This window comes from Mycena indigotica, assembly GCF_014461135.1.
Source record: "Mycena indigotica strain 171206Taipei chromosome Unknown Mind.scaff0001, whole genome shotgun sequence".
NCBI classification, from domain to species: Eukaryota; Fungi; Basidiomycota; class Agaricomycetes; order Agaricales; family Mycenaceae; genus Mycena; species Mycena indigotica.
In genome coordinates, this window is record NW_023503000.1 from 1729246 (window position 1) to 2552740 (window position 823495).

Genomic DNA, 823495 nt, shown 5'->3' on the forward strand with positions numbered 1-823495 from the left:
CTCATTAAAATCCACACCTGGGCGCTGTCTACGACCATCAGCAACAAGCCGGGCCTTGTAGCGCTCAATTGTGCCATCAGACTTGTACTTCTTGATAAAGACCCATTGGGCACGAATAGGGCTAACACCAGGAGGTGCATCTACCACTTCCCATGTACAGTTCTCAAGCAAAGCATGAATCTCTGCGATAGCTGCCTCATCCCATAAATGCCCATCTACCATTCGCAATGCTTCAGGTAGGTTCCTAGGAAGACGATCTGAAGCCAACATAACTCTCATAAGAGCAGCAACGGCACTGTTAGCACGTTGCAAGTCAGGAGACATTGGATCGCCTTCATGGGCAACAATCATAACACTGCCAGGTTTGAGAAGCAACTCATCATCAGATGATTCTTCACCTGATGATACAGCTGGTGTAGGTTCTCTGTAAGCCTTCCACCACTCCCCCGGAGCTCTATGCTCAGTGATCTGACCATGGAAGCGACGTCTAGCTGCCACTCCAACTGGAGAAGGCGGGGGAGTTTGCTCTGGCAGGTTAGGAAGATTAGGAGGGGGGGATGGAGATGGAGATGGAGAAGCGGGTGCTGGAGCAGGGGCTGGTATAGGATGAGCGGGAGTGTCATTATCATCATCATCACCATCTGGAATATAAATGCCATCAGGTGGAGGAGGAGGGAGATGATTGAGACGAGAGAAGACAGAAGGCTCAATGCGCGGACACTTTGCCATTTGGGTAGGGCTATTGCCAGGGAAGTAGCGCTCATCAAACACAGCATGCTCAGCAATAACAATCCTCCTGGTGGCTGGGTTATAGAATGCCCAGCCCCTATAGCCACGAGGGTAGCCAACAAAGATGCACTTCTGAATATGAATACCAGAAGTGGGCCTTTTGTCCTTTTGCACATGCACATAGGCAAGGCAACCAAAAACCCGAAGGTGTGCCACACTTGGCTTCGACTTGTACCACAATTCATGAGGAGTAGTATCCTCAGGAATGTGAGAAGTAGGATGCATGTTGGACACATGAATGTAAGCATTCACAGCCAAAGCCTTGAAAGAAGGGGGCAAGTTTGCCTCATGCAACATAGCCGTAGCATGCTCATCAATGGTACGATTAGCACGCTCTGCTGTTCCATTCTGCTGTGGCCTGTTCCTCACCGAATGGCGACGCACAATGCCCTCTGAGTTGAGATATCTATCCCACTCATTAGACATGTACTCTCCACCTTTATCTTCCTGAAAAGCCTTGATTTTGCGCCCCAAAGCGGTTCTCAGCATAAGCTTTGAACTCTTTGAAAGCAGCAAAGGCATCACTCTTACGCTTCAGGTGTTGAACCACCTTAAAGCTAGTATGATCATCAACAAAGACTATTCGGTATCTGTAACCCTCTCGAGTGTAGACACGGTATTCTTTGAGATCAGAGTGAACCAGATCAAGAGGCGCTCCAGAACGATGACCAGTAGAGGGAAAAGGTGCAGCACTCAGCTTGCCAGCTAGGCATGGTTCACAAATGGGATCTGGTTTCTTTTGTGAAGTAAGCTTCACTCCAGTCACCAGATTCTTGCTCAAGACTCTCTGAGTGTCAGAGTGATGTCCAAGCCAACGATGCAGCAAGTCCAAGTCAAGAGGCAAAGTCCCAGATGCAGAAAAAGCTGATTGAGAAATGGAATCGACAACTTCATTCACATGTGCTTGGTTCCTCTCATCAATATCTGCCTCAAACAGAACTTCTCCAGAATGTTCAAAGGAGATGGTACATCCCTTCATAACAACAGAGAGCCCATGAACTCGAGACAGATGAGTGGTAGAGATGAGATTATGGGATAAACCCGGAACATACAAGACAGAAGTGAGTAGAATGTGTCGACCTAATTGTCCTTTTCTAAGTACAGGCTTCAACAAGACATCTCCAATCAACTCTGAGTAGACTATTACTCCGTTTGCAACCTGTATGGGTATCCTGAAGGGCCTAGCATTGAGTAGACACTCCTTTTGGTGGGTCATATGCGACGTGGCTCCTGAGTCTGGATTCCATCTTGGGTCAGCAAGCATAAGAGTTGAGAGGGTAAGAAGACTTGCATTAGCAGCACTTTGGACTGTTGCTGAACCTTCACCATTTCCGCCCTTTTTGGCATGGTGTTTGCCCTTTAACAAGGCCAGAAAGTCTGGACACTTGAGAGGGAGGTGTAGCTTTTGCAGAAGATACAAGGATCAACTGCAGGAGCAGCAACTGCGGCAGCAGGTGTGGTTGGTGGAACAACAGTTGGAGGGGTTGCAGCCATAGCAAGACCAGACAGAGGATTTTGCTCTGCTGAACTTGTGTCACCTTCCTGATGCTGGAATCGAAATGCCTGGTGATTGGTAAAGGCAGTTTCGATCTCTGACACCTTGAGCTCAGTAGACTGCTCAAAAGGTGCTTTGAGAACTCCTAAGAGTCCCTCATCAGGAAGAGCCATAAGAAGAACCACAGCTTGTAGCTCTTCATCTGCCTTGGAGAGGTCAAAACCGGTTGGTCTTGACTCTTTCAAGAGAGACATAGCAGTAGAAACACGACCAGAGAGCCCTAGGAGTGATTCCCCATCTCTAAGACGAATTGAGGTGAGGGTTCTATAGGCAGTGAAGCGAGCACCAGCCTTCCTGGGGGCAAAGATGTCCTCCAGGGCTTTCCAAAAGGGCACAAGGATCGTCCTCATGCTGCTTAACAAGAGGTTTGACCTCTGCAGAGAGCATGCCCCACAGAATGCCAACACACTTGTCAATGGCAACTGCACCAAGTGCTTTCCTGTCTGCCTCTGTAGAAGCAAGACAAGCAGAAAACACCTCCTTTCTGCGCAAATAGGCCTTGGCATCACTCTTCCAACTTGGGAAAGAAGTGTCCTTAGCAAGAATAGGCATAACATCCGAGTTTGCCATTGTGTGAGAAGTGAATGGATGGAAATGAATCCAAAGCTAAAACCACTGCAAATAGGCAAGTGGCGCCCTCAGTAGTGTGTCTGGTGATGAGAGAAAGAGAGAGAGAGATAGTAGGTAAATGAGCAAGCAGTTGTAATCTCTCTTGAGATCGCAATCCCTAGACTCAGTGGGGTTACCACAATGTTGTCTAGTGACCCAAAGGATGCCTTATACAAGGATTACCCCAACAGTTCAAGCTCCTATATACTAGAGACCACCACACACACAAAGGACAGAGATGTTGAGCAGAGGGGAGTCTCACACACAAGGAAAAACACTCAGAAATAGCCTCAGAGAGCGGGGCCCATAACCTGTTGAACAGGCAAGCACAGAGGTCTGAGGTCAACAGTGAGAAACTCTAGATTGGATGTACAAGGAAGACTTGCCTGAGGTCAACAGTGAGAAACTGGGGACCTCAGAGCGAAACTAGACTACTTATATATGTATGAGTATGTATCTAGTATGCATCTAGTATGTATCTAGTATCAATCTAGGAAGGATGTGTAACAGTAAAGGAACAATGTGTATCAGATATGTATCAGATAGCTAACAGAGACCATGTAACACAGAGATAAGACGAGATTGAGAGAGATAAGATAGAATGAGACTGAATGAAGCCAATAGCACAGATTTCAACACTCCCCCGGGATGAAAGCAGTCTCATCCATGGAGTCAAGGCGCCTCTCTGAGAGAGAGAACTGCAGGACGAGGTAAAGCCTTTGTGAGAATGTCTGCCAACTGGTCTTGAGTGGGAACATACTGGACACCAATTGTGCCCTTGCCAACTTCGTCTCTAAGCCAGAAGAAGGCAAGGTCTAGGTGTTTCATACGCCCATGATGCTCAGGATTCTTTGCAACAGATATGGCAGACTGGTTGTCCATGAGTAATGGGGATGATCCAGATACAGGGAAACCCAATTCAGAGAGCAGATTGCGCATCCACTTGATTTCCTTACCAGCCTCTACAGCTGCAATATACTCTGCCTCTGTTGTAGAAAGAGAGACAGTCGATTGCAGCTTGCTCTTCCAGCTCACTGGAGCACCATTCATCATAATCATGTAGCCACCAGTACTCTTTCCAGAGTCTTTGCAGCCACCATGATCAGCATCTGCATAAGCAGTGAAGATGTGTGATGAAGGAGATGCCTCTTTGGTGTAAGTCAGCTTGAAGTCAAGTGTCCCTTTGATGTAGCGGAACAGATGCTTCACAGCTGACCAGTGAACTGGGCCAGGGTTGCTGTTGTATCTGGCAAGAACTCCGACTGTATAGGAGATATCTGGACGAGTTTGGGTAGCCAAGTACATCAGAGAGCCAACTGCAGAGAGATAAATACTCTTGTAGCGCTTTGATTCATCTTCTGTCTTGACTCCCATCTCCTTGGTCAAGGAAAGACCAGGCAACATCGGAGTTTGCACAGGATTACAATCAGACATCCCATACTGCTCAAGCATGTCCACAGCATATTGGTGCTGGGAGAGGGAAATGGCTCCAGTCTGGGAATCACGCTCTACCTTGATCCCCAAGAAGAACTCAGTAGGACCAAGGTTCTTGACTTTGAAGGAGGTGCCAAGTTGAGCAATGACCCGGTCAATGGCAGCATCATCTTTGGCACAGATGACACCATCATCAACATGAATAGGGAGTATGATGTGCACATTGCCATCTGAGTAGATATAGCAAGAGTGATCAGACTGGAGGCATTTGAATCCCATGGAAACAAGTTTCCCTAGAAGCTTCTTGTACCATTGCCGACTTGCTTGCTTCAGGCCATAAAGAGAGCGCAGAAGTTTAAGCACCTGGTCCGGTCTGCCTTGAGGAAAGCCAGGAGGTTGAGTCATATAGACATCTTCCTCAAGGTCCCCATTGAGGTAGGCAGAGGAGAAGTCAATGGAACGAAGCTTCATATCATGCTGAGCAGCAAGAGCAAAAATAGTGCGGAGGGTGGCAGGTTTAATTTAAAGGTGGGAGAGAATGTCTCATTAAAATCCACACCTGGGCGCTGTCTACGACCATCAGCAACAAGCCGGGCCTTGTAGCGCTCAATTGTGCCATCAGACTTGTACTTCTTGATAAAGACCCATTGGGCACGAATAGGGCTAACACCAGGAGGTGCATCTACCACTTCCCATGTACAGTTCTCAAGCAAAGCATGAATCTCTGCGATAGCTGCCTCATCCCATAAATGCCCATCTACCATTCGCAATGCTTCAGGTAGGTTCCTAGGAAGACGATCTGAAGCCAACATAACTCTCATAAGAGCAGCAACGGCACTGTTAGCACGTTGCAAGTCAGGAGACATTGGATCGCCTTCATGGGCAACAATCATAACACTGCCAGGTTTGAGAAGCAACTCATCATCAGATGATTCTTCACCTGATGATACAGCTGGTGTAGGTTCTCTGTAAGCCTTCCACCACTCCCCGGAGCTCTATGCTCAGTGATCTGACCATGGAAGCGACGTCTAGCTGCCACTCCAACTGGAGAAGGCGGGGGAGTTTGCTCTGGCAGGTTAGGAAGATTAGGAGGGGGGATGGAGATGGAGATGGAGAGAGCGGGTGCTGGAGCAGGGGCTGGTATAGGATGAGCGGGAGTGTCATTATCATCATCATCACCATCTGGAATATAAATGCCATCAGGTGGAGGAGGAGGGAGATGATTGAGACGAGAGAAGACAGAAGGCTCAATGCGCGGACACTTTGCCATTTGGGTAGGGCTATTGCCAGGGAAGTAGCGCTCATCAAACACAGCATGCTCAGCAATAACAATCCTCCTGGTGGCTGGGTTATAGAATGCCCAGCCCCTATAGCCACGAGGGTAGCCAACAAAGATGCACTTCTGAATATGAATACCAGAAGTGGGCCTTTTGTCCTTTTGCACATGCACATAGGCAAGGCAACCAAAAACCCGAAGGTGTGCCACACTTGGCTTCGACTTGTACCACAATTCATGAGGAGTAGTATCCTCAGGAATGTGAGAAGTAGGATGCATGTTGGACACATGAATGTAAGCATTCACAGCCAAAGCCTTGAAAGAAGGGGGCAAGTTTGCCTCATGCAACATAGCCGTAGCATGCTCATCAATGGTACGATTAGCACGCTCTGCTGTTCCATTCTGCTGTGGCCTGTTCCTCACCGAATGGCGACGCACAATGCCCTCTGAGTTGAGATATCTATCCCACTCATTAGACATGTACTCTCCACCTTTATCTTCCTGAAAAGCCTTGATTTTTTGCCCAAAGCGGTTCTCAGCATAAGCTTTGAACTCTTTGAAAGCAGCAAAGGCATCACTCTTACGCTTCAGGTGTTGAACCACCTTAAAGCTAGTATGATCATCAACAAAGACTATTCGGTATCTGTAACCCTCTCGAGTGTAGACACGGTATTCTTTGAGATCAGAGTGAACCAGATCAAGAGGCGCTCCAGAACGATGACCAGTAGAGGGAAAAGGTGCAGCACTCAGCTTGCCAGCTAGGCATGGTTCACAAATGGGATCTGGTTTCTTTTGTGAAGTAAGCTTCACTCCAGTCACCAGATTCTTGCTCAAGACTCTCTGAGTGTCAGAGTGATGTCCAAGCCAACGATGCAGCAAGTCCAAGTCAAGAGGCAAAGTCCCAGATGCAGAAAAAGCTGATTGAGAAATGGAATCGACAACTTCATTCACATGTGCTTGGTTCCTCTCATCAATATCTGCCTCAAACAGAACTTCTCCAGAATGTTCAAAGGAGATGGTACATCCCTTCATAACAACAGAGAGCCCATGAACTCGAGACAGATGAGTGGTAGAGATGAGATTATGGGATAAACCCGGAACATACAAGACAGAAGTGAGTAGAATGTGTCGACCTAATTGTCCTTTTCTAAGTACAGGCTTCAACAAGACATCTCCAATCAACTCTGAGTAGACTATTACTCCGTTTGCAACCTGTATGGGTATCCTGAAGGGCCTAGCATTGAGTAGACACTCCTTTTGGTGGGTCATATGCGACGTGGCTCCTGAGTCTGGATTCCATCTTGGGTCAGCAAGCATAAGAGTTGAGAGGGTAAGAAGACTTGCATTAGCAGCACTTTGGACTGTTGCTGAACCTTCACCATTTCCGCCCTTTTTGGCATGGTGTTTGCCCTTTAACAAGGCCAGAAAGTCTGGACACTTGAGAGGGAGGTGTAGCTTTTTGCAGAAGATACAAGGATCAACTGCAGGAGCAGCAACTGCGGCAGCAGGTGTGGTTGGTGGAACAACAGTTGGAGGGGTTGCAGCCATAGCAAGACCAGACAGAGGATTTTGCTCTGCTGAACTTGTGTCACCTTCCTGATGCTGGAATCGAAATGCCTGGTGATTGGTAAAGGCAGTTTCGATCTCTGACACCTTGAGCTCAGTAGACTGCTCAAAAGGTGCTTTGAGAACTCCTAAGAGTCCCTCATCAGGAAGAGCCATAAGAAGAACCACAGCTTGTAGCTCTTCATCTGCCTTGGAGAGGTCAAAACCGGTTGGTCTTGACTCTTTCAAGAGAGACATAGCAGTAGAAACACGACCAGAGAGCCCTAGGAGTGATTCCCCATCTCTAAGACGAATTGAGGTGAGGGTTCTATAGGCAGTGAAGCGAGCACCAGCCTTCCTGGGGGCAAAGATGTCCTCCAGGGCTTTCCAAAGGGCACAAGGATCGTCCTCATGCTGCTTAACAAGAGGTTTGACCTCTGCAGAGAGCATGCCCCACAGAATGCCAGCACACTTGTCAATGGCAACTGCACCAAGTGCTTTCCTGTCTGCCTCTGTAGAAGCAAGACAAGCAGAAAACACCTCCTTTCTGCGCAAATAGGCCTTGGCATCACTCTTCCAACTTGGGAAAGAAGTGTCCTTAGCAAGAATAGGCATAACATCCGAGTTTGCCATTGTGTGAGAAGTGAATGGATGGAAATGAATCCAAAGCTAAAACCACTGCAAATAGGCAAGTGGCGCCCTCAGTAGTGTGTCTGGTGATGAGAGAAAGAGAGAGAGAGATAGTAGGTAAATGAGCAAGCAGTTGTAATCTCTCTTGAGATCGCAATCCCTAGACTCAGTGGGGTTACCACAATGTTGTCTAGTGACCCAAAGGATGCCTTATACAAGGATTACCCCAACAGTTCAAGCTCCTATATACTAGAGACCACCACACACACAAAGGACAGAGATGTTGAGCAGAGGGGAGTCTCACACACAAGGAAAAACACTCAGAAATAGCTCAGAGAGCGGGGCCCATAACCTGTTGAACAGGCAAGCACAGAGGTCTGAGGTCAACAGTGAGAAACTCTAGATTGGATGTACAAGGAAGACTTGCCTGAGGTCAACAGTGAGAAACTGGGGACCTCAGAGCGAAACTAGACTACTTATATATGTATGAGTATGTATCTAGTATGCATCTAGTATGTATCTAGTATCAATCTAGGAAGGATGTGTAACAGTAAAGGAACAATGTGTATCAGATATGTATCAGATAGCTAACAGAGACCATGTAACACAGAGATAAGACGAGATTGAGAGAGATAAGATAGAATGAGACTGAATGAAGCCAATAGCACAGATTTCAACACTCCCCCGGGATGAAAGCAGTCTCATCCATGGAGTCCAAGGCGCTCTCTGAGAGAGAGAACTGCAGGACGAGGTAAAGCCTTTGTGAGAATGTCTGCCAACTGGTCTTGAGTGGGAACATACTGGACACCAATTGTGCCCTTGCCAACTTCGTCTCTAAGCCAGAAGAAGGCAAGGTCTAGGTGTTTCATACGCCCATGATGCTCAGGATTCTTTGCAACAGATATGGCAGACTGGTTGTCCATGAGTAATGGGGATGATCCAGATACAGGAAACCCAATTCAGAGAGCAGATTGCGCATCCACTTGATTTCCTTACCAGCCTCTACAGCTGCAATATACTCTGCCTCTGTTGTAGAAAGAGAGACAGTCGATTGCAGCTTGCTCTTCCAGCTCACTGGAGCACCATTCATCATAATCATGTAGCCACCAGTACTCTTTCCAGAGTCTTTGCAGCCACCATGATCAGCATCTGCATAAGCAGTGAAGATGTGTGATGAAGGAGATGCCTCTTTGGTGTAAGTCAGCTTGAAGTCAAGTGTCCCTTTGATGTAGCGGAACAGATGCTTCACAGCTGACCAGTGAACTGGGCCAGGGTTGCTGTTGTATCTGGCAAGAACTCCGACTGTATAGGAGATATCTGGACGAGTTTGGGTAGCCAAGTACATCAGAGAGCCAACTGCAGAGAGATAAATACTCTTGTAGCGCTTTGATTCATCTTCTGTCTTGACTCCCATCTCCTTGGTCAAGGAAAGACCAGGCAACATCGGAGTTTGCACAGGATTACAATCAGACATCCCATACTGCTCAAGCATGTCCACAGCATATTGGTGCTGGGAGAGGGAAATGGCTCCAGTCTGGGAATCACGCTCTACCTTGATCCCCAAGAAGAACTCAGTAGGACCAAGGTTCTTGACTTTGAAGGAGGTGCCAAGTTGAGCAATGACCCGGTCAATGGCAGCATCATCTTTGGCACAGATGACACCATCATCAACATGAATAGGGAGTATGATCGCACATTGCCATCTGAGTAGATATAGCAAGAGTGATCAGACTGGAGGCATTTGAATCCCATGGAAACAAGTTTCCCTAGAAGCTTCTTGTACCATTGCCGACTTGCTTGCTTCAGGCCATAAAGAGAGCGCAGAAGTTTAAGCACCTGGTCCGGTCTGCCTTGAGGAAAGCCAGGAGGTTGAGTCATATAGACATCTTCCTCAAGGTCCCCATTGAGGTAGGCAGAGGAGAAGTCAATGGAACGAAGCTTCATATCATGCTGAGCAGCAAGAGCAAAAATAGTGCGGAGGGTGGCAGGTTTAATTTAAAGGTGGGAGAGAATGTCTCATTAAAATCCACACCTGGGCGCTGTCTACGACCATCAGCAACAAGCCGGGCCTTGTAGCGCTCAATTGTGCCATCAGACTTGTACTTCTTGATAAAGACCCATTGGGCACGAATAGGGCTAACACCAGGAGGTGCATCTACCACTTCCCATGTACAGTTCTCAAGCAAAGCATGAATCTCTGCGATAGCTGCCTCATCCCATAAATGCCCATCTACCATTCGCAATGCTTCAGGTAGGTTCCTAGGAAGACGATCTGAAGCCAACATAACTCTCATAAGAGCAGCAACGGCACTGTTAGCACGTTGCAAGTCAGGAGACATTGGATCGCCTTCATGGGCAACAATCATAACACTGCCAGGTTTTGAGAAGCAACTCATCATCAGATGATTCTTCACCTGATGATACAGCTGGTGTAGGTTCTCTGTAAGCCTTCCACCACTCCCCGGAGCTCTATGCTCAGTGATCTGACCATGGAAGCGACGTCTAGCTGCCACTCCAACTGGAGAAGGGGGGAGTTTGCTCTGGCAGGTTAGGAAGATTAGGAGGGGGGATGGAGATGGAGATGGAGAAGCGGGTGCTGGAGCAGGGGCTGGTATAGGATGAGCGGGAGTGTCATTATCATCATCATCACCATCTGGAATATAAATGCCATCAGGTGGAGGAGGAGGGAGATGATTGAGACGAGAGAAGACAGAAGGCTCAATCGCGGACACTTTGCCATTTGGGTAGGGCTATTGCCAGGGAAGTAGCGCTCATCAAACACAGCATGCTCAGCAATAACAATCCTCCTGGTGGCTGGGTTATAGAATGCCCAGCCCCTATAGCCACGAGGGTAGCCAACAAAGATGCACTTCTGAATATGAATACCAGAAGTGGGCCTTTTGTCCTTTTGCACATGCACATAGGCAAGGCAACCAAAAACCCGAAGGTGTGCCACACTTGGCTTCGACTTGTACCACAATTCATGAGGAGTAGTATCCTCAGGAATGTGAGAAGTAGGATGCATGTTGGACACATGAATGTAAGCATTCACAGCCAAAGCCTTGAAAGAAGGGGGCAAGTTTGCCTCATGCAACATAGCCGTAGCATGCTCATCAATGGTACGATTAGCACGCTCTGCTGTTCCATTCTGCTGTGGCCTGTTCCTCACCGAATGGCGACGCCACAATGCCCTCTGAGTTGAGATATCTATCCCACTCATTAGACATGTACTCTCCACCTTTATCTTCCTGAAAAGCCTTGATTTTGCGCCCAAAGCGGTTCTCAGCATAAGCTTTGAACTCTTTGAAAGCAGCAAAGGCATCACTCTTACGCTTCAGGTGTTGAACCACCTTAAAGCTAGTATGATCATCAACAAAGACTATTCGGTATCTGTAACCCTCTCGAGTGTAGACACGGTATTCTTTGAGATCAGAGTGAACCAGATCAAGAGGCGCTCCAGAACGATGACCAGTAGAGGGAAAAGGTGCAGCACTCAGCTTGCCAGCTAGGCATGGTTCACAAATGGGATCTGGTTTCTTTTGTGAAGTAAGCTTCACTCCAGTCACCAGATTCTTGCTCAAGACTCTCTGAGTGTCAGAGTGATGTCCAAGCCAACGATGCAGCAAGTCCAAGTCAAGAGGCAAAGTCCCAGATGCAGAAAAAGCTGATTGAGAAATGGAATCGACAACTTCATTCACATGTGCTTGGTTCCTCTCATCAATATCTGCCTCAAACAGAACTTCTCCAGAATGTTCAAAGGAGATGGTACATCCCTTCATAACAACAGAGAGCCCATGAACTCGAGACAGATGAGTGGTAGAGATGAGATTATGGGATAAACCCGGAACATACAAGACAGAAGTGAGTAGAATGTGTCGACCTAATTGTCCTTTTCTAAGTACAGGCTTCAACAAGACATCTCCAATCAACTCTGAGTAGACTATTACTCCGTTTGCAACCTGTATGGGTATCCTGAAGGGCCTAGCATTGAGTAGACACTCCTTTTGGTGGGTCATATGCGACGTGGCTCCTGAGTCTGGATTCCATCTTGGGTCAGCAAGCATAAGAGTTGAGAGGGTAAGAAGACTTGCATTAGCAGCACTTTGGACTGTTGCTGAACCTTCACCATTTCCGCCCTTTTTGGCATGGTGTTTGCCCTTTAACAAGGCCAGAAAGTCTGGACACTTGAGAGGGAGGTGTAGCTTTTTGCAGAAGATACAAGGATCAACTGCAGGAGCAGCAACTGCGGCAGCAGGTGTGGTTGGTGGAACAACAGTTGGAGGGGTTGCAGCCATAGCAAGACCAGACAGAGGATTTTGCTCTGCTGAACTTGTGTCACCTTCCTGATGCTGGAATCGAAATGCCTGGTGATTGGTAAAGGCAGTTTCGATCTCTGACACCTTGAGCTCAGTAGACTGCTCAAAAGGTGCTTTGAGAACTCCTAAGAGTCCCTCATCAGGAAGAGCCATAAGAAGAACCACAGCTTGTAGCTCTTCATCTGCCTTGGAGAGGTCAAAACCGGTTGGTCTTGACTCTTTCAAGAGAGACATAGCAGTAGAAACACGACCAGAGAGCCCTAGGAGTGATTCCCCATCTCTAAGACGAATTGAGGTGAGGGTTCTATAGGCAGTGAAGCGAGCACCAGCCTTCCTGGGGGCAAAGATGTCCTCCAGGGCTTTCCAAAGGGCACAAGGATCGTCCTCATGCTGCTTAACAAGAGGTTTGACCTCTGCAGAGAGCATGCCCCACAGAATGCCAGCACACTTGTCAATGGCAACTGCACCAAGTGCTTTCCTGTCTGCCTCTGTAGAAGCAAGACAAGCAGAAAACACCTCCTTTCTGCGCAAATAGGCCTTGGCATCACTCTTCCAACTTGGGAAAGAAGTGTCCTTAGCAAGAATAGGCATAACATCCGAGTTTGCCATTGTGTGAGAAGTGAATGGATGGAAATGAATCCAAAGCTAAAACCACTGCAAATAGGCAAGTGGCGCCCTCAGTAGTGTGTCTGGTGATGAGAGAAGAGAGAGAGAGATAGTAGGTAAATGAGCAAGCAGTTGTAATCTCTCTTGAGATCGCAATCCCTAGACTCAGTGGGGTTACCACAATGTTGTCTAGTGACCCAAAGGATGCCTTATACAAGGATTACCCCAACAGTTCAAGCTCCTATATACTAGAGACCACCACACACACAAAGGACAGAGATGTTGAGCAGAGGGGAGTCTCACACACAAGGAAAAACACTCAGAAATAGCTCAGAGAGCGGGGCCCATAACCTGTTGAACAGGCAAGCACAGAGGTCTGAGGTCAACAGTGAGAAACTCTAGATTGGATGTACAAGGAAGACTTGCCTGAGGTCAACAGTGAGAAACTGGGGACCTCAGAGCGAAACTAGACTACTTATATATGTATGAGTATGTATCTAGTATGCATCTAGTATGTATCTAGTATCAATCTAGGAAGGATGTGTAACAGTAAAGGAACAATGTGTATCAGATATGTATCAGATAGCTAACAGAGACCATGTAACACAGAGATAAGACGAGATTGAGAGAGATAAGATAGAATGAGACTGAATGAAGCCAATAGCACAGATTTCAACACTAGCTTCGATGGAAAGACTCCTGCCAAGTTGGAGAAGTTCCTAGAGGAGTGCGAGCGAATTATTGTGCAGGGAGGCATCGACAACGACGCGGAAAAGAAGGAGACGGTGCTGAGGTATCTCGATACTAAGCATGTGAAGGAAGCGTGGCGGAATCTGACAGCGTTTGCTGGAGGAGACTTCGATGGATGGAAGGCGGAGATACTGAAGATGTATCCGGAGTTGGAGGAGGTCAACGAAGGATCGAGGAGACGCTTGAAGGAAATTTGCGCCGAGGCACGGGGTGCTAGTCGTGAAGATCTTGTTGAAATCTGTGCTATTGGCTTCATTCAGTCTCATTCTATCTCGTCTTATCTCTCTCAATCTCGTCTTATCTCTGTGTTACATGGTCTCTGTTAGCTATCTGATACATATCTGATACACATTGTTCCTTTACTGTTACACATCCTTCCTAGATTGATACTAGATACATACTAGATGCATACTAGATACATACTCATACATATATAAGTAGTCTAGTTTCGCTCTGAGGTCCCCAGTTTCTCACTGTTGACCTCAGGCAAGTCTTCCTTGTACATCCAATCTAGAGTTTCTCACTGTTGACCTCAGACCTCTGTGCTTGCCTGTTCAACAGGTTATGGGCCCCGCTCTCTGAGCTATTTCTGAGTGTTTTTCCTTGTGTGTGAGACTCCCCTCTGCTCAACATCTCTGTCCTTTGTGTGTGTGGTGGTCTCTAGTATATAGGAGCTTGAACTGTTGGGGTAATCCTTGTATAAGGCATCCTTTGGGTCACTAGACAACATTGTGGTAACCCCACTGAGTCTAGGGATTGCGATCTCAAGAGAGATTACAACTGCTTGCTCATTTACCTACTATCTCTCTCTCTCTTTCTCTCATCACCAGACACACTACTGAGGGCGCCACTTGCCTATTTGCAGTGGTTTTAGCTTTGGATTCATTTCCATCCATTCACTTCTCACACAATGGCAAACTCGGATGTTATGCCTATTCTTGCTAAGGACACTTCTTTCCCAAGTTGGAAGAGTGATGCCAAGGCCTATTTGCGCAGAAAGGAGGTGTTTTCTGCTTGTCTTGCTTCTACAGAGGCAGACAGGAAAGCACTTGGTGCAGTTGCCATTGACAAGTGTGCTGGCATTCTGTGGGGCATGCTCTCTGCAGAGGTCAAACCTCTTGTTAAGCAGCATGAGGACGATCCTTGTGCCCTTTGGAAAGCCCTGGAGGACATCTTTGCCCCCAGGAAGGCTGGTGCTCGCTTCACTGCCTATAGAACCCTCACCTCAATTCGTCTTAGAGATGGGGAGGCCACTCCTAGGGCTCTCTGGTCGTGTTTCTACTGCTATGTCTCTCTTAGATGAAGAGCTACAAGCTGTGGTTCTTCTTATGGCTCTTCCTGATGAGGGACTCTTAGGAGTTCTCAGAGCACCTTTTGAGCAGTCTACTGAGCTCAAGGTGTCAGAGATCGAAACTGCCTTTACCAATCACCAGGCATTTCGATTCCAGCATCAGGAAGGTGACACAAGTTCAGCAGAGCAAAATCCTCTGTCTGGTCTTGCTATGGCTGCAACCCCTCCAACTGTTGTTCCACCAACCACACCTGCTGCCGCAGTTGCTGCTCCTGCAGTTGATCCTTGTATCTTCTGCAAAAAGCTACACCTCCCTCTCAAGTGTCCAGACTTTCTGGCCTTGTTAAAGGGCAAACACCATGCCAAAAAGGGCGGAAATGGTGAAGGTTCAGCAACAGTCCAAAGTGCTGCTAATGCAAGTCTTCTTACCCTCTCAACTCTTATGCTTGCTGACCCAAGATGGAATCCAGACTCAGGAGCCACGTCGCATATGACCCACCAAAAGGAGCGTCTACTCAATGCTAGGCCCTTCAGGATACCCATACAGGTTGCAAACGGAGTAATAGTCTACTCAGAGTTGATTGGAGATGTCTTGTTGAAGCCTGTACTTAGAAAAGGACAATTAGGTCGACACATTCTACTCACTTCTGTCTTGTATGTTCCGGGTTTATCCCATAATCTCATCTCTACCACTCATCTGTCTCGAGTTCATGGGCTCTCTGTTGTTATGAAGGGATGTACCATCTCCTTTGAACATTCTGGAGAAGTTCTGTTTGAGGCAGATATTGATGAGAGGAACCAAGCACATGTGAATGAAGTTGTCGATTCCATTTCTCAATCAGCTTTTTCTGCATCTGGGACTTTGCCTCTTGACTTGGACTTGCTGCATCGTTGGCTTGGACATCACTCTGACACTCAGAGAGTCTTGAGCAAGAATCTGGTGACTGGAGTGAAGCTTACTTCACAAAAGAAACCAGATCCCATTTGTGAACCATGCCTAGCTGGCAAGCTGAGTGCTGCACCTTTTCCCTCTACTGGTCATCGTTCTGGAGCGCCTCTTGATCTGGTTCACTCTGATCTCAAAGAATACCGTGTCTACACTCGAGAGGGTTACAGATACCGAATAGTCTTTGTTGATGATCATACTAGCTTTAAGGTGGTTCAACACCTGAAGCGTAAGAGTGATGCCTTTGCTGCTTTCAAAGAGTTCAAAGCTTATGCTGAGAACCGCTTTGGGCGCAAAATCAAGGCTTTTCAGGAAGATAAAGGTGGAGAGTACATGTCTAATGAGTGGGATAGATATCTCAACTCAGAGGGCATTGTGCGTCGCCATTCGGTGAGGAACAGGCCACAGCAGAATGGAACAGCAGAGCGTGCTAATCGTACCATTGATGAGCATGCTACGGCTATGTTGCATGAGGCAAACTTGCCCCCTTCTTTCAAGGCTTTGGCTGTGAATGCTTACATTCATGTGTCCAACATGCATCCTACTTCTCACATTCCTGAGGATACTACTCCTCATGAATTGTGGTACAAGTCGAAGCCAAGTGTGGCACACCTTCGGGTTTTTGGTTGCCTTGCCTATGTGCATGTGCAAAAGGACAAAAGGCCCACTTCTGGTATTCATATTCAGAAGTGCATCTTTGTTGGCTACCCTCGTGGCTATAGGGGCTGGGCATTCTATAACCCAGCCACCAGGAGGATTGTTATTGCTGAGCATGCTGTGTTTGATGAGCGCTACTTCCCTGGCAATAGCCCTACCCAAATGGCAAAGTGTCCGCGCATTGAGCCTTCTGTCTTCTCTCGTCTCAATCATCTCCCTCCTCCTCCACCTGATGGCATTTATATTCCAGATGGTGATGATGATGATAATGACACTCCCGCTCATCCTATACCAGCCCCTGCTCCAGCACCCGCTTCTCCATCTCCATCTCCATCCCCCTCCTAATCTTCCTAACCTGCCAGAGCAAACTCCCCCGCCTTCTCCAGTTGGAGTGGCAGCTAGACGTCGCTTCCATGGTCAGATCACTGAGCATAGAGCTCCGGGGGAGTGGTGGAAGGCTTACAGAGAACCTACACCAGCTGTATCATCAGGTGAAGAATCATCTGATGATGAGTTGCTTCTCAAACCTGGCAGTGTTATGATTGTTGCCCATGAAGGCGATCCAATGTCTCCTGACTTGCAACGTGCTAACAGTGCCGTTGCTGCTCTTATGAGAGTTATGTTGGCTTCAGATCGTCTTCCTAGGAACCTACCTGAAGCATTGCGAATGGTAGATGGGCATTTATGGGATGAGGCAGCTATCGCAGAGATTCATGCTTTGCTTGAGAACTGTACATGGGAAGTGGTAGATGCACCTCCTGGTGTTAGCCCTATTCGTGCCCAATGGGTCTTTATCAAGAAGTACAAGTCTGATGGCACAATTGAGCGCTACAAGGCCCGGCTTGTTGCTGATGGTCGTAGACAGCGCCCAGGTGTGGATTTTAATGAGACATTCTCTCCCACCTTTAAATTAAACCTGCCACCCTCCGCACTATTTTTGCTCTTGCTGCTCAGCATGATATGAAGCTTCGTTCCATTGACTTCTCCTCTGCCTACCTCAATGGGGACCTTGAGGAAGATGTCTATATGACTCAACCTCCTGGCTTTCCTCAAGGCAGACCGGACCAGGTGCTTAAACTTCTGCGCTCTCTTTATGGCCTGAAGCAAGCAAGTCGGCAATGGTACAAGAAGCTTCTAGGGAAACTTGTTTCCATGGGATTCAAATGCCTCCAGTCTGATCACTCTTGCTATATCTACTCAGATGGCAATGTGCGCATCATACTCCCTATTCATGTTGATGATGGTGTCATCTGTGCCAAAGATGATGCTGCCATTGACCGGGTCATTGCTCAACTTGGCACCTCCTTCAAAGTCAAGAACCTTGGTCCTACTGAGTTCTTCTTGGGGATCAAGGTAGAGCGTGATTCCCAGACTGGAGCCATTTCCCTCTCCCAGCACCAATATGCTGTGGACATGCTTGAGCAGTATGGGATGTCTGATTGTAATCCTGTGCAAACTCCGATGTTGCCTGGTCTTTCCTTGACCAAGGAGATGGGAGTCAAGACAGAAGATGAATCAAAGCGCTACAAGAGTATTTATCTCTCTGCAGTTGGCTCTCTGATGTACTTGGCTACCCAAACTCGTCCAGATATCTCCTATACAGTCGGAGTTCTTGCCAGATACAACAGCAACCCTGGCCCAGTTCACTGGTCAGCTGTGAAGCATCTGTTCCGCTACATCAAAGGGACACTTGACTTCAAGCTGACTTACACCAAAGAGGCATCTCCTTCATCACACATCTTCACTGCTTATGCAGATGCTGATCATGGTGGCTGCAAAGACTCTGGAAAGAGTACTGGTGGCTACATGATTATGATGAATGGTGCTCCAGTGAGCTGGAAGAGCAAGCTGCAATCGACTGTCTCTCTTTCTACAACAGAGGCAGAGTATATTGCAGCTGTAGAGGCTGGTAAGGAAATCAAGTGGATGCGCAATCTGCTCTCTGAATTGGGTTTCCCTGTATCTGGATCATCCCCATTACTCATGGACAACCAGTCTGCCATATCTGTTGCAAAGAATCCTGAGCATCATGGGCGTATGAAACACCTAGACCTTGCCTTCTTCTGGCTTAGAGACGAAGTTGGCAAGGGCACAATTGGTGTCCAGTATGTTCCCACTCAAGACCAGTTGGCAGACATTCTCACAAAGGCTTTACCTCGTCCTGCAGTTCTCTCTCTCAGAGAGCGCCTTGGACTCCATGGATGAGACTGCTTTCATCCCGGGGGGAGTGTTGAAATCTGTGCTATTGGCTTCATTCAGTCTCATTCTATCTTATCTCTCTCAATCTCGTCTTATCTCTGTGTTACATGGTCTCTGTTAGCTATCTGATACATATCTGATACACATTGTTCCTTTACTGTTACACATCCTTCCTAGATTGATACTAGATACATACTAGATGCATACTAGATACATACTCATACATATATAAGTAGTCTAGTTTTTCGCTCTGAGGTCCCCAGTTTCTCACTGTTGACCTCAGGCAAGTCTTCCTTGTACATCCAATCTAGAGTTTCTCACTGTTGACCTCAGACCTCTGTGCTTGCCTGTTCAACAGGTTATGGGCCCCGCTCTCTGAGCTATTTCTGAGTGTTTTTCCTTGTGTGTGAGACTCCCCTCTGCTCAACATCTCTGTCCTTTGTGTGTGTGGTGGTCTCTAGTATATAGGAGCTTGAACTGTTGGGGTAATCCTTGTATAAGGCATCCTTTGGGTCACTAGACAACATTGTGGTAACCCCACTGAGTCTAGGGATTGCGATCTCAAGAGAGATTACAACTGCTTGCTCATTTACCTACTATCTCTCTCTCTCTTTCTCTCATCACCAGACACACTACTGAGGGCGCCACTTGCCTATTTGCAGTGGTTTTAGCTTTGGATTCATTTCCATCCATTCACTTCTCACACAATGGCAAACTCGGATGTTATGCCTATTCTTGCTAAGGACACTTCTTTCCCAAGTTGGAAGAGTGATGCCAAGGCCTATTTTGCGCAGAAAGGAGGTGTTTTCTGCTTGTCTTGCTTCTACAGAGGCAGACAGGAAAGCACTTGGTGCAGTTGCCATTGACAAGTGTGCTGGCATTCTGTGGGGCATGCTCTCTGCAGAGGTCAAACCTCTTGTTAAGCAGCATGAGGACGATCCTTGTGCCCTTTGGAAAGCCCTGGAGGACATCTTTGCCCCCAGGAAGGCTGGTGCTCGCTTCACTGCCTATAGAACCCTCACCTCAATTCGTCTTAGAGATGGGGAATCACTCCTAGGGCTCTCTGGTCGTGTTTCTACTGCTATGTCTCTCTTGAAAGAGTCAAGACCAACCGGTTTTGACCTCTCCAAGGCAGATGAAGAGCTACAAGCTGTGGTTCTTCTTATGGCTCTTCCTGATGAGGGACTCTTAGGAGTTCTCAAAGCACCTTTTGAGCAGTCTACTGAGCTCAAGGTGTCAGAGATCGAAACTGCCTTTGCCAATCACCAGGCATTTCGATTCCAGCATCAGGAAGGTGACACAAGTTCAGCAGAGCAAAATCCTCTGTCTGGTCTTGCTATGGCTGCAACCCCTCCAACTGTTGTCCCACCAACTACACCTGCTGCCGCAGTTGCTGCTCCTGCAGTTGATCCTTGCATCTTCTGCAAAAAGCTACACCTCCCTCTCAAGTGTCCAGACTTCCTGGCCTTGTTAAAGGGCAAACACCATGCCAAAAAGGGCGGAAATGGTGAAGGTTCAGCAACAGTCCAAAGTGCTGCTAATGCAAGTCTTCTTACCCTCTCAACTCTTATGCTTGCTGACCCAAGATGGAATCCAGACTCAGGAGCCACGTCGCATATGACCCACCAAAAGGAGTGTCTACTCAATGCTAGGCCCTTCAGGATACCCATACAGGTTGCAAACGGAGTAATAGTCTACTCAGAGTTGATTGGAGATGTCTTGTTGAAGCCTGTACTTAGAAAAGGACAATTAGGTCGACACATTCTACTCACTTCTGTCTTGTATGTTCCGGGTTTATCCCATAATCTCATCTCTACCACTCATCTGTCTCGAGTTCATGGGCTCTCTGTTGTTATGAAGGGATGTACCATCTCCTTTGAACATTCTGGAGAAGTTCTGTTTGAGGCAGATATTGATGAGAGGAACCAAGCACATGTGAATGAAGTTGTCGATTCCATTTCTCAATCAGCTTTTTCTGCATCTGGGACTTTGCCTCTTGACTTGGACTTGCTGCATCGTCGGCTTGGACATCACTCTGACACTCAGAGAGTCTTGAGCAAGAATCTGGTGACTGGAGTGAAGCTTACTTCACAAAAGAAACCAGATCCCATTTGTGAACCATGCCTAGCTGGCAAGCTGAGTGCTGCACCTTTTCCCTCTACTGGTCATCGTTCTGGAGCGCCTCTTGATCTGGTTCACTCTGATCTCAAAGAATACCGTGTCTACACTCGAGAGGGTTACAGATACCGAATAGTCTTTGTTGATGATCATACTAGCTTTAAGGTGGTTCAACACCTGAAGCGTAAGAGTGATGCCTTTGCTGCTTTCAAAGAGTTCAAAGCTTATGCTGAGAACCGCTTTGGGCGCAAAATCAAGGCTTTTCAGGAAGATAAAGGTGGAGAGTACATGTCTAATGAGTGGGATAGATATCTCAACTCAGAGGGCATTGTGCGTCGCCATTCGGTGAGGAACAGGCCACAGCAGAATGGAACAGCAGAGCGTGCTAATCGTACCATTGATGAGCATGCTACGGCTATGTTGCATGAGGCAAACTTGCCCCCTTCTTTCAAGGCTTTGGCTGTGAATGCTTACATTCATGTGTCCAACATGCATCCTACTTCTCACATTCCTGAGGATACTACTCCTCATGAATTGTGGTACAAGTCGAAGCCAAGTGTGGCACACCTTCGGGGTTTTTGGTTGCCTTGCCTATGTGCATGTGCAAAAGGACAAAAGGCCCACTTCTGGTATTCATATTCAGAAGTGCATCTTTGTTGGCTACCCTCGTGGCTATAGGGGCTGGGCATTCTATAACCCAGCCACCAGGAGGATTGTTATTGCTGAGCATGCTGTGTTTGATGAGCGCTACTTCCCTGGCAATAGCCCTACCCAAATGGCAAAGTGTCCGCGCATTGAGCCTTCTGTCTTCTCTCGTCTCAATCATCTCCCTCCTCCTCCACCTGATGGCATTTATATTCCAGATGGTGATGATGATGATAATGACACTCCCGCTCATCCTATACCAGCCCCTGCTCCAGCACCCGCTTCTCCATCTCCATCTCCATCCCCCTCCTAATCTTCCTAACCTGCCAGAGCAAACTCCCCCGCCTTCTCCAGTTGGAGTGGCAGCTAGACGTCGCTTCCATGGTCAGATCACTGAGCATAGAGCTCCGGGGGAGTGGTGGAAGGCTTACAGAGAACCTACACCAGCTGTATCATCAGGTGAAGAATCATCTGATGATGAGTTGCTTCTCAAACCTGGCAGTGTTATGATTGTTGCCCATGAAGGCGATCCAATGTCTCCTGACTTGCAACGTGCTAACAGTGCCGTTGCTGCTCTTATGAGAGTTATGTTGGCTTCAGATCGTCTTCCTAGGAACCTACCTGAAGCATTGCGAATGGTAGATGGGCATTTATGGGATGAGGCAGCTATCGCAGAGATTCATGCTTTGCTTGAGAACTGTACATGGGAAGTGGTAGATGCACCTCCTGGTGTTAGCCCTATTCGTGCCCAATGGGTCTTTATCAAGAAGTACAAGTCTGATGGCACAATTGAGCGCTACAAGGCCCGGCTTGTTGCTGATGGTCGTAGACAGCGCCCAGGTGTGGATTTTAATGAGACATTCTCTCCCACCTTTAAATTAAACCTGCCACCCTCCGCACTATTTTTGCTCTTGCTGCTCAGCATGATATGAAGCTTCGTTCCATTGACTTCTCCTCTGCCTACCTCAATGGGGACCTTGAGGAAGATGTCTATATGACTCAACCTCCTGGCTTTCCTCAAGGCAGACCGGACCAGGTGCTTAAACTTCTGCGCTCTCTTTATGGCCTGAAGCAAGCAAGTCGGCAATGGTACAAGAAGCTTCTAGGGAAACTTGTTTCCATGGGATTCAAATGCCTCCAGTCTGATCACTCTTGCTATATCTACTCAGATGGCAATGTGCGCATCATACTCCCTATTCATGTTGATGATGGTGTCATCTGTGCCAAAGATGATGCTGCCATTGACCGGGTCATTGCTCAACTTGGCACCTCCTTCAAAGTCAAGAACCTTGGTCCTACTGAGTTCTTCTTGGGGATCAAGGTAGAGCGTGATTCCCAGACTGGAGCCATTTCCCTCTCCCAGCACCAATATGCTGTGGACATGCTTGAGCAGTATGGGATGTCTGATTGTAATCCTGTGCAAACTCCGATGTTGCCTGGTCTTTCCTTGACCAAGGAGATGGGAGTCAAGACAGAAGATGAATCAAAGCGCTACAAGAGTATTTATCTCTCTGCAGTTGGCTCTCTGATGTACTTGGCTACCCAAACTCGTCCAGATATCTCCTATACAGTCGGAGTTCTTGCCAGATACAACAGCAACCCTGGCCCAGTTCACTGGTCAGCTGTGAAGCATCTGTTCCGCTACATCAAAGGGACACTTGACTTCAAGCTGACTTACACCAAAGAGGCATCTCCTTCATCACACATCTTCACTGCTTATGCAGATGCTGATCATGGTGGCTGCAAAGACTCTGGAAAGAGTACTGGTGGCTACATGATTATGATGAATGGTGCTCCAGTGAGCTGGAAGAGCAAGCTGCAATCGACTGTCTCTCTTTCTACAACAGAGGCAGAGTATATTGCAGCTGTAGAGGCTGGTAAGGAAATCAAGTGGATGCGCAATCTGCTCTCTGAATTGGGTTTCCCTGTATCTGGATCATCCCCATTACTCATGGACAACCAGTCTGCCATATCTGTTGCAAAGAATCCTGAGCATCATGGGCGTATGAAACACCTAGACCTTGCCTTCTTCTGGCTTAGAGACGAAGTTGGCAAGGGCACAATTGGTGTCCAGTATGTTCCCACTCAAGACCAGTTGGCAGACATTCTCACAAAGGCTTTTACCTCGTCCTGCAGTTCTCTCTCTCAGAGAGCGCCTTGGACTCCATGGATGAGACTGCTTTCATCCCGGGGGAGTGTTGAAATCTGTGCTATTGGCTTCATTCAGTCTCATTCTATCTTATCTCTCTCAATCTCGTCTTATCTCTGTGTTACATGGTCTCTGTTAGCTATCTGATACATATCTGATACACATTGTTCCTTTACTGTTACACATCCTTCCTAGATTGATACTAGATACATACTAGATGCATACTAGATACATACTCATACATATATAAGTAGTCTAGTTTCGCTCTGAGGTCCCCAGTTTCTCACTGTTGACCTCAGGCAAGTCTTCCTTGTACATCCAATCTAGAGTTTCTCACTGTTGACCTCAGACCTCTGTGCTTGCCTGTTCAACAGGTTATGGGCCCCGCCTCTCTGAGCTATTTCTGAGTGTTTTTCCTTGTGTGTGAGACCCCCTCTGCTCAACATCTCTGTCCTTTGTGTGTGTGGTGGTCTCTAGTATATAGGAGCTTGAACTGTTGGGGTAATCCTTGTATAAGGCATCCTTTGGGTCACTAGACAACATTGTGGTAACCCCACTGAGTCTAGGGATTGCGATCTCAAGAGAGATTACAACTGCTTGCTCATTTACCTACTATTCTCTCTCTCTTTCTCTCATCACCAGACACACTACTGAGGGCGCCACTTGCCTATTTGCAGTGGTTTTAGCTTTGGATTCATTTCCATCCATTCACTTCTCACACAATGGCAAACTCGGATGTTATGCCTATTCTTGCTAAGGACACTTCTTTCCCAAGTTGGAAGAGTGATGCCAAGGCCTATTTGCGCAGAAAGGAGGTGTTTTCTGCTTGTCTTGCTTCTACAGAGGCAGACAGGAAAGCACTTGGTGCAGTTGCCATTGACAAGTGTGCTGGCATTCTGTGGGGCATGCTCTCTGCAGAGGTCAAACCTCTTGTTAAGCAGCATGAGGACGATCCTTGTGCCCTTTGGAAAGCCCTGGAGGACATCTTTGCCCCCAGGAAGGCTGGTGCTCGCTTCACTGCCTATAGAACCCTCACCTCAATTCGTCTTAGAGATGGGGAATCACTCCTAGGGCTCTCTGGTCGTGTTTCTACTGCTATGTCTCTCTTGAAAGAGTCAAGACCAACCGGTTTTGACCTCTCCAAGGCAGATGAAGAGCTACAAGCTGTGGTTCTTCTTATGGCTCTTCCTGATGAGGGACTCTTAGGAGTTCTCAAAGCACCTTTTGAGCAGTCTACTGAGCTCAAGGTGTCAGAGATCGAAACTGCCTTTGCCAATCACCAGGCATTTCGATTCCAGCATCAGGAAGGTGACACAAGTTCAGCAGAGCAAAATCCTCTGTCTGGTCTTGCTATGGCTGCAACCCCTCCAACTGTTGTCCCACCAACTACACCTGCTGCCGCAGTTGCTGCTCCTGCAGTTGATCCTTGCATCTTCTGCAAAAAGCTACACCTCCCTCTCAAGTGTCCAGACTTCCTGGCCTTGTTAAAGGGCAAACATCATGCCAAAAAGGGCGGAAATGGTGAAGGTTCAGCAACAGTCCAAAGTGCTGCTAATGCAAGTCTTCTTACCCTCTCAACTCTTATGCTTGCTGACCCAAGATGGAATCCAGACTCAGGAGCCACGTCGCATATGACCCACCAAAAGGAGTGTCTACTCAATGCTAGGCCCTTCAGGATACCCATACAGGTTGCAAACGGAGTAATAGTCTACTCAGAGTTGATTGGAGATGTCTTGTTGAAGCCTGTACTTAGAAAAGGACAATTAGGTCGACACATTCTACTCACTTCTGTCTTGTATGTTCCGGGTTTATCCCATAATCTCATCTCTACCACTCATCTGTCTCGAGTTCATGGGCTCTCTGTTGTTATGAAGGGATGTACCATCTCCTTTGAACATTCTGGAGAAGTTCTGTTTGAGGCAGATATTGATGAGAGGAACCAAGCACATGTGAATGAAGTTGTCGATTCCATTTCTCAATCAGCTTTTTCTGCATCTGGGACTTTGCCTCTTGACTTGGACTTGCTGCATCGTTGGCTTGGACATCACTCTGACACTCAGAGAGTCTTGAGCAAGAATCTGGTGACTGGAGTGAAGCTTACTTCACAAAAGAAACCAGATCCCATTTGTGAACCATGCCTAGCTGGCAAGCTGAGTGCTGCACCTTTTCCCTCTACTGGTCATCGTTCTGGAGCGCCTCTTGATCTGGTTCACTCTGATCTCAAAGAATACCGTGTCTACACTCGAGAGGGTTACAGATACCGAATAGTCTTTGTTGATGATCATACTAGCTTTAAGGTGGTTCAACACCTGAAGCGTAAGAGTGATGCCTTTGCTGCTTTCAAAGAGTTCAAAGCTTATGCTGAGAACCGCTTTGGGCGCAAAATCAAGGCTTTTCAGGAAGATAAAGGTGGAGAGTACATGTCTAATGAGTGGGATAGATATCTCAACTCAGAGGGCATTGTGCGTCGCCATTCGGTGAGGAACAGGCCACAGCAGAATGGAACAGCAGAGCGTGCTAATCGTACCATTGATGAGCATGCTACGGCTATGTTGCATGAGGCAAACTTGCCCCCTTCTTTCAAGGCTTTGGCTGTGAATGCTTACATTCATGTGTCCAACATGCATCCTACTTCTCACATTCCTGAGGATACTACTCCTCATGAATTGTGGTACAAGTCGAAGCCAAGTGTGGCACACCTTCGGGTTTTTGGTTGCCTTGCCTATGTGCATGTGCAAAAGGACAAAAGGCCCACTTCTGGTATTCATATTCAGAAGTGCATCTTTGTTGGCTACCCTCGTGGCTATAGGGGCTGGGCATTCTATAACCCAGCCACCAGGAGGATTGTTATTGCTGAGCATGCTGTGTTTGATGAGCGCTACTTCCCTGGCAATAGCCCTACCCAAATGGCAAAGTGTCCGCGCATTGAGCCTTCTGTCTTCTCTCGTCTCAATCATCTCCCTCCTCCTCCACCTGATGGCATTTATATTCCAGATGGTGATGATGATGATAATGACACTCCCGCTCATCCTATACCAGCCCCTGCTCCAGCACCCGCTTCTCCATCTCCATCTCCATCCCCCCCTCCTAATCTTCCTAACCTGCCAGAGCAAACTCCCCCGCCTTCTCCAGTTGGAGTGGCAGCTAGACGTCGCTTCCATGGTCAGATCACTGAGCATAGAGCTCCGGGGAGTGGTGGAAGGCTTACAGAGAACCTACACCAGCTGTATCATCAGGTGAAGAATCATCTGATGATGAGTTGCTTCTCAAACCTGGCAGTGTTATGATTGTTGCCCATGAAGGCGATCCAATGTCTCCTGACTTGCAACGTGCTAACAGTGCCGTTGCTGCTCTTATGAGAGTTATGTTGGCTTCAGATCGTCTTCCTAGGAACCTACCTGAAGCATTGCGAATGGTAGATGGGCATTTATGGGATGAGGCAGCTATCGCAGAGATTCATGCTTTGCTTGAGAACTGTACATGGGAAGTGGTAGATGCACCTCCTGGTGTTAGCCCTATTCGTGCCCAATGGGTCTTTATCAAGAAGTACAAGTCTGATGGCACAATTGAGCGCTACAAGGCCCGGCTTGTTGCTGATGGTCGTAGACAGCGCCCAGGTGTGGATTTTAATGAGACATTCTCTCCCACCTTTAAATTAAACCTGCCACCCTCCGCACTATTTTTGCTCTTGCTGCTCAGCATGATATGAAGCTTCGTTCCATTGACTTCTCCTCTGCCTACCTCAATGGGGACCTTGAGGAAGATGTCTATATGACTCAACCTCCTGGCTTTCCTCAAGGCAGACCGGACCAGGTGCTTAAACTTCTGCGCTCTCTTTATGGCCTGAAGCAAGCAAGTCAGCAATGGTACAAGAAGCTTCTAGGGAAACTTGTTTCCATGGGATTCAAATGCCTCCAGTCTGATCACTCTTGCTATATCTACTCAGATGGCAATGTGCGCATCATACTCCCTATTCATGTTGATGATGGTGTCATCTGTGCCAAAGATGATGCTGCCATTGACCGGGTCATTGCTCAACTTGGCACCTCCTTCAAAGTCAAGAACCTTGGTCCTACTGAGTTCTTCTTGGGGATCAAGGTAGAGCGTGATTCCCAGACTGGAGCCATTTCCCTCTCCCAGCACCAATATGCTGTGGACATGCTTGAGCAGTATGGGATGTCTGATTGTAATCCTGTGCAAACTCCGATGTTGCCTGGTCTTTCCTTGACCAAGGAGATGGGAGTCAAGACAGAAGATGAATCAAAGCGCTACAAGAGTATTTATCTCTCTGCAGTTGGCTCTCTGATGTACTTGGCTACCCAAACTCGTCCAGATATCTCCTATACAGTCGGAGTTCTTGCCAGATACAACAGCAACCCTGGCCCAGTTCACTGGTCAGCTGTGAAGCATCTGTTCCGCTACATCAAAGGGACACTTGACTTCAAGCTGACTTACACCAAAGAGGCATCTCCTTCATCACACATCTTCACTGCTTATGCAGATGCTGATCATGGTGGCTGCAAGGACTCTGGAAAGAGTACTGGTGGCTACATGATTATGATGAATGGTGCTCCAGTGAGCTGGAAGAGCAAGCTGCAATCGACTGTCTCTCTTTCTACAACAGAGGCAGAGTATATTGCAGCTGTAGAGGCTGGTAAGGAAATCAAGTGGATGCGCAATCTGCTCTCTGAATTGGGTTTCCCTGTATCTGGATCATCCCCATTGCTCATGGACAACCAGTCTGCCATATCTGTTGCAAAGAATCCTGAGCATCATGGGCGTATGAAACACCTAGACCTTGCCTTCTTCTGGCTCAGAGACGAAGTTGGCAAGGGCACAATTGGTGTCCAGTATGTTCCCACTCAAGACCAGCTGGCAGATATCCTCACAAAGGCTTTACCTCGTCCTGCAGTTCTCTCTCTCAGAGAGCGCCTTGGACTCCATGGATGAGACTGCTTTCATCCCAGGGAGTGTTGAAATCTGTGCTATTGGCTTCATTCAGTCTCATTCTATCTCGTCTTATCTCTCTCAATCTTGTCTTATCTCTGTGTCACATGGACTCTGTTAGCTATCTGATACATATCTGATACACATTGTTCCTTTACTGTTACACATCCTTCCTAGATTGATACTAGATACATACTAGATGCATACTAGATACATACTCATACATATATAAGTAGTCTAGTTTCGCTCTGAGGTCTCCAGTTTCTCACTGTTGACCTCAGGCAAGTCTTCCTTGTACATCCAATCTAGAGTTTCTCACTGTTGACCTCAGACCTCTGTGCTTGCCTGTTCAACAGATCTGGGTCTAGTGATTCGATTTTGTACATTCTTTTTGGCAGAATCCGAAAAACTGCTCAGACCACCATCGCAAATCACCAACAAAGAGTTGGTATCGTCGATTCTTGGTATGCTCAGCGACGATTTTGCTTCGGCAGTCGAAGTTGTGTTGAATCAACCGAATGTGGCAAATATCTTGGGTGGAAACGCGAATGCGGGAAACCAAAACGCGGGAAACACTCGAAGAGGCGATAAGTGGAACTACAAGGACGTCTTGAAGGTGGTGGAATGGTTGGCGAACAATTGGTCTGGGCAAGAGGCAGATGCGATGATGAGGAACGACTCGAAATCCTCGATTTCGTTCGTGAACTCGAAAAGCGGAAACTCTGCAAGCGATGTTAGAGTGAAAAACGAGTTTCGTGATCAAATGGAGAGTTTCGCCTTAGAGATAAACGCGTTGAAGGACGTTATGGCTGTTAGGGACAAGCAACTTATCGAAACGATGAAGCAGTTCCATCAGGCTACCGAAAATAAGTCCAAAGAGCATGCGCACCCTCAATCGGGACCGCCGCAACGCGAATATCAACAAGGAGGAAGTCGTGGATATGGAGGACAACAGAGTGGAGGAGACCAATGTCATTTCTGTGAAGAAACTGGACATATGGTGCGAGATTGCCCGAAGAAAAGGACGTTGTTGGACCAGGGGAAGATCGTTATGGAGAATGGAGGCTTGCGTCTACCAGGAGGTCAATATATTCCAAAGTATCCTGAGAATGTCTCAAGATATCAACGAATTCTCGACTGGTATGGCAAAGGCGGAGGGAATATTGTGTCAGGAAATGCGCAGACGAACCTTCAATCGACGTTTTACAATGAATATACTCCCAATGAGCAGTATAATTTGCTGTATGACACGAATGAGGATGAAATCCGTTCATTGAGAGCGCAAATGGCTGCGTTGACTAGACAGTTTTAAGTAAACAATGTCGCGGTTAATGAACCAGCACGATTCTCGAACCAGCCAGGGGCGATTCAATCGTTTCCACAAATCCTACAACGAGATTCAGCGTCGCGCAGCAAGGGATAGGAGGAAGACAGTCTCAGAGAATGGGGGAGACGGGGCAAAAGAGCGAAAAGCGTACCCTGTGTACCTTCAAGGGCCTGCTCAACCAGGCTTGCCCCCAGTCGATCCGAACTTTCAACAGTTCATGACGATGTACAATATGGTTCAGGCCATGCAGAACCAATCTGGATCCAGTTCGCAGTCCGCGAATCAGTCGATGGAGTCCCAATTTGCGAATATGCGGTCGGGAAAAGACTCTAACGCTGGGGAAGGACGAAATTTTTAGATAGTTTGAGGAAGGAGACAGGGAGCTGGCGAAAGAAAGCTCCTGAGGCAACGAAATCTCCTGAGAACCGATCGAAAGTTGCGAATAAGGAAAAGGAATCGTCGAAGAAGAAGGAAGATCGAAGGAAAAGGGATGATCCTGTCGAGTCTTCGAGTGAGGAGGAAGAATCTGAGCCGGAGGTGTTAGAAAAAGAGGATGTGCCGAAGAAGAAACGCAAAGCTCGATTCAGAGGAGAAGATTCTGAGGACGAAAAGATGGAATATGCTGCCAGGATGGTACCCAACTCGGAATCGCCCAAGCGCGAGACGAATAAGAAGCGAGATGTAGAAGAGAGGGCGTATAAGTTGGCGACGAAGTTCGACGACCCGCATATAATTAAGCGAATTGTGGAAAAGACAGAGAATACAGTCGTGCACGATGTTACTGTGGGCGATTTGATCTCTCTTTCTCCAGAATACGCGAAAGCGATGAGGAAATCGACGAATCAGACTCGGCAACCTATAAAGCCAGTCTTGTTACATGGGAAATTGGATGAATGATCGGAATACCCGTTCATGGAAGATGAGAACATTGAAGTTCGACTCCAGAATGACGCGGTAGACATCGATGAATTGCCAATGGTGGACTCGTTCTACATTTCTACTGAAGAGGATAAGCAATACGGAATACAGGAAGGCTCATACGTGAGTACCGACCCATATCTCCAGTATGTGGCATCCCTCCCACCGGGAGAACCGCCCAAGCAAGTCTTCTCAGGGAAAGATTCGGCGTCGTTGAGGGTTGTGTGGCCGTTAATCGCTGCGCGAGAGCGTGTGGAGTGTGTTATTGACAGTGAGTGGATCGCAAATTGTGTCGATGGCATTGTCGGTAGCGGAAAGATTGGAGATTCCTTGGGATCCTGACTTGCAAATCTACATGCAAAGTGCGAATGGGCAACTGAAAAAGTCTGCTGGGTTAGCGCGAAACGTATGCTTTTTGTTTGGAGACATACCTGTCTATCTGCAAGTGCATATTATCGACCAAGTAGCTTATGAAGTTCTGCTCGGACGACCATTCGATCTCGTAACGGAATCCAAGTTAGAAAACTTCGGAAATGGGAACCAAATGCTCACTATTCGCGATCCTAATCGAGAGCGAAGGTGTGTGATACCGACTCAGGCAAGGGGAACTTATTCTGTGGTGTCGAACTCGAAACGGGTCGAAGAACCTGGGAAAGATCCGCCTGGCGCAGAAGGAGAATCGAGAGCATAGGGCCAAAGTCGAAGTGGAATCGGATTTTCAGAACTCGTCGAGGAACTAGTTGGAGACTGGGGAGGCGAAGAGCTGTGTGTGTGGATGGGAATTGATGAAAAGGGCGAGTTGCGAGTGGAGGGGTACATTGAACCTGAGGATGGGTGTCGATTTGAGGATGAAGAACTGCAATTGGCGTACCTAACAGCCAGTAAAGAGTCGAGATCCATGTCCAAGGACCGAAAGGCAAAGGAGTTGCTCGAGGAGTTTGTCCAACAGCGAGTCGACAACTCTTCGCAGAGTAGGAAAAGTGGGCGAGTGGTAAAATTCGAGTCTGAATTGGGTGTCCGTCAAGGACCAGACGAGGAAGTTAGAGCGGCGGTAGAAGCATCTTATCTGGGGAACGTACATCAGCATGAATCGTCGATTCCGTGTCTGAAATGCGCCGACCTTGGATTCGATCGAGAGAGAAATGGTTCATCTGTGGAAGCTGGAGTCGAGATTATGGATACGTTCGCTGGAAAGAAGTATAAACCGGTTGCGTTGAAAACAAGGCCAGTTTATGGTGAGCTTCCAGAGAAATATCGCATAAAGAGGGAAATCATCGGGGATCCTTTGGCTGAAATGTCTAAGTTATCACCAAATCCGAGTGAATTCGTACCTACCGAGAGGTATACGCAAGAGAGGATGGAAATTATCGATAAAGTTCACAACACTGGGTTCTTGAGGAGCGAGGAAATGAAGGTTATTCATAATTTCATGATGCTTCATTGGCCTGCGTTCGCTTGGAATGACGAGGAGCGAGGAACTTTGCGTCATGATTTCTTTCCACCTGTTGAAATACCGACAGTTGAGCACAAAGTGTGGATAGAGAAGAGTATTCCGATCCCGAGAGGTCAACTAGAGGAATTTTGTAAAGTGATTAAGAAGAAAATCGACGCGGGCGTGTACGAACCGTCGAATGCTTCATATCGCTCGAAGTTCTTTGGTGTTCTCAAGAAGGATGGCAAGAGTATTCGACTCGTTCATGCTTTGGAGCCGTTAAACGCGGTTACCATTGCGCATTCAGGAATCCCACCTGCGACGGAAGAGTTGGCAGACCACTTTTCGGGTCGAGCGTGTGGAGGAGTTTTGGATTTGTACTCGGGATATGATCATGGAGACCTTGCGGAGACCTCGAGGGACTACACAACGTTTCAGTCGCCCTTCCGGAGCGTTGAGATTAGTGAAACTTCCTCAAGAATGGACGAATTCCGTACCGATTTTCCATGACGATGTAAATTTCGTCTTGAGAGAAGAGGTTCCCCATGTCTCGATGCCATATATCGATGATGTACCTATTCGAGGACCAGCAACGCGATACGAGGATGAGAACGGAGAAGAGGAGACGATACCCGAGAATAAGGGGATTCGTAGATTCTTCTGGGAACATATGCAGAACGTGAATCGAGTAGTTCAGAGACTGAAATACTCAGGTTTGATGGTTTCTGGCATGAAGGCGGTGTTGTGTGCGGATGAATTCGTGGTTGTAGGCCATACGTGCTCGTACGAAGGAAGAAGACCATCGACGGATCGAGTAGGAGTCATTACACGATGGCCTCCTTTGAAGAATTTCTCTGAGATAAGACAATTCTTAGGGGTCTTGACGTATATCAAGCACTTCATTCAAGATTTCCATATTATGAGCAAGCCGATGACGGATATGCTGAAGAAAGGGGTGGAATTCGAGTGGGGAGAGCTTCAAGAGGCTTCTATGGCATTGATCAAGAAGGCAGTGGCGGAGTGTCCAGCGATTCGACCGTTGAATTACTCAGAAGGATAGACAACAGTGATTCAGATCGATAGTTCGTACAAGGGAATCGGAATCGTGATCTACCAGTATCATGAGAACAGTCCCAAGAAACGATACTACTCAAGATTTTCATCAATACCACTCGATGAGAGGCAGGCGAACTTTTCTCAGGCAAAACGAGAGCTGTTTGGTATAAAGCGAGGCTTGGAACACATGCAATATTGGATTTTGGGGTGTAGGAACCTAGTACTTGAGACGGATGGCGTCGTACATTAAGGGAATGCTGGATAATCCTGGCATGGGCCCGAATGCAACGATAAATCGGTGGATAGAGCAGATTCTGATGTTCCATTTCGAGTTGAAACATGTCATCGGCAAGACCTTTACACCAGATGGACTCTCCAGACGAGACAAAGTACCGGGAGATGAAGAGTATGAGAATACCAATGATGGACCCGAGTTGGTGAAGCCAGGAGTGCATAAAGATTGGGATTATTCGATTCCTCAACCGAAGGAGTATGATGATTTCAAGTCGGAAATTGACACGAGAGGTGGATTCTACTTCGGAGCGTTGGATCTCGATGAGAATGACACAATGGAGAACGAAGCCTGGAGGGAACATGGTCAACTTTGCTTGGATACCTATGTGGAATCAATGGATGAGGCGGAAATTATCAGGGACACTTATCGCAGAGAAGGAATTGAGATGCCACAGTACATTTCATCGTTCGTGCGTGAGCCTGAGAAACTCCTACCGAATTCAGCGTTCAAATGGGATGCTAAGAAGAGGGAACCATATCCTGAAGAGCATCGGACGACAGAAGGAGTACGCGCGGATGAAAAACTCGAGTTGGTTGAGAAGTGGCTTCGAAATACCAAGAAAAGACCGACTGGATTCACGGACAGGGCCTTCGAAGCGTTGATAAAATACGCTCAGAAGTTCTTTCTGAGTGAGAAAGGAAGGCTTTTCCGTCGAGATAAGGAAGGCTTTTCCGTTGAGATAAGGATGGAATGCACAAGATCATCGTTAAGAAGGAGCATAGGATGTACGCGATGCGTTCTGCACACGATAGTTTGGGTCGTCGAGGAGCGTATGCAACGAAATCCTTGATTGAAGTCAGATTATGGTGGCCTCAGATGGATCGAGACGTATCTTGGTATGTGAAAACGTGCCATATGTGTCAAGTTCGTCAGAGTACGATGATTCGGATACCGCCTATACCTACGAAAACTCCGAGCTTGTTCCAGAAAATCCATACCGATGTGATGGTCATGGGAGCAACTTCAAACGGACACAAGTTGGTCATTGCAGCAAGGGATTCATTGAGTAGATGGCTGGAAGCTAAGGGCTTGAGATCAGACACGGCGTCGGCGATTGGGATGTTCTTACTCGAGAATATCATCTGTCGTTGGGGTTGTCCTGCTGAATTGGTGACGGATAATGCGCCCCAGTTTCTCGCGGCTCTCGAATGGCTTGGAAACAAGTATGGCATTACCGGGATCAAGATTTCACCCTATAATTCGAAGGCGAATGGACCTGTGGAGAGTGGACATCGAGATGTTTGACAGTCGATTGTGAAAGCGCGTGCACTGGTAACCCTAACAAATAGTTTTATTTCTTGCCTCAAGTTACTTGGGCGGACAGAATCACCATTCGGAGAGGATTAGGCTGCTCACCCTATTACGCCGCGACTGGTTGTCATCCGATTTTGCCATTCGACATTGTGGAATTGACATGGCTGGTTGAATATCCAGGGAAAATCATCAGTACTGCTGAGTTGGTCGGATATTGAGCGAGAGCGTTGGTGAAACATAGAAGTCATGTTCAGGAGATGAGAGATCGAGTCTCAAAGGAGAAGTTAGAAGCTGTTCGACGATATGAGCGCATCCATGCAGCTACTATCAAAGATTATGACTTCAAACCTGGGGACATCGTCTTGATTCGCAACACTGGTATCGAGAAAAGTCTGGACAAGAAGGCAAAACTTCGTTATCTTGGACCAATGGTGGTTGTTAGACGGACAATGGGTGGATCTTATCTAGTATGCGAGCTAAATGGAGCTATGGTACCAGGAAAGATTGGCGCATTCCGAGTAATACCCTATGAAGCCAGGGAGAAGATTTCTTTCTCAAAAGATATCGAAAAGATGATTGACATGTCAAAAGAGGAACTGGATGAGCTCGCAGAAGGCCGAGAGGATGTGGAAGGAACGGATTTGCAGTTTGGAGACATGGATCTTGACGACGAAGAGTCAGATTCTGAGAGCAAAAAGTCAGATGACGACGCTTAAGGATGAGGATTGCTTCGGAATCGAAGAAGGAAAAGTGTCACAACACAGGAATACATTCGTTCGAGGTGTGAATACATAGTACAGTTCAAGTAATTGTTGAAATCTGTGCTATTGGCTTCATTCAGTCTCATTCTATCTCGTCTTATCTCTCTCAATCTCGTCTTATCTCTGTGTCACATGGACTCTGTTAGCTATCTGATACATATCTGATACACATTGTTCCTTTACTGTTACACATCCTTCCTAGATTGATACTAGATACATACTAGATGCATACTAGATACATACTCATACATATATAAGTAGTCTAGTTTCGCTCTGAGGTCTCCAGTTTCTCACTGTTGACCTCAGGCAAGTCTTCCTTGTACATCCAATCTAGAGTTTCTCACTGTTGACCTCAGACCTCTGTGCTTGCCTGTTCAACAGTAATGACCGGAACGGCTGATCTGGAAAGCCTTGGAAACGAGTGTGGGGGTATATAGTACTATGGGAGAAGGAATTTCGATGGAGCAGTAAGGGATTTACTTGCGGCCATGGGAAGGACCGTTGGGGGTGGCGAGACGAGCATTTCCGCGGATGATGGCCAAGTACTGGGACGGATCACTGACAAGGAAAAGTCAGAAATCGAGCACTATGACGAGACTGAGAGGGACGGACGGAAGTTTGCTATCAACTTTCATGTTGCGGTCCTTCGCGAGGTCGAAGAGTGTTTGGTAGCGACGAGCGACTACTTCGTACGAGTCACGGGCATATGCCATACGCTGGACAGCGATGAGCACTTGCTGCTGAGCGAGTTCGAGGCAGGCGGTCAGCTGCTTATTGGTGATTCGGACTTCGGTTCCTTGTGCGAATTGATCGAGAAGCTCTTGGATGGTCTTGTACTCGAGATCAGCAGGAGCGGAATCGTCAATCGGATACGGATTGGTCAAAATCTGGGAAATTCAAGTCACAAAACTCGAAATTCTTGTCAAGGAAAAGTTACAATTCCGGCTACGGCAGCCGCGGGGATCTGCGAAGATGCGAATCAGCGATAGAAAGAACATCGGATAGAGTTTACGGACAGTTGGAAGGTCCTTGGGGTCTTTCTTCTTGAAAGAGAAAGAAGAGATCAGCGCAGGGGTCTTGGTGGACTCGTCTATAAGCTCGGGAGAAGTGGCCTTGTTGCGCTTCTTCTTAGAGGGACTCTTGTCGGTATCGCCAGAGCCTTCCTAGTAAGAACGCACCGAGTCAGGGAGATTGACGATGAAAACGTTCGACTCAGAGTCGAAGAAGAGAGAACGAACCTCTTCTTCTTCATCTTCGAAGTTCAGGGGAACGCTGTCGCTGGAGTAAATCAACGTTCGAAGGGATATTCGACAAGGATAATACCTTGTGAGACTGGTTAACGGTCGAAGAACGAGTGTTCTGGAGTGATGATGAGTTGCGGAGGAAATCTTCGACGGAGAAAAGTGAAACCGGAGTGTTCTTGGACGAAGATGTCTGTCACTGATAAGATAGTGTCGCTTCCGCATTCGGAAATCATATTACCTTTTTGATATCAGGGACCTTTTTCTTGGGATCCTCCGCCTTGTTGCGATGAGCCGCGAATGTGCGTGCGGAAGCGTCGATATGCTGCATATAGGCGATACAAGTGTTGGTGTCGCGAAGATGTTGATCGACTTTGGCCGTCCACTTGCCATCGTTGCGAATATTGTTCTGAATCGCGTGGAGTTTTTGAAGCGCATGGGGAAGGTCTTGATAGATAAGCTGGCTTGCAGCCAAACGATCGCGGACCTCTTCCTCCTTGAGCTGGGGAAGCTACATTCGAGGATGAGTACCATTATTCCGACTAGGAAAAGTGATGACGCACCAAATACCGATACAACAGATGAATTTTGCGAACATTCTCGTCGTTTGGTACGAATGCGCAAGTCAGAGACGGTGGTTATGAACTCGTGAATGTCGGCTTCGAGTTCTTCTGGAACTCCTTCCTCAGGTTCGCGAGGGGCATACATCGAGTCTGCCATTTTGTAATTAACTGGAGAAGTCTGGGGATTCAGCGCGTCAGGAATATGACCATTCTGTGGAGGAACAGATCGTACTGGTCGAGATTGGAAAGGAGCGAATGTCTTTAGATAGAGATGCGAGAGAAACTGGAATGGGTTGTCGAACCACGACATCTTTTATAGGCGATGGCTTATTGCTGGGACAGCAAGATCTTAAAAATGGGGGAGATGGGCTCAACGTGGTGCACGTTAAGGCACAACATAGAGAACATAGAGCGCAGCATGGTTGTGGACCGCAAAGCATGGTTCTCTCGAATGAGCGAAACACTTTGGCAATCTGGATCATGTTTCCACCCTCAAAGATATGCTGTTACCGACGATAATGCCACTTTCTTATGAAATACAAGCATGGAGAAGGATATACCCGGACCACGGCCTCATGCAGGACTGCCAAGGTAGCCTGATCGCAGTTTCTGGAAACGAGATCTTCGGTATCCACCAAATCTTCGAGTAGGAAAAGTGCCGAAACAGAGGAAATCAAGGAACAACACGCCCTTTGTGATTCAAAACGCTACTGTAACGACAGGAATGATTGTAAACGACGGTAACGACAGACGAGAAGTTGGATTAAGGGTTTGCAATGCTGAGATTGTCAGGCGACATGATCAGTAGGGCAAGGGCAGAAGGTATGAGCCTGCGTGGAAGGGCAGGTGGAGCAAGCTGGAGCGTCAGGAATACCCATTGGGATGGAATGGATCACCGGGGAATGATCTCCATGCTCAGGCATCGTTTCCAGTGCGGGCATATCAGTGAGAGAGGATGCAGAGGACACGGGAGAGTCGATTGGGACGTTCATGATCGTAGTGTGGCCATATTCGTTCATGAAATTGTTATCTTGGGTAAAACCAAAGAGCGATGCCTGAGGGAATCGGTCAGATGGATGAGAATGGACGATTCGCAGAGGAAAATGACCTGGGAGTGAGCAGATTCGAGTCGAGCGAGTAGCTCTGACGCGGATTTGTACTCGTTCTTGAGGGATTCGACCTTTTTACGAACTTGCTCACGACGAATCTCGGCCTTGTCTTCGAGTTGGATGCGGGAGTAATGAGCAAGCTTCGAGAGACGCATGGTACTGGGGTTCTCGTCGAAAATGGCTTCAGCCTGATGGAGTTCATCATGGTTGAGTGTGGAAAACAAGCTTTAGATGCCACATTCGAGGAGTTTTTGGGTTTTCACGCGCATAGCGTCGAGGAACGTTTTGAGATGACCGTTGGTGCGGAGTTCCTCCCACTTGCGAAGTAGGACGAGGGTCTTGGCCAACCTCTCGTTGGTCGTCTTCTTATGATCTTTGTTGACAAGGGAAAGTCAGAAATGACTTTTCTCTGTCAAGGAAAAGTCAAACGCACCAAGAAATGCCAAATGAGAGTCACGATTGAGGCTATAAATGACATGGAAACCTTCGAGAGTGGAGAAATCGCAGGTGTCGTCGCGATTTAGACCACAGGGGATGCAAGGGAGACCAGCCATGAGATGGACACAATCGCGATTGAGGACTTTACAACTGTTGCATGGGCTGATGAGCTTTTCCTAGTCAGAAAACTGCAAGATTTCGAGTAGGAAAAGGGACATACTTCCAGACTCGCACACATTTTGAAGATGGATCGATAGACTTCGTCCACAAAGATGCCGCTATAGAGGATAGGGATCATGGGCTCGTTGACGTACTTTGGGATACCGTTGTCGGTCATGGTGGAGGGTCAAGGCGGACTTTTCTTAGAGAAGGAAAAGCTTTTATTCGACAAAACCATTACAAATTCGACCACACAACATCAAGGACGTTATCTAGGCGACAGATCGGAGTTGTTACTGGTGGATTGCTGAGAAGAAGACATGTGGGGAGTTTTGGATTGATGGAAAATCGGCAGATCTCAAACAAAGATTGTCAAGTTGATAGGATGAAAGGAAGCTCAAGTTCAGGATCGAGTCGGAATACTCAAAATTCTTACATTGGGGGCTTTTCTCAAATGGATTTTACTTAAATTCAGACGAGAAGGGAAGGCAATGTAAACATTTTGATTATTTTACCGGTCGTAAAAGTACAAGCAAAGTACTCTACGCCGGCCGCGCACTGTGAATTATACAAAAAAATTTATAGTCCGTAGACTTTCGACCCGCCCGACGAGCTTCCAACCATCGAGATGCAACCGGACAACCAGACCGAAGAGGGATCTCACCCAGAAGTGGATGGACCCGCCTCGTTGGTGTCGGGTGGAGCGTTGGGCATCTCCGTATCGCCCAGCAACTCGTCGGTCTCCTCCGTCTCTTCGGCCTTCTCGTCCTTCTCGCCCTTGGGACCGTTGGGATAGTTAGGTCCTACAGAGAAAAAGAGTGTTAGCGACGAGAGATCTGAGGAAAGGAGAGAAAAGTACCTTTTTGAGCGTTAGCCAGGAGCAGCTGGTTGAGAATCGCGGTTGAGAATCGCGGTTGCCGACTCGTCGCCAGTCTCGAGAAGGAAACGTCGCTCGAGGCCTTCGGAAGAGTGGATCTCGACAACAGATTCCAGGTGTCGCTGGAAGTTTTCGAGGGACCGTTTGACCGAGGACATTGCCAAGCGATGAGCTTCACGAGTCTGCACCGCCAATTCGAAGACCTCCTTCAAGTGGATCAAGGCGAGATGGGTCTCGCGAGTGGAAGACTCGACGAGAGGCGTAAGGTGCTCGATGACCTTGAGCATCTCGTCCGACGAGCGTTGGTGGTCGCAAAGATGACCCTTCTTGCTGTCATGGGTGCAGTTCTCGCAGGGGACGCCGTATCCCAAGGGGGAGCAGTCGCGGCGGAACATCATGCACATCAGGCATGGTCAGGCCGGAAGCGGAGGTTGGTCGGGAAGGGCCTTCTTGAGAAAAGCGATGGGGACCGGAGGAGACTCGACGTAGTAGGACTCGAATGCCTTCGACTGGATCGTCGATTTGCCTGGGTTGGTAGAAACAGGCGAGGAGTAGGCCTTCACGAGTGCCGACCAAGAGAGTGTCAACGCCTGGGTGATGCGAGACATGACCAGCCGGACGCGGTTGTTGGGGGTGAACGAGAGGATGTCGCGCATAGCGCCGCCGCGGTTGGTAGAGACGGACCAGGAGTTGGTTAAGCTTATGGGTGTGCGCGGGGTCAGACGCATCGAAGGGAGCGTTCTCGTCCACGGGGCGATAACGGAAATACCCATCGGAGCCTGGCACCAGCTCATCCTTGAGCTCCTCGACCTCGTTGAACTCCAGCACCGTGTCCTTCTCCTTGGCGTACTTCGATTTCTTAGCGGGTGGCTTGCCTAGATATTGAAGAGTTAGTTGGGCTGGAAGGGAAAGAAAGTCCTAGTACGTACGGGGGTGGTCTTGGAGACTTTCTCTGGAGAGACAGTTTCTTCTCCAGAGGAGGCTTCGCGGACACGCTTGCGAGCAGGGGCTTTGCCTTTCTCTTTCTTGACAACAACGGATTCTGGAGGAAAAGAGATAGTCAGTCATAACTGAAGGGGACGAAGAAGGATGGGACGTACCATCGTCATTGTCATCGTTTTCTTCCTCGGATTCGACAGGAATAACGATGGGCGAAGGTTGCTTGGCCTTGGGTTTGGGCCAAGGTTTCGGCTTCTTGTCGTCGGTCTGGTGTTTAGCCAGCGAGGCATGAATGCTGGGGAGGTTGAAGTCGTCGAGCTTCATAACCGTCGGCATATTGCCCGGGAAGTCAGAATCGGAGAGGTCCAAGTAATACGAGCCGAGGTCCTGCGAGGATCGAGTCAGACAGGCGAAGAAGACTGCAGAAAAAGGAGATATACGCACGGTGAAGAGGGCAAATTTGCAAGTCAGGAACGCCCAGTCCTTGTCCAAATTTTCAGCGGGGAGGAGGTCTCGCAATTGGATGGTCAGGTTGACGAGAAGCACGATGTCGAGCGAGGCATGGGTGGTAGCGGCCTTCGAGAGACACTCGGTGTATTGGAAAATGTAGCGCTGGAGGGAGTGTAGTCAGCAACGAGAATGTGGAAGAAGAAAAACGGAAGGGACTCACGAAATACGGGAGCACTCCATTGAGGTGCGACACAAGAAAGGGGCACTTTCCAAGTGGGCTTCAGTGCAGGAGTAGACGGGTCGTTGGCGGTGATACGGCGAAGGGTGTTGAAGAATGACTGGCCGGCTTTGGTGATGAAACAGGACCAGCAGGGGTTAGAAACGAGAGGGGGCGATAGGGGTAGGAGAGTCGTCCGACAGAGAGGGAGAAGCTGCGCGGGGTTGTTTCGACGAGGAGGACTTCTTGGGGGACATTGGCAGAAGGAAAGAAAGAATGAGGCGAAAAGGAGAGGCGCCAGGCTTAAATATCGAGAGGAAGAAGCCGTGAAGAAGCGTGAAGAACAAAACGTGACAGTGAAGACGCTTCTGAAGCTTAAACTGTATACACCGGCTCAGGGAAATTAAACGTCTTTGTGCGCAGTCGCGGAACCGCTCGAAATGGTTAGCAGCTCAAGGGTCTGGGTGATTTGGAAACCCGCGGTGGAATTAAGAAAGCTTGCGAGACGGAAAGGGCCGACCGGGCGCCTGAACGGAAGCATTTCTTTGTCCGAGGGTAAATCGGTGATCATGGCAACACCTTTGCTTGGCAGAACCGAAGATCCGACAGAGAATGTCAAAAATTTGAGTCGATCCATGATCTTCGCTGACGGCGAAAAGTGAAAAGATGGAGAGAATTCATTGATGTTGTTGGATTCGGGTATTGCCAAAGACGACTGGGGAGAGTCGAGATTTAAAAATGGGGGAGATGATAAGCCGCAGTCTGGGACAGACCAGGAAACGACTATTTTTGTCGATTTCGTTGCTCAGCGCACGTCTCAGAGTTGACATGAGTCCCGAATGGTCAACTAGGGAGTTACCTGCACAAGAACTAGTCAAACTCCAGTCAAAATCTATCAAATCGCTCTCAGTGATTCTAAAATCTTGACTAGGAAAAGTTCGCAGACACTGGGGGCAAATTGTCTTTTTCTACCTGGGAAAAAGTTGAGAAAAAGCTGAGAAAAATCGATATTTTCTGGCTATTTTTTCATCATTTTCTAGGCTGGAAAATAATTTTTTTTCTCAACTTTTTCCTATTATTTTCTCAACTTTTTCCGGGTGGGAAAAGAAGTTATTTTCCAGTGCGGAAAAAGTTGAGAAAAAGTTGAAGAAGCTGATGCTCCTGGCTTGGCCGAGTCTTTGATGGGATCTGATCATCAATCATATTGTGATGATAGATTTCCCAAATAAGGAAATTTTCAGCACCATTTTGATTGGAAATCACCTCAATCAATCAGATTTGATTGATCCGATGATCGGATCACTTCTGAACATCGGCCAGTACAGAATAGAAGCTCCCTTATATAGGCAGGCTTCTTCAACTTTTTCTCAACTTTTTCCGCACCAGAAAAAGACTTTTTTTCCCACCTGGAAAAAGTTGAGAAAATAATGGGAAAAAGATAAGAAAAAAAATTATTTTCTGGCCTGGAAAATAGCAGAAAAATAGCTAGAAAATAATGATTTTTCTCAACTTTTTCTTAGCTTTTTCCAGGCTAGAAAAAGACAATTTGCCCCCAGTGAGAGCCCGTTCCTCGCTAGAATCTATCCAATTCCATGCAAAATACCCAAAGGGAGTGTATTCCAAAAGGCATATTCGGTTTGGCGCTCAGTGGAGACTCGAGATCGACTTCTCCTAGATAAGGGACACCCCTATCTCTGTTGGTATCGACGACTGACATCATTGGAACGTGGTTTCGGATCATGCTGGAGGATCGAGAGTGCCAAGGGACGGTTAAACGGCGAAAACCTACTCAATTGATTGGGGCCTGGACCTGTGATCAACGGCGACTCTAAAACACTGTCGAGGAACTGATCATCTGAACATTGGAAATGCGCCAGGAGAGTTGGGACAACCACCGCTGAGGCCATACGCACAGGATATAAGTTATGGGTGTCAATCGAAAGCTGGGAAGCAGAGCTATCCACTTATCCTACTCAAGATCGAGGGATTCTTCACAAGACAAACTAGATGGTCGTGAACACGGAGGATTTACACAGGTCATTGACTCCAATACACGCGATACCAGTCATCTGGACCTGGATTTTCGACTCTGGGCCGTATGGCGAAACGATACCTATACAATTATTTTTTTTTTTTTTTTTTTTTTTTTTTTTTTTTGGCTGTACCATATGCGAACTCTTGTGCAGTTGATAATTGATCATCCCACAAGGCTCTGGTAAAGATTGGACACGTGAATGTCCAAAGCAGTAGAACTTTATCCTACTACTCCACCGGGGGGAATGCATTTACGCACGAATGACACAGTGTGTGAACAAACAGTGTGGGACTCCAAGGCTCTTTGTCCTTAATACCCACTAGAACCCCTCGTTAGGCAGCTTTTGCTGGGATTGAACCCAGGACCTTTTTGGTTTACCCAAAGGCCAGGACAGGTGGAATGCCACTACACCACGAGTCCCCTTACCTATACAATTATGCACATGGACGACTTTTCTTACTCGAGATTTTCCCTGATTCTATCAATTTCTGTTTAGTATTTATATCTCTGTTTTGTATTTGGCAGGTTCACGGATTGCCCCGCTCTACTAGGTGCATCTGGGGATCTAGCTCGTCAATCTATCTTGCTAGCTCTTTCGAAATAGTATCATCGCGTCGGAAGGATTATTGGTTGAGGGTTTCGGTTGCTGAATACAAGAGTTCCGGTTGCTGTTTATTGGGTTTCGGTTGCTGGTCGAGAGTTTAAGGCAGTTAGTTCCTGACTCGAGACAACTCAGAGGGTTTAAGACAGTTAGTCCTGATCCAACGAGTATAAACTCTCCGGGCATCGTATTGGCGCTTCTCTATTGCTGAGTTTCGTCGATAGTACGCTTTGGGGCACGACAAATCAACATTTTTCGCAAGAAACTCGTATCTACCCTACAACCTTACACATCTGTGCCAAGGCTCTGTTCACAGGGGCCTGTACTCGCACAAGGAGTTGACGATTTTTGGGTTTTTGTGACTTTTCCTACTCGACATTATACATCTTTCTCTCTACGAAAAGTGGAGTTTTGGTTGTTTTTGTTGGTTTGGTTAGTTAGAGAGCTCATTTGCTGTCCCCACTCCGCACTCATCACCGGGATTGCCCCTCCCCGCGGATGTTCGCTCAATGGACATCCTCGACGAGGTGATCCAACAACTCGGTGACGAGATGTTAGCGGAGTTGATCGCCCGCTACACGGACACAGCTGCCCTGCCGGAGACAGCCGCGGAGTTAATGCCCGGAGAGGATTTTGTCCCCCGCGACGAGTGACTGGTGTGCCCTCGTTCGCGTCCATAAATCGTTTCGCTTGTTTGTATGACGAATCAATTCCTTTGCCCTACAACGAGCCTGCAACGAAAGACATACCCTCTCCTGCCCCCGCTTCGATTCCGTCTCCGACTCCGCCCGCGACTCCGGTCATTGTCCTTCGCCGCCTCACTGCCTGGGAAAAGAAATTGCCCAAGCAGTATACTGTCGCCGCTGCCCCTGGGGCGAACTCCCTCCATCTCCCGTTGGAGCTAGAGTCCACCACTAGCGCACTAAGGCTCTCGCTCTCTGGTCTGGTCGATTGTGGTGCCACCTCCGACTTCATCAACACGAACTATGTCGCTCGGAATGGCATTCCGGTCCGCACCCTCGATCAGCCGATTCCGGTTTTCAATGTCGATGGCACTCCCAATGACGCAGGCTCCATCAAACAGATCGCGGACTTGGTCCTGCGCTACAAGGGGCATGCCGAACGAGTCCAACTGGCCGTTACCCATCTTGGCAAGCAAGACCTCATCCTGGGGTATTCCTGGTTGCGGAAACACAACCCAGAGATCAATTGGAAAACTAAGGAGGTCAAGATGACACGCTGCCCCCGCAACTGCTCGACGTGCCGGGAGGAGGAGCGCGTTGAACGGACTGCGGCAACTCCGGTCGCTCCAGAAGCGTCTCCGCTCCGGCCCGTTCCCCTCGGTTTGCGCCATGGACCTCTCCGGGCCTGACGACGGAGACGATTCCGTTTCCGATGGCGTCTCCGGTCTGCCTGATCTGACGTCGGACTCTGACGAGGACGAAGACGATGGCCAGCTTGAAGATGGCGACCGCATCTTCTATACCTCGTTCCGCCCCTCGGAGGAGATACGTGCTGGCAGTACCGTCTCGCAGCGTCTAGCTGAAGCCTTCACCAGGAACTCTGCCCCTCCGCCCTCCGACATCCCGGACTGGGCTAAGGAGTTCCAGGACGTCTTCAACAAGGAGTCCTTCGACACGCTACCAGAACGGAGAACCTGGGACCACGCCATCGAACTTGTTCCCGACGCTAAGCCCACCAACTGCAAGGTGTACCCCATCTCGCCTCTCGAACAACGCGAGCTCGACGCGTTCATTGAAGAAGGGCTGTCGACGGGCCGGATTCGCCCCTCTAAGTCTCCGATGGCGTCTCCGGTATTCTTTGTCAAAAAGAAGGATGGTGGACTCCGCTTCGTCCAGGACTATCGGGCCCTCAATGCGATGACCGTCAAAAACCGGTACCCCCTCTCGCTGATCAACGACCTCATCAACTGGCTCAAAGGCGCTCGTTACTTCACTAAACTCGACGTTTATTGGGGCTTCAACAACGTCCGGATCAAAGAAGGTGACGAGTGGAAAGCGGCTTTCCGGACCAACCGAGGCCTGTTCGAGCCCTTGGTGATGTATTTCGGCCTGACAAACTCTCCCACGACGTTCCAAACGATGATGAATGACATTTTTCAGGACCTCATCCTTTCCGGAGGTCTTACGCCGACTCCGAGAGCATAAGTTGTACCTCCGAGCAGAGAAGTGCGACTTCGAAAAATCGTCCATCGAATACCTCGGAGTCATCATCTCCCACAACCACGTCGAAATGGACCCCGTCAAGGTTGCAGGCGTCTTCGCTTGGCCGACTCCAGAGAACAAGAAGGACATTCAGCAGTTCCTTGGGTTCGCTAATTTCTACCGCAGGTTCATTCGGGACTTCTCGGCTCTCGTGCGACCACTCTTCGTGCTCACCAAGAAGGACCAGCAGTGGACTTGGGGCGACGCGGAGGCCTCTGCGTTCCAAGCGATCAAGGACGCGGTCACCTCGGAACCGGTTTTGGCGATTCCGGATGACACACGGCCTTTCCGACTTGAGGCGGACAGCTCTGATTATGTGACGGGGGCGGTTCTTTCACAATCCGCCCCGGACGGGAAGTGGCACCCTGTAGCATTCTATTCCAAAAGCTTAAATGATGTCCAGCGCAACTACGAAATCCACGACAAGGAGATGCTAGCAATCATCCGCGCACTCGAGGAGTATAGACACTTCCTCGAGGGCGCCGCACACACCCTGTCGAGATTTGGACTGACCTGCGGATCTTCACCAACTATCAGCAGGACGACTGGGGACGAGCTGATTCCGGCCGCGGAGTTGGCTTACAACAACCACGTTCACTCCTCCGCCCAACAAGTTCCTTCTATGACGGACACGGGACGACTCCCGCGCATGGGCTTTGAACCCAGAGTCCGTTCCGCTATAGAGTCAGTGAACGAGTTCCGCGACCGAATCGCCACTGGGGTTGCCGAAGCTAAGACCGCGCTCACTAAGGCCAAGGAGGAGTACAAACGCTACTACGACCGGAGACGCACTCCGTCTCCGGAGTTTAAGGTTGGTGACCGTGTTTGGCTGGATGTTTCTGACATCAGGACGACTCGCCCCTCGGAGAAGTTCTCCCACCACCGTCTGGGACCATTCAAGATAGTCGCGGAGATCAGCAAAGGTGCCTCACCTGTGAATCCCACATAACCCTTCTAGTTAGGAAGGGAGGTACAGTGCACCTTCCATCCTAATTAGAAAGAAACTGCTCAAACTTCCTATGCTGTGATAAATACTGCAATAAAGCTGCTATAAAGTTCAGATCTAAGACCTTGGAGCGACAAGTCCACTCATGGCTGATGTTTAAGATCATTAGGACCTTCCAAAAAAGGCAATTCTGCTCTCCAGACCAATAAAGCATTAATATAACGCTTTATATATTATCAACGATGAATAATTACACACTCTGGAGACTTGTGCTTATTTCAGCGCCTGAGTCACGCTGTTACACCGGTCAGATAGTGTGACAAATTTCCAAAAAAGGAAATTTTCGTTATTGGATAGTACAACCATCAGAGAATGTCACAGATCGTCACAAACCAAAATTGTATATTTTTTGTATACAAGCAACTTTCATTAAGTAACCTATTGTGCCAGTTAAATGGTTATGCCAGCACTAGCCAATCACTAACTGATCTACAACTGATGAGCCTCTATCTCCATAATTACTTGAGGTAAATACATGATTCAAGTACCACCAGGAAGCCTTTGAACAGGACCATTAATTGACCATGTTATTTGATCAATATCATACCATATGGTGACTATATTTAATTCTCAGTCATAATCAAAGGAATATCTGGTACTTAACCCAATGTGTGGTAGGTAACTTATATGTTCGGATACTCCAAACCAGGGCTCTGACATTTTAGTTTCAGATCCTGAGTGAATATGATACTAGCAATGCAATGTATTCACACATTAGTAGTATTTGATCTCCATCAACCCTGAAAGATAACCATGGATCTCAAGCTAGTCAGGGTAGATAAAGCTGGGAGAGTGCTCATTTAAAAGGTATATCATCCTACCATTATCCCATCCATCTATCCATCTCATCTGGTACCATCACATTGACCTATGGACTGCCAAGCAAGCATTTTGCTGATATTTTGAGACTACATCCATGGAATCCTATGATCCAAGTTGATATGATGACATATAATAGTCTACTATAATCTCATCCATTTGTGGTCATACCATAACTGTTAGGACTAGTCAATCCTTTCAGGCCTGAGGTGTTATGTAACACAGGATGGAGATAGGCTAGAGGGTCAGGGGCACCACTTTCTGGGAGGTATACCATATCCCTACTAGTAGATATACTCAGATTCCTGAGACTCACAAAGGTCATGCCATGGTGAGCTCATCATCTTTGGGATAGATAACACTGATAATGGTACTGTGAGAGATCCAGATTAGCTATGAGGTTGATTCAAGTGCTAGACAGGCTCATTTGAAAGTCTATACCATCCTATATTCAAGTTTTGGATCATACTTGAAATTATTTTCTGACCAGTTGTAATAGCGAAGGCACTCTCTCTTTTGCTCTATACCTACCCTCTCTTCAGGTACCTTCAGTGGCATCTGCCAGAACCACAACTGATTATGGTACAGGGTCCTAGTGGACATCCAAATATCCTTATACACCCACCTGAATGTCCAGTAGCTCAGTCTAGAGAACCTACTATTCATGTAAACTAGTTCTGACCCCAACCTGTCTCTGAATGTCGATCCCAATTCATCCTCCATAGGCATTCAGAGAACAATCAATATATGTGGGAAGGTCTACACTCCTCAGTGACTGAATTCTAGATATTCAGATCTATGATCAAGTACCAGATGATAGCTATATTGCTAATATGATGTGGAATGCCATTCAGAGGGATATTGGAGAATAACAACATATTACATATATATAAGATGGTGTTAGGGATAGTATGTCATCAGAGGACCCCTCTGTATACTTCCTACCTTTTCTCTATGAGGGGTACTTCACCTCTAAGTAAGTTATTGGGAGATTGACACCATAGAATACATGGCATATATACAGACATATAGGATGTCTAAAAATAAATGGGTTTCTTAGAGCCATAATGGACATTCATTAGTCTATAACACAACTTACATCATGATTATCCATGCATTCCTCACCTAGATATCAAGTCATCATTGTGCTTAATCGAATTTGAAACAGAAAACTATAGAAATATGCTATAACAGTATATTGTAAGAGGTATAGCACTATCTTCATATCAGATCATATCAAGACAATATGATTACCTACCTACCAGTGAAACAATCATCTGAATCTAGAAAGAATGGGGAGAGATATTGCTCAATCAATAAGTCTGATGCACAATCATTGCATGGTATATATATACTGATGATGTTATATCATTAAGGATATCAATCTTACCATTCAGGTATACTTCATAGTACTTCAATCAGCTATGTAACCTGTCTAGTTATTGAGGTGTTATTTTATTAGTTGTCAATTGGCTAGTGTGGGCATAACCATTCAGCTGTTACTATAGGTTACTTAATGAAAATTGTTTGTATAGACAAAATATACAACTTTGGTTTTGTGACGATCTGTGACATTCTCTGACAATTGTACTATCAAATGGCGAAAATTTCCTTTTTTGGAAATTTGTTACACTATGTGACCTGTGTAACAGCGTGACTCAGGCGCTGAAATAAGCACAAGTCTCCAGAGTATGTAATTATTCATCGTTGATACCATATAAAGTGTTATATCAATGCTTCATTGGACTTGTGTTGGTCTCGAGAGCAGAATTGCCTTTTTTTGGAAAGCCCTGATGATCTTACACACCAGCTATGAGTGGACTTGTCGCTCCAAGGTCTTAGATCTGAACTTTATAGCAACTTTATTGCAGTATTTATCACAGCATAGGAAGTTTGAGCAGTTTCTTTCTAATTAGGATGGGAGGTGCACTGTACCTCCCTTCCTAACTAGAAGGGTTATGTGGGATTCACAGGTGAGGTGCCTACAAGCTCGACCTCCCTCCGCGCTACTCGAAGCTCCACCCGGTCTTCCCCGTCGTGAAGCTCGAGCTCGCTCAAGACGACCCCTTCGATGGACGCCCCGGCTACGACCAGCCCCCTCCGGACCTTGAGGACGGAGTCCCGGAGTGGGAAGTAGAGGAAATCTTGGACGCTAGGATCAGGTATAGGCGGCTCAACTACTTCGTCAGGTGGAAAGACTACGACGCGTCGCACGACCAGTGGGTCCGCTTCGACCGCGTCTTCGCCCCAGACAAAATCGCGGAGTTCTATCGTAGGTACCCCGGCAAACCACGGCACATCGCCTCCGCGACCTTCGACACAATCCCTTTCCGATCTATGCGTCGGGGCGCCACATTCAAAGGAGGGGGGGGTGATGTCAGGGGAACCTCCCTTTCGGCCCGGAATCACCCCGATTCCGACTCCGGTGATCACATCACCGCCATCAATCGCATCACTGCCTCCGCCTGGTGATCCCCCTGGGACCTGGCCTGCGACATGGCGCAGGCATACTGCACGGAGCAACAATCAACCTTGGCGCGTCAAGAGCGCAGTATATAGTTCAGCTACCTAGCAGGCGGACCCTTAGAGTTTCTTCTCTTTGGATCCTCCCCTGCTAGGTCAGCTTCCTTTGTATTTGCTTACTGTTATTCACTCTTTGGATCCTCCCCTGCTAGGACCTTGACCTCAGGCCTCCAGGGTTGCCCTTACAAATACTTTAAACTCCTTTTCTTCAGGCCGATGATCCGGTATATAGTTGGGGAGGCCTGTGTCAATAACAATTCTAATTTGGACAAAAATGATGTATTGTGATATAGCCATCAAAAGTACTGATGGCAATCAAAAATGGTTCCACATTAAAAACATTATATAAATAGGTGTACTAGCTTAGGTAACAGAATACCAGATAAAGAGTAATAAATATATATTCCTATTAAAATAATGCTTTGGCCTAGGGAGAATTGCTGGGCTAAAGTTCTAGGTGCACATAGCCTCTGGCTGTACCTAGTATCCTAGGCAATGCATTTCCACTACGGACATTAATGTATTTTCTGCCCCAGAAAATGCACAGAAAATTTGAAATTTTCTGAAAATCTTCTGAAGATTTTCCGAGGATTTTCTGTCACGGAAAATTTAGAATTTTCCATCAATCTTCTGAGAATCTTCTGGAAATTTTCTGAGTCAGAAGATTTCTAATTTTCTGCCGCAGAAAATTTTCAGAAAATGTGGTACTCGGATCTGTGATCCGGCCGATGAGATTTTTTTCCGGTATACAAGTAGCTATCAAGGCAATCAGTTGGTATACTTAATCAACTCCACATTGACCCACAACTAGCATAATACATGGCATACAAGGCTCATACTAGTGCTTGTATACATAGCCTTTGGACTCTCCACCACCTAGTGCCAGCCATCTCTTCCACCACCACAACAACCATGAGAAGAAGCGAGGACACCATTACTTACGCGGCTGTTCAATGGTGTTCGCGAACATGGAGAACGCCGTTCGCGCGTGAAGGCATCGTCTGACACCTCAAATTTGCTACAATGTTGAGGGTTATAAGGTCAGTTTTCGCTTTATCACCAACACTTGCGCTCACTTAGGACATTTCAGAATTTAAAGGCTGAATTTGGCGTCCTCGCAGCAACGACAAAGGCTTGAGGGACATTCGACTTGGAACACGTCGTTGGTGGGGTTTTAGAGAGCGAGAGAAGGGGCGTCAGACACTGACAAGCTGACAAGTAGTCTCTCTCTGCCGTTTATTCTCAATTCACTCGCTCCATCTTGCCGTATTTCACCAGGGCTTCCGCGGTAAAAAAAAGTTGGTTCAGCATCGTACTTTTCTGTTTGTCAAGTACTGCATAAATTAGTTTCTGGATGAATGAGATGAGTTAGACGACCTACGTTTCCTCTGTTTCGTCTGCCATCCCCATCTCCTATACGACGGGGTCCGCGAGCCACTGTGCAAACTTGTGTGCCCGTTTCGGATCCTGACCACAGCATAGCTCTACAACCTTCTCCGCCCACACCCTGAACCGCTCTTCATCACCAAGGACCGCGTAGCTCAATGCGAGGTCCTCCATAAACGGAACCTGCATTCCCCATAAGCCCTCTTGTCTGACGAGCTCCAGCGCCCGCAGACTCGACTCGATAACGACGTCATCCGAACGACACATATCCCTCTGCCCAAGGCTCGAATCTTGTGTGTGTGTGTTGCGCCAGTCGCGCAGCTCAGCCCTGGCGGCATCGCTTTTCGCGACGGCTTCATCATCGGGCAAATCGCAGTGTTGGCAAAGACAAACAAAGTCGTATTGGGCGAGCTGGGCCCGTCGTTTGGCGCGAGGGCGAGAACATCAATATACTGGTTGTGGATTTCCTCTCCGGCTTGGACATCACGGAGAGAGTACATCGACACTGAGAATGTTGCAGGGTCCCATTTTATAGCAGTATTCAGTCCGCAACTGGGTTTAATCTTCAGTCAACCATCGGACCAGAGAGAAACTTACCAATGATTTGCACAGCTAACATGGGGGAAGATTCCACCATACTCCTGCTCCGTGACCCCTAGTTCCACACCAAATGCATTTGTCAGCGCAATGCCCTCGACGACAGGCCAGAGCTCAACACTATGGCAGTTTGCCAACTCAAGTAAACACTCTCTTTCGCTGGGTATGATCCTCGGAATGAGCCCATCGAAAGCTTCACGTTCCACGAAAGCGAGGGGTCAATATTGGAGGGCACTATCGCGACCGGCCTGTCAACCAGGATCAGTGCTTTTGCAACAGTTTGCTTGCTGGAAAGCAACAAGGTTGCCGACTGACCACCCGCGGGTACAGTATATCTGTCGCCAGCCGTGCATTCGTTGCCGGGCGCTGTCTTGTTGCTGTTGCCATCCCTGTAGCTTGCTGTCCCGCCCGTGAATAGACACATTCCAGGATGGCAGGTGTTGGTGCCAAGATGCTCGAGCGAATTTATGTGGCTGCAGGCCCCGCACAACTGGTTAGCAAGACAACGAGAGGATCAAGATGCTGACTCACCTTTGTCCTCCACCGCGACAACACATCTCCAGAGGCCGCAAGCCAAAGCGTGAGAGCAGCGGCGACTCACCAGGCTCTGCTCGATGAGGCCCCACCGGCGCGTAGGCGTGCAGCATGGCAGCAGCGTTAATGACGACGGGTGAGAGAAGGCTGTGGAGCGAGGGAAAAAGAAGCAAACGACCGGCCCGCGGGCACGTGTTGCTTACCAACTGCTCTTCCGCCCTCCATCTCCCGCCCAAATGCGCGCCCGCAGCACATTTACCCATCCCTCTCAACAATTCTGCTAAGCGCAGAACACAATCCCCGCAGAAACCCAATGTCTGAACTATCTATGGCTATACTACAGCTGTTTCCAGCACCGGAATTTGTATTGATTATATAATCAGTGTTTCAAAACAGTGTAACACTGTCACATACAGTGCGTGTGACCACCTCTCGAATGCCGGATCAGTGTAGATGTCAACCAAAAAAAGATGACCACCGTTCATTTTTTGTAATGACCATAGTATTCTAAGATTGCAGGAAATGAAAGCTACAGGGTAGAGGTACCTTGAGTTAAAATATCTAAGGAATTGGTGAAGGTTTTCAAAATAGTGACCCCAGAAAAGTGATACCTGTGGGAAAATCATGTCGGCATCACTCGGCATTGATGTAGATCACTCGAATATGGCAGATAGACGTTGATGGGTGTGATAGCATCACTATATATCATGATTTTGTCATAATATGTAACCTGCCACTCCCAAAATCATAGCTGTCCAAATCTGTCTAAGCCGTCTCAAAGCCTTCAGTAGGTATATTCTAACTAGCTGAAGTGTGCAAATCTGCTAAGGTCCTGGTTCTCAGTGCTTCTCTGTCCTCAGCTACCAAAAATACAGTTTCTAGGTCTGGCAGTAGGCCGGGGAGCCACCGGACCAGTGTCCGGAAATGGTGAAATCTGGCCAAAAAGTGATACACCGTGGGAAAATTGGGTCTGAAGTGATAAATCGACGTTTTTTGGGGAGCTGATCTTGAAAAAAAATGTCTAAAATCTTGAAAAAATTTCCCTGGCGTTACCGGGACCTGTCAGACAAGTGGTCACGCGCGCACTGTACATTGATGATTTATTCCAAGTAAAAGACATGATTAACTTTATATCAACATGGATATGTATGCTGCCCCTAACAATCAAGAATCATGCACAGGAGCGTTCTCTATACCAGTAATACTAGGGTTTGGCAATAAATGGATGACATAATTATGTATAATTATCAACACTACCTCTAAAAGTATTTCAGATCTTTTTTAAACAACCAGCAATATAAAATTCATCTCTACAATATCATCATTTATAGACTGATATTGATACTGCATTTCTTGATGGATTTTGCTGCAATGAACCAGAACAATACATTATTATCCCTGCTACCAGTATAGAATGTTTCTAGCTTAAAAAAATTTATATTCTTAGATTTTTGTGGCATTTATTGGTGATTGCCTTTTTTTGGAAGAGTATAGTTGCAGAGAAGAAGAAGAAGAAATAGTTGCTTCTAGGTTCAATATGGAGGTGAAATCTACTAATCATACACTAGCTCTGGCACTTCAATCATAACCTTCCACAAATCTGGGTTAGGCAAGATTTTGTGGAACTTTTCTGGGAAGCCTGGTCAAATGTGAGAGAGAGTAGAGTTAGATTAAAATATATGTAGACAAGATAATTGTGCAAATTTTTAGGTAAAGTGTCACGGATAAGACCCGGCCCGTCCGCTCCGGTGCTGGTGTCGGGCCATCGCGGGCCCGTAGCATGCAGCATGTGACAACGGGGAACATGCGCCCCAGTAGGAGGAACGCACACGTGGGAAGCACATGACCGAGAACGACGTGTCGAGCCGTCGCCGAGCCCAACTCGACACCAGGGGACTGGGGAGGAGTGCTAGGAGGCTAGGAGTAGCACCTGGCCCGCAAGGAATGTACGATCATCCCCTCTGCGGCCAGGAACAGGGGCAAGAAGGAGCAGGAGAGGCCAGGGTGTCCGATCACTCCCTTTGCGGGCCCGCGTATATAAGGCGCAATAGTATACCATGTACTCTATCACTTAGATCGTCTAGAGAACTACCAACACGACCCGATTCGAACCTTCGACCACCGACAGCGACAAGGGACCGAGTTCATGGGCCCTTTCGGTTTTGATCTACCCCGCTCACCATACTTGCGGGCCCAACTATCTGTCTGTTCTGTTTTGGGCGCGCGTTCTTAGGAGAGGCCCTTGCACGGCCCAACCCATAGTCTGTCAGGGGAAGCCCCCTTTCGGCCCCTCGGAGACACGTCCGACTCCGGTCCAACTCCGGTTCCAACTCCGGTTCGGCCCTCCATCTCGCCCGCACAATCACCGATCCGTCAATGCCCTCCCGACGGTCGCCCTGGGACCTTGCCTGCGACACCGCCCAAGCCTTCTGTGCCCGACAGCGGCAGCTACAGACAAGCAGTATATAGTCAGCTACCTAGCAGGCGGACCCTTAGAGTTTCTTCTCTTTGGATCCTCCGTCACCTGCCGCCTCAGGTGGCGGAGCTTCCGAATTGCTTCGGGATAATCCAGCTTTGGCCAGCATCTACTCGGAATCGCCCTTCTCGGAGGTGTCATTTATCACTCCAGCCGCGACCCGAGTAAAGAATCCCCTACGGCCTATGGCTGAAGAGCTGTCTTCGGCTCCCGAATCGCGAGTACCACCCCCGGATTTCTCTGGACCAGGCGCTTCACCCGAACCCCCGAGTCCGCGGGAGGAGGGGCGTCGCAGAGCAGCTAGCGGCGCTTCTGCTTCCACGATTCGACCCGAAAACAACGGCTACATCTCATCAGAATCATTCGACGACTTGTCCTTCAAAACTTCAGACCCGTCCTCCCTGTCTTCCAACTCGAGACCTGGTTCTGAACCCTCGAATCTGGAATCCAGATTTGAGAATCGCCCTCCGCCTCCACATTGGGAGGGCGAATCGGTAACGGCTTCTTTGTCTCGACCCTCTTCGACAATCTCGAATCCAACGGCCGAGCAAGTCGTTATCGACTACCTGGGCGAAGTCTTGGGCCTCTACGAGGAAAACCTTGGTGAAGCTGTTCGACACCACCACGGTGCCTTCAATGAGACCCGCGATTACGACCCGCTCATCACTCATGGCTACGACTATTCACAAAGTCCGTCTAATCCGACTTATTTCTGCGTCGCTACTACTCGCCGAACCAAAGTATCTTCTGGGAAAACGTTAACTCGGCCGTGAACCAAGTCGGCAGTATAGCTGGATCTCCAGCTATTGTCGCCCCAGTTATCACTGGCTCGAGCTCCCGTCACTTGCGCCTGGAGGCCAAGCTATTTGCACTCGTCGCACACGTTACCGTGGCACTGAGGCAAATCCTTCAAGGTTTGGAAGATCTGGTCGACTCCGAACGAAGTACCCCCTTTCAAGCGGACTACGGCTACCAGATCCTGTCAGTTCTATTGAGAACGGAGGATGCCGATCGCGTCCTTATGGCTCTAGGCACCATGCAACTGCGCATAGCGGCCGCCAACAACCGTATTGTGCACACTCTTCTTTGACTGAAGAACCCCAGGGACGCCAATGAAGTCAGCTCAGTCGCTTCGATGCGATCCGAAGTCCGTCGGCTTCATGAGGCAGCAGACGTCGATCTATCAATGCAAATGTACTGGGCACGTCTGGATTACCAGCCGTATCTCGAACAGTACAACGCAGCCGCTTGGGGGAAAGCCAAGTCGTCTTTCGAAACTAGTGACGACGGATATGGCAACCCTTACCGCAGAATGCGAGTACCGTCGCATCCTCTACTGCCGATCATGGCTCCTCCGCCTCCATTCTTCCAACCGACTTCTCAGCGTGCTCCTTCGGTGCGATTTGCTCAAGGCCCAATTCCGCATCTGTCACATCGACCAATCCCGGGACCCTCGTCAACAGCCCGATCTGGCTTGAGCAACTTAATGGGTGGACCAGCGTCCTTTGGGGAGCCATCGGTGATGCAGCCAAATTCGGTTCCCACCGTAGGAACATCGGGACGACCTCCCTACGTTCCTCACACCCCCGCAAGAGGGCAGACAGCGAATAGCCAGGGCTGGGTCAATAGTCAGATCGGCCAAGCCCCTGCAAACGCATATCAGAGACAAGCAACGGCGACTCCTGGATTCCCAGGAGACGTACCGTCTGACAATTCCTCTAATGAAGGCGATAGGCGGCCGCCGCCGGGTCCCCCAAGAGGCCCCCCAGGAGGATTTCCTTACGGCGGGCCCCCTGGACCGCCACGAGGCCCGCCCGGTCCACCTTATGGAGGACTGCCAGGCCCCCCCGGTTGGTTCCCCGGGGGGGGGCCGCCCGGGCCGCCTGGACCACCTGGGCCGCCCGGTCCGGGCCAACCTTGGGGACCGGCTCGTCAACCCGCCGGGCCGCCGCCACCGCCTCCTCCACCAAATGTGGGCAATGCGGGGGCCCCCGGGCCCAAGCGGACAGCCGCAACCCTTTCAACTAAATGCGAAAATCAACGCGTCTGACTTGCCTAAATGGGATGGAAGCCACGACTCGCTCATACGCTATCTGGTTGAAATGAAGGAAATGGCCCATCTCGGCCCCCTGATGCAAGTCCAGATGGCCCAGCTCGCTCACCGGAACTGGGGGGGTTCAGCCAAAAGCTGGTGGGAATGTAAGGGCAACCCCGGAGGCCTGAGATCAAGATCCTAGCAGGGGAGGATCCAAAGCGTGAACATTGGTAAGCAAATACAAATGAAGCTGACCTAGCAGGGGAGGATCCAAAGAGAAGAAACTCTAAGGGTCCGTCTGCTAGGGAGCTGACTATATACTGCTTGTCCGTAGCTGCCGCTGTTTTAGTGGGAGGTCCGGAGCACATTCCTGTTTAGGTAGCTAGCACGTGATTATCGAGTCTTGTTCCGAGCCGTCACCTCCGGTCCCACTCCCCCACTCCATTGTGGTGACGAGAGTGTGTTTCGTGCATCGCTCTACATGCTCGTTCCGTGGGCTGGCCATCCCCACGTCTTCCATCCGCCAACCCTGTGATTTGGTGTCGACCAACTGCCACATTATTACCACGTGTTGTGTCCAGGACCAGTGTCAAGCCAGCGCATAGTACACCAAGCATGATCACCCCTTCTACCCATCTTTCGCATTCCATCCGGACCCCACCGTCGTCATCCAGGCCGTCGCAGTCCTCGTGAGGCTGTTTTCCTCCTTGCCGCCGGCCGTCCACATCGGAAGCGTGTCCAAGGGTGCAGAGTCAGCGCGGCTGGCCGTCTGCATCGGAACGTTGTCCAAGGGTGTGGAGTCGTTGCCTTGGACAAACCAGCCCATGTCCCCCTGCGCCTACATCCGTTTTTCGACACCTACCCGTTCCTTCCCGGCTGTCGTGGCTGCCGCATGGCCATGGTTACCAAGTACCCAGCAGTGCAGAGTTTGCAGAGTTTGAGGGTTTTATTGGTTTCCACTGCGGGCAATGGAGCATATTCTGCCCTGGAATATGTTGAGAATATTATGAATATTACAGGCTGTATTCATTCCATCTTCTAGGCTGGAATATGACAGGAATATCCGTGGAATATTCTCAATTTTCTCACCATCTGCCATGTATATGACAGCCTGGAAAATGTTGGGCAGATCCGTGGAATATTCTCAATCTGCCACATGTTTTCATTCAATATTCCGGCCTGGAATATATCACATGTTCCAGGCTGGAATATTGTGATCAGATTCTGAAACTATCATTGATTGGGATTCTGATTAGGATACTATAATTAAGTACCATTTAAGCAAGAACTCCGTGGACCTGTCTATTCCACAAAAGAAAAATAACCTGAACAATTATCATATCTACTCCCAATCTATCTAACAGCTCATGCATTCTTCCGGTCCTCAACTTACATTCTGGCACCAGCAGGGGCATAAATATGCTTTGTTGGTCAAGTCAAGCAACTCCAAATTACAAAATCATTTAAAATACTCTCCAGCACACCCGACAAAGACCGATACCATGGCAGTGTTGCACATGTTGCGAGCTCCTGCCGGAAATAACATAGTTTTGGCGTGGGGATGTGACTCCGAGGGGCAAGGCAATGGCTATGAGGAAGAGTCGGCAGTGAGATGTCGGTGAAAAATGGGGGTTTGGTGAATGATGTCGCGCTTGATGGGCTGAGCGAGGCAGCAGCAGTGCAAACTCAAAGCAAGGTGCGTTGAGCTAGATGCCAGTCAGCGCCACAGGCGAGCGAAATTGGAGAACGGTGGTTCCGTTCAACTGCAACTGGCGCCGCAGGCCGGAAAAATTCCCGCTACCCAGGCCAAAACCCATTTTTTTTTGACGCCGACGCCTGCCCGCTCGAAAGAATGGCCCGTGACCCGCCCCCAGAGGCTCCCCTCCTCAGGGGAAAAGATGTATGTAGTGATCGTCGATAGCGCCGCAGGCGAGCTCCAGCGGAAAATAGCGCAGTTTTGGCCACGGAGGGCACGGAGAAGAGTCGAGGGGAAGGGGTGCCAATACGATCGTTACAGCAGGCGAGCGAAACTGGTGTGCTCGGGGAAGTGTTGACGTTGAAGAATGTCCATGTTTGACACGGTTGGCCGTAGTCCCACGTTGATGCATATCATTGGCGCCACAGGCGAACTCCCGCCCGAAATCACGCAGTTTTGGCGCCGGGGAGGTAAGTGGAAGATATTGGTTGACAATGGGGTTCGGGGTTGGCAAGTTAGTGCCGCAGGCACATGAAATGGTGAATTTGCGTCCACTGCGACGTTCAGGCTCGAGCTCTTGCGGGGAGAAGTTGGTGTTATCCTCCTCGACCCTATTGGTGCCGTTGTTTCGGCTGGATCGTTGGCCTCGTTCTGGACATCGACAATGTGGCACTTAAGCCCAGTGACAACCTCGTCGTGGTCATTGAGGGCAAGAACTTTCTAGCGAATCTAGAAAGTGTCAGGCTAATGAAGATGCTGGACGACGACGACGCACCACGCTGATTTGCTTGGGAGGTCATGGCGGAGAGGGAGAGAGCGCGTGGCAGCATGGTGGTCTTTGACAACGCGCAAGGTCACACACGATTCGCCACAAGCACCTGATCAGTTCGAGCCTGAGATGGGTTGTCGATGAATGGCGTAGCTGAAACCATATGAGGGTGCGAACCACCATGGAACATGGTTTGGGACGCACCTGACCTATCCCAATCCTCTGCTTGGTGTCTAACACGCTTGTCCGCCCTCGTTTCCTCCTCCGTTTCGCCTTCGAGAGATAGACACGGTTCAGAGGTGCTTGCAGGTCGTTTCACGGAGGAGCGCGGTGAAAAGGCGCTGTGAGCGTGCTGATGGGTCTGCTTGAGCATTTCCTTAATGCTAGCCATGCCGGACAGTCGCCAGAGGGCAGACGCGACGCGACGAGGCAGGCAAGACGCGGTGTCACACGCTGTGACACCGGCTTTTCATCTTGTCTTCTCCCCCATCTCCGTTTGCCAACGCCACACACCGGCCTCATCCGCGCTCAACACTTGCGCGAGGGACTCCCCCCATCCTGCCGCCGCCCCGGGTGGAGTTTCGACCCGGAAAACCAGGGTCGTTGGCGAGCAACGTGGCAGTTTGGGTGGGGCTGGCGCTGGTTTTTCGCGGGGCAGGTGTGCGTCCACGGGTAATGTGTGCGTGTTCGTTTGCTTTCGTACACTATCTCATTTCAGGTCATCATAACCAATGCTGCCCGCCCATGGTGCGAGTTCTCCCTCTCCCCCTGGGCCCGACAGTCTCGAGAAGCCAGATGGCCACTGGGCACGTCCATCCGTTCCTCTTCACGCCAAAGCTGCTCGCGGCCGGCTCCCCCGAGTTCACCCCGCGCGTGGTATGGGGTCACTGTGTTGACAACTTGAGCCTGGCCCATGCGCTTGACGACGTCGCTAGCGACGTCGACTTTGCGGGGCTCGCCAGGCCCGGGCCCGATGCCGCGGCGGCGATGCGGCCACGTACGACCTGTGCAATGCATACCACCAGGTCAAGTGCGCAAACATGCTCAGCGCGGGCGAGCTGTTGGGCCGTGCCAGCGGGAAAATCAAGAGTTATAGCTGAATCCTGGATGTAAGCGGTCGGATTCGTCAATGTTGGCAACGATACTGACCGCTTCTCGCAGTAGTCTACACAGACATGCTCGTTGCTGACCTCGCTGTGTTGTTTTCCAAGGCCCTCGGTGCGCTTGGCGCAGACGGCAAGCCCTCGCGCAAGAAGTTTGACTGGAAGACACTCGCGCAGGGTGCTGGCACGTGCGATTTTGCTGATTGAACTGCCCTCCGAGCACTGACGGTCATGTAGGACCGTTATGCCCTGCCGCAACCATGATGAGATCGCGCGCGGGTGGGTCGGGCGCTGTAAGGAAGCTTAGGATACGGTCGTGGGGCACGGGGAGGTGTCGGTGTATGAATCGTCGCCAGCACCAGATAAGCACTGATTCCTTGTGTGAGGAGGCGGGAGCGGGAGCGGGTTTGGTGTGGTCGTGGGGTATGATGCCGCGGCGCTGCCGTCAAATGCTGCCAGGCCCAGGCCTTGAATCTTGAGCGCGCGCTGGGTTTCATAGTCGCGAAGAGTACCTTTTTTGCCTGAACAAATATAAGCTAGTTGAACAGTCTCGATTCAGTCGGTTGTAAAAACCACTGGCCATGCTTAGTCAGAGTCTTCCCAGTCAGACTCTGACAAATCACTCTTCAGGTCACAGCGCTGGTCACACTTTCCCCACCCACGACCTCGACATGAGCCGGACGACAAGCTAGGGAGAGAGGATGGCGGATGTGGCGATGCTCAATCAGATCATGTGTTTGTGCTGCTGCTATGCTGCTGCTGTCTGCAACCACCTCAGACAATGAGGTGTGTAATTGTGGGTTTGGAGTGTGGGTGGGGCTGATGAGAGGGCAGATTATCATTGCATTGAGCATCAAGCTCTGCACTGCCTGCAAAGTCTGCCTCATTGCTCCTGAAAGTTCGCACCTGCTTGACACTATACTATGATCCATCAAACTTGTCTGCTACGATACCAAGAGCTCCAGACCAGCCTGCTTGCATCCGGTGCTATCAGTGGCGAGGTATGCTCTCTTGGCTAGCTTTTGTTGTTCTGACCCTCACTTGAAGTGTACATTTGGGACTTCCACTCACTCGCAAGTAAAGAAATGAGCACTCTCAGCTGCCACTCGTCACGCTCTGCTGCTTGTCACGTGCACTGCCGCTAGTCATGTGCACTGCCGCTAGTCATGTGCACTGCCGCACATCTCTGGCACTATCCTTATCTTCATCACCAAGCCCGCCAGAGCACGGCCTCAAATAACCAGTGCTGATTGCTGCCCTCACTGCAGTAGTTGCACTTTGCTGCTGTTGTGGCTATCACCAAACCTGCTCCTCCACATGATATTGTGTTCAGAGGCTCCCTAGCGCTGGGCCGGCCAGACCACGGCCTCTCTCTCTCTCTTGTCCTCCATGCTTAGTTAACTACCTGATAGTAAGTTTCATAATCAGCTCTTGATAAGCTAATGCTCATTTGACATTCCCTAGTGTCTGTATGGCTTTCTTGCTGGTTGTAGAGGGCTTTCCCTAGCATGACCGACAGTCTGGTTGTATATGGACTAGCCTCAGCACGACCGCTCTTGCTGGTTGTAGAGGGCTTGTCCACAGCACGACCGACAGTCTGGTTATATCGGGCAATGTCTCAGCACGACCGCTCCCTTGCTGGTTGTAGAGGGTGTTTCCCTAGCATGACCGACAGTCTGGTTTTATATAGACTGGCCTCAGCACGACCGCTCTTGCTGGTTGTAGAGGGTTCTTCCACAGCACGACCGACAGTCTGGTTATATCGGGCAATGTCTCAGCACGACCGCTCCCTTGCTGGTTGTAGAGGGCTTTCCCTAGCATGACCGACAGTCTGGTTGTATATGGACTAGCCCTCAGCACGACCGCTCTTGCTGGTTGTAGAGGGCTTGTCCACAGCACGACCGACAGTCTGGTTATATCGGGCAATGTCTCAGCACGACCGCTCCCTTGCTGGTTGTAGAGGGTGTTTCCCTAGCATGACCGACAGTCTGGTTGTATATGGACTGGCCTCAGCACGACCGCTCTTGCTGGTTGTAGAGGGTTCTTCCACAGCACGACCGACAGTCTGGTTATATCGGGCAATGTCTCAGCACGACCGCTCCCTTGCTGGTTGTAGAGGGCTTTCCCTAGCATGACCGACAGTCTGGTTGTATATGGACTAGCCTCAGCACGACCGCTCTTGCTGGTTGTAGAGGGCTTGTCCACAGCACGACCGACAGTCTGGTTATATCGGGCAATGTCTCAGCACGACCGCTCCCTCGCTGGTTGTAGAGGGCTTTCCCCAGCATGACCGACAGTCTGGTTTTATATGGACGGGCCTCAGCACGACCGCTCTTGCAAGGCTGGTTGTAGAGGGCTTTTCCACAGCATGACCGACAGTCTGGTTATATCGGGCAATGCCTCAGCATGACCGCAATTGCCTCAGTACTTGATTATGCATTGCAGATGGCCTGGTCTGTTTAAACTTCTCTAGCAAGTTTCTCAGCTTCATACACTTCCTTGTCTGATTCACTTTTTAGCCCTTCACAACTCCACAGACAATCAAGAGCTTGTTCCTTCAATGGTTAATTGGTCGTCATAGATAAAAACTACACTGACATTTTTGGCTGACTCGCAAGATAGATTCACTACTCAAAATTGGCTAGGCGAGCCATCTTGGGGCTGCAATGAGCGGCACAATCACAACTGGTCTAGGTAAGATTATTGTAGCAGGTTGGTCACGGTATTGCTCACGCTAAACATTAGCACCACCTTGTCAAGCAGCACTGCCCGATGCATCCTGAGTTTGCACCTGATTCGTCTTGCCTCGACTGGTGCTGACCGAGTTTTGCAGGTAATCAGAGTTGCTTGCTTGCACACACCTTTTCTTGCATATTAGCCCCAGCGTCAACCGCCCCCTCGGGAAATGCGTCAGGGCACTAAAACAGTCATGAACGCAAAGAGGGCTTCAAACGGGGTAAGAGAGTGCGCCAACAATGAAGAAATGGAGGGTGCTTACTTCTCTAGGGCCGGGACACTGGCCAGGTCATCAAGCAAAGTGGCTGGGCAAGGCAGCAGCCTCAACAGCAGCTGCAAACCGTACGGCGGGAGCAAGTCGCGGTGGTCAGACCACAAGTTCAGCCCCAGCCCCGTTCTTGACTCTTGCACACGACAAGCCAGGGCCAGCCGCCAGCCTCTCGGGAAAACACGTCAAGGCGCGCGGTGCTGCAGGCGGCCACGATCTCGCGCGTGGTTGAAGGGCATGTACAGCCAATGTACAGTGTCACTCAGAGTACCCGTTGACAGCGGGCTTTTGCTGCCCACTGCCATCTCCCACCTGCCCGCCTCAAAAGGCCGCCTTGGGTGCCCTCAAAACTCACTGCTGGATCGGCGGCTGCCGCGAATGGTGAGCACAAGCGCCGCACTCAGCATCTGGCTAGACTACTCGACGGCACTCGTCGGCCTGTCACACAACTCTACTGCCTGCCAACCTTGCCGCCAGCTGCAACCGGGAACCCAAGGCAGTTAATGGCTGTGTCTCCTGCATCAATGTTCATCTCACTGTTTGCGCCGAAACAGCTTAATATCATGGTAAGTTTCTGCAAATAGTCTCCAGCTGCGCAAAAAAAATGCTTACCTTGACAAGCGGAATTCCCTCGCTGATGGCTTCGCCCACCTCGCAAGCCCCCAAATCCACTGCAAAGGCAACAATGCGCTGGTCTGCGACTACTGGGACCCACGCGCTCAAACCGCCACTTTCTACAACTCCCTCGACACCACTACTGTCGCCTACGTCTGTGCAGTGTGATCGGTCGCCTTCAATTCGCGCCTCTTCGCGGCCAGCGCAGCACGAGTTTACATGGTGAGTTTTGGACTACTGACTTGTGCTTCAGTTTATAATATTTTTCTCAGTTTGACGCTGTCTGAATCCGAGACAGTTAGCCAAAGCGCTGCCTGCTCGACAGCTTTTGTGACTGCACTCCCCAGCAACGGCGGGTCAAGTGGATCTATTTTTCTCAGTTTTGTGCTGTCACAATCTGAGATGGCGCCTACACTCGACTCGCCGCTGTCTTCAACTTTCTCAACCTGGCCGCCAGAGACAACAAAAACTTCTGCTGGTGTGTCCTTGTCAAATCATCACAATCGAATGGGCCGACACTGCCGAATCCGACTCTTTGCCCTCTTTCACTCCCTCGCTCATCTCAACATCACGGTCAGCACATTGCTGGCATCAGTCTCGGCGCCAAGTTACAGCCCAGTACCAAGTCTAAGCTGGCGAACCCAACTCGCGCGACCACAAAACTGATGCGTAAGACCCAAGTTTGGATCTTGTTTGTGTGGTTGCTGATTCTTAGACAGAACAGCCATCTGTTGGGCTGAAACTCACCTCGACATTCACCCAAGGTCTTCCGAAACGTTCCGAAATGCTTCCCACGTCGCCGCTGCACTCGAAACCCATCAAATGACTGAAAATTGCAAGGTCGTCAGCGACGGTCTAGACAGCACCGCGAACGGACTCAGTCGCGAGGACGACCCCAGGGTGGCCGGGGACAGTGGAAAGGCCGTTGATGAGGTGCGAGGCGCGACTTTGGGCGGGGCTGTACCAGTCGCCCTCGGGACTGCTCTCGAGGACATCGCTGTTCCGCCCAACCCCAAGTTTCTCATCCCCTCCGTCATCTCCTCACCCTCTTCTCGCTTGACCCCCAGAAGAACATGACTTTGACTCCAGTGCACACTTTCTCCGGCCACAGACTGAGACAAGCTGGGAAAGCGGTGAGTGACAGCCGAGCGAGCAGAACGCAGAGCCACTTACAACTTGGGTTGGCCCCAAAGTGTGCGCGCCTGATGCGAGCGTACACCGTCATTGAGCCCGCCATACACGCTGCCCAGCTCGGTAGCGTCGACATCTGGCGCGTCAACCTTACGTGCCAGCCTGAGTGCTGCCCCGTCACCTTGCCTCATTGCGGAACTACCGCTTTCATCTCGAACCATGCTGACTCCCCACCAACCACCTCCGCCAACCACCAGCCCTATTTCGTGCACCTGTTGGGTTGTGGCAAAGGCGTCTGCCAGTTGTGGCAAGTCTCTGGTTCGGACCGGCCGGCCGGAGCCCGTGGGAAATCCACGCCGGCGTTTTCTCTGCGCCGTTCATGCGGGCCAGTGGGCGGCCGAATCTGGCCAAATTCTGGCTTTCCCGGCCAGAGTGCCTGACAGTGTGCGCGAGGCACTTACCCAGGCGATGTCCGGCGGTAACGGAGCCCGCGCGCCAGGTGTCGGCTGGCTGTATCTCACTCATCACCCAGCATTGCTGTCCAGACGTGTCATCAAGCTCAGTACAAATCCTCGTCTTCGCGAGTTCCGCGAGTCCCACTCTTGGTTCTGGGCTTCCTTCATCGGGCAAGTGGCGGGACTATCTCGCAGTAGAAGCACTCACAGACTTTGCTGTCATTTCCACCCGAAAAACTGTTTGGAGATGCCGAGAATGACTTGGATGTCAGCTAGTCAGAAATGTTGTATAGTATGTCTTGTGTTGCTCAGTCTATTATTATCTATCCTATACATTGCATATCGTTATGGTTGTTTTGGGCCTTGGCTCCCCCCAAATGTTAAGAAAGATTTATGGGGGGCGAGATATTATTGTCTCTGTACTCCAAGGCAGATTCACCTCAATTTTGATGGCCTGGCAAACGACATACATGTTAGAGAGCGATATTGAAATGACATTGTTAGATGATGCTCATTGACAATCCTGAATATGAGAATCTTTCCACAAGTGAGGTTATTTTTCAGGTTAGTCTCTGCAGTCTGTATATAAGTGATTATATAGTGGTATATTACACTTTTATAGAATCCTAATCAGAATCCCAATCAATGATGGTCTCAAAATTTTATCACAATATTCCAGCCCTAGAACATGTGATATATTCCAGGCCGGAATATTGAATGAAAACATGTGGGAGATTGAGAATATTCCACGGATCTGCCCAACATTTTCCAGGCTGTCATATACATGGCAGATGGTGAGAAAATTGAGAATATTCCACGGATATTCCTGTCATATTCCAGCCTAGAAAATGGAATGAATACAGCCTGTAATATTCATAATATTCTCAACATATTCCAGGGCGGAATATGCTCCATTGCCCGCAGTGTTCATGGGTGCTGCAGGCGACGGGGACGTCGCCATTTTTTTAGTGGGGCACCTGTAGTGGGAGGTCCGGAGCACATTCCTGTTTAGGTAGCTAGCACGTGATTATCGAGTCTTGTTCCGAGCCGTCACCTCCGGTCCCACTCCCCCACTCCACTGTCGGGCACAGAAGGCTTGGGCGGCGTCGCAGGCAAGGTCCCAGGGCGACCGTTGGGAGGGCGTTGATGGATCAGTGATTGTGCGGGCGAGATGGAGGGCCGGACCGGAGACGGAACCGGAATCGGACCAGAATCGGAGGCGTCTCTGAGGGGCCGAAAGGGAGGTTCCCCTGACATCACCCCCCCCTTTGAATGCGGCGTCCCGACGCATAGACCGGAACGGAATCGAGTCGAAGGTCGCAGAGGCGATGTGCCGTGGTTTGCCAGGGTACTTACGGTAGAACTCCGCGATTTTCTCCAGGGCGAAGACGCGGTCAAAGCGGACCCACTGGTCATGCGACGCGTCGTAGCCTTTCCATCTGACGAAGTAATTCAGCCGTTTATACCTCACCCTTGCGTCCAAGATTTCCTCTACTTCCCACTCCGGGACTCCGTCCTCGAGGTCTGGAGGGGGCTGGTCGTAGCCGGGGCGTCCGTCGAAAGGGTCGTCTTGGGCGAGCTCAAGCTTGACGACAGGGAAGACCGGGTGGAGCTTCGAGTAACGCGGAGGGAGGTCGAGCTTGTAGGCACCTCTGCTGATCTCCGCGACTATCTTGAACAGTCCGAGGCGGTGGTGGGAGAACTTCTCCGAGGGGCGAGTCGTCCTGATGTCAGAGGCATCCAGCCAAACACGGTCGCCAACCTTAAACTCCGGAGACGGAGTCCGTCTCCGGTCGTAGTAGCGCTTATACTCCTCTTTGGCCTTGGTGAGCGCGGCCTTGGCTTCAGCAACCCCAGTGGCGATCCGGTCGTGGAACTCATTCACAGACTCCATGGCGGAACGGACTCCGGGTTCGAAGCCCATGCGCGGAAGCCGTCCTGTGTCTGTCATGAAGGGGACTTGCTGTGTGGAGGAGTGAACATCGTTGTTGTAAGCGAACTCCGCGGCCGGAATCAACTCATCCCAGTCGTCCTGCTGATAGTTGGTGAAGATCCACAGGTATTGCTCCAACTCCTGGTTGACGTGCTCTGTCTGACCGTCCGTCTGCGGATGATACGCGGTGGGACGTGGCTGGCTTGATGCCGATTAGACGCCAGAGTTCTTGCGTGAAGTCTGCGATGAACTGTGAGCCACGGTCGGAGACGTACTTCTCCGGAGTCCCGTGATGGCGCCAGACATTCCGGTAGTAGAGGCGGGCTGCTCCTACTGCGTCAACCGTGGTGTGACACTCGGAGAAGTGGGCTCGCTTCCCGAGGGTGTCGACGACGACCATGATGGGCCTCGGGGAGCTCGACGATGAAGTCGACGGAGACGGTATGCCAGCGCTCCGGGGGTGTTTCCGTCGGGTGTAGCTCTCCGTGGAGCAGTCTCCGGAGCGCCTTGGTGCGACAGCACAAGTCGCAGGTCGCGACGTACCGGCCGATATGGCGAGACATCTGAGGCCACCAGTAGTTCCGGGAGACCAACTCCAAGGTCTTGAAGCGACCAGCGTGTCCAGCGACTCGAGTGTCATGGCAGAGCTCGATGATGCGCCTCCGGAGGTCCTTGTCCTTGGGTACGACAATCTTCCCACGAAAGTGAAGAAGACCACCGGAGACGGCCCACTCGTCGGAGCGTGAGGAGCGGGGGCCTCGAGCTTGACCTTGGACCTTTAGGAGTTGCCGGGCCGCTAGTGCGACGGGCTCCTCCAAGTCAGGCTCACCGGAGAGGGCATCACGGATGTCGCGAAGAAGTTCAGAACCAGGGCTGGAAACGGAAACGCCTTCGAGTGCGCGAATGTGGAAGAGTTCGGGCCGCAGAAGGACGACGTCGGAGTTGTCGGAATCGATTCCGTGGTCGGGTCTCCGGAGAGAGGGCGTCAGGTCGGCCCATGTCGCGGCCGGGCTTGTGGTGCAGCGTGAAGTCGAACCGGGAGAGGTAGAGGGACCAGCGGCCCTGTCTCCGGTTGAGGTGCTGCGTTGATGAGGGTGGATGACGGGTGGGGAGACCGGAGATGAGACCGACACTACACAACTAAAACTCAACAACAAAACAACAAATAGTCGTTCTGTCTGAGCGATAACCGTATAACACCGTTCCAAACGTCCAACAACCACCAATAACCGTCTCCTAATACGAGTGCAGAACCCTGGGAACAGAGCCTGTACACGGGTGTGCAAGGTTGTAGGGTAGATCGAATGAAATCTTGTTAAAGATTTGTTTTGTGGTTGTCCTTAAGCGTACTATCGACGAAATCCAGCAATAGGAAAGCGCCAATACGATGCCCAGAACCGTTTATACTCGTTTGGATCAGGAACTAACTGCCTTAAACCCAAGGAGTCGTCTCAAGTCAGGAACTAACTGCCTTAAACTCTCGACCGCCAACCGAAACCAAGTGTACGCCAACCGAAACTCTCTTATACGGCAACCGGAACCCTCAACTCTTTGATCACAACGCCTTTTTACTTGAATGAAAGAGCTAGCAGGATGATATTGACAAGCTAGATCCCCAGATGCACCTAGTAACCTGGGCAATCCGTGAATCGCTCAAATACAGGACAGAGATATAAATACTAAAACAGAAAATGATAAGATCAGGTAAATCGCCACAACAGAATGATGGTCCATGTGCATAATTTGTAAGGTATCGTTTCGCCATAAGGCCCAGAGTCGAAAATCCAGGTCTAGATGACCGGTAGCGTGTTTGGTGTCAATGACCTTTGTAAATCCTCCTTTATTGCGACCGTCTATGCGTTTTTTGTGAACGGTCCGCTAACCGTTGTTGTTATCGTCGTGTTGCTCCACTTCCTAGCTTTCCATCGATATCCATGACTTGAGGTTAACCGCCAGACACCGTTAGGCAAATCTCTTAACAAGATAATCGCAATCTGTTGTCGAGTTGTTCAGTTGGACGGTTGCGGGTTAAGGTCGCCGCGATCTGCAGCCAAGCCCTCGTTTCCACTGAGTCATGCTTCCCGTTTAACCGCACCTCCACATGTCCTTATCCTTGCGTAAGTTCCGAAACCGCGTTCCAATGCTGTCAGGGACTGATCCGTTCGAAGCCTGGTTGAACCTTCGTCGGAGCGTTCTGAGTTCGAGTCCCAGCGCGTACCAGACCGAATATGCCTTTTAGTTTACACTCCCTTTTGGTATATATATAAAGGATTGGATGGATCCTCTATGTTGGTTGGGCTCTGCTGTTGTTTTGGTTGTTGTAAGAGTCGTTCTGAACGGCCAGTTGCTATCAACAACGGTCGAGTCGAAACGCCTCCTCGCAGATATCTCCCTAACTGGCCATTCGGGACTCATGCCAGTTCCTAGACGTGCGCTGTACCCATGAAACGAATGAAAACGGTGGTTTTCTATGTGTGTTCCAAAATGCGGCTTATCAGCGTCTTCCTGAAGTACTCCAAATTCTTATGGTCAGTCCAGATCTCGACGGGATGCGCGGCACCCTCGAGGAAGTGTCTATACTCCTCGAGTGCGTGGATGATCGCGAGCATCTCCTTGTCGTGGATTTCGTAGTTGCGCTGGACATCATTTAAGCTTTTAGAATAGAATGCTACAGGGTGCCACTTCCCGTCCGGGGCGGATTGTGAAAGAACCGCCCCCGTCGCATAATCAGAGCTGTCCGCCTCGAGTCGGAAAGGCCGTGCGTCATCCGGAATCGCCAGGACCGGTTCCGAAGTGACCGCGTCCTTGATCGCTTAGAACGCGGAGGCCTTCGCCCCAAAGCCATTGCTGGTCCTTCTTGGTGAGCGCAAAGAGAGGACGCGCAAGGGCTGAGAAGTCCCGAATGAACCTGCGGTAGAAATTAGCGAACCCAAGGAACTGCTGAACATCCTTCTTGTTGTCTGGAGTCGGCCAAGCGGAGACGCCTGTGACCTTGACGGGGTCCATTTCGACGTGGTTGTGGGAGATGATAACTCCGAGGTATTCGATTGACGATTTTTCGGAAGTCGCACTTCTCTGCTCGGAGGTACAACTTATGCTCCTGGAGTCGGCGCAAGACCTCCTGGACGATCTGTCGGTGTTTCCGGAGGTCGGAATGGGCGATCAGGATGTCGTCCAGGTAGATCATGACGTCTCCGGAAAGGATGAGGTCCTGGAAAATGTCATTCATGATCGTTTGGAACGTCGCGGGAGAGTTTGTCAGGCCGAAATACATCACCAAGGGCTCGAACAGGCCTCGGTTAGTCCGGAAAGCTGCCTTCCACTCGTCACCTTCTTTGATCCGGACGTTGTTGAAGCCCCAACGAACATCGAGTTTGGTGAAGTAGTGAGCGCCTTTGAGCCGGTTGATGAGGTTGTTGATCAGCGGAAGGGGGTACCGGTTTTTGACGGTCATCGCGTTGAGGGCCCGATAGTCCTGGACAAAGCGGAGTCCGCCATCCTTCTTTTTGACAAAGAAGACCGGAGACGCCATCGGAGACTTGGAGGGGCGAATCCGGCCCGTTGCTAGCCCTTCCTCGATGAACGCGTCGAGCTCGCGTTGCTCGAGGGGCGAGATGGGGTATGCCTTGCAGTTGGCCGGCTTAGCGTCGGGAACGAGTTCGATGGTGTGGTCCCAGGTTCTCCGTTCCGGGAGCGTGTCGAAAGACTCCTTGTTGAAGACGTCCTGGCACCCGTAGAGGGGGCAATTTGGCAAATGTCTAACTAAAGCTAGCAGAAAACTTGTCAAAAAAGCCAGCTATAAGCAGGCTAGCAATAGTTAGTGACATTTGACAAATGCTAGCACTTAATCTTGAAATAATGACTTAATTGAATATTAATATTAATAATCTGACTAATAGGCACTATATATGGTACTTTTAACTCCTTTTCTTCAGGCCGATGACCCGGTATATAGTGAATAAGGCTAAAACCCAATTAGGACTAAAATGATGTAACTTGATGTAGTGATTGAAATCATTGATGCTAATCAGAAATCGTTCCACATGGATGACTTTGCCTCACTACCATCAATTACATCATGATAAGCTACCTAATAAGTTCCATAGTAATTAAATAAAGTATTGAAAATATAGTCACAAAAGTGATACTTTCAGCCTATGAGCAAAGCTACCAGATTTGACAAGTTGTTCACTAGCAATAGCTAGCTACACTTGTCAAAAAACTCCACCTACGGCTCGTCCTGGAACTCCTTAACCCAGTCCGGGATCTCGGAGGGCGGAGGGGCGGAGTTCCTGGCGAAGGCTTCGGCCAGGCGCTGCGAGACAGTACTGCCAGCGCGTATCTCCTCCGAGGGGCGGAACGAGGTGTAGAAGATGCGGTCACCATCTTCAAGCTGACCATCGTCATCGTCGTCGTTGGAGTCCGGCATTAGATCAGGCAGGCCGGAGTCATCACCGGAGACGGAATTGTCTCCGTCATCAGGCCCAGAAAGGTCCATGGCGCAGACCGAGGGGAACGGGCCGGAGCGGAGTCGCTTCTGGAGCAGCCGGAGTCGCCATAGCTCCGTCCGTTCAATGTGTTCTTCCTCGCGGCAAGTGGAGCAGCCGTGAGGGCACCGTGTCATCTTGACCTCCTTAGTTTCCCAATTGATCTCTCAGGACATGCACCCAATTTTGTGAGCAAAACCTGGGCCACTGCCCACCATGCGTTGCGCGCAAAAACTGGGGGAGACTATAGCAAGATTGTGACATCCTCTGTGACAATTGATATATCTTGTATATCTTTTTGAAGTTGAAAGATATGACTAATCTAACTACATAAATAAATCAACAAATCACTATTTTTTCAGGCCAAAGACCCGGATAAACATCAGGGTGGCTATGTGACCCATAAAAGGGATATTGATTAAAATAAAGGTCAAATTGATAGTTCATCATATAATAGATATAATTATTGATCTCCATCAAAAATCGTTCCACATTGATCAATTTATCTTGATGCCATCAGCAGACATTAGATAACCTACCAAAACAATGAAATGCTAATAAAATAATCTTTTTGTTTAATGTGACACAAGTGACAAAATGACCTCCATGCTTTGTCATGGGGGACTGCCCAATTTTGTGCGCAATGCCCGTAAGCAACTGCCCAGGTTTTGCGAGCAAATCTGAGTGAACGGGCTGCGGATCTCTGGGTTATGCTTCCACAGCCAGGAGTACCCCAGGATGAGGTCTTGTTTACCAAGATGGGTGACAGCGAGTTGAACATGCTCGGAATGGCCTTTGTAGCGTAAGACCAAGTCCGCGATCTGGTTGATGGAGCCAGCATCATTCGGAGTGCCATCGACGTTGAAGATTGGAATCGGTTGCGCCAGGGTGCGGACCGGAATGCCATTCCGGGCGACGTAGTTCGTGTCGATGAAGTCGGAGATGGCACCATAGTCAACAAGCCCAGAAAGGGAGAGCTTCAACGCACTGGTGGTGGACTCTAGCTCCAATGGGAGGTGGAGGGAGTTTACGCCAGGGGAGGCAGCGACGGTATACTGCTTGGGCAATTTCTTTTCCCAGGCAGTGAGGCGGCGGAGGACGGTGACCGGAGTCGCGGGCAGAGTCGGAGACGGAGTCGAAACGGGGGCGGGGGAGGGTATGTCTTTCGTTTCAGGCTCGTTGTAGGGCAAAGGAATTGATTCGTCATAGAAACAAGCGAAACGATTTATGGACGCGAACGAGGGCACACCAGTCACTCGTCGCGGGGGACAAAATCCTCTCCGGCCATCGACTCCGCAGCCGTTTCCGGCAGCGCAGCTGTGTCCGAGTAGCGGGCGATCAACTCCGCTAACATCTCGTCACCGAGTTGTTGGATCACCTCGTCGAGGATGTCCATTGAGCGGACGTCCGCCGGGGAGGGGGCAATCCCGGGCGAGATGGTTTGGGTCGCCGCACCTGAAGCAGGAGCCGTAGTGGTAGTATATAGCCTAAGACTGGTAGGTGCAGTTGGGGAATGCGTTGCCTAGCCCGCTAGGTAGAGCCGGCCGCCATGTACACCTATGGCTTTAGGCTATGGATCTGGCCCCTGCCAAATCACCGGCCGGGGCTTATTTTGATATATTATCAATGATCCTAGGCCATGGGTGATGCGGGTGATGCAGTGATGGTCGTGATTGAATGATGACCCCAGCAGACCGGTCGGGCTGTTCCTTATGATTGACGGCTACTGATCGGCCTTTGCTCTGATGTCATTGCTATCAATAGCATCAATAGCATCGTGACCATGGATATCCTGGGCGCACCCTGCCCGCCAGGCTAATTCTTACAGCTACGGGTGCAAAGCCTATTATTTTGGCCTAATATATAATTTCAACACTACTGAAGCTAGTTTTTTTAAGTCAGTTTTCCCTATATCATCATCCTTTGGTCCCTTCCGACCTGTTTCCGACTTCACCCGGCCCTCCGGCCTGCCAAGTCCGAAGTCCAGAATCGTGTTTTTTTTTTCTAAGTCAAAGCTCACGTGACATCCCGCTTCAGAAAACTATAAGAAGAATAGCGATAGTATTTTTTTTTCTGCAGACAGCAAAGTGTTAATCAATGTACATATCGGCCTCTCGCTCCTTCACGATCTCCCCCAGTACCCACTCGACATCGGCCATCGCGCTCAACAAGTCGTTAGACAGCAATTGATTGTCTTCCTTCTCTTTGACCCCCCACCAATACAGGGTTGCGACGACGTTGAGGAGCCCGGACTACGTTGCTGAAGAAGACGTTAGCACATGCATCGCCTTTGCAGCCCTAATGCAGAAAGAGACGCGGTTGACGACGGGCTTGCGGATATCAGGAGTGGGCGGCTGTGTGTGTGTGCGCGTCACGGAGTTGTGAGAGCTCAAGGAATTGGAGACTTGCAAAAGGGGGAGAGGTATGGATTTGAAACGACGTTTGTGTATCGCTGACATCTTCATATAGGTATGCGAATATGGACTACGTCTTACTTCGTGCCCTTGGCGATACTCGGGTCAAGCGACTGGTTTTGTCATACGATATAGCCTGTCAATGGAAGCAGCGGCTGCGAGAGCGGGCTTTAAAGATTCTGAGCAATACACAAGTTATTTCTCCTGCCAACGGGCCGACTATCGACCGCGTCGCCAATCTGGTCGACTATGAGATCGAGTTTGGGCTGCCGGTGTGGCACGCAGCAGCTCATGAGACAAGCTGCCAGGCAACTTATTCTTTGAGCTATGCATGGGGTGTCGGGCGGACTGATGGTGAAGGGATTGAGCGGACTTGGGCGCTCCTTAATCCAATTGGATTTTCCACCAAGGAGATGGGTGAAGGGAACCGGCATGATACCATTGAAGATCGAATCGACCATCTTAACTTTGAAAAGAAACGTGCGTCAAGGTGAGTAGCCTGATTCTTTGTGATATGTTCTGACATGGCGCTTTTCTTCAGGCGATGTTCTCGCTCGAAAGTTGATCATTGCGGTCGCTGAACGAGACAGACAAATTGCACAGTTCAAGTCCATTGACAAGACCGTTGAAGGAGAGGTTCGGAAGGACTGGGAAGCAATGGTCAAGGACTGGCTGGTCGACAAGACAAGACCAAACCCGTACCTGATGGGCGGCGGCAGCGATGGTGCGAGCGGCTACCATCCAAGATTTCCCCAAGCTAACATCTAAGATAGCAGGGCCAACGGAGGCGAAGGTCGCCGCTCAGTTGAAAGAGGCGGAGGTGGCAGAGGCACGAGAACAGCGAGGCGAATTTGTGGATGGCAAAATGACGGCCGCGGCATTCGTGAAAGGATTGTTGCATCTGGAGGACCTCAAGTAAGTTCATGGTGTAGGAATTGTGCAGATGCTGAGCAAAAGCCAGGCGGAAGATCAAGAATGAAATACGCACCGCTGGAATATCTGCCGAGCGAGCTAGTCAAATTGAGGAGCAACGGGTATCGTTCTTCAAGAAACTACACGCCATTCAGCAACAGCAGGAGGTGTATATGCCTGGCGTTGGAGGGCTTCGAGCGCTGGAGGAGGAGCGGAGGGATTCAGAGCAGCCGCCACAGAAGGCCGAGGATATAAAGCTCTGGTTGCCTTCCGACTTGAGCGATCGTCAGGGATGGGCTTGTCGCAAAGGTTTATTCGAATTGGAGGCAAAGTTACGACAGGCCCAATGCGGAGACGCTCTCACAAAGATCCGGAGCCTGTTATACTCCAAAACCCATCTAATCTTCCATCGAAACGCCTCCTCTGTTGGACAAAACGCCACTACCCGATCTGCGACATTAATTGGTCGAGTGGGAGATAAGATCTCACGGGAGGCCACCAAATACCGTCAGGCGTGGGATGCTCTTCGCCGGCTGAAGGGCACCGACTTCGCGCCGCAATATCGGAAACTGGAGGAAAGTGACCTCAATGTTCGTGCTGAAACAGAGAGTGATGCTGAGTCGAGGGCGCGTTTGGGTCGGTTGGGGTCGGCTCGGCCAGGCCGGAATGAGCCCACGGCCGCACAGGCTGGTCCTGTATCCTGGATCTGGTTCATGGTAGGCGAGGGCAATGAACAAGTACGAATTCATGATGCTGTCCGTGTCCAATGGGCCAAATCGCGGGCACGACGGGATCGATGGGTCGAGGAGGTCAGGCTGATCCGGGAGGAGATGCGTCGAGTTTTGAGGAGCTTGTGGTCAATCCAGGAGCAGTGGGATGAGCGGGCAACGGCGAGGATATGTGTGGGACCCGCATTAGCGGCGGGAATCAAGGCTTATGCGAGGAAACAGCGATTCGTCCACGAGACCATTGCAAGCCGGTTCGCGAAGGACTGGGTTCATTGGAAGCAGCCGGTGGCTAGGGCAGTAGTGGGGAAGGATGGTGACATTTATCTTGGGTTATTATCAGGGGAGAAGGAATAATTTTGAATTTTTTAAAATTTATGCCGAGTTTCTGGTACTGGTGATCCCATCGTTTTCATCAATGTTCTATCAAATGCGATTATAAGACAAGGAAAAATTTGCTGCGGCAACGAACAGGCTATGGCTACCATCACCCTTGCCATCACTGCCATCACTGCCATCAAGAGGATATCAATTAGGGAGGGACGAAAATGAGAGCACAATATGATTTCTCATCGATGGTATTGATGCCATCAGCGCCATCAATTGGCTGAACAGCTTGGCCGCGTAACGTCGATGACTGGAGATCACTCAAGAACCTGTCACAGGGGATGACATCATAAGATAGATAGCGAGGGAGGACCATCACTGACATCAGCAAAAGATCATGTCCATCAACGTGATCAACTGCTCCATCAACCACTAGATGAAGCCATCAACCACTAGCCATGCCGAATGGCGCCGAGGATTGGCAGAGAATACAACTGGGCTGATTTAGGCTAGCTCTGCTAAGTGCAGCCAGGCTGCGTGCAGCTAGCGGGCTAGACAATGGATATCCTGGGTGCACCCTGCCCGCCAGGCTAATTCTTACAGCTACGGGTGGAAGCAGGCGCGACGAGGGGCACCCCGAGCCCTAGTGCGATCCAACTCCATGGGGACGGGAGCTGGAGGCACCGGAGCGGGGGCGTGGGCCGCGGGTGGCACGACCGGAGCCACCGGGCGGAAAGCGGCCGGAGCCGGGATGCGGTTGACCGGAAACGGAGTCCGAATCAAACCGCCAGGCGTCTTGGGGGCGGCTGACTTGATCAGCTTGGCCCGGACCAGGGCCTCGTATTGACGGAAGGCCCGGGTGCGCCAGCTAAGGTAGTCCCGGAGGTCCGGGGGGTCGTTCGAGGACGTGATTCTGTTGTTGATCAGGGGGTCAAGTCCGTGGCGGAACTTGGTCACCTTGACCAATGCGTCTTCGAATCCGGCGAGGTCCATCAGGTCCTCGAAGTCGTCAGTGTACTGGTAGACATCCTTTGTGCCCATGTGATAGGCGGAAGTCTCCAGTTTGGAGAGAGCAGGATCTTGCTCATTCTCCTCGACGAACCGGAGCCGAAACTCGGAAACGAACGAGCCCCAGGACGGAAACGGGGCTTTGCTTCCGTGGCGCTCCGCCCATTGCTGAGCGGGTCCTTCTGCCATAAACGACATGGCATAGCGGACGGCCTTTTCCTCGCTCGCCTCTCCGTTGACCACGAAGGCCTCAGGGGCAAGGCGAGCGTTAGGTGCGGACCGCATAGAGGAACGCGCGGCCGCGTTTCCGATCGCCGTTGAAGGTGAACGGAGGGTTTGGTCGTAAGACCAATCTTGAGGCGATGTTGATGTCGCCAAAGAGGGCCTCGGAATCGCCCTGAACCGGAGTCGGAGTCGGAATCGACGTCTCCGGGGGTGGTGTTGTTTGGGGTCCGCCAGCATTATTAGCGGCAGCAGCGGCAGCGGAAGCCTGGGTGGTGAGAAGAGTAAGGGCCTCAGTTAGGCGGTCGATTTTCGCCTCGAGTGCATCCAGCCGAGTGTCAGCGTCAGGAGTAGCTCCGGAAGGCATGACAGGTGCGGGGACGACAGGAGTGACAGAGGAGGAGGGGACAAGTGGTAGGGGCGGTGACGAGGGCGGAACGGACTCGTATTCTGAGCCTGAGTCAGCGCCGAACCTAGCAATCTTGTCCGGTTGATCCCGTAGAGAGTTTCTTCTGCTGTAAGGGCAACCCCGGAGGCCTGAGATCAAGGTCCTAGCAGGGGAGGATCCAAAGTGTGAACATTGGTAAGCGAATAGAAATGAAGCTGACCTAGCAGGGGAGGATCCAAAGAGAAGAAACTCTAAGGGTCCGCCTGCTAGGTAGCTGACTATATACTGCTTGTCCGTAGCTGCCGCTGTCGGGCACAGAAGGCTTGGGCGGTGTCGCAGGCAAGGTCCCAGGGCGACCGTCGGGAGGGCGTTGACGGATCGGTGATTGTGCGGGCGAGATGGAGGGCCGAACCGGAGTTGGAACCGGAGTCGGACCGGAGTCGGACGTGTCTCCGAGGGGCCGAAAGGGGGCTTCCCCTGACAGACTATGGGTTGGGCCGTGCAAGGGGCCTCTCCTAAGAACGCGCGCCCAAAACAGAACAGACAGATAGTTGGGCCCGCAAGTATGGTGAGCGGGGTAGATCAAAACCGAAAGGGCCCATGAACTCGGTCCCTTGTCGCTGTCGGTGGTCGAAGGTTCGAATCGGGTCGTGTTGGTAGTTCTCTAGACAATCTAAGTGATAGAGTACATGGTATACTATTGCGCCTTATATACGCGGGCCCGCAAAGGGAGTGATCGGACACCCTGGCCTCTCCTGCTCCTTCTTGCCCCTGTTCCTGGCCGCAGAGGGGATGATCGTACATTCCTTGCGGGCCAGGTGCTACTCCTAGCCTCCTAGCACTCCTCCCCAGTCCCCTGGTGTCGAGTTGGGCTCGGCGACAGCTCGACACGTCGTTCTCGGTCATGTGCTTCCCACGTGTGCGTTCCTCCTACTGGGGCGCATGTTCCCCGTTGTCACATGCTGCATGCTACGGGCCCGCGATGGCCCGACACCAGCGCCCGGAGCGGACGGGCCGGGTCTTATCCGTGACACTTTACCTAAAAATTTGCACAATTATCTTGTCTACATATATTTTAATCTAACTCTACTCTCTCTCACATTTGACCAGGCTTCCCAGAAAAGTTCCACAAAATCTTGCCTAACCCAGATTTGTGGAAGGTTATGATTGAAGTGCCAGAGCTAGTGTATGATTAGTAGATTTCACCTCCATATTGAACCTAGAAGCAACTATTTCTTCTTCTTCTTCTCTGCAACTATACTCTTCCAAAAAAAGGCAATCACCAATAAATGCCACAAAAATCTAAGAATATAAATTTTTTTAAGCTAGAAACATTCTATACTGGTAGCAGGGATAATAATGTATTGTTCTGGTTCATTGCAGCAAAATCCATCAAGAAATGCAGTATCAATATCAGTCTATAAATGATGATATTGTAGAGATGAATTTTATATTGCTGGTTGTTTAAAAAAGATCTGAAATACTTTTAGAGGTAGTGTTGATAATTATACATAATTATGTCATCCATTTATTGCCAAACCCTAGTATTACTGGTATAGAGAACGCTCCTGTGCATGATTCTTGATTGTTAGGGGCAGCATACATATCCATGTTGATATAAAGTTAATCATGTCTTTTACTTGGAATAAATCATCAATGTATGTGACAGTGTTACACTGTTTTGAAACACTGATTATATAATCAATACAAATTCCGGTGCTGGAAACAGCTGTAGTATAGCCATAGATAGTTCAGACATTGGGTTTCTGCGGGGATTGTGTTCTGCGCTTAGCAGAATTGTTGAGAGGGATGGGTAAATGTGCTGCGGGCGCGCATTTGGGCGGGAGATGGAGGGCGGAAGAGCAGTTGGTAAGCAACACGTGCCCGCGGGCCGGTCGTTTGCTTCTTTTTCCCTCGCTCCACAGCCTTCTCTCACCCGTCGTCATTAACGCTGCTGCCATGCTGCACGCCTACGCGCCGGTGGGGCCTCATCGAGCAGAGCCTGGTGAGTCGCCGCTGCTCACGCTTTGGCTTGCGGCCTCTGGAGATGTGTTGTCGCGGTGGAGGACAAAGGTGAGTCAGCATCTTGATCCTCTCGTTGTCTTGCTAACCAGTTGTGCGGGGCCTGCAGCCACATAAATTCGCTCGAGCATCTTGGCACCAACACCTGCCATCCTGGAATGTGTCTATTCACGGGCGGGACAGCAAGCTACAGGGATGGCAACAGCAACAAGACAGCGCCCCGGCAACGAATGCACGGCTGGCGACAGATATACTGTACCCGCGGGTGGTCAGTCGCAACCTTGTTGCTTTCCAGCAAGCAAACTGTTGCAAAAGCACTGATCCTGGTTGACAGGCCGGTCGCGATAGTGCCCTCCAATATTGACCCCTCGCTTTCGTGGAAACGTGAAGCTTTCGATGGGCTCATTCCGAGGATCATACCCAGCGAAAGAGAGTGTTTACTTGAGTTGGCAAACTGCCATAGTGTTGAGCTCTGGCCTGTCGTCGAGGGCATTGCGCTGACAAATGCATTTGGTGTGGAACTAGGGGTCACGGAGCAGGAGTATGGTGGAATCTTCCCCCATGTTAGCTGTGCAAATCATTGGTAAGTTTCTCTCTGGTCCGATGGTTGACTGAAGATTAAACCCAGTTGCGGACTGAATACTGCTATAAAATGGGACCCTGCAACATTCTCAGTGTCGATGTACTCTCTCCGTGATGTCCAAGCCGGAGAGGAAATCCACAACCAGTATATTGATGTTCTCGCCCTCGCGCCAAACGACGGGCCCAGCTCGCCCAATACGACTTTGTTTGTCTTTGCCAACACTGCGATTTGCCCGATGATGAAGCCGTCGCGAAAAGCGATGCCGCCAGGGCTGAGCTGCGCGACTGGCGCAACACACACACACAAGATTCGAGCCTTGGGCAGAGGGATATGTGTCGTTCGGATGACGTCGTTATCGAGTCGAGTCTGCGGGCGCTGGAGCTCGTCAGACAAGAGGGCTTATGGGGAATGCAGGTTCCGTTTATGGAGGACCTCGCATTGAGCTACGCGGTCCTTGGTGATGAAGAGCGGTTCCGAGTGTGGGCGGAGAAGGTTGTAGAGCTATGCTGTGGTCAGGATCCGAAACGGGCACACAAGTTTGCACAGTGGCTCGCGGACCCCCGCGTCGTATAGGAGATGGGGATGGCAGACGAAACAGAGGAAACGTAGGTCGTCTAACTCATCTCATTCATCCAGAAACTAATTTATGCAGTACTTGACAAACAGAAAAGTACGATGCTGAACCAACTTTTTTTTACCGCGGAAGCCCTGGTGAAATACGGCAAGATGGAGCGAGTGAATTGAGAATAAACGGCAGAGAGAGACTACTTGTCAGCTTGTCAGTGTCTGACGCCCCTTCTCTCGCGCTCTCTAAAACCCCACCAACGACGTGTTCCAAGTCGAATGTCCCTCAAGCCTTTGTCGTTGCTGCGAGGACGCCAAATTCAGCCTTTAAATTCTGAAATGTCCTAAGTGAGCGCAAGTGTTGGTGATAAAGCGAAAACTGACCTTATAACCCTCAACATTGTAGCAAATTTGAGGTGTCAGACGATGCTTCACGCGCGGAACGGCGCGTTCTCCATGTTCGCGAACACCATTGAACAGCCGCGTAAGTAATGGTGTCCTCGCTTCTTCTCATGGTTGTTGTGGTGGTGGAAGAGATGGCTGGCACTAGGTGGTGGAGAGTCCAAAGGCTATGTATACAAGCACTAGTATGAGCCTTGTATGCCATGTATTATGCTAGTTGTGGGTCAATGTGGAGTTGATTAAGTATACCAACTGATTGCCTTGATAGCTACTTGTATACCAGAAAAAATCTCATCGGCCGGATCACAGATCCGAGTACCACATTTTCTGAAAATTTTCTGCGGCAGAAAATTAGAAATCTTCTGACTCAGAAAATTTCCAGAAGATTCTCAGAAGATTGATGGAAAATTCTAAATTTTCCGTGACAGAAAATCCTCGGAAAATCTTCAGAAGATTTTCAGAAAATTTCAAATTTTCTGTGCATTTTCTGGGGCAGAAAATACATTAATGTCCGTAGTGTTCCTAGGTACACCTACTGGATTTAGGCTAAATACTACCACTACGGCTCGCCAAGAGCGCTGGGGGCCCAGTGGTCAGCAAACACCCTCTATGGCTAGATCTATGCATAAAATGCTGGTGAGGTCCACAGAAAGCTATCCATAAGATATGGGTGTTCCACCAGAGACCTATAACTGAGACTTGTGACAGGAATTGTGACAGGATATCAAACCTGATATTACACAACAGGATTGACAGATATCACTTATGTAATATCATATATAATATCCTTAAGTCCTATTTCTTCAGGCCGATGACCCGGTATGTAGTTAGGGGGACTGTGTGATAGGGAAAAGAGATTATCATCCTAATTGGGATGAAATTGATGGATCTCTATATAGCCATCAGAATCACTGATGCCAATCAAAAATGGTTCCACATCAAGGTATATATCTAGATGCCATCACTCCATCACTGATAACCCTCTCAGGTAGTCTAATAATAATAAATTCAAGGGCTGTTATATATTACAAATAGCTGGACCCATATCTTATGCATAATATTCCCTGGACACCACCCATATCTTATGCATAGATCTGACTATTGTAAGGGCAACCCTGGAGACTCCGACGAAAGCCTAGCAGGGGAGGATCCAAAGCGTGAATAAAAGCTACGGGAAATACACGGAGGGACCGACCTAGCAGGGGAGGATCCAAAGAGAAGAAACTCTAAGGGTCCGCCTGCTAGGGCGCCAACTATATACTGGTCGTCCGTAACTGCCGACGTAGAGCGCAGAAGGCCTGAGCGGCGTCGCAGGCTCTGTCCCAAGGTGATCGTTGGGAGGGTCTTGACGGATCGGTGATTGTGCGGGCGAAGGAGGCCGTGGGACGATGGTCGGGGTGGGTCGGAGCGTCCGAGGGGCGCCGGTCGGATGCGCCTCGGATGCGTTCGGAGGGTCGAAGGAGGCCAAGCGGGGGTTCCCCTGACATCACCCCCCTTTGAATGCGGCGTCCCGACGCATAATACGGAAGGGCAGCGAGTCGAAGGTTGCTGAGGCGATGTGCCGTGGTTTACCCGGTATCTCCGATAGAAGTCCGCAATCTTGTCTGGCGCAAAGACACGGTCGAACCGAACCCACGAGTCGTGTGAAGCATCGTAGCCTTTCCACCTGACGAAATAGTTAAGACGCTTATACCTTATCCTGGCATCCAAGATTTCCTCGACTTCCCATTCGGGAACTCCGTCCTCTAGTTCGGGGGCGGTTCGTCGTAGCCGGGTCGTCCGTCGAAGGGGGTCGTCCTGAGCGGGCTCGAGCTTAACAGGGGAAGACGGGGTGGAGCTTGGAGTAACGCGGGGGGAGGTCTAGCTTGTAGGCACCTTTGCTAACCTCTGCGAGCACCTTGAACGGTCCAAGGCGCTTGTGGGAGAACTTCTCGGAGGGCCGAGTCGTTCTAATGTCAGAGGCGTCCAACCAAACCTTATCACCAACTTGAATCTTCGGAGCGTCCGAACGTTTCCGATCGTAGTACCGTTTATACTCGTCTTTGGCTTTAACGAGTGCGGCCTTTGCCTCGGAGACGCCGTTAGCTATCCGATCGCGAAACTTCGTTTACCGACTCCAACTCTGAGCGGGCGCCTGGCTCGAAACCCATTCGGGAAGCCGGCCAGTGTCCGTCATAAAGGGTACCTGTTGAGTGGAGGAGTGAACGTGGTTGTTATAGGCGAACTCAGCGGCAGGGATAAGCTCGTCCCAGTCGTCTTGTTGGTAGTTGGTGAAGATCCGGATGTACTGCTCGAGCTCTTGGTTAACGCGCTCGGTTTGTCCGTCGGTTTTGCGGGTGGTAAGCCGTGGAGGTAGCCGGTTTGACGCCAATTAAGCGCCAGAGTTCGCGTGAAGTCAGCGATGAACTGCGAGCCACGGTCCGAAATGTACTTCTCGGGGTTCCGTGGTGCCTCCAGACGTTCCGATAGTACAAGCGGGCAGCTCCGACCGCGTCTATTGTTGTATGGCACTCAGTGAAGTGGGGGCGCTTTCCGAGGGCGTCGACCACTACCATAACCGCGTCATACCCATGGGCCTCGGGCAGCTCGACAATGAAGTCTACAGTGACAGTGTGCCAACGTTCGGGCGGGACTTCGGTCGGATGGAGCTCTCCATGGGAAGCCCTGGAGGGCCTTCGTGCGGCAGCATAAGTCGCAGGTCGCGACGTAGCGTCCGATATGGCGAGACATCTGCGGCCACCAGTAGTTGCCGCGAAACCAACTCTAAGGTCTTGAACCGCCCGGCGTGTCCGGCGACTCGCGTATCGTGGCAGAGCTCGATGATGCGCCTCCTTAGGTCCTTGTCTTTAGGGACTACAACCTTGCCGCGGAAGTACAGGAGGTCGCCGGAGACAGCCCACTCGTCCGAACGTGATGAGCGGGGCCCCGAACTTGACCTCGGACCTTCAAGAGTTGCCGGGCCGCAAGCGCGACGGGCTCCTCTAGGTCAGGCTCACCGGATAGCGCTTCCTTGATGTCGCGGACAAGTTCGGAGCCAGGCCCAGAGACGGTGACGGCCTCAAGCGCGAACGTGGAACAGTTCGGGGCGTAAGAGGGTGACATCCGAGTTGTCGTCGGAGATACCGTGGTCGGGCCGGCGAGAGAGAGCATCGGGACGGCCCATCTGGCGACCTGGGACGTGGTGCAGCGTAAAGTCAAACCTGGAAAGGTACAACGACCATCGGGCTTGCCGACGGTTAAGGTGCTGTGCCTTTCGGAAATACTCCAAATTCTTATGGTCAGTCCAGATCTCGACCGGATGCGCGGCGCCCTCGAGGAAATGCCGATACTCCTCGAGTGCGCGGATGATCGCGAGCATCTCCTTGTCGTGAATCTCGTAGTTGCGCTGGACATCATTTAAGCTTTTGGAATAGAACGCTACAGGGTGCCACTTCCCGTCCGGGCGGATTGTTGTGAAAGAACCGCCCCCGTCGCATAATCTGAGCTGTCTGCTTCAAGTCGGAAAGGCCGGGAGTCGTCCGGGATCGCTAAGACGGGCTCTGAGACGACCGCGTCTTTGATAGCTTGAAAGGCGGCGGCTCGGCGTCTCCCCAGGCCCATTTCTGGTCTTTCTTGGTGAGCGCGAAGAGGGGTTGCGCTAGGGCCGAGAAATCCCGAATGAACCTGCGGTAGAAATTAGCAAACCCCAGGAACTGCTGGACGTCCTTCTTGTTCTCGGGCGGAGGCCATGCGGAGACTCCGGCAACCTTAACGGGATCCATTTCGACGTGGTTGTGAGAGATGATAACCCCCAGGTACTCGATTGACGATTTCTCAAGTCGCACTTCTCCTTGCGAAGGTACAGCTTGTGCATTCGGAGTCGCCAAGGACTTCACGGACGATCTCGCGGTGCTTACGGAGGTCCGAATGCGCGATAAGGATATCGTCGAGGTAGATCATGACGTCTCCTGAGAGAATGAGATCCTGGAAAATGTCATTCATCATCGTTTGGAAAGTCGGGGGAGTTCGTCAGGCCAAAATACATCACCAAAGGTTCGAACAACCCTCGGTTGGTCCGAAAGGCCGCCTTCCACTCGTCTCCTTCTTTAATCCGGACGTTATTAAAGCCCCAGCGAACGTCGAGTTTGGTGAAGTGAAGGGCGCCCTTAAGCCTGTTGATAAGGTCATTAATCAACGGGAGGGGGTACCGGTTCTTAATCGTCATCGCGTTGAGGGCGCGGTAGTCCTGGACAAACCGAAGTCCTCCGTCCTTTTTCTTAACGAAGAAGACGGGGAAGCCATCGGAGATTTCGAAGGGCGGATACGGCCTGTGGCAAGTCCCTCCTCGATGAACTCGTCAAGTTCGCGCTGTTCAAGGGGGAGATCGGATACACCTTGCAATTAGCGGGCTTCGCGTCGGGAACGAGTTCGATAGCGTGGTCCCAAGCCCTCCGCTCTGGTAACGTGTCGAAGGACTCCTTGTCAAAGACGTCTTGGAACTCCTTGGCCCAGTCCGGAATCTCCCAAGGCGGGGGGGCCGAGTTACGGGCGAAGGCCTCTGCAAGGCGTTGGGACACGGTGCTCCCAGCACGAATCTCCTCGATTGGGCGAAAGGAGGTGTAGAAGATGCGGTCGCCGTCTTCAAGATGCTCGTCGTCGTCAAGGTCTGGTGAGCGCTCCGGAGGGTCCGAAGGAGCTCCGAGTTCGTCGTCGGCATCGTCTGGGCCAGCGATATCGATAGCGCAAACGGTGGGGAAGGCGCCCGCAAGTAAGCGCGATTTAAGGAGTCGGAGGCGGCGAACCTCAGCGCTCGGTCCGTTCCTCGTCGCGGCAGGTGGAGCAGCCGGGGGCAGCGGCTCATTTTCACCTCCTTTGTTTCCCAGTTGATCTCGGGGTTATGCTTTTTGAGCCAGGAGTACCCGAGTATCAAGTCCTGTTTCCCAAGGTGGGTTACAGCCAGCTGAACGCGTTCGGAGTGTCCGTTGTATCGTAGGACCAGGTCCGCGATTTGGCGAATAGACCCAGCATCATTGGGGGTGCCGTCGACATTGTAGACCGGTATGGGTACTGAGAGATTTCGGACTGGCACGTTGTTTCGGTTGACGTATTCTGTGTCGATAAAGTCCGAAGTGGCTCCGCAGTCGACCAGACCCGAGAGGGAGAGCTTGGCGCGTTCGCAGTGGACTCAAGTTCAAGGGGGAGTGCAGCGAGTTAACGCCAGGAGCGGCAGAGATGGTATAACTGCCAGGTAGCTTTTTCTCCCAGGCAAGTCGGCGAATCCGAAGGGGGCTTCGGAGGGGGCAGGGGGTGCGTCTTTCGTTTCAGGCTCGTTGTAAGGCAAGGGAGTTGATTCATCATACAAACAAGTGAAACGATTTATGGGCCTGACGAGGGCACACCAGTCACTCGTCAGGGGACAAAATCCTCTGCCGGAGCCTCCGAATGCGCTTCTGCTAAGGCCGCGGTGTCGGACAACCGCGCAAGTAGCTCTCCCAGCATCTCATCGCCAAGTTGCTGGATCACCTCGTCGAGGATGTCCATATGGCGAACACATGGCGGGGAGCGGACAGTCCCGAGCCAAGTGATTGGGGTCGCCGCATCTGAAGCAGGCTCGACAAGGGGCGCCCCGAGCCCTAGTACGATCCAACTCCATAGGGACGGGAGCCGGAGGTACCGGGACGGGGCGCGGGCCGCGGGTGGCGCAGGTGCGGCCACCGGGCGGATGGGGAACGGAGTTGCCGAACGAGTGATGGGGAAGGCGCGCGGAGCTCCCAGCGGTCGGCGGGGTAGCCGTTCCCTTAATGAGCTTCGCTCGCACCAGGGCTTCATATTGTCGGAAAGCCCGAGTGCGCCAGCCCAGATAGTCACGGAGGTCTGGGGGTCGTTCGAAGAGGTGATGCCGTTGTTGATCAAGGGGTCAAGTCCGTGGCGGTACTTGGTTACCTTAACCAACGCGTCTTGAAGCCAGCGAGGTCCATCAAGTCCTCGAAGTCGTCGGTATATCCGTAGACATCCCGCGTTCCCATGTGATAACCCGCTTTCCAACTTAGCGAGCGCGAGGTCCTGTTCGTTCTCCTCGACAAACCGAAGGCGAAACTCGGAGAGGAACTGGCTCCACCAGGGGAAGGGGAAGGGGTTTTTGCTCCCATGACGCTCTGCCCATTGCTGAGCAGGTCCCTCCGCCATATAGGACATGGCGTAGCGGGACGGCCTTTTCTTCGCTCGGCTCTCCGTTAACTACGAAGGCCTCCGGGGCAAGCCGAGCGTAGGTTTTGACCGCGTATAGGAAGGCGCGGCCGCGTTTGCGATCTCCGTTAAACGCAAAAGGGGGGTTTGGTCGTAAGACCAGTTTTGAGGCAACAGTAATGTCACCAAATAACGCATCCGCGTCGGGGCATTCGGAGATGCCAAGGCGGTTCGGGAGCTGCCGGAGGTGGTGCGGCAGCGGAAGCCTGGGAAGCAAGGTGGGTGAGGATATTGGTGAGGTTGTCTAGTTTCGCCTCAAGTGCGTCCATGCGCGTCAGCGTCCGGAGCAGCTCCGGTAGACATAGCGGGCGTAAAGACGACAAGAGCAGAGGAGGAGGGGTCAAGTGGCAGGGGCGGTGACGGGGGGGTACGGACTCGTACTCCGAGCCTGAGTCAGCACCAAACCTGGCAATCTTGACCGGTTAATCCCGTAGAGAGTTTCTTCTGCTGTAAGGGCAACCCTGGAGACTCCGACGAAAGCCTAGCAGGGGAGGATCCAAAGCGTGAATAAAAGCTACGGGAAATACACGGAGGGACCGACCTAGCAGGGGAGGATCCAAAGAGAAGAAACTCTAAGGGTCCGCCTGCTAGGGCGCCAACTATATACTGGTCGTCCGTAACTGCCGACGGAGCGCAGAAGGCCTGAGCGGCGTCGCAGGCTCTGTCCCAAGGTGATCGTTGGGAGGGTCTTGACGGATCGGTGATTGTGCGGGCGAAGGAGGCCGTGGACGATGGTCGGGGTGGGTCGGAGCGTCCGAGGGGGCGCCGGTCGGATGCGCCTCGGATGCGTTCGGAGGGTCCGAAGGAGGCCGAAGCGGGGGTTCCCCTGACAACTATAGGAGCTGTGCTCAGACAGGTGCTGAAAAACCCGATGAGTCCAGCATGAACCACAGCGCCGAGGAGTTCGACCGCGAGTCCATCACAGAGCCTGGAGGCGACGACGATGACCGCGGATGGGCGCAGTCATGGGGAGAAGCTCATGAGGCATTGTTTAACAACGATGAATGGCTTGCAGAGCACACACCTGCCGATTTGGCTTCTGAAAGCCGCCCCGCAACGCCATCCAGCATGCCGTCGCTCGAGTCCATCTTCACCAGCCCCTACCCATCCTACCCCGGCTCCCCGACCTTGTCATCCACCAGCCACGTTGACACGCTTCCCGCACAAAAGCTGCCGTCCCAGCCCGTCTCGAACGGGCCATTTGTGTTCCATATCGGAGTCCCAGCCCCAGCAGGCATAAAACGTTCGTTTGCCGGTCGCGCTGAGATGCTTTCACAAGAGGAGACGGAGGAGAGTGAGAGAGAGACGCGAGACGTAAGTCACATGTGTCAGCACGGCCACGCACCGCTGATCCGATCTGTCAAGCAGTGGCACGGCCACGTCTCTTGCCTCCCACCTACCACGAGTGTACCTTGCCCGCGCACAACCCCAACGGCTGTGTCATCTGCGTGCGAGCCCAAGCCATTAAACGCAAGCTGTTGCGGTACATCGCCGAGCAGCATGCGGCTGTCATTGCTGACGCGTCCCGTAGCAATGCACATTCGGCTGCAGCGAGAAACGCGTACGAGCAGTCGCCGCTGGCCGCCAACGAGGCTACACTTGAGGCTACAACTGCCCGCCCTCTTGATGCTCACGTAGAACCGCCGCCGTCCTCGCAAATGGCTCGGGAGCGACTGCATATGGCTGCAGACACACTGCCCATGGCTAGCTCGCCGTTGTTGTGGTGCGTCGACCAAAAACGCATCGCTACCGCTGCTTACACGTTCCTCAGCGATGTGACATCCTCTGGAACATCTGCCATGTCCGGAAACGCGTCCGAGCAGCCGCCGCTTGCTGCCAGCATGACTACTGCCCATTATGCGGCTACACTTTCCCCAGACACACACCGTCGACCCACCACCCTGGCCGACAAACGTGGAGCATTTGCGCGCCCGTCGTGGAAGCGTTTACTGCCGCTAGTCCGCTTCGACGTGACCAGAATCGTGTTCCTCTAACAATCGTTGTTCCTTCGCGCGCCCTTTCTTCTATCAACCTCGACACTAGCGACGAGGAGATGGGGACGGCTTCCTGATATTGCCGCCTGGTCTTGAGGCTCCGCGCCCACGCCCCCAGCTTCTGCCTGACATTCCGCGCGGCGTCTCGCAGTCCGAATCGCCGCACCCTGCGTATACTACTCAGCTGGTGGAGACACCACAATCTATGTCGCCAGCGGAGTCCCAGGCGGAAGAGTGCCTCCAGTCGCTCCAATACGACTACCACTTCACAGCACCACCACTCACGGACGCTCAGTGGCGGCAATATCGATGGAGTATGGTCGACTTGGAGACACTTTTGGCTGCAAACCCGTCTCCATCTGACTCACACGCGCCCGGCCGCGTGTCTATTCGCCTGCGGACAGAGAACCAGCACCTTGCGCGCGACGTTCGAAACGTGATGCATGGTCTTGGCACAAAGTTGCGGAGTGAATTTGCGGTCTCTGTCATGCCGCTTTTCGCACTTTTCGAAGCGCACTGCTGCACGACCTAGCCAACTTAGTCGACACCCACGCAACCGGACCCGTTGTTCTCTATCGACCCCGCCCGGAGCACCCCGCCTACAGGGTAGATCTCAACACGGCCCGTCATGAACCTACCCCGAGTACGCCTACTTTTCCCGTGCCAGGCCAGAATCAATCTAATCATTTTTTTCGGGCAGCGCCGCCACAAGTCGAGCTTCACGGCCCCGCAAGCATGGCGCGACGTGCCAGCGAGGAGCTTATTAAGCAGTTACTGCCAATTGTTTGCCCCGATGCCGAATTGGCTCCCCGCCTTGCGGAGCGATGGGCGGAGAAGCGCGGCGCGGAAACTCTACGGTTCCATTTTATCGACCAACCCGTTCTGGACGCGAAGGTGGTGGCCATGTTGGAGGTTTTGTTGGACTTGGGACGCGTGTCACGAGGCCGGCCGCCGCTTTGAGGTGGGCATGTTGGAAGAATGTATTGGGGTGCGCTACATCCCGGCTGCCGAGCGAGTCTTGCGACACCTGCAGGACAACGACTTCTTCGACATCGCCCTCCCTTCTGATGCAGATGGCATCTTCCTTCGTGATCTCATTGCGAGTGCGGAGAATGGTGATGGAACCTCCAGCTCAGATAGCTTCAGCGTACAGACCCCCTCTAATAGCAGCGGGGAGTTCGCGGGGCTTCGGTACCCATACAGCTCGTCCTCCAGCAGTGCTTCCGACCCCCTTGAGGGTATCAGCGACGCTGCCGAATACCTCCGAAGAATCCGCCCCGTCCGCGTTCCCGACAGCTCCCACGCCGCCTTCATTGATCCCGCGATTGCCCGGGTCATTGACGATGCTCACGCTCAAATGCAACAGGCTTCGTAGAGGTGGGTACCACTCTTTTCTGTTCGCCGCGGATGTCCTAACATCTGCTGCTGACAGAATGGATAAGGGTACATACTTCTTGAAAGTTCTTGTGTTTTTCTTGTTCCCTTGTACCACCACTGCCACTTTCTTGCCAACATTCCCCACAGTCACCATCAATTATCCTACGACATTTGTCATCAACTTACTAATTTTCTTGGGCCTGCTACTTATGGCCACCCTTGCTGCTCCTCCTTCTTGGCTTCCCTCACTACCACATAACTCCCCTCTTCTTGCCTTCTCTCCTTTGCACTCTATCTCTGATGCTACACCCTGGCTGTTGGGCTGCTGCTACAAACTAGTTTGTAGTATTTTGCACTCCTTTATACAGCTATGTTTGCAATTCAAACATGTGCAGCTATCTGTGGTAGAGTGGATCCTAAGGAAGAGTGTTCTGCTGCCTTCAGCCAGAAGCACACCAGCTCCAGTTTGTAAAGATGGACTTAGCTGTTTTGCTCTTAGAACTGATGGCTGAACTTCTGCCACAACACAAAAACACTGTTTAGGCTTCACACCAGAGGGTGATGCAGATATTTGGGAAGATGATGATGAATACATATTCTACCCAGTGGAAATGACTGATGAGCATGGCAAAGGCTTCCAAGCCTTCACTATGTACAAGAGGGTGGACAAGAAGATCAGACCAGTCTCTACAACATTTTCACCAGAATATGAGGTGAAGTGCACCATTCCCGAAGATCCTTTGAAATCCCTGCCATATTTAACCCGAACTCCCCCTGACTTTACGCCCACTACACGAATCTCACATGAACGAATAGCACAACTAGAAGTTAACGCAGATGGGTTCTTAACATCTGAAGAAGAGAAGCTGATCAAACACATTCTTGTGCTGAATGAAACAGCATTGGCCTTTGAAGATAAGGAAAGAGGCACCTTCAAAGATGAATATTTCACCCCCTACAAGATGGCAACTATTCCTCATACCCCTTGGGAGTACAAGAACATTCCCATTCCCCCTGGGATTTTGGATAAAGTTATTGAAGTACTCAAGCTAAAGATGGAAGCAGGAGTATATGAAGGGTGTCAGTCATCCTACAGGTCAAGATGGTTCTGTGTATTGAAGAAAACAGGAAAACTACGCATTGTGCATGATTTGCAACCATTGAACAAAGTCACAATTCGTGATGCAGGAATGTTGCCTATTGTGGACGATTTTGTAGAAGGCTTTGCTGGCAGGCAATGCTACACTGTTTTTGATCTCTACTGGGGTTTTGATGCCCGCAAAATGGAACCCGAGAGCCGTGATATGACCGCATTTATGACCCCTTTAGGACTTCTCCGAATCACTTCAATGCCTACAGGATACACTAATTCACCTGCAGAATTCCAGAAATGCATGGTATTCATACTTCAAGACGAAATTCCACATATAGCAAATGTCTTCATTGATGATCTACCCATCAAAGGACCTCGATCGGCCTACTTAGATGATCATGGACACTCTCGCACACTTCCGGAAAACCCCGGAATTAGACAATTCATTTGGGAACATGCCGCTGATGTCCATCATATTATGCACAAGGTCAAATGTGCAGGTGGCACATTTTCTGGTACCAAAGTTCAAGTCTGTCGATGGGAAGCGCTTATTGTAGGGCAATGTTGCACTCCCGAAGGGTTCCCGACACCAAGAAAGTATCATCAATTATGGACTGGCCTATTCTCACCTCCCCTAAGGAGGTACGGCGATTCCTTGGCCTTTGCGGAACTGTGCGAATTTGGATTCCGAATTATTCCACTATCATTCGCCCATTAACGGAACTATACCGACAAAATGTTGATTTTGAATGGACCGAACGCCAAAATAGTGCTTTCCGCCACATTAAAGAGTTGATTATGTCAGCACCTGCGCTTACGCCTATTGATTACCAAAGCGATCATCTTGTGATCCTATCAGTAGACTCCAGCAAAGAGGGAACAGGCATGATCTTATCTCAACTTGATGAAAAAGGACGTAGGCGACCTGCACGTTATGGATCATTGCCCTATGAGTGAGCGTGAATCCCGGTACTCACAGCCAAAGTTAGAGTTATTTGGAGTATGTCGCGCGCTTCGGCATTGGCGCTTACACATCATTGGTCTACGGAATTTCCGGTTGGAAGTGGACGCCAAGTACATTCAAGGTCTACTTAACAGCCTAGACTTGCAGCCCGATGCCGCAGTTAACAGATGGATTCAAGGCATTCTGATGTTTGACTTCACTCTAGTGCACGTTCCAGCAACCAAGTTCCAAGGACCTGATGCCCTGTCAAGACGTGGACTAGCTCCAGGAGAAGAGGCAGCAGATGATGATGACTCCTGGTTGGATGAGATTGCATTATTAGTCCAAGTGGTGAACCCTCCATCATTTCCTGATCCAGCATTATCCCTGCCATCGTCTCATCTCGCAAGATCAGCACAAGAGGCAGACTTGCGTCACATTGAACACTTCCTGAAGACTCTAGAATCCCCTCAGTTTCCCACTCCCCAGAAGCATCAGTGTTTCCTAAGGCAAGCCTCTCAATATTTTATGCAGGATGGGAAGCTCTTCAAACGAAATCCATATGAACCGCCTCTCAGGGTCATTACGGACCCTAATGCTCGACTTCAAATACTAACACAAGCTCATGAAGAGTTGGGACATAAAGGAGTTCGTGCATTATGGGAAATGCTGCGAAATCGTTTCTTTTGGCCAAAAATGAGCAATGATATTTCGCATCACGTCGCATCATGTCACACCTGTCAAGTCCGCAGCACTCGAAAGCTAGAAAAGCCAATCACCGTATCCACTCCAGTGGCCATTTTTCAAAAGCTACACATCGACATCATGCTAATGCCTCAGGCCAGAAAATTCACCAAGATCGTTGCCGCTCGCAATGACCTCACCGGTATGGTGGAAGCAATGGCGATTGAGGACGCCACAGCTGCTACACTGGCCAAGTTCTTTTGGACCCATATCTACTGTCGCTATGGCTGCCCCTGGAGAGTGATTACGGACAACGGATCAGAAGTCAAGGCTGGATTTGCCGAACTGATGCAGCGGCTCCGAGTTCCTCACGTGCGCATATCTGGATACAACAAGCATGCCAATGGTGTAGTGGAACGGGGACACTTCACGCTTCGCGAGGCACTTGTAAAGGCATGTGGAAGCAGAATTGACACGTGGCCAGAGAAGTTACCTTTGGCACTCCTTGCAGACCGCATTACCGTGAAGCATAGCACAGGTTTTTCCCCTTATCAGCTGCTTCACGGAAGTGATCCTATCCTCCCATTTGATTTGACAGAGGCTACGTTCCTGGTCACTGGCTTCCGCACCAACATGGACACTACTGAGCTTCTTGCGCTTCGAATACGTCAACTCAGCAAGCTTAACAGTGATGTGCAACGTGCTGCCTCAGCTCTCAAAGCCGCTCGTTTCCATTCTAAAGCACAATTCGAGTGAAAGTTCAAGCATCGTCTTCAGAAGGACAACTATGCTCCTGGTGAACTAGTCTTAATCCGCAACATCGGAATTGAGAATCAAGTTGGCCTGAAGCGAAAAACTGAGGACCGGTACTTGGGACCATATGAGGTTATCAGGCAGAATGCTGGGGGAGCTTATATCCTCAGCGAACTTGATGGAGCCGTATTTGCCATGAACCCCGTGGCAGCCTTCCGACTACTCCCTTACATAACCCGGCGCCACAGCTTTATGAAATACGGTGCTGACACTGACAGCAGTAGTTCCCTCGAGGAAGACTTGACAGGCGGATCAAGTTCTGACGAGTCTGCGTAATTGGAAGCTATTGGTTCTTCTAGTTTCGTAATTGTTCCTTTTGAAGCCTTGCGGCACCACATCCGAAGCACTCAAGTACCAAGTACCATGCGTTCAGAACGACCTTCACACCGCTCTCACTCCCTACACCACCACCACCACCCCCATTCAATGTCCAGCCCTGCTCCAAAGTCTGGTCGTCTTTCAGAACACAAGATGTACCCTCTGTTGGAGCCCTTTGTGAATGAGTGGGAGGAGGAGCAGGAGAGGTGGACACAGTGGATGGCCAAAGCAGTGCGTCACGAAACCCGCTCAAGATAGTGGGGCACTAATTTGCCAGCTAGTGTCGCAGGTGGCTGTCGCGCGTTAACCCATTACATCGCTTCCGGCAACGAAATACCATTCCCCTTCCCACATTCGACTTCATCATTCCTCCCTTACCCCCACCCATTGCCATTCACGTCTCTACAACTACTACCCACCGTTCCGCCTTGCCTGAACCCTCGTTGAGCACATTCAGTGCACATTGCTATGCAGGGTCACTAGAAGAGGAGATGTGTCGGCTACCGTAATGAGCACGGCAAGCAGGGCAATGGGTTTCTTGATGTAAATAACCATCCCCTCCCTCTGAACATTATTTCTTGGCCGATTTGGATGTGAATTGCTCCTGGAACGAGAAGTCTCAGGTGGTTTCTGTATTCCCAACTGGGGACAGTTGGATATTCTGTTCGCCGCGGATGTCATGCCTGAAAATTGTTAGGCATGAATACAGAAACACACATGAGATTCACTTTCCAGGGAAAATTCACACCAGCTGAGAATATGCACCATGGACATGAAGATGTGCCTGATTTCAGTTGCAGAGCTTAGTCATCACACTTGGAATACAGCAATATGACACTCTGTCAGCTGTCTGCCAACTCTGACATATGACCTGACATATGAAACATGCACAGCTCTCCTGACTTGCGTCTTCTCATTATGCACTGCCCTCACAAGTCCAAACTAAAAATTAGTTTGAAACCATGTGCTGTCTCTGCACTGCAATTTTGACATGATTGACACTAGGCTACAGCTTTTAGCTATAATAGCCTGAAACACTACTTACTCCTTACTATTTTAGACTCAAGAAGCATTCTAATCTGTGCTATGTACATACACAGGATTGCACAGCCACATTCAAATGTGTATATAAAGTAGCCAGTAGCACTTCATTCTGTATCTACAAACTTGCTATCTGACTTTACCCCCAAACCCCCCCCTGGTGTAATTGAGTGTTCTCACTTAGTTGCCCTCTCTAGGTTCAATTGGCTTGAACCTAATACTGTTACGTTAACAGTCTACACTTGGAAAACGTTCCTTGTTTAGACACCCCTTTACGATTGAAGTGTTTCTTGTCTACTGTAACGACAGTAGACCCTGAGCACTTTCTCCCCCCCCACGACACATTCCCGAGTTACGCTCCGCCACCCGCGTGAGGTTGTTGCTCAACCCCCTTCCCCCACACCCCCTTCCTACTTCCTTTTCAGGAGAAACCTTGTCACCAGGATCCCACGAACATACGTGGATATTCCCGAACAAAGTCGCTTCCGGATATCTACGTAGGAAAACAATTTTTCCACTTGACACCGGAATCGGCTGATTGAGGGTGTGGACCGGAATGCCATTCCGGGCAACATAGTTTGTGTCAATGAAGTCGGAGGTGGCACCGCAGTCGACAAGCCCAGAGAGCGAGAGCTTCAGTGCGCTGGTGGTGGACTCTAGCTCCAACGGGAGGTGGAGGGAGTTCGCCCCAGGGGCAGCGGCAACAGTGTACTGCTTGGGCAGTTTCTTTTCCCAGGCAGTGAGGCGGCGAAGGACGATGACCGGAGTCGCGGGCGGAGTCGGAGACGGAGTCGAGGCGGGGCAGGAGAGGGTGTGTCTTTTGTTTCGGGCTCATTGAAGGGCAAGGAACTGCATTCATCATACAAAGAGGCAAAACAATTTATAGACGCAAATGAGGGCACACCAGTCACTCGTCGCAGGGGACAAAATCCTCTTCGGCCATCGACTCCGCTGCCGTCTCTGGCAGGGCAGCTGTGTCCGTGTAGCGGGCGATCAACTCCGCTAGCATCTCGTCACCGAGTTGTTGGATCACCTCGTCGAGGATGTCCATCGAGCGGACATCGGCGGGGAGGGGGCAATCCCGGGCGAGATGGTTTGGGTCGCCGCACCTGAAGCAGGCGCGACGAGGGGCACCCCGAGCCCTGGTGCGATCCAACTCCATAGGGACGGGAGCTGGAGGCGCCGGAGTGGGGGCGCGGGCCGCGGGTGGCACGACCGGAGCCACCGGGCGGAAGGGGCCGGAGCCGGGATGCGGTTGACCGGGAACGGAGTCCGAATCAAACCGCCAGGCGTCTTGGGGGCGGCTGACTTGATCAGCTTGGCCCGGACCAGGGCCTCGTATTGACGGAAGGCCGGGTGCGCCAACTAAGGTAATCCCGGAGGTCCGGGGTCGTTCGAGGACGTGATTCCGTTGTTGATCAAGGGATCAAGTCCATGGCGGAACTTGGTCACTTTGACCAACCAGCGTCTTCAAATCGGCGAGGTCCATCAGGTCCTCGAAGTCGTCAGTGTACTGGTAGACATCCTTTGTGCCCATGTGATAGGCGGAAGTCTCCAGCTTGGAGAGAGCGTGATCTTGCTTGTTCTCCTCGACGAACCGGAGTCGAAACTCGGAAACGAACGAGCCCCAGAACGGAAACGGAAACGGGGCTTTGCTTCCGTGGCGCTCCGCCCATTGCTGAGCGGGTCCTTCTGCCATGAACAACCATGGCATAGCAGACGGCCTTTTCCTCGCTCGCCTCTCCGTTGACCACGAAGGCCTCAGGGGCAAGGCGGGCGTAGTGCGGACCGCGAGAGGAAACGCGGCCGCATTTCCGGTCGCCGTTGAAGGTGAATGGGGGGTTTGGTCGCAAGACCAATTTTGAGGCAAGGTTGATGTCGCCAAAAAGGGCTTCGGAGTCGCCCTGGACCGGAGTCGGAGTCGGAATCGACATCTCCGGCGATGGTGTTTGGGGTCCGCCAGCATTATTAGCGGCGGCAGCGGCAGCGGAAGCCTGGTTGGTGAGTAAAGCAAGGGCCTCGGTTAGGCTATCGATTTTCGCCTCGAGTGAGTCCAGCCGGGCATCTGCGGTAGGAGTGACTCCGGACGGCATGACGGGTGCGGGGACCACAGGAGTAGAGGAGGAGGGGACAAGTGGCAGGGGCGGTGACGAGGGCAGAACAGACTCGTACTCCGAGCCTGAGTCAGCGCCGAACCTGGCAATCTTGTCCGGTTGATCCCATAGAGAGTTTCTTCTTCTGCTGTAAGGGCAACCCCGGAGGCCTGAGATCAAGGTCCTAGCAGGGGAGGATCCAAAGCGTGAACATTGGTAAGCGAATACAAATGAAGCTGACCTAGCAGGGGAGGATCCAAAGAGAAGAAACTCTGAGGGTCCGCCTGCTAGGTAGCTGACTATATACTGCTTGTCCGTAGCTGCCGCTGTCGGGCACAGAAGGCTTGGGCGGCGTCGCAGGCGAGGTCCCAGGGCGACCGTCGGGAGGGCGTTGACGGATCGGTGATTGTGCGGGCAAGATGGAGGGCCGGACCGGAGTCGGAACCGGAATCGGACCAGAGTCGGGCGCGTCTCCGGGCCAAAAGGGAGGTTCCCCTGACAGCATATCACAGTCTCTTCAACAAAATTGCTGCAGTACAGTGTGGCACTGGCTGGCCATTTGATGCTGCTGAGTTGGTAGGCCAATTTCAAAGAACAATTAATTGCCCAAAGTATGGACTGGGATGCATAGTATACTAATAACTAACTCTAACAATGCAAGTTGGAATACATACATCGAAACATGTGACTTTGACTTAGAGAATCAATATTTCATTACATTACCTAAATTGAAAACAGATCACCAGAGCAACTCAGATAAGTTTGAAAACATAAGGTCTCAGACTCAGGCAAAAGGCCCTTGTATAAAAGATATTCATTATTATCTAGATTAGTTTACTTGAGGCAGCAGGAGCAATCCTTCGCCTTATAAGCTTGATAATATACAATGGTAATGCACTCAATCCAACAATGACTGTGACCTTCCAGGCAAACCCTACTGTTACTACAAAGGACAAATCTATCAAAAATCAGCTTTTGAAGGCAAACCACAGTAGAATAAACCTACCAAAATACTCAGGAAGGAATGCAATACTGATCACATAGAAGGAAAGAGTAACCACTTCTGATATTATCATATATGCATGCCTGCATAAGAAATTAATACAATAATCTCCGTCCAAAGCTTTGGAAATATACCAAGTTGTGATCTCCAGAGCAACCATTATGAGCTCATTGAGAATCAATGCAGTAAAAGATATTGACACAATGTGCAAGAACTCTGTCTCAAACAGCACAAGCGACATGATCATGATTGCAGCACCTTGATAGACACTGATCATAAGCCACTGAAAAAAGGTCTTGTAGGATAGCGCCCGCCCCTGCAGGGTATGAAGGAACAGTAATATACCGAATGCCAGACGGACCTTGGTAGTTTCCTTGTAGAGCTCCGGATATATGATTGCTATGTCTTCATTGACATCCTGGTCAAGGACAAGGGAAAACACGGGTGCCATGGTGTATATCGTGGCATAGCCAACCATGAGCCAGCCTTGATAAAGCGCAATAGGAGCGAAAAAAAATATGGCCGAGAAGACGGCTTGCATGACCGAGATGATCAGTCCACGGTGGATGACAAACTGAGCAAGTTTGGCAGAGCGTCGGTACGAATTGCGGCCATGCCATAGAAGTAGTTTGGCGAGAAAGCTGAATTGGTTGACAGAGAAGTCGGCAGCCAATGATGCTTGCTTGCCCTCTTTGCCAACAATACCGACTCCGACGTCTGCTGCTTGTATCATGCTAACGTCGTTGCCTCCATCACCGATGCAACACACCCTCTTTCTGGTATGGCGACGGATCAACCTTGCCACATCAGCTTTTTGTGTCGGGGAGCAGCGGCAGGCAACGACCGCTGAGAGCTTTGTGGCAATTTCCACGAATTCATTCTTGAAAAGATCCAAACAAAGCTATGGGATTAAGATTAGTGGCGGGAGGCTAGTCGCTGGACGACACGCACCTGGAGGGACTCCCCATCGATGACCAGACAGCAATCTAGTTTGGATTGGAGAAATTCAAGTTGAGTGCGCACTTCATCCGCGGTTTTGACTGACGGACTAGTTAGATGCGATGGGAAAAAAAGAAGATTACCAACGTTTGGCTACCTCATGAATATATTGATTCCTTGCTACCAGCTTCGTGGAAATTGCGATGCACCGTGCTGTCTCGATCTTGTCGCCAGTCAACATCCAAATCTTGACCCCAGCATTCCTTAACAATTCCAAGGTCGATTTTACCTCGTCTTGGAGTTTATCCTCTACGCCCGTCAGCCCGAGCAGTTCCAAATCGTGTTCCAAACATTCCGCTACCACACTGGCCATCGCCTCGTTCCGCCCCTCCAGCCGTATGCTGGCGGCGCGGTATTTAGTTTGGAACTCTGAGTAAAGCTGCGCAGAAAGCCGTTTCTTCGCCATGACGAGCGTTCGGAGACCCTCACGAGCCATATTGGCAGTCTCTTCGTCTAACCAGTCATTGCGTTGAACGATGCGGCTCATGACCACGTCGGCGCCTTTTTGAAGGAAAGTGATCTCCCCAGTAGCGGAGTCCCGTACTATAATTCCCATTCTTTTCGATTCCGAGGTGAAAGGGAATAGCTCAAGTACATCGAAAGATATCTGGGCTCCTGAAGGCGTCTGAAGCTCGATGCGCGTACGATCTCGGAAGGTGAGTGTAAGTCCAATGGACTGCGTCCACGTAACAATAGCAACTTCGTCGGGCGAAGAAGCTTGGTAAGTCACAGAACCGTCATCGTTGGTGACCGGAGTTACCTGCAAGTAAACGTCATGGATCCATCATGAAAGGAGGGCAAACACAAACATTGTGGCAAAGGGCAAGACTGAGAACAACATCTCGAACACGTGATGACATGTCTCGTCGACCGCGACTTGCAAGTTGAGCACCCGTCGCAAGAGAGCTGGTTTTTCGATGTGCTGATCCCAACAAACTTTAGATGATGGTACCGTGACAAGCCGAAAAACGCACACTGGTCTGCCCCGAATGAAATTGCCAATTGATGAGCAACCTCGTCCATGGAATCGAAACCGTAGGACATGGTGCCCATGTGCAATTTTTTCATTTCCATCTCTACATTGGTTTAGCCTCAAAATGACGACCCAAGACTGACTGATGGAGTACTCACCGTTCTGGGTCAATGTGCCAGTCTTGTCACTCAGAAGATATTCGATCCGTCCAAGCTCTTCAGGCAAAGTGCTGGTACGGACGATGGTTCCAGCTATTTCATCGTCCGTCATGATCTGTTGCGCATATACTGTCTTGCCCATGTCCAGATTGACTCGCAAGCTAATGGGAATGATGGACGAAAAGAGAATCAAAAAGCGAACGATATAGATGTAGGCGGGGCCACGAAAACCATTGAGAGCAACAAGAACCACAGACAACACAAGCGTCACGGTGCATAGTATCTGGAGAGTGTGTGGTAAGCAGACAAGTTTGCGACGACTAGATTCAGATGACCTTGGCCAGATTGTTGATTTCCAGATCCAGCAGACCAGTTTTGGTTTCAGGGTGACTGGTGTTCATCACAGCGCGCGTGTCTGAGCCAGTATATAGTACAAGGCCAATGGCTGAGCCGGCCGCGAGAACGGTATTGGCCCATAGCATGTTTTCCGCCGTGAGCGGTGTTACCGAGGGAATATGGTTTAATGGGACCGAATCCATGCTGCCTTGACCGGCTTGGGACGAGATAGGTGTATTGAGGGTAAAAGTACCGACAAAAGTATGAATGTCCTTGATGGGGGCATCCGCTACGAGGGGATTATTAAATGATACCCACAACAACGCATAGAACGAACCATAGATTTCTGCATCAAGATTCCATAGTTGTCCCTCTTCAAGTTTCTGTGACTCCGCAACAGCAACACGTAGCTTCCAGTCAGTTTCGCCGTCCAGCTGGTCGGTACGAATAAAGCAAGTGCCTGAGGCATCTGAAGTGTGTAGCAAGAGTAGATCGGCAGGTACACGTTGGTTCTTCTCCAAACGAACCAAATCGCCAACACGAAGCGAGGAAGACGGTACAGCACGAGTGTTGGCATGGGCATCGATATAGGCGTTGTCAAGAGAGGACGTGGATGGTGGTTCAAGAACAAGATATTTTTGTGAATTGGCCTCTCTGTCCCGCAGATTCCGTTGGTAATCGTCGTAGGCCTCCTTGCCCATAGTCACAGAAAGGACGAACACCAGAGGCGCAATGGAGGTGATAATAAAGCCGATCCGTAGTGCGGGGATGAACTGGGAGATGGCGACGAGAAGAAAGTAGAGGTTGAAGAAGAATTTGAACTGCTCGTAGAATACCAGCGGGAGAAACGTCAGAACATTATATTTCTGGTTTCTGACGATATTGGGGGGAAACCGGGCTTGGAGTTTATCTGCAGCAAATGTTCGATGGCGATGCGAAGTCGTAAACTGGACACTCACCTGGTGGCCGAAATGGTATGACTCTCGTCGCGTCTCTCGTGGCCTTCCGTCTGAACAGAGCAGAGTCTCTTACTTCCGCCCTGACCTCTTCTACGTCGAATGAACGGTCTTCTTCACCCAGCAACCCAATTCGTTCGTCCGGGTCATCAGTGTAACGTTCCTGCCTTCTCATTGTTGCAGCTGGCACTGAGGCACGCATTGAAGTTGCTGATTCTTCGTGGTCCGTCAATCGAGTGTACTTGAAGGACCTGAGCGCGATGTCGGGCATACAGCCCCAATGAGTCGGTCAAAGGTAAAGGCAACTGTGAGAACTCGTGCATATGTGGCATATTTTACGTCATACTACATACGACAAAGATTTCGTAATCAAAAGGTTGTAGGACGGCGAGCTGCGAAGGTCGAACGCGCTTTAGACACACGATGCGGGAGGGGGAACTTGAGTTTAGGCTCAAGCAATTGTTTGATATACGGACGACGGATGTCGGCCGTCTTCTGGATCTCAACAACGCGCAAAATCTAGAAAAGGTATCACTATGGGGGAAAGCTAGTTATCGAGGTGACACATACGTGAATGGACCGGAAACGGGCACGATGACGAGCAGCCATATCCTGATAGAGACTTTTGACAGCATCGGCTCTCGAGAGTTCACGGAACTCCTTATACATGTTGTGCGTGCCAGAACGCGAATCGTAGCGAAGCCAGATGCCAAAGTTCTTCACCTTGAGAGGCTTCTTCTCGTGAATCTAAAAGAAAATCCATTAATCCCACCGCCTGCCTCTTGAGGGCTGCAAGGGAATCTACACACAACATTGACGCCGATGATTTCACCAGACGCCTTTTTGACCTTGTTCAGCTGGCTATTTGGCATGAGTAGGGTACTAAACGGTGTCGCGTGACGCACCGAAGGAAATACCAGAAGCGCGATTTCGCAACAACTTCATTGGGAGCAAAAATACGCATGCGATAAATTTTTGGTGTCGGCTCCGCCTCTGTGGGAAGGTGACGACCGATGACTTGGAATTCCTGGAGGCCCATCTATGAAGGGGATTAAATTCGTGATTTATCTCTGCTGGGTAGATAAATACCTTGCGGCACAGATGAAGGGAGAGAGGAAAAAACAGAAGAGTGTCACAGAGTTACCAAGGTGTGACAAGTAACGGTAACGCTAGTGACGCGTCTGAGTCACCGATTATGTCTGGAGTCGCGCTCAAGACCTTTTCGCTTGCCAACGATGTCCTAGAGATTAGTCCTGAAGATGAGATATTCAAGTTTGACGTCGAAGCCAACAGACGTGTCAACCGAGAGGCACCATGGTCAAAAGACCCTCACTACTTCAAGACGTGCAAGATCTCGGCAGTGGCCCTTATAAAGATGGTGGGCATTCTGCTTTCATAGCATGCTAACTCTCAATGTCTTCAGGTTATCCATGCTCGGTCTGGGGTACCACACGAGATCATGGGTTTGATGCAGGGCAAAGTAGTCGGAAACTCGCTCGTCATCATGGACTCTTTCGCATTACCGGTTCAAGGCACCGAGACACGTGTGAACGCGGCGAACGAGGCCAACGAATACATGGTTGAGTATATTGACAAATCCGAGAAGGTGACTTGCCTCATTTCATGCTCCTCGGTGAATTACTGATATGACTCGAGGCTGGCCGTCTAGAAAATGCGATCGGCTGGTATCACTCTCATCCAGGCTATGGCTGTTGGTTATCTGGAATCGACGTCAATACCCAGCTCAATAATCAGAAATTCCAAGACCCCTTTGTCGCTGTAGTCGTCGATCCCAACAGGACAGTTTCCGCGGGCAAAGTTGACATCGGGGCTTTCAGAACATATCCCGAGAACTACACGCCGCCAGGCGGAACCGCAGGCAATGACTACCAAAGTATTCCCCTTAGCAAAATAGAGGATTTTGGTGTGCATGCAGGGCAATACTACCAACTGGAGATCGAAATCTTCAAGAGCTCACTAGACAACGAACTGCTGGGCATGCTATGGAACAAGTATTGGGTTAGCACTTTGAGTCAAAGTCCCCTTATTTCCGTACGTCTCGCCTCGCTCACGGATTTGTTGTGGGCTAATAGCATTAGAATCGGGCATATGCTGTCTCTCAGTTGGCAGACTTGCACCAGAAGCTTTCCAAGGCTCAGACCTCCGTCTCTTCCACACGCGCCGCTGTCCCTGTTCTCCCCGAAAATGCAGCAAAGAAAGAAAAGGAGGAAAAGAAGAAAGAAGATAACCAACTGGCCAAGAGCGTTCGCGACAGGTATGCTATAAACTCTCCGTTGATGTCAAATTAACAACCTGGGAAATAGTACCAAAATTGCTGTAGAAGCACAGCATGGGCTGATCGCTCAGACCATAAAGGACGTTGTCTTTTCGTTGCGACTGCGAGACGTGGGTACAAGTATTGATACTGCCATGGTGGATGTGTGAATTTCTGTATCGATTGCTTGTTAGACATCTTCTTGTACAATTATTGTATCGCTTAGTGAGGTATCGTTCCAACTCCAAATAATAATTAAAAGACGTCAAGGGAGTGGGGGCAATCTGATTTGATCGTGTCAAAAAAAAAATCTGGATGATAAGTAAGATATTATTGACCTTGTGCCACGTGACCCTTGCTTTCACAATCAGTGCAAAATAAGTCGGACTCCGGCACCCCTCCATCCTCAGTAACATCCGTCAATACATATCCGAAATTAAAGGTGACAACAATTACCTTTGAGGATCCTATCAGCAGCGTACAACTGAACACATCGTGTCCCGGCTTTAGATGCGTTGAATCAACGTTTATATGTGGTATGAGAGCTTTCGTACCTGATCACAGATCTCGCAAACAGGCTGCTGACTGTCTGAAGTCTCTGATGCGCTAATACTTCCCGCCCTTGCACGGGCAATCGGCACGTCATCAATACCTTTGGAGGACTTTCGTTGTCGCGCTAGTTTTTCCTTGCTCTTTTCGAGTTCGCGCTCCAATTCATCCTCGCGATAGATCTACCACTGCTTTAACTTGTATTCTATTTGGTCAACGATGGCCTACCTTGGATTCGATCAGTGCCTCCAGTTCGCTAATTTCCTTGTTGAGCTAGACCGAATTAGAAGCAAGAAAGAATAATAAGATGGTCTTACATCATGCACAACGCGCGCATTCTTCATATCAGAGTCGGCTAATCGCTTACGCAGCTGCTCAATCTCCATCTAGCAATATCAATGAGTTTTCTTCTTCTTTTGGACGAAGACAAAGATGACCAACATCAGCCTTCAGTTTTTGGTCCCTTAAGGCTCGTTGTAGGTCTGCCGTATCGCCGATAGGCAGATCGGCGTGAGCATCCTCTTCTCGAGTGAGGCTATTATCTAGATTCTCTTCGAGGATCTGGACCTCCCTACGCAGCCTTCAGCGATCTATAACCCAACAAATTCATCCACTCACCTTGCGCAGTTGCTCAGTCTCAGAAAGGAGCAGTTGATTCTCTGATTCCAGTACTTTCATTCGTTGCGTCGTCGCTAGATTCTCTTTCTGAAGTTCTTGGACAATATGCCTTCATAGGTCAGGAACATCTCAGACCAGGAGCTGACAGGCTTACTTCAGGCCTCTGATTTCTTCTTTAGCTGCAGAGGGTATAGAAGGTGATTGAGGGGGTCCATTGGGTGTCGTGTCGCGATTGGATTTCTGCTTGATCAACTCCAATTCGGTTGCTTGACCTGCCATTGTTTCACGCAGTCTTCGGGTTTCCACTGCCGCTTCATCTCGCTGTTGGCACATATCTTCTAGTGTTTCCTTAAGTCTCGTGATCTCGTCAACAAAGCGTTGCTTGTCTGCAGCCGCTCGGTCAGCGATTTGTGCTATGCGCGAATGAAGATCCCCTTCATCGTCGATTCCGGATACCAATCCTTCGAGATTCTGCAGACGTGAGTGGGCAAATAAAATGTGCATCGGGTGGCTTACGTGTAACTCGGTGCGTAGTCCTTCTACCTCAGCCCTAGCATCCTCCAAAGCAGTGGTGCTTTCTTGGAGAGCCGCCTCAACTTCCTCCACACGTCTCCGCGCATCACCTTCAGATTTTATCATCCTCTCCACATCCTTTCTTCCTTCGTTCAGCTCCTTTTTCATGGCGTCCTCTTTGTCTTTAAGACGACGCATCCGTTCTCCGAAGGCAGCTTCCTCCCGTTCGGAAGCTGCCTGTGCATCTTCCAATGCATCCTCCAGTTTGGTGACCTTTTTCTGTAGATGACCAACCTGCTCTCGCAGCGCCTCATTGTCTATTTCCGTCGCTGACGATACCACTCGAGGGGACGTTGTAGGAGAAGGAGATCGTGGTGTCGTACTATAGCGCATTTCAAGAGAAGATAGTCTCGTTTCAAGCTCGTATTTTTCTTTTTCTGCTTCATTGAGACGCTCCTCGTAAAGGGCAATAGTTTCCTTCCAAAGATTAGCAAGATGAATGGCCCATAAAAAAGTCTAGTCACTTGACCGGCTTGCCTTAACTCGTCCACCTGAGCACGGAGGTCTGCTCGCTCCTCCTCCAGCTCCATCTGCGTATGTTTCAACCGGAGTTCGAGCGTCGCAAACTCCGCTTGTTTCGCCATCAGTTTTTCCGCAGTTTCGCGTTCGGATGCCTCTCTTGAGGAGATTGTGTCTTTCAAGGATAGCTCCAGGGAAGTGCTTTCAGCCAAGTGCTGTTCGAGTTGCGCAGCTTGGAGATTTGAGTTGGTCTGCTCTTCTTGGAGCTGGGTCTCAAGAACTGCAATGCGCGTCTGGAGTCCTTCTTCCACCTGAGTAAGACGTTCAACTGCCTGCGTCTTTGTTTCGTCCAGTTCATTTTCCAGAGAGACAATACGGGATTGCAGTTGAAGGCGGTCATCAAATGTGGTTGATCGATTCGAGGATGCTGACTCCGGTCGGGGAGATATGGGCTCTCGGAGGGCAGGAGAAGCAGGCGGTGGCATTGCCACAGCGCTGGGAATACGTGGGCGAGGAGTACCAATGGACGGCCTCCCGCCAATACTTGGTTTTGGTGTAGTGAAGGGAGATGCTGGGGGTCGGGTTGGAGATGATGTGGACCGAGTTGAGAGTGAAGGAGACGGTGCGGTTCTTGCTGGCGGCTCCAAGGCAGAATCGCGCGTGCTGAGTTGCTGAGCGGTCATAGAAGCATATTTAGATGCTCGAGACCCGGCAGTGAGCTTGCCCGTCAGCGGAGTAGCTACAACATTCGGTGTTTTGGTAAGTCCTTTGGGTCTTGCTCGAGCGGCTGGTGTTGCAATGCCTGGAGTGGTACGACCAGAGGGAGTTATTCTACCTCCTGAAGGTATGCGAGAGGTTGTGCTGAATGAGAATGAAGATGGTGTTGTTCGCCCAGAAACCGAAGGAGTTGTTCGACCACCACGAGAGGAAGCAACAGAGGAAGGTCGAATTATCGCCCCGGGACCAGCTGTAGCTGGCGATAGCTTAGCGGTGGCCACAAATACACCGCAGTTAGCAGGGCACGAGAAGTACTGTTTCCTGCACTCAAGGAATAAATGAATGGCATTTCATTCCAGAGCAGAAGGCAACAGACCCATTTACGCTACCATCGTTTTTCCCTTTCCCATAGAATCCGCCAGAGAGCTCAACTCCTACAACACATCCCGGGGTCATACGCATACGCCGAACAAATGAGTGAAAGACATACCTGCCCAAAGACCCGGCTTACCGTCTATACCTCCCAGATAACGAAGTAAGCCCTCAAAGCCCAAAGACTCGATGCGGACATTATCTCCGACCTGAAACGGTCTAGGAGTCGTTGATTTCATAAAAACATCGGACTGGCGGCTGGGAGGACGAGAGGTTCGATGTTGGGAGGGATCGTTGGCTTTGATGGCTTCTGTGAAAGCGCGAGACAGTTCTGCAACATCAGGGACCGGAACTGCCTGAGTTGCGCTTGATGAAGAGCGCGACCGTCCTGGAGTAGGAATAGCACTCTTCCGGGGAGCAGCTTTCATAATAAGAGACGCGAATGAACGCGGGGTCACACTTGCTGTCACGAAATAGCACTCGACGCGTCATGCCTGCAACTACCACAGAGCAACTCGCAACACTTCAGAATACGACAGTAGTCGTCCATCCTCTGGTTCTCCTCAGTGTCGCTGATCATCATGCTCGCTCTGTCTCTCGTACATCCCATAAACGCGTCATTGGTGCTCTTCTTGGCCAAGATAATGGCAAAACGATAAACGTTGCCAACTCGTTTGGAATTCCCTTTGAGGAGGACGACAAAGACAGCAAAAGCTGGTTCTTGGATCACAATTATGTGCAAGAGATGTACGACATGTTTCGAAAGGTCAATGGTGAGTGGGGGCAACATTTGGTACAACTTTATCTTGAACTCCACCAGCCAAGGAACGTCTCATCGGCTGGTATCACACTGGGCCAAAATTGCGTGCCTCAGACCAGGAAATCAACGATCTCTTCAAGCGGTTTGTGGCTCGACCGCTGATGGTCATTGTCGATGTCCGACCACACACTGTTGGAATTCCGACCGACGCGTATTTTGCGGTGGATGAGATTAAAGACGATGGGACGGAAACCTTGAAAACATTTGTTCACGTGCCGTCCGCTATCGAAGGGGAGGAAGCGGAGGAAATCGGTGTCGAGCACTTGCTACGCGATATCAAAGACAGCACTACGACCACCCTTGCCACCCGCGTAGCTGAACAGCTCGCTTCACTCAGAGGACTACAGTCTCGCCTATCCGACATTCAAAAGTATCTCGTCGATGTTTCCCAAGGCACGATGCCAGTCGATCACAAAATTGTCTACCACCTCCAAGACGCGTTCAATCTACTGCCAGACCTGGCCGACCGCACTTTACGCGACAGTTTCTCGTCCAATACTAATGACGCGCTTCTGGTTGTCTATCTTAGCAGTTTACTTCGTGCGGTCATAGCTTTGCATGCACTGGTAGACAACAAGGCAACCGTAGGACGCGCAGAACTAGAGGATGGATCCAATGAAGGGAAGCAGAAGTCTGTCGTGAAGGAGGAAAAAGCTTCAGAACATACATAAAATACTAATGAACGTATTCTTTGGTTGTTGTGACGTTGTGATTAGACTTTTCATGCTCCTTCGCCATTTTCGGTGGTGCCGACTTACTCCCAACTCATGGCGACCGAATGGTCGTCGCACTGCTTCCGCTGCTGCTGCTGCGTTAGCTCATGATCCTGCTGCGCCAGCCCAATATCCATTGACGGAGAAAGACCTTCAACGCCTCACGTCTCAGCGCAACATTGGGGTGTCAGCTCATATAGACTCTGGCAAGACAACCCTCACAGAGCGCATCTTATTTTATACCGGGCGTATTCGCGAAATCCATGAGGTGCGTCCTCTACCTTGTTTTTTTTCAAACTGCTGTTCACAAGTTAAAAGGTCCGCGGTCGTGATTCTGTTGGGGCAAAAATGGATAGTATGGACCTTGAACGAGAAAAGGGTATCACAATCCAGAGCGCGGCTACATTTTGCGACTGGGAGACGACGGATCCAGCTAACGGCTCAAAACAAAAGTATGCCGTCAATATCATAGATACTCCAGGCAAGTTCCCCCCCCATTACGGAGCCAGCTGGATGCCTTAACTCGAGCTAGGTCACGTCGACTTCACAATTGAAGTGGAGCGAGCTCTACGAGTGCTTGATGGTGCTATTCTCGTTCTCTGTGCGGTTGCCGGTGTGCAGGTATGTGCAGCAAACCGTGTTGTTTCTTTGGTTTTTGACTTGTCAGAGTCAAACAACGACAGTGGACAGGCAAATGAGGCGTTATGGTGTCCCTCGCATTTCCTTCGTCAACAAAATGGATCGGTACTCATATACTTGACGAGGCCCGACTGATACTAACAATTTGCCCAGACCTGGCGCTAATCCTTGGCGAATAGTCAGTCAAATACGCTCGAAGCTCCGAATACCTGCAGCAGCAGTTCAAGTTCCCATTGGAGTAGAAGATGGATTCAATGGTGTGGTTGATTTGGTACACTGGAGAGCAATATACAATCAGGGCCCGAAGGGGTGCGTGTCTTCCCTTTCTTCGTGTCATTCTGCTTCATTTTAGTCAGCATCGACGTCGTCGTAAAAGACATTCCGGAGTCAGTCCTTGAGCTTGCTAAGGAAAAACGCGTCGAATTAATCGAGCAACTGGCGGAAGTCGATGAGGAGATAGGCGAACTCTTTCTAAATGACGAACAGCCTACAAATGACCAAATCGCGGCTGCTATCCGGCGGGCCACCATCGGTCTCAAATTCTCTCCTGTTTTCCTCGGTTCAGCCATTAAGAACACCGCCGTTCAACCCCTTCTTGACGGGGTTTGCGCATACCTCCCTAATCCGGCAGAATTGGAAGTCGTTGCCCATGATACTGAACTTCCCATATCGGCTCCACCTGTACCACTGTCGCCCGCCGCAGATGCTCCCTTGGTTGGCCTCGCGTTCAAGCTGGAAGAAGGGCGTTTTGGCCAACTCACCTATATGCGTGTGTACCAGGGTAGCCTGAAGAAATCCAACATGATCTACAACGCTCGGACGGGGAAAAAAGTCAAAGTCCCTCGCCTGGTTCGCATGCACAGTAATGAAATGGAGGTTTGTCAGCTCCTCCAACACTGAATCAGCAATATACTAATCATGACCCAGGATATTGAGTCCATTGGGCCGGGTGAAATATGCGCCATCTTCGGGGTCGAATGCTCATCTGGAGACACTTTTACGGATGGGTCGACTAGCTATTCAATGGTCTCGCCATCTACCTGTTCAAAGGCTAAAAGTTGACTTTTGTAGACCTCTATGTTTGTGCCGGAACCCGTCATCTCCCTTGCGATCAAGTCCACTGGCATCGAAACGCCCAACTTTTCTCGTGCTCTCAATCGTTTCCAGAAGGAGGACCCCACCTTCCGCGTTCACCTCGATCAGGAGAGTAAAGAGGTGAGAAAACCAGGTGCTACCTCCTCAATGATTTCTTGATGCTTGACTAGACAATCATTTCTGGGATGGGCGAACTCCATCTGGAAATCTATGTTGAACGGATGCGACGAGAGTACAATGTCGAATGCGTGACGGGTAAACCTCGCGTCGCCTTCCGCGAGGCAATTTCCAAGCGGTCTGATTTCATCTATGTCCACAAGAAGCAAACCGGGGGTGCTGGACAATATGCCAAAGTTGCAGGTTACATAGAGCCAATGGAGAAAGACCCAGAGACCGGCAAAGACTCTGCCTTTGAAAGCATGATTATGGGTGGTACGATTCCCTCCAACTATATCCCAGCCATCGAAAAGGTGTTTCTGGTTTCTTTGTGTGCCTCTTCCACCAAACTGACAATTGTAGGGATTCTTTGAAGCCCTCGAGAAAGGCACATTGACTGGTAACCCAATCACGGGTGTTCGATTTGTTTTAACCGATGGCGGTTTCCATATCGTCGACTCTTCTGAGCTTGCATTCCGTAATGCAACCATAGGTGCTTTTCGTGAAGCTTTCCGAGCAGCCGCACCCATTGTGCTCGAGCCAATCATGAAGGTCGAGGTCGTGGCCCCTTCGGAATTCCAGAGTAAGCTTTGTCTCTCATGTGTAAAGGGAAGGGGGGCGTTGACAACTTTGTCGCAGACAGCGTTATCGGAGGACTGAACACTCGTCGGGGTACCATCGTCGACAGCGAAGTGCGCGACGACGAGTTTACGGCGATAGCTGATGTAGCGCTCAACGATATGTTTGGCTACTCAAATCAACTGCGCGGTTCAACTCAAGGCAAAGGTGCGTTGTACTAGTTGTGGTCCCTCTTCCCAGAGATAACTCGTGTTCAGGTGAATTCAGCATGGAGTATAAGGTAATGCGTGCTTCACACAGTACTAGCTTTACTGACGTCTTTGGTCTAGATGCACCTCCCAACTTTGTCGCACCTTCAACGAGAACTAGAAGAGGCCTACAAAAAGACACTCCCAGCCGCTAAAAAGTAGACATATAGACATAAACTAACACTGGCATTAATTATCATTACATTGAATTCCTCTCACCATCTAAGCTGGGGTGTCTACATATCGTCACTATCACTGGCATTACTATCGCTTTCGTCCTGTCCCCATACCGCAAAAGCACGTGGCCCAACATCTGCGGAACGAGTGCGTGAATGTCCCCGGCCGCGACCATGGTGGTAAGGCAGATTTAGATTGCCCACGGTGGGTGTTGTGACGCTGTCTAGTTCAGGTTCTTTCTCTTTGGGTATTCTGCCACCTCGTCGAGGCTCAGAGGATTCCAGGTGAAATTCGACATGAGGGGTTGCCGATTTTGTCCGTTGCCTGGAGCGCGAGCGAGATTTGGCTGAGCGACTACGCTCTTTCTTGAGAGCAGAAGCTGCCAGTCGATGGAGTCTATCCTCCTCCATGATTTCTAGGGCCTTCTCTCGACCAAGCGCCTCTTCGTCTGGCGTTTGCTGCGTTTTTAAAGCTGCTGCTGCCGCCGCCGCTTCTGGAGAAGAGTCGTCTATGTCGAATTTTTCCTCTTCATCTGTGACCTCGTCCTCTTCTTCGTCTTCAACAAGTTCTTCCACAGGTTCATGCTGCTTTACCCGCTTTTTCTTGGGTCGGGTGGGAGCATCCTCTTCTACCATCACAAATGACTTTTGTCGTTCACGTTCGTTCCACTTGAGCGTTCGGGAAATGGCTTGGAACCAGTCTGTGGACTGGTTGTCGGCGCAAACCGTCGGGAACGGAAATTTCGACGGCGTGACTTTGATATGATCGCCCTCTGCATAATGCTAATTGAAAGGTAACAAATTTTAAAGCAACCAAGACTTACGCTTCAGTTCAACGCGACCACGACCATCGAATGATGCCCACGCTGTACTGCGGGAGTCGAAGGGCACACAGATGCGCAATTCCATGCTATCCGGTAGCAGCATGGGTCGGAAGGACAGTGTGTGTGGACATATTGGCGTGATCAGGATCGCAGGAATTTCTGGATGGACGAGGGAACCTCCAGCGGAAAGCTACGAACATATCAGACGAGTCTCCAACAGGATTCAAATAACGCACTGAATAAGCAGTCGACCCGGTAGGTGTCGAGACAGTAAGGCCATCAGCTTGTACTGTAGTCATATGGTGTTCGTCGCCTGAGCATGTTCAGTATCATAAACTTTTGATGCGAAGGAGAGAGAGGCGCACCAAACAGCTCCAGCTGGCTGACATAAGGGCTTGGTCCGCGGTCAACGACGAGGTCGTTGAGAACCTCGAAAGTCTCTACAGCGCGCGTAGTGAAGCACATGATCTCTTTATCCTTAGACGTGGCTTTGACAAGCTCGGGTCCACCAGACCAGCCACTTTCTAGTGCCTCCCAGCCACCTTGTTCGACATTCTTCATCATGATCTCCCCGGTATGACCTTTCTTCACAGCCTTACGCCGTTTGCCGTCTTCGTTGACGACAGCGCGGTATACTGTGCAAGTGAATCGCATCCGGAGATTGACTCTGATGCCGGAATCAAGAGCAGCATCCATTACAGTCCGGTGGTCCGCAAAGTCAAAATTGGTCAGGAACCCGAGAGAGCCGAGGGCGAAGGGTAGTACGGGTGGGACTATCCTCTGGAAGAGCCAAGATGTGAAAAGAACAGTTCCGTCGCCGCCCAGCTGTCAGTACTAAAATGAGTAACCACACGCTTATAGGAATAAGGAACGCACGGTAACAACGAAATCGAAGAGATGTGGGCTATGACTGCACATGTCGCTAGTCCAATAGCGCAACTGTCCGGTCTCCTTGAGATTCTGCTCTTCCTTGTAGACAGCCATCGAGGGCAATGAGGTGCTGCTGGAAGATTTCCTGCGTTGAACGGGCACAAATAGCTCTGGATGGTCACGTTGGATACCCTCAGCGTCGAATCGCTTCGAGGCCCGGAGTTGGTGGTCAACATAGCTGACACGAATGAGCGAAGCTCGGCCGCGATAAACACGTCACGTACACGACCAGACCGCGACTCTGGCCCTGGCGTGGTTTGAGCATGAGATACAGCGCAAGCTGGCGGGTGAGTTGGATGAGCCTGTTGTCTCTGGCCTTGGTGATAATGAGAACATTCTGGATGTTGGATCTGACGCGGGCTCTGCCTGATAAGCACAATCATGAGTGGATGCGAGCCAGGAAATAACAGCAACACGAACCCAGTTGTTTGCTCATTTCCCGGACACCGACGGCAGTCTCCGCCAACTGCTTTGTCAGACTACTGGAGAAATCGTCATCATCGGGAGAATCGACCGTGGAACTTGTAGTCGAGCTTGAGGAGGAGAGATCGTAGGACAAGGAACTACGACTTTCGGACGAGTCTGTGCCGTTCTGACGAAGACGCAACCAGTCGGTCAGTGAAACACCCTTGTCGAGATGGGAATGAACGAAGCATGGTGAGTGCATAGGCTGCTCCCGCTGGATGTGGTGGTGGTGGTTGCGCTGAACTGTGGCGGTTGTGGTTGGGGTCATAGTGGAGTTGTCACCTTTCTTTGCAATTGGTGAGGCTTCATCCAGTACAACATCCGGGGTCCATTCTGATGGCGCCGAGCTTCCTAGATGAAGTGAAGTCGGTCGACTCGTTCGTCGAGACAAGGAAGGGGCAATTTTCGGCTCGGGAGAGGTGGGCATTAGGTGGCTAACAGATGTTTGCTTACTGTTTGCTTACTTTGCTCTAAGTACTTATACCATCTCGAGAATCAACAACCGTTACACACACCCGTTGATTGGGTTGCTACGATTGGGTACCCTAGCTAAAATAACACTGTTTGACACTCAAAGCGACCTATGTTACGATATTTCTCCTCGGCGAGACGACATAAGAACTGGTGCAACTTGAATTCTGTCACGTTGTGTGTTCGTGCTTTCTCGGTCTCAGCTATCTTACTGAGAGCAAAAATCGCGGCCGCTCGCAGAAGGAAAGATTGGTCGAGTGTTATTGGTGGGCCGGCGATTGGGCCGCTTGTTGTCAGGCCGGGTGAAGCGACAGGGAGTGAAATCGAAGACAACTGTGACGAGGCCGACAGTTGGATCACTTGTAAATGAACGAGTAGCGAGGGTACAGCGTTACCACTCAATATGGGCAGTGCGGACCCAACAGATGGAAGAGGAAACGGCGGAGGATTTGCTGAAGAAAAGCGGACGGAGATGGTATGGACTAGGAACAAAGCTTTACTGAAACAGTAGATCGCTGCATTGATATGAGCACATCACAACGGCCGAGTGATGACCCAACTAACGTTGTTCGTCAACAACAGCCATATCTTGAAAAGTTGGGAGTGTTCTAACGAGCTAAAATGACCATGAACAATCAAATTTCAAGTGATGCGGCAACACTTGCATGTTCAAGGAAAACATCGACATTGGCCTGAGCCCTCTGTAGGATTTGGGCAATAAAAAACCCCATGTCCGTATAGCCGCTATCCTGCAAAATGGCTCCCGTTTCGTTGAGAGTTGCGGTCACGAGCTTGACGATTTCATACATCGGTCCTCCCAACTCGCCGACGACAACAGGGAGAGTCTCGTGGGGTCGTTCTACGTGGATCTGAACGTTCATAAGTTCAGCGATCTTGAACTCATTGACGCTTTTCCAGCCGTGGGAAGTCATCAGGCTCTCATCCGAGATATATAGGCCTATAGCGAGTGCTTTCATCGTATCAGATGCTCCCCTCCCACCCGTTGCACGATGAAGGGCAACATCAAAGCTCGAACCGAAATTGAGGACCGCAAGGAGACCGAGAAAGCACAGTTCTGCCGCAGTTGAGGAAAAAGTTAATGGGAGGGCGACATTTCCCGATGCAAGGCGTTCAAAGACGGAGTCAAAGGTCCAAGATTCCACAAGACGCTCTATTGCTTCATTGCTCACTTGAATATCGGCTTTTTTGGACAACAGCAGTAGCTGAAGCCCGAATTGACTCGAGATAGTGACCAGAAGCAGGAAAGGGCAGCATCAATGCTTGGTAATACACATCTACTACTCTTCGGGTGCTTCCTCTGCTTCGCCAGCAGCCGGTGGTATTTGCAGAGGCAAAACACTTCTCATGCGCATCAGATCGTCGATACAACGATTTACTGCCCCAGAAACGCCTTCTAAGACTCTCAGTCGCTCGTCAATAGCTTCCCGTGTCAGACTGTCTAGGATAGCTAATTGTTCATTCGTCAGCGCTGGAGGTAGCTGATGATGATGACTTGGAGAATTGTTGTGCATCGGGATGAGTGAAGGAAGTTGGAACCGGTTCTCTTGTCGAGGCTGTGGTTCGGTTGTAGAAGGTCCCCCTCGATTTAGACGACGCAAGGCTGCTAGGGCAGCTGCTTCTCGGGGAGTTGATTCAGGCTGTGGGTTGATATTTGGATTCTCGACTGGACCTTCGACTGGAGGTTCGACAACGGGTTGATCCTGTTCAGGCCATGGATGCCATGCGCCAGCGGGGCCATCAAAACCAGCAAAAGGCGGGATGGGTTGGAGGGGCTGGTTTGGTGGCCGCGGCGCTTGATACTGGATACGATATTGTACAAGCAGGCCGCCAGGCGCAGGTGGATTTTGCGCATTAGGGGGAAATGGTACTGGCCCTTGCTCACCCTGATTATTTTGAGGAGGAGCAAAGAATCTATCCATTAATGCAGCGTTGTTGGCATTGGCATTGGCGTCTGCTGGTCCTGCGCGGTTGACATCAGGCAAAGGGGGTGCTGGTCCCTGCTGCGGTCTTGTTGTAGTTTCGAGCACATTGCGACGACTTGGAAGAAGAGAAATGACTCAATATTGAAGCTGTGGTTGAATGGAATAGTCTTACCAGGTAGGACAGCTCTGCTGACGTTCAAGCCACGAGCGAAGACAATTGAAGTGGAAGATATGGCCACAAGGCAGCTTTTTGGGTGTTGTATTGGGCCCTTCTTGAGAAGGAGGTGGGGGTGCATCCTCTTCTTGCCGAGGAAGTACCATCTCCTCCCTGCAGATTATGCAGGTATGGTCGTTCATCGTTGTCATGTCCTCTTCCGTCGCATTTGGATACCGTTGGTCCATGTTTCTCGTCGCGGTCTGGTAGCGATGAAGAGAGCGTAGCCGAGTGATGAGCGAACGACCCGTTACATAGACGTCGCGGAGAATATTGAGTGGAATGCCGTAGTAAGTCATGATAATAGTGAAGAATATCATGTAGGTCGAAAGTTTGAGGAAGTCTAATGGCAATTATCAGTAAAGCCTATAGGACTAGTGTAATCCTTACCGGTTGCCAGTTCAATATAGAAAACCCACATGCTCTTGTTCTCCCATGGTGGTGCATTTTCTCCACCTCTTTGACCAGCTCGACGGAGCTCGTAAGCAGAAAGGATGTATTTCGCCACAGTATTCGTCACGGTAGCCATGAGTATTCCGTACTAGCAGAAAGTTGAACAAGACAGAAAGAGGTGCTCAGTCCACTTGCCTCGCTCGCGAACAAAACCATGCCTCCGATGCCATTCGTGACAGTACTTTCCACAGCAATCATGAAAAGCACAACATCAATTGACCACAGGACGAAGAAAAGCGTGACCATGCGAGCATGGAAAAGTAATGGAGGGCCCGGATACGGCCTTTGATCCATCTGGTAGAGTAAGCGTCGTGGTAATGGCCCCAATAAAACGCAGACGCACCCATTCGATTCTGTCGCCCGCTATCCAATGGAAGGATTTGACGAAGAGTAGGAATCCAAACATGACAACGAAGGTGATGTCAAATTCGTCGCGAAATATGGTGAACGCCAGCAACGACTCGGTGATAAAAAACCATAGACGGTCATAAAGTCGCTGAGTTGGGTGAGCACATATTCACGAGCATAAAGATTAGTCACCTCAATCTCACTTGGTCGCAGAGCGCCGAAAAAGACTTTCTGGACAAGATGACCAGCCAGTAACGCGACCAAAAAACCAAAGTTGGCTAAGATCTTGGTGCTTTGGTAGGTTGACCAGTTCATCATGCGAGATTCGACTCACAAGTACACTTCGACTGCTCTTGGAAAGGTAGATGGCGACAGAATAGAAGTTGCTGTAGTTTCGAAGAGCATTTGTGATGGCGGTTGAAACGGCGAGAAAGGAGAAGAGAGAGTAAACAAGGATGCGGTGAGTGGTAACAGACCCAACCACCGCTTGCGTCCCTTCCCGCAATCGTTGCGCCAAAGACGCCATGAACGTGTCTGGAGAAGGTAAACGTGTCACCGAAGCACCGATCAACCATCAGGTCAATGTGCTAATCACTATGGGGTCATCGAAGAGCATTCTAAGTATTGTCCCTGGGTACAGCAAACGAACACATCTAGTACATTCAGCTTGACTCAGAAGGCAGTTCTCCCAGACTGCTTCTCTGGAATATGAAGGACACCGAACCTCCAGGTAGCTCCCCGACTGTAACTGTCTGCGCCATAGCTGCGTCGAGGGCTGCCAACAGCTTCGATTGAGGTTGTCTCTCTGGTACTTTCTGCTCAGGAATGAAGACAAGGGTTCGCAATAGCTCGTCTTGGATTTCGTCTTGGGCACTGGGAAGCAAGCAGTTGATATGCTTCCAGTGGCTGAGAGATTGGAGTTGTTGTTGCTTCTTCCGCAAGTACTACAAGCTGGTTCACATATGACATACGGTGATTTCAACTAGCACCGCACCGATTTGTCCATGTCGACGAGATCTGACGGTCGCACTTGAGAGGCTGACATGAAGCCTTGAGTGGTTGGCTTTTCTACATCAGAGTCCTGGTCGCTGTCTGACTCGCTTGCTTCGATCGTATCGAGAGTAACTTCATCAACATCTGAGTCTTCGCGACCATCGCACCTGCAAGAAAGGAGGTCGTGGGTGTTACAGACAGTATCTGGATGAATGCGGAAGATGTCGCGGAGCTATGTTACTTGATCATGAGCGTTCCAACACAGGCGAGTCATCAGGCCTACATCTTTGCGGCTGAAGGAATCACTTGAAGATGTGGTAGATGCCGTTCCAATCAATGCTAGTGAAAGGCTATTAAAAGTTTTTGTCCCTCCACATACGTTTACTCACATTCTCGAAGACCCTGTTTGGTCACTTGGCGCTGGAAAATCTTCTCGTCGATTGCACCTTGCTTAAAGTTAGTGCTAGTGTCAAGAGGAAAGTGGTTCTGCTGACCCGATGTCAAGAAACGATATATATGAACTGGCCGCTTTTGACCATCTCTGTGTAACGCTTATCAGCATGAGCAAGGAAAGAATTTGTGGTGAATGTCTTAACCGATGACAGCGGGCCATGGACTGCTCATCATGACTTGAAACATATTAGAACATCGAGACTGTTATAGCCCCTCGCACCTTGGATTCCAGTCCGAATCGATAAGACACAGTCGAGATCCACCTATTAGGTTAATGCCAACGCCACCTGTGGTAGGTGTTGAACCAATTGACTGTACAAGTACACAGAATAACAGACCAGCTTTAGAGCTCAAAAGAAAGATGACTGTGATCTTGTCAAGCGTGAAGCGAATCAGAGACGACACCCACAAGCGCTTCTTTGGCTGGATTTATTGAACAAATTGACGTATTCTTGTCGCTTCGATGTGGGCGTTTGCCTGTGGCCTGTTTTCAGCTGGAATTCCTGTCAGTAGCAGCGAGTCTCACCCGTCAACGCGGTAGAAAGAATATCGTTTCTTCTGACAAAAAGCCTGCCAAGACAGTCAAGATATCTCTCAAAATGACAAGAAAGAAACCGGCCTCCAGGATGTTCAAAGTTGAAGTATAGTGAGAGACGAGTACACATTTTTCTTCAGTCATCTGAGCAATGAGCAAAGAGAGATCATGATAGAGCAGGCCGCACCTGATATATGGACTTGAGCAGTTTGGAAAGTGCGATGAGTTTTCCTTGAATGTGTGCATAAGCTAGCGCCAAACTACAATTAGTTGCGTACCACTCAAGGACATGTCTTCAATCTCAACATCTTGAGGCAATAATTGAAGTGCATCACGAACACCAGCATGTTTGACGGATTTGTTCTTTTCAGCAACGGCTTTGAGGAGGACCGGGCTGTTGCTGACTTTGGTGAGCAAACCAATGAGAGCAAGGGATTCGGCGGTAGAGCTCTGAACAAGGTCCTCAAGTCTGCTCGGATTCAATATCTTGGAGAAGATCTGCAGTTGGAGCGGCGTTGGTTTGATAAACACCACGTATTCGTGCTTGGGTGGAAGATACTTCATTAACAGAGATGCTTCTCGACGAAGGACGAAACTCGTTGTCACGCTGTTCAGCTATGCACGAGTCAATAATTGTGAGTGTGGGTGTGCTGAGTTGGATACTTTTGCGAGGCGCGCCTCTCCCAACTCCCGCTCCTTGGTCGAGCTGTCTGGAGAACGCCCCTTCAAGATGGGGTTCTCATACACGCGCTTGAACGTTTGATAATCGTCTGTTGGCTAGAGGATGAACGAAATGATAATTGCGAACCCGACGACTTGCGCACCAAGTAGACCTGGATTACAAAAGTCGGCCATGGCATGAAACTCGCCTAGATCGTTTTGGATCGGCGTTCCAGAGAGTAGAATTCTCCGTGTCGTTTTCAATGCCTCGAACATGGTCGTTGTTTTGCTACTGGCAGATTTGAGTCGGTGGCCTAAGCTTTTCAGCAACAAGTTCTCCGACAAAGTCATCCCCAACCTTCATCGCACACAATGAGACCAATGGGAGGCCTGTAAAAATCAGGTGAGTAGAGGTAAATGAGTTGATGGGCCGTATTACATGCAATATGTCAGTTGTTCGCTGTTATTGTGGTGAGGGTTAGGGAACATGAATGCACAGATGACGGACATTACAGTTCGCAGACGTTCATATCCCACAATTAGTACGTGTTGATTTTTGCTAGCTTTATTGAGTGATGGTGGTCCAATTGTCTGAGCATTGCGTACGCATTAAGAAAGGTGCGGACAGAATTTTTGTCCTTTTCAGTAACGGTAACAACGCCTGAAGGAGTGAGCAGCAGTCGACAGAGCAGAGCGATGGCTTTACCTAACCGGTCGCGACCCAGCCATTTAATAAATTCTGCCTTCCAATTCTAGCCAAGGTTCAAATTAATACTGACTGCAGGCTGGCCACCAACGTTGATGAGTGTAACAGGACAAACGATAAGAGCTTTGCCGACCACGGGCCCGGCCCCTGCGTATGGATTTTGTTCTATGATTATGTGAGATGATGCTCAAGATGAAAAATTTGCCCTTTACTCAACAGGGTCCATATCAGGCTAATAGTTTGGAGTGTTTTGCCTAAACCCCTGCATCCAGAAAGTGAGCACAGAATGGTCGAGGTCGCTGGAGTCACACAAACATTTCATCCGCGAGAATGCAACCCAGACCTTCGTGCTTCCTCAGTCCCATCACGCACTCGTACATGAACTTGACACCTGCACACACATGGGACAAGTTGAATATCTCGTTTGGAGAGCAGATCACCTTCAATTTGGTGTGGTCGCATGCGGGAGGCAAGAATTGGATCCAACACCACATCGATGACAGGGAGATTCCTGCGTGCTCATCAGAACAGTATCGCTAGAAAAATACCACCTACTTTTTGTTGAACCGTTTAATATGTTCTTTCGACGGAGTCTTCATGACGACAGCACCTTCAACATTTGGATCGTGCCTGCACAACATTAGCTCAGAGTCCAGTTGCCGGCCGTGACAAACAAACAGAGGTTTGATAGGTTTGGGCTTCGATGCCCCGTAGAAAGAGGCCGGAGCGACAAATGGTTTGGGTTTAGATGTCGGAGATGCCACGGCTAGCTGCACGCTACTAGTATCTGGTGCGGCGACGGTCTTATCGGGACCGGCAACAAGGCTAGGAACGTCTTCGGGTGGTACTTGACAGTCAAGCTGAATCTCCTTTCCCCCAATATACAGTTTGTAACCCGCAGAAAGTGTGTCGCCTTTCCACAGCGTTGTTCCAAGGCTGAACATGATCGATCAATAACAGACAAGAACACGAAAGAGTCCAAGTATCGCACATCTTGCCCTCTTCCGTCAGCATAGACATTTTGCCGTCAATGTTAGAGACAAAGCAGTCCCCTGCCCATGTCTTCTGGTGTGGTGCACGCCTGACAATCACATTATGTTTATACGAAGCAGTAATGTGACACACCAATTAGCGGTCCAGTAAGACGTAGAGCCAGCTACTGCGCTGGTTGCACCTGTTGTTTGCTGTCGATTGGAAGTCGATAATAAGTTGACAGGTTGGAGTGGGACCGCTCTTGATTGCTTAAGCGAAACAAAGGGCTTGTTTGCTGTAGATTTGGCCGCAATGGAAGAAGAGGAAGGTGCAACGTCAAAAGACGCCTTGCCGAAACATTCCCCGGACAGGTATTCAGCAGAGGTCAATGGTCGATCTAGTTCCAAGTCCTTGCCTCCAACATTGAGGTTACGACCAACGTGATAAGGCAGTACATCACGTTTCCCACTGGCTATAACTTTGCCATCCGAGTCGTGCAGTCTACTTGTGAAGCCACTGACAACAAGAACACCCTGGAACACAATGTCAGCAGGAGTTCGTATCGGCTGCCACTGCGCTCCTACATCGCCATCCCATGTTTTGTGTTTTCGGGCTTGGTAGTTCCGCCATTGAACTGCCCAATACTGGTCTGGTTCTGACGAATTTGCTTCCAGACGCTTGTTTGGTGCACTAGTATCCGCATCCGACTTGCGCTTGAGAGGGAGAAAGGAAGGCATGGGTGTCGTGTTCTACGCGTGGAATATAAGGATTGGGGTTCACAACATAAGTCGTTTATAGTCCCGTTTCGTGTCAAGGTGGAAAGAGAAGAGCGTGTGACCTGTGACTCGGACTCTTGGTGCTCAAAGCCGGTTTTGACGAACAACGCTATCGCGCGTCAGTATTCAGCGTGATTCTATCGACGTGAAATAACTCTCGTCGCGCTCGACTACGCTCGTCAACAACCTTGACTACACGAGTCGTCACAAGTCACGTGCTAAATGTCACCTTGATCCTGCTCCCTTGCCAAACGTCCTTTGCCCCGAGCGAGATCAACTTCTTTCCACATTGTGCGCGCCTCGGAAATCTGTTCGTGGCCTTCGTGGTATGCATTGTGAAAATCATCCACAAGACGACCAAAGTTATCACTATGCTCAAGCAGGGTTCGGACGGAAGCTAAAAATGCCTGCATGACGGCAAGGTTGTGTAAAACAAGAAGAGAGTGGGCAGACATTTCATGAGTGAGACACAAGTGGTGGATATATGCGCGTGATGCGGGTTGGGGAGTCCCATCTGTCCTGAACTGGTCCATAGTGCTGTGCGAGATGATTGCTGATTGAGAGGTAGCAACTGGTCGACAAGCAGGACATGGACAAGGGCTGTAGGATGACGACAAGGAGGAGAAATCTTGAGCAAAGTCAGTTCGATACAAGTTGTGACCGAGATTCTGGCGTGTCTGGAAGGCTGGAGCAGGGAAAACAAAATCCAACGCAACTCCAAACGCCGCATTGTCTTGAGCCCACTTTGAATCGAATATGTCTACGCCCACATCACGGATAAGGCGGAGAATTTCATGTGGTGACGAGACAGAGTTAATGACCCGGAGTTTCGAAGAAGGCATGGAGTCGAGAGAGGCTCGTAGGAGTGTGGTTAAATCTGGCGCATCTCCAGTCGATACTGCATCCATTTCCATACGAAGGGGAGCAAGGTCAAAAACGTAACCAACCAGGCCATCGTCGAGCGATTTGTGTGGGCTGATTGCTTCTGCTTCACGGCCGTGAAGCTTTTCTATCAAGTTGGAGGAAAATGCCTTGCGTGCCGCTATACTAACACCGCCAGCCATGTGGACGAGAACATTCCGATTGGGGCCAAGGATTTGTGAGACCCAGCTTGCAGAACGAGAAACCGACCGCTCTACTCTTTTCTGTGAGAACGGGGGGAGGAGTGAATGGTATATCTGGCAGCGCAACGACAATATCTGGCCGACATGCTTGAGCATAAGAAACCCATTGGCTTGGAGCTACCCTTCGTATTCCACGTCCAGTCACCGCGGAAACATAGTTGTTTGTATTGGCAGGTGTCTCTCGAACATCATGTGGGTCGCGGAGAGTCAGGATGAGCAGCTGATTTTCAGGATTAAACCCGAGGAAGGAGTGAAGTGGATGAGAGCCAGGGTGGAGGGTGGGAACTGGCGGCGAATGCTCAAGACTAGATTCGAAAAAGCTTTTGAGCAGGGATAAAGGGGATTTGGGTAGAGAACGGACAAGGTTTCAAACGGCACTTGAAGGCAGGGGAGGGTCGATGCGTGGGCTTGAGTTAGATGTGGGACTACTCCTCGAGAGGTCGTGACGAGTAAGGCGGGCGTCGCAATTTCGATGGCACTAGTTGGACGATTGAGTAACAATGAACCAGAACGCGGTCGAAAGGCGGTGGTTTGGGCTTGGAATCTAAAAGAAAGGGCCATTTGATCACGATCTGTCTAAAAGTCTGACTACTCCCACTTCACGCTCATCCCAACCATATTTTTATACGGAGAAACGTGGTTGAACTGCCTATGATAATATGAGTTTGTGAAGAGAAACAAACACAGTGCAACACACTCTGGATTTCGCGAACGATATAAAGGTGGACGGGTGGCCGAACGTACAAGTTGTCTCTCTTGGAGGAGTGCTGTTTCGCGAGTAGCACGAATGAGGGCAGCCTCGTCTGCAAATTCTTCGGTTCCTGCGGCTGGAAGCCAGGCTACATCATTGTCGCCGGGTGTACCGAGATATTCGTAGAAGAGGACTCCAAGAATGGCAAATCCCGCCGTTTTGCGCCAAATGGGAGCTCCGAAACCTGTTGTCATATTGAGTGATGGTTCACAGGAATTCAGGTTATCCAACCCTCTTTTGGGTACGCAAAGTCGTCCTCCGTTTGATGATGGTCTGCAGTCGACGAAGACGCAGATCGGCTAGCAATGAGAAGGGGTTGACGACGGCCAACCAGCCGCGTCGCGGTGCGAAGTACTAACATGAGTGTCACAATCTGTGACCATGACGATCGCGACTACTGCTTTAAACCAATGTGTATGTTGAAGGGCAACATCTGGAAAAGCGGACACTGATCCATTTAGCTTCCTCTACTCGCCCCTCTCATCCCCGCCAGGCTTCGATCGACCAACAAGCATCGCAGCTTGAGGAGAAGCTGGCGCACAGACCCGACAAAGCCACACTTGTCGACCGTAATATTCTCAAAGGTATATACTCCTATAATGCTTTGCGATCTTCCACTAAACTCCCTTCTAGATGACAAAGGCCTCGCCCCAGCGCTCGTGGCCGCCAAAGAGAAACTACAGCGTTCGCAATTGGAAGACCAATTGGAGAAGGCCATCGCAAGTCGCCCAACTCGCGAGCAGCTCGAGAAGGATGGAATCTTGCGTGAGTCGGACGTTTCTGGTGTGCTCCCGGTTTGGTAATGACGCCTCCATTAGCCACTGAAGAGCCCGAGGCTGCTCCAGCTGCTCCGTCGGCCTGAAAGGGTGGTCAAGTGAATGTAATAATATTTCTGTAAATCAATCGTCTCTCGTTGTCTTCCTCAGCCGTTCTCGTATTTGGGTAGCTGCCCTCTTTGTTCCTGCACTTCCAGCCCAACCACGCTGTCTCAACCAACGGACCAGACTCGGGGTGAGAAATGCAGTGAGTCCAACGCGGAGCGGTAGGAAGAGTGTCTTGTGAACCCCATAGGCAAGCAGCAGCATCGCGTAAATCCCCTCCTGACCACTTCTAGGCGCTGGATCCACTTGTTCAAGACCTGGCTCTGGCGGCTTGTTGTTTCTGATGTAACCAAGCACAAAGTCCTTAGACACTTTCGTAAGATGTTCGACGTAATCGGCACCAATGAGGTGTATGAGCCCGAACGCAAGCCCAAAGTCGAAAACGCTGATGACGAGGTAAACCCCGAGAGCGTAGAACCCGTATGACTTGAACAGGTGTTTGAGACGCTGCATCCTCGTCGCATCGGCTGGCAAAGGTTCTGACGAAGGGGGGGAATTTAGACGAGCAGGAAAGTGTTGAAAGAGACGAGATTGGGAAGAGCGCGGCGCATTGGTGAGAGGAAGATTACGGGTTGGTCTGAATGTAGGAAGTAGAGTTGGTGCACGAAGTGCAGGTAAGCGAGCAAAACCAAACAGTCTTCGCGGTAGCATTTGAAAGAATTTTTGTTCGTCACGCTGTGACGTCAATATGTCTGCTCCGCCTTTCGAAGGTCCCGAAAAATTATTGGAAATCTGGTTCGCTCCTTCCTCACATGGACTAGCTGGGGGAGGGCTAAAATCAGTACCGCGAGCCGTCTGGGAGGACATGCTTGATATCGTCAAGTGCAAGGTCCTTAGTGTTGTACACGGTGAAGAAATTGACGCTTACTTGCTGAGGTAGAGTGTAGGAAATAACTAGACTCATCTTACTTAATTACTGCAGCGAATCGTCCCTCTTTGTTTCCCCCCATCGTCTTATTCTCAAGACTTGTGGCACTACGCTGAATCTGCTTGGTCTCCCTCGAATCCTCGAGATCGCCGCTAATCAAGCCCAACTGCCAGCAGTTCATCGATGTTTCTATTCGCGCAAATCATTCATGTTCCCCGAACGACAACTGGGACCTCACCGCGACTGGAAGCACGAGGTTGAGTTTCTTGACAACATTTTCCCCAACGGCTCCGCATACACAGTCGGAAAAGTCAATGGAGATCATTGGTTGCTTTATATGGCAGGTCCTACTGGCTCTGAAACCATCCCATCTTCACCAAAAATTCGTGAACACCACAACACGATTCCCGACTACACGATAGAAATACTCATGAGCGACCTTGCTCCTTCTGCCCGCGACTCGTTTTTTCCGCATCCTTCTTTTGGCCCTGAAGAACTTTCTGCTTCCCTGGGTATCTCCGATATATTTCCTTCTCACTTGACTACCCTCGACTCGTACTCCTTCTCGCCATGCGGTTACTCTGCCAATGCTCTCGTTAAATGGGGAGAAGATCATGGTGAAGGATACTACACCATCCACGTCACCCCCGAGGCAGGCTGGTCATATGCGAGCTTCGAATGCAATGTCCCCCTTCCGCCTTTTAACGCCGATCCCGCAGTCATTCCTGACCTACTCACTCTCGTACGGCGTGTGGTGGCCATCTTCTGCCCGGGCCGGCTTAGCTTAACGTTGTTCATCTCCAGCGATGATAACGAAGCCGATAACGGAGACAGCGCTGTTGAAGCGGCTCAACGAGCATTCAAGGCCGCGCTGATGCCAGAGGATGCGCCAGTAAGATATAGGCGCACGGATAAAATCAACTATGAATTCGGTGGTTACGACTTGGCGTTTGCTAGCTTCGAATTGAAACGCTGAAGTGTTGAGTTTTGCGATGCCGGTGTGATAAGCACTCGATGTCCGGATTAGGTATGTTTGTTGGACCAATAACATCAAGCTGATGCTGGAATTACGCAGAGCTGGAGGTTCTTTCAGAGCGGCGATGCCACTGAATTCGTAGTTAAAGTTCTATGCTGATTTGAATGTGTTCCATGTGATGCTCAAGTCCTCCGTGAGTTCTCTGTCATTCGTCTTGCCTACGAGTCTGATAAGATCACTTCGCCCCCCAGTTGGCCTTTTTAACAGCTCGTTTGGATGCAACAGTATTTTCTTCTGATGCACCCCAAGACGGTGTCTCTGCCCGCTGCCTCATCTGCGGACCATCTCCTTGCCCTCTCAGAGGTCAGCGACTTTGCGTTGACAGATATATATCCAGACATCGGCCCTTGCACCTATCGTATTCTGAAGGAGCCGATACTCTCAAGAGAAATTGAACGCGTTTCTAATGCAAAGTCAAGTAGGGCTGTTGATTACCTTTCCTTCCAGCCATGTGCGCCGACTATCTACGAAAATCAAGACCGTCTAGTAGTCGAGGAATGGAGTTTGCCTGGTGGAACATGGCAATTTGCGTTTGTTCTTGACGGTGATTGTCTCCTACTCGTCTTTCTAACCTGACGGTAATGACAGGGCATGTCAATAGCTCAACTGCAGACTACGCGGCGGAGACCCTTCCACGACACCTCAGAGAGAGCTTAACACTTGCTCTCCAAGCCTCCAATCGTATCTCGCCTAAACGCGTCAGTGAAATTATGCGCGACTCGGTGGTACAACTGGACGATCGTATAACCTCTGAATTCTTCGACCTATTCCCCCGAGATCCAACTCTCCTCGACCAATTATCGTCCGAAGACATCAAATCAATACCTATAACTCCGGGAACACTCGCCCGTTGTTTGGGTGGCGCGACACTTATTTTTAGGTATTTTATTATACTCTTAACGGAAATTATATAATCAAGCCTGACGCTCGTCATGACCAGTCTCGTCGATCCTCAGCAGAAGAATCTGTGGCTTGCCAATCTTGGAGGTAGGGTGCTGCCAAATTCCATCAATCTTTGTAATAATGGGCCCAGGTGATCAGACTGTAAACCTGGATTCATGTCGCTGAGTCCATCCCCAAGATTGCCGTGCGGGTAAGAAGGTTGGGTCTTGCATCTCGTTCCTGTTAATATTTGTCTAGTCTTGGGGTTGCGCGATAACAACGGTGCGTGGAGTGGGACACTGCTCAACACTCTCCACAACACCAAGGAAGAAACACGAAAAATCAGAGCTGAGCATCCTGCTGAGTCGCAGTGCATCAGAAACGATCGTGTTCTGGGGTTCTTAGAGCCATCCAGGGGTAGGTCCGTTGATGATCTCCACGACCAAATTCAATAAACTTGCAGCTGTTGGGGACTTATGGCTGAAGATTCCCTCGCCATATACCACCCGCATTTTCTCAAGTTTAGATCAAGACTGGATTTCTCAAGAAACCTTCTGTCGGCGTGCTCCTTGGATACTAACGGTTTGGTCCCTTATATGCCCCACAAACTTGATCTGACTTCGACAGCCGCCGTATGTTTCCAACGTCCCCGACGTATCTCATTACCCACTTCCCGATGACCCGTGGTTCTTGTTGTTATGTTCAGACGGGTTGGCAGCTGCAGAAACCTATGAGGGAATGAGTGATGTGGCCATGACAAGACACTGGACTGATGTTGTTGGTGCTGTTGTCGATCAAGGCTCACCTCAGGCGAATGCGGCATTGACCTTACTCAGGGCGGCCCTCGGGGGAGACCTCATCAGTCAAAGCCGGAATCTCACTGTGGAAATGGAGGAACGTTGGCTGGATGATATCACTATTGTCATTCAACACCGCCGCGTAGAATAAGCCATCGTGCTGTGTTACATAAGAATGCTGTTGTTGATTGCCTGGTGGTAGTACAATGAATGCGCGGTGGTATTATAAATCCAAGTCCACTAAAGCACCGTTGAAGAGCTCTGGTTGTGACTCTCGCAGAAGAAGTTCATCATCATCTTCGTCCGCACTGCGAGGTTCGGCACATTTCCGTTGCCAGTTGAAGTCCTCCCGGTCAGTCTCTTCGCGAGTGCGGCGCTTGACTCTGGCTAGCACCATATCGAGCTCCAAGAAGTTGTTGTCGTCGGCAGCAAACTTGCGATGCTTCCGTCCAGTAATATGCTGCGATGGATCAGAAGAGGAAACCATGTTGAGGCAAATTTTACCTTGTTGAAATCGTCGAATTTGGTCCGACAAGACTCGCAATATCCCGGCTTACTGCCCTCCTCTCTTTTTGGAAGCCTCATCGTATTGGTACTGCGACTTTTCTTGAGCATGGGTTGCCTGCTAGGAAACGCGGTGGGTGGCCCCATATCGCCACCGGTTGGTCTTGCGACCGCCGATTTGCGTGAGGTAAGGACCTGTGGGCGGCTACGGAGAGCGAGTGGTAAAGAGTTGATAATCGGAATTCCTGTCGTAGAAGTAGTGCCAGTAGTAGAGGTGATGCCAACACTGTTGCCCGAAGCAGCAACGTTCCCGCCTGGATGTGCGGAATCGCCAAAGTCAGCATCGAGATCAACCAATTGCTGCTCTTCAAGGGCTCGTCGATGCATATTATTCATCGAAGCTGAACGTCGCAAGTCTCCGGCTTGATTGCAGGCTCTCCAATGGGCCTCAGCACTCTGCTTCATCATTCGTTTCATTTTTTCCTTGTGAACGGCCTCGCGTTGGTCCACGTCCTCCTTATCCCGTTGTGATTTCTCCCATCGTCGCTTCTCCTTGTCGTCGAATGGCAAGAACGGCCCTCGTGACTGGGGATGGCAATAGAGAACTGGCCAAGGAACCTTTGCGTTTTGAGAGTCGCGGCCTTTGGGTATCACGTATTCCTGAATCGCAATCGGGGCCAATTCTTCTTTCAGATCTTCCACCAGCATGAAGTAGGTATTCCGATTGAAATACTTGTAATTGTGGCGCCTTTGGTTGGGGTCGCGCTCTGTCGTGCCATGTAGACGTTCAGTTTGTAGCAGACGAGAGAGAGACCGCTGTGGCACAGGAACTAGTGGTGGTGCGTGTTGTCCTACGACATCAAGACATCGGTCCAAGACGCTATTCAGCTTGGCCAGCGTCCATATCTTCGTGTTATCGAAGCTTTTGGCCTTGGATATCAGATCTTCCAGTGGTGCAGGTATATCGTCGGGAGTTCTAAGACAGACATATTAATCCATGGGATTGAGCCAAGCACGTCAAGACATACTGTTGCTGCCCCCTAAGCTTAATAGGACTTCGGAGTCGATTGCGCGGCACGTCGTTTTCCTTGTTGGCGGAGGGCAAGATGTCGGTGGTAGTTGGTTGGTCGGTGATGAAATGGGTTATGGTGTTAGAAAAGAAATTCTCGATGGACTGCGTGCAAGTTGAGCAGGTGTAAACAAGTGAGAAACGCGTACCCCTCCCAGCTGTCGTATCTTGGCCACTGTTTGCTTGATAGACGACGCGTCTGAGAGAATATTGTCTGCATCTATATAGAATCTCCAGTTCGGAAATGCCTTGCTATACTTTTCCTTGAACTCGAGACGCTGTTGCTCTCGCTCAGCATGTCGGCGAGCCTTGTCTTTGTCGGCCTCTTTGTCACGTTGTGTTGTGGTTCCCTTGAGTCGTTTGGAAACGTTTTCGATGGAATGGTCTGGGGAGCGCGGTCGTTTGGCTGATAGCGGTGGATGTGTCCTTCGGAGGGTGGCCATGGAGGGGCCAAGAAAGAGCTAAGTATGTGTTTGTTTGTGTTTGATGCAAGAACGCGTAGCACGTGACCGAAATCGACTTTGCGATGTCGCAGTATGGAACTACTCGCGGGCCCCCACAGGCCGCCAAGGATCGCACAACAGACTACCACACTGCATTATTCCGTCGACTTAGCTGGGAAGGCACTGTTCCCCTCGAAATCAGGGTCGATCCGAATGAGCTTCCTGCAAACTCGGACCGTGGTCTAGCATGTTACTTTGTACAAGCACCAAGAGTCAGCTATCTCCCTCTCCTCATGCCGGAAATACGTCGATTTCTCATGGACGTCGTGTTCGATGAGGCGGCTTCCAAGTCTCTGAAGGAGGAGGACTGGTGGTTTGAGATTGACGACGGCACGCTGCTAAAATGGTCAGTCGACCCATCACAAATGAGTTTTTAACGATTCGTTCTACAGGCATTGGCCAATTGGACTCATATACGACAATCATACCATCCTCACCACAATCCGACCAGGGCCCTCTCTAGCAACAACTTCTACGACACCCTTGCGGCTCATTCTCCATCTGGCTTCCCCGCCAACAGATAAACTTCTCCTCGCGGCAAATGCTGAGGCCTGCAAGCAGGCATTCATGGGTCAGCTCAAGGAAGCAGACTTCATCCGTTGGGGTAACACAAAGCGGATGACTGGGCTTCGCAAAGCAGACCAGGATGGCCTATGGGAAGGAATCAAAGAGCGTATGCGACTTTTTGTCTCTTGCATCTGGCCACTAATGCATTTCAGACAACTTTGAGGAATACTGGCGCGTTGCGTCAAAAGTAACCCCTACGACAACTGCAAATCGACCACAGTCGCCAGGACCGCCGCCTTCATCTGTATCGATGCATGGCCGGCCACCCTCAGCAGACACATCAGCACCGCCTGAAAGGGACGGCGCTTATAACGTTCGGAGTGTACCCGTTCGTCTCTATCTACCCGACGGCCCTGTCATCCAAGATCTTGTGCCGCCACTTCTTGAGGACGGTCAGTTGGAACCACTCCATATGGTTGTTTTCTCTGATAGAGTCGTTTCCAGGTTCACCGCATACCCTTGCACATTTCTTGAATACTCATGCCCCATTGCTTTTTCCGCCGCAGCCACCAGCCCCGCCTCCCTCTCGTACAAACCCCAATCCCCGTCCTCCTTCCCACCAAGAACTCGCATACCCACTTGTTCAAGGTATCTTGGCGCCATTAGACTCTGAGATGGCTTGGTTGGGTGCTTGCTTGGCGGGTGCTGACGGTTGGGTCAATGTTTGTGTCGGTATCAGTCGAAAATAGCTGTTTTACATATGTCACCAAACGCCAGCGGGCTGTGGACTACCTGGTGTCGGACTCGAAACAGGCTGAGAAGTATTTCTGGTTGGTAGTGGCGCATCATCCTCCTTTCTCCACTCTATCTTCTCGACCCTCACTTCGCCATCAATAAGTTGGTAGACGTAAGTGACAACCGCTGGTCCTTGAATATCCATCAAAGCAAACGAAGGAGTTGGGTCGCTGAAATAGGTTGAAAGAGTTATTTGTCAGTAATATCAAGGGAGCGTACCCCGGAATGGCTCCTGTCCATGCACCCGTGGCGGATCCCGGGTTCACAAAGAATCTATTGTCGTGTTCGCGGGCTTGGAAGCTACAGAGGGTGGTCGGCAATAGTTGGTAAAATTAGAGAGTTGCGTATACGTATGAGTATGGCCTGAAACGAGGACGTCTACATCCATTTGCCGGGCTATGGCATCTAAAGAGTCGAGATCGCCGACAGGAACGCTCTGGTGGCCATGGATAACACCAATTTTGATTGGATTGTGAACGACAGTTATTGAGAGCGGGAAATTGGAGGTCTACAGAGGTCAGTTGGGGTCGGAGAGTATAGTTAGAGGAAGAGACCTCGTCGAAGTCTCCTCTGACCACGTTGACGTCGGGTGAGATAGTACGCAGATATTCGTAGGTTTCCTTGTCGCAAACATTGCCTGTGCACAAAATCTGCTGAATCTTGCCGGGGACTAATAGTTTTTTGAACTTGGCGGGGAGATCATGCGTTCGGTGAGGAATGTGGAGGTCCCCAATGATCAAGACGAGAACCATGGAGGAGAGGTACAGGAACTCAGCACGTCACATGATAGCAGCACTCTCTTGTGAACCATGAACACAAACGCAAAGTATTCCGCATTGCCGGACATCGTATGTCGATTTCCATTATTATTACTCTTCTCAAGTCTATTCAGGACACGGCCCAAGATGTCTACGAGACTGAAGACTCCTTGCCAACTGTGAACGCAAGTGCCAATCGGAATTGAGTAGCTGGATTTCACCTCTATCATAGAAAGTAGACCATGGCAGCGACGACGAAGCTCTCCCTACACGATCTACCTTCAAAACCGCTCGTGTAAATGACTCTAGCGCGTCCAAAGAGGAACTTGACTCGTCAAATCTCATTCAACATGATGAAGCAAGCAAGCGATTCAAAAAGGCGGAGAAACGGAGAGGTCTGTTCATCTCTTTCATTCCTTTGAGACTGCTCTTAGTATATATCTAGAACGCGCAAATTATGTATACCCACCCTCACCAACGTCGCCCGACGAGCCTTCACCTTCGCGGCCTGTGCCTTTGTCTCAACGATTACGCGCATTGCAAGCCGAAATCCTGTCGCTGGAAAAGGAATTAGCGGAGCCCGCCAATCCACTTCTTTTCAAAGAACGAGATGACGACGTTGTCAATCCTGGCGAGCTAATTCGAGGCTTAGTCGATGTTCGGGGCAGGCTTGACAAAATTCGGAAGGGGAAAGAAGGCCGAGGGCGACTGGTTGGTGTTATTTTAGGTCAGGATATCGAAAAGGAAGTGGAACGACTGGATGGTGCAGTGCCATCTACAGATAACGAAAAACCCGCTGTTCGAACAATTGTCGAAATGGACCGTCGAGTCGGAGAGCTGGAGAAATTAGTTGGCTCGTCAACCGCCACCATTGATGAGGCGAGTAATATTCACCACAGTAATTTGACTGACTTGTCGCCCAGTCTTCGCCACTACCACCCCCTTTGCTACCTCTCATTACAAGGCTAAACGGTCAACTCACATTGTTAACCCAGCCTCGACATATAGACTCTGTCTCCCGCCGACTGAAGCTATTGCTTTCTGATCTCGATCGAGCTTCTGCATCCCAACATTCCCATCGCCGACATCCTTCACAATCCAACAACAGCGCGCCGTCCCAGATCCAGGAGCAAATATTACCATTATTGTCCCGATTGAATCCCTCTCTGCCCCATATCCCGCATATTCTAGCTCGATTACGGACGTTGTCTGCTTTACACACCTCTGCGAGTGAGTTTGAAAATACGCTCCAAGCTTTGGAGGAAGATCACCGCAAAATGCGAGAGGCGCTTAGTGAGTTGGAAGGAGCAGTGGGTACGATTGAGAAAAGTATGGAGGCTAATCGAGAGGTAGTAAAGGGTAATGTGGGCGGTTTGGAGAATCGGGTAGATGCATTACTTAAACGCGTTGTTGAGATGACATAATGTCACGTGTCAAAATGCCGCTTGACGAACAGCACCTTGAACAACTCGATCAAATACAAGCGCGTTTACAAGCTCTCAGAAATGCACCAGCTACCGTTCTCAAGACCTCGCTAGCCTTTTCCACCTCTTCCACCCGCCAGGAGTTTCTCAAGCTCAAAGAACTGACAGAGCTCGTCTCTTCTGATACAGTTCAAGAGTTGCTCGCGACCGTAGCCAAAAGTGAGCGGGAAGATAGCTCTGATCTCAGCCATGACCCAAGACGAAGCATTCAGAAACGAAGGTAGGCAAGGTTGACCATCCAACGCGTACCTAACGCTTTCAGGCGCCCCCCTTCTGTTGTCGGTTCACCACAACCTTACGTTGGAGTCGTTGACAAGCAAATTCGTCCTCCGTTTCCCCCGGAAAGCAATGGCCTTAGACCCTTACGGGAGGATGAGCTCGCAGAATATATACGGGAATATAACCGCACGCACTCACGGAAGCTGCATATATGGACAAGAACAAAAGGTCTACCTTTCGTTAACTTTGCCCTCGAGAAACGAGTTGATAATGGCACAGATGCTCCTCGACCGAACAATCTGGCTATTATACGCTTCACCATCAGTGACGTTCTCGTTTGCTACATAACCACGAGCTTCGACTCCAGCGATCCTGTCCTTGTGGCTGAATCGATAACAGTATTCGGTCCGAGAGAAAAGGTATGGCTTGTTTATTTTGCAGCCCGCTTAGCCTCAATGTTGCAGAAATCGCCATATTCTCACAGTGATTTCCTTGTTTATCAGAGCCTGTCCCAGCACTTTGCAAGCCTACTCCAAGCCCATCCGTTTACCTCGTTTCAGAACATTGTCGTCAGTATTGTTGTTTGCTTCCTCGGATATTCGGCTTAATCATCGAGCAGGCTTTACTGGAGGCATACGACGGCCTTTTCCTCACGCCATGTGGGAAGTGTGGACGGGTTTTGTCGGTCGAAGGTCATGAGCCCCCGGTGATACGTGCGTTTAGCGCTAGCGGTTGGCAAGCGGTTCACGTTGAATGTGATAGAGTTTAGAGTGTCCGCCATCAGCTGTCAAATGCTTTGTTAGATGCCATAAACAGTACTTTACTTAGGAGAGATCAAGAAATGAAAGGCGCGGGTCTCGTATTAGGTGTGGTTGCCTCAGCATTCCTCCATGGCGACTAGTCGAATGATTCAGGTTCTGAGCTACAATCCACACGAAGGCGAAGAAGGCGCTCCCATAACCGTCCGAATTCACTTTGTTGCCGACAACGATGACCCAATCCATGTTCGCCTCGTCCTCGCCAATAAGGCAGTCAACACCGCCGTTCGTGAGCTAGAAGGCTTCGATTATGGTCGCTGGCAACTCGATGCGGCTGCTCCCCCCATTACCCAGCTTTCCATCGAAGGAAGCAAGGCCCCCATTACCGTCCAAGCCCTGAATGCCCAAGACGACATTCTCGACTCAGTCTTCGTTGGCGATTTCGTATATTGGGACGTGAAGCCTCAAATCCAGCAACTCGGTCGCCCTCGCGCTGCCACACACAATCCTACTGCCAGTCCACACTATTCCCTCCCATCCCCATCACTTTCCGACCGTTTCCCTCGCTCCAAAGTACGCTCTCGCCGAAGCTACGTGCCTAAGTCCGCCCAGGATTTGTCTCTTGTCCGCACTGGTCATTATCCCACTAGCGTTGACTCGGATGACAATCTTTTTGCCCATGCGCCCCTTCTCGAAATCGTCACGCCATTGGACTCGCTCTGTAGTGGCTGGAAGCAATCAGAGGTGGCTGCTGGTCGTCGTCTCGTGCGGTTCCAGAAATCGCAACTTGGGCGTCGAGTCATTCTTTCCGGCGAGGCGATTCGTCAGGAGGATTACCGTGACACCGACACCGTCATTTCGTGCATTTTTCGTGAGGAGGTTGGGGCGTGCTATGTCACTTCGGTCGACATCATATACCTACTCGAACGTCTCACCAACGACCAGTTCCCCGTTGAAGAGAAGAATCGAATCAGACGCAACCTTGAAGGCCTCAGACCGACCACTGTCTCTAAGCATAAGCGTGGTTCAGAGGCGTTCTTCCAGCGGATAATGGATTTTCCAGACCCCAAACCACGCAATATCGAAAAGGATCTCAAGGTTTTCGAATGGTGTCTCCTCGGTCAAGCATTGGAAAAAATCATGTCAAAATATGTGGGTTCCCTTGGCTGATAGCTGTCTTCCTGTCGCTTATCAGATAACTCCAGTCTATCTACACCTCGTCTCCGACCGACTCGACAAGTTCATTACCAGCCGAGTCTGGCCCAAGTTTCTCCCAGGACAGTCCATTGACAATCGATCCCACACTGGATGACAAAACCCCGCTTCGTGGACTGCTCTTGCACTTCGATGGCGACCAATATTCGTATCCAGTAAAGCAAGAGAGCGACTCCAGCTCGGGCAGCAACTTTTCCGACACTTTCCCTACTTTGCACGACCGCGACACCAGTTTCGACGTTCCCGAGTTTGACGAAGCACAGCAATACGAGCCCTACTTGGGCGAAGATGAGATGCACATGATGTTCTAGCTTGTTCGACCTTCTTTTTCTTTTTCCTCGTGGTTTGGGGTCAAAAGTGTACAATCATACAATAGAGCTCAGTAGTTTACAATGTGTCTAAGTTTACAAAATGCGGAGGAAATTCCCAGAATATAAGTTGTCCTCAAGATGAAGAAGTCGCACCACGGCGACCAAAGTTCAAGCTCCCAAACCTGGAAAAGCGACCTTTGAGAGAGCCGAATGAAGTAAAACTTTTTGACGTGGCAACAGACGCTCCAGACATTTTGGCACCGGAAACAGCATGGACACCGTTGCCAACGTTGACAAAGGAATTGTGAGGCGACTCGGCCGACAAGGAATCACTCCCTCCAGTATCGCCTGGCGCTGATGAGACACCATTGATTCCATGGCGTGCAAGATGGGCTAGATGCCTTTGTAGAGGTGTTTGTCTTTGGTGGATAATGTCTGGAGGGCTGATGGGAGACCTTGGTGATGTTGGGACAGGGCTGATCACAGACGTGCCCAATTGTAGCGGTGGGATAAAGAACGGCGCACGAGGCTTCGTAGTAGAGACCGTCGAGGTCAAGCTTCGCTTCACAGATTGCTCGTAGGTGGATGATGGGTATTGAGATGGTTGGCGAGGAACATAGGACGGAGAAGATGGATCGGGAACGTCAAGACCCAGGCGTCTGATTTCATCGCGGAAATTCTTCCTGAAGAATTTCTCTAGTGTCTCGTGGAAAGGAATGAATTCCGGTGGACACAGCTGGCCATGAAGCTTCATGCAATGATCAATGACAACAACCTATAAAAGGGTTAGAAGAGGTATTGATATATAAGCAAGTACATACCTGCTCGTCAATCGCCGATTTCAATTTTTCAACGAGCTCCCCGCGTTCTGGATGTCGCGCCACGTATTCTGGATCAAAGAAAGTTTGCCGATAGGCGGAGAGACCAGTGTTGATTGGAGTGTCTACGGCGCCGTTCAAAGACATGGCCAGAGCGTTAGTTGATACTGGTTGAGCCGTCTTGGCAAGTGCTTGATATTTGAGGTTGAGAGCAGCGAGCTCTTTGGTCTTTAACTCGACTTCACTAAGAGCGTTCTCCACGGGAGAAATCTCGATGATTTCCAGACCAATGACCTCGGACCGACGTAAGACCGTGGGGAATGCCTCCTCCGTTGTGAAGTAGGTTTTTTCCACCCAGATTTCCTCGATGCCTGAGCGCCCAATCTTCTTGAGTTGGCGTGACGAGCTAAACAAATTGATAGCCCTGCGCAACATGAATGCTCTATCGCAAAATAATCACAAGGAACGTACGAATGCTCGTAGTAAGTCTTGACAGGAACTGGCGCATCGGGATTCGTGAACACAGGAAGTGAACGATTAGGTTCTGGCGTGACAGCGGTACATTGGATGTACTGGTCGTGCCCGAATCTGATGTCGACTGATGGCTCTCCTGGTGTCTTCAAGAGTTGCGCTCCGGGGTGTTTGCTCAACATTCGTTCGCAGAATGCACCGTATTTCTCCCACTCATAGCCTCGGTACTAGACCACTGTTAGATAGAGTAATGATGGCATAAAATTCTTACAATGAAGCGCTTGTCTCGCAGCGCAGCGGGGAAGCTACCATAGAATGTGACTCGGTAATAATCCGGGTAATAGCGCTGGTCGGTGACGATATGTTCCAGTAAGGCAGCCTGGTGTCGCAGAATCTCTGCAAGTCGACCGCTAAGCACATATTAGTCTTTGTGAAAACGCAGGACGGCGCGATTGGATTACTAATTGAAAGTGACCTCTGCATGCTGGAATGCGAGTTCTTTACAGATGTCGATGGCACTCTCCCATGCTTTACCTTTCCCTGTGTGGTTTGTTAGATCTCATCAGGTTCTTCGTGAATAACGTGCCTAGATAGTCTAGAATTAACAGACATAGGGTCTCCTTGCGATGGAAGTGAGATTGTTGTGGAAGACCCAGGTCTTCCATAGGGCCAACAAATGAGTTCAGATCCCATTCATGCAAGTCAGAATGCAATTTGAGAGTCAAGGCCGCTTCAACGTAGTTTTGGGACTGCAGATGCATCTAAAAAGCAGTCAGGTGACTATGAAGGGAGCAGTGGTTGACCCACATTGACGAGTTGGTGGACATATTTGATATAGATTTCGTCGCGACCAATTCGACGGATAAAGTTCATTAAACGAAGCTAGGGCGGGTCAAAGAGTGCTCAGAAATGCGATGTCTGGCAACTTACAGTAGCAATGACGCGGTCATCAGCATATTCATCGCCCTCGGGCAAAGCGCGCAGGCTGAGCAGAAGCTCAAGGAAGAGGTCAACAGAGTCGAGGAAAACCGAGACCCGTTCTCTCAGCCCATCGTCTACTTCAGTAGAATAGAACAAATGCCGGAGATGGCCAATGAAGAAGGCTCGCGAAATGTCGTCGCCTTTGCTGTCTGACATAAACAACGAATCCAATCGTGTGACCAGTTCGTTCTCGATGTCGTCGAAATTCTGTGATTGGTGATATTCCGATACGATCATACTGTAGAGCATCTGGACGGCATTGTTGCGCAGTTGGTCGTGGTGGCTCAAGCAGAGATTGACGACTTGACCGACCAGCGGATGAAGGTATACCTGGTAACCCTAAAACCCGGTTATAGACTCAACCACGGAAGTAACTCTGACATACACCGTATCGAGTCACTGGTTCACCAGCAGTAGAGGGGTGCTCTGCCCATCCAAGCCCTTGCCATAATGTGAGCAGAAGAGAGGCACCATCGCCTCTGATATCGCCGGCTAAGCGCCACACAGCTCGACATTTCTAAAGACGTGGTCAGCAATCTAGGTCAACGAGCAGGGGGAAACACAAACCTGAGGACTGAACTCTTCAATAACTAGTTGGTCTGAAGACAGCAACTTGAGAAACATGTAAAAGCAATCTTTCCAGAGCTGGGTCTTGAATTGGGCCTGCTCTTCTTGTGGCGGAATAAACTCCTTCTCCATTATAGCAGCTATTGGTTCCATCATCTTCACAAGAACTTTGTGCGCCAACACATTGATATTGAGCCAGGTCGGAGGGAAAGCATCATTCTCAAGTATCGAGGTCGCCACTCGGAAAAATTGCAACAACAATGCTACAAAGCGGTCTCGGCCTTCGATATCAAGGCTGAGCTCAAAAAAGTTGAGTATATGCTTCGTCGGCGACGAAAGAATCAGAACAAGGAGAACTGTGGCCGTCTCTCCTAGCCCGGGATTGAAAACTTTTTCCGTATCAGAAGCGCCGGGAGTCAAAGGACCGCGCGGGCTTTCGGGAAGTTGAGCCAGCAAAGAAAACGGATATGATTCGGGGAATGTGACGGGAATGTTGCTCTTCATTGGCAAAGAGGTCCGAGTGCGCTCCATAGCTTTGCGGGATGCTGAGTTTTGAAATTCACGATAAGACTCGAGCAATCTAAGGTCATATTCGGTCAGGGGCTCGAGGGATGGACGAACAAAAAACTGACCTTGGGATCAAAGGGAGGAGATTCTCGACGTTATCTTCCTCCTTCCGATGTCGAATTCGATCGCCAGCTATGGAGGGAGACACCAGATATTGTTGTAGCTTGTCTAGCATCACGGCAACGATTGTCACGCAAAGACGAATGCTCTCTAGCCAGTTGATGCGGGCTGCATCTTTGACGCTCTCCGACTCGTTCGTGTTGTAGTCGTCATACTTTCCGAAATGAGGTTTGATCCATATGACAACAGCTTCGACGAGAAGGGGTCGCGATTCCGGGTTGTCGAACAAAAAGCCCTTGACAATGTGAAGGTACATGATTAGCTTCCAAATCACGATTTTCCCCTTGCCCACGGTCACTGCATTGGCAAAGCTGGTGGCAATGGAAACCAATTCTATGGTGGAGAATATTTTCGCCAATTCGGGGAGAATTGAAGTGAAATGTTGGAGGGCAATTGTTTGCGTTCCGATGATCGACGGAGGAGATGTGGCGGCCATCATGCGTGTTACTTCAGCCAGGTGAGAACGGATTTCTCTCTTGAAGTTCGATTCAAAATGATCAGCTGTAGCCCCACCACCCATTCCAAGTTCCTTTGCTTTCTGAAGCTCTCTTGCCCGTGTTATGAATTTGAAGATATAGTGCCAAACTTTGAGAGCTGCCCGAAGAGGTGAAGCACTTTCCGCAGAGGTAGGATTAGAGAGCAGCCGAGTCATAGAATGGACCATATGTGACGACGCGGCAGCACAATTGAAGTGTTGCTCAATGTAGACGTCCAAAACTGGTTGAAAATTGCTGAAACGACGGTCTTGGACGATGCCGAGAACTGTGACCAGTGCATTGAAAACCAATTCATCCATCTCGCCGGAAACATTGTTGGCGGAAACAAGGATGCCAAACAGAGAGTCGAAGATATCGCGCAGAAACTTAACGATCTCCCCTTCCCCAACGAAAGTGAACTTGGTAAGCACGGTGGAAAGCAACTCTCGATCCGCCAATTTGTCCCAGCTCAATAGACTCAGAAGAACAGGATTCTGTGTGAACTTGGTGGAGCACAAGGAAGAGCGGAGGGTAAGCGTATCCCGAAGCGGAGGAGCAAGACGCTGCATTTCTGGAGGTATGATAAGCTGATCATGCCGCTGGTTGGATGCAAGCCAAGGTGGAGCGGTGAGATAAACTTCTGGGGGAACTTGTGACAGTTTATCGGCTCGATATAGTACCAAGGTATGACTTCCGTCTTCTACGAAGGCACGCCGATCCGGGAAGAGTGGCTGGAAGGCAAAAGCGAATGGTCGTTCAGAGTCACGTGCGCCTCGATCTCGTCCTGATCGATTGCGGAAAGTGAAAAACAGATGCCACTGTGGAATGCCTTGTAAAGGTAGTTGCACTTTAATCAACTCGCCAAAGGTTGGCTCGTTGCATCGCTGGAAGACCATAGAGTGGAACTGAGTCATAGTTGGCTCTCCGCTACCCTGCGAGACAACAGATTCAATAGGGCGACCATCCTCGTCGCGAACTTCAACGGTGACCTGAACATTATTTGACGGGGGTCCCATTTGGCCCCGAGCGAATTGAGCAACGCTGAGCCGGCCAGATGCGTTGTTGCTAGATGAGAATTCACCTGACCACAGTTTGATGTAAAACTCATTTCGCACATCGCCAGGGAATACGACGTCAGGAAAGCCAAGTCGAAGAGTATGAGGGGTATCTTGTAGAAGCGATGTGTTTTCTTTGACTATGATAGCGGAGTCGCCACGGAAAATCTTGACTGTAACCGCCATTGATTCAGCTCTATCGCAAGTAATGAGCCATTGGATTTTTCAAGCAGGAATGAGATTTACCTGGGCGACTTCTCGTATTCTTTGGTGTTCTTGCTGATAATGTTTTGATGCATCATAGAGAACGACGCTTCGTTGGTGGGCACATATATTGGCATTTGAAACTCTCGAGCAGGAGTCGCATCTGAGTCGTCTGTACTCATTCGAGCAAGTGGAGTTAGTTCTAGGATTGCACATCCAAAGGGCCTGCGGAAGGGGGACGAGAAGTCGTTGGCACGGGGACTGGTAGGTCCATCCCCGTCTGAACGAAGACCATGGCTATCTTGCCTGCCCAGTTCGGTCGTCTTCATGGCGCCACTTCTAACAATACGACAGACCAAGTAAACCGGGTCTTGTACGTCCGAAGGGGCTAAATCAGTGAACAGAGTACGGATTCGCTTGGAGGGATCACGTGCAAGGACACCGTTGTGATTTAGTATAGCACAGAACTCTTCTGTGATAAACTGTCCAGAACGTTTGTAGAGGGAGAAAAAAAGTTCGACTGTTTCTCCTGGTGCACAAGGAGATGCAACGAAAGCACGCAGGTCCAAGTAGATGTGGAAAAACTTGGCTGTTGGGCGGACGGAGTCGCCAGAATTCCCGAGAGAAAGTGAGCGAGGTTTATGGTGAACGGAATCGGGGAACGCGGAGTGAGCCGGTGTTTGGAGTGAATTAGTAGTGATATGTTCAGTACTAGCAAGCGGCAACGAATCCGCATAAGGCACATTAAGATACGCAAGGTTGACCTGCATTGAGTACATGCGAACAGCGCTGACCCAGCTGTGTTGATCTGCCTGGCCGTCAACATCGACAGTGACGAGTGACCCCCAGGTTGGATGACGAACGATTACGTCGAGTCCCTGCAAAATATTTCCACTAACAAGACGTGCGACACAGTCCCGCCTCATGTTGACAGCTTCCTCCGCATTGAGAGTTTGGGCCAGGAGTTGCCGACGTCCAAGATGAAGAATTTCTATGTGCTCGCGGACTACATGGAATAGTTTATAGTCGCGACGAGCGAGATATTGGAACATGAAGGTGTGCCATTCGCGCAAAGCTGATGCAATTTCGTCCACGATAGGTTGACTCGCGCCTGCCGCGGTATCACCACCCGACTTGAGTGACGGTCGAGGGGGTAGTGGTTTAAGGGACTGGGATTCGGCTGGAGAAGAAGACCGAACAGAAGCTGACCTAAGGCTTGGAGGGTATATTGGATGACCAGAACGAAGAGACCGCGAAAGATCGGGTGGAGGTCCGATACGAAATGATTTTGCCGAAGCTGAGAGATCCAAGTCTTCTTCTTCTTCCTCTTTAACGCTGCCCATGATAGAGCTTGGTTTGTTTCCAGACCACTGCATGAATGAGCTGCCGGGACTAGCAGTTCCATGAGAGGCGTTGCTTGAAGCCCAACTTCCGCCGTTCAATGTGGCGGCCAACTCTGGCAGTTTGCCCTCTGCGTCCGCGAATTCGTCCCGGATATAGACATGAGAAGCGGGGAAAATCCCAATAAAGACTTGGTGAGGTTCTTCCATCTTTTGGGGGGGTTTTAAGGCAGACGAAGAAGGGTCCGAACCAAGCGCCCAAGTTACTGCTGGTCGTCGAGTGGTGCAAACGACATAACTATGCCTTTCAATTGCAGCCCAAGTAAGAAAGCAAACACACACACCCTCGATACCAAATCCCCTCCACTTCCTTTCCACGTGGCGTATATTTCTCAAACGCGTAGATCTCGTCTCCGACCTCCAACGCCACAACGTCACGGTGCAAGAAATGGTCCTCCCCTGCCGAAGATTCAGTGACAGTAGAAAGTCGATTCCTAGTTGAGAAGCGGCTTTGCTCGCGGGCTCCAACCTAGTAAAAGATGCATATGTGAGCAGGAGTAACACTTGACAAAAAAAAATCAACGTACCGTCAATGGATGGGACACGAAGCCATAGACAATAAGAGGGAGGGGAGACCACTGCCCGGCCATAGAGCTTTTGTTCGCCCAGTATCCACCGTCAAGGTCGCAAGAGATAGCAGACGAGTTGTTGGCAGAAAGGAATGAATTATTGAAAGTCACCAGTCGTCACACGCCTGTGACAATGTTAGACCACAACCTAGACCGCCTCACGCAGAATGTACAAGCCATACGAGCGACAAGCGCGTTATCCGCGTCTTCAACGACTTTCACAAACGCAATACTACGCACAGCATTAGGAGATCTGATTCGCGACACAGATGCCTCTGAGGATGGCCTTTTCACGGGTAACCTCAAGCGTGTCGAGTTCCACGGTCCTTCTCTTCCTAGAAAGCAAGACCCAGAGATCTACGCGGAGGCGGCATTAAGCTACATCGAGCGCTATAACCATATCCGTCAGATGCCACGCGCCCGTTCACGCGTTTTAACGATCCTCGACCAAATCGACGCGACCCGAGAGAGTATTCGTGATCTCACTGACTCACTCGAACAAGTTCAATTGTCGGACATTAAGCCACTTGCAGACAAGGAACAAGAGCGCATAGTTTTGCTTCAAGCTAAGCTAGCGGATTTGAAGAAGAAGCAGGTCGGTCTTTGTTGATCTACTTGGTTTTTCCAACATAAGAAAGTCAGGTCGTACCCAAAAGGTTGCCTTCTCCCACAACTCCTGTCAAAACAGTCTCAAAGCCGGATGACACTTTCCACACTCCGGCAGCCGCCGCTCGTACATTCCGATTTACGGACAATCTGCTTATGGACGAACAAGTTGATCTAGCCGACATCTCAGTTTCATCGCCTGCGATGCCTATACGAATATACCGCCCCAACGATACTTCTACACCTATTGAGGACAGTGTTGTGGAAGAAGAGCAACCAACCGCTATCCTGGAGGAGCAAGACACGATCACTCAAGAAACCCCCGCTGTCCCCCCATCGCCAACGCCATCACCAGTCAAGCCTTCTCCCATAGAGACGCCGAAAAAAGGCAAAGTCCGCGTTAATTCGGAAGTAGAACGCGTGGTGGTGCGTGGTTGTGTGTTTAACGCCAAACTTGAAGAAAAAGCTAATACTTGACTTCAGACCAAGATATGGGCCACTGTAGGCGATCTGATAATGCCTGGGCATTCTTACGACACCACTGGGACTGGGGAAGGCCGGAAGCCTCCACATGCAAAAGAGACCATGTCAGAGCCGTTTGACTACATTGAATCACTGTGTTGACTTGCCTTTAGAGCTCATTTGAATTCGCTTGCTTCTCTTGTTCCCACTCCAGCCTCTCCCTCGACAACCATTTCATCCTTGTCGACACACACCTCAACTGCCCCAACCCCTCAGCAAATTCTCACCGCCCACCTCCTCTTGCATCTCCTTGAGAGTGGCCCGCAGTACTCACTACCGCTGACTAAGGTTAGAGAGCTGTTGGCGGACAAGGCCAGTCGAAGTGGAGGAACAGGAATTGTTGTCGGAGGCCAGAGCACTACGAGGGTGCTGTATGCATGCGTAGCTAAACGTTTGGTCAAGATAGATCGCGGTGGTGGGGAAGAACTTGTAAAGTTTGATTTGTAGCATCATTTATGTTCTGGACACGAGGCGCTTTCATGACGAGTTGACCGCGAGAATTGAGCGGCCTGCAACCTCAGAAGCACGAGTTAGCCGTACGATCAATTGCAACATTGAAGTCAATTCAAGGAAGTCTCTTGAACGCAAAGCCCCAGCCCCCCACGCACTGCGCCTTGTCGTCAACTTGCCGATGATGCCAGGACTTGGGTATAGCGCGTGGTCCGATCCAATGGAATCGATCGAGTAGTACGGCGAATGGGGCAGGCAGTCAGTCAGTCAATCATGCCCCATGGCCCAGCTGGTTTAAACAGATACGATTCAGACCTAAACGTCTCGCGTCCGAAAAAGGAAATTAATGACGCGACGTCTATATCTTAGCGAATTCAAGGGATTTTGGGACCACTGAGGAGGGTCAGAATATGAAATAGAAAATACACGTAAGGAATGCGTCGAAATGGGACCACAGCAAAACGATACTGCCCCAGTGAGGCTCGAACTCACGATCTCACGATTGCGACCATATCAAATCACGTGACTTGAGATTAAGTAACAGTCGTGCGCCTTAACCAGCTGGGCCATGGGGCTATATCCACGTTCAAAAATGGGACATTTTGATGAAAAGCGTTATCCAAACCACGAAAGAATTTTTTTGGGATTTTTTCGACTAATTTTCCACCAAGTCGGAGTTTTACACTTGAATAACTTAAAGTAGACGCGTGAAACGAACAAATTACTACTACTAATCAGGTTCAGAATCAATCCACTGTGTAGGAACCTCGCAATATGCAAGACACCATCAGTTGTTTGACCGTTTACAACAAATCATGGAGCAGCCATCATTGTGGAATCCCACGTTTGTCACCAGTGTGACCGCCATGTTCGATAACGACCACAAAGGTTATCTTCTGATTATGCATGGCGGCGCAGGAACCATGTCGAGAGAGGGTTCTACTCCAGAGCAACGCGTCAGATACAAAATGGGTATTCGTGCTGCCCTCGAGGCCGGTTACGCGGTTCTGCGGTCTGGCGGCGAAGCAATGGATGCAACAGTCGCCACAGTCAGCGTATTAGAGGACAACCCGCTTTTCAATGCCGGCAAAGGAGCCGTATTTAATGTCGCTGGTAAGGTAAACTGGCGCCTCTAGCTTGTAATCAAACCCTTCCTAATCAACCCTTCACAGAACGAGTTGGAAACATCACTCATGCTCTCGAAACCCCCCGCCACTGGTGACACTGGCATTCCGGTGTCAAGACGGGGGGTCGGGATTACTCTGCTCTCGCACGTAAAAAACCCAAGTAAACTTGCTCGCGCTCTGTATATGGCACCGACTCTGCTGCCTCATACTTTCATCTCTGGGCCAACTGCAGAGTTGCTTGCTGAATCGTTGGGCGAAGAGCTTGTGCCATCCAGTTACTTTTTCACAAAACAACGCTGGATTGAGCATCGCCGGGGACTGGGCTTACCCGATGACGACGAGAAAATCGGCGAAGAATTGCCCTTACTTGACCTGCAACCCACTGGGACGGTTGGTGCAGTGGCCCTAGACATTCGAGGCTGCATTGCATCCTTGACCTCAACCGGCGGCAGGACTAACAAATTGGTGGGGAGGATCGGCGACACGCCTCACATGGGGTCGGGCTTCTGGGCAGAGCAATGGCCAAGTTCAACGGGATGGGTCAACAGGCTGCTCGATAGAATACGGGGGACTTCGTCCGAGCAAGCCGTTGGAATTTCCGGAACTGGTGATGGCGATGTGGGTCTGTTTGCTCAGCTAAAAGATCATTAATCGCGTTTTTTTTAGTATTTTATCAGATGCTCAACAGCAGTTACAATCGCACACCGAGTCAGATACCTGGGTGAATCGCTCCAGAAAGCAGCAGACTATGCTGTCAACGAACTCCGTGAAAATGGCGGCATTGGAGGTATTATTGCTCTGGACAACCAGAAAAATGCCGTGTTCGCGCTAAACTGTCCTGGTGCGTCCCAAGTCTTCATCTTCATGAGAAAACTGAGGTCCAGGCATGTACCGTGGAATCATCCGAGAGGATGGAGTGCCTTTGACTGCTATATTTGATGACGACATTCTTGAATAGACAATTTTACAGATACGTTACTATATCGTGGCTTTGTGCATCGCGTTCTTAAGCCGTTGGCGAAGGGGACTCTCCTCCCTTATTGGGCTTCCCGGTGGAGACATTGTTAGTGTGGTTGTCGTAGGGCTGGCAGAGACAGTTGGTCGCTGCTCGACTTCACCGTCAGCAACAGGTTCAATTGACTCTGTGACCACTGCCACGCGTGTCCAACGTCTGAACCGCGTATACTGCTGAAAGGTTAGAGCTAAAGATGGTTATCATCCAAAATGTACAAACCTTGCCCATACCACCCTTCGCGCTCAGCTTTTCCCATTTGTTGTCTCCATAGATCCAGCCATCTTCATCAGTGACCCAATCTTCCTCCTCTTCTTGGTCCTCAACAGCGGGCTTTTCACCTTCTGGCTCTTCAGTCAGCGAGGATTGGCTGTTTGATTCACGCATTTTGACGGCTGCTTTCATGAGGAGACCCGGGTTCTCTTCTTTGTCGCTCGGTAGGGCTCTCTCGACGCGAGTCAATGAAGGTGAGCCTTCGCGGCGGACAATTACACGCCATTCGTTTTCTTCCCATGACCAGGTGGCTCGTCGTTTAACACGTCCTTTTCCATCCTTATCCGGCAGGAAGATCGTAGTATCTTCAGGGAGAACAAAGGCGTTTGGAGGTGCAACGGCCTGTTGTGACTTGGAACACCAAGATGGTCGTTCTGCGGGAAGCACTGAACAGAACAAAATCAATCACATGAACACCAATCAACGAGACTTACAGGCTGCAGTAAACTCGAGGCCCAACCACCATCGCTGGTTCTCGTAGACAGTAAAAAGAAAGCGAAGGGACTTTGTAGAGTTCAGGGTCGAAGTAGAAATAGCGGATTGAGCTGCAAGAGGCAAAGGGCGACCAGTTAAGATGGCGGATGTGTGGTATACTGTCCAACGTATCCAGGCGTTACGCCACAACGAATTGCGGAGCATCACAGCCCATGGTGCCCTCCAGGCCAAGACGACCGAGCCAACGATAGCAACAAGAACGCGAAGACGTATTAAGTATAGCGTCAAGATGAGGTAAGGGATATAGAGGATAGCACAGGCTCGTACAAGTGTGGCGGGTTCGGTGATCGTCGGAGGGAATGAGGGAAGGGAAGGAAGAAGCGCCTCGATGGCGGTTAAATCTGCAACAGCGGTCTGGAGGGTTGTTTCGGAGGCTAGAGTAGGTTGGCTGGCATTCTGTGTTGATAATAGCAGCAGGAGGGCGGCACAGAGAATGGGCAACCAATACCGGAAGACCGGCTCGGCAAGAATGACAACGGTCCACCAGACACCCAACAGCAAAAAGACCTGATAGGAGGAATTTGCAACCTCAAGAAAGCGACGAAAGAGATGTATCGATGGCGCGAGTCCAAGGAGGATGCTGTTGATGGGTAAGGAGAGCATGTCACAACTTGCTCTCTTTCCTCGCGTTTGTGCATTAACCCTCTTACTTTTTGCCCATCTATTTCCGACATTCGACGCTGGAACACCAGACTTCCTCCTTCGCTGGGATGTCGTCCACTTCGCTCACGTGGCCCGCAACGGATATGTCTACGAACATGAATGGGCCTTTTTCCCCAGCATCCACGCGCTTATTTCCATGTTCCCCTACGCGCCGACCTTCCTCGCTATCGCTCTTTCTGTTGATGCAACCAAGACTATGCATCAACTCTCTCTTCATCATCTCCAGTCCCCCGCTTTAGCAGACCTAGCCACCTTGCTGTCTTTGCTCCCAAGTAGTCCGGCTACTTTGTTTATTGCCCCATACTCGGAACCATTCTTCACGTACTTCTCGTACAAAGGCATGCTCTTTTGTACCCAGGCGCGCTACTTTCTTGCTACTATATGTTTCACTGTGGCAGCAACCTTTCGCGCGAACGGGTTCATGTTGAGTGGATTCATCATATGGGAATTGGTTGTCCAGCCGGCGCTGAATCGAAAAGTGCGTTATCACTGCCTTCTGCTTACGATTTAGTTCATGGTCCATATCAGATATCCTTCTCCGCAATCAGCACTTGCGCCATTCTTTCCCCCTTACCCTTTCTTCCATTCATCGCCCACAACTACGCGGCTTATGTTGCCTTTTGCAATGATCCAACATCGCCAACCTGGTGCACTCAACGTCTGCCTCTGATTTACTCGCATGTTCAGAGTCAGTATTGGAATGTGGGCCTACTTCGTTATTGGACAATCCAGCAGTTGCCCAACTTCATCATCGCAGCTCCCCCTTTGCTTTTAATTTGCACCTTCAGTTTCAAGTATCTTATGGGAAGGACATCACTCTCGCCTTCCATCCTCCCTCATGCGATCCACGCCGTCGTGATGTGTGCCATTTACCTCTTGGCCTCCCATACCCAAATTGTACTTCGACAAGCAGCTTCACTCCCTATAACTTATTGGGCTGCGTCGTGGTTGCTTGTGCAACAACCCAAATGGGGTCGTGCTTGGGTTACCTGGAGTCTGCTTTGGGGTATTCTTTCCACATTGCTTTGGGGTTCCTTCTTGCCTCCCGCATGATAGTACTGTACAACACGTCGTGTACAACAACAAGTAGCTGTAAATCAAGAAATAATCATTTAAAAAATCACGTCTCCTCCAAGTCAACATCTTGTTCACTCGGTTGTTGTCGTCGTGAAGACCGCTTTGCTTGGTACTCGTCCTCATCACGGCGTCGTTTGGTCGACCTACGCGGCTTTTTAGGATTGGCAACCTCTCTGGCAGCTACAGCTGCAATCGCCACGACTCCGCTGACAGATAGATGCTCCTCATTCGTCGTTCGGCCAGAGCGTCTGGATCCTTCTTCCTCGACAAAACTGTGGCCGAATATGGCTGGATCCAGCGGTTCCACCGAAAGCGCCATTTGGCCCAGTGGATGGTATATGCCATATAACGGAAGCTTCGGTGCGAGGGGAAACGTCTTGCGTGGGTGCGGTTCCGACTTCACAACCACGTTATTCGTAGGTTGACTGGCGATTTTGGCGCTGGGCAGATTATGTACAATTCGTCGGCGAGTGAAGATACCGGGTACTGGAGAGCGGTATGTCCGGCTAGGTTTGCGGCGACTCATGTTCAGAGTGGACAACAGCGACCAGACTCATGAGAGTCAGACAAGTGACAAATTTCTCGTGACACATCGATCAAATTAGATTAGATATGAATTATTCCTATTTTATGCTAACAACTTGGAGATCTCGCCAAAGTACTTCTCGCAGATAGCAGAAAAGTAGAACTCGTGTCTGTTAAGATATAGTCAGTTGCGTTCGTTGCCCGCCAAGAAAAGCTCTACTCAGAGTTATGTGGTTGGACGAGGTTATGGGCGATTTCGTGAGCGAGCGTGAAATACCAAGAGATGTACGCTGCCCGACTTCGTCCAGCCTTCACATCAGCATCGTCTGTCGCCACATCAGCATCAAACACCAGAAAGGAAAGAACATTACGCCAAGACTCGAAGAATCTTAGATTCAAAAACAAACTGCCGCCACGATTAAACGCAATCAGACCACCGTCAACATCGTAAAAAATATGCAAGCTCGTTAGAGGGAGACTGCTCGGATTGTTGTGAGTGCCGGTGGTTCGGTTGTGAATTTACCCACGTATATACTTGAGCCAACCCCCGGATGATTGGTGCAAATCGGTTGAGGGAGTCGTATTTGGACGGTATAAGGGCGTGGAGATTTGGCACCTCTATGCGAAAGGTCAGAATAGCAAACGAATAATATATGACTGCAAATCACCGTGCGATGCAAAGACCTTGATGCCGCTGACTTCACCTAAAACAGGGTTAAACGCGTCATAGTCGAGTTCCTAAAACTTTGACTGACCAACCGCGGTCAGATCGCCTGCTCGCCCTGAAATATCGCAGTAGCCTTCATTCAGAGACTCGTTCACTTGCTGCATTTGTTCGCGGTTTCGAAGTAGGTTTCCTGACTCCGGGCGGCAGGCTTGGATTGCCATGTTAATGTTAGACGCTTGGAAAAAAGTGAATTTTCGTTGCAAGTTTCCAAAGGCGCGGCATACAAATGTGACTCAATGGGGTGGCGGACTTGGAGGAGGACGGACGTGGGCGGGAATTATCAGGTATGGGAGGAGGAGGAAGACCACCAGATTTTTCGTTTGGATGGATTGTAGCATTCAATCGTCGCTTCAACGAGCTCATCACTCCAGTTGACAGAGGAGGAGCCTTCTCTGCTGCCGGTGGGCTATTGCTTGTTTGTTGCGCTGGTGTTGGCTGTAGAGGGGTGGTCGTGGTGGTGGGTATCGATGGAAGCGCGGGAGCAGGTGGTGCGGAGATCAGCTGATTACTATTAGCATTTAGCTTGGCCTGTTGTGCTTGTTGTTGTGCGAGGGCTTCTTGACGAATGGCATGCTGTTGTTTCAGTATTCTGTCAACTGAGGAGGGTCAAGATCGTGACATCGCTCGAGACCCTGCAGAAAATACCATTATATCCACGTCTTTTCAAAGCCTTGAGATCGGTGGAAAGTATTGTCATGAACAAAAGGGCATCATTAGTCTTTGGGGAGTCGAACAAGAGACGATTGAGTGACGTTGCAACTCTAAAAACTCTCAGTCATTGACGCAGGCGGACATGAGGTATATCTTACTCGTACATGTCCACTTGTGAGTTACCGGCGATCCTACGCAGACCTTGAGTGATAGTAATCGGTTGAACATAGCTCATACCAGAGAAGAATAGGACCGCTGCCGACTCGTTTGGCCACTGCAGACGCCTCTTGCGTTTTGGATTTCCGAATATCGCCAAAGTTGATCGTTTTAGTTACCGCAACTTTTCCGTAGCTAGTCACCTACAAGAAGGCTCAATATGGCCCAAACAAGTGTGTTGATAACGCACAACGAAGTGATTGTCGTTGTTTAGCCAGTTGAAGCTGACTCGCGTTCGGGCATGCGTGTGTTCATGCAAAAACAGTGGAAGTCTCTCCAAGATCAATGCTCTAATTTCTGCGGAGACCCGAGAGTCTTTAAGTTCAGCACTAGTCTTGTACTCCTCCTTGACAAGAGAGCTAAGCTTTCGCGATCCCAAGAGAAGGTAGAATTCTAGGACCGTGAATGCACACACAAGAAAGAAGCCAATGACCTCAGATACCTTCTAGTATGTCCTCCTGCGGCGCAGTATAAAGAAACTCGCCAAAATATTGCAGTGAATTATTGTCGTCGACGACAACGATTTGATCAGCTCTTTTGAGATCATACTGCTCGATCGGATTGTCGTTATATTCCACGTCGCCGGAGGAAGCAGGCTTGTGGAGAGCCAACAATACAGGTGTCGTTTTCATCCTGGCAAGTGTAGCAGAAGAAATTGATCGGTGGTTGACTAGATCATTGATTAGATCATTCGATCAAGATGAGATTACACATACTTGCGAGGTTGCGAAGCTCAGAAAGGAAGCTACACTTTATAAGTTTGTGTGAACGCGAGAAGATGGAACAAACTTGGTCGGAGAATCAGCCAGTTTATAGAAGTGGTGAGGGTCTGCCAGTAACATCTGGCTCACTTGTTCGATGCTCGGTGAATCTTTGGTTCCACAAGCGGCGAGGAATCTATTGCCGGTTATTCCGAAGTCGACAAAGACGAATATCTTAGAATGGAAGCCAGCCTGGGAGTTCAGACCAAAGAAACACTGGCTGGGGGGTAACCATTGCAGTGACGATTCTTTGCCATCTTTCGTAACGGGAACCATGGCAGTTTGCGACAGTCGTTTGAGCTCGGACCCTGAGAATTCTAAAAGCACGGCGAATTGTCAAGTTTAAACCTTTGTTTGTAGTCTATGTCTCACCTGATATTCGCCCAGCTAGAATGGTGAACCATTTCCGAGCTTCAAGTTGGGACTGTGGACGAGTCGATTCCAGGAGAGCGACAATGCGAGTTGTAGGCGGTGCTTGTTGTATTTTCAGTTTGAGCGCTGCATCCGACCCAAGAGCAAACACAAGATATACTCCGAAGGCGACATATTCAGCATTAGCGACAACCTGCATTATGGGGTTACTGGTGGTATATCAAGCGACATGGCTTACCTCTTTGGGAGATCCCATGGTGGGCATTTTATCGCGCAAGGCAGGAAGGAAGGGGATGTCGTAGAAATCACCAGGGTCATAGTCAAGATATTTCGTTGGAAGGTTATCAATGAGGTATTTCAGAGCAATAGGCCTGGTCTAGGCAACATAAAAACATGCAAAACAAAGCCAAGAAAGTGAACGGAACCTTCTCATCGGAGTTTGCACAAAGATTGATCAAAACTTTCAGTGGAGGATAGCTGAGTTACGTAAGAAAAGTTTGTTGCGCTGATCTGACCAGACACCTACCGAAGTAAGCCAAGATCGAACAAGAGTTTGGCTAAAATGTGTTGAGCGAATGCATCTGCATGGAGACACTGGCATCCTTACCTTGATCTGAGTTCGCACGCCATTTGTGTTCACCCCAGTCTATCACAGGTAGTCCTAGCTGACGAAATGTGTCTGATGGTTCATACAAGTCTTTAGCACAAGACTGTTTGCGTTTTTCAGAGGCCTCGCCAGGGTTTGCCTCTTGGACGAATGCGGCGGTCATTTTTAACCGATTCCATTCTGTCTGAGTCAAAGACTACTGAGATTAGTTGTGTCATTCAAGGGACAGTGAACCTGTTACGAACTGATTTGACTTCGACAAGATAACGAGTGAGCTCGAAGATGGACCATTCCTTGGTTTTGATCATGCTCCAAAGGCGATCAGTTTCGACGTTAAGGTGCCACAGATCACACCTGCTTACCGATTGAAAACAATTTGGAGATCAACATGCTTGCGAACTCCTAGCGCCTCGAGCACGCGTTCGAGTGTAGGTTTCAAAGTTGTTCCAGATGCAAATGTGACTACGGGAAGGTCGTGGAAAAGATCCGCCTTCAGAAAATAAGATTCTTCAGGCAATTTAAGCCCCGCTGAAGTGGGAATGCATGGTATAGAGCGAAGAATATCTTTGATTTCTGCTTTGACTTCGTTTGACAGGGATGGCCACGCCGAAGCGAGTACTACCAGAACTCGTTCAGCCCATATTGCCGACACAGACAAGTTGAATTCTACAGAGCACGACGCCCTTACGTCGCAGATATGCCGCAACCACTTCTGGATTGGAAGATCAGTCCACGGAAATGCGCTGCTAAGTGAAGCGATGGGTAAATGCTTGCTGATCGCAACAGGCAGTAGATCGTCAGGCAAGGGCCCGTCCAGAGGAATAAACGACCGTGGGTTAAGAATGTGCTTGATGCTGCTGAGTTGAAGAACCCTTTGGTCTTCCATGATAAGTACCGCCGCGCTCAACAGTTCTGAGCGAATCGACAGCATGGATTGGTCTGGAGTTGCGTTGTAGGACTGAATCCACCAATTCAGACAGGCTATCATGTCAACTTCGTTCAATGGCCGAGCGCGTAACTCAGTCAAGACGTCGTGGAATGTGATAGGCTTGACTAAGCCACGGTGTTGCAGAGATTTCACAATGCCAGATGCCTCTGAAATGACGCTGTCTGGCAGCACAGGAAGCTCTTTGAGGAAACGAAATGTGGGGTTGGGATAACGAATTGCAGATGCTTGTCGGACGCCGACAGTAGAAATGAGCGGAAAGTCCTGATTTGAACCGCATGAGAAGAATGCTGCTTCGAGGAGACTAGAAACATCCGCGGAAGGCGTCGAGGGATGGAATGTGAAAAAGCATAGAGCATGAAGTGCACGTCCTTGTAACCATTTTTGCAACTCGTCGTCCTTTTCATTTGATGAAACATGTTTGACAGAGCCACTCCAAAGCTCGCGAATGTCGGATAGCTCACGCTCATAAGCAGCTCGGGCCAGGTATCCCCCGACCCATAGCAGCTCTTTGTTCCAAGCTGCACTACTCGTTGAGTGGTGTAAGGGAGACAACCGTAGAACCTACTTGCGATATGGCGATCCCTATGCGAGATGTCAGATCGAGTCGACGAGAAAGCAAGCAGCGACCTACACAAAATCCAATGATTCACGCTCGACTGTACTGATGAACCGCGAGCTCATGTGACCGGCAAGTCCAGTGGTTTGACCAGTCGCATGTCCGATGAACATACGTGTCGCTAGTCTGGAAAGCATTACTGGAGAGCATTTCTTTTGCTCACAGTACTTACCCTTCCAAGTCGGCGCGCAAGCCTTGAAAGACGCTACCAGTTGTAAATGGTTGCAGCTCGTCCTCTTTCCTGCTCGCGTCGTACTCATCTTTCGCTGTCTAACAAAGTCAAGTACGGCCAACCCTGCACTGATACGACAAACATATATAAGATCGTATTTGAGTGAGTTGGGAGGGTTTTTCTTGGTGGCTCTGTGCAATTCGGCGGCAGCGGCCTTGTCCAGTCGGACATTCACTTGGGCTGAGAAAACGGAAAGAGATACACTTGTCTCGACGATCTTCAGAAGATTTGCGGGTTCCTCCGGAGGTTCGGGGAGTGGGGTGGATTCGCGTTGAGGCGTGGAATTGAAACTAAACCAGCTAAAAAAGTTGGACTGCTTCTCATGTTGCTTTGACTGAGGTTTAGGCTTTTCGGTACCTGAAGTATAAACCCATCTCATGATTTCTGCTTCAATGCGAAGAGCTGTTGACGACGATGGGACCAAACGTCTGAAGTGTAGATATGCTTACATGTCGAGCTGATACCAGCTACATTCATTGTTCCTAAGCGACTCCGGCTTTGGAGACCCTTGGGAAGACCTAGCGCCTTTGGAATGCCTGTTTGTTTCGATATCTTCACCAAACATTTCTCATCAAAGTAGACGCGAACTTGAGAGAGATGGGTCATGAAAGTGATCGATGAGCACAGAAACCGCGCAAAGTCGAATGCCACAGGCATAGGCACGGGTTGTCGCAAGGGCATTTCAAACGAGGTCCAAGCTTGATCGTGTGCAGTATCATCGGGTGGCAACGCACCCCGTCGCGCGAAAAGCTGGGGGTAAAATTAACACAGTGGCAATGACTCTCAGATGTTTACCAACCTGGTCTTTGCCGTCTTTCCAGAAGAAACCCATCCATTCAGCTGTGAAAGATATTGGTTGAAATCGGGAATCATAGCCTCAACTTACCTCCAGACTTGACTAAGGGCTGCTCTGTAACGGAGAATAGACTATAGAAGCCTGCACATATAAGTTTGGGTGTAGGTGCCGTGGGTTGGTGGCGTACCAACACCGAAAGCACCAATCTTATCCTCATCCGGATTGCCTTCTGTAGAGATGTGAGTGGCATGGAGGACATTTAGGAGCAAGTCGCACCGGCGATCTTCTTCAGGCGATTCCAGTCGGCCTGGAGAATGGTCAAGTCCCACTTTAGCAGGTGGATAATGCGCACCGCCGTGAAAGGCACCCCGTTGTTCTTGAATATCCAAGTTTGACACTAGCCAGAGAGCGGTTGGTAACCGAAATTGGCGCCATGAAACAGACATACGAGTGCAGTCTTCAGGTTGGGTAGTGTGATAGCGTCGTCGGAAACGACAGACTGAAAGTGAATTTCTACTTGCTTAGATTGCGCGTCGTCCGAATTCTGGAGCAGCTCTCTGAATACGGTGAATTCACCGCTATATCGAGCGAGAACTTTGTCGATAAGTGCTCGCTGGTTGACCTCGACAGCTTCATCATGACCAGCTGCCCACTTGAACAGGTTAGTTGTAGTGTGCATTCCATGAGCACAGTACCCACAAGGGCATCGCGAGCTTGGGCCATGCCGACTGCGTAATGAGTCCAAGGCACTCGGGTCACAAGTATTGATCGGCTAACTTTTCTTCATGAGCATCGACCCACGACGACTTGTAGGCATAAAAGCTGAACGCGTCACGGACGTATCGAGTCGTGACTTTCCTGGCTACTATCCAGACGAGGACAACTCCTGGAATCTAGACGCATTCAAAGAGGTCTGTCTCTTCTCCACCCCAAACTCAACCAACCCGTGTCGCAAGGGCAGAATCTTACCGTAAAAATTTATCGCGTCTCAAACCGGTCGATCGACTTTGACCTCGTTGGTGTCGATGCTTCCATAGCCAATGCATTCCGGAGGATCATGATAGCAGAGGTGTGTAGTCAGACAATTTGGCTGTAGCCTGTTTTTCAAGTCAACAGGTTCCGACTGTAACTATAGAAAGTGTCTATGTCTACAACAACACCAGTGTGGTTGTAGACGAGGTTTTGTCTCAACGAATTGGCTTGATCCCTTTGAATGTCGATCCAGCCATGATGGAAATGCGAGTGGGTGACGAAGCTACCGACAGAAACACCCTTGTCTTTACCCTCACATTGGGATGCACGCGAAGAAAAGATGCACCAAAAGACTCTACCGATCCCGCACAACTCTACGAAAACCACGAACTTCTTTCCCGTCACCTCCTTTGGGAGCCGGCTGGTGAACAGGAAGCCGTATTCGCGGCCAAACCGCCAGGTCCACTGAATCCTGACATCGTTTTGGCAAAACTGCGACCAGGTCAACAGATCGAGATGACGCTACATGCAATCAAAGGTGTTGGAAAAGACCATGCAAAGTTCAGTCCAGTTGGTGAGTGTCTACTATCTTTGACTGATTACCTGACCAATGCTGCTTCAGCTACGGCTTCTTATCGACTACTGCCTCATATCAACATCAAAAAGACCATTCCACCTCACCTAGCCGAAAAATTTCAAAATTGTTTCTCCCCTGGAGTCATCCGTGTTGACCCTCGAACAAAAGCGGTCAGTGTGGACGAACAAGGTGTAAGAAACGATACTGTCAGTCGCGAGGTTCTGCGACATCCTGAGTTCGAGGGCTCCGTCGAGCTTGGTCGGGTCAGAGACCATTTCCTCTGTAAGTTGGGTTCTCTATCAACACACTCCTCCTAACGTCAACACAGTCAACATAGAGTCAGAGAGCGCCTACCCTCCGCAAAGACTTTTGCTGGAGGCAATCTCCGTTATGCGTGACAAAATAGCCAACATCAAGCGTGCGGCGGAAGCTTTGCTTGACCGGCCTGCAGATGAAGATGTCACAATGGGTTAAGCACTAGAGATACACGTTGGGGACTGAGAAATAATACAGAACAAGGGCATTATAATGCTATTACCATTGCCATAGTTGGACTTGTTGTGGGACCATTTCAAATCTTACAGCCGACAAGTTTCTCTTTCTCCAAAAACCACCCCAAGGCTCCCTCGTCGTCGAGGCGTTCATTTGTAGCCATCGACGAAGCATGTTGACCAATGGCCAGGCATCACATGGTTCCCCCGAACGGGCAACATCCTGGGCCAAAATTTCTGCGACGGTAGGCACCCGTCCTTGACGTCCATTTGTGTCGCAGTGTTTCTCCAGCAGACGTTGCATGATCCATTCGTAAGTTGCTGTAGGGTCACGCTTTATGATTTTGGACGAGTTAAAGCTGCCCAACATAAAATGAGCGACAACTGGATATGTCTTCTTTTTACGGGAGACAAGAACGTCATAATAGACTTTACGTGCGAGGTAACGCAGGATGACAAAGTAGAGCCTCTCGGTGATGGGAATACCGATTTTTGGAAATGTTTCGAGGGTGATAATGGCTGCAGAGTAGTCATCCAGGTACAGGAAAGCACGCAATGCGACGGTTAGGACAGCTTCGTCGTTCTGAATCTGGGTCGCTCGGATTTCAAGACTATGAGAAGCGGGAGCATGCAGCTTGGAATTAAACCAAAGCATCATCATGTCATAGAAGAGTTGCCGCGGCCGAGTGAGCACGGATACTCGTTGAAGGTTACGCGATGTGTTCGGCCGATAGTCTTGCTTGTAATGGTAGCCTAGCATGCGGAAAAGTTGCTTGTAAGTAAAAACATCGGGCTTCAAGGGCGTGGTCGCAGCTAAACGCATTATGATGTTGTAAAAGGCAAAAGCTCGCTGTATTCCACCCAAAGACCGTCGCTGGCGTGATATAAGGGAGTTGAAGACGAGAATATGCACTGGAACGTCTTTCTCGCGCATGACATCCATTATCCAGTCAACTGCTTCATCGTCGCCTGGATTGGTGGAGCGTATAACACGAGCGTAAGGTTCAGCAGGTATGTCGAATGAAGATGACGAGTCGTCGATGAGTTGTGAGGCGTTCTCCAAGTTACCCGCCTTCGTGTCGAGGTCAATCAGTTTCATCAGAAGAGAACGCGAGGGAGTAGAGTTCTCTCCTTTGACGTCTATGAAGAGACGCACGAGCTGTGAGCAACTGTCTGGATCAATTTCTAGCTTTTCAACGTGGTCGAGGAATTCGAGGAGGTGGGACTCTGTGAATGAGGGGTATGCCATTATCTTCTTGAAATCGTTTAATTGTACGTGCCCGGGAGCTTGGGACGTCTTCATTATGACGGCAAGGAAGAGAGCGTCGGTGGAGGGCAGCGGAATGAAGCCTGAAGTGATGATGTTCTGGTAGACCGTGAGCGCCTGTGGGAAAAGGCGTCGCTCAACTAGAAAGTGGATGATATTTTCCGCAATTTTGGGTTGGGAGGGAATATGTAGACCAATCCCTGGCTGCTGCTCATCTTTGACAAGTTGGAGAAACTCCATGAGGGGTGCAGTGATTTGCGTTGATTTGTGCTCCTCAGCCACGGTAGCTGAGAGGCTCACATTGTGCCGCCGAGTGCATGACATCCAGAAAAAACGGCGTGCATTGAGCTGAATTGCACGGCGACCCAGCATGCAATCATGGAGAGAGAAATTTTGAGGCGAACATGTGTCACATTCTGTGACAATCAGACAGAATCAGACCAGATCAGACCTGTCAGATACGTGACGTCACGCGTTGAACGCGTTCAGATTGAATCTGAACGGAGTGGTTCAGTACTGTACATAAGCAATACGCTTTATCTTCAAGTTGTTTGCCGTCTGCTTCCTCCCCCACGACCACCTCTACCACCTCTACCTGAGCTTGTCTTCACACCGGAGGCCTTTTTGGAAGAGCTGCTGCCACGAGTCGAAGTAGAAGCACCTCTCCCTCGCGGTGCTTTCCCTCCTCTTATTGTCTCTCTAGCTTTGACCGTAGAGTCCCGTTGCGACCTACTAATCTGGGTTCGAGCTCTACCGTTGGGCTCAGACAGCGCTCGTGTTGTCGCAACTGGACTAGCTTCTTCACTGGAACAGTCGTGATCAGACAGTGGAGGGGTCAATGGTGCTTGCTGATGGCCGGGAGAGACAGCGTGCGAAGTGGGGCTCGTAACAGGTGAGGTAGTTGAGATCGACATAGACGCCAGTCTCGTTCGTTTCGTTGAGTCGCGAGGTTTTCCACGTTCTATCTGAGGTGTCGCTTCGTCCCTTTCTTTTTCTGCAGCAAGACGTTCCGCGGCGAAAGCTTCTGCCGTTGGGCCTGTCCATACAAAGCCAAGTCGCTCGATGTCCGTGAAACCACCCCAGCCTCGCCTCAAAGCATCTTCAATCTTCTGTTCACGTTTGACGGCATTCCAAACAACCGGGTCAAGTACTGGCAGGAAATATTCGACAGAAACGTTCGCGCTCTTGGTGCTTGCATTTGCGAGACGGCTAACGACCCAATATCCTCGCGCGTTCTTACCGGACCATTCTGCAATTTCAGTCAGACAAAGAAAAAACATCCCCCTTCATATAGCCAACCTAAGACTTCCAATCGAGGGCATTTGCGGACAAAACGTTTGACATCTCGTAGCAGCGGCATTGAGGGGTCTTGGGCTTGCATTTGGTCCAAATCCAGTAATGGTGGAAGCGTAGATTTTGACTTGAAAATGGGCGACTCTGAAGGTGTCGGCAGAGAGGCTTGGGGATCGGTTGAAACAATTGGCATTGGGGCTTTCCCCGGCGCATGGTGAGGTAACAATGACACGGAAAGCTCTCTGATGCTTGACAGATAAGAAGTCAAAGAAACTAGCTTGGTGAAGGGCCCGTCAAAACATAGAAGGAGGCGCTGTGGTAGGGCTCTTTGAATATCAGCAGTTCAAAGTTTCAAAAACATCCAGACCTCAAGTTTAGGTAAGCATTCGAGAATCAGCTTCAAGTCTGCGGGGGTGAAAGACCAAAAGTCACAGCGAAGGGATTCGAGTCCACTCTTCTCCCGGATCTGGTTCATAAAAGCGGCTGGCACAGGTTTGAGGGCGGCTACTTCATCGATCGCACCATCAAATACAGGCAAGTCACAATGCATAGAAGGTAGAGGGTCGCGGCGAACGATGTCGAGTACAGAGACTGATGTTAGGACAGCGTGAATAGATTGAAGGTGATCCAGCGCCCAAGAATGATGAGGCCCTGATTCGGAAATAATCACGCGAACGGTTTTAAGAGCAGACGCAAAGGATACAGGTTTGGTCCATAACCCTTTTGAAAGGCGGCCTTGACTAGAATGAGCGGGTTCGACTTCGGCCCAAGTAACGCATACCTTGGACCTCGTCCATCACGAACTCTTCCAATGTGTGGCATTCCTCTAATATGGTGACTAGCCCACGATCGGTCAATTTGGTGCCATTAGTGGACAGAGTCAGGTGGCGCAGTTTTCTTCCTGCGGCTACAATTTTGTCGCACAGGAGATCATCCAACCAAATGAAATCAATGGAAAGGACCTCGAGCAAGGAAGTAGCACCCAAATGATCCAATAACTGACCAAACGCGCGTGCACCGGATTGAGAAAGACGAGACACACGGAGAGAGGTGAGATTGCTTGTCCCAAGTAACGGAAGCGACGGGGCATCCCACTTGATATTACTTCGGGGAGAAAACGGAGGATGAACGAAAGAGATTCGCGCGAGTCGTGAGTTGAACGATACTAAGCTCTGTCGATGATTGAATATTCGCCGAGAAACATTGGGAATAGTAACCAACCTCACATATGCCGTCTGGAGGAGGCAGCACACTCTCCCAAGCTAGCTCTTCAATAGCATGACACATCTTAAGCAGAGAGACGAGAACTTCGGTATCGATAGGCTTGAATGACCAGAGACCGTCGTTTGGAAAAGTGGGGGTGGTGATGGATAATTTTCTAACGCTCGAAGCATATCGGGACGGGTTTGAGAGAAGGGCATGCAAGTTGGTACGCGGTGGAGTGCCTGAGAGCACATTGGCGTTGTCGGGCAGTGACACGGTGTAAAACAAGACACGACTCGCGGACTGGTGCAGTTGTGAGCCAAGAGAAGAGAGGAATGTCAGACTGAGTGATGGATCGAGTTCAATGGTTCTAGAAATAATCTCTGTGAAAGATTTAGGGGAGGGGAAACGCGGGTCCAAGGCTCTGCCTACCATCCAGCAATGCTGGAGAGAGGGAGCAAGACATATTGATTGAGCTCGTCACATTGTGACCATCGAGTTGGCGTGAAGTAGAGTACATGCGATTATTGTCTATACGTAGTTTCCGTCCGCAGGGGAAAAAAAAGAATGATAGCACGATGCAGCACGTCGACAAAAAAAAAATGCAGGGTATGGTAGATTATCGAGGGAGATCGAATCGGTATAGGGCTACTGTCAACTCAAATGGCAGGATCTAAAGGACCTAATGGACCATATGTCTGTTGTCGTGGCCGTCCTGGTCCAGTTGGGGCATTGGGTGTCGTAGGAGAAAACACTGCTGTCGGCAATGGCGCTTGCCCAGCAGTCAATGGTGCATAGCCGTTGCCACGGATATTCCCATTACCCAGCTGGAGCGATGAAGTTGACGCGTCTTGTAGTTGGTATCGAGAAATTGGCAGAGAATTTGGGGGTGCATCGTCAAATCCCATTTCTAGCATGGCTTCCAGCTCTTTGCTATCAAGCGTCTCGGCTGACTGCAGTGTTTGGTCGTGAGGGATCAACAACGTTGTCGGTGGAGGTGGATATTGGGCATTGTGTTCGTTGTAGCCTCCGATTTGGAGACCCCAGTGGTCGTCGTCAGAAGAATGGACTGAATACGAGTCTGAGCCATCAAACTGGCTGCGGGAATCGTTGACTGATAGCATGTCACCCTCTGCAAAGTAGCCAGAAGGATAGGCGCGGTCAAAGTCCCTCCGCCTTCGTTCTTCACGTCGTAGTTTTCGTAGTCGTGAGCGCTCCCAGTCCTCCCAACGCCGCATTGGAACCTCCCCAGCAACACCACCACTGCTGACATGACCTTTGTCTTTTCCTTCGCCCTCTACTTTTCTGACGGACAGTCAGGTTACGACAAAATATGATAATCAGAAAAGCGAACCTCGTTTCTCCCCAAGAGAAGTCATCGAAATGCCAGAAGGCATAGACCGGAAGGAGGAAGTTCCACACTGGCAACGCGACCAGATATATCATCATCCAAAAGACATAGACAACCTTTCCTGTTGTGATGACGATAAGGATGGCCGGAAGTCCCAATACCGCAACCAAAAGAATGATGGGTATGGCCTCGTCGAAAGATTTGGGTGGATTAAGCGCAGCAGTGACAATGAGAATATATGTCAGCGATATGGCGATGGGGAGAACAATGGTGCCAAGAAGGTCCATGAACACAACGAATTGCATGCTGAAGCAAAAGGTACCACACAAGTTGCGGACCAAGACGAGCTCCATGAGATTGTGAATTGTCGAGTTGATCCATCGTCTACGTTGTGAAAGCAGGACAGAAAATGTGTCGGGAACTACCGTTCTACAGCGAGCCTGAGGTAGGAACATCATCTTGCGATTAGGGAATGTTCGAATAAGGATTGTCGTGAGAAAGCGATCTTCTCCCAGAAGAAGTAGATTCTTTTGATGCAAAGTCGTAACCTCACTCTGACTGTACTCCTTTACGATTTCGGGTTTTATAATGAGCGGAACCCAGTCGTCACCAGTAGATTTCCGCGCCTTGAGACGGAACATAGAGAAGCAGCCTGGTAGACACGATACGCCACCAAAGACCGATTCAAATGCCTTTGCGAGGTGATGGGAAATGAAATACTCAAACACTTGGATTGCCGTGACCCATGAGGTGCGCTTGTTTGCTATTCGCGTCTCGCCGCAAACACCCATGATCATTTGATCATGGTGCATGCAGTTCACCAGATGTCGAAGCGACTCGGGGAATATCATTGTGTCAGCATCCACCTAACGCACATATAAATTCACAGGAGAATTCGATTTTCTCAGGGAACGCACCATTAAACAAACTTCGAAAAAGTCTGGCGTGACTCCCATTAGGACATGGATTTTTCGGAAGAGGTCGAAATCAAGTGGTGTCATGCGATCGTTGTATGTCACTCGGGAGAAAAAGTTCATGAGAATTAGCTGGCCATCCCGTTTGCCCCGATTCCCAGGTTTCTTGTCAGTCCTGGCTTCTTCCTCTGTGCCACACTTCACAATAATTACGGTGGGCGTTCGACGTCCAGCAACAGCTGCAAACCTATGAGTGATTATAGGAACAAAAGTCAGATGAACGCACTGTAATGACCAGCATATACCATCGCTCGATTTTGAGCCTTGGCCCCGGAGCCGACCGAACCATAGCTCATGGGAATTGGCTCTCCGAAACGCGGATCAGCGTCGAGAAGACCAACGCAAATGTCAGGAGTGCTGCGCTTTTCTCCTGCGCCAGTGATCATTCCATCAGCAACAATGAAGAGGAGCTTGCGGGCGTCAGAGTAGTTGGTTTTAGAGATAGAATCCAAGGTTGTTCGTATAGACTCCTCGCCCTCTGAATAACAGGTCACGAGACAGACAGCGAACAGCTCTGCTCCAATTTGTGCCAAGCTCATCACGGGAGCGGACGTTGGGTTGGTAGGAGTACGCGCAGATAGTGGGCCGAGTGGAGATGGTTTAACGCCTTTTGCAAGTTTCTTTGATCCGTTTGCCCAAGGGGCAGTGCCATTTTTGTTGTCGACGGAGAGGTTGGCACCCTCTGGCATAACAGCTGGGCTTATGGCAGAACGGTTCAAGGTTTTACTATCAGGATTGCCAGCGAGGCGCCCCGAGAGATACCACCTGAAAACAATGGCCATGAAGAAGCGAATGAGAACCAAGCTCAAGATGACACCGAGCCCTAGATAAAGAACAAGATTGGTGATGAAGCAACCGGGGGTGATTTTGTCAATGTTGCCCGCGTAATAGCGCTGGTGTAGACAGGCAATACTCGGCTGTAGATCCGCCCTAGAGGAGAAAAGACGAGTGCCGTCTTTGCCACTGGCAGAATTGGAAGCAGAGAGTACCGTTCGAATGGCTTTGTCGACATTGTCGGAGGGGATGGGATTTGGATGGTTGAGAAGATAGGTGGTCATATTGAGCACGGCACCATTCAGGACAATATAATTGGACATATTGCCGACCTGAGCCCAGTCGTAACCAGCGGTGAAGCCAGTGCTGACAAATCCGAGATTGGTGAAGGTAGACACGAGTGACGCATTCGGCATCTGACATGGAGTGGTGCTCGTGCAAGGATCGTCAACGGCAGCACGCGCGGTGAGACCCTTGCATTTGCGAAAGTCGGATGCAGCGCGGGTGAAGAATTGTGTGACATCTTGGCCAGGGAATTTGGATGAAATGGCAGTGAAGGAGACGTTGGTTGGGTTCTTGGCTGCGGTGATATTGTAAACGAGTCCTTGAACAGTGAGAGTTCCCGGTCTAGAGCCAACACGGACGAATTCACTGCTCAATGATTGCGAGTTGGTGCATAGGACCCTCTGGAAACCGACGGTGACAAACGCAACTCCGGCGCAAGCGACTGCAATGATGAGGCATAAAACAATCTTTTCCCGCCATGCCTGACGGGTATTTGGATCGCGCATGCCGCCGACACTTGTGAGGAGAACATCAGGCGCCCAAAAGGTTAGAACTCGGGAAGTGATGCGCCAGGCATCTGAGCCGTCAACGTTGGCACTATTCGTTGAGCCATGTGATGGGTCAGGTGGGTTAATGAGAGGAACGGGTGCAACACCACGTTCAGGTCGTATGAGTGTCTTTGCCCTCCGGACTGTCGGGCCACTATTTGGGATAGGTGGTCGACTAGTTGGAATGGGGATATCGGAAGGGCTGAGGTTGAACTGGTTTTGTCTCGGTCGCAGGCCCGCCATGAAGAATAGGAGAAAAGATTGGACGAGGAAACCGTGAACCTCAATGCGACGGAGGAGAAGAGAGGACGACGACCAGATGGCAGTTTTGACAGTCGGGTGACGTGACAGTCACCCTTCTACAACAGCGATGGCCGCCATGTTGGCATCGCTCGCGTCTCAACATCCCCAGAGTGCTTACAATCGTCTCAAATTCGGACCAGGTGGTTCGCCTCTAATATATGGCCCTCTTCCCGCGGAGCAACTTGTCCTACTTGAACAGCGTAGAGCTGCAGCTGTTGATACATGGTGGCCTTGTGAGGCCATTCAAGAAAACAAAAGGTTACTCGGCCCATGTGGCAGTCTTGCGGACGAGAGCTTACGCGAACAACTGGCTGCTGCGTTAAAAGATGAGCTCAGCGTACCACCTCCCCAACTCAAGACTTCAGCAACTCATCCTCTCAGCGTATCCACCATCATTCCTTGCGACTACATCCCATTCATCTCCCGACAACTAGCCTATTCTTCGCATCCACGTGCTGCCACGGTCTTCGACTTGGAACCTGCTTTCACTCTTGACCATCTACTTATACAGCAGCGACTGGACAGCAACAATTTACCACCACCACCACCACCACCACCTCCGCCTCAAATGCTTGTCACTCGTCTCAGCAGTTCATCGTCGTCTTTATGTGACGCGTTGCATGCGGCACTCACTACCTCTGTCGATTCACCTATTTGCACCAACGCAGCCCTTTCGGTAACACTGACAATGCCATTGGACACAAAAACATCTCCTTCCGTGCCGGATGCCATCGGAAATCTTTTCCTTTCTTCATGTCCTGGCAAAAAAGGTTCTGTGATGGTCTTTCCGTCTTTTGGTTGCTTATCTTCTCTATGTCTAGTTCGTCTACACGGTCCCGTCAAAGGCCGTAGTGGAGTGTGTCGAGATCTCAATGCTGACCTTGGCCGAATAAAACAACTGGGAGTTGCCGCAGTGATCTGCTGTTTAGATCACGCCGAACTGGAATTTCTAGGTGCACCTTGGCATCTATATGAGCCTGCAGCCAAAGCTGTTGGCATCTCGATCCTCCACATCCCAATTCCAGAAGGACTGGCACCCGCTTCGCCAGCTTCATTGGACGCTCATTTAACTCGAATTATTGACACTTTCACACTACAAGGCAAAAATGTCCTGGTCCATTGCCGAGGCGGAGTTGGGAGAGCGGGTGTTGTGGCCTGTTGTTGGATGCTTAAACTTGGTTTGTTAGGTTGGCTCAATGAAAGCCTTCCGGCAACGACGGGGAATGCTGATGGCTTGCGTCCTGGCACTGTTGAGCTGGTTGAACGCGTCATTCGTATCGTGCGTCAACGGCGAAGTATCAAAGCTGTTGAGACGTACGAGCAGGTTAAGTTTCTGGTGGACTATGTAGATTATTTGGATGCCAAGAGGACATAAGGTCCTACAAGGTACTAATTATCATTATTCGGTATTTTTTGTTGGGTTTTGGGATAACGTGACAAGACACTATCTTCCTCATGAACAACAAGGACGCGAAACCATTCCCACTCGATACGTCCTTGCGAGACCTTGCGCTCATTCGCGTCTCTGAGCTTGATGTCGCGTCGCTCATTCCAACCAATCCAGGCACTATGACGTCTGGCGTGATCGATGTGGATTCGACTGTGGCCAAGTCGTATGAATTTGTTGCAGAGGCTCGGGCAGCTATCAAGTTACGTGGTCATAAAATCGGAAGCGTCGGAGAAAGGGTCGATGCCGTTCGTGAAACGGTAGAAGAGTTGAAGGAAGCCTTGTAGTGTTTGTTATCTTTTACCGAGCAACACGTGTATCAAAGGACTTTTGTCCTCAACCACGATATGGTATCCGCTCTGCTCCTCTTGCGAGTACTTGCACCGGTGCCAGTCCTTTTAACCCTCTTCACCCTCCTCCGTACCCCTCCATCCGTCCCACACTCACCCGTTGACATCACTCGAGTGGTCATACCCACCATAATTGCCCGCCGTGGCCTTATTCTGACCCTATTGACGCTTCTATCTTTTTCCGCCTTACTGGATGGTTGCCTCTTCGTCATATTTGCAGTCCTAGATAAGACATGGCCGCGCAACACTGGCATCGAATATAATGCCGTCCTTGCTGTTTTTGCATTTGCCGGTTTGGCGGCCCTTGGGGCATGGAAGGACCTCCAAGGTGTCAATGTTTGGTCCCTAAAACGCCTCAAAGTTGCTGTTCTCGCTTCTTCCCTATTGGACCTTGCACTTGTGATCCTCCTTGTCAAGTCTTTCAGGACTGGCTGTGAGTTGATTTTCCGTTCTGTGACAAACCTCACCATTGAGCAGCACGTTTCCCACTCACACACGAATCCTTGACGATATTATTTCCTTCATTCCGAGTCCTAGCCGGTTTCGTGCTTATTGCTGTCCTTGCTTCTCCCCGCATTGTTTACAAAGCCGTCCCACAAGACTCTGAAAACGACATACCGACCGACTCCTCATCGCTCTTACCTCCGCCTTCCACCGGTCTTTCTCCTCTCTCGGCCGTGGCAAACGAGTCGAATAAATATGGCACATTCAGGCCTACTCGCAGTGGCTTGGCTTCATCCAATACAGCTTCCAGGGTCCCAAGTCCGCTTCCCTCCGAAGTCGCCGATCAGGTAAAAGTTACGCAGGTAATATTCATATCTCTAACTTTGCCTGTAGTCCACTGAGAAGCCCGAAATTTCGCTCGACCCATCCTGGACCGAAATATGGCAGCGTCTTTTGCGCATCACGCCTTATTTGTGGCCTTCTAAGAGTCGCTCCCTTCAATTGCTTATGGTGCGTGACCGTACGTGGGGGGACATCTTTTCATCATCTTTCTCCTCAGGCACTCTGCATAATTCTAATTCTTGTCGGACGCGTCGTCAATGCTAGCGTTCCTTTCACTCTGGGTGAAATCGTCCGCATCTTTGAAGGCACTTCCCAACGCTCCGTCTGGCCCGTTCTTCTACTCTATGTCCTCCTTCGTTTTCTACAAGGCAGCGGTGGTCTAGCCGCCCTTCGCGATGTTCGCATTTTAACAACTTTACCATTTCGACTTCTCTTCTCACTTCCTTCCAGTGTCTGTGGACCCCCGTTATGCAATACTCGGATCGACGTGCGCCATATAGTTCAAGTTTTTCCTGTTACTCTTTCTCACCTCTTCCGTTAGAAATGTCCCAGCTTGCTTTCGATCACTTGCTCCAGCTTTCATTCAACTTTCATATTCATCGCAACACGGGACAAGTCCTCCGCGTTCTTGATCGTGGTGCCGCCATCAACCACACTTTAGAGGTCATTCATTACCCTGTTGCACCTTTCAGTTATCTGACCATAGCTAGCACTTGATATTCACTATAGCGCCCACTTTCATCGACATTGCCATTGCGCTGGTAGTTTTTTCGTTGACTTTTGGCCTCTTACTTGCATCGGTCGTTTTCGCTGTCCTGTTCCTCTATGTGTCTGCTAGCGTTATCTTGACGCGTTGGAGGACCAGAATCCGTCGGCAAATGAACGAATGCGATATTGTAAGCTTCCTCGTTGCTTTGTTGAAAACTCTGATAATGTTTACAAGGTGACGCGTGGTATTGCCTCGGACACTCTGCTCAACTACGAGACTGTCAAGGTTTGTCGTCCAGCTGCTTCTATGTCTGATCTGAAGCTAGGTTTAGTACTTCTCTGGTGAGGAACAAGAGTCCTTGCGATATCAGGAAGCCATCGGCCATTACCAGGCTCTCGAGTCGAAAGTGATCTGTGAGTGCACTGTTGTTGATTTCGTCCCACCTCAATATATGCAGTCTCGCTGAATCTGCTCAACCTGGTTCAAAACCTGATCATAGTGTGTCCTATTGATTACGTTTCTGGTTGTCCTCATACTCTGGATAGAGTACTGGCCTCCTCGCAGGATCCTTGATTGTCGCCCATCGTGTGACATCGGGTCAGGCAGCACCAAGCGATTTCATCATCTTCATAACCTACCTTGCCCAGGTATGATCTGATCCATAGTTGGCTAGTGGAAGTCTAAATACGTGCTACAGCTTTATGGGCCTCTCAACCAGATAGGCTTTATGTACCGTACCATCAACCAGACCTTGGTGGACACAGAGAAACTGCTACAGCTCCTCAACGAACCTACCGAAGTCGAGGATCGAGACAATGCTTCTACCTTGGTTGTTGACGGCGGAGAGATTCAATTCGGTGCGAACCTCTGCCCGAGTCATGGCCTCTACCCTAACTTTACTCAGAAAACGTCTCTTTCTCATATGACAACCGGACAACCGCTCTCAACGGTGTCTCTTTTACAGTACCCAAGGGCTCTTCCGTGGCCTTGGTCGGCGAGTCGGGCTCCGGAAAGTCGACCATCACCCGTTTGCTCTACCGGTTGTATGACCTCCCGTGAGCCCTCTTTTTTGGCCTAACTACAGATTAATTAACGCCCGCGTCAGTGAAGGATCTGGTCGAATCCTAATCGATGGCCAGGACATTAGGTTTCTATAATGGTTTCTAGTTGTTGCACTGCTAAACGTACACCAAGGGATGTGACCCAGAAATCATTACGAGGATCTATTGGCGTCGTTCCTCAGGATTGTGTCCTGTTCAACCGATCCATGGCCTACAATATCGAGTGATTATTTCCCCTCTCTTTAATTTGCCCTCTCACAATCCACAGGTATGGCAAATTCGGGGCAACCAATGAGGAGATAGAAGAGGCAGCCAAGTCCGCTCAGATTCATGAGCGCATAACGACGTTCCCTGATGGCTATCAAACCAAGGTCAGTCTATCACTTGTTTGTGTACCGCGTTAAGATGCTTTCCAGGTCGGCGAACGAGGAGTGCGTCTGAGTGGAGGAGAAAGGCAACGAGTTGCGATTGCTAGAACGCTTCTGAAAAATCCACCTATCTTACTTCTCGACGAGGCCACCAGGTAACTTATTTGGGCTTCTGGTCTAGCTTATTCATCTACGACAGTGCTCTTGACTCGTCCACCGAAAAAGATATTCAGAAGGCGTTGCAAAATCTGATGCGAGGCAGATCATCATTGTCTATCGCTCACCGTCTTTCGGTATGCTTGATTTTCTCGTCACTGCACTTTATTAACTATTCTAGACCATAGCATCGGCTGACCTGTGCGTACCACTTTAACAAACTTCGGATGGAAACCTGACCGAGACAATAGCATTCTGGTTCTCAAAGATGGACAAATCATTGAACGTGGGACTCATGCTGAACTCCTGGCAGCCGATGGCGTCTTTGCTGCTATGTGGGCAGACCAAATCACCACTGGCGATGTCCCAACTCCACCTCCAGTAACTGACAAACCGTTACCTGAAGAGCCTGTAGAGGATTCTGCCGAGCCTATCGTGACCGGATATTCCGCACAAGTGGAAGAGCCAGCAGAGTCGATAGAGGTAACAGAGCCAATATCAGAAGTTGCCACAGAAAGCCCGCAGCCTATTCTTCTCGAGGAAGTCCCCGTTATCGACTCCCAACCCACAGATGCTGATCACGAGGCCTCCGCTATCACGCCCGTCGCATTCCCAACTTCTGAGCCAGAGTTCGACTCCGCGACGCCCAACGCCCCTCTTGATGTCCAGCCGGTGACTTTCCCTGTGTCGGACGACGCATCCTTGGCCGAAAATACGCCGATAGCTTCTCCTGGAGTGACATTTGAGCCCAATCTCAGTCAACCAACCACCACAACCGACCCTGAGGCTGAACCCAAACGAAAACGTATTTCGTCTCAAAACTTCCAACGACTTGCCAGACGTATTTCAATCGGTACACGGCGACAAGGTTCAACTTCGTCTATCGCTTCGATCATTCCTGGTCTGAAGCGCGACAAGAGCGGAGATGAAACAAGTGTGCGGGCAGAGGGCAGCGGACGAAACTCGGTTGATAGTCCTACGGGAAGCCTTTCGGGGGACAAAGATGTTGTCAAAGGCAAGAAAAAAAAGGAGAAGAGAAAAACACTTAGCGGCTAGATACGATTTACTTACGACTGACGACTTTATGCATGACTTGTGATGGCTCGGCATGCGATGTTCCGTTGAATTAAGAAGACCGTGATGCTTAGTAATGACCGGATATATAAGACAACGATTGACACTCCCATCCTCCCAGGCTCTCTTCTTGTAACCACCACTTGCTTTTCAGGTCGTGTTTTGGTCATCATGTCGAAGGTTTACGTGGGGTCAGTCCCACATACTGTCCCTGGCATCTCTTGACTGTTTCCGTTGACTTGGACGTAGTAATCTGAGTTGGAATACGACTGATGAAAGCCTGCGCGCTGTTTGGCTACTTATTTCTGAATCCTGCTTGAATGTCTTATCTTTGCTCGTCAGGCTTTTTCCGAATTCGGGCAGGTGCTGGACTGTATCGTCATGAGAGACCGAGAAAGTGCGATTGCCTTGTTAGGTTTTTTTTGTTATGTTCCCAAACAGTTTTTACCAGCTGGCCGTTCTCGCGGATTTGGTTTCGTCACGTATGGCTCCTCACAGGAGGCTGATACTGCCATTGGATCTTTGAACGAACAAGAGCTTGACGGTCGACGGATCAGAGTCAACTTGGCTAATGCCCGCGGTTCTGGTGGCGGAGCTGGTGGTCAGTTTGCTCAATTATGTTGTGATAACCAGATGATTAAACTCCAAACAGGCTACTCTGGTGGTGGAGGAGGAGGGGGATACCAAAGTCAAGGTGGTGGAGGTTCGTTGTTCATTTTTTCCGACTTGAACGAATCCCAACGCAACAGCAGGCTATGGTGGATATAGTGGGGGTGGAGGTCAGCTTGTCACTGTTTCTTCGTTTTTTAATCGCTCATCAAGCCACAGGCTATGGTCAAAGCTCCGCAGGCTATGGCCAGGGTGGCTCGGCTGGCGGTGGGTACAATCAAGGAGGCTACAATCAAGGTGGAGGCTACGGGCAAGGTGCGTTTAATGCTCAGCCTATCAGTCATTACTTAGTTTGGTAGGTGGCTACACTGGCTCGGGGGGAGGAGCTTATCCAGGTTACTAACTTCGTCACACTATCATCCACACTGTCCTTGCTCGCTGTTGTCTATATCGACGTGTATGCATAAGTAGTTGTATTATCTGTGGTATCAACTGGCTTGGATTTCGTCAACAGCAGCGTGACTGTAACGGTCACGCATCCATCACCCTTTCCTCTCCTCCCTCCGTCTCTCGACCCACGACCCCTGCACTTTTCAGTGCTGTTGGCCCTATGGCTGGTCCCGCGCGCAATGCCAAGACAGTTCAGCCACCCCGACCGCCTAACGCGTGGATTCTGTATCGAGCAGAAAAGGCGAAAGAAATCGGGCGTAAGGCTCAGGCGGACGTGTCGCGGGAAATATCAACAATGTGGAAGAACGAGGCCCCTCATATTCGTGCAGAATATGAGCGTCGAGCCGACATAAAAAAGGCGGAGCATCAGGCAATGTATCCAGAGTACCGCTTCCAACCTGTTAAACGCGAGGAAAAAGAACGTCTCCGCCTGGAGAAACGACAAGAAAAGGAGCGAAAGAAACAAGCTCAACGACAAACACGCGTCAGTATACAGCAACCCCCGCCAATTTCGCAGCAACTCCCACCCCCACCTCCACTATATTTTACTGCCGACAATCGCTTTGCTATGGCCGGCCCGTCCCCTCCCCTCTCAGCGGCTGCTTCACCAGAAGCAAAAGTTGTTGAACTTCCTCGAATCGAATCCTATCCACAAACTCCCAGCAGCACATTGCCGTCACCTGCTTTGCCACCCTCACTATACGTGCCAATGCCCACTCCTGAGCCGGAGCAGAAGAATTGGTCGATGCCATCGGTGCGTTTTTGGCTCTAAGCTAAACTACTCATTGATATTCTTGCAGGACTATGTCGAGTTTGATATACCGACACCATTCGAATCCACCCAGTCGTGGACAGGCACTCTCTCGTCAGAGTTTGATGTCGAAGCGATGTTATCATCGACTGCAAACCCGTCAGTCTTCCAACTGTCTGGGTTTGATCCCCAGACTTTGTTGGAAAATCCAAACGGGAACCTCGAGATTTCTCTGGCGCCTTTTGACATGTCCTACATGAATGAGCCAGTCCCCAGTCTGTCTGATCTCGGGCTATTTGCAACTCCTCAGGACGAAGCCTCTGACGAGCTGTCTTCCTTTCTTGCATCACTCAGTACACCTCAACCTGATTATGGGGCTGCCGACCAATTCCTCAATCTCGATCACGATGACCCTCCTGACACCCAACCACAGCCACAACAACCTACGCACATTCCTTATATTCCGCCCTCTGGCGCGTCACAATCGAATAATCGACGGGTCGGAGGTACTTGGTCTCGTCCATCACCACCGCTCACATCACCCATTGACCCTCGTGGGCCTCTTTGGAGTGTTCACGCCTAATGAACGTTATTTTTTTCCTTTATTTTTTTTATCTCGCATTGTCCTTGCATCGTCGCATCGCTTTTCACGTAGATCCTACTGCTTTCTTCTTGCTCTCCATCGCTATCACTCTGTTATTAACTGTCCTCCCTGCTTTGGAACTCATGTCGCTGTACCAATAAAAAAAACGTGATCAAAACTTACATGCTTGCCCGCAACTTCCGAGTTGGTCAAACGTGTCGAATCGTTTGCCGACAGCTCCAGACTCTTCCAACACCTCCAGACACATCTTCTCTACCTCCTCCCCAACCCAACCGTCGCAGTCAGGTTCAACTCCATCCAACTCCCATAAAGCCACCGCCCAAAACAACCAGCGCAACGCGTTCAGCTGGTCCTGTTGTTCAAACAAAGCAGCCCGCTTCACTCAAAACTCTCAAAGAGACAACAGCGAAGGATATCAGCGACGCTGAAGCCCATGGCATCCTCACTCCACCTGATCCCTCGGCTGGTTGGGCAAAGGCAACGCTCCATAAAGCCATACAACTTGCCAAGTTTTACTATCGTGGGGTCAAGCTCGTCTACACCCGTGGCCAGATAGTGCGCCAAATTCACCAACGAATTGACTCAGGTGGCGCGCCGTTGGAGAGGTGGGAGCATCGTCTCTTCCACACGCAGGCAACAGACATAAGACGAGTGTACTGCAATTCTCCATAAGCGGCCTCCTCATTCTAACAGTCTCACAGAGTACCCTTCGTCCTCACCGCTCTCATTATCGAGGAAGTCATTCCGTTGATAATCATTTGGGCGCCAGGCTTCCTTCCCTCTACCTGCATCCTGCCCTCTCAACGCGAGCGAATACAAGAACAAGCAACCAGTAAAGCCTTAGACCTTGCAATTGCTCATGGCGCGAAGTTGACGACAATGACCCAAAGTGCGACTGGAGGCACAATATCGTTAGCCGCTCTCCCAGAACCCACGGTCATCTGTGGGTGAGTATGGTTATCCAGACGAGCTGATTCGCGGCTAAGGGTTCGTTTTTTCAGACTTCTCGGTCTCTCAACGTTTGGCTTCAACTTCATGCGACGCCGGCGGATCCATCGGCACCTAACCTTTGTGGAAAAAGACGACGTTTTCCTGTCGAAAGACAGTATCCACCACTTATCCTCTCAAGACCTTCAACAAGCATTGCGTGAGCGTGGCATGTAAGTTATGGCGCTCCGACTCTTGTATCCTCCTTGCTAAAAACATCTGAAGAATTCCGCGCGGACTCGACACGCCCCAGCAAATTCAAAAGCTGACATGGTGGCTCAAGTCGGTCCAAGAGAAATCAGATGCAGTCGCCCGTCGCATCTACCTTGTTGCTCTCATGGCGTCACGATAACCATAGACTAATATATTAATTTTTAATTATCGCGCTAACGCTAGCGTCTTCCAATTTTCGGCCTTCCAAGGTGTTAAAAAGATGGCTTTTTGAGCCAGTCTGATGGCTCGACTACTATCGCCATTCATAGACTCTGAAATGGCTTGTAATGCGAGCGAGTTTCGTGCAACCTCGAAGCTTCCGGTTTGTGATCCAGACAGGACAGCGTGAGCCGTTTTATGATCGTTCAGTTGGAGATTCAAGCTTGCCAAATCGTTCCGAGTATCTGGGCGAGCAGGCTCTGCGACAACAACTCCCTGCGCCAACGATATGGCTTTTCCGACGTCATTCTACAGAGCAGTCAAAGGCATGAGAAATTGTGCAGTGGGTTTGCGTACCTGAGCAAGATGGTGCTTAGTGAGCAAATAATTGACATGGCGTTCAGGATCGAGCTCCAGCCGCTTGTGTACTGGCAAAGACAATATGTCTGCGAGAGCTGCGTCCACCAGTCCGTCGTCGTTTGTTAGGATACCCATTGCAGCCAAGGCAGTGATGGCAATCAGGTTTTCAGAGTCCGTCGTGATGCTTCCATAGCAAGTCAGTCAGTAAGTACTTTAAGGCATTCCACTAACCAGTCCAATAGTCTTTCTTTAGCTGTATCTTTGTCGCCAGCAGCCCACATTATCTGAGCCAGTAATACAGCGCTGTGTCCTTGGAGAGTGGTATCATTCGCAGCAAGTTGTAAAGCCAATTCCGCGTGTTGCATGGCCTCGTCAATCCGACCCGACTGAAAAGCAGCTAAACTGATGCCGAACCTTGCCTGGATTTGCATAGTCGCGGCATCACGATCTTTGTCCTCTTCGCCGATGAGCCCCAATACACTCTCAAATGCCTCGATGGCCCCTTCATAGTCTTGGACCGCGAGACAAAGTCGGGCAGCATTTGACGTTGCAACAGTGTAATGCTTTTCGACCACCGCCGACTCCGTTTCCTCGTATTCCGCTTCGAGAATGCCAATCGCCCTCCTGACAAGTTCCACTGCACGCTCAAGTTGACCCAAGGTTTCGCAGATGAGGCCCAGCAGATGGAGGCCACAAGGATCGCCTGGTCTATTCTGACAGTATCTGTCGAGAACGAGGAAGATGGGAAGCAGTGAATCTATGGAAAGACCACTGGAGGTGCCCATCCCTTGTGTGAAAGCCCGAGAAGCGTATTCTAGGTCCACCTCTGGCTGTAGCTTCTGCTCAGTCGCTCGATAGATAACAAATGATAATAAAAACACACGACGGATGACGGGAGCCCAACAGCATGTTCCAGGAGTGTGGTTGAGTCAGAATTGTGTCCATTGTTGGCAGCCACTAATGCTTGACCGGCCCAGGCGATAGTGCATTCGGGATCAAGGGTCTGTGCTCGCAGCAGTGCTTGATTTGCGAGTTCCAAGTCACCTTGATCAAGATACAGTAAACCTAAGTTGGCCCAAGTCAACGCATTCTAGGTGACATCATTGATGTTGTACATGACAGCAAAGAAGAGATGCAAACCTTGGAATCGATCTCCAAAGCTTTGATGTAGGCATGCTGCGATGTTTTAGGCTGAGAGGTAAAGTGTGCACTTGCCAGGGCAGTCCAAAAGGCATCATTGCCTGGATTCTCACGGACTGCCCCAGTTAAATACTCGACGGCTTTATCTTGAGCTCCTTGTGGAGAAATTTCCTGACGGGCGGCGCAGAGAAGAACGATTCCAAGATCGTACATAGCACTCGAGTGAGCAACACCTTCTGAGGGCCCCAGGGCAATCCGATGGCTGTATGCCATAACGCTCGTTTGGAGAATGTATCGGGGGGTAATTGGAGCACTCGGATCGGTAGTTGCCATGATAGAACGCAAATTCGAGTCAAGATCAGTCGGCAACAATGTTTGCACTTGGTCCACTGTTTCTCGGACAATGTCTTCGTGGAACAAGACAGAACGCCGAGATAAGAAAAATAGAGCATCGGCGACGGTTTTCCAAGTGAGACTACGGAAACCCGCACTTTGTTTCATCGTCTGGATTGCTGTGAGGATTGCGTCTACAAAAGAGCGCTCAGCACGGTTTGAAAGGCCGTCGTTCAATTGGGCGAGCCCCAGCTCCAGATAGCTTTGCCCCAAGGACACCACGACACCGATTTCTTCGGGATGTTCGGCCAGTATATCACGGAAAGCGTCGACAGCCTCTTGCAGCTCCCCAGTCTGTCGTTGAACTTGAGCGAGGAAAAAACTACACATCCAATCTTTCGAATCAAGTTCTCGTGCACGAGAAAGTGCCTTGATGGCCGCTGCATGTCGTCCAGCTTTGCTGTAGGCCTCTCCGAGACGTAGCCAAGACACTTGGTCATCAGGCTCTGCTCGTAGTGTAATTTGTAAGGCCTGAATTGCAGCAGTATAGTTAGAGCGCGCCTTTCTCTCCATGTCAGATACGTTATGAGACAGTGAAACCAACATACTAGTTCAACGACACCGACAGCTTTCCATGCCCATGCGTTGTTGGGTAAAAAACGGCGAGAGCTGTCTACTTTCAGGCCTCCATCCAAACCACCTTCTCCTTCAATTGTTCGACGCGCGACAACCTCAACAAGATCCCATTCCCGTTCTTCGGCAAAGCCATCAGCAAGTCTACGAGCAGCAGCGCTCTCCCTTGCGTCCAGCTCGAATGCCTTTTGGAAACATTTTGAAGCACGGGTGGGATCACGTGGATTGGCGGCCTCCAAATAATATATACCAAGCGCAGAAAAGGCTGGTGCATACGACGAGTTGTATTTGAGTGCAGCGATGAAGAGACGGTATGATTCCTCTCGCTTTGATTCTACAAAACGTGTCAGAAAACGGTCTGGCAATAAAATAGAAGTCACTGACCACCCATATCCCAATAAGCCCTCCCAATTCGATACAAGGTTCGGGCACAATCGGCTTCTCCACCCTCCAGCGTTTTTAGAGTAGTCAACACTGTTTCGAGCCCGTGAATTCCAGCCGCCAAGTCTCCGGATAGCGCTATGCACCATGACTCCTCCTCTTTGGCTCGGATACCGAGTTGAAGGTCATCCGGAAGAAGAGTGCTGACACGGTTGAACAAAGTGGCCGCATCTATCCATCTTTCTTCATGTTCAAGAATATACGCGCGGCTCATGAGGCATAACGTGTTGTCTGGAGCTTCCGCAAGCACATCATCTAGTATGGACAACGCCCGCACGTGATGCTTTGGGGGGAAGAGATGGACGAGTGAAGTTGACAAAACCATCTTGAAACCTATCCGGCCTCTATGCCAATACGGTGAGCAATCAGAGCATTTTATATCGTGCACGCACTTTGACAAAGTCTTTCCACAGTTTGTTTCTGTCTGCGTCAATAAGCTTAAGCCATTCTCGGCCGCAAGGATAGCATTTTGCAGTTCCGATTCTTGCAGTGATACGTCAGCAAGTATCCGAGTCGCAAGAGTCGAGTTGGCGAGCGAGGAATATGCATCCTGAACAAAGTGTCAGTCTCAAGTCATAGCAAATGCGTTAGTTCGACCTGCATACGCTCAAAAGACTCGATGGGGTTGTTGCTGTCTTCTTCATCTATATTCTCAGAGTGAGAATAGACAGAATACGCCTTGAGAAATGTAGCAAGGGGTGTCGAGGGAAACAAAAGGATAAACTGTTGTAACAAGTCGCTGGGATAGTCCTCTAAGAGCATCAATCAGTTGAGCGATCGAACTGGACTGTGTCTCATACTCAAATTGACCAGATCTAATGCATCCAAGGAGAGCGACCAAGCCAATTCATCCGGAATTTCGAGTGTAATCGCGCCAGCAACGAGCTCATCAACCTCCCGAGAAATGATTGGTTTGCGTGTGTCATTGGCAGGTAACGCGCACAAGAGTTGGTACTTGTAGCGAAGAAGTTTTGCGTCGGTCATTCTCCGTAACTCATCCGTTGTGTGTGGATGATTGAGGACGTCGGTGTAGAATTTAGGTAGCTGTCGAGACATTAGGAGGAAGCATAGACACAAAACGCATGCTCACAAGTGAGTCGCTCCAAACTTCAACGCCAACCTCTTTACGCAATACCTCGGGACTAGCGGCTCCGAGTCGTGTTCGTCGCTTAGCGACCTCCTTAGCATAGGTTGAAGATTCTTCGCGTTCAAGAATGGTGATGATTTCCTCCACGACAGGTAAGGAATTGTGAACGGCAGCCTGCGTAGTGTACGAGGGCGTCGCCTCTGGGTTTGTATGATCCGGTATAGGAAGATTTGACAGAACTCCATAAGCTGGGGAGTCGGGGAGGAGCAGTGACAAAGCGTCGACGAGCTGGAAACCAAGATGAACAAGGACAAAAAAAGACCCCAATGGTAGAGCAAGAACCTCGCTCGGATTTCCGTTATCCCTCCGGCAAGCTATCAGCTTTTCGGCGGCTTCAGCGCATTTGGCTGCGTCGCCACTGAAACATGTTTAGCGGCATCCAACAAAGGTTGCTTCACAATTACCTCTCTACATAGAGATCCACCAGACGGCGCATCGTTTCTGCGAAAGCAGGCCACTGATTACGACGCTCGTAATACTTTGCCAGCCCTTGCCATGCCAATGATTGCTCTGGACTTGAGTCGATTGCCCTACGATACGCCTGGAGATGGCATTAGAAACTGTTGAATGGTGTAAGACAACGTGTAGTACAGCCTCGCTTTCGGCGAACTCTCCAAGTTCTAGGAGAGCGAGACCCAGAAAGACATTTCTGATATTCTGTTATATAGTTCGAGTTAAGTCGCTCAACCAACAACACACGCGTTGTAGTTGGTCGGATCGAAGGCGAGTGCTTGTTCAGATGCATCTTTAGCGAGTGAGAATTGCTTTTTGGCAATAGCGTCGCGAGCAGCCTTGAGTTTGGTTTTGACCAAAGACATCGTTTACAGATTGATCAAATTTCCCATCGCAAGTCAACCACCATCCCCCACCACTGGGCGGATGCAGCCCCTTCTCCTTCTCCCCTTCCTCGTTCTACCGACACATGCATCGTTACCGCGAGTCGATTTTGACCGTATGGGCAAGGTTGGCCTGGCTGGCGCGTTCGCTGGGTTAGACTTGTTCTCCAACAACACGGTCCCCTTTGACAACTCAGTTTCAACGTTGTTCGCCCGTGCCACCAACGGCTCCCTTGACCGCCTCGCTTCATCCAACTCAGGAGGATCAATTGTCGCTGCTTGTGCCCTTAACAACGTCCTCTATTTCTCCGGATCGTTTTCGTCGATCGGCTCGACTTCTGCCTCTAATATCGCCTCTTATACTCCCTCGACCGATACTTTCGCCGCTCTAGGCTTGAATGGACCAAATGGTGTTGTCGATGCCCTCTTTTGCGACTCGAAAAATGGCAAAGTTTGGGCTGGAGGTAGCTTTTCGTCGCCTGGTTCTTCCGTCGCGGTCTGGGACACGAAGGGGTCATCGTGGTCTGCACCTCCGTTCAAGGGCCTTTCGGGTGGGGGTAATCACGTCTTTTCAATCACAACAAACGCGTCAGAGAGCAGTCTCTTCTTCGCTGGCTCATTTGTGACCTCGTTTGTTGGCAACGGCTCAGCTCCGCTGAACGGCACGAATAATCCAAATGTCCCCTTCTCCGCTGGAGCTTCTCCATTCTCCTCTTCTCTTGTGCCGATTCCGATACCGGCGTCTGCCATCCTCCAACCCTCCACCAACTCCAATAATCCCGATTTTGGCAATATTCAACGCATTCTGTGTCCTGCTGGTCCCGATGGTCCAAAAAATACCTGGTTTGGCGCTGACGGAACGACCTCAGTCATCTCAATCAACACGCATAGTCGCTTGTCTCTGAGTGGCCTCCGTCTTGGCAACACCTTCCAACCCAATCATGGCACGACAGGCTTCTTGTAGGTCCCGTTCTCTACCATCCTTCGCCTTCTTAGTCTTTTCAGTGTAACCACTCTGCCTGATAACAAAGTGCAGTCGCTTCAATACCTTGACCCCAGCACGAACCAGAATAAGACCTGTTCAAATCCCTGTCCTCTTCTCACCGACTCTTCCATTCTTTACCAAGACTTTCTCTTTAATGAACCCTTAACAATCACGGGAGTTGAAATCCAACTTACCGAGTTCACTGGAGATGGCCCAGGGTTACATATTCTCCAACTTCTTTCCTCGGGGGCCTTCGCGTCTGCCATCAGCGATGAGAATGGACCGTCTTGCTTTGCTCCAAGTGCATCTAATATCAGCTTCACTGGCACGTGGCAGCCTAAGCAGGCGGGTACGAATATACCGGGGACAGTACAAACCGTACTTCAGGCCCAAGTAAATCCTGGCACTTCGCCGTCGAGTGGACCGACATTCACCTGGAATCCTTACGTATCGGCCCCTGGTCAATATACGATCAACATGCTTGTTCCCGGCTGCACCCAGTTGCAAGACTGTGCTGCGCGTACTTCGGTGAACGTGACAGTTTTCCCGGGAAATAATTTGGAGCCTTGGGTGACACCGGTTTCGCAACAGAATACGGAGGACCAGTCATTCACTATCTATCAAGGACCTATTCTCCCCACAGGGCCAAACTTCGTGACCACCATCCACATGGGCCTTACTGCAGCCCCTTCTGGCCCAGGGGCAAACGGCAAATTCGTCCTCATTGCCAACAAAATCCAGATGATACTTGATGCGGCTGCCATCAACAGTAGTGTTCCAGCGGGCAGTTCATCGTCTACTGGTCGTACTCGCAACGGTTTTGGTTTCTTCGAGTGGCCTCTTTCCCAAACATCAACCATCGATGGCACAACTACTTTGACCAATGCTTCCGAGACCGCCTTGGACACGATCGGTTTTGCAATGTTCGGTGCGACCGGTGGGAGTTCGTCCCTCATCTCGAGTACTTCGTCTGGCATTGCTACGGTAGTCCATCATCCAACTTCAGGTGTCTTTTTGGGCGGAAACTTCTCGTTGTCCTCTGGTTCCGCTTCTGCCTCTGGGAATATCGTATCGTTCAAGAATGGCGCCTTGGCTACGCTCAGTGGAAACGGACTGAACGGACCTGTAAATGCGTTGGCTCTCTTCGGCGATACATTATATGTCGGCGGGTCGTTCACTGACACAAAGACTGCGTCTACCAGTGGTCATTTGCATGGCGTTGCCTCCTACAATGTGCAGACCAACCAATGGGCAGCTCTTGACGGTGGTGTTGACGGAACTGTTACTAGCCTGAGCATCGCCAACGGACAAGTTCAAGTTGCTGGAAAGTTCAAAAGTGTCCTCACTCCTTCCGGCGCTCCAGGTGCTGATGCTGCAGGTTTGGCTACATGGGACATCGCGTCAGGTCATTGGGTCAACAGCGGGGGTTTCCTTGTGGGTACTATGTCTCTAGTGGCCAACGGGACCTCTGGCTCGCAAATAGTCGCTGGAAATGTTTTAGCATCCCAGAAGTTTGGGGCCTCAGGAATGGTTCTGATCCAGAATAGCAACAACGATCTCGCCGCCATCACACCGCTCGGGGTTGCACTCGAAGCAGGCAGTTCTTCGAAATCGGCTCAAAATCCGCCATCAACATCAAGGAAAAGAAATACGCATATTCGCGCTGGATGGCTGACCAAACTCACATTCCCCACGCTTTTTGCTCGACAGTCGACGGTTCCCGCTCCCCTTCCACCAGCGTTACCTGCTCCCGCTCCCGCTGTTCTTGCAGGCGCTTTTTGGACCAATACCTCTTCGTCGCATGAGATTGCTATTATTGGTGGCAACTTTTCGTTGTCGTCTTCTCAAGGCCTTGTTCTATACGATACCAAGACGCAATTAAGCTCCAGTATCGCGGGAGCCCAACTTAATGGGACAGTGCGCTCTCTCTTGGTTGTCGATGATGTCCTTTACGTTGGCGGTGAATTTACCATTCCGGGACTCAACGCGAATGGATTCGCTGTCTATAACCTGGCCAAGAAGCAATGGGATACATCGAATGTGCAGCCACTTCAGGGAAATTCCGGCTCGAATGTTGTTGTTCGCTCAATCACGACTTCCGAGTCTAAGGACAAGACAGTCATTGTCGCAGGGTCCTTCGCACAAGCAGGGTCACTTCGGTGTCAAGCCATCTGTTTGTTGGACACGTCCAACAACCAATGGAACGCGTTAGGCAATGGTGTTCAGGGAGAAGTTGCTGCTGTTGCTTATGCGGGGGTAAGTTTTTCCAAAGTAAGAAGCAAAAGCGTTTATACTGACCACGTGGTAGTCGAATCAAGAATATTTGATCGCCTCTGGCTCTCTTGCTTTGGATAACTCGGCCGCCAACGTCGCTCAATTTACCTTCTCCAATGGCACTTGGGCCCCTATTGGTTCTGGCTCTCAACTATCAGGACCGGTTACGGCCGTCGAAGTAAATGCTGGCAACGTCAGCAGTATTTTCGCTGCTGGACGGTGTGTATTCTTGTAGAGGCTGCTGTTCGGTGTACTCACAACAGCTGGCAGAACGAGTGATTCGTCTTCGTCTTTCTTATCATTCTGGAATGGTGTTGCATGGACACCTCTCAGTACGTTGATGCGCCGATACCTATTCTTGATGCTGACCAATCATAGGCTCAACTCTAGCAAGTAATACCACCATCGCGCAGCTTGCCATGGTTCCCCTCCAAGATACCCATTCAGCAAATGGCATTATTCAATCTGATAGAATGCTCATGATCTCTGGCTCCCTGGCCGACTCTTCATTTGGCAGCGCTTCTTCTGTCCTATTTGATGGACAATCATTCTTCCCCTACATCGTCTCCTCCTCCGCCTCTGGAGCGGCTGGAACTATTAGCTCCCTCTTCCACTCCTTCTCCACCTTCAGTTTCACTCAACACAGTGCGTACTACCTTTCTTGACCTATCATAAGTCGTACTGAATGGCCTGCAGAATTCCTGGCGACGGGTGTTGTTATCCTCATCTCGATTGCGATTGCAGCAGGAGTGGTATTCCTCTTGGCTTTGATTGGAATTTTGTGGACATTGTTCTCGAGGCGTGACGAAAAAGTCAACAAGTTCGATGCTGCCGCGGAGGACGACGATGACTCAACCCACCACCGCCCATCCTCTCTGTTGGAGCATATCAACGCTGCCACGCGAACGACGATAATCGGGGCGCCATTTGGCTATTCTGTCTCAAAGGAAGATAAACAAGTCGACTCCCGATCGCATACCCCAGAGCCAGATCCATTCGGGCCAGACGCAAGCAACTACATGCGTGCCGAGACACCATCAGATGCTGTCATTGCCGGAATGATGGCCGAGGAAACGAGTCGACCAGCTCAGGTTCGATATTCGTTTGATGGCACAGGAGAAGGAGAGCTACCAATATCGGCGGGAGCCGCAATAGAGATCCTAGACGACAGAGACCCTGCCTGGTGGTACGCCCGTGATGTGAAAACTGGCGCAGAAGGAGTACTGCCAGCAGCGTATGTGTGGTAGTCTCTTGCTTTGCTTGTTTTCTCTCCTTGCATTCACCGCATCGTAACCATACCCTTAATTCTTAGTTTTTGCATGACTTTCTATTGATGATAATGACCAAAGACTCTCTGTACACATTACTATTGAAGCACTGTAGAGCCAAAGTCAGCAAAACAAAAGTTGACAATAAGCTACTCACGAGGATCTCTATAGTGCTTTTGGCTATTGTTGATGTAGGCTATCTTGGTTCTGAAGTCTTCGCGTCGTTTTTGATCTCTGAACTCGCGGACATGACGCCCAGCCTCCCTTGCTTCCCCCCGGTTGCGAGCTTTGACCACATCTGTTCCAGCTCCAAATGCACCAAACCCGCCTTTTCGGGGAACCAGGGCAGAGTTTTTGTCAGCAAGAAGACGACGAACGAGGGCAGCGCCAGAATCGGGGTCCTCTGTTTTACCGCGTCTTGAGCCCAGGAATGTTTGTGGGTGGTAGCGCAGTTTTCTGTGGTTTATTCGAACACCTGAGGGAAGGATAAGCTGCATCTCGCTGTCGCCATAAGAGATCCCATTATCAGGAAGCTCTTCTTCCTCAAGTTCAGATTCATCTTCAACAACTTGGTCAGCGCTTTCTGCATCGCTGTCATTGTCGTCGTCGTCGACATCCTCCCAATCCTCTCCTTCAGACTTGTTTTTGGCTGAAGGGTACGAACTTGTGAAGTCGTAGTAGTCGGAAACTTCTAAACGGTCGTCCTCCGTGTCATAGGCGATTTTGCAGTGACTTTTGTCGAGCATGTGTTTTCGCGTAGCTTCCAACGTCCTGAACTCCTTGCCTTTGCCATTGCAGAAGATGCAAACGTTGCCTACAGCGATCTTCTCGCCCAAGTAGGTTATAAGACCCTTGATGTCCACCAAATACTCGGCATCGGGGACGAAAAATGAGTGAACAGATGACATGTGCTCCAGGTTTACGTCGAGCGAGGGGGCTTCCTCTGAGCAGAAGAGACATGAGTTGGGGGAGAGCTTGGCGCGTGCCGCCGCAATTTTTTCGTCGATTGTCTGGTTGATTTCGGTTTCGGAGGCGTCTTCTGGCACGACAAGAGACACAGATTCGGGCTCTTCGATTGTCTCGAGTTGATCTTTCGCTACCGGGTCAGAATCTGGTTCAGGTGCGCGCGGTTGGACCACTCTCGGCTTCAACTCCATTTCTTTGTGCTTCTTGGATTGGATATGCGAGCGATAGGCATTCTCCGTTGTGTAGGTTTTGCTATAAGCCAGTGAGATCGGACAGTTAGAGCGTTGGATTGGATTACGCACTTGCAAACGTCGCAGTATGAACCTTTCGCAGACGACATAATGGCAGTCTCCAATCGGCGATCTAGAACCTTTTGGTTGAAGACTTCTAGTGAAACGGGCGGCAGCGACGCAACACGACGCTTCATATTATATCTATGGTGGTCGGAGCGGTAATGACCTCCTACACACAAAGGCTTATTAGCGGTTGAGCATGAAGCAGCAGCACCACAAACTCTGGTCCTCCGCAGTGTGGAACGCAATGGAACATGAAAGACAAGTGAAGAGTGTCGTCGCGGACATGGTGGATGAGTAAAGAGGGTTTTGGATCGTGACTTTCGGAAGCGGATTATAATATTGTGACTCAGCAAAGTTTAGTGAGGACGATTGTGGTATCATCTATCCAGCGCTGCTCCGATTCTACTGTAAGCAGTGACGAGACCTTGTCTGGCTCTTGACCCATAACATCACGCAGCAAATGCAGCGCGTCATTTCCTGAACGGTCAGATCGGGCAAGAACCTCAACCCATTTCTTTCCGCACATCTCCGGTACTCGATATTCTACCCCAAAGGTATCACCTGTCAGATCAACCAGGCCGTCTGAGGCGAGCAAAAGATAAGCTTCAGTAGCACCAATCGACGCGATGTTGATGTGTTGAATTTCGCAAATGGCCGAGACGTATGGCGGAGTCAAATTTCGAGGCAGAAACTCGGCGAGATTCGACGAGAAGCGGAAGCCAGGCTTGGACTTGAGGAATACTTGAGTCGTATAAACACTTGGCAGCTTGAAGAGGAAATCGCCCATCGCTAAAACACCCTTAGTACCATACAACTCGCCGAATTCGAGCAACCAGACTGACCACGGGTTACCGCTAATGCACCAAGAACCCGGTCTCGTAGTACGGCTTCAGGTTCACCTGGGTGTTCACTGCGAATTCTTTCAGCCTCGGCTGGGTCCACACCATTATGGTTAGTGCTCAAGACAGTTGTGGTCCACTCTCCCGATCCTTGTTTTGCTCCAAGGACTATGCAAAGATTAGTCACGAAGGGATAGAGCAAGTACAAATGCTCCATACCTGCCTGACAGTCACCCAAACTACCGACCCATACGTCAAGTTCAGGACTGATGAGAGCAATAAGGACGGTGGAGCCTTGTGCGTCGTTTTAGCCCGACAAAAAGCAGATCAGAAACCATACCTCTCATGCATCGCAGTGTCTTCTTGTTGTTGGGCCCACCGTCGTTGATGATCGCGACAATTTCTTCTTCGGACATGGACTCGACAGCCTCAGGTCCGCCTGGAAAGAGAGCGAGGAATTCATCTCCAATCTTGGCGTCTGCAGCTGCGACTGTATTACGCAAAAGGTTGGTAACTTCCGTGGGGTCTAGTGGTCCGTTTGTAAGGGCAGTTGTGAGAGCATCACGAATGGCGGCAGGGATAGTTTCGACGGCATAGTCGACAGTTTCGTGGCCCGCATGTCCATCGAAAGTGGCTCTGAAACGCCAGACACCGTTCGAAAGGGCCCAGTCGGCAACGCAATGTCGATCTTGAGATCTTTCTGCGACAATGGGACAGGGTTGGAAAGAGACCACATCAGTGTCTTGAGAAGGAGACTGAACAATAGCGAGACGAGCAAGTAAGGCGGATAACTCGGCTTCAGGTAGCGATGTGTAGAGTTGGCCATCCGCGTTCCGTTTCCGCTCAGCCATGGCTAAGTAACTCTGAGAGTTTGAAATGCAATCAGAAGGTTATTGTGATTCGCCTTTTATTGAAGAGTGAGCTTGCAGTGTAAACAGTCTGAGTAAACGGAACCCGGGGTACGAGGGTTAGATGGTGGTTCACACCAATAAATCGGAAGTTTACGTAATATGACGAGCAAGTACAAGTGCCTGACGTTTGGCTCGACATTTACAATCTCTTGAAGACAATATTAATACTCCTCACGGGTGACAATCCTCCTATCCTATCCTATCCTCCTACTTGGTTTGGATCGCTCCACGCCTCGATATCTTCACTAAAGAACATCTCCGCGAAAGTTACGCATATTGGTTGGACTCGGACTGTGAATTTTGATTGTGGTTTGGGCAGGCGCCGCGACATTGCGGCTCCGCTCCGAGCATTACCAGATCTGCATCCATGACCAGCGCGAAGGAGGATAATTGGGAGCTAATACTAGTAAGGATGAGTTGAAATGCGTCCAAGAGTTCAAGCTTTTCTAGACACTTGTCAGTTGACTGTAATTTGAAGACCCATTTCGGATATAACGCGTAAAGAACGGGACTTGTTTGCTCTGAACCCATAGAAGGCTTGAAAATGGACTTGAAGGCTACAGCAATGTGTCGCAAGCTCCTTCTGACAAGCCTCGAGATCGGTGATCATGAAGTGCATTGGACGATCGTTGCCGTTCTCCGTAATTATAATAGAGAGTGGGGTGGGTGGGATCTTGAGAAGACGACGTAGCGCACAAAGGACCGCTTGTCATACACGCTGATGGAGGCACTATTACAAACAAACAAACAAAGAAATACTGGCAATATTTTATGGTTTAATCCCAAAACGCTCTGCTCGTTTTTGTCTTCTTTCTTGCTCTTCTGCATCAACTTCCTCGACAGCTGGCGCTGGACGTTTCTTTCCCGTTCCGAATCGAGCAGCACGCGAATTCAGCTTCTCTTCAGTCTGTGTAACAGTTGTTATCCAGTCTAGGACTATGCACATATGAGCACGCACCTCTTTCAAATTCCCATTGGCTGCTTTGGTGGGCGTAGTTTTCTTGGGTTGCTTCTCAACAGGCTTCCGTGGCTCGACAAGTGGGATACCAAAGCGTTCAGCGCGTTGCTTTCGTTTTGCAAGTTCTGGGTCTTCGGCCTTTTCGGTCGTGGAAGGTGGCGAGACAACAGTTTCGGTAGCAATGGGTTCTACAGTGGTTTTGGGCGCGGGCTCCGGAGGTGTGGGTGCAGGTGTCTGGATTTAATCAGCCTATGGCAACTATAAACTGAGAAACGAGTACTTCTGGCTCAGTAACTGCGACCACTTCAGGTTCGGCAGCAACCTGGTCTGCATCCCAGTCGAGACTGAAATATCCCGTGAGCGAGATCAACGATTGGCGGGAATACCTACTCTTCTGGCGGGGCGAGAAGGTCGTCTTTGGGAGCGTATTTTGCGTTGAAAGCCTCTTGAGCCTCCTTGCTCGCCATTATACGCGTAATGAGGTCGTTTTTGGTTATTTTCGTCGGCAAAGTCTGGCCCTTCAACAGCTCCCTTAGGTCCGCCACCTTCAAGCTTTTGAGTTTTGCCTCCATCGCCAATACACGCGGATGTTGGAGTTGATGGAAACAGGAATCGTGGTCCCGTGACCGCACGGTCACATCTTTCTCCAGATCTCCATGAACGGCGAGCAGGAAACCTATCAGCAGCCTTATTTCTTCCCAAACTACGGGTCAGAAGTCACTACCGTGGACGATGAACCACTCTACGTGAATGCCAAACAGTACATGCGCATTATCAAGAGGTATGGTCGGAGTCTCGGCTTGTTCAGTCACTAAGCAACTACACCCAAGGCGCATCGCGCGTGCAAGACTCGAAGAGCTTCATAGACTGTCCAGACAGCGCAAAGTTGGTGTTGATCTTGCCCCAAATACCGCTTTCCCACCTGGTTTCCCATAGCCTTACTTGCACGAATCGCGACACAAACATGCTATGAGAAGGCCAAGAGGTCCTGGCGGCCGCTTTCTAACAGGTTTGTCATGCAGATTTTTCACTTTTGTCGTCTGATTTGTTGTTTCCAGCCGAAGAAATAGCTGCCCAGCGATCTTCTACGACAGACGAAGCTGGACCATCATCCAACACATTGCAGGAGCCTGAAGACGAAATGGAGGAAGACAACACCGAACCTATTCAGACCATTCCTGATAATTTCATGCATTCAGAGTCGATGGCGAGCATGATTTACCCTCATGAACTTTTGCAGCCTCCAGCCCCTCCACAAATGCAGCCAGCCCAACCTTTGCCACAACCACCAGCTCCCTCTGTTCACCACCATCCACTCTTTCCTGCCACGCATTCGCCTCCAATTACTCTCAGCTCTCCCTACCGATTGCATCACGTTCCACATCCCCACGTCCACGCTCGACACCGACATTTGGCGTTTGCCCAGGACATGTATTCCAACAACAATGACGGTCACGATATGCTGCAGTTTCAGACAGGTCCATAAACTGTAAATATGTACAAACACGCTCCAGTCACGGTTCTACGTCCATTGCGTCCTCGTTGTCGGCTCGTGGGGAATCAGTTTTCGGAGGGAGTTGTAGCGGCCGGAAGAGAACCAAGGCCTGAGACTGCGATTGAGATAGGATCGGTGGGTCAAGCGGTCGCGATTTTAAGCGCTCGATTAGCGCGGTATTCACCACTGGAGGCTCCTCAGGTTGGAGCTCCTCTTCGGCATAAGCAGCCAAATCTGTAATGACTATTCCTGTAATCCAGTCAAGTCGTTGTTAAGCAGATCGACGCGAAGAGTAACAGTAACAAAAACTCACGGTCTGCTTCTGGCTCATACCACGAGGAGGACTTCATTGTAATCTCCGGCGACACTGGCTCCTCGATAATGGGCATTTCCGCTTCGAGATCGACCATAACCGCGTCGAGTGAGAGGTTGGCCAGGTTTTGTTCAAGCACGAGCATTCGTCGTTTGGCAGGGCGGTCATCGTCGTTTCCGGCCAATTTTCGCTTCATAGAGGGCTGTAGCCACGGATGACGCAGAGGCATGGCCTGGAGGTGGTTCATCAAGTCAACTTATAAGAGGCGTGACCGTATATTTCGAGATCATTCTCGGTTCTACGCCAAAATTCAGGCTGCTGCATTGCTTGCTCTCGGAATTGCATTGGTCATACTCATATTTCGTAGAGTAGGCATGTACAGGGAAAGACACACAACATATATCTAACCACGCTTCTTCGACACACCAACGGTCTTTCCACGCCGACCTAAGAGAGAAGTTAAGAGAAAGACCAACAACAGTACAACAAGTAACTGGCCAGTTGTTTTGGTGTGTTGTCCACGGACGCGGAGGCCCCAGAAGTGACGCAGACCACGGTGGGCCCGGATTTTCTTGAGACGCTCAAGGTCATCACGGAGCTTCGAGTCGACACCGTTGGAGAGGATTTGCGAGTTTTTGCCGTCGACAATATCCTTTTGTCTGTTCAAGAACCACGTGGGAATCTTGAATTGTGTGGGGTTCTGGATAATCGTAACAATGCGTTCAAGCTCGTCCGAGTTGAGGTCACCAGCCCTGAGTAAGGCTTGTTAAGGGGGCAAAGAGAAACGAGGATTCTGGCCACGCACCGCTTGTTTAAATCAACATCGGCTTTTTTGCAGACCAGGTTGGAGTAACGACGACCAACACCCTTGATCTCGGTGAGAGCGTACATGATTTTGCGCTTTCCGTCGACATTGGTGTTGAGAAGACGGAGAATGTGTTGGAATTGCTGGTGGGCCTCGGGCACGACGAGAGACATTGGCGTCTGGACGAAAACTGTCAGTGCATCATCCAATAACTCAGGTCCCGCATCCAGCGTTTGCCGCCGTTGATTTGGCCAATAAGCCGGCCAGAGGGTCGCTGGGACCCTTTCACGGCGGGGACACAGTGAAGAGGGGGGAACAGCGCACTCACCGGCGGTGACGAGGAATATGGACCTGGAGGAAGTGAGTTTTGCGGGATCAAAAATCTCGTGATGGCACTCTCGACACTCTCACAATAAAAAATAGACCAATTCAATGCAAAACTTTTATTTGGCGCTGGAGCCATCTCGTCCTGCAACGTGCTCTCATACCCCGTACGACGATTGCGGCGATATTCAGTTTTCCTCGTTTTATCGGTGAGCATGAATTTTTTTTTGGTTCTGCCATTGATCAAGCATGTGACACTTTCCTTCCTTGCCTTCAACCCTCGCCGTCGTGCGAGGACCGACTGCCGACTGACCGCCCCTTTCCCTGCCTACCTCTCCGCCCGGCGTAGTCCGTGGCGGTAGACGGTGTCAGGGTTAACAACCGCTGGACTCTCCTTCTGAGCCCTCTGACAAGCGAATGTCGAAACTCGCAGTGCTCGCCCCGCTCGATTACAAGCACTTTATCCAACCTAGGCCCATTATAGACGAATGTCCGCCAGACCTCAACTGGCCAGAAGATCTCTTCCCCGATCTTCCTCCTCTGCTCCACGGTCACCCCGACATCCACCTCCGCAATGGCATACTCGAAGCTGACCAAAATCCACACCCAGACGCGGAACGCGCTTTCTTTGTTGCCGACCTCAGTCAGGTCTACAAGCAGCATCTCCGCTGGCGCAAATGTTTGCCCGAGATACAGCCATTCTATGGTCCGTTCAATTACACTGCCTTGCTCTTTCTTTTTCTCTGACTTGTTTTTTTTCTTCTTTTCCTTTCAGCTGTAAAATGTAATCCAGACCCATATATCCTGCGACTCTTAGCCGCACTCGGTACCGGATTCGACTGCGCCTCCAACGGGGAAATCTCTCAAGTGCTCTCTATTGGGGGCATCGATCCAGCTCGCATCATTTTCGCGAACCCTTGCAAAGCGGTGTCGTTTATCCGCAATGCTGCAAAAATGGATGTTCACATGATGACCTTTGATAATGCTGACGAACTCTATAAAATCGCCCGGGCTCATCCTGGCGCCAAACTCGTCGTCCGTATTCTTACCGACGACTCCAAGGCTCTTTGTCAACTCGGCATCAAGTTCGGAGCTCCCCTCGCTGCGGTCCCTGCTCTGTTGGCCAAGGCCAAAGAGCTCAATCTTGATGTCATTGGCGTCAGCTTCCATGTTGGGAGTGGCAACTATGACCCTTCTGTCTACACTGATGCCATTTCGCGGGCCCGTTCTGCCTTTGACATGGGTGAAGACATTGGCTATCATTTCTCCCTTCTTGATGTCGGTGGTGGCTTCGAGGACGCGTTATTTGAGCAAGCCTCTTCTTACCTCACCGACGCCATCGAAAGCTACTTCCCGGATCGGTCTGGTTTACGGATTATAGCAGAGCCAGGCCGATTCTACGTGTCCACGGCTTTCAGCATCGCGACAAACATCATCGCTAGGCGTGCCCCGCTTGGTGATGAGGCTGCTGTCGCGGCTCCGTCAGAGCAGCCAACGGTCATGTATTACATAAACGACGGGGTTTATGGTGCTTTCAACTGCATTCTTTTCGACCACCAAGTTGTTCACCCCTACGTGCTCTCTATGGGCAAGAGCTTCCACGTCGCTGCCAACGAGCCTGTTCAAACCAGCAGCGTCTGGGGCCCAACCTGCGACTCGATTGACTGTGTTTGCCGCACTGTCTCTCTCCCAGTTGGCCTGCGTGTCGGAGACTGGCTTGGTTTCGCCAATATGGGGGCATATACGGTCTGTGCTGCGAGCCAGTTCAACGGTTTCCAGGTTAGTAAGGTAGTCTATACGGCGGGGGTTTTCCGGTCAGGCGAGGTTAGAGGATTGCTCGCGCAGTTTGCTTCTGAAGTAGAGAAAGACAATGTATAGTAGTGCTCTACACAGAAATTCTAGCTGTTCATGTCGCTCACACACTCCCATACGCCCTTCAAGTTTTCCTTCCAAAGTGTCACCTTTCCGTCACCGCAACTAACTGCCAGCAGATTGCCTGCGAGACTCCACGAAACCCGCCAAACGACATCAGGGAATTTGCCTCCTGCCGCCTCGCCAGCGGAAGCAGGGTCAAGAGTGCTTCGTGTCCATTGACCATTGGGGGCATCCTTGACCCATACGCAGACAGTGCGATCCTGGGAAGCAGTGGCAATATAGCTGCGGGCCAATCCAACACTGGGAGCCCAAGCAACATCGCGCACCCAGTCAGTGTGACCATCAAGAACGTCCTCTTCAACCCAAGCCTGTTGGTCTTCACGATACGCCCAGATTTTTACGAGGTTGTCGCAGCCAGCGCTAGCAAAACGCTTGATGGGGGGCGTTGGCGCGGGGGGCAGGGCAGACGGGATTGACTGCAAATGGTGGGCGGCGGGCGTGATTAAACTGCCTGGGGTCGTGGCCGGGGCCCAAGAAACAGCGTTGCATCCAATAGCGTGGCCAGGGAAGATATCCGCGCCCCACTGGTCGTCATCTGAGCAGTTGTTTTGGTCAACGAGAAGACATATAGTGAAGTAAACACACAGACTTTTGAAAGTGAGAACTGAGATTTTTCCATCTGACGAGGCGCAGGCTAGGATCGCGCCGAGTTCATGGGGGGCCCAGGAGACAGAATTGACGGAAGCAGTGTGGAGAGTATGCTCGCGAATCTTGCTCCAGCCAGTCGACGGTTGTTGCTCTTTCCAGATGAGAACTTTTCCGTCATACGAGCAGGACGCGAGAATGCTTCCAAACTTTGGGTGGGCCCAAGCCACCTGCCAGACAGGCCCAGTGTGTCTTCACCACCCGTCAGCGCTAGCGGAAAAAAAGGTGCGAGTAGACACACCCGGTCAACGTCTTGCCCACTTTCTGCGTGTCTCCTTCAATGACATCGAATACCTTGACAGTGCGGTCAGAGGAGCATGTCGCGAGTCGTTTTCCGTAGTAATCCAGTTGCGCGTCATGCTACAACGAAATCTCGGTTAGTAGCTTTCTGGCTCGAAACGCTTGCTCAAACACGCATACGATCATGTCCTCATGGGCAGTTTCAATGGGCACCGACTCGGAAGCCACCGCGGATGGCTACATTGTTGTGAGTAGACGCGGAACCAGGAGCGTGTTTTCTGACCATCTTGGACAAGTGAGACGTGTAATGCTGTGATAGTCACATGGTACAGAAAAAGTAGTCGTATCTACTACGGTCTTCGAGGAATGTCTCCCAGTTTTACAAGTCGGTCTTTCGTAACCTCGAACACCTCTGAGCTCTTCAATGGTGATACTAAAACCGGTCGCCGGCTGTCTGCATCAGGCGTCTCCCGCACCTTCACAACTTCACCCTTGTGCTTGTTATCCTCCAAAACCAATGCTTCCTGGTTTTCCGCATCCGGCTCAACGGGTAGAAGATACTTGGCCAAGAAGCCAGACCGCATCAGCCCTTCTCCAGGCACAATAATCATCACCGTCTGCTCAAAGTTGCTCGCGCTCTTTGTTGCAGCCAGAATTTGAGCTTCACGGCCCTCATACTGCCCGTCGAGGTAGTGTGGATGAGTTGAGCGAGTGCCGTGTACTCGGACAATGATGCGATTGATTTGGTGTGCGTAGGCTGGATCAAAGACCCAGTTTTCTGGCGGTTCTGTAGAACACAGTAAGTTATCATTGTGCGTCATATGCTAGTGAAGATTACCATATTCGATTGGCATTTGGAACTGGTTGTAGGATGGGTAAGCAGCGGGAGTTGGGGCTGACATTGCTCCAGGTGTCGGTGCAGACATGCCAGAACCACTGCCATGTAAAGAAAATGCTCCGGCAGGAGTACTCGGAACATGGAAAACACCAGGAGTCGGTGCGCTGGCTGGTGTTGGTGCGCCAGTAAAACCTGGCGTTGGAGCTGCAGCAGCTGGCGTAGGCGCATTCTGATCACATCATATCATCAGAATCAATTTGATGGTCATCAATAGAGAAATAAAACGGACCCAAGTATTGTTTGAATCGCCCCAAGGACGAGGAGAGGCCCAACCAGCTTCGGCTCTTGCAGGGCGTCCAGGAGTAGCCCCTCCCCAATTTGTTGGCCTGCCAGGAGTGGCTCCGCCCCATGATGAATCTGTGTTGGCTGTGGCATACGGATTTGGAGTGCTTGACGAGTTGGCGTTCCAAGCTGGAGTCCGTCCACCCATAGCATAAGGATTTGGTGTTTTTGACGCCGCACTCCAGGCTGGTGTTTTTCCGTCGTTTCCTTGGGCATACGGATTGGGAGTTCTCGATGCATTCCAACCAGGGGTCCTTCCAGACTCCCAGCCGGGTGTTCTCCCGCCCCAACCAGGCGTCTTCCCTCCAGAGAACGACGATGAGCTGGCTTGTGACCCACCAAATTGCGACATATTTGAGTTGTCGCGCCCAAATCCACCTCCAGGGTAGTATCCTTCGAGTTCGACAAGTTTTCCGCTGTCCCTGAAACCGACTCAGCCTTGACTGCAAAGAGAATAGAAAGCAACACTTACAAGCGTCGTTTGAGCTTCTCTTTATCAACAGCCACGACTTTGTTGTTGGACTGCAATTCGACGCGGGCAATAGCCCCATTGGTATCCTTGATGATGCCCACGTAGCCTTTGTACGGCCCCTTGACGACCGTGACCGCCACCCCAATCAGTCTATCCCTTGGACCTCTCCCCATATTCCCCGAGCCCACCATACCGCCCGTTTGGGGAACCAATGCAGGATTCATCTTCGAAAGATCCATTCCTGCTTTAGGAATGCTGCCCTTTGGAGCCACAGAAGCCAGAGAACGAGCTCGGGCTACGAAGACACCTCCATTCTCAGTAATGTCGCGATTATGCAGGAAAACATGGAAGGCCTGATGGATATGGAGTACGCGTCCTTTTCGGCCCTACAATGACTCAGTTTTGATCTCATCTGGAGAGTCGAAACCATAAGCTTACCTCTCCTTCCGTTTCCTTCATATTATCATTAATCCGGAGTTCGTGTCCTTCCGAGTCCGTAGCAATCGCCCGATTTGAGTCTCGTCGCATCGAAATTTGGTGAGGCTGCACAAGGCGCACCTGACCGTGTTGGTCTAATACCCGGAACGAATCACGTTCGGTTTTGAAGATGACTCCGTAAGTTTGCGCACTGAAGAAACGCTCAGTTGATTTAGTTGTTTCGAACGCGCACTACGAACTCGAGTTGAACCAAGTCATGCAGTTCATAGTTTCCGACGATGTTGGTGCTGGACCCCACTTCTGCAGCTTCTCGCAAGTCTTTGGAGAAGACAGAAACCTATAGATAGCGGTGAGTTATCAGTGAAAGCTGTGTGTGTGAATCTGACCTCTTGCATTGTCATATCAGACAAGAATGTTACGACATTGTCCAGCACTGAAACGACCAAGCCCGTTTCGTCTGCGTTTTGCCCAGTCATGACCTTGACGTGGTCACCAGCTTTGAACCGCTTCCTAACGCTTCGTGCAGGTAAATCGACTTTCTGACCCTCGAAATCGACCCCTTCGGCCGTGATTGTGACGACGTCCTGGTTGATCTCCTCGACAATACCGTGCACTCCCGTTTGTTCACCTTCGAAGACTTCGACATGATCGCCTGGCTGTAGCACAGATATCGCTGCTTTCCTTGACGCGTCCGCGATGATTGAAAGGTCTACAACGCTTTCACCAGTTTCAATATCTTGTCGTCTTGCGAACTGTGTAATCTCCTCCAAAGTCGGATTTACGTCCTCAAGCACGAGTTGGCTGAGTTTCAGGTCCTTTTCGAGGAAGCCGTCCTTATACGTCTCGTTCTGGAAAACATAGACTTGGTTTCTCTTGACGACATTCTTCCGTCCCCATGCTGCGACGACCTCTTCATAGTTGAATAGGCGTGGAGGCGGGCGAGAAGACGCTTGACTTCCTGTGAAAGTAGACTTTTTCCGTTTTTTGCCGGGGCCCTCAAGTGAAGCATCGTCACGTGGATTGAGGTCGATTCGGGGAATATACTTCACTCCTACATATTCGCCCGTCTCTGTTATGTCAACCACTTGGGCCAGATCGCCTTGGTAAATACCGCGTTTTATGCGGACCCAACTACCAGGGGTAACGGTTTGCTCTTGTGTTTTGATTTGTAGGAGACTCGCCATCTCTTCTATGGGCACCAGGTGAATACCTCGAGACAGGTATACACCGACTAGACCGTTGCAGGCGTGACTAACTTGTTGTGAGCTACGGGCTTCAACATAGATCATGCCCGGTAGAGAGTCACGTTGGAAAGCGGATAGAATTTGGAGTGGACGGGAGCCGTATTTGGTATCAAGGGCTTTGCGCATCAGACTGAACACAAGCTCTCGTTCACGGCCAATCTATGTCTGTTTTAAAAGAGTGTCATGAAGAAGACGACTAACAACACACCTTGACGCGAACTTGCCATAAGCTTGCATCGTGGACAGAGGGCATAAGGAGTCGTTGCGGAATTTCATTCATGTCTCCAGTATATCTGACTGAGGACTGCCCTTGGTATCGACGGTGAATGTCGCTTGCGATTTGCTCAAGACTTTGTTCATCTGTCTCCTCAAAGCGACTTGGAGGCAAGTGACGGTATGGCCGCTTTATAGAGTCTTCTACATCCTCCGGGTCGTCAATAAAGTCTATATAAGCTGTAAGTGGGAGTCATTGAATTATATTTCCATACCTGGCGCCTCTTCGTCCATGTCATCTTCTGGGTCATCGTCATCGTCGCTCACTGCCGCCAAGTCAAGGAAACGGTCAGCTGCGCCTTTTCGATGCCTTCTCTGTTAAATTAAAAAAAAGTGAGTATTCAACAAGAATACTAACATTACGCGCCTTCTTTTTCTTAGGTCGCTCGTCTTCTTCGTCTTCATCCTCTTCATCATCATCATCCTCTTCATCTTCTTCACGTTCATCCTCGTATTCATTTGCATGCGGTCGTTGTCTGCTTTGTTCCATGGCGTACTCGCCTTCCGAATCCGACATGACGGCCTAAAGCAGTCCTGAGTCACACGTGACCAGCACGCTCACCTGTTCTCTTGTGGATCAACCACCTCTAACCGCCCATGTCCATCCGCGACCACATCGACTCCCTGGCCCACAACCTCTCTCTCACAGAAACAGAGGAAACATGGGACACCATTCTACGCGCTATCAACTCCCTTTCCTTGGCATGTGCCAACACCGACTCATACGACCCAACCGACCTTGTATCCGCTATTCGCCCCCTCTACAGGCCTATTATTAACGCAATGAACTCGGAAAGAGGTCGTCTGTCCGGCGCAGCAATAGATCTCGTCGGCATCCTCGCCTCATCTCTTGGGGTGGCATTCGATCCTCTCCTCCACCATCTATTTCCCGTTCTGCTCGCTTTGTCATCTCGTACGAGCAAAGTCACGATGACAAGAGCCAGGACATGCATTCTTACCGTCATTGACGCAACCCAACTACCAACCATTCTGTCGTATCTTCTTCAATCTGCCGCCGATAAATCTATTTCATTGAGGGTCACGGTTGTTGAATCGACATTAGCTTGTCTCAACTGCTTCAACCCACCTGATTTGGAGAAAGAATCCAAGGCCAAAGAGATTGAGGCCATCATACGGGTCGCTGCCAGGGACGCAAGCGGTGATGTCCGCAAAGTTGGACGAAAAATGTTCGATGCCTACAAGATTCTTTTACCAGATAGGGTAGAGAGGTGCGTGCTACTCTTAACTTTTTCCTCGAGAAATTCTCAACAGCTTTTTCACTCTAGATTCATCGCACCACTCTCTCCAACGTCACGGAAATATCTCGACATCCAGCCTAAACCATCGTCATCAAAGACACTGGGAGTGCCAATGAAGCAACCACAACTATCGTCTTCGACTTCGGCGATGAAGCCTTCTACACTCGATAAAGCCAAAACGCATATGCGTTCGGCCTCTTCCCCAGCAGTTGCTCCTCAAATTACTCGGCCTGTTGCTCAACCAGAACGGCCCAAACCTGTTGAGGTTGTCGTTCCACCGAAAGTAACCGGCACAATTCCTCCGTCACGGCATGCTCCATCTAAGTCTACCTTGGAACGCAAACGCGTTATATCCATGTCGGCCGCTCGCACTCGCATTGAAACAGATTCAACAACGCAACCCATTCCAACCACTAGTCAGCCTGTGAGACGGGTGGTCCCAGCTCAACAAGCAGTTCCCGTTGTTGTGACTGGCCCACAGAGGATTCTGATAAGCGATAGTAAGCCCTTGGACAAAGCTGGACCGCATCGTGGTCGTGTCATAAGCTCCGTATCAACTCCCGCCCTTCGCATCGCATCCACGGCACCTCCACCTCCAAAACCGACAGTGACGAAACCAGCTCTTAGATCAACAACGACTACTGCAGGCCCAAGCTCCAAAAGAGTCCCGGTTTCTCAACTGAAATCGTCACCTCAGAAGACTGTCTCCAAGCATAAGGAGCCAGTCAAGAATAGCTTGATGAAACCAACATTAGCACAACTTGCTCGAGCCAAAGCCATCGAAAAGCGCGTTGCAGCAGTTGCTACTGGCGAGCCGTCTCGAGCAGAAAGACGAGCTCCTAGGAAAGCACCGCTTCCATCGAGGAAGGTCAACAAACCAGTAGTGGAAAAAGAAAAAGAACCAAGCCAAGTGATTGCAGAGGAAGAGGCTCCAGCTGATGAACCTGAAAACGCAGAAAAAACAGACGAACAGCCTGCAGCAGAAGACAAGTTGCAGGAAGACGAAGAGATACCAAAAGTTTCAGTCGAGTCCCTCGATTTAGCGACTCCTCCTAGAACTGGTGCAGCTCCGAATATTTCTGTCAACAAGACGCCGATTTCGGAACTGCTGCTCTCGATAGAACGGGGATTTCTATTCACGCCGTCTGCGCCATTATCGCCTCCAGACTCGTATCTAAACCTGCCTCCGGTTGGAGCCGCTATTCCTTTTCCCATCCCAACAACCTGGCCACACGCAACACAACAGCAAACGAGCCTGAAGCCTTTCGAGGTAGTCCGGCAGTTAGATTCAAGGAAAGCTCTCGGTAATGTAGAGACCAACAAAGAGCGTGTGCTTTAGGTAGAGCGTCATTATTTTATCTACGTTGTCGGGTAATTAGCACAAGACATACCAATCAGTGGCTTAGATATTTGCGACCCTTGGCGCGCCGCCGTGCTAAGATATTTCGACCACCCGCCGTCCTCTTCCGTGCAAGAAAACCATGTCTTCTCTTTCTAACTCTCTGCGATGGTTGATATTCGTGTCCCATTTTGGCGAAACGGAGTTGTTGTAAGATGGGTGAAGAGTGCCATATGGCAGGAGTGAATGCGGGTGAGAATTGAGGATGGGCTAGCCGCAGAGGGTTGTTTTGTAGGACATTGCGGGCAAAACACGGAGAGGGCACAATTGCCGAAGGCAAGCGCGGAGGGTGCGTGAGGAGAGCGACAAGTTGGCGAGGAAGACGCATAAAGAGACTTGTGTCACGCCTCGTGACACACCCAAAAAAGTGAGGATCGATGAATGGTATTGGATTGAGGCACCTAAGTCTGACTCGAATTTCGATGTCGCAGTGGACTGCCGCCAAAGTTCGCCAGGAGTTCTTCAACTTTTTCAAAGCAAAAGGCCACACCTATGTCCCCTCCTCTTCAACCATCCCCTACGAAGACCCCACACTACTCTTCGCCAATGCTGGAATGAACCAGGCACGCTAATATACCTCATTACTCTGCAATCGCGTTATGTTTTCTTTCTCTCCAGTACAAGTCTATATTCCTGGGGACTGTCGATCCCCACTCGGACATGGCCAAGCTCAAGAGGGCTTTCAATACCCAGAAGTGCATTCGTGCGGGCGGGAAACACAACGGTGAATCTCACATCGCACGCAACCGATAGCAATTATTCATCGCGATCCAAAGACCTCGACGACGTTGGGAAAGACTCATACCACCACACTTTCTTCGAGATGCTCGGCAACTGGTCATTCGGCGATTACTTCAAGGTCATCTCTCTCTCCATGGGTTATATGGTTCGCTGTAACACAGTCATTCACAGAAAGACGCCATCGCATACTCATGGGAGCTCCTCACCGAAGTCTACAAGCTGCCCAAAGACCGACTCTACGTTACTTACTTCGAGGGCGATACCAAGAACAAGCTGGAACCTGATCTAGAAGCGAAAGAGTATTGGCTGGCCCAAGGTGTCCCAGAAGACCACATTCTCCCTGGAAACGCGAAAGATAACTTCTGGGGTGAGTCCCCCCTATCCTCTGGAACGACTTATCCGGCTCACTTTCTCTGTTAGAGATGGGGGCAACTGGGCCGTGCGGTCCATGCAGTGAAATTCACTACGACCGAATTGGAGGACGTAACGCTGCTCATCTAGTAAACCAAGATGACCCTGACGTCCTTGAGATATGGAACAACGTCTTCATTCAGTTCAACCGGGAAGACGATGGCTCTCTCAAACAACTTCCATCCAAGCATGTCGATACAGGAATGGGCTTTGAAAGACTCGTGTCTGTGGTCCAGGACAAGAGATCCAACTACGACACTGACGTCTTCTCCCCCATCTTCGCCAAAATCCAAGAACTGACTGGTGTTCGTCCATATGAAGGCCGATTTGGGGCTGACGATGCCGATGGTATCGACACGGCTTACCGTGTTGTCGCAGATCACGTGCGGACCCTCACCTTCGCCCTGAGCGATGGTGGAGTTCCCAATAATGTGGGACGTGGGTATGTTCTCCGACGAATTCTTCGCCGCGGTGCTCGTTATGCTCGGAAGAAACTGGGAGTGACGATTGGCTCTTTCTTTTCTTCTCTGATGCCCGTTATCGTTGAAACGATGGTAGCCGGTTGTTTTTTGCTATCTTTGGCTCAACTGATCAATCACTAGGGCGACACTTTCCCAGAAATCACCAAGAAAGTCGACGAAATCAAGGAGATCCTGGACGAGGAGGAGGAGTCGTTCTCAAGAACCCTTGACCGTGGTGAAAAGCTTTTTGATCAATACGCTACTCGCGCACAATCTCAAGGCGCACGTGAACTGAACGGCAAAGACGTCTGGCGTCTGTACGACACATTCGGCTTCCCCGTCGATCTTACGCGGCTGATGGCTGAGGAACTTGGACTCGGTATCAACGACGAGGAATTCGAAGCCGCTCAAGCATGGTCTAAAGAAGCCAGCAAAGCTTCACTCAAGAAGGACGCCACCGAGATCGTCAAACTCGATGTTCACGACATCGCGATTCTCGAAAAGAATAACGAGGTTCCCAAAACCGACGACTCGGCTAAATTCTGTAGGCTTAACTTGACCCGACTGCCGCACACTCTTATCCCTTTTAGCCCTTGGTAACACTTCCGCCACGGTCAAATCGATATACTTCAACAAGTCCTTCCTCGAATCTACTGCCAACATCCCAGAAAATACCTCCTTCGGAATTTTACTCGATAAGACTAGTTTCTACGCAGAATCTGGTGGACAGGAACATGACACTGGCAATATTGTCATCGATGGAGTTGCCGATTTCGAGGTCACTGACGTACAAGTCTTCAACGGCTACGTCTTGCATGTTGGTCACCTGAAGTATGGACAACTGGATGTCGGCTCACAAGTTGTCGCCTCGTATGATGAAGTGGGCTGCCGCTATTCCCTTTGAAGCTTACTGATGATTACTAGCTGCGACGGTGGCCATTGCGCAACAACCACACCGCAACTCACATCCTGAACTTTTCGCTGCGAGAAATACTAGGAGACCACATTGATCAAAAGGGATCCTTAGTTGCACCCACGAAACTGCGTTTTGACTTCTCTCACAAAGCCCAAATCGCCCTTCCTGAACTTGCCAAAATAGAGACAATGAGTGTCGACTGGATCAAACGGAATGTCAAGGTCTACAGCAAAGAACTCGATTTGCAAACTGCCCACAAAATTCCCGGTCTCCGTGCGGTCTTCGGTGAATCATATCCCGACCCAGTTCGGGTCGTGACTCTCGAATACGACGTCGCCGAAATGGCTCAAGACATCACGAACCCTAAATGGCGGAGTACTAGTGTCGAGTTCTGTGGTGGAACGTTCGTCTACGTCGTTCGTGCCTTAAATGTATTACTAAGTCTCCTCAGGCATGTCGCAAAAACTGGCGATATCAAGGACTTTGTGATCACGGAGGAATCCGGCATTGCAAAGGGCATAAGGAGAATAATCGCCGTCACGGGGCATGAAGCGCAAGAGGTCACCCGTGCCGCCCAGTCGTTGAAGGTCAAATTGGATCAAATCGACGACATGTCAGGGTTAGAGAAAGACGCTGCGCTGAAGGCACTGACTCTTGTACACTGCCACTTTTCTTATAAGTTAACCGCTCACTCTTGTTCAGGAACTTGGCCAATCAGATATTTCGGTTCTGAAGAAATCAGAACTGAAAGAGCGGCTGGGTGCGATGCGCAAGGCATTCGACAAGCAAACCAAGGAAAAGGAGGCCGCCACACTCAAAGAGGCTTGTGATCCCTCTCCCGTGTCTTCAGCAATTGTTGATCTTTGTAGGCCGTTGATGGAATCCTGAAGTATTTCCAAGAGGATCAAACTGCCCAAGCTTATATCGCGGCCGTCAATGTAGATGGCAATGCCAAGGTAAGACTTGATGCTTTTCCGCGGGCAATTAAAAATGATTTTTTTCAGATACTGCAAAGCATTGTCACGCAAGGTAGAAAACTAGAAAAGGCAGTCTATGTTTTCAGCAGCGACGGCACCAAGGTCGCTCATGCCAACTATGTCCCACCATCAATCAAGGCCAAAGGCGTCGATGCTCGTACTTGGGCAGGCAAGGTCACAGATGTCCTTGGTGGAAAGGTATGTCTTGTCGTCCCTTTTTCGACCAATTCTGATTCGTGATGGTCAGGCCGGTGGCAAGGACGACAGTGCTCAAGGTGTTGGGACCAACGTCGACCAACTGGATGCAGCTGTCGTCGCCAGTAGAGCTTATTTAACACCATACGTATAGAACCAGTGTAATATAGACAACAAAGGAGTGGCTAACGCTATGATGTCCGAGGAAAAGAAAACACCATTGAGCCATTGAATCCGTCCTTGATGTTCCACCATCTGCCTAACCGATGCTCTTTACCAAGACCGACAACCAGCAACGGTGAGCGTCCCGAGGTTGCCCACTCCGCTTCAAGATCTTTCGTGGGAGTAAGGAATTGGAGGGAATTGACTACGCCCGGTGCAGGGACAGTGCCGACAAGTTCGAAAGACTTGAGCTTAGCGTCAAGCTTCCATATTCGAATATCGCCATCCCATGAGCCTGCAAATTGTCAGATAGCGGAGTGATGCAGGCTTGAGGCTAACCAGAGGCTATCAGGTCTGAATAGCGGAGACTCGCAACTGCAGTGATCCAGCGCGGAGTCTCAACAACGCCTTCAGTGGCTGATTGTGTTTCATGCAGTCCGTGGGCAATGGGTTGCGTGAAAACAGGCTTTTTCTTCTGTGTGGACCAGAGACATAGAGAGCTAGGGATAATCAGCCAAAGCTCTGTGTTGGAAACAAAAAAAACACCCACCCGCTGTCTCCACCACTCACAAAGGTGGTCTCATCAATCATCGCGACACATTCCATGCTCCCTTCGATGAATTTACGCGACTTTTCTTTGGGTTTGGAGGTCCCCTCCATTTTTTCATCTTCCTCGTCATCCTCTCCCTTGAGACCACCATCCAGAACGTCCCGGATTTTACTCCGACCACCACCACGAAATACCAACTGTGTCTCATCCGCGATCTTCCAGTATCGAACCGTCTTGTCCCGTCCACCCACGCTAATACAAGTCTCGCCTCGAAGAGCATCGAGCGACAGAACGTGGTCTTGGTGACCGAATAACGTCTCCACATAGCCCATAACGCCCGGTGTCAAGTCGTAAACCTTCAAAGTGCGGTCGTATGAGCCTGTGTATAGCTGGTGGGTGCCCTTGCGGAATGAGATCGCCTTCACGGTTTCAGTCATTGCAACATTTACCCAACCATCCTCACTCACCGACACAACGTCTTTATGCCCCACCTGCCCAATAAAAGCTGTCATCCAAACGCCCTTCTCTGCGTCCCAAACACCTATTCGTCGATCTTTGCCTGCGCTGGCAAGATACTTGCCGTCGGAGCTGATAGCGAGTGCGAGAACGGAGTCGGTATGTCCTTCGACGGAAGTATGGGTTGTACTTTTTTGTTTACCCTTTCCCTTGGCGGTGGTTGGTGGTTGGACCTTAAAGAAAGTTTCCAGCCGTTTCCCGGAGGCAAGATCCCACTTGATGATTGAGCCCTCCTTGCCAGAAGTAAATAAGTGCTGTCCGGACTCGGAAGCAACAGCAGATGTAACGGAAAAGCGATGTCCCCTAGTGCGGAGCACCGCAGGAGCCTGCGTGAAGTCCAGCTACAGAAGAGTCAGCAAAGACGCTTCACAGCGCGAGGTGGCGGACCGTGTCAGCGACAAAAAGGTGCATTTTGCCAGAGTGCTCCATTACATCCTTTTGCAATCGAGCAGAAATAAGTTCCTTGTCGATTTCCGCGGCATCGAACTCCCCCTCCGCTGCCAGGCGATTCAGAACGACGTTCAGCCGCGACTGGCCGGAGGAAACGCACCTAGGCCCTCCTTTACACTGTCGAGATATAGTTGCGCTAACCGTAGGCGCTTTTCCGCTGGAGTCTCGTTGTCCTCCTCCCCGCTAGCACCGGGGTCGTCATAATGCTCAGCCAGCTCAAGGTCGTCGATGTCAACGTCGTCATTAGTGTGGTCCGAGTCGAGTTCCTCATCGCCAGATCGTTTGGGTCGTGAACGGTTTACGCTCTTTGGATTTTCTTTTCGCGGTAATTTTCGAGAAGATTGCGCGCTATCCGGTCGTTTGCGCTTTCGTTGTTTTGAAGATGCAAAGAAGGCATCTGGCATGGCCGTTTAGGGAGAGGGAGAAATTTTGTGTCACGTGTCAAAAAGTATACCGATCAATTCTCGGATAACTCGGATCACTGGCTCTGAACTTGGGCAAAGATACTGATTAAGAGGAGCTTATATTGACTCTATTTACGCCTTCGAGAAATCCCAGATTTAAAATAGATAGTCTAGATCAAAATCCATTGTCTCCGATAACCTCCAAATTACGCAGCGGCAATGTGGCTCAATCCGGAAAGAGACGGCGAGAAGAAATACTCTCCTCCACGGGAGACCACGTAGTCTTTGAGGGAGGTAAGCAAATGCAAGGTTTTGAAGGAGAAGCAAACCTTGTGGGATGACTACATCGTGCGCAACATCGGTTTGGTTGAGGTAAAAGACAGCAGGATCGAGACCTGAAATATTCTTCGGCCCTCCAGAGAGTGTACCAATAATGGGATCAACTCCCACAGTGCTGTCCAGATGTAAGGGTAAAGTGGAGGTCAACAACACAAGCCACTTACGGGTCAACCTTTCCGAATGGGAAACTACGAAAGTTTAAATTCGAGGCTGCGCATTCATATAATGACTCACCCAACATTGTTGATCCAGATGGATTGGAGGAAGACTGTGAGTAGTGAGTACGCTTACGGAGCCAATTCTAATATACTTGCCGAAACCGTTGAAGATATTTGACTGGTAAGCAACTGCAAGGCATTGGCATCAAAACACCTGTGAAAAACCGTACTCACCGAAAGCAAGACCGCGATCATTGGCTGTCTTCGCTGACGCAGTTTCCGCCGAAGTCACCTCACCTCCGTAGGGGATAGAAGAACGGATAATGAAGTGCGGATTCTCTACACTTGGGTCCAGATCTCCACGGGGATGGACCTAGAGAGTATTAGTGCCAGCTACGACCTATATGAACCTGTGCAACCTTTCTGATGTGGGCACTGAAGGGGCAGTTTGTCTGATTGAAGTGATTTTCGGTGCCAGGTTCAGGGAGATTTGGGAAAGTGAATGTAAAGTTGTTGTTTCGGTTAGGATCGGCAGCCAGAACGGGGGTCGTCTTGCGTTGGGGAAAGGAAAATCGGGGCTCCCTGTGTTGCTTGAGCACGGAAAGCAGCATAAATGATGAAACCTACACTCTTCCAGCGGCCGACCATGCGAGCGCCCAATAAAGCCGACCCTTCGGCTGGAGTCAAGTGGTCTTGATCAAGAGGATGATCGTTGACAAATTTGGTGAACTCTGGGACTAATTGTTGCAGCTGACGGAAGACGAGGAATCTGGAATGGTTTGTTGGGAGGTAATGCAACAAAGAATCACATACGATCCGTCTTTTGTCCAGGTTGGGCGAGCAGTGATGTTCGGATCACTGGCTTCACCTAATAAGAACAAACCTGTCACCGATGATCAGATTAGATGGTGATTGCTTTGTAAGAATACGAACCGGCATCAACTGGTGTTTGCCCAGGGTAAATTGGGTTGGTAAATCCACTGACGGCCGGTTGCGAGATGCCGTCCATGAATCCGAAATGCTCGTGGCCGGATTCACTTCCTGGTCGGGCGGCTCCTTGTAGTTCGTATCTAAAAATAACAGTGGTCAGGAAAACAAAGGCAACCCCTTGAGCACACACAAAACAGTTATAGATGCTCCCAAAGTTGATTGAATACTAGCGAGTTGAGTGTTGATATGTGCCACAGTATCGGATGCCAGAAGGAAGGCACCGTGGATGCTCGTTCCTGCAAATGCGGTATTCCAAGTCGATGGGTTGTCTCCTACAGTCACAGCGTCTGCAAACTGGCCAGTGGAGAAATTTGGATCGCCAAGGTCACTGAGAGGGACGTGATTAAGCATTTGGCCCCTTGAAAAGGAGTAAAAAAAATACTGACTCTGTAACCCCAAGTGCGTGGAGCCCAGTCTGAGAGAAGGCCAGATTTACCGCAGTGACTGGTTGGGTATCGACGGATTGAATTTCCGTCGTCGTTGTGATCAGAGGAATGATATCGGAGGACAACTTCGACTTGAAGGTCGCCGGGTTGTTGATTTTAAAGAATACAAAAAGTTCTGTTGCCTTGCGCATTCCAACGAGGACATCGGACTGTTTCGCCTCAGCATTAGAAATGAGGAAAAGGAAGCAAGTTACCTGGATATTGTCGGTATTTAGAGAGTTGTCGAGAGCAGCGACCGCCTCTGTCGTCGGGAGATCAGGAATCGCGGCGGGACTGATGAACAACGAAGAAGAACGGCGGCCTAGTGGAAACCGACGCCGTTGGGGAGCGTTATGACTGCCCGGATGGGCGAAGCCATACTGGGCAAAGGACAAAGTGGAGAGGAAGAGAAAAGCTCCACGCATGCTTGATGGGGGACTGTGTCTGCTGTGCGATTGAGTGGGTGTTCAATTTATACTCTGAGTCCCAGCAATGACTTACCGTTCTCCCAAGCCATCGCCTAGTGTTTGAGATGGGTTTGAGTCGTCATGGATTAGTACAGTCAACTGTGAACAAGGTACGATCATGACGGCAATACCTGGCGGCAAAGAGGAAAGGAAAGAGTTAGATTCTAAAAACATACATACGGGTGAGAGCCAGTGAGAAAAATTAGCTCTTTGTTCGCAGGCTTACCGGATTCCGGCCGGATGCCGCGTTGCGAGGATTACGGTGACTCGGCGAGTTGGACGGTGAAGATATGAATTGGGTTCTGACAGCTCCATACGCTATCTTGACGCTACTCAGTCATGTAAAAAGACACTTCGCTAATGGTTTCTTCGTCTGAAACTTGAGAAAGCGGGGATGCGAGTATAAAGCAGACGGCGAACTTCGGGCGATTCAAGACATAGTAAGCCCAAGTGACACGCCCGTCAAAATACCAAGAGAGCTTCTAGTAACACCCACATATCCTAATAGGAAATTGGCTTGCCTAATCCCGCTCTGATCGACGTTTGACACGGCACAAAATTGAGAATCCCGCTTTTGTTTGGTTGGAATGATGTTGAAGCGGGGTCTCGAGTGGCGGAGAAAACTCGGAAGGGAGAACGTGGGTGCAGCTAACAAGCTCAGGAACCACCGCCACCTCGGTCCCGGCATGGTTCGGGTACAAGAATGGGTCAGCCAACTGCAGACATGGCAATGGCAAAATGAGGAAGCGATTACGAGGTGGATGATACGATAGCTTGAGACTTTGGCGACAATGAGAACGGGGGTTACTTCTCGAGTGCGTTGATCGGCTCCGAGATAGGCGAGGTTGGGATAGGAATAGAGGACGGAGAAGTCACAGCTGCTAGCGGCACCGGTGCTTCTTCCACGGGCGGTGGTGATGGACCCCCTGGAGTTGGATAGGGAGCGGGATACATTATGCCAGGCGGTGGTGGTGGCCCATTGAAGGGAGCATAGCGGCCATACTGTGCCTGTAACTTGGCTGCCTCTCGTCGAGCAAGGATCCGTAGTGTCCGCTGTTCCGGTATGGGATAAATCGCCGCCCACGCCGCCTGGCTGCCGCCCCAGTGCCGCCGCCCCTCAGGTACAGCCGCCCAAGCGTGACAGGCTGCCGCCCGCGTGTCGTCGACTGCCGCCTCAAGTATTTCATCGACTGCCGCCTCAGGTCTTGAGTGCTCCACCACACTGCCGCCCAAAGCAAGGTACGCCGCCCATCCATACTACTTAAGGTAACAGCTTTATTGACTACTTTTTCGACTTGTTTTGCCCACGATGACGCTTCCCCTTGACTTTGCGTCGCTTCAACACCCTCCTCACCAATTCCTCTGGTGCTTCAAGGTCCTCTGACACGGGCGATGGGGTGCGAACACGCTTCAAGCTGCTTGCATGCAACTCTGAGTCTGGTCGCTCGGCGGCAACTTCAGGGCTCTGCTCGATGTTTTGCTCGGCGGAAACAGGAACTTCGCGGGTGATATTGACGGTTAGTGGGATTGGAGGAGCAGGATAGCTATCGGATTGAAGTCGACGGGTGTAGATCCTTGGCTGATATCCGTTGGGACCCACGAAGTGTGTACGCAAGCTATTATCAATATTATCAGCAAAGCGTTCGGCATCCCAATACCTTTTGTGTGAAAGTTCATGTGGTGTGAGCGAGCGAAGCATGGCCATAGCCGCCTCGGCATAGTCAGGTGGCTCAAACAAAACTGGAGGTAGGCCGTAGGCTGGCTGCTGAATATCGAGGAATGTGTCGCCGTTGAGATTGTAGGGCTCATTGAGCTCATATTGAACAACAAGTGTTCTGAGCAGGGCGTTTCCAATGCTATGAACTCGCACCAACACCTCTCCCACCTCTAAATCAGGTTGGTCTTCGGAAAGCGCTTGTTCGAGGGCATTGAGCGGCTCCTCCAGAAGTGGGTCAAGGTTGTCATATCCATCGGCAACCAAGTTTGCATGTCTGAGCCAGCGAGCGACAGTGCCGTTCCAGTCGCGATACGACAGAATGACAGGGTGCTCAGATGTATCGTATGTTGCCAGAATAGCGGTTATTGGTGTGATAGCAGCGGAGAAAACAACTTGAAGATGAGGCGCGGCTGAGCTCTGAGGGTAGAATTGGGGAATCCGAATCACACAAAGCTGTTAATAAACGTCAGCCTTAGCAATAAATCACGATAATATTACCTGTCGCGGCTCCAACCTGGCTCGAGCGTTCATCATCAGGGTGCACTGCGCCTCCGAATAGTAAGCCGGCAGCGGTGACGAATCCATGTCCAGTGGCCATTGGATACATTGAAGCCAATGAAAGGAGAATTTACGACGCGATGCATTTGCCAGCATCACTCGAGCTGGATACCATGTGGTAGTCTCCGAATTCCACTCAAGCACAGGAATGCGAGGGTCAGGAAGCATAACGACTTCTCTCGGATAAAAACTACAACATTAAGATCAGCTCTCGGATTGCCAGCGTTGTAAGACTTCAATGCACTCACAGTTTCTCGGGACGCGGGGCGCATTTGCGGCACTTGAAGGAGACATCGGGATCTCCCCAGTCTGTGTACGCGTCAAAACCAAGATATTGGGAAAGGCATGCTTCGTGAGTCCAGAAGCCACAGTCCTCGCACTGGACCGCTGGCTCACTATCGCCGTCTGTCATCGTGCCGCAACCATAACAATTCAATGGACACGGTGTTTCGGGCCCTGTTTCCGTCGAAACATTTGGATCCAAGCCTTCTGCAGCGGGCGGTGTGTCGAGGGTGTCAAGCAGTAATTTTGTAACAGACTCGTCGTGACTTGAATTCGATGGAGTGAGGTCGGACAGCTCCCGAGAGTGGCTTGCTCGTTGCTCGAACAGACTTGTCTGGCGCCATATCATCGGAGTCGGAAGGTTCAATGAGATCTTGAGTACTTTCTGGTTGTGCTCTCTTCCGCCAGACCTTCGGCTGACGCCTTGCTGGTAACTTCTTTGGTGAGTCATTTGCAGAACCAACCTGATACTCAGCTGTATCTCGCCGATGGGCAGTGGTGGTCCATTGCTCCCGCAAGTCCTCATCAACAAGGGACCACGTTGGATGGTTGGCAGCCCAGGGGAAACGCGGATGAGGTGATTCAGCAGTGTTGAAGGTAATGCCATGTGGAGCTTGGCGGCGCCGCTCGTTCTCGAAGGTACGCTGTGCTTGCTCGGCCCCGACCAGAACATACACCAGACCAACAAGGTAATAGCCTTCGGGAGTCTCCTTGAGTGATTGAGTGTCGCCGGTTAGCCAACCGCTGATAGTTTTCGCTTTCGGGCGGTGGACAGCATGCCCACTTAGCTTCATCCCATCGTAGTCAAAAATAAGACCATTTGGCGTGCGATACCGGCAAATAAAATGATCGCCATCGGAGAAGGCAAGTCCTATGATATCGTACCGGACGCCTACCATCGGTGCCTTGAATTTTTTCGCCTCAAGTGGGAATAGTTCGGGCGGTATCTTCCAAGACTTGCCTGCTTCGTGGTTGAACTCAATGATCAAAACCATTGGAAGCGAAAGAATGTAGTCGTGAAGGAATGCCGTAGACGAGTCGCAAAAGCGATCCGAGTCACGCTGGCGCCAGCAGGCCACGCTTTCAGTATAGTTTGTGTTGATTTGACACTCAAACCACAGTTGAATGTCACCTTTGAGTGCAGCATGATACCCAGAATTGACAACAAAATTGTGGCGCCAGCGGGGATGGGTTATCTCGAAGTGTTCCTCGGGCCAGAGATCGGAGCCTAAGCAATGCCGAAAGACCGACGCGTAGGCACAATAATATGAGAGTGCTTCGTAGTCAGCGCTCTTGTGCGTTTTGCGTCCCCTCAGAGTCTCTGAGTGCAGTCGCATAAGGGCTTCATTGAGCCATCCCTACGAAACTCATAAGCTATCAGCAGCCTTGAGAGGCGATTTCTTACAAAGAGTGCGTCACGCTTGCCAACACCAACAGCAAGTTTCTGGTTGATGAGCTCTGTTCGGAAGTTGTTTCGCTCCCGAGTGATATTGCGGCAGTCATTGGCATCGAACTCAATGGCTGTCGTGTTTTCGGACACGTAGAATTGGAGCAGTTTGTGTAGTCTTCCCAGAACGCTGTCTTGAGGGAGGTCGGCAAATAAAACGGTCATATGTGTTGCATGATATGACAGTGCAGTGGACAATAGCTGAAGGGAGGTATCGAGCCAGCAGGAGTTGCTGCTCCACATTGCACCACGCTGATACAGCTCGCGAGACGGAATTGATTTGGGGGCTGACGACGGTAGCGGTGGCGGCTTTTCGCAGACTCGAGCGGCGCTGGGTTACGAGATTCCAGACGTTTGTTTGCGCGTTGAAGCTCGTACCATTTGTTTGGAGGATTAGCGTCCGATTTTTTAGGCGCTTTTTGACCCCGTGGCTTCAAAGGACCTTTGCTCCGGCCAAAGCGGAGCTTTTTCGAGACCCAAATTCGCTCCTTACCATAACGCAAACGATAGCCCGCTACGAAAATTTGAGCGAGAGAAGTGTCTTATGATAAGACAAACCTAGACCGGCCTTGTATTGCCGTTCGAACGTTTTTACGATGGCAATTAAGCCTGGAATTCCTTTGTTGAGCGATAAATGACGGCCGACCATTCGATATATCCGGTGATGCATTGCCTCCTCCGCATTTGTGGTCTCCGGCAGTGATTTCCAGAGCTCTGGATGCATACTGCGCGCACACTCGAACAACATCACTGCGTGGGCAGGCCGCATCCACCATTCCACCCAAGCTTTGGCATGCGGAAAGTCGCGTTTGAGCTCTGCGACGGTAATGTTCAGGCTGTCCATGGTGTCAGCCTTGAGTAAGCTATATGTCAGCTTCTTGAATTCCGATTTTCTGTCCGGTGCTACCACCCCTGACACCTTCGATAGGCGCTCGACTTGGGTTGCAAAATGTTGCTTACACCCTTTGAGAAGGCTGGTGGCAGCTTGGAGGAGTTGTGCCGGAGTGCGACCGTCTGCGGCGTGAAGAGTGCGAAGGTCCATAAAGGCCTCTTTGAAGCCTTTCGATTGCGCTTCACAGTGATCAACAACCTAGAATACGAATTGTCAGCGTCAGTGGATAGAATTTTCCAACTGTACATTGGCAACCATTGAATCAGTGAATGGTCGATTGCTCTGGATGGCGCTGCGAAGTATACCACGCATCAACTTGAGAAAATGGATTCGATAATGCTCCGCCGTTGCACCATTGGAGTAAGTCATGAGAATGGGCACCCAGCACTTCATAAACTTGGGCTCATAGGTCGAGCTTATGAATAGAAGGTCCTTGCCATTAGACCAATAATCATGGCAAGCGTCAGAGACGATGCCATTGAGGGCCTCGTGTTTGATCTGGTCCTTGATGCTCATTTTGCGCTGCCATTCGGACTGGAACATGATCATATGGATCCGTTGGTTCCAATGAACTTCGATGGTCCAATCGGGATACTTTGCACGAAGGCCATCAAGAAACTCCTCGAATCGTTGATCTTTCATTCGATTGGCGGCGACAAGGGTTTTGCGACGTTCATATTTCAGACGGTCAAGATTGTTGAGGACAGAGCTGAACTTCGGCAACTGATGGTCCAGGACCATTGATTGACGGTAGACCCGTCAGAAGCATTGCAGGTCCGATTGTAGGGTGTTCTGTGACGACTTTGGCCAGCTTGCGAGAGGCTTTCGGCTCCATATGCTTTTCGGGTGGCTTGATATGGTGATGGAAACCCTTTTGCTCGAAGATTGTGCCGCCAGAATATATGGTGTACTCACAGCTCGCATCACATTGGACTTCTTGCACTGCGCTCCCCACAGGCACGGCAACCTTCATTCTTCTGCCTAGCGCGGTCTTTGCGCTTTGTGAGTGGACGAATAACTATTCCGCACTTTGTGTTGGTGCAGAGGTAGATTCCGATGCAGGAGCGCACTCTCCGATGACCATCGGCAGCATTAGGGGCATCCATGCTTCGGTGACGGTCAGTGTTGTGTGTCCCCTTGGTCTCTGAGGCCCAGTGAATGGCGAACTTATTCTTTTCGAAGAAGCCATGTGATGCGCGACGTCTCCAAAAGCCAGTCGGCCAATGGTCCCAGTCATCGTCAGAGCCAAGTGACGAAAGAGACTCGATGTCGGTATCTCTAGTTGTTTTGACTGGGGCAGCCTGAGAGTCTTGGTGGCGCTTGGTTTTCGTTTTGGAAGTGCTGGCTGTAGTACACTTTTCCGAGTTGGTTTAGGTGGTACATTGATGCTAGTCGGGCCGGTCGCTGCCACTGGTACTTGCACCTGGGCCACCGGTTGTACTAGTTTTTGGGGAAGCCACATGATGTGCTACAGTACTATGTTAGTGGTCTGCCTCAGAGGATGGTCTGAAACATACCAGTAGTGCTTGGAGCATGCAAGGAATAGTAACCTGGTCCATCATGCTGCGGAACAAAGATGGCTTCATCAGGCAAGTCATCAGCATAGACTGGTGATTTATGAACTGAGGCCTTTCAGGTAGAAGCTTGGGTACATACCAACTGGGAGACTACTATAGTTGGACAACATATTGTTGGTGTCCTCTAGCTCAGGAGTTGGGCTCTTGAGATGGTGCTTAAACCAGTGTTTCACTTTGCGCTATTTTTGTTTTTGTAAATCTAGTAAGCAGCCATAGACACATATATAAGGACCACTCACAGCAAGTTCCATAGCAGCTGCAGTGTAAGAAACAAGGAGGGTAAGACAATACCCCTAATAGTGGAAATTTCATCATGCTTAGATGATGATGATGAATAATAGATCATATTATTTCTAGATTCAATTCATAGCAAGTTTTGACTTCCTTGTCACTGTTTCTGTTATGTATTCTATTCTATTTCGTTTAATTTGGCCGGATCTGAGGATTTGATAGGTATGCTATTTTTGCTGCTGGATATATTATTAAGGATACTCAGATGTCTAAATGGAATTATAGATCCATTTAGCCTTCAAATGTGAAAAAATATTGAATCTGACAGCCTTCTACAGAAGGGAAATCAACCAAGCAGCAATATAGTATTCTGTAAATTTCTTCCTCTGCATGAGCTTCTAAGTCTAATGACTGGTCCCAGTGTGTTCTATGGGCATTTATAAGTACTTCATACAGCCAAAATATATACCCCCAAGCAATGCCTGGCCCTCAGCAACTGTTGTCTCTGTGTTGTGACACTGATGTGTTGTGACACTGATGTGTTGTGACACTGATGTCACATTTATCACACATTGACTGGAATTTACTCACTATGCATGAACTTCTAAGTGTGATGGCAGGTCTGAGATAACCCTACATGAACCTCTCAATATGTTGCCCAGCCATCACAAGTGCCCCCAATGAGTGCCTGCCTCACAAACCCACTGTCTCTATTTTGATACTGAAGTCACACAGTGTCACAACTGCCGCCCAACAGTGCACGGCAATTGCCATAAGTGACTGTCTGCAGCAACTGGCAGTTCAGCTGCTCTCTCCTCTAGTACTAGCCTGAGTACACTCATGAGGTCTGATATACTGACATTAGCATAGCCACCAATGTCAGTTCACACGATTTTTGATTGCACCTGTCAAAGCTTTCACAAGGTATAGTGAAGCAACCACTGGATAGATAAGCTTTGTCAGGAACGGGGCCGGCCCGGGCCCACGTGACGGTCTCCTGCCAGTCTGACAAGTGTGGGAAAGATGGTTCAACCCCCATAGCTGGGTGGTCGGCAACCAGGCAGCGTAGATGGTGCCACTGCTGCAATAGAGAGCGGGGTAGGGACAACTCGGGGCGACTCGAGACGCCCCGCTGTCACGTTGTGTGACAGCGGTGTCACAGGATACGAGTAGTCGTCTAGAGTTTCCTACCCCTGCTGAAGGGAACGAGTCCATAGCCAAAGAGTGCTGCCTAGTAGAGTTGGTGCCCAAGACATAGGGCAAGGCATAGGCTGGGCCAGTTGAACAAGCCGTTCGGGCGGGGCGTGACGTAACGCGGTCACGCCCGACGGTTCGGGGGGTCGAGGGGAGTCGCCCCGCAACAGGGGCTGCGGGCCCGAGACCCCTGGAGCGCTTGAGAAGGGTTGCCAGTCCAAGGGGCGACATATCTCCTTTCCTGGAGCAACGAGTCGCTGTGGCTCCTAGACACCGCGTGACGGCGCGGTGTGACGCGTGACATGCGGGCCCGATCGGGCCCGCACCCTCCCATCGCCCCGTACCAGGGGAACCCAGAGCTTGAGGCCAGAGAGCAGGAAGAAGTGGCTAGGACAAGGGTGAACATAAGAGACAAGAGCCTGAGCTGTCCAGCCCAACCAAGGGCTCAGGTCAATGAGGCAAGCTAGCCTGGAGTGTTGGAAGTCGTCTAGACGCCCCTTTCCTGGGGTATGGTCGCAGCAACCCCGCTCTAGGGGACCAGGCCGGAGTAGGGTTCAAAGGAAGAGACTTCAATGCTAAACCTAAGGTACAGGAGTAATACTCTGGTCTTTATATACTGTGGGCGCTAGGGGCCGATCGGGCCCGCTGAGGGTCGATCAGAATGGAGCAGGGGATGTCTCTGGTCGTCCCTGGTCGCTCCGCTAGGAGCCCAGGGACCATTCCTCTGGAAAGGAGCCATGCCAAAGTCGACACTAAGGAGTGTTTGGCAATGCAACAGTGAGGAGCTCCCTCCTGATCCCTGTGGTTGTCTGGGGCCGATTGGGCCCGCTGTCAAGGGCGTCCGGCGGCGCATCATGATCCCTGATGGCGGGTCTTGATGGCTTGATGGCTGACTAAAGCGCGATCCGTTATTATGTCCCTTCTCTGGGATATTAGTGTTGTTGCTCAGTGCTTTGAGCTTGTGAATATATAAGGGCTTGGCTCTAAGGGTGGTGAGGGCCCGTCGGGCCGTATAGGGCCCGTTGGCCCGACCCGAACCCTGACATCACCCCCCCACTAGGCGAAACTCGTCCCGAGTTTTATCGTCCGATTTCCGTATTCAATTCCGATTTGTTGAGAAAAAAATTTCGTCATTCGCATGTAGATGCCTTCTCGTCGAAGGGCTTAGTCGATTCCTCTCTCGCGTCCAGGCCCCAGTCGCGTCCTCCCAAAGGATGATCAGACATCCTGACGCTCTCCTGGGTCTCCCCGTTTCCCGTTCCTGGCCGGGCGGAGGTGTGGTCACACCCCATCCGGTCCAGGCGCTGCGCCTAACCTCCCAGCACTCCTCCCCATCGCCTGTTTCCCCAGGCGCGCCTTTGCGAGGGATGATCGGACATCCAGACGCTTCTGAGTCTCCCCATTTCTCCCGTTCCTAGCCGCAGAGGGACGATCGGACATCCCTTGCGGGCCAGGCGCTACTCCTAACCTCCTAGCACTCCTCCCCTACGCCTTGTGCCGAGTTGGGCTCGGCGACGGCTCGACGGCGTCGTTCTCGGTCACGTGCTTCCCACGTGTGCGTTCCTCCTACTGGGGCGCATGTTCCCTGTCGTCACGTGCTGCGTGCTACGGGCCCGCGATGGCCCGACACCAGCGCCGGAGCGGACGGGCCGGGTCTTATCCGTGACATCGCCCCCTCCCTTGGAACGACTCATCTCGAGTCGGCGTGGCTTGGTCGCCCCGGTTTCTCGGGTGTTTGGTTGTTCACATTTTCCGAACACTGGCTTCCAATTACATGCTGAGCATTGGCTGCGCGTTTTTAGACCTTTCGTAGCTTCTCCTGTTTGCGTAGTTTCAGCCCGGTCCGGTCCAGTGCGTCCGCGCATATGCAATGTTCAATCTCGTTGCCAGTCGAAGCCCAGAGGCGATGGGGTCGCTATGACGACACCTAGCCATCCCTCTGTCCAGCCTCCAATTTTGGGGTGTTATTGTCCCGGTTTTTTGCTGCCAGTGTGCAGCCACCCGGTCCAGGGGTCATCGTTGTTTTTTCGTATATGCAGATTTGGCCCGTCAGTTCGTCGGGGCCCGTCAGGCCGATTCGGGCCGATGTGGGCCGAATCGGGCCGATTCAGGTCATCGATCCCATCATCTTAGTCGTATGAGGGTTTGAACATCAATTCGCACGGTTTTGGGTTTGTCTGGTTGAAGGCCAGCACCTTTGAACGAAATTTCCCACGGTTGGGAAAGGGGTGACGTTTGGGCGCACGGGACGGGTCTCTTGCTAGTGAAAAGAGCCTGGGTCTGCTTCTTCCCCCAGCGCTCCCAGAGTGGTTTTCCACTCTCCTTGGCTGCTATAGAGGTGGGGACGGACTCAACGTTTCCCGTGCCTCAAGCGCCGTTCACCGGAGTGGACGCCCCATGGCAGACAGAAGTTGCGGCCCAGAAGTCGACATCTGGGGGAGCCGATATTCCTTACCTCGGCGCCAGGGTACGAGAATTCAAAGAAGAAGAGGGTATAGGGAAAGAATTTTCCGAGTAGGGCGAAAGAAACAAAGGTTTGTGTTCGGACCAACGGGTTATCGGGCCCGTAGATTGACAGGCCAGACTTCGAGTCGGGCCGCACAAGGTCTCCTAAGAACGCACACCAAGAACAAAACAGACGGATTGTCGGGCCCCGAGTATGGCGAGCGGGGTAGATTTGAACCGAAAGGGCCCGTTAATTCGGTCCCTTGTCGTTGTCGGTGATCGAAGGTTCGAATCGGGTCGTTTCGTCTTGTCGTTAGGCGCAGAAGGTATGGAAGAACTCCTTAACCGGAGTGGACAAGTGGAGCAGGTTTTGACCTGTTCCCAGGGGTTTTAACGAAGGGGCGGACTCCTCAACCCATAGGACGAATGGAGCAAGACTTGTTGGCTCCCAGGAGTTTCAAGACAAAAGGGATGACTCCTCAACCCATTGGACGAAGTGCCGACACATAGAGTGGTCGTTCAGCCACAGAAAGGATGCTCCAAGAACTTGAGCTTTCCAGAGAGCGCCCCACACTTGAAAGAAGGACAGTAAAGGAGGTTTAGCATTCTGTCAGGAACGGGGCCGGCCCGGGCCCACGTGACGGTCTCCTACCAGTCTGACAAGTGTGGGAAAGATGGTTCAACCCCCATAGCTGGGTGGTCGGCAACCAGGCAGCGTAGAGATGGTGCCACTGCTGCAATAGAGAGCGGGGTAGGGACAACTCGGGGCGACTCGAGACGCCCCGCTGTCACGTTGTGTGACAGCGGTGTCACAGGATACGAGTAGTCGTCTAGAGTTTCCTACCCCTGCTGAAGGGAACGAGTCCATAGCCAAAGAGTGCTGCCTAGTAGAGTTGGTGCCCAAGACATAGGGCAAGGCATAGGCTGGGCCAGTTGAACAAGCCGTTCGGGGGGGCGTGACGTAACGCGGTCACGCCCGACGGTTCGGGGGTCGAGGGGGAGTCGCCCGCAACAGGGGCTGCGGGCCCGAGACCCCTGGAGCGCTTGAGAAGGGTTGCCAGTCCAAGGGGCGACATATCTCCTTTCCTGGAGCAACGAGTCGCTGTGGCTCCTAGACACCGCGTGACGGCGCGGTGTGACGCGTGACATGCGGGCCCGATCGGGCCCGCACCCTCCCATCGCCCGTACCAGGGGAACCCAGAGCTTGAGGCCAGAGAGCAGGAAGAAGTGGCTAGGACAAGGGTGAACATAAGAGACAAGAGCCTGAGCTGTCCAGCCCAACCAAGGGCTCAGGTCAATGAGGCAAGCTAGCCTGGAGTGTTGGAAGTCGTCTAGACGCCCCTTTCCTGGGGTATGGTCGCAGCAACCCCGCTCTAGGGGACCAGGCCGGAGTAGGGTTCAAAGGAAGAGACTTCAATGCTAAACCTAAGGTACAGGAGTAATACTCTGGTCTTTATATACTGTGGGCGCTAGGGGCCGATCGGGCCCGCTGAGGGTCGATCAGAATGGAGCAGGGGATGTCTCTGGTCGTCCCTGGTCGCTCCGCTAGGAGCCCAGGGACCATTCCTCTGGAAAGGAGCCATGCCAAAGTCGACACTAAGGAGTGTTTGGCAATGCAACAGTGAGGAGCTCCCTCCTGATCCCTGTGGTTGTCTGGGGCCGATTGGGCCCGCTGTCAAGGGCGTCCGGCGGCGCATCATGATCCCTGATGGCGGGTCATGATGGCTTGATGGCTGACTAAAGCGCGATCCGTTATTATGTCCCTTCTCTGGGATATTAGTGTTGTTGCTCAGTGCTTTGAGCTTGTGAATATATGAGGGCTTGGCTCTAAGGGTGGTGAGGGCCCGTCGGGCCGTATAGGGCCCGTTGGCCCGACCCGAACCCTGACAAGCTTAATATTACAGGAGGATATGGTCCAACAGTATGAGAGTTGTCTCACCAAGATACAAGGGGGGTGGACAAGAAACCATTGAGATATTCACAACATAGTTTCAAAAACATTTCTAGGGCCATTCTAGCTAAGGGTCTAGTCTCTACCTTAGGAAATGGAGGAAGGTAGAAGGGCTTAATAGGTTCTTTCATTTTGTACTTGCCTGATCAAATTGGACCTAGAAACAAGCAATAAAAGACAAAACATTGCTGGGCCAATTAAATCTAAATATATTACTATTAGCATTACACAACGGCTCATAAATTTGTTATTGAGTATGGAACTGGTTACAAATATGTAAGGCCTGTCAGCTTGCCAAATTCACAGTGCACATTTGGCTGTGACTGCAGTCCAAATAATGAAACTCTTGCTGATATGTATATAAATATCCCAAATTGCTAACAATCATCCATCGTTATCTGCCAAAGGGTCATCTTCCATCTCTTGCTCCGACCCACTGTACAAATCTTAGACGTTATTAGTTTTTGTTATCACAACAATAGAAATCCTACCTGTTTCCATCACTTCTGCCTTATGACCTCTACGACGACGGGTATCGCTCTTGGATTTCAAGTCTACATGTTGCTGATCAATGCTACTATGGGTGTATGAAAAGTAAATGACATACCAGTTGGCGACTCAGCAAGATCTCTTGCCTTGTCACGAAATGCATCAGGTGGGTGCGAGGCTGCCCAGGGTGGCTGACTGGTAGTTGATTCATTGTGAGTACCCAGGAGGATTGGTTGTCTCCGAACAAAACGCTGAATGCCATATGTATCATGAGAGCCAACCCAAGTGAATGGGTGAATGTTGGATGAGTGTGAAGACCACCATTTTCCCAGAAAGCTCCCCAGCAAAGAAAGTCACCGTCCATTCAACGTCACAAGCGCGCCGAATAAGCATTGCACCGCAGAGACAGGATTGTTGAAGCTGCTTAGTTGTACCGTCACTTGACGTTCCAGCAGGTGGGATTGTCACTGAACATGAGGAACATATAACGGCACCAGCACAACGAAAGCGGTGACTGGGTCCCCTTTGCAGAGTTGTCGCCTCCTGGGAACCACTTCGGCCAGGAAGTCGTGTACTGGCCCAGTGTACTGAAAGTTGAAATGTGTCTTCGACCTGTTGCCGGGTAAAATGCTGCTGAAACAGACCATCTGGGAAACCGTCCCAACTTGCAAGAGTGCCAGAGGGATACAGGACAGACACTGCTGGGAGAGGAGCACTGAAGGGGATGGGTGCACTGCCGGGATGGTCAACGCCCACGGGGCCTTCATTGCTCAGGCTAACTTGGCGCAAGGCCAGCTTTTGGACATGTCCTTCCAGAGAGAGTCAATATCATGGTCGTGCACTTGATTTTTTTGCATACCATCAGCACCCCTGACTTCATGGAGGCGAAATAGAGTTCCCCTTCGCCGATTATAATGGGGAAGATGCACCATAATCAAGAGGTAGACCAGAATAAGCCCATAGACAGTGTTCAGTTTGTTGTCGACCAGCCAGGAGTACCAGAAGAAAGTCAGTTGTGTTGTCATCCAAGCACGCTGTGTCCAGAGAAGCACAAGAATCAGAGCGACGTTGAGCGTCACTTGGATCGTCGTTGACATGACAGGAGAAGCGAAGTCTCAGAGCTGATGCTTACTCATACTGCCGCCCGCCGCCCACTGCCGCCGCCGACTACCGCCCTGCTGCCGCCCGACTACCGCCCTGCTGCCGCCCAACTACCGCCTCACTGCCGCCGACTACCGCCCACTGCCGCGTCACTTGGATCGTCGTTGACATGACAGGAGAAGCGAAGTCTCAGAGCTGATGCTTACTCATACTGCCGCCCGCCGCCCACTGCCGCCGCCGACTACCGCCCTGCTGCCGCCCGACTACCGCCCTGCTGCCGCCCAACTACCGCCTCACTGCCGCCGACTACCGCCCACTGCCACCGACCGCTAAAGTGTGGCAGCCTGCTCCTCCACCACTGTGAGCTCATTGTCACCCCGCTGCTCATATTGTGCTGCAAGTCATATACTAGTATATCATTCAGAATCAACATACTTACTTCCCATTGACTGCCTCAGTACCGTATGTCCTGCACCTCACCATGACATGATTAATGACTTCAAGTTGTCCACTACGACCTACTTGACCGCCATTGGGCAGCTGCCGCCCAGAAGTTTTGGATTGCCACTCCCTTCTAGAGAAGTGCCGCCCACAGTGTGTGACTTGCCGCCCAAGCTTTGTGACGCCACCACTCTGCCGCCCCGAAGTTTCAAGATACCAACAGATATGTTCCAGCCAAATTTTTGGAGCCTTAGGTGCCGCCCGCGTGACGCCCAGATGCCGCCCATCAATTTTAGTCCTTTTGCTGATCTACTGACAACAAATACACGCGACTCCTTCCGTGGTACACTAGGTGCGTGAATTCACTTCTACATTAAGTCAGCGTATGACTCCTTCGAAGATATGTTGATATTCACAAGACAACGACAAGATAACTCGTTGCAAGCCCGGCGGTCAGACCTGGTGTGCCGCCCGACCGCCGCCCCACTGCCGCCCAACCACTGGGCGGCGATTTATCTCTGCCGCGCTGTTCCCTCTCCCGTTCCTTCTCTGCGCGTTCTACACGCTGACGTGAGACCCATCCTTTCATTTCGGCAGCGGCAGCGATAGGTCGTTCACGATTGGAAAGGAGGTAGCCTTGCAACTCCGCTGGTGAGAATTCTTCGTCGTTCATCGAGTCAGAAAATTGCACAGCAAGGGACGCGAGTTGGGCGTCGCTGATTAAGGTTGAGGCCGACCTAGACAAGGAGGGTGGGCTTGAGTCCGCGTTTGAGGTCTCGGTCGATTGCTCCATCTGTTTGATACCCAACGCTGAACCTTCAGAGTTTTCGACATCGGTAGATGGTGCTTGAGTGCCGATTTCGTCATCGAATGTCATGCCTTGGCTTGTTGTGGTGTCAGTCTCAGCACCTTTGAATAGTCGTTCAAACAATCTCCGAGCTTGAACGCGTGTGGCAAGTGTGTACCGCACGCGGCGATCAATTCTGCCGGGGCGCATCAACGCCGGATCAAGGCGATCCATATAGTTTGTTGTTGCAAAACAAAGTTTTCCCTCTTCACTCCCTATACCATCGAGGATGTTTAACAGGCCGGAAAGAGTCACCCCCGAGCGCGACCGTAACATGGGCTGGGGGTGCAAGTCATTTTCTTCATCATCTTCTCTTGAAGGCAGAATGCTGTCAATATCCTCCAACAGTAGAATGCTTCGCTTGGGTATCTATGGAGTGGTCAAGCCTATGACATCTAATGGCAGTCAAACGAACGGTGGTGATGGCTCGTTGGAGAACGCCGTCATCGATACTGCAAAGAAATCAACCAAGGAAGACGAGGCGGTTGCACTACGTACAAACCAGATGAGAGCGTAAAAGAATGAATCTCGAGGTTAAGAGCGCTGGCCTGTACTGATAAGTAGGACACCTAGCGAGGAACGGAGGACTAACTACGGCGTGAATCGTCGAGCCTAACTCCGGTCAACTATGAAGAGATCGCATCTGAAGCAACGCACTTTTCCCGGTGCCGGGTGGGCCATAAAGCAAGTAGCCTCGTCGGTGAGGTATGCCCGCGCGGTGGTACCAGTCTTCCGAGCTGAAGAATTTCTTTGCGTCTTGGATGAGATCACTAAGCATCCCGTCTTAAAAGTGCATCCGAGTCAGACGCGAGTAATAAATTGTTGCTGAACCCAATTACCAGGTAGAATAATGGACTCGATCGGGCGATGGGGTTTCCTCTTGACGTTCCACAGGAAAGTACCTCCAAAACTCGGCTGCGCTGCATGAGTGTAGAAACGATATAGCGCTGCGGAGAGCTCACAGAATCAGCCAGGAAAATCGTGACGTATGGTTTAATCTGGTCATGAATTTTTTAAAAAAAAACTCCAGGCGCCAAGAATACGCGTACCTTGCGCTGATACATCTGAAAGGCCTCCTCCACAAGTTCAGAAAGCACCGAGATGTCACGCGTAAAAACCCTTTCCGAAAGTCAGCATAGATGCACGGTCATGGTAATGAGCTCGATACGTTAGAAATATAGCAGTACTGTGCTGCGATTGACCATTCGCCCCTTGAATTGTTGCACGAACACGCTGAACTTCCACCCAGTAGCTTCTCCACCGAAACAGCTGGGGGCTTTCGTAGGTTGGGACGTAGTCCGCAGACCCTAGACATGGTCAGATGATAAGTAGACATAAGCCCCGTTTACTACCTTGTATTTCGGGATCAGTACTGACAGAGACCCCGTAAACAAGTTTCGATGTTTTGCTGGTCACTTTGAACTCGCGTGAGGACCGCCAAACATTATTTTCTGTCTGCAGGACTATAAGTCTGGCCATGGAAATGAACGAGATTACTCACAAGCCAGCTAGTAAGCCACTCAAATGCTGGGTCTCCTTGAATGATTTCTGCACTTGTTGAATGGCCTTGAGAGCCGCGATCAGACGCGTTACGACTGTGTAACACGACTCACGAAGCTTGACCCTCTGATAGAACCATACCAAACTCTGCCGAATGGTCTCGACAATGGCGCCTGCCGCTATATATTTGAGGCTGTCGTAAACATAAGCATAGAGCCAAGATCTCTGAATGCTCAGTGGCAGGTCCACGAGCTGTATCGACCCCGGAATGCCTTTGATGCTGTCCCAGAGCCGAGAGGACCGGTTTTTGCCGGAATTCGCCATGGTAAGATCGAACGTGTGCCTGTTAGCAGACATGGTGGGGAAGAAAGAGCAGTCGGTGGCACTGGGTGCAAAAGGAATTGACGTCTCATCGCCACACACACATGAGTCGCGCAAACGTGACTTGCAGGCGTCTGATTGAATCAGTTCAACACATTATTTTAGTCTAGTCTATCGTACGGCTGGAGGAGGAGGAGGATTCCGCAGATCTTCCAGACTCCAGACGGGTAAAGTTCCAATAGAATATTCATCATGGTCGCCCGCCATGAATCGATGCATGGCCGCCCACCCAATCATCACAGCATTATCTAAACAACATGAGCCAAAAAAAGAAAACCAAGCTATGAAGCAAGGCCTGACCTGTGCAGAGAGAAGGGTCAGGAAAGTCTAGTGCTACTGACCAAGGGGCAAGTTGGTCTTTCAGACTAGCACAGAAATGAATGCAGTGAAACATACAGCTGCCCAACTCACCGTTTCCTCAAAAGTAGATTGCTCGCGACCCCACCACTGACAATGACGTTTTGTACGTGGCAGTCGTGATTTTGACACCACTTGAAAGCCAGAATCAGTTTACTTGTCAGTTGTTGGAATGCTGATTCTTGGAAGGCGCGTGCAACAGCCCTTTTAGGAGTGTTTTGGAGTCCCCCCGCCTTGTGTATAGTTCGCTCAACCCATGAGTGGATTCCCGTAAAGGAAAAGGCGAGTTGACCCGGCATAATTATCGGCGGCGGGGTTTCGAGAACCTCCTCATCCGGTACCGGTTCAGCGCAAAATCTTTCCAAGCCAGGACCGGGCCCCAACTCTGTCCACGGAATTTGCAGAAGGGTTACCACACGATCGATTGCAGAACCTATGGCACGGTCGGCACTGGTGGCCAAGATTTTCCAGTCCCAGACCGTGGTGGCCAGGACAATCATTGTGTGACCACCAGAAACCAAAAGGCAAAGGAATGGAAATTCTGGAGGCGAGGACGAAGTGAGCTGAGCTGTAAGAGCATGAGCTTGCTGGGTGTCTGTTACAAAAGCTTGTATAGTGCTCTGAGTTGGGGAGTACGAACCATATGGTGAACTCCAACCAAAGGTTTTGCGGTCGCAGCAGCCAGTGTTTTTGCAGCATTGGCAGCCACAGTCAAACAACCAGTGATGCCTGCCCAAAGATTAGCAACACATCGTATGGTACGAGTACACGAACCAGGTCCTCTTGTGAAGGCAACGCCGTTGATGTCGTTCATGGTCAGGTTAGCATCGTCCAGTGCTTTGCGCACCACCATTGGCTTGACTTGAAGTGAGCGGGTAGCGGACCAAAGAATAATATGACGCGCCATGTTACGCTGGTGAGCATGGAGTGCATGAAGAGGATGGATGCCGTTGTTTATTTCGTGGAGAGAATTCTGTCTTGCTATCACATTCGACCAGATGTTGCGGTGGTTGTCGACAATGGCAGCACATGTGTCGTCAGCGCTAGACTCGAGGGCTATAACCTTGAAGGTTTGGCGGTCAGATGACAAGTTCCGCTTGAGAAGTCTTGATTCTGGGACAACGACGCGAGAAAGGGCGATCGAGTGTCTGGTCAAGCAATTCATCAACATCTTCACCAAACAGTGATCCCAAACCAAATGCAGCATGGCTCTTCCTTCGTCCCTTCTCTTCGTACCTCCAGCGAGTCAGTGAGGCCTCGAGTCGTAGATCCAGAACGGGCCGCAACTCCCGACCATTGGCGTCGAGCCTTTATTACCGACAAACTCACTTCCGCCACTCCAAGTATGGCCACTACTTCCACTAGCAAGGTTCATACTTCTCCTTCCAAGGTACTCAGCCCCTTGCAACTCGTAGCTAACCATTCATTTTCTTATAGGCATCATATGGCCGGACATACGACTCAAAACTTGGTCCGCATCCCTATAAAATCGCGAGTGTTTTCAAGTGCTTAATACCAGCTAGTGTCAAGAGAGATGCATCGACTTGCAGGCTTAGCGCCAAATTTGTCCCAAGCCCCTTCAGTCTCTTCTCTGAATCTCCCTGCCCCGGGAACGATGGGTCAAGTCAGTCTCGCATCGACTTCCAATGACCCGTGCGTGTTTCTGCTTTCCTGTGTTCTTTTCCAAACAAGTATTCAGATGGATTTCTGTCAACATCCATGTTCTCCCGTTGTTCAACGGCGAGCATCTGAAAGTGCCAATGTCCGTTGTTTCCTTGTCCCTCAATGCTCTTGCTTGATTAGTGTGTCTAGAGAAGAATTGAATACCTTGGTTAAGCGACACATATCATCTGTGGTGTCTTCTTCGCCCTCCAAAGCTATCGCCACACTGGAACACGACGCGGCAGAACTTATAGCATCGGGAATGGTGAACCTAAGCTCCAAACTCGACACGGACGATGAATCCTTGATCGCGCATATTGTGGAAATTTGGGAGTTCTTTCTTCAAGTGCTGACCTACGTCGAGGGGGTGCGAATATTCATTTCCTCCCTTCGTCTGTAATTGATTGGTATTGGTCAGGTTCTCCTCCCATTGCGAACTGATCCCCTTCTTTCGACACTACATCGTAGTAAGCCTCACCGTCCGTCTTCGCCACGGCAAACCAGCAAAGGCAATCTGTCCTCTATTCTCAACGGCGTGCAACCATCTTCCATCGACGTCCGTACGATTGCTTTGCGGTCTTTCCGGGACAAAGTCATCATTCCTTACACTCCTCAACTCCGGGCTTCCATCTTGAATCGACAAGAGAAAGAGACAGCCCCCATATCTGTCTTGCAACCGGGACTCCAACAATTGTAACTATATGTCAGTTGCAATCAATCTTTGGTTACTCAGATCATCGCAGACTTCTCATACTCTCCTCCCAATGCCGAAGACCACCACCGGTTTCACTCACATCGGCACCGCCACAGCCTACCTCTGTCGAAGCTGCAATTACTGATTTGCTCCGGTTGGTGCGATCCCCCCGACCACAATTCGACGCCAAAGCCACTTCAACTCCCATCAGTCCCTCACGCGCCCCAAGCTTCCTTTCTGGAGGATTACCACGTGATCGGCGAGGACGAGTAGCCAAGAAACAGCTTAGTGGACTCAAAATTCCTGAGGATGGAGAAGATGACGTGTTTGGGGATGAAACTCCGAGAGTTGGGCAAGGCCTTGCAGACAGAGAGCGAGAGAGGGTATTTTTGGAGGCTCTCAAGTAAGTATTTGTCTGATTTTGCGAGAGCTAATCTAATCTTCGACTGCAGAAGTCCCGATTTAGAACCCAACACAGCTGCTGGCGGCTGGGGTCTAGGGAATGCGGATTCTGCCAAAATCGAGGAAGAGGAGCCACCTTTAGATTGGGACGAGGCGCAAGCCGTCGTAGAACGGATGGTTGGCATCCAGCCTGAAATGCGGAGAAGATAGCGAGAGGTGTATTTTTATTTGTATTCATTGTAAATTTATTCATCAGACCAAACGCCAATACCCACCAGCCCTCCCCAGCCGCCATTTGCGGCCTTGCCAATGAGAGAGAATATCACGTCGCTGCCAGATGAAGGCGTTGAGAAACAGTGGAGCTCTTTCAACTCAGAAAGCTTGTGGGTGAAAGCATCAAGCTCTGGGGTGGAATTCTGAACTCTGACGGTCGTTGGTATATTGCTTGGTGTGGCCAGGGCAACTGGGGAGATCTGATTCTAATTCAGACGTGGTTCAGTCAAGTCCATTAAACACGAACCGAATCACTCTGTAAGCCGAGGGAGTTTAACACGGACTGCTCGTGTCCTTTACCAAACGACCCTGGGCCCAGCCAAACCGCCACATCGGAGAACTCGTCACTCTCACTTCCATGTCCAGCAAGAATGCTCGAACAAAGAAGTGAATCGGCAGCGCGTTGGGCAGCGATAGCCAGGGAGTCGAAATACTGTAGCTGGTCCTTTGGATCCTGTTTCGATGCTAAAAGGACGTGATTCAAAAGTTTTGCGCTAGTTTGCAAACGGCGAATGGTTGCTGGAGCAGACATAGTTGTGATGTCACCGTGACCGCGTCAATGCAATGCTCAAACCTCCGCCACCATCTCTAGTCACCGAGAAGCCGTCGATAGCAGACCTCAGTCGTTCTTCTTCTGTTATTTCAAGCAGCACAGACGAGTCTGAGCCTGAACAACTTATCCCTCCTCGGCCACGGCCAGTTCGAACTTTCTCAGCTCCACGCTCTCGTAGCCCTGGCTCGCCAACTGTTCGCGCCACTTCCAAACCACCACCTTCATATCTATCCCGTGAACTTGGATACTCAGACGGCGCATCACAGCCGTCCCGACCACCAGGAAAACCCTCGCTACATGATTTCCAATTCGGTATCACCCTCGGTGAGGGTTCATATTCGACGGTTAGTCCCCCAATCTCCTCACAAATTATCCTCAATCTACTCAACAGGTGAAACTGGCAAAATCCAAGATCGATGGAAAGCAATACGCCGTCAAGGTCATCACGAAAAGCCATCTTATACGTGCACACAAAGTTGAAACTGCAGCTGCAGAGCGAAGAGCGCTGATTCGACTGAACGGACATCCCGGCTTTGTCTCTCTCTATCATGCTTTCCAGGATGAATGGAGTCTCTGTGCGTCTTAGCAATAGGCGCTCGATCATTCCCTGAGGTCCCCAGACTTTGTCATCGATTTTGCCGCCAATGGGGAAATGCAATCATTAATATCACGGCTCGGCTCTCTCTCGACTAACTGCGTGCGATACTACTCCGCGCAGATAACCGATGCCCTCGAGTTCATGCATTCCAAGGGTGTTCTCCACAGGTGAGTCTCCCGATCATATCTCTACCCTACTCAAGATCCGGCCAGAGACCTCAAGCCCGAGAATATCCTCCTTGATGACGCTTTCCGGATAAAGATAGCTGATTTTGGAACTGGGAAAGTCTTGGAGGAGGGTGGTAAGGGCCCATTTGACCGGTTGTTCTCCTTATTGAATTTTTTTTCTATGCTCAGAGGAGCGAGCGACTACATTCGTGGGTACCGCTCAGTACCAAGCTCCAGAGCTTTTGGAATCGAAGGAGACCACTAAAAGGTAGTTTTCATTCTAATGATAGTGCCCCTGCCTTAGCCCCAATTTAGCTCAGACTACTGGGCTTTTGGCTGCGTTATATACCAGATGATCGCGGGTCGTTTCGCTTTCAATGACCGTTCCGACTATTTGACATGGCAAAAAGTGAAAAGAGTGGAGTACGAGTTTCCCAGTGGCTTTGATGAACAGGCGAAGGACCTCGTACAAAAACTATTGGTAGGTCGTCAAACCCAGATGGTAACGATTATAACTTGTTTACTGTCCAGGTCCATGATCCTACGCAACGTCTGGGTGCTGGCGCTCGTGGAAGCGACAATGATCCCAGCGCACTTCGGAAGCATACTTTTTTCACTACGATTGACTGGGCTTCCCTGTGGACCAGCGTTGCTCCGACCGTTGAAGCCGGTCTCGTTAAGAAGGCACACCCATTAGCTCAAGGCCAAGATCGAAATTGGGAGGATGTTGGTGCTGCCTGGGATGAACTAGTAGGGAATGATAGCGATGGTATCGAATGGTCTTCCGACGCAGAAGGGCCCCATCGCTTCAATGGCCGAAACCCTTATGGCTCAGATATAGGACCAAAGGACGAGGTCAAACTGGCCGCGTTCCCATCAGTGCAGGTCACGGAGCCTTCTCCAAATGACGCTACGCCAGATGACTCCTCAAGCTCCTCACACGAGAGCTTGGGGAGACTGGAAAAATCAATAGACCGTCTTCAGTTACGTTCTGGACGCAATTCACCCGACGGTCCCATCCATTCGACGCAATTAGAGCACGAACGCGGGAGGGATAGAGCTCCTACGCCTCTGCGAAATACTGAATCAGAGCTTAATTTGTTCGTCCCACTTTTTTTTTTCCTATTCTACGTTCAGCTGACAGCGTTTCCAGTGCGGCCATCCTCAAGCTGCCGGAAGACGAAGAAATCCTGTTTGACTCGCCTGTCCTTTCACGCCAGCGCATTCTCCCTATTGCGGGTCCTCCTGTGAAATCGAAGCGACGCCATCTTGTCCTGACCCGTCGTCGACTATTTTGCCTCAAACAAGACCTGTCAATAAAATCCGAATTGGTCATTCAGTCTGCAGTTCGAGGCAAAGACAAGGCCAAAGACAATCGTACGGTTTTAACTGGTGCACAACCAAGAGGGGACCGTGAATTCGCTTTGACAACTGTAGGTACTCTTCCAGTGGTCAACCTGAGCACGCTAACCTTCCCACAGCTGCCTTCAAAGTCCTTTATATATGCTGTGGTATACCCGTTCTCTGCCTCGGCTTGGATAGAGAAAATTAACGCTCTGGCACTCGATACCACTGATTCTCGGACGTAAGTTTCGTGGGTCTATATAAATTGTCGCATTGCTGTTTATTGGGTTTTGAGGATCACTTTTTTTTGTTGGTGCATTACAATTGGATCTCTGTTGTACTTTTTTGCCCACTTGGAGATAAGATACTTGGGAAGCCCGTTAACCGGGCGGAAGCAAATGCGCATCGACAGTAACCGTCTCTGTGACCACCTCAGCATCGTCTGGCGACACTGCGATTGGGGTTCGCGGCATGGCCATCAGTCCTTGATGAAGGTCAGCCAAGTGAAAAGGAGGCTGAACATTAACGCACCTGTCCGTGCCGATTCCAGGATACCGAATGGTTTGATAAGGTTAAGGAAGGCCTCCACTCGCGCAGTCTTGGCGGTCAACTCGACGATAACGCTGTTCTCGCTGACATCGACGATCTTGGCCCCAAACTGGGACGCCAGGACGCTTATGGAGTGAAGATGTTGGTGCTTGATACGGAGTGCCTCGGAGGGAGTCAATGGCTGGGGAGTAGCATCTTCCAGATGGGCACTTCGCTCAATGTTGTGGACAAGAGCGGCTTCCTGTTCGAGTTTAGTGCGACGCGGCTCGTGGGAGGGGCCACCCTGAAGCTGGTCTTCGAGGTATTCTGGACCCAGAATAGAGACTTTGGCGAGCAAAAGTTCTCGCGAAATTGTGCGGGTGTTGGTGTAATCGAGGACGACCCAAACAGGGACCTGGAAGGATAAGCAAATGCAAAAAGTAAAAAGTAGCAGCATAGACTCGCAAGGTCTTCTAATTGTCGGCGTGCCTGTTCAACAACGCCGTCTTGCCCGCTGAGGACAATGCACATCCGACTGAGGTCACGAATTTCAGTCTTGCAGACGACCAGCGAGTCAATGTTGAACCCCCGCCCCGCAAGAATGCCAGAAACACGCGAGAGAACTCCAGGTTCGTTTTGAACAAGGCAGTTGAGGACGTGTCTGACGCAGCAGTTAGCAGCTTACTTATCTCGCCTTGAACACTCGGACGCACTTTTTAAACGGCTGCAAACTGGGAGGAGGCGTATTGTAGAGGATGTTGGTCACGGCCTCTTCTGCCGACCTTGGACGGGGTAAATCCATGACTGGCAATGGCGGGGGGTTATGGCGCTGGGATTGCTTGTAGGCCAACGCTGAAGTTGAATCGTCGATTGGTTTTGGCGGTTGTGGGGCCTTTGGCGCCTCTTCCTCATTACATCGACGCGTAGACGACGAAATAAGACGCGTGAACGTTGGCCGGGCAAGCCCGCGAGCGCGCAAAGCCAACATCATGGTTCAAGTTCAAGACGAGTCACAAATGTTTCGATTCGGCTAATACCGTTCGTGCAAGTGCTACATATTCCTTCCCACTGTCCCTTTCGCTCTCGCTTTCCTGAATCTTTTCCCAGTGAGTCAATCCACTCTCTATGAGCGTCAGGGCCTCCTGCTCTGGCCGGTCCTCCAGCCAGCGCACATATTCTGGCTCCTGCCAGCCATGGAGAGAATGCGGAAGTGTTACCGGTGAACGGACAAGAATGTGGTGCAGTACAATCAACGGAGACAGACCGGCTGTAAGTTTCGACGAAGCCAGTTGAGCATTGTCAAGGAACAGTAATTGTCTGTTGAACCGTGAGTAAAAATGCGAGCCATATAATATGCCCACTTACCGGAGCGCTCGAAGCATCCGATATTCGTCTCCGACGCTTTCTATCGATCCTTCACCAACGAAAGTGTTCAGAGCAAACTCTAGCTCTGTCATGTCACTGGTAAGCTGCAGTTTCCCGCTTTCACCCAGAGGTTTTGCGATGGAAACATGCAGCACAAACGTCGTGATGACAAACTTGATAATGGAGTTCGTCCTGGAAAAAGAAACTATTAGCGCCCAGTGACATAAAGCAAAGCAAAGGGTACCATTCTCGACCAGCATCCGCGAGGTTATATTTGCTCAGAATCTCGGTTTTGATGAACCCCAACTTCTCAACGAGGTCTTTCATGTACAAACTTGCTCCACCCGTGCCTGTCGCTTTTGCAAGATTAAGACGGTGAATTCGGGCGATGATTGCTCCCAGTTCCCGTTGAATCGCTTGGGAAACCGGTTTGACAATGTCATCATAAGCAGCGTTGATTTTCTGGGAGAGTTTGGAAGGAAATAACGGGAAAGGGAGCTAAATTACCTGGATAGAGGGAGTTATGATTGCAACAACATTCTCCGAGTGTTCGTCGCCAAGTTTGGCTAGGCGAGACCAACAGTGGTATAGACAAGAGGCCAATGAAGCGTTGGTTGTGTGTTGTTGCGTTGCTGAGGGCCCAGCAAGAGACGTTGCAGTGCGATCTCGACTTCTCTGGGAAGGAATGAATTTCCTTGATTCGTAGTCAACACAGGGACGCTTACCAAAGCATCTATACGGGAAAGCAGCATGTCCAAGCTTGCCCCAACGTTTTTAGCGACTGCTCGAATCAGCAGTGGGTCAAATCGTGCAGAGTCAAGTTCATTAGCTACAGCTCTTGAGACATTGACCCCCTCGCTCATGCCTGGAGGATTGCGGGTTCCGCCAGAAAGTGCTTGGGCAACTGCTTCGTTGAGCTTATTTGAGGACCGGGAAATGTACAGCGACTCGAAATTTGACAAAGTCCGGAGAACAAGAATGGTTTCTGGACTATAGTGAAGGTTAAAATAACTAATAAAAAACCAAGAAAATGTGGCTAACCTCTGACGAGTTTGGGTGTAAATTGTGTCTGTGTGAACAGCAATTTTGGAAAAGAAACGGTGGAACAGGCGGAGTAGACGGGGGTACCCAGTGCTCAGAGTTTGCTGCAAGAATGTCGAACCTGACGCACATTTGAGAGACCATGAGTTGCAAAGAGAAAATATGGACCTCGCGCGGCATCTCTGGCCGTCTTCTCTAGTGATTTCCCCAAAGCAGTCCAAAATGTTGCACTAGGCTTGTTTTCGAGAAGCTGAGAAAGGTCTGAATAATTGTTGGCATTTCAAGAAGAGACGTACTTTCATTGCCTCATCAAGGAAGACCGCTTGCGAAACGGTATCGCGCTTTAGCTTCAAGACTTTTTCAAGAGTATATACCTATAAATTTCAGTCCACTGAATCCCAATTATATGACGGTGCCTCACTTTGACGCAGCAGTCTGCCATATCGTCAATCATACTCTCCAGTCTTGTCCACAAAGCGGCGGCCCATTGCGGAGCGGTATAGGTTGTGGGCTCTGTCCTGACCCTAGACTTGTACGACGTGGGCGATTGGGGTGCATTTGGTGCTGAGTCTATTCAAACACTGAGAACACACCAAATGATAGTTGAGTCGGGGCCACCTTTACTAGAAGCGTCGCGTGATATCTTGGACAAGTCAAAGGCACTCTGAATGCGCTCTTCAACCGCTTTGGAAAGGTCAAGGATAAGATTCTGAACAAGCTCTGGGAGCACGCGAAGGTTGAATGCCGTTTGGAGTGAAGAGGCAAGCAAAGATTGATTCTAGCTGATTGAGGTAACGCCCTTGGAAAATAGGAATGGATGCGTACAAGATCTTTCAGCCCTGTTAGAACCATGCTTTCCATTTCGGTAGTCACTTTTGCACGCGCGTCGGTAATAAAAGTGATGTGGGCAGCGACTGCGTTCACTGAGCGTAACGAGGCCGAAGCTGCAGAGTCTGCTGGCTCATTTTCCGACTGATTCATGCCTTCTTCAGGAGCGGGATTTTGTTGCCCGTCCAGTAAGGCCACTATGATTTCAGCTCAACGGTCAACGAAAGATAATGCAACTTACTCAGTTCAGCTATACTCAGCGCTGCTTTGGCTATAGCTCGTTCCTTTTCGTCCTCAATATCCTGACCAATGACATTTATTGGCGTCTCTTTAAAGGTCGAATTCGGCTGAACAGGCAATTCCATCTCGGCCATTTGGGCCTGTAATCTCCGAGCCAGGACCACAAAACGCGAAATCCGGCGCAGCATATCTGACGCTTGTTGTAACTTTTCCAGACGCGAAACATTCGTTTGCAGAGACTGATATGGCACGCGAACTTTCAGCCGGAGTCTATCCCTTGAGTGAGCAACAATATAAGCCAAGACACGGGAATGTCTGACTTCTCAATGGAAGAGTCAAGGTCTGACAGACCGGATCTCACAGAGGTGAGGGAGCCAGCCAAGGCGTTCGCATTGGCGGCTTGTTGCAGCAAAACTTGGTGATGCGTGTTGACCTGGATTGTGTTTGTCGAAGGGTGCCGAAGTAGGGAGAGCACGCACCACGCTTTTTATCTGCTTAGAAACATCCTCCACGCCAGCGCTAAGCTTCGAAATGGCCACCGATATGTCTTCTTTGGGAGAAGGTTCGAAAGACGTTTTGACTGCTGGTGTTTTGGGGTCGGAAACAGGATACGACTCGCCTGCGAGTACTGCATTCGCGTATTCGTTTGGGTCAAAGCCTGCACTAGCGAAAACGGAGTACTCTATAGCAGGTAAGCACAAGTCAAAGAGCAGAGAGAATCACAACCGGCCATGAACGCGTCTCAAGAATTACATAATCAATGTGACATCATCGATTGTCCAATTCAAGCTCTTTCCTCTGAGCCACCATGTCCTATAGCCATTACCGCCAACATGCCCCGGGCTGGGGTACTCAGAATGTGCGTTCTGGGCCGTGCTTAGGCCTGTTTCTAACCTAAGATCCGCTCTAGCTTCAGTTCACTCAGCCTCTTGCTCCCACCTTTCAACCACAGCCGCAATGTACGCGCTTAATCGACGCGTCGGAAGCATATAACTAACCGCAGAATCTACCTCTAGGGGGCGGCTCTGACTTCTATAACGCTCACGCCATCAATCCCAACCCGTACTTTGTCTTTCTCTTTGTCGCGGCTCCAAACTCAATCGTCATACTTTGTCTAGCTCGGTCTATGAACATGCATGGGGTAACGTCCGACAGTACACTGGCGCCCCGCTTGATATTGGAGTTGGGGCCCACGAGGCCAAGCATTGGCACAAACGCGCCTATGGCGGTTTGGTGGGTTGATCGTCTCCACTGCTGTCAACTTGAATGACGCTCCACCAGAGTGACCTCAATACCTTGTCTCCGGAGGATATTGGACACGCCGCGGCATATGAGGCCTATCGAACCTGGATTAGCAATAGCTCGATCTATGAGCCACTCAGTGGTGACATGGAGCGTCAAAGAGAAGGCCTCGTTGGCTTGGCTGTTGGAGAGGCTTCTCGTCTACTCCAGTTCACAAATCGCTGGACAGACAATTATGCTCAAACAGCCGCCTCTGATGCGGCAGCGGCAACAGCATCAATCCTGTTTCAACGGGTGAGGGCAACATTTTCTCGTTCAAGATAGTTTTACTGATGTTGCTTTGAAGAAGTATCGCGATGTGGAAGAGGGAGAATACCACAGGTCACGCTCTCGCACCAGACGAGGCTCTGTAGGCTCGTACGACGACCCATACGCGTCAGATTTGTTAGCGGTTTCGTCTGGGGTTGGGCGTCTGCGCTCTCATTCCAGACAACGTTCTCATTCGCGCTCACCAATGATGTATCCATCACCCGGCCCGACAGCTCCTATGGCCATACCAACCTCGAATGGCTCGCACTATGCCATGGGAACACCATACCCCAATACTGCCCAGCAGCTACCGATATATGGCCAACCTTCGCCATACAGTGCTCCATCGGTTGTTGGTCAACAGTACGGCTCGATGCCAACTACTCAGATCTATAGCGGTTCAGTGCCCATGAGCCAGTCTTATTCTGTTCCAACGGTCATCCAAGTGGGCGGTGCGCGCCAACGTAGCACTTCCATGTCCATTCCTGGCTACACCGTTCAACCTCAAGTTCAATACGCAATGCCAACGCAATACCACCATGTTGCTGCGCAGCAACCTCAGGCTATCGTTGTCGGTTCGGGGCACCGCAAACACCATCACCACCACCACCACCATCGGAGCAAGAAGAGCAAGCGGTCTCGAAGCACCGACTACCCCAGCAGATACTAACCCTAAAGTAATGTTTGCTAACCTATTTGTTGTACTAGTTCCTATGTGTACCTTGTCTGTAGTACGTTTTTATTGACTAATTTCTTGTCAACATCATTGGGTATATAAACCAAGAAAAGACGACGGGGTACATGCTACAACATAGATAAGTAGTACAATGGCCAAGAAAGCACTAAGTGATCGATAACAAGAGGATAGCAATGTCTAGCAAGCAATGTTCAGGGAGGTTATTATGTCACCGAGGGGACGGTTTGGGCGACTCGACCATACTTCCCTCCTCTGTCTTTTCAGAGTGAACGTCCGGCTCGTTGGAAGAGGGGTCATTCCCGCGTATTTCGAGCTGCACGCCAGTATCTTCTGGCTCTTTTTTGTGAGTCCCCGTGACTTTCCGCCTGCAACGACGTTAGTGTTGGATGCTAACCAGTTGCTTGTACGTACAGCCATGTGGGGACAAAACCTCCAGGCGGCACAGACCACTCTTCCGAGTATTCAATGCTGGGAGGGACTATGCGCCCGCGGCTCACGAGCGTGATTATACGCGTTGTACCTTCAGGGCACGTCAGTCACCAGAAACGAGAAAAAAAAACCCAACTCACCATTCAAGCAAAGATAGGTCAAAATACCAGCGATAAGGCCATAAGCGATGCTAAACAAAGCTCGGGTCAGCCGTCAAGAACCGAGCAGCCACGAACTTGTATGATAGCGGGATGACCAAGAGAGTGATGAATGCAGGGACTGCATCGCCGACATAGTCCCAGTTGATGTCTCGAACACTGTCACCCACGGTAAGATACCACTTCCCACAAATGGGGAAGCCACGTACTTGCGGATCATCAGGGAGCCAACGATAATGAGCGCTCCGCCCGTTGCCCATCCGGGAATCGAGGCAAAAATGGGGGCGAAGAAACTGGCATATTCTGATCAACATACAGAGGAAAGGCGGGACGACTCGACGTACACAGAAATGAAGAAACAGAACCCAGTGACCATCGCAGTGATCCCCGTTTTGCCCCCCTCTTTTTTCATTCAGAAGGTCAATGACATCGTAACGTCTTCTGAGAACATACCGGATATTCCCGTGGCACTCTCGATGAACGCCGTGACGGGACTAGTACCCACGAGCGCACCCATGCTTATCGAGAACGCATCCACACAATCTAGATGGGCGCTCTATCAAGCAGTCTCACGGCATTCACCCACTCACATGCTATGGTAGAGTTCTCGAAATCTAATGTGACGGGATCCTGTTCGTGGGGTCAAGTTCACCGATCAAGCCAGCCAAGACATTGCAACTCACCCGCAAATTGGCGAACTTGGCCATAGAGTATAAGGTGCCAGTCGTATCTAGGAAACAGTCAGCCGGTTCAAGAACAACGACACAGGCAACAAACCCAAAATATCCTTTAGCTGCATTAGTCTGATCCATCAGAATTCAACAAAACCACGCACGACGTAGATTAGCGTGACGAGGGCATACCATACCCTGGGATTACTGCAAGAAATTGAGCTAGATAGGCTGCGGAGCGGGAGTCTAACCGGTAGTTATACTGTGTGCGTCAATCAGAGAATTGAACTTGAAGGCGATCAAGGATGCTCACTGAAATAACGTTCCCGACCTTTGAGATGCGATGGAAAGTGACCACTTGCTTGAAATAGTCGAATAAAGCGTCTCCGGCAGGCGTGTGAGGGAAGTATGTGACTGGGGTCGAGCGGGGCCACGAAACGATGGATGTTAGAAAGATGCCAATGAGGATAGCACCCCGGACTCGATAGAGCATTAAAAGTACGGTTAAGATCCTAGTTCGCCATCAGAACTTTTTCTCAAGAAAAAAAATTAAACGCACCCTCCAAGGAAGATCCCAAGCCACATTGTGGGACTGCGGAGAACACCGCCGGTACAGAAGCCATTCAAGTTGGACATATGCTCCGGCAGACAACCACCCAATCCAACGTAGTTGACTGGGTCGCCACCTATCACATTGAGACCGCCCGAGGCTTACTCTGAGGTCAGCGCGTTGCGTTCAGGGAAAAGAAACAGGGCAACGTACACAGTCCGATGAAGCTAAGGAGGTGTTAACGGGAGTGAAGTGAAATGAGCGGACTTACGCGATGAAAAGGCCGATCCCAGCGCCAACAGCAAGCACCAGAGACTGAGGCATGATGCGAACCAGCCATTGGCGGAGTCCGAGAAGTGAAAGAATCAGAAAAATCCATCTAGAGCAGAGTAAGCGTTACTTTGTTACGATTGTTGACATGGATGCAAACCCTTCAAGGAAGACGGCACCAAGCGCCTCTTGATAGGTGATCATTCCCGAGCCATGAAACCCAACAATTGAGTACGTGAACTGTGGGGAGTTTGAGGTGAGAGATGGAGGTAAAACATGAGCGATCCCACATATGCATTCAGACCGAGACCGGGAGCCATCCCAACAGGAAGACTTGTGCAACAGGTCAAACTGAGTTCAACAGTTGCGCAGAGCACACTTACTTCGCGAGCAGACCCATGAGCCATGATGATAGAGCACTGATGCTGCTTGTTGAGGTAATGAGGTCGTTGAATACCTCATTTACGCAGGCGTCGTATTCAGCATTTGCGGATTGACAGGACGTTGGGTCATCTGCAGGACAAACGCAAGTTCCCCCAGAGCCAGAGAGTATTGACGCGTTAACCGATATTATATAGGCCATAGCGGCTAAGAATGACTGAGATGTCGCCCAAACGCGTCGCAAACATGCAAACCCTGAAAAAAGTGTCACTGAAGCCACAACCTATTGACATTTGGACGCACCCATGTCGTGATCCCAGCCCGAATCTCAGTAGTAAACCTAAGTTATGGTGAGGAGAAGATGGGGCTACGCAGAAGAGGAATACCGTGAGCCAATTCTCTCTTTTGGATGGCCCGAGCCCTCGAGTCTAAACCATCGTCCAACGAAGGAGTCGGCGACCTGTTTTGAGGTTGGCTTTGCTATAGAATTGGGTCAGAGAAAAGGTCTACATGCGCGTTGAGCAAGTCGAGAGTGTGGGTCATGGTGGTGGCTGAGAACTAACATTCGAAGGGCTTATCTCTTAGTTGATGCGATTTAGCGCTTTCCAAGCTCGCTAACACCGCAGTCACAAACATTTTACGCAATGATTGGTTCAAAAGGATAAAATACATTTTTATGCGTAGCACAACACTTTGTAGCTCTTGACGCATTCTTCTCCGCCGTCGTAAGGAATATACGCTCCGTCCAATTTCTCGCTTGCCTGGATATGAACTCAGCAAAAAAAAAAAGAAACAAAGCTTGAAACAAAAGTGCTGACCTTGCCAGGGTGAACAACACCCTTGTGGGGTGCTTGAGCGACGTAGAGAGGAGTGCCGTCGTTTTCGCGACCACCTTCGACCGGGCGGTAGCCAAGATTCGCGACATTGAGACGACCCTCTGCTTGCACCCAACGCAGTCCGTTCATGTCGCCAATGAGGATTTCATACGTGTCGAGCTGGCGAAAAAGTTTGAGCAACACAACTAAGTTGAGGGAATTGCTAACATGGATTTCTTCGTTCTTAAAGCCGATGACCGCGCCCTTCTTGAACGCCTCCGATGCCTTTCCGACTTCTAGAATCAGTGTAAGAAGCGCTGCAAGTGGCCATGAGTGAAAGACGAACGAATGCCGCCCTAAAAGGTCGTTAATTGGTACACGAGGCAAGATGAATCACGATCTGACCTCGAAGAAAGCCCTGGAAATGTACAAAGTCCAGCTCTTCTCTTTTCCAACAACGATAGCCTCGCGAGGAATATCTTTTCCCTGTTGCGGATAAGCAGATGGTTGGTCAGCTTCTAGCGCAGCACTTGCCTTGTTGAGAATCCAGGTTGCAGCTGAACGTGGGCCATTGTTGCGATATTCGGCGGTACGGGCTTCCGCGTCGTGGATCCAGTTCTGAAGGGCCCACGTCTGAGCCTTCTTTTCATCCTCGTGTTTTTCGTGACCCTTCCAAGCAGCGTAGCCTCCACCGAGCAAAGCAGCACCGGCTAGCAGACCACCACCGATCTCCAACTCGTGTTTGCGTTTGTCGTCCATGTCGTACCAATGCTTCTTGCGTTCTTCGTGATGGATGTCGACGGATTGGCCATCGGGACGAGGGGGAGTATACGGTTGCTGCTGGGGTTGTTGCTGTTGCTGTTGCTGCTGCTGCTGCTGCTGCTGCTGGTGGTGGCCTTCCCCAGCGTGATCTTGGTCACTGAGACGACCCCATAATGCGGGAGTAATCGGAGGAGTCCAATCACCCTAGCAAACGTCAAAGAAAGCTCGGAAGGTGTCTGCTGCTTGCCTGTGAGGTGTGGGGCTGAATAATCTTGTAGCGATGGCCTGAGATGATAAGATGGGATCAAGTTGAGCAAAGAGTCGTAGTCACCTTCGTATTCAACGATAGATCCCGGAGCGTAATAAGTTCCTACCAAAAGCTTATGAACAAGGACGCGAAGACAATGAAACTGCTGACCTGGTTCCCAGTACATGCTGATGGTCTAGTAGAGACAGAAACGCAGCATTCCAGACCTTATATACTGTCAACGGACATTGCGTCATGTGGCTTTAGGAGGGGGACATATGAAATCGATTGTGAAGGAACCCCAGGAGGCAAAATGTTCCTGCCGAGACATCGATGCAATGGAAGAAGAAGATGGCGCCAAGATATTCAAAAGCCCGTCATCAAGCTGGGTTGGCTGTTGCGTTCAACATGGAAAGGCCCAGAGTAAAGTTACTCTGGAGTCTGGAGGGGCGAGGATGGCCGCATGAGTCAGACTCTTTGACATCAGTACCTCTGTTCTGACCCATTATGTCTGCATCTCGCTTTGCGACCCTCCTGAACCATCCCGCGGGTAGATATAGCTCTAACGCAGCATTCATAACCTATTATATCACACAGGCCCCAAAACTGTCTTCTTCTGGGCACCAATGATGAAGTGGTGTTTGGTGGCTGCTGGCATTAAAGACATGACTCGTCCAGCCGATACGCTTAGTGTCTCTCAGAATATTGGTGCGTGCGTCTCTTCTTGAGAAACTGGTGACTTGAACACTCAAAAGCTCTTGCTGCAACTGGCATGATTTGGATTAGATGGTCTTTGATCATAACCCCAGTCAACTACAGTATGGCCCTCGTAAACGGTTTTGTCGGTCTGTCAGGCCTCACCCAGCTGGGAAGAATAGCCAAGTGCGTGAATGCTAGCGTCGAATCAGTACAATTGATCATGCGACCCTCATACCAGCTACCGATACAGCTCCGCGTCTACTACTGCGTGATACGCGCTTTGCTTTCAAGTTGTCGTCTTGCTTTCTGTTGCTTTCGATAGATTTGTTTCCCTAGAGTTTTAGAATTATAGAGTGCACCCCATCCATTCGCATTCGTCCGACAAACTTTTCGGGGAATGATCCGAGCTGATCATTAGCACGCGCTTTCTTTCGCTCCACCATGTCTGGCGCCGCGAGTTCTCGATTTGCAGCGTTTCTCAACCACCCTGCGGGTGCGACCGTTATATAACTCGACTCTCGATTTCTCAACCGTTCTCAGGACCGAAAACTGTCTTTTTCTGGGCGCCTTTGATGAAATGGTGTTTGGTTGGGGCAGGTCTCAAAGATCTTGCTCGACCTGCAGACAAACTGAGCGTGTCGCAAAACGTTGGTGAGTGACCAACCACCTTCGTTTCTTCCACACTCAACTCAACTCAAACCAGCCCTGACGGCCACTGGCTTCATCTGGGTCCGTTACTCTTTCGTTATTATTCCGGTAAACTACAGTTTGGCGGCCGTCAACTTCTTTGTTGGTCTCTCGGGACTCACACAACTCGGACGTATAGCTAAGTCTGTGGCCTTGATTGTCTTCGTCACTCGCTTCTCACTGCAAACAACAGTTACCGCTACAACACACCAAAACTCGTCCAAACTCCGTCGTGATACAATAAGCTATGGTAGAGCTAACAATACATGTAATATTTGGGCGCGTTACCGCGACCGACTAGTCCCTTTCTGTTTGTCTTTGTCTGCATTTGATGGCTCGTCTCCCTTCCCCCAACTGCCACCAACGACAAGTTTCATGATGTTTCCCAGTACATCCTGGTTGTTGTTGGCAAGATCTTCTTTCTCCTGGTACTGCCACTCGCGATGTTGATCCCACGATTCCCAAGCCTTAGGCTTGCGTTTAGTTCGCGAAGGCTTGGTTTTCTGACGATTCCGTCGTCCCCCTGCTGCATTCTGGCCTTGGCCATTGAGGGCATCGAGAAGGAAGCTTCCCAAGCCCGCTACTATCCCCCCTCTTCCTCCATCAACAGCATTCCCGCCTTGCTGCGCCATCACTAAGCTCGCAAGCGCAATGGCACCACCAAAGAGCGTGCCCCATTTCACAAAGAAGAAGCTCATTCGAAACATCCACGCCGTCGTTCGATATACGCTCAAAAGCGCCAGATAGGCGGTGAGGAGGGCGATGAGAGGTGGCAATACGATTTGAGCGTCCCATTGAAGTGGATGTGTTGATAAGAGCCCAACCAGAAGCGTGTATAAGGCAGAGCCCAGCGCAAGGAAATGAGATAGAATGTTCAGTAGAAGTGAGTATACTGGCGCTGGAAGCTGGTCCGAAAGGAACGACAGTAGTGGATCGAGGAACGCGGGTAGGTCGGCGGCGACGAAGTCCATTACGAGGCGTGTCACGTCTGTGACGCGATCCATGTTCAAAATTGAAGTAGGTGCTTCGGATCAGAAACCTCTCGAACGGCTATAAAAGGGGAAACGCCGCTGTCTCACATCCTTCTTCAAATTCCTATCCTTAACCACCACCATGTCTCTGAAGAGAAAATTCACGTTCGTTGATGATACTGAGTCCATGAACATGGATGCACCGCTCGTATGTCATGTCTAGCACTCAAGAAGCTATATAGGGTACTGACTTTTCTCTACAACAGCTCAAACAAATTAGACTCGTTCCTTTCCCAAACTCTACTACCGAGGAGGATGTTTGCATGTCTGACGCTCAGTACGAGGGTCCCTACCACAGCCGGTTTACTTCTACTGTCAGCGACGCGTCTTCTATATCGCCCGCCACGTCACGTACGCGTTACTGTTTGCTTATATAATTTCCCTGACTTCCCTTGCGCAGCTGCTTTCAGCCAAAACACACTTCCACTGAGTACTACTGACGCAAACCACTTTCCTGATCAACACTCACCTTCTGCTTCTCCTGTCGGCTTGCTTCAGCCTTCGAGCTCGTTCGCTCATCACGGGTACGTTGAACATTGACAACTAGATGCTTACCGAATTTTGCCCAGCACTTCATGCAACCAAATCCCAAAACTCAAAGTCGCATGCGCAGCTGGTTCGAATGGCCAGCGTACAATGTGGAGCTTCTGTGAACAATGCGGCGCTATTTCCATGGTCGACGACGGCTCCAGCTCTTAGGTAGTACCGACTCCGCCTCGCTTTCTCTCTGCTGTGCTTTTTATTCGTCATAACGCGTACGTTCCCTCTGTCTGGCAACACCCACCAACTACCACATATATATTCACTTCAATTCCCATCAACAACCCTACTTGCCCGTCATACGTAGCGCCCTCTGTCTGTGACTGTACACTTTATTGTAACTATTTACCGGTCAATTGGCTGTTGACTTCTCCGTGTCCCGAAGTAAGCCCTTGAACCAACTTTACAATGCTCGTAATTTCAGTGTTGGATGAGGGTTTATTATCTCGTTCGTTATCAGGAGCTCTTGATCTCTGTGTGACGTTGGTGACCTACACCTGTTTTCGACGATGACGACCTCTTTCTTGCAATATGAGGCTCCTTGTAAGGGCTTTTGCGTGTTTGTGTTGATATTGTGCTATAACAATTCATTCAAGGGCCTGTTCAAAGTATGGATTGGTGTAAAACTCCCGCACCCGGCCAGCAACTTCGTCCTCGATCAGGCTTCCGGCTAGGCCTTGCATCGTTCATAGAGAACTACCAGAATCGGATAGCTATCGCTGGACTCCAAGATGAGCGGGTACTCGTCGAGGACGACTACAACGACTACCCTGATTTTGTGACCCTTTGCGAAGCCCACCACGGCTACCCTGCCACAAGCCTCCAATGGCAACCTTCAGCGGCAACATCCCATCCATGGTCACAAAAATCGCCATCTACCGAACTATTAGCGACAACGGCCGATGCTTTGCGTGTTTGGGAATATAACAGCGACGGCGCACCCACCCCATCAAGTTATGTGGGTCGTCAGCCCAGCTCTGGGTCTCATGCTCTCACTCTGAAGACGGCGTTGTCTGGAGTGCGTCATATATTCCCAACTAGCTCCCGATCTGACCTTTCTTGCAGCAATCCAAAGTCCAAAACCAGTCGAATGGAGCGCCATTGACCAGCTTCTCGTGGAATGAGAAGGCACCGAGTCTGATCGTAACGTCGTCTATCGACACAACTTGTACTGTCTGGAACATCGACACTTCTTCGGCAATAACTCAGCTAATTGCCCATGACCGAGAAGTCTACGATGTCGCGTGGTTGCCCGGATCTACCGACATTTTCGTGTCAGTTGGGGCAGATGGGAGCCTCCGGGCATTCGACCTTCGAAGTTTGGAGCACTCTACTATATTGTACGAGACACCTGCTCCAAAAAATGTCCCACCCAGTGCATCACCATCGACTTCTGCTCGACCGCCAACCTCGCCACTACTGAGGATAGCTTTCAACCCATCCGACTCCAACTACATGTCAACCTTCCATATGGATGGTTCCGACATTCAGATACTCGACATGAGAAGTCCGGGCTCGCCTGTCATGGAGCTTCGCGGTCACCATGCTGCAATCAACGCTTTGGGATGGGGCTCGACTGAGCACCCACTACTGGCGACAGCGAGTGAGTCGTAATTGGGGTTGACATCCGAAACTGAATATCGTTCAAAAGGTGATGACTGCCAGCTGCTTTTGTGGGACTTGGCCAACTACACACAAAGCGCCGCATCGCCACGGAGTGCTGGATCGCGCCTGAACTCACCGCGACCGGATGTGAAAAAACGGGTTGTGACCGAGCCCGTGATGGCATACACCGCTCCAAGTCAGATTACGAATCTTGCGTGGTCCCCGCCTATCCAAGGTATGACCATGAGTGGAGGCCATTCGACTGTGACTGGAGAGTGGGTTGCGATAGCTTGCGGCAAGTCGATTAGAGCACTGAAAGTGTAGTGTGTAGTTGTACCTGAAACGCGAAGAGTCACTTGGCCTTGCTTCTTATCTTGTCACGACCATCAGTCCCCCACATGCTTCCTTTTAGTTATCTCATGCCCCACCCAAATATAAAAACCTCAAACGATGCGTTTTTTCTCCGCTCTCCCGAACCCCACTGTTGTTCTCGAGTCCAATAATGGCCAGCCCTGCTGTCGAACCAGTCACCACAGGCGCTACTCCAGCCATCACACAAGAGCCTGTTCAGCGAAAGACCTCTCGCTCAACAGATTCTTTGAACGAAAAAGAGGGTCTCCCAACTGACCCAGAGGCCGTCATCCTCGCCAAAGACACGGAAGACGTTGAAGATGCTCGTGACCGTCGCAACAACCTCTACCGCACTGTAAGTCGTGTGCCATCCAAGAATCGTTCAATTTTGACATGTGAATAGCTCCGGCCATTCATTCTTGGTGCAACTGCCCTACTAATTCTCGGCTGGTGGATCTCAAGTCTCCTCGTTCTTCACCACCAACGCTGGATTGTTGAGACTCTGTTTGCATGGTTTTTCATCCTGTCTGTTTTTCCTCTTTCAGTCATTTATGCTGTCTTCTAACTTGGATAGTATCATCGCATTCCGTTTCATTCCGGCGTCGATCATCTCTGGCCCTGTTAGCGCTGTTTGGGTTCCCCTTGTCCAGACGCCTTGGTACAAGCTTCCTTATCGTGCTCGTGTCGCAGTGGGATGGCTGTGTCTGCTTGCCATCGTCTTTGGCTCCGCTTTCGGGTTCAAGCCCGACGGGGTTAGTTGTTTGCCTCCACACCATTCAAATGAATCAATAACACTTTCTAGAACACCACATATGGTGACCGTGCCATCTCCGTTCTCGGCCTTTTCGTCTTCCAGTTGGGTTTCTTCGCTACCTCGAAGAAGCGATCCGCCATTCCCTGGCCTACCGTCATTGTCGGTCTCGTTCTTCAACAAGCCATTGCCTTGTTTGTCTTGAAGTCTGGTGCCGGGTTCTCGATTTTCAAATGGATCGCGACCCTTGCTTCCGACTTTTTGGCCCAAGGCCTTGTTGGAGCCGGCTTCTTCTTCGACCAAGAGACCATCGGAAAACATTGGTTCTTTGTCAACACTCTCGGCTCCATCATCTTCTTCGTCGCGTTTGTTCAGATGTGCTACTACCTCGGCGTCATGCAATGGATTATCAAGCATTTCGCTTGGTTCTTCTTCAAATTGATGAACGTCTCTGGCGCTGAAGCTGTTGTCGCTGCCAGCTCTCCTTGGATCGGCCAGGGTGAGAGTGCTTGCTTGGTTCGGTGCGTATTTACTGCCGATAACCCTGCGGTGCTTACCCAACTTAGTCCTTACGTCGACCTCATGACTGAGTCCGAGATTCACCTTACGATGACCTCTGGTTTCTCTACTATCGCTGGTAGTGTCCTTTCTGCCTATATCAGGTACAATTTTCTACCTATTCCAAAGCCACGGAACTAAATATTCTCCAGTCTCGGTGTCCCTCCCCAGAACCTTGTCACTTCGTCCGTGATGAGTATTCCCGCCTCCATTGCCATCTCCAAAATCCGCCTGCCTGAACTCGATGAGCCTGTCACTCGTGGTCAGGTTGTTGTTGACCGTGGTGAAGACAAGAAGGGTGCACCCGTATGATATGCTCTTCGTCATAAAGTCCATGATAACCGCTATCTAGGCTAATGCGCTGCATGCCTTCAGTCAAGGAGCTGTCTTCGGTCTCATTGTCGCGGGTCAAATTCTCACTAATGTCCTCACCGTCCTGGCCCTCGTCGCTACTATCAACGGTACGTGTTCATGAGCAAGTCTCCATCTTTCCAACTGACCCGCCCACTCAAGGTTTGCTCACGTGGATTGGCCGTGGCTTCGGTCTTCATGATGCTCATGCTCTTACGCTCCAACTCGTCTTGGGCTATATCCTCTACCCAGTCACGTTCTTCCTTGGTGTACCTCGTGGTGAAATCCTGGAAGTTTCTCGTCTCCTGGCCACCAAACTCGTTGCCAACGAGTTCGCCGCCTACCTCGACCTCCAGGCTATCATGAAGGGTGACCATCCCCTTTCCCCTCGCGCGTACACAATCGCAAGCTACGGTAAGCTTGAACATGTCTTTCTAGGTGGCAATATATACTAAAGCTCCTTGTCAAGCACTGTGCGGCTTTGCTAACTTGGTAAGGGGCATTATCTCTTATTTCAAGTTGTCTAAACCTTGGGCAGGGCTCCGTTGGTATCCAAATTGGTGTTCTTGGCGCTTTGGCACCATCACGAGGCAAGATCATCGCCAAGCTTGCTTTCTCTGCTATGATCTGCGGCTTCTTGTCCACGCTGCAGACCGCAGGTATCGCGTATGTGTCCTCTTTCAAATACTCGAATTGTCCCTGACTCTACTTCCAGAGGCATGCTCGTTTAATTCATTGAGGGGTGCTTTTGATTGGGGATGGGGTTATGATAGCTCATGTCGTATTATTTTGGCCTTAATAATTAAAAAGACGGGAAAACCGTGCCCACACACACATTTTAACCACAAAGTGATCCTGAAATGCCTATATTCATGCTGAAAAATGTACATTTGCGGTGCTACTTATACAATTCGATTACTGGAAAGCTAGATAGAATCTAAGACGCTCTAATTATCACTGGTGCGTAAGGTTTGCTGTAGATGATGAGAGTCGTGCAGTGGGTGTAGATGCTGAAGAAGGCGATGAAGGTCGGTCATGAATTGATCTAGGGGGACTCTGGCCCTTCTCCAGCGTCGATGTCTCAGTGAGGGTCGCTTGACGGGCTCTACGTTGCCACGGCCACCTCACCAAAGAAAAGACGATGTTGCAGACTAACACTATGACTGCAATGGAAAGGATGACCGCTATGACCGCGCCAATGGCCACTCGAGGGATGGCAGCGACGGTTAAGGATTCCACAAAGGCAATCATGAGGCCAGTGCAGACGAGGCGAACGATGCTGAAGTAAGCAGAGAAAACGTCCCCGCGGCGGGTCTTGAACGGCTTGAGAAAAATGTGTGCAAGCACAATGGCGAGCTCGATGATCAGACACAAGATGATTTGCGTTAATCCATGCCCCTGACCAGCTGCGACAACAACTGCGCGGAGAAAGATGGCCGCCAGGAAGACGATGTAGAAGAAATAACGCGGGGCACGGAATCGGCCGTATAAAGGTTCGTAGTGGCCGGAGTCGGGGACATCAAAGATGCCCGTTGAATGTTGACGGACGAGTCGCACCATTTGGAATGTAGGCCAAATTATCAGTGCAGACACTGCCAGGAAGGTGATGACCGAAAACAGAGTAGAAAGCCACGAGTCCTTCAGAGTCCACTGGTATATGGCAAAGAGAAGGATTGGAGGCCAGGCGATGAGGGCCTATATGATGTTTAGCTGTGTTCAATATCGGAGAATCAAAACGCACCAAACGCAGTACCCAGGACTTGATGAAACCGGGGAACATGTTCCTATACCGTCGACGTTGGGTGTCACTACCCCAGTCCAGTCGGTCTGCCAACAACAGTAGGCCATATAAAATCAGAGATAGGGTGATTGTGATAGCCAGGATGACGAGGGCAACGATGAAGACAGTGTCAAAGGCGTTGGCACTGCCGATATGAATGGAGTTCACATAGATAGGGATGCCTGCTTGGAGAACGTTGGAAGATGAGGTAGTGACAGTTTGAACTTGAGCTGATGTAGAGTCCAGTCTTTGAACTTGGGTCAAGGCAATACGTGACAAGTTGGTTGGAGTATAGCCCGTCGGAGTATAGTCCGTATCTGCCAACAGCATGGACTGTGCTGCCGATGGAACCGCGAGATTGGTGTTCCAGGGACTTAGTTTCCGGTCAACCAATCCAACAGCTGATGTAGAGCTGGAGTTAGGCATGGTTCCACCCGTGCGACTTCCTGATGTAGGGTGAGCGTTTAAAAAAAATAATCGGAGAGCGTAGCTTACGCATGCTGTCGATAGCAGCTTGGATAGCGGAGCTTGAGACGAGGCCCAGTGTCCATGCAAAATTGAGGGTAAACGCGCGATAGAGAAGAGAGTAGTTGAGACTGAACAAGCCAGTCGTCGCAATGAATTGAAAGAGATGGAATAAATCAACAAGGCGATGTGCAAGGAGCGGATGAAGACTTGAACGCAAGGTTTGCCAGAGACCTGCCAATAATAATAACAGGATCAAGATTCCGATGGCCCATTCGACTGCTGGTTGGCGGGTCGACCATCCATTGGAAAGGGTAGCTTGAACGCAAGCTTTGACGTCGTTGGTCGTGGCCTCAGTTAGGGTCAATTGCGCATAGGCCTCAAAGTCAGGAATGCGGAATGCGATTTCCGGGATGCGTTTAGAGACACCGAGGGAAGCGGGAAGTGAGATAGTTTCGGATCCGTTGAATTGATATGTAGGAAGTGGACAGAGTGCGCCTCGAAGGCAGTGAGACCAGTGGAGAAAAGGTTAGGGAGCACATACCACCCAGTATACTGCAGAGATCAACGGTAATGTTGACGAGCGTCATGCCATACGCGTTGAGCACTATGTTTGCGGAGACATTCAGATTCTTTTGCTTGGGTACCAATAGTCAATAGATAGTATACGAAACAAATGACGTCAAACACTCACCACACTAGCTGCCGCTATGTCGAAGAAGATGCTTTGGTTTTGAGCGAAGTAAGTGAGGTCGAATTGTTGAATGAGTAATGTTTCTGGGGGCTCGCAATACGTGACGGATGAGGTGAAGAGAACACCATTTGAGGCAGCGGCGACGAAAGGTATAACGGCGAATAAGAGGAGCAACAGCATGGCTCCCAATATTGTTTAGATAGGTTAAGAATCGTTGCAGGGCTGTCTGTGGCAGCTTCTATGGTTGAGTGGTCTAGGAGAAATGAAGGGAGAGTGGAAAGGTAACTGCAGCCGCTAGGCTCAAGCTTTTGTCGTGGTGGAGCGGCACAAAGGCCGTTAAGATCACACATTGTGCCGTCACAGAGAACAAAAAGACTGCGGAATGCGATAACCAGCTTGGAATAATAACCAAACACGCCTTGTTGGCTATGAATTATATCCTATAGCAACGAGGGTCGTGTTCGTCGTTCGCCATGCTGAGCGCACGACTTACTTCCCGAGTGTCACACGCGTGACAACCCGCTTTCCTCCGTTTCTGATGCTTGCACGCAAAATCGCTGCTGCAGCTCCTGGTCTGGGCCAGCGTGCGGCGTCTAGTATTGCACTCAAATATTCGAATGCCCTTTACCAGGCCGCACTATCCAAGTCTCCACAGACACTCACGAAAGTTCATTCCGAACTGGCCACCGTGTCATCCACCATCGCTCAAGACCCCGCCCTGACCACCTTCATCTCCAACCCCACCCTATCCGCCAACGAGCGTAAAGCTGGTCTCTCCGTTCTCTACACCCAACTCGACGCGGCTTCTCCCAAGAAAGAGCCAGCATCAGAGATTACCAAAAATCTTCTTGCTGTTCTCTCAGAAAACGGTCGGCTGGCGGAGACACCGGGCGTCATTGAGGGTTTCAATGAGCTAGTTGAAAAGTACCGCGGAGAGCTCACCGTCGTTGTCACTTCCGCTGCACCACTTCCGAAAGATGTTCTCTCTCGCCTTGAAACCGCTCTTAAGCAGTCGCAAGCCGGCCAGAAGGCTAAAGTTCTCAAGGTCTCGAACAAGGTCCGTTCATTTTCCTGTCGCCTACGCTTTTTTTGGATGATATATCTGATCTAGGTCAACCCTTCTGTTCTCGGTGGACTTGTGGTCGACTTTGGTGATAAAACTATTGACCTCAGTGTGCAATCTCGCGTGACGAAGTTCAACTCCGTTCTCCAGCGTATGCACTCTTCTTCTTCCATCTGCATTGCGCGCTAATCTTGTTGAGACAGAATCGGTTTAGATGGTGGCTGTCCAATACGCATAATAAAGACGAGAGCCATTTGTAGCTTTTGAATGCAGTCTATCAAGTCCGAGGATACCGGGCGCGATTTCGTCCATTGCAAAAGGCCTTCGTGTGCTGATCGCCAAGCTTCCTTCCCTTTCCGCCTAATCCGGGTGTTTAAGCAGGCAGTAGATGCGAGGAAGTCTACCCCCCGTGGCCGTGTTTTCCGATGTCACTGCCGACAAAAGGCAGGTTCTCAACCTGAGTGGTGGGTGCCACTTGCGCAGATGAATTGAGAGGGTGTTCGCTGAATATCCGGATGTAAACCTTGTTTGCTCAAGTGATGTCGATGGGGTCCACGAAGAGACCATTTCCTATTGAACAACCAACTTAAACAGCGATGTAGGTCCTCCCGCAGGAACCGTCAAATACGTGTCAGGGACTTGCCGCTGGGCCGCGCGCACTCATATAACACAGAAGAATGCACTTTGTTTTGCTTCGGCTCACCATGTTCAAAATCCCTTTTCTCGTCTCCCTTTGCTTGAGCCTCCAAATTGCGATAACTCCTCCCAATGTGGGTCAGTTTAGCGACGACGAGCAAACTCCAACCGTTCTTTCAGCCCCCGCCACAACCCAATGAACACCTATTGGTCTCAACCCCTTTCGAGTCGCTTCTCAAACAAAGACTGGGGCCCATTATCGTCAAGGTAAATCAATCTCTGCCTCTTATGGCCACTCAAGTCTGATCGCCCACAAGTGCCTCTGTTGGATCGTTGCATTCGTTGAGTCAGCAGTAATAATCGCACAAAACTTGCCCGACTGGCGCTATTCCGCTCATATTGTCTCTGCTTTCTCCTTCAACGGACGCTCCAACCCGACAATCAGGATTTCACCTCTGTGCGTTGCATTTGAATATAGCTCACACGAAAAGGACTTATGCTAGCCAGATTCGTCTTTGGGATATATCTAACGCTTCTTGGAGCGGCGTTGAGAGCGTGGTGTTATAGGGAACTTGGTATTTGATCACTGATTTTGTCAACACCCGTAGATTGATCTGTGGTACAGGACAATTTTTTACCTTCGAGCTAAGCATCAGAACCGACCATAGGCTCATTCAGACTGGCCCTTATGCTCGAGTTCGTCATCCCGGTTATACCGGTGTGTTACTTACAGGTGAGCTTCTGGTGATAGAGTTTTTGGCACTCGAATTGACCGAATAGTGGCCGGGATTGCGTGCTGGAATGCCGCTACGGGCTCGTGGCTTAGAGAGTGCGGCGCCCTCGAAACAAATGCGGGAGTGGGTGTTACTGTCGCTGGTGCTTTGCTCATCATGTCGATCATCTTTGGTTTGCTGCTAAGAATCCCGAGAGAAGACGAGGCGCTGTTACAATATTTCGGGGACAATTGGGTGCAGTTTAAAAAACGAGTCCCATACAGTCTTGTACCAGGGCTCATCTAAAAAATCTTGCTCAAGCCGAAGTAGTTGGTTACGTAAGATAAATGGTCACGCGTGACTATTCGTGTCTCCGCAACAATGGCCGTGAATTGGTGAGGTTGACTTGAGCGCAATTGCGATGAAATTAACTCTTTCTTCAAGTCCAATTTGTGGCCAGAATGTCTCGGTCGACATTAACACGCATATTGACGGTTGTTTGTCCAACTCTGAGTCAAAACCCATCGTTTCCACGAAAAGTACTAGCTCGCAGACAAAGGTTGCCCCCATTTTCAATTTTAAAAGAAAGCACGCTGGTCAAGACTCGAGTCCAAGCTCGAGTCCCAGCTCGCCATATGAGGGCAAACAGGAAATCGGGAAAAATGCAGAGCTTGAACGACCAGTCAAACGTTCCAAGCCGAGCCCCGATCTTCCACTAGCAGAACGTCTGCGCCCGAGCACGCTCTCTCAAGTCATTGGTCAGCCACTTCTTGTGGATTTGTTCACTCGCGGGTTCTCTGGCTCTGCCATATTCTGGGGTCCTAGCGGGTGAAGTCAAGGAAAGTGTTGGTTCTCGAGGAACTAACTCCTTTGTAATAGATGCGGCAAGACAACGATCGCACGACTTGTCGCCGCTCAATCTAATTCAGCTTTCAAGGAGCTTAGTGCGACGTTGGCTGGGATTAACGACGTGAAAGCCGTGGTAGAAACAGCCAAATCCACGTTCGCACTTTCTGGGAGGTCTGAGTATTCTAACTACCCTCTCACAGTCTTGTTGACATATCAAAGGCGAACCCTCTTATTCCTGGATGAAAGCACGTCGCTTACATCTGTTGTCCACGTCGTTGCTGAATTGCTTTTCTCAAGTCCATCGATTCAATAAAGGCCAACAGGTAAAGAGTTCTGCGTTGCATCGATTTAATATGGGCTTCAATGGACCCACAGGACATCTTTCTTCCCTATCTTGAACGCGGCGCGATTCAGGTACAGTGTGGTGCTTACTTTTGCGTCACCAATTCTCAGCTTCATAGTTGATTGGTGCTACCACCGAAAACCCGAGCTTTAAATTGAACGGGGCTCTCTTAAGCCGTTGTCGGTAATGTCTGCCGCTTTGCTGCAGGAGCTAGTTAAAATGAACTTCTTGTTGCAGCGTGTTTGCCCTAAAACGTCTCGAAGAGCCAGACATCAAGACTATCCTCTCTGATGCTGTGGCACGGTTATCTACAGATGATACTACTTCGCCAAATGTAGTCCTACCAGACAAAGTTGTGGCCTCGATTGTTTCGCTCTGTGGGGGAGACGCCCGTGTAGCACTCTCACTCCTCGAGATAGCACTCCAGTCGCCATCTGACTTGGATGAACAAGGGCTTCTGGCATTATTGCGACAGTCAGTGGTTACTTCATTCGATCCCTCGGAAGACCACTATGACATGATTTCCGCCCTTCACAAGTCTATTAGGGGATCACAACCCAATGCAGCCTTGTACTGGCTTGCGCGGATGCTTAAGGGCGGCGAAGATCCGCTTTTCATTGCTCGTCGCCTCATTGTGTGCTCAAGTGAGGATATCGGCCTGGCTGATAACCACGCGCTGCCATTGGTAATATTCCGGAACTGTCTCTCCACTTCTTCGCACTAACTTGAATGGTTAGGCAACGGCCACGCTGCAGGCATGCCAACACATCGGTATGCCCGAGTGCAGAATTAATCTGGCCCACCTAGTTACCTACTTGAGGTTCATGATAATGTCTTCCTCTGGGTCTAGATGCTTATTACACTCGCAGCGAGGCCCCCAAAAGCACACGAACCTATGAAGCCTACAAACGAGCAGAGGAAGCCGTCGCCGTAGACCCCACACTCCCAGTTCCGCTCAGTATGAGAAACGCACCAACAACACTCATGAAGGACCTCGGATATGGGCAATCGTATCGATACAACCCAGAATACGCGTGAGCCACGCACTTTTCGCAGCCATGTCGAGCCATAACAAGATTCTTAGTCACCCAGTCCCGAATACCTACCTCCCTGCCCAGTTTGAGGATTCCGAGTTTTTACGAAAAGTAGGAGATAATCGAGACAAATTGTGGGACGAGGCGGCGCTCGTTGCTTGGGAAAAGCAGAATCTAGACGGGCAACCCTGGGAAGGGCGATTATCTCGTGATCATGTGACCGATTCGCAAGTATGAGATCATCGTAGTAACTCTAATGTCGACCAACATCACATTCCATCCCGGCTCTGTGGAGGCTGGAGAGCGCGTAGCTTTCCTCGGACAAAAGGGCATCACAATCTGGCTGACTGGTTTGAGCGCCAGCGGCAAGGTCCAACCCATTAGCTGGTTTTGCTCAATTAATACTGAATAGTCTACCATCGCGTGTGCCTTGGAACAACACTTGTTGCATCTCCACAAGTTCGTCTACCGACTTGACGGCGACAACATTCGCTTTGGACTCAACAAAGACCTTGGGTTCGATGAGAAATCGCGCAATGAAAACATTCGTAGAATTGGCGAGGTGCTAGCTTAACTATCCGTGCTTGCTCGTTCTGACGACCCATTTCCCTCTAGGTTTCTAAACTGTTCACCGACGCAGCCTGTGTTACTATCACTGCCTTTATTTCCCCATACCGCGCAGACCGACAACTCGCCCGTGACCTCCACGAAAAGGCATCTCTGCCTTTTATAGAGGTGTTTGTCGACGCTCCGTTGTCCGTCGTTGAAGAACGTGACCCAAAGGGGCTCTATAAGAAGGCCAGAGCCGGAGAGATCAAGGGTACCAACTCCGCGCGTCAGTTTAAAGTTGTTTAACACTCTTTTGTGTAGACTTCACAGGTATCTCCGCGCCATACGAGGCACCAGAGAAGCCAGAAATCCACATCAAGACCGACGAAACAGACGTGGAGGGTAGCGTGCGCATCATCACACAGTACTTGGAAGCGAATGGCTATGTTGCGACTACAGGGTGACGGCCAGAAGCATCTTGTCGTTGCTCCAATGGTGTCTCATCTAGATCGGTCGACGATCCTTCTTGCTCTTCAGCAATGGTGCTTGCGTAGATGGAGGTATCTAGCATGTTTCCCAGTCCCTTTTCAAGAATAGAGAGCCATTGAGAAAGATCATCAATTGTCCGAGCCAACTCTGAGTGGGTGCTTTCGCCCGAGATTAACGCAGCGTAATCCAGAGGTCGGATAGCTGGGCCTAGTGATGGGAGTGAAGATATTGAAGCTGAGGACAATGACGGCTGATGTGTGCGCGAATAAACATGGTCGCTGTTGCCATTCCGCATTTCCAGCGGTGGAGGGGAACTGGTCCTAGGAAGACCGAGCGAAAATGACGTGTTGGATGTCGACGCTGCTTCTCGAAACGCAGAGTATTGCGATGTCTCTGGCAGTGTGCTTGTGGCCAGCTGGCTGGCTGATGGAGTAAATGTACGGGGACTGTACCCCGCAGCAGAGGGAGATGGCGGTAGCAAGTCAGATATGCCCAAATGATGTTCAGATGTCAACGATGGAATCTGAACAGGCAATTTTCAGTGTTGAAAATTATCGTGCAAATATGACTAACCTTGAGAACGTCTTTCAGACCCGGAGTTCCTAGACCAGGCGTGTAACCCGTATTACTGGAGTCACTACCGCTACGCTGTCGACGAGCAAACGGTTTGATAGGTGGAACTAGCGGGGGCGGTTCCATATTTATCGCACGAGAAGCTAATGGTTTTGAAGGACCAGTTTCAGGGAGAGCAGTTGCGGAGCGTGTTCTGATCATAGATGGTGCTGGACGCTGAGTAGGTGTAGCGAAGCGTCGGGGCGAGACGGTATTGTCCAACGAATAGGCTGGCTGATGAGCTCCCGGTGACACTGGGATACTCGTTGCACTCGATGTGCTTGAATGGGTGGGTGAGTGGCGGCTGTGGGACTTGTGAAGCTGTAGAGGAAGCACCGGGGCAATAGTAGGCGACTGTTGTGGGGGAGGGAACTGGAACGCCGCTGGAGAAGTTAAATCGATGTCTCTATTGCCTTCTAGATTGCTCTGAGATGGTTTGCGGACTGGAGAGGGCTTGGTTATGGTGAAATTCGACGAAGTGGAAGATGAAGATGAGCCTGGTACATCTGTTTCGATGGCAAGGGCATCAGCGGCAGGTATTGCGATATTATGAGGGCCTCGAGCTCGGTATTCAGTGCGAGTTGAGCTACTATCTGAATTGTTGGCCTCCGTTGAGGAATCGTCTTCTGAACCCGTAAGTGCAGAGCCCAGATTGGACCGAGATCGTCCAATAGGTCGAGGAGGGAAAGCGAAAAAGGCCTGTTTGGCCGTTAGATCATCTCCAATGTTGTCGAGAGTTGCGCCGCGCTTGATACCAAGACGGCTGGCTGGTGGAGGAGACAGGGCAGCAGGCGGACTGGGTGTGTTCCGTTGGGAAGGAATTTGGAACGCAGGGATCCTGAAAGCGTCTTGTGACGATGTCGCTTCATCTTCAAACAAAGCTCGAAGAGACGATGGCAATTGAGCGGGAGGAGGCCTAATGGTCGCTTGCATTTGCGACGAATCGTCTTCTGAGAGACGAGGCGCATCGAGTTCTGATAGAAACAATGCACTTGCTCTGACTGTGTCGAATTCCCATGGATTTTCGTCTTCATGGTCCATGCCTAATTGCCGGAGGCTGTAAGAGTGTAAGTGGGAAACGGATAATATGTTAATCAGTCGACTCACTCTCGCTCCTCGTCCGCTTCCCAAGCTAGTGGTTCCGCCAGACTCGCTCTCTTTTCTGCTTGATCTAAACGACGCACAAGTTCCTGTAGAACGTTGGTAGGCGTTTTGGCGACAGACTTGATCCATTTCGTTTTGGAGAGTTCGTCGGCTGGAAGACGCTGATTTGAATGAGGGTTAATTGCGAGAAGTAACAAAAGAAAGTAGAACGAACCTCGCTAGGAGATTCCTTGAGACAATGAGCCATGCAATCGCGCATGTCTTTCGAACCCTCTGTTTCCAGAAGGCGAGGGGGTTTAACCCGAGGTATGAGGTCCATGACTTTGAATGGCTCGAGATTGGAATGAGGCGGACTACCCTTGATCATTTCGTAGATCATGATACCCAGGCTCCATATGTCAGCCTTGGTATCGTAGGCAGGTACTGTTTGCACTACCTCCGGGGCCATCCAATATGGTGTACCTAAGCGCTTCTTTGTAAGGTGCCTACTAATGAGAAGTGGTTCCACATACCAGTCATCGTATTCCTCTTGCTGCCTGTTGTGGTCAAGAGTGCTGAAACGCCAAAGTCGCAGATCAACACTTTGCCAGTGACGGTGACGAGGACATTGGCGGCTTTTATGTCTCGGTGGATGACGGGGACTTTGTGGAGGTAGCTCAAACCAACGAGCACCTCTCTAATCATGATACTGACATACTTTTCCTCAAGACAACCATTCTTGGATACCTTCATCAGGGAAAGCGCGCTTCCTCCCTGAGCAAACTCCATCACAATCCAAACCCGAGGTCCGTCGAGGTAGCAGCCATAGTACTGGGTGATATTGGGGGCATCGCGGAGTTGAGTAAGCAGGGCTACCTCCCGTTGGATGTCACCAACATCGTCGCTCTCAATGTCCAGATTGATGATTTTGAGAGCAACAATGTTGCCAGCGCGGTCGATTCCCTTGTGAACGCTTCCATAGGCGCCTTTTCCAACAGTCTCGAGCCGTCGATAGAGTTGGTGGACTGAGGGTTGTTGGTTCGTGGTCATAAGTTGCGCGTCACGTCACAAAATGAGAAGGCGGGTTTCATAAAAATACAATCTATTCTACGGGTAAAATAAGTACAGCTAATTAAGCTACGAGGTCGGGGGTGGAGGATCTTGGCCAACTTCCGGTGGAGGCTCTTTGACAATATCGAGTTCAGCTTCCAGTCGTTCGCGGGCGCGCACAACCTTTGACTGGATATAATGCGAGTGTGGTGATTGCTGCTTAGCTTGTGGTGGGGGTGAATTTGCTTTGAACAAGTGTTCATAGTGCTGAAAGGGACATCAAAAAGTCAGTTCTCAACATTGAAAGAGCGGACCTGTAATATTTTATCAGAGGTCTCGCCGTTTTTGACATTGAGAATTAGTTGAGCTTCATCGAGGGTCATTCGGTGTTGTCGGGTAAGTTGGTCAGTGCGGGAGGCGGAAGTAGCGTTTCCTACGCCTCCGACATCGCTGGAAAGTGCTTGTGGAGATTGTTTGGCATCTAAAAAGTGGATTGTGAGGATGTTAAAGGCAGGACACAAGAAAACACACTCTTGATTGCCTGTCTACCCGCCTCCGCAAAAGCTTTCCCCACTATTCGAGTCGTGGCAACGCATATTTGGACCACTCGCATGGGCAAAGACTGTAAACAGGGCCTTAGAAGCTGGTGTAAAAAGCATAGAGAGAGCACGCACCATGATGGAGGAGAGAAAACGATCGTGACTGTTACGCGAAACTTTTTCTAAATTTTGACCATGTCGAAACGGAAGACTGCAGAGGATACCCGACCAAGCAAACGCCAAAAGCTTGATAGCCACCCCCAATTCCAACTCATCACAGCCTCCCTCGTCCTCTCCGTCCCACCATTATTTGCCAGCAATCCCCGAGATGGAGCGCAACAAATGTTGGATTCAATGGTTATGAGGTCCGTTCAGATTTTCTTCTCGTGTGACCTTGTCTCAAAATCAAAACCAAGGTACATCCCGGCGCTCAAAGGAGTCGTCCTGGCACACTCAAATCTGAGCTTTCTCAAGCCAACAGCAGCGATAACTGCTGACTGCCCTTTTCTTATCTGCCATGTCCAGTTCGACGCAACCGTATGGAGTCCTAATCTTCACATGAAACTCAGTGCGTTATCATTGTAACACTCTGGACTTGTGTTCAAGATTTCGTAGCCGGGAAAATCAGTCTCTGCTCTCCTGATCACATCTCTCTTCTCGTTCACCGCACTTTCAACGTCTCAATTCCACGGAAACACATACCTGAAGAGTGGGTATATGAGCCAGCGGATGAAACCGAGCCAGACAATGGGCGATGGGTGCATCAGAAAACCCAAAAGCCTTTAGGTGGCGAAGACGGATACGTTGAATTTACCGTCATTGGACTAACTGTCGCGAATGAAATGTTGTCGTTGGAGGGGGCATTGGATGTACCATAGCATGGAAATCTGAACTTCTGAGTTGGCGGTTGACGCGTGTGACCGCGTTCAATATTAGCAAGCACGTGCCGACTTCCTCCTTTAACCGCGTTCAGCTCCATGAACAACCCTTCTCACATATTAATCGCGCGAGGCCACAACCCCTCTGCCTCTTTGTCGAGCCCCACCGAAACTCATGCCGCCGCATCAGGCATATTCCGGTCAACTAGCTCACCGCCATGGCTGCTCGAAGAAACTGAAACGGAGGACACCGTATCTGAATCAAGCATCGAGGACGATTTAGAGCTTGACCAAACATTCACAAAGGCTTACCCTTTCCCTGGAACTGTCAAAATAGTCGTTCAAAACACAACCTTCTGGACTCATAAAGAAGTGTTATACTTTGCCTCCCCATTCTTCGAAGCGGCGCTGAGCGGCAACTGGGCCGAAACAGGACGACCACAGTCAATGTCCTCCATCATAACAATCTCTCAAACGCCTACTGTCCCCGGAAATAAATCTGCGCCCACAGAAATGACCTTCGCCCCGATGGACCCCGATATAGACTCAGAGGATCCTGAATCACCAGACCAACCTCCAACCGATACCGAGGAGGACGACTCCAAGTCAAAGAACGGCGATGCCAAAGCACAGGCCATAGATCAAAGTCTCGCGAAACTAGAGAGCAAGCCACCCATTAAAATCCCTCCTCCCTCGACATTGAAGCGGCGAACCAGAATGGCTGATGCAGTGATTGTGTTAAAAGAGGAGCGTGTAGGTAATCTCCATCCATTTCTGTTGCTCGTTAACCCACATCTCCGTCAGGCCAGCACATTTCACGACTTTCTCAAATTTGTGTACCCTCAGTATGTTGATCCCGGTGCGCTAGATGGAAGCCTCACTCGCTACCAGCCTCGAGTGCACTATAACATGGAACAATGCGGAGAGTCTCATGAACATCTCAGACAAGCTTTGTGCGCCTGCGCTACAACAGGAATGTCTCAAATTTCTCCTTACCCATGCTGCTGGGCGGCCAATCAAGGCACTCCGTATAGCCGAGATATTTGAAGAAGAGGACCTCTATCAACAAGCAAGTCGTTTTGTCCTTGATAATCCAGGCGGGTGGTCAGAGCAAGAGTTGAATACTCTCAGTCGAGATACGCTTTTGAAACTCGAAAAACGGTGTGTTTAATGCTGTGATTCCGTCCTTCCATCCTCAGCAATCGGACTTGTAGGCGAAACTGGTTCCTCGAACGTGTTTTGAAACTCGGTCTAACCGTGGTTTCGAAAGAATATCAATGTGTTGGTGCATTTTCTATGCACTCCGCATTGCGCTGAACTTACTTAGTGCCCCACATGTCCCGATCCGGCCAACTGCGCTCGACTATTAGAAGATAAGTGGCGGCAAGCATATCATGCAGTATTTCGAATTGGACCGCCACGACCATCTATGGTCTTCCGCTATCTGCGACAGTTGGAGGTGGAAAAGCCGTTGAGTTTAACACACTTGAGCTGCCAAACAAGTGCGAAGGCATTTGTCGCTACATGTGAGTGGGAGCGAAGTCTCGTGGTCCTTATGGCCAACTGACTGATCGCAGTATTTGACCGCATGTTCTCTCTGGGTGTCAGGGGAAGTGGGACCGACACAGCGCCTCGAAGACACTTTTTATACTGCTCTCTCAAGTCGGAGCCACAACCTCAGACGAAACGGTCACGTGAAGTAATTTCCATGTCTGCGTCATGAGAGAGATGTGTAGGAAAACATGCTTGATTCTACGTGAAATGTCCACCGTGGCTACGAGGGTATTACCCGATAAAAGTGTGGGTGTGGAAATACTTAGAGCAGAATAATTATGACATCGATACAGCCCTTGGAAGTTAAGAGTACAGCATGGAGGAGGAGGGAAAACTCATGACGGAGGGAATATTTGAGGGGCATTTTCGATGAACCACTCCACTGAAAGCGCTTTGCCAGCCATGTCGCTGAACTCTGCACCAGGGTCCGGAGACCGCATTAAGGTTGCTAACATTATGTGGTCAGCCTTGTCGTTTCACAGAGGACAACACAACTTACGGCCAAACACGACCCCAAGATTGCGTGCGGTCATCAGGTTCTTCTCGCAGCGCTGGTGAATACTGAAAAGGCTGTCAATTCAAGATCTTACTAATCCGTGAACGACCAACCGGTGCAAGTGAACCATCAGTCGACGGAGAGTAAAGTAATGCTCAACAGGAAGCTTATTGACGAGCTCCAAGAGCGACCGATGCTTCAGAGATGGTTCACGGTTTTGGACAGCCGACATGAATTCGTCATGGAGCTCAAAGGTGAGCAATGGGATGGGGAGGGAGCGGAAGTATGTCTTGAGGACGGAGGTGACACTGCATATATCGTTGAATCGGTCCGAGTCGCATAGATCAAAAGATTCGTAGTCGCCCCTTTCAAATAGCTGGGTGATGGTTTTCGACTGTCCCGAGCCGCCACTCTTGCGATAAATTCCTTCGTATTCCATAGCTACGCTTCCTGTTAGGACTGCGAAGACGCGGGGAAACACGACACAAACCTAGGGTTTCTACGGCTTCGATACACTTTTCAACGATGACAGGTGTCTGTCGATCACCACCTTTGACGGCGTCTGCATGGACCTGCTCAATCAAATCTCGTCCAAACATGGAAGGCGCTGTTGATTTGTCAGTTTGCCGTCATAAACAAGAGATTCGATCTTACGAAGGTCTTCTTCCGGTCCTCCGTCAGCGTGCAAGGAACATGCCACTTGAACATGGTTGACGCAACGGACATGAACAGAGATGTTACAGGCTACGAAAAGGTTAGAAGTGATAGACATGAACTTGACTAGACTGACATGTGCATCGCAATTGAGAGCCCCACATCTTGTCACCGCAATGATCACAACGAGTAAACCGGAGTACACTCAATTGTTGGAAATTGTGAGCAGTCTGAGGCTTTGGTTTGGGAGGCTCAGGCGGAGGTGGAAGTGCAGCGCTTGGCTCTTTTGTCCTTGATCCCGGCCATTTGAAGACTTGTCGACCTTTAGAAGGTGTAGGCGCATCCAAGTCTGGTCGTACTTGGACTTTCAGATTATCTAAGCTCGAGGTTGAAGCAGCTGCCTGCGGTGTCATCATAGTCAGCAAATGGGCTGAATGCTGAGTTGAATGTTGGGGTCGGAATGGTGTGGACTGAGGAGTTTTTGATGGGGTTTCTGGGACAGGAACCATACGACGAGCGTATTGCGCGCTTAGTTGAGCCAGCTCTTCGTTGCGAGCATTCAACACCGTCGTTTCTTCAAGGAAGACATCCCTCACGCCCTTGAGCTCCATTATCTCTCGTGCCAAACTTTCTCTTTCCTCTTTCAAAGGAATCAGATCACGTTGGTATTGCTTCTTGATCGAATCGAGTCGCATCGTCAATGAACGACCCAAATTCTTTGGACGGGCCTCCTGCGATGTTCTGCACGGTTATTAGCTTAACACTACGGACCTCAACAATTGACGCACTGTTTCGTGGCCGAAAGCTCCTCCACCTCAGCAAGAGCCATCTCCCTTTCCACTCGAAGCTTGGAAACATCATGCTCCAAGTCAGAGAGATTGTCGTGAAGCTCTTTCGATAACTGTTGGTGAAGCTCCTGACGCCGAGACTCGCCAGACAGTGCGGTCAGTCTGGCAGCTTGACCAGAAACAAGAACTCTCAACCGCGTGACTTCTGCTTCAGCCTCTCGTCGGGCCTTGAGCTCACTGTCGTACTCTGTCTGGGCAACAGTTAGACCGTCAATATACTGCTTGCTCTGCCTCTGTAGAAAGTGGAAGGTAAGAAGACGTCGCCATGACAAAATTAGAATGCAAACCTTGAAACCGTCCAACTTAGCCTTTAGACTCGCAGACTCGGCATCTCTGGATTCCATTGCACCAAGGATAGCCTCGAGAAAGCCTCTGTCAAGCTTAAGCTGTTGTGCTCCCCGGTCCCGAGCATCAGCTAATGCTTCGCGTAATCGAAGCAAAACCATGTTCTCTGGGTCGGATGGCACGCCTAAAGAAGCAGTGGCTGAATCGGCTCGAGTAATGGTTACGCGCGTTAACGGTTCCCTCGGTTGAGATTCGGATAATGACCGCAAGCGACTGCCATCGACATGTTGCTCCTCTGAGCTTGTCTTGGATTTGCCCAAACTTTGGAGTCTTGGAGCCGGTGACACAAATCGAGGTGCGGTTGCGGCCGATTCTTCTGACGTTGCTTGCGTGGAAAAGGACTCCATAGTGAACGTAGCCTCGCTTGTGGGAGTCAAGGCAGTATCAATCGAATAAGCGGTGGCAGCAGTTGGCGGAGGTGTCATAGGAATAGGACCATCTGAGTCTTCTGAGATATTTGCGAGCTGCTTTGATTTTTGCCCTTCGACGGACTTGAAAAGATCAGAAAAGTCAGAGGAAGTCATTGAAATGCGTATTGGGGGCAACGCTGGCGCAATGTAGGTCGCATGAGACGTATGCTCGACCGGAGAAGACTCGGACATCTCATCTGAACTATCTAGTTGGTAGGCAATCGAAGTATCCTGGTCTTCGAGAGAAGAAGTGGGGAGTTTGGGTGACTGGATAGAGGGGGGCTCTTTTGGTGGGAGTGGAGGTGGTGGACTGTCCATTGATGGCTGGATTTCGCCTTCCTCGGTATCGGTACCACTTTCAACACTGTGGGGGACATCCGCCCGACGAGAGAGAGATGATGGTGTTTCTGACCTGAGCAAATCAGAGCTGGTTCGGCCATTGCTGGACGGCGGTCGATCAACAGACGGTCTGCGACCATCCAGAGTAACTGAAATTCTTGCCTCAATTCGTCCTGCAGTTTTCTTGGGCGGAACTGAATCCAAAATGATCTCAGGTCGCGAATTGGGGCTCATCACCACAGTTTGATCTTGAGAGTGGTCATCTGAGGGTGTTTGAGGTGATGCACTCGATGAACTAGCTGGCCGTGACGACGAGCTTTCTGGTCGGGGTGAAGGTGTTCGGGAAGGTGATGGCGGTTGACTGCTGCTTTTTAGTGTAGCAGAAGGTGGGGAAAGGGCAGGAGATTGTGGTGGAGGTGTGGCTGTCCGCTGAGCGACATGGTTGAGTGTCAGAGCTGGATTTATTGAACGACGCCGTTCTTGACGCGAAGTTGAGACAGTCAGGCCTGAACGGGGTGGCCCAGATTCGTCGGGTGGGAATAACGCATTTAAAGGACGCGCCCTGTCATCAAAGCTTTTCCTTCTGGGTGAGCTTCCCTCTGTTGAAACAACTGGCGGGAGTGGCAATGTCGATTTCTTAAGTGGGTTCTGGCGCTCTTCTGTCGGAGTAAACAAAGTCTTGGCTCCAGTGTCAATTGCGGGTGATGATGGAGCTTCGAATGCATCGCTGATATATGGGCCGTTTCTTTGCCTTCCAGGTGAACGAATGTCGGGTGGCCTGGATCGAGGCGTATGTGGTGTTGAAGGCTGATCGGGTATAAGACCCGGAGATGGCTTGTTGACGTGAGTGAGGTTAAGAAGGAAACTCAGAAAGCATAGACGCACCTGTGGGCGATACTCTCTCGAATTCGCTGACCCACTCGCTGCCTTCTCTCTCTCTGCCTTCTTCTGTGTGTGCTTTCGTATCTTGATCATCCGCTCGTTATGACACTTCATGCAGTATATGCCCTGGCTTGTCTTGGCGAAAACGAGTTCCTCAATGCGGTTGTGGCAGACTTTGCATTTGAAGCAATGGGCGTGGTAGGAGTCGTCTCCAGTCATGATTGCCTCGTCGAGAATGGGGTTGTGGCAGACATTGCAACTGTAAGAACAGTTGGCGCAAATTGGTGACCCATCCGAAAGCAAGAGGAGATTCGTGTCTGCAGTGACCTGGTCTCCACACTTCGCGCATTTGAAGCAGTCGACATGGAAGAAGGATTGGCTATTTATTGAATGTTGAATCAGAACGAAATGAAGCAGGGTTAAACGAACCCAAAAGCAACCACCAGACCGCCCTGCTCCGTTACCGCTGAACGTTTACAGCCAGGACAAATACGATTGTCCACGTCGGGAGTCGGAGTCATCGTTGCCAGCATTCAAAGAGGGTGGAAAGGCAGCTCACTGAGCGCCTGAGAATTAGTGTAAAAGGAGAGAGTTGGGGATAATCCTCGTGACAGCCAGTCAAACCTCGATGTCCTTAGTCACTTTGGTCGGCTACCCAGCCTCAGGAAAATCTTCCCGAGCAGCTCAACTAGTTGCCAGTATCTCCAAGCTTTTGCCACCCCATTTGTCCGCCGTTGTTGTCTCCGATGAAACTCTCAACATCGCACCCTCTGCTTACGATGGTCTGCTTTTACTATCTAACCCCGATTCCGTCAACTCCTTCAACTATTAGACAGCAGGACTGAAAAACCGGCCCGAGCAGCCCTCTTCACGGCAGTTCAACGAATGCTCTCGCCTACTACTGTTCTCATTGTCGACGCACCAAACTACATCAAGGGCTTTCGCTATCAGCTCTACTGCGCAGCCAGGGAAATGAAACTCCGGGTGTGTACGGTGGGTCACACTAGCGGGTTGTTTTGACTAGGAATCGACTCATCAGGACTAGATCTATGTGGTTGCTACCCCAGACCTTTGCCACAAGTGGAATGACGCTCGTACCGATGGTCGGGCTTATTCAACAGCAACGTCCGCCCGCTCTATCTAAACTTGGTTGCCATACCCCTCATACCACCTTATAGACTCGAAAACCTCATTGTCCGGTTTGAAGAGCCATCCTCAATGGTTCGATGGGATTCCCCACTTTTTACAGTGCCTTGGAACGAAGAACTACCGACATCTGATATTGCCCAAGCTATCCTAAGTGGGTCTGTCAAACCACCCAATTCGGGCACTATTGCGGTAAACCACCAATCATAACTCTGGCGCCCAAAAAGACTCAAACTTGATCAGGCTGTAAAAGCCCCCACCGACGCCTTGCATGTTATTGAACAGATCGCGACTGCCACCGTTGACGCCATAATCAGCGCTCAAGCTGAGACACAAGGCAGTGGCGGCCTCGTTACTCTCCCGATATCGAGTGAACTGAAACTACCCATTTCTTTGCCCCCGCGGAACCTAACCCTATCGGAGCTTCAACGTCTCAAGCGTCAGTTCGTTACCGTTCACAAGAAAGCCGTTACTCTGGGAACCACCGAAAAAGGCGCCGTAGACTGGACTGAACAGAGTGTAGCCCATAAATTTGTGACGTATCTCGAAGAATATCTAAGGTCATAGCCTCACCGCACGCCAAAACGACGCATACCTGCAACTATTTTCAGCCCAGTTCCACGAAAAAAAGATTCAAAACATACATATTCACTCGGTCGATGGCTGCTTCCGGCCCTTTCCGGACACCCAAACAAGTTACCGTGAAACCACCTGCTTCAAATCGCGCATTGTACCAAGGAAGTCGAGCAGCCGAACGCCAAAATAAGCAACCTCCTGGCGCCAACACGCGATGAAACTGCGCAACCTCCTCTTCCAGTTCCTTTGATCCTGGAGGAAACCAATCCATGCTGTCCATGACCAAGGACCGCGTTAACGAGGCTTCTGCCAGTCCACGCAAAACACTGGGAGGTTTATCAATGTCAGTCAGGTGCTTGTGGATTGACTTCACTTGACAATGCTATCTGTGTGGAGGCGGAAGGCATCGAGAGCAGCTCCGTCCTTTGATTTGAGAGCTTCGAAACCACGGCGTGTCAGGTATTCGGGACAGGACTCGGCAGTGTAATGTCCGAGCAAGGCCTGCAAAATATTGATCTGAAATGATGGAGTCTAACGGACTGATACCAGCAGATAAAAGTAGTTGTCATTCTTGAAGAGATACGACGAGGCAAGCGGTTCCAACGTGTCGCGCACAAACTCATAAACCGATCCTACAGTTCGTTAGCACGCGGTCAATAGCAAACTTTTAATATACCTTCGTCCAACAACATTCTAGTCTGGTTGACCGGAACGCCCAGTGCGTTCCACAAAAATACCGGATTCCTAACCACAAAGCTGACGACGACAGGATTGAGAAGAACTGGGCGGAGTTTCTGTTGCCATATGTCTTGTTGCTGCTGAAGGTTTTCTGCGTTGCACAACGCTTGAATATCTTTTGTGACGCCAGCCAAGCGAAATATCCAGCTAGCTAGTCGTAGCGCCCACCCACTGTACCCGCGTAGATAGAATGAAGAGGAGAAGGCATTGCTATTGACCCGCCAAAATTGATATGCACTTGAACTGAGATGGGGTGCAAGGACGGTATCGAGTAAACCGCGGAAGTTGGCGTGTTTCCCTGCTCCGAATAGCGCAAAAAAATCATTGTGGTCGAGAGACTTGATTGCCGCCAGTTTGAGCTCGAGGAGATGGCCTTGGCTGGGGGAGACGAATAAGCCACGAGTCGATAAGTAATGCTAACTAACCAAGGATTCATATCGACACAATGAATCTGGATGAGTCTCATCAATCTTTGCAGCGTTGACGGTGGGTCTAGCGTACCCGTTTAATCCCGGCAGTTGCCACGTAATGCAAGGCGTTGTCTCCTGCACTGGTAATAACAAGCATTGAGTCGTCAGAAGACAGCTGAAGGTGCTTCATATCTTCAAACGGATCTTCCTATTACCAATCAGCCGTGTCAGAACAAATGAAAGCGAGAAGGACTCGCCCAAGTGAAAGAATAGATGAAAGTCCTAAATTCCTTGTGCACAGGTTGTTCATAGTAAGGAAGACGCCAATGCTGCACAAAATCCGTCAGAGAAGATAGAGCAGCAGGCATAGAGACAGACACTGTTGACATGATAATGGAAAGAGCTGAATGGTGGGGCAATATCTATAACGGTAGCCTGGAGTGCAAGGGCAGGTTCTCCTATTTGAAGGGAAGGAACGTTTTCTGCCTCTTTGATTGCTTTGAGTGCCACGGGTGAGCAGTTACCGATAGTATTTCCGCCTTCAACTTCAAATGCATGACATGCACTGGCAACATCCACGCAAGAACGCGATCGGCCAAGCCAGATGTAGTATGGACTAATGCAACGATTAGACCAGTAAGATAACAAACAGGAAGACGCTTACATGCGAACGATGAAAGGCACCACGAACTTATTGCGGCCGTTGTAGCTCTTAATCTAAGGCTTGGTGTCAGTGACGGAGCGATATGGGTTGTGATAGCATTACGGTGCCGAATTTGTATTCTAGATACGAGCGACGAGCAGGGCTCAGAGAGACGTGACTGAAGAGATCTGTAAGCAGGTTACTGGGGGAAGAAGAAGTAAAAACTCAACTCGAAGTCAAACCAGACCTGCCAGAACCATCGAGAGAGCCATCCACACTCTTTGCTCACCCCGCCGATGGCTTTCTCGTGCAGTGAAGGATGCTTTCCGGCGGTGTAGAAATCAACAACAGAAAGAAGACCGTTTTGTGGGTCAAGAACGTGGTCAATCCTATCAAGCACAGGATAGAAACTGGGTATCTGTGTGGTTGTGCCAGTGAGACTATGAAAAATATGAAGAAATGGTGAATTACCATGGAAAGGGAATAACTGAGTGAGATAAAGCTGACGCTGCCTTTGGGATCCCGATCGCCAGTCCATTCCGGAAGGCTGAACTCTGCGGCATCCTGGCAGAGAACGGTGACATTCGTCCAACCTCTTGCTGCAAATCTTTTCCTGGCAACTTCGAGCAATGGATTGCAAAGGTCGATGACATAGACGGCATCGAACTGTGAAATGGGGAAAAAGCTGTCCATGAGCTCTATGTTGTAGCCTGTGCCGCCACCGATATCGACCCAAACGAGACGCTTTTCGGGAGATTTGGCCCGCAGGGCTCTGAGGTGAGCGGCAGAAAGGCCCAACATTGTCCGACGACCACGCAAGAGGCCATTTCGTGTGGAATCGTAGACAAGAGCTTGCCCAGCATAAAACTGACGACAAGAAATGTGAGCGAAAATATAAAATAAAAGACCAGGAAAGGGAAACCTCGTCAAGACGACTTTTCTGGTCACGACCTGGGATGGGGCGGATGAAACAGTGCCAGAAGAAGGTCAGATACGGGCGAAGGAGGCCTGAGCGGAGAACATAAAATGCCACAAGGGCTGCAGCGACAAGTAGGGGCACCGAATGAGCCATTGGGGAGTTGGATAGGCCATATTCGTTATTTAATGGTCAACACGCACGAGCCTGGAACGAACGTGCAAAGCAGCAAGAGTAATAATTGACGGCGCGGCAAGAGAAAAAAAGTCTTCTATTTGCAAGGCAAGACAGGGCCGAAGCTCGACATGCTCACAAAGTTATACGCGTTGGTGGTCCCGGTCCGAAATCGAACAGGAGCGTGACCCTGCTGAGTGACAGTTACAAATCCAGCCTCACAAAACCTCGCTTTCTCCATGTTGCACACTGCTCTCGCTCTTTTAGGCACACCGGTTCACCGTAGTATCTTTCCCTATGTCTGGGGAGCAACATTACACGCTGCTAGAATATCCTTGGTCTTTAACAGTCAAATCCGCGCGTCAAAAAGTCAACTTTCTGTTGGCGCCAATTTGATAGGTTATCTCATTATGGTGGGCGTCTCGGGAATTCACGTCCTGAAATTCAATTCTCCTAGTGCTGGGGTGGGTCGCTAGCAGTCCACATGTTGCTCTCCCTTCCACCACCGCATCTGTACACATTCGCACCATGGCTCAACTATGCCGCGGTTCATTTGTTGGTTTCGTCTCTCCTCAGTTATCTCCCTATCGTATGTGCCATCAAACATCTTTGCACCTTCTCAACATCTTCAGCCCGACCCAGCTCACGCAAACGCGCTTCTTTTCCCACTCGATGGACTGTTGCGCACGAATAGCGTTCTCCAAGCAGTTTCGCTGCTCAACCTTTCAAAAAATCTCAACCCTCTACTGTCCGAATCACCCCTTTTTCATTTCATTCTGGGTGCTGCGGCCTCTTCTGGTGGGGGTCTTCTTGGCGGAACGCTGGGAGTATGGACTTCGAATTGGCAGGTTTCGACGCCTCCCCCACTCCGAATTGGAGTCTGGGGGGTTTGGAGCACGCTGGATATTTGGGCTGGAGGAGTTATCGCATGCGTATATGGCCTTTTGACTGCCCACCCCGCGTTTCTCCCTCTTCGAGCCTTGCTCACCTCACAAAAAGCAGCAACAATTCATACTGCCCGAACTTTGTCGGCTGCACTGATGATCGCGTTTTTTGGCCTGCGTGTTCTTGCTACAAGCCCTAAAGCACCCGTCGTGCAGAAGAAACCTGGGCAAAAGGAAAAGACGCAATAATCACCATTCGTAGATCACCAGCGTTGAATTATTCCGTTACGTTGTCTAGTTACAGTAGAAGAGTCCATGCAGTCGTAATCATTCGAAAGGATTTGTGCGTCCAGACTGAGAAGATTTGAGATTAGCACGAGTATGTGGAGTGGAGCAAAATGAACCAGACCTGGTTGTTCCCGCCTCTGTCAGGCCCTTCGCTCAGTCCACATAACCACTCATGCCACCATCGACTCTCTTTCGGCTCGGGTTCTGGATCGGGAGGCGGCGTTAATGAAGGCGGTGGAGCACGTGGGGGAGGGAGGCCCAAAGGTTTGGGGCTTGGAGGACGTCGTATTGACGAGGAAGCACTCAGCAAAGCGGGTCGTTTGGGAGGTGAAGTAGGAGTAGAAGTAGAAGTAGAGGCGGGAGTTAGTGATTCGGCATGAGCATCACTGAACGGATTTGAAGGTTCAGAATGCGTGGGAGATGGTGTCGGGGTCGCCGCAATGTCGTCAAGAGGGACAATATCAATGTTTTCTTGTGAACTCAGGACGGCGTGAGTCCCCCGACCCAAGTCATCGCTGGCTCGTTTTGGCCTGCCACCACCACCGCTGAATAATATGCTTGCTCGCCGAACAGCATTTGAGAGCAACGACCCAGACCCATCTGCCGTGACCGACTCCCGAGCTGCCTTCCGCTTAGCCCGTTCCGCTAGTTCCCAACGTCGTAGATTCTGGATTATTGCTTAAATTCTTGAAGGATAATAGCAGACTGAAGACAAATTACCTCCTCTATTTGACGCGTCTCCGTCTCGTCATCCGTGGTGGGTGGGTACTCTTGTGGTTGATCATTAGAATATGTTTCCCGCGCTTTGCCTTTGCTCGATGGATCCAGGTGTTGTACTTCAGCTTCTTCGTCAGACCAGCGGTGAGCCCCAGAGAGATCTTGTTCGTGGTCAGGTGAACGAGGTGAATGGTGGGCAACGTCCGACATGGAGGAACGCAAGAAGGAGGTGATGTCATGCCATCAAATGGAATATTAAATACAATATTCGTCCGTGGTATAAAGGTTTAGCGTAGCTACTATACTGTCTGTCTCTAGAATCGACCTGGGTCTACCCTCCTCGTCGTCGTTGTAGGCTGCATCATCATCCCTTCGTCATACTCGGAGCTATCGTCGGCCATGTAATTGCGCAGTCCAGACCCCTTTGGTGCGGTATGTTGGAGAATTGGCGCTTCATCCAAAGGAAGCCCATCCCGACTATACATAGTGCTGCGGACACTCTCGCTACCATTTCCAGGCAAGGCTACTTGTCGCATTTGGAGAAGATTTTGGTGGAAAGCATTCTGCCAACCCTTCAGTTATGCTGCGCTTCTAGCCAAGCTTGATTTACCTGCTCGCGCCAATATTGCATTCGTTTCTCTCGCTCGGCATCACGTTGTCGACGATGGAGAGAGAAGAGACCAAACAGAGTTCCAAAAATACCGCCAACGATACCGATGGCAACCACGGCATATACCCAGGTGCCGACGTGGTTCGGCAGTGAGGTATCAATACCACAAGTACCACTGCCTAGGCAATTCCAAGAGCCACATCTATCATTCAAATTAGGTTATGAAATTCGTTGAATAAAAGAAACCTACTCCTTGTCCGCAGAACATGCAGCCCCAAATGCCTTCTCCGCCATGCATTGTTTTGAAGAGGTATCACAGTAAAATCCAATGACACAGTCTCCTCTGAACCTGCAATGAGAACGAGAGGGGAGGGACAAGACAAACTGACCGTGAGACAATATCGATGAATTCACCAGCAGCCCCGTAAGCAATGTACGGCGTGTTTTCAACAGTGCACGTCTGACCAGCTGTTTTGTTTGCCCACCTATACGGCATTAAGAAGCTAGGATAACCTAGAAATCCAAGGACGTACATGCAAATGTTGTTCAAGCAGACCGCCCCATTGAAGTTACGCCCGCGGTTTGTGGTATCGCGAAGGTCTTTAGAATTGGAAGGTGCTTCGCATTGATCTATAGGTTGAGTGAGAGAAGTTCTCCATGGCACCAAGCTTTGGTTCACGCACCGTCGCGATTAAGCTGACATGGGCTATTGACAGCAAGCAGTGGTTGGCACGCATCGGCCTCGTCGGGACAGAATTGGCCAGTTGGACATTTGTCCGGCAAATGGGAGCCGGGGTTGTAGCCAAAGGGGAAGTCATCTTTCCGACAACCTTTGAGGAGGCAAGTCCCATTGGCGGCGCAGTATGTGACCGAGTTGCAATCGCTAAAGAATTGAAAACTGCCTTGTTGGAGTCTGTTGTCGTTTGTGGTACAATTATCGCCTTTATTTGCGCTCCCGGCGTTGACGAGAACGGTATAGGAAAGGAAAATGAGCGTGAGCGGGATCATGGCCGCCTGGAAGAAAGACTGTCACACCCCGTTACGCCATGACGATTAACCTAAGAGAATTACATCACGATGCAGCCCTCGTCCTCCCGCTCAAGCCGCCTCGTAATCTCGTCCGGTCCAACCCCACCACCGCTTCCTCCGATTTGAACAATTAATACCCCAGCGTTGCGGGGGTCCAGCTCAGCAGCCAATCGGTGTCTGTAAGATGTCAGGAACAAACTTGAAGGTATCAGTTCTAACGAACTTTTGCATCCTGGAGCGTAGTGAGGGTTAGAAGAGAAAAATCTTAGGGAAACATCCAACGCACAAGTCTTCAATTGCTGGCTTCAGTTTGGCGGCATGGCCCTGTGAATGTAAGCCTTTACCGACAATGAGCCTCAGCTCTCTTTCTCCTTTCCTCTTTGCGTCTTCCATCGCCCGGTCTGAGCGCTCTATAGCCTCGCGCACGTAAAGTCCATGTAGATCCACTTCTCCGGGTTCACTGTCCTATGCGATGTCGACCAATCACATTCCATTCCAGTGAAAAGCATCATACCTTGTTGTTCTCTAGAAATATCTTCAGAAGATGACCCCATGAAGGCACACTCGCTCCTTACCAATAAATATCCAGTTTGCCGCCTGCTCGTTGAGTTGTTTCATTTTAGCCTGGTGGGCTTTACCCTCGTTTGAGAGCTGTTTAGCACGAGCACCGTCGCCTGATTCGTATGCCTGGCGGCTTTCCGAAAAGCAACGCCCCATTTGGTCCCCCTCTTTGTTTGCGTCAGCCCGGAGGGCCATGTAATGGGGGTCATGTTGGTTAGCTTGGTTGGCGTCGAATTGAGGACGTGTTGGCGGCTTGTGTTTATGGTGGTCAGTAGGTGGAGGTTGTTGCCATGCTCCCTGTGGCGCCGCCTGTGGTTGTTCTGGCTTGTGAGCTTGCTGGTATTGCTGTTGTTGTGGTGGTTTGGTTTGGAGTTGCTGAAAACATGATTCGCTTCAAAACGTGATATAGCAGGAAGAAGCGAACGGTGTCTTCAGGTTGACTACTAGGAGACTGCAATGCTTAGCGCCCGCAGTCCTCAAAGATTGGTCTTACGCCGCAAAGGAATTTGAAAAGACTTGTGAGCAGAGAAACGAGGGACATGTTGGGTGGCACCAACAAGTTACAACAAGATCAAACTCCAAAACGCCCCATAAATTATCGACACAAAAACCATTCAGTACTTTACTTGTAAAGAGCGAACCCTATATCTCGAGTCCCACCAGGACAAACGCGGGGTCGACTTTGAACGGCGGCTTAGTAACAACGCTCCCCCCAATATACATGAGGGAATGGAGAATGTTGCCAAGCGCAGGCGAAGACCGCTCCAAGACGATAACAAGCGCAGAACAACCCAGACTTTCATCGGCAAGATCAAGGAGTGCGACGATGCTAAGCCAAGGATAAGTGGAAAGGCTATGGGGTTATGTAAGGATAAGTACCTTTCTCTGATGCTGATGGAGTGTGCGCTTTTGCCGTCCACATAAAGAGTCTTGGGAGCTCCAGGAAGACTGAGTACGACGCCATCAAAGGCGGCACCCAGATTGGGAGCAGAGATGGAGACACTCTGGCTATGGGGCAGCGCGGTCAATCCATTATGCGGAAAGACTGTCATGAGAAAGTCAAGACCATCGTTTTGGCGCTTATTTGAAATTGAGGGTGGGCTTGCGTTGTCAGGAGTTAGTGGGGGGGTAGAGAGGTCGGAGGAGGGGGTTGATGTGTCTTTTCGAGAGAGAGGAATGGGGCGGGGAGCGGAATGAAAGAACGACGCCGGATTGCCTGTCACACAATCCGACGACCCTCGGTCGGGAGGGCATTTCTGCTTAGGAACGTCAAAAGCGCCACCCGGGACCGCCAGAGAAGGTAGTCGAGTAGTAGTACATATCGCTGGTGCCCTGGAGCTGGCAAACAGCCAGGACACTTGGCTCGTTGTCGAAAGTGAAGGCAGCCCCATCCCCAACGGCTTGACGGCCGTTGCTATCTATTTGTAAGCCAAACAAGTTCAGAAATTACTGGAAACATACGTGGGGCGTATACTAGAGAGATTGGGTTTTTTCGTAAAATTCGCCATGTAGTTGTTCTGCCAGTGGTCTCGGAAAGGTGGTGGTGGAGTACAAGCGCTGTTGTGCTGACTAAAATTGATCGCAAATTTTCATCAGCTTTCCTTGTCGTCTTCCTCGTACTTTCGACACTAACCCGTACGCCGTCTAGCCCTTTCTCGCGCCAAACGCTGACTATAGATGTCCCCTTCCCCTCTGCCACCCTTTTTCTTTCCAAACTCGCTGATTTGGTGTGGATTCGTCGCTATCTTTTGGATGTCACAGCAACAGCAATGGCCGATTCAGGACGTGGTCGCGGTGGATTTGGACGCGGACGTGGTGAACGTGGTCGGGGTCGCCGGGGTCCCCGTAGAGGAGGCCGCAAAGATGAAGAGAAAGAATGGCAGCCTGTCACCAAACTCGGTCGTCTCGTCAAGGATGGCAAAATCAAGTCCATCGAGGAAATCTACCTCTTTTCTCTACCAGTCAAGGAGTACCAGATCATCGATTTCTTCCTCCCCAAGCTCAAGGACGAGGTCATGAAGATTATGCCCGTTCAAAAGCAGACCCAGGCTGGTCAGCGTACTCGTTTCAAGGCTTTCGTCGCCATTGGTGACTTCGAGGGTCACGTCGGTCTTGGTGTAAAATGCGCCAAAGAAGTAGCCACCGCCATTCGTGGGGCCATCATCCTCGCTAAACTTTCCGTCATTCCCGTCCGTCGTGGTTATTGGGGTGCTGCTCTTGGTGAGCCCCATACCGTGCCTTCCAAAGTGTCAGGCAAGGTTGGCTCTGTCATGTGTCGTCTTATTCCCGCCCCTCGGGGAACTGGTATCGTGGCTGCCCCCGCTTCCAAGCGTCTTCTCCAACTTGCTGGTGTTGAAGACTGCTACACACAAGCCAAGGGTTCAACTGCTACGATGGGTAACTTCTTAAAAGCAACTTTCGCTGCAGTACGTCCTGAGCTAGAGTTCCTTTTTTCTATTCGCTTATTGGGAGTATAGATTACCAAGACCTACGCCTTCCTCACCCCCGATCTGTGGCGAGAAATTCCGGTCTCGAAACTGCCCTACGACGAATACAGCGCCCATCTGCAGATTTCAGCGAAGAAAGCAGCCTATTAGTTGTAGTTTGTTGTTGTGTTTTCTCTTCTCTCCACAAAATAAAACATTTCGACGCCGTCACGTGTTTCGATCAGGTTGCTTCCGTTTCCCTCCTTCCACAATGCTTGCGCAACCTCCTCGCCCAGTTCGTAACTCGCCGGCTACTCGCACTCGACGACACGCTGTTTGCATTTTCCCCTCCCGTGTTCAAGTTCGAGAATCAACCAAGTCAACGATGTTACCGTACTATCATAGCCCTCAAGCCTCGCCATTGATCGAGTCTCCTCCTGCTCCTTTTCCTCAATCGCTTGGGCCTCTTCCACTTCCACCCATGTATTCTCAGGATAGTACCAGCAGCGCTGGCTCCACCCCCCAGGCAACATATGCGGAAACCGACTCTGATGTGTCTTCTATCTGCGAGTTTGACTTTCCCAACCCACCTGGAATGCCTGCCGTCCGACGAATGCAAAGTTCTCCCCTTTTCACTGTCGAGGAAACCGACGCTGTTCGTGACTTTCTCCGCCGTCGCTGGGCCAAATCTACGCCACACCAACAACCAGTATTGGGTCATGAACGCCACTCCGACTTTTCTTGGAATGCCGAGTCGCCAAACTGCAATGCAGCATCTCCCGAGTTTGAGCAACTCGCCCAGGCCGGCGAGGCTCTCATGAATGCTGCCGTTGTGACTTCGCGGAGAGAGACTCCAATCACTGGCACTCCAGTCCGTGTTCTCCGCCGCGCGACTAGCATGGCCACACCACTTTCGCCCACGCTTGAAACCGCCCCGCCACTTCCTCAGTCGCGCTCTTTGCGTTTCCAAAATATTCCACCGCCCTCTCTTGCCACTGCTGGTCGCCAGAAGCCCCGTCACCGTCCAAACCTCTCGATGCCCGTCACAGGAATGGGGTTGCCGCCATCCAATAGCAGTCCAGCTGCGCTGGGCCACTCTTTCACACATCGTCCTGCTCTCAGTCAGCCTATCAACACCTTTCCCCCAGTTGCAGACCCGCGTTCATTCATTGATCTCAGTCCCGACCGTCAGGGTGAGCAATCGGCAGGACAAAAGGCATCTCGCAAACGCGTCACCCGTCTACTGGCACGGGCCAAGAGTACTCTTATTGAATGGAGCAAGGGTCTTGCAGGCAAGAAGGAAGGGCACTAGCCTTCTCTCTTCTCTGTCTCAGTATCTCGTTTTGTACTTCGTATTATCAGGGCTTCGCCACACAAATGGGAATGTAAGAATAATGGTCAGGGTCATACCGATCGAACGAATGGAGAAACCAATAAAGGACACTGTGTGCCTGCCCTGAACTTTCCACTCAAATAAGGTCGCGTCAGAACCCTGCAAATAGATTCAGCGCGTGAAAAAAAGGGGGAGGAGTTCAACGCACACGTTGTGTTTCGTGATTTGGTCCGCTTCCGTGAAGACAAAGTTAGTCAACATGATGTAATAAAATATCTTGATCTCAATGAGGGCGAAACGGAGGCCAGGGCATGCCTGACAAGATTGAGCAAACAATGGCGTGAAGCTGACGAAGCGCCCACTCGGGGTCCAGCTGAAAAACTGAGGAGGCTCGAATAATGCCACGGATATCTTTGGACAGCTTGAGGAAGCTTGTCCCATCGATCAGGACTGATAGGTTGAGGATGAGTTGCAGTGAAAGAGGAAGAAAGAAAGCTTACTTGAACTCCCAGGCATCGTCGCCCCAAACACTCTTGTCAAGGTTGAAGGACTCTAATGAGACGTGGACAACTGTGTTCTTGGGTATCGTAAAACTGTGCTTGTCCTGGCCATCGTTCGTTCGAATAGGATGAAGTGTTGGGATCTCGTCCGTCCGCGTTGCCACTCTCAGGGTGGAATGCAGCGGAGGAATTAGTCGCAAGGACTCTCGTGTCACATTATTCAGTAACGGGAGTGCAGAGACGACATTGTAAAGGGATTGAATTTGGTCGGGGGAGAAGTCGGAAAAAGAGGCCGGAAACTGGCTTGCGACCGAAAGTAGTTCATCTCGAAGCCGAGCTTGAACAATGGGGTTCTGAGCGAGCAATAAGAGCGTCCAGGTCATTGATAAGCTGGAAGTATCCGAGCCCGCAAACATGAATGTGTTGATATTATGCAGTATATCTTCGTCAGAGAGTCTCTGCTCGAATGGAACCTCATGAGACGCATTGGATTTCACTGTGCAACCGAAAAGTCAACGCAAGGCAGCGAGAACAGTAGAAAACGAACGCAGCAAGGTTAAAAGGTCTTTCCCATCATATGGATCGCCACTTAGCTCCCCGGCCTCTATCTTCTGCTTCTTTTCCTGGATAAGCCGCCCGGCTACGCGTCTGATCACTCGTTGTGATCGCTGTACTGTTCGAACCGTTTCGTCCGCCTACAAAGAGTCGCATTTGAGATACAGCATGTCACTCGAAAGTAACTCACGAAAAGTTTATTGATTGAGGGCAAGTAAATTGAAAGTAGGGTGCGAAATGGACCACCTTGCGAGATAAAGACCTCGAAGGCGTTTCTGTAAGCGAGGAATAGTTCGTTCGTTTCGTCGTGAATAGCATTAAAGGTGTAATCGAACCCTAAAACACTGAATCAACGCGGGAGAAGCGAAGAAAGCCGGGTGAATCACCTGCGAGGCCAATGATGTCAAACGTCGCGCGACTGAGGAACTGGCAAACATCGATTTTGGCTTCGCCCCCCGAGGTCATATTTTCCCAGACGTCTTTGAGCTGCACTCCCTTTTTGAAGACGATGTCGACGAGAGTTTGCATGTTTTGTCCAGAAAAGGCAGGCATAGCGACGCGACGTTGGCGCCGGTGCATTTGACCCTCGGCAGAGAGCATTCCACAGCCAATGATGCTCGTGATGAGAGTCCGTGACTCCCAGGGTTTCTCATAGGTGGTCGTGTCTTTCATTATGTGGGAGAGGGCAACAGGGTCGAGGATAAGAACACGCTCGTCCCAAGGAAAAAATCCTCGTATTTTGACAGCTCGTCCATATCGCTGAATGAAGAGCTCGTAGACTCTTGGTGTTACGGAGGGACTGCATACCATGAGCTGCGATTCAGGAGGAAAACAGCAACCCACTTCAAAACATGCTCAAGATGATTCCCAAACCATTGCGAGACAGGCGGCCCCCGCAGCTGGTTCAGCACATTAAAAAATCGGGCAATAATCAGGCGGTAAAGCACGAATAGGATGAGAGCCGCAAGTGGGGAGAGGGCAAAGAGGAGCAGGAGCATGAGGGATGTGGTCCGAAACGTTGCGGCATTGGATATATGAGACGAGGACAAGGTCTATTGTTAAAGCGCGATCGGTCACCGTCACATGGCACGTGGCACCGCTGGAAACGCGTCGATCAAATCTTCCACCACACTTGGCGTTGTCTCGAGCGTCGTTGAGCTAGCGCCAGTCACCAACAGGGTCACCGGTGCCCAAGAAACCAGCCGTCCCTTCTCCATTTCCATGCTCTCTGCCCTTGCCCTCTTCACCTCATACACAACAACCTCCTCTTCTTCATACTCATCAACGTCACTCAGGATGGTGCTCATCGTGGTAACGGACGAGTTGTTGGAGCATTGGAAACCATCCAGTGTCAGCGTTGTCTCTTGAGTTGATGTTGACGCATCTGATCCCTGCCGAGCGCGATTCCGAACTACATGACCCCGTTTTCCAACACTCTCCATTCCCGCTTGAAGCGCCAGCATAGTAGTCACATCTTCCTCACAGCCAGCAAAGAACGGAGCGCAGCATCTCTCGTCTCCAAAAGCGATATCGAGTGCGCAAGCGATGTCCATTTCTTCACGCTGAAGTCTTTGCTCGAATTGTTTCATGATGTTGGACAACTCAGTGCTTGCTGGACTGGACTGGTCGAGAGTTAAAGATAGCGAGTACTTGAGATCTGGCGAGGTTGGTTCCTGTTGTTGCGGTGTGGCTTCCAGATGTTTGATTGTACCCCAAGACGAGTCGTCAAAGTCTCTCGCCTCGCCAAACGCAAACCGTGGTCGGTTGCGTCGACGCCGCCAAATCCAACAGCCGGAGCCAATAACCAGTAGAAGCACGACGAGTCCAAACAGCGCAGTAGTAATGATGAATGCAAGCTCCTTTTGAGTGAATGTTGTCGGGCTAGTTGGTTGGGAAAATGACGGTATAGTCTGAGCAATTTGACTGGCTCGCAGAATGGGTCCTTCAGGGACAGATGGATAGATGGGTTCTTCGATAGTGTCGGTAATCGCTGGTGGGGCAGAGAGAGCGAGCATAGTCAAGATCAAGTTGGCTACCTGTCATTACGATGCCAAAAACAAGTTTACACTAAGGCTACAAAAACGTGACGGCGATACAGTTCAAGAGGTTCAATCTGATTTGGAGCTACCTCGCTCAAACATACTGCGAATATTGACCAGCTCTTTCTCCCAACGGTTGAAGTCTGCCTTGAGCCTCATAGTCTCTTCGGCGCTCAACACCTCAATGTCAACCTCCGAGTCCGAATGCCCATCTCTCAAACTCTCCAGTTTGCTCTGTTGTGCATAAAGCTGTTGGTAGCTCGACAGATATTTTCGATAGGTTGCTTTATAACTCGCACGAAGACTGTCTCGATCGGTGCGAGGAGTAGCTGACAGAGCTGGCCGATTGTTTATGGGCTGTGGAGGACGTTGACGGTGTGATGTTGTTGACGGTGGAGTTGGAAGGGGGGTCTCCTTCCGCGAAGGAGGTTCTCCTTCATCTTCAGAAGAGGTATATATGGGCGAACGGCGATCTCGTCGTTTCGGCTGGCTTGTCTGGCTTGAGCGATGCGAGCCTGCCTTACTTGTTGACGTCGACTCAGACTGACTTCGAATTGAAGTAGATGGTGCAGTTATAGGTGGTCGGGAGGTAGGTAAGGAAGGCCGGGTAGGAGGGACAGTCGCACTTTCGTATTTGGATTTATGAGAGGGCCGGGCGAGAGATGAATCAGCTTTGCTTGGTTTGCTTGTAGTGGAAACATCGGGTTTCTTGGGCAAAGAAAGATCTCGTTGCATGGGGGGAGGAGGCTCCGTTTTACGACGCTTGGCTTGTGCCGGAGCACTAGCACCATCGATTGGCTTCTTACGTTTCAACGAATCCTTCACCTCGATTTCATCATCAGGCGCCTTTGTTTTGACTCGTGTAATTGCCTTCTTGTCCTCAACGGCCTTCGTGGATGAGACTTCTCGGCGTGGATCAACTGGTTTTGGTCGCATAGAGGAAGATGGGAGCGAAATGTCGACACCAGCAGTCTTCGACGCTTTGAAACCAGAACCAGGCTCTTTCTGCATGCGTTGTTCGACTTTTGGGGTTGTAGATGGACCCGGCATTGTCTGATCTCGTATCATCATCTCGGCCTTCGGGTTTGCTTTTGGCTTCATCTTCTTCTCCTTGGCCTCTTTAGAAGACAACCCCCGCTTTGGAGGATCAACTTTAGAAACCGCAGTTATTGTAGAGGTTTCGCCGTTGCGGAATCGCACATGCACCCAGACTGGGTCAGTGTCTGGGATGTTGAGATTACCAAAAGCAAATCGGGCAGTTCGAGCAATGTGCTCCGTGACCTCTTTTGGTAAGTCATGCCATTCATACGGCCGTACCTCGGTCCATATTCTGGGCTTGAGACGCCAAAGAGTGATAGAGTTGGCCGGGGTGTGCTGCTCAGCTATCTGGTATTTTGATGAGACATTCAAGTACTACGAGTCCCAAAAGATCAACTCACTTGGTCCAGAAGTGTTTGGAGGGTTTTTCGCGGAATTGCCGGGCTGGCATCACTAGAGAACATATTAAAGAGCTCATCATTGCCCCGTTCTTTGCTTGCAAGAGCTTTGATTAACGCTACCCGTTGTAGCGGTGTTACGGATGGTGGGGGTAGAGGGGATGGGACACGAGTTGGCACAGAAGATCGAGGAACGGGCTTTTTAGGAGGACCATTCTTCTTCTTTCGACTTGCTTGCGTGACATCTGGAGGCGGAGCGTTGAGGATGATTGTTGCTCGCTCTGAACGTGACTTCTCCATGTTCTGGGTTGCGGAGCGAATTTCATTCTGAACAGTGTTCAAATCACGTTCAACGGTGAATTTCCCGGTGATGTTTGCATATAGTTTCAGAGGAGCCAGTGGCTTCGCAGCAGATGGGGCCCGAAGGTAAAGGTCGTGGTGAGAGTTCTCCTTCATAGCACGCATAGGAAAGGTGGTGTCGCCAATGATGATACCCTTGGAACACATTTAGAATCTATGGTATGATTCTAGAGGGACAAACACGTACTGGTTTTGGCCCAAAAGAAAACTGCATTCGAGGATTGGCTTGGAGAGCATTGAGAACTTCCGTGGACATCCGAACTATCATCGCTTGTTTGGCATGGGGCTCGCTCGGACGGTGGATAGTGAGCTTGACATCAGCAGGAAGCGACATCGTTCGAGCAGAGAGTCAGAGACGCTGCTGCTCTGTTGGTGGTTGCGGAATGAGTGGCAATTGTGATCACTGATCGTACATAAGCCCTTATGCCCTTTTGGAGCAAGTACTCTGACTCTGACTCTGGCGCATAGGCACATCCACGAATTTCCCTCACAACGATTTGCGGAGCATCTAAGTAGTGCAGAGAGCTTGCCAATAAAAATACTCGACATGATCAAAAATAAAATAGAGCGCGTTGGCCAGGCTACAATGCAGGCGATAATGCAAAGCATTTCATCTTGCGGACTATAGCTGACTTGTTTAGCTTGAACTCTATAAAGTCTATTAAAATCATATGAGTCTTCATGTGTGTGTGTGTGTGTGGATGCCGAACCCAGGCAAGTCGCCGATCAATGATTATTGATGGCCGAGTGTCACAGCGTGTGTGACTGCATAGTAGACTTGATCTCTTCCCTCAAAACACCAAAATGGTGAGTTCGACGCGCATGGCCTATTGTCGCGAAAATTGAGATATGACAGGCCGACCAAAAGACTACGCCCACGAACCCCATGAAAGACCTCAAGATCGACAAGCTGGTCATCAGTGCGTTATTGTCAAGTGCATCTTGTTTGGTATTGAGATAGTACCAGACATCTCGGTGGGCGAGTCTGGTGACAGACTTACGCGGGCATCCAAGGTGCTGGAGCAGCTTACTGGCCAAACGCCAGTGACGTCCAAAGCTCGTTACACCGTCCGTACCTTCAGCATTCGTCGTAACGAGAAAATCGCTGTCCATGTCACGATCCGGGGTCCGAAAGCAGAGGAAATTCTTGAGCGTGGTCTCAAGGTCAAAGAATACGAGCTGCGTCGACGCAACTTCTCCGATACTGGCAACTTCGGTTTCGGTATCCAAGAACACATTGACTTGGGTGCTCGTTATGACCCTGGCATTGGTATCTTTGGAATGGACTTCTACGTTGTCATGGGTCGTCCTGGGGCTCGTGTGGCCAAGAGAAGACAACAAAAAGCCCGCATTGGCTTCCAGCACCGAGTCAAGAAGGACGACACTATGGCCTGGTTCAAGTCGCGCTTCGAAGGCATCATCCTCGTAAGGTTTTTTTTCTTTGTCTTCTCAATCGGATGCTAACAAGACTCAGAAATAAATGCATTCGTTGTCGTATATATGTTATGCTAGTCCATGAAATGCACATGTTCCTTCTTTGACTTCGTACTGTAAATTATCAGCCATCACCCGAGTCACACCCCTTGAACAAATTTCTTGAACCGACCATGTCCCGCTTTTTCAGACATGCAGGCGACTCTGACTCTGATTCTTCGAGCGATGCAGAGGAGGAGATGTCCTCAACCGACGACGAATCCGGCTCTGACGATTCCCCTGCTGCCGCTAAAGCACCGGCCCCACGAAACAACATGGATCGGTTTTTGGTTGGCGCTGGCGGGTCTTCAGACAGCGACACATCGGATAGCGACTCTTCAGATGACGACGGGAATGATGGAGAAGACAGCGACGATGACCAGCCAGTTCGCATTTTAAGTGCCCATGAAAAACGCATGGCAGAGATGGAGGCTACAGGAAAAGTTATGGACAACGCCCTCAAAATCAACGACTGGGTAGCAATATCTAACGGTGCGCTATTTGAGCTACTTTATCGAGCATTGCCCTCAACAATGAGCGTAGAATTTGACAAGCTTGTTCGCATGATCCAACGCCAAAGCAATGTCGCAGAACCCATTCCCCCCTTCTTCCTTCGCACTCTGGGTAGTCTGGAAGAATCAGTGAATACATCTCTGGCGAAAGAAAAAGAGGCCAAGAAGAAAACCAATGCAACAAACGCCAAAGCGCTCACCGCGATGAAACAAAAAATCAAAAAGGCTCTCAGAGACTACGAGACAGATGTCAACAAGTTCAATGCTGTTGGTCGATATCCTCACCGAAATTGCTTACTGATCTATGTGTAGGACCCAGAAGCCTTCCAGTCGGAATATAATGCCTTGGTAGCACAACATGCTCCCGCTGTACCTGCTCCTGGCGCTACCGTGCGAACTACGACTGTCGACGAAGGTGATGGCCCCGAATTCCAGAATGTGGGCCGAGGCGGTCGAGCGTTGCAGTACTCTGCAGATGTCATCCTCAAAACTCTACAAGCCGTACAAGAGGCGCGAGGTAAAAAGGTATGTTGTTTTCACGGCTCTTGTCCTCTGATTGACTCCCCAGCTTAGAACACCGACCGGGCTGAACAAATACGCATACTGGAGAAACTGTTAGAGGTTGCTGTCACGCCTTATCAACGTCTGCGAGTGCTGCTTGCGCTCGTATCCTCCCGCTTTGACTACAACTCTTCCGTCGCGTCTCATATGTCTATTGATCTCTGGCTTTCTGCTCAGAAGGAGGTGGACCAACTGATAACCATTGTCACTTCGAATCCTGCCTATTCTGTTCAAGAGATCACAGAAGACTACGATGAGTTGAAAGAACGCTTCCCTGAAGATCCTGAGGAGCAAGGGGGAATTGTTCGTATCCGGGGCAGCATCATCAGTTTCGTGGACAGGTTGGACGACGAGTTCACCAAGAGTTTGCAAAACATTGACCCACACGGCACGGAATATATCGACCGACTAAAGGACGAGCAGGTTCTCTATTGCACTATCTCCCGCGCGCAGGCATTTTACGAGCGGACGAAGCAAGACGATCCTTTGAGCAGAGTTGTGATGCGGCGGCTAGAGCACATTTACTCCAAGGTATTTGGTTCCAGTCATTCCACGTCGAAAGGCTAATCAACTCCTCTTGTAGCCAGACGCTGTTGTTCAAGCTCTCGAAACAACGGCGGAAACGTCACAGTTGAAGCCCGCTATGAGTCTCACGAGTCTAGGCACGACCTCCAGCCTAATTCACGCTCTCTGCGTCTACTTGTACAAATTTGGCAATTCCCTTCTCCGCACGAGAGCCATGCTCAGTCACATCTACCACCACGCACTCCACAATGACTTTCACACGGCACGGGACATGCTGTTGATGTCGCATTTGCAGGAGTCGATCCACTCGGCCGATGTTGCTACTCAAATCCTCTATAACAGGACCGTTGTTCAACTCGGCCTTTGTGCCTTCCGATGCGGCTTAATTAAGGAAGCTCAAGCGACATTGCAGGAGATCTTTACGACCCAAAGAGTCAAAGAATTACTGGCCCAAGGCGTGCATGCTACGCGGTATCAAGTGTTGACTCCTGAGCAAGAAAAAGCCGAGAAACAGCGGCAACTCCCCTTCCACATGCATATCAACACCGAGCTGCTTGAAGCCGCATTCTTAGTTTCGAGTATGCTGGTCGAGATACCGTTACTGGCGAGCATTGACTCGGAGGAGCTCAAACGGAAAGCCATCTCCAAGCCCTTCCGTCGGCTACTCGATTTTGCAGACCGTCAAGTCTTTACCGGCCCTCCAGAAAGCACAAGGGATCATATAATGCAAGCGAGTAAGGCACTCCAGGATGGCGATTGGGAACATTGCCGCGATCTCATCCAGAGCATCAAAATATGGAGTCTGATGCCTGAGGCCGCGACAGTCAAGGAAATGCTTGCCAAGTATGAAAAATGCGTGAACCAAAGCTAGATCTCTGCTAAAGTATATTCACAGACGCATCCAAGAGCAAGGGCTGCGGACGTATCTCTTCACCTATGCCCCTCATTACAGCACCCTCTCGCTCTCGCTGCTGTCGAGGACATTCTCGCTACCATTGCGTGCGGTGACTTCGGTTGTCTCCAAGATGATCTGGAACGAGGAGTTGTCTGCCTCGCTTGACCAGTCGACTGGTGTTGTTGTATTCCACCGTATCGACCTTTCTCGCACGCAGCAGTTGGCTCAGACGATAGCGGACAAGGTTGGTGCCATGGCCGAGCAAAACGAAAAAGCACTCGACATCAAAATGGGTGGTGTTGGCGGGTGGAATGACCGTGCGGACGGAAATAAGGGCGAGAAACGGGAACAGACTCAAGAAAGACGTGGTCGTGGAGAACGGACAAGAGGGACAAGGGGTCAGTGCTTACTCTCTTATGAACAATGTTTGCTGACTGATCTCTTCAGGTGGTGCAAGAGGGAGAGGTACTCGCTTCGCACAAGGCCTTGGAAATGAAATGCCGTCAAGGACAGGCTAGAAAATTTGCTATTTGTACTTGTCCATTCTATGGTGTATCTAATCGCTTTCTTCGAACCCGCCGCCTGCAGTCCAATCGGAAACCTCCAGCTTCTCGTTTTTAACCGATTCTGTGCTAAATTGAGCCCAAAACTAGTAGACAAGCACAAATGACATACCACCTGGATCGACTTCGTAGCCGGGCTGGGTGATACAACGGACAAGCTCGGCCTTTGCACCGACCTTGGTGTTTTTGCCCAGAATGCAGCCTTCTAACTTGGCCCTGACGAATGTCAAGCGACTTGAAGCAAAAAAAAAGACCAAGGACAACACATACCCGTCCTCGACAACGCAATGATCGAAAAGAACGCAACCAACGATCTTGGCCATTTTTCCTATTGAGCAATGGCGACCGATGACCGATTTCTTGACATTGGCGCGCTCGTCAATCTTGGTCGAATCACCAACGATGGTGTCGGTCGATATCTGGGCTTTCTGGTCAATCAGTGCACGGTCTGTTGGATCTGTTGGCAACACAAAGGAAGCCTTTTCCAGCAACTGAGCTCATTGAGATGAGGTTTGGTCATGAGAACGAGAAAAGACGACTGACGCGGCGATTCATTTCCATGAAGGTGTGGATGTTGTTCACTCGCGCTGCAACATCAGATACCAAGTGGATCCCGACCCTGAGACTGGGCGTAATCTCATGCGAGGATTCGGAAGTTATTGGAGATTGAGGGGCAGAAGTCGCAGTGCTTTTATTCCTGGGCAAATGGCTTGCTGGGTTCAACTGCGTTGTCGATAACAACGTCGAGTGCTTGAGCGCAACACTCTGTGATGTGTTTGTTGAGGAGTTTAGTGCTATATCATCGCGTCAACGACGTGCGGAAATTCGAGGGAAAGCAGCAAACCAGATTGGTATTTCTGTCTCTTGGTGCGCTGGTACTGCACTTTACACAGCCAAGGCAGGAATTCCTCGCGGAATGAGTCAAAATGACGTTTCTCGTTGAGGAGATCGAGAACAGAGCGCTTGCAGACATAGACATGCGAGTCTTGGAGGTTGGACGACAATGAGGTTTTGGGATACCTGTGGGCTGGCATAAGCCACACCATAAGATAATATGCAAATCAAATTATACCGGGAGAGCATCGACATGGAGAGTTCCAGCTCGTCCGAGTTTTGGTCTTGCTCGTCTGGAGTATCTATATAAAGTAGAGTCCCAGACGGTTTGTCCCAAACGATTGACGCAGTTGGGGCATGGTGGCCCCATTCATCGGGTGTAGTGTTTTTTTCTGACTTTGGGGGTGTAAACCAGCAGGTAGTAGCAATCGACCCATCCGAAGCGGTGTCGGTGCGGAACTTGTTGAGGAGGGTCGACAAAGGAAGCGATGGCGGTGGAATAAAATCGCAAGGCAGCAGTACAAAGTCTCTCGCGATCCGGCTGGAAAAGTGGCGAAGAAGAGTGCATGTTCCGACTCCGGTTTCGGCAGTCTCTTCGTAAGACTGGATGTCGATTCGCACAGAAGAGTGTGGGTGAGAGTGGATATGATGAGAGATCGCGGGTCGATGAATTGCGGGACAGATTACAAGCACATCTGCTTCAGAAGTTAACAACTTGGCGACTAGGCCGAGCATTGCTTGCCTCTGATCCCCGACTCCTCCAGCCACCTTAAGCAGTAGTCTATGATGGGTACATTGGCCAGGGGGAGTAAAGATTTCAAGGATGGCTCGTCGCCATGATCGCTTGTGAGCGGAACAAGTCTACCATCTCATCAAGAAAAATGAAGAGCATGTATAAGGACGCGTACTCGTTGCCGAAGCCGCAAAGGACAATCGCAAGGAACTCTGCAGGCACCAGCTCGAGTTGGATGTCCATAGATGACTCGCTATTTGCCGCGGTCCTGTGACCTGTCACGAAAATCAACCTTCACCCACCACTCGCGTTCCGTCTCCTCCGTTACCCGAATCCGCATTTGGATTACAGGAAATGTTCTCCAAGGGACCGCGATTTCAGCCACAAGCCCCCTCTGATGTGCCGGGGCCAAACTCGTACAATCTGAACCAAGGTTTGCTCTCGTTCAACTACAATGCCACCCCAGGCTTTCTCATTTGGATATAGAATCTCAGCTCACCAACTACAAGCGTGGAGCATTTCTGGAGAAGGCGGAGCGTTTCCGGGATCAACTAGAAGGAGAAGAAGGGGAAGCCAGCTTGCCGCCAGCGCCACAACCAACCGGTGACCGATACGCAACTTTACAACGGAGGGTTGACGACTTAGAGCGGATACACAACGAGGGAAAGAAGGCGGTGAGTGTTCTCACTCAGTTGCTGAATGCAACTGAAGACAAGATAGCATCGAGCCGAAGTTGAGCGACTAAAGCAAGAGCTTGCACGCTCCCAAAAGCAGGCAACACTTCTTGAAACCCGTGTTCAGGACCTCAAAAAGAGCGCAACAACCGACCAGGCCCAGTTAAGAGAACTCCGTGTCAAACTTAAGACAACGGAGACCTCAGTAGATCTCAAGAAAGCACTTAAGGAGGAAACGAGAGGGAAGGACCGGACCATTTCAGAGCTGGAGCAATCGGTGGCTTTGGAGAAGAAGAGGCGCGAAGCGGCGGAGACAGAGTTGAGTCTAATGCGATCTTCAATGGAATCAGACCGCGACTCTTTCCAAAGCCAACTTTGGACACTCCAACTCACGGAATCCACGTTATTGACCCAACTGGAGCAATACCAAGACCTTCTTGCCCGGGTAGCCACAGAATACGCGCATCTCGACTCTACCAGCTTGCCCAAAACTTTGCACGACAGGCTTCGGCACGAGAACGGGTTATTGCAACTGCGAAACTGGCGGCTGGGACGCAGGCTGGCCAATTCGCAAGACCAGATTACAGAGCTCGCAGAGCTCATTCGACAGAAGCAAGACGAAAATGCATTCCTTTCTCGGCAAGTTTCAGATCTCGAGGACGAGTGCCTCTTCCATCGTCAACTTGAGCCGTCACTCACGCTACCAGAACCTTTGTTGGATCCTCTGCGAGACTCGATAACATCTATTGTGGAAGAGCAGTTCCACACTGCCCTTTCCAATAATCGACTATATCAAGCCTCAACATCATTGTTGGCGGACGCATATCGTCTGCTGAGCGAAGAGGCTGTTCTTGGGTATAAACTTGCCGATGCTGAACTCAAGAGGGGAGAGAGTTTATCAAAGACTCTACGAGACGAGGCCAAGCAGGCTCGAGAGGCGCTGCAAATGGAGCAGGAAGCCGCGGCTCAGCAACTTGTGAAGAATGCTGAGATTGAGAATAAAGCGCGTGCTATCGTGGAACGCGCTGAAACGATGTCCCTGGGCGACAGACGAACGATCCAGCAGCTCACAGAGACGGTCAGGAAAGGGAGGATGACCGAAGAGGGACTGCGGAGCGAAATTCAATCGTCGGTCCTTCACATTCAGTAGAGTCGTTTGTTGATATTCCCCCCCCCCCCAGATTAACCTCTGCCGTCGCTGAATCAGAGCAGTTCCAGGCGGCCTATTACAGTCTCTCTGACGAGGTCAAGTCCTTGATCGCTCGAAAGGAACTCGCAGAAGGGGAAGCCGAAAAGCTAAGTAAATTCAACGCCGAAATCCTTAGTGCGTTCCTTTTTCCAGCGTCTGGAGGATATACGCTTAGTTAACTCAATAGGCCATAATAACCCTGCACAGAAGATATTTTACCTGGACCGAGTCCGCAGAGAGCTGGCGGAAACAAAACATGTGAGAAGCCGGAGTTAGTTCTACTGCTCTAAAGCTCAATCCTTGCCAGAAACTCGCACTTGCTGATATTGACCTCCAATCCGCCAAATCGGAAAATGCCGAACTCGTCAGCGAACTGGAAACCTACACAGCCATACCCATGGAAGGCAAGCCTCGAACCGTTGTAACACGTGTGACTCGACCACCACTCTCCATGCTCAATCGAAGCAGCAGACAGCCAGAAATGGAGAATTTCTTGTATACAAAATGATGCCAACAGAACAGATTGATGTACAGTGCAAATAATGATATATCTACGCCGGAATAGTGGAATGGAGGGAGTGGTTGTCGATAGAAATGCTTCGTGTAGCATTGGACGTCTTGTAGATTCCAATTAGTCGGTGGCTCAACTCGAACATGTCGTTTCTGGATTACGTCAGACTCTGAGGAGTGGAAAGGACAAGAATGACAAACCGCAGTGAGATGATAATGAACTGAGCATTCTTTGTCCTGTCTTTGATGTAGTTGGCGACAATAGAGACATTGCGGAAGTCAAGCGCGGCGTCGATCTCGTCCATAAAGTACAGAGGAGTAGGTTTGAACACGTGGAGAGCAAATACGAGAGCCAAAGAACTCAGTGTCTTGAATTTGTGTTGTTAGCAATTCCTTCCAGATCATCATCACACCAACGCACCTTTTCGCCACCAGAGAGATTCGAAATGTTCTTCCAGCTCTTTTTGGGCGGCATGACGCTGAAAATGATCCCCTCTGAGAACGGGTCCATGCTGTCGACGAGTTCCAGCTCTGCGTTGCCTCCAAGCGTGATCATCTAGCCCCCTTGGTCAACAACGAAGCAACCAAGTAACGCCAGTATTACCTGGTACATCTCTTTCAGTTTCAGAGATATAAGGGTGAATCCAGCCATAAATTCGTCCAAACGCCGCTTCCGCAGGCCGTCGTAATTCTGCTTCTCTGCCTCGCGAGCCTTTGTTGTTACCTCGAGCTCGCCAACCCGTTCCAGGAACTGTTTCTGGCGCTCTTTGTATTCCGCGAGCACTTCGAGATCAGGCTTGATCTTCTTGAGTTTTTCTACAAACATTCAAATCACGACAGAAGAAATAGGACCAAGGACATACCATCAAGCAGTTCCACATCGGCCAACATTTCTCTTTGTTTAAACTTGGAGAGCTCATCTGCCTTGTACGAGTGGAGTTCGGTGGACTGTGCAGCTCGTTTCGACGACACTTGTGATTCGTCGCCATCCTCCTCCATCTTGACATCAGTTTCGGTATTGGCTTCTGTAGGAGCCGCCGACTGCGACTTGTTTTCCTCGTCGCCCTCAGGCTCGTCGTCCTCATCATCCTCCCTGGAAAAGTTTGTCACACTAAAGTTCATAGAATACCGGAACGTACTCGATCTCCTCCAATTTGAGAGTCTCCAGTTGTTCCCGCCAATGGTCCACCTTCTCGGTAAACGCATCCCGCTTCTTGATCGCGGCATTCAGATGTTGCTGCAATTCCATCTATTCGGCGAGTCAATGCAAGTAAATCAAGATTTGAAAACGGACTTGTCTCTTTTTGAAGCCTTGTATCAGTTCCTCTTGTTCGTCAAGATCCTGCTTCAGCTGTTCGAGGCGGTCTTTGGCCTCTTCAGCGATCGCTTTTGCTTCATCAACAGCGCCTTGAAGTTTTTCGATGGATTTAACCAAGGCGTCAATTTCCTGCTTCAAAGCATCCGCTTCGCCCTGAGCCTCCTCAAGACTGGTGCTATTCGCGGCCACAGCATTCTCAAGCTTTCCTTGGTCCTTCTCCGCCTTGGTCTTGGCAACCTCGGCCTTGACGATCTCCTGGTTGGCCAGCTCGATATGGAGCTTCAGACCAGACACCTTGGATTTCTGCGCGACGAGTTTCGAGCCACCAATATCGAGAATTTTCTGCTCCAGGCTGGCAATCGCGTCCTTGATTTTCGTGGTCTTCTCCATCAAATCGTCAAGTTCGGACTGCGACTTGTTGATGCTCCCTTCCAGTTGTGCAATGCGTGTGGCAGCATCACCTTTGGACTTGCTTTGAGACCTAGAAGTAATCAGAGAAATTCCAAGAAAAGAAGCGAAAGCATTCACTTGAGGTCAGAAACACGCTTCGTCGCTTCAGAGATGCGGGTTTTGCCAATCTGAATATCCATGCCTAGTTTCTGGAACGTAGTCTCCAATTCAGGGAGTCCTCGTCGTAGTTTTTCTAGGTCGGCTTCAGCAGCCTGAGCGTTGCGCGAAATGGCATCGAGTTGCTTTTCGGCGTCGGCCAGAGTCGCCTCCAAGCCGCGCAAGACTTCGGGACTCACAGCATCAGGAGCGAACTTGGAACTCATAGCGCCACGAGCTTGTTGATTCCCACCTCCCGACATGGCACCCGTGGTTTCAATGAGCTGACCAGAGAGTGTGACAACGCGCCACCTCCGAGCCCCAAAGGCAATTCGATTTGCTTGCTCCATGTTCTCTGCGACAAGCGTATTTCCCAGCGCCTTGAAAAAGGCTTTGGCGAAGCGAGGTTCTTTCACCTTCACAAGGTCAAATAGTCGGGGTACATTCTCCGGAGTTTGGATCTTGTCCATGCCCTCCTCCCTGTACTTTTCCAGCACCATGAACGTCGCGCGACCGAGATTCTGATCGCGAAGGTACTGAATGCAAGCTTGAGCTTGATCAACTTGGTCGACTACCATGTGATGGAGCGTCGGACAGGCTGTAGAAATCGCCACATCGTACTTGTCTGGAATAGTTCCCAAACTTCCTAGTCGTCCCTAAGGAATTGTCAGTATGAGCAACGAGGTTTTTACCAATACCATCACTCACGTGGAAGCCAGAAATACGACCCGTATTCTTGTATCGTGTTAAACCGTCGACAACTTTGTTCTGCGATGTGTTTTCGGCCGCGGAGTGTCTGGCTTCGGCTACCTTTTGGCGGGCAGCTGAGACTTTATTCCGCCATTCTTGTATGCTATGTTGAGCGGTCTTGTGAATTTAGCATTTTGTTCTAACATAAAAAAAGGAACTAACTTGAAATGTTTTCTCTGCATCCGCGATCGCACTTTGTTGTTCTTTCTTGTCCGATTTAAGCTTTTCAAGTTGAGTTGCCTGTTGGATGGTGAGGATCACGTTGGCAGATCAAACATATATGTATACTTTCGCCTCCTGCGCTGTTTCCAGCTCCTCGAGGTTAGCAGCAGCCTGGTCCATAGCCTCCTGAGCAGATTTCGCCTTCTTGACAAGAGCGTCACGTTCACTGGTAGCAACGTCAACCTCAGCTCGCTTCGCATCGATCTTGCCAGTCCATGGTTGCAGCTCCTTCTGCTTGGCTTCGATTTGATCATGGAAACCTTGGGTCTTGTCTGCTCGAAATAAGTGATCGATTTTGGCTGACGAGAATCGTGCCCACCTTTGAGGTTGTCGATGATTCCTTCAAGAATCTTCTCCTCCTTGGCTAGTGACCCTTCGTGCTCATCGAGCTTGGCTCGCTCCTTGTGAGCCTTCTCGATACTATCCTTGATGGTCTGTTGCGCCGCATTGAAAGCACTCTTATCCTAGGGTGTATGGGTCAGTTGTGGTAAGGTGCGTCCAGTAAATAAGATGAGACGAACATCGGCGAGCGTTTTTTTCAGTTTCTTTACCCTGCCGTTGGCATGCTTCATGCGCTCTTCAAGTTGCACTTGTTGTTTCTGCTTCTGAGCCATTTCTTGCGTGACAGTTACGGCTTTCTCTTGGACGACCTGCAAGGCTGTCAAAATCCAGTTCGTCAGGAGCAACCGAGCATGCCTTGAACGCCTTTTTCCGCTCCTCGAAGTCCACTTTGAGGAGTTCGTAATGGCTGATATCGTCCTTGTTCTTTTCTTGTTCTGCAGCCAGGTCCGCCTCAAATTGTTTCTTTCGAAAACCTCAGCGAATTGTAGGGAAGAACAAGAAGAACGACATACAACTTCATGAGTAGTTTCTTCCTCCGCGACAAACGACTGCCACAAGTACCATTGCCACAGACGACTTTGCGCGCGAGTTTTCTCGTTTTGGAGTCTGAGATAATGCTCTGCCTCCAGTTTCTTGTCTCGAAGCGAATTCCTTTCCTTCTCTACAATTCGCAGCCGCTGGAGTTTGGTTGCACGCTCTTCTTGTAACACCTCAAGTTGAGCCATGGATTCAGAAATAGGCGTCACGTATGAAGAAGTCCCAATGATGTCTTCGAGATATTCTAGAAGTCCGTCTTCGTGTTCAGTAGATCCTTTGGGCTTCATTTGTGCGATCGACTCGACTTCTCCCTGTTTTCGGTTCACAAAGATAAGTATAGTTTGCGAGAGGACCGACCTGGAGGATCAAAAAGCGTTTGTGGTCAAGATCGATACCACGACCTTTGAGAAGAGTCTGAACCTCCGTGAAGGTACTGTTGCGTCCATTGATGGTATATCGGCTGGTGTTGTTCCTGAACGCTGTCCGAGTAACAACGAGCTGGGAATCGGGGACAACCTCGAAGTCATCAGGCCCAGGCTAAAACAACATGAGCAAGTGACAATAGAGATGTTGATTCACAAACCAGATCTATGATTTCTCGAAAATGGACTTCGACACTACATTCATCAAAGTCTTGATGGAGAGACGAGTTATGAATCAACTCGCTCAGTTTGCCTTGTCGCATTTTGGAGGCCCGATACCCAAATACAAACAGAAGAGCGTCTATGGTATTAGATTTGCCGGAACCGTTGGGACCAACAATCGCAGAAAAGCTCTGAACAAAGGGTAGGTAAGTAGACGGGCTATTGATCGAGGACGCACCTTGTGAAACGGACCAATCTCCTGACGGCCCGCATAACTCTTGAAATTCACCAAGGCCAGTTTGTGTATCATCAGACGTGATTTGGGGCCGGTAGGTTCATCGACTATCGTCTGCGCAAGTTGTGCCGGAGTTGGCATGGGTGGTTTCTCTATGACGATGTGTTCCTCCTCCCCACTCTCATCTTCGTCTACCGGAGCTGGTGGTTTTATCGGGGTGGGGGGAGGCTTTGGGGCAGACCCTGTTGGTTTTGCTTTGGCGGGCGCCTTGGGCTTGGAAACGCGTTTCGCCTTTGCTTTGCCCTTCTTAGGAGCCGGCTTCACGTCCTCATCCGAGTCAGCATCGGATATTGCTGGTATATCCTGGTCTTCATCATCAGACACCACAGCACGTTTAACGACACGTTTCTTGCTCTTGGGGACCTCTACTTGCTCATCCTCTTCCTCTGAATCGCTGGGTGGAGCGACTGGCTTTCGAGATTTGCGTGTCCTTGGCGGAGGTCTCTCGTCGACATCACTTTCAGGATCGAGAGATGGTCGGGACTTCTTCACAGGTGGAGGAGAATCTTCTTCTGGCTCCTCGTTGACAACCTCCGGTAGTTTGGAACGTGACTTGGTCTGTAAATTCTCCTTCTCGTGAGGATATTCGCGCTTGCGTTTCGTAGGAGCTGGCTCTGGTTGTGGTTCCACCGACGCCCGTGCGCGACTAGAACGACGGGGTGGCATAACGATAGTTGAGCAAGACGCGTGACGGTCACGCACAACGAGGGCACGTGGACTATTTGATACGTCGTCACACCAGACGCGTCGTGAATCGTGATCATACAAAATGTTTACTTTGCCAACTTCGCCTTATAGTACCTTATGAGCATTGCTACCTCTCCTCCCTTCAGAAATCTCGTGCTCATGAGCATCTGTACCATCACTCAATCGTGGTCATCCCAAGTAATGGCTGTTGCGTACCAGTAACCACAAGCGTAAAGCATCGAGTCCAGCTGCAAGTTGAATCATCCTCCAATATTCATCGATGAAGTGCTCGACCTGCAAAAAGTCTAGGTCGAGATTCAAGGTAAGAAATGGACGCGACAAACTCCTTTGTGATAATCAGCAATGAAGAGATTTCTACTCAGAAGGTTAGCGTTGGTTAAAGTCGCTGCAAGTTACCTGTTGAAGAAAATCCAACGCGCCCACAAAGCATGCATGACTTTGTCGGTGTCGGGAATTTCGTCGCTCTCGAAAATCTCTTCTTCACGCTCAATGACTGTCCACGCCAAAGCACCGTAATCGTCCATGGGAAGCATGCCTAAAAGGTCGTACAGCTTGGGTCCATCAGGTCGAGCAGAGTAGGCGATGTTGGGGCCGCCCCATTCGGACCAAGCGGGGAGGTATGGAAATCGGGCTGCCGGCTGATTGGGGTCACGAGCAGTGATGGATTTTGAAAGCCTGAAATCATCGTCAGATCAAAACGGAGTGGGTGCGTTTGGCGTATTACAGGTCCCGTTCTTGTCCCTTCCTGGGTAATATCAGTTCTAATGTAATGACCTGCTGACACATTAGTAGCTCCCAAGTGAGATTGAACTGTTTCTCGAACCATTGCCTCCGTCTCGGCGAAGGAATACTTGATATCGGGGTGTCCATTGTCCAGATGGATCTGAAGCATTTCCTTCGTCTGAAATGGTCGAAAAAGGTGGCATAAGGGGCACTCAAATGAGGAAGTGTCTGCTTGATGAGGTAGATCGTCGGAGCCAGCAATCCGAAATACGACCGAGACGCGAGGTAACCCACGTTGATGAGTAGGAATACATTGGGCTTGACAGTAGTGCTGGAAACCTCGTCGTAGTGTGCGCTTCAAGAACGGTAACCGTTTCAACTTGTCTATATATATCAGGGGAAGTGTCACGTTCTCGAGGGCAGCGAGAATTTGAGGTGGAACAGGATTTGGAAGGGTAGCAGACACAGTGGGAGGAGTGTCAGGATAGCCAGTTAGATCGATGACTGGTGGAAGGGGGATTTCAACTGGCTTTTCTTCGTCTTCCATTGCTCCATGGTCGGACTCAGCATCAGCTATTTCATATTCATTTTCTGGTTGTTCTTCAAGTTGCTCCTGGCCAGAACCCGAATTTGATGACTCTGACTCTGACTCTGACTCCGACTCCGATTCTGATTCCTCTTCGCTTGATTCTTCACTCCCAGATGACAATGGTTCGTCGATTTCAATTTTACGAGCCGCCATACGTCTCGCCGCTGGTCTGTCATTTCCATTGCAAGGTATTGCTGATCAAATAAGGAGATCCTACCGTTCACGCACCCGTTCATTCGAATAGGCGTAGTCTTTGTCAGAAATCGGCCGATAAGAAGAAGTTTGGAGTGTGGCTTGTGGTTTGGACACCGTCATAACACGGCGTGCGGTGGATGCACTCGTGGTCTCTATCTCTTTGGTAGAAAGCAAGACGGCCTTTTTCTTGGGTAGCGCAGCCGTCATTCTTCGAGATGTTGTTGAAAGATTGTCTTGTCGCCTATGAGCGGATTGCGCTTCTATACACCAGCCTAGCTGAGACAGCTTATCGAACGCCTTGCCCAAGCTTACCATTCGCTCGGTAGACTTGTCTAGCATATGGACTTTGCGGTGAAGCAACATTTGCACTAATTCCTGTTGAGATCGTTGCCGCAGTGCGCTTTACGCCAAGTCGAGGTGTTGTATCCATTGAAACAAAAAATTCAGCACGTGACGGCCACGTGTCTTGAACTCCAAAACTAAAAAGCGAAACAAAGTCCCAATATATTACAGCGAGAATGGCGGTACCAGCCACCATTTATCTATGTGCAGGAAGCTCATATTCCTCCCCATGATACTCCGAGTCACGATATCGTTGCTGCCCACGCCACAAACCAACTCGATCTGCATCATCATGGAACTGGTTGACTTCTTTGTACTCCAAGAGCTTATCTTGTCGCCTCTTCCACCATATTCTGCCGCAAAGTTTCAATCGACAACAAGAGGAAAAAGAAACAACTGACAAGCCACCACAAAACACAGCAATGAACACAATCAGTCCTATCAGTCCGCCTAAAAGCTTGAATCTATTGTCCCCAAGGAACCCCGTGAGTTTAGAGAGGCCTTGCGGTGTAGGATCAACGAATTTGAGTTTTCGATTAGGTAATTCGGATTGGCTGGGTGGGTTTTTCGGATCGTAGCAGTATTGCTTGAAGCACTTGGTGCATATATCGGATCGGGGCGGCACAGGCGTGGTCCTCGCTCTCGCTCGATCGACAGAAGCGCACTGCAGACACAACCCAAAATTGGGATCCGGGGTGTTTGCATTCGGGCTATATTGTCATTTCAGAGAAGGCATTGGGGTCAACAGAAACATACGTGAATCCTGATATAGTATTAAAATGAACTTGATCCATTAACAGTTGTGTGTGCTTGAGCGGGTAAGTCAATTGGAAGGTGGCCGTGCTGCAGCTGATCAGCATTCAGATGAAGAAAACACGCATGTTGTTCACTTGGTGACAGGGTCTGCGCCAGTAATCGGCGGTGCATTTGGCAGTGTAATCACCAGAGGGTATTCTGGGGGAGTTTGAACAGGGTCACATCCAAAGAATGTCGCGCGCTGCCGAACACCGGTCGACACCCAGTCATCGGGAGTTTGTGGGATTGGAGGGAATTGCTGATGGGTCGCTCGTAGGACTTTACTGAGACGCAATGATGTGAAAATCTGCCCGGTCCCACTGAGACCGTTGAGTTGAAAGCCCATAGACGTGGTATAACTAACTTACTTTGGCCAATTGTTGGCGTCATCTGCGCTATTTTCTAGCGTTACAATGACGTCGAGGCCGCGGGCCTTGACGAACAAGGGACCGTACGGTACATTTTCCAAGTTAGACGAGCCATCAATAAGTGACAACCAAGTGGTTCCCGTATCCTCATAAGTCGAGGCTTTGATGCCATGGAAGGGATTTGGCCAATTGGCGACATCATCAGCACGAGTCCGGACTGAGCGCAACTGTCGCTGGAGGACGTAGACGAGCGAATTACTGTCAGATGAGTCGAACTTCGCCAGCGTGTTTTGACCAAAATCAAAAATTTGCTACTGAACTATCAACTCTGGGCCGTGGTTGAAGAGCAAGTACTTACATTGAAAAGACTGGCGCTTGTACCCATGACGAATCCGGCTTGATCGAATCCTTTTACACAGGACGACCCGTTTTCCGATTTGCCGCTCGTCAAATGCGTACCAACATAGGTCAGGTTCATTCCAGCAGAAAGATTAGGGTCGTATGACCCAAACTCGAAGGGAGAGATCTCTCGCACGATGAGCCTGGGAGTCCAAGACGACAAGAAAGGAATACCTCATAAACGGTGGGCTCGAGACCCAAACCACCGGTCGAGTTGTCATTCCCTGGTCTGACGTTCGCAACGATTATTGGGAAAGGTACCAGGCCTTGCTTGTAGGCCGGTATGTTGGGAATGTCGGACCAAAGTTGGCCGGCACCGTGCGCAGTGCTATTCGTGAAGAAGTTTCCTCTTGTCGTCTGATTGAGAAAGTGGTAGGACTAGCTCGAGGTTAGGGCAACGCGACTAAAGTACATCAACACCTACAATCATTCGCGACCATGGATCGGTGATGCTAGGAGAGAAGCTTGAGAAACGCAAGTGATTCTGGGCGCTGTTTTTTTTCACCTTGTGTCTCTAGTGCTAATTAGGCCCGGGCCCGCGAAAAAATGACTTATAACTACTTACATTCCAGCTTGAGCTTTGGAGATGACACTCCAAAGGATACTTCCATAGAAGTACTGGTTTTTTGTCGAGAAAACGTCATTTCCATCTGGAGAGACAAACGGAAGATCAAGTTTCCACCCGTCAAGCGTGCCGCCATTCCCATAGACAAGATCGGGTATTGTGGGCCAGTTGTTGAACAACAATGAACCAGTTATCCACGACCCACCAGAGAGTCCTGTCATATACGACGACACTTGCAGAAGACCACCTGTACCAGCAGCTTTCGATGACGCGTTTCTGGAATCGATAGCTTGGGTGGTTGAGAACAAAGCGAGTGTCAATTCTGGCGATAAGACACGCACCACTTAAACAAGCAGCCGCATATTGTGCCGCTCGAAGCCCACCACCGGGTGCAGCAAGACCGACTTTTGGAAAGTGGCCTTGAAAGGATGAAGTGTTATAACCGATGGCACTCCCATCGCCTAACCACGCGTTCCATGCGTCTTGAATTGTGGTATTATATCTCCCATTCACGTACTCAATCTCTTTAGGATGAAGAGTTTGATTTTGTGGTGTGAATTCGCGAATTAAAGAGGTGGTCGAAAGGTCAGGACATTGCACATTGACGCTTGGGGCATAGTCGGTTACGTTGTCTTGCGATGGCAAGGTATCTTGTGAAAGTACTGAGCTCGCAAAAAGGAGCCACAGCAAGGTCGTCGTGGTCATGAAGGAGGAAAAGAGGGAATGAGGCAACAAGGCGGTGAGTGTCGAACTGAGTCCATGTTGGGTTGATCGCCGTCAAGCTGTGTGTTTATTGTGCTTATATGGCGGTCTCGGCAATACAGGTCCATTTACTGGGTAAAAATTACACGCTGGATCAGTCCTCAAAGTTACTACTATCGAAAAGATAATTCGCAGCCAGCTCCTCATTCTTATCACACGCAAAGTAAGCCTCCAGCACAGCCTGTCGGGGAAATCCTAAGTTCTCGAGCTGCATTGTCTCTCAATCAAGTGACCAAAGAAAACAAAGGAAATAAACGTACGCGTTGAATGGCAGCTCTTTCCTCTTCGGTCACACTGACTACATGGGCGCCTGGTGGAACTGGACCGTCTTCACCATCTTCAAACTCAGCACCTTCTACACCAAACAAACGAGCGACGGCGGCGGGATTTTGTTCGATCATTTGCATCAGCGCTGGGTTGGATTGTCCGAGTTGTTGGATAAGAGGTTGGATAAGAGCAGGATTCTGAGCCATTAATTCACGAAGTTGCTGGATTTGTGGGTTGCTTTGGAGTGCAGCAAGGTCAAGCTGGCCTCCGGCGGGTCCACCGGCGGCTCCTCCACCAGCCTGTTGCTGTTGTTGCTGCTGGGCGAGCTAATCAAGGATGAGAGGTAGAAGAAGAAGAAGAAAAGATTATTACCTGGAACAAGTTCTGTTGACCGGCTGGAGCGGCAGCAGGCGTAGCGGCGGCGGCAGGAGCAGCGGCAGCGGTAGGATTTGCTGGTGCGGGTTGGGCTTGAGGCTGGGCTCGGGCAGCGCCAGAAGCCTCACCCTCCAGATGAGCCGGAATCCCAGTCATCAGATACTCAACTGCCCGATCTGGGTTGTTGAAACTTGCACGCATAGCCCGTGTAACTTCTTCGCGGGTATAGCCCATCTCCATGATGTTCGTTATCGTAGTTTGGAGTACATCTCCAGACAGGAAAGCCGATGTGTCGCCAAAGGCAGGCGGTGGGTTAGAAGGTGACGCGTCAACAGTTGGGGCAGTGGCCGGGGCCGGTGCCGGTGCCGCAGCAGGGGTCGGAGCAGTTTCAGTAGCACTCGTTGATGGCGCGGGAGGCATTGGACTGGGAGTGGGTTTGGGCTATATCCATAAGCTTCTTACGGAGGATTGAGAAAGGGACGATGCATACCTTAGAGACCATAAGAACGAGGAAATCCTTTTCTTTTATGCCACAGGACTCGACTGTCTTGTCATCGGGAAGCACCTTGCCTGAGTATATAATCTTTTGGGCGCCTGCTGCATGTCCGTGCTCTGCTTCGATTTTAGCCTTGAGATCGCCAACAGTGTCAGTCGGTTCAGCGTCGATCTAGCCGGAAATGAGCCCGATAGGTGGTATCTTGAAGGTACAAATACCTGGAAAACCTTCTGCTGCGTAGTCTTAACTGTTATTTTAACCATGGTGAGAGTGGAGAAAGAGAACGCGTCGACCTGTCACGCGTACCGACTCAGCTGTGACCTTCATTGACAAGCAATGGCGGCTGAAGAGGACGGCGACACATATCTTCGACGACTGGCTACCTTCATTCGTGGCCACGAACGGAATTTAGCAGCCAGCGTAGCTCCTCGAAGACGGGGAGCTCCGCAACCAACAAGCTCCATTTACAATCCCCTCTCGTGGTTCGATTCCGGCCAACCTACTCCCGAAATCCTCAATATCGATACCCACCGACTCTTCTATACCCTCATGCGTCTCGAGGCTATTGGTCTCAACGTTGGCACGCTAGATGTTCGGATCGACTCTCCTTCGCGTCCCATGAGCTATATCAGCGTGGACAAGGCGGAAACAACGTCTATACTGTCCTTTCGCTCAACATTTTCTGCAGTGTCCGGCCTTTCACTCGGCGCTGGCTGGTGGGGTCGGCCTGAGCCCCCCAGTCTTGATGTGGAACTCAAATATCTCTACAGTAGCTTCACTAAACTGCCCGCTTTGGTCATCACCACACCTTCGCGACCTCCCATTACCGACACTGAGCCAACCAACGAGAATGCCGCCCCGCTCGATGTATTCCGGAACTTACAAAGTCTGGAATGCGTGGACATCGATCCGCGTGCATTGCTTGGCTGGGACCGTTTGGCAGAGAGCTTGCGAAGTCTGAAAATCAAGAGAAGTGGCATTGAAGACGTCTCTGACATCTTTGTTGGTGCTGTCCTGGATGACCAAGCGCGACGAGCGGGAAGCACCAGTCGAAAGCGTCGGAGACGCATACCTCGAGGTTCCCCTGCGTCATACGCGACACGTTTGCCAGGCTCAGTTCCAGAAGAGGAAATTGAGAATGCCTCACCTCCTCCGCCTGAACTGTCGTCGTTTAAATGGGCTTTCCTCAAACACTTGTCATTGGCAGACAATGGCCTCACGTTCTTTCCCTCCGTCCCATGCACCTCACTCACTCATCTCGACCTCTCCTCTAATCTCTTGGTCTCTGTCCCCCCAAACTTAGGCGCTCTCTATAATCTCGTATCCCTTAACTTGTCAGACAACATGATCGACTCGGTGCTCGGCATATACCAACATTTGGGCCAAGTATTGTTTATCAACCTCTCTCACAACCGTCTTGAGTCGTTATGCGGACTTGAGCGGCTGCCGGCATTGGAAAGGGTGGACCTGAGGTCTAATCTCGTGGACGAATCCGCAGAAGTTGGTCGATTGGCAACGTTGCCAAATATTGCCGAGATTTGGATCGAGGGCAACCCATTCGTGGAAATTGAGGAAGACTATCGACTGGCTTGTTTCAACTATTTCTCCAAGGAAGGCAAATCTGTGTCGCTTGATGGCACTCAGCCAGGCTTCTACGAACGCCGCAACCTTGTGGCGCAACCGTCACCTCAAATGTCATCCTCGCGGCCAGTCTCTGCTGCTTATTCGCCCCCAGTTGTTGCCGTCGGTTCAAAACCGAGAGAGGAAGTCCCAACAACCACTGTTCCCCCAGTAGCCAAAGGGCGGAGGAAGAATAAACGAATAGTGGATTTGGAGGAAAGTGATGGCGTCAGCATTCGTAGTGGATCCCATACCAGAACACGGTCTGATGGGTCCGCTCGACCGAAAGGAAAGACTGTCGATATTGGCGACAAACACTGGGGTCAGTTTGGTGCATTGGCGGAAGACACAGAAGAAGAGCCAGCGCCATTAAGAGTGAGCACAAACAATACGGAAGTTGGCTCGCCCCCTCGCCGCTCCCGCCATACCAGATACCAGTCTGAAATGGTTCACATGGCCGATGTTCCATCTTCACCCCCACTCGGATCTCTAAACACACCCACAACAGCCACCTTTCGACGAAGTAGGAATTCCGCTACCTTTTCTGCCAATGCCAACAAACGTCGTTCACGGGTCACTGCTTCAGTTTATGAACCATTGCGCTCAACTTCCGATGGGGAAGAAGAACAGACAGAGGTTGATGATGGAGTTGAGGCGTATCGCCGAAGAATAGAGGACTTGAAGAAGGATATGGGTGATCGTTGGTTAAGCGTATTCAGAAACTCATAGTAATAATATTCGGACCTCACGTTCAGATACCTACTCATAACATTCCGTCTGTTGAGTTTTCGCCGACTCGAATTTCTATTTTCGGCAGTCCACGTGATAGATTTGCCGCTCACCTCCAACCATCCCCCGACCGCTCCCTTTCACTTTTTTCACATTCCTCTTCGTGTCGTTCGTTAAAGATGGGAGCAAATTTATCCAAAGCATTAGGCGAGCCCTGCTCTGTTGACGTTGAGAAAGGTCGGCTTGCTGACTGGCGCCACTTTTGTAGGCAAGATTTTCGGCAACAAGGAGATGCGTCTCCTTATGCTCGGACTCGATGCCGCCGGAAAGACAAGTAAGTCTTTTGTTTCTGTTGCCTTTCTATCCATCTGACTCCGCTCGCAGCAATTCTGTATAAACTAAAGTTAAACCAGTCCGTCACCACCATCCCTACCGGTTCGTGGTCCGAGAAACCGACCTCTTCCTTCTGCTGACACTCGAACACAGTCGGATTCAACGTCGAGACAGTCACTTACAAGAACGTGAAATTCAACGTATGGGACGTTGGTGGGCAGGACAAGATTCGGCCCCTGTGGCGACACTACTACACCGGCACCCAGGGTCTCGTTTTCGTGGTCGACAGTCAAGACAGGGAACGACTAGACGAGGCTAAGCAGGAACTGCATCGGATATTGAGCGACAGGGAGATGAAGGAGTGTCTTTTGCTTGTTTTTGCCAACAAACAGGATTTGCCTGGTGGTGCGTCACCCACTCTGTCGTATGTAAACCTCTGGCTAACTTTCTCTAGCTATGTCCCCCGCGGAAGTAACGGAGAAGCTCGGGCTGCACAAAATGAAGGATCGTTCGTGGTATGTCCATCCAAGGTAAGCGTTCGGTTGTTTGTTGCTGTGGTTCTGACTCTAGTTAGTTGTGCAACTACGGGAGAGGGTCTGTTTGAAGGTCTGCAATGGCTGTCGCAGAACGTAAAACGACAGTGATACTTGGGCCGGAATTGTCGCATTTTGGGCTTGCGTATGAGCACATTAATATACCCTTTCTATTCGACACCGACTTGAGATTAGATGGTGACCCATTCCAAGCTCTAACATCTCCTCAGCTATTTTTGTCGCCTCTTACACATGCCAGGCCATATAGGGAGGGAGGGCGGAATTTTAGATACCTACTTGATCCAGATTACCCCACTACAGTTGTGTAACGCTATGTCTTTCTTCCTTGATAATAAGCACGCCATCCATGTTCACCACGTTTACTCTCTTCTCTGACTTCCATGTTGGCTGCAGCGCGGGGCCTCTCTCAGCGACGCTTTTCAAGCACGACGGTTGATGGTTTCACTGGCGCAGTCGGCAGCACCCCGCTTGTCTGTCAACACCTTGCTTCTCGTGCCTGGCTACTTCTTCTGAATACTTGGTGCAGATATACCTCAAGCATCTCTCTGAGAAAACTGGCGCACGAATATTTGGAAAGGCCGAATTCCAGAACCCCGGTGGGAGTGTGAAAGACCGGGCCGCGTTGGGAGTTGTTCGCGACGCGGAAGAAAGAGGACTGTCAGTTTAACTACCCCAAAACCTTCCCCCCGTTAAAACGCGTGTTGTTGTTGTTCCAGATTGCAGGCTGGAGGCACAGTCGTTGAGGGTACCGCAGGCAATACCGGCATTGGCTTAGCCCACGTTTGCAGAGCTCGAGGCTACAAATGTGTCATTTTCATGCCCAACACCCAGGTCAGCTCTCTTTTTGCCCCCCCCGTTTTCTTACCATCAAGAATCCGTTCAGAGCCAAGAGAAGATCGACCTGCTTCGCATGTTGGGAGCCGAAGTTCATGCTGTCCCTGCTGTTGCCTACGAGAACCCTGCGAATTATAACCATCAGGCCCGCGACTACGCCAAAGATCAGCCCAACACTATATGGACGAACCAGTTTGATAACACTGCCAACGCCAATGCCCATTATCTAACCACTGGCCCTGAAATCTGGGAGCAAACGCAGGGGAAAATAGACGCCTTCATCTGTGCAACGGGAACGGGAGGGACCCTTGCCGGCGTTGGTAAAGCCCTGAAAGAGAAGAGTGAGGGCAAGACCCAAGTCTGGCTAGCAGACCCGCCAGGTAGCGTGTTGACTAGCTACATCAACAGTGGCGGAAAATTGGTGGAACGGTCCGGCAGTTCCATCACCGAGGGTGAGCGTACTCGGAATGGTGATAGAATGGCTAACGCGCAAAGCAGGAATTGGACAGGGTCGCATAACAGACAACCTACAGACATTCGTGAAGGATTTGGATGGTGCCTTTACAGTACCAGATGAAAAGTCCATCGAGATGGTCTACGAGTTGCTCGACACTGAAGGGCTTTATATCGGGGCTAGCTCCGCGCTCAACGTAGTGGCTGCCGCCGAATTGGGACTCAAACTTGGGAAAGGTGAGGAGTTTTTCCGAAGCAAAAGTGTCTGCTCTTATAGAATTTGCGGTAGGATCAACAATCGTGACTATTTTGTGCGACGGAGCGTATCGATACCAGAGTAGGCTCTTCTCGAAGAAATGGCTTCAATCAAAAGGACTGGAAGGTGCTATTCCTGGACACTTGAAGAAGTATGCTGTGTTAGATTGACAAACGTAGAACCACGGGTAACTAGAGTCATTTGACTGATTGTCCTTGTAATGCGGGAGTTGTGATCAGAAACTTGGAATCAGAGTCTATATGGGCGTGCAGAGCCCGATGGACGAACGGACGGAGAGAATGATATGTAGATGACAAAGTCAATCCCGTTGTGAAGATGTCGGGGAAGATCTCGCGTAGACATGAGCAAGACAGGCATCTTGTAGACCTCTCTAGCTTGATTAAATCGCGGGGTTTTGACCGGGGACTTGGTACGGGTGCTGTTATCGAGCGGTAAGTAATTACCACGAGAAGGCCTCTTGGATTCATCTACGAGAAAGGCAAGTTTCCTAATGGACATGAACGAGTTTTGTTTTTCGAAGGTTTACCCTAAAAGGAACTGACCAAGGAGAATGCCAGACGGACAACAGCCAAGATGGAGTCGGAGTTAGCACTCTTTACGGGCGGCTACGATGCCGAATATCGAAGCCGGACTTGGCCGCTCTATCAACACCCGCATGGGAACATGGCCTTCCGCTCTTGCAGCAGGCGGGCTGGCATGAGAAATCGAACAGTTGGTGAGAGTCCAGCGGCGTTGGAAGGGTCGATGGGTCAAATCAAACCTCCGGGACCTGTTACAATGGGTGTGGTCATCGTTTCCATAGTTGTCAACAACGGCAAACCCCCCGGGTTGATGTCTGTGAACGCCCGTTTGACCTCTACCTCCATCTCCCAACCATGGGTCGCAGAAAGATCGAAATCCAGCCCATAATCGTGTGTCATTCAGGCGATTCCCTCTTGCTGCTGCGTATTGACCCTTGGCCTAGCACGAACGTAACCGCAGCGTGACCTTTTTAAAGGCAAGTGTGGTTTTTTATACGTCTAGTGTTTCCCCGCCGTCCAATGGGAACCAGGAACGGACGGAGGGCCGGTTAAGCCTTCTGTGGCCGATGGACATCTCCCCGTTATGCAGTCTTGGCGAGGTCAATGGCGGGTGTTGACGCTGGTTGAGGGTCCTTTTTATTGAGTCGATGTGATGTCGATTAAAAAAATACTTACTTCCTTTTTCTCCCCCAGAGGAAAAACGGTCTCTTCAAGAAGGCCTATGAGCTGTATGTCTTCAAACCTGAGCTTGCGCACTGTCGGACTCAACGACAACAAATATAGCGGTGTTTTGTGTTCAGTCGATGTCGCTGTCATCATTTTCGGTCAGTCTAAATTCAAGAATAGCCACCCATTGACTCCTCGAGGCAGAGCAACGCCCTGGCCACAATGTCAAGCTATACCAGTACTGCTCGGGTGATGCTCAAGATATGGTTCGACGCCATCTCGGTTTTGATGGCGAGAAAGACACACGAGGCCCAGCGGACTTTTCTGGCAATGCAGCGACCAAGAACGACGATAATGCTGATGTTGACGAGGATGACCAAGAAGAAGAAGAAGATGTGGTGGTGACTTCCTTGGGGAAAAGAGGTCGGACGAATACAGAGAGTCAGCTCAAGATTGACGTGACTGCGCCCCTTCCTGGAAAAAAATATTGATCATTTCTGACCACAAATCAGGTTGACTACCGCCACAGGCAACCGTCGGCATCATCCTCCCTCCCATTGTCGAGAGACCGTGACTCGCCTTCAAGTAAGAAAGCACGAATTGCACCAATGATGGGGCCTTCACGAACATCGTCGACAGAAATGACAGGCGGTTATTCTTATGCCCCACCTTCTTCCTCTATGCGCAACACGCAACCAGCATATGGCGGGAACTCGTCCTATTATCCAACACAGACATCATTTGGCAGCACTGGGTATGATAGCTTTGGGGGTTCCCGCTCAGGTGGACGTATGTATGGGGATTTCAGACCACCACCACCGCCACCAAGAAGTAGTGACCCGTTCAGTCTGCTCGAACCGGAAGAAACACGTCAGATTCAGACTCCCAGTGGACCATATGGTGGGCTAGAGTGGCCGGTTCACACCGGTAGTGGCGGTAGACGTGTGTGGTTTTATTTTTTTCTCGTAGAGACACAAGGGCTAACAAAGAAACCCAGCAAGCACAAGTGCGGATAGCTCATCGCCTTCAACGGCAGGAAATTGGATGGATTTGATGGGAGGAGCAAGAGTTGGCAGAACAGGGGAGCGGGAAAGACCTGGAAGCAGAGGTCGTGTTGTGGTTGAGGATGTGGTTAAGAAAGAGCCATGAAATTTTTCTTAGCAAATTGTTATTTGGCACGTGTGACACAGGCTTGTTCAGCTCCGCGACTTTCTCCCGAAAATGGTCGAAAAGACTGCTAATGGCACGTCTTCCAAACCATCTATTCTCTCCAAAATCATACACGCTCTCGTACCTTGTATTCCTTCGTCGTCCTCTGTAGCGGACCCAGAATCCGTGGTGGTTGAACCTGTTGTCCAAGAAAAAGCCGCATTAAAGGCACCAGATGTCGCCCCCCCAGCTCCCCAGCCAGAGGTACCGGCTGTGGAGACAACTCAACTACCGGTTGAAGAACTCATGACGCCTCCAACTCCCGTTTCGTTGATTCCACCCGAAGAAACGGAAGGCGTGACATCTGGTGCAGTTCAAGCCCCAGGCTCAACTGGAGAGGCAACCATCCATCCAAACAAGCGGGAATCGGTGGCAGAAGAGACAGACACCAGCTTCACTGACGATGAAGAGCTTGCCGACAACATTGACGATGAAGAGGACCGCCTTATCCTCAATGGTGGCGCTGGCATTCCCATAGGCCCAGTATGGCTTTCTGCTCACCCATTACCACGTCTCTGACGCGTGTTAACAGGACGGCTCTCCGAACCCGCTACTTCCACCCGTGTCCCCTCATCATGCTGGCCGCAAGTGTCTTGTTCTTGACTTGGACGAGACTCTTGTCCATAGCAGTTTCAAGGCATGTCTTGTTTGCTCTCTCTTTTTCGCTCTTCTCACCCTTCACAACCAGTCTATACAACAAGCGGACTACGTTGTCCCAGTAGAAATCGAATTCAACTGGCATAACGTGTACGTTATCAAACGGCCAGGCGTGGACAATTTTCTCAAGAAGATGGGCGAAATATACGAAGTCGTCGTCTTCACTGCTAGTCTAAGCAAGGTTTGTCCAACTTACTCCTCGGCTTTAGCCGTCTTCTGACCATATTCAAGTATGCGGACCCCGTTTTAGACAAGCTCGATGTGCATCAAGTTGTTGCTCACCGACTATTCCGTGAAAGTTGCTATAATCACAAAGGCAACTACGTCAAGGTATTACAACGCTTTCCATGTTCTTGCTCGGCTTAAACAAGGTGTTAGGATCTCTCTCAACTCGGCCGGCCGATTGGAGACACCATAATCATCGACAACTCGCCAGCATCCTACTTATTCCATCCAGTACATGCCGTCCCAGTTTCCTCATGGTTCACCGACCCTCATGACACCGAATTGACTGACTTGATACCATTCCTTGCCGATTTGGCAGGCGTTGACGATGTTCGTGGGGTGTTGGATGGAGCGCGATAATGCCTCCTGTTTTACCGCCACTGGTCTCGCTTCTTCTTCATCACAGCCTGGTATACCCTGCAATCATCTCTCTCACAAACACACTACGCACTGCTACCTGCCGCTTTCGAGTCAAATGTTTTTTCTTTTGGATCGGACTGATGTCTTATTCTCTTTCCAAGCCCTGTCGTTGCTGTCGGCTTCTTTACGCTCCTTTGCCTACGAATAATGTACGAAAAGACACGACCCAAATGCCACGCAGGAATTTTTTTATAATAATTGTTTTCACCTCGTCAAAAAAAGCAAGTCACATTTCGCTATATCAACTGCAGGTTAGTAGTAGCTACTTCTCCAACTATACAAGACACATTTCTACGTGTAGCGCTTCTCCCCATTGACTACAACGGGCTCTTCATCCTCCCAGGGACTGAAATTCGGCTTGCGGATCCTGGGCAACGAAGCCAACCAAGACGGCAGTGTCCGGTCAGCTGGCTGGGCGTGCACATGAGCGGGTGATGGGGGAATGCTCCCAACATCGCTCAGACTTGGTAGACGCTCCAGACTGGTATTCGTTGATCCGCCCAACGCGCGATAAAGGGCCTCACGCTCTGCAGGCGAAGGCGCAAATGCGCGGAGGAGGGACTGATTTGTGGATGTGGGGGCCATCATATTAGAACCAAGTCCGTTTGGATTCAGCGCGTCAAACATTGTCGTCTTTCGACTCGGCAGACTGAACTCTTTGGCATCGGGATTAAGCCCTTTCTTCGCCTTGTCCTTGGACGAGGTAAACCAGCGACGAGAGGGAGCCTTGTCAGTTGTCGAGTACTGCTCCTCCTTTGCAGAAGTTGGGTCTGAGTGAGTGCGATAGACCGCCATCGAGTTATCATCAGGCATACGGAACTCCCGCTCTCGAATGCCTGGCGATGACTGGAACCGAATTTCGAAGGGGTCATGTTCAACGCTTTGCAACGACGTTGGGGAAGCAGTAAGAGGACCAAAGTGAGGGCTCAATTGACGAGTGTCCTGAGAACGAGCGCGTTGTAAGCTAGCTTCCCTCCAGTCTTTATCGATATAGGCATCGCTGTCAGACTGGAAAGACCTCGACAGTCCGTCTCCACTGTCCAGCGAAGAAATTAGACCAGAGGGAATCAACAGTTGTGTGGTTGGTGACAGGAGGGCCGGTGCCTGGGAGCTATCACCGAAAGGCGAAAAGTTGGTAAAGCTATGTTGATTGAGAAAGCCGTCTTCGAAGAGTGGGTTAGTACGAGTAGCAATGTGAGGTGGATTGTTGAAGTTGGATATGCTGCCCAGTGCCAATTTAGCGGGTCGAGGCGATGTAGGAGGTACACTAGGATCTGAAGATCGCCGAGCGTTGTGGCCAACCAAATCGATGTGCGAGTCGTACAAATTTCTTGAGACCGGATTGAATGGCTGGAACGAACGATCTTGTTTCCTCAACTCCGCTCGCTCTCGCGCCAGCTTCAGTCGATCTTTCTCGCTGGCGAGTCTGTCCTCCAGCTCACGTGCACGAAGGTTCAGAGCGGCAATTACGTCTTCAGTTGTCCTAATCTCCTGCTTTTTGTGTTCCAAAGCGTCCGCGATTTCTTGTTCAGGCTCTGATATTTGTTGAGTTTGAACCAGTGAGGCTTCGTCTTGAGCACGACGTTCCGTTAAAAGATCGATTTCCTTGTCCAAAAACTCCAGCCGTTGCCATGTATCATCCCTTGAGGTCTGAGCAGCTTTCAGTCGTTTATCAGCTTCGCGTTTCACGCTTTCTGCTGCTCGTTTCGAATCATCAAGAGTCTTGGTCCGTGATTTCAGTTCCGACCTCGCGGCATCCTCCTGGCGCTTTCTGTCCCGATAAGAATCAACTTCTCCTTGAAGAGAAGAATGCGAGGCAGACGCGCTGATTTGGAAGTCCGCGAGTTGGTTACGAAGGTCGACAACTGAATTCCGGGATGACGAAATCTGTTGGAGAACTTCGGCAATCCGAGGCGACTGATCGAAGAGCGTTGAAGGCGAACGAGATAGTGCAGGTGAGGCCAATCGATGAGGCTCGTTGACTGACTGAGTTGAGGATTGTAAACGTTCTGTGACCGGTGTGTGTAGAGGGAGAGAAGCTGATTTAGGAAGCGGAGGCGGCGTTGAACTTCGGGCCGGAAGCCGTTGAGAAGACTTGTCGCGGTTCCGAAGTTTGGGAGGGGCTCGAGCAGCAGGCAAGTTCTTAGTTGAGAAGGGAAGCCCTGTGTTGTCGGTTACACCTTCATCGATTGTTTGGTTGGGGACATACCATCGTATTCGTTCAATTTATCAAGCGCCTTGATGCCCATAATGCCTGATGTCCAGCTTTCCTCGTCAGAAGAGCGTGCCACAACGTCCTGATACCAGGCATCTAACACGCCCCCTCTGTACCATTTTCCGAATGCCCCAAGAAACCATGAATCTGTCACGATCGTTGAATCTTTGTCACGACGAGGCAGTCGGTCGGCTCGTGAAGGAATGATGGCAGCGACAGTAAAGACACCAAAGCTATGAAAAACATGCTTTGGAGTGCGCAATGAGACCGTTGCGCGATTGGCAAAATGGAATGGAGAGCCGTGATCGAAAGGAATTGTGGAGGTCGAAGGTCGCCTTTGAGCCTGATCGTCTGAAGTAGCATCGAGACGACTGAGATGGTGCCGAAAAGATTGTTCTGTTAGATATGACCGAAAAGAGTTTTCGGAGGGATTGGTGAGGTAGGCTAGGAAAATGGAGTCAGAGCAAGGTCAACAATGGAACCGGCTTGGCATGGCCAAATCTACGCGCATCAGCGCAGAGATGGTGGACACTCGACCGAGAGGAAAAATCGAGAAAGGAAACACACCAAGAATGAGAACCACTATGCTGCAAACGACGATTCCAAACAAGGAGCGGATGTCGCCTTTCGCATACACGAAGGTTGCCCATTCAGCCAGTGGTTTTCTGAGCGACATAATGCCCAGACTCCCGGCGGAAAGAAGGAGGAGTGACCTCCGGATTGCAGCGAAACCCCAACTCGTGAGCGGTACTGCAAGCTGAGCCTTTTCCGACGGCAGGTTGGCGGACGAAAGCAGAGTCAAAAACCTGTGACAAGAACCCGTCACACTGTTCACACCCACGTTCTATACTTAAACAGAGGCTCTGCTCAGTACATCGGCAACTCTCTGCCAGTCTACTACGCCTGCATTGCCTGGCACCGCATCTAATGATAAAACGAAACCTTCCAGCTTGTTCCGACCGCCCTTGTTACTACCAGAAAGCTTTCTCTCTAACTGTTCATCATCCTCATCCAGTGATTGTGTTTCGTTTAGCTGCGATTCAGATGGTTCGGAGTTTGGAGCTAGAATCACCGTCGGCCCCGAGCTGGTGGGTATTGGTGGCTCTGGCGGTCGCGACACTTTACGATTTATCAGCGGCGGGGAATCTGAAGTCCGTCGTCGCTTTGATATTCTTGGGGTTTGGTCGATGTCCCCACTCTTTCGTGTAAGAATTTTCTGTGGTCTCGGGGCAGACTCGAGTAAAACTTGAGGAGAGGGATTACGTCCTCGAGCCGGTGTCCAGTCTGATTGTGGGGTACGTGGGCTTGAGGAGGATGACGAATGCTGTTTGCTTGGGGTGGGATCCCAACCAGATAGCGGCGACGATGGGGCAGAATTAAATTGCTGCGAAGGGGAAGATGCCGGAAAAACACGCGCGTCTACTGGGAGTGTGTGAGTTAATGACTGCATTGGCATCGGAGATATATAAACCGGGTGAATGAGGTGGAGATTGTGTTTTCGGCGGGGGTGGCAATGTGGATTCCCTCACAAAGTCCAAGGGTGCGGAGATTTGCTCCTGTTTGTGTGGTGAGCAATAAGTTACAGAAGGAATGCTTGTTGTACACTCCAGCGCTTATGGTATTCGGCGAGTAAATCAGGGGCTGCTGAATTCCTGTGGTTCATGAGGATGTTCCTGTAATAAGCATGAGGCGCCTTCCCAGATGATTGGCTTCGGGTCGTACCCTGCTCCTCCATGTTGCCGCAACCCTTGGATCCACTGCTGAATCTTTGCTTCTTGGTATATGTCCTCTGACTCGTCAGCAGTATCGCCATAACTCTCAACAAGCTGGACGGAATCACACTCCAGAGCAAGAAAGCTCTCAGCAGTTAATCCTGCGCCATATTTCTTGGGAATGCGGGTGCATACCACTTTGAAACGTTGGAGAATGACAACAGGAAAGCTGCAAGCGTCCGTTATTCGTCGACCATGTCGCATCTTGTACGCGTTCAAAGCTTCCTTAGTGAGTTTGACGGCGATATAATGTGTCTTGTCGCTGACGAGAGCCCACATAGCAGCATTCTCAGAGCCCAAATCGAAAAACTACACGGTCAAGACGCGACCAACTTTTGAGGAGAGGACACAGACCTTCTTGATTTGACATTTTTCACTCTTGTCTTTGCTCGGTGCAGAAGATAGTTTCGCGCCGTATTCCTCGCCAATTCGAACAAGTAACTCGAATATCCACGCCATGAGGATGAGTTGTTGCTCGCAATTGAGAAAGACGCGTTTGATGGCTCACGTGCCATCCGCTTGGTCCCAGACAAAGGTGTTAAATTCGACTATAGCTGCTACTTAGACTTCTTAGCTCATGAATTATCTGGATAACTAAAGGGAAGCAATTATGATTCTCTTGAGCCCTTCGGCAACCTCCTCTGTGCTAAGCATATTGCCAACGGGAGGACAATGAACGAATAACACCGGGCAGCCCCTGCCCTCTCGTTGGGACTCGGCCAATGAGCAGTAATAAATGAAGTCGCAGAGGTAACGTCCTGCATCATCCGATGTTTGGACACTCTTCCGGTCAGACAGTCAGATGTGCCTTCAGTTCGAAGTTGGGCCACTCACAACTGGCTTTGGTCCTGTTGTAAGCTCTCGCACTAGCTTATCAACATCGATTGAGGTGAAGATTTCATCTGCAAACTCGGCACCATATCGAGGACCGCCAAACCCACGGAGGGTCCCTTTAGTGTTGACAAGTGGGGGTGGTTGTTTGTCATAGTCTGGCAGCGCATAACCCGTTTTGTGAGCGAGTCGTTCAACGTGCAAGTTTCCTGGACCAGCTACTCCAACATGGATGATAAGATCGAAGCCTTCATCGGGCAGTGGGAGAGATATGGGGCTGGTATACTTCTCAGGCAGAACGGGGGGAGCTGAGTGAAGTCCAGGAACAGTGTCGAGCACGGCAGAATAGACAGTGGGGATGTTGAGACTGGTAACGTGAATCGACTTTTGCTTCGGGTTGAGGATGGTATCGTGCAGAGTCTTGACCGCAAGCCATGAAGGGTTTTCTTTAAACGTGCCAAATGGCTGTAGTCGAATGTTAGGAGGCCACACGTAACGGAAGAAGAGAGGCGAACGCCAAAGCCCGTAACAAGAACTCTGCGATGGTAGTCGTACATGGATAAGGTGCCCAGGAATAACAGTAATGATACAAAATAGCCTTTGAAGCGCTACTCTTTCTCAGACTCTGGCTTCTTCTCCACCCCAGGTATCAACTGAGCTTGTTGGGTCAAAGCTGCTCTCAACGCTGCGTTCTCCACTCGCAATTGATCAACAAGTACTCGACACTCCTCCCACCGTCGATTTGCCTCATCCGCTGACGCCAAGGCAGCATCGAGCAATGCCGAACGTGATTCGAGTTGCTTGACATGTCTATTACAAACCAGCATAGTCAGCAATCGTTGGTTCAACAATCCACCGACACACTCACTGATCCCGTCTTTCCCTAAATGCACGCTGGGCCTTGCGATTCTGTTCTGCCCTCTTGGATGTACTCAACACACGACCTGCTGGGGCTGGTGGAGGGTCTGGCTCAATGGGAGTGAAATCTGCGTTATATTGATAGCCAGGAGGAAGTGTGGGTTGAATCGGATGGACTATATGAGGGAGTTCGCCTTCATTCGGTGGAGGAGTCTTGCGCTTTCTGTTGGCGCGTGGCGGGGAAGGTGGGGCTTGCATCTGTCGCCAACATCTTTTAGACAAGACCAGCGCGTTAGGGCATGCAAGGCAAACCTCAACTGGCTGAGTCAGACGATTAGGAAAGCAAGAGGGATGCGTGAGATCGTGTGACATGAAAAGCTTAGATGATCACCGATTAGTCCGTTTCTTCCCGAAATGGACTACTCTGGAACTAATCTACTATCGACCTTTTCTTGCTCGTCTAGCTGCTTCCCTCTCCACCGTCCTCTCTTTCCTAAGGCGTTTTGGTATTCTATAGGCGTATTTTTCGTTACCTTCGTGGACCGCACGCATAGGCGACGGTGATCTTGGCCTCTTTCTTGCCATGACGCTCTGTGCAAAAGCTTGAGCGGCAAATCTAGGTTAAAGTTGAGCGAGCTTATGTTTCATCGGATAGCAACACCTACTCGTCTTCGTCCATCGCATCAACGAATACATCGTTGTCTTCGTCCTCGTCCATTTCGACATTATCGTTGTTGTTGTCCGTCATGTCTACATCGCCTCCAAAGGCACCAGCATCTGCGTGCTCAAATAGACCAGGGAGTGAAAAAGGCGCCGAAAATTCAGTCAAAATTTTCGCCTGGCCGACTTGTTCTGCGCCAGGTGCAATTATTGTTGCCGCACCGGAGCCAACTATCAGGTCATTAGCTCAGTCTGACATTCAAAGAAAAAAGACCAACTAGTTGACGGGATTGAAGATGGGTGGAGAACGGGAGGTTCAGAGAAGTAAGGTATTTTTTGGTGATTCCAGTCGTTGATGATTTGTCTGGCTGTAGCGTTGATGTCTGCAGTGCCGCCCTGTTGTAAAGTTAGTTCGGAGGCTCGTGTACCACTATCAGCGAGATACTTTGAGCAGTCTTCCACTGCTGAGAGCAGTCATGGTCAGAAACTCGATGGTTGATGTAAAATGCGGCAGATTGTAGAGCTTCTCTAGCGTTTCGGCCGGCGTCCGTTGAACAATCTCTTCCACTGCATCTACGTGTCACGATAACGGATAACTAGAGAACAAATGACATACCAACAGCGATGGGGTCCTCGATGTCCTCTACTTTGACCACGTTTCGGAGCAAAATATTCCCAGCTTTCTGCTCCTCGTCGTCGAATACGACGCCAGGAGAATCTATTATACGCATACCCCGTTCTAATTGAACAGATTGCAAGTCTTTGGTATGTCCAGGTTGAGCTGCGACACCACAAACCTGAGAAGCATTGAATGCCATATATAACTCGACGAGTGTGAGTAAATACCTTGCTCCGCTTTAAGCAGTTAATGAGACTACTTTTACCGACATTTGGGTAGCCCACAACTCCTACCGTTATGCTGCCCGCTGAAGGTTTATATGCTTTGAGCAATTTGATCAGAGCGGGAGCGGTTGACGAGGAAATATTGGTGCGCTGATGTTGCGCTGAGGATGGAGCTCTGAAAGGTAGTGTCGGTGTTGAATGGCGGAGATATTTGAGCCATTGTTGCGCGTTAGTAGACGAAATCAGGTCTGAATGTTTAGTGAACCTGATTAAAGCGATATTGAATCCACTCACCGACTTTGTTTAACACAAATACGAGTTTCTTTCCTTCTGCCTCGCGTCGACGAACTTCTTCCTCGACTATTCTGCTGCGACACCCTTCCGGATCGCGAGCATCTAGCACGAGGATCACGATATCACTTTGGTCGATGACTTTGTGCAGAGCTCTAAAATAATGTTTTCGGAGTTGTTCCTTGGTCTTTTCTTGTGGCTCTTCTTCAGGTAGGTTGGCCAAGGTTTCCAGAGTTGGCTCAGATGCCATCACCGAGTCTATATCTACACGGGTTGGAGGAGGCTGAATTGTGTTCAGTAAAAATACCAGGTGGGTGAATTCAGCTACACACTGCTCGAGCCTTTTGTTTTTCTGCATTTCGAACTTTGAGATTGGGTAGTCTAGGAATCCCGGGGTCTTTCTTTAGCTCTGTGGCAGGTCAGAACAGATGATTTGGGTGAGGGAAGCCACCAACTAGTTTTCAGTGGTACTGTGTGTTTCCGGGAAGATTCTGTGATTTCCTTCACGAATGTTGAAGAGAGTTTGGGGAAGCTTACTGGCCGTCATTTGAGTGCAAAGACAAAGAGAGGTTTCTCTGCTGGTGTGACAGTGAGAGCTTTCTGGTTTCGTTAACACCATCTCAATGGGGGCCGACGCCCCAGCTGCCCCGCCAGCAACAAGCAGTGCTGCTCCCTCTCCCATCCGCCAGCGACTTCTTTCTCTTAGGAAGAAGAATAAGGCTTCGGATGCCCAACAGCCAGTCGCACATACCCCAGAAAATTCGGCGAGTACAAGTGGTGAGCTATTGTTGCTCGTTTTTGTGTGGTCTTCAATTGTCTCTTATCCATATTTTTTTTCATAGCGACACTGGCTGTCGAGTCCTCTGGAAGTGGGGAGCCAGGGCAGGTCCCGTCATCGACCCCCCTTCAGGTTCCATCTTCATCAGCACCAGAAGACGGCTCGGTCAATACGAGCAAGGCCACTCTTTTCTACCAACGCAAAGGCAACAAGTCCTCCACTTCACAAGCAGCAGTGTCATCCTCGACTTCCCACACAATTGTTAAACCGCCTTCCCGGCGGTCCCGTTCAAAGCCTTCTCTTCTCGAAAGAGTTTTCAAGCTTGTCCCATGTGTTGGCTTCGATTCAAAAGCCATAGATGATGCCCTTCAACCTCAAATGGTTGAGATGCGCAAGTCGGAAGCGGGCCCTCAAACTGCCACCACTGAGGGTTCCCTTGATGCCGCTGTCTTAGCTCCGCCAACAATTAATATTGAACGGCCTCCTTCAAGAACCGACTCTGAGATAATTGTTCAACCTCCTCCAAGCTCTCACCTCCTCCCAGTAGACGAGACTGACGGTTTGACCTCTGGTGCTGTTCAACCCCCAGGCTCAACCGGCGATGCGATAGCACGAACACATACACGAGACTCCTCTGAAGAGTCAGATGGCACCAGCTTTACTGATGACGATGCCGTCGTTTATGACGAGCAGGCTCATGAGGAAAGATTAATAAGGAATGGTGGAGCGGGGATACCATTGGGTCCGGTATGTGCTCACTACCGTGACCGATATCCGCACTCATTTGTTCGCTTCATTTTAGGACGGCCAACCCAAACCTCTCTTGCCTCCAATTGCCCCCGAGCATATCGGTAGAAAGTGTCTAGTGTTAGACTTGGACGAGACGCTGGTGCACAGTAGTTTCAAGGTAATTAATTGCTTGCTCGCAGCACTATTTGTCTCATTACAAACCTTGGCAGCCGATACCACAACCCGACTTCATAGGTTCGAAAAATACTGATTGTACCGTTAAGCATGTCAAACTAAGTGCTTCTGATAACAGTTCCCGTTGAGATTGAATTCCATTGGCACCACTTCCATGGTCAGTGATTCCCTGTTCCTTTTATAAGCTTATATTCACTCCTTACAGTGCTAAAGCGTCCTGGAGTCGACGACTTTTTGAAAAAAATGGGCGAAATTTACGAAGTAGTCGTATTCACCGCCAGTTTGAGCAAAGTGAACTTCCATGATTGTGTGGTCCCGCTTGTTTACTCAATAAGCCTTTCAGTATGCAGACCCAGTGCTCGATAAACTCGACACACATAAAGCAGTTACCCACAGACTTTTCAGGGAAAGTTGCTTCAGCCACAAGGGTAATTACGTCAAGGTGTGTAGCTTTTTTTCGCAAGTGATGTTTTGGCTTAACGCAAACACCATCCAGGACCTTTCACAACTTGGTCGACCAATTGCGGACACAATAATCCTGGATAACTCACCGGCGTCCTACATTTTCCATGTCAACAATGCGGTTCCAGTTTCCTCGTGGTTCAACGATCCCCACGATGTTGAGCTGACAGACCTGATCCCATTTTTGGCTGATCTCGCCAATGTCCCCGACGTCCGTGGTATCTTGAACCTGGCGTTATAAGCCTCGTCATTTCCTTGACTGCTAGAATACCTAGCCCTCCCCCTTTTTTTCTCACTCGCCTTTGGGTGTCATACCTTGTGCATTACTCATAACCTATACCACACACGCCTCTCGTTGCATCTGGAACTCGATCTCCCTTTGGGAGCATGCGACCTCACTCTCGTTTATTATTCATCATCATTTGTTGGCCATTATTTTCGTCTCGCTCTGCACTCGCAACTTCTTGTCTGTGTAATCTACGTACTTGGCACAATCGGAAATTTGGGATCTCTATCTGCTGACTAAGCAAGAAAACCGTTGTCCACTTCTGTGATGGCAAACAAGAAAACTGCACCAGCGCCGGTTGCAACCACAAATTCCGCTCCGCCAGTCCCTCCAAAAGCTTCCAAGTCGGGTATGCTTTGTTCACATCTCTTATTTCTGCCACCTTATTGACTTTAGGCAACGCCCCATTCGTCAAGTATTACCTCCTTGCCTATAACGTCCTATCGACACTCGGATGGGGCTACGTCCTCGTTCTAACTCTTGTCCATCTCTTTAATCTTGATGGACGAGCTTCTGTGCTTGGAAAGCCGGTTGTCATTGCCGCCCCATCGGCTTTCTCCCGATTCATGTCCTCCATTCCATTCTTCAAGTCTCCTCCCCCTTCCCCTGCGACGATAACCATACAATCCCGTCTGCCCGCTTTCTTGCAGCCCATCTACACCCGCTCGATAACGACTTACACTCGTGTTGGCAACACCGTTGCCGTCGTCCAGACATTCGCGCTTCTGGAGGTTGCCCACGTTTTGCTGGGCTGGGTCCGCAGTCCGTTGCAGACGACGGCAATGCAGGTTGCCAGTCGGCTGTGGATTGTGTGGGGAATTGTGCAGCAGTTTGGCGTGGTGTGTCTTATCGTGTCCTCCTTTTCTTCTTCCTTTCTCAATCAGTCGACAGGCGCGCGCCAATCCGCTCTATACCTCCTGCGTGTTGGCTTGGTCTATAACCGAAGTTGTGCGGTACTCCTTCTATGCCAGCAATTTGCTTGGCCAGGAGCCTCCGGTTCTGCTTTACTTGCGATATACTCTATTCTATGTGCTCTATCCGATCGGCGCTGGCTCTGAGGCTTTCCTCAGCTACGCCACCCTCCCAATACCGTCTGGCGTTCCCAGCGTCCAGTCTTTCCTGGGCTGGTCTGTCGGCGAATATGTCCGTCTCGCTCTCTTTATCACTTGGTGGCCAGGTAAGATCTTTAACCTCTAACCTCTTCTAGCCTCGATACTCATCCAAATGTAGCCCTTTACCAGCTCTACACCTATATGATCAAGCAAAGACGTAAAATATATGGCGCCCAAAAAAAGGTGAAGACGAACTGAGCGTGGAGGGGGTTTGGTCTGTTGTACCGGCGGATTGGTTGTAATTATACCCTGATTCTCACTATTAATCTCACTGCTTACATATTTTCACGAGCTCGAACAAAGATTTCTTTTCATCACAACTTTACACATTTGGGTACAATTCGTGGTCCGTTCAAAATTGGTTTCTGGTGGGTGAGGCTGTCATTTCCATCGTGTCATCGCGAGTATGGCCTCGTTGAAGTCGAGGTTCACGAATAAAAAGCGGGGCGGCCGTGGTAGGGCTGGGTGCCTTGACGTCACGACCGAAAGAGTTCCCCACGTAAACGGGTCCTCCGTCAGGTTTGCCTTCCTGGTCTTGCCAGTGACCATTAGTGCGATTTCGCCAGTGCTGGGTTGACCGACGGCGAAGGCGGACAAAGAGGCAAGTCCCAAGGACTGCAAAGACAACTGCCAGTCCACCAACCACGCCTCCCGCTATCTTGCCCTTGTTGTTTGCCCCATGGTTACCGGTCTCTGTTGGGCGTGGAATTATGGTTGACGACCACGATAGAGTGTATGGTACATCGACAGCAGATTCTGCTGGCCTCGACACCATTGAGACTGGGTGGGCAGAAACATCAGTGTTGCTGGCGATCGGCGCTGAGCTGACTGGATGGGCAGACACTGGGTTCTGAGGGATGGGGACTTGGGTGACAGAGTGGGGGGTCACGGCATTGCTCTGAGCACGGGCAAGAGCAATGAGCGGGAGTAGGAAGTGGATGGGGCGCATGGTCGTTCAGGGAAAGATGCAGCCTAGCCAAGTGAAGTCCTCACGCGATCTATTAGACAAAATGATTGATGAGTGTGACCCAAGATAAGATTCGGACGAGTTGAACTTGCCGCTCTCCCGCTCACCCTCGCGGATTCGTCATGAGCACAATAAACCAGGAGGGTCCTCATAGCATCCGACGGTCTTGACGCGCTGAGTAAAATATATTCACGGTCAGCTTACCTGCTTACGTACGCAAACTTATCACAAGTCCATTCCACTACTTGTCCCTCACCATGTTGCGCATCCTCCTTGTTCTCTCTCTCGCCATTCGTGCCTCTTCATATACCGTTTATTCCGTCAAAGACAGCTATCTTCGCAACGATTTTCTGGACTGGGACTGGTATAGCTCCTCTGATCCTACTCACGGACGCGTAAACTACGTGACCAAGTCGACCGCCATCGCTGAGAATCTGACGGACGGTGAGCTCGCCAGCCACCAGTAATTCCATCTCAAACGACCTTAGCGACCGACACAACTTTTCGAATGCGGGCTGATACCAAGAAAATGCTCAGTCCAAGTGACCCTGGGCGAGACAGCATTCGCATATCTTCCCCAACCGCATACTCGGAGTCTGTATTCATTCTTGACCTCTGGCATATGCCCACCGGATGCGCCACATGGCCAGCGTGGTATGTTTCCAGCAAGGCGACAGAGTACTTGACGACGAATCTTCATAGGTGGTCGGTGTCAAAAGCTGGTCCTTGGCCCCATGGCGAGTTTTCCCTTTGATTTCCTGCGATGGCTGATAGTATGAATGAAGGAGGAGAGCTCGACATTATCGAAGGCGAGTTTTCTGCTTAGGATCCAATATTCATTCTGATCGGCGTTCAGGTGTCAACAACAACACGCAAAATCTGGGCTCGCTGCACACACTTCCCTCTTGTACGATGCCAGAAGACATGTTCAGATACCAGTCAGGGCGAGTTATCTTCGAGCGTGCCTATCGTGGTGTTCTGATCCACTTGTAGAGCGACTGTTTCGACCAACTGCGACGCGTCTGTGAATTACAACCAAGGTTGTGGCGTCGCCTTCCGCAAACCAAACTCGTTCGGTCAGGGCTTCAATTCTAATGGCGGAGGGGTATATGCCGTGCAAAGGGATTCATCTGGAATCAGCATTTGGTTTTGGCCCCGCGACGATGAACATTTGCCCGGAGAGATTTACCACAAGTCGCCAACGGTCAGTCCATACTATTGGGGAGCTCCAGAGGCAGCATTTCCCTTTGGTGAATGCGATTACGACGACCACTTTGATCCACACAACATTGTGTTTGATCTCACGTTCTGCGTAAGTCGCCTTCCAGTTGCATGCTTTGTCTTTGTCGTTGATGACTCAACAGGGCGATTGGGCAGGCAGTGCGTATCCAAAGTCGGGGTGTCCATCTAACTGCGTTGATTGTGAGAGCGCGGCATTTCGTCTGCCTACGAAAGCTTATGAACACAACAGATGTCAACAACAACCCTACCGCATTCACAGAAGCGTATTGGGAAATAGCCTCCTTGACTGTGTATACTCCCGTCCAGTAATGATATCACCTCCTCTTTGCTTTTTTCCGCTTCGAGGGCATCCCAGCCTCGACTTCGTCATCATCTCGATCCCGGTCATCTGCGCCACCTTCTCGTTTGTGTTTCCGGCCGCCTTTCGCGGCCGCCTGGTCTTTCAGCTCGACAGTTGCCAGTCTTGCTGCCTCGTTTACACGCTCCTTTAGGGTGGCAATTTCTTCTGCATCTGTCGCCCAGAGCTCCATTTGCTTGCCTGTCGTTTTCTCTATCCGTTGCACGAGTTCGACGTCGTACTGTGTCACAAGTGTTATTGCTTTGCCCGCGCGGCCAGCTCGGGCCGTTCGTCCGACTCGATGGATGTAGTCCTTGGAGTGTGTCGGAATGTCGAAGTTGATTACAACGTCCACAGAGGGGATGTCCAAGCCTCGGCTTGCGACATCGGTAGCCACAAGCACTTTGCGGCTACCGCTCTTGAATTTTCCCAATGCACCAAGCCGCTGACTTTGGCTGAGTTGGCCATGTAGCGGAACCGCAGAGACCCCGAGTGTCCGTAGCATTATGCATATTCTGAAGCAAGGGTTGAATGGGATTGGATAAGGACAGACAGACAGACATACCGGCCTGCATCGTGGACCGTTCTGGTGAATATTATCATGGAATTTTGGGCGAGAGAGTTGACTAGAGACACCAGATGCGTGTCTTTGTCTTGTAGGGGCATGAAGAGGTAGTATTGGAGAAGTGTTGAGACAGTCTGGTATCTGTTTCCAACAAAAAATTAGATCGTGTCCATAACAAGACCCACTACGCACTTTGAAGACACCTCTACCTTGACAGGATTTGACAGACTGGCGCGTTGGAGCTTTGCAACCTTAGAAGTCATGGTTGCCGAAAATAGATATGTTGTTCGCTCTGTAGGAACGAGCTTTAGAATTTTGTCGATGACGGGTCCGAAGTCCATATCCAGCAGACGATCTGCCTCGTCCATAACCTGTCGAGGGAATCAGCTGGAGAAAAAAAACGAAGAATGCATTGTAGGCGCACCAAAAATTTAATCCCCTTCAGATTAAACCCCTTGGTGTTCTCCAAATGCCACAACAGTCTCCCGGGGGTTGCAACGATGACGTGTGGTCGTTTCGCAAGGGCCACAGACTGTGCAATCGTTTCTACACCACCAACGATGACCGCACATCGGACACCCATAGCAGAGCCCAGTGATTCGAATTGTTGCGATATCTGGAAAGCCAGTTCACGGGTTGGGGCCATTACACAGGCGAAAAGCCCTTTTGGCTCTTCCCATAGTTTTTGCAGTATGGGCAGCGCAAATGCAGCAGTTTTCCCGGACCCAGTTTCAGCGACGCCAATTATGTCTCGGCCTTGGAGCGCATGGGGGAGGGCTTCCACCTGGATCTCAGTCGGCGAAGTGAACTTTATTTGCTCGAGCGCTTCGAGCAAAGGGTCAATTAGACCGAGAGATTTGAAGGAAGAAGACATTTGGCTGCATCACATGTCCGCTAACTACTAGATCTACATGCTACATCGGCCATTTTTTTTTCTTGGTGGTGAGACCAACGCTCAGTTCTTCCTGCGGAAAGAGGAGCCTGGAGACATGTCATTCATTGCGAAGGTGAAGAGCAGCCACAAGAACATACCCTCGGTCAGACGTGCTTTTCCACCGGTTGGTTGGCAGAGAACCGTGGAGCACGAGGAACACAGAACAACAGTATGGGCATGCGAAAACACGGTGGTAATGGCGAAGCAGCCTGGAGAAAATGAGCGCAGGTAGAAAAGGGCCAAGATGCAACAAACCAGGGCACTTCACATCCATAAAGTACGAGTTGGGTGACTGCACGAGTCTTTTGAGCTTGTGTTGACGCTTTTCAAGCTCAGCAGAAGGGTTCAGCAGGTCGACGGCCAAAGTCTAGATCGATTCAGCCTGCTATTTAGACGACATAGAGTGGTAAAGTTCACCATGGTTGTAGTAGCTGATCAAGCGAAGGTGCGGTTCCGCAATCTCTGAATCAAAAAGAATCAAGATCAGTTGCACTAAACTACACACCGTGACGAGTACAAACACGAAGCAAGCAGCTACGGTCCCTCACACTTTGGCTTGAACTTCGATTCAAAAAACGTATTAACCTGGCAGTAAATCAAAGAAAAACGTGACAACAGCCCAACCAGTACTTGAATTCTGAAGAAACACAAAACACGCCCCTCATGCTGTAGCTAGAACGAACCTTCTTGATGAACGCCGCTACTGTTGGCTTCAGGATTTGTAGTCGTGTCAGTTTCAAATCAAAACCAAACAAATGTCTAGTCAGTTGCGCTACACTACGAGTACAAACACAAAGCAAAAACTAGTAGCTACGATATACCCCTCTCATAAATCATTCGTCAAATATTCCTTACAACCCTAAAGCAGATCCCACAGACCGGGCAACCGATGCAGCGCGAGATGGCGCGCCATGGCCTTGTCGCTCCCAAAGCTTGTCTTTGGCTTGAACCTCGATGTTGTCGAATGGCTTAGCCTGGTTGATTTTGATACAGTCGCGAGTGCTTAACACAAGCAGCTCAAAGAAGAAGGATGCGGCAGCACGACGCGAAGCCTAGAGGGAATCAGTCGTCAGTCAGAAACTTGTTTCCCTGCTCACTTTATCAGCCATCTGCCGGAAACTGAGGGTTTTGGCTTCGTCCTCGTCGTCAGCAGGCTTGAGTTCTTTACGGATGATTCCCAGTGCCTTGATGGTATTCTTGCTGTAGCCCTTGCCATCTCCCTCAGCAGTCTCATCCACTGCCTGACTCTGGGTTCTTGTGTCAAACATATAGATGGGGCAGGTCGCGTCTGCATAATTTTCCGCCGTCTCATCGAAAATATCAGGCGCCGGAGTGGACAATCGACTGAGTTCTGACGGAGGGACAGATTTCCCGCGAAGATTGACGTCCAGCTCAGGTATATCAAGTTGGAAGTCGTCCAGAGGAATGCCGTTCTGGTCCCCAAAGTCGAATGTAGCGTCAGGGACCATGCTTCCAGCACGAATTTCACTGCGGCCCGCGATGCTTGGTGCAACACTTCCCGCACGACGAAGTTGTTCAGGTTCATCATCGACTTCATCCAGCCGGGGTCGCTTGCTTGCCGGTTTATCGTTGGCACCCAATTTTCGTTTAGCTGACGGGGTATTGAACGGGTGCATAAATAATTCGGCAAGTTCGGGTGCGAGCCCTGGAGGACCCGCGAAAAAGAAAGACCCGTTGGGGGTCACTTTAGTCGGCAGGAAATGCGCGATAGGATCTTCCCGAATCTCCAACAGTCGCGCTACCAGAGGATCACGAGGTATAAAATGCTGTTCAGCCAGAATGTCGCTGACATCTACCGCGACTGCTGGACCGAGACCGTTATTTCGTCGACCAACTTGAGAACCAGGCCCGCCCGCGAGCTCCGTAACAGAGTCGATAATTTGTTTCTTCTCCTTAGGCTTGCGCTTCCCTTTGGGTGTCTTGTCCGAGGGCAAAGGGATGGGCTCCCCAGGTGGGGGAGTGGGAGGGACGTCAGACAAGGGCGAAGCTAGATAACACAATTTAGCAAAAGATAATGGCCACTGGCAGAACACATACACGCTCGAGAATCCCTTATTTGGTCAGGAGTCTTCTCGCGTTCGTCTCCAAAATTGATGCCGAGGTCCATGTCAGGGAGGTCAATGTTCATCATATCGCCGTCGAAGGGATGCTCTGACGCCGCTCTGCTCTTGGAATGCGTTGAGAATAGGTCAATATCCATGTCGCCGTTACGCATGAATTGGCCATCGAGTGATTCGTCCAAGACAGGAAGGTCACGCCCAACGCCTACACTCCCGTCGACACTCATATTGTCCTCGTTTTCCGGCTTATCGCCCCAGTCAAGTCCCAGGTCGAAGTCTTGAGAGCCGAGCCCATCTGAAGGACCAAGATCGAATGGGTCATCCATACCAAATCCGCTCCCAAACGCATCCGCAGTAGTCCGAAGAGTAATGTCAGCGATGTTCGCTTGGTGCTGGCCATGAGCTGCCAGGGGTCGATCTTCAAAGTTGAACTCGCGGTCCCTAATTCGACTAGTGAGACAAAAACACTTGGTAGGTAGCCCTGTGAAACGCACCAGTTGATGTCTGGAAGCAGCAAGTCAATATCGAGTGCACCCTCTTGCAACGTGATCGCGTTCTTGTTAACTGCAAGTTGGTCTTCAGTCATGTCCACGGCGCCGGGACGGAAAGCCTGGCGAAGAGTGATGAGCAGCAGCAGAGAGTGAAGGGGATTCGAACCATCTTGATTTTGAGAAGCGCCTCATTGCAGTCATCGAGGAGATACCTGGCTTTCCTGCTGTAGATGCGAACAACACCAAGGAGCAGTTGGCCACTGAGACGGAGTGCCATGAGCTCGACCTCTTGGCCAAGTATCTCGCCTTACAACGTAAAGTAAGAGCAGTGTACTTTGGTGCGACCAAACACGTACCAACGGATTGCTCAATGTCGGTTTGGAGAGTTTGCGCTTTGGAGAGCTTTCTTTCCATGTGCGCCGCCAGCCAGACCCTCCCAAGCGGGCCCCTACGCGACAACATCTCTTCTGAGTAGAACTAGCAATGCCATCAGCCAAAAATGTGGAAGAATCGTTATCTGGTCCGTACCATGGTGGTTGGTGTGGTCGAACCGAGAAAGGCGTGACGGCCGTGACCGTGACAGTGGGTGGCATGCAGAAGCTTGCCCGAAATGTTTCCACTCTTCGCGCTCTGCCATGGCAGTTTCCACTCACTGGCGAGGGCCCCGTAATCCAAGGTCAAACGGCAGAGGCGAGATTCAACCTCCGAATGGTCCAGCACGCCGACAGTGCACAATTTCCGCAATGTTTTGCGGTCGCTGCAGAAATGAAAAAAGAGAAAGTTGCTCCTAGCAGGATAACCTACAACACTCTATTGCGTAGTCTTGCCCATGGAGGGCATGCCTCAGCGACTCTTGCTGTTCTCGAAGATATGGTGGCAATGGAAATCAAGCCAGACGTAACTGCGTTTAACTTCATTGTTCATGTGCGCAACTTTTTCTACCTTTTATGGGTTGCTGGTTGCTGAGTCTTCAAACAGGCCCATAGAACACAAGTTTCTCCTTTCTTACATTCCGTACTACGTAGAATGGAGAACATGGAGGTCCCGCCAAACGCGACAACCTACGCACTCCTCATCTCACGCTTTGCCCAAGAACAAAATCTCGAAGTCTGTTTGGCCTATCTCAGGGAAATGCAATCAGCTGGATTAGTCCCTCAACTGGCTACGATCCAGTCAGTCATCATTCTGGCAGCTGAAAAAGGTTGGCCGCGATTGGCCATAGACCTCGCCGAATCATACGAGCGAACGACACGCAAAGTAGAGGACTCCGTCTGGCACGCTTGCCTTCAAGCTTCTGCCTCTCAGCTATATGTGAGTGAAATCAAGTTCCCGACACTGCTTTCTTATATAACTTCCAAGGCTGAAGGTGTCACTAAATGCTGGAATCTCCTTGTCAAAGACCTTGCGGTTTTACCTGATGAGGGTCTTTGCTTATTGGTGTTAAACACGGCTGCCCGTCATGGACTACCCGACCTTGCAACAGATGTCATGCGCATCCTTCAAATTTTGGAGGTGCCATGGGAGGAGGCCCACCTCGCCGCCTTATTCGAAGCTTTGTTTGTAACCAAACGTTATGAAGAATCTTTCGATTCTCTCGCCATCATGCGTCAAAACGACTTGATTCCAACCCTCCAAACCGCCTATCCCATAGTTGCCGCTATTGTTGCTTCACCGCCACTCCTCGACGAGTTGTGGACCGTTATACTCCAGATGAAGGACCAGAACAAATTTGTCGATCCTTCCATTGGTCTTGCCTTACTCCAAGCATCAGTCGCAACCCAACCACTCTCTCGTGCTCTCGGAGACAATGAGAGTCTGATCAAGTTTGGGTTTGAGCCTAGCCTCGAAGCGTTTGCTATTTTGCTCGATGCTTGCATCAGCAGTGGCAATCTGATCTACGGAGAGCTGGTATATCAACAAGCCAAACAGGCAGGAGTAGACAAGGACGCAGCGTCACTGGAACGTATGATTGCTCTTCATCTCTCCAGGAACAAGTTTGACGGAGCGTTTCGCTATCTCGACCTAATGGAGATCAATGACTCGATACCGAGCAAACATATTTGTGAAGTATTGGCTCTGACAGCAGCAGATGCCCACGACCCCCGTTACCTGCTGGCCATCGACGCGATGAAGAGGGCCCAATACCCCATAGAGCAGACATTCTTGGACAAATGTTTGGAACAGTACAGGAGAAGGCAACCGGCTCAGGTATCGAAGGAGGCAGGACTTGACCCCGTGGCAAAAAAGTTCATCGAAACGGGAGGTTTGTAATACTCTGTAAACAATCGAGTCATTCACCATGCTGCCTTCTGAACAAACGTTCACCTCATTCACTCGCGAGCAAGCCGCGGCATACGTTGTCGGCCGTGGCGGTTCATACCCCCCAGAGCTCTATAGCGCGATTCTCGAATACCACCAGGGAGAACGAAACGTGTTGCTCGACGTTGGATGCGGGCCGGGTAAAGTTGTGTTTGATCTCTTGCCCTTTTTCGAGACGGCAGTGGGGACCGATTTGAGCAAAGAAATGATTGAGCAGGCTACACATGACGCTCAAGGGACCAGAGCAAGATTCGAGGTGTGCCAGGCAGAAAAGTGCGGCGATGTGGTAGAAGCGGGGACTGTCGACCTGATCACTGTGGCAATGGCGGCTCACTGGTTTCATATGCCTGCGTTTTACGCCTCTGCTGCCAATGCTCTACGGCCAGGAGGAACTCTAGCCATCTGGACATGCAGTTCCTATTATTGTAACCCCAACGCCCCTCATGCTGAAGAGATACAGCAAATACTGTCTGACCTCGAAGACAACAGTCTTGGCTCATTTATGGAGCCTGGCAACATCATTTCACGCAACGCCTACGACACTCTGGCTAAACCTTGGGACAGCAAAGTAGCAGAGTTCACGCGGGAGACGTTTGTGCGCAAGGACTGGGACAGGAACGGGGTGCCATCAAATGGCCGAGTTTGATAAGCGAGAAGGAGATGACGCTGGCGGAATTGGCGGCGGGTTTCGGGTCCGCAAGTGCAGTCATTCGATGGCGGGCAGCGAATAAAGGCCAGATTGACGTGGTCCATGTAGCTATGGAGAAGCTGAGAGCGGTGTTGGGGAAAGAGACGGTTATCCGAGCGGGACCGAGTGTACATCTACTCTTATTCAGAGCTTGACGTGTTCTAGTAATCCCAACTCTTGACTTGGCCTAGTACTACCACCAGCTATGGACGGCTCCATTCCGCTCTCGTTCCCTGCGATTCTGAGAAACCCTGGCTACTCTTACCTAGCCGAATCAGGAGCGCCCCAAGCTATCGTCGCTCCCAAGAAGATCAAGTCGACCAGACGAGTAGATAATGAAGGGAAACGGTGGATAAGGCGGAAAGAGAATGGTCGACAATCCCCAGCGACATTGTCTGCCCACTGACCTGTTTACTATAGCTCGTTTCACTGGGAACACGCATATCGTACAGCCCAGCAGACTGGACTTGCTAGCTCCGACTGGCCAGCCTCCTCGACCAACTTTCCCCTCACCACTCCCCCGTCACCTGTCCCGCGAAAACAAGATTCCCAGTGCCGTCCTTCCCCACCGCGACGCCTCTGCCGATTGTGGGCGCTACTCACTCAGTCTCAAGGGCATGCGCCGTAGTCTCCGGGGAATGAGCTTCCGGTCTCAGGTGTGTTGGCCGTTACTTAGGTAATTTGCGTTCTATAGCCCACCCACTTCGCAGTCGTTGGTCCGCGATATCGAAACGGAAATTGTAGGCTGGATTGCAGCAGGCGGCAGCATCGTCTTTGCCGACGTCAAGAACACCATCGAAACTCCGATTGGCAGTACGGGGATCATCGAGGTGTCTCGCACCCCACTCCAGCTCGTCTGGAAAGCGTCTGAAGACCCATTTGTTCGCTATGTGGTCCATTGCACCGCGCGGTACCACAAAGTTGTCAGCTACAGTCTGTCATCTTCCCCTCAAAATGATTCCCACATTCATACTCCTCAGGCAAAGAGGTATCAGGCGAGCGGCTGACATATCTCCTCCGCCCCAACGTTGCTATGCCTGAATTCCGGGCCAACACGGGCATCGACACGCCACCAGCGACAGACCTGGACCTTTCTTCCCAACTCGACTCAGAGTCTGATATGGCCAGTGAACGGGACACCCGGTCCGAAATTGACGATGTGGACCAAATGTCGACAATTCAAGAAGACGGTGCAGCTGCCACAGACGATGAATGGTCGGTTGTAGGCGAAGACATGACGCAGAGCATCGAATCACTCGACCCAGACGCCACTTTTGTCGTTGAGCGCCAGTTTGAGGCAATGTCACTTCGTTCTCGGGCCACACTTCCCCATATCCGCTCAGCATCGTCTCCTTCCCGTTCCCCAATCAGACCCCCACCACAACGGCGCCGACTCGCTCTCCCAGCCACGCCTGTGTCGTTCTACGACTTTTTGTTTTCGTGTTAAAATACAGATTAAGTCATACATTATTATGTAATGGACACAATCCTGAACAAAACCATAGGTATTAACATTTTAGCAACGTCACATGCTTTCCCAAACGGGTAATGGGATCACATGGTCCCGCCGCCCGCCCATCACGCAATGAGTGACTACTGAGTCACACTTGAGTTTTCTTCCTTTTACCCTCATCCTGCCACCCTTCCGCATCGCTAGGCCCACGAATCACCCCTGGTCCCCGGACTCAAACAAGAGCCGCCACCCAACCTCTGCAACGCTCGGCGGCGGAGTCGGCGCTCGATCTCCGGACCGCCGGTGACTCTTGGGCGGGGGTGGCATAGCCCATCGCGCGCCCCGTGTGCAACGTAGGAGTCCGCAAGCAGGGGCCGGCCAGGGGAAGGGAGGCCGAGTCAGAGGCCGGCGGCGAGGGGAAGGCGGAACTGGAGCGTGTCAGCGGGCGCTGGGAAGAAGAGCGGGACCGAGAGTGGATGGTTGATGGTGGCGAGCAGAGCCTGCCCGGCGCTCGCGGTGTGGCCGAGCGAGTGGTTGTCGGCCGTTGAGCTGCACTGAGTCTGAAGTCAAGCCCACCTGTAGTTGGAATATGTAAACCAAGCTGATAATAAATATTTACAATCAACTTGCTATTGACTTGCTACAATGATACAACAATGATATGCCACCGTGTTAAGCGCATCAATCCCGACATGAGGCGGCATCACGTGCATTAATTTCCTTTTTGGATGCTGTGCATCCGCGTGACGTTGCTGCCCACCCTTCACTTGTTACAGTCATTGACCCCGTTCAAGTCCCTGTGGCAGCTCTTCATGAAGTCGATACTCGTCCAGCAATCATCGAAATATCATGCAAGTAGAATCCTTCACTTGGTGCTTCTTCTTACTAGATGAGCTTTTAGACGGTGCCGACACGTTCATGGGTGGCCTTCAAAACGCCTTGCTCCTGGCTGTCACACCGGCCATCAATCAGGCAATTGCCGACATCCCGAACGCAGTTGCTGTGGCTTTGAATGCAGCCGACATTCCGGGGCAGGTTGCTGTGGCTTTGAATGCAGCCGACATTCCGGGGCAGGTTGCTGCGGCAATTCAAGCAGCAGACATAGACGGGCAAGTGGCGGCCAGCATTGCGGCGGCAAATATTGGACAGATGGTCAACGATGCTGTCACCAACGCGATGGTCCTTCCCCTGGCTCACCTGGACGCGCATTTTGAGAATCTTCAGGCGAGAGGCATAAACAAACAGCTCACGCTGCTTGATGAACCATGTCGTGTCCCTGCTAAAACTGTCAGTGAAGCAACATGTTTTCTGGTGGTGGTCTGGTCTGATGTTGGTTTTTGAAATCTAGGTCGCAGGATCCGGCTTCGATCTGGTTCGCCAGATCCAGCCGGCCGGCACTGCGGGCCGTACCGGCAACTGTTACTGCAATTGGTGCCAAAAGCGGCTTGCTCACGAATGCTCACAAAGCAACCATTCTCTCCCTTTCGCATCACCAGATCATGACGTTGGTCGAATTCTACAACGAAACGATGGGCATTGAACGTTACCATAATATCGGGGAGCGACAGCTGAAAGTCTATCAATGGCTCCAAAACCCTTAGTTTACTTCATCCTATTTCGTGTAATTGTTGTAGTTGCAGACCCTGTAAAAAGCATCAAGTAGAATAGTGAAACAATGACTGAGGGCAGAGAGAACAAAATGAGTGGGATGAATCATCAGGCATGGTGGGTGTTCCTCAAGCTCAGGCTTTGTGATAAGTAGAGAATAAGTTATCCAGTAATGAAGGTCACAAGCAGGTACAACGTCGACACCGAGAACCGCTGTACAATTGTTCAATCAAGTCTATTTTTTGCCATCAGAGACACGCACAATCAAGTTTTGGAGCGCCGTGAACACGAGAATGAAGATGAGGTAGCCTTTCGTCCGACCGAGATGGCCGCTGAAGGTACTGGACGGATCGGCCCCTCCTCCCAAAACTCCTGCCAGAAGGACGCCCTGGAAGAATAGTCAAACAACGCAAAAGTCGATTCCGATTGCCTACATTGGAAAGAACCCAAGCTAACAGTACCTAGAGCAGCTCAGCATTGACCAGCACCCCTCTCAAGCACTTACATTCGTGCGGACGTTCGCATAGTAGTCCTTCGCGACCTGATCCTTCTCCGTGTTGCTCATCGGCGTGTTCTGAGTATACGCTGGCTTCCGATTGCGGATGTTTGATAAGGCCTCTTCGTAGATGTTGTTCATGTCTGCCTGGTCGGTCGACATCTCGACCTGGACTTCCGCGTGGATGTCTTGCACGACGGCGCCAAGATCGACTTCTTGGATAGAGTCTTGTTTAGTGCCCCATGAAATCTATGGACGCGTGTCAGAAACAATTCAGCCTCACGGAGGAAGAGTCATACGTCGTCAAGGTTGGAGAATGCATAGCTAAGGAAATCAGTAAGTGGAAGCACCAGGACTGGCGCTCACATGTTGAGGATGTTGATATATGTTGGTGAGAGCAGGACATAAGGAATAAAAGACGTGAGCATATGCCATGGGTCGAACGCGAGAATCGCCGATGCTGCATAAGCTGCCATTTCCCGTCAAAATCAAGAACACCAAGGAAAACACTCTCTGCTTACTACCATAGATGATGATGACGGAGAAAAGCATCGCCGAGTTGGAGCTACCGCCCTGGGCAGCGGCGGCCAGGGCACACATCACGGAGGCGAACACCATGTAGGTCATTATAGCAGCAAGTGCCAGTGCTGCTGATTTGTATTTCCATTTTGCCCTATGGCGAGTCGTTGACCGTGTTGAATAAAGAAAAGCAGGAACCTACGCGTGTGGCTTGTTTCCCATGGAGAAGAAAAAACATGCGATGACGACGGCCACCATGAGATACTGAGCGCGGTGAAATGAGGTTGGTAGACAATGTCAACCTTTACCTGAATAATGTTATTAACATATTTGATTGTGGGCATGCGAAAGTAAGGTGCTTCGAGTGAGCTTGTTAGTACAACCTATAGCGAAATTTTCAAACCAATCAGCGGACAGAGGGCAAGACCGACAAATGAAATATATAGATTTCCCTGAAAGTCCACTTTTAGCCACAGAAAAAGGCTCGAAAAGGAACATACAATGCTAAACCACGAGAAGATGAGGTTGATGATGGTATATCCTGTTTCGATCATCAAGAAAAACCTTGCGAGCGGTACTGTGACCGGAGCGCAAGATTTGCCCGACATGGGCGATAGCGTATACGGCCGCGAAGAAAGAGCCGTTCAGCCATCGTCGCCGTTGGCTGATAAACTCCGACAACGCGTCAGGAACATCAGTCTCGGCAACAGCTCCTCGAACGTATTTTAGGATCCTAAAGCCGCAGTCAAAAATCGAACAGGACAACTGGGAAAGGAATACCAGGCACTATCTTGTTTGGCAACCAGTTCAAAACACAGAATGCGCTATTGGCAATTTTCTCAAGTGCCCGAGGAAGTCACTAACAACGACTCACGTCCTCCGCGAGATCTAAGAGCTGTGAGCTCATAGAGAATAGGCAAGAATGGGCATACACATATTAGACGTGAACATGTCCGTGTCGTGACCATGGAGCTCTTCGCCTTTGAAGTAAGAGGCCAAAGGGCCGATACCGTGTCGGTTGTTCTGCAGTGCAATATATCGATATGCCGAGAAAGCGCCAGGCTGGAAGAAATCGGGTCAAAGTCGACGCAGGGATCTGGCCAGCTTACCAGAACGCTGATATAACCAAACATGGATTCCGTCTGTTTGTCCAAAATGCAACTAATTTTGTACTCGAAGTTTTGTGCAGCGACTGTTCATAAAGTATTGAGAATTATAGGAAATTGAGATAAATCAGCATACCGAGTGGATTTAACAGTTTTATCCAATTTTTGCCCTTATATGTGGATATTTCGCCACACGCACCGGCGACTCTGGAATTCACATCGAACGCCTCAAAGGATTGATCAGACTCCGACCACACCAAGAGTTTCTGAATACCTTCCACAGTCGATAGATGGCAGTTGGCCCCGGTCGTGTCCCGACATCAAGGAGAACACACACATTGGGCTGGAGCAGTGGCGCAAAGGCATTGAAGAACCAACGGTGACTATTAATCTTCTTCTGGTTCTTCTCTTTCATGCAAAATATAATTTGGGTCGGGACGATCCCTTTCTGGACTGATTTGAGAGTCAAAGAAAGAGAACGGGACTGGCACGCACATCAGGATACCGAAATTTGAGGTTCTCGTCTATGACAAACGACGTTGTGTACTCAAACCTGTTTGCCATCAAATTCCGAGTTTCTTTGCGTATATATGAACCTACACATGTGCGGTGACCTCCTTCCTGTTGATGGAATTGAGCATCGGACCACCAGGTTGGTAGACACCAAGCAGAGTCAGACAGTCAAGAACGCGGGGGTTGATCTTCCTCCGTCCATCGGCCACAATGCAGACGACGACCTTTTTCCAAGCTTCTGGACCCCACTAGCAGCAATTGAGTCAATAAGCAGGACACAAAGAGAAACGCACTGTTTGCGAGCTCTTTCTGGTGCATAGATGGGATATGTTCTTCATGACCCCATGGAGGGTTCGACACAGTAATATCTCATCCTCCTGCAAACACTGCTGAGTGGTAAATTCCGCGCTTAGAGACGATTGACGTACGTTGAACATGGTAATAACGATGAAGAGCTCGGTTTGTCTGCCCATCAATGTCTGCCGCAACTCAAACCCTTTTGCCTCAAAATCGTCTGGATCACAGGTGACCGCTATTACGGGAAGTCAGCATTGCGTGAGACAGAATACTGCGGGCTGCGCACCAGAATAGCGTGTTTTGAGGAATTCCGGGTCTCGTCGAGGGAGAACAAGTCTGGTAGGAACATCCAGATCCACAACCAAGTTTCCCTTCGTCAATCGAACGCGTCGTTTCTTGTTCCTCCTAATAGCGGGACCGACTGGAGCGGGACCAAAATGACGCGTCTCGTGTGGGGTCTCTTCTCCGTTGGCAAACGTGTCAAACTCATAGGTTGAGTATGGCGCGTATTGGCTGTTCGGGTAGCCCTCGGCATAGAAAGAGCCACCCTTCTCCGCGTCTCCATCATATTCCACACTCCCATCAGCCACGATTCGGTAGTCGTCGTCAAATGCAGGCGTAGGAGAGCGGGAGCGAGCTGGGGGTCTGTAGTTTGCGCGGGAGTAGTTGCCTGAAGCATAGGAATCGTAGTAATGGAGGTTGCCCGCGTAGGCCTCTGGCGCGTCTTCCTCGTCATAAGTGTAAGGGTTCGATGCAATGTCTTCGTCGTAGTCTTCTTGGTCGTATTTCAACGATTCACCCGATTCCTGGATGGGGTCGAGGTACTCGCCGGGCTGGTAGGCCATGGTACTAAAAGACCGCGTTGATGCCGTGTCACGTGCTCGTGGGCAGTGTCAAACTAAGCGACGCTGAGAGCCTCATGTTGCATGTCCCTCGTTCTGTTGTCCCTCGTCCTCGGCTTCGGCCTGCGGGTTTTCCTGCTCTCCCTGGGCATCCCATTTGGATCAGCGGCATTCATTGGGGTGTTTGAAGGAGTGGGCCTCTATCGCACACTTTTAACAGAGCCCTTGGTCGACTCTCTTCTGCTCTGTGGCCTACGACTAGGCTTTGATCTTGTTTTCACGACTCTCCATGCACTTACGCTGCTTTCAACACTTGCCCTCTCATTCGTCCTCTCCGATACTGCCAGTAGGACACAGCCCGAGGATGTACGCCGCATTCGGCGAAGGACATTGCGCTATTTGCGTTCACTGGGCCAGACTGTCGTGGAGTCGGACTACTGGAAGAAAAGGAAATCGGTGACGATTGAAGACGCGGCGGATGATGTGTCAGACGACGATGAAGAACTTGACCAACCACCCGTGGCCAGTCCTCGCAGCCCAAGAAGTCCTCGAGTTTCGCGGAGTTCCCGTTCAACTCGCCCTGCCATACCTGCGCTGCAGGTAGCAGCAGCCCCCTCCAATGTTAGTCACGGGGATGAGCTGTTAACGCCAAGTTCACTGGCAGCTTCTTACACGAATCGATCGCCACCCATCTTCAATCTCCCCGACGATGATATAATCGAAGAGGAGAGCGACGAACTCCAAACACCATTAGAGCTCAACATCGTTGGCCTCCCCCCAGCCAACAACATAACCATCTCCCTTGTTCGGGAGCCCTCTGACGAGCACCTCGAGACCGCTGCTCTCCGGGAACCTCCTCCCATACCACCAGAGCCAGATGTTCTGTCACCGGGGACCGAGTTTAGCGAGCTTTCCAACGTCGAAGCCAAGGCAATATTTGCCAACGCCGAGAATATGCGCAAGGAAGCGCGCGACACAGAAGAGGAAAAGCGGAAGTTGGATCTACAACTGAAGAAGGCCGTGAAGGAAAAGCGTACTAAAGACGCTTTTCTGTTACGGCGCGATATTGAGTTGTTGGAAGAAAAGATCAAGAAACTGCATGCAGGTGCTGCTCGTCGGTATTACCGCTGTCAGTTACCTGTCCTTTTTTTATGTAGGCATTGTTCTGACGCTTCACAGCTGGGAATCTCTCCGGTTCAGACGACGTTCCTGTCGATGTCCATGGACTTTTCATACCAGAAGCTGTTAAAATCGTCGAAACTGCCCTACACGAGGCTCTCAAGGCTGGTCGGAGCGAAATCAAGGTTATCGTAGGCAAAGGAAAGCATTCAAAGGATGGAAAGGCCAAGCTGCGGCCAGCTATCATGGAAGAAATGGAGAAGTGAGTCCCAAAACCTTCGTTTGCAGCGGCCACAACTGATGTGACTACTACAGACAAGGAATCGTTTGCCGTGTTCAAGACAACAACACTGGAATGCTTGTCTTAACAGTTCCTTCATGACATGTTGTGTATATGTGTGTACTACCTCCTTATCCGCGATCCACCAGCTGGAATTTTCCGCTTTTTGAATACGACGGTCTCACTGGGTAGCGGAGGCTCGAGGTCAGGTTCTGGTTTGACAATGTCTGGTGTTGATGGAGGCTTTTCTTCTTCCTCGACTTCCCTTACGACTTCCTCTGATTTGACCAAGTCCGATTCCTTCTCATCTCCCGCCTTTGTCCATGTGGTCTTTGTCCATTTTGGTCGCTCTGGCGCGTCCGGTTCGGCAGCGATAGGTTCAGCCCCTGGGTCTTCTCGTTTCTTGAGTTTTATCGACAGAGCGCCGGGGTCATATATTTGACCCAGACCAGTAGCCATCGTCTTTTTCCTCAGCTTGAATTCTCGGCTTTCCTCCTCACCCAATTCCTCCGCAGACCGTTTGACTCCAACTTCGGTCGAAGATGTTGGTGCTGCCTCGGCTTGTGGTTCAACTACCTGCCATTCGCCTACAATACCGTGCAAACGTTGTCCTTGTGCTGCCGCAATGGCAGCGTCGGCGTCAGGGTCGACATAACCCAATGATTTGGCTGTCGAGTAATTGGCGAACGGATTAGACGGCTTTGGGGGAGGTTTCTTGGAAGAAGAGGCAATCGGGGGAGGTTGCGATGTCGAGCCACCAGATTTTGCGCGTCCGGCGCCAAGGTCTTGTGAATACGCTATTTGCGCGGCCTATATAGCCAGCAATAAGAAGGAATCAATTGGGGAAATTCGATCGCACCTGTTCTACTCTGACCATCTCCCGTCGCTCCTCTTCATCCTCCTTCTTTTTCTTCTCCCCCGCCTTGTAAATCCCTCGAATGTACCTCTCCAGGTTCCCTTTGTGCTTTAGACCATTCTCGTGCAGCTGTCTGGGTACTCCTTGAGTCAGACATCAACCAGCAGGGCATCTACTCACTTGGAAGGTTGGTCGTCCGCGATATATATGTTGCAGTACTTGCACAGGTACTACCAAGACTTGAGGTTTATGTCTAGGAGAGTAAGTGAGCGTACCTTTTTCTTCGAGACCCAATATTCGGACATGCTCTGTGGGGACAACTTTCGACTGATCCGAAGACGTGACCCGTCACCAACCCCGCATGTTCCAGGAATTCGGCCATGAACTCTCGAGATAGCGACAAGAGCTCCCCCCTCGAACTCGAAGAGGTCAAGAAACCCGAGAGCACCGATGATAGCGATGGAAATGATGTCGCAGACGTCGTCAGCGTCCACTCAGCCCCAGAATACAAACTCTATCGCCGTCGGTTTGTTGGTATCGCGAGCTTGGTGCTTCCGACTTGTTTCTTTTTCGCGTTTATTTTTCTCAGGGGCTTTCCAGGTCATCTTGAACATTGCTGCTGGCATGCCTTGGCCGTGGTTTGGCCCAATCTCCAACGACAGTGTGTAGATCAACAACCGTTGCAGTCCAAGGCCAACATTTTCTAGTGGTTATGGACTTTGGCATCACGCTGGACCAGGTCAACTGGCTAGGGAATGTCGTTGCTTGCATTTTCCTACCCATTTCCCTGCTCATTCCAGAGATCATCCGCCACTTTGGGATCCGCCGTTGTGTGCGTGGATTTTCATATGGTCGGCCTTGACCAGCTGATGGCACTAGTGTGATATTGGCGCGGTTACAATGGTCATCGCTGCCTGGATTCGGTATGCAGGGACGGTCCACAGCCTGTCGAGCGGAGGCGCATACGCACTACTCTTCATTGGCCAGTTCTTCTCCGCCATTGCCCAGCCTATTTTCCAGGTCATCGGACCAAAATACTCCGAGACCTGGTTTGACCTGAAAGGCAGGGTCAGCGCTACCATGATCATCGCTATAGGTTAGTCTATGCTGCTATTTTTCTCTCCGTCAGCTTATAGAGATTCCCAGCCAACCCGGTTGGTGGAGCACTCGGCCAACTTCTAAGTCCCATCGTTGGCAGCACCAGGCAGTCTATACTCGTTCTTGCAATCATCTCGACGGTGGCGGCTCCCTTCGTCCTGTTAATCAGTGCAGCACCGCCAACTCCACCAAGTGAGTCCAAACCATCGTGCCTTGCTACTGCCTCTTACATCCTGCCAGCGTATGCTGCGTCCAAGAAGACAGCTGGTTTGCTTTCCCTCCTTCGGGTGATGACCAACAAGGGGCGACCCTCCGACCCACCCATGACCGGGAGGGAACGCGTCGATTTCGTACGCTCTTCCTCTTTACTTGATAATTCTCCTTCTCAATAGTGTCTAGCTCATTATTTTCCTCGTCTTTGGTGTACTAGCCTCCGCGTTTGTGCCTCTCACAAGTATTTCTCATCACCCTCACACGAATCTAGTGTCAATGTATTCGGCATCTTGACTGGTCAATTTTTCGTCAGTTCCACGTTTGTCTGTTTATCTTTTCAAGCACTAATTCCACGTAGCAACCTTACGGCTACTCCTCTGATACTGCTGGTTTTTTTGGGAGCATGCCTTCTGCTGAGCGGCATTGTCGCTGCAATTCTCACCTCGCCCTTGTTCGACCGCGTTTTCACCTCCCACTTGGCGATAACGGCGAAAATACTGGTACCCATCCTTGCCGTGGCCTGGCTATCTCTTATCTGGGCCGGTAAGTCATTGTTTATTGACCCCCGTTCTCAAATTCATCCTTGTTCAGTCCGTCCACACAACCTGGCTGCTCTATACGCTATCTGCGCCATCATCGGGGTGACATCGGTGACCATGCTTCCGGTTGCGCTCGAGCTGGCCGTTGAAATCACACGCAACGCCGAAGGAAGTTCAGCTTTACTGTGGTTTGCATGCAATGGACTGGCCATCATCTTCATTCTCGGTATGCCGCATTGACTGACCCCTTCATTAAACCCTGACACCTCTATTTAGTTGAAGGGGCACTCCGTGCTGGGCCGAACGCATCGCCGCCACTCAACATGCGCAAGGCGTTGATTTTCAATGGTGCAGTGGTGATGGCGTTTGCCTCCGCCGTTTTTTTCCTGCGAGGAGAACAAACAAGGAAACACGTTGACAAGGAAAAGCTGGACAAGTCTCGAGCGCGGACGAATGAAGTTGCTCTCCAGTCGTCATGATATGTACCACCGCTTATTTACTGTATATCTAAGGAGGAAATGTTGTTGTCATTCCTGGGCTGCCTCTGGGTTCTTGAACCCCCGGAAGTACTGGTCCCGAAAGTCTTTGTGCGCGGGCACGTGGTTTGGAGGTGCGTGCTCTGTGAACGTTGGCGCTGCGAAGTCTTGCTCAGTGTCCTTCCGGATTGTCACGAGCTTCAAGAGTCAGGCTAGAGACAACAAGACGAAGTAAGACATCTTACTCTTCTGCCCCATGACCCAAAATCTTGCAAGGAATTCGCCACCAGGGTCATCCCTTCGCAAAGCATCGAGTGGACATCGACCTCTTCGTAGCTCTCGTTTACTGTCGGCAGGAAGAACACGAGTCGTCCCTTGGGCTTGAGCAGATACCTCGCCAGCAGAACCAGGTCGACCACCAATGCCGACAACTCGTATGGTTTTGTTGGGGGTATGTACGGTTCAAGTCGACTGCGACAGACTTTTTTGAGGATACGAACGTCTATTGTGACGAATACGCTTACTTGCGAGCAGATCGTTGGTGCTCAATGTTGGCAGCCTTCTTTTCTTCGGAAAGCTCCTTCTTGCGTCCCAGCCTTTTTGCGCCAGCACGGACACCATCTATTGATGTCAGCAATGGTGTGCTTGAGGTGAGTTGGGGGACCGACATGGAGGATCGGTCACTATTGCATCAAATAGGTTCTATACAGCACATCATCAAGTCTGAACATACACCCAGAACAGAACCATACCCCGCAACGCCATGGATTCACCGTTACATCGAATGTGCAAAGATCAATGATCCGATCAGCAACGCCATACTGCTGCGCAGCTTTGAGCACCCCTGGAGGGCTGTCTTTGGCAATTGTGTCAAGAGAGCTTTTACCTTCGCTCATGAAAATACCTTTGCCGCCTTTGCCTCTGATTTGTCTTCCATCGATATCGGAGCCGTAAACTTGAGCACCGAAGTAGGCCACTGGCTATAAGATGTGTGAACAAGCGTATTCAAGTCGTAGTTGCCGTTACACACGTAGGCCATGCTACCAGTCCCACAGAATGGATCGTAGATCAATTTCGACGATGTTGCCTGTGTACTAACAGGATCAGCTCAAGCTGTGGAATTGAAACCTAATGTGCCGACCAGGGCTTGATTCGCCATGAGTAATGATACCTGCACTCGAACCGTTAGCGCTTGACGAAGAAGGTGGGGGGTGAAGATACCTCTGATTCCATGCTCGTATTTCCATAGTATAGCCGCTTTTTAACGTCAAAAACGCCAATCAATGACCGTGCTTCCCCATCCGCAATCTGAGGTCCTGTTATTCCACCACCGACAAGAAAGATGTTATCACTGACCAGTCTCCCAAAGTAAACCTGACGGAATGAGCTGTCTCTGATAGAGGGTGTCGCCGACACGTGGCTGGATTTTTCGTCTGCAAGTTTATGAGTGTTGAACTGGAAAACTCCGAGGTATACGGACAGTCCTCGAATATTCCGAGTGTGACCTGGGGATTCTTGAGGGTGATCTCGCCACGAAAATCCATGTAGTTGAAGCTCTCCATTATAGTTCGATGACGGGAGGACGGGATGGTATGGTTATGTGCCGAGACGACAAACTTGAACGAGGCGTCCTGGGCGTAATGCGACCAAAGATGGCGACTTTTCTCGTTGGCAGAGTGCAGTTCTTCGTAGGTTGCCCCTTGAGCATAGAACTCGTAGACGTGTCTTTGTTAAGTCGGGTAAATCCACGGCGTAGCAGGTGAGGGACAATCTGACTTGAGCAAAATGCATCGTTTGGCGAGAATCCGCGCATGCTCGTCAGAATCGAGACCATAAACGGCAAACGGAGAAGAGGTGTCCCGTGACATATTGTGGATGGCGAAGCCATGGAGCTCAGCGATGGACTCAAGCTCAGGAAGCCGGAATTCAGCATGCGTTTGAGCAAAGATGAAGAGATATGAAGGCATGATTTGATGACAAAGATTGATGCCTGAATTTATTGGGGAAGAAGTACAGTAACTTTAAAAAAATCGGTAACTAAATTCTTGCAATAAGGTCCAGAAAGTCATCACCTAATAAAGAGGTAGGTAGCACCCTATGTACCGGGCTATGATCTCCTGACGGCGTTCTACTTGCTGTGGTGCTGGTCCAATACCATATCCGTCCATATAGGCTGTGGCTTGAGGGCCAGTCAGCGAGCGAATGTCGTTAATTGTTCTCAATTCAGGCAGCGCAGGACGAGCGGGGCCCGGATTAGCAGGCTGGAAATACGATTCAATAGACTTCCTACCGGACGAAAGACACTCACAACTGCCACCGTTGGCATACTCCCGTCGAGGAAGGGCACTTCTGCATAAGCCAAACCGAGACCAGTTCCCTTTTGAGAATTGCCCAACTAAACCCAACAAAGATCAGTGAGTACTCAGAGAAGACGGCAGCTTACGATGAGGACATCGCGGCGCATGTGTGTGAATTCAGTAACGAGATCCCTTTGCCTGTTCGCGATTGCATTCAGGATGGCCACCACATCTGGTGGTACTGGAAAGGGTGAGTTGAAGAACTCGGGGCTTCGTGAGAAACACCTACGTGCCGCGAGGTCGGTGCCGCTGGGTAAGTACTCGGGTGGAAAATTTGCAGTGCCTTGTGTGAGGGGTGCAGCCATGATGGTTCAAGTCAACAGGAGCTGAGCTCATGGCCGTGACTTGGTCAAATTTCAAATCCAGTTTGTGCTGTAGTGCCTCTGATTTTTCATGCCAGTGTTCAACTTATCCAAGCCGAGTAATGATAAGCAAACCACTCAGAGCTCCAGCATACACCCTATGAATTTCGCGATGATTTGGCGACGTTGTTTCACTTGCTTGGGTACTGGGCTAAGACCATAACCGTTCATATAAGCTGTGGCTTGAGGGCCAGTTAGCGAGCGAATGTCATCGACGGTCCGCAACGCAGGCAGGGCAGGGCGAGCGGGGCCGGGGTTAGCTGGCTGGGAATACGATAAAATGTGTGTTTCTATCGGATGAGAGAGACGCTTACGACTGCCAACGAGGGTTGAGTCCCATCTAGAAAGGGCACTTCGGCATAGGGGAAACCAGTTGGTTTCCCGCCTATGAAGCAAGATGAGCAAGTAAACGATTGAAGGTTCTCAAACCTGACGATGTTTATGTTACGACGTATATTGCCACATCGCCTGGTGATGTCCCTGTCGAAGGCCGCCATTGCCTCCAGGATTTCAACCATATATGGTGGGACTGAAAGAGCTCCAAGTCGAAGGTTTATGTGATTCATATAAGCAACACGTACGTGTTGCGACATCCGCCTCGGTGTAAATTGGTTGGTTCACAGGTAGGACAAGTGGAGCGCCTTGGGGTATGGTTCAGGTCAACAGGGCGTGACCGTTATTCGAATTCGTCAGACGACATTCATGATCCAGCTTATTTTTCGGCGCGGTGCTGGTGCCTACTAGCGCTTGTCGAATATCAGTGGCAGTCTGGTGCGAAGAGAGATGCTGAGCACTTAAGTAATCCTCGATGGCCAGATAACGTAATGAACGTCCTCTCAAGCTACGCACATGCAGCGTCCATTGTCACCCCAGAATCGCGTATGATTGGCCCGTGCACTCTTATCTACGCGTCTAACACTCGGTAGTAACAGAAAACACACTTGCCTCTCTCGAACAAATCTTCACCCGTCCACTCGTGCTTGCAGCATTCGATCTTATCGACCGCTCAAATGGTCTTGCGTGTCTCCTTCCGGTTTGCCACCCTCTTGCTGATGGCCCTGAATAGTTCTCGAGTACTCTAGTCCCGGGGGACATTACTACCAAGTGTTTGGCTCCACCGCAAGCTATCAAGTCTTCCTCGACCTTCCCAGTCCTACTCCCGCCTACTGCACTTGCCCCGCGTTCTCATATCTGCTGTTATCTCCAGAATCTACTTTAATGGTGGGGACCAAGATCCGCCTATACTCACGGCTGACGCGTTCCGACCCAGTGCAAACACATACTGGCTGCTCTATTCGGTCGTAAATTAGGACGAATCATTCAACGACAACTTAATCCCGAGGAATTGGCTACAACATTGCTCCAGGAATAGATACTCATGAGTTAACGAAACAGAAGTCTATGATACAGCCAGACGGATTATACAGTATGTGTCGTTTAAGCCACTTTCGTCTTGCCCTTTCCGCTATTGATATCACCTAAGCCCAATACGCCAGCACCCTCGCTGTCTCGCAATCGGTATTCCAGACCAGACACAAAATCCTCCAAGTTTCCGACCAGTGCAAGCAGCTCTAACCGAGACGACTGTGGAGACATGTCAATGTCCCCCAAATCTGGCCCGGTAACCACACTGTCCGAGTCATCGACAGACTCCTCGTCCTCGTCGAGGCGGTATTTCGTCGAAATCCATGTCATGAGTTTGCGAATTTCTGCGGGCTTGTCGATCGCCCACCACTTGTCCACACTTTCATCGTCATCCGACTCCTCGTCAGTCTCGTCTTTTCGGTTCACCGATTTGAAAGGAAGGACACCGAGGGGTGCTGGTGGTTTGGTGCCATGAACAGCAACGAACCACGACCATGACTTGGGATCTTCCTCGCGCTTCACCTTCCGCTTTCGCTTGGCCTTGTAACTCGGTTTTGTTTCGTCCGTCTCAGCAGCAACAGTAGAAATGAACTCCAATGCCCCCTCGGATTCAGTGACTGGCGGTGAAAGGGCGTAATAGATGCGTCCGTCTCTGTCTGTGCCAAGAGGGGAAAAGCGCGGATTGAAGCGATGGGCAGCTACTTTGGAGGCACCGTCAATATCTTTGAGGAGTTGTTTGTGTGCTTCTCGTCTTGCTTTGAACTGGGATACCAAATATCAGCCGAGCCTCGCAGGACTAGACCAGGATTCACCTCTTGTTCGTTTGTAGCGTCAACCTCCTTCTTGACTTTCTCCCATCTATCGTTGACATTTCGATTGGCTTCTTTCGTGTCGCGGACGAGATCTTTGAACTCTTTAGCAATGTTGTCGAGCTCTGAACGAATGCTAGGCGTTTCCACAACTGCGTCAATGAGGCCGAGAAGAACAGGAATCATCTGAACGGTGTCGACAACCGAAGTCCCAGTGCTACGCGTGCGTCGAGAAGTATATTTAGCGGAATCAGGCAGGGGTGCAGGGTCAGGGAAGGATGGGACAGTCTCTGAGTCGTCTGATTCATTGCCATCAGAGGAACCAGCCTCTGAGGTATCCAATGCGTCGCGAAGTGATGAAAGAATCTGCCAAATTTTGGACAAGCCAAGTCCCATGGCTCGTAGGTCCTTGACGCCATTTTGCAACGCCTTACCGGTTGTTAGATTTCAGAGCGCAGTGGCACGTGGTCTTGCTCACCTTCTTGATTGTGCCGTTAGTTTCTTCCTCGATGAGAATGGCAAGGAAGGCCAATATGACAGATTTCAGACAGGGCTCACTGATCCATGGCACAAAGTCGTCGTCCTCAAACCTGCTTCGTCCGTGGCCACCGATCTGCTCTAATTCCTCGAGATGTGCTTTGGGAATTGAGGCACTAAAGAACCGCAAGACAAACTCGCGAATGTGAAGTCGCGCTTCGGCGTCTTCAACCGAAAGTCCGGTTCGGAGTTTGTTCCATTGCAAGGCGGGTAGATGACGTGCAGCAACGGGCTTTTTGCTGGTCCCTTCCGCTCGAGTCTTGGATTTGCGCTCTGGCCGTCTGCCCATGGTCGGTCAAAACGAAACAATAAACAAAGATGACACACCCGAGTGGCTCAAGGCCCTTTGCTTTGCGACAACGCCAACAGGAACAGACATCGCGGCATTTAGGGCATCTAGGAGTAGGTTATAAACAAAGACGCGATCTAGTTGTCGTTCACGCACTTGAAGTCGTAGGGCTCGCCGATACGACCAGTCTGATTTGGGGCAATGCTGGCTTTGATGTTGTCTAAATCTTCGTTATATTTGCTGCTCAGGCAAGAGCGGCAGTATTTGTTGTGGCAGCGACGCGTTTTGGCCGGGCGATCCTTGGTGACGACATCCATTTCCACGAATGAGCAGTGTGCACTCTCTGAGGTGAAGGTTAGACTCGTGTTCAAGACAGGAAATGGATGAATTCACCGTCTCTCTCCCTCCGCTTCCCACATTGGTGACAGTAGATGTAACTGGGAGGTAACGTCGTTTCCTCCGGAGGAGCCGGGGTTGTGTCTTGAGTAAGTTTCGGCTTCTTCCATGCTATGGGGGCTGGCTGATAGTGGTATGGAATAGGGTAAGCGGGGTAGTAGTATGTTGGGACTGGGGGGTAGTCGATCTTTCGTTTGAGGGTTGAAGACGTTGCAACGGGGTAGGGCGCTGGGTACATTATTGGTCCGTTCGCGTTGGTGAGATATTGAGGTGCTGGAACGAGGACGTAAGCCGCCTGCATCGTCTGTTTGCAGTTGGGCAACGCTCTCGCTGTTCCACGAGGGATGTACGTGACAGTAATAGCCAACAAACAACCCGTCGTTCAACAGGCATCACGACGTCGTGACCCGTGACTTGTTCTCAAATTTTCCGACCATCATGAACAGCGACCATACGAGAGACCCATGGTACGCTGTTCCGCTCCTTCCCATCTTCGACACTCTAATTCTCTCCAAGTCCCTGGGTGATTCTCAATGACTTTGGCGGTGCCTTCTCTATGGGGGCCATTGGTGGCGGAATTTGGTACGGCATTAAAGGATCGAGAAATTCTCCCCGAGTCCGTCTTAAGTTTGTCTCGTCCTGATATTTGCTTACCTAGCCATAGGGTGAACGATTCGTCGGGGCTATTTCCTCCATGAAGGCCCGTGCTCCCGTGGTCGGAGGCAATTTCGGTGTGTGGGGAGGAATGTTTTCAACATTCGACTGCGCCGTCAAGGGCTGGCGACAAAAAGAGGACGCATGGAATGCCATCCTCTCTGGGTTTGCTACTGGTGGATGCCTGGCATTACGGAGTTCGTCGCACTTTTTATTTATTTCCTTGTTTTGACGAACGGCATTCCTCTAGGTGGTCCCAAAGCAGCATTCCAGTCTGCTGTTGCTTGTGGTATCCTTCTCGGAGTCTTCGAAGGAGTAGGGGTACTTCTCAGTCGAGTATTCAGCGAAGGTCAACGACCCCAAGCACCTTGTGAGTTGTCATTTGCTTCTTGCCTTGGCCGCTTATGTCATTCCAGTACCACCTTCCATGACACCACAGGCACCCCCGTCGTCCATTCCCGGATTATCATAGAGCATGTAATTATTTGTATCCTCACTCATCATTATTTTTTTCCTCCGAACCCCAGACTACGTCACGGACTGATCACTTTCTTTGAAAGTATAAAACGGAGCGAGTAGCTCCAGCAGCAACCTAAGATCGACTACCATGGCTGAAACTCTGGACCCGTATACCACCCAGGCCGAAAACACGACACTCTCACCTCAGGCCAAGATTGAAGGCCTCCATACCATCGTCAAATCCGCGAGAATTGGCATGCTCACCACTCATTGCTCCGATGGTCAATTCCACTCTCGAGCAATGATTCCCTCAACTCGTTGGTTTCTCGTCACCATCTTTCCTTCTATTCAACTCCGTCCTAGCCTTCACCGAAATGCAACTGACTCTCGTCTTCGTTGCAAACAACGCGTCATCTAAATTCGACGAAATCAAGAACGACTCCAATGTCAATGTCAGCTTCTGCGACACCAGCACTACAAGCTGGGCCTCGTAAGGGTATATGAGGCACCAAAGTTCTTCGCTCATAATTGTCAAGATATTCGGGTCGTGCGAAGATCTCCCAGGACAAAGAGCTTATCGCCAAACACTTCTCGCCTTCGTACGTCCCTCCATCGCTGTTAATGACCTTATTAAGCTCTGGTTTAGCATGGCAGCCTACTTTGGTGATTTGAAGGACGGAGTTCACACAGGAAAAGTAGACGACCCGCGGATTTCAATTATCGAAGTCATTCCCGACGAGATTCGTTACTGGGTTGCAACTAAAGGGGCCGTCGGGCGTGCTGCAGACACCGCGATCAGCATGGTGACTGGGAAAGCTTCTGCGCCGGGCGAAATCAGGACGATTAGCAAAGCAGAGGTGGGTGTCTCGTATTTCACCAACATTTGCTGATAGTTTCGGTAGATCCAGTTGACCCAAGAACTGCACATGTCCAAGTAGCAAAACAAAGCACCACTGTAAAACACAAGCATGTAAAATAGCGCCAGTACAAACAAAGATCAATCTTCGAACAGAGGATGGAACTAGTGGAAGCTGAGTAGGACTTGGCCAAGTATTGTTTTGTGAACATACCCTGGAGCGGTCATCCGACGATTGCGTCGCAGCAAACTCCATTTCCGGGCGATCTGGTGGTTCGGGGGAGCCTTGAATACTACTAGTATCTAGGTCATCTTCTCCGAGCATCATATCAAGTTCAGCAGCACTCATATTCTCGATACCCAGCCCGGTTTCTTTGAGCACTTCTAGTTCTGCCTGTGACATTTGCGAGGAGGCAGGTAAAAACAAAGGCTCCCTTTCCACGACACTTGGTTCATCCATGTCTATATCACCGTCTCTATTCCCGAAGGAAGGTTGAGGCGGCGGTGGGGGAGGCATAGAGGCTGATAACGCTGTTCGTGTCGTTGATTGAGACCTTGAAGCTCGGTCTGCTTCTGAATGAGCAACCGAGGCGGCGTCTGATCTCTGAACAGCCTTCATAGACTTGCGCATTCGGGTAGATTCGCGTGGAGTTTCCTCTCTGTTGCGTTTTCTGGAATTGATGGATGCCTGGGTGGGTGCTGGCGCTCCAGGGACTTGACTGGTGGAAATGACGAAAAGCGTCTCTGAATTATCGCCTTCTACGTCGATGAATAGTGGTGCGGCAGGATCAGTGAAACGTAGACCCAGAGGAAGTGACATCGACTCTGCGAAAGCAATCGTGGCCTAGCGGGCGTATTTAGACGCGCATATAAGGGTCAGAAGCAGCTCACATTGAATTCACGAAGGTGGAATGCGATGGTGATGGGTGCTACATAAATGTCATACAAGTCGAACTCCTCTGCGCTAATTTTAAGCTCGGTCGAGAGCTCCAATCGCCCTGAGTAGAGTATGTCAGCAGTAGCTATTAAAGTCTGAGTCAACATACCTCGTGTTTCCAACGACGATTCATAACTCTTGACTTCCACTTCTGCCTCCCCAAAGTTCCAAATCAACTGTGGGTCAGAACGAGTCCCTTTTGGGACTGGGAAATGTTCAATCATGTCCTTCAGAGCGCGTGGCCCCACGGCTAGGTGCGACTCGTTGTCCGTGTCCGGTACACCAGGAGCCAAAAAGGAGGTGAGACTGAGGAGCAATAGTCTGTGGGTCTTGATTACACCTGTAGGTACATGAGCTATAAAGGTTTTGACGGCTGTGGCCAACTCGCCGTGTTTACAGTGTAATCGGACGATGAGTCGACTTTCTAGACCGTCTCGATCATCGTCGACACGAGCATCAGAACCCGCGGTTCCCTCAACAATTGAAAGTTCACAACGCTCGACCGATTTTTCGGTGGTCCTCTGTCTGAGAATTGAAAGCAAAGACTGGAAAGCATCAGTAAACAGTATGAACTGGGAAAGAATCAATAACTTTGGTCAACAGCTGGCCAGTGACCGCAAATTCGTCCTCCGCATCGCGAGACCACGCATCTGGCTCTCCAACCGAGTATTTAGAAAAGAATTGACGCGTGTATTTGAATCGTGAATAGGCAGATTTAGATGAGTTGGTGGTAGACAGGGAAAGCGCGTCCCGAGTGGCATATATGGCCAAGTCGTCACCGTAGCGAGATAAGCACGCGAGTGCACGAGTGAAAGCTGCATTTATTGAACAAGCGGCTCGGTCGACGGTGAGTTAACGCGTCTCACGTTTGAGACCAGACGCGTCAAGAGTAGCCTGCATGATGTTGTGACAGTCACAACATCCATCTCTACTATTGCTCCAATGGCGACTCCCCAACGACCTCCCATTCGCTCTAATACCTCCGCAAAAAAACTAATCAACCGCTACGAACAACTCAGCTCGCTAATAAATGCTACACCCCCTAAAGTCCCTCCCAGGAAAGACAAGTCTCCACTCCAATCGTTCAGAAACTTGCTCGCCGTCATCAAAAAGGGCAGTGGATTCCGGACCACCAAGTCCAACCTTCAAGAATGCTCTCCTTCACCCGATATTGTCGAGAAGCTCGTTAAACTACCTCCCATACCTCCCGTAATGACAGCTCCCTCAATGAAACCATCCCCACAATCGTTTTCTGGGCCCAATATTCCAAGCTCTATATTCTACCTCTCGCGTCACTCGAACCCAAAAGCTGGCTGGACTCCTTGCTCTGCGGTCTTGCAAGGGGACTACATTCATCTCACGTGGCCGAATAACTCATCTTCCCATTCAATCGCTCTCAGAGGCTGTATTGACGTACGTTCAACAACTTCAGAAGAGCTCGATGAAGAAGAGAAGACGCTTCTTTCTACGGAAATCCAAGGCCTCAATATGTTCCAAATGCAGTTTGAAGGACGCTGTGTGGAAAAGTTTGCGACATCGTCTGTTCGTGAGCGCGCCTGTTGGATCACTGCAATATGGTAGACCAAACCGGCTTAATTCAAGTGCAGTTATTTTAATGTCATAGCAGGGATGTTATACTGCCGAGTGGCTCTGCGACGGAAGCTTCTTCGCACTCTACTGACACGGATGTGAGTCGAAGGAGCACTGCCAGTTCCTTTCGTGCTCTGCCTCCACTTCCTCAAGCTTCTTTGTCCCCCACACGCCTAGCTCCTATGGCTGTCACCTCGCCAGGTAGTATCTATCCGCCATCCAGTCCAGCGTCTTCGCGAGTGAAAAGTCCCTCGATTGCCAATCTCAGTCAGCTCTCTGTCGTCAAGAACCGACTGGCGCAAATCGAACCCAGCCAACAATCACAATCTCGGTCGCTACCCAACTCTCCATATGACAGTCAACCTGTCCAGACTCGTCCCCTACGCATCGAAATTCCGACACCCAGAGTTGCAAAGAGTGCCGTATCTCCGACTTCCATCCTCGAAGCCTACGTCGAGCGCTCTGCCTTGCCATCTTCCCCTGCAGACTACTTCTCGATTCCTCCAGGAGAGACTAGTGCCAACCAATTTGCACCTCGTGATGAAGTCATTCTCCAAGCTATCCTCCAAAACGTCTCAAACCTGGCCCAGCAATTTGTCGATACTAAAAATGGGCTCTCTCGTATTCAGAACCAAATGGACAAGCCACCCACAGTAGCGCCGGAGCTCAAGACCGTTGACCGCACTTTGAATGGCATTCAGCAGAAATTGCGGACAGACATTCCTTATGTCCTCAAATCGTTGGCGGACATCCAAGCCTTTCAGCATGGTCCACAAACCAAAGAAGATATTCGCCAATTGATTGAGCCGCCGATGCGAAACTTGATTGAGAAGGTCGTTTTTCTCCTATTTGCATACCCGACGCTGAAGCCCAGTAGTTCGATGAACTCCGCACAATCTTGGAACAAGATGCATCTCACCGCAACGAACAAGACCAGCGACAGATAGACAATACGCGTTATCTGAATCAGTTGAATTCGGTCAGTAACCTTTCTGCAGAGGATGCAACGTGGACTAACTCATTTTAGTGGCTAGAATCGTTCGTAACGGGAAGTACCGCGCAAGTAGGGATTGTTGCAGCAAACGTGGACAAGATGTGCAGGGAGCTCGGTTGCACGGAGACCGGTGGTCGTCAAACTGGCCTTATCGGAGAATTGCGCACTCTTGTGAGCAGTATGGGCCAGACACGGGAGGACCTTGTGGCATTGGAACAATCGGTTAATAATCTCGCCACGATGGTGACATCGCAAGCTAGAGATGGACTCGGTGAGCATTCCAATTGAACAGACAAGTTCTCTTAAGCAGCCGATTTGCAGCTCCCAAAACTTTCGCCAATCTCATTGAAAAACAGCGACAAGACTTTGAAGGACTGCTTCGAGCTCATGCTTCTGGTAAGTGCCCACAACCATTGATCGTCTGGGCGACTATAACTCCGCGTAGAATTGACCTGCGGAATGAAGAATGAACAATTGCGATTCGTGGATGCTATGCAAAAGGCAACGAAACTCGACCTTACCAGTGAGTCAGGTTTTGGTGAAAACAACTCCACGAGTAACCTGCGGAAAGTGCAAGTCCAGGATTTGAAGAATCAGCTTAACCATGGTATCAGAGCTGACCTCTCCCATCACTACGCGCAGGCTCCCCAGCACGCCCCCGCTCGTGCTCCCGGTGTGAGTTATTCCATGGCAGTCACTGATTATTCTAAAATTGAGTGTAGTGCGCCCCTGGTCAGATATACCATCACCCACAATTGCAACAACCACAACCGAGGATGATGCCTCAGGCTAACGCTCGACCAATGCCTGGACTGGCTCCGCGATATGGAGACTTCATACATTAGACATAAGTTCTATCTACATCCCAATTGACCCTGAGTCCTCTTTACTGCCCGTGTAGTCCGCAGGAAGAAGGTCTTCTGCTTTCCTCACCCCACGCTCTCTGAAAAGACAAATTAGATGGGAAAATGGGTGAATAGGAAAACCAACATCTCGTCTATGGCAACAATGAGATCGTAGTTGATCTCCGCATTGACTACAGAGTCCTGTTTATATGCAGGATGTGCTCGCACAAAGTTCCGAATCCAAGTCGCTGGCGTCAATAAGGAACCTTTTCGAGGGATCAGGTCACTATCACGTGATGTCAAAGGCGGCACAGACCATTCGCTCGTTTGCGGATGAGATCTAAATAGGCATTTATCTTTGCCAGTTCGTCAATCTCAATGTCGAGGGTTTCAATATATGTTCTAATCAAGCCCAGCAGCCCAGGAAAGTCTGCCTGTGGGACCATCAGACGACTGGTGAAGATCAAAGGCGGCGCTACCTTTCCGTTCATGATCTCATTCATAGTCATCTCCTCGTATTCGTCTTCCACCGAGGCCTGCAGCGATTCGAATTCCGGCAGTGGAGGGTCGGGGAAGCAGTTCCGCATCTTCTTCTCTTTGATGGGTTTGGATTCGACAACGGGAGAGTTGCAGCCTGAACTGCATGACGAGGAAGCGGCACTCTGGACAGGCGAGCCGACGTTCTTGCGGAAGAAGAATTTCCCGGACTGCGCTGCATCTCGCCGCTGGGCCCGCGCCATGTTCTCATCGACCTGGAATTAGTCGGCCCAAGATATAGAGGTCAAGAGACACCACCCACCTTTGAGATCGGGATGTAGAAGTTGGTGTTGTAAGTCAAAATGGCTCGGGACAATAGGACCACGAATACGGCGAAGGCTGCGTTCTCAAAATCCGTCATCTGAACTTCCATACTTCGAAACTCCACCCTCCAGCCGATGGATGACTTGGGAGGGGGCGGTTTGAATCGGAGTGTTTGCCAATTTGTTGATTGGATGTTCTGTCTGCAGTTCAGATATATAGCCCACCTCACAAGGAGGAGTGGACTGGCCTCGAAATGATCACTGCTGTTCTCGTCATCCTGGTCAAGAGTTTCCGTGAAAACCACTAGAGGATCACGAATGAACAGGTGGGACATATGTTTCGCAAGCAAATCGTCGATTCCTGTGGCGTTTAAGCCGGATCATAGAGAGCTAAGCGCTCCAACCAACCGTGTTCACGAAGACGTGCATAGATGCTTTCGTCATATGGAAGTGGGTTGTCGTTATATTCCGGCCGGTTCCGCGAGTCCGTGGAAATGTAGAGATCTACGCTGTCGTACCTGGATTTTGGAATCACGAAGCGCGAGTCTTTGAGTGGCTTGGAGATGTTGAGTAGGGCATAAAAATGAAAATGAGAAGAGACCTTCAGGCCGCGTTCCTCCTCAGTTCTATCGTCCACGCTTCCAGCGATTACATTCCAGCGACAGTCGACATCAGCCAAGTAGCCGCGCCATATGGGACTGGCGGCGGTGAGAGCGAGCTAGAATGCAGCATGAGCTAAAGAAACCCAAAGCGGTATCATGTCGCACTAGAATTGGGCCAATCGGGATGAGGCAGTCATACATACGTCGAGCATCGCCAACATGGCAGGCTTGGAATGTCAGCTGCAGGCAACAGCAACCCATTCCGAAACCCATCGCATCCATATAGATGTGGTCGGTGAGAGCCGCTCCATCTTTGGCCTCTGGTAGAGGTGTTTAGCGTGCTCTACGGGCCGCCAGTGCACCTTACCATGATCCTCTGGGTATACATCGCGCTCCCAAGGAATTGTTGGATCAACGAATGGACGGGGAGTATGGGTGTCGAAGTAGATGGGGAGGTTAATGGCCACCTTTGAGCCACGGCGTTGTCGGATATTCGCTGTTAATGTCCTAAAGTATTGTTTCACAAATGCAATAGATTGGACTGGACGGAAAACTGACGGAAAGCGTACGTGGGGGTTCGTAATCTCCTCTGGGAGGAAGAGGCTGTGGCTTGATTTGGCGCCTATGGGGTCAGAGGGGGGCTCGGTGAACGGACCAGGGACCCCGAGAAGAGGAAACGAAGTGACGGTGAGCGGGATTTCGTTGGGTTTCAAATGTTGACGGGCAAGAACGCGTCTCAGAAAAAGGTCAGACAATGATTAGTAGTTGGTCGTGGTTGCCTGCTAACCGGTATCGCATGTTTGCTTCAACAGAGAGCAGATCGGGGATTGAGCCAGTGTAGGGAGAGCCTGGAGTTGCCTCAAGCATATAGCGGCCATATTCGGGATGGAAAGTGGGCACCGAAACACTTTCACCATAAGCATGGCTTTACTAGTGGTTCGTCGGGACATACGATTCAGGGCATCCGGAAGAGAGGTCGTTCACAATAGAGCTCAACTTGTTGAGGATCTCGGTTTGTCGTAGAGAAAGTCTAGCTTCTTTCTCTTTGTCATCCATAGCCACGACCATATACTCGACCTGCACTTCATGAAGAAAGCCCACATAAAAGTGTCTGACACGCACCTCGTCGCCCCACAGCAATTCATCACCTCTCCGGTTCTTGAGTTTGTCCCAGATATGCAAAAACTGAGTGATTCCATGGTAGCGAACGTGGTCTGCGTGCTTTTTCGCTTCTTCCCAGTTCATAGGCGTACCAAGGTACAAAAGGCCCATGGTGGGCGTCCGGAACCAGATAGAGGTTCTATTCGAGTGATTATTTTCCACCTTTGTAAAGACATCAAATCTGGCATTATCGATTTAGCGCGTAATCTATGTCACTAATCTGCTGAGTAACGCGATAAAAAAAGTGTTCCTAAGTAGCCGTGGGAGCCGGCTTCCTTTAAGTAGGTTAACCATTTCCTCCGTTCGTCGTCCATTTGAGCGCCATTTTTAACGCTAAAAGGACGTGACGCAGCGACCGAGTCCATGCATCGTCCTACCCACTATCAACAGCTAAACGAGAAATCGGAACTAGCCACCCACTTGGTTGAACTTGAGCTTTATAGATACGTCGCCTATCTTGTCGCGAACGATTCTGCCTAACGTGGGTCACATGGCGGACTACGGTAAAGCGCTTACTGGTGGGGAAAATCAATACTTGAATCCTGCGATTTGATGTAGTCCATAACCTGCTTCAGACACTCTAGGAATGCGACCATAGCCAAGTCAAAGCGTCGGTTATGTAGAAGTTGCAGCATATTCAAGTTTCCCGAAGAGTACAGCTCATAGCTCGCCTTGTCTCCTGTCGTCTTCTCAATGCGAGAGAACGAGCCCATGGGAACAAGACGGTAGCTGGGGCCGAGTGTGAGCATGGGTCCGAAGCGTCAAGGAAACCTACTTGTCAAACGTGCAATCGAGTTTCCTCGCAATTGTATAGAGAAGAAGGAGAGATTGACCCCATGCCGCGTTTATTTCGGCCCACTCCACCTAAAGGAGAGCGGAATAAGATGAGTAAGACGAGTCGCGCTTCCAGAAAATACACACGGGGACACCGGGAACTCTTCCTAAGCGGAGCCCGTTTATGGTACCAAACACACCATCATGCCCAATACAGAACGCGTCGTTGTAGACATTAGTCCGTTCTAGTTTCTCTAGTGTCGCTGAGTCGGCAGCATAGGCTGCACGAATCGTCGCTAACTGCGAACTAAGTTGGTCCGAGGCAAGTAGTTGCTCGTTGTGGGTGTGCCAGAATCTGCCTATGGATTAGACACCGAAAATGACCCTCATGGCCGACATACCGAGCTTCTTCTTCTTCAAGAGCCTTCTCTTCTTGTTCTAATACACGTAGCTCGTCCTCTAATTGGACACGCTCTTGCTCGGCAACCCTGAGTTGTTGGATGGTCTGACGCTCATCTAGCTTGAGTTTCTCAATCTTCTTGTCAGCCTCTTCTTTCGAGATACCCTGCGCATCGCGCTCCCGTTCTTTCCGAACCTCTTTCTCGAATGCGATATATCCGTCGCGTTCCCGTTTGGTTTCGTCCAGTTGTTTTTGGAGGGAAGAAAGAAGGATGTGAGTGCATTCGGCACATAATGGATGGTCGATGTCTGTCCGAGAGGAAAGGAGAGTGAACAAATGAGCAGATGAGCGCAAACGAGGCGATATTGGAGAAGGGGGTGGTACATCGTCCGTCTTGGCTGTTGTTTTTCCAGTAGGGGTACGAGTTGTTGTCTTCTTGGAACTGGGGGATGGCAAAGGAGACGGAATACTACGCACAACGCTATCTTGCAGAAGAACAAACGACTCGTGTGGTAACGGACTAGGTTGCTTCTTGGACTTCTTCCATGCATTTCGGGCGGTCTGGGTGGCTTTGAGTTGTGATATCGACTCAGATTCTGGCCGATTGGGAGTGGAAGGAGGTAGGGAGGCGACAATCATGTCATAGGCTGACGGAGCGAGGTCAGCGAGTGAGGCATCGAGCTAGAGAGCGTTGAGAATGGATCGAGAACGATGGCTGCAATCACCTCCAATATTTCTTTACATTGCTGACACGCGATGCTCATGTTCAAGCTTTACGCGGCCCGTCACACGTGACTTGCAACGCGTCTTTCCGCGACTCATCATGTTATGCAGGCATCTCAGCAAACTGCGAGCCTTGTCAAGCGTCTAGCTGGGCCTTCAACAGGGAAAGCGGGGTGTGTGATTGAAATTCACCATAGCACGATCCTTATTTTTCCCCAGTCTTGCCCATGACCAGTCCGAAATCAACAAGATCATTGCGGAGGTCTCAAAGGGCAGCAAATTCTATGAACGGGAGAAGCAGAAGGACAAGGAACTCACCGCGAAGATTGAGAGTATACTTGCTCTCCGAGAGTCACTAGTTGCCGGCGCCGACTTGCCCAAGATCGAAGCAAAGGTAGACCAACTCGTAAGTCCACCCTCCATTGGCACCGTAAACTGATATGCCACCCAGCTGCTCAAGCTGAAAGAAGAACGAGACCTCAGTCAAACTATTGTTCATTTCGACCTCGACAGCTTCTTCGCTTCTGTCGAAGTATTGAACAACCCCTCCCTCGCAGGTAAAGCGTTCGCCGTAGGACATAGTGTCATCTCTACTGCGTGAGTTCCGTCCCTCTCGCTATCTCTGTCGCTGAATCAGCCCAGTTCCTATGAAGCTCGGAAATACGGAGTCCGTTCCGGCATGGCTAGTACGGCTTTTCGCCTTGAATTCAACCCGTCTGATGTGTTTCAGCCTTCATAGCGAAGAAGCTTTGCCCGCAATTGCTTATGGTGGATCACGGAGCGCTATCGTACTCTGAAATGTCTGGCAAGGTCATGGCCATATGCGAGAGGTGGGTCGGCTCCGATTCATAAGTATTCATCATATCATGCTCAACTTCACTCAAGATATGATCCTCAAATGTGCCCTGCGGGATGCGATGAGGGCTATCTGAAGTATGACATTGGCCTTTTCTTTGTTTGCTTATTTTCATTGGACCTAGTATTACAGCCTATTGTTTGGAACACGACATGACTCCTGATGATGCAGTCCAACATTTGCGTTCTGCGGTATTCGAAGAGACCAAGCTGACTGTCAGCGCTGGCATTGCTCCGAACTTGGTGGATATTCTACGCTGGACGAGTTTTATTAGCTCACTCAACTATCAGATGCTCGCCAAAATTTGCTCGGACAAGGTACATTCATTCATATTGCGACAACACCTTTAAACGCGGAATGCAGAATAAGCCCAATGGTCAATATCACTTGCCTTTCAGCGAGGAGGCTGTCATGGACTTTATGCGGAACCTACCCATTCGCAAGATTCCAGGCATTGGCCGAGTGACTGAACGAACGTTGGAGTCTATTGGAATCAAGGTCAGCATGTGCCCTCTTTTGGCCCTTTTATGACCCCAAATCAGACCTGCGGAGATATTTACACACATAGAGCGACTTTGTCTCTCATGGACAAGCAATTCGGACTTGTTTATCTGCTTCAGAAGCATCTAGGCATTGCTTCGAACCATGTTCAACCACCTGAACGAGACGAGCGGAAGAGCATAGGTGCCGAGCGGTAAGATTGCTTTCATAATTTAACTCGATGCCGATAAAACCACGCTGCAGCACCTTTGCGCCGCTCAGTGACAAGGAGAAGATCATTGAGAAACTATACGAAGTGTGTGCAGAGTTGGAAGCTGATATGGAGCAAACTCAGTGGGCGGGCCGCACAATAACTTTGAAGTACAAGCTCGATACGTTTGAGGGTGCGTCTGCCTTGGTTTTGAGGTATTATGGTGACCAACCCAATCAACCAGTTTCGACACGGGCGAAAACACTTGATCGCTTTATCACCAGGAAAGATGACCTCTTTGCTGTAAGCATGGCCTGCGTCCACCCTACTTGAATTGAAGAATATGTAGATTGGTCACGAACTTCTGCTGGCTGAACTGCCCTTGACCATACGCCTCATTGGCATACGCGTTACGAAACTGAAGGATCTTCGTGAACCCAAGTCACCCGTTGGAATCAAGCGGGTAAGAGACACTTTTACCCTTTGACATGCGCATCTGTGTCGAGCAAAATTGCAGTTCTTTGAAGCCGTTGGCCCTGAGTCGCCCAGTAAGAAACGGAAGGTTGAAGACCCGGATGACGATGACCTGGCAATCAGCATTTCGGATAAACCTCTGTCAACATCCTCTAAAGCCGAGACCCACCCATGTCCTGTGTGTGGAAAACGGACCTTGACGGAAAACGACGCATTTAACCGTCATTTGGATGATTGCCTCAGTCGGGATGCCATTCGTGAAGCACATGCAGAGGCCCAGCCGGGCAAGCCCCCATCGAAACCAGGCAACCTGCTTGAACAATGGACGAATCTGGTTCCTAAGAAGAAGAAAATTCGGTGATAGATTGTGCTTTATTTCATTTTTTGCCTCTGTACTTCATGAATGTAGCCTTAATACCCTTGCCAGCCTTGATGTCCTCCATGCAAAGTTGGTCAATGGCTCTCCCCTGTTCTGCTGTGTCTGCGACTATAACCTCCATTTCCTGAGGGACACACACTACTCCATCTTCATCAGCGACGATGTAGTCGCCAGGGCGAACGGTGACTGGCGGGAAGTCGCTGTTATCGGGAGGACTGATAACTAGGGGGACGTTGATGGCGACTGGTCGAGTGAAAGGTGACTGGCCAAGGGTCGAGTGGCCGCGTGCATAAACTGGGAATTTCAGTTCGCGTTGTTCTGCCAAGTCTCTGAAGCGACCCGAGATGACCACCCCCACAGCCGACCTCGCAATTGCCCCAGCAGACATCAGGCCGCCCCACGCTGCATTTTGCGCCTCTGTTTGGTTATTTTGAAATACTTCATTGAGCACGCGAATCAGAAGAAACGAAGGCACGAATTACGTGGAGGTACGTCAATAACGATAGCCGCCCCAGCAGGTACCGTATCGACGAAATGTTCCGAGAGTGGCGGGGAGTCGTGACTGGCAAGCGCCATCTGGACAGTGTAGGCAGAGGCACAGATTTTACCCTCAGACCTGAGCGTTATTCCAGGAATGAAACCGCCAGATTTAGAGCCAAGTTTAATGAGTGCATCAGACAGCTCGCAGGTCGTGAACGATATAAGTCGGGAAGACATTGGAACTCATCACGTGGTTTACCGCCGCCTAGATATACCATTTTCTCGAGCGGGCACACACGGAAAGCCATGCTTATCACGTGCATTACTTCACAAGATCTGCGGAGATAACGGGATCTTCGAACATTGCAAGTCCATATGGATAATTAACTAGCTATTGACCGAATTAACCTCCGCTGCTGCTCGATGACGAAACTCCGAACGGGGAGTGACGAGAACCTGGTTTTCGTCGTGCTTGTGGCGTTGGCGGCAATGGGCGGATTCCATGGGTGATGCCGTGTTGGTGTTGGTAAACGGGTAAAGGTGTCGCTGGAGGGCTGGAGGATAGGCCATAGGCGGCATATGCGTCAAATGAGCTATTCGACACGCTCCCCATTAGAGTTTGAGACATGGATCGCTTCGGAGGGGTGCTCTGCCCGTCAGAGAGCTTGCTCCCAACAAACAAGGACGGTCGGGGACGTTTGCGCATATACTTGCGATGCTTTTGCCAAGCCGAAAAGAAACTCGACACCAAAAGAAATAAAAAGACTAGAAGTCGCTCTCAGCTAGTCTATCAGAGATAGAAAGGGAACGCGACTTGCATCCTCCTATGGCATAGCCAACGTATTTTCCAATGTTGCTTTTGGCCTTGTGTGGACTAGAAGACGACGGAAGAGCGCTGGGTCCAATGCGGGCTGAAGAGGATCGCATGGGAGAGCCGCTCTTGGAATTTCCTGCGCCAATAATGTGGCTGTTTGTCGTGAAGGTCGTACTGGTCGTGTCTAGAGGTGTCTCATGGCTCGCGCTTGCTGAAGCAACAATGGGAATGGTGGTCAAGACCTGGGTGATCGTGGTATAAACAGCTAAAGCCCGATTGTAAGCTACACACATCAGCAAAAAAGGAAAATTCATACCGGTCGAGACTGCGGTGGCCGATGCATGCGTTGAAGGTTGGGCCAACACGCTGGTTATCACGACTGGGAGTGGTCAACAGAAGAATAACGCGCGAAAAATACTTAGCAGCCACCTGTTGACGTTAGAGGAGGTGCAACAACGGTCGCAGGAACGGATTCGGGTATGAAAATGGCTGAAGACGAATGAGTGGACACGCGACAAGGGGGAGCAAAGGCAGACTAGTCGGAGAAATTGAAACGATGGTGGGCAAGTCGTCGACTGCTCTTGACTGACTATGGGGAGTATCGCGTTTGGCGGCCAGAATGTCGATGAGAGGCATTGCTGGCCCTCCTGGGGAGGTGGTGGACGGAATAAAAGCGAGCCGAAAAGCATTGACCGCGGGGCCTGGCTTAGTATGGGAGATGGGTCTGCTGAGTTAAGCTTACAAGGAACACGATGAGGTAAGAGCCAAAAGAAGCAATTATTGATACAGAGAAGACGATACATACGGAAATAAGGCTACAGGTGAGGGTCGAATAGCTACAGTATAACTTCGAGTCGGCTTATTCAGATGCCGGATTGGGTTCCCCGCTGCCCTCGCGGGTAAGTTGGTGGACGATTCGAACATGGCGTCGCATGTTGCTTCGTACACTGAAGGCACGACCACAACTCTCTTCAGGGCAAATATATGCTGCAAAAAATTAGTCAAGAGAATACCGATAATGAATCGTCTCACGTTTGTCGTTGGTATGAACCGTCAGATGGATTTTCAGTCCACTTGGACGATTGAACCGCTTATTGCAGTAAGGGCACTGATGCCTCGCAGCAGCAGAAGAAGAGGGTGGTCGAGTGGCATAGAACGGATTTTGGGGAACGGTCTGGTGGTAAGAGGGTGTTGTGCGGTATGGACCAAGTTGGGGAGCACTGCTCGGCCTATATGGCATCCGGGTAGCATCGTAGTGAGACGAAGTGCTCGAATAACTGCTAGTAGATGACATGGTGTCGCGTCCAGGGTCTGATTCTGGCGAAAGTCGGTCCATAATGTAAGAGTCTGACATATAAGAAGGCATCCGATAGTAGTCGTTCGGTTGTGGTTGTGGTTGAGGGGGGTACGCATATTGGCGCGTTTGCATCTCCCATGAGAGTCCATTGTCGAGAGGAGGAAGGGTCAAAGAGGGTCTGCGGTAAACTGGGGCAGCGACAGCTGCGACAGGAGCACCGTCTGAAACAAGAAGATGAGCTGATGGCCAAGATCAATGTCCAAGCGACCTACCGAAAATACGACCGATCGAGGGAAGAGTTGGGCGGTCTTCAATGGACTTGTACGAGTGGTACATTTTTTCTTATGGAGGAGAGAATGGGTCAGGTAGTTTGCAATGTAATCTTCTTTATACGGATGGGTTTTTGCACTGCCCTCGTAAGCGAGAGCTCTGACAATCACGACCATCATCGTCGCCCACGCGAGAAAGCCCTAACGAGGGTCTCCTAGAGATGCGCATAGAATTACGAGAAGGCGTGTTACCACACAACGTGCCAATGCAGTGCTCTATACCACCCTCTCACACACCGTTTCACCCGATCCGCTCCCGTTAATCGTCAAGTCAAGTCCAGCCGGTCAACTCTACTCCGAACCATATCGCCATCTTTTGCCAGAACTCCTCTCGTGCCTGGTCCACGGCAGTCCCAAACTCGAGTCGACAAAATTCACACGCTCGCATAACTGGTCCTTGGCCGCTATCTCGTGTTTGCATTAACTCGGAATCCAACATCGCAAATAGAGGATCAGAGCTTCGGTGGGTAACCCCATTCACATCACGCAGGATTTCGAAGGTAACGTTTTCAAATGCCGCTTGACAGACCCGTCCGTGACCTACATCTTGGAACTGCCGGTGAAGGCAATTGCTCGACGGTTCCCGCCCCTCTAGCTCGTTGACGATGAATGTTGACAAAAACCGCGAAGCGTGTTCTCTTCCCTTCAAAAGATGCATCAAGTCCCCCTGCGCTAGTTGGTGCAAGACGCCTTGGGAATCAATGTGACCGGCCGTGGTTTCACTAACTGGAGAACGCGACAGATCATAGAATGCAGAAGGCAGAAGTTCTGGCGCGTTTATCGCGCGAGCAAGATTAATCACGAGACTGTTTTTTATTTTCAGACACGGTCAAGCACAAGCCAAAACATACGTACATTGGGTGTGGGTAACGCGAACGCGCATTATATTGCCCGTTATGGGTAGCTTCAGCTTCGCGAATGTCCCATTGCGCGAGTCGTACTGGCCACTGGACACGTTGAAGCTCACGAAGAAGACTTGAACGCAGTTTGACTTCGTATTTGGTCGTCAGACGTAGCAGAGCACTGATGGCAGCAAAGTCAACAGAGTCAAGTTTGGAGTCAAAGCTATAGAAGAGAAAGAGATTGAGCCATTGAAAGGCGCGTCTTGCCAGCTTACAGAACGCCGTCGTACAACGCCGCCAGAAACAAGGCCATTTCTTGAGGAGTGTCTTGGAGAGCGAGAATAGGCCGGCCTTCGAGGCGAATAAGAGGGTCAAGAGACTTGGTCATCTGCTGGAGAGGCGTAGAATGGCGACAAAGGAGCCCTTTGTGAACGAGAAAGTAGACTTGTCCAGTGAGAATTGCAATATTTCCATCCGTGAAGCTGAGATCGGGATGTCGAGTGGGTTCAGACGTAGCAGTAGAGTGGTGTCTATTACTGGCGAGGTCGTCCATGGCTAGAGCGAAACAGGGTTTTCGGTTCAGCTACGAAGTAAAGCCGACGCTTGCCTCAGCTGTCACGCCGTAACGAGTGTCACACATTCAAAATGTCGACAACGACTGAGCCAGCGCCGAGTGTTCGCGTTGTACCCGGCGCACCTCCACCAAAAGAGGTCTCAAATAAAACCGCTCGTAAGAAGCGTAAAGCCAAGACAAAGGTGACCTTCGTTCTCATTTTTTCTTACTCTCTTCACCAACTAACGCCAACTCAGGCTGACGACGACGTGCTTGAATCATCTACCGCCGCTCTAATCGAAACCGCACCTTCAGCTACTGACATTCAAGATGGAGCCGTGGCTACTGAGCTTGTTGCTGAACCTACCACCGCTGAAGAACTAGTAGTCAAACCAAGTCCCATCGTTGACCTCATCTACAAAAGACTAAAAGCCACGTCGAAAAAGATTGTGAGTGGTATATTCCTATTGATATACACGCTTATTCAAGACTTTCAGGGCCGAATATCCACATATGCTGCGACTGACCTGGACAAACTCAACGATGACCAAAAGGCAACTCTGAAAACGCTCCCTGCCCTCGAAGCAGTCCAGAAGGAACTTACCGAAGTAAAGAAGGCCGTTGAGGTATCTTTTACGCTCTCCATGCAACTGGTCAGCGCTGACTTTCTTCGTGCAGACACACGAAGCACAACTGGCCGTCGAAGTAGCTCGGACGCGTCAACAAACAGAGAAAATCGAGGCCGAACGTGTTGCGACTGCTGTTGCAGAAGCAGAGGTGACTTTTCCTTGAGGAACGGTTACTTAAGTTGACTTGTGTTCCAGGACGCCGTTTTGGGCAAAGTATCTAACCTATTGAATTTCTTGCGTTTGCGTCCATTGCTTGCCTCAGGCGAGATTCCCTTTGGTCTTGAAAATGCCGAAGTTAGTGCTGTCTTCGCTGCTTCCGAGATCTTGTTGGGAGAAGCAAGTGAAGCGAAAGATGCCTTGGTGTCTGGTCTTTTGTTTGAAAAAGGAAGCTATGACGAAATTCCATGTGAGTTACTTTAGCTTTTCGATTCTGTGGTCGCTCACAACCGCCAGTTACTCGACTCTTGGAGATTACGCAGCTTTGCTTGAATCCTTTGGCAGCATCTCAGGAGTCGACGACAGAAACGGTTGAACAGAGTATCGATTCGGAGTCGATCGCGGCTCAGCCATTGGGTCTCTCTACCACAGGAAGCTTTGACTTCATGCAAGCGAGCGAATTGGAACCACCTTTCGAGGAGAATGCTGAATGGGTCGAACGCCCTGATGCTGAGCAGCAGGCAGTGCCAGAGCCTGTTAACGGACATGCTGACTCGGTGAGTAATTTTGCCTATTCACTTTTTGCACAAGTTTGCGACCCTGAATCGAGTTCCAGAGCAATGCTGCGATTGATTGGGCTGACGACGAAGGGGGTCTGCCCCCGATAGCTGGTTTACATGCCAAGTTCGGGACTTCTGGCTCTGCAACACCAGTCGTCGCTGATGATGACCTTCAAACCAATGGCCATACTGACTCTGTTGGGACGGAGCCAGCACCTCCAGTCGCTGCTTCGACTGAGGATGATGGATTCACAACAGCTCGCGGTCGTGGTCGAGCAAGGGGTGGTTTCCGTGGGGGAGATTTCAGAGGGGGAGATCGCGGGAACTTTAGGGGCGGATTCAGAGGTGGAGATCGTGGTTTCCGTGGAGGAGACCGCGGCCGTGGCGGTAAGAGCATGTTTTGACGATCATTTCTTTTCCTAACCCAGATATCAGGTTATCGTGGACGTGGTGATTGGAGAGGTGATGGTGAACGTGGCCGCGGGCGCGGGCGTGGGCGTGGCGACAGAGGAGGTCACGTTCCAGCTGCTACTACTGCTTGACAATATCTTGGACGTTAAATCAGAATTGCTCTTCGTGTGTTTTTCAAGGTCACGTGCGGATTCTCCTTGATCATGAACCTCAACTACTCTCTCTATCTTGTGACGGATCGACGCTTACTACCTCCCCACAAGACTTATTTGGAGTCTCTAGAACAAGTCACTCTTCTCTCTCCCATTCGACTGGGTCATTTCAACGATGTAGGCTCTCCAAGGCGGAGTAACTGTTGTGCAGCTCCGTGAAAAGGATGCTGATACTGCCGAGGTCAGTCCCCATGGTGTAGCTTGTGAAGTTGACTTTAATCATATAGTTCCTCCGCATTGCCCAAGAGACCAAGGCACTAACCGACAAATATAATATACCACTCATTATCAATGACCGAATTGATATTGCGGCTGCAGTCAACGCTTACGGTGTTCATCTCGGACAAACGGACATGCCAATCGCCATCGCCCGAAGACTTCTTCCCAGCGGGACAATCATCGGAATTTCATGCAACTCTGTTGAGGAAGTTCGTCAAGCCCGGGAGTCGGGTGCAGACTATGTTGGCCTGGGGGCTGTCTGGGACACGCAAACAAAGAAGCTGACAAAGAGCCCTATAGGAGTGCGGGGTCTTGGTCTTATGCTACGAGAGTTGGATGGTAGTGCTATCAAGGCGGTTGCCATCGGTATTTGCCTTCTTCTCGTTGCCTTCCTTCCTTCTTCTAATGTTTGCTGTCCCTAGGCGGCATCAAATCAACCAACTTGGTCATTCTTACTTATCGTCCAGTCAGATCGTAACCTTTCTTATTCCCGTGAATAGGCTCGACTACTGCACGGTTCAAGCTCAGACACCAATCATCGTCTTGATGGCGTCGCTGTCGTTTCCGACATAGTATCTTCCTCCAATCCTCTTCTTGCTGCCCGGAACCTCAAAGACATTTTTAACGCGTCTCTAACCCTCAATCCATTATTCTCGTCCAATGACGACATTCTTGATCGTGCCCTTCGTATCAGCGCCGCCGTCCGCAATACAAGACCCCTTGTCCATCAGGTTTGGACTTGTTGCTCCGGTCTCGCAGTTTGAATCGAAACGTTTAGATGACCAACATTGTGGTTTCACACCAAAGCGCTTCGATGACGCTCGCTTTGGGTGCTTCACCAATCATGGCCACCGCACCAGAAGAAATGGCCGATCTCTGCAAGATCAGCAATGCGTTACTGGTTAATATTGGAACTCTGATGACATCCACGTTAGAAGGGATGTTGAAAGGTGGCGTCTTTGCCAATGCATCCAAAATACCTGTGGTTTTGGACCCTGTTGGCGTTGGAGCGTCGGCTTTTCGCAGAGACAGCGTCAACAGTAAGAATACTGCCAATCATCTATGGTTTGGTATCTCACGAGTTACTTATAGAGCTGCTCGATCTATGGCAACCCGCCGTCATCAAAGGGAATGCCGGAGAACTGGCTGCCCTCGCGGGCTCTCAAGAAGCCGCTGGTCGCGGTGTTGACAGCGTCGGCGGTTTCGCAGACCCTTCCGAATTTGTGCGAAGACTAGCTAAAAAGGAACATTGTGTTATCGTTTTGACCGGCAAAACGGACTACATCTCTGATGGCGACCGAGTTGTTGCGATCCAGAACGGTGACCCGTTACTGGGCAGTATAACGGGCTCTGGGTGTATGCTTGGATCTTGCATCGCAGCATTTTGTGCCGCCACAAATCTAGGTGATGATGATAATGCTGCTAGACTGACTCGAAATGGCGATTTTTTGGCAGCGGCTGTTGGAGCGTATGTCCTCACCCGTTCTTGCCAGTGATAGCTATAGATACTGACTCCTTTGTAGGGTTTTGACGCTGACGGTCGCATCTGAGCTTGCCGCCAAGAAAGAACAAGTCCATGGAATCGGAACCTTTCTCCCAGCATTGATAGACGAAGTTAGCGTCCTAAGTCCAGATGTTGTTCGTAGACTAGCAAAAGTGGTACAAATCCAATAGCTATCATGTTAAAATACGAGAGAACGGCATAGCGTCGGTAGGCTGGAGCCAGTTCTTCGAATCGTATCCAGCGCTAGCTTCAATCATGTGGAACGTATAGGCAAAGCGGGTCTTCTCGGAAAAATTGTGCTCAGATTTGTGAAGTACACTTCCGTGAATCAAGACAAGGTCCCCTGCATGCGGGTCAGTGATCGAGGCAAAGTTGGATGTGCAATAACTTGAACCTGGTTGACACGTTTCAAGAATATAACGACTCTGTGAAGCCTGCAATTCCGCTGAGACACGGTCGGCCACTTCCTGGTCGACGAGAGGCTCAAACCCGGTACCGCCACCAGGAAGCCGAACGAAGCGTTTGGTGATGGGTGTGGAATGTGAGCCAGGGAGAAAGGACAGTGCGCCATTTGTGGCAGTACATTGCTCTAAGGCAATCCAAAACCCAAGTGCACTCGGAGGGTTGGTATACTGCCGTATTGTCAGCCCAGGGAGTAATTTTGCGTGGGTGGTACCAAAAAAGTTCTCCAAACAGTGATCAGCATACAACTGCGAGGCCGATACGAGATGACCTACGAGTCATTATGTTCTCCAACTGATGAAAGAAAGTGAGCTTCACGCTGTCGGCCAGCATTATATACCAGATAACACACCTTCACCACCTGGTTATGATGAGGATGTGTGCAAAACGGAACATGAAGCTGCTCACCGATTCGCGGCTGCTTGGTAATGACCATGGATTGAAGAGCTGTGAAGAGTAACAGTCCCCAATCAACGAGGCAGCCACGCTATCTGCCTACCTAACGGATCCTTGTGAAAACCGAGATCGCGGACCACAGTACGCATCCGCTCATTCTCAAGCGTCACCTTGTAGTATTCTGAGCAATTAGTGAGAGTAGTTGGCACCGCTTACTTTTCGAAATATGGGATCAAGCTCATGAAGCGCTAGAGGTTTCGTTTGAGCATTTTGGAGAAAGAGTTCGAGGCATGTCATCTCACCGTGACCAATTTTGTTCACTGCAAGCTCTTTGGGACGCGTTAACTTATGGTCGACGACTGCGTCTGCTTCAAGGAAGTACCGGCTGATCGAGAGTCAACGTCTGTTTGGATCTGACTCGAACGCATGCACACATTTTGTCGCCAGAATTCAGAAAATAGTCGTCACCAACATGGTCTTCATCCCCCGTTGTGAACCTGGTCTGAACTGGTGACAAATCGTTCTCTGAATGTGACAACTTAGGCACACCAGAGGGTGATCTTCGATGTTGAATTCGTTCAGCAGTTCTTTCGAACGAGCCAACATTGCGCCAACATCCTCTTGCGAGACAAAACCGCGGAGAACTAGGTATCCGTCGCGATAGAACTACGTGAATCAGTAAATAATTCCAGCACCTACAAAAATGCCAACACGGTCTTTCTGTTCAGGAGCAAGCATGATAACGATAACGTGACTCGAACGGCGCTGATGTCAGCGTACTCAGCAATTATTGCTCGTGGTATATACTTGCTGTTAAACTAGTGTGCAGACCCATCTTCATCCTCCGATAATGATTCTCCTCGAGCCAAACGTTGTTGGTAGTGCTCAATGCGACCTGAAACACCATCAACTTAGTAATCCAATGCAGTCAAACTTAGACCTCACTTTTGTGTATGCGATAATGTTCTTGCCACCCCTTCCATGGGTGATGGGAATGCTTCAGACTGATTGAGAAAGGGAAAAGAAAGGGAGCAAGAGGTAGGCGTACAATCTGCGCGAAAGCTTGAAATATCTTGTCCGAGGTGCCTTGAATTTCATTCAAGAAGTACTTGGCCTGGTTGTTGGTCAGATTTTCACCTTACTCCCTTTGAGTTTTGGACTGACTAGAATGATATCATCGCTACGACCATAGCGCAGTTTTTTCCCCGGTGGTTGCGCGACGGGAACGGGGGCATCAGGTCCCCTTTCGAGTTCGTGTTTGTGTCGGCGCCAAAACTTCATCCATGACGCCCGGGAGTGATGTGGGGCCTGATTGTCGGAGGTTAACAGAGAACATTTTGGACATTTAGCACTCCACTTTCGCTGCAACATCTTTCCAAAACGCAACCATATCGAGCTTTCCCTGAGACCTAAGTACTTATGTCAACCTTGAATCAAAGCATCAAACAAAGGGAATGACTTGCTTGCGATATGCCAGAAATCGAACTACAAACGTAATATCCTCGTCAGTAAAAGCGACTCCTTTCCCAGTAGTGCTGCGAAAGAGAGCGCGAGGCGGTGTTGGAGATCTGTCCCTTGACGGCGATACATCGACGGCCCCCAACGCATGAATGGAACCTCCGGGTAGTCGGACAGATGGCGGTGGTTCAACAACAACGGGAGTCTCTTGTTCTGCGGCGGTGTCTGGTGAATCAGCATTCATTTGATACCCACCCAGGCGGATTTGGTGCTTGTTGCAGTAACGTCGCCAAGAGTAGAAACTATGTGAGGTCGGCAAGAATCGTATTGACTGTCAAGGAGTATCATACGTGTGATGTGGTGCCTAGACGCTTTCAACCCCAGAAAAGAAAATAGAACAGAGAACCTACTTTGACTGCTATCCGCTCGCAAATTTCACGAAGACTTGCATATGTCAGACAATTGACGGATGCAATGGAAGGCTAACCTGAGGACGAGGCCGCTTTCGTGACAGTACTTGATGTATTTCTTCAAATAGACGACGTCGTCCGAAGTGAATAAGTTTCCGCCGTAGGTGCTCTTGACTACTCGGGTGGGAGGAGAGGGTGATCGTGCAGGGAGTCGGCTGTTAGCGACAAGAGAGGAAGCTGGAGGAGCGGGGGTGGCCTAGAGCAACTAAGAAAACCATTCGCCGGTTCAGAAAAGAAGCAAAGCTGACCACAGTCCTAGCGCGTTTGCGGCCCCTGGTTTTATCTGTTGGAGGCGTGGATGGACCGGCTTCCGGGCCTGAGTTCTCTTCCTCAATGAAGGTTGGTTGATAAGACGCAGCGAACTGGGGACAGTTTAGCTGATGGGCATTAGACATTCAGATTGCCTACGGTGTGTCCATAAAATGAACCATCCGCAGGCCAACCACTTGCGTCTTGTCGATACCGAGCATAATCATACGAAGACGTTGCACCATTGGGTTGAGGGTAAGAAGCCCAGTTTCGTTGGTCTTCATACTGACCGGTTGATTGAATACCATTCGTCGCAGTGATCTGGGGTTGTTCAGGCGGTGCCGGTTGCCATTGCTGAGCGGCAGCAGCCTGAACTTGGACTTGAAATGCGAAATGCTGGGGATGAGGTGCATGAATTGTGGGTTGTTGCTGTTGTTGTTCTGATGAAGTTGAATCCTGTGATTGACTGTGGTCAAGTTAAGATGCTGTTTTTTCTTCTTGATAGACAAAGAAAACCATACGGTTCCGTGCCATCAACCTTGCAGCCGCCCCAATTATGAGCAAATGTTTGAAGTTGACCAGCTTTGATGCACTCGCGTATCCAGCGGGCATCGAGAACGATTTTGCCCTTCTTGCTAGAGTATTGGTGGAATAGGTTTTGACCAGACTGTTTACGAGGGTCGACTAGATAGAGAGGAATTAATTGATGTCAAGATGATGCCCAAGTTGATGCGACCTAGAATGTAAGGGATGGCACTGTAGCCTGAGACCACTGTGCCGCCATGTTTCTTGGAGCATGAGCTGGATTGGTAAGCACTAATATGTAATACCTTGACGAGTTCAACGAGTTCTGAGCGATCTTCGACATGTTGGTGAATAAATATTTGGAGTGGAGAGCCAAAGATGATGTCGACAAAAAGATCTGAAAGGTCCTGGGCCATGAGGATACAGCAGGTGAGGACCCCAGATGCGGTGTGACTGTGACTGTCACAACACACGGATTCGGAGTGTTACCATCAATCACTCAGCCTGTGTGTTCTCTTCCGCCATCTCGACTATGGCCGCCACCGCTGGGCGCAAAAAGTCTATCATCTCCACAGCTGGTCTCCCTACCGATGCCCCCGTTGCCCATAACACCCTTCTCAACAAGCCCGCCTCAGTTTCGCTTTACCAACGATGTTCGGCCCTTCGAGCCAGGCTGATGCAAGTGCGCGGCTTCGGTTACTACTTTTCCCTCGCCTCCCCCGACAACCGCCAGTCGACCGACCCCGTCACCCAGCTATGGGACCTCTTCTCACTCGGCATTCCCCTCTGTTACATTTTCGATCAACTTCCCGAGGACGGCGGTTTCAATAAAATCAACCACTCCGACTTCAACCAAGAGCAGTATGAAGCCAACCCAGACCGCGCCCAGAAGCATGCTATCGCCCTCTTCGCCATGCAGATCCGTTCAGACAAGGTCGCATCAAACATTCCCGGATGTGAACTCTTCACAGTCACTGACCTCTGGAATCGTGATTCGACCGATGGCCTCGTCAAGGTGCGTTTCAACTGCCTCTTCGATGTCATTCACTGACTCCCATAGGTCGTCGAGACCGTGGCTGCTATCGTCAAACATTTGCCACCAGAGGCGTTTGAGACGTCTCCACCTTCTCCCGCTCTCCTAGCGTCACAAGATTCATATGCTGGCGAGCAAGTACCCGCTCCGCCAGCCAATGCTAAACAAACCGCTCGCATCAATGTCCTTCGTGAGATGGTCGATACGGAGCGAAAATACGTACAAGACCTCGAAGTGATGCAGGTGTGTCTTGAGTCATTCGAGCTATATCCAGCCATCTCACTCTCCTTTCCAGAAATATGCCGCTGCATTATCCCAGAGTAACCTGATTGACCAAGACACCATCCATCTCCTGTTCCCCAATCTCAACAAGTTGCTTAACTTCCAACGCAAGTTCCTCATCAAGTTAGAAGGAATCGCCGAACTCTCGTGGCCAGACCAGCGATGGGGCCAACCTTTCGTGCAGACCGTATGCTCTTTGTTCTCAATATGGGCACCACTTTATCTCACTGTCCTTTCCTTTCATAGGAGGAAGAGTTTATGTGCTATGAACCTTATGCCGCGAACTACACAAACGCCGCCGACCTTGTCTCTGCGAATGAACAGACCCTCGCTGTGAGTAAAGTTGGTCGACTTGGAAACCGAATGTGTGACATCGTGACAGGCGCTCAACCACCTTATCAATGTCAAAGGCCTTGATGCCTTCCTCATCAAGCCTATTCAGCGTATCTGCAAGTATCCTCTCTTGTTCGACGTGCGTATCCGCTCTCTGTCCTGTATCTGTCCGTTCATCACACGCCATTCCAGTCTCTCATCAAAGCTACATCCGCCGCCGAATATGCCTACTTTGACGAATTGGAGGCAGGGTCGCAAGCTGTTAAACGAATAGCCGACAAAATCAACGAAGCGCGACGTCGTGCCGAGAATGAACAGACCGTCAAGTCTCTTCAATCCCGCGTTGACGATTGGAAAGGCCATCATTTGGAAAACTTCGGCGAACTTCTACTTGATGATCTATTCGTGGTGACCAAATCCGACATCGACCGGGAGTATCATGTTTTCCTCTTCGAAAAGATCATTCTTTGTTGCAAGGAGGCTCTCGCGGCTCCTCCAGGCAAGAAGGTCAGCAAGAGCAACTCGATACTGAAGAAGCAGTCGGCCCCTCCCACCCTTTCTCTCCCCGGTGGTGTTGGACAACCCCAGCGACGAAATACTCCTCTTCTTCTCAAGGGTCGAATCTTCCTTGGCAACGTAACTCAGGCTGTCCCAGTGTCGCCCAGAACCTCTACCGGTCCGTAAAACCTTGTTTCACTTTGCCGGATACTCATTTCCGATCAATGCAGCTTCAGGCATTCCAACCCACTATCCTCTTGCAGTGTGGTGGAAAGGCGATGACGATCTTGAGTTCTTTACTCTCCGCTGTCGCACTGAAGATCAGAGGCGACAATGGGAAACCCAAATCAACCGGCTCATTCGTGAGTCTGCTCAGCGTCGGGCTTCTGAGCGTGGTATGTCGAAGATTGCCAACAGCACCAATCCGCGTCAGCCTTCGTTGTTTGCCACCGCTTCCCAGACATCAGGCTATATGTCTCAGGCCAACTATTCTACTCGTAGCCGCGGCGACAGCGTTTACAACCAAGCTCCACCAGCTGGCAATAACTTCTATGGTGGACCCCAAGGGTATCCACCATCGGACAACTTTGGCTTTGATCCTGATGAAGATGACCTTGAAGACTACCCACCTTCGAATTATCCCCCATCCGGACGAGGAACCCCTATGGGTAATCGCCGCATGAACGCACAGAGTCTGCCTCCTGAACACGACGCTATTCCAGGCTACGACCGACCACGTGCTGTCACAGAAGACACGAATGGTCCAGTTATGGCCCAATGGCGCAACAATAACCTCCCTCCCTCTGCCGCAGCCACCGTTCGTTCGCGGCAGAATCGTATCAATTCAAGTGCATCCAGCTATAGTCCATCTGAGAATGGCAGTATTGGAGCAGGCCAACGTCCCCGTCCCCCTCTTCGCAGTCAATTCAGCTCCACAAGACTTGGCTCTGACTTCCGTACTCCCGGTTTACCGCCAGCGCCATCACCTGCCCCATCATCAGCTCTTCCTCCGGCTCCCGCACCCATTATGAGTAGGTCACGGAGTGCAAGTCAACCTCAAGCATATGTTCCTCGCGCCGTACCCCCACCACTTCCAGTTAACAACAACAACAGCAATCAATGGAATAGTTCGAACAGGCGAGAGAGTGGTTCTAGTCAATCGACCGGCGACAACAGCTCTGATTATTCGCACTCGCCTAACAGTTCTTCACCAATCACTCCATTCGACTCGAGTGAATCTTCGTTGACTGGCTCGTCTATGCACAACGGAGCTGGCAGTCACTCACCGTACCCACCTGTCAAGATCAAAGTCTATTTCCACCAGGACATCTTCGTCATTCAGGTCCCTAGAATGACCGAATATGAAGACCTCGTTGAGAAAGTGGGACGGAAAATCCGGTTATGTGGCCCTCGTCGTGACGATGGCCCACTCCGGGTCAAATATCGAGATGAAGATGGTGACATGGTCTCATTAGGCTCAACAGAGGACGTGCAAATGGCTTTTGAGCACTATCGTCCTGGTGGACAGGTTACGCTCTACGTCACATGACCGTCATTGTCCTCTTGCTTTCACGACCCTGGCATTAATTCATTTTCAAATACTCTCGCAGCTCTTAATCTTGGGATCCTACCTGCACACGCTCGTTCCCGTTTCTGTATCAACACCCAATCACGATCCTTTCTGGCCTTTTCTGACCTTATCTATTCTTTCGGAGACGTCATCTAACTGTTATTTGGTTCTGTGGATTTCGTTTACTTCGCGTTACTGTTGAGGAGTTTCGCTCGCTGTAAACTGTACTAGAAAATGCATGCTCAGTGGAATGACAGCACGTGAGCGTGACCGGAAGTAAAACCTCTCTACACAATGCCTAATAGTCGTCGCAAATTAAAGAGACGCTTTAGCTCTGCATCTGTGGCAGACGTTTACTCTAGGCTACCTCAGCCATCCTTCAGTCCCGCCACAATAGACCGCCCTCATATATATGCCTCGCTTCCTCCATCACCTGTTTCGCGTTCACCACCAACTCCGCCTCTGACCCCCCTCACCGCCGTTTCTGGCATATCTTTATCAGACTCACAGCAACCAGTCCCATTCTCTATATGGGACTACCTACGCGAAGAACTACTTGCTACCGACTTCGACTCACACCAAGAACTCAAGTGGGACCGCGTCAGCAATTTTCTTCAAATACCATTAGCGATAGAAAAGGTGAGAATTGTCCGTAAAATGAAACATCTACTCTTTAAATTCTCAGATAATTGGCTTCGGCTTTGTCTTGTGTCTCGACTCATTCCTCTACACCTTTACGATTCTCCCCATCCGCTTCGCCCTTGCGTGGCCGAGACTCTTTCTCAATACGCTCTCAAGATCAGCACCCCCACTCCCCCCATCGCAGAAAGCGGACATCCTGCGAATGCTGTTACTCGTGGTTTCCGTCCTCATATTGACGCCTCTTACGGACGCGAGCAAAATTTACCATTTCATTCGTGGTCAAGAAACCATCAAGCTCTATGTCATCTTCAACGCTCTTGAAGTTAGTGTGTTCGTACCCAGGCAAAAGTAAATTAGCCAGCCTTGACCCTTTCAAGATTGGAGACAGGCTCTGCGCTTCAATTGGACAAGATGCGCGTTATGCTTTGCTCATACATCCATACCTCGTGGCTTACACTCTCTAGATCTTGGACTGCTTGTTTTCACGTTCCACCCTTGAGCCACTATCTCATAGGATTCCTGTGACATCCCACACCTTTCGTCCCTTACTCTTCTTTGTGTTGGCAACGCTGTACAATGGTGCGCGTGCAGTAATTTCCAAAAAAATACGTGAATAATAATAAAAAACTGGTCCAGTTGCACATTCTCTTGTGATGGTCTATCAACTCATCGCGTTAAACGTCGCTGTGAACTCTTATGACCATGCGCTTCTTACCCTCTTGGTGTCGAATCAGTTCGTCGAGATCAAAGGCAGCGTTTTCAAAAAGTTTGAGAAGGACAACCTCTTCCAGATTACTTGCGCAGGTGAATCCTGAGTTGATGCTGTTCCCTTGAGAGTAACCATAATCAGACATCGTTGAACGGTTCACTCTCGCTCTAATGTTGTTTGTTGTGGCTTTCAGGAACCTTATAGAGCTGAGCGGCTCAGAATTCAGCTTTACAGAAGGCTTTATCCTCCCCAAGAGCTTTGGCTGGGTCTGGGGCAACAATATTCTGTGGACAATCTCATATGTCAGTTTTCGCTGATTCCTTGTCGTGAACCCTAACTTGTCAGCAGCCTGTTTTGACTGTTCTGGTCTCTGAAATGCTCGTCGACTGGTTGAAGCACGCGTTCATTACCAAATTTAATCATATTCGGCCTTCCGTTTACGAGCGGTACACTGATGTCCTCTGTCGTGACCTGGCCAGCGGCAGTGCTGTAAACCGTCGTGGGGCTCGTAAGGTAAGCCTGACTTGTTGTCTTGGGCAAGTTCCGACATCATTACAGCACGCCTATGTTGATCAATCGCCTCTCGTCGCCCGACGCTTGGGCTTTGCATCGTTGCCTCTCGCAGTGCTCGCCATCCTCATTGGGTCGCAGTCCGTAGGCGTGGTACTCACCCTTCGCTCAGCCAGCTGGATGTCGTTGTCGAGCGCCGAGATTTTGCACTATCTCAAGTGGGCAACGATGACAGCCTTGTTCTGGCTTTGGTAACCAGCCCTTGGTCTAAACTCGATCTATGTGCTGATCTGTTTTCCAAGTTTTGTGGTGGTCAAAGTCATCCTTGGCGTTAACCTTTTAAGTTATGCAGCACGGCGCAAGGCAGGCATGGATGCTCGTGAAGTGGAGGACAAAGTGAATGACTTTGGTCGCGACCCGATCGGGGAAGGCCGAGAAGAACAAGTCAGTCTCTCGGAGGTTTATGACATTGTCTGACCAAGAGTTCTGCAGCGATATAACCGTGAACTTAAGACACTTCTCGACAATAAGCGGGACGACGCGCCAAGGTTACCTGACATGGGGGAACGGCGACCAGAAGGAGGAGGAGGTAAGAAGGAGAGAGTCAAATTAGAAGATCTCACGAGATTTACAATGGTGAAAAGAATATGGTAGAGTTGTCTTGATGGTATTTTACACGCCGAGCAAGTCCACGTCGCTGAAGTAGATGGTGTTTCTTCCCTGGCGGCTGCTTGCCAGCCGGGTATGGTCGCGATCAGCTCTGAGAGGTAGCCGCCTCCCCATATCGTCATAGAATGAATCTACGGGTTGCTTCTTCTGGAGAGGAACGTGGCTGTGAATGTCGGAAACGGTGAGTGGCTTGCGGCCTTTATAAACAGGTTTGGTCCATGACGATTCAGTGGCGACCGGCGCCGAAGCTTTCCCATTACTACGAAAAATCAACAATTTGCCACTTTACTGGTTGGGTGCACGGACCTGCGAAAGAGGTTTTTGACTTTGGTGGAAAGAGCGTTCATCAGTTTAGTTCAGATGTTGGGAGCTTGCAAGAAAGTCTGGTTTTATACCTACACGCTGTGACCCCTTCGTACAAAGCAGTATTCGAAGAATCCACTGAAGAAAGAAAAAAAAACGCTTGGATCAACGTGACCGCGTTATTCGGTAGACGGGTGATTCAACCTGAAAGCGTCAAAAGCGTCAACCAAAGCTTCATGGTGCCAACCATACCACTGATATACGACACGACTGTCCTTTCCTCTGAATGCTGGATCAGCTGCTGTCTGAGAATATGTAGATACGACTGCGTCTCCCAATGCGAGTTTTACGCCGACTTGATGCGCTGCTTGAGTGGCCAATCGGACGTCTTTCTCCATGAGCTCCACCTGAAGAATCATCAGCCTTCTGCCCTTCGCAGGAAACAAACAGACCTTGAAGCCACCTATATATCCTTTGCTCGTCGCTGCATCAGGGCACACACCAGGCACGGGGTTCATAACCTTGTTAACCCAGTTCGCGCCAGTGCCTTTATCGAAGGTGTCGCTGAGAAGTTTTGGTTCAATCCCAAGCTTCATTCCAATGGACATTGCCTCCGATAAGGCGATCGCGATGCAGCCACTCAAGTAGTTGTTGGAAAGTTTAGCAGCCAAGCCTAACCCCTTTCCTCCCATTGCGTTGACAGTCCTTCCCATGGTGGAGAGAATCGTCTGGATGACCGGGAAATATGGGTCCTCTGGAGCTATTCCGACCATGAACGTAATCGTGCCTTTGGCTGCCCCAGCCGTCCCTCCAGATACCGGCGCGTCAACAAAACAGGCCGCTTTTGCGGAAATGACTGCTGCGCCGACCTCCGAGGAGGTTTCGAGGTCAATTGTCGAGCTTTTCCTGCTTTGAGTACAGAGTTTACGACGAGGTGGAAGAAATACCAGTCAATAAATGTCTTGCCTATGATGTCTGCGGCCAAGATGCCAGATTCCTCATCCAGATATACCTGTCGAACGTGTTTACCTACCAAAGGCGGGTCAGCAGACACGTATTGTAGGATATTTGGGTTGACTGGCCCTCAGGGACGATGGTGAACACCCAATCCTGACGACATGTTAGCGTTTTCTTTTGAAAATGGGGCACCTACAGATTCGAGCGCGGTTTGTTTCGCGTTGGATGCTATTTTAACGCGCTCTGGTTCCTCACTCGCAAACTTTTCAAGGAGGGACTGTTCGATGTCATAGACCGTTAAAGTCGCGCTAGAATAATTAGCCAGTAGCTGCTTGGCCATAGGCCATCCCATGGCACCCAACCCAATCCATCCTAGTCGTTGAGGCGGTAACATGAGAGAATTTGCGAGGGAAGGTAGGCCGTGTGATTCTGGCGTGAAGCTTGAGCCGCGCAACTGACCATGGAACGGCCAAACGAGAATGCCCACCAGGAGTTGTACGATGCAGGTATGGAATACCGCCGCAAAGTCATGGTAGGCGACAGAGTTATTGCGTTTGCCAGGTTGACCTCACCACATTAGGGAGATGAATACGTCAACAATCAGCTTAAAAATGGCGTTTCCGAGTTTATGAGGCCAATGCAGCAGGTGAGCAGTGCGCTAGAAGCAGGCTCGAGTCCGACTCGACGGTAGTTGACGACAGAGGTTCGCATCTGTCGCATCTGGTTCTCTATCCGCTGAAGTCCATTAAGGTTGCCTGGGGTACCATATGGACTAGACGAAAGTGATCCCCTTGTTTAAGACGGCGCGGTATTAACCGTTCCACAGCCGGGTTGGAGCTCAAACAGCGAAGCTTAATCAATCTGGCTCTTCTAGCATCGCAAGGCAAATCGGAGGAGGTATCAATGAACAGCATGGCCAGTAACCCTCACTAACGCGACTAAGCTGGCTGGTCATGTTAGAGGTGCGATCATGAATGGGGCTACGGAGATGTGCGTACGTTGAACCCAGTAAGAGCAGCTAAAGCCAACCCACCAACAGTGAAATCCGCGAAACATTATTGCAAACGGCTGTGTACTGTGGTATACCCACAGGCATAACCAGTTTCCGCATAGCAGATGCTGCCATCGCGAAGATGAAAGCAAGCGGGGAATTTCCAGAGAGTAAATGAAGAATTTGTAGTTATCGTTGTAACACCGCGACCGTGACAGCTAAAAGTCCCTTGTTCTCGTTTCCCATATACCCGTGGCCATGGCCTCTCTTCACTCTCTTGCGTCGATCTGGTTTTCGCTTTGTGCAACCGTCCTCCTCGTCCGTGGCTATTACCTATTCCAGATTTCTCTCATTTCCTAGACATTTGTATCTGTATCCGCCCCAGTTTGGGCCAAAATCTATTTTTTACGCGCTGGGTCCGTCGTTTTTGGCGTCTGGGGATTCTCTGGAAGCCATGTCTCTGTCGGATACCGGTTTGACGCGGTGGCCAACTTCAAGTAGGTTGTAACGAGGTCTCGATTAGCACTTCCTGACCATACTTGAAGCCCTAGAACACTCGATACCCCACTCTTTCTCAATCTCACTCGTGCTCTCATCCTTCACCCAATCGCGGCCGGACTATCAGCTCTGTCTCTCATTTCGGGGCTGCCCATCTACAGTCGCATGGCGTCGTCTTCCACAGTGTGAACACTTTTTCGCCCCTTGGTTGATCTTCTCACTCGTCCAAAGTTTGTTCAGTGCTCTAGGCTCTGTCGTCTGCCTTCTCGCTTTCCTCTTCGATATGGTTCTATTTGGCGTGGCCCGTACCGCTCTAAAAAAGCAAAATATCGAAGCAGACTACGGCAACGCGTGTTGGTTGACCCTGGGCGGACTCGTCTCTCTCTCTTGCGTATTCGCTACCGCTTCGTGCGGTGTTATCGGTCGTTACCGGAAATCAAGGAGGACTCATCTGTGAATCTGTATCAACACCACTTACTTGTATTCTACTGTACTTGGGCTGCATCGTGCTAATGGGGTCTTTTTTTTGTCCAATGGCTCGCCAGTCTCAACTCCAAAAACCGCACCCCGCCTCTCTGCGAAGATAGGGCTCGTCTTTCGCACTGGGGTTTGCACTAGAAGCATTCGTTGAATAAACAGCAGCAGATTGACAGTGAAGAAAGCAAGGCCCTCACGGGTACATAGGACGAGTCGGTTCTCCATATTGATCTTCTGCCATTATGTAGGACCAATCGTCAACATTGAAACCCGACGGCGCCGTTGACCACATAGACAAAATGCTGGGGTCATCGCTAGTGCCAACACCAATGCCCGTTTGCAGCATCGTCTCATTGAGATTGCCTAGACCTTGGGAAATCTCCGTCAGGGAACACAAAGGGCGAGTCAGTGTTCAACAAATTATCGAGGTTGGGAAAGTTAGAATAAGACCACTGCCAGCAATGAATGTTAGCGTCGACTGTTACAGAATGGCCCAAGGCTTACGTCCTGAGCTGAATATGCTTCGTAGCCAGGCTGAGGCGAAGGGGGCACAACCGTCAACGCAGGCGGCTTCATATCGAGGAGAACTTCAAGGGTATCTCGAGCTCCAGCATCCATCAATCGCGTGAGGATGTCGCTAACGGATTGTCCAGAACCAGAGCTAGCGGTTCAATTCAAGAGTTACCTGTAACGTCCTGCTACCCGATGTCTACCGACGACATCATGTAAGAAACCCAACGCGAAAAAATCAAACAACGCACTGTTCTTCGCCTGACCGCAAAAGCTTCAGACACATCTCAACTTGCTCCAATTCTTTGACTGGATTGTAAGCGAAACCGGATCGCTTCCCGCTCCATGCGTTGAGCAGGAGGACAATGCCAGCCGTGAATGCCATTGTCTGCAAGTGGTGGGTATGACAACCGATGTTATCTTCAAGCCTACCAAGAAGAAGGATTCCAAGTGTTCGTTGCGTTTCAACAGCGCTTCGAAGATCCCGACGACAGAGCGTGCCGCACTGGTACATATAGCAAGGGAAGGGAGAGCCCCGGCTTTTGTGAGTTCGAGAGGAGCTGGAATGAATGGCCGATGAAGGAGGATCTGGACGTAGAAAAAGCCTGCCCAACCTTGATGAGCTGAAACATGATAACGACGAGGAAATTTTCATACGAGTGTGCAGTAGCGCTGACTGGTGGAAATGAATCTTGTCTTGACGCTCTGGGTCCCATTTTACTGAAGACTGTAAGACTGAGAGCGTGACGTTGAAGACCACCTACGATGGTCTGGAACCTGCGACAACCAAGAGTTGAGTGATGAATCGAACGCCATTATGCTCTGTGCGTCCGAGGGAGAGGAGACTTGACCAGAGAAGTCCCTTGGTTTCCGAGTAATGTACTAGAAAAAAGAGTTGAGCACAAACTACTTTGAGAAAGTCTGAAAAATGACAATGTTGCTCGTGACCGCAGCTTGAATTTCAAGTAATTTGATTAAATATATAAAATATGTCAGCTGCGAAGGTTTATTGCTGGGTTGCTCAAAATTGGTGTCCCAGAATTCGTCATCACACTCGATGGGATAGACTTGGTCAAAACTTGATTACGAATCAGTCATGACGAACACGATCCAAGGGTACTTGACACACTCTTGTTCATGCATCGCAATGGGTCGCCCTGTAGTGGTACCTGTGTCCCATTCTTGACATAACAAGACCCTAGAAACGCGCGATATCAGCGAATACTTGCTGGGAAATGTCATTGATTCACCAGAACACTCTCTTCCATCGCTCATTGTCGGCAGAGTTGGACAATGCATCCTTCCGCCGCCGATGAGCCCCAACATCTTGAGCCCGTCGTAAACCAAAGCCAATTTGATTCCAGCCGATCGCTGTTGATGAGAGGCCTTGAAGGTATATGCTTGATAGTGCTATTGTTTGTAGCTCATAGAGGTCTGGCTTGTAGATCAAGTTCTTGGGTAGAACGCGAACTTGATTATGCCATTTCCAGCCGGCGGTATGACGGAGGAAGGAGTTGTCGAGCAGCACATTAGGATCTTCTGAATGACGTGCTCCTAGAGCACAGACCATGAGTAACGTGGCTGCGAATCGATGATCCCGCAAGTGTAGCTCGTCTGCGACCTGGGTCTTTGGGAGGGTTGAAAGCTAAATTCTATCCAAACAAAACTTACGCGGAAAGTGGGTTGATGTAGAAGTGGGTAATATGGATGTATTCGCTGAGCCGGTCATATCAATGCGGTTTTTTAGGACAAAAGTAAAGCCTTGCCTCGAAATAGAGGTCGATTAGGGATGTCATGAGCGCGGGTTCCGGGAATTCATATTTGGGACTATCATCTCCCAAAGGCGGGTATATCCACTATGACATGATCAGAGAATTCAACAAGACGAGCAAGAAGTGCGTACAAAGGCGGGCTGCCAAAACTCCGTCCTCTTTTGTAGTCTTCGGGTAATCTCTGGTGCAATACCTGTGAGGTTACTTTGGAAGTTAAGCGCAACCTGGACGAGCTGAATTCCACTTGGATTGGCCTCAGTAATGCGAGACCATCCAGACTGCAGGCTAAGCACCTCGATTTGCCGAAAAATCGGTTCTTCTCTGGATCGAGCTGTAGCTTACTGAGGGTCTGCGCAATAGAGTCTGCATCATTTCGTGGAAGTGCTTCAACGGGATGTGGACGGAGAGGCTCTATATCCGTGTCGTTTTCTAAATGTTCCGTAAAATCTATTCCAGGAAGGAGCTGAATGATAACGTGAGCAAGGCCTGAGTCATTGATCTGAGTCTATTCACTGGACCTTGCGGAGCAATGCCTCCATCTTCTCGACGCGCTGTTCCAACGCCGCAACATAGCTACTCAACTGTTAGAAACGAGGCGCAAAGGAGCCGGGAAAACCTTTTGGCCGAAGATAAAGTCTTGTTATGTTTGTTGAGCAAGTGGTAACGGATAAAGATTCGAATTAGCTGCACCTTGAATATATCTGCATGAGTGCAGTCGATTCCGTTGCGAACACAGTGGCTACATCGAGTTCCTGGTTGTCCACCATCACCTTAGTTGGGTTAGGCAGGGTTTATAGAGGCACTAGAAGTCATACACCGAACTGGTTACAGTTCATTGAGCTGCCTGTTCAAATGTCAAGAACCACTTACTCACTCTTCCTCCGTTTGCAAAAGTCACAAGCACCTACAGAGGGCGGTTAATATTAGCCGTTGGTAGTATTCTTTAGATGGACCTAGTAGTCGACGCTTGGTGCGCGGTTCAGACATGGTCTTCAGTAAGAGAGTTCGGGCCGATGTGCGAAGTGATGAAGTTACACAGCCCCCGACGCGGTCAATAACATCTTGTGACGTTGTGACTCTACCCGACTCTAGCTTGGCAATGACAGTGCCTCACCTCTTCCTTGTTGACCATGAAAAGGATTAAAACAACAGTCTTGGGAGATGATGGGGTTGGGAAGGTAATCTTAAATAAATCCTCACACCTGGAATTTGAATAAAATTCAGACCTCGATGCTTTACTCTTACACGAGCAAGAAGTTTCCGGCGGATTATTGCCCCTCTGTGAGTTCACTTGCATCTCGGAGATTCTTATCCTGATCTGCAACCAGATTTTTTGCAGCTACGCGGAAAATGTCGTCGTAGACGGAGTGCCTTACAACCACGGACTATTCGATACGGCAGGTGGGTTCTGAATGAGCGTGATATCTGTTTCTGAAGCGTCGAATAGGGAGTGAAGAATATGATCGCCTGCGTCCGCTCAGTTATCCGCTTACCGATGTCTTTCTTGTCTGCTTCTCTGTCGAATCCTTCTCTTCCTTCGAGAGCTGTCGCACTAAATGGTTTCCCGAGGCTGAGCATCACTGTCCTGGAGTCCCCCTGATCCTAGTTGCGATGAAGACCGACCTTCGTGACAATGCTGAGACTGTCGAAAACCTGGCGAACGAACACCGTCGTCCTATTTCTGCAGAACAAGGTTTGCGTCTTTCGCGCGAGCTCAGCGCGTCAAGATATGTGGAATGCAGCGGCCTCACTCAAGAAGGATTGAAGGAACTGTTCGATGAGGTGCACTCTCCATTTTCAGCGAGTTTGAACGAATAACAATCTCTCCTTAGGCATTTGCAGCTGCAATAGAGGGGAAAGCAAAGCGAAAGTCACCTTCTCGGTGCACCATTCTATGATAGCAATACTTGGGGACAGTAGGTTTCCCAGGGTAATGCCTTTCTCCCTTATGAACCCATTGGTTAACTATTATATTCCAGGTATTGGGTATTGTACTATGGATACAGTTATTGTGTGCTCTTGAAAAAAAAGAGTCCGCGTCACGATCTCTACATGGCTCCCCACTCAAAACAACTGAAACAAAGTCACGGCAACCAACGCGAAGCATGTCTTCAACCAGCTGGAAGAGTATGAATCTGCATTGCCCGGCAGCCCAGGCAGCCCACCACCGCCACTACCAGTCGGTCGAGCGCCGCCAGTACCAGTACCAATCGGAGAGGCTCCACTTGTCTTTGGTGCCTCTGCGCCAATATACTGCTCGCCCAGATCATTGAGCTTGCCATCGTTGGTCAGCATCGCATCGAGTGAATTAATGTTGAGGTCTCCGACTCGCATAGTACCATACCAGGCATATCGCTCTACCCAGTCCTGCGAATCCATGAAGGCTTGTGTCTGATTCAGCAACAGGGCTATGTCTGGGGCGGTGCATTGCGGTCCGTTGTTGAAGTTCTGACATGCCCATTCGGTCACCCATATCGGGAGATTGAACGTCGAGTGGAAATCGTTGAGGTAGTTGATGAAATGTGTGGCGTTCACGTCATACCAGTCTATGCTGTTGCCTTAGCAGCGGACGTGAAGAGCTAAGAAACAAACTGACGCAACGCAATGAAGTCGACAGTGCAACCACCAGCGCAGGCTGTCAAGAAATCTTGAATCCACGTCTTTCCTGACGGTGCGCTCGATGGTGCTGGACTGCCTAATCTGATTCCCTGAGCGCGTAATGGCTCCAGATACGTTTTCCACATATCAGCACCTTGCTGAGGTGTCAGATTCGACTGGCCCTTTTCTTGCGGTCTTTTTGATAGCTAAAATGAGCTTTTGGCGTGTTGATCATAGTCAAGACACGTACTCATTCATGCCCAGTATCGCTGTCGGCTTTCTTGCCGCGATAGTCGCGTTGATGCCATTGTTTGGGTCGGTCCAGCCAGCGACGTCTTTTTGGCCCCAAAGCATGGGGACAAACTCGAGGTCGGTGTCTTCGCCAGATGAAAGCCCCCACGTATAATACCACGAGACCTTCCCTGTCTTCTGGAACTGAGCCATGTCTCCACCACCCGCTAGTCCGGCTTTAGAGGTGCTCGTTACGGTCGTTGCTCGTGAAGTTGGATGGGCTGAGATGAGAAGAGGAAAGAGAAATAGCAAACAGGTCGTTAGCGTTAAAGTCATGATGGGTTTGCCACTCATGCATCGTCTTGGCTGCTTTTATAGCCAACTGAGAGGTGGGGCGAGGCACAGATGTCGACGTCATCTTGTTACGCGAGAAGAAAAAAAAATCTACATCTTATCTTATCAGTCCCCCACGTCATCATAACTTGGTCTTGAGCCAGGCAACCGACTTTTCCACCTTTATGGGCGTCTCATCGGTGACCGGGACTACAAACACACCCTCTTCCCCTCCAGGATGCTCCAGCGTCGCGAGTTGGCTATCAAGCATATTCGACTTCATAAAATGTGCTGTCCGTTTCTCCATCCGGTCCAGCAAAAAGTCCCTCGAGCCGTCAATGAACACGAAGTATGTCCTCAGTTTGCCCTTGCTGTCATTTCCTCTAAGGACCTCACGGTAAACCCGTCGAAGTGCCGAGCACGCAATAACGACGCCTTTCTGCCCATTCCCCGCCATTTCTTCCGCTGTGCTCCGAATCTTCTGCAGCCACGGCTCTCTGTCCTCGTCGGTCAGCGGCTGGCCCCTTGTCATCTTGTCCACATTCGATTTGGGGTGAAGGTCGTCTCCGTCGATATATGGCAGGCTTATCGCCCGCGCCAATGCAGCCCCCAATGTCGATTTCCCCGTCCCAGAAACTCCCTACAGCGCCTTTCAATCATTCGACTGAATTGGGCAATGAACGCACCATGACCACCACAAAAACCGGCTCTGTCCCTGGGTCATTCATGAGTGCACTGAACTCGGGGTCGGGCTCTATAAGGTCGACAGAAGGGATTCGTGTCAAGAGGCGCATAATTGAATGACTCGAGAGGGCTATCCACTGACCGGCAGTACTTATAACACTCCAAGACAACAGTCGGCCCGCCGGGCCTGACTTCCGCACGACATTTGTCCGAACTTCTTGGAAGAGTGCCGCCAAAGAGGGGTAGTAGATGGCCGCAGCCGTGGCCAACAAGGCTGCAAACACTGTTCGCTGCTGGAGAAACCGCATTCTGGCCGCATTAGCCGTGGCGTGGTAATGCTCGGGTGATCTGCATCACAACTTGAGCTTTTCTCCCGTAGACTACACCAGTTTCACGACAAGTCGCTTCAAATTATTGTTCGTACCCGACGAGGCCGATAAGCAAATGACGAGGAAAACAAAGAAAAACATGAGGTGTGCTACAGATAAATGAATGAATAACTTTTGGTTGACGATAGACCTAGAGAGCGACGTCCGTTGTGTGTGACTGTGAGTGTGTGCGAATACAATATTAAGTGCAGTTTAGTGGATGCGATTGAAGACCCCAAGAGGAAAATAGAGGTATGCAGGTTAAGGGTCATGAGGAGGATGTCGCTGCAGTTGGCTCAGCCATATACATTGAAGCCAAGTTAGCTTGTGAGTGACGTTCCACATATGGCGGCGGCGCTTCGCCAGCAGCAAAGGGAGGTGCAGTCCTACTGCTCTGGTCTTCTCCCCATGGATACAGCCACATTTCGTCTTTCCTTGGTATCGGTAACGGCGGTAACGGAGGCGGGTTATTATGGTGGCCAGGTGGGATCGGCAGCGCTCTTGCAGAACTGACGCTCGATTGCGATCGCATGCTATAGGTTGAGACTCTCCGTGACGCACGTGTAGAAAAGGGGCTGTTGCTGCTGGACGATTCGGTTGGCGTTGGTGGCTGTGGCAGTTGTCGGAGTTTCATCGACTGTGATCGGGCCAGCGTCGGAGTTGGTGGTAAGGGAGGGAGTGGTGGGGGTGCAGACGAGGAAGTCATGGCCGAAGAAATGGAGGTTAGGTTGGAGGACCTGGAGCTCGAGCTGCGATGCATTGGACTCAAAAATAACGGTTCTGATGGTCTCCGTTCAAAGGAACTCGCGCGAATTTCTCTGGGGGGTGTTGACTGCGACCGATTAGCGCGTAGCGGGGTCAACGGAGAGGTAGGCGATATCGGTGGCGGAGGTAGTTCTTTGAAAGACCGTGAATTTGACCTTGACATGGAGCGCGCTGAGTCGGGCGGAGTGGTGCCCCGACTGTTAGATGAAGCATATTGCAAATGAGCTGGTATTTGTGGCACTGGAGGGACAGAAAGGCTGTCTTCCCCGTAATACCCACTTGCCTCCATGTACGGATGCGACGGAGAACGGCCATCAGGGTAACACATCGAGTCCGTTGACGGGCTGTGTATCCTTGCTGGGAAATGGCTCGACAGTGGTGAAGGCAACGCGCCGCCGCTGGTCCTGACAGAGACACGGTCGTCATAGTCGTTGATTTCGTCGTCTGAATCCCAAACAGAGGAGGCTGCCGGACTGGCAGTCAGAGTAGGAAACAATGGGTCGCCATATACGATCTTGGCCATTTGTTTTGAAGACGTTGGGAGAGGTTTGGATAAGTCTGTAGTAGACACGCTGCGCATATTGGAGGGGCTGCGCTTGGGGAATATTGGTTCGCCATATAATATTTTGCGCCATTGAGAAGCAGACGCGGGAGCGGACTGGGGGGGATCCATCTGATCTGAGCTGCTTGAAGTCGGGGCAATGGACGGGGCCCCTTCATCAGCCCCTTCATACTTCTGGACGAGCATCCAGTCTTGTACGTCAGTCACAAGAAGCATAGCAGTAATAATGAGTTGGTCGAGTAGCACAATGGAAACGCCATTGTGGGAGGCAACTGATTGAGACTGGTATTTGTCGTGTAGTGTTTCAAACACTTTGATTCGTGGGGGTACGCCTTCGACTGCTGGATAGAATATCGCGATAGGACCCTTGACAGAGGAAGTAGTGCACTATGGACTCAATTAACTTGGATATATATAGAAAAAGCAGCAACCAACCCAGTAGGTGGACCCAACACGTTTCCAGCGCATCGAGTGAGAGTAATTGGGAATGTTGAATCGGGGGGGCGAGCTTGGTCACTGAGCGGGATTTGAAATACGACTGCCAACCACATACCTAAGCATATTTCCTGGCTTGAGAATGGCATCGGCCGACTGCCATCGACCGTCTGAGAGTTGTATAAGAATGCCCAAAATCTCCCTTGTCTTTCCCTTGGTAGGAATTTTCCGTGGCCACTTTATCTCGGCAGTCCTGCTCAGGCCGTCCCATGGATCTGAGCGGAGCACGGTAGTGTGTGTGCCAGAGGTACGGATAACGTAGAGGGGGGTTAGTCGAGGCGTCATCCTTGACAACCGAGTCGAGAAAAGACTGGGAAGAAAGCTTTAGAGTGACAAGCGGCGTTTTGTTCAGGATAGTGTCGTCCACGGTATGATCTGACCGACGAAGACTGGGTACCACTCTGGCCAGGGCAGCGACAGAGACCCTACTAGAGGTAGAAGGCCGGGGGAGGTCGAGCAACCGTGTCGAGCGGGAGCGCTCTGACATGGTGGAGGGCAAGCCGGGCTATCAAAGCTCGCATGCGTGTGGTTATGTCACTCGCTTGATCTGCACAAATATCATAAGTTAAGTCTCCACCTCCATCCGTCAGGGCTCCGGTCGCTCCGCCGAGTAAGTTTTTTTTTCCTCAGACGGAAAAGACCATCTAGACGGGCGACGCCAACGTAGAAAGCAAAAAGTTTGTTTCGAAAGGGGAGGGTGACAGCTTGTGACTGGTCACAAGCCTTTCTTGCCACCAACCACCATGTCTACGTCTGCCACTGACCCAACCACCACTACCACCGGGTACGTGTTTTTGTACGCGTCTCACGTCTAAAGCTCATCTATTCTAGCTCTACGGAGACTACAAACGCGTCACCTGTCGACAAGGGCAAAGGGAAGGTAGTTGACCAGTCAATGGAGGAAGACGACGATGAAGAGGAGGAAGACGATGACGATGATGACGGTGAAGATGAAAGCTCTGAAGAGGAAGAAGAGGCAAGTTCACAATCGCCATTTTGAGACGACGCGTTTTGACGCGTCTTGTCACAAGGAATCCTACCAAGAAATAGACCCCTCGGTCATCCAGCCGCGTCGTACTCGCGGTGTCAAAGTGGATTACACCAGTGCGGAAGCCCTTGCTAAAGGTATTCGTTTAGTTGGTGCGTCCCTTTTCGTTGAGCTAATCTTTTACAGCTGGCCTTACCGCCAAGGATGATGAAGACGAAGACGATGAGGATGTTCAGATGAAAGAAGATTAAAAACAAAAGCAGCTATGCATGTTTGTGAATAAAGAATTGGGTTTCTTGTTGTACTAATGCTTCATGCTTGAACTGCGCTTACACCTCATCTTACCACACTTCGAGTCTTCGACATCTTGACCTGATTTCTGGCATCCAATCCTATCTCACGGCCTCTAGCAACCGCTTACCAACTATGGCTGTCTGTCCGCGGCCGTTGCTCAACATGGTGATCGTCCCATGGCTCATGAACAAAGACTGAACAGCTCGTATCAGACTCAAGTGTCCAACATGGTATGACGTCAAACCGTCGGCTTCGACGTTTTACTCCGACATTCAGAACTTTACTTGGGCGCGAGGTAACGGAGGTTTGAGCCATTTGTTGATGGAATCGCATCACCGTTAATGATGACACGAGATGGTGGCGCGCCCTGGTTTGATTACTCAGCTAGTAGTGGTTCGAGTATCCCTTTGTTTTTGCCATTATAACACACATTCTACATTGCTCTAAATCAAATCCTCAACATGGACTTAAGCTTCCTCCTCAACCCATGCTTCTGGACTTTCTTTAGATTACCTCCCGTGACCACAGCAGCATTCACTGGCTCCGCTGGTGGCTCCTCCGCTCTCAGTGAAGTGCGCTGTCCATTACGCGTTTGTTTTGTGCACTTTCTGGCTGCCTCCTCAAGCAGTGATTGCGCAGCGAAAAACATGATGTGCGACATGGTGGTCCGTTCGGGCAAGCAGGTTGTTGTTATTGTTGGCGGTGACTGTCGCCTATCAGGTGGTGTGGTGAATAAAGTCAGAGGCATACCTCAGGGATGCTATACAGGGTGCGATGGGCGTTGAAGTCAAACTCGTGTGCCCATGTGGGCGTTTGGCACGGGGTCGAAACTTGTGGCTGTGGAGACATGGCCAGACCAAGGCCCACACCTTCGAAGACGGGTAGCGAAACCAATTGAAGATTGGGGGTCGATCGACTTAAAGTAGGACGTGGACTGGTGAGCCCCACATCTGGTGAAAGTGGGGCAGCGTCGACGTGTGTTGCCTCCGAGTTGGAGATGGAGGCCTGCTATGGGTGATGTAAGGGAGGGACCATGGGGCAAAGATAAGTAAGTGAGACACACCGCGCGAACCTGAGGCTGATGAGGCGAAAGCGCAATAGTCGGTGAAAGCGATTGTGTGACAACTGGGACATGGATCGAAAGACTGAGACCACATCCAACGCCACGACTGAAAAGGTCCATCGGACTCAGTTCTAGGACATCGGCTTCCTGGCCAGTTGTGAATAAATGTTAAGAGAATGCATGAACCAACGCACAGGTGCGATATTGAACAAAACTTGTTCGATTGAGGCGCATTTCCCATCGGTTACGTCTCGACGGGGTCGCGAAAGCGGGGATCGAGCATGCAGTTTGGGGCTTGAAAGCTTTGGGGAAGCCGTCGAAATTACTCGAGGACTCGGACTTGATGGTGGCCCAGTGTCTGTCCCAGCCTGTTGCACCTGGGAGACAAAGAAAGGGCGGGCCGCCGCCGAATAAGCAAGTCGGCCGCAAGCAGAGAACCGCTGGGAACCCGGCGTAAACATGACAAGACTCTCGAGCACAGTGGTAGGAGAGATCATGTGAGAGTATGTTGAGACGAAAATAATGTTGAGAAAATGATAATCGGGCGGGTTTTATCGTTCAGCACAGGGGCCTTGTCTGGGAAGCATCGCGGATGTAAACGGCAAGTCTTGAAGTTTGCAACCCTCGGTTTCAGTTCAGAGCAGCGTGAGACGAGCAAGCTTGAGTGCCTCCTTGACTCGCTCAACCGAAGAAAGCATTATGAAAACGGTATCACTGTCGACTTATAGTCAACATGAGTCGGCTCGAAGCTTTTTCCGGTCCTCTTTTTTGTCTCTTGGTTGTTGACTAGTTCCAGCAATGTTGAAATGATGTGACGGACGCGTTACTCACTCTCAACCAACCAACGCTGACTGTTTTGGGCGACCTCAAAAATGAGCAAAACCAAACTTGAGCAACCATGGGCCGTTCGTCCGATCGACAAAAGTCACCCTCACACTAATCGGAAGCCGCAAGATTGACAAGTACCCTCTCCAAAAAGTCCCCGCCCCGTTCTCTGGCTCTATCGTCGTTCCCCACTGCTTTCGCGGCGTGGGCGGCAGCTCCAAAGTCGAGTCCCCAACTCCCCGCTCCAGTGACTGACTTATGCAACTCCCAGGTCTCCGTATATGCAGGAGATGACTTGAATCGCGCTATTTTCGACTATTACGCCCAGGAGTGCCCGGAAAGTCAGATTGGGACGAATTACATTGATCCAGAGGGCTTGGACTCGAAACGGTGGGTGCATACGCTATCCAGAATTGGCATCGCTGAATAATTCTGGTAACAGCCATGAATATCTTGGTCCTAGTCCATTTGTGGCGGGCTACTTGTTCGACGCTCGTCGGAAAACCGTAGATGTTGAATTTTGGGACGAGTTTCTCAAGCTGCATTGGGTTTGCGACCGCGTATGACCAATTGTTTGCTGCAACTGTCCAATATATATTCCAAATTAAAGGTAAACTACAGTGTTTAAACGAAAGTAAAGAAGGCAAAAGACGTAGAGACTGTGGACCCATACAACCCTGAGCGGTCATCTTTTTTTGTTACAATAGACATACAACTTTTCACGCAGCGATGCCGAAAATCGGCGACAACCAGCTCTCCCAGTCATCCTCGTTGGTGGGGTTGCCAGTGACCTTGAGGGCACGAAGGAGGACCTTGTACGTGCCATTGGGGATGACAGTCCCGTTAGCGAAGGTGTTGGTCAAGGCAACAGTGTACTGAGCAGTTTCCTGCTGCTGTTATAGATATCAGCCACAATACGCAGAGGCAAACATCAGACACGAACCTCGTCATTGCGAGAGAGGTATTGGAGCTCAAGCAATGGACCAAGGATGGGGACCTTGGCGAACGTTCCACCGTTGTGCTTCTGCGTGAAGGAGATCACATGCGAATCTTTGGCACGGGTCTTTAGCGTCGGGGTGAACTTGGTCGCAGCATCGACAAGATCAAAACGCAGAGCGGGGGTACCGAAGAGTTGACGCCAGAGAAGCGTAGGAGCGTTGTCGCCAACAAAGGTGTAGTTGACAGCCCCTTTCTGGGGGTTACCCGTCGAGTCGAGGATGGTAGGGAGTTGAACGCCGAAGAAAATATCAGTGTTGTCAACGACCTTGGTGTTCTTAAGAGCAGCGGCAACACCGAGGTACGACGTGTGCACAATCTCGTTGGCGCTGCTGACATAGATGTACCCGGAGTAGACAGGCAAGGAAGCAGCTTCATCACCAGTGGGAGCCTTAACCGTGACTGCAACCTCATGCGATTGGCCAGGTTGCAGCTTGAACTTGTCTGCATTGAACGAGACTTGGGCAACGTTGGCAGACACAGGCACGGGATAGAGAGCGGGGAAGGAGTTCTATGTGAAATCAGTTGAGTATCGTACGACATTTAAAAAGACAAACCTTATCTAGAGTCAAAGCAGTGGCGGCAGCAACGTGCTTGAGGGAGTACGATTTGGCCTTCTTGCCATTGTTGGTGACGGTGAATTTCTGCCTAGAAAGTCTTTGTCAGGGAGGAATCAGAAAAAAACAACTCGAATACATACTTGCCAGCGAAATGAGCCGTGTCGTTGAGCAGCAGCTCACCCTTGGAGAGGGTTGTGGTTGCATAGAGAGCGTCGTAGACTTGGATCAAGCCAGCGCCTGGGATCAATGATTGATCAGTTGAATCAATTTGGATCAATTTTAAGTAGGCACCTTGCTGGGAGGCAGGTTGCAGGGGATCGTTGTCAGTCTTGCTTGAAGAGACCGTGGCAGCAGTCGACTGGAAGAGAGTGCGAGCGCTGCGCCCAACAGCAGCATTCTTGCCTTTGAACTGCAGAAGCAGAGCAGAGCTTCCAGCAACGAAAGGCGTGGCCATCGAAGTTCCGGAAAGCAGTGCCCATTTGCCCTTAGCAAGGGGGTAGGTCGACATGATGTTTCCACCAGGGGCAGCAAGAGCGGGCTTGAAGTACATGTCGTTCGTTGGTCCGAAGGTGGAGAAATCAGAGACCAATCCACCCTTGGGGTCATCAAAGTTAACGGTTCCACCGGTTTGAGGGAACGAGACAGAAATCTTTGCTCCAGATGCCAGCTGTTCAGCAAGCTAGACAGAAAGACCCAAGTTAGGGTTCAGAGAAGGAGAAACAAAGCAAAACATACGAAGTTTCCATCTTCAGTCTGGATTAACACGGCAGTGTAGTCTCCGACAGAGATTCCAGCAAAGCCTCGACCATTGCTAGAGAGATGATCAGAGACATACGAGACGGAGAAGGCCAGTGGGCTTACTCGTAGATCAGGACGACCTTGGCACCATGAGCAGCAACGTTGGCGAGTTTCTCGGTGAAGTTACAGGTACCACGGCGGACAAGAACGACGAAGCCGCTCAGGTCTGGGGTGTCAGCGGGAAGTGGGTTGGAGTTGCATGCATCGTCTGCGACATCCGACGTTTTGGAGGTGGCATACAGAGGAAGCGTGCCGTTGACGGGGAGAGGGAAAGTCTATCACGAATAATCAGAGGTTTAGGACAAGCCGGACAAAAATGGCACATACCGCGTAATAAACGATGGGGGCGTGGGTAACACCAGTGACTTGAATGGTTTGAAGTGGAATAACAACGTTGTCTACCGAGGCCACCGAAATGACGTCGATTCCATTGCCAGGACTAGCCGTGTACCATGAACCAGAGGCACCCTGTTCACGGAGAAGTGAGCGTATCACATCAGCGGTTTTCCAACACATACCTCGTTGCCGGCGGCGATGGTGACAATTCTGCCAGTAGCAGCGATTCTGGAGGACACAACAGAGCCAGTGCCTTCCGTCCAGCCGTCACTGCCACCAAGACTCAGCGTAAGAATGTTCATGCCATCCTTGACCCCGCGAAGGAGTGCATCGACAATGACTGAGGAGAGCTCAGAAGGAATAAAAACGTTGTCTGTTTGGCTCACCATCGTCGTTGGTTGAACCTTCACATCCAAAGATACGATAGCCGAAGATGGTTGCGTCGGGCGCAACACCGCTGATGTTGAATTCATTGCCCTTTAGGTCGCTTGAAAATCTATGCGAAAAGGAAGCTCGTGATCAGACATACGGGGTTCGCTCCAACGATACCCTGAAGAACTGTCAGTAATGGGACTGAATGAAAAGGCTTCTGGCATACAGCAACATGGGTACCATGTCCACCGCAATCCATGGGGTCCTCATCGGGAGTAGGGGCATTCCCACCAGTATACCCGTCGCCGACGAAATCAAATCCACCAGCGATCTTGTTTCCGGAGCCGAATTTGCCTCCAAGCGACGGATGGGAGTAGTCGATACCACTGTCGATGCTGCAGAAAGTTTGTTGAGGATCATGAATTGCAATTGACTGGGAGCTACCTACATGCCAATTTTGACACCCTTGCCTGTGATGCCCTTTGCATGAAGCTTGTCGACTCCCTGGAGGAAAGTGAGTGAATGAAAAGAAACGTGTGAGGACCACACACAGTCATGACATGGGTCGACTCCGCATCAGGAAGCCCTGCATCTTTGGGCGAAATGCCGGCCTTGATCAGCACAGGCCTGCACATATCAGTTCAAGTAAAGCTGAATAGTCGTTCCTACTCACTTGGGGCGAGCGTAAGTGCGGATGGGGCGGATAGCGACAACTCCCTCGGTCTCCAAAATTTTGGAAACAGCCTGCATGGTGCCATCAGGGTCGGAAAAATCGCGGTCGTGTGACCAAACGAACCTGGGTATCAGCGAGAGTGAGAGCAGCGCCGACAAAGAGTCCGGGGGAGTCGTATTCATTTTCAACGTCGAACGAAATTTTGCGCGCCTTCAGAGAGCGATAGAGTTGCTCATGAGGCTATGAGGGCAACGGTAAATGGGATGAAGAGACGCTAAAATTAGCTGCATACCGTGCCGAGTTCACGTTTGCTGGCGAGAGCAGCGGGAGCGGAGACCTCTACGATGAACTTGTTAGGGACAGTGGCTAAGTTGGTTACACGTTTGATGTCGGAAATCGATTTCGTGGCCGAGGCAGACAGTGCGCTAATAAGCGCAAGAGAAAGAGCGGCCTTCATGACAAGAGGAAAGAAATAAAGAAGGATAGGTGAGTATGGAACCTCAAATTAGATTTATACGGACTCACTCCTTGATGACTGGCATGAGCATGCGGGGCACACCCGATAGCGGAAAGACCAACGGTCAATAGCGTGTGTGATTTCACGTGTTGCTATTGATGGACGCCCTCCTTGGCGGCGGCAAACCGCGCCAAGGACACAACCCTCCATGAGGAGATCATCTAGGGACAATTTATTTCAGTTTATTTCGGGTTTTGTCAGGCAGCGATAATTGCTAGGAAAGCGCATCAATGTCATTGGGCTTCAACCGGAGATGCCGCCTGAGATGCTGAAGTTTCTTATCTGTCTAGTTCTTCAAGATGGTTGGAAATCCAACCCGGAGATTGATGGTTGTGTTGCGCAACAAGGTACCACTGGCACGAACAAGTTCACCGAAGTTTCACCAAGTGCAAAGTGTGGTTTGTGACCCATGCGGTTCTTGATCTGCTTCCTTTGGCACCCACATAGAACAGGGAAACAGAAAAAATAAGTTATTTTGCTATTGCTACAGTTGTCTATTATTATGAGTTCATGCATTGGATGGTAGTCGTATCGAGTCGTATCATGCAGTAGTAGAGAGGAAGAAAGGAAAACATTTCTGTTCATCGCAAGAACATCTCGACCGGAATCGGCTTCCGTCTTAACCCGCCCATATCGCTCGAGCCAGAGGAGCACATGCTTGCATTGCTGCTCCACTCTGTCGAGTATGAATGCCCAGACTCACTCCCCGTGGATGATCCAGGGCCAGAACCGCTCGTAGAAAATGACCAGCCCGAGTTGGCCGAGGACGAAGAAGTGACTCGGGAACGACGACGGGGAGATCGCTGAGTGGTATACGCCGTATATAGCGCATCCTGCTTGACCTGACTCAGACGCTTGGGGTTTTGAATGTAAGGCGCGGGTGGAGGCGAAGAAGGATACGAGGCCCATTGTGCAGAAGCAGGCGTTTTAGGGAGAGGAGGGATAACCGTCGGTTTGGGCGGTACTGGGGGGAGGCGGCGACTCGAGTCCGGATCGTTGTTGGGGATGCATAACAACAACATCCTTAGCAGTAAGCCTCTTTTTGCCAGAGCGGCGCTTTGGTGAAGGTTTAGGTGATGGAGTTGAAGGGCTCCGGAGATTGAGAGTAGGAGTTTTGACACGGAGGTAGCGTCTGGCGAAAGCAAAGGTTTTTGGTGATGTTGCTCCACGACCAGAGTGGACAGAGGAGAGTGTCGAAGAAGACCAGCGAGAACGGAGTTGTTGGGAATGCGAAGAGAGTCGTGGCCGAGGCGACGGAGTATATTCGGAGAATGAAGGAGAGCCCGCTGATTTTGGCTCTGGTACGCAGATCGACTCAATAGCGGGGGCACCAAGCGACAGCGGTGAAGGGGAAGGAGACAACGGAATATCATGAAAGACATCATCTTCATCAAATGCACACTCCTCCCAGTCGTCAGCATCCATAGGAATGCTCTGAGACTCAACAGGAAACTGAGGCTGTGGTGGAGAGAGGAGAGCATCCAGACTGGTAGAAGGGGAAGTGGACGCGGCAGAAAACGAGAATGGCGACGAGGAGCCTGTAGCAGTTGTAAATACGCAAGTCTCATTGGAAAGAAGGATAAAAACGCACCTGAGCTCGAAATCGAAGGGGAAGCAGTGAAAGAGGTTGCATCGGTGTAATCTCCGCTCCAAGCATCAGTCGGGACTGGGGTTCGGGGTGGAGGTCGGTCAGCGAGGACAGCAGTAGGACGCGAGAAGTTTGGAACAGAGGTGTCAATAGGTGGTGGGGGAGGGGGACGAGACGGAATGCTGAATCGGCGGCTGACAGGCATGATGACAGCGCTCTCGCGATGCATTGCCTGGGTGGTCAATGAAGATGACCGACGAAGAGTGATATAACCTCTGGCGTGAGCAGCGTAATAAACGTCATCTTCTTCTTCTGAAGAAAGGGTTGGGACTGGGGAAACACTGCGTTTCGACACAGTCAATGGCTTGATGCTTTTGCAGCGGATGACTGCCTGGCCAGTAAAACTCTCTTGGCTCGAGGTGGGCGTGGTAGGGAGCCCTCCATCGGATGATTCATCGTCAGAGGAGTTGAGGGCAGGCAGTTCGGCTTGGAAGTCGGCGAGAGAGGGAATGCGCAAGTCAGAGACGCCATGCCGCCGTTTGGCTTTGACGCTCGTTTTAATCGACTCGGTATCCTCTTCAAGAATGCTCGTAAGCCCAAAGGCAGAGATGGTGCTGTTGCGAAGAACACGTGATTGGCGCTTGAAGTACGAAGATACTGTGGAAGAGTTAGCAGAAAGACCCAGATGAGGGAAAACCACGAACAACTCATGTTGGAAAAGTCGTAAGAAATGCAAGTAGTAGTGGTGAAGTTGTTGAAGACCGTCGCAAACGAAGGCGAGGTGGGAGACAGTGAGCCGACATTCTCGCAGCCCGCCTTATGAGTGTTGTGGGACGCATTGTGTGCCAGATGAGGTCGTCTCAATGGAAAACCATTGAGCACAGCCACCAGCTTCGGCTAAAACCTTATTATCCAGAAATGGAAGGAATTGATGATGGCATCATCCCATTGTACAGTATCGTGTTGCCTTGACGTAGTTCGAGATGGTCTCGAGCTTTTCGGCTAACATAGCACGACCTCAGGTCTCAGACTCCAGTTTCCGCCCGAAAGACTCACGAACCGATTGTCATGAGCAATATTTCTCCTGATGCCCATTCATGATGCCATCAAATATATGTAACTTGCAACAAATTCTAAGCCGCATATTCGCGGCAGCTCTCCGATACTTATTCTATGATTGTACTTCTGTCGCTACACTAGGCTCAAGATTTTCTTTGTCTCCCTCCTTCTTTTTTTCCTCGAGTGCATAACTCTCATCCACCGCAGTCGCCATTGGCACTTCTTTCATGAACAAGCTTACCACCAGCCCGGCCCCACAAATACCGGCCATAACACGCCAGATGACGGCCATGCTATCTTCAAATGCGTATTCTACCTGGGTCCGGAGAGGTTGTTCAAGAAAGCGGATCGAGGGGATCGAGTAATAGGCAATCTCTGCCCCAGCCGGAAATTGTCCAATGAATTCAGCCGGAAGCCTTCTCTTGAGTTCGTTCTAAGCGACGTCAAGGGGATTGAGGAGCTGGGATCACAACATACTTGTAAAATCGTGCCACCGATTGCAATGCCCCACGCCTGTGTGAATGAACGCGTAAATGAGAATAAAGCCAGCGCTGCGGCTGCCCGGTTTGGGGGTAGCGGCGCTAAAAGCGAGAACATTGGCGCGCCATACTGCAAAATGTCAGCAAGAGTAGGTAGAGCAAGTGTCAAAACTAACTAAAACACCAGTCCCAACCGCTGCTAAGACCTGATATCCGTACAGTTTGGCCTTTGTTGTACCTCCGCCTGCAGTGCCGAGCAGTGCGAAGGCAACAATATAGACAACCCAGCCAAACCAGTTCGCTGGCCGGTACTTCTTGGTCACTGCGATAACGACGCTGGCGGTGAATCCCGAAGGAGTGGTTATAAATAGTGCGGGAAGGAAATCGACTGCAGCTTGGAGAGGCGTGGCTCCAAAAGAGGCCTGGAAGAGCACTATAGTCTGTCAGGTGCAAGAAGTAGAGTGTCCGAATAGTTGCATGCCTGTAAAATAATAGACCAATGCTGGTTTCAAGTTATTGATGAGTCAAGATGTAGGGGGTTTACGAACCGATACTAGCAATGCCGTGTAATCCCACAGCAATTAGCCTAGTGGTGTCTGAATAACGAATACATAGTGACCACGGTCATCACGCACGAGCTCAACGAGGTCCTGTTGGAGACGATGTCTCGTGGGACGGCCGGGTTCTGCGGAACGTAGAGCTCGTAGACGAAGAAGATAAGCACAAGGAGGAGGCCGATGACCAACGGAGCGAGGACTTGAGCCGAACGCCAAGGATATCGAACGCCACCCCAAGTAAGGCCAATTATGGCCAAAGCCGTACCAACGACCACAATAGCATTGCCGCTGTATGATCCATAACTATAGGTTGATGGAAAACAAATGGAAAAACAGACATCCAGTCCACTTTTGCGAGCTTTGAGCGCACAGTACCTGGGGGTGTTCGTACTGACAAGTAGAGGATCACGAGGACGGCAGCTATGGCGGTAAGTGGCAGGTTAAGATCTGGTATTATTATATCAGAGCACAAAAATTAAGCATAAAAGGACGCTTAGACAAACAAAACAACCAACGCCATGCATTCCCACTTGCAGAAGCTAGCGCGCCTCCCTGCAAGATATAAGAAGAAGAAACGAGAAAATATAGTACACGCACAATAGCAGGACCAAGAAGCTCGAGGAATGACTTGATAAGTGCACCGACAGTTGCGGGAAGTCAAGCATACCGAAGCAGTCGCCCAAACTATGGCAATTAGTCCCACATAGATTCCTCGTTCAGATAAAGGGACCAAATCGGCAACAAGAATTTCGGAGAGAGTCAGGATACCCCCTCCGCCGATTCCTTTAGGCCATTCAAGCACATGAAGCGGGCGACAAAGGCTTGGATACCTTGGACAGCTATGCTCATAATGTCAAGTCAAGTATGTCGCCAAATGCTGGAACTCACTGCGTGCCGCAATCATCATCGACTAAGTAGGAAGCAGAAGTAAAGGTGATGCGTTCAGAAGTTGATTGATGCGCACCATGTTTTGTGATGCTCCAGCCAGAGCACTTCCGAGGGCGAAGAAGCCAATACTTATTAACATAACTGGTTTTCGTCCCAGAGCGTCCGCCAGACTGCCACTCAGCGGCATGAAAGCTGTACTTGATAAAGCGTAACCTGAGCCGACCTGTTGAGCTTGTTAGTGGTAAAGCAATGATCCAAGTCAAGTCGGAGCCACCCAAGTGAAATCGCCCTTCTCGTCGTTGAGAGCTTTCGCCATCGTAGGTAAGACGTTTCCTACACCTGAGAGGTCTAGAGCTGCCAAAAATGTGGTCACTGCGATGGCAACAAAGCTCATCCAGAACGCGCGAGTCTTTGGCGTTGACGACTTTAATGTCGACGTCGCTAGTAGTTCATCCACAGGTGAAAACGTTGCTGGAATTGATGCTGAAGGAGGCCTGGCGGTCATCGGGCTGGGATAGAGTAGACATATTCATGCTGGTCGTTTTAAATTGGGTAATTCCGGCGGAACGATGTCGTGTGCGCTGAGTGGAACAAGGTTGAAAAGTGATCGGAACCTCCGGCGGTTTGTCCCTGTTTGGCAGCAGCCTCCATCAATCGCCGCATGACCACAGCCTGTTGTCAACAATTATGAAGCGCGGAGCAGACCGCCAAATTTCCAAGGAAGACATCGAGGACACCGACATTGAGGTATAATCCACTATGCTCGACGCGTAATCGCTCAAAACTAGATAGGAAATCGAACCTACAGAAGGTTTCCACAAAGCCGACGATGCTGTTCTTGCGACGCGAAAGTTGGTGGTTCGTTTCTCGTCCATGCATTGAATTTTACGCGTGTTAGAATCAAACCAATGCCCCGTAGGATGGGTGGAGATGCTGACGTGCGTCTTTTCTAATTTCTGCTCTTGTTTCAGTGCTTAGTTTTTGATAGAAAGCTGCAACTACAACAGCCCCAGCCCCCAAATTCTCTGGTTTCGGAACGCCTACAAACAGTGCCTTTTCATTTACCGCCCCCTCTTCATCGCCAAGCTTCCCCATAGCAAAACCTTCAACAAATCTCTTTGGTGGAGCCACTTCACTTCCCACTGCATTCTCCCCTGCACCAGCTAGCACTCCAAGTTTGGCCCCAACAGCTTCCAATGCCGCAAAAACATTTGCATCGTTCTTGGGGGAGAAGCCTTCAGCGATACCGAGCTCGGCTCCTACCTCTGGGACTACAGCTAATTCTTCAGAACTAAAATACTATAAATCCCTCCGTGGCCTCAATGTCTCCATAATCGACTTTCTGCAGAAGGCTCTTGAGGAAGATCCCTTCGCAGACTTTGGTAGTGTTCTCTCTGAATACAGCCAGAAACGAAACGATATAAAGAAAGAGTTTGACGGGGCTACTGCCACTCCAACTCCTTCATCACTCGGCCGTGCCTCAACAGCTCCTTCATTATTTGGAGGGGCTCCAACTGCGGCTGCCTCGACATTCAAGATGCCAGAAGCTCCAACTGCTTTTGCTGGTTTCGGCAAACCACCAACGTCAACGTCGACAACGACTGTGACGAATGGAAAGGTCGATGCGCCGCCTGCTCCTCCAGCCACGGCCTTTTCCTTTGGCTCAGCATCAGCATCTAAACCCTCCGTGTTCACCCCACCAGCATCTTCGCCCTTCTTGCCATTGCCGTCGTCATCATCATCATCGTCTACTTCAGCAACATCCACTCCCTTCAGTTTCGCCACTCCACCAACCACAGCATTTGGCTCGACTGCAACAGCAACCACAAATCCATTCGGAGCCTCGGCCTCGCCAACGCCATTTGGGAGCAGCTCCAAATCTGCGCCTTCATTGTTTCCTAGCTCTGGCTCGACAGGCTTTTCCTTCGGAACCTCTAGCACCGCCTCCAGCAATCCTTCAGGATTCTCGTTTGGTGCGCCGAAGACCGGCAACCCGATACCCACAGACACCAAAAGCCAGAGCACTATTGCTGGGGACGACGAGACGGAGATAGCTAGTAGTCAGGAGACTGAAAAAGTGACAACTGACGAGAGCAAGTCGTCCGGGTTCTTTTCGCCCGATGCACCATCGACAATGGATGCTGAAGGCCAGGGAGAAGAGGACGAGGAGACCATCCAAGCCGCGAGGATAAAATCGTTCAGAATGAAGAAGAAGGATGAGCCAGGGGACAGTCCGTGGATCGATATGGGCATCGGTATGTTTCCTTCTCGTATGCACTTGAGATGCACACTGACTAGAAACAAGGTTTCATCCGGTTGAAGCGACATAAGGAGACTGCCGCAAGGCGATTGCTCTTGCGAAACAGTCACTCTGGCAAGATTCAAATTGTCAGTGCAATTCTGCCATTCGTCGCAAGGCACTCATTCTAACACAGAACTTTGCCTTATTCGCCGGCTTTTCGGCGACTTTGAACGCCAAGTCCAAATCCTTAATGTTTGTTGGACATGATGAAGCATCTGTTTCTCAAACATATAATCTCAAGTTCAAAACTGAGGCAGAAGCTGCCGAGTTTCAGAGTACATTGGAGACTGAGGTTTCCAAGATCAAGTCAAAGTAAGCACAGAGTAACTTTTCGTTTGTTACATACACACGTGATTTGATGTTACATAATGTACCTCATTTGGCGATGAAATGACTCTGGGCGTTATGCCATATCGAATTGAGCACGAATGCTTCGCTGAGAAGCATTTCGATCTCATGGTCCCCCCAGTCCTGTGTTGGGAGTGATTGGAGAAACATGATGATGCCCTGGAAGTCCATATGGCGTAGTTTGTCGCTCCACTTGACGAGGAAGGCAGAACAGACGTAGAGATGAAACTGTGAAAACGCATCTGGCCCTTCAGCCTATGACAAATAAGCTGAATATACTTGAGAGTAGAAAGTCAAATACCAGATAAGTGTCCCACATGCGTATTGTGTTCTGTACACTTATTTCGCGCATCAACAGACAGTTCATCCACCGAAACGCGAACTGCATGAATTCGACATTTTGCGTGTCGAGGTGGGAGGAAAGAGGCGGATCAATACGGGCAACCAACTCCGCCATTCGTCGCACACTTCGTTGGATCCCAGGCTGGGCAAAAATATAGTTGTCCTGGATGCCATCGAGCAAACGACTGAGACACCAAAAGGTATCAGCTTCGACCGCCTCCAGTGCTCGAGTCGGAAGAGTCCCGGGGTCAAATGCTTCTGGATCAGAGTCGACGTAGGCGGAGAGGAAAACTTGGAAGAATGGGGTAGCAAGGTCGTTGATGCCCTGAACATAGCCACTGGCAGGATGGCGGATGGCCCAGACATAGAGAATACGCTCAAGTGCGCGTTGAGTAGCACCATACATCCATAAGCGGACACCAGGTCTAGTGCGAGGAACATCAATCTCAATCTGATGCCATATTTGCTGGTCAAGTCCTTCTCGATCACGAGCAAACGCAAGCTTGACAAGAGATGAATATTCGCCGCGCTTTCGGGCTAGTGTTGCAGCACGCAATGGTGTTGGAAGTGGTAGGTAGCCCTAGAAAAGTGTCAAATTGGGAAAATCTTGATTCCTCAAGACTCACGAGAAGTAGTTGCCAGGCCATGGGACGGAGATCGGGAGGTATTCCTGCCCACGCGAGCTTACGAAGCTCCGCTGGGTGCCTGTTAGTCCAGAATAATAAAGGTATAAAGCAGCACACACCAATATTGACATCCTGGTTCGACAGACATTCCACAAACTTGTGTCGTCGACTTGTCCGTATTGAACGCTCCCGCATGAGCTTCTCTGACCGTTCCGCGCTTTGAGGAGAGTTTGGCCGGTGGGGTGAATGCTCTTTGCGCCGTGGGCGATGCTTTACACCACAAAGAGGATCGTCAATAACGTCTTCAATGTCGTCTCGAATAACGCCTTGGTCGGATTTGTTTTTTGACGGCGTTGGAGGAATGATTTCCATGGGCTCCATAGAATCTGGCTCAAGATCACCCAAGATCATGTCGCCTTCTACATCTGCATCGCCGTTGACCTCTTCTGTCGAGTCTTCCACCAATTGAGGTGATTTGGGCTTCGTTTTCACGATTGTCCACCCATTTTTCGGTGGATATGAGCTGGGGTTTGATATGTGTGTGAATGAAAAGGCGAGAGTCGAAGAAGAGCCGCCTTCAGAGGAGGGAGGGGAATGGCTATTGGGTCGCGGTACTTGTCTTGGTTGGACTCGAGAAGATGAGGCTTTGGGTGGTTCATCGTCACTGTCTGAAGCACTGTCCCATGCGTCTTCCCAGTCAGATTTGGTGTTATACGTCGATGAATGGATTGCGATATGTGGCCGAGCAGGTGGTGGGCGAACACGGCTCATCGCTGTCAAATCAAACGTGACACACTTTCCGTTATAATTTGTGTCGCTCAACATAGAACCCTATCTTCCCCACTACGTACTGTAACAAAGGACTCTCGCTGCCCTCTCCACTCGACAGAATCTCGATCTCCGCTTTGCGTCTCAAATGCAGCATTCGTGTCAACTCATTCCTAATTTTCACCGTGAAAAGCGTACAAGAAGGATTCAAACACCTACTTCCACTTGGTCGGAATGTCCCGCTGCAACATAGCTTGTGCCTGAATTCGATCAAGTTCAGGTTTCTAGCGTCAACACCATGCGTCCCACCTTTTTCTCGTCCTTGTTCGTCATCGGCAGAAGGTCGTCCAGGTCAACACCATACCTTTGAACACTTCAGCAACTTGAATGGCCCAAGAAATGATACCAACTTCGCAAGCTCACTGCCAAATACTCCAAGATATTTGATTCGTTCTGCTTGGAGTTTCTCCCCTTCATGCGCCATGGCCTTGCTCCCATACTTGTAAACAGACAATATGTCTACCCCGTAGGGATCTCCGTCGAAGAGACCAAGAACAGGTACTTTGGATGGTAGGGAGGCCGAAAGTGTTGCCACAAGCTGCCGCGTTGCAATATCAGGATAACCCTTTCCCTGTTCTTTCTCTTCAAGCCGTCAAACCGCAGAAGTAAAATTTGCCTACTGTTATCATAATCCCTCGACCGCCTAGTGCTGGATGTTTCGTGATAAGTAGACGACTCAGCGTCGTAAAAACAGCCTAATGCGATTAGCCTATAGTCTCGAGAACTGTCATCCCTACGTCTTTCTCGACAACAAGCACCCATGCAACATTTTCGTCCACCGAAATTGTCTCGATATCCTCTCCCACAGGAATCAACGCGCCCTGGTCCATTCAAAGCTTGTCAATGCTTTCTTTTACAAACATGAGCTTACCTCACTGTCGTTTCCTTGAATAATTTCTGCCGAGGTGAGATGGATCGTGATACCAGAACCGCAAACGAGTCCTTTGGACGTCGCACGCTGCAGGGATTATTAATGCACTCTGAAGAAGCTCAGCGCTCAGGTCTCACAACGTTCAGATCAGCGCGTTCTAGCTCGAGTGTGGCAGCTAAGTCGTCAACTAGCTGGTACAACTTTCAGTTGCGACCCCTTGTCATGGAGTACTCACTGTATCGACCGTGCGCTGTGTCTTGAACAACGCAACGTCTTTATAATAAATGTCTCTTGTGAATTTTTCAATTCAAACCAAAGCAACAGGGACGCAGAGACCGACCGTTTGGTGAGTGGTATACCAGTCACGACAGCTTCATGCATAGAATCCAACACGGACAATAGCTGGGCTGCGAAGAGTTTTGGTAGCAGTCTTGTAGAAGCCAGTAAGACGCACTGAGTTGACGCGCGCTCCCAGTTGCGCGCTTAGCAGGAAATGAAACGGTTCTCGTTCCACTGATGACTCCAGACTGGACGCGTTAAACACGTCTAGGCTTACCTTGTTGCTCTTCTATCGGCCACCCGTAGCTTTATCGGCTGGCCTGAACTCAATTGCTTCAAAAAAGACGCGACAAACTCCTCGATACGCTCTGCTGCGAACGAAAACGGTGCTTCATCTCTGGGGGCTGTGAATTACGCGCTATCCACAAACAGGCAGACCACGCACTCATTTTCGTATTCGCCGTCGATAGACATTGAGGCAGCCTGCGAGTCGTGGTCACCGTCAGACTCATCGGTAGAATCAAAAGAGAGCGAATCTTCGTCACTCATCGTGGTCTCAAGAAGACCGCCCTTTTACGTGTAACACAGTACAAGTCGAGCAATAACCATTCTGCTACTAGTATATCAAACATCTAAAAGAGAGCCGCTAAGTAAGTCTAGAAGTACAATAAACAACGTTTAAGTATCAAGTCCGAAAACCCGCCTTCAAAGGGAGAGCGCCTTTGATCGACTGGAATGCAATGCGGACACCGTTATGTGCTGCCCACAACAAAGACACTACAAGGAAAGGTTAGGTGTGTTCCTGATCTGAGCCAAGGTCACGCACGCAAAAGTATCGGTAGCCAGAAGAACATGAGCATTCGATCATCTATCGGCACTCAGTAAATGACCTCATTTCAGGCGGCTTCACTCACGTTTCTTGTGCGTCTCCGCCGGCTGGTAAGTATAAGAATTGACCTCCTGTTCGCTGACTGGTGGTGAAGGAGTGTAGCCCATATGGCGAGTGCTTGTTGAAGGGGTGTCTGTCGTCTGCGAGATAGCGACTGGCGGTGGGTCTTCGAGTACTGGCTCTGGAGATGATTGCTCTGGGGTTTCGCGGGGAGTATACATGGGAGGTGCTTCGTCTGCTTGACGAACAGTTCCAGCAACAAGCGCTACCCACTTTTCCCAGGCCTCCCAAGTCCCGCGTAGTTCCTGCGCTGCACGAGCTGCCCTTGGGATGTCTTTGGCCTCGTCATCTCCATCACGAGGTTCTCCGCCGCCAAGGAAAGCAGGCCAAGGAACGAAGACAGGGAAAACCATCGGTAATTGAGGAAGTGCTGCCCATGGGACCGCCGGTATTTCAGGTAATGGAGGAAGACCAGGCAAGTTGGGGAGTTGGGGAGCCGGAAATTGTGCCAGTGTTCGTTGGATAAGAGTGATCAGATTCGCAGCTTGTTTCTCGTCTTCAAATGCCTTGGCAGTTGAAGGAGTATCAGGCAGAGCTGTTAGGGAAGAAGAGGAGGACCGAGGAGTGAGTGTGCGCCACTTGTCGGAAGTGGCCCGCCGCCGCCTGTCAACAATTCGCCTAGGAGGATTGCGTGCACCGTTGTCATCCGATTCTGCATCTCCCCAATGGGCCTCGTCTTCGTCAGCAACTTCCACAACATTATCGGGCAATAATCCATCGAACAATCCGCCCACACTCGCCACTTCTTGTGGCGACTTGCCACGCGCATCGACAATTTCGACATCAGCGCCCTCGCGAAGCAACCTTTCCACACAACTCTTTGAACCTTTGATCGCCGCCAAATGCAATGCGGTACAACCACTGCGATCCCGCAGGTCAAGATCGACACCTCGGGCAATTAAAAATCCAACAAGAGTGTCAAGGCCCAGGAAAACTGCCAAATGCAACAACGTCTGGCCTTGCGGAGAGGGGTAGGAGATTGCCGCCTCCAGGGAGATTCTCTTCGCGCTTGGAATGTCCACAGACGTGTCGAGAACAGAAAGAAGCTTCAGAACCCTGGTTTCGAATTCTGATGCCATTTGTGGTGCGCCAACAACACTGCCAGACGGTATGCTGGGTGTTTCATTCGCAACATTGCCCACGATACGCATGGCAATATTTTTCGCGTTCTCAATCTTGCCAGTCATCTTCAGACCGACAACTTGGAGAGCAAGCTCCATCCTTACAAGTTGTGAGACGCGGGACATCAAGAGGAGCGAAAAAGATGCTTACAATGCTCTGTCTGACTCGTCGGAATACGTAAAGAGAGGCGTCGATGAGTTGCTTGAATCGGGTTTAGTAAAGTTGTTGAACCAAACCGGTACAACGCATGGGGTGGTCTGAGGAGGAAGGATGCAAACAAGCGTGTTATCGCTCCAGCGGTGAGTCGAACCGGCAACAACATCCCCAAAAACACAGTCAAGCTGTAGCGAAGGGTGAAAGTTTGCACCAAGAATAGTGACCTCTGTTCCGCCGTGGGTAGGACCACAGCTGGGAATCAGTCGGTGGATTGTGGGGAATGTGGCAGACTGGGGTGGCTGAGAAGTGGCGAATAATGATAGGGGTAAAACATGAGGAAGGGGTGCGGTGGGTTGGCATACGAATGGCTCTTCTGTAGGTTCTACAAGCATAGAATAGTCGGGAGGGGTAGCAGGTACATCGGCGGAGGAATCTGATTCGAGGGATGAAGGTTGTTGCAAGGGGGGGACAACATTGGCCAGAAGACCGGGGGTGGAAGCCCTCGTATCTGGGTAAGAACTGGAGGGAGACGGCGCACTCTCAATAACGCTCGCCTCTCTTGATCGTCGGCCAGTTTTGGGAACATCATAGGGCTTTGGTCGCTTTTTTGTCGAAGCAATTGCCACGCAATCCTTCTTGCGTTTCGACGGTGCCTTAACTTCGGGCGACGGTTGGGATTGTGACCATTCCATGCTTGACGGAATTAATTCTGCACCTTTCGAACCAGGTGTCTTGTGGTCGTCCGTGATCATGATCGGTCCCGTCAAACCAGTTGCAACGATTCGGCCGATATGGTCCATCATCGTGAACTGGATGTTGAAGCCCACTTTCTCGCGGTGGTGCCGACAGTAGCATGTTATACGCAAGGGCAGCGCGACAGAGCCTTTAGCGAAGTCCTGGATTTCGGCGCAATTGAACTGAATGATGCTTGTCGTATCTTCTTGAGGTTTTCCCTTGGGTTTTTGATTGACATCGTCACCAGATTCGGAGTCCGACCTTGATGGCCGTACTCTTGCGGCGAGTTTCTTCGCCAAGCGCTTGGCCTACAACCGAGATAAGCGGCAGAAAAAATGATAACTAGCGACGCGCCTCGCGCTTTTGACAACTGGTGCAACTATGAACACGAGTGTCGGGTGAGGAAGCACAGGTCACAGTGGCTGTAAGGTGGAGGATGTCTTCTGGTAGAGGATCTAGTTCGCGCTTTAAAATAGTTGGCAAAGATATATGGGAACATCACCGACCGACTTTGCCTTGCTTCCTTGTTCGGCGCTTTGTCGAAGTTCCTGGAGGTAGCTGAAGATATTTCCAAGAGCCTACACAATTGTAGTTTGCAGGGTCGGAAGATGAACTTGAGTCCGCGAGCTGGAGAGTAGCCCTGATTTGAGTTTCGACTCGCGACTTCATACCACCCTCAGGAGAATTGGGGAACATGATAGCAAGACTGTTGGTTGGGGTAAATATGCGGAATTGCCAAATAGTTTGTTACACACTTGTAACACGATTCTTTGGGTGGTAAAACAACTCGAGGTGCTTCGTTCTGCAGCCTTCGAGAGGTAGGCACTGGGGATGGAGCAGAGCTACTCGCCAAGCTGCGCTCAGGCTGCGAAGTAGTGAAGGCGCTGCTTTGAAGAAAGTTAAAGGGAGTCGAGGACATGAAGTTGGGCTGTGGAATGGAAAGTTCTTGCTGGGAGAATGATCCTGGAGATACTGGACTTTTTTCGGCTTGAACAAACTGTGCAATTTGGTTGTTTGATGGGGACTTACTCATCGTAGCCATGTATGAGGTCGTCCAACTGGAGAATCTCTTCCGTCTCCTCAACTTTCTGTGGATGCAGTAGTGCAGGGTCGAGCCATGAGGGATGGGCCGAAACTAGTCTTTCAGGGTCAGACGTATACCACGGTCCAAAGTCGGTGTTGATATCGACGTCAAATTGGATTTCTGAGGGAGTCTGCGGGGAGGCGGACCGAGAGTCGGTGCCTGGAGCTGACGACGGAGAGTTGGACATGGAGGTGGCGCTGAGCGCGGGTCACATGAGTGACGCGTAGGTCACACCCGACAAGGATAAAGTTCGATGCTTCTGTATTCTGGCAGCAATCGTTCTTGACGATGCATACCCCCATCGCGTCCCGAGCAACGACGCCCGTTCGCCGCTTCGTGTCATACCAAGAAAGCCTACATGATCACATTACCTCTCATCCCCAGTCACGCGTTCGTCGAGGACCTTTCGTGGATTTACCATTGACCTCCGCTCCTTCGAACCCCTTGCAACCAAGACCAACAAAAGTGGGGGAACTCTCGCCAAACAAGCTGTACTGACTGTATTTAGGCCCCAACATCAGAAAACACCCAAGTTCCTCAGCAGCCCCCGCTCTCAACAACAGAGTCCGTAAAATCTACTTTCGTCTGTAAAGCAAGCATTAAGCATCGCTCAACAGTCTAATCGGCGAAGAAGTATCTGAATATGCTCATGTTTGGCACATTTATGCCGACGAGGCTCAAAAAGCAGACAATCTCATGACTGAAGGCTGGAATCGCAGCATTGATGTTCTACTCGGTGAGAATCAACTACGGCTCGGGCTTTGGCTAATTTCGATCAGTATTTGTGGGTCTTCTGACACTGGAATCTTCTTATCCTCAGTTCTTTAGACTGGCCTATTTTCTGCTGTCCTCACAACGTTCATAATTCAGTCCTACCAACTCATGGTCCCCGACGCTGGCGACACGACCAATGCTCTACTCCTGGAACTCATCGCCTTGCAAACCAACAATTTGACTCTTGCTTCGTCAGTATCAATACCCCAAACGACTCCTCGACAGATTCATGTCGTCAATGGCGTGTGGTTCTCTGCCCTTGCTTGCAGTCTGTCAACAGCGCTAATCTCAATGCTGGCAAAACAGTGGCTTCAATCTTACCTTCCAAATATGTCCGGATCTCCTAGGCATCGTGCACGACAGCGGCAGGAACGATTCATGCACCTTCAGGCATGGCATGTTCCAGAAATAATCAATGCCTTGCCCCTCCTTCTCCATGTCGCCCTCCTTCTTTTCTTTGCCGGCCTTTTGGTCCTCCTATGGTCTGCTGATCTCGCCATCACCTTATCCACCTGGGTTATCGTCGCCCTAGCCTACATCTTCTACATCGCCTCAATCGCAATTCCTTTGTTTTATCCAAACTGTCCATATAAACACGCAGTCACAGATCATCTTCGAGTTTGGTTATTCCAGGATAGTCGAGCATCGCCAGTATTGTCTATGCGGTCATTCAAAAACCGCTCGGAGAAAGGAGCTCTTTATGATGCTAGGTATTCCTTTCGTCCTAATCCACACGCTAGTTGTTGACCGTCTCTCGAAGATTTTGTAACTCCACATCACAAGATATAATAGATGCAACAGCACTTGCTTGGCTGTTTTCTGAATCGACTGATCAGCAAGTCATCTCCGTCGCGTTGCAAGCAATTGCTGGACTTCCCCGTGACTTTTCGGCGTTGAACGTTCTGCGTGATGCTGGTGCCCTCCAACTGATTGAGCAGGGCTTTCAAAACTGCTTCCACAAAGATACCACTATTGGTCTGCATTGGCATCTGGTTGATGCCGAAAAAGCAGCCCTTTTCTGTCGAGCTTGGATCAAGCTCATCCGTGGTACGGGTGAACAGTGGCCTTTTGCCATCATTGAGCCCCTTTGGCTCCTCCAAAACCTTGACCTTTCTCGTCATCCAGATGTTGCGGCTATTGCATCATGTGCAGTTGCTCTATCATCTTTTGACTCACATATTTCGCAATGGGAACTACTCGGTTATCTTTCCCGGTCTGCGTCGGGAGAGATCATACTGTCCCAGACCACACAATGCTGTTTGATCGACAGCCTGATTGAATGTTTTGTCCGCTGGGAAATGCCTCTAGCTGTTATAGAAGACACCATTAGCCGGGCAGTTCCGGTTCTCTTGCAAGTTTTGCACTTGACGGAAGAGCTCCCAAACTCTCATGTTCGCAGTGCAGCAGCATTGGCGTTGTACATTATCACCTTGGGCAGCATTGTTGATCTCGGTCACTATATGAATGAGGAAAAGCGACGCAGCGAATACTGCGAGTTAATGATTCAAGCGCTATCCGCCGTTGTCTCAACCCCCACTAGATTCGGGGTACGGGATAGCCTGCTCAACGTTGTCAGCGTCGAGCTAGCACGCCTCTCTTCTCCCCTCATCACTCATGTGGAAAAATTTCCCAAGAGCCTCCGCAGAATGGCGAAAGCTAGCTTGTCCACATTGTACACGGAAGGAAGAATCGGCCAGGGAATAGGCACGTTGTGTGAATCACGCGTTACGAGCGGCTAATTATATTTGTTCAGTATCCGATAGCACTCTAGCAGATGTTCTTCAGCTCATGTTCCCGCCTATCGATATGGACGCGCCGCGTCAAACGGTATTTGTGACAACACTGGTAGAGACATTAGAGACTTCGACCCACCCGGAAATCATCAACTGGGCAATACGACTCCTTGAGGCTCTGTTAACCGGATGCTCTCTTCCCGTGATCACTGCTTTCGTCGAAGGTAATGGTATCGGAGCTGTCGTGCGAACAGCAAGAAGAGACGACAGTCGCCGGTTGCAGATCGACAGCTTACGGTCAATGTTCCAGTTCATCATCAGCGCAGTGAAGCACCACAACAAACCTGGTGTAACTGCATTTGACGCTCTCTTTGACTCCGGTTTCTTCGAGACTCTCTGCAACGTGATCGCTGCACGACGTTGGTGGCTCTATGAAGTGAATGCACAATGGCTTCCATCTTTAGTGGAGTTGTGTCGTATCCGGCCAGGTGAAGCAGCCTGGGTAAACGTAGTAAAGGCCTTCCGCGAGTTTGCTGAACGAAATGTGAGCGAGGAAGGTTATCCGGAAACAATGCGTCATTTAGATTTGATCGGAACCACATCTTTATCGTTATCTAATCAATGATTTCATAATGTTGGGGAATGTGACCATCACATCCCATGTCGTCTCTTACACTCAACACCCTTCCTAGGGATCTGCTCCTCGAGATATCAGCAGTTCTAGACTGTCGCCACGACCTCCGAAGCCTTGCTATCACCTCCAAAGCACTCTTCATCAATGTTGCCCCCGTATTATATCAAACTGTCGTCCTTAAATCGGTGGAGCAGACAACAGTAACCCTTGCCATGCTCCAGCGGCACCTGGATATAGTTCGTCCAGTGGCTCTCTCATAATCCCTTGCTCATATCACGTCACCAGGCTCACCACGTTCGCGAGCTCACAATCAGTCCTTCGCGTTCAAACTTTACTGATAGCAAGGCTGCTTCGGCTGCCGTGGCCTCAATCGCTTTCTCCAAATCTCTCGAGAGTCTGGCAAAGTTTAGCTGGTATGATGATTACCTCCACGAAGAGATGTGGCTGGCTCTTCGCATGTGGTGAGTGGTTCTTTTGCTGTGCAATAGCATCAACGGAGATGTTTATATATAGCTGCCCCCGTCTCCGATACCTAAGCACGAGTGTTGGGGCCTTTTTCCCGCCCAATAGCCAGGTACCCACCAGTTAATCCATCGACTTGGAATACTCATCGGCCATGTCTTCTAGCTTTTCAACTTTACCGACCTTCACGGCTTCTCCTTACATCTCGGACCCGGCTTCTATAACAGCGCGCAAGCACTAATCCCGGATGGCGAGTTACTTGAATTCCATCTATTCCTGTGCCCTGAATTCAATTTCAGAAGGATGGCCCCCCAGCAAGAAGCTATGGGACATGCTGTTCACCCGATGTCCCAACCTCCAGGAACTTTCTATCGAAGGCTACTCAGCGTTTCCCGCAGACGCGCACTGCATTATAGAGGGACGATGGCCCCATCTTCAGAGACTAACTCTTGGAGATCTTTCTGTTGATTGGTCACCCGCCAACTCGGAACAGAAAGGTCCATTCGTCGCATTTTTGGAAGCTCATCCAGAGCTCCAAAGCTTGAGCCTTTCACGACACAATGTGGACCCCGTACACCTGCACTCAATCGACCATGATACCTTGAAGTTGACCTCCTTCTCTGGCACATTACATCAACTTCAGGGATTGTCCCGCTCATTCTCGACACTCAGGTCGCTGACATTCCGCGATCCATTATGGTCACGAGACCCCACGATCCTTGCCATTGCTACTGTTCTTACACAACTTACAGCACTTACTGATCTGAGTATCATTTTCACTCTACACTCTCCCTACGACAGCAGTAGCATTCTCCGCGCTCTCGTCGCCTCCTGCCCCCAAATCCAGAACTTAACTTTGGCTTGTCTGCGGAAAACCTCTTTCCAACTCGACACACTCGCCAAAGCACTCAGTGCTTTTCGGCGTCTACAAACTTTAAATGCGACGCTCGTCAGCTCGGGTGACCTTAGCCTTGCTGCTGCTGGCACCCGTTTTGCCAGAGCTAACCCGCGTCTTCGCGAGTTCTGCATCGCATTTGTACCACCAAGCTATCCACATGGATTGCCTTACAGGCCCCTTTACCCATTCCCACGAATAAAAAGGGCGACGGCTCGGTTCGAAGTTATTTGCGATGACTATGACCTCCCAAAAACTTTACGAGTCCGGGAAAGTTCGACGAAGATATGGCCATGGATGCTGCGAGTGGTTCGTTCTGTGCAGCGATATGACCTTGAGGTTCGTTGGCAATCAGGTGGTGGGGGACGCAGACAAGACACCAATGCTGGTCTGATTGGAATGTTGATGGAAACCTCTCCTGCCGGCGAGGAGCTGAGGGTCTTTGCATTTTGTTCGCTGTTAGTTTGCTTCGCAGGGATGTTCTTGGCGAAGAGTTGAAGTAGACCATAAGATAGCCATTCTTAATATAGACAATACTTGACGCAGTATATTGCATAAGCATCGATGTACATGCCTCGAAGTCGGCGGCGACAAGCAAGATGATGAGAGTATATAGTTGACATGACCATTAACGGCGTCGGTGTGAAATTAATACCTGCCGAGAGGCACGAAAGCAGATGAGCATTACTGTCAAATAACAGAGGGAGAGGAGGAGAAGGGGGAATGTTTAAGACCTAGAAGTGGGTTAGATTAGCTCACAAGTTCCCACCTTGCGGCTGTTGTCGAATTGCGCCAGAGAATGGAAAATGGAGGGGGAAGGATAGAACAGGACACACACATTTTATAGTCAATCCTTGTCTCCGGCTCTTCTTCGCTGGTCTTGTACGTTATAGAAATGTCGAGATCACGGTTGTTTCGTGAGTTGGGTGCACAGCTAACTTCGCCAGTCACTATCTGGTCTTTGGAAAGCGTAAGCGTCTCAGGCGTGTAGAATACGGTTTGCCTAGCAGTTTTGCAATCAGACGGCTTGGATGGATAAGACAAGAAGACGTACTTCCAATGGGTATATTGTGCGTGAGGACCAGTCGAGAATTTCACTTTTTTGTGGGTACATTCAAAGGAGATGTCGAACCACGCGAGGAAGGCATGGGCGTCTTGACCAAATCGTTACGACTGCGCCAGAGAGAAAACGGTCAACGCACAATCGTCCCGAGTGGCCTTCAGTTTGAAGGGGACTTGGAAAGTCAGGTCCTCTTTTTTAGCCACAAGCAAGTCGATATCTTTGATCATACACGGGTCGGTCACAACCGATTTTAAGTCGACAGTGTCGACGAGAGGTTCACGCAGGGCGATGTCTTTGATGCAAGAGTAATCAAAGCCGTATACGTTGTCCCAGACTTGAAATGGTTAGGAAAAAAGGACATCAGGCGAGAAACAACGCACAATTTATTTTCTCCTCCTTATAATCCTGGTCCTCGATGGCCGCGAAGTAGAGCTTTGCGGTGTCAGGGAAGATAAGACCACCTTTCTTGAGGTATTTGTCGCGTGCAAGAAGCACGGTGTCGAGCATAGACTCGTACAGCAAAAAGTAGCCCATCCATTCCGAGATGATGATGTCGAATTCTTGGAAAGGCAATTCAGTCTCTTCTAGCTTGCCCTTGACGAGTGTAATGGCTAAATAATGTGTTTTAGAGCAGGAGAAACGCGCGCAAGTGGTTATCGCACTATCTTTGAATCCGTTGGCCTCGATAATTTTTTTGGGCTTGATCGAGGATGTTGGACATATCGATCTGGATCCAAATGAGCTCAAATTCGGGTGAAAATAGCAGAAACACACTCCAACGACGTGTTTCGCGCCCGCCTTGGCGGCGAACATACTCAAAATTCCCGTACCACATCCAACATCGAGAACCGTTTTTCCCTTGAAAAGATGACCATTGTTGACGATCGCGGAGCGGTATGAGCCAGTCCGGACGGTGTCCTTGAGCATTTCCTCGTGAATGCCTTGTTTGCACAATCAACACCATAATTTGGGAAAAGATTAAAAGACTGACCAAAATGGGCATACGAGTCGGCATAGCTGTGAGATGGTTATTTTTTGGCAGCGAAGAGATTGGGAGCAGCTGAGCTAATCTCTAGAGGTCATGTCATGACCTTGGCTTGTCGTGGCATGGGATGGGCCTGCGTCTACATCCATGGTGGTCATCGCGAAAAAAAAATCAGGACAGAGTGACGCACAGCCACAGCTGTCACCGTCAATCAAGTAATCAAGCGCAGTCAGCCGCAGTGCATAAGAGCCGAGCGATCCACTCTTGCTCTCTCACCTTCATGGTGCGTGCTTCTGCTATTCTCTTATCACCCCCTTGAACCACATTCTAGTCTAACGAACACAACGATAGTCCCCCTGCCTACGATGGCCTTCGTCCTGAATGTAGGCTGAATATCAGGAGCTCCATAGATGATACTGACTCGTCACTTCTAGCACCCAAGGATGTCAAGCCTCTTCAGGCAGTTCCACAAATGACTCCAGGTCCTTCTCTTCCATATGCTCCCCATGCCGGACCGTCCTATACGCCCAATAACCCGGTCGTCTTCCACTACCGCAACCCTCGAACTGGCGAGCATGTTGCCTCACTCGTACGTTGACGGGCGATCTTGAGCGTATTTCTCACGATAATTAATAGCTTCCCCCCAATCATCCTGAAATGGAGTGCTTGCAGCGAGGCGAGCATGTTCCGCACAGCAGTTTCAGTCTGTTAGGTCTGCGTTTCGTTAGCTTCCAATGTCGGAGTGCTGATCGAATTGAAATAGGCTATATCCTGGCATTAGCCTGGTTCCCCCTTGGAGTTGGTCTCTGCTTACTCGACCGCCGCGTCAAGTGCTCCCATTGTGGCAAAGTTCTTGAAGACGGCCTCTGCAATTAAGACACCCGTGGACAGTCCTAGTATACATGATGTTTAGTTTTATTCTTCTTCTTGTTTCAATGTGAATATGTAGAGTTGGATCATAATCGCTTCGCAAGCCCAATTGGACGATTCGACTCCATCGTCACCAATCGACTTGGGAGAACAAACAAAATCGAGTCATATCGAGAAACCGGCAGTAAGGCTGCAACCAAAAGCAGGTACGCTATGTCGCCCGACCCCAAGCTGGGAATGTCGTCGGATTCATGATATAATGGAAGAGTTTCTCGGCCTCCTTTGATGCCAGGTAGCTACTGTTCGCTACATCCCGAGCCTTGCCAAGCCACGAACGAAAATTACGAGTGTCTTTTATAGCAGCATAGCATCCCGCGAGTAAGATAAGATGGAGGTAGTAACGAAAGCGGTAGACGAGACCTTCTTTGGCCATGTCGTTAGTGGCCTTGAGGTAAAATGTCATGACGCTGTCGAGCCCTTGGCGAGTACGATTTGGATTGGAGTACCATGCGCTGAATGGCGCAAAGATGTCTGATTGGGAGGTTTGGTTTATTCGTAGACGACGAGTGTCACTTTCGCTGACGTCAGATAGAGAACAGATCGCGCAACAGCAAGAGAAATGGTAGAGGTGCAGAAGTTCGGCTCGACGGGTATCGCGAGTGGCCATGGAAGGGGAAGTGAGGTCAATGTAGCTGATGAATAGCTCCTCTCCTTTCTTGATGGGGCGCAGAGCGTGTACGGTTAACGTGAACGACTCGGGATCAAAACGAGCGGTGGCATTGGGGGCACAACTAGTCCACAGTGAGTATCGTAAGCAGATGTCACTGAAAGGGAGCTGCTGAGCACCTGTGATTGAACCTGCTGGCCTGTAGGAACACAGCGTTGTGGCCTGTTGAATCAGCCCCAAAGGACTTTGGAAGAGGAAGCGATATGCCGATAGCGTTGGTCCGCAGAATGGCTTCTTCTGGGTCGAGTTTACTTGAGGCAGGTTGAGAGTTACAAAGCGACATAAGCGCGGGTAGAAGTCTCTGCGGTACACGCCTAAACAATTCACGGTAGACTTCACTGCTACTGAGGTCAAGGAGCACCAGGGTATTTTGCACGACGGTCACAGGATATTCAACATGGATGAGGGTTGCCGAGGGAATGGGGCAGACGGAAAAGGCGCCAACGCCTCGCGAACTATTGGTTGAGCGAAACTCGATTGCTTCTGACGACAGCGTCAAAGGGGACGAAAAATGGTCAATGGGAAGTAGATCCAGGACTGCTTTGTCGAGAAGGGTGCTGATCTCGTTGGCGCCGATTTTGATATTTTTGAAGAGAAGGCGCTGAGTGTGACCAAGGCCATCAGCTCGAATGGATTTGGTGTGGGGAAGATGACTGCTGGAGCAGTCGATAAACGGTGCAAATGTTTGGTCAGAGTCGAAGAGTGGACGGTCGACATGCTCGAGCTTGGGCTTTCTGGATGTTTTTCGAGTATATGGAGAATACAGTGCGTCTTTATGGTGCAAAGAGCGGCGTTGAGCTGACATGGCTGGGTGAACGAACCAAGCAACGAAGCGAAGTCATGATAAGCGCCAGAGGTGAATTTCGAAGTTGATGGACAGCGGATAATTACGAGTTAGAAGTCCTCGTTTGACTTCGTTTGGGCCCTGAGGATTGTACTTAATTACCATCGGCAGACACATCTTGCAGATCTCCGTTTTGGGCGGGGCAGTGTATCATTGTCACGTGATGTGTCATTGCCGGCCACGTATGTGACATGATCTCATCAGGCCACGTCGCTCTTTTCCACTGACCACGACATCCTCATAACCGCAGTCATCCCTCTTCCTACTTAACCGCCACGACACCGTCCACGACACTCACTCATGTCCCCCGCATCTGTTGATCCTTCGTCTATCTCAATGCCCTCTCCTGACGCCTCAGAATTTTCCGAGCCTGGCCCTTCACGTAAACGCCAGCGCACCGCAGCCTCTTCTGAGGAACGCAAAGACGCTCGTGCTCATCGTAACCGTATTGCCGCCCAGAACTCGCGCGATCGGCGCAAAGCCCAGTTCTCATATCTAGAGCAACGAGTAACTGAACTCGAAGAAGAGAACCGCCAACTTCGAGCTGGTCTAGTTGTTCCCGCCTCCCAACAGGATAAGGACCGCGAGAATGAAGAGCTCCGCGAGCGCATCCGTACCCTCGAGAAGGGTTGGGATGTCGTCATGAAAGCTCTCGCAGCGCAAGGCCTGCCAACTTCGACTACATCGACTACACCTCCTAGCACTTCCCCTCAGCCAACTCCAGAGCCTACTCAACAATCACCACCTCCACCATCAGCTCCAGAGCCCATGGACAAACAAGACTCCTTTCTTGAGCCCACCATAACATTTCCCATCTCTCCCGCGCCCACCGTCTCGTCGCTAGACTTTGATCTCGCGTCATCACCGCTTCTTACTCCAAAGACGGAGGAACTTGACATCGAAACCACTCGCCACCTAGCACGGGTGGCGTCTACTGTACCCACGGTAGCCCTGCAGCGGGTGGTTTCGACATTTCCTTCAACAACAACGAAGAAGCTGCGATTGACGACCAGACCATGGAAAACCTGTTCCTCGAGATCCTTGCCCCGTCACCCCACCTCATCACGGCGAATCTTCCTCTTGACGTTCCAGCTCAAGGCCCCACGTCGGACGATTCATCACCGTCCACGTCCTACTCGCCGCAAGTGACAGCGGCAGAGATATTAGGGCTGGAGGGCATGATGGGTAGTGATGGCTCAGAGATCAACGAAGAAGACGCTCAACTTTGGTCGATGGGAGCAGAATTGGAGGTTGATATGTTGGAGATGGATCGCATTCTCGAATTGTTACCCGCTGCTGATGCAGCCTTCCAACAAAACTTGGATGAACAATTCAATCTTGGAGTCTCTTGGGCACAAGTCGGCGCAGAATCAAATCTCGTCAACGTGTTCTAGGCTACGTCTTCTCCACCGTCAAAAGTATCTATACCAATGTCTCCTCTCTCTCATCATTTTCTTCTTCTGGTCATCATCATCTCATCTTTCAATATGTCTCATCATCCTCTCTCCACTCTAACTATCTATTGTTCAACGTGTTTCTGACACCATTCCCACCCCTACGTATGAGTTACTTTACCTATCCTCTCCTGCACTGTCCATCTTAGCTCGGCCAGACCCCCTTGTTTATTTCCGATGCAGCCTTCGTTGATTCTCTCTCTCCCTTCGGGTCGAGATAGAGTTGATGCGACTGTGCGCTTGGATTAGACCTGGGAGTTGGGTCTTTGTTTGGGTTGTTGGTTGTTTGAGATCGTATGTAGATTACTTGTCGTTTGGTTGTGAACGGAATAGAGCATGTTGACCTTGAACATTTTGAGTGACAACTTCTCGTAATCGTAATCATAGTCACATCATTTCCAAGTTGGACCCACTAACAACCACAACCACAGACTTGTAGAGGAACTTGTTTTAAATTCTGAAGCTAATAACAGTCACCATAATCCATGCGGTGCTTCATTTCTCAGGAATGGACGAACTCGGTGCATGGACTTCCGGTTAGGAGCCGCCACAGGAAAAAAATCAGTTTTCAATTGGAACGAGCAAAGAGGAAATCGGGCTCGAGGCGGATCAGGCCTTGAAAATGGCAGCGACGCGTCTTCGAATTTGTGACGCATTGAGTCTCAGCGAACCTTTGCTCTGCTCCGTCACCATCCCCTCTTCCACCAGTGCTACCTTAAAAATACGCGTTTTAATTCACGACAAGCATGCCTTCCTCGCCCAAACCCATTCCCAGTCCGATGATCACCTCCTCCTCGACTGCGACTTTGCGCCAACCAGGCTTATCAACGCCGACAGTGGGCAGACCTCGCGGTCTCTCTACGTCTTCGCTCCAAGCCTCAATGTCTAAATTCGCTGGTGGACTTTCCCCTCCAACCAATTTCTCGCCACTTGGACTAATCGACGAAGATAATGATAGTAGCCCAGCTTCTTCTTTCCTCACTCGGACGCGTTCAAAGTCGCAATACTCCCCAGCAATGTTCTACTCTCCTCGTCTCGCTGGTCAATCTGTCGAACAGGACTCGCCAGTCCCAACTTCTTGGTGGCGATTCGAAAGAGAACCTCCCAAACGCCAGTCCACGATCCCTGTGGAACAAACAGACAGTTGGGCACATACGCGCAAGGCGAGTTTTGTCTATTCCTAATACTTTACACTTGACATCATTTCTAGCGTGTATCTGCCGCTGCTGCCCGAGTTCTTGGAGCGTCGCTTCCGGCCGCGCACGAAGCCCTACGTCTGACTTCAGAGTTTTTAGATGCAGTTCCAGTCCCCATTCCAGGATTGCAGCAGGCCGCAAAGATTTTGTTGACCATTTGGGACAGCGTCCAAGGGGTCGATGTGGGTTTCTTTCCTTTTACCAGGTTGTGGATGTTGATCGCTTAACTCCAGATAAACCGTATGGCGTGCCTTCGTCTGACGGAAAGATGCGCGGAGATTTTGCTTTCGGTGCGGCAAGAGGTCGAAGATGCGGGAGCAGAGGTCGTTGCAGAGCTCAAGACACCGATTGAGAAACTTGTGGAGTATGTATTCCGTCTTTTCCTACAACAGTCATATCTGATCTTTGTTCAAGAGCCTTCACGAAGGTGCAAACTTTCAGTATGAGTTCATACTTCCACATTCCCAACGTTTAACTCCCACGTAGTGCTCAAGCAGGCTCATCGTCCTTTCCTCAAACGATATCTGCGGCGAGAAGAAATTATCAGAGACATTGGTGGGTGCGACAAAGGCTTAACGGACGCGCTAAGCATGTTTGGAGTAAATATTTCTCTGTGTCAACATGAAGACACTGACTTGTCTAAGTTTTCCATCCAAATTCGAATATTAAAGCAAGTCGAGGCCGCTGAACATAATCGCCAGGCTGATGCTAGAGCCCTTCTCGATGCTGTTGTCCGCTCTCAACAACATATGCCTCCTGTCCCTTCGAATACCCTTCAAGGTCTTGGTATCACCTTCCCCAAAGACACACCCGGTCTTCCTCCCAGCTCATCTCACAAATCACTGAGTAACGAGGGGGCGATCCATCCTGACGCAGTTCTCCCAGCATTACAGAGCCTACATCATGCTCAAAATGCCATCGATCTAGCGCAAGACACCGCAGACCTCAGAGCGTTGATGCACGACGCCGTTGGTCAGAGTAGTGATGCGGAGATGATACGTGTCCTCCAGGTCCGTAAAAATAATCGAGGTTGCTGGTGACTGAAACGGGAACCAGGTTGGTCGAGATGAGTACCCAGAAGCACTCAAGACTCTCCAACGTGCGCTAGAGCGAGTCAGCGCCATGAGCAATGCCAGTCCATCGATGCCAGAGATCACTGCCTTACCAACAAATCTCGCACCTGAAAGCATCGAGCGCTCCATTTCGGCTTCGAGCTCTGGCAGCAGTGCAATTGGTTTAAACAGTAACGTTGGACGCGATGTGCTCGACCGAGAGTTCATTGAGAGCGGTATTGATGCTCTCCGTCGACTGAGCAAGGGAAGTGACATGGGGCTCCCAAGTTGGACCATTACAAGGTTTTGTTATTATTCACTACTCGTCCATCCACTAATGAAGCGACTAGATACGAAGTAGATCGTGATGTCAGGATCGGAATCGGCTTTTTCTCTAACGTTTATCGTGGTCGATGGCGTAACCGAGTCGTTGCTATCAAGATTCTCGCGGAATGCACCCCACAGGAACTCTTCGTCAAAGAAGTTGCCATCTGGAAAGAGTTCAAGCATCCTAATGTCTTGGAGCTGTATGGTGCAAGTGCTGTCAACGGGGACGGACCGTACTTCTTCGTCTGTCCCTACGAAAAGTATGGGTGTCTGAGCGAATTCTTGCGGAAACTCGCGCATCATCAGAGCGAGGGCAGCAATGTTCGCAGCCGGCACGCGAGTCTTCCTGAAGGGAGCCCCGGGGGCAGCGTCATTCGTCCATCGATACGCTCGAAGCACGTGAGCGCGAATATGAATATGTTTGCACTTTTGGCGGGCCAGGACACGGATTTACTGCGATTCATGCATGAAATCGGGAGAGGCATGGAGTATCTGCATGACAAAGGTGTTCTTCATGGCGATCTCAAGGTACTCATATTGCTCGCTCAGACTTTTACACCTCTTATATTCTCGCTAGGCTGCAAACATTCTAGTGGACGATCACATTCACTGTTTGGTTGCTGATTTCGGACAGAGTGAGATGAAGTCCGAAGTCTTTCGGATTAGTGGGACCTCGCCACCAACCCGCAAGTACTGTTACCTTTTATTCGGAAAGCTCACTGAAGTTCCTTCGTATAGATGGCACCTTACGGTGGCAAGCACCTGAACTCATGCTAGGACACGGTCAAATGACAACTGCGATGGATGTCTACAGTTTCGCTATGTGCTGCGTCGAAATCTTGACGATGGGGAAAATGCCCTGGCCTTTCGCCAACGACGAGGACGTTCGACACTTGGTTTTGAGTACGTTGGAATTGGTCACTTATCTTGGCTTGAGCGTTGACACATCTGCAGAGGAGCACTCTCGACCAGTGATCCCCCCCTCACGTTACAACACGGCAGGTCTCCAGAATCTCCTGCAACTTTGCTGGGACCAGGACCCTTCTGTTCGACCTGATTTTTCCCGCATCGTGCAAGATTTAAAGCTCCTACGTAAACACTTTCGTGGTCCAACCCCAAGTCGGGACATTCCTTCGCCTCGGTTCCGGCAGAAAATTGATGAAGATGACGTCTACATATCGCGGCCGTCTCCCGACATGCATCCTATGGCTTTTCCTGGTGAACCACAACCTTGTCGGTCCACTTGTTCGATTTTATTTTATTCTGCTCATATATCTTTGCCCAGACCGCACGCTTGGCTCATTGTCAGGCACCTTACCACTGAACGGTTTGAGCTCGTATTTCCAACCTATCCAAGAGGCATCTCTTTCTGCTGAAGGCTCTGCGTCTGACGCGTCTTCGGATTCTTTGATTCAAACGTCGTTATCGTTCCAAGAAGACACTGTTGCCACGCCTCGCACGCACATGACCCAAGTCGTTTTCACACCATCGAAACGGCCTTCGACCCTTCATCCAACTTCCGCAACACAACCAAACCCCTCCGACGAAGATCTGAGCAACCTGCTGCTAATCAATCGGGATGGGAACGCGTCACCTCCGCCTGTTGATGAGCGGAGAGCTAAATTTAGAAACGAACGGCGGTACCGACTTCTGTTGTCGCACGAGTTCCATCCTTCTCGTATGATTGCTTTTCTCGTCTGCACATTTCAGGTTCTGAAACTCTGTAGTGACGCTTCCGCTGTGGAAGCCTTCGCCGATAAGTGTTGGTGCGGTTGGGTATCTGAGCAAGCCAGAGGGCACTTTTGTGACGATCCTGAACTGTTTCTCTCCGGACAAGTCGGCGGAAGGCGATCTTCGTGGATTACCTTCGATTCATGGGTATGGCAAGGTTGCGGTGGGGGGTCATCGACAAGACAAGCGGAATGCTGCGAAGCGTGGGTTTGATGCTATTGCCGGGCTGTTGACGTTCAAGCGGGGGAGCGAGGGGTCGTCTGTCTCGTAAGTTCAACTGCAGCTGATATTCAATGCTGAATGAGTTGGTCAGACAAAGCGTCAGTCGACGATATTCGTACCCACTGCGTTCTGGGCACAAGACGGCCTATCTTTGCACTGAAACGACGATGTACCGCTACATCGAGAAGCTGGACGCGCCGAAGAAGTGGTTCAAGGCCAATGTCGACTCGATCATGGAGACTTATGGACCGATGCACAACATTCAGAAGGAGGACTTGTTTTTGGTCATTGGGACACTCAGCGCGCCGGATTACGCGCTGTTTGTAAGCCATAGACATTCTGACGGACAAGTAAGTTGGATTTATCGTTTCTGACACGATTCTGAGCAAATTCTTAAGGCGCATTTCAACGTGTTTTCTTCAAGCAAACCTGGGCAACTCTGGGGTACATTTACGACTGACACGGGGTCAGAGCTTGGAGGCCCGTCATACCATGAACCGGTCATCGACAACCCACAGTCTGCCAGCAAGGTGTCGTCTACCAGCAGCAGTACTGGTAACCACACCTGGGACACTGTGTTGGTTGCTCGCCTGAGGTTTAAGCCAGATGCAACGGAGCCAACGTCACTGTAACACCACCCACAACGAGCATTACTACTTATATCATATTATCGCAACTGTATCCCTTTACTTTGTACCTTCTGCAAACCCCATCTTTCCTTACTTTTTTTGTTGTCGTTGGAGATGCGGCGATGGACGGTCAACTATTACGTCACACTGATTACGTCACGCTGATCATTCGCTTCTTGACCTTTTACTTGCAGGTGTTCTCTGCAGTTAATGTTGTGAACCGCTGCCTATGCCCTCCATCTCCTTTCCAGGTGCATTTCGACCGGCTCTGGAGTTTCAGCGACAACAGTTGATACGTTTTGTAGACCCCTCGACTGTTCTCGGTAATATCCTTGCACAGTCCTCTGCAGAGGCTGCTTCTCTCCATGGGTGTGTCAATGTTCGGCTACTGGTACATTGGTTAACAAACACACTGGGCAGCCGCAAGGCGAAAACGCCGATGCTTGCGGGGGCCATCATCGGGTCGATAATGGGCGCAGCATACGTTGTCGGGTTCACGATCTACTTCTACAAGCGGTGGCGGCACAAGAAGCTGAAGCGGCGCATCGAGGCGGGCAAGGCACCGCCCCAGCCAGTCGTCGAGCCAAAGGAGCGGGTGGTTATTCCGCCCGACCCAGCTGTGCTTTTGGGGCAGCATAAGGGCGGGGAGGTTATCTTGGTGGACGAGAAGGAGAAGCGGCACCACCACCACAGGCAAAAGTCGAATGGACACGTGCATGGGAATGGGAAAGGGGTACATGGCGACGCAGATGGGGGAGGCTCGACTTCGCATTTGGTTGAGGAGACGACCTGATATTTCTAGTAGTGAGTTGAACCTCACTTCTCTGTTTCGCTGCTTATCGTACACTCAGGCATGTAATTAACCCTAGTCGCAATATGCTCCAAAACTCGCCGGCTGTTGGTTCTCAGTGGACTTCTTACTCTGAGTACGACACTCACCGCTACATCCCGAGCGTAGCGCAACAGGATCCCCCGCTTGACGTTCAGCTTTCCCTTGTCTGACGCCTCCCACTCCGCCTTGCGCCGCTTTTGCTCTGCCTCGTCAATAAACCAGTTGATAGTTCGACTCTCTGCGTCAATGACGATCTTGTCGCCGTCTTGGACAAGTGCAATTGGCCCACCCAGTCTCGCTTCTGGAACTACGTGCCCGATGATGAATCCGCGAGAAGCACCACTGAATCGCCCGTCCGTGATCAAGGCTGTCGAGTTTGCTAATCCGGCGCCGGCAATCGCACCCGTCGGGCCTTGCACGGTCAGTATGAGAAAGAAAAACGAAATCAAAATTACCCAGCATCTCGGGCATGCCTGGCGCCCCTTTGGGCCCTTGGTATCGGAAAATAAGCACCATACCAGGTTTAATTTCGCCGGCTTCCAGCGAGGGGAAGAACGTGTCGAGACTGTCGAAACATTTTGCGGTTCCCTGGAATTGAGTGAGCTAGGTTCTTGGACACAATCCATTACCTCAAATTTGGCCCCTTCCTTGCCCGTGAGCTTGGCCACCGCCGAGCCGGGGCAGAGGTCCCCATAGAGGATCGTGAGGTGTCCAATGGGCTTGACGGGCTTCGCAAGGCTGTAGACCACGTCTTGGTTGGTGATGTCGAGTTCGGCGACATGCTCCAAGTTTTGCGCGAGCGTTTTTCCCGTGACGGTCAGCTGGGAGCCATCGATGAGGTCCGTGTGGTTCAACAGGTATTTGAGTATCGCAGGGATCCCGCCTACGCGGTGGATGTCCTCCATGTAGTATTTTCCCGACGGTCTGACATAAGCGTCCCTATCCAATCAAGAAAGGCAAAGAAACGCACTTGAGGTCAGCGAGGACAGGTGTCTTGTCCGTGATCATCTGGAAGTCGTCGATGGTGAGCTCGATTTCGGCGGCGCGGGCAATGGCGAGGAGGTGCAGGACTGCATTGGTAGAGCCCCCGAGAACGGTCACGATGACCATAGCATTCAGGAAAGACTGGCGAGTGAGGATGTCGCGTGGCTTGATATCGTTGGCCAGCAGATTTTTGAGGTATTTGGCTGCCCTAAAGCATTCTTGCGCCTTCGCTGGTAGCCAAATGAACAGATAGATTGTTTTGAATGGTCAACTTTACCAGAGTCGAGCGCCGGAGTGCTTGAAGAGTAAGGCAGGGACATCCCAAGGGCCTCCAATGCCGAGCTCATGGTATTGGCCGTATACATGCCGCCACAAGCGCCAGCTCCTGGGCAAGCATGGCGCACCACGTCAAATCGCTGCTCCTCAGTAATCTGTCCCACCGTGAATGCGCCAAAACTCTCGAATGCGTCGCTGATATTAACGGTGTCGCCCTTTTGGTACCCCATCGCAGGACAGTCTGTTCAAGTAATTCAAAATATCGACTGGGGGGAAAATATAATAAGCGAACCGACTTCTCGCCGGCCGGCCGCGATTGTTCCGCCATAGACGATGATGGTGGGCCGGTTGTGCCGAGCTGCGGCAATCAAGCAGCCGGGCATGTTTTTGTCGCAGCCAGGAATCGCAATATTCGCGTCGTAGTGCTGGGCCATCATAACAGACTCGATAGAGTCTGCGATGATGTCGCGACTGGGGAGCCTGTATGTGCTTAATCAGCATCCACGCCAATAGAAAAACAAAAAACACCCACGAATACCGCATGCCTAGAACGTGGTCACATCCAACAGAAATGGTGCGCCATGCTTACCATCAGTGCCCATAGAAATGGCGTCTGACACGCCTGCACGGGGGGGGTGAAATCCAGATGGACATATCCACAAGTCAAACTGACCGATTGTGTTGAAGATGAGCCCAATCAGGTCCTCGTCTTTGCAGCCGTCCTTGACGTGCTTCGCAAGATCCAGCTAGCGGGGGGGTATATGGAAACAAGCCAGACACCAGCGCTGTCGCTCACCAAATGGGAATTACACGGGTTTCCTAGCCAGGATCAGACGTAAGTAGGCACGAAAGAACTGACTCAACCGACCTTCCCACCACACCGGGGAAATGCCGATCTGGGTGCGCGTCAAAACGACAGAAGCGGGCAAAAAAGGAAGCGCCAACTTGTGGTTTGTCCATGTCTGCCTCAGAGAGCCCCACAGCGTAGACTGTCCGCCATTACTACTAGTGATCGCTGCTGCCTTAAACTCACGCATCGCTTGCGCCCCGCCCCGCGCCTACCGAATAACCATTCACTCTCGAGACAAACTAGTGGAAAAGGCCCCGACCTTGACCTGGGTAATTGCCGAGGATATTTTGTTCAGCTTCGCATTGGGGGAGACCGTTGGCGGGGATGGAAGGGAGTGGCTGCAAACTCTGTCGAGAGTTGACCCGCAGAGAATAGTACAACGCACATCTGCACGCCGTCCGAGTCAGACATGGTGGTTGTGTAAAAAGAGAAGTCGAGTCTTGGACCCGTGAAGCCATTATGCCAGAGGCCAGACTTCGACTTTCCGTTTTGGGCAACAGAGTTGGGGCTGCGGGCCGGCTGACCCGCAGCGAATAGGAGCGCATTGATTACAAGTACAAACGTTTCTACAACCGTCTAAAAGTCGAACTCGTTGCGGAAGAACTCTAACGAGCCCCGCCTTTCTGGCTCGGTCCGTTCAGCTAGATCGGCCCGTTCCTAACGAGGTGTTAAAGGCTTTGACCAGTATAACGGAGGCGTACCATTTGCAGGAATGCGCGACGAAGAGTTTGCCAAAGCTGGTCGCTCGTCGTCTGGCCTGAGGCTTCCTGCATCTTTAAGCCGCTCAGGAAGTGCTCAGCTGCCTCTTTATAGGCATTGATGTTCAAGCCTGTGTCACTTGGATTCAGAGAGAACACTTCGAAACTGAAAAGCTTACAAGCAACGCCAACATTATAAATGGCACGCGTGTAGGTCGGTCGTAGTTGGAGCGCTTCCCGATAAGCCCCAAGTGCCTCTTCGGGGTGGCTGCCGTTAGACAGACACGACCCAAGACGGTTCCAGAGCGTAAAATCGTTCGGCCGTACTGAAAGCGCGCTTTCAAAGCAGTCTTTTGCGCGGTCATATTCATTGTTGGTGTAGAATAAGACTCCGAGGGCGATCTGGACATCGGGATCCATTTGACCTGCAGTATGCTGACGGCGAGCGAGGTCAATGAATACCTCTGTCAATCGGGCATGTGTGTCCCACATCGAATTGGTGGAGACAGACGCAATAGTCTCGGGTGGAATAGGGTGAGAAGGGAAACGGGCCTGAAGCCATCGGAGCAATGTCGCGTGTGATGCTCTGTCCATGCTTTCGTTTGTGTAAGAAATCGCGAGTGACTGTAAAAGCCTCAGAAATGGATAGAAAACAAAAATTTGAACAACTCACCAGCATTCCCACGCCTTGGGCACCAGCGGCTTCCGCGAGTTTGACCCCTTGAACAAGAGCACGCATTCCGGCTTCCTCCCGCTCATCCATGTTTCGCGTTTCGCCCAGTAGGATCCAAGCCTCATAGCCGCCTTCACCCAGCTCGCCTTTCTGGATGGCTGCTTCCAGTAATAAGGCCGCTTCCGACAGCGATCCGTTCTGCTCGAGAAGCAGCTTGGCCTGCGCTAGTGGCGACTCGGACGAGAGGAACTTGTTGGTCGTTTCTGGATGATTAGTCGGTACCGTCAGCGAGGATCAAGTAAACCATACCGAAAGTGTAGTCATCGAGAATAGGAACACCATCCTGGTCAAACTTGGTGGCTTTGGAGTCGTCATAGTCGCCAAGACCGCTCTCCCATGCATTCTTCATGCCAGCACCGTAGTCGAAATCCAGATCTTCCCGTTGACCAGACATCATCTGGTTGAGTTCAGCTTCCCATTTGGCCATATCCTCCTTCGGTGGTGGGATGTCAGAGCTCTGGAGGTCGGCCAGGAACCTAGGCGCGCCATGTTCAAATAGCGAGAATGAAACAACAAATGGCTCACTTCTGGAAATCGCTTTCAGATGTTTCGTCAAGTGTTGTCTTGTTGAGCCTTTCCTCCAGGCCGGTCTGACCTTCAGGAATCTCTTCAATTTTGGCGGACTGCTGTGCTTCCGATTGGGCGGCGATAACCTGAGCGAAGGCAGCATCAAACTCCGCCTCTCTACTTTTCCCCTTCCCACTCATTTGGGGCTGCTGTAATGCGGGCGAAAACCCGCCGCCATACATGCCCATGCCCATCCCCATATTACCCATGCCCATGCTCATTCCCATTGGCATCCCCATCGAAGACATGGGCTGGGCTGTTGGTAGTGCTTGCGGTGTCGTGGCCAGTCGCGGGGCTGACGCAAACTCGCTGGCCCAACCACCTTCGAACGAGCGCATTTGATGTTGTTGGTCCATAATCCACCGCTCGTTGGCCTCAGAAATCGGCTGCCCGCTCATTTCGTGCATTCGTGCAAGCTCCATAGGATTCGGGGCGCCAAAACCGGGGCCGACATGATGGCCCGAGTCAAAAAACTGCCGCGCAAGGGCGAGATCGCTTTGGCTGGCCCCGGCAGACGATGTGCCTGGAAGATGGTGTAGCTGAAGAGGGTCATCAGAAAAGAGTCAAATGTGTGGTAAGTGACGCACTCGAGAGGAAGATGGACCCGCAATTCTGTCCTGGATTCGGATGAGTGAGCAAGCAGAGTCTCAATATATTCATACCTGTTGGAGGCTGCGGTCTCCCTCAGCGTGCTTGAGCACTTGTGAAAGCGGGTTTATTGGACCACAATCCGCGCCTGACATCAATCCCTCCATGGCGGTCAAAAGCAGGTGAAGGTCGGTAATCCAAAAGACCGGTGAAATATTTGTCATAGTGTTTACGCGAGCAATGTAATTATCGACCCCAAGCCCACGGACTCTGCTCTGCCCCAGCTTGCCTACCCAAATTCTCAAATTCTGTAGCACGCGAATTGCTGGCATCAAGATTGTGGTTGGTCCCTCCTATTGCCGCGCCGCACTCTGGGCAGCGAGACTGTTGCATTGCACCACCGCATTCCGTGATTACATAAACATGCCCTTGCGGACAAGTGTAGAAATGGCCTGTGTGCGCTGGAGGAAAGCTTCAGCTCTGTCAAAGAATGATATAAAAAACACACAAAAGTTGAGTGCTTGCACAATCTTCAGCTTCTCGTCCAAAGAAACCTCTTGATAGAAAGTATCTCCCGCAATGCTGACTTGTAGTTTTTCCCACTCAGAGAGGATGGCCTCCGCCGGGCTCTTGAAGCTGTCCCTGAGCCATTGCTGATCTTCCTTCAAGTGTGCCCTACTCGTTTCCTTCAGAGTTTGCTGGGCCTTCTCGATTTCCTTCACGATGTCGTTCAATAACTGTTGGCGGCTCTCCTGGAACATGCTTGCTGCTCGCACCATGTCAACATTGAACCGGAATCGCTCAAACTGCGCTCTCATCTCCAACACACGACTTGTCGTCATTTGTCTCCGCGAGCCGGCTTTCTCAGCAATGGAGAATGCCAACTCAGCGTCATGGATGCAACTATTGAGCACGAAGGACCCAAAGCGAGCCCATTTCATGCTCTCCTCCTTTGACAAATTCTTGGTATTTTGGACTAGCTCCGGCATCCACGTCCGCGCCAGATCAGCCATGATGAAGCGCAGGTTGATCGTCGCCCAAAATGCCTCGACAATGAAACGACGGTCTGCGATTGGTTTCAATTGGCCGACCTGGAGTGCAGCCATTCTCATTGCGTGTTCTGCTGGGTGGCGAGGCGCACGAAGGGGATTATCCATCGCTCTGTCCATTTCCTGGCGGTACAGGCTCGAAAACGCAGCCTCCCATGCATTCATATGGGCTGACCGCATGGATGCAATTTTGGTGGCATCTCCGTACAGTTGAACCAATCCCTGGGTGGCGCGCTTCCAGGCATCATTAAGGATAGTCGAGACACCATGTAACGCCGAGGTTGGAACAAGATGCTCCACCGAAATGGGCAATTCCTTCGTTTCGTTGGCAGTTAGAGCAGCCTTGCGCTGCCTCACTTGCTTCCGTTGAGTCTTCTCGGATTCAGATTTGGTCGATACAGACAGTGTTATCTTTTTACTGTCGCCGTTCAGCCTATCAGCCATGTTGTCCTTGGAAACACCCTCCATCGCGGTCTGAAGCTTGGCAAGGCGCTTCGTCATTGTCGAGATAACATTGCGTTCTAAGATATCCAAATCAGCTGATTTGAAAACTCGTCCGTATCGATTGGATGTAATCGCTTGTCGACAAGTTGGGCATGCCGGGGGAGCTCGTGCCTCGCCACCAAGTTCAGGAGAGCAGAGTCCCCGCCATGTTTCGTCGTCGTTCTGAGTATAGAAACCACTCAGCCCGACAAGACCATCCAAAGTCTCGACGGTGAAAACGTGCTTGCATTTGAGAGTAATGAGCAAGTCGCCTAAGGTTCCTTCAGACGGGTCGACATCTTCCAACTTGCGGAACATGAGCATGTCGACAACGTCTTGCTTCTGGCTAGGACTGGCGCATTCGGCACAAAGCTGAATGGCGCAATCTTCTCCACAAACTGATGACCCAAGTCATTAAACAGCTGCTGATGGCATTCATGGGCCTACCTGAAGGGCATTGGTGACCACACTTGAGACGTTTCTGACACGGAAGATCACAGGGAAGACGAGAGCAAACCTTGAAAAGGTCAATAGACATGTCATGAAGATTATTTGAATGATCACCGATCCACAGGGCAAAGGACATCGTCCGCGATGAGAGCAAGCCCACACACAATCCTCCATGCACGGCGCACATGGTGACGAGCAATAGTCCTTGCAACGCGAATGGGCACATTCTTGGCGGCACTGCTGTTGACAAACAGTCGCGCATTCGTGATTTGTCGAGCACAGTTTGAAGCACATGTGACCACAAAACAGGAGCTTTTGGCACTGATGTTGGAGATGGTTTTGTCGGTTAATATTTTGACCGGGAATCTTGTCGTTGAGCGACTGGCATTCATAGCATTTGGCAGAGCAAGTGCGACCACAACATGTCATGGTCCCATTGCATGGAGCAACGCATGAAAGGTCTGAAGGGTCTACGGAACATTGCACCGACACAGAATGTTCACATTTGGCAAAGTGCTTCAGCACAATTTCAGTGCATCGGACATCTGACAGATCGTCCATTCGCCAACTAGTCTACTTGGTTAGCTGATTTGTCAGAATCAACTTCAACTCACCATTCAACTGCTGCAGATCGATGACCACATGGAAGCTGAACATCTCGAACCAAGAATCGACAGTGACCACAATCCTGTGAACACTCTTTCTCGCAGGGGTGTCCACGCGAACAAAGGCGAGGGCAGGGCTCTGCGCATTTGACTGCGACGTGTTTTGGGTCATCGGGATGGCACTGTTGGTGATAGTGAGCCGAGATACCTGCACAAGGCTTGTGTTATATATACCTTGAATTGACACAAGTGACCACACTTTAGGCGATAGGCACATGGTTCGAGACAGCCCCCTATATAAATTAGCTAACTTGACCAGACGCAACAAGTTGAACAAACCATCTGGCGCAAATAGAGTGATTTTTCCGGGCTGAGAGATCATTTTAATCGTCTCTGGATGGCGATGGCAAGAAACTGGGAAAGCATCCCCAACACATTCCACGCTTTCGAGTTGCTCTATTACTTCCCGCCACATTTTGCTTCTTGAGGACAGCTGCGCAGAGTTACCAAGTATAAAAAGGCCCTGTTTTGCTCTAGATAATGCAACTGCACTCCCAAATTAGTAAGTATTCAGACCAGACCAGAATTATGCGGGCCACTCGCCATTTGTACGATTCTCGGACTAGTGAAGTATGTTTGAGATAGAATGACCCCGAAAGATCAAGCACTCACAGCAAGAAAGCCTATAGTTGGGCGGCCATGCATATGCGAACTATCCTCTTGGGAGCCCACATTCCGCACAGTCGAAAGAATGACAATCTAATGGCAGTTTTAGTATGCATTCTCATTCATCCCGGTCGGTCATCTCAAGTACCTCGGCTTCTTCGCCTTGATAATTGTCGATTGTCCTCAACCGAACCTGAAAGTCTTCGTCATCATTGAATATTGAAAGAACTGAACAGACGTACGCGCTTTGTCACCTTCACGTGCTCGATGTGACCGTGATCATCAAGCTCTTCTTCTTGTTCAGCTAGATCTTGCTGGTCCTTGCCTTCGATTAAGACGGCAATTTCCTTAAGACCAGCGAGAGCATCTCTGACGCGAGCAAGTTGCCCAAGATAGGCACATAAGACGACGATGTCTCCCTCGTCTGAGTAACATCCTTGGCTGAGCGATAATAAGCTTTCCAGGTCCACAAGCTGTTGCTTTCCTCACCGAAGTAGATGCAAGACAAGGTCTTTAATCATTTCAACCTCGAACGTGTTATATTTGCTGGATGATTCCTCACCACCGTCGTTTTCACGATGGGAGTGGTTGAAGAAGAAGACGTTCTTTGCAAAGCCACGAACAGGAGGGTAGGATTTGACAAGCGAATGGTCTTCGAGTGAGGGATAAAGGGTGTTGCGTATTAAGCTCGAGATTTCTGGTCGCATTCGTCTCTGGACGTTGATTTGGGACATGGCCAGGTTGTTAGACGAAAGGCGTTCCATGAGTGACATATCGAACTTGAACAGCTCTCGTCCACGCCGATTGTCCATCGAAAGCGCTGTAGGGTCGATGAGAAAAACCGGATACTCGATGCTCGTACACACAGTAGTTATTCAGTGTCGGTCGTAGTTGGAGAGGGTCTCCAATAAGGATGAGATGCTCTATAGACGGCACCAGACTACCCAGAATGTGCGCTTCGAGCACTTGACCAGCCTCTTCGACGAGCATCACCCGTGGGGCTAAACTCTGTGAAAACATTAGAGTATTCTAATATTACAACACGCAACACGCCTGCAATAATGATGTCAATTTTGCGGCCCCTATGTCACAGAGTTAGCTGATGTATTGGCTTGGATGTGAGGGCATAACCAACCAGTGGTAGTGCATCCAACAATATCTCGTGACTGAAGCAGGGTTCGGCGAATCTAGAGCAGAGTTAGCTGCGAAAGAAAACATGGGCATTCATCACACCTCGTCTTGGCTCTCCTGGTTATTCTTCAAGATCGTTTCGTACTCTCTTCTCAGCGCCTCAAATTCTTCGAGTCGATTGATATCCAATTGTTCCCTGATCTCACGTGACCAAAATTCGTGAAGGCGGTTGCGCTCTCTCCTGGAGAAGCTCCACATTGTCCCTTCGGAGAGAAGATGCGCAAGAGGCCGGTCCGAGTTCAGAACCTGGCGCGATAGAAAATTCCTTGTCGGTGTGACTATTTCTGGTGTTTGGTCGAGCAGCGGCATTTGTACCGTTCGGGGACTCAGAGGCTCGGTTGGTGAGGGATTGCCATTTTCATCATCGTTCCCGGCAGCTGGTGTTGACGCAGCCTCGCGTATCGAACTTTCGCTCGGCAGAGACAGCCAATCCTGCTCCCAGAGCTCTTTGATGTCCTCGACATCTTCATCGTCATCAATTCCTGAATCGTCTTCTAGTTCAGGTACTCGTTCGTGTTGTTCTTCAGCGTCCATGTCAGCCAAGATGTCGAAACGGTTATTACGAGACTGTTTCTCCACCTCCCGTTGGCGCTTGCTTTGCTCAACAATCGACGCTTCAATGTATGAGAGATCACGCCCTTGCTGCCAAAAAGCATAGATGGACTTGTCTTCTGTTTCGACCTTCCCCTGCTTGTTGACATGCTCCCAATCACCACCCTCGCCTTCGTCAGATGCCAAAAGCTCTCGAACAAAATCCGGAGGGCACATGTACAAGTGTTCACAGTGCTCGGGATACCCGAACTCAAGGTGCTTTTTGAGCTCGTCGGTCGGCACTGTTGCATTGATGTATGCTTTCATCAACTTGTCAATCTTCTCCTGCACTTTTTTGAGGTCATGGTAGTGGTTCTTGAATGAATTGTGTAATCTGGATCGACCTGCAGCAAATTCAAGGGTTTCAAGCGAGAATTGGGAGATTCGTTCATCTGCAGAACGGGAGCCAAGCCGCACAATGTTATTGGTGATGCCTGCGTCCAAGACACTTGTAAGAAGATGGTCTAGGGCATGGTTGGTGAACGCAATCATCAGAATAGGGCCAATCTTGTTTGCAAGCAAAACGCGAAGGATTTCAACGCCAGTGAAGGACTCGATAAAGTTAGTGAAGGGGATACGGACAGCATATATGGCTCGTTACCTTTCCGGTCCCAGGCGGTCTGGATAAACAAATTAGCTCGTGGCCCATTTAAGAGCCTGGAAAACTGACCCTTGGATCAGGGAGAGTTCGCGGACCATGGTGTCGATCACAGCATCCGCCTGACTAGGATCCAGTCGACTTGCGGTTCTGAGTTGTTCCCTGGCATTCATGATCGAAGTTCGACTGGAAACATCAAGTTCAAGACTTGCTACAGCCGCTTCGGGTGGGAACAGAGACGCCAGTTCGAACTTGAAACCAGGGACAAGCGCATATTGAGGCGGAGTAATGGACCGCGAGACGAAGAAATCGTTGTGGCGATGCACAAGATATTCTGCGAAAGGTAACGACTCCGGTTCCCTGCGCAATGCTTCAAGGAACGGACGGATTGCCTCGAACATGACAGGAGCCTCGATTAGCAGCTTGAGGCCGGTTTCAGCCAGGTCACGATTCTTCAGTGCATTGAGGGCACGAAGCTCGATATCAGGACTAAAAAAAGCGACGCGGATTGTGACACGACTGTCGCCACCACTGCGTCCAGCTGACTCAGTAAGACTCTTCAAATTACTTGCGATGGTAGCCAGATAGACATGAATATCCGTTCCTGACTGCCAAAGAAGGGCGACAAGACCGCCTTGAATGAGTCGTTTTCCGCTGACACCTTCCCAGAATGACATGCGACTCTTTGGAGAAGACTGGCGCGCTCGACCGGGCGGCGTATCGAATGAGAGCTCCACAGACAGACCGCGGCGGTCCGGAGGCATCGCAACAAAAACAACGTTGGTATATAGATTGAACATTACTTGTTCATCCGCCTGGCCGCGATATTTCCCTCCACGACTTTTTAGTAGCTTGGTCAAGGTTGTTTGTGGTGACATTTGGATCAAGTCATTTCGCACCAACTGCACGGCCGAGCGAAGAGAGGAGGTGAGTTCCTCGCGCAATAAGCGAAATTGGATGTCAAGTAAGCGCTCCATGCTCTCGGTAGGCAGATGGTGTGGGGCACCATGATAATTGGCAGGTAAAAAAGGCAAAAGCAACGAAACGAGCTCTCCGTGAGTTGGCGCGATCTTGATTTCGGCGATGTCCGTAGAATCGTTATCGTGTCGTGGTCCGGCAATGCGAAGGGCACCAGGACCTTCGGTCTCGAATATTGCCCGTAGTGCTGCAGAAAGTCCCTCTTGTGAATGTGTCTGTCGGGGAGCAATAAAGGGCGACGATTGCTTCTGGTCCATACGCCGTTGTTCCCGATCGACAATAGCGACAATTCGGGTAATTTGACCTCTCAGATGTTGTACGATGTGATCACGTGATGCGACGGGGAGTGTTGTGAATGCGTCCGTGAAGGAGGGAGGGGAAGCTGTAACACCATCAACCCAAGCTTCGACCCACTGGCGGAGTTCGTGAACGACCTCGGGCAGTGTTGGATATCTGATAGAAACATTTTTGAACCGCGTCAAGATTCTATGCATATAGTTGGTGAGTAGAACTGGAGAACTCAACAGGCAGCTTACTCATAGAAAATCTTGACAAGTGAGGTAAACAATTGAATTCCGATTGATTTAGCGTCAGTCCCGCTCTCAGATGTATCACCGAAGGACCCAGTTTCGATTATATGGCGCATGCATATGGTCAGATTCGTGGACCAAGGCTCGAAATTGTCCAAGATGCTCTGGTAAAGACCGTTGACTAGCTGGTGAAGTGTGCTCTTGATGACAAGATCAGAAGCATAGAACTAGAGTATATATTGGTCTTAGTCGACAAATCTGGACGTCGACTCACTTTAAGCAACGGGAAAAAGCCGCGTTTGAACGAGAGGGCCTGACCGTTCAAAGCTACTCTAGTGGAGACTTCTTCCCAGCGCAACACGTCGTTGATTCGCAATAGACCATTGTCCTGGGAAGCATGAATATGGGAAGATAGTTGCTTACAGACATACCTGCGCGAGTGAAGTGAGTAGCAAAGGCGCAGCTTCAGTCTACCCCCAATTGTCAGAAGTGTCAACAAGCAATCAACGGGGCCGAATGCTCACCCAAGCCGAGTCAGAAACATTGATGGATGATAAAAGGGACACGAATGGGTAGACTTCGATAGGCCTCCGGAATCGAAAATCATCCTGCAAGAAGCGCTTTAAGCGTCGGTGCATTTCTGTAGGCGACATATCCTTTGTTGGTGAAGCATTGGATGCTGTAGCATCTCTCCACATGGGAGGATGAGCTGACCTCGAGGAGCTTGCTGCTGAAGTGCTTCTCTCGTGGCGGTATTTACAATTGAACTCTCGATTGCAGGTGCCCCGCGACCAGTAGAAGTTGCAAATACCAGGGGGAGCGTTAGGATTCTCTTGGTTGTTGTTGTTGGGCGGCCTTGGTGGACGGGTGGCTTGGCTAGGTCGAGATGACCCAGAATGCGAGAATGAACACTTGTCACCAAATTTGCAGCCACTGGGGGTGTTGTGGAAGCGACAGGGAGGCATGGTGAAGGGAGGGAGAAAGAGTCGCCACAGAAGGGGGCGAGGCGATATGCTTTTCTATAAACAGACCTTGTTAGACGCCCATTTTTAATCGTGCAAGGGCCAAAGAGGTCTCGTAATTGGAGCTAATCCGCTTTATTTGTGCCATTCACATCGGATGTGTCTTTCCTTCGGGGTATGCTGTTCGAGCAAAGCGGACTTGGTTGCAAAATGAGGTCCAGGAAAAAGAAATCAAAGCATCACGTGCAGAAACTTCATGCTTCGGTTAAGACCACGAACTGCCGGTCTACGGACTTGCCTCCGGGCATATTCCACACCGTCGTCTCCTCATGCTCTAGTTTTACTTGAGCATAGGAATGGTGTTATAGACGCTGGTTCTTTGTCCGCCTTAACCGCGGCGGAACAACTCGGTGGACAGGTCACTGGGCTTATTGTGGGTGCACCAGAGCACGTTTCGGGCGTGATAGAAAAGGCCAAAAAGTGCGCGGAAATGTTTTCTTGAATACGACGTTCTCATGGTTGACGGGTAGACTGAAGGGCGTCACTGCCCTCCTCCACTCGACTGCGGCCCAATACTCTGAGCCAGTTGCTGAGATTGTATCGCCTTTGCTGGAGAAGCTTCTTTCGGACTCATCTGCTTTCACACACGTTGTCTCTGCCCATACTTCCTCCGCCAAGTCTCTGTTACCCCGTGTTGCTGCGCGTCTCGATCTGCCTGCCGTGTCAGATATCGTCTCTCTTGAACACGACTCAGCGGCAAACGCGACCACCTTCACACGGCCAATCTATGCTGGAAACGCCATTGCTACTGTCCGCGCTCCATCATCCATTCGCATTAAATTCTTCACCGTCCGTTCTACTGCCTTTCCAGCTGCTGGTGCTTCGGACAACGCAGTTGAGGACAAAGCAATTGAACCAGTCGACGTTTCGGATCCTCCTACTCAACACATCCAGACTATTCTCACAAAGTCTGATCGCCCAGACCTTGGTGTAGCCTCCCGTGTCGTTTCTGGTGGTCGTGCACTTAAAAATGCCGAAACGTTCGAGAAAACGCTCTACCCTCTAGCAGATGTCCTTGGTGCTGCGGTTGGCGCTTCACGGGCGGCAGTAGATGCTGGCTACGCGGACAATTCACTACAGGTTGGTCAAACAGGAAAGGTTGTCGCCCCTCAGTTGTACATGGCGTTTGGGATTTCAGGAGCGATCCAGCATCTTGCTGGAATGAAGGACTCTAAGCTCATCGTTGCCGTCAACAAAGTATGTGAATGTGTTCCCTCAAGTGGCCCATCCTCATTGTTTTGGAGGACCCCGATGCCCCCATCTTCCAAGTGGCAGACGTGGGCTTGGTTGCAGACTTGTTTGACGTCGTTCCTGAACTGATCACCAAACTCAAAGACCAGTAATACCAACTCTGTACGACAGCCTCAATGAAACAAAGTATACTGCATATCTTGAGTCTATTCAAAAAATCATTGCATCCAATCGGCACCCTGATAACGATCCACGAAGAGAGTGGTTGTACCCAAGTTCTTGTTTCAGAAGCTCTTGGTCGATATTAGATTTTCCCCACGAATAGGTTGCGAAGTACCTCCCTCGCAGTGATGCGAGCAGTGTGGTACAAGGTGAAGAAATCTAGGGTCGAAGTTAACGTGTCCGCCAATCCCTAATGAATCTTCCAGCAATGCAGGAGGGAGAGAAAATCGGACGTACGAAGGGCAACATAGGTGGGATCCAACCTGCGGGAGAATGAGAATGACAAAGGACGAACAAGGAAAAGGAACATACCTCGCGCGTACTCCAGCGCAAAACAGCCTCGATGCATTTTATATTGCTTTGTCACGCCGCGTGGGAGGAAGTGGACAGTTCCGGCTGTATAACGCTCCATCTCAAAACTACCCGGCGCAAATGCCCACTGCTCTCCAACAAGGATGTGGAAATAATCGTCCGCACTCAGGATGCCAGAGTGCCCTTCCGTGCCAAGCGGAGTACCGAAGATAATGAGGTATTCGGTGATGCTCGCGTGAAGTATCCGCATCGAGCCCATGGCGCCACCAGCATTGGATAGGACCCATTCCGTTGAATCGTGGTTCAGCTTAACTTGACTGGATGCATAGGTACTGGTCAGGTTGGTAACAATATGGTCTATCATCCCGGCTGTATCGTTGGGTGAAAATGCAGACGCCACAGCGGACTGCGCCAACTCGTGGAGGAAGTCTGGGTCGAAGACATACCACCGGTCCTGTTCCGAAGTTAGATATGCAAGGAGGAATAAAGCCAACGCACCTTGACGTGGTCTAGCCATCTTGCGAGAACGACCAAGCAGAGCAGAGCAATGGCGCCAATATTCCACTTGCTCAGGTTGAATGTCATCGACAGATTCAAGATGTAAATTTCGGGATCGTACCACTATACGATTCAAGCACAATTTTATAGATAGCCTCTCGTAATGAACAGACCAAGTCTAGGCACTATATCTTCCCAATCAGTAAGTTGCCCAACATCTCCCTTCCAGTAACACGAACAGTGTCGTACAACGAGAAAAAGTCCAAAGTCGAAGTGAAGGTGTCTATGAAACCGAAGGGAAGCATAGGCGGGATCCAACCTTGAGAGAAACAAGTGTCAATAACGGGTAGTAGGCAACCGGGAAAAGAATGGTCAACCTCGAGCATATTCCAGCGCAAAACAGCCGCGATGCATCTTGTACTGTTTGGCTGTCCCACGAGACATATAATTGACCATCCCAGCCGTATAACGCTCCATTTCGAGGCTGCCAGGTGCAAAGGCCCATTCCTCTCCTACAAGAATGTTGAAGTAGTCGTCGGATGTGTGGACACCAGAGTGGCCCTCTGTGCCCAGAGGGGTCCCAAATATGATAAGATACTCAGTTATGCTGGCGTGGATGATGTACATGGCTCCCATGGCCCCACCGGCGTTGTTGAAGACCCACTCCTTTGAATCGCGGTTCAGCTTGATTTGGCTGGGGGAGTAGGTGTTGGTGAGATTGGTCACGATATGTTGAATCATTCCAGCAGTGTCGTTGGGTGAAGACGCGGCGGCGACGGCTGACTTTGCCAGCTCATGGAGTGATTCTGGGTCAAGAACATACCACCGACGCTAGTTGGCATGTTTAAGCAACGCCGGAGACGAAGAATGGACACTATTGACCTTGATGTTGTCTAGCCAGCGCCCAACAACAACGAGAACGACAAGCGAAATGGCGGATAGACTTCGAATTGTCATCGTAGACAAGCGTAAGTTGTTTTTTTGTGAATCGTACCACTGCGTGGACATCCTGACAAATGATACTGAACAATCCGACAAAGGATAATTAGATTTTGGCTATGAGTAGATTACGCAACATTTCTCTTCCGGTTATTCGGACGGTATCGTACAAGGTGAATATGTCTAATGTCGATGTGAATGTATCCGCCAGTCCCTGGATGTTGGTCAGCAGCTGTGCAGGACCATGAGAGTGAAGACACTTACAAATGGTAACATCAGGGGAATCCAGCCTGAAGAGGGTCAGTTAGCTAGCCGTAAGAGGAAAAGGAACAAAAGAGCATACCTCGAGCATATTCGAGCGCAAAACAGCCCTTGTGCATTTTGTACTGTTTCGCCGTTCCGCGAGGGAGGAAATGGACAGTCCCTGGTGTGTAGCGCTCCATCTCAAGACTGCCAGGTGCAAAAGCCCACTGCTCTCCAACCAGAATGTTGAAGTAGTCATCTGCAGTGTGAAGACCAGAGTGGCCCTCCGTACCGAGAGGTGTTCCAAATATGATCAGATATTCGGTGATGCTGGCGTGGATGATGTACATGGCGCCCATAGCACCACCAGCATTGTTGAAAACCCATTCTTTCGAATCGACGTTCAGCCTTATTGTGGTGGAGGGATAGGTGGTGGTCAAGTTTGTCAGAATGTGTTGAATCATCCCTGCAGTGTCGTTGGGAGAAGAGGCTCTTGCAATGGCGTCTTGGGCCAATTCGTGCAAGAATTGTGGTTCAAAGATGTACCAGCGGCTCTATGCAAATTTCAATACCCCTTATGCTGGAGACGCAAGTTTCCACACCTTGATAGCGTCGAGCCAGCGTCCAATGGCGGCGAGAAGCAGGACTATGACAAGACGCGTCACCCATTTTATCGAGGGGCCTGAAGCTGCTGACGGAGCCTGCGTCTTCGTTTTCGTTTTTTTAGTGGTCATGGTGGTGGATTCGCGAAGACGCGACGGTGAAATCGAACCACTTTTTGACAGAGTCACAATCAACATCACGTCAAGATCACCATCTTATCTTATCCACGTAAACATGATTACATTATTGTGAGCTGGCTGTGCGAGGCACGAGCACAGTCAGCGGGAGATAAGATGGCGATCGTATGGGAGGAAGCACCACTGTAGTAGTACTCGAATACACTTGTGTGACTGACGTGACTTCTCGCGTTTACCGCGTCTTCGACTTCTCTAGCCCTCTTCCTCATCCACTCTTGCCTTACCAGCCTTTCGCGCGATGCAGCTCTACAAAGCAGGAGACATGCTGCCCATCGCAGGCATCCAGGCCCCATATCCTGCGGATTTCGACTTCGAGGCCAAGATGACGCCGCCCAAGGCAGTCATCTCATACTCCCTCACTTCCCAGGACCGTAACGTTTACAACTGCGGGGTGGAAGAAGATAATAGAAAGTCCTTGCTCCAGACGGAGAGAGCTAGACAGGCGGCGCTGGCAAAAGACGCGACAGTGCCTGACATTGGGGGTCCTTTGTGCGCGCTCCAAGGTTTTACGGAGGAGGAAATTGCGGCATGCGCGACAAACGACAAACTGTACAAGTCCCATGAGCCCCTCTCCGTCTCCCTTCTCCGCCTCGTTACCGACTGGCAAACCGACAACAAACCGGCAGCGCCAACCATGTCCTTTGAAGGCGGTTTGGAACCGACAAAAACTGGCTTAACAACCAATTATGGCATCCTCATCCCCGACGCCATCATCGCAGCCTTTTCTCTTCGCAAGCCGGTTCCCCTCCCCGCTCTCACCACTGCGCGTTTGCGCGCCTTTAACGAACAGGACAAGATACCGACCAAGATGATGCCCATAGCGTCTTTTGGTGGGAAGTTGGTCCCGGTCTTCGACATCCCGACCTTTAGCGCGTCGATTGGCGAAGATGTCAACCGGATCTCCTTGCGCTCCTTTCCCCGCGGTGTCACTGACGTTTTAGACGCGCACGATACTTTTGCAGTGATCACCTCTTTCGTTACGAGCAAGAACGCGTCGCCGGGCTCAAATCTCGGTTCCCACATCTCGGCCCATGTCAAATTCGTCCGCAACCATCTCAGTTTATCGAATATCCCTCTCGAGCTATGGATGCGTTGGAGTTGGCGTAATATGGTGGCCATATTCTCTACGAAGCAAGGTTTCGACATCTTCCATGCAAGACGTTACCTTTCTGACACGGAAGACGCATTGGAGCTTGGCGACAAGAGGTCGGCGCCCACGGTCTTGGAGGCAGAGGAGCGGCCCCGGCAGCATCGCCGTCTTGAAGGTAGAGAGGGTAGAGCCCCGCCACTCGCGCCCCGAGCCGAGCGTGATCTCTGGCCCCAGCCCGCACCTCCAATGCCAGTGCCTCTGATGGCAGCGGCGCCACACGCATACCAGAACGCCTACACTAATAGTTGGCAGGCCCCGCCTCAAGCTCTCCCGCAGCAGCCGCAGGGTGGGTTTTTTCTGCAGCAGCAACCCGCTTTTGTTTCCGGGGCAAACGCGGTCGCAACCAACCCACAAACAGCTCCTTTTCGCAACCTTAACACCCACCCCCTCTGCCTTATCTGCCTCGGCCCTCACACGTACAAACAACACACCACGCCCACCGATGCCCAGGGCAAGCCCTTTTTCTCTCGCATCTACAACGACACCCTTTGTACTATCGACGGAAAGCCCATCTGCATCACTTTCAACCTTACCGGTCACTGCCAGCGCCCAGCCCCCCACCAAACCGAGATCCTCCACATCTGCTCCTTTTGTGGCCGAAACGACGCCGGCCACTCGTGTCGGTCCCACATTTGATTTGCCAGAACACATACGCCTACCCTCCACTCTTTTCAACCACACTCCTTTGGCATTCCACAATCTACAACACACACTCTTTACTTTCCCCACCTCCGGCACAGCCAACGTCCAGCAGCTTGAAATCCGGAACCGTGTCGTCACTCCTTATAACGCAAATGCTTTCGAGTCTGCTCTGACAGGGCTTGGCCTTGTTAACGAGTTTCCTTTCTTGGTTCCGGAAGGGGTTTCCGGTAGGTGAGATGCCGGTGCTTGGGGCCAGTGTTATCATGGAAAATCCTCCGGGCGTGGATGACAACCCCAAGACGCACGAATACGTGGAGACGGAGCTAGGAGCCGGTCGAATTTTGGGGCCGTTTGAGTCGGCGGGGGAGGTCGAGCTTATCCTTGGTGGCCCGTTTGTTTGCTCGCCTCTGATCATCGCGGAGAGTGAACAAGGTCCTGGCAAGCCACCGAAGGAGCGGGTTTGCAGGCATCTTTCGAAGCCTCATAACCCCTCGCGTTTCCCTTCGGTGAATCACTTCATCGACAAGGACTTGTTCCCGACCGCCTTTGATTTTCCGAGCCGTATTGCGGACACGGTGAGATTTTCCTTCCTTGTCCTCGAGACATTTCCCCGTCCTTGTGACACTTCCTTTCTTTTCACGTCCTCGGGACACATCCTTGGGATGACCTTTATTTTACGTATATTTCTTCAGTCCTCGAGACTGGTCCTCGCGACAATTTTCTGGGTCCTTGCGACATTCTTTTTGTCCTCGTGACACTCCCCTGCCCTCGTCTTTGCGACGACCCCATTCCTTGTCCTCGAGACACTTACCCTATGTCCTCGAGACACTTCCCTCTCCGTCCTCGTGACAATGCCCCGTTCCATGTCCTCGAGACATTATTTTCTCGGTCCTTGAGACATTCTCTTTTCGGTCCTCGTGACCCTCCCTTTTCCATGCAATGACTTATTCCTCATAATGCTTACCCACAGATTGCCAATGCTCCGCAGGGCACAACCGGCGTGCGCATTCGATATCCAAGCATTCCACCGCACTATCCCGATCCACCCATCGCATAAGCGTTTTATTGTCTTCAAGTTCTGTGGCGGCTTCTTTATTGACCATTGTCACCCTTTCGGCCTCGCCTCAGCCAGCAGCAATGCAGGCCAAGTTGGCTCCGCCCTGGTCCGCATCTGGTCGGCCCGTCTCGGACAAGCCGGCCTTCCCCTGCGTTACGAAGACGACATCCCTGCCTTTCGTTTTCCCCCCATCACATCTCACTCACCGACAATTCTTGGCGCTCACAGAGGATTTGAGGGTTCCATGGAACATAAAGAAGTCGGGGACAGCATTCGAGCCGGTTTTCGTTTCGTTGGGCTTCGTGTGGGATATCCCCAGCAAAACAGTGTCGTTGCCGAAGGAGAAGCGGGAGAAATACTTGGCGCGGGTGGAGTCATTGCTGGGCGCGGATATGGTTTCCCTCAAGGATTTACAGAAGGTCCACGGCACCCTCTCTTACTCGACATTTGTCTACCGCGACGGTTCATCACGACTTCCCGCCATCTCGAACGCATTCCGCTTCTACGCAAATGACAACGCACTCCGCCATATCCTCAGGACGACTCGCAGGGCTTTGCTATGGTGGAAGCATCGCCTCACGTCGCCAGATTTCTCTCGCCAACTGGTCGCGACAGCTCCGATGCAGGACTTGGGCCTTTTTGTGGATGCATCGACATCTTGGGGTCTGGGCGTTATTATTGGAGAGAAGTGGTTTGCGCTGAGGTTGATAAAGGGATGGGACTGCGCAGGCACGAGAGATATCTGTTGGCTGGAGGCGGTCGCTTTGGAGGTGCTGCTCATGTGGCTGATTGAGCGCGGTCACCACGATTGTTGTTTGCTGGTCCATTCGGATAACACCGGCGCCATCGGTGCTCTTTCTAAGGGCCGTAGCAGCAATGCGGAGCTCAACCGAGTCGCACGCCGTTTCTGCAATCTTTCCTTATCGCATAACATCTCTATTTCTTTCTCTTACATCGCCTCCGCCTCAAACCCTGCTGATCCAATCTCTCGTGGCATTCTTCCTCATTCCTTTCCCTTGTACTTATCCTTTGACCTGCCTTTTGATATCACTCAGTCCCTTTCGTGTGTAGACTACGTTGAACTGTCTCAATCATAAGAAGTTATTTTGATCTCACCCCTGTCTATGTTCTCTATGTCTCGGGCCCTCATCTTCGACGCGCCGCAAGGTGCGAGGGCAGATCCTGCATCCCTGATTTTCCCATCGCGGCCAGCCATTGCCCTCCACTCTCCTCCTCTGCTCGTCCTTTGCGCTCCAGAGGTCAAACCTCAGAGCAACTGTCTGGTTTTTCCCTCCCAGCCCCCAGCACCTTGCCCACCAGAAATTCTAAGCTCGCCGTCTTTCCACGTCCCCCGTATCTCAGCTCTTACGCCAGCCTCAGACGACTCTGTTTTCGTGTCTGATATTGCGGCGGCAGCACTGACCCGCGCTTTCCCATCGTGTGGCAAACCACGCCGACCCAAGGCAGGTTGCGCGCACAACGAGTCCATCCTCCGGCCATTCGTTCCAGCACCCATGCGAGCCCTGGCATGGCAGACACCCTACGGCACTTCCTTCTTGGCATCTCGACGTTACCTCCCGGCGGGAGATATGGCGCGTGTGCGTGCGGAGATCTCCAACTCCTTAGCAAAGAGCTCAAAGTCCTCTTATGCTGCAGGGCCCTTGCGGTTCACACAGTACTGTGATCGCAACGCCATAGTCAAAACTGGAATATGCATGCACAGCTCTCACTCTAACAAGAGAGACAACAAAAGCTGAAATAGACAACCATATAAAGCACATCTATGACCGCATGCTCCAGTGGCTTCAGAGTGAAATTGACAACAGCCCAAAATTGTACCTGATCCAAAGGCGTTTAGAACCTCAGCCTGAAGGCCATTCACCGAAGCTAATGACTCTACGCATGAGGCATTATCTATTTATGGTGAAAACCAAAGTACACCGTAATGCTTTAATTTCCCTCTTGCTGTCGACACACCGGCTAGCCATTGAAGAGCTTCGATATCCTAACCATGCCCATCAGAGAGAACCCGACCGTAACCGGCGCATATGCCGTTTCTGCAAGACTGCTGTCGAGACACCAGAGCATGCACTCCTTGTGTGCATGTCAAATCCTGTGCTCCTGCAACTGCGTCTTGATTTTCTGGGAAAACTCTTTGAAAAAGCGCCAAAGTTAGCTGCTAAATGCATGAACATGGAGATAGTGGACTTTCTTCGGATGGTGCTATATGAGCGCTCGACAATTGCAATATTGGCAAAGCATGCATATGATGTACTTGAGGTTTACTACGCCACTCCAATTTTTAGGTTACCACCAAGGATTGCTCAACTTCCTTGACTCAATGGGCTAAGTTCTCTGATTCTGACTCCATTCACAGACTGAGTTCTACAACGCTTGGGAGACTGGGCGTGAGCTCGACTTGGAAACTGTCTGGAGTCCCGGGACGAAGATGTACATACTACTACACTGGCTATGTACTATGTATGTCGGGACAATCCCCGGAAACCGGCGTTCCTCAGTGGGACCGTGCCGCGTAATGCTATGCTATCCTATCCTATCCGGAGGAGCTCCGCATGCCAGCTGAACCCTTTCTTCTGTGCTGTTTTATCGCAGACTCGATTGGCTCCCATGGTTTGAAGAGCGCACGGAATTGGATGAACGGGCTTGCACACTGGCACCATATAAATTTCGCCCCTTGGTTTGGAAAAGAGACCAGTGTAAAGAAGGTCCTTCGAGCGGTTGACAAAGATAACAAATTCTCTCGCCCGCCCCGCGGCCCTGTTTCCATCACCCATATGCGCGCAATCCGCGATAGCCTTGACCTGGCATCTCCGCGAGGAGCCGCGTTCTGGGCTTTGGCTTGCGCCGCTTTCTGGGGTTGCCGGCGCCTGGGCGAGTTGACGCTGGCCACCAAAACCTTCGATCCCAAGCATGATGCCTCTCGATCGGCACCCATCTCGCGCTCAACCCGAGCGGGCCGGGAAGTCCTCTCTATTCACCTCCCTTGGACCAAGACCACGGGCTGCGCTGGCGGCACACTGATCCTGACCGCCACGAACGACGATCTTTGCCCAATCCGAGCTTTTGATAACCACACGGCGGTAAACCACTCCCCAGAACACGAGACTCCACTTTTTGCCTTCCGCGACGACTCACCCCGGGCACCCGGACCTTGGCTTCCAGTCGTTAAGACAGCGTTCCTTTCCTTCATCAGTTCCATTTTCCGGGCGGCGAATCTGGAGCAGGTCTTCGGACACAGCTTCCGTATCGGCGGGTCAGTATTCTTGCTGTGTTTGGGCGTGGAACCTGAGGTGGTGATGAAAATAGGCGGTTGGACATCTACCTGTTTCCTCATATATTGGCGGAAGTTGGAGTCCGTCATCCCTGTGGCACTTTCTCGGGCTTGGGACACAAGCAGGAAGGCTTTTTTGTGCGCGGAACGGGGTAGACGATGAGTTAGATGCGGAAATTGACTTTGTCTCTATGGTGTAGTTTATGATAGATTATTGATATTGTCGCATCCCTCCCGTTAGGGTGTCCGTCGCGGGCTCGCCGAACGCGCTATCGCTTTGGGAGCGATGCTCCGTTCGGGCTGTCCGGCTTCGCTTTGGCGACGGACTTGCAGGCTCAGTTTCGCGTCGCGTTGCCCGTCTGGGGCGTGCAGCCGGGCTTGCCGTTTGGGGCCTTTCGTCCTCCTTTCCAGGACAGAGCTTCTGGCGCCCGGCAGTCACGTGCCAGGCCGGGCACGCCCGGCACAATATCCACGCGAAGCTTGCCTTTTCCCCAGTCTTCTTTGCATTCACACCCTTGTGGTCATAGTCTTCATTTTTACCTCTTTCACCAATATCCTACAGCTACCCTAAGGGCTTCCATCCCAGGAGGAGCCATCTTATTGTGAGCTGGCTGTGCGAGGCACGAGCACAGTCAGCGGGAGATAAGATGGCGATCGTATGGGAGGAAGCACCACTGTAGTAGTACTCGAATACACTTGTGTGACTGACGTGACTTCTCGCGTTTACCGCGTCTTCGACTTCTCTAGCCCTCTTCCTCATCCACTCTTGCCTTACCAGCCTTTCGCGCGCCCAGCCCTCCCTCCTCCGCGCTTCTGGGCTGTCCGGCTTCGCTTTGGCGACGGACTTGCAGGCTCAGTTTCGCGTCGCGTTGCCCGTCTGGGGCGTGCAGCCGGGCTTGCCGTTTGGGGCCTTTCGTCCTCCTTTCCAGGACAGAGCTTCTGGCGCCCGGCAGTCACGTGCCAGGCCGGGCACGCCCGGCACAATATCCACGCGAAGCTTGCCTTTTCCCCAGTCTTCTTTGCATTCACACCCTTGTGGTCATAGTCTTCATTTTTACCTCTTTCACCAATATCCTACAGCTACCCTAAGGGCTTCCATCCCAGGAGGAGCCATCTTATTCGTTGAAGAACTCAAGCGGCTTCGAGTTTGGTTGGATAGCGCGATAGAGTCCATTGAGTTCTCCTTTGGCGTCCTTTCCTTCGTCTGTGAAGATACTGTGAAATTTAATGTTTTCGACGCCCTGGAGTCATTGATGAGCACCACGGTCATCTAAGAGTGAATTCCAACCACATACCTCGCCAGGAGGGTCGTGTATCCTTGACGATGTCAGCGTAAATCTTCTTGCGGACTGACTTACTGACCGGACAAAGATGAAACCGTATAAATCGTCGTCAATTTTGCCATGCTTGGTGGCAACTTTGATCTTGCCATGGGTGTCCTTCTCCACACTGTGGCCGGGGGCTAAGTTCCCAGCGGAATCAAGTTGAATTGCTCTGATTCGTATCTTTCCCAGAATGATAGGTCCATAAGACGTGACGGCGCTGCGTATGACGACCAAATCATCCTTGGCAGAATCAGCGCCGATGAACGAGGAACTTGAGCGGCGAGTGGTATACCTTGGTGGTGAATGCAACGAGGTCTTGGTCTGAGGTATCCCGCGCCAGAGACCACATCTTAGGTTCATGCTTGTCCCAATCGCGACGCGAAGCAAGAATCGCTTGTTTGATTTCTTGTTCAACTTTCTCGAATGCTTCAATGCCATGTGCTGTTGGTTCATGCTCGGGGGATAAATCGAGCTGGTCAATGGTTGCTGAAAGTTCGGTTGTAACAAATTAATTCGCAACTTAGGAGCGCTCACCCATGGTGGTTTAGGATCAAGCTGGAAGTGGATTACGTCATGCGGCAAATCCCAAAACGGTAAACTGTAGTTGTCAGTTGAGACAGTCTCATTTCACTTTGAGAGGATGCTCCACTGGTCTCAGCTAGCTTTCTACCTCTCCTCATCATCACTATTCTTCTATGCTAACTTCTTCCACCGAATCACTCCGCCGGTTCTGTCGAATCGAACAGAAATCGGCACCCACACATCTATTTCCGACATACCTCAATCACGAGCAGGGCACCGCAGGCGGGGCCAGCGTTGACTACAAGCTTCCAGATATCCCTTCACTGGCTGGTTCGTTTGTTACCGAGACCGAAGAGTTCTGGCAGCGTCTCGATAATCTTAGTCAACTTGAGGAAGCAACTCAGCCGACAATTACACGAATTCAATCGCACCCCGAGATCAGGATAAGAACGCAGAGTATTCCTTCCAAGCCATTCAACAATCTGAGCATCGTACCTTCTCCCAAGATCGATGTTCATTCACTAAGAAGCGGCTCACGGACCACAAGAGGTCTTACCTCTGCCAGTCTTCAGACTCTTTACAGGCGATCGCTTTCCGACAGTGCTGTTGGCAGTCATCTTACACCGAGTTCCAGACAGCTCGACAGTATTACTTCACCTCAAGAAGACACGGCCAACGGCCAATTGGGTTCCAGAGCAAACGAGATCGATTCAGAGACGGAGAATCTCTCCACCGCACCGAACAACCAGTCTTTAATCTCGATGTCCGCCTTCCCAGTGCCTGCCACACGGGCTACCACTTCCCGAATGACATGGCCCACTGCGGATTCAATGTCGTCTTTTTCGTCACGGGCGGGTTCTTCCTCTGGACCATCACACGCATCGTTGGCTGCAATCGAGGAGCGCAGAAGGTTTTCTGAGAGTGGAATCTTGACATCTTCGCGTTATGACGAGCAACCAAGGAATCCCAACGAGCTGCAACAAGATCTGTTCAGTCAAACCAGGCTACCAACTGAGCGCGAGCTTGCAGAAGTGGCAGAGTTGACTGTAATTTCTGAAACGGGAGTTGGCATTCCGTTTGGAAGTCTATGGAGAAACCAACGCACTATTGTCTGCTTTATTCGACATTTCTGGTTAGTAGGGCAGAGGTATCGTGGTAACCACAAGCGCTGATCAAATTTTCCAGGTGTCCACTATGCCAGGATTACATGTTTTCCATTTCCAGAAATGTTCCTCCAGAGATTCTGCGAAGCGCCGGAGTTGAGTTAGTTATCATCAGCAATGGCTCGTTCGAGATGATCAAAGCATACCGACAAATCTTCAAGACAGCCTATCACGTGTTTACGGACCCCACCCACCAAGTATACAACGCACTGGGAATGACGCTTCAAACGCTGGAAAAAGGACCGAAGAGCAGTTATGTTCGCCACGGAACGCTTAGTGGTATAGGGATGGTAGTGGCTAATGCGGTCAAAGTTGGAATGCCAGTGTGGAAAGCGGGTGGAGAGATATCGCAGCTAGGCGGCGAGTTTATTCTAGGGCCGGGGTACGCATTTGTTGGGTGCTTTAAATGCTGGAGTTGACTCTTGTTAGGTTGACATGTTCGTGGGCTCATCGCATGAAGTACACAAGAAACCACGCCCCCATTCTCAAGGTCATTGAAGCCGCAGGGATAGATATGCTCAGCCATCCAAACCGTGTGGAAAGTCCAACCGATTCGTTTCTCGGCATGTCTGAAGCCGAAGAAGTGAAATGGATCAACAGTCGCCGAAAAATGCTTAAGAATTTGCGTAACAAGAAGCTTTTACGTCGTGGCGGAGCGCAGTTTCTTGACACATCATCGATAACAACAGCCAACAGCAGCAATCGTTCGAGCACGCTGAGCGTTGGTGGGAGCTTGTGCTCGTGGGATCCGGTAATTGAAGAAGCCATTAACATTCCGTTGGAAAACCGAGATATGGCCGTCATTGAAGAGGTTGAAGAGGAGGAACGCCTTGCATCTCTTGCAAAAAACGATAGTCATACTGACTTTGACTTGATGAGTGAGGTCGAGTCTTCCGCGACCGAGCTTGAGAGCATCGAGAGGTCGGTGGTCAAAGTGAGCTTCGAACCAGACATCAAGGCTATGGAAGAGAACATCCATTTGGCTGTTTCGCGCCGAAGTAGTTGTTCAAGCCTGGGAAGTGGGTACGATGTGGTCTTCGCCACGCATGGGTCCTTGTTCAATGTAGCAGAGCGAAAGTGGGAGTTTATGGCATTATCGCAGTCGTCGCTAGGGAGCTTATAAGTTATAGTATGCTGTACTTCAATAGTAATGGACAGAGTGCCGTGGAAGCCGCAATGGTTTGGAAAGTTAGTCACGGTCACATAGTGGTCACATCGTTGCAGCATGTGGACAAAACAACTGAGAAGCGCTCTCTGATTCTTTCACCCACACCACAGCGTATAAGAGTAGAACCTCCTCGCAAGCCAATGTCTTGCTCTCACTGCCATGTTTCGTCTGCTGGGAATCTGTGCCCTCCTCGATCTAGTTGCTTCACAAGCTGTACCACAAACCATTCAGCTCCGTTCACGTATTGCACCGAAAGAGGCGGCAATTCGTAGAAGAGCATTGAATCCAGTGACAGTCAACTTGACTGACTTCTTCTTGGGTACAGACCTCCAGTGGTTTGGCGATCTTCACATTGGAACTCCACCTCAGACGGTTAGCGTTGTCTTCGACACTGGCTCCTCATCTCTCGAGTTTGCGTCAACTCTCTGCGGAGCTGCGTGCAGTAATCAAATCCAATTCAACTCTTCCAAATCTTCGACCTTTGTCGATGTCGGCACGACCAGTTCCATCACGTTTTCGACGGGTTAGTCCCCAATTCGGCCGGTTACTGGGTCCTCAATAATTGTAGGTGTCGGTGTAGATCCGGTGGTCGGTGCCAATTACCGGTTGGATAGCTTGCTCTTTTTGTTACGAGACTTAGCTTTACAAACAACAGACTCACGTTGCGTTCTGCGCGAGATACCGTGGCTATCGGCAACCTTTCAGCTCCTTCAACCAGCCTCTTCCTTATCACGAACCAAACTCCCAAGTTCAATATTGATCCGTTCTCGGGGATTCAAGGCAAGCGAGACCGCCAACAAAAGAAACCTGGGGGTTTGACAGAATGGCTCACGATTTGACAGGGATGGGCGCTCGTGCTCAAGGATTGTTTGCCAGCCTTGTCAACCAGGGTCTTCCATGTCAGTGATTTTGTGGTATCTCTTTTCGACTAGTACTAATTCAACTGAACAGCTCTCTTCAGCTTGTACCTGACTCCCCTGGCTGTCGGCGGGGCGGAGTTGACGGTCGGCGGAATCGATACGACGAAATTCTCAGGCAAGTTTCAGTCAGCTTGAACGGAGAGAAGCTTGTTGAGATTGCACTGAAGGCAGCTTGACCTTTGCTTCTCTGCCTGCCGGATCAGGGGCCACTTGGACATTGAATTCTCCACAAATATTCGTCAACGGCAAGAGCAGCACCACTCTTCGTGCGACGCGCAATGTAATTTTCGATTCGGGAACCTCAAACATGTGTGTCACAACATCATCATCTTGTTCCCGCCCAATCTGATATATTCTAGTCTCTTCCCCACCGCAACGGCGTGAGTACATTTTTTTTTCCTTCTTCCCTATCAAAGCGATTGGTCCGTTGTCGCATTCGAAGATGCTGACAAGAAGCCTCATAGAAATGCCATTTACGCTCTCATCAGCCCGAATATCGTCCCATTCTCTCCAGAGCCAGGCACATACGGGATTGCCTGTTCGAGTATTTCTTCACTTCCCGCGCAAATATCCATCGCCTTCACTGCCCAGAATGGCCAACCGTTCAATCTCACCATCCCCAGTAGTGAACTGAGCGTAGGGCCGTTTGCAGCGGATCCGACCATTTGCCAAACACTGATAAACGCTTTTGACGGCTTGTCTCTTGTTGGGGCAAGGTGAGAAGCTTCTTCGTGGAACCTGCGCCAAGTCTGCTGATGATGTCTTTTTATCAGTTTGTTGAAGCACTACTACAGGTAAATTGCTAGCTAGATCACTGATTTGTTTAGGTTCTCACTATTTCTGCAGTGTTTGGGATGTTGGAGGCCAGCGCATGGGCTTTGCTGCGATCTAGACAAGAAAGATGTTTGTATCACATTGAATTCAACGAGGCCTTTGAGCTAGAACGTTTCAGTCCAACTGACCGTTATCAACTTCCGCCGTCGGTCATGCCATCAGGCGCAACAGAATGCCGACAGTCCCGAGGCCGAAAGCTAAGCCGTAATAAGCCGTAAGGCAACGCAAATCTCCCATGTCAAGCCGCCGCGAATGATAGGAGTCGTCATTCTTAGTGAAATTCCAAAGGCTTCCTTTCTCCAATCTGTCGGGCACGCGCGCGAATTAAATTATTTTGTCTCTGAATCCAATGGATGGTTGTTGTAACATTGCAGGGGGGATTGTAAACTAATTAGACACAAGAAGCGTTGGACAAGCACAGATGATGAGTTAAAGCAAGAATGAACCACTGCAACGCCGCGCAGTTTTTACAGAAAAAAGAAAACAACCCGTGAACGTTATGATCAAGGGTAGCGGGCCATATGGTCATTCGACACCAGGGGTCGCTCCGGTTGGTACTGCCGACAACGTGATCAACGGGGGTAAAAACAAGAAACGTTATCGGACGCACGTATTGTTCTGGAGGGGTCATTAAGGGAGGAGGGGGAGGGGACCATTGGTGATGTTGCATAGAAGGATGATGCCCCATCGTGCTTCGTACGCTGGAAGCTAACGTGTGGCGAGGGGGCATCTGGATATGGCCATTAGTCTGGAACGGCTCATAACGGCTATAATGTTGTTGCTGCGGGACATCATGAACCATAGGCATGGGGGCTGGAGGAGAATAACGACGACGATCACTGAAGCAACGGCCGGAGTCAATAAAGAAGTATTCCATCCGGCGATGCGACTCACTAGTCACGACGAGGAGAGTCAATATCTGGTGAATGGTGGTGCATAGGCGGCAAGTGGTAGCCAGGGTCTCTACGGAGCATCATCGCCAGTCAGTACGGGAGTAAATAGCCAAGGGGTCAACTGACTGCCGACGGTTAGATAGCAGCGGAGGCAAGTTGAGATCGCGGGGCAAGCTGAGCTCCACCGGACTCCTTTGTGGGGGAGAATGGCCACGGGTAGATGTTGGTGACGAAGCTTCCGATATGCCTGGAGAAGCACTCGAAGGGGCAGTCGAAGTGTCCGGCGAGTCCTTGACTGATGAAGCTCGTTTTCTGGTCGTTGCAACGCCATCTGGCCATGTACACTGAAGATACCAATCTTAACAAACTTGTCCACGGAAAGCAAGAAAACACGCACGTCTCGTTGCCCGTGGGCACATCGCATACAACTTGGCTTTGCTTCGTCGCACTATGAGTGGGTTGAGTCAGTAGCCTGGAGGTCGACGAAAACAAAGCGGCGCACCTTTATTTTCTTTACGCGACAAGTCAAACAGCCAGTCTTTGAACGGGTATATTTAGGCCGCTTGCGCGCTGCAGCCTCTTGACGAGATGGCGGCGAAACTTGGTGGCCATGGTGGTGGTGCATTGGGGGTGTAGAGTAGTAGCTAGTTTGGGGTAAATAAGTGCTGGATGGACTGTCGTAAAACATTAGCAACAAAGACGACGAAAGGTGAGGATAGCGCACTAAGACATGCTGTCGGTCATTTGAGGAGGGGGAAAATCCTAGTTGGATATTCATGTTTATAGGGCTAAGCGATTACTTTGATGCCGTTATTGACAGGCGATGAAATCTAGGGTCGGGCTCCGGTGAGATATTCCGGAATAAAGACTTCTCGAAACAAAAGCGAGGCAGCCAACAACCACGCATTCTCCACGCAGCCCATTAGCATCAACGACGAGCCCATGTCCGGGCCTTGAGGGAGGGCTGCTGGGAGTGACTTCTCGATTTGTGAAGTTGATTTGGCCATATGTGAAGTGCTTCTGTTGATCAGATGTCTGCACTGAAACGCCATATTTTCTTGTCCTCCGTCCTTTTTAGTCTGGAAAAAATAAACCGGCTCATCAAAACAGGGCCCACCGGCGGACGGAGGCCAATCCGAGGGAATAGCCAGCAACAAACGGGCCGATTTCCTGCGTGGCTTCCATGAGAAATGATTGAATGGGTCACCAGCGAAGCACCGACAAGGTGTGGGAATTACCGGTTGATGCGCCTTTGGGGGGCGGGCGGCTTGCCGAGCAACGGAATCAATTCCCTCTGATGTTGCTCGCGTGGCGGCACAGGTTCCGACTGGTGGCGATACAATGCCAAAAGACTCAAGCGGACAGCATTTGAACAAGAATGCAACCGCTGCCCTTCTTAGGCTTTAGCTTCCTTCCTTCCTAAACCGTATCACAAGAGAACAGACGACTGTCATATCAAGAAGTCAGATACCTCCCTGATGGTATGGACCCACGGCCGCCACAGCGATCGCACACTTCACGTCACCGCACCACAAAAGTCGAATTATCACAGAAAAGTACAGAAAATCCAGTCCACGTTTAAGATGCGTATAGGTGCATGGCAGTTTGCCTCATTGTAGATCAGTCTGCGAGAACAAAGGGAAAAAAAACCCTTTCAACTCCCATTTGGCTTAGGTGACTCGCTCGGAGAACCCTCTCTTTGCGATATGCTGTTGCTGTTAATCCAACTTCAGTTGCCTTTCATTCCAGCGCTATCGGCTTACTGGTCTCGCGATCGCCTCGTCGCTTTTGGCCAATTCCAGACCTTACGGATCCATCGAGCCATATGTACTTCTTGCTTCATTGCATCGACCACCCACGGATGTGCCAGCATATCGCCCGGTGTGGGTCGTAATGAGGCGTCAACCGTCAATCTGAGGCAGGTCGTAAGTTGTCTCAACTATCATTAGAGGAGGCATATCAACTCACGTTTGTTTGATAAAATCCTTCATCTCGTCACTCCATTTGAGCTCGCCCTCGTCCTCAAGCCGTGGAGGCTGCAAACAACGTGGTCAGAATGAAGAAGAACTGGCAAGACAGGGAATGACTTCGCCAGCGGTGATGTACATCATCAATTCGATTGGTGGCAGATCATTAGGGAACGGGAAACGATTTTGGACGAGTTCCAACAAGGAAATGCCAGTCGACCATACGTCCGAACGAATGCTATACTGTTGCCCAGATATCCTTTCCGGCTGTGCGGCAGTCGATTAGCGCAAGGGGAGAAAAGTTGTGAGGCACTGCCAACTCACCGCCATGTAGAAGCTCGTTCCGGTGAAAGTTCCCGCCAATGACATTTCCAGCACGCCAGAGACACCAAAGTCGCAGAGCTTAACGACACCCTCTCGCGATAACAGAATGTTGGAAGGTTTGATGTCTCGATGGATCGTTTTCTTCGTGTGAAGATAATGCAAGCCTTGCAGGACCTACGCCACGTTAATCAACACGCCAGACCCGCAAAGAAGCAAAAGACATACGCCTTCGGCCAGACGCCCAGCAATCTTCTCTCCGACGACGGCATTAATTTCCTTGAGGCGCTTGCTAACTGCCTCGAGGCTACCCCCTTCACAATATTCCATGAGGATTTTGACCTCGCTGGTGGATGGTGACATGTAAGCCCCGTGAAAGAGAATAATATTGATATGTTCGGTGGATGATATAATCGAAAGTTCGCGAAGCAGCTGCTTCATTGGTGCTTCCCGGGTAGTTATCGTTTTCCGAGCGTAAATCTTGCCAGTGCGCTTGTCCTTGACTTTATGAACCGCACCACCGGCACCCTCCCCAAGCCGAGAGACTTCTTCTAGGACTGAATCGCTCCACGATAGACGGGGTGAAGTGGTGAGAAATGCATCGTCTTCGGCATCACTCGGTGGCTGGGACTTTGACGACGAACTCTTAAGTTCAAGTGCACCGAGCAACGATTGGATATCGGAAATTGCTGGATGTTGGGGGGCAATTGTAGCTGTCGCGTCAGGTCTGATTGTCGGTTCATCGGCATGCTCTGTCTTCGCAGTCGTGTCCAATGGTCCGCCGTAATATCCGCCCTGGAAAGTGTCTTTGCTTGTTGATGTGGGGATCTCAAGCCCAAGACGCATGCGGGGAGTCGGTGCACGGCCAGGAATGCTTAGGGAAAGTTTTGGCGAAGGCGATCTGTTTGGAGGAGAGGCTGCTGGGACAGTAAGCGTTGGGCGGGCCGGTTTCCGAATGACGAGTGGTGAAGTGGCCCCAAGAGAAGGTGAGTTCGCTGGAGCTCTGGGCCCCAGAGGACGTGGCTGAGCCGCTGTATGCATCGTTGTCGGGAGCAAGCCTCTTACGACACGTGACCATCACTATCTTTATCGAAACAACGACGGCGCCGCTGTCGACAACGGGCGATGACTCGTCCGCGACCGCCATCTTTGAGGCTCGACCATCTCGGGTACAGCGGACATCTCAGTTGCTCGCTCACTCGTTTCTCACGTCCTTCTCAGTCTTGATCCCTCTAGTCTGGTTGGAAGAGTCCTCAAAACTATCAAGCACTCTGAAAAGCACCCCAGTCTTACTCTGCATTTTCTTGACGGCACTCGCATTCAAATAATGGTCGATGGATACTCGCCAGCCCATCCTGGCGTACCAAAAGGTACTCTTACAGTCGTTTTCTGAAGACTTAGATGGCACAGTTGGGGTTGGTGATGTTGTAAGCAACGAGGCACAGCGTCATGCTCCCTTGCGCGCACACCAACATACTTGCCATTGACCAAACATCTAAGCCTTCTGAAAACGACTCTATAGCTTTTCTATCGTTTCGGTCTCAGGAACTGATCAAACCAGAGCTTGAAATGTCACCATCTTTCCGCGCTCTGTTTAATGCGGGAGACTCTGTCGATCTCACAGTGACCGACTGCGCACTGATCACTCTATCCGACAAAGCTTTTGCCCTCGAAAGTAATGACCAATGGGACCAACGTCATTTGGGTGTGGCTTTCAAGTTTTCTGCCGCTTCTGGTAGTTTAGACGGACTACCAGATCCTTGGCATTGCGTCTGGGCTACACTAGAGGAGCATGATCAGCATGGCTCGTGCATTTTTCGAACCTATGAAGACGTCTACCTCGAGGAGCTGCAACGATCTCCCCGAAAGGCCCGACACCGCAAGCAGAGTGGTCCATGAAGCACCTCCTACTCGTTTGTCTTTCGCTTTGTACTCGCTATCGAAATGCTTCCGCTTTGTTATCGACACGCTATTTTATGCTCGCATGCACTTTTGTACTTGACATGGACACTGTTGTCTTGACCTAACCTTTGTATTTATCATCCTGGAATCAACCATATTGCCGGACACGGGCGGCCAGAGGAAACCCATTGGCCCAAATGCAGGAGTCCATGACAGCTTTTATGGCTGTTTGCAACTCTTGACGGCATAGTTGAAGATGTCGACACATTGTCGAGGGCAACCCAGTGTGCCTTTCTTTACTTAACTTATGCCTTATGGCTGTAAGTAACCGTAACCCGTCGTTATATAAGTAGAACAAATGCCATCTACGCATTTAGGGGAACAGATACGAATTCCCTCCGTATGAGTTGGAGGTCGAATAGAACGGTAACAACGCAACACCCGACAGCCAGAAATCAAGAGATGTCTGTCGGCTTCCCGTTGCTCCGAAAGGTTGGGTACGCTATCCGATCCAAATCGAGAGAAACTGAGTTGGCAAGTCGTTGACTGGAGATCGATATGTTTGTGTGTACGTGTCCAAACCGTTGAGACCGACATGTCGGTCTAAATGACTTTCAGATCGCCGTCTCTGACTTCTTGAAGTTCTTGCGTTTCAACCGGGCCTTCCCATGGACCGACTGAAGCTTGACTCGAGCCTAAGATGGTAGCCAGACGCCGACGATTGTATGTGCTGAATTCAACCAATGGGAAGGTGTCACATCACGAGACTGTCACGCACGCCTTTACCAAACGCGCTCATCTCGATACCATGTCTTCCACGAAAAGCGCCAAACCTATAACTTTCGCGTCCTTGACGCCGAATAATCTGGGGACAGTCAGAAAACTAAATTCAGTGCTGTTCCCGATCAAGTATTCGGAAAAGTTCTACGAAGATGTACTCAAACCGGATGTGGAAGACTTTTGTAAGCTCGGTATGTTGAAAATTAGTGACACGCACTAGGTCTGATGCTTTTTGCGAAGTCTACTATAATGATATCCCTGGTAGGAAGTTTGCGTAGCGTGAAATCCGGTGTCAAATGTCGCTTTAGTGGGCATCGTCTGCTGTAGACTGGAACCCCAAGACGGGGAGATGTCACTCTACTTAGCAACTCTGGGGATACTTGCTGTGCGTCGGCCGTTTCCGCGCTACTCATCTTTAATCTAACTGATCAATCTAGCCCTATCGTGACAGGCTTCTTGGGTCAGAAACTCTGCAGCTTATTCTCGACGCGTGTGGTGCCCACACCAAGCCAAAAATTGATCGGATATACCTACACGTTCAGACGTCCAATACTGGCGCCAAGAAGTTCTATGAGCGACATGGCTTTGTGCAAACCGCGCTCTTGGAAGGTTACTACAAGAAGATTGAGCCGCATGATGCTTGGGTCCTCGAAAAGAGACTCGTGTAGTAGTAAAGGTGCGTTTTGCAGTATATATTGGGAGTAACTAAGCCATTAATGACTGTAGATTGTAAGAGTAGAGTGGTTGTACATATTATTTGCGTCGGTTCACAATGGTTCGTTCCTTGCTCCCCCTCACGGCCAACTATCTTCGATTTTGCCACACCCTTTGACCAGCTGGGTTTCCCATTAGCCGACATGAGACCATCGCCAGAAAACAACACACGCACCTGGTGCCTCTTCAACGCATCTTTCCTCGTGAAAGTCTTGGGACAGCCATTGCATTGATACGGCTTCTCTCCCGTGTGGGTCTCCCGATGGCGCTTCAAATCATGCTGGCGATTGAACGACAAAGCACACATATCACACGCGTATGGTCGCGACTGGGGAGGGAGGATAGTCGTTATAGCTTGTCGCCTGCGTCAATGGCACTTGTTGAGGGTACTGTTGTGGGACTGGATGTGACGAATAACCGGATTGGGAGTGCGATCGCGGGCGTGTTGGCGCAGAGGCTGGAGCTGGGGCAGAGGCCGGAGTTGGTGCGTGACCGTATGTCTTTGGATATGGGTGATTGGGGGAATGGCTTGGCTGGCCATAGGTGTAGGAGCCCTGGTAGCCCCCGCTTCCAGATGGATAAGGTGAAGTGGGCGACGAAGGGTAGTAACCGTCGGGAGAATATGAGCCTCCTGCCGATGAACCTCGATAAGCTGAGGCAGGGGGTTGTCCATAGGGAGCGTAACTTTGACCACCATTCGCCCATTGGTCATTGGCAGAAGGGTACGGGGCACTCTGCATTGACATACGACGACGGTCTGACATGGCCAAGGGCGGGAAACTCACGTTGAAACGGGATATCGACCAGGTTTGGTCTTATAGTAAACGAGAGCAACATTCGGACGGAATTTAAGTTTAGTGCGGGCCTCAGGCTGTACCTGGCTATTGGTCTGATGAATGTATTGATAAATAGAAAAAAAACATTTAGACCCGAAAAGCTTAGCAAGAGACACCGACAGCTCAATCAAGAATCAAGATCTCCGGTCCCTCCACACGAAAACGGTAACTGCCCTTTTGACACACACGCCGAATGTCCCAACTTCCTCCATCTGGTTAGGGTTTTGCCACAGAAAAAAGAAGAGAAATTGCGCCCACACAACAGCAATCGGTCAACCGTGCCTTAAGTTTAAGCGCGCGGCCTGGCAACTCGCGACAGCCAGAACGCTGGCCAAATGAGCAATTTCGCAGTGTGTTCAATGATGCCAAAAAAGGTGCTTGGATGCTCGCGACCTCGCATCAGACCGCTAGTTTCCCGTAGGTCCGGCGGCTAAGCATTTTTCTTGACATCGGACATCGACAAGCTAAGAGTAGGAGGTTGATCTACGTCAAATAAAGAGGCCGCGATAAAAGATAATGAGAATGAAAAACGATCTTCTTCATTTGGTGGCGGCGAGTAAGGTCGTCGAGAGTGAACGTCATAACGGAGTTTCCGCTCTTGAATGCTGTTTTTTTCCACGTGGCCAGCGAACCAAAAGTCCTCAGTAAAGTATCGACTCCTATGCCAATGAATGCCGATCTTCGAATGGGAACGAGGTTCTACCAAACGGAGTCTACTCCACCTCTGCCGACGTTCAACGCTCCCCAGTTTCGGTGTGAATCACTTCACGAGTCATGCGCTGCTCTTTAATGAAGATGTCCATGTCATTACTACTGTTAACTTCGATTTTGTCATTGACCGTGTGCTTGCGCATGCCGCAGTATTAGTCTTGAATTATGCTGCTAGCGTTAGTTAACGCTCAGAATTGTCTCCAACATGTCTCGATATAGCAGGCCCACACCGTTGATATTCGCTCTGCACCCGAAGGTTTCATCTAATAGAGTGCCATTCCGCACCACCTCTGACCACTCCGCATCCCTCTCAGCGGGGGAGGCTTGTGTCTGGAACTCATGATATGAAACCAGCAAGTCGAACTTGATCCTCAATGCATCATCATCCGGCGCCGTTGTGGGAGTCTGCATGAGGCGCAAGAGGTCACCAGAACTTGGGGCACGATACTTGTTGACAAGCTGAGAAGCTTCCCTGGTCAGCGCCTGAGTTCCTTTTTGTTGTGCCCTAGCTTGTGGTCGTGGCCGGGCTGTTGGCCGGGAAGTGCTCGTAGCGTCATTGAAATACTTCTGATAGAAGGCAATCTTGAACTTGAACACGGCCGGTGAGGGCTTGAGGCTCGCCAACAACGAGGCGATGTCCTCTGGCGATTTTCCCGATAAACCATTGAAGATGGACAGAACGATTAATGGGAAATCGAGGTCCGTTGCTGAGGCAAGGTTGAGTAACTGATTGTGTGTTAAAATAGGATTCACGTGAGAAAAACGCAGCAATACCAAGTTGAGCAACCGCACACCAAGGAGACGGCGCTGGGGGTCCGCCTGCGCAAAACAGTAGTGGCAGGTTGCCAATGCAGCATCAGAATCACGTCTAGACGGTGTTCCGAGTTGCTCCAACAGCAGAGGAGAATAAGAGGCTGAACGCGCTGGATCACGTCGGGAAAAATAAACTGGGAGATACTCACGGTTGTTCGTGGATGTTTGCTGGTCCCGTTCGAAAATGGACACGAACCATTCCAGAATAGGCCAAGCAGTTTCCCCTACGGGAGAAGGTGTTTTTGTGGGATCGTTGAACGATAAAGTCGAATGCATTCGGCCTTTCCCTTTAGACGATATGATGTGCTGATCGAGGAGGAATCCATCGACAAGGATTTGCCAACAGTGTTTGCAGCAGCTGATGCATAAGGATTCGGTGGCAAGGAAACCCTCAGGTTCCTCATCGGAGTCCACATCACCGGGTTGTAGAGCAAGCATCAGCCCCCTTGGATTGTTTATGGACACAAAGGACATCAGTAGCATTTGGGCCGCCCGAGAAGCAGCCAGAGAAGGCAGCTCTACCAGTTTTCTTTGGCGTTTACTTGGAGATGCGGATGGGTCAACTCGGGCCTCTCTGTCGCTCGAAGAAAGCAATGCAATGTACAAAAGTTGTCGAATATGCGACCTGTTTTTTTATGAGCACACAGGTGATATAGATAATGACCGACTTGGAAGGTCGATGTGTAGAAGACTTGAGCTGGCTAAGGAGCTCTATTCCGGCATCATACTCGCCCTCTTCAAAGCAGAGGTCAACAAGATTGCGCTGATGATGAGACATCTCTGACTCCATGCTTGTAGTCGCGTCCTGTCGCGTCCCGTCGTTGGGCTGGATGTATTGGTTCATGGTAAGACACGGTCACGCGTGACTCAAACACTTTCCCTTTGAATGCTTTTTTCACGCGGTTTCCGGACGATGGCCACCACAGCTACTTCAGCCGCCGGTCCTATCGAGCAGGCTATCAGAGAGAAAGTGCCCCCCCCTCGTGATTTGCTGTGTTTGCCCAAACTCATCACATAGAAGCTATCTTCCACTTTCAAGCCAAGTGTGCTGGAAATACGCAATGACAGCTCTAAGCACCAGCATCATTCCGCCATGCGAAATAATACCAGCGGCGAAACTCGTATGTCTTTGTTGTAGCCTCCGCAACCCGAAAATCAATAGGTCCATCCTAGATTTCTCAGTTCATATCGTTTCGGCCCTTTTCGAAGGCAAGGTTGGTTGATTTTCGCAGTGATTTTCGGTCAACGATCTACCACTTGCAACAGGCAACTCTACAACGGCATCGACTTGTTCACAGCACACTGCGCGAAGAATTAGAGGGAGGACTACATTCGTTATCTCTCAGCACGAAAACTGAACAAGAAGTCGCGGAGTCTCCGAGTCAACAGTCCTAAAGCAATGTGATTGGCTTTCCGTGCAAACAACAACAAAAACTTGAGTGGTATCCACTGTCTACGATCTTCGGATTTTCCGTTAAGCGGTTGTTCTGGTCGTTGCTGGTTGCTTCCGCCGTTCGTTGTCCTGATCGCTGCGCTCGTCGCTGACCGTGTTGCACCGCCCATCTGCCTGGAGACGTATAAACCCGTTCAATCTCGCTAGCTCACATCTTGTTCACATCTCTCTTCATGCGGCCTTAAAATATAGGTCCATTGACATGCCTGTACTGACCGGCCCTACTCTTCTTCTCCCTCCATTGGCCTCTCCTTCCCCAATGTCGTACCCTCCTTCGGACCCTCGTCGTGGTCACGAGCGGCCAGTCCTGCCTCCCATTCAGGACTTGATAAGAGGTTGGACATTGTACTAAAACCCTTGTTCGCCGTTATTGATATCCTGTAAGAGATTTCGTCTCCTCGCGCCCCACCAGAATCCCCGGCCACGACGCTTGCCCGCTTACGAGTTAATGAAGAGGATAGATATAACCCTGCAACCTATCCTCGGTCTTCCAGCTCAAGGGTTTGATACTCTCTGCCAAGCAACTTGGACGTGTTTCTCATTCCTTCGTCCTAGCCACCATCTCGATCTCACCCGGACCCATCTTCCTACGCGTCCTCAACAACGCGTTACCATACTGTTCCGTACGACAGATCGCGAGCTAACCCTGGCTTGTACCCGGACTACCAACAGCAACAACAACAGCAACAACCTCGGACAGTGTCGTATGACAGGGCTTATTCGACATACGACCCACGGCCTGGTCCATCCCATCCACAAGGCTACTATCCACCGCCAACAATGCCGACCAGTATTGCCGTCCCCCATTATCAGCCTTCGGGAGTTCCCGCTTATGCAACCCCCGAAAGCTCTGCGACCAAGTACGAATGCCCATACTGCGGAAAGGGCTTCACTCGACCCAGTAGTCTGAAGGTGTGTTAGCTTCCTCATCCGTCGGTTAGTTTCTCAACATCTCGACGACAGATTCACCTCAACAGGTAAAGTGATCTTCTGCTGATCCGAGTTGCAAGTCTTACTTATAACCGGCCCCAGCCATACGGGAGAGAAACGTTTGTTGTGTGTTGATCCTGGTTGGATTGGAGACTGACCGACTGTTTCTAGCCTTCGTTTGTCCCGTTGAGGGTTGTGGTCGGAGTTTCAGCGTGCTTAGCAACATGCGTCGGCATGCCAGAGTCCATGTTGCTCCCTCGGCAATGGATGTTGACGGCACTCCATCACTTCACCCAACAACCTCATCATCTTCATCAAGGACCCACCGTCGTCGCACAAGTAGTGCAAGCTCCAACTCCCGACGAAGCCATAGCGTCTCTTCTGACGAAGAGGAGGAAGATTTTGGTCGCCCAGAGCAACGGACTCGCCAGGGCAGGTAGACTCTTTTTTTCCATTGGACTACTTTTTTTTCCACTATATATCTGTAGCTGCAGTATATTTATTCTGTACCACCACGTAACTTATTGTTAGTTGACATTGTAGGCACAACTCTGTATCTTTACAACAACTTGAAGGGTATCTCGTTAGATGTGAACAAATAATTAGTGAATAAAAGTCGTGAGCGTCAGGAAGCAAATTGTGGTATGCGTAGTCAGTGCGTATTTGTCTTGTCCTACATCGATATGGCCCTTCCCTTACCAACCTCTTGAGGCTCTCGCAAAGCAGAACGTCCGCGAACGGTTTCTTGGGGGTAGTCGGGCTGTGGTGGAGTTTGTCCGTAGGAGTCTGGCTGAGAATCGAAAGCTCTGTCAGCTCTCACATAGCTGATGACTCGTGGACTCTTGTGTGTGAAGCCAGCAAATGCTAGTGCTTTTCGCACGTCCAAAATCTCAGCTCCGTGAACCTCGTGTCGCAGGAGTGGGTCTCTGGTAGCATCTGGGGGTGCCCCATTTGCGGGGGCAAGGGGCTGCAATCAGTTAGTAACTTGTTGCGTTCTGACTTCAAGTTATATCTTTTACCTCGGGAGGAATGTCAGGGTCGAAATGTCGGGTATCTTCCGGCGCACGAAGCTCCGGATGATACGGCGCGGGATACTTGTGAATATTAAGCCAATCGATGCCTCTGAACCAAGGATGTGCCTTGACATAAAAATTGAGCAAGCATGGTAATAGAGGGGAAAATGAGGGTACCTTGATCAGATGAGCGCCGTCCGATGTCCCGCTTGGCGCTATAAACCCACTCCTCCGCGATTGCATAACCAATGAATTTGGTCGCGATGTAGAAGAAGAGGACTGGGAACCCAGACGGTCCTCTGGCTCGCAGAGGAGCTGTTGCATCAGATTCACACCTTCATGAGAAACTTGAGGACGCGCAGGGAAGCGCAAAGATTGCTTCCAGTTGAGGATCTTCTGACGCGTTACATGTCGCTGTCGAGAGGTCAATAACGAGTTCCCATGAGCATGTTTATTTACCGAGTTGCTGACGAAAGGCGGGAATCTGCAACAGGAGTCAATAACTGGGCCAGCTTGATAACAGCGAAGACGAACCCATATAAGCATTCGTACATGATCACTCCCAAACTCCACCAGTCGCACGAATAAGAATATCCATGACCGCGGATGACCTCGGGTGACACTGCTCACTTGAGACAGGACCCACATGTTGAATAAAGAGACGCACTATACGAGTTGGTTCCACATCTCGAAACAGGTGAGTAAACAACGTTAAACTGAGGAAAACTGCGACCAACACTGAATATGCCAGCTAGAGGAGACATGAGGAAAGAAAAACTCATCAAAGGAATTAAGAGGCTCACCTTTCGACCATTCTTCTCTCTCCAAGTGAAGACTCCGCCTTGACCATCTCCACCGCCCATGAGAAGCTCGATATCACGGCGGTTCATTCGTTTCGTTTTGCGTCCGTCCGCAATGCCGTTTGAATCCTCAAGGTCGATACCATGCTTGTGCAACAGATGTAGACGCTGTTGTTCGTAATCTAAGCGCTCAAGTGAACAAAATGGAGCCAAGAAGGGATTGGAACCGACAAGACGTATCGTGAGCCCAATGCAGATCGGTTCTTATCAAAGTAATGATTATAGACCACATGGGACTAGCTCACTCACGCTAAGCCAAAGTCGCTGAGTTTGATGTGTCCTGAAGGGTCGAACAGGAAATTCTACAGAAAAATGTCAGCTCCAACTGTGAGGGGAATCACACGTCCGTACATCAGGTTTGATATCACGATGGATGAAGCCAAGTTTGTGGCAAGATTCGATGGCGAGGATCATCTTGAACAAAGGTGAGTTATCTAATTCACTGGGCGACTTCAAGACATGTACCTCGGCCACATAGAAGCGAGTAAATCCTTCGTCGAACACATCCCGTTCGATCAACAAATTCAGAAGGTCGCCACCGCCCATATATTCCAGAACCTATGAGCCAACCATTAATTTTCTGTGAGCCATGTGGTGAACCAGGTACCAGATAAAGGTTATCGCGGTCTTGGAAGCTATAATAGAGCCGGACGATCCACTCGGCACCGCCGGGGGAGCTTACAAGAGAGGCGGACTTAAGGATGTCACGCTCCGCCCGAACGTGGCCCTCTTGGCCTTTACGAAGCATGTCGGTTTTCCTCAGCTGTCGTTGGCGTCAGTGCGGAAAGCCACGCGGGGGAAGAAGCAACGCTTACCTGCTTCATGGCGTATAGCTCCCCAGTTGACTGCTCCCTGACAAGCGAAACTACACCAAATGCACCTAGTGATTGATTAGCAAGCGAGTGAAATGGCTGGAAGTGCGTCGAACCATGTCCGATGGTCTTCAGTTTCTTGAACGTTGTGACATCAATCCTCCTCCTCTTGTCACGGAGATAATCCGTCTCATTCTGCCGCCATCGCGCTCGCAAGTTCTCCTTCTGGCCATGACTAAGTTGCATTTCGGTCATATCACGTTCCATTGCGAGGCGACGCTGTTCGCGGGAAGGAGGATGGCGGAAGAGGGGAAAGTACAAGTTTTCGAAATAGATTCGACAAGAAACAGCCTTTTCTAAAGTTGCGAGTGACGGAGTAATTGGTTTCCGAGGAGGTGGTTCAACAGGCTCAACATTATCGGTGAGATGCTCATCGTCTTCAGGATGAGCCTGTAGCCCGCCGCCCCACCGAATTGTAGAGTTACCGGGCCGACCAACAAGCCCTTCAGGGAAAGAAGACGCTGTCAAGAAATTTTCTCGGGCAGCAGTAGTTAGGGTTGAAGAGGTAGTGGTCGTTGCGCTAACACCGTTGACAACACGAAGCGGACCAAGAGCTCCGGCATCGTATTTACTGTCTTGAGACGGTTGCATAGCGTTGACCACTTCGTTAACGGCCTTGGCTTGATTTGTTTGGCGGACGCGCTCCTTAATCGGACTTGCCCACCGAGGATCTAGTTCTGTGATGAGGAAGGGAGGCGACGATTAGACAGCACAAGCTATTCACCACCTAGTTTTCCCATCCCATCTGGGCCCCAACGAGTGAGGAGTGCTTCGAACTGGTCTGCATCAGAGGCATGCACCAAGTGCCTAAGACGTATTAGGAACCTAAGCGAAATGGGGTCAAACAACGACAAACACAAATCCGGTTGGACGCGAGACCATGTCTTTACTGATTCTCCGTGTTTTACGGACTGGGGGCGAGGTGGATGGGGGAGGTAACTGGCGTGTTGTTTGAACAGGAGGGATTCCAGGTTTGATGGTTTCGTATCTGGGCCCAGCCAAGACTGGGTCGTCTGCGGGCGGAGACCCCCAAATGAGGCGAGAAGGTGACGGAGTCGGTAAAATCGACAACAAATCGTAGAAACCCTTGTGAATCAATGTCCCAGTTCCGCGAAGTGTTCCACCTGGAGCTGGAAGTTGGGGAGTTGCGAACTGGTTAGAGTAAGTAGGGTAACCGTCTGGTTGGTTTCTGTAGTCGTCATACTGGCCCCAACGAGTAGGTGGAATAGGGAGGGGCCGGTAGGCCATCGACGGAAACGGCAAGATCGAAGCCTGAGATTACCCGTTTCAGCAAGGAACTGTCACAAGGGTTTTGACAGTCTCTCAAGTTGCCAGTCGACCTCAAGCCTCTTTGAAGCAAGCCTTATTCCCGACTACGACATGCCTCCAACGCACCTTCACCCTCGGGATCGCGTATCGAGTCATCATATACGTACTTGCCTCGTGGGCAACGCTACATCCAAATCAGTAAGATATTTCTTTCCAAGTCACAGTAGGCTTTGGGTAGTCAAAGACGCGCCAGATTGAGTTGCATTTTCTAATGCAGTTCAAAAGCAAGCGGTTCGATCGAATCTCGTAGATTCAGGGAGCTCGTCGCCAACGGTTTGTAGGCAGCCCTGACGCAGCCTACACGAGGCCGTTAATGACAAGCGTAATGAACTCGTGCCCCGGCTTTCGTGTTTTTTTTTATTCGAGCTCCGGTCAAGCGCAATCCTCGTAACCCCCGCACGATCGAAGCTCAAACCTCTCTTGCCCATCCAAAAACAATAATAAGCTTTTTGGTCAACAGCCAGCCCGAAACCAGCCTTTGCTTTCACCCCCACAACTCAACTGCGCACAACGGGCTGTGTTTTTACGCGTCGCTCAGCCCTTAGCCCTACTCCCTTCCTCGTGGGTCCCTCCATGCACTCTTCGTTTCCCATTACGCCCCTGATTCGCCAGTCTCCGCCACAAGCGCCTCAGTAAAGAGCGAAACCCTCGTGTTTTCCTCTACTTATATCGGCACTCAACGACCTATTCGCTACATAATAATTCCATCTTCCTCTTCCACCCTAACACTATCTTCCGACTAATACCTATGGCGACCCGCGAAGATCGTTATTACAGCAGCACTCGAGCAAGAACTCCCGGCGCAGAGCAAGGTGGCGCATTCTTCCAGACTGGCCAGGGTGGGCGGACTCTCCTACCGCCTATAGATTCGGCTTTTCCAATCTCACATTTTCCAGGTCCGTTTCTCTATGTCCTTTCTTTTATATTTGGACGCTTAATTTGCTAGACGCGATCTACAGTGCCACCACAAAGCCAGTACTCGCAACAACGGCGGTACGACTATAATCAACCGTACAATAATCAATGGGGAAACCAAGCAGGTGAGCCACCTCGGAGCTCAAGTGTGACTGACTCCATTTACTACTTACACCAAGCCATGTCGAGTACCCCACAACCTACCTTCCCGTATTATGACGATGGTCGCTATTCAAACCAACAGGCTTACTCTGGCATGTATATACCAAGACCTGCCACCACTGCACCCCATCACCATGACACAAGGAAACTTCCACCGCTGAGTACCCACTCATCGTCACCACCACGAGATGAACGATGGGCTCCTTCGTCTTATGGCACCACAGGCTCCCATGGCCCACCGCCTCCATATACGGGTCACATTCGCTCTCCTACTGCATCTTACCCAGCATCATATAATCCTCCAAGTTATCCTGCTGCCTCTAGCTACCCCTACCAGGTCGGCGTAACCCCCCCATCCCGACCCACGCAATACCTCGCCCTATGGTCGCCACCCCCCGGCTCCTCCAACTCCGCCACCCGTTTCACCAGTCAGTGGCGATGAGCCCACAGTGAAGAAGAAAAGAAAGCGGGCCGATGCTCAGCAGCTCAAAGTCTTGAATGAGACATATGCTCGAACAGCCTTTCCTTCCACAGAAGAGCGTCAACGCTTGGCCAAACAACTGGACATGTCGCCACGTAGTGTTCAGATTTGGTTCGCTCTCAATGCTTTCTTTGTGCCAACAAACTGACTACGATATAGGTTCCAAAATAAAAGACAGTCGACGCGGCAAACGAATCGACAGTCCTCCACCCCCCACCAATCGTTCTCGATGGCATCCGATGAGCAGCTACTAGATGAGATGGAATCACCAACTTCTCAACTGCCATCATCCTCACATCGGCGCATGCGAAGTCAAGAGGACGCATTGGATCTTAGACCATGGCCTTCCCGCGGCTACTAAACGCGGTGATATCGTCGAGGACCGTTATTAGCAAGTCACTACTTGCGATGGTAGATGATTCTTTTCCGAGGTGCCTTAATCTCTAATACGCTTTCCCCCCGTATTCTATTGTGGACCTCGGCTATTTAGCGATAGTCTATATACCTACAGACCTTATTTTTCCAGGACGATCTTACTTATGTGTTATTACAATAGAGCTCTGCATCCCCGCGGTTGAACCCGATAACTACTTCTGACTAAGGGCAACTACTTAGGCCGCGGCCGAGGTCAACTAGTCCAGACTGAGTCTTCCAATTCCCTTTTCCTTTTGATGTCTGCTCTTCGCTCGATTTGATGCGCCGCTCGAGTAGATCATGAACGACGCGAAATGAAGCCGTCGAACCGGTCATCATTAATTCAATTAATTCTCGGCCTCGAGATCTGAGCCAGGAAATTGTCAGCCTGGGAGCATTCGTTCTGCTTCTAGGTAATCAGGAACCCCAATGTGGCAAAAACACAACGTGATTCCAGAGGCCACATCACCAGTCCAAAAGTTTACATCCTTCTCAGAACACGACCTGGCATTCAATTCACGGGGGGGATTGGCCTACACGACCGTCTATGTGTACTGCATTATTGATCTGCCTTGGTGATAAAAAAGCCACCCGATAGCACCAACTGATTCCATAACCGTCTTTCAATCACTGTCTGTGTCTTCTGGTCGTGGTCCACCATTGGTCAACCATGCTAATTTTCTCAACCGTCTGCGTTCCTCTTGCGCTTTCAGCTGATTTCGCGTCATTTTCTTCTTTTTCTTCACGACAGGCTTTGCCGATCCGCCATCCTCTGCTCCACTGACAACCGGGGTCCCATTCGCCGAAGCAGCAGGAGTCCCTCGGTTGGATCGCACGGGTGTGTTGGTGCCGCTCGCAGAGGGTGACTTGGAATCCAGGAAGGCGTCTTCGACCACTGCGGCCTTGCCTTGGTGAGTCATGTGACCAGCTTCGACATTCCAGATCTCAGGACCTGTGCCAGATTAAATGGATCTGCACCTGAAAACTGAAAGGAAAAAAAAACGCACACAGCGCAGAAACAAATTCGTTGTTGTGGGAAATGATCACCACTGCACCAGCCCAGTCACGGATAGCAACTGCCAGACCACCCAGAGCTTCTCTATCCAAGAAATTGGATGGTTCATCGAGAATACAAATCTGAGGTTTACTCCAAAGACAAGCTAGCACGTGATGAATATGTGACTGTACGATAAGGTCATTGCTCACCAGCGATAACTAATTTGATTTTTTGACCACCGGAGAGTCCAGAGATCTCATTATATTGAGCGATGTCTCCGTCGAGCCCAATGTCTTCGAGATGTTTGCGGACGGCGATTGTTGATGTTTCGCGAGTACCGGCGCCTTCTCGAGATGCTTCTAAATCGTCAAATTGTTGGACGAGCTTTGTAAGCCCCTTCTGCAGCAAGTCATCGCGGGCGACCCAGGTATTGAATCTGTGGTCCAGCCCTCGCCACTTGACTTCATATTGAAATGTCTTTTTCAGCTTTTGTCGACCCATGATTAGCTATTGAGCAACAAATGAGCGACTTGTTTTTGATCTGATATGATCGAACGATCAAAAACATACCTCAAGTTTTCGTTTGGAGCCATCTCTTCCGACCCAGTCCTGTTCTAACAAAGCTTTCTCTTCCGGTGTCAGAACACGAGTAACCTTTTCCAGCACCTCGCCTGCGATTGGTCATAAGAAACACCTCGCCGGATTCTGATTTGGCTTACGATCATGCCCGTCTTGGAATCGCCATTGAATGTATTGGATGGGGGTTTTCTCCAGGTGCCGCTCTATTTTATTTGTCAGTTGAGCTGGGTACTCATCGGTGCCAGTCCACTAGCCTATATGGTGGGTAGCGTGTTGAGAAACATAGCCTACTCGGAGGGCAGGGTGTTTATATACAGACCCTTCTTGCGGTTCGGTTTCGCCCTAACAGAGCATGAGTGACAACGCTCAATTCGGGACGATACAAACCGTCAGCAACTTGATTAATGTCGATTTACCAGCACCATTAGGGCCGACTATGCCGACGCGGCTGCGGAGTTGGTGAGACGACCAAGTCGCATCGCAGAGCGATGCCGTACCTCGATAACGAGAGGGCACAGCTGACGTTGAACAGACTCGGAGTCGATCGACCAGGATAGGTGAACGTACAACCTGCGAGCTTCAGAATTGCACGCGTGTTGCTACGGACCCCCATAAGGGACCCCGGCGGGGGAAACGCGAATTTGACACTAGTCGCGGCCAGCGTGTAGTAGGATTTGGCTTCCGGGTGCGTTTCGACAAACTTGGACAAGTTTCCCGGATAGTAGACAAGCTAGATAGATGGATCGATTCAGCATATAGCATCAGCCTCGGAAATGTGTACTTTTTTGGACTCGTAGTGAATGACATCCGTCGTCACATTGTCTAGGAATCTATAGCCCATCAAAATCTCTCGTGAACATAATGAAAGCAGACTATTCACCCGGAGTCGTGACTGACGATAAGACAGGTGACATTGGTATGTGCGATCAGATATTCTTCGAGCCATTTAACGGACGCGCGGTCCAGCTAAGAGAGAATGATCAGGTAAAAACGGAAAAAGCGCTGCAAGACGAACATGGTTAGTAGGCTGAAAGGCGATCAGTAGTCTTTTCGTGTGATGTGGAAATAGGGCACCTCATCAAGCAGTAAAAGGTCGGCGTTATACAGCATGGCTCTAGCCAACTCGAGTTTCATTTTCCAGCCACCAGACAAGCCGCCGACAGTATCGGCCTGTCTTGCATCATCGAAACCAACCTCCAAAAGCTGTTCTCTGATCTTTGACCGAGGAACAGCTGCCAAGGCTGAGTCTACAATCGCCCATGATTAATACGTACACAAGACAGCATAATGTCTCACCTGCTGCGATGAAGTCCAACACAGAAAGGGAGCCGTCTTCCCCTTGCAAAGAGTGCTCAACCATCACAGTGCGGAGCTGATCTTGCGGGGGAAAGTTTTCTACCTTGCCGTCGCGCAACTGACGCATGAGGGTAGACTTGCCAGAACCGTTGGTCCCGAGGATTCCATAACGACGACCGCGGACAAGACGCAATGTAGTGTGCGAGAGCAGCAACAAAGCGCCATATGCCAGGGAAAACAGCGTATCACATATCACTTCTCCTTCCTCATCGCTGGTCACAGCACCGCCGTGTTTTGCCTCAACCACACGTCAATACAGGAGGCAAGTCGATGGAAGAGCTTACCTTCTCGATAGCATAGAAGTGGGAGCGGACCGCCTCGCTAACCTGGGCCCCTCGTTCAGAATCTAGCCAAGGTTCCAGGTAAACCCCCACACATCGTTGCCAGATCTTTTTATCGCCGAACTTCCGTTCATTTACGAGATCGGCAACGAGGGATGCTTGGAAAGCTAAAGATTGGGCCAATAAAGAATACTTGGGGCTAGGCGGGTTGTTTGGAGATGATGGAGAAGTGATGGTGAGTTCTGGGGGGAGGAGCGTTAAGAGGGCCGAAAGCGCATCCGCAGTTTCCCTTTCAATATCACGGGGGGTGCTTGGAGGTCCAGAGACCGATGCACCAGCCTTGAGCAAGGTTTGGAGAGCGGATTCGCCAAATGCGCGGACCTGAACAATATTAATAGCTGCACAAAGTCAATGAAGATCAACAAACCTCAGGGAATGCCGCTCCTTTTGCGATCCGTTCTGTGCCCTCAACGAGAGAGCTAAGGTACAATGCTGCAACCTTCTCATCGCGAACTAGCTTGACGAGGTTGTCTATCACAACCACCGTGCGACGTTGGACTTCCATACTTCTATCGTTGAGTGCGCGGATAAGCAGAGGCACAAGGACAGCCAAAGCCGGTGCTGTCACTTCAGCGACAAAGGTTGTCGAAGAGAGTGCTTTGATGCAAGCAGGTACGGTATCAGGACTCGCCATGCATTTGACGAGGACAGGGATATGGGGAGTGAGATCGGGATTAGCCAGAGTATTACACAAGGCAATTGCGCATTTGTTGGCAGCAGTTGAAACCTAGAAAAAAGTTATCATTTTCTGTCGAGTAGACGCCACTCCACTAGCCTCTTGCTTCGTATCGTGCATGGCGGCCTCTATTTTGGGCAGAATGGTGGCCAGTTCGGCTCCAACAGCGTCTTTGGCTGTTGTTGCGAAGGATCGAAAGGCGTCTAGCACGCCGACCTTGGTTTTCCATTTTCCATTGGCCAATATGTTTTCAAGCTCACGGAAAACGACGCGAGTTGCTTCGGGAGGAAAGAGTTTGAGAATAGCTTTGACGGCCGCTGAAGCAGCGACACGGACTACATCGCCTTTATCCATGTAGAGTTCGAAGATAACCGAGAGAGATGGAAGTAGCATCGGTGCGGCAGTAGCACCCAGAATGTTGGCGAGCGATTGGAAAGCGATAGCAGCGGATTCACGTTCGTAGCCAGATTTTTTTATTCGTGGCGAAATTGTGCAGGGAGACCAATAGACCAGCATCGCTGGAGAAATATCATTCAGAGAAGACAAGAAAAAAGTAGTAGCTGTTAGAACGCACTGGAGACTCTGGATTCCCGTTTTTGAGACCTCACGAGCTATCCTGTCTGCGGCACCCTTTGCATCTAATTTCCTCTGAGTAAAAGGTAATACTCCGCGTTAGAGAAGCTAACCAGGAGCTGTGGGGGCGGTTCGAAGAGCATCTAAGAGGGGAGTAAATTGCGTTTGGGTGGCCATTGCGACTGGCGACATCTAGGGTATCGATACAGAAGGGTACACCGCTGGGAATACAAAGGAATTAGCAGAAGATGAGGTAGATTTCTAGGACAGCCGCCGATGCGACGATGGCGGAAAAAGAGAGCCAAATTTTGGTGAAAGCTGTGACAGTGTGTCAAAGGACACCACGTTCTTCCGATCTTCGAAACCTTTGTCTCAAAGTTGAACTCTGAACGGTAAACAAGGAGAAAAAAAGTCGCTCTGTGGTAGCTAAAAACGGGTCTGCGTATCTCCTTGCAACCGCATCAAGAGGGCTTCAGAATTTGTTTGATTTCGCCTGCATCGCAATGTGCCATCTCATCTTCTTGTCGCGATGTCTGGGCATATAATACCTTCTCGGCGTCAGTACCCGTCGTCTAGCACCCTTTCGCTTTCTTTCACTTCATTTTCTTTTTTTTCTTTTCTTTTCTTCCTTCATGCATTCTTTGGCTCAAGTGCGTGATCCCTTGTCATGATCAACTCGAGGCTAACCAATGTTTGCAGACTCTTCAGAATGCAGGCATTAATATAGCTCCAGGGCTATTCATTGGGATTGTTGTGGCTGGAGCCATTCTCCTCTTCGTTGTCGTTATCGGAGTCACTCTCTATGTGTGTAGCCGCAAGAATCGTAGGATCCAGCAAGGTGCTTTCGACAAGCCCTCCATACCTGTGCTATCCCTCGCCCAATCCCAACCGCCTCTTCCTCATACGAAACCTTTGCCTTACCATACCGATCCTGAAGCTCAGCGGCACGACCTTGTCGGTCGGGAGGTCATGCAACAAGAGTCGACCTACCAACAACTGATCCGTGACCTCCAACGACCTCCGTCTCGAACAAACACTCCCGCACTTCCAAATCAAACTCCTCGAGATTTTTCTACTCTCAGTCATCCTCCCATGAAACAACATAGACCAATGCCTCTGTCGCCGCCACCATTGGTCTACCTGGCTGTCCCACCACCAGTTGCGACTGTACCGAGGTCGGCTGAATTGAAGAGAGGACAATCTGTTCGGTCTTTGGATACGGTCTCTGTCTATTCGTCTGCTTCTGCTCCTCGAGATGCTGACGAAATTGGCCACCAATCTTTTGCCCCTACCTTACCTCCCGTGCCACAGTCACCTAGTACGCCCATCACACCAAAATGGCCCTCCTCGCCTTCACCATATGTCTGGCCAAAGCGACAACGCGCTTCCCAAATTCGCGATGAGCTGGCCCCAGAGACATATGCAAAAGTTCGATGGAGAACGGACAGCGAATTGGCTGATGCCCTGAGGGATAGTCATACGCTCCCGTCAAGAGATAACGGTCTGCGAACCGACGTTGCTCCGGCTAATGTCGGGCCGGAAAGTAACTCCGTGACCTTGCCGCCCCACTCACCACCTCCAAATCCGCGACCTCAGCCATTCTAATGTACGTGTACTAAAACCAAGACTGTATCTGTAGTTTCTATCTGTACGGTAATGATAATGCTTGTGACCGCGCTTAAGAATCGTCCTCCGGGTAGTCCACAATGTCGTATAAGCGTAAACTTTCATTCCAGTCCCTCTTTCGTCGCCGCTTGATCGAGAAATAGCGGGAACCAGACTCCCAGCGACCTCTGACACGGCCTTTTTCCCGTCCTCCGTGTCGAATAAAATATACCTCTGGGTTGTTGGGTAAGGCAAGAGTATCAATTGCCAGCTTCATCACTCGGTCGTAAAGGGCATCCCTATTGGAAGAGTCAAACGACGAGAAAACGGTCAGATGACCCCACCTTTTCCAATACATCTTTCGCAAGGTGGTTGGGCCGACGAGAAGCAACCGCCCTAATGCCATAAAGGCACGCAAAGCCGACACTGCATCTTCGAACCAACGCAAGGTCATCCACATCAGCGCCGGAACAAGCATAAAGGTGACCACGGAGAAGGGAAACGTGGCCGCTGTTGCACCAAACCATACACAGAGGCCGGAGACAAGCCCATAGCTGCAGGAGGCTTGGTGAGGCCAAGTATATCGAAGAAAGATGGGAGACAAACACTAGTTTATACTGTGCGATTTCGTCGAACGTGTCGAAAATTGGGCCTGTCTGGAGTAGGAATGAGATGCGCAGAAGCCAGTGATTATTTGCGACTACCTTTTTGAAGTTGTGAACGGCATAGACTATGGTAATAAAGACGGGGGCCCATAGGACAAGACCAGGGAGGGAGAGTGAGAATAAACAGATTGCCCAGGTGATTCGGAGAATCATGCGTCCTATGATAGTAAGTCTGGGTAAAGGCCGTCGTCGTATTCGGTCATCCTTGATTCCAAGGCGCGCAAGCTCGTCTTGGTAGGCCTACATGACAATCAGGCTAATTTGCACTGAGCGAAGCAGCTATCCTACGCGTAAGTCTTCTCGCAGTCTTGCGAGGTCACTCGTTTCGGCAGAGACCTTCTCGTCATCCACGGTGTGGACATCATCCGAACCAGAAACTGGTTCTCCAGCTTTAAAAGCCTCAAGAAATGTCCTCACGACACGAACGTAGTCGCCCAGCGTCATGCGGGTGCCAAGAGGAGCATACATCCTTGCGGCTAGTTTGCTGACGCGTACGAGATCCCATGATGGAGAATCGAATGTCCCCGAGGTAATCTATTCCGTCCTTAGATTAGAGAAGATGATGACAAATGATAGACCTGTTCAGACATTTGCGCCGTGAGCGCACGAACATTGCTGAATTCGACAGGTTCGAGCAGCTCAGGATGAGTCTCCCAATTTGTTGGCATGTTTTAAAAGTGCTCCAAGTAGACGGCTCACTTTGGGCGTGAAAACCATGGGTGGGTGGAACGTGACAAGCACATCCGACCTGAAATGCTCGCGATGCCTTGGTAAAATATCAGCAATTGGGCTATAAAGATTGGGAAGAAGACTTGCATATACGTTACGGAGCAGTTGAGCAGAGAAATCTCGAAGGTCGGGTTATTACGGTTACGCGTTAGGATGTCCGATATCATCCTGGCAACTTGAACAAGATATGAATAAAGAGACTCGCGGGGAGATTAGCCTACCGCCTGTCTTAAGAGGAGCGACACTGGGATGGTATCGACTCATTCCTTCAGGGAATAAGCAAACAGCATCACCCATTTCCAGAGCCTGGATTAGTTTGTCCATGGTGTCCGTGTTGTCCTGAGAATGGTTTGGTTGACGGAGTTGATGGAAAGTGAGATTCGAATTACTACGGATTCTCCCTCGGCGTAGTCTTTCTTTCGGCGTATAGGGACAGTGCCAGCACTTTCAATGAGCCAGGATGTAAATGTTCGTTTGCCGAACTGAGTAGCCTTGGCCGTGAGGCGGATGAAATTGCGCTCCTTATTTTACGTGAGCAGGAGAGAATGATATCTTTGAGAATGAAACCTTGGGTGGAATGGTCGTCACGAGCATCAGCGCATCGGTCAAGGAATTGCTGTGGTTGGCGCAGACAATGCATGGTTTACTTTATTAGGTTAGGCCAGAAGACAGAGTAACTTCATGCTCTACCCGGTCTTAGGTACGTTGCTTGCGCCCTCGACGACTATGGTACCATAGAAAATCTTCAATACGAAACGGAAGAGCAACCTGGGAAAGTGAATGGGAAATCCTGGTGCGCAAACACGCCTACCGAATCAGGACATATGACCAAGGCGTAGCCGAAGGCATAGTACGGCTCGTTATAGCCTTGCTGGACAGAAAAGTTGTTTACACCGTGGTCGGAACGCGGGGCCGAGAGGAGACAGGCATGTAGCGTGGGAATGATCGGACAAAATTTTGTTATTTCTCTCTCATTTTTCGAGACGATGGATCGAGCCTTAGAGAAGATTCGACCACATACAAACTCGAACTTGGCTCATCAGAAGGCGCCAGCCAACCTTCTTGCTGCCGTCGAGTCTACATTCTCCGAGCAACAAACCGATCCCAGTCCAACCGCCTATTTCGCAGCTTTACTCACCACACTCGACAGCACAATCCAGAAACGAGATGTTTCCCTTGGCGATGGTGATATCCTCCCTGCGGAGCTCTACCTGCTGGCTCTTGTTGCCCCATTCGTTCCAGTACCAGTCATGCGCTCCCATCTAAACACTGTCCTGACCCTCACCGCACCTCTTTTCCCTGCATTGACGCAACATGCCCCGGTGTTGAGGTCTCAACTATCCCTTTACAATGCAGTCCTTCGAGCATTGGACCGTTCCCAGCTGGATGTCCAGAGTATTCGTCAGGCCTTCGCTTCTATTCTGCAACTATGCATCGATCCACGACCCAAAGTCCGCAAAAAGGCGGCAGATGTCGTGAAAGACGTTTTAGAAAGTCCACCCGCACCACTTTCTCGACATCCCTATTCCGAAAGAGTTGCAGATTGGATCAAATCTGCACTCTCTGAAGCCAACATCGTCCCTTTCTCCCGTGCAAAACCATCAAAAACTTCTGGGACAGACTCCGCAATTCATGTACTGGCATTTTTACGACCCATTTTACCTAATCTCCCTGCTTCGGTAAGGAGAGACATTCATCGCCTTGTTGTTTCTGAACAACTTTTTAGTCGCTCCCAGCTATCTCAAATCTTCTCCTTAGCCTTCCCCGCCTCGGAAATCCATATCTTTCCCAATCATCATACTCCATCCTCTCCGACCTCTTCGCCCTTCCTGTTGAAGACGAATCGATTGGTGTGAACGAGCAGATTTCTGATGTGCTTAACGCTGTCCTTTCCTCCCCGCCGTCCAAGTCCGATGCAACGCTATCACCTGCATGGGTTCGAGTTCTTGGTACAGCGATGGCAACATATAGTCTTACTGATAGTAATGCTGCCTCCCAAGAGATTGGTAGAGTTTGGAAGGCTGTTTTTTCATATCTGGAATCGTCGGATAGTTCCACAAGAACCGCTGCTGCAGAGTCTCTTCGACGAGTCGCTGGTTGCATCACGCCTTCAATGATAGATTCTGCCTTGGCCGAAACAGATCATCGTTCAACACTGGGGAAAATCATCACTCAAGTGACCAAAGAGCTCAACTCTTTGGTGTACGCTAATGCTATCCCCCAAATCCTCACTGTCATCGCTGAGCTCATACTTGCACTCCGTTACAAGCCCGATGGGCGAACAACCGGTGCTGAGAGCCTGCTGTTACCCTTGATCAAGCACATCGGAGACCTTCGAATCCAAAAAGGGTTCGAATTCAAGGAGGACGCAGACGTCACGCTTTCTGCTGCAATGCGAGTCCTTGGACCGCACGTTTTGCTTGGTGTTCTGCCGCTCAATCTTGAACCTATCGATAGGTTACTCAGAACCCACTCAGAAAAATATCGACTGATCTTTTCACAGGCAAGAGGGTCGCGAACCCCGAGCATACTTACTACCTCTGCTTCCGCAACCGCATCCATCTCCTCTTTCTCACTTTGTTAGCTATTTTGTGCCTCTAAGTGAAAGGATGTTCGCGCTTCAACAGGCAGCAGAAGCAGAAGATCGTCAATCCCAAGCCAAACTTTGGAGTGTGTTGATTGGTCAAATTTGGACCGGGCTCGTTGGGTATTGCTGGGCTCCTACAGCTCTCAAAGAGGTGCGAACTTTCTACTCACAGGAAGATGCTACGTATCTAAAAAGTATCCGACAGTCGCTTAACGCCACTTTTTCGTCGTTGCTTTCAGGACTTCTATATGGTCAAGCAGAACTACGACCCTCCGTACTAAAGGCCCTCCGGGTCATTGTCGATTCCAACGTCGCTGTTGCTTCTGGTGCCACTGATCCGGCTCCGACTAATCCAAGCGGATTGTCGCCAGCACAGGCATCCGATAATGTTGCCTATCTCCGCACTCAAGCAGAAAGCTGGCTCGCAGTGCTTTTCAATGTCTTTGGTACCATGGGACGCGACAACCGCGCAGTCGTGGGGGATGTAATCAGCGCTTGGGCAGGTGTTGCTGGCGAAAAGGTACGTATTGCCTCATCAAATCTGATAGAGTCCGTGACATGATTCAACTTGTTAGGAAATTGCTGCTGCTCAATCGAAAATCGTGCAGTTATTGAAAAACAATCTAGCCGCCCAGGCTGCGAATCCTCGGCATAGCAGCATCGAAGGCGGCAGTGAGGCTGCAACAACACAGGACTTGGTTCTCCTGCTACTCCCTTACATCTCGTCAGCCGATGCCCAGAAGCTATTCCAATTATGCCTATCAAAAACCGTACTCTGCGCGAAAGACAATGGCGTCCAAAAGCGGGGATACAAAATTCTGACTCGTTTGATCGAGACAAAAAAGGTTTCTATCGAGGTGGAGACTGTTTTGAAGGAACTAGACGAAACGCTAGAGGGCATCACCCCTGCTGCGAAAAAGGTCCGTTCAAATCCTCTGAAACTTCATGTGCGATATTGAGAAATAACAGGATCGCTTCAGCCTTCTCGCCCTCCTTGTTGCCCAATTACCATCTTCTGCCCTGCACGTGATTCCATCGCTTATTCCCGAGGCAGTTTTGGGCACCAAGGAGCCTTCGGAGAAAGCAAGGGATGCTGCCTTTGAGCTCATCGTCGATATGGGGAAGAAGATGGCTCAAGGAGGTGTCGTAAAACGTAGTCTCGTTGATGGAATGGAGGAAGATGGCGCTGGAGACAGTAAGCCGTCCAGCTCCTCTGATTTTATGCTCCTTATAATAAGGGATAGCTACCGCGAACATTCAAGAATTTATGACTATGGTCGCTGGCGGGTTGGCCGGAGCCAGTCCACATATGATCAGTGCGACTGTCACTGCAATATCAAGACTGGTCTTCGAGTTCAAAGGTTAGTCTAGTTTCCTGCGATGATTTTCTACTTATCTTGCGTCAGATTCTATTCCAGCTTCTATGCACAGTGAGATCCTCAGCACTCTCTTTGTCTTTATCAGCTCTGCCAATCGCGAAATTGTGAAGTCGATTCTAGGATTCGTCAAGCTTGCAATCCACTCTCTCCCTGCCGATCTCGTTCGCCCCCACCTCCCAACCTTGGTGCCTGCCCTTCTTGGCTGGTCTCACGACCACAAGAACCACTTTAAAGTCAAAGTCCGCCACATCTTTGAACGAATGCTGAGGCGATTCGGGTGGAACGAGGTTTACGGCTATGCAGGCGAGGACGAGGCTAAAAAAGTCCTTGAGAATATTAAGAAGCGTAAAGAACGGGCAAAGCGGAAGAAAGCCCAGGCGAACGAAGACGAAGACGAGGTAGCTGCCATGATTTCTGTCTTGACCAAACTAATTTTTCTGTAGCCTACCAATAAACAGGCCACTGGCGATGCATTCGAGGATGTTCTATATGGAAGCGAGAGCGAACTAGGAGATAGCGACGATGACGAACCTCATCAACAACAGCGCTCAACAGGCAAAAGACGAGGCGGAGAATCAGGGGCCCGCATCCGCATTGACGACGATGAGCCAATGGACCTACTTCAAGGCGCTGCTTCCCGCATTACACGTAATATAATTTTCTTTTTTTACCGAGATAATATGCTGAACATTTCTTTCGCAGAGGCAAAATCCGAACGTCGAAGGAAACCTGGTCAGGATGCAGCTCGTTTCAAGACCGACGAAGAGACTGGGAAAATGCTTATTGATGGCGATGACGACGATGCCGAGTTAGGGGAGGATGCAGATATTGCTGGCGCTGCATATAGAGAAAACTTGACGTCGGTTGATGGCTTCACAAGAGGCGCGAACGGCCGAGTCAAGTTCAACAAAGACACCAAGAAACGAAGGAGAGAAAACGAAGATGTTGATGGAGACGTAGAGATGGGTGATGTTGAGCCAGGAGGGGCGCCAAAGTCAGCCAAGAAAGCCAAGGGTCGTTCAGAGGCCAAGTTTGGCCACGAATTCAAAGCCAAGGTCTGCCCTGCTTTCCTGTTTTGCACCTGATAGCTGAAATTTTTCGTGTAGAAAGCTGGTGGCGATATTAAAAGGGGCGGTGTGGATCCATATGCTTACATGTCCTTGTCGCAGGCCGCCAAACGCAAGGGTGGAAAGCGAGACAAAATGGGTATTGTCGGTAAACGATAGTGTTGTCGACCTTGGAATACAGCTTTTGAGTTTGGTGAAGACCCGGCCACAGGTCTATTGGTTTGGGTATACGTACAAGCACAACCAGCTACTCGGTACAGAATATGCGGAGACAGACAACATACAGTAGGAGGCATGGCATAGGACGTCGGCATATGGGGAGGAGGTGGCACGAGGAGTGTGTTGGGGCTTCGTTTATCTGTTTTTCTTGAGAAACAAGAGTCATGAGGGACGAGAGAGCTGATAATAAAAAAACAAGGAAATATAGAGTACATTCGAGGGGGAGAGGAGAGAAAGGAAGAAAGGAGAGGAAAAGCAAAACAGTAGTCAGGAAACTGCGACAGAATAGTCCACAGCCAAAGGCGGCGGCACTGGCGCAAACTTGGCGAAATTGTATCCAGCCCATTGCCATGCAGCATCCGGTCCAAGTTTATTGCCGAATGCCGGCACCGGCGCAACACGGAGAGCCGCTTCAAAAGCAAGACCCGACAGCGTGGGTGACGTCGGAGCTGGTCCCCAAGTATCTCCACAACCGCTGGCCATAGCGTCGTCCAGGAATGTTGACATCTGAATCGTGCGATCTCCCGATGAGGAATCTGATTCAGTCGAGGAAGGCGAGTAACTGAGTCCCGGCGTAGGAGGAATCGGACTGCCCGAATGACTCGAACTTGAGGACGTAGAGTAAAACGAATCACCCTAGAAAAGAAAGGAAAATGATCAGTTTTACTCCCAAGATGGAGTCGATACTTACCTTCGGTGACTCCATTGACTCATCTTCCTGAGCCTTTCTGCCCAGTTGGCTTCCCGGCCACAGCTTATCTGCGACAGGAATGTACTCCTTTTCTCCACATGCAAACGCATCAGTAGGAACCGTTGATGAGCGTCGAAGAGGGCGCTTATTGGCCGGGGTCGAGGCAGGCAGAGCAGTTTCACTTTGGCATCTTCCAAGTGGACGAGTGCTAGATGAAGCGGCTGGCGAGGTAGCGGGCGTTTTGCCAACCCAGAGACGCCAATCTAAGGCATCTCCGAGGGCTCGCTCACAGCGACCAATCTCTTTGGCCGGTAGACCAGAGAGTTTCGCCCAGGCGCGATTCGAATAACACTTGTCTTGTGTGAATTTGGAAGCGAGGATGAGAGAAGCCAGGAAGGCCCGGCGAGGGCACAAAAGTGGAGAGGGGAGTAAGGCGAATGACTCGCTACCCAGTATTTTGTCGTTGTTATCCATCGATGAACTGACGAACGGTGTGGCCGTGCCGACTACATCGTCGTCAAAGGTAACTCGGACAGTGTCCATGACTGTTTCGTCGTCAGTTGCAGACAACTCGATATCTGATGAGGCAGAAAGTTGTGCTTCCAGAGCAAGCTCGGCTGGTGTGGCTGGCGTGATGCGGCTATCTGAGTCATACCGGATGAATGTTCCTTCTCCCGATTGCTCTTTGGCGACTAGCTCTGGGACTTGCGAGCGGATAGCTTCAAGATAGCACAATGCTGTCTGTAGGACTGAGCCAGAAGTGCGTGAACGGCGGAGAACCTCGTGTACAAAGCCCTTCATGGGAACGAGATTATTTCTGTGAAGTCCACTGGTGATGTCTGGCTCTCCACGTAGGAGGGGAGAAGCTGAAGTCGGCAAATGGGAGGCGCGGGGTGGAAGGGGAATTTCGGGGCCAATTGTTGGCTTATTGGATGTGAGAAAAACAGTGGGGATGTCTTGTGGACGCCATATTTCGCAAAGCGATTTCACGGCTTGATCTTGGCTGATTGAATATAAGGAAAACGATTACAAGGAAGGACGCACCGACTAAACCTGTCACATATTTGTTCTTAGACTCCTTTGGGAGTTGAGGCATAGACGAGTGAGCTTTGAGACGCTCTGTCTCGCATAATGGGGTAGGCTTTGGGGATGGTGATACAGAAGTGGCCGGGGTTGAAAGAGATGGAGAGTCAGTGGAGGATGATGACGATGATGATGCAGAAGCAAGAGCAGCGTAGGGCTGCCACCGGGCCCGAGACCGGGCCGCGGGCGGAGCCCTGTGAGCAAGAGTATGTATCGAGTGCATGGTTTGGTGTTTGTCGAGTTTATGGTGAGCTGAGTTGGATTATGGGAGTCGATAGGGAATTATAGTGGAAATTCAGACAGTAGTACCCTTCGCCTTCAAGATGGGGGTGGAGATAGTGTAAGAGAAGAAGAAAGAAACAGTCATAGAGAGTTGGCGGTTCGGGGAGGCGTAGGTCGAGCGGGTTTGTATTTGGGCAAGCATTGCGCTAGTTGGGAGGCAGGTCGGATGTCTCAAGTCAAATGACCTAAGAGCAATCCGATGGCAGGGCTTTGTCGCTTGACAAAGGCCTGCGGGTTGAGAGTTTAGTGGTGGAGTCGGGAGGGCGCTGAAGTTCGGGTCTGTGTCGGTTTAAGAGTCGGGGCGATACACCTAACCTTGTGACTCGGCTGTGACTCGTCCACCGTCACATCACACTCTGAGTCGGTGGGAAAGAAATGACTCACAGAGCCCGAGGTACTCAACACGCCTTGCAGTAGATACTTCTACACACTCTGATATACCGTTGAACCGATTGCCGGGGTCTTAGTGCCTCATTTCATACACGCAGGATTTTTCTTTGTCGTGAAAACTTCCCCTCTGAGGCAGTTCATTGCTCACTTGTCCGCAGTTACGGTTACATAAGTATAATTTCTCACCCGGCCGACTAACTCCAACTGATTCATGAGCCTATTCGGAACTTGCCTTTGACTCTTTTGTCAACTTCGTGCGTACATTTTTGGATCCGTCGACTCAGTTCGGCTGCCACGAGGTTCGCAACTTGTCCAAAACCAGAGCTTAGTCACGATATTGCGTGGGAAATACCTTCCTAAAACGCGATTCCGTCTTGGCAGCTACTGGCTCCAACCCGGCTTTTGCTTGGAGTCTTGGCTAACTCTCGGCAGAGACTCTGAAGTTTGCCTTACCCTACCTCTAACTGGGCTCAGTGAAGGGTATTACAATGGTGGAGTTGGTAGGAAGACTCTTGGATGCGATGCCATCAACAAGCAATGCAGGTTCGTAGGAGATCAATCTTGGATCAATCGCTCAAGCCCCTTAGCTACATGTGTCGGTGACGGCTGACCGACTTTTCCTTGCTTGTCTTCCTCTCTCACTCACTCGCCATGTTATTGGCTCTTCCACTCGTTCTACTTGGGGCAGCACTCGCCGTCCATGCCGATATCAATCCCGGACACCACCAGCTAGCTCGTCACCACAAAGTTGCTCCGCGTAGTCCCGCTCCCGGCCTCCAGACTGCGACCCAGGTCCGCAAGCGCAAGTCATGCAAAGCTCCTGTAAGCCTCGTTCAATCTTTCCTGGTCCATTAAAATTCGTTGGAAACATCAGACCTCGTCTAAGAAGCCAGCCTCATCGAAGAAACCGGCAGCTACGAAGAAACCGGCAGCTACGACAGCACCGAAAGCCAAGCCAACCAATAATAATGCTGCTGCTCAGAGCGGCACGATCAAGGTTCAAGTTGACCGTTGCGGCAACAATGGGGCGACTAGTGCGTGAAGCCAGTGTCGATTTGGCAGAATCTCAACAGTCTTACAGCTCAGACAACCAAGACAACCGGTCCCAATGGTAGCATCGATTGGCTCAACTGCGGTCTCACTGGTATGTCCCTACTCTGTGCGCCAACTTTTGCTCACCACCAAACTGAAGGTGGTGGCTGGAATCCTCCCTACATCCGAGTTGAGGATGTGAGGGCCGCCGACCTGGCTACCGCTCTCAAGTCTCCCAGCTCTCCATTCCACGCTTGTGCAGCGTCCGTCTTCCTTATCCATCAATGCACAGTAATTCACTTCCTGTTAGCTTCGTCGACATCTTCTATGAAGCTGCCAATGCTTTTGGTCTGAAGCCTATCATGCTCGCCTCTTTCGCAATGCAGGAATCCAGCTGCAACCCGCACACGGTCGGAGGAGGAGGCGAACAAGGTGCGCGTCACCTAATCCAATAATTGTTGTGCTTACTTATAACCAGGTCTTATGCAAATTACGCAGGACAAGTGTGGTGGAGCGCCGGGTGGTAATTGCCAAGACGCCAAGTTCAATATCATGACTGGCGCCAAATACTTTGCCAACGTCCTCAACGGCAACAATGGTGATCTTTTGCTGAGTCTTGGCATGTACAATGGATGGTCTCGGGGTCTCACAGTGGTATGTCGACCACCGCCAGAAATGTTCAACCCTTCTAACTTGAACAAGGGCAAAGCTACCGCTGCTCGGCACTCGGCTTGCTGTCTCTGCCAGAACAACATGGATTAGTGCGTTATCACTCTCTTGTTGCTATGAATATCTTATGAGGGCAATTTTCTAGCTTGTTCCAGTGGATGAATGGTTGGATCTTGAACATTGACGCTTACTCTCAGGGTCTGGGCAAGTATTTCAACCTGGCGGTTTGTCGTTAGGCGTTCCCTGTTATCTTGTCTCTCTGTGGCCGCTGTTACTCGTATCCGGCATGCCTAACTCCAGGTCACGTTCACTCACGCCTGGCGCCTTATACCCGGTTTATCGCTCGATGGATTGTAGGCTACAATCTGTATACACCTAGTACTTAGTCTCAACACAGTTGACAACAACCCTTGTCACTTGGCTTATGTTGAGCTGAGCGTGATGTGACTCTGATCGCAACATAAACTTTCCCCGGTCTTGACGATGTCAGATTCGTCTTCAGTTCCGAGTTCGCCTGCTCTCACTGCCTCATCGCCACCGTCTTCCGCCCCATCGCCTCAATTGCAAGCCTTGACTATCGAAGTCTCAGAGGAGGAGAGATCAGAGGCAGCAAGGCTCAAAGCAGATGCGAACAAGGCGTTTGCAGGTTTGCTTCATTTGGTTTTTGTCATTTAAGCGCGGAAAACGAACGCCCACTCTTAGCACACGACTTTGCCTCTGCAGCCGACTTATACTCCCAAGCCATCGACAAAAACCCAAACGATGCCACAATATGGTGCAATCGCGCTTTCACTCGCATGAAACTTGAAGAGTTCGGGTACGCATTGAGTGATGCCAGTTTGTTGATTTCACTTATCTTTGACCCATCCCGCTGACTTGTTCTCTTATTAGCTCAGGCGATCCAACTAGACCCAAAGTACTCCAAAGCGTATTATCGACGCGCACTCTGTCAGCTACAAGTGTTAAAACCCCAAGCGGCCGTCGGAGACTTTCGCAAAGTCCTCGTTCTTGAGCCCAAGAATGACTCCGTCCGCGCCCAACTCACTGCAACCCAAAAACTGATCAAGAAGATCGAGTTTGAGAAGGTCTGCACTGTGGGCTGAAGCTATTCCGGGGTTCCAACTGTTTAAACAGGCCATAGAGGTTGAGGGCGAAAAAAGTACCGTTCTCAGGTGCAGAGAAATAATCGCAGAAGGTGAGGATCTCTGTGCCTGTAATCATGTGCACTAATAACGTAGGTGGATGTGAGGTCGAGAAGACTTACGCAGGACCCAAACTGGAGCTCACGGACGGAAAATATAGCATAACCCATGATTTCATCAAAGCCATGATTGAATGGTTTAAGCAGGGCAAAACTCTCCCAAAACGCTACGTCTGGGAAATCGTTTTAGGTGCACACGACCACTTTGCGGTATGTTGATCTGTTCTTAGCATGGGATTAAGTTTTTCAACTGAGACAGTCAGAAGAGAGCTTGGTCACCGTGGACATCGAGGAAGGGGTAACTTGCGATGTGATTGGGGATGTTCATGGGTGAAATTCCTTTTTTCTTTCAGTGGCGGCGTTGTCTGACGATGATGCAGCCAATTCTACGATCTCCTTCACCTTTATTCATTGACCGGCGAACCGAATGAAAAACACTATTTGTTAATGAACGGAGACCTCGTTGACCGTGGATCTTGGTCAATAGAGGTTATTCTAACCGCATTTGCCTTCAAATGTGGGTTCACGTTACAATTCTCGTTTGGCTGTCTGATCAGAGCTGTTCAGGGTTATACCCACGATATATGTACATTAACAGGGGAAATCACGAAGCCAGGGACATGAACCGGACATACGGATTCGAGGGCGAGGCCAAACACAAGCATGGCGAGTTGTCATATAAGGTAATTCCGTTGGACGATATGAACTGCAAATATCCTGATCCACTTCTTGAGCTCTTCGAACATGTGTTCACAACTCGTGAGTTCTTGTTGGCTGACGTAAAACACTCAACCCACTGTACAAGTGCCGCTGGCCACACTCGTCTCTGCAACAAAGCCTCCATTACCCAACAAGGTTGGAACCGCGATCTTGTCGCCAGATGGGCGAAAGCGATATTTCGTGGTACATGGCGGCCTTTTCAGCAAAGATGATGTCACTCTGGACGACATTCGTAAAATCCAACGCGTGGGTCGTCAACCTGGGCAAGAAGGAATCATGTGTGAAGTAAGTCAAACGAACCAAGTTGAATGCGATAAAGTTTGCTTACTCGATCAAGCTTTTGTGGACTGACCCTCAAGTAATGCCTGGACGGGGACCCAGTAAACGAGTAAATTGACTCTTCGTTTATCAGATCTAGCTGATCTTGTTAGGGTGTCGGCATTGCGTTTGGCCCTGACGTGACCAAGAAATGGTGCACTCTTAACGGTGTTACTGGTATAATGCGAAGTCACGAAGTCCGACAGAGTGAGTCGATTCTTCGTTCCCATAGTGTGAATCTTTGACCACTGGCAGACGGTTACGAGATAGAACATGACGGACTGTGCACAACAGTAAGCAGCTTTGGGTGTTTGTTATTCCGCTCATCTTCTTTCAGGTCTTCTCAGCACCCAACTACGTGGACCAAGGCGGCAATAAAGGTGCCTTTGTGAGTTGACCCATCAGCCCTCAAACTCTCATCTTCTGATACTGGGTGAACAGATTCGGATCGACGCAGAAGGTTCACAGGAATATACTGTCTTCGAGGCAGTTCCACATCCACCTATGAAACCTATGGCCTATGTGTCAGGACCGATGTCGAGTATGTTCATGTAACCGGCTCGATAGTGAGCGCTAGCGCTATATTATATTTTATCCACTCACTAACTTCCCCCCGCGACCACGTGATCACCTCGACGCGTTCACGAACAACTGACGGTATAAGATCCTCGCCCTTGTTCCGAAGAGCCGAAGCATAGAAGTATCTCGGGGCCCGCTTCTCGCCGCTCCGTTCTGTACCTGACTTCTGGTCGGCTGCCTACCATCGTAACGTTATGGCTCTTCGCGCAAGAATAAAACCCGAGATGAGCAACTTTCGCCTTCAGAAAGATGTTGGCCACGCTACTTTTCGCTGCATTCCTCTCGGTTCTCCAACTCGTCAACGCCCGGCGATGGAACAACACTGGGAAAGGCTCTATCGCTTTTGAGGAGGCGTACACTACAGCAACGCTCATTCAGTTAACGTTTGTTGGTCTTTCTGCTGATTATGATTGCGGCTCATCTGGGTAGCGGAATGGGTATGCACATTGTTGAATGAGCTTGGTGCACAACTGGATTCAATAACAGGAGGATCCTCGACTTTGCTCGCCAACCTCCAGGATATTCACAACCAACGACTCCAAAGCATGGACAAGAATGCGGTCGACTATGTGGTCCTGTCTTGCGCTAGTCCTTGTACTCAGGTCAATCGAGTCTTCATGATCATGCGGTAGCACTTGCTTAGCTCCATTCTCCAGGGTATCGCCAATCAAACTGTGGCTGAAGAAGCCGCCCGGACGTTCAACGATGGACTAGCGGCAGCGATCTCCAACAATACTCTTCGATTTGGTGCCTTTGCGGCCCTTGCGATGCATGATCCCGCTGCAGCAGCCACCGAGCTGAGGAGGGCTGTGACGCAGCTGGGTTTCCTTGGTGCATTAGTCAACGACTATCAGGTTTCAGGGCCAAATAGTGGTTTGAATAAGCCCTTTCGCCCTGTCCTTGTCTGCTTATTATTGCGAAGATACCCTTCTGTTCTACGACCAACCAGCATACGATGTATTTTGGGAGACGGTAAGCCGCTGCTTGAGTTATTTTTAGGTGTTTGAGCTTGTCAGGTGACGGAATTGGACGTTCCCGTGTACTTGCATCCTCGAACCAACATCAAATCCATCCAGACACCCCTATTCGGTCACGCTCAATACCTCCAAGGTGCTTCTCAGGTGTGTATCTCTCTCGATGGCCCCAGGCAGACCCGCTTATGACAGGAATTCGCGGTGACCCTGTCTAATCATATTCTTGGACTATGTGGCAACGGCGTGTTCGAGTGAGTCCAAGTTATACCTGTCCTTCAATAATCTAATACTTTTCCTCCAGCCGCTTCCCATCACTCCAAATTCTCGTTGGACACCTGGGTAAGCTACTAATCTATAGGTTGATTTCAACTGGATACTCTTAGGTGAACGGATTCCTTCGGATATTTGGCGCATCGACAATGGTATGCACTCTGTGGCTTTTTTGTAAACAAGAGCGCTGAATAATCCCAGCGCTTGCCGGAGTGATTGGTGGTTCTGCCATCCGTCCGCCCATGAACAAGACCATAGCGCATTATCTTCAACACAACATTCTGGAAACGACTAGCGGCAATTTTGCGACAGACCTGCTCAAGTTCCACGCTGCGCAAATAGGTTTTGACCGCATTTTATACTCGGTGGACTACCCATTCGTCGCTTTTGAACAGGGAGAAGCATGGCTGCAGACGCTTGTGAAAGTACTTGAGCCTGAAGAGTTGGTACAGCTGAAGCGCGGCAGGGCGATCGAAGTTCTACACCTGGATCGATGATATCTGATAAGAACATGTCATGATCACAGAAAAATTGATGGTCATCAAACATAAGGCTACATCTTGTAAAATTTATTCGTTCTCTTTTACATCGATCACAGTGGACTTGAATTTGCGAGCTGGGACTTTGCGGTGGAATAAGATGTCGATTTCGCGGTAGCTGCGGTGCTTGAGTTCGGGGAGCCCGAAGTAGGCAAGGATCCAGCAGACGAGTGCGGTTCCACCCCACACAAAGCCGCATTTTCCGGCGAGATTCCAGCCCGTCGCGTTGAGCATTTGGCTGGCTAGGTAGATCATGGGAATTTCTGCCACGTAATAGGCCGCTCGCCCGACTCCAGTGCTCAGGGCACGCAGGCGAACAGAGGACGTTTCTGAGATAGTCGTATAGCTAAATAAAATGATAAGTTGACAAACCAAAACCATGATGATCAGTGCAACTCACGAGCTTGGACCCATTGCCCCCGCGAAGACAAAGGAGATGATGACGCCGAGACAGGCTTGGGCGAAGGAGGTTGACTGGGTCTGCTTGACGGAGGCACAAATGCCGAGGATGAAGAGGAACATGACGTTGATGGCAGTCCCCCAAAGATAGATCGTTCGACGACCAAACCAGGCGGAGAGCGGCAAGGCCAGGACGTTGGCGACAAATTGCAGGCAAGAGTTGATCAGATTGAGTTGGAATGCACGGTCGGAGGCAATCCCAGCCTCTGATGATAGTCATTAGTTAGGTAAGCAGGAGTGGAGGTAATGGACCCACGCTCGAAGAAGAAGGTGGCCTGATTGGCAATGAGATTGCCAGCAAAGTTTTGGCTCGCATACATCAAGCAAATAATGATGGTTCTCCTACGGTCTGTCCCTCGGAAGAGATCAAGCAAAGTCGGGTCTCCGCCTTGTGCAGCCTCGATTTCGACCGTGCGTTCAATCATTGCAAGTTTTTGGGCAGGGTCCTCTGTCTTTGACGATAAACGCCTCACTGAGTTCAGAGCTTCTTCCTTGCGGCCGCGGCGAGCAAGCCACCAAGGCGACTCCGGAGCGAAAAAGATGAAGATGAGTAATGGAGTGGGGAAGATCCATTGCAATGCCAAAGGAACGCGCCAGGACCATTCGTCATCCCGCTTGTTATAACCCAGCGTAGCAGCGGCGACGATAATGGAACCAATACTCCAACTCATCTGGAGCGTCGATGTCACCGCTCCACGAAGAGCGAGGGGTACAACTTCAGATGCATAGGCGGGCGAGTTGGCGATGAAAAGACCCCATGGAACACCTTCCAGTGCTTGACCAACGGTAAGCACCGCCAGTGAGTCGGCCTTGTCGATATTGAGCTCTTGACACTCTGCTTGTGAAAAAGAAAGACGTACGAAGAAGGACACGAAAATCGTCGCGTTCATCAAAAGGAGCGCTACAATTGTAGTCCAACGATATCCAATACGATTCGTGATCGGGCCGGCAAGGAAAACACCAACAAACGCTCCACATTGACCTGACTGGAAGAGTGCTGATTGCCACTGGAACAACATTAGACCGTGCAAAGGATCAGATTGGAAACCGCGCACTTTAGTGGGAATGGTGTACTTCCCATCGACCAAGACGCCATAGCGTTTCGCAAACGACGGTAAGGCGACAAAATTCCCGTTCAGGAACATATCGAACGACTCCATGACAATCGTAAAACACATAATGAAAGCCCAGAGACACGCCATTGGATGGCTCTTGGCTGCCTGCCAAACCGTCTCTTGGTGCTCGTGGTTCTCTCCATCGAATGCATCATTAAGGAGCGCATTGTCCTTCAAGACTTCTGCGTGCAACACGTCGCCTTTTTCGACATGAGCAGCAGTCTTTTCGTCAATACTGTTGCCTGAGGACATGGCTGCAGAGAGAGACTGGCGCAAGAAGCGGTCCGAGGAAGAGAAGCCTGGGGAAGAGCTCTAAGGCACAGTCACTTTTTAAAGCTATTGGGGTTCGTCTGATTTGACGCGCATGCACTTCGTATGTCGGCCAACGCGTGATCCCGTTGGTCGAGTGGACCAACTTCGGAGTTTTGAGCGTATAGAAAACCTGGGCAGCTGACAGGCTCGTGGAGTGAGCGCGGGCCGTTGAGAGTCTTCCATCCGTAAAATCGTGGGAGGACAAAAACAAAGTGTGTGTGGCGATAAATGTTCGCATCAATGTCAACTTGATTGCCGCGCACGTGCCAGTCACAGAAGTCACTTAGGCTTGCTGCCCCCACCATGGACAAAACTAAAGCGAAACTGGCGACTTCTAACCTATCAGCATTTTTTGATAATGACGACGACGAAAGCTCCTTCTCAGTGCGACGGACAGAGCCCGTTCCACCGTTGACGCGCTGACAAATGGTTCGCGTAGCAAAAGACAGTGGATGATGCAAAACTCTCCCAGTATACAGCAGGCACAGTTCGCAAGTCACGTAGGGATAAAGAACAAGAGGAGGCAAGAAAGAAAAAATCGGAGGAGGAGGCAGATAATGCCAAAGCCTATGCAGAATTTCTCGACGCTTTCGACGCCAACCCTTCAAGTACTTCGAGGGTTTCAGCATTCGTCAAGGCCGACTCTCGATCTGCCTATGTGCCTTCTGCATCAAGAGACTATGCGGAAAGCTCTTCGCGCGGCAGGCGACGGGTTTGTCATTTGGGCAAAGGCGATCCATTGACTGACTTTTTTCCAGTCACTATCACCTGTCTCTGCTGCTGCTGCTCCCAGGCCCAAGGGGAAAAGGGCGATGGATGCCTTTCTTGAGGAGATTAAACGGTGCGTCGTCTTGTTTGTCCATGTAAAATTGCAAACTGGCATTATTAGAGATCAAGCAGCACGAGAAGAGAAATATTCGCGCCATGGTATGACTCCTCTCATCTACTCACACCATCTTCTGACACATTTTAGCCTCTGGCCATGGTAGATCCGTCACAGCCATGGCTGGTGAGGTTTAACATCATACTCGGGCTTGAAAAATTGACTTAAAACAGCATACGATGGACAAAGTGGAAGTAAAGACCGAGGAGATCCTCAAACCACCAATTTATTCGTCGCAAATCTTCCTACCCACGTGACAGAGCCGAGTCTGGGTATGTTCTTCGCTCGATGCGGGCCAGTAGGATCTGTGAGTACAGCTCCCCGCGGGTACTTGCATCTCATGGCTTTAGGTTAAAATTATGTGGCCCCGCACGGATATATCCAGTGGACCCGGTTCCGATATGACGCAGTCTCGACGCGTGAAGAGCACGGGTCTCAGCGGTTTTGTGTCCTTCATGAAAAGGAAGGATGCGGAAGAAGCCTTGCGCGAGTTGGATGGCTTCGAGTGGGGAGGTTCGGTCCTGAGGGTCGGGTGGAGCAAAGCTGTACCCATTGGCAGCAAAGCTCTCTATGGTAAGCTCACCATCTTGCTACACTTATGCCTTGGTGAACGAAAGCCGCTTAGTCTCGGAACTGCCCAAAATCTCTGAATCGAGTCGACATCGTAGTCGAAGTCGGTCGCGGTCTCGATCTCCAAGAGACAAACATCGCAGCCATACTTCTCGGCGCTCTCGGAGCAGGTCTGCTTCACCTCCAAGAAGACATTCTCCCAGTCGTGAAAGACGGAGAGAGGTTAGCCGAAGCCCATCACCACTCCGCGACGAAGAAGAATTCGTGACAGACGCGTTCATTCGTAGCGTAGCAAATGAAGTTAAAGGCCGCGGGTCAAAATACGAACAAAATCTCAAGGAACGTGAACGAAATAACCCTAAGTTCGCCTTCCTGCTCAGGAGAGACGTAAGCTTTCTATATTTATAATTTTTTTTTGTTGTTGAGTAATTTTAGCATCGCCGACACGCCTTTTACCGAGGCCTGATAGAATCAAATCGCACTCTGGAGCCCGAGTTCGACGACGATGTGTGTTTTTCTGCACTAGTCTGACACCGGAACTGACTCTTCTTCCTAAGGGCTACAATTCTGTCTACTCGACCGATTCTGCAGAGGACTCGGAACGCGAAAAGGGTCGGAAAAATGCTCTCGGAAAATTGGCACGCAAGCGGTTCGAGAGTATGTTGAGAGCGTTGTCCGGTAAACGCGGGGAGATGGCAAGATGCATGGCATTCTGTCTTGAACATGCTGAAGCGGCTCCTGAGGTTCGTCTAATCCTACAAGTCTTGCTCAGACTGAATTACAGTAGGTCGCCGAACTTATTATCACGTCTTTACTTGTGGACGCCACCCCTGTCCCCCGTAAAGTCGCCCGCCTCCATCTTATTTGTGATATTCTCCACAACTCTGCCGCATCTGTTCCCAGCGCCTGGAAGTTCCGTCAAGAATTTCAGACCCGATTGGGTGTCGCCTTTGACCACATGGCCAACATCTACCATTCCTTCCCTGGGCGCATCACTGCCGACATTTTCAAGAAGCAGATCACTTCGGTTGTTGATATTTGGGAGGACTGGATTGTTTTTCCCCCCGACTTCACGACAGAGCTTCGAGAGCGGCTAGACGGAGTTTCAGCGGAGGAAAACAAAACAACCGTGACAGAGCCTGTTCCAGCCGCACCCGCGGATACTGGAAACGCCCCTTCCCGGTTCAAATCGAGTACGTTCAAGCTTGCCACAGATGAGGGACCGGTACTCGAGCCAGATGTGGATGGAGAGCCTATGGATGATGACATTGATGGAGTGCCACTAGAGGACGACATTGATGGCACTCCTTTGGATGACATTGACGGCGTTCCTCTGGACAATGATGACTTGGACGGTGCTCCAATCATCGATGATGATTTGGATGGAGTTCCAATGGACGACGAGGACTTGGATGGGGAGCCCATGCAGTTGTAACTCATTTGTGACATGAATTGCAGAAAACATTTGTAACCCAATTTTCATTCTTTCGCATTTTTTTAGCATATTTTAGAGGGATCCGGGTACAATACTACGCGAAATATCCATCCATCCGATCCAGGGTAAATATCAGTCCCGGCCGTTGCGACGTCCACCCGCAGAGGTCATGCGGGTAATTGCCTCTTTGGCAGCCAAAATGTCCTTCTCAGTTCCGATAATCACGATAGTGCTGTTTTCGCGGCTGACCGTGATGTCTGCCCCAGTTTCGTTGCGAAGGCGGGCGACGTTAGAGCCTTTGGAACCGACAATCCGAGGGAACAGGGAGCGGTCTGGAAGAGTGAGGAAGCCAACGTGTGACATGCGCTCTGCGTGCTCAATAGCGTCCTTGATTTGCTTTTCAGCACGCTCAAGGCCGGCTTGGTCCTTGGCTTTCAAAGTCCACACCGAGTCTCCCTCTTCGGCGTCCTGGTAGTTAGCCGTGATCTCCCATTTGATACCACCCTCCTCTCCATCATCTTCGTCGATACGAGCAGTACCATTCGCTGGCGGCTGGGGAGGAACCGCTGACTTGGTGGGTTGTGCTGACTGGTCGACCTGAACCCCGTACGAACGAAGGCCGCGGAAGAAACCTACATTCAAGTCAGAATAAGACAAGGATAGGCGACTTGGAAAACTCACTGCCTTGTTGCGAAATGACATGGTGATACTTGAGCGGAACAGAAATGGTGGTCGAAGGGCCATCTACAACCGCAGCCTTGATCTGGCTCTGTGGGCCATTTAGGAAAGAGGAAAAGCGACTCGGTTAGTGTGACGAACCTTGAGGTGTTCGATAGCCTTGTCGCATCCTGCACTCGGTCCTGATACCTTGACAATGTTGGCCGGATCGACATCCTTAAAGTCATCCGCATTCTGAGGCTCGCCAACTTGGTGGTAAGAACGGGATCCCGGGAATTGGACTTGAACACCAGTACGCTCTTGCAACTCATTAAGATGCTGACCACCTCGTCCGATAAGTGCCCGATGTTGCGCTGCAGGAATTTCGACCGCAAGGACAACGCGGTCACGCAGACGCGTAACTTCCTTCTCGAGCTCTTCCTTCAGCTTGGCAACTAGTTTAGGCTCACCACGAAGGCGGACTTCGTCGATAGCAGCATCACCAGGACGGGGGCTGAAAGTTGGTTAGAAAAGTATAGAGAGATTCGAGTCACGCACAATCTGATTAAACCTGCTTGTAACTTGGGATCCGAAGGTCCGCCGCAACGAGTAACAATGTCTTTAAGCCCTTGTCCACCAGCACCAATTAAAGTGCGGTGGAATTTGCTCTCGACAGAAACCGTGACCGTAGTTTCCTCAGTGACTGCGTCAGAAATAGCAAGGATGGCCGCTTTCGCAGCAGCGATCGCCTTCTTGGTGCCTCGAACGGTGATGTTGGTCGTTGCTGAGTCCTCAGAGGATTTATCGACATCAATCTGTGCGTCAGTCGAGTCCTTGATTTCGTTTATTGAGGCACCGCCTTTGCCGAGAATGCGAGCCACCGCACGGTTGGGAACCGTGAACTTGAGGGTGTTGTTAGATTCCTTCTCAAATTCGACGGCTTCTAACAACTCCGACTTAGCACCTGCGACGCCTTTCTTGCCGCCCTTGACAAGAACTTCGTCCGATTTGAGGGCTTCCCGTGTTTTGCCCTCGCCATTCTCTGCTGATTGACGAGGGAAAGTGATTTTAACCGAGTACTTCTCCTCAAGACGGATAGCGTATTTGCCGTTCTGTCCGATCAACGAGGAATGGTACTGAGCAGGAATCTTGAGGACTTCAGAGGTTTCGTCCGCCTTGGAGTGGAGCTTAGTGGCAGTTTCTCTATCATAAATTGACTTACAAGTCTCTCGATCTGAGCCAAGATTCGTTTTTTAGCCTCTTCGACATTTTCCTTCCTGCCCGTAATCTATGACAAGTGAAGGAAAGCCAAGTTTACAACCATGAGATCTTACTTTGACCTTGGACTTCTGGTGAAGCCCTTTCTTTTTCTTTCCGGTGTCCTTGTCGTCGACCTCGTCCAAGACATCAACTCTGACGCCGAGCTGGTCCCGAAGCTTGTTGACCCCAGCGCCTTGAGCACCGACAATGCGGCCGACATATTCGCGATCGACGTCGAATTCAATGGACTAGTCATAAATGAGGCAGTCTGAAAACGGGAAGAATTCGTGGCTTACATGGCTGTTGTCAATCTCATCGTTCTTCGCATTTTCAACGATCTTGAGAATTTCTTTGACAGCCCGGTCGACATCGCCACTTGCTCCTCGGACCGCAATCACATCCTCGCCAGCCGAATCACCAGTTTCTGCGCCAAACTTGATCGAGAGTGTTGTGTCTTCTCCAATGATACTACGAGGAAATCAACGAATGCTAATGGAAAGGTACAATATACTGACGCGTTCAAGGTCGTGCGATTCTTTCCAATGATAGCATCATGCCAGCGCTTCTCAACGGAGATCGTTTGGCTCTTGACGTCAGCAGCGTCCTTGGCGAACTTGAGGATTTCCTTTGCCACCTCTTCCAGGTTCCGTGTCTTGTCGTCTGGAGAGGGAGAAGCTCTAGCAGTCAATGGATCGTAGACCAAAAGAATAGTTGATTGTTCCGCCGACTCGGGAGGGAAGAAAGCCTGTACGTTATGGCTGTCGTGGAACTGCTTCAATCTGCGGGTTGTTGATAAGATACTCGAAAAGATTGAAACAACTCACTTTTTAGCATATTTGCCTGTAATAAAGCGATGAACGAGCCAGTCGACCGAGAGTTCTTTGAAAGCTCCAATAAGTTTGCCAATTAGTTCCGATACTTTGCGCACAACGGCGTCAACATCAGGCTTGTTGCCCACGATATCAATGTTGAGGATAGAAGCCTTCTCGACAACGCTGGGCTCAGGGGTGAAAATGGAGACGCCAGGGTGGGCAGTGCTGAGAGTTTTGGGATACTGGATGCGCGTGATGTAGGTAAGAAGGTGCTTCGACCATGTAATCGGGCCGGGAAGCGGGAACTCGTGAATGTACTTGGAGTTAGCCCGTTCCATCACAGCTGCGAGACCACCAGGAAGATCAGCACTCTGGCCCCAAACGACAACTTCATCACTGGATTCATCGGCCTTGGCAATAAGGACGACGCAACGGGTCTTGGCGACGAGTTCGTCGTTGGTCTTGCCAACAAGCAAGCGGTGCTGGCGTTTGGGAAGCGTCATCTTGAGCGAAGTTAAATTGCTGGCGTAGTGTTCGATAGTGCCTTTGATGGATTCCACGACACGTCCAACAGCCTCGCGTTCGCCAGTGACTGTGACCTCGCGCTCAACAGAGTTCAGTGCGAGAGCCACCTCTTCCGGTGCGGCAGCGGCCTGGAAGACAGCCTTACGGGAAATAACATAAGGAAGGATATGGGGTGGGATGTCGCGGACACGCTGGGTACTTTTGGCCGTTTTCGAGGAGATGATTTGACTGAGAAGAGCTTGAGCCTCGAGGGCCAGAGGTTCCGGGCCGGTAAGAGTGACTGGCACGGTGGCCTCTTCCTCGTCTTCATCTGCATTGCCGTTAACGTGACCGTTACCATTGGGGACGACAGTCGCTCTGGGAGGAATATCGACTCGAACGCTAGTTTGGTCACGAATCTGCTTGAGGGTAGCACCCTTGGGACCAATGATGGTCGCAATGGTGGACACCGGGGCGTTTATGGTAAGGGTAACCGTCGGGCTGAGAAGGGCGAGAAGGCTTCGCTTAGCCTTGTCGAGCTCCTTCTCAGTATCAGCCTTGAGGTGGAAAGTGGTCTGGCGAGTCTTCTGGTTGGCGGAAGCCTCAATCTTGACCTTGTACTTTGCCATGACCTGCCTCATCACGTCTCCCAGAGTGCCTGGTTTACCGTCTTTGCCTGTGTTGGAGAGATCCATACGACCAACAGTGAACGAGTCGCCAAACACAGGCGTCTGCTTCACAACTGCCTTGGGCCTCGAGGCAGCCCAAGCGGCGGCTCTGGGAGCTGAAGCAACTGGGGGTGCAGCCGAGGCGAGAGAAGGAAAAGCGATTTCTGAGGTCGTGTCCGGCTGAGCATTGTTGGCTGGCTTGGGTTTGGACTGGGGGGCTTCTGTGAGAGTGGGGAAGGGGTCCGGAGCGCCCTATGCAGGGTCAGCGTGGGGTAAATGTGAAAAAGGCGACAAGCTAAACAAACCTCGAGTTGATGTCTGCGTTGCAGGTCAGCAGCAGAGAGGGCCATTGCGGGTGTCCGAAAACGAGAACCTTTAGCTGGGTAAGAGTCAATAGTTGTGGGGAGATGGATATTACCTTTGACGGGAGACCTGCGCTGAGTTTACAGCGAAATGTAGCAGTAGAGATGGGGGTAGGAGGAGAGAAGGATTGATGTGGCGCTTCCAAGCTGAGCTTCGATTCATATATTATGGTACCGTCAACATAGCGAGCGTGCAGTCTCTGTCTACGCTACACGTATACTTGTTTTTATTCCATCGAGTTCCTCGGCGCGTTTGCCTTCTAGCCAACTTGAGCCATGGCCAGAGGAATCTGGATTCACGTGGCCAAGTGCAGACGTGTACCGCGATGGTGATCTATAATACTGACACTTTCCCCGACCCACGACCGACTTTCTTCTTCCTCCCCAGCCATGGGCTTCTGTAGGACAACCCTCTTTCTCCACCTGCTTCTATTTCCGGCCATCCGAGCCAACTCTTTCCTCACCAGCAGTGGATTCTCTCAGCGAAATCCCATCCAGAATGTCCTAGACCACGAACCCGCTAAGAATGTCGACTGTAGCAACTCCAATGTGCGTAAGCTCAAACGCATGCTCTTCCTTCCTTCTCATTGTCTTCAAGCCAACGGGTCCAATCGACACTACTCTCTGCGACTTCGAAACGGTGGAGAGCGTGAACGATGAGCTCTTTTCAAATTTACATGAGCTGGTAGCGACGCCATTCTTCAAATTCTTCCAAGTGGACTTATATCGAGAATGTCCGTTCTGGTCCGACGAGGGATTCTGTGATAATCCTAGTTGTGGTATTACTAGTGTCGATGAGGTGTGTCGCCATTGCTATCACATTCGCTCTCGTCTAATTCTATTCCAGAGCGAAATACCCGAGAGATGGAGGGCAAAGTCGCTCAGCAAACTTGAGGGCTCCAAAATAGACGACGTATGTGCTCAGATACCCTTCCATTAAGCTTACCCAAAATCCATTAGCGACATGAACTTCCAGGATGCTATTACCGAGACTCAGATTTTTGTTTCCTCGACGACAATACAGGTGCGCTCGAGAAAATTTTAACCTTGCCATTCTAACTTGTCTTCATAGGGGGTGACTACTATGACCTAACATTAATTCCCGAAAGGTACACTGGATATGCCGGACCGGACACCCGGAGGATATGGCGCTCAATCTACGAAGAGAACTGCTTTGGCCTTTCTGAAGTCAGTCTTCACAGTGGGCCCAATCCTGCTCTGGTTAGCCTTCCCGACCGTATGACGGATGCATTCCGGAACGAAGACGGCGACGGTGGCCAGTGCTTAGAGAAACGCGTGTACTACAAAGTCATCTCTGGTCTCCATGCGTCAATATCGACGCACATATGCCAAGAGTACCTCAACCAAACAACTGGAGAATGGGTTAGTCATCATCCACTTCAGTCAATCCTGTTGATAACGGCTGTTCCAGTATCCAAATCTCCAATGTTTCATCAACCGTGTTGCCTCTCACCCAGAACGTCTACAATACATCTACTTCAATACTGTTCTCCTCCTTCGAGCCATAGCACGAATCGGGCCGTATCTCCAAGCCTTTGACTACTGTTCCACGGGTGGCCACGAAGACGATGCAGAAACTTTGGCGAAGTTAGGGAATGTCATTTCCATTGCACAACGTGCTGGCCGCTTCGACGAGACCGTCCTCTTCCGTGGAGAGAACGCAAACGTATGAACAAATATCAACTCCATCAATCTCGCTGCTAACCGTTGTTTCAGGTGCTCAAAGAAGAGTTCAAGGACCATTTCCGCAACGTCACTCGTATCATGGACTGCGTCGGTTGTGACAAATGTCGTCTTTGGGGGAAAATACAAACAACCGGTGTTGCTACTGCCCTCAAAATTCTCTTCGAATTGGACGAGAAGGCTCTGGATCCCGCTGCCAACCACAATCTCCTGCAACGCTCCGAGGTTGTGGCACTTATGAACACATTGCATCGCTTTAGCGAAAGTCTCGCAGCCGTAGATAACTTCCGCAGGATGTGGAAGGCGACCAGTGCTGAGGAGGGCGAGCAGCTAATCGTTGAGGCTGAACGTGTTGCAAAGGAAACCAGCCGGGTAAGTCCCCCGATATCAGCAATTATATAAAGAGTCTCATAAAGCCTCGTAGCCACGACCATCGGCACGAGTAGGAAAAGACTTTGACTCACCAGAGATGCTGCTGACCCGGTGGCTACGAGTATGTAAGCAAAGCACGGTGGACTGTGTTGGGATGTTCGTCCAGATATGGTTTCGCGCCGTGAACGCCGTTGCTTCCGTCTTCACTCCCTCAGGAAAGGAACGAGGGCCAAGTGGCTTTGAACTCTAAAATAAATGTACACCCAACATATTTATTGGCTAATTCCGCTTGAACGTGAGCGTGTTCTATAGAAGTCCATTTTCCTCCAAGAGCAGAACAATACCTGTAAAAGAATATCAGAGTTGGGCAAACAAATTTGAAGGAGGATCTGACTGTGGACGATCTGTGGGACAGATTGCTGGCTGACATCGACAGTCAGGTCAGCGTTACTGGGAACTTCATAGGGGTCGTCCACCCCAGTAAATCCCTTGATCTCTCCTCGACGCGCTTTGGCATAAACACCCTTCCGGTCCCGCTTTTCACAGTATTCAAGTGGTGTTGCAACATGGATAAGGAAGAAGTTGCCGCCTGCCCCGCCAGAAGAGACCACCGTCTCGCGAGCTGCCTTGCGCGAGTCTTCATAAGGAGCGATTGGCGCAGCAATGACGGCGGCACCAGCCCGGGTTAGTTCTGCAGACACGAATGCAATACGTTGAGTGTTGGTATGTCTGTCTTCCCGCGAAAAGCCCAATTCGGACGAAAGCTCCTGACGTACGGTTTCTCCCAGCAAAAGAGTCACACTCCGGCCTCCCTGCTCATTGAGCTTGGTCTGGAGCGCCTTTCCGATGATGTCCTTGCCAGAATTGTATAGCCCAGTTAAGAATAGCACGAAGCCTTGCTTGTTTCTAGGCGGATAGCTTTCACGTAGAGTCTTAACAACGGCACTACCAATCCAATGAATACGCAACTTGGGAAGAAGGATTGTACTCACTCGTAACTGAACCAGTCTGGAATCGCGGCCCCAGTCTTCAAACGACGTCGGAGTTCGGTCCCTGAAATATCGAGGGTCTCAACTCCAGCAGGAATCTCGTCCGCAGGTTGGTAATCGTCTTTGGCAGGGATATAGCTCATCTGCTGGAATGGCACCATCTCAATCTTGAGTTCCTCTTGATACTTGGTGACGAGTTCTTGTGCGTCGTAAGGACCATAAAAGTCCTTCCCTTGCGAGTTCTTCCCTGGTCCAGCATGGTCACGTCCGACGATAAAATGCGTAGCCCCGTAGTTACGACGGATAATTGCGTGCCAAACAGCTTCACGGGGACCAGCCATTCGCATCGCCAGAGGAAGTAGTGCAAGATGGCCCATTCCGTTGGGATACTTGGCCATTATGCTCTGGTAGACACGAACTCGCGTGAAGGCGTCGACATCGCCGGGTTTTGTGAGTCCAACCACAGGGTGGATGAGAACATTCTGAACAAATCATTGGGGGAGAACAAAGGAAAACAAGACTACTAACGGCATGGCGCTGTCGGGCTGCCCGGACTGTCAACTCTCGATGGGCACGGTGCATTGGGTTTCGTGTCTGAAAGGCTACGACTTTGCGCCAAGCAAGCTTCTTGAAGTGCGAACGGAGTTCTGCCGGTGTATCTTGAGGCAGTCAGAAGTCATTCTTACTTTGGAAGGATAGAGGCAACATACATCGGAGGGCAACATAGTCGAAATGAGTTGGCGCTTGAATTGCCTGTACTTTTCCACCAATATAGAATGGGTGGACCTTGTTATGGAGGTAAGCAACGGCAGGATGGGCCGGATCGTCGGCTCCGAAGACTTGAACGGCCTCTTTGACGCGGTCGGGCTGATAAATGTCCTCGACTTTAGATGGGGGGTTAGATTTGAACAGAGCTGGGGGAGGTATTCTTCTAACCAGTTATAATGGCAAGAGCTTCGTCATCACGAGGATCGCGTAGTGCTATGCGTGTGCCTGGCACAATGGAAAGTGCATCGATTTTGTCTTGAGTGACATCGAGTGTGATTGGTATTGGGAACAGGACACCATCCGCCAGACGGAGATCATCGACAACACTGTTCAACTTGACTTATTACATAAGTTTGGACGGGTAGACACGCACCTTTTGTAATCGGCCTCATTCATGAATCCTTCAAGAGGACTGAACCCGCCATTTGTGAGCAGTTCAAGATCGCACAATTGCCGCTAGGGAATAGTTAGGAGATCACTATGGCCATACTAAGACAGCTTGCCTCAGTCAAGACAATGTCTGGCAGTTTCTCTGCTTCTTCCCGTAGTTCATCAGCAATGGCTTCATCGCGCGCGAGCAGATCTTTGAGGGAACCACCATACGGAGGGTTGTCTGCACGAGAGGAGCTCATTGTGGACCAAAGTAAGCTTGGTTTCTGAGAATTCCATGCCCCATAATCACGTCTTCAGCCAAGATGCCATGATCACGACATCGATGAGGTGGTAGTACAAAGAAGTATACACAAAACTAGACCGTGCTCTACATTAATGTCGAAAGTGATAAGTAAAAATTCAAGTTCCTAACTGGAGCACTATGGGACTCAGTGAGGAGACAGCAGTCACCTTTCCATCCGAACTCGGATTTGGATCAGTAGGCCGCATGCCCCATCCAGCCCAACCCCGCACTGTCGAGGTCGAATTGGTGTCGGTATAAACATGCCAGTCTGAGGGCATGTGTGGATGTTTGATCCGTACCGCCGCCAACTTTGAACGCAGGTCGTATGCCCCCGAAAATCTCGAGTCGAGCGAGATTTTGGTGGGGGCCTGATTATTCGTGACCTGGAGTTGTACTACTGCTGGCGGCGTCGAATTTTCGTGTGTCATCGTTACGGCCAACGAACCGTTGAACGTTCGTAAGTTGCTATTGTAATGCGGAGTCCGCCCGCTAGACGTGCTGGCCATGGTAATATTGACATTCAAATCACTGTACTCACGGTCAGAGTTCCTCATGATAGAAACCAGTCCAAGTCGACGCACCTATTACCAGTGTCAGCCTTGATATAGGTGGCCAGCCCAGACGTTGGATCATTGACGAGCGTCACATTCGTGTAGATGGGACTAAGTACCACGATAAGTCTAGTTATTATTAGACAAATGAGACACTGTACCCTTCAATGTTGTCCAACGCCAGGGATTGGGATACACTGAACGTTCCCTTTATTGCCGCGAAAGAGGTCTTCACAGCAATTTTATCTGCTTGGAGATTCTGAAAAGGTGTCAGTCCATGTCAAATTCAAGACAAGAACCGACATCGCAATCAATATCGACACCAGCGCCTGCTATGTTAATGTTGGCTATCCTGACGTGGGGACTGAGAGGCCCTATGACCTGGTGGAACATGGGAAGGTAGGTAATCATATCCGTGGGCGTGAGGAGTTGGGAAGATTGGGGGAACAGTACGCGGATGTCAAACGCCAGATAGTCCGAGAGAGGTATATTTTGGGGCATCTGGTTTAAGTTAATCCAAGTTTCCTCGTGAAGACGAGAAGCACTCACGTAGATTGAATAGCCCCTGTTAGTACCTGTTGGCGAAAAACAAAAATGCGCCGCCTTTCGGAGTTGCAAGCTGGACGCTGAGAGAGTCAAGTCCATCAGGACATGCGTCTCGGAGGCATCAGCATTGACAGCAACCGTCAAATTGTGACTACCACCAGCCCGAGGTAGAACCTCGTCCGTCGCATTGGAACGGACTGAGAACAGCCCAGTCGGACTCAGACTGCGTCGCACACTACAGGGGTTGGCTTAGGGATAAATTCGGGGGAAAGGAAAAAAACAAACACTCACGAAGCAGTGAAGAGCCCATTGCTGAATCCCGTCGAATCCCAGGCATCACATTGTATCGATGAAGCAGCCATGACCATGTTGTCTGAGCCAAAGAGGAAGGGGCCGGCCGCGTCGCTGTCTTCCAGAAACAAATTCTGCAGATTTGGAGGGGCTTGCTTTTTCGGAAGAATGATTTTCTGTGGAGGGTAAAATGATAAGGCGACACTGTAAGGAAATCTCGAGCACTACGCACTGTGACTATGAGCGGGATGCCAATAACGACAGTAAGGAAGACATAAATAGCGAGAGCTACACAAGAGGTCAACGCGAAATCATCGGAAAAGAGCTTCAACGCACCGAAAAATATTGCACGCCAGAAACGGGAGCGAGAGTCAAAGTGACTAGGGAATGGAAGTTTGGAGGGATTGCGGAGGTGTGTGGCTGGGCGCTGCTGAGCCTGTGAGGTTTCGTAATCGGGAAGGGATAATGATGAACGGCCAGCGGCAGGCTCTGGAAAACGAAGCGTTGGCTGTGTCGATGGCAAGAGTTTCGACGAGTCGTCGTCGAGCAGAATCATCAGGGCATCGAGCAAGGAAGGGGATCAGATGTCACTCATGTCACTCCTCACGTTCATCTCTGCTTCTGGACTCGAATAGATTTGCACGAATTAGCTTGGCAGGAAAAAAACAAGATCAAGCGGATAATTAGTATAGATATCGCTACCGCCGACCAGCCATATACTGGTGCTGGTCCCATTCCGTCCAAGATCTACAGAGACGAATTCAGGGACACGCAATCAAGCATTTTTTTCGACGCTTACTCATCTGTTGTGGCGGTATAGGCCCAGTTTGGTGCACCTTCAGAGCCTGGAATGTCGCTCTTAATTGCAGCTCCTCAATTCAATTCGCAGCCTCACCTAATGATTTGTCCACAAGCGAAGGAAGATAATCCGATGGCAAAACCTTTGACCACCCATTGTCATCTTGGAAACCGGAGTCGGGTCCCAAGTATGACGCCAGAGCACCACTCGCCATGAATGGGTTGGCGATTTCAAATTCCCATTGCTGGGTTGGAAGACGGCCAAGTTCCGAAGAGTGGACAGGAAGTAATGTAGGCTGCAAGGGGATTGTCGAAACAGTTGGACGAGACATCTGTTCAACGAAGGGCACAATTGGTGTTTGAGGATAGTTTGAAGTGTCTGAGCCACTTGTTGGGCTTGAGTGGGACCCTGGTGATTCACCCTCAGGCTCGCGTTCGCGTTTGAGAGAAGGCGGCATGGGTTCAACTAGCAAATCACCAGCACTCAGCATGGCATATAAGGTATCCCTGTGCCATCTCATCAGTAAGCAGCAAAAAGCCACGGAGCCAATTTACCAGAGCCTGCCAGCAACTTGCCAACGTCGTTCAAAGGACTTCATAATGTTCAGACAGGTGTGAACATCATAAATCTCCTTGCTGGTATCGACTATAACACCGTTTTTCTTACCAGACCAAATGATAAGGAGGAGGATAACGGAAGAATCGAACAACGCCATCTTTCGGCAACACATTAGCTTCTATGCGTTCGGAGTGAATTCGAAAGGGTAAAACCTTGACATGGGCGAGTGGCAGTATTCCTCTGCGAGACTGGACATCCATGACATGGGCGCATGAGCGCGCGGAGTTGGCGCAGACAGCCAACGATGGGTACGATCTAAGCGCGTTTAAAATAGGCCAGATATTGAGAATGTAAAGTACTCACAACGGAGAAGATCGGCCCGGGACGGGAATGAACGGTCGGTGGATTTGTATCTTAGTCACCAGTCAGACATGCAGTAATCATTTGCGTCTTCATACCTGGACGTGGTAATACGATGCGTAGAGGGATGCGGATTGTTGGAAAAAGTGAAAGTTTTCACGGTTGGGGTCCCACTTGAGATGGTCTGGTAATGAGTCGATCCAGTTATTCTGGTAGGCAATTAAAGTCAATCGCGAGCATCACATCTGGAGCTGACCATTGCTGAACTGGGAAGGAAATTAGATCAAAGGGGAGAAATAACAACGGACGACCGACTCCAATTCGGCAACGACTTGTTGGTTCCACTGTTCCGCTTCTTTTCCTCGTTTCTTTGACCGCTTGAGAGTGTACTACATCAGTAATGTTAACACCAGCATTCCCGATACAAAGATTAAGAAGCCCAAGCACCAATGTCCGCTGTGCAAACCCTAGGATATCCAAAAGTTTGATATAGGCGTTCATGTAAGCAATCATTGAGGGCACGCCATCCGGTTGTTTGAAGCCCGCTTCCCAGTGGATGTCGTCACATTCAATCGGTAAGTCCAAGTCAAAGCTATCGTGATAACTGGTGAGGCAAAAATTCAGCCATAGGGATCATAACACACTCTTCGGCAGTCGTGGCTCGTGGTCGTCCAAATGACGCACTCAAGAGGACGTCGATACAGACTAGAACCCCTGGAAATAGTTTTGAGTCTTGAGAAAAGACCCGAATCTCGAGCACGTACAAAATCTAACACTTGTTGAGTCCAAACAGGAGATAGTGCTGCGACTTACGCCCTTGTCCAAAGCTGATCCTCGGCAGGCTTATCTCCAGTATATCGCCGCCGTCGATGAGCGCCAACATCTTGAGCGAGGCGTATCCCAATCGAGGTGAGGACCTATTATCCCACTCAGTCTCTCGAAGTACATCACATGATTTGATTACCCAACAAAGCTCAGGACAACCAGTTCCCTGGAGAAATACGACTGCGAGCTGGTAATCAGGTTAGTTTCATGTGAGAAAGTTGGGTTTAAACAGCATACACAACATATTTGGACATCATAGAGGGATGGTGTGGTGGAGAAGGACTGGCGGACCAGTCGGATTTGGCCAGCCCACTTCCAACCACAACTTAACTCTGAGTTTGTTCCTTCTAGAATCACCCGAGGGTCGTTGGAGTAGCGCGAGCCCATCGCGCAGACCAGCAGCAAAGTGGCACCAAAACGGCTATTGCGCAGATGGAGCCCATCTGCTACTGCTTTTTCGAACTGTCATTAGAGTAAGACGGGACGTCGACACGAGGACTCGAACGGACCGTTTGCCGATGCAACAGTGGGATGAACGGGTGACAATGGAAGAAATATACTGTGCCTGGATGAGAGGCGGGATGATGTAATATAAAACGGCACCCACAGCTCATCAGGCTATGTAGAAGGTCGTCTTCTGGGAAAACATATAGGTCTGGGGCTTCTGCAGGAGGCTCGTGCCATGGCTTTGCAAGCCAGTATTCAGGTCGTTTCAACGCGAGGAGGCGGTCGGCCATGCTCTGGTCCTCGCCCGTTTCCCGCTTGATGTCCATCGCTGTCTTGACGAGCATGATGTCGCTCGATTGACCGTAGAATCTGTTATGGCTGGAGTCAACCATCAGACCCTTCATCCGCTCGTTAAGATCTAGGGTGTTGAGTAGGAGCGTGGGTTAGCAACATTGGATTACCTGTCAGTACACAACCGTCAGTGGCGCTTAGTGATAGGTCGGTTGGCGTAGGAGGTCGCGTATAAGCAGTACTCGGGTCGACAATGGGTAAGTCGGGCAAAGCTGCCTCTTTGAGGACAGCAACTTCTTGTTCTAAGCTCTTTGCATATGCGGCAACATCCACCAGAATACGCAGGGCAGCGGCAGGGTCTTGTGGTAGAGTGTAAGTTGCTTTAGTTGACAGTATTGCGGCAATCTGGTTTTGAATGGGGGTTCGAGCTTTCTCTTCGGCGCGAGGGCGAGAAGTCTTGGTGCTCGTTCGTTTCTGGCGAGACAGACGTTAGTTATGTGACTAAACGACGAGCCAAAGTCCGCTAACATTGGATGAAGAAGCAAAGTGAGTGCAATCTGAGCCAAATGAGATACAGTTGGAACATATGTTGTTGGGCATTCTAGCACTGTCGCATCGAACTGGACGAGTTAGTTACCAGATACCTACCCCAGCCAGACTTACTTTTCTTGCTACCTTTCGTGTAGGCAGAGCTTATGGGTAAAGACGCGAGCTGGTTGCAAATGACGCACGACATATATCGCAGGCGCCCTTCACTTGGTGTTAGAGGTAATCAGCTTGTAGTAGCGGTATGAATACCTGGAGACGACGCTTCTTCGAGTTGGGTATCGGTAACTCTGGCTCATGGGAGCCTGAAGGAAAAGACATCGCTGGACCGCAGCGTCGTGAACGCGAGAATGAGAACAAATATGCCGATCAAATTGATCAAACTTGAAAGAAGCTTGACACTTACTCCCAACTTCAACCATTTAATGGATGACTCGCTTGAACAACCAGATGCAAAACCACCTGTGGTAAATGTCAACACAGATGCACATGAAGAAGGTGGAGATGACTCGGATGATGACGGAGATGTCGTTCTTGACTGGACAAAACTTGTGTGCGTTGCTTTCCAAACTTTCATGCACCGACTCAAAACAGTACAAGCACAGCGCGTCCCGTTATACCACGCCGCGGAGAAAAGGAATTTGAGCCTCAACCCGGCGGAGGATCAGGACTGCAAGTTCATGTTCTCGATCGAGCGAGAAATGCTATGTTCGATGCCATTCGCGCAACGAGAACGATATCTAGGTGTGTGTGTTTTTTCGTATATTCACGCCCAGCTCACTTTTAGCAGCAAAGTGGTCAGCTACACGATGTGGCATCCCCAAATATCGAGGGCTCACGTAGTTCTTGCACGCGGAACCCATTATAACACCCTTGGCCATTCCGTTCCGCGTCCCATCCAAACTGATGACGGGATCCAGAAGACACAAAAAAGACTAGAACTTCTTCCCGAAGAGGCTCTTTATCTTATTGAAAGAGGCTCTGCATTTTGTTGGAAAGAAACCGACTTGGATGTCACCGAGGTCGATGGTGCCGAACCCGTCTTGGGCGCTCCAATGAGCGTTCATCAGGCATATACCGAAATGATTGGCTCTCAAGACCTCACTTTGGAGCGGTATCAAGTGTACGCCTATCTCAAGCGACTAGGTTATGTGGTCACACGCACTACGCCCCCCAACCCTGAATATCCCATCCCTCCTCCCTTCGATTTATCTCCTCTAAACAAGAAAATAATGCCAATCTGGGACAGAATTCGCGCCTTTTGTCCTTCTTGGATCACGCGCTTGTTTGTTGGCCAATTCGACTGGTGGAGACCACTTCGCCTGAGCAAATGGTCCTTCAGTGGCCGAAACTATAGTCCGTGTGCGCAACTTGTGGACTTCTGACTGGATAACATCTTCTATAGGCACAATGTTCGATGGCTTGCGTTTCTTAAGATCGGGGCATAGCATTCCACTCCTCGTACCTAAAACTGCTCCTGCAATTGGCTTACCAACACGATCCTCGCCATACCACATATTTTTCAACGTCCACAAACCCGCAACTTCATACCGAAAAACATCTCCCTGTCCTCCAGACTACCAAATTGTGGTCGTCAAGTAAGTCGGTAAGCATATTTGAACTGAGATTGTCTGATTCTCTGTCTCAGTGCACGAACAACACCAATGCCGAGCCTGCGCGAACTTACCGAGTTATTTGATGTGTCTCCCGAGCTACCGCCACCACTTCCGCGGCAACGACGTCCTGGCAAAGCTACCTTCCAGCCAGGGCCAGTTGCTCCTCCTCCTTCGTGGACCAAACGATTGCAAGATTGGTTACGAAACAAGCCGCCAAAATACGTACCACCTCCAAGGAAACCTCACCCATTTATGGTGATGAAATCGGGAAAAAAGACGGTCATCGTTGCAGTTGTGGATGCAGGTAATATTGGCTTTTTCCGCTTTGGACAGGGCGCCTTCGAAGAGATGCCGCTGGTATAGGACATGTTGTGGATCATGCTCTAGTTACATCAATGCGAAGCAAATACAGAATAATGCTCTACACTAGACCGTCCTCATCGTCGCTCCAAACCAAATCGTCCTCGTCATCACTGGGAAGTCCAAGATTCCTTGAATGAGCTGTACTGGGTAGAATGTGGTGCCTACGCGACGTCAAACAACGTGGATGAGAATGAAAGACATTACCGATCCAGCAAATTGTCGATGCCAGCTTGTCCAGCTTCCCAGTCGACTCTGACCCAATTGTGGACCAGTTCACCATCACGATACACCAGCATTGTTGGTAGCATATCCAAGTCAACGTCTTCATCGTAGTTGCCCTCCTCCTCTTCTCCGTCTGAATCAGTGATGTCTTTTTCATAGTAAGGGTCGTCCTCGTCGTCTTCCTGCACCTGACGGGCTGCACGAGTGAACTGAGGAGCACTTGTCTTTCCAGAAGAAGTAAATCCAAGGGCTGAAGCTCGAGCTCGAAGAAATTTGGTATCAGGGTATGTCCGAGCGAGCTGTGCTAATCTATCATCCAGTTTATAGCATCGATCTAACGACTGCAACCTCGTGAGGAATGGGCAAAGTAAGCACGATGGACATACTGGCTCATAAAGGTGAACAACAATCCACGTCCCCTTACTCTCTCCTTCAACGGCTGGCAAGAAGCCCTTCACTCCGACCTCGCGTAAATGACCGAACTTCCCTTGACGGGCATGTCCAAATACATTCCTTCGTTCTTCTATACGTTCGCGCTCTCGGAGTACCAGCTCGTCAGCATCATCTCCCTTTTCCCTTTCCTCTTCGAGATAAGTTTTTCCTCCAAGATTTGCTTTCTCCATTTGTTGTGCCAAAGCTGATGACTGCTGAGCCATCTTCTGCCGTTTGAGGAGTTCTGCTTCGTCGCGATCTCTTATGACACCTTTCACACCAGTCCTTCCTGGCCCCATGCCGATAGACTCGTTCTTCTCGTTTAGTTGTTGTTCAAAAGCTGCTCGACGAGCCGAATCGGAATCATCGTCTGAGAGTTCGAGCTGATCATCATGCCAGCCGGCATCTGGCGAGGGAGAACGCTCTGGCGAGGAGGAGCGGGAGGTGCTGAAGAGTTTCCCAGAGAGAACGAGTTGTTCAAGGTCAGCCATGAAGCGGGTCACGCCCCTGTCACGGCTCTCTGTCAAACGCGTCAATGGCAACACACCTCGCAGTTCTTCCCGACGCGCTACCCCTTGAGGAAACGCGTTTTCTTCGACTGCTTCACCCCAGGACAGGTCATTGACGCGTGGAATCGTGATTGCCTCCCTGACACCGTTGCTAGAGTTGCCTACCCTCTTCCTGGCTCATCCCGACTCCATTCTCGAAGTCCAATCCGTCTCGCCAACCAATGAAAGGTCGTGGTTTATAGACCAAACTATTGTCTCTGGTTTGACTCTGGTGCCACCCGCTGCTCATAGTTTCATATTTTCCATTAGATGGAAAACTCTTACTGTTCACGCCAGTTGACCTCGCATTTCTGTTGATACCAGTGTTGCAGTCAGTATATTCAGTGAGTTATGACACTTCGGCTTGTTTCTTCAATGAGCTTTTCACAGGAAAACTTCCCTGGGATGTTCAGGCCAGCAGACGAAATATTCGAAGATGCTGCCACCATCCTTGAACAACCGGCTGACACGTCGAATTCGATCTCTAGGGAGGATATGACATATTTCACCTCAATCAAAGGCTGCACACGTGCACTACGGTGTGTCTGCGATGTACAAGGTAACATGCCCAGCCAACATCTTCCCCCGCTGATTGCATTGACATAGAAATTTCTGAGGACATCGTGGTCTATCGTTACTCGCGGGAAAAGGTGGTTCAATATGTGCGGAACAAAGTAGAGCGTCTATCGAGACCAGAAATTACCGAAATTTCCCGAACTCTGATACGAAACCTTGCAAAAGACGGATTATTGGAGGACGGAAGAGAGGAGTTGTTAAAGTGTGAGCTTTTTCCATGCCAACACAGTCTCCGACACTTAGACATCCTCTAGTGGGTCGAATACGTGCGGCTTGTGATCTTGTGTGCCAATACCTCCCCTCCAACTTGCGAACCTTGTTACTGGCGTCCTATGAGTGAGTATGCCCATCGACCTCGATTGTGCTGACGATATTATCTAGCTTTTCGGCGCTTGAGGCCCATGTGAGGTCATTGGAAGAGGAGAGAGCCTCGCTTGTTGTGCAAAAGCCATCGAAGTCGAAAGCCGCTCCAACTCCAGTCGAGAAAAAAAGAAAGGATACTTCACAAGGAGTGGAGAAACTGAAAAAAGCCAAGACGACTGGAATGGCAAAGCTTTCCACATTTTTCTCCAAAAAAGAAACCAAGTGAGCGACGAGGCTTACTTATCTGTACGTATCTAGATTTTGTTGGAATGTAAGGACAATGGGCACATGATTTTGTTTATGTCACGCGTCACACATTGCTCTCTTCAATCCCGCTTTCATCCCCTTATCGCAGGCGCGTCCAAAGGATGGAGGCGGCCTCTCTAGCCATAAATCCTAGCTATGTTGATCGCGCCGTACAAACAGACTTGCATCTTGACTCGTTGGTCAAGTCTGCTCCAGCCACTCCCCCGAAAGACGACTCCAATTCTGTTGTCCAGCACCGTGTATCAGGTCCAACACGCTCTCCAAACTCTCGCAAACACCACCAGCTACCTTATAGTCGTCCCTCCACCCAAAATCATAACTCTTCCCCGCGTGTCTCCTCGCTGCCTGAAACCTTACCATCCTACCCAACCGTGATTCCACGCGAATTTCGTGGTGCCTCTCTTTCTGAACGTCCACGAGTTTCACTCTCATTCTCCGACAACACGCCGGAAAGCTCGTCTTCTGCAGAGACCTCCTTCCGTTCAGAAACCAGATCTGGCTCTTCTCGTGCCCGCCGTTCGCTTCCTTCGTCTGACACACCCCATACTCCCTCACCACCTTCTTCTCCCGGTAAATATGGCTTTTTTATACTCTCATAGGACTTTTAACAACTCTTTCATTAGAATCTGTCATGATCATCGGTAATAACATGCAAGTACCCATGGCTTTCTTGCGCCAACAAGCCAAGTCAGAATACGATGAAGAAGCAGGCAAGTCCACCTCAACTTTGCCTTCTTCAATGAACCACTTACATGTCTCCAGGTTGGATCTCATGGGCTAGTTCTCCTCCTAAACCCATTCCTGCACTTCATGGACCATTGTCCCTTCCGTATGCTCGTTGCCCCTCGTCAGTGCGATACATCCTAGACGCTCACTAACTAATTTTCTCATAGTGGTGCCGAAGGTACCATCGTTGAAGGCGAAGATTTGTCTCGTATGATCTGGGGATTGGGCCTTGAAGACAGCCAGCCGACTAATACTCCGAATATCCCACAAAAGTCAACATCTTTTGCGCCTCGTTCTCGCCCACAGCGGGATGCCCAATATCAACGTAGTATTTCTTTCGCTCGCCAATCACACGAGCGCGATGTTTCACGTGAATCAGTCGAGTCTCGCGTGGGCGCGTTCTCCCAGCATCCCGATTCTTGGCGCGACTCGTTGGGTCTCGGCGATGATATTCTGGACGAGTTCGAAGATGACTTTCGTGTTTATGACGGCCAGCGAGGTTTGGGTCTCGATTGGCAGGAAACCCTCAAGCATCGGCAATCCACAGCCAAAGCCAAGATCGACTCCCTCAAGCCGTCCGCTGCTGTGTTCGTCCCCGCAAGTCAACAAGTGACATCGCAATTTCCGCGTATTTTTGTCGAGCCTCGTCACACCGTTCTTCCTTCGCCTCGTTTGTCAGCGTTTGAAATCGCTCAGCAATATCGTGCCAACAAGCGGCCACAGGACTTTCTGCCTACTCCTCCCTCGTCGTCTTCGCCTGAATGGATCTCGCAGCAACAGCAACAGCATTACATCGATCCATTTCCACCTCTAGATCTGCACACTCTCGTCTCTCCACCTCAATCCCAATCCAACTTCGAACTCTCGCAGGAGCTGCGCAAGTTCGTGTTTGAACGTATGCAGAACCCCAATGATACTCGCTCCGTTGAGCTGCCCCGCGAACAATTCAACCCGTCTCGTATTCCTCAAACTCGTCGACCTTCGATTGATGCATCTCCCTCGCTTCCTGGACCACCTCCCAACAGTCCCCTTCCTCCCATACCGTCATATGCAAATCACTCTCGTGTTCATTTCGGAATCACCCCCGCATCGCCAACTTCTCCTGATACTCTGGCGCCCCTCCGTCAGTCGAGCAAGCATCCACGTTCAATTCCATTTGCGCGATTGCTACAGCGTCGGTTATCTGCTGTTCCTGAAGAAGAGACAACCCCCTACGAAATGCATTCCCCTCCTCCGTCACCCCCCACCAAACATTCAACCGCTATTCCCATGCGTGCACCACGCGTCCCATCGTCCTCTCAAACGGAAGGTTTTCGGTCGCGGACTCGATCAAGTTCGGGAGGTCGTATTGGGCTTCCTAGTCCTGCTCTAAGCGCAATCGGATCTCCTGCAATGCCCGCTGATGATAAGTCTTCTCATTGGCGCCTTCCTGCCCAAACATACGCAGGCCGTGTCAAGACTTCCGTTAACATGAACAACAATTCTATCAATCATTGGGATGGATCTACAGGCCGAGAGAACTCGAATCTGTGGGAGAAAGAAAATACCAAGTCAAAGAAGACCCGTGGTGGACATGGTGGTAAAAAGACTCAAGGCGCAAGCGATTGGGAGACGACATCGGCCGAACCCTCACCTTGGCTGGCAGCGAGTGTGGCGCCGGAAGCGTGGCTTTGAAAGCTTTTTTTGCTCGCATCATTGAACTGTGGTCCAAGTTTTCTTTTACTTTCGCATCGCATTTTGTACCATCAAGATGGACACAACAGCATATTAGATTTTTCCCTCTCCAGCATCCACAGCCTGTACCAACTCAAGTCGCATTTGTAGCCACTTCCTTGTACCTGAATGTAGTAGCAATGGGCCAGTGCCCTTTAATCATATAAACTGTTGTCGGGAGGATTCCCAAATAACCCTTGTTTCCAACTTGACGGCTCCTTGAAACCAGCGACTTGTAGGCCCAGAATTGCAACCACAACGCTCGCAAGAATGGCTGCATCTGCACGGTTATCTCCTTCTAATACGAACTGGAGAACACCAGCTATTGCGACTTTGGACTCGGATGGCGATTGAGAAATCGTCTGAAAGAAACGACGAGTCAGGCTGCCCCCTGGGATAAAAGGAATCTCAATAGCCGAGGGGCTTTGGGGTTCGGCATTATTTGGGTATTGTGATACCGGGGACGTATATGGCGGAATAGGAAGCTGAAGTAAACGTGCGAGTGGCGTTGACGAGAGAGTACTAGTATTAGAAATGGGAAGGAGGTGATATGTCGGTGTTCTACGGACAGGTAATTAGATCGGTCGTCAGCAGACGAGGCTCTGGAGAGCTCACAGCATTTGAGAGTCGGTCCGATTCGATTGGTCTACTCCGGAGAGAAACAGGGCAGCCGCGACGCCAGAGTTGTTGATGAAATCCAGCAATGCGTCGACGAAGTTTTGTTTCTGAGACTACGATGCATCAGAATCCGTCGAGGAGTGGAGTTAGAGCCCACTTTTAATGCGGGAGACCTTTGCTGGATGATGACTACATCCAAACCCGCCTTCCCATACACTATAGTAGCATTTAGTTCGCCAGTTCAATGTGGGGCTACGCTGTACATTCAAGTGGAGTGCTTACGCCGGGTCCGTTTTCACGGGCTCCAAGGGCAGGCACAAGATATGATGAGTCAAATCTGCCGATTGGAACAAGGGATAAAGTTGCGATGAGCAGGTCCGCTGCCAATTGGGAGACATTGGCTGTTGAGACGATGGGCTAACGTCGTGTCAAGATCAAGGTGGGCTCCTTCCGAGGCAGGATGACTGACGACGACGAGTGTTTTCCCCGTGAGTGGGATGGTAGGCTCAGTTGGGTAAAAGAACATGAGTGGATGATTCAGACGCAGTCACTATGGCACGATCATGATAAGATAACAGTTGGCTCAGATTACACGATGACTATGTACTTGCTTCAAGTCAATAATGCCAAAGCTCTCTTCGCTTCATCCTCGGGGGTCGTTGAGGTGAGAAAGGCCCACTGGTTTGAGATAGCTGGGCCCAGAACCTCCAGCTTCTGATACGAGCTATTGAACTCAAACATCTTCCCTGCCTCGTCAGAGAGCTCTAACACGCGATTTGCTTGAGACAGGCGGATAGCCTCGTATGCCATGAGTGCAGAGTCTAGACTGTGTGAATCGCATTTGGCTAGCAGAGTTTCCAGAATGAAAGCATCCTGGGGCATGTTGCTTTTAGATTTTAGCGTATCTGACCACAAACCTCGATAGCGTTTGTTGCACCGACGCCGAGGTGGGGAGTCATTGCGTGAAGCTGTAGAAGTAGAGTTCAGATGATGTTTTGGTAACGACAAAGCCTCACCGCATCACCCATCAAGACCACTCGTTTCTCCATGGCTTGAGGAAGAGGAGACAGCCGATGTATATTCCATTTAGTGGGTGTTTCGATGTTCTTGTTTCTCAGTTGAGCGGTGGCAAGATCAGTTATTGAAGCCACTCGTACCTCGAGTAACACAAAGGCGTCGCGTTCCCAACCAGAAAACGCCTGCATGACAATCAAATTTCCCGTTTGGAGTCGAGTCTTTTGTCCACACTTGCAACATTTCTTGTTGATCGCATGCCACAACCCAGTCGGAACTGTCTGGTGTGGTATTTTCCTTCCCAAGGTCAGTCACATACGCAACAACGTTGACCATCTCCCCTCGTGATATAGCGTAGGCGACGATATGCTATCATAAGGGTTAGGTGCTGATAGCCAGAATAGGGAGAGACGACGGCACTTTATTCTTTCCACAATACTTCTACACCGTCAGAACTTGATTGCACCTGGTGACACAAATCCACGCACCATCATGGGTGAGTCCAATGTCCTATGTCTTTGCCCGTCGAGGCCTATCAGCTTAGTGGCCGGGACAAGCCCGCGATAGGCGATTGTACCAGTCCAGATGGGCTTGATCAGGCCCAGAAGCCCGTTGTTTCCTTGACTCTGTGCTTTGGCCCTCAGCATCTGCTTGCGAACAGTCGACTTGATTCCGTCGCATCCTACAAGTAGATCGCAACTTGCAGTCGTACCATCCGTAAACCGGAGTTTTATCTCGCCCTCTAGTTGCTCCTCATATGTTTCAAGACGCTTTCCAAAATGGGCGACACCTGGCGGTAGATGTTCCACAAACACATCAAGAAAATGCGCACGATGGAAGGTCCGGCAGCCATCTACAACGCTCGTCAGAGTCAATTCGTGTCCAAGTCGGTAACACATACAAGGGAAAGGAACGAAATGCCAGTCAAACCCATCCGGCCAAATGTCAGACCTCCGATAATGATACCCTGCCGATGGCTCTGGTTTTGTGTGGGTTGCAGAGGTAAAACTGGACGACAGGCCAAGCAATTCGAAGATACGCCATGTGCGAGAGAATACCATCAATCCAGCTCCTAGCTCTTTGAACCGCTCAGTTGCTTCCCAGATATCGACCTGGAGATGGTCATGTCGAGAAAGTGCGACGGCCAAACAGAGTCCACTGATGCCCCCACCGCTAGGTAATGTTTGCTTCTATACTCCTCCACATGAGCAGATAAGACACACCAGATGGCAACTCGAAGCTTTCTAGCCTCAGCAGACATGAGTCCCAAGAGAGAGAGAGGGAAATTCCACCATCCATCAAATTCTCAAGGAGAAGCTACTTACAATCACGACCGACTCATGAACGCGCTCCCACCAGTGCCTCCAATGCCGCACCCCCTGCAATCTGAAACTCTGAAACACCACTGGTCATCATGATGCCGCCCTTTTTGGACAAACGACCCTGCGCCCGCACAACCTTCTGCATTCGCTGTTCGGCATCACCAGTATGGTCCGCTTCCCACTCCCGCTTTGAGCGTTTCTTCGAGGGTGACGATTCCTCAGATTTGGGTTTGGATTTGGATTTCTTCTGTGGGGGTTTGTCTTTATGCGATGGTGCACCAGAAGAGACGGCTTTGGGCGCATCACGGAGGGCAAATGATTTGGCAAGATGGCCAAGATGAAGATGGCGGACATGGAAAATGTGCTTTTCGCTGGTCGGATGGGTCGCATAAGCACGCATATGAGAAAGATACGCTTTGCGCGCAAGACTGGCATTCTAGAAATATGTAAGAAGCTATCAATTGGTAGAAAAAATGAAGGCGTACATCTTTCTTCCTGAGGACCCATCGCTCAAAGGAGAGCTGGACCTCCGTTGCACGACCCTCGTATTCGCTCCCTTTTCCGCCGAACCCATCACGAAGCACACTCTCGACAGAGACACTAGACAAGGAGATATTGTGATTCTCGTTGTCCGAAGCATTGTCTCCCCGCATCTTGCCCTCAACCCATTTCACCCACTCAGTTTCGCTGGGCGAGACTATGCTCCATGCCTCTCCTCCCTTTCCTGCACGAGCTGTACGACCAACGCGATGAACATACTCAGTTGCCCCTCCTTCTGTCGGTAAGTCGTATTGGACAACAGCACGAACCAATGGTAAATCCAGTCCACGTGATGCAACGGATGTGCAAAGCAATACAGCAGACGACGAAACAGTGGATTTATTGCTGCCAGCGAAGCCACGAAGAGAGGCGAGACGCGTGGGAGTTGGTAATGAGCCATGTAGGCGGAATATAGAAATATCTGGAAGTAGTGGTGATTTGACGTCAACTTGGTCGTGGATAGGTTGAGACTCTGGTTCGCTATCACCGTCCTCGGAGTTCGTCTCATCTGCGGGTTCATTATTCTCACTTCCCATAGAAGCGCCTCCTAGAAGGCTCCAATGAAAGTCCACCGAATCCGTGCAGCTCAGAAACACGATTATTTTTGTGCCGCGTCGAGCTTGGGACTGAGAAATGAGATTGCGCAACAAGGCAATCAAGGCCACCAGTCGCAGCTTCAAGGGAACGAGAACGTATTTTTGTGAAAGCTGAGAGGGAGGCGTAAATTTGTCACTTTCTGTATGTGCGGTCTCCGTCAATTCCTTCGTCGGCTCCGCTTCTGTTGCTTTCACCATCATTGGGTTGCTCAAAGCTTTTCCGGCGAGCTTTTGAACATCTTCGCGAATTGTAGCTGAGCAGAGGAGAGTTCTTCGTCGTCGTTCCCAGTCCCATCCGCCGACTTCCATGCTTTTCCCTGCTTCAACGGCTTGGAGTGCTAGGTTCCTTCTGCCATCTAAGCCCTGGAGAATCCCAGTGATGGTCTCCTCAAAGCCAAGCTCCATAAGTCTGTCTGCTTCGTCTAACACCAACCAACGACACTTTCCAACATTGAAAGAAGATGTATTTTGGAGATGATCCAACAGTCGACCCGGTGTAGCAACGATGATGGGCAAGCCCTTACGCAGGCGTGCTTTTTCATGAGAACGAGTCCCTCCGCCGGTAAGCAGACCAGAAACAAGCCAACGAGTGAGCCTTGGCGCTGAGGCATCTTGATCGTCAGGGGATTCGTCTTCAGAACGGAGCCGGAGTTGCAACAAGGCTTCCAGAACGTCTGATATTTGCTTAGCAAGTTCACGGGTCGGAGCGATTATAATAGCAAGGGTGCCAATCGTTCTGTCAATGTACGAAAGTGAGCTAAGTGGGAGGAGGTCGTGGATAATGGGAAGTAGGAAAGATAGAGTTTTCCCGGAGCCGGTTTGAGACTGGATAAAGACATCTCGAGCAGTCGATTCGGATGAGGTTACTGCAGGAATAACTGCCCTCTGGATAGCGGTCGGTGTGGTTATGTTCATCTTGTTGGTCAAGTGTGAAGATATTAGTTGGTCAAGACCCAGTCCTGAGAAACTCGACGAGTCATTAAGCGGTGCATTGCTTGGACGCTTGAAAGATTTCGGAGCGGGTGAATCAACGGGACTATCGATTTTTGGATTGTAGGAAAAGAGTGAGGAGATGATCTGGGTGGGTGGTCGTTTCACAACAGTCTGCTCAACTGCATCGTTGGGTTTTGTTTTCGGTAGTGACTCGCCACTAAGCCTTGGGCGTTTAGCAGGTCGTACATCGTCTGAGGTCTGCTTTGATGATTGGGGTTTTGCTTTGCGTTTTTCAACGCGTTTGGCTTTTAGCCTACATTCTCTAAGCTTTTCTTTGCAAACCTCTACAGTGACTCTCACCTTTCAGTCCATCTACCACCCTTGGAAGATGTTGAATGCTTGGAGGGCCCAATGTCGGGAGCGATGTTGAGCACAAGATCGTCGTCCATTCCGAGTTTGTGCCGCAAAAATATTTGATGTCTCCAACAAATTGACACGTATCCAAACTCTCTTTCTTCTCTTCCACCATGTTTGCTCGTCTCTCCCTTGCCTTCGTGGTCGTATCTATTGCAGCGCTGTTCTGCGTTCAGACGGAAGCTGCCAAGGGCCCCCGAATTACTCACAAGGTGTACTTTGACATGAAGCACGGCGACAAGGACCTTGGTCGAAGTATGTTGTCTTACTACCTCATTATATAACTGTTGACAGTTTACTAGTCGTCATGGGTCTCTATGGTGGCGTCCGTGTAGTTTCTATCTCGATTCCTTATGCTGAAAGTCTGCTAGACGGTTCCCAAGACCGTCGAGAACTTCCGTGCTTTGGCCACTGGCAAAAGAAAGGATGGCACCGAGCTTGGCTTTGGTTACAAGGGCTCTAAATTCCACCGCGTCATCAAAGATTTCATGTGCGTCTGCGCTCCTAGTTGTCACTAATGTACCTCACAATTTTCAACAGGATCCAGGGCGGTGACTTCAGTAAGTGCGCTGAATAATACTATCTTCAGCCTCTCATCAATACGAAAGCTCGGGGCGACGGCACTGGCGGCAAGGTAGCTCTCAGTTGTTATTTCAGCAACGACAGGACTTACTCTGTTCATAGTCTATCTACGGCGACCGCTTTGCGGATGAGAACTTGTGAGCTTGGCTTTCTGGTGCAACTTGAAGGTATTCATTCCCTTTTCAGCAAACTTCGCCATACCGGCGCTGGTACTCTTTCAATGGCTAATGCCGGCAAGGACACCAATGGTTCTCAATTCGTGAGTACCATCTTTTAAGACATCACCATCATCCTCATATCGAAATAGTTTATCTGCACTGTCGTCACGAGCTGGTTAGATGGTAAACACGTATGCAGTTGGTCAACTTGCTGTAAATCCACACTGACCTGACCTGCAGGTTGTGTTTGGCAAAGTCATTGAAGGCATGGAGATCGTCCACGCCATTGGTATGCTCTGTTCGTGTTGTGTACCTGTCGTTAACACCAATTCAGAGGACGTTCCTAAGGGGTCTGGTGACAAGCCCAGTCTTGATGTGGTTATCGCTGATTCTGGAGAGGTAAGGACACTTGTTACGCGCTGTTTCTTTACCTTCAACGCATTCTCTAGCTCCCTGTTGAACCGGAGGTTGCTGCGGAAGAGAAAGAGCAGGTACCTGTCCACGCTGAGCTCTAATTGCTCAATTCTGTCTATAAAAACGATGCGAATAAAATGTGGTTGTTTGTCCACAGGACCATCATACTGGTGTTGCCTCATTGCAAAAGGCCCCATCCTCAAGCGCCGCCACGAAAGTGGATTCAACCGCTGCCTCCCCCGTTTACACGGGTCCAAGCTCAACCATCGAAGAAGAGGAACAGCCCGAAGAGATCGAGCAAGAAACCACTTCTTATTTCATGCCCATCCTGGCCGCGTTCGTAGTGTTTGGCGCTGGCAGTGCGTTTTTTGTCTGGGTTGGTGGCTTGAGATACCTGCGACGCATGATGAGTGGCAGGGACCTCACAGGCTATCGTCAAGTAGGAGAAGAAGATCCAGAGAAGTGAGAGCTCTGTTTGTTTGGTACCCTTCGACCAACTTTATCCAGGCGTCTCGCATAACCTGAACCTTTGTACATTAAGCATCTTCTCACACACATGACATGATCAGCATGACTTTCACTCACTTGGCATTGTTCGTTCCGATCCAGAGCCGTGATTAAACCAGTGATAATCTACGGCAATGTCATTTTTGCCGACGGGACAATTTGCCGAATGACAGACTCATCACTAATGACATAGTAGTTGGCCCAATTTGAATGGTCGTGTGCCGAGTCGGCCTTGTTCTCTTCCTCTCTTCCGCCACCCACCATGTCATTCGGCGCCTTTGCAGAACCAGCTGTAGTGGTCAGTATTCTCGTCGCGGGAGTTGTCTTGAATCGTAGGAAAGACTCAGATGCATGGGCACCTCTTTCTCCAACAAGCGAACCTCTCCTGGCCACTGGAGATGCTCCATATCGCGAACGCCAAGTATTTGGCTACACCGTCCGCTCTCGAAATACCGCTGTTCACCGAAACTCGTTTGCTTCTCGAATCCTTAGACGATTCCCTTTCCTCGTGGAAGTTTGGTACTGGTTATTGGTCTATTGGACATACCAACTAGCGAGGGCGTTCACTGCAGTCACGCTCAAGGACGATACCCTTGCAGTATCTCGCGAACATGCTCTTTCCCTAATTCACCTCGAGCAACGACTGGGTTTATTCATCGAACCTGACGTTCAAGCGTATACGCTTGCCCGACCAGCGCTAATGGGGGCCCTTAACCGCATCTATTCGTTCATCCACATTCCTGGGACCATATCTTTCCTCGCTTGGCTTTATGCCGCCGCTCCACAAACTCGTATGCTCCCCTCGTGTTTTTTCTGCTGCCTGCTGATTCAATTTCAGTCTTCGAGGCTCGCCGTCGAACCTTGGCAGTTAGCAATCTGATGGCATTCGTTGTCTTCACGTTGTGGCCATGCATGCCTCCCCGTCTCCTCCCGGCCTCAGATGGTTTCGGCTTCATTGACACCGTACATAAGGGTGAAGTTGCGAGCGTGTGGACGACGAACAAGTTTTGTAACCAACTTGCCGCGATGCCATCTCTCCACTTTGGATACAGCTTCGTAATCGGGCTTACCATCGCAACACTGCCATCTCACGGCCACTCTCGCTTCCTCACTCTCGCGAAGTGGATTGGTGGCATGTCATACCCTGCTTTAATCCTCGTTGCCATCGTCTCCACAGCCAACCATTATGTCTTGGATGCTTGCGCTGGATTCGTCGTCGCTAGCATCGCGTGGAACATCAACGGTGTGCTCAAAAGTCTGCTCGTTATCGAAGACTCGTTCTTCTACCTCTTGCGAGTCCATAAACCCCGTGGAGCTGATGAAGACACTCAAGGCAAATTATTCAGCCCCGTTCTGGAAATGAGCGAGGAAGCTGGTTGGCGGAGGGCTTAGATGTAACTTGTAGCACCTCCGAGTTGTAATGTGACCTTCTACGATTAGCCAACGCTATGTACGACGGGAAGCGAAATGCAAGCGAATTGGAAGCTGGTCAAAGACGGATACGGCGACCCAATATTTGAACGATCGTTACCCAACGTCGGCGCTGATGCCATTCCGTTGCGCTTGGCGAGCTATGGTGAGGGAAGTTTTCCATGGTCGCGAACTGGGTCTGAGAATAAAGGATGCTCGAGAAGAGGAAAGAGTAGTATTTGTTCCGTGTCAAGAAAAAGAAGAAGGAAAGCCGAAAATAGTTCCGTGATGGCTCCAAAGGATCGACCCTGACAAAACACGTTGCCGAATCTCGTCCTTCACTCTCTTCATTACCACCATGTCCTTGTTCGCTTCAAAAACTACGACTACTACAGATAAAACACCACCATCCACACCCAAGCGCAAGTCGCGCGTTCTACATTTTCGCTCAAAGAGCGACTCGTCCAAGACAAGTCCTTCACCTCCCACATCACCAACAACTGAGGTCGCTGTAACACAACCTTCGTCACCGACAAAGCGGACTCCACTTGGAATTGCTGAAGTTGCCAATATATTTGTCCGAATGCGACGAGCAAGCGACAAAGCCAAGAATAATAAGTCGTGGCATATCCAAAGCTCCTCTGGGCCAGCGCAGTCTCACCCTGGCGTTCTTGAAGGCGCTTCAGAGCTGCGAGAAATTGTCACACATAGGGACGTTTACATCTGCAATGATGGGGTCAACGTTGGTCAACTGCTTAGAGCAACGAGGAATGCCCTTATGGAGGATGCCGAGTTCATTGGCGCTAATGCTCTTGTCGATGAACAGTGCGTACCTGACTCCTATTCTGCGGCTCGCTACAATCATTCAATCAGGTGGGATTGCACCATCTGTGGCCCCCGACACAGACGCAGTGGCTCGTTCAAAGTCGAGGTCAGCCCTTCTTTGTTTCTTATAATAAACCTTGCAACTTTCTTTTTTCGTTAGATATCCTACAGCGCTGCCGCCACACGTTCTGAACGCGCGGATCCACACAAGCCAATCGCTATTGACAAGGCTAAAGGGGTCCCAGGTCTAATGACCGTCATCAAGCGCGTGTAGCACGCACCACAACTCAAATTTTGTATCTGTACTCCGAAACTGACCTCATTGTAACACTGCGTCGCATACCACGGACATTCTTTAGCCTCTCAATCCATCCTCAATACTCTTGATCGGTACTGGTCAAAATTCTTTGAATAAAGCCATGACTTACGCTTGGCTTCTAGAATCCACTTGGAATCCACTAATCGTCGTCACGCTAGTGTAGCGTATACTCCATTCGTTGCGTATCTTTCCTCCAAAATTGTCCTATCCACTATCAAGTCTGATAAGTTATGACTACGATTTTGCTGTAAGCATGGGCAGTGGTCCGCATGGAGCCACAGCCCAAAGCCCGACGTCGGTGACTGGGTACGCTTGGATAGGATCCGATGGCTGTATCGGGAAAGGATTGGCACCGTCAAAAGGGCTCGGTGTGACTTCGCTGTCACATTGTACTGCTTTTACTTCGGTCAACTTACCCATGCTCGCCACAGTCCGGCTATAAATTGACTGCTTTTCTCTTTCCATAACCCAACCACCACCACCCAACAAACCTCCCATCTCCGACACCCATCCCGACCCACCAATATGATGTCCTCAAAGCGAATTCAGTTTCATAGTGCGTTTGTTGGTCACTAGATTCCTTCGCTTTTGCTAAATGCTGTATAGTCGACGCCGCGACTGCCCTTCCTTTCCACAAAAACTCGAGCCGGCCTTTTGTCACTGTCAAAATCGACAATGCCAACGAGACAAACGAAAAGGAGCAACTCTTGCGAACCAGCACTGCTCGCTGCGATAGTGAACATGACCCTAGCTGGCAACAGAACCTGACTGCGTGCGTTCTTTTTGCCACTGCTTCGTCCCAGTCTACTTAAAGACTCTGATCAGCAGCACAATGAGCCCTACATGTCAAGTCACGTTCGAGGTTCTCCAACGTTCGCCTGTGTGGGCACCCGGCAAACCAAACAAGCTGGCCGTCACCGATGCTTACCCGCTTTCAACACTTCTCGATATGCAGGGAGGGAATATGTTCGGAACGAGTGCGTTGTTCTGATATTATTATCCCGTCTAATTTTGAGTAACACTGCTCCTTGTAGACATTGAACTCCCTCTTCACCCCACCACTTCTGATGGCAATGGCAACACGCCGTCCGCTCGTCTTTCCGTCAATATCCGAGAGCTAGCTTCACGCGAGACCGCCAATCTGGCCGTTCGTTTGTCAGCAGAGCGACGCAAGAGCCAAGAAGCTAGTCTCTCTCCAGTACTCCGCGCTCCGTCCCCCACCCACGTTTCTTTTGCGACCCCGGCCACCTTAGAGGTTTAGCATCCATCATCATCTGTATCATTAGGGCTCTTTCTTGTAGCATTTGGCATTGGTGGCTCTTAGTTGTATTTGTTGTAATTTCTTCTGCCTTATTGGGGGCTTATTCTTGTCGCTAATACTTGTCGTGCAAATATTTGATCCAAGTTAAGTTTGCCGCCATCCGGACTGCAAACGGAGCGAGACGTCATACGCTGAAGTACGAAGTTGATGGACAGAGCAGGGAATTACAGGCTTATCCTCGACCCAGGCAGTTGTTTTGCTGGATGGCCGCACCCAGGATTCGAGTCGCAATCTGGTACGAGTGTTACTAGCCTTCAACCTCAAATTCCCATCAAGCATCCAGTGGAGGTGGTATTGGCGGCTTGTGCTTGGCTGTGGCACTCTCCGCGTATTCCCATATCCAAGTCGACGTTTACGAGGCAGCTGGTCGGTTCAGCGAGATCGGTGCGGGGGTGATGATATGGCATCGGACATACGATATTCTACAGCAACTCTCTCTGGCGTCTCAGTTCTCCACGATTACAGACTTTGAACCGGTGCCAGACATGGGTACGTTTTGCCTTCCTCTGTCTTCGTTCGGTCGGAAAGCACGCAGATGAACGGTTTCTCATCAGGAGTAGGTTTTGAATACCGCCGTTCTGATCGAGCTGAGGGCTTTAACTGGCACTTTGTCGAAATGCCTTGTAAGCATTTAGTGCACCAGCGTGGGAGTTTGACGCCGTTTGTAGATGGTTGCATCCGCTTTCATCGAGCTCATTTTTTGGATGTCTTCGTGAAGAATCTTCCTGAAAGCGTTGCTCATTTTGGGAAACGACTTGCGTCATACAATCAGGTACGAGACGGTATCCAACTAGAGTTTTCGGATGGGACGAGCGCAATATGCGACCTCCTAGTTGGGTGCGATGGAATCAAATCGACAGTTCGAAAGCAAATGCTGAATAGCACGGGGAGAATTGAGCTTGAGGAGCACATAGAGCCAAGATGGAGTGGCAGTATTGCCTATCGCGGTCTCATTCCAGTTGCGAAGCTTCCAGAAGGCCAACACAGAGCGTTGCAGTATCCTGTGATGGTGAGCAAAATTTGAGTTGGCGGCGAAACAGAGTCACGGTCTGACCGGCAGCAGTACTGTGGCAAAGACAAGCATGTTGTTGTCTATTCGATTTCTAAAGGCACGGTGGTAAACGTTGTTGCCTTTGCATCAGATTCGGATAAGGAGAACACATGTTACGGGGACGAATGGGTGACGTCTTGTTCGAAGGAGGAGATGCAGGAGGTCAGTTTATGCTTGTTAACGCCAGATTGTCTCTCAGAATGGCACAGTGCTTTGCAGGATGGGAACCGGAGGTCTCCGTCCTTCTCGATGTGCGTTCATATGCTTGATGTTTTGTTTTGGCTTACCTTCAGATAGCGTATTGAGAGCCCTACGAAATGGGGAATCCATCATCTAGCCCCACTTCCTCTATATGTGACTGGCAGGGTCGCTTTGCTAGGAGATGCGGTACGCCGTGTCCTGTAGAAAGTCATCAGAATGACGGTTATGTAGGCCCACGCCATGACACCCCATCTTGGTTCAGGAGCCGGCCAGGCAATTGAGGTATGTATCACCTTTCCAGGCTGATCACCAAAATGTCTAATTATGTCGAGGACGCATATATTCTTGCGAAGGTTTTGGGTGCTGCCACGTTGAACACGCTTGATGCGGCCCTCGAAGCTTACGAAACGACGCGTCTTCCGATGGCAAACCATGTTTTGCGGGCTTCCGCAGTTGCTGGGAAGATGTTTGAGTTCAATAATGAGCTTGGGGAGCGATACCAAGTGTTAGGCCCAGCAATTGGTGCGCAGTGGAATTATCTAGACGAGACTACGCCAGAGGGTGAGAGTATGCGTGCGGTTGAAAGGATGCGAGAGGCATTGAACAAGAGGGTAGTCATCGCCTGAATCAACTTGCTTGGACTTGAAAGTCGCGGAAAGAAGTTGTCAGACTCATCAACGCTATCATCAAGAAATGGTTTGCTTCGAAACGGTCACGAGCGTAGAGCCCTCCTTGCCATCATGTTGCTCCTCGCCTCGCTGGCAGCGGTCTTCACCGTAGGGCACGCTATCGACGTCGTGCCCAACGTTACAGTGTCTGGCCCTACTCGGCCACCTACCCTCACCCCGTTTGCTTACGCATTTCCTAACTGCAAAAGCGGACCTCTCAAGGATAATGCTGTTTGCGACCGTTCCAAGGACCCCGTAACGAGGGCAGAAGCACTCATCCAACTCTGGACCGTCCCAGAGCTTATTGCGAATAGTGTCCACCAGGCCCCTGGTGTTTCTCGTCTGGGTATCCCACCATATCAGTGGTGGTCAGAGGCTTCGCATGGGATAAGCTGGTTTGTGCTCCCTATGGTCTATCGGAATATCATTTTTTTACTAGTCGCGCAATAGGACTGGACCTGGAGTCATTTTTGCGCCGGACGGCGACTTCTCATACGCCACATCTTTCCCCTCACCCATTAATCTCGGAGCTTCTTTCGATGACCCACTAGTTTTCCAAGTGGGTACGGTCATTTCTACGGAGGGCCGTGCTTTCAACTCAGCTCAACGCGCTGGTTTGGACTACTTCGCTCCTAACATCAATCCCTGGTGCGTCAACTTGACCATAGCAACGTCGGTGTATGAACATCACAACCACAGGAGGGACCCACGTTGGGGAAGAGGTCAAGAAACTCCCGGAGAGTCAGCTCTCCACTCTGCGAATTATGTTTACCAACTGGTCAACGGCTTCCAAGGCGGTATTGACCCTTCACCTTACATCAAAGTTATCGCCACGTGCAAGGTAGAGACCACCATTTGGCGTGGAATAGCCTTCTCAAGTTCGTCATAGCATTACGCTGCGTACGACTTGGATCAAGTTGGAGATGTGATTCAAAGAAATTTTTCTGCCGAAGTCACCACCCAGGAATTCGCCGAATACTATCTCCCACCTTTCCAAACATGCGTTAGAGATGCAAAAGTGAAAAGCGTTATGTGCGCATATAACGCCGTTAATGGTGTGCCAGCGTGTTCTGATCCCTACATTCTCCAAAGTAAGGTCTCTATATGGGAACCACACTTTGAGTCTAATATTTCCAAGCTGTTCTTCGTGATTATTATGGGTTCCCCGATGATGGCTACGTCGTTTCTGACTGCGATGCTGTTCAAAGCATATACGAAAATCACAAATTTGTCAACTCGTATCAAGCAGCAGCGGCCGTTGCGTTAAATGCAGGCACGGACCTCAACTGTGGCTCCATTTATGGACTTTTCCTCCAGCAGGCACTTGATCAAAACTTGACTGCCACCGCCAACATCCAGAAAGCTCTAGTCCGACAATATGCGTCCTTGGTTCGGTAAGTATTTTGCCTATGTTTTGTTTCACGAGTTGAAGTTTTTGCGAAGTTTGGGCTACTTTGATCCTCCCGAGCTGCAGCCGTATCGTCAATTTACCTTCGCTGATGTTGGAACGCCAGCTGCGGAGAAAATGGCCTACGATGTTGCCGTTGAAGGCATGGTCCTCTTGAAGAATGATGGTACACTTCCTCTCAAGAAGAGTCTCAAGAAAATGGCACTCATAGGCCCCTGGGCTCAAGCGACAGAACAAATGCAAGGTACGTTTGCGATACATTGTCAACATATTCTTAAACGGTGAAAGGCAACTACTATGGGACCGCGCCGTTCCTGATCAGCCCTCAAATGGGTGCAGTCACCGCTGGCTTTAACGTGACTTTCGTTGAAGGCACCGGAATTCAAGACGGAGATACCAGTAGCTTTAGTGATGCCCTTGAAGCGGCAGCACAAGCAGATGTGATTGTCTTTGCAGGAGGTATTGATAACGATGTGGAAGCTGAAGTATGCGTTTTTTGTTCAGTTTCTTTCGATCCTAAACGTCAACAGGGTTTGGATCGCACGGACATTAGCTGGCCTGGGGCTCAGCTCCAGCTGATCCAGAAACTCGCTTCCGTCGGTAAACCATTCGTCGTTGTCCAATTTGGTGCTGGTCAAGTGGACGATTCCTGGTTGCTGAAGAGCAAAGACGTCAATGCTATTCTCTGGGCCGGATATCCTGGCCAAAGTGGTGGTACTGCCGTCGCTGACGTTCTCACCGGAAAAGTTGCTCCTGCTGGTCGTCTGCCACTAATGCAATATCCAGCCGATTACGTCAACCAAGTTTCGATGCTTGATATGAACTTGCGGCCAAACAAAACTTCAGGCAACCCTGGAAGGACGTATCAATGGTATACAGGCAAGCCTGTGATCGACTACGGCTTCGGTTTACACTATACCACCTTCTCCTTACAATGGCAAGGTCTTCCTGCCCTAGCATACGACATTCAAGCCCTCGTTGCAAAGGCTCATAGCGCCGCACATCTCGATCTTGGCTCATTCGACACATTTGGCGTTACAGTCCGCAATATCGGACATGTTACGTCCGATTTCGTGTCGCTTCTTTTTGTGAAAACCACTGCTGGACCGGCCCCCCATCCGAACAAGGTTTTAATTGGCTACTCACGAGTTCACAGTGTGAATCCAGGAGCGGCAGCCATTGCTCGAATCGGGGTTAAGCTCGGAGATATTGCACGCGTAGACCACAACGGTAGGTTTAAAGTTTGCCAGCAAATCTGGAGCTGAAAATAACTTCAGGAAATGCCTGGGTTTATCCTGGGTTGTACACCTTGAGCTTAGACGTCCCTGAACGACTCACACACTCGTTTGTGCTTGTCGGACATGCGGCTCAGCTTAGCGACTTCCCCGCTCCTCCTGCTTCGTGAATACTCGTCTATTCGTTTTTTAAGGGATGAAATGATTGATAATGTGTGCGAACAGTTGGACGGTCGGTGCCGATAAGCAGAAGCACTCTGCCAGCAAGCCCGCTGCGATATGGGACGAGCATACCCACGATGAACAACAAGTGCTTCGGGAACTACGTTAAAGGTGGTGTGCAACCGAAGCGTATCTTTGTTGTCTTCCCACTAACTACTTCTTACGACAGACAAACTGCCCTCGAAAGAGGTCTGGTGACAAGACAACCTCTGCAAAGGTGACGCAGAAATAGTCGAACAACACACTGCACCACATGGTGGATGGAGCAAGCTGTCTTCTGAAGTGACTGTACATATCATTATTGTATTTTATCTACACTTGAACGAGTCCTGTTCGAAGAAGAACGCGATAAGCCTGGTGAAATTAATAGCAACTTGACGTGTCTGAAGTTTGTTCGTTTGTAAGAAGTTGTGACCGTACCCACCGACGTCAACAAAGACAACCACCGAAAAATGTACCCAACTAAGTATACGACCACTTTCTCGTCCACGACGAATTGACTGGGCCCTCACCTCCTCTTCCCATCGCGTATTTCAACGTTTTCCAAAAGAAATGTGTGCGGCTCAGAAAGGGAGTCAACAACTGCGGGTGTCTGGAACAAAAATAAAAGTGGGCCAATTGCTTCTCTATATGCAAATTCTATGTTAGCTACTGGAAAGCAAACGGCGCCAGCTGCGTTAACGAAGATTAATCGGATTGTAGCCGTATTCTCAGGCTATGCGTCAAGATATGGCTTTGCCTCGTTCGTCAAGATACCCGCTAATTCCTCAACGTGACTCAAGAATGGGCTGTGTCCACACTCTATCTGGTACGTTTTCCACGAATCCGCGTCGCCACCGCTCGCCTTGGCCCTCTCTACCATGTTCTGCTGTGCCGCAAACAAGAATGCGCGGTCGTTCTTGGAAAAGATGAAGACTTTTCCAACTTCGAGGCCCCAACAAACCCCACTTGCGGGCGTGCTGAAGATGTGGAGCGACATTGGCTCAAGTTGCTGCGCCCAGTATAATGCCTTCTCGCTGCTGAGATCATGATACAAGAACTCCTCCGCGTCCTTGAGCTCTCCGGCGAATGTGGTTTCGCTGATGGGCTACGACATACTCAGCGCACGATTCAGAAGAGCAAATGCAATGTTTCCATACCACAAACCACACGCCTTTGTCTGACTGAACTTTTGTGTTCGTGACGGAAAACGCGTCCGCCACGGTCTCGCCCTCGAGGGCAAGGATCGCACTCACAAATACGATCTTGACTACTCCACCCTTGTGGCCAGCTTTGCTTCTCGCGCTTTTTTCTAAGCCGGCAACTGCCTGGCTTGCTGGGACGCCACCATACGAGTGACTTATCAGGACAACATCTTGTTCTTGCTTGAGCACGAGCTCCTCCAAGGCTTGACGGACACTGTGGGCGTCCGCATTTGGCGGAGCTGAACTGGCGAGTTTGCCCACTGTTGGAAGTGCTACTCCCTGTGCTGGATATCCTTTTGCCTGCAGGGCGTCGAGGAGTGGTTGTGCATGGGCGAGCGTATGGCAGGCGCCAGGGACGAATACGAAAGTGGGACGAGTGTTCGACATGCTATGGGCTGAATCCTTCACGACTAACGCGACCTTTAAAGCATCGCTCTGTCAGCCTTGTTTTCGTTATAAACCAGTGATGAATCAGGAATCGGCGGTTCGAGGGTTCCGGATATATTCATTCGGGTCACATAATCAGCGAGCAGCTAACCGCGGACTTGACTGAGGGTTCCAACTTGAAGTTGGCCGCTTTTAATTCCACAAGGACAAACAATACACAGTCTATGAGTTATAAAGATAGCATGCTTCTATGTTCGGCGGTTGATGGTGGAGGAGGTCAATCTTGGGTCAAAATTTGTGGCCCAATGAACATGTTCACCGATTGATGGTTTGACCTTGGAGGATATATACTGGTCCCAGTCTTGGAAGTTTCCGCTCGCGCCTGGTAGACCAGACCACATGGCAAGCAAATCGTCGTCTTGCATCATGTTGGCCAATGCTGTTGTGTCGCTCCATTCTTCGAGGCTTTGGGTCAGGCCAGTGGAGTCGTCGTAGAGCGCCGTTGTGGTCATCAGCTGCTCCATGCTCACCCCAGCCTGTCGTTCCATCGACATCGAGCCTGCGCCATTGGGGGTCGGCATGGCCTCGCTCCATAAATCCATAGGAAGGATATGCTGGGGCGTTGGTGCGACTTGTATCGGCGCGTTGTCCGTGACCTGCATGTGCTGTGTGTTGTGCGGATTACGATCATGTGAGCCAGTGAAGACCGATACTTCAGTGTCTGGTTCTCCGAGCTGACTTTTTGTTGGACACATATCAGCGGGGTCCAATTGCTCAGCTTGTTTTCCCGCCTTTCTTGTGGGTGGTGGGGCCTCCCATGCCTGCAGCTCTTGCAGCAACTCCCAGAGACGGCCCGCTGTCTGCCATCTCGCCTCCATGAATTTGAGGATACGCATCGAAGTGCTAACATGTGCGAGTTCCTTGGCAATGTCGATAGGTAAACCCGCCCGTTTAACGCCGAAAAGGTTCAGAAGCAATACAACACCAGAAATAAATATGGCCGTCTGGTGACATAATCAGGATATTAGCAGACAGTAACAAGGCTAATACTGACTTGGACCGAAGGGAATGCTACACGTTGCACTCGTGTCAGCCAAACATCGACAACATGGATGGCGGATCGAGCAGCGCTGGTACAAATTGCGAGGGAAGGGAAAGCGAGGACAGTGGGTTGGTGGATATAGGGACGATGAATCTGATGCTTATTCAACACTTCAACGGCAACCAAGACATGGAAGGACATACCGTGATCTGGAGCCAGTAGTACATCGTATGTAGCGTTGCAGATTGGTCGAAGAAGACCCCAGTTCGATTAGGGTCCCATCGCACTAGATGTCATGACTGAGTTAGAGTGTCTCAAGAAGCTAATGGGACCCACAATGTGCTGGGAGAGAGCCTAGGAATTCGTTCATAGCACTGTCAAGCTCGCTAACAGCGCGCTGTTCCCAGTCGGTGCCATGAAGGCCCATCAATACCCGTGCCTTATTTGACGCATACAATCGGCGCAGAGTTGACCCCAGAATTTCGCAAAGTCGGATATGGCAGACGAAGTATGTGACAAGAGAAGGCTTTCCAGGAGGTTGCTGAAAGGCTTGTTGGGGGTCTGGAGTTTCCCAATATTCATCATCGACCTCAATCGGCAACTCCACATCGTAGCTGATACGTAGTGAGGGGACTGAAGACGAGGAGAGGTAACAGCGTACTCTTCGACATGTATTGCAGTTGGCCTCCCCAGGAAAGAGCACACAGTACGATCTAGTGTGAGTAGACACCTATTGAGCTGGTCAGAAAGACTTCTCCCGAGTAGAAGACACAGACCAGAATGCACGTTTCCACATTTCATGCACAGGACTGAAGGTTGTGCCATCGCGTTTTCGTCGATGTTCTCCTCGCTCTTGGATAAAACGGATGCCGAGACCCTGCATTAAGGTTGGGGCTAAATAAACCCTTGAAGTCAGCTGAATGCGGCTCACGAGATATAACCACGATGCTTGAGGCGAGGAAGTCCCCAGGGTATATAATGAGATCAACTGGGGGAACAGGATTTAGCGGGAATATTGGGTGAAGATTGGTTGTTACACTTACGCAATATAGCTGGACTTCATAAATGGAAGGCTCGTCGAACAAGGATTTGCGAACGATCTGCACTTGCTTAAAGAAATTCCAACCAGAAGACAGCGTCGACTTGGCCTCCGGAACGAAGACACGTGGATCATCGGAATACCGGGAAGCAATGGCTAAGACAGCGAGGACTAATCCACCGAACCGAAAATCATTCAAATGAAGGTCTTGCGCAACCGATCGCTCGAATGTCGGACGATGTAGTAAGGGCAGACCTGTAGAGGACTGAGTAAAAACAAAAAGGAAGGTCAACCAACTGACAAGGGTGGACGTTAGCAAAATATAAGTCCAGGAGCGACCTCATCAGATTATGCTCTGGGAAAACATACTGAGGTCGCTCGTCGTTAGCACTAAGCTCCCACTACAGTATGATGAGCACAGGTCTGGAGTGAAGTTAAGACATACCGGTCGTTGGTTCCAGAATTCAGGTCGACGGAACTGGGTCACTATAGGACGACCCAGGTATTCCTCCTTGACTGCAATTGCGTTTTTGACGAGCATGAAACCGCTGGACGAGCCAAAGAAACGATGCTAATGCGCGTCAGGAATGGAAATCTCTCTCTAGGATACGAACAAACCTTGAGCGCGCTCAGATTAAACTGTCGGAATCGTTCCGACAGTTCGTCATGAGAAAGGTCCTCCTAAACAACCGTTCAGGAATCAACGGAGCTGGATTGAATGCATAATCTACCTCAGGTAATGTAGCAACTGGGGATGGTGAAGCATCGTTGGGCGGCGAAGGGTACTTGAAAACTGATGTTGAAGGTAGATTGGAGGGTGGAGAGGCGTCGGGCTGGACAGTTCTTAACTTGGCTTCGAGGACAGAAACTTGCTGCTTCAACTCCTCTACGTGCCTAGAAGGATCGAGTTCAAGGAAAGCCTTCAATATGCTCGGACTCACTTGTTTTTGGGCCCCCTTTTGCGTGTCGGTTCCGCATGGGTGCACTCAGCATTGAATGATTTGCAATGGGAGCAGATTCCATCCGGCTGGGTTGCACTATCGCATCGAATTTTCCTCTTCCTACAAGAGTCGCAAGAGCGTTGGAGACGTCTACGCTTGATTTTGACTGGGGCTGCATCGAATTCGTCGTCGTCCGACATGATGAGTACTAATAAGTGATCGTCGGCGACTGCAACGCGAATCGCCTGCCGCTGATGTTTTGTGACCGGTATGTTGTTTGAATGCCAAATGAATTTATAATTATAAAAATGAAATATCAGTAAATAAATAGCAGATTTCGTGAAATACCATCTGATTTTCCTCGGATTTGCTTTCTTACTGTAAAATCAGGTTTTGTGTTGGCAACCTGAAACATTGGGTGTCAACGTCGGATATGTCACGCTATTGTCACAGCGTTACATCCTTGTCGCTTCCCACTACTCTCTCCCTCGAGTACCACGTTCCTTAAAACCCGTCCAAGACGGCGTCCTGTGCATTCTGCACCTCCACTATCCGATTTTCCGATACCCTCTCTAATACCAAATGGGATTTGAGCATTTTCGTGTAGGCTATGCTGGTGCTGGTATGCACTCTGGCGGCAAAAACAAGCATATCAAGCGTGCTGACCCCAAGCCTGCTGATGCCAGTATGTTTTTATTTTGGTGCAAAACCCTGGGCCGTTAGCTGACCCGATTCAAGGCTGCGCTACCGGTGCTTTCTATCAAGCCCCTTCGCTCGGTTCGACAATTGATGCCATGACCCCGCTCAATATCGCCTGGAAGCCATCGCTCAACTGTCTTCAGCCTCCCCCCGACCTTGTTGACATTTACCTCGACAATCCAGGTGCCGCTTCCCCTCGTCTCCATCTATGGCAGGGTGTCCCATATGCTGATGGCAACTACACCGTGACATTGCTTCCTCGTTGGTGGAATGCGACCGCTGCTACCAACCTGCAGATCATGGTAGTCCCCAATGGCTTACCGGCTTTCCTTTCCACTATCCCTGCTGGCCCTGTTTTCAAGGCCACCTATACGTCCAACGGAACTACACCTGCTGCTGCCGACACTTCGATCGTTAAGAGTGATTCGACGACTGTTGTAACCCCCTACCGTCGTTTCGGGTGTCTCCTCCCACCAGATGAGCCCTGGAAAGAAGGCTGCTGCTGTTCTGCTCCCCTTGCTCTTCGTTCTCCTTCTTGCCTTGGCCTACGTGAAGGTCTCTCGCGCTCGTGGTGCGGCCAAGCGCACAGAGTGGTCCGAGAAACTCGACAAGCGGATGTCTACCATCAGCACTGGCTGGAAGAGCATCACGCCTGCCGGAGCCACAGAGGCTGTTCGTCATTCTATGGCTCAACGCAACTCGTCCGCATTCTCATTTGGCTCAATCAATACTCCCAACATCGAAGGCGACCCCGTTGTTATGGGTGAAAAGCCCCGTGGGAGTCTAGATGTCAGCGAGAAGGATTTGCCTCGAACCAGCCTTGGCACTGGTGTTGGTGTTCGTCGTCCCCGTAACGCAAGCAACGCAAGCCCTCCGGATCGTGCCTCTCGTGCTATCTCCTTTGCGGACACTGCTCATCCTCGTCCTTCCGTAAGCTCTGCTTACTCACGAGGCAGTCGTGCTTTCCATGTCGGCTCCACTTACGGTGATCTCAATGGCGAGGACGCTCCTCCAGTCCCCGCTCTGCCTTCTCCTTCTCGCGCAAGTGCTTACGGTGAAGCTCAGCCAAGAAAGAGCACCAGTAGCAACAACGGAAACCGGGTGGCTTCTATCTATACTCATCACAACGGCAGTGCTTGGAGCAGCGGCGAGCGAGTTGTCGGAGTTGACGGCGGATTTGGCGCTCGCAGTGTCTCCCCCACTGGCCGTGTCCACACAATCAACTATCCATCTGCCCTCTCCATGGGTGCTTCTGTTGGTCTTTCTTCTCCTGTCCAATCAGATTTCTTAAAATTCTTTAGAATGATCACAATAACGGCTTTGCGTATGGCGAACAGGACAGTGCTGGCAGCTACTTCAGCCCTGTTACCCCGACACCATCGGCCAACGCTTTCAGCGCTGTATATGCCGAAGACCCCAGTGCGGACAGTGCTTATGGTGCTACGACTTTCGATGCTCCTCCTGAGATGACCAGCCCACGGCAAACAGCAGGACCGGTCAGTGGTAATTTCCTCTTTGATCCGGACTACTAACACATGAAGATAGCTTACACTTACTCCTGAGGATATTCGTCACCGCATGATAACACACAACGGTCCAAATGGTGACGGTGCCTGGCGACAAAGTGTCGATGAGGTGTTTGGTGCCCTAAGCAGTCAGTTTTCCTCTCGTTTTTGACCCTCCCTACCATTCATCTTGGTATTGTAGTGATGCGTACCGGTGGACCTGCCTCTCCTGACGCTGAGGATGAAACAGGCGACTATCTGTTTGCTCCCATGCCTGAAACTGTCTTTGCCTACCCCGGAACTCCTGCTGCCAGCAGCTTCAACAGTACGTTCATCAAACTCTTTCCTACTAGTCTTAAAAACATTTATAAAGGTACCGCTCCTGTCTCAGCTGCTCCCTCGTCACCTTTCGCAATGCCCATGTCTACTGAGCCGATGGCCAACTCGCCTGACGCGATGCTTCGTGCTTATGCCTCCAAGCATACCTCGGGTTCTGCCCCATCACCTCTTTCCAACAACACCGGGGGAGCTGAAGTTGTAACCTCTCTGCGCAACACTGGAATGCGTGTCTTGTATGAGGGCGGATCTCAGGGCCAAGCCCAGCCTTTGCGCAAGACGACGCTCATTCGTGCTGGTAAGGGTGCCCGTCTGTCAAAGTAAACAAACAGGGTTTTCCTTCTCGTGTACTTTTTATACTGTCATGCGCAGAGCGCCTCTTTCCATGGTACATAGCGTCGTTCTAGTTCGCTGGCTTTATACCCTACATTCGGGGAGAAGACCAGTCTGGTCATTTCCCTTTTTTTATTCTTAAATGTTTGTGTCTCTATAGTGTTGGGAAAATACCATCGTATTTGACTGTCTATGACGGGATTCAGAGAGTATTTAATGTGGGAATCTGATCACACACGTGACAGAACTTCTTTCGCCGGACCTCAATGCTCTTCTCGAGAACACTGCGAGGTGTAATCCCAACTCGCAGTCTTGCACGTCCCGCGACATCCTTCCGACGTCTTTCTCCTACTCTGTCACCGCGTTTCATGTCTCACCACGCTGGGGAATCGACTCTTCGACCGGAACCGGACAAAGTCTTGCAGGACATTGCAGACTACGTTCACAACTACAAAATCGACTCCCCGCTTGCATACGAGACTGCCCGGCTCTGTCTCATTGACACAATTGGTTGCGGACTCGAGGGTTTACGCTTCCCCGAATGCGCAAAACTTCTTGGTCCGGTAGTTGAAGGCACCGTTGTTCCGAATGGTAAGACTTGTTGTCGACCCGCACTTTTCCGTCTCGCTGACTCTCAAGCTAGGAACCAAGGTGCCGGGGACGAATTACCAGCTTGATCCTATTCGTGGTGCATTCAACATTGGGACTATCATTCGTTGGCTGGACTTCAACGACTGCTTCTTGGCTGCTGAATGTGAATTTAGCGGCTCTTCCGTGTTGGATCATTTATTTATCTGATAACCTATTTCAAGGGGGTCATCCATCGGACAATCTCGGCGCTATTCTCGCTGTTGCCGACCACCTCGCAAGGCAAGGGCAGTCCCTGACTGTGAAAGACGTTCTCGAAGGCATGATTAAGGCACATGAAATCCAGGGATCTCTTGCGCTGCTTAATTCGTACAACCGCGTTGGTCTCGACCATGTTGTCCTCGTCAAAGTCGCGTCAACGGCTGTGGTCTCGAAGCTGCTGGGTCTGACACGTGACCAAACCGTGGATGCAGTCTCTCAAGCGTGGGTTGACGGCCAATCGCTCAGGACATACCGTCATGCGCCGAATACTGGTCCCCGTAAGTCATGGGCTGCCGGTGACGCCTGCTCGCGGGCAGTCAATCTCGCTCTTTTGGTCAAGAAGGGCGAAAAGGGCTTGCCTTCCGTACTTACCGCCAAAACCTGGGGCTTTTATGATGTTTTGTTCAAGGTTGGCATCTTTTTGCTCTACTCTCTGTGGTTGCTTAGATGTTTTTAGGGCAAACCTTTCGAATTCCAGCGTCCTTATGGCTCGTATATCATGGAGAATGTTCTATTCAAGATCTCCTACCCAGCAGAATTCCATGCTCAAACTGCCGTTGAGGCTGCCCATATCGTCCACAAAAAACTCAAGGGCCTGGGCAAAACTGCCGAAGATATCAAGAGTGTCCGCATTCGCACACAAGAGGCGGCGGTTCGCATCATTGACAAGCAGGGACCTCTCGACAACTTCGCCGACAGGGACCACGCCATTAACTATATGGTCGCTTACCCACTTATCTTTGGTGAATTGACATCCGAGAGCTAGTACGTTTTCTCCTCTACATCATCAAAAATTGTCTTAGCCAGCTCTAGCACCGACGCATCTGCTGCTGATCCTCGTATTGATGCTTTGCGGGCCAAAATCTACTGCGTTGAAGAACCTCGCTTCAGTGTTGACTACCACGACCCTGAGAAACGGTCAATTGGCAATGCGCTCTTGGTCGAACTCAACGACGGAACGATGCTCGAGGAAGTTGAGGTCGAGTATCCCGTTGGCCACAAGCGGAGACGTGAAGAGGGTACCCCGTTGTTGATGAACAAGTTCCGCAGGCATATCTCCCACCATTTCGAGGAGGCACACCAGAACAAGCGGGTCCATTTTTCAGTCGGTTATCAACCTTACTAATTACCCCTTCCACAGGTTATTGGAGATCGTCTCGGACGCTTCGTCGTTATCGAAGATGCCGGTCGACAAGTTTACCGACTTGTTCGTCAAGCCTTGAATAGGGTAGCAAATGTTATTCGGACCCAACCAAATACAGACGGTATAACACCAAGCGCGAACTTAAGATAGCAGGGGGTATATCATGTTGTGGGACCTCAATTGCCATGTCGTCCAAGGGATGCAGCGGTGCGACTGACATCGTTAGCGACTGCCTGCTTGGCTTTGGCTCGCTTGTGTCTGTGGAAATCAACATGAGCCTCATATGATTTTTAGCTATTGAAGGAATGCTTACTCTTCTGCGGCCTCTCGTTCCAAAATGCGAACGTGTTCTTTTGCCTCGCGTACCATCGTTCTGGCAGCGGACAAGGCTCGGTCAGCTTCAACCTCCGCCTTTTCAGCGAGTCCAACTTTGGCTTTTGCGGCCATAATTTTGGGGTCTCTATGGACTGCATCGAGGTGGTTGTTGTTTCGATTGAAGAAACTGCCACTCCCACCACTCCGAACGCTGCCGCCACGAGCTAAGAAACGGTCGCTCCCTGAACTGCGGCCATCCAGACTGGAGTCTTCGGAAGATCGGCGACGGCTGAAGAAGCCACGGTGAGTATTGGTGGTTGCGGGTGGGGGAGGAGTCGGTGAGCGGTTGCGAGAGAATAGACCGCCTTTTTGAGGGGCCGGGGCAGGCTCTGGTTGGGCAGGCTGTGATTTGAAGAGAGGCATCTGACTGTTCGTGTAGCAAGCAAGGGACTCCACCATGCTCGATTTATAGTCGAAACCATGAGGATGACGTCCATACACTGGTCTGCCACTGAAGTCATCGTTGGGTGGAGTGGTCCTCGGACCGGCATTACCGGCAGATCGCCATCATGATGGTTGCAATGATGAGGGCGTGACGGACTGACGTGGGGCCTTATAAAGCGCTACTCTTGCGTCTTGCCCCCATTGCGGCGCGTCTTCGCCGCTGAAATGTCGAATAAAATTGTGGTGAGCCGCGCCTAGGTCTATAAACCAGCGTTGCATTAGTAACACTCTTTTGTTTTCTCTTTTTTTGAGCCCGGGATTTACCGGGCGGTTATTGACGAGGTCGTTGCTGCATGCAAACCCGAGTTTGAGGAGTACGGCGTTTCAGAGGAGGTCTTGAATGATCTTCAAAAGGTGGGAGAATGTCCTTGGAATAATCTGAACCATTTTTATTGAAGATAAACACCTTCAGAGATGGGAAGCCAAAGTAATCGCGTCGCGTGTCGCTGAATTTGATCCGCCCCCGCAAGTCGTGGTGCCCCAATACCCACCCCAGCCAGTACCACATTATCCACCTCCAGCTCATCATACTGCCAGTTATATTCAGCCTCCACCACTTCCACCACCACCAATTAAAGCTGAACATATGATCAAATCGGAACCACTGGACAGCCGCTATGCACTCAGTGCGCCACCTTATACCCTTCCACCGCTTCCTGGGCCAAAGCTGAATCTGCCACCACCAAGACAACCTCCTTCCAGTGGACAGCTGAACGTATTGTCGTTCCCTACTGGACCCCAGTCGCGTTTACCGTCGATTCCTCAAGTTGATGGGCCTTCGCATTCAGATGACTCTGATGACGAATCTCCACCGCCGCCCTCATTCGCGCCGCCTCGAGCGCTGCATCCGTCATTACCTCAGCCAGTTGCTTCTACTTCGACGTCAACAGTTGAAGACTCGGAAGCAATTAACAGCGATTTGGATGACTCTGATGAAGACGATGATCTGGAGGACGGGGCTGCGAACGTTGACATCCTATTTTGTACCTATGATAAGGTAGGTTTTGCCTTGGACCTATTTTTGGCGCCCACTTATCGCAAACCAAGGTCGCTCGTGTAAAAAGCAAGTGGAAGTGTGTTCTGAAGGAGGGTATGGTGCATGCCAACGGCAAAGACTACCTCTTCCAACGCTGTACTTGGTGAGCTCTCTTCATATTGATCTTGCGCTCTTTGACACTGTAACAGCGAGTTCAACTTCGAATTTTAACCCTGCTTTCCGATCTGCTGTGCTGTCCGACTACTTGTTGTACCATGTATTCATGTTGTGTTTTCTATTAGACGCTATTTCCACCCTCGATATATTTGTGAGCGAGCCCTAACATCCATACCGTGAAAGTCAGCTTGAACAATGGGTAGTTGATCGTGCATGTTGTGTTGAAAATTCCTTCGACTGCTTCCTGAGCCCATGAACCATCCTGACGACGGTTGAGATTAGAAGCAGCCACATAAGAAGTACTCGCCGGTAGCTGTCGCGCTCTAACCAGAGCGACTGCGCGTTTGAGGGGCTCTACATCAGGGTACCGTGCATAGATGAGAGCCAGTGCCGCCCAACTCGTTTGTACCACTTGACTCTGCTCGTGATGAATATACGTCCTCTCGATGCATGACTTGAAGTATGATTTAGTCGTCAAGATCAGTAAAACCAAGGACACGCTACCCGATAGCTTTCCCCCCACCCTCCATCCGTCATTTGCTTCGAGATGAGAAACTCACAAGCACGTTTAACTGATGCGCTATTCGCATATGTTTCGCCACCGAGTGCAAGACTCTCTAGTGCGAACATCATGGCGTAGGTAAAGCAAATTCCCCATGAACCGTACCATGACCCGTCAGGCCGTTGTTGGGTGTGCAAATATTGGATCGCAAGGGCTGTTGTACGGCTGTGGAAAGTCGGTTAGCGGTATCCGAACACCAAAGGATTAGGACGACTCACTCAATATCTTTCTTGCGATACTCGGGATGATGCTTTTGAAAAATGCGTAGAGCAGTTATTACGGAGGTGGTACATTCAACATAGGTGTGTTCAGTCATCGTGTTGCCTTGGAAAACAAGTTCAAAGATGTTAATGAGGGTGGTTGGAAATACGAACCGAAAACCTCTGTCGCGTTCAGAGATTCTAGGACCTGTGGTGCGCGGATGAGTTCGTAGCTTGCAAATCCACCATCACTGTTCTGCATTCCGAGCATGAGGTCAACCGCGTCGAAGAGTCGCGCGTCTGAGACTAGTTTGGGTGCATCCCTGACCATGGTTATCAGATCAGTAATTCGGTTTGGTAAAGAGGCACTGTACCTCCAGCTATTTTGCATATACAGAACAGCCTTCAAGCCCTCGCCGGTGCAGTCGGTTAACGTGTAACCTTGCTCTTTGGTACTAAACGACCACGCGCCCTTGGTCGGATGCCGATATGCAGTCTTGAAATGCTTCGGGTTGTGTCGGATTTGGGCTTCATCGAGCCAGTTGAGCATCTTTAATGCTGACTCTTGATTTTCTTCCTCGTTGATGAGACCAGTTTCCGCCAGTGCCTGAGCGATGAATGCCGTGTCCCAAAGCTGACTCCCGTTGGTGCCTGAGGCAAGCATACCATCCGGTGTGACCCACATCACATCCCCTCGAGATGCAATGTGTTGTGCGACAGCTGTGCTCTCTCTTCCCTCTGCGTGGAATCGACAAACGAGATGCAGCATTTTCGAGACCGGAGCGATGTCTTGGAAGTTCTACTGGCATGTGAGTATATTCTTCTCAAGTCTTAAGTGAACTAACTGTGTTTTCGTCTTCCATGCAGATGAGCTGGTAAACACGATCAAGAGCCCGTCGTTGAAGAGGTCGGATTGTGAATGTTTCGACAGTTGCACTCAAACAGAGGTTCATGAAGCGTAACAAAAGCGTTCGTGGCGCATGTAAGTCTCCTGGCGCAATGTTGTCGCGCTGGGCAGGCCAGAAGATGGAATTGTAAGGCTCCATGTATAATTCCTGCTATGGTTGAACAGGTGATGACGGTTTGAGGAGGTGAATGACCTTGCGCAAAGCAGATGTGAGGGGTGTGAGGGTAGCTTTGAACCGCACGCGGTATAGATACGTCATGGGTAAGAATACTGAGCGATTCTGGACCCACCAACGGCTGGGGTGAAAAGGTAGCCAGTCCGGCAGTAACCTACGATGGGGTTCATATTGGGAGAAAGGGTGACTATCCTCGCACCATAACTCTGGAGGCATGGGATTAACGCCTTCCCATTCATAACAGCCCAGAAGACAAAGCCAAACTTTACCCCAGGTAGGACACGCAGCGGCTCCGCCTGAGCTAGTTGTTAACTCGAGTGAACAGTCTGAAGGAAGAACATCAACCAAGTTCATGGAGCGTTTTGCGTGCCTTTACAGCAGTTGGTTGTTGGGCATCTACTCCAAGTAGTCGTAGTGAGACGTAGTTCAAAGCAGTTCCAAGCATGGTAGAAGGACCTCCGACGTGCCTGGAACATGAGTAAGTATTATGGATCAGACTTTGCGAAAAACAAGACGTCTCACAAACCCCAGCCCCCATCCACAGGATGTGCAGTATTCTGCAGATACCGAATCATTTCAAGGCGTTCGGGCTCCATGAATGGAGCTTCGACAATATAGCTTGCAATGACAAGACCAGGTAGAATGAACATAGGCCCTCCATACTCTCCTTTATGACGAATTCAGAGTGTTATCCTCGGAAACTTTGACTTTTTACCTGGGAAGTGACCATCAGGGGCCTGTAGATGTTTGAGGAAGTGGTAGCCGTTGCGCGCAGAGTCCAGCGCATTTTTTGGCGGAGTGAGAGATGGTAGATTCTGGAGAGTATGTCAATCCAATAGCCGAAGATTTTTCCTGAGCTCTTACCAGAGGGATTCCGAGCCAATAACGATCGATTTCGTTTTGTGGACGCCGTAGACTCTCTTCCTCTGATAAGTAATCCCATGCATGACTCCCTCCAGCTCCTAGTTTGATTCTCCAGCGACCGAGCTCCGTCATAGCGCGATAGAGTGGTATGGGAATAAGAAAGTGGAACGATTTTTGGTTGCGCCATCATAAAGTGTAACCGACAATGCCGATGGGGGGTGAAAGCCTGAATTTGAAGGCGGCGTTCCGACTTTAGTAGGAATATTCGAGGAGGTTTACAAGATCTACCATCGCGGTAGCAGTGAAAGCAGGACAAAACCGGAGGTTCCCGTGACCGTGCCTGCCGATTTTCACCGTTGTGGCGTGAGTCAACCAAGAGCAAAGGGACGACTGCAACCTCTAGCTCGCCCTTTTCATGTCCCCTTCCAACAATGCTTCTGAGGAAGTCGTCTTGGGACCCCCTCCCATCACGCCAGGTGGCACCTATACTTTGCAGGTTGATTTTTCTCTTTTAGTTCCTTGTCACTCCCACCGCCCTTGCTCACACACACACTTAGACTGTCTCTGTAGGCTGCAAAATCTTTATTCGACGACCAGGGCCCGATGGCGAAACTGAAGAACGACTTGCTGAGATACTGTCAATTCGGGACCGAGCTGCAAATCCATCTGCCCGCAACAAGGAGGTGAAACAAGAGGACCCGGCAGACAAGTGGGAGTTCTTTGTACACTGGGATACTTTCAACAAGCGGCTTGACGAGTGGGTTGCTGGCTCGCGCCTAATCCTCTCCCGTGATCTCGAGTGGCCTCGCCCCAAGGTGATCCAGCCTAAAAAGCAACCACCAGCGGCCAAGGACACCAATAAGAAGGTCCCCAGTAAAGCACCGAAGAATCAGCTGCTCAGAAAGGCGACAACAAAGGCGGCATCCATATCCAAATCTCCCCTCCCTATCACACCTAGTTTCTCTGCTTCCCCTTCACCACGACCACTGAAACGGAAACTTGAGGAGGAAGAAGAGGAGTTTGACGGAGATGAAGATGCCGACGCAGAAGGAGAAATGGATGTTGACGCCGAGTTTGACCTCAGTTTATCTGAGCCAGCGCCTAGTACAGAGCCACCCGACACATTCAGCAAAGAACAAGAAATCGAGAAATTGCGGACGTCAGGCTCGATGACCCAGTCTGTTTCTGAAATCGCACGAGTCAAAAACCTGAATCGCATCCAAATCGGCAAGCATGAGGTTGATGCGTGGTATTTCTCGCCTTATCCCAAGGAATACGCCCATCTTCCGGTGCTTTACATCTGCGAATTTTGTCTTTGCTTCTTTCCCTCCGAATTCATGCTTTCGCGACACCGCACCCGATGCACTCTTCTCCACCCGCCTGGTAACGAAATCTACCGATGCGACGACATTTCCTTCTATGAGATCGACGGCAAACGCCAACTGACTTGGTGTCGAAACCTCAGTTTACTGTCCAAATGTTTTCTTGATCAGTGCGTTCCCAACAACACTTGCTTGGTTGTGATTAACAAATTGAACAGCAAAACTCTGTATTACGATGTAACTCCCTTCATGTATTATGTGATGGTGCGTCTCTTTGTCTTACTCTCTCTCTCTTTCCCTCTACTAAATGTCTGCCAAGGTCCAACGGGACTCTGCCGGCTGCCATGTTATTGGCTACTTTTCGAAAGAAAAGGAATCAGCAGAGAACTACAATGTGGCCTGTATTCTTACCCTACCTCAACACCAACGATATGGCTACGGAAAGCTCTTGATCGAATTCTCCTACGAGCTCAGCAAGAAAGAAGGCAAGCTGGGAAGTCCCGAGAAGCCGTTGAGTGACCTTGGGTTGCTCGGCTATCGGTCTTATTGGGCCGACACGATCTTGGAACTCCTCATGAAACACACGGATGGTGACATGAGTATTGACGATATCGCCCAGAAAACCTCCATTACGCATGCTGACATAACCAACACGTATATGCCCTCTTTCCTCGTCCAAGTCGCAAATACTGATAGCCAACCTAGGTGTGCGACATTGGGTTTGTTCAAGCACTACAAAGGCACACACATCATCTGCCTCAGTGATGCCGTCGTCGAGCGCTACGAGAAATCCAAAGCAAAGCGAAAACGGCGCATAGACCCTGAATGCTTGCGTTGGAAGCCACCAGTTTTTACGAGAGATCAACTACGGTTTGGGTTTTAGCGTATATCTACTTAGGTTCGTCTGTACAGTAATGTTTTGTCGCCTCGTTTATTGGCGCTCGTCTTCGTCATGACCCTGGGGCTTACGCGTGGCCCGCTTTCTAAACACAATGCCCTCTTCCTCGTCGAGATCGACCAGCTTCTCGTCTGGCGGCAAACTTTTTCGGGTGATCGTTGGCGAAGGCGGACGCGAGGCGGCTGGAGAGAAGAGACCAACACCGGACAACTTCAAGCTGTTTGGCTCTGAGGTGAAATATGCTTCCTGGGAGGGGCTCGCGTTTTCCATGTTCAGTGGGGGGAGCGTATCGAGGGGGCTTATGTCGCATTGGAGTGCAGGCCGACCCTCTGTCTTGGTCACCGTGGTCATAGCGTCAGGCGAAGACGGCATGATCTGCACAACTGGAACCCGGCCTTTGCCCTTGCCAGTGCCGTGGATTGTCTTGTTGTCGCTTGTCGATGCATCGGTGAGATCGATGACCCCAAGGGTTCGCGCTATTCCGTACGAGACAATGTCCTACAAGACATGACAAGGTTTCTTCGCCTTTAAGACTACTACTACTCACCACAAGAATGAGGAGAAGGAAAGGGATGATGAGCAAAATCGCAAGAATGCGGCAGACATATGCAGTGTGGGAGATCCATGATGTTGGCTGGTCCGTCCACCGCCACAAGGAGTCGACATATAGTCTCCAGACGATGTTTGGAGCAGACGACAGTGAGAGGGACATGAATAAAGTTCGGCGTTTCCTATCTAGGGCACTCGTCACGGGATCACACTTTTTTGTTCCCTCTCAGTGGACGGGTATAGCATTAATACAAGCAAGGTCGACACAATGGCAGTAAAAAGTACACAGTCTATACGGAACACCCCTTCCCCACTCCTCTCGCCATCCGTCCGAGTTGAAAACATACAGGTAGTCGATAAAGCACGGCAGCAAACGGGGAAAGCACATAACAAAGACATAACAAGCATGCAAACACTGCCCAATTAAGGATAGTAGACGTTCGAGGGGAAAACAACACCGTCGGAACGGATGAGGATCAGGGGTCGTCGTTTTTGCGAGCCTTGTTCAGGCGGAAGACAGCCCAATACCTCGTTGCACCGAATCTCCACATATGGTGAAGGATCAGCACCGAAGAAAACAGACACTGGGTCTGTCTTTGAGAAGTTTTCCCCATACACAGTGAGCAGTTTTGACGCATGAGGGTTTGGCTTGGTCAAAACATTTCTGGCTCCGGCATTGTGGTGTTTGGGTGCCTCTGCTGCCCGATCTGGGGGAAGATACTTGACAAGAGCAGGGAATGGGGTAATAGGCTTCGATGGAACAGCATATGACCCTGAGGCGCTTTGGCTGTCGAGCAGCACCGGTGGGATATAGAAGTTGTACCGAACTTGGTCTGGGAAATGTCATTAAACAGGAGAAAAAAGCACGCGGCCATGTGAGAGCTTACCGGTTCCAACGATCGTCCACACGCTTGTCTCCCCAATATCGACTTGCCAAAGTGCTCCTGATGACGCACCGCCATCACTGGAAGACCCACGTCTCGTTGAAGTGACTGATCCAGCAGAACTCGGGCGACGGCGACCTTTCGGTCCGTTCTTGTTGATGGGACTGATGCCGCCAGCACTCGTCGAGCCACGCTTCTTCTTCACTCGCCCGCCATCATTGGACAAGAAGTCAGGTGACGCGGAAGGTGAAGTAGGGGCGCTGCTCCCGGTGGCTGAGTGAGGGAAATACTCGCTGCCAGCCGCCGAAGCAGGTCCGGACGACAATGGCGAGGCGGGCATGGGAGGTGAGTTCGTGCCATTCGAAATACCATTCCATTGTCGCCCATCGATAGGGCGGTAAGTGTTGACCTTCTCGCCCATGCAAGACAAGAAGGCCCCCGAAGTACCCGGAGTACCGGGCTCAGGCATTCCCCGAGCGGGATCATAAACCTCGAAGGCAATTTTGTGAAGCTGGGAAACCGGGTCTCCACAAACTTCTCCCGGCGCACAATAATGGTCGGCAACTCCTTTGGCGCCTTCCACTAGGCCACCACCAACAACAGTAGTTTGGTGGTCAACCTTACGAATAATCAGGACTGGGCTGACAACGCCAGATGTAAGGCATTGTAAGACCACAGTCTGATTGTAGTAGATGGGGATTTGAGACCCATTGTTTGCGAAGGGGACAGCGTTGGGTGGGGGTGAGGGGTAATCTAATTGTGGAGGTGGAGGCGGTGGGGCATCGATACCGCCCGCCGGTTTGTTGATGTCCACGATGTACATTACGAACGGATCTGAACAGATGAGAGTTAGCAATTTATTATTATTCTTGTCATGTCGTTACGAACCCCAACTGGCGGTCCGGGCAATGAAGGAAGGGGTGTTGGTCCGTGTGCGGTGGTCGAGACCAGTTAAAGGGGCTCCATCGGAACCCTTGAAGGATGAACCTGAGCCAGACACGCAGAGGTACTTGGTCGACACCGTTTGTGAACGCAGACGGTGGAAGAGAGAGATTGTTGACCCATGATTGATGCAAACTGGCCAAAGTCATAAGCGACAGCGGAACCAAATTAAAATAGATATATATACGTTCGAGATTCTTGGCACTTTGACGTTTTTTGCTAGGCTTGCTGATGACCTTGATGGGTCGGCTTGGGAACGTGCCAATGACCCTCTCAGGTTCTTCGTCCGTGGCTGGTGCGGTAATCCTCACCAGCGCTTCCACCTTTTTCTTCTTCTCGTCGACGTCGGAGATGAAGAGCTGCTTGCCAACACATCGACCAGTATAGGTCGTTCCAGTAGGAGGATCTGAGATATCAAAAGATTTCCCAGATGCACTGGTCCATTCAATAGAGCCTTCTTGCGGTGCTGGCTCCCCAGAGATGGAGATGAGAACTCGAGGAGGACATAATTTTGGCTCGTCCCCGCGACGAATGACCTCGTTCCACCACGAGTTGCCGATCATGATAGCGGTCGGCGGTGGACAAAGGAATCTGGTCACTTTTGTCAACGCCATGTGTTGTGCCTTGCTGACTGGGTAACGCACCGTTTTTCCGTACCATACGATTTCTGGGCAACCTTACTAGACATGACGATGAGGGTCCGCTCGCCAAAGGCGAGTCGGTTGGGGGTCCGAACATATTGTTCGAGATATGGTCTGACCAACAATTAGTTTGAATAAAGAAATGATGGAAGACGGCATGCCGAATGAAAGTGAGGATATCACCAGAGCCACCCATAGGTCGGGGTTGTAGGTTCATTTGGCGAAGGGTGTCGTCGATGGCACGGGCACCATTCAGCTCAGGGTTTGACATATAGTGTGGCATATCGTCGTATGGCGGCTGCCTGAAGTCACCGCGAATGGCATTGGGAGCCACACCAACCATGTCAGAGCCGTGCATTGGTGGCGGGGCCGGATTAAAGCGATGGTCGGGAGGGAAACGTGGAGGGAGTCTGTCAGGGAATTGTGACCCTGCAAACGGCATATACTCGTCGGGAAAGTCGGCTTGGTAATTGTTGGAACCAAGGCGGCGGTCAGAACCAAGATCGGGATAGTTGGGAGGGTAGTCCTTGAATGAAGGCGTCAATGGAGAAACCTTGCCACTGTTGTAGCTGGGAAGTGACCCCAGGTCGGGGTAGGTACCATTACTCGATTGGTAGGACGCGTCTGGGAACGATGGAGGATAAATTTGGTCGACATAGCGAGGAGGAGCGAGGGACGATGAAGAAGAGGAGTTGGTGCGGTAATTAGAGTCAAAAGGATGGCCTGGGAGGGTGATTGAGACATAGTTTGGGCGACTTAACCGAGCACAGACCTTCTGGGTTGTCGAAGTGGTGGGCGTCTGGGCAAAAGGTTAGTAGTGGTCGATCGTTACGAAGTGTTTTATTAGAGCTTACCATGTGGTGGATAGTCGAGCGCGGACATTTTTGGGTCGCGCGAAGTGGGATTTAGGATGCCTTGAAGGTCCCAGGAGGAGGAAGAGGTCGAGGTCATCCGTCACAGCGTGACTTTATTCTTTACTCTGTCTTTATAACAAGTCTCTTAACGCCTCGGCTTCTCTGTTCGGCTGGATAGATCTCAAGATTCCAACCCAACGGCTAACCCCGTTGTAGCATTCCCCAGTTTTCCCTCGCTCGATTGTATCGGCAACATTTCTTCCCACCAATCTGCTCCATTGCGCCCTCCTACTCACTCGCTGGTTCACTTAGACTGCTCAATACTGACTCGATACCAATGGCAGAATGACGTTACCCCACTGATACATAGCGCCAAGGAACCATCTTCTTGAAAAAAGATGCAGTAAAGTAATATGGATATGGAGTAGCCTGTAGAGGTCGCCGTGAACCGGAGCCAGTGCTCTATCCAATACTGCGGAAGTCTTGATGTTTTCGTAACTTGTCTGATTCGAAGGCTTTCCACCAATTGACCCCGACGTTACCTCTCTCGCGCCTTCATAATTGTGGTCATTGTCCTCGTGGGGAAGGGGCTACTTACGAGCGCTGAGCGTCGACAAGACCACTGCCTGATGAATTTTGAGACAAAAAATTCAAGCTTGATATATGCTGTGTAATCAAGCTGCGGTCAGCCGTGTGACGGCCCGCCGTCGTAACACTTTTGGTCGGCTTGTTTCGCACCACTATCACCCAGCTCAACCAGAATCATCGCCGTATACAGTGGGGAGCGACGAGGCCTTCCACTCTCCCTTTTTCCTTTATCTCTGTTGTGACAACAGCACGCGCAACCGTGACATCGGCTCCCTTGTCCGACCATGGCCTCCTACCGTCTGGAGGCACCAAGGGCCCGACTCCCTCCGCTCCAGGTTGACAAGCCATCGTCATACTCATCGTCGGAGCCCCTACTCTACAATTTACCTGTCGCTCATTCAACATCACCGCCAACATCTCGTCCAACAAGTCCTCGCTCCCCCAAGTCAAGGCTTACTTCTCCTACCTCCCCCACATTTGCACGCTCAAGAACACCCATAAGTGCTCGCCCAACTCCTTCCCCAACCGCACGCACTCGTTCCGCTACACCGATAGGTGTCAGTTCCAGCGAGTTGGATCAATTTGCCGAATATTGTCGCGCTTGGTGTGTCACTCGTTAATTAACAATGTTTCCTTTTTAATCCCAACTTCTTCCAGGTATTTCGACCAAGACGATAGCGCCGGTCGGTTGATGACCCAAACTCTTGCCAATCTTCCGTCTTCCCAGCGTGCTCCGTACTCCCGACTGCAAGCTTCTATCCGCTCGGCTTTCCATCGCTCCGTCAACGCCAGAAAAACTGCTGAATTTCGCGCTACTCTAAGCGCAACACTTCCCGGTGCAAGCCTGACACCTCATGCCCGAGCGAACCCTAACGGAAACGTGGCCAAGAAAGGTGCGGTCTGTGCACATGCGCGCTTATCGAGCTAAATTCAACCTAGAACGCTACGAACGATTTGAAAGATTCGTTCGAACCTGGTGCTCCATGGGTATGCCAGGGCCACAGCCCTTCTTTCAAAGTCGTACGTTGCGTGAATCTGGCTTTCGAACTCTTTCTTTAACTTTGTTTTCTACCAGTTTGGGCCATTATGCGGCTACAGATTGTACCAGAGACTATTGGTGGTGCAGGTCAGAACGTTATCATGTGGGAATTCAACGACGCCGTCTTTCGAGAGAGCGCTGGTCGGGACTTTATGCTTGATGCCATCGACGTCCTGAAGGGTGTGCTGGCATTTCAAGAAACTTCTTCTTCCAGGCGTGTTTCGGGCCTGCCTAATGACTATCAAGCCCCAACCATTCACGCTCGTTCACAATCACAACCCATATCCTCGATCTCCCCGAATGTTCAGCCGAAACGCGCTCGCGCCCCAAGTGACCCGTTTTTGGATACGCCGACAGTCACCCAGTCGCTTTCCTCTTCTCCTTCGTCGAATACCTCCGCTCTTCTCAGTAACCAGACGACACCTGAAGACCTCATGCCCCAGCTGTCTTCTAACATGACAGACGATGCCGAAGATCCGATAGACGACGTTGACGAGGAGTATCTTCGAATATGGACTTCACCAGATCTGACCAACCCGGAATTCGTGGACCTTTTAAAGGTGTTTCCCGCTTTCATCACGCGTCGCACCCTACCCCGATTCCCGGTCACAATGGCCTCCAAGGATGTTGAACAAGGCCTGAATGAGCTGGAGGGCAAGACACTTCAATTTGGCACTGGGACTATGTGGGTGAGCTCCATACCGCGGAGCGAGGGTTACCAAGGGGGGTTTTGGGCCCGGTTTATTTTATGGTGGAAGCAGGTCTTCTGCTAATGGACGTTCAACTGCACTGTATCTCCCATTCCATTCCACCGATCTGAACTATTCGCATCTGCATACCAATTGTACCACTCCCGATATCAAGTTTGAATAAATCGAACTAGAGTCGTCGTGTGAAAACACTGCATATTTTTGGAAATCAGTCGTTTTGGGTCACGCGAGACCTTCTCAATTCACCGCAATCCAGTCCCATGGATGTTGCAGTTGTGCCACTGATTCGGACAGGCTCAACTCATTCCGTTTCCGCCGATCTGACCTCTCGCGGGCCTCCGTCCACTCAAAGATAACCTGTCCATTGATTGGCTGGGAAGGAGCTCGCCAAGGCTATTCGCCATGAGCTATGAAAAGACTTTTACTGGACCATCGAACCGCTTGCCAATCCACTGGTTCTCCGCCTCTGATAGTGGGCCAATGGAATAGACTGGTATCCTTATCCGGCGCCCTTAAATGCTGCACAATCATGCTGACGCAAACTGACGAGGCTTAATTCACCTTGATCTCACGCCCCCGCTGGGATTTGCCATTATGCAACGACCGGCGAGCAGGCGTCTTGCGCGAGTGTCGCTGGTCAAAGTTCGAGGCTTCTCGTCGGAAAGCGGCTTGAAGTTCATCAGGTATCGACTGAGCATCAACCATAAGCAATGTGCTCCAAGCCCATGTCGAGTGTACCCCAACTGTACCCCCTGAGAAATGCTGCCTGCATAGTATTGGTCTTGATGCCGCAGCACGTTGCAAGTGTCTGTTTGACGGGTGTTATTTCGGTTTTAAACCTGTCGATCCTCTCAGGGCACTCAAGTGAGAATATCATGCCGAATGTGGGTCGATGCAAAGTAAGCTGGGTACCTGGGAGAGTTGGTGCCACATGGAAAGTAAGCCCACGACGAGGTTATTGGCTGTCTTTCAATCAGATCGAACCGCGAAAACAAGCGGACCAACCGGATGAGCTCAGGCCCAAAAGGTACCCGAGTGCCCTGGGGAGCCGTACGCTGAGAATTCCGCCTGCATCAGACCATCGTAACAAGTCAACAAGCTTTGTCGCATCCTTGATCACGTCTTGACCCCCCTGGAAAGATTCAAAGAATTCGGAACGTCGTAGGAGTTAGATAGAACTATCTGATTACACATTATGGACCTTCTCCTAGTCGCTGCTTGAGCCTAGAGAACCGTTGTTGTAAGCAATCGCAGTGGCACACAGCTTGCTAGTGGATGCCTTACTCTGCGATTTCCTCCTTTAGACATTGGATGTTGAACAAATATGCTTCGTTCAACATTTCCGCCGCTTTGAGACTTCTTTCGAGAGACCGGATGTGTGTAGCTGTCATCAAGCTGGAATCGTCGGTAGATGAGCGCTTTGTAACCGTGAACGACGCCACTAGCTCAGAACTGTCGGACGCAATATCACTCCCCGACGGCACCAAGTCTTCCTAACGACGAGCAGAAAACCGACTTGTAGGCGGAACAGACTCTCGAAGGATGAGTGTGACGTACCATAATTGTCTCGGAATAGTTGCCGCGGCTTCGACCAGATTCTGCTTCCGAAAAGTCAGATTCAGGCTGGTGAGGCGACACATTAGCACTATTTCCTTCCGTGCGGGGTACCGTGGGAGATGACATAGACTGAGAGCGGGGAGGAACCCAGCTTGGTAGAGTGTTGTTGTTGGGAGCAGGACTAGGTGATAGCGCTGAATGGGGGTCACTGGCAGTCTGATGGCCGGTCGCGCGCATTATGGCGTCGCGACGAGCTTGAGCGGCCGGAGAACGAATTGAAGACTGCCGTTTAGCCGGAGGTCCCAACTCCGACTCGGCAACTCTTTTCCGACTGGGTGTTGTTGGTGGAGACATATTTTGGGAGGATGTATTCTGTGAAGAAAAAGGAGAGCCTAGACCAACTATTTCATCCTCCCATTCTGTTTAGCGATGAATACTTCAGTATTGATAGTTCTGAAAGACCCACTAAAGAATTTACAAGGGTCGATGGCGCATTTGTAGTATGCACTAAGCAGGATATAGATTGAATATTTATGATCAAATGTCTTACCGATCTGGGTTCTTGACTGATTTGCTGACACGTCTGGGTAGCTGGGTTTCTGAACGAGGATAAGATTTGAGTAGTTGACAGAGACATATATAAGTACCAGGGTGTGTGCTACATCGCACTTCTATTGTTGACGACATCGTTGTTCAAGGAAAGCTTTAACCGGCGTGACGTCACACTAATGAGCTGTTCCCTCGAGCCGCGAAGCCTTTCGGTCCAACATATTCGATGGCTACCTCAAAGGCTGTTGCATTAACGGCCAAGGAATCAGGCCCCTATATAAACCTCTGTGATGAATGAACATCGTTTCACTGCTGCACTCCATCATGAACAACTTTGAAGCCAAACTTACGGATGCTACGGCTGGAGATAACCCGAGCCTGCTTGCTGCGATAGGCCTTGTCGTTGACTCCAATGGTGAGACGATCAATTTTCTTGGTAAACACCGTACCAACTTGCAGGCAACACTTTGTATCATCATGCTGCTGGTCGGCAGTCACTTGGCCCAGAAGCTTTACCAGTGAACCCAGCCAGTGTCATCTCTCTAGGCTCTGCCGGAAAGTTTGTCACACACGTCTCTGCCTTGCAATGCGTCGAACGTGGGCTTATCGGACTCGACGACCCGATCGACGCCCATCTTCCTGAATTGGCAAAAATGGATGTTATCTCTCATGGAGACCCATTCACTTTACGTCGTCCCAACAAACCCATCACACTCCGCCACTTGCTCACTCATTCGAGTGGAATATCATATCCGGGCCATCCACTGGTTCAACAGTGGAAAAAGACCGCCGAGCCTGTGCCAGAGTCTGCTCACACCATAGTGAAGATGTGTTCGATGCCATTGTTATACGACCCAGGCGAGAAACTCGTTTCCTTAAGTGTTAAGTATGCTGATCCGATTAACAGGTGAAGGGTGGTCGTATGGATCAAGTATTGAATGGACCTCCCTCCTTATCTCACGTCTAACTGGGCAGAAACTCGCTACCTTCATTCAAAAAAACATTTTTGATCCACTCGACATGACTTGGTCCTCATTTCAACCCCACATGGATGCCAGTATATCGAGCAAGATGTTGCAGATGGTGCAAAGAGAAGGCGATGAACTAGTTCCTGCACCATCAACAGCAGTGCAAGGTCTGGCATGTAGTGTAGCTGATATGCGCAAAATCCTCGTCGATCTTATTTCCCCGTCATCCAACCTCCTTCCCCAAACGAGTACCGATCTCTTTTTCCAGCCTGGTTTGGGACCTTTGGCTAAGGCTGCGTTGCAAGGCGACACAGAAGATTACGCAGCACCTTCTGGTATTCCCATTGATTTGCAGAAGCCCCCAGTTACCTACAACGTTCTTGGGTTATACGTCGAAGACGAATTGCCGCTTTCGCACTTTCCCGCAGGAACAGTCACTTGGAATGGAATGCCGAATGTCATCTGGGCCATGAACAGAGAGAAGGGTGTTGCGCTTCTGTTTGCCACGCAACTCTTGCCGGTGGATGACGAGAAAACGATGGAGATTGCGATGGAATTTTTGAAGGGGGCGTGGGCCAAGTTTACTTGATGTACAGACCATGCTTTTGTGACGTTTTGATAGCTAAACGGCCATGACCGAAATATCGATCCAAAGAAGATTTTTGGCGGGAAGAGATGAGTCGCAGCGTGGACTGGTTGTCGAGACAACCCTGTTGAAGGGGACGTGCATGTTTTGGGTCGGACCATGCGGGAGTGAAGAAGAGATGGAAAGTGCTGTGGAACAAGGTCGCTTGGCAAGAGACTGGGCTTGCGCGATGCCACCGCTGGCGGTGTGTGCTTCGAGGAGTGCTTTATCGGATAATACTGATTCAAGATGGGTAGAATGGAGAAGCAAGTGGTACATCGTTGTTTAGAAATGCAGCGAACGATGCCGCGTTATCGATGGCCATGAGACTTGGTTGGTACTGTTTTCCAGAGGTTCTGACGAAGAACTAATGAATACCAGCGAGGCGTCTACAGAAACAGGTCTTTGTAGGGTTAGATGTGGAGGGACTTGAAGCAGTCCGAGCTGAAAGGGCGATAATTAGTGAACAAGTGAACCGAGTGTGATTGTGTGTGACCTTGGCCTGTGTTTCGCTCGATTGCTCGTCGATATGGAGGACGACTTTGATTTACCTCGGTGGACAACACAAGCTGACCCACTGCCTTCATCGGCGGCAGCAGCTCAGTCAGCCTACTACCCACACAACGGAGTAACTCGGTCGCAAAGCATGTCTACTGGTCGGAGACGACATCACAACCAAGACGAGCTTGACCCGTTTTACTACGACCAATACAACAACTACAATCCACCCCGGTCTCCTCTCAGAACTGGACAGGACCAATACCAATATCCATATGCACACTCACGCCAGTATTCGAAGCACGAGTCGCCATACCCCTCCCCGAATCCATACATGGACCGCTCAGCCCCATCGACGCCACTTTCCTACCTTCATCCAGCACAAACACCGTCTTCATTTTATTCGCCAGACTCACAAATGGCAGTCGATTCTCCTCCCCAGAAACGACGAGCGTCTGGTTTCCGCAGAGTCCGCACAGCCCATGACCTCCAACCCAGACTCGACCTCCCAGTGGGCGGCAGACGGATGGGAGCAGACGGTGTCTATTTGTCTCCCTTGCGCCAACTGACGACCAACCTTCTCGATACTTTTCATATTTGCAACCCACAATTCCGCTACGAGGCCACCCACAATCCCAGGCGTGTCCTTACCAAGCCAAGTAAACCTGCACACAACGAGGGGTACGACAACGAGGATTATGACTATATACTTTATGTCAACGACTGGCTCGGGGCAGAGGACGGTCATAAGTGCGTGCTATCTTTAATTGTTCCAAAGAAACTTAGCTAACAACGGCAACTAGATACCTTATTCTCGATATTCTGGGTCAGGGCACTTTTGGTCAGGTTGTCAAGTGCCAGAATATGAAAACGCACGAGATCGTTGCGGTCAAAGTCGTGAAGAACAAGCCTGCCTACTTCAACCAGAGTATGATGGAAGTGACCATCCTGGAAATGGTCCGTGCCGTTCTCTTGCGGAATCGAATCCTCGTTTATTGATCGCAACAGCTGAACAAAAGCTCGGATCCCAACGACGAACACCACATTCTTCGACTACGCGACTCTTTCATTCATCGGTCCCATCTATGTCTGGTCTTCGAGTTGCTCAGCTCGAACTTGTACGAGTTAATCAAGCAGAACCAATTCCAGGGTTTGTCAACGCAACTTGTCAAAGTGTTTATGGCCCAACTTCTCGATGCCATGACTATCTTGAAAGACGCCCGACTAATACATTGCGACCTGAAGCCAGAAAATATTCTGCTCAAATCTCTTCAATCACCACAAATCAAAGTCATCGACTTTGGGTCCGCCTGCCACGAGCGACAGACGGTCTATACCTATATTCAATCACGGTTTTACCGAAGCCCAGAGGTTTTGTTAGGTATGACCTATACCGCGGCCATCGACATGTGGAGTTTGGGCTGCATTGCCGTCGAGCTTTTCCTCGGTCTGCCCTTATTCCCGGGAACCAGCGAGTACAACCAGCTTACTCGGATTGTTGAGATGCTTGGTCTACCGCCCCAAAGCATGCTTAATACCGGCAAGCAAACTGCTCAGTTTTTCGACTCCTACGAAGTGTACAATCCACACACGAACCAAAACGAGAAGAAGCACAGATTAAAGAGTATCGAGCAATACTCGCGAGAGCACAACACTAATGAGCAACCTGGGAAACAGTATTTCAAGGCGACGTCGTTACCTGAAATCATCAACACAGCGCCAATGCCTCAGAGCAAGACTGCACGACAAGGGCACGAAGTTGAAAAAGGTCTGTCTGTTCTTTCTCTACTGGTTAGTCAGTGTAGCATTAACAATTATTTCGTTCAGAACTCAACAATCGTTCCTCATTCATCGACTTTTGTCAAGGACTACTCGATATGAATCCTGTCACAAGGTGGACGCCACAACAAGCACGGTTGCACCCGTTCATCACAGGCGAGAAATTTACCAAACCATTCGTGCCGGACAGCATCAACGCCAATGCCCCGCCCCAAGCAACACCCCCTGTGGATCCTAAGCGGCCATATGGTGGACTTGTGCCTTCCCAACCCAAAGGGACCCGGGCTTACACTGACGCTGCGAGCTACAATCACCATTTGGGTCAGCATCAGGCTTATACCGCCTCGCAAGCACAACAGTCGCAAGCTGCTGGGGCATTCAGGAATCCATATATCCAGCCCCCACAACAGCAGCAGCAGCAGCCACAGCAGCAGCAACCACCACCGCCACAGCAACAACAACAGTCTTCGACACCGAATGCGTATCCAACACCACCAGAGAATGCTTACGCGCCGCAACAACAGGCAGCCTACGCACCTCCCATCAGCCATCGCACTCTTTCGCACCAGAGCTCAGCTGGCCAGTTGAACACTAATTATACTCCTCCATCTAGTGGGGCAGCATCGGCTTCTTTAAGCCAGTCCACGTCTTCCACGCATCTTGTTCCTTCATCGTCCTACTACCCTAATGCTAATGCACGGAATCGGGCAAATACCATCAACCAGATGGACCCGGTCCCGCCGGCACTTGCTCGTCTACAACAAATGAACCAAGACGTGATTCAAGGCAGAAATGCGTTGACACCCGTGCTCAACCGTGACGATGCGATGCGTGAATGGGAGAGAAGGCAATCCGGGAAGAGCGCTGCTGCTGTCCCGTATCCACAGCTCGAGTATCTACAACAACAAGCTGAGCTTGCCGCTGGGACTGGAGTGACCAATTGGGCGAGGTATCAACCACCACCATCGAAACTGGCGCACAGCTACCATCCACCCGCCAATCTTCTCAATGATGAGAGGGATGAGGCGAGTATTCGAAGAGATGTTGTCATGTCCAATGTGCGGTCGGCTGCTGCTGCTGGAAGAAACGACACAAGCGCATACTCCAACTCGAATGTTATCCCAAGTCCTGCCCAAGCATATAGCAGCAACTCATCAACCTCAGCAAGCCGTTATGCTACCAGCTACTCTCAGGGTCCTCCGTCTCAAACACAACAACAACAGGTTTTCGAAGGCGCAAGGCCCGAAATTCCGAGTTTGTTTGTGCCAATGCAGCCGGATCCTTATGCGTCTTATTCGAGTGGTCCTCCAAGTGCGGGTGGCGCGAGGCATGTAGCTCCTCCTCCGCCATCTTTCTACGGGCCAGGTGGACGAAATCCATTCTCTGGCAATCCCGATCAACCACCTCTCAGTGCGGGTCCGAAGAGCGCTCAGGAACCGCGGAGGGGAAGCAATGGCATGGACGCTTGGCCGCGATAAGCAACTCACTGTACTCACTGGCATCTCATCTTTCTCCACTAACCGACACCCGCATGTTGGCGCGTTGAAAAATACATATTTCTGTTTTTTTTTTCTCTCTCTTTCCGTGTTTACGTACTGTCATGACTATGAGCGAGACTCATTTGCGTCGCTTCTATGTATTCCGCTGCGCAATCTACATATCTAGGCGTTTGCAAGAGTCTGGAAAATCTCTTCGACCTCCCAAGCCCCTGTCCAATATTTCACCTCACATTGCAAGCCACCTTCCTTGGCAATGCGTTTGTGAAGCCCGCCAAAGGAGCGGCAAAGAAGGAGATCTTGACTGATATCATGTTAAGCCTGAAAGGAAGTGACAGAAGACAGAAATCCACACGCACGTCCTCAAACGAAGGGCAGGACAGAAATCGTTTGATCCATCACCGACATAGACGACACGGTCGTACATGGGAAGATGACGTGTAAAGAACGCTTCCAGCTCGTCGCCTGCATCCAGAATTAACAAAAAAGAACATCAAATAGTAACAAAAGCACCTTTACACATATTTGCGCTGCAACCTATCTTGCAGGAATGCTGGGGCCCTTCTGGATCAACGCGTCGACGGACAACTAAAAGTCCTGAGGGGTCCCAGTGTGCAGGATTGGTCACTATTTCAGTAAACATCATATCGAGACCTTTTTCCTTGAGGATGACCGAGATGTAGACCGAGTTGGCATTTGAGAGACAGAAAAACGTTGTGCTACCGGTTGCTTTGAGATTGATAATCGCACGAACCATTGCGGGGTGCTGAGTCGAATGTCACAGAGAGAGTTACCATGGAATATTAGACATACGAAGGGCATAACGCGGAGGGCATCTTCGAGCTGTTGGCGAGTTACTCCTTGAGCGTGTGCATCACGAAGGGCTTTTGCACTTTTAAGTGGGTTCGCTGGTGAATCGAGTGTCTGGCGAGAGTAGCCCTACATCATGTCGGTGAACTGCATCGATCCAGCTGTCTCAGTCTCCTCCATCCACCGTCGGATATTTGGCGCGTTCACTTCAAATACCCAGCGATCGGTGTCTTGGTCAGCCATAGACCTGCCCATTCTTCATTTAGAATTCCAATGTAAACGCATAAACAGAGAGCGACTACCAGTCGAAGTCGTAGACGACGAGTTGTCGGTTGATGGGAGGCATTCTGGCAGCTATTCTGGTTGCAGACAATTTACAAACGAAATCGTCACGGTCACGGTCACGCTGGCGTGACGATTTCACCACGATGAGCTCTGAACCCACGAATTTCTCCGGGGCATTGGCCACATGGAAGGGTAATAATTGCATTCATTCCCTCGGACTATCTGGTGACAATCCTCCCCAGAAATAAATCTTTCTGAACTCCAGAAAACTCTTGACGCGCAAGGGATACAACTTGTCGACAACCAGAAGGAGAGTGTTGTCGGGCGCAAGGCTTTGGCCGACAAAACCAAGGGTTGACTTATCTGGAACTTCTAACGCGCGACGCTAAGCCACGGACAGAGTTCAAGAAAATACCGGACAGCGAGAAGCTCGAGGCGTTCAAGGGTTTGCTGAAAGGTGCGGAACCATCTATGCGAGAATGGCTTGTGCTGAAACTATTCACGCGCCATAGCCTACCAAACAGAGATAGACAGTCTCACCAAACGATCCAAGGCCTCTGAGAATGCATTCCTCGATGTGTACAAGGTGCTTGCGGAAGCGCCGGACCCATATCCGTTGCTGGAAGCCGCTGTTGTAATGCCATCGCTCTGTTGGCTTTGCATTTCGACTGAGCAGTCTCGTAGGACCAAACAGTCAAAGTTGCCGAAGCACGCGACTTTGAAGCGGAGCTAAAACGGCTGCGGGAAGAAAACGTGGACCTACGGAAACGCGTCAGTGACTTTGCCTCAACCGAAGCCGCCAAGAAGAAGTCCGAGCAGAAAGTCGAGCAGCTCGAGCAGAAGGTGAGCTTGCTTTTCTAGAGCGATTCAAGTCATTGACCCTGTTCAAGATGGAGGAAATGATCCAGGAGAAAGTTGCTCAGAAGGAGAACGAACTGAATGCCACTTATGACGAAAAACTGCGCAACTACGAAGAGAGGGAGCAAGACCTGCAAAAGCAAGTCGCATTAACGAAAAATCAATTGCTGGATTTGCGCATGTCAAATGAATCGAACCAAGCGAAACTCATGGATCAAGGCCAAAAACAAGGTTAATCAACTGCACGCATCGTCTTAGAATCGGGATTGTGCTAACAGCGATCAGACAAAGAAGTTGTAGCCAAGTTGGCGGAACTTGACATGGTCGTCGCCGATTTGGAGCGTGCCAATAGTCGTGTGGTCACAGTTGAACGCCGTAACGTGTGTTGTTCTGTTCCTCAGGTTCTACAGATGACTTCAACTCTTATGATTTAGGAGATACTGCGAGCGGAGATAGAAACTATTCGTACTGGCTCGGAGAGTTCAGACCGGTGTGTACATCAGACCCATTCTAATCTCCGCTCATTTTTCAAGGGTCAAATCTTTGCAGTCTCAAATCGCTGATTTGGAAGCTGAATCCGAGCGTTTGTCTCGCGTGCTAGAGTCGCAAAAGCAAGTCTCCTCCGAGGCGACAGTTGCCGCTCAGAAGCGGATAGATGACCTTTCGCGCGACATTCAGATTAAGGTAGAACAATATTTGATTGTTTTTGTCTACTTATCTTTGCTTAGGCGAGCGAGATTGACCAGCTCAAGAGCAAACTTAAACAATATGGAGACTATGACGAGATCAAACGTGAACTAGAAATTATGAAGGTATTCTCTTCTTAACTACAAGAACCACACTCATAAGCCATCTCAGTATGTTGAATTCGCGGGCCTTGATGACGCAGACGATGAGGAAGGAGATCACGACACTAAACCCGACTCTGGGTTGCAATTGCCAAATCCAAATGCTCAGAAAGCCAATGCCCATCGCGGAAAGACGCTGGAAGCTCTTTTGGCCACGAAGAACAAGAAGTTGCTGGAAGAACTCACCAAGTTTAGAGTCAGTACTTGTTTATGGTTTCTCGTTCGCCAAAGCCTGAGACTCTCCCAAGATCATTCACACAGAACTCGAGGCCTCATTAGCATCCGCCGAAGAACAACTGTTTACAACAAAGGCCGAACTAGAGAAGCAGAAGGACCTCAACGAGAAGTTAGAAACTGATCTACTGTCTATGAATTCCCACAAGCCCAACGGCGACCTCGATGCTTCCGAAACGGATACAGGAGATGTTTTGGCTGGACTAGATCTCGGTCGCAAAGCTGTGAGTAGTAGTTTTCTAGGTTGGGTATGGTCTGTCTAACTTACTCAGGACCCATCAGTGAGAAGCACTCCAATACCATTCTCCTCTTCCGCCGACACAACCATTCTTCCTATTGTTACGAGCCAGAGGGACCGATTTCGGCAACGGAATGCTGAATTGGAGGAGGTACGTATGCTCATCAATATTCTTAAGCGACAAGTGCCGACGGGGGCTCCAGGAACTGCGCAAACAATTCCAGATTATTTCCGAGCTACGGGCTGAGATCAAGAACCTGCAAGCAGATAACCTCAAGCTCTATGAGAAAGTGCGATATATGCAGAGCTACCGAGAAGAGGCCGGGTCGCGTCCGGTCACTTCGCAACTCGATCCTCTGCCTGCCTCACAATCTAGCTCATCACGTGTTGACGACATGAGCAAGTATCGGGCAAGATATGAGGAGGCGATGAATCCCTTTGAGGCCTTCCGGGGACGGGTTAGTCAAAGCCTATCGATGACGTTCATTCTGATTTGTCCCTAGGAAGCGACAAGGGCATACCAAAACCTGAACCCAATTGAACGTGGTGTGCTCATTCTGACTCGCGGTATCCTAGGAAATCGACGGACTCGGGCGTTCTTCATCGTCTACGCGATAGCGCTGCACTTGTTAGTCATGTTTTCGACCTACGAATGCACTGCGACATCTGGTGGAGACTATCAAAGACAGCCAGGCCCGCGGTAATAGTCTAAGACAAGTTGCATTACTTTACAGGTGGACCATATAAGTGTGTAATTAGCTAATACAATGTTGTTCAATGTCCTAGCCGCGGGCAGCGGGCTTTGTAGTCTTCGTCTGATGATATCCAATAGCACGATTCACAGCCGTCATGATGGGTTTCAGAGCCTAAACAAAATGGTCAAACAAATCCACAGTGCGTCTTCCCGTTCGACTCACAATTTCTACCCGTTTTGGATCCACATTGTACTGAATAGACATGTGCACTAGAGCGTCAACCTTGTCCTGTGTCTTCGAAAGAAAGCTGATCATTTTTGCAGCCTTTGCCGCTCTTTGTTGGGGCGTGGGCAGCGCAACAACTTGCACCTCGGTCGCAGGTGGATGCATCGATGACCAAAACTGGCGCAAAAACTCATTCGCCGCCGCCTGGCAGATTGTCATTTGTCGGAAAAACGCATCAGGGATGTCATCTCCAACCGCGATCAGCAAAGGCACTAAGCCAAGAAAGAGTAGAGTGGACCGACTTTTCCGCATCTTGACTTCTAATCGAGCCGAGACGTTCTGTGTCATGGAGCTGAATGCCGCATCGCCGGCCGGACGCTCGATTTTCAGCTTCATATCAGCTTAGCAAAAAAAAAAAAAACTTGAGTAAAGGCAAGAGCGAACCTGAGATAACTTGGCCTCCCATCCATCCATGTTCTGCTTCGCATTTCGTATTAGGCTTTTCATGTCGCGAGGCTGGAATAAATCTCTTAACCAAGAAGAGAGCCGGTGGGGTCACAAGGAGACAAACCTTGTCTGCTTCCGTAGACGAGCCATTCGCTACACCTCCTTCGAAGTAACGTTGACGATCTTGCATTTCAAGAACAATGCCGGCGGCGGACTCGGCGTCGTGCAAATCGTCCAGATCTATTTGTCCATAATCACCCTTTCAGGTTTCGTTAGTCAGCAAGAACTTGATACCACCAACATGTACATACATCGGCGTTAAGTTTTTGTCGCTTGGAAGCAGGAATATCGCCGCTAGTAACGTCAGCATTTGAATCCGGAAGAAGATGAGAGGACAAACAGCGCAGAATTCAGGAGTCGCTCCGAATGTTCGTTGAATTTTCTGATCAGAGGTAGTGCCCCGCGCTGCCTTCCTGCAAGCATGGTGACGTCTTTTTCATTTCCCGTCTGGACCGAATCAGCTGAACGCATATGCTGCGAGGAATGACGAGCATACTTCAACATGGTCTTCTGATGTTGCTGCTAAGTCCACAAACAATTCTACCCGTTCTGATCGCTGCCGTCGGGGTTCAAGTTCTATTACCAAGTGTCCGTTAGTTGGAGAATATAAGTGTTCAGCCATGGTCCAAACCATCGTCAATCCTTTCGAGGTACTTGTCGAGTATAGGGTCATCTTGAACGACATGTTGAACTGCAGTTGAACGAATGGATGCCCGATGTGCATGGTATAGCTTCGACTTGAAATATCGCGTCCAAAACTCGCCCTCGGACAACTGGATTGTGCGGATTTGAATTTATGCAGAACAAGACATATTGGGAGAGTCATACTTTGCTGGGGACGTTTTCTCTATGGGCTTTTGCGATCACAGGATATTCCTCGAAGATTTCCTGGATCATCTGGGGGGTCATGACGATTTTGATTTCACCCTCTACGGTCTCCGGGCGCGGGTCGACGATAGGGCCAGGCTTTCCCTTTCGCTGGTTCTCAGAGGCGGCGAGGGAGAGAAGGAGATGCTAGTGGCATTGCAGAGATAATTGAATGGTACGAATTATGCGCAAATGGGGTGGAATTTACTTCTCGGCCTTCCCAAAACTCTACTTCGGACAGTTGACCGGTCATTGCAACGAGCTCACGATGCAGAGCGCCAAGCTCAGTATCGCTCTTGAGGACTTCCTTGCGCAGACGAACATCGGTAGCGTAGTCATTTCCTGGGATGATTATAAGGTTTCGTGGGTCACTTGAAGAGACAGAAGCTGCGCGAGACGGGGTATGCGAAATGGATGGACGTTGAGGAAGCGTGGCGGGAGGCGGTGGTGCTTGTATCGGGGAGGGCTTTGGAGGAGCGGGAGCACGGGCAGCAGCTTCAGCACTTGCTCGATTCCGACCAACAATGGCGGTGAGTTCTGTCTTGAAGTTCTCGCGTTCATGTTGGGCTTTTGGGGATGTGAAAGCGAAACTATGGCCATTCTCGTCGTTGAAGAGGGCCACCTTGAGTCTGACCTGCTGTGCGCCTTCTTTGCTGCAGAAAAGAGCTGTCGGCGTGGTGAGCGTAGTAACAAAGCAAACTCTGCCCACAAACCAGACACATCTGCTAATGGAACGCGTACAGAGGGTTGTTTTCCGTCTTGAGCCCATTGGAGGTGCGCTTCAGTGAGTTCCAGCAGCCCAGGGAGCTTTTTATACGATGCTTTTGCCGCACACACGAAAGAAGGCATTCAGAGTCATAACGTCACGCGATCACAACGCTTTCTCTTTTGAACATCAACGTGCAACTGGAAGGTGTTTCACTCGAAGACTCAGCGGAATCGATATTCGTGTTACAATGGCAAATTCAAGTCCTTTACACTCAAGAATTTCTCCGTTTTGAAGCTCTCGTTCGCCAACAGCCCAACCACCAAAGCCATGGCTCCATCCCTTTCGTTTGCACTCTGCTTTGCCGCGTCACCAGTCTCCGGTTCAGCCCCAACCAACGGTCCAAACAATACGCTCAACATTCTCGCATCCCCTCCTCCATGCCCAGCGTGGTCATAAATAACCGGAAGATTGACCGGTTTCTGCCACAAGTTGTGCAGAACCACGGTTGCATCTCCTGCGTTGGGAAGTGCGGAAATGCCATGAACAAGTCCATCGGCTGTGTTTGGTACACGGAACTGCGACTCGACAACATTTAACTCAAGTCGACCTTGAGAGCCATTGAACATGACGCGATAGCCCTCCCATGGCGAGTATGCTGTCAAATGGTAGGTCATCGTCACTCCGTTCACATAACGGACCTAAAAGTCGAATTAGAACTTGTCAAAGCATTCAACCTATGTTCCATACCATAACAGACATATCGTCCTCAATCCCGATGCCTGGCGCGAAGACGTTCTGGTCTCGATGGTAGCCGTCTTCACCCTCTGCGTCAGCGTAAAGCCCTTTCAATTCCGGGTCAGCCTCTATGTTGATTGCAAATGGGTCATCTCTGGCTTGGTCGCTTCCGCGTGCTCGTTCATAGTCTCTTGCCCAACCATGTTCTTTCCCTGCTTTGTCGCCATAAAACGCAAGCTTTCCGAAACCTGCGACTGTCTCGGGTTCAGAGTCGATCCACCAGTTTACGAGATCGAAGTGGTGGCCGCTTTTGTGGACCATCAGTCCTCCCGAGTTTGCTTTGGACCGATGCCATCTGGAGTACTTCTGAGCAGATAACAAAAATACCGTTGTAATCGCTCACCTTCTGAAATAATCCGCTCCGTGTACCGTGTCCAGCAGCCATTCAAAATGGACCGAAAGAACTGGTTGACCTTTTCTGAGTGTTCGGCTGAGAGTAACGCTAGAACACACCTTTTCCGATCTTACCCTCAGCAATCGTGCGCTTAACTAGCTCATGCACTGGGTTGTAACGATAATTGAAGGTGACGGTCAAGTGCTGCCCCGTTCGCTGAATAGTTTCCAAAATCTGGCGGCACTTGTCGATGTCGGTGGTCATTGGCTTTTCAGTCAAGACCCGGACTGGCCGTAAGTGTGCGTGTAAGCTCAAATGAGGATATTAGCAAATACCAACCTCCTGCTTCGAGCGCGGGAACGATGTATTCGTTGTGTAGATGGTCAGGGCAAGTCACCACGATTGTCTCTACTTGTTCCTTTTGAAGCATGTCCTTGAACTCTTGGGGCTTGTAAACGGGGACCGCTTGGGCGCCAAGTTCGGTGAGAAGCTTGTTGTAGCTTGCCGCGCGAATGCGGTTGGGCTCGCAGATGGCGACTACAACGCTCGATGGGCGGGCGACTATCCCACGGACGAACATCGCAGCGCGGTGGCCAGTCCCCACAATTGCAACTCGTCCGCCCAGGGTTGTCGACATGGTTCAAAAGCAAGTGGGATTCCGCGATCTCTAAATAGGTATGGCGGATCTCATGGGTATTTCGGGCCGGCGAAGGTTTATTTCAAAAGGGGTGGTCCGCCAACGGGCCGACGACTCGGAATGGCATCACCAAAAATTGGGGTTGGCAAATAGCAAGGCAAATAGCGTTGTTACATAGTAGTACATTCGCACACAGCTCCAGAGTCTCAGAGATTTATCCCACTTCGCTGTTGAAAGTGGATCAACCAACAGCAAAAACAACACATAGAAAGGCCAACCAATTGTTCGATAGCAGCCCGTTCTTGTGGCGAGAGACCCGCTAATTGTGCTGGGGTTAGATTCATAAGGATCGATAGTGCGTGCTATGATTTGCCGTCAAAAACGAGTTGGCGGGCGATGTTAACAATCACCTGTTGCTCAGCGTTTCCACTATTTGGGAAGGGGACTAAAACTGGCGGTGGTTGGCCTGGCAAATGTGTTGGAGGCTGGCTATATTGTTGGGCTGGAGCTGGTAAGTAAGGAAACGGCTGCGAGAGGGAATCTCTCACGATAGAGGGGCACATTGGTGTATACAGGCATTGGCGGTGGCGGGCCCGGGGTTGGCTGAAAGATTACAGAATGAGGTGGAATCGGAGGTTGAGTGATGGGAGGAGGTAGTGAATATGCATTGAACGCAGAAGCCGGTGGTCCAGTTGATGAAAAGGCAGTTGGAGGTGATGGAGCATAGGTTTCACGGGCAATGGCAGTATCAAGAAGCTGTTGCAGTAAATCTGGGGGAATAACCCCACTAGCAGCAAAACCAGTGAAGACAGCAAAAGCAATCTGAGGGTGATGCCGGAGAAGGACCAATGCATGTTTTGGATGGGTGAATACGAAAGCCTGAGAAGAAAGATCAGATTGGCTCTGAGACTTTGAGTGCCAACTACCTTCATTTGAGCGAGGATCTCTTGCAGCTCGACGGAGCTACGCTCATGGATGAATTGTCTAATGGTGTCCACTGCTTGTTGACCAGGTAGCAGTGGCTTGCCCGAGGGTACGGCGGAGAGAATCTCTTCTCCGTTGCTCTGACCACTGTCATTGCCATTCCAACCATCTTCACTCTCGATAATTTCCCCGCCTTTGGTCGTCTTGCCTTGCAACAATGGATCACTTTCTATAGTCAAAAGAGTGAGTAACATCAACAATGCAACCACAAGCAACAAACCCGCTAGATCAATCCGTAACAAACGACCGCCAACTTCGATATTGTTGAGGTTGCGAGCAGCAGATAGAGCAGTGGCATGGTCTTGCAATTAAGTTGAATATAGACATGGGATGAGGTAATAACAAGTGCACCAGCAAACTCGCAGAAACCATAACCTTTGGGTTTTCCGGTGTCTCGGTCGAAGACCAGTCTGTTTGTCGATAGCTCATCAGATACCTCGATCGAAGCGTCGGGGGATACGACGAAAAGAAATAGAAAGGAATAGAGACCTGAAGGCGACAACTGGGCCCACAGAGTTGAAGACGTCGATCAATGCATCTTCACTGGTCTTGAACGGGATATTACCCACTGGTAGAGGATGATTTGGAAGGCTACCGGCGAGCACAAAACACACCAAACACAACCTTACTCATTAGTGGGTGACAAGCGTGGACAAACTTTCGCACGCTCACATGCGTCTCAAAATACAATGCTCTCAACCACCGCTCAAATTTTGGTTTGCACCTGGGGATCACGAATGCTGCACAACCATCGGTGACCTCAAATCCGCGTTGACGAAACTGTTGGACGAAGTCAAGCCACTCAAACTGGCCCTCGATGGTTTCGAACTTTTGGATAGAAGCCAAATAACCCATGTTCTGCGCGATGGAGATCTGGTGGTTGTAGCTAGTAGTGGTATGTGGCCTGGTCATCGTTACATTGGTTTGACTGGCGTAATAAAAAAGGTCGGAGCGGAACGAAACGGAAAAGAAGCAATTCTACGTCGTCGTCATCGTCGTCGTCCGACTCGAGTTCCTCTGAGTCTGAGTCTGACTCTGACTCTGACTCGAGTTCGAGCAGTTCTTCTGCCTCTTCCTCTCCAGCCAAACCACCTCCAATATCTTCATCCAAACCTAATGTTCCGCCTGGTCAAGGCAAACCATCGACGCGTTCACGCAATGCTCGTCGAAAACTAAAAGCACTGGCTCTCAAGACCGCGACTGCCACTCTCCCCGCCTTCCTTTCCGCCACAAACTCAACGCCCATTGCGCCTGTTGAAGTTTCGATTCCCTTGCAGAGTGAAGCCGAAGAGACTCTGAGGGTGCAGATGATGTCCATGCTCCCAAAATCGAAAAACAAGAACAAAAGCCGGAGGAATTTCGATCGAACAGATGCACAGGCGCGTAAAATTGTCTTTGATCAAGAGGAGACGGCGTCCCGCCCTGCTTTCATACCGCCATCAGCATTACCGCCGGAACGCATCCCGCCCAACGTATTCATCACCTCCATTGATGTCGAGGAGGGGATCAGACGCCGTCCAAGACAATCACAAAGACCAAAGCAGGAATATATGCAAGATGTGCAAACTGTGCTTGATGAGAAGGTAGTTGGATTGGACTGGGACAATTCCCCAATAATCGACTCGCATTCTCAGCTTGCGGCGAACCAGATCATTGGATTCTCCGTTCGTCATCCTTGCGGTGTCGGTTAAGCCACTCACGTCGTGCAAGGGACTAATCATTGACATGACAACAATGTCGCCAGTCATAGGAAAACGACTGGGACGAGTTCAATCATGGACTGACGAATTCATAGTCGTCACGCGGGGGATCGAAGGCCCACATGGATTTGAGGACGAGGAGGTAGAAGAGGAGCTAGACTGGAGCGAGGTCCAGGGTCAATGGAAAATTTTACAGGCTTGATCTTCAAGAAAATACTATCCATACTACTGCAACGGACTACTAGACTGGTTCAGCTTCTCCAAATCGCTCCTGCGGCGCTGCTTCTCTTCCTTGCTCTTCTTCTCCTTCCTCGGGAATTCGCTGTCTGGTCCAACCAACACCAGAGCTGGATGGGATGCATTCAGCAGTAGAAGCGCTAGAAACATCGGCAGCGCCTCGGTCGTGTAAAATGGTGCTTCTGTCATGGTGATGGGCGAAAAGAGTCCAGATGAAAATTCGATAAGGCGAAAGATGATGCGAATCTGTGGTCGTGAGCATGCGGTCAAGGTCGTGAGCCCGGCGCACCGTAATTAGGACTATGCATGCGTATATGGTGTACAGTGAGCGTTTCCAGCCCTGGTCATTCGATTCATCGATTTCTTGCATCCGGAAATGGTAGCGGACGACGAGGCCTGTGAAGAGAAGAACAAAGAATTGCTGGAAGCCGATCCCACCCATGTAGACGTGGATTCCGATGAGCATGAGTTTCGCAGAATTGTCAGGATTGATCAGCGACCCTCCTCCTGCCTGAACAAGGAACGCTCTACAAGCCCATTAAAGTGATGTCTTTTATCCTATCAATGCACTCACATTATATCCAGAAGAACAAAGATCACGGAGAGGCGCTGAGCACGAATACCCAATAAACGCTTCTCGGGAACGAAAAGGTAGATCAGACGCGCCATGACGACGTACAAGAAAGCATTGATCCACAGTGGCGAGAGCAAAATTAAGAGCTGTGACGGGACACCATATGCCCCAGAGGTGGTGTGAAGTACCGACAACACACGAAGGACAAATCCTCCCGTTTCCCAGGCAGCACCCATGATGACGACCCAGCAGAAGCGCTTCCGGTAATAGACGGCTTGAATCAAGTGCACGATTAGGCTGAGCCCAAATAGGGCGGAGAAGAGAACTGCAGCTGGAAACGAGGGACAATACAGAAAGTTATAATTTTCGTTTGTGCGAGGGTCTGGTGAAGTAAGAAACCAGCAGGCATCATGGGGCCAGCAGCGTACCCATGCATTGCACGTGGACCATCGTAGAAGTCGAACGCTGAACGGTGCGATGCCAGAGAGAGAATGAAAGTTGAAATTGAACGGGAATTGGTACATTCGTTATTTCTGGCGATTTATATAGCTCATCAGATTGAGGGCGAGGCCATAGCTGTACAGCAGCCCGCAAGGAGTTGGCCTCCTCGTGTGGAGGTGGGAATGGAGACTGTTCGATATTTCTAGAATCTGTCTTGACCGCAGCACGCAGTAGGTGATTTCTCCAGATCCGTCGGTGTGTCTGCATAGCGTACATTCATACCGCTGAGCTAGAGATGCCGGGGACAATTTATCTAATCTTGACTGGAGATCTTTTCATCGAATATCGTTTCAACTTGAAGAAGATGCGAGTGCAAAGCTGTGAGATCCGTGAGGAATCGGCGTCGCCAGAGCCTATATACTAGTGCAGCTTCTGCTTCGTGTGGGGGGATAGCAAAGCCAGAAATAGTGTTCTGTACGCAGGATAACCTCTTGGGATGTTCAAAGCAAGTGTCGAGCTATCTGATGGCAGTGATTGATATGTGTGATGGCGTCACAGCGATCTGGTTTGTTGACGAATCATCATGTTGGCGTGTCCGCAGTCTTCGTTTTCTGCAGCCGGCGCCGCACTACACGTCTCTGGGTACGTGTCTTCCCGCAGCATCCTATCGTATTTATACCTTGCAGGGGTCATGACGTCCTGTCAAAATGAATCGCCCCAACCACTTGCGCGAAACGATCAGCAGGCAGGGTCCAGATAATCGGAGTGTTTGGTTAACTAACTCAAAATATTAGATTTGAGAATGTCTACGTCAAACCGATGAAGGAGTACGTGAAAGAGGCGTATACCCAATCTCCATTCACAACGGTGCGATAAAAAATTTCTTGTGTTCACTGTTGATGGGTAATCAGACTGTCCTGGTCATATTCGCGGCTTCCAGTATTACTCCAATCGTTTCAGCCGTGTATGTACCGACTGGTGTGTGCAATATCGGTTCTAACTGGCTTCGATAGAGCTTTAGCATTTTTTGCTCTGTGTCTCTCTCTTGCTGTTTGCTCGCTGGCCATTCTTGGCATTGGTGAGCACCGTTGTAGATTCATCCCAAATCTCACAGGCTGGTAGCGCTATCCTTGGCTATTGTCCTTTCCACGACATTAGTCTCATCAACTGCCTTGGCTCTCGTCGGTCTCGCCATTGCGCGCCGCAAGTCCATCTTTGCGGCGCGTGATACTAATAATAGAGGACAAGATAGCGAGGCTATCGATAGTGACTCTACCCCAGAAGCAGTCAAGCCCCGGCCTAGATCATTTGCCCATATCTTCGCCCGTCTTCGACCGCGTGCAGTTCACCCTCAACGGCGCAAACTGCGTTTGCTCTTGTTTATCGCCGGCTGCGAAGTCATCTCGCGTCTCCATTTTCCTCGTATTATCCGGTACAGTTTCCTGTATCGAACTTTCCTGGGCCCAACTCTCTTTGGACCTTGGGGTCAGCGTGGCCATCCTTTACAACGCTTACTCTCGCTTCCATTTTTCCTCACTCGCCGCTCTGTCCGCATTCTTTTCCCTTTACTCTGGTCAAAACCCCTCATATTTTTTACCCTGGGCGCCTTCATTCTCTCTGGAAAACTTCGGCGCAATTTGATACGATTCACAATCCGACTCGGACGCACATCCTATGCGCGGTTCCAACAATCAGAACTGGCAGATGCGTTGGGTAGCGTCCCGTGGAAGGAATATGCTGCCACTGGTCTCGAGCATGGCGAAGCAATGGGTCGTGCCATGATCGCCTCTCTCGTTGCATTGCTTCGGGCGTTGGACGATGCGACAGCTGAATCACGTGCTGGGAACGCACAAGATGGACCAACGGCGACCAGCCAAGTGTCAGGTCCCCAGGATAACGACTCGACGGAAAGCTATGAAATGGTCCCACCAGCCGCAGAGCAGACAACCTCCACTTTGAGAGCTCGCAACACCGTCCAGGCAGATGGAGAGGAATACTAGGACAATGGGAGATCCCCGAATTATACGATTCAAAAAGGTTGCTAGCTTGTCAAAATTCTAGGTTATGTACATTGAATCGACAAATTCAGTTTTGTCACAAGTATACTGCCAATTTCAGCTCGTCGCGATGATGTTCCAATCTCCGTTTTCGTTGGATTCGATCGTTTTTTCAGCCTCCAATCCAGTAACTGTTGTTCGTAGGGGCATGAAATGAGAACAAGTGATCCACATCTTTCCAGTCCAATCGGACGATTCCTGACGAATCATAACAAGGATCGTAGATTGAGAGTGACTCGGCATTGCCGGGCCGGAGCGGCCCACATGAGCCGACTAACATCAAGCAGGCGGCTGTCAGGGATCGGCGCTGATTAGATCATCATATTGTGACAGTGATTGCCCAAGGTGCCAAGGCCCTTTGATGGCAGAGGCCTCTGGGGCCCTTGGCCAGGGCCCTTGGGCTCCGAGCTGCCAGACTCAAGGGCCTTGCAAGGCCCTTGTGATTGGATCATGATCGCATCAGTCAGTATAATCTGTATCACGTCAACGTGTTGATCCCATACAGCAAGATGAGATTGATGAGCAGGCGGAGGTACAGCACCAAAACGATCTGGCTGATGCCAAAGCTGATGCAATCCCCAATGATGGCGCTTTGTACCTTTTGGATGACAATGATTATGTCCAGAGTCTAGGAGGCCCTTGGGGGCCCTTTTGATCGCGATCATCAATTTGATCGTGATCATCAATTTTTTACTTCTCTCCCTTCCAAGGCCCCTGGGTTCCCGCTGCCAGCCAAAGAGGCCTCTTGGGCGATCACTGTATTGTGACGAGTCAAGCACTTACTCGTCAAAACTTCCAATGTCGCAAAATCCCAAGTGCCACCATATTCAACGCCGAAAGAGTGAACGATCAGAGCTGTGCGCGCTGACCTATTAGCTCACACGTTGACGTCAACTGGTTTACAATGAGAACAGACCCAGCTCTGCAAACTCGGGAGGGATGTTGGCTTGTCAATGCGGTGATGTTCTTGCAGCGCTAGCCGCTCGACTTCTCTTCAGGAAACATTTGGAAATTCGAGGGATAGCGACAACTGCAAAGGCCGGGCCGGTGCAGGGCCGACCTCGTCAGGCGCTCCATTCTCCGAAGAGCTCATATAGCTCATGGGTTGACTGACGATACTTTCTTCTTAGGACGCCCACCGTCATGGCTACGAACGACAAAGCTGACGAAGAACGCATCGAGAAGGGGTCCGGTCTCATCTCGCCCCCACAACACGGTGATGCTGCACTCGAAATCCTGGGCGACGGAGCTACTCGCCATGAAATTACTGACGAGCAAAGTGCGGCCGTCTTGCGCAAGATTGACAGATATGTTCTGCCTGTTATGCTCATGGTTTACTTTCTGCAACAGTTGGACAAGTTCGTATCCTTTCTTCAGGTTAAGTAGTTCGCTGCTCAACCCTGGCCGCCAGATCTTCACTGAGCTACACGTCCGTCTTCGGCATCGTGGCAGAGACGGGGCTTGTTGGGACGCAATACAGCTGGCTCAACAGCATTGTCTATGTCGCGCAACTCATCTGGCAGCCGTGCTCATCATATTTCCTCGTCCGACTGCCTCTATCCAAATACCTGTTCGTCAACGTGTTCATGTGGGGAGCCGTAGTCGCCGCAACCTCTGCAGCAAAGAACTTTGGTGGGCTACTAGCTGCGCGCTTCTTCTTGGGTCTCTTCGAAGCGACCGTGGGTAGGGCACTTTTCTCATCCTATATATATCGTTGATTGACACTCGAAAAAAGCACCATGTTTCATAACGATAACCCAAATGGTATGTCGACCATGCTCCCTCGAAGAGTCGGCCATCGAGCAATTCAACTTGTAGTGGTGGAGGCGCCGAGAGCAAACTCTGCGTCTGTCTTACTGGTTCGCAATGAATGGATGCACTGGCATGGTGAAAGGTTCAACTTGGGAACTAGCAAATGGAAATCTCAACTAGTTCAGGTCGGGTCTCTGCTGACTTACGGACTTGGCCATATCCATGGCCGGCTCCATTCATATCAAGTATGTGCTTTTATGACGTTTTCTTCAAAGCTAAGCTAGTCAGGTCATCTTCCTCTTTATCGGACTTTTGACGGTCGTCTGTTCGCCGGTTGTATAGTGAGTTCAAGTTTCAGGCGCAAAATTTCGACCATTGAACGCCGCGAAAGCTTTGCGCTTCCCGATTCACCCACCAAAGCCCGATTCCTCAATCATGAAGAGAAAGTAGTTGCGATAGAGAGGTTACGAGCCAATAACCAGGTATTTCCTTCCATTGGTTTGCAACTATTTTTCAAGCTTTCCTGCAGGGCACTGAAACGAAGGTCTGGAAATGGGACCAAGTACTCGAGGTGTTTTTGGACATCAAGACATATCTCTGGTTTTCCTTGCTGTTTCTTTGCGCTGTACCTAGTGGTGGTATCGGATCTTTTGGGCCACTTATCATCCGTGTGTGATATGTTTCTTCTTCTTACGCCGACTTAATTCGTGGCAGAGGGTTTCGGGTTCAGCAAATTCAATACGTGCGTTTTCTTTTTTCAAGCATCCATATCGTTGATGAGTCTATAGAATTTTGTTTAATATCCCGTTTGCTGCGTTGCAAATTGTTCTTACCATTTCCGGCGCAACAATTTCGACCAAGATCAAACTGAAGTGGCCTGTGATCTTTGGATTTGCTCTCCCTCCAATTGCCGGGGCGTCAGCGCTGATGGTTCTGGGGAGGGGGGCAGAGTTGCGAAACAAACTCCTTGCCTGTTACTATGTGGTCAGTGGACGACATATATGAAACTTGTCAGCACTGACTCAAGATTCATTGTGCAGCTTTCTTTCTTCTCTGTGCTGCGTGAGTAGAGCATAATTCAGCACTAACACGGTTGTTCAATCTTCCCTAGAGCCATTGCTATACACATGGAGTTCGCAGAATGTCGCGGGGCATACGAAGAAGACATGCAACACTGGTCTCGTGTTTGTGGCCCAGTGTGCCGGGAATGTGAGCAGTCTGGGAGTTCATTGTTGTTTGGCACTGAGCAGACCACAGATTCTCGGCCCATTGGTGTACAAGACAGAAGAAAAGCCGTATTATAGGTCGGGCCTGATCTGCGAGTAAGTGGTGTTTCTTTGCTTCCTGCTGAGCCTTCTGACAAAATACACCTAGTTTGATTTGCTGGATTGCGCTTGCTGTTCTTGTTTTGTGCGTAAATTCCATGCTTTGCTAGAGTTTAAGGCTCACCATAAGCAGGATTACCGCGGCATATCTCCACTACCTCAACGGTCGGCATGCGAAACGACGTGTTGCATTGGGAAAGACGAAAAAGGTTGTTGATACGTCTCTGGAGAGCGCTAGTGAGGTGAAACGACGCGCAGCGGCCAATGAAGGAGAGGCCGATAATTTGCAGTCATTCGACGACTTGACTGACTTGAGAAACGAGGACTTCATCTACGTTTTGTAAATTGTGCTGGAGTTGAGAAGAATTCTTATGGCATCAACGTGACATGTGACCGTGATCTATTTTTCTGCTTGTATGTTTCGCGCTGTGCGGACTGGCCTTGTCGCACAGTTACGGCGGCCAGTATTTCAGCCTCCACGACGGCATTTTGCGCCCAGACCGCACTTTATTCCTCCTTCCCAGCTGGATGTTACGCGGTGGGATGGGAACATAAATGACCCAGAGGCATTTATTATGGACGAGGATTTGGAGGAGAATAGAGCTGTGAGAGAAGAAGATTTTGAAGAGGAACAAGAATTTGAAGATGAAGAAGAAGGAGAAGAAACTGCTGAACTAGAGGAAATGGTAGAAGAAGAAGAAGAGCCTGAGGCGGCCAAGGGAGACGGCAAGCGGATACCACTACCGCCCAAGAAGCCACCGACATCTCCCAGTTTCTACTCTGGCCGGGCCGCCTTCTACGACCAGCTATCCCAAATAGAAAGTGCCGTCCAGCATACTCGGTCAGCCCTCCAAATGCTCCAGCTGCTCCCCCTTCCCGACTTCGCCCGTCGCAGTCTGCCTGTCCGTCACGCGATATGGAAGAGCCCACGCGAAATTGCGGGTGACTTGGGCGTCACGATGTCCAGCTCCCGCTATCGAATACTCACCCGTCAACTTGGCCAGTTGAACGAATACCTCCGCATCGCCGAGGCCGCTGGTTGCGACGACCTGGCGGAACGCACGCGTATGCTTCTCAACCTTTTCGAGAGTGCCTCGAAAGAGGCGGCACTGACGCGTGGAAAGCGAAAACGCCTCTACACCGACCAGCTCGGCCGCTCCTACACTTTTGGCAAGCGGAAAACAAGCACGGCACGTGTGTGGATGGTCCCCGTGATCGTAAAACCACAGGAACTCGATGTTGTCGACCTGGAGAAGATCCAGTCGCTCGACGAGGCGGCTGCACTCGTGACCTCGCAGCCTGATCGATTCTACGAGCCGCAGGTCGTGCCCAACAGCACAATCCTCATCAACAATATCCCATTGGGCGAATTCTTCCCTGTTCTTGCTGACCGTGAACGGGTGGTCAGGCCGCTCAAGATTGCTGGTCTGCTCAGCGCTTATAATATCTTCACGCTTGTCCGCGGGGGTGGGACGACAGGCCAGTCCGGTGCACTTGCCCATGGTATTGCGAAAGGTTTGATCGTCCACGAGCCGTCCTTGGAAACTCTCATGCGGAGAAGTAAGTTTCCTCCCTTAGAATATTGGCGTTTTACTTACTTGACATCTCAGCAAAATTACTGCGTCGCGATCCTCGTATGGTGGAACGCAAGAAGCCTGGCCTGGCCAAAGCCCGCAAAGGAGTCAGTCCACAGTCCTTGCTCCTCTCCCCATCTAATCTTTGCGCAGTACACTTGGGTCAAGCGTTAGATTGGTTCATTTGTTTTGTGGCGGCGGGAAAGGATCTGGTAATTGCATCTGCTGTAGTAGGGATGCATTTTATAATACGCTTGAAGAATGGAAACAACTCCGTTTGGCTAATGACCAGCAGGACAGTTGTTGCTAATGGGAGTTCAGAGTTGCTGTCTTCGTCCACTTTGTCGTCCTATTCTCTGTCTCGCAGCTGCTTCGATCATATCTGAATCAACTCCTATAGCGAAGAAGACTCAGCTACAACGGCAATGGATCTCCTCGCCCCAGAAATACAGACAAGCGGTATGTAGCCCGCTCGACTGCCCATGCTGACAATGATGGCTTCGTAGTTGAGGATCAATATGCTAGCCGTAAACTAGAGCTCGAAACTGCCATTAAAGAGCTACTGGGGGAAGCCTACATCGTCGATGTCGACCTGTGTGCCGTCTGGCCATATGCAGAGCGAAATGGGGGCTCAAATTTTGGTGCTACCATCACTGGGTCATTTTCTTCTTCGCATATGTTGCAGTAATTGATTTTTTTTTACAGGTATTTCGAAGGATTCATCGCCGCATTGAAACGTTACGTGAGGATATACGGAGAGCCAGGCAAGCTTTGCTTCAATCGTGTGGTCACAGAACGCACCATCGAGCTCAAGGTTGGTGCCGTTCTTTGCTAATTACAGCCGCCAACCTGTAGTTTGCATAGGTCAATCCACTGGGCGAGGAGTATTCGTCCGCTATATCGGCATCGATAACCCACGGCGTGTACGCTATTCTATTTCATCCCCGTTGGTTTGGCACACCAATGTGTGTCCCTCCCCGCGACCACGGCTTCGAGGTCATCCGGCGCGAAGTCGACCGTCTGCAGGTGCCCATGAATCTGCTCGGCCATTCCTTCACGCTTGTTGCCCAGCACTCGGTGGAAAAGCTATTCGATTCGGAGTCGGCGCGTCTGCAAACTGGATTCAGCCGGCTCCTCGGGGTCCCGGTCGTGCTCGATCCGAACTGGGGCGAGGTCTACGCCGCCCTACAAGCAACGCGCCGCTCACATGACTCGGATAACGGCCTCGGCCAATATGCTTTTCGCTGCTTTGAAGACCTTTACGATCGACTCGAAATACTACCAGGTCAGCCAGCCGCTATTCACTTGCGAGCGCTATAACATGAAGCTACCAGAACTACGAGACCCCGCAACGCAGCAGCAGATTCGAAGCCGCCTGTCCGAGTCGACTTTCACCATCCGCCTTCAGGTCCTGCTTCAGAAAGAATCGGACATTGATCTTGTAGTTGTCCAATCGGGCGTAGCTCTGATCCAGGTGGGTATTTCATTTCTTTGTGCCCCACTGTCAGCTGGCTGAATAAACTTTGCTGCAAGTTCACTCCATCTCTCTTTCTTCACGGTGATGGGTATCGTGACAAGGGGGCCTGGCTACTCAAAGATATTCTCCAACTCGAGTAAAGGCAGAAAAAGACTTAGTATTACTATCAAGACTAAGTAGGGATGCACTTATAATACACTCGAAGGAGCAGAAAAATAATGTTAAGCAGTGATAAGGTTATTGAAGGAAAATCTGGCCGACTTCTTCCTTGGCAAATGGCTGATTGCAAGCAGGACACTTGCGTTGTCGAGTCGACAGTCGTGAATCGATGCACGATTTGCAGAACGCTAAGAGCCAATTAGATCAAAGAGGAACGGATAGTCAGTCACGTCTCACTATGGCCACACTTGGTAATGACGGTGTCCCGGAAACCGATACCTTTGCACGTACTGCATTTTAGAACGCTCTGGAGAGAGACGTCAGGTTCTGCCGTCGATGACCCAGACGAGGACTTACCATAGCTTTCTTCAGTTCATTCTGAAGATCCTCTTCTCGCGCTGAAGTCGAACTGGAACTCAGTTCCCGTACTTTGGTCGCGTGTTTGTCGCTTTCACGCCTTGAAAGTGCGAGCTCTTCTCCTAGCTTGTGCAACTCGGTTCGCTTCTCCGTGAGTTCCTTCTCTCGCTCAGTGAGTAGATTAAAAGACTGAGGGCAGTTAGATGACAGAACGCCAGCTAGAAAAGGTTGCGCTTGCCTCGAGGGCTTTTTTGGTATCGACGTCCCTCAAGCCTTTCAGCTCCCGAATCTCTGTCTTCAAACTAAGGGATTCAAGGTGACTGGATTCAACCACTCGACGAAGCTGGGAGATGTCTTTTTCAAAATTTGCCTGTGATACTCAATTCGCCGATGCGAGGAACTAAAGCAAAGCACATACCAGTTGGTTATTCAGGATCTTGTCCGATTCCTTGTATCGCTCAACAACCTGCAGCTGCTTCTCCAGATTGCGCTTTTGGTTCTTGCGCTCGATCTCCACCGCCTCTTTCTCACGCATGATCGCAAAGAATTTGTTGTCCGACTTGGCTTTCTAACCGAGCATCAGCAGAACATCCACACAGAATACTTTGGACAAACCTCAAGACCACTCTTGGAAAGGCGATCTTCGAGGTCTTTGAGATCGAACACTTTGCTCTTCAGTTGTCGTTCAAGCGCTTCCCATGCAGTTGATAATTGATCGATTTCGCTATACACCGGCGTTTTTTCCTGGAGGGATCAGGATAAAGTGTGATGGCTCTAATGATTTACCTGTTCATGTTGTTCGTTGAGTAGCCGTAGTTTCACGAGCTCTTCTTCTTGTTCTCGGAGTTTTGCGGTCAACAGAGCGATATCCAGGGGTAAATCGCCGAATAACCGCTCATAGTCATCCAATTTAATCGAAGCAGCGGCAAGTTTCTTGAGTGCATCAGCTTCCGCCTGCATATGTTGCACGACATTGGGATGGTCATCTTGGAAGATGGAGAGTGTTTGGTTCACGGCTGCTTCTCGTTGTTCTGCCGCTCTAAACAAGTGTCAACCATGGGCCGTCGAGAAAATTAACCACGCACGCAACCCGGTTCTTCATCTCCTCAACATAAGCAATGCTTTCCAACTGCCCAGAAAAGAAAAACTCCATCAACTCCCTGCTTCCCGCATTGGCTGCTAGCTTGGCTTTGTAACGGCCTAATTGAGACTCAAGCACCTGAATACGCGCCTGGGCATGTTCAATATACTATCACAGGAGTGTTGGGAGCATACCGAACGAGCTTCAGCCAATGCGACAAGCTCCTTGGCGGAAGCTGTTTTGACACTGTCTTTTTGTCTCCGCTCAACGAGTTCGGCTTGTTGTTGGTCGCGCTGATCCCGTAGCCGAGCATTTTCTGCATCCCGTTTGTGCAACATGACCTTCAATTCTTCGGCTGTTTGATTTGCAGTAGTCTATTTCTTCGTCAATTCAATTGGTTGCTTAGTTAGATTGCTGCGCACCTTCGCCGCCTCTAACCATTTTGAGTGCCCCTCATGTACTTCTTGCAGCTCGTTTGTTAGTCTGCGAACTTCTTGCTGGGTCTCGGAAAGTGCGTGGGTTAGATATGCGGTATGTTCCATGAGAACTTTGTAATGAGGAGATTCTGTGACGAGTTCTGGTGGAGGCACCTTGGACTAAAAACATGAAAAGTAAGTAGTAGACGTGTGAGGGAATGAATCACAGACGTTCAACACAAGTTGCGAGTTTGCGGATGTGAGGGCGGCGATTTCGTCTCTGAGCTTTGCGATTTCTTTCTCTCGTAGCTCTACGAGAAATAGCTGGTTCTCGTGCTCGGGAGAAGAGGTATGACCATTCGCAGCATGCTGTGACGAGGCTGAAGGCTGGTCGCAAATTAGAGGGAGAAGATATCAGAATTGTCAAGCCTCTTACTAATTAACCAGACCACTCACTGCAGGAGAGGACGGCTTTTTCTGCTCCTCCACACCTTCACCCACATGCTCCTTTTCCAACCGCGCCTTCTGTATCACAATGGTTTTGCTGCGAAGTCGGTCTACTGCTGTCTCTGCTGCTTGAAGTTGCTCATGGTAGCGGAGTTTCAAAGCTTCTGATTCACGAAGTTTGCCGGCCATCACTTGCATCTCAGAACGCAGGGCAGCACACTTTTTTAGATTAAGTGACAATAGAGCAAGGTGGGAATGACCACGTACCTCAGTTTGTGCTTGTTGGCACTTGAGGTATGCATCACCACCAGATGACGGGGTAAGGTTGGCAACTCTGGACACGATATTGCGCGTGACGGCCATGTTATCTTGCAAAGCTGATACCAATTCCGGCGCGTCGTCTTCTGAAATCCTTGACGAAATATCGAAAATATCTATGTCAAGGGTCACATATAGCTTGGAAGACAAGGAAGGAACAGAGAACGAACCACGACTCAATGGCGTATTCGCCACATCTTCAGATTTGGCAACAAGACGGATAGTCTCAAGAAGCTTTCAACGCGTTAGGAATCGCTATAGGAGATTGGGGGATGTATAAGCACCTGTGACCAGCAAGCCGCCATAGCAGCCAAGCCCGCTTCACAGGCAGTCTTACGTCTTTCTAGGGCTGCGAGGTGGTCCTGACTACGATCGTATTCGCGTGAATAATGCCTCATTCGACGGAATATTGCTTCCTTGCGGAAGAGCTGGGGTATTGTTAAGAGGGTGGCAACGGATTACACAGCGCGTAGCTTACCTCAAGATTGTCTAGGTCGGATGGCTCTTCGAGGTCGGGGGTGGACCCATTGACATACGGAGTGCCATTCGGACCTGACAGAATGCGTTTTTTGGAGACAGACGCGTCTGGTTCGTGAGTGTGTGGCCGCTTTTTGCTGGACTCCATGGCTGAAGAGGTCAAGAGATGATGTGTGACACGTCCGTTACAGGGTTGGTATCCTAAGCCAAACTCGTTCCTCCAGCTCGATGATTTCACAGTCCGCTGAGCTCCCATCCCCAATCTGGGTCTCCACGCAAGTAAAATCCATTGGCTGGGGCTTTTTGTCAGCGAGACAGGCTCTTGGTAAGAACACCTCGGCCACTGACCTTGTTCAGAACCGTCATGGGTTGATCTTTTTCTCATGTTAGCTCAAACGCGAAGCATTATAGAAGACTTACGCCAAACCGCCGTGTTGTAGACTATTCCCTGGGCAGCAGTCGCCAGAAATGCCCTTACCGTGCTTATATCTGGGAGACTATCTTTCCCATTCTGCGCTACGACGACCAAATACGAATTTCCTGAGTCTGGCAAGCCCTCCCCTTGACCACTTCCCATTGGAATGAATGCTTGGTTCGTGAAAGGGTGCCGCTCCAGGACACTCAGGACGGTCATGCCGTCTTGAGAAATATCCTTCAAGGGATTGCAACGATATACCGACAAGCCCGCAGTTGCATTCACGTCGATTGGATACGAAGAAGCGAGAAGTGAAAGTTTGTGGAACTTGCTTGCAGTACCCTGGTTTGCCGGGGTGATTTTAGTTCCCTTAGGGGCTGCTGCGTGGTCGCCGTACGCTTGCACAACTTGACCGAACGGAGCAAAAGCTTCAGGAGTCAAAGGCAATACTGGTACAACCAAACCCGCCGTTTTCTGTTCGACAATCAGCGGTGCATGGTCACTTGGAAATTGTTCTGGCTCTGTTGCTGTTGACGGTAGTCCTTTCGTCCCAATAACACGAACTCTCTTGATTCCGCCGTCGGGATGAATTGTAATCTTGATATGCGTGAAGAGCTTCCCATCGACATTCTCCAGCTGGAAGTAATGCTGTCGATGAGGGCCAAGCTTAGTACGAGGCAGAATGAGTGACCACTCCTCAGTCTCTCCTTTACTAGTCGACCAATCTATGTTCCCCGGGCCTTCACCGACAAGGGCGTGAATCTCGCAGCTTTCGGGAAAATTCCCTTACGAACGTCAATGGAATGAATTCTGTATTGAGAATTACCTTTGAAGTGAGCCGTGTCTATCTCAACTTGTTCAAGTGCGCCAGGAGCTCCTCTTTGTGCCCCATAGGGTGAGTTCCCCAAAACGAATAGCCCCAACAAACACTCACAGCTTTATTATAGCCCAGTCCTTGTGCCCTTTTTGTCTGGACCGTTTCGTCTCCCATCCATCTCCCATATCTTTTCCACGACCAGGCAGAATAAGGTTGGACCCGACCCCAAAATGCTGATCAGACGTAAATTCGACGCGTCCACCAGCAAATACATGAGCAAGATCAAATGCTTCATAGGCGTTGTCAGGGTGAACAGGGTTCACCTGTCCGTATACTCGAAAACGAGCCTGACGGTCATAAGAAGGTGGTCTTGCTGCAAATGCTACCAGACGTACAATGCCTCCATCTGGATACATGTTGAGCTTGACGAAATTGACTCCATCGGTGGGCGGTATGCGGAATAGATGGCGAGAATTTGGGCCCAAAGGGACTTTGGGGAGGACTTGCAACCACTTCCATACCGTGAATCCACCTAATAGATCTGTGGATAAGACGGAGACTTACTCTCGGATCATTATTTACGGGTTCCTCCGTGGCCAGGCCGGAGAGCACGCTAACAGAAACCTCTGGAGCCTCGTTGCCTTATCTCAATATCAGCAATGTGTCCTCTTGGCTATGGGGTTTGGTTACTGACCATTAAAATGGGATGTATCGATGTCGAAACCCGACACACAGCCCGATGTGCCCAACCTGATAATGCACCTGCAAGAGATTAGAAAAATCTAGCACAGATTGAGTCAGCGTACCAGTCGTAGGCAGGATTATGGCGTCGGCTCTCCCAGCCGCTGTAAAGAGCACCATTAGGACCAAATTGGCCCTTCAAACTAGGTGCCGGCTGCGACAATTGACTAAGAGACTTGTGTGCGCTAGTTATATATCTATACCTCGACCAGAAGAAGATGGAAAGCCTCGGCAAAGAATTGATCGGAGACAGAGACCACACGACCGCCCAAAGCAACACTCGAAAGCTCTTTTATTTGACTTAGCACAAGCGCCACGCTGGGTAATACCAAGGAACAGACCAGTGACGGAGGAAAACTGTTGCGTGAACTCTTCGAGGGGGATCTTTTCGAAAGACATCGATGGCAGACAACAACGAGGTTATGTACAAAGTGATCGGGATCATATACGATATCAGCGTGTTAATTTTTGCAGAAAGTAAGTAAGTAATGCTAGCGAATGAAGAAGCTACAGTAGTTCGAATTGGTCATTATTAATGCTCCGCATTAGACTAGAAAAATAAGATCAAGTTAAAAAGGTATTATTGGTCTAAGTAATATCGAAAGCAGACCTTCATGCCCTCTCCAAGCAGCTGGATGAATCGGGTTTTGTCAGGTCCGTCCATGTCGTGAAATAGATGAAGGTCGACGTCTACGCGATCTAAGCGCGCTATTCCTCGAACCCGAGCTCGCCAGCGGGATTCGATCATATCCAAAAGCAGCCCATTTGGGCAGGTCCAGCACCCTTTACCCAAATGAAGTGCTCGAAGCGAAGGGAGAAGGTGGTTGGTAGCGTCAGAGGCATCAGGCGGTAGAGTAAGCATTTGAACCAGCTGCGGTGTTACAGGGGGTTCCCAAGTCCAATCCCGGTTGTCATGCATGACGAGATTAGAGATCGTTGGAAGATTTTGTAGGCATTCCAAGAATTGGGAGGGTGATATTCCAGTGTCGTGAAGTTCTAGGCGTGTCAGAACACACTGCGAACGTGATAAACACGAGAGGAACGAGTCCTGTGGCCATAGGGCAGGCTGATCGAAAGCATCCTGAACATGCAACATAAAGCTTTCGAGCGCAGGGAAGACGGCAAGATCGAGGAGGGAGGCTAGTTCTCCCGCGGGAATATGGAGCTCGAGGGACGTAAGGGAAGGTAGAGTAGTAGGCAAGACTGGAAGCGGTCCTTGTTGGGGGTCAACCACCAGATGACAGCTTTCTAATAAGGGGCAAGCTTGCATAATCGAGAGGCAAGTGCTGACTGAGGGGATAAATCCCAGGTCCAAGCGAGTCAATTGGGTCCATGGAATGGCGACAGTACTGTTGGGAGCGACGTTCAAGTCACTCAAACGCGAGACGGAGAAGCTGGACAATCTCGGTGCGCCTTCAAGCATTTTAAGTAAATCTTGCATAATTTCTTCGTTTCGTGTCAGTCGCCAGCAAGTGGTTAGATGGAATGTTTCGAGCCAAGGTGCAGAAAGAGTGCCGATAGGTTGTAGTGACCGACCGTACGTGGGGTTAGCGACATCAAGGCGTACATCACGCCAGCGATTGAGATGACGGATGAACAGAGCCAACATTTCATCAGCAAGCTCCTGATTCCCTTCAGCTTCGTTCATCTGGCTTAATGAAAGACGCAAGGGAAGACTACCCGTCCTTGCCAGCCAGTTGGTGGCGGTGGAAAGGGGCGGTCGTGCTACACCTCCGCGGACAACGACAGACATCGTTGTCCATAGATGCGGAAATGTGAGGGCTACTGTTCTCCAAGCCTTGCACACAGATAGCAAAGGGAGTGCAGTTGTTGAAGATGATGTGGGTATTATATCCTCGTATGAGGGGAGACACCATAGAAAAATTTCTTCCCAGATCTCCCGAGGCACACGACCCGCCAAGTAAGAGTAATGGCTGAGGTCCTTGCGACGGGCTCTTCGACGGATGCTTTGAGGGTAGGTGTTGCTTCGAGGCCGCGAAAAATCGGCGGCTCGGACGACTGACGCCATGGATGGCAAGAAGAAGGGGATATGAAAGCACAGGAGTTTAGGGCGGACCCATTTATGTGCTCCCCTAAGTCAGACCAAGATCCTCGATCATCCGAAATGGAGCCATCAATGCTCTTCAATGCTCCAGGACAACTGTCCTATTCTTGTTCCATGGGTCGGTCCAAATCGTAGAGTTGAGGTGAGAAACAGTGCGGAAGATAGTTTGCACTTGCTCAGCCTGGTCGTGGCCAACCTCAACCGCCACTACAGCACTCGGACTGAGAAAGCCATCGGTCGATATCAGTCGCGCAATAGCATGATAGAAATCGAGCCCTTCCGGTCCGCCAAACAAAGCTGTCGGGTCTTCGTAGTCGCGGACGGAGTTAGGGAGACTGAGATATTCTTGCCACGAGATATAGGGTGGATTGGATGTGACTACATCAAACGGTGGGGCAAGGCCAAGATGTGGCTGAGGGAAAAGAGGATCGAGGAAGGACGCCTGAATAGCTTGGAAGGTATTGCCGCGTCTTTCGGATTCAGTGACAGCGGCATTCTCTTGTGCAAGTTGAACGGCCGTCGGAGAGTGGTCAATACCGAAGGCCGTGATGGTACCAGCGGGAAGCAAGGCGCACAGTAATAAAGGGATGCAACCTGACCCAGTGCCCAGATCCAAAACTTTTTTTGCCGAGTTTGTTTTTTGTAAAAGCTCGGCTAGTCGTATTGTCCAATGTTCAGTTTCAGGGCGTGGGATAAGGGTGGGTGGCTTCGTTTTCAGGATCAATGACCCAAACGGTTGTGTTTCTGTGGCAAAATGCGAGTTGACGCGAGAAACCTCGGAGTAGAGCTGGAAACATACCAAGAATATATTGGAGAGGTTCCCCGACCACTCGACGCGCAAGCATCTCCTCTAACGGCTGCTTTTGACTTGCTGCTTTCATCCATTTTAGTTCAAGAGCAGCTTGACGCCTACCAAGCCTGGCGACCAGTTGGGAGAACGTCATACCGTGTGTGACTGTGGATGTCACACGGCTCTTCGGTCCTTCCTTCAGTGCTTTAACCTAGTTCCGCCTGTTGTAGCAATATGGCTGCGGCGCGACCTTCGTCGTTTCCCATCCAGGTAGCATATTTCCGCTCTCGATCTTTATTTTTATACTCAGGTGAACATAATTTATCCAGAGCGTCGTTGAAGATGGGCCAGAAGAGCTTTCACAGACAGTACCTGGACGTACGAGGGGGCGTGATGGACCCAAGAAGAAAAAAGCCAGTCGTGCCTGTGTGCATTGTCAAAAGGCTCATCTTACATGCGACGACTGTATGATTTGGGTTCATCCAGTTCGATATAACCCATTTACTTCTATTCAGCTCGTCCATGTCAACGTTGTGTGAAGCGCGGTATGGCAGACAGCTGCACTGAAGGACATCGCAAAAAAGCAAAATATCTGCTTAACGATGAAGAACTCGGTTCGCAGCATCTCTTGCTCAGAGTGATTTTATTTCCTAACATTTATGCAGCCCAAACCAAGGGCTTCCGCGAGAAATCGTCCGTTCCAGAGACCAACCTTGAACCTTTACCTCCGCCTCCATTACCTTCTGCCCGTGAGCATATGAATACGGTCATGTGTTTCGGTGGGTCTGTAACGCTCACGGCCAAGTAGAACAACCTCCCTTTGACCCAAGCGAGGGAGTTTTCGACACTGTTCCCTTCGACCCCACCTTTCCCTTTGGCTCTGAAGCTGCCAATCTCGAATACTCTATTCTCTCCGCTATTCTCGGTAACCCGAGTCCCCCTGATTCCACGAGCACCCCTTCGGCAGCACCTTATGCCTCTTGGACGTCAGAAGACTCTATGGACATGGCTGCATCACGCAACTTCTCTGAACAATCGCTAGCCGTCCAACCGTCTGACACAACAATGGCCTCGCCAACCACCACCTTCCTCTCATATCCATATCCACAACCACCCGAGCCAGCGCCAGCCCAATATCCTTCGCAGTTCCAGCAACCGCAAGAATTGCACCCGCTTCAACCGCGATTCCCACTCGACGGTCGGCCGCGCTCACCGCCATTCTCCGACAAGTCTCCTCGAGCAATGGTTGCGGCTTCCTTTAATCAAGGAGGTTCTCAGTTGCAGAACATCAATGACCGTGTTACCATGCCCTACGACTATACTGAAGGTTACCACTTTCTCATGAAACATCTTCCCAGCAAGTAAGTATACGATCTTTTATCTCCACTCTTATATTCTCATCCCTTGGCAAGGTTCGAGAAGAATGACATTCTCCGCATCGTGCGCGCATTGGCGATATTTCGGCCCTCTCTTATCGCTCTCCAAATGCCGCTCTCTTTCGACGACGAGGTCTTCGTAGAAAAATGTTTTCAGAGGATGCTGCTTGTGGGTCCAATTTCCTTCTCTGGCTGAAAACGTAATACAAATTGGATCCAGGAACTTGATAAACTAATTTCCTTCAGCGGCACGCCCACTGTGGTCTGGCGCAGAACGGGCGAAATTTGTCTGGCGGCACCTGAATTTTGCATGCTGACGGAATGGTCGGTGGAAGAGCTAGTGGGTCGGAAAAAATACATCTACGAGGTGTGTCGTGCTTTCGCTTGCTTTAGCTAATAATAATAATGAATGAAGCTTTTTGAAAACCAATCCGTGGTCGAATACTGGGAGAACTTTGCGTCACATGCCTTTGAGAACACGACACAGTCTGTCTACTCGCATTGTGTGCTGCTGAAACCAACCGGTGCACCAGTGCCTTGTACGTTCTGTTTCTCGATACGGCGCGACCTATTCGATCTCCCCAGCGTAGTGATTGGTGAGCCACAGCAAAAAGTCCCAATTTGGTATATTCCTGACCAGAAACAGGACAATGGCTTCCCCTCCTGTAGTTTATTCATATTATCCTGCTATCGCATCCTCATTGTATTGCTTTCATCAATCTGTACTAGGCAAAAAGTATATAAAACAGACATCCTCTAGTGTCCCGATTAGGCTACAAATTATTAGACTTGGCCTTCCACCGCTGCATACTCGCTCTCGACGCCAGGCTCAATCATACACGCGTGGCCGATGATTATTATTCCCGACGCTCCGACGACCCAGAAGACCGTGCCGAGCGGACCGGAGAAGAAGAGCAAGGGGATTCCAACGCAGAACAACACAGTGTACAGCGACTTTTGGGTGACAACGTAGTCTCCAACTTGCGTCGGTTCTGGGGCTACAGCAAGACATGAGACCACGCCTAGGGAGTAGGAAGGATGTCGCACCGAATTTATTGATCAGGGCGAAGCCTCCAACAAGGAATATGAGTGCGAAGAAGAGCCAGAGGTTGGTCAACCTGAAGACGCGTCAGTGTCAAGTCCTTTTAAATTGCTGTGGGAGAGCGTACAAGGCGTAGACTGCGAGAATTGCGACGATAAGGCCATAGTTGCCTGCACCAATCGTTGTGGGTATGCTGCGCAAAAGCTACGTGTCGGACATACCAGAAAAGTATCGCGTGTTGTAGGAGATTCGCTGCAGGTAAAATGAGCATCAGGAACTCTAAATCGACTCCATGGAGACGTACTGAGACGGCCGTGTTCATGTCGGCGGGGCGGGAGATGCGTTGGACATCGAAGAATTCGGTCGGGGAGCGGAGGGCTGAGAGTTTTGCTTCCTGTTAGCAAACAAATGGTGAGCTGGGCCTATGGGCTGGCGGCGAGGTGTTGTTTTTACTCTGAAGTTGCGGACGGTATCGGTAACACGAAGAAAGGCTTCCATAATGGGTGCAGGGAGGGCGTAGGGTGAGGAAAGAAAGAGTTGATGTGACGCCTCATTATAACCGTGTCCCAAACCTCCATTGCCGCTGCGACGCGCAGTCTTTAACCGCAGCCCACAATGATTCGCCGCAACCCGACTCTCATAAACATGACCGATTTTGATGTTCAGGACGTTCGTGATATGCTCGCCAAACAAAAGGCAGACGCGTCGCTCTTGTCCAAAATGAAGCAGATGGCGGAGAATTCCTCAATGCAAGCAGCAGATATGGAAATGCTCAACCAACTCAAAACAAAATTCGTCGACATAGGCAAAGATGTACAGTCGAGAAGTATGTCTGTGAATGCCATAACTTGGACCCATATTTATCAGACTATCCAGATGTCGATGGACCGAGTAATAGGCAATAAGACGACAACAAGTGTACACTACAGCTCATCCTCTGAAACTCTTGCGGTAACCTTGACAAAGAATCAGCAGACAGTCATTTGGCGAGGGCCTCATACCATCTAAATCTCTGGCGTCACACAATATTGCGAGGTCGGGCCGCTGTAGATTCATAGACACAGTCCGGAGACTGTCCCAGAGGGCCGTATTTGTCACTCCACCGCTAGCATCCATCGAAGATGCCACACCGTCACTTTCCTGTAAACCCAATGCGTCCAGAATATGATGAGCGGCATCGTCAAACCGCTGTAAAGCGGAATCAGCAACACATAACACCACAAGCCAAGTTTTGCCTACTCGAAGATTGATGCAGGAAATCCCCAGGTTGAACCTAGCGCGAATGTAAAGTGGGTTGAGCTCAAGAGCGCGGTTGTAATATTCCAACGCTTCTTCCGCTCGACCACTGTTGGCCATAGTCGCTCCAACCCGGTTGTACAATAACCAGTCCTGCAGTGATTTGAGTATTACCCATCAAATAAACTACCACAAACATACATCTGGCCGAACAGCCAACGCCGTCCGGAAACAGTCCTGAGCTTTTTCATAGTCCTGGCAAGCTCTTGTTAGTGGCTGGAGAACTGGAAGGCGAGAATAGCTTGCTTCATTGCTGTTCAGCAGAACTGCCAGTGCTATTTGGATATCAGCATCAATCTCTCCAGATGTATCGCTCCGCGCCATCGCTATGAGGCACTGGATGAGGTTCCCAAAACGCTCTTGCATTGGTGCATCCGCTCGTTCTGTGGTATTTGCCCTGAATTGCTGAACTGCGTCTCGATATCTATCATTCCGGTCCACCCATTGTCGAATGGCTGCTGCGGTTTCCGTGCGATCGCCGTTGTTGGTATGCGAGACGGCAAGAGCAAGCCAAGAGGGAAGGTGAGTCGGGTCCAGGTCCACAGCTCGTTGGAGGGCTTGTAGTGCTTGGTGTTCGCGCTCGTTTGCTTGTTGCTTCACTCCGAGGTCATACCAGGCAGATGCATCATTCATGTTGCGTTGGACAACGGCTTCGAGCTCGAGAACGCTCTAAAAGTCCTGTCAAATACGGACGACCGGTTCAAATAAAACCTCTCTACTTCAAGAAACGCCTCTCTTCCATGGTGGGCGAGATGATGCCGGGTTGTTGCAGATGAAGAGAGGTAAGGATTGTTGGGTTGGAATCGATATCGGTCTACCGGCACGATACCAGCATTCGTTGCCTCAAAGTTATCCCAATCTTGCTGCAGATGTTCCCATTCATTTTGTTGTGACGTAGAAGCTTGCTTGGCTCGGGCCGCATTCGCTTCTGCCCAATAGTACTGATATTCGATGTTTTCCTGGCGAAAATATGCCTCGTTTGGATCTTCTTCCTCCACTTTCAAACCCTCCACAGGCCGTTGTTGCTGTTCTAGTTGCTGATATCTGAATGGCATCGAGCTTGATGGGTCGACGACGGGTAGATTCACTGCCCGACCTTTGCCCTTGACATCGATAGATGTTTGCCCGGTATTCTTGACCATATCATTTCCCTCGACAACAATGTCGCGGTCTCGTAATCCACGCATGAGACCCATGAACTCGCTATTCTTGAATTTGGGATTTGCGACTTCGCCCACAGTTTCCAATAATATTCCAGCAGTTCTCGCCAACTCATCTGCATCCTGAGTGATTTGTTTCATGTCTTGAACTTGCGGCGCCTCCTGTAACATTGCGGCATCAAACTCGCGATCCCAGATTATCTCTACCAAGAGGAATGAGCTGTAGGAAGTATGAAACCAATATGTTGGCACGCACGATCATGCTGGGTAGAAGGTTGCGAGTGCGACACTGGTTGCATGGCCATTGCGGAGTTAAACATTGGCATGGGGTACTGCGAAAACCTCGGACCCCATTGCTGCTGTTGTTGTGGCTGCTGCTGCCCACCTGGAGTTGAGTCAGAGTCACACCATAGCAGACGTTCAACGCTCTAACCCCGGGACTGAAGCATTGTTGTGGGTGTTGCGATTTCGCGTGGCGTGTTGATTTGGGGGGTTACCGTCAGCATGAAGTCAGACGCCCATGCTGCTGGAGCGTGGGCCTGAGACTGTTGTGGAAGCGAAGCATGGAGAGCAGACAAGTCAAACGCGTTGGGGTGCGTTAGTTGCGTTGGTAGTTGTGGACCAAAGAATCGTGCGGCATCTTGTGCTATATCGGACTGAACGGATTGCTGAGTTCTGAAGGTCTACAATGTGGTTTGAGAAAGAGATGAACTGAGCGTGCAAGTGGTTCAATGACTTCTCGTGAAGAGCCAGCCCGGTTTGCTGCGAAATGGTCCTGCTGAATGCCTCTGTCTTGATCGAAACGTTTCGAAAGTCCTTGGAGTGGATTGGAAGGCCCACAGTCGGCATTGTTCACGAGGAGAGGAAGAGCCATGACGGAGGAAGGAAGAAATAATACACCCGGCTATACAAATTCACATGCGGTACTACAGGTCGATATTACGTGCTTTACATTTGTCCAAAAACTCGGCAACCTACTCCGCCTTGGGTTCTTCAGCAACCCCTTGCATCATCTGGTCTCGTACTGCACGGCACTCAGCGCCGCCGTCAGAGCGCACTGGGTTAACAGAAAAATTAAAACAGGCTTAAGAATTGACCAATGACCCACTATGTCTCTACACAAATAAATGAGCAACAGTCAGACAAAAAGAGTAAACACCCACATTGAGAGCATCCAGTCGACTAAACGTTTTCTTACACCCCACGCAGACGTTGGTTTGTGTTTTTGCCGTATGAAGCGCCTGGTGCCGTCTCAAAACATAATGAGACATTGCTTGAATCACTGCCGAACAAGCTTACTTGCAGTCGTGCTGGCGAGCAAAGCCTTTCTTGCAGTTCGGCCACTCGCATATATAGGGACGCTCTTCCGTATGCGAACGAAGATGACCTCGAATTACTGGTGAGTGGAAACTATCCAGGTGGTGAAAGACTAACACACCTCTGAGGTTGAAACGACGCGTGAAGGTGCTCCCACAACCCGGGACTGGACAGATGAAATGTGCTTCGTTGCGTCTTCTACTAGCACTAGCTAACTGGGTGGCTGATGTTGTGACCTGCTGCTTCTCGACCTGAAGTATACGAGGAAGACTGAGGGCGCCATTCACGGAAGGGTAGTGGTTGAGTCCAGGACCGCCAGGCAGAAGAGCGTCAGCGCCGGGTGATGCAGGGGGTCCATGTTGGGTGCTTTGGTAAAGTTCTGCAGCGGTTGGGTGGTAGTATTGGGATGGTGGTGGCTCAGCGGCTGTAGATGGGCCGGCATCAGGGCCGAATGGATGGGTGGCGGGCGAGGTTTCAGGAGGGAAGCTCATGGCAACGTAGGTAGTCATAACGGAGAAGGTGGGCGATCTCGAGCAGCTGTGAAAGTCAAAAGGAAGCGGGGGGCTGTGGCATCTGATGCCGGCTGCCAATCATGATGGCAGTGTTGCTGTGCAAGTCTACTCGCTTACATACATAGACTTCACAATAATTAGGAAATTAAGACTACAAGTACAGCTGTGCTCATGATTATTCGAAGATATGTGCGTCCAGCAACCTCCTTCGTTGGATTAATTCGTTCTCCGTAATAGCAAGTCCACCAGCTCGTGTTCGCTGACCAGCAGCGGTATCCGTTTCACTTGTCCCACGGCCGTGTCCATTCTCTATAGGCGAAGGTGACCTCCTTCCATTTAACGATGAAGGCGGAGATCTTCTTCGGGGCACAAAAGTGATTCCACTGTCGTCCGTTTCCGTCTCTGATGTTACAGCGCGCTCTGCTTTCTTCGCTGGGCTTTCTCCTCGTCGGCGACTAATCGGTAATACGGTCTTGGAACTGTATCGTTCAAAAGCACCATCGATCCATTCCGCTAACTCTTCAATGACTTGTGTCGCTTCAGACATCAATGCCACCATTTGCAGGTACCCATGCGACCACTCGGACCAAATGACAAGCTGGACCCAGTCTTCTTCGGTTTGTCGAGCGAGTCGGTCTCGCTCTCGCTTTAAAGCACCGAGATCGACAGGTGCCTCGTTTGCGCTCATCCGCAAACTCTCTCCAAATCTAGCACTCTTTCCGGAGACTGCAAGGTCCAGTTCAGCCTTGCGCGCTCGTTTCGCCTCTCTGACTCGTCCTGCAAAAATCAGGGTGTCGTCCACTAATGGATCTTTCTCTCCACATTGCATTAATATTGGAGGAAATTGCGCCAACAGTTTGCTGGGTGCCAAGATAGGTGATAAATGATAGTCGGTCGCAAAATCGGGGTTGCGGTATGGCCCGATGTAGAGGATAGCCATAGCGCGCATCTGCAAGGACCAGTTTCAGGGACGTTTATTATGATAGGAGATAAAGACAGACCATGCTAGGCGTTATAATTCGGTCTTGGAAATATCCAGTTCGAGAGGTCATCGTCAGTCTGGTCCCAATAGGCTCTTTCTGGCCAAACTGTTGTGTCGCTTTGGAGTCGGCTTGCTGAACGGCCATCGACAACTCTTCTTGTTGCTTGACGAGAGCCGAATTACTTCGCGGAAGAACAGTCTTAGGATGCGACGAATCCTTGTAGACATATCGTACTCGTGCCTGGATGGGGCGTTCTTCTTCACGATACTGGTCGTAGTCCTGATCTTCAGAGTCCGAGTCGGTGTCTACGTCCGTCGGCGAATCGTTCTGCCGCGGTTCAAGAAAAGTGCTGCGACGACTGCTAGGTGTCCTCAGAGCACTGGATGAACGACGTTTCTTAGGTTCTTTACTCGACTCTTCTGCCTTCTCCCCAGCAGCCGTTAGTCCGCGGATGGTATCTTTCCAGCTGGTCTGCCTTTTCAAAGGTTTACGCCGACGAGTGGGTCGCTTGTCGCCAACCATACTGAGGGGACTCTGTTGTTGACAGTTAGTCCAAGTATGTCAGTGTAGACGAACACTAACGATATGGTTCAGATGATCCTTCTGGGCTGCAAGCTCTTTGATACCTGGAAGACTGCCAGATGATTCTTCCGTCCGAAGAACTCGCAGATGATCAGGCGTCATCCAGGAAGTAAAGTTGAAATCCAGCGCTGGATAGTTGAAAACGAGGGCAATAGGTTGAGGCAAAGGAGGAGAAACGCGATTGTCAGAACTTTCGTTGTGCTCGATGATCTTCAACACGACGTTAACTGCGATGTTGGCCCCCGCTGAGTCACCGGATATCAGGATGTTCAGTTTCTTGCCAGACATTCCAATCAGAGTACCAGCTGCAACGATAGTTCATCTTCTCCTGCATTCGCGAACAAATAAACTTGAACGCACTTGATTCAACCAGCAACTTGTATGTTTCGAATGCTTCGTCGATAGCGAATGGGTAAGGGTATTCGGGGGCTTTCCCATAATCTATAGCTAACACTGGTTTTCCCGTCGAGATTGCCCACATTCGTAGACGTTCCTACATCCTATATTAGTCGAGGAAGAAAATCCAAATTATGCTGACCTCGTGATGCTCTGGAGACATCGCTACAAAGCCTCCGCCAGGGAAATCGAGAATCAGGTCGGTAGCTTTGCCAAGTTGTTTCTCAGGGAGGGCAAAGAAAAGATATGCAGTGATGGGTCGTTCGTAAGTGGACGAGGATGGTCGGGAAAATAGGATTTTGCGACGAATGGTAACGGATGGTAGGTGAGTAAGTGCACGAATCTTAAGATCGAGTTAGCAACCAAAAGTGCAGGGAAGACGATCAACGTGCGTATGGGTTGCTCGTTTTCTCCCAACAGACTCGAAGAAGCTCTGTAGTTGGGATAGCGCGGTAACGTCGAAGCTGTATGATCGAGTTAAGATCTTGTTAACTAAAGCTATATTTTTACGAACCTTCTCATCTGCCTCGTTCGGATAAAGAATGTAATAGACGGAGAATAGAATTGAAGCCAAGTCGCGTAGCCACTTGGTGCGGATAGACAAAGCCGTAGAGAATCCAGCATCGAGACCGGTGTTGATCCATGTTGCTCGGTAGTAGGAAGACGAATACTATTTATCAAATGGATTAGATCAATATTATCAACTCTGGGTCTGACGCACCAACCGAGCCAGAGGCTCCGGAGACTGGAGTTTGAGAAGTTTGTCGAAATTCCTGATGATATAAACCCCAGTGAGGGTGCTGGCAATGAGCTGCCACGGAGAGAATCGTGAGAGCTTGCGATTGAGTGGGCGCAGATAGAGAAATGGGAGGCCGCGCTTGTTGCCGCTCACGATCCGCCATAGCCAGAATAAGATGACAAGGAAGACCTGGTCATATTATTTGAGTATCATTCAGAGTGAGAAATAGACGAATGACCTGTGTCCGCTTCCAAGAAGGAGATGGGCGACCAACTAGATGATCCAGCATAACGACAAGTCAAGAACAATTAACTTCCAAGGCGAAAGTTGGTGGTCCGTCGCCGTAGCTAGTTATCAGTCGATGCGGCCAAGTCGCCAGAGCGCTGCGCAGCTGGATATGTGAGGGTCGCGAGGTGCCTCGTCTGTTCGTGGTGGTTTAGAGTAGCAAGAAGCAGGTGATTGTTGAGAGAAAGATATCGTAATCACATGATGGCAGCCTGGGAATCACCTGCCAAATTTGGACTTCTCTCATTTTTGCTATGGCTCCAACTGCTCTTGTGTCTATCTTGACCGATCCACTCAGGATCGTGAACCAACTATTACTTCCTCATACAACCGAATACGTTCAAATCGACACAATCGAGCAAGCTCATGAGGCAATACGCTCGATGAAGATTCGGGGAGCCCCCGCCATAGCATCGCTGGCAGCACTTGCTTTCGCCGCTCATATTTCTCGCGGTACTGATGCGTCTGCGTCCTTTACATCTTCACCCGATGCAGTAAGAGCGGAAGTAGAGTCCATCTTGGCTTTTCTTTATACTGCGCGACCAACTGCTGTGAATCTGGGTGCGGCAACTCGTCGGTTGACTGCAACCCTCAATGCTTCACATGCCTCTGGGAAAGATGCGCGAACAATTTGTGAAGATCTTGTGGCAGAAGCTCACAAGGTTGCGGATGAAGATGTTGGCCGAAACAAAGCAATGGCCAAGTGGGGTGGAGATTGGCTTTTGGGGCGGCACGGAGGGGAGAATAACCTCAATGTGCTGACCGTCTGCAACACAGGATCTCTCGCTACTTCGGTACGACGTGAATAATTTGTCAGGCTGCCTCGTTGACTCTTTTACAGGGATATGGCAGGGCACCATATATGTCCATGTCCTGGGCTTATCTGTAGTAGGAACGGCCCTTGGCCTTATCACCTACCTCCATGAAACACAAAAGCTAGGAATGGCATATTATACGCAGACTGCACCATACCATCAAGGATCTCGGTTAGTCCACATGATGTTTTTCTCTCTCTTTCGTAGCTTCAACCTGATTTGCCTTCAGCCTTACCGCGCTGGAACTTCAAACCCTTGAAATCCCTTCCACAATGATCTGCGACACAATGGTGGGCTCTCTGTTCCAACATTACAAGATCCATGCTGTCGGTTAGTCTGGCACTCGATTGGACCTTTTCTTGCCTATAACAAGACACAGCTGTTGGAGCAGATCGGATTGCGAAAAACGGCGACACAGCCAACAAGGTCAGGCTTGATAGTTACGAGGATTCACGACTAATTCAACTGTCCATACCAGATCGGCACTTATAATGCGGCCGTCCTTGCAGCACGCCATAACATCCCCTTCATTGTCGTTGCACCTATCAGTACTGTTGATCTTAGTCTCGCGGACGGCTCAGGGTAAATCTCATCAGTGGTTTCCATGTATGAATGGCTGGACTTCCTAGCAGGATACCCATTGAGCAACGCCCTCCGATAGAGGCTTGTCTTGTCCGTGGCGCCATCTATCCTGCAGATGCAAACTCGAGCCAGGCAACAGTCATGATTACTCCGCCTGGTTTGACTGGCATTTACAACCCCTCTTTCGATGTAACTCCAGCAGAGTTGATAACTGCGATCGTGACTGAGAAGGGCGTCGCAACAAGGCAGCCGGGAGAATTGACATTTGACCTATCCACTGTGGTATAGGTCTTCTATAGTGCGAATGCAGTCACAAACACTCGTGCGTGGTCGTTGGGACGAGATTCGATTGCCTTTGGTCGCCGTAAAATATAGGACTGTTTATTTCCATTAGAAGAAGAAAACAACACCATTCAAGTTTCAACCTCTGGACGCGATCTCGGTGATGCAAATGCTATGGCAAAGCTCGGGGTTGTAAATCCACACCAAAGTCGACCTGCAGCCATTTTCAGAAACGAGATGCCAAGCAACGGTGAGCGACCTTTCTCTTGGCCTTCCTCATCTTTCTCCGTGGTTAGTACAATGACTCCAGCGCTTGGATCTGGATTAGACGCATTCCTACTGGGTACTGTAGTCGAATAAGCACTGGACGAAGAAATGGTGCATGTCATACCCCAGAAATCGTGTACCAACACACGCTCAATAATTGCATGAACGTCGGGGTCTGAATGATCGCTCAAAGCAGCGCCGAAATGGCGGGCCAGGCTCGTTTTGATTATATACTCCCCCGTTCCTGAAGACTTTTTAGCCCACGAATATTTGAACTGGTTGCATTAACCTGAGACACTACAAGCCATCCTGACCCCTCCTTCACGAGTCTGCGCCCAGCAACCTGCTCCAAATACTGCTGCCTATCGCATGTAGTAAGCTCAGTGGCGTGAAATAAATGCCCAGTCGTACCTCACCGATTCTGCCGGAGTACTTGAGAAGGATCCCGCCACTTGACACACCGCTTGCAATTTCGCCGGAGATCTCGTTCCAGGCTATAGCCCCCACCGTATCTTGCATTGCGTGATCTGGGTTGCTCATGGTTTCAAGACGATCCTTCCAAATCTTCCATTGCTTTCTAGCGCGAGGAGTCACCATGGATTCTTCCTCAACTATAAGATGTGTCGCCGACTGACGAGCAAAAGCATGAGCGCCAACTGAAACCAAAGTTATAGGTGGGATGCGGCCGACGGGGTCCGGCTTTCGTGAACGTTCAAGAATAAGTCGAGAAACAGTGATTGGATTCTTTACAGCTGGACATGAATGTTCACAAGCATGGTTCGAATTGTAGATCACCGACCAGACACAGCACCAACACTTCCGAAGTCGCCAGTAAGGCCATCCATTATGGCAGCATCACATTCAACAGTCCCATCTATAGTCAGATTCGAGCCAGAGCCTGCCACTTTTGAGTTGAGTCAACAGAGAGTTCATGGCCAACCAGCATTAAGGACAGTGGAATCTTCCAAGAATGCGATAGCTGTTTCAACGGCGTCGAGAGCAGACAAGGAGTTCGCCGCGCTGTCACACGCCCCGAGAAGAGCGGCTTTAACCTCTGGTTCGGAGCCTACACTGTGTATTCCAGCACCACCATGAACAACCCGGATTATCAGCATCGATGTTGCAGTTCAAGTACTAGTAAAGTCACGGTCACGTCACCACTCGTGACCTGGGTCACAAACGCGTTCTTGTAGTGACCCTCAGTAATGGAAGAAGAAACGAAAGCCTCCCATCTATCTGTCGTTGTCGATATATCCCCTTCAAACTGGGACTTGTCTGCTCGTGGAGCTCCCCACAACACGTACCCATTGACGCTGGCCTCGTTCTTATCCCAGCTGCTCGCTTTCTTAAACGCTCACATTGCTTGCCGAGATGAGAATACGCTGGCTGTGTTTGGTGCTTTCCCCAAGAAAAGGTGGGAATACTGGGGTCATTTATATGTATATTGACTACCCAGTGTCATGTTATATGCCTCAACAGAATCTGCTTCAGATTGGGTGTCAACAGATTCAACTGGCAATGCCTACCCGCCCTTTAATGCATTGGACTCGATGGTCGTGCAAAGAATATCAGCAGAGCTCCAACTAATAGAGAATTCTATGGAGGAGGAAGGTGCGCCGCGTCAACCACTCAGAAGCTCACGTTCACCTTTCTCGCAAGCACCATCATCATTGGTCGGTGCTCTCACTAAGGCTCTATGTTGTAAGCCCGATTCGACGAGGACGTTTCGGATAATTTTCACTGGTGTCCAGACGTCAACAGGATTTCCCTTCCCCCAAACCCAAACTCCAAGGCCCAGGCAAATGGTTTTCACCCTGGTGTACTTCCAGATCCCAGAATTCTCATACTTTCGGTTTCGCCCGATCTTTCCACGTCATATATTCCGATAATGAACTCGATATTCTCAGCACAAAAACTGGTATGTAGCCTTGCTTCATACGACATCAAGTTTATTTGCATGCTCAGAAAACGACCATCGACGTGTGCCAAGTTTATGGCCACGACAGCGTTTTCTTGCAACAAGCGGCACATCTCACGGGCGGGTCATACATCTTCCTTGAGCGACGGGATGCGTTACTGCAATACCTAATGGCGAGCCTTCTTCGTGCAGTAGTGGCGGAACTCACTTAGCATTCTGGCAGATGTCCTTTCTCCCGCCACCCTCCATCCGAAAAACGCTTTCTGTGCCAACGCAAGAGCAAGTGGATTTTCGTGCAGCGTGCTTCTGCCATAAGAAGATCGTGGATATAGGCTTTGTTTGTTCGGTCTGCCTTTCAAGTGCGTGTCACTCTAAAGCGAATGCTACTCATGGAGCGAGAGAAACGTATAGTATATTGTCAACCGTTGCCTGTTTGCACGACGTGCAGGTGGGTATTTTCGGGTATCGATGGGTTTGAGGAAGTTACTGATGGGCGACGGCGTAGGACGAAATTCCCCATGAAAACGTTGACTCGGCTGAACGCTGCTCGACCACTGCTGGGAAATAAAGGAGGAAGCTCGGGTGCAGTGACTAATAACGGGAGCGGAGGAAATAAGGCGACGAACTTGGGGCGGTGACAGGCTAGAGCGACTGGCGATGAATCAGGTGGTTTGGAGAGCGGGTTGGATGGATGATCACGGCAATGGGTGGCACGTTGTTGTTGACGACGTTAGCTGTCACGACAGCCAGGAGATCATGTTAGACGATGTGTGACCTGGGCCAGAGGCATTTGGCGGGAGCAGCAGAAAAAAGGGAGCAGGGTCGAGAGGGTATTGGGTAGGGTCGTGGTTGGAAAGCAAAATGATAGATGTCGTAGTAGAATTCGATGGAATGACAATGAAGAGCGGCCCAACCGGTGCCTAGCACATCGTCCAAGCCGTCGTGTTCCCACGGCCTTTCCCTTCCCCCCGCCGCCATGCAGGCCAGCTACCCACCCTACAACGAAGACAGCGACATGGAGGTCGACCCTCTTGGCGACAACGAGTACTTGCCCGTCACTGGCCATGGCAATGACGACCTTGACATACATTCGGTGAGCAATACCCGTCCTCCCTCACCAACCCCTGCTTATTCTCCCCTCCTTCCAAGCCGAACGACTCTGTGAGCTACTTGTCAACGTTCCTTTGTCCGCTGACATCGTCTAGGGCTATGAAGACCAGGGTGAAGATGAGGCTGACGATGACTTTGACGCTACGTATGGCGCCAACAAGAAGCGCTCACACAAAAAGAAACGTCTTTCGTCCGCCGCTCCCCGCTCAAAACGTAGGCCCTCTGCTCCATTGTCGCTCTCCAACCGCTGACCACCGTCAGCTCCAACCCACAACTCTGACTCAGACTCTGATTATGGGAGCTCAAAGAAGAAGAAAAAGTCTAGAGCATTTCACGACGAGGTTCGAGTGTCCAGTCGAGGTGTTACTGCTCCAAATTATATCGACGATGTTCCTGGTTTCGAACATTTTGACGACGATGACGAGGCGCCAGTCCCTCCCGGCCCACTCATCTCCGCCCCCACCGACGACGAAATCGAATTTGTGCTGAACCATTGTCGCGAAGATGGTCATGAAAGCGACTCTCAAGACCTGTGGTTTGAAAACATTGTTTGTCTTCTACTATTTGCGACAAACACTCAAATGCTGACATCTTATAGCGATACCACATCAAATGGAAAGGTTTTTCACATATGCACAATACCGACGAGACATACGAGTTCTTGAAGAACTACAAAGGCTTCAAACGGGTGGACAACTACATCAAATCATACAAGCAGTGGCACGCACGCGTTTCGGATCCGAATATCTCTCCAGAAGACCGAGAGGCCTTGCAAATCGATCGCGACCGTCAAATTGAGGAGTTGGATGTTTATCGAGTGGTCGAGAAAATCATCACTCAACGCCCCTCTCACACTTCTGGGAACGAGGTCGATTATTTCTGCAAATGGTCGGGGCTCAACTACGATAACTGCACATGGGAGCCTTCAGGGGACCTGGGTCCAGCTAACGAGGGCGCAATTGAAGCATACCGGGAGCGTAAGCGGCAAGCACGGTATCCGTACAAAAGCTCCACCTGGCCACGAAATGCACGACCCCATTTCCAGAAAATCCACAAAGACCCGGACTACATCGCTGAGACGGGGAATGAGCTGAAAGACTTCCAGCTTACCGGACTTAATTGGCTGGCTTATTTGTGGAGTAAGGGAGAAAACGGTATTCTGGCGGATGAAATGGGTCTAGGAAAGGCAAGTGACTTTGTGCAATGTCGAGGGCCATAACTTACTCATAACATCATCTAGACTGTTCAGACTGTCTCTTTCTTGTCATACCTGTTTCATCAAATGGAGCAGTACGGACCTTTCTTGGTCATCGTGCCACTCTCGACGATTACCGCCTGGCAATCGCAGTTCGCTTCTTGGGCTCCAGACATCAATGTCATCACCTACATCGGGACCTCCCACGCTCGCGCAGTCATCCGCGAGTTTGAATTTGGCAAGCCCAAGAAGAACAAGATGAACGTACTCCTCACCACCTACGAGCTGGTGTTGCGTGATGCGAAAGAGCTGTGCGAGATCAAGTGGCAAGCGCTTGCGGTGGATGAGGTACACAAACCATTCAGCTCGACTCTACGGATTAATGTCTTTTAGGCACATCGGCTTAAGAATTCTGAAAGCCAGCTGTATGAAGCTCTTCGATCTTTCTCTGCGCAATCGAAACTCTTGATTACTGGCACTCCTCTACAAAATAACGTCAAAGGTAATCCATATTCAAAAAACTTTGAAGCGAGATTGACGCTTTTGTAGAACTTCTTGCACTGATGCACTTCCTGATGCCTGAGAAATGTTGGTCTTTTTTTTTGTTTCAATCACCTCATCTCACTTCTTGTTTAGTCGCTCTTACCAACGAGTTCGACCTGAATGACGCCGACCATGAGACCAAGATCAAGGAGCTTCACCAACAACTCGAGGAGCTGATGCTACGGCGGTTGAAGAAAGATGTTCTCACCTCCCTGCCAACCAAGAGTGAACGTATCTTGCGAGTTGAAATGAGCGCCCTTCAAACTCACTTCTATAAGAATATCTTGACCAAGGTGATATCATTCAGTATTTTCCAGTGTCGCTAACTCACCTTGTTTGTTCAAGAATTTCCAAGCCCTAGTCAAAAGTGCCAACGGAAATAATAACATCAGTCTGCTCAACATCGGTATGTTCTGTTCCCATTGGACATGTTACCGGGGGTTGACTTGGCATTAGCGATGGAGCTAAAGAAGGCGGCTAACCATCCCTATCTGTTCGATGGTGCCGAAAACCGCGTCAACAACAACGAAGAGACACTCAAAGGTCTGGTCATGAGCAGCGGCAAGATGGTGTTGCTAGACAAGTTGCTTGCCCGCTTGAAACAGGATGGACATCGTGTCCTCATCTTCAGCCAAATGGTTCGAATGCTCGACATTCTCAGCGACTACATGAGCCTGCGAGGCTATATTCACCAACGACTTGATGGCATGGTTGCATCTGATGCCAGGAAGAAGTCGATTGCGCATTTCAATGCGCCCAACTCGCCGGACTTCGCCTTCCTCCTATCCACGCGTGCCGGTGGGCTTGGTATCAACCTTGAAACTGCGGACACTGTCATCATTTTTGATGTACGTCGTTGACTCGTTGTGAGGGCGGCTATGCCTAAAACTGATGACGCTCTAGAGCGACTGGAATCCACAGAACGACCTCCAGGCGATGGCACGCGCGCACCGCATTGGTCAAAAGTCTCACGTCAACGTCTACCGGTTCGTCAGCAAGGACACCATGGAGGAGGATGTACTAGAGCGAGCAAAGAAGAAAATGGTGTTGGAGTATGCTAGTACGTGCTGGGAGCTCGTCGCCGAGGCTTTTCGTTAACAGCATCTAGTCATCAACCAGATGGACACCTCACAAGCTCATCTCAGCTCCAAAGCCTCCACAAAAGACCCTTCCAAACCCGACAACCTCAGCAAGGACGAGCTGACTGCCGTCCTCAAATACGGAGCTCAGAAAATGTTTGCCCTTTCAAGGCGTCCTATTACTCCAGTTTATTCACAATGCCTAGGTTCGACAAAGACGACTCTCAACAAAGCCAAAAGCTCGACGAGATGGATCTTGACGACATTCTCAACCGTGCCGAGGACCATGAGACAATGGCTGTGAACGGCGATGGTGGGACCTCTCTGGGTGGCGAAGGATTTTTGGCGCAGTTTGCTGGTGTTACGGACATCAAGAACGACATGAGCTGGGAAGACATTATTCCGCTTGACCAGCGGCAAAAAATGGAGGAAGACGAGGAGCGCAAAGCCGACGAGCTGGCCTCGGGCGATTCGCGTAAGCGGTCTCATGCTCAAGTCTCCTATGAAGGCATGGATGTCGATCAACCCAGCGGCTCATCAGCGCCCAAAAAAACCAAGGCACCGGCTGCGATGCGGAAGTCGGCAAGCCAAAAGTCGATGGAGTTGAAGGAGAGAGATGTCCGGGTTTTGATCCGAAGTCTGCAACGATGGGGAGACATTCGTCAGCGATACGACGTTATCGTGCGTGGGCTAATCTATTCTGACTGAATGACAACTCACCTTGCGAGTATAGGTTACCGAGTCGAAACTGCAGGACAAGAATAGGGGGATGATCATGGATGTTGCGGACGATATTCTCGACGTTTGCAACAAAGCCATTCGAGAGCACGAGGATCAGAAGCGCAACCGTTCCACCACTGGAGAGCCTCTAACCAACGCTCAGAAGAGCAAAGCTGTTTTGGTCACATGCAGAAATGTCGCAAACATCAACGCAGAAACCGTCGTCTCCAGACATCGCGACCTTCGTATTCTCTACAGCGTTTTGGCGGAGTGCGAGGATCCTTACAAATGGACCATACCTATTGACAATATTCGACCTACTCTAAACTGGTCTGGCCGATGGGGACCCCAAGACGACTCGATGCTGCTTGTTGGAGCTTTCCTATATGGGTTTGGTAACTGGGAAGCCATGGCCAAGGACACCAAGCTTGGGCTGGAGGGCAAATTCTTCCTTGAGGAGGGCAAGAAGGGCGAAGACTCAGCAAACAAACCTATTCCCAATGCCATCCACTTGGTACGGCGTGGCGACTTCCTACTGGGTCTTTTGCGAGAACACGACGAGAAGCTCCGTTCATACGAATCTTCTCTCCGCACCAAGAGTAACAACAACAAACATTCCGCGTCCCCGCCTCCGATGGCCTCCACATCTTCTGGCTCTGGTTATGGGTCAAATATGAAACGGCGAGCTGAGAGTGAGGCGGTTGCGTCTGTTGATGACCCAAGCTCCCGGAAACGCAAGCGACGACCAACTCCAACATTCACTGATTCGGAATCCTCTGACGAATGGTAAGTTTGAGATCCCGATCCTTTTTTTTTTGACACTGAGACAATCTGCTAGTCCATCGATGGACGAGGCCTCAACGAAAGAGGAGCTACGGCCTGTGAAGAAACAGCTGAAGCAGCTGAAACTTTCTGGGGAGGACATGCCTCGGGACGATAAAGTTGCGATCCTCAAGGACTCGTTGGCGGCCATTGGTCGTCGAATAGAAGTGGTGCTTAACGCCAAAGCACAAGCTGGAGAGGATCGTGAACGCTGGCGGCGGCATTTATGGACGTGAGTAACTGTCTCTTCCTGTTTTTAGTGCAAAACTAAGTGTTTTGACTAGATTCGTCACGTTGTTCTGGCCGAAGAAAGTCAAAGCCTCCAAGCTGGAAGAGATACACGCGAAGATGGTGGTCAAGCTAAGCTCAGACACACCAAAAAACGGGACAGAGAGCTCTTCGAAGAAGGCGAGGTTAAGTGGACCAAATGGATCAACATCGTCGCATTCACCCAAGACCAATGGAAAGTCGCATCGGTGACCTCAGGGACATACCTCACTTCGTTTATAATTGATCGTCTTTATCTTACTTGCAACGTTGTATTACGTCTCTACTGTGTACATAGAAATGAAACGCTTGTGGAAATCTGACAAAGTTGTTGTTTGTGCCACGTGGCCGTGTATGTCTGGAGCCATCACCTCTCTAGCGTTGCTGGTGGGGCTTGGTGGTCGAATCCTCCTCGACCTCCTCACTAGGACAGGCGAATCGACTCTGCGGGAGTCGATTGTACTCGCCATGTGGCTAGGAAGTGGGCTCCACTATGTTTCAACGGTGAACAAGGAGCTGCTACTCCCAGCAGGGGCCATCGTCGGTGTCAAGGTCTTCAGCGACTGTGTCTTTCGCGAGGCAACACGTGGCTTCATCTCGATTGCGTGTGTTGGGGTCGGATTCTGCTTTGCGGACCTGTTATGGAGCTGGATGGACACTGGTGGCCAAGCTTCCCGGCCCAGCAGTCGCACAAGAGAGCGCGAAAAACACGTTCCCTCCTCTTCCCGCCAACGCTCTCATACGAGGAAGAGCGAGGGAGATGAACGACGCTCAGTTCGTCGTCAAACTTCCCGAAGAGCCGTCTCCGACATCACCTCCGTCGATGCCAACTCATTTCTCAATGAACGAGACTCCGCTACACTTCGGACACCTTTGGATCGCGAAATTGCTGCTCTGCGGGCTAGAGCATCGCTGGCGGATAGTGAACGGAGGCGGTATAAAGAGGAACGGAAATGGGCCCTTGAAGAAGGCAACGAGGCCCGCGCAAAAGAGGTGCGTTCCTTTTTTTTTTTTTAACTCCATCGATCTCTCACTCGAATTCTGCCCTAGATGAGCTGGCAGTACAAACGCTATTCTGCCCTCATGAAAAGCTTCAATCGCGAAGCTGAAGAACTCCAGATGCGAGGTATGATACTTGCCATTGTTGTTAGTGCCATTGTTCTCAATCTGCCTTCTAGTCTCCGCTGCATCCCGCCCCGAACGCTCGGAGCCCAACATAGACGAGTATACCCGCCGAGTCGATACCCCGCCCAGCAATGGCGAGCGACGGTCCAAACGGCGATAGCACGTGATCCACGACTGCTCTCGTTCTTCCCATGACATTCCCAACGGAGGTCGCTGAGCTCGTCATCGATGCATGCGATAACTCTTCTACTCTCGCCAGCTGTGCATCAGTTTCTCGAGCCTGGCACAATCGCGCCGTTTTCCGTTTGTTCGAAAGACAAACCATCCACGTCGTTGGCCTCACAGCGTTAGAGGCATTTTTATCAACTATCAGCCACCCTTTGTGTACCATACACTCCTCAATCCGCTCAATCTCTATCAGCTCGGTAACCTCACTCAATGGGTTTATTCCCATTCTTGCGGGCATCCCCAACCTAACCTCTCTTCAACTAACCGGCGACACCTTACTCAATGATGCAGCCCAAACGACCTTCAAGCAAAGCCTGTATGACCTCCGTCATCTGTCATTGGACATAACATTTCCTACCTCCACCGCCGCGATTTCCCTTGTGTGTTCCCTTCCGTTACTGGAAAGCCTCAGTCTGCATGGACGCTGGGTTGGTGCTCTATCACCCCCACCATTAGATCTACCCGCAACGATCCATACGATCTCACTGGGAGGAATGCTCGATGATATACTCCTTTGGTTACTCTCCCGACCCCCACCACCCGCCCTATCTTTTCTCCAATTCCGCGATGTTGGAACTAGGCAGTCGTTGCGATCGGTCTTGGAGTACCTACCACAGGTATCCAAAACGGTCACAGTATTTCGATTCAGCATCGCCGACATAGGGACGGAAAGTGAGTTTCGTAAAGCTCGACTTGATCAACCAGTATATTGAGGCCAGCCAGATCACTTTACTCACGGGATTCCTGAATCCCTGCATTTCCGCGTATTGCACACGCTTTCTATAGACAAACACTACGCGAACCCGCCACGGCTGCTCATCCTCTTCCTGATGCTGCTCGATGCCCCCAACCTCGAATTTGTCTCGATAAACAGCCTGGGGATGACGGTCATTTACTCGCACGCATGGACTCACGTCGGGGTCCAGCTGTTAGAGCACCCCAAACTGTGCAAGTTCACGGTCAGAACAAATGCGCAACACCACCCAGGGCTTAGGCAGGCGTTGCGGGCCCTTGACGTGCGGGACATGCTCGAATTACTTGATACCGTAGACTAATGAATACACACGAGTTTTCACGATGAGTCTTGGACTCCAATCTTGGTTTTTTGTTCTGACGTAGTGCTACTAGACGACAGGTGACTGCGACGTCACAACAACCCTTTGTACTATGAGTGCGCCTCAATGTCACCCCGGTCTCTTCGAAACAGAGAAGGAATGGGTCGAACATCAGCCATTTCTTTTGCAGCAAGGATATTTGCTTCGCCCGCGGTACAATCCTCAATGGCTGTCACTACACAAGAATACTAGCAAATGGAAACGATGGGGCCTTTTCACTTCTGCAAAAAGTACAAGAGAGGATGATGTCCGCACCTTCGTGGTTCGCACACTGCTAGTCTGCGGACACATCGCTGAAGCCGTTTGAAAGTACACCGCCATGGACGCTACTCGTGTATCAGACAACAAGAAGGTCGTGCTCAAACGCTTTCTTACTACCAACAGCCGCGAAGTAACCATCCACCGATACCTGGACTCGCCACAGCTGCGGGTAGACCCCAGAAACCACACCATCCCACTGCTCGATGTAATCGTCATGCCTGATACTCCTTGGAGTTTCCTCGTTACCCCCTATTCGCGCGAAATCGACTATCCGCCCTTTCATTGCCGTCTAGAGTTTGTTGAGTGCATGACACAGTTTATAGAAGTGAAACTCACTGCTGTGATTTTTTCCCACTCATGTGCGTTGTAGGGCTTGGAGTTCATGCACGAACATAACATTGCGCATCTGTATGACTGCTTCTATTTTGCCAACTGGGCTCATGAATTCGTAAAGGGACATAGCGCGGAAGAACATGCTTATGGATGAATCTCGTGTTGTCCCTCAAGGTTCACATTTTGGTGACTACAGAAGTCATACGGGTATCCCTGGAGTATTCCGTTGGCGAGACCGGTGCTCAGTCGGGCCTGTGCCATACTACTACATCGACTTTGGCTTATCTCACCACTTTCCAAACGGCAAAGACACGGCGAGCGTCAAAGGAAAGCTTCGCACATTTCCAGACATTCCCGAGCTGTCCGACGATGTGCCATACAACCCATTCCCCGTCGACATCTACCAGCTTGGTTTGACCATTCATAAAATCATTTATGTTTGTTCTCCATTCAATCGATTTCTATGCTATTTACCAGTTATCAGTGCTACCCCGACTTGGAAATCTTCCGTCCAGTGGCTGACGGAATGACTGTGGCCGACCCCACACTGCGAACATCACCCACACAGGCTTTAGCATGTCTCCGTGGGATTACTGAAGCAATACCTCCCCAGCAACTGCGCGAACAAATCTGGGACACCGCCGCCACTCCCAAGCTCAAACGAGACCGCAAAAAGCTGGGCGGGTATCGCTTTGACTGGAGTGTGAGTGTTGCTCGGCTTGCTCCATTCATGCATAGTACTAACTAAGCAGTACATACGCGATGATGCCTTATATGGAGTGAACCAATGGGAGTTGCCGTCGTCGACGTTCATGAAGAAGCGAGAAGAGTCTCTCGGCAGTGCCGAGTATTTTAAGGACGTGCAATAGCGCGCAATTATTGGCAGAGCTAAAAGGGGCGTCGTAAGCTACGTGAGGTGGGCCAGGTTGCTCGACTCTCTTGGAGTAGCTGCCCATTAGAGAAGTCATCCCACATTGGCAGCTGTTTGCTGTGATGAAGCCACCAAGTTGCGTTTGTCAGCTACTCCCAGCTGGAATTACTTGATACAGTAGACTAGTAAATACACGACTGTTATAGTTCGGTGTCGACGTAGTTGGCCATTGGGTCCTCTGTCATCCTACGAGTCATTCGGTAGGCCTCGAGCTCTTCTTCGGTAACCTCATGACTGCTTGATGCAACGCCCTTGCGTTTCTTGCCAAACCGGTCGCTGTCGTTGTCCTCTCCCTTTCGTTTCTTTTCTTCCTTCAGGGCACGCGCTAACCGGTCTTCGTCGAGCTGCACATCCCCCTCGCCCATCCGCTTCTTCCCAAAGTTCTGCTCCATCCGTTCTGACGTTTCCGGTGGGGGTCGCGTGTCTTCTTGCGGAGGTGGTGTGGCAGGCCGTGCTAGCAGATTTTGGGCACTGGAAGCTTGTGCAGCTGCAATACCCGCTTGGCCAGCACAATACGACAAGTGGACACTTGAATGACAACATCCATACCCCCAGGTGCTTGTCGCGGGGTCGTACCACGAGCCCCATACTTGAGTGTGGTTGTTGACGTAGACTAAACAGGTGTTAAAATAGACACCAGCAGAAAAAGAACAGAAATATACCATCTTCGGGGTATTTTGAGCGTGCTTTTACCCGTTCCCGACCCTTTATCAGCTGACCACCGCGAGAATACTCGACATACTCCTCCGTCTGGCCCTGCAAAAGTTCTTTCGGGGCCGTTTGCAGATATTTGGCGCCGCCATACTTGGCCAAGATGCTGATTTTAGACGTGTCCCGCAGCTCCTCCTTCTTCTGCTTGAACTCGTGGTGCAAGAGCTCTCCCTGTGTGGGGTTGGCGTTCAGGTGTACATCGTTGCCGCGGGATGCAGACTGCCACGCAAATAATTGGAGTTGCTGCATGTCATTGGCTTCTCCAGACGCCCGCAGGAAGTTGTCGCCTGCGAATTTGGCCTGTAAACGTGGTGAAATTCGAGTCAAATGGAGAGAAAAAAAATCCTTACATCCTCTGGGGCGACATTCTTGACTGGTGCATCACGCATAGACCGAGTTTTGGGGTCGTAGTATGCGCTTTCAGGGTCCAAGTTGATGAGATATTTGGCCGTGTCTTCTCGTATACGAAGATTTCTGACTGTGATTCGTGTTTTTGTGTCGAGTTTCTGGCCCACTGCGTCTGCTGTATCGGCGTATTTGTCTTCGTCAGCATCCTCCTCATCACTCGACCCAAACTCGGCATCCGCATCGGTCTTTTCCTTGCCCGCCTTTGCCACCTTCCTCACCGCTGCCAGGTCCGTTGTCGTCTGGTTGTCAATCTCCTCCTCCCTCTGCTTCTGCCTCGCACTGTCAATTGCTGCATACTCCTCATACACCCGCTTGTGGTCCGCCGCATCATAGCCATTCCACCGATCCCGCTTCGCATCGTAGCCAGACGCAACTTCCTGGATCACCTCGTCAGCCTGGATGTCCTTGTTCGTAAACTTGGCCCCCCGCCGTCGCGGTCGCTCGAGACAGTCTTGCTTTTTGTGGGTCATCGCCCCGCAGTTCTCACAAGCTCCTTTCCGATACTTTTTGGCGGCAGGCCCAGCTTTCAAGCCTCGGTCATACCAATTGTCAATGGTCTTGGGTTCATCCGCGGGTCGCCTTTGATGACTCAGAGACGGTGCACCGGTGTCCAGGTACCATGGGGCTTGGGATATATATTCTAACAATATGTGTAAGCACGGAGGTGAACCAAAGACAACAACCAACGCACGTGGAATATGAGGATTTATAGGCTTCCCCTCCTCGTCTAGCGCGGGCGCCGCTGTTCCAGCTTTTCGTGCAGCATCGAGGTCCTTCTGCTTTCGGAATTCCTCTCGGGACAACTTGTTGGCGGCAGAGATTGAAGCCATCACGAGTCACGTGTCAGCACTTTCGAAAAAGAGTCGACATTGTCAAGTAGTACATCTACCATCCTCTCATACGCGAGATTGTATCTAACACGCTATCCCCACCAGCACCTTCGGCCTTCCTTCGCTTACCCTCCTCGTCATCCAGCTCCGAATACTCTTTCCATCTCTCCAAATCCTCGTATTCCACGTTCAATGCCCGCACTATCGTAGAAAGATAACCCAAGTCAGATGCTAATTGGGCGGTACCAGAAGCCGAAAGTGTGGAGATTGCGGGTAACACTGTTGTAGTGAAATGTCTGAGCAGGCTATGTCCAAGCGACGACAGCCAGGCAGAAGAAACCACCTCCGGATCAAGTGGCGCTGGTGGTTTGGGGTTTGCAGCAAGCGATTGTCTTCGCCGATGACCGGGTGACGAATGAACGTCTACATGCACCGCCAGTTCAGAAAGCGTGGCAAGAATTTCAGGGTCAAGATGGGGCAATGTGTGGAGCGAAAACGAGAGTGCATCGTCATCAGCGTAGTTGTCGAAGAGACGAGGCAAATCCAGCAATCGGTCGCAGACTTGACGAATTGTCTCGCTCGGCGATAGCGAAAAGGTAGGGACATGTAACTCGTTGGCTCCGCCAGACCGTTTTGCTTTTGGATCCCCAGGTGTTGCCCAGATAGGTAGTGACGCGTATGGAGCCAGATGCATTCGCAGAGGAGACAGAATAGCCTCTTGAAGAGACAATTGACAAGCCTTCGCAAACGAATAAACACCCTCCCGCGTCCCATTAAGTAACGGCGGCGATGGCATTGGCGATGGATTTGCCCTGAGATGTGCCGACTCGGGGTCGACACGCTCCAGCAAGGCATGAAGCTCCGCCGAATTGAGGGTTGATTGTTCTAGAAGCTGACTTTCACCCTTGGAATTGGCGATGACAAAGTTGGTTGGATCATTTCTAGCCAGTCGGAATGTAGTTGCGATCTGAACAAGACTCGCACGCAATTTGGTCTCGAAGGCCATCAGACGGTCAAACATAGCCCGTGCTGACGACAAGAGATGCAACAGCAGCTGAATATCCGCCCAGTCTTTCGCGGAGTAGTCCAAATCGGCCATTTCCGTTGAGTGTTGGAAACCTGACGACGAACCAGAGCCAGCACGGACTTCGGCGGTCCACATGTCAATGAATGACTGGAAAAACCCATCCAAAGCTCGCACAAGCCCGACTGCGCCATATCCGTGGGTAAAGGCCAAACAACGTGATACACTTTCTTCTGTTACGCTGAACACATCGACTGTTCGCTCTCTTAACAGCCTTGCTCGGTCCACATCAGCAATAGTTTCCCGTGTATCGCTGGAGATGATTTCGCGGAGAGCATGGTCCAACAATCGTCGCTCCAACGTGCTGTAATCGACTTGGAAATCAAGGAATGGCTGGAATAACTCCTGCTCCCATTCTAACTCATCAGCAATACTAAGTGTTGACTTGGACGCAATTAGGCCACTTGAAGTAGACCGGGACGGTGCAGTTCGCCAGGACATGGACAGCCGGGAAGAGCGTCTTCTATGAACCATAGGATTCTCGGGACTGGGGCTTTCCATTGGAGACAGAACATTCGAGTACCGGATCTTCTCCATGACATGGTCAACACCGGCGGCGAATTCCTCTGTCGAACGGAACACTGTGATGAGCTCTTTGAGTGCAGAATCACCGTAGTGCTCTGAGATCGAGGCTAAGCGTTGCGAGAATGTTGGCTGTAGGGTGGAGAGCACAGAGTTAATCATGTTTGACAAGGTAGGTGCTGGGTCAGGGAAGATGGATGGGATGGACGTTCGCTCGACGTTGAGGAGGGCAAGGAAATTCGCGTAGAACTTTGGCATAAATTGAGCCAAAGTTGGGGAATTACTTTCTGGAGGGATATCGCAGTCGCTGACTTGTGTCTCCTGCCACTGTTGCACAACCTTGGCGCGTCTTGAACCAAAATAATAGTTGCGAAACTCGGATTCGCGTTGGATGTTGGTAAAGATGGAAAAGTAGTTGCGACACGCTGCAAGGTCATGGATATTTATCGCAGCGACAAGAGCTGAGCTAAGTGCGGCCTCAAGCTGATTTTGAAGGTTGACCATGAGCGTTTTCCGTGGATCATATTCTGGCGTGTTTTGGAAGACAGCCATACTCTTGTTGGCTTCGGAGAGTCTTTCAGCGGCCTTGGCATAACTTTTCTCGGTCAACAGCGACGTGACTTCCAGTTCCAAAGTACTCCAACTCTCAGCTTCTCGCAAGACATCCCGCGCGGCTTCCATCCGCGTTTTGACCAGGTCCAGCATTTGTAACCTGTCGAGCGCTGCCTTGGTCGATTCTGGAACGGCCTCTCGTGAGCGCAGCGTTACATGTGCGAGGACGGACTGGAGTGAAAGCGCGCCATCCTTCATGAAATGAAGGTCGTAGGTAAGTCTTGGTACTCCTCGAGACACCTCGTCGATTGTGCGCTCTAACTCCAACGAAGTGTCTTCTGCCGCAAGGTCCAGTGTTGAGATAAGCTGGTTGAGCTGTTGCTCAAGGTCGGTAAGAAGAGGTGAGTCGGATGGGGGAAGGGTGTCGTTAATCCATGAGACGATGTCAGTAGACTCTTCTAGCGACTCGATGAGCTCGGAAGAGAGCGCCATGGCTGTGGGCGTTGAGCGTTGTAGTTGTAGCAAGCAAACGAAACGCGCCGCACATGATGGTGGGTCGAAGCAAGAATTTACATGATTGGTACATAGAATTGACATAATCACCACCACCCTAACTCATATGGGGGGAGCTTGACGGCCACGACTTTACTGTCTCCAGAAGGTCCCATCGACTCCCAGCAAGTCTCACATAGAAAACACGGGCTCTCTCCCAGTCTCTCGTCGTCTACAATAGACCACACCGCCGGGAACTTGTTGCAAGCCCGGCAGTTGTCGATTGAAGGGAAAGTTATTTGTGTGGTTATCGGGTACCCAGACTGCACGTCCGACGGGTGTTGTAGCCTGTAACAAGTTCAGTCTAACAAGGATCGTAAGAAGAATATGCACCTGATTTGTTCAACCACAATTACATGCTCGCAGTTTCCGTGGTGAAGAAGCCAGTAGGGCTCCCCGATACGAAGGACCAGTGAGCTGAGAGGTGTGTCATGCATTGCGGTGGGTGCTTTTTTCACTGACACGGTAGTCTCTTTCTGCACAGCTTGAAGATGCTGGATGAGTTTGCTGCATGTTCTCAGTCCAGTTGAGGAAGAGAAAAAGTGGGCTTACTCTGCATAATCAGTTTCGCTTTCACCGTCTCCATACGCCATGCCTTCGACACATACCACACATCCAGGACGTGTTGGGGGCCCATCGCTCTTATAGCCAACAACCCGATCATCCTCGAGAATTTCTTCCCGCAGTTCTGTTGAAGGGCAATGGATTGCGTCAAACAAGTCACCCAGGGTTTGCGACGAGAGTATTAGATGTCGCGTAGACCGTGCTACCTGAGACTGCCGCCAGCTGAGTCGATTGTGGACAGTAACAGTCAGGACAGCTTGTTGCTCGTTGTCTCCCAGTTTCCCGTCCTCAGTTCTAGTCGGTTTCTGTCTGGTATCACATGACAGACACCAAGAAATGGTGAACTACAAACGTTGTTGAACAAGATGTTTTGGTCCGTTGTGCGGACAGGCCGGATGAAAATCGTTGAAGTTGACTGCAATCTGAGGAAGGTGTCAAAAGACTTCCAGTTGGATAATAGTAACAGCATAGACCCACTTCCAACTTTCCAGTGGAATTTTATCAAGCTCCGCTTGAAGTTTAGCGACAGCAGTGTCGTCGACAGTCGCCTCTGGTGCAGCTGCAGGCCGTTTCTTGCCAACGCGCTTTCCTTTGGACGATTGACTATGAAAAGCAGAGACAAGCGAGTCGTGCGAGTTGACAAGGTGTGTCATGAGCTCAACATCGTCCCAAATGGCATTCAGCGAGTCACGGATGTCAGAGACACTGTTGCTGGAATGAGGATTTGTCGGGTTGGTCGAAAGGAAATACGAACTTGCATTGCTCTGCTATCTCTGAGGGTAGTGGAGAAAGCTCTAGTGTTGAAGGACGAAGGGTTGCAAATGATTCAACAGTGAGGGGCTCGGATGGCGGCCCAAACTGGTTTTCGAGGTAGTTGGCTTTGGTCACGTTCATCACATACAACGCCCAACGCCAAATCGGGCAAATTTTATAGGATGCGGTGTACAATCACAAAATAACCAATAATTTAGCCATTAAATACACAGTACAGTCCCGAGTACAATGAGAGTTAGTAAGGTCAGAGAGGGCATCAGCAGGCGGTAAGCAGAAGCTACTGTCGTCGAGGTGTCGGGTCTGTTGCCTGGATTAACCGGAGGGTCAAACCCAAATGAACACATACGGTATCCCATTAGCATCCGAGAAAGATGGGCAGGTATCATTGGAGCCACCCGTGGGGTTTGCTGGACAGCATACGCTGGTTCCTAAATTGGTCACACTACCGAGTGCGGCAGCATCTTTCCAGCCTGCCCAATGGGAGCAAGAAACGACCTCATAGGTGATATTCCAGACACCAAAGTCTAATAATATGGGGTTAAAGCATCTTCAGGGAATATGATTAGTCAAGGTCACCTTTATACCCATAGTATGACTCGTTGGAAGGGAAAAAGTCGGCAGGTATGCTGGAGCTCGGGTACGCCAGATCAAAGTTTATATTTTGACCCCCACTGCAGGAGCCAAGTCAACAATCAAAACATAATAAAGTAGCTGACCACTCACGGATTCTTCTTTTCTGCGGTCCCAGCACACCAGCCATACGTCGAAAGCGGACATAAGTCGGTCACCTTGACCACGATGCTTTTCACAACATTGGGAAAGAACGGTGGAGTTCCCGTATATGAGTTTAACAGTGTAAGATTGAAGCAGTACCCGCAAGCCTTGCCGAAAGCATTGCTGGAACCTAGTAACGAATTAGAGTCTATGAAAGCATCGACCGGTGGCGACATACCATACGCCATTTGCGACATCGCGGCGGTGGGGTGTCTGTTAAACCAATCAATGAAGATACAGTGGAGGAGTAAGAGTTGAAACGTACTTTGTACTAGCCCCAGTGCAACCACAGGACGCGATATAGCCATCCGGTATTTCTGGCATTAGACTGAGCCATGGATATCACCGAGGGAGGCGACGGATAGACCGACCATAATGTGTCATGGTGGCCGTCCCACGAGTACCAAAGTCTATCCAGGGACCTGTCGAGTTTGGGGGTGTCGAAACAGAAATGTCTACCGCAGCATCGAAATTCGCGAAGGAAGAGTCTACTGAGGCAACCAGCCCCACGAAGGCGGAGAGTAATAGAATAGCGATGTGCATGGGAGAATGAGCGTGGAGATCAGGGCATAAGCAGACCGTAAATTTTGTGACATCGGAGGTCACACTTTTCCATGAAATACTTGTACCCCGCTTCGCATGACCTCGACTCGCTCTCTGACCAGCAACTCTCGCTGAAGATTGCGCGCCATTGTACTTGCAGCTCATGCGGCTGCTTTGGGCTGCATCCTGATTCTGGTTGGAACGTGGTCCTCGACTCTGATGACCTCGACAACAACTCCGACCAATCCTTGCCTGATTTGGACCAGTATGCCTCTGACGATGAAGACGGCCCTCCAAGCTATCTCGAAATGTGTGCCTGTGGTCATGATATGTACGACCATGGTGCGGATCAACCCCAACTCGGTCGCGACGAGTTTGTTCGCAAGGCACGGGTCGCCATTCGCGCTGACGAGATCCTGCAAGTGTGTGTAGCTTTGTTTCCGCTGCATAACAGCTGAATAGAGCGTATAGGATGTGAATAAATTGCTCGATTTCACGTATGTCGATGGAGATGTCCTTTCGCTGCGAAAACAGATGGTGCCGTTCTCAGCAGGTTCAGGTGTGTTGTGTCGCTTACTGTAGTATATTTAACTCAACTCATTAGAACGTAATTCTTCTCCCCAACTCTCCAGTCCACCTTCATCCGCCTCGTCTGTACTAAGCGATGACCCGGACTCCCCTCCTCCACCCAAGAAACGCCGCGTATCATATACCTCATCCTCTGCACTAAGCTCTGACGATGAATCTGAGCAGCCATTGGCTGCCAGAGTCGGTGCAAAGTCAAAATCAACAACAACACGATTAGATAAGGGTACACGGCCACCGGCGTCCAAGGGTCAGAGAGGCGGGAAGAAAGGACCAGGGATAAAGACAAAGACAACGGGCCAGATGGCCCCAACATCTCTTCCGCCACCAACAGGGTTAGAGCAGGCGTTAATGAACGGAACCGTATCAGCGCAACCTCAAATCAAAGTCGAGGACAAGTTGGATGAGCAACAGCTTTCGAGGCTTACTACGGGTGTAACAGTGGACTCAAAAGAGGGCGTGGCAACAGTAAGCAAATTTGAAAACAATTATTTGTGTTTTTGACTGTCCTAGACAACAGCCAAGCCAGAGAAAGCCGCAGTGGGTGAACTCCGGAGGGGAATCATTGTCATAAATCCCGTCGAAAATGACGGAGAGCCGCGCTCACTCATCATCCTCACTGGCTTGAAGACCCTTTTTCAAAAGCAGCTGCCCAAGATGCCCCGAGAATATATTGCGCGTTTAGTCTACGACAATAGTTCCAAGGGTGTAGCGATTGTCAAACGTGGACTCAAAGTCGTAGGCGGCATATGCTATCGACCGTTCCCCCACCGCGGCTTTGCTGAAATTGTATTTTTTGCCACTGCGTCTGTTGATCAAGTGAAGGTAAGGTCCACCATTGTACCAACAGAAACATGTTGAAAACGAGAACCTAGGGTTACGGCGCGATGCTAATGGACCACTTCAAAGCACACATCCGCAAGACCTATCCTGATATGATGTACTTCCTCACTTACGCGGACAACTATGCCGTTGGATACTTTGAAAAGCAGGGCTTCTCCAAAGACATAACGCTAGACCGGTCAGTTTGGGCCGGCTACATCAAAGACTACGAGGGCGGAACGATTATGCAATGTACCATGCTACGCAAAGTGGACTATCTGGACAAGCCAGGTCTACTCAAGATTCAGACAGAGGCGGTTATGCAGAAGATACGCGAGATGTCTCGCTCGCATGTCGTCTACCCGGGTCTGCCGCAGTTCCAAAACGCAGAGGGCGAGGTTAGCGTTGACTATCGAGACGTTCCTGGACTTAGTGAGGATCTCTTTAAAGCTAATTGTGTATCTAACGATGTGCACAAGGGGATAGTGGTTGGTCGCCTAATATGTCAAATGCGTACGGTTTTTTTCGGCTGGAGTTAGCTCTTCTTTACTCACAATCGTCCAGCCCTGTTCGTATAATCTCGCGAAACTCGGATCTCTACTGGATGCAGAAAACGATGAGGGAGCTGAAAGAGCACTCTGCTGCTTGGGCATTCCTCCAGCCGGTGAATGGTAACGAAGTTGTTGACTACTACGATGTGATCAAGGAGCCCATGGGTATGTGTTTTCTACCCACAAGGCAATCGTCTTACGGTTTAATCATTAGATTTTTCTACAATGAGCGAAAAGCTGGAGAAGAACGAATACCCGACTGTCGAGGCATTCATCTCCGACGCGCAGCTCGTGTTCGACAACTGTCGCAAGTACAATGTTGAGAGCTCCAACTACGCTAAAAATGCCACCAAGATGGAAAAGTTCCTCAACGAGCGAGTGGCGGAGCGAGGGAAGAAAGACTAGGTGCGATTGGACTCGTTTGTATTCATACATATTGTACATGATAATAAAACATTGTCCCTGAATCAGCGCTGACCGTCTGCAGGGGGGTGTGAGGGTCATGTGATAGTCAAGGAGAAAAGCAACCCACAAGCTTTGGTCTCGTACTTGCCCAAACCGACGATGATGTTCTGCGGCTCTTGGGGCTTGCCCGTCAGGTAGTTCTCCAGAATTGAGCGGGCACCAGACTAGCAAAAGGCACGGTGAGGTCCAAAAGAGGTGCGTGGGGCGGGAAGCGAAACGTACAGCATAACGCGCCTGGGCATCGAGAGTGGTACCAGAGTAATGGGGCACCATGCCGTTTCCACCGCCCAGAGGGTTCTTCGCCGTGCGCCATACATGGTCCTTGGGAGCGGGCTAAAACACTCGTCAGCCAAACTGAAACATGTTGAGAAAGAAAAAATGGGTTCTAACCTGGACGTTCCAGACGTCACCAGCATAGCCCGAAAGCTGACCAGAGGCGAGAGCGCGAGCGACAGCATCCTTGTCGCAAATGGCACCACGGGCAGTGTTGACGAGCCAAGCACCCTTCTTGAAGTGCTTGAGCAGATCGTCGTTGACCAGTCCACGGGTGCCTTCGTGCAGCGGGCAGTTGACGGTTACGACGTCGCACTATTTTTGGTGAGCGACCGGAGCAGACATAGAAGCAGCAAATGTACCTTCGAGACGAGATCCTGAGTAGATTGTCAGTTCTTCTATCCAAACAATCATTTCTTTACTCACTTTGAGGTCGTCGACACGGACGGCGCCAACCGATTTCGCGGCGGCTAGCCAGAGTCAATATCTCATTACGCGTGAAGAGTGTTTTTTCTACACACCTTCAGGGAGAGGAGCATAGTCGTAGTACAGCAGCTCCTTGCAATCGAAGCTGCATAAGCACGCGTGAGAAAACAAGCTATCAGAGATAATCGATGAATGACGTACGGAACAAGTCTTTGGAGGACACGGTAGCCAATGCGGCCCGCGCCAATGGTCCCGACGACCTTGCCCTCGAGATCGAAAGCGTTTCGGGCAACATCGGAGACCTGCCAGTCGCCCCGCTCGATCATCTCGTGGGCCGGAACAAAGTTGCGGACAAGGAGGAGGATGGACATGACGACATGCTCGGCAACGGAGACGACGTTGGAGCCGGACACTTCCAAGACCTGAATTTTGTGGTCGACGGCGGCATTGAGCTGGTGTGAGGTTCTGTCAGCAAGACCGACAAGGGAGTAATGGCGCATTACGTACGTCAATGTGGTCGGAGCCAACACCGGCAGTGATGCAGAGCTTCAGGTTCTTGGCCTTCTCGACAAGCTCACGGGTCAGATATCCGGGGTGGAACGGGGTGGTGATGAGGACTTCAGCGTCGACGATGTGCTTCTGGAAATCGCTGTCCGGGCCCTCTTTGCTGCTCGAAACCTAGACATTGATGAGCCTCTTGTTCAAGAAAAACGGCCAATATAAACGCACTGAAATTACAACGTCAGCGGGCGGATGAAATAAGAAATTCGAATTGTCAAGTACCGATGAACTCGTGCCCCTCGGCCGCCAGCCAGTCTGCGATACCAAGCTATTGTTCGCGTTGAGGTTCTGGGCCATTTCGAGGACGCTGGCGTACCTTGTTCTCGGTGGTTCCAAGCAGACGGGGCTCCTCAAGCGCAGCCTTGTGTCCGTCGTACAGAATAGCAAGGACCTTCATGGTTGGAGTAGGCGATGGAGAGTAGTAAGAGTGGGAGTGGGAGAGAGCAAAGGGATAAATTGAAGCTAGAGATGTCAGTGATTTTTATATCCGCGCCCAGGGAAATGCATAACGTTCACCCACGGGGGTCAGATGAGCTAGTCGGGAGAGGCCGGCGGCGGGCATCTGGCATCACATGGGGGCTTGGGAGAGAGCTTGGTGAGAGAACGGGAAGGAGTACTACGGACCTTCCTAATTAGGGTTCTCAACCTAAACCCTCCGATTGGACATCGGAAGGAGCCCATCTGCTCGCTATTCAACACGCCTTCAATGTCCTCAGCTGGCAGAAAAATCAGGAATTGAGTTGTGCTTGATATCATTCACTGTGGGCGGTGAGCGGCTCATCGACGGTAGATTAATTTTAGCGCGAGGAATCGAGTTATCTTGGAGGACCGAAAGGAGTTCTGCGGAGGACAACAGAAGCGACGCTTCAGCGGTGTCAGATAACATAAATCTGCCTCCTCGGAGCCGCATTTAGACATGTGGGTCCAGCTTTCTGTAAAAAGCCCTCGGAAAGAGCAGGATCACTGTGCCAGTTTAGGAAACAGGGCCAAGATGCCGGAAGCACAGTCAGCAGAACTTCTCGGTACTTCTCGGGACAGACAACTTCTGTTGGGTTCAAAGTGTGCTGACGTATCGCACAAAGTGGCTTGGAAGTGCTCTTCATTCGGAACAGGACGGACATCCGTAACGTCATGCTCTACAACATTATATCGTCTAGAGAACAGAATTGAGGCAAGTCTTGGGAGCAAAGGATCACGAGAAGCACGCACCAGTCTATGGCATAATTATAATTAAACCCTCGTCTCGTCAGCTGTTCGAGGCACCATCTCATAATCTTCTCCTTCGTCGCCACTGAAATCCTCCAGAAGAACATCTCTTCTCGGTCCGAGCTGAGCCCTTTTAATCACCTCCCACTCGACCCGCACAAATACCCACAGCCACCGCCGCAACAGCTCTGCCATCTCGAGCCAGAAAATGGTAACGCTGCCCTCCGATTTCGAATGCAAGTGGCTCGATAGTTTGATCGACCATGTCATCCGCAGCACAAGATTGAGAAACACCACGAGCGGGTAGACAGGCAGCGGGAACAGCAGAGGGGACCGGAGGCCGAATGGGTAAGGCTGTCGCTGGTGATTGGTGGCGGGGGTCATATGTTCTTCCGATGCAGTTGACCGGTGCGCTAATAGCAGGGGCCGTGGTGGGGGTGGTTTCTCTCGAGAAGTGTCGTGGGGACGGAGCAGAGATAGACCCCAATCATTGGTTACATCCCACCAAAATGAATACAACGAATTCACAACCGCTGCCAACAGCCTGGAAAGTACTGTCAGGCTCGTGCCGACCCCGCCGAGACAAAAGGGCTTACCACAGTCTAAACAGCGGGTGCTGCCCGTGCCACGCTTCGCCATCTCCCTTCTCCTTCATCACCAATCGCTGGGCCGCAGACAGATAGATGACGGGGAAGGAGGTTGCGTATTTCAATGCATTGAATAGCGGGCGGCGACTGTCGTTGGAAGGCAGCGAGTACTCGACAAGACACTGTTTGAAGCGGACCAGGTATGGCAAGCTACAATGAATCAGAATTCGAAGGGGGTGGGCTAAGACACGAGACTCGCCTCATGATCGTCGGCATTATCCATCTGGACCACGGTCCGTCGTCAGGAGTGCGAAACAGAGTGCTTCCAGGCAAAAGCATGCGCGCTGACAGCCAGACATCCCCCAGAACCTTGGCAAACGACGTGAAAACATCCGCAAACACCACGTCCGCAAAGTATATCGGCGCGTCCATCGAGCTAAAAAGGCACCTCCGGATCGACCTGGGAAATTAGAGGCAGTATTGGCAGTAGAAGCACACGCACTGGAGAAACTTGTCCCGTTCGCGTTTGTACAAAATGTCGATTGGAGAAACCAGCGCCATCAACACGACGAGTGCCGCAATGGCCGGGATATAGCCAAAGGCGTCTACGAGCGCCATGTCGCCCCATGTGAGGTAGCGGAAGACGCCCCAGCACAAGAAACACCACACTGCGTAGGCGGCAAAGAGGCGGTACACGGCGTGGTAGATGACGGATGGGTGGGAGGGCGGCTTCGGGCCGGTGGTGAGGTGGGCGGGCAAATGGGAGTTGAGGTTTGCCTCCACACGCAGGTCCATTGCGGAGACGGCATCGACGCCAAGGAGGTCGAGGCCATGGAGGTTGGTGGCCCACCCGACGATCCCAAGGCCAGCCAGGACCAGGACTCGGAAGGGCAGCGGGAAGTCGACGATAACAGGAATCTCGGACATGCTGCCTGCCCACAGTGAACAACGGCAGTCGCAGTCGCGATCAAAAGCATACAGAGGATTTCCCGAAACGGGAAGCGGCACGTGATGCCACACCTCTTGACCTCTGACGATGAGCGCAAGCAATGCCGCTGACACGGACTTCCGCAAGAAGTGGGACAAGGAGGAATATGCGGAGCGCGCAAGGAAGAAAGACGTCGAAGAGCGTGAGCGAATGCAGGATAATGAGGAGAGGATGCGACAGGGTATGTCATAGTACACAGAGTTCAATTTTCTAAGAGGCTATAGGAAAACGACCCAGAAAGGGACCAAGGAAAGAAGATATGCCAAAGCCGACAGAACTCATGAAACAACGCGACGCACCTCTTGAGCTCGACAAGAACTTGAACAAAACTATGGTCGTCCAAAATCCTGGCGGAAAAGGACCCGGCCAGCCCGGCTTCTTTTGCGAGACATGCAGCAGGAACTATAAAGACAGTATCGGCTATCTGGACCACTTGAACAGTCGAGCGCGTGCGTCTGCCCTCCGTGTCGTGCTTATACTCTTATCTGGCTTGCAGACTTGCGTGCTATTGGACAAACAACGAAACTGGAGCGGTCGACGTTGGCGCAGGTGCAAGCTCGCATCGCGCTTTTGCGAGAGAAGACCAAGGATGCCACGACCGCAAAGGCTTACGACTTCGACAAACGATTAGCGGAGGTCAAGGCGATCGAGTTGAAGAAGCGGGAAGACAAGAAAGCCGCTAAACAAGCGGAGAAGGAAAAGATTCGACTGGAAATGGTCAAGGATTCGGAGCAAGACGACGAGATGCAGCGCATGATGGGGTTTGGAGGTTTTGGCTCAACCAAGAAGTAGGAGGACTTGTATTACCAGTGTGTATCTGCTATGGTGTATTACTAAACTGACTATTCAAACTGCTATGTTGTTAATGTTCAGATTCTACTTTGTGTAAGTCGATTCTCCAGCCTTTACTCTCCGATTCCGAAGCTGGAGGTCGTCTCTTATCCACTCTACATGCCATCGAAGCGCTGAAAGAGCTACAGGCTCAGAATGTCGCCTCGCGTGCGCATCATGAAGACGAGAACTAGTAATCCTCAAATGGTTCTGTGAAATTGGCACCTTATGATTCAAGGACAAAAACACGCCCTTGCGACTGCAGGCCTTGCTAGCCTCCCATACGAAACGGTATCATCGTGTTATTTCAGGAGCCAGCAGCATAAACACACACACGCAAATGACGAAGAGACCCCATCAATAGAAAGCTACGCCAGACAAAGTGAACGTTGCCCGCCAGCGCAGTGGTTGCAGACCGCAATTAGCTTCATTATACTATTCACGATAATATGCCGATGGTTTATTGAGCACAACTCGATGCCGCGCGAAACCAACTGGCGCGCTTTCATTTCGGAGCACGTGATCGCGCGCGGAGGGTTTTCTGCCTGGAGTATCATCTTCTGTGTGGCGTTTGTGAGCATATACCGCCAAGTGCAGCAGTCCTGCGGCGGCGCAGCATGACGTAATACCGTAATACTCTTGCCTCCTGCATCGATGAGCGGAGCCGAGGCGCAAGACGCGCTGTTCAAATCGGAGCCTGTTCCGTCGTCGCTCACGCGGGCCAACACCCGTCTGCAGTTCCCGCCGAGCTATGTTGTCGTAGGGTGCTATCGGCTATTCACCGACAAGGTAAAGTATCCTCGAAATAACCGCTGTTCACGTTTACAGTTGCGTAGCTGCTGTACGTGCCTGCATGGAAGAAGTGCCAGCACGGCACCCAGCGCGGGGCGGTCGTCGGTCTGGTGTGTCCCTTGCTTTTGCCTTTCTACTCCGAAGTACTGACTACCCAGATCTGGGCCTTCCTGACCTTCGGCCTGCAGAAAAAGTTCATCGAGGTCTTCCTCGCCAAGTGGGTCCCCTCCTTTCTGGGTGGTAGCCCCCGCTTACGTGTGCAGCTCGCCGCGCGTGACGGGCTTGTCGACGGACACGGTGTTTGGCTGCAAAGTGCCGTTCTCGGTGCACACGTACGCGGCGGCGCTGCTGCTCGGCAGCCAGGTGACGTGGATCCTCCGCTTCTTCCTGGCGCGCAACATCCGCGTTGCAAGGGAGCGCGCGTGGGAGCAGACCGTGGCGTCCAGAGGGAAGAGCGCCGACTTTTGGTGGGTCCTTGTTTATCTGAGTTATTTGGCTGGGCTGATGCTTGTAGGATTCCTTATGTCGAAGTGCGACCTCCCCGGGCTGATATTCTGCCATTTATGCGTTGCAGGAATGGCAGCACCCGCCGCGCGTCGTCGTCGACACGTGGACCGGGCGCATGCAGAAGCAGTGGCTGGGCTACGCAGTCGTCTTTGCAATCAAGCACAGTATGCTGCCTTTCCAAGCTCACTCATGTAGCTCACCCCCGCCAGTCCTCCTTCTCCCATTCAACCTGTACCCCGGCATCGGCATCGTCGTCGCCGCGTGGTTCAAGGGCCTCGGCACCGCGCACAAACTCCACCGCCAGGCGCGTCTGCCTCTCATCCATTCCGTGATCTCACCCGGCTCTGTGTAGTACTTTGCAGCGAAGAAGATGACCGACGAGCAGGTCGCGGTGTTCATGGAAGAGCGCAAGTGGGACTACCGCGGCACGGGTTTTCTTTTTCTTTTACCCCGCCGCCGCTCACCCGCCGCCAGCATTCGGCTTCGCCGCGGCGCTCCTCGAGGGCCTCCCGATCGTCGGGCTCGTGTTCACCGTGTCGAACCGCGTCGGCGCGGCGATGTGGGCGCACGGTAGGTCGCGTCCTTGTGTCGTGAGGTGTCTGACGAGAGTATAGATCTGGAGAAGCGGCAGCATTATGTGGCGGCGCAGCAGGTCGCGAAGGGGAAGTAACTAGGTGGCCGGCCGGCCCGAGTGCGCCGGCGGCAAAGGAGGTATAACGTATTCCGCTGCCCTTGTACTTGTTTCTTGTCCCAAGCACAGTATATACCGCCCGGAAGCAGACGTGATGCATACTGCCACACAGCTGTGGCGCTATTAATACACCCTTAAAAGGCCGTGCTGGCGCTCAGTCTCGTCTTCTTCCATGACCTTCTTCGCCAACGCGTCCAACTTCCAGATCACCGGTCTGTCCCCTCCCCTTTGTCCCCTTACCTACGCTGAAGCAAGCGCTAGGGGGCACGTTCCAGGTGATCCACGGGGACCTCACGCAGCGGCTCGACCTGCGCAGCACGCACGTGCGCGACAGCTACAACACCGGGCCCTTCGACGCCGGGCCCCGCCCCCGGCCCCGCGCGGGCGGGCCAGAGAAGCGCGGAAAACGTGACCGGCGGCGATGACGACGACGAGGAGGGAAGGCGCTATTACGGCCCGGCGCAGGGGTATGCGCGGCCGGGGCCGGGGCCGGGGCCGGGGCCGGGGCCGGGGCCGGGGCCGGGCCAGGCGAATGCGGGTGGGGGGAGGCGGGCGCGCAGGCGGGAGAGGGAGCGGGAAAGGGAAAGACAGATGCAGACGGCCGTGGCCGGCGATCCCGTGACCGAGCCGGAGCAGGAGGAATACAGCGTCGAGCAGCCCGATATCGCCGCGGTGGGGGAGTCGTCAGGTAGAGCGGTTCACTACCTGGTATGCAAGCTTACATATTCGCAGTAGCAGCGGTGACGGCCGACATCGTGGTCGTCGTCGAAGAGGAGGAAGACGTGCCGATGCCCGACGCGCCGCCGGAGATCATCCCGGATCAGATCGCGCCTGATGCGCCCTCGCTGGAGGGCATGCGCGCAAAGATGGCGCAGCTGGACATCGAGAGCGCGACCCCCGGGGCGACGTCGGCGATCGCGGCGGCAGAGAGCCCAATGCCCACGGCGCCGGCCAAGCCCAAGCGCGGGTTCAAGATGTTTGCGTTCCTGCGCTGACACTGTACATACTCTCTACTGTACTCTAATACCCCACCGCGTTCGTGTTCACCTACACCTATCAGCCGCAGCCAAGCAACACTAAGCAAGCACTCACATACGAGCCATTCAGCTCCCTAACGTCCCGCACCCCCATCAGCTGCATGCTCGTGCCGAGCTCCCGCGCAAGCAGCGCCGCCATCCTGCTGACGCCCGCCTCGCCCCACACGTTCGCGAACATCGGCCTACAGTAGACGCCATCAGCATCAGACGCGGTCACCTGACCAGAAGCACGCACGGGCGCCCGAGCCCCACCGCGCGCGCGCCGAGGGCGAGCAGGATCAGCGCGTCGGTGCCGCGGCGCACGCCGCCGTCCGCGTACACCTCCATGCCGGCGAACACCTCCGGCGCGTGCTTCTGGATGTCGACGAGGACCTCGACCGCGGTGGGCGCGCCGTCGAGCACGCGCCCGCCGTGGTTCGAGACGTACACGGCCCGGAAGCCGAGGCGCAGGCACGTGCGCGCGTCCTGCCACGTCTTGATGCCCTTGGGCACGATGGGCAGCGTGGTCAGGTTGCGGAAGGCCGCGAGGGCGTGGAGCTGGTATTGGTTAGCCCTAGTAGGCGGAAAGAGGAGGGGTTACGTCGAAGTTGGCAGCGTGTCCGGTACTTGAACATGTTAACAGTACTGTGAAGCCTAGTATGCACTCACTCGGACCCAGGGGTATACCGCATCGAGCGCGTCCTGACCCCGGCGATCCCGGTGTTGTCCACGGTGACGAAGAGCGCCTTGAACCCCGCGGCCTCGATGCGCGCGAGCTCGTCGACGACGCGGCTGTGGTTCGCCCAGACGTACATCTGGTGGAACATCACCTGCCCCGCCCGGCCCGCCGCCGCGATCGCCTCGATGGGGAGCGTCGACGAGATGCTCGGCTGAGGGTGTGGGTCACGTGACTGATAAGGAAGATGGCGGCGTACGACGTAGAGGATCCCGGCGCTGCCCGCCGCCGCGCGCGAGGGCCGCTTCGGCGGTCGGGTGCGCGTGACCTGCCTGCGCGGCCGGCGCGATGAAGAACGGCTGCGAAAAGGTGTGGCCCAGGATTGTTGTCCTAGCAGGGCTCTTAAGTGTGGGCCTGGGTAAGTAGTGACTCACGATGTAGACACATTGCTGACGTCCCGGAAGCTGAACCCGTTCAGCCGCACCTTGGCGTACACCTCCAGATTCGCCCTATACGCTGTCCCCTCATCAGCGTGGCACCTCTTCACAATTTAGCACGCACTGTACTCGTTCAGCGCGCCGGTCCGGTACGACGCTGCCCCATCAGCGCCCGCCACTAAACAGAAGATACCACACACCGTAGTACTTCGCCGGGAGGACGTTCTTCGCGGCGAGCTGCATGTCGTTCAGGTCGAACATGTCCGCCAGCGGGGGCAGCGCGCCCTTCGTCCAGCCGGACGTGTCGAGTCCCGTGTCGGGGAGGCCCTCCGTGTCGAGCGTGACGCCGAGCGCGACGTTGGCAGTAAAGAGGAGGAGGAGCGGGTGCATGGTTGAGGAAAGGGAAGAGAAGCTGGTTTTACGTGTGTGGTGGGGCCGTCGCTGATGGTCGCATCCGCGGATGAGCGTACCGCAGGGTCCTGGTTCCAGTCGTTGCACGACCATCCGTCAACATGCACGTGACGATCTCAGACGGCGTCTCCGATCTAAAACCATGTCTCGGGGTGTCTCGGCGCCACGCGCGCACCCGCCATCCGCCTCTGACTCGCCAATGAGACACCCGGTGGCGGGTCTCACCTGCCTTTTTGGTATAAAAGCCCACCCGCCACAGAGTAGCTACCCAAGCTCGGGAACCAACCCCCCACTCTTCTAACCAAAAACTCTAACACTCTACTAAAAAAAAACGATGTACACGACGCTCTACTCCGCGTCGCTTGCTGTGTTCTTTGCGTCGCAGGCCGCGCCGGTGTCCGCCGTGCCGAATGTGTGGGCGCGGGCGACGGCGTGCCAGCCGGGGAGCTACTTCAACACGACCATCCGGGCCGGCGGCGCGTGCACCACGTGCGAGGCCGGCAACTACTGCGCCGGCGGGTCAGCCGCAAAGCAGCAGTGCAACAGCGGCACCTTCCAGCCCGCTGCCGGCCAGACCGCGTGTGTCCCCGCCACCGCGGGCAGCTACGTCGCTGCTAACGGTGCTACGGCGCAAATGCCTTGTGGGCTTGGGACGTACCAGCCACGTGAGTTTTGCTTTTCTTCTCTTTACATTAATTAAACCCATTTGCCAGGCCCCGGTCAAAACTTCTGCTTTGGCGCGCCTGCAGGACGGTTCGCGGGGCAGACGGGGATGAAGGGGGTGTGCGGCGCGTGCTGTGGCTGGGTGACGACGCAGAGCACGAACAACGCGGGCGTGACCCGGTGCCCGGCCGCGACGCCGTTCTCGGGCCGGGCCTCCGGGTCGGGCTGCAGCGCCACACGCCAGGGGTGCGACCCCGTCGCGAGCTGCCAGCAGGCCCCCAACGGCGCGTGCCCCGACCAGTCGTTCGATTTCGTCGACCCCCCGCCGGCGTACCCGTCTTCGTCAGCAGTGCCGTCCAGCTCGGTTCGGTCCAGCTCGGCGGTGGTCAGCAGCTCGTCCGCCGTCGGGCCCAGCTCGTCCTCTATTCGGCCGTCGAGCAGCGCGTCCGCCGTCGCCGCCAGCTCGTCTTCGGTCCGCGGCGGCGGCTTCCTCCCGCCCCTCCCGTCGTCATCTTCGGTCCGCCCGTCTGCATCGGGGTCCGGCTCCGTCTCCGGCTCGGTTCAGCCTTCTGGTTCGGTCGTCCCTTCTGGTTCGGTCGTCCCTTCGGGGTCCGGCTCGGTCGTCCCTTCGGGCTCCGTCTCTGGCTCTGGCTCGGTTGTGCCCTCTAGCTCAATCGTCCCGTCCGGCTCCGTCTCCGTCTCTGGCTCGGTTGTGCCCTCTAGCTCAGTCGTCCCGTCCGGCTCCGTCTCCGTCTCTGGTTCGGTTGTGCCCTCTAGCTCAGTCGTCCCATCCGGCTCTGTTTCTGTTTCGGGCTCCGTCGTCCCCTCTGCGTCTGCCTCTGTTTCGGGCTCGGGCTCGATAGTCCCGTCCATCTCGGCCTCTGCTTCGCTGTCCGCCTCGCTGTCCGCCTCGCTGTCCGCCTCGCTGTCCGCCTCGTCGTCCTCCGCCGCACCCAGCGCCTCGCCCTCGCCGCCGCCTACCTACCAGTGCGTTTCCTCCTGTCTTAAACTTTACTCGATCTAACAGTCTTGCCAGGGTCGCCGCCAACATCGAGGTGCTGGACCTGACCAACACGCCGATCGGGTACCTTGCCCTCACCGGCTCGCAACAGCGGTACACCGTCTCGCCCAACCTCAGCGGCGCGAGCGTGTTCATCGCGACGGTCACGGAGGGCTCCAACTCGGGCCTGCTCGTCCAGGACGCTGTGAGTTGTTTGTGTTTGTTTGTTTGCTGAAAGCTGACGCGATGCATAGGTCGCCTCTGCTGCGCACCAGTTCCTTGCGGGCCTGCTGCCCAGCACGACGGTCGTGCTCGACTCGACGACGAACAACGTCGCCATTCTCGGTGACTCTGTTGCGAGTAAGTCACCCCTCTCCCCCGCTTTGACCCGTGCTTACCCATCACCCAGCGAACCCCGGCGACACCCCGCAAACCGGCGACTCGGCGTCGATCCCCGGGTCGGCGTACGAGTCTGCGATCTGGGCGTACGACACGGTGTCGGGCAACCTCGCGCCGACGTGGGTGAACCCGGACAACAGCCGCCCGCCGATCGCGCTCCTGTACGACAGCGCCGCCGACTCGCTCTACATCACCGCCAACCCGGTTGGGATAACTAACGCCAACCCCAATGCGCAGCCGGTGTTCCTTGTTATGGCGCAGTAGGAAGTAGTAATGTAATGTTGTGGAATTGCTTTGAATGTATTTTGCTGTGAACTCGAGAGTAAAAGGCCGTTGACAGGCGGCGCGTGAAATCTCTGCCGGACCGGAGCTTACTTGCTCGCGTGACGTGACATCCTTCCCTTCTCTTCTCTCCTCTCATGAAAGAGCGGCCGCTGTCCGAGACGCAATACTACCTGCGCTCCGCCGTCGCGGGCGGGTTCGCAGGCGGGCTGGTGGGTGTCGTTGTCCGGTTGATCGTGGGGCCGCGCTGACTAAACGGCCGCAAGGGCAGGCCAAGACCGCGGTCGCGCCGCTCGAGCGCGTCAAGATCCTGCTGCAGACGCACGACAAGGACTTTCGGCGGTTTTCGGGTGCGTCGTCGTGGCTATCCCCTTTTCAAGGCGCAAACGGCTGACTGGGTAAAAAAGGCACGTGGCGCGGGCCGGTGTATGCGCTGCAGCACATCGCGACGAGCCAGGGTGTCCGGGGGCTCTTCCAGGGCCACACGCTGACGCTCGCGCGCGCGGTGCCCCATGCGGCGATCGGGTACACGGTGTACGACCGCGTGAAGCTGTGGCTGATGCCTACGCCCGCGCAGAACACGTCGCTCCGGCGGGTGCTCGCGGGGGCCATCACGGGCATCTCGGCGATGCCGTTTACGTACCCGTTCGAGCTCGTGCGGGTGCGCATGGCGGTCGAGGGCCACGTGCGCCCGACGCCGTGGGGCGCCGTCCGCGGGATATACGCCGAGGGCCGCGGACGCCTCCCCGTGCTCCACTTCTACCGCGGCTTCGCGGTGAGCCTCCTCGGCACCGTGCCCTACCGCGGCGGCATATTCCTCGTGTGGGAGACGCTCCACGCCGAGGCGAAGGCCCGGGTTGATCCGGCCACCCTCCAGCTGCACAAGACCGGTATCGACCTCGCGATGGGCGCGGCCGCGGGGACACTCGCGCAGGTGGTCACGTACCCGCTCGAGGTGATCCGGCGGACGCAGCAGGCGAGCGGAAGGGGGTCCCCGGATCGGATGGTCGGGTTTAGGGAGACGGTGGGGAGCGTGTGGGCGGTCAATGGCTGGCGCAGCTTCTTCACGGGCATGGGCATCGGCCTGTTTAAGCAGGTGCCCATGACCGCGATATCGCTGGCCACGTGGCAGTTGGCGAAGAAGGTGTGTTTCCCCAGGAGGACCAAATTGCAAAGCTGACCGTTGGAAAAGACACTGGATCTCCCGAATTGACGTTATAGCTTACATTAATTGTACATACACATCGCATGTTAGACTGCATCCTCGTTCATCGCTACGTTTTAGCCAGTAGTTTCGCCTTTCCGGAATACTGTCCGACGTGAACGACAGAACAATTGAAGGCGTCGAATCATCTGTCACATGATCGCGAGTCATATCGAAAGCTTTTTTTGTTCTCGACCCCGTCATTGTGCGCTGCATGTTTACGCGTCTTCTCCACAACCACCCATGAGCCCCTTCTCGCTGTCTGCGACGAAGCTCGCCGAGTACCACCACTTTAACTGCGACCTGTACCTGCATGACGCATTCCACCGCGACACACGTGGTCCGCCTGGGGGCGTGGTCTCAGAAACGGCACAAGCCAACTTTCAGCGGGGAGTGGACTGGGAGCGCGCGTGTCTTTTTCCGTACTTGGGTGAGTGCACAATGGGCCACTCGTATCCACATTGTTGATTCAGATTCAACTTGAATTCAGATCGGGAAAACCTTCTGTTGACCATCCCCCCACGCCCGATAGACAGCGCCGTGCTGGCGGCGAACATCGAGGCCGATGACAGGGCGCACTTCTTTGTGTCGGGCGTCGAATTCTGGCCGCCCATGGACAAGCTGCGGGCGCGTTTCTCGAAAGCGGGGACAGACCCCGTCCAGTTCGGGCTCGCGAAGCCTGACCTGATCGAGATTACGCGCGAGCCTGGCGGGCACGTCGTGTGGCGCGTCATCGACGCCAAAGCGTCCAAAGCGGTCAAGGTGGCGCATCATTCTCCCGCTGCATATAATCGTCCGTCTGAAGTCATTGGCAGACGTCGCACCACGTGCAGATATACTTCTACCACCTCTGTCTGAGCCTCCTCCTGCCTGGCCCGCTGTTCGAGCCCGCAGATGATGCCGCGATATGGCTCCCGCCCGCAGAGGGCTTTGATGAGGAGACGTGTCCTTCCATGGACGACCTGCATAGCATCGACATTAACCTCCTCGCGCCGTCGCTCGACGACTTTCTTTTCCGGAAGCTGCCACGAATCGTCTCCCAGCCGCGGGAAGAGATCCCGTGGCATTTAAATCCGCTGTGTCGCGGCTGCCCATTTGAGGCGGGCTGCACGCAGCGCACCGTAGACGAAGGGCGGCTCGGCGTCATGCCGAATATTTCGCTCGCCCAGGTAGAAGTCCTCCGGACTATGCTGGGTGTCTCCTCTTCGGGTGGCAGCGGAACGACCGATATTGAGGATCTCCACCGTCTCTTGGGTGATAGCAACGAGATGCGGAAGCTGGAGCTGTCGCATCCCAGCACGGCGAGGAAGGCAAAGCGCATACTTGCCATGCGGAAATCGGCGGCGACCAGCCCGGCTTTGGAGGCAGCCAGAACACGTGCAGTACAGGTGTGTCAAATGGTCCTATCAATGTCTGTTTTTTAAAATAACGATAGGTTATACCGCGACGCAACTTCACCTTCCCGCGACGAGAAGATGTTTCAGTAGTAATCTCTGTTGTCATCGACCCATCGTCCTCCAAACAACGGATTGCCACCTTTTGCATCTCCGTCTTCTCCTGCATTCCGACTCTCGCGTGGGAGCCTGTCAGCGGCCCTGAATCCGCTTTTATCGAGACGCTGAGCTCCCTGCTCAATAATATTCTGTCTCTTAACGAATACGTGAAGCCCACGCCACTCACGCAGATATATGTCTTCTCGAGCAGCGAGGAGGCGGCGATCAGGGCGCATCTGATTGAGGCGGCGCTGACCTCGTCGTCGGTGTCAGACGGCAATTTGCGGCTGTGTCTGGGGACCCTCGTTGACGGCGCGGCCCTGCTGCAGACCAACTTCCAGCCGCTGGTGCTTTCTGTAGCTCTTCTTTCGTTCAACAAGAGTCAGTTCAAGCGACATGCGCTTCAGATCTTACTAGAGCGCATGGACCTGCCAATCACCGGCACCATCGACGAGATGCGCGCAAGAATTGAGGCAAAGATTCAGGAGCTCCAGACACAGGGCGGGAGCGACGACAAGCGCACGGAGATGGGTCAGTTGCCGCGCGTTGTGGTGCTCAAGAAGGAAATAGAGAGCCTCCTGGCGCTGCCCGTTCCCGGCTACTGGGACCTCGCTGAATGCGCACACGTGCTTCTGCCGGCAGGGTCATGTGACCGCGCGTGTCCGACTGAGGAAGATATTCTTGCAATATACCGGCGTGAGACGAAGGCAGATACCCTCGTTGAGCGTTTGGAGCAGCGTAACGCGAGTATTTATGCGGTTTTGCAAGAGACGCGGCGACGTGTTGTAGGGTTTAAAGGCACGATGCTGGTGAACGTTGCGAAGCCGCTTAAGGCAGAGTTTCTGGATATCTGCCATGAGCCGAATCTGCGCAAGCTGTTCTTTATGCAGCAGTTCGAGGTGCTCGCGAAGCTGTCGGATCTGTGGAAATCGCGCATCGACGGGTGTCCGGATGCGCCTGTGCTCGAGTATCACGGGACGACGGCGCAGGGGACACACGCGTTTTATCTTATCTCGGGTAACATCGACATCAGCGGATCAAAGGAGCGATCATTCTACGACTACCTGCTGGTGGAGGACGAGACGGACGTGACGGGTGTCCCGCCCGAGGCGCTGTTCGACGACCTGAGCCTCGCGGGGTGTCTGTTCCCCGTGACCCACGCGGTGCGGGCGCAGCGCTGGGACACGCAGAGTGCGGTTGTGGTGGCGAAGGTGGCTGTTGCGGATGTCTGCGATGTGCTTCTGGTGCAGGCACGGACACGGGTGGTGCTTAAGATATGGGGCAAGTCGCCCTCCGCTTTCCTCCGGCGGGGCGCGCACTACCGGCTCTCGCCGAGACTGGTCGACTTCAACACGAGCAAGGTGCTGTCGACGCTGCTCGAGCTGGACGTGAAAGCGAGCACGCACTTCGAGCTGTCCAGCGTGCCATTTCTGCAGCTCGTCGTCGACCCCCGCTCGTTTGCGAGCGATACCAGGGGGAAGGAGCTCGTCAAGAAGGAGGCGGGGATACAGAGCGCGTTCCGGCAATTACGCGATCTGGGCACCGGGCCGGACGATCCGGCCGGCGCGCTCGTGCTCAAGGCGAGCCAGCACCGCGCGGTACAGCGCATCCTGTCTAACCGCCGTAAGTTGTTTTTTGCTTTCTTATAAGCGTGACTGAGAACATTTGCAAGTGGCCGTGCTGTGGGGCCCGCCCGGGACGGGCAAGACGTATACGATTGCACTGGCCCTGCTGCGGCTGCTCGAGGCGTACCACCGGCTGGGCGACAAGCGCCAGCATATTGTGTTCATCACGGCCATGACGCATGCCGCGATTGATGCGGTGGAGAAGAAGCTGGTTCATTTGATTGCATGCTACAAGGCTATCGACGGGCTCCCTGTAGAGTGGCTTGACCACCTGCGCCTCGAACGCGTTCTGAAAGGCAACGAACAAGCCCCGCCGCCTGCGAGCGGTAGCGTATTCTACCTGGGGACCGTTTACCAGCTCTACAACTTCTCGAAGCGCTATAATTTCCAAGTCGACATGTGCGTGATCGACGAGGCGGGCCAGCTCGCGCTGAGCTCGGCCGCGCTGGTGCTCCGGAGCCTCGCGCCGGCGGGCCGGATCGTGGTGGCGGGCGACTCGCAGCAGCTCGCGCCGATCCTGACGGGGACATACCCGAACCGGTTCCTTTTCGGGTCCATCCTCGACGGGCTGATGCAGCTCTCCAAGCTGCCTGTTTCCGGCCACCACCCGCTGCCGTCGTCGCCCACGGCCAGCGACTACTCGGCGTCGCAAGACACGATCGTGCAGCTGACGGAGAACTTCCGGCTGAACCCGGACCTGGGCGAGTTTGTCGCGACGATCTACGCGCGCGCGTTCAAGCCGCAGAAGGCGCAGACGCGGCTGCTTGCGGCGCAGCTCGCGCGGCTTGAAGAGGCGGCGGCGGAGGAGGACGGCCCGGCCGGTCCGGTCCGGCGCGACGTGCAGGTATACCTGCTCGCGCTGTCGGCGGTGATGCGCCGGCGGCGGCAGATAGCGCTGCAGGCCCCGCGAATAAAAACAGCGCAGAGGCGTGTTGCGGGGGACGAGAGTGTGCCGCATGCGGTGTCGCTTGCGCTGATTAGGCTGCAGACGACCAGTCGGAGGCCGGAGGGAGTGGGGTATGAGGCGCATGTAAGGGGAGAGGCGGTGCTGGCGGCTGCGGTTGTGGCTGCGCTGCAGCGATGTTGTCCTTTGGAGGACATTTTCGTGGCGACGCCCCACCGGATCCAGCGACAGGCGGTCAAGGCTGCGTTACGGGAGCAGCAGCAGGTCGACGATCTTGCAGAGCAGATGGAGGGGCTCGGGCTGAGTGAAGAGGCGTCGTCGGGCACGCGCGGGACGGTCACGGTAGACACCGTCGAGCGGCTGCAGGGCTCCGAGGCGGGCTTTGTCATCTGCCTCTTCTCGCTCCCGCCGTCTGCCACGCCCGACCTCGCCTTCTTGCTTGAGCGGAGACGGCTGAATGTGGCCATCAGCCGCGCCAAGACGCTGTGCATTCTCGTGTCCTCGGCGACGGTGCTGCGCCCGCCGGTGGGCGTACTTGCAAATGTGGGGACTGCGCAGGGGTATGCGTTCTTGAGGTGTGTAGTCTTTTTTTTGCAATTGGATGTGGCTGAATGGGGCATAGAGCGTTTGAGGACCGGGCGTGGGCGGGTAAAATCGAGGTGGATGTGGACGCCTTGTAGATAGTAACGATGGCGTATACTTACTATAGAATTACAGTGTTATAATAGTAGGTTGTTCCGATTTCGGGTCTATATAGCAGTGGTTGAGCTGTCAAGCCCGGTGTAGGCCGTCAGCGAAGCCGAGGAGCACGTGTCAGTGGATGTTCAACGATCTGGAGAGTAACTGAAGAGGATCAGTGGATCCTGATGGTCACGCGTAACGCTGCTTTTAGTCCGCTTTTCTCTCTTCAAATCAACGACGTCAAGTTTCAACGGCATTCGACCAAGTGCAAACCGTCCTTGCATCATTACCGGACTTGTACAACAGCCAACCATACCTGTTAAACTTTACGCGGCATGTTTCGGGGACCCTCTAGCCTAAATAGCCTCATTTCATTCAAGTTACGTGTCTCTGGATTCCTCACGTCCTCATTCGGCGCCTGCCAGTGCTCGTAGCAATTGTTTTCACTTGGATCACCAACCTGCTCAAGGACTCGCAGCTCTGCCTCCTGGTTCTGAACGCTGCAACGCCCTTCTCCTCGGGCTTTAGGCTTTTAAGCTTCAAACTTTGCTCGATTAGTACTTATTGTCAATGGTGTTTCCTCCTGCCGTGGACGCTCTAGCCGCACCTGCTCGATAGGCTTCTGCTGCGGCACACGCCTACTGCACTCTTTTCCTTCTGCCCACCATGAGCACTGACTTCAGACTCCCCCTTCTCCATGCACGCGGCGGTGAAAGTGTTGACGACTGGCTTGCCCGGGCCCAGGAACAGCTTCGCGCCTTTAGCATACCCGCGCGGCGCTGGGTGATGGTCACACTCTGTTTCCTGGCTGAAGAACTGGAAACGACGCTCGATGAATTCGCCACGTCGATGGGGCACGAGTCTTTTGCGGAATGGGAGCTGGACTGGGCGCAGTTCACGTGGATGCTCAAGCTGGCCGTCGCAGGTAAACAGCACTCTGGCTACTATCGAACACGTGCTCACCCATTCCAACAGCCAACAGCCCTAATAGAGAGCCCACTGGTGCGCTTCTCACCTACACAGTGATGTCAAGTTGGCTGACAACTGCATTAAGCACCTCCAGCTGCTGGTCCCCGCAAGGGCAATTCAGGACGAGTGCTCAAAATCGCTGGGCTGGCCGCTGCCGGCGCGATCGCCGCCCCGTTCATCATGATCGGCCTGCTCAACTTTATCGGCTTCAGCGCCGCCGGCGTCGGCTTTGGTCCGTTGATTGTTTGCATTTGTTTTGCTTCCCGCTCAAGTTATATATTCCTACTTAGGAACCATTGCTGCAGCATGGCAGTCGCTCTATGGCGGCTCCGTCGCTGCTGGCTCTCTCTTCGCCATTTGTCAATCGATCGGCGCGGGTGGGGCAGTGTGACGTCGCCGGCTTCTTGTCGATAGCGATAAGATGTTCGGCGATAACACGAGAGTCAGTCTTGATATCGAGTGTTGGGTTAGGCTGAGTAATCAGTCGGAGTTGCGTAGGTAGGTCTTCGATTCAAGGTCAACTAACTACTACTATTATTCTAGCTACTATATATACTGTTGGTGAAAGGAGTAGCGCAGTACCGCAGTACTGCGCGACCACGGCGCAGCGTCTAAGTTATGTAAGCCGGCGTCGGCCTCCGGCCTCCGTTACATTCGCCCTCCGAGGCTTACTTGGAAGCCTCTATATCGCCGGCTCTAATAATTTGCCATGTCCATGCCGCTATCTGCGCGGTCCTCCTCGCTATTCCAGCGCCCATCTGCCACCTCTGTGCCATCCACTGGCATCTCCTCGTATGCCGGAGGTGCCTCCTCCTCGGCCTGCTCTACCCCTCCAAGTTCGTCGCCAAAAAGTTCGTCTAGCTCGTCCATCTCATTAGCCGAACCATCTGTGGCCGTAATGCTCGCCTGTCGGACCGCTTCAACACTCTCATCCCCTTCGCGTGTCCCTGATCGCTGGTTCTGGCTCGCGCGACGCCTCGCATTTCGTCCACGCCTTCTCTCCTTCCTATTCGACACTCGGATCGCATTCATCCGCGCCAACAATGGTTTCTGCCCGTTTGACGGCTTCTGCTTGGCCTGCCATCCACGCGGCCCCGTCGGAGGCTTTCGGTTCACTTGGCCGCGAACAGTTTGGAATCCGCTTGGCCCCCGATAACCTACCGGCTTTCGGCCCGGGCAGTACGTCCCGTGCTGATGATTGTGCCCATACTCGGCGCACAGTGGTTGGTTAACGTATCTCCCCGGCCACGGCGCTCCCATTCCAGGCCTTTCTCCCGTTGTTGCTGCCGTCGTCTGCGTCAGCGCTCCAAGCACTGCCGCCAAAACCTGGGAAGTCATCGTGATTTCATTCCCACGGACCAGCCCCGCAACCCGTGATTGTTCCTCTGCCGCTTCCGCACGTCTCGCCAACTCCCGCTGCCTTCTACCCGCGAACTGCTCTGGCAAGGGCGCGTGCGCGTGCTCGCGCATGTACCTCTCCCGGTACAGGAACGGTGTCTCATCCCCTGGATACGGCCCTCCCTCGGCCAACCAGCTGTTCATTGCGACGTGGTATTCGATGCAAGCCAGCTTGACAGCTGCGGTATACATGCTGGGGTTGATGGGCTGATTGTTGTGGACCATGTTGTCAGTCAGGATAGATTTATGGGCGAAGTTGGTTGATTGTCTGGAAGTGAGGTTCGTCTCTCGATGTCCCACCACTCTCCTTCCTTCGCTTTTTATCTCCCTCTCTAACCTGACCACTGCCACAGCAACCCGCACCCTTTGTTCTTCTTCAAGCTCTTGCCTGGTCCCCTTTACAGGCAAGTTTTTTGGGATGTTTGACCCCCATCGCCTCGCAATATTCATCCATTGCTGTCAGATGTTTCACCTCCACATATGGCGACCAAGTCACATCTCCTGTTGCCCAACGCACTTCAAACGTCGCATCCGTGCCTTTCCCTGTGTGAGATATGATCTTTTCCACCGCCCATTCCTTTGGATTAACACCAAACCCAGGGACCTGATGCATCTGTCGTCCAGGAAATCGTCGGTCATCACTCGGGTAATGTGGTCGGAGTAATGAGGCATGGAAAACGTCATGTATTCCCCTCATCCTCAGCTCTTTAGACAATTCAAGCTTATATGACGCCCCTGGGGAAATCACTTCCACAATCTTGAATGGTCCTAGATACTTTGGGACTAGCTTTCGTGCTCGTTTCTTTGGTAGCCTGATGTTCTTCGTTGACAGATATACCAGCTCCCCAATTGCCCAGCCCGACTTCCGTCGATGTTTATTCGCTTGATCTGTCTGCTGAACGCGCGCGCCAATAATCGCGTCGTGTGCTCTCATCAGCGCTTCCTTCATCTTTGATGCAAATCTCTGCACACCCGGAAACTCTGTCTTCTGCTCCCAGATCATTGGTCTTGGCGAACGCGCATAGTTTAGAAAAAATGGTGAGAATCCCGTCGTCTCATTCCTCGCCAGATTCATAGCGAACTCGATCGCAGGTAGTTTCTCCGCCCAATCCTTTTGGTCCGGTGTCACACATTGCCGCAGCATCTGAGTCATCGTGCGATTTGCACGTTCAGTCATACCGTCCGTCTGCGGATGGTATGCTGTTGACATTCTTAGTTCAATGCCTAACAATTCATTCAGCCTCGCCCAAAATTCACTAGTAAACCATTTATCACGGTCACTTATGATCCTCTCTGGCAGACCATGCAACTTGTACACTGAATCAAATACGACTTCTGCGATTTGCCGCGCACCATACTTGTTCCTTGTGGGTATCAAGTGTACCATTGAAGTCAAGTGATCAATTACCACGCAGATCATGTCGAACGACCCGGATCGGGTGCTTGACTCTGGCAACGGGCCCACGAAGTCTATCCCGACATACTGCCAAGGTCTCTTTGGAACCGGCAACGTCTTCAGCAACCCCGCAGGTTTCTGGTTGTTTGGCTTGCTTGTCGCACAAGTAACACAGGATTTGCAATATAACTCCACATCCGTTACCATGGTTTTCCACCAGACCTCCTCCCGAAGAAAGTCTAGCGTCTTTCGGGCCCCTAGGTGCGCGAGAACAGAATGTGCATGTGTCATTATAATCTCTCTCGCGCTCCTCTCCTTGATCTTCACATCAGGAATGCACAACACCTCCATTCCTTCCCTTTTCTTGAATACAAGGCCATCTCTCTCCTTGAAGTCGTTGTAATCTCCAGGAGTGGTCAATATATTCCTAAAAAATGAATCCTCATGGTAGCGGTGCCTAAGGACTCCTGGAAAGTCTATTCCCAGTTCCCCCGCGGTTAATACTCCGGGTAATTCGAGCATTTGCGTTTCCTGCTTGGCCTCGGGTGTCTCGGTGATTGTAGTCACTGCCGGCCCGATGACATCGGCTCCACCCGCCTCGTGGTGCGAAATCTTCCCACCACGCTTCTCCTCTTTCCTCGACCTTTGCTTTCGTCCTTGGCTATCCGGTGGTGTCTCCTCGTCCTCGTCCTTATCAGACGCATCGCTCTCCTCGTAAGTCTTCCTCTGCTTGCCCGCTAATCGTGCAGATCGTCTCAATCCGCCTTCCAGGACCGCCGTTGCCCCCGTGAATACTGGAGTTGTCAACGGGCTTTCCGCCTCCCCAGACTCATCCCCAGTTCGGGCTGACGGTCTCATCTCATACAACCCCTCGTCCCCCACATATTCGCTTGGCGCCCTCCGAGTCCCCAGCGGCTCGTCACTGTATATTCGCGATAGTGCATCCGCGAGCTCGTTTGTCTCGCCTGGGATATACCTTATGGTGAAGTCAAACTCGTTCAACACGTCTAACCATCGATGCTGACGCGGTGACAGGTTTTTCTGAGCCATCAAGTGCTCCAAGGACCGATGGTCAGTCGAGATCCTAAATCTCGCTCCGTGTAGTAACCCACGAAATCGTTTCAGTGACTCGACTATCGCCAGCAACTCCTGTTCATGAACTGGGTAATTTTGCTGCGCCGAGTTGAATTTTCCCGACCAAAACGCGACAACCTTCGCCGTTTTTAGATCCTCTCCCTGGCTTATATAGCCGCTTGCTCCGGTACAGCTCGCGTCCGTCACTAGGTTAATCACTGGTGCGTCCTGACTATAGTCTAACGACACACGGTGATTATCTCTCCAGTGGTTCACAATTCTCTTTATCTCCTCGAACGCCCGCTGTTCCGTGGCTCCCCATCTCCAAACCGATTTCGCACCGGTGAGTGGTGTCAATATTCCCATCGGTATCCTTATCCCATGGCAGTCATCTGCAAGATACCCAACGGCACCAATGAAACTCGCCAACAGGTCCTTATTCGTCGGCGTCTTCCAGTTCAAAACAGATTCCACCTTATGTGGATCCATTAGAATTCCGTGCTCGTCCACAATATGGCCCAAGATCTTGAGCTTCTGGGCGAAAAACTGCATCTTGTCCGCACTCAGGTATAGTCTCTCCTTTCTCAGCACATCGAACACGGTTCTTACATGTTTCAGATGCTCTTCAACACTATCCGAATAGATGATTATATCATCCAAGTATACGTCCATAAACACGCCTATATATGGCGCGAATATGTGGTTCATCAGCGCCTGACATGTCGCTGGCCCGTTTGTATCGCCTTGTTGGAGCACCAAGCTCTCCATCGTCCCATCCGGCGTGTTGAACAGAGTGCGCGATATATGTTCCGGTATTACCCTTATTTGCTCATAGAAGTCCTTTCCATCCACCAGCGTACGATAAGGGTGTTTCGCCACGTTCCGCAGAATGCCCTGTATGTCCGGAAGCGGCGCCGCAATTTTAATCGTGTTGTCATTTTGTTCTCGTTTGTCGAACACGGTGCGTATCCTCTGCACGCCGTCCTCCTTCACCGGTTTAGGTAATATCAGCATCGGTGACGCGTTACTGCCTGTCGCCATTCTCCATCTCCCCGACTTCATGTACGTGTTCTTCTTTTCACGCCAGATGTCTTTTAACGCCTCCGGGCATTTAGATGGTCGCCAATGATAAATCTTTGCCTCATCCTTTAGTGGAATCGTGTGGTTTACCGCCCTGAACGGCGGCAGCCCTGTCTCTGCCGGATCGGGGCACAAGTCCGCTGCCTCCTTCCTCAGGGCTTCACGCAACACTGTAAGATCCTCCTCAAATACATCCGCAGCAGCTGATTGTATCGTGGCTATTTCAGCACCCTCCATCTCCAGCTGCTTCGCTGACCCGACCACGACCCGTGTCGGGTTCATTCCGATCAATATCTGGTGCTGGTATATAAACGGCGTGCCCAGTATCAAGTCGTAGTCATCAAGGTTAGCCACATCCAGCCTCCGCTCGCCATTAATCGTCTGATACCTCAAGTTTACGACCACAGATGCATTGATCTTCGAGCGGGAACCATGTACAGCCAACTGTACTGTTAATGGCTTGGCGAGTAGCTCCCGTTTTAACCGTAACTGGTCTACTAACTTCGTCGATATAAAGTCCGCCATCGACCCCGTATCCATCAGCGCGCGGACAGCTTGTCCATTGACCAGCACCTCGATCACTATCGGTTTCGGCAAACGCCTCTTGAAGTCACGCAGCTTCATTGCCGTCCTCTCCACAGCGGCTATCTCACCCGGCAACACAACTTTCTTCCGCGCAGCAGGTCTCCGCCGATGAGGACCCTTCGCTGGCGCCGCCTTTGCTACACGGAGACCAACCGCAATTTGATTCTGCCTCCATGGCTCTCTGGCTCGCGGCAGCAAGTGTGCATACTTGTTGCCCGCTTCTCCCAAGAATGCATTGTCCAGGACCTCTGGTACACCAAACGACACTCTCGTCAAGTCGCTTCGCCTAATCAAATAGGGCACATGTGGCGCCTCCCAATCCGTAAGTTCTACACTCTCGCCATAATCCAGGGTCGTGAATCGCTTTTCAGACTCTTCGACGCCATAAAACTCCTCAAATAGCCTTACTAGGTACTTCTCCTCGTTTCCCTTGATATCCTTGGCTGACGCGCCCTCCATTTCAGACCCCGGAACCATGATGCGGGCAGCGCTTACTCGCATATTCGCCGCCCTGGCCGCCGTTGCTCGCGCCTCCACTTCCTTATATCCTACTGATGCTGCTTTGACTTTAGGTGCTTTCGCTGTCTGTCTTTCCGGGCAGTTGCGTTGATCATGGCCGACTTCCTTGCAACGGAAGCATCTCCCTTCCGCGCGTAGTCGCTGCCGTTCCTCCTGGCTCACCCAATTGGTGTGTTCCTTCTTCTTTTGGTTCTTGTTCTTGTCTGTCTGACCATTTTTCAGGTTATTCGCCGGTCGCTTCTCATCAGTGTTGGCGCTCGTGTTCCTGTTTGAACCTTGGCCCCCTCGCTGTTGATTGCTGACTGGCTTCGGCTGCCAACCCGTACTGCGGTTCATCCGCTGTGACTCCCAGTATGCATCTCGGTAAGTCCAGTTGTCTTTCTTCCCCGCTAGCCGTTGCTCAAGCGCATAGGCATCCCGCTTTTTCTCTTCACGAGCTGCCTTGATGGCCATCTCCTCAAGCGTCGAGTTCTCGGGATCAAGACCCTCGCCAATTAGATGCAGCCTCAAGTGTTGCCGCAATCCACTCCAGAAGATTTGTTGTAGATGTCGTTCTGTGATATCGCGGAAACGATTCGCCAACGCCTCAATGTCACGCACAAAGTCTCTCACTTTGCTGCTGCCTTGCGTCGCGCTCATCAATTTCTCGCGCAATTCCAGCTTATAGTTTGGCGGAAAACACTCGTCGAACAGGGCATTATAAACCTGCTCAAGTGTCCAGCTCCGCCTCCACATAGCTACGTGTTTCATAAAAAATTTCGCTGCTTTTCCGCTCATGAAGTTGACCATTAGCTTCACGATCATCTCGTCATCCAAGTCATGCAGCTCTGCCCAAGTGTCCAACTCATAGACCCACTGGTCGAAGGTGTCCAAGTCCGCCTTTCCGTCATAGGTCAACGGTGGCTTGATCTTTATCGAGGACAGCACTTTCTTTATTCTTCTACTCCTCTCTGATTCGTCTCGACGTCGTTTCTTCGGTACACGCTGACGACGTTTCCAGGATGAGGAATGGTGGCTCCCATCCGAGCCCGACCCGCTGCTTTCGTCATCACCATCTCCTCCATCCCCACCATCTGGATTCGGAGCTGGTTTATGTGGGCGGCGCACTGGTACCTCCATGTTCGGCGTGTCAATGTTATACTTAACACGCTTCTGGTCTCCCGGCTCAAAATGTCCACCCGCATACCCCCCATCCGGCATCGCCGATCGTTCTCGCAGGTATTGGCGTGGTCCAAAATGTTGTTCTCGCGCCATCGGAACCGGTGTAGGCACCCGCTGTATGTCTATTATCGGTGTTGTAATTCCTTGCTGTTGCCCAGACTGTCTCGCTGGCAGCTCCGTAGGTGCCTTCTCGCCCCATTTGGTCGCTGGTTTAAACCTTTCTTTAGCGTCTTGGCCCCAACCACTCGGTCCTTCCTGATGCAATTCTGTGTAACGTGGTCCCCTTTCCGCTGGATCCACACCCTTTCCTTTCGGCTTCGGTGTTCCCGGTCTCGTTCTAGTCCTAGTCTCAACCATCGTCGCCCCAGCAAATATGTTCGCCATTCCTTTCGGTTCGGCTCGCGCTTCTGGCCGCCATTTCCAGGAGTCGATCAATGCATCCTGTATGCGAACTCGTTCGGATTCGGACTCTTGTCCTCCATCCTCATCCTCAGTAAGCAATTGTAATATCTCCTCGTTGTCGCTTAGTTCATGACGGATAGATTCCATGAAGTCCATATCTATTACTTCATGTTCTGGTAGTGAGGGTACTTGGATAGAGGGTGGTTGCGACGGAGTTGTTACTATTTCCACGTCGTTTGTCCCGGGTAATAATGGACTGTTGTTTCGCTCTCCCTCGAAACTGTCCGGGAAGTAACGGCGCTGTCCGCCAACTGGTAACGGTGTGCTATGCTCGCGCGCTGTCCTGGTCTTCCCTTGAACCTTTGTCCATCCCTTCCTCTCGTCCCATTCCTCCCAGACCTCCTCTCCACGCGAGGAGGTGCTCTCCAGTTTCTCGGGGAATGGTTCGCTCCATTCGCGCTTCCCTTCCCAGCCAAAGAAATCCATTATTGAGGACTCTAATACTCTAGTTTGCGCATGAGTAGTTGGCTGGTCATCCAGCGACATCATACCCTCAGGCAACTCACCTTGCGCCCGAAAGACTTCCGTACCCTCAGGCACCTCTGACGCCGTTGTCTCCGCCTCCTCATCATCTGACCCTTCCTCAGATGTCCCTTGCGAGCTTGTTCCTCCGGAATCCTGGCCCTTTGTTCTTGTGTGAATGGGCATAGCAGCTGCCTTGTTCGCAATCTCTGCCGGTCGTGACTCACTTGGCACACCTCGGTCCGATACCGAGGCTCGGGCTGGCTCCTCCGCCACAGCTCCCCCAGCCCATCCAGCCGGACGCTCCATCGTTGAGATGGTGGATCTCCGACGCATTGCGCGCGTCATTCTACTCCCGCCCTCCATCTCGGGTATCTGGAAGACTCCCCACTTGTCCGCCAAGTGCTCCTCCGTCCACCGTTTGTCCTGGGGCGTGACGGCACGGTACTCCCATTTCTGTGCCGCCGCTCCCAACTGTCGTTTCCCGCTGGATGCCTCCAGTACGGGTTCCGCGCCGCCCTCTGCTGGTGACATCCTACGCTCCTGTCCCCCAGCCGCTGACGCTCCTGTAGCTACTTCCTTCGCATGCATGTCTAATAGAAAAAATTTGTTAGCAAAAAATGGTAGTTATTACGCACTTCGGTTGATCAGGCCGGAGTGGTGGTTTGAATCAAGTAAGTGTGTACGCAAAAAAATGTGACGTCGCCGGCTTCTTGTCGATAGCGATAAGATGTTCGGCGATAACACGAGAGTCAGTCTTGATATCGAGTGTTGGGTTAGGCTGAGTAATCAGTCGGAGTTGCGTAGGTAGGTCTTCGATTCAAGGTCAACTAACTACTACTATTATTCTAGCTACTATATATACTGTTGGTGAAAGGAGTAGCGCAGTACCGCAGTACTGCGCGACCACGGCGCAGCGTCTAAGTTATGTAAGCCGGCGTCGGCCTCCGGCCTCCGTTACAGGCAGCGCTTGGCGTCGCAGTCCCGCTGGCGTCGGTATTCGGCGCTGGTTTCACAAGCCTCATGGCAAAGTGGTGGATGGAAAACGACTTTGGCCGCCTTCTAGGAGGTGCAGGACAGGGCCGGATTGCTTAAGCTGCCGACAAAATCATGATGAATAATATTGTGTAAATTCAGAGGCTTGTACCACATTAACTCGTCCACACAAGAAGTGATCTATTATGTATACTAGTGTAGCCCGTCCACGTTTACCTTGATCGTCGATGACCAAGCGCGATGCTCAAATTCCCTTGTATTCAAGTAAGCCATGGGCCCATGTCAAAAAAAAAGAAAAAGAAAGAACAACATACTGCAAGAACTCATATGCCTTCGCGGTCCCCTCGTTGGCAAGGACATGAACGGGCGGTTCTAAAACAGTTGATGACGAGACGAAAATGCAGAGCGTCTTCGCGCGACTGATGGCGACGTTCAATCGCCTTCGCTCAAGCAAGAAAGGTAGCTTGGAAGCTGCGGAAGACGGAAGTGAGAAAAGGCAAATCACAAAGCCTGCTTCGGAGCCTAAGAAATAAGAGGTAACATTGGCTGGGACCAGGGGTGGCTGAGTTACCTTGCAGACGCTCTACGGTGTCGACAACGACGCCTTCTACTTGTTCCCCGTGACTCTTTACTCTGCCCTTTAAAGCTTTCATGACTAATTGTCGTTGGATGCGATAGGGAACAGCAACGAAGATGTCCTCGTCAGGACAACAGCGTTGCAGGGAGGTGACCAGTGCCGCGGCCAACACGGCTTCGCCCCGCACATGTGCTTCATATCCAATCCCAGCTGCGTAACGAGTTGTCCCCTGTAGGCGAATTAATGCAAGCGAAATCGCACGAGCAGTGGCGTTGCCGGGATCCAGTACACGTGGCACCTTCAAAGTCGCAGGAGGAGTGCCGCCCTTCATGACAAGAGCCAAGTCAAGGAGGTACTTGCGGACATTGCGCATGACTTCAAACTTGCTCTGGTTGGTGTCATCGTCTATATCGTTCTCGAGTGTGCTGAGGAGTGCCCCTAGTTGAGCAGACTGAAGTTTCTGTGGCTTGAATGCGCGAGGATAGATCGTCTCGATGAATCTTCCCAGATCTGGGTTCAAACGGAAATTTTCTGTTAATTGCACAACGGGGCCCTCCGAGTCTGACTCCAGAGCCGAATCGGAAACACCCATGTCGGATGACGAGTTTGCAAGAAGGTCGGAGGACTGCATCAAACAGTCGAGAACCGAGCCGAATAAAAAATGGTTCGGATATACCCCTTTTAAAATGGGCGCAAGTTGATGAGAGTCTCCTGCAGCTACGATTCTGCCCTGCGGCCCAAGGTTGCGAAGGATGAGCGCAGCAGAGCTCAGGGCGAGTTGTCCAGCTTCATCGATCACACACATATCGACTTGAAATGATGATCGCGTCGAGAAAGCATACAGCTGAATTTATTCTGTCAGTGTGGTAGAAAGCGACAGGAAGAGAACGTGCCTGGTAGATGGTCCCCAGGTAAAACATGCTAGTGCTATTAGCAGGCGGTGGTGCATGGTCGTAACCACGTGAAACACGTTCGAGTTGCACATGATTAAGCCACTCGACAGGATATGCGTCAATGGACTTGTAGCATGCCATACTACCGCTAATTCAGCAAGTGAGCGAACTTGAGAGAATGCCTACAGATGCTTTAACTTCTTGTCGATAGCGTTGATTGCAGCATGCGTCATGGCCGTAATGAACACAATGCGCTGGCGCCGATCTCCAAGGCGATGGTACGACTGAAGCAGGCGCAGCAGCGCAAGCGCAATCGTATGGGTCTTGCCCGTTCCTGGTGGTCCCCACAGCACGGAAACTATGGATGGTTGTGTATGAAACTGAAAGGGAAGAAAATCAAGGCTTACGACGGTTGGAGAGCATACGCTGGACCGCGCGATGCTGGCTTGCCTTGAGTACAAGTGCGCTGGACTGGTGCTCTGGTCCATGTGAGTTGCTTAACATACTCAGGTTATTCTGGATGGTCGCCTCTATCCGGGCCAGCTGCTGCCCGCGCTGGTGAAACTCGGCATCATTGGCAAATGTCCTGGGGTCCACGATGAGCTGCAGGAAGGAAATGTCAGTAGGATTAATAGTTAATTTGATATCTAGCTCCAAGAGTGTCGACAACACTTTCTTTGTGTTGAAATCAACTAGTCGTGGCGACAGGCGATAGTGTGCCCCCCCCTTGAGTAAAGTATTGGACTGGCCCCATAATTTTAACACCACTCTCGTCCGTCCCAATAATACCCGAATATCATGGACACCAGCGATACAGAGCTTTTCGATTACAATGGGGTTCTGTGTGTCCCACTGTTCAGCTTTAATGTCTGAGTTGTCGATAGGGAAACGACATCCCAAGAGGCTCAGGTCGTCGAAGAACGTCTCAGGGGGAATTGATCCATTGTCATCTTCGGCAAGCACATAATCGAATAGTTGATTCTTGGATCCACTGGCGTCAATATTGCCCGAGATGAGATAAAACACATGATTCTCAGTGTTGCTATCCTCAATCTTGTACTCAAGCACTGGTGCATCCGGACACCCATCGATGCGTGATTTCCACATTTCAGAGAGCTTGGCAAGGACCTCAAACTATACATGTCGATGAGTCGGTGATGACGATATGACACGTAAAGAACTCACTTGCTGCATGAAGAAGAGCTTGCGTAGATTAGGCTCATAGCAAATATCGAGAAAGTTTGTCCTCAGAGGTTTAGCCAGGTTGACAAAGGTTGCTGCACCCTGAGAGTTACTGACACGGCGCCTCGTCTCCCGCAGAACAGCATGTATGCTTGCGTTGCGTTGCTCCAAGCGCTCGCGAAGCGTATCTGGTTTAGCATCACGACGGTATGTCGCAAAAATGTCTTGCTCAGTCGGACACACGCGGTCATCTGACTCGGGAGGCAAGAGTGCTTGCGCACAGTCGGATAGATCCCAATAGCCTGGAACAGGCAATGCTAGAAGACCCTCTATTTCCTTTTTGAGCACCACAACACACGGTAATTGGCCCATCTCCGTGCGTCTGTCATCAATATCACTCGCAGGTGTCTGGGTTTTCAGTTTGGCTTGAATTTGTGAGCGTATTTCCATCATAGTACCAGTGCCAGGCAGGTTCATGCGTTTCGCAAGAGATTCGAGCATCGGCCGCGGGAATTGATTCTGATTGAACCGCAGAATATTCGCAACCTGAGAGATAATCGATGGCTGGAAGTTGGTTTCCAATAACGCCGCTCCTTCGACAATAGCCCCGAGGCAAAGCCGTAAATTGTTCTCAGACACTGACGAGGCCGTCAACGCAGCTTTAATCAAATAGGCTCTGATCACATCCTCCTCGCTGCTCGAGAACACATATATCTGCGTGAGCGGCGCAGGCTCCACAGCCAAAATTTCCTTGAGCAAGGAGGCAAGGTTTTCAATGAAGGCGGATTCGAGCCCGCTGACTGACTTGCACGCGATGGCCGGAATAGAGGAGAAGACAGATATGCAGAAAAAAGCAATCGTTTGTTTGGAGGTCGATGGGTCGATGACAACAGAGATGACCACTGAGACATCTTCGTGTCGAGGAAGGGTAACATTGCGTCGCGGTATAACCTAACCTCAATGAATCAATGAAACACTAATATTTATAAGAGCACCGACATACCGTCACTGTGTGACTTTTCGCTGCCTCCAGAATGGGGCTAGTCAACGATGATTTACGCATGGCAAGAATGCGCTTCGCCTTCTTGGCCGCAATGGGATCCAATCGTCTCATCTCATTGTTACTTAGGAGATGGTGGAGATCTTCTATATCCGTGGTGCGGTGCTGATTGTCGACTTGAGACTTTCTCACTATACCCCGAAGAACCTCGACCTGGTCTGGGGAGATATTTGGTATGGTACCAAAACGTCCTTCAACGATGGTAAGCTGCTTGCAGTTTGCTTCAAATGGGCAGTCTCGACATAAAGGATTAAAATGCCACTGGATTTCTTCCCGTGGCCTGAAGACAATCTTAGGCAAATTTCGGAAAAGGAATTTGTCCAGCGATTGCGCGAGGAGACTGATTTTAATGCTATGCAGGTCCGCCATAGAGGGGCGAGTCTGAGCATCGAATCCATTTGCGGGAGGAAGCCATATAGCTGCGTCCTCTGCCGGCTTGAACAGCGGCGACGGCAATAGAAAGCTTAAACAGAGGTGGTAGAAGTAAACTTGCACATGGTGCGACGTCTGCAACGGTTCAGGTGAGATTGAACGGTGATTCACTACTTACCTTGACTGCCTTGGCCGCTTTGGCGTCAACGACACGCCAGACTATGTGTTCTCCTATCCGCATAATCTCAATCAGGTCAGGCTTCGCAAGCCCAAAAGTGACAGGGTCATTTTTTTCTTCCCAAAAGCGCCCTCGGAAGTCGACCATTGGAGGTAAAAACTCGACTCCAGCCATGAAGAAATGCTCCCTACTATCCGCCTTGATGTGCTCCACCAGTATGCCGCCGTCTATAGGGCGCGGGGGGATGGTCAACAACAGATCTTGGGCATCTACAAGAGAAATGATGACGATACAGTAAACGCGGTGTATAACACACCCAAGTAAGGCATTAGACACGCCCGTTCCCAGTCAATCCCTCGCTGAAAGTGTGCTTGAGTGCTTTCTGAATGACCGACAGGCGAGTCATGTCCGTTGCCATGATATGTGTTGTGCAGGTAGAGGTCGCAGGAGTTGAAGTGGTACTTAGAGAGGTTCGTCGCGGAAAGTTTCATGGAGGTGTGTGGAGCACGCGTAACATCGACTACTCAATGGTTGGGATGAAAGTCACGACCAAGGTCAAGTTGTTGGTTGTCGCGGTCATGTGACGCATGACTCGATTTGCTCCCTCCTGCAAACAAGACACTAAACCTCTTTGAACAAATTGTGCTATTGCGTGCTTTTGGCTCCGGCCTCTTCACCACCGCACGCTCGTAGTCATTCTCTCTCACGAATACAATTCTTGGATTTGGTTCTTCCATATATATCCCATTCTCACCCCGAGAGCGTCATCCATTCTGGAATGGTAGCCGCAACTGTCTCGCGGAGCGCAGTCGATTTGTACCTTGGTCTCGGGTTTTCTGTTGATTCTTTCGATCCGCTGCATGCCCTTGGTGGATGTGACAGAGTGGTATGGATGGTCTGCAACTTCAGCCTGAGACGCATTGTTTCCTACAGGAGCGAAGGCAAAGTGTTGAATGAAGTTGGTGAAGATAGCCCGTCGTAGCACACAGCGAATCTAGCTCTTGCTGTTTGATGACAGTCTAGCGAGCAAGGACCTCTGAAGGCAGCGTCCACGCTAGAAACCGTGACAAAGCGTAAATGGGATATAATTTGTAATCTGTTTGAGTTGTGTGTAAGAGGCCAATGACATGACTGGTTGTTCTTGCGGCGTTCGACCCAAGTTTGGTGCTGCTCGGATTCGCAACTGCCACGAATGAGGCGATCCGTTTTGATGGAGAAGGAAAGATATATGTATGTTGAATAGTCAATGGTCACGGCGTGACGCCGTTCTTCTTTCTGTCTGCAACCGTCAACTGCGTTCGATAAAGTGCAAACTGTCCTTACAATATGGCTTGGTCAACCAGACTCACCTAAACAGCTCAGACGCAGACAAATGCTACCCGTTGAACTCTATGCGGAAATAGCGCAGTCCCTCCCGGCCCATCACCTCAAAAAGCTGCTGAGCGTGTCGCGCTTGCTTCACGATGTGGCGCTCCGCCTGCTCTTCTCCACGGTCAAAATCTATTTCATGCACGGAGAGCACGGGTACTACATGCTCAACACCGAGAACGAGCGATACGTGGTTGAGACCTCCGAGTTCTGCAGCAACCGCTCCTGGGAAATGCTGCTGCATATTATCACCACGCCCGCCTTTGCGCGTGTGATAAAGACATTCAGTGTCCATGCGTTTACCGACGGGCCCCAGATATTCGAATATCGTGCGCTCTTTTGCCTCATTTCCTTCCCATACAGTATTGACTTAGGTGGTAGGCACACTCGCCCTTGCGCTGAGCGCGATGCCGAATCTCCGCAACTTGAACTACTACGGAGAAAACCCCTCGATTCTGCATGTTGCCTTCTCCATTCCCCCGTCCGTCCGTTATCTTCGCCTGCAGTCGTGAGTGGTACTTATTGTAAAGTGTCCTGATACTCCTCTGACCCCAGTTAGACTGCCAGATGCTGACTTGATCAGCCACCTCAGCCAACTCAATGCTCTTCAAGTAGCAATCCCTTTCTTCTACGTCCGGGAGCAAAAGGTGGACGCTATCTTCGCAGAGTGGCCGGGCGCAGCAAGCGATCCGAGGGACGTTATGGCAGTCGTTGAATCGAATCCGATCCAAGAGCTAGTCATTCTTTCGGCCCATTTGCCACTCCTCTCGGTCCGTCTATGCAACAACCTGACACGACTCGACATTTGTGTTACGGACTGGGAGCTTGTCGGCGCCGAGCTCCTCTTTCGCCACGCAAGCCAATTAGAGGGCCTCTCTATCGTGGGCCATGTCGACCCTTCATTTTTCGCCAGCCTGCCCGCCGACCCCGGAGTTCTTCCCCGTCTCACAACCTTCAGAATATCCGGTGAACTGTGGGACGATGAAGTCATTGGGTTGACCGTTGTCCCTTACTTGCGCCACTTTCTAGAGCGGCGAGTCCGTCTCGAACGACTTTATATTCGGCTGCCTGGGCTTGCGTTACAATTTGCCCTGGCGATTGTAGACGTCATCGCGAAGCTGCCAAACATACGCGCTCTCGGACTCCATCTCGGGTATGAATACCTCCACGACTCCGCCGCGGTCCACCTCGCAGAGCAGCTCTCGCCGCGCATCGAGGCGCTGCATCTGGCTATACCATGGCTCAGCGAGTCACATGTCAGGGTGTGGTACCCCATTCTTAACAGGCTACAACAATTCGAAAACCTCTCGTTCTTGTCGCTGTTTAGTTCAGGTGAGGACCCGGTGCCCATCCACCCTGCCGACCTCCTGACTGATTTACCTCGGTTGCGCCTGATTGGCTTACAACGTTCGCTGTTCTCTGTCGATCAAGAGGACATGGAGGAGCCGGAGCCTAAGCTGTGGACTCCATGGGCGGTCAAGTATTGCATTCGGGAGGACTTTGAGAGCGATGACCATTGGTGGTTGTTTAGGTATCATTAAAACGGTTGGTTATTTCCTGATTATACGAATACAAGTTCATGAGGGGTAGCTGTAAGTCGTGTTGAATGAGTTGGAGATGATATTCCGGTTCAGCGTCTGTCGGTTGGTGTAGTTGCCGTTTATAGTCGTGATGTCGACGTTGCCTCCGATGTTCCCGCCGAAGACGTTTCCGAATGCGTTCTTCTGAGGGCTTTTTGGAGGGGGTATGTTTGGAGCGCTTTTGGGTTCATCGACGCTGTCTTTGGCGGCAGCGGCTAGTCTGGCCTGACGATCGTTCTCCTCCTTCTCCTCCCGCTCTTTGACCTGCTTCAGAATCTGGACCACATTTTCGTGTATTGATATTTGGGACTGAAGCTGCATAAAGCCATAAGCCGCGTGGAAAAATCTAGATCAAGAGTGTGAACTGACCCCAAACTTGTCCAGAGCGACTCTTAGCTGGGCCCGGTACCGCTCGATCTTCTGGAGCTGGGTGCGATGCCGGAAGATCTGGTAGAGCTTGCTTTTCCGGATGTTCTTCTTGGCCAACTTGTAAATGTTGGACAGTGTCCTAATCCCGGCTGGGGTCAATGCTGTTGACTGGACAGAACCTTGAGAAACGCACACGTTCAGATCGGCGATGTTACCCGCCAGCTGCGGCGACAGCGCCAGGCCGTCCCGCTGGAATACTTCGACCGCGGCCAAGATGGCGACGACGAGCTCGCAGGCGTCGTTTGCGAGGATCATGAACTCTTCCAAGTTGTTGTCCGCATTCTAGAGGCCCAGTCAGACAACTTGTTAAGAAAAAAGGAAGACTAACTTGGAGGATCTGGATGATGTTCACCGCCAACTGGGCGGCCTCTTGCAGGTAGGGCAGCGGCGCCATCGACGCCGCCAGCGTCAGCGTCGAGAAGAACGCTGTCCCAAAGTCGTATGCCGCATTGACCTTCTTGCTGGGCGTTGCGCTAGAGCCAGGCTGCATGGTCGTCGGAAGCAAGAGGTATGTAGGGCGTTCATTGTTCTGTGTAGGTGTAAAGGAAGAAGGTCATCGCCACATTTGATCACGGAAGCAAACCTCGGAGGTAACTATTACTTCGATATTCATTGTGCTCGCCCGAGGCTTGTCTATCGGCTTGCTTTACTCGTGGTTCAGCTCCTCTTTTGTCTTCAGTATTCAAGCTGGCGCTTGCACTCAGGCTTCAGGACACTCCGCTAGAGTTCACCAAAAATATTTTGGCTGGAATCGAGCCCTGAAAATCCACGGGAAGCGGTGTTTGAACATCATTCGCATGGTTGGGTCGTAGACTAGCGTTATCGGCCACTGCCCAAGTAACCCACAAGGTTTTATTATTATTGGCCTCAAAAATACAGATTTCTGGCGAACCTTCGGTGGACTCCTGCACGGTGACTCTCGCACACCACAAGGCTCAAGGAACCAACACGAAGACGCTTTCTCAACTAGTCTCCTTTCTCTACGAGTAGACCTTTGCAAGGTGACATGTCACGCTGCTGCTCCAAGTATGAATGGGTACCCCGATAATCACTGGAGCCAAAGCCAGCCGGGCGAGCTCTTTGCCCTCGGAGCCTCTCGACATCTACCACCCAGGCTATTCCTTTCGGCCGCGCATCGCTTCGTTCGCCGCATATGCCAACTCCCATGGCGTCTACGGCCTCCCCTACGCTTTCATCATGGACGCCTGTTACGTTTTGGCACATAATCGCCCAGGAATCCTTCGACCCTGGCACTCCCACAATGATGTTGCTCTTGACGAGAATTTGCTTCTACCCGCTGGGAAGTACACCTACCACGTTAACAATGACGAGTATATTAGCGCGTCGTTTGCATTTCGCACAACTAAAACATGGATTGTAGGCCATATCCCATTTGCGTCTCCTTTCTAGCGTGGGTGCCGCCACCGAAAATCCCAGACCGCTGGACGAATATAGGGTCTTCAACCACCACAATGCCTGGGGTAACAAAGTCAACCCTCAGCGCGCTGGTCAAAGCAGCCGATAGCCACCAATGTGTAGTCACAGGGGCGACTTCAGCATTAAACAACAGTCATCTTATACCGGGAGATAGTACCAGTCGGACATGGGTGCGTGGTCGTTGAACTTGGTTGGTTTCGACTAAGTTGCACGGCAGTGGAACTTTCATCAAATGTCGCAATACATACCCAAGTCTACCAGCGTCGACTCGTTGGAGAATTGCCTCACTCTCCGAGCTGATCTCAACGGTCCTCTGATGGATCAAGGCCATTTTATCTTCTTTCCTCTTGGACACGATGTTGTGTGCATTTGTCTCACCTCTGAAGTTGCAGACTTCGCCCACGAGCACCATCTTCAGGTGATCTCATTACCCAATCGGATCCACCCCTACTGCGTTTTTAGTCGGTTTGCTTGGGGCATCTTGAAGTCTCAGCAATCGATATTTCGGAACCTACTCGAGGATGTCATTCGTAAGTATCCCTGTTCCTGATAAGCTCAAACCTTCCCCGACTAAAAAGCGCAAGAAGGGTTGCCGAGAACCCACAATCGAAGAGGACGCGGATGAAGTTGCTAGCGGCAGTGAATCCTCGGAGGATGAGTCTTTGGAAGCACATACAATGTCATTTGACGACCCCGAGGACGCGAAGAGCTTCTACAACGCATACCGCCCCCGCTCGAGCGACGAGCCCGACCTGTGGATATTCACCGCCAAAGACCTGTCGATCATGGAAACCCTAGACAGAAAACTCCAGAAGCGCCCAGTTTGTGAGATTCGAGCTGGTAAGCTTCCTTAGTTACTGAGTGCTTTTACAGCAATACGTGAAGACCTTGCCGGGTATTATCCTGGCATATCGAGCACTATGAAGTTGAAACTCGACTACATGTCCCAGCACCCTGAGGTCTCCGCTTGTGGTGATGCTCAGACCAGAATCGCGCTTGTCGGAGAGAACGACGACGAGCAGGCTATAGATCACGAAGAATTCGAGAGTCTAGATGCGGCAATTGTCGTTGATGTACCTTTATAGTTAGTTATTTTGTAATAATTTTACCTGCAATCATTTCCCGGATGATAGCACTTTTAGGCCATTCACTCTCAAAAACCAACTAACGCCGTTTTATTCTACCTACACAACACATTGTTCTTCTTCTCCTTGGCTCCGACTATTAGTATACGATCTAAGATTTGACGAGATACAACATGAACTTGGTCTCCGCGACCTCCTGCTCCTCCTCAATCACCAGCGTTGTCCCGGGCTTGCGCTCTTTCGCGTCAACAGGCAGGCCACCAAGCACGCGACGGATCATCTCCGCGTGCTCCGCAATCGCTGACAAAAGGTCTGCGCCGGCCCCACCCTCGAATTGGAAAAACACATCGACATCGTCGGTCGCCTGCAGCCCCGCTTTCTTGCGCAGTTTCTGGACACGGTTCGTCAGCTCCCGCGCTAACCACTCGCCCATCAGCTCAGGGTGGATCTGGATGTCGAGGCGCACGACAACATCGTTGTCCGTGTTTGTCGCAAACTGCTTTTGAGCCCCGGCAGGAATGTCGAGGTAGCGCTGGACGGTGAGGTCGCCCGTGACAAGTTCGATGCCGTCCACACTGATTTTTCCCGTTTCGATAAAGGCCTTGACTGCATCGCTGGACACATCCGGCAATGCCTTCTTGACCCGGTTAATGTCTTTCCTTAGCTTGCGACCGAGGACGGTCCAATCAGCAACAGCACGATAGCGAATATTGGACGCGGCTTCGTCGCTGCTAAAGACGACATCGCGGACGTTGAGTTCAGATTCGATGTATCGTTGCAGCGGTTGCACGTCCCGGATGTACTGCTCGTCCGCATTGAAGACGAGGAGCTCTTTCAACGGCGTCTATGCCGAGTCAGTTAAGGCTTACAAACCGAACGGGTTGATCACCTTGAGCGAGAGGTTGTTTGTCTCACGGATGTTGCGGCTGAGGTCGATGATAGCTTGCATCCTCTTGACTTGACGCTCGATATCAGAATCGAAATATTCCGCCTTCACATCCGGGAACGGCAGGAAGTGGATCGAACGGACATCGCCAGCAACGGGGTCTTGAGGAATGAAAGTTTTCAGAGTCTGGTACAGGTTCTCCGTCATGAAAGGGGTATACGAGGACTATAAAAGTTGAGTGTTAAGTGAAACTAGTGAAATAGAATCGTACCATTGTCCTGCAGAGGGTAAAAAGCGCCTCGAAAAGGGTATTTAGCGCCACACGCGTGTCTTCTTTGCCCTCCTCGCCCTTCAGTCGTTTCCGGTTAAACCGAATGTACCAATTCGTGAGTTCGTCGACCAGGTCGAGCAAACGCGGGATGATGGTATAGAGTCGGTAAGCTGCCATCTCTTCCTTGACGAGCTGAATGAGTGACTGACACCGAGCGAGCACCCATCGATCCATGACATTGTTTGGCACTGGGGCATGCGGGTTATAGACAAAGTCTTCTCCATGGGTCTTCTTGAAAAGGGTGGCTTGTCCAAGGAAGAAGCGGAAGGAGTTAAGCCAGGGTAGAAGAACTCGAGAGATGACCTCTCGCACACCCTCTTCCCGGAAACGCAAGTTATCACCGCGGACAATGGGAGAGTTGACGAGGAACATTCTGCCTCCAATTTCAACCAGAAAATCCACAATTTTACCAAACTTACCTTGTCGCATCAGCACCCATCTTATCTAAGATGATCGTAGGATCAGGATAATTCCTCGCACTCTTGCTCATCTTCTTGCCGTCCCTGTCACAGAATTAGTCTGATTTCCGCCTCTATTGCAAGAAAACATACGCGGCCAGAACAAGTCCAGTGACAATGAGGTTTTGCCAAGGCGCTTTCCCAAAAAGATGGGTAGAAAGCACTAGTAATGTGTAGAACCAGCCACGTGTTTGGTCGATACCCTCGCAAACGAACTGGGCCGGGAAAGAGTTTTGGAAGAGCTCTTTGTTTTCGAAGGGATAGTGTAGTTGCGCGTATGGCATGCTGAAAAGAAGGGTTAGAAGGTGCAAAACGGAACAGTTCATGCTAACCTTCCGGACTCGAACCAGCAGTCAAAAACTTCATCGACTCGTTTAAGGTTGCCATTGCCGGACGAAGATGGTATAGTGAGATGGTCGATGCTTTCTCGATGGAGGTCTTTGATGCCCTTGACGCCTGATAACCGTTCTAACTCTTCAACAGAGCCGACACAGACGAGCTAGTGAAGGTATGTCAAACGTAATCAACGCCGATGGATGAGATGCACCTCTTTGAAATCATCCGAAGCCCATAGAGGAAGGGGCGTGCCCCAATACCTATTACGAGAAATATTCCAATCTCGGGCATTTGCGAGCCAATTACCGAAACGGTTGTCGCCAACAAATTGCGGCACCCTGTCACCCATAAGTTTTTGCTCAAAAAAATCAAGGCCCAATATACCATCGTGTTTCCTTGTTGTTGGCGACGAGTTCGTCTGTGATGGTGGCCACCCGGACAAACCAGCCGGGAACAGCGCGATAGATCAACGGAGTTTTAGACCGCCAGCAGAAAGGGTACGAGTGCATCATCATCGTCTGTACGATCAGGCGACCCTTTCCCTTGATGACTTTCTGGATGGGACTATCTGCAGCCTTGACGTTCAGACCCTCAAAGTCAGGAACTTCGCTTGTAAAGCGGCCGGCGTCATCGATAGGACAGGGTGGCATTTCATCGTCACGAACGATTCCGTTGGCAAGAGCGATACGATAGTCGTCTTCACCAAATGCAGGGGCTTGGTGGACAATTCCAGTACCATCGCTGTCTGTTACGTAGGTGTCGACGACAACGCGAAACGCCCGGTCTTCATACTATAAAACCGTTAGTAACGGATGCTTTGCGAGCAAGACATGAACCTTCTCCGTAAAGTATTCGAATAACGGCACGTATCTCCAACCCTTCATATCTACGCCAACGAACTGCCCTAATTTTTTGTATTTCGCCTTCTTCGGGTCTTTGTAGAGGGTTGTTAATAGGCGCTCGTGAATGATGAAGTTTTGGTCTTTTTCCTGGTCGTGGATTTTGATGTAGGTGAAGTCGGGATGCACACAGAGGGCAAGATTAGAAGGTAGAGTCCATGGAGTCGTCGTCCATGCGAGGAGAGAGGTACTTGGGTCGTCAACAAGAGGGAAAGCGACAGTGACCGCTGGATCGTTGACATCTCTGAAGTCCATGTTGGCCTCAAAATTAGATACTGGTGTTGTGAGACCCATTGAGTACGGCAGTACCCGCAGGCCACGATATACCAGGCCCTTTTTGAAAAGTTCGCTAAATGCCCACCAGACGGACTCCATGAAGGTGATGTTGAGCGTTTTGTAGTCGTTGTCGAAGTCAATCCAGCGGCCCATGCGAACGACCGTTTTGCGCCACTCGGAGGCATAGCGCATGACGATGCTCCTGCATTCGGCGTTGTATTTATCGATCCCCAGCTTCATGACATCGGCCTTTCCAGTGATGCCGAGCTTCTTGTCGATTTCATGTTCGACGGGGAGTCCGTGGGTGTCCCATCCAAACCGTCTTATGACGTGGAATCCACTCGCATGAGCATGGCGGGTAACGATGTCCTAGAAAAAGTAGCGATCTTGAATAATCGGCGGGAAATTTTCGTAAACAATGAACCGTACCTTCACTGTCCCAGCGAGGAGATGCCCATAGTGGGGTAATCCAGTTGCAAAGGGAGGCCCATCGTAAAAAGCGTACTCCGGCCTGCCTTCAGATAGTTTCAAGCTTGTCTGAAACGCGTCGATCTCCTCCCAGAACTTGAGCACCTTTTCCTCTTCCCTCGGAAAATCGAAAGGCGCGGAGACTGTTGATTTCAAAGATAAGCAGCGGCAGTCATCGTCAACCGGTTGAATTTACTGACTGTCGTGGGGGGAAAACGACATGGTGGAGGGGGGGATGGGGGGAGAGAGCAAGAACTTTCTTTCGCTTACCTGACTCATATGATTTGACTTGTCACCCAGACTTCTTCCATTATGGCCCCCATGTAAGGTTGTTCAGCCACCACTCGGTCTTTACAAATGCATCTACCAGACGCGACAAATTCACGATCCACTCTCGAGCAGTTGTTTGCCTGGACGTAGAACTCAAAGGCGACATAACCGTCGGCGCAGGTGGACCACACGCGTTAGCTCATACAGTTCACTCAAATTCTGCTTAGGCACTATCGTCCACCCCAAAGCCACCATATTTGCTATTGCGGGGCCTATAGTCATCGGGTCAGGGTGTATCATCGAGGAAGGTGCTATAATTGTGAACAGGTGATTGGCTGGGAGGCACTCACAGACAAAAGCTGACCTTGAACCGCAGGAGAAAGGAAGTCATGCGAATTGGCGACGACAACCTCTTTGAAATAGGCAGTCGGGTTGAGTCTCCGACTGTCGGCGACTTCAACACTGTTTCTACGCGTGCTCGTGTGCACCACACCGTCCGGATTGGGTCATACTGCAGCATTGGCGCTGGCTGTCTGGTCGTACCAACAGAAGACGAGTTTCTGGACGACTATACGGTCATTTATGGCCCAGCTGCGGAACGGAGGACCTGGAGTGGCCGGGGCAAACTGCAAGAGGCCGATCTCCGCAGAAAACATGCCGAATACCTGCGTGAAATGCTTCCCAAGTTCAACAGGCTAAAGCGTGGAGAGGGTTCATGAATGAATAATGACTCTATCTGCATCGTACCGTATGTATATTATATAATAATGTCAGTCCATCGTTAAAACCACCCCTTCAGGCCGTCCACATAACACCAAGCAAGCCAGTCATTACACCGGCCATCCACGTACTACAACTCAGCGAAGAAGCTGAATTCCTTGAATTCGCATTCGCCGCCTGTGTTTGAATTTTTGTTGCGTAACTCGCCAGGTACTGCGAGTAATTGAGGACCGTAGCTTTGAAAGTAGCTGACGGGGCAATGGTTGTCGCAACCGAAGGTGTGAAGGTGGCTACGACCTGAATCGTGTTGCCAGCTGCGTTGGTTGTAGTGTACCTTCAATTCGTTCAATCTCAGCATAAGGTTTCAAGAAACAGTGCCTACGTGAATGGCGTCGGCTGGCCAGGGTTGACTGGATTGCCTTGTGGTGGTTGACCGACAGGTCCTGGCCCAGAGCCTGGAGCTAAAGTTTGTCTACCGTCTCACTTAGTAAAGTCTATCCAAGATCTCCAAAATATTCTGACATTGTTTGTGTCGCTCCGTTTTGAATGACCTCGACCACGGTCTCCCCGGCCCTATGACGTCGCTTAGATATGAAATCGAGAGCAGAAACTAGATCTTTGCTCACGCATCCACGACTGTTGTGGTCGTCGCCGCATTTGGACCAGCCTGGATCGTCTGTCTAGATGTTGTTTTGGTCAACAAAGCCGAGATCAACGGCGTGTAACTGACATTGTGTTTGTCTGCGTATTACCATCAGCATCCACTCCAACAACCTCAACGACAGTTTGGCCAGCGCTGGTTAGGATAAGTAAGCCAACGTGTTCGGTTCGTCAGACTGGGAACACACGGTAGGGTCGTGGTGAAAGTAGTCGTCGCTGGTGTTGGAAGGAGCGTTGTTCTTGGAACAATATCAGCAGGCGCGAAAAGTTTACAAGTCGACCGTACAGTATTGAGGTCGTAGGAGTCTCTGCCACCGGGTCGATAGTTACTACTTCGACAATTGTGTTGCCAGCGCTGATAAAAGCATTTTGTCGGTCACAAGCAAAAAAAAAGTGTTGGCCTACACATCGGTTGTTGTGATCGTTTGTGAAGCAACCAGCGGGAGGAGGACGAGGAGAATGAAACGACCAGGATGCATGGAAGCGAGAGAGAAGGTGAGCGAGCAATGAGTGGGGTTAGTGCGTCACTGATATACTCTGACAGGCGCAAAAATAACCTGAGAAGCGAAAAATAGAAGTACATTTTTAATTTCAGGCGTTGAGCCTCGTCGTGTTTGAAGGTAACGCGTAGAGTAAGTATGATATGATCAGTACACTGTTGTTGGGATACACAAGGAACGGAATGTTAAGACCTTCTAATAAGCGATTAGGGTATCAGGCCAAAGTTGTTGTATGCTACACAAGTCATGGGTATTCGTCGTCTTCACTGTGTCCAGATTACACAGAAACTGGCTCGTTAGCAATTTCTGGGTCCAGCAGATCTTGGCGGAGCCGAGCCTGCAGCTCTCGTCGTCCAAGTGCACCAGCAACCCAAGCAGTCATATTGACCTCCCGTTGGGAGTCTTCGACAAGGAAGGGATGGTCCAACAGATCAGCATATGTCGCTCGTTTAACTGGGTCTTTTATCAAGCATATCCGAACCCAATCACGCGCATTTTCACTGAAGTGCACCTCGAGTGGGTCGACGTCTGATTGAGGCTTGGACTCGGGTAGCTGAGGAGGCTCTCCATGAACGATGGCTTGTAGTTGGGCAAAGACGTTGTTGTAGGTTTCTGGGGGATATGGATATTTGCCTAGCGCGATCTCAATCATGGACAACCCTAGTGACCAGACGTCCGAAGAAACAGTGTAGGTGTTGAATGCTTCCTCGGCGTCGGCTCCCGCTGTTGTTCCTTGAATCCGTTCAGGCTGTGGATTGGGGTCACATAGATCGAAGGGCTCAAGAGATACGGCATACCGCAAAATATGTCTGGCATCCGATATTGGTCTTCGCTATCGAGTTGTCCAGTTGTCCAGAGACGCCAAAGTCGCACAACTTTATCTGTCCTTTGCGATTGACGAGCACATTTGTCGGTTTGACATCTAGAAGTATTTAAATTTGGGAGGAGAGCAAAGTAGACACACCCACCGCGATGCATGATTTGTAGCTTGTCTTTCAAGAATTTCAAGCCTCTAACCATATTTGACGCAATGCGACCTAGAACATCCTCCGGTGCTCCTTCGCCAAGCTCACCCACCCAGCCACCACCCTGCTGAATAGTTTTGATGCCGAGAACCTTGTCTAGACTACCTGCATCCATATACTCCATGCAATAGTAGACGCACGATTCGATGGTGAAGGCCCCGTAGAACTCTACGATTTCGGGAGCTACTGCTCGATGTAAAATGTCCAATTCCATAATGATGCCATCGAGCTTGGAGGGAGAGAGTTCGAGCGGTATTTCCTGCCGTGAATGAGGCGACCGGATGAGCAGGGAGCATATAAGAGACGCACTTTCATTGCCATGAAGACATTGGTTGGACGATGGAGGACCTTCTTCACCGTTCCGTAGTTACCCTTGCCCAGCTCCTCATCAAGTTGCAGTTGCGTCATATTAATTTGGAACGATGCGCCGTTGGAGAAATCCACCCCATCTGCATGAAGGACCGCTTTACCGTTGAAATTGAGTGCACCAGAGAGATCTCTGCTCGATCTGAGCTGGATGCAAGGCAACAAGGAGGGAATAAAAACATACACAATTTTAGAAAAGTTGGAAAAGGCTGGGGCCGCATCATTGCGGAGTGGGGGTCTTCCAGCGCCAAGCCCGGCTCCAGCAGCACCTCCAGCGCCCTCGATATCTTTGAGAGTGAAATTCGGCTTTCGACGACCCATCATTCCACCGCCTCTTGGGCGTGATGCGGGAAACGAGTTGGCGGGTCGGAGATTCGGTGCATCGACCGGATTGCTCAGTGTAGCACGCTGTAAGGCAGCTGTTGTCGCGTCGATGCCCGGCGTAGCGCCTCGTTTTGCGGCAGCAAACTTGAGACCATGGTAAAGACAGATAAGAAGAATCGAATCAAAACATACAGCGGCCATTTTCTCTTGCATTCCCGGCGGGATCGGTGTTGCATTGTGAGATTTGGGCTGAAGGAGGCTCGTCAAAGGGTTTTGCTTTTTCGACATTGCAAAACTGCCTTTGCCTTTCAAAGTAGAACGAGCGAGACTGAATAACGTCACGCGTAACACGCAGAGTGACAGGGAATTCTCCTTCGACTTCCCTCCCCTCCAAACTGTGCGACGCATTACGATTCACGACCTTACCTTTTCAATAACTCTCTTGACGCGTATAAACAAGGAATAACGATGGTCAATGTGCACTGGAATAGAGAGCGCTATACATTTCCTCTACCTCCACCTGAAACTCCGCTGAAGGCCATTCGCGAAGCCATCGCCAACATAACTCATCTTACCGACTTCAAATTAATTCATAAGGGAGCGGTAATGAAAGATCCAGAAACACCCAGTGGGTTCTTACACTCATCCGAGACGCTTACTTCTCATCAGGCAACCAGTATCCGCGTACCACATTCGAGAGACATCCACGATAACTGTGATTGAAATCGGGCAACCACCGGTAGCCGCGCTTAAGCCAACCCCCCCTCCTCCGGCCGCTGTCCGTTCAGAACAATCAGTAATTTCTGCCATCCAATCTGAGCTTGCGACTGTCCGACAAGATCTCTCTCCGGCTGTTGACAAGCTTCTTCTTTCGACACAACCCCAACCTAAAGAGCACTTGAGGCTATCTGAGCTCTTGTTGCAGGCACTACTCAGACTAGATGCGATTTCTACAGGAGAGTGGGAGGAGGCGCGTAAGGAACGGAAAGTCGCCGTAAAAGAGGTCCAAGAACTCCTCGATAGATGTAAGCATTTCTTTTATTTCCTTGAATGTGTTATTCAAACGCGATCCGCACGCTCAGTAGATTCAAGCTCACGGTCGTAAGCTAATAGACGGATTGCATTTGTCATGTACTACCTCAATCAACTCAACGCGCTTTGGAACCTCGCTATCAGAATTCTCGCTCTGAGCAAGTCAAGACTCGTATTCGGACGTGCGCCAAAGATACAAAAACACAAGGCCGAATTCCTCTCCAATCGTGCTGACGTGCAAGGACACAGATCAGCACAACTAGGAACTCGCCCTTCTTCATCTAAGGGTCGCGTATCTCAACATATATTTGGCTTCTCACATCCAGTTTTAGCAATTTTTGTCTTGCAGTTGCGTGGTATTGAAATGCGACAGAGGAAAATTCTCCACTGGTGGTAGGGAATAGATATATTGGTTTGTACATTTGGGCTTACTATACACTACTGGCGCTGACTTTTTAAGGCGCGTCGACTGGGTTCCAGCTAATACCGCCCTCTTTCCCGCGATCAAGCGCATCGAGAGCAGCCATATCACTCTCGTCGAGTTCGAAATCATAAAGATTGGCGTTGGAGGCAATACGGGACGGTGTCTGACTCTTAGGAAGAGGGACAAATCTAAAGCCAGCATCAGACTATCCGTGACAACAGAAAATCTGCTTACCCCTTCTGTAATGACCAGCGGAGTAGAATGTGCGCGGGATCACGATTGAACTAGGAATATAAAATAACATGAGGTTGAAGAGTCTCAGTGTGATACCTTGGTCGCGAGTTTAGTAATGGCTTCGTGGTCCATTTGCCCGCGGACAATAGGACAGTAAGCTTGAATTATGATCCCGTTCTTCTGACAATATTCGACAATCGGCTTTTGTTGGCAGAAAGGATGAAGCTAAGATGAAATTTTGCAACAGAAGAGCGGAGCAAATCCTGGCATACCTCAATCTGGTTGACGGTGGGTGCTTCAAAACCGGCGTTATTTATCTCTTCCAGGTGGTGGACATTGCTGCAGAATTTTTGTGAGAGCATCAGTTAAGAGACCACAAACCACTCACTAGTTCGACACACCCACAGTCCGAATTTTGCCCGCTGCCTTCGCCTCCAGGAGGGCTTTGTAGGTTTGCAAGCGTCGTTCAGTTCCAGAGAGAGGATCGTGAATCAGCTTCAGAATGGTGTGTTGGTGGAGTCGAGAAACGCGTCAAAATGAGGCGTACGAAGAGGTCGATGTACTCTGAAATTTGAATCAAGATGGCTGCATTTGTAGTGTTGCAGGATGCAAATACCGAAGCCAAAAGCCGCTAAAGATGTGTCCACACCCTTGACGGTGCTTTCATAACCATGGCTTTTAGAAGCGCACTTCGTAGCTGAAAACAAAGGTTAATCACAACTGATTCAGAACTGGAAAGTCTTTCGTTGCATACTTAGGAACAAATCCTCGCGTGGGATCCCACTTTCCCTCACGGCCGCACCAACAGCAGCTTCGTTTCGGTACATCTGAGCCGAGTCTATATGTCTATGGGCCAATTTAGAAGTATCTAAAGCATTGTCCTGCGACTATACTCGCCTGTAACCGGCCTTGAAAGCGTCTAAACAGCTTGGCCGTGCATCATAGTTCTGATAAACACCAAAGCCGAGGAGCGGCATGGTATAGCCAGTCGAGAGTCGAACAGTGGAGGAGAGAGTGAGAGCAGCCATGGTCGTCTTGAGAGCCTGTGGTCAAGCTGGGGTTGATGAGTCAGCGATTCTGATCCTTGATAAGGCCGGATCGATCAGATAAGATATGGAAAGACGAGCAAAATACTAGGATTCTTCAAAAGGTCATATAACCATTGGCTTAGAATGCATTCAACCCATTACGCCCGAGTTATGAGCACAATTCAGAGCTGTTAATGCCACATGTGTTTTAGGTCTACAAGACCTGATGGAACCTGGCCAACACACATTACCGAGCTCTTCCTCGACAAAACGAGCACTCTGGATCCAATATTGGAGGCCCTTCCCATTAGTATTGACGCCGACCACCGTATTTCATTCACGCCTACTTCTATCCTTAGGTCAACCACAAAGACGCGCCAGCACCTGAGGAATTGGTCGCCATCCCACCATATCAGTTACTAATAAGTGTGAAAGGAGGCCAGATACGCACCTGAATGCAAACATTAACCAATAAAATCATTCCGAAGTCAGGCTACTTCATGAGCGAATGCATCGACTTTTTGAGGTTTTTGTGACGCTACCATCAGAACTCTCAAGTCCTGGTCGTGATAATCGTACATTGTCAAACTCATTTCCCCATGGATACAAACCGAATCCGTTTTCGAGCAGTAACGCGGAGTGGTCCTTCATATCGAGTACCGCCAGTGGTGGAGTTGAATCGATCACATAAGTGTACCCAGACAATTGTTGCCAGTAGGGTTGAACCGTAATGAGCGGAAATGAAAAGGATTTTTTCTTCATTGAGACCAACGGGTGGTAAATGGTGGACGAGGTGCAGACCCGGTCCTCCTTAGCTTATTTTTCGATTCCGCGTAGACGTAGAGTTGCTTGATGAACGAGCTCAGAGCAGACATGGACTATCAATCAAACTTGAAAGAATCGGTGAGTGTGACCCGCCTGTCACATCATTTTGACTTCGATGCAGTACAACTACGTCGGCGAACCAAATCCGAATCTAGTCTGTTGCGTTTTGGGTGAGTGTTAGAATTAGCTAACAGCTAACAGCTCTGCTGCATTTGTCGTGCTCCGTTTCTCGACCCAGTCACCACTCGCTCTTGTGGACATACTTTCTGTCGGACTTGTTTAGTTCAAGCGCTCGACCATGCAAAACAGTGTCCTGTTGATCGGTCCCCGCTCTCGCTCGAAGATCTTACTCCCACCAATCCCATTATACGCGCGGTCAGTGGCGTCGTGCTCTTCGGTCTCCGTGGTTTTCCTGATCACAACTCAAGTTAGTGGACGAACTGATCGTGGAATGCATCCATACAGAATGCCCGCAAACAACACAAAGACAACTGCTTACTTCTCATCTCCTTGACTCTTGTCCCTTCAGTCTAGTCTCTTGCCCTACCAGTCAATGTGACGAAACTCTGCACCGCAAGGACCTCGCAAAGCATGATTGCACAAACGTAACGAAACTGGTCCCCTGCGATCTCTGCGGCACCGAAATTTCGTTGGACGATCTTGAAGTAAGTGAATTTATTCTTGTCGTCGATTTTATCTGACTGATCTAGTTGCATGTCTCTGAATGCCAGGAAGACACAACCTCTTGCACAGCTTGTTCTGTTTCTTTAACCCGTGCCCAAGCTTCCTCACACTCGGAGACCTGTCCCGCGACAATCGTCGATTGTGTGCAAGCTCCCAACGGCTGTTCTTGGAACGGGCCACGATCTCTGTTCGAATCCTCCCATAAATCGACCTGTCCATACGAAGCCATCGCGGGCTTCTTTGCATTGAATAGCACGAGACACACTCAACTTGAGCAAGAGAACAACATCTTACGATATAAGATGGCGACCCTTGAGGATACAGTACACACACTGAGACGGGAGCTCCAATCGGCCAAGGCTGCTTTGGGCCCGTGGTATCGAGCTGACGGTGTTTCTGGGTATTCGTCTGACCGGCAGTCAACCAGCAGCGGTCTGTCGTCGTCTATTTCGACGTCTGATCCTACGCCACCAATCCAAGATTACAACGCCCTTGCCGCATACTTCCCATCAGAAGACACGCCCTCCAACCGTGCAGCCGGATTCTCCTCTCCGTCGTCCCAATCCAGCTGGGAAGCGTCGCGAACTGAACGGATAGCTCCGCTAAATTTATCCACATCTCTTGAGGGCGCTTTGGTCGGTATTCGTGAGTCTGTAGTGACATTGGACAGCGCGCTAGACTCTCTTGGTCGTCGGGCGGACATTGCATTGGCCAACGAAACGATGCGGCTCAACGAAGATGTCATGTCTTTGCGGGCCAACATCCATGGGTTACGAATGCAGGTGAGTTGTTGTTGAGTTGTTGCTCGCTTTGGTAAGCATCTGAGTTGTAGGTGCACACCATCATGATCGAAAGGAACGCCCAAGTGACAGGACGCAATCCAGAGATGGTCGATGGTGCCTGGCCAGCGCTGCCAACTGGTCGCTACTACTCGGGCACAAAACTCTAGAAGCCGTTTCAACTTTGTCCTTGTTGAAATTACACCTTTGTTTGTAATGTTACTACTTACTTGTACGAATATGATACTAGAATAAACACAGGATGACGAAGGAACAATTACACGAGCATAACACAGAAGCAGAAGAAGTGTGAAAGCAGAAGCGAGTGTGGGCTGGTTGCGACTCCGGTGGTAGAACACTGAGTTATTTGCGGCGAGGGAAGGAAGGGTTAATTACAATCCACCGGGGTATGAGTTAGGTTAGTTGGGCTATATGATATCGTGAACCACAAAGTCGTTGCTGATCTTGTTGCTTCATGAATAAGCAAATACCGTCTCAGCCACCGGCTGTGGCTCGTAGTACCGCTCCGTCGGTGTTTGGAACTCCTCTTCGACATAACCCGCCATCCCATAATCGTACTGTGAATACTCAACACTCGAGTCTGCAGTTGCAGAGGGGGTTGGGTAGCTGTTGGCATCATAGAAGAAAGGCGTAGTCGGTTCAGCCGTCTCCGGAACGGTTGGCTCATGGTGTTTCAGAGCGTAGTTGAGCTCGCTGGAGCCAGGAAGATGAGGACTCGACCCTGGAGAAACAGTTGATGCGGGCGAAGGATAGCCGACTATTGCTGGCGAGCCAGCAAGCAGACCCTCCGCCACACTCGCCCGTCGCGGTGCGTTGACATCCAAGCCAGACATCAAGCTCAAAAAACCAGTTGGACAAGATTCGCGTCTTCGGAAGTCGGGCGCCTCGTTCGAAATGTCCGAGTAAAACCCGCTCGTTGCACTCGACTCGCTCGCAATTGAGCCAAAGCGCGAAACTTGGTACACAGAGCTTTCGTCTTCGGTGTCAGTATCGGGTCGAGGGAATGCGAAGTTGCTGAAGTCGACGGGCGAGTTGTGCTCGCTGGTGTCTGTTGAGCAAGTTGTGTTGGCCTGTCCAAATGAGTAGCCGGACGCTGGTAGTGGCCCGGGAAGTGGAGCTGAGATGTTGCGGGTTGGGTAGAGATGGTGGTCACGAATGGATACAGCATGGAAAGGTGACAAGGGAGAAGGTGAAGGGGATTGGGGAATTCGATAGCCTCTGGCGTCCATAGAGGAATGACGAGTGTGTTGGATGGGAACTGTTGTCCTATGTGGCATTACTGGCCGCATATAGGCGGCGCTACGAGGCTGTTGGCGGGCAGCAGAAAGTCGTTGAGTGGCAAGGAGGGCACTATTCTTTGCCCGAGCGATTGCCGCATAGGGATTGTGAGGAAGACGGGCTAGACTAGCGTCGACTGAACGACGCCTGGCTAGAGGGTCTAAAGGATCAACAAGCGAGCCGACGACAGGTAGCGATCCACGGCGCATGCTATGCAAGGAAGGCAGCTCGTCATCTGGCGTTTCAATCACTGGCGACCCAAGTCCGAACGAGCTGGCAGAGTCGGTGACCACGTGAAGCTGAGGTGGACTTGTCTGGGTTGGGGAAGGAGACAAACTGGACGAAAGCGAAGGGACAGCCTCAGAGGGTGAATCGCAGGGTTCACCGTCTTCAGACGGCGAAGAGGCATCCTTCTTCAGTGCCTTTGCAGCCTTGTTCTTTTCCTTTGCCCGTCGGTTCTGAAACCATACCTAATAACAGTGTTTGAACCGAAAAAAAAACAGACTACTGAGGACTAACCTGGACACCACGGGCGGTCATGTTCAGCTGCGAGGCTAATTCTGTTCTGAGGGCGGCATTTGGCTTGGTATCGCGTTTGAATATGCCTTCAAGGACCTTGAGCTGGGCGCTCGTTGTCCTCTTGCGATGTTTGACTTCGTTTGGTGTGTATGGATAGAAGGCTCTGTAGTCAGTTGGGTCGACACCGGGGGCCATTGGATGCCAGTTCGGAGGATAGGTCGGGGCTGAACGAAAGTGTGGATGAGGAAGCATAAGCCAGCCGCTTATAAGTAGGAAGAGAGAGGGATGGAAAGAGAAACAAGTTAAGAAAAGCTGCCGTTCCCCATCATCAAAGTTGATAGATTGTGTGGCTTGTCGTCGTCAAGCAGCCAAGATACTACATAAAAACTGCCGCCCTGATCCTCCCTCTAGTGCCCCTCCTCCTCCGGTTGCAAGCATCGATTCTCGTGCTCTTGAGACAATTCCATGACCCCAAACTCCTTCAATGTCTATACGCTCGTCGGGTTCAGTACGCATCATTGCCCGAATCAAGCTAAACAGTTCCGGCATGTCATCCATCTCGATTTGTGAAAAGTCTTCTCGGCGAAGACGCAGCCATGAGTCGCCTCTGTTCTTTCTGTTAGCCCACAAAACAAAGCTTCCGCAAGACCACACTTACTGGTCGGGCACTACAATGTTAGATGCTGTCTCGAGCATTGTCATGCCAAAGCTGCGACGTGTGAAAATTCCGCTGAAACCGGACAAGGACTACCCACCTGAACACATCAGCAGCCTTCCCGTACCGCCCTTGCAAGACTTCTGGCGCCAAGTACATCTTATCGCCTTCTCTTTCAAACCCGACGACAGATTCCGCTTCAACAATTCGGGGCCATATCGATGCCATTCCAAAATCCCCAATTTTTAGGCGACGGTCCCCAGTCACAAAGATATTTGACGGCTTGATGTCGAGGTGGATCACATTCGAGCCATGGATAAAGCGCAAACCCTTGGTTTCTTCTTTAATAACTGACGACCAGACAACTAGAAAAACCACTCACGTTACTAAGCTCAACCATGATTTTCCAGATGAGAGCTTGGTCAAGTCGCGGGAAGACTCGGCCGTACTCCCAGAGAAAATGAGCCAAGTTGCCTAATTCGCACAGCTCCGTTTGAATATAGAGCACATCGTCTTCCTCCCAGCTGTCGACAAATGTCAAAACATTTGGTTGTACGCCACCGCATGTGAGATGTTGCAAAATCTCGACTTCTTCCCGTAATCTCAGTCTAATAAACGAGATCCAATCAGCTTGTCGCCGAGGGTGCGGATACAAAATGGACTTACCGATGTCGCACGCCCTCAAATCGTTTCGATTTCTTGACTGCATATTCTCCATGTCGTGTTCTCGACTTGACTTTGATGACCTTGCCAAATTCGCCACTTCCAAGTTCGTCGAGCTCTTCAAATTCCCTCTCAAAGTACCCCACCCGCTCGACAGACTGGTCCGACAGACGACGCACCGAACTGGGTCGTGGAGTGAATGGATGATGACGAGTGTATCTGGCTCCAGTTGGCGAGCCAATAGTGGAGGCAGAGGAAGAGCTGGAAGCAGACCGGCCAGGAGATAAATTGAGTGCATTGTTCGAGGGTGAAAACTGTATAGGTCGATGTGTCTTGGGCAAGTGCCAGTCTAAAGCGGACATATTAGGCACACAAAAAGTCAATTAGCATTCAACAAAATGACATACCACGTCCTTTTGCTCGCGTGGGAGTGCCCGTGAGTGAGTTTGTGTCGCTGCCACTCGAAAATGCGCCACTGCTACTCCGACGCGACAGCCATCGAGTTCGAGCGATCGGTCGACCAAGACCCAAACCAACATATTTATCCCGATGCCCGCTTGGGCTTTCATCTTCACCTTCAGAGTCAGTCCCAATGTCTTGTGTCGGTTGACTCGGATTGCGGCCCAATGCTGGAAAAGCTGCCGGTAAACTTTTTCGTGGCTTGCCATTCTTCGGTTCAAACATAAATCCAGGAAGTCCGACTTTGTGCGCGACAGCGCTTTGCCAGGGCCGGTCGCCCACAAGGTAGCTTGTCTTGACTCTTTTAACCGGAGTGCCGGGAGCCTTCTTTGGGTTGTGTCGCCGCTGTAGTTTTGGCACCTGCCGCCAACGTTCGTTGAATAAAATCATCGACATCCATTTCGGAGTTGGTGTCCCCAGTGAAAACTGTGGGCCAACCAGAACCTGCTTCTGGTTCAAGACCGGGGGTAACGAGACCATCGTCAGAATATATTGAGCTGACGCTGGTCGAAGCTTGGGGCATGGGATGGTCCATGTCATCGTCTTCACTCAATGCAACCCCCGAGTCCCGCATGTTGTACTTTTTGGGAATGGTGGCTGGTGGTGGCCGCGGTCGTGGAGAAGGACCGCTGATGGATGGCTCCGGGAGAGAAGCAGCAAAAAACATATCTTGGTCGTGGTCTTCATCCATGATAGAAACACGTGGTGGAGAAGAGCCCGGAGAAGGAGTCGCTGTCCGACTTTGCATCTCGTTCCATGACTGGGGAATATTGCTGCTTGGACCGGCGTAGCTGTGTCGAGCAGAGGAGCGGGAAGTAGTAGGCTGGAGGGCTGGAGATGTGATACGAGAACGAGTGGAAGGTGGAGGGTTGATTGCGGGGCCGAAAAAGAGAGTGGCAGCACTTTCAATCCGCTCAAGAGGGGCTCGTGTTGGCACCAATCGACGACGAGGCAATGGCGAGCCTGCCTCGGAGGATGAAACACTCGACTGTGATCCGGTTCTTTTGCGAGCGACTGGAAACTCGACCTAATACAAGTCAGAAGGAGTCAAAGAAACCACACCGCGTTTGTTGACTCACGGGTGATGGGGTTCCTTCCAGCAATTCTTGGGAAACTGGACGCGACCGAGCGCGTCGTTTAGTTATGTGTCCACCTGGCGAGCTCGCCTCGACTACCTCTTCTTGGCGGGAGATAACAGGGAGCTCGTCATCGAACTCGTCTTGGAGCTCTGAGATTCGAAGACGGGTGAGGGTGGCAGTATGACTCCGAATATGAGCGTCAGTCTCTGCCACCGAGTGGGGAGTACGGGTAGTAAATTGTGGGGGAGCAAGACGATGGAACGCGATGTTGTTGGGAGACACAATTCGAAGAGGTGTAGTGGTTGATGTTTGTTGGGATGATTTCCGCTTTACGCCCTGTGTATTCGTATTGAGCGAGAGTGGTGTCCGACTCAGCACCGGCTTGGCTGGCGTGAGCAACGGTTGTTGTGGAGCAAGAAAGACGGCCGCATCTGAATCTTCTGGCGTTATTGGACGTGGTCTAAATGGAGAGTTCTGGCGTGGTCTAAGCGGAGATGGCGTAAGCAATGGCGAGTTTTCGTAGGTTGTCGTTCGTGGAGGGGTGTGCAGCGACAACATCGCGTCGCGCGCAGTCGTCGTGGTGGAATAAACAAGTGGGTCACGCTACGTCACAGTCATGCTGTAATCGGTCACGCGTCCACCATCAAACTAAGTTTCGCTCGGCTAGACGAGTACCGCTGACCCCGACACTCTCTTTCATCCCACCACCATGGATATCTCGTTCGTAATCTCACACCAACGACTATGAGCAATCTTACGATTTCCAGGTCAATTCTTCAAGGCGGCTACCAGCACCCACTCAGCAGGCAATGGCAGAGCAAGCGGCAATTGACAAAATCTATGCTGATGTACCCAATCTTTATTACGGACGATCCAGACGCCTCTCAGCTCATTCCGACTCTTCCCGGCCAGTCTAGATGGGGCGTTAACAAGTTGGAGGGCTTCCTTGGCCCGCTAGTCGCAAAAGGTCTACAGAGTGTTATCCTCTTCGGCGTCCCAATGTCCTGCGAAAAGGTATACGTGTCACTTCGGGCTCTCCTGGAGCAGCTTCTCACGATGGTTAGGACTTTCGCGGTACACCCGCAGACGACGAAAATGGCCCAGTCATCCTTGCGATCAAGAAACTTCGCTCGCTATTCCCTGACCTTTACATTGCCTGCGACGTCTGTCTTTGTGAATACACGGATCATGGTCACTGTGGTGTTCTCCACAAAGATGGGACTATCAATACTGAGCCTTCAGTTGAACGCATCGCAGAAGTAGCTCTCAACTACGCTCGAGCGGGAGCCCACTGTGTTGCCCCCAGCGACATGATGGACGGTCGAATCAAGTATATCAAACGGTCCCTCATCGACAACGGTTTTGGAAACAAGTGCACTCTTATGTCCTACTCCGCCAAATTTGCCTCTTCACTCTATGGGCCTTTCCGAGATGCTGCTGGTAGTGCTCCTTCTTTTGGAAACCGCAAATGCTATCAACTTCCACCCGCTGGTCGTGGACTGGCTCGTCGTGCTCTTGTATGTCTATGTTAATTTCTATTCAATGGTGTACTGAATAGCTCTAGCAACGCGATGTTGTTGAAGGTGCAGATATTCTAATGGTCAAACCTGCCATGCCATATCTCGACATCATTGCGGATGCAGCCCAAATCGCTCCAGACCACCCTCTAGCCTGCTATCAGGTTAGCGGGGAGTTTGCTATGATACATGCTGGCGCCAAAGCGGGAGTCTACTCACTCCGCGACATGGCCTTTGAATCTGTCGATGGTATGCTTCGAGCCGGTAAGTATCTTTCTTGTGCCTTACGCTACCTCACATTAATCCCTCACACAGGAGCAACTCTTATCTTGACTTATTTCACCCCCGACTTCCTTGAGTGGCTGTAGAGACGAGAAAGAAAATGTTGTTGTACCACCATTTATGGAAATAGAAACTTGGATCGGCTGTGATGTCGTCATCGTCTTTTCTTCTCCACCCACAATGTCTACCGCGACGCGTCTGACATTCGCGCTCGTCTCAACGATAGTGCTTGTAGGGACAATCTACTCAGTCGCATACGGCACATACCTTGACACTTCCAATCCTCTCCTCACCCACCTGCCCCATCCGCTCAGCCAAACCCACCGCTTCGCGAGCAAGGGCAACCCATTGAATGTATACTTCATAAAGAAGGCTTGGGGATGGACTTCAGCTGCATTTATACTTGCTTGGATCACGGGGACCCCTTCGACACGTAGCCTTCGTCGCCTGAGTCGTTGGTTGACGGCCACGGGGACATGGCTGCTTTTCACTGCTTGGTTTTTCGGGCCCGGACTACTCGAACGCGTTATTCTTGTCTCTGGTGGAGAATGCGTGGTTCCCCTTCCAGACGGCCAACCTCTGGTGTTGCCAGCAGAATACTGCCACACCCGCACAACCATCTCCCCAGAAACACATGCGTCATTCTTCACGTCCCAGTCGCTCACGTTGCCCACTGACTGGCGCGCAACTCCCCGCTTACGCAAAGGTCACGACGTCTCCGGACATATATTCCTTCTCACACTCTCCGTACTGCTCCTCGCTCAGCAAATCAGTCCGTCATTTTCCCTCACAAGATGGTCTACACCCCACACGATTGCCGTCTACACCAATATCGGGCTGATACTGACTTGGTTATTTGCATGTGGGACCACGAGTGTGTATTTCCACTCGCCTGGAGAGAAAATCAGTGGGTATTGTGAGTTGTTCAGCCTCTACCACAGACGTCCACACTGATTTCACCTCCCAAGTGTTGGGTCTCGCTTGTTTTGCATTAGCTCAGATCCCGGGCAATATTATAACAGGGCAAGGCCGGTGACTCTAGTACACTCTACTATATATACGGATGATAAATGGTAGTACAAACTACAGCATCCACCATGCAAAAATGATCCATAACAGGACTGTTGGCCACAGAACACCCAACACGTCCGCAATTGTTGCCCAAAACAAGCCTTTTCGACGCAGAATCATGTCTGAGTCGCTACCGGGGGCCAACAGCGAAACGAGATCAAGCAAGGACCTCCAAGTGGGGATAGACAATGCCATTCGTCGTCTCCGACCACGAAAAACAAACGTCCAACTCCAGCCATGTGACACAGCTACAGGTTTTGGGTTTCCTGGCGCTGGCAGGAAAAAAGCAGGAGCAGGGTCATCACGCGGAGCAGGCCATTCCTCGTCGTCAATATGTCCATTTCTTTGCATGGCATATTGCGCCGGATAAAGTGTATCATCTTCGTCTTCGTCTGCTTGAAAAATGATAGCAGGGGTGAGCATAGGTGACCCTAATGGCGTAGCAGGTCGCGAGGCTCGCATTGTGGGTCCGGGAGTCGCATTTGGTGTCCTCAGTGATGGTGGGAGTTTGTTTCGTGGACTCAATGGGACCGCTGGTGTGAATGGAGACCAGGGAGAGGCAGCGCCGAGATTATTAGGACTGTGGTCATTGCTGCTCAACGGGGAAAGCGACATTGGTGGAAGAGGGGCGTTTCGCAACCGTTTGGACCGATAGATGTTGAAGACGAAGAGGAAGATGAGTGTTAAGAGCGCAAAAGGTGTGTAAAGAGAGCCATATATCTTGGCGGTATCCGGAAGCAAACACAAGGTGTCGGCCATCGACGTTCCAGACGTCGTTGGGTCAACCTAGGGTTAGGGTTAAATCCACTCAACTTAAATCTCAGTCTAATTACCAGCGAGAGAAGCTGAAATCCGGGTCGTTTAATGTGCACAGACATTGAGAATGACTTGATGGAGATCTCGCGGACCGATTTTGAACCTCCTGCAACTTCCAAATCGACAGTGTGATTGAACTCGCAATAATCCCGATTGTCACCGCTGAGAGGGCCGATTTAGCGTGGTTTGAAGGGAGCAGAAAACGAGAAACCTGAATATAGCAGATGGTTGGATTGCATTCAGGAGGAATGCAGTAGTGTGCTTGCCGAGAGTATTTTGATACCCATGACCGACGCCTCTGCGAATTGTACCCTTTTCTCGAAGAGGGCCACAAGATGCGGAATCTGGTCGCGCCATGGGAATGTGAGAGAGAAGAATTGTAGGTCGCGAGTCTGGGTCATGTTAGATGAGCTCTTCGGTTTGGTGAGTAAAAACATGGTAGACACACCATGGACGAATGATTTAACAAATTCAACGCTACCTCCATGAGCTGGACTCCAGTGGTCGTATGGCGTGCCCGATCGTTGATAGTCGTCGTCGACTAGTCCCGGCGCATCCAAGCACACAAAAACATGGTCCCGAATAACAACTAGTGTATGTTAGTCTGGCGACTCTAACTTTTTTTCCCGCTCACCTTGTCGGTTGAATGGGCCAACCACATTCGAGTAGTATAAGCGAACATTCTTCGGCGAGGAATGCGAAAGACCCATTCTACATCATCGTTCAGCTAAATTGAAGTCAGGCAGTATTAACTGACCCAACATCATTATTGCCTGGGATGTAGTAATGGGGGGACGATGGGGCGCCGGGGAAAATCTGCTGGAACTTGCGCCAATAGCTGGCATACTCTGCTTCTGATCTCACAAACTTGCCGCTCGAGAGCATGTCACCAAGAAAAAACACGGCGTGCGGATTCAATCGTTGGGTTACATGCCAACTGCGTTTCAGGTTGAGCTCGTAAAGGGCCTAGCGAGTCAAACACCAGACATATTGGCAAACAATTGCACTGACCTCATATAGAGTTTGACGAAGGCTTTGCCTCCTCCATGAGACAGATGGATGGCGAACTTGAGGGTCTGATATCAAGAGTACATGTGTCGGCTTTCCACGACGCCATTCGTTCTAGAGACCGAGTGTTAAACTACACGTAGACAAGATAACACAACTCCTTACCCGCTCAGGCCATTTACAGGAAGACAGAGAGTAAAAGTAGACGCCCTGACGGCATTAATACAAATCATATCCAAATTGAGTAGTTGTTTGACTCACCAACTCGCCAGCGACGAGCGCAACGATCCATCCCAGGCGAAGAGAATTGATTACGACTGTCCGTGAGAGGGTGCGGGAGATTCTATTCGCCCTGGCTGCTTTTCGGCGCGAACTCACGCCCATTCGCGTGCTGCAGAGCCACCAAAGTAGAGTTTGGTCACGCCGATTAGACGCGAGAGTAACGGTTCAAGCCTCTAAAGCGAAGCCGCAGTAGAAGACGTCGAAGACAAGATTGATGCAAGACGTGGAACGGCCAGAAAACGGGGTCACAATGTGACAGGCTCTCTGCTATTTTCAAGACAGACTAAATGCGACAAGAGCCTTGTAAAGTGGACTACGGCTCGTGCCGGGCCAATTAATTGAATTTTACTCAGCCAAACCGTTGCATCGCTGTGTCGTCGACTCAAATTGGAACGAACCTCAGATTGCATTGCGGACCGTACGCGGACCATCGGCCCGGCCTCGGAGCTCCTACTCCAACTCTGAAATAGATTTGAGTCTGTTTGTTTGTTTGTTTGTAATATGCAAGCTACACTCAAAAAAAAGGTATGCTTACACCCAGCAGTTTGAATTTAAGCCAGAACGATTGTAATGAGCCTAATTGCCTAAGTCCAGAATTGCTGTTTAGTCGAGCGACATAGTCGTACATATTTAGAATTCATTCCCAATCACTGTCATTATCGGACTCTGCAGCCTTCTTGTCAGCCTTGTCTTTCCCTGCGCCATCAGAGGACACGACATCATAGCTCTCTTCACTACTCTCTCGTGGACTGGTAGTTGCTGGTGTTGGTGCTCCAGATGACGGAACAGAGATAACTGTATGTGCGGCGTCAGATGCTGCTGTTGGAGACTTGGCTGTTGCAGCCCCAGGCGTTGCGTCGTCATCGTCCTCCCAGCTGAAATCTTCCTCGCTTTCAGTAGTCGAACCTGCGAGAATGAGATGTTGAGCATCGAGTGGATGATCATGAAGAGCACCGACGTTGTAGCAAAGCCTTGCGCTTCTCTTCTTCTTGTTCAATTTGGTGGACGCGGAAGAAGTAGCGCTTCCAAAACACTTCACGAGTCAGCAGCGACGGTACTACACGAGGTTTTGGAAAATTAACCAGCTTCGAGAGAAAGTTTAATCATACCCAAAGAGTCTTGGTTGGCTTGTAATGCTTGACCATCGGGAGAGTCATTCAAGAGAGCCGTGATCTTGGCAGTCCACTCGTCGCTCTCCAAACCATCCTTCATGGACGAGGCGAGCCATTGCGTATATATTTCCTTCACACCAGCATCTGCCTCTGGATCCAATTTGATAATTTCTGGGTCGTGGCGAAGACGTTTGAGCAATGCCTCTGCACGAGTTGCGACAGCCAGTTGACTGTCGGCTGCCGACTGCGATGCGGCTCTCTCTCTTCCTTTTCCGCCTGACTCTGGCCCATCGAATGGCATCATCCAAAGGTCTGTTCCGTCCCACGAAACGCTATTCGAACCCACTCCAGACTGCTGCGCATCGGGAGGGACAACTTTGACTGCGTCCCGTAATACCTCTCCAGCCTCCTTCATCGCATCACGCAGTAAAGCCTCACTCTTGTGGACATACTCTTCAGCTTGGGCCCGAGTAACACCTTGCACACGTTGGAATTCTGATGTGAGGGTTGAGCGCATCTGGGCGAAATCGATGTTTTCTGAAGCATTCTTGAGCGATTCGGGAATATGACTTTGCACGGTCGCGACAATGTTGGGAGGTAAGGCGGATTGGAGACGAGAGAAGAGGCCGGCAGTAGTAGTTGTCGAAGGGTCTTGTACTGCAGGCGAGCCAGTTCGTGGAGTCGTTGATTCGTCGCCAGAATCAGAGCCTGGTTGAGTTGGCTCAGGGGACTTTGGAGTCTCCATGGTCAGTCGACTCAGTTCTTGTTGAGCTTGCGATACAACGCCACTGAAATCTTTACGTGCTGTCTCGAGAGCATTCTGGCTCTGAGTAGAGTGTGGGGAGATGTTCATTTTGTGTGGATGCTCAACACACCTGTTTGCGAAAAGCACCCCACAAACGGCCAACCTGTCCAATGGCTTGCGATACTTCCTCGTTAAGACTCTGCTCTGACTGTTGCGGCGGAGTTCCCGACGTCAAGTCGTACGGATCCAAGAAACTATTCATCGTGGGTGAAGGCAAAGGTAATGACGTGATGGGTTCCAAAAACTACACAAACACACACAAGTCCAATCTAATTATGCGCCAGCGCCAACAGCAACCCGTGGTCGGGTTGGCGCGACCGTCGTAGACACCCTGCCAGAGATTGATTCTTTATGACTCCGACATTCCGAGATGAAGTCAGTAAACATCTAAGAAAAAGTTGGCGGCCGGTCGCAATCCAGATAAAGACACCAACCTCAATCGTATCAAGCGGACCTCCAGCACTCTCTGGGTGGAACTGCACGCCCCACACCTTCTTGCCTGAATCAATTGTGGACTTGATGCCTTCCACCGAAGAATCGTTGCAATTGATGAAGAAGGGTTCCCATCCATGCGGGAAAGGGTCTTGAAGTTGCAGCGCATATTGGTGGTTTTGGCTGTGGTGAGTTAGATTTCTCCAGTGGCAAAAAAATAAGTGGAGAAACACTAACCTCGTAACATACACCCTGCCGGCAGTAATTGAGCCAGCAGAAGCAAGCGCAAGAACGGGCTGGTTATGACCACGATTGCCAAAAGTCATACGATACGCATCTAGTCCGGCAGCCATTCCAATGATTTGGTGACCCATGCAGATACCGAAAACAGGCCTGTCCCATTCTGCGAGCGTCTTACGGAGCTTGAGAGCAGCTTCCATGCAATGTCCTGGATCACCTGGTCCATTCGTAAGGAAAAGACCATCGAATTGGTCGCGTATGGAATTGAAGTCGTAGTTCCAAGGTAAAACGGTAACAGCAGCATCACGGCGGACGAGTGAGCGCAAAATGTTCGCCTTGGCACCGAAATCGAGCACGGCGATCTTGATAGAGCCATTAGAGTTCAGTTGATATGGCTCCTTCGTCGAAATTTGGTCAACGAGGTTTTCCTTCGACGGGTCCCAGTACTCTTCAGCTTGGGGTGGTGGAGCTAAGACATCATCACCGACCGCAATGCGACCAAGAGTCGTGCCCTGATCACGTAATAAGCGAGTGATTGCTCGTGTATCGACACCAGTAATGCCCGGAATATCGTGACGCCGACACCAAGCAGCAAGAGACTCAACAGCGGTGTGGTGGGAGAACTTCTCCGCGACATCGGCAACAATAACAGCGGCACACTGAATTCGTTGGGATTCCAGCACCACTCCAACGTCCTGGGAATCAATTGGAGCTTGGTTGAGGGGAACACCGTAATTTCCGATGAGAGGCGTTGTGAAAACAAGGATTTGGCCACGATACGAAGGATCCGTCATCGACTCAGTATCTGTACAAACGATGTGAGACGCAGAAAATGAGGCGGATGAAAATTTTCACAGACATGACGTGATCGAGGTGGAGAACACAGTCTCGCCGTAGATGCTTTTGGGAGCACCGAACGAGCGACCAATGAATGACTGGCCAGTTTTGAGATGGAGGGTAGCGGGGATAGCAGCCAAAGGTCCGCTATGGCTCGCCAACCCACGAGAGAAACGGGGAATAAATAGAGCGTTTCGAAAGAACATGGTATTGCAAGTTTATTTGAGGAGGGTGAAGACTTGGTCGCTGAGGTAGCTGAAAAAGGTCAATATCATTGAATATGAGCTCCAAGCGGACGAAAGGACCCACTCGTCGCGTGTAGATTTGGTGTAAAGCATAAACCTGGTGAGGGTAAAAATTGACAAGCGTCACGACGAGTCACTCATTCGGTCTTCTCTCTGATGTTCACTATTTATTTACAAGCGATTTCTAGGCTATTTTTTGGCACCAGCTCGACGCGACTTTGGAATATGAGACTGAACCTCCTGCTCATCCGACGAATCACTTGAAGAATCGTCTCCATACATATCTTTCCGTCCTTTCCGTACCCGCGGAACAGTCGAGGTTAGCTTTGGGGTGTTACTGAGTGTGGGCGTGGCAAACGGTTGACTTGTTATGTCGGTTAGTCGACGATACGTAGTAGTAGACGGCGTATTCTTGCTCGATTGGGAACGCGCAGTCAGCTGTATGTTGATCTCTTCCTCCTCTTCGTCGTCCGAGTTTTGGTTCGCAACATGGGGCTCTCGACTGCTCGAACGAAGTTCATCGCGCTGGGATTCATCAGCCAAGTTGGCGTCTTCAAGAGATGAAGCTGGCGCCAAAACTGTCCAACTAGCGGTCGACATGGGTGTTGTTTGCTCTGCATCCGGTGAAATAGCAACGTTTTTCTGAGCGATTTTCTTCAACGCCAATGCCTTGAAATTTCTCTCTTTTCTGGCTTTCTCCTGCGCCTCTTTGTAAGCAGCCTTGGCGGCAGCTTCAAATGCCTCTTGCTCTGGGGGTTTCCTCAGACCCCCATCTCTCTTCGACTTCTGCATCGCCTCTTTATAAGCAGCCTTCGCTTGAGCCTCGAATGCCTTGAGCTCCGCCGTTATTTTCGCGGAGCCTTTTTCCTTCTTGACCTTCTCGAGTGCCTCTTTCAGAGTAGCTTTGGCTTCAGCTTCGAGTGCCTTTTGCTCGGGAGTTTTGTTCGGACCGCGTTTTCTACGTTGGGCAGGTGCTTCTGGTTCAACCGTCTTTTCGCGAAGAGCACGTTTTGGAGGTGGTTCATCGGGATTCGTGGCTAGGGCAGCTGCACTCCTCTTGCGTGTAAGCTTCGGAGGAAGAGCTTTCTCGACCACTTCTTCAGGCTTAGGCGAGATTGTGATGGGTGGCTCGATTTGAGATAGCCGCTTGTGACCTTTTTGACGCAAGACTGCATCCTGGGGAGAAGGTGAAGGAGATTCGTCGCAGACGGGATTCGGTATAAGAGGAAACTCGTCGGCAGGGAGGATAGGATCTTCTTCGACTGCAGCACGCTCGGAGCCAGAACGAATAGCGAGACCAAACATAGCTTCATCAGAAGCCATGACCTGGTCAACAGCGCGGTCACCTGACGAGTCGATATCTGTGGATTGAGTTTGGTGGGCATCTATAAGAGTTGTTGTTGGGTATTTGTCAAAACTTGGAGGGTTTCGAAGGAGCGGCGCGGTTTGAGAACGAAGAGATGATCGTCGTGATTCAGGAACTTCTACAGGAGGAATCGAACGTCGCTCATCAACTCCCTCGTCGTCGCTTGATTCAACATTGTAAAACCGCCGAGAGCGTCGACGAAAGTGAAGGTCGTCTTCATTGTCCGTCTCCAGCACAACATTCTGCTTTTCTCCTTCTCCCTCGTCATCATCTTCTGTAATGAGATCTGCCACGCTCATGTTGGGATTGCGCGTGATGGCGTCTAGTTCTAAATCCAAGTCCATGTCGGTGATGGAAGGCCGACTTAATTTAGGTGGGGGATGAGGAGTATCGCAATCCGAATCTGAACTTTCCTTTTCGTTGCGAGCAGCTTGTTTTAATGGATCTGTGTGGCCAACAGATGCATCAGATACCCCTGCAGTCTCCGCGCCCGAGACCGAAGAAAGATTCACATTGGATATGGGCACAGCGTCTTTCTTTGCTTTGGCCTTTGGCTTGGGTTGTTCCACCCCAATGGGACCCGGTATGGCGTTAACAAGTCCTTTCAAGAAGGCTTCCGGCCCTGCAAACGGAATATGTTAGTAAGTAATGAAGCGCGTCAATTAGCTCACCACTGGCAGCAGGTTCGATACCTTCGTTCTGCGTGGACACTACAAAGGTCGACGTTAAGATACACTTCGATGGGAAGTCAAGTACCTTTCGATTGGGCTGTTGATTGAACATTCATCACTTCCCCTGTGATGAAGTGGGCAAGGTCATCCTGAAAACCATGGAACGAAGAACTCGTACCATCATCATCATTTTCCTCCACAGACTTCTTCGTTCTGCGAGGTGCTACAGCTTTCGGTTTGGTTCTCTTGAGTTTGTCCTTGATACCTTCCACAGGAGTATCTGGAGCCGGTGTTTTTCCACGTCCCTCTGCTTTCTTTTTTGTTTTCTTCACCTCCGCAGGGGCATCTGGAGCTGGCGTCTTTCCTCGACGCTGCTTTGGGTGCGGCTGCTGTGCTCTCAGGTAGTCCTGCAATTTGCGATTTCCTCTTTGGGTCATCTTGGCCTTCCAAGACAACAATATCGTTGCTTTCCGTTGCCTTCTTCTGGCCCGCTGCTGGATTGGAACCCCCCTGAACGAATTCACCTAATTTGGGCTTCTTGGCTTTTGCAGCTGTGGAAATTGGTTTGGTTGTCGTCGCAATACTTTTGACAGCAGATGCAGATTCTGTTGGGGCGGGAACGAGGAGTGAATCATCGGCGACCTTCCGCTTCTTAGGAGGTGGAGCAGTATCTGTTGTCGTCGTCTTTGTCTGGTCTATGATGAAGGAAATCGCATTGTCGATTGGCTGAGGAAGGTGAGGAAGCGTCTATCACAGTTAGGTCAAGAAAGGTTGCGTTCCATGTAAACTTACAGTCAAGTCCTTGATCTCAATCAGAACGTCGATGGAAGGTGAGGAGGATTTGTTTGTGTAAACAATAAACGCGTCGAAATCGTCGTCTGAACATATCTCAAACCGAAGTTAAACTTGAGTGACGGGTGATACCATTCTCCAAGGCGATGTCGTTATTATACGAAAGTAGAAAGCTCGAGGCAGACGGGAAATTCAGGCGTTTTCTTACGACCTCCTTGATTTCGTCCAGCGACGCCTCTGCTTTGGAATCAACAAATGCTAAAGCGCGACGGGCCACGAACCTGTCAACAATTTGGCGAAGCGTTTGTGTCCTGGAGCGGCATATATCAAAGTAACCACGTCGGAATCGACGGCAGCGCGTTTGCGCTTCTCCATAAACGCCCAGCCGATTTGAACGAAAGCAAGAGCAGTTTATGTGACACATGTGACACCACTCTCTCAAATGGCCGGCCACCATCGTCTGTTCGCTTTCGCGGAATCAAACTCTCACTGCTTATCTGCTTTCAGCCCCTGGCTTCCACCCACATCTTCCTGGTCGCGGCTATACACTACTTGCTAAAGGCATTGGCGCCACGATGTGGTTCTTTATTTTCTACCGACTGCGGTGCGTCATATACCTGTGTTCTGCAATCTATGTGGTCTCATATTTCGCTTCCCCTAGGCAAGACGGCGGAAAACTATTGGTGCGTTCAAATAAAACATGTTGGCCACTATATTTACCGATCCTTGTACTCTAGGGCCAGCACCCATTCCTAAACCACAACGGCGACGACCATGGTCACGCAACCGAGGCAACGCATCATTAGAGCCTTCGGTATCTGGACCCAGCGACTGCAACAAACGGACAACGCGTTCGGGATGGCCCGGTTGCTCTAAAGGAAGTCCAAGGGCGTGGGAAGTTGTGTGTGGCCTCCATGTCCATTTAATATTCGAGCAAAAGATCTTGAAACTTGTCTATGAAACTTGTCTAGCAATGCCGTCCACTGGCGTTAAACACTGCAGTCGGACCTACAAAAGGAAACTGTTGAAAAATGCAATCTGGATTCGCTTGGTTCTAGTATACTGAGTAAGATCCAGGCATGATTTCCACTGCCAGTCAACGAGTTTGAATACATTCAATTACTTGAGTGAAGCTATGGAACAAAAACTGCACGCCGCAGCCGAAAGATATGCATGCATGCAGAACACTACCGATGTTAGTGCCACGGAGTCATTCCCTAATCTGACCCTACGAGCTGAAGGCGCTGCGGACCGTGGTCATCTTCGAACTGTTTTGACTATTCAGCTTGATGATTTATCCACTGTCGACGTCAAGACCCGCATCTCACAAGAGGTCTGCTTGCTTTGCGTTACCATCGCTGCCTTGAATTACTGCCCAGTCTCCTGTAGCTGGTCTTCTGAAGGGTGGCTCTCGTCAGTCGGGACACTGGCTCCTCTCCTTCAAGATCTCTGAACGCCTTTGCTCGAATCATAGCCTGGAGCTGCTGGCTGGAACTTCTCTACCTCGCATTCCAGTTGGCCATGTGAGTGACTTGCTTTGGGGTCTTTGGGGTTGTGACCACTTTCGGTATTCCTTGCCGCGGCGATGTAATTGGCTTGTTGACCGACTTGAGCTGGTTCATGTTCGTTTCTTCGTTTCTTCAATCTTGTTCAAAGAAAGTCTGGGTAACCAGATAGTCAATGTTGTCATTGCATCGACAGTTCAAGCCTGTATATGCCAGATGACTGAGATAAACACTGAGAGATGTTTGAACTTTGAGGCAACCTGCTGCCAAGGAACTCCAAGGATTATATTCGTTGTCGCTCAGCTCATCGGACTCATTGTAGTTGGGGTAATAGCCCAGTTTTGGAGTTGCGTTCTACGATGGTGCTGAACTTGACCCGTGCTTTGGCTCAGCCTTTGGATACGATGGTTCAACATCAAGGTGCCAGTAAAGAGCAGGTGTGAACGATGTGGATGTGACCTTGAAGTTACAGGTAATTTTCTCTCTCTCTCTCTCACCCTCGGATTCCATACTTGTCCTTGACTTGTCCCCCAGCTTTCATGGTCTCGCCGCGCCATGTCGTCAATGGACTAAGATTCGCTTGGACAATATTGACTCTCTGGTCAGTCTCGTCCTCATTAGACTACACGACGCGTTCCCTGAGTTTAGGCAGGTATGAGCGCCAAATATTCGTTCGGAGTGTCGGCCGTTGTGTGTGGCCAAATCCAGGTCTCAACACCCCGAAGGTCCGTCGTCTGCAGGCTTTGTCAGTCTTAGTTGACTTCATCCAGGCTGCCACTGTAACCCATGTGCTCATTGTGGCCGACCCTCAAATTATTGACCACCGGTCTTATCCTGACCGAGCGCCAGTCTTGACCTGCATTACGCAGCTGCTCGTCGACCTCAACTTGCGCAGAAGCTGGCTTTCTGCCTTGCGCCTTCGTCCTGATATAGTCGTGTTTCTGGGAGGTCTATACTACGTCAGTTTTCCAGCAATATAACCATAACTCAAGCTGCATTAGACATGATGGACGGAGGGCGATATGCCATGTCAAATGCGGAGTACGTCTTGCACTTTTTTCTCAAAATATCAATAACGGATATTAGATATGAACAATATTACGCCCGTTTCCAAAGCATCTTCTCTTTGGACCCCCACATCCCCGCATATTTTATTCCAGGAAACCACGACACGGGGAAAGTCACCACGTTATTAATACTCCTTGTCAATGGTCTAAATTTCTCCTAGTCTGGGCAAGTCCAACAAGTTCTCTTCCAAAGCCAAAAGGCGTTATATCTCGCATTTTGGGCCGTTGAACAGTCAAGTCACCATTTCCAATCACACCTTCTTTTTCATCGATGCACCAAGTCTGGCAGAGGAAGCCGTCTTCGGACCCAGCCCCGGTGGTACCACCGAATTCGTGAAGGGCTACTACACACAGCGTATGTTGGCTATCGTTACACTGGGTTGTTCTAAGGTCTTTTCGATTCCAGTCCACGAACGAGATCCCCTGTTGCTTTTCACGCATATCCCATTATGGCGCTCGGAGGGAACTAGCTGTGGGCCGAACCGCGAGCATGGCACTATCCGTCAAGGCTCTGGCTTCGGATATCAAAACACACTCGGAAAACCTTCCTCGGACCTGCTTCTTCAAACCCTCCAGCCATCGCTCATTTTCAGGTAATCAACCCCACCGAGGTTTAAGAGAGGCGTCAAACCTTTTTATAGCGGGGATGACCACGATTACTGTGAGGTCAGCCACTCATTCACCATTGCCGGACAACCGAGACAGGCTCGCGAAGTCACTGTCAAGAGCCTTTCAATGGTAATGAACGTCCGCAAACCAGGCTTCCAACTGTTATCGCTCGTCGACCCCCACCTAACACAAGAAATCTCTTACTCCGAGTCTTTGTGCTTAATGCCTGATCAACTGGGCATTTACTTGTCAACATATATTCCATTCCTCATACTTTCCCTCTTGGCCATCGTCATCGCCAATGCTTTTCACCGTCGAGGACATGCACGGTCTAGAAGAAGAGACCAATGGGCTACAAATAACTCATCGCTGCCACGACCCACTTCAGCTCACAAAAGTTCCGACCCTGATGTTTATTCTTGGACTTTCATTCTCATGGGCCAACGCCGCCGACTAATGCTCAACACAAAATATTTCAAACAATGGCTAGGCAGAAGCAATGAAAACCGTGGATTTGTCGCAGGAGTACTATACGATATACGAGACGTGGCTTGGTTTCCTTTGTTTATATTCTTTTGGTTGGCTTGGTGGACGTTTAGATAAGAATAGGAGTTCAGATGCGAACATGTGATCCCGGCCTTTTAAACCAATTGCACAACAGCTTGATGCCGCCAACTCTCATGAATGTCTGTCGCCTTGCCTGTCTACGGCCTATCTCCAGCCCCCTCCTACGCCTCATTACCGCGCTCTGGGCACTCAACCGTTGAATTTACCCCACGCGCTGGCCGACCTGACGCTGCAACTGGGACTTTGACAAAAAAGTGGCGGGAGTTGACCGTGATATTCAAGAACCAGAACGAAGATGAAGATGACCCAATTTCGGTGCCCTCATATGGTCGTAACGCAACCGTCTGTGGGGAGATTGGTATCGAGAATCCAGAGAATGTTATTACGGTCACGATGAAGGTGTGTGTGGTCTTGTGCTCAACTTCTGCTCCTGCTGACTACAACTTTCTGACCTTCCGAAGCTGGAGGGCAATGGTGGGTCCTCTTCGAAATGATATCCTACGTGCTTCACTAGTGACGCAGTTCACTTATCATCCACCGACACTGGTTCGTTCACTCAACGGGTGGTGGACGAACGACGAACTCTTTTCGATGCTGAGAAAAGCAGTGGACGACCGTGCCCCAGCGTCTTGGGATTTGCGGTTCCTCTTCCGATGACCTACAAGGAACAGGGCCGCGTCTATCGCACACCTCCCTCTTACGAGGTCAGTGAGCCATATCTAAAGTGCTGGCTGGCGGTTGATGGTTCCATCTAAGACTATTTGTCTCGGTAGTCCTCTCATCGTCGTCAAATGCACTTATAGGTTTTCGATCAAAGTGACGAGAGTCGCTACATGGCGATTGTCCTTGAGAAAGAGCTCTACCAACACGTACTTAACGTCAACTCTTTCAGTATATTCCCCCTCGTCTAATGCATCCACAGTTTTACTACGCCAATTATCTTCCGGCCTCGTGAGTCCAGACTTTTTTATATTGACCAGTATTGACCAATGTTTCTAGGGACTCGTCCTGCTCGCCCACTCATTACAGAGCCATCATTTATGTCCTCATTAAAGGTTGCGCCAGCCGAATGGCATCAGACATTGATCACTATACCCACACGACCGCGAGAAACGATTGAGCCGGTGAAGCCAATCACTTGTCATGTCCGTTTCTTCTTTGCGCACGGACCACTTGCTTATTGCATCGACGCCCACACAGTTTGTTATACCCTCAGTTCAGACATTCTGCCTGGCTGAATCGATACCCTTCCACATCCAACTATGTGGCTCCCCGACATCGCTTGGACTGTTTTACGGCTCCATCACTCCAGAATCGCTTCAGGTGGGCAAGAAGCCTCGTAAACGGTTTTATTCCGCCGTCGTCCGTGTGTTTTTGGCTCGGCAGATTTATCTGGATGCTGTAAACGGACGACAGTCATGGCGGACCATCACCATTGGAGAAGCAAATGTCCGCGCGGTCGTTCCTTCTTTCCTTGAGGCACAATGCGACTCTGACCCGTCAGAAATATCGTTGAATTGGGATGGAGAGGTCCAATGCAAGAAAGACATCACTTGCGCCAGCTTTAACTGCGCTCATCTGGTGGTCAAGGTTCGTTAAGCGTCTCAAGGGTCGGCAAAATGACAATCTGACCTAGGATTTCATCATTGTGGCCCTGACTCCCGCTAATGTTCGAGCATCACCGCTGTTACCCATTCAACACGCTCATAGTATTCGACTGGTGACGGACGGATGGACTGACAACGAGGCACACCCTGAAGACCGCTGAAAGCGACATGTACCTTTCTGTCAAAGCTCTATCTGCTACCGGCCTACCCCCGATATGCATGAAAACTGGCCCTTTTTGAAGGAATTTCTTTCTTGCAGAGGTGGTGTCTAGTGGGTCTCCTTTGCTCGGTGGTGGAAGAGTTTTATGGGGAGGCGCGCGTCCGATATATGTGTATTATTAGCAAGCTATTCGGACACATTGTCGTACTTGTGCTCTGATGGACATGTGGTTCCCGATTGAGCGAAGCGCCTGCAAAACCGGAGATAAACTTTCGATCGTGGCAAGTCTTGCACGTTCGCTGGCTCCGATTTTACCCTGAAGAAGTCCTTGCTGGTTGTTTGCTGGCAAGGCCAATGTTCCGTGGATGTCACAGCAGTTTCGTGCTTCCACTCTTACCACCAGCACGTATAAGACTCCAGCCAGTGTCAGCCACTGGATTGAGCCTATATCAGAGGAACCTGACTCTGAAGACCTCTCAACAGCTCCACAGTATAAACGCCATCGTACCAGGGCTCCACTTGTTCGCACCCAATCTGCTCCTCACCTCATTTCAACAACAACAACTCAGCCCTTCCACACCCACTCCAAGTAAGCCCTTATTCTCGCTTCTTTCCCTCTTCCCTCATCTCGCCCAGCATGGCCAACGCAAACTTGATGCCCAGGGCCGACTCTTTCAACGCTCGAGTCCGCGGGACGAGCCATATCGACTTCCGGACTGCAACTACCGGTGTCTCTGCGAAGACTATGCGCAACGAAATAAGCCACCTTGTCGCCACCGTTGCTGATCCCCAGACAAAAAAGGCGCGTTCAATCGCCTCGAACGTTCATCTCTTCCTCTAATGACGTCAATAGGCCTTCGACACCGAAATGCAAGCGTTCTTCTACCTCTTCACGCGTTATCTTTCAGAACGTGCTAAGAGCCAGGATCTGTACGTCTTATGAACAACGCTTGTACCCTCTAACTCGACATAGCGACTGGGACCGTATCAAGTCACCCGCTGAAGACCAGATTATTCCCTACGCAAAGCTTCCCTCACCGTCTGACACCAAGAACCTCAACAAGCTCGCAGTTCTCAAAGTCAATGGTGGTCTAGGAACATCTATGGGTTGGTATAATTTGTCGTTGCATGTGGATGTTTCTCATGGTTATAGGAATGACCGGTGCTAAGAGTGCCCTGGAAGTCAAGGACGATATGACCTTCTTGGATCTTACCGTCCGTCAAATCGAGCATCTCAACACTACCAACCGCGTGGATGTCCCCCTCATCCTCATGACCTCGTTCAACACCCACGAAGACACGCTCCGCATCATTAAAAAATATGCGAACCAGCAGCTTCGCATCACGACTTTCAACCAGTCGCGATACCCCCGAATTTATAAGGAAACACTCGTGCCATGCCCAAGCCGTGCAGATGACGACAAGAAGCATTGGTACCCTCCTGGTCACGGCGATCTCTACAACGCGCTTCTCCATTCAGGCGTACTTGATCAGCTGCTTTCGGAGGGAAAGGAGTATCTCTTCGTTTCCAATTCAGACAATTTGGGAGCAGTGTATGTTCGCGACATTGCTTCATTGACGCCACTGACACGATTGATAGTGTGGACGAGAGAATTCTCCAGCACATGATCGACTCAGGTGCAGAATTTTTGATGGAGGTCACTGACAAGACCAAGGCTGATGTCAAGGTGTGTTATATGGCTTCTTCTAGCAAATTGATAATGTGTCTCAGGGTGGAACGCTCATCGACTACGACGGCTCGATACGACTCCTCGAAATTGCTCAAGTTCCTTCTGAGCATGTCGAAGATTTCAAATCCGGTATGTTATGCATTTCGTCTAGCTGATTGTGGGCTGATGCCTGCACAGTTCGCAAGTTCAAGATCTTCAACACCAACAACTTGTGGATCAATCTGAAAGGTAAGCACAACCACAACTTTTTTTTGCATATGTTGACCTCGTATAGCTTTGAAGCGTATCATGGAAACTGAGGGCATGGAGCTCGAAATTATCATCAACCCCAAGGTCACTGATGACGGCCAGTCCGTCATTCAAGTAATTTTCCGTGATCTGAGTTGTTTCCTCGTTGACTCCTTCCATAGCTCGAAACGGCTGCTGGTGCTGCCATCAAGCACTTCAAGAACGCTCATGGAATCAACGTACCTCGCTCACGTTTCCTTCCTGTGAAGAGCTGCTCCGATCTCCTCTTGATTAAGAGTGACATCTACTCGCTTGAGCATGGCCAGCTTGTCATCAACGAGGCTCGTATGTTCGAGACCACGCCAGTCATCAAGCTCGGCGACCATTTCAAGAAGGTGTGCAGTATTCGACAAAAGGAAACCGAGTGCTTAAATTATCTTGGTAGATTCAACAATTCCAAAAGCGCTTCAAAAAGATCCCCAAGATCCTCGAGCTCGACCATCTGACTGTTACTGGCGATGTCTATTTCGGTGAGCGCACTTGGTATGGGCATAACGCTGAATTGACTGGTGCTTAGGCAAAAACATTACGCTGCGGGGCACGGTCATTGTTGTCGCCAACGAGGGACAGCGTATTGATCTGCCGGATGGTTGCGTTTTGGAGAACCGTCTCGTGTCTGGTAATTTGAACCTGATTGTATGCTATATCCAGCCAAGTTTCCACCCAATTCTCATTACATTCACAGGAACTGTAAAATAATCGCGATACCCCTTCGAATAGTCTTGGACAATTAACGAGGAAATTGTAGTAGTCGAATTAGATAAATCCTAGAGCGTGACGGCGTCGGACCGAAATTACAGCTCCTGTGCAGGGGGGATGAGAACCGTTGGCAAGTTGAACACTACACTTACGATGACGGTAAGATTGCCGTTCACAAGTCCTAACGGTGGGTCAGTGCTCAGTGGAAGGGCACATTCAAAAAGCATACTGTCTACTAGAACCGCGCCGTCTGGTATGGTTATGCGTTGCCCTTCGTTAGCAAGAACTAGTAAATATATATATCAGGGCTGATTGCATGAACGAGAAATTGACCATACTAATGACAGTTCCACGCAGCGTGACATTCCTCCCAATGTAAACGTCGCCCACGATAGTGAGGAGGTCGAGCTCGACGATCGAGGGAATGCCTTTAAAGCGTTTCAAGAATTGCTGTACCTGACAAGTATTGAAAAATTGGCGAGAAATACTTGAGAATCTAGTCAACCTTCTTGAAGTGGTCTCCGAGTTGGATGACGGGCGTCGCGGAGAACATTCGACTGGGATTGGGGACCAACTGGCCGTGCTCGAGCGAATACACGTCGCTCCTGACGAGAAGTAGGTCCGAGCAGTTTTTCACGGGCAAAAAACGGCGGCGCGGGACATTGATACCTAGAGCGTTGTTGAAATGCCTTATAGCGGCCCCGGCAGCGGTTTCAAGCTAATGAATGGACAGATAAGTCGAAGAGAAAGACACAAGAGGCTGCGAGAGGACCTGAATAACCGCATCACCGTTATCAGTGATCTTGTGGTTGACGATGATGTCCAAGTCCATGCCACCGTTCAACATATTCCGTTTGAGAGCTTGAAAGAGATTGGACTATGAAGGAGACGGTGGGATGATGAAACCTTTGAGGTCGATCCACAAGTTATTCGTGTTGAAAATCTTGAATTTTCGAACTATCGTTTGTCAGCTTTTGAAGGAGCGTTACTGTATTAGACAAACCAGATTTAAACTCGTCGGTATACTCAGGCGGAACCTGAGCAATTTCCAAGAGACGCGTGGACCCGTTGTAATCAATCAATGTGCCGCCCTTGTTTTTTTAGAAACATCTCAGCCCTCAATCCGAAAACCTTCTCACTTTAACATCAGCCTTGGTTTTGTCCGTCACTTCCATTATAAATTCCGCATTGGTGTCTGCCATATGCTGCAGAATCCTTTGGTCGACGCTGCATCTCTGTCAATTTTCCATTCCAACACACGAAGAATAGAGCTACACTGCGCCAAGGTTATCCGAATTGGACACAAAGAGGTAATCCTTGCCATCGGCAAGAAGCTGATCGAGTACGCCTGAGTGAAGTAATGCGTTGTAGAGGTCGCCATGTCCTGGTGGATACCATGCGGAATGTTCGTCATCCGCACTCTTGGGGCATGGCGTCAAGGAGTCTTTCGAGATACGAGGATACCGCGACTGGTTGAAGGTCGTTATTCTTAGCTGGTTGTTGGCGTACTTCTTGATGATACGCAACGTGTCTGAATGGGTGTTGAAAGAAGTCATCAAGATGAGAGGAACGTCCACATTCAACGACTTGTTGAGGTGTTCGATTTGCTGAACTGTTAGATCAAGGAAGGACATCTCATTCCTCACTTCGAGAGCACTCTTTGCACCAATCATGCCTTGCAATCTTGAGAAGTATGCTATAGAGATGGGTCAAAGCTTACCCATCGATGTTCCCAGTCCACCGTTTACCTTGAGGACGGCCAACTTCTCGAGTAATGCATGGTCGACAACACTGGAAATGCTATCGTATGGTACGATGTTCCTCTCTGCGGACTTGATGCAATTCCAGTCTCTGGGTCCAGTAAGGATGTTAACAATGACTGTTCAGTAACACTCACAATTTTTCACCCCCAGACTTGTCTGCCAAGTAGCGAGTGAATAGTTGAAAGAAAGATTGCATTTCCGCGTCGAATGCCTAGACAGATAAGTATGAAGCGGGTCCTACTCATGCGCTAACCTTCCGCGGTGCAGTTTCCGCCACGGATTCGACGAGGCGCGCAAGCTCATCTTGCATGGACTTGCCCTGTTTGCTGGAGAGCTTTCTTCGAGGAAGACGGCGGTACTTGAAGAGAGGCATTATGGGCTTAACTGCGCCCCCAGGGCATGTTTATACTCTTGAGCACGCTGCAGCCTGCAGTGTTCATGATGGTTCGTGAGAAAGTTGACAGAGCACGTGGGCGCGTAACTCGTCGAGTGTGACATTGTGCAGTCCCTGATGTGATGGGTTATCAATAGTGCTTTTGCGCCTTTCACCTCAAGACTCACGATGGGTGAGTCGATATCCGCTTTCTGAGGCTTACATTGACGATCGTCAGGTATCTCCCGCTCCTCACGGCACAAGCGCTCCGAGACCGGCGCTCAGCGCGCCCACTACCGCAAAAAAAGAAAATTCGAGCTCGGCCGTCAAGCTGCTAACACCAAGCTTGGCCCCAAACGTATTCACTCTGTCCGTGTCCGTGGTGGAAACCTCAAGTATAGGGCTCTTCGCCTTGAGACGGGAAACTTTGCCTGGGGCTCTGAACATGTTACCCGCAAAACTCGTCTCATCGGTGTCGTGCGTAACTAAGCCCTTGTACGCCTGCGAGATTTTTGACTTGCTTGAAGGTTTATAATGCTTCCAACAACGAGCTTGTCCGAACGAACACTCTCGTGAAGAGTGCAATCATCCAAGTCGATGCTACTCCCTTCCGTCAGTGGTATGAGACTCACGTACGTTGGATGCACTTTATGTGCGTGCTCGACTCATTCGATAAATAGTACGGCCAGCCTGTCACCAAGAAGGGCAAGGCTCAGGCCCCAACTGGTGACGCCGCCGCTGAACCCGTCAAGCTCTCTCACCACGCACAACGCAACCTCGATGAGAAGAAAAAGGGTAAATATCCTTCTTTTTTTTTCTTTGCTTCAATTCTCAATTGACATACTTGTGTAGAAGCCAAAATTGACCCTCTGCTCGAGTCTCAATTCGCCGCTGGCCGTCTTTATGCTGCCATTTCTAGCCGACCCGGTCAGTCTGGTCGTGCTGATGGTTACATTCTTGAGGGCAAGGAGTTGGAGGTACTTCATCTGCTTGATCTTGTTTGCTCTTTCTCATAAGGCACGCAGTTCTACCTCAGGAAGCTTCGGACTGGCAAACAGAAGCACGCTGGTCACGCATAAAAGTAGCTTCTCTGCATGTAGTTGTGGCAAAACTAGGATACTCCCGCTGTATTATGCCCATGACTGTTTTTCTCTGCAATTCATGCCCATGCACTAAATCAACTTTCACAACCGTTGTGACCGATTGTGACAAACTTGACTGGGACCCTCATGGTGCTCACCTTTCCAAAACGATCATGTCTGCGAACTAAGTGAACAACAGCTTATTTTCTCTGTATTCAAAACACTTACGGACCAACAAGTCACTGTCGAGCTGAAAAATGACCTCTCCATTACCGGTGTCCTGAAATCTGTGGACCAGTGTGTTGCATTGGCTCATGCCGCGAAACGCGTCTCATCCTAAAGTCTACGTTCAGATTCCTGAATATACGGCTAGATAATATCAAAGTGCTCGATGAAGCGCGTCATCCGCATATGGTTTGTGCAAAGATCGTCGTTTCCTTCGTTGGACTGAAATTTATTTGCTGTAGATGGCGGTCAAGAACTGTTTTATTCGGGGATCAGTAGTCCGCTACGTTCAGCTACCTTCGGAGCATGTCGATACGCAACTGTTGGAGGACGCGACCCGACGAGGTAAGTGCTTAGCTTAGGTTTTATATGATGGGGTTTTCTCAAGTCTTGCAGAGTCAATGGCCACTACCAAACGGTAGATAGCAATGCAAGATAATCGAGTTGTACATTTTTGGTCTATTCAATATCTACCTGGCGCCAAATCTTGACCGTCCCGTCTGCGCTTGCAGTACACATTTCACCTTTCTCAACTGGATGGTGCTCCGTCCATGTTATTACTTTTTGATGAACTTTGGGTGGTGGATTGGGTGCTATCGGTTTCGCCTGCAAAGGATTCAGTCCTCGACGGAAAGAAATGGCAGAAGAGCATCAGACATCGAGAAGGTCCCATGCCCAAACGAGGCCCTTTTCGTCGCCGCATATCACGGTTGCTTCACCATGACCGAAACAAGCTCGGCAGCGATATTCCGTGTTTGTGTGGGCCGTGAAATCGTTGAGAAGTTTTCCATTCGTCATATCCATGAGCCGGATGTGTGAGTCGAGGGTGGTCACGAGTAGTGTTTGGCTATCGAGTGTCGGTACGACTGATGTTACTGCTTCTGTGAGGTTGGAGTGAGACCAAGTAAGCTTCACTAGCGGCGAACAACTAACGGCCCATGAAGTCAGACCGTAATTCACCCTTGCGCAGATCGTAAGTGCGAACATGGCCGTCCAGAGAGCCGGTGGTTATGTATGTTGAACCAACATGGAGAGTCTGAACAGCGTCGCGTGCTTCTTCGAGTACTTGGATTGGTTGTCGATTTTGAGCTCTGGCGTTTAGGCATAAGGACCGATAATAATCAAGTCCGTTTGACTGACTTTAAATCCCAAAGCCGCACAGTCGAGTCGAATGAGCCTACAGATGATTTCCGTCATGGCCGACTAACTGTGCTCAAGAAATATACCACTTGCAAGAACAGTCGCGTCCTCATTGAATTCTACGACGTGGATTTTACCCATGTGCCCGGGAATCCGTCGAGTAGTTGCAGCGGTTGCGACATCCCAGAGAAATATAGAACGGTCTCCTCCTGACGAGGCAAACTGGGCATTATCGTGAGAGCTAGCCCAAATGAGTTTCTCGAAAGGATGGGCAGAGAATGGACCTACACCGTGATGGAAAGAACCTCGTAGCCGTGCGCCGCAAATGTCTTGACTTCGTTCCCAGAATTAGCATTCCAAAGTCGGACAGTTCGGTCTTGGCCGCCAGTCAAGATATATTTGCCGCCGCCTTTGGAGTAGCGAGCGACATTTACAGGGCCCTTGTGGGATGAGAGACTTGTGTGTAAATGTCGAGCAAGAGGTTCAACATGGTTCATGAACAAGCCGGGACCAAATCGTGACTTGCTCCCGACCATGAAGAGAATCTTATCCAACGCAACTCTCCCGCCTCCCAAACGACTACACACTCTTGCTGGCGCTGCTGCACCCTTATTCCAGCTCACTTTCGAGAATGCACTATCCGAAGAGCTCATCCTCTTAATCTTTAGCCATCTATCCTGGGTAGACCTCTGCAACGCCCAGCGCGTTAGTCAGAATTGGCATAGAATTGCCAAAGACCAGAGTCTTTGGAAATCATTGTTTATCACCACCTTTGGCCGGTCTCGACTGCGAGGAGCCAAGGGCTTCACTGGGAGAACCGATGGAAGAGACATGCGACCAATGCCAGGCCGAGCCCAGCCATCAACAGAGGCGAAAGACTGGCGCTCCATGTTCAGAATCAGTTTTCGCTGGAAGACAGGTGTGTAATTATAAGGTCTTGGGTCGCATGGTGTCTAGAATATACCATGTCAGGACGTTGCACTACCGAACATATCGAGGGTATTCTCAAGCCTCATAAACGTCCAACTCCAAAGCCGCCTCACGTCTTATTGGCCGGCTCTACCACCATCATTGCTTCCTCTGAAGACTCAAGTAATCCTGAGATCCATTGTCTGCAAAGTTCAGGTTCCCCGAAGCAAATACTCCGCTGCGGTTCTCCTCGGCATCCACATTCGTGTCATATCACGGCCATTGCGCTTGACCAGTCTCCGCCGACCATAACTGGCACTTTACGACTGGCGGTCTTCCTTTCGACGGGAGAATTCCTTGTCTTTTCCGTTCACCCATCAAATCCTTCTTCAACTATTCGCTTGTTCTCCTACATACCAGCCCGTCAGGTGGCCATCGTTCGTCAATCCGTATATCACCATCCATTACTCGTAAGCCTCTCGGAGGCCTTTGTAATAGCGCTGTACGATTTATCATCAGAAAGCGTTCGGCACACACAATCCCTCAGTTCTTACTCCACATTCCCCCCTTCTTCCATGATTTTGTCAACACAAACGCCAGGGTCCCGGAGTATGGTCTACAAATTGGTTCTGACTTACTCAGTCCCGATCTTTCCGTTGCATTACTCTCTAGGTAAATGGCTTACCTCGAGAAAGTTGAATCTTATCGTCATTTCTAGGTGTCACGGAGCTTTTAATATCATGCTCTGCCTCTCACGTTTCGAACTCGACGTCGTCTTCTACTCCGTTCTCGTTTGAATCTCCGAGCGAAATGTCTGTCATCTCAACAAGAACGACACGCGCACTTGATGTTCCGCAAGGCTGGATTGACCAAGAAAAGCTACAAGCCATGAAGGACCAGTGGGGACGTAAAGTATTGCATATTCAAGATACTCGGTCCGATGGGAAATGGGTCCGTTTCTTTAAAATCAGAATTGGCTTTGTTCAAATAGCTTCCAGGTTGTCCTGGCTCCTGGCGAAGGGCGGACCAGCGCTCCGTCCGTTACGGATGCCGAAAGCCTGTCTCCTTACACGCTGTCCGGCAACTCTGGAGGTAGCTTGCAACTCTACCGGCTGTTCCTGCCTCCAGTGACCTCAGTGGCTTCCCCGCCGCCTAAATTAGCGTTTACGCGCTACCTTTATCACACAGTGGGCACGGTAACATCCATGTCTATCGCTGATGGGCGTTGTGTAACACTGGGCAAAACGATGGTCTGCATCTGGGACCTCGAGTCCGGAACGAGTGCCGAAGTTGCTCTACCAGAATCGATGTGCAATGGGGAGCCAGAGCAAGGGACTGTTGCATTCGATGATAGGAGAATTATCACAGCACGTGGCGGCACCGTGCTCGTCCACCGCTTCGATTAGGACTACGACTTCATCCAGCTTCATTTTTCTGCCAATCATATAATTGTGCTGACTTCGATCAGAAGACAGTTAGAAATGTTTTTCTGGTCGCTCGGCGTTTTATGGTTCTTGGTCGATTTCCGCGGTCTTCTCTTGACTTTGCTCTGGACCGGCACCCACCGACCATCTCACGAAATGTCCTATAATGTGCCAGACTCTCCGGTTGATCTGCTTGATGTCTCTGAATCTTGGCGTCTTGGTCTTGCTTTAGAACTCGGTTGGCTATAGAGGTCTGCAGCGCGGTTTCACGCCGCTCCACACAACGGCGCGGCCAGTAAGAGTTATGGCGCTTGCTGATGTCGACCACTCCCATGAGGAGACGACCCCGGTCAGTTCGTACTAGTCGGTTGGGTATTTATACAGGCGCAATTGTGCTAGGTTTCTTCATCCCTCTCTTCAGCATGTCTCAACAAATTATGTGGCACACCGAAGAGCTTCAGTCCCCTGTGGCTGCTCGCAAGTTCTGGCGGTCGCCATTCTTCGTGTTAGTTTTGCTGACAATCACGTGTAGAAGCTCTCCTGGAAATGGACCCGCTCGTCGACTCGATCCTTTGCCTATTGTGCGCCTCCGCTGTTCTCTGAACAATCAACCTTTCCCTCCACAGTGTGTAGAATACTACCCTGGAACTCATGTTCTGATGATTGCACAGAATGACGGGCAATTTTTCGCTCTCGAGCCTTTTTTGTGTGGTGGATTTATTCCGACTTCCGCCTCTCGGGCACAACGACCCTCGGCCTGGTCTTACCTACTTCTGGCATGAGGGTGGCTTCGATCCAGCCGACAACAAGATTTTTGTGTTATTGCGAACCGAGCACCCAAACAACAATTTGGACGTCGAATATCGTATCGGTAACCACCTCATACTCGGAAGCGCCGTGGAAAGCACGCTTTTGTATGGGCCACGCGTTGCCCAGGCTTATGAGCATCCAGAAAGCCACGATGTTATCTTCACATTCCCGGTACGCTGCAGTCTTGTCGCTCTTGTCTGATACTCATATTCTACAGAGTTTGGGAGTATCACAGATAGGGCAGTACATAATGCGCTACCGCATCTACGACAGACGGTTTTCACAAGTCCTGGTGGGCCAATGTTTTGGGTCACCATTCTCCGTATTTAACGAGGCTGGTTTTCCGGGGCTGGAGCCACCAACACCATTGACGCAGTCCTTGGCTCCGTTGAATGTTCCTGGCGTCCAGACAACCTCGCGTCGCAGAAGATTTTAGTTTTGTTGTCTTGATATGCATGTATTTTTTTTGGCACCCACAAAATCAGAATTTGCCTTTTTAAGAAGTTGGTTGATGCTGCGACCACAAGCTCAGGTTGCTCGACATGGATCCGGCCACACCCACTAGGGTCGACGCAATTGACGCTAGTTTATTGGGAATGAAGCTGCGCGTTGCTGGGCAGTGAGTTTGTCGTTGTGGGTGCCCTTGTTTTGTCTGATGACTCAGGGTGCTGGCCTACGATCCTCATACGGGAATCGCAATGCTTTTGGCGGGGGGAACGGCTATTGCGTTGGATGTTGCGGATTGTGTCAGTCATGAGGACCGAGAATGGTTGGGGGAACACCTGTGTACGGTAATGGTTGTTGGGTATCTTGAACGAAGGGTGCGTTGTTATCCTTCCTTTTCCTTTCGCAATCCTTGACGGGGGCAGGTGCTATTTCGTTTACCCGCGATCCCACGACACGTTTCACCGCCAAGAACTACCGACGGGTTGGTGATCAAGGCTCTATTGGTAGCCCCAATGGTCGGTCTTGACTTGGGCCTTTGGCATACATCGGTCGATGCACTCACCACAATGACAATGGGAGACAATTGACAAAAGAGCTTTGGAAGGTGTGTGTGTGTGGCCAAAGAGATTCCTTCAAAATCTTGATCGGACGTCTTGTTTATAGCTTGTTCTTTCACCGTTGCGACCTCCCCACCAATGTCCCACTCCTCCTCCCACTACGAGTATAACACCTTTTCGGCCACCCATTCTGATTCAATCGACGATGAATCCAGCGACCACAAACACATAGATCGAGATGACTCCGGCTACCACACACTACTCTATCTTTCCAATACCCGAGCAGAGCCTATACCCGCTGGACCACGCTATCAAACAACATATTCGCGTGTACCCACACCCTCATGTAGCCGGCGGACAGTCAACGACGGCGAGGTCCAATGGCTATTCCACAACCTCGACATGCTTAATCGACAAGGAAAACCACTTCGACGACCTAGATGTAGCGATACCGCGTTCGCACTGGCTGCTCTACGCGTATTTCGATTCCCGACTGACCATGCATTCCCCCTGTTTTGGAGTCTGAACCATCGAAAATCGACTGCTCTCCTTGTTCAACGCGTCCTCGGTAAGTGATATCGGTCTGACATTCAAACACAGCTGACCCTACCGCCGTAGATTCCGGCGAACCACTCATCCTCCCAATGAACTGGAAAGGCGTGACTGCAATCCTGGCATCACTCTCCAGCCGCGAACAAGATGAGGAAAGACGACAACTGAAGCGCAAGATGCTCAGTGAGTGTCCTGGAGAGCCACCTTTGAAAGTACGGCGCGTCACAAGGCAAACTGCACGAATTGAATCTATGCCATCGACACCGGCATCCATATCCGACAAACCACGCTCTAAAGTCATTGTGGAGTCTCGAACAACGCGTGCAAACTCAGAAGACTCTTCTGAGACCGTGGTAGTCTCGCCTCCGTCACGTGAGATGTCAGCCGAGACCGTCGTGGTAGAGGTCGAAACGGTGGATAACCACAAGTTAAAAGTACCACAACGATTCGATACACGTAGTAGTCGGAGGGTGGCATTGCGGGGGAGAAGACGAAGGGGCTAATTGTTATTACTTAGTTAAGGATAGGATGCTTGTACTTGTTTTGATCTCACGTTACCGAGCCATCGAATTTTGATCTCACGCCGGTGACATCCAATTGTGGCAGCTGTGTCAGGTAGGTTCCGGCGTTCTCGACCTTTACCACCACCCCCCCACCATGGCGCCCAGGTGAGTTTGGGACTGCTTGCTCTGTTGACGCTCGACTCACTTTGTCAGGAAATGGCCCCGCGAGACAATCCTACGCAACCTTGAGGTAGACCTTTTCTCCGCCACAATAAACCCATTACTCAGGTGTGATGTTGTAGCTCATTGGTACCCTTGACGCTCCACTCCCCCCAACGCTCCCTCCTTCGCCACCGGCGTCGAGGTCGAGCTCACCAGCCCCTTCAACAAAACGCAAAGCACTGCCAAATCCACCAAAGCCAAACAAGCGGGCCCGCACTGACGCTGATCGACCTGTCGAAGATGGCGAGCTAACAGAAGAGGCAAAGCCAGTCTCACTCGTCCCTTCAACGGTCCCAGTAAAACGACCTCGACTTGGAAAGATTAACACCCGGCAATGTGATGCCCTACACGACAAGTATCATGCTGCCGGCCGTCTGCTTAAATACTCCGGCGATGCCCGCTTCTGGTCAACCTACCCTTCCTCCCACAAGGAATATCGCGCACTCTCCAATCCTCCCCCTCCAAACTCACCATATTACAAATACGGCGGCCTCATCGCTAGACTCGAGTTGCTTGATGCCCTGGTCTGCTTCACCTACTCAATTTGGAATCGAGAGTATTGTCGTCGAAGCTGCAATCGCGAAACTTGGCGGACCATCGAGGGTTTCCTTGTCTGGTGCAAGCAAAAATGGGGTCCCGAGGAGGGTACCACTGATCCTGAGAAGGCATTCTTCGGTCTAATGTAACTATTAGCTCCGCAAATCCGCCGGTATTTTAATGCTCACTCGTCATAACAGCTGGATGATTGAAGGCTACATACATGCTCGCAAACTCGTCTACGCCACTAATCATGGGACTACCCTTGATCGCGACACCGACAAACTAATGGCCGCAACTCGAGCAGCCGTCGCCGCCGCCGCTGAAGAGGCAAATACTAGCTCGCTTGTTCCCAAGTCTGGGGCAACTCCAGTCATGCTTCCCTCTCCGGCCAGTCTGGCCCCCAGCGCCAACTCGACTCCAACAAACCGTGACGGTACTCCGAGTTCGACTTCAACTACCGCAAACACCGCCTCATTGACCACTGCCATGACCCCATCAACATTGCCTTCTGTGTTTGTACCTACCAACTACAAACACAAACCACTCGCACCCAATGTCGTCACTGCGATGGAGGCGGTCACCGTTCCCATCGGCCCACGTCTACTCAACGAGTTTAAGACTGAGCAGTTGGGCATCGCAAATGCAGCGATCTGCATGAATCATTCCCAAACGTACCTGACCCTTCCCATCATGGCTCGACATTTCCCAACGACATTCGCTCGGATGGTTATGTCAAGTCTTTCTGTCAATGAAGAGCACGAGCCAGATTTCGAAGATGAAGAGGGCGAGCTTTTCTGGCCAGGTCAAAGCATGACTGGGGAAGGTTTAGGCTGGGTCTGTCTAATGGGCAAAGCAATGATCAAAGAATTCGGCAAGGCCTATTCTTATCGGGGATTGGAAGGGGTTGTTCCGAAACCCAGGCCCGAGGAAGAAGCGGGCCAGCAGCAGCAGCAGCAGCAACAACAACAACAAGTGGACCACAACTCGCCCATGCAACGGTGACAAGGGGAAGGTTATGGCTATCGTGCAAAATGGTGGCCGATTTCTTCAGAGCGAGACGGCAACAAGAAGCCGGTACCGCGGACATGCAAATCAACTCGCCAAAGAGAGACGTCCTCCAACCCAACTCTCACACTGTAACCCTAGAGGCCTTCTGGCGCGAAAACCATCAACACCGTGTACATCCATCTCATCTACTACTCCTCGCGCATTCTCAGCATCCATCAACATCTCCACTTTGCTTTGGGCTTTGGAATTTGTCGCTTCGACATTACTCGAGTGGCCTACCTTTGCTGTTATCCTCATTCCCCTTTGGTCAGAGTGCTTAACCGGAATTCATTTTTCCTGCAGTTTTATTTATTCCGTACGCCATACTCTGCGTTAAATCTGTAATAGCCTGTACGATGGAAGTCAAGTTGGCCGGGGCTCAAGTCTCTAGGCCGAGTTTCAGATCAAAACCGACTGGAGAGAGAAGCTAGCACAAAATGGGACGAAATGGCCAGCGGATGCCCCGAGTTGCTTCCACATGCGTGATAAAATGCCTGTCAGGCGTTCGAGTGGGGCCTATGTGCTTGGCCGACAACACACCGAAGGAGAGCATCGAAGAGAAAAGTGAGGATGCATTCAGTTGCGGGCATAATGAAGTCATGTGGAAAGCATATAGTAAACTGCCGCGCATAGCACTTTTCCCCAAATAACCCACTACCAGCGGACCAACTTCGTTTACCGGTTGGACTTGGCCACACGCTCCAGCTCGTCTTTTTTCTGTAAAACCGGTTAGACTTTGGTTGATTTGTTCCAGAATCGCTGACCTTGATGGCATACGAGTTGGACGAGCCCTTGGCTGCGTTAATAAGTTCATCAGCGAGGCATTCGGCAATCGACTTGATGTTGCGGAAAGCAGATTCACGCGTCTGGAGGGTTAAACGTCAGACAATGAATCCTGGGAGAAGGTTATCGACATACGCCAACGGTGAGGAGTGCGATGGACTGGTTGACCCGGCGCAAAGGAGAGACATCGACAGCTTGCCGACGAACGGTACCCTGAGAGCCGATACGAGTCGAGTCCTCTCGTGGGCCAGTGTTGACAATGGCATCGACGAGAACCTACAGAAAAAAGTATCAGTTCCGGTCGCCATTCGCGGCAGTGAAAAAAATGCACCTGAATAGGGTTCTGGTCGGTGAGGAGATGGATGATCTCGAAGGCGTGTGCGACGATGCGGACAGCGAGGAGTTTCTTGCCGTTGTTGCGCCCCTTCATCATGAGAGAGTCTACCAATCGCTCGACGATGGGCATTTGGGCCTTTTTGAACTGCTTTTTGGCATAACGGCCGGCGGTGTGGGGGACGTAGACAGCATTGCGCGTTTGAATGTAGTCGGTGAGGGAGATATCCTTAACTTCGACACTGTTTCCAGAACTTGTCAGTAACGAATGATATCGCAGCTCGCGAAGAACGCACTCCTGGGTATCCCACTTTCCGAAAAGTTTTACCTCTTGGCCGAGCTTAGAGATGTCCTTTGGCAGCGTCGTCGCCGACATTTTGTCTTGAGGGAGGTGGTGGTGATGGAGTGTGACACTAACTGCAGAGTGAGTGATCGTTGTGACTTGCGCGGTCACATGAATGCTGTACACCGGATTTATACATTTGTTAGCAACTTCTACGCGTCGTTCAGCTGGGTTCAAAAAGTGCTATAGCGTCGCGAGTCTCCTAACCGCTCATCTGCTCGATAAAGGTGTTCGTTGGCCATCCGACGTGCAATATCTCTCTCCCTCACCAAATCATCCAGCTCCCTCTCCATCCGTCGCCGCACGTCACGCTCCAATGCAAGCGAGTCTTCTAATTTGCGTTTAGAGGACCGGAAGTCAGATATCAGAGTCATGTTATGCGCATTTCGGTCTCGCAAAGATTGCAACTCGCGTTCCATTTTTTTGGTAATCGGGTCCAGGCGGGCGAATGACCGGATTGTTGAGGGCACTGACACCATTGGACTCCTGGGAGAACGGTGGCAGGTTTTCGCCATAAACCTTGCGAAGCCACTTTTCGCCCTTACTGTAATGCTCCGAAGCCTGTTTGGAATCGCCCTTGAGCTTTTCTATTTTTGCCAGATCTGTTTCACATCCTGAGAGAAGCAGAAAGGCAGGCTTCAGATCATTTTCGGGAATATTAAGCTCTTTCAAAGCTGGGTGGGCGTTGATAATGACTAGATTTGACGGAAAACGACAAACCATCAAGCATAGCAGTCATTACTTCTTTTGCACCTTTCGGGTTGCCCGTGCGACGGTAATATGCCGCGACGATGAGCCAATTACCGCGATCGTGCGTTGCATTAAGTAGTTCGATTACTGTCGTCGGATTCTCGCTGGGAAGCGAAGTAAGATCTAGAGTAACAATTTCGCCACAGAGACGGATTAATATACGATTTTGTGAGGCCTTAGGCGCGATAACTGAGGACGGAGATGCAACAGGAGTGCTGGGTTGGGGGGGAGTATGAGACGACACTGGTTTTTGGGTCGTTTTAAGGCTGCGGAATATGGTGTTGGTAGAGGCGGGTGCGCGTCTCGACTTTTCGTCGGCGGGGTGTTGTCGAGAAGACTCGGCAAATGCAGAGGGGTTGACTTTGCGATATTGCTCCACCAATCGCGACGAAGAAGCTACTTGGAACACACGAACCCCATTAATGTTGAGGGCTATAGCACGCTCAGCACTCCTTGCATCTGTTTACACGTGAAGGGTAGTCGAAGGTGAACTATCGGTCTTGTTACCTGCGAATTCAACAAAGCCAGAAGCATGGATCGCGCGTCTGGAAATCGTCAAGTCGGAATCGAGTGTGTCGTGTCTAGCGAACGCACATTTCTCCGCAGCCTTCAAAGAGCCGCCGCAGGTTTATAAACTCACTTGAAGTTGTCTTCTCGGCCTTGACCAGAGTTGTGAGGTCCACCATGCTGAGCCCGGCTGAGCGTGGTGGGAGAAAGAAGAAACTAAACTCAAACTGCGATCACCACCCTTTGCCTTTTACGTCCACAAACAACAATTTTCTAGCTGCCCTTCAAGCCTCGGTTTCATGGAAAAGAGTCCTCTTTCTGGCTTCTGGAAAGATAAAAATACGCAACACCATTCTCCGAGTTGGCCATCACCACTGGAAGGTAAACCCAAACCACGGCACAATTGCCTATTCAAGTTGCTCCTGCAATGTTATGTTATGTTATTATGGCCTTAGGTCCCACACCCAATTGTCCGCTACAGTCGAAGCAGTGCAAACCATCGCTCGGTCTCTTATGACCGGCCCATGCGCAGCAACGACAAGTGCTATTTGTAACCTAAAGGAGATGGAGTCATCCCACTCCTCTCCTTCCAACGTCTTTCACTCCACTCATGATGCATCGTCTTTTGCCTGCTCTTCTTGCTGTTGCTGCCGTGTCTGCACAATCGTGAGTAGAGCTCTCGCCAGTTTTTTTTTGCCAACATCCGACTCAATCGACCTATAGACTATCCACGACCTGTCAGAATGCTCTCACGTCGGTCGCAAGCAACAGTGACGCCAATTCATGCCTCGGGATCGGAGCCCTTGTTACTTCATTCCTCCAGCCGAATGCCAGTCTTGTTCCACAAGTGCAAAATATGGTCAACACGTTGTGTTCCGCACAACCTTGCAGCAACAACACTCTTGCGGGAATTGTTGCGAATGTTCGTCTCGTTACTTTCCTAATTTTGGCTCGGTACTGATATACCCAGATTACCACTGGATGCAGTGCGGAACTCTCGGCGACTGGAAGCACCGACTCGACGAGCGCTACCATTACGAACCTGGTTCAGCAATACTACCCCACAGTCAGAGATATCATTTGTCTCAAGGACAATTCAGATGGCTCAAATTGTCTTGTCCAAACCTTGAACAACGTTCAAGCTACCTATGGTACTCTCAGTATCAATAACTTAGGCCCCATTGCCAAGAATCTCGTGGCAACACGTTCTGTGCCTGCCAACATCACTTGCACGAACTGCTTGAAGGAGGCATATAATCTTGTCAATGAGAAATTCCCATCTACGGGCTCCAGTCTCAAGAGCGATGTAGATGGGGTATGTGGATCTAGCTTCACAGGTTTGTTGGTCCACCTTGGTCGCCGATCCTCAATTTGATTTCCCAAACAGACGGCTCAACGCCCAGCAATATCGTCAAAACGGCGGCAGCTACAAGCGGTGGAAAGAATTCTGACATGAGTCTGAATGCTATGCCTGGTTTCGGGACCATCGGAGCGCTCATTGGAACGTCCCTGTTGGCTATGTTGGCGTGAAGATGCGGTTGGATGCTGAGCGCTGAGCGTATATTAGATTCAAATTGCACACGGACTTGATTGTCGTTACGGACACAGACGAACACTACTGACCCTTGGTGTGACCGGGATAATTCAATTTACTCTTCCCTTCTTCCTTTGCTTCCACTCTTTTCCACATATTCTCTTTCCTCTCGCTAGACGATGAAGACCTTTACTGCCATTTCTCTTGTTGCTGCAGCTGGTGTTGTTACCGCCCAATCGTATGAACTCGTTGCAGCACTCGTAGACCAATCTCATCCTCATTCCAGTCTCTCTACTAATTGCCAGAACGCTTTGAAAGGAGTCCTTGCTTCTCCGGATGCCCTTTGCTTGAACCCCTCTGCTCTGTTATCATTCTTCGTGCCCAATACCTCCGTTCCGGTGACGATCAACAAATGGCTCGACGGCCCAACCGGCCTTTGCGCTTCTGGCTTCTGCAGTAATGAAACCCTGGCAGCAGTTGTTGCCAACGTCACAAACGGATGTGCAAGCGACTTGGGGAGCGTAGGAGCTTCGTCAGCTACTGCCGCATCTATCACCCAAGTCGTTCAGCAAGTTTACCCCACGGTCCGTCAGATCGCCTGTCTCAAGGAGTGAGTCCCAGCCTTTCTTCTTGTTAGTAAGACAGCTCATAGCTGTTAGCAATGCCTCTAACCAACTCTGTGTCACGGAGACGCTGAAGAACCTGGAAGATGTCGCAGGGACATTGTCTCTCAATGACCTCAACTTTGCGTCGCTTTTCACCACGGTCCAAAAAGTGATTATGGGCGCTGCCAACCTTGCTTGCACGAACTGCACCAAGGCAGCCTTTGCGCTTGCAAGCCAGATTCAGATTCCCGAATTCTCTCGGGGGGTTGACGGTATAGATGCTTTGTGTGGCTCTGGATTTGTTGAGAGTGGCCGCAACCTCCAGGCGGACGGAGTCAGCCAAACGGCAGTCAACGAGGCTTTCAAGAAACAGACTAACGACGCCAGAGCCTTCGCACCCAGCGCCGTTCTACTGTTTGTTCTGTCAAGCTTGATGCTGTTTGCTTAGAGATGTTTATTGTCGTAGTTGCACTTGGACACTTACACTTTATTATTACTACTGAGCATTGACTGAGCACCCTTTTGACGACTCAAAATGTGTGACATCACTTCAGCTTCTTCTATCTGTTCAACTTCAACAGCCCGTTCGAAATCAAGCTCAACATGGAGGGCTCGTGGTCGGTGAAGATTGAGGGTATGCGACGTCAGTTGGACACCACCGAAGACAACGATCAAAAGCGGCTTGAAGAAGAGATCGCAGCATCGCGACTTGCCCGACAACGGCGAAGTCGTGGTCTCGGAGGAACAAATAGTTTGGATTTAAGTGAGTCCTCTTGGTTATGTTCAGAGAGAATATCATATTCGTGCAGCAAAGAGCAATGAATATACCTCCGCATTACGAAGCATCGACACAACAACTGACGATCGAAAGACGAGCACAGGGGAAGAGCGTCAGGACACTCTCAACAAACTATCAGGCATGCAGTCATCGACCGCCACGACGACCACTCGACCAGAGCCAATGTCGCTTGCAGCTTTCATGGGTGGCAAAGCAACTGGTCCACGGCTCAACCGCCATGCGCCTCAACAAGATACTAGCGACCCCACCCAATTCGTGCAACGCACACGGATAGATGCGCCCCATCCTATTTTCGGGCGAGGTGGAATCGCAATGCCGGGCCTGGTCACAAAACCTTCCCGAGTTGGGCGAACACCGGAGCCGGAGCCAGAAGTACGAAGTAGGAGGCAGAGCACTCCTTCCCCGGAAAAACCCGAGTCTACTCCATCGACCAGTTTTCGTGAGCGAACTATAAGCACACCAAATGGCGCGAAAAACATCCCCCCCGCCATAGCATCCAAACCTACCATTGCTACCCCCACTTTCACACCCACAAAGTCTGCAACTACACCGTTGCCCTCAAATTCACGGTCTCAAACACCACGCCAGTCAACCTCACCTTCCTCAGTAAAACCTGTCGTGGTCACACCCTCTCTTGCACGACCAGTTCAGCCTGAACCACGGTCATCTCCTCAAGGGCCCCAAATATCTTCCTCTTCAACACCATCTCAAGCATTCATGCGGGCCCCAGTCCAGAAAGACCTCACACCCAGTCTCAGCCGTCTCCAAGGCAGAGGATTCGTGCAAAACATGGTCAAAGTTAGTTCCCAATTACAACAAACTCCTTCTCCGGCTCCCACCACCCCTAGACTTTCCTCGGAGCGCAAGGCATCTGTTCTTGATCGTTGGCCAGCGCGAGCAGCCTCCTCTCCATCTCCTCCCCAATCACCAACCTCCCCTGCAATGCGACGGTCGAAAACCACAGAACAACCAACTCCTGCCACACCACCCGCACCTAGGCAAATGACCAAGTCCCACAGTGACGAACCAGTACCCAAGTCGGATGTCATTGCAGATAACCGTATCGGATCTGCCTCCACATTAGTCGTATTCCAACCAAAGAACTTTGGAGTTGATGAACTTGGTTTCAAGCGGCAGGCTGAGCCGACATCACGTTCAACTCTAGCTTCGACCCTAGCTGAATCTGGGAAACCACTTTTACATGTGCGTTCCTTTGATGAAAGTGAACACGATATTTGCTTATGACGTTCCTTCCTTTTTCTTTTTCTTCTTGTTGTCTTGCAATTAAATCAACCTTGTTTTTACCGTGGCCCTTTCTTCTCTTCTTAACAGCCCACAAAGGATCGTGCAAGGAAGCCGAAGAAAGCAACAACAAAGTCTGCAGAACAATCCATTGAAAGCACACCATCCGCCTCGCTCAATGTTGCTCCGTCGCCACCCGAGCAGCGTTCTCCATCGCCTAGTTCGATCTTAACTAACAGACCTCTGCCTTCAACATCGGAGAAACCGTCTTGGTCCCATGCCATTATTGCGCCAAAACCTGAACCCGAATCCAAGCCCATGCCAACTCCCGCCCCCAATCAGAGTAGTGGGATGGTTGGGCGAAGAGCTCTACCTGGAATGGCCCAGGCTGGCACAGCGCCGTCAATATCACCCAAACCTTCACTTAATTCTGCACCAGCTTTCACCGCTTCTCCACGTGCTTTGCCAGGCCTCGCTGGGAGTACATCGATTCCTGCCACCACTGCTATCCAACGAGAAGCACAACCGGAAGCTGTACCAGAACCACCTGCAATGCACACCAAAGCCTCCAGCTCTGGGCGGCCTTCGGCGATGGACGTAGCGCAGGCTCTTGCGGAAGAAACTCGAACCCCTGCACCGCTCCAAACTTCTGTTGAGCCTGAACCTGTCCAACCTGAACCTGTTGCAACGCCGAGACCAAGAAATAATGTCTCTTCCACCGCGCAAGCAGAGAAACGGAGGTCAGCTTATGAACGTTACTCCATGGTGCTACCTCCTCTACAAGAAGAGGCCACTCCGGACCCGACCCCGCATTCGACATTGACCCGAGCGGTCGCAAATGTGTTTGCTCCTAATATGGATGTGCTTAATGCCAAGTTGGAAGACCATGCCCCGTCACCTGAGCCAGACGTCGTGCATATTGGTTAGTATTCCGGCGAATGCCCATAATTCCGCTGATGAATTGCAGAGCATAGTGACGAGCCTCTCCCTCGTGTCGATATATCGCCTTTTGCGACATATACCGCCCCAACGCTCTCTGATTCACAAACAATACAGGTTGATGTACTGTCCATCTCAGGAAGCAGCGCATTCCCCTTGGGCAACACTCATATCTTCCATGAAACAGAGGTGCTTGCCATCGTACATCGATCAAAATCCGGCACAACAGGGTTAATGAACTCGACTGTCTGGTCGTGGCAAGGGAAATCCAGCAGTCTGGGTGAGAGCGAAGAAATGAAGCTAACCGAGCTAGCCAAGCGTTACGGGACAACAATTGATCCTGTTCGCCAGCTAGCAGAGCCTGTGCAACTCGTTCAGTGTCTGGGTGGTCTGCTCGCAATCCGACAGGTCAAGTAGTTGCTGTTCCAAGAAATGCCACTGATTTGTTGATAGGGCAGTCGCGCTCACTGGGCCAATGAGAACACTGCGATGCATGCCATCCGGAAACTCCACGGCGTGTGAGATAGCATCGTTCACTTTCTTTTTTTGCTGCAGCTTACACAATATGTAGTGTCTACATTGATCAAGTTGAGCTTGATGTCAAGAACGTTTGTAGTGGATTCAGCTACTGTGTCTCAATTCTTGACACAGTCTATGTTTGGCATGGACGTGGTTCACCTGTGGAAGAACGCGGCGCGGCTGTTGAATATGGAAAGACCTTGACCAACAACCCTGAAGCAGTCGTCATTTTAACGGAGGGCGAGAACGACGACGATGAAATGTTCTGGATGGCGCTTGGCGAGGAGGCGGAGTATGCTAATGCTGACTATTGGAGATGGCGACCTCAGAATGATTTCTCTCCGAGGATATGGAGTATTGATACCAACCGCAAGCAAACTGTAGGTACCTTGCTTAAAATCGTTTTCAGAAGCTCAAATGTCATAGGTCTTGCCTTTAACCACATTCACTCAAGACTCCTCGCCTGAATCTTCCATATTCGTCATGGACTGCGTCTTCGAACTGTTTGTGTTCGTGCCTTCATTGGCGAGAGGAAAGCGACAGGATATTCGTTTAGCTCTTTCCATTGCGGCGGTAAGGAGTCCGCTGTTATTTTGCCTGATGGGGTTTGACTCTGTCGCTAGGATGCATCCAAGCTGCTGGCTTCATCCCGACCATTCACACCAACTGTCCATGTCGTGGTCCTGCCATCGAAGATACCTGTTGATTTGAGAGTGCAATTCCGCGACTTGGAAGATGTTTTCTCGGTGAGTCCCTGCGATGCTCGTTTTTTTCGTCCTGAGAACAGCATCCCTAGTCTGATCAATCGGTCGACCATATGGAAATTCTGACCTTTGAAGAAGCAGCAACTCGGGTAGGATAACACAGCAACTATATTCTCGGTGGCTCAACTTGATTTTCAGTTGCAAACTGACTCTTGGACCAAGGCCGAACTCGAGGGTGATTTATTGCCTCTAGGTCTTGATAGGTCTCGTCTACCCCCTTCTATGACCTAAACATCCATCTTTATTACATTTCATAACCTGGAGCATAACAACTGTACAATATTAATGCTAGTCAATAGGTACAGTAAAACGAATCCGACCCCAGCCTGAAAGGCCTTACTAACCATACCACTGTTTGCCGATCCGCATCTTGCTCTTTTCACGCGGTGGAATCATCGACTCGGTTATCTTGAAGACCTCTTTTGCCCTCTACCAAGATTTCAATATGGTGGCGCAATGGGAACACAAAGACGACTGACCTTCCAGGTAGCAACATCAAACTCGAGGACAAGCTGACGCTTTTTCAAGCCCTCCAAGTAGTCCTTGTCGTCCGGTTGTTGGCACGAGTCTGATTAGAGGAATTCGGCAGCAGCCAAAAAGGGAAAAAGGGGGCTTACATATCATCACTTCGCCATTTTCCTGCGTCTCCATCGCGACTTTGCCGTCTCGGATAAGGAACGAGAGGTAAAAGATGTTTTCGACACTTTGCGCGAAATCATGGGGGTTGATCACGAATTTGAAGAGATTTATGTATCCTTCCTGTTCAGATAAGATCGTTTCCAGCTGAAAACAATGGTGAAAACTTGAACGGGACGACCTTGTTGTAGGGCTTACTGTGGCGACGTTTTTGGTCGTTTCGTTCTCGGAGCGTGCGATGTCCTCCTCATGCAGCTCCTGCGGCTTGGTTTCTTTGACCTTCTCTTTGTCTGCCTTGGGCCGTTGGGTAGCTTTGCGTTGCTTGACCTCAATTGAGAGTGGACCATACCTACAAAATGGATTACTTCGTCAGCAACAATTTGGAACAGCCGCCCGCACATAAATCCTAAGGCCGGCACCCGTCGTGATTTCGCGAGGGCTTTACGTCCTATTCGGTCCCATTCGAGGAAGTTGTCGTCCACATAAGCCTCTTCGTCACCATCCTCGTCGACGTCTTTCATAGCGCCCATAAAAGCGCTCAGACGCGCCACGAAGTCGTCGATGTCGAAAGCACCCGTTGCGGACTTCATCTGGCGCGCTTTTTGGGCGGCTACGTTGGAGGACATGAGTAGGAATGCGGAATCGAGGGTTGCTTCCTGCGGGCCTTTGACCCCGGTGCTGAAGAGCTTATCGGCCTGTTGGATCTGCTTCGTCAGGTCCTCGGCATTGAGATCGTGCGAGTGGTCTGTAGATATGAATAAGGGGCTTGTGGGGAGATGTAACGGGAGGACGCGCCTTGGACGGTCTTCACGAGGTTGCGATAACCCTTTCGAACGACGCGTCGTTGCTCTGCATCTTGGTCCGGGTCATATGGCGCGTCTGCATAGTGGTGTGAGCAATTTTCTGGGTCTGTCACCGAGCGTTAATCGACCTGCGGGCATGGCAAGGGGAGGAGTGAAAGACGCGTATGTCACGTCAAGTCACGACGCTTGTCACAAAAAGGCTTTCCTATCCTGACCCTGACTTCCACTGGTGCGCGTAGGAACTCTGGTCCGCTCCGACACACTTCTTTCCTCAAATTTGGCCCTGTACTTTGAATTTCGCTTGCAGCTCTGCACGTTAACGCCGGCCTGAACCCCCAGAGCAAGCATGAGCTCATATGACCATATCGTCGAAGTGCGCGAAAAGTTTTCTCTCCTTCTGTCCTTGCTCACAACGAGCAGTACTCGAGGTCGTCGAGGGCCAAGTGCCATGGCCAGATATGCGGAGTGCGTTATCATGCTTTTACTTACTGGATCCATTTTAAGCTAACGACAATTGATTTCGCAGGGCTCCGCTATAGCCGAGGGTCAGCTACGATACGGGACCGTTGTGCAAGGCGACTTTGCAGAAACTGTTCAATGGCGTCACTGGGGATGTGTCACAACATGTGGGTCCGACCTCCCACGCGGCGCCCACAACAACGACGCTAATGACTCCCAGCGATCTTGGCGCAACTGGCAGGCGTAAGCCCCGAGCAAATCAGAGGATTTAGCAACCTCAGGTCTCTTGATTTCGTCTACTAACTCCCAAAGTCTTACCGCACCCTTCGTATTTACAGATCCTCCGACCAAAGCAAAGTCAGACTTGCGATGGCACGTCGTCGCGTGGATGCGTCAGACATCAAGCTGGCGAATCCCTCCTTGCCTGTAGCTGAAACTTCCGCTGGCCAAAAACGACCGAGAGCCGCAGATGAAGCCCCACGACCCGCGGCGACGTCCTCCACAAAAGCTGCAGTCGACACCATGGACGACGAGGGAAGAAACGGCAGAGCCGGATGAGGTTTGCTTAAAAGGTCTTGTAGCATTTTGACTCTAATTCTTTGGCAGCCGTTGGACGTGCTTGTCGCCATTGTCCGCTCTCAGGTATGAAACCCGTGCCGGTCTAATCGCACATAATTTGTTTCAGGTGGTTGGGGTGCAATACTATGATGGCCTTGTTGGACCCGGCGAAGAAGTTCGCTTAATTCGCCAGCCCGTAGGTTCTACCAATTCCCCCTCGTTCCGATTTAATCCATTCTTCGCAGTTGAATCAATACGATAGGTTGTGGATTTGTGGTCTCTTTTTTGATCTTACATTTGCGACAGATGGGCCATTCAAGTCCAGAACATTGGATCAAGGCAAGTTGGGCATCTGCCCCGTGCAGTCGCTGCACAGCTCTCTCCGCTATTGGATGCGAGTTTGGTAGTTGCTGAAGGACATATGTTTGACGGCAATCGTGAGTATTGCAGCATTTATTTACCTAAGCTGAAATTTAGTAGTGGGTTCTCGACGAAAGATATACACACTCGAAATGTAGAAACCTTTTTTTTTGCTCTGATTTCATCGCTGACAAAAATTAGAATGGTCAAGATATACGGCTCGCCGCTCAAAAGGAATATTCTTTGGCCAAAGCTCAGAGGTTGGGCAACCCCAACTGGAGGATTACTTCCTCCGAGTGGTCAAACATCGTCTGCTTCCGTTGCACCACCACTCCCTCCTCCGCCTACAGCCGGGCCATCCAAGAATGCCAAACCCACTGCAGCGCAAGCGGAGGCCCTGCGTCAGGCTCAAGAGCAACAGAAAGCCAACACGCTCAGGGCAACGTTGGACACGATGGAAAAAGTCGACGATGAACGGCGGCGCAATGGTCTCCTTGATCAACTACTCTCGGCGGAGGACATTCTCCAACTTCCGGTGTGCCCTGCGGCTCCTGGTAAAGGTAAAGGTCTGCGTGTTGACCTCTTGAAGCATCAGGTAAGATATAGATATTGGTACCAACGCACGTCATTGATTCCATTCTCAGAGCCAGGCTTTGCAATGGGCATTGGAGCGTGAAAATCCTACCCTTCCTAAGCGTGAGACAGACAAAGTATGAATTGAGTTTTCTGGATATAGATTGCTGATGTGTGCATTCAGCCAGTGCAATTCTGGCAGTTACGGGCCGGTGGGGTGTACTTCAATCTTGCCGCCAATACTCCGCAGAAAACGCCACCTGTTCTTAGTCGCGGCGCTATTTGTGCAGACGCGATGGTAGGTCAACTATTTGCAAAGGTTCTCTGAGATATCTTATATCCTCACAGGGCTTGGTTCGTACAGGCATTCTCATTTCTGGCGGCGTTAACCGAACTGAAGGGAAAAACCCTTACCATGCTTGCTCTGATATTAGCCACCAAGAAACATGCATCCCCCTCTTTTTCAAACAGCACGCTCATCGGTAACTTGTTGCCACCCTCAGGCTGACAGTTATGATACCTTTTCAGTTGTACCGCTCAGCGTCTTGAGCAATTGGGAAAAGCAAATCGGAGATCATTGTGTCCCTGGAGCTCTCTCCCATTATGTGTATTATGGTCCCAAACGCGATATCGGCGCAAATGAACTCCAACGCTTTGATGTCGTGATCACAACATATCAAGTCATCGCCTCGGAGCATGCGGAATCCCCAGGGCATGCGAAGAAAAAAAGCAAGGTACAAAATACCCTGTTCCAGATACGCTGGAAGGTCGGTGCTTATGTACTCTTTTGGTTAAAAACCTTTATTGAAACCTTTTGAAGCGAATCATTCTGGATGAAGCTCATACTATCCGGAACCCCAAGACCAAAGCCGCCCGCGCAGCATGCGCCTTTGACGCGGAACGACGTTGGTGCCTTGCTGCAACCCCAATTGTAAGCTCTATCGCTACTCACGTGACATGATCTGATTAGATTAGATCAACTCACCCAAAGTTCGTCCTGAGGAGCGGCTTCAAAAATGCCTGACAACAATTTTTCAGGACCTTGGCTCTCTTTTGACATTTTTACGAATTTGCCAACCTCTTGACGACGAGGATATGTTCAAGCGACTCGTGCTACGAAAGGTGAAAAATGGTGACCCAGCTGGCGGGACCCTACTTCGAGTCAGTTTTTCCTGAAATTTCCGACGGACAAGAGCTTTAAATATCTCAGAATCTAATGACAATAAGTTGTCTTCGTCGGACCAAAGAAGTAGCTATCTTTTCATGTTGAAGCGCTGTCTCTGATATGGTACTAGATGCAAGATGCACAAGGAAACCCTCTCATACCGTTGCCATCGGTAAGGCTTTCTCCAAGTGGAACCGGCTGATGATAACGAAAAATTAGGTGGAAATGATCAGAGTTCAGATAGCCTTACCGCCTGACGCCAGAGTATTGTCTGCTTCATCACTTACAGCAAATGCTCAACAAATTGGCAGGAATTCTACGACGAAATTGAGGAGCTGTCCAGAGATCGCATCGCTGACTACATGCGAAGCGGAAACACCATGGTTTGTCGACGGTTCCCAACAGCGTCTCCCTCTTATCTAGTGATTCCAGGTGCAGGCTCACATCCTCAGTATTCTCACGCGCATGCGCCAGGCAGTGCTACATACGGGTCTCGTTCCGCGCAACTACCTCGAGGAACTGCGTCGCGGTGGTAAAGAACCGGATAATACTCCGCTGCAAGCGACAGTGTTGACGGCGCAAGACAAAATTCAACTGCAAGCAAAGCTTGGCCAGGCCATCGAAGAATGCACGGAGTGGGTGCAGAAAGTCCGTCCGTCGGATTCGCTCAACATAACGCAGATGTGCTATCTGCTTCGATGAAATGACAGACCCAAGGATCACGAGCTGCGGACATGTTTTTTGTCTTGATTGGTTAGGAATTTCCGTGCCGTTCTGTTAGGTGCTGATTGGTCCATTCAGCATCACGCTTGCACTTTCAAAGGCTCAGCAGTGTCCTATGGTTCGTTCCTCGCCCAAATGTCACGTGACGGTGAATCTCAAATCATCGACCAGGATCGCCGCGCGCTCTCCCTTGGGGATTTGCATGCCGCAGAGATGACTCCAGAACTCACCCAAGCTCCCTTCCGAGAGTCGTCTCCTGACTCGGAAGAAGGCTCTTCTGCAAAGATCGACCAGCTTGTCCAGTTATTGAAGTTGACTCCGCGAGAAGACAAGGCGTTAGTTTTCTCTCAGTTCACATCGTGAGTTGATTCCAGTTTGAACTTGCGAGTGTGCCTTCACGCAACCAGATTTTTGGACAAAATATCAGATCGTCTCGAGCAGGAAGGCATAACGTTTGTTCGGTTTGATGGCAGGATGTCTGCAAAACGCCGTGAAGAGACCATATCGCAAGTACGGATTTTTTTTAAATTCTCATTTGGTGGGCTGAGGGTCCGTCAGTTCTCAATTCCATATGACAATGACGAGGAGGAGGTGAGCGCGCCGACATCTACAAGGAAAGGCAAGGGGAAGGGGAAGCAGAAGGCGAAAGCTTCGTCTTACTCCGCGCCACACACAACGAATAATATCAAAGTCATGCTGATTTCGCTCAAGGCGGTACGTTGAGATCTCTACTTTCCTTCTTGGACTACTCTTGACTTGATGGACGTAGGGTGCCCTTGGCCTTAATCTTACTGTGGCAAACCATGTTTTCTTGTGCGTGTTTTCTACCCCGTTCTACGTCCAACAGCATCTCAACTGGATTCTTTTTGTAGGATGGACCCGTATGTAAAAAAAGACAATCGAAGACACGCGGACTGACCCTTTGAATCCAGTTGGTGGCAAGAAGGGATAGAAAGTCAGGCTATTGACCGAGGTTTGTCAAACAACACTTTGTGCTGCTCTTAGCTTATCGTGATAGTCAACCGCATTGGCCAAACGAAAAATGTCCGTGTGTACCAGATGATCGCCGAGAACACGGTTGAATCCAAGGTTCTGGACATTCAAGTATGTCCTCTACTGTGTCAAGTTTCAGAACTGAACAAGGTGTTGTAGGAGCGCAAGAAGACCATGATTAAGGATGTGTGTTGATCGCTTACATCTGGCTTGTGATGTGCTGACAATATCAGGCTTTTTCTGGATCTCGCCAAAGGGAGACTGCGCGCCAGCAACGAGAGGCCAGATTGGCTGACCTCGTCGACTTATTCAACCTTGAAGCTACTCAAGCTGCTCGCTAATATAAAAATACACCACAGTGCGACTGTAATAATCCAAGTTTACCTAATCCCGATGCGGTTGTCCGCTGAACAATCTTATCGTTTCCTGCGTGACCTGTTTTCGCACATCCATGGCAAAGCCTCTGGAGCTCATTTTCTCCAGTGTAGACGGGCTGGATCTATACCTCGATGTCTACTTGCCATCTACTGACACTGGAACGACCAAAGTTCCGGTCTTACTGTGGTGGCATGGTTGGTGTTTAATTTCCCTGGCTCTATCCCGTTTATTTATTGATCACCTGGCGGCGGTCTGCTGCAAGGGACAAGGAAGTCTGTCTCTCCTCACCATCTTTCAGCGGTCGAAAAATACGGAATATGCGTTGTTTCTGCAGATTATCGACTAGCACCACAAAGTCGGCTCCCTGCCATCCTTGCTGACTGCAAAGCCGCGATGGAGTTCGTCCAGTCGCCTGCGTTTGCGGAAGCGACGAGCAACAGCGTCGATTCCGCAAAACTCGTAGTCAGCGGGAGTTCGGCCGGTGGCTGGCTCTCCCTTTTGAATGGGACGGGCATTGGCTACGCTGCCTGTGGTCTTGACCCGCCTCCCAGGGTGCTTGGTATCGCAGCGCTTTATCCGATAACGGGTCGGTCGCCTACTTCACTCGAAATATCGCAATCTTGATTCTGATAGATCTCGCTGACCCGTTTTGGACCACGAAGCAGCGCCCCGTCTCGTACTTCCCGCGCGTCATTCCGGATGAAGAGGTCGCGTCCTTTGTTGACCCAACCTCGGCAAAGATAAGTTTTACGACTCCAGAGAGTCCGCGGTCAGTGCTCTACCATTATATGGTACAGGAGTAAGTAGGCAAATGTGTGGCCATTGGAGGACTTGCTGACTTGTTGTTACAGAGGCATTTTGGAGAAGCTTCTCCTTGAAGGGACGGGGATCTCTGCCTCTGCAGTCGCCATCGCACCTCAGATTAAGACTGGGAAATTCGATGTCCCACCGGTTTACCAGATCCATGGCGACATTGACGATAAGGTCCCTTGTCAACAGGCACGGGACGTGGAGGCAGCGTTGAGGGAGATCAACGGGGTAGAACATGTTTATGAAGAGCTGCCTGGAGTGGACCACCTGTTCGACAAAGATGCTAGCTACGGGATGGAGAATATGTACGCATTTGTGCAAAGAGTTACCAAGTAACGAAAGCAAGTCGACAACAAATATTATGTAAAAAAAGATATATGCAGTTCCTACATTCACGGAGTCGTGGTCGGAGCCCCAATAATTGTCCTTGCCCATGCTGCATCTTGGGCTATCCGGCTGGCAAAATAGTCACCAACAAGATTTTTGAGATCTTCAATCGTTTTGGCGTCAGTAGGGTCCATGGCATCGAGGGCATCGATCATGTCGCTTGACTCTCGTAGTATACGAAGAGCGTCCTGGGATCGCTTAGAAAAGAAAACAGCGTGGAAGGGGGGGGATGTGTTTACCATAACTGCAGCAACGAGCGAATCGTCGTCGTTATATTCACCCCCCACTACTTTCGCCCCACCGCCTTCAATCAAACCTTTGCGAACAGCCTCTTTCCCAATACCGGCCAGCCCACGAATTGCACCGTGTCGTGTGCCACTGCTTTTTCCTGGAGAAATAAGTGCCAACAAAAGAGTTTTGACAATTCGCGGAGAGAGGGAGGGATATGTAGTTGAGTGCTCGGTTAATAACCGTGATAATATTTGGGCTGCAAGTGTCCGTAGCTGTGTCGCGTGCGAGGGTGGGAGAGACGAATGCAGAAGGGTAGAAAGTATAGGGGGCAGCATTTGGTGTAACTATACAGCAGTCAACGAGTGGATAGTTAGAATGCTTCGTACTCACGTATGGCTCAACGAATAGCGTGGTGTTGGCCAGTAGCGAGCTTGTAACTGAGACCAGGACTTCGAGAACCTTTCCGTCCATCTCGCTCGGCCCACCATCTTTTAGTCCACGGACAACACCGTCGCCAACCCACTTGATCAAGTATGGCAAAAGAGCTTGCAAGCCAGCGTCGGTCCGTAGACTGGCCAAGGCTGCATCGCGTTTAGCGACATCGGTTGTCGGAGGTAATAGCGAGCCAGTGAGACGTGTGTAGTAGAGCTGGAGTTCTCTCGAAAGTACCTGCTTGACGAGCTGTTGTTGCTGTTGTAATTGCTCCTCTTGTTTCTTGGCTGCTGCGGTGACTGGTGCGGACGCGACCCCATTGGTTAGCACGGTTGGCTTCACGTCTGGGGCGATTTCTTTTGGAATTGCAGGGGGATTCTCCGGAATAAGAGGCTGGACTCCCTCAACAGCCAACCAGTGCGCCGTCCAACTGACACCTTTCGGTAAAGTGATTCTCTCTTCCCTCAACACGCGTTCAAAGTCGATTTCTTCATCTTCGACAAAGTAAACCGGGCCTGCTGCCATGGCGTTGGGAAATGGAAGGGCGCGTTTGAACGACGGCGGATTGTGAGACGAGTGACCATAAAGCGGCTCAATATTGAGAACGCGGAGTGCTTGCTCGATGTCGGAAGTGGTCATTATCGTTCTACGACCGTGTCTCATGAATCGGGCTGCTTCCTAGACGCGATGAAGAGCGTTTGGCAGCCGTGTTGTGTTTGCGGACAAACCTCAATAACTTGATGTAGCCGGTATTCAACATCGCTTGCGAGTGCAGAGGCAACTGCGTCTGAGATATGAGGCAAATTGAGGGAGTCTGCGACGTCCTTGATAGACTCTGAACGATAAACGCCAGTCTGAGCTTGTGGCCGCGACTTGACATTGTTGTTGTTCATAGTTGAAGGGGTTACAGTCACGTCCCACTAATATTTACATCCATCGGGGTACAATTTGTCTACAATACGCAAGCTCAGGCCCAACAAGTCCCTCATGAGTTGAACTAGACACGAATCAGCAAACCAGAGCATTAAACAGTGCAAAAATCAAACCGCTGTGAGATATGATTCAGCAACAATACGGGTGCGGGCATTCAGACTCAGTTTCATCTCACTGATCTCCTTGTCGACCTCCTCCATGAATCTAATGTACGATGAGCGAGTTTCCTGAGAGATTGGTGGGCTGCACGGACTGGATGATGAAATCGACAATCTTGTGCTTGAGCATGGTCTCGGAATGGGTGTTGGTAATGAGGAAGGAGATATCGTAGCCCTATTGGAAGCAGTTAGAGGGAAAGTGGGATGAGAGACTTAGAAACACACCGGTACTGGTTTCCTCCGCAGTACAATGAAGCTCTCCGCACGTTGCATCATGAATCGAGTAAACTTGTGGCAAAGAATACGCTCGATTTCGTCGGCTTGCTTTATCTTGATACTGAGTCGGATAGAGTTGATGGAGGGCTCGATGAGAACACGTTCATTCTCGTTTCGCGAGATTGTGAGGGGATTAAGTAGAACTTCCTTCGACTTTCTACCCACATCTATAGCAAGCGTAGAAGAGTGGGCGATCTACGTACCCAACCTCTACTTCTGGCTTATTGTGCCGCTCCACGACCTAAAGACATAGTTAATTGCAGGACGACGGGAGAACGGACAACGGACCTGAGAAGCAAAGTCTTGGAGAGTAAGCGCTGCAGTAAGCGTTGATCTAACAGCAGCAAGGTAGGGTCGGAGAACGTTGGACTGTAAAGGATAAGACTCTGAGCTTGTCAAGTGCAGCCCATAAGTTCACCATCGAGAATTAGGGAGAAGCAGTGATGATGCGTGCACGTGCCGGTTAGAAGTGTCAAAAACTTTTTCTTTCCTTCAAGCATGGCTGAAGTTGCGGTCGGTGTTTGGTTCGTAGAAAGGTGCATTTTCTCCGTTGGAGCGCGCTTATTCTGTGCAGGAGTGCCGTTGTTGAGCCCAAAAAGAAACTTTCTTTAAATCCCCCAACCGAAGTTCGCCTCACGAATGTCGCGTTGGGCGATGTGCTTGCAGATGCTTCTGCACGCACCACTGTGAAGCTCACTCATGAGTATATGTTCTATCATACTCTGCGATAAAATGTTGCTCATTTGCGCTGCTAGAACATTACCCGTGGTCGATTCGGACAACGAGGATGATGATGAAGGACCAAAGCTTGGTAGTCTTTCGACCTTTATCTGCTCCCTCACTCCGGGAAAGGAAGGGACTATTGCTTTATCTCTGTTTATGGCTCACTTCCGATTAGATTGAGCAAGCGACAGTCAGCCTTCTTTTGAATGCCCACGAGGAGGTTATTATCGAAACTGTCGGTCCCAAGTTCGTCTCACGCACGATTATTACGCGTTTTAATGCTGAATATACTACTTAGCAAGGTATATTTGACTGGCAACTATATCGGTGCGTATTCAGCGCGTTTCATCGCGTGTGTTGATAAGTCAAAAAAGAGATGCAAAACCAAAACATGCCTCCGTTTGGATCGGAACTCGATTCTGAGGAGGAGGAGGACTTCGACTTGCGCGAAGTCAGCTCAGATGTTGAGATGGATGCGGATGAACTCGACGATGAAGCCAGGTAAACTCAAGTTTTTGATCCATGCAATTATGCCTCAACATCGCTCGCAAGGTTTGAAGAGATAGACGACGCTGTTCACGGTGCCAAGCGGCCTCGCGAGTCTGATGCTGCCGCAGAGAAAACTTCAAAGAAACAAAAGAGCGAGACTGGCCAGGCCGTCAAACCCGCCAGTGAAAAAAAAGACAAGAAGGACAAAAAGAAAGACAAGTCGCAGGATCAGGACAAGAAACCCGACGAGAAAAAGTCTGAAGGCGCATCGAAAGCGGTCGAGCGCGAGATTGCTGGAGGTATCAAAATAAAAGACTCCAAGGTCGGGACTGGTCCTGCTGCGAAAAAGGGCAACTCTGTCTCCATGCGTTATGTTGGAAGGCTGTCTACACCACAAGGCAAAATTTTCGACTCCAACACCAAGGGCAAGCCGGTCCGTTATGCTCGCTATCTCGAGTTTTGGTTGACTGAGGCTTATGTTAGTTCAACTTCCAACTTGGAAAAGGTGAAGTGATCAAAGGTGATTTCCCACTCTTGGCTTAGCTACATTTTCGTTGAGCATACTTCGATAGGGTGGGACGAGGGAATCGTCGGCATGCAGGTTGGCGGCGAACGCCTGCTCACGCTTCCCCCAAATATGGGTTACGGCAAACGGGGGACTGATGGAATTCCTGGCAACTCGACATTAGTCTTCGGTACGTGTTCCCTCTCATTCTATCTGTTCATGGGATTGAATGCTGGTGTAGAGGTGAAGCTAGTTAGCATCAACAAGTAGGCTGGCAATTGAGGAATGCGATCTAAAAGTAACAGCCAGCTGGTAATAATATTAGTCGGTTCTTCTTCTGTTTGATGGTGGAACACAATATACTGTTTTGCAGACATTCACAGCTTCTGGCCTCCCAGTTGCGCTGGATCCTGATGCTTGAAACGCGTCTCTTGCTCTCAGACCAACTTGATTAAAACGAAGCTGCGAAAAAAATGGCCCAAGTATATATTTCGAATCTCTGCTCTTTGAGAGCTCGCGAGACCCTACGATGAACTGCTTGGTGGCTAAAATAAGTGGCTTTGTACTGATTGACAAGTCGGCTCGCGATAGGCCCATGTGCACTGAATTCGGAAGCCGGTTGAAACCGATGGCTGAGTTGAAAAGATTCCTTCTTGGGCAAGTTTGTGCTTGCGAAAGGACCCGCAAAAGAACCAACCAAACGGAGTTGCCGTCTGGCGACAACAAAATCAAACCTAGCAGCATTGTTTGCATTTGTCCTTCTCTCTCTTCGCCCTACCGCTGCGCCACTCAACCACCTCAGCCATACGGCAAACTACGATTCACCTGCTTCGATAGGCATGGGCACGGCCGACGGGGGACTGTGTGGTTCTGTGGGCTGCCGTTTATTTGTTTAAATGTACCCCCGAATTCAACCTATCCTCCCTGCCCTTACCGCCTATTATTCCTATTATTCCTCTATCATTCCCAGTGGCAGGCCCAGTCTACTGGTGCATCCAGCTTTGCACTGGGCTCCTCCTTCGCATTTGCGCCCCCCAGAAACGTCCAGTCACTAGGCTGCGAGCTATACTTCAGCTGTTGCTGGATTATCGTGACGTAGACGGGGCCCATATGGGAATGGAAGAGGTCAGAACATGGCGAGGACGCCCCGTTGCACGCACTTGGCCACTGGAAGGCGCTGTCCATTATACTCGCCTTATCGGCACTGTCGAATCAGGGTCGTACGATGCGCATTGTTGTGTGTGGCCCAGCTCCTCAACATACGCATGCAGTAGGCCCTGCTCCTTCTCCAGACCACTGGTCAGTCCCCGATTGACTTCGCAGCTTGACCGCCAGATGCATGCTCACCACATAGTAAAGGAGGCCGACGATTTGGCGTGGCCTTGTGGCAGCACTCGTATGTATTCCCATAATACCTGGTTGACGGACATTTTTACTGAACGACTATTTTTTCGCCCATCTGTCGGGAGCCATAGGAAGCCTCGATTATAGGCTCTTCAAGCACGACGGGCCTACCAGATTTGCAAAACAAAACCGCGCAATATCTATGGTGATGCCTTAACACTTTCATATAAGAAATGCCAGACCTTTAACCCCATAGGATTCAAAAGCCAGAGTATATGGCGTGTTTTCGAGTGGGTCGAAGAATCTAATGGTCATCACCATCTCGATGGATCCCAAGCAATTTACGCAGATGTCCCGGGGTTTTGCGGTCGACTTAGGACGTGATAGCCCAATATTCGTTTTCATGCTCTGGGTATGTCCGCTGCTTTGCCCCCATCTGCTGAAATTAGTCAGACGCCATATTTTGCTTCACACTGACGGCCTATCGGTGCAGAGCGAACTCCTGAAGTTCAAATGAAGCCTAACGCAGTTTGTCAAGATCTTGCCCCTTGCTCGTTTCGCGCTTCATTGTGACTGAGGTTTTCGGATTCGCAGACAAGGTACTCACAAAACAGCACTGTTCAATGGTGTCTCTGGCGGAGTGGCCTCCACCGCAGGCTCAAATATCTATTACGTTGGGCGAAGAAAAGGCTAAAATCAGCAAAGAACACGTCAATTCAACCTTCTTTCAGTGCCAATGCGCGTTCGCAGGGACCATAGACAAAGGCATCGTTAGCATCTCCTTGTAAAACGGTCGCCGTAACATGTCCGTCGTTTCCTGGGGATTGGCGAGGTTAACGTTGACTGCTCAGGTTAAATTTATGGCGGTTACCCGAGGTTCGGACGAGCTATACTTGCCTCCAAGTTGGCCGCTTCAGTCGCCGCATGCCAGTGACCGAATTGCTCGTCCCATGCCTCGAGGGCATTGGACGTGAATTTTTAGAGGGAAGGTAAACCTGCGACCTGTCAATGATTTGATACCCACGATGACGTAGACTTTGTCTAGCTTTGTCTTGTCCAAGACGCTTGCCAGCGCTTGCCTCGTTGTGTACTTCAAGTTATTCGTTGAACGAAGTTATATTATGGCTGGTCGCCTCTCAGAGCAAGCTTGCGTATGGTCTGTTGAAGGCCGATAAGATATGCTGAGCTCGTATGAAAGAACCAACCTTGACTTTGTGAGGATTTGTGAGGATGGTCGGCCGGACCGGAGAATTCGATGCACGTGATCTCGGGAATTATCCTCAATGGGCTAATTTCCTTTTCGCTCGTTGCCTCCTGCAACCAACCGACAACCAGCTCACTGCTTCCTCGTGCAAAACTTCTTTCTCCCATGCCAGTTCTGCTTACTAGACGGGGGCAATACCGATTGATGTTCTGCGGAACTCTGAAAGTTTCTCTCTTCTCTCATGGCCAATAAAGAACGTCCATTTCGTCTCCGGTTTGCTCCTTGAAGTCGTGGCTTGCTGAGCGGTGTCGATGGTGGCGTACTGAATCTACTTACACCAACTTCTTTGCTCACATGCTATCAGAATCTCTTCGGCAGCTCGGCACCTTTCAAATCATGGGCCCGCCTCGTGTTCACCAAGGCCTTGCGTCCTACCTCCCAGCACATAAAGGTGCTTGACGCCGCCTTGGGGGGCCTTGAGGGTCTTTGCAATCGAGCAGTCACGAACGCTCATTGTAAGTCCATAGCGCTTATCTCTGCGACGCCCGTGAGTTCCTTTTTGGTATTCCGCGTTTTCATTTACCGACGATCCTTTCTTTCTCAGTATACGAGACGTAATTTCTAGCTGCTCTCTTTCGGATTTCCATTTACGACCACTGTACCACCATGTCTCAATGCATCAGCATCCCGCCAACACCTAAGATTGGCAGTGTATCATTACCAGACCCCGACTCCCCTGATTTCGGCGATGGCAGAGCCAAAAGAGGGAGATTGTCCTCTCTCATTGCCAAAGTCAAGGGAAGATCTACTACGCCGGCACCCTCACCTGTGACGAAATATGAACATCCGTCTCTTGGGCCATCACAACGCCCACGGTCCTCTTCTATGACCCACAAGCCTCGTGAAGGTAATAAAGATTCCATTTCAAGTCAAGTACTGAATTTATTCAGACCTCAAGTATCGCGCTTCGAATGCCGTCGCGCCAAGTTGGTTTTTATCTCAACATTTCTATGTCTATTGAGGCGATATATCAGGATTCTCCGAGCCCACCCCCAGCAGTTCGAAAAGTCATCACCGCCAAGGTTAGATAAGTAAGCTCTGGAAGTGAATAATTTGGCTCAACTTCTTTCTCAAAGTATCGGCGCCACAATCGACCCCATGGGCGGTGCCGAATGGTAAGATAGTCTATGTCCTTTCAGAATGTTCTGATCTTCACTCTCAGCTCATCCACGGCCTCACGACATTGGGAAACATCAGGGCCCCAACACTCCCAAATATATGCAGGCCATTGTCAAATCCGTCCCCTTGAAAGAGGAATCGGTTTCCTTGAGTTGGCCTCTGGTACCGATGTCTGAGCGCCGGCACCTACCTCACCCGCTTCTCTATTACGATGTAGCGTTTGATCCTCAGGACGATATGAACTTGAAGGACAACCGCCATATACTTTTCCTGGCGCTCCCCAAAGCCGATCGGGAACTTCCAGTCTCAACCCATTGTAATTTCTGATTTCTGGTGGTGGAGGAGCTTACTTAATTTTTCCAGGTCAAATCACGGAGATGGTCATAGACTGCCCACTGGTCGGCGCGTTGGTAGTCGAGCGCCCAGAGGGTCTCCGCTGTATCGATGTCTTTTATGCCATCTACAACAAATATCAGAAGAAGCCTCGCCGACACGAACTTCCAAGCAATTTGGAAATGCACAAGTATATCCCGGCTTTTGAACAGCGGTGCCTTGACGCTCCAGGCATCACCGAGTATAACCGCACACGCGTTGGTTTTTTGCGAGGTAATTTTTTTCCAGTTGTTCATTCTAAAACTTATCTCTTTGGTCAGCTGATCTCCTTCGAGGTCATCGCATCTTCGAAGGCCTGCGCCGATGCAATGGACGATGGGAGCTTTGCATTGACCACTGGCCGCGTCGAGCCAGGCACTGATTTTTTCCCCGTTTATCCCTCCCAGATTTGTGCGGATGACTCCTCCCCTTCACTCGTTTGTGCCGTGTGTTCCAGACCGAGGTATAATGCCTGTAGTCACGGTTTACCTTACATACGTCCCCCGCTCATTTTCCCACTGTGTACGGGCTGTGGGTCGAACCCTCAGCCTTGTCTCCTGCTTTCGCTACTGCTTTCGAATCCCAAATACATCCCCTCGTGACCGTGACCAGCTAAGTTCTTGCCAAATGGCACGCCGTGTCGATAAGTGGGTGCAGGCCGTCCCCAATAGGCGTGAACTAACCCTGATGTGGGCTTGTCATAACTTTTCTAGTCGACAACTGCATTGAATGGTCTGAGGGAAATTGGACTTGGCAGCCGATTGAACCGATCTCGATATTAGGTTCACTAAACTTCCCCCAGGATTTACACACGAGCTCCCTCAACATTTAGCACAGCAAAATCCGCCGCTCCATCTCCATCCCACTACAGGTGAAGCTCGTCATAGTTTTCAACTAGGTGCACTCAAAGCGCCTGTTCCCAAGGCGTCCCAGTGCTGAACTTTGACGAATTTTGCTGTGGGGCTCATGGATTTTCTGCCTTGATCGAAACACAAATCGCTGGAGAAGCCGCTCAACTGACATTATTCGATACCGGGCCCGACTCCCAGAGTCTCGTGCGTAATCTGAAAGCAATGCAGATACCAGTGGATCAAATCGCTCGTGTCATTACCTCCCACTGTACTCAACCATGGCTTTGACCCCGCTGGAATTTAATGCACCATAGGGCACTCTGACCACACTGGAGGCTTGCTGTCGTTTCTGAAATACGCCAAGGGCTCCAATTGCGTTGTCGACTGCCACCCCAATCGCCCAATCTCTCGGGGTATGGCTCGTGGACCCTTGTATGACACTGTTTTTGCTGCGCTTCCTGACGACCCGACGTTTGAACAAATTGCTGCTGCTGGTGGACTTGTCGAAAAACATGCTGAAGGGCATGCAGTTGCTGGTGGCGGAGTTTGGATCAGTGGGGAGATTCCTCGGGTAACGCCTTTTGAAGGAGGCATTCCAGGAGGGAAGCGATGGGTCGCAGAAGATGGCGGTAGATGGATCAGCGACGAGGTATGTGTTCTGTTGGCCGTCACCTATGTTTTGCAGTTCATTCACTAATAGCTTATCCTGGACGAAAGATACGCAGTCATCGACGTGGCTGGCAAAGGGCTCGTCGTGTTCAGCGCGTTGGTCTTTTCGCCCTTCAACTGAAATGGAATCTTGGCTTGAACTAAATCTAGATGCTCTCACGCTGGAATTGTGAATGTCGTGCAAGATGCAGTCAAGACATTTCAGCGACCCGTCTACATGGTCATCGGTGGTCTTCATCTCGCTCCGCCAGACGCCAGGGAGCGGATCGCACCCACGGTGGATTTTCTCGCGAACAAATTGATCCCGGCTCCCACTTACATTCTCCCGATGCATTGTTCGGGATTTGAGGCCAAGGTCAAATTGGAGGCAGCATTGGGTGAGGGATGCGTTCCAGCCGGTGTTGGTTTGAGGGTAGAACTTTCGGCGGATCGCGGAATGGATGAGCGTCTACTTTCACCAAGTGTGTTGCAATAAAAGGTATATCAACATAAAGTAGGCGTACAAAGGTTGACGAGAAATTAGCCCAGGTACTTCCAGATGAGGTAGAAACAAAAGAACGTGAAGACGGCGCCAGCAAAAAATATGTACATGTCCTGAGTGGACCGACGCTCTATCCAGCCTATCACATCACGACTGAGGCCCAAAGTGTTGGCTGCGTCTAGTAACCGGCGTTGGGTTCCCTTGAGCATGGTTCTCTGGTCGCGTAAGTTGTCAAGAACTTCTCTTCCTTGCGCAAGGAAGTCATCTAATCTGGATTCTGTATTTTGGATGAACGAGTGTTCTCTGAGGGGCGTGTTGTTCTCGTGAGGCAAATGCGGGCTGTGGAGTTGGAGTTCTGAATGGTGATTCGGCATGTTGGTCGCCCTGGGGCCGTAGACCAGGATGAAGTGTTGAATGTTCTGAAGGCGTATTTTGAAAGCGGCGACGTGTATCGGCCGTTGTCGTCGACGTGGAGGTACCGGTAATGAGATCTGCTCGTTGTTGCGCCGCTTGCTTTCCCAGAGTTAGCCTCGTTTGGACATAGTTAGTATCATCACTCACCTCGACAGAAGCCTGCAATTTGAGCTGGTCGAACTGAGACCTCAGCTCATTGTAGTCTGACCGAAACTTCTGGACGCGCCTAAGCAAGGATTAACAAATCATCTCTCGTGGTGGGACAAGCAGCACACATTTGGGCCTTCTCCTGCTTTGCCTTTATCATTTCTCGTCGTGCCATAGCGTCATAGTCGTCGATGGTGCGGTTCATTGCAGCAAAAGAAGCAGAAATCTGCCCTAACCATTGAATGCCCAATGAGACCATTATTATCATTATTATTGGCCCAACCAACCAAGCAGGGCGGCAGAGTTCTCGCCATTACGAAGACGTTCAAGGTCGGCTTGGAGTGAAGAGACCTGGCGAACGCCAGACGTATATAACGAGTTCATGGTGGCAAAAGACAAGCACACGTGCTATCAACTACTATTACTGCCTTCTCCTTTTACGCGCAGCCTTTCCTCCAGCGAGCTCAGCCTTCTCTGTTCTTCGCGCTCGTTGCTTGTCTCGTTGCTTTGATCGTTCCGCTTTAGTCTCATACCGAAACTTTTTCGGCTTCAGCTTTTGTTTTGACGGTGGTTGCTTGCCTTCGGGTGCCGGTGCCTTTGGCTGACGTATCGAATTTGGTTGATTTGTAGAAGAGGATCGTGGCTCAGTCGAGCCATGAACGAAGGTGTCCGGATCGAAATCTTCAACAACAACCGTTGCGAACATTTGTTGGTCCTCGTATTCTTCCTCTATCTTTTTGGAGATACCCTCCCATTCATCGTCTTCACTGTCGTCTGTAGACATCCTTAATTCAATCCTTGATTGAATTAGACCGAGTAGTGCTCACCTGCCGCGCCATATGCCTTTTCCACTTGAGCCGCATTCTCAAGCGCTCTCTCTCGCAGTTCCCGACGTTGCTACTTTGTCGTTTGCAAATCACTCAACCAAATGAGTTGAACACGCACCTCTCTCCTGGTTTCTAATCGCTCCTGTCGTTCTCGCTCTGCAGCTTTTTTCCGGGCCGCATCCGCTTTAGCGACTTTCCGCTTGTGAAAGCCTGTTAGAAACTCCCGGCGTGCATCCTCGTCGAATATAATTTCATTTATTTGTGATTTTTTGGCCCGTTTCTTGGCTGCGATGGCGGTATGGGAACGGGTAAGGTTGGTGAGATTGCTCATCGAGGCGGAAGCGTGAGATGTAATTACTGCCATCAGAAGGCTTGCTCTCAACTATAATGGGCAGAAATGGCTTCCCCTCTCTGTTTCTCTACCTCCAACTGCCATGTTCTCTGGTTCGTACCTGAACTCGTGGTCTTCGCATCTCCACCCTTATGTCCCTCCTCAACCCCCTCCACCACCCGTCATGCACAAAGTTTATATCCTCGACTGCGCTCATTGCAAGACCTTCCTTACAAATCGGGGGATGAAGGCGGTATTGTTGCTCAGGTAGCTCGCTCTTTTTTGTCTATCGTCATGCTTGTTCATATTATTATCTAGGCCTAGTGTAGCCCTTTACTCCAGCGACGCCCTCCCAGTCAATTGCTCTGTCTACGCTTCCCCTCAAGCCCTCCGCTCAACATGTCCTGCGCCACCCAATAATCGGAGTTGCGAGTGTCTGACCCAGTCTCTCGCTTGTCATACCTGTGGTGCTTTTGTAGGTTATGCGATTGTTTTGCCCTGTGTGCGATGTACCTCTTCAATCTCGACCCCAAATCGCTCAACGAATGGTCATCGATTCGTCTTCCATTCTGCGTGCGTCGCCCGTCTAATTCCACAAACTCGCCATTAATTACTTGCAACAGAGAGATCGTTGGGACTGAGAGGCATTATATCCACCAAGAGACTGGAGTCATGGTGACGAGCCCTCCCCCCTTAGCCGCGGCACTCCACAACACAGTCTACTACCGTTCTCCAGCAACCTCACATCATTCGCAAGCGTTGGCAGCTGTTTCACGTCCGGAGTATTTGGAGACCCCGTCATTGGATGGCGAAGACTCAGACCCACCATCACCAGTCGCCGCTTCTTTCTCCGGCAGTTCGGCAGCCTATCCCGCTCAATTGCTGCCCGTCAACCAAGCCACACCCTTATCAGCGAGCTGCCTCTCCAGCCTCGTCAGAATCGAGTACCGTCAGCTTACCTCCCCTCGTTCAACACAGTCCCCCCTCATTTGGTTTGCCTATGGAACACTTTGAAACGCCCATCATCCCCCCTCTCGCCCCAGGAGACGTTGTTTACTGGCACCACTTAGTCAAGCATGGCGAGATACCAGGGGTTTCCGAAGATGTTAGAGCACGACGACGCAGCTTGGCCATGCAGACTGGAAGGAAGGTCCAATTCAATCGGTGATCCTCGGTTTGGTTACAAGCTTCTTCTCTTTATTGCATCTGTATTCGACCATGTAACATTCATGTACCATAAGTAATATCACTCGGAGGTATCAGGATTAGTGGCGGCTTCTAGACGTTCTCATGTCGCGACGCGCATTCTTTCAATTTTGTCATGTGGTCGCGCAGACATCACAGCATAGTCAGCCATCAGCGGTGACCGGTGTCACATCATCTCTCTTGACTCCAACCACCACTCGGTGAGGCCAACGACACCAACTGTATTTCTCACTCACCACCTTCACCAGTAATCCAAATGCAGATCTTCGTTAAGACCCTCACCGGCAAGACTATCACCCTTGAAGTCGAGTCGTCAGACACCATCGACAACGTCAAGGCCAAGATTCAGGACAAGGAGGGGTACATGGCCCTTCATTCTTGCTCCTGAAAATATCTGACCGCTATTTAGCATCCCTCCTGACCAGCAACGTCTGATCTTTGCGGGCAAACAGCTCGAAGATGGTCGCACTCTTTCTGACTACAACATTCAGAAGGAAAGCACTCTCCACCTTGGTATGTCTATTTGGACATGTATCTCTTCCTTGCTCACCTGCCGTGATAGTTCTTCGTTTGAGGGGAGGCATGCAAATCTTCGTGAAGACTCTGACTGGAAAGACGATTACACTTGAGGTCGAGTCTTCGGATACCATTGACAACGTCAAGGCCAAGATTCAGGATAAGGAAGGGTTAGTAAATCATATCGCTCCACCTCAATCGTTGTTCTAATACCTAGGATCAGTATCCCCCCGGACCAACAGCGTTTGATCTTTGCTGGCAAACAGCTTGAAGACGGGCGTACACTCTCCGACTACAATATTCAGAAGGAAAGCACTCTCCATCTTGGTATGATCCCCCCCGCTCTTTTTTTTGGCCCTGTTAACCGGAACGCCTTAGTGCTTCGTCTGAGGGGAGGTATGCAGATCTTCGTCAAGACCCTCACCGGCAAGACCATCACGCTGGAGGTGGAGTCTTCTGACACCATCGACAACGTCAAAGCCAAGATCCAAGACAAGGAAGGAATCCCTCCGGACCAACAGCGCCTTATTTTTGCTGGCAAGCAACTCGAGGATGGTCGTACTCTCTCGGACTACAACATCCAGAAAGAGAGCACCCTCCATCTTGGTACGCCCAAGTTTACTCCATTGGTGTTTCCTCAGTTGATGAAAATCTTCCCTAGTGCTTCGTCTGCGGGGTGGCATGCAAATCTTCGTCAAGACCCTCACGGGAAAGACCATTACCCTCGAGGTTGAATCGTCGGACACGATTGATAATGTCAAGGCCAAGATTCAGGATAAGGAGGGCATCCCACCTGACCAACAGCGTCTTATCTTCGCTGGCAAGCAGCTGGAAGATGGTCGTACTCTCTCTGACTACAACATTCAGAAGGAGTCTACCCTCCATCTAGGTTTGACAATTCTGTTTCTTGGTGGCCTTTTTTTATAACCCTTGTTGCAGTGCTTCGTTTGCGTGGTGGCCAGTAGAATGTTCCTAGTTGCATAGCCCCTTGTATTGTAGTGGATACACATGAACGACCGATTGATGATGACTAAGCGATTTTTTTGTGTGAAACATCGCGAGAAGACAAGGCCCGTGACGCTGCACCTCCTCGAATAGCCCACAACAGTGTGGTGGGTCGTCATTCGGTTGTTTGTCGACTCCCACAATGCCGCCGCTCTCCTACGTTCCGGGAAACGTATTCTGGAGGCCAACAAAACTTATGACGAACGCTAGGGACCTTTCAAGGGATGATGATTTTCTCAGCCATTTGTTGGTGGAAAAGCTCGGGACTGGGACCGTTCCCCTGCTCGTTCACAAAATGGATGGGTCCCGAAGACTTCCAAAGACAAATGCAGACGACATTTTGAGGATTGTTCGACGCGTATGTTCAACACTCCTCTTTCTGACGCGCTCAATTCACTTAAACTCGCAGCTGGTGGCCACCAAAGGTCCTATATCACTTACCATACGCCAGTCGGTCGACCAACTTCTCGTGTATGTGGCCCTGACCTGTGCCCTCTTTCTGTTCACCTCTCACACCCTCCTCCTCAGTCTCCCTTCTATCCGCTACTACCTCAGGCAGGCAGACCAAAGGCAGATTAACGCGTTTGCGACGTGCGTGACCTGTTTTTGACTGTTTTCGTCGATGCTCAACCGCCCATTAGCCATGCGACTCGCTATTTCGAGCTCTACCATCCCTCCGGTTGCATTGAAATCGCACACACATCGCGCTACTCCCATAAGACCGGCAAATCCGAACTCTGCATTCTTGCCACGCGCAATCTTCTTCCTGGTAGTGTTATCACGGAACTGAAAGGGTCCATGGCGAATCTTTCCGACGAAGAAGACCGTGACCTCAAGCGGACCGACCTGAGGAACTCGGACATTCGGCGGGATTTCAGTGTGATTCACTCCAAACAGATGAAGAAAAACCATCTTTTCTTGGGGCCCGCTAGATTTGTCAACGTACGCATCCGTCGGTCTCTTTCCATCTGTCAACTGATTCGGCATTCCAACAGCACGACTGTAACAACAACTGTGAACTTTTCCGTGAGGGCAAATATATCACCTTTCGGGTGCTCAGACCAATCGCTGTTGGCGAAGAAATTACAGCTCACTACGGTGATGGCTACTGTCAGTTGTTCTGGCTCTTCTTTTCGCTTGTCACTCATGCGACCCGCTAGTCGGCAAGAAGAATCGGCATTGCTTATGCGAAAGCTGCGAGCGACTGGGCAGAGGTGGTTATGCGCCTGACCACACTGACGAAGACCCTCCATTGAGCTCTGATTCTGAGGCGGACAGCTCCTCAGAATCGGGCGCCGAGTCAGATGGAGGTGTCGCGAAGCCACGTCTGGATCTCAATGAGCGAAGGACTAGGCGAGGTGTTTATGCAACGATGCCGGTGGCGGACGAATCAGATGACGATACCAACAACCATGTTACCGTTGTTGACGGCGAAATCGCTCTTGTGGCGGAGGTCGATATTGTTTCCGACCTGACATCGCTCCCTCCCTCACGAGCACAATCGAGTGCAGTCGCTGGCCCATCTTCCCTACCCACTCCCCCCAGTCCCGCCATGTCCCCTCTCACCGTACTATCCCCTGCCTTGACTGCACGCTCTTCCTCCGACCTCCCGTCAGTCGAAGACCCAATTCAGTCATCCACTTCAACCGCATATCGTTCTATTATCTCAACCCGCACCCAGAAGGTTCAAGATGACGCTGCGAAACAATTGATCACTCCTCCTCCCTCGGAAAACACGGACACCCCCACCAAGCGCATCACACGCTCAACTTCTGCCAAATCTTCTCCCACGAAAGCGGATGCTAACAAGTTGAAGACCTCTGCGTCTACCCCTGTGCCAACAGTGTCAAAGAAGGGAAAAGAAAAGGAGATGGTCAATATCAAGAAGGAAGAAACCGAACCGCCACGGATACTTCGTGGCCGTCCCTCTTTACCTGCCGTTGCCGAGCCATCCAAGGAACCCTCCGCAAAGCCCCAGCCGCCCAGAGGTCCAGATGGCAAATTCTTGCCCATTTGTTCAACTTGCTCGAACATCCTTCCTGTCATCTCCGTCGATTCCCAAGTTGTTTGGGGTCTCGAGACAAGCGGGAAGAAGAAGAAGCAGCAATGTCCAAGGTATTGCCGACAGCTGGTATCTTTGGCGCGTACTAAAAATGCTATTTTTCTAGGTGTTTGCGTCATTTGGAGATCTATGGAGAACCCTGGCCATGTCGGGTGTCTCCTGACGGACCGACGTATACTCTTCCAACGCCTCGTGAGGATGCAACGCCAGCGGAGTCTTCTTCTCGTAAAGCCAACAAGAAGGCTTTATCCGTTCTTGACAAGAAGTTGGCTGAGGCGGCTGCCGCATCGTCATCCAAGCGCAAGAACGACAAGGAGGACAATCGACCTGCCAAACGCCGCAAGACTGAACCCAACTCTCGCGTTGAGACACCCCAGAAAGACACTAGCGGTCGCCAGAGCCTTTCGGCGCCTAAAGCTGCATCGAGTCAACAAAGAGCACGTTCACCAAGTACAGTGAGCAGTGACGACGACAGCGATGATAGCAGTAGCAATGACGAGCTTCCTCCACCACCACCCAAAGTTCAGAAATCGCCTCCCAAACCTCGGGCAAAACCGGTCGTCCCCGCTCCCCAGCCAACACTTTCGCGGGCACAACGAGCAGAGGAGCGTGAAAAAGTTCGACAATGGTTGGAACGAAAGGATCAGGCAGAAGCGGAAGACACCGAACCGGCGGGGCTGAGTGGACGTAAGCGATCAAGTGCTGAACTCGATGACACCGAGGAGACTGCCAAACGGAAAGTCGCTCGCGCTGACGACGAAGCCCCGACATTGTTACAAAAAGTTGTCCCCCGGCCGAACTCCGGTTTCCGTGGCGGGTCGCTATTTTCCCGGCCAAATCCACTCGCCTATGCGTTGCACGCGTGGGCAAGTCCGCTTCTTTCGACCGCCTCTTCGTCAGAAGATGAGCATCCTCCTGATACTCCAGAAGACGAGGAAATTGTTCATGTGTCAATCAAGACGGTGAATAGTATGCTCAAGCCGAGTCCGTTCTCGTTTGCACGGCGGCGCTGGGCGTTGGAGGAGAAAAAGAGCCCTTCTCCTCTGAGCGATTTATCTGATATTGATGAGAGGCCGACCACAACACAGCAGCCTACTGCAGATCCATTCGCAAGGGCTCCAGCCAGCCCAATTCGTCGAATTCTCTCCCCAATCTCCATCTCTTCGACGGAAAGTATTTCTCCAGCCACGATTCCCGGCGCCACACACCAAACCCCGCCATGCTCTCCCTTCTTGACCGATAGTGACGCCTCACCACTACCTCGCCTTCATCGGGTCTCGTCGCCGTTGTTGGTTGGTGACCTGAAGACCAAAAGCGTGCGTCTCTTTTAGTTTTTCATCCACAACTGTCTGATGCCAAATTTCCTAGTTGTCACGTTTGCCTCAAAGGGAAGAGTCGCCTCTAACGATAAGTTCCGACTCGGACTGTTAACGATTATGTATTTGTAGAATACCACTTTTTTTATTACCTCTGTATTTTCACTGTAATCTGTGTGTTTTCTTGGCGCATTATTAATGAAATGAAAGAAAAAGGCTACGAATTAACATAATATTTCTATTGTGGCCCTGGCCCGTCCGCCTTGAGTGAACTTCGCCCTGCTCGTAAAATCTCGTCAGTCGACAAGAGGTTGACGGCGATGACCGAACTGGTCGGAAAAAAAATAAGCCCAGGGTAAACCAACAAAGAGCACAACAGCCACTTACCATGAATGGAGCATCTGCCGCTTTACACGGTAATTGTCCCATATACCCTCGACTGTGGGGTCAAAGGGCTCACCCGTGGCAAGATCAATGCCAACGATGTTGCCGTCCGAGTGCTCGTCCTTTGAGCAGTTGAGTGATTTGTTACAATTCAAAAAAAAAGTGACTTTACGCACCTGGAGGGCGACGATGGCGCTTTGAACATCGTGGTTAGCGTTTTGGGCGAGCGTTTTCGGTATTATCAGTAACGCGTCCGCGAATGCTTGTACACCCATCTGGACCCGCCCCTTTGCCTTCTTCTTCACCTTCTCTACAAGATGGGCAGCACAGGCAATTTCGAATGCGCCCGCGCCAGGCACAAGCGACTCGTCTTCAAGCGCGTTCTTTACTGCCCGCAGCCCGTCACGCAGCGCTTCTTGAATCTGGGTCGTTGTGTGGGCATTCGGGCCCTTGATGAGCAGCGTGACCGATTTGGGCTGCTTGACTTTTTCAATGAAGGTATATTTTTCCTCGCCGAGGGTGTGTTCGTATACGAGGCCCGCCCAGCCCAGGATGGAGGGCGTCAGATCGTCAACAGAGTTTTGTGCGATGCCGCCAGCGATGAGTTGCAGACTGGAAAAACTGTTAGCCAGAACAATAGCTGGAAAAAAAAGAGCACCAACCGTTCCATGTTGCGTCGCTTGGCGCGGCGGACGGCGAATATCCCATTTTTGGCGAGGATGTCGAGACTGAGCGGGTCAATACCCTTCTGGTTGACGACCACGAAGGTTTTACGCTTCTCCTTACTCTCGACCGCTTGATCGCAGACAAGGTTCTTCAACTCGACTATCTTCTTGACCTTCTGGTCGACGACGCGGCGCTCCGCTTCAACCAGCTTTTCCCGCTGCTCTGCGGAGGAATAGAAGAACCCAGAATTAACCTCGCTGCCCGTGTGTCAATAGCCTTGTTAACAAGAACAAACAGACGCACGTCTTCTCGTATTCGAGACTGACGTTGAGAGTGAGGATAAACGCGTTTTCCAGTCGTTTGGGCATGTCGGGATGCCTCGCGCCGTGATCTAGAACAAGGCCTTGGATGAGCTGTGTCTCCGATGCTGTCCGATGTTGCATTTTCATGATCTCCACCATGTGCAAGTCTATCGGATCCCGCCACTGGTCAGCAGCATCTGCAAACAAGTCAACTCAGAGTATAACTAAAGACAAGTCGCACCTTTCGGTGGTGGCGGGGGCCGGATGGTGGTGACGGCGTCGACCACGTCTGCCGCAAGTTGTTTCGCGAGCGGCGCGTTAAGTTTTGTCGCCAGCGAGGTATTGGCGACATTGATGAGGGTAGCACGGTCAAGCTTGATGCCCTGCTTGAAAGTTTCAAGGAACTAAAAAAAAAGAGGGATAAGACCAGTTTCACTGTAAGGGCCGCGAAGAGCAAACTCACCGCCAACGCCTCTTTTTTGGCCAGATCAAAGCCCTCCGCGATTACAGTTGGATGGACTCCCTCCGAGGTATACCGATCTGCCTGCTTGAGCAGCTCCCCAACGAGAAGCACCACACTCGTCGTCCCATCGCCGACCTGGTCATCCTGCGCCACCGCCGTCTTCGCGATCATCGCCGCCGTTGGGTTTTGGATCTGCATTTCGGAGAGCAGCACTTTCCCGTCCTTCGTTATCTTTATCTGGCCCGACCCATCAACTAGCATTTTGTATGACCCTCGCGGACCTATAAAGCTGTTTGAGTTCTTTTTTCTCTCGTTGAATTAACGCGCACCGAGGTTGGTATTGACGACCTTGGCCAGACCCATCGCGCCATTCGTGTTGACCTGCAACGATGAGGATGGAAAGCATGAATGTAAGGTGTTATTTTACCTGCAGTGCAGCTGCCCGACGAATGCTCTCGGCTTTGGGATTCAGCGTTTGCAGCGACATTTTTTGGGCGACGCGGCGTCTAGACGAGTTGGAATGTCACGCCGGGTGTCACACTTTGGCACTCGAGATAGCTCTACGGCGAATTTATTCGCAGATTTGCCCACCATCCAGTCGTAAAGAATCGAAAAAAGGAAGAAAAAAAAGAAAGTATGTACGATAGAATATCCATATAGGGTCACCACGACTTGTCCCTGCGCAACTATTAGTACAAAACCTCAGCCAGGGCAACCATGCAGGTATAATAATGGATCAAGAAGTCAACTTGAAATATCACTAGCTATGGAGATAAACAGAGCCTCCGATTTAGCGTTGCCTGGTGGTTTAGGTTAGTTCGCTAGAAACCGCTGCAAAAACAGGGACTGCTTACGCCATGCCACCGTAGCCCATACCCGCTCCGGCCTCTGCCAGCTTGCGTGCCCTGAACGCCTTGCGGTATTTCGTGCGTTCGTATGTGACGAGACCAACGACGATCAAAGCGATGACTGAAATTCCGGCAAACACTCCCAAACCAATTGGCAACACTTGGATCTTCTGGCCTGGAACAGAGAAGGCTGACGGTGACGACGATGCTTGTTCTGCCGCTGCCGCTTGGGGTGGTGAAGTGGCGGAAGTGGATGGTGCGGAGCTAGTCTGAGCAGGGCCAGCTTGAGCAGGCGCACTAGTCGTTGCAGGGGCTCCAGCAACCGGACCCGTTTGAGGCGGTCTATCGATAGTTGAAACGGGCTAGATAAAGCAAGTCAATAAAATTGTAAAAAAAAAGGTTGTAGTGGCGCACGTTGGCAGAGACCGCTGCAGCTCCCCCTCCTTCACCACCGGCTCCCGGCGCTGAACTGGCCGAAGGAGAGGAACTGGGGGCAGCAGAAGAGGAAGCGCTGTTACCACCGCCACCATCACCTCCCCCTCCAGATCCAGATGTAGTAGACGGGTTACTCGAAGAATTGCTGCCATCGTTGGAGCCATTCTTGTTCTTGTCATCATTCGAGCTGGACGACCCCCCGGACTGGGGAGGGGTATTTGACGAGCCGTTGTTAGAAGGGACGCCCTTGGTGGTTGTACATGTTTTCACTTGTTGAACAGCGGGTTTCCCGTCCTTGTCCGTAATCGGGGTCAGCGTGATAACACACGTCTGGGTCATTGGGCCGGAAGGCCTAGGTTTCCAAGATTAGCTCACTCGGTGGCAACAGGATAGATTTGCGCACGTAGTAGTAGTGGACTGGGTCATGAGGGTTGTAATTCCATTATTGTCTTGTCTTTCGACGACGAGCGGGGCTGCATTTACAGCAGTTTGGAGCAGAAATAAGAGGGCGAGTGTGCGGAGACCAAACATGGCGTGGAGGCTTGTCGGGCAAAACGAGCCGCCTGCGGTATTCTCGGGATTTGGCGAGTTCCTGAACTTGAACGGGGAGGTTTAAAAGATAGGAAGGGGCCCACAGGGCAAGATGAGAAAAAAGAACAATCTGGTGGAGGGAGAGAGCAAAGCGACCGTGACTTCGGTCACTAAGGCAAATATGATGCACCCGCTCTTATTTCTGCTGCCAATCAGCCGGCCGGTCGAGGCCCATCCTGTAACAACAAAGACTTGTAACCACTCCGTCCATGTCCCCAGTGCCGTGAAATCTTCCCAATCCTCCCAGCAGTTGCTGCCAACATCCCGGCCAGATAATTCTCAAACACCAAGCTCAACACCGCATTTGCCACTGACGCATAAAGTAAAACACTTCGGGCTTGGAAAGGAAGGGGCATCAATGAAAGCAGATCCGCAATGCCAACAGGAGGAGCCAGCAAGACGAGCGTGTTGAGCGCAGTCAATGCGCCGAGCGAACCCATCAGCCAGCCTAAGACAACACCCGTCATGATCAGCACCTAACAACAGCCAACTGCTTGCCACCCACCATTCGTCCACATTGACTTGCGATAAGGCGGTCCGATACTGAAGACAGCCGCCACAAGCACATACTGGAAGCAAGACAACAAAAACAGCGTCGTGTTCTCGAAATTGGTCGACTCAAGCTGGTGACTTTCTGATGTCGGATCAGGCTCTGGTGGCGGGGTATACCTGCCGAACAGAATATCAAAACCTTTCTCGACGACAACCGCACGCGTCGACTCACCAGGACTGTCCCCTCACCCAAAAATAACCCCATATTTGGATCCCACTCGTGATCGCGATTTGTCCAATCAAACTCGCAAGCACCTTCTTCGAAACGAGACTCGCAGTGGGCCGTTTTGGATGGATTTTTGGGTACGGGAGTGTTCGGCCCACTGAGAATAATGCTATAAATAAATTGTTGGTGGCAAAATTTCCCATAAACTCACTGGTCACCGCAACCGGGATGATAACGAACAAGTCGATATAAAGAAACTACCATCAACACCCTCAGTTGGTACGCTGGAGATCGGGACTCGGGAGAACTTGCCTGGAAATCACCCAAAGATGATGCAAACGAGTATAAGAGCGTGACGGTCGTAAACTGAATCATCGAGTAGAGCGCCCTGCATCGGAATGAGCATTGCCCAGACGGAAAAACGGATACCTGCATATATTTGAAGCAGCTAAAGCTCGTTACCAACGCAGCTCGACCCTCTCTTATCAGCTCAAGAACACAACCAATATCTGGCGTATTGGAGGTGAACGGGGCAGCAACACTCGCCTCAGCCTCCGAGAGTGATATTCCGACATCAGCAGCCTTGAGAGCAGCACAGTCGTTGGCACCATCCCCACACATAAGCACAGTGTAACCCAGGGCTTGCAACCGTTCCACCACCTCGTTTTTCTCGTCTGGTGACATTCGCGCGAATATCTGAGTTTTGACAAGCATCCTTTGTAACGTCTCCAACGGCGCATAGCTGATGAACCATCGAAAGATGTCTCCGCTGATGACTAGCGAATAGTCGAGTTCGTCGTCCTCAATGGTATGCAATGGAGCGGTTAACGGCTTGAGAGTATACTCATCCAATTTCCAGGTAGGCTCGTCCATCGAAGACCACTCTACTATCGATGCTGGTGTGGTCTCGTTGCCTATTATATTATCAGGGAGACTCAAGTTTTCATCAAGTACACTGGACTGACCTTGAATGAATACTGGCGCAAAAACATGAGCAGCGGGATTGATCAACCCGCACTCCCTTGCAACACTTACAGCAGTGAGGGGGTTATCGCCAGTGATCATTCTGCACGCAAGATGAGCTGAACGCAGAGCCGCAATAGCAAGGGCAGTTCCAGGCTTGAGCTTGTTCTCGAAGATAACAAGCCCCAAGAAGCGTAGACCTGATTCGGCTTGTTCTCGTTTCATTCGTTGGGCTTTGAGCCAGGATAAGCCCTCGATACTTTTCCCCTGCAATTGCGATGACTCTGTATCCGCGTTTGGTGTAGTATGATAAGATGTCATCATAGTCTTGAGGGACTACACGTGGTCAACAGAGTCACAGTGGTAAACACTTGAAGGAACTCACGACTCTCGGGATCACAGATCTCTGTCATGACCTCAGGAGCACCTTTCACATAGATCTCCATACTTGAACTCTTCAGCCGCTTCACCACTACACTCATTCGGCGCAAAGCGGAGATAAAGTCAAAGGTTCTTATGACGCCGAGTTCCAGAAAGTGTGCATGCTACACATATTCAGCATTTGGAGCACGCAAAAGGTTGCTGGTCACCTTGGCAGCGCCTTTCAACGCATCCTCCAACTTGAACTGAGCGCTTCCTGGCGGCCTAACGACAGTCTGGACCAGCGCTGTTTGCTCGATGATGGTCCCAGATTTTGCTTTGATGGCGCCTGTTCCGGAGATTCTCCCTTCTTCCAACGTCCATCGGGTAAACTCGAACATCTTGACATCCAAAGGGTCACCGATAACTTGGCCGTCAACCATCTTCAGAGAGTGGCAAGTTGCTAAAGCATGAAGAAATGTGGCTTTATTAGTGCCCAAGGGCAAGTCGTGGATATCCTCCAACAGCTCCCCAAATCGCGGTTCATGGCGATCCAGCGAACGCACGCCGAGAATATCGAGACCATCCTCGGTCAATGTACCCGTCTTGTCGAAGCAGCAAACATTGACCTTCCCGCCTACGTTGACGCGACTTGGGGAAATGCAAAATACTCCGTTCTTCCGCAAACGCCCAATCGCAAAACTGGTACCAATCGAGAGTGTGGCCGGTAGTGCTGGTGGAACGACAACTGTGATTAGATCGAGGGCACGGATAATGATCGTTTGCCATTGGATCTGCACAGATAAGATGAGATAACAAGAAAACATCAATAACAAAAAAAAAAAAACCCACCCCGATTCGTACGAATTGCACAGCGCTAAAGCAAAAACCAAGGCCCGCAATTCCTGCCAACACCCCAATAAATCTGACAGAGTCTCGGTAGAACTTGAACCCGATTGGCTTCGGATACAGCATCGACCGTATCAAGGCTCCCTTTGTCGTATTGAAGCCTTCATCAACATGGTTAGACAGGAGCACCCACAGATTCTTTGGTACCCACCTGTTCTGGCTACCAATGCGAGCGCGGGTTGGGTTAAACTATTGTCAGACGAAAAGGTTCCTCGAATCCGAACAACACGTGTACCAGCATATAGAAAGCATTTTGGGCCCTCACTTTTGCCGTCCCGCCATCGAGCAAGATCCTCCTCCTTAGCAGGTACCTTACTTACGGGTACACTCTCTCCAGTCAGCATGCTTTCATTGACAATCGCGTCTCCGGAGAGGAGGAACATGTCCGCTGGTATAAGGGAGAGTTGAGAGCCTGAAATGTTGACTACATCCCCAGGCACGAGTTGAGAAGAGTCTCGGGTCGCCCCTACGATTATAAGCCACCAAAAGCAGGTAAATATTTGACGACATACATTGCCCATCGAGGAAAACTTCCACGTCGCAAGAAAAACGGGACATTTCTCTCATACGAGAAATTGTCTACAGAGTGTGGTAAGCATCTCTGACTGTTTCCCTTAACGCGAGTACCTTTTTTGTTTCGACTAATGTGGTTGTTATCGAGATCACCGAAATCAGGAAGATGCAAAAAGCATAGTAAAAGTAATTGTCCAAAGACCAGAGCAATATGCTTGCGATTTGGAAAACGTAGAAAGGATGTATGACCTAACAACGTTTTGAGGCGGAGCCTGGAGCCGTGCTGGTCAAGTACCTCGTCAATAAGCAAAGCGATAGTCGATTTTCCCTCTATATCAACCTCATTCTTGCCGAATAGTGTTAATCGTTGTTGGCGGACAGAGCTTTCGATGCCCCGTGTAGGAGCATTGGAAGAGGGATCGCGCCAATCACTATGATTGCAGGTTATTCGATGGTTAGCTTACACGAAAACGCGCACCGGATAATGCTAAAAAGTCCGGTCCTGGGATCCAGTGCAAAGCGGTTATAACGATAGTCAACAATTGTTAGATGGTCCAGTTGTTCCGTGTCAGAAGAGTCTATTGTAGGCCGGAAGACGCTTGAAATTGGGTATGGATACTTCAAAGCCTGAATGCGAAATAATGTTATGTCTCGGTGTGCTGACTGGAAAAGGAAATTTTAATTCGAGAAACTTTCGAATATTTGAGACCAACCTCGACCACTACAAAGCCATTGTGTGCTTCTTTGAATGCCCTTTCCCTAGCTACCCAACCCAGCCATAGCCGCGGGAACCAGTGTCCCAACAAACCGAGCGCTCCGATGGTAACAATGCAGCCAAATCGCCAGGCCCAATGCCGCCATCGAATAATTTCATAACCAACGAAACGAATAGTGTTGTCTTCGTCTGGGATATATAGCGTTTGTCGGCTGGGGAGGCCAGGAGGAGGCTGATCAAGCAGCGTGAATGACATGTCCATGTCTATTCGCGTTTCGCCAGCAAAAATCTGATCAGATGCTAACAGTGGTAGGCCTTGACCAGTGTTGGGCGAAGGTGGACCAGAGTCATATTGCATACTGGCTGGTATTGATAGACCAGTGTCGACAGAGCGTGAATCGTCGTCTGAAATGTCCTCTCCTTCGGAATAACCCCAGCGTTCTTCACTACCCACATCGTCATCGTCGAGTTCTGAACCAGCGCGAGAGTGCCTGCTTCTTCTGGAGTATCTGCTTATGGACCCGGAGGATCTGTGTGACAAGGAATGGCGACGACGGCTGGTGGTCGGTTCGTTGTGGGCCGGGCGGGAGAATAAACTCGCAATGTTATCGAAAACACCGGAGCGAGAAGGAGATGACGTGTCTTCCCTTTGTGGTCGCAATGGCGAGTCTTGTTCACTCTCAGGATACTCTTCAACATCTGTACTTTGCCTTGATAGCTGGGTATCGGTGCTATTCCTACGACTGGGTCGCCCACGAACCGAGTCAAAGCTCTTACGTCGAAAGCTTCCAGTACTACGCCGCGCAGGGTCCAAGTTTGACATCCGAGATACACTGAGAGAGAGCGCATCATTTGGATATCCATATGCAAGGTAAGTTAACACGTTCAGACCTGCTTGGATTGGCTACATGCCCTGGTCCACTGAGTATTGACATAAGAACAAGGCTTGAAGGAAACAGCACCTCCTCGCACCTGAACATGGACCCTTCTCCATCCTGGTCATAGAGCGAGCTGAACTGCGAGTCGTGTCGCGAACGGCGGTTGTTCGTAATGACCGTGTCGATGTCTATTGCTGAGGCTCCCTCCGTATAGTCGTGCGGCTTAGAAGACCCAGCAGTGCTTCTCATTTCGTATTCCTCGCCCCCGGAACGGCTAGTGGAAGCAGAGGGCTGCGACGACGTTTTGAAGTTGCTCGGCAGGTCGAAAGGATGTAATCCGATCAATGATGATCGGATCAAGATGACATCATGCATCACTTTATCGAACCTGAAGCTTGACCAAAGCTTGACCACCAACGAACACATTCACGCTTGATGGTCTAGCAAATGAATTCAAAACAGGCCAATATTTCAACATAACAACCAGAGCAACGATGGAGGTCCACGTGAAACTGCAAGTAAACTCATCCAATCAGCCAAAAGGCGGTGGTTTCAAGTTTGAGAGTGGTTTGAGCCTCACTTGCCTTGAAGTACCTTCTTTCAAGCTCAAGCTCTGACCTTATCGTCGGTGCAGATAATCATACCCTTGCACTTCGGAGTCGAGGCAAATTTGACCGTGCTCAAAATCTGGCCCAGACATTACAAGCGATGATTCCTTGTTTCCGTTTAGCTTCCGTTCCCGGCCACCTAGACAATGGTCCATCCGCAAAGTGCTCGTCAGGCAGCGGCGTCGACTGATAGAGATCCATAGCCACACGGTCACGGTACTACTTTCGGGCAGTCTCTCGGGCTGGCGGTGCTTCTCTCGCCTTATTACGCTGTCTTTTCCCGAAATATGATCGCCCTTGCCGCTCTTTCGCCCTTAACCTCGGCCCAGATATGGAAAGGCCACCGAACACGACTAGCTTCTGCCCGAGTGTTGGAGCCATAGCAATCTCACGCAAAACAGAAACTCGTTGTCGACCACGGCAAACCTCTGATACTTAAACCAAGTGCAGGCACAACAATTGCATCCATCATGGCACCAACAGAACTTTTGGTACCAGCTGTATTACTGGGTCTCGTTCGTCTTCCACTTGCTTCAAAATTTCAGCACATTGACAGTAGCTATAGGCCAACCATGTTTATTTCAAGCGTTATGAACCAACAAATGCCCATACACCGCTCTTCTTCCTTATCGCACAACCGTTGGGGTTGACTTACCTCGTCTCTGGCTCGCTTTCTGTTTCTAATATCCTCCTGGCTACAGCAACGTTCATCGGAACACTTTCGACCTCCATAGTCGCCTATCGACTCTCTCCATGGCATCCACTTGCCCATATTCCTGGTCCTATGCTGGCCAAAGTATCCAAATGGTGGGGGGTCAAGCTGGCGATCAGCGGAAATCGTGCTCGATTCATGAAGGAACAGCATGATCGCTACGGAGATGTCATCAGAATGGGACCCAACGAGGTCAGCATCGTCCATGCGGACGCTGTGCGGTCTATTCTGGGCACCGGCGGGCTTCAGAAGGGGTCATGTGAGTAATGTTTGTCCTTTCACGCCTCGTTCCTAATATTAGTAGACTATGAGCCATTTTCTGATGCAACTCTGCCTTCGAAAAGTATCGTCAACCTTAAAGGGGACATGCATGATAATCGACGCCGTATATGGAATCGCGGTATGTCGTCTGAATCGCTTCGCGGTTATGAAGGCATTCTTGCTATCCGACTTGAACAACTGCTGGACCGTCTCGATGAAATTGCCAAGACCCCCAAGGCCGAGCTTGACATCAGCGAATGGATAAGCTACTTGACGTTCGACTTTATGGGCGATATGGCATTTGGGGGTGGCTTTAATATGCTCCTCGATGGCGGCGATAAGGACGGAATGTGGGGTGTTATCAAGCTTGGTGTCAAGTACGCGCATGCTTGCTATCCTGGCTCCTGCTGCCGACTCATTATCTTTAGAGCCACCTCAATTCTCGCCCATGTTAACTGGATCGTTCCCACTTTCAACATGATACCAGGTCTCAACGAAATTACGGACCGACTTCGACGCTTTGGCAGTGAGAATGCTGGTCGTAGGATCAAGAGCGGGCCAAAAGAAACTCGTGACTTGTGGTATCATCTGATGGACGAAGACAGCCACGAAAAGGTGAAACCCACGCTGCCAGAAGTGCTTGTCGACGGGGTGTTTGCAATCGTGGCGGGATCGGACACATCAAGCGGCGCCCTCAATGCCTTTATGTGGTGCATGCTGACTCATCCAGACATCTATGCACGGGTGCAAGCCGAGGTCGACAGCGTTTATCCTGACCCGCAAACTCTCTTCGACTCAGAGAAACACGGAGAACTTAAGCTCCTTACGGCCTGCTTCCACGAGTCCCTCCGGCTTTTCCCGCCTGTTGCCAGCGGTGGACCCCGCCAAGTCCCAATCGGCGAATCGAGAATTGTCGCTGGTCAATACATCCCTGAACACACTCAGATATTCCTTCCCCCATATGCCATTCAACGGTCACCCAAGCATTACTTCCCTGCCCCAGACACCTTCGACCCTGAGCGTTGGCTCCGTGCTTCATCGGAAACAGATGCAGATAACTCAAAGGAAATCCTCAACCATAACACCTTCCTCGCATTCTCTTATGGAGCTGCCAACTGCGCTGCTAAGCACCTTGCTTGGCGCGAAATTATCATGGTTGCCAGTGCGTTGTTCAGACGATATAATTTCGAGTTTGCGAAGAGTGGTACACCGCTGCAAACGACTCGATGGGACGAGTCGTTGGGTGATTACTACGTAACGGAAGCCGAAAAGCTCCTTGTACACATAACTAGGCGGGATTAGTACTACAACAACATAGACAGAATTAGGCGGCTAATGAAATCGTCACGTTCAAACATTTCCGTCGCTCTAATACCAAAAAAAATTCAATTTTCATCAGATCTGCACTCCATTTTTTGCTAGAACTGGGATTACTAAATAAGCTCGCCAGTTCAAGTTTTTGCGCGGCTCTTGGCGCAGCTGATACCTAGGTGCAAACAAGGTGCACAAAATTCGAGCGGTGTCAATGGATGGGAGTAGTGCTAGATTTCGAGACGCATTATGCAAGCATGAAAGATTATCCTTGCTTGTTTGAGTCTTTGACCCAGTCAGAAGCAAGTAAGGTCGTGTTCGGTATGTTTTATCATCAAACTTTTATGCTCGTTGGTAGCCTTCCGAATGATCCCAGTGGAAAATATTCGATGTTGACAAGATGATTATATTTGATGTTACATAAGCGAAGTAGGCTTGACCAACAACGAATTCCATCGGACAGTAGAATGGATGAAAGGTGCGCCATTTGGCTTGGATGAAGATAACCACGCTTTTGGAAGCCTCAAATCGATTGGCGCGTACATACCACAAGAATGGTCGTCAAAAGTTGGAACAAGAAGTCCACCGTCATTGATATAGAGACTCTGCTGCTGCTTGCACCATCCCGAGCAACGGCAGAGACCGCCATGAACCTCTGATCACTAATCTACTTGCGCTCTCAGGCCAACTATTTAATACGGCGCCTCAACGTCTGTGGCCACCAGATAATGTCCAAGTAACCAACAAGTTTCTCGATTTGCGGTGCATTCATATCTAGTGCTACTGTAGTAAGCAGGTCCTTACCACCTCCAAGTCCGATATGCGTCTGGCTCAATACGCTGCAGATAACTTGAAAGTCATTTCTTTTATTTGTGGCGTCAGTCTACAAACCATACGACTCGTGAAATCCAGCTCTGAGAGATGATGTCCGCCCTTCCTTGTTTCCGTTTCCGCCAATGACTGGTTCGATCCGGTCCTTAATAACAATAACCTTCGGTCGCTCTTCTCGATCGCCATTTCAGCGGCCAGAAAGCCACACAACCTTGTCTTACACTTGAATAGTATTACCCTGGCTTCTTTTACCACTAGCCTCGGCACAAACAGAGCAAGGCCACTGGCTTCTCGCCGATGACTGAAGATACAGCAAGTCGACATAAGCAAAAGCTCGTGCATTCGACCTAAGCACCGAGTACTACTTAAGCTCCGCGCTGACACCCTAATCCCTACCATGGTAGCAGCAGAACTTTTGATATCGGCTGGATTGCTTGGTTTCGTTCGTCTCTTGCTTCGAACTCGACGCTCGCTTATCAGATATAGGTGAACCACGCTTATTTCAAGCGGCATGAGCCGGATAATGCTCATACGACGCTGCTCTTCCTCATTACACAGCCCTTTGCGCTGACTTGCCTCGTCTCTGGCTCCCTTTCCGTTGCTAACGTACTCCTGACTGCAGCGACGTTCATTGGCACACTTTCGATCTCCATCGTCGCTTACCGTCTCTCGCCATGGCATCCGCTTGCCCATATTCCTGGTCCTACCCTAGCGAAGGTTTCTAAGTGGTGGGGGGTAAAGCTGGCGATTAGTGGAAACCGGGCTCGATTCCTCAAGGAACAGCACGATCGCTACGGAAACGTCATAAGGATTGGACCCAATGAGGTCAGCATCGTCAATGCCGATGCCATACGATCTATCTTGGGCACCGGTGGACTGCAGAAAGGGTCATGTAAGTCTTGGTGTATTTCCCCTTCTCCAACTAATCGTGGCATGTAGACTATGAACCTTTCTCCGATGCGACTTTGCCGTCCAAGAGTATTCTCAACCTGAAGGGCGAACTGCATGATAATCGGCGTCGCATCTGGAATCGCGGCATGTCTTCTGAGTCACTACGTGGTTATGAGAGCATTCTCGCCATCCGACTTCGACAACTGTTGGATCGTCTGGATGAAATTGCGAAGACTCCCCAGGCCGAGCTTGACATCAATGAATGGATAAGCTACTTGACATTTGATTTCATGGGTGACATGGCTTTTGGAGGCGGCTTCAACATGCTACTCGATGGAGGCGACAAAGACGGGATGTGGGGTGTCATTAGACTTGGCGTCAAGTAGGTGTTCGATCCTTTTCTGGTTCCAGAGAGTTAATTTGGTTAGAGCTACTTCAATTCTTGCCCATGTTCACTGGATTGTACCGACTTTCAACATGATACCGGGTCTGAACGAGACCACTGAACGACTCCGACGTTTTGGCAGTGACAACGCTCGGCGTCGGGTCAAGAGCGGGCCAAAAGAAATTCGTGACTTGTGGTATCACTTGATGGACGAAGATGGCCATGAGAGGGTCAAGCCAACTTTACCTGAGGTACTTGTCGATGGCGTGTTTACTGTCGTTGCCGGATCCGACGCATCGAGTGTTGCCCTCAGTGCATTCATATGGTGTATGCTGACTCATCCAGATATCTACGCAAGGGTCCAAATAGAGGTCGATAGCGTTTATTCCGACCCGCAGACTGTCTTTGACTCGGAGAAACACGGAGAACTCAAGCTCCTTACAGCCTGCTTCCACGAATCGCTCCGGCTTTACCCGCCTGTCGGTAGCGGCGGTCCTCGCCAAGTCCCAATCGGGGAATCACGGTTTATCGCCGGTCAACACATCCCTGAACACACCCAAATATTCCTCCCCCCTTATGCTATCCATCGGTCACCCAAACATTATTTCCCTGCGCCAGATGAATTCGACCCCGAGCGTTGGCTTCGCGTTTCATCAGAAACGGACGGGGACCCCTCCAAGGAAATCCTCAACCACAACACCTTCCTCGCATTCTCTTATGGAGCTGCCAACTGCGCTGCCAAGCACCTTGCTTGGCGCGAACTTATCATGGTCGCGAGTGCGTTGTTTAGACGATATAATTTTGAGTTTGCGAAGAACGGCACACCGCTGCAAACGACTGGGTGGGACGAGTCTTTGGGTGATTACTACGTAACGGAAGCCGAAAAGCTCCTTGTACACATAACTAGGCGGAACTAAGGATTAATATGAGAGAATGTTTCCAGTTAGTGGCAATGAGCTGAGCCCATCGACTCTCATCACACTCTTTTCACTGCTCGAGTCCTTGTGGTGTGCTGACGAAGCGATTATTAAGCGAGGCATCTCAGCCAAGAACCGTTCAACTTGAAGGTTCTTGGATAACTTGCGCTCTTAAGCCGACTGGTCAGGTTCTTCAAGCGCCTCAACCAGTTCAACACACGCCGAATATTCAAGCCCAACTGACTAAGTAGGTCCTCACGCTCCCTGATATGCGATAATAATATTGCCTCAGATTTCTACTCCTTGTTCGTCTTAAATGCGGCTCGTAAGTATATGGTTCTTATACCTCATTATTTCCGTCTCAGTTCGGCCCTTTCTAGAGTCGACTGAAGAGCGGAGTCGATGTCGCGATTTCAGCGGTCGACAACAGTATGCCATCGACCTCTGCCGTTTTTTCACCGCAAGCCACTAGCTTCTTGGAAAGCTCGACTAAGGCGAGCACTGAGTATTTAAACCCACTGCAGGGATACCAACCCCATCATGGCACCAACAGAACTTTTGGTACCAGCTGTATTGCTGGGTTTTGTTCGTCTTTGCTTGCTTCCAACGGGACTTGCTCATCAACCGCAGGCTAACCACGCTTACTTCAAGCATCATGAGGCGAATAATGCTCATACGCCATTATTCTTCCTCATTGCGCAACCTGTTGTGTTGACCTACCTCATCTATGGTTCCCTTTCCTTCTCCAGCGTTCTTTTGATTACTATAACTTTCATTGGTACACTGTCAACCTCTATCATCGCTTATCGGCTCTCTCCGTGGCATCCACTTGCTCATATTCCTGGTCCTACTCTAGCCAAAGTATCGAAGTGGTGGGGCGTCAAGCTAGCACTCAGTGGTAACCGGGCTCGATTTCTGAAGGAGCAGCATGATCGCTACGGAGACGTGGTGAGAATGGGCCCCAACGAGGTCAGCATCGTCAATGCCGACGCCGTGCGAAGTGTTTTGGGCACTGGTGGACTGCAGAAAGGATCATGTGAGTCTTCGCCTGTGGGCACTTGCCTTCTCCCACTAAACTGCTGAATAGACTACGAACCCTTCTCTGACATGACTTTGCCCTCAAAAAGCATCATCAACCTCAGGGGTGAGATGCATGACAATCGACGCCGCATTTGGAATCGTGGCATGTCGTCCGAGTCGTTGCGCGGCTATGAAGACTTTCTTGCTATCCGACTTCAACAATTGCTGGACCGCCTCGATGAAATTGCGAAGTCCCCCAAGGCCGAACTCGACATCAGTGAATGGATAAGCTACCTCACGTTTGATTTTATGGGTGATATGGCCTTTGGACGCGGTTTCAACATGTTAGTTGATGGATGCGACAAGGAAGGGATGTGGGGTATCATCCGACTTGGCGTCAAGTACGTGTCGGATTTGTCTTTTTTATGTTACAGAGAGTTGATTTGACCAGGGCCACCTCAATTCTTGCCCACGTCAACTGGATTGCCCCAACTTTCAACATGATACCGGGCTTAAACGAAGTCACTGACCGACTGCGACGCTTTGGCGGCCAGAATGCTGGTCATAGGATTCGGAGCGGGCCCAAGGAGACCCGTGACTTGTGGTACCATTTGATGGACGAAGACGACCACGAGAAGGTTAAACCCACATTACCAGAAGTACTCGTTGATGGCGTGTTCACCGTCGTTGCCGGATCTGACGCACTGAGTGTCGCTCTCAACGCCTTCATGTGGTGCATGCTGAGTCATCCAGACATTTATGCGCGGGTGCAAGCCGAGGTCGATAGTGTTTACCCTGACCCACAAACTCTCTTCGACTCAGAGAAACACGGAGAACTTAAGCTCCTCACAGCTTGCTTCCACGAGTCTCTCCGGCTCTACCCTCCTGTTCCCAGCGGTGGTTCCCGCCAAGTCCCAATAGGCGAATCGCGATTCATCGCTGGCCAAGTTATCCCGGAACACACCCAGATATTCCTCCCGGCATACGTTATCCAACGGTCACCCAAACATTACTTTCCTGCACCGGATACTTTCGACCCTGAGCGTTGGCTTCGCGCCTCGTCGGAAACGGGGTCAGATGGCTCCAAGGAAATCCTCAACCACAACACCTTCCTCGCATTCTCGTATGGCGCCGCTAACTGTGCTGCCAAACACCTTGCTTGGCGCGAAATCATCATGGTTGCGTGTGTGTTGTTCAGACACTTCAAGTTCGAGTTCGCGAAGAGCGGTACACCATTGCAAACCACCAGATGGAACGAGTCTATGGGCGATTACTACTTGACAGAGTCAGAAAAGCTTCTTGTACACATAACTAAGCGGGAATGAAGTTGTCAAGTACACAGTACATAAATGACAGATGTCGCGTTATATGCCCACGTGATCGTGAAATCTCCTTCCGATTGTCTGAATAATAATAATGTTACGTTGTAGGATGTGCCTCGCGCCATTCCTGGTCAAGCCGGCGAAGTCTCTGCAATAGCACAACTTCCGGCTTGTGGCCGTACCCCGGAATTGATTCGTCGTCAACCATCTTCGCCACTTCCGCGTCTTGCGATCTTGTTCCAGCAGGACCGTAAAACGCTAGAAGGCGAAGCGTAGCTTCACATCGTTCCATATATTTGTCAGCACTATCGTCGACAACATCCTCGATGTTGAGAGCCGCAGCAATTCGGGCCTGATCGAACGATTCAGCAAATGCTCATTGAAGCTGGAAAGACTTACAGGCGTTATTAGAACGCCTGACGGCGTCATCCTGCCGCCAAACTTATCCACGAAGGACTGTAGTATCGTGTAGCACGAAAGCACGCCAGGGAGGTGACTGCGACCCAGAGAACGATAAAACTGCTCCCAGTTGCTTTCCCCCGACAGCATGTCGCTGACTTCCTGTGATATGCGCTTGTTGACAGCCTCTTCTTCCTCTTGTTCTTTGGCTTCGTTAGAAACTGAATCAATGCCTCTCATCGTACGGGAGTCAGGTAAAGAAGGGGTAGGGGACTGGTGCCGCCGCCTGCCACGATGGCCAGAATCTTCGGAAACGGACCTAGAGCGACGCCGCTTGTGGTTCGCTCGTGGCGGGGGAGAATCCTGCAAACAAATCAGCGCGATGGAGCCAGTAAGCATGCGGATACATTTTCAACAATAACTTGCAGCGTTCTATCGTGTTCAACAATAACGTTGCCTCTTATCCAATTGTCTTCGTTGTACTCGTTGACTCGGAGAATGACTTGTCGATATTTCCCTCGCAGAACAGAGACCTTAGCGGGCCCATCAATCCTCCCCGCACTAGCCTGCAGCTTCGAGCACTGTTCCAGCAGTTAGTCACCATGGAAAATATGCTTTCCTTGTCCAACGAACAATGTCTTCAGCATGAGCCCAGTATCCATCTTCTTTCACATTGTCGCTTTCTCGAAGAAGTACCCAAACTTCAGCGAGCAGGAAAACGCGCGATTCTCCGCGAACATCGTCCATTAACAATGTCACAAGGCGCAATAGATTTCCCTTTGAGTTCCGCTTGGAGCTTGACGATGCTGTAGACAGTTCAGATAGCACAATGTGTTCGGGAGAAGACGCACCGTCAGCACCCTGTTGTTGCATTGGATCCAGTTCATCTTCCTCTTCCGGAGAAAGGTCCGATCCAACGCTAGTGTGTTGCTGAGGGGCGGCCTTACTCTTCCCCTTGGATTGTTGGGTTGGTGGAGGATGGCCAAGAACTTCCCTGACTTTCTTCATGGGGTCCATCCGATACTTAGTAGTGTATGGTTCAACAACTCCGGATGTTGAAGGTCCGGATAGGTTAGTGGGTGGTGCCGGAACCGGTTGGCGGGGGGTGGGATCGAAATTGGTGTCCAGCCTGAATCGACCGGCTTGACCAGGATAACGAGGCTCACGTTTCTTGCGTGTCTTGGGTGGCAAAGCGATTTCCTGGCCTGGAAGAAACAGTCGTTTGGTTTGTTTCTTTGATGTAACTGGCGCATAGGTGTTGACAGGTGTTTGCGTTCCAAATGCCCCAGTCTGGCCAAAAGCAAGGCTTGCGCGGATTATGGGTGCGTTCTGAGGAGGAGGAGTCTCGTCTCGCGCCCCAGCAACGATTTGGGCAACGTCGATGTCATCGTCGGAAGTTGGAGTGAATGATCGCGGTGGTTTCTGGAGAGTTGTAAAAGGTTGTAAACGTCGATCGCCCAAAGGTTGATGGGAGTTGCTTACTCGGACGGGAGACGATTCGCGGCTACTTCTGTCATCCAGTTTAGCAGAGTCACCGAATGCATGGCTTGACCAGCTCACGATGAATCCTCCGCATTGCGACGCCCAAAGTCTCCTTGTTGCTCGTTTGGGCGAGAGCCAAGCATTAGTGTTGTGTGAGTGGCAACCCGGATCAATTTGAGGCAAGGTTCCGAGCTTGATTCCCACTGAATCCCAGCCACCACTGACAGCGACTAGCCATCAGATACTGGTGATGGTGACTATGCAGGTAGTCCCAATCTGGCAATTGTCCAATCAACTTTTTCTTTCCTCAAGCCACCATGGTGCGTACAACTCCCCATGTCGTTCTGCCTCGCTCACTTTTCGTCGTGCTTTTTCTAGCCTCCCAAAAAAGTCAAGGCGCCAAAAGAAGAGGCAGTTTCGCTCGGTCCCCAGGTTGCAGAGGGCGAGCTCGTTTTCGGTGTTGCGCATATCTTTGCCTCATTCAACGATACCTTCGTCCATGTCACCGATCTGTCGGGCAAGGAAACCATCTCCCGTGTCACTGGTGGTATGAAGGTCAAGGCTGACCGTGACGAGTCTTCGCCCTACGCTGCCATGTTGGCTGCCCAAGATGTCGCTACTCGTTGCAAGGAAGTCGGTATCACCGCCCTCCACATTAAAATCCGTGCGACCGGTGGTACTGGAACCAAGACTCCCGGCCCCGGTGGTCAGAGCGCTCTTCGTGCTCTTGCTCGCGCTGGCATGGCCATCGGTCGCATTGAGGACGTAACCCCCATTCCCTCTGACTGCACCAGACGGAAGGTTAGTTTTTCCCTTGATTTTTCCATTGATCTTACGCTAATATTTTTCCTCTTCTCAGGGAGGTCGTCGTGGTCGTCGTCTCTGATTGTGGGTAGCCTACCACTATGTAATCAGCCCAAATGTCGCCTTTCGACACGCAGCAGTGTATCACTGTCCCGTGGTCGTTATTCATTCTGCATTCACCTTGGGCCGATTCAACATCTTCCGTGTGCTCCAAATTAGGGTCTTTATTCCGCCAACCTGAGAATGCATAAATAAGCTACAGTTGTTGTCTACGCAGAGGCCCCATATATCTTCCGGGCGGTTTTAGCGAACACATCGTCGATGACCTCCTGTTCTACACCCAACTCAGCTAGACTTTCCCTCGCGATCTCATACCAGTCACCGGCAGCAGATGCGCTCTTTGATGTTGGTGAAGGGGATGAACCAAAGATGATACGCTCATAGCCGAACGCTTCGATAACGGGACCAACTATCAGAGATCGTGAGTAATGAGGGATGACGAGAGCAAGTTGACACATACGGTACATCTTTATTCGCCGTTTCCACTCGTTCTGCGCTTTGGAGCCTTCGGACGGCGTAGCGCCATCTACTGGCGTGGCTGGTGTTGGCGCATCCCAAACTGGCGGAAGGAATTTGACGTGAAGAGTTGGGTAAAGGGACAGAGCTGCCGCTTGGGCCTGGAACTCTTGATACGATGGGTGCTTCATCAGCTTGACAATCGACAAAGTCAGATCATGGGGTGGAGGAAGGAAGCTCGCTATAATATCCAATTCGTGAGTGAAAATAGTGGCCCAAAGAATATACGCACAAACGACAATCGGAGGAACCGAGGGCACATCGACAACGGCTCTGGAAAGCAATTCTTCCAGGCCTTCGAACGCAGTTTCAGGGAGAGCAGCAAGAACATCAATGTCGACGGGCTTTCCCTGAGAAAGAGCCCAATTAAGACTGGCGATCGCTTCAGGAGAAGTCTTGGAATAAGTAGTGTAAAGGGAGGTGGGGAACGAGGTCGATGGCAACGGTTCATGCTGTGCGCTTTCGAGAGAGAATGGGAGCATCAATGAGACAATTGGGAGTCCCGAGTCTTTCAATCTATTATCGGTCAACATCTAGGTTTGGCTAGGTTGAAAAGTAAAAAATACCCACTCAGCAACCAATTTATCGGGCTGGCCATCAGGGAGGGCAACAACAAGTCCGCCAACCCGACCACCAAGTGCTTCGCCTGCTTCCTTCTTCCAATCGGCAAGGGTGGCGTCAGTGCCGGTCAGAAGTACATGAGCATCAACAATCGACTCAGGATGAACGGTGCTGGGGCTTGGAGGAAGCGGGAAACGTTCAGAAGTGCCAGAATTGGGCGGCGAAAATGCAGATAGAGGCAATCGCGGAAGAGTTTTGGGTCCTTTTCTGCGTTGGCCGACACCAGGCGATGGAGGGGGGTTCATGGTAGTCGTGGAGAGAGAGGGATGGAGGAAGGAAAAACACACACTAAAATGCAATTGAGATGTTCTTGATGGGGTTTCATCGCTTTATCTAATTCTGGCCAACACAGCAATGAGCAACGATGTCCAAAGCCATCTTTCGACAACCAACTCACAGACCCGACTCAGGGCAACAACTTCCTCTGCAACGGTCATTCTTCCGCGATCCTCTCCCGGCGCGCCGATTGTTCCTAGCCCGAACCGTTTCACTATTCTCTTACGGTTCCTTTGTCAACTCGAAGACCATGGCAAATCGTCTTGGAGATTGTTGGCAATCAAGTGGATGGTCTTGGTCTACTGTTTCGCATCGCTTTTATTCTCCACTACCACTCTCTATGCGTTCTATGTCCTCAATCGCGAGCAAGCTTCTCAATTGTCGACACGTGAGTACGCGTCTGCTGAGCTTCTGATTTCAAAATTCCCGGTCAGCCATGTCACCAATCGAAGCTTTGTCCCGTTCACAGCGTTCGGCACGGCTGGCAAGACATCTTGGCAACGGCGATGTCATTGAACCGTTTCTCCTCAACTCGCCGACCACACTGAATATGGCAGCCTGCATGTGGATATCGGAAGATGACTTGAACCCATTCATTAATTGGAGTCGTAACTGGAGCGGTACGACTAGCACAAAAAACCGAACAGCTGAGTCAACTGGTGCAATAGGTGCTATCTCTCTTGTGGTAACGACAAAATGCGAACCGGAATCTGAACATCATCGACGTCTCCTCGCCCGACTCAACTCTCTTCGTCAAGTAGATCAACTCTCTCTCCATCTCATTCACACGACCACCGGTCAGCACTCTCCAGCTCTCTATCTGAATCTTGCCCGGTTTTTCGCAACCCCCAAACTCGTAGCGCTCTTCCCTGGACATCCCAGCCAACACTCTCTGCCTGCAGATAGTTTCAACTCTCTCTACTCTCTTGTCCCACAGTCAATCAAGAAACCACTGCTTGTCTCGGCCAATCCCGTATCTCCTCTGGCACCTCATCTCGCACCAATCGTGCTTCCACAGACATCCAAGACTTGGTGCACCGAACGATTGTCGTTTATGTCGTCACGCGAAGCGGATTGGAGTGAATGTAGCTGGCAGATGTGGCTGGAGGAGAACGAACTGGAACACATAAAGCTGAACATGTCCAGCAGCGGAGATGAACAGCCTTCGTCCGCCATTCGTGTGAGTGCTTTCCATTTCGACCCACAAGCAATGTACCAACGAATAACTTCCAAGCGTATTCGTGATCGGATGAGCAGCAGATTCCGTGCCGAGATGTGTGAAGGAGCCGTAAGACGTTTGTCGCCTGGGGAAGTGCAAACCTCCAAGACAGCGAGACGTCAGTTACGATGGGTGAAGAATTTCTGTAAGCAGGTATGTTTTTTTTTATCTTCAGTCCGGCAGTTGTTGAGCAGCGTTAGACAGAGAATAGCGTGAAACAGCATCGTGGGGCGTAGTTATCAGCCTGCGCCAACGAGCCTCGCTTCTAGAGCTACAGCGTCATCCACAGTAATTGAATCATCAGAGTCAGCTTGAAATGCGGCCCATAGACTGTCCAGTTCTGGCCCATCAACAACAAGATCAACGAGATCTTGTGCCATATCTGGTTGGTGTGAGTGAAAAACAACTTGACTCTAGAGATATCATACCACCCAACGATTCTAATTCGCGTTTTTGTGAGTCCGTCATCCAGTCTGGGGCATCTGCACAACCGAGTCGACCAAAGGTCACCAGGAAGACGTGAGTAATGCCAATGAAAGCTCGTGAAGGCGTTGCGTGTTGGAATTTGTGTCGTAAATTCACATCACCCTCTAAGCCGAAGACCAGATAATGAAACAGAAGGAGTGTCTGACTGAGTGTGTAGATCGATCTAACAAGAACCATAATCAGATTTGTCGTATCTTTACGAAGGGCGCTCACTTGTCGACAACTTCCTCTGGGATCAGAAAGCCATCCGGATCCTCCCAAAAAGGCGTTGTTAACCTTGAGGAGAATGCCGCGAGTGCAGGAAACAAGCTGGTCGAATAGCCCACCAGAGTGTTGTGAATTTCTGTCTGGGCCACAGCAAGAACACCGAAGAAGGTAATGATATTCCGTTTCATTTGCATGCCCTATTCCGTTAGTGAGATGGTGCTTGGATGTTCCAGTAAGCATACCTCGTCGTCATTCCGCGTTTGATCTATAAGAAGAACAGCTAGTCGGTCAAGATGGGGAAGTGTTTGTGTTTCTTTGCCCGTGCTCTGGGGAGAAGTAAGCTTCTGTGCCAATTTCACGTCTGAACTGGGTTTAGTGGGCAGAGCGAAGTTATCAATGGAAACCCACGGCTCGCAGCTTGCAGTAAAAAGGACGTAACACGACACAGTAGCCAAGACGGCTGCGAAGCGTCGAGAAGGATTGCGAGTAGTTGGGGTTCACAAAACGCCGAGAACCTGGCATTTCATGAGGCACCAAAAACAAACACGCAAAAGATCAACCGTGAATATCCGTCGTCTTTCAGATTCCAGCACCACTCTTCCAGTAAACTGAAAAGTTCATGGACCAGAGTTGGCTCCTTTTCACCTGTAGAGGAGACTAGCTGGCGAAGAAATTGATGCAGTGTCTCAACCATGTCCTGCTCGTCATCGTTTGCCAAAGATTGATTGAGCAAGACCATTGAGAATGTAGGAAGAGATCGAGCCAGTGTACTCATCAGGCAGAGCAAAACAGCCAAAGCCTGAAACTTCCCAATGATTAGTCGAGGCCCAGCGAATGACGAAAGGAACAGACCTGTTGGGTCTCTATGATGCTGGTTGCCAATGCAGTAAGACATGAACAGGCGCTAGAGACACACAACTCATAATCTTTGGAGGTTGTGCTTGCTATAACATCGAATAATCGTGTAGTGGTATCGGAATATGAATCGATGAGTTCCGGTGGCATTGTGAGTCCTGACAGGAGTTTGATAACTGGAGTTGGATCCCATGGCGCGGAAAAAGTTAACAGGATGCGTGCGAGCTGTTGCCTTCAGATAGGAGTTCGAAAGTTTAGGGCATGAAACATACCTCGGCTTTCCAGTTGAAAGGTTCTCCAATGGGAGTGGGAAGACCTGGCTCTTCAACAACAACAGGAATGTTGGGGTCCCCATCGTCGAAACCTTCCATAATAGTGTCGTCGTCGATTGCTGCTGGTTCAGGAAACTGAGGGAAAGGTATAGGTTCCAATTTGGTTGCCAGCTGTGGTGTCTCCATCTTGTGAGGTTGAGATGATCGTATTGGTGTATCAATGAATGCATTGCGGAATCCCAAAAGTTTCTTTTGCGACAGTTGATTCTGGGGGGACAGTGGTCCGCGGCTGAAATGCGTGGTCCGTGGCTGGAGAGGGGTCTGATTGTCTACATCGTTCCAACCTTGTTGAGGCAAAGGCGTAGAAGGGACCTCCTTCATTACTCTTTTGGAGCGAGCCGACATAGACACTTTGCGTGCTATGTTGTCTAAATCCTGGTATGCATGCTGGTTAACTTCCGGCCACAGACAGATTTCACAAGTACCTGGAACCGTCGCGAGGCTTTCAAGCGGTCCATTTCAGCAGCCATTTCCTTCTGAGCTGCTATCTGCTTCGCTTCGGACTCCTCCTTAGCTTTCCTGAGCCGTTCAACTTGTTGAGCATGTTCTGCATTTGTCTGCATTGTGTGTCAGACACGCCTTCCAAAATAAAGTTAACGGACCTTGTTGATTCCAGCTCGCAGAATCGTCACTTCGCCTTGAGCCGACCACTTTGCCGCATTGGCAGTGTCTATTTGTGATTGAAAGTGCTCGTTTTTTCGTGTGAGCTTGGACATCGATTCAGAAAGCAAGTTTCGACGTTGCGCAACAACTTACTTCTTGGACTTGTCTACGCAAGTCTTCTAGTTCAGTCTGGGAAATACTGGGATTTGGAGGAGGGAAATGTCTTTGAGTATGATTTGATGCGATTCTACGGGTAGGTTGCGCGCGGATATGGTTTGTGGGAGGTTGGGGTCGGTGGATAGTGTTATTGAGCTGAGCTGGTCGAGTAGGAACATTGGCAGATGTAGATTGCGCAGAGTTGAGAAAAGCGTATGAACCATTGATGTCGACTGAGATGTCGGGCAGGTCTTCTTCCAAACCATTGTTCGTCTTTTGGCGTTTGGGTGGCGGAGGTGCTGTCTCAGAGAAGTAGGACTTTTCGAGGGTGTCCAGGGCAGCGACAGCACCGTCGTCGAACACGAGATCATCGTCGAAAAGGTAATCGTCGCTCATTCCTCATCGCGGTCGAGGACGCGGAGCGTCACAGATGTCACGCACATAATCACTCTGAAAGAGGCGACCATCTCATGGATGCAAGACTCGATGAGGAGCGTGTCCGGTTGACTAAGCGTCGCTCCCTCAAGTCGCTCAACGCTACACCAGCCAATGCAGGCTAGTATTCTAGCTTAACCGCCCGCGCTGCTGCTACAACCCAAAGTAGAGTCATCTAAACTCGACTCGTCTCTCAAACGGCATACGGCGCTCATCAAGCGAATGCGCCAGTCCATGGCTCTTGACAATCGTGACCAGATCATCAAGGACATCGAAACCCTTTCGCTCGAGAAATATGTTGACGAAATTGTCGGAGCTGCAGTTGAGGGTTTGGCGCGCTGTAAGACAGAGAAAGATGTTTGGAGCGCAGTTGAGGTTCATCCCCTGTTCGTTACACTTAACATGGCTACAAAGCTATCCTATAGATCATTTCATTACTCCACCGACGCTTTCCTTCCGCCTTCACCCCACAACTTGTAACTTCTCTTGCTGCAGCATTAGCAGCGCCGCCCAGAGCTTCCCTAGCTTCCCTACCTCCAGAGCAGCGTGAAAAGGAAGATGCCTCCCGTGTTTCTCGTCAGCGTCCAGTGCTAAGGGTCTCCTCTGAGTTAGCTCTGGTCGGCGTCATACGAGACGGCCCCAACCGTAGCGGTGGCGAGTGGATAATGAAGATTGTGAAGGAACTGGTACGTTCTCTGCCATTTAGGGCCTGTTTACCTTGATTCGCCTGCATAGCTCTCCAATGATCCAACACTATCATCGTTACCGCTTTTATCCACCTTCCTCAAATCTTACTCTCGTCCATACCTTGGAATCGTCCCTCCTAGTCCACCGAAGCAGCAGGTCAATCCCGATGTAGGAACAGCATCTGAACAGGAGAGCGGCGCATTTCCCGTTCTGACAAGGGAAGAAGATGAACTAATAGAACAAGAAATCCGAGACCGATTCAAGCGAATGTGCGAGGGTTATTTTGAGAGTGTCTCCAAGAAACTGGTCATTGAACACATGGTATTGTTGGATTGGTTCTGTCGAATTTTCTATTTCATGGTTTTTTAGCGCCTACAAGATCAGGACCGGCGCAATCATGAGGCATATATCCGTTCTGGCGAAATATTCGAGGATCGTCAGCAAGCCTATGAAAAGATGACCAAAGGCTACGAGAAATTGCTCTCTAGCTGTCAAACGTAGAGCCATCCTCCTTCGTGCTTATATCTTGTTGATGTCTCCCAGTCTCTCCGAACTCCTCTATCTTGCACTACCTTCGCTTCCCACCAGCTCTCAAAAATCTGACTCGATTCTAATCGGGACGAACAAGTCCAGCGCGCTGTCGGAAGACTCGGATGAATTGATGGGCTCTGGTGGCAAATGGGAAGACGAGGAAGAGAGGCGATTCTTTGAAGACGTACAGGATCTGAAGGATTTTGTGCCAAGGACCGTTTTGGGAATCGACGATGATGCCTCGGAAAGCGAGACAGACGAGGAGAAGGAAAAGGAGAGGCAGGAAAGAGAAAAAGAAGAGGTCAGAAAGCTCGAACAAGAGCTAGAGAATCTTGGGGGCGAGGAGGGACCCACGCAAGAGGCTGAATACTCCTCCGACAGAGAAGAAGAAGAGTATATCTATAGTTCTCGGTCAATTTCGTTCTGATCGCGTATGCTCAGTGCTGCTACTCCAACACCGGGAACTCCTAAAGCTCTGTCCCCGCCCTCATCCCCTCACCTCGCAGCTCAAGGACCCTCTCAGCTTCTCACTGCTCTCCTCATCCGCCTGCCTGACGCTACCAACCGCGCATTGATTGATCAAGCTGCTATCGACTTTGCATTCCTCAACTCCAAGGCTGCTAGAAAGAGGCTTGTCAAGGCAAGTATGTTAATCTACAAACCATATCCTTCACTGCTTGTCTAGTTTCTTGGGCAAGTTCCCAAGAATCGTACAGATCGAATACCGCATTATGCACGGCTGGTCGCGACTTTGCACCACTATATGCCCGATGTTGGAACAGATCTTGTGGCTATTGTGGGTCTTGTCAATTAATCTTCTTTCCCTCTCAATCTCCGTGATCATTTAGCTGGATGAAGAGTTTCGATATCTGCAGCGGAAGAAAAATGTCGTCAAAGAACTGGCTGAAGTTCGACTCAAGGTTGTCGATATCGATCCAACCTTTCACTTTTTCATTGATGTCTCGCCTTCCAGAACATTACCTACTTGACAAACCTGACCAAGTTTCGCGTTGTGCCGCCACACCTAATATTGCACATGTTCAAAGTATGCTTGGACGACTTTTCTGGGACAAACGTGGAGAATATAGCATTGCTACTTGAGGGATGCGGACGGTTCCTCCTGCGAAGCGAAGATACGAGCCAACGATTCTCCACAATGGTGAGACGATTGTTCCCTTTCCTCCTCAAAATAACCCCCAAATCAGTTGGAATTGATGCGGAGAAAACAAAGTATGCAACACTTCGACCAGCGGCAACTGCTTCTATTAGAGAATGCATATTACCAGGTTTGTTCTTTGATCGTCTACTCCATCTTAATCCGACCACGGATATCAGTGCAATCCCCCAAGAACGCGCGCCGCGGCAAGAAAAACAAAGAACGCCCATCGAGCTTTTCATTCGGCACTTGGTGTACGACGTTCTAGCGAAAAAGACTATCGATAAAGTCCTGAAGCTTATCCGCAAGCTCGATTGGGATTCAGAGCAAGTCATTCGCACCTTGCACAAAGTTTTCACCAAGCCATGGAAAATCAAGTACAGCAATATCAGCCTCTTAGCGATGCTGACGTACGATTTACAACGATACCACCCTGAATTCGCCGTTGCCGTTGTCGACCAAGTGCTGGAAGACGTTCGGCGTGGCCTGGAACAAAATGTTTATAGCACGAACCAGCGACGGGTCGCAACCATAAAATACCTTGGAGAACTGTACATCTATCGACTCCTCAGCTCTAGCATCATTTTCGATACTTTATGGTCTTTAGTGACATTCGGGCACCGTCCGTCGTCTCTTTCCCTTGTGACCGAGCATTAATACTTGAATTTAGCGGAAGGAAGACCCCTTCCCAACTCGACATGCGTAATTGACATGCCTGACGATTTTTTCCGTGTCCGTCTTGTCTGTGTGCTACTAGATGCGTGTGGCATGTGCTTCGACCGGGGAACACAACGCAAGAAATTGGACAATTTTTTGGTCTTTTTCCAGGTCAATTCACTCATCAGCCACACTGATACAATCAACTAACTCAGTCTTAACAGTATTATGTGCATTGTAAAGACGTCCTTCCCATGGATGTCGATTTTATGCTTTCAGACTCAATGGAGGTATGGTGGGTTTCACTCTCTTGATCCAAGCTTGACTCGCGACCCAGGCAGTGCGACCTAAATTCGAAATGTTTAAGACGCTAGAAGAATCAGCAATCGCAGTGGATGAGATGTTCAGCCTGGCCTTCCAGAACCCGGAAGGTAAGGAATAGAAAATCTAACCGCACGATCTATTCAACACAACTCCAGGTGAAGACGGTGGCAGTGGCGAGGACAGTGGTGACGACGACGACGAGAGGCACCCAGAAATTGAACGGGACGAGGAGGAAGATGATTCTCCAGACTCACCTGTGCGTTATGAGCGCAAATCAAGGCCCTTGTTGGATGTTAAAACTCCTTGTTAGGTTGATGCACGTGCTCCGTCGCCCGATGAACCTGTTGTTCTGTCCGCCAGCAACAGTCTACAAGACAATCTTGGTCCATCAGAAGAGGCTGAAGCAGAGTTTGCCAGAGAGCTTGCGAAAATGGTCACCGACAATTCTGCAGAATCGAGGAAAGTGGACAAGAAGACTGCTCTAGCGCTGTGGGATGCTGCGATCTTGCCGCAGGGCACTCGCAAGAGGCAAGCAGAAGACGATGGAAATCCTGTGGAAGACCCAAACATGATGAACTTCACTGTAATCACCAAGAGGGGAAACAAACAGCAGGTGAGTCTATGTTCATTTCTATCTTCAGTTGACTGACACTGGATAGACGCGGCAACTTGCAGTTCCATCTGGATCGGCGTTGGCAGTCCACACTCGTTCAGCTCAGCAACAGGATCGTGTTGAGCAGCAACATCTCAAGCGACTTGTATTAGACTACGAACAGCGAGAAGAAGCGGAGGAAATGAAGGGTAGGTCGTTTTTAAGTCACAAAAACGTGCATATCCTTATAACTTGTCAAGCTCTCGAAGCGCGCAATCGCGCTGGTGCAATCAAGATTCGCTACGTTGGGTAGACTTTCAACTGAGAGTTGTTGAAATTGAGACGACCGGTCTACCCTCTCTGAGACTCAGCCAAAGGGCACCTGACAAGAAGGCGAGATCACAGTTCTCGTGATACAAATTTGGTGGCCAGTCGCCTCCACGTAGTAGAACTTTTTGGTTGTTTCCTACTACCTTGTCCTGCCTCCGTCGTTTGTACTTCCATGGCCCTCAAAGCAATTGTAAAAAGCGTCCTCTCTGGAGACACACTCGGTTTGTTGACACTAATGCCACGATATCAGCTTATTCAATGTTACCCCAGTTCTTCGTGGTCGTGCAGGACCTGGCCAGACACCCAAAGAGCGGTACGTCGTATCAACACACATACGACTTCTTCTCACCTATTTCGTAGTATTTTACATCTTGATATCGTCGCTCCACGCCTAGGAACATCGACACGAGAAGATGAGCCATGGGCATTTGAGTCGCGTGAATTCTTACGTGGTGAGTTATACTCATTTCACCGTTTCCTGGGACTCATTTCCCCAAGCATTCGCTGTGGGCAAGGAGATTTCCTTTACTTCCACGCACTCGCTGCCTGGCGAGGACGTTGCTCGCGATTTTGGTGTCGCAGAAATCGGAGGCTTTGATCTGACAACAGAAATTCTCAAGAATGGTTGGGCAAAAGTAAAAGAGCTCAAACGCGAGCCAACGGAAGAGGATCAGAGGAAGCGCGACTTGGAGAACGAAGCCAAGGCCGGCGGGAAGGGCATCTGGAACCCCCATGGCCCGCAGGCGCGTGTCGTTCACCATACGATGCCAGTCGACTCGCAAGCATTCGTGTCAGAGTGGAAAGGGAAGTCTCTCGATGGTACGCCTCATTTTATTGTGTATTTCTCACCCATTCACGTTGCATGTTAGCTATTGTCGAGCAAGTGCGTGACGGCTCGACATTGCGAGTTCGACTTCTTATGCCAGATGGTGAGCACCAAATCGTAAACATTGCTCTGGCGGGCGTTCGTAGTGCTCGCGCCGCGTCAAAGCAGGGCGAAGCATCAGAGCCATGGGGCGAGGAGGTCTGTTCATCGAAATCATTTGCATCCCACTCAAATTGCTTGTAGGCAAGGTTCTTTACCGAAGCCCGTCTTTTGCAGCGCCAAGTGCGCGTGGTTATTCTATCTCTCCCGAACTCATCTGCGACACCTTTCCAAAGTGGGGCGACTGGTCCCAGTGTCGCTACCGCCAGCATCTTCATCGGAAATGGTAAATTTTGCTCTTGTCTCCGATTACAAGTGGAACTGACTGGGGTTTTTCAATAGTCCTACATCCAGCCGGAAACGTTGCTGAACATCTTGTGGCTGCTGGTCTCGGTCGCGTAGTTGATTGGCATGCCGGAATGCTCGCAAGCAGTGGTGGTATGGAAAAGCTACGCGCAGCGGAAAAGGTCGCTAAAGAGAAACGGCTATGTCTCTATGCCAATGCGCCTGCCATTGCTGCCTCTAAATCCAACGGTACTACTACTCCAAATGGACAGGCCAGGGTGTTCGATGCAACTGTCATTCGTGTCTGGAGCGGTGACCAAATCTCTGTGGTCGAGAAAGAGACTGGAAAGGAACGACGGCTTCAGCTGAGCTCAACTCGCGGTCCCAAGTATGTTGAGATTCTGTTATATGAACAGTATGTTCTAATGTTTACAGGCTTTCCGACCCAAAACAAGCCCAATACGCACAGGATGCCCGGGAATTCTTGAGGAAACGCTTGATCGGCAAGCATGTCAAAGTTACTATCGACTTCATCCGGCCACGGGAAGGTGACTACGAAGAACGCGAATGTGCTACTATACGCTATGGAGGACAGAATGCGTATGTTGATATCACCTAGCTACAACTGCCTGACAATTGCCAAAGGAACATTGCCGAGCAGCTCGTTGAAAAGGGCCTCGCTGCACTTGTACGCCATAAACGAGACGACGAAGATCGCTCATCGGACTACGACAAATTAATGGCTGCTGAGCAAGCGTAAGAGAACTCCATGACATCAAGACATATTTTGAATCTCACATTGGTAGTGCTGCTGCTGACACTCGGGGAATACATTCTGGAAAAGATTTACCTGCGCCTAAACAACCTTTGAACATTTCGGAGGTGAGAAGTCCTCGGAATACCTATAACTTGTGATGCTCATATCTCCAGTCTGTGAATCGTGCTACTCAGTTCTTGAATGGCTTTAAGCGTCAAGGAAGAGTACCGGCTGTCGTTGATTATGTCGCTGCTGGCTCGCGGTTCAAGTACATATCATTATTGGGCGGTCCTCTGTGCTCATCATTTGTAGGCTTTTCCTTCCCAAGGACAATCAAACATTGACATTAGTCCTTGGAGGTATGACTTACGTCTCCTAACCAGTCAAAGCTGAGCTAGGTAGGCATCCGCGCGCCTCGCACTGCCAGAAACGCCTCCGAGAAAAGCGAACCGTATGGCGCTGAAGCCTTGGAATTTGCGTCAAGGAGATACATGCAGCGTGATGTTGAATTCGAAGTCGACTCACTGGATAAATCTGGAGGATTCATCGGCGCACTCTACTTGAATAAGACGGAGAACGCAGCCATCGCTCTTGTGAAAGAGGGCCTGGGTACTGTACATGGATTCTCGGCTGACGGTCTGTCTTGGGCAAAGCAGCTATATGATGCCGAAGTGAGTCGTCTTTGATCTTCCTGTTTATCGTGCTCAAGTTGTTGCACAGGCCGCCGCGAAAGAGGCCAAACTGAACGTAAGTCACGCGGCGTCATTTGCGGCCTGCTCAAACGCATTTGATTGTAGATATGGACGGACTTCGATGGAGAGGAAGAGAAAGTTGAAGAGACGACCATAGAAACTGGACCTCTCAAGCGCGAATATATCGACGTCATCATCAGCGACGTTCGCACGACAGCTGGACTGGCTTTCTCAGTTCAAATACTCAATACGGAGGGTCAATTGAGGATTCATGTTGTCAAGTATTTTCTTACTAATAATCTTTGTAGGGATTGCTGCCCTGGAGAAACTTATGCGGGATTTCTCACTTCATCACCGCTCTTCCGCCGCGTCCCCTCCCAACTTTGTTCCAAAGGCTGGTGAACTCGTTTCGGCCAAGTTCTCTGATGGGTCTTGGTATCGAGCCAAAATCCGACGTGCATCTCCTGTAAAAAAGGAGGCTGAGGTCACTTTCATCGACTACGGAAATCAGGATACTGTCTCGTTCAATAACATCCGGCCTCTGGATGCGAAGTTCCGGTCTTTGAGCCCACAAGCTCACGAAGCCCGACTAAGGTCCGCACGTTGACTATCTGATAAGCTCAGAGGCTAAAGAAAGGCATACTAGTTTCGTGAAACTTGTTGGTCCCGAGAGCGAATATTACGCAGACGCACTTGATCGCTTCCGCTCATTGTGTGAAGGTCGCAAATTGATCGCAAACATTGACCACAAGGAAGGGACACTTCTTCATCTACGCTTGATGGACCCAACAGACCCAGCCGCTGCCGATGATCCGCTGGCGTGCATCAATGCGGACCTCTTGCGCGACGGGCTGGCCACGATCGACCGTAAAAACTGCAAGTACCTCTCTGCATACCCTCAGATGGCGAAGAAACTGCAAAGTGCTGTCAACGAGGCCAAACGAGACCGCGCAGGTATATTTGAATATGGAGACATCGAGGAGGATGATTAGGTCACCGTAGTTAGTGCAATGAAAAATATGCCTGGGAATCTCCCGGCAAGGCGATCTCATCGCCAAATATAACATTGGCCGTATATTTCCACAGTTCTGAGGGTTTGTTCACCCTAAAAGAGCCGTTGAGCTCAAGAGTACAACTAGAGGGCGATGACGCACGTGTCCATTGTGACTGGGATATTGAATGTCGCCGGGTGATCTTGCCATTCTTCTGGCTTTTCAGGATCGTCGATCCCGAAGGCGAGACGCCACGTTATACCCAGAACACTGACCATGCGTCAAAATGCGGTTTTCTGAGGTGTTAATAAAACGGTACCTGTTCGTCTGGCTGTCTTGTGGTGAGCAAAGAGCGAAAAAACAGGACTTGATGACCTACAAATCAGGGGGAGCAAGTTCAACTTTCTTGAGCCCAGTTGACTGCACTTTATTGAGGACTGCGGCTTTGCGGCCGCTCTTTTCACGCACCTTGATTTCAGTGTCCATCTCAACGAAATGTGTACTTTGACCACCAACGACGCCGCAATATTGCTGTCTAGTTTCTTTCTTGCCGCCCACGACTGCTGTTTTGACCCCTTCGTGCTTCGACATTGTGATGCTAAAGAGTGAGCAAGAGCTTGCGCAACGTCCATTCGAGATGATGACAACATCTTCAGGTTCAAATAAAGCATGGTCAGGCGGTGTCATCTCGAAAGGCTGACATTCTGCGCCAAGTCTGAAAAGACATTTCAATGTTTGATGAGCTGGGTGCTTTCAAGGGACGCACTGAGGACTGAAAGCATCGGCATGACCGTTGATGGTAGGGTTTACTGTTGGTTTCAGCCAATTGTAGTCTGTGCTAAAAGGAAGGTTGGAAGAGTTGTGCCAGTTGGTGGGGTTATAAAGCAACAGAGCGTCAGGGTCGCCGCCAGCGTTGATATTTTCAACGACATGTTGAGCAAGGGTCCCAGCACGGATCGTGGTGAGTAATCCGGCATTGGGTTCCGTACTGATCCGATAAGATGATATCATTGATGAGGTATATTGGACTCACGTTGCTCTAGGACCAACAATCTGGCTGATTATGAAGTGCATAGAGACATAACAGGAAGCGGCGCACGATGCGATGGAGCCACTAAAATGGTCAACAAATCAGAAAAACAACTGTTATCAAACTCACATGCGCGATGCAGATATATCCTGTCAATTTCTTCAGCATTCAAGGACGGAGAGCGCAATCATTCACCTCCTCCGTTGTTAGTCTAGAGGAAAACAAATTCAGCGCTGTTCCAATAGTCAAACCGCACTTACAACATCTATGATAAGCCGGGTTGCACCCAAAGCCTTTAGTTCAGCAAGGCCGTCCAATAAACTTCCCATGAATGCCGTGAAATTGGCCGCTGAAAAAGATCCGAGAGCTAAAACGCCAGTGTTATTCAGCATGTAAAACTGAGCAACACTATAGCTTTGATTTAGTGCGGGAGGAGTGGGATGCAATTCTTCCGGAAGGTCAATGTCCCACAGCGGAGCAGCGTCCACGAGGACATTGATCGGCCGCTTTCTGTCTTCGCGATCAAGTTGTGGTTGTTGCTCGAAGTGTGCAATGGTAGGAATGGTGTCGATATTCTCAGAAACAGAGACTGAGTCGTAAAGATTGATCCCATTGGTTCCCTTCTGGCTCATACAATTATTCGCTCTGAAGGATGCTGAGTCAGTGAAATTCTTGGCGCTCGAGCCAAAGCGGGAACGATAAGGCAACTTGCGGAGTCAAACTCAGCACCAAGTTTACCATCTCCTGCGTACTTACTGTAATGTGTTCGACTTGGCTGCTATTGACGCGTTGAATGGTCAAATCGACTGAATCTGTCAGTGGATGAACTTGTTGCGCAAAATTCCCCATAATATAGGACCATCCAGAAGCTCCACGTGAATAGCTCGAGAAAAAACTAGACAAGAGTATTGGTCGGACATAGGATTGGGAGAATTACGACGTACGAGTTCTGGCGAGTACCAAAGCTCTGGTATCCTCCTGTTGTCATAGCGTTGGCGTCGACGGTTAACCACGGATCCTGCCCATTTATCTGCAGAACTTTGGCTCCCGATAACTGTTTATAGTGAGACACGTGAGGGAGAACTCGAAACCAAGACGATACCGTCGCTAGTTGGCCTTTCAAGTCTCCTGGAAGTGCATTTTGCCAAAGCTCAATCTGGTCTGGGAATTCGGCAGAGGCAATAGCGAAAGCTTCGGGAGCGATATGTACATGTTGAAAGCCGTCTTCCGTGGTCAGAAGCGCGAGAGGTGTTGGCAAATAGCTTATGAAGACCGCTAGGCGAAAATGAATACAAGGGTCAGGGAGAGTCATGGATACCACTTACAATCATAGCAAAGATTTAACACCGTACAGTGCCCATCCATCAGTCGCCGGAACGAGTAGAACAAATCAAGGTGAAGAGCGAATTCTGAAGGGTAAGGGCTTTCGCTGATTCTTGCCAGGTCCTGAAGTGTTTGTAGAAAATGATTTGAAAAAGACCAGGCTCTTACGCTACCTTGATAATATCTTCATGGACCTCAGTATCAAACGGGGGAGGTGCTTGAATCTGGTAATTTACGGAGGTATGAAAGGCTAGTGTGCGGTTAAGAGTTTGGATAGTCTACAAGCCGCTGAGACTGGAGCTATTATAAACAGCAGAGTATTCACGCTGGCTTTCAGGTCGTTGTCGACTGGGAAAGACTGAAGGCAGAGTCGCGCTTGAGCTGGGGAAACCCATTTTTGACCAGCAATATCGACGCATGGGTCTATGCCGAGTGCTCTGGTCACAACCAGACCAGCGAAGAGTACTATCGTGGAATGCTTCAACATGGCAGGGTGTGACGATCAGTGACTGGTCGTGTTCTTCTCCATGTCCGCGTCAAAGATAAAACTGGTCTCCTGGGATCTGCTTCACACTCTTGTGCTACCAAGATACCCTATTGCTGTCGCATACCAGCGCTCGTTTGAACCTTTCCTGGGAAGGCTAGACCTTGCTGCTCTTGAACGCTCGTTTCCAATCGGTCTGAATTTGCAAGGTCTCTATGGAACGCATTCAGTTTAACTTAGATTACTCAGCTCTGCGCCGACTGCAAAAGGATAAACCGCTGTATGGCGGCGACTCTCGGGACTGGTGGTCACAAGTAATCTGCCAGACAGGACTCGGCGCTGGAGCGGATCCACACACACTCGATGCTTCCTTACCCAGTATCGTGGACAATTTGATGACCGTATTCAGTAGCAAAGAGGGCTATAAGGCGAGAGAGCATTCAATACAAGTCTGTAGGTCGTTGTCCCTGCTAAATTTCGAGACTTAAGCCACAGTAAACGAATTGAACCAACTGGGAGTGCACACTGCCGTTGTCAGCAATGCCGACTCTCGCATGCGTAGGCTCTACCTTTAAATTTTGTTGGGTTTCGTGGGATTGAATCAAACCAATAGTATCCGTTATTCAGGATCTCGGGTTTCCTCGCACTTTGTTTCCTGTTATACTCAGTGAAGCGGTCGGGTTCGAAAAACCCTCAATCGAAATATTCCATCATACTCTTGAGCGCGTTAACGCGGGGAGAGATGTAAAAATTGCATTATCGGAGTGCGTTCACATTGGTGACGAGATAGAGTGGTCCGAAACCTTGATTTTGTTTACCAATGAACATTGGCTAAAGGCATTCCAGCGACTACAACGGAGCACGAGAGGCAGGTATGAACGCGTTGTTACTGAAGAGAGTTGACGAGGCGGAGGGCTCGACGGAAGGAAATGGTGAGACGGTCGATGATATGGAGCAAATTCTCGACTGGGTCCGAAAACGGTTGTAGTCGGGGCGGAGCACTTCCTCATGTTCATATATCCAAACTATCGACGTTGTGGCCGCGCAAGGCAAGGGCTCCTTCTTTGGCAATATCTTCTGGCCGGCTGCCCAATTTGAGAACCGTCCAACGGATGACACGAGGGTCTTGTCGCATCAATTTGTTGAGAGAACGCAGTGTCCGAGGTGCCGTGTCAAAATGCATAGTCCAATAACTGGCGCGTGCTCAGGAAAGTTGGAGCGAGTGGAAGATAACGCACTCTGCAATTTCGTGGTAATTTCCATGTCTTCGCATCCTTTGAGGTAAAGACCGGGTTCCCCAGGAATTAATCGTACGAACAACTCCGCCTTCGTCCAAAACATGCTCCACTGTTTGCTTTACCAGCCCTTTAATATGTTCCTAGGTAGTTCGTGAGCTCTAATAGGTCATGTTATGCCAATAACCAACATATTTTGGGAAGTGGGCGGCAATGCAGACCATCTGGTAAATGGGCATGGCGTCAAATAGAAAGTCACGGCGTGACGATCGAAAGTTTTTTGGAGAGAACGTCCACCACTCCTTTGTTGACGATGTTCGCCTCATGCATCAGCTCATTGACTGCTATTTGGTCATCTCCGCTGCCCTTTGCGCTCGCCTTCTCCGTTTCATGTTGCTTTGCCCAATCCAATCTTGACGTATTCTTTGCGCTTCCGAACTAGAGCTGCATCCACCCTTCTCGCCTCTGTGATACAGCCATCTCTGAACTGTTTTCGTCGACTTTTTCGCTCGAATAGGACATTTCACTTGGGGTGGAACAGCCCAATTTGTGCTGAATGGTCAGCTTTTTTTGCATCCAACGGCGGCTCCCTCAGTTTGTTAATTAACGCTTGTTTGACGTACGGGTTGGGCATAACTGGCTTCTCGAGAAGCGTGAGGATCAGGAAGACCCAACGGTTGTCAGGATGGTGCTCCTCCACCCTCTTTTCTTTCTTCACCCACCACTCGCTGCTTTTCTTTCTCTTCCAGATGTCCAAACCCGCGCAGTCGGGGCGTTCGCATCCGCCCCGTTTGCAGCATTCGCCTTCTTTACCCAACATCTGGTCAGCACTGACCTCTTCACATTAGTCTAATTGTCGACCTTTTTTCTAGGTTCCCTCCACACTCTGGCCCGATTCCGCCACACCTAGCAGATGCTGTGACAAACCTTAAGCGTCCATCGACTCCTCCCTCCACCAAGCAAGAGCCATCATCAGCTCCAGACGTGCCGACAAAGGACAACTCGACAACAAAATCCATGTCTCATCTTCGCGTCAATTACGATCAATCTAATGTGCTGCTTACTCCGCCACTCACTCCATCGTCCAGTCTCCGGACGGTTGCCAGTATTGAGTCGGTCGTTAGTGGCGCTAGCTCTGTCGGCGAAAGTGTACTGAGCGATTTTGACACTGTTTCGACTCGTTATCTCATGGTAAGGCCCTAGTTTTGGTCTGATTCAGACTTGCAATGATGTCAGATTTCGAATGTGCGCAAAACGATCGATTCGCAGGCGCTGAAGCTTGCAGTACTCCAAGCCTTGGACTCCAACGACGGCTCTCCTCAGGACAAAATCAAGGGCATATCGATGCATCTTCATTCTAACGAAGGAATCGTGATTTTCGTTTTCTTCGATGTTCGTCAAGCAAGCTCAGCCAACGTCATTTTGTCCACCCCGACGACGGGCGGCCTTGCTCATTGCATTGACGAGGAGAAAGATTGGTTTGAATGCAGGTTCATCACCGCAGAAAAAGTCCTCAAGGTAGCGATGCCTTTCCCTCTCATCACTATCATTGAACATTTGCTAGCTGGTCGGCGGCGCTTCCTTTGTTATGGAGCCTCCGCCGTACTTTGGCTTGGCTGTTGAGGCTGAAGGAGGCAAACAGGTGTGATGGACCATATCTTGCTGACCACTCATTCACCAACATCGACAGAACATCGACATGAATCCGGAAACACTAATCGGCTTGCTCAAGGCGCAGGGTGACTTAAGGTCGTTGACCCGTGTCGAAGAGACCGACAAGGTAACTCTTCACACTTTCCTGTTGTATCGTCTGAGACATTCAAGACACCCGATCGACAGCTGTTTCGCGTCGAATTTTTCGATGTCAGAGCGAATGAGAATGCTATACAGTCGTTGGACGGCCAAACTTACTTTGGCTTGCATCTAACGGTAATAATGCCAAACGTATCGACTCCAACCACTGTTGCTCAGCCTAGCAACGCCATCGGTCCTGCTGGAGACAAGTCGCAAGTTCGCAAGCGATTTTTAGTGATCGATACCACGGGAAAACCACGACCGAAAAGCATCAGTGTTGACAACGAAGGCATAAACGCCGTTCGGTCCACTGATTCTCCTCCACTCTTTTATACGTCGACATCGACGTCGCCCATTACCAACTTTGCGCCTGCTCTTCCTGCCCAGCCGCAAGACGCTCATATTCAGCATGCTCCAGATCACTTATTCTTTAATCGTGGTGAACGACCACTTAATTCTAGCTCGATGCCACCGGCAGCTCAGAGGTCACGCAGCACGAGCCAATCGAGAGCCAGTCATAATCAAGAACCACAGACTCCCGCCATGGAGATGTCCCCCGTCCAGCACTATTACAATGGCTGCCCTACGCCTCCAATGTCGGCTTATCCTTACCATTACCCCGCACCTCACCACCAGTATGTGCCATCCCCAACAACTTATGGATCAGAGTTCGACTCAGCGCATGCGATGCACATGAATGGCTGGTCCTTCGACCAAGCTATGATGATGTCTCCTCCGTTCCACATGTATGGCGGAATGGTATATCCGGCCGAGCAATGGGTTGGGCCGCCAACCCATGGCCACCCTCCTCTCGGTTATGTCGCATTTCCGCCTCCAATCTCTCCTGAGAGTCCTGCAGTCGTCACATCCCCCATTTCTGGACATCCTTTGACGCCTCAAATTGCTCCTTCGCCTCAGTCGGCCGTCAGTAGTGTTGCTTCGCCAGGAACAGCAACCAATGCTGTGAATAACGACAGAAACCAGTTGAATATCTCGCGCATCGAAGACGGGCAGGACACTCGTACGACAGTGATGATCAAGGTCAGCGCTGTTGCATGATATCTTTACTTGCTGACAAAACACGTAGAACATACCGAACAAGATGAACGACAAGGACCTTTTGGCGTTTATTGGGGGTGTTTGTAGTCGTAGAGTTGACTTCCTCTACTTGAGGATGGACTTCCAGAACGGCTGCAACGTCGGATATGCATTCGTCAACTTCATCACCGTGGAAGACTTACTGCGCTTTGCTAAAGCAAAACTCGGAGAGAAATGGTATGCCAACCTCATCATCCTAAATATTTGATTCACTCACGTGTTTCAGGAATATGTTTTCGAGCGAGAAAATCTTGCAGATGAGCTATGCCAACTACCAGTGCGTTTTTTTGGATAGTGATTGTCGTTCACATGTGCTCATCGATTTCCAGGGGTAAAGAGGCGTTGGTGGAAAAGTTCAAGAATTCCTGCATAATGGACGAAAGACTCGCCTGGCAGCCCAAGATTTTCTATTCAGATGGACCTGAAATGGGGCTACCCCAGCCGTTCCCTCCTCCCACTCACTTACGCCGTAAAGAACGCAGCACTTTTAATCGGGGCCCACTTTACGTTCCCGGAATGATGGCCAATACGGCGCCACCGTCCGTCGCTCCGCCTCTCCGTCGTTCCAATTCAGGTGCCACCAAACCGCCACCCAGAAAATAATCGCGCCATTGCTGCATTTGTTTCGCTAAAGCTTATTCGTGATATTTGTAAACTGCTGCTTTGTATGTCTGCTCAAGTGTTTTCTGTTTGTATACCTACCGTATAAACTGTTTTTAATGCGTGATAGAGAATGATGTCATCCAAATCTGGCGCTGAAGAGACGAAGCCCCTATCCATGGCATCACGTGGCCATGATGCTGATCCCTTCGGCAGCAAGTTCGGCTTGCCAATTGTTCGTGTGCTTGATTATTTAAGTTGATACTAAGTACCCTTGGTTGGAGGTTTGTACTTGGTTGATAATTCGCAAACAATAGCTTGGTCTCAATTGGATGGATTTTCTACCACAAGGAGGACAGTGCGTGCCGATGGGCTACAAGAAATAGCGTTCCAGCTACAAGTGTGATTATATAATACTCATTGTTGCGAGCAGCCATGTCGGGCTACGCGCCATACCGCCACCAGCCGTTGAAAGCGCTGTACCTGACCTACGAGCTCTTCACCACGACCTTCATTCGTCTTCCCTATTGGCTGCTTGCATCTGTTGTCCCATCACTGCGCCCGCGCCGGTCGTGGGGCTTCCGCAAGGCCATGCAAGTTCGCATTCTTCGGAGATTTACGGGGCTCTCTAATGCGTACGTCCACCTCTCAGTGCATGCAGCTCACAATTGAGTATCTCTATCCAGGGTCGGGCCAATTGCCAAACTCCCCAACCACCTCGCGTTAGTGACGGGTGTCGGTTATCATGGCGTTTGGGTGCCTCCAGTTCAAGAAGACGCGATACAAGGCCAGCTCAGCACTTGGATTTCTGTTGCACAAGTCTCCCCGACCAGATTACCGGGTTACTGGCTCCACAAACCCGATTCGACCATAAATTTGGAAGCCGCTCTAATGCCCGGCGAGAAAATTATCTACGCGCTCCATGGAGGCGCGTATACTCGGCTATCGGCGCATCCTTCCGACTTGACTGCTGGGATTGTCCGAGGCTTTTTGAACACAGTGGACTCTGTCCATCGCACGTTCTCTATCGAATATCGACTGTCTTCGACGCATCCATTTGCAGTTGAACACCCGTTCCCTACCGCCCTTGTTGACGCGCTTGCCGGCTATGCGTATCTCTGCAATAAATTCCCCTCGTCAGAAATAATTGTCGAGGGAGATTCAGCTGGAGGCAATCTAGCATTGGCATTGACGCGTTATTTGGTTGAATACACCAACCCCAAGCTCCCTCCTCCTGGAGGGCTTCTCCTGCTGTCGCCTTGGTGTGACATGGGTCGTTCTCATCTTACACCCGATTCCTCCTTCCGCTCCTGCGCCGATTCGGACTACCTCCCCGCGAAAATATCAGGCTCTCTTTCCTACCCAGTTGCCGCCTTCACGGGACCGTTCGGTATTGGCGCGGCCGAGCTAAACCCATACATCTCTCCCGCAAGCAAACGTCTATTTTCTCCACCCTCGTTTGCTGGCTTCCCACCGACATTCATTTCGTGCGGAGGCGCGGAACTGCTCCGCGATTCGATCCGGACTCTGCATCACAGAATGGCACAAGATGTCAGGGTTGAGTATCTGGAAGCGCCTGACGCGGTGCATGATTTTATTGTTTTTGAGACGCATGAACCAGAGCGAAGTACCTCTTTGGCAGCTATTGCGAAGTGGATAGGCACGTTACCATAGAACTCGTGTTTAATTTCCGACAGTTGCGAAAATTTCAGCAACGTCACGCGGATGCACAGCATCCAAAAAGGAAATTCATGCACGTGATGCCGCCTTAGGTCGGGATTGATGCGCTTCACAGGGTGGCATATCATTAATATTATACTTAGCAAGTTGACTGAGAAATTAGAATTCATTGTAAATATTTATTACATGCCGACTACAGTGGTTGACAGGCGAGCTTAACTCAGTGCAGCTCAACGGCCGACAACCACTCGCCCGGCCACACCGCGAGCGCCGGGCATTCTCCGCTCGCCATCCCACCATCAGTCATCCACTCCTGGTTCACGATCCTCTCCCCAGCGCCCACTGACACACGTTACACCTTTCTAACTCGGACTCCCTTCCTTTGGCCGGCCTCTGATTTGCGGACTCCGAGTCCTCCGCGACCCGGCCCCGCCAAAACAGCAGACTGTCCGAAGCGGTGACAGGCGCGCTGCATCCCTGCCAGCGATGCCACCAGGCCCGCGCGGTGTCCGAGGGTGCTTTGCATACGGAGCGCGATGGGCCATGCCACCCCACCCCAGCCTGAGGAGTCACTGGCGGTCTGGAGATCAAGCGCCGACTCCGCCGCCGCGTGTTGGAGAGGTTGGGTGGCGGCGCGATGCCACGGGGGATTTGGGGGAGAAGCCGGTTGGATGGGCCTAGTGATGCGGAAGGGTGGCAATTGGCGGTGTGGATGAGGGTAAAAGGAAGAACGTCAAGTGTGACTCAGCAGTCACTCATTGCGTGATGGGCGGGCGGCGGGACCATGTGATGCCATTACCCGTTTGGGAAGGCATGTGACGTTGCTGAAATGTTAATACCTATTTCCGACACAATATAGCTTACGACAAAAACGCCGCAAAAACGACCGGAACCTGTAAGACGTGTGGAGATCAAAGCGTGAAAGTTGAAGCTTACTCCTAAAAGCATGGTATCAGTTGATGGACTTGGTCGCGTAGTTTCTTGTCCAGTCCTTCCATGACCTCTCGCAGCCGCGTACCTTCTTCGCGGCTGCGAAAGGCCCAACCCATTCAACCACTTTATTCGAATATTGACGCCACTTCGGCATTCAACAACATTCGCGGTCACTCTTCGACTGTCTCTCTCACTTTGTCTCCTACGGAGCCGTTTTTCGCCGACCACGAGCTGGAATGGATATCTATCTCTGTCGATGGCCACAACCGTGTCAGCGACTCGCCAGAACCGCCCGATGAGCGGACATCCGATGTAGCCTCGGAAAACCTGGATGAGTTCAAACGGAAACTCGGTGCGTGTTTTATGTCCTGTGTTCTCGCGTTTTATAACCAAGCACACACAGCAAAGGCGACGACTATGCCTCAGATGCCATTCAACTCGTCTTCACTCTCGCTTTCTGAAGTGCCCACTGTGAACAGTAACCTCCGCCGCTCTTTATCAACCACCGCGACAACGCCGGCCTGGCCACGCGTTTTGAACATTCTAGACTCTCTAAAACCTTCCTCCCGAGAGCCCACTGCTGCTCCTCTCCTTCCAAGAAGACGCCCAACTCTGCTTGGCCTCCCCCGTCGTCGTCTGTCAAAATCAGCATCACAAGGCAAGCATCACGACGATCACTCCCAGTTCTCGGCCAGCGATTTGCCGGTTCAGATCCCGTCTGGCTTGGCGCGGATCGATTCCCGCAGTAGCGTGGCTAGCTCCATTGCCTTTGCTCCAACAGCCACTATCCAACATCAACGCAGGGTTAGTTCAGACTCAGTGCAACCGGCGAAACGGGACTCGCTGCTTTTTGCCCCGACGAAACTCCCGCGGCACCAACGAGTAGTGGACCTAGATGTGGATCTGGAGTTGGATAACAATGCTACAGACAGCAACCCCATCTACCGACTGCAGGCCACCACCACGGATGCGTCGATCTTACACTATGACGATGATGATACAACACCGCCAAGATCTTCTATTCGCGATAGCGTGGACAGTGTTGCCTCTCTGGCGTTTGCGCGTAACTTGGTAGGCCGACATCAACGTACAGTTGATATGGATGTCGAGCCCATTGAGAGCCTGGATAACCCTGTTTATCGGCTCCAAGCAGCGACTGAGGTGCCGGTGGTCTATCACGAATCAGCATCAGAGGAATTGTTGGACCCAGAAGATGACTTTGATTTCCTCGAAACACGGACTACAAAACGCGGCGGAGGAGGAGGTGCAAGCAAACTTGCACGGACACTCGGAACCGACGACTGGAGACCATCAGTTTCAAGTTCACTTCCACCCGAGCCATCCAGTTTTGCTGCCAAACGCGTTCGCCGATTATCCATCTCGTCTTTTTTGCCTTCTTCGCGGCCGTCATCACCGCCGCTACCGCCTTCTCATTCGTTACCCCCCGCTGCTGCTGCCGCGCGCAGGAAAGCAAGCTGGGGCTCATTCACCGCGCTAATGCAGCTGGGCCCTCGCAAAGAGGGCGTCGAGCCTGCGATGCCGTCTCCACGGCCATTCTCGGAGTTTGATCCGCGATCAGATTCATCACACCTCGGCCACGGGCGCCGACACTCGGTCGCCAGCTCAGTGACGGTCCAGGGTCACCTCGATAACGACAACGCCAGTCCGCGTGACATGTGGTTTGACGATGATTCGGGGTCGAGTACCCCACTGGCACAAACACGGCAGCCGTCAGCAGTAACCTTTGACGAGTACGGCTATGAGTCCACGTTTGCGACACTTTTCCAGCCTACGATCATCAGAACGGAGGAGGTAGAGCTGGAGTGGGCGGGCGAGTGGAATCGTAAGGATATGAGAACTGTGCTGGACGCATTGAGACGATTGTAAACCAACACACACACACACAAAAGCAGGTTGTACGTGTAATTTAGTTTGCATGTAATCTTTAATCCGGAATAGATCTAATCTTATCTGCATCAAATCATTCCATATTTGGCTCTTATTCACTACTTGTTCTTTTCATCCATATTCACGCTACTTTCGTCGCGGTTCTGCAGCACTTCCCCCGCTTCCGCCTCCCGTAGCCCATCGACCTGGTAGTCCCCCAAATAGAAATACGTTGCTGGCAACGCAACAAACAGCGCGCCGACGATATTGCCAAGATATGATGCAATAAGGGATCTAGCAAACAGAACTAAATATACGCCTATCTTGGCTAAAAATGAACGCACTTTCGGATGTAGCCAGCGACTGTCAGTTCTGGCGCGTGGAACATGATGCCGAGCGGGACAGAGAACATATTTGCCACAACTGGCGAGGAAAACATCAGCGACTACTAGCTCTAGCTAGTGTGGAGATGTGGCGCACCGTGGTCGAACGAACATGCTACGAATAGCCAGATAGGGATCCAAATCACGATAACTTTGGATACTGTCTCTCGTGCTCCAGCGGCCATCTGAATAAAACGCTTGTTTGACATCGGGAGAAGGGGGGGAATGGGGGTTGCGCACCCAGACCGCAGCACAGACTAGCCAGTTGCAGCCTATCCCGCGGAGGAATACTTGGTGCCATTCGGGGTCGACTGCTTTCTTACTGGAGTGCGCGATGAGTAATGGAGTCGGACAGTAACTGGAGGTGATCGTACACGGCGAAAGAAGTAACATAGGCCGGGTATGGTGGGGCAGAGAGGATCCCACTATCTGTCAAATGTAGGTCATGCTGCCACGAGAAGAAGCACGATTCAGAATACATTTCACGAGAATAGCAGCGAAGAATAGCGAGCCAACGAGGTTTCCGAATGTTACTAGAGAATGCATGTTAGACAGCGCTGTAACACTAGCGCTGGGACTTCACCGATTATCCAGTTGAGGGGAAGCGACCACCAAGGCACCGCTCGCTTGATAAGAGCCATGGGAAAGACCTGGACACGTTGGAGGACATGGATGACGCACTGTGCGAGCCTGCATACCATCATGTTACTCGTTAAGAGCTCATGCCCTTGCAAAACAATCCTAGGCCACTGTCAGCCCAGATGTGAGGGTCTTACAGGTTATGGTCATACATCACGAGTCCCGCGGGGAACACAAATCCTCCTAGTATCTTTACCAGGCCGGGGTTGGCTAGGGTGAGCGCGGGCGACCCGCCCGAAATGACCTCTGACAATAATCCACTTCGCGCAGGCAATCCCAGTTGGCCGGAGAACCATTGCCCTAGGCAGCAAACTCACCCGAAACTCAGCATCACGCCAGCTAGCACCTAAACCAATTCTAAGTCCGCATTGCCAAAAGAAATCATAGACGCCACTGACAGCTTTGAAGAAGACCGCGAGCAAGCGATCGTTGTGCTTGGCGATCCCTTGCTTGACGAAATAGACCGCGACTTCGGCAGGTTTGAGCGTGCTTGCGTCCATGGTAAGGGGGTCGGTGGGGAAGCGGAGAGGTCGTGGGAGAACGAAGAGCCCAATGGATGAAAAGTATTTATGGCGTGCGGGGTAGCCGGGACGCCTTGCTTCTCGTGCCAGTGGTCCTCGGCATAGAGTTCGGCCAGTGGTGCCTTGACGGTTAAAAAAACAGAAAAGAAGATGCAGCCGACTGCTGATTCAATGATTTCCCACGAGTGGAGATAAGGCGGTGTTCTTTCGAGTATTTTGCACGCGGGAATCCAACATAAATCTGAATCCGCGAATCGTGATGCTGTCTTGCGGCGACTTGAACGGGGCAACGCGTTAGTCAGCGGCCAATAATGAAGTTGGTACGGTCTTGATGTCAACGGACTGTTGGTTTGCCATAAGAGGTGTAACCTGGTGTCACGGATCGCAGTCGATTAGCTATATATGAAGGACATCTTAGTTGGAGGACTGCGAGGCCATGATGGCAAGCACAACGCAAAGCCCTTTGGTAGAGCAGCTGGGGCTACTCCATCACCCTGAAGGCGGTTCGCGACCCTTCTCCCCAAAGTGGAATCCGAATTGATGCATCACAGGATACTTTCGTGAAACAGACCGCCGCGAAGAACAGGTGTGTAGCCCATTTGCTGGTAGGTCTGCAAACGAGTTGTTTGTTGGGTGAAATTGAAATTATACTAGATGGCGGATCGAGATCACTGGCAACGTCCATTTACTATCTCCTCGACCACGACAGTCCCAGCGGGACCATTCACATGAACAAATCCTTCGTATGGGGTTCACCCAAGTCCTTGCTTGCGTTGACCACAGTAGACATATCATGTTTGGCATCACGGCCGCGCCGAGTACTGTCTCATATATCCAGGAAATCCGCCGTTGATAGAGAGGAAGGTCATCGGTGCGGGTCCGAGCGAGAGCAGACAGCTATTCGTAGGGAAAGGCATCTGGAAAATGTCCAGGTTGCTTCCTGAGGATATAAGCAACGCCGATACAGAGGAGAAGAAGCAAGCTTTAGGCTGTTTGATCACGGAGGTGGTAGTGCCCGGGTTCCACTGGGAAGACCATCAGTTCCTGACACAGCAAGGGCTGGCCGAGTTATTAGAGAGTAGCGGGGAACGGGAGCAGCTAATGTTGGAGTTGAACAAGCATTGTAAGTTTTGAGTTGTTCAATATGGATGATCTAAAGAAACAATTGCGTTTGGAACGTTGTGGTGTTGAGTAGAGAGCAATGAAAAGTTTGCCTTCCAGACCAATGATTGCCCTACTAGTTATAGAATAGCCCAGTCGCCTAAAGTTCCAGCGGCCTAATGCATATTCTATGAGTGAATGGAGGGGTGCTCGCAGGGAGCCGAGAATCGAACGCTAAAGCTCGGGGTTCAGTCAAGGGTTCAGCCAAGCCACCATTCGTCACGTGCACACATCATCTCCATGAACTCCGACCAGACCTCATCGAACGATGGCCAAGTGGACTTCAAAACGGCCGTAAGACAGGAAGAATGGTATCTCAAGCGTCTCTATCCAACGCCGGCAGACATACCCTCATGCACGAACCATCTCGACACGTATTTTGCGTGTAACAGTGCGTAACCTACTCACCTCGCCTGCCAATACTTATTGTCATTTGTAGCCATGCGAAATCTCGTCAAGTCAATGTACCGATATGGAACCTTGCGGGAGGACTGCTCAGAGAAGTGGGCCGAGTACAAGTTCTGTCTCAGCCTGAAGTGGATGGGCATGGATGAGCGGCGTGATGCATGGATTCGGCGTAAGGCTATTTGGTGGGCCAAGCGACGGGTGGGTAAAAGTAGTGAGGATGTCTGGCAAGTTCGGGAGTGCGTCTTGTTTCATTTTACCTTTCCTCACTCGCCACTTAGTTTTTTTCTTCCTTTTAGTGAACCATTGCCTAGTTTTCCCAAACCTGTAGACCCACTGCAGTACCTCAGGGATCGGCCTTTAGAGTGGATGTCGTGTCGGGAGGATTAAAAATTGTAGAATTGTAATAATTAGACTAGACGCGACCTGTCACACCACTAACGCGTCTTTCAATCTCCCACCATGTCCACACCTCGTCGAAACAAACGACCACGGTCTCCCTCCCCAGATGTTGGCTCTTCCCCTCCTCGACCAGCAACACCACCAGCGGCCAAAAGCGATGACCTCCCACCCTCGTCACCGCCTGCCCCATTTTCAGACACAGATGAGAGCCTAGATGAGCGTGACGCGGTCCAGAATATCGACGACGATGAAGACGATGCTGAAGGAGAAGATCTATTCGGAGAGGGGATGGTAAAGTACGCGATTTTATGTCAACTTTGACGCGTTCTAAACGATGTCCAGCGACTACACCACAAACGAACTTCAAGACCAGTACTCAGACGGAGATATTAACGATGAAGAGGACCTCGAGGAACTCACCATGGCGGAAAGACGGATCGTCGAAGCCAGAATGGCGCGTCGAGACAGGAGAGAGGCTGGAGGTCGACGTGCTGGAGCTAGGAGACGAGGCCAATTCATTGACGACGATGATATGGATGGAGGTGATGAAGATGAGGAAGAACTTGGTCGTATGGCAAGACGTACTCGACGCCAGTATGACGAGCGACGCGACATCGACGATATGGAAGGAATTGAAGGGGTTCGTTTCTGATTACTTTCGGTCCTGCCCATCTGATCAGCATTTCTAGGAAATCCCCTACGAGCAATTGGCTGATATCAAAGACAGCTCTATCGCAGAATGGGTTGCCCGTGATCTTGTCCGTCGCTCTATCGCAAAACACTTCCGCCAGTTCTTAACAACGCACACTGACGAACATCATGCCTCCGTTTACGGGCAACGAATTCGCACGTTGGGTGAAAGTGAGTGTTTTGGTAAATCAAGAGGCTTTCTTCAACACCCTCTGCAGATCAAGCCGAGTCCCTGGAAGTTTCTTATACTCATCTCGCCAAATCAAAATCCGTCCTAGCATATTTCCTTCTCAATGCACCGGTTGCAATGCTCGACATTTTTGACCAGGTTGCGCTGGAGGCTATTCTTGTCTACTTCCCTGAATACAAGAGGATCCACCAAGAAATTCATGTCCGTATATGTGACCTGCCGGTGGCCTACTCTCTGCGAGACCTTCGCCGCACCCACCTCAACCAACTCGTCCGCGTATCTGGGGTTGTCACCCGTCGAAGCGGCGTGTTTCCTCAACTCAAATATGTTAAATTTGATTGTCGCAAATGCGGAGTAACGCTCGGCCCCTTCTACCAGGATGCAACACGCGAGGCCTCTGAAATAAAAATCAGCTTTTGTGGCAATTGCGAAAGTAAAGGACCGTTCCCGGTCAACTCTGAGCAGGTGGGTCAGGTACTCTTGTGTGGATTGCGATCAAACTGTTGTCCTAGACTGTCTATCGCAATTATCAAAAGTTGACCCTGCAAGAATCTCCGGGCTCTGTTCCTGCAGGTCGTCTACCCCGTCATCGCGAGGTGATCCTGTTGTGGGATCTTATTGACAGCGCCAAACCAGGCGAGGAAGTGGTGCGAATCGATCCTTGGCTTTTTTGACTATATTGATTGGCCCTGCAGGAAATTACTGGTATCTACCGAAATAACTTTGATGCCTCTCTCAACGCTAAGAACGGCTTCCCCGTTTTCTCAACGATTATCGAAGCCAACCATGTCAACAAGAAAGAAGACTTGTTCGCCGCATTCCGCCTCACTGTCGAGGACGAACGAGAAATCCGAAACCTCGCACGCGATGAACGAATCCGGAAACGGATTATAAAGTCGATCGCACCGTCCATCTATGGACATGAAGACATCAAAACTGCGATTGCGCTTTCATTGTTTGGCGGGGTTCCCAAGGATATTGATCGCAAAATGCGTATTCGTGGCGACATCAATGTACTTCTGCTAGGCGACCCTGGTACAGCCAAGTCGCAGTTCCTCAAATATGCAGAGAAAACTGCACACCGGTCTGTGTTTGCGACTGGACAGGGTGCCTCTGCTGTCGGTCTTACTGCCAGCGTACGCAAAGACCCGATAACGCGTGAATGGACACTCGAGGGCGGGGCTTTGGTCCTCGCTGACAAGGGAACATGTCTTATCGACGAATTTGACAAGATGAACGACGCGGACCGGACGTCGATCCACGAAGCTATGGAGCAGCAGACAATATCCATTTCCAAGGCTGGGATTGTGACAACACTCCAGGCTCGGTGCGCGGTCATTGCTGCAGCGAATCCTATTCGCGGTCGATACAACCCAACCATACCATTCCAACAAAACGTGGAGCTGACGGAACCCATTTTGTCTCGCTTTGACGTGCTTTGCGTGGTGAAGGACAATGTGGATCCCGTTGCAGACGAGCTTTTGGCGCGATTCGTTGTGGGGAGTCACCTTCGCAGCCACCCGACCTTCCAAAAGGACAAGGATGAGATGAATGTCGGGACAACACTCGACGCAGATGTAAGTTGCTTTTCTGTCCTGCGTGCTTAGCTCAAGCTGAACAGATAATACCGCAAGACATGCTCCGCAAGTATATTATGTACGCGCGCGAGAAGATCCAGCCCAAGCTATATGCTCTGGATCAGAACAAGCTCGCGGACTTGTTTGCGGACTTGCGCCGGGAATCGCTCGCGACTGGCTCTTTCCCCATCACTGTTCGCCATCTGGAGAGCATGATTCGAATGGCAGAGGCCAGCGCGAAAATGGCTCTCCGAGAGTTTGTTCGGGCAGACGACATTGACCTTGCAATCGAAGTTGCTGTCGGTAGCTTCATCAACGCGCAAAAAATGAGTATCAAGAAGACGCTTCAAAGGGTATGTTGTGGACATTGCGCCCTTGCACATTTACTGATCGCGCATTTCAGGGCTTCCGCAAATATCTGACGCAAAGCAAGGATCATGAAGAGCTACTTGCGTTCTTACTCGGTGGACTGGTCAAAGACAAGGCCCGGTTATACCAGCTCCAACGACATGAGCAGCCGACGCTAGTGAGCGTCAAACTTTCTGAGCTTGAAGCAAGGGTATGCCTTCAAACTTTGGCCGCTCTGTTGTTGTGTTCTGACGTGATGCATTCTAGGCCAAGGACCACGAAATCTTTGACATTTCGCCCTTCTTGCGGTCCAAGCTGTTCACCACGAATGGGTACAAGGTCCAAAACGGGGTCATTGAGAAGAGATTCGGGGCGAGTTAGTGCTGTTTTGAATAAATGCTATATGTATTGAGTAGTGGGTGTCAATGACAGTCTATAAGTTGTACTTTGATGACGCTTCCTCGGTTGCAGCAGGTGAAGGAACGTCGGTGGGAGGAAGGGGGTCAGATGTGGACGCTTTTTCTGCCTCTTGTTCTGCGGCGAGGGCAGCCTCGGCAGCTTCGTCATCGGCGATTTCTAACAAAATCAGCTGGGATTATCAAGAAACCCAAATGCAACACACCAGCGGCATAGACCTCAGGATGGGCTCGGAAACAAGTTTGCATACCCTGGAACTTCTCCACACAGTCCATCCCTTTTGGCTCGACTTCAGAGTAGATGAAGCACGAGAATGCAGCACGGAATTCCTCCCCGCATGGCCCGTCGGCCATTCCGCCTAAACATGGGCAATCCCAGTTAATTTCTCCCGTCTCCGGATTGAACGCGCCGCTGTTTTCTGACGCATCATGCTCTGCTGTGGCAGTCGAAGCAGAAGAAGAAGTATTTGGCTTGACTTGCGTTCGCCGTGTCTCGACCAGCCGTTGGCGGACAAACGTTTCGAAGTCTGGTTGCTCTACATTCCCAGAGTCAAACAAGCAAGATAACTCGGGAGCAATACGTATGTGCATACCCTTCCGGTTGGTGGGCTGATTTGAGTGTTCACTGTCGTTGTATTCGCCGTATGCAACCCCAGCAACGATGCCAGCCCCGAGAAGATATCCTGCAGAAGACCCACTGGGCCTGGAGGAGGAGGAGGCCTGGGTTTGGATGTAGCGCCGCAGAGGTAAGCGTGATGCTCGAGCAAGTCGGAACATGACGGTTGGCTGACAAAGTGTGGGCGGGAGTCACACCGTGACGCATCGCGTTTCGGGACCAATGCCGCCTGCGCCGCCAGTGGTCATCCCCAGTGGTAACAGCATAATCGTCAACCCACTCCAGCGGACAAACCCCGTCCTCGACGCGATCCGCAACGTGAACAAGGAGTTTGGCGATGTCGTGTGCGACTTCCAGGTCGGGAAGACAACGGGCGTGCTTTTCTTGAGGTAAGGGTCCTGGAGGCTTGACAAAAGCCGCGCTTATCGGAAAAAAGCCTCAAATACCACCGTCTTCATCCTGAATACATCCACACTCGGATTGAAAAACTGAGAAGTTCATATACTTTGCGCATCCTACTGGTCGTTTCTGACGTCGTGAGTCAAGAATGAGCTATGGTAACTGTGGACCCAACGTCCTATAGACAGAGCACCGGGAAGCCATCAAAGAGCTCACAAAGGCAAGTATTCAATGAACACTCGGATTCATGACTCTGAGGCGTGGACTAGATGTGTTTAATCAACAACATCACTATTCTCGTCGCCTTCTCGTATGCTGCCTCTTCTTCGCAGCATTGTCTTCATATATTTTCAGTGTCGAAGAAGCTGGCCACTATATCGCCACATTCAAGCAGTTCGAGCATAAGCCCCCCGACATGATCAAAGAGCGTGTCGACAAAGACTACGATTCGGTCCTCCGCTCTGCTCTCACGAGCATCAGCAGAGTAAATAAAACCGATGTCGAAACACTCCGGACTTCCTTTGGAGTTGGTTCCTCTCGTCTCTCCTTTCTGAAACACCCACTGACAACTTCAGAGCTTCGCGAATATCGCACGTGCGACGTCTGACCAGCTGCAGGACATGCCAGGCTTTGGCCAGGTCAAAGTGCGCAACATAAAAAATGCCTTCGAGAAACCACTTCGCAACCACGCGACAACAACGCTCGATATGATGTCCCAGAAGGGTAAAGGCAAGCAGCGCGAATCAAGTCCAGTCTGGGACATCGAAAATGATGGTGTTGAGGGACAAACACGACCTGAATCGCCCCCATGGGACATTGAATTGGATTTGAACGACTGATAAGTAGTGTAGACTAAGCTATAAACAGCGAATATGTAGACTGTGTATGTTGGTACTATTACTGTAGAATCAAGAATTTTTCGCAAAATAGTGTTTGATGCCAGGACGGCCCATCCTTGCACCTCTGGCCGATCTGAGGGCCACCTCATGTTGGTAGTGGATGCGCATCGACAACTGCTTTAGCGCTGCTTTTGCACGAGAACGGTCTAAACGAGCAGCACGAGTGTCAACTGTCAAGTATATGAGCACAAGTTGCAACTTGAAGTTCAGCCAAGAGGTGACGTACTTATACTACCGTGAATTGTTTCAATAACAAGTCGTATCCGGGAAAGTATCGTTTCAGGCTTGTCGCCGTTCACCTTGCTCGGGCTGGGAGGTGCTTCTTGCATCTCTTGTTTCACATAGCCGTCGACATTGGACAAAGCATGAGCAAGAAGTGAAACTTGAGTGACCAGTTCAACGTAATCGGTCTCATCGTTGAGCTGGAAGATGCTCTTTCGCTCGCCAAAGAGAATCCCGTAGATGGCCGTCAGGGGTGGTAGGCCACTATACTCAGGCTGCAACAAAGTTAGAGCTGGCTTGCACATTGACAAAAAGAATACCTCGAGAGTAGAGGTTAGCAATGCGTGAGACACCCAACGGGCTATGCGGCGACCCCGTTCACTGCCATCTGCAACCAACGCAAGCAAATGCGATTGATTGTGAGACTGTAACGTGGCGGCGAAACCTAGTATTTTGCGGCCAAGGACAGCCTCCGATGGTGGTATCGTGTCCTCAGGACCTAAACGGCGGCAGAGCAGGCCAATGACAACCATAATGTCCCTTCGGAGCTCGAATCGTATGCTGGGGTCCATTGCTACGACCAACAGCACTGAAGCTACATCAGGAATATCCTCTGACGGAGGCAATGTTGACCTGAGACATAAATTAACCGGGAGGTATTGGGAGGATTTAGACATACTGTGCGGAAAGGTTGACAAGTCGAACGAGACGAAACAGAATTTCGTTGCGTTGGGCCAATGCGGCGTTATCCCTCTTGCACAAATTTGTAGTTTCCCAGCCCATTGCAGCAAAAACCTCAGGCTTGGCGCCAACACGATGTAATGCGAGGAGCACAGTGTCAAAGGGAACAGTTGATGCTGAAGTCGACGGATGATTCCATATACTTGAGAGTGCATTGAACGCGGCTGGCCCTAATGGACTGGATGACAAAGCTAAGAAGCAGTCAGAATATTGCAACGTGGAGTATAGAGGACGGAGCCGTACCATGTTGAAGCAAACAGGAAACTACATCCGAAGAGTGATTGAGGTTCATGCGGCCGAGTACGCCTGAATTTAAGAGCATAGAGGCACGATAATAATGATCTAAGGCGATTCAGATAACGATGACAGTTGAGATGAATCGTGCTAACCAGCGCTTTCGAAGCAGGAACGCAAAAGGTTGAGGACAGGCGACGCATTAATATCCTCCCGCCACAATGAGAAGGAAACAGAGTCGACTTCCATGCTTTCATCGCTGCTCTCCCATAGGGGAACACCGATAACCCGTTGCTTCCCTTTCGCAGCTTCTCGCCGAGCGCGGTCATTGCCGAGAATTTGTGCGACCTCCTTTCCGGCCTTGTCTCCCAGAAGTCTTCGTTGGTCTTGATAGTTGATACTCAAATCGACAGCTCCTTCGTCAAACCCGTCGCTTGAGTCAGCAAAAGCTTTGACTGCGGCCAAAGCAGCAGCTTCGTCGGCCCAGTTTTCGTCGTCGTCAGCCATATCGGTAAGTGGACTTCCAACACGGACAATTTCTTCCGCACGAAGGAAAGCTTGGTTGTCTGTCCCCAGTCGTTCCGCATTTCGCTTCTCCTTCAACAACGCAGCGAATGGGTCGACTTTTTTAGGAGGGGGTGGAGGCGTGGGAGTTTTGCGAGAGCTAGACGCCACACGCTTCGCGTTTCGATCACGAAGACTATAGCGGGGTGCTATCGGGGAGGCAGTTGACGGACCAGCGTTGAGGACGGTGCTGAAAAGTGTTCAACTCCACATGGTGATATCCTAAGGCCTTCACTTACCGTGAATTGACTTCTCCTAGCTCTTCGTCGTCACTACTGTCTGAGAGCTCTCTCAGTTCGCGCAGTGGTTGGTCTTCCTCGTCATCAGTTTCCTCGGCGGCTGCATTAGCCTGTACCCTGGCTTTGATTTCTGCGATGATTTGGGCCGTCTTTTTCCCGGGGGAGAGTGCCACTGGAGTTTGGGGCTCAGACAACATCGAACCTGTTCTTGATGGCGTATGGGGTTGGAGTGGAGTGGATGGACGCGACTGTTCGTTTTTCAGAGCTGAGGCAATGGGCATCAATTCGTCTTCGTCGGACTGGCTACTAGGCACAGGTATTTCGTCGCTTTCGAAAGGAGGAGGTCGGGGAGAAGGACACGGAGAAGCGGTGCGGGCCTTCTTGCGAAGTGGCATAGGTCTGGTGGGGATGTCGTTTGCTACCATGTTTTCTTTGTCGGATTGTGTGGGGCTGGAGGTTAGAATAGCTCGGGAACAGCTGGGAGAGTGTCTCATGGGCACATATGCAACCAATTCATTTGGCTCAGGTTCCGAGTCAGAATCTGGCCTGGCTTTGCGTTTGAAATGTTTGGAGGTAGAACCACGCGAAACTCGCGAAGAAATACTGTCAGGTATCGACGCGTCTGACGAGGGTGACGCGTTGTGGACCACTGCTGGAGCTGGTTGTGGTGTCGAGGTAAGTTTCGGGGGATTTTTGGAGAAAAAGGAGAGGATAGATCCCTGGGCAGGACCTTTCTTCACCACTTTCTTCGGAGGCATGATAGCGCGTCAACTTGAAGAAGCAAAGTGGGTGAGCGTTACATAATAATCACGTGGGCATTTAGCAGCCTGGACAACAATGAACTACATCGTGCACAAACACATCGCAATCTGAGCAAAACTCTCCAGAACAGTCGGAACATCTATATCTTCCTATTGGACTCATTCCTTCGCCACTCGCCGGTGTAGCAGTGGTGGGGAAGGGTCGAGCACACCCATCACAGCCCATCGATTTTGAAGCCTCAGCCATCGTCAAACTACCAGACTTTGTTTCAGCGGCAAGAAAGCTATCCAAGTCAGAAAAACATACACGGCTTTATATGGCTTGACTGGGAAGAGGTGATGATAGCTACGGGCAAGATGAGGTGAGCTGACGATCATCAAATCGCAGATGTCGCAGTCCGTTGGCACATCGCAAACTTTGGAGAGACATCTAGGGCAAAGAAAGCCTTCGCTTCGAAGTTCTGAATGGCAAACGCAAAGGCTTGGAGGGGAGGCATCAGGAAGACGAGTCGGAAAGCCCATCATCATTAGGTCTGCTGCAGGATTTGTTGTCCCGGTCCGTGCTCCCATAGCACGTTGAGCTGGTGGGGGGATGAGTTCGAATAATAAATCTTTAAAGTGTCCTTCATTCATGGCGACGCCAAACTGACCTACTCTAATGAGCACACAGACGTTCAACCCCACGAAAATCTTACCACCAGTCTTGTCGCACAGCTCCCGACAAATCTTCATTTCAGCCGCCAGTGCAACAACAGAAATACGGATTTTGCCAGTCACACATGCGTCGAGAGTATCATGAATATTGCCAGGGTCGCAAGTAGTAAGGGAGCCGAAGATGATGACAATTTCGCGGGAAGAATGTGTCGGTAGATGGCTGGCAATTGGCAACTATTAGCGCCCGCGCTTCATAGTCAAAATAAAGATACCTCATACTGCTCTTCGCCAGCTCAATAGCATTTTGCAGGCTAGGCTCTCCAGCGGGCTCAAGCCGATGTCGGTCGGCAATCGCCTTCAACACGTCCTGGGGGTTACCTACAAAACTTCAGCGCTTCATTTCTGGCTCAATATGCGAAGCTGTGCACCTGAAAGTTCACCCACACGCTCACCAATCCCGGACCGCATACCGACCACACCTATCTGTCCCAAGGGATTCTGATCAAACCATTCCACAATGAATTCGCGGGCGTATTGTAGACTAAGATCGAATCGAGTTGGTCGCATGTCTCTGTCAAGCATCGAGGCCGACAAGTCGAGAAGAATGACCAAGTGGCGGATTATAGTACGTCTTACGGGAGCTGCTGGCGCTAGTAGCCTGTTGAATGTTCAGCTAAGCTGGAAGTACAAGAAAATAGCCCACCGTCGACGCCGACCTCTGGCCATCCAGTCTTCAACAGCAGCTTGCAAACTGCCAGCTTCATCTTCCTGGACAGTGTCCCAGGATCGAGTGTACGCCGCTTCCCAAGTATACGCCGCCTGTGATGTTTGGACGACCATGCAATTTCTTACATGCCCTTGAAACTCACGTCCGTAGCCTTGCCTTTTCCTTTGTCTTTTCGTTTGGCTTTCCCCTTTCCTTTCCTACCGTCTTCCATATCTCCGTCTGAGTCTGAGTCAACCTCCATGTATTCCGCATCGCGTCGTGGAGGCATGGGTGAACGCGTCTGGCAAAATTGTCGATGACGCGTGACGGTGTCGATCAATTTGCAAGTTGCTTTTCACCACCAACATTGCTCACTGGTTCTAATTAGCTGAACATGGCCTCTTCAAATCCAAGCTACCCACAATGACTTTTTCCTGTGTTCAAGTTGGCTGCCACTCATCCAATCTCCATAAACAAGAGCCGTCCTTCGTCGATAAAGATCTAGTGTGCAACCAGTCAAAGCACCCGGTTCTCATTCACGTTCCATGGCTCAAGAAACTTATTCGACTTGTGTGAACGAACGTCGAACAAGCGATCTTAGATCTCAAAGTTGTCATAAGTATGAGCAGTGTTTTGGCCAAGCGGCGATAGTGGAATCGTTAGCGGCGGTCCCCGACTCTCTGATAAAGAAAAGAACAAGAGATATTTGAATGATTTGAAGCACAAGAAAGGATACAAATACAAGTAATCACAGGGAAAATTCAAAACTTTCTTTTCCCATTAAAAGATGAATTTAATGTAAACATTTTAATTCTTCTTTCTATAGGGAAGAAAGATCATATATCTGAATTAGCATAAATAGTTGCTTTTCAAAGATATTTCCCTTGTATGGAAAGGACCTGTTTCAGGAAAAACTGAAATGTCAATTGAAAGTTCATCTTTTCAATACAGATTTGTATACCTATTTCTTTGTCGTAGAAAGGAAATGTTTTTTTTTTTTTCACAAAGAAGCTATTTATATTCATGTTTTCATGTCAATGAAAATAACATCTTTATATCTTTGGCAGAAAGGACATCATTTGTTTCCCCTTTCATACAAGAACAAAGAGCATCTTTCTGAAAAAGTCAGAAAGATGATGTTTCCTTACCCCTTTCATGCGATCAAAAAGCACACCTTTCTCTTTGTCTTGAAAGATGTTCTTTCTATCTGCTAACAAAGGTGCATATAAAGAAGACCTTTCTAAAAATGGCAGAAATATCATCTTTTATACCACAAATAAAGAGGAATATAAACCACATATTTTTGAAATGAGTGAAAATATATTCTTTATAGTACACAGAAAGGGGTATTCAAAGCCATATGGAAAGGTTAGCTTTTCAATAACTTTTCCATCCCTGTGAAAGACATTCTTTTTGTTCTTACAGAAAGCTTGATAAAGAAGAGTCATTTATGAAATAATTAATATATCATATTTCTTGGTTGAGGAAACATGTATCTAAATATGTACATTCAATACATGTTTAAAAGGGAAAAGAAATTTTTGAATTTCCCGTGTGAATACACAAACTGCTCTCCACTACCACGCTCGTGTCAGGGGAACCTCCCTTTCGGCCCCTCGGAGACGACTCCGATTCCGGTCCGACTCCGGCTCCGACTCCGGTGATCGCATCACCGCCTCCGTCAGGCGCATCGCCGCCCCCGCCTGGCGATCCCCCTGGGACCTGGCCTGCGACATGGCGCAGGCATACTGCACGGAGCAACGATCAACCTTGGCGCGTCAAGAGCGCAGTATATAGTTCCGCTACCTAGCAGGCGGACCCTTAGAGTTTCTTCTCTTTGGATCCTCCCCTGCTAGGTCAGCCTCACTTGTATTTGCTTACTTCTATTCACTCTTTGGATCCTCCCCTGCTAGGACCTTGATCTCAGGCCTCCGGGGTTGCCCTTACAGCAGAAGAAACTCTATACGGGATCAACCGGACAAGATTGCTAGGTTCGGCGCTGACTCAGGCTCGGAATACGAGTCCGTTCCGCCCTCGTCACCCCCCTACCACTTGTCCCCTCCTCCTCTGTCACTCCTGTCATCCCCGCACCTGTCATGCCTTCCGGAGCTACTCCTGACGCTGACACTCGGCTGGATGCACTCGAGGCGAAAATCGACCGCCTAACTGAGGCCCTTACTCTTCTCACCACCCAGGCTTCCGCTGCCGCTGCCGCCGCTAATACTGCTGGCGGACCCCAAACAACACCACCCCCGGAGACGTCGATTCCGACTCCGACCTCGGTTCAGGGCGATTCCGAGGCCCTCTTTGGCGACATCAACCTCGCCTCAAAATTGGTCTTGCGACCAAACCCTCCGTTCACCTTCAACGGCGATCGGAAACGCGGCCGCCGCGTTTCTCTATGCGGTCCGCACCTACGCCCGCCTTGCCCCTGAGGCCTTCGTGGTCAACGGAGAGGCGGCGAGGAAAAAGGCCGTCCGCTATGCCATGTCGTTTATGGCAGAAGGACCCGCTCAGCAATGGGCGGAGCGCCACGGAAGCAAAGCCCCGTTTCCGTTTCCGTCCTGGGGCTCGTTCGTTTCCGAGTTCCGACTCCGGTTCGTCGAGGAGAATGAGCAAGATCATGCTCTCTCCAAACTGGAGACTTCCGCCTATCACATGGGCACAACAGCTCATATGGCTGCATCTATGCAAAAGATGTGGGTAGCATCCTAGGGGGGTAATGCAAAAGATGAGGGCAACTGCTTGGAAATTAAATTAAATAACACTGTTTTCTTGTTTGTGGCTGCTATATCAAGGTATCAGTGATGGGATCAATGGCAGCCAGGTATGTTGATCAATGTGGAACGATTTTTGATTGCCATCAGAGCTTTTGATGACTGCATCTTGCTACATCAACCTTACTTAATTGATTATTAATTTTTTGGTCCCTGGGCTTATAGGTCCCAAATATAATATTACGAATATTCGGCCCAAAGAAAAGGTGATTTATCTTCCTATATGTATTTTTATATTAGTCATATCTCTTGATTCCAGTGAGAAATTCATGAAATACATCTGTCATAACATCTTTTGCATTACCCCCTTGGGATGGTACCCACATCTTTTGCATAGATGCAGCTATATGTACTGGGCACAAAGGATGTCTACCAGTACACCGACGACTTCGAGGACCTGATGGACCTCGCCGGATTCGAAGACGCGTTGGTCAAGGTGACCAAGTTCCGCCACGGACTTGACCCCCTGATCAACAACGGAATCACGTCCTCGAACGACCCCCCGGACCTCCGGGACTACCTTAGCTGGCGCACCCGGGCCTTCCGTCAATACGAGGCCCTGGTCCGGGCCAAGCTGATCAAGTCAGCCGCCCCCAAGACGCCTGGCGGTTTGATTCGGACTCCGTTTCCGGTCAACCGCATCCCGGCTCCGGCCCCTTTCCGCCCGGTGGCTCCGGTCGTGCCACCCGTGGCCCGCGCCCCCGCTCCGGCGCCTCCAGCTCCCGTCCCCATGGAGTTGGATCGCACTAGGGCTCGGGGTGCCCCTCGTCGCGCCTGCTTCAGGTGCGGCGACCCAAACCATCTCGCCGGGATTGCCCCTCTCCCGCGGACGTCCGCTCAATGGACATCCTCGACGAGGTGATCCAACAACTCGGTGACGAGATGTTAGCGGAGTTGATCGCCCGCTACTCGGACACAGCTGCGCTGCCGGAAACAGTCGGAGTCGATGGCCGGAGAGGATTTTGTCCCCGCGACGAGTGACTGGTGTGCCCTCGTTCGCGTCCGTAAATCGTTTTGCTTGTTTGTATGACGAATCAATTCCTTTGCCCTACAACGAGCCTGAAACGAAAGACAACCCTCCCCCCGCCCCGTTTCGACTCCGTCTCCGACTTCGCCCGCGACTCCGGTCATCGTCCTTCGCCGCCTCACTGCCTGGGAAAAGAAACTGCCCAAGCAGTACACTGTCGCTGCTTCCCCTGGAGTGAACTCCCTCCACCTCCCGTTGGAGCTAGAGTCCACTACCAGCGCTTAAGCTCTCGCTCTCTGGCCTGGTTGACTGTGGTGCCACCTCCGACTTTATCGACACGAACTATGTCGCTCGGAATGGCATTCCGGTCCGCACCCTGGCGCAACCGATTCCGGTCTTTAACGTTGATGGCACTCCGAACGACGCCGGCTCCATCAACCAGATCGCGGACTTGGTCTTACGCTACAAAGGCCATTCCGAGCGTGTTCAACTTCGCCGTCACTCATCTTGGTAAACAAGACCTTATTCTGGGGTACTCCTGGCTGCGGAAGCATAACCCGGAAATCAATTGGGAAACCAAGGAGGTCAAGATGACACGGTGCCCCCGCGGTTGCTCCACTTGCCGCGAGGAAGAACGCGTTGAACGGACTGAGCTACGGCGACTCCGGCTGCTCCAGAAGCGACTCCGCTCCGGCCCGTTCCCCTCGGTCTGCACCATGGACCTCTCTGGGCCTGACGACGGAGACGATTCCGTCTCCGGTGACGACTCCGCCCTGCCTGATCTGATGCCGGACTCCGACGATGATGAAGACGATGGTCAGCTTGAAGATGGTGACCGCATCTTCTACACCTCGTTCCGCCCCTCGGAGGAGATACGCGCTGGCAGTACTGTCTCACAGCGCCTGGCCGAAGCCTTCGCCAGGAACTCCGCCCCTGCGCCCTCCGAGATCCCGGACTGGGCTAAGGAGTTTCAGGGACGTCTTCAACAAGGAGTCCTTCGACACGCTACCGGAACGGAGAGCCTGGGACCACGCCATTGAACTCGTCCCCGACGCTAAGCCCACCAACTGCAAGGTGTACCCCATCTCGCCCCTCGAGCAACGCGAGCTCGCGACGCGTTTATCGAGGAAGGGCTTTCGACGGGCCGGATTCGCCCCTCCAAGTCTCCGATGGCGTCTCCGGTCTTCTTCGTCAAGAAGAAGGACGGCGGACTCCGCTTCGTCCAGGACTACCGTGCTCTCAATGCGATGACTGTCAAAAACCGGTACCCCCTTCCGCTGATCAACGACCTCATCAACCGGCTCAAAGGCGCTCGTTACTTCACCAAACTCGACGTCCGTTGGGGCTTCAACAACGTCCGGATCACAGCTCATATGGCTGCATCTATGCAAAAGATGTGGGTAGCATCCTAGGGGGGTAATGCAAAAGATGAGGGCAACTGCTTGGAAATTAAATTAAATAACACTGTTTTCTTGTTTGTGGCTGCTATATCAAGGTGTCAGTGATGGGATCAATGGCATATAGGTATGTTGATCAATGTGGAACGATTTTTGATTGCCATCAGAGCTTTTGATAACTGCATCTTGCTACATCAACCTTACTTAATCGATTATTAATTTTTTGGTCCCTGGGCTTATAAGTCCCAAATATAATATTACGAATATTCGGCCCAAAGAAAAGGTGATTTATCTTCCTATATGTATTTTTATATTAGTCATATCTCTTGATTCCAGTGAGAAATTCATGAAATACATCTGTCACAACATCTTTTGCATTATCCCCTTGGGATGGTACCCACATCTTTTGCATAGATGCAGCTATATGTACTGCGGATCAAGGAAGGTGACGAGTGGAAAGCGGCTTTCCGGACTAACCGAGGCCTGTTCGAGCCCTTGGTGATGTATTTCGGCCTGACAAACTCTCCCGCGACGTTCCAAACGATGATGAATGACATTTTCCAGGACCTCATCCTCTCCGGAGACGTCATGATCTACCTTGACGACATCCTGATCGCCCATTCCGACCTCCGGAAACACCGGCAGATTGTCCAGGAGGTCTTGCGGCGACTCCGGAGCACAAGTTGTACCTCCGAGCGGAGAAGTGCGACTTTGAAAAATCGTCAATCGAGTACCTCGGAGTCATCATCTCCCACAACCACGTCGAAATGGACCCCGTCAAAGTCGCAGGCGTCTCCGCTTGGCCGACTCCGGAAAACAAGAAGGACATTCAGCAGTTCCTTGGGTTCGCTAATTTCTACCGCAGGTTCATTCGGGACTTCTCGACCCTCGCGCCCTCTCTTCGTGCTCACCAAGAAGGACCAGCAGTGGACTTGGGGCGACCGGAGGCCTCCGCGTTCCAAGCGATCAAGGACGCAGTCACCTCGGAACCGGTCCTGGCGATTCCGGACGACGCACGGCCTTTCCGACTTGAGGCGGACAGCTCTGATTATGCGACGGGGGCGGTTCTTTCACAATCCGCCCCGGACGGGAAGTGGCACCCTGTAGCATTCTATTCCAAAAGCTTAAATGATGTCCAGCGCAACTACGAAATCCACGACAAGGAGATGCTCGCGATCATCCCGCACTCGAGGAGTATAGACACTTCCTCGAGGGCGCCGCGCATCCCGTCGAGATTTGGACTGACCATAAGAATCTGGAGTACTTCAGGAAGACGCAGCACCTCAACCGGAGACAGGCCCGCTGGTCCCTCTACCTCTCCCGGTTCGACTTCACGCTGCACCACAAGCCCGGCCGCGACATGGGCCGACCTGACGCCCTCTCTCGGAGACCAGACCACGGAATCGATTCCGACAACTCCGACGTCGTCCTTCTGCGGCCCGAACTCTTCCATGTCCGCGCTCTCAAGGCGTTTCCGTTTCCGGCCCTGGTTCTGAACTCCTTCGCGACATCCGCGATGCCCTCTCCGGTGAGCCTGACCTGGAGGAGCCCGTCGCACTAGCGGCCCGGCAACTCCTAAAGGTCCAAGGTCAAGCTCGAGGCCCCCCGCTCCTCGCTCCGACGAGTGGGCTGTCTCCGGTGGTCTTCTTCACTTTCGTGGGAAGATTGTCGTACCTAAGGATAAGGACCTCCGGAGACGCATCATCGAGCTCTGCCACGACACTCGAGTTGCCGGACACGCGGGTCGCTTCAAGACCTTGGAGTTGGTCTCCCGGAACTACTGGTGGCCTCAGATGTCTCGCCATATTGGCCGGTACGTCGCGACCTGTGACTTGTGCTGTCGCACCAAAGCACTCCGGAGACTGCCCCACGGAGAGCTGCACCCGACGGAAACGCCCCCAGAGCGTTGGCATACCGTCTCCGTCGACTTCATCGTCGAGCTTCCGGAGGCCCATGGGTACGACGCGATCATGGTCGTCGTCGACACCCTTGGGAAGCGTGCCCACTTCTCGGAGTGTCACACCACGGTCGACGCAGTAGGGGCGGCTCGCCTCTACTACCGGAATGTCTGGCGCCATCACGGGACTCCGGAGAAGTACGTCTCCGACCGCGGCTCGCAGTTCATCGCGGACTTCACCCGAGAACTCTGGCGTTTAATCGGCATCAAGCCTGCCACGTCCACCGCGTACCACCCGCAGACAGACGGTCAAACAGAGCGCGTCAACCAGGAGCTGGAGCAGTACCTGCGGATCTTTACCAACTATCAGCAGGACGACTGGGATGAGCTGATTCCGGCCGCGGAGTTCGCCTACAACAACCACGTTCACTCCTCCACGCAACAAGTCCCCTTCATGACGGACACGGGACGACTCCCGCATGGGCTTCGAACCCGGAGTCCGTTCCGCTATGGAGTCCGTGAACGAGTTCCCGACCGGATTGCCACTGGTGTTGCCGAGCCAAGGCCGCGCTCACTAAGGCCAAAGAGGAGTACAAGCGCTACTACGACCGGAGACGCACTCTGTCTCCGGAGTTTAAGGTTGGCGACCGTGTTTGGCTGGATGCCTCTGACATCAGGACGACTCGCCCCTCGGAGAAGTTCTCCCACCGCCGCCTCGGACCATTCAAGATAGTCGCGGAGATCAGCAAAGGTGCCTACAAGCTCGACCTCCCTCCGCGCTACTCGAAGCTCCACCCGGTCTTCCCCGTCGTCAAGCTCGAGCTCGCCCAAGACGACCCCTTCGACGGACGCCCCGGCTACGACCAGCCCCCTCCGGACCTCGAGGACGGAGTCCCGGAGTGGGAAGTAGAGGAAATCCTGGACGCAAGGGTGAGGTATAAACGGCTGAATTACCGTCAGATGGAAAGGCTATGACGCGTCGCATGACCAGTGGGTCCGCCGACCGCGTCTTCGCCCCGGAGAAAATGCGGAGTTCTATCGTAAGTACCCTGGCAAACCACGGCACATCGCCTCTGCAACCTTCGACTCGATCCCATTCCGGTCTATGCGTCGGGACGCCGCATTCAAGGGGGGTGATGTCAGGGGAACCTCCCTTTCGGCCCCTCGGAGACGACTCCGATTCGGTCCGACTCGGCTCCGACTCCGGTGATCGCATCACCGCCTCCGTCAGGCGCATCGCCGCCCCCGCCTGGCGATCCCCCTGGGACCTGGCCTGCGACATGGCGCAGGCATACTGCACGGAGCAACGATCAACCTTGGCGCGTCAAGAGCGCAGTATATAGTTCCGCTACCTAGCAGGCGGACCCTTAGAGTTTCTTCTCTTTGGATCCTCCCCTGCTAGGTCAGCCTCACTTGTATTTGCTTACTTCTATTCACTCTTTGGATCCTCCCCTGCTAGGACCTTGATCTCAGGCCTCCGGGGTTGCCCTTACAGCTCGACTCTCGCGCACAGGATTCAGAGCCGAGTAATGATTCCAAGGGAATTGAACAACCTCTGGAAAGTCTCCAGATGGACGATCGGAGTTGGGATCCGAAAGAACCACCAACTCGTTGAGATTGAACAAGAGGTTAATCTTCCCCCACCGATTTACCGTGAAAATTACCGCAACCACAGTTTCAGCCGGTATTTCGCCACCGACATAAATGGGGAGCTTCCGGTACCCCACTATGTCGAACGGTATGCACGCGCGCGCATTCGTAAATAGCAACTATGCTTCATCAGTATGAGAATCAACATACCATGCAAATGGTTGCAGGAGGAGAAAG

The 823495-nt window shown here is 50.6% G+C and overlaps 303 protein-coding genes across 303 annotated transcripts; 150 read left to right on the top strand and 153 right to left on the bottom strand.

Annotated features, from left to right (window-relative positions):
- Positions 1–52120: 52120 nt before the first annotated feature.
- Positions 52121–53114, bottom strand: MIND_00043100 (SET domain-containing protein; the record flags this gene model as incomplete). Its single annotated transcript, XM_037357400.1, has 4 exons — positions 52121–52433; positions 52487–52645; positions 52691–52827; positions 52890–53114. The coding sequence occupies 4 exons, from the start codon at positions 53112–53114 to the stop codon at positions 52121–52123; spliced, it is 834 nt and encodes a 277-aa protein (XP_037225310.1).
- Positions 53115–80971: 27857 nt separating this feature from the next.
- On the top strand, positions 80972–82188 carry MIND_00043300 (SET domain-containing protein; the record flags this gene model as incomplete). Its single annotated transcript, XM_037357401.1, has 7 exons — positions 80972–80997; positions 81056–81214; positions 81281–81529; positions 81575–81733; positions 81787–82021; positions 82103–82134; positions 82182–82188. 7 exons carry the CDS (start codon positions 80972–80974, stop codon positions 82186–82188), a joined length of 867 nt encoding a protein of 288 aa, XP_037225311.1.
- A 17712-nt stretch (positions 82189–99900) lies between these two features.
- Positions 99901–103772, bottom strand: MIND_00043400 (Phospholipid-transporting ATPase; the record flags this gene model as incomplete). Its single annotated transcript, XM_037357402.1, has 12 exons — positions 99901–100034; positions 100083–100162; positions 100214–100395; positions 100441–100980; positions 101031–101119; positions 101166–101838; positions 101888–102000; positions 102053–102154; positions 102210–102492; positions 102545–102834; positions 102883–103455; positions 103505–103772. The coding sequence occupies 12 exons, from the start codon at positions 103770–103772 to the stop codon at positions 99901–99903; spliced, it is 3327 nt and encodes a 1108-aa protein (XP_037225312.1).
- A 98-nt stretch (positions 103773–103870) lies between these two features.
- On the bottom strand, positions 103871–104540 carry MIND_00043500 (60S ribosomal protein L20; the record flags this gene model as incomplete). Its single annotated transcript, XM_037357403.1, has 4 exons — positions 103871–104020; positions 104072–104248; positions 104311–104362; positions 104407–104540. 4 exons carry the CDS (start codon positions 104538–104540, stop codon positions 103871–103873), a joined length of 513 nt encoding a protein of 170 aa, XP_037225313.1.
- Positions 104541–104681: 141 nt separating this feature from the next.
- On the top strand, positions 104682–105946 carry MIND_00043600 (MPN domain-containing protein; the record flags this gene model as incomplete). Its single annotated transcript, XM_037357404.1, has 5 exons — positions 104682–104879; positions 104925–105107; positions 105158–105553; positions 105601–105776; positions 105826–105946. Exons 1-5 carry the CDS (start codon positions 104697–104699, stop codon positions 105944–105946), a joined length of 1059 nt encoding a protein of 352 aa, XP_037225314.1. The 5' UTR covers positions 104682–104696.
- Positions 105947–106031: 85 nt separating this feature from the next.
- On the bottom strand, positions 106032–109492 carry MIND_00043700 (uncharacterized protein; the record flags this gene model as incomplete). Its single annotated transcript, XM_037357405.1, has 13 exons — positions 106032–106060; positions 106115–106181; positions 106233–106280; positions 106331–106507; positions 106554–106598; positions 106643–106711; positions 106767–106892; positions 106944–107052; positions 107098–107414; positions 107460–107933; positions 107981–109013; positions 109069–109126; positions 109183–109492. 13 exons carry the CDS (start codon positions 109490–109492, stop codon positions 106032–106034), a joined length of 2862 nt encoding a protein of 953 aa, XP_037225315.1.
- Positions 109493–109554: 62 nt separating this feature from the next.
- Positions 109555–110555, top strand: MIND_00043800 (MPN domain-containing protein; the record flags this gene model as incomplete). Its single annotated transcript, XM_037357406.1, has 2 exons — positions 109555–109837; positions 109885–110555. 2 exons carry the CDS (start codon positions 109555–109557, stop codon positions 110553–110555), a joined length of 954 nt encoding a protein of 317 aa, XP_037225316.1.
- A 52-nt stretch (positions 110556–110607) lies between these two features.
- On the top strand, positions 110608–113476 carry MIND_00043900 (Elongation factor G, mitochondrial; the record flags this gene model as incomplete). The annotated part of the gene is made up of 13 exons (XM_037357407.1): positions 110608–110865; positions 110916–111078; positions 111130–111218; positions 111265–111341; positions 111390–111545; positions 111593–112112; positions 112164–112262; positions 112308–112451; positions 112502–112801; positions 112851–113070; positions 113127–113273; positions 113324–113346; positions 113396–113476. The coding sequence occupies 13 exons, from the start codon at positions 110608–110610 to the stop codon at positions 113474–113476; spliced, it is 2277 nt and encodes a 758-aa protein (XP_037225317.1).
- Positions 113477–113550: 74 nt separating this feature from the next.
- On the bottom strand, positions 113551–117157 carry MIND_00044000 (NAD+ kinase; the record flags this gene model as incomplete). The annotated part of the gene is made up of 10 exons (XM_037357408.1): positions 113551–114263; positions 114315–114504; positions 114551–114627; positions 114680–115139; positions 115191–115422; positions 115469–115610; positions 115665–116060; positions 116393–116695; positions 116745–116796; positions 116846–117157. The coding sequence occupies 10 exons, from the start codon at positions 117155–117157 to the stop codon at positions 113551–113553; spliced, it is 2877 nt and encodes a 958-aa protein (XP_037225318.1).
- Positions 117158–117478: 321 nt separating this feature from the next.
- On the bottom strand, positions 117479–124194 carry MIND_00044100 (uncharacterized protein; the record flags this gene model as incomplete). The annotated part of the gene is made up of 33 exons (XM_037357409.1): positions 117479–118238; positions 118296–118680; positions 118728–118878; positions 118944–119084; positions 119134–119286; positions 119331–119423; positions 119473–119672; positions 119863–120082; positions 120133–120363; positions 120415–120470; positions 120521–120672; positions 120728–120760; positions 120805–120871; positions 120923–120949; positions 120994–121061; positions 121111–121154; positions 121307–121350; positions 121398–121734; positions 121783–121889; positions 121944–122093; positions 122138–122169; positions 122219–122239; positions 122288–122338; positions 122386–122531; positions 122577–122650; positions 122698–122747; positions 122801–122828; positions 122887–122996; positions 123041–123115; positions 123164–123421; positions 123477–123566; positions 123611–123990; positions 124042–124194. The coding sequence occupies 33 exons, from the start codon at positions 124192–124194 to the stop codon at positions 117479–117481; spliced, it is 4887 nt and encodes a 1628-aa protein (XP_037225319.1).
- A 257-nt stretch (positions 124195–124451) lies between these two features.
- MIND_00044200 (tRNA-guanine transglycosylase) lies at positions 124452–126469 on the bottom strand (the record flags this gene model as incomplete). Its single annotated transcript, XM_037357410.1, has 6 exons — positions 124452–125432; positions 125479–125662; positions 125719–125901; positions 125956–126006; positions 126055–126292; positions 126340–126469. The coding sequence occupies 6 exons, from the start codon at positions 126467–126469 to the stop codon at positions 124452–124454; spliced, it is 1767 nt and encodes a 588-aa protein (XP_037225320.1).
- Positions 126470–126518: 49 nt separating this feature from the next.
- MIND_00044300 (Rpel repeat protein) lies at positions 126519–126970 on the top strand (the record flags this gene model as incomplete). Its single annotated transcript, XM_037357411.1, has 4 exons — positions 126519–126522; positions 126570–126692; positions 126742–126873; positions 126927–126970. The coding sequence occupies 4 exons, from the start codon at positions 126519–126521 to the stop codon at positions 126968–126970; spliced, it is 303 nt and encodes a 100-aa protein (XP_037225321.1).
- A 37-nt stretch (positions 126971–127007) lies between these two features.
- Positions 127008–127646, bottom strand: MIND_00044400 (DUF1279 domain-containing protein; the record flags this gene model as incomplete). Its single annotated transcript, XM_037357412.1, has 1 exon — positions 127008–127646. The coding sequence occupies exon 1, from the start codon at positions 127638–127640 to the stop codon at positions 127008–127010; it is 633 nt and encodes a 210-aa protein (XP_037225322.1). The 5' UTR covers positions 127641–127646.
- Positions 127647–127677: 31 nt separating this feature from the next.
- Positions 127678–128833, top strand: MIND_00044500 (PPM-type phosphatase domain-containing protein; the record flags this gene model as incomplete). Its single annotated transcript, XM_037357413.1, has 2 exons — positions 127678–127865; positions 127912–128833. 2 exons carry the CDS (start codon positions 127678–127680, stop codon positions 128831–128833), a joined length of 1110 nt encoding a protein of 369 aa, XP_037225323.1.
- A 276-nt stretch (positions 128834–129109) lies between these two features.
- Positions 129110–130723, top strand: MIND_00044600 (PPM-type phosphatase domain-containing protein; the record flags this gene model as incomplete). Its single annotated transcript, XM_037357414.1, has 7 exons — positions 129110–129437; positions 129482–129773; positions 129834–129880; positions 129975–129986; positions 130034–130192; positions 130239–130357; positions 130403–130723. 7 exons carry the CDS (start codon positions 129110–129112, stop codon positions 130721–130723), a joined length of 1278 nt encoding a protein of 425 aa, XP_037225324.1.
- Positions 130724–130795: 72 nt separating this feature from the next.
- Positions 130796–132588, bottom strand: MIND_00044700 (DBF4-type domain-containing protein; the record flags this gene model as incomplete). Its single annotated transcript, XM_037357415.1, has 4 exons — positions 130796–131032; positions 131077–132052; positions 132105–132250; positions 132295–132588. The coding sequence occupies 4 exons, from the start codon at positions 132586–132588 to the stop codon at positions 130796–130798; spliced, it is 1653 nt and encodes a 550-aa protein (XP_037225325.1).
- A 77-nt stretch (positions 132589–132665) lies between these two features.
- Positions 132666–133904, top strand: MIND_00044800 (Autophagy protein 5; the record flags this gene model as incomplete). The annotated part of the gene is made up of 4 exons (XM_037357416.1): positions 132666–132994; positions 133041–133321; positions 133368–133607; positions 133660–133904. Exons 1-4 carry the CDS (start codon positions 132672–132674, stop codon positions 133902–133904), a joined length of 1089 nt encoding a protein of 362 aa, XP_037225326.1. The 5' UTR covers positions 132666–132671.
- A 14-nt stretch (positions 133905–133918) lies between these two features.
- On the bottom strand, positions 133919–134720 carry MIND_00044900 (Vacuolar protein sorting-associated protein 29; the record flags this gene model as incomplete). Its single annotated transcript, XM_037357417.1, has 4 exons — positions 134505–134720; positions 134301–134458; positions 134170–134250; positions 133919–134120 (listed from the first exon to the last, which is right to left on the bottom strand). Exons 1-4 carry the CDS (start codon positions 134700–134702, stop codon positions 133919–133921), a joined length of 639 nt encoding a protein of 212 aa, XP_037225327.1. The 5' UTR covers positions 134703–134720.
- Positions 134721–134759: 39 nt separating this feature from the next.
- Positions 134760–138695, top strand: MIND_00045000 (uncharacterized protein; the record flags this gene model as incomplete). Its single annotated transcript, XM_037357418.1, has 11 exons — positions 134760–134798; positions 134843–134897; positions 134945–135103; positions 135154–135587; positions 135632–136067; positions 136124–136412; positions 136455–136830; positions 136876–136980; positions 137031–137124; positions 137351–138321; positions 138375–138695. 11 exons carry the CDS (start codon positions 134760–134762, stop codon positions 138693–138695), a joined length of 3279 nt encoding a protein of 1092 aa, XP_037225328.1.
- A 133-nt stretch (positions 138696–138828) lies between these two features.
- MIND_00045100 (uncharacterized protein) lies at positions 138829–145944 on the bottom strand (the record flags this gene model as incomplete). The annotated part of the gene is made up of 14 exons (XM_037357419.1): positions 138829–139470; positions 139517–139937; positions 139985–140211; positions 140256–140394; positions 140446–140542; positions 140595–140745; positions 140792–140866; positions 140915–141304; positions 141351–141482; positions 141533–142112; positions 142165–143946; positions 143997–145592; positions 145639–145823; positions 145882–145944. The coding sequence occupies 14 exons, from the start codon at positions 145942–145944 to the stop codon at positions 138829–138831; spliced, it is 6480 nt and encodes a 2159-aa protein (XP_037225329.1).
- Positions 145945–146056: 112 nt separating this feature from the next.
- On the top strand, positions 146057–147498 carry MIND_00045200 (uncharacterized protein; the record flags this gene model as incomplete). Its single annotated transcript, XM_037357420.1, has 4 exons — positions 146057–146518; positions 146566–146955; positions 147013–147116; positions 147165–147498. 4 exons carry the CDS (start codon positions 146057–146059, stop codon positions 147496–147498), a joined length of 1290 nt encoding a protein of 429 aa, XP_037225330.1.
- An 818-nt stretch (positions 147499–148316) lies between these two features.
- Positions 148317–149586, top strand: MIND_00045300 (uncharacterized protein; the record flags this gene model as incomplete). The annotated part of the gene is made up of 4 exons (XM_037357421.1): positions 148317–148619; positions 148674–149246; positions 149295–149469; positions 149513–149586. 4 exons carry the CDS (start codon positions 148317–148319, stop codon positions 149584–149586), a joined length of 1125 nt encoding a protein of 374 aa, XP_037225331.1.
- A 20-nt stretch (positions 149587–149606) lies between these two features.
- Positions 149607–151011, bottom strand: MIND_00045400 (Peroxin/Ferlin domain-containing protein; the record flags this gene model as incomplete). Its single annotated transcript, XM_037357422.1, has 3 exons — positions 149607–149813; positions 149863–150299; positions 150348–151011. The coding sequence occupies 3 exons, from the start codon at positions 151009–151011 to the stop codon at positions 149607–149609; spliced, it is 1308 nt and encodes a 435-aa protein (XP_037225332.1).
- A 1765-nt stretch (positions 151012–152776) lies between these two features.
- MIND_00045600 (uncharacterized protein) lies at positions 152777–159323 on the bottom strand (the record flags this gene model as incomplete). The annotated part of the gene is made up of 32 exons (XM_037357423.1): positions 152777–152843; positions 152894–152999; positions 153045–153151; positions 153201–153291; positions 153342–153377; positions 153429–153575; positions 153625–153996; positions 154046–154161; positions 154210–154242; positions 154289–154410; positions 154458–154660; positions 154710–154937; positions 154984–155012; positions 155057–155345; positions 155401–155593; positions 155639–155776; positions 155826–155877; positions 155927–155957; positions 156008–156203; positions 156253–156316; positions 156370–157474; positions 157522–157538; positions 157588–157698; positions 157745–157842; positions 157887–158206; positions 158254–158554; positions 158604–158644; positions 158691–158741; positions 158788–158829; positions 158877–158997; positions 159049–159252; positions 159300–159323. The coding sequence occupies 32 exons, from the start codon at positions 159321–159323 to the stop codon at positions 152777–152779; spliced, it is 5055 nt and encodes a 1684-aa protein (XP_037225333.1).
- A 62-nt stretch (positions 159324–159385) lies between these two features.
- MIND_00045700 (RPOLD domain-containing protein) lies at positions 159386–160623 on the top strand (the record flags this gene model as incomplete). The annotated part of the gene is made up of 5 exons (XM_037357424.1): positions 159386–159511; positions 159562–159669; positions 159717–160146; positions 160195–160431; positions 160478–160623. The coding sequence occupies 5 exons, from the start codon at positions 159386–159388 to the stop codon at positions 160621–160623; spliced, it is 1047 nt and encodes a 348-aa protein (XP_037225334.1).
- A 60-nt stretch (positions 160624–160683) lies between these two features.
- MIND_00045800 (F-box domain-containing protein) lies at positions 160684–162147 on the bottom strand (the record flags this gene model as incomplete). The annotated part of the gene is made up of 1 exon (XM_037357425.1): positions 160684–162147. One exon carries the CDS (start codon positions 162145–162147, stop codon positions 160684–160686), a length of 1464 nt encoding a protein of 487 aa, XP_037225335.1.
- A 302-nt stretch (positions 162148–162449) lies between these two features.
- MIND_00045900 (uncharacterized protein) lies at positions 162450–164838 on the bottom strand (the record flags this gene model as incomplete). Its single annotated transcript, XM_037357426.1, has 5 exons — positions 162450–163156; positions 163207–163513; positions 163568–163935; positions 163982–164372; positions 164422–164838. The coding sequence occupies 5 exons, from the start codon at positions 164836–164838 to the stop codon at positions 162450–162452; spliced, it is 2190 nt and encodes a 729-aa protein (XP_037225336.1).
- A 224-nt stretch (positions 164839–165062) lies between these two features.
- MIND_00046000 (Glycosyltransferase family 2 protein) lies at positions 165063–168578 on the bottom strand (the record flags this gene model as incomplete). The annotated part of the gene is made up of 4 exons (XM_037357427.1): positions 165063–165708; positions 165758–166620; positions 166672–166907; positions 166955–168578. The coding sequence occupies 4 exons, from the start codon at positions 168576–168578 to the stop codon at positions 165063–165065; spliced, it is 3369 nt and encodes a 1122-aa protein (XP_037225337.1).
- A 127-nt stretch (positions 168579–168705) lies between these two features.
- On the top strand, positions 168706–170013 carry MIND_00046100 (TYR-PHOSPHATASE-2 domain-containing protein; the record flags this gene model as incomplete). Its single annotated transcript, XM_037357428.1, has 1 exon — positions 168706–170013. One exon carries the CDS (start codon positions 168706–168708, stop codon positions 170011–170013), a length of 1308 nt encoding a protein of 435 aa, XP_037225338.1.
- Positions 170014–170093: 80 nt separating this feature from the next.
- MIND_00046200 (ABC transporter protein) lies at positions 170094–174571 on the top strand (the record flags this gene model as incomplete). Its single annotated transcript, XM_037357429.1, has 21 exons — positions 170094–170333; positions 170373–170868; positions 170913–171226; positions 171273–171389; positions 171439–171618; positions 171672–171708; positions 171763–171884; positions 171932–172117; positions 172165–172215; positions 172262–172343; positions 172388–172428; positions 172476–172577; positions 172628–172787; positions 172835–172985; positions 173036–173077; positions 173125–173214; positions 173260–173362; positions 173408–173514; positions 173559–173652; positions 173697–173716; positions 173767–174571. The coding sequence occupies 21 exons, from the start codon at positions 170094–170096 to the stop codon at positions 174569–174571; spliced, it is 3540 nt and encodes a 1179-aa protein (XP_037225339.1).
- A 138-nt stretch (positions 174572–174709) lies between these two features.
- Positions 174710–176982, top strand: MIND_00046300 (HMG box domain-containing protein; the record flags this gene model as incomplete). Its single annotated transcript, XM_037357430.1, has 10 exons — positions 174710–174780; positions 174839–174878; positions 174932–174986; positions 175041–175190; positions 175242–175292; positions 175339–175376; positions 175418–175513; positions 175558–175653; positions 175713–176402; positions 176449–176982. The coding sequence occupies exons 1-10, from the start codon at positions 174761–174763 to the stop codon at positions 176980–176982; spliced, it is 1770 nt and encodes a 589-aa protein (XP_037225340.1). The 5' UTR covers positions 174710–174760.
- A 183-nt stretch (positions 176983–177165) lies between these two features.
- MIND_00046400 (Letm1 RBD domain-containing protein) lies at positions 177166–178342 on the top strand (the record flags this gene model as incomplete). The annotated part of the gene is made up of 4 exons (XM_037357431.1): positions 177166–177656; positions 177705–177950; positions 177990–178163; positions 178216–178342. 4 exons carry the CDS (start codon positions 177166–177168, stop codon positions 178340–178342), a joined length of 1038 nt encoding a protein of 345 aa, XP_037225341.1.
- Positions 178343–178368: 26 nt separating this feature from the next.
- MIND_00046500 (Antiviral protein) lies at positions 178369–183234 on the bottom strand (the record flags this gene model as incomplete). The annotated part of the gene is made up of 15 exons (XM_037357432.1): positions 178369–178671; positions 178720–178906; positions 178954–179552; positions 179606–179812; positions 179863–180756; positions 180804–181162; positions 181213–181613; positions 181662–181819; positions 181867–182021; positions 182070–182313; positions 182360–182644; positions 182699–182774; positions 182821–182957; positions 183008–183065; positions 183116–183234. 15 exons carry the CDS (start codon positions 183232–183234, stop codon positions 178369–178371), a joined length of 4182 nt encoding a protein of 1393 aa, XP_037225342.1.
- Positions 183235–183268: 34 nt separating this feature from the next.
- MIND_00046600 (SH3 domain-containing protein) lies at positions 183269–187758 on the top strand (the record flags this gene model as incomplete). Its single annotated transcript, XM_037357433.1, has 6 exons — positions 183269–184212; positions 184258–186493; positions 186546–186730; positions 186782–186843; positions 186890–187156; positions 187208–187758. Exons 1-6 carry the CDS (start codon positions 183296–183298, stop codon positions 187756–187758), a joined length of 4218 nt encoding a protein of 1405 aa, XP_037225343.1. The 5' UTR covers positions 183269–183295.
- A 119-nt stretch (positions 187759–187877) lies between these two features.
- Positions 187878–189422, bottom strand: MIND_00046700 (Zinc finger protein 622-like protein; the record flags this gene model as incomplete). The annotated part of the gene is made up of 4 exons (XM_037357434.1): positions 187878–187888; positions 187937–188997; positions 189048–189207; positions 189260–189422. 4 exons carry the CDS (start codon positions 189420–189422, stop codon positions 187878–187880), a joined length of 1395 nt encoding a protein of 464 aa, XP_037225344.1.
- A 2138-nt stretch (positions 189423–191560) lies between these two features.
- MIND_00046800 (uncharacterized protein) lies at positions 191561–192357 on the bottom strand (the record flags this gene model as incomplete). Its single annotated transcript, XM_037357435.1, has 4 exons — positions 192140–192357; positions 192030–192093; positions 191750–191983; positions 191561–191698 (listed from the first exon to the last, which is right to left on the bottom strand). The coding sequence occupies exons 1-4, from the start codon at positions 192319–192321 to the stop codon at positions 191561–191563; spliced, it is 618 nt and encodes a 205-aa protein (XP_037225345.1). The 5' UTR covers positions 192322–192357.
- A 33-nt stretch (positions 192358–192390) lies between these two features.
- Positions 192391–193235, top strand: MIND_00046900 (uncharacterized protein; the record flags this gene model as incomplete). The annotated part of the gene is made up of 4 exons (XM_037357436.1): positions 192391–192530; positions 192580–192634; positions 192686–192758; positions 192808–193235. The coding sequence occupies exons 1-4, from the start codon at positions 192406–192408 to the stop codon at positions 193233–193235; spliced, it is 681 nt and encodes a 226-aa protein (XP_037225346.1). The 5' UTR covers positions 192391–192405.
- A 28-nt stretch (positions 193236–193263) lies between these two features.
- MIND_00047000 (40S ribosomal protein) lies at positions 193264–193813 on the bottom strand (the record flags this gene model as incomplete). Its single annotated transcript, XM_037357437.1, has 2 exons — positions 193558–193813; positions 193264–193493 (listed from the first exon to the last, which is right to left on the bottom strand). Exons 1-2 carry the CDS (start codon positions 193802–193804, stop codon positions 193264–193266), a joined length of 477 nt encoding a protein of 158 aa, XP_037225347.1. The 5' UTR covers positions 193805–193813.
- A 147-nt stretch (positions 193814–193960) lies between these two features.
- MIND_00047100 (uncharacterized protein) lies at positions 193961–194535 on the bottom strand (the record flags this gene model as incomplete). The annotated part of the gene is made up of 2 exons (XM_037357438.1): positions 193961–194309; positions 194363–194535. The coding sequence occupies 2 exons, from the start codon at positions 194533–194535 to the stop codon at positions 193961–193963; spliced, it is 522 nt and encodes a 173-aa protein (XP_037225348.1).
- Positions 194536–195103: 568 nt separating this feature from the next.
- On the top strand, positions 195104–196564 carry MIND_00047200 (Ornithine decarboxylase; the record flags this gene model as incomplete). The annotated part of the gene is made up of 2 exons (XM_037357439.1): positions 195104–195392; positions 195462–196564. The coding sequence occupies 2 exons, from the start codon at positions 195104–195106 to the stop codon at positions 196562–196564; spliced, it is 1392 nt and encodes a 463-aa protein (XP_037225349.1).
- Positions 196565–196584: 20 nt separating this feature from the next.
- Positions 196585–201630, bottom strand: MIND_00047300 (Transcription elongation factor SPT5; the record flags this gene model as incomplete). Its single annotated transcript, XM_037357440.1, has 14 exons — positions 196585–197156; positions 197211–197458; positions 197508–197626; positions 197687–197743; positions 197890–198293; positions 198345–198573; positions 198634–199108; positions 199159–199544; positions 199597–199786; positions 199836–199933; positions 199983–200999; positions 201049–201284; positions 201329–201428; positions 201472–201630. 14 exons carry the CDS (start codon positions 201628–201630, stop codon positions 196585–196587), a joined length of 4290 nt encoding a protein of 1429 aa, XP_037225350.1.
- Positions 201631–201710: 80 nt separating this feature from the next.
- MIND_00047400 (TOG domain-containing protein) lies at positions 201711–203711 on the top strand (the record flags this gene model as incomplete). The annotated part of the gene is made up of 2 exons (XM_037357441.1): positions 201711–202342; positions 202400–203711. 2 exons carry the CDS (start codon positions 201711–201713, stop codon positions 203709–203711), a joined length of 1944 nt encoding a protein of 647 aa, XP_037225351.1.
- On the bottom strand, positions 203066–204099 carry MIND_00047500 (uncharacterized protein; the record flags this gene model as incomplete). The annotated part of the gene is made up of 4 exons (XM_037357442.1): positions 203066–203634; positions 203694–203705; positions 203764–203833; positions 203872–204099. The coding sequence occupies 4 exons, from the start codon at positions 204097–204099 to the stop codon at positions 203066–203068; spliced, it is 879 nt and encodes a 292-aa protein (XP_037225352.1).
- A 94-nt stretch (positions 204100–204193) lies between these two features.
- On the top strand, positions 204194–207626 carry MIND_00047600 (Alanine--tRNA ligase; the record flags this gene model as incomplete). The annotated part of the gene is made up of 13 exons (XM_037357443.1): positions 204194–204334; positions 204390–204495; positions 204548–204630; positions 204684–204879; positions 204933–205477; positions 205526–205928; positions 205975–206264; positions 206309–206703; positions 206752–206956; positions 207003–207122; positions 207170–207256; positions 207305–207475; positions 207525–207626. The coding sequence occupies 13 exons, from the start codon at positions 204194–204196 to the stop codon at positions 207624–207626; spliced, it is 2844 nt and encodes a 947-aa protein (XP_037225353.1).
- A 37-nt stretch (positions 207627–207663) lies between these two features.
- On the bottom strand, positions 207664–209554 carry MIND_00047700 (WD-REPEATS-REGION domain-containing protein; the record flags this gene model as incomplete). Its single annotated transcript, XM_037357444.1, has 6 exons — positions 207664–207929; positions 207974–208134; positions 208185–208603; positions 208652–209041; positions 209088–209197; positions 209251–209554. The coding sequence occupies 6 exons, from the start codon at positions 209552–209554 to the stop codon at positions 207664–207666; spliced, it is 1650 nt and encodes a 549-aa protein (XP_037225354.1).
- A 206-nt stretch (positions 209555–209760) lies between these two features.
- On the bottom strand, positions 209761–212053 carry MIND_00047800 (Dye-decolorizing peroxidase; the record flags this gene model as incomplete). Its single annotated transcript, XM_037357445.1, has 15 exons — positions 209761–209837; positions 209884–210008; positions 210058–210081; positions 210128–210161; positions 210208–210240; positions 210286–210424; positions 210471–210633; positions 210679–210728; positions 210769–210820; positions 210865–210934; positions 210985–211121; positions 211172–211369; positions 211428–211636; positions 211682–211910; positions 211968–212053. The coding sequence occupies 15 exons, from the start codon at positions 212051–212053 to the stop codon at positions 209761–209763; spliced, it is 1626 nt and encodes a 541-aa protein (XP_037225355.1).
- Positions 212054–212737: 684 nt separating this feature from the next.
- Positions 212738–217570, bottom strand: MIND_00047900 (uncharacterized protein; the record flags this gene model as incomplete). The annotated part of the gene is made up of 11 exons (XM_037357446.1): positions 212738–213190; positions 213288–213549; positions 213592–214103; positions 214149–214398; positions 214457–214917; positions 214955–215848; positions 215896–216268; positions 216316–216451; positions 216496–216849; positions 216898–217027; positions 217076–217570. 11 exons carry the CDS (start codon positions 217568–217570, stop codon positions 212738–212740), a joined length of 4320 nt encoding a protein of 1439 aa, XP_037225356.1.
- An 8980-nt stretch (positions 217571–226550) lies between these two features.
- Positions 226551–228962, bottom strand: MIND_00048000 (uncharacterized protein; the record flags this gene model as incomplete). Its single annotated transcript, XM_037357447.1, has 13 exons — positions 226551–226626; positions 226675–227474; positions 227521–227557; positions 227604–227653; positions 227698–227717; positions 227763–227888; positions 227945–228020; positions 228068–228103; positions 228155–228224; positions 228274–228412; positions 228458–228560; positions 228607–228671; positions 228719–228962. 13 exons carry the CDS (start codon positions 228960–228962, stop codon positions 226551–226553), a joined length of 1842 nt encoding a protein of 613 aa, XP_037225357.1.
- A 135-nt stretch (positions 228963–229097) lies between these two features.
- Positions 229098–230514, bottom strand: MIND_00048100 (Dye-decolorizing peroxidase; the record flags this gene model as incomplete). Its single annotated transcript, XM_037357448.1, has 5 exons — positions 229098–229234; positions 229287–229351; positions 229398–229930; positions 229984–230072; positions 230118–230514. The coding sequence occupies 5 exons, from the start codon at positions 230512–230514 to the stop codon at positions 229098–229100; spliced, it is 1221 nt and encodes a 406-aa protein (XP_037225358.1).
- A 27-nt stretch (positions 230515–230541) lies between these two features.
- On the top strand, positions 230542–232311 carry MIND_00048200 (uncharacterized protein; the record flags this gene model as incomplete). Its single annotated transcript, XM_037357449.1, has 8 exons — positions 230542–230733; positions 230781–230814; positions 230867–230996; positions 231043–231105; positions 231156–231372; positions 231424–231698; positions 231749–232102; positions 232152–232311. The coding sequence occupies 8 exons, from the start codon at positions 230542–230544 to the stop codon at positions 232309–232311; spliced, it is 1425 nt and encodes a 474-aa protein (XP_037225359.1).
- A 35-nt stretch (positions 232312–232346) lies between these two features.
- On the bottom strand, positions 232347–232912 carry MIND_00048300 (uncharacterized protein; the record flags this gene model as incomplete). Its single annotated transcript, XM_037357450.1, has 2 exons — positions 232622–232912; positions 232347–232574 (listed from the first exon to the last, which is right to left on the bottom strand). The coding sequence occupies exons 1-2, from the start codon at positions 232904–232906 to the stop codon at positions 232347–232349; spliced, it is 513 nt and encodes a 170-aa protein (XP_037225360.1). The 5' UTR covers positions 232907–232912.
- Positions 232913–232938: 26 nt separating this feature from the next.
- On the top strand, positions 232939–235281 carry MIND_00048400 (Protein kinase domain-containing protein; the record flags this gene model as incomplete). Its single annotated transcript, XM_037357451.1, has 9 exons — positions 232939–233271; positions 233319–233502; positions 233548–233692; positions 233738–233826; positions 233882–233960; positions 234008–234173; positions 234224–234792; positions 234846–235125; positions 235174–235281. 9 exons carry the CDS (start codon positions 232939–232941, stop codon positions 235279–235281), a joined length of 1953 nt encoding a protein of 650 aa, XP_037225361.1.
- Positions 235282–235416: 135 nt separating this feature from the next.
- MIND_00048500 (ACT domain-containing protein) lies at positions 235417–236555 on the bottom strand (the record flags this gene model as incomplete). The annotated part of the gene is made up of 4 exons (XM_037357452.1): positions 235417–235520; positions 235568–235979; positions 236030–236225; positions 236278–236555. 4 exons carry the CDS (start codon positions 236553–236555, stop codon positions 235417–235419), a joined length of 990 nt encoding a protein of 329 aa, XP_037225362.1.
- A 19-nt stretch (positions 236556–236574) lies between these two features.
- Positions 236575–239771, bottom strand: MIND_00048600 (ACT domain-containing protein; the record flags this gene model as incomplete). The annotated part of the gene is made up of 15 exons (XM_037357453.1): positions 236575–236881; positions 236930–237121; positions 237174–237391; positions 237437–237604; positions 237655–237919; positions 237971–238091; positions 238139–238220; positions 238267–238344; positions 238392–238540; positions 238589–238748; positions 238796–238995; positions 239040–239308; positions 239359–239471; positions 239518–239720; positions 239765–239771. 15 exons carry the CDS (start codon positions 239769–239771, stop codon positions 236575–236577), a joined length of 2532 nt encoding a protein of 843 aa, XP_037225363.1.
- Positions 239772–239846: 75 nt separating this feature from the next.
- On the top strand, positions 239847–241259 carry MIND_00048700 (uncharacterized protein; the record flags this gene model as incomplete). Its single annotated transcript, XM_037357454.1, has 6 exons — positions 239847–239897; positions 239949–239997; positions 240055–240100; positions 240157–240271; positions 240320–240574; positions 240627–241259. The coding sequence occupies 6 exons, from the start codon at positions 239847–239849 to the stop codon at positions 241257–241259; spliced, it is 1149 nt and encodes a 382-aa protein (XP_037225364.1).
- Positions 241260–241494: 235 nt separating this feature from the next.
- Positions 241495–244300, bottom strand: MIND_00048800 (uncharacterized protein; the record flags this gene model as incomplete). The annotated part of the gene is made up of 22 exons (XM_037357455.1): positions 244256–244300; positions 244132–244205; positions 244049–244085; positions 243748–243962; positions 243655–243697; positions 243525–243604; positions 243366–243473; positions 243308–243321; positions 243104–243254; positions 242858–243056; positions 242796–242806; positions 242709–242751; positions 242651–242660; positions 242557–242603; positions 242464–242503; positions 242327–242416; positions 242218–242275; positions 242083–242166; positions 241952–242032; positions 241856–241905; positions 241698–241806; positions 241495–241651 (listed from the first exon to the last, which is right to left on the bottom strand). Exons 1-22 carry the CDS (start codon positions 244286–244288, stop codon positions 241495–241497), a joined length of 1734 nt encoding a protein of 577 aa, XP_037225365.1. The 5' UTR covers positions 244289–244300.
- A 119-nt stretch (positions 244301–244419) lies between these two features.
- MIND_00048900 (Carbohydrate-binding module family 12 protein) lies at positions 244420–245756 on the bottom strand (the record flags this gene model as incomplete). Its single annotated transcript, XM_037357456.1, has 7 exons — positions 244420–244506; positions 244564–244740; positions 244789–244856; positions 244907–244916; positions 244966–245479; positions 245536–245692; positions 245741–245756. 7 exons carry the CDS (start codon positions 245754–245756, stop codon positions 244420–244422), a joined length of 1029 nt encoding a protein of 342 aa, XP_037225366.1.
- Positions 245757–246076: 320 nt separating this feature from the next.
- On the top strand, positions 246077–246590 carry MIND_00049000 (Mitochondrial pyruvate carrier; the record flags this gene model as incomplete). Its single annotated transcript, XM_037357457.1, has 3 exons — positions 246077–246119; positions 246167–246277; positions 246325–246590. 3 exons carry the CDS (start codon positions 246077–246079, stop codon positions 246588–246590), a joined length of 420 nt encoding a protein of 139 aa, XP_037225367.1.
- A 119-nt stretch (positions 246591–246709) lies between these two features.
- MIND_00049100 (Mitochondrial pyruvate carrier) lies at positions 246710–247191 on the top strand (the record flags this gene model as incomplete). The annotated part of the gene is made up of 4 exons (XM_037357458.1): positions 246710–246761; positions 246809–246919; positions 246972–247098; positions 247149–247191. The coding sequence occupies 4 exons, from the start codon at positions 246710–246712 to the stop codon at positions 247189–247191; spliced, it is 333 nt and encodes a 110-aa protein (XP_037225368.1).
- Positions 247192–247239: 48 nt separating this feature from the next.
- Positions 247240–247935, bottom strand: MIND_00049200 (uncharacterized protein; the record flags this gene model as incomplete). The annotated part of the gene is made up of 1 exon (XM_037357459.1): positions 247240–247935. The coding sequence occupies exon 1, from the start codon at positions 247924–247926 to the stop codon at positions 247240–247242; it is 687 nt and encodes a 228-aa protein (XP_037225369.1). The 5' UTR covers positions 247927–247935.
- A 133-nt stretch (positions 247936–248068) lies between these two features.
- MIND_00049300 (uncharacterized protein) lies at positions 248069–248685 on the top strand (the record flags this gene model as incomplete). The annotated part of the gene is made up of 4 exons (XM_037357460.1): positions 248069–248134; positions 248193–248337; positions 248387–248510; positions 248556–248685. 4 exons carry the CDS (start codon positions 248069–248071, stop codon positions 248683–248685), a joined length of 465 nt encoding a protein of 154 aa, XP_037225370.1.
- A 335-nt stretch (positions 248686–249020) lies between these two features.
- On the top strand, positions 249021–252873 carry MIND_00049400 (uncharacterized protein; the record flags this gene model as incomplete). The annotated part of the gene is made up of 15 exons (XM_037357461.1): positions 249021–249069; positions 249123–249544; positions 249592–250129; positions 250178–250366; positions 250668–250837; positions 250886–251007; positions 251057–251234; positions 251285–251754; positions 251800–251895; positions 251944–252097; positions 252144–252252; positions 252305–252556; positions 252612–252634; positions 252681–252808; positions 252858–252873. Exons 1-15 carry the CDS (start codon positions 249036–249038, stop codon positions 252871–252873), a joined length of 2901 nt encoding a protein of 966 aa, XP_037225371.1. The 5' UTR covers positions 249021–249035.
- Positions 252874–253096: 223 nt separating this feature from the next.
- On the bottom strand, positions 253097–255261 carry MIND_00049500 (TRP-N domain-containing protein; the record flags this gene model as incomplete). Its single annotated transcript, XM_037357462.1, has 5 exons — positions 253097–253837; positions 253884–254368; positions 254418–254885; positions 254932–255025; positions 255082–255261. The coding sequence occupies 5 exons, from the start codon at positions 255259–255261 to the stop codon at positions 253097–253099; spliced, it is 1968 nt and encodes a 655-aa protein (XP_037225372.1).
- A 343-nt stretch (positions 255262–255604) lies between these two features.
- MIND_00049600 (p-loop containing nucleoside triphosphate hydrolase protein) lies at positions 255605–256333 on the top strand (the record flags this gene model as incomplete). Its single annotated transcript, XM_037357463.1, has 2 exons — positions 255605–256138; positions 256193–256333. Exons 1-2 carry the CDS (start codon positions 255620–255622, stop codon positions 256331–256333), a joined length of 660 nt encoding a protein of 219 aa, XP_037225373.1. The 5' UTR covers positions 255605–255619.
- Positions 256334–256848: 515 nt separating this feature from the next.
- Positions 256849–257363, top strand: MIND_00049700 (Protein-S-isoprenylcysteine O-methyltransferase; the record flags this gene model as incomplete). Its single annotated transcript, XM_037357464.1, has 4 exons — positions 256849–256914; positions 256961–257047; positions 257098–257237; positions 257288–257363. The coding sequence occupies 4 exons, from the start codon at positions 256849–256851 to the stop codon at positions 257361–257363; spliced, it is 369 nt and encodes a 122-aa protein (XP_037225374.1).
- Positions 257364–257468: 105 nt separating this feature from the next.
- Positions 257469–257799, top strand: MIND_00049800 (Protein-S-isoprenylcysteine O-methyltransferase; the record flags this gene model as incomplete). The annotated part of the gene is made up of 2 exons (XM_037357465.1): positions 257469–257476; positions 257532–257799. The coding sequence occupies 2 exons, from the start codon at positions 257469–257471 to the stop codon at positions 257797–257799; spliced, it is 276 nt and encodes a 91-aa protein (XP_037225375.1).
- Positions 257800–257868: 69 nt separating this feature from the next.
- MIND_00049900 (p-loop containing nucleoside triphosphate hydrolase protein) lies at positions 257869–260732 on the top strand (the record flags this gene model as incomplete). Its single annotated transcript, XM_037357466.1, has 15 exons — positions 257869–257888; positions 257938–258321; positions 258373–258513; positions 258562–258587; positions 258640–258665; positions 258718–258756; positions 258804–258868; positions 258923–259370; positions 259423–259505; positions 259555–259719; positions 259770–259927; positions 259968–260089; positions 260132–260281; positions 260335–260539; positions 260590–260732. Exons 1-15 carry the CDS (start codon positions 257875–257877, stop codon positions 260730–260732), a joined length of 2169 nt encoding a protein of 722 aa, XP_037225376.1. The 5' UTR covers positions 257869–257874.
- On the bottom strand, positions 260711–263502 carry MIND_00050000 (STE/STE20/YSK protein kinase; the record flags this gene model as incomplete). Its single annotated transcript, XM_037357467.1, has 5 exons — positions 260711–261280; positions 261331–262426; positions 262477–262634; positions 262688–262935; positions 262986–263502. The coding sequence occupies 5 exons, from the start codon at positions 263500–263502 to the stop codon at positions 260711–260713; spliced, it is 2589 nt and encodes an 862-aa protein (XP_037225377.1).
- An 87-nt stretch (positions 263503–263589) lies between these two features.
- MIND_00050100 (Mitochondrial import inner membrane translocase subunit tim16) lies at positions 263590–264179 on the bottom strand (the record flags this gene model as incomplete). Its single annotated transcript, XM_037357468.1, has 4 exons — positions 263590–263769; positions 263817–263983; positions 264034–264124; positions 264177–264179. 4 exons carry the CDS (start codon positions 264177–264179, stop codon positions 263590–263592), a joined length of 441 nt encoding a protein of 146 aa, XP_037225378.1.
- Positions 264180–264236: 57 nt separating this feature from the next.
- On the top strand, positions 264237–264919 carry MIND_00050200 (BTB domain-containing protein; the record flags this gene model as incomplete). Its single annotated transcript, XM_037357469.1, has 3 exons — positions 264237–264406; positions 264458–264609; positions 264657–264919. 3 exons carry the CDS (start codon positions 264237–264239, stop codon positions 264917–264919), a joined length of 585 nt encoding a protein of 194 aa, XP_037225379.1.
- A 99-nt stretch (positions 264920–265018) lies between these two features.
- On the top strand, positions 265019–266642 carry MIND_00050300 (BTB domain-containing protein; the record flags this gene model as incomplete). The annotated part of the gene is made up of 6 exons (XM_037357470.1): positions 265019–265672; positions 265724–265764; positions 265811–266080; positions 266134–266200; positions 266247–266445; positions 266497–266642. 6 exons carry the CDS (start codon positions 265019–265021, stop codon positions 266640–266642), a joined length of 1377 nt encoding a protein of 458 aa, XP_037225380.1.
- Positions 266643–266808: 166 nt separating this feature from the next.
- Positions 266809–270980, bottom strand: MIND_00050400 (Signal transducer; the record flags this gene model as incomplete). The annotated part of the gene is made up of 10 exons (XM_037357471.1): positions 266809–266921; positions 266973–267034; positions 267083–267410; positions 267460–267576; positions 267624–267713; positions 267760–268364; positions 268412–268704; positions 268759–270399; positions 270451–270826; positions 270877–270980. 10 exons carry the CDS (start codon positions 270978–270980, stop codon positions 266809–266811), a joined length of 3729 nt encoding a protein of 1242 aa, XP_037225381.1.
- A 95-nt stretch (positions 270981–271075) lies between these two features.
- Positions 271076–272160, top strand: MIND_00050500 (uncharacterized protein; the record flags this gene model as incomplete). The annotated part of the gene is made up of 5 exons (XM_037357472.1): positions 271076–271229; positions 271280–271440; positions 271493–271572; positions 271626–271785; positions 271837–272160. 5 exons carry the CDS (start codon positions 271076–271078, stop codon positions 272158–272160), a joined length of 879 nt encoding a protein of 292 aa, XP_037225382.1.
- MIND_00050600 (uncharacterized protein) lies at positions 272155–275032 on the bottom strand (the record flags this gene model as incomplete). The annotated part of the gene is made up of 13 exons (XM_037357473.1): positions 272155–272188; positions 272238–272495; positions 272543–272670; positions 272710–272801; positions 272846–273285; positions 273333–273358; positions 273409–273525; positions 273696–273933; positions 273982–274034; positions 274084–274138; positions 274191–274378; positions 274432–274827; positions 274883–275032. The coding sequence occupies 13 exons, from the start codon at positions 275030–275032 to the stop codon at positions 272155–272157; spliced, it is 2175 nt and encodes a 724-aa protein (XP_037225383.1).
- A 230-nt stretch (positions 275033–275262) lies between these two features.
- Positions 275263–276183, top strand: MIND_00050700 (uncharacterized protein; the record flags this gene model as incomplete). The annotated part of the gene is made up of 3 exons (XM_037357474.1): positions 275263–275463; positions 275508–275639; positions 275683–276183. The coding sequence occupies exons 1-3, from the start codon at positions 275290–275292 to the stop codon at positions 276181–276183; spliced, it is 807 nt and encodes a 268-aa protein (XP_037225384.1). The 5' UTR covers positions 275263–275289.
- Positions 276184–276261: 78 nt separating this feature from the next.
- On the bottom strand, positions 276262–277158 carry MIND_00050800 (uncharacterized protein; the record flags this gene model as incomplete). Its single annotated transcript, XM_037357475.1, has 3 exons — positions 276943–277158; positions 276344–276889; positions 276262–276288 (listed from the first exon to the last, which is right to left on the bottom strand). Exons 1-3 carry the CDS (start codon positions 277147–277149, stop codon positions 276262–276264), a joined length of 780 nt encoding a protein of 259 aa, XP_037225385.1. The 5' UTR covers positions 277150–277158.
- Positions 277159–277253: 95 nt separating this feature from the next.
- Positions 277254–280694, bottom strand: MIND_00050900 (Smr domain-containing protein; the record flags this gene model as incomplete). The annotated part of the gene is made up of 13 exons (XM_037357476.1): positions 280019–280694; positions 279800–279968; positions 279154–279514; positions 279093–279103; positions 278865–279043; positions 278802–278810; positions 278626–278755; positions 278233–278575; positions 278083–278179; positions 277939–278034; positions 277800–277892; positions 277550–277751; positions 277254–277502 (listed from the first exon to the last, which is right to left on the bottom strand). The coding sequence occupies exons 1-13, from the start codon at positions 280528–280530 to the stop codon at positions 277254–277256; spliced, it is 2451 nt and encodes an 816-aa protein (XP_037225386.1). The 5' UTR covers positions 280531–280694.
- A 214-nt stretch (positions 280695–280908) lies between these two features.
- Positions 280909–281736, top strand: MIND_00051000 (S5 DRBM domain-containing protein; the record flags this gene model as incomplete). The annotated part of the gene is made up of 2 exons (XM_037357477.1): positions 280909–281565; positions 281617–281736. The coding sequence occupies 2 exons, from the start codon at positions 280909–280911 to the stop codon at positions 281734–281736; spliced, it is 777 nt and encodes a 258-aa protein (XP_037225387.1).
- Positions 281737–282969: 1233 nt separating this feature from the next.
- On the bottom strand, positions 282970–284951 carry MIND_00051100 (Cytochrome-450 hydroxylase; the record flags this gene model as incomplete). The annotated part of the gene is made up of 8 exons (XM_037357478.1): positions 282970–283057; positions 283107–283213; positions 283261–283348; positions 283399–283894; positions 283946–284093; positions 284144–284289; positions 284340–284752; positions 284797–284951. 8 exons carry the CDS (start codon positions 284949–284951, stop codon positions 282970–282972), a joined length of 1641 nt encoding a protein of 546 aa, XP_037225388.1.
- Positions 284952–285032: 81 nt separating this feature from the next.
- On the bottom strand, positions 285033–285968 carry MIND_00051200 (uncharacterized protein; the record flags this gene model as incomplete). The annotated part of the gene is made up of 1 exon (XM_037357479.1): positions 285033–285968. One exon carries the CDS (start codon positions 285966–285968, stop codon positions 285033–285035), a length of 936 nt encoding a protein of 311 aa, XP_037225389.1.
- Positions 285969–286061: 93 nt separating this feature from the next.
- MIND_00051300 (uncharacterized protein) lies at positions 286062–288122 on the bottom strand (the record flags this gene model as incomplete). Its single annotated transcript, XM_037357480.1, has 3 exons — positions 286062–287378; positions 287432–287923; positions 287976–288122. 3 exons carry the CDS (start codon positions 288120–288122, stop codon positions 286062–286064), a joined length of 1956 nt encoding a protein of 651 aa, XP_037225390.1.
- A 470-nt stretch (positions 288123–288592) lies between these two features.
- Positions 288593–292272, top strand: MIND_00051400 (Eukaryotic translation initiation factor 3 subunit C; the record flags this gene model as incomplete). Its single annotated transcript, XM_037357481.1, has 10 exons — positions 288593–288595; positions 288645–288708; positions 288756–289218; positions 289413–289753; positions 289805–290040; positions 290086–290298; positions 290347–290865; positions 290918–291702; positions 291755–292152; positions 292202–292272. 10 exons carry the CDS (start codon positions 288593–288595, stop codon positions 292270–292272), a joined length of 3093 nt encoding a protein of 1030 aa, XP_037225391.1.
- Positions 292273–292310: 38 nt separating this feature from the next.
- Positions 292311–294145, bottom strand: MIND_00051500 (UDP-3-O-[3-hydroxymyristoyl] glucosamine N-acyltransferase; the record flags this gene model as incomplete). The annotated part of the gene is made up of 8 exons (XM_037357482.1): positions 294060–294145; positions 293894–294012; positions 293390–293846; positions 293162–293337; positions 292861–293111; positions 292588–292808; positions 292430–292533; positions 292311–292381 (listed from the first exon to the last, which is right to left on the bottom strand). Exons 1-8 carry the CDS (start codon positions 294125–294127, stop codon positions 292311–292313), a joined length of 1467 nt encoding a protein of 488 aa, XP_037225392.1. The 5' UTR covers positions 294128–294145.
- A 39-nt stretch (positions 294146–294184) lies between these two features.
- Positions 294185–296255, top strand: MIND_00051600 (uncharacterized protein; the record flags this gene model as incomplete). The annotated part of the gene is made up of 6 exons (XM_037357483.1): positions 294185–294317; positions 294371–294558; positions 294605–295686; positions 295740–295882; positions 295935–296005; positions 296055–296255. Exons 1-6 carry the CDS (start codon positions 294239–294241, stop codon positions 296253–296255), a joined length of 1764 nt encoding a protein of 587 aa, XP_037225393.1. The 5' UTR covers positions 294185–294238.
- A 43-nt stretch (positions 296256–296298) lies between these two features.
- Positions 296299–306240, bottom strand: MIND_00051700 (SMC hinge domain-containing protein; the record flags this gene model as incomplete). The annotated part of the gene is made up of 36 exons (XM_037357484.1): positions 296299–296410; positions 296459–296625; positions 296679–296813; positions 296862–297073; positions 297121–297350; positions 297397–297506; positions 297552–298056; positions 298104–298777; positions 298830–298988; positions 299034–299111; positions 299160–299365; positions 299413–299557; positions 299615–299743; positions 299781–299897; positions 299948–300283; positions 300330–300509; positions 300556–300747; positions 300795–301569; positions 301629–301705; positions 301755–301832; positions 301883–301913; positions 301956–302234; positions 302284–302333; positions 302383–303040; positions 303089–303434; positions 303682–303761; positions 303810–304118; positions 304165–304251; positions 304299–304523; positions 304572–304882; positions 304930–305097; positions 305145–305348; positions 305395–305422; positions 305476–305484; positions 305536–305824; positions 305877–306240. The coding sequence occupies 36 exons, from the start codon at positions 306238–306240 to the stop codon at positions 296299–296301; spliced, it is 8055 nt and encodes a 2684-aa protein (XP_037225394.1).
- A 151-nt stretch (positions 306241–306391) lies between these two features.
- On the bottom strand, positions 306392–307698 carry MIND_00051800 (UV excision repair protein RAD23; the record flags this gene model as incomplete). The annotated part of the gene is made up of 5 exons (XM_037357485.1): positions 306392–306505; positions 306558–306890; positions 306937–307336; positions 307365–307606; positions 307654–307698. 5 exons carry the CDS (start codon positions 307696–307698, stop codon positions 306392–306394), a joined length of 1134 nt encoding a protein of 377 aa, XP_037225395.1.
- A 73-nt stretch (positions 307699–307771) lies between these two features.
- Positions 307772–309784, top strand: MIND_00051900 (Leucine rich repeat domain protein; the record flags this gene model as incomplete). The annotated part of the gene is made up of 1 exon (XM_037357486.1): positions 307772–309784. One exon carries the CDS (start codon positions 307772–307774, stop codon positions 309782–309784), a length of 2013 nt encoding a protein of 670 aa, XP_037225396.1.
- A 179-nt stretch (positions 309785–309963) lies between these two features.
- Positions 309964–310761, top strand: MIND_00052000 (uncharacterized protein; the record flags this gene model as incomplete). Its single annotated transcript, XM_037357487.1, has 6 exons — positions 309964–310021; positions 310053–310118; positions 310169–310219; positions 310271–310522; positions 310572–310647; positions 310692–310761. The coding sequence occupies 6 exons, from the start codon at positions 309964–309966 to the stop codon at positions 310759–310761; spliced, it is 573 nt and encodes a 190-aa protein (XP_037225397.1).
- A 278-nt stretch (positions 310762–311039) lies between these two features.
- On the top strand, positions 311040–312384 carry MIND_00052100 (PALP domain-containing protein; the record flags this gene model as incomplete). The annotated part of the gene is made up of 6 exons (XM_037357488.1): positions 311040–311141; positions 311198–311328; positions 311388–311502; positions 311555–311957; positions 312004–312195; positions 312248–312384. The coding sequence occupies exons 1-6, from the start codon at positions 311052–311054 to the stop codon at positions 312382–312384; spliced, it is 1068 nt and encodes a 355-aa protein (XP_037225398.1). The 5' UTR covers positions 311040–311051.
- A 424-nt stretch (positions 312385–312808) lies between these two features.
- Positions 312809–315873, top strand: MIND_00052200 (Protein phosphatase; the record flags this gene model as incomplete). The annotated part of the gene is made up of 12 exons (XM_037357489.1): positions 312809–313068; positions 313122–313146; positions 313200–313355; positions 313450–313484; positions 313540–313580; positions 313627–313880; positions 313935–314364; positions 314420–314490; positions 314623–315114; positions 315164–315469; positions 315520–315618; positions 315667–315873. 12 exons carry the CDS (start codon positions 312809–312811, stop codon positions 315871–315873), a joined length of 2376 nt encoding a protein of 791 aa, XP_037225399.1.
- Positions 315874–316224: 351 nt separating this feature from the next.
- On the bottom strand, positions 316225–320394 carry MIND_00052300 (Proteophosphoglycan ppg4; the record flags this gene model as incomplete). Its single annotated transcript, XM_037357490.1, has 8 exons — positions 320275–320394; positions 319871–320229; positions 319752–319821; positions 319620–319704; positions 319144–319570; positions 318716–318954; positions 318143–318592; positions 316225–318095 (listed from the first exon to the last, which is right to left on the bottom strand). Exons 1-8 carry the CDS (start codon positions 320377–320379, stop codon positions 316225–316227), a joined length of 3606 nt encoding a protein of 1201 aa, XP_037225400.1. The 5' UTR covers positions 320380–320394.
- Positions 320395–320514: 120 nt separating this feature from the next.
- Positions 320515–321317, bottom strand: MIND_00052400 (Proteophosphoglycan ppg4; the record flags this gene model as incomplete). Its single annotated transcript, XM_037357491.1, has 3 exons — positions 321267–321317; positions 320755–321216; positions 320515–320703 (listed from the first exon to the last, which is right to left on the bottom strand). Exons 1-3 carry the CDS (start codon positions 321306–321308, stop codon positions 320515–320517), a joined length of 693 nt encoding a protein of 230 aa, XP_037225401.1. The 5' UTR covers positions 321309–321317.
- Positions 321318–321359: 42 nt separating this feature from the next.
- On the bottom strand, positions 321360–323971 carry MIND_00052500 (Proteophosphoglycan ppg4; the record flags this gene model as incomplete). Its single annotated transcript, XM_037357492.1, has 12 exons — positions 323941–323971; positions 323859–323894; positions 323736–323812; positions 323407–323686; positions 323116–323360; positions 322886–323066; positions 322715–322842; positions 322548–322665; positions 322275–322500; positions 322143–322225; positions 321620–321926; positions 321360–321561 (listed from the first exon to the last, which is right to left on the bottom strand). The coding sequence occupies exons 1-12, from the start codon at positions 323948–323950 to the stop codon at positions 321360–321362; spliced, it is 1893 nt and encodes a 630-aa protein (XP_037225402.1). The 5' UTR covers positions 323951–323971.
- A 55-nt stretch (positions 323972–324026) lies between these two features.
- On the top strand, positions 324027–325808 carry MIND_00052600 (FCP1-like proteiny domain-containing protein; the record flags this gene model as incomplete). The annotated part of the gene is made up of 8 exons (XM_037357493.1): positions 324027–324180; positions 324246–324928; positions 324984–325088; positions 325141–325165; positions 325224–325262; positions 325311–325396; positions 325449–325547; positions 325602–325808. The coding sequence occupies 8 exons, from the start codon at positions 324027–324029 to the stop codon at positions 325806–325808; spliced, it is 1398 nt and encodes a 465-aa protein (XP_037225403.1).
- A 297-nt stretch (positions 325809–326105) lies between these two features.
- On the top strand, positions 326106–327163 carry MIND_00052700 (FCP1-like proteiny domain-containing protein; the record flags this gene model as incomplete). Its single annotated transcript, XM_037357494.1, has 4 exons — positions 326106–326202; positions 326250–326692; positions 326745–327030; positions 327084–327163. Exons 1-4 carry the CDS (start codon positions 326121–326123, stop codon positions 327161–327163), a joined length of 891 nt encoding a protein of 296 aa, XP_037225404.1. The 5' UTR covers positions 326106–326120.
- A 154-nt stretch (positions 327164–327317) lies between these two features.
- Positions 327318–327914, bottom strand: MIND_00052800 (uncharacterized protein; the record flags this gene model as incomplete). The annotated part of the gene is made up of 1 exon (XM_037357495.1): positions 327318–327914. The coding sequence occupies one exon, from the start codon at positions 327912–327914 to the stop codon at positions 327318–327320; it is 597 nt and encodes a 198-aa protein (XP_037225405.1).
- Positions 327915–328189: 275 nt separating this feature from the next.
- On the top strand, positions 328190–329483 carry MIND_00052900 (GH16 domain-containing protein; the record flags this gene model as incomplete). Its single annotated transcript, XM_037357496.1, has 3 exons — positions 328190–328376; positions 328421–328586; positions 328926–329483. Coding segments are annotated over 3 exons (354 nt in total). The 3' UTR covers positions 328927–329483.
- A 5-nt stretch (positions 329484–329488) lies between these two features.
- Positions 329489–330950, bottom strand: MIND_00053000 (ATP-dependent rRNA helicase; the record flags this gene model as incomplete). Its single annotated transcript, XM_037357497.1, has 4 exons — positions 329489–330026; positions 330077–330217; positions 330269–330447; positions 330501–330950. The coding sequence occupies 4 exons, from the start codon at positions 330948–330950 to the stop codon at positions 329489–329491; spliced, it is 1308 nt and encodes a 435-aa protein (XP_037225407.1).
- An 81-nt stretch (positions 330951–331031) lies between these two features.
- MIND_00053100 (40S ribosomal protein S27) lies at positions 331032–331430 on the bottom strand (the record flags this gene model as incomplete). The annotated part of the gene is made up of 3 exons (XM_037357498.1): positions 331032–331219; positions 331266–331377; positions 331428–331430. The coding sequence occupies 3 exons, from the start codon at positions 331428–331430 to the stop codon at positions 331032–331034; spliced, it is 303 nt and encodes a 100-aa protein (XP_037225408.1).
- Positions 331431–331861: 431 nt separating this feature from the next.
- On the bottom strand, positions 331862–334125 carry MIND_00053200 (RAD21 protein; the record flags this gene model as incomplete). The annotated part of the gene is made up of 7 exons (XM_037357499.1): positions 334111–334125; positions 333939–334059; positions 333749–333888; positions 333586–333701; positions 333069–333532; positions 332108–333018; positions 331862–332062 (listed from the first exon to the last, which is right to left on the bottom strand). Exons 1-7 carry the CDS (start codon positions 334111–334113, stop codon positions 331862–331864), a joined length of 1956 nt encoding a protein of 651 aa, XP_037225409.1. The 5' UTR covers positions 334114–334125.
- A 48-nt stretch (positions 334126–334173) lies between these two features.
- On the top strand, positions 334174–335853 carry MIND_00053300 (Methyltransf-25 domain-containing protein; the record flags this gene model as incomplete). The annotated part of the gene is made up of 3 exons (XM_037357500.1): positions 334174–334506; positions 334561–334893; positions 334942–335853. The coding sequence occupies 3 exons, from the start codon at positions 334174–334176 to the stop codon at positions 335851–335853; spliced, it is 1578 nt and encodes a 525-aa protein (XP_037225410.1).
- Positions 335854–339812: 3959 nt separating this feature from the next.
- MIND_00053500 (Chitin synthase) lies at positions 339813–343426 on the bottom strand (the record flags this gene model as incomplete). The annotated part of the gene is made up of 23 exons (XM_037357501.1): positions 339813–339863; positions 339913–340038; positions 340085–340111; positions 340156–340395; positions 340446–340470; positions 340513–340615; positions 340668–340819; positions 340868–340929; positions 340974–341048; positions 341097–341117; positions 341166–341206; positions 341244–341398; positions 341446–341489; positions 341540–341553; positions 341598–341727; positions 341775–341857; positions 341908–341998; positions 342046–342219; positions 342267–342324; positions 342372–342532; positions 342578–342661; positions 342713–342816; positions 342868–343426. 23 exons carry the CDS (start codon positions 343424–343426, stop codon positions 339813–339815), a joined length of 2580 nt encoding a protein of 859 aa, XP_037225411.1.
- An 81-nt stretch (positions 343427–343507) lies between these two features.
- On the top strand, positions 343508–344924 carry MIND_00053600 (Smr domain-containing protein; the record flags this gene model as incomplete). Its single annotated transcript, XM_037357502.1, has 3 exons — positions 343508–344552; positions 344603–344804; positions 344858–344924. 3 exons carry the CDS (start codon positions 343508–343510, stop codon positions 344922–344924), a joined length of 1314 nt encoding a protein of 437 aa, XP_037225412.1.
- Positions 344925–344945: 21 nt separating this feature from the next.
- Positions 344946–345992, bottom strand: MIND_00053700 (uncharacterized protein; the record flags this gene model as incomplete). Its single annotated transcript, XM_037357503.1, has 4 exons — positions 345954–345992; positions 345859–345908; positions 345682–345811; positions 344946–345632 (listed from the first exon to the last, which is right to left on the bottom strand). The coding sequence occupies exons 1-4, from the start codon at positions 345981–345983 to the stop codon at positions 344946–344948; spliced, it is 897 nt and encodes a 298-aa protein (XP_037225413.1). The 5' UTR covers positions 345984–345992.
- A 66-nt stretch (positions 345993–346058) lies between these two features.
- MIND_00053800 (MFS general substrate transporter) lies at positions 346059–348007 on the top strand (the record flags this gene model as incomplete). Its single annotated transcript, XM_037357504.1, has 11 exons — positions 346059–346226; positions 346279–346339; positions 346386–346510; positions 346558–346774; positions 346825–346968; positions 347017–347126; positions 347176–347213; positions 347261–347308; positions 347348–347532; positions 347581–347754; positions 347805–348007. 11 exons carry the CDS (start codon positions 346059–346061, stop codon positions 348005–348007), a joined length of 1473 nt encoding a protein of 490 aa, XP_037225414.1.
- Positions 348008–348055: 48 nt separating this feature from the next.
- On the bottom strand, positions 348056–349971 carry MIND_00053900 (RNA methylase; the record flags this gene model as incomplete). Its single annotated transcript, XM_037357505.1, has 11 exons — positions 348056–348202; positions 348250–348475; positions 348529–348625; positions 348673–348706; positions 348757–348860; positions 348909–348984; positions 349035–349091; positions 349146–349175; positions 349226–349437; positions 349485–349729; positions 349781–349971. 11 exons carry the CDS (start codon positions 349969–349971, stop codon positions 348056–348058), a joined length of 1419 nt encoding a protein of 472 aa, XP_037225415.1.
- A 105-nt stretch (positions 349972–350076) lies between these two features.
- Positions 350077–350666, bottom strand: MIND_00054000 (uncharacterized protein; the record flags this gene model as incomplete). Its single annotated transcript, XM_037357506.1, has 4 exons — positions 350077–350265; positions 350313–350399; positions 350448–350542; positions 350591–350666. The coding sequence occupies 4 exons, from the start codon at positions 350664–350666 to the stop codon at positions 350077–350079; spliced, it is 447 nt and encodes a 148-aa protein (XP_037225416.1).
- Positions 350667–351547: 881 nt separating this feature from the next.
- MIND_00054100 (SWIM-type domain-containing protein) lies at positions 351548–352095 on the top strand (the record flags this gene model as incomplete). The annotated part of the gene is made up of 4 exons (XM_037357507.1): positions 351548–351602; positions 351650–351736; positions 351790–351944; positions 351994–352095. The coding sequence occupies 4 exons, from the start codon at positions 351548–351550 to the stop codon at positions 352093–352095; spliced, it is 399 nt and encodes a 132-aa protein (XP_037225417.1).
- A 65-nt stretch (positions 352096–352160) lies between these two features.
- Positions 352161–354420, bottom strand: MIND_00054200 (zf-4CXXC-R1 domain-containing protein; the record flags this gene model as incomplete). Its single annotated transcript, XM_037357508.1, has 6 exons — positions 352161–352850; positions 352901–353326; positions 353376–353715; positions 353762–353830; positions 353880–354066; positions 354117–354420. 6 exons carry the CDS (start codon positions 354418–354420, stop codon positions 352161–352163), a joined length of 2016 nt encoding a protein of 671 aa, XP_037225418.1.
- A 137-nt stretch (positions 354421–354557) lies between these two features.
- MIND_00054300 (uncharacterized protein) lies at positions 354558–355245 on the top strand (the record flags this gene model as incomplete). The annotated part of the gene is made up of 5 exons (XM_037357509.1): positions 354558–354586; positions 354636–354735; positions 354784–354970; positions 355024–355143; positions 355190–355245. The coding sequence occupies 5 exons, from the start codon at positions 354558–354560 to the stop codon at positions 355243–355245; spliced, it is 492 nt and encodes a 163-aa protein (XP_037225419.1).
- A 135-nt stretch (positions 355246–355380) lies between these two features.
- Positions 355381–356170, top strand: MIND_00054400 (uncharacterized protein; the record flags this gene model as incomplete). Its single annotated transcript, XM_037357510.1, has 5 exons — positions 355381–355549; positions 355596–355722; positions 355769–355831; positions 355879–356089; positions 356135–356170. The coding sequence occupies 5 exons, from the start codon at positions 355381–355383 to the stop codon at positions 356168–356170; spliced, it is 606 nt and encodes a 201-aa protein (XP_037225420.1).
- A 59-nt stretch (positions 356171–356229) lies between these two features.
- MIND_00054500 (uncharacterized protein) lies at positions 356230–357925 on the bottom strand (the record flags this gene model as incomplete). Its single annotated transcript, XM_037357511.1, has 6 exons — positions 356230–356253; positions 356303–356932; positions 356980–357086; positions 357135–357570; positions 357617–357840; positions 357892–357925. The coding sequence occupies 6 exons, from the start codon at positions 357923–357925 to the stop codon at positions 356230–356232; spliced, it is 1455 nt and encodes a 484-aa protein (XP_037225421.1).
- Positions 357926–360467: 2542 nt separating this feature from the next.
- On the bottom strand, positions 360468–363128 carry MIND_00054600 (Glutamate-cysteine ligase catalytic subunit; the record flags this gene model as incomplete). The annotated part of the gene is made up of 12 exons (XM_037357512.1): positions 360468–360552; positions 360600–360720; positions 360771–360888; positions 360934–361206; positions 361254–361615; positions 361663–361972; positions 362022–362176; positions 362224–362363; positions 362415–362591; positions 362644–362763; positions 362809–362933; positions 362979–363128. 12 exons carry the CDS (start codon positions 363126–363128, stop codon positions 360468–360470), a joined length of 2136 nt encoding a protein of 711 aa, XP_037225422.1.
- Positions 363129–363303: 175 nt separating this feature from the next.
- Positions 363304–364955, bottom strand: MIND_00054700 (Glutamate-cysteine ligase catalytic subunit; the record flags this gene model as incomplete). The annotated part of the gene is made up of 7 exons (XM_037357513.1): positions 363304–363390; positions 363438–363489; positions 363534–363746; positions 363793–363881; positions 363939–364146; positions 364193–364872; positions 364917–364955. The coding sequence occupies 7 exons, from the start codon at positions 364953–364955 to the stop codon at positions 363304–363306; spliced, it is 1368 nt and encodes a 455-aa protein (XP_037225423.1).
- A 64-nt stretch (positions 364956–365019) lies between these two features.
- MIND_00054800 (IMS-domain-containing protein) lies at positions 365020–367296 on the top strand (the record flags this gene model as incomplete). Its single annotated transcript, XM_037357514.1, has 14 exons — positions 365020–365087; positions 365134–365320; positions 365366–365511; positions 365557–365600; positions 365645–365744; positions 365800–365847; positions 365895–366012; positions 366061–366087; positions 366134–366268; positions 366313–366464; positions 366515–366654; positions 366706–366764; positions 366811–366924; positions 366979–367296. 14 exons carry the CDS (start codon positions 365020–365022, stop codon positions 367294–367296), a joined length of 1656 nt encoding a protein of 551 aa, XP_037225424.1.
- A 16-nt stretch (positions 367297–367312) lies between these two features.
- Positions 367313–368407, bottom strand: MIND_00054900 (uncharacterized protein; the record flags this gene model as incomplete). Its single annotated transcript, XM_037357515.1, has 3 exons — positions 367313–367731; positions 367797–368036; positions 368251–368407. 3 exons carry the CDS (start codon positions 368405–368407, stop codon positions 367313–367315), a joined length of 816 nt encoding a protein of 271 aa, XP_037225425.1.
- Positions 368408–368559: 152 nt separating this feature from the next.
- On the bottom strand, positions 368560–369286 carry MIND_00055000 (uncharacterized protein; the record flags this gene model as incomplete). Its single annotated transcript, XM_037357516.1, has 4 exons — positions 369145–369286; positions 369038–369097; positions 368925–368987; positions 368560–368873 (listed from the first exon to the last, which is right to left on the bottom strand). Exons 1-4 carry the CDS (start codon positions 369242–369244, stop codon positions 368560–368562), a joined length of 537 nt encoding a protein of 178 aa, XP_037225426.1. The 5' UTR covers positions 369245–369286.
- A 181-nt stretch (positions 369287–369467) lies between these two features.
- On the bottom strand, positions 369468–370241 carry MIND_00055100 (C2H2-type domain-containing protein; the record flags this gene model as incomplete). Its single annotated transcript, XM_037357517.1, has 3 exons — positions 369468–369595; positions 369641–370126; positions 370178–370241. The coding sequence occupies 3 exons, from the start codon at positions 370239–370241 to the stop codon at positions 369468–369470; spliced, it is 678 nt and encodes a 225-aa protein (XP_037225427.1).
- Positions 370242–370505: 264 nt separating this feature from the next.
- Positions 370506–371629, bottom strand: MIND_00055200 (uncharacterized protein; the record flags this gene model as incomplete). The annotated part of the gene is made up of 3 exons (XM_037357518.1): positions 370506–371040; positions 371090–371299; positions 371352–371629. 3 exons carry the CDS (start codon positions 371627–371629, stop codon positions 370506–370508), a joined length of 1023 nt encoding a protein of 340 aa, XP_037225428.1.
- Positions 371630–371721: 92 nt separating this feature from the next.
- Positions 371722–375490, top strand: MIND_00055300 (TMP-TENI-domain-containing protein; the record flags this gene model as incomplete). Its single annotated transcript, XM_037357519.1, has 17 exons — positions 371722–371832; positions 371887–372078; positions 372127–372255; positions 372308–372406; positions 372454–372664; positions 372712–372971; positions 373031–373265; positions 373306–373361; positions 373410–373492; positions 373540–373672; positions 373719–373778; positions 373825–374182; positions 374239–374261; positions 374317–374547; positions 374595–374856; positions 374909–375284; positions 375340–375490. 17 exons carry the CDS (start codon positions 371722–371724, stop codon positions 375488–375490), a joined length of 2970 nt encoding a protein of 989 aa, XP_037225429.1.
- A 3-nt stretch (positions 375491–375493) lies between these two features.
- Positions 375494–379320, bottom strand: MIND_00055400 (Phytanoyl-CoA dioxygenase; the record flags this gene model as incomplete). The annotated part of the gene is made up of 22 exons (XM_037357520.1): positions 379186–379320; positions 379092–379143; positions 378877–379039; positions 378515–378821; positions 378355–378468; positions 378124–378302; positions 378047–378080; positions 377987–378000; positions 377672–377938; positions 377343–377421; positions 377227–377292; positions 376728–376844; positions 376613–376680; positions 376481–376563; positions 376395–376426; positions 376282–376348; positions 376191–376229; positions 376135–376143; positions 376058–376076; positions 375997–376006; positions 375715–375952; positions 375494–375663 (listed from the first exon to the last, which is right to left on the bottom strand). Exons 1-22 carry the CDS (start codon positions 379294–379296, stop codon positions 375494–375496), a joined length of 2238 nt encoding a protein of 745 aa, XP_037225430.1. The 5' UTR covers positions 379297–379320.
- A 92-nt stretch (positions 379321–379412) lies between these two features.
- MIND_00055500 (uncharacterized protein) lies at positions 379413–382575 on the top strand (the record flags this gene model as incomplete). Its single annotated transcript, XM_037357521.1, has 7 exons — positions 379413–379895; positions 379941–380156; positions 380209–380382; positions 380442–380528; positions 380578–380667; positions 380721–381204; positions 381257–382575. The coding sequence occupies 7 exons, from the start codon at positions 379413–379415 to the stop codon at positions 382573–382575; spliced, it is 2853 nt and encodes a 950-aa protein (XP_037225431.1).
- A 315-nt stretch (positions 382576–382890) lies between these two features.
- MIND_00055600 (uncharacterized protein) lies at positions 382891–385111 on the top strand (the record flags this gene model as incomplete). The annotated part of the gene is made up of 10 exons (XM_037357522.1): positions 382891–383235; positions 383282–383568; positions 383616–383655; positions 383703–383817; positions 383875–384042; positions 384089–384249; positions 384296–384460; positions 384506–384708; positions 384760–384901; positions 384950–385111. 10 exons carry the CDS (start codon positions 382891–382893, stop codon positions 385109–385111), a joined length of 1788 nt encoding a protein of 595 aa, XP_037225432.1.
- Positions 385112–385608: 497 nt separating this feature from the next.
- Positions 385609–386780, bottom strand: MIND_00055700 (3-hydroxyisobutyrate dehydrogenase; the record flags this gene model as incomplete). Its single annotated transcript, XM_037357523.1, has 6 exons — positions 385609–385633; positions 385682–385836; positions 385882–386329; positions 386377–386458; positions 386512–386539; positions 386583–386780. 6 exons carry the CDS (start codon positions 386778–386780, stop codon positions 385609–385611), a joined length of 936 nt encoding a protein of 311 aa, XP_037225433.1.
- Positions 386781–387635: 855 nt separating this feature from the next.
- MIND_00055800 (uncharacterized protein) lies at positions 387636–388332 on the top strand (the record flags this gene model as incomplete). The annotated part of the gene is made up of 4 exons (XM_037357524.1): positions 387636–387695; positions 387738–387874; positions 387923–388060; positions 388107–388332. 4 exons carry the CDS (start codon positions 387636–387638, stop codon positions 388330–388332), a joined length of 561 nt encoding a protein of 186 aa, XP_037225434.1.
- A 370-nt stretch (positions 388333–388702) lies between these two features.
- Positions 388703–391402, bottom strand: MIND_00055900 (uncharacterized protein; the record flags this gene model as incomplete). The annotated part of the gene is made up of 15 exons (XM_037357525.1): positions 391153–391402; positions 390928–391097; positions 390766–390877; positions 390629–390718; positions 390534–390578; positions 390113–390489; positions 389992–390060; positions 389796–389940; positions 389627–389744; positions 389520–389582; positions 389295–389467; positions 389114–389250; positions 389038–389061; positions 388857–388989; positions 388703–388804 (listed from the first exon to the last, which is right to left on the bottom strand). The coding sequence occupies exons 1-15, from the start codon at positions 391171–391173 to the stop codon at positions 388703–388705; spliced, it is 1779 nt and encodes a 592-aa protein (XP_037225435.1). The 5' UTR covers positions 391174–391402.
- A 362-nt stretch (positions 391403–391764) lies between these two features.
- MIND_00056000 (Cell division control protein 42) lies at positions 391765–392532 on the top strand (the record flags this gene model as incomplete). Its single annotated transcript, XM_037357526.1, has 5 exons — positions 391765–391812; positions 391859–391915; positions 391963–392035; positions 392082–392416; positions 392467–392532. The coding sequence occupies 5 exons, from the start codon at positions 391765–391767 to the stop codon at positions 392530–392532; spliced, it is 579 nt and encodes a 192-aa protein (XP_037225436.1).
- Positions 392533–392698: 166 nt separating this feature from the next.
- MIND_00056100 (Glyco-hydro-cc domain-containing protein) lies at positions 392699–393799 on the bottom strand (the record flags this gene model as incomplete). The annotated part of the gene is made up of 3 exons (XM_037357527.1): positions 392699–393180; positions 393231–393427; positions 393483–393799. The coding sequence occupies 3 exons, from the start codon at positions 393797–393799 to the stop codon at positions 392699–392701; spliced, it is 996 nt and encodes a 331-aa protein (XP_037225437.1).
- Positions 393800–393938: 139 nt separating this feature from the next.
- On the bottom strand, positions 393939–394788 carry MIND_00056200 (uncharacterized protein; the record flags this gene model as incomplete). Its single annotated transcript, XM_037357528.1, has 3 exons — positions 393939–394436; positions 394483–394550; positions 394623–394788. The coding sequence occupies 3 exons, from the start codon at positions 394786–394788 to the stop codon at positions 393939–393941; spliced, it is 732 nt and encodes a 243-aa protein (XP_037225438.1).
- Positions 394789–395116: 328 nt separating this feature from the next.
- MIND_00056300 (uncharacterized protein) lies at positions 395117–396955 on the bottom strand (the record flags this gene model as incomplete). The annotated part of the gene is made up of 3 exons (XM_037357529.1): positions 395117–396562; positions 396611–396683; positions 396729–396955. The coding sequence occupies 3 exons, from the start codon at positions 396953–396955 to the stop codon at positions 395117–395119; spliced, it is 1746 nt and encodes a 581-aa protein (XP_037225439.1).
- A 2932-nt stretch (positions 396956–399887) lies between these two features.
- On the top strand, positions 399888–400406 carry MIND_00056500 (uncharacterized protein; the record flags this gene model as incomplete). The annotated part of the gene is made up of 4 exons (XM_037357530.1): positions 399888–399920; positions 399970–400062; positions 400112–400230; positions 400283–400406. The coding sequence occupies 4 exons, from the start codon at positions 399888–399890 to the stop codon at positions 400404–400406; spliced, it is 369 nt and encodes a 122-aa protein (XP_037225440.1).
- Positions 400407–400559: 153 nt separating this feature from the next.
- On the bottom strand, positions 400560–404032 carry MIND_00056600 (Pyrolysin; the record flags this gene model as incomplete). Its single annotated transcript, XM_037357531.1, has 17 exons — positions 400560–400733; positions 400784–401347; positions 401394–401484; positions 401537–401633; positions 401688–402075; positions 402132–402207; positions 402258–402469; positions 402522–402662; positions 402713–402870; positions 402917–403007; positions 403060–403080; positions 403129–403297; positions 403351–403406; positions 403454–403529; positions 403576–403646; positions 403699–403815; positions 403868–404032. 17 exons carry the CDS (start codon positions 404030–404032, stop codon positions 400560–400562), a joined length of 2667 nt encoding a protein of 888 aa, XP_037225441.1.
- Positions 404033–405019: 987 nt separating this feature from the next.
- MIND_00056700 (uncharacterized protein) lies at positions 405020–406391 on the bottom strand (the record flags this gene model as incomplete). Its single annotated transcript, XM_037357532.1, has 3 exons — positions 405020–405630; positions 405684–406337; positions 406385–406391. 3 exons carry the CDS (start codon positions 406389–406391, stop codon positions 405020–405022), a joined length of 1272 nt encoding a protein of 423 aa, XP_037225442.1.
- Positions 406392–406851: 460 nt separating this feature from the next.
- Positions 406852–409168, bottom strand: MIND_00056800 (MFS domain-containing protein; the record flags this gene model as incomplete). Its single annotated transcript, XM_037357533.1, has 13 exons — positions 406852–407172; positions 407217–407348; positions 407395–407651; positions 407767–407804; positions 407854–408063; positions 408114–408222; positions 408279–408327; positions 408373–408390; positions 408443–408558; positions 408606–408614; positions 408664–408685; positions 408740–408886; positions 408938–409168. The coding sequence occupies 13 exons, from the start codon at positions 409166–409168 to the stop codon at positions 406852–406854; spliced, it is 1659 nt and encodes a 552-aa protein (XP_037225443.1).
- Positions 409169–409329: 161 nt separating this feature from the next.
- Positions 409330–411281, top strand: MIND_00056900 (RanBD1 domain-containing protein; the record flags this gene model as incomplete). The annotated part of the gene is made up of 6 exons (XM_037357534.1): positions 409330–409410; positions 409456–409514; positions 409562–409601; positions 409652–410918; positions 410969–411051; positions 411099–411281. The coding sequence occupies exons 1-6, from the start codon at positions 409351–409353 to the stop codon at positions 411279–411281; spliced, it is 1692 nt and encodes a 563-aa protein (XP_037225444.1). The 5' UTR covers positions 409330–409350.
- Positions 411282–411340: 59 nt separating this feature from the next.
- MIND_00057000 (uncharacterized protein) lies at positions 411341–414808 on the bottom strand (the record flags this gene model as incomplete). The annotated part of the gene is made up of 17 exons (XM_037357535.1): positions 411341–411568; positions 411615–412235; positions 412282–412352; positions 412401–413047; positions 413133–413222; positions 413269–413309; positions 413359–413413; positions 413460–413680; positions 413730–413804; positions 413847–413930; positions 413981–414067; positions 414118–414171; positions 414216–414270; positions 414321–414387; positions 414435–414493; positions 414537–414656; positions 414705–414808. 17 exons carry the CDS (start codon positions 414806–414808, stop codon positions 411341–411343), a joined length of 2679 nt encoding a protein of 892 aa, XP_037225445.1.
- A 136-nt stretch (positions 414809–414944) lies between these two features.
- Positions 414945–418492, bottom strand: MIND_00057100 (uncharacterized protein; the record flags this gene model as incomplete). Its single annotated transcript, XM_037357536.1, has 8 exons — positions 414945–415036; positions 415086–415127; positions 415174–416429; positions 416481–417529; positions 417576–417676; positions 417728–417927; positions 417977–418198; positions 418251–418492. 8 exons carry the CDS (start codon positions 418490–418492, stop codon positions 414945–414947), a joined length of 3204 nt encoding a protein of 1067 aa, XP_037225446.1.
- A 351-nt stretch (positions 418493–418843) lies between these two features.
- Positions 418844–420526, top strand: MIND_00057200 (uncharacterized protein; the record flags this gene model as incomplete). Its single annotated transcript, XM_037357537.1, has 5 exons — positions 418844–419041; positions 419085–419089; positions 419134–419789; positions 419840–420470; positions 420518–420526. The coding sequence occupies exons 1-5, from the start codon at positions 419002–419004 to the stop codon at positions 420524–420526; spliced, it is 1341 nt and encodes a 446-aa protein (XP_037225447.1). The 5' UTR covers positions 418844–419001.
- A 946-nt stretch (positions 420527–421472) lies between these two features.
- Positions 421473–423301, top strand: MIND_00057300 (uncharacterized protein; the record flags this gene model as incomplete). The annotated part of the gene is made up of 5 exons (XM_037357538.1): positions 421473–421682; positions 421732–421907; positions 421960–422020; positions 422074–422158; positions 422208–423301. 5 exons carry the CDS (start codon positions 421473–421475, stop codon positions 423299–423301), a joined length of 1626 nt encoding a protein of 541 aa, XP_037225448.1.
- Positions 423302–423451: 150 nt separating this feature from the next.
- MIND_00057400 (Protein arginine N-methyltransferase) lies at positions 423452–425000 on the bottom strand (the record flags this gene model as incomplete). Its single annotated transcript, XM_037357539.1, has 10 exons — positions 423531–423537; positions 423642–423806; positions 423858–423957; positions 424006–424200; positions 424247–424426; positions 424467–424477; positions 424529–424593; positions 424641–424807; positions 424858–424883; positions 424933–425000. 10 exons carry the CDS (start codon positions 424998–425000, stop codon positions 423531–423533), a joined length of 984 nt encoding a protein of 327 aa, XP_037225449.1.
- MIND_00057500 (uncharacterized protein) lies at positions 424973–425727 on the top strand (the record flags this gene model as incomplete). The annotated part of the gene is made up of 5 exons (XM_037357540.1): positions 424973–425134; positions 425183–425234; positions 425286–425440; positions 425488–425563; positions 425615–425727. The coding sequence occupies exons 1-5, from the start codon at positions 424979–424981 to the stop codon at positions 425725–425727; spliced, it is 552 nt and encodes a 183-aa protein (XP_037225450.1). The 5' UTR covers positions 424973–424978.
- Positions 425728–425932: 205 nt separating this feature from the next.
- On the bottom strand, positions 425933–427253 carry MIND_00057600 (SET domain-containing protein; the record flags this gene model as incomplete). Its single annotated transcript, XM_037357541.1, has 2 exons — positions 425933–426512; positions 426568–427253. The coding sequence occupies 2 exons, from the start codon at positions 427251–427253 to the stop codon at positions 425933–425935; spliced, it is 1266 nt and encodes a 421-aa protein (XP_037225451.1).
- Positions 427254–427592: 339 nt separating this feature from the next.
- On the top strand, positions 427593–428686 carry MIND_00057700 (BZIP domain-containing protein; the record flags this gene model as incomplete). Its single annotated transcript, XM_037357542.1, has 2 exons — positions 427593–428252; positions 428306–428686. The coding sequence occupies 2 exons, from the start codon at positions 427593–427595 to the stop codon at positions 428684–428686; spliced, it is 1041 nt and encodes a 346-aa protein (XP_037225452.1).
- Positions 428687–429492: 806 nt separating this feature from the next.
- On the top strand, positions 429493–433906 carry MIND_00057800 (Protein kinase domain-containing protein; the record flags this gene model as incomplete). Its single annotated transcript, XM_037357543.1, has 15 exons — positions 429493–429918; positions 429957–430124; positions 430176–430306; positions 430357–430382; positions 430429–430541; positions 430587–430952; positions 430999–431297; positions 431345–431849; positions 431899–432016; positions 432060–432224; positions 432276–432554; positions 432607–432999; positions 433049–433319; positions 433366–433624; positions 433673–433906. The coding sequence occupies 15 exons, from the start codon at positions 429493–429495 to the stop codon at positions 433904–433906; spliced, it is 3753 nt and encodes a 1250-aa protein (XP_037225453.1).
- A 226-nt stretch (positions 433907–434132) lies between these two features.
- On the top strand, positions 434133–434696 carry MIND_00057900 (Protein kinase domain-containing protein; the record flags this gene model as incomplete). Its single annotated transcript, XM_037357544.1, has 3 exons — positions 434133–434154; positions 434209–434272; positions 434324–434696. The coding sequence occupies 3 exons, from the start codon at positions 434133–434135 to the stop codon at positions 434694–434696; spliced, it is 459 nt and encodes a 152-aa protein (XP_037225454.1).
- A 4981-nt stretch (positions 434697–439677) lies between these two features.
- Positions 439678–447537, bottom strand: MIND_00058100 (uncharacterized protein; the record flags this gene model as incomplete). The annotated part of the gene is made up of 17 exons (XM_037357545.1): positions 439678–441981; positions 442028–442569; positions 442618–442640; positions 442691–442777; positions 442833–442877; positions 442927–443125; positions 443174–443504; positions 443551–443692; positions 443729–443766; positions 443820–443871; positions 443918–445018; positions 445068–445086; positions 445137–446528; positions 446579–446799; positions 446847–446960; positions 447004–447042; positions 447097–447537. The coding sequence occupies 17 exons, from the start codon at positions 447535–447537 to the stop codon at positions 441932–441934; spliced, it is 4836 nt and encodes a 1611-aa protein (XP_037225455.1). The 3' UTR covers positions 439678–441931.
- A 253-nt stretch (positions 447538–447790) lies between these two features.
- On the top strand, positions 447791–448937 carry MIND_00058200 (putative electron transfer flavoprotein subunit alpha; the record flags this gene model as incomplete). The annotated part of the gene is made up of 3 exons (XM_037357546.1): positions 447791–448014; positions 448065–448791; positions 448839–448937. The coding sequence occupies 3 exons, from the start codon at positions 447791–447793 to the stop codon at positions 448935–448937; spliced, it is 1050 nt and encodes a 349-aa protein (XP_037225456.1).
- A 152-nt stretch (positions 448938–449089) lies between these two features.
- Positions 449090–450828, bottom strand: MIND_00058300 (uncharacterized protein; the record flags this gene model as incomplete). The annotated part of the gene is made up of 8 exons (XM_037357547.1): positions 450700–450828; positions 450195–450648; positions 450057–450136; positions 449991–450002; positions 449818–449940; positions 449320–449773; positions 449245–449270; positions 449090–449197 (listed from the first exon to the last, which is right to left on the bottom strand). Exons 1-8 carry the CDS (start codon positions 450823–450825, stop codon positions 449090–449092), a joined length of 1383 nt encoding a protein of 460 aa, XP_037225457.1. The 5' UTR covers positions 450826–450828.
- A 34-nt stretch (positions 450829–450862) lies between these two features.
- On the bottom strand, positions 450863–451733 carry MIND_00058400 (uncharacterized protein; the record flags this gene model as incomplete). The annotated part of the gene is made up of 4 exons (XM_037357548.1): positions 450863–450970; positions 451021–451046; positions 451100–451553; positions 451602–451733. 4 exons carry the CDS (start codon positions 451731–451733, stop codon positions 450863–450865), a joined length of 720 nt encoding a protein of 239 aa, XP_037225458.1.
- A 2995-nt stretch (positions 451734–454728) lies between these two features.
- On the top strand, positions 454729–455745 carry MIND_00058500 (uncharacterized protein; the record flags this gene model as incomplete). The annotated part of the gene is made up of 1 exon (XM_037357549.1): positions 454729–455745. The coding sequence occupies one exon, from the start codon at positions 454729–454731 to the stop codon at positions 455743–455745; it is 1017 nt and encodes a 338-aa protein (XP_037225459.1).
- Positions 455746–455772: 27 nt separating this feature from the next.
- MIND_00058600 (DNA breaking-rejoining enzyme) lies at positions 455773–456405 on the top strand (the record flags this gene model as incomplete). The annotated part of the gene is made up of 1 exon (XM_037357550.1): positions 455773–456405. One exon carries the CDS (start codon positions 455773–455775, stop codon positions 456403–456405), a length of 633 nt encoding a protein of 210 aa, XP_037225460.1.
- An 882-nt stretch (positions 456406–457287) lies between these two features.
- Positions 457288–458096, top strand: MIND_00058700 (uncharacterized protein; the record flags this gene model as incomplete). Its single annotated transcript, XM_037357551.1, has 2 exons — positions 457288–457922; positions 457976–458096. Exons 1-2 carry the CDS (start codon positions 457303–457305, stop codon positions 458094–458096), a joined length of 741 nt encoding a protein of 246 aa, XP_037225461.1. The 5' UTR covers positions 457288–457302.
- A 959-nt stretch (positions 458097–459055) lies between these two features.
- Positions 459056–459803, bottom strand: MIND_00058800 (uncharacterized protein; the record flags this gene model as incomplete). Its single annotated transcript, XM_037357552.1, has 5 exons — positions 459056–459181; positions 459236–459257; positions 459303–459505; positions 459558–459751; positions 459800–459803. 5 exons carry the CDS (start codon positions 459801–459803, stop codon positions 459056–459058), a joined length of 549 nt encoding a protein of 182 aa, XP_037225462.1.
- Positions 459804–459960: 157 nt separating this feature from the next.
- Positions 459961–462073, top strand: MIND_00058900 (Peptidase A1 domain-containing protein; the record flags this gene model as incomplete). The annotated part of the gene is made up of 3 exons (XM_037357553.1): positions 459961–460919; positions 460973–461332; positions 461380–462073. 3 exons carry the CDS (start codon positions 459961–459963, stop codon positions 462071–462073), a joined length of 2013 nt encoding a protein of 670 aa, XP_037225463.1.
- Positions 462074–462277: 204 nt separating this feature from the next.
- MIND_00059000 (Pepsin A) lies at positions 462278–463930 on the top strand (the record flags this gene model as incomplete). Its single annotated transcript, XM_037357554.1, has 10 exons — positions 462278–462641; positions 462687–462723; positions 462774–462931; positions 462961–463017; positions 463070–463163; positions 463210–463347; positions 463398–463418; positions 463455–463754; positions 463812–463832; positions 463885–463930. 10 exons carry the CDS (start codon positions 462278–462280, stop codon positions 463928–463930), a joined length of 1236 nt encoding a protein of 411 aa, XP_037225464.1.
- A 445-nt stretch (positions 463931–464375) lies between these two features.
- On the bottom strand, positions 464376–465509 carry MIND_00059100 (Zn(2)-C6 fungal-type domain-containing protein; the record flags this gene model as incomplete). The annotated part of the gene is made up of 7 exons (XM_037357555.1): positions 464376–464429; positions 464483–464711; positions 464767–464835; positions 464892–465109; positions 465163–465213; positions 465268–465439; positions 465490–465509. 7 exons carry the CDS (start codon positions 465507–465509, stop codon positions 464376–464378), a joined length of 813 nt encoding a protein of 270 aa, XP_037225465.1.
- A 910-nt stretch (positions 465510–466419) lies between these two features.
- Positions 466420–468112, bottom strand: MIND_00059200 (STE/STE7 protein kinase; the record flags this gene model as incomplete). Its single annotated transcript, XM_037357556.1, has 6 exons — positions 467282–468112; positions 467057–467230; positions 466853–466999; positions 466734–466801; positions 466529–466678; positions 466420–466480 (listed from the first exon to the last, which is right to left on the bottom strand). Exons 1-6 carry the CDS (start codon positions 468092–468094, stop codon positions 466420–466422), a joined length of 1413 nt encoding a protein of 470 aa, XP_037225466.1. The 5' UTR covers positions 468095–468112.
- A 33-nt stretch (positions 468113–468145) lies between these two features.
- On the top strand, positions 468146–468952 carry MIND_00059300 (uncharacterized protein; the record flags this gene model as incomplete). The annotated part of the gene is made up of 3 exons (XM_037357557.1): positions 468146–468222; positions 468275–468423; positions 468615–468952. Exons 1-3 carry the CDS (start codon positions 468179–468181, stop codon positions 468950–468952), a joined length of 531 nt encoding a protein of 176 aa, XP_037225467.1. The 5' UTR covers positions 468146–468178.
- An 811-nt stretch (positions 468953–469763) lies between these two features.
- On the top strand, positions 469764–470403 carry MIND_00059400 (N-acetyltransferase domain-containing protein; the record flags this gene model as incomplete). Its single annotated transcript, XM_037357558.1, has 4 exons — positions 469764–469926; positions 469976–469996; positions 470044–470120; positions 470173–470403. The coding sequence occupies 4 exons, from the start codon at positions 469764–469766 to the stop codon at positions 470401–470403; spliced, it is 492 nt and encodes a 163-aa protein (XP_037225468.1).
- Positions 470404–470757: 354 nt separating this feature from the next.
- Positions 470758–471213, bottom strand: MIND_00059500 (uncharacterized protein; the record flags this gene model as incomplete). The annotated part of the gene is made up of 1 exon (XM_037357559.1): positions 470758–471213. The coding sequence occupies one exon, from the start codon at positions 471211–471213 to the stop codon at positions 470758–470760; it is 456 nt and encodes a 151-aa protein (XP_037225469.1).
- A 960-nt stretch (positions 471214–472173) lies between these two features.
- MIND_00059600 (uncharacterized protein) lies at positions 472174–473653 on the bottom strand (the record flags this gene model as incomplete). Its single annotated transcript, XM_037357560.1, has 4 exons — positions 472174–472722; positions 472771–472910; positions 472959–473434; positions 473478–473653. The coding sequence occupies 4 exons, from the start codon at positions 473651–473653 to the stop codon at positions 472174–472176; spliced, it is 1341 nt and encodes a 446-aa protein (XP_037225470.1).
- A 69-nt stretch (positions 473654–473722) lies between these two features.
- Positions 473723–474204, top strand: MIND_00059700 (uncharacterized protein; the record flags this gene model as incomplete). Its single annotated transcript, XM_037357561.1, has 4 exons — positions 473723–473779; positions 473831–473930; positions 473983–474023; positions 474076–474204. 4 exons carry the CDS (start codon positions 473723–473725, stop codon positions 474202–474204), a joined length of 327 nt encoding a protein of 108 aa, XP_037225471.1.
- A 260-nt stretch (positions 474205–474464) lies between these two features.
- MIND_00059800 (uncharacterized protein) lies at positions 474465–475632 on the top strand (the record flags this gene model as incomplete). Its single annotated transcript, XM_037357562.1, has 6 exons — positions 474465–474597; positions 474648–474763; positions 474818–475174; positions 475226–475239; positions 475295–475311; positions 475364–475632. 6 exons carry the CDS (start codon positions 474465–474467, stop codon positions 475630–475632), a joined length of 906 nt encoding a protein of 301 aa, XP_037225472.1.
- Positions 475633–475865: 233 nt separating this feature from the next.
- On the bottom strand, positions 475866–479200 carry MIND_00059900 (Kinase-like protein; the record flags this gene model as incomplete). The annotated part of the gene is made up of 17 exons (XM_037357563.1): positions 478794–479200; positions 478662–478744; positions 477994–478608; positions 477881–477945; positions 477673–477828; positions 477531–477623; positions 477417–477479; positions 477315–477367; positions 477237–477268; positions 477009–477187; positions 476943–476956; positions 476873–476892; positions 476740–476827; positions 476665–476689; positions 476383–476619; positions 476212–476331; positions 475866–476159 (listed from the first exon to the last, which is right to left on the bottom strand). Exons 1-17 carry the CDS (start codon positions 479183–479185, stop codon positions 475866–475868), a joined length of 2529 nt encoding a protein of 842 aa, XP_037225473.1. The 5' UTR covers positions 479186–479200.
- An 814-nt stretch (positions 479201–480014) lies between these two features.
- MIND_00060000 (Homeobox domain-containing protein) lies at positions 480015–481185 on the top strand (the record flags this gene model as incomplete). The annotated part of the gene is made up of 5 exons (XM_037357564.1): positions 480015–480162; positions 480226–480306; positions 480361–480771; positions 480836–480935; positions 480984–481185. The coding sequence occupies 5 exons, from the start codon at positions 480015–480017 to the stop codon at positions 481183–481185; spliced, it is 942 nt and encodes a 313-aa protein (XP_037225474.1).
- A 676-nt stretch (positions 481186–481861) lies between these two features.
- Positions 481862–485703, bottom strand: MIND_00060100 (uncharacterized protein; the record flags this gene model as incomplete). Its single annotated transcript, XM_037357565.1, has 16 exons — positions 481862–482190; positions 482246–482398; positions 482445–482742; positions 482806–482906; positions 482955–483063; positions 483106–483156; positions 483202–483262; positions 483312–483544; positions 483596–483644; positions 483695–483780; positions 483830–483841; positions 483889–484061; positions 484111–484408; positions 484455–484832; positions 484879–485238; positions 485278–485703. The coding sequence occupies 16 exons, from the start codon at positions 485701–485703 to the stop codon at positions 481862–481864; spliced, it is 3117 nt and encodes a 1038-aa protein (XP_037225475.1).
- Positions 485704–486392: 689 nt separating this feature from the next.
- MIND_00060200 (uncharacterized protein) lies at positions 486393–487365 on the top strand (the record flags this gene model as incomplete). The annotated part of the gene is made up of 2 exons (XM_037357566.1): positions 486393–486410; positions 486460–487365. The coding sequence occupies 2 exons, from the start codon at positions 486393–486395 to the stop codon at positions 487363–487365; spliced, it is 924 nt and encodes a 307-aa protein (XP_037225476.1).
- Positions 487366–487438: 73 nt separating this feature from the next.
- Positions 487439–489608, bottom strand: MIND_00060300 (PlsC domain-containing protein; the record flags this gene model as incomplete). The annotated part of the gene is made up of 13 exons (XM_037357567.1): positions 487439–487664; positions 487710–487919; positions 487972–488021; positions 488070–488270; positions 488319–488564; positions 488609–488680; positions 488730–488796; positions 488847–488934; positions 488981–489098; positions 489149–489280; positions 489327–489405; positions 489450–489527; positions 489571–489608. 13 exons carry the CDS (start codon positions 489606–489608, stop codon positions 487439–487441), a joined length of 1605 nt encoding a protein of 534 aa, XP_037225477.1.
- A 137-nt stretch (positions 489609–489745) lies between these two features.
- On the top strand, positions 489746–493951 carry MIND_00060400 (rRNA processing protein; the record flags this gene model as incomplete). Its single annotated transcript, XM_037357568.1, has 11 exons — positions 489746–490438; positions 490486–491216; positions 491263–491497; positions 491552–491866; positions 491922–492266; positions 492316–492541; positions 492591–492707; positions 492753–493123; positions 493169–493373; positions 493428–493780; positions 493832–493951. The coding sequence occupies 11 exons, from the start codon at positions 489746–489748 to the stop codon at positions 493949–493951; spliced, it is 3711 nt and encodes a 1236-aa protein (XP_037225478.1).
- A 327-nt stretch (positions 493952–494278) lies between these two features.
- Positions 494279–496008, bottom strand: MIND_00060500 (uncharacterized protein; the record flags this gene model as incomplete). Its single annotated transcript, XM_037357569.1, has 3 exons — positions 494279–494647; positions 494703–495700; positions 495747–496008. 3 exons carry the CDS (start codon positions 496006–496008, stop codon positions 494279–494281), a joined length of 1629 nt encoding a protein of 542 aa, XP_037225479.1.
- Positions 496009–497108: 1100 nt separating this feature from the next.
- Positions 497109–498394, top strand: MIND_00060600 (Membrane-bound lytic murein transglycosylase F; the record flags this gene model as incomplete). The annotated part of the gene is made up of 8 exons (XM_037357570.1): positions 497109–497279; positions 497332–497491; positions 497539–497601; positions 497650–497752; positions 497800–497921; positions 497968–498143; positions 498192–498250; positions 498304–498394. The coding sequence occupies 8 exons, from the start codon at positions 497109–497111 to the stop codon at positions 498392–498394; spliced, it is 945 nt and encodes a 314-aa protein (XP_037225480.1).
- A 247-nt stretch (positions 498395–498641) lies between these two features.
- Positions 498642–500952, top strand: MIND_00060700 (Serine/threonine-protein phosphatase; the record flags this gene model as incomplete). Its single annotated transcript, XM_037357571.1, has 14 exons — positions 498642–498804; positions 498861–498995; positions 499050–499243; positions 499293–499353; positions 499397–499569; positions 499619–499689; positions 499740–499876; positions 499927–500118; positions 500165–500364; positions 500417–500467; positions 500511–500604; positions 500653–500690; positions 500735–500785; positions 500839–500952. 14 exons carry the CDS (start codon positions 498642–498644, stop codon positions 500950–500952), a joined length of 1674 nt encoding a protein of 557 aa, XP_037225481.1.
- A 273-nt stretch (positions 500953–501225) lies between these two features.
- On the top strand, positions 501226–502717 carry MIND_00060800 (Serine/threonine-protein phosphatase; the record flags this gene model as incomplete). The annotated part of the gene is made up of 9 exons (XM_037357572.1): positions 501226–501367; positions 501463–501578; positions 501633–501849; positions 501899–501948; positions 501993–502097; positions 502143–502201; positions 502252–502289; positions 502334–502372; positions 502422–502717. 9 exons carry the CDS (start codon positions 501226–501228, stop codon positions 502715–502717), a joined length of 1062 nt encoding a protein of 353 aa, XP_037225482.1.
- Positions 502718–502789: 72 nt separating this feature from the next.
- On the bottom strand, positions 502790–504585 carry MIND_00060900 (Maltose permease; the record flags this gene model as incomplete). Its single annotated transcript, XM_037357573.1, has 5 exons — positions 502790–503105; positions 503160–503424; positions 503475–504027; positions 504079–504225; positions 504274–504585. The coding sequence occupies 5 exons, from the start codon at positions 504583–504585 to the stop codon at positions 502790–502792; spliced, it is 1593 nt and encodes a 530-aa protein (XP_037225483.1).
- Positions 504586–504948: 363 nt separating this feature from the next.
- On the top strand, positions 504949–507533 carry MIND_00061000 (uncharacterized protein; the record flags this gene model as incomplete). Its single annotated transcript, XM_037357574.1, has 11 exons — positions 504949–505029; positions 505085–505357; positions 505404–505486; positions 505535–505572; positions 505619–505654; positions 505702–505835; positions 505879–506101; positions 506154–506485; positions 506534–506605; positions 506656–506841; positions 506886–507533. The coding sequence occupies 11 exons, from the start codon at positions 504949–504951 to the stop codon at positions 507531–507533; spliced, it is 2106 nt and encodes a 701-aa protein (XP_037225484.1).
- Positions 507534–507665: 132 nt separating this feature from the next.
- MIND_00061100 (uncharacterized protein) lies at positions 507666–511980 on the bottom strand (the record flags this gene model as incomplete). The annotated part of the gene is made up of 12 exons (XM_037357575.1): positions 507666–508165; positions 508215–508302; positions 508353–508704; positions 508749–509365; positions 509413–509478; positions 509525–509698; positions 509747–509918; positions 509966–510229; positions 510275–511686; positions 511740–511807; positions 511853–511871; positions 511972–511980. 12 exons carry the CDS (start codon positions 511978–511980, stop codon positions 507666–507668), a joined length of 3741 nt encoding a protein of 1246 aa, XP_037225485.1.
- A 206-nt stretch (positions 511981–512186) lies between these two features.
- Positions 512187–514122, top strand: MIND_00061200 (Endoplasmic oxidoreductin-1; the record flags this gene model as incomplete). Its single annotated transcript, XM_037357576.1, has 8 exons — positions 512187–512345; positions 512395–512595; positions 512644–512709; positions 512757–512820; positions 512869–513179; positions 513229–513483; positions 513534–513872; positions 513925–514122. The coding sequence occupies 8 exons, from the start codon at positions 512187–512189 to the stop codon at positions 514120–514122; spliced, it is 1593 nt and encodes a 530-aa protein (XP_037225486.1).
- A 56-nt stretch (positions 514123–514178) lies between these two features.
- Positions 514179–516282, bottom strand: MIND_00061300 (Sulfate adenylyltransferase; the record flags this gene model as incomplete). Its single annotated transcript, XM_037357577.1, has 8 exons — positions 516133–516282; positions 516003–516085; positions 515798–515955; positions 515572–515745; positions 515390–515520; positions 514865–515343; positions 514267–514817; positions 514179–514216 (listed from the first exon to the last, which is right to left on the bottom strand). The coding sequence occupies exons 1-8, from the start codon at positions 516259–516261 to the stop codon at positions 514179–514181; spliced, it is 1743 nt and encodes a 580-aa protein (XP_037225487.1). The 5' UTR covers positions 516262–516282.
- A 139-nt stretch (positions 516283–516421) lies between these two features.
- MIND_00061400 (Zn(2)-C6 fungal-type domain-containing protein) lies at positions 516422–518264 on the bottom strand (the record flags this gene model as incomplete). Its single annotated transcript, XM_037357578.1, has 8 exons — positions 518030–518264; positions 517926–517981; positions 517694–517869; positions 517406–517637; positions 517160–517357; positions 517018–517115; positions 516887–516967; positions 516422–516833 (listed from the first exon to the last, which is right to left on the bottom strand). The coding sequence occupies exons 1-8, from the start codon at positions 518247–518249 to the stop codon at positions 516422–516424; spliced, it is 1473 nt and encodes a 490-aa protein (XP_037225488.1). The 5' UTR covers positions 518250–518264.
- A 127-nt stretch (positions 518265–518391) lies between these two features.
- On the bottom strand, positions 518392–521840 carry MIND_00061500 (Zn(2)-C6 fungal-type domain-containing protein; the record flags this gene model as incomplete). Its single annotated transcript, XM_037357579.1, has 22 exons — positions 518392–518440; positions 518493–518538; positions 518589–518998; positions 519047–519207; positions 519263–519365; positions 519414–519463; positions 519509–519619; positions 519667–519676; positions 519726–519799; positions 519858–520002; positions 520055–520124; positions 520171–520179; positions 520224–520327; positions 520375–520415; positions 520473–520697; positions 520745–520794; positions 520843–521100; positions 521144–521447; positions 521502–521593; positions 521637–521648; positions 521705–521723; positions 521772–521840. 22 exons carry the CDS (start codon positions 521838–521840, stop codon positions 518392–518394), a joined length of 2412 nt encoding a protein of 803 aa, XP_037225489.1.
- A 104-nt stretch (positions 521841–521944) lies between these two features.
- Positions 521945–523498, top strand: MIND_00061600 (tRNA-int-end-N2 domain-containing protein; the record flags this gene model as incomplete). Its single annotated transcript, XM_037357580.1, has 5 exons — positions 521945–522072; positions 522120–522263; positions 522310–522875; positions 522925–523117; positions 523168–523498. The coding sequence occupies 5 exons, from the start codon at positions 521945–521947 to the stop codon at positions 523496–523498; spliced, it is 1362 nt and encodes a 453-aa protein (XP_037225490.1).
- Positions 523499–524681: 1183 nt separating this feature from the next.
- Positions 524682–528306, top strand: MIND_00061800 (uncharacterized protein; the record flags this gene model as incomplete). The annotated part of the gene is made up of 10 exons (XM_037357581.1): positions 524682–524769; positions 524817–524921; positions 524971–525044; positions 525091–525259; positions 525307–525480; positions 525531–525612; positions 525658–525861; positions 525995–526476; positions 526669–526753; positions 526800–528306. Exons 1-10 carry the CDS (start codon positions 524688–524690, stop codon positions 528304–528306), a joined length of 2964 nt encoding a protein of 987 aa, XP_037225491.1. The 5' UTR covers positions 524682–524687.
- A 194-nt stretch (positions 528307–528500) lies between these two features.
- Positions 528501–529495, bottom strand: MIND_00061900 (Proteasome assembly chaperone 2; the record flags this gene model as incomplete). The annotated part of the gene is made up of 5 exons (XM_037357582.1): positions 529433–529495; positions 529227–529380; positions 529121–529179; positions 528961–529076; positions 528501–528906 (listed from the first exon to the last, which is right to left on the bottom strand). The coding sequence occupies exons 1-5, from the start codon at positions 529487–529489 to the stop codon at positions 528501–528503; spliced, it is 792 nt and encodes a 263-aa protein (XP_037225492.1). The 5' UTR covers positions 529490–529495.
- An 80-nt stretch (positions 529496–529575) lies between these two features.
- On the bottom strand, positions 529576–531238 carry MIND_00062000 (FAD/NAD(P)-binding domain-containing protein; the record flags this gene model as incomplete). The annotated part of the gene is made up of 9 exons (XM_037357583.1): positions 529576–529836; positions 529881–529931; positions 529980–530069; positions 530121–530162; positions 530212–530346; positions 530398–530418; positions 530466–530830; positions 530879–531150; positions 531201–531238. 9 exons carry the CDS (start codon positions 531236–531238, stop codon positions 529576–529578), a joined length of 1275 nt encoding a protein of 424 aa, XP_037225493.1.
- Positions 531239–531315: 77 nt separating this feature from the next.
- On the bottom strand, positions 531316–533823 carry MIND_00062100 (RNA helicase; the record flags this gene model as incomplete). Its single annotated transcript, XM_037357584.1, has 3 exons — positions 533729–533823; positions 531785–533681; positions 531316–531735 (listed from the first exon to the last, which is right to left on the bottom strand). Exons 1-3 carry the CDS (start codon positions 533815–533817, stop codon positions 531316–531318), a joined length of 2406 nt encoding a protein of 801 aa, XP_037225494.1. The 5' UTR covers positions 533818–533823.
- Positions 533824–533895: 72 nt separating this feature from the next.
- On the top strand, positions 533896–535456 carry MIND_00062200 (Peptidylprolyl isomerase B; the record flags this gene model as incomplete). The annotated part of the gene is made up of 13 exons (XM_037357585.1): positions 533896–534037; positions 534085–534107; positions 534154–534272; positions 534323–534342; positions 534391–534416; positions 534467–534501; positions 534551–534623; positions 534672–534713; positions 534763–534811; positions 534857–534921; positions 534972–535013; positions 535094–535398; positions 535444–535456. The coding sequence occupies 13 exons, from the start codon at positions 533896–533898 to the stop codon at positions 535454–535456; spliced, it is 954 nt and encodes a 317-aa protein (XP_037225495.1).
- A 249-nt stretch (positions 535457–535705) lies between these two features.
- Positions 535706–536835, top strand: MIND_00062300 (uncharacterized protein; the record flags this gene model as incomplete). Its single annotated transcript, XM_037357586.1, has 2 exons — positions 535706–536234; positions 536282–536835. The coding sequence occupies 2 exons, from the start codon at positions 535706–535708 to the stop codon at positions 536833–536835; spliced, it is 1083 nt and encodes a 360-aa protein (XP_037225496.1).
- Positions 536836–537211: 376 nt separating this feature from the next.
- MIND_00062400 (uncharacterized protein) lies at positions 537212–538231 on the top strand (the record flags this gene model as incomplete). Its single annotated transcript, XM_037357587.1, has 5 exons — positions 537212–537678; positions 537727–537784; positions 537839–537923; positions 538038–538068; positions 538120–538231. The coding sequence occupies 5 exons, from the start codon at positions 537212–537214 to the stop codon at positions 538229–538231; spliced, it is 753 nt and encodes a 250-aa protein (XP_037225497.1).
- Positions 538232–538522: 291 nt separating this feature from the next.
- On the top strand, positions 538523–539258 carry MIND_00062500 (C2 domain-containing protein; the record flags this gene model as incomplete). The annotated part of the gene is made up of 4 exons (XM_037357588.1): positions 538523–538553; positions 538604–538769; positions 538823–538974; positions 539032–539258. 4 exons carry the CDS (start codon positions 538523–538525, stop codon positions 539256–539258), a joined length of 576 nt encoding a protein of 191 aa, XP_037225498.1.
- A 595-nt stretch (positions 539259–539853) lies between these two features.
- MIND_00062600 (Glycoside hydrolase family 3 protein) lies at positions 539854–544212 on the top strand (the record flags this gene model as incomplete). Its single annotated transcript, XM_037357589.1, has 17 exons — positions 539854–539941; positions 539987–540327; positions 540382–540531; positions 540579–540620; positions 540667–540756; positions 540802–540852; positions 540903–541181; positions 541230–541633; positions 541689–541886; positions 541938–542079; positions 542128–542329; positions 542377–542632; positions 542682–542890; positions 542935–543131; positions 543177–543876; positions 543924–544047; positions 544107–544212. The coding sequence occupies 17 exons, from the start codon at positions 539854–539856 to the stop codon at positions 544210–544212; spliced, it is 3579 nt and encodes a 1192-aa protein (XP_037225499.1).
- A 606-nt stretch (positions 544213–544818) lies between these two features.
- On the bottom strand, positions 544819–545674 carry MIND_00062700 (AB hydrolase-1 domain-containing protein; the record flags this gene model as incomplete). The annotated part of the gene is made up of 2 exons (XM_037357590.1): positions 544819–545190; positions 545243–545674. The coding sequence occupies 2 exons, from the start codon at positions 545672–545674 to the stop codon at positions 544819–544821; spliced, it is 804 nt and encodes a 267-aa protein (XP_037225500.1).
- A 6161-nt stretch (positions 545675–551835) lies between these two features.
- MIND_00063000 (uncharacterized protein) lies at positions 551836–553641 on the top strand (the record flags this gene model as incomplete). Its single annotated transcript, XM_037357591.1, has 6 exons — positions 551836–552160; positions 552213–552323; positions 552382–552827; positions 552876–553183; positions 553232–553507; positions 553560–553641. The coding sequence occupies 6 exons, from the start codon at positions 551836–551838 to the stop codon at positions 553639–553641; spliced, it is 1548 nt and encodes a 515-aa protein (XP_037225501.1).
- Positions 553642–553738: 97 nt separating this feature from the next.
- Positions 553739–554372, bottom strand: MIND_00063100 (uncharacterized protein; the record flags this gene model as incomplete). The annotated part of the gene is made up of 2 exons (XM_037357592.1): positions 553876–554372; positions 553739–553820 (listed from the first exon to the last, which is right to left on the bottom strand). The coding sequence occupies exons 1-2, from the start codon at positions 554334–554336 to the stop codon at positions 553739–553741; spliced, it is 543 nt and encodes a 180-aa protein (XP_037225502.1). The 5' UTR covers positions 554337–554372.
- Positions 554373–554513: 141 nt separating this feature from the next.
- Positions 554514–555588, top strand: MIND_00063200 (Transcriptional factor IIA alpha/beta subunit; the record flags this gene model as incomplete). Its single annotated transcript, XM_037357593.1, has 5 exons — positions 554514–554564; positions 554634–554735; positions 554794–555378; positions 555429–555520; positions 555567–555588. Exons 1-5 carry the CDS (start codon positions 554547–554549, stop codon positions 555586–555588), a joined length of 819 nt encoding a protein of 272 aa, XP_037225503.1. The 5' UTR covers positions 554514–554546.
- A 67-nt stretch (positions 555589–555655) lies between these two features.
- Positions 555656–558374, bottom strand: MIND_00063300 (Terpene cyclase/mutase family member; the record flags this gene model as incomplete). Its single annotated transcript, XM_037357594.1, has 12 exons — positions 555656–555988; positions 556039–556261; positions 556315–556420; positions 556471–556619; positions 556671–557095; positions 557142–557351; positions 557397–557532; positions 557578–557674; positions 557724–557845; positions 557901–558045; positions 558094–558193; positions 558243–558374. The coding sequence occupies 12 exons, from the start codon at positions 558372–558374 to the stop codon at positions 555656–555658; spliced, it is 2178 nt and encodes a 725-aa protein (XP_037225504.1).
- Positions 558375–558657: 283 nt separating this feature from the next.
- On the top strand, positions 558658–560447 carry MIND_00063400 (Histone acetyltransferase; the record flags this gene model as incomplete). Its single annotated transcript, XM_037357595.1, has 4 exons — positions 558658–558738; positions 558800–559734; positions 559783–559828; positions 559884–560447. The coding sequence occupies 4 exons, from the start codon at positions 558658–558660 to the stop codon at positions 560445–560447; spliced, it is 1626 nt and encodes a 541-aa protein (XP_037225505.1).
- Positions 560448–560495: 48 nt separating this feature from the next.
- On the bottom strand, positions 560496–561174 carry MIND_00063500 (uncharacterized protein; the record flags this gene model as incomplete). The annotated part of the gene is made up of 2 exons (XM_037357596.1): positions 560496–560960; positions 561010–561174. The coding sequence occupies 2 exons, from the start codon at positions 561172–561174 to the stop codon at positions 560496–560498; spliced, it is 630 nt and encodes a 209-aa protein (XP_037225506.1).
- Positions 561175–561434: 260 nt separating this feature from the next.
- MIND_00063600 (J-kappa-recombination signal binding protein) lies at positions 561435–564429 on the bottom strand (the record flags this gene model as incomplete). The annotated part of the gene is made up of 7 exons (XM_037357597.1): positions 561435–561844; positions 561899–562729; positions 562784–562972; positions 563025–563435; positions 563482–564201; positions 564251–564277; positions 564333–564429. The coding sequence occupies 7 exons, from the start codon at positions 564427–564429 to the stop codon at positions 561435–561437; spliced, it is 2685 nt and encodes an 894-aa protein (XP_037225507.1).
- A 775-nt stretch (positions 564430–565204) lies between these two features.
- On the top strand, positions 565205–566732 carry MIND_00063700 (uncharacterized protein; the record flags this gene model as incomplete). Its single annotated transcript, XM_037357598.1, has 4 exons — positions 565205–565524; positions 565578–565813; positions 565860–565940; positions 565996–566732. The coding sequence occupies 4 exons, from the start codon at positions 565205–565207 to the stop codon at positions 566730–566732; spliced, it is 1374 nt and encodes a 457-aa protein (XP_037225508.1).
- A 1130-nt stretch (positions 566733–567862) lies between these two features.
- Positions 567863–568913, bottom strand: MIND_00063800 (zf-GRF domain-containing protein; the record flags this gene model as incomplete). The annotated part of the gene is made up of 6 exons (XM_037357599.1): positions 567863–567893; positions 567954–568162; positions 568227–568645; positions 568693–568733; positions 568777–568825; positions 568874–568913. The coding sequence occupies 6 exons, from the start codon at positions 568911–568913 to the stop codon at positions 567863–567865; spliced, it is 789 nt and encodes a 262-aa protein (XP_037225509.1).
- A 1462-nt stretch (positions 568914–570375) lies between these two features.
- Positions 570376–574123, top strand: MIND_00063900 (Protein kinase; the record flags this gene model as incomplete). Its single annotated transcript, XM_037357600.1, has 7 exons — positions 570376–570573; positions 570626–570701; positions 570750–570780; positions 570840–571616; positions 571670–571823; positions 571875–572634; positions 572694–574123. 7 exons carry the CDS (start codon positions 570376–570378, stop codon positions 574121–574123), a joined length of 3426 nt encoding a protein of 1141 aa, XP_037225510.1.
- Positions 574124–574306: 183 nt separating this feature from the next.
- Positions 574307–575330, bottom strand: MIND_00064000 (uncharacterized protein; the record flags this gene model as incomplete). Its single annotated transcript, XM_037357601.1, has 6 exons — positions 575254–575330; positions 575085–575198; positions 574955–575033; positions 574655–574907; positions 574501–574606; positions 574307–574445 (listed from the first exon to the last, which is right to left on the bottom strand). The coding sequence occupies exons 1-6, from the start codon at positions 575295–575297 to the stop codon at positions 574307–574309; spliced, it is 735 nt and encodes a 244-aa protein (XP_037225511.1). The 5' UTR covers positions 575298–575330.
- A 34-nt stretch (positions 575331–575364) lies between these two features.
- Positions 575365–578118, top strand: MIND_00064100 (Golgi membrane protein; the record flags this gene model as incomplete). Its single annotated transcript, XM_037357602.1, has 15 exons — positions 575365–575428; positions 575479–575589; positions 575637–575693; positions 575749–575870; positions 575921–576079; positions 576127–576325; positions 576380–576474; positions 576529–576584; positions 576628–576778; positions 576823–576906; positions 576953–577138; positions 577191–577400; positions 577449–577565; positions 577618–577872; positions 577918–578118. The coding sequence occupies exons 1-15, from the start codon at positions 575380–575382 to the stop codon at positions 578116–578118; spliced, it is 2052 nt and encodes a 683-aa protein (XP_037225512.1). The 5' UTR covers positions 575365–575379.
- A 78-nt stretch (positions 578119–578196) lies between these two features.
- MIND_00064200 (uncharacterized protein) lies at positions 578197–580557 on the bottom strand (the record flags this gene model as incomplete). Its single annotated transcript, XM_037357603.1, has 11 exons — positions 578197–578280; positions 578332–578724; positions 578779–578850; positions 578906–579040; positions 579093–579135; positions 579182–579288; positions 579338–579417; positions 579473–579614; positions 579670–579855; positions 579917–580374; positions 580422–580557. The coding sequence occupies 11 exons, from the start codon at positions 580555–580557 to the stop codon at positions 578197–578199; spliced, it is 1836 nt and encodes a 611-aa protein (XP_037225513.1).
- A 102-nt stretch (positions 580558–580659) lies between these two features.
- MIND_00064300 (putative oxidoreductase YteT) lies at positions 580660–582183 on the bottom strand (the record flags this gene model as incomplete). The annotated part of the gene is made up of 5 exons (XM_037357604.1): positions 580660–581115; positions 581165–581507; positions 581556–581616; positions 581666–581833; positions 581886–582183. 5 exons carry the CDS (start codon positions 582181–582183, stop codon positions 580660–580662), a joined length of 1326 nt encoding a protein of 441 aa, XP_037225514.1.
- Positions 582184–583824: 1641 nt separating this feature from the next.
- MIND_00064500 (uncharacterized protein) lies at positions 583825–585069 on the top strand (the record flags this gene model as incomplete). The annotated part of the gene is made up of 3 exons (XM_037357605.1): positions 583825–584062; positions 584113–584831; positions 584878–585069. The coding sequence occupies exons 1-3, from the start codon at positions 583840–583842 to the stop codon at positions 585067–585069; spliced, it is 1134 nt and encodes a 377-aa protein (XP_037225515.1). The 5' UTR covers positions 583825–583839.
- Positions 585070–585092: 23 nt separating this feature from the next.
- Positions 585093–586257, bottom strand: MIND_00064600 (RTA1-domain-containing protein; the record flags this gene model as incomplete). Its single annotated transcript, XM_037357606.1, has 4 exons — positions 586107–586257; positions 585679–586060; positions 585394–585631; positions 585093–585350 (listed from the first exon to the last, which is right to left on the bottom strand). The coding sequence occupies exons 1-4, from the start codon at positions 586126–586128 to the stop codon at positions 585093–585095; spliced, it is 900 nt and encodes a 299-aa protein (XP_037225516.1). The 5' UTR covers positions 586129–586257.
- Positions 586258–586826: 569 nt separating this feature from the next.
- Positions 586827–588119, top strand: MIND_00064700 (uncharacterized protein; the record flags this gene model as incomplete). The annotated part of the gene is made up of 5 exons (XM_037357607.1): positions 586827–586864; positions 586914–586986; positions 587031–587083; positions 587133–587197; positions 587242–588119. 5 exons carry the CDS (start codon positions 586827–586829, stop codon positions 588117–588119), a joined length of 1107 nt encoding a protein of 368 aa, XP_037225517.1.
- A 1200-nt stretch (positions 588120–589319) lies between these two features.
- MIND_00064800 (MFS general substrate transporter) lies at positions 589320–593001 on the top strand (the record flags this gene model as incomplete). The annotated part of the gene is made up of 18 exons (XM_037357608.1): positions 589320–589534; positions 589588–589859; positions 589912–589940; positions 589995–590063; positions 590114–590173; positions 590217–590269; positions 590320–590410; positions 590458–590596; positions 590643–590670; positions 590717–590912; positions 590969–590990; positions 591040–591137; positions 591186–591250; positions 591303–591338; positions 591387–591593; positions 591753–592813; positions 592864–592934; positions 592981–593001. The coding sequence occupies 18 exons, from the start codon at positions 589320–589322 to the stop codon at positions 592999–593001; spliced, it is 2733 nt and encodes a 910-aa protein (XP_037225518.1).
- Positions 593002–593228: 227 nt separating this feature from the next.
- MIND_00064900 (uncharacterized protein) lies at positions 593229–594444 on the top strand (the record flags this gene model as incomplete). The annotated part of the gene is made up of 6 exons (XM_037357609.1): positions 593229–593286; positions 593334–593484; positions 593533–593641; positions 593692–594112; positions 594162–594301; positions 594361–594444. The coding sequence occupies exons 1-6, from the start codon at positions 593253–593255 to the stop codon at positions 594442–594444; spliced, it is 939 nt and encodes a 312-aa protein (XP_037225519.1). The 5' UTR covers positions 593229–593252.
- A 97-nt stretch (positions 594445–594541) lies between these two features.
- On the bottom strand, positions 594542–597815 carry MIND_00065000 (E3 ubiquitin protein ligase; the record flags this gene model as incomplete). Its single annotated transcript, XM_037357610.1, has 16 exons — positions 594542–594651; positions 594701–594770; positions 594821–595009; positions 595059–595190; positions 595239–595388; positions 595436–595564; positions 595607–595859; positions 595906–596051; positions 596096–596275; positions 596324–596497; positions 596549–596704; positions 596774–596983; positions 597032–597198; positions 597253–597316; positions 597367–597510; positions 597561–597815. 16 exons carry the CDS (start codon positions 597813–597815, stop codon positions 594542–594544), a joined length of 2529 nt encoding a protein of 842 aa, XP_037225520.1.
- Positions 597816–601676: 3861 nt separating this feature from the next.
- MIND_00065100 (S-adenosyl-L-methionine-dependent methyltransferase) lies at positions 601677–602541 on the bottom strand (the record flags this gene model as incomplete). The annotated part of the gene is made up of 2 exons (XM_037357611.1): positions 601677–602341; positions 602397–602541. 2 exons carry the CDS (start codon positions 602539–602541, stop codon positions 601677–601679), a joined length of 810 nt encoding a protein of 269 aa, XP_037225521.1.
- Positions 602542–602621: 80 nt separating this feature from the next.
- Positions 602622–604432, top strand: MIND_00065200 (Transcriptional factor; the record flags this gene model as incomplete). The annotated part of the gene is made up of 9 exons (XM_037357612.1): positions 602622–602657; positions 602717–602852; positions 602903–603001; positions 603053–603136; positions 603196–603748; positions 603800–603932; positions 603984–604130; positions 604179–604359; positions 604410–604432. The coding sequence occupies 9 exons, from the start codon at positions 602622–602624 to the stop codon at positions 604430–604432; spliced, it is 1392 nt and encodes a 463-aa protein (XP_037225522.1).
- Positions 604433–604546: 114 nt separating this feature from the next.
- MIND_00065300 (PRA1 family protein) lies at positions 604547–605303 on the bottom strand (the record flags this gene model as incomplete). The annotated part of the gene is made up of 6 exons (XM_037357613.1): positions 604547–604761; positions 604811–604881; positions 604933–604975; positions 605027–605057; positions 605110–605199; positions 605259–605303. 6 exons carry the CDS (start codon positions 605301–605303, stop codon positions 604547–604549), a joined length of 495 nt encoding a protein of 164 aa, XP_037225523.1.
- A 432-nt stretch (positions 605304–605735) lies between these two features.
- Positions 605736–608135, bottom strand: MIND_00065400 (uncharacterized protein; the record flags this gene model as incomplete). Its single annotated transcript, XM_037357614.1, has 8 exons — positions 605736–605761; positions 605807–605993; positions 606045–606194; positions 606243–606770; positions 606821–607464; positions 607518–607646; positions 607695–607944; positions 607998–608135. 8 exons carry the CDS (start codon positions 608133–608135, stop codon positions 605736–605738), a joined length of 2052 nt encoding a protein of 683 aa, XP_037225524.1.
- Positions 608136–608235: 100 nt separating this feature from the next.
- MIND_00065500 (uncharacterized protein) lies at positions 608236–609087 on the bottom strand (the record flags this gene model as incomplete). Its single annotated transcript, XM_037357615.1, has 5 exons — positions 608236–608318; positions 608370–608376; positions 608425–608512; positions 608561–608648; positions 608700–609087. 5 exons carry the CDS (start codon positions 609085–609087, stop codon positions 608236–608238), a joined length of 654 nt encoding a protein of 217 aa, XP_037225525.1.
- Positions 609088–609265: 178 nt separating this feature from the next.
- Positions 609266–612079, bottom strand: MIND_00065600 (uncharacterized protein; the record flags this gene model as incomplete). The annotated part of the gene is made up of 8 exons (XM_037357616.1): positions 609266–610039; positions 610092–610607; positions 610650–610960; positions 611016–611148; positions 611194–611394; positions 611440–611721; positions 611773–611979; positions 612029–612079. 8 exons carry the CDS (start codon positions 612077–612079, stop codon positions 609266–609268), a joined length of 2475 nt encoding a protein of 824 aa, XP_037225526.1.
- Positions 612080–612329: 250 nt separating this feature from the next.
- Positions 612330–613760, top strand: MIND_00065700 (Methylthioribose-1-phosphate isomerase; the record flags this gene model as incomplete). Its single annotated transcript, XM_037357617.1, has 6 exons — positions 612330–612876; positions 612917–613061; positions 613120–613220; positions 613270–613316; positions 613369–613472; positions 613520–613760. The coding sequence occupies 6 exons, from the start codon at positions 612330–612332 to the stop codon at positions 613758–613760; spliced, it is 1185 nt and encodes a 394-aa protein (XP_037225527.1).
- Positions 613761–613765: 5 nt separating this feature from the next.
- Positions 613766–615136, bottom strand: MIND_00065800 (uncharacterized protein; the record flags this gene model as incomplete). The annotated part of the gene is made up of 8 exons (XM_037357618.1): positions 613766–613849; positions 613898–613968; positions 614014–614100; positions 614146–614265; positions 614311–614383; positions 614433–614773; positions 614821–614919; positions 614962–615136. The coding sequence occupies 8 exons, from the start codon at positions 615134–615136 to the stop codon at positions 613766–613768; spliced, it is 1050 nt and encodes a 349-aa protein (XP_037225528.1).
- Positions 615137–615226: 90 nt separating this feature from the next.
- Positions 615227–616577, top strand: MIND_00065900 (Transcriptional factor; the record flags this gene model as incomplete). Its single annotated transcript, XM_037357619.1, has 8 exons — positions 615227–615435; positions 615478–615632; positions 615681–615722; positions 615773–615939; positions 615987–616130; positions 616163–616298; positions 616351–616387; positions 616445–616577. 8 exons carry the CDS (start codon positions 615227–615229, stop codon positions 616575–616577), a joined length of 1023 nt encoding a protein of 340 aa, XP_037225529.1.
- A 338-nt stretch (positions 616578–616915) lies between these two features.
- MIND_00066000 (ATP-dependent DNA helicase) lies at positions 616916–621888 on the top strand (the record flags this gene model as incomplete). Its single annotated transcript, XM_037357620.1, has 17 exons — positions 616916–617032; positions 617089–617100; positions 617145–617262; positions 617311–617597; positions 617648–618247; positions 618290–618592; positions 618638–618746; positions 618794–618832; positions 618881–619080; positions 619133–619193; positions 619244–619635; positions 619691–619847; positions 619896–620022; positions 620073–620547; positions 620600–621372; positions 621425–621640; positions 621693–621888. 17 exons carry the CDS (start codon positions 616916–616918, stop codon positions 621886–621888), a joined length of 4182 nt encoding a protein of 1393 aa, XP_037225530.1.
- A 1103-nt stretch (positions 621889–622991) lies between these two features.
- On the top strand, positions 622992–624083 carry MIND_00066100 (ATP-dependent DNA helicase; the record flags this gene model as incomplete). The annotated part of the gene is made up of 2 exons (XM_037357621.1): positions 622992–623700; positions 623752–624083. The coding sequence occupies 2 exons, from the start codon at positions 622992–622994 to the stop codon at positions 624081–624083; spliced, it is 1041 nt and encodes a 346-aa protein (XP_037225531.1).
- A 112-nt stretch (positions 624084–624195) lies between these two features.
- Positions 624196–625606, top strand: MIND_00066200 (Protein kinase domain-containing protein; the record flags this gene model as incomplete). The annotated part of the gene is made up of 6 exons (XM_037357622.1): positions 624196–624405; positions 624454–624729; positions 624775–624812; positions 624859–625174; positions 625222–625440; positions 625490–625606. The coding sequence occupies 6 exons, from the start codon at positions 624196–624198 to the stop codon at positions 625604–625606; spliced, it is 1176 nt and encodes a 391-aa protein (XP_037225532.1).
- Positions 625607–625808: 202 nt separating this feature from the next.
- MIND_00066300 (Slu7 domain-containing protein) lies at positions 625809–627617 on the bottom strand (the record flags this gene model as incomplete). The annotated part of the gene is made up of 4 exons (XM_037357623.1): positions 625809–626281; positions 626331–626679; positions 626730–627427; positions 627479–627617. 4 exons carry the CDS (start codon positions 627615–627617, stop codon positions 625809–625811), a joined length of 1659 nt encoding a protein of 552 aa, XP_037225533.1.
- Positions 627618–627672: 55 nt separating this feature from the next.
- Positions 627673–632982, bottom strand: MIND_00066400 (Expansin-like EG45 domain-containing protein; the record flags this gene model as incomplete). The annotated part of the gene is made up of 14 exons (XM_037357624.1): positions 627673–630269; positions 630464–630615; positions 630661–630834; positions 630880–631196; positions 631244–631313; positions 631369–631596; positions 631646–631749; positions 631893–631965; positions 632012–632189; positions 632242–632336; positions 632389–632569; positions 632618–632652; positions 632705–632756; positions 632811–632982. The coding sequence occupies 14 exons, from the start codon at positions 632980–632982 to the stop codon at positions 627673–627675; spliced, it is 4428 nt and encodes a 1475-aa protein (XP_037225534.1).
- A 71-nt stretch (positions 632983–633053) lies between these two features.
- MIND_00066500 (Histone GCN5 superfamily) lies at positions 633054–635345 on the top strand (the record flags this gene model as incomplete). Its single annotated transcript, XM_037357625.1, has 8 exons — positions 633054–633404; positions 633454–633541; positions 633587–634035; positions 634081–634392; positions 634443–634821; positions 634869–634902; positions 634954–635105; positions 635155–635345. 8 exons carry the CDS (start codon positions 633054–633056, stop codon positions 635343–635345), a joined length of 1956 nt encoding a protein of 651 aa, XP_037225535.1.
- Positions 635346–635407: 62 nt separating this feature from the next.
- On the bottom strand, positions 635408–637234 carry MIND_00066600 (Formate dehydrogenase; the record flags this gene model as incomplete). Its single annotated transcript, XM_037357626.1, has 13 exons — positions 635408–635421; positions 635473–635569; positions 635628–635738; positions 635796–635993; positions 636041–636055; positions 636105–636148; positions 636200–636249; positions 636306–636556; positions 636612–636771; positions 636817–636832; positions 636888–636933; positions 636982–637127; positions 637186–637234. The coding sequence occupies 13 exons, from the start codon at positions 637232–637234 to the stop codon at positions 635408–635410; spliced, it is 1197 nt and encodes a 398-aa protein (XP_037225536.1).
- Positions 637235–637895: 661 nt separating this feature from the next.
- On the bottom strand, positions 637896–639385 carry MIND_00066700 (Protein-er retention protein; the record flags this gene model as incomplete). The annotated part of the gene is made up of 4 exons (XM_037357627.1): positions 637896–638415; positions 638468–638668; positions 638709–638918; positions 638961–639385. The coding sequence occupies 4 exons, from the start codon at positions 639383–639385 to the stop codon at positions 637896–637898; spliced, it is 1356 nt and encodes a 451-aa protein (XP_037225537.1).
- On the top strand, positions 638661–639403 carry MIND_00066800 (uncharacterized protein; the record flags this gene model as incomplete). The annotated part of the gene is made up of 2 exons (XM_037357628.1): positions 638661–638765; positions 638810–639403. 2 exons carry the CDS (start codon positions 638661–638663, stop codon positions 639401–639403), a joined length of 699 nt encoding a protein of 232 aa, XP_037225538.1.
- Positions 639404–639494: 91 nt separating this feature from the next.
- MIND_00066900 (Zinc finger matrin-type protein 2-like) lies at positions 639495–640238 on the top strand (the record flags this gene model as incomplete). Its single annotated transcript, XM_037357629.1, has 3 exons — positions 639495–639627; positions 639671–639895; positions 639943–640238. 3 exons carry the CDS (start codon positions 639495–639497, stop codon positions 640236–640238), a joined length of 654 nt encoding a protein of 217 aa, XP_037225539.1.
- A 678-nt stretch (positions 640239–640916) lies between these two features.
- MIND_00067000 (uncharacterized protein) lies at positions 640917–642246 on the top strand (the record flags this gene model as incomplete). Its single annotated transcript, XM_037357630.1, has 9 exons — positions 640917–641066; positions 641114–641179; positions 641228–641286; positions 641333–641536; positions 641584–641740; positions 641786–641884; positions 641929–642007; positions 642051–642146; positions 642191–642246. The coding sequence occupies exons 1-9, from the start codon at positions 640932–640934 to the stop codon at positions 642244–642246; spliced, it is 951 nt and encodes a 316-aa protein (XP_037225540.1). The 5' UTR covers positions 640917–640931.
- Positions 642247–643287: 1041 nt separating this feature from the next.
- Positions 643288–644786, bottom strand: MIND_00067100 (FMN-dependent alpha-hydroxy acid dehydrogenase; the record flags this gene model as incomplete). The annotated part of the gene is made up of 9 exons (XM_037357631.1): positions 643288–643314; positions 643360–643486; positions 643540–643841; positions 643885–643909; positions 643953–644173; positions 644219–644360; positions 644394–644475; positions 644521–644553; positions 644597–644786. 9 exons carry the CDS (start codon positions 644784–644786, stop codon positions 643288–643290), a joined length of 1149 nt encoding a protein of 382 aa, XP_037225541.1.
- Positions 644787–645141: 355 nt separating this feature from the next.
- MIND_00067200 (Mitochondrial carrier protein) lies at positions 645142–648364 on the top strand (the record flags this gene model as incomplete). The annotated part of the gene is made up of 4 exons (XM_037357632.1): positions 647289–647363; positions 647423–647501; positions 647559–648295; positions 648344–648364. The coding sequence occupies 4 exons, from the start codon at positions 647289–647291 to the stop codon at positions 648362–648364; spliced, it is 912 nt and encodes a 303-aa protein (XP_037225542.1).
- Positions 648365–648598: 234 nt separating this feature from the next.
- Positions 648599–653057, top strand: MIND_00067300 (AAA-12 domain-containing protein; the record flags this gene model as incomplete). The annotated part of the gene is made up of 6 exons (XM_037357633.1): positions 648599–648785; positions 648846–649117; positions 649171–649743; positions 649791–651471; positions 651521–652952; positions 653000–653057. 6 exons carry the CDS (start codon positions 648599–648601, stop codon positions 653055–653057), a joined length of 4203 nt encoding a protein of 1400 aa, XP_037225543.1.
- Positions 653058–663352: 10295 nt separating this feature from the next.
- Positions 663353–667913, bottom strand: MIND_00067400 (AAA-12 domain-containing protein; the record flags this gene model as incomplete). The annotated part of the gene is made up of 10 exons (XM_037357634.1): positions 663353–663413; positions 663475–663682; positions 663732–664581; positions 664631–664772; positions 664817–664988; positions 665038–665764; positions 665816–666763; positions 666816–667379; positions 667423–667691; positions 667739–667913. The coding sequence occupies 10 exons, from the start codon at positions 667911–667913 to the stop codon at positions 663353–663355; spliced, it is 4116 nt and encodes a 1371-aa protein (XP_037225544.1).
- Positions 667914–668704: 791 nt separating this feature from the next.
- MIND_00067500 (uncharacterized protein) lies at positions 668705–670331 on the top strand (the record flags this gene model as incomplete). Its single annotated transcript, XM_037357635.1, has 3 exons — positions 668705–669119; positions 669172–669298; positions 669350–670331. The coding sequence occupies exons 1-3, from the start codon at positions 668795–668797 to the stop codon at positions 670329–670331; spliced, it is 1434 nt and encodes a 477-aa protein (XP_037225545.1). The 5' UTR covers positions 668705–668794.
- A 36-nt stretch (positions 670332–670367) lies between these two features.
- On the bottom strand, positions 670368–671289 carry MIND_00067600 (uncharacterized protein; the record flags this gene model as incomplete). Its single annotated transcript, XM_037357636.1, has 4 exons — positions 670368–670685; positions 670740–670878; positions 670933–671081; positions 671128–671289. 4 exons carry the CDS (start codon positions 671287–671289, stop codon positions 670368–670370), a joined length of 768 nt encoding a protein of 255 aa, XP_037225546.1.
- A 542-nt stretch (positions 671290–671831) lies between these two features.
- MIND_00067700 (uncharacterized protein) lies at positions 671832–672421 on the top strand (the record flags this gene model as incomplete). Its single annotated transcript, XM_037357637.1, has 2 exons — positions 671832–672130; positions 672181–672421. The coding sequence occupies 2 exons, from the start codon at positions 671832–671834 to the stop codon at positions 672419–672421; spliced, it is 540 nt and encodes a 179-aa protein (XP_037225547.1).
- A 336-nt stretch (positions 672422–672757) lies between these two features.
- On the top strand, positions 672758–673321 carry MIND_00067800 (uncharacterized protein; the record flags this gene model as incomplete). Its single annotated transcript, XM_037357638.1, has 2 exons — positions 672758–673061; positions 673110–673321. The coding sequence occupies 2 exons, from the start codon at positions 672758–672760 to the stop codon at positions 673319–673321; spliced, it is 516 nt and encodes a 171-aa protein (XP_037225548.1).
- A 151-nt stretch (positions 673322–673472) lies between these two features.
- Positions 673473–677254, bottom strand: MIND_00067900 (uncharacterized protein; the record flags this gene model as incomplete). The annotated part of the gene is made up of 11 exons (XM_037357639.1): positions 673473–674165; positions 674211–674432; positions 674479–674911; positions 674958–675041; positions 675090–675281; positions 675329–675495; positions 675544–675670; positions 675717–676123; positions 676169–676876; positions 676937–677118; positions 677176–677254. 11 exons carry the CDS (start codon positions 677252–677254, stop codon positions 673473–673475), a joined length of 3294 nt encoding a protein of 1097 aa, XP_037225549.1.
- Positions 677255–677287: 33 nt separating this feature from the next.
- Positions 677288–677964, top strand: MIND_00068000 (Trimeric LpxA-like protein; the record flags this gene model as incomplete). The annotated part of the gene is made up of 4 exons (XM_037357640.1): positions 677288–677298; positions 677346–677425; positions 677473–677572; positions 677622–677964. 4 exons carry the CDS (start codon positions 677288–677290, stop codon positions 677962–677964), a joined length of 534 nt encoding a protein of 177 aa, XP_037225550.1.
- Positions 677965–678040: 76 nt separating this feature from the next.
- On the bottom strand, positions 678041–679104 carry MIND_00068100 (Protein kinase domain-containing protein; the record flags this gene model as incomplete). Its single annotated transcript, XM_037357641.1, has 8 exons — positions 678041–678299; positions 678348–678437; positions 678488–678538; positions 678592–678645; positions 678696–678761; positions 678814–678864; positions 678912–678980; positions 679031–679104. The coding sequence occupies 8 exons, from the start codon at positions 679102–679104 to the stop codon at positions 678041–678043; spliced, it is 714 nt and encodes a 237-aa protein (XP_037225551.1).
- Positions 679105–679402: 298 nt separating this feature from the next.
- Positions 679403–681176, bottom strand: MIND_00068200 (Protein kinase domain-containing protein; the record flags this gene model as incomplete). The annotated part of the gene is made up of 6 exons (XM_037357642.1): positions 681033–681176; positions 680701–680984; positions 680460–680649; positions 680094–680409; positions 679923–680047; positions 679403–679873 (listed from the first exon to the last, which is right to left on the bottom strand). The coding sequence occupies exons 1-6, from the start codon at positions 681126–681128 to the stop codon at positions 679403–679405; spliced, it is 1482 nt and encodes a 493-aa protein (XP_037225552.1). The 5' UTR covers positions 681129–681176.
- A 27-nt stretch (positions 681177–681203) lies between these two features.
- On the top strand, positions 681204–681945 carry MIND_00068300 (BAG domain-containing protein; the record flags this gene model as incomplete). Its single annotated transcript, XM_037357643.1, has 3 exons — positions 681204–681468; positions 681518–681865; positions 681923–681945. Exons 1-3 carry the CDS (start codon positions 681309–681311, stop codon positions 681943–681945), a joined length of 531 nt encoding a protein of 176 aa, XP_037225553.1. The 5' UTR covers positions 681204–681308.
- Positions 681946–682327: 382 nt separating this feature from the next.
- MIND_00068400 (uncharacterized protein) lies at positions 682328–683558 on the bottom strand (the record flags this gene model as incomplete). The annotated part of the gene is made up of 9 exons (XM_037357644.1): positions 682328–682484; positions 682531–682580; positions 682627–682755; positions 682803–682869; positions 682919–683025; positions 683078–683094; positions 683147–683227; positions 683285–683376; positions 683428–683558. 9 exons carry the CDS (start codon positions 683556–683558, stop codon positions 682328–682330), a joined length of 831 nt encoding a protein of 276 aa, XP_037225554.1.
- Positions 683559–684498: 940 nt separating this feature from the next.
- Positions 684499–686016, top strand: MIND_00068500 (TRAF-type zinc finger protein; the record flags this gene model as incomplete). The annotated part of the gene is made up of 5 exons (XM_037357645.1): positions 684499–684537; positions 684585–684758; positions 684812–685048; positions 685094–685849; positions 685900–686016. The coding sequence occupies 5 exons, from the start codon at positions 684499–684501 to the stop codon at positions 686014–686016; spliced, it is 1323 nt and encodes a 440-aa protein (XP_037225555.1).
- Positions 686017–686319: 303 nt separating this feature from the next.
- MIND_00068600 (uncharacterized protein) lies at positions 686320–689666 on the bottom strand (the record flags this gene model as incomplete). The annotated part of the gene is made up of 8 exons (XM_037357646.1): positions 686320–687615; positions 687665–687888; positions 688159–688271; positions 688323–688373; positions 688420–688649; positions 688702–688927; positions 688986–689331; positions 689390–689666. 8 exons carry the CDS (start codon positions 689664–689666, stop codon positions 686320–686322), a joined length of 2763 nt encoding a protein of 920 aa, XP_037225556.1.
- A 79-nt stretch (positions 689667–689745) lies between these two features.
- MIND_00068700 (uncharacterized protein) lies at positions 689746–691078 on the bottom strand (the record flags this gene model as incomplete). The annotated part of the gene is made up of 2 exons (XM_037357647.1): positions 689746–690468; positions 690521–691078. 2 exons carry the CDS (start codon positions 691076–691078, stop codon positions 689746–689748), a joined length of 1281 nt encoding a protein of 426 aa, XP_037225557.1.
- A 151-nt stretch (positions 691079–691229) lies between these two features.
- MIND_00068800 (Delta-aminolevulinic acid dehydratase) lies at positions 691230–692405 on the top strand (the record flags this gene model as incomplete). Its single annotated transcript, XM_037357648.1, has 5 exons — positions 691230–691240; positions 691288–691534; positions 691585–692037; positions 692085–692301; positions 692353–692405. 5 exons carry the CDS (start codon positions 691230–691232, stop codon positions 692403–692405), a joined length of 981 nt encoding a protein of 326 aa, XP_037225558.1.
- Positions 692406–692499: 94 nt separating this feature from the next.
- On the top strand, positions 692500–693355 carry MIND_00068900 (uncharacterized protein; the record flags this gene model as incomplete). Its single annotated transcript, XM_037357649.1, has 2 exons — positions 692500–693235; positions 693288–693355. The coding sequence occupies 2 exons, from the start codon at positions 692500–692502 to the stop codon at positions 693353–693355; spliced, it is 804 nt and encodes a 267-aa protein (XP_037225559.1).
- Positions 693356–693402: 47 nt separating this feature from the next.
- MIND_00069000 (Metallophos domain-containing protein) lies at positions 693403–695598 on the bottom strand (the record flags this gene model as incomplete). Its single annotated transcript, XM_037357650.1, has 9 exons — positions 693403–694176; positions 694224–694368; positions 694418–694598; positions 694655–694795; positions 694841–694917; positions 694964–695172; positions 695218–695328; positions 695380–695424; positions 695476–695598. 9 exons carry the CDS (start codon positions 695596–695598, stop codon positions 693403–693405), a joined length of 1806 nt encoding a protein of 601 aa, XP_037225560.1.
- A 535-nt stretch (positions 695599–696133) lies between these two features.
- Positions 696134–697615, bottom strand: MIND_00069100 (BSD domain-containing protein; the record flags this gene model as incomplete). The annotated part of the gene is made up of 4 exons (XM_037357651.1): positions 696134–696402; positions 696455–696553; positions 696606–697434; positions 697484–697615. 4 exons carry the CDS (start codon positions 697613–697615, stop codon positions 696134–696136), a joined length of 1329 nt encoding a protein of 442 aa, XP_037225561.1.
- A 71-nt stretch (positions 697616–697686) lies between these two features.
- On the bottom strand, positions 697687–699128 carry MIND_00069200 (Carbamoyl-phosphate synthase; the record flags this gene model as incomplete). The annotated part of the gene is made up of 4 exons (XM_037357652.1): positions 697687–697800; positions 697848–698028; positions 698083–698890; positions 698945–699128. The coding sequence occupies 4 exons, from the start codon at positions 699126–699128 to the stop codon at positions 697687–697689; spliced, it is 1287 nt and encodes a 428-aa protein (XP_037225562.1).
- A 228-nt stretch (positions 699129–699356) lies between these two features.
- MIND_00069300 (Carbamoyl-phosphate synthase) lies at positions 699357–702371 on the bottom strand (the record flags this gene model as incomplete). Its single annotated transcript, XM_037357653.1, has 8 exons — positions 699357–701155; positions 701205–701243; positions 701290–701328; positions 701383–701484; positions 701537–701951; positions 701997–702082; positions 702129–702233; positions 702278–702371. The coding sequence occupies 8 exons, from the start codon at positions 702369–702371 to the stop codon at positions 699357–699359; spliced, it is 2679 nt and encodes an 892-aa protein (XP_037225563.1).
- Positions 702372–702438: 67 nt separating this feature from the next.
- On the top strand, positions 702439–702802 carry MIND_00069400 (uncharacterized protein; the record flags this gene model as incomplete). Its single annotated transcript, XM_037357654.1, has 4 exons — positions 702439–702454; positions 702504–702600; positions 702658–702679; positions 702734–702802. The coding sequence occupies 4 exons, from the start codon at positions 702439–702441 to the stop codon at positions 702800–702802; spliced, it is 204 nt and encodes a 67-aa protein (XP_037225564.1).
- A 1238-nt stretch (positions 702803–704040) lies between these two features.
- On the top strand, positions 704041–705780 carry MIND_00069500 (Cell division control protein Cdc1; the record flags this gene model as incomplete). Its single annotated transcript, XM_037357655.1, has 8 exons — positions 704041–704102; positions 704154–704226; positions 704272–704449; positions 704503–704542; positions 704588–704689; positions 704730–704923; positions 704975–705161; positions 705210–705780. The coding sequence occupies 8 exons, from the start codon at positions 704041–704043 to the stop codon at positions 705778–705780; spliced, it is 1407 nt and encodes a 468-aa protein (XP_037225565.1).
- An 81-nt stretch (positions 705781–705861) lies between these two features.
- MIND_00069600 (uncharacterized protein) lies at positions 705862–707512 on the top strand (the record flags this gene model as incomplete). The annotated part of the gene is made up of 8 exons (XM_037357656.1): positions 705862–706143; positions 706206–706218; positions 706267–706448; positions 706501–706613; positions 706667–706695; positions 706744–706889; positions 706945–707334; positions 707381–707512. The coding sequence occupies 8 exons, from the start codon at positions 705862–705864 to the stop codon at positions 707510–707512; spliced, it is 1287 nt and encodes a 428-aa protein (XP_037225566.1).
- Positions 707513–707876: 364 nt separating this feature from the next.
- Positions 707877–710184, top strand: MIND_00069700 (UTP-glucose-1-phosphate uridylyltransferase; the record flags this gene model as incomplete). Its single annotated transcript, XM_037357657.1, has 13 exons — positions 707877–708100; positions 708148–708334; positions 708365–708441; positions 708485–708618; positions 708665–709064; positions 709112–709199; positions 709244–709331; positions 709380–709430; positions 709477–709565; positions 709613–709825; positions 709876–709960; positions 710008–710126; positions 710176–710184. The coding sequence occupies 13 exons, from the start codon at positions 707877–707879 to the stop codon at positions 710182–710184; spliced, it is 1764 nt and encodes a 587-aa protein (XP_037225567.1).
- A 100-nt stretch (positions 710185–710284) lies between these two features.
- Positions 710285–712325, bottom strand: MIND_00069800 (UTP--glucose-1-phosphate uridylyltransferase; the record flags this gene model as incomplete). Its single annotated transcript, XM_037357658.1, has 13 exons — positions 710285–710293; positions 710342–710370; positions 710419–710475; positions 710528–710645; positions 710695–710907; positions 710962–711050; positions 711096–711146; positions 711193–711280; positions 711329–711416; positions 711465–711864; positions 711910–712040; positions 712087–712163; positions 712206–712325. The coding sequence occupies 13 exons, from the start codon at positions 712323–712325 to the stop codon at positions 710285–710287; spliced, it is 1470 nt and encodes a 489-aa protein (XP_037225568.1).
- Positions 712326–712475: 150 nt separating this feature from the next.
- Positions 712476–714054, top strand: MIND_00069900 (40S ribosomal protein S8; the record flags this gene model as incomplete). Its single annotated transcript, XM_037357659.1, has 9 exons — positions 712476–712518; positions 712564–712802; positions 712853–712957; positions 713006–713120; positions 713178–713302; positions 713607–713704; positions 713761–713821; positions 713875–713977; positions 714029–714054. The coding sequence occupies exons 1-9, from the start codon at positions 712515–712517 to the stop codon at positions 714052–714054; spliced, it is 876 nt and encodes a 291-aa protein (XP_037225569.1). The 5' UTR covers positions 712476–712514.
- A 37-nt stretch (positions 714055–714091) lies between these two features.
- Positions 714092–715308, bottom strand: MIND_00070000 (WD repeat domain-containing protein 83; the record flags this gene model as incomplete). The annotated part of the gene is made up of 6 exons (XM_037357660.1): positions 714092–714238; positions 714290–714513; positions 714566–714723; positions 714773–714809; positions 714859–715013; positions 715061–715308. 6 exons carry the CDS (start codon positions 715306–715308, stop codon positions 714092–714094), a joined length of 969 nt encoding a protein of 322 aa, XP_037225570.1.
- Positions 715307–717087, top strand: MIND_00070100 (uncharacterized protein; the record flags this gene model as incomplete). The annotated part of the gene is made up of 4 exons (XM_037357661.1): positions 715307–715691; positions 715745–716353; positions 716400–716632; positions 716680–717087. The coding sequence occupies 4 exons, from the start codon at positions 715307–715309 to the stop codon at positions 717085–717087; spliced, it is 1635 nt and encodes a 544-aa protein (XP_037225571.1).
- Positions 717088–719057: 1970 nt separating this feature from the next.
- MIND_00070200 (uncharacterized protein) lies at positions 719058–721738 on the top strand (the record flags this gene model as incomplete). The annotated part of the gene is made up of 6 exons (XM_037357662.1): positions 719058–719487; positions 719538–719654; positions 720091–720139; positions 720188–720224; positions 720277–720878; positions 720934–721738. The coding sequence occupies 6 exons, from the start codon at positions 719058–719060 to the stop codon at positions 721736–721738; spliced, it is 2040 nt and encodes a 679-aa protein (XP_037225572.1).
- Positions 721739–722458: 720 nt separating this feature from the next.
- MIND_00070300 (40S ribosomal protein) lies at positions 722459–723275 on the bottom strand (the record flags this gene model as incomplete). The annotated part of the gene is made up of 5 exons (XM_037357663.1): positions 722459–722500; positions 722548–722649; positions 722702–722842; positions 722898–723141; positions 723196–723275. 5 exons carry the CDS (start codon positions 723273–723275, stop codon positions 722459–722461), a joined length of 609 nt encoding a protein of 202 aa, XP_037225573.1.
- Positions 723276–723617: 342 nt separating this feature from the next.
- On the bottom strand, positions 723618–724708 carry MIND_00070400 (40S ribosomal protein; the record flags this gene model as incomplete). The annotated part of the gene is made up of 4 exons (XM_037357664.1): positions 724587–724708; positions 724500–724537; positions 723963–724451; positions 723618–723916 (listed from the first exon to the last, which is right to left on the bottom strand). The coding sequence occupies exons 1-4, from the start codon at positions 724676–724678 to the stop codon at positions 723618–723620; spliced, it is 918 nt and encodes a 305-aa protein (XP_037225574.1). The 5' UTR covers positions 724679–724708.
- Positions 724709–725067: 359 nt separating this feature from the next.
- MIND_00070500 (uncharacterized protein) lies at positions 725068–726029 on the top strand (the record flags this gene model as incomplete). The annotated part of the gene is made up of 4 exons (XM_037357665.1): positions 725068–725165; positions 725223–725421; positions 725470–725836; positions 725887–726029. The coding sequence occupies exons 1-4, from the start codon at positions 725110–725112 to the stop codon at positions 726027–726029; spliced, it is 765 nt and encodes a 254-aa protein (XP_037225575.1). The 5' UTR covers positions 725068–725109.
- A 183-nt stretch (positions 726030–726212) lies between these two features.
- Positions 726213–731132, top strand: MIND_00070600 (uncharacterized protein; the record flags this gene model as incomplete). Its single annotated transcript, XM_037357666.1, has 13 exons — positions 726213–726271; positions 726320–726643; positions 726693–727052; positions 727193–727401; positions 727448–728640; positions 728770–729601; positions 729647–730026; positions 730072–730136; positions 730190–730517; positions 730564–730710; positions 730761–730883; positions 730934–730990; positions 731040–731132. 13 exons carry the CDS (start codon positions 726213–726215, stop codon positions 731130–731132), a joined length of 4170 nt encoding a protein of 1389 aa, XP_037225576.1.
- A 108-nt stretch (positions 731133–731240) lies between these two features.
- On the bottom strand, positions 731241–732478 carry MIND_00070700 (Non-structural maintenance of chromosomes element 4; the record flags this gene model as incomplete). The annotated part of the gene is made up of 7 exons (XM_037357667.1): positions 731241–731330; positions 731381–731469; positions 731519–731684; positions 731736–731886; positions 731937–732282; positions 732321–732416; positions 732469–732478. The coding sequence occupies 7 exons, from the start codon at positions 732476–732478 to the stop codon at positions 731241–731243; spliced, it is 948 nt and encodes a 315-aa protein (XP_037225577.1).
- Positions 732479–733268: 790 nt separating this feature from the next.
- MIND_00070800 (uncharacterized protein) lies at positions 733269–737512 on the top strand (the record flags this gene model as incomplete). Its single annotated transcript, XM_037357668.1, has 31 exons — positions 733269–733358; positions 733406–733441; positions 733485–733553; positions 733603–733619; positions 733664–733794; positions 733838–733871; positions 733919–734312; positions 734362–734427; positions 734475–734588; positions 734639–734644; positions 734691–734772; positions 734819–735057; positions 735111–735221; positions 735266–735280; positions 735329–735451; positions 735501–735539; positions 735586–735627; positions 735675–735719; positions 735767–735838; positions 735888–736090; positions 736137–736208; positions 736257–736296; positions 736350–736537; positions 736586–736688; positions 736737–736892; positions 736948–736991; positions 737051–737059; positions 737111–737151; positions 737197–737282; positions 737331–737357; positions 737405–737512. The coding sequence occupies 31 exons, from the start codon at positions 733269–733271 to the stop codon at positions 737510–737512; spliced, it is 2802 nt and encodes a 933-aa protein (XP_037225578.1).
- Positions 737513–737622: 110 nt separating this feature from the next.
- Positions 737623–738695, top strand: MIND_00070900 (Polyketide synthase; the record flags this gene model as incomplete). The annotated part of the gene is made up of 4 exons (XM_037357669.1): positions 737623–737743; positions 737848–738135; positions 738183–738348; positions 738401–738695. 4 exons carry the CDS (start codon positions 737623–737625, stop codon positions 738693–738695), a joined length of 870 nt encoding a protein of 289 aa, XP_037225579.1.
- Positions 738696–738751: 56 nt separating this feature from the next.
- On the bottom strand, positions 738752–740302 carry MIND_00071000 (Transcription initiation factor TFIID complex 60 kDa subunit; the record flags this gene model as incomplete). Its single annotated transcript, XM_037357670.1, has 4 exons — positions 738752–738934; positions 738986–739321; positions 739368–740087; positions 740138–740302. 4 exons carry the CDS (start codon positions 740300–740302, stop codon positions 738752–738754), a joined length of 1404 nt encoding a protein of 467 aa, XP_037225580.1.
- A 92-nt stretch (positions 740303–740394) lies between these two features.
- On the bottom strand, positions 740395–741197 carry MIND_00071100 (Actin-related protein 2/3 complex subunit 4; the record flags this gene model as incomplete). The annotated part of the gene is made up of 7 exons (XM_037357671.1): positions 740395–740406; positions 740456–740546; positions 740596–740675; positions 740726–740933; positions 740980–741017; positions 741065–741145; positions 741195–741197. The coding sequence occupies 7 exons, from the start codon at positions 741195–741197 to the stop codon at positions 740395–740397; spliced, it is 513 nt and encodes a 170-aa protein (XP_037225581.1).
- A 508-nt stretch (positions 741198–741705) lies between these two features.
- MIND_00071200 (Peptidylprolyl isomerase) lies at positions 741706–742763 on the top strand (the record flags this gene model as incomplete). The annotated part of the gene is made up of 6 exons (XM_037357672.1): positions 741706–741826; positions 741874–742000; positions 742052–742421; positions 742472–742508; positions 742561–742683; positions 742735–742763. 6 exons carry the CDS (start codon positions 741706–741708, stop codon positions 742761–742763), a joined length of 807 nt encoding a protein of 268 aa, XP_037225582.1.
- Positions 742764–745352: 2589 nt separating this feature from the next.
- On the top strand, positions 745353–748775 carry MIND_00071300 (Metallo-beta-lactamase protein; the record flags this gene model as incomplete). The annotated part of the gene is made up of 17 exons (XM_037357673.1): positions 745353–745355; positions 745406–745556; positions 745667–745948; positions 745992–746027; positions 746076–746123; positions 746178–746216; positions 746264–746536; positions 746584–746826; positions 746874–746888; positions 747306–747324; positions 747375–747463; positions 747517–747711; positions 747758–748092; positions 748144–748208; positions 748263–748524; positions 748575–748590; positions 748636–748775. The coding sequence occupies 17 exons, from the start codon at positions 745353–745355 to the stop codon at positions 748773–748775; spliced, it is 2211 nt and encodes a 736-aa protein (XP_037225583.1).
- A 79-nt stretch (positions 748776–748854) lies between these two features.
- MIND_00071400 (Protein transport protein BOS1) lies at positions 748855–749550 on the bottom strand (the record flags this gene model as incomplete). Its single annotated transcript, XM_037357674.1, has 4 exons — positions 749442–749550; positions 749283–749385; positions 749155–749233; positions 748855–749106 (listed from the first exon to the last, which is right to left on the bottom strand). Exons 1-4 carry the CDS (start codon positions 749536–749538, stop codon positions 748855–748857), a joined length of 531 nt encoding a protein of 176 aa, XP_037225584.1. The 5' UTR covers positions 749539–749550.
- A 25-nt stretch (positions 749551–749575) lies between these two features.
- MIND_00071500 (uncharacterized protein) lies at positions 749576–750345 on the bottom strand (the record flags this gene model as incomplete). The annotated part of the gene is made up of 3 exons (XM_037357675.1): positions 749576–749928; positions 749982–750051; positions 750100–750345. 3 exons carry the CDS (start codon positions 750343–750345, stop codon positions 749576–749578), a joined length of 669 nt encoding a protein of 222 aa, XP_037225585.1.
- A 70-nt stretch (positions 750346–750415) lies between these two features.
- Positions 750416–751326, top strand: MIND_00071600 (uncharacterized protein; the record flags this gene model as incomplete). Its single annotated transcript, XM_037357676.1, has 3 exons — positions 750416–750579; positions 750631–750885; positions 750936–751326. 3 exons carry the CDS (start codon positions 750416–750418, stop codon positions 751324–751326), a joined length of 810 nt encoding a protein of 269 aa, XP_037225586.1.
- Positions 751327–751602: 276 nt separating this feature from the next.
- MIND_00071700 (Ubiquitin C) lies at positions 751603–752999 on the top strand (the record flags this gene model as incomplete). The annotated part of the gene is made up of 9 exons (XM_037357677.1): positions 751603–751718; positions 751767–751786; positions 751836–751878; positions 751928–752031; positions 752081–752204; positions 752258–752361; positions 752413–752640; positions 752696–752923; positions 752974–752999. The coding sequence occupies 9 exons, from the start codon at positions 751603–751605 to the stop codon at positions 752997–752999; spliced, it is 993 nt and encodes a 330-aa protein (XP_037225587.1).
- Positions 753000–753181: 182 nt separating this feature from the next.
- MIND_00071800 (SET domain-containing protein) lies at positions 753182–756532 on the top strand (the record flags this gene model as incomplete). The annotated part of the gene is made up of 7 exons (XM_037357678.1): positions 753182–753397; positions 753449–753630; positions 753681–753981; positions 754035–754149; positions 754200–755154; positions 755208–756417; positions 756470–756532. The coding sequence occupies 7 exons, from the start codon at positions 753182–753184 to the stop codon at positions 756530–756532; spliced, it is 3042 nt and encodes a 1013-aa protein (XP_037225588.1).
- Positions 756533–756655: 123 nt separating this feature from the next.
- Positions 756656–758826, bottom strand: MIND_00071900 (uncharacterized protein; the record flags this gene model as incomplete). Its single annotated transcript, XM_037357679.1, has 10 exons — positions 756656–756746; positions 756805–756923; positions 756978–757413; positions 757464–757724; positions 757771–757966; positions 758011–758173; positions 758233–758513; positions 758562–758613; positions 758660–758738; positions 758774–758826. 10 exons carry the CDS (start codon positions 758824–758826, stop codon positions 756656–756658), a joined length of 1731 nt encoding a protein of 576 aa, XP_037225589.1.
- A 196-nt stretch (positions 758827–759022) lies between these two features.
- On the bottom strand, positions 759023–760046 carry MIND_00072000 (uncharacterized protein; the record flags this gene model as incomplete). The annotated part of the gene is made up of 4 exons (XM_037357680.1): positions 759023–759032; positions 759087–759442; positions 759495–759867; positions 759919–760046. 4 exons carry the CDS (start codon positions 760044–760046, stop codon positions 759023–759025), a joined length of 867 nt encoding a protein of 288 aa, XP_037225590.1.
- Positions 760047–760258: 212 nt separating this feature from the next.
- MIND_00072100 (Cation-transporting ATPase) lies at positions 760259–765537 on the bottom strand (the record flags this gene model as incomplete). Its single annotated transcript, XM_037357681.1, has 16 exons — positions 760259–760554; positions 760612–760775; positions 760814–760981; positions 761036–761738; positions 761790–762123; positions 762159–762332; positions 762378–762941; positions 763000–763157; positions 763208–763522; positions 763569–763635; positions 763684–763818; positions 763865–764000; positions 764048–764232; positions 764283–765117; positions 765176–765205; positions 765257–765537. 16 exons carry the CDS (start codon positions 765535–765537, stop codon positions 760259–760261), a joined length of 4545 nt encoding a protein of 1514 aa, XP_037225591.1.
- Positions 765538–766240: 703 nt separating this feature from the next.
- On the top strand, positions 766241–768045 carry MIND_00072200 (uncharacterized protein; the record flags this gene model as incomplete). Its single annotated transcript, XM_037357682.1, has 4 exons — positions 766241–766285; positions 766336–766741; positions 766787–767120; positions 767172–768045. 4 exons carry the CDS (start codon positions 766241–766243, stop codon positions 768043–768045), a joined length of 1659 nt encoding a protein of 552 aa, XP_037225592.1.
- Positions 768046–769282: 1237 nt separating this feature from the next.
- Positions 769283–771078, top strand: MIND_00072300 (uncharacterized protein; the record flags this gene model as incomplete). The annotated part of the gene is made up of 4 exons (XM_037357683.1): positions 769283–769327; positions 769372–769777; positions 769825–770158; positions 770205–771078. The coding sequence occupies 4 exons, from the start codon at positions 769283–769285 to the stop codon at positions 771076–771078; spliced, it is 1659 nt and encodes a 552-aa protein (XP_037225593.1).
- Positions 771079–771618: 540 nt separating this feature from the next.
- MIND_00072400 (uncharacterized protein) lies at positions 771619–773423 on the top strand (the record flags this gene model as incomplete). Its single annotated transcript, XM_037357684.1, has 4 exons — positions 771619–771663; positions 771709–772114; positions 772166–772499; positions 772550–773423. The coding sequence occupies 4 exons, from the start codon at positions 771619–771621 to the stop codon at positions 773421–773423; spliced, it is 1659 nt and encodes a 552-aa protein (XP_037225594.1).
- A 94-nt stretch (positions 773424–773517) lies between these two features.
- Positions 773518–775456, bottom strand: MIND_00072500 (uncharacterized protein; the record flags this gene model as incomplete). The annotated part of the gene is made up of 7 exons (XM_037357685.1): positions 775380–775456; positions 775302–775329; positions 774671–775241; positions 774453–774625; positions 774227–774400; positions 773820–774182; positions 773518–773772 (listed from the first exon to the last, which is right to left on the bottom strand). The coding sequence occupies exons 1-7, from the start codon at positions 775442–775444 to the stop codon at positions 773518–773520; spliced, it is 1629 nt and encodes a 542-aa protein (XP_037225595.1). The 5' UTR covers positions 775445–775456.
- Positions 775457–775618: 162 nt separating this feature from the next.
- Positions 775619–776187, top strand: MIND_00072600 (uncharacterized protein; the record flags this gene model as incomplete). The annotated part of the gene is made up of 3 exons (XM_037357686.1): positions 775619–775621; positions 775680–776102; positions 776161–776187. 3 exons carry the CDS (start codon positions 775619–775621, stop codon positions 776185–776187), a joined length of 453 nt encoding a protein of 150 aa, XP_037225596.1.
- Positions 776188–776374: 187 nt separating this feature from the next.
- On the bottom strand, positions 776375–777547 carry MIND_00072700 (uncharacterized protein; the record flags this gene model as incomplete). The annotated part of the gene is made up of 4 exons (XM_037357687.1): positions 776375–776574; positions 776626–776862; positions 776914–777197; positions 777252–777547. The coding sequence occupies 4 exons, from the start codon at positions 777545–777547 to the stop codon at positions 776375–776377; spliced, it is 1017 nt and encodes a 338-aa protein (XP_037225597.1).
- A 109-nt stretch (positions 777548–777656) lies between these two features.
- On the top strand, positions 777657–779033 carry MIND_00072800 (uncharacterized protein; the record flags this gene model as incomplete). The annotated part of the gene is made up of 5 exons (XM_037357688.1): positions 777657–777966; positions 778013–778198; positions 778247–778758; positions 778813–778950; positions 778998–779033. 5 exons carry the CDS (start codon positions 777657–777659, stop codon positions 779031–779033), a joined length of 1182 nt encoding a protein of 393 aa, XP_037225598.1.
- A 3-nt stretch (positions 779034–779036) lies between these two features.
- On the bottom strand, positions 779037–781832 carry MIND_00072900 (uncharacterized protein; the record flags this gene model as incomplete). Its single annotated transcript, XM_037357689.1, has 11 exons — positions 779037–779179; positions 779226–779446; positions 779497–779687; positions 779733–779851; positions 779899–780005; positions 780051–780295; positions 780343–780570; positions 780618–781052; positions 781103–781234; positions 781280–781384; positions 781434–781832. 11 exons carry the CDS (start codon positions 781830–781832, stop codon positions 779037–779039), a joined length of 2325 nt encoding a protein of 774 aa, XP_037225599.1.
- Positions 781833–786320: 4488 nt separating this feature from the next.
- MIND_00073100 (Transcriptional factor) lies at positions 786321–789799 on the top strand (the record flags this gene model as incomplete). The annotated part of the gene is made up of 17 exons (XM_037357690.1): positions 786321–786369; positions 786419–786461; positions 786509–786600; positions 786647–786967; positions 787018–787172; positions 787218–787359; positions 787416–787746; positions 787794–787958; positions 788004–788114; positions 788165–788240; positions 788289–788383; positions 788428–788474; positions 788518–788786; positions 788836–788862; positions 788913–789063; positions 789116–789401; positions 789454–789799. 17 exons carry the CDS (start codon positions 786321–786323, stop codon positions 789797–789799), a joined length of 2706 nt encoding a protein of 901 aa, XP_037225600.1.
- A 10-nt stretch (positions 789800–789809) lies between these two features.
- MIND_00073200 (uncharacterized protein) lies at positions 789810–792639 on the bottom strand (the record flags this gene model as incomplete). The annotated part of the gene is made up of 17 exons (XM_037357691.1): positions 789810–789912; positions 789962–790069; positions 790119–790130; positions 790179–790219; positions 790268–790514; positions 790566–790787; positions 790833–790852; positions 790899–790913; positions 790959–790978; positions 791025–791040; positions 791090–791536; positions 791586–791724; positions 791774–791883; positions 791932–792104; positions 792155–792275; positions 792326–792430; positions 792478–792639. 17 exons carry the CDS (start codon positions 792637–792639, stop codon positions 789810–789812), a joined length of 2061 nt encoding a protein of 686 aa, XP_037225601.1.
- Positions 792640–792670: 31 nt separating this feature from the next.
- Positions 792671–793624, top strand: MIND_00073300 (Haloacid dehalogenase-like hydrolase domain-containing 3; the record flags this gene model as incomplete). The annotated part of the gene is made up of 5 exons (XM_037357692.1): positions 792671–792830; positions 792886–793089; positions 793132–793194; positions 793250–793430; positions 793483–793624. The coding sequence occupies exons 1-5, from the start codon at positions 792680–792682 to the stop codon at positions 793622–793624; spliced, it is 741 nt and encodes a 246-aa protein (XP_037225602.1). The 5' UTR covers positions 792671–792679.
- A 24-nt stretch (positions 793625–793648) lies between these two features.
- Positions 793649–794122, bottom strand: MIND_00073400 (uncharacterized protein; the record flags this gene model as incomplete). The annotated part of the gene is made up of 3 exons (XM_037357693.1): positions 794063–794122; positions 793875–794014; positions 793649–793829 (listed from the first exon to the last, which is right to left on the bottom strand). The coding sequence occupies exons 1-3, from the start codon at positions 794108–794110 to the stop codon at positions 793649–793651; spliced, it is 369 nt and encodes a 122-aa protein (XP_037225603.1). The 5' UTR covers positions 794111–794122.
- A 498-nt stretch (positions 794123–794620) lies between these two features.
- On the top strand, positions 794621–797366 carry MIND_00073500 (RRM domain-containing protein; the record flags this gene model as incomplete). Its single annotated transcript, XM_037357694.1, has 9 exons — positions 794621–794694; positions 794744–795062; positions 795108–795389; positions 795436–795513; positions 795562–795651; positions 795696–796706; positions 796753–796940; positions 796990–797040; positions 797093–797366. The coding sequence occupies 9 exons, from the start codon at positions 794621–794623 to the stop codon at positions 797364–797366; spliced, it is 2367 nt and encodes a 788-aa protein (XP_037225604.1).
- Positions 797367–797786: 420 nt separating this feature from the next.
- On the top strand, positions 797787–799037 carry MIND_00073600 (Abhydrolase-3 domain-containing protein; the record flags this gene model as incomplete). The annotated part of the gene is made up of 2 exons (XM_037357695.1): positions 797787–797998; positions 798050–799037. The coding sequence occupies exons 1-2, from the start codon at positions 797799–797801 to the stop codon at positions 799035–799037; spliced, it is 1188 nt and encodes a 395-aa protein (XP_037225605.1). The 5' UTR covers positions 797787–797798.
- Positions 799038–800039: 1002 nt separating this feature from the next.
- Positions 800040–801863, top strand: MIND_00073700 (uncharacterized protein; the record flags this gene model as incomplete). The annotated part of the gene is made up of 2 exons (XM_037357696.1): positions 800040–800328; positions 800380–801863. The coding sequence occupies 2 exons, from the start codon at positions 800040–800042 to the stop codon at positions 801861–801863; spliced, it is 1773 nt and encodes a 590-aa protein (XP_037225606.1).
- Positions 801864–801982: 119 nt separating this feature from the next.
- On the bottom strand, positions 801983–803385 carry MIND_00073800 (Formate/nitrite transporter; the record flags this gene model as incomplete). The annotated part of the gene is made up of 11 exons (XM_037357697.1): positions 801983–802157; positions 802208–802286; positions 802344–802431; positions 802487–802568; positions 802621–802675; positions 802726–802779; positions 802830–802896; positions 802945–802987; positions 803038–803145; positions 803203–803231; positions 803284–803385. 11 exons carry the CDS (start codon positions 803383–803385, stop codon positions 801983–801985), a joined length of 882 nt encoding a protein of 293 aa, XP_037225607.1.
- Positions 803386–804807: 1422 nt separating this feature from the next.
- On the top strand, positions 804808–805362 carry MIND_00073900 (uncharacterized protein; the record flags this gene model as incomplete). Its single annotated transcript, XM_037357698.1, has 2 exons — positions 804808–804958; positions 805007–805362. The coding sequence occupies 2 exons, from the start codon at positions 804808–804810 to the stop codon at positions 805360–805362; spliced, it is 507 nt and encodes a 168-aa protein (XP_037225608.1).
- A 72-nt stretch (positions 805363–805434) lies between these two features.
- On the top strand, positions 805435–808560 carry MIND_00074000 (DNA helicase; the record flags this gene model as incomplete). The annotated part of the gene is made up of 9 exons (XM_037357699.1): positions 805435–805670; positions 805717–806014; positions 806064–806235; positions 806283–806719; positions 806767–806901; positions 806950–807831; positions 807876–808184; positions 808235–808390; positions 808447–808560. The coding sequence occupies 9 exons, from the start codon at positions 805435–805437 to the stop codon at positions 808558–808560; spliced, it is 2739 nt and encodes a 912-aa protein (XP_037225609.1).
- A 52-nt stretch (positions 808561–808612) lies between these two features.
- On the bottom strand, positions 808613–809372 carry MIND_00074100 (CHCH domain-containing protein; the record flags this gene model as incomplete). Its single annotated transcript, XM_037357700.1, has 2 exons — positions 808613–808755; positions 808802–809372. The coding sequence occupies 2 exons, from the start codon at positions 809370–809372 to the stop codon at positions 808613–808615; spliced, it is 714 nt and encodes a 237-aa protein (XP_037225610.1).
- A 52-nt stretch (positions 809373–809424) lies between these two features.
- MIND_00074200 (DNA excision repair protein ERCC-1) lies at positions 809425–810449 on the top strand (the record flags this gene model as incomplete). The annotated part of the gene is made up of 5 exons (XM_037357701.1): positions 809425–809600; positions 809648–809747; positions 809795–809834; positions 809880–810136; positions 810186–810449. The coding sequence occupies exons 1-5, from the start codon at positions 809434–809436 to the stop codon at positions 810447–810449; spliced, it is 828 nt and encodes a 275-aa protein (XP_037225611.1). The 5' UTR covers positions 809425–809433.
- A 69-nt stretch (positions 810450–810518) lies between these two features.
- Positions 810519–814919, bottom strand: MIND_00074300 (VWFA domain-containing protein; the record flags this gene model as incomplete). Its single annotated transcript, XM_037357702.1, has 14 exons — positions 810519–810679; positions 810736–811006; positions 811052–811364; positions 811411–811663; positions 811716–811814; positions 811862–812460; positions 812510–812959; positions 813483–813524; positions 813578–813920; positions 813966–814144; positions 814197–814302; positions 814353–814582; positions 814628–814743; positions 814794–814919. 14 exons carry the CDS (start codon positions 814917–814919, stop codon positions 810519–810521), a joined length of 3288 nt encoding a protein of 1095 aa, XP_037225612.1.
- Between the last annotated feature and the right edge of the window lie 8576 nt (positions 814920–823495).